Raw genomic sequence first — 1,134,208 nt, 5'->3', positions numbered from 1 at the left:
GACAATAATTTTATTAATTTATTTCTTTACTTTCTACGTAAATTAGCACTTTAAAAACTGTATCTTAAAATTTTTTTAAGGGAGGAGGTGTTAAGTTGCGGGTATCTTGCACTATACATGTCTGCATTCAAGTTTTATTACTCATCACATCAATCTTACAAACAACCTGTCTCCCTATTTTTTTTTCTTTGTCTACTCAATCATAATTCTCCTCATTTTCATAAAAAAATCATTCTTCCAACTTCGTGATTTTTTAACAACTATAGCCTACACCCTGTCACATACACAAAGTAGCCACTGTAAAAATGTGTGCTTACTATCAATGTGTTTATGTGGTGGACAAATTTAACACTCACGTACAATACTAAAACACCCCCAAAGTCGCTACAAACAATTTTCCATCGTTTTAATGTTTTATTTTTTATTTTTCCATGTTTCCTTGTGTTTGGTATATAGATTGGGAGGGGATAATTTCTAATACCTATGAAATTAATCTCTTCTCGAGGGGAAGACAGTTGTAAGTTGGCTGTTTTTTTGACTCATTTCAATTTACAAATTCACTAAGCTAATTCTTTTTTCAATTTTTAAATCGTTTCAATTTACGAATTTTACTTTATTTTTTTTTTTTTAATTTTTGACTCATTCCAATTCGAGGATCTTAGATAATAATTTATTTTATTCATCACCAATTCGATTCGTTTTTCTAATTTTTCTAATACTTAATACTAATTTTAATTTGTTTTCCTAATTTTTTATAAACACTAATTGTTAAATTGTGCTTGCATAGTTTTATTTAGTCTTGTAATTTATTGTAATTCTAGTGACAGACTTCTATTTGAATACTTTACACCTAATTTCAACTAGTATCCAAGGTAATTTGTTCAAATTAATTGTGTTTTTCTTAATCCTATTTATTTATACGTACCTTAACTAATAAAGAATTTCAAAATAAGTAATAATTCATCAAAGAGCATAACATTTATTTTATTATTTTCACAGAATAATGACTAGACATGAATGTTTGGAAAAAAATAATCTGAAATTTTGAATTTCAAGTTTGTTTTGCCTTCCCCTTTGGTACATCTATTCTCATCATTTTGGAGATGCTGAGTTTGAACACCAGAGCAATTTTTTCAGCCTGTATCCACTGATCCCCCCCTCCAACCATCCCAAAAATCCTAACTAATTCTCTAAAACATGGTCGAAGGATTTATACATTTGAAATGATATGCGCGTTTATTTTTAAAATAACAATTTTTTGTCACCCCTCTCCCTCGAAAATCAAAAAAGCGATAGTTGAAACTCCACCAAATTTCAACTTCCTAATTGAAATTTTTATAGAAGAATCAGACATTAATTCTGTAAAAATGTTATTTCAATTTTTTTAGGACTCATTTACAGGGGGAAGGGAGGGTGTGACACAATTTTGATTTTGAAGCCTCTCAAGACTCCCCCCTTTCAGTTTATTTTCCATTAATTTGCCATTTTATGTCCACACGGTTCATTTACCTCCCGCAGATCACAGGTAAGTTACATGACCACAACAGCACCCCACCACATACTTCATCCGCATCTAAAATCTCAACACGAGTAAAACACAGGCACTCGCTCGTCAATCACCAAAACAACCGCGGACCAGTTGAAATATCAAAGTAAAAAACTTGGCTGTTTCTTTCGCATCAAACTCGCCCCCTCTTCCTGCCTCTCATCGTCCAATAGTCTTGAAAAAAAAAACACGAGAAATCACACTCTCCGCTTATAGTAAAACGCAGGAAGCTCCCACTAAAAACAAAAACAAAAGACTCGGCAAAGGAGTCGAGTAGAGGTGGATGAAAAAAAAAAGAGAGACAGAGGGAAAAAAAGGAAACAAAAATAATTTCTTTTCAACAGCGAATTCATCAAGCGAAACGTTTTCGGGGAGATCTGTAGTAACCAGCGACTTACTGTGATAGTCATACACAAAACACATACTGGTACCATAAATCTTTAACTCGAGTTGATTTATGGATTTTTTTTCTTCAGTCGTTTCGCTACAAAGAATAGTACACCGTAAGAAAACCAAGAAATAACAATATATACCTACTACCCTGTACATTGCTTCACCCACCTACCCCATTGTGTGATATTTTGTTAATATTGGCGAGATATTTTTTTAATGGAATTTTAATTATCGTTCTTGTACATACAAATTAACACCATAGCGTATCGTTGACTCGATCGCGATAAAAAGAGGCTGAAAAGCTCGTGATCTTCTCGACCTTCTTGATTGTGAGGCTCGTTTGAAGATCATTCTCTCTCTTTTTTCCATGCACCTAGTAGGTATATTCTCACCATAAACACGATTCTGGCCATTTTATGGAATATTACACACGTCACCACATCGAGGATTTTTTTATATAGGAATTTTTTCCATATCTGAATTAAAATACTTACTCCTCATGGTCTAACCCAAAATCTGATAATTTCATTACCAAAAAAAAAGGGGGCGCTCTCGTCGTAAAAACTGCCCATTAAAATACCCAGCAATCATTACTGCCAGCTCGCTTAACACTTTTTTTTCGCCCATAACCACAAATTCTCGACTTAAAACACCGAAAAAAAACAGGAAAATATCCTCGATTGTTTACATTAATCGTCAATAAACGGGCAAAAAATATTCATCGCGTGAAACGAACGACGCACGATGCGTCGCGTCGTGAAGACTGCGACTATAATAACAACACACCCAGCAAAGCGGATTGAGCACAATTTGGCGTACGAATTGCTCGTTGGCAATTCATTTAAAAGTGTTTACAAAATGTTCGCTATAATGATTTTTTTATTACTTTATTCACACGGCAACGAAATTTCAAGAGCTTTGAACCGTGAAAACGATTTCGTTATTTCAAATAAAAAATCATTTACTTTACCCATGCATACGATATATTTTTTCCACCAATTTCACGGCTAATCACCATTAGATAAACACTTACCTAAAACAAAACAAAACAGAAATTAACATTAGATAACAACCAATTTATACAAGTGTAGGTACCTAACTAGTAACTAGCATTGCAATAGAAAATGTTGGAAAATAATGTAAGATAAGGATCCTCTCACGTAATTATTTCTACGATAGATAGTAAGTAAGTATAATTACAGTAACTATATTTTTAGATTCAGTCTTCCCTCCTCGATATTTTCCCTTTCGGTACGATGATGTCATGAAATCACAACTTTGTAATGCTCACTAATATGATGAGCTTAGATATCGGTGACTGATTCGAAGAAAAACTGCAAGAGTTGACTGATATGGTATCGAAGTTCAAACTAAAATTTCATTTTTGGAATAAAATAACAAAAATCGAAAAAAATGGGGTCATTGCACCTCAATTTGACCAACGTTTTTGAGCCATGTTCTTCTCGTGTTCAGCGTCACCAAAAACGTAAAAACGTACTATCTCATGTGTCGCACGAACAAAACACTTTTTTGTACTTTTACCCCATTTAGGGAGGTGCTGGGGGCCGTGGATAGGGTCCAATCAAAAATCTGACGTCATATTCGTATTCAGCGTTACCAAAAACATGCAATTAGATATATCACATGCCCCAGTTTTTTTTTGAAAGTTTTGTCCAAATTTGGAGGAGGGGGTGCTCCCCATCAATTAAAAGATCCCATCTCGAAAATTAAATAGGTAGGTACTTCATTTTAGGTTTAATAAAATTTTGAAAAATACTCCTCAATCTCAACACGAGATCTGACAAAACATATGATATGACCCTGGTTAAATTCCTTGATTGAATACTTAAGATCCAAAAGTTTCTTCAGAAAAAATCACCCAAATCTAGTGAAACGTTGATCTGCGTAAAGTTCTCGATGTTAGGTAAGTATGTCAGATTCTTTAAAATGTTGGGAAAAAACAAACTACTTCAAATGGTATGTACATATTCAGTTTGGAAAAATTGTGATCCATTTTTGACATTTTTGAGACTTATGTCTAGTTAATTTTTGTTTTGCTGGTAATTTTTGGTAAATTACTGGCAATTTTTTGGTAAATTACTGTGCATTCTTTGGTAAATTACTGGTAATTTTTGTTTTACTGGTATTTTTTGGTGAATTACTGGCAATTTTTTGGTAAATTACTGTGCATTTTTTGGTAAATTACTGGTATTTTTTGGTGAATTACTGGTAATTTTTTCGGTAAATTGCTGGTAATTTTTTGGTAATTTTGGTAAATTACTGGTAATTTTTTGGTCAACTACTGGTAATTTTTTGTAAATCACTGGTAATTTTTTGGTAAATTACTGGTAATTTTTGTTTTACTGGTAATTTTTGGTAAATTACTGGTAATTTTTGGTAAATTACGGGTAATTTTTGGTAAATTACTGGTAATTTTTGGTGAATTACTATGATCTGATAACCAAAGACTAGAAGGTAGAATACCTACATTGAAACCATGTAACTCTCTGACCCTGTAAACCTTTTTTTTCCATCCCCCTCTCAATTTTTTTCACATTCGGTACTTCAGTTGCCTAATCACCTCAAAACACCGAAAGCACGTCGCATTTACTTATCCAATGGGTCTTCATTAATTTAGGTACAATATTTTCAAAGTCGAACTCATTTCTCATCTCAAACTTGCTACTGTTCTACGCAGCACTTCGATACATTTGTATACCTAATCCATATCCAGTATCCACACACAAACCCAGTTGCATGTGGGATTGCGAACTACACAGGCAACCTACAAATGGATACATATCGCTACCAGTGGGATGGCCTAATTTGAGTCTCTACCAACGAATAAAAAACACCGTTGGGAGCCTTCGAACTGGTTAAAAGAAGAATTTGCATCTCTATGAAACCGAATACGAAAGACAGAGATGACTACGACGACAACTACGATCAAAATTATTATGTAATTACACGAATCGTTTGGTTTTCGCTTTGGAAAAGTACAAAATAAGAATCTGTGCTGATAGATTCATCGTAAAACTATGCCATTTGGTATTGGTCTCATTGTAATAATCTAATCATACAAAATACGAGCATCTATAATGCCTTGTAGCACCACGTGGACCTGAAACTTCTCCAATATGAATTAATTTATATTCTCGTACGAGTATACGTACAACGTATAAACGAATACAATTAAAAGCAGCCAAGTTGTTTTGAAAATCCCGCTGTATAAATTATATTATACAAAAATACATTGTAGGTGTTCATTGTCCTTATAATGATAGATGTGTAGGAAATATTTCCTAAACCCCGCACCTCCGCGTGCGTCTCAGCATCCTCATCATACTTGTAGACTTTCCGATGGCTCGTCGAAAAGAGCACTCCTTTGCCAATAATTGGTTAAGTTATGTAAACTCAACCAGGGATATGGTGTTTCTCGGCTGGATCATGAGAGATGGAAGGTTTTACTCGAAGACCACACTGAAAGCGTTATTAATAATTAAAGGCTTCGCTTTGTAGTTCGTACAGTACGCTGATAGTCTCGAATCAGTGATTCGACCTAGGCTGGGGCTGGAGCTGGGGCCATACCAGTGCAGCGGCGGTGCGTACTCTCGCTTTATCTTATCGTGATGCTGTACGAGATGGGTCCGCATCGTGTCTAATCCGCCTTCGCTTTCGTGTTACGTTGTCAGGGCACGATTTTTCGGCGTTTTTGACGCTCAAGAGCCATCGAGTAGGTAACTCAGGCAATGGAGGAAAAAACACAGAGAATCGCAAATAGGAATAGGTACGTAGGTACCAGAGCATAGTGATACTTTGTCGCGGTATTTAACCTCGATAAATATATGTACGACGCCTGTACTTTTTTTAAACGTACTTACACGAAAACAAAATAATAATTACTCTTTTAATGCGTACTGTCATTGGACTAAACATAGCAGAAATTAAGTTCATTTGCGACTGTTTCTTTTCCATTACCTACTTTTTTTTTACACTACTATAATAAATTTCATAACGACGGATTGTCTCCGTACACGAAATATTTTTAACCCGGTTATATCGTTGACAAATTTTACTGCAGAATGTAATTTTTAACCTTCGATGGTGGCGATGAAACGATGGCACGTTGCACGAGTTTGTGAGCCTGAGCTTATCCTATATGTGAACCTGTGTACATGTAAATAGGTGCGTATTTTCATCGCAGGGTTTTCTCAACTGATACAAATAGACACGCGATTTAAGAACTCCTGATTTATATCAACGTTATATGGTTGCCGAGCCAGGCGTACATACAGCTACTTATTTATACAGTTGTTGCTCAAACTATTAATTATTATCGTCTATAAGTTAGATGCCATGCACGAATACAACGATCGAAAAACAAAAAATGAAAAAATATAGGGAAAAATTAATAATGAAAAATTAAAAATAATTATACGTTTTGAGAGTGAATAATATGTACTCGTAAGTATTACGAACGTCTTCGTATTTATATGTTTCTGGTGCGGCGGCGTGTTCGCGGATACATATGTGAAGGTACCTATTAGAAACAGCTGCGTGAATTCCATAAGCTCAACGTACCCTCCTTTCAACCCTACACCAATCACAGCCACTTTCTGAAAGAACTTTCACGGAGCTAAGTAGAATGATGCAAAATCTGCAGAAACATTTTTTCCACCGATTGTTACTATTTTTGGAAAAAAATTTAAGAATGAAAATAAATTTTCTGGTGGAAGAAAAAAAGAATTTCAAAAAACTAATCCAGACAGTCTGAAGTTCCATAATAATAAAATATTTCAGCTTTTTACTCAATTATATCATTTTTTAAATTCATTATTTATGAACTTTTGAATTTTCAAAAAATTACAAAAATTCTAAAAGTGATATTCAGCTTTTAAAATGCATACCGACCTGCATATTATAGTGGTGTACTTGAAAGAAAATCAAAATTATGTATACTTACAGAAAATCGAGGTAAAAATCTGAAATGTTTCATATCCTATATTTGATTTTCCCTTCCTCTAAATCAATTTGTAGCCATTTTGAGCTGTTGTAGATGTCTTTAACCGGCTATCAGTTCGGTCTCAGCTCCCTCGGGGGCGGCACGGTGACCAACCAACAGGTAACAGGTAACCGATTTTTTTCATTTTTGAAAACTTGGACACAAATGACTGATAATTTTTTTATACTCAAATGACTAGTAAATCGGATGAATTACCAGTAATTTACCAAAGATGACCAGCAATTACCCGAAAATTATCAGTAATAAAAGTTACCAAAATCACGAGTAATTTACCAAAACATACCACTACCAGTAATTTACCAAAAACTACCAGTAATTTATCAAAAATTACCAGTAATTTACCAAAAATTACCAGTAATTTACCAAAAAATACCAGTAATTTTCCAAAAACATTCACCAGTAGTTTACCAAAAATTATCACTAATTTAATTTACTAAAAATTGCTAGAAAAACATAAATTAACTGAGCGACATCTCAAAAATATCGACAACATTATCACAATTTTTTCAAGCTAAATACATTTTACAATATTATGTAGTTAGTTCGTTTTTTCCCAAAATTTTTAAAAACCTGACGTAACCTTGAAAACTTTATGGCATTTTTTCCAAATGTCAAGTTTTTAAAAGTCAACGTTATCCTGCAGGTTAACATCATGTGGATCAAAGTTACAGTAGATTCGAATGGGGTTTCTTGGAGAAAATTTTGGATCTGATTCATCGGGGAGTTGGCTAGTTTCCTGTCTAATTTTATTGAACCTAAACTGGAATGGGTTACCTAACGTATTTTTACAACAAGAATTTTGATCATCGAGGTTTCAAGAATAAGACGGTATTTTGAACTTTTTGAAAATCAATATGCATTAGTATTCCATATGAAAGACCCCTATGAAGTTCAGTTCCTTCAAACTTAACTAGAAGAAATTTTCAGAGTATTTCTGCCCATTCAAATCATATTTTTTGGTACCCATTTTTCAAGGGATGAAAAATTCGAATAGGTATCTGCTGGAGGCTCCAGAATGGTCCAAAACCCTCCTCAATTGATTCGCGCGACTGAGTGTCGTTTCAAAAAAAAAAAAATAACTTGGAAGTAACGCTCTGAATTGAAATATGAACCAACACGTGATTGTGATTATTCAAATTTTTTGAAGAATTAACTCGCAAATCTTGTGTATTATTGGTTTAGCCCCCTCCCCTCCCCCCTCCCCACAGACCACCAGATGACCAGAAAAAATTGTGTCGATTCCAAATTAAATTGTATGTTAAGGCATCGATCGAGTTCTTCAACTTATATAAATCAGCGAGGATTCAAATCTAGTTGGTTCAAATTTCGCTCGCCAATTCTACTGCCCCTGCTCCTCCTCTCTTCTGTTATCGTTACTCTTTCAATCGGTAACTTCGCATTGTACATACTTAGTATTTTATCATAGAGATTTCGCAATTACACGACCATTTCCCATTCTGCTCCGAAGTCCGAACACGAATCTGTTCAGCAGTTGGTTGGTTGAGGCGTGTTTACTCGTTTTATGTAGTATTTTTCGGACCCGGTAATTAGTTTTTCACGATGAACGCTCTAATTATACGGTATATGGTATAATTTCGGTATTTGTGGGTTGGATGTTTAATTGGCTTTTTAATTCGGTAATGAAAGTTTTAGTCCGAATTTTTTTGAACTATACGTACCGGGCGGTGTATGGAGTATATTTTAATTCCGCTGTCGATAAAACTAGACTAATGAATAAATTGTGTGTTGTATGCTCACGCGCGGTTATATACTTGATGGAGTGTGTGTTACGCAACGGGATATGTACCTAATTGTACCTATACCACTTACGCGTATCTTGACATTGTTTCATTTTAATAGTTGAAAAATATACGCAGATAAAAATCACCGAATGTGGTGAGATGAGTTATGAGATGTTGATAGGATTTTATATGATTTCTTGGACATAATTTGTGGTTTTTTGAGAGAGGCAAATTTTCAAATTTTCAATGCATTTTTTGGACACTCTGTATATATTTTTTGAAAACATCAATGTGGGCGTTAATGAATACGAAATTTTTCAGCACAGACTTTCTTGTCGTCATTTTTATCGTCTGCTTTGAAACAACAAAACCACAAAAAATCGAAAATTTAGTCGAAAAATGTATTCGATTTGCCAGCAAATTCCATCGAGTATCACGAGTCAAGCTATCAACTGTGAGAATAAAACCACACGTGACAAGAAGTATGCATCATATTTGAGAATATAAATCGAAGAATTTATTAAACATATTCCAAATTCTCAGCACCTCCGCTTAAAATAGGTACACATCACCACATTCCCGGATACCTATACTCTTCATTCGAATAAGAAACACCTCAGAACGTCATACAAGATGCACTCGAGTAACATAATACACAATTCGACGATCAAGGTAATAACAGCACAAAAGCACCAGCACCATTCCGAATTTGTTCTAGGACCACACCTCGAATTCTACTAACAGAACTTATTAAAAGATACGAAGGGGGAAAAAATCACTTCCAGCCAAGGGAGCCAATACACGATTAGACGATTGGCGAAAATTTTATGCAAATTGAATACCTACGGAGTTAAGTACGTTCTCGTAAAGAGACATATTATACCAACTACAACCGAGAATGATTTATTTTAATTACTCGAAATTACCTCCACCACTCCTCCTCTTTGCCAAATTTATACGAGAATGAGAAACATTGTTGGATAATGCGACCTGACTCGAACAAACGTATAACCTTGATACAGAATTTTTTCTTTTTGAATTTGCAATACGAGTATTTTACGGTTACGGAATTATTTTTTTGTGCGTTGAATGTGGACGTCGTCGACTTGGAAACTTCATCACGACGTCTGGAACTGAGCAGACCGTGATTGTAATTTTACTTCAAAGTATAACATGGCAACATGGCCAAATCTACTATTGAACTAATTATGGAAATAGGCTACCGTTTACTAGTATTTGATAAAAGTATGGTTCGCGACAACGAAAAGGCAAAGAAGAGAGAAAAAAGAAAAAGAAAAGTAATACATCAGTGCATGATTTAAAAAAAAAAAATAATACAATGTTGCTTCATTATCTATCTAGATATCTAATACCTTATCATTGAGCTTATTTTTCTTTTAATTAGTAGACTGCTCTCATTTTCTGTATAGTCTACTTATGTAGTTATTTTTAAAACAATATAATAAGTGTTACGAAAGGCGAATAATCAAATCAAAATGTACACGTGTTGATATAAATTCATCTTATTATTCAGAGTTACATGCTTATAAGATAAATACTTTCGGCATAAATAAATTTGTACAGTTACCGGAAAACAAGATACAAAGTACAAATGACCAACATGGCCTCACACCTAACTACAGTCTGTCTCATGAGTTATGAGACTGTTGTTACCTGAAGGCTGAAACCAAGCAAAATATAGCTACGTATTTCAGCCAGTATTTTGAGAAATACAAAATTCAGATCAATCCAATATTTTGATCCTTATCTAGATTCTTAGATATTTTTTTGAAAAAATATCTCAAATTTTATTTTTATTTTCCATGCAGATGAGATTGCGCGGGAAAAAGAGTTTCAAATATTTAAATATCAAGGTTTTTTCGTTGCAAGAATTAGACTATAAAACTCTCAAATAAGACCTCACGTTCCTCAAAATGTTTTTTTAAAATACTAATTTAGGTAAGTACATACATCTATCAATTAATAAGCTCACTTTATTATTAGATTTTCCATTAGATTGCAAAAAAAAAAACAGAAGAATTTTTGAAAAAATTCAGTGAGAATGTTCATTTTGAGTTAAACGTCGCCCAGAAAATTTTTTAGCATCAGAGGTGTTCTTGGATGGGAGAGCCTCTAAAAAAAAAAAATACCCATTGTATCGTGGAATATTTCCAGATTAAGTAGGTAGGTATAGGTATTATAAATAGTGACCAAAAAATCGTTTTTGACTTTCTTTACGAATTTTTTTGCAAAAAAGTTCCAAAAATTCAAAAATCGCGACCCCCACTTCGTCAAAAACCCAAAAACTATTTTTTGGCCATTTTTGGGAGAAAAATGCGTTTAAGTCGATTTTTTGAATAATTTTTTTATTTTCAAAAACGCAAAAGAAGTCAACTTCAACCTGCTCCAACTTTTTTTTTTGAGCAATGTAAAGGATGAGTGGGGTCGCAATGTTTGAATTTTTGGGGCTTTTTTAGATAAAAATCTGTTAAAAAGTCAAAAAAGATTTGTTGGATTTTTCTACTTCTATAAAGGCTCGAGTAATAAACTTTTCAAACTACATGTAACTCTTTTTTGAAGCAAGACAGAAGATTATGGTCGCAATTTTTGAACTTTTGGGAGTTTTTTTTACATAACATGAATCCGTCAAAAAGTCAAGAATGATTCACTGGTCAGTTTAAATTTTAGGTGTTGATTTTTTGACAATTTTTTTATTCAGTGAAAAAGCTGGAGTAGTCAACTTTGAACAACTCTTAACTTTTTTTTGGAACAAGATAGAAAAACGGAGTCTTAATTTTTGGACTTTGGGACTTCTTTTACACAAGAATCCGTTAAAAAGTCAAAAACGAGTTTTGAATTTTTTTTTTGATCCTTCGATATTTTTTTAGCGATTTACTTCAGTGAATAGGTAATCCGACAATTCTTCACAGATGTGTCCTGAACCTGATACAAGAGAACACACCTAAAAGTTTTCAAAGCTATGAGAAATTTTTAATAGAGTTTTTTCATTTTTTTAAGAAAGTTCCCTCATATTTTGATTTTTTAAAATCAGATTCATTTAATTAGTTTGATATTTTAGGTAATTGCGAGACTTTTATTTAGAAAAAAAGACTACCAAACCGTATTTATTTTGGAAGAGAGGTGGGGCCTCATCTTTCTGAATTTTTTCTTCGTAAACTTTTTTTGATCTGAGCTTTCTTGATCGTTCCCTGAAAGACAAAGATAAAGGGAACGAAAAGAAATGAAAATAAAGAACGCTGAATTTTAATTTTTAATTGATCATCATTCGAATTTTCTCCATTTTGTCCATTCAAAAACAATTTTTTCTAAATTTTTTATACCGTTTACAAAAATTTTACAACTTTTTTAACCGCGCACAACTTTTTGATTTTTTTTTTTACAAAAAAATCACTTCGTTGGATTAAAAAATGTTCACTTTTCACTCCAGCACATCAAAAAACGACAAATCACAAAATTGAATATAATTCACTATTTACCGAATCAGAACTTATATAATTATTACAAATTTACCACGATTAGGTATACTAATAGCTTATCCTACTCGACGGTCGATAAGTTACGAGCTTGTCAGAATTCACGATTGGTACTGGTACAGAATGCCTATTCTTTTGAGAACTTTGAACTTTGGACTCAGTGTTACCATTTTACTCGTAGTGGCCAAATTTCGCACAATAATATTCGGCGATTTTTATATGTACCTACATATAATGAAATTTATCAAACCATTCCAACTAAAAAATGGTTTCAAATTTTGTATCTGCTCTTTCCCAACACATGAAATTTTAATTTCACCCCTCCAGGTCTTACCACCACCCCCTTTTATTAAAAAATTATTTCAAATTAGGTTTCAATGATTTCAATAGCACTTATATTGACATGTTAAACATCGAAAAACTTACATAAAATTTCAATTTCCCCTCTTCACGCCTCACCTCCGTCTCCAACTGAAAAACTAATTTCAAATTTGGATTCTACGACCTCAAAAACATATATTTCAACATGTCACTTAATGGATGTACAAATTTTGATTCTCCTCCTCTCTACGCCTCGCCCCCTCATCAAATTGAAAAATGATTTCAAATTTGGATTTTCAACTAATTTAAAAAAAAACAATTCAAATAATTGAATTTGTACCTCCATTTATGGGGAGAGGGGGCTTCTGTGACCCATAAGGCGTTGCATATTTGAGGCCCAGTTGAAAAAAAAAAAAAAATAATACCTAATTTTTAAAAAAAGTGATTATTTTCAAAGTTGAATTTTTTTATTCAGAATGTTTAATTTCTTCTTCGGAGCAAAAGTGGATTTGAAACCGTGATGGTTTCAAGGATATGACCAAATTTAAGATTTCCATTGTTCCAGCAGCTCCTTATTAATACTTTTTAGGATTTTTTATTTTTGGAGAATTCGAGTCCAAAAATACACTTCTGTTGTATGAGGGGTTCCCTTGATACATAGGTATAATTATTTCAAAAATAGTTTTTTTTTCATCAAGTAGGTAGATATAACAAAAAATAGAAAAAAATTGAAACAAAAAAAATGAACCCTGATAATAAGACAAAATAAATTGCGAAAAAGATCTTATAATTGAGTAAGTATAAGACTTCTGAAATTGAGCCAGGGCTTTTGAAAGCCGTTCGAGTCCGTTCAACGAGAAAGCACCTCCGCGTCCCTTCTCGCTCCACTGCCCATGCCTACACTTTGGTGAACAGGGATAATTCTAAAACGAAAATTCGGAGACGAAATTTTCACCACTATTCATACTCCTTTTTCAAGTGCAAGTTTTGATAAATAATTTATGGAACATACTGTACGTTGTGCATCAGCGATACGTACGCATAAGATTTCCCGTCGTCAATACACGAGTTACACGAGCTGGATGGCTCCCCTTTGACCCCCTCCGGCTATTGTTTCATTTAGTATAATCTATACTTACACAGGCATATATGGCACATATACGTATGTAGTACGTACTATGTACACGGCTGATGGGGTTCATCGCTTAAACCAACCATAATTCACAGTATAGCGATAAATTTAAAACGGTGTAATTTTATCAGCGTATTCTCGCCTCTCACTCTTACTCTTATCGCCCCAAACGAAACCGATAGTCCATAACTTACGACTAGTATTTTTTTCTTGTTTTTTTGTACCGATTTCGAGCTTACGTCGCGAACACCGAACCAAAAAAAAAAGAAGCTACTTGTCGACTAATATAGCGCAGATAAGGCTCTCTTCCAAGTACACGAATTTAGGTGAAGTCCTGCTGCGACGCAGTCGTGTCCTCGCGTGCGACAATTCATCCAGCACTCTCGCACAGGTCGAACCAATTACCTTGACAATGGACCGTACAAATATGAGAAAAATTACGTAAACGAAATACCTATCTACTTGGATATCATGTTTATCGACGACGAGATTCGTAATCGGAATAAATTTTTTGAATATCGACACCGTTGAAGTATTTGTCACCTCGCGTCCCTTGCGCGCCTTCACCCCTCGTACCCTCTCCCATAACGTACATCTACATACACGGAGACGACAACGACAACAACAATACCAACATAATTCGTGCATATTACATACCTACATCGCAGCAGGTAAATAGGTAGGCAGGTAGGTACACGTACGCATACTGGAACCGAAAATAAAACTTGTAAAATAGTTGGAATATTTCGAAACACCAGTCAAGGTTTAAAGCGCGGAATTTTTCATCGTCGTCGCTGTATGTCGCGCGTAATAAAACGTAAAAAAATGCGCTTGTGAGAATATTATATTTCTGCAGCGAACACGTAAAAATCCCACGACGTCGTCTAACAAATTTCCAGACTACAAAAAACGAATAACTTTCGATTTTATCGTCTCTCGTTGTTTCGTGAAATTTTCCCGCCGGTTGTGCCGAACTCGAAAATTTCGTAGTTGGTGAATTTTTTTCGTCTCAGTCGAACAATTTTCAAAGAGGTCTATAGACATCGAACAATACGCAAGTATACAATACACCGAAGTAGTGGCATTCGTAGTGGGACATAATCGGCTTATAAAATTACCGCCAGCTACAGTTATAATACCAAAGCAGCGTACGAACTGGGTACAAATTTATAAACTCGTGGAAAATTGCTTTGTTGGGGACGAGCCAATTGAGTAAATTTAAATTTTTTTTGTCTTTTTGGAAATACACTGAACTCTACACAAATTGCAGCTCGCAGCTGGGATTGGGAATGCTTCGGTGTGCGGATTTTCGCAGTTTTCGAATGATAAAGGCGTAGAAGGAATTGCAGGGGGAGAGTTAAACCATCTTCGAGGTTGCGATTTTATACAATTTTAGATTTTAGTTCGGTGTATAACTTATTTAGTTGGATAAGAAGAAATGCAATGCAAGAGAATTGAATTCTATTTGGCTTTTTTTCCCTTCGAAATCTAAAATGAAAATTCAGGTTACGTAACGAAAATTCAGCTTCATTGTATTTTGAGATCGTTTTGAAAATTTTCAGCTTTTTTAGTCAAATTTTGAGTCTTTTTTCAATTTTTTGAAAATTTTAGATTTCAATTTGAGGGGTGAAAAGAAATTGTCCTTTTTTTCTGGTTTTTGAAATTCAAAATATTTTATAAAGTAGGTACCTAGTACCTACCTACCTATCAAATTAATAGAATCTGGCGGTTTTTTCAAAAAAAAAAAAAAATTAAAAAAAAATAAAGGAAGAAAAAAAGAAGTAAAAATCATAGAAAAATCAAAAAGTTGAAAAATCATAAATTTCATGTCATTAATTTGAAACAAAAAAGAACCGCTTGAATAAATTTATTGGTATTCGGATACTAGATATTAGGCACTTATTAACTTTCACATAAATTTCGAAAAAAATTAGCAACATAAAATAATAAATAAATACTTCATCAATGGATCGATAGATATTGTCAAGCGATTAATCAAAACAAACATAATGAAACATTGCCTACACCTTGATGTAAAAAAATTGTATTCGTTATTTTGTTTCAATTAATCATATTTACACAATTTCTCCTATCAGGTGAAATTGAAATTTAACAACGAAAAAAATAAATGGGAGGAAGGAGGAGGTGTTACTTAAAAGAATAAATCAAAAGTACGACATTAACGTCATTAAGTTGGAATTTGATACAAACAAAAATTTATCAATATAAAAAATAAAAGTTGCCTGTGTCGACGAATTTCATTTTTTGCGAACTAATCAGGTCATTTTGCTGTTTGGAAGATGCTGCTAAATTTTCAAAATAAAATATTTGATAAAGAAATTGTCAAAATAAAATGAAATTATTAGATTCTCAAGGGGAAGGGGGAGGTAGATTTTTTTGGAATTTCGTACTAAAAATCTTAATCTGAGAATAATTTTCACGCAAATTACGTAAGTATCGTTTATTTTCTTCCTTCAAAAATATTTCATTTGGTCAGGGTAGCTAAAGGAATCATCAAAAAAATATAATAAAATTAACCAACTTTTTTTTACAAAATCCTAGATCTCAAAAATTCCTTAAAACCGAGAATTTTGTTCAAATTATGAAATGAATGAACAAGAGAACTTCTTTAAGTAGAACCATGGAGAGAAAATCAGGATCCAAAGAAAAAATGTTTAGGGCCTCAACAATTTTTTTCTCTCGAAGAACCGGTATTTGGGCCCTTGAAAAAGTGCAGACTTGGAAAAAATCCCCCTTTCTCCCTCTGCTTTAGTAGAGCTTGTCCTAAGTCACTCATGTGACTGCTTTGGCTCATTTTCAAGCCCGAGCATGGAAATCGTAAAAAAGTATTCGAAAATCTTGATAAAGAATTGCCCTAGCTAGATCTAAAAAATTCATCAAAAGCCATGACTTCAGTCAAAATCGACATTAAATGAGTGAACAAGAAAACTTCTCTGGCCATAGACCATGGAGAGAAAATCAGAGTCCCTGGAAAACACTGATTAAGGCTCCCTAATTTTTTATTGTAATTTTGATTCATTAGTTTATACCTATTTCTTGCAGGCCAAACTTTTTTTCTTTTTTTTTTGAAAGGACCTACATTTGGGGCCCTAAAAAAGTGGACTCAGGCTCAGCAGAAATTCTCTTTCTTTACTTCTCCCCCCTCTCTCGCAGGATTGTCTTTGATCACTCGTCTGACCAATTCATAGGGAACACATTCGGTATAGCTTCCAAAAAAAATCAGCTGTCCAAATGAAGAATTGAGGGCCATACGAGGTTTTGAGCATTCCAAAAAAGCCAATTGTACGAATTGATTCATAAATTAAATGACCAAATATTACCTCAGAATACCGACATGATTCTGGTCACATTTAAAATTACAATTAAGTACCTACATTTAGAGGTCCAATTTTGATATGCGAGAGGATAAAATATACCTACCTATTTCTTGAGGGCAATTTTTTTTTTAAAATGACAAAAAATCCTGGGATGTGTGATTGGACAGCTGGGCCCCCACAGCTCTGAGAACGTGCTTTTTGGTCATATTCCAACCCACATAATCATGTTTTGAGATTAACTTTTGATATTGATAAGAAAATCAGTATTTTTAGGGCCCTTTACTAGAAAAAAATACCCCAAAATCTCGACTAGAAATTAAATTTTCGGGTTTGAGGACTTTTTACAGGGTATTCCTCATATCTCAGAAAGATTTTTTCCATTTTGGGGATTTTGCTTCGAGTTACTCCTGAGTAACGAAGAGTTGTACAGAGCCCGAGTGATTGGTTGCTTTTTCCACGGGAACGTCGTGGAAAAAATTGTGCTCACTCGGGCTAGGGTCATTTTTCGAGAACGATCAGCGAAAGTCGCTTCAAAGTGCATCACTTGGGCAAAAAAAATGTACATGTCATTTCTTCATAAATTGGAATCAATTTAGAGATGATGGAGGGTGGGGGGAGTGAAGGAAACATAAAAAATTGAAACTTTTTTCGAATAAAATCGTTAAATATGCAAAATGACGATACACTTTTTACATGCACCTTATCCAGTATACAGACGTAAGAGGAAAGAGTTGGAGTGGTAGGGGGGGGGGGGTGAAAAACCCTCTAGCTATTTTCGTTTAAATTTTGGAGAAAAAAAGTGTCAAATCAAATGATTTTTTTTTCAAATTGATAAACAGAACTTGATAAATATTCTTGATTTATTTATCTCCTATATAAAAATAGAATAACACGTATCAAAAAACAATCAAAAGAAGACCTTATCAGCAATCACAATTACAAAAATTAAGCTAGAGGAAAACGTGTTATCATTCATCTACCATATCAACTCTTTTTCGACACTTACTTCCTCTTCAATCTATATCCTAATGAAACTGTGCTTGTGGGCTAACGACGCGAGCGATGTTTACATACAGAAAACTCTCTGCGATAAACACGTACCATGCCACAAGCATACAAATATAATACTACATACGAGTACATCTCACAGTATGTAATACCATTAGCTAGGTACTCGTTGTATTTATCAAAAGAACCACAACGCAAGCATTTATTTCGCACATTGAGTAAGTATAGATAGTGACGATTTGGTGAGATGGAGAAAATCAAGCATTAAGCATACGGTAAAATGCATTTTTTTCCAACATAAACACATAGTCGATTAGAGATGCTATTGAGGTCACTCTGAGATCAGCACGTATGTAAACATCAACTACAACATCCTGGTAATCCCCTAAAAATACACCCACGTGCAGTACAAAATACATGCATCGAACAACAATATCGACTTTACTATCAATTTCTTCTTTACAGATAGAGATATACCCACCTATACACACTCGTAATCGTACATGCAGTTTTGTAGGTACTTTTTCGCTCAAGCGTAAATGACATTGATAATCTCGTAGCTGCAAACTTGGCACCAAGAATGGATTTTTTCAGAACGTTGCACGGATTATCTCCGGCTCGGCGTACCTTATTACTTATATTTTTATAATACGAAAAAAAATTAATAAAGAAGGAAAAAAATTGAATATTTTCCGTCTTCGTCACCGCCACACCGACCGCCGTTACAAAACAGAGGCGATCGCGGTGATCGCGTTTACCTTGAATACATTTAAAAAAGTTGCTTTTATGACGTAGCCGGCGACATGGCACGTAGCGTAACGTTATACGAGTATATTCAAAACGCGAACAGCACCAACTTACTACATACAAAATATCGAAGAAATACTTCTCTCTGTTGGTCGTTCGGTTGGGTTGCTTTTCGCAGTATCTATCTATACCAAATATATATTATACAGTTTCATTATTGCGTAGCGCAAATATTCCAAAATTTCCACTCGACTATACAAATTCCTGCAGACATTGTGATTAATTAGGACGGGGGCATAAAAGGGTACAATGCTTAAAACGTTCCCTTCATAATTGGCCAAAAATTTATGACTCATTCCATTCGAGAAGCACTTTCATAGCGTAAATATTTCAATTCGACGAGATTTTTTGGTCTTTTTTTTTCTTCTTATATATATATTTGTAATTATCCAATCGTGCGTAGAATATACCAAAGCTCTTCTTCCTCTTCTCCCTTTCCTGTAGTGCCACTTGCACACTTTTTCAGCGAGAGAGAGAGCAAATTTACCGAGATGTCTTTTACAGCAGCATTGCGACAAAGGTTCCTTTCCTATGTGCGCCATCGTCGTCGTCATAGGCCATACTAACGCCATATTTCAACTTTCATGCCATCGTTTATTCCATATACATTACACATATACTCAATTGAAAAAATATTCTGCCCTCTTCAATGGAAAAAAGACCTATGAGGCGAACGTGGACGAGGCGCACGTCTAGTTACTCCTTCCCTTGTGTAAAGCTCTCGATAGTGTTCGATGCACACGACAATACATTTCCTCACAAGTGTTCCTTCCATCATCGAAGCCAGTTTTGGAAAAACTACCCATAGTATAAATAGGGGTGGCAATCGAGTACTCGATTGTCAGCTTACTGTCTATGGTAATAAGTTACGTACAGTGGGGTATAAAATATTAGGTATTTTTTTTATATAAATAGACCACAAAGAGAGGCTATTTTTGGTGGATTGATTTTCCGGCTTCATTATGCTAAAATCAAAAAACAGTTCTTCATTTTTTTAAAATGGTTGAATGAACTTTCCACCACCTCTCCCCACTGCCCCACGACAAAAGTAACAAAAATTGAACGGTTTTAAAAGCAAAATATGCTGCATGTAGATTTACCTATACATGGTTAATAATTTGCCTACATAATTTTCTTTAAGGGGTAACTTTAGTTCACACACATTTTCTTCTTGTTGAAAAAAAAATCCATGAAAATGAATATTGAAAACCAACTCATTTTCAGGGTGAGTAAAATGGGCAAATTTTCGTCACTTGACCAATTTATGTCAAAGCTTCGTATTTTTGGATTTTTCTTTGAAAATTTTGAGCAATTTTTGTTCTTTGAAAATTTGAGAAAAAATAATTATCGTCAGATAAATACGAAACTTTTTTTCTCCTACACATATTTACAACACTAATCATTTCATTTATTCTTTCCTACTCATAAAAATTGTAAAAAAAAAAAATATATGGCAACATTCATGTACTTATTTCACTTTTGAATATATAAAATGCACACATCTAGGTAGACGTTATAAAGCCATTACCATCGTACATTTTTCATCGTATAATAAATTGAATTTTAACTATGGTATAGCCACAGAAATTCGAGCAAATATGCGCATAACAATGCAAATCGTATAGGGCTACAGTGTGCCGATTTTTCAAAAAAAACTTGCACTATTTACTTTGCATAATGACGAATTGTATTACGTGAATGGTATACACCGGCAAACTTCCTTCTCATTTTTTTTATTTGATCATCTGTTGTGGAGAGCCCACGCCGGATTCACGCAGAGATTTTTTCACATGTATTTTGGAATATACGCAGACACCAATACGATGTAAATCATGTAACCACGCGAAGCCCATGCAATCGTATTGATTTCAACTAAGTAAACGAAAAAAATCATGATGTTGTTTGGTATCGAGTTTGGATTCCAAAGCTGTGTGAGAGTCGAAAATTTTGGTTCTGGTTGAAGATAAAATTGAAGAGAGGAGTAGACGGAATAAGCTAATGGAACAATTAAGGGGAAAAGTGAGCTGAAAATTGCCAAACAATTTTTAACACTATTTTTTCAAGTTTTACGATACAAATGTGAAATTTTCTTCAATTTTGTGAAAGAAGTAGGAGATTAAACTGATTATTGGGTACCTATACTTTTGAAAAATTTCTCAATTTTTTTAAATTCTTACAGCTGTGGACATTCAGAATAACATGATCAAAAATTAACAAAACTCAAATTTCTATGATTTCCAAAATTTTTTTTCAAAAATTATTACAAATTTAACTGATAATTCTGGATTAAAAAAAAATTCAATTTTTCGAATGCTCAGAGCAGTAAGATGGTAAGAATATAACACGACATAAAAAATTTAAAAAACTCAAATTTCCCCGATTTCTAAATTTTTTTCAAAAATTCTTGAATAAACCAATATTGGATTCTTCAAGAAAATTTCTAAATTTTTCGAACTCCTAATAATGTGCACGTTGTGGCCATCACGTGACAAAAAAACTAGCAAAACAGATTTCTACGTCTTTTTAATTTTTTCCAACTCTTGAAATATTTGTCGAAAATTTTGCTATCTTAGAACAATAAAAACTTGAAAAATTACACTTTTTGAGAAGGTATTTTTGAAAAAAAAAACATGGCTAAAAAGAAAACTCATTTCGGATCCCCATTGAAGTTCAATTCAAATATATTATCTATCTATATCTATTTTTTTGATCTCTTGAATACGTACTTTGAAAACGTGAGAATGTAAAAAATAACATTTCTTTCTCTTTCTTCCCTCCCTTCTTTATAGGTGATTGGTTAGCTGAAGTTGAAATTGACCCATCAGGTATATAACCCAAATGCGTATTGAGAGTCATGTAAAAGGAGGTTGGGGGGGAGGGAAAATAAAAATCAAGAGAGATATTTTAGAAACCATGATAAACTCATGAAAGTGAAAATTTGGAAAAAATTGCATTGGGCAGAATAGCTGGATAAGAGGGGAGGAACATTCAGAGGAACTGAGAAAGAAAGACAGGTACCTGAGGTACCTTTTATAGGTAGATATTTGAAATAAATTTTATGAAAAACAAACAAAAATTGAAAAAAAAAAACCGAAAATTGGTGCTCTTGAGTAAATAAGTAAAAAGTAATGAACACTGGTACCAACTTTTTTTTTCAACTGCAGTTTCAAATTCAAGATTTTAAAAATGCTCGGACACCCACATTTAGATTTTTTCTACTTACATTTTTTAATCTCGTTGTACTTCTTTGTTGAGATTGTAGAGATCGCTGAAGTCGTTGGGGCACATTGGACTATCCTGGAATTGTGGGAGGGGGGTATCATAGGAATCGTTGGAATTCGCTGAGGCTCAAGTTCTTGGAGCTCGTTCAATTTATTGATTTTTTAAAAAATGAAATGAGGCAAATGGTATTTCAGATTCCTAAAAATTATGCCAAATCGTTCAAACAGAAATACAATGAAAATAATTTTTTAATACGAATTATTAAAAAAATCTCATCAATTTGTTCGTTGCATCAGTCGTCGTAAAATTTATGATTTTTTGGTACAAATTTTTCCATATAATAAACATCAAAAAATGGGTCAGTATCTATTACTCTATTTGTAAATGACGCACTGCTCCACTTTTCCACTGATTTCCTCCGATTTTTTCTCAAAAATTTCAACTCATCCAAAAGTTGAAAAGGTTTTTGAATTTCAATAGCATCTCAATCGTCCTAAAATTTCTCATTTCTTGAACAAATTTCAATTTTCCAGTATTTTTTCAACACAGTTGCATTCTTACAAAAAAATCAAAAAATTGTTACCAACTCAAATTTCATGTTTTAGCCCTCAATTGATCGCGACCTATAGTAGTGAACATCAAACTGTTACTGAAATTTATAATTTAAAATTTTTCACGTAACTTGCTTGAAAAATTATAGGAGACCATATTATCAGGCCACTCGAATTAATTAGATCGAATTTTAAATAATCAACATTTCAACAAAAAATAATATCTAAAGACAGCAATCAAGTTTTTTTGGTAAAAAATTTGAAAAAATTACGTTAAAAATTCTCAAAAAATCATTTTACGACGTAATTTGGTTGAACATTTTCTGTACATATTTTTCATGCTTTAAACATCTACTTGAGTACGTAAATTTATTAAGGTGGCAAAGTAGGTATGCATAAATTATGAGAAAAAATTTTAAGAATTTTTTTCGTGACACAATGGGAATGTGTAGTTTGATTTTTTTCACTAAATTCTTTAGCTCGTAGCAAACAAAAAAAATCACAATTTTAAGAACAAAAAAATATTTCAACAAATGACATTCTATATATAAAAAAATCAGCCTTCGAAAAACAATTAAATTCGCGCAAAAAAACCCTAGCCCAGACCAGTGAGCCTGAGCACGTGACAAATCCCAAACCCAAGCAGGACGATATTTCAATCAACACATGTGCATGCGCTACGAACTCGTATTATCGCGAATCGTCACCATCGTGATTTTTATTTTTTCAGCGTATTATCTATACCTATCAAATTGAAACATTTTGAAAATACTCACATGAGGCAAACTGCAACTTTTTTATAGTAAAAAAATTCACTTCACCGAACTGATGGTTGACACAACACGGTGAAAAAAATTATAAAATAATTGAAAAAAATTAAAAAATTCTATTACCACTCGATAATCTACGATCCCGAAAATCCAATCAACGTGAAAAAATTTTTCTAAAAAAAATCACCAATACATCGCGTCGTATTAAAAAATCGCGGAGCGTGAAAAAATGAACCGCCGGAACGCTTTGGTTAAAACGCGAAATTGAATGATAGGAAAAAACAAAGACAGATAATGTATGTTGTTGTTTTCGCGCATGACATACCCACTTCGTAATGCAATCGTGGTGGGAACCAGCTGATTAGATCCCACCCATCGTGATATGAATGGAGACGACAAGGGGCCCACGAGCGATATCGTGCAACACAGTTTTAGTTTTTTTTTTCTCCTCGACCAACTGAACGAGCGAACCGTTACATTGAAAAAAATTTTCAGCTGTCTGAGAGACATGAGACGCGCATCCGCGGTACACTTTTGCTGCTCGGGGCAATGAAATTTTTCTTCTTTTTCGCGGCCCGATTAATCCACATGGTCATATTAATAACGCTGCTAATTTATCAACAACGCGGCCATAACAACGGACAACAGGACGAGAGGGATTTGTTATGAGCACTGCACTTCATAATACGAATACGTCGACTATAAGGCGATGAAAGCGAACCTTACGTCTACTCGGTGGCATTTTGACTCGAATCGCGATAAAAATACACTCTTATCTTTTTCGTCAGATTCTCGACGATCAACACAGCTCCCAACACGTATAATTTTTCTATACAATTACCTCCGCATTCCCCTTCCTTCCTTAGACCAACTTTGAACTTACCAGTTCGGCGCAAGTCTCATTTTCGCACTCTGTAAACCTCGACACTTGACTGCATCTCATCACTATGGCTCACACGACGTACCAAAAAAAAAAAACGTTCACCCCCCCCCCTCTGCCCTTCAATTCCTGGATCCTGGAACGAGCCCATTTTCTAAATTATTCTCCGGCGATTAAAAATTCAACCGTTTTGAGTCCTTCGTCTTCGTCATTTTAGCTAAAACATGGCCATGGCCATGGTATCACTTGGCTTCGCATCTCGAGGGTAATTTTTTCTTATGTACTTACGTAGGTACCTACTCGTCCGTATCAAAAAATGTTAGCAGTTTTTCTCTATGATGTCGGTGATAATATTTTTTTGCGAGCTTTCTTCTTCCCCTTTCGCTTGTTTTCTTTTCACTCGTTTTATTCGTACATGGATTGAATATTCCCAAAGGATTTCCGCACGTAGCTTAGCGTATGCCCTGAAGTATCCGCGTATTATAAAGAGAATTCGAGCAGGGTTGCAAAAAACTGAATTTCTTTTTGTTTCGTCACGTTTATGTCCGCTTTCGAGGAGTGTTTTTTTATTTGAAAAAATTTTGTAGTGTTGCTGATTTTGCTATTTTTATTTTTTTATTTTTTGGCAAATTTACTACTGAGCTGCTAGCAATAAGTCGTTTTCTATGTGGTCACTCAGGCAGTCAGGCAGCCAAGCAGAGTTTGTTAAGTAGATTATAGATCAAAAGTGAGCGATTTACTTGTAAATTTAAGTACTGAAATCCTCAAAGACTCAACTGATTAAATCTGATCAGATCTGATAATACCTGATTGATCAAACCAGGCCAGATCTGATAAGATCGAGGACATTCTTGGATTCCAGATCAAAATTAGGATCGGATTAGATTAGTTCAAATCTGATCAGATCCAATAATTTTCTCTCGGAGAGAAACGGTTCAAAAAAAATTCAAATTCCAATTGCAGGCTAATTTTGATTTTGAAGAAATTCAAAATATTTACCTATCACAAGTCAATATAATTATTAAGTATAGGAGGGGTAAGTACATATAATGCTTTTTCATTGGAAATTCGTAATTTGTACAAAGTTGCAATTTCAAACTATCCAACATTGAAAGCTCTCAGTGCTCTCAGGTATCTCAAGACTATTTAAACGTGAGAAAAATTTGCGAATTTCAAAGGGAATAATTATCAAAGCTCAAAAAAATTCAAATTCGAACTTTTAAAATTAAAGATGAACCCCTCATATGATAAATTACAAAACCTTAAAAAAAATCTGAAAAAATTACAACGAAAACAAATTTATATCTTCTATAAGATGAATTTTTTTCAAAGTTGGATCATGACCGACATCACTCCTCGGAGGCAAAATCATCCCCAATTTTGATCACAATTTGAGAAAATTAAAAATGGAAAACCTAACATCGATCGCTACTGATTTGAAAACACTGAGTTCGAATATTATTGGCTTATTATTTCAATCTCAAAAAATACACTCAAAATGTCGAAAAAATTCACTACGTGCACGTGCATAGAGTTTTCTTCTATTTGATGCAGGCACTTCTTCGTGTTTTTGAACCAAAATTTTTTGTGCAAAAAAACGCTTAAAATTGTAAATACATACTTAAGGGTAGAGGCACCAAATATGGACCACCTTTTTTTGGAGGATTGCCACTTGAAAACTATAGGAGGTAGAAACCTCCACAAAGGCTTAAAATGAAGTTCCATCCTTCCACCAACACTGTACAAAACTTCAGGGGTGAAGGTCAACTTTAAGTATGTTTTTTTTATTGTTGAGTGACGAGTGTCAAAATGATAGTTCGAAATTTTGGACGCCTAATATGGACCACCTATAAAATTTCAAAATAAACATACTTTCACATTTTTCAAAAGGTCATATTTATTTGTAGAAATGAACAAAAAAACTTATTCTAAGCAGTTCAGGTTAATTTTGAATTTTTTTTCAAATTGTTGAATGATGAGTGTCAAAATGACAGTTCAAAATTTTGGACATCTAATATGGACCACCTAAAGAATAATTTCAAAATAAACATATTTTTACGTTTCAAAACATCATATTTATCTATATGGAACTTGCTTACTATCCGAGACCCGGTACATCGTACTGACGATCCGAGGCCCGCGTCTTTGACACTTGGAAAAATTTTAAAGAGTGCCTAGTAAATTCGTTCGCGCATGCGCCTTGATAACGGCTAATAAGCCGGGTCTAGAGCTGTTGGTGCGATCTCCAACGGGTGATTTTTATAGGAATGGCGCGAGTGTGAAGTTTCTGTGTGGGGTGAAGTAAGGTAAGCTGTATATACTGTAGGTATGATACCTACTTTGTGAGTCCCAGACAAAAATTTGTCTATAGCATCCCTAAGGTGCGTACATCATAAAAATATAGTTTTTAATCGAAAAACGTTCCGAGACCCGCTAACGGGCCTCGGAACGTCGCGTCGGGTCTCGGATAGTCGATGTCACTTCCAGAAACGGGCCTGTATAAGCTGTAGCAAGCCTGTATTAGTAGAAATGAACAAAAAAAAGTATTTCAAGCATTCCCCTTTTCAGCGGCTGTAAAAAATGAGTAAAAAATTCAATATCTCAGGTGGTCCATATTAGCTCACCCCATAAAAAAAAAATTTGCACCAAAAATTTCTGTACATACCCTCATTTTTTAGAAAATTACACCACATATATATTTTAATAAAAGTTGAAAAACACACTGAAAAAATTTTTCAGTGTCTCAAAACAGTTTTTTGTAAATTTCTCAGCGAGTTTTGACTTTACAGTTGTAATTTTTGTCTCATTCGTTTTTTTTGATGAAAAATACATCAGAATACATTTTTTCCTGACAGATTGCGCTAATTACCAATGAGAACGGGCGCTGGTCCATATCGCGGACTGGTCCATAATTGGTGCCCTTACCCTTATAGTGTAATTTGAACATTTAAATTTTTTTTAATTTTAAAATTTAGAGTAAAAAGCAGGATTTGGAAGAAATTTCAAGGGAAGTATGACTGCCTTGACTTTTCCCTAACTTCTCTACGAAAATCGCCACAAGTAGGTTCATACATTAACTACAATGTAATTTGTCGATTCCCATTAATTATTAAAGGTCGTATGAGTCTGAATAACCCTTTATTTTCGGATCCAACCCCTTGGTATCTGCTCCTTCTCAGTTTCTCATACTATTTCCAAAAATTTCTCAAAATTGAGCCATAGTTGAACTGTTTTGGAGGCTTAACAGTCGTCATTTTATCTAGGTATTAACATATCTGTGATATCAAAATTTTGTGAAAATTTTTTTCCACATCTAAATCATTTTGTATGTACCTTTAAATGAATTTTTAGCACACTAAACCAGTAAAAAAATTAAGTAACTCACTTCGGATCATGTTCGCTTGACTTACACAGCAAAAAATTGTACTCACCTGTAACAGAGACACAAAATAAAATTATTAATTAGGTAGCTAATTAACGTGAACAATTTTTTCTTTAAAAAAAAATCTAAAAACTTTCAATAATCTTTGGTAAAATAAAAAATACGTCATTGCAGATGAAAAATAAAATTAAAAAAATCATATTATTAAAATCTCTAAACATAAAATGAGAAAATAAATTTTCAAACATTTTAAAAAAATGATAATAATTAATTATGGTTTGAATGAGCCTTCCTAAAATATCACCAGCGATAATTTTTCATTTTCCCACCTTTCCTCCTTTCCTCCTTTCAAAAACACATGGATTTCTTTCTTCTGCTTGCAATAGGCATTTTAGAAGGACAAAAAGCAAATAAAAATGAAAAAAATTGAAGGTATTCTGTTTAACTTTTCAATCTAAAATCAAATTCAATGACTTCATGTTTTTTTCTAAAGTGTGCAATTTTTAAAAAAGAGAAAAAAAGAATCATAATAAAAAGAAACCGTTTTCAGAGATTTTTTTGGGTACCTACCGACCTAGGAACAAAATCTCTGTTGGAAAATTTTTCAAAAAATACTTGAGTACTTTCTTACAATTTTTTATTTTCGAAATTTCGAGATACCGGTAGAACTGCAGAAGGAATACGAATTCAAAATTTCACATTTTAAATAATGAAATAAAATTAAATAGATAGAAAATCTACCTTTTCAAATCGATTCAGACAATTTTAAGATAGCACGAAAATTTTCACAGAAAAATAAACCTACGGTATCATAAAAGAGCTGAACTTGCTCTGAAAATCCGTGCTAATGCTTTAAGGTCTTAATTAGAGAGAACACGACTGTGAAAGGTTGTCGGAGCAAAAGTTCTATTCACATTAGAATAATTTTCAGCCTTGTACTATATCGATTGTATGGTTGACATTTTCTATACTGCAGCATAATACAGAGAGGTATATAGAGAGATATAAAATATACGTATGCTTATGAGCTATAGCTGGCTATACACCTCGCTTTCGCTTTTCTATAACAAGGGATCATCGACATCTACAACGAAAAAATCAAAAAAGGTGTTTACACACGTGACTCTTTACAATATTATAGAACGTATAGGTACATCTACATACACAGAATGTACACCAGCTTTATTAGGGGGACGAAAATCTGTTCGTACACTATGGGATTTTTCATATTAAACTCGAGCTAACGTGTAAGCAGACATACGGATAGCTGTGTCGTAAGGTAAACATCTACATCTTTCGTTGGTACCTATAGCTTCCTTTATAAATACAATATCGTCACCTAACAGATAGACCTAAATATCGAACTAGAACATTTGAAAAAAAAACACTCGTACACATGCGATACGATAGTAGGTAAATAAACCTTAAACCAAGTGTTTTTTTTTTTTCAAAACCTATAGCTATAAGTATAATACTTCTGGTTACCATGTTTCGTTTATTAATTACAAGAAGACATCACCCTATGTGTACACGAATCGATATATTATTCAGAATGAACCTGCCAGACCTGCCGATAAAAAAAGGGTACAACCTGTGCCCGCGAACACGACACGAGCAAATGTATAATCTAACAATAAGGCAGGGAAATACACGAAGAAAACAACTGACACGCGTTATAGGTATTATGAAATAAATATACGGTCAGGTAGGTTAATTCGAGGTATTAGATATCGAAAATTGAGTCATTTTTTTCAAATTTCGTGAACGATTGTTGGGAGCATTTTGACATTCTTGATTTTGAAAACTGAAAATAGGAGCGTAAGTTTTATTTGAAAGGGACATTTTTCTACTTTTCTATCATCTATTTCTCTAGAAATCCAATTGTAAAATATTGAAAGTTTTTTGGTCATTTTTTCGATCGGTCTCATATTTTACTCAATATTTCAGGTAGGTAGTAGGTACAAGACATCGTACCTATGAAAAATTTCCATTTCTCAAATCTATGCCAGCAGTGACCAAGGTACCTCTAGATTTCATTTAAGTAGGTACTGGTACAGGTACCTATAGGAGATGAAATGAAAACAGGTCATCTTTGAAATACACACGTATGACGTAGGTACTATGGAAAGAAATGCATTAATATCACGAGCTTCGAAAACAGGTAGACTACAAAGATATTGTCCTAACATCGAACCAGTTTTATTTTCCTGGTGAAAACAAGATATCTGAACAAAACTTGGACAGATCTGTACAAAATATAGGCCTCTTGAAACTTGGTCAAGTCGACATGATCCTCTAAAATATGAAATAAGGTACCTAATAACAAGTAATATGGGGTGGCTATAATAATATGGGGTACCCACTACTCAATGAAAAAAAAAAATGCAAGATGTGTTCTTGAATGATTCTAGTAAGATGATCTAACCAGACCCGAAGTAGATTGATCAATGATCATGTGCACTTTTTTCATAAAAACTAATCCTTTATTGTTTCAACTTTTTCACCAAAGTATTTTCAACTTGTTGCTAATCAGCAAACAGTACCTATTTCAATGAATAGCCAACAAGCGAATCGCAGTTCAAAATTATTGAAATTTTTTTGGCTGTTTTCGTTTTGTTTTGTTTACATTGCATTTCAACCAGAGCTGTGGGACCAAAACGATTTTGGGATTGGATTTCGGTTTTGGGTTTGAAATTTTTTTATTTCGGGATTAGATTCGTTTTGGGATTTGCTCATCTAAATTTTCATTTTGGTTTCAGAATTCGTTTCGGGATTGAAAAAATTGTTTCGGTTCCGGGTTGAATCGGTTTTGGTTTCGTTATTTTCATTTCAACCAATTCTAAGCCCAAATTGACTAATGGACCCTGCAAGGGTTTAAAAAGTGGTAGGTTTTGACTTGAAAAATCCAATGGTGTGATTAGTTTAACATTTTAAATGCATATTTTCCTTAATTCGTCGATTAATTTTTATTATAATCTGAATGATTAACGATAAATGATGTAAAATGACCATTCATCAAAATAAAATCGTGGAAAAAAGGCAAAAATTGAAATCCCGAGTCTGAAACGATTTTGTTTCGGTTTCAAAATTATATTGGTTCCGGGATTTTTTCGGTTTCGGGATCAAGAAAAATAACGATTTCAGTTTTGGGATTGGTTTTGGGATCGGATTTGAATCGGAATTTAATTGGTTCCCGTTTCAGGATCGTTTTGGTCCCACAGCTCTGTTTCAAACTCAAACCAAACATATTATCAGCCGTATGCCATAAGTAAGAAAATAACTTGTTTGATATTTGTAAAAATCACGAATTGTTGAATTCTTTATTTAAATCTAATTATGACAGAAGAACTACTCATGTCAACTCGTACCTGTTGTGCAGTCCTGACACTCATTGCTACAAAGATCAAACTAGATTTTTTGTCAAAGGACTGGCCAAATGTCAGATACTAAGTTTTGGTAACTGATATTATAAAAAAAATATGTGAATACTAGAAGGATGAGGGTAAATTCTCAAAAAAAGTTTAAATTTCAGTACTAAAATTTTTCGAAAATGAAAACCTTTTTTGGAATTTTTTTCAAAAGGGAATTGATTCTAGGCATACCCATGGACCCCAAAAATGACTTCAGGCCCAAGTCATCTTCAATAGGGGCGGGGGGAGGGGCTTTAAAAAATTGGTATCACATGTTGAAAAAAAAGGATGTTCACTACTTTTGGGTAGGTATAGGTATAACTGGAGCAGTTAAGTAGCTTTAGCTCACAAAAAGTTCATTAAGTAGGTACCAGGTTCATTTTAATGAGAGTATTCAAACATGATAAGGTAGGTACTTTCCTTCGCCGTGGACAAAAAAATCATGATAGCCACGACGAAATACCAAACTGTACTATCCACGACGTAAGAAAAAAAGAACTAAAATTTGTTTTACTGGTAATAGAATCAATAATTATTTTTCAATTTTCAAAGTTGTGGTCATCAAGTACTTACTATTTGAATATTTTCTTTTTTTTCAAGAAAAAAAAATGTCTCTTTTAAACGTGAGAATGATAAGCCACGGCGATGGATCCGAAAAAAGGAAATCAGTACAATTTTCACAGATTACAATTTGCAGACTGGTTAACTGCATTTGCTTGATGGATTTGAAACGGGCGCAGCACTACTATCACTAAAACGATACAGTGTACCCATTTCACCTTTAAAAAAATTGAATAGGAGAGCCAGAAAAAAATTAACAAAAGTTGGCCACGGCGATGGACCAAAAACTGGTTACATCATTTTATGACCTCGGTTTCAGGGTATAAGTATCATTCCAAAAATTTATATCAGTTCTGTCATTTACTCTCATATCATATAATAATATGTACCATTTTTTTTTGTTTCAGAAAAAGTGATAGTGTAATTCATTTTTGAAGATGAAGTTAAAAAATTTAAGTGGTTATAGGCCACGACGATGGAGTTTTCAGGGTTTGGGGGGGACTTGACCCATAGTGGAGGGGAGGGGGTTGGGGCTGTTAAACTATATGCACGCGGTCACCACTAGGTAAGATCAGGTGTCCCAACTTCTGCCATGTGACTAACCCTGGTACACCTTACCCTATATTACCTGTAACTTTTTAAAATGGTCAATTTTGAATTTTTTTTTCAAAAAACCATTAAAAATAGTAAAAATAAATTTTCACAGCCACAATTTTTCCCAAGGATAGTTAAATGTCTGAACTTTTTAATGTCACCAATTTTATTTTTTTTTAAATTTCATTTCTCTACATTTAAGAAGGGCTTTAGTCAAAGTAGGTACCCCATATTACCTGCATTTACCTTACCCAACAATTCTACAAATCTTGGCTTATTTCAGCCACTCCTGTCTGTCACCCTTTTCCAGCTGGAGCGACCCAGGACTCTCTTCACTATCCAGCTCAAACACACGTCCTTGGATCAAACCATGACATCATCGTTGAAACCGAAAAAAAACTACCGTTTATTAGCGTGGAGCAGCACATACGCGAAAAAAAACTGGCTTCGTTCGAGATGCATCGGCCGTTGTTAATGATTAAAATGTAACATAGTCCGGATACCTTGTGTCATGAATATACTATACGACCAGTGGTCAGCTATACAGTACAGTGTATCTCATATAAACCTATCCATACATAAACTAAATATGGCCATGTCTATTGAGTACTGGTTTCATGTTCGGGACGACCATACTATCTATGTTGGTAAGCAGCATCGATGCAATAGTGCGCTTGTGTTAGTTGGCGCCGCTTCTCTAACGATATCCCACGCATATTAAAACAATTGAAGCATCGATGCGATTACAGAACCACCCTACCCTTCACCAGTGTTGATAGAATATCACTCATAGTTAATAATCCAAAACCGTACCATAAGTAGCTGTGTAAGTATATAGACCCAACCTTTACGATATGCAACTACATGGTATTAGATAGACATACTTATACATAGTATCAATCATATGTAAAGGTAGATACCTACTTAAATGGTGAACTGGAAAATGTTTTTCTCAACTTACAGCACCCGAAAATCTTAAACCATTGTAGGTACGTACTTATGATACGTATTATAACCGGAAATCTTCAATACGAGTTGTTTTAATTAAATAAACCTTGAGAAACCCTGAAACACTGCGCACTGAACATTGCGCCAGTTTAGACTCATACATCATCCCAAAAAGAGTATAAGACTTACAATATAGATACACGAAGGCTTGTACATTATGTCGGTGAATTATTGATACAACACGAAACACACACTCATACAGACTTTACATTAGATATACTTTTTTCTCCATCTCTCTCTCTATTTTTATATACTTACAGAATGTAGTACTTCTACGAGTACTTGTCTCGAGTAAGTATATAAGTCTTCTACAAGTATAGGACGAGTACACTTGCTAGAAAGATTTGCGAGCTGATACGGTCAACGGTGACATTAAAGACATGTCTTTATCGTTCGCCGCGTAAGTGATCTTTTTTTACAACAACCTTCAAAAGGAAACTTATCTATACCTATACTCGTACACAAGTTGAAAAATCAAAATGTCAACCAACAAACGAGTGGAAATTATCTCATCAAAGTGTCACGCATCGTGGTAGTTTTGTTCGTTATGCTCTCTACCCTTCCACCAGTCCACCGTTCCAGGTTACGAATTCGGTGTAAATGGATGCATGAAAATAAAATTGCCTAATTGGGAACTGAAAGGGATAGGTTTCGAAATACTTGAAAGGGAACATTTTGTGGATGAATTTTCGTCAAATTTTTCCCCAGATTTTAGGTACAATTCTTGATATACGAGTATTTTGACAAAATTTAAGCCCAATTGAAACTCCTAATTTTTTTATTCGAGTAGATGAATTTTTTGAATGATCCCATGAGTTTCTATGTTTCAGATTCCACTCTAAAAATCAGAAAAATCAATAAATGAACGACAGAGAGGTTTCCCTGAAAAATTACACTCTCAATTATTTTCGAGAGTCGGAAAGAAGAGAAATGGAGAAGATATTTTTCTATTAATTTGCATCGAATCGAGGACTCAAAATTTGAGATAAGGTAATATTTTTAACAAATTCAAGACCCATTAAAGAAATGATGAAAAAATTGAGAAAAATAGCCAAAAACTTACGAAATTTTTTAGACTTTTTGACGTTGGCTATAAAGGCCACAAAATAGCTATTTTTCCCAAAACAGGTTGTGTAGAAGCTAGAGCGAAAAAATTGCTATTTTTTCGAAAATGCTTCTTCTCTGAGGGTTCATATCTCTGGGCTAAAAAATTGTTGACCAATTTTCGACTCAAAATAAAGGTCTCTGCTGAATTTAGTAAAAATCCACTTACTTTTTTTTCGGCAATCCACTCTAATGTACATCTGTGTCTTTTTTCACCTTTAAAAACCCATTGGCTACGTGCAGAGATATGAACCAACAAAGTTGAATCTTATATCAGTCAGCACATTGTTTAACAATCCGCACGAGTTCGGGCCAAGTTTTATAATTTCCTTGGCAATTAATTACCCGAGCATATATTAGATATCCCTCAGCCTGACTCCTACTAATAACCTACTCACGTACCTCACGTGAAACTATATAGCCGGAATGTCAATGCGACCGTTTCAGAATAAATTTAAATACATTAATCGTCTACCTATACATACGTATACGATTAATTTGACTAATTTCGCGTAATTACAGAAGTCCCGCTACATGTTTTTCTTGCTAAATGTATCAACTACAACTATAATCTCATTATAGGAAGTTTCCTTCGAATATGTGACCCGATACATTTGTACACAAAAGAATAAATCAGTTCTTTCTGCTGCAATATGGCAGGGGGTGAAGGGGAAACGATAGAATCAAAACGCCAAAGAATCTAGATTCTACATAAACCTATCGAGAAATCACGTTGTATGAAAAATTACGACTTGAGAGGTGCAGATCGACTGCTGCGAGCATCGCGCGAAATTTTCGCCAAACGTACACATCGAGCAGATAATCTTAATTTATCCACGAACACCTGTTACAGTAAAGAAGAAATTTCCCCTAAATATAAATTACAAACGTATACCTATAGCTTTATCCGCACAGCTAAGTATAATGTTCTAGAAAGCAAACCTATAAACGTGCGGATATTAAAAAAGAAAAAAAATTACTCCACACTTGTCTCGTGCGCTAACAAGTATCGCGAATGTAATCCGATATTTACGAGAGCTACGGCCCCGATTATAAATTTTAGTATTATACTGGCCACATCGTAGTACGTACAAACACTTTGGAACAGGATATCGAAAAAAAAAAATAACGTAGTTAACCGAACGTTTAATAACATCAAAACAGTCTCAATCCAATTTACTGACAGCGACAGGGTGACTTGTGAGTCAGTTTGAATTTCGCTCCAAGTATATAATGGATAGGACTAGATCGATAGGTGTTTTTTGTAAACATTTTTTCCCCATATTTGTAATAATTCCGCGTACCTGAGGTATTTATTAAGGATTAATATAACGGAGTATCGAAGTTATATACCGAACGTGGAATTTTATGGGTGCATGTGGTGTGAGTATGTGAGATGCCATCAACATCTCCATAAGAGATAATGCGTAAGGCTTGTAGGATCTGCTGGAAAACAAACGACGTTGTTGATCTGGTATTTAAAAACGTAAATTAATAATTTTTTTTTTTTTTTAGATTTGGAGCAGGTTAAGAACTTTATCGAGTCGTTTCGCTGAATTGAGTATTTATTAGCTATGAAACGATCGTATAATGGTGTTATTTTTTTATTAGTGATACACTTTCAACGTTAGGTATTAGTTTGATATGATACCTACTATCTAATGGAAATAATGATGATGCTGTTTTTATTATATTTTCACGGATGTTATCCGATTATATGACTAGGAAGTCGGATTGTTTTTACAATATACAAAGTAAGTTTTCTTGTTAAATGGTCAAATTGACCTAGCTGACTCGAGCTTATAGAGTGATTACATTTGGATCTGAAAAATATTCGGTATCGGGTCACTGTGTCCGGTTTTAGGAATTTATCTGTCTCTGAAAGGAATCTGCGTAATTCAGGTTTATGATTGGAGACTTTTAAAACTCTAATTTTATACCTATCAACTTGGGAACTGACTCTTTTTTTTATTTTTGAAAGATTGCGAAAGCATTTAGGAATAGGTAGGTATGTTTGTTGAAATAAGTTGGAACCTAGGTGAGATTCGGAAGAATCTTTTGCCCTTTTTATTTTGAGTTGGAGGAAAATTTGCTAAGCGAGAAACTACACGCCAGAAATCTCCTTGAATCAAATCTTCATCCATCAGAGTTCATTGAACGATTTTTTTTGTGAAAATTTGAATTTAAAATCGCCTTCAATCGACTCAACATGTTGAAATTGGGTTGTCTAGGTACTAACATGAAGTAAGTTTCGTCTTTCCAGCTTCAGTAGGTAAAATTTTGGAAACATCAAGTTTGAAAAATCTGCAGGATGAGGCTTAGAACTGCTCAAAACGGTTCGAAATCGTCCTCAATCTAATTAAGATTTGATAGAATTTTTATTTCTTGCATTTTTAGCTTGATTTTTAAAAATTTACCAAAAATAGAAAAATGTCCTTTGGCACTAGTGTGAAATTTTGGGTGGTACCTAATGTATTTTTACATCATGGTGTCTGACGTACCTAACTACCTACTTTTTTTTTTGAAAAAAATCACAACTTTTTTTTACTGCCATTTTTCAATTAAATTCTCAGAAAGCTCTTCACTCAACCCCCCTCTCCACACATTCAAAATGAACAAAGTCAAATTTTTCAGGAAAACTTTCAAAAAATTTTAACTGGAAGAAAACTCATCGACTGAACTGACGTCACATATTCCAACACTGTTGCCAATTTCATCAAAAATAAACTTTTTTTCAATGATTTGAAAGTTTTTGTTGTACCTACGTTTGAATTTTTTCATTTTTTCATTTGGCACCTTTTTGACTAAATTCACTAGGTAAGTACTGTTTCACTACTTTCAATACCCATTTTTAAAATCACTACTTTTTCACAACATACATTCACTACTTGTTAGACACCCTGTACAATGTACATGCTCTTTCGATTTAGCTCTGTTCTCTGTTCAATTTAATCATTCCATGGAAAAGGGGCCTTATTCATTTTTTTTTGTTTTTTTTTTTATTTTCTCAATTTTGAATAAGTAAGTATATTAAATTTTTTAAAAATAATTTGACCATATTCAGTAATATTGAAGTGTTCTTCCATGGAAAAAAAACGAATTGGAAAATATTTCCCAGTAAAAAAAATTGAAGTCTGTTTGAACATGTAAAAATCAGTTTAAAAAATGACTAAGGCCCCTTTTCCATTTAACCCCTCTCAATTCAAAAAATTTTCTACCAATTGAGATAAGTACTTAGGTACCCTCTTTGTAAGCAAAACATTTTTTTTTTTTAATACGCAGAGTGTAATTTTTTTTAAATGGTTAAAAAAGTGAAAAACATTACCTACTTATTTTTGAAAAAATGAAAAATTTCTATGAATTGGTTGCACTGTTTGCGTGTGTGAGGTCATTTCAGTTAAAGCTCTTTAATTTCAGTTTGGATGCACATGCCTATAGTTCCATATTAGTTGTAAAAATTAACTTACCTGTAGTGGTTCGTATTTTTTTTTTCATCCAATTAAAAGTTGTTGTTATTCTTTTTTAAAATTTCAATTTAGGTACCTAAGTAAGTTTTAAAAAATTTCATACTTGAATTTGAACAATCTTCATGGGCTGAGAGGAGGTTCCTGAAAATGTTCTGAAAATCAGTGGGAGAAGCCAATGAAGAATGAAGATTTTTGAAAACAATCGATCAGAACCATTCAATAATAGGGAATGAATAGATGCAAAAAAAATTCTAAACAGTTTGTCAGTTTTTCAAAAATAAAAAAAAATGTAAAACAGTTTAGGAATTTTCATAAATAAAAATTTTTTTTAATTAAAAAAATTTAATTTTTTTTTACTGATGAAATAATTTTTTTCAACGAGAGATCCATGAAACTTTTTTCAATATGAAAAGTTCCCAATTTCAAGCAATTCAACGTTAGATGGCTGAGTAATAATTCTCATGCCTGCAGGTATACTTGTAGATATATTTTGGATTCACAAATTTTATCACTGAAGAAAATTGGAGATGTATTTCGTTAGGTTGGGTCAAGTTGATCATCTTGCAATTCGATCCATTCAGTGTCGATTGTGACCCAAATTTTCTCTATAGGTATACCTACAGCTGGAAAATATTGAAAAAAAAATTCAAAAAATGTGGAAAAATAATGCAAGATCTTCTGAGCAGTGCTAGTTTGTTGATACTGCGCCACATTTCTGGCCCAAGACTCGAGTGCAATACGAAGCAATCGAATTCTCGAATCAAAATTCTCATCATAAAAGCAATAAAAATCTCAGCAGGTACTTCTCGGTACAGAAGACCTTTTCAAAACAACGAAGAAAACTCATCCTTGATATCGATGACTAAGCACATAATTGAAAATCAATCCATAATTTCAGCACAGTCAGGTTCTAGTATATACCTATATCTAAAGACCGCGTATCAACTACAAAAAACACTATATCTAAATCCAATTAAAATTCTCGAATCGTACTTCTGTTATCTCCAAAATCGGATAATTTTCGTCGAGATATCGAATTGGTTAAAAATTTCGTCAAATTTTGCAATCATTCGAGCTGCTGATAACATCTGTAGACATGTTGGCTACTGATGTATTGGAGCCTACGACGAAAAACTTGCACGATAATTTGCAACAAAGATATCGTACCATGAAATTCCTTAGGCTAATACCTGCGATGCTCTAAGTACTTTGTATGCGATGACCATGTTATCAGTCAAGCTGGACGTATGGTTTGCATTTTGATTACATACACTTCGATGCATCGATGGATTTAAAATTCTACTCCGAAACTGCCAATACAAATTACAATTATGGTAGACGCCTGCGCCTTCTTCATTCCTGCGGTGAATTTTTTTTCGCGGTCGAAATTCGGCGATTGAGACTACAGGAGCCATTCCAGGGATAACGTTTATCGAATACAGATACCGTACCTGAAACCTAAATTATTAATCTTGCACCAGATGATAACGTTATTGGCTCGAAAGACGACGAACCGTTGAAAAATTAATAATTCTCTCAAAGTTGATATCTAGTACGTTAAACACGACGACTATACGACAACGATCGAGTGGCACACGAATACCTCTATAGGTACATACCAGGAACATGAAGAGTAATATACATATTACTGTACAGGTATGCGGTCAAGTGTGTACTGTATACACATAAAATGGGATAGTTGTAGAGTACCTATGCTTTAAAATATATAGTATACTACACCATAAATATATCTGTTTTGAAGTTAAAAGCACCCGATGCCGGTCTACACACATACCCTGTTGATCGTAAACAATTAATTATTCCGTATAGTTCACGGGCTTTCGGTGCCAATTGAGATAACACCTGTTTCATTTAATATGTAAATTTCTGCTTCGTTTATGGCGCGTTTAATCGCCATTTAATTAACTAACGGCCAACCGCACCTCATAAATCACGTAATTGCCAGCCTAAACAACGCCAATAATTTAATTAATACATTTTTAATTATTACGCTGTGTAGCGAGTACCAACGTTCGGTCGCTCGATCGCGTATCACGACGGTATGCAGAACAACAACACTAATTTGTATAACATTGTGTTGTACCTACCTAGGTACTTATGTACGAAGTGTATGTACAAGACCACGAGATATGCAAAGTTATATCTATACCTATGGATATTGGTAGGTGCTATTCGGTTGTGATTTTTTATTGAAAAAATACCGTATTGAAAAGTTAAGTTATCGCACACGATAACGGCGAGGAAAATTTATTACTGTTGGTTGGCTGTTTGGTGTTTTCCTTTTACGACCTGCGACGAGACGCATCTTTCTCACAACGTTGCTGTGGGCTGTGTGGATGTGTTTTTACCGAAATGGGTCACGCGCTCTGTGTACCAAATTACAAACTATCTCGCAGATTTTTTAGATACAGATGTAACACAGCATCCCAAGCAGGGATTCTATCGTCCTTGCTGGAGAATTTATGGATAATTCGTTGGAATTTGATGATTTAAATGGATTTTAATTGAAACTAATTCGAGTTTGAATAGTTTAAAAATCAGCTGGTGGGTATTTTAATTGAGATAAGCTTAAATTAAGTTTAAATTGGCACATTTTGGAGAACTGGAGAAAGGATGCTGGAAAAAAATTAAGAAAAACAAAAAAATGCATTGTACCTACCTATTTTAAGATTTTCTAGATTCGAAAAAATACTCTCAATTTTTTACCTGAATTGTTTTTTGCTTCGCACAATTTTAGATTTTTTTCCTCACGAAGTTACTACCTATTCTTTAAAGCATTTTACGAATATGATGATTTTCATGCAAAAATCATCATTTTTTTTCTGCTGAGCAACTTTTCTTAGCTTTTGTTAATTTTTAAAAATATTTTACATAGTTTTAGTGTAATTTTATTTTTTTATTCGTTATTTTTAATGATTTTCTAACCCATTCAACGAATTTGTATTCCTTTTGAAACGTGTTTTCATTGAGTATATTTTGGAAAAATGTTATGGCATTTTAATCAATTCAATGTTCGTTTGGGAAATTTCATTATAATTCGACATAATTTATCTTCTGTTGAAGAATTTTACTGCCATAATATTCAAAACAAGAGTTCTGAAAATTTTTTCAAATTGTTTTCACAATGTTGAACCAGTGAAAATTGCAAATTCAATCGTTTCTAATTGCGCAATATGGTTTTGTGGAAAATTGGAAGTGTAAGTATGTATCTCAAAAAAATATATTTCACGACTGTTCTAAATTTCTCTTTCAAATAAGACGTTCCTAAACACTGTGCACTCCCTCCCTCTTCAAACATACAGCTCAAGTTTTTGAGTTTAAGAATTCAGTAGAAAATCAGCTCGTTATAATTGCGAATGTTGTTTCAGAGGGCCTTGAAATTGTCTAAAATAGTTTCTGTCTAAAAAATATTTAATGGGTAACTCAACCTACCTTTATGAAAATTGAAACTACCTATTTATTCTTAAACATGGCATAGGCAACAATAGGTACGAGTTAGGTACTTGATAAGGTGATTTTTTGGTGGCCAAATGACTTCAACGAGATGTAGCAAAAATGTCAAATTTTCAGATTAATGTTCAATCACTTCTCCCCTCCCCCCCTCCACCATTGACGAGAGCTCAAAGTATGAAGTTTCAAAATTTTTGTCAGATTTTTAATGTAGTGGTCTTCTGAATTCATATTCTATCATTTCGTTTAAACCATTAGAAAACTTCAAAGCCTTTTTTAGTCAAATTCAGAATGTCTCAAAATAATAGTTTTTCCTTCAAAGTATGATAATTTTATGATGAAAAATTTCCAAATTTTCAAACTACGAGCTCCTGCTCAAGAGAAAGGCAGGTGGACAGAGATGGAATTACCCTAAAAAATGTCAAAATACTCTTAGATACGTCTTGTTGAAGTATATAATTTAGCTACTTATAATTTGCCCAAGCTCCATCTTTCAAAAAGAAAAAAAAACTGAAAAACTAATTACCCTAGTAGGTAAGTAGATAGGTAATAATTTTTTTAAAATAAATTTTCAAACTAAAAATGTTGAAATAAAAAATCAAATTTTATTAAATGGTTCTGAAAATAAGACTAGGTACTTTTTTCCCTGCCTGGTCGGTTTTTTTTGTTTTTTTGTGTTTTTTTTTTCAAACAAAGAATTAATGGCCAATATTTATCAACCCAGAAATACATTTTTGAGCAAATAGGTATCTGCACGGAACCGATGAATTTTTCAAAAAATAGAAAAGGGGTTGAAAAAAAACGCGACGAAATGTCATCTCGTTTTATTCTTACTTCTACCCCCTATTTTTAAAATGAAATTTTGAAATGTGACTCTATATCTCACATAAAATTTCAGCAAAAGTAGGTACACCAATCTGTCAGAAATAAGTATGGCAAAATTGCAATATTTAAAAAATTTTTGAAACTATTTTCCAACTTTTTCTACAATTATATTATTCTTTTCTGTTCTCAAATTTTTTTTTCGACATTTCAATTTGAGCTACGTAGATAATGTCATATTTTCAGAATTTTTAGTTTTTTTATTTTTTATTATTTTTTTTTCAATACCTACCAATAACAATTTATTTTTATTTTTTTCACATTTCAATAATAAAAACAAAATCCCTACCCATTCCCAAAAAATGTAATATTTTCATGTTTTTTGAATCTTTTTTTTTCATTTTTTGATTTTGTTATTTTATTTTTCATTTTTTTACTACATTTTCTACTATTTATTCATTGAAAAAATATTTCAAACTTTTTGATATTTCACAAAACATCAAAATAATTATAAAGTCACTTTGACAAATTTTACGTTGAATTTTTACTTATTAATTTTTTCAATTTTTTACTAGGTACATATTTACTTTAACAATTTTTCATAAAATTTTAAATATGAAGAGTGATATTCCAAAACTCGCTTTGTCCATTTTTATCAAAGTTGGGTTTTCAGTGGTATCTGGTAGATGAAGTATTAACTCACATTCCTACATCATCAACCTACCAAAATGAGGTGTTAAACTCACCTTAATAGCCAATTCACTAAAAATTAAAAAAAAAATAATGTTCCAAAACGCGTTTTGCCCATTGTTATTGAAATTTTTTCAGCAGTATTTAGTGGATAAAATGTATACCTACACTCCTACATCATAAATCCACCCAAATAAAGTGCTAAACTCGCCTAAAAAGCCAATTTACCCGTTTAAAGGGAAACTGTTTTTCCTCTCTCCTGAAAAGTTGTGAAAATGGACAAAGCGAGTTTTGGAATATCACTCTTCATATGAATCTACAAGTTGATTTTGATCATTTTTCACATCTTTTTCAACAACTTTTGAGATACTTTAATAACTTTCTGTTTTCACGTAATTTCATTCTTTTTCATTCACTTCATACCTATTGTACTTACGTAATACTGTTCAGAAAAGTACCAACTTATACTTACTCGTAATTTTTAAAGTTGAAATGAATTTTAAAAAATTATTCGGCAATGTGTTTTTTACTTTAAACACACCGATCTGTGATTAGATACCACCCCTTCCATCATCAAGCAAGTGCACACTGTTCATTTATCTCACTTCTGCCCATTTTCTGTTGTTGAATCATAAATGAAAAATTTATTGACCTACTCCCTCCATCATACTCGAAAATTTTTAAATACGAACACATTGGAATAGGCAACCTTCCTCCCCCCTCCCTATCTGATTTTTCCTCTAAAATAAAAACCACCCATCCGAGTACAAGAAAACCAATAACCAAAAACACAAATCCCCAAGCAAAATAATTTTATAAAATTCCAAAAAATCGCATTTCTTTTTCATCTCATCAAACGACATCTACATTTCACCCTGTTTCAACTTTGGAAACATCCACCGTGTAGAATTCACCCTGTTTCTAAATCTGTACCAACATCGTTGCATTCTCATACTGACAGATGGCGCAGAACACAGCGCTCAAAAAATCCCATCTTCATCTCACACACCCTCTTATTTCTTCAACTCGTATCGTGGAGAAAAAAATGCCCCGAGCTCGAAGCGCCGCGCTACACGTACACGAGTGTGACGAGTACTACATCGTCTATTAGCACGCTATAAACTATTCGATGCTTCCATCTGTCGGAAATAACCGTAAATAATAAATTACCGGTATTATTGCCAGACCTCTTGAATTTTCTCAATTGCTATAAAAACTTTGTTTAAAGAGCAATCGGCTTCTTTCTATAAAACGTGACCGCCAAAAAAAACCACACTTTAATGTCTGTCTAATTTGTTTTAATGTTTCTGACATCGTCAAATATCACACATAAATCTAACTTTAACGTGTTTAAAGCCTATTTATTATTTTATAATTTTTTTTTGTGTAGGTACAATTAAAAATAAAAAAAAAATGAGAGAGAGAAAGAGAAAAAATATGTACAAATTTTACGACTTTATTAGCACCCATTTAAAGTTTATAGTTTTGTCGTCGCTTCTGCTATATGAGCCCTGTGTGGTTTCACCTTTCCTTCCTTCTCTTTTTATAATTCATTTATATACGCTAGGTTTATTTATATGTCAGTTTTATGATCGTGTATACTATTTTATGACTACACCATACGCGTGTATGTGCACGAGAGTGAGATTTTTTTTTACAAATCTTCTTTCTATAACTATGTATTTATGTAGGTTTATCTAATGCTTGTTTAATGTCATAGACGATTAAGATTGAAGAACTTTAAATGAGTTTTTAATAGATCTTCTTTGTGAGTAGGTACACTGTGTATAGTGCTACTTGTAGGTGTGTTATATGTACGATAAGATCGATGAATTCATTATGGATTTTTTTATTGTGTATTATGCAGGCGCCTGTTTTGAATTTATTATACCGGTATTGATTGTTAAGTTAATTTTTAAAGAATAGAATGCTATTATATATTGTATAATATGTGATATTTTTATGATATTACCGACTAACACTCGATGAGTATGCAGATTGCAGATACATAAATTTATTAAGTACCTATGTATTTGACTAAAAAGGAAGCCACGAGCTTGTATAAATTTAATCAATCGATTTTCATCAATGATAAGAGACAATACGTAACAGATATCTTATTTGCACACAAAAAAAAGGTCGAATTAACTTGTCGAATAATAATTTATTGAAGAGCAGAAATAATTTCCTATAGTTGATTTTTGGTGAATAAGATGATTGGGCTATTTCTCCTCTTCCCTGTAAAACTTGAAAATGTCAATTTTTCATTTTTTTCGATTAATTTATCCCAAACGTAGGAGATGGAAAACAAATGAATTTGTATCAGGACGACTGCTGATCTTGTAAAACTTTTACCCCCATTTCTTAGGTTAAAAAAGATAAAAAATTGTGATCTTTTTTCATTAACTTAGGTATTTGTATTATCAGAAATTTCATTCGTTTGAAAAATTTGGCCAGTATGATTCTCCCAATTTTTCTCAATTTGAATCTAATTGGTTAGTCCAGTAAATAAAGAGTTTGACCCAAACAAAATTGCAACAAAAGATTTTTTTGCTTTAAAAGGTCTAGGATGATGTTCTAAACAACATATCCGGAGCCGCCCCCGATCCACCTGGTGCGTTCCCCCCCACAGTGGATTTTAGCACCCCAAAACACGTTTTTCGTAATTTTCTCCTCCGCATTGCATTTTAGCGAAAAATGTGTAGATAGATTAAAAATCTACGTCAAATTTCCGATCTAATGATGTATCAACTTCCCTTGTTGGTACAAGGGGGGTGGGACTACAACCATTTAAAGAAGGGGGGTTTTCTGAAAAATGCGTAAAGGCAATAGCCGCCTAAGAGGGGTGAAATGGTCTCAGAGAGCGTTTAGATTGATATTATCATGAAAGGTGGGTACCATTGAGAAACTTCCGCGTGGAAAATTTCAGATCCACTGCCCCTCCCCTTTTTGGGGAACGCCCCTTTTCTAAAATTTCAAAACCATTTTTCTCAGCCCCATGTGGACCGATTTTGAAAATTTTTTAGTATGTTGTACACATCCTTTGGAGGTACACCCACAAAAATTTTCAGCCTCCTCCCCTCATATTTGCCCCTCAAAATGATGTAAAAATGTGTCGTAAGGAGGGTTGGGGTAAAATGGGAATTTTGCGGAAAATAACTAAGTATCAATAAATAGGGTGTCGTTTTCTTATGATTCGATACCGCTGAGCACGAATATGACGTCAGCTTTTTTCCTACCCTCATCTAGACCTCTCCAGAGCACTTAGCCCCTTCAAATTTGACTATTGTTAAAAAGCATAAAATAAGTTTGAAACGCCATTTTGAGAGTAAATATGAGGGGAGGAGGCTGAAAATTTTTGTGGGTGTACCTCCAAAGGATGTGTACAACATACTAAAAAATTTTCAAAATCGGTCCACATGAGGCTGAGAAAAATGGTTTTGAAATTTTAGAAAAGGGGGGTTCCTCAAAAAGGGGAGGGGCAGTGGATCTGAAATTTTCCACGCGGAAGTTTCTCAATGGTACCCACCTTCCATGATAATATCAATCTAAACGCTCTCGGAGACCATTTCACCCCTCTTAGGCGGCTATTGCCTTTACGCATTTTTCAGAAAACCCCCCTTCTTTAAATGGTTGTAGTCCCACCCCCCTTGTACCAACAAGGGAAGTTGATACATCATTAGATCGGAAATTTGACGTAGATTTTTAATCTATCTACACATTTTTCGCTAAAATGCAATGCGGAGGAGAAAATTACGAAAAACGTGTTTTGGGGGGCTAAAATCCACTGTGGGGGGAACGCACCAGGTGGATCGGGGGCGGCTCCGGATATGTTGTTTAGGACATCATCCTAGACCTTTTAAAGCAAAAAAATCTTTTGTCGCAATTTTGTTTGGGTTTACCTCCAAAAAGTGCTTTATTTACTGGACTAGGTCAAAAGCAAGTCTAATATAGTTTCAAATTACAGTCTCCTAAACCCACTTAAGTGTGAAATTTTGTGCACCTGTTCGAATTTTTGATAGTTCCATTTTATTTTTTATTTTTAATGAATTTTCCATTAGGAGGGCGCAAATTATTTCTTTTAAGAGGTTTTCGTTTGAAGTATTTCAATTTGATAGGTACCTATTCGTAAGTTCTTTTTGACTGTTCGTGATGAATTTGAATTTTTTTCTAGTTTTTCTGATAGGTTTATAATCTGTTTTTTTGTTGTATTTCCTTCCGGGGGGGGGGGGGCTAAATTGAAGTAACAAGTCCTTAATTTTCATACTTACCCCCTCTCCCCGCCACAGTGTTTTAAGAAACAGATCGAAGTACCTTTTTTTTTTAAAAAATTACTTTATTGTTAGATAATACTTATGGAGAGACAAGCTTTTCTAAATTATTTTTTTTTATTGTTTAAAAATGAAGAATATTGATCACTTTTTTTTGCTCTTCAAGTAGGTAATAATGTTCCATAATTCAAAAATTTCAATGTGACAACTTTGACAGATTTTGTATTTGGATAATTTTGACATTAAAAAAATCAAAATTTTTTGAAAAAGTTTTACCAAAATTAATTTATTTTGTATTTTGTTCAAATTTTTTCATTTTTTTTAGTTTTTAATGACAATTTTTTGATATTTTTGAACTTTTTTTGGGAGGACGCAGTTCCCCCCGCGCTCCCCTACAAAATAAGTCTTAGGTTTAATACTGGCAAAGTTTTTTCCATCCATTTTAAAAGTATCGAAACATTCCAGAGAAATAAAAAAAATGACGATATTTGTATTCAGTGCTCTCAAAAATTGTAAAATGAAATGTCACACGAAGTTACACTTTTTTTTTACATTTTGAGCAAAATTTTGAGGCTTCCTGCCCTTATGATTTTACTATAATTCCATCACAAAATGTTCATAGTGGTAAATATCACTTAAATTTTTGAATTTTTTGGATTTTCACCAACGTTATTTTTAAATGCTGAGACTGAAATTGAACAAGGTTTTGGAAATAAAGCTTTAAAAAAAAAACAACTTTGAAATTTTGAAATTTTTGAAATTATATTCTTAATCATATTTAAAACTCTGTAAACTGATTTTCTCCAAGTTGTAGCAGTCTGGAGGGGGTGTTACCGAAAATTAGGTTTTTCGTGAAAAATGCTTCATATGGCTCTACTTTATTTATTTGGGTAAGTAAACTAAGAGTCTTTCTGAAAAAAAAAAAGAGAAACAAAATTGTAGATCATCAAGGGGTCTAACGGTCATGATAGTCATGAAAAAGTCATTAATTTTGACAGGTGGTCATTAAAGTCATGAAAAGTCATGAAAAAGTAATGAATTTTGCTCGAACCACGCTTGAAATTTGTTTAAAAAGCCCATAAAATGAAAAAAATAAAAATAAAAAAATTTTTCAAAAAATTAGAAAAATGAAAAAAACTGAAATATTTAATTTTTGATCCCGTAAAAAATGGCAACCCTGTTCGACCAGTAAACAGGTTATTATATCTACTTATTTACTGGGTAAAAATTTTAAAAATAGGTCATGATTTTTTGTCTGAGTATTTCGTTAGACACCCTGATCATTGAAGGAGGGATTGTGTTCAATTAAGGGAGGGAAAAGCTCTTCGAGAATCTAGAGTGTTCACCGAATCCCTGTTTGATTTCGTAATTCGTGTGGTCATTTCCTTGAATTAAACTATTTATAAAATCATAGGTAGGTACTGGGTAGAGATACATGAAAATTGGTTCAAATTTTTTGTACTTAAGTGTTATTTTAATGGATTAAGTTCTTGACATTTTTCATCAAAATTGCAGTTTTATGGTAAAAATCACGAGAAAAAATTCTGGTAATTTTTTTTTTAGGAAAATTGTAATCATTTCGCTTTACTGCACCTTCCTTTGTAATTATTATTTCTGCTTAATAAGTACAGGTCCTCATATTACTTAAATTAAATAGGTAAATATGCTTAAACGCATGCAAATTTACTCACCACTCACTCATCATAATTCTTCGCCATTTTTCTAAATTAGGTATAAGCTTAATATTCGCAATTTGAATAATTCAACCGATTAAAACTGATCGCTTACCTAAAAAAAAAAGATAGAAAAAACCGCATATAAGTATGTAGAAGTACACACATACATAACTACATTAATATTTAACTTCATTAATAATGCAAAGAAATAACTCGTTAACGCGACTGCGCGGGCACGTGTATGTACATGGAATCTCATAAATTCCATAATAGAAGTTCAACTACTATGTATAAGTATATCGCATACTGCATAAGAGTAAAGTAGGTAAAAACACTTCAACGTACCTATAGTTACTCGAACTTGTTCGTTAATATAGTAGATATTATAACAATACGTTTAAAAATTTTAATAATGCCCTGCAGAAACTAAAAAAGAAAAATAGCCGTATTCAAATAAGCATATATCCACTACTTATATGCTGAGCAAGCCCAAGTACACAATATGTGAAGAAAATATGTGGCAGGGCTGTGAAGCGTGTGGGGAGAGTGAAAAAAAGGACGAAACAAGAAGGTTAAAATATACAAACACGCGAAATATAATTAAGAATGAATTTTTTTTTGTCAGTTTTTTTTTTCAGGCGGTTTGCTTTAGCAACATGAAATGTTGTAAATCGTATACTCGTACATAATAAGTTCTCTAATTAAGACAAACGTGCGTGGAAAACATAGTAACAGTAACCAATACAAAGTCTCAGAATGCACAAAGTGTCTGGTGCAAGAACTTCCGGCTGTGAGAATTCGAAATACTCGTAACTGGAACTGGATGTTATCGTGAAGAAAAAAAGATGGACGAATATGTTGCCTATCTTTAATATTGAAGGGGCAAAGGCTTATTTTGAAAAAATCAACTACAATCTAGGTATGATGAAGGAACAGTCGATTAGTCGAAGGAGTGCTTACTTTTGAACTTGAAAGAGACGAGATGCTCTCTATATTGGAGCTTTCTGAAATTGCCTGAATATGTTTTAAAAGGGAAGAGAGGGGGCACTGTCATTTCAAAATACTCAAAAAATGGAAATGTGAGGGATGAATCCTACCCTAAGGTCTTTTAGGCAAATACATACTTCTTGAAACATGGAATATTCAAAATTTGAGGAGTTACAGAACAAACAATTGAAAATATGGAAAAAATTACAAATTCAACTTTTTGGTTCTCAAGTACATAATTTATTTAAGTGTAACTTTGAGAGGCGACCAAAACAAATTTTTCAACAAAAATGGTGTGTTTTCAATATTAAAAAAACAAGAGGCAATACAGTGATTAATTTTTTGAGACCCACTCGAGATTTTGAGCCTCGGCCAATTTTAAAGGAAGGTAGGCCATTTCGTTGTAGACCTTTTTCTCATTTTTGAAAATTTTTATACAGCAATTATCCCTTACTTATTCACCCCTCTTACGATGCAAGTTGGAAAAACAGCTGAATCTGCATGAAATTCATATTTTTGAGCAAAAAATGATGACTAAACCGACCAAAGAGCCTCAGCTGACCATTCCCATACATCAACCCTAGACTCCTCGTACACACACACACACTCCTAAAATGTAATCATACTATCACTATTATACATCACATCCAAAATTATAGCGGTTTATTTATTTACAGTAAGTAATGAAAAATCAACACCATGACATCATCGATGAGATAAGCAGTCAGCTGCTGCGGTATACGAGCGACGACGGTAGTATATTTGACAAACAAAACTAAACTACCTTCCGAATGGATCGGCATGCTTTCATGCATGTGAATGCGGAAAGGAGGAGAAACATGTCAACAGAATTCAGACAGTTGGCCCTCCTACTTCATTATGGCAGGACATGTATTTCAAGATTCCAATATGGCTGTTTAATATACCTCGCGCCGGTTCCAACATCAACTCAACGGTTTAAAAAAAATATACCGATATTTTGTATATATGTAGTAAACCAAATCATATGTATTTATGGCGTGTTTTAATTTTATTCGTATTTTTCTGAACACGTTTAAATTCACTGTGTGTTATCTGGATCATGTTTCGGATACTTTGGTTTCGAAATAAAGTTAAACTCTGCAGCTGATTGAGATATCGAAGAATGGTCGTGAGATTTTTGCGAAGTTGGTAGGTCTAGGTATAGAGGTGCCTCAAAGAGTTTTAAATGCAGTGGGTCTACGTACCTACAGTTTGAGTTTATAAAGTTATCTGATGGGATGACCAAGGACGAACGTGAAATTATACCAAGTTGCAAAACATTCCGTCAGTATTGTAAGATGATATCATTATTCTATGCTACAGTCAAAACTTTGTTTGTACCGCGTGCGAGATGAAAAAAAGTGATGAACAGGTTGAAATAGATTGAAGATACAGTTCGAAAAATACTCTAGGTCTTTTTCGTTCTTACGCATGAAATTATTTATCGGTCGATTCATCAATAATTTTTGAAAATTTTGTTCCTATAAGTATACGTAGGTACTACCTTTTACCTTTCTCTTGTTGAATCATAACGTTCTATGGGCATCAAAGTAGGTAATCATTATCAGGGATAGATATTCAGAATCATAAGCTTATAATTTTGACTCATAGAACTGTAGGTATGGTCATCAAAGGCATGCAGTACAAAAATGTGCCTACCTGTTTAGGTAATACCTACCTACCTATACAGGGTGCCCAGAAATATCGAGCACCCCAAAGAAAGTTTTTCATTAAAAATATAGGTTGGCCACGTGAAATAGATGCATATGATTGGTGGAATGTTATCTCTCCAGTCCAACAACCAATCATGTGCTATCATTATCATCATTTACTGTGACCAACCAAAGTATTTCATGTAGAAAACTTTTTTAGGGGTGCTCGATATTTCTGGGCACCCTGTACTATTTATTTATTGAAAAAAAAAAAAAAAAAAAAAAAAAAAAAACAGAAAAGAACGATTGATTAAATTTCAATTACGATTATTAAAAACAAAATGACCTAATAGGTTTGACTCTGCCACCGATTTAAATCAAATTAGGGGACCCTGTCCTATGATTGCACAGTTCCTAAGACGGCACAATCCAAATTTCTGGCGTCTGGCAACGCTGATGTAAAAACTAACTGCACCCTGTCTTTGTGCTTCACATCTTCGACTTTTCAACGTAGTTGTAGTTACCTGCTCGAACAATTACCTTGCGTTCTTGAGAACGTATTTTTGTTTTTTTGCTTAAAAATTCGATCATTGCAATTTTCGCCGGAAGCTCTTCCAAATTGGTTTCATTATTAAAAGTGACTGAATGTAGGTATCTTATAATGTGCGAAATTTCATCTACTTTTTAATGCGCTACTCAGTTTTTTCATTAGTGTTTATGTTCATTCAAAATTGACTAAAATTTGAATTCGTATAACCAGTCCTATGATGGCGCAGCCCCAAAAGCAGGAGCTTTTCATCAACAAAAAGCGGGTAGATTTAGGTGAATCGTGTAGTAGTGTATATAGTGTGCCTAATGTTACATGTTTCTGTTCAAAATATTTCATAAAAATGTATTATTGTGAAAATATTGAAAAAAGTGGGATTGACAGCCAAATTTACTGAAAAAACTCTAACAGCCTTTAAACAAATAAAATGGGGTAAATTAGGGATCCTAATTCCTAATGCATTTAAAATATTAATTTCAATCGAATTCAAACGATATAGTTAACAGTTTTACTTCAAAATTGGATTTGCGCCGTCTTAGGAATGAAGTTGCGCCATATGTGCATTTGACCTAACTTACAATTCATTCAATTGAGACAAGAGTTTTAAACCAAAAGTTTTGCGTTTCTGGTGGTAAGTAGTAGATAGTCTGAGGGACCTTCCATCAAATTTTTGTCCATTTTGGTTGGATACTTTAGGAGTACCAGGCTCCAGAAAAAAAATTGCACCGTCTTAAGGCAGGGACCCCTATGTATTTTAGGAACTTGTGAGGTTTTGAATTTTCCATACACTTTACTTAGTCTAAAAGTTAGGTACATACTGATAAATTCAGGTATGAAAAAATTGGATTGAGTATACCTATTTATTATCCTGGAAAACTTAATTTCAAAGTCATATTTTAAATTACAATCACTTCAAGAGGGCCAATTTTGACTCCAGGGAGGAGAAAAGTAGGTAAGTTTTTTTTGGAAGCCCAAATTTTTCAAAAAACGTTGTAACAGGACAAAAAATAGGTACCTAATAGGTACCTACATTTTTTTTGCCTACGCCAAAAGTGGGTGGCCTCCAAATTCTTCAAAAAAAAACTTGTAAAATGTCAAAAAATAATCAACTTTTTTTGCTCATGTCAAAAATACATTTTGAAATGTTCTACATTTTTTTGAAAAAACTTGGGCCCAAAAAATTAATTTTTTCTCGTTTATGTTGAAAGTGGATCTCAAAACGCGTTAGTAAAGAAAATTTGACCAAAAAAGAGTATTTTTCTCTTACTTCCAGATTTTTAGGCATCTTTTTTGGTAAAAATTAGCCAAAAAAAATACCATCACACCCATCCAAGTCAAAATTTGGCCTCTGAATTTCTGAATAATCAGAAATGTTTTTTTTTTTGGTCGGTAACCAGCCTTTTGATTTTGTTCATCAATTTAAGACTAATATTTTTGAGCTATTTTAAAAAATTCACAACTCCGCAAAAATTTGAAAAAAATCCACAAAAAATAATCTAAAAAACGATCCTTGATAAAAATGCAATCATCGTAAACAATTCCCATTGATAATTAATTTTCACCCCATAACAACCTTAAAAATTAAAATAATTAGTCATCTCAAAACACACCAAAATTTCAAAGTCAACCAAACTTTTCTTATAATTTCAAATGCTTTATACGGTACTATACGACTTTATGATTAAGGACACATACCCCTCGGTTAAGTTCTCACAAAACAGCGTTATTTTGGCCGAGAAACAAATATCTTTAAAAGCTAATACGCAACAAGTTGAAAAGGCAAACAATAGAAAGAACATTACACTAGAATATTTCGTAGACGGCGGTACGAAAACTTTTAATTTGCAGTTATGGCCACGATGATGGCGGCACGCCGAAGTAAACATCGTGCAAAAAGCACGCTTCGTCGCGGATTATTGTTCACCATATCCTAACACATTTATATCCGCGGATACGATTTATAATACAATATAATACTCGAGTATTTCTTCTTCATATTACACATATGCCATGAAATCGAGAGTAAAAGATGCAAATGAAAGGGAAATTTTCCAATTTTTCCCCCAAAAATGGAAAGGGTAGGCAGACGAATTTTTTTATCGTGCAGTATGACTTTTTGGACTGACTTTTATTTGGAATTTAGGACCAAGATCAATTATTTCAATTTAATTGATAACTCAGCAATTTGGCTTAAAAATAATATTTTTTCAATTTTACAAAATTTCAAAATTTTTGCAATAATTTAAAAAAAAAATAATACCTACCTACATAATGATATTTTTTTGAAAGACCGAGAAATTCTTCAATTCTCTGATATTCCAACAATTTTTTTTTTTGAAAAAAAACGAATATTTTATAAAAATAATTTCAATTTACCTATTTTTAAATTCAAAATGCTTTACAAAACAGCACAAGTATTTGTAGGTAATTTAAGCTAGCATCATTTTCACCACCCTAACTTCTTAGCAGGTTAAAAAAAATATTATCTGCCTCTAAACCAGCATCGAAGATGACTCTACCTGGTCGGTCGGTAAAAAAAAGGTAGGTATCTGGTATACGCAAAAGAGAACCCAAAATACCTACAGAAGATGAAGAGAGAAGAGAGCCAGAGCTCGATACGACGCGTTGCGAGAGAAAAAAAATTCCTAAGCCTTTGCAAATACCGAAGCCATTCATTTTACGCAAAGAAGAGCTCTCGTAATGAAGGGTGTTTAAGGGGTTTTACAGGAGAGCGGAAAAATTAGGGTCAGTTCTCTCTTACGGACCGAGATTAATGTCGGATGAGAAATTTTCGGAAGCTTCGCGCGATTGGATTTCGCGTGATTAACTTTGAATTATTAAAACTAAGTTGCGAATGGAAATTACATTAGCTCGACTTTCCAGCATGGCTCTTTCTCTCAGCCAAAAATTACCTACGTACACTTTCGCTGCTCGCGCTCGCATTCTGCTCCATATTCGTCTCTTTGCTTGGCGTTATTTGTGTCGTAACCCGAAATCATCTCACGAGTGCGAAAAATATACCCCTTTCTCGAGTTCATTCTGCTAACATTAATTACCAATCTGTAACCGAGTACACAGCAGCGCGTATAAAGCCATGCAGCTTAATACGAGGAAATGAAATTTTACCGTATTGCAGGAAGAACCGCTTTAACCTGACCCAACCAAACTCGGCCACCACAGATGCCCCGTAATCCCATGTAATAAATATTCGCTACTCGCTTGGACATACCATTAAACTCCTGGACTTATTTGGAAATTTATGATCACTGCTTTTTGCCTGGATGTATTAGCGGCGAAATTCAGTGCCCCTGAATAAAGAATCCGTACTCCATAAATTTCCTACCCATCCAGTATTTTTTCCAGCAACGGTACCGCGCTCACGTGTACCTACTACCTCTGCCACATAAAGCAGCAGCACCACAGAGATAGAGAGAGAGAAAGCGAAAAAACACAGCTATATACTATACACCTAGCTCCTATATACATATGCCTCGTGAATATCGCCAAAAAAATATACCTCTTAGCGTATAAGTAATTAAAAAATCGTTTAGCCAACTCAAATAACGATAAATCGCCTGGTGACTTTTTTTCCACCCTAAAACGGTACCTTGTTTCCGTTCATTGTATGTAGGTAAGGTATCTAATACAATGTACGTATACGGTGGAATAATTAAAAATACACCGAGGTATTCTTTTTTATACAATGACCATCAAATACCATCATGCAAGGAAAAAAAATCAGCTTTAAAATAGAAATACCTTTGGGTAAGGATTATACAAATAATCAAAAGAAATCAATACAATTCTTAACAATAGGTCCGGTCTAGTTGTCTATAGGAACAATGTACTTAAAAGTGTGGTTTATAAGGAGCAAAAAACTATACCACATGCATTGTAAACAAACGTGTAGGTGTAATGGGCTTGAAAAAAAACTCTTTTTTTCTGGCGACAGTGTCTTTTTATTCTTTAAAGAAACTAGTTTCAAGGGTAGTAAAATTCAGAGTAAGATTTCGTCCTTTGTAAAGAAGAAGTCTGAATTGAAAAGTTGAGTTGTTTTAGTTCACAGTTGAGATGTTGGTGTTTGTGGACGGTTATGTCGTGTAAATAAGTGAAGAGAAGAACGTAATGTATAATTGAAGATTCTGAAAAGAGGTTCCTTGGTATGGCATAAGGGTAAGTTTTGAATTTGAATCATAGGAAATAAGGGTAATTTTGTGCTTAAATTAAACTATTTCCAACTGAGGTTGAGGAGGTTTGAAAATAATTCGGCAGAAGTTAGTTTATCAGCTAAAAATCCAATTTTTTTTTTTCGATGTTTGAACTCGAAATGAAAAACTTTCCAAATTTTTTGTCTCGTGCGAGAAATATTTTTTAAATTTTTCGAAGCAACTGTAATTGAAAATATTTTTACTTTTAATGTCAATTTCGTTGAAGTGATTTATCCCCACTGCAATTTATGTCCCCTCAATCGTGGCTTGAATTCGGATTAAGTAGGTAAATAACCAAAACAAAATGGATATTGGCAATTTGATTATAATACCTAAATATTTTAATTCTCCCTCTACCGTTCCCTTCCACTAACGCAAATCCAGGTTTCTCAATGGGCTAAACAAGGAAATCACCTGGAGTTGAAAAATTGAAGGAAAACGACTTTTAAAAAAAATGTAGGTATTACATGATACGATAGGAATAGGATTTTTTGGTTTAAAAAATAAACGAAATTACCTAAAAATAAAAAAAAATAAAATTCTTGATTACTGTTTATGACTTTAATTTGCGTTTGTAAATGCATTGAATAGAAAACATTGCAAAAAAAATAATAATGTAATTAATTTTTTCACAATTTCATTTTCGCATGCAAGTTACAGGTAGATATTACCTTGTTTTTCCTCATACCTACTCGTAATGTACAATTTTCAATGCTGTGGCTTTTCTCATTAAAACATATGCTGCGTCAAAAAATACACCTTTCAGTTCAATTTTATTTTTGGCGAATTTTTAAAAATTTAAATGGTTTATTTTCCACGAACAAGATCAAAATTTGATGAAATTGAAAGTCTAGTTTACGTCTCATTTCTGATCTCTCAAATAAATTGGTGATACGTAGTTTTTATGTAGCTTTTTTCAAACTGTCTTCAGCATATTTTAGATTGTCCAGTTTTTGAAAAGTTTTAGTAAAAAGGACCAAAATGAAATTCAAAATATTTATTTTTAACACAATAAGATACGTGCCTACTTACAAACCTGCTAAAGACTCTTAGGGAATCTAAAAACTGCACCTCCAATTGATTTGATTTTAAAGGTCAAAAAAAAGGGAAGGTACTTTACTAATGGCTAGATTTTAGCTTTTCTATGAGATTTTATCAAATTTTGATTTTTTCACAAAAATTCAGGCTCTATGAATTTTTAAAAATTTACTGAAACATTCAAAAATCTCGGTGCTGTATTTTTGTATAATTTTTCGACTTCTTTTATTTCATGCAAAAATTATTAAAAAGTAGTTTTTTGCGAGTCAAGTGCTTAAAACATGGATTTTACCGTTTAAAATTTGAAAAAAATAGGTATTAAAGTAAGTATTAAAAATAAAGGAAAAAATTAAAATTGAATAAATTTTTTTTCAAAATTCAGTTTTTTGAAAATTTTTTATTTCTTTGGTTAAAAAAATGAGAAAATTTGAACGTTTTATTGTAAATTCTGAAAATGTATAAAATAGTAGTTGAAACTTTCTCTTGAATATTTCAAAATTCAGTTTTTTTTGAAAATGTGTTTCTTAGTTGAAAAAATTTGAACGTTTTATTGTAGATAAATTAATGAAGGTGTAAAAAATTGCATATGTACTCGAGTATTGGTAATTTTTACTTCAAACAGAAGAGTAGCCATAACTATCAACTTAAAAAAAGTTAAAATTCCCAATTTTCATTTTTTTCTATTTTTGATTTTTTGGAATAAAGGACAGTGGGATGAATAATTCTTAAGGCTTTTACGCAGATAAACAGCACTTCCAAAAATTGATGAATTGTCGACCAAACAAATTTTTATTTAAAACTCTATCTTTGCAAGGAAAATATAATTATCTAATTCTCTTCGAAAAAATCAACCTTTTTGGACTCTTTAGTTCTTATAATTTGTATGTACCTATGTAAGTTGGACAGATAACTCGTATTTTTCCCCTCACTGGTTCAACATTTATTCCAAAAAGTATAACTATTATATTTAATTTCCTTCGATAATTGAATTTCGCTCGAAGTTTCTCATTTTTAATACGCAAAATAGGCTAAATCTCTGCAAGAGAATTTCACTAGGTACCTGGTTGCTGGAATATTCTAAAATTCGTCCAATGCTTTTTCAATCCACGACTCGCTTCCAGAACTCCAATTCTAACCAGTTACACTCATTCGGAATGCGGTTTGCGGCATTCGATAGAGTCAGATAGTGGAATATTTTGTTTACTTATAGATATGTAGGTTTAGACTTAGCAACCAGTATACTGCTTTTCTGAACGCAAGATTCGAAATGAATTGCAAATTTAAATTAATGCTGGTGGACGTAGGCAATTTTTGACACTTTTAATCAACACGAAAATATGTTTCTATGTTTTCCTCCACTTTATGTAAACTACCCAAAAATAAATAATTTGCTCAACCACTCAGTAAAGGGTGGTAAGGTTGGTAGGTCTAGGTACCCCATCCAAAAATAGAGCCCTATGGTATCAACATTCTAGGGGCTTGAATTTCATTTTTCGATTCATGGCAAATTTCGTACCCAAAATCTACTTTATTCAATTTAATTGTGAATCAATTCAATAAAACCAACCCTTGATTAATCAGGAAGTATTCATCCAAATACCAATGCATATCTGTTATTTCAGAAAATGTCAGCAAAAAGGTCCTCTATCGAATCAGCGTCGTAGCTCGTTGGTGGAATCGGACAATTTGAGGCAACAATTGATTGGAATGGCTACAGAAATGTGGCTGGGCTGTCTGTCGACTTTGTCATGATCATTAATTGATATGATAAATCAGAGCACAGGGCGAGTTTTTCATCCGTGATTTGAGTTAATGGTCCGTCAATCTTTGGGATTTCCAACTCCTTTATCTATTTATGATTCAATTTTTTTTTTTTTTTTTTTGTTAACATGCATATGTGAAAGTTTAATTTTTTTCCATAGGAAATGGCAAAGTACAATATGATCAACTGCCCCCGATGCTTTGGAGATCGTCATTGATGAAAATAGGTACGATTCTGTGAATGAAATGCAGCCATCAACTTCACCTTTGTCACATGACCTATCACTTTCACACTAATCCAGGGTGAAATTTGATTTTTTCGGGTATGAATTCACTTTTATCACGAAAAGAAGTGGCTTATGTAGGTCATAGAATTTTTGAAAAAGGAATGTTCCGTTTTTCAAACAGACCTGGATTGAGTAAAAAAGCAAAATAAACTAGATGTTTTAAATGATTTAGATTATAGTTTAAAATATTATTTTAAATAGATACCTATTACTTAATTTAGTGGATGATTTATTAATTTATTAGCTACCGATTATAATCAAGTTATTAAAAATGATCATAAGCTCTCAATTAAATTGAAGTTAAATTTCATGGTGAAATTATTCCATCATCGATAATAAGGCATTCGTTATCTGCTCATATAAGTTATGAGAAAAGAACGTCGCGGTTGGTTCACAATCACGCAAATTGTCGGGTGCTGAATTTTATGTTGAGTTGTGCAAACGTTTAGGCATAAAAATTCAAATTCAAACCATCCATCAAAAAACCAAATCAGCATTTCATCAGATTGGGGCAGAAAGCTACAATTTAATTTATAGGTATCCCATTTTCGACTTTATGAATTCATTAACGATATGTTATAGTTTCAAATTGTTCCGGAGGCTTGAGCGGATTTTCTACTTTTCAAAAATGACATAAAAACACCCCAAAATTTTCAAAATCAGTAGTAGGTATCTACAGATTCAAATTCATACATACCAGTTTTTCTCTATAAACCATAACCATTATTGAAAAACAATAGAATTTTGAATATTTTTTTCGGCGTTGAAAGATCTACGTATAATAGCTCAAAATCATCATGATTGATTTCAGAGGTCAAAAAATGGGTCCAAAACAAATTTTAACCATTCATCAAGGTGATCATGCACAATTTAATCTAACTTTAATTTTTCAAAGGGGAAATGATTCAAAACAAAATTAATTGTATCAAAAATTGAAAAATAAAATCCATTCCTCAAGATTTAGCCACAGTGGAGTATTTTTGGATGCGTTTTCAAATTTATCCGGCCCAAGCCAAAAATTGTTACCCAAAATTCATGAAAATCGCATTTTCACCAACAAGTTCTCATTCAAAACACGAAAATAAAAAATGACGTAACTTGGAATTAAATTCTACATTTTCTATCAAGATTTAAACGAGTAGGTACAGCTGAACACCTCACAACGCTATCGAGCCATGTTACAGAATCCAAGAAGCTTTCATTAAAAAACTGCGTGAAACAAACCCATCCGTCCCCAAGGCAAAAAAAATTGCACGTTGCAAATCACACAATCATTAATTTACCTTGAACTTCCTTCTTTTAACTTAAACATTAATAAATCATACCGAACAACGCGCTTAATCCGCCACTAATTTCCTCGACACGTTTTATTCGAAGTAAACTGAAATATTTCAAATAAAGTAAAAAGTCGTTAATTTTTTTCACGACATTTACGACTTTCCTACTGGTTAAATAGCAAACCGGAATCGCTTTCTTGATGTAATTTTGATAATAATCCAATGATATGTTTTTTTCTTCATTTCACGAGGTGTTTAAAATTAATTGCTCGGTTATCTCTATCATTAATTACTCGCTAGTGTTTTTCAAATTAAGTACACAAGTATTAGAAATATTTTTCTTGAAGAATTTGCCCAGTGTACTTGCCACTTGGACGATATATAATTTAATGAGCTCTAGATGCGATGTTCTGAGTTATTGTAGACATATCAGTTTATAAAGTACATATTCATAGCCAGGTATAGGTAACCGTACCTATGCAAAAGATGACCATACGAATTATGATAAATTTTTAAAAATAGATAAACAAAAATTAAAATATATACCTATTTGGATAAAGAAAGCCAAAATCTGAGGTAATCCAACCATTCAGCATTTTCTTTCACATTTCACTCGACAGGCACATCCCATAGGTAGTAAACTTACACAACATATTTATGATCGTAGCACTATATCAAACCCCCACAAACACAAACACCACATCCACCACAAAAGCTCGAAATACGAACCACACGCGTCGAGCACACCATCGAATCAAAACTTTAGCATAGCTTATGACGTATCATATTCCGAACACCACAGAGGCGACCACAATTGTAAAAATTTCATTCGTATATGGACGTCATCGTAGGGTTAAAATTCGATACATCTTGCACAAGATGGCTGACCAGCTTCCCTGCTTTACCCGAGACTAATTTTGAAAAGGGTCTGACAAGTATATAATGAAGTTTACAATAATGGTGGGGTAAAAAGCCCCAGGGGGATTGAAGAACAAAGCCGATGCTAGCAAACCGCGTACACTTTGGCCCCCTCTCGTATAGCCCCTCGCGTAGAGAACTGGTTTTTTCACCGACGCTATCGTTTAATCTACTTTTTTTTTTACGTTTTCGTTTTTCTCTACTTCTTATATTATGTATGTGCGTGTCTACCATTTCGTCGTGCATCCTTTTCCAGTTTCATTTCTGTTTCACGCGGATTATAATTAAATTTCGTCGAAAGGCGGATACCTCGAGCGGGTAGTTCAGGCAGTCGGCACACACACTCGATTGGAATAGGTGAAGAGGTGAGGGAGGATATTATGTAGTCGAATGGGATCGACCTAATGCACGAGTGTTTATGGTTAGACTATATGTTTTGATGTCATCGAGAAGATTTTCCATTGGAAATTTACCTATATTAGTACTTAATTCAGATAGTGAATAATTTTATGGTTCAAGCTGAGCGATAAATTATTATTACATAATTGTTAACGCCGAGGTAGATATAAGTGTTTAAATGGTTTAATGCTGTCAAATGAAAATATCATCTCAAATGAGTCATATGTGGGATTAGGTACACACGTCAAAAAATCTTTTAACGTTTCAAGAGCTTCAACAAAAAATGGTTGAATATTTCAAATTGAATTTTTTTTAAAACAAGTACATAAGTACGTAAGTAGGTATCCAAATTGATTTTATTTTATGCGTCCTAATCTCCAAGTAAGGCTCATAAAATCATTTCACAGTTCGATATTCCATCATGATTTTGAAATAAACATTAAATATATAGGTACGAATCAGACTTGATTTTAGAAACAATTCCACCCCTACAGGTGCTTAATTCAAATTCTTAAAAAAAACAAACATTGAGTGAATTCATCTATTGATGACGAAATATTTTTGAACTAAAAAAAATACAAAAATACATCACCAGTTAGAATTTTAAGTTCCAAAGTTCTTTTTCGATTTATGGTGAAGTTTAAAAATCAAATGGCCAAAAATTTGGAGGAAAAAATCAAAATTTCACCAAATTGACGTGTTGTGTTACTGAAAATGATTTCAAGCAGTTTTGAAACCTACAGCAACCTTTTGAAAATTTCAATAGGTAACCTAAAAAATGCCATAAAATCTGTCAAAAAATCTGAGTACGGCTGGAGGCTCCAGAACCATAAGAAACAACTTTTCTGAAATGTCGATTTTTTTTAACATTTTGAGCCCAATTTGATTTCCATAAATCCATCAGAAACCAAAAAAAAAAAAAAAAATGTTCTGCCGGCTAGATTTGTACAATGGATAATCGAAGAAATTCAATGTTTTATTTAAATATAGGAAAGTATACCTGATGAGTACTCAATTTCTATCACTTTTTGAAAGTACCACATAATTTTAAAAAGTATATTTTTTCTGCTTCAAGATCTAATTGGGCGAACATAAAATGCACAGATCTGGGATTTTGTTTCATATATTTGAAAATAGTTTTAAAATTCAAAGATCTGGAATCAGCTTTTTTTCACATAAATTACTTTTTCAAAAATTCAATAAAATTTATAAATGAACAAATCTGAGATTTTATTTAATTTTGGAAATGGTTCTAAAATTCAAAGATCTGAAATCGGCCTTTTTCTCACGAATTGCATTTTCAAAAAGTTGACAAACGATAAGTAACTTCTTTGAAACTATCGATTTTCGGTAGAAGAGAGCTGAAGGTTTTTTAGGAGCTGCTCCTCCCCCCCAGAACTCCTCATGCTGTGAAGATTTGAGTGACAGAGAGGTTCCATTGTGAGCAGAAAAGAAAACAATTGAAGCATTTTCAAAACGCACTAAGTCCAAAAAATATTGATAAGAAATTCATGGTACTTAGTACAATTTGGAAACGTAGAAATGGCCCAAATTTGCTGATTTTTTGATATGTTGTAGTCAAGACCCTTGGGTACAACATATCAAAAAATCAGCCATTTTGAGCCGTAACTTTATACTGGATGGCCTTGCAACCTCAGACTCTTTGAAAATGCACTTAAGTGGTGCAGTATGGAAACGTATCTATGCTTCAATTGAAAAACTTAGTTTTCCTCCCAGAAGGTCAGACTATAGATTTTGTATTAATCAGAATTTTTCACGAGAAAATGAGGATTTTAGAGCGAAAAAAAAGAAAGTTAAAAATCGCAAAGAAATGGAAATTCACTGAATTCAAACGTGACGATGAAACAAATTAACCGAAACAATTTGTCCTTTGCTGAGGTGAATTTATGATGAAAAAATCACCAGAATGTCCTCATGGCCCTGGAAAACTTTTTTGAATGTCTGGCAACTCTTTGGTGAATTTTGGGGAATTTTGGTGACTTCTCAATGACAGATTCACCAGAAGTCACCAAGTGAGTTTTTCTGTCTTTTTTTTGCGGGTGAATTGGTGAAGAAATCACCAAAATGTCCTCATGGCCTTTGAAAATTTTTTTGAATGTCTGGTGACTCCTTGGTGAATTTTGGTGACTTCTTGGTGACAGATTCACCAGAGTCTCTAAGTGGGTTTATTGTCTTTTTTAAGGTGAATTGTTGGAGAAAACACCACTCTATTGTCCTTATGGCCTTTGAACAATTTTTTGAATGTCTGGTGACATATTTGGTGAATCCTGGTGACTCCTTGGTCATTGGTGACTGATTCACCAGAAGTCACCAAGTGAGTATTTGACTTTTTTTTTTATGTGAATTCATGATGAAAAATTACCAGAATGTCCTCATGACCCCAGAAATTTTTTTGAATGTTTGACGACTCTTTGGTGAATTCTAGTGACTTCGTGGTGACTGATTCACCAGAAGTCACCAAGTGAGTATTTGACTTTTTTTATGATGAAAAAATTACCAGAATTTCCCCATGACCCTAGAATTTTTTTGAATGTTTGGTGACTTCTTGGTGACCAGATTCACCAGAAGTCACCAAGCCGGTTTATTGTCTTTTTTTATGGCGAATTGTTGGTGAAAAAATCACTACAATGTTATCATGGCCTTTGAAAATGTTTTCGAATGTCTGGTGACTCTTCTGCGAATTCTAGTGACTTCTTGGTGACAGATTCGTCAGAAGTCACCAAGTGAGTTTTTGACTTTTTTTAAAGATCGTCCGCAGCCTTTCTTTTCATTTAATTCAAGCATCAAAAAATGGCCAAGATTGAGCTGAAAATATGAAAATCCTATATTTCGAAGTCACATCTAATCCGAAGGGATGATAGAATTATGATGATATAGACTTTGTTCCTCTGCAGATGGGAGGCAGAAAAAAATGTGAAAAAATCGACTCAGACCATACCATAGCTATTGAGTCATAATTTGATATTATTTGTTAAATTCTAATCAACCGATTCGGCCAGGCACCCATTTTTTTCTACCTCCCTTCACTGCTCTCAAACTCCTAAGAAAAAGCTGTACCAGAATCCAAGGCACAAGCATGGCAACATTGGTTGCAAAGCGCGCTTCGCAGACATGTAAAATATTTAGATTAAAACATTACACGCTTGTAAGACAACCATTAACCATCATTATCGACGAGCATTCGAACGCTGGAAAAATTTATTACTTATTATGGTCGCCGCTAACTTATTCTTTCGCAGTGGAACATCTATTTCTATAGGTATAGATATGTGTGTCTGTGATGTTTCGGAGAACGCGTCCAATGTATACAGTATCTACCTATAATGTGCATATGCTTTGGCGTATCTATGTGTACCTATCGTATGTATACCTTTAGACCATAGGGACATGTACACTGTACCATGGAGAGCGAGAAAGAAAGAGTATATTTCATACTGGAACGGCGTGAACCATTGTTCTTGTCTGATCATGACCTTCGAGGTTTTATTTATTACAAATATAAAAGTGTCTAACGTACACAGGGCTTCTCAGCGTGCGATTTAGACTGGTTCTTTTTTTTTCGCATCGAGCATCGCGTCGTCATCATCATAATATCTACACTCTATGTAACGAATTGCTGCTCCTCTTCTGTACTGTAACATCCTCTTACGTCCAGCTCTCTCGATCTTCATGCACGAGCGTCGTCGTCGTCGTAGTCGTCGCAAAATGCACTTCACCAACTCCATGCTCCATCTCCATTGCTCCAGCGTACACATATATTAAACCTTGACGAATAAGCGTGGCTTTGAAAAATGCATCTCGACTTTGCCAGACAATTATCGTGAGCTGGTGATCTGATTAGCAATAAATAATTGTTCGTTTGTCGTTTCCCCGTTCCTCGATGCTGCAATTGATTATTCTATTTTGAAGCGCGATACGTGCCCTCTGCTGCTCCCCTTTCGCGCCAGCTTTTTATTATTCGAATGTCACAATCAGAATGGCGCGTTTGTCCGCACACAGCCCTTACAATAGCGCCTATCCATTCATCGCGCCTTATTATGTAATTCGAGCTCTATATTCTCTACTGAATCGTTTGAAAATTCAATCGAAGGGACACAGAGACTGAATGATGTGAAATTCGGCAATGGGTGAATTAGGAGAAGGGAACGAGGGGGACAAACGAGAGCAAAGACCTTTGATCATTTGTTGCAAGAGTAATTGATGGAGATTCAGACCACCTGAAAGAGTCATTTTCACCTACATTGAGTTTATAAAAATTGAACTTTAATCGGTCAATTAGGAGCTGAAAATATTTTGAAAATCTTTCAAGAGTAGACATCATACTTGATAGTTGATGGTGAGAAGTTGTCCCTCAGAAAAAATGTACCAAATGACATGACAGTGGCAATGGCAGATGCTCTTGAAAAGATCTCGTACAGTTACACGAGTCGATTACGATTACGTAATACGAGAGCATTTCTAAATTAATTTAACCAACGACGACACAGCGACGCGACGTGAACGCAGCAACGTTATTTCAAATATGGGTACAAGGTCGACGACGCGGTGAAATTTTACCAACTTCTACGAGGATATACGAGCTGAAAAAAAGGGCGTACACGTAGCAGAATTAACCCAAAAAAATCGACATTCATGTTTACGTGATAGAAACTACAAGCGCCAATTTATTACACGCGAAACGATGATTTTTTTCAACAAGGGTGGCTGTGGCAGAAAGGGAAGAGAAGGGAGAGAGAAGCTTATTACTGAAAGAAATGATATACCAAGCAGGTTAGCTGTTATTATTTGTATTAAACGCGATAGTAGTTGTATTACCATCACGTAAGGTATCAAAATTCACCTAAAGTTGATCGCCTCGTCATCGTGTAAGTAATTGAGCAGATTAATGAAAATAGCTATAATTGGTTCAGATTTGTGGGGGAAAAAAACGATAGTTTGGTTTATCAAATCACTATCAGTTTCAGTTGATCAATAATACATACAAGCATATGATGACTCAATCTGATAAATTTTTGGAACAGGCGCGAATTACCCAGCAGAAAGCACAGACTAACCATGGCTGGCGGTTGCCTGGGGCATCCAGCATTTGGTGATTCCTTCGATGTGATTTGAATATCAATACGAAAATCATTGCAAGATAGACTTGAAAAAAAAAAACGATCCGGTCAGTTGGCTTCGAAGACAGTTGCTGGTTATTTTCTACCACTATTAAGTACCTACCTAATTTCTGTTCACTGAGGCTTCCACTTAAAACTGTTCCAGTGAGGTTTTTTTTTTTTTTAAATTTAATTCATTGAAAATACTTTTGGAATTGTATCTTGATTTGGCTGAAATATCGTCTCATCCTTCTGATGTTTTTGATTCAAAACTCGAAACTCGTAAAGACTCTAGCATGGTGCATGGAAAGTTTATGATTACCTACAACAAACTGCCCATGCTAGAAAAAGATACTCATCATAAGAAATATTTCCCTTGTTCTAAAATCAAAATGTTTACACTTCACATTCGAAAAACCATCAATATCAATTTCAACGCGTGATTTTCGCAGCCAATTAATTTTACCAGGTAAAAAAATCAGGAATTCGAGGAAATGCTCACCGTCAACAGAACTGACCCATATCCATATTTCTGTGATAAAAAGTAAAAAAAAAAGGTTTCCAATCTCATTACCTACCTAATCACAGCACAGCTGACGTGAGAGAGTCATTTATTTAAATCATTCGCCAAACACTTCTTTTTCATATGTTACCTTGTTCCGTATTTATAGGCGATTCGCTCTGATATACTTATCATTGAAATCCAATTACTGCATAATTACGAAAGAAAAAAATCTCTTTAAATATAAATTAGCTAAGTTCCTATCATATCAATAAGTAAAAAGATACATTGTAACGTTCACTAAATGCTTGACGTAAATGTGAGTATGAAAAAGGTTATCATCTATGTCTATCTGAGAGAACTACATGAACGTTTGTTTCATGAACCTACCTATACGTATACATTACATACCGAGTGATACGTAGATAATGAGTACTAATTAATTAAGTAGGTAGGTATTTCGAAAAGATAAGAATACTTTTGTAACACAATCATCGTTAAAAATATGAACTGTTGAAATACTTCTAATTGAAAATATTCCCCTCCCTTCCTCTTGTGCTCTGATTGAATATTTCGTCTTAATGATGATGGATCGTTTCTAGGAAACAGATACAAAAGACAATTTTTGAGCTGATCTGGAGCCTCTAGCAAAAGTTGACTTTTTTCCAGAAATTTTAAATTGCTTCAGAAGACATTTTACTTGGACAGCTGAAAATTTTATATAATTCTATGAAGTTCAATATTCTGAATCGATTGGGGCAGATGAACCACGAATTCGAGGTGATGGTTTAAAAAGTGTATTCATTATTTTTTTATACATAATGTACTGTACCTACCTACCTACCTACCTAAACGTTGAAAATCTGAAAATAACAAAATACTTACACTTTTTAATCGATTTTTTCGAATTTGTGATTTATCTGTTCAATTTACCCAAAAATCAAAAAATCAACTTTGTCAGGTCAAAATCAGGACCATCAGAGTGATCCCAGCTATATTGAGCATTTAAACACAAAAAATCCTAATGTGTGATTTTTTTTCGAACGTAGAGATTACTGTTTTGAGAATGAAACCTTTCGAAGCACGAAATTCTCTGATTTGAACGAAATTAAGCCAGAACGAAAGAGCATGCCCTAAAACTTCCGTAACCAAAATTTTGTAAAGTTCATTTTTAGAAAATTCTAAAAATTTAAAAATTCAAGGGAGATTTTCAAACTTTTTTCATGAAATAACTATAATTTTTTATAGCAAAGTGAATCAATACTCCTTTAATACTGAACTCTCACATTTCAAAAATGTTCAATTTTGGGCCATTCTGGAGCCTCCAGAAATTTTTTAATTGCCTCCAGTTCAAAATTTCTGGAAAAATTTGAAAAATTTTGAATTTCATGATGAGCGCTTGAAACAGCCGAGAGTTTTCCAATAAGCACATAGGTCCTTCAGTCCATTTTTCAAACTCTCCAGAGCGATTTGAAATTTCTGGAGAAATTTTAAAAATTGCTGGAGGCTCCAAAAAGCTGAAATTGCGATTTTTTTCTTATTAAGGTGATCGTTTAGATGTACAAGACGATATCTTGCCGAAAAAAATCGCTCGTTAGATAGCTGTTCTGAAAATTTTATTTCTTTTCACATTTTCTGGAATTTACAAATTGATCAAAAATTTACTTTTGAACGTGAATTTCTGGAATTTCACGGTAATTGTCTAAAACAGTCGAGAAGGTGCTCAATAAATATCTATCAAAATTGTAAATGCTCAAGTTCATTTTTGGCTTTTCCAGAGTGACTTCAAGTTTCTGGAGAAAATTTAAAAATCGCTGAAGGCATTATGAATGGCCCCAAACTAGTAGTTGATGAAATGTGTGAGTTGAATTGAAGAAATTATTCACACTGGTTCACTTTTCTATAAAAATTTACATTTTTTTATGCCCTCAAAACAACTTTTTTGAATTTTTTAAATTTTCAAAAATTTTTCAAAAATCCAAAAATGAACTTGTCAGTTTAAAATGTTTCCTTATATGAGCAAATAAATACTCAAGCTCATTATTCAGATTTATGGAAAAATCAAAATCGTTTCAATATCTACTTTTGACACATTTTTTAATGTCTTACCTATCTGAATTGGTAGGTTACATATTCAACCAATGTCGAGCCAAATCCAAATCTATTCTCTTCACGCTATCAGGCATCTAAAATTGGTTGAAACTTGTGATTGAAAGTATTACTAATTGCTTTAGCTCATTACCAAATTGGGCGAACAATTCGACTCGATTTGATAAATTCTGATAAGCTTTCTTCTTACAAGAATTCCCAATTCGTAGAGACTTACTATACTTATTCGAATAATACTGATTAGATACTCTTTTCAACTAATTTGGAGCAAAATACATGGAATGTGAACCTTTTTACAAACCCTCTCTGTATCATAGCCCACTTCCATATCCTCTTATCTAATAATACTTCGAAAAATTTCAATATTAGGTACAAGACATATTTAATACCTACCTACCTATCTAGATAAAGTTACGTCAAAACATACAAACTAAGTACTAAATATAGAAAACAAACTACATAATAACAAGCTTATGATTCTATGTACATGAGCTGAGCTGTGCAATGTGTACCTTATAAGTAGTGTTATTCTGGTATATGAATAATATGAAATATCTACACCATCAGCACGCTCAACGGATAAACGAACTTCAAACAAATGTAGATTTATATCAGCGTAACCGAGTGAGCGAACTTGTTGGCTATGGAGACGTGAAAAAATAATTAATAGCGATTACGCGATTTTAATATACAATGGTACGAGCATACCTACATACAGAAGACGGGTGTGAGGTAGAAATAGTGGCTGTAGCTTTGGCATCGCCTTTCTTTTCTTCCTCTGTTTTATAAACACCACTATTATGATTATAATTACCACTATTGAAGTAACTTCTTTTAATTAAGTTAAGTAATTCTAAGTGTTGGAAAAGTATTTTTTGTGTGATCTAGCTTTGAATGTAGATTGCAGATATACAAGGTGTCCCATGAAACATAGACAATAATTTAACCACTGATACAATTGGAGGGGACAAACAAAAAATACCCCATAATGATGACTGGTTGCCTATTTTGTCGGTTGAAGGAGTAATACTAGTCTATAAATATTGCCAGAAAATGTTTAGATTATTTAAATGAAGATCTTAATAGGATTGCAGGTATCTACATAAATACCTGGAAAAATTCAAATCTAAAAATGTCACGTGATTTCAAATTTTATTCTATGTCTTCGAGAGTTGATGTTTTTTTGAAGATTGAAGTGCGCAAAAATTGTTCATTATGGATAGTCTATATTTCTGCACACCCTGTGCCTGTGCTCTGCTTACCAACTTGTATAATATTTAGTCATTCTATAGCTACTTTATAGTAACAGTACAGCCCATGAGCCCAGCTCAACGTTTAACATATCCATAGACACAGGCACACGCACACAAACAATCCAGAGACTACGAAGAGTTTTCGTTTTCAAACCCATTCGCTTTTCTATACAATAACACCGCATAAATTTCAACATTATACCGCGTCCGACTTGCGGTTATACCTCGAGGCGTACGAATTTCTTCGAATACCATTGTTCAGTCTGCCGTGAAAGGGGTAAAGGGGGTCGAGGGGGGCAGCCAGGCAAGGGTTTACACTCGAAAATTCGTACCACGAATATCGCAGTTGGTTGGCTGCGTGTGTGCGTATATACAGAAATATTATATAGAGAAACCATCTCATCTCGCCTAGCATCCAGAATCAGCCAAGTACCAGTCAAGAGTGGCTTTGTATTTTAATAAAACGCGTGTATAACTCTATGCTGAACACAGCTCGTAGTAGAGATAGATATAGGGGTAAAGTCGAGTCAAAAACCCACCTCCTCTTCGCGTCTTTAAAACCGACCATCGGCGGGTAATTTATTACTCGCTTCGATGGCTCATACAAAGTTCCAGAAATTACATCTGCGTGCACTTAGATCTATATATACCACAACGAATACGAAACTCCATACGAGTATGTATAGGAAAGCGGTACGTATGTATAGATATACTCTCCATAAACCAGTTCCTCCACCTTATGTACTCGATCGTCGTATTCCCATCGTATATAATCATATCAGCCACCTCATGCCACCGATAATATGTATACAGACACAGACAGAGTGTACTACCATCCTGGTGTATTGAAATATATTTACGTACTCAACTACTTAACAGTTAATTACATTATTGTAAAAGAAAACCATCTATTTGGAAGTCTATCAAATGAGCTAAGCTTTTAAACAAGCCACAATCTAGTTCGTTTAAATTTTATGTATTTAAAATGAGTAGGGCAGGCCTAATATACGTAAAGCATACAGATAGCTACAGGGTGACTGAGGAGATTCCACGATGTGTATATAGTGTGGTAATGTGATTTTTAAAAATCGTTTTACATTACAAAAGTGTTTGAGATAACTGACAGGAATAAGTGGTTGGAGGATACTAAATCATGAATACGAGTAAGTGTCTTAAATTTAATGGGATTTAGGTGCTTAAATATAGAAAAGGAATGTCAACAAAAACCCAAGAATTCGCCTCGAAAGCTCCGTTTTCATACATGTCATGGATAAAAATCAAAGCTCGTATTGATTAGGTACCTAGTTATTTTTTTATTTTTTTGTTAAAATGGCTAAAACACTTTTTCAATCTCTGCAATTCTAGTTGAGTTGAAATTTTACATCCTGAAAGAGCATATAATTATCATCCACACCATTAGAACCAAATTTTGAGCTGCCTAAAGTTGATGAGGTACCTATTCAATTTTTGGTAATTTTTCAAAAATGACAGAACTCCGTATCTAATTACCCATCACTACATTTTACAATAACGGGGTAGGTAAATGTTGAAATCAAAATCTAAAAGTTCAGGCATATGAAAAAAAATAATGCCAACGTCTCCTTCCAGCTATATTTAGGTCACAAGCTGAAAACTGGCGTACTTCAAAGCATGTTTCAACTGATTTTACCAAATCTGAAAAATTGTTGGTTACCTATGTTCTGTAGGTACCTACATTACTGGTAATTTCCTGTAAATTAATGGTTTTTTCAAAATTATATACAGGTAATTTTTTTGTAAATTACTGGCAATTAGTGAATTTCTGTAAATTATTAGTGAATTTCTGTAAATTACTGGTAATTTTCTAGTAAAATACTGGTAATTTTCTGTAGATTATGGATGAATTTCTGTAAATTATTAGTAAATTTCTGTAAATTACGGGTAAATTTCTGTAAATTACGGCCATTACGGGTAATTTTCTGTAAATTACTTGTAGATGAAGATACTGGTCATTTTTTTGGTACATTACCAGTACTTTTTTTTTTTGGTAATAAATCAGTAAATTTTTTAGTAGATTACTGGTAATTTTTTTGGTAAAATACGAATGTTTTTTTTTTGGTAAATTATTTTTTTTGACAAATTAGGTACTTCCTAGTAATTTTTTTGCAAATCAATGATCATCGTTTTTCAGAGTTATTGGTAATTTTTTTATTAATTACTGGTCATTTTTGCAAAAAAATTATTGGTAATTTTTTTTGTTGAAAATTTCTTGTATTTTTTTGTAAATTACTTTTTGTGAATTTTTGGTCATTTTTTTTGTAAATTAGATACTGGTAATTTTCTTGTAAATTCTGGTAATTTTCTTGTAAATTACTGGTAATTTTCTTGTAAATTACTGGTAATTTTCTTGTAAATTACTGGCAATTTTCTTGTAAATTACTGGTAATTTTCTTGTAAATTACTGGTAATTTTCTTGTAAATTACTGGTAATTTTCATGTAAATTACTGGTAATTTTTTTCAGGAGAAGTTTATTATCTTTCTCCAACAAATCCATTACATTTTACTTCAGAAAGTTCTACATGAGCCCTGCTTTAGCCCAGGGATTCAAAATGTTCATTATTTCGTCAGATTTTCATCTCAAAATTTAATTGGTTTAAAGGTGCTAATGACATTCTCATTTAAGTATCTACTGAACCGAATTTCAGCTCGTATCTACAATAAAGGCTCTCTACCAAGATTTCAATTTTTTTTCCTTCAATATCTATTATATGTAACTTAGGTATCTGTGGTGAACTCCTGAAAACCAATCCTTGTTTTCATTTCAATTTTTATGTAATTTAAGCATAACAATTTTCATGCAAACCCTTCCTCTTCTTTTCCTTCACAAATACAAAGAAATGACATTACTTTTTTCACGAGTGCAAATACGGTTTTATTTATGTATTTTTTTTTCGGATTCACTATGCCCTATGGATAACAATAACTCAATAAGAACAAATTTCGCTGAAAAAGGTTGATGACCCCTTACATGGGGTGACCATTGTTGAAACCCTGCACCAAACATCGATTATGTTTCAGCAATAGGAGCAACGAATCAATTGTTCAAATCAAAAGACAACCTTCCACCAATAATAAAAGCATCGCTGATTCATTATGTAGGAAGTAAATGGACAAGTTTTGTTATGTACTCGTATTCATTTTCATATGAATCTCAACTCTCATATCTTTTTTTTCATTTCAAATTCTTTAAATCATCGAAAAATCAATTTTTGATAGAAATATTTTACAGCATACTTACCCGTGCTGAAAGAAATCGATAAATGTCTAATTTAAAAATTTTATGAAAGCACCTCCATTAGGTATCTAGATAGGTATTTTCCAGGTAAGACCAAAAATGAAAAGGGTAACATGGCAAATTTTACAATCACTCGTCAACAAATTCTCAAACAACGAGCCCTTCAAATGAATCCAAAGCCGGCTTGGCTCAGTTAACACCAACCTAGTCCCATTACCTACATTATATACTTAGTTAGTCTAGCAAAAGGGCGCCGGGCTCGTTAATTTATCGACTAAACACGATGGTACATAGTAAATGCACACAGGAAGATTCAATTTAATTTGTTTAAACGCCGGATGCATTTGGATGCACATTCGTAGACGCGTCTCAACGTGGTATTTATTCGGTGCAAGTGCAACAGGAATTCAATGAATTAGCGTCGAATCGACCTCATTATTCATACCATCGCGATTTCATAGCATCACACCTCAAGTATGGTACTAATTCTATCGCGTTGCTCATATATAATTTGCTGTTAAATAAGCAAGTAAGTAAATAAAAATCAAAGAAAATGGAGTCGTTATATCCATACAGCTAATTTTATTGCACACCCAAGTGTCAGAAAACCCCATCAACATCACCAGCATCATCGTTTTCACCATCATCATCATCATGAAGAAAAACTACCAGCGTAACCATCTTAAAACGTGGAATTTGAAAATAAATTAAATTACGCTGAAGTAATTTATTTGGACGATTCGCTTTTCTCTACCTCTACCTATTCCCATTGTTTTTAATTTCTTTATTTTTGTTTCGGTGGCGTGCTTTTTCTTTCCGACGTAAACGTACCTACGTTAGCTTTACCTATCTTACCACAGCACATCGACTCTCACGAGTGCTTTAGTGGTGATCAGGGGGGAGGGCAGGGTAAAGCTAGAGAACGCGTTATACACGCGGTGTGTTTTCAAATGCAATTTAAAAAGGTTATTTCATTCGCATCCTTTAACACGAGTACATATTCTAAATTCAGTATTTTTTTGCCATTGTATACGGTGTATATATAAGAAGAGTTATGTACGCGGAAGGGGCGCCGAGTGAGGGGGGTACCTTCGTTCGCCACCTTTTTGGAAACGAGGCGCGCGTCGAATAAGATGGCCGAGGAGGCGGGTGGCGCGTTATTTTTGTTGGTTATTCTCATCTAGTGTTGTATAGTATAGTACACAACAGAGAGGTAAAGTACGAGAGAAACTTTCAACTTGCAAGATAGATTACACCTTACGTGTTCGACGTCGCAGTGATTGCCAAAACGCGTCTCAATGGTATCCAAAAATGCAGCCAAACGTGTGCCAATTTTATGCTACCCTGTGCGTTTACATGGCTCGCGCCACGAACAACGCAGGCGATCGGGGGTGGCAAATGCTATTAAAAGGAAAGCACCTTATAATTCTATTTCACTTTCTCATTTCTTTATTCGTGCAGCTGTAGCACTTTGCAATTTCCCGGCCGCGTATTGCTCCCCATAACTCTTTTCTAATATATTACCCTCATTTCAGCCGAAAAACAGTTACACACAAAAACGTTACAAAGTTAACTCCTCCACTCGCCCTCTCCTCAGCACTCATTATTCGTATACTATGCCGCACAACAAAAAATATCCCCCGAGTTCGAATTGCAGAAAGAGGAAAAAAAATATAAGCCAACAGGCAAAAAGAGTTTGCTAACCTAAAAAAGAAAAACCATTAGTTGGTCTCACAGTACCAAATTTCAACTCCCTCTTACCGCACTTTTATTTCATTTACCTTCTCTATATCTTTTTTTTTTCTTCACTTTTAAATATTGTTCATGTTCACTGTACCAAGTGGGTTTTTTCTCTTCTCTTTTTTTTTCTCTCCTTCTTCGACTTGAATAATGACTTCAATTAATAAAAAGTTAATTAAACTATAACTCGAGAACATGTTTCGTGTTTAAATTAAAATATTTTTTCCAGCGAGCTTTGCCTTTTAATACTTCTTATTTTTATCCCAGCTTGGCTATGTGAGCCGATGTCGTTTGTTTTTCCTCATCTTCGTGTACCTTCCGCGACCATTGTTGCCAGAGAAGATTAAGTAATCGGCTTTGTTTTGTTTATTTTTTTCTCCATCTTCACCTAGCGACCTTTTTTTTCCTCTGAAGATGAGAGGATTGCAGGGAGGGGAGTTACACGCGCTAGAAATTTTCTTTTTCTTTAATTAACAGATAAACTATAATTTTTCGGAAACGCTCGACTAACCGACGACAAGCGTAAGACCTAATGGGCCTTTTTTTTCTTTCGTGTGATCTATGAACCTTCTCGGTTTTCTTATACGCCGCTGGTAATTTTGCTCTTGTTGGAGCCAAACTGATATTATTGAGGAATTTTTTGATGCTGATTAAACTCATTGTAAGAGCTATAGTTTGTTAGTCGTTATGCTAGGATGGAAAATTGGCCGATGTTTTGCATATAGTCTGCGTGTAAAAATTCCACAACCGAAACCAATTAAATTTTTTTTCAGTTGTTTATAGAGGGTATGTGTTTTATCTGCGTGTAATTCGTTAATTGGTTGAAAATTAATTGAACGGCAGAATAGCTGGGTCCTTGCCCCCTATATACAAACAAACCCCTGCGTCGAAAAGCGAGTTGTCTGGCATTGTTACTAAAAATATTGCTCCATGTGACATACTTGGCAAGGAATTTATTTTTACTCGATGAAAAGAATGAATACGCAGCAAGCGAGCTATACCGCTTATTTGAGAGCTGAATTTTATTTCAAAATATTTTTACCAGTTATCTCATTACCAACTTTACGTTTCATGATACATTATCCAAATTGGAGGTAACATTTTTGAGCAGAACTGAAGAAATAAAGTCGAAGAAAATCTAAAAATATGCCACCAGAAGAAATTTTGGGGTCTAAAGTTCAATATTAATTTTTGGTGAATTTTTAAAAACCACAATTCGATCAAGTTCCTCAGAAAAAAATCATTGATCAGATTGAGGTAGAGAGCTCAAATTTTGTTTTTCTATGTTAGTTTCGACCTTTCAAATAGATTTGTTTGGTTTCACGAGGTTTTGAAGCATTTCAGCAGATTTATTATACCTAGAGTTAGTTTCCAAAAAATTCCACAAAAATTGATCAAAATGAATTCAGCTCCATGCAGACTCGGAATCAGGATCAAAAATGACATTTCAGGTAAGTAAATAAGTAAGCTAAGCTCTTCATTTCATGATTTTTGGTGAATTTTTAAAAACCACAATTGGGTAAAGTTCCTCAGAAAAAAAAATCAAAATTTGATCAGATTGAGGTAGAGAGCTCAATTTTTTTTTCTATGCTATTTTCGACCTCTCAAATCGATTTATTCGGTTTCACGAGGTTTTGAAGCTTTTCAGTAGATTTATAGATTTTTCAGTTTCTAAGAAATTCCACAAAAATTGATCAAAACGAATTCAGCTTCATGCACGATTCGGAATCAGGATCAAAAATGAAATTTCAGGTAAGTAAATAGGCTGAGCTCGTTATTTAATGATTTTTGGTGAATTAAAAAAAAATTTCAATTCGCTCAAATTCCTCAGAAAAAAATCAAAATTTTGATCAAATTGAGGCAGAGAGCTGGAATTTTAATCCTATGATATTTTCGAACACTTGAATTGGTTTATGATGGTTTTGTCTTGAAACTTCCCAACAAATTTATAGATTTTCTTGTTTTCAAAAAATTTCATGAAGATAAAATACCGCATCTGTAGACTCTGAATCTTGGATCAAGAATTTTGATGATCTCTTCCATCAATTTTAGCACAAATTTTCAAAATCTGTTTCATTTCATGATGGCATTAATACTTAGTTTTAAGGCTCTGAAATGGACTGGAGTCATCACAACACAATATTTTTCTATGTATGGTTGAAGATTGGATGTAAACAAAATTTTACTTTTTTACCTACATCAATTTTACCAATTTTTGGAAAATTAAGTAGATATATTTTATAAATAAAAACCAAATCTGAATTTTCAAAAATTCACACCTTTTCATGTATTTTTGACAAAGATTAAAACTTTGCTACATTTCTGTAATTTTTGTCAATTTTAATGCATTTTTGACCATTTTTACATCATTTTCACATGTTTTGTAACGCTAATTCGTGAGCTTGTAAAATTTCCTGAATTTTGTTCTGTTTTGGTAGTACTAAATTTTTAGTGATTTGATCGTTTTTTGAGCTTTTTCGTAAGATTTTAGCACGTTTATTTTGGAAATTTTCAAGCATTTTTTTTTGCATTTACAGCAATTTCATTGGTTTGAGTAATTTTTATGGATTATTGATGCTTTTTCGAGTGTCTCTGCACCATTTATACACGCTCTCAACAATTTTACACGCATTTTCGGCAAATACTGAAATTTTATTCCTTTTTGATGGTTTTGATGCTTTAGAGTATTTTTCTTAACTTTCATTTTTCACTATCTTTGAAGCATTTTGGGGGCTATCAAAATGTCATCGAGTAGTTTTGTGCAATTTTCTGTAATTATTTTATTATACTTTTTGAAGTCTTTTTAGAACATCTCAGTACGTTTTGAACACTTTTTCATATCGGTATTTTTGGCAAATTTTTGAGATTTTTTTTCATTGTTTTGTTATGCATTTTTAGAATACCAATTAGATACATATTATTTAAATTCAACAAGGGATGCACAATAAATTTGATGTTTTCCCAATTCTAGCTAAAATTCGGCAAAAAAAACGACTTACTCTTTTTGATTTCCATTATCATGTAGATAAATTGATCCATTATTATAATGAAAATAAGTCACTCACCTGTAACAAAAGAACAAAATAAATTGCTGATTAGTCAATGATCAACATTTGTAAATATTTAGTATACCTAGACATAATTTTTTTTTTTTTAAATGGATCGAATTCCGATCCACAAAAGTTGAGAAGACATAGCATAAAAAAATTGAGAAAAAAGTTAGATGTCTGCAAAATAATGCATCTATGTCCATCTTACTACATATCCTGAGAAAAATCGAATCCTATAACCGATTTAAACCCATCACATAATAGACGATCAAACTCTGAGGACGAGTCAAGTAATGCGTTTTAAAAAACATAAACTATACCTACTTACACTAAAGCATGGCCACTACATCCGTGAAACATTTTCTGTGAACGCGATTAGTTTATATATAGTATGCATATACAATTAAGAAGTCATTTAGAAACCAGAACCCTCGGTAAAAGTTTTAATTATTCGTACCATTATACTCGCCTACAACAGGACCAGGGTAGAAGTCGAGAGCAAAAGGGGGATGCGTAATCGCGGCTGCAAGAGGAGTTTAAAACGCGTTCTAAGTATTATAACTTTTTTTTTTTTTTCGAAACGGAGGGAAGATATTTCAAAGGCATTTATCATTTGACCATTGCAAAAATATATACGCACGAGGACAAACGTGCGCACACAGTCAAAATATACCATACCATACATAATGAAACAGTGCAACGATGGTAGACGTTTGTGAAACTGAAAATGGAACCCTACCGATCCGGCTATAGGTTTAGTGTAAGTAAAGCTCGTCGTTGGTCGAGGTAATTTATGAGATAACTCGTACCGGAAAATATTTGCGGCTACCGGAGCACCGGTGTGACAGAATTTGAATTTTGTTCCGGTCAAAAGGGAGTACGAATTCTGAATTGGCACAGGTGGGTAAGCTATTGGCTCGATGTCATACAAGGCGCAGGAAATCTATCGTATCAATTTTCCTGGTACAATTACATTGTTGTCGTTTGGAGGCTTATTATGGGAGAAAAATTTCTCAGAGTAAATCGTCGAGTTTTTTTTTTTTTTTTTTTTTTTTAGAAATTCACTCTTTGATATGGTATTTTAGTATCAACCAACTTGATAAAAAAAAGTATGGCCACTTGATTCAATTTCAAAATTTCACGTTATTGCTATTCTGAAGACATATAACTCTAGATATAAGTATTCTGCACATTCTTATCTAAATTGGACAACGTTGGTGTTTGTATATTTTTCATGTTAAGCTATTATCAACCTATTTCATTTACTTTAGCTTATTTTCTGCCAACTTTTGGTACTTCTCGTCAGTTTTACGCAAGTTTAAGCATTTAATCCATTTCTAAAGGTTTACAAATTAATTTTGAATTTTCATTTTATTTTATAAAACACAAAATTTTCAAAAAAAATTGACAATTAAATAATTTTATCAATAGGTACCTATCTAAACTCCTAATGAAATTTTATTGCTATGTTTTGATATTTTCCCGCCATTTTAAACTATTTTTTCGTCCACTGTTTATTTTTTGTAAATGTTGACCTGTTTTAGTTTCAAATAATTTTATGCTGATTTCGTTATTTTTTGATAATTTTTGGCGAACTTGACAAGATTTAGATTCTTTAATATTTTTAAAAACTCCAAGGGGAAAATGATTGGATCTGATCAGGTCTGAACAATTCATCAAATCTCTGATCTCGAATCGAGGGAATGTCCTGATCTGATCAGGTATTATCTGACCTGATCAATCAGGTCTCTTCCATGGTATCTGATCCGATCAAAACTTCAATCTGACTACCAAGATCCATGAAATTTCCAGATCTGATCAAATTGAATAAAATTTACTTTATTGGGTCTGATCAGGTCAGAACAGATCTAAAATCCTAATCAAAATTTTGAACATGGTCAGAACCAATCAATTTCCCCTTGTGTATAGTAATTTTTCCAATCTTCCTAGTGCAATTTTGCAAACTTTTACTGAATTGTTCTGAAAAAATTCCAAGTCATTTTTTCGTCAAAAATTAATGCAAATTTCTTATTTTTTGTACAATTTATCAAAAGAAAAAAACTAAATCTGATCAAATCTGCTCACTTCATGGGTTCATTTCGTTCTGGCCAGATGTGATTAAATCTGGTCACATCAAAGTTCTGATCGGATTACAAATTTTGACGTGTTTAGAAAGCCTACATATTCGGACATTCTCATCAACAATACTTCTGTCCACCATCCCAACCACAAACAAGCTGGCCTATGTTACCTAGTTGATCGCCTTCTCAGTGTACCCCTATCTCAGCAAAATTTCCAAAAAGAACTAGATACTATCTGCGAAATCGCAAAAAACAATGGCTATCTTCCTGATACAGTCCCAAAGCTTCTACATAAGAGAAAAAATGCTCTCTTCAGGACTAAGGTGACGACTTTCCCCGCGATGATAACAGTAACGTAATTTGGAAAAAATTCAACTATAATGGTGCTATTACCAATAAGCTTACTAACTCCTTAAGTAAAAAGCTCAAACACTTAAAACCTGATAAACTTGTAAAATTTGCCTTTAAATCTAAGAACACTATTTCTAGTTTGCTATGTAATAATAAAGATAAAATCCCAAATGACCGAAAAAGTGGTGTGTATAAATTGGAATGCAACACACGTAAAGGTATCTACATTGGGCAAACAGGCAGAGCTTTCAAAGTCCGAGTTAATGAACACCTCAGCGCTTGGAAAAATAAAAAACTTGGAGTCTCTACCTTTGCTGATCACCTACTCGCCAACAACCATTCCTCCAACTTCGAATTCAAAACCCTCCATGTTGAGAAAAAAGGAAAACGTCTGGATGCCCTGGAGGATTTCGAAATATTCAGACATGTAGAAAACAAATACAACGTTCTCAATGAGGTCATAAAAGCTCCATCAAACATACAACGTAATGTACTACGCAGCTTTCCATCTATGCAACCAACAACGCACCTACCCCTTCCCTAAATTCTAAGTACATTGTACAATTCAATTTCGACGTATTTCACCTATTCTGTTTCATGTATGCATTTTCTGCAAATCACTTGTGTTTTAATCTTTGTCTGATGATGGTATGTCGTACCGAAACGGCCGTCGCAATTATAACAATATATCCAGTGTTTCTTGTAAACGTGATTTTTTATTTTTATTCAATCTGCTCAGTCCTGATCAGATCCAAAAGGGAAGATCTGATTGGATCTGATCAGATCTGAGTAGGTACATAAATGTAATCTGGTCAGATCTGAACATTCACTTGATCCAATCAGATCTGATAAAATCTAAATAATCCGATCTGAGTTTCGATCCAATCAGGTCTGTTCAAAATATGATCAGATACATGATCTGGCCTATCAGATCTAGGTATTCAAGTTGAGTGTACCAATTTCTGTCAATTTTTTTTACGAGTCACTTTCAACTTCTTAATAAAATAACGGTCATTATTTTCGCTGTAAAACTTTATGAGGTTGGTGGAGGGGTAAGGGTAGGGGAGGAGAACTCATAATGATCACAAATGATACGACTATAGCGAGATTAGCACTAGTTGAACTTGAAGCAACTCTGTTTAGGGGACTTTGTCGAGGATAGACACATTTGAAATCTATGACTAGATAATTGAAATTCGAAAAGCTCAAACTTGGACTTTCAAGGCAAAAGCTGAATTTTTCAAAGTTCGTACAAAAGCTGAACGCCACTATGGAATAAAAATTTGAAGAAATTACAGCAAAAAAACTCTTTCTTATTCACCTTAAAAAAACCTTGATCCTTTTTAGATCAATTTTATTTATAGATGGTTATGAACAAGATTTATCTATAACTGGTCAAATTATCATTCATTTATCAGCAGTATTAGAGAAACCATTTGAATCCTTTAGGGCTTTTTCAACAATATCTGTTCATTTTGTTGTATGTAATGTAGATAGGCTACCTATGCTTAAACGTAGATAAGTCATTGCGTCATCGTCGTTTTAATGGATATGTTGATACTCGTATTTGTAGTTTACTACACAAAATACATGTACCCAGACATTACATTTTCGATAATCACGAAAAAGCTGGTCATTCTGCGATAATAGACTTGAAAATCTACCAATAAGGTTGACTCGAGTACCTCGTGTTGTTGATAAAAAAGAGGTTACATCGCGAGGCAAATTTTACAACTCACAATGATGATAACTCATAGCAACGTTTATCGAATTGTGTGTTTTTTTTTATCTATCCTACCTTCATAAATATACTGTTGCGAATCCGATTGGCGTGAGAAACACCTTCGCCATTTCTCATTAACCTGTAGAGTGTAGATACCAAAAAGCCCACTCCTCGAACCTCGATATACTCATGAATCAGGCCCATAATTCGCCTGGTTCGATTAACTTCTTATCTACACAGAACCAAAGACCAAAGAGACACTCGTGATAACCTACTTTATTTTGCGAAGAGAAAACGAAAATTCTTAAGTCTTCCGTGGGTAATTGAAAAATGCCACAGATAACCATCTCTTTACGTATTGTGCCCGCTATAATCGAGTACCTACCTATCTATCGGTAAAAAGATACATAGTGAGGAAAGAATAGAGAGAAAAAAAAAACTCGCAATCAGCTCAATAATTAAACGACGTGTATATCTTTGTATGCTACATAAGACGCGACGCAACGCGAACCTAATTATTATTATTCAGTTGACGTCTCTGTCATATGCAATTAAACCAGCATTGACGACAAGTAGGAAGGCATGTATGAGTAGATCTATAATAGGATAAATCTACTTAAAGATGATAATAGAGATATCACAGTACACACCGCCGGACAGGTGCCTTAATAAGTATACCTAGGTTAGATCTTTTTCTCTATCTGTCGTATTGTCTCAGAGCGCAGAAGCGTAGCATTTCATCAATAAATATTCTTTGCCTATATTTCATCTGTGCGCGAGTTTATCAAAAGTATACGTAGGCCTATATCTGTGCGATTATGACACATCATTAAGGTCACACCACGTCCTTATAGTTGGCAATATCGAATAAATCAATCGCTGCACCGGAGCTGGAAAAAATTATAGTATAGGCGCCACGTACTTAGCTATTCTGATACAGAAGCACGCGGTGTGATTGGTTTCTTCCTCTCTCACTCTCTTTCTCTAGGTAAGTAAAGACGAGAAAAATATTGCATAAAATACGATGCTCAATGCTCAACTAGGTACGTATATCGACACACGGCGGAAAAGTTGTAAAGCAAATATACGATGCCATTCACCGTTCGAGACAAATGTCCGCTAATAGCTTCAGCTTCTCAATGTCCGCGTCCGGTCACGTTTACAAAAGAAATCCTAATCTGAAATCAACGTTGTCGCCGCGCACTTCGCTGTGTATTCGCGTATCGGTTAATTTTCCCCCATAGATTTTTATCGATCGTAGAAGTCGATGCGATGCGAGGATGCGACGACGACGTTGTCGCATCCAGATGATATTCTAAATGGATGCTCACTGATTGCTGGAGAAGCTTATAGGATATTCAAAACGATCTGGGTGCATCTCTATCTACATATGCCTAATGATTTCTATACGTATGTGATCTCAGATTAGGTATAATCTAGGTGCCTATCAAACCTATGGAGATGTAAACTTATGGGCAAAGAAAAGAAAAGCAGAAGGTAAATGGAACTGGAATATGCAATTGCAGACAGATGCATAGAAAATACCTATCTAAGAAGAAAGTTTCTTATTCCAACGCTTATAAGCATACTTAATATCTTCTTGAGCTTACTTTTGCATTCGATAAATTACCTTATTTATGGGTTTTAGTTTGCAAAATTTATACCTACAATCGTTAAGAAAATGTTGATTGTTTCAAGTATACCTATTGTTCTTCAAAAATTCATTCTGAGATGTCGTGCAATCAATAAAATAAATTTACAAATTTTTCTAAAGCTGCATCAACTCCTCGATGTCCTCTAGTCGTTCTGGCTACACTCGGAGGCACTGAAGGGGCAATTTTGTTTGAGAAAAAAAATTTCATAAAAAGTTGACCTTTTACATTGTAATATTTTTGGATTTTTAGACATAATTTTTCGATCCAATAATAAACTTGAAAAAAAACACATTCTTTACATGGTGAATTTTCAACTTTATCATATTTATCTCGTTTTCAAGTGAGCCAAACCAAAGTTTCTTTTCGATACTTCGACTCAAAAATAATCACTTTTAGTATTCTAAGCCATTAAAGATTTTTTTATTTTCTTCAGAAATTTTTTTCAAGAAATAAAAATATTTTGTAAAAAAGTTGATCTTTTATAATTTTTTCCAAATTTTGAAAAATTTGCCAAAAATCCTAAGGTAAACTTTGTACTCTGAAAATTTGGTTAGGTATTGGAATTTTAAGACATTTCACTTCTCAAAATCATACAAGGGAACCTCTTGAGATGTCACACTTCGATTTGAACGGGACCACGATTTTTGGAAAGAGCATAGTCTAAAACCCCCAAAACCAAATTTTCAGCTGCCCAAGTTCATTTTTCGATTTTTGGCGAATTTTTGAAAACTCAAAATTGACTGTTTTTGGGGATTTATGTTTTTTTTTTAAAAAAAAAATACGTACTTGATCAATAAAAATGGTCAAAATAAGTCCCAAAACTAATATTAATTACCAAAATCCAATTTCCACCATTTCCAGCCATTCTGGGGCCTCCAGCGCGATTTTTCAATTTCTCCAGAATTTTTAATTTGCTCCAGAAGGCGTGAATATGAAGTTGGGCAGCTAGAAATCGAGTTGTATATTACACTCCTCATAATTACTTATCTCATTTTCAAGTGAACCAAACCAAAGTTTCATTTTGATCCTTCAACTCAAAAATAATCACTTTTGAACTGTTCTGAGCTATTCAAGATTTTTCTATTTTCTTCAGAAATTTTGCGATGAGAACTAAAAATATTTTATTAAAAAGTTGATCTTTTATAATTTTTTCCAAATGTTTGGAAAATTCGTCTGATTGATTGTTTATTTAAAAAGAAAATGATGATTTAGTTTTTGAAATTCAACATTTCTTATTGTTTATCTGAAGCTCTTCACTTTTCGAGCTTTTTCGAGCTCTAGGTATTACTGCAGGCAAATTGGCCTGGGGACAAATTTCTCACTTTGTTCCCTTTCTTGATGGTTCTGTATAATAATTTCTCATAAGTATTTGCCTATTTGGTCCTTTTAGTTGATTCAGCAGTTGATTTTTTTTGTTAACGCATTTGGATCCAACGAGTCAAATTACCCCAATTTTCATGTTTCACCCTTCTTCTCAATAATTTAGCTTAATTATGATTTCGAAAAGAAATCATTTTCAAACATAAATACAAAAATGAAAAAGCGTAGATTTAAAGAGAAAAAAAACATCTTCGAAGCATCTCGATTTATTTACCTACGTTGTTGAAAAGATGCTGCGGCCCTTCACCTCTTCTTTCCAGTACCTACCCATCTACCTACCAACCATTCTACCTATCTAGCGACAGATATTCCAAACACATCAACGTTCTACATATTGATTTCGCATTAGCGAAAATTCAGGAAATACAAAAAGGGATCTTTTTGCTGTCGAGTGAAGTTTCGTGCTCCGCCACCGTCACCTTCGCTTTCATACCGAACATAATACAACTTTAAGTTCCAACTTATTCTTGGTTTTTTGCGCTTTGGCTCGAGCCCTTAGTACGTTAAACGCGTGATGGCTGCTGGTACACGCGGTGTAGGTATGATGATGGATGGAGCAGGAGGGAAGAAGGAAGAAAAAAAAGCTAGCAGCGACACTAAGTATACGAACGAAGAAATTGTGAGATAGAGAGATGGAGAAGAAAAAAAAGCTCCGAGTCGAATCTATTCCGACGGTAATGATTTTTAAATGATAATGTATATTTGAATGTTTTGTTCCAAAATTGTATATACGAAACGAGATAATAATGAAGTTGGCCGGAGCGCCCGCGACAACGGGAAACACTCTGCAAGACTAATGACGTACTACAGAAACGAGAAAGGATGTTGTAAAATGAAAAGCGCCGAGCAAATTTTTCAAACTAATGATAAAGCGTACGGCGGCGGCCCATAGGGAGCTCATTCGTATCAAATTAACAGCTCTATCAGCCGAGTCACAGTCACCGAGAACGCGCCTCTTTTCGCCACCTCCGACGAATCGATTTTCATCCTATGAGTAAATCAAAGAGCGAGAGCCTGAAACTTGGCCGATACTGCTGCGTTAATTACCAAGCATAATACAAGACTGAGTAAAAATTTCCAATACGTTGTCGTCGTGTGCTCCCCTCATCCCCTGTCATCCCTTGTATCTATGCCAAGAAGAAGGCATCCTACGTAGACAAATTATCATAAAAATCGTTTAAATTATGCCATACACTCGAGGCCTGAAAAATATCTACCTGTGTCAATTGATGCTGGTCGCGCGATCGTGTAAATAAACACGCGAACAAATTAGATCCTTCTTATACTACGTGGTCTTCACGAGTTCGCGACGGTGGTATTAGCAGTGTTTACAGCACGTATATAGAGATTAAAAATGGAAAAAAAATTGCTAATAGGTAAACCAGTTTATCAAAATTGTGAAAATACTCGACATCGTCGTCCTGGTTCTCTGACCAAGAAGAGAGGAATTTTTCTTCTTGAAAAACATACCACAGAGTGAAAAAGGAAGCGAAGAAGAAAAAAATACGCTTGTACTCGGCTGTAGAACGCGTTATATAAAGACGAGCATAAATAATAATATTAAGACATGAGCTACGTTTTGGATGAAGTTTTCCTAGTAATTTATTTACTCTTCCTTCGTTCATCTAGACAGTCCAGAACACAGCTTTAGTCTCTCTTATAAATTAAAAGTAAAAATCTTTCTCTCTTTCTCTTTCTCACTGTGTTCCAGAGTGAACCAAGAGGAGCAGAGAGGGCCCTATCGTGTATATGAAGAATTTACAAAGCCATCGTAATTTACGACCATCCATTATAATTAATACAGCTATATACCAAATAACTATATAATCGTTTTGGAAAAGAATTATAACTTTATATGCTAGAGGTATATCTGTGTTTATACCGCAGCGTCGCGTCGAGTTTTCATTTTTCTTATTCGTGTAACGTTATCGTTGCTTTTTTTCACCCATTTTATAGTGGTAGATATAGTTTACGGTTAGCAGCAGTATGACTCAGAGTTTATCAATAGTTTGCGAAATATACTTAAGGAAATATGTGAGGGAATGAACATTTTTCTTTTTTAAGCTTCTAAGATAGGTACTGTAAATTTAAAATTTTCTGTTGTTTGGTATTGATAAAGGTGGAATGATGACAAATTCGAATTATTTCTTTTGAAATAGATACATACACTATTATCTATCTAACCAGAAAATTTGAAATTTTCATGTCATTTTGGGTTCATTGAGGACCGTCGAGAAAAGAGACAAATGGAGAAGTTTGTCCCAAGGCCAATTTACCTGCAGTATAGTAGAGCTTGAAAAGTGAAGGGCCTGAGATAGACAATCATAAAATATGTTGAATTCAAAAAACCAAATCCTCGTGTTCTTTGTAAACAACCAATCAATTTTTTTAAAATTTCCACAACTTTATTTTTTATACGTAAAGAGGGCCAAAACGATATTTTCTTCTGGCCCTGTTCAGCTCTATGACAACTCTATTACCACCCACGTACAATGATGAAGAAATTAAGGAATCAGGAAACACAGAATTTTTCATTTTTTCCTTTCTTCCACTCGACTTCTTTGCACTAACAAGGGAACCTCTTGAGGTGTCACACTCCGATTTGAACGGGACCACCATTTTTGGAAAGAGCATAGTCTAAAACCCCCAAAACCAAATACCAAATTTTCAGCTGCCCAAGTTCATTTTTCGATTTTTGGCGACTTTTTGAAAACTCAAAATTGACTGGGGATTTATGCTTTTTTAAAAAAAAGTACGTACTTGATCAGTAAAAACGGTCAAAATAAGTCCCAAAACTAATATTAATTACTCAAATCCAAATTTCACCATTTCCAGCCATTCTGGAGTCTCTAGCGCGATTTTTCAATTTCTCCAGAATTTTTAATTTGCTCCAGAAGGCGTGAATATGAAGTTGGGCAGCTAAAAATCGAGTTGTATATTACACTCGACCTGTTTAACAAGTTTATCCACATTTGAGCCGATTTTGAGATTGGCACCTCAAAAGTGGATTTTATTTGACCAGCTTTTTTTCAGTTAAAAATCAAAAAATCAAAAGTTTCCCGTTTGCGTGGAAATTTTCAAAATTCACGCGAAACGCTGTGTTTTGTCCAAAACTAACCCCCAAATCCAAATTTCACAATTTCCCGCCATTCTGGAGCCTCCAGCTCGATTTTTCAATTTCTCCAGAATTTTGAATTTGCTCCAGAAGGCATGAATATGCAGATGGGCAGCTAAAAATCGAGTTGTATATTATACTCGACCTGTTTAATGAGATTATCTACATTTGAGCCAATTTCGGGAGTGACACCTCAAGAGTGGTTTTTTGACCAACTTTTTTCAAAATTAAAAAATCAAATTGTGTGGAAATTTTTGAAATTTGTGCGAATCGCTGTATTTCTTCAAGAACTAATCTCCGGAGCGCAAATTCTACCATTTCCAGCCGTTTTGGAACGAGAGTGACACCTCAAAAAACCACTGTTGAGGTGCCACTCTCAAAATCGGCTCAAATGTGGATAAACTCAACTTTTTCGTTTTTTAAAAGCTTTATTGGATCGAAAGAATATGTCTAGAAATCTCAGTAGTCAAAATTTCAGGGCACAAAGTTTACTTTGAGATTTCAAAAAATCTCACGAAAATGGATCAATCTAAACTCAACAGCTACTACTGCAAACCCCAATCAAATTTTCTCCTGGCCCCTTTGATTAATTTAGACTCAATATTTCGAAATTAGTTTCCAAACTTTTAATTTTTTCCAGTGTTTGATTGGATTTTTTGAAAGGGGAGGGGAGGGGAGGGAGAGTTTGACGCAGAAGTCTCTGAATGCATAAAAATGAAAATATTAACAAAATTTCAATTTTCAGCCCAATTTTTATCAAATTCCTATTCTCCATGGGAAATTCTAAATTTAACCCAACCACTTCATCTACCTACCTGGAAAATTTTCAAAGCAGCTGAAAAATGAAAATTTAATCATCAGTTCGACACTCCGAATTGGTTAAGACACGTTAGCTGCAATTCGAGGTGACAGTTTAAAAAGTTAATTTTTCAATTTGCAATTTTCTTTGGCGACAATCTTTCAAGTAAGTTTTACACGTCAATTTTCCTCCAACAAATTACAAGTTCGAGTTTCAGGTGCAACATTTTCCAACTCAAACCAGCCCACCCATCGACGACATCCTCGCTATATTTCACCATCGAACTGTCTCATACTAACGTAAATCCAAACCACCCCATAGGGTTCTTCAAACAATGCAACCCGCTGCACACATCCGCAAATGCACAGTGCATTTCACAAAAGCGAGTGTCTCCGCGCGATTCATGAATTCCAGGTCGTACACATCCGATTAAGGTCATTGCCGCACTAGGCGCTAAAATTAATAAACCCTACCCTGCGAACCGTGTACGAGTAATTCACACTGAGCCATCAATCAAACGCTATTTTTAATTGCTGGTTAATTAATCGAGCACGATGCCGAGTATAAATTGAATAAATTAGCCAATTAATTACACACAGTACGATCATGATATGTACAAGAAGGAAGGAAAAAAACCATCGCATTGCATCGCGTACAAATAAAAAACATGCTTTCGCGAACGTAATACGAATGCGATGCGACTCATCAATATCTGCACAATAAAGTCGACAAGTATAAAAATACCTATAGCCGAGTAATTCCTCAACCACGAGAGCTCTACAAAATGCAACAGTATTGTTCCTTCGACTTGGTCGTGATCATGACCGTCGGCAATTTCGATATTTTTTCACCATTCCGGATTTTTTCCCCCTTTAAATAACGAAAAAAAAAATCCAAAGAGCCATCGAACAGACCACATTCCAAACCTGGTTTCGTTCAGATGCTGCTACTTCATCGTATAGGTAACACAAAATACGTTTTATTCTAATACCTCGCGTTTATTCTATTTCGACTTTACATGGCTTTGCATATATCGAATCCAGTCACCAAAAAAAAAAAATCCGTCTCGGGTACAATCCGCCGTGCCTAATTCAAGGTCTCCTCGCGTTGACGAACATTGTGCAAAAAAACAATACGATTTTGCCGATTTGTATAGGCACGTAACGGAACTCCTGCGAGTATTTTGACTTTTTCCAAAGCATTTGCCGCTTAGCTTTTTTTTCTCAGTCTGCGTACAGTCAAAATATTTAACCGTTATCGTCTCTACCACCCGCTGAATTACACAACGAAACCACATTTGAATGAAGAAAACACTTATCTATAACCTTCAGGTATTTCTCAGGTGAATATGTACACATATAAACAACGCAACGGTTATTTTAGGGTGGTAAAAAATTTCGCTGTCGATTGAATTAGCATACCTGAATATCAGCACGATAGCGAAAGCAAATTAGATTTACTTTGAGTCGTAGTCGAGTCGTTTCTCGTAGATAATTTCGTATGTGTGAGGTTTTTTTTTCAGGGATAAAGGCTGAGATCATGTGTCTTCGGATCATTCTCGTATGAGGTAAACATCGAAATGGATTCGATTTGGACCGTGAAAAAGAATCGAATCTTATCTAACTAAACGTTACACGAGTAAGTACATACCAACCTACTTAATTTTGATTGGCAGCCTTTCTCTATGAATTGCGATGATGTCATGATTCATTAATAACTTCACTTTATCTACTCCAAATCAAAACAATATTCTTCCTTGTAGCACCAAAAGAAAAAAAAATACCAACGTTAATTATTTTATCTCGTGTAGATAAGTGTAGACTAAGTAGATATTTATAAGTCAGTAGAATCAACACAAGTACACCTAATAGGCTATATACAGCAAAGCGTCATTACATCATTGACATTGAGATCGTACATTCATTCTAATTTGTTTTACTATCGACTCTATCGTAATACTTTCAGAATGAAATCAAATCATCGAGATGAAAATAAACACGTAGCTCATTGATGTTTTTCCATTTAAAATCATTTTTTTCTACCAACGATTTCTAGACTTGATTCCAATCATGAACTAGTATTTTGGAATTTTTCTAAGGGAGAGAGCAAACTTCATCCCCTTCTCTATACATCTCATTTATTCTTTGAAAAAAAAATAATGAAAGGAGTTTCCAAAATCAAAGCTTTCATTAAAATATAAACTTTGAGTTTTCGAGAGAATTTTCAAGAAAAATGACCACGAGTTCATATTTAAAAGCAAGGGTGGGCAGGTCTGAGGAAAATTGAGTGATTTATCTCATGGACTTCTGACTACACAGATGAAACTGGATGAAAGTTGTGGAAATTTTTTTGTCCTTGCACATTTCTTGAAATCTCATTTTTCTTTGACAATTGATGATTTTGGATTTCATCTAACCAAATGTTTACCTCATTTTAAAAAATTGCCAATTTTTCGATGCAGTGAGAACAAGTAAGTTGGTAAATAATTTCATTTTTCAACATTAAATTAAAATTAAAAAACTGAAATTTTCAAGTTTTTTTGTGCTTGTTTTGCATAGGAATTTGTAAGACTTTTTCTGTTAATTTTCTGAAAAAAAAAAAATAGGACAAAATTTATAAATTCTACTGTAGAATTTTCAGATAGAACTCCATTTTTTCAAACAAAATTTATGTTAAGGAGCAGAACGTTTTCGTGACCTGTTCTGACAGAAGGTACCATAAGTTGAAAAACGTTTTTTTACAGTAGAGGCAAAAATGTAAGAATAAGTCAAAATTTTGAAAAATTGTTTTTTCGCGGATTTTGGTTGTTTGACATGTGAACTGTCATGTGACACAGCCACAACACGTAATTTAGCCGAAAAATGTGTTGAAAGCGCATTTTGAAGTTAGTGTCAGTCGAAAATTTGAGCGCTCAAAACTTTCAAAGCTATCTGGAGGCGGAACAAAGCATTCTACGGGAAAATTACGTCGAGGAAAATTGTAGAGAATTGAATTTCCAATCGATGTAATGTCATTAGTTTTTTTCTAGGAGGCTTAGTTCTCGATATATTTGCAAAAAAAAAGTAAAAATCAAAAAAAAAATCATTCTCATTTTATCTTATTTTTTTACGTTTTTATAATTCAAACGTGTTCTTATCGTAAATTCAACTTATTCCATGTTATTCTACGCACTTTCAAGTACCAGAATCCATTTTTTGAAACATTATGTACCTTTTCTCGGAAAACATCACATTATCAGTTTTCATAAATTTTTTTCAAATGCATTTTTCTCAAAATTTTGTTTTTCAATCCTTCAACTTCAAGAAATGAAAAAAGGTGGGAAAAAATGAGCTAGGAGGCTGGTATTGATCTCATTCGACTCAATATGATGTCTAGTTTTCAAAATGGCCAAAAAATTGAAAATGAAAAATCCGACTTATGGCCCCCCTATTGTCAGAACAGGTCACATTATCATTTTCTATTTTTCAAGATATCTCGAATAGTGGGAAGAATGAGGGGGCAGGAGTAGCCCCTGTAAAAATAGTTTATGTGGCCTGCACAATTTTTTTACCGTTCCAATAAAAATCCATTATCTACCTATAAGTCGACTAGATAAAAATATGACGATTTTAATTTCTAAATTAGGAATATATTTGAAGAGTGATATTCCAAAACTCGCTTTGTCCATTTTCACAACTTTTCAGGAGAGAGGAAAAACAGTTTCCCTTTAAATGGGTAAATTAGCTTTTTAGGCGCGTTTAGCACTTTATTTGGGTGGATTTATGATGTAGGAGTGTAGGTATACATTTCATCCACTAAATACTGCTGAAAAAAATTTCAATAAAAATGGACAAAGCGCGTTTTGGAACATTATTTTTTTTTAAATTTTTAGTGAATTGGCTATTTAGGTGAGTTTAACACCTCATTTTGGTAGGTTGATGATGTAGGAATGTGAGTTAATACTTCATCTACCAGGTACCACTGAAAACCCAACTTTGATAAAAATGGACAAAGCGAGTTTTGGAATATCACTCTTCATTTTCACTCATTCAAGTTCTATTATCATTTTTTTAAAAGATAGCCATCTGCTGATTTTCATTTAAAAAAATACATAATAAAAAATAAAAAAATGGGTATCAATTCAGAGTAAGATTGAGTCTAGGTAAAAAAAAGGAAAATTTTCACGTCTAAAAACTCAATCAAAATTTATCGAAAGGGTCATGAGAACGATCTGAATAGGTGGTCAAGAGTGAGGAAGAGATTGAAGGGGTTTTCTCCTCAGCCACAATTTCCTGGAAGGCTTCAAAAGTGAAGGACTTATACACACCGGCCCATCCAGCTACCGCGATCAAGCTGGCTGCGTACGACGACGATTAGCGCGTACATGGGACCATGTTCCTCCCTGTTTCGTTTCACCGAACGACACGAATCATTCCCACGCACTCCACGCGGCAACAAACCGACGAGCGCGCCCGCAAAACACGATATAAGCTCTATCGCAGTGTAACCGAAAAAACTTGTAAATTTGAGAATAGGTGATGAATTATCAGCAATAAATTGCAATAGATACGTAGTTACGTACATATTTCATTTTAATATTTATAATAGCGACATTATTTCAAATAATTTTTTAACGAACGGATACTTGGGTACTCTTCTAAAAAAATTTGTCAATACTTGGATTATATCTACACATTTTTTCTGGAGGCTTCAAAATTGCTTAAATTAAATTAAATACCAACCAATCTTGGGGGGAGGGGTCTACAAAAATAGGATATGAACGAAATTATATAGCAGGCTAGTTAAATTTAACCAAATTTTGACGTGCTTTCATGAAAAATAGGCAAAATAAAATTTTTTGAAATTCTGCAAAAATCAAAATTTCGACTCTAATGTTTTTTGTTGGTTGAGATATCTTTCTTGTTGGAAAAATATCTGCTTAGTTTCAAAATTCACGACATTATTAAGATAAGTAGCATGATAAGAAACCTTGAACTAAATTTTTCCACAGAGTTTAAAAAAAGGGAAAAAACTGAAAAATTTTTGTAAAAACAAAAAAAAAACACGACACACCGCTGAGAGTTGAAAAATTTTCCAAATTTGTCGACGCTGTGGCATTTCCTTGAATACTTCAAGTTCTTTATCTATAAAACTTCATCTCAAAAATATACACTCATTTTAATCCCTGCTGAGCACTAATTCGGAATTAATCAGGTTAGCCTACATCGAAACGCGAAATAAAACGGTGACATTTTATCTTTCCCGCCAATTTTTTCTCGATTTCCTCGAATTAACTAGTAACTGAAACTGGTTCCCTGTACCAATTTACTGCATTTTAATCTAGGAACACGACGTATATGAGCAGACAGCACCTGATATGCCTATATCAACCAATAGCATATGCACCGAGGGAGGCACCTATACTACATAGATAAAATTTGATAAGACTGTTATACGAGGTTTGTTTCGCCATTGGCGACACTTTTCCGCGACTTACACATTAGATTTCTATCCTTCATTAACGAAAAATCTGGCCGCCTGAAATGTTCAACAGTACGATTTATTAACGTTGCTATAAGTAGCCTATATCACCATACGACACAAACACAACATACTCGACGACCTAATTTAGACCTAATTATCACCGCGACTAAATTGAATTTGTTGATAAACAAGATCACAGCGTGAAACCGGTTGAAATACACCACCTTTATAACCTATAAGACCCGCGAATACGACATTATAAGACGCGAAGAAAAAAAGAAAACTCTAAAAAGAATAACATAAACTACACATTATATACCTACGATAATAAAATTTAATTATGGCGAAATGCACACAGGCCTCGGAAAACGTAAAAGTGAATAAGGAAAGAAATACCTATAATGACCGCAGAAAAAAAAGGCTTTTGCACTATGCTGGAGTCGATTGGAGAACAGGTATGGCTTTTGTATACCTTATAACATGTTACACGTAACACACACACAGGCACAAGGCGGAATTCAAATTATAACAGAATCCATTCCTGGTTCACTTCTCCCCCTATCTCATAGGTATATAGTAAGTATAGATATTTCGAGTGAGCGAGAAGAATTTCGACCATCGCCAGCTCAGTGGCATCGGTTCGATTTTCATGGAGAGGGTAGTCCGCGCGAATTGCCAATGGCAGCTAAAGAAATGTATTCCTATAGGATAGGGACTGTCAGCGATGAAATGATTTATTGTTTGTTATTAGCTGAGTAGTGGGTACCTATTCGGTACGTTTGATATTATTATCTTGGCCTACAGTGTATAATACGAGTATTGACGCTTCAACGATTTCACCATACACCATAAAGTGTAGATATACTAACTACTATGTATAGTTGGTATAGGTAGGATACACGACTAAAAGGAAAAACGTTCGCCAACGTCGAGGTGTTCGTGATATTTCCAAAGTTGGTTGGGGGTATGGAAGGGTAATCAATAAGCATCGTATCGCTGCTGTTAATTATTTGAAAAGTACACATACAGTGACGTTATTGACACTGTTGGATAGAGCTGATAATTACACGATGACCAATATTCAACACGTAGACTGTCTAATTGATCAATGATCAGCGTTTCAGCGCAAGTTCTTCTCTGAACAGACTGATACTTATATGTAGAAAGACCAAGTTGGTATTTTATCATGCTGTTTTGGAAAAAGGAAGACAAATGATTTAAATTAAAAATGAAGGTCTAAAGAAGGGAGAAAACACCACACATAGTGAAGTAACCTCAATGTTAGGTATGTTGAAAATTTCAAAAAATTCAACCAGTGTTTCACACTTTAAAATCTTCATTTCAAATCTTTTCAGGGCATGAGTAGGTATGAGTATTCAAGGGAAGGGTTTAAAAAAATTAGAACGAATTGAACACACGATACAATTGATAATTGTTTTATTAAAAAATATTTTTTTGAAAAATTAAAAAATGTTTACTTATTTGAAAAAAAAAATTCAATAGAGAAAACAAAGTTTAAATGTAAAAAAATCAGACGTGGACTGGGTTGGATTGGGGGGCCTCTGGTGCGGCAATATGGCGGATGCACCGAATGGGGCACTCAAAATTTTATCCTTCCCCTTCGGAATCATCCTCCTCCTTCTGTTGTTGAGTTTTGTTTTTGCTTTTTTGATTCAAATTCGTAAAAAAAAAAATCAAACTGATAAGATCAAAAGTATCGGTTTTTTCAGGTGGGGGAAGGGGTTGACTGAAAATTTGCCAATCGGTATGAGAAAAAAAATGTAAATTTTGCCTAATAAAATTACGAGTTTCTAAAATGACAATTTCGCCAATTGATCTAATAGGTACTCAAATTAAGGCTCATTAAAAAATACCTAATTGTCCTTTTTTTTTGAATTTATGAATAGAAGTTCAAATATGGATTTTTTTTTATTTTAGAAAAGAGCCAGAAATTGGCCCAAACGAAGCGAGAGCATTATTTGGCAACCGTGTGTTTTACGACAATTTTTTCATTTCTTTGGCTCCAAAATTTTAGAATTTGAATGATTGTTGAGTTTTTGAAAATTGAAATTTTGAAAATGAAAGCAAATAGATCTGAACCAAGCAAGGGCGAAAGCTTGTTTTAAGAGGTGAAAAACTGTTTTTTTAGGTGAAAAGTGCATTTTGTTACTTAATTGTTTGGTTTAAACATTTTTTAAAATCCGAATGATGGATTTTTTCTCTTCTATGAAGGCAATTTAATCAAATAATTATCAGTAAATTATAGAAAAAGAATACCTACGTCTTATTTGACAAATTTTGATTTTGTAAAAAAAAGAACCAACAAAAATCACTTTATTAATTGAAAAATAATTTAATCTGTTCCAAAAAATAACATACAAAATGAAAATTTGTTAGGTAATTCAGATTTGAAGTTTTGGTTTCAAAAAAATGACTCGAGTAAAAAATTAATTTAATTTTTATATTTTTAGTCTAAATATGAAGAAAGTTAAGGGTGAGGGTACCAATTATCGACCCCCTAGTTTATTTTATTGAATTTCTCGTAGCCAAATTGAGCTGGAAATGTCGGCGGTGGCTTAAACGATAGCGTGACATGTCTACTTCAACATCCCATCTTTTTCTTACATTTTCCAAAAAAGTTCAAAAATTCAATAAAAAAAAAGTGACCCAAATATCGACCCCCTAAAAAAACGTGTTGAAAATGAGTAAAAAACCACCGAAATCAAAGTCTAAAGGCGTTAAAACAAATATTTATTACTTAATACCTACCTGAATATAAAGTATTTAGAACGTTTTTACAAATTATGAAAATTGGTCACTTACCAAAAAAAAGTGACCCTAATATCGCCCCCTCAAAAAAACGTGTTAAAATTTAAAAATGAGTAAAAAACACCAAAATCAAAGTCTGAAGACGTTAAAACAGATATTTATTACTGGACATTATCAACATAAGAACATTTTACCGGAAACTTCGGCCCATTTTCTTACGATTTTGCTTCATCTTTTGGCATGTCTGTAGCAAAAAACAAAGTCTTGAAATGGCCAAAACAATGGGGGGTCGAATTTAGGGCACTTCATATAGGTAACTTTGACCAAAAATTTGAAAACTTACCGTTAATAAAATTATCCAAAAAGTAATTAACACTAATTATTCCTTCAAGTTGTTAGCTTTAAATAAAAATTAACAGGAAATTTATCCGCCGAAAACTATTTTCACAAGCTCACTTTCAACAAAATTTAAAAGTTACTGTTGACTTTCTGATTTTCGTTTTTTGCTTGTCCTCACCATTTGGCTTTACAGAGGTGATTTTGGTCTCATTCGCTTTTTCTGTGAAAAAGGAATAAGAAAAATGTCTTTCCAAAAATTTTGTGGCATTATCAGGCGAGTTAGAAGAGAGGTCGGATTTAGGGAGGGGGGGTCTATCATTGGTACCCTTACCCTTACCATTAATTATTATGGCGAAACGTAAGCAGGGGGTGGGTAATTTATTTACTAATTCGAGAACAAGGTAGATAATTGGAACCTTTCATTTGCCACCCTTACAAATTACAAACACTAATTTTCAAAATAAAAGTAAGTATCTACCAGATTTTTTTGTTGCTTAGGTAATTAATAACAGTTAGTTTAGGAATTACTTTTTAAAAATATTGGGACTTTGATTAAATAAGCAATGGTTGGAAATTAATGAAATGAAGAGTTTTTATCAAAGTGTCAGTCGAACATACTTCTTAAAAAAAATGTATCCAAAGCGAAAAATTAATGAAAAACTATAAGAATTGAATTACCGTTTAATAAGCTGGCGGTTTCTTAAGATTATGAGTGATTTCTCCAAAAATTGGAAAATTTTACCATAAATTTACTCATTAGGTACCTACACAATCTATAAAATATTTATTTGACGGTTTGCTTCATTTTTTTTTTTTTTTTTTTGGTAGGTAACATCAGAAAAGTAAACAGTTTTGCCTCAAATAATTTTTCTGCAATGGTTTTGTCCTTGAATGAACTTTTCAGCTTCCCTCTTTTGTGGCAAACTGCAGAGGATAGTAAAATTACGTTCACTATTAATCATTGTTATTTTATTTTATTTTTTTTAAAATTAAATTTAGAAAATTTCAACTTTTCCAAAACCATATTAGATGCTTGAGAAATCACATGGCTTCAAAGCTCTTTCCCATGTTTTCATATTTTTTGAACATTTTTGAATTTTTGGAAATTTCCAAATTCGATTTCAGTGCCATACAAAATTATAATATTTCGTAAATATGATTACTTCCGGGTTTTAAAACAACTTCCCATAATTTTTCATTCATTTATAATTTTTTTTCAGATACCTAGACTAAGTACCTACATAAGTAGGCAGGACAAAAAATTGAACAACAAAAATGTGGTTGTTGGTAGGTACCTGTTATGGGTTTTATTGTAAGAGGTCTTGGATCAAGTATATACTCGTAGGTATTTTATTCATTTACAAAAGAAGTTTGGAAGAGCGATTACTTGATATAATTACCTGTCGAGTATTTTGGTATGGATAGGTAGGTAGATTTTCGATAATGTTTTGATCAAAAGAGTGAAAACGACTATCTTAATTTTTGAACAAATTCGTAGCTTTTGAACGTACGTATTGACTGTTTTGAAAAAATTTCAGCATTATCTGAACTCGAAAATGTGGTTTGAAAACATGAAAAAACTTATCTATCCTGTTACACTCTATACATATTCTACAGTGTACACCACCTTGTAACCCGATACACAGGTAGGTAGGTAGGTACCGCAAATATACTAGTACTCGCGAAATGGTACACTTTCCAAAACACATTGTACGTGCGCACCTGGCCGACAGTCTGCCAAGAGAAAAATTTTCAACCGAAAACCAAACGAATGCAGCCCACCTCGCCGCGTTTGGCTTTGGCTTGCAAATGAGATACTCCATAGTTGGAAACAGGCCATATTATCGCAAGGCAAGACATGGAGAAGTCGCGCAGTTGTTTCTTTAACCTCGAGAGTTTTTGGCAAAATAAGAAAACATTAATTTTATAAAATCATTATTTATACCAACTTCCGAAAATTTTCTTCTCTTTTTTAAATCGCTACGAACGGCAGTGGCAGCGCCGCCGAATAGCGGATGGCATCCTATAGGTACACCACACATTGCACTGATTGATTCACGTCTCACAGAGTCAGTCACGTTGAATTTCATGCACCGGTAGATACCTCCGCCAAGTACAATTTATTGCCCTTATACACGATCGACTGTCTGTTAACGTACGATGATGTTTCATTCGAACATAGGTTAAATTTACCTTCTTCTATTTACACCGCACATGCAGACAATTGTTTATAAACAGATAAGAAAATAATAATAAAGGCCAATTAAACGCATCACAGGCTTATCTTTCTCACACTCGCGAGTCGCGGCGGTATAATATAGTCGAAAAAACGTTATATAACGTGTATAAAGATGGTGGTGGGCGGTGCTTCTTATGCTGGTTAATAATATAATAAAATCATGGCGATCTTAGCAACGACGTTAATGGCGTTACGAAAAATCATTAATCAATTGTACGTGGCAGCTTTACCCAAATTCTGCTCCTGTTTGTCTTCGTTATACAGTCATAGGTGTATGAAGAATTATTCTGAAATGCGTGAGTTCTATTCTATTTCCATAAATACCTACCTACAAATTCTAATCGGGTGTTTATTGAAGGAAAAAAAAGGAAATAATACCTGTATTTTGGTATTAAAAACCTTTCAATTGAAATGCCCATCAAAATTCGATTCGGTTCCCAACACAGTTTAACAAGTTCAAAATTTATAGAGGAGAAAAAAAAATTATCCGTACAAAAATCGAAAATCTGCACAGTTTTCTCTCACATACCTACCTACGAGTATCACACCCCCTCGAAGTCTCAACTGCCAAATATACCTTTGGAAGAAATAAATCTTATTCGGCGGCACATTCGTCATCCTTTTACACATTTCCGCACACATAGCTATAGCCTTGTATCATCTCTTTACAATTAAACTGCAGTCAAATGAAAACTACAATCTACCTACCCTATGGCTATTCTCATTTAGTGGAAAATCAACAATAGACTTGATAGGTGTTCCGAACCTCGTTCGATTTTTTTTTCACCCTTACAGGTAAAAAATCACAGATTACTTGACGTGTATAACGGCACATTAGACAATAGTTTGTTAACGAAAACGAAGGTAAGCTATACGTGATGTGATGCTATAAAAAGGAATCTTGCACAATGTAGCTTTGTCCTGTACACACCTCAAACGTCGATAATTATTTACAATTTTTATTTCAAGTGTTCCGTCTCTCAGTATAGATGCTTTTATTCTTTTGTTACATTGGTAGCAAATCAGGTAGCTCTTCAGGAATACAGCCATTTCCTACATCAAAGGATAATGCAGACTGTCTGTAGACTATACCGTGAACCAAGACTTCCTAAACAGGTTGCAGATTTTTCTAAGACTATCTATGTATCGTACATATGAGTTCAAAATTTTTCGATAACAAGGTACATATTTAATTTTTGGAGAACTGGACAAAATCTGCAGAGTTTTTCTCTTCGGGAAATGTCAAGTTTGGTTACTCTATTACTCCAACTTCAAGTTAGAAGCTACCTATCTGATAAAATTATGTACCATAAATGTTTTAAGTTGATATGTCACCCAAATCAGTGCGATAATACTTCGAAATAAAGTTTTCCTAACAATTGAAAATGAAAAAGCTCATAGAATAAAATACCATAATATGAGGTGCAGTGAGACGGTATATTTTCGAAAATCAATTTACTAGGAATTCATTATTTTGAAGGAGGTGGATTTTTATTCAGAAGCAAATTAAATTTGTCCATGCGAAACAATAAAATAAATACATAAATAAATAAAATAAAACCAAAACGATTGAAAATGAACCCCACGACGATTTTCTTTTCGTCTCGCCCACAAAAGGCTTCGAAAGTTTTAAGAAATTCATTTCCTAAATAGCCACAATTTTTATGAAAAATATTAGGTTTTTAAAAAATGATGAAATAAAATTAAAAACTCATGTTTATAGGGAAAAAAATCATGAATTTTTCAAATTCCTAGTCTTGGATTTCCAACAGAACCGTTTAGAAAAAATCTCCAATTTTTGATCTTAATTTTATTTTTCTCCTGGGGTTGTTATTTTCTCTTACAAGAAAAATTATGCGGGCCTTGAAAAACTCCCCTTATTGAGCCTGTTTCCAAATAACCCCGTAGGAAAGTAAAATACTTATTGTATGGGGTATTATAAGTACATACCCAATTGAATAAATATTCATAAATTCTTGACTATATTTTTTGATTTTTTCAATCATTTTTTTCACTTTTTTGAATTTTAATTTTTTGAATCTTATTTTTTTTCAATTCCAACATTTCCAACTCAAAGTTACCTATCTCTCATCTCTGAATCAACTCTGATTAAATCTCTTCTCTTTGTTCGATTCTTTTCAAAAATAAATTGAAAAGTCTATCTACTGAATCGCAGTCTTTTTTCAAAGAGTTTGGTCAAATTTCCTTAAACATCTTCAACCCTTTTTTCATAATATTTTTTCACAAGTAAACAGTTCAATCTTAACATTCCGATTCAGGGAATGAATTTCAAAAATTTCAACCAAAAATTCGAAGTGAAAAATTGGATTCTGATGTGACATTTCAAAAAAGAAATAAATTCAGGTCATCGCTCACTTTGGAAATTGAAAATTTTTTCAATTTCTTCAAAACGATTACCTAAGTTGATTTTCATTGCCCGATTTGAAAATTCAGACGTGAAAAAAGGCCAAGTTGACGAAAATTTGCTATAAAATTTCATCATCTAAAAATTTTTTCAACTCCGCCCACCTACCTACATAATTTTTTTTGGAACTCGCTGAGAAAAAGTTTAAACCCAACACTCATCTTCTGGATTTGACAATTTAGACAGCTCAAAAGGAAAAAATTTTTCATCCCAACAAAATTGGAATGAAATGCGATCTAAAATCCTTTGGTTTTTTATGAAAAAATTCGGCAAAAAACTGAAATTTTTGGCAAAAAAGAAAACTTTTGTGTTTTTGAATCAGGAAACCGTTCCGTTTTTGATCAAGTAAAAATTTGGGTACCCAGACAGCAAAAGCACAAAAATTTTGAAAATTTTTTAGAATTCCATTTCGGAATGGAAAATGAGATATAGGTAGGCAAGCATCTCATATCAATGTAAAAATTCAAAAATTGATAAATTTTCAAAATCAAATCTCAAATGAAGCAATTAATTTAAATTCACGTACGTAGGTAATTAATTTTTCATGCAACCCCAGTAGTTTCCTAAAATAAAAACTTTTTCCATTCGAGAATTTCGATGCTAAGTACATAGAAACATGGTACCTAGGTTTTTATACTTGAACAGAGATTCCAAAAATTTCAAATTGAATATTTTTCAATACTAAAAACTTTACAATTCTAACGCGGGTTCATTGTGATTTTTTCGTGATGTGAGTTGAGCTGTAACTCTTTTCAAAATGAGTTGAATCGACTGCAGAAGAGTTGATTCATTTTCAAAAAGAGTTTGCCCAACCCTGGCCACCCCTGACCCCACATTCAATTCTCTCTCCAAAATGTCATCTTGACCTGACTCAAATTCTACTATGAATCATTTCCCTGGTCACGCTGTAGAATTGGTGAAATATATTATTTAAATGTTTTGAATATCTATGGTTTGAGAAATCTTCAGCTTCACAGACTTGAACAATTTTACGATGAGAAATTCAAATTCACATGAAGTAAGTAAGTAAATAGTTTCAAAAATAGGTAGTTAAGTTACCTATGCAAAATTAGAAACCCTTCCGGGGAAAAAAATGAAAATTCAATGCCTCGACTCTTCACAAAAAAAAACACGAGTAAAAAATTGTTAACAGTAAGCAAGCTGCATATTTAACCAAACCCCTACACATGTTTCGAGTGCAATAGCATTATTCGAAATGGGATGGCGCCACAACACGTGATTCTGTTAAACGAGAATTTCTTTTGAAAAGAGAGGAAAAAAGCAACTCCATAAATACCGAGTTATCTACACAAACAGTTCGATGCAACAACGGAGGCTTTTCAACAGACCCCTTATGTAAGTAATAAACCATCTCCAGCGATAAAACTACTATCAGTAGTTTCGCTAATGTCATCTGCAATTATATTGCAACAGCAACTTGGCATTCCATATACTTAGTCCAAAGTTGGACCTCGACTACTATACGTATCAATTTTGTATACTTATGGTATATTATCTACTTAGTAGTTTCAAACTCGTGGAAATGTTTATTTTGTAAGTAGATATGTTATGGTGAATTAAATTTCATAATTTATCAAAATTCTGTTTCTATCGTCTGTACGTATGATGATGAATTTTTTGAACCTTTGGGATGGTAAGGTACCTATCTAAATTAGTAGGTATGAATAAATTACGTAGCCATTAATACACAACAATAATTACTTATCCTATTATTCAACTAAGTACATTATTCCGGCATTTGCTCAGTCGAGCTAACAAATCTGCCCAGGAGGACAGAGGCACACCCTCAAAAAGATGAGAAACAACCAACATTGAGGAAAACATTGCCTGGATTACAATTTTTACAAACATTCAGTAAAGTTTATACTTCAATTTGAGTCATAAGTATTTCAGCAATCCAATTTGGTACAAATTCATTCGAATTGAAATGAATTATAATGACCCATCGAATATTGAAACAGCAAGGAAAAACTATCACATACTTATAGTATACCAAAAATGAACACTTTTTCAATTTAACCAGATTATAAGTACCTAATTTGAATTAAATATCCTTCATGCCCATTTCCCAACTAATATCTGACTTCAATCACATTAGGTATTTCAACAAGATTTATGACAAGAGCCACAATTCAGGGCTTTTATAATACGACGAAAATATTAGTTATATAGGTACCTAATCCTACATATTTCTAATGGAAAATATTTCCATTTTGATGACTATTCATAATTTCACTCTCATTCCAAATAGATCCTACTTATGTTACTCATTTTTTTAATTGGGGAAAAATAGGTAGGTACCTATTTACTAATTTTCATAAACCAAACATTTTAATGCAATCACATTACTTCAACACTGCTACAAGAACCAGAATTTTATCACATTCTAACTGGAAGGAAGTGAATATCAGTCTATCAAGTAGTGTTCTTTTTGATTCACACTTCAATTCTCTCACAATTTCAACATGACTATACAAATGGCTCTAATTTAGCCTCATGCCAATTCAGTGAAAATTATTACTCATTCATTTTAACGAATAATTCAATTTATTCACGTTATTTTAGTACATATATCACTGCAACCAATAGAAAAATTGGATATAAAAGTATGATTTCTTCAAATTTAATTTGTACCTAAATTCCTTCAATAAAGTCACACCATTTCAACATGGGTCAAAAAACTAAAATTCGGTCACATTCTAACTAGGATGAGAAATCATCACATATTCTCTTTGACAAATATCTATTTCAATATCACTGCAACTGACAGAAAAAATTTACATGTATACACAAAAGAACCACGTGACAAGGGAAAATAATGCACTTAACTTTAAGAAACCTTATCAGTCAATTGTGTTATCAAACTCTTAATTTAGCCATGGATATTTTACACCAATTCACACAGAAAGCATCAGTTGTTATCCTTACACACAAATTACACCTCGAATTTAGTCACAATTATTTCATTATATGTAGCTGCAGCAATAAAATTCAGAGAAAATATCACATCTTTACAAATACATCATTTAGCCACATTACTTCAATCACTGTTACCAACCGAATAAATGAATATTTGTACATGTGTGAATAAAAGTCAACATGGAAACCCATGTGATAGGGTAAAGCACCCTACCAACATTTTGTTGCCAATACAGTTATTTCTTGGAAGGTAAAAAAGGTCAAAAGTAATTCGATACCTATGTAATTTACAACAAAAAGGTGAACAAAACAGCTTAAAAAAAACACCATAATAGATACCTAGGTATAAATGCATAATACTGTAAAGAAAACAAAAAACTCACCGAAATCGTCGCAGAGGCACAATACACCGGGCAGGTGGTATCTTCTTACATTATCATCGCAAACAATCCGCAGTCACTGGAACTTCGGTGGCTTCTGGATATCCTCGATGGAAAAAAAGGCAAAAATGACGACTCGAAGACGTAAAAATAAAAATATAAATGATAAAAACTCAAAAATAAAATACGACCATGCGGCGAAAAAGCGAAACCAAAACAAAATGAAAATTACGAAACAGAAAAAAATAGTTGAAACATGACAAATGAACAAAATACGAAATTAAAAATGATCGAAAAACTCAAAAATAAAAATAACCATTTAACCGGAAAAACCAAAAAAATGAAAAATACTGCGAAAGCATCGATAATAAAGGCAATATCATCGTTTAATTTTATAAAAAAAGAGAAAAAAATATTATATTGTCCGTGAAGTGGTTATATCAAGAAGTTGTCTACACAATAGTGTATGCGAGATAAAATGTTAGGCGGGAGAATGCTTTACGGCTTGGAAACTGATCACAGAGTATACTCCCCTGTCCCCCGTCCGCAAACTTGGTACCCCATAAAGTATAAACTGAACACGAGGAGAAAACCAGACGAAGATAAAACAATTATAAAGGACGGCGTGCGAAACGAAGAGAGCACTATAAATTGTGGGCCATAGAAGGGCGGCCGGGGGACACCTCGCTACTGAACTTTACAACCGGCGGGGTGAAGAGTGAAAGGGGAATTTGTAGCGGACTCGTTCTATCTTCGTCCTTCTGCCAAAGGATTCGCATCGGGTTATCTTTATCGCCCGGTGATCCATCTTTCTCTCGCACGTTCCGAACCTCTATAACTTCTCATTGCGCCTGTGTAAAACTTACGACATATTAAAACGCCCGTTTTCGCGTTGTTTTAATTTCGCGTCGTCGTTCCTCTTTTTCCTTCTTATGTATTGTTTCTTCTACTCTGCTTCCTTCTTCCTTTCTTTTTTCTCTCTCTTACCGACTGCAAACGTCGTATATTTCACAAGCCTTTGCTCTTTTTTCACGTTCGCCTTCATGGTGCTGCGCCTGCCATCATCTCTCTCTTTCTCCACGCGTCACTTTTTTCTCCTTTCTTTCTGCTTTCGTTCTTTCCTTTTCCTCTTCTTTTTTTTTTTTTTCATCATCATTTCGTATTTTTCGACACACCGTGAACTGTGGAGTACCGCAATAATTTGTCGAGGGGAATTTTAAGCAGATACTTTTGTTAATGGATAAAATTTCCGTCTTTTTGACAAATCTTTGGTAGAGGTATTCCCTCCGCATCATCACCAACTCGACGTTTTCCCCTTATTTTAATCCTAGTAAAAATACCTAATACCTAAATTATCCAGCGTCCAAGTGCCACCGAGTTCCAGCAGAATTTGCTCTAGATTGTCGTATTTTCATCCTCAAGGATTGATTGCCTCGTTCTTCAAATTTAGCTTTATAGCAAAAGTATTGACAGATACTGCAAAAATCGTGACTAACCTGTAAACGAAAAAAGAAAAAATAAAATGTCAAAGAAGGTATAATCATCAAGAAATAAGAACAAATTATGTATCTAGTGTTTAAAAAAAACTGCTGATAACGATAAGACCAACATAACTTCATGCTTTGAACAGATATACCTACAAACTTGAGTGTTGTGAAATATGACGTAATATTTGATAAGAACAAAATCGTGTTTTTGTACATCACTGTTAATGAACAAATTCTCGTTTTCTTTCACTTTTTTCACCTTAGGTAATTTTTTTCCTTTTTTGTCGATAATGGAAAAAACATGATTTTTAAATTTTTTCTCTTTTTTTTTGAACATTATCCTTCAAATGATATGAGAACAAGGTGGTCTATTAGCTTGGTGAGAAAATTTCCACTTTTCTGAGTTGTATTGGGTAAGAAACTATAGAACCCGGGTATAGAAATACGCTATCTTTGGTTATGATTGATATAGATTTTGAAGTTTTTAGTAGTTTTGACAGTGATGCAATTTTTTTATTTCAGTCTCATTTTAGATATTAAATGAAATCAAGAAAGTGATGGGAAAACATTTTTTTAAAATGTATTAAAATAGGTATGAGGTAAAAAAAAGGTGGTAAATTTATGGTACATAATTAATAATTATACATAACTATTGAATTGAGTCCTTTAAAATTTCTTCGTATAACCAAAAATGGCGTATTTCCACATTCGGTGTATAGTTCCCTAATACTGGGGATTCCCTCATAAATATTATCTACCTGAGAGATTTTATTTTCAACTACTGGATTCACCAGTCCACCTTACCACGATCATTTTCACCTGCCTGTATCACTTTTGTTGCATACTCATTTCTTTTAAGGGGCACTCTTTTCTTTTTATAAAATTTCCATACCTAAGAAAAAAAATAAAAACTAATGATTTTTGATTTCGTTTTTTGACATGATTTTAGGAATAGGTGAAGTATTTTTTTGGGGGGGGGGGGAGAGGAGATTGATCCATCCCATAAAAAATATTATTTCTTACGGCTTTTAATTTTGGTTTTTGAAAATTCTACAAGAGGGTTTAAATTTTTGTTTTCTATATGTTCTTTATACAGAGATCTTTTTTTGATATAAGCTATATGAGCGGAAGCTGTGATGACATTATAAAGAAACTTTCAAATAACTTTGGTGAAGAACAATAAGTATGGTTTCTGATTTTCATGATTTTTTTGTGCTATTAATACCTACCTACTTTAATTGTTTATAAATATATATAACAGAAGCACTTTTCATAAGAGAAGTAGATCTTTTAATTTTGCAGAGCAACTTGAAATGAAGAGTTATGTTATTCTCAAAATAAATCTCAATTTCTCATGTATTAAAAAAAATTGAAACTAAAAAAACCAAAAGACTCTTGTTAGGAAAATTTTAAATAGACAGAAATTGAAATTTTTTGCACAGTAAAATAAAATAAGGTAGGTAAAAAAATCTTTTTCACATAAAAAAAATTGCATTTCAATGACGTAATATGGGGGAGGGATTCCGTCTTAAGGCTTTCACCTTGAACGTGAGCATGAGTAGGTAGGTATGTACCTAATATATTCAGAATAGGTTTGTTTTGCTCATTTTTTCAGAAGGAATTTGGAAAATTAGGAGTCTGGATAGCGAGTAAATTGGCTCAAATGAACGTGTTTCTAGAAAATAGGTCAAGTATATTTGGGGTAGGTACCGGTTTTTCATTTTTTTCCACATCAAGCTGAAAACTGGTTTTAGATAGGTACATATTTTTGGGATCATTGAATGCAGTTGTGTAAAATTTCCTCTTTTTTCACTGTGGGGGGGTCATTTTTCGTTTTTTTTTCATTTTTCTGCGGGGAGGGGGTTTTATTTTTCTTGGGCTTGCAGTGTGGTTTTCTTTCATTAGGTTACTGACCCACAAAATCTACAAATAAGTAGGTAAGTACCTATATGACTAAGAAAATAAAAAAAAAGGATCCGAAAAATTATCAAAAATATCTATAGTTACTTATTTGTAATTTTGAAGAAAATTTGAAACCAGGGATTCTGACACTTCTCAGGATTAGAGATCTAAAATTTTCAACATCATAAAAAAAATTACCCACACTTCAACTGTACCGGTACCTATGGTCAGGTTTTGGTATGTGGTTCCTCAAATTTGGGTTCAGCAAAAAATAATTAGATTTGATTAAATCTGATTTTTTCGTGGACCCAATTTTGTCAGATCAAAGCTTTGATCAAATTAATTGAATCTGTTCAGACCTGGTCAGCTGTAATGAGAGAGGGAGGCCTGATTGGATCTGACCTCATCTTGCACCTGGTCAAACCATGGTTTTAATTGAATCAAATCTGTTCAGACCTGACCAGATCAGATCACATCTGATCAGATTCAGACATTTCCTGGATCCAATGAGATCTGATGAAAATTTAATCAAACTCTGAAGTTTAGATCGGATTATATTTTTTCAGACCAAAATCAAATCCAAGCACTTTCACGGTGGAGGGGAGTGTGGAACAGAATTTTCTTCAGAATTGTAATTTTTTAATGAAATACCTACGTTGAATTCGTTATTTGAAGAAAAATCATGGGAATAGAAAACACTGTCTTCATCACACACCCTTCTTTGTTGAGCCCCCTCTCTCCACACACACTTTAAAAAAATTATCGAATGTCGACTTCAAGTCCTTTTCCATCGCAACCTATTTTGAATAGTTTTAAACTAGAGATCTGCACTTTTCAAAAAAGTAATTTTGGTGAAATGAAAAGTGAAAAGTTCATTGAAAAGTTGTGAAAAGTGTGAAAAGGAAGTCGTGTGAGTCTCATTTTAAAGCTCTCAGTAAAAGCTTCAAATTGATGTATTTTTTGCCTACCTAAAACACACAAAAAAACAAATCATATTTTTTCACCTACCTACTTGATCGAAAAGTGGTAGTTTTAAGCCTTTCTGGAGCCTCTAACATTTTTGAGTTTTTCTGTTTTGAAAAAAATGTGAAAAATATCAAAATGCAATTCAGCGCACATATAGGGGTGTTGAATTGCGAAGGTGGAGGAGCGGAGAGAATGAAACTTGATATTTAATTTCATCAATGAGGTCAGTGTTCTCTGATGAGTAAATTGATTGGTCACTCGCCTTTTTTTTATAGTGAAAACTGAAAAGTGAAATGAAAAGTAGGAACTTTTCTTTTCAACTTTTCATTGAAAGAAAAGTACTTTTCACTTTTCAGATTGCACATCTCTATTTCAAACATATCACTTACATGTCTTTCTTCATTTAATCTAGAGTTCTAAAGAGAAAATTACCCATAAATTTCTCCAGGAATTACTTACAAATATTCTTCAATAAGTAATGCTGAATTATTCGTTGCATTACCTTATCAAACAATAGCTCACATGCTTAATACCTAAATTTACGAGTAGGTAGTTCACTTTCTCACACAGAAAGATGCACACAAAATACTGTAAAGACAACAAAAAAAAAAAAACAAAAAAAAAGAAATTGTAAAAACACAACACACTTTGACAAAACCCAAAATTGAAAAAAAATTGAAAATTCCATAAATTTAGTTACCTAATTATCAAAAAACATCAACACATCATACACATCATACAGTTGTGCGCATCACACCACTGCGCAACTGGATGACATGGCAACGACCTCTCACATATCATAACTCAAGCACTTCATATCATATCGCTTCTGCGTAACATCAACCAATAGAGAGTCATGATGGTTGCCACCTTCACCCTGCATTTTTATACAACCGTTCAGCCATTACAATCAGTTCATCCACTACACAAAACGTTACGAGAGAAAAATTGCTGCTACGGGTTCATTCTTTCTTTTAGTAGATAAGTATATCCAGAAAAAACAAATTTTTCTCAAACGTGAATTTCGTTCGCTGCAATTTTTATCACGTTCTTGGAGTTTTATTAAAGCCAAGTACACGGAAAAGAGCGCCGCATACGAGATCTATAACTCTTGCATTATTTAATTCTTCGCCGATCGTAAATTTTCCATTACGGACTATTGCAAAGAAATACGAGGCCCACAATATGCAGTTCTTACCGCACAATTACGCCGCAGTATAAATTTTTAAACCTTATTACTGGCTTGTAAAGCTACTACTTAAACTATAGCCGAGTAGTTTTTGTATACAGCTGATTTATTAGCTTAAAATGCACATAGCAAAGCTGTATGAAAGCTGCGTTTATTATTACACACGAGTGTGAATGTTATTCAAAACAGAAAACTTATCGTTTACACGAGAATTTACCCTGTCCCCTTTTTTTTTCTCCTGGAAACCCTCCCCTCCTCTCCTCAATCTTACCTGAAATAAAATTAAGGTCACGATAATTTTATGGAAATCATCACTGTCATTGCCATTTTCCCTACCTACATTAAGTAATTACATCATTATCACATTCGTATAGCTAAATACACAATGGGGAGGTAAATTAACCACCGCAAGCTGTCAAATTATTCAATTTCAAAGTACACGGTGTGAAATGTGCTGTTTACAAGGCAGTTGTAGCCTATCTAAGGTCGTCTGTGTTGTCGTCAATGTCGTATAAAAATTTAAAGCCAAAAGGAAAACTGCGAACACTAGTTTTTAAAGGCAGATTTTATGAAAGTGCTTATACAATTTGAACGGGGGTTAGATAACACTTTGTAGTTATTTCTATAAAACAGTTTACGGGAAGGTTATTTGGCCCAAAGTACGCACATAAAATGTAACGACATGGGCGACTTGTTGCGTTCTCTCTTTTTTGGCCCCCTTCTTCGTATTACCAAATAAAATCTTAACAATACTTCGGCTTCTTCATTTATTAAGTGCTAAAGGAAAAACTTAACTTGAATTCTTTAAAAATTTATTTTCATCTCGAAGTATAATTTTTATTGCCATTTAAATCGAGTTCGTTTTTCAACTTGTTCTTTTTATCTCACTCTCGCTTTCCTTCCCTTAACTATACTCGTATCTTCTATGTGTAGGTACGGTAGAACTCATATCTTGGGCTATTTTTTTTCCTTTTCTTCATTCTTCTAAATGAATTGTGCGTTACTTGTTTTCTTTCGCTGTATATAATTCTCTTTCGTTCGACATTCTTTTGTGAACTGATTTTTTTTTTCATTCGTTGTATTCTTATCTTGCTCTAATTCTTCTGTATAGAAGATCTACGCGTAAAAATTTATAGAAAGTGGTTCGGTATCAGCTACGAAGTTTTTTCTTTTTATTCCAAGAATAATAGAGTGTATTGAGGGCAAAGATATCTACACGCCAAAATTGTGAAAAAATTCAACATGGTATGTTTACTTGGTAATAAGCCCTGCCTTTACATTGTTTCAAAGATTGAGTATCTATACCTACGTATTACACTTCCCGAATGAAAACACAATACCCACCACTTGGAAAAAAGTTTTTAGGAGTTAAACACTAGAAAAATGTTGATTTTCATCACATTACTAACGATAGGCCAATGTATTATTTGGTGGAAAAATAAGTATGCGTGCTAACTTAAAACCTATATGTAGTGAGTTTTTCAAAATTTCAATCACGAAATAACTGGAGACATAATAGTTTTGAACCAGAAAAAAAACGATTATGATGTTAAATCATGAAATGGGTCACCAAAAAGCACCAATTGTGTTTTTTTACATGCTAAAAAGTTGATTCGAACAGATTTGAGGAAATTTTTCGGAATACTGGAATTCTCAAAATTTTGCTGGAGGCATCAAAAACTTGGTAAGTATACCTATGTCAAAACTGGGTATGCTGAAAATTTCAGCTTTCCAACTTCATTGTATAAAATTTTGTGAAAATCTCAACTTTCAAAAATCAGCTGTACCTAGGTTTCAACAGGGCTTGAGATCACTTTCAGTCGACCTAAAATCTCAAAATTAGGGTATGATGTGAACTGTAGCTTTCCAACTTGATAAGACAAAAATTTCGTGGTAATCTTGACTTCTAAAAACCTGCTATATATTTAACTAGAGGCTACAAAATTGTTCGAAACCGTTTTCAATTGACTCGAAAGGAGGGGGGGGTCAAAGATAACGTGTACATAGACATACCAATCTTCAGTTTTATAGCTTAACTGGGGGATATTTTGATTTTTTTTAAATCAATTTTAGCAAAAATTGAAAAATGATTTTTATTGGCACCTGAAAATTTGGTTTTCTGGGTATTATTTCAAGCCCTGGTTTGTCAATTCAAAGTTCTTTAAAATCTCAATTAAACATTAAACAAGTAAGTATGACTTAAATTCACTTAAGAAAGACCATCATCCAAATTTCTGAAGTGGGGTGTTTTGATTATGAAAATTGAAAAAAATTGTAGCAATTTTTCTAGAAGTATTTTCGAAGGATGATAATGGTTCAAAAAATAATTGGTCAATTTTTAACCAGCTCTGGATTTAGGCATGGGCTGAATAAGTATGATCAAGTTAAAATCTACCAATTTATTCTTATTTTTTCTAAATACTGTAGGTATAAAGTTACATGGAATGATTTGTTGTGAAAAAAAACTGTTTTTCCTAAACAAAGTTACCCCAAAGATTCGAATGAAAACCTGGATGAAGAGCTGTTTCATTTTATGGCACATGTAGGTAAGTACCCCCCCCCCCCCCCCTCCTCCCAAAAAAAGAATTTTGAGGTTTTTCAAATTTAAATTTGTATTAATGGTCCTTAGCAGAGAGGAGTTTCTCTGCACTGAAAAGAATTGAAAAATGAAAATTACATCAGAAATTTAGTTTCCTAAGATAGGCTATAGTATTCATATTATATTACTACTTTGCATTATCAAAAATACCATTAAAAAAACTTGAATTCGACGATCGAAACCAAAATAATTTCGAGTGTTGTTACTTTTTAAAAAATTTATTAGATTTAGAATTTTGTTCTTGATTTTTAAAATATTTTTCATAAAACCAAATTTTCAATGTTAGGGTATCTATTTACAAAAAAATTTGTAAATAAAACCAAAATAGGTAAATTAAAATGTATTTTTTTTTTAATTTAAATTTTTAAAATTTTGTTCTTGTTTTTCCGTTTTTTTTTCAATTTTCAATTTTTAGTAGAACCAAAATTAGGCTGCGAAAATAGTTTTCATTTTCGGGGTGGGGGCCGGCAAAAACTTGATGCTCACGGGTTGCAAACCCCTAAATCCGCCATTGTTTTTAATGTTTGCTCAGTTAAACTGAAATAGTTTGATGACAAAATTTTCAGATTCAATGATTTTCTTTCAATTTTCTTTGAAAAAAAATTCAATGAGTGCTTGAATTTCGGCAACAAAGTTAACCCGATTAAACTGAAATAGTTCAATGAAAAAATTGTCAAATTCAACAATAATTTTCTTACCATTTTATTTGAAAAAAATTATACTTGCTTAAATGAGTGCTTGAATTTTTTACAATTAAGCCTAGCTCATCATACGACAGAATGGAAGACAATTAGGAAAATATAACACTTGCTGGAATTGTTTTTTATCTTAAGAATTTTTTTCTCGAGGATTACGACCAAAGTTAACTTCACTTGCATGAAGCTATGATGGAATTTCAATTTGAAGAAAGAGGGGGGAAAATAAGTAAATTCAACCAAGAAAACAAGACAAGAAGTTCACCATCAAAAATGAATTCATCAACTCACATTTCTACATTTAGGTATTCCTCTTCCCTTCACTCCATCTCCCTTCCTTCCCTTGATCATAGCAAGGAGACCGAAAGAAAATTTCTTGAAGGCTTACAGTTGAAACTTTTTAATTATTGGTTTTAATCTAAAAATTCAATTTTTTTTCAACTAAAAACAGACAAATTTTAGGAAATTGGGATATTAAAACTATACTTTATCCAATTTCAAAGGTCAATTCTGCCAACTTGAAAAAGATCTTTTACTGTCCTCGATTCAAATATGAAATACATCATTATGATAACAATCTTCAAGACGAATTTTAATTTCAAGAAAGCCCCTAATATAACAGCCTTGAAGAGATTTCACCAAGTAGATACTGAAAAAAATTTTTAACTAGTGTTGGTAATTAGAAAATCACGATTGAACGTTTTAACATTCACTTCCTCCATTCTGCGATGATGATTTTTTTATCAGCGAATTTTCAGCATCCCTCCTCAATCATCCATAGGCAGGCAAAAAATTGAAGGGTTGCAAAATTGTATTCTTTAGTCCACAGTATCACGATTCATTATTTAATTCGAGATATTATTAGGTACATAGGCATTCATATCGCAAACTTTGTTCTACACTCGAAATATACCTTTGCATTTTAGGCAGGGCAAACGTCCAATTCACATAGGGCATTGTCCTTTCACCCTTACACCCTTACACCCTGACCACAAGGTACACAATCCGAACAACTATCACTTACCTACCTTGCTTTTCCTCATATCACAGAGCTCTCAATGTACCTACCTAATTCCACCAACCCAGCACCACCATCGCAGAATGAACCGTATAAATACATAATTCTACTCTAAGGAACAATCCAAACTGAAAACCTAACACCTTCTCTTCATTCCAACCATCCGCCCTCGCACTCAGCCATCGACCTATTTAATATAAGCTTCGGCGGCGCGGTGACTACGACGACGTATATTTCCAAATGGGAACAACCTCTCAACCTCTAATAATACAGTCGAAAAATATAATAAGAAGGAAACACTGTGCAGCATACACATACAGTAGAAGAGATGAACTCGTCTAAGAATAGTGCTCTAGTCTCTCTCTTTTTTTTACGCGTTTAATTAGAGCAATAAATTATACGAATAATATTCATCATTAAAAATATATCTATTACCATATTAGAAGTGCCCTAAGCGATGACGAAATAACTGCCATTATCATTGTGGAAACTAATTATCCGTAAAGTTATATCGTAGAGCAAGTGAGCATACACCAGATATTGAAAAAAGAAAAAAAACTGAAAAACTGGCGCGTATTATTTTTCCGGTTATGGGTTTTTGTTGTTAGTGCAGTGTATAGAGAGTATTTAAACACATTCGTGAGATAATCTTTTTAATCTGCGTATATTAAAATTTCGTTCGGGTTAATTTCATCGCACCAGAGTGAGGAAAAAAAATACAAACTTACGTGTAAATATAAAAAACGTGTTATACAAAGAAACAACAAATCGATGCATCGATAAGAGAAAATCAGACCTACAGAAATACGTAAAATTTTGGTACAAATTTAACCTATGGTTGGTACCATTCGTTTGATATTTGTGTTTACATTTGTTATAAAGAGAGAGAGAAAAAAAGTGAGAGAGATAGAAGAGTTGAGCTGGTAGGTATTTTCACGCAGTTGAACGCGGTTTTTTTCTCTACACTTCTTCTCGCCAGATACACTTATACTTTTCCAAGTGGTAAATAATTCAAATCTAACGTGTAACCGTAATTTACCTACAGCGGTGTCTCATAAATTTACACGAAACTCGACTATAAGTTTAAATGTTTTAAATCATCGGTTCGAATTCATAAATTTTGATAGATATCATTGGGGCGGGCGTTGTATGCGCTAAAACGTAGGTACACATCACACTTATTTCATATTTACAGCCGAATTTTGAAACCAAGCTTACTGTGTACACGAATCATGTAGGCAGCTACGTACATAGGTAGGTACCCACTACCCAGTACAGTGAGCACATAGATTGTACATAGAGAGAACTATAGGCCTCTGTTTTAACGCATACTACGTAGGTATGTACATACACCACCGAAAAACCCGACAATCAGGAAAATGTTAATGGTTGAAAAGAAGAGGAAAACGAGAGCGCGAGTGGAGAGAAAAAAAAGATAGAAACTAAAGCTTTGGCAAAGGGTTGACAATGATTAATTCTCCTCATTTTGTAATCCTCCTCCCGTCGAACCTCTTCGTACATGGAACCGAAATCCTCCACCGTCACTTCTGCCACTACCACCGAACCCGAATGATTTAATGGCTCCAAACCAGTGCGCTGCCAGTGCTGCTACTTGATTTATGTTATCCGTGTCGCCCTAACTGTGAAAAACGGCCCCGCATCCTGACACCGAAGAAAAGGTTACACAACGAACTTTCTATACTTGCCATCTCTCTTTCTATAGTGTACTCATAGTATGCAGTATACCAGTACTACACCAGCTCGGGTCTCGGGTCGCGGGCTTACGGATACCCTGGATTAGTACTCCCCCTCGTCTCACTTATTCGCTGCCTTCTGCCAACTCGAAAAATCCTCCCTCTATACCTTTCACCTTCACAGCCTCCTGTATTCCACCAGCACAAAAAAAAGAGGAAAAAATCCCAAGAAATTAGTAAATGCCGCTTTGGCCATTTTATATACACCGTGCCTCTCACCTATAGTTAGCTTTCTTTTGCCTTCCCAAAAACGACGATCCGGCAGAAAGACAGAGATAGTGAGGAGGAAAAAGCCTTCCTAATAATTAAATACGGTACACACTCTTCTTTTCTAACACACGCAACTTTAAAACGACGTTTCCCAGTTTAATTTTAAATTGCTACACGCCTTTTTGTACACGTATGTGTTTTGTGTACGTCGAACCCAGGAGCAGCAACCTCTGAATTTTTTTTGTTCTTATAAAAAAAAAACAGCGTGTGACATCGCCATTTATAAAGTGTATTAGGCCTTCTACATATATGTGTATTTAGTAGGAAGTGAGAATCAGGTTGAAAGTTGAACAGGATCAAAATTTTGATAAATTTCGATAAATTTTATCTTCATAAATTAATATTTTTTCAACTACTAGCTCAAATAGCTGTCTCAGTGTCTCATAGAATCGAACAGATTGTGATAAGTTATTGTACTTTATATTTTCCATGTTATTTCAGCGAACAAAATGTCTCCTCAATATCGAAAGAAGTGCATCTGAACTGGAGCTGATGACATTTGTTGAAACCGAAAATTTCAGACATTAAAGTGCATTCTACGATTTTTCATTTTTTCAAAATCAAATTAAGTCCAAAAATGCAAAAAATAGAAATTTCAATAAATTGACCCAAACACCTAACTCCCCAAATTAATTGAAAATGGGTTTGAGCCATTTTGAGCCGATCTGGAAACTTCACGAAATTTTTAAAAGTTGAAACTCTCACAAAATTTTATGCAAAGCAATATTTTAGAAATTCCAAATCATATATGTATCTAGGCTTCATAAAACTGTCCAAATTAACTTTAGCACGTATAAATGCATTCATCGATCTCACGATATTTTTCCAGAGTCAGTTTCAATTGGACAGATTTTGTGGTTTTTTTTTGTTGCGAAAACAGTACATATTTCCAAAATGTGACTGGGAGCTCCAGAACGGCTTGCAACCACTTCAAATTCACTCAGAGTATTGAAGTCAGGGTATGAAGTGAATTCTAACACTCTCCAACTTTCATTGGGAAAAATTCTGTGAAAATTTCAACTTTCGAAAGTCTTTTCGATAAGGTACTCCAGAACTTCTCAAAACAGTTAAAAATCGATCCAATCGATCCAAGGAATTTAAAATAAAATACGTAGCCCCTACCAAATTTCAAGTTTCTAGGTCAATTTTGTAAAATTTTGATCTACTTACCTATTTTCACATTTTTGGCCTTTCGTTTATTTTTTTAAATTCACTAAAAATATAGCACCTGAAATTTCAGTGGTGATAAATTTTTGTATTTTCTCTCAATCAGGCGCGGACTGGGTCAGTTGGAGGCCCCTGGTAGATGCACCGAATGGGGCCCTTGAATTTTTATCCCACCCCCGAAGAAATCTTTCTTTTACTGTTTTTTTCTCAGGTTTGGATACTTGAATGCGAGTTGTATAGGTACAATTGTTTTTTTTTTAATTTTTTATTCTCTTTTGCGAAAATAAGTCGATCAGACAAGAAAAAACTAGGTGTTGACTGAAAATTTGCAACAGGTATGAGAAAAAAATGCCAATTTTGCCAAACAAAATGACGAGTTTTTAAGATGAAATGAAATGAAAATTTTATCAATTTGTACATATAATACTCTCATTAAGTTGGGTTCATTAAAAAATTGTTATTTGTATTTTCATTTTTGAATTTATGGAATTTTCAAAAGCTGCGATTTTTTTTTACTTCAGGAGAATTGGCCTCAGCAAAGCAACGGCAAAAGCTTCCAAAAATTCGGAGTTCGAGAGATAAAACCAATGTTGAAAAAAATTTGTTTATTTCTTTTGATCCAAAACTTTAGAATTTTAATGATGAATAATTTTGAAAATGAAAAGAAGCAGACCCGAGTGAAGCGAGAGCAAGGCTTGTACTCAATCCCCCTCCCCCCAAAAAAATTACGAATTGAAATGTACTTAATTTTGAAAAGTCGAACTATTTCGAAACTTATTGATGGAAAATCGAGACTTTTTGACAATTTTTTGGCAGAGGAGCCCAAACGGAGCGACGGTAAAAGTTTTCAAAAATTCAAATTTTGAGAGATAAAAAATGAGGTTTTTTATGATGAGTATACACACATATTTTTTGACTCCACAATACTTCTTTTAAAATTTGAATATTGGTAGATAATCGAAAATTTTAATTATGAAATTTAAAAAAAGCAAACAGGCTTGAACGAGCGAGGGCAAAAGTTGGTTTTAACACGAGGCATTAGGGTCCATTGGTGTTTCGGGGCCCCTGGCGACCGCTAGCCAACATCATAAGTCAGTCTGCCACTACTCTCAATTTAGCTTTGTCCAGTTTAAATATTTATTCACCGGTTGGGGCACCTCTCTTTAATTTGAGCAACACTTTTTTGTACTTATGCACTTGAATGATTTTTTTGACAAAGTCAAAATTCGAACGATACTTATGTCAGGATTTCTCGGTTAATTAGTCACAAACAAAAATTTCAAGAAGTTTTGAATTTTCCAAAATAGTCCAAAAATTTTATATTGTATCTACTTAAACTGATGAAAAAAATCAAAATGTTTAGCCCGAATTTGAATTAGAAACTTCATTTAAAAGCTCACGGGGATAGTGATTTTTTTTGGAAGTTGAACATTTTTAACAAAAAAAAAAAAAAATTCGGGGCAATTTACTCACTTTTGAAATGAGCAAGAAAAAGAGTACCTATTTTCAGTATTTAAAACATTGTTTGGAAAAATTAGGGGACCTGAGGACCCCAAAAATCCCACTCTCAAAACAAAAATGGCCTTCAAAACACATTAGCATCTAAAACGTGACCTAAAAATATTATCGGAGTTGAGGTTGCCCAGCCACACATTTTGGGATTCTAGGGTAGCCTGCCTATTAAAAAAATAGCCCAAAATTACTTTTATGTTTTTTGTTTTTTTTTACACACCAAAAATTACCCTTAGAACGTGTTATTGGCACTTACTTGAAATGTTGCCTAGAATGTCAAATATTTTGAAATTTAATGGTGCATTTTTTCACAAAACAATTGTGTTCAAAAACGCCCATTTTGTACTTGCCAAAAAATGGCCCTCAAAATGCATTGGAAGTTGGAATATAACCGAATAAAAAATCCCTATACTTACAGTTGCAAGCCTGGTCGTAGTGGTCGTGAATTCTGAGATTCTAGATTGCATTTTTGAAAAAATAATAAGCCCAAAAAGTACATTTTCCCCCATATTTATGAGGATTAATCGTTAATTGCAATATGTCCTAGAAAGAAAATATCCCGGGTTGAGAAGCTGCACGATTACACATTTTGGGATTTTGAGATATTTTTTTTGCTGAAAAAATTGAGGAGCTCATAGCAAAAATAGCCCTTGTCACTTTGAAAAAAAATTGGGGAAGTTCATTTCTCCACTGCATTGTATGGATACATCAGTATGATAGCTCTCTAAAAGTTTTTCTAAGAGTAACAGGAATTACTCAAGTTGATAAAAAAAATCACTTTGAATACACTATACCAATTCGTCAGGACTTCACAGTGGTTTTTTGTCTTGCTTGGTTTTTATTTTCATTTTGGACAAGGGCTATTTTTGTAATGAGCTTCTCAATTACACCCCCAAAAAAGCAATACACGAGTATCACCAAAACATTAGGCTTCAGGAATGGTAATGTGCCTTTTGACTTTTTCATCAATTTCTGCTATTTTTTGGGCCATTTATTGAGATTCTTCAAAATCACACAAGACTCTCCACAACTATTTTATTTAGCGACTGAATTTTTTTTGAGACCCACCCTGTAGATCCTCATGTCCTGGAATGAAAAAAAAATGAAAAAAATATTTTTAAAGAATTTCCCCAATTTGAAATTTTTAAAATATTTCTGCGAATTCACGAATAAAAAAATTATTTTCGAACAATAAAGTGTAGATAATTGGCAACCGATAAAAATCCATTCATTCGATATCCTCGTTTATTTGCACCGAATTTATTTACATTTTCTTCTGTTTGTTTTATTTTTAAAAATCGTCGCATCGCAATACTTCACGAAATGCTGCGCTATACGGGCTTTTTATTTATATATTATTTTTTTTCCTATTTAAAGGCTTTAAACGTTGCGACGCGAAAGCGTATTTATGGCGCTATTTTTGGAATTTGAAAAAGCACAATCCGCCTCGCGCCTGGTCCCTGCCTGCGACCATGCTCCGGTCTTGGTCGCGTCGCATTTTTAACGTTTTGCTGCCACAGTTACACCTCCCATCGTGCGATCTGTACGAGTTTGGAATTTTAGCGGCAGTTTAATTAAGCTTCAGCTCGGTTATACGTTGTCGGATTTCCAAGCTTCGTGGCCGGATTAATGGAGTTTTCAAGTTATGTATTATTGTTTCTATTTTCATCTTGGTATGTGTGCGAGTGTGATTGTGTACGACGAAAAAGTATGCGTAGGGCATGGTATGTAGTAGTGAAGCTGTAGTATTATGTGTACGGTATATATATGCATACTATGTATACCAAAAGGTAATAACTAGTTTGGTGAAGTTTTCCACGCTTATTTAAAAGTTTGATTCTGTTCTTAACGAATTTACGACTTTAGAAGCGTGCCGAGGATTCTAAATTTCACCTTATTTACGATCTTAAATTTTATCATCATCGTGTACTATAAGATGAATTATTATATCAAAAATCGTCGTCGTTTGGATCAAGAGGGGTAGGTACATTATATATTTGAAAATTTAACTCATCTTTGCGCGAGTTTGCACGCTCTGGCGGCAGCTCGGTCTCCTTCCTGCTTATTGTACTTACATATAGGTATGTACATAAACATGCACAGCCACCTTTGCAGGTGTTCCCATATGTCACGTGTATCCCCATTACCTACCTACCTAGTACCTAATACCTACCTTACTCTATAGCTTAGCTATGAGATATATGCCGAAAGTATAAAAGCAATTACTCACCACTGTTAGTTATGTATGCTCCTACGTGAACCACGAGCGTGTTATCCCAAGAATCAATATTTCGTTTGTTTATAGCATAATTACAAATATACTACTACGTACATTTTAACATCTTTCATATTTCATCGTGTTTTACTCCTCGTTCTCTTCTTCGCTTTGCTGTAAACTCTACGCCAATATAATTGCTGCTGTGCGCATAAATGAAAATCACAAAACGTTAACCCTCGTAAATTAACCCATATACATGGCTTTCTTCCGGATACTACTGTTAAATGATTTATTTCCTTCTGCATGGTGTATGTTTTCAATCAATACTTAATAGCTTCGATTACTTTTAGTTGAACGAATTTTTTTTCGAAAGATGGTCATTGAAATGGGCTCACTAGGGGAAAGAAGTTCCTGATTGGCTGAGCAATTTTTGAACCCTGCACGAAAAAAAAAAATCTACAAAATGCCTACAAAAGAAGCTTATTTTAGGTGCTGAGTTATACCTTCTCAATTCAGGTAGATATTAGATACATAATTATGTCAAGTTCGTTTTCCCACCAAAAAAATAAAAATTTGACCATCTTCACTTTTTTTTAGTTTAAAGTACCTATAGTAATTCATCATCCAAGTAGATGTTTATCTTTGAAAGAAGTTTTTTGATATTGGTTGTTCATGAAAATAAATTAGGTACCCAATTTGAATTCATTAACTCCATGAAATTTGAATCTCCCTTTTTCCCTGCCTCTTCCCACGTTCGGTTCTTTCATCGTTTGCAAATTCAATCAGGTTTTAAAATTGCAGATGACCTACATCGTAAAAATGAATATCTAAGTAAAAATGTTTTAAATATTTTAGGCCAAAAGAAAAAATGATAAAATTGTGAGTAAACCGACGTTTTTGATGAAAGAGCATGCAACTCAACGAAAATGAGATAAAGGGGTGTGAGATGAAAGGAGGGGCAAAAGCTGACTCTCTCTCCCTCTAAAAAAATATACATTACTGAGTTGGAAATGTGCCTACTCAGTATTCATGCTTCCCATTAATTTGTGCAACTCAGAAAATTCAAAAAAGTCCCTCATTCCCATAGCCTCAAAAAATATAAAAAATCAAAATCAAATATTTACCTACGCTTTTACATAGCGTATGATCGAGTCGGAGGGAAGAAAACGTTGTTTGAAACCCTGAGGAAAATTGAAGTGAATGAACAAATAGTACGCTTAATTGAAGAAATATACACAGATAATGTAATAAGAGTAAAATCTGGAAACATGTTGGAAGCAAAGAAGATAGAAAGAGGAGTAAGACAGGGATGCCCAATGTCATGTAGTCTGTTCAACATCTACTTTGATGACATGATTAAAGAATGACTGAAAACCAAGCCAAAAGGGCTAGACATCAATGACACCCATGTCAATACCCTGCTAGTTGCTGATGATCAGGTGGTCTTTGCTGACAATGAAGATGACTTGCAGAAAGTGATGCACAACCTTCATAAAGTAGCTGATAAATACGGAATGAGAATCTCGTTGTCAAAAATAAAAGTTATGGCCTTCAAGGGGAAAGAGCCAATATGCAGTAAAATTGTTGTAAATGGACTACCAGTGGAACAAGTTAAAAGCTTTAAATATCTCAGATGTCAGCTATCATATGAAGGAGAAGTCGACGCACAACTTAAGATCAATAAATTCCTAAGAGTAAGCGGAGCGATAAACCGAGCCATTCCTCCAAGAAAAGTCAGAGCCAAAACTCAAATAAGAATCTACAATATGCTGGCAAGACCAATGCTACTGTATGGAAGTGAAACATGGACAATGAGAAAGGATATAAAAAGCAGAGTAACCGCAGTGGAAATGAGATTCATGCGACTTGCGAGCCACAGCAGGGTATACGAGATGAGATAGGAAAAGGAACGAAGACATCCTGAAGGAGCTAGGAGCAGAGCCAATCATTAGATGAGAGAAAGATTACAGAAAGAAATGGCAAAAACACATTGATAGAATGCCTGATGAACGGTCCCCTCGAAAAGTCAAAGAATACATGCACTCCAACTGGCAGGAGGAGCAGAAGAAGACCAAAGAAAAAACTTGATGACACATCGACATCGGCAAACAATTCTTCTACAGTTTGCCAGATGGGCTGAACAGCTCACCAGGTTAAAGTTCAATGATGATGAATCGATGATGATGACATTCTATAATGTACTTAAATTTGGTCAATTTTTATTAGAAAAACACTCAAAAATTCTAATTTTCACCTTAAAAGCAATATTTAATAGTTTCAACTCTCCCTTTAGTAAAATTATTTATTGGATTTGCTATAGAAGATCAATTAGTTACCTATAGATACAGTACTACGTAGTATAATCATTTTTCAAGTTTTATAAGCCGGCCACCATTTCCTAACAAATCACAGCCATTATAAATTGATGAGAATTGGATTAGCCAACATTGCTTGGGGGACTAAGGGAAGTGTTTTCTTGAAAATGGGCTACTTGGAAGAATTTGGACGCAAAGCTGGAAATTTTTTTAAAAAAGGCTTATTGTGAGGGAATTTTTTGGAATAAAATGATGCCAATTTTTTTTATTCGATGTTGGCAAATTTTGAAAAATTGAGAAAAACAGCCAAAAAGTAGGCTAGGTACCTAAATTTTTTCAAGTCTTTGAAATTGATGAAAATGACTAAAAAATTAGCACTACACTGAATTCAGAAATTAACCCCCTGGTTTAAGAAAATAAAACGATCTTGAATTTTGATGACAATGACTTATCTTAGGTTGAAGTAAAATAATCTCATGTGCTGTTTTGGGACTGGGCTATTTTTCCCAAAACAAATTCGGTATCAAAATAACTACGATTCCCCTCTTTGGGGGCCTATATCTTCCCTCCAGTGGCACTTTATGGAGATAAACAATTTTTCATAGTGCCTTTGAACTCACAATGAAAGTCGTGATGTGTCTTGCGGGGGATGAGGGAGGGGGGTGAGACTGAAATTTTCTCAAGTTTTTACCCCACATCCCCCTCGACGATTTTCTGCTAAAATTATCCACATGTAGTTTGAACAAATTTTGGAAGAGGGAGTTGGAAACAAAAATGTTGAATATTTCAAAATGGCCAAAAACATTTCTTTTATAATTGCAAACAATGGATAAGTCTCAAACGAGGCGAGGGCACAAGCTTTCAAAATTTACAATTCTTAATTTTTAAGGAGATGATTTTTATATCTTTAAAAAGAACCAATTTTGGCAAAAATTAAAAATTGTTTCCGAATTTTCAACGATGAGAAATACTTAAGTTTTTTTTTTGTATTTTAGCAAAAGTTGGGACTTTTTGGTAGGTAAGTAGTTTTGATAAAAACACTTCCGAGAAACCTTTTTTTTTGGAAAATTTCAAATAAAACAATATTATTTTTGATTTGAGAAGTCAATTTTTTGCTCTCCATCTTTGCTTAGATGAGATAGAATTAAAAGGAAAACTATCGAAAAGCTTCTGAAAATTTACAATTCAAGAAGTAAAAACCCATGATTTTTGATAATTCTTTGATTTTTCCAGCTTACACAATTTCTTCCCAACTTTTTCCAAATTTCACAATTTTTTCCATTTCTGTTTGGGAGGGTGAGACGCCCCTACACCTTTAGTCTCAAAGCAGGCATTATCTTTCTATTTTGATGCATCCCATCTCAGGTTCAATTACATATCAATTAAGTATATGTACTCCAACTAGTTGACTAGTCAAAAGGCCTATGCCTAGGCCTACTGTCAACACTTCGAAAGTGAAAACACGTCTTCAAGATCCCATGAGTACCTACCCAAACATAATGGACAAAAAAAAAACATCAAGTGATACGTATTACATAAGTATGCATAAAACTTGGAGATTTATTTCATTTGATTTAACCCTCTATACACCAGTACAGCATATACGAGTACACACTTTACATTCAAACAAGAATAGTATAGTTTTGTAAAACGCCCTGTTTCGCAGAAAGACCCACCACCATTAAAAACCGATAAAAAAAAATCGTACCCGAATCATTTTCATGTATCGTCCATGTTTACAGTGTACATATAGAAATACAGAGAGAGAAGAGAGAAAAAACACATTCTGCACTCACACACATAGTATCTATTTCATTCTTTCATAGCACGAATAATATGTACGTTAACGTTAATTTATCGAGGGTAACATATTCGAAGTGTACTTTTTTTCATTTCGCTAAATAAAAAATAAAAAAGAGAGAAAAACCAACGGCAGTTGAAAATTCGAATTTTTCACCAATTTACATGATAATCGCCCATCGTATCGCGGCTCGCGAGTAAAATTTCACGAACGATTTAATTTTTTAAATGCTCGAAATTTTATGTTTATGTAGCACGACGATGACGATGGTAAAATTGTTGACATAATATTTTTTACACTTCCTGAAACCTAAAGTACGTATACAGATTTTCAACCATCATCAGACTTTTCTGCAAGAACAACGCATTGTATAGTTGACTCTTTTTTTTTGGGATGCTAGAAATAAAGGTTTAAGGAAGGGAGTTACTCGGGGGTGCTGAACGGATAGGTCGTTATTATGACGAATGTACTCGTTTTAAATACACGTTATTACATTCGATATCGTACTTAGGTGATTTCATTTGGTATTTATTTTGCGCAGAATTATCGAATATGTACCGAGAGCCTTGGTGCAAATAACAATAGAAAATGGCACATATTTTTAATAGGTTTTAAAAAAGGCGAGCATCGTGTACCTAGAACGATCGTCTTTTCCGAAGCATTAATTTTTATTGCAAACAATTTAGAAATAGGATTAGAAAATGGAATAGACATACTGGGAATATCTGTCATCGGGTAAAATTTTTTCGGGCCCTGGGTTTAATAAATTACGGTAACTCGGAAGCGGTTTTTATACTCGTATAAACGCTCTATAATATATTATAAATAAAAAACCGTATATATAGATAGCGTATACGAACACGAGCACACAGAGCCGAGAGAATCACAGTAAAAAGAAAAAGAAGAAGAAGAAAAAACAGAAATTCAATTTTGAAAGTAATTTGTTATCACGGCGCGAGTAACACAATTTTCGTGATTTACGATCATCCTGCGCACGCATGTTTTCTGCTCGCATTACAAGGTACCTATATTTTTTTTTCATTTTTCTCTCTCTCTCTGTCTTTCCTGCTCTTGTTATTTTTTTTTCACACTCTGCAGGTTCTTCTGCAGGCTGCAGTAACCAATGCCAACCAAATCATCTCTTCTGCTGAAAAGGTGAGAAGGTGAATGTTTGCAAAACGTCACCGAGTAGAAGATACATTACATCGAACATTAGTTGTAAATTAAGCACGATATCCCTAAACCCCCACTTTACCCCCCTTTGCCCCCTGAATGTGGTGCAACCGGCGCCGCGTGCTTCGCGCTTTCGCCGCCGCGGCCAAGTAAACTATTTTAATAGCTTTTTGCGTTGGTAAAACTCAGTCCGCACATTGCGCCTTTTAACGCCCGCGTACGTTGTATTCGAGTATACACGAGGAATATATATTTCCTATCTTGTACCGTTTTCTTAAAGGAATGTAGGTAAAATGAGAGAGAATTTCTACTTTAATTTAATTAATTTTCGAAATTGTTGTTTAATTTAAAGGAAAACTCGGCGAGTAATTTGCGTCGTCGTCGTCTTCGTCTTCTTATATGGTGTAGATATGTTTCTTGGATGCTGGCTTTTTTACCCCCTTCCTCGAAGTTTATTTTTTTTTTCACCTTCTCTGTTTGCTTTACTGGTGGTATTATCGTGTTTGGGTGTAGTTAGGATGTGGTATTATGAAATACCAGAGTATGAGGTGGTCAGGGGGAAGGGAATACCATGCTTTTAAAAGCATACCATAGTTTGTATTCGAGAAGAATTCTTATGAAACGCTGCTTGCGTTAATTGCTGAATAATGGATTGGAATGTGCTTCGGATAAAGCTCTGCGGTGTAAAAGAAATGTACTCGTATATAGTCGTATAGGTGTCCAAATGGAACCTATTACGATTGAGAGTCGTGAGAAGTTTGAGTTGAAGACCTAATACACGTGCACAGTTGAGACATAGAGAGAGGGACGTGGTTTGAATTTCCATCAAGTTGGGTTGTCAACGCTGTGATAATTTTTTAATTTGACAAGTGGCGCATCAGCTAAAATTTCAACAGTAAAGACAGATAGCGGTGATTTTTTTAAAATTGAATTTTCATTCAAAACATTAGTCCACTTTTGAAATAGATTGAGGTTCAAAAAAAATCTAGCAAAAACTTTTTCAGCTAATTAGCCAACAAATTTTTGAGAGGAGTTGGATATAAAAATGTTGAATAATTCCAAATTGCCAAAAACGATGCCTTTATAGAGTTATTATAGGATAGATTAAAAAAATGAATTGTTATATTGCAAAAGATTAAATGCTTGCAAAAATAAATAAATAATGTTTCAAAAGTACCTAAACCAATAGTTGGGGAGCCCGCATAAGGATCTATTGCACCCCCCCCCCCGTCAATCCTCCGGGAAACTCTTTTCTTAAAGGAGGAGTTCCTAAGGAACATTTCTAGCCCTTGTCCTCAAAAAAAGTGGCCCTACTCACAAAATGGCGGCCATTTTGAATGACAAGTCAGCCGAAATCGCAGATTTTGCGTTCCATCATAGGACTTGAACGAAAATTTTTAACCCTTACAAAGGAAGATCGAAAGAGCAGGCAAAAATTTATCATCTGTCAAAATTTCAAGAGCTTAGGTGCCTTTTTCGATTTTTGGCGAATTTTTGAAAATCAAATTCAGGCCAAAAATGAGGGAAAAGTCAAAAGTTTACCAAATTGACCAAAAAAGCTGAAATTTGGGATATACCCTATTTTCGACATACCAAATCGATTGGAAACTGTTTCAAACCGTTTTGAGCAGTTCTGGAGCCTCCAGCAGATTTTTGAAACTCGAAATTTCCCAAAATTGCATCAAATGTAATGGAGATGGAAAGTCGAAATTCATTCTGCGAACTAATTTCAATACACTACGAATTCGACTGCAGGTGGATTTCAAGTCATTTTGGATCCTCCGGCGACTTTTTGAAAATTACTGGAGCCTCCAGCAGGTTTTTGAGACTTGAAATTCCACAACATTTTATCAAATGGAGTTAGCAAGCTGAAATTTTTTTCGCGAACTAAGTAATTTCAATACGATATGAAGTCGACTAAATGGTGGTTTTAAATGGTTTTGAAGCTATCAGCTACTTTTTGAAAATTTTAATTTTCCAAAAAACGCCATACAACCTTTCAAAAAGTCGCTAGAGGCTCCAAAACGACTTGAAATCCACCATGCAGTCGACTTCTTAGTGTATTGAAATTAGTTTCCAGAATGAATTTCGGCTTTCCAACTCCATTTGATAAAATTTTGGGGAAATTTCAATTTTCAAAAACCTGCTCGAGGCTCCAGTAATTTTCAAAAAGTTGCCGGAGACTCCAAAATGACTTGAAATCCACCAGCAGTCGACTTCGTAGCGCTTTGAAATAAGTTTGCAGAATGAATTTCGGCTTTCCAACTCCAATTGATGAACTTTTGTGGGAATTTCATGTTTATAAAATCTGCTGGAGACTCCAGAACGGCTCAAAACGGTTTGAAACAGTTTCCAATCGATTTGACATGTCGGAAATAGGGTATATCCCAAATTTCAGCTCTCTTGGTCAATTTGGTAAAATTTTGATTTTTTTTCCCTCATTTTTGGTCTAAATTTGATTTTCAAAAATTCACCAAAAATTGAAAAAGGCACTTTAGGACTTGAAATTTTGACAGTCTGGTGATAAATTTTTGCCTGATATTTCGATCTACCTTTATACGGTTTAAAAAATTTCGTGCAAGTCCTATGTTTGAACGCAAAATCTGCGATTTCGGCTGACCTGTCAATCAAAATGGCCGCCATTTTGTAGCGACCAATTTTTTAGTCATTTTCAGAAATTTTCAAAAATTGAAAAAATTTTATAGCTCATATTTTGGCTGTTTTTCTCAATTTTTTAAAATTTGTAATACAGTAAAATAAAAAATTGACACTATTTTATTCCAAAATATCCTCTCACAATAAGTTTTTTTCAACTTTCCTCCAGTTTTGCGTCAAAATTCTTTCAAGTACGAGTAGCTCCTTTTTAAGAAACACATCCCTTAGTCTCCCAAGCAATGTTGGCTAGCCCAACTCATCAAGTTGTAAAGAATGATTGTGATTTGTTAGGAATTTATGGCCAGATTATAAAACTTAAAAAATGATCAATATAATTATGTAGTATCTACTAATAATTAATCGATCTAAATTGCAGGCCAAATTTAAGAAGGTACCTATTGTAAAATGTAAAAACGTAAACATTTTTGTGTTTTAAATTTTTCATATTTTTTTAGACCTTGAGGAGGGACTTTTTTTGATTGGCTGAATTGCACAAATTAATTTGTATATGATAAGCATTGCCTCTCCATTCGTCCCAAACTCCCTTATTTCATTTTTGCTTAGTTGCATATATGCTCTTTGATCAAGAACTTTGGTTTACTCACAATTTTATCATTTTTGCTTTTGGCCTAAAACATTTTTGAAATTTTTATTTAGATATGATATCCATTTTTACGATAGGTCTTCTGCAATTTGAAAACCTCGAATGTACATAGGAAGAGGCAGGGAAGGAGGGAGATTCAAATTTCATGGAGTTGATAAATTCAAAATTGGGTACCTAATTTATTTTTATGAACAACACATATCGAAAAACTTCTTTCAAACGTAGATAAACATCTACTTGGATGATGAATTACTATACTTAAAACTAGAAAAAAAAAAGTGAAGAAAAAGTACAACATGGGCTTAAGGCCCTCCCATTCAAATCTTTCTAAATGTACGATTCACTATAAATAAGACCTAGATTGTTACAATCTGTAAACTTACTTCAAGTGGTATCATGTTTACAGCACATAATTATACAAAACGTACAATAAAATAAAATATTACTAGAGAAGAAACCATAAATAATTACCGTCGTCATTTGGAGTTCAAGATCGAGCCAAAACATGGCACATGAAGTTGACAAAAATTGTTTCACAAATCTCATCGTAGTACAAGAAACATCACAAACTTCAACAACATCGATATTAAGATGAATGTAAAATGTAGGTACACAATGTGAATATTTTCGAGGCAATTTTCACGATTTCGATGAAATTTAATTCAGATTTCTACTCTCGAATAACATTTCGTCTTTTTTCGAACCACGATATACTTTTCAATGAAACTGGTTCGAGTACACCACGTTCAAAACTGACACCCTAAGATACTCTAATGAAAAGAATGCATCACATCTGACCCACTTCCTAATGCTAATCTGTGTCCTGACGTGTTATTCGCTAATTTTTCACGCTCTTTAACCCAGCCCATGTCTGTTTTATGTTCGACCACCACTGCAGTGACATGCAGGATCTACAAGGAATTGAATAGGAAATTCATTCGGGTACACAGTTAATTACACACTTTCACCCTATAGCTGACTCAAAGGGTGTCTCGAACGATGCAACACTCTTTCACCATGTGTTGTCGATTTTAATTACTCTTACGTGCACAACTCTTTTCTCTTTTTTTTTCTTCTTTTACATAGATAAATTCGTACAATGGCACAGCATCTGTGTTATTTCGATGTGTATCCACTTGTAAATATAGAGATATCTAGTCCCAGGCAGCCTATGCTATTTCCGCTGTAGCACGACCGTAGCTAGGGATGAATGAACATCAACGAACCTTTTTGCACGAACGATGACACAAATTATGGCAGCAGCCATCATGCAGAGAGTTCGCCATTATAATTTCATCTCTCTGTATATCCATCATCTTTCGCACTAATAGCCATATAGTAGCCGAGCAATTCGTCAATTTTCACCTTCAGCTTGATCGCTGTAGTAGAGCCTGAGCTTGCTAGTTTTTTTTTTTTTTTTAATATTCGGGTACTCGGGCGGTATTTTTAAATGGTATTATTTATCGCACTCGGATGGAAATTTTAGCCATATTTTCGAAACAGTGACGACAAATTAAACCGCTTGTAAATACGGTCTCGCGATTATTCTTTCGAATGCGTGGCGCTGCCAAAGAGACTGAGAGAGACGCGAATGCAGCATTTCAATTGGCGAGCATCGCAGTTGCTGGCGGCCTGGACCCGTGTATAACTAATGTAGGTATGATGTTAAACTTCTTGTAAGCTCGTGAATTATACTCTTACTTCGGATACATAACGTCAATTTATGACTCGCGCGTTCTGCTCTGTGTATATAACGCAAATTGAAAATTTTATTTATTTATCACGTGTTAAAAACGGCACACCGCGGGCGGCAATCGGCACGCGGGGAGGGAAATTAGTTAGACTATGCGGTGCGTTTTTTCCACTCACCTACCCTTTGCTCCCTCTGCATATTCTTCTGAAGCGTACAGTTTGGTCTTACGTATATATACCAACAGTCGTCGTACGAGCTGTTTCGCTATACTTTTAACATCGTGCCTTTGATGTATGGCTCTCATAATCTTATATTGCGCTGTTTATTGTCGTCCAATGGATTGGCGATACAGATACATATAAAATATACATAAGCATGTATACAATATAAAAATGGAGATGGTTTACATGAGCTTTCTACTCAGATCTAATACCACCGATTTGATCTCGACTGCGACGCGAACTCGACTCGTCGCGCCAATACCATGCTGCAATCTCATCAATGGAATCGCTGTTCTAGAAGATGTTCTTTACTAGAAAAAAATAGTCGAGAGGGAGAAGGAAGGAGGAGTAGTTTTCCATTCAGAAATATTATCGATAAAATTAGCAATAATCTTCTTCAGAAATTGGCCCTTTATTTACTATAATTACGATGTTCCAATCGAATGTCATTTAAGAGTTGAACAATTCATAACATTTTCGCTACAATGAAAAATTTTTGAGGCTACCAGGGTTGAAAAAGTTTGAAATTTGCCAATCATATTATGTAAATTTTGGAAATATTTTAAAAAATTGATGAGCTGTTAAGGGAAGTTCTTGGTCACTCAGACACCGATTTTGCTTATATTTTTACAAAAGCATTCAAACCCATAGTACAGATCCTACTTTACAAAAAATGTTGGTAGCCTGAACAAAACATTGAGAACACCACCTAGACAAAGATTAGAGTTTTCCAAAACAGTCCAAAAATTGTATACCAACCTAAATACCTAATTGATGGAAAAACCATGGGCCTAAATGATCACTAATCATACCGGAAAAACTCTTTTCTGGGCACAACTTTTTGAAAAATTGTCTCAAAATTTCGGAATGCATGATGAAACAGTTACAAATTACAATTCAGGGAATCACCATGTGAGGAAAAGTTTTAGGTTGTGGATACGTATGTTTTTTGGATGACGGTTTTTAAACTGAAATCTTTTTCATATTATGTAGGTACGAAACAGTTTCAAGAAAGTCATTTTGGAGATCAAGATACAGACAACCTTGAGAGGTCAGAAAGATGGGTCAATGACCTTAAGAAGCTAGACAAGCAACAAACGACCTTGGACAGCCAGACAGGCAGACTAACGGCTATGGGAAGCGGGACAGGTAAGTTAATGACCTTGAGAGTCCAGAAACACGGGTCAATTATCTTGAGAAGACAGACAGACAGGTTAATGACCTTCAGAGGTCATCCATCCATACAGACAGACAGACAGACAGACACACTACATTAGGAAGCCATACTGGCAGGTCAATGACCTTAAGAGGCAAGTCAGGTAGACAGACAACCTAGGGAAGCCATACCGACGGGTTATTGACCTTAAGAGACAAGCCAGACGACCTTGGGAAGCTAGACACGTAGTTGTCGTAGTTCATTGACCTTTAGAATCCAGACAGACGGGTCAACGAGCTTAAGAAGCTAGACTGGAACACATATACAACCTCGAGAGGCCAGACAGACGACCACAATCTATAGGCTATACAGCTACACCTAGGTAGGTCAGTAACCTTTAAATTTCAAAGGTTTTTATTTTAAAAAAGTTGGATTGAACAATCATTTGAGACATGTAAGTAGGTGTATTTAAAAAAAACTCTATTACCCATTCATTTTGGAAATTGAGGATTTTCCCCAATTTTCTCCTAATGGTTATGTTGATTTTCAAACCCAGATTTACATACCTATGCAGACGGAAACAAAAAGTCAAGTTGATGGGTAGGTATAGAAATTAGCTCACAAGAAAAAATTTCAACATTCCCAAAAAATTGCAATAAAATAGATGGAGTAAAATAACACTAGGGTTTTCAATTTTAAGTAAGTAAACTTTATTCTGAAATTTCAATTTCAAAAAATTTTTTTTTGAGAATTGACAACATTTTCAAGCTTTTGAATTTAAAAAAATTTCTGTTTGGAATGAAATAAGATTTTGTGCCTTTATGTTGATATGTCAAGCAATAAATATCTGTTTTAACATCTTCAGACTTTGATTTTGGTGTTTTTTACTCATTTTAAAATTATAACATTGTATTTGAGGGGGTCGATATTAGGGTCACTTTTTTTTGGTAAAAGTGATCAATTTTCATAATTTGTGAAAACGTTCTAGATAGTTTATATTCAGGTTTTAAAGCAATAAATATTTGTTTAACGCCTTCAGATTTTGATTTCGGCGTTTTTTACTCATTTTTAACACGTTTTTTTAGGGGGTCGATATTTGGGTAACTTTTTTTTGGTTGAATTTTTGAACTTTTTTGGAAAATGTAAAAAAAAAGATGGTAAATGAAAATGTTGGGTCTTGGGGCTTTGGAACTTTGAAGTAGATATGTCAATAAGCTATCGTTTAAGCCATCACCAACATTTCCAGCTCAATTTGACTCCGAGAAATTCAAAAAATAAACTAGGGAGTCGATAATTGGTACCTTTACCCACAAGTATTTCCAAAAAAAAAAAATTTGCCAATTTATTTAGAATACATTTTTTTTGGCATGCTTTACACAGGCTAAAGGAGGAAAGGCCGAAGGATTTTAAAAACTCATTGGAATTATTAAATTTGAAAAAAAAAAACAAAAAAAAACATACAAATAACATGAAAAATTAAAAATTGATACTTATGTTTTCTATACAAGTCCACGAGCCTCCTGAAATGAAAATTTTGTTGATGAAAATGATCCTGTTTCAACTCGATTCTGTCTTGATGTGAACATTTTTCCTCACGAGATGTCAAAGTTGCCAAAGGAAATAATCAAATGTTGTGTTTTAAAGTATTCAATTTCCTTTTTAGAGGCCTTTCTTTAGGGCATACTTTACTCAACCAACATACCTACTTCGAAATTATTTTCAAATTTCATTTCTCTTTTTTAGATAGTATCCACCTACTACCTACTTTATTGGCGAATAATTCTCAGAAATTAGGGGGAAAGTTTTTTTGAAAGAGTTTTAAAAGAATTGAGTTGAAATGAAACTCTCTTAAAAATGAGTTGAATCGATTGCAGAGTTGATTCATTTTCGAAAAGATTTTGTCCCATTCTGATGTAAAGAAAAATTCAAAATCGAATATTGAACAACTTGTAATATTTCATCCGTTTAAAATAAAATTTAAAAAAAAATTAATAAAAGAAATTGTTAAATTTACAACTTATTTTATTTAGGCATCAATTTTTTTTTTTGGCATGACTTATGGGTACAGGTCTTAAGACATATCGAAATTTATGACCTTATTTGATGAAACTTTATTTATTTATTCATTTATTTATTTATTTATTTATTTATTTAATATTTTCAATGTTATTGGTTTGTGAATTGTTCTTCTTTTTACTTTTGTTATCTTTTTCATTTATTATTTGTTTATTCGCCTACTTATTTAATTGGTATCTGATTGTCTATTGGTGGTTTATACATTTTGCTCATTTGAGTCACTATATTATTATTATATGTAAAAAAATTTTGTGAACAAACTGTGGACGCTAAAAGGCCTAGATTCTAAGGCGTCCTTAAATAAAGATTTATTCAATTCAATATTTGCAAACTCTCGTAAGCTGTTCGAAATTCTGCCAACATGCCAGGAAGTAAATTTCCTTTGCAATCAATCATTCTATTGCTGCGATAAACCAAATAATTAGCGTACCTATCATATCATATCTACTTGTATGTATGTATTACAAGCTGTTCAAGATAAAGAGGTAGAGATTTTGTAAACATACATGTACGTCCTTGGATATAGTTAAATTGCCCGCACTAGAATTTGAAATCAATCAGAGAAAGAAACCTACATACCCAAATTCTTATACAATTTGTACTTTGTACTTACAATATTTAAACTTGATGCAATAAATTACCAACTCTCATGATGATGTATTCGTGCAGTATAAAATGAGTTCGATGAAATTTTAATTAGTACCTACTTGAAACGGTCTTTCAAAGTGAACATATACTCGAGCAAATTAAAGAACTCTTTATTTTTTGAAATGCTGGTCTATCAAACACTCAATTAAAGTGATCTAAAATGTCACTGCTAAAAGACAAATATCACACATGCTGCAAGCAATTTTTTACTTTACGAGTCCCTACCTTTGGAAATTGGAATTTTGACTCAACTTTTACTTTCCTAAATTCTTCTGAAAAGCTCTGAAATCGGTTATCTCCATCAGACCTCCTCCTCCCTCTCCCCCAAAAAACAGCATCCAAGATCGAAGATTTTACTACCCAAGTTTCATTTCCTGATCTCAACACTTTTGGTATTTTCCGAGCAAATTTCATTTTTCAAAATTCACATCAGCATTTTAGTCATTTTTTCCACACAATTCACCATGGGCAGAAATTTTTCGTTCCAACCCCACCAGATTTCCGCTCCAGTTACGTCGCCGATCAAGGCAAACCGTACGGTAGGTTTTTGTATGCGTCGTGCCAAACATTCCGAGAGCCTATAAATTCACACCCGAAAACCATTCCAGCTTCATAATTCAAGCCGACCAAATTAACACTACATCAACTTCACCTAGCACTTATACCGTAAGCTTTTACTACGCCACCATCCCCAAAGGACATCTAGCGGCGGTTTAAGCCCGCTCAAGCGCTGGCGCATACGTCCTACCCGCGCTTTAACCTCTCTCCTATACATAGAGGCCTACCTATCTAGTATCTACCTACCTACCTACCTACAGCTAGCTCAACTATATAAGGCTATGTACACGAATATAGCAGCAACGACGACGCAAAAACCAAAAACCGGAGCGCATTTTACGAACGCTCGTATATTATCGGTTATATTAAAACGCGCCGCAACGACTCGCTGAATTATTGCTTCTTATATGCAAGGGTTGAATAACAAACTTCAAATTTGCCTTTTTTTTCTCCACCCTGTCTCCACCGCCTACCCAATGTAAGAGCTATACTTTCTCTACGTCTATACAAGTAACACCGCATCATAAAGAACTCTGCAGCGCCGCGAACATCCAAAGAAACATACCAACTTTAAGCAGCAGCAACCTAGAATAAGATAAAAAACGTGTACACAAGTAGAATGATAAAGAAAGCGAAAGAAAGCAAAAAAAAACGACCAGATATTGTTACATTTCAGAAGCTTTAATGGTGTAGATGCTGCATCATATGAAGCGTGCGCATATAACTTCATATATTTTAGGCTTATTGTAGATTTATTTCGTCTATGGCAATATAAAAGTAAAGGACGCCTCGCAACGACTGATATATTGCGAGATTGTGTTCAAAATATTAAACTTTAACTATCCACTTTTTTCTCTCGCTCGCTCCGTCTCTCTGTTGCTCCTCAGTCGTATATACATTTTTTTCCTAATGTCCTTTACATTTTTCATCCTTCGTGCGAGAGTAAGTAGGTAGGTACATATATGAATTTTTTTCCTCTTTGGTGTTTTTTTCCGCGTGTTCTTATTCGTCTCGTTTGATATTCTGGACTTGAAATTCGACGTAGAAAGATATTGGAATGGATCAAGTCAGGCTGAAATTGGATGTAGACCAAGATCTAAAAATCTTTCTGAAATTCAAACCAATATCCAAGATTTTATTGTTTTCAAGATTCGAATAATGAGGCTCGAGAAATCGATTTATGATGATTTTGGACCATTCTGAAGTCGTTGGCAAATTTTTGGATTCTTTAGTTCTCAAGAAATTTCATCAAAATAAACTCAGGTTTGATAAAGACACCCTAATTCAAATTATGAAGCTTTCTTCGGTCGGTTCAAATACAGTTTTTCAAAATATCATCTCAATCTATTCAAATGTATGTTTTCTATGGTGTACTTCGCTAGCTGGCAAATTCAAAAATGCACTTGAAGCTTTTGACTAGCTTGGAAGAAAATACCAATCGATTTGAGATGATTTTCTTAAAAGAAGAGAAGGGAGATGTCACTAATAGAAAAATTGCTCAGCAAATTAGTTTTTATGAGATGTGGATTTTTTGGGCTCAAAAATAGGGATCACTAGACTTTTAAATTGAATCATCCATAACTTTTCTTTGTTTTTAATTTTTGTTTTTGAAATGATCAAATATTTCTTGTTTGATATTTTGAAAAATGCTTCCATTTATTCAACATCTCACAATAATATGGACCCATTTTTTTCTTTCTTTGTGTCTTTTTGTTTTATTATTGAATAAATTTTTGGTTTATTACATTTTTTAAAAAAAAGTTCAATTTTTTGATCAATTTTTCATTTTTTTAATTACTTAGTGTACTTTTTTCTACAAGTAAATCTAAATTAGGAAAATTATTCCCTTTGTTAAAAGTTTCCCAGTTCATGCCTATAATTTTTAAGTATCAATTGATATTTTTTCAATTCTTAAAAAGGGTTGAATTTGAATAAAAATAATTTCCAAAAATGTTGAAAAATTGTTGGAAAAATAACAGAAATATCCCAAATTAAATTTCTCTTCCCACAAGAATATTAAACCAGGACAGCTGACACAAAACACTGGTTAATCATTTTTCAATCACTGAGATCAGTTTTTCCAACTATTTTAATTTGTATATAATTTTTTATCAACATTATTTTAAAAACTTAGAAAACAAAGGAGTCCAAATGATGCATAGAATCTGGAAATTTTTCTGCTTTATATCAACATTATTTCATGACCTAGGTATCTCAATGATCTTCAATCTGCAATATCATTATAAACACGAATTTAGGCGATTTTCAAAATTTTTTCAAAAAAAAAAACACTTACTGCAGTGTTTGGTTTTATTTTAATACCTACTTAATTTATTTTTTAGAAAACAATTTGTTTTAACTCCCTCTGCTCACTTTCCTAACCAAAACTTCAACCACATAAATTCGTATTTTCGTAACTTTGGTGAATGAAAATTAATTTGTTCTTAATAATACAGAGTAGGTAAACTCATTTTTTCTTAATTTCCAAACCATTGGATTTTTCATTCCTACTTAGGTATTTTAAGATGGTTAACTCGAAAATTTCAAAATATTGGAATATAATCTACTTAATTTGACCCGTTTCACCCAAAATTTTTCCTATTCACAAAATTCAAACAATAGAAATGCTGGTTAATGAAAATTTGAAATGTAAGCACCGAATGTTTCCACTTTTTTTTTTTTTTTTTTTTTTTTTGAAATCTTACCTAATTGTAAACATTAAAATTTTACAAAGCAGTTGAAAATTTTCCATCCCTACTCGACTGTTCAATTTTTAAACTTTTGTTGCACAAACTTCAAGCTTTCATGAATTTGGTACCATTTTTATTTAATTTATCAATATTCTTAACCCTGATTTTTAAAAAAATCGGAGCTCCACACCCCTAGGTCCCTTTCTCCTTACGCCATAACGCACAATGGAAGAATAGTAGAACATCATTCTGTACAAGGAACTCATCCCAACCTGCAGAAAAACGTTTGGACCGGACACAGGAAAATCGAAAAAAATTTACCCCTCAGGCCAAATTTTAGATGATGAATTTCGTTTTTTACTTTTAAATGAATTTTCAAAATACTTTTTCAAGTATAACAAATAAAATTAGCTATTCTGGAGCCTCCAATGAATTTTTGAGTTCTTAATTTTCAGAATAATTGTCATAAAATGGACCAAAATAAATTCAGCGATCATGAACTTGCATTTTCACCGTTTTTGTGACCTTCTCAATCGATTTGAGGACAACATTTTTGAAATCTATTTCTGCATGTTTCAAAATCAGAGTCCTATTCACTGATTTTTTTTATTGATAGCAAACATGGAAGCTAAAATTTGGTTTATGCTCTATTTTTGACCAAAAAAAAATTGATTAATGGTCTTTCTGAATCAGTCTGGAGTCTGAAACCCAATTTTGGATCTATCAATTCTTTGTAAAAAAAAAATTGAATATCCCGAGAAAAGGGTCACATGACATGATGAATTTCGGTTCATGGGCACTGAATTTTATTTTGGCTCTTTTTATGGAATTTGCCCCAAAGTGGAAAAAATTCAAAAATTCGCCCAAAGCTCCGGAATGGCTTCTTCTTTACAAGAGAAAAAACCTATCACTATAATTTATTTGTCACGTAACAAAATTTGTTTTTGACCTCAAGTTCCAAAAATGAAAACTTCAAGTTTGAAAAAACAACTTTTTCAAAAAAACTTTTTTTTTGAGAAAATTTTTTTTAAATCATTTTTTTATGATAAGTACACTTTTTCAATAAGCTTTTTTTTGAAAACGAAAGTCATTTTTCTGAAGGAAAGGGAGGGACTTCTTCATTGCTGGGGAAAACTCTTGGAAAAATTCTATTTTATAAACAACTCATTTTCAACTTGAATTTTTTTAGGAAAACACGTTTGCTGTAGAGGGGGGCACCTTTGATCAATTTAAGAAGTCGAAAACTCGATGTAAATTAAATTTCTGCTTTCTACTTCAATTTTATCACATTTTTATTCCTTCGTAAAAACTTGAATCATCTTTTTTTTTCAAAAAAAAAAAAAAAAAAAATGGAAACATCAAATTTAGCCCATGAAATTGAAGCAGTGGTATATTTTTGGACGCTCTTTCGATTTTTGTTTGAACAATCCAAAAAAATTTTCATTCTTTGGAATTCAGGGACACACTCGTGACCCCTCACCCTCCCCCTGAAATAAAATGCAAGTCGAAAACGACAAGTGGATTACACACATTCCATAAAATGGAAGAAGTATTTTCTGAAGGAGGATACTTGAGACCTGCAGATGAATCTCAATGCTACTCCAGTTACCTACAAGTAAACATACATATCTCCTCTCAATTTTTTCCAGTCAGATTTTTTTAAATGAATGATTTTCTTCATTTGAGTCTACGAAATAATAAAAACAAAAAAACAAAAAAAAGAATATGAAATCCAAAACCTTCGAAATGGCAAAGGATTTTTTAATCTCTTATCTCTACATCTACGTCGCGTCTCCGATGTCTTAAATGGAACCCATAAATAATGAAATTTTGATTTATAATTTCATTACACATCATGAATCTAATACCCAACTCTTCTGCACTTTTCATTTTTTACAGATATTCATCCGAAGCGGTTTTGAAATATTAATAAGCCATCTTATTGCATAGGTACGTGAATCCGGTAAAAAGGGCGTGGGTGTTAGCTTAGCAAAATGTTATCAAACGACAAGAAGCAGCCAGCATCCAGCACAAATGTATAAGAAAATGTCTTCAGCACTATGAACTAAAAAGAAGTTGAAGAAAAAAAAATAAAACAAGTTTACATTTCTGCATATTTTCGCTATACTTATACGCCACATCTTATATGTAGTATAGTATGGCATACATATATGTATAAAATATACAGAATATACAACAACTATCAAGACGACGACGACGAATAATAATAATAATAATAATAAAAAAGTGTACACCATCGCGTATGGAACAGGAGGGAAAAAAATATAATAATAAAACTTGCCAGGGGTAGGAGGAAACTAGAAATGTACACCCCGCTGTTATTACAGCGTCGTACATGTTTAAGAGTCTAGATAAGTACATGTACATTCCAACTAAAAAGTTATACAATGAGATGATTTATTAAAAGCACTATCTCAAGACATTATTGAGAAATACTTAGCAGCTCGTCTGTCTCTCTCTTTCTCTCGCAGTCGTATAATCGCGAACGCTCATACATGAGGTTTTTTTCGTCGTACCTATATGGCGCCTGATGCCTGATACCCTTCCTTGATACCTACTTCTCGCTGTATATCGTGAATATAATATAGAGCAAATTTCGTAGTGTAAATTTTCACACCTTCGGTTACCAACGAAAAATGAAGCAAACGAGCAGTGGTGATGGTGAAATTTGTTGGCCCCGAATTGGTCGATGCTCTGCGGGTATAGTGTACTAGGAAAACTCATTTAGTCGACGTAAATAAATTTTACTCGGTTCGACGTCGCGGCCATAAAATTAAATAATGAAATCAATCACTGGAAATGCGTACATAGGGTTGCGCGCGCTAAAACCCGCCACCGGAATATTTTTTCCGATGAAATTTTACAAGTTACCATGGCAACCCGATCCTTTGCTCCGGTTCTATCGCAGGCTATATATATTCGCCGTCCGAAGAAGAAGGAAAAATAGAGAGAAAAAACCTCCTTGGAAATTCCGCATCTCTCTGGTCTCTCAGCCGCCCTTATAGTACTATCGTACATGTAGTTTCCTATAATGTTATATAGCCTAGGCAATTCATCGTGTTGTGGACTCGGTCATCATTTCCACTTCGTCATCGTTATATCCCTCGGAGACCGATCCAAATATCAAACTTGGATTGGTAGTATATTCGTCTCTCCACGTACTTGAAGCTCGAAGCAGGATACACAAGGTAGATACGTATAGCTGTAAGGTACCTTACCTCATTCTACTACAAAACTCAAGTAGGTATTCGTAAAGTAAGTCTAATACATATACCTCATCTATGTATATGTGTAGTAGGTATACTTGTTAGGTGTACTATACAGAGAACCTATGTATTATATGACACATCGAGGTAGGGTTACTCACATAAATTAACGTGTCGAAAAGACTTCGCACAATGCCAGCAATTAATCTTACAAACCTGCGATGGGAGAGGGTCTCCATTTTAAATAACTTATTGCTTGTACCAATGATATACGAGACAAGTTCGTTGTTACAGCTTCGTTCCTTTCTAACAACATTTATTTTATTTATCATACCAAAACATTCTTATATTTCGATAAAAAGTTCGGCTCATATAGATACCTATTACCTACCTACCTCTTTCTGTCCCGCCCTCACTCGCTTGCGCCTCACCAAGTCTATTCCAACAGTTCCAACTTCTTATTAGAGATGGACATGCCCATATACCCAACCTGTTCATCTTATTTGTACGAATGTGATGTCATGATGTGTGCGGTTTTCTTTTCCATAGAACACGTGTGGGCCAAAAATCGCCTATAATGGAATAACTTGGTTTTGTAGAATGAAGGAGAGATAAGAATGGGAAATTAATCATATTATCTATATGAGCTGAGGATGATTTACTATACGATGGAAGGGTAGGGAGCTTATAATCCTTAATCCAATTGGAAAGGAAAGGATACAGGTGGGAAACTTGAACTGTCTTACAAATTAGTTAGTTTACACTGATTCAGGTAACTGTCAAAACAGCTTAGAACGAGTGGTGGACCCATTCCAACAAAGATGGTCCCAAGCATAGAAGAATTTCTGCACCGAGGAAAGCAAAATTAGAAACAGCATGTAAAAATACATCACTATTTACCTTAGTGCAAATTTCAGGAGTTGAAGTGCATTTTCCGGATTTTGGTAAATTTTTAAAAATCAAGGGAAAAAATAAAAATTTAAACAAATTGACCTAGAAATCTGAAATTTGGTATGTCGTCTATTTTTGAACAATTAAATTGATTGGAAAGGTTTTTGAAAAATTTTGAGCAGATCCGAGCAGTTCTATGGAGCCTCCAGCAGATTTTTTTCAAGTTAAAATTTCCACAAAACTTCACCCACTGCAGCAGAAAGCTGAAATACTCTAATTTCAAGATACTGAGTTGTTTGGATATGGTTTTAAAATGTTCTGGAGCCTGTAAATTCCAGATTTTTAAAAGGTATGACCGTGAAAACTGCTGAAATTGTGAAAATTCTGTTTCCAGTTGCTTCCAAAGTGTCTCTCTCGAAAATTTGCAGTTCCAGAAAATTCTAGTAAGGAAGGTAGGTACCTATTCAAAATTTGATTTTTGGACAGATTTAGGTTATCATTCAAAGAGACTCAAAATATTAAAAATTGCCAATTCAGTTGTGGTTGATTTTTTATCATGATGGAAGCTTCAAATTAGTTGAAAGTTGTAACATTTGAATTGAGAAGACAAATACTGTATTTAAGTGTTCAAGTGTGACAAATTTTAGCCACGTCTGGCATGACTTCTCTCATTCTCAGTTTCAAACAGTGAATTTTTTTCTCCATTTTATTATACCTAATATGTTTCATTGCAGAAAAAATCTTGGAAAAAATTGGGGGAAATATTTTTTGCACGACGAAAAAGGGCGTCATCACGACAAGCATTTTTTCGTTCATAAAAGTTGGATGAACGACGAAAAATGATGAAGTTCCACGCCAGATGACGCCCGACAATAAAGTACTTATGAACGACTACGATTCAATAACGAGATAAGCAGTATTCACGACAAAATAATTTCATACACGACAGAACATTATCAGTTCAATTACAATATTATATTTTGTACAAATTTTGACAAATAATCAACTGAGGGTTTCTTTGAAAAAAATTTGCGTGAAATTGTATCTCAGTAGAAGAGAACCAAATTGGCCTAAGCGAAGCGAGGGCAAAAGCTTGGGGAAAAAATGAGAATTTTGAGGGTAGATCGGCGATTTGGTCGGCAAATAAACAATAATTAAATACATGATTGTAAAAAATTTGAATTTTTGAAAACTGAAACTAAAATATTGTTAGAATTTTTGTATGTACATATTTTCCTATTAACTTTCTTGAATTTCTCACAATTTCTCAAGTTTTTTCTACTTTCACGAAACCGGAGGGGGGCAAACTGTCGCCCCTTAGACCCCTTTCGCTTCATCCCTGAGGCCAAAAGACGAAGAGGGGTCGCCCATCAAAGTCCACAAAACATTACTTCTATAAACAGAAATTTTTTACATACCTACCTACCCACTTCGTTTTTTTGGTATCATTTTTAATATTTTTTAAACGATTATTTCTGTCGGTGAAATGCCTGTTTTTGATTGAAAAATTTTGTCGTGCATTGCCTTATATAGCAGTTGAAAGTAATAAAATGTCGTGAATTTTTTAATTCGTCGTTTGATACATTATTTTGTCGTTGGAGTGCCTTTTATGTCGGTGTAAGCTTTTTATTGTCGGGAATTTCCAATTTAGTCGTGGTAATGATTTTTCTGGCGTGAAAGTGCCTATGCTTGTCGTGCTGACACCCTTTTTTGTCGTGGTATTAAATCACACCCAAAAAATTGCATCAAAAATTACAAAAATATGTTAAAAGTCACATAAAAACAATTAAAGGCGACAAAAAATGACAAAATGCCTTGAAATTTTCACACAATCTTGCAAAAATCATCAAGATTGCTGAAAATTGTCAAAAAAAAATATATTCTAGGGATAAATAATTGAGAAAAAGTAAAGAAAATTGGAAAAAATGGCACGAAAAATTACAAAAATTTGTTAAAATGATTTGCAAACAATTTGATGTGCACTAAGTCCATTTTCAAAGATTCTGAGGTCGCAAGGCCATCTAGCATAAAGTTGCGGCCCAAAATGGCTGATTTTTTGATATGTTGTGCCTAAGGGTGTTGGCTACGACATATCAAAAAATTAGCCATTTTGGGCTATTTCTACGGTTCCAAATTGTACTAATTGTAAGTATCTATCATGAATTTCTTATCAATATTTTTTTGGACTTGGTGCGTTTTGGAAACGTAGGCTTCAATTGAACGACAAAAAATAACAAAATGTCTTGAAATGTCATCAAAATCATACAAAAAACATGAAGGTCGTAGAAAATTCTCAAAAAATCCTGCTCTAAGTATCAAAATTGCTGCAAAGTTTATTGTAAAATATATCAGCTATTAAAAAGTACCAAATTGTTAAAATTTAATGAAAAATGAGAACAATTGAGGAAAATTTCGCAAAAAATGATAGAAGTATGTTGAAATGCCATTTTGTGTATAAACTGTTCACAACGACTTGAAGTAGGTATCTCACTACATCGTCGTCGTCGTGGTGCCTACCTTAAAAAACTGTAAAATTTATCACGACATCTGGCGAAGAAAAAATTGACTGAAATATTGTTAATTTTTTAATCACCTTGTTTAAATGCCATACTAAAAAAAATTGAAAACGACTCAAAATATAATAAAATACCTCAAAATTTTGAAATCTGCAAAATTGCATGAATTGATATGAAAATTATTGAAGTAATATTTTAGTAGGTACCTACCTAGTTCAAAATTTTGTGAAAATTGCTTAAATATGTTTTAAAATTTCATGTAAACATGACTAAGCAAAATATAAAGTAGCATCAAGAAATTTCAGCAATTTTTCGTAAAAAATACCTGATACAAAAAAAAACGGTAGGAAATTGCGAATAATTTATTTTTTACTTACCTACCAATCAAAATGGAATGAAATATTGTAAAAATTATATTAAAAGATGAAAAGTTTGAGCCAAGTCACCGAAAATTATTTTAAATGCTTCCCTGAAGGTATCGAAGCCCTTGCAAAAATTTCAAGCAGAACATCAAAAAAACGCCATCAGGCCAAATTTAAGATGCTGAATTATTTCATTTCTATATTTTTGACGACTTTTTGAATTTTGAATCGTGTAATGATAAAAATCAAAATGTGATCAAATTCAGGTGAGAATCTGAAATATAGTTCAGACTTAATTTTCATTCTCCTAAATCGATCTGTGATGGATTCGAGTCGTTCTGGAACCTTCGGAGGATTTTTGGAATTTCCAGTTTTGGAGAAACTGCTAAAAAAAATTGAATTTAGAGGCTAAAAATTCCATGTAATAGTTCTGATAGTTCTTTTAATGTATATTTTAGGCACAAATTTTAATTTTTTTTCTGTGAGTTCAAATTTATATTCTGGAAATTTTTTATCTTCTTCGAGAACAGAAAAATTCAAAAATTTTCTAAAGACTTCAAATCACTTCTAAATAATTTTCAATCATTTTAATGAGGCCAGGAAATAGGATAGGTAAACCAAAATTCCTCTTTCAATGTTTAGGTAGGTATGTACTTACATGTTTGTTGACGAAAAATTTTTATTTATTTATTTTTTTCAAAAATTCACTCAAAGATTTTTTAGATTTAAATTCAAAAATGAAATTTTGAAAATTCGAGCCTAAATTGATTGAAAATGTCATAAAGATGCTAAATCCAAGTTTAAAGTTTTGATTTTCTATTCAACTTTTATAATGCCAATTTTCAAAAACTAGAAAGCCCTCAAATCCGGCAGAGGACCCAAATATCTCGAAACCATCACTAATCGATTGGTGAATTAAATTTTAGTTTTCTACTTCAATTTTACCAAATGTTGATCTTTTTTTTTGAAAGTGGGTCAAATGTCTTCAAAATCCTGTCAAAAAATCACAAAATTCGGCAGGGAGCTGAGATTCGATTTGATGATGTATTTTTGTATTCTACTTCAACTTTTTTTTCTGCTATGAAAATACTCTACGTGATGGAAAACCATTGTTAAACACCTACCACATACATGAAATGCATTTATGTATTTCCAAGTGTTGAACCAAAATCAAGCAAAATCACTCCAATCGCTACATAACGACACATGCAATACAGCATCGCCTACATTTATAAACCACCATCCAGCTGAAATCATTTCTAAGGGCAAATTCACCTACGCCATCGTAAACTTTCCTCGTGCCCTCGCACAAGGTACTTTTTACTCTAGTCAGTTGCGGTATCCCTTATGGTGTACATGATACAATATATAAGTGAGAAATATTTTGAAAAATTGTCTAGAACGTAAAGCTCAAAAGCTGCAAATTTATAGCGCATAATTTTAGATATTGTCGTAACTAATAACTGTATTCGGCAAGTTTATCTTCAAAGTATTGAGTTTGTAAGTTATGACCAACCTTAACTACACTGCTAAAGGCTTATAGCGATATATTACTTTGTTGGGTGACGTGTTGTAGATAATAATGAGTTATAGTAACTTAGGACTTAAACTTTTGAAGGGCTTGTTTGCATAACCCCCAGGCGTGGCGACGCAAGAATAAGAATACTGGAGTTGGCATTTTCGCAGCCCTTCAGCAAAACTTTACAACGTTAGCTTTACGATATTAAAAAGTTTTTCTTTTCTAAGGGTTTCGCAAAAACGTTACTCTCTATCATTTTACATTTTTCGACGTCCCCTTTCTTTTCTCTTTCTCGCTCGCTGTAGATGTCTCTACAAAAAGTGCTCGCAACGTGTTGCGATTGGAAGTATCAGTACATAGCCTAGTATTTCGGATACACTGAGTCGATTTTAATTGTTTTCCGTTGTTTTTATTCGCCCTTGAATAGAAATTTATCACGAGATATTCGCAAAACCAACACCAACGACTACGACGACGTCGTCGATATTTCAGCCATACTTCCGCAGGCTTTTTTTTCTCCTCGCCCTTTACTTTTCCTTGCCTTGTATATTTGGAAATCGCGTAGAACACACCGTACCTCACCGCAGCACGTTTTTAAATTATCTTCTATGCAGCGAATTCGAACTACAGACAAGGGGCAAGATCGGAGCTAACTTTTTAAACGATTTCGTTTTAAATTTCATGTAAATTTTACTCGCGGGAATGGTGTAGTAGTATTTGGAATAAAAAGAAGCAGCAGACTGAGTCTGTGTGTGTGTTTTCCACCCGTGTTACGCATCCCAGCGTAAAATAGCCTCGTCGCGCTATAAAAATGATAAAACTTTTTTCAATACGATGCCTTTGCCTTCTTTCACCGCGCCAGCGGGGCTGAAATTTACGACACGTTCGAGTACCTAGCTTCGTTCTGGCGTGGTACTATATACACTTTGCTAGAAACACGAGGGACAAGAGCAGTAGCTAATTTCGCGCCGCACAAACCAACGCCAACACTAAGACTAGTCATATATCATGGCGAAAAACTTTACTCTTTAAATTGTTTGCTAAAATAATTCAAATTAAACGTCAATACCAACGAGCTACCTATGATTTACGATTTTTAATTAAAATAAATAAATTTACGACGACCGGTAAGCGCCTGGAACTGTGTTACCAGAAATATCTTATTGCTACCTTGCGAAAATCTGCTACACCTTACCAAGGTACCTCTAAGTATATTTGCTTCCAGATCCGCCATAAATGACGGCCACAAGTTATAACCATGGTAATTGGCAACTATAAAGTCCTTCTACCTTCCACTGCATCAAAGGAGAAAAACAGTCAGAAGCGTGGATCGTCGAATGATTTAAACTGATAGATAATTTTATGGGGGCTGATTGATTATAAGGTAAGGGAAGAGACAAGAGAAGTCTCAAAAATCATAGCCTCTTTAGACCAAAATTGGAACAGTGAAAACACAACTTACTTCGTTAAATTCACAATGTGAAAAATCAGACACTCACCTGAAACAAAAGAACAGAGTAAATTCTCAATTAATTAATTGTAGGTATAGGAGTAACAAATCATACAAAACAACGCAAAATAAATTGAATACCTAATGTCTGTAAGAGCTAAAGCTGCATAAAAAAATTCAGAGAAAAATGAAACCTGGTACCTCAGAAACATTGAAGCATGAATGATAATATTTAAGTATTTTATTTTTTCAATTTTTAATGGTTGACTTTCCATACATTTTTTTTTAGGGACTTGAAAAAATGAAGGAGAAATGAGGATCATTTTGGCTTCTACAAAAGGAAACACCCAAATCGCTGGTATATTGTTTGGATCGGACCAAGAGATGAAAAACAAACTCGAAATAGAATTTAAATAAATCTCTTGGAAAAATTTCAAATATTGAATTGCATGTTTTGATTTTTTAATAAAGTCTTAAAAGTTTTAAAGTCCTTCCATTTCTTAAAAAAAAAAAAAAAAAACTGATCAAATTGAAACGCAGTCCTGAAATTATCTCAAGTGAAATCTGTTTCTACTTTCCACTTCCTAAATGGATTCCTATCATTTTTGAGTGTTTCGGAGTCTCTACATAATTTTTGAAGTTTTTTTTATGAAATGTTTTGTTTTTTTTTCTGATTTTCAAAAAATACAGTAAAAGGGAGTCAAATAGCATTAATTTCCTCAAATTTGAATTTGATGATTTCGGAACAATTTTTCAAATCTTAATGCAGTTCTTCGAAAATGAAAAATTTAACAATTCGATGGATTCTCCAGAGCATGCTCAAAAGTCAAAACCATCACGAATGAAGTCGGGAGTTTGAAAATAGAGCATGATTAACTCAAAATGCTTGTAGAAGACGAATTTCTCATTTTAAAAAAAAGTTATGGCTAAAGTGAGATCTGCATTTGAACCAGTTGAGGTGAATTTTGAAAACTTAATCCTGAATAAATTAAAAGGACCACCAGAATGTCTTAAATCCAATTTATAGAATCTGAATTTCATTTGTACCTTTCTAAAGGATGTTTGAAAAACTAAAAAATTCCAAAACCCGCTGCAGGAAGCTTCAAAATTGCTCAAAACAAAACCTAATTTTAGCTTCTCTCCTCAGTTTTGTCATTTTTTGATTTTTTTTTTCAAAGAAAATGCGCAAAATTAATTTTGAAAATTTTTTCATCTACTTAGTAAAAATCGTCCCAGGCAAACTTTTAAAATTGAATCCATGAATGAGTTGGTAGGATCATTGAACCGGTTGATTCAAAATTATAAAAGCTAAACTTCATCTTTTTGTAGGATTTTTGAAAAACTGAAAAATCCGAAAATTTGCTAGAGGCATCAAAATTGTTTGAAACCACCACCAATCGATTCTGGAAGTGAAAAATAACATGGAAACCGAATTTCAGTCTCTTACCTCAGTTTGATCAAATTTCAATTTTTTCCACAGAAAAAGGCTGGAATTGAATTTTCAAAAATGCACTACAAATCGAGGAATGAAAATTCAAAATCAAAAATTTCGTCCAAGCTAATACGAGTACCTACTTCGTCATTTTTTTCATCTGACCAGTAAGAATCTCTTTCTTTATTGAGAGGTAATCGAGAAGTCCTTTTGATCTCTTGGAAAGTAAAATAATCTCATAGAAATTACCTAGGCATAATATAGCCTTAGTTAAATTTTCAAAACCAAATCTCAATTCTCAATTCAGTACATTTTCAAGGGGAGGGGGATATTTTGGACCATCGCCAGAGGAAAACAGGTATAGTACATACTTCAAGTCTTGTATTTCGAGGGAGAACTAGCTACTAAACTTGGGATAATTTTCACAGACTTGCTACACCTGGGAAAATCTGAAATAGTGATTGATTGATTTTCGAACCCAATTTTTCAAAACTCAAACTCACAAATAAATCACCAAAAATTATATTTTTCAATTTGGAAAACCCTTTTGATGAAAAAAAGAGATTCAATAATTTCATACTTCACAAATGAATCTTCATTTCAGTATCGAGGTTCATCCTCCATAGTTTCTACAAATCAAAGTTGAACTGTTTCACAAAACAATATTGTGTTGTCTATAGCTTATGATTTCAAAAATTTCGAAAAAATTGTTACTTTTTATCTCCTTACTGAAATTCCATCGCTTATAGTTCCTTTAATTTTGAAGACAGGCTATCATAAGGAGGAGGAACATTCTTCATTCCTCTCCTAAAATCATGAATACCTACCAAAAACCGTTTGGAATTTTATTTTCATAAATTGCTACCTACCTATCGTAGCCCTATATAGATAGATTTCCATCAAAAACCACATCAACTCTGTTGAGTATAGGTAGGAACAAAATCATCAAGTAGACAGGTAAATATTTCAAATACAAAATGTTGTTTTTCAGCCCATTCATTTCTTCTATAGTAAACATCAGCGAGCGCAATGGCGATCACATATTTGAGAAACACTTGATACGAGATCACGAGATAGACCTCGATGAAAGTTTGTTTTAAAAGCTAAGTCTTTCTCAGACGTTTATAATAATTTTTATATAAAACAACTTTTTGCGTGCGGTTTACACAGGCTTTAAAGTTACGACCACGTTTCCTACCAAGTTTTTTTTTTTTTACTCGATGCTAATATTATTTTTTCTCCGCCTAAGCTTTCCTCTCTATTTCTCTCTCTCTTTCTAGTTTTTTCTCTTCTTGAACCAAAATACTACTATTTATGCCATGATACGAGTATGCCTTACTATACACGTCTTATAGTACGATGTTATGTTTCCCCTAGTTTTTTTTTCTTCAAATGTGCCTATGCAATAAAACGTATTTCTCTTTATTGTAATGTTCACCCGAAAGTAAACATGCCTTTTTTACGAGCTGATGGTTGACAAATTTTTCCTCCTTAAGCGCAGATGTTCGATGTTGCGAATTATTCCAATTTACTGCGATTTGTAGAATATATGCGAGAGATGATAGTTTAGGTACTTGTACCTATCTTCTTTTTCTTTTATAAGCTGATGGAAAAATATAAGCAGACGATTATTGATGTTTACAATGGAGTATTCGATGTTTAAATTGGGCACATCTTAGAGAATTATTATTGTTGAGGAGAAGGAAGGATTCAATTCGTGACGATTTTTTCTTTTTTTTCTTCTTACGAGCCTATCGGATAGGTACCCTACTTTGAAAATTATTTTCACAATATTTCTCTAGTTAGATACATTTTTTAAGGTTTTATTTTATAGCCTTGCAGGGGCTCTAATTTTAATGCCAGATGAGGCAGAAAATCCAATTTACAAATGACACATTCAATTTTTGAATATTTATGAATTTTTTTAGTCAAAACAATAATAATTTGTATAGGTATACCTACTTAAGCAGAAGAAAAAATACAACTCCAAAAGTACCCATACCCGGAATAGTAATGTACTTGTTTTCTCAAGTACATTTGAAAATTTCATCATAATAGCTCTCCTCGCCTAATAAATCAGACCACAAGACCGACCAAAAGATAACTACACCTTTCTACGCCATGAGCTTATACAAATCGAGCTCAGACACCAAAGATATTCACCATCTAAAACGATGCTCGTGTAAAGGACAAATACGAAGATGGCTTCAATTTGTTATTACACCTAAGACAACAAGTAAAAATGATAAAAACAACATTAATCGTCTCATTTATCTGATTACAGCACTAAATCAGTCGGCTGAACTCTCGACATGGGCGCACATCGCGTACAGAAAATATCTGGCATTCGATTTCTCACATTAACCCCCTGCTCGAGCTCGATAGTAACTCTAAGCCAATGGTGACGAGTTCGCAGGGAATTGTAGGAATAGTGATATTTGTAAGGTATACCTAACTGAATAATATTCGTATGAAAATGTTTGGTGAATTGATGGCCATGGCTTGAGCGAGGTATGAAATATGTCTGGGTTCAGGAGATGAGAATGGTATTGGTACCCACACAAGAGTAAAAGAAAAGTACTGTACTTAAGTATTGTAATATGCATACAGGATGTTCTGAAAAATTGTCACAGGTTCCTATACTAAAGATTTGAGTGCGAATGGTCATGAGAATAGTGCGAAAAAATTTATTAAAAGGAGCCTATAGATTGATATTTTAAGGAAGTAATAATTTTTCAAGGAAAATTTTTTCGTAGTAGGCACTGATTTTGACAAAATTACCTACCTAAAATAAATTCATCGAAAAATTTATCATTTGACACATTTCAGAGTTGGAGGAAGGTGTGTATTTTAGTCGTATTATATTTTTTTTTCATTTTTCAATGTTTATTTTCAATTTTATTCACGTTAGCTTTATTTATTTTATTTTTTATTTTTACAAAATATTACATAATTATGACGTAATAAGATTTTGGAATTTTTTCCTATGCCAAGATGAACCATTTCTGGCCTTGATCCTTTCAATTTTGCTCAAGATTTTTTTACGAGTTCATACTGTTGAGCATCATTTAACTAGGTATAGGTATAGTCTTTTTCTCTATCAAAGATTACTTTGCAATTACAGTTTTAAATTTTTGTTTCAATTTTAAATTCAATAAATTAAAACATGAACTGATGGGCCACGTAATTCACACTCAGGAGAAAAAAAAACAAAAAAAATCGATGCACATAATTTTGAAATTTTTTTGAAATTTTTGAAGTCTTATTGTGGGGCTTCGGAGCCTCATATCAAAAAAGTTGGCTGAAATTTTAAATCGGTGACTCAAAATACCTATCTAAAAAAAACTCATGGATCATACAAATTTTCAACTTTTTTTTTTTTGAAATTTGAGATTTCCTCTCCTTTTAATTTAGGTTAAATTTTGAAAAAAAAGTTGAAAATTATTTGAAATTTGGTTTATTATGTTTTCGATAGTGCTTTTTTCAAATTTTGACTCACTTTCTTACGAGTTTTCTGCCATCCACAAATCTCACAATAAGTTCCCAAATTAATTTCTCATAAATTTTTTAATAGACTAATTTCGATCTTTTAAACTCAAAAATGACCATTTCTAAACCATTTGGAGCCTCCAGTAAGTTTTCAATTCTCTCCAGAAATCTAAAATCACTCTTCAAAGATCAAAAATGAACTTAAGTACCTTCAAGTTCAGCTGATGTTTAAGTATTGGGTACCTTTTTCACCATTTTAGAATTCCAACTTGGAATTTCAGGGACGTAGATACATATGTACTCGTATATTCAAAAGTGAATTTTAGACAAAATGAATAAACATGAGGAAATTTTTTTTACTAACCTTCCGATATCAACAAGATAAAGCTACATTGAAAGAGCACGTCCTAAAAACTCCATAACCAAAATTTTAGGTGCTAAAGTTCATTTTTGAATTTTTGAAATGTAAAAAAATCAAAAAATCTGTTTTCAAGGAAATAAATCATTTTTCATTGTTTTTTTTTTTTTTGTTTGAAAAAAATGAAAATAAATCTTGAAAGGTATCTACCCTTTAAGTCGAGGTCATTTTTGACCCTCTAGCGAATTTTCCATAAAAATTTCGAATTCATCTGGAGGATGGAAAAATGTTTTTTTTGGAGAAAATTGATGACTTGCTGGAGACTTTAGAAAGGCATAAAACGGACATGTCTCAAAGTGGCTATGGAGGGAAGGGGGTGCATAGTTAATTACTCACCCAGCTCCACATTGTATGAATTAATAAAAAAAATTAAAAAGCTGAAAAACTAACAGCTTTTTAAATTTTTTCAAGTTTCAAAAATTTGCCAAAAATCCAAAAATGAATTTTAGAATCCAAAATGGGGTTTTGATGGTCCTTTACAACAAACTCTTCTTACTTGATAAGTCATTGCAGCCACCACACGAAAAATTCTTTTAAGAAAAAACAACTATCAGAGGTATAAAATACGCTGAAAAATGTAAAATGATTTCTTTTTTAATTTCTTTGGGGGGGGGGGAGAGATTTTTTTCTGATTTTGGAGCTCATTCTTCATTGATCTGAATTTCTTAGAGCGGATTTCAAAGCCATTATTATTCAGGTCTCAAAAATCTTGGAAAATTTGTAAGACTTACGGTTTGTTGGGTTTTTAGATGCTCTGATTTCAAACGTCGCAACTCATTTTTTTAACACAAAATCTCGTTGACAACTTCAATAAGCCTCATCATTTCAAAAAATTTGAAAAGTTCATACGACCTACGGATAAAGGTAGATACTTTGCTGAATTTTCACAACTTTAGGTGGTTTTGAATTTCGATGCACCATTTTGACAGTAGCTTTTTGAACTTTACAATAAGACCCTGCAGTTCATAAAATTGAATGTCGTGTGTTGAGAGGTTATTGAGGGGTCTGGGAGACTCGTAGCAAAAAATCAAGTTAAAATTTGAAATCGGCGCCTCTCAAAAACTAGCAAACTACTGATCACACGGCCAAAATTATTATTTTTTTTTCAAATTCAAAAACAGGTACCCCCCTCCTCATTAATTTTGAAAAATTAATTACTTTTTGATAAATACATACTTACATACTTATCAAGAATTTTTTTTTTCAAATGTCACCTCAATTTTCCTTTTGGGTAGCTATAAATTTTGTTTGGAAGATGCCCAAGCGCTGGTGAAAAAAAATGAGAAAAATGTTATCTTGAGTGACTAAGGAATTACTTTTTGGTCAGGTTTTTTTTTTGTTTTTCACTTTTTCTCAACTATTAGATCATGCACGTATGTACAAATAATAGCGAACATTCGATGGGACACCTTGTATAATTCTCCCACCCTAAACAATAATTTTCTGAAAACGATGACTCGTCGGTCGTCTTCTCGGTATTACGTAGGTACGTCTTATAAACGTAGTGCATGCTTATGTAATTATTAATCTACGTTGAAGATATGGCTGCTGCAAAGCTAAAGGTGTACCTACACTCGATGGTGCGAGGAATTTTTTTCTTCTTATAAAAAGACGTGTCGCGTTATTAATCAACGCAGACTGGACGATTAATAAATGTCTTATTTTTCCAGCCTTTTTCCTATTCTGTGCGCGTTCGTTGGTCATAAATAATGGCGCGGCGGACACGAATGAGATGGCGACACTTGTAATCCGCGCCTGGCTTAATTAATTTCGCCAACTTTTAACCGGGCAACGTCGTCGATGCTTAATCGTTTCGGCGGATGTAATTTGTAATTTGTTCGGACTTGTACCACCACCGCACGTTTTCCATATTTTCTATTATAATCCGTAAGTACATATGCATATAAAACTCTACATATACCATACAGCATTGGATAAACCGAAACAGAGACTGGCACTATTGGTCGCTGTGGTTTTCTGCTGTTCGCCTCATCGTGTATGATGGCTGTACAGTGTACAAGTACTACATACAGTTGTATAGCCTATGCCATGCCGTTTTATAATGTATCAGCGGCAGGGCTAGACGTTGGTGTATGTATAATTTGATATTTTGCCAGTTTTTCGGCGTGTATATCGGCTTCGAGTATAATTTTATGCTATATACGTAGCCGTAAGTAAATAATAGCGAAAATGGAGCTTTATTTTAAAAACAGCTGTTTGAAAATATGAACAAGACTATATAATGTAGTTTTGGCAACCGAACAACGCGCAACTGAATTTCGTTACGGAGAAGTTTTCAAAGAGGGCTGTACTACATACTTATTCAAAAATGAAAAATATTCTGTTAAAAGTTTTCATCTACGATGCTATTTAAGTTAAAAGCCGACTATGGCCGTTCACAAAAGATACCGCTATTAGCTTTTAATAACTGGCTGTATAACTTATTCATCGCAATGCGTTTACTAGCAGCAATCGCCATCTTTGTGTCGCTGGTATATCATATGAGCTATAGTGCATGTGAGGGTTTAGCTTATCGTAGATAAATATGGCAAGTGCTCCAATTTTCCTGGTTGGGGAAACTTTTTCACAAGCTGATTTAACCAACAACGTATAGTTCAAAGTAGGTAGGACCTACCTAATGGGGAAGGCGAACAAAAAGTCTCGTAGGAAACCCCTCTTACTTACATTCTTATATCTTTTCATGAAAAAAATTATATTTTCAAATTGTAGTAATCTCTTTATTTTAAATATACACAAAATGCTTAAAGAAAAATTTTTATTCAAAATTCAAATTTTAATCAGATTCATAGATTGATTCTTCAATTTTCCCAAATTTTCGTTTTCAAAAAGTGTTTTGAGAAAAAAAATAGAAAAGATGGGAAATTGCTCAGACACTTATGTCTTTTGGAAACCTCAATGATATTTGATTCGAATACGATCATTTCGTCCATCGTCAAATCCAGCTTTTAAATTTTTAAAGTGAAGATAGTTTCTTTCAGTGAAGAAATAGAAGACTAAGTTAGGTACCCTTTCGTGTAAATTCGCCAAAAACCAACTACAGACGGTTGAGCTGGTGAATAGAAATACGTCGAGGATGTAAATTACCCTCAAATATAAATTTCACCTGGTACATATTAAAAATAATTAAGTAAGTAAACGAGTAGGTACGCATAATTGTAGAAGACGTCATCGAGAGGTGTTGTACTTTGCAAATAGTTACCTACACGTATAAAAATAAGAAAACGAAAAAATTTATTGCACCTTTCCAAAGCGAATAAACCGACTGGCTTGAATCCAATTACGTTTTTGGATACTGAATTATTCGCGAGACTTCTGAAAAAATATAAATTATTTTTAGATCACCTACTTTAATTTATTGGAAGCAAATCCGCCATTTTTCAGGAATTTGTTGCGAATGTTTTGCAATTCGGCGTTAATAACTGTCGAGGAAGTTTCACATAAATTTAAAGAATTTTTTTCGCACTTTTTGTGTTTTATTAGTTGTTGAAAGGTAAGTAAGTAATGAGTATTTTGCGATAAGGAACACACCATTTTCCTTACCATCGAGAGAATGAAGAATGAATCATAGATCTGGGCATTATTTACGAATACTTACGATTTTTAAAAGAGAATAAGTAGGTGATAGGTATACCTTTAAATATGGAAATCCCATTTTTTGGTCATTATTACCAAATTCCGAAAATTGAGAAAAAGAGATAAAAATGTTTTCTGGAGTTTTCAAAATATTGGTGCCACTGTATCCATTCTAAAATATCCCCTCAGTTTCAGGATTGATACATATTATGTTTTTACATTTCCATGTGATGAATGTTGTTAATACTAAAATATTTTCAAAACACAATAGTTTCTCAAAAATGAACACTTGGTAAATTTTGAACAGAACCTCAAAAATAATCTTGTAGTTTGACAGCAATGTCCCAGATCTACGTTTATTTTTTGAAATTGCTAACGAGAAAATAATGCATAAAATTTTTACATTTTTGGCATTCCTGAAAGCTGAAAAAACAGTGAAAAATCATTGCGAAAGATCTTACAGGATTGAATAAATATTTAGGTATCGTGATATTTAACTAGGTACAATATCCATAAGATATTTTAGAAAACTACCCATAGGGAAAAAATTATCGAAATTATCTACGAGTAAATTGGCAATGAAGGAGATAATTTGAAGGTAATAGCCCTGATGAGTGAAAATATCAATCATATGATTGTTTTCAATACTTAAAGTTTGCCAATAACGTAATTTTCCTCTCATTTTGAGCAAAATTGAAGAAATATTCCAAAAAATTACATAACTTTCCCTCCAAAAAGTTGCCAGAGTCAGAAATCACCGTGCCAGTGATATTTTTGAGTCAAATCGGTCCTAAAAAATTCTACTTTCATTCTGTAAACATTTCAGCTTTTTTTGCATTTCAAAGATTTTTTGACAAAAGAGATTGGATTGGGTTAGGTTATTGCAAACAAAAAAAAAATGCACCTTTGGTGATATTAATAAAATTATAATGTTTTTTTTTGTTTTTGCTTTAAGTAGGTAGTGGGTTTGTTAAAGTTTTACTTGAAGCTGTGTTTTCCAAACTGCGAATTCAGAAATCCGTTGAAGGCTTCGGAGAGGTTCAAAGCCACCTCAACCAAATTGGAAGACCGAAAACAGGATGAAAATCCAAACATCTGCTTTCCCACTCCATTAGATCAGGTTTTGTTTGAAAAAAAAATTCCAGTAAAAATTGTCTTCTGACGTTTGAAAAATTTTTCAGATAATCATTTTTTCAAAATATCACATCTACCTATTGAAAATTGAAAATGAGAGGTGAAAAATTATTTATTAATCGTGACGATCCTTCAAAGTCGGAATTAACCCTTTCCCTTTCCAAATCTCTCCATGAAATTTTTTTTCAACAGCTTTTTGAAGTTTTTTACCTTAGGCAGAAAATTTGAAATAAAATCAATAAAACTGACACCAATGTTTTTTTTTTTTTTTTTTTTTTTTTAAGAAGTTTTTGGGAGTACTCACCTACATTCTAAAGTAGGTAGGTAGCTGATATTTTAGAGCAGGTGCTGCAATTTTCGTTATGCTTAAAGGTGCAAAAATGCTTCATCCACACTTGTTGGGCTAGGTTTCAGGTTCTGTTTAAAACTTGAAAAAATGCAAACGATGAGCACATAATGCAAAGCTAGAAGCGAAATCAGATCTTTTTGGTGAAGAAGAGGAGAAGAAAAAAAATCAGAAGGAATCAGGGGAGGGATGTTTTTTAAAATAAATTTTCGAAATTGGCCTTCAAGAACAACACAGAAAAAACGTTCTCTCACAGTCCTACTAAAGTTTCAGGGAAGCTGATGTTGTGGGCGGAGAGAAGAGGAACCACTACAACTTGAAATTGTTGTCAGTTTTCCATCTCAAAAAAAAACACAAACAAACAAAACTAACGCACTGATGCATTAAAAAAATTGATTTTCAATGCGTGACTTCATACTTAAAAGTAACTGTTGAATTTTTTGAATAAAACTTCACGTTACTCTAGATGTGATCAGATCTGATCAAAAGAACCCGAAGACTCAGAAAAATTCGGGAACTTAGTAAAATTTTCATCATTAGTAAACTTCTAGCAAGCACTGAAGATTTCATGAAAAATTAAATTTGTCCTCATTTTTTCTAATATTTACCATACGAATGGAAACTGCCCCTCCCCTCCTTCAAAACAGGGACTCATCGTTCAAGCACAGAATTTTTAATTAACCGAGATGCACACGAGGCGTGAAATAGCTCACGTTGCACATACTCTTACACTCAGCACCGAATTCGGTACGTGCACCAAGAGCGTCGGTCGACCAGGAAAGCATTAGAATAACAGGAATTTAGCGCCGTATTATATGATGAAAAGGGGGTACGGTGGCATTCGCATCAACACCGTCTTCAACTGCGGGCTAAGTTACGAACTCACGTTTGTCATTTCGAGTTCAAATAATAATATAATACGGTAGCCTGCCAGAGCCGTGGAAAAGCTCGAAAAGCCGTCTCACTCCATTCCAATACGTGACTACGCATACCAAATTAACCCACAAATAATGCGCTTCCAAATCGTCCTTTTTCCTCGTCCTCGAATAAGGAGCGCGTGAATATTCGCGCTTATGGAAGAGGGCAGCTAGTGTCTTCGTGTTAAGAGATGAAGAAAAAGAGAAAAAACGAATACCACAGATATATACCCTGACGGCAGCAGCGTGAAAAAGGGTGCAGGCAGCAAACTTTAGAAACCGCTATCAAAAAATAAAATTCCATTCTAGTATTAAATGGAATCTTTATTTAAATTCGACGTCACCGAATCACCAGTGCTCTCCACATACATCGTACCTCTGCAAAGGCCTATTTTATTTTGGCTTGATATGAATTTGATTCCAAATATATTCGTACGAGTGTATAGTAAGTATGGGTGGCATTGGTAGCAATGGCGTTGAACCAGGAGTATCGGCCAGAATAAAGGGGTAGGTAGACCATCGTGTAATTAATTATTTCGCTCGCAAGGCGCAGATGTTGCAAAACTAAGAAACGTCCAGAGTTACCCTTATGGAGCACGGGTATAGGTAAAGTTCGACGCAGATATCAGCTAAATACCAAAGTATATACCGAGTAAAAGGGATAGTAAGAGATAGAAAAGGGATTGGAAATTACATCCGAGTGAATAATTGGTTAGTTGGGTGCCTGGGCAGCGCCGTGTGTATCAGTTAATCCGTAGTAAAGGATTTAGCGTTATATAAATAGCCGCAGTCTCATATGTTATACTCTTCCATGTACATATACGATGGCGATGCCCATGCCCCGTGTACCGTGCTGTGTACTCTACATGTACCCGGGTTACATCGTCCATTCTTTACCACGTTAAGACCCTTCTTCGTGGTCCAAGCCAACTTTATTCCTCTCTGTACTTTTAGGCTTACAAGCTTGCGCGTAGTATAGATGTATAGATATATTTTGCCGAAAAAGTTAATAAATTAAACTTTGGCTTCGCCTTTACAAACTACCGTACCAAGAATACCTATAGGTAGGTGTGCTGTGCCACCCTCGTCGTATCCTTTCTCAACTTTACCTCACAATAGGTTCCTGCATTCGATACGACGTGTGGTTTATTCTCTCCTTCCCTCTTGGTGTATGGCTGGTATACTTACCAGTGTAAGTTCAATACTTATGTGCATGTAATTAGCAAGCAGTGCACCTGCAGCAGTATTTTTAACATCTGCCAAAAACTCGTTGCAACATTTTTTTATCATCTCGCTATTTTCCTTTTTTTCAGCATGGTTTTTTTGGCTAAAAACACTACTTACGAATTAGTAAAACTTGAATTTCATCGATTGAACCAATGAGATGGAGGAGGAGTGTGAATCTGCTCACCACACCACTAGTAAGTACTGTACCTACTTTAAATTTCCTGCGCTCAATTTGATACATGGTCTGATCTGGTTTGAGCAATCAGGTCTGTCCTATTCAAATCTGGTCAGATATTACCTGAATTCCACCCCCTCTACCACAGGATCTGATCAGGAGGCATGAACAGAACTAATCCAAACACAGCTCTGATCTGATTAGATCTGATCAGATCTACTCGTACTTAATTAGATCCATGGAATATCCAGATTCAATCTCATCTGATCAGATAAATTCAGGTCTGGTAAGATCCAATCAGTTCCTATACTATTTTCATAATTTTTTGAAGTTTCAGCCATTTTAGCAAAATTTTAGTTCAATGACTACCCCATTGGGGGAAAATCTGCCCATACACTGAAAAAGACGCCATAACCACCTGTTTTATTGATGTATTCTGAATATATGCATGAAAAGCCACTGTTCAGAGGGTGGATAGGTGCACCAAAAAAATCTGCTAAAAATTATGCTACATGAATATTTTGTAGCATATTTTTCTCTTGTAAGGCCACAGTGCTTTGAGATTACGTGGCATGTTTCTTGGCACTGCAAAACACCAAATTACAAAATATGCCACTAACCCGTTCTTTGGTGTATTCTTTCACATTTTTCTAAATAACACGGGTAAACGCGGTATTTTACCCAAATGTTTCAGCGTACTACAGAAATATTTGCATTCATTCCATTACACGTCCCAGTGGTTAGGTCCATAGAAACGTTGCACTCCAACTCAGAGACCTGGGTTCAATCCCTAGCAGAGCCACAAAAGTCTTCATGAATATTGGACATTGGCAGAATTTATTGTGTAAAAAAATACGCGCGCTGATTAATGAGCAGAAAAGTATTGGTGGAAAGTGTTGCAATTCCTGCCACATTTTTTGTCGCATATCATTGGCAGATTTTCACCCAATGGGGTACATCATCATCATCGAGTTGTATAGCCGCTCGAGGTGGTATTGTGTACAAATCAATGCTTACCCTTATGCCAAATTGGATATTTGGGCTTACATCCTTTATGTTGGTGTTGCCTCTATCACGTTGATGATGTATCTCATGGAAATTTATTTTCGAGCTTCCACTAGTAGTTTCCCGCTTGCTTACTAGTGACATCTACACAAGCACCTTGGAGCAGCCGGGTGGTTTAGAGACCCTGAGCTCCTTAGTGTTGACCTCTATAGACGCTCGAACCAGTTTCAGCTGTTTGATTCTGCTAATAAATGGCATGCATGATCTATTAGCTCAGCTAATAACTGGTAGTCCCTCAGTAGTCAGTACTTGGCATGTAATGTTGATAATTGCACTTAAGATTTTTATTACACATACAAGCTTGCCTCTGTAGCTGGGTTTGAAATTTGAATCAGGTACCTCGTGAATGGAGGTCTGCAGCTCTACCTACTACGCCACCGAGGGACCTATTGGGGGCACATATTTAGTATAAAATTGATCATTTAAAAATTTATGACAACAAATTCACTTTTTTCAATTATCTACAAATGTTTATGTCTTTGTCTACTCAATGACTCATCATCTCTCTTAATTTTCCCAATTTTGTATGTGTGTGGAATGCACACATAAGCGACCCTGATGTTACAGCGATGGAATACACAATTTCTAAGCCAGAACCATATATCAATATCAACAACAAAATCATCTGTATGTAAACCTTTAAATTCAATCATGCTCAATGTCAACGACAAAATCACCAGCATGACTATTGTAAATTTGACCAGCACAGGTGCAAGAACCCAAAACAAAGTGGAATAGTGAGCCCTATCTGCTTTGTCAAATTCACTTGATACCTAGACTCAACAACTCAACATTCAACAACTATGACAATTCAACATCTCAGTTCTCAACACTTGACCCTATACACTCGCCTCATCAAACCATTCAACTCACAATATCAGTGCAACTGCTATTGACTCAACTGTGCAGTCTCCAGTCTCAGGATTCACACTCTGCAAACTCAATCATCCTGCACTCAGCACTGGACTTTTTTTCAACAGAATCAAAATCGAATAATTTAAGAGTTCTTCAGTCATCATCAAACTACTTCAAAATCAACTTATTCTGCCTAGTTTTGTTTTTCGAAATTGCTGATCCTCTGCTGGAGAGGGGCTTAGGTAGTGGCTGCTCATTCTAAAAGTTGAAATAAATTTTTGTTATTTGTGTTGTCATTCATTGTTATGTTACAACTCATACTCAACGACTCATCATCTCTTTCAACTTTTCCTATTTTGTATGCATCATTACGGTAGATACAAATGGTATCAGATCCAATCATTTTCCTCTGGGTTATGTGTAAGATTTTGTATTATTTATGACAAAATACAATTTTAAAGATATCATTCCAAAAACTGGGAAAATATTTCAGAACGCAGTAGTGACAATTTCATAGTCATTATTACCAATTTCAAAAACTAGACAATTTTTTTTCAATTTCTCAAAGTTGGTAGTAATGACTAAAAAATTGGCGCCCAACATATTTTCCCAATTTCATTACATCTTTCAGTATTATTGTGGCATAATTAATGTGAAATATTTGAGAAGAAAAAAATTTCAAAACACAAATTTATCCAAAAATATCCAAACGATTTGCAAATTCTCTACCTCTCATCGTCTGTAAAATCTTTGACATGGTCTTGGATTATGACAGCAATCGCAAAGAACGACAGTACTTTCATTTGGGGCTCGGCCATTTCCCCAAAAACTGGTTGAGTAGAAGCTTAAGCGAAAAAATCACAATTGCCCCCGCTTTGAAAGCCCAAATCTTTCCCCCCTCACAGGTGTACTCCCAGAGCTACAAAATTTTCTGAGCAACTTTCAACTCAGATGAAGATCTCTGTCAATTTTGGGGGGGGGCATCCACCTTAATGTATGCAGATATTTCCATTCTACATGACTCTGCATGTACACCAGAAAAGGAAAAGCAGTTCTGCTCAACAATTTTTTTTGTGAATGCATTTTTGAAGAAAAAACTCCTTTTTACAAAAAAATTCAATGTCATTTTTGAAAATGAATAAATGAGCAGCTCAAAATCAAGCAAAGTGAAACTAGTTCATTTATGACTTTTTTGAGTTAACATCACTGTCATTAGTAAAGTTCAACGAGGAATCCAGTGGTGCTATCGTCAAACTCCAAGGTAGTTATTAAAATGTTCAAAAACTGAGAAAAAAGCTCAAATGAACATTCACTCCAAATATCCAAAAAACTGTCCACTATAACCGGCACGACTTCTTTCCACCAAAACAAAAATAGATAGGGTAGACACTCATTATGAAAAATAAAAGCAGTAAAAAAATCATAAACTCTTATTTTATTACACGTTTATTCGAAATGTATCCGACTTCACAAACATCTTACAAAATAGAAACTTAATTCACATATACTATTACAAGATGGATACCTACATAAACCGGAATCAAAAAGGGGGGTTTGAAAAATGCATATTACGTATATTTTCATCACACATACGTGGATACATATTACACATATTATAAGGGTATGCTGTAGAACTAACATCAACAACACAGGTAAAAATATTCATGAAAGCAAACTACGTGTTAAAAAAATTTCAGTACTACGCATTGTCGACGATAGAACAATTTTATAGAAAAATTTTGAGATCATGACACTTATTTAAAGAGTTCGATCGTCGACATCGCATATGCCACACAAATTAGGTACTAGCAAATATCGGAGGGGAAAAAGAGGTAATTTAATCATAGGAAAATTTGTTGAAAATTTTTTTCTAAGCGCTCGTACATCTTCTTATATAAAACATAAAGCTTACACAATTTGTTTTTTCATATTTACATTGTAAATACTTTAATGGACGAGTGATTTTTTCCCTTCATCCATTCGAGTAGGTACTTTTTTAAATAACAATCTTAAAAGTTATACACATTTTACATAGGTATAGGGTAATTTCCACAATAATTTTTTGAGCAATGTATAAAGCCTTTTACAAAATAATCGCACACACATTCACACAGACGAGAAAAAAAAACATCATTATAAGGGGGAAAAAAGATGAAAAAATCATAGTACACATCTAAGGAAACATTTTACCGTAAATTAGATTCACCGTTATAAACTAGGCATCCTTTTTGTTTTACAATTAATTAAAGCATTGCACGCGTTAAAAAACTTCATTTCCTTAAGTTTTTGCCATTTAGGTATTTAGAAAATACTCCGAAAACCCTCGTTTGTACAGTATAAATAAGTATATAAATCTAATAGATTAATTCTTCATATAAATGGTAACGTTCAGCAAAAGTAAAAAGAAACAAAAAAAAACTCTCAAATCGTAACTTTGTTTCCTCCCTCGGAAAAAATTTATTATTACGATTAAGCTTGGAAAAATCTGGCGAGCGCCTGGTGTCACAAATCACCCATTCTTGCCCATCAAAAAGCAATCCATAAATCTGAAACAGAAATTGTAATATTGTTCTCAGCTAAACTGCTCCGAAACTTGATAACTTATTAAATTATACTCTCTTTCGGTGACGTACATAGTATGTTGTGCAGTATTATACCTAGACCTACTACCACGTAAGTATACTTTGTACAATGCATAAAAGTACAATACAACAGACGCACACCTCTTCTATAACCCTTTCTGTCTTTCATCAAGTTCCATTAAGTAAGCAGCGTGTAATGTGCCTTCAACCTTCATACGTCTACTGGCGCTACAAATGATTAATGCATTGCAACTGTATCACATTCTACAATATCTACACTACACGCACATTTTTTTCTTTCTATAGCCAAATTTTTATCCACTACTTTCACGCCTACATACGTCATGTCAACTGATTACATATTAAGAAATTCGAAACCGAATACAATTTTTGCAACAAACTTTCAAGGCTTTCATGTGTTTGAGAGCCCACCTACCTATAACCTAAAAAGTATGCTCGGATGCCAACAATTTCGTAAATAATGTAATCCTTTACAGGCATAAATCTCTTTCGATGCAGAAACCTTCAAAATATGTCTGCTTTAATTTATCTATTTGCATCTATGTTTTTGATTAATTGTTTGGGTGACGTTGCAAAAGCTTCCCATGCTTTAATTTCATAAAATTTGAAGAAAAAAAAGGTTCCTTTTGATTTTAAAGAAAGTTAGTATCATCATTCATCAATCAATATTCAACCTCTTTTCCTCTATAATATGACATTTTTCTTAAATTTACCATTAAATACTCGGTTGGGCTAAAGAACTCTTTACTCGACGGAAAATGATTGGATCTGATCAGATTCGAAATTAGATCAAATCTGTTCAGAACTGAATCCTGATCATATTCAATGGGAAAGATCTGGTTGGATCTGACCAGATCCAGACATTGTCGCATCTAATTAAATCAGACAATATCTGATCAGATCAGAATTTTGATCAGATTAATAAATCTGTTCAGACTAGATAATATCCAATAACTTGATTACCTACATCTGACCAGATTTAAGTGATGTGGATCTGATCAGATCTGATTGTTCAGGCCAGATCAGATCCTAACATTCCTCTGATCCAATCATATCAGTCCAGATCAGTCAGATCTAACCAGATTTAATTACATTAGAGTTTGATCGGATTAGATATTTTCAGGGTTAATCTGATCCAATTGAGGAAACCTGATGATTCAGATCAGAGTTTTGATCAGATTAGATCTGTTCTGACCACATCTGATCCCGACATTCCCCAAATTCAATCACCTCTAATCAGATCTCATCAGATCAGAGTTTTGATCAGAATTTTGATCAGATTAAATACGATGCAGACGTAATCAGATCCAAAGGAAACCTGATTGTTCAGATGAGATCAGAGCAAGCTTTATCAGATCTGGACATTTCGCAGATCAAATCACATCTCACTTGATCTAAAATTAAATCAAGAATTTTCATCAGATTAGATCTGTTCTGACCAGATCAGATCCTGACAGTCCCCAAATCCAATCACCTCTAATCAGATCAGAGTTTTGATCAGATTAAATATGATGCAGACTTAATCAGATCCAAAGGAAACCTGATTGTTCAGATGAGGTCAGAGCAAGCTTTATCAGATCATCTGGACATTTCCCAGATCAAATCACATCTCACTTGATCTAATTAAATCAAGAATTTTGATCAGATTAGATCTGTTCAAATTTAATGAAAAAAAAAATCAGTGAACTTAAATAAAGTAGGTATTGCAGAAATTGCTTGAAAGTTATATGTAGATAAATTGAAATGAAAATAAAAAGGTGGAAAATAACAAAAAATTGATATAAAATCGAGAGCATTGAGCAAAATATCGTGAAATAAACTTCCTTGAGCATAAATAAAATTGTTCAAAGATTATGATAAATTGATCAAATATTCCTGAAATAAAATCAAAATTCACCAAACTTATCTATACATACAAAAAATTCTATTTTGGCATAAAATCACTGAAAAACGTCAAAAGTGATAACATTTTCGAGTAAAATTGAGAGAATCTTGGGCAAAACTCGCATAAAATATCGAAATCAGTGAAAATTGATTAAAAACAATTGAAAATGACTAAAAATTGATATTTAATCGCAAACTTTGAGTAAAATTTTGAAAAAATTCCTTAACAATCGTAAATATTGTTGAAAATTTTGAAAAAATAAATCAAAAATCTATCATTAAAAAGAATGAAAAATTTTCAAAACTCACCAAAAGTACCTACTGTAAATAACACTGTAATGTTGAAATAGAAATCACTCAAAATCGCCAACAGTTTACGAAATTTGGTGATAGAAAAACAAACGCAAATAGGCTAAAATAAATGATGAAAATGTATTGAATTTAGAGGCAAATCCTGCAAAAATTTTTCAATTTTATTGAAAACCGCAGCAATCAATTTTTATTAATTTTGGGAAAATTTTATGAAATATCATGAATGTTGTTGAAAACTCATACCTACGTAGGTACTTATTATAAAACCACTATTAAGTTATTGAATCGGAGTTGAGATGAAAGGTGATCAAAAATAGTAAAATAAAACATTTGAAAGCAATTAAGAATTGATAAGTACCAAAATCACTGAATTTTTGAGACAAAATAAAAATTAGGCCAATACCATTAAAATAGATCAAAATTTATCAAAAATTGTATAACACCAAAAACTGATGATATTTGAGTGAAATTGAGTCAAATCCGACAGATTTTAACTTTTTATTTTAATTCAAATCAAATTTCGACACTTTCATGGAAAATGAGTCAAATTCAAAAAATCAAAAAACGAAATTCAGTCTTCATGAATTCGAATTTGTAAAGCATGTATTTAGCACTTTAAATCAAGTTGATTCGCAATAAAGTCACCCAAAAAAACACACACATTTTTCTTCTTCTTTCGAAGATTGTTTACAGCATTAAAGATAGAATCAGTGCAATTTCACTTTGAATAAAATATTTATCCCTTCCTCTTCTTCCCTCTCTTCTGCGACATTTTTGCAAGTCAACTTTAAACCCACACGATTCATCTTTATCAGTTACAAGATCCTAACAAAATCAAGGCTCACATAACTAAGCAAAGTAAATTTTTAAAATACCACTTAGTAGTAAAAATTTAAACATTAGATGTTATCAGAAGATCATTAGGTTAGATACTTGGTGAAAAAATGAAAAAAAAAAAAAAAAAAATGGATAAGGAACCACAACGAATGTTTATTATCTGAAACATTTATCTATCACCGGCCTTGTCCGAGCCTTCTTACACAAAAATTTCAACCATTCTTTTACACGCTGATGCACACAACTAACACGTCGAGCTTTACTAATTTAATTTAACCAATACCTGCCTATCTAGCCTATGCATCCTACAGTACGAATCCTTTACGAAAAAAATTCATCTAGATGTAGGCTTACATTATATAAATACATATCGTACACATACATACATTCATACATAGCACTCGTGTACGTGGATAAATCATGTTGTCGAAAAATTTACTACTCGTACTACTTGTTTTAAACGAGCTAACACAAATTCACACTTTTCATTAGTACACCTCTCGTCAAAAAGCTGGCGAACGTCGTAAAAGCTCTACTTAATATTGTAGCAGTCCGGCTAATTTGAGTCTAACAGCGAATCCAACATTTAACACGCTCGCTATAGTGTACAAAGTATACCAACATTCGTTAAAATGTTACGCTAAAACAGTTCTGTACGGCACCGATATAATTAATCAAAACATATTACCACACTATAATACGTTGTATGAACTACAAAATATGAAGTATTGTACCATATTAAACTACCTACATAGTACATACACACATATCACATGCTTAACGTGCACCAATGTATTATAATTTCCACGTGACCACGTGCTTGGCACATTATACACGTTTGCGAGGTAGATAGGTAAGAGGTGTGTGTAGAGATAGGTATCCGACGTGCCCAAGTAGATATTTTCCACGCGGATAATGGACATAACCAGAAAAGAAAAGCATAAATACCTATACACAATTCCATAACCAAATTCATTCGTATTTATGTACATTGAACGATAATATTGCAAAAAAAAAAAAAACAATATGTTTAACCAAAACACCAGTGCAAAAGCTATAAAGTAAACGCAAAATGCAATAATTCTTTTGCTAAATGAACAACTGACCACGATGTTTAAATGAGTTGAATTTCGCAAAATTTTACGACAAGCTCGCTGTAAGTATTTAGGTTTGATCCTTCTTCATCCTCATAAAGTTTGCTCTTCCATTACAAAAGATTACCCCTTTCCAGGTTCAGGAAAAATGTACTGAATAATAAATTGAAATTCACAGAGAATCATAGATCGAATTTTTGCTCAAAATTACCTAAATTTGGAGTAAAATTTTTACAGCTCTTTGAATTTTTAAGCTCACCAAATTCTTTGACTTTTTGACTATGTTTTTTGCTCAATAAAGAGCAACACTGCCACAGATTGAATATTTGAGAATGAACATTTTCCAAGACTCATAATATCTCAAATCACTTAAAAAATTGGTCAAAAAAATTCCCACGAGTCATCCACCTTTGAGGGGGGAAAAAATCTCAAATACTGATAAGAAAAAGCCTCCGTGAAAAAAATTGAAAAAATTCGTTCCCTTCTTTCATACACCCCTCCTGCTAATTTCCCTTTCCTGGAAATATAAAAGACGAAAAAAACCACAACCCTTTTTCTCCAGCTTCGACTTCACCATACCACTCAAACTATACGCAATCCCAATACCGATTTTATGAATTATTACGTTCATAAATACAAAATTTTATAGCTCGTTTTTATAAAAGATAAGCGACTCGGTTTTTATTTCGAATAATACTCCGGAAATTATTTTAATTTATCGGGTAAAAGTTGTATTAACCCGTAATAGCGGTACATTTTTCAAATAAGCGATTCGCCCCGAAAACCTTTTTGAAAAAAATATATATATGGGGGAACCCAAGTTCTACAGTTTATCAGTCCGGTATCGAAGCTAAATAGTCAACGGAAATTAATGACGTCATTCGTTAACTTTTTCTCCAGTTTTCAAGAAGTGTGTATAGCTTTACTATACATAGTATATAGTTTACTCGCTCTTCGCCATAGTGTGCTTTTTCTTAAACTTGTATGTATAGTGTAGTATAATACACTACAGCGTCTCTTTCTTTTACTCAGTTCGTTGTGAAAAGATTGTAACTTTCCTCCGATCCGAGCAACGGATAGAGAAATTTACGACGCGTCTTTAATGTCGGCAGTTAGTTGTGTTTGTGTATGTTTAAAATAAAATAAGACGAAAGAGAAGAGAAAAAAAACCTCCGGTATATAGAGATGAGATAGAGAAAAAAAAAGAAAAAAATATCCGATAGCGAAGATACATCCTCACTTGGCGCTTGCAGATTTCGTTTCCGTTCTGAAAAGACTCATCTCTTTCTCTCTTCTTCATTGGGATATATGTGGTGCATGTATATTCTATGATGTTATACACCACTATTATGTACACTGTACCATTGAAGGAAGTGGAAGAACGATGCCAAACGACGCCGATACAAAAATTCCAAAAGTAGGGGTTCGTAAAAATTTTACTACTCGCGACGACGAATTTCCTCACATTTATCACACAATATACTTGAGATTTTATACTTGCAATTTCCTTCTCATATCCAAAATTCAAGGTACCTATGAGAGCAACATACAACATCAAAAGCCAATGACTCAGGTGAGTAAATTCGCGAAAATTCTCGCCATCGAAGTTCTAATTAATCGTACTGTTGATGAGATCTTTATCTGTTCAGATTTGCTAAACTGGTTCTTTTTCATTCAACTTGTTCCTTATTTTACGTAATATGGGTTCGGATACCTTTGAAGTTTGTACGAATATCACCTATACGAATTATAGGTATTAATATAATACACGTGTAATATGCAAGTATAAAATGCATTAAGGCCATTTTCACATGTAAACAGACACCCTCGCCGATCATCGATATACCTACAGACAAAAATTACGTACATGTTTTAGCAAATGTGCCCGAGGATAGGTACATGGTAAGTACATTTGTTTATTTATAATAAACACCAATAAACGAGACAAGCTTGTTTGCCAGCATTTTACTTTGTATTTTTTACGTCATTCTCTCGAGTTTTGATCGGTATCTGGATCTGCTGATCACAAAATGCACACGAGGCGACAGATTCTTATCTTTAACTTCCTGATATCATTTTTGTAAGTAATTTGTCGAAGAAGAAGTCTGTCAATGAACTCGACTCCATGGTATAGGTACATTTATATGTTCATCAACAAATTACTTATTTAAAAAAATTGCAGAAAAATAATTATGACATTAAATCGGTACCTAAGAGAATATTTTGGATTTTTGGATTTTGGTACATTTATGTAAGGTATATAATAACTACCTCAGCATTTCATAATTTTGAGGAGAAAACAGATGAGAGCCAAACAGAAGTAACGAGTTAGTAGAGTCAAAATTTGAAAATATGTATTTCATTTTTAACCAATTAATTGGATCAACAATCAGTTTTTAAATCTTCACGCAGCCTTTTTCAAGAATTCAATTTTTCATTTTCGAGGTTTTTTCTCACACGCTGAAAACTGATGACCTTCATTTAATGAGTGGGTACAAATATCTCAATCAAAGCTCACCCAATTACTCTTTTTTTTTTTTTGGTTGACAAATTTACATTAATTTCTCAAATCTTATCGTTGATGCAATCTCCATTTTCTTAGGATTTTTCCATCTAACGTTAAGAAAACTACTGAATGATCAGAAGTGTCTCCCTTTGCATGAACTAAGCTTTCATAAAATTTTATTTATCTGTTTTTGGGATTTGGAATTGGATTTTAAGAAAAAGAAAAGTTTTCAGTAATTTATTTCCCAATTATATTCTGGCATTTCAATAAAAAATCATTAAATTATACACTTGGGAGAATATTTCATTATTTTCATTTTTGAACATTCCAGTTTTTAAAACATTTTACAATTCAAATCATAAAGTCACAAAATTACGATTTCTCTCAGGGACACCTACTCCTTTCGCAGACCTGCACTTGCTCCAACTAAAAAAATATGAAGACCAAATTCCAAAAAATGTATTCAGTCACATTAATCTCAGTATAACCAACTTGTTTTCTTAGCTAATTTTCAAATTAAAAATATCTGAGAGACCGGGAGAGGGGGTTGATTAGCGATCATATGTGTAAATTCTGTAAATTTGTTGATTAATTACCTCAAAAAAGACGTACACATAGTAAAATTGTGAGCCCTTCAAATCAATATCCCAAGCATTCAATCTCATCCTTTCTCTGGAAAAAGTTCAAAGCTTATGATCAGTGTAAAAGGCTTTTGAGCTTCTATTCACTGCAAGTTGTATGCCTGGACCTGGAGCAGGAAATATTTCTCAGAAAATTTTGGACTCCTGTTTTCCCTTCCCCATTTGTGTGTGAAGTCAATTTTTTTTTTCGTTTTTCACAAAATGGTATAGCAGGTTAAGATAATATAATCGGCCCTTGAAGGTTTTTCAAACAAAACGGGGTCCCAAAAAGTCAACTACGATGAGAAAAAATTTTCAAAAAATTAGACCTCCTCTGGAGCAATTATTTTCGAACTGATGGGTCGAAATGGGAGTTTTATATTTAATTCTTTTATTTTTCACCAAATGAAACTGAAAAGTTTGTCTTCTGTGGAATGTTTTCACTTACAGGTTTTGAATAAAGAAGTGCATTTTACCTTCATCCTTCGTTTCCAGTTTGCTTCATGTCCAAAACATCAAATTTCAAAATTTCCACCGGAAATAATTCAAAGAAAATTAAAAGGGGTTCGAGAAAAGGGTTTTAAAAAAATGAGGATTTTCAACATGCAAATTTGTGATTTTCAAGCCCATAAAAATGAACCCATAAAACTGTAAATTTTTTGAATGTGCCTTCATTGATCTTAAATTTTTTCAGATCTACCCTTCAAGTAAAAAAAGGATCATCAGCATTGAAAAGTTTGCAGTTCAAGAAATCGATAATTTTTTGACAGTGTTGTACGACTTGCAAGGTTTCAAAACTTTTGTCAACATTTTTTCTCATTTCAGTTAATTTTTGGGGCTTAGGCTAATAGTTTTACTTGAAAAGTCATCAAGGATCCATTCGACTATTTTAAACTTGCTACTGATTACAAAGCTTTCTTAAGCAATTCCAAATCACACAGAAAAGTGAAGCTCTGCTGAAGGCTTCAAATCGGCTCAAAAGTGGTAATAATCCATTTGAGAGAAGTATATTTCAGAACAAAAACCCATAGATACTGAAAATTTTATCACAATATTTACAATTTTTGAGTGAAAAAACTGGTACACGATTTACCAAAAATCAAAAAATCAACTTCGACAGCTCAAAATTTGGTCCAGATGAGTGGGTGACGTGATCTTCCAACTATAACCAAATAGCTCCATCAGAATTAGAAAATTATACTCAATTTTTTTGCATGAAAATCAAAACGAAGAATAGACCAAGATATGAAGTTCCTTTATTCTCGTACCAACTATTTCATAACCCAGGTAATCTGAAAAGTTGGTCAATAAATAAATTCTCTCCAGCACACTCTCGCCTTTACCTATCTCAAATTCATCGTCACATCTCCTATCTTTCAAAAAATAAAAAACCCGGCTAGCGACTTACGAATTCATTTAAGAAACCCTGTGATCCCATAAATATCGATGGCACTGCCACATTAACTTTTCGATTTGTTGATATTTTATTTATACATACGAAAATGGAAAACAGAACGGTCTTTTTGTTTCGTTTCATTCATTCTTTTAATGATTTATGCGAGTTATTCGTCGTGCTCCGCTATACAAATTTATATCGTGGGATATTCAAATGTGTTTTTATTGGACAATCTACAAAATTGTGCATAGTTTTTTCTTCTCCTATGTACATCTACGCGAGTATTTTCTTTCTTCGCATTCTTCGCTTCTGCGTATATCTGCTCCCTTCGCCCCTTATTGCTACACCACTCTCACATTCGAGTATTTTTTTTCTCCTCTCTTTCTCTCTCGCTGAGTCGAATTCGTGAAGATGAAAAAAAAATCGAACAGAGCCACTTATTCGCCTACGATAATTCGTATTCGGCAATATATCTTGTGGAAAAGAAGAGAGGGGATCTCGTACACCTCTTTTTAATACCAAAACTAACATGTGGATGCTGGGTTGTTGCAGCTTCGCGAACTTTAACATTGTATGTATTAAAAATATACATAGAGGTGGGTTATATAGGAGAGCTCGTGCGCTTTTGTATCGTTCAAAAACAACATAACCTTTACCTTGACAAAAGAAAACGCCGAAATAAATTATCTACTTCTTTTTTTCTAATGGCATGTACGAGTAAAGTGTATACTTTACCGCACCTCGTCTCGATTGTATATCATTTCTTGTTATTTAAAAAAGACTAAATTTGCATCGAATGTGTGAATAGGAGATTTTGCGTTGGTGGGAAATCCAATATCTTTGTATCGAATTGTCTTCATTTATTATATCTCAGAATAATTCGGATAGAACTGGAATCCTCTCATAAGTAATGATGTAATATACCTTTCATCGTTACATCCTCCCTGCTCCTCCATTCACTCCCGAACACACCTCTTCTCACCTACACCTGTATCAGCATCCAAAAAATGAAAACTTTGCATCTTTCATCAAACATAATTTCCATCCAGCTCGTGCATTTATATAAGCTCGGGCGAAGACGAAATTTAGTTAATAACGTTCCCAAAATTCGAACTTTTATTCGCACATCTTGGTTCGGCGTATACGTACATTTACAATATATCTCTATAATACACACACATACTCGTGGCAATAAAATATATCATAGTTTATTTTTCACTAAAGGAAATTTATTTGCCAGATTTATCCGCTACGTTTTGTTTTCGCTGCTGTTTGCCTCATCTGCAGCCCCCCTCATCCTTTGGCTCGACGCATTGTTTAAGATGCTACGAGTGAGAGGGGTTTCACCAGGACTAAAAATAATATCTGATACATCCGTTGTAAATTTTCCAAGCACATCGGACCTAAAGCTTCTTCCTTCTATATACACGATTTTCTCGCTTTTCTCACCAGTTCCCTCTCCGGTCACCCTCCTTCTTAGCATGTATACGTATATCAGCTCGCCTTTCACACGTATATCTATACCGACCCCCGTTTACACTCAATATTAAACGTAAGATATTGTCTCATAGTTTACTAATATAATATATTATAGAACTTTAAGCTATGGGACACCCCGGTAATACATTTTCTTTACGTGACCGGACGGATATTAAAAGAAATGTAATAAGTTCGCCATATATAGTACATATACAACTATGGTGCACAATATATGTATGTATCGTACAAAATACATATCATACGCCTAGGCAAGCACAGACACACAAATCGTGTTACACATGCTTTAAATGTAATTGCCATGTACCGAGTTCAGCGCAGCGTACTACTACTTCGTACATAAAATATTAAACATGTATGTTTACTGTTTAGTTACTGAACGAATGTCGCCAAAAATTACACCAAAGCATACCTTACTTGAGAATAAAAAATTCAACTACCTAGATGAGAAGTGAGAAATTATTCGCTGGGGTTTGAAAGACCCAAATTGATTTGGACCTCATTTTTCGATTTTTGGTAAATTTTTGAAAATCAAGGGACCAAAAATGGGGAAAAAATCAAAATCGCACTAAATTGACTAAGAAAGGTAAAATCTATTTTTTAGCCCCCAAATCAATTAAAAAAGATTTAAAATGATTCTGAGCAGTTCTACGACAGCCTTCAAAAAATTCTTGAAAGTTGAAATTATTTTATTTCCAGAAAATGATACTTGGGTACTCAATGAAGTTGGAAAGCTAAAATTTACATTGACTTTAAGTCGATTTCAAGCCGTTTTGGAATCTTCAGTTATAGGTACATATGTACTCTGGAAAATTCAGATTTTCACGAAGTTCCTTAAAAACTGTCTAAAATGGCGCGTGCTTGGTCAAATGGGTCGCAAACAAGCACCAATAGGGTTCACTCATGCTAAAGTTGATTTAGACGGAATTTATTGAGCACTTTTTGTAAATTCTAAACTTCTAAAATATAGCTGGAGGCTCTAGAACGACTTGAAAGTAAGACCACTCGACTCAGTTTTGGGGCATAACAAAAATTTAGAAGTCTAAATTTTGGTTAAAAGTGGCAATTTCCATGTTTGAAAATCTGCTGGAGGCTCCAAAACTGCTCAAAACGGCTTGAACCATCTCCAATCAATTCGAAAGGTATAAAATCGGGTACATTATCAAATTTTATGCAGTTTTGTAAATCAATTTGGTAAAACTTTGAGTTTTTTGCTTTTTTAGCCCAAATTTGATTTTTAAAAAATTTCCAAAAATCAAAAAATACACCAAGCTTTGGAAATTTTGGCCAGCGATGTATTTTTGAGATACTTTCTTGATTTAGTTGTCCGGTTCAAAGATTTTCCATGCGCCTGTTGGCTGTTTGGATACCTCCATTGTCAGTTTTTTAATGTTTTTCCCCCACAAATGCTTGCAAAATTTTTGTCATTTTGTTTTATAGGTGGTTTTTGTTTTATTACACACATTATTTTTTTCATGTTCTCAATTTCTATTAGAGAAATATTTCCAACCACTTTCTGTTATTTTTAAACTTTGTAAAATTGCTGCAATCCTTCGATTTTTTGACACTTTTGGTGGCCTATTTACCATTGTTTATTTTTCTTGATTTTTTTGTTTTCATTTTTAGATTTTTTTTCAATTTATATGCTTCAATCAAGTAATTCAAAATTCTAATAAAATTCCATTTCTCCCAGACAAATTATTTGTTAAATCACTGAATGTTTTTTCTTTTTGTTTTCAATCAATCTTTTCCATTTTAATGTCTAAAAAAAAAACTTTCAAATAAGGTATCCTTATCCAAGAAAATTTGTCAAACCGAATGGAGAAAAGGCCGAGAGAGCATACAAAAACACGCCACATAAGTAAAATTTTATATATGCTGAATTTTTTTTTTTTTGAATTTTGTTGAATTTTTAAAAATTTTTCTGAAATTGAAGTAGAAAGCAGACGGCAGACTTGTACCTCATTTTCGATCCCCTGAATTTATTGACAATAATTTTCAAACCATCCTGGAACCTATGGCGAATTTTCAAATTTTCCTGAATCCAGTGTTGAAAAAATTGCACACAAAAAGGACTAATTGAATTCAGATTTTGTAAATTGGGATTTATCATTTTTTTGAGTGACCCTCTCGACCTATGGTATTTTCAAGGATGGAAAAATTTTAAAATCTGGATCATAAACTAATATTGTAGGTCAACAGAAACCAAAAAATCAGATTTTATTTTTATGTACTTTTACCTAATACAGTATAGGTAGGTATACCTATCTATTTGAAAACAGGAGGCATTTATACCTACTATCTTTTTAAAGGATAATCCCTGGGGGAAAATTGAATCAGACTGATCACAAAGACAGTAAATTCGAGTTTATAGACAGTGAATTTCATATTTTAGTCTTTTTCAAGACGGACAATTTTTCAAAAACTGCAGGAATATCCGAAAATCTGTTGGTAACTCTAGAATGATTCAAAACCATCATCAATTCATTTGAGAGGTCAAAAATAAGCTGAAAACCTTCCAAGTTTCCCCCTTGATTTGATCAAATTTTGAATTGGAGGAAATTAGTCAAATTTAAACTCACAAAAATTAATCATGAATTTTTAAATTCAGCTTTTGAAATTTGGCATGATGATCAAATTTTTGAGTGTTTTTTCGATTTTGTTTTATTAGATCCTTATTTCTGTGTCAATTTGACCAGGGTTTAAACCTTAGATCATTTGATTTTGTTCAGTTTTTTTTTTTTGTAATTTTTTCTCAACTCACCCAAAAAAGCCAAATTTGAGGCAAAACTTATTTTTTGAAAAAATTGAGCATGCAATATATCGACTGGCGTGGTTCTCGAGTTGTGCCTAAGATTGGGAACAAAATTTGATTTTGAAAGAATGGATCATAAATCAGTGGTATAGATTCAATTTTGTAAAATCTTGATTTTTTTATGCAGTTCCTTCTGTAAAATTATATTCTTCACAAAATTTTTAAAAACAAAAGTTATTTTTCAAAAAAAAAAAAAAAAACTATTTTCTAAAAATGAAAAATCCATACCCATGCACTTCAAATTGTAAATTAGCAGTATTTGCAATTGGAAGGGACCCACACATACATCCGAGCACGGTATACTAAACCGCTTAATGATCGAGTAGCGCTACTTGTACACATAAGTGGTACTTCAAAATTTATTACCTTGTCCGAGTAATTGATATACATTGGTGTCGAATCTCACTTCTCTGTATACTACATACTTATACTATCATACGTGTATATTGTATAGGTAATAGGTATGTATCAGTGTATTAGGAACAAATACAACAGTTTGCACAATGGAGACGAACGAGGGGACGTACACACTTAACAATTTGTTCGCAACGTTTAACGTTTAACGCATATTGATTAGCTCCACCACGCCTCAGCCCATCACCTCTGCTATGCTACATTGTTTCTTTATATAAATTAGCACGTTTATCTATCTGCACGTTCGCATATAGGTACGAACGTACAATGCTCTCTCCACCGTCCCACATCTACACTCAGCACATGTGCAATTACTCTTCTTCGAGGATTATAGTACACATATCAAGCAGCGTGCAGCCGAATGCTTCTCAACGTACACGCTGGAAAAATTTTCTAATCGAAATTTCCCCACGCCTTGTCCCCTCTCTAGGATACACTCAATTTTTCAGTTTTCATCGCCATCGTCGCTAAAAACAAATCAACAACCGAAGACCAGACCAGTCATAAAATCATATACGCATTCGAGTACGTAAACGTGGATACCCAAAGCGACAATTCAATCATTTCCAACAACTCTTGATAACGAAAATGAACGCGTCAAATCTTTCCAATGTTCGTTAGCTCGCACACGATGAGAAAGAAGATTGAAAAATACCCTTACTCTGACACATTGCCATTGCCGAACGATGAAAGAAAAATAAAAGATAGGCTATCGGCGAAAAAAAGAGCAAAAAATTGCAATCGCGAGCGTATGGAACGTACACGGTGAGCTTTCTAAACAGCTCAGAGGTATATGGAATACGTATACTCGTACATAGTACATATATCGAACCAACCAGCAAAGATTATTTTCTTATAGAGAGAATTTTTCACTTCTTTTTCCCCCTATATAGATACGTGTATTTTTCTGATAAAAATAAATTAGTTTCAACGCTTCAAACATGATGTAGCGATATGTTGAACGTTTATATTCATATACGTAAACCTAACGTACAAGAACTCAGTTATTAAGAGAAAAACTCGAACACACCTTAGATAGTACAATTTCATAAAAATGTGTACCTTTGTCATAATCATCATAATGCATTGTACATCATCATACTCGTATTTTCATCATCATCACCATCACCATCACCATCATCATCATCGTCGTCATTAGAGATGCAATGTCATTCAACTTTTTTCAAGAATATGATGCTGATAGACCTTTTTTTGTCACTTATTTTTTGGGGGCTTCATGCTAATTATAGAAAGTTTTTTTCCACTTTTTAAAAATTCTTTCGTGTTTTCCAGTTTTTATGGCAATTTTTTGATGTTTTCGAAATTCCTTTGGGAGCCCTGCATTCCCCACAGAAAAGCCCTGTACTTATGATAAATATATATTCATTCATTGTGAAGAGAGAGTGATTAACTGATTAAACAGAGATGTCAAAAAAAACACCTAAAAATGGAGACTATACTGCAGACATGGGCAAAAATGATAATTTTTAAAAGCTCAAAGTTCTGAAAAATACTATTTGGTGTGGGTAGTTAAGTAAAAAATCAAAAAAATGACTAGGTCTGAAATAATTTTTCCAAATTTTTCATCGGTTTTCAACTTGCTAATTTTCTGCTCTAAAAAATGATTATGTATAGAGTCCATAATCATCCAACTACCACCCTTCAGAGAAGATGGGATGTGACCTCAAAATATTTACAAGATTTTTCTTTCACTTTTATTGGCTCAATCTTGGACATTGTTAGTCAAATGATGCTTGTGCCAAAAAAATTCAATCGTTTTGACGCACAAATCTATTTTAAAACTTTGAAAATGACCCCCACGCAACCGATCGAGAATTAACAAAATTTTAATTTTTATAAATAGATAAATCTTCGATGCATTGTGCGAATTTTTAGCACATACATATAAAACGATGAAATTTGCCTTAATTCTCTACCAAAAAGTGTTTTAACAACATATCGCAACAAAATTTTTTTCTTTCCAAAATTTGCATTTTTTAAAAGTGAAAAATGAAAGAGCCACAGAATTGATAATTTTTCAATCCGAGAAACTCTTCTAAAATATCTTTATATTCGTACCCATGCAATGTTGCCACTTTCAAGAATCTGAAAAGAATTGCAAAAATTTGTCATGTTTTTGGTTACTTACCCTATGTTTTTTAATTTTTTGGAATTATTGGAAATAATGATTGGAAAATTGGGAAATAAACTCTATACATACCTGTCCTAAAATATTTCTGCTCAGATCAAGGCAGAATCTCAAATCCTCATTACCTTTCGGATAATTTTTTCAAAAAAGTTCTCTCTTTGGAGACCAAAAATTTTTCTGAACAACTTTCAATCCAAAGTGAAGGTCTCTGTACTTACTGAAAAGGGAGATCCCTTCAATCTGTAGCTAGAGTAACTTTTAAACCAGACAAACAGGAACAAATATGTGCTGAAGCGCAATTAAAATATGAGTAAAAAATGAAAAAAATCTAAATTCAACCAAGTTGATATGAAAGGCTTAAATTTGATGTCTACCCCATTTTTGACTCTTCCTTTCCTCTTCCAATCGATTGGAAGCGTTTTCAAATCGTTTATGGGTAGTTCAGGAAGCATCCAGTGAATTTTGAAAGTTGCAATTTCCACAATATCTTATATTCAATGAAGTTTGAAGGTAAACTTGACTGTTGTAGGTGATTTCAAACTGTTTTGACGCCTCCAACCTATTTTTGGAAAATCCAGTTTTTCAAAAAACGTCTCAAAATATTTTCAAAAATCGGTTTCTGCAACTTTCAAAAATCTGCTGGAAATTTTATAAAATCTCCAAAATTGCCAGATGATTTTTGAAAGTTGCAAATTTTTTCAGCAGCTCTGCTGAAGAATTTGGATCCGTTTTCGATCGATTTGGAGGGTCAAAAATAGCAAGCATACCAAATTTCAACTTACCCAGTCAATTTGGTGAAAGTTTCATTTTTTTCACCAAAAATCAAAAAAATGCTTTTTGTCATCGGAAATTTTGATTTTTTGTACAATGTATTTTTGCGAAATCTTTTGATTTAGCTCAGTAAAGAAAAAAATAAGCTGTCAGTTGAGGTACATATCTGCTTTGTTAATCTCTGAATAGTTTGTTTGCCCTGATTCTAACCTTTCAATCATGATAATAGGTAAGTTAAAAATTTCTATGAAACCAATTTTTCCAAAAAAAGAAAAATGAAAAACTTGAATTTCCAAAAAATGAGCGATTGGCAGCGATAACTCGAGAAATCTTCTTTTTAGGTCACATCTTACCTGACTACATACCTATTCATTGGGCTACTTTTCACATGAGTGGGAAAATGTGTACTTTTTTGAAATTTCATGCAACTTTTTTTTGAAAATGTAGGCTCTCTAAAATGAAATTTTCCCTACTTGCGCTTAAATTCGATTTTTAAAACAAATGTAGGTAAGTAACCAAAAATGTCATGACTATTAGGGATAATATAATATGTACAGATGTTTGATTTTTTTTCGTCAATTTATTATGAAATTCTGCAGTGACTAGATGAGTTTTTGAAAAATCAAAACTTCGTTATCAGGATTCTCTATTTTTTTTTTGCTATACAAAAAAACTAGAAAAAACCTCTAGGAATCGCACATCTTACCTCTCATCTCCACACAAACTCCATCACCAAGTGTAGGTATACTTCACCTGGCGGCAAAAAAAGAGGAAAAACGCACACAAACATCTAGGAAAAAAAGAGAGACCTCTCACACAGGACAATTTGTAATCGCAATGCGATGCACTGCACGATAATCGGATCTCGAATACCATCGCGAGTCAGTATCTTCACGCTTTAGTCATCGAGCCGAGCCGCTTTTGTATGTATCTATGTACCTCTTCTGCATGCGGCGATACATGCATTACAATCCAGTCTATATGGTAAACGATGCAGTAATTGAAAGTAACCAATGCATTTTGTTTTCTGGCATCGAACGTTTTTATTCGATCGTATATACATTTAAATTAAGACGTCCGAACGTCGTCCAGTCATAAATTACTTTCTAATAAAACGTTCACCTTTTCCAACTTTTTATTGGCTTCGGTATCTATAGTATACTGCTGCAAACCAATCGTACACCATCCATACTACATTCAACATTGTATTATACACGTATACCTCTAGTCAGAAAATAAGAAAAAAAAATCGGAATATATATTAACTACAAAATACAAATAGATATAGGTATAGTATACAAGTTCAAAACCGCAGATTGGGATGCCCTCACACATGCACACACACGTAGGTATAGGTAATTGGTATAGATAAATACTTTAAAACCACCGCCACTCAATGTGGCCACATGGAATGCTTAATTATCGACTCGCCTATATTATATGACCTCTCCTCGCTGCCTTAAAAATAGAAAAATGAAAAAAAAAATGATATATTACGTGAACGCTTTTACCATCCTATATGCATGAAATACCACAACAACCCGAAAATTTTCTCATTTCGTTTTTTAATTCCGCGAACACGAACCTCTCTCTTCGTCCTACCTTGAAAAAAAAACACATCTCTACGGACAGTGACAAGATTGGCGGTGGCGGCAGCATTTCAATCGGCAATCGGCCATCATCTTTTTCCCTATAGTCATTTGCACGAGAGCTGCACAATCGTACGCCTCATCGCCAAAGACAATTAAAACTGCTGTGTCACACGTGTAGTGCGGGGGTGTAAGGATGGGAGGGGGCTCGGGGCACTAGGACGGATTAAAAATATACTCGAGCGCATAAACAATATCATCGGAAGCGGCGAAAAATACCGCAAAATTAAGTTTTACCCGATAAATTCCCGCAAGGCGAATAAATAATCGCGCAGACAACAGGACGACCGTCCCTTTTGACAGTGGCGGCGGCACAGGATAAGTTACAAATGCCCTTCTGGGATAAACAACGAGCTTCAATTAACGAGAACCATCGTATTGGCGCTATCTAGGCCATCACTGATAAAGTATCCAATTAAAAAAGAATCCCTTCGCCCGGATTGGCGCGATGTATTTATTGCGTGTTATCTGATACAAGACATGTAAGGTTTTTTTCGCCAAACCCCCCCCCCCTCCCATCATCATCCTACTTTTGCTGCTGCTTTTGCTGTATGTCTTTCCACTTCTGCACCCTACCGTCGTCCAAAATAACATCCGGCCAACTACCCCTTTTTCTCCAGCAGAATATAATCGGTGTATGGTATTTTCAACTTTTTGTTGCGAGACTCCTTCCCCTCGGCTCCTATCTTCATGTATATTCGAGTCGATGAGCTGCCATCGATAAATTTCATATAACTTGCCAGCATACTCGTGTACCAGTCCGGTAGGTATACCAAGTCTGAGTATATACACCTTTTCGTGAATAATGGCCATTCGATAAAACGTTAACCGCGTTCGCGATTAATTAACGGTCCATTCTGATGTTTTAATCAACGCGCTGCGCCGTGTAAATTCATCGTATATGCAATACGCAATACACAGGGTACTGGGTATCGCCTTTATTCGTGCTGCGAGTTGGATTATGTACGTCGTTCGTCGTCGTCGTCGTTGTCGTTGTCGTACATAGCTGATTCATCTGTTATGTTGGCCATTGACACTGAAGCCTGTGACCCCCTAAGCTCGTTATTTATATACAGGTCCTTACCCTGCTCTACCCTACCCTACTGTGTTGGTAGCTCGATCTTTACTTTATTATACTGGTTTTATTTCGTCACAAAAGTGTATCAATCAATGTCACTGGAAACATTATGGTTTCCGCTTTTTCAAAAAAACAACCAAAGCTGAGAGCTTTTTACCCGAATAATCAGACGATAAAAAAAGCTATCGAAAGCTATACGTATACACCTACCTATAGTGATTTCAAACACAGTATGGTCGATGATGATTTTGTTGGAAAATCTCTTCAGGATTTTCTGGGAGGCTGGCAAATACACTGCCTTTGATGGATTCAGTTGCTTAATTTTTCGTTTTTGGACTTTTTTTGGTACGAAGACAATGTTTTTTTTTGAGAATTAATCCCTGAATTCACAAAAATATTTGAAATTCAGCCAAATAAGATTGAACAATTATCCTTCAGAATATCTTATATCACTGCTCAGAATGTTTAAATTATAGTAAGAAATCGTTATTATCACACCCTAAATTTTAGCTTTTCCTGTCAGAATGAATGAAGTTCAAATTTCCATTCACCAACATTTAATAAATGAAATCAGCTTCAAGAATTTCATCTGAGGATGTATTTTCCCCTCCAGCTCATCAGTTTTTCTGCCATTTGAGATAGGTATATTTTTTATTTAAAAAACCATTCGAAAAAAATGCTTTAAAAAAATTCTGAAAAAATGGCGTTCATTTTAATATGTAGCTAGTTTATTGAAAAATGCAAAAATGAAATTAATTTTCAAAAAACAGTAAACACCATTTTTAAAAAAAACTAAAGAACTTTATTGAAATATTGAGAAAAGGTTGTTCAAAGATGAATATTAAATAGGTACCTACATTTTTTTAAAAATAGAATGTTCAAATACCTCCACGCATTATTAAACAAAAAGAGGGTTCATTGATGGCAAATTTAAATTTTTTTTCCAATTCCCCTTTTTGAGTAATTCTGGACTATTTCTTCAAATTTTTTTAGACTCGAAATATCAGAAGTAACAGTTACAAAATTTTAAATACCTATTACATTTTGAGGCCTTCTGCAAGATTTTTTACCCTAGGTGAGTTCAATTTCCCAAATTAAAAATAATGCTTACTTTCCATCTTGATAAGAAAAAAAAATTGAAAATTTTCAATTCTCTGACATTGCAATCCAAGATCTAAAGTATTTTGAACTGATATTGCACAAATAGGTAAGTACTTATAAATTTTACCTCGGTGGCTCACTCGAAACGGGGCTCACGCGGATATAGGTGCCTTAATTGGCTCATTCCCTGCCAAATCCTCCCCATTTTTGGATTTATATAGAGTAGGTACTCCGTTTTTTCTCCAATTTTTTTTTTTTTTTTTTTTTGTAGATTTCTTATGGTATACTTAAGTATTATGAAAAAGGAAAATTGCCATCATTGGCTCCTCAACGCCTCTTGTGGCAAGTGGAAAGGAAAGGGGGGGGGGTCTGTTTTTTTTTTCAGAAATCATAATTTGTCGTAAAATGTTCAACTTTGGAGTATAATTGCTCAAAACTGCTGAAATTTGGAGAAAATCTATTGGTGGCATTTTAAAGGTACCTAATTAAGAGCAGTTTTAGGACTTTTTCTCAAAATCGACAAAACTCCAAAGTTGAGCTTTTTTTGGAAGCAAAATTTTCAAAAATTTGCCGAATTTCAAAGCGATCAATTCAAAAATTTGAAAAAAATCTCAGAAGCAGATCTACATTTTTACAATATTCAAGTACAACTAGGGCTTATTTTCGAGGGAGCGCGGGAGGAATGCGTCCCCTCAATGGAAAGCTCGAAAATATCGGAAAATTGTCATAAAAACTTAAAAAATGAAAAAAATTTAAAAATAAAAAATAAACAAATTTTAATAATAGGTATTTTTTAAAAATTTGAATTTTTTTCAGGTAAAAATTATTCAAGTACAAAATTTGTCAAGGTTGTCACATTGAAAATTTTTGAATAATAGAACATTACTACTTACTTAAAGAGCAAAAAAAAGTGATCAAAATTTTTTATTTCAAAAAAGTTAAATTTATTTTAAACAACAAAAAAATGATTAAGGTGCTTCGATTTTTTTCTCAAAACACAGTGGTGGGGGGTATGAAAATTAGGGACTTGCAACTTCAATTTAGCGTTCTCCCAAGGAAGGAAATACAAAAAAAGGCCCGAGTACAACGATTATGACCTTTTCATAGTGGGGTTCGCAAAGCCATGAAAGGTACCACAATTTTGGTCAATAATATGTGAAAAAAGGTCGAAAATTGTGTGACATATCGTTTCGTATGTTTTCAAACTCTTTGAATTTACAAAATTATCAATTAGGTTATTTTTCTGATTTGGCCCCTTCAATGCTTCCCATATTGGTCTTACAGATTTCCAAAAAATTAAAAAGTTGTATGCCACAGATTATATAAAAATAGATTATTAGGTTTTTGAGAGCGCTAAATATAAAACGTCAACTAGATAGGTAATTTTTTTGATTGAGCTTTTTCAACCCCCCCCCCCTTCCTCGACTGCCAAAATTTCCTCGTTTTTAACAAATATGCCACACGATATTTGACATTTTTTGCATTTTGATCAAAATTTTGGAATTCTGTCCTATTTTATAGGATAGGGTATCTTTGTTACAACATATCATAAAAATGTAGGTAGGTATGCTTCCTAGATTTTTTCTTCAAATTTTTAAATTACTTAGATAAAACTGCACAATTTGACAAACTTTTTAAAATTGATTTTTCAAAAAGTTCAACTTTGAATTTTTGAAATTTTCGGCGAATATTTTTGAAACTCATCTCCACTGCCTTTGAAACACTTGAGCAATCCAACTCAAACGTTGAGTATTATGATGAGAAATTCTCATTACAGCACCTATCCCTAAGTGATGCTCCTTCAATCCGAATGTGAGGAACCTACCAAAAAAATAGGACGAATCGTAAGTCCGAACACCTAAATCCAAAACAGGGTTGATTTTACATGAATGGCCCTATCATTTAGCCACTTTTCGTAAACCAACAAACATGGCTGACCTCTCCTCATCACACTTTTCAGCACATTTCCAGCAATACAGCAGTGATTCCCATCTCTTACCCCCTCCGCATCCCTTTTTTCAACCCAGTTTATTAAACTCTACGCTCCATTACGACCAGACAACAACAAAATACCCCTTCTGTAGAAGGAAATTTTCATTTTCGCGCTCATTTCATCGCATTGCATTGGCGGCAGACTCGTTATCATAAGCACGTCTTTATTATCTTGGGTACTTGAACGAACGAGTGAGAGAGAGAGACAGAGATGATCATAACAAGAGGAGGAGAAAAAAAAGCGCGACCGTGAATCCGGATACGCGGCGAAAATTATTTCAAGGTCGTAAAAGGGTTACCCGTGAAGGTAGTTAAACTCAACGGCGGCGGAGAAGGTAATAACAATTAAAATGATAAATTGGTGGCGTTATGCGGGCTACGTTCGCTCTGATGTGCTGCACATATACACACAATCACGTCATAAGTTTCGCTCAATTAACTCTTTATAGTCTGTGTGTATACGCTTTTACGACGTTCAAAGAACGTACTTTACGTTAACGCAGGTCAGTATTAACCATAAACGAAATATAAGCTTTCTGTCATGTCTACGTATATAGTACGATCGTTCGATGCTTCTTCATCCTATACTATAGTCTACATGATGTGTACATATGTATTATGTGACTCGTAATTGCAACTGTGGGTTTGTTTCATCGAAATGACTGTTTAATGCTGGCGAGGTATACTTTGTGCTCTGATATGACTCTTTGTTAATGCCTCCTCCCCCTAAAAATTGGAGGTTTTTATCCTCCTCAAAATCTTTGTTAAGCATAGACCATGAGCTTATGGCTCAAAGTAAGACGAATTAAAAATGAATTTTGAACTAAGAATCTCAAAAATATTCTGCAACAATTTCCTGCTGGACTTCAATTATTTTTAAAACAGTTTTGAAATGATCCATCCCCCCCCCCACTGTTGAATTTTCCTAGATATTATCAGCAATTTTGCAGGTCTTGTGAAACCAGAAGAACGAGTAAAAACACTATCTCCCCTCACCGTTACTTGTGTATCATATGAGGTACCTATAAGACCTACCTACGTATCTCTCGTCTTATCATTTCGAATAATTTACCACACAGGGTCTCCGATTCCACTCCTCGAGCATTCTGACACCTCTTCATATGTTTTCTCGCTCATCTGCAGTCACCTGCGCCACACAAATAATGAAATACACATCGAAGATACGACTAAACATATTTCACACGCTGTACCCATAAATCACCGAGATCACCACCACCCCCACCCACTTATCCGCAACTCGGTACATACAAAATGGGAAAAAAATACAAAACCGAACCGCGGTAATAATTAATAACGCCATATGGCCACCGCGTAACGTTATTCGCGGATGAATTTAATTTTCGAAATGGCGGTTTAAGAAATTAAAAAAAACGCCAACAATTCCATCGCTGTGTTGGTTTTTTTTCTCATTTTGCTCTCCGCAGAGAATGAAAAAAACCATTTGTAATATTAGCGCTATAATTAGCTGCTAACTAAAGCATCCAACATCATCTTACATCTGGGTAACGTCGACCAGCGAACAAAAAGAAAAATGGAAACCTCCCTACATTGCCATGTTTGGGAAAAAAAATAAGGGATACACAAAGAAGCGAAATGAAAGATGAGACGGACAAACTTTCAACTTTTTTTTTTTTGTCTTTTGTAACTTATACTACGTTGCAGCTACTACTATCGCTCTAGATAGTAAGTATAAAAAATATACGCGTTCTTTAACAAATGGATCGAGTAAAGGGTACCCAAAATGTACCGAAGAAGTAATTTTTTCACTTCTTTTTATGCTTTACGGAGCACGAGTACGTATTTTACTCGTAGATTGCTACACTCGAGCTCGCGCCCCCTCTCGTGCGCATTTACGTAGACACCACGTTCATTTCAATTGTCATTATTGCTACGATAAAGATACTCGTAAAAATTATGTTTGTAGGGGAGACATCCCCCGATTAACGTGGCAGATTTGATGCTGGTGGACCGTTAAAATGTGATTTTATTCTCGTTATGTTGTGTATACGTTCTTTTTAGTGGGTGTTTTTTTCCCGCCAGTTCATTCAGGAGGTATTTAAATCTTATGTTTGAAGGAGTCTTTGGCATGAGGAGTTCATTTATCTTCATTCAGATCAAGTGCAGTGTGATTTTTCGCTAGACGTTTTTTGAACAGGAGTGATTTTTTTTCGAAACGAAGCTTGAAAAAATTAAAAATAGTCAAGCTTTTTAACCCATAACTACCAGTGAGAGCATTTCTTCAAAATGAAAAAAAAAAAATAAAGCAAAAACAGTGGGTAAAAAATGGAAAATTTTCAACTTTTTGAAATTGATGATGTACCTATTCTGAGTTTATGTAGGCTACCTACCTAGGTAAGTTTGGACCTGAATTCTAAACCCATGGGATCGAAAGGGAAGTCAGAAGTTCCCAAAATGGAACGATTCCTAATTTCATTGTTCGAAATAAAAATTATAAATCAAAAAATGATAAGTTTGGTAGTACCAGTGATTTCATAATTTCAAGGTAGATATAGGTATGCTTCATATCGACTGGAGATGCACTGAACGAGGAGTAAAAGTTCATCTCGACTTCTCGACACATTTCATGACATTTTTTGAGAATCTGGAATTTCTAACAAAATTGCTACAGGCTCCAAAAAAGCCTAATACTGTCTCGCCAATCGACTCGGATTAGCAAAAATTGGGTGTAAATTGAATTTCAGTTTTTCTCATTAAACTATTTTAGTATGAATTATGAATTTTTCAAATTTTCAATCGTGAAATCACTGAAGAAAATATGTATCCTATGGCTCTAAACTGACAGAAACCAATTTTGAAAAAATGGTAAGTTATCGGTTAAGTAAGTCATAAACAAGCAGCAATCGCATTTAATGGTGCTAAAAGTAAATTTGGATGGTTTTTATGGAATTTCTTGAGCATCTGAAAGTTCCAAAATATAGATGGAGACTTCAGAATGGCTTAAAACCACCTTCAATCAATTCAGCATTTTGAAATTGGGATGTAGGTAACGTACTATATTTCAGCTTTATAACCTCACCTATTGAGCAATATTTTATGGAAATTTCAACACTCAAAAATTTGCTGGAGGCCCCAGAGCTGCTCAAAACGGTTTGAAGTCGTTTCTAATCGATTCGGAGAATCAAAAACAGGTTACATACAAAATTTCAGTTTTCTAGGTCAATTTGGTCAAAATTTGATTTTTTTATTTTTGGCTCTTAAGGTCAATGGTTTTTTGAAAATTCAACAAAAATCGAAATGCACCTATAAGCATCTAAGATTTTGTCAGGTGATGTATTTCATGATGTTTTGAAGTATATTTGGCTAGTTCAAAAATGATTTCGCGAGTTGGGATACCTAGCTTCTTTTTCAGACACAATTATCGAATTTGGAGGTCAAAATCGGAAATATAGGTAAGGAAGTGATTAAAATGGATTCATCCGAAACCTGAACCTCTCAGATCCTTAATCAAGAAACTGAAAAGGCATCTGCACACAATTTTTTTTATCTCGCTTCAATTAACTTTTAAGAACGCTGAGAATTGTGAAAATAAAATTGAGCTGTGCAAAAAAATGCACCACGACGATGGAAATAAAAAACGCCATGGTCCCAAAATCTTTGAACCCTCGCCCCTTCCTGGAGGAGATCAATTGAGTCCAATATCAAAAATGGTGTCATGGGCATGTAAGTATGTTTGTAGGTAATTTCAATTTAAGAATTTAAAAAAAATGATTTCTTTTCTTGTTGTTGTTTTTTTTAGTAGGGTACCTAACCTATTAAAATATGCCACTTTTTAGAGAATTACCCAATCGCAAAAAAATGACAAAAGTCTCAATTTTAACCAAATTTCTGAAAATTTTGCTTCTTTGCTGAAAATTCCAAGAATTGTCAAAATGTTTTACTTTTTGCCAAAAATTTCTAAAATAGTTTTTTACCAAAAATTGCTTTTTTACCAAAAATTGCCAAAAAAGCTCTGTCTTTTGCTAAAGTGGTCAAAATGTCACCTTTTATGCCAAATATTCTCGCTTTTTTGCGAAAAATTGCTTAAAATTATCGCTTTTTTACATTAAAATTAAAATTTTAAATTTCTTAATTTTTTTTCAAAAGTTGTCCCAAAGTCTTGCTTTATTGCCAAAAATTGCCAAAAAGCCATGATTTCTGTTGCCAAAATTCTCTGCAGCTTTTCGCTTTTTGTCAACATTTTTCAAAAAAATATCTACACTTTTTTATAGAAAAGTAGCAAAGCGGCAATAAAGTTTCCATTACTGACTGTGAACAATAAACCAATATCATCAAAATTTTGACTTTTTTTTTTAATCTGACGTGAGTTTTCAACTCAGATATTTACCCCAAACGTGTCTGTTGGATTTCTGACCAGCAAAACAAGCTATTTTGAAACCATTCGGGTTACAAATATGATTCTAATAAAGATATGGATAGGGTTTCCAAGTCCTTCCTTTTTTGGGTTAGAGGAGGGGGGGGGGGGAGTTTTGTTGGATCTGAAAAATGCAGCACAAACTTGAATCACATTCGTTTTATTCCATTAGCAAGTTCTCAAAGAGCTATGAAAAGTTACAAGTATCATCGTTCATCACATCATCATGCACTCAGCATCCGATTTTTTTCGTTAAGGATGCCATATTTTCACTTTGAGGATTTATGGGTTCACCTTCTGTCGTGGTAGAGGTCTCAAATTTTGCGCAGAAGGCTTTCCAATTAAAAAAAATAAACTACCTTTGTGAGAATAATCAAAAGCCAAGGTTCATTTTTCATCGTTCCATTCGTAATGTTTTCCTGCCAATTGAATTAAAGAAAAAAAAAATAAATAAATAAAACGAATTCGAGCTGTCACAATCTATCAAAAAATTTCGCAACAAAGTAGCTGGTAAATTCTAACACATTTAAAATCAAAACAATGGGGTTCGTTCATCGACAGCTCCACTTAATTGGCCCCCGTCGCGTATCATCGGCGCGCATATGTCGCGTATTTCACGAAGCGTGAAAATTAACGTTATTCGGGATATTTTGCGCGGTAATTAAAGAAGCGGAAACGCCAGCAATTTCAGAACTTAGGCAAAGCGGTGAATTAGAGTGCTAAGTCGAGAGAAAAGTCGAAATATATAACCCTTTTTTAATCAGCTTGCGGGAAATTCGTGGGAGGATGAAGGTTGAGAACGTGACGGTACGAGGGTGAGTTTAGCTGTAGTGGGACGTATGGTATAGTATGGTTTATCTGTATAGTATAGATGGACGATGTAGCATGGTTTGGATCGAAAGAAGGATTCTACGAGGTATATAGTATGAGATGACGAGGAAAAGGGGTCGGAAAAAAGGAAGGACGAGCGGCGGCGGTCGTCGACTATACACAATATGGCGTGTTATAGGGAAAAGCCCGCAAAACTTATAATTAACATTGTTACAAATTCTACTGAGAGAATCAAGAAGACGATGCGACGACCGAATAGAAAGAGAATATAGCAAGTTCGGCGCTGCTGCTGGAAAAACAACACGTATAAATATCTAGGCGAGGGGATGCAGAGAGGAGGGAGCGAGCTGTGCGAGCTCCACAGCTCACAGCGGAGATGGTTTCATTCGGGAAGGCTTGCCGCTCGTGTATAAGATTAATATGCAATAACTCACATCTGTTATTTTCTAATAAGTTTATCCTATGCTATGTAGAGTAGCGCGGAAGCTGCTGAGCGAAAACTCCAGACTGTGGTTGGCTGGCGCGTACCGAATCTATGGCATGGCGCACGAAAGCAAGAGCGGAGGTGCATGGTAGGTGAGTTCTTTTCTCGAGGAAACATCTTGCACCCTTTTTGCGCCAACTTATGCGATTCGTCGACGAGGCTTCGTGTAATTTGTTCAGTTATTCTTGAAATTTTCGCGAGTAATTTATTATATCTGGGAACGAGACGAGATGAGAATGAGGCATGAGGCGAGAAACTAGAAGTCGTCAGGGTGGAAAGTGTGGTTGGGTTGATGTGGAAGAAGAACGATTTATACCACGTTTCAAAACTGGCGCAATTTTATCATAGTTTTGAAAAATGTTAAACACAGCTGTACACGATCGAGGTTTTGAATTTTGAACTCTGGGCGAATGGGAAGATAGAAGACAGTGTGAAAATCTTTAAAAACAAAAATTTGACGTTGAACCTTAACGTAGTGAGATATTTTGGGCTAACAGAGGAGGTAAATTTCAACAGGTAAACATTTTTTTGGAATGAACAAAAAAGGTTCAATGAGTGTACGAAAATGCACAAATAAGAAAAATTTCTAAAGCTGAATTTTCAGGTATGAATTTTTATTGAAATTATTGGAAACTTGAATTTGACCCATTTTTTGTGAAAAAGATCAAATTAAGCTGAAATTGAGGTAAAAAACTGGGACTTAAATCACATCATATTTTATTAGAAACATATTCGAATAGTTTTGAGCAGTTCTGAAACCTCCAACAGATCTTTGAAAATTAAAATTTCTACAAAATTTTACCAAGTGTAGTTCTAGAAAGCTAAAATTTACTTTATACCCCTAACTCCAAAATTTTAAATCGATTGTTGGTGGTTTCAAGTCATCTTCAAGCCTCCAGGAATTTTTTGGAGAATTTATTTATCTTAAAAAATATTATAAAATCTATCGAAATGAACTTATGGGTCTATAAACGCATTCAACGCATGATTAACCCACCAGCCAACTTGAGCCATCTCACCAAAAAATCTCAAATGCATGAAAGTTACCAAATTCATCATTTCCGTCACGATGAAATCACATGATCAGAATTCTATACTTAATACCCATTCGTAAATATACATTTTAGAATATGAACTCAAAATTAAATTTAATTGAGTATTCGCATCGTTCATTAGGAAAAAATAAGGATTAAATACGTCATTAAATCATGTACTCGACGTCAATTAAAATTTCTGAAAAAATTGTCTCTCATTGCCATAGTTAAAAAAGACTAAAAAACGTTCACACCAAATAACATGTGCTGAGATGACCTTATTGAAACTTCCTTTTGCTTCTGTATGCTTACAAAAAATCACAACATCATCACATTAGCTAACACATATTATCCATCTGCCCTTACCATACAATTTTTAGAAAATCTTATAATTTATTACTTCCCTCTTCAAATTATTTTTAAAAAAAAAATGCACTCCAAAAAAATGAAATTTTAAAATCGATAAATTTGAACATAAGAACCTACGCACTAAGAAGAAAAAAACGTACGATAATTTATCTCCCCTTCAGTAAAATTTATTTACCGAATTTATCTTCGCACATAAAAATCCAACTCAGCGTAAAAAGGAAGCCCACCGATGAGGAAAAATTCCCAACATCAGCGCTATAAATACGCCAAATCTTAAAAATTACCTCAAACACCTCAAGAGAAAAAAATTTCCAACCTAAATTCACCACCACGTTGGGTTTTTTCATCGGCCTTAATCAGTCATAAATTACGACCAGCTTATCTTCGGTATCAAAGTGCGGCTCATCTTACCCTTCTTTCACAAAAACACCTCAACCGCGCTATAAATAAATTCGTCTGAACGTAAACCGAAGCTAAATTAAGCCCTTCTTACCCTTTACTTAGGCGCCGAAGTCGAAGCAAAAATTACCATAAATTCTTTCCCATTATAGTAGGTACACGAAACACTCGAAAAACGCCAAGAACCCTCGACAACGAAAATAACAATAAAAAAAAGGGTTATTTAAATTCGCTGCTTATTAACACTCCATATTTTCAACGAAATATACTGCTGCTGCTGCCATAGTCACGATGCTTTGGGTTGTTGTCAATTGGTAGCAAGTGGAGAAGAAATTAGTATAAGAATGATTTGGTAGGAAAACAAAATCTCATATGGATAGGAACAATTTATATTATGAAGCATTTTATGTATGTACTTCTATCACAATAATATTCTTACACAGCACAAAAACATAAAGGGGAAAACAGCAACCACCTCATGATATCAAATAAAAGGTATAATTTTACCTTTTATAAAAAAATACACCATAATACGTATTATATACATCTTCGAAGAAATCATTTTCTACGCTTACTTTTCTTCAACCCACACTCCACAGTTTAGCTAACTATATAACTTTCTGCTTAAAAAAGGGAGGATTTCACATTATGTATGTGCACTGTTTTGTATCGCAACAGTGTGGTTTAAGTAATCAGTTTTTAAAGGGAGAATTTTCGGTATTTTGATTCATGATCTTCAAGGGTGCTAATGCGCAACATAAACGAAGATAAGAAAGTTTTATGATTATTATTAAACGCGACAAAAAATTTATAACGAGGGATCCGCCAGCGTCACCTCTGACTTTTCCAAAATCGTGTTGAGCTGCTTGATCGTGTTCACGAAGGTTTATTTCTTCCTATTTCATTGTTTGCCTTCTATGAATTAAGCTTTTGTAATAGATTTTCAGGACATACCTATAGAAGCTAACAAAACATTTTATTGGACGAATTTTCCTTTTGATTAAAAAGCTACGATGAATGAGTTTTCTCTGAAAATATAAATATTTGAAGTTGAGTAAAGTATGGGTATGAATAAGTTTACCTACATACTTACTCATGTTTTTAATTAAAAATTAAAGTCATTTTTCAAATTGATATTTTTCCATTAATTGTGCGATGCCATTCAGAATGTTTATTACCTATCAATAGTTTCAAAAGTATACCTACATTTGAAAATTATTCACTTTGACAGTGTCTTGAAATTTGACATTTTAATGTACCTACTTGTACATATAGGCCATCAAGTCACAGAATGAATTTAAATTTCTTTCTACTCCTCCCACTTGGCCCTTTTTCTGTGAGGAATAATCGGAGCACCCTACAAACCACCTACTTTGAATCATGGAAAGGCTTTAAAGAATGAAGAAATTACAAGAAGAAAATTTAGTTCACAAAAAAATTCTAGATAATGAAGAAACATTGAATGATGGAGAAACGTTGAGTAATGAAGAAGCTTCACATGATGAAGAAACTTTGATAAAAGTGAAAAAACTTCAAATAATGAAGAAACATTGAACGATGACAAAACTTCAGGTAATGAAGAAACTTTAAATGATGAAGAAATTTTGAATGTGTAACGAATAGAGATGTGCAGTCTGAAAAGTGAAAAGTGAAAAGTACTTTTCTTTCAATGAAAAGTTGAAAAGAAAAGTTCCTACTTTTCACTTCACTTTTCAGTTTTCACTAAAAAAAAAAGCGAGTAACCAATCAATTTACTCATCAGAGATCACTGACCTCATTGATGAAGTCAAATATCAAGTTTAACTCTCTCCACTCCCCCACCTTCGCAATTCAGCACCCATTTTTGATATTTTTCACTACATTTTTTTCAAAACTGAAAAACCCAAAAATGTTAGAGGCTCTAGAAAGGCTCAAAACCACCACTATTCGAAAAATGAGTTTGTTTTTTTGTGTGTTTTAGATAGACAAAAAATACATCAATTTGAAGCTTTTGCAGAGAGCTTTAAAATGAGTCTCACACGATTTACTTTTCACACTTTTCACAACTTTTCACACTTTTCAATGAACTTTTCACTTTTCATTTCACCAAAATTACTTTTCTGAAAAGTGCACAACTGCACATCTCTAGTAACGAAGAAACTTCGAGTGATGAATGAACTCTAAATACTTAGGTATGTACTTACTTAACAAATAAACTTTGAATGACAAAAAAAAAACGTTCAATAATGAAGAAACTTTGAAAGATGAAGAAACTTTGAATGATGAAGAAACTCCGAATGATGAAGAAACTTCAAATGATGAAGAAACTTCAAATGGTGAAAAAGCTTTAAATAATGAAGAAAATTTAATTAATGAAGAAACTTTGAACAATAAAAAAACTTTCCAAACTATCTAAAGAAACTTCAAATGACGAAGAAGCATTGAATGGTGAAAAAGCTTTGGATGATGAAGAAACTTCAAATTATGAAGAAATTTTGAGTGATGAAGAAACTTTAAATACTTACTTAACAAATAAACTTTGAATGATGAAAAAACTTTAAATAATGAAGACACTTCAAATTACGAAGAAACTTTGAATGATGAAGAAACTTCATAAAATTACAAATAAACTTTGAGTAATGAAAAAACTTTGAATACTTACTTAATGAAGAATATTTGAATAATGAAGAAACTTTAAATGACTAAGAAACTTCAAATAATGAACAAACTTTTGAATGATGAAGCAACTGTGGATAATGAAGAAACTTTGAACCATGAAGCAGGTTTGATTAACGAAGAACCATCACGTGATGAAGAAACTTTAATTAATGAAGAAACTTTCATTAATGAAGAAACTTTTATTAATGAAGAAACTTTCATTAATGAAGCAACTTCAAATGATGCAGACATTTTGAATGATGTTTGAAACGTTGAGTACTCGATGAAGAATCTTTGAATAATGAAGAAACATTAAATGATGAAGAAACATCAAATAATGAATAAACTTTGTGTGATGAAGGAACTGTGGATAATGAAGAAACTTTGAACCATGAATCAGGTTTGATTAATGAAGAACCGTCAAGTAATGAAGAAACTCTGATTAATGAAGCAACTTCAAATGATGAAGAGATTTTGAATGATGTTTGAAACATTGAGTACTCAATGAAGAATCTTTGAATAATGAAGAAACATTAAATGATGAAGAAACTTCAAATAATGAATAAACTTTGAATGATGAAGCAACTGTGGATAATGAAGAAACTTTGAACCATGAAGTCGGTTTGAAATGAAGAACTGTCATGTAATGATGAAACTTTGATTAAGGAAGCAACTTCAAATGATGAAGAGATTTTGAATGATGTTTTAAACTTTGAGTACTTAATGAAGAATCTTTGAATATAGAAACTGCAAATTATGAGGAAACTTGAAACAATGAAGAAACTGCAAATGATGAGAAAACTTCAAAGGATGAGAAAACTTCAAACAATTAATCAACTTTGAATAATGAAGAAATTAAATAGGTACACATCATGAAGGAACTTTACCTAATGAAGTCATTTCAGATACCTAATGAAAACATTGAATGATGAAGAAACGTGAAGAAATGAAGAAACATGTAAGTATCTACAGTAAAAAAACATAATCTTTTCTCTATCAACCTCAAAACATTTCATAATGACAAAAAACAGAGATTGAACATACCCTACAAACAATTTTCATTTCTAAACAAGCACTGAGACGATTCCGCACAATGAAGATGATAAAAAAATAAACATGATAATAACACAAAATTTGAGAAAAATTTTAAAAACTTTCAAAAATATTTCAAATAACCTAATAACTGAAAAAAAGAAGTAGAGAATAAAAATCTCGTATCAATGGCAATCTTTTTATGAAAGGCTTCCATAAAAAGTCAAAAAAAATCTTGAACAATCTTTTTTTTTAAAGCGACATTTTTGTAAAAATGTCATCAATTTATACCCGAGAGAGACGATAGCTTCACATTTTCCCCATCAAGCGTAATTTTTCTTACATTTCACCAAAATATCCTCACGTTATAAATACCCAATCGACTTTTTCATTTCAAAAACATTGTAACAACCCCGTTCCGGGCGTCCTCTCATCACCGAACAAAAATTATGATATACCAGTTGGAAACCATCCACGTTAAATTCTTCATATGCATCAAAAAAAGCAGAAATTCCCACCTGATCCTCTCTCCTTCGATGTCGTTGTCCCTACGAACGCGAAACTATACAGAAACCTAAATCACTACGAAATTAAACTATACAAAACTACACCGCTGGTTCCGCTAGCATAGAATAAACTTTTCATCTAAATTAAATGACGTTATTTTCTCTCGCAAACTTACATCGATGCGAAATTTATCGTCGCTTATTTCATAACAGCAGAACGCCATTTGTGTTTCACAAATGCCGAAACTGCAGAGAGAGAGAAAAAAATTAAAAAACAAAACCTCGACTTTAAATTATATATACGCGCACGTTTCCCGAATCCAGCACCGTCCCTTTTCACCCTGCCACCCTACACAGTATTCTCTTCGGTGTTAATTCAAATTCCACCCTTATAAATCGCCAATTTATCGATAATTAAATTCAATACCGAACCGCAGATTTAAACTGCGTTGTTTTTTTTCCTCCAACCGCCTACACACTCGAAAGGTTAAATTCGAACCCTCGGAAAAGCCCTGTACGCTAGTTCGACTAAAACACAGGATCCCAAATTCTGCTTTGCTGCTACAGAAAATTCTTATCCTGTATCAAAAATTGGAGGAAATGTTCGCAAAGGTGAGCAGGGTGGAACAAAATATTCACCAATTGTAGGTATATACTTACTGCAGACAATCGAAAGATATATCTACCTGGCGGCATAGGTAGGTATAATAGTGCAGAGTTGGTAAAATAAACTAAAATCGATATCGAGAAGTTTTCTTTTTACAAAACAAAATCCAATTATATCGCGTAAAGGTATAAAAGCCGTTATAAGTTTCCCCTCTTACGCGTTATTTGAGCATTTTCATCCCTTATCTGACAACTTTGTATTTTCTCTTCTGTCACATTTATCTTTTCCCTCTCTTAAACTTTCCATTTAGATACCTTATTTTTCCGACCAATGCGACAACCATAAATTATTCCTCTCTTTCTATGGTATTTCGTTTTCTTCTTTTTCTCTTCCTCGTCTTTCTTTTTTTTCTCTGTACCTTTTTTTTCTCTCGCCCTTTTCGCCTTTTCTTTCCATCTTCCTTCATGCTACTATACTGCTGTGAGCCAGCAGTAGTATCACACTCACACATACTTTCTCTTTCTCTCTTCGTTTCCTCGACAGACGATTGCTCTCTCTTATTGTACATATTCTCTTTTTTCTATGTATAAGTATTATACATATACATTGCTCGTTTTTTATTTCTTTTCGCTTTTGTTTTTATCTGTTTTATTCCTTGAGGTGTTGTTTTTCACGTTTTTTACACCATATTACCGGCGAATATTCGCCGTTTAAAATGTTTTTACTAGAAAACGCCGCCCCGCTCAAGCAGCCTGTTCCACTACTCCGCCTTTATTGCGGATTTTTTTCACCTATTTAAACAGCATCCGCGCTGAAGGGGCGAAAAAAAAGCGCGAAACGAAATTTGTTCGTATGCTCTCGCGACGCTGAACAAATTTACGCCGCGACATGATTTATCAAACGTTACTGCATGCTCATGCCGGTGGCCATATGTACTGTGTATGTATAGTTTACAACAAATGTTCATGAGTACGAATGTATCTCCGCGATATAAAAGAGAATAAGAGAGAAGGAAAAAAATAACAGCTAAATATCCGTAGATTTTATCGACGATACCTGCGTGTATAGGTATACCCTTTGGAGAAATCGCTCGTGTGAGGTTTTGCATGTCGTTTTCATTTTCAACTATTTTTTCCTTTTCTTTATTTCTCTATTTTTTGCTGATAGTCTTTCACCTTTTGAGAAGAATAATATGTAAACCGATGGAAAAAAATTATCTCGTTATTGTATCGTATAAATTCTAACAGAGGTTTATTCAACTCTCAAGCTCGCCTAAAAACGATTTTACTGCCAACAATTTTTTATAAACAAATTTCTCTGTTTATTTAAACGTAACATTGTTCATTCGAGAGAAAAAAAATCTGAAGAAAAACTGGCTCGAAATTTGGAGCAATAATTTAAGTAGATAGGTATATATCTGAAATGGAATTTTTATTAAAAATAAACCTCTATACGATGCATACGCGTAAAATTTGCCAGCTGTTCGAAAAAATTTTATAGTGATTTAAATGGATTTTCAACAGACCTTTTCTTTTTATAGCGCTTTTTCGATTACAGTGAAGTACTTTTTCATAGATGCATTGCGAATTTAAGCCTCTTTCGAATCGGAATTTGACTAATTTTATTGTCATATCAAAGCAGTTTCAAAATATTTTTTTAAAATTAAAATTAGGGTTTGAAAAATATTTTCACCAAGTACCTTACTTACAAGAAGCAGACAAAAAAATCTACAATCTGTTTACTCTGATCAATCTGAAATTTGATTCATTAAAGAATATGTCGTCATTCCCATCTCAGGATCAAGCTTTGAACTGCGTGAGTTCATTTTAAGAAATTTTGAGGGATTTTTCAATTTTGTTATCCCAGAATTGAAATTCTTTTCATTTGAAAATCTCCTGCGAAAAAAAATTGAAAAATCTCCTGAAATTCCTCCACTCGTCAATGTATTGCTCTCTACCTCCACCCCAACGATTGAGGCCCCTTTCAAGACAATTTGTGGTGTCCCAATAAACCAACTTGGTGACTTCTGGTGAATCTGTCACCAAGAAGCCACCAGAATTCACCAAGGAGTCACCTGACATTTAAAAAAGTTTTCCAGGTCTAGGTATGCTATGACATTCTGATGATTTCTTGATCATGAATTCACTTAAAGAAAGGTCCAAAACTCACTCAGTGACTTCTGGTGAATCTGTCACCAAGCTAAGTCACCAAAATTCATCAACTAGTCAGTCCAGTCAGAAAAATTTTGAAAGGTCATGCGGACAATGCGGACATGTTAGTGGGGGTTTCACAAAAAAATCACCATAAAAAGACATCAAACCCACTTGGTGAGTTCTGGTGAATCTGTCACCAAGAGTCACCAGAAGTCACCAGAATTCACCAAGGAGTCATCAGGCATTCAAATAATTTTTAAAAGGCCATGAGAACATTTTGGTGGAGTTTTCACCAAAAATTCACCATAAAAAAGACATTAAACCCGCTTGGCGAGTTCTGGTGAGTCTGTCACCAAGACTTCTCCAATGAGCCACCAGACATTCAGAAAAAATTTCTAGGGTAATGAGGACATTCTGAAGATTTTCTCATCATAAATTCACCTAAAAAGAAGGTCATAATCATAAACTCACTTGGTGACTTCTGGTGAATCTCTCATCAAGAAGTCACCAGAATTAACCAAGGAGTCACCAGACTTTCAAAAAATTTTCAAAAGCCATGAGGACATCAGGATGATTTTTTCACCAACAATTCACCATAAAAAAGACAAAATACCTACTTTGTGACTTCTGGTGAGTCTATATCACCAAGAAGTCACCAGAATTCACCAACCACTCACCAGACATTCAAAAAAAAAATCTACGGTCATAAGGACATTCTGAGGATTTCTTCACCAATAATTTACCATAAAAAAGACAAAAAACCTACTTGGTGACTTCTGGTGAATCTGTAACCAACAAGTCACCAGAAATTCCAAAAAAATTGCAAGGGCCATGAGGTAATTCTGGTGATTTTTTCATTATAAATTTACTCCAAAAAAAGTCAAAAACTCACTTGGTGACTTCTGGTGAATCTGTCACCAAGAAGTCACCAGAATTCACCAAGGAATCACCAGAAATTCCAAAAAAATTGCAAGGGCCATGAGGTAATTTTGGTGATTTTTTCATCATAAATTCGCCCAAAAAAAAGTCAAAAACTCACTTGGTGACTTCTGGTGAATCTGTCACCAAGAAGTCACCAGAATTCAGCAATGGAGTCAACAAACGTTCACAAAATTTTTTAAGGACCATGAGCACGTTAGAGTGGTTTTTTCACCAACAATTCACCATAAAAAAGACATTATACCCACTTGGTGAGCTCTGGTGAATCTGTCACCAGAATTCAAATTTAACTTCAAAAAATTCGGTTCTAAGGTTGAATTATGGGCTTTTTTAATGAGCCAAATTTCAGCTTGATCAGAGTTACTTGAGGTCCCTTGTGAGAGCGATTTTGCCATGGGATAAAAATTATAAATTACTAGAAAAATAAAACGAGAAAAGCTGAATTTTGCAACCGAAAAAGCAAGCATTTCAAAAATTTTCTACAAAGGTAAAATCACAGTGGGAAGGTTGGATTAGAATGGTCTTCCGTCATCTGCCGCTATTTTGGAGTTTGTGCACAGAGCAGCGGAGTAACCGAGTGATGACCTTATATTGGGGTCACCTAGACCTCAGGCAATATTGACCAAAAAAAGCTGTCTCGATCCCTTAAAAAACAAGGATTTCATTGCAATTTTGACAAACAAAAATTAAGATTTTCAGGCATATTAGATAGAACAAGAAAAAAAACATGTTTTTTTAGAATTAAAAAAAAAGAAAAACAAATTTTGAAAAAAAAAGTTTTTTGGGCACTATTTTAACAAAAATGGGTCTTTTTACAGTTTTCTTTTTTTTTTTTTACAAAAATTTCAATTATTTTGCATTTTAGACAAAAAAGTTAAATTTTTTGGTAGGGACCCCAATTTTGAAAAAAAAGATTTTTTTGAAATTTTGACAAACAAAAAAAATTTGAAAAAAACAAGGTTTTTTGCGAAGTTTGACGAAAAAAAACAGACCTAAAACAATCTAGAGGGTGCCCAATAAGCACCCCAATCACAGTGATAGGTGCTAAAGTTCTTTTTTTGCTCTTCCACGGCAATTAAAATCTTTTGGAGGGAATTATTCTCAAACACGTCGAGTCCAAACACAAACAAAAACTACTTAATTTTCTTCCTCAATAAACTCTGAAAACATCGGATACACGCTCTCCTCACCACCAGCACTATTGAACATTTGCCCTACCAGATCTACTTCTCCTTCATCAGTGTTGAAAATTACACAAATTCCTTCATAAACATGGCCATTAGTCGATCAAGTATTAAGTAAGTACATACATCTACGCATATACGAAATTCTTACATCTCACCGGCGCCAACATCACACAGCTCCTAAAGTTGGAAATCGAAAACAAAAACGAATGAAAATAAGTAAATGAAAAAAAAGCACAAACAAATTCCAATCGTCTTCCAGCAGCATCCAAAAATACCCATAAACGCACCCAAAAACCGCAGCATCGTACGTTGAAACCAGTATAAAGGGATACGGGGTGCATGAAAGGGAGGGCTAGATAACAAATTCTCGAATAAATTTCTCGTACACGCTCGAATAAATCGCCAGCACCATCGAATCTTTCGAAACGACTCTAAAAATTAATTTCGTTTACGTCGCTGCTGTAATTCTAATTTCGTTCGTGTACTTCGCGCCAGCGTTTAAGTATATCTATACATACGCGAAGAGTATACCAAAACGAGCGAGCACCATATCCGACGAGAAAAAAAATTTAAATTACTGAAACACCGTAGAGGATCAGGTGAATTCTCAGACGCTGGCCGTTTTAATTTTCTATCCAATTTTCCCGACTAAAAGACATTCTCGAGTTTAATAAAGATGCTGAATAAATGGAGTTTATTTACCAGAAAATAAACAGGATAATATCGAAGAATATAATTCAAGTAAAATACAAAAAAAGAAAAAAAAGTAAGAAAAGAATGAAAAAAGAACCAAGCAAAAGAATAAGAAAAAGCAGAATACAACGCAAAAAAAGAAAAGAAAAGAACAGAAAAAAAAGACCAAGAGATAAGATAATAGCAGAGTGTCTATTTTTAAACGGGGACACTACTAGCGCAGAAGCGACTAACCGGCCGGGGGGACTAGGGGAGAGGGTGCTTCCAAGTCGTAAACTATTGGATAAAAACTGGGGCCTGAAAAAGAACAAATTTATCGGTTGACTGCCAAGCGTCCCAAAGTGCAGACCCATAAATTAAAAGTCAGTAACAAATCTTTCCTGTGTAATACGTACTACTTCTCTTTTATAAGCTTCCGTTGCCAGAAAATATATTAAACAACGTCATACGAATAAAAACCCCTTAGATCGGCGGGGCCACGGAGTGTCTACCGAAATTACAAAAATGTTTCCTCTTATTTGGAAAATTTAATGCATTACTGTTATTTCTTCTCTCTGAAGATACGCGGAATCGAATTTGACGATATATTCGCGGATTATGTAAATCGCGTTGCTACTGTGTTCCGCTCCCTGCTCCGCGCCACCCGCAGTCTTTCTTCGTTTTCGTCTTTTGCCCTGGCAGACTGATTCCCAAGCCGCGAGTACCGCGTCAAAAGACGCGATGAACTCGGCAAAATATACATACAAACGGAAGTTTCAAATTTGAAATACGATTGGCTAAAAGTTCCATTTACGAGGCAAATTTTCCACACACGTCTCATACCTAGTCACCTATTCTGAATTAAGAGTCATTCGATGTCAATTTGACTAAAAAAAATGCTGATACCATTTTTTTCACCTTCTTACTTATGAACAAGATCATCATTTATTCTTCTCACTGAAGTTTCATCTCATGAATCCGATTTGAATTTAAAATTTCAAACCTGGATTTAAAGCGCATGATCTACGTAGGTAATGTGAATCTACTTTTGGAAGCAAAAGTTCATTTTTTAATTTTGGGTCAATTTTTAAAAATACAGGCAGCAAATACATTTTTGCAAAAGTCTATAGAATATTTTACATAAAGTAGGTACTCATTTAAATCATAATTAGTAAATATAGGTATACGTAATTATTTTAAAATTTTTTATAGTGCATAGCTACCTTTCATCTTGTTTCTCATAACATGTACATACCTTGAGAGGCCAGACAGGCATGACGGACGACCATGAGAGGTTAAATAAATAGGTCACTTGAGAGGGTAGACAGGCATACTGATAACTTTGGGAAACCAGATGGAGGAGTCAATGATCTCAAGTGGCCAGACAGGCAGACAGTCGACCACGAGAGCTATAGACAGGTACGTCAGTGACCTTAAAAGGCGAAACTGGTATACTGACGTCCTTGAGAAGCCAGCCAGACGGATCAACGACCTTAAGAGGCCAGACAAGCAGACGACGACCTTGAGAAGCCAGACAGACAGGTCAGTGACCTTTAGAGAATAGACAGGCATATACTACCGTACTTGTAGGTTGATTAATGGTTGCAATTGTCTGAAAAAATCAATAGTTTAAAATGATTTGAATCTTATTTTCAAAATCATGAGAACCATAACCAATGTTTGAGTTCATAATTCTTCAAAAGTGCTCAAAAATTTTTGATTTTGATTCTCGGCTCAAAATTCTTTAACAATATGTTCAAAAAGTTTCGTTAAAATATTCCAATTTCTTGCAAAATTTTGACACATTTTGATAAAGTTCCATGACACTTTTTTGAAAATTCCAAAAGTCTAAATTTTTCAGAGGTGCTCAAAGTGAGTAAATTTTGAATGAAATTTTTGATTTTACGCCCAAAATTTTGACCCATTTTGCGAAGTTTGCATGACAGTTTTTTCAAAATCCCGAAAATTAGATTCAATTTTTGAGCTCAAAATTCTTCAAAAAAGTTAAAAAAATAAGTTTTGATTGAAATTTTGGATTTTTACTGAAAAACCCCATTCTGATTAGTTGCATGACTCCATTTTCAAAAATCCCTAGAATCATGACCCAATTTTTTGAGCTCAAAATTCTTTTAAAAATCTTCAAAAGATATTTACGTGAAAATATTAAAATTTTGTGCAAAATCTTAACTAATTCTGATAAGTTACATGACATTTGTTTTGGAAATCCCTAACATCATGACCTATATTTTGGGCTCAAATCCTTCGAAAATATTCAAAAAAACATTTTCGTTGAAATATTAGAATTTCTCTTAAAATTTTAACTCATTTTGACAGATTGCAAGGACGCTTTTGAGTAGTTCTACAGCAGTTCATTTTCACTTGAAATTGGAGAAATGCATGACTTCAAAATTTGTGCTGCATTGCCTAGATTTTATGATGCCTGCGCAATCATTTTGTGCAAAATTTGCCCAAAAATTACACTTCCATAAGGGTTTCTGGTGTTCCATAGGTGTGAGTGGAAAGCTGGAGCGAACAAATATTTGGAGTGAGGGGAGTGCCCAGTAATATCCGGTGGAAAAGTTTTTGGGCTCGAGCCATTTCGAAATTTGGCGTTTTTAGGACCCATCCCATTAAGTATTGTGAAACGGCAAAAATCTTAAATAAGTCTCTTCTGACAAGCCAATTGAATACTTTTTGTCGGCTGTGCTGTAAATTATGTATTTTTCTTTAGTTTTAGATTAAAAAATATATTTGAAGCATGTGTTTCCAAAACGCATTAATGTGAGTCCAAAAAAATATTGATAAGAAATTCATGGTACTTAGTACAATTTGGAAACGTAGAAATGGCCCAAATTGGCTGATTTTTTGGGCCGCAACTTTATGCCAGATGACCTTGCAACCTCAGAATCTTTGAAAATGGACTTGGTGCGTTTTGGAAACACGTGCTTCATTTACATTCATCAATGTGCAAATTTTCAAAAAATATCCTCTAATATAAAACTTTCCTCGGAAAGGAGACTTTACGATTCTTTTTCATCAATTTTTTGGACGGGGGAAGTCCCTTTGACAAGACTATCAGGTAAGACTCTTGAGATGAAAATCGGTCAAATCTGTGAGATCTCAATGTTTTGGTTTTTCTTATTTTAGGTACCTAGGTATAAGTTAGAGGCACCCTTACCAATTGGATGCAGGAGATGGGGGTGAAATTGGTAGTATATGAGTTGATTTTACTCGATTAGTATGAACTAAAATGGGGTGTTGGAATTACAAAGTTTTCAATTAAAAAATTTTTTGTCCTAATTTCCAAGTTTTTCTACTCGTATTTTTAAAAATTAGAGAGCTCATTCGTCGAGGGGGCTGAGAATTTTATGACTTGATTTTTTCACAACCCCCCCCTCCCCGTATTCGGATTTTATTTCTTGGAATCACTTGACTTAACATTTTTTTTAAATACTAGTATATGTCTTAAGTATTTACGATTGGAATATGATCAAATATCTATCAATTTCGAATCTTCAGGTTGTTTGCGAAATAAGTCAGGATTTTTTTTTCTTCAAAAAACTGATGAAAAATCATAATTTTGAAGAATAAAACTGGTTTAAAATTTTCTTGAATGTACATACCAACGCTAAAAAAACTTCACGGAATTATTAAATTGAGCCTCTGAGAACGTAAAGGAAAAGCTCATACAAATGCAGAGTACACACTTCGGTTTTACCTACTCTTGGTATACACAGAAAAGGCAAATAAACGCAGCGTAGGTAGACTATACACGAAGTCGAAACATTGGTCGCGCGCGAGGTTGCCGGGTTCATGTATAATTAACATTACAATTGGGTCGGGTTTTCGGCGAATTCCTTTAATTTATCGGTTTTTATTAGGATGTGAAATTGGAAACAGCGCAGGAAGTATATAAATTACGAATAGGAACGCATGCGAAACGCTCCGCACTCGCGTTCTCATCCTATTCGTTTTGGAGAAAAAAGCTCAAAGCTTGAAAAAAAATGGGTGTTTTGCTCGCGCCGAGGTATATGGTACGTGGTTTTTTGCGCTCTTTCTTGCGAACGACGATGTAGTGTTGTAAAATTTATGTATTTACTATTCCGCATTAAAATAATTTTTCGTGTTTCGAATTAAGTAGATATACGTATTATTATTATAATATCATCGAAACCCTGTATTTGTGTAGAACTTATATCAAGAGACGACGAATAATAATTGGGATCAATTGAATCTTAAATGAGAATGCAGCAATGGAAATGCTCCAGCAGCTATGTTGGTTACAAATATAAAAAATCGTGTATAGGAATTGCATGTTCAATTTCAGAAATATGACTTTATTTTCATCTCGTATCTTTCGCTTTCACTAATATTTTTTAAAATGGCAATTTTTATTTTTTTTGATTTTTTCTATCTTTGAGGGTCTTCAAGTATTTCAACATTGTTTGAAGCATCAGAAGAAGTATTTTCTCGAAGAAGGGGTTGTTTGAAAGGGTTTTTAGGGGAAATGGAAAATTAGAATTTTTTTTACAGATCTCAATTTTTTAATTTTTTCAACTATAGAGGGCTCTCCATGAATTGCATGTTCAACTTCAAAAACATGACTTTATTTTTATTTCGTGTCTTTCGTTTTCACTAATATTTTTTTAATTGACAATTTTTTTGATTTTTTCCACCTTTGAGTTGTTTAAAGCACCAGAAGAAATATTATTCTTGAAGAAGGATTTATTTAGAAAGGTTTTGAGGGGAAATGGAAAATATTTAATTTTTTTTACAGATCTCAATTTTTTATTTTTATTTTTGACTATAGAGGGCTTTCCATTAGAGGGAGGGGCCCCATGTCTCGAAGTTTTCTTGAAAAGAGGATCGAGTATTTGGAAACAATTGGATGCAGAAATGAACAATTTTTTGGATAATATCGAGGAATTTTAATTTTAAAAATTTTTTCAACTGGAAATGGGGCTTCTGGTACGACATTTTCATCTGATGAAAATTTGATAAAAATTTCTACTAAAAAAATAGTTCCTTTTGATGAAAACATTCAAATACACATTTTGTTATTTTTTATTTTCATATTAGGGTCCTACTTTAAATCACTATATACCTATCAAATTTCATATGCCACACAATATTGGCGCCAAAATCATTAAATCTAATTGAAAACTTCCAAATCAGTCATGCATCTCCCTCTATCACCGAATCCTCGACTATGTCGCCATCGTCAAACAGCCACTCTAATTAGGTACCCATACCAAACACAACTCAGGTAGGCCCCAAGTCTAAGTAGCTATTAGCTAAATACACCACTATATACATACGAATATTATACAAACACATACCTAGGTATTTATACACATCTAGCGAGCGTGTTCGTGCGCTTAAAATCACATGCAAATTATAAATTGGAAATTGTGTGCTGGTACATATAGCGCGCGACCAACACCAGCTCGGCTGTACGTGTGGGTTACCGTCACCTTAACGTATTTTCATTCAGCTTACCTATGAATAACAGAAAAAAAAAATAGAAAAAATTAATATGCGTGTCGTGTAACACGACAATACTTATAACTTATAATAAATGTTTTTTAATCTATAAACAGTATAAGCTATAGAATTAGCCACGAAAATTCGTAATTTGGTCTCGGGGAAAAATTCACCGACGTAATAACCAAGGTATACGTGGTACGTCGTGTTGTTTTGGGCTTCATTCTCCCTTATTACAGAGAAAAAAAATGAAAAAATAAAAAATACACGCACATTTTCCATACACACATAACCTGTCAAGTCCAGCACACATATCTACGTTTTTCTCGTGTCCAAGATCGACGACCTCTGCCCATCCCTCTTTTTTCATTTTCGGTTTCCATGCTCTGCGAATCGCAGCGCGAGGAGTCATTTCTCTTATGATATTTTTCAATTCGTACAAATACCCTTGACACATGGGTTCGGTCTGAAGTCTACGACGAACGTATTAATAAAATAGCTTTTAAGTTGTATATAAGCTTGCACGACAACAATCGTCGAAAATTATTATTTTTCAAGACGCCCACCGCAACACGACGATTAATATAATTTCATAAAGAAAAAAATTCTCCGTCGGCAACGTCCTCTTATATACTTACTCAAAAAAGTATACACAACTTTATAAAATCACAACAAAGAATGTAGCAGAGAGGGCGCACCGCACAGGGCAACTTAACCGACACACAAAAGCTCGGCCAAATTCGGCCTAATGGATATAACAGCGCTTGATTATTTAATGAAAAATTACGTAGACTGTATCTTAAAGTCTTTGTCGTGACCCGGGCATTCATTATAAATGGTCGACAATTTTTTTTCCTCTGTCTAAAACTAACTCCACCTCGGCACCAGCGCTTTTATATAATGCTCATTTAAAGAAAAATCATATTGTAGCCACTATACGAGCTTTAAAATAGCTTAAAACATTTTATCTACGTATTGTTTGTATCCGCTTAGTGTGATAACTTTACATAGGCTGGTACACAATAGGGTCCATTTTACGTAATGTTTCCGCAGACCAGCCTACTTCTAAAGTGCTACAGTTTTGTCCAACTTAAAATATCGTACATTAAAATTTCGAATCAATCGAGTACTTCTATCGTGCCTTATATTTTCCTCAAGTCTTTCTCGAAATTGTACATCAACCAATTGCCACTGTAAAAGAGATTACAAAATACATTGTGAACAAAAAATTCTGATGCCAAAGCGTATTTTTTGATTTTTAGTGAATTTTTGGAAATTAAAAGGCCAAAAATGAGAGCAAAATTCAAAATTTCATCAAAGGTTCATTTTGCATGAAAACCAAAATTAGAAGTAGGTAAATTAAAGTGAGGCAGAGTGCTAGTATTTGGTCATAGTCAATAGTCATTCTCCATTTTAGATCTCCCAGGTCGATTGGTGCTGCTGGTTTCAAGCCCATCTGGAGCCTGTAGGAATTTTTAAATTTTCCAGTAACAGAAAAATTCTCTAAAAATAAAAATTAAATACCTAAAAATTCGAATTGAACATCATCATGGTTTCTCAGGTTGGTATTGGACTATCAGTCGATTTTGGGAGGTCAAAAATACCAACGTCACAGAATGAAGCCAATTCCAACTTTTTCATAGAATTTGTCACTGAAAAGGTAGGGTGAGAGGGGGGAAAGTATTTGCTGAAAAAATTTGAATTTAATCTCAGAGTTCCGAAATTTTATGCCCGATCAAATTGAAATGACAATATTGAATACACTGAATCTTAGCTTATTGGGGTTGAATTTCATCTTGCACCTTTTCATAGCAATTTTTCTAAAGTTGGAAAATCTAAAAATTCGTAGGAGGCTGCGGACTCCTTGACATCATTACCAATTGATTCAGATACTTAGTCCAAGGTCGAATTTTTAAAAAATTTTCAAAAGTCAAAAAATAAAATTCAGCACTTGAAATTTGACCTGACGGTGAACTTTGGCCCAATTTCCAGGCAAAAACAAAGATGGAACCAAACAAATAAAAATATCCAATCAATTTCATATCATGGTTGATGGTATAAAATTGAAAATAAATCGATTTTCGAAGTTCAATCAATCGATTTTTGAGCACAAATTGATTTTTAATTGCAAATATACTCGAAACCATTAGTCGATAATTAATTGATTTTCAATCATGATCGATTTTTGACCGAGAGTCCATTTTTGGGACAAATATCAATTTTCCTGTTGGAACACAATCGATCATATGGGATCGAAAATCGCAAAAAAATCGATTTACGAGTGTATGAAATTTAATTTGTCAATTTCCACACTCAGCTTCCTTTCTATATTCACCTATTTTTACGATAATTTATTCAACTTTTTTCAAGAGTTTACCATTCCCAAATAAATTGTACCTACATTCTTCAAAAAAAAAAAAAAAAAAAAAAAAAAGAAAAGAGAAGAAAAGGAAAAAAACTCAAATTCAAATATGTATTGCTATAATAAAAATTGAAACTCTCAACGTGGGATAACTTTGTCATCGATAATGACGCCTGATGAAAAAAAAACTTACCATTACCATTATGGATGACTGCTTTTTGCTCCCTCTCCTCCCTTTCTTCTCCAGTCGCTTAAAAAAAATTCATCTTTCTCGAAGTCCATCACTTTTTTACTTTCGCCTAACAGTATTTTATTTAAATTAGGTACGTAAAGACATCCGAAGACCAAGAAACTCATTTCAATTTTTTGTTAACAAATGCTTTTTTTTTACTCGATAAGTAATCCGAATTTTCAAATATTAGGTATTTTTTTCTTCGATGAATCGTCGATAAATTAGAGAGAATTTTCATGTTGAAGGAAAAATTCGCAATTTATTGCTTTCGATAGAAAACTCCATTAGTGAAAAATTTAGTTCTTGGAGCGTAAATTTTAAATTTTTTTCAGAATAAGAAAACCATAAAGGAGACACTCGAATGAAAATACGATATACTACTGTAATCAAATAAAGTTGAATCGATTTTTTTCTCGAATTTTTTCATTTATTTCGCATAAATATTCGTTTTTATTTCATATAAATTTTCAACAAAAAAAAATAAATAATGGCTCAGATGAAAAATAAAGAAAAGGTACCTATCATCAGGAAAATTTGGGTCATGAAAAAATGTATCTACTTAACAATACCTATTCGATTCATTCCGAGCCTTTTTATTTAACTCCACCCCCTTCCATCATCATCCATCGTGATACAGTAGAAATTTGTAATTTTTGTACGTCCAAAATTCATAATAATTTCCTGATTATGAGTTCGAAAAAGAGAATTTGTTCACATTGCATGTAATTTAAAGTGTGCTATTATTTTTTATAGCCACAGCAAAATACTCAGAAAAATCAGGTTCATTTTTATTGTCCCAAAAATGAAATCAAAAAATGAAAAAAAAAATTATTTCAGTTTTTTTTTTCATAATCTTCTCAGAATTCCAGAAAAAAACAAGCAAACAAATTTCGGTCCACACAATTTTTCTTCTTTCCCCTCCCCATACTCTTCTTCATCGCGACACCAGAGAGGAAATCTTATACATCACTATACGGTATCTCAAAGTTCGATAGATTTTATTTCCAAAACATAAAGAATCTCTACTCTGCAGCGCAGTTTCAATACTCGTATCTCGGGTTCCTTTCCATCGGTTGCTTTCACCCCTTCTTCACCTTCCCATACATCTCTAAATTCGGCTATTTCTACACTTGAAGAATAATTGCAAAGGGATGTTTCTTTTTTTTCTTCATCGATAAAAAAAATACACGGTTCTATTTTATCGTCGCCACTTCAACCACATAAATCTTAAATTGCTGTGCAGATTTAGCGTCGTGTTCATTGAACCGTGGACAAAATTTTATAAATTTCTTTGACCATTTATACGAATGAAAGTTTTTCAGCTTTTTACACGCAGGCACATACAATCGATAAAGTCGCATTGGTAATGACAGCTGAGTTTACGTGTAGGCTTCGTTTTTTTTTTTTTTTTTTTTTTTTTGTTGAATTGAAGGTGGAGTGGGTAGGTTGTTGATAATCGAACTGTAAATTTATCTTTTGAATTTTTTTTACAACTACTGCAGCCTACTCATTTCTTTTAATGCTGCAATTTTTACGTACCTACTGAATTTCAATGATTTCTAGGCTGTTTCAGAATACCCTGAAACTTTCCAATTTGTATGAAACCATCGCTAGATCAAAAGAACATGTCATAAAACACCTGTAACTCAACTTCAAGTCTTAGAATTAATTTTTGGATTTTTGGAAAATTTTTGAAAATTATTTTAAAAATTTATTTTGAAACTTTTTTCATGAAATATAATTTTTTTCTAGCAAAATGAACCAATATGTGAACAAATTCTTCAATCCAATTCCCACAATTCAACGACTAGTAGTTTTGAGCCATCCTAGAGCCTTCAGAGAATTTTCAAATTTTTCCAGAAAATTTAAATTGCTCTAGGGGGACCAAAAGTTGACTGCTTTGATCACGTGCTTATTAGGCACCCTGAAGTTCATTTTTGGTCTCTCTTGAGCGATTTGAAATTTCTTGAGAAATTTTAAAACTCGATGGAGGCTCTAAAAAGGTCAAATTACGATCATTTTCTAATTGATTTCATAGTATAGGCATAACAGACAATATACCTCCCCCCCCCAAAAAAAACACGTCTCGTTATACTTAATTACCTATAGCTTTTTTGACATTTTTTTCCCAGTTTTTCTGGAATTTACAAATAGGTAGATCAGGAATTCATTTTCAAAGTGGGGCTTCTAAAATTTCCTGGTAACTAACAATTTAAGACAACAAGAGGGTGCCCAACAAGCACTAGTCGAAGTTTCAAGTCCAAAAGTTCATTTTTGACTTTTCCAGAATAATTCAAAATTTTTAGAGAAGAAGATTGAAAAATCGTTGGAAGCTCCAGAATGTCCCAACACATTTTTTTGATACAGATACGAGAATTGAATTCAATAAATTATCAACATCGAATCTCTTTGTTCAAAAAATATATTTTATAGAAAAGTTGAAAAATTTTCCTTGAAAAAACTTTTTTGAATTTTCAAAAATTCACTAAAATCTAAAAACAAACTTTAGGACCTGAAATTTTTATTGGAGGGGGGAGGGGGTTGAAAGACAGAGTTTCAGTGCTCAAAAAATTCTCTTGAAAGTCAACTTTATATCGTACCAGATCCATAAACTGTGGCCAATCATGTTCTTCAGGCAATTTTCACTTTCCATCCTTGCAATTAATTTCCCTCCTGATATGCCTTCTTCTCTGACACTTACGATAGTCTACCTTAAAACGACAACCCACCTCTCACAGGTATACCTTTCATCACCCTCCAGACTCCCCCTGACAATTTTCCAATTACTCCTCCATTCTCTCCTTCTGCAGCATCGCAGCTTCTCGAGCGAATCCATACAAAATGTAAAGTGTAAACCGACATATCGAAATTAACTATGTAACAGTCGCGTCGAATGGTGCGATCGCGAGGCACCGCAGAGCGTCATATAGCTGTGCGCCGCAGCAGCACAAAAACAGAACACAGCATTTTATCTTCAGTCCGATTTATGGGCCGCGTGTATATTTAAACCATACCAACAGACTTATTTACATTTTAATGGGTTATACTTATATGCGCATTTACTACAGTATATTCTAAAAGTCTGCCCCGCTATCAGAAACTACAAATAAAACGGCAAATCTTGAGGAAAAAATAAAAGGGCAGAAATAACGAAACGTGATACGGAAAAATGTGCTCGGTTTCAGCATTTTTCATCCTTATACCGGCCGTTCCCCCGTCGTCTTCGTTTTTTGAAGACGGTTTAGGGTAATAAACTACACTTGAATACGAAATAGCGGAAATTTATGGGGGCGCGTGTTTCCACGAGGATAACGAATAACGGTACTTCAGAGAAGAGAGAAGAAATAAAAATAGCGTACGGCAAAAAAAGAAAGAAAAAGAAAAGGAAAAATCGCACGTATACTCGTACAGTCGTCGGAGTCGCTGTATACCATAGGCGTCCTCATCGTCACCCCCTCCCCCCTACTCCACCATCTTCATCTCCTTATGCAGTCTCATTTCGATCATACAAATATACATTCTGTACTCTTGTATATGAACAGAGCATACGAGATGAGAAAAGAAAAACGCCAACGAGACAATTTTCACCTTGAGGCTCCTGTTTCCCTCTCTCTATCTCTCTCATGTTATCCAAGGCACGAACAAAATTTTCCCCCGCACCTCAGACCATACCTGAACATGCTTTTATCCTTTTGGGCATAAAATCCACGAAGGACCCAACTCTGCCCTAAAAATGTTTCCTTCACCTTAACATTTCGGCAACTTTTACCCCCCCCCCTCCCTGTTCTCATATACCTGTACCTCGTACTACGCTGCAGGTAGATGTATTTATTAGTATTTTATCATACTCGCCATATAGTATATGGTAGCTACTTTGGTGTTATATGGAAAAAGTTCGAGGGGGTTGGGTGTATGAGCCAACGTCGAGGTAATTTAAGCGTCAAGATTAACTATGTGCTAGGGGTTTTAGTTTAGTTTAGTTTAGTAGAAGGCGAGCGAGTATATAAGTATAGAATACACCACGCAAAAGGCCAGAAGAGAGGGGAGGAAGGAGGAGGTGAACGAGAGTGGAAAAAAATATATATACGAAATTACTTTTAAACTTTCTCGCAAAAGTTACTTAACTCTGCGTATGACATTACATCAGCGGAAGGCAATTTATGTAACAAACTTTGAAATTAGTATTGTTACGAAGGTGTTACTTTATACACCTAGTAGAGCTTCGCGTAAGTTCCATGCACAGGCGAAAGTTGCGTGTGTATGAAGAATATAGTAAAATTATGAAAGTCGGTTTCACACAACAAAAGACGTAGGTATCTAGCAACGGGTCAGGGGGCTAGGATGAGACGATCTCGCATGTACTACGTATAGAAGATAGAGAAACAGAGAGAGAGAGAAATGCAAAAAGAGACGAGACCAGTGTATAAAGTTATACCAACTTTGAAAACAACGTTAACGTATCAACAAAGTTTATATCTCTCGCTTGTACACTCTATATATATCCTAAACTTTATGTATATAGTATACATATAGTATTTCTTCGCCTCATCGCCCCCTTTGATGCTAAGGTAGGTGTGTATATGTGTAACATACAGCACTTCCCTGTGTATAGTATACTGCAGGGTTTAAGAAGGAGAGCCGAAGTAGACATCTTTCGACGCTTGTTTGCGCTTATGTTATGCTCTCTGGTTAAATGTACCTAGACTGTACCTCGGTGTACATCACGTAATCCATCTCCATTAAGCTTACAGAACTCTAACAAGACCTTTTTTCCCTATACATTCTGCGAGAGCATGAGTCTGTTAACCATTCATGCTTCGAATCATTTCAACGCTCATGGCTATATGTAAAAGCCAAATGGGAAGTGGAAGTGGAGCTGATTTATCGGATCAGTTGGCCCTGGTTCGTTTGTAATATGTCAACCATCGTCGATATATCGCGTATGTTTCCATTTCCTGGTATAAGTAGGTATTCGTCGGTGTCAAATATTTACAAAAAATTCAATCGCGTGGAAAAGTGTATCGTACAAATAACCAATTTACTTCAAAAAGGTATTGAAAATATCAACCCTTTACCTAACTACACTTCTTTCATCTTCTCCACGCATTATCTGTAAACGGATTCGAAGGGTTTTGCCATCAATGATGAGGAAATTTGATGTCACTCTTCCCCCCCTTTTTTTTCAGTTTCATCATTGAAAAATGTAGATATTAGATACAAGATATCTTGTATTCCCCCTCCCGAACATGAAATAGGCGGAAATCTTTTAAAAAACACGTGGAATAAGATGTTCTGATTTATTTGATATCAAAATAGGAACCAAAAAAAATCAAAAAATCTGATTTCCTCTCAAAAATGATTGTTTTTTTTTTTAGGAAAAGGAACTTTAAAATTAATTATTAATGCATTAAAAAATCTCAACAAATCCTCTGCTAAAATCTCATGAACCCTCCTCCTTGGGAAAAAAAAAATTTTCCAGTAAAGAAGAAACATTGAAATCAAGCTAATACGCGTAGATGCCTACTTTTAAGGGAATTCTCTAAATTGACAAAAAAAGTCAGAGAACAAACAGAATTATTTTTCTTATTTTTTCAAATTTGCGTTAGGTACCAGTACATTACCAAAAATAACCAACAGTTCAACAAAAATTTCCAAAAATTCAACGGATACCTCTAGTAAATTACCTAAAATTGTTAGTAATTTGCCAAAAAATTCCAATAATTCACCAAAGATCCTCAGTAAATTGCCAAAATTTACCTGACAATTGTTAAATCAACACTGCCAAGAATTTAAAAAAATTACCAGCAGGTAAGTTGTAATAAAATTGCTAGTAAAAACCTGTAATTACCAGCAATTTGTCAGATATCAAACAATAGTAAGTTACTAAAAATTACGGGTAATTTGCTTATGATTGCCGGTAGTTTATCAAAAAATTACGGTAATTTACAAAGAAATTACGGAAATTTACCAAAAAAATACGGTAATTTACCTAAAATTTACGGTAATTTACAAAAAAATTACAGAAATTTACCAAAAAAATACGGTAGTTTACCAAAAAATTACGGTGATTTACAAAAAAATTACGGAAATTTACCAAAAAAATACGGTAGTTTACCAAAAAATTACCGTCATCTACCAAAAAAATTACGGGTAATTTACCAAAAAATTACGGGTAATTTACCAAAAAATTACGGGTAATTTACCAAAAAATTACGGGTAATTTACCAAAAAATTACGGGTAATTTACCAAAAAATTACGGGTAATTTACCAAAAAATTACGGGTAATTTACCAAAAAATTACGGGTAACTAACCAAAAATTTTTGGGTAATTTACCAAAAAATTACGGTTATTTACCTGAAAAATCACGGTAATTTACCAAAAAATTACAATAATCTACCGAAAAAATTACGGTAATTCACCAAATAAATACGGTAATTTACCTAAGAATTTACTGTAATTTACCAAAAAAAATCATGGAATTTACCAAAAAAATTACGGTAATTTACCGAAAAAAATTTGATAATTTAGCAAAAAATTACGGTAGTTCACCAGACAATTACGGTTATTTACCTGGAAAATTACTGTAATTTACCAGAAAAATTACGATGATTTGAAAGTTACGGTATGCATTAAAAAAATTACGGTAATTTACCAAAGATGAATGGTAATTCACCTCGGAAAACCAGCAATTTACCAAAAAAATCATCAAAGCTTATTGGTAATTTACTAAACACAACTGATTATTTACCAAAAATTACTGGTAATTTGCCGAAAATTGTCAGTACTTAATAATATACAAAAAGTTGGCTATTTACCAAAAAATACCCATGATTTACCATAAACAACTGGAAATTTTTCATCATTTACCCCTAATTCACCAAATGTGACGATTAATTTACAAAACTTACAAGTAATTATGCAACGGCCAAAATTGTGATTCCAAACTTATCCGATAAATTTTCCAATTTTTCGAGGCATTCGCGAATTTTCTCAATAATATTTGGCCGCGCTCGGTTTTTTGATTTTTGTTTATGTACTCGCTAAAAGTTTGTCTTTTTTTTTCCATTCTTTTTCAATTCGTTGGTTCGTCAATGTACTTTTTCTTATAATTTTTTTATGTACGCGAATTCGCAAAATTTATATAATATCTATTTGTTTCATGTACTTTTCATGTTTTCTTTATAAATGAATTTATCTAATGACGATTTCTACTTTTTGTATCGTCATGTCTGTTACATAAATGGGGGCCCGTCCGGGATAGAAACGAAACGGTTTGTAATTTCGTTTTACATATTATTTTGTTTTTAACTGTTTAAAAAAAATGTTTGATCCAAGAAGTGATTTGGTTGAAATTTTATACCAAAATATAAACATCTGTATCGTCTGTACGTATCTACAACTACTATCTACAACTACGTTTTCTCCGCGGAGTTTGAATATGCCGAATGCGTCGACCTTGATATTACGTCACTACCTCCGATTTCTATCAAATGAGTCTGCATAATTTGCCAAATTCGTTCAATTTTCTGCAATTATCGATGTCGTTTTTTCTCAACCTGAACTGCCAGCAACTTGTGTCAATTGATTGGTAATAATACTTCGCTGTTTTCGTTTATTTCGTTCAGCTCATCACCACTCAGGTCATCACATCATTGTTTTCATTTGGTATTCAAGTATACATGGTATTTATGTTTTGAAAAAAAATACGTTTTTGTAATTTTTATGTATTCGTGATGATTTATTCGATAAATCACCAATTTATTTTCGCATATTTAAAACCCACAATATTTTGTAATTAATTACCTATCTTATGCTATTTTTTTAAAAAAATTGATTGATCAAGGTAAGAAATGGAGGAATTTTCAAATAATCCAAAATTGTTCAATTGTCTCCTTACATTAACTAAAACTCTGATAAGACTTCATAATCATCTAGATTTATCAGAAGGTAACAATATCCAAAATGCAAATCAGTTAAATTTCTTGAAAAGGTTTTATTACTCTGGTTTGTTAGCCCAAAACAATGAAAAAGGTTTTTGTCAGCCTTTTCCTCATCAATTACCTCAAATACCTGTGTCAAATTTTATAGAAACATTTAAAGGTAATGTTAATTTGTCTTCGAATAATGCAACCGATAATTATGATTCTACAAGCTCAATTCAAATTTATGAACAGAGTTATGGAAATTATCTCAATTTCAGTGATACAAAAAGATGTCTTTCCGAAAATAAGGAAATTAATGATTTTATTGAACCAAAAATTGTACCTGTTTCTCAAGTTTACGAACAAACTTATGGAAATTATCTCAATTTAAACCATATAGGTCTGAGAGTTCACAAAAAACCCGATCATGTAATTATCGATATGTCTTTTATGGATGATTTTTGTGAGGCAAAAGTATCGAGCGAATCTTTGGAAGTTTTGAACGAAAATATAAATAATTTCCAACTTGAAATTTTGAACTCAGACAAAAATCACGCATGTGATTTCACTCATAATTCTTTGAAAACTGAATTTAAAATCATTGATGATTTTCCCAAAGCAGAAAACTCAAATAATTTTTGTCCTGATTTTTCACCAAAGTTTGAAACTTGTGAGATCAAAATATCTGAAAAGGCTCATTCAGTTGAGAATTTTTCGGAGATTGAAAATATTAACATAGTTGAGGTATCTGAACCCTCAATTTTATCTCAAGTTTGTTGTGATTCGGAAAACTATGTTTTCAGTCCAAGTTTTTCTGAGTTTGATTTGTTAAAACTAGAAAATGAAATATTTTTTGAGCCAATCATGTTTGAGTCGTCTTCAAATAGTGTTACTAGACCACAAACTTCAAACTTGATAAATTTAGGATCGCAAATTCTAAAAGTTCATGATAAACTAGTTTTAGATGTAACTATAAGTGAGAACTCTCACAAATCCAACGTGTCTGAAGATCTTGAAGTTGAAATCAAACTTATAAATCCTTTTTTCAAACTTGTCAATAATTTTGATACAAAATTTATAATCATCAGTATAACAAAACGTTATTTAAAAATGATGTTTGATAAAACCGATCTCTCTTATTTTACTGCATTTTCTCATGCAGGGGGCAAGTCTGTATCTTTTGTAAAACCTTTGCAGGATGATAATTTTTGTGGATATAATAAAATGTTCGATGATCAATCGATTTTGAAATTTATTTTGATTTCCCTGAAACGCAAAAGGAAAAAATGTTTTTCAGATCTTTATGATTCGCTTTCCTCTGTAAATTTATTCGCTCAAACTGCTCTAAGTTAATGATTTTTCTGATCAATTAATTTTTATTCTCAAAATGAAAATGATTAATTTTTTCTGATTTAGTGGCATTTCTATGCACATCTTTCTGATCCAATTTTCCAACTTTCCAGTTTTTCTTCCTAGTTTTTTCCAATTAATCTTTTCGTTTTCCTTCGTTTTCCTTTCCTACTCTCTGGAATGGGGTGAGGGACTTTTGTCCAAGCCTTACATTCCAGAGAAGGTGGCAGACCATGGTGCAGGCTCGTTGTTTTCCATCTACGCGAGTCTCACGTTGGTGTCACTCTCTTCTCCTATTTTTTTATTTTTCCATGATGTCTCCCGGTTTTTGTCTCTTTTTCCTCATACTTAATATTGTCCTATATATTTTTGTTTTTTTTTTTTTTTAAATTTATTGTTTTGTTTAATTTAGAACGCGATAAAATTAATTTAGGTAATTTTTGATTGTTTATTATTATTTCACAATTTTGTTATTTTCATCTATGTTCAATTCAATTTTCTCCAAGCTTGCTTTGAGAAATTTGAATTAGCCAGGGGGCATATGCAACGGCCAAAATTGTGATTCCAAACTTATCCGATAAATTTTCCAATTTTTCGAGGCATTCGCGAATTTTCTCAATAATATTTGGCCGCGCTCGGTTTTTTGATTTTTGTTTATGTACTCGCTAAAAGTTTGTCTTTTTTTTCCATTCTTTTTCAATTCGTTGGTTCGTCAATGTACTTTTTCTTATAATTTTTTTATGTACGCGAATTCGCAAAATTTATATAATATCTATTTGTTTCATGTACTTTTCATGTTTTCTTTATAAATGAATTTATCTAATGACGATTTCTACTTTTTGTATCGTCATGTCTGTTACAATTAACCTGATATTACAAATATATTAATTTTCTAAAAATTATCAGGAATTTATGATATCATTCATGATCTACCAAAAATTAGCAGTAATTTGCCAGATGTCCTAATAGTTACCTAGGTAATTACCCAAACTAGAAATTTATGAAAAAATGTTAGTACCTAATTTACAAAATGTTACCAACTAACCAAAGATATTACCGCCACGAGAAATTATCAGTACTTATAGGTAATTATCTAACAAAAAATTACCAGTATAGTTTTTCAAAGTTAGATCAACACTCCAAGCGTTGTAAATTGACAAATTTTTCAAACGTTTTTGAAAGTCTCGCATTCGGTATAATTAGGTCAAGAATTATTTATCGTACTGTTTTCCAAGCTCTCATACCCCAGAGACAAAATGTTTTCAAAGGCAGCTCACTAGGTTTCCAGAGGTGAAATGAAGGGGTCAAGTATAATTTACCTAAAAAATGATGAATTTGGTTCAAATTTACGTCGATAAAATAGCAATTGATCTGTAAGGTAAAAAGTGTGATAATATTAATACCAAATTTCGACTTTCCACCTTGAAAGAAAATTTTGCGAAAGTTATAATTTCTAAAAATTTGTTGAAGGCTCCAAAACTGTAACTCGAAAAGCAGACTTCCGCATGATACGAGATGTTTTAGCAAGTGAAGCATTTTCACATACTTCCTCTTTCGATCAAATTTTATTTGGTGCCAGAATTCACCGTCAGAAATGAGCTATGTAGGAATTGTACGTAATGCTGGCGAATTTTCTATTCTATAAGTATTTTCAATCGATTCAATTTTGTCGTACATTTTTCAAGGCGAAGAAGAAAACAAAGTACGAGTGAAAAAAAAGAAAAAAATCTTCACTACACTCGAAATTTTTTCACGACAGAGTAGAAATTTCAGTACGATGAGATTATTCCGACGACGACAAATCTCCCTCCCTCCCCCCATACTATTCCCAAAGCTCGGAGGCTGTATTAAAACGGCAGTCTAATGTACGGAGGAGAAAAAAAAGAAACGAGAAGAAGAAGAACGAAAGAAGAAAAAAAATGGAGTTTCACGGCGTTAAATTTATTGCCAAGATTGCCATCGCAAATTGCGTTCCAAAAGAAATTTTTCACATTGAAAATTTATTTGAAATCGAGCGCTAGCTTTGCGCCTAGCTTCATTCTATACGAAAGAGATCAAGTTACTGGAGATTTTTTTTTCCTTATTGAGTAGGTTATTGTGCAATATCGCACATATATACGAGAAGTGGTCATAGTGAGGATTATAAGGGTGCTTTGGGGTTCAGGGAGGGGGTTACTGTACGTGAAAGTATGTATACTATGGTATCATACATTGTATGCACATTGGACATATTCGAATATTTCTTTGTCTTTGATTCTACGAAAAGAATTGTAACACTTTCAAATTTTGATTGTACTGTTTTCGTTCCTCTCTGTGGTATGTCGATTGTAAAAGGCTCAATTTTTAAGGGTGAAAAAAAAATACAGCATCCTTTTCACCAACTCGTGACCTACTTTTTAACCGGTTAACGTGTGTACGATTTGGAGGGTGTATCAGCTATTGTGTTGTGTGATACGATAGTGACGAAGATGAGGTTATTGAAATAGATACAGTATAACTTATATAAAAGAAAAAGAAAGATGGTATATGAGAGAAAGATTGCTGCTACTGCTGTTGGTGGTGTATTGTACTATGGATATGAGAGAAGACGACGCGTGTATCTATTTGCTGCTGTTGCCACTTCCTTTGCATCCCGTCTCACCCGCTACCGTCCGAGAAAAAAGACGAATAGAAGAGAAACTCTTCTTTTTCGATAAATTTAATCTATACACATTGGAGCGCAGGATGCACATACGACGACCAACCCTTAGAATCTATACGAACGTGGAACAGAGAGATCCGACGAATAGAGAAGGTGTGCGAGCGAGTGCACAGAAAGAGAGTCTGCAGCACGCTATCATCTTTCCACACCCTCGTTCTTCATTTAAACGCATAACTCATTCGACTGTCACTCCCAAACGGGAAAATTCCATACAAACAAGAAAAATATTTTATGATAAATCCTCTATCTTTCTTGCGTGCTGCAAAATATTACCAAACTTTAATATAAGTTTCGCCATCGTTTTTCATATTGATATTTACGTCCTCGAACCGTTTTTTCCGAAAAACCTATAAATTTTCCGGCTTTTCCTAATTTATCGCGTATTTTTCTCGTCGTCGAGATATTATTGTGCGTTGGTGTGTGTGGAACCGAACGAACGAACGCGTTGCTCACATCGTCCCTCTACTGCAACTTCGGTCAAACGGAGCAATGTCCATGTATAGGTATTGGAATTTGAGCTTGGGTTTTTTCTATCGTCGATTACGATAAAGGGGATATAATTTTTCGAAAAATATGAATAAAAAATGACGATACCGAAATAGTTTATTTTGATGAAGTTTGGTGCGATGATTTGGTGTTAAATATATGGTCAGAATGTTGAAATTAACAGAGCGTTTACGTAGCTAACTTGACCCAGTGTACCAAAATCCTCAACAAAAGGTACTGAGAGGCCCACAATTTCTCAATTTCCAAATTAATTTTTGCACCTACTGAAAAAAATTAAAAATTCTGGAAAAATCGAAAAGTGCGCTGGAGACACCAGAATCGCTCGAGACGATGAAATTCGGGTTCGAAAGGTTAGTGTTAGACAAGTCATCATCCATTTGCACAAATTTCAAAAATTTCTCTATGATTAGAAATTTTTTCCTGCATGAATAAAAGTAGATACTGTTTTTAAAAAAAAAAACACACTCAAAGCGACCGCCTCAACCGCCTGAAAATCAACTCAAATGTAACACGTTAAACAAGTCAAGAATAATCTAAAACTCAATTTTAAGCAGCTCAAATTGATTTCCACATTTTTTTGAAGAAATTTAAAAATTCTGGAGAAATCTAAAATTGCACAGGAGGCTTCAGAAGTTCAGAATGACCATTAGTTTAACAACCATTTCGTAATTTTTACTCAATTAAAAAAATAACGTAAATCGTCGTTAATGGTCAATTTTTGATTTCCAAAAATGTACCAAAAATCGATTTGGGCAGCTGAAATTTTGGCTATGACAATTCAAATCTGAGGTAGATACTATGAAAAATTCCTTTGTTAGTGAATTAAAAAAAAAACACTCCTGTAAAATGAAATAAAATAAAACTGACAAGTAGGTAAAATAGAAAAACCAAGTTTTTTTTTAAAAAAAAAAGGAACGTTCGCAGCTTATTCATTTTTAATCAAACTGGAATTCGGAAACACGCTCCTACCTCTTCATAGCTAACTTTAGAGTCATTAAAGTTGATTTCTCAATTTCATAGAAATTTTTTAAAAATTAAGAAACAGACCGATTTCTGAAGCAAAAGTTGAATTTTTAACAAATTAAGAAAAAACAGCCATAATTTAGTTGGAATACAATATGTACGAACTTTCAGACTTCTTGACCAAATTTTTGGTATTTTCGAAACTTTTTTGCACTTTCAATAATTTTTTGAAAAATTACAAATTCAAAGTTGATCAATTCCACAAGAGAAAATCGTAAAATTCGATCGAATTGAGGTAGAAAGCTAAACTTTGATTTCAACTCCAAATCTCTCATATCGATGTTCCTGAAAATTTCGAGTCATAACTACATTTCGAAACCCATAAATTTTGGAGTTTCCAGTTTTCAAAAAATGTCACGAGAAGACCAAAAGAATAGGGACTTCCATTTTACGAGTAGGTAACTCAAAAATAGAAAAATTGTTATACCAGGTGAATAAAAATTGAAATATATTTTAAAATTACCTACGTCAAGACAAATTTTAGTCATTGAACTTTATTGTCCAATTTTTCAAGATTTAAAAAAAATTTAAACTGGCTCATTTTTTATGAAAAATATCAAAATCTAAAAAAAAAAAGTGACACATAAGTACCTATGTAGAATACTGAAATTTGATTCATGTCTCGTTACTGACCTCTCTAATCAATTGTTGATGCTTTTGTACCCCTTTGGAGTCTTCAGAAATTTTTTTTGAAAAATTATCCAACAAAAAATGCATCATCTTTTCAGCATACAAAAAAATCCAAAAAATAGCAGGAGGGTCTAAAAAATCTCGAAATTACTGGTGATTAATTTGAGATGTCAAAAATAAGATGTAAAAAAACTTGAGCTTTTTATGAACCTCAATTTCACAAAAATTTTGATTTTTTCGCAGCAATGGGGACAAATTTGAAATTCAAAAAATTCGCTAAAAATTTATAAATTAAATTTAGGACTTGGAATTTGATTTAATCAAAAGTGTTTTTTTACAAATATACTCTCACAATTTTTTTTGTCGAAAGATTTTTTACTGGTTGGAATACTGCTCTTGTTGGAAGGATGGGACGCCTACAGCGGAAAATACTTAAACAAAGTCTTGTCTAAACATTTGTTACGCTCTCGATACCTGAGTTTTTTCTTGAGGATGAAAAATTTAAAAAAAAATGTACTTGAGTAATCAGAACCTAAAGTTAGATTTTTTAGAATTTGGTCGAAAGAGGTAATAAGTTATGTTTTCGATGAATTGATGAGAGCACTAAACTAGCAAGTATCTAGGTACTTTAATTTTAATTCTGAAATCAGCCTCATCTTCTCATTTTTGCATTTGAATAAAAATGTAATAATTTATCGTTCAAAAGAAGGAATTTCAATGGTAAGTACAAGTCTTCTCACCCAAGAACACAAAAATCATATTTTCATATCATATCTAAAAAATTTTCAAAATTGAAAAAAATCATTTTTGGAAATGGACGAAAAATTATTTTGGCTCTAAAATAATACAGAAATATCTAATTTGATATAATAAACCAAAAATTGATTTTTTTTCAGCAATACCCACATAGGATTCATATCTCACAAATTCAATTTTCATCGTAATCAATTTCTCTATGTACCCTTACCACATATGAGAACGAATCAACAATCTACTCTACCCATTCAACAATCAACATCCACATCCATCACAAATTGCACCTCATTCAAGCAAACAGTAATCAACTGATAACCATACGTAAAATTGACATCACCTCCATGTTTCGTTCGTCATAAATGAAGACGAGGAACAAAAACCACGAAATTCGTTCTCATCGAGAAAAAAAATACCGCATCACGGCGAGCTCGACTCGTGTTACGACATTAATGGCCGAATCATTTAACGAGAAAAAATTATCTCTACGAAAAAGTCGCATTAATATCGCCTGTCTATCCGAAAACCAATTTATTCCCCTTTTGTATTTTAATACTAACGATAAAGTTCGCCATGTACAAAACGCGATGTATACACCAGAGAGAAAGAACCTAGAAAGCATTGAAGCATCGTCGTCGCACTCGCAGCCAAAGGGGGGAAATGGACTTTACCGACAGCAGCAGCAGCAAGAAGATGGGTAAAATTCCATTTCTATATGAATATACCCACTTATACATAACATATCTACCACTATCATCGAATTCGCCTCATTGTAAGTACTATACGATGCAGTAGCACCCTTACGTCGGCGAACTTTTTCCACCCTTATTTTTTATGATAAACGATCAAAATATCATCGAGTCGTTTAGCAGCCGCGTGTATTTACAACGTCATATTAAACATTCCGATAGTTCCATCATTTCAATATTCGTATACGCCGAAAATCATCCCACCACACAAACGTATACGATGTATAGTATAATCGAGCACCACCGACGTCGTCGTCGAATTTCTTCTTTTGTCCCTCCCTCTTACCCCTTCATTGAGACTTTCGAACCATTTTACAAATACACTCACTTACCCTTCACTAAACTCCATTACGCTAGGTATGCTCGTCGGCCATCATCACATCACAGAAGAAAACAAAGTAGACGAAAAACTCAGTTAATGGAACTTAATGTAACCATTTGGTGTTTTAAATAACTACATTATTGCACTTACAGTCTTATACACGCACTGCAAATCGTATAGCATATAACTTGAGATACGTGCAGAAGGCAAAACTTAAAGGTTGCAAAAGACCATTACCTAAAGAGGTGTTGCTAGTTTTATTGGCAACCTGTGGTATATGTATGGTACCTACGTAATACGAGGTATAATACGCTCTAGCATACCATACCTCGTTCGTCTCTCTTCATCTCATCGCTATGTGTATCCCTCCATTCAAAATACATCAAAAAAGGAAATAGGTCAATTGTTACACAACTCCGAATCCGAGAGGGTAAGCCAAAGAAAAGGGTAGGTAGTAGGTACTTTATCCTTTGAACGAGTAAAAGAATCCAAATCAGCGGGATAAGTATTGTTTCTCAAACACACGTTTAGTAATATTATTATACGTACAGTACCTATAACGTTTCAAATGAGAGAAAAAAATACCAAGAACACAGTGATTTTTTTTGCAACACCTCGCCTCACACACTCTTTCGTGTCCTTTTTTTTTATACGTATACATAAAACTAGGAAATCGCTTACAGTTAGAATTTTTTACCCAGCACGCGCGTTTCTTGATTTTTTTTGCCTTTTAACCTTTTTATATAATAGCATTTTTTTGGCATTCGAAACCAAAACAAAAGGTGAATACGGTTCGACCGAATCTCCGGGTATACAGATCTGTCTGTCTATCTACCTGTCACATGAAAATCTCGGACCGTGGCGGTGTGTGAATTCAAACCGTTTGAAATTTTTTTTGTCGCTGTTTGGTCTTCGGTTTGGGCTAAATCGCTGTGGTAGACTCTGACTGACATGACGTATCTTTTTGTAAGGTTTTAAGATGATAGAGTCTTAGTTCCTTGCAAAATCATAGTAAGTATCAATACATTACGCTTTATACGTACATAGCAAAACATCAAAAGATTTTTTTGTTTTTTTTTCAATTCAATCATCATAATAAATTAATTAACTAACAATAATTATGAAAAATTGCCATTTTGAAATTTTTGTATTTTTCCACCATTGGAAAACTGTATTATCGTGACCAGGTACCGTATTTCTAAAATTGAACTTGACTTTTTCTTAACAATTATTTTACTTCTTGAATTTCCAAAGTTGTACATTTCCCCTTTGAGCTTCTCTCTCAAAAAATGTATAAAATTTTTTTTCACGTGTAATTTTAAAAATGCAAACTTATTCCTCGAACGTCATTATAACAGATCTGTTTTGTTTGCCTCATTTTGAACAGATTTTTCAACAAAAAAAAGCTCAATTTGAAGGTACTCTTTAAAAAAGCCCTGCCTATACCTATCTAATATTTTTTAAACACCTACTACATTAGGGGGAATGCGAAAAAATAAGTCGACGGATTTTGACCAAATTCAGCAGCGAGGCTTCATTTAAGTTTAAAATTATCCATAAAAAAAACTCTAAGCTGTTCCTTGGGAAGGGGGGCGGGAGGAGACTGAAACAGGAGAAATATTTTGAAACGTAGTAGTGCCAATTTCTTAGTCATTATTGTCAACTTTAAAAAAATTGAAAAAATGTCGAAGTTTTTAGTTATTTTTCTCGATTTTTAGGGACATCTTCCGGGAGCCAAAATTTTATTTTGGTAATTTTCAGCTCAAGAAGGTCACTGCTGAATTCAGTCAAAATCCGCCTACTTTTTTTTGAGTCGATTCACTCTAACAGGTATTTGTTCTATTTTTTGCATCCGTTTTCATTCATTTAAAAAATCAAATTTTGTGTTTTTTTTCAAATTGAATTTTTCAGAATTTTTAAAAATTTTTTATTCGAATCAAATGTTTTGATTTTCTCCGAAATCTTAAGAGAGTGAATTTGATGAATTTTTGAAAATTTTATTGAACTGAGAAAACATTATTTTGTCATGTACCTAAAAATAAATTTTCTTGATAAAAAAAAAAAAACATGAAAACAGAAAATGTGAGATTGTTACCTATTCTAATTATAGATCTGATTTTTATCAAAAAGTATTTTCACCACCAGATTTGGATTCGTAATAATCGATAGGTAGGTACCTACCTAAATTTTCAGTTTTTTTTTTTTGAATGGGAATGGGTTAGGGTGAGTCGTTTTCAAACTTTCTTCAAATTTTGATGGACCCTGAGAGAAATCATGGCTAAATAATTTTAATAAGACACAGAAAAAATTTCAAATTTTTTGGTTGACGTTAACACTCCCCTTCTCCTTTGGTTTGAGCTCAACGTTTTCAAAATTTGAAACATTTTCAATTGTTTCAATTTTTTTGAATTTTTTTTGGTTCGGGTGGCTTTTTTGTTTTGATATCTTTCGTACTTGCATATGGTATAGGTATGATGGATTTTGGCCATTAGAATAGTTCAACGTTCATTTTTGTCAAATGCAAGAATTCTCAAAATATTTTTTTTTCCCTTTGAAATAAGCTACGATAACTTTTTAAGCATCTCCTTAAGATGACAAAATTAAAATTGATCAACCGATTTACCTACATTTGCATGTGATTGTGAGCAATAATAAGACCGTACGTATGAAAAAAATCAAAAAAAAAAAAAAAAAAAAGAAATGTCGACACATGCAACTTTAAAACTTTGGGGTCGGGTAGTCAAGACGGGGGGGGGGTCAAACATTGACCAAAAAATTTAAAATTTTCCCTGAGTCTTATTGAGGTCATTTGGCCATGATTTGTTGCTAACAATTAAAATCTGTTAAAATACATAGGTAAGTACCTAGGTACAAAAAACGTTGAAAAACAACCCACCCTCATGGTGTTATCAAGTTATCAAGATTTCAGCAACCCTGAATGTAAGTATGAATCAGAAACCGCATTTGGTCGACTTTTCAAGTAGGTATAAAATAAGTAGGTAGAGGTACCTAAAGTTTTCCAATGTTAAAAAAAAATCGTATCTATATTAAATTTTAAAAAACAAAGCCATAGAATTTCCCATTTTCCAACTAAAAAGTTGACAAAATGAACACGTACTTAGAGTTGGAGTAAGTACCTACGAGTAATTCATGAGATGACTCACTAAATCGAAATCTGGTGATGGAATTTTTTTCCTTTTTTTTTTCAATGGAAAAAAAATTATTTAAAAAAAAAAATATTTTTTGAACGTATAATTATCAAAATTTGAAAAATTCGAAACATTATGATTAATAGATACCCATGTTGCTGTAGATATTACGCAGATCTCATCTTTCAAATTTTAAACTCATTTCGATGAAATCAGGATTAATTTGATCAGAAACAAAGCTTCAGAATGTTTGATGACGTCAATTTTGCCAGTTTTTGATTATCGACGAGAAGTCCTTCAACGATTCATCACTCCAATGATCTCTAAAAACCATGAAATGTGCACTTGACCGATCTTCTTAGTAGGTATAGGTAGTGTTCTTCGAAAAATTCGTCTCGACGTTTCTCAAGTAGGTAGGTATAAGTAATTCGAGATATCCAAATTCTAGATAATTACCAAGCCTTTACCATTTCTCATTTTTCCTCGCGAAGGCGCGATCATCGCTCACTATCCTCCACCAATCATCTCTAATCCAAGTTCGGCGCACGATATGCTTTCTTACACTAAAAGAAAACATGGTGATTTCCAAAGCGACGATCATCGTATACCATAACAACGCGTATTACCAGTTGTAATACGAACCACCATTCATCATTTCAAACATACATAAATCCATAGAGAATACATGAACCGGTTATATGTATTCTCTTTTATAAAACTTATCAAAAAAAAAAAAAAAGGTATATTCAAATGTTACGCCGCCGCGCTGTTTTATCCGCGCATGCCAACTAATCAAACCGGTACCTCCATATCTCATACATAATATAACACACGAGTTTGTTCGTCATTCGAAATTCGAATCTGGAAACAAATCTTATAGACATTGGAAACTAAAACAGGATGAAAGAAAAAAATCAACCAATTTCCAATACAGCTATTGTATATCTAGGTATAGGTACCTATTCTCATTATCTATGCCACGATTGACGATGGTAAATTTTGAAAAATTCCTCTACACATTCGATGAATAAGTAAACTGTTGAGATATTTCGCACATAGGTATGGTATAGTATAGTAATCATCTCCTGATGTGATATGTACTGTATACTTTGCCTTTGCTCATAGGTAAGTAGATATACTACAGGACGCGAATTGTGACACAGTCACGTTCCAACCGCCTAGATGTATTACTTAGGTAACTTTATTCTCCATTCATACGTTTCTTGCTGTATAGTATATAGATATGTACATTGCAGAGCGTATACCTATATAAAGTGTCATGATCGTTCCGACAGATTAACCGACACGAAGAGTAAAGAGGAAAACCAGAGTACAAATAAATCCTCTCAAGGATGCCCTATCGTTTACATATCTTATATATACTTACAATACTATAGGTACACTATACGATACGTTTACAGTACGAGTACCTCCTTTGTAAGACATACATACCTATAGGTACGGATAATGTGTATATTATACATATTTCGCTGTACTCCTTGTACATTATAAGATGTACATTTATATGGTACAAATACTATGCGGCTTAATGTGTGTAAAAAAATATTTATCGAATGTTGCGAATGCGCTATCACAATGCTAATTACGTGTTTAAAACATGCTTATTTCAGCTAATTCGAATGTGAAACGGTTTCGTAAAGGAAATGGCAACTTCTAAAGCTGTAGTTTTAATCCCCTATCACATGGTATGAGGTTTTTTTTTAGGTGCTGCTGAAAATTTGCAGACCATTCATGAGGTGGGAAAGATCCAAATTCAGCGAGGGCCTTCATTTTGAGTTGAATGTCACATAGAAAAATTTTTAGCTCCGGAAATGTCCCTAGATGGAAAATGTAAGCCCTTAAAGACTTTTACCTAACCTGTTTTGAAAAAAATGCGCAGTTTCAAAAAATAGTATTTGAGATTCTGTGTTGATCTAGGCCATTTGCATCAATTTAGGGTTCTACAGCGTGAATTAAAATTTTCAAATCGCTTATTTTTGAGTTAATTTGTACTTATTTAGAAAATATTTTCTTCTGAAATATTTTGCACCATGCCAAAATATCCAAAGGTATAGGTATCATTGCTGAAACTGGTGGGCCTGCTGGTCCAGGTGTAGTTGCTGCTGAGTTCTCCTTTTCTCAGTTACATATCCAAATGGGCCACGTGGTACAGATGGATATTTTTCTCAATCTTTTGTGATTTGAACGGGCTCCATGGTACGTACTTATTGCACTCATTCCAATATCTGAACAGGCCTGGTGGTATGTACAGATATTACGTCCTCTCCTTGCAATTTGAATGGGTCTTGTGGTACAGACAAATTGCATCATCCTAAGTATCCAGACTGGGCCTAGCGGTATAGTACGGGTCTCCTTACGACTTAGGGAAATCATAAGCCTTAATTTTGGTGGCTAAGTATGCGATAGGTTGCCATGTACTTGCGAACCAACAATGGACGCTCTCCCACATTACAACTTACAACCACATCCGTCAACTAGGGCCTTGGTAGGCATCCCGCTACTGAGACTGGAAAAACATTTTTGAACGCAGTGGTACTAATGTTTAGACCATTATTGGCAATTTCAAAAAACTCTAAAAAAACATACAAGTTTTTGGCAATTTTTCTCGATTTTTTTTTTGAAATTTGAAATACAGTAAAAGCTCGTTATAACGCTCTTCAAGGGACCGAATAAAAAGAGCGTTGTATTGTAAGCCAAAGCGCGTTATAACTGAAAGTCTCGTTTTAACACTGATTAGCATTATACCGCGAATTCTTGTTTTAAAACAAAAAAATCGTAATAAAAGGAAGTTCAAACGTAAATTTTATTTCAGATTTTGAACAACCAGCTGTATTATGTACATAAATTTAGAGGGGGAAAAAATCTGAAAGGGAACTATTAAAGTTTGATGTCAAAAAATCTTTCTTTTTTTGGCCAAAATCGAAAATATTTCCAACTGTTGGAAGTTGAAAAAAGTTTTTTTGGCAAAATTTTTCCAAAAAAGTTTTCAAACATTTTTTTCTAAATCAAAACTGTAAAAATTTTTAAAAATTGTTGTTGCGGCCAAAATTTTCTGAAAATTTTGCTTTTTTGTCACAAAAAAGTGGGTTTTTGTTGCAAAAATTCTAAAAAAATCTGATTTTTCCTGAATTTTAGAGCGTTAAAACGCGATTTATAATCACTCATGAGTGTTATATCGCGATTAATTTTACATTGGTTTAAATGGGGTTGTCTAGGGACCAGAGGAAATCAGCGTTATAACGAGCTTTTACTGTATTCACCAAAAAATTGGCACCACTGCGTTCCAAAATATTGCCCTAGTTTTAGAAATGAAATCTTCCCATCTTTCATCATAATCAAAGCGAAATATTTGGAAAGAAAAAGTTTTTGAAAATATGGAAAATATATCATTTTCCAATCATTTTAAAATTGAGACATGAGTCTACATATTATTAATGTTGAATTTTCAGGAACTTCCCTATCTCAAAACAGTTGAAAGACAACATTCTTAATCATCATTTCAATCGTTCCAATCCTAAAACACACATTTTCCTCCACTTTGTGGACTGGCTTTCGACACCCCCCCCCCAACTATGTCCAATATCCATTTCCGATACACTATCTCGTCATACGTAGATGAGATAGCATCCAGTAGCAGCATATAGGTCATGAAAAATGCAACCTTACAGACCTCTTTGCACATTTAGACGTAATTTTCGGCCATATCCGTTCACCATCTCACGCAACACATAGCTGAGGGCGAATACAGTACGAAGTTGCGCACGGTGACACGCCAACCAGCACATGACGAATTTTCGAGACCCGTATATATGAGCCACACAGGCACAGCGGCGCACCAGTCATGGCAACAGGCATCCAATCTGTTTGAAAATCCATTCCATCGCATAGCATTCGCATCTAATACGCATACTCGCTCACAAACATATAGGTTTATACTGAAAACGAGCTTGAAACTGGTTCCAAGTTTTCGTATACACACAAGTACGTACCTATGTACGTATGCTAAGATACTAATACAAAATAACCAAATAGGAATTAGTCGTACACGAGATCACCGAAAACACGAAATAAAGTCATATATCATATTGATATACGACCGGCTAAAAAAGCTGACAAGAGTTCGTGGGTTTGGTTATAGAGAAGAGAACCACAAGAAAAGACCAAAGAGGAAAGAAAAAAAACTATCAGAATCACATTGTGTGTCACCGAACAACCAACGATTCAAAATGATCAGAGATTGTGTTTGTTTTTTTTTCCCTCTCTCTCTGTCGTTTTCCTTCGCCCGCTATAGTTCACCTTTTATAATATAATCCTTCTCAACATAGTACATTACCCAACAGGTAAACTCGTAAATTTAAATTCACCGTTTCCCACGTATTTTCGACGACATTGTATCTATACGCGTATATATTATTTACCGAAGCAACCAGAGTAGAAGAGAGGAAAAACCTCAAAAAAAAAAGACACCTACTTAATTATTCGGAATTTGTTACAAAATATATATCTGTATGAGATTCGTATATAGCAAGAGTTGGATATGTACGCCATTGAACTGTGCGGTGATATCGTTCCAATATACCAGTTCTACTCTGGTGTGTGCGCGCACGATTAATGGAATAGAATTTAGGAATTAATTGAAAGTTGATTTCTTATCGATTTTTTTCCATACGTGAGTAAGTATAGCGAGTATTAAGTTAACCAAAATCAAGGGAGAAAAAAAAATACAACTCCGGAGAGAAAAAAATTCCCCTTTCAAGATTTCTAATTAAAAACGAATATCATTTGAATTTTAATTCGGGTTTATTTTAGTTACACCGCAGCATCCTGAAGCGAACTCATATGTTAATTTATTCTTATCTCACGTCGCTTTGGTTTGCATTAGCTACAAATCGTCTCACGGATTCCCTCATCCCTCTTAAATAATACCAGTCGTTCATGGCAAGACCTAGATCAATAATGAAAAAATTTTCATCTTCGAAACCGAACCATCTTACGTAAGTAGGTAATATATTCCACATACTTCAACACCTCTATAGTGATGAAATTCATCATATCATCGCCATTATAACTGGAACCAGCCATAAATACAAAATTATCCCAATTTCTAATGTACTCATTCTACGTACCTAAAATGCGACAAAATACACCACCGTGTACGTCAACGCTCCGCACAGAGAGCAACGATATGAAAAGAACATCCCTCTCTGGCACCTCCAGCACAGCAGCACCACGAAAAGCTACAGTATATAAGAAGTAAATTTGACCGCAAACGCGAACCAGCTCTACCTCGAAGACAAGAACCAAAAAGTCAGAAAGTAGGGAGAGTAAATTTATGACAAAAGTTGTACTTAGTTTCTTCTCACAACTAAATATAGTACCGTAGTTCATAAAATTAAACAGCTCACCGCATTACAAATTAGAAGCATGCAGCGGGTAATATAAAAGACGCCGGCAACATCACATCGGCAGGCCGCACCACTAAGCCAGTGGATACCATAAGTGGTACATGGCAGCAGGCAAAGGAGAAAGGCGTATTTCTGTTAACGAACGAGAAAGAGGGGTGCTCATATTTTACAGCCTATCACCCCACTTAGTGAATAATCTTCGGACTACCCAATGCTATGTGTACGGTCAGTGGTTCGTAGAATTGCGTTGTTGTGAATTTTGCAGTAGTTCGCAGATGGCTCGAGCTAAGACTTTTGAATGGGTTAAATATGCTATAATCGTGTAAGAAATGAGGATTTCCCATTTCGAGGGGGTATTCAAATTCATGTTTGGTAAATAGAATTTAGTCAATTCGGAGAAACGTTTGACAATTTTGGACTTACTGGTAATTTTGCGCAATTACTTACTCGGTAATTTTTAATGATTACACATTGTGAATAATTTCAGAAAATTACTTTGGTAATTTTGGGTAATAATGAGTATTTACCCGGTAATATTGAGTAATTACTTGGTCATTTTAGATAGGTAATAATTTAGTTATTTTTTGGGTAATTACTAGGTAATTTTGAGTAATTATTTGGTAATTTTAGATGATAGTTTAGTAATTTTTAAAGAAATTTTACTAATAAATTTTGGAAATTTCCATCGGTGATTTCAGGAAATTTCTTCAGTGGTTTTGAAAAAGTTGAAATAACTTTTGGTAATTCCTTGATAATTTTGGGTAATTACTTGAAATTTTGGGTAATTATCTGGTAATTTTGGGTAATTACTTGATAATTTTTGATAATAATTTAGTAATTTTCTTAGAAATTTTACCAATAAATTTTGGAAATTTCCATTGGTAATTTCAGGAAATTTCTTCAGTGGTTTTGAAAAAACAGGAATAATTTTAGATAATTACTCGGTAATATTGGGTAATTACTTGATAATTAAGGGTAATTACCTGGTAATTTTGGGTAATTACCGGGTAATTTTGGGTAATTACCGGGTAATGTTGGGTAATTACCGGGTAATGTTGGGTAATTACCGGGTAATTTTGGGTAATTACCTGGTAAGTTTGGGTAATTACCTGGTAAGTTTGGGTAATTACCTGGTAAGTTTGGGTAATTACCTGGTAAGTTTGGGTAATTACCTGGTAAGTTTGGGTAATTACCTGGTAATTTTTGGTAATCACCTAGTAATTTTGGGTAAATACTCGGTTATATTTTTTTGGAAATTTCTTGGTAATCTTGGGAAATTAATTTTGAAAAAACTCAAGTAGGTATTTAAAAATTACTAAAATTCTATGAAATTTCCACAAATTGGAGATTTTGTAAAATGTTTAGATATGGCATGGCAACTTTGAAAAATTTCTTCGGTAATTTTGCATAAATCTCATTAATCTCAGGTAAGTATGTACCTTTTGGTAATGTTGGAAAATTTCTTTGGAAATTTAGTGAAATTACAGGGTGATTCTGGGTATATGCATGGTAAAAGTAATCTTTGGTAATTACCTACTTAAGTCTGGACAAATTTTTGGTAACTTTGGGAAATTTCTTTGTGACTTTTTTTTCAAAACGTGGTAAGTAAGTACCTAATTTCTTGGAAAATTTCTTTGCTAATTTTGGAAAATTTCTACAGCAATTTCGGAAAATTTCTACAATAATTTCGGAAAATTTCTGCATTGATTTCGGAAAATTTCTTCATGGAAATTTCAGAGAGATGTTGGGGAATCGTTCGGTAATTTTGTGAAATTCCTTTGGTAACCTTTTGAAATTTCATAGTAAATTTGGAAAAAAATTTCGATAATTCAGGTAAATTGAGCAGGCTGATTTTGAGTAATGGAGGTGAATTTTATCAACTTAAAATCGACCAATCGACTAGATGATTTACCTTGAGGATAGTTTTCGCCAAGTTCAGTGATTTAAAAAAGACAAGAATTTTTTTTATGTATCATGATTTTATTTTTTGTAAGTAAATATTACAGACGTTCATGAAGTTCTCAAGCTGCATCGTTCAAAGCAAGAATCTGAATGAAAAATTCTCTACTTGAAGAGGAACCAAACTTTCTTTCCAGGTTTTTTTACAATAAGTATTTAACACAGCTGCTCGTAAAATCTGTACAATACTTTTTTCCCAGTCGTACCTACATTGAACACTCTACGTTTCTTTTTTTTATATTCCTATATCGACAAGAGCAGAGAAAATAAACGTACTGAGAATCACCGTATTTTGCAGATCGTACCTTAACCTACCCTTGCCTCAAGTCCCTGATGCTGGCACACCGACGTTCGAACGAACGAACGAACGAAAGGTTTTTGCACGATACAGCAACTAACAGCAACAACAACAACAGCGTAGGAGAACACATGGACCAAAGCAGCAGCAACTGGCTCTAAGACGAGAGAAGGCTTAGAATGGCGATAGTACTTCACCCCAATTTATAAACGGTAATTTATTGCTTAACTTACCCCTTAAATATACGAGCAACGGTGGTAAAAGAGGCAATCCTGCCACATGCCTATACTACTAATACCGACGTATATATCACATTCATTTTTCTTCGTTTGTTAAAAAAAAAAAAGGAAAAAGGAAAAAAAGTTGAAAAAAAAAGAAAGGAAAAGACGACCAAAGAAAAATGAGATCGAATAAGAAAATAACTTTTAAAAAAAAGAAGAATTACTCTCCGAACAGCGAGCAATTTTTATTCGGCAGAGAAAACTTCAAACATGGTTGTATTCGGTGTAAAGTATACAAAATGAAAACTTCTACAAAAGTCAATTTCACGTCACAATTTTTCTTGCATTTTTACCCCTGCTGACCTCACTCCGTGTTCAGATCTAACACCACCCTGACGTCTTATCCTATACTAACGTTGAGCTTTTTTTCTCGCTTCTGCCTTGTATACGTTGTGCTTCCACAACCGCGAATTTTCTCTCGTTTCCGGCAGTGTATACCATCGAAACTGTTAAAAACTTTTTCTTCGCTTCATTCGAGCGTAATAAGACGATAGCGGAGGTCGCGGGCCACCGGCGACGACGCTCAGCCAACCGCGAATACAGCAAACGCTGCTTGGAAAATTTTTCTTCTTGTTGTTCGAATAAATATAGGTACATAGTGATTTTTTTCTACTGTATCGACATCGATCGCTGAGTATAGTTACTTTGTACAGCGATTTGAATTCATTAATGTCGATGTTGGAAGGCTATAAATCAATTATTATAATACTGGTTAGTTTAATTTGGGGGAAGTGATGTGCTAACCGCAGATGAAGCTATAATAGCAGACTTCTATTGTACGAGTACGTGTCTATGTGTATGGTCTCAAATCTCAAATGTATGAAATTATAATATAGACATGGGAAAATATAAAAAATAATATTCAAATGAATTAGAGACTTGGGGCAAACAATTTTTTTCAGTTCATAGATGGCAACAAGCACAGATTGGTTGTTTTTCTAGGAACGAAGGAGAGAACGATTTTCATTCTGTTTGAAGGTACATTGAAGAAGAATAAAAACATTGAAAAAAAATTGAATAAACAAGTAATTTGACGAAATAAAAATAGTTGTACATCGTGTAAAAATAACAAAAAAATTGAGGCAAAAAAATGATAAAAAATGAGCATAAAAATTAAAAAATAGATAATTTTTGAAAAAAATTTTGAAAATATTTCTAAAAAATTGAAAATTCATAATTTATGATTTATTGATCTGATCTGAAATATTGATGTTTTCTTTTCATTTACTACTCAAAAAAAAATTCTTCAAAAAGTTGTACCAAACTTTACAAAATTCCAATCTAAACCTTCCTCACTGGAAGCGGATAAGCACACTCAATCCTTAATTTAAAATTCGTTTTCGCGATTTCAACAACCATGAAAAATTCTCATTACACTTTCATCTTGGTTATGCACGCAACAAAGGGTCGAATTACAACTCGTTTCCCTCCAATCTTCTCGCCATAGATTACTTCATTGCAAAAAAAGGGGGAGAATATATCCTTACGGCAAACTTCTTCAAGGGCTTACACTTGCATTTTTATCGAGTTACTCCATTTTACGCCTTCCTAGCGACCGAAGTCTGCGGTACGTAATTTAGATAATTGCATTTCTCTCTAATTATCCGCTAAATGGCCACTCGTTCTTTCACACCAAATCCATACGCCACCGGTGGTGGTCAACAAACGCTGAAACCGCCGTCGCAGTCATCTAACTAAAAGCATTTCAAAGGGATGACTGTAATACGTCTTCTGGTAAATGACTCGATTAATTTGTTGATGCTGTACAAGGTACTTGTTGTTGAACTTGTTTAGAACTTTGTTTTAATTGAAATAAGCCAGTAGGGTATATTTTTGAAGTTGATTATTCTACACGTTTTAGAATTTTCGAAGGGTAGATTATTTTTATCGAGATTTTTATGAATTGAAAAAAACTTCGATTTTCAAAAAAATGCATCTATGATGTAAAATAATATGAATTGGAATCCCTATTTGAAAAAACTGAAAACCATAAAGATCAATTTCCTTATTTTTTAATCCAGTATTCAGCTCCATTTCCAACTCTTTTTTTCAGTAATTTTTGAAATCCATCCATGTTTTGTATAACTACAGTTTCCCAAATATCGAAGCTGAACCAATTGCCTCAACATTTCCAAAAAAAAGAAAGAATGAAAACCAAACCAGCCCAAGTAAGTATATGAAACACTTGTTAAATCTATACCTACAATAAAAATACAAACAGAACATACGACCAAAGAAACGCCAAGCAAAACAGAGAGAGAGAGAAAGATGGAAGCAAAGACATAAGGTATCATTGACCGCACACACCGCTACCAAAACCTATTCCCTCACCCTACCATCTACATCCAACCACACAAGTACTCTGATGGCACAGCAGTAAGGGTTGGTAAGGAGTAGCAGAAGTAACATCGTCACACATACTCGCTGTATACGTACTGGAGAAACGAAGCCACAAAACTTACGCCCGTCTTGAAACCTAATCTTTACAATCCCTTAGTCCCCAAATAATCATAATAAGATAATATAAAAAAAGAAAGGGGGTCGTCACGGTATAATGGTTTTAGAGGTGTCCGGGGTGTCGTATTGTATAACTCGGCGAAAACAACTAACGCCAACACATAACGCGCGCGTACTTTCTCCCAAACAGAATTAACCCTTCGCCCGGCCTTTAGATTGTTCGCACTTTTAACGAACTACTCCAGAGATGTAGACTTCTTCTTCTTTTTTGTTTTTATTCGTTTTGCTTCGCACCTCCTGTGTCCATCTTATTCAGGCACTATTCAGCGATGAGAAAAAAATCGACCTTAATTTTTTGCTATATCTATTCGTCCTTCAGTGAGTGAAAATGTTTTCAAAGTGAGCACGTTTTTGGTCTAGGAGTTTATTTATTGGCGATTTTGGAGGGGAGGGGGAGTGATTCTCGAAGATGTTTGGAAAAATGGAACGTACTTGGAATTTTTAATAAATCACTGAGTATCTCAGAAGAAAAAGTATTGCGCACTATCCACATCATCACCGGGGAGGAAAGAGGGGCAACATAGTGTAAGGCCTTCGTTGGACTTTTTCAAAATTTCTGCAAATCCCAGAGCAATGTTTTTCTCATAAGAGAACCTTTACAACCCGTCAACTCCAATTGAACTGAAATTTGGCTTCCTGAAAGTAGGTACATAATTATATTTGTAATCAACCAGACCTCAGAACCAAATTTTGAGCCGCCAAAGTTGATTTTTGATGAATTTTTGAAGAATACGGAAAAAGCCTGGATAGATATATGTAATTATTAATTTTCCACAAAAAATGTACTTAAATAATAGTCGACCACAGAATCGATCACTACAATTTTCGAGCCAGTCTGGAGTTTCCAGCAAAAATTGACTTCTCCGGCAATTTAACATCGCTTTACTAGGCGCTTGTATAATGAATTTTGGCAGTTGAAAATTTAATATGTATTGTCATAAGTTTGACATTCTAAATTGATTAAAGTAGGTGAATCGCAAATCCTTGAAGGCGGTTATCGAGAGGAGTACATATATTTTTCTTTACTAATTGAAAACCTCAAATTTAATGAATTGAATTCCGGAACTCGAAAAAAATTCATTAGAATTTGATGTTAATTAATTTTTATTTAGATCTCTTCATTTTTAAGAGTCAGACAGTTCAAAATTTCTTGTTACATTATGGGTAATTTTTTGGCCAATTACTGGTAAGTTTCAGTCATTTACACTGAATTTTTAGTCAATTACTTACTGTTAATTTTTGGTAAATTACAGGTAATTCTCGGTAAATTACAGGTATCTAATTTTTTGTAAATTACAGCCTACAGGTAATTTCTGGTAAATTACAAGACAATTTTGGTAAATCACAAATAATTTTCGATAAGTTACAGGTAAATTTTGGTAAATTACAAGTAATTTTCGGTAAATTATAAACGACTTTAGGTAAATTACAGGTAATTTTTGATAAATTACAGGTAATTTCTGGTAAATTATTGGTAATTTCTGGTAAGTTATTGGTAATTTCTGGTAAATTATTGGTAATTTCTGGTAAATTACTGGTAATTTCTGGTAAATTACTGGTATTTTTTGGCGAATTACTGGTATTTTTTGGTGAATTACTGGTATTTTTTGGTAAATTACTGGTATTTTTTGGTGAATTACTGGTATTTTTTGGTAAATTACTGGTATTTTTTGGTAAATTACTGTTGATTTCTGGTAAATTAGTGGTAATTTTTGGTAAATTAGTGGTAATTTCTGGTAAATTTCTGGTAATTTCTGGTATTTTTTGGTAAATTACTGGTAATTTCTGGTAAATTATTGGTAGGTGTCTTATGTGATGTATGGAAAATTACTGATAACCATAGGTAAATTACAGGTAATTTATGTAGAATTTTTGCTCAATCACTAAGGTCACTTTTGGTAAATTATTGATTATTTTTGGTAAAGTACGAATAATTCTTCATAGATTACAAATAATTTATGATAAAATATGTGTACCTAATTGTTTGATGAATCATGAGTGATTTTAGTATTTTTTAGTTATCGTTATTGTTGGTAAATTACTTGTAATTTGTAATTTTGGGTAAATTATTAATAATTTGATACTTTTTATTATAGTTTATTGCTGGTACATTTCTTAAGAATTAGGCAGGTACCGGAAATTTTTGGAAAATCAATGAAGTGTTACCAACGAGAAATTTTCTAAAACGGCGACTTTCTGACGTTTATCCGACTTTTTGAAAAACTTGAAAAATTCGTGTTGAATTACTGTTAAAAAATTTCATAAGGAATTGGGTTGAAAGCAAAAATCATCAACTCTTTCGTAGATATTACAGAGCAGACTTGACTTCCACTTTTATTTTCTACCTATAAGTTTTTTTTTTTTTTTTTTTTTTTGGGTGTTTGTAATTACTTGATTATTACACCCGTCGTATGAGATTTAAATCGAGTTGGTAAGGTCAAGTTTTTTAATAAGGTCTAAGAATTTTTTAATTTCGGAAGGGTCGTCTGGTAAGTTGTCAATATAAAATTTAAAAAAATCCAAAATCGTGAATTTTTACAACAAATTACTCAACGCTTTTCTACCGCTTAAAATCAACCTCTGAAATCGATTGCTACCATTTTCTTACCAGTCTAAAACCTCCAACTGAGGTTAACATTTTTGAGCAATTTTAAAATCACTCCAGATCGTTTCAAAAATTATTTTTGATTCAGCATCTAAGCTCAAGTGACCACAAACTACAACTATTTCTCAAAGTTTTATGGTCTTATAGGGTTTTTTTTGACAATTTTTATAAAGATGATATCGATTAGTCTCAATATTGAAAAAATATTTCATATCAATGTACGATTCAACAAGAAAGATTTCCGTATTTTGAAATGTAAAATTTGATGTGAAGTCAATTTTCTCGAAAATTGTCAACTCAAGACGAAAAAACCAGGCTAAGAAACACATCGAGCGTCGCCATCTATGCACCATTCATAATACACCATAAACTATAAGCTAATTTGTGTATGATACGGTACTACGAAAAAAAAAAAAAAAAAAAACACAAGGAGAGGGATCCATATACCGGTCGCTTCGAGAAAACATACATAAATCACAACGTTGGCACCACTGAATGGAGACCTTGATGTAATCTGTCAAAAAGGGGTTATTTATTAGCGCTTTTTAATGGCATGGCATTTTCTATATGTAGTTTCTGTTTCATTATCAGATAATATATTTAACATGAGTTTTTTCTCCTTTTCACTCCTGGCTCGCTCGGTCGCCTGGTCGCGTCTTCTTCGAACGCGCGCTTATGTTACTCTCGCGCCTCCATGTGCGCTCTCCTCTCATCTTCTTTTTCTTCCAGGTCTCAAAATATAATACATGAACGTTGGTAAATTCTTACTTCATGATATAGCGCTAGAAGCAGACGTAATACAGAAAAATCATATCCTATTCAGAAGGGGAACGTGTACCGTGTAATATGGTTAAGTATTCTTTAAATGGATGAGTCATAACTCGAAGAAGAGGCTTCGCATCAAAGAACACGAACTTCTGCAATAATAATACTCGAGGTTTAAAACTAATTGGTTATTGATATTGTTTTCAAATCATCCAAAAATTGGTACTAGGTACACCACATTTACTCGTATCATGTCATTTCTATTCCTAAACCTTTTCCCCTCCCTTATCTCCTCCCCAATACATAAATTCGGCAATAAATCATTTTTCAACAATCTCGTCAACTGCATAATACATATAAATTGTATCGTCGGTGTGACGACACGACACATAAAACGATCATAAGCCGAGACGCGTTCCACATTCCACCGCATCATCATCATCATAACGACTCCCAGACTATGCTATAAAACCTCGTCGACGGTGGCATAAATACCGCGTCAATAATCCTAAACTGGTGATGGAAACGCGGAAAAGGGGGAAGATCAAACACAATCATTAAAGAATGATGAGGCGTTAGAAAATCAGCTGTTTTTACCGACGAAAGTGATAATAAACCCGCTATAACTATAAAGAACGACCTTGGGTCATAAAATAAAGCCGTCGCAACTATAAAACAGTCTGACCCGGGCTAGGTAGCGTATAAAAACGGCGTGTATGTGTATATACACACGGGCGTACGTCACAATCCCAAACAAACCATAAAACTAAACAATTTAATGCGGCTACTTACACATAAAAAGGAAACCGTTAGGTATTATGGTCCATATAATTATCATAAAAAACAATGACTCGCCGTTTCCGACGACGACGATGACGATACGCCGTCGCTTATGCACCATATTACACGCTAACCCGAACGAAATACACGTACAAGAGGGGAAAAATCCAGCTTTCGTGGTGTTCCAGATGCTCGCGAGAGAGCGACAGAGTACAGAAAGCATGGTGTACGCTCTCTATAAAGGTAACGTTGCACTGGAGAAGTTTGCCTGAAAGGAGAACGGTTTCAAGGTGGTGGGATACACACGTGTTGATTAAATTGCATAACTTGTTCGCCGTAAATACGCGATAGTGATGGATGATTTTTTTAAGGAGTTTAGATAGGCAACTTATTCGACTTTAAAATGATTCTTGGGTAGTTGTGCATGATTTGTTCGGTTTATTGGGATGCTGATGGTTTGTTGTGGTTTTTGCTTTGTTTGAAACAATAATAGGTATTCAATTGGGGAAAAGAGCAGAAGAAAATATTACATGAACAGATATTTTAGGATTCGATTTTACTTTAAGATTTCAGCAAAATTCAACATTCTGATTTTGGTGGGGATCATGTTCAAAATAACAATCGAAGAAAAAAAATTATGCTCTGCAGGTGATACATTTTTTAGGTATTCTGCAATTTCGATTATACTCATTTTTTTGGCGACATGAAAATATTTTCCGACAATAATAAAAAAAGAAAAAAAAATGATCGAGGATCCAAAAGTACATCATAAAGTCAAATTTCGCAGATGTTGAGTTTCATTTTTAAATTTTTTACGAATTTTTGGAAATTCAAATTTGGTTCTTTCTTCAATGAAAAAATAAAAGTTTGAAGAAATATTGAGATGGAAATCTGAAATTCAGTTTTTTCTCTGTTTTCAACCTCCCGAATCGATTTGTACTACTTTCCAGCCCATCTGGGGTCTCCAGCAAATTTTTGAATTTTTCAGTTTTGAAAAAATTGTCGTGAAAAAAATCAAAATACGATTCAGCATCTATAAATTCATATTTACTGTCTTTGCCATTTTTTCAATCGTTTTCGGCAAAAATTTTCAAAACAGTTCCTGCCAGTTTACATCTAAAATTTTTTTAACGACTGTTTTCAACCTTGAGGTGAAAATTTCCTTACCTATTCAAAAACAAATCAATGTAAACAGCCAAAATTTGCTGAAATTTTCACTTTTAACGTCTTGAATTAATTGGCGGTGGTGTCCAGCCATTCTGAAGACTCCGGTGAATTTTAAAATTTTCCAGTTTCAAAATGAAATTCTCATAAAAATAGCAACTAAGCATCTAAAAATTTCAATTGATCATCTTTATACGTAGCTTATCTTACGTTGATTTAGACACAAATTTCAAAAATTCGTGTCTCTCGATCAATTTTACTTTTCTTATTGTTATTCTGACTACTTGTACAGTAAAAAAAACATGCTCTGAAATTTCCAGAACAGTTTTTGAAGAATCGTTTGATTTGGAAGATCAAAACCAAAAAAATATCGTACGAGTTTAAACAAAATTTTCTTTAAGGTTCTTGACAAGGAGTTGGGAATGGGCCTTGGGAGGGGGGGGCGTACTTGTTCGAAGCAATTTTCAATTTGATCCGACTAAACCAGATTTTGAAATTTTGTGCCCAAGTTGATTGAAATGGCCTCAAAGACGCTAAATCCAAGCTTATCAGTCATGAGTTTTATTTTGTATCTACGTTTTTGTGGCAAAAATCCACATGGAAGCTTCGGAATAGTTTACAACCTCCAGTAATCGATTCCGAATGTCGGAAGTAAGGTATAAACCAAATGTCAGTTTTCTACATCAATTTGATCAAATTTTAGGTTTTTTCTTATGAATCCTTAGGTAGGTACTCAAAAATAAGTCAAATTTAAATTTTCAAAAATTGTTCAAAAATTGAAAAACGAAATTCACTGCCTGAAATTTGGTTTTTTGGTGTGATTTTTAGGTCCTTTTTCAATTTTTTCTTCGTGGGTAGATACCTAATTTTTTTCTGAAAATATACATTTTTTTAAGCAGAAAAAAATTTAAAGTTTTCATCACAAAAAAAATTTGAGAAAAATTGAGGATCATGTTAAAAATTTTCACTCACTCAAAGCAAAAGTTAGTATTTTAAAGAATAAAATTTCCCACCAATGAAGCATGTTTATTTACGAGTAAGTACATTAGGAAATTGTATTTTTGAGATGCCTTCATTTTTCATGCTCAATACATAAAACTCCTCTAAAAAAAAATTTTCAATGGATTCCATAACTTTTAAAATTTTTCAAAAAAAATGAATATTTAAGTAAATTATTGTTCTGTACAAAATGAACAACTCTCAATAATATTTCGAATAATATTTACGTAAAAGAATTTTTGCAATTCTAATTCAACTCGAATTCAAATCTCATCCAGCTTCGCATCCACGTGTTTCTAAACATTCCAACACTCAACACCTATACCTAACCTAGTTTCCCCACCACAAAACTTCACAACCATTCACAAATCGTAAATTACCAAAATGCAACATCCATAATTCATTTCTTTACTGCCATCATTAAAAAACACTCCGACGCTATCTACGTTACAACCATATCAACCACAGCTTCGAATCAATTTCCAGCTAAGTTACTAGGCCTCGCCAGTATCTACTTTTCCACAATGCAAGTACATAACAGTAAAGACGAAATTTAAGTCATCGTAAAATAGGATAGTCAAGTCACAGTAATTCAGACACATACACAAATATTACAACAAGTCATCCTCTCAACTTGCTACCATGTAAATTAGTTCCAAGGTTAGACTAATAAAATACATTATTCTAATGAATTTGTTCATTAAAGGAGTAATGGTCTGAACTAGATTTAATTGTGGTATACAAAATTACCGAGACGTCGCGAGCTCGGTAGCCTCAATTAACAACTTTTTTTCTATTTAATTTCCAAACTTGTAAACGAGACTTTGGATTGCGAAAAACTTCTTGAAAAATTACGATTTTTTTTTTTGAAATGATCAGTTTGCTAGTCCAGAATTTTTGGAGATTCAAGAAAATTTATATTATAGATAAATAGGTAAATTCATTTTTTGTACCAATATGTAGGTAAGTATATGAATTCTGAATTTTTATTTTTGAAACATGTACCTATTTGAATTACATGTATTAAAGGTTGACCTAGGTCCAGAAGGAGTTAAAAATTCGGTAGGTAACCTCACAGATCAAAAACTCAATTTAAATACAAGGAAATAATTTTTTTATTTTTAAAAATGCATTCAAGTGCTAAGAAGAAAATTTATCAAGTTTAAAATAGCTAAAAAAAATACTGGATATCAAAACCATAAAGAATTTGATCCTATAGTCATTAATTATACCTAATTACATTATTATCAGTGGATACTTGGAAAAATCATAGAAATAAAATTTCAAAAATTCAACCAAAACTATATGTATTCTTTTCCTACACTTTCAGAACGTCTGTCACATTCAAAAAATACCTACTCAACCAATTTGTAAATTCTATTCCCTCGTCACATTCTCATTTCTTCATCGCCATAAATCAAGCTCCCAAGTTCGGTGCCAAAAAAAGCGCAATCTGACAAACAAAAAATCCATCCCAAATGGATTGAACCCGAGACAAAAATTCGTAAAATTTCCTAGTAACGCTTCCTCTGTCGGTGAAAATCTCACCTCGACTTTAAATCTAAACAGCTTAGTCATTCCCTCGATGATTCGTTCATCAATGAGACATTTCTTTGAAAATATTCAACGATGAGCTCTCTAATTTTAAAATCTTCCCAGCTGTATAATTAACCGTTTCTACTTTCGTGCTGCAGATCAAAGAAGAAGACCTGCAGCATAAATCTCGTGTACGTAAACTTTATTTTCGTCATAAAACTACGAGATTGTTGTTTAATTTCAGGGGAGAGATGAGCATCGTTGGTGTTTGTCATTTATGTCACTTAAAACCATAAACAACATCGTACCTGAGGATCGTAAAATTCCTCGTCTTTATAGTTAACATTATGAAAGGCTTGTTTCGAGTTAACCAGAGTGCTCTATTTAGAAATTAATTTCGTACGTAATTTAATTAAGTGAGAAATTACATATTTAAACATTTAATTTAGTTGTTCAAAAATTCCAACTTTTTTTGAATTTTTATAGAATATGGGAAAATGTTTTTTCATCATTTTCATCCTTCTTTTTTCAGGTTATACAATCAAAGTATCAACGTGCTGATGAAGTTGCCTATACTTAAAACACATAATCGTCGTTCGAAGAACCATCAATAGACAACTACGTACAAATTCACAATCTACACCCATTTTTTTTTTTTTTTTTTTTTTTTTGCAAAAAGAAAACACCATTATAATCGAACACCTAATCACCTCCATTTCTTTCCGCAATAAGCGAGGGTTACCATAAACACAAACACGGTGCAAAATCATAGGGTGAGGAAAAAACAAGGCTGCTTGCACAGCTCATAATAATCCAACGAAAGAAATTATTTTTCCATGCTTTATCGCGTAAGCTCGGTTATTTTTCTTGGAAAAAGATCCCCCCTTTTGCGTCGACGTACCCTCTCGTCACCCTTGCAACTATCTCCTTGGTACAAAAACCCTTTCGCCGATCGCCGCGCCACACTGTAATTACTTCCCAGTTAAGATGAAATTTGCGTTGGAGAATTATACGCCTGTTGGAGGAACATTTCTGTATGCGTAACCCTTTTCATTATTTTAACTTTATGAGAAACAATAGGGTGACTCTCAAGACAATTTGACTAATTTATCGAGCCTAGGGTGAGCTAGAGATTTACGGTTCTTCCTAATGTTACAATAATCGTCGATTTAAAATTCAAAACGTTATCACGTTTTAAATTTTAAAGTAATTACTTTCCCAGGATTTAATACTAGCTGAGCTTTTGCACCATCTTATATATACCCTAGCAACTGGAATTGTTTGTTTTTTCCACACCGATGTTCACGATAGGCTTATTACAAAACCTTCTGGGGCGTATTTTTGCCAAAAAAATTGGCTAATTTTTTGTTCGCGTATTTTTAAAGCAATAGTGGGCGAAAAATTGGCGTTCGATGCAGTTGCTCCTCCGGGTTTAAAATTCTGAAAATAATTTTCAAACACCCTGATCACAAAATCCAAACAACTGGCTATTGTATCCTCAACCACATATAACATCAATAAGAGGGTAAATTTATCCAACACGATTAATCCGCCAATAACTTCCTGCCAACGTTTCCTGTACACACTTGGAACGATGTAGGAAAAAAACCCACCAGTACCGTTGAAAATTGCCAGCCAATAAAAATTGCCAATATCTGGATTTACGAGGCGTTTCGTATATCGACGCACATCCTAAATAAATTTGCCAACTATGGGTTTTCGTTGAGAAAAAAAAATCGAAACCCCCTACGTACACGAAATACATAAATAGCCCGGCATTTGGGCAAGATGTACCGAAAAAAAAAAAAAAAAAAAAAAAGCGCAGAAAAACCCAAGAATTCGTTTTTCTCATTCAGACGGGCACATTATACGTTTATAATACAAAAAAACGGAAAATTCGCATCTGATATCCGAAAGGGATGAAAATATACGTAAGAAAAGCCCGCCAAAACAGCGCGCACGAGGGAAAGCCGCATTTCCAACAACCAATAGCGTCGACCGTTATAATTAAGAGACATTAGGATCTCTAGCACCGCCGGTGCTTTATTACACCCTTAAGAAATAACTCCGCTCGTAAATTATTAAAGTTGCTCGCCGTTCTTTTTTCTCTCCTTATTCTTCGTCTCTGTTCGCTTTCGCCTTTTGCGCCTCTAAGCTCTCTCGCCGCTTCTTGTGCGTCTCCACCTCTACTCTTCCTCCTTCGCGTTGTTCTCTTTTGCAACTTTCAAGAGTCGAGTTTTCTTCTACTCTCTGTAGCGCTCTCGTATTCTCGCACACAGCGCCACTGTGAGAGAAAAGCATGAGTACATATACACAAGAAAAGGATACATAGTTTCCCTTTTATCGTAAAAAGCCACCGAAAGGCGGTCGAGACGCGTCGCTTGGTTGCCTTGCACCGCCTGCGTGTATAACTTTTAAACGTAATAAAGTTAATAGGGGCGACCGCTAATATTGAAAGATTGGCGGTATTTTTTTTTCCTCCTCTCCTTTCTTTTTTCTCTTCACTTCATATAAGATAACCGCGATTTATACTGCAGCTCGAACCCCCTCTTCCCCCGTATCATCTCCGACACTGCCGAATAACTTTTTGATTAATTGCTCCTCTGCGGTGTGTGGTAGTGCGCGGTAGTCTTCTACTTTGCTCTTTATTTTCTACATCTTTCATAATATTAAGTATCATCCTGCATACACACGACGAATGTTGAAGCGTAATATAGAAGAAAAAAAGCCCATGCTAGCCAGGCAAGTAACCCGTACTACCTAATATACTACGTTGTGTATATCAAGGGACTCTACGTGTGCTTTTAAACCAATAGCAGAGTTATATAGGTACAGGGCCCTCGCACAACATAGTGAAAAATTTACGACTAGATTACACTTTATTGCGATGTGACCGACGCTACTGCATGGTACTGCTGTTGGTAAATCGAATAGAGAATATTTTCCCGTATTACTCAGCCCATATCGAACCCTTACGATGAAGTGAAAACGTATCAATAAATTGCCCACCCACCTCTACCGATCGTTTTTGTGCAACTGGACGTAGGTATAGCTACTCGTACTACACAGCCCACCAATTTGACCACCGAATGTCCAAGTTAATTTGTCCAATTTTTAAACTATTTGACCCTTATCTATTTTGGGAAACTTGGGTACTTGAAAATGAGAACGTTTTACGTTATGTCTGAGAATTGGACAATTTAGAGTGGTATCTCCCATTCCATCGCATGGTTGAGTATACAGGGTGTCTCATCATACGTCAGTCATTTTTCAAATTGGAATTTATCGAGATATGTGAGGCGAATGAGACTACAAAAAATTATTGGTTTTGATAACGTATCGTTGCAGTTAAAATTTTAAAAAATGGTCAAATATATACAAAAATTACAAAAAAAAAGTGTTGATAGACTTCTGAAAATTATTTCGAAATGACATGAACATTCATAAAAATTGACAAAATAACACCGAAAAGTTGATCTACAAAAAGCAAAAAATCGTGAAAAATTTCGAAAAAGAATCACAAGAATTTGTAAAAAAAATATGTAAACCATGTTGAAAACTCAAGATGCTCAAAATACAAAGAATAATCAGTCAAAAGCAACCTAAAATCAGTTCCAGTAGGCGTAATATGTGCAAAAAAAGGTGAAAAGTGTTACAAAAAATTAATCAAAATTTTTAGGTACCTGAATGTTTTCTAGATATTTCATCAATTTGTAGGTACCTTCCCTATAGAGTTATTTTTCAAACCATTCAACAAATAAGATCACTAGACCAAAGGCCGAAGGTGCTGCAAATAAATATTCCTACGAAAATTTAAAACTAACTCTGGTCCTTTTCTCTCCATGCACATACAAAACCATCCTCACGTGGTTTTTTGATTTTTAGAGATTTTCAAAACTCTTTTTTCTTGAACTGCAAAGCAAAAAAATGTTGGGATTAGAATTTGAAAATGTTGAGAATGATTAGGAACATGATCGCTGTATTTGCTGAATAACCCAAATCTATACCTACCTCACGAACTGATAAAAGGAAATTAAACCCTATGGTTTGGTGGGTCGTTTTAATAGCCAAATGACTTCATCAAGGCGTAGAAAAAATGTCAAATTTTTAGGTAATGGTCCAACTTAGTTCTCTAGAGAGCTCTAAATTAGGAAACATTTCATATTAGCTATGAAAAAAATTAAAGGACGTACCATTATTTTGAGAATTTATGGACTTGAAATTTTCTGACGATTTAAATGTAGTAATTATAAAGTTGATCATTTTTAAATTTTAAATTTTTGTTCAAAAAAATTTGATTGAGCATATCTACATTTATAGCAAAAAGTTGTGGTCAAATTATCACAACCAAATGTAGAAAAAAAATGCAAATTTTTTATCCAATACCTGACCTCTACCCCAAGCCTCCTCCCACAACCACGGCAGGAGCTCCAAGTTTGAAAATTTTTGAAATTCTTCATAAGTAGATATTGGTTTGAATAATTTTTTCCAATTTTTTTTGGGGGGTGGGGAGGTTGAGGTAATCTTGTAAATAAATTAGCTGTTCAATTCTAACGATACAATCTTAATGGGAATAATCATAAAATTATCATATTTTGAAAATAAATATGTATAGAATTAATTAACTGCTTTGGTACTCACATTACTGTATCGATAATTTCTGAACCTAACAAGTAACAAACATGAATACTTGGTGACTTAAAAGTTCCGGAATCGAAAAATTAATTTCTTAAAAAAATATCAGCAGCCAAAAAGAAATGAAATGGCAGTCGTTGCATAGCAGAGACTCCATGTAATTCGCAGATAATAAAGTTGTTCCTTTGTAGTGATTCTTCCACAACATTTTTAATAATAAGTGAAAAATTTTGATTTTTCACCAACAAATTTTTGAAGTTTTTTTTCCTGAAAAATTAACGAACGGTCGTCGAATGGCGGGGGTTGCATCATCACGTGAAGACCATCGTGTAGCGTTGCATGAGCCACCCTAAAATAATCCGACGTAGACTACCTTTCGTACATCAATGATAATTGTCTGCCTGGTTCTCACTATTCAATTATGCCTGGCCTGCCCCTGCAAAATGTGGGCTATGCAATTTGAATGCGGGATGAAACTTCAATTACTTGGGGGAGGACCCCTCTGCTATTAATAACAACACAGTTTAAAAAGCCTGTTCGAAAACATATTTTTCAATCAAAAAAAATTTTGGAATTTTGGAACTTTTAAGTCACCCGGTACTTTGAATTTTTCTAATGTTTTAAACGTGACCAAAAAGAGTACTAAAGCAATCCAAAAACTAATATGCCCCCCAAAAATTCCAAAAAAATTCAAATTTCAAAAATTTGAGCTCTTGTTGAGAAGGTTAGACAAACTTTGAACTAAATATGTGACATTAAGTACAATGAACATTTGAAGTAAACATTTTTCCATAATTTTTTCCCACATTCTATCAAATTTCAGAAAACATTGAAAAATGACCCACTCTAATAAATGATATGAAAGCATTAAAAGACATCAATAGGCCATTTGAGCCCCCAAAGAGTTGAAAAAAAAGAACATTTGAAAATTTTTTAATTTTTCAAACATTGAAGTTTGAACTTTTGCGAGAAGGTCAAAGAATGAGCAATGGGAGGGGGTGGGTGGGGTGAGCATTGATGTAAAAATTGAAAAATTTTCTAAAATCTTTTTGAGGTTATTTTGCGACAACTCTTCGTTATGCTCTATCAAACTTTCAAAAAAAAAAAAAAAAAAAAAAAATGATTTGAATGGATTTTTATGATAATACAGATCCTCTTTTGATACAAATAAGCATTTCAGTATGCAAATTAAATTTTACAAGTATTTATTATTAGAAAAAAAATAAAAATAAAAAAAACTTTGGAAATGAAAACCAAACGAAGGAGATACCTCAATTTTTGGGAGCTTGCTATTTTTCCTAATTTCTGCCTCAAAAGAATAAAAAAAAAAAAAACACACTCAAAAAAAAAGCTTAGCACAACTGATCTGGGAATTTTTTATACAAGTCAACTCAAATGATCCTTTACCATTGAATTGGGAAAAATCACATTAGACTACTTGAACAAACCCTAGAAGATAATCCTTTAAAAACTGTGGAAGAATTGTTGGTGCTAAAGCTCTTTAAAAAGGTTTAGATCAATTATAGCTTCTTCAGTTTTGAAATTGAGCTGAAATTGAGAAGGACTTTTTTGTGCTCTTTTAATTTTCTAAAATATGGCACAATCATATCTATGATTCAACTCGTCTGCAATATGCAAGAAGTTATGCAACTTTGAAGAATTAACACTTGATCACCTCATATAACTGAATGACTTACCTGTTTAATAAACTATCAGTAAGTCAATTACAATTTTTGGCACATACTATAATCACTTTTTTCACCTCAAATTGAAATTGTAAATAATTTTGCAGGTGATGCCATAAAATTCATTTTATTGATTTTACTTATGAGAGTTATGAGGAGCAATAAATTGAAAAAAATTTTGAAGCCATTTCACAGCATTTAGATATAAATAAAGATCTTAACAAAAAAAAAGTCACGAAGACAAAACGTTCAAATTTTCATGATCAAAATTAGCTCAATTTCAAACATTCAATAGGACTTTTCAATTTTAGGGACAGGCAATAACTTCATAGCCTGAACTTTTTTTTCATTATTATACTTAGTCCTGTTCAAATCTCCAAACTGGACGTTTATTGACCACGTTTTTCAAATTCTTCAACTTATAGACTCTCAAATCCAAACCTACGTCAGTAATTTGACAGGACACCCTGTATACGAATCCAAAATGGACCAGCAAAACGCCTCTTCATCTGAGAGAAACGGCCTGATCGGGTAAAACCCGGGGGAAACGAACGAGCCTGTTATTATTACTTAAGGGATAGCGTCGAAGTTAAAATTGAGTCCGGCGTTTAATTGCTCACACAGCGGCGTTGTTTCGATAATATAAACTGTTAGCTGTGCAACGCCATAAAACAATAAAACATGGAATCTATCGCGCCGAGCCGCGGATTCGCCCCCGTTATCGTTCGTTGCGAGCCCACAAATCACGAAAAAGTTTATTACTGTGTTGGAACAGAGGATTAAGTTGTTTTGCTTTGTTATTTCGTTCTCCATGCTATAGTAGTACGTACTATACGTACTACGTAAACTCGTATTGCGCGAACGAGCAGGCAACGAGGGCCGTTCGTTCGTTCGTTTCGTTTTGATACGAGTCGCCGCGTTTACGCGAGCCTATGTACTCGCCGACCCCGACCCGCGGCCTGCCCCTTCGCCTGGCACATTTTACACCCTCCTGGCGCTGAAGCGCTTTTCCCTTTTCCGAGACCAGCGCCTAAAATGTCACCTATTTTCCGCACTCGCTTTCGTGTCTCTGCTTTTCCCTACCTCGTACTCTCTCTTATTTTTCTCTATTGTGTGCGTAAGCGTATAGTATATAGCGTCGTATACCTATAAATACTTCACACATTGTAGAACATGCCCTCTATCTGTTCTGAAAATGTTATAATACCAACTTTGATTACTTATTTACTCTATGCCCCCCATATCTAAACGCCTATTGTTTCCCTTCGAAGTGATTTTTTCCCCTTCTCTGTACACTTATTCGTATGTCTCCTTCACTATATTATGGTAGATCGTTTGAGGTCCGAGCCCACATATTTATAATTGGAGTGAATATATATCGTGATTTTCGAATCATCTAACCTAAATATATTTATACGCCAACGTTTTATAATTTTCATTTCAACAAAATAGGGTGATAATTGTTGCTGCAGAAATTCCCCCATACAATATGATGAGGAACGTGAGTTGAGAGGAAAGGGGGGTTTTATGTCATTTCACAGTCCATTTTGTCATCTGCAATAAAATTCATATTTATAACGAACGAATTCATACCACACTTATCACTTTTTCGCCCCCTTTGGTTATTTCTTTTATGAGGCCATCTTTGAAACGACGAGTGGACAACGACGTTTGTGTAAACGATAACGAGATGTAAAAGTAAAATGCGTGCGAATTGTGAAGTCTCCGGTACTACAATTGACCAATATATTCGTCAGTTGAATCAAAAATGCTAATTTTATACTTGCGGTTTTATGGCCAACCTAACACTTCCGAATTAAATGGCATTGTTGTTCGACCTCCTTCAACTGTTCAACTAAATATAGAAATAGATACCTATCATACTTGGGGCAAGCTGCACGCGAATATTGACCATAAAATACCCACTCGTAAATATTATTATGCTCGTATATAAGTAATATCAGTTACTGTATATTTATTTAGTGTATACTAGATGTATATTTTATATACGAAGAGATAGGCCGAAGATAATTATTATGTAGATACGATTCGCAACAAATTTTTCGACACTGTGATTATAATTTGGCAAAAATTAATTGGTCCCAGGAACGCGATATAATTTTTATGACCAGTCATTTTTTAACTGTAACGGAATACATTCTATATGGAGCTAAATTAATGTGTTGTAAAATTTTCCACTTTCTTTCTCGGTATTTGAAAACAGTTCGCTATATTCTCCTATGAAAAAAAAGCAAAAAAACACTGTTCATTTTTAACATACAAACGCGTCAATTATCCTAAATTTTCAAGCGAGGGTCGGTTTAAAAAAATATATATTTTCAAAAATATGTCTGAGAAAATGAATTTTAAAAAAATTTTCAATCAAATAAGAAACAATTTTTGGAAATTTTTTTAATAGGGAGAAAAGGTACATAAGATATTGAACATGTTTCTACATCTTCAAAAATAACTTCTGCTTAAATTTTGGTATAAAAAATGAAAAATTTGAAAACCTTTTTCTCACTTTTTGGCTCTGAACTGCTTTTCTAGATTTTAGTTTTTCAGAATTACTTTCGTAGATATTAGATTACAGTACCCTATAAAATTTTTTTCGAATTCATTGTTCTTTCTTAAAAAGTATCATAAGTAGAAATGACTTTTTGAAAAACTAAACAAAAAAATACGAGTAAGTAATAAAATAAAATAAAAAAACTTACCTACCATCACTTTAAAACACGTTTTTATTCAACTTCAAAAAATTCAATCTTTTTAAATCCTCATTTGCCAAACTTCTTGGCTTTTGAACCTTCCGTGGTTTATTCAAATATCCCTACCTTGATAGCAATAAATCCAAATTTTAATGAGCAACTCCTCAGTGAAAAAAAAGAGAAAAAAGGGTGAAAGAAAATCAGTGACAAAGGGCACATTCCAAGATGAAAATCCAACTCTCCATAATCCGTACAAAAGTTGGAAACCACCATTTAAAAACTTTAAAACTTGCATTAAAGACTTTTTACAGCCTCCTCATTTCACAAAATAATTTTCAAATTGGGTTCTTTGTATCGCTGGCGAGCACAAGATCCTCATTGCAGAGTAAAATTCAAAAAATACATTAAAATGAAGTGATACAATTTATCGATAGATTTTTAAGAGATCTTCAAGTTCAAATAACCACTCGCATTATTTCTTGGATGGAATAGAACACTTCAGTGCCCTTCCAGATCTCAATTTTGAGAGAAAATTTTGAAAAATGAAAATTTTTTGCTCAACAATGTTGATTTTTACTATTTCTATGTCTTTGATTCGAATTTCAATGTATTTTTCATTCTCCACACTTGAGTGTTTCCTTCACCCTCCATTTTTGTAGGAGTCAAATCTACCTAAGTAGAACTTTTGGAGAATTAAAAAAACAATCAAAGAGCCAAAATGTGAATGATTCAAAATTCTTTCCAATAGAGATGAATAAAAAACTTAAATTTGGGATGATATCCTATTATTATTACTCAAAACCGATTAGAAGTTGTTTTAAGCTGTTTAAAACAATTCTGGAACCCCCAAAATTTTTTGGGAAATTTACATTTCTCACAAAATTTTACCTAACTTAGCTAAAAAGCTAAAATTTAATACGTGCAGTAGCCTATATTCGATTTTTCAACTTTGGAAGCTGTTTCAGGTGTTTAGTCTGGAGCCTCCAAAAATTTTTGGAACATTTAAAATCTTCTCAAAATTTTACCTAATTGAGCTAGAAATCTGAAATTCAGTAAAATGTCTCACTTCTGACCTCAAAAATCGATTGAAGGAGCTTTCAAATTATTCTGGAGCTTCATGCAATTCGTTTGAAGTGTTGATTCATTGGCATGTTTTTTTTCAGAAAACTGAAATTTTCAAAATATCAGTGATTTCAAAACGATTTAAAACTGCCCCTAGCCGATTTGCCTGCTGTAGACAAAAAAATATTATAACAAATTTTTAGCTTTTTTTGTTATTTTTTGCTGTGAAATCGCTGAAGAAAATAAAAATGCACCATTCGCTTTCATATAGTGCTAAAGCTCCCTTCAACAAGTTTTCGAGTGTTTTTAGGAAATTGGAATTTTCAAACATATTACGTCAAAAGCTTCAAAAGGACTCAAAACCATCTTCAATCAATTTGTGAGGTTCAAAGTGTGGTATCTACTACATGTCCAAGTTTTCTAGCTAAATTGAATGAAAATATATAAGTATATATATTTTTTTTGAAAATTGAAATTTTAAAAAAATATTTCAAAGTTTCAGAACTGCTCAACGCGATTTGAAATCAGGATTACCAACCAAGCGAGGTCAAAAATAGTGCATACTAACCAAATTTCGGTTTTTTAGCTCGAGTAGATAACATTTGATTTTTTCCCACAAAGTTACCTACCTCTCAAAAATTCTCCAGAATTCCGGAAATGGACTTCTTTGCACCTTTGATTTTAAATGTTGAGCATTTTTGCAAGCTCTTTCAATATCTTAGACTCGGAATTTCTTTCTACATAGGTGCTATTTTAAATATCCTCAATATGATTGTGAGATTTCACTTTTTTTTCCAATAGAAGCCCGCAAATTATCAGAATAAATACTGAATAAGTAAGCATAAAATTTGAAAAAAAAATGATAAAAATTTCGCAAAGTACCACAAAATTATATTGAAGTAACCGTTGAAATGTAACAAAATTAAACTACGCAATAAAAATTGTTCAAAATAAGGATAAATAATACTTAAATAGCATAAAAAAATTCTTCAAAATGACTAAAAATTATCAAAATTTTTCAAATTATTATAAAGGCAAAATAAAATAAACTTAAATCACACACAAAAAAAATGTCGTGTTCTTATAATTTTAAAACTGTTCAAAATATGTACAAAAATCTTTAGCATACGAGATCTCTTATAGTCACAAATGGTAGTTAACAATTTTATAATTAGCATTAGATTGGTTTTAAATTACGTATGTAAGAAATCCAAAAAATGGGTAAGTAAAAAAAGATGTTTAAAATGCTACGAAAAGTGTTTTTAAAAATATTGGTAGGTACCCGGTAAACACATAGTACGCGATACGCCAGCGAATAGAAGGCGATCATCGTATTGGCAGCCGGCGTATCGCCGGCGGGAATCGCGTTCGAATCGCCGGCGAAAATGTCCGCTTTTTCCGCAGCGGAATCCGAAGGCGATACGCCGGCGGGAATCGCAGCGATATCGCTGTTGAAATAGAACGCGATTCGAAGGCGATAATCGCAATGATGTTTTGCTTTGGTTTTTTCCTAGTTTCTTCTCCCACATTAGAATCAGAACGTATTCTTCAATTAATTTTACGAGTAATTTACTTGTTTACATAATTAAAAATCAAGAAAACAAAATAAATAACGAGTAAATTAAGTGAAGAATGCTTTCTGATTCTGATGTAGGAAGACAAACTAGGAAATAACAAAAGAAAAAACGATGAAGTACCTATACTTGGGTAAATCACTTCACACAAGAATGCAACAACATCAATTGTAATTTATTAAAATAACCAAAAACACAAAAATTGGATTATGGAGATTTAGAATAATTATTCTAAGTCACCATACAAAATCCATTCGAAATCATCAAAAATTTATCAGAATTCATCACTAAAAAACAGTTCAAAATCACCATGAAAAATTCCAAGCTAAATAAAAAAATTAAATTTGAATCAATACAGTGAAAAATTTATTTTAAAAATCACAAAAAAGTGTCAAAAATTGCTAAAAAAAATTCATTAGAAATAATCACAAAAAAATTCCAATCTGACTCATCGCCGAAAAATTTATTCTATGTACACACCACGAAAAAAAATTGTTCGTTATCACTCCAAAAAAATTAATCAAAATTCAACACCAGAAAACCAATTTGAAATAAACACGAACGAAAAGATAAAAAAAAACACAACATTCTGCTCGTTATTGCATGCTTGCGTAAGAACATCTGAATGCTCACTCGATTGAACGCGAAACAAATGCGAAAATCGCATGAAAAATATTGTAAAAGAACTCTACTAAATTCGCCTTCTATTCGCCGACGAATAGACCGCGGAAATCGCGCTGAAAAAAATGAAAAAGATCGTTGCGAAATTCGTAGGCGTATCGCCGGCGGATTCAGCAGTGTTTTTTTCAAATTTTTTCAGCGCGATTGTCGCGTTCGATTCGCCGGCGGATAGAACGCGAGTATCGCGTTGAAAATATCACTGCTGAATCCGCCGGCGATACGCCTACGATTTTCGCAACGAGTTGTTTCATTTTTTTCTCTGCGATTTCCGCCGTCTATTCGCCCGCGATACGCCTACGATTTTTGCAACGAGATTTTTTATTTTTTTCACTGCGATTTCTGCCTTCTATTCGCCGGCGAATCGAACGCGATTTTCGCGACCGCGATTTCCGCCGGCGATTCGCGTTCGGTGTGTTTACCGGGTATAAATAAGTACACCTATTGTAAGTTATTTTATTGATAGGTATATTTCTTTAAAATTTAATGAATAGGTTTTATATTTTTTTTAAACTATTTTAAAGGATTATTGAAACATCGAGAAAACTATTTTTGCAGCGTATTTTTCGATTCTTTATTAATATTTCAAAAGAGTGTTTAAAGCAATTTTGAATGTATTTTTTTCATGTTCATTTCAGCGATTATTTTTCAAAAATAACAATTAGAACAAATTTACTCAATAAAAAAAAAGTTGCAGGCCCTTGTGGTTTTATGAGAATTTTTAGATTTTCCCCCTACCCTTCCCTCTGTTCTAAAAATGAATAGCACAGATGTAAAGCAGTCAGGTGAATATTTAATTTATGTAGTGAGTCGTTTTAAAAATGTTTTATAGGTCTTTAAAAAAGTGACTACCTATTTGATTTTAGTCAACAATCATGCTTATGAATAATCACACAACTACAAAACGTTTATCTCATTAATCATTATCTTTTGATCAACTTTTCATCACACATTATTGATAAATTTATTTTACATACAGAGCATATCACTATACACAATTGTAGCATTCTTCTTACCCTTCAGTCCCTTCGATATCATAAATCATAATTTACTCGTATAAATCTATAAATATTATAAGATAGGTATTCAAACGAGTCGATCATAGGTATAATTTAACAGCCTTTAAACTATATACTTTTGAATAAATAAACACGATAAGTACCAAAAACAAATACTTAAGTAAGTACATCAAAATAAATTCTATAAAACCTCGTCTAAAGATTTATGTATGTATAAAAACCTGTCAAAACCCCCCGCTTCTTGGAACCAATATTCGGCCATCATTCTTATACCTAGGACAGACCCGTCTGGTATCGTATGGTTATAACCAATCCAGCATTCAAGAAGCTTACCTTAAACGACCACATATCGCGCCTCGTCCATTCGTCCAGCCATCATCATCGTATACATGAATATTGCACAAATGCCCTAACTCTCGATACACATTTTACACGCGCGTGAAACCGCCACATTATACGCCACACCACGCCACATCGCGAACACCCGAACCACTTTGAACTTCGCCACTATAAATCGCGTGCACTCGAACTTTTTTTCGGAGCATTTTCTTATAATACGTGGGCATTTACTTTTTATACACACTATCGACATATTAAATTTAAAATTTAAAAAAAAAGAAAAAACTTTTAAACACCGGTAATTTACGCTTTAATCGCACACGCATCGCGAAATACTTTTATACAACGACAAAAAAAAATAATAATAAACAAGAAAAAAGAAAACGAAATAAAAACATCAAACGAACAAATAAAAACCAAAATGAAAAAGAAAACAAATGATAAAAATTAAAAAAAGAAAACAAACGAAATTATGAAAAAAAAAATGAAAAAGGGAGATGCGAACAGACATTATACATGGATTCAGTGATCGTTGGATCCTTGGGCGTTTGCTAACGCTACTGCTGCTGCTTTTTGTGCTTGGGCTTGTTTTTCTTGTTCGTTTAGTTCTTTGATGGCTTGAATTTCTTTCTTTAATTTCATTCGTCGATTTTGGAACCATATTTTTATCTGTCTTTCAGTCAGGCATAGTGCGTGTGCCATTTCTATTCGTCTTCTTCGCGTTAGATAGTGATTGGTATGGAATTCTTTTTCTAATTCTAAGGTTTGGTATCTGGTATACGTTTGGCGGCCTCTTCGTCTCATTCCATTTGCTCCTGCACAGATAGAAACAGAAAAAAGAAAACAAAAATATTAGTATAATGTTTAAAAAATGATCGGGTGCATTTTCAATGAATTTTGGGTTTGTTGGGTGAGAGGAAGGGAAGGGGGTGGTAGATTTGTGGAAATTGGTCACATTACAGGGACAAATATGAGGTGGGTAACTCTCAATCAGAGTCTGCCCTTGAGAAACTTGAGCATTTTTTTAAAACTCAGAATTTTGAGATTTTTTTCAACACCTACAATTTGTGATGAATTATTTGGCTCACGGAAATACTGCACACTCTTTTTCTCCGAATTAGAACTTATTGTTAGCATAGACTTTCAACACTCGTTTAAGTAGCTTAATAATATACGTCGAAGCGCCATAATAAATAATGTACCTACATCCACATTTCACACACAGATAAACCTATTTCACTTGCGTGTAAATACACAAACATGCACCATTTACTTGGCGACACTGTCCATTGTCGTCGCCGTTATTCGTACACTATACACTCGATGCGCCCATATTCGACTAATTAGACATTTACGGCGTAATGGTAGGCCGCTGAATCTATCGTGCTTCATTACATTTAATAGGTGATTTGCAATTCCCATGAATAATAGACGCAGCCATGCTCCAACAGGTTCATATACCGGGTGGTCAAAAACCAAAAAGCTGGTCGAGTAATTGAAAAAAAAAATCAAAAAATGTCTCTGCAGGGTTTGATTTTCTGTACCCGTTTCGATGGATAGGAGGAGGGAGGGGCTTGCCTCAAACACCATACTTTTATTTAAATCTGAATCCATGAAATGTGACTCAAACTTTTTTTCAAATAACCGAAAATTCAACACTTTAAATTGCTAAAAAAAGTATTTTGAATTAAAGAGGGCCCAATTTTTTTTTTTTTTTTTGGGGGGGGGGAGGAAAAGAAAATTAGAAAGAAGTGGGGGAAAAAATTTTAAAAATTGAATCCAAAAAAAACACATTTAAAGCATTTTGTTATGCAAATCTTCTTGTCAAATTTTATTCTAGCAACGACACAAAATCAAAAATTGGCTTTATAGGGAAAAAATTCTTGTGAGTGGTGAAGAAGAGATGAAAATTTGACATCCTCTAAAAGCTTTTCTAGAGTAATCGACTTCAAATCTCCAACGTCAATATGGCACTTAATCAGAATTTAAATGAAAAAATTGTATAAAACTTCACTTTAAGATATAGAAATTGGTGAGAAGCAAATGAGAAATTATAAGAACACCTAAAAAGTGAATTTGAACCACCTACAGAATCTATATCTACACTGAAATTTCACCTTCCGTGTCTAAAATGAGATTCTGGAATTCAACAGTATGTTTCCAAGACTCAAACATCAGCAATGTTTGACCCTCCTCTCCTTCCCCTCCAACCCAAAAAAAACCTATGTAGGACAAAAGTAAGACTTCTACTGGCAAACTTTTTCAACATTTCAATCATTCAATAAAAATGTATTATCATTATTTAATTATTGCAGTAAAGAGAAGAGGAAAGGGGATCGAAATCAACTACCTACGTACTTACCAGACAACATTTTTTCATAAATAAAAACATTTTCTGATTAATAAAAAACAAAAAAAACAAAAAAAACAGGGAAAACTAAAAGGATTAAAATTTTGAAAAGAAAGGAGAGAACAAATCAAAAATTCAATTTAAAGATAGGAAACGAAGGGCAAAAATTTATGGAAGTCCAAAAGAGCAGATTTTTAAGAAAACTTGACACAAAAATTTTGAAACAATTGAAAAATCTCTTAGGTTTATTTCATTTTGGAAATTTTTACTCACAAGGGAACCCTCCCACATGATAATCTCCGATTCGAATTAAGCTTGGATCGGTGAAAAGAGGACCTCAAAAAACCCCCATTCCCCAATTTTCAGCTGCTGAAGTTGATTTTTTGATTTATGACGAGCGTTTGTAGTTTTGAGTACACAAGTAGAAAAGTTGTTCTGTAAATTTGAAAAATGGTCGTTTCTCCCCACCACATGAACTTCAGCAGCTGAAATTTTGGTCAAAGGGTCTATGCTTGATACCTAATCGACTAATACTACCGCCGGCCGGATCTGGAATTGTCATCAGAAATCAAATTTTTTGTTCATCTGGTGGTTTTTCCATTGAAAAATTTGAAAAACCAGTAAATTAAGCTCATCTAATGAACTTCAAGGGCTCAAATTTTGGTCAAACAGTCTGTGCCGAATACCAAATCGACTCATACCATCATTGCCCGGATCCGGCCGTCCGTTCAGAAAACATGATTTTTTATACCATTTTTTCTCATGTTATGTGTGAATTTGAAAAATGTCCGTTTCTCCCCACCACATGAATTTCAGCAACTGAAATTTTGGCCAAAGGGTCTATGCTTGATACCTAATCGATTAGTACTACCGTCGGTCAAATCTGGAATTATCATCAGAAATTGAATTTTTTGACATGACTTGAGAAATAGGTAGTATAAAAAATACACAAAACTTGAAACACTCGCCAAAAATTGAAAAATCAACTTCAGCAGCTAAGAATTGGGGGATGGGGGTTTTTTGAAGTCATCTTTCCACAAGTCCAAGTTTCATTCAAATCGGAGGTTATCACTTGGGAGGGTTCCCTTGTCAGTTATGGAATACATTTAATTGTATCAAAAATTTTTAAAAAAAAGCTTTTGTCAAAAATGAATCAACAATAATTACCTCATCTTAAAATTCAAAACCAATAGTGGGTAAAAAATAGAAATCATTCCTGATTTGTACACCATCACCATTAAAATAGAGACATTGAAAAATTCAAAAAATTATTTCACTATAATCAAGAGCAATTCAAAGTTCATAGGACGAAGAAAAGTTTGAAATTCCAGTCCAAAAAAAAAAAACACTATTTTCTCTCATATTTATTTTTCTGAAATGTTGGTTGAGCATTAGGGCAAATTATAAAAAAAATATCAGAGAATTTTGACTGACTCTCGCTCTTCACCATAATAAAAATCGTAAAACTGGACGTTTCTGACCACAAAGCCACTTTTTTTCGCAATCATCCTTCTCACTAATCTATATATTAGGTAGGTACAGTAACTCAATAATTCTGCAAGAGTCCCTAATTTCTTTAACAAAAGTGAGGTTCACGAGACACATCAGATATGCCCCAAATATATTAAAAATCAGTCTTTCTAAAAAAAATATATTTCTCGAGTATATTCCTCACTCCTTCGTCGAAAATTCAAAAAAAACTGCCAAAATTACTCGTTCATCATTCTGTACTGTTTTTGGATTTCGGTTCGAGGTTGAGCTTTTATTCGTAATTATATGTAAAATAAGCCATTATACGAGATTACCACCGCGTATTTCGTTCAAGTCGGTGCCTCGCTGGAAAACCAGAAAACCCCGAGCGAGAACACGAGAGGTGGTGGAAGAAGAAGAAGAAAAAAAGGGCAACAGAACACGCGAAAATAAAAATATTCTAATAACATATTTTTTCGAACACAAAATTTTCATTTACGCAGCGTTGTAATTTAGTGCTTAATTACTGTATATATGCCTGGCGCAGTCGACCGAGGGGTAAGAGGCGAGCACGTTCCAGAGCAGCAGAATACACAAGGTGAAGAGGGTGGGGATGGGGGATGAGACGAAGAAAAAAAAGAAGCCTGGAAAAATGCTTTTATAGTATATATACGTAGTATAAGGTAACGCGCGCGTTAGAAAACTCCAAAACAACGGGTAATTTAGATGGCGTTATACTTTATATTTCAGACGGTAGGTATTTCTAAACCGGGGGCGTAAATTAACTCCTATATAACGTGGACGGGAGCGGTAACGCGAGAGAGCCGAGGAAAAGCCGTATAATTAGTCAACGAAGGAAGAAAGCGTAAATTTTAAAGCAAAATAAGTAGCCGACTAAGTTAAAACACTCCGGGGAGTGTACAGCAGCGAGGAGTTTTTCATATATATATAGGTATACCGTACGGGGCGTACGTACGTTCGCACGCAGCGAGCACACGCCGCCGCCAAAGAGGGTGTAAGGAACGAAACTTTGAAATATAAGAGAGGTAAAATTACGTACCGTGTAAGAAAAACAAAAAACTCGAGCTCGGGGAAGAAAAAAGGCGAAGCTCGCGCCAGAAAGAGAAAACCCGAGTGAAAGACGAGGAGGGAAAAAAACTACTACGACAAAATTATGTGAGACACGTTTTAAATTTGAACTCCAAAGGGAGTTAGGGGTTGATAAAAATACGGTCTCGGGATGCGATGGAGAAGGGAGAAAAATACGTCTGGTCTGGTCTCCGTATCTTTGCAAGACAGAAGAATTTTTCTGCTGCCATCTTTACCCTTATTTAGATTACACACTTGTTTTCTCTCTCAGGTTTCTCTTTATTTGTACCAAAACGTTGTATAAAAATTACGCGCCTCTTTTTCTCTTCTTTTTTTCACCCATCCCCCTTTTTTTTTCTCTCTCTGCTGTAGGAGTACAACACTCTCTTATTTTTGTTCCAAATGTCGTGTCACTACATAAAATACCCACCGCGTACCATCTTAACAAGTCGTCGTTTTAATTGCGTAATTTTTATTTTACTTATTATACTTTACCCTGATGGTTTTATATTCGAGAGAGTTCGCATCCTCGAAGGTAATATAAACTTAAACGCACCCCCCGAACTAGGAATTTATCGACCATTCTTCTAACTCTGACGTACCTCCACTTATATTCTGTATACTTGAACGCTTTACCTACGGGTCACGAGAAATACCCTCGATATATTTTTTTCGTCTTCGTTTGAAATTTAAATCATGCCGATTAAAATTCATTAAATTCTCGCAGTCGTTTTTTTTTTTGCTTTATTTTTTATTTTTCCATTTGGTGGTGTAATTTTTCTCTCTTTTTCTCGTTCGTCTGTTTCACAATCTCATTTGTCGACTAGTAAACGTATACGTGATAAGAATTTACAGCGATGAAAAGGTGAATGGTAATAGGATTCTAACCTTGCAATTTTTTTCTCTCCATTCTTTTCGCTGAGAAGATTTTTAATTGGAATTTTCTTTTTTTCGTTCGTGGTTTTTCTACGATAGTTGGGTAACACAGCACAACGTAATGTTCGAATCACTACATTGATTTCTTTTTTGGGAATTAATTTTAAAATTTCGTTTAATTTGGCTCGCGAAACAACATCCGAACATTTATCAAGTTTTATTTGAATGTCATCAAATTTTGGCTCAATTTTTTCATTCTCGTTCATGTCAACATTATTTTTTCAATTTCAATTTCAATTTAATTTAAATTCGATTTGAACTTTTTTTTCATTTTTTTTTTTTTTTTTGAAATTTGCTTTGACAGATTATTTTTTTGGATTTGCGAAAATAGTTTAAAATTCCTAATTAAATAGGTTATCAAGTATGAAGAAATTTTTCAAAAAAAGTAACCCCTCGAAATGACCAATTTTCAGCTAACCTTGCATTTTGTATCGATAGATCAATTCTACAACCCTCTGAACAAACAAGGCAACCCCACAGTAGGCACCTTCCGGTACCAAATTGACGAACTATTCGTATTTTGCCACGCTCGACCAATGCAATAACCTTGGAAGACCTTAAGATAACACCCCAGAACACCTCACGGTTTATATTGTCCTATGGAACGTAATACGAAGCAAGAGGGCTTTTCCCTCATCAAATCACTCAGTCGCTTTTAATTTGTAAAGAATACACTTCACGCGATGGAAAAAAGGTACGTAGACCGAAATTGCACCTCGATGCGGAGGTTACGAGAGTAAAGGCAACGCAGAAAGATCCACCTAACCCCGAAGATCTCCGCAGATTAAATTAACGTCGCTGCTTCGCTCGCTCGCAACGTAAAAACAATTTACCCAAGTTAGCAGATTTATTTCTGGGAATTAAAGCGGATAAAAGGGCGCATAAAGGTCGACACGACAATTTTATGACACCCGGTAAAGCCATCGTAACGTTTACAGTTTCCACTTCTTACTTACGGGTGCTAACTCTTCAGCTACCGCTTACTCTTCGATGTGCTTAGGTAAAATGATGCGGTGTGGCGGCCCATGGTGGGTCTGCTGAGGTCGGTGCTTTAATTTACTTCCATCGCCGGACTTAGAACTAATCTTCGTTAATTGAGATGGCCTCTTATTACGGATGGCGAAATTTATATTTACGTTGACTCGTGTTTTAGTTCGATTAAGCGGAAAAATTCGCACGTACCGGTATAGCGTTTTTCTCTCTCACTCTCTCACGCTTGTAGCACAGAGCGCAATCCTTTTCTCTCCCAGACCTCTACCATCGCTGTAGGTAGTCGTCGCAATTTTTCACCTTATTCGCCAAATACCTAGAGATGTGACTTTTATACGACTCGCTCGACTTTTTTTTCTGTATGGTACGTTCTGCTTGAGATCCTCGAATTAAAATTACGACCGGAGAAGTTACTATAAAACGTACGGTGCTTTAATGTACCTACTACCTACATCTAGGTAGGATAAGGTATTAGGTACATACTTGGAAAGTTTATTTGTACCTATCAACCTGAGATAAATGATGCGCTATCGCATTTTTTTCAACTTTCATTACGACAAAATGCACATACGAGTACTTATGATGAATGATTTTTCTCGAGGCTATTCTTATTGCGAGAACTTTACATCAGCAAAATTTCATCCTGATCGATGATGGGACGATTTTTGGGGCCTTGGGGGCACTTCTGATAATATTCTGGAGGGTAAAAGTTACTTCGATCGGTGAAAAAAAATTATCAACTTCATTTTTCGATTTATTGGCCAATTTTTGAAGATTCAAATTTGGTTAATTTCAGGAGTGGGTGCGATTCGGATCGTGTACTTTTATTCGTGATTTTTTGATTCGAATTATTTTCAAAGCTATTCTTTGGATCCGCTGATTTGAGCAGATTCGAATTGCCAAAATTGAATGCGATTCGTGATGCGTGATTTAAATCAATTTTTACACGATTTTGCCCAAGTGCCCACTCCTGGTTAATTTTACCTGAAAATCTCAAAATTTGATCTAATTGAGGTATAACGCTGAAATTTGATTTGTATTCCATTTTTCAGTTCGTATTTTATCGATTGATGTAGGTTTCGAGCAGATGTGAATCGGTCAGTGCGGAAAGGGGATAAGTCCATTTTTGCGTTTTTCAGGAATAACAAAAAACTGATTCATCCAAAAATCAAAAAATTTTAGTAAACATGCTTAAGGTCATTGAAAGAGGACCCCAAGACACAACTTTTAGCGCAGTTTCCAAAAAAAAATATTCACGTGCGTCGGTGCTGTTGCTGCCTAAACAAATGGGACTTAGACCCTTTCTGCACTCAATCGACAAAATTTCTTTTGAAATTTCTCGGGCACGAATGGGGCTTGATTCTACATCTAAGTACATCATTTAGACTGCTATCTCGTTTAAATTGGCCAAAAACCCCTTGAGTTCTAAGACTTTTTGCCGAAGTTGTTAATTTTTTCATCATTTTTCAGTTCAGAGACTAACTTAAATTTCAAAAAATGGTCTTCTCAAAAATGTTAGTTATTTTTCAAGGAATTTAAAACATTTTACAAAAAAGTCATAAATGCGGATCCGCCCTTTTTCTGCGCCCAAATACCACTTTCCCGGCAGTTTTGCGGAAATCTGACATCACCAGTCGATCCGCCGTACTTTGAAACCCCCATTTCCGCAAAAATTTTTTTTTTCAAAAATGTGACTTGTTACCTTTCCGCACTGACCGATTCATGTATAGCCTTCATAAAATTCTTGGATTAAAATTGCAGATGATTATTTTTGATGGAAATTAAAAATTTCTCGTTTACGAACGTGTCGACATAAAAAGCTGGAATTTGGTTTATTTTTCATTTTTGACCTCCTTAATCTATTACTGGAAATTTCCAGGCATTTCAGTCTGTAGTGAATTTCTGAGTTTTCCAGTTTATGAAAAATTGTCGTAAAAAAGCCAAGGTGAAAATTTAACATCAGCATAAACTCGAATTCAGCGCCTTTTTAACCTTTTCGGTCGATTTAAGCACGAAGTTTCAAAATCAGTTTCTGTCGGTTCGAAACCAAAATTTTCTCCAGCGATCATTTTCAAAAAATTCCAGGATTTTAATAGACTTGGATATTACATGTAAATTTTAAAAACATGAACGGAAGTTGTTATGTCAAACGTTTGAAAACTTGGGGAAAAAAATCGAGCTACATATAACATTAGATACGTCAGAATTTTGCACTGGAGGGGGGGGGGTTGTCGATCAACTACAATATTTCAAGTTTATTTGATTTTAATGGGTAATATTTTGTCTTATTACTTTCAAGAATTTATAAACAATTGAGATGAATCTTCAACACTACGATGCTGGACTTTTGAAAAGTTGTATTGAAAAAAAAAAATGAATTCCATGCATTCTGAGTGAATCTATCTGATTACACAATATTTCAATTGACTTTCTAGAATTTGAAAAAAACGTCGATCAATTCTTAACATTTTTTCAGACTTTTAAAAATTTCGATAATAACTGAATCGTCATTTTCGCGATCCAGATTTTGAAGGACACAGGAAAAGAATCAAATAAGTCACTTTTTTAAAATCGTATGTTATTAATGGCGTTTTAAAGTTGTCAGAATCCTCCAACTTTGGATAGTAATGCCTGGAAATAATAAATCATACAACGTCCCACAAAAATAACTCGAAGCATAATGAAAAAAAATCAAGAGATAGATAAGTACGAAAGTTGAGGTACGAGTTGAAAAGTCACTGTTTTCGAAAAAAAAAAATCAGGTAAAAAATCAAGAAATTAGGGTTTTTCAACATCATGAATTTTATGAAAATTGATTATCAAGATGGCATAATGAAAAATTTTTGCATTTTAAGTAGTTACTTATTGATGCAAAAATTTTTCTCCTTTTGCCTTAGATTTGATCTCGGCTCATTTTTCTCCCCTCCTTCATTTTTTAGAGGCCATTTTGGCAACAAAAAATCAATTTTTTAAAAAATCTGTATGGACCACTTACATACATTTTTTTTTTCGGTGCAAATTTAATTCAAACCTGAACGCATTTTTGAAAATTTTCAACTTTTTTCATTCTTTCCCTGTACCCTTCAAATGTTCGTGTCGTTTGTAGAGAACCAAAAGTGACAAGAAATTTCAAAGTCAATGGATCAGGATCAGGCGATGATTGGGGTCAAATACAGAGACAAAACAGTGTGTTTTGGTCATTACAAATTGACTTCACAAGAATGTGGATAAGTAATAAGATAATTATTTGAACGAAAAGTTTGTGAAAAATGAAAAAATAAGGGGTCTGGGAACCTCAGCAAACTCATGATAAAATTTATCGTTTTACCTACGTATATTTAAAGAGATTTTCGTAAGTATTATTCCAATTTATTTTATCAACTCAAAATGGACTGAAATTTGTGCATAAAATTGGATACAGCAGACCGATGCGAATTATGTGAAACGTTTGAACACTATCGAATCTAAAATCACGTTTGTCTTTTCCTTCAATCGCCTGACGCAAAAAATTCGCAAAGGTGGGCATTTTTCGCCAACTCGCGGTATGAGTCCTTTTTTCAATTACTGGTCGAATCTTTGCTATTTTACTCGTGTAATGCTTCGTTTCTCCGACTTTTTAAAAAATTAAGTAGGTCATCCGTCTCGCAAACTGACTCTTGGATAACAATTAAACACCTTTATATTGTTGTTACGTATACCTTACGGGGGAAAAAAACAGAAAACAAATCACGAAAGAAAAGAAGGGGAAAAAAGACCAACAATGCGAATCCTTTTTACACGTTGATTTTCTCTTTCGCCGTATTCAAAGGCTTCTTCGAATCGTTCGGTATGTAGGTCAGTATTTCCTCGACAAAAAATCAACCCAGGTAACAGGTAAACAATGCAAATGGTGAGTTTTTGTTATGTAGTAAAAGTGGTAGCTTATTAGGATTGAAGTATCACCCGCTGGTTTGGGAAGACGATAACGTCTACGTGCCGGTGAAAGCGAATATCACGTTTGTGGAGTTTGCATTCATTTATAAAATGTAGGTAGACGTAAGACGGTGGCTAGTTCACGTCTGTCACTTTATTTTTATTTCATCAATCAACTGAAAGGGTTCGTGAAACTGAAAGGGAAATACTTGAAGGCAGGGTTGCCAAATTGAAGTGACACGAATGGATGTGAAAATAGCGAGATTTATTTTTTAGAGAGAGAACTTTTTAATATGGAATTTCACGAGTTCTTCAATTCTGTAGAATGTCCTTCTAGTCAGCTACCGTTTTAGTTCAATTTCAAATGGTTCAAAGAATGTGATTTTTTAGATCATTTTGGATGGAATTTTAGATTTTTTTGAACATTGTAATTCCAGAATGGTTTGTTCATTAGATTTTTCTCCCACGTTATTTTCTGCGATATGTTGAAAAAATCCAAATGATTTGATGTTGAATGGAAGTTCTATCATATTTTTCAATGAAACGAGAGTGAAATTTTTTCGTAACCAACTACACTTGGTTTTGAAAAAATCATCTAGTTGAAAATGCAGTAATTTTTATTTCATCACATATCTTTATCTTTTTCAGATCTTTTCTAAAACTTACTACACCAGCCTCATTTCCCTGTTGCCGTTTGAAAAAGATGAAGAGCCAGACGAGAGAAAAACACGTAGCAATTAATACACATCGGAGAAGAATTAGCGGCACAACCACCACATATCCTGCTTTTCAATCCGCATGCTCGCTTTACTTGTAGCTCTATCTTTCTCATTCCTCTATATGATAATGATGAATATCCAACGCCTTTACATTCGTTAAGTAAACATAATCCAATCTAACATCCCAGTTGACGTTATAAATAGCTCCATAAATCTACTCGCGAGGACAAAAAAAAGAAAAAAAACTATATCTACGTTTAAAAAAATACGAGAGTATTTCTACCGCATCAGGCAGTCCATGCAGTGGAGGAAAAGAGCAAGAGAACAGTGCTGAGGGAAATTTAAACACACTCGAATGTGGGATTTAGATGACAAGTATAATAGAAAAAACATCGGTTAACTGTAAGGTGATCGTACCATTTGGAGGTAAAGTGGTCCTACCCAGATGCTATGGTTCCTTTTTCTATACTCGTATATGCTATGGTAACATTCTTATCGTGGCGCTGCGCCGTACGGCCGCCCTGTGAATACTGGTAAAATGGAAAATGAGTTCTTTATCGTTTTAATGGCTTCTACGCTAGGTTTTTATGATTTACGACTATTTAATACGTTCGTACACTGCACACTAAACACTCACCGGGCAACTACTTCTCACCCTGTAATGACCAAGTTGACGAAAAATTTTCGCCATATAAATATACTTGAGCAAACGCCAGCCAACGAATATCTAGTTGCTGTTTCTATTTGGTAATTTATTCTCGACGGTCACTTTTGTTGTATAAGGTCGATAAGGTCGTCGTTGTCGTCATCGCTGTATAGTTTTTTTTTCTTTCGAGTAGGTGTACAGTGCTGGATGCTCGAATGCTAATATAGATGAGAATGGAAATACAATTCCTGTGAGTCTCGTATTTCTACGTGAATAATTATTTTATTTTTAACAAAATTAACGTGAATTAAAAATTATTTAAAAAATCAGAAAAATTACCATCGTAGGTAATTGAAAATATCGGCTCATAAGGGAACCTCTTGAGGCGTCACACTCCGATTTGAACGGGACCGCGATTTTTGGAAAGAGCATAGTCTAAGACCCTCAAACCCAAATTTTCAGCTGCCTAAGTTTATTTTTCGATTTTTGGCGAATTTTTGAAAATTCAAAATTGACTGTTTTTGGCGATTTGTGTTTTTTTTAAAGTTCGTACTTGATGAATAAAAATGGTCAAAATAAGTCCCCTTACTAATATTAACTACCCAAATCCAAATTTCACCATTTCCAGCCATTCTGGAGCAAATTCAAAATTCTGGAGAAATCGAAAAATCGCGCTGGAGGCTCCAGAATGGCTGGAAATGGTGAAATTTGGATTTGGGTAATTAATATTAGTTTTGGGACTTATTTTGACCATTTTTATTCATCAAGTACGAACTTGAAAAAAAAAAACATAAATCGCCAAATACAGTCAATTTTGAATTTTCAAAAATTCGCCAAAAATCGAAAAATGAACTTGGGCAGCTGAAAATTTGGTTTTGGGGGTTTTAGACTATGCTCTTTCCAAAAATCGCGGTCCCGTTGAAATCGAAGTGTGACACCTCAAGAGGTTTCCTTGTCAGCTTACAAAGTGTCCAACTTCTGTCAGAAAGATGGGGGAGGAGGTTGTATCAAAATTTTGAAAATTAAAAGAATTAATTTGCTCAATTCAAAAATCTTGGATTCGTGAATTTAACTAAATACCCTGATTTGGGGCACCAGAGACTTCAAAATGGACTGAGGAAGGAGATTTTAGTTGATTAGATATCCTGCTGAAGCAGTTAGGTACAGATCTGTTAAAGAAAAGTCAACTTTTGCATATTTGACAGGAAGTTGAAGGACACGGTTGTACCAAAAATTTTCTAAATTCAGAAATCTTGGATTCGAGAATTGAAAATAAACACCCTGATTTGGGACACCAGAGGCTTGAAATGGACTGGGGAAGGAGATTTAGCTGACTAGATCCCTTCCTGAAGCAATTAGGTACAAATCTGTAGGAGAAAAGTCAACTTTCGCTGAAAGCTTCAAGTCAACTTGAATTGTTTTTCTCTACACAAGCTTGAAGCTACTATAAGCGAGATTTTCGCACGCTAAAAAAAATACTTCCATTTACACCTCTACAGTGAGAGACGAGAGAAGATAAACTGGACGTGGCGGAGGAGGCCTAACTCGGCCGAAAATTGAAATTCGCAATCGGCGTTCGGCGCTCGGCGCTCTGGCATGCAACATCGAAGGAAGTTGGCGGAAAAAGGCAATTCGTTTGATTTTATTTATTTAAAATACACTGGAAACCAATTAAGGAACGGTTATAAATTACGCCGGCCGGAGCTACGTGTCAAGGTGAAATGAAATAATACCGGGGGCTGGGTGCACGCAGCAGAAAACAAGCGAAAGAAGCAGAGAGGAATTTCCAACGCAGCAAAGGGAGATTCGCCTTCATCCTATAGCACACTCCACAACTTCCACCTACGTATAGTTTTTCGCCCTGCTAAAAAAAAAGAGAAGAGAGAAAAGAGCGAAGAAATGGGGAGGGGGAGAGGAGAATCGAAAGATGAATGTACTAAGTTCGAATGTTAATACCGAATCTCGCACGCAGTGGTACCCAATTTCCATACCGATACCTCGAACCGTTCAGCCAATTGCCTACCTGCGTATCACGTTGCAAAGCTGCACATTTTTGGGCAATCTCTCGCTTTACGTATTCGCCGGCGAAGCGACGAGAAAAACTTAACTTTATTTATTACCCCGAGAAGAACGAATTCTAAAGTAACCCGGTGTGTATATGTATAGCACGACCGAGCGCAGGCACTGTTACGTATTTTGGAAAACTGTAATCAGCACCCTTTGCGCGCCAAACTATACCGTGTACTTCGCCAAAAGAGCGAGCGAGAAAGGAAGCGCATACGCCTATAATACACGGGCGAGCGGTGTACACAAAACTGAAAAATTACTTTAACACGTTTCCAAAAAATAAAAAAAAAGGAGTGAAAAAGTTGAGAAAAAAAAACGTTGATTTGATTTATCGTCGACGTCGTAAATTTTCGCGCCCAAATGTACGCGGAAAATGCTTAAAAAGAAACTCTATTTTAATGTAGATCCGCGTACTCGCTGTGCCTTTGCCCTCGTGTACGAGTATACGAGTGTATTGTTTCGTTTTCACTTTTTTTTTCTCTCTTTTTCGTCTTTCGTGTTCGTTTACGTGTTTTTTTTAGCGCGTAGAATAGCTTGCATTTTTCAACGTCGCGTCGCACGACGTAGAAATTACATTATCATAATGCATAGGAACTATATACGCGACGATTTATCGTCGACTTCATCAAAACGCACATAATCAAGCGCCAGTGCCCTTGCTCTGCCACTGCTATGCTATATGCGGTGTAATACGAAATTTCCAGGCTCGAGTATGTATCAACAAGCGAGGATCTGTGAGCCTAGATGATCACCGATGCGCCAAATTGAATAAGACTCGTATAAATAGCACGTTGATTGTGTTAAAAAAGGCCTAAATTTTTAATTTCGCCATTTTGAGTTCATTTTTTACTCAGGATTAGGCTACTTTTTAAAAGGCGAAAAAATGATGAAAATTTGAACATTCAATTTATGATGGTCGAATTTAGATATGTATTTTGAAGCCATTTCTGCAAACAAGAATTTTTTAATCAATCAACAGCCTCGAGTAAATTCTGATATTTTATTTTCCGGTGAATTTTTGAAAATGGCAAAAGCAAGCTAAATTTTCTACAAAAAGAGTATTAATGGAGATAAAAATCGTAAAATCGAATTTGTATTCCATAAAGTCAACCCCCTGAATTATTTGTCACAATTTTCGATCTAATCTGGAGCCTCTAGATAGCAAAAGTTGAATTTTCTCCAGCAATTCCAAATCGCTCCAAAAGACTGTTTGTGATCAACTTCGGCAGCTGAAAATTTAATCCGGTAATAAGCTTGACATTTCGGGCCGATTAAGGTAGATGAATTGCAAACTCAAGAAGATAGTTCAAAAGTGAAAGTACGTAATTTTTTGACATACTATACTTAGCCTGTTATTTCGTCCATTTTCAAAAATTCACCCAAAATCGAAATATCAACTTTGAGAGCTCAAAATTGAGGTCAAATTCTCTTTTAATGAGGCAAATTTCAATACATTTTACCTAAGTAATTTAGTATGAAGGTAGGTAAGTTACCAAGGGCCAATGTCCCCAATTGTTTTCTTTTTTTGACTTGAACAAAAGAAACTTAAGATCTTTGATAATTACTCCTGAAAGGGTGAGTAGGGGAGGGGGTACTAAAATTAAAAATTTGAGGAAACGAAAAAAGTACCAGATCTTATTAAAATTTTAAACCTGAACGTGCTTCATTAAACCTAACTTTGCTATAGTCGATTCAATTTGCAAGAAATCACGTCATAACTACAACAAGATTTGAGATTATAGTACACCATTCAGCAACCAATAACAGATCAAGAATACCTTCCAGTGCACACCGTATTATCGTACCCAACCATCAAGTATATACCAAAACATCGCAGAGCTATACGTATTGATCAGGGTACGAAATCTGATCCACGTATCTGTACCGTCAAAACATTGTAGTTATTCATTAAAACGCTTTATCGCGCGTTTATAATTACAACGTAGGAGGTATCCGAGGAAAAAACTAGTTTTCCGTGTAATTTCACGACTTGAACATCAGCCTTTGTTTACAGTTTAAGTCGATAATCACGGAGCTCGTTTTAAAATGTATCACGAATCGATACCAGCGTGTTTTAAATTACTACCGTGCAAGTATCTCTTAGGAGTAGATATGTGTATAGCCAGTTCTTTGGTTCTTTGACTTCAAAGTATAATGGAATCAGAAAAAAAATACACCTCAAGGCTCTAGAACCACGCGGTGATGTTTTGGCAAAAAGAATTACATCCAAAATACATCAACACAACACGTAGATACCTACTTCAGATTCGAAATGAAAAAAATTATCAATCTGATGATTCATCATCATCACCAATTATGTAGATATAAGAATATAGGCGTCGTCTTCATCGTCGTCGTCGTCCATTACAACCTCGAGCTGACTCTCGTAGGCTACAATATATTGCAATCATCACGATGCCACAGCAGTGACATTGTGTCTAGACAATTAAATAGGTACACAAGATACTCGCGTATTAAAGACACACGTTCCTTTACAAGCCCAATCCACTCACCTCACACACAGGTGATGCCTTCTTATTTTGTATTAACCATACCTCTCTTTAACTAACACCAACCAACGAGTATTGAATAATTAAAATATCCGTTGGCTGCGCATCGCGCGCAGACCATTGATTTATTCCTAATTATCACTCATACATCTCACGTTCGAACAATATTTCATTTTTTAAACAATAATAATTGCGCGTTGAAAATTATTAACTGCTGCTGTGTTTGTAATCGACAGTAACAATGTAACGAGAAGATTTATCGAGTTTATGGGTGTTCAACTGCTCATATGGGTACCCCAGCCCGATCTCGATATCACGCTGCTGTAATGATTTTCGCGTTATTTTCCCCTTCAACTCCCCTCACCTCGTCATTAGCTTGACACGATTGTTCGGGTATTTTTTCATTCCACTGCGCTTTAATGGGTTTCGCTCGTATATATTGTGTGCGGGTGCGAGAAATTAATTAATTTCCAATTAATTACAAAATACACGTGTGTAATACCTTCGTCGTGGGAGGGTAAACGATCTTCGTAGGTGAATAAAGTCGGGAGCTTGTTTCTTTTCTTAGCGGATGTTGTCGTTGCTTATCATAAAAGTGGATTCGAGGAGTACCTATACTTTTTTATATTATTATATGTACTTGTACCTAGTATGGATTTGAATTTGATAAAAAGGTATAACATATGAATTGAAAATGACATTTTTTTCACAATTTTTTCCTTTTATTCAAATTTTGCAGATTATATCAAATTTAGTAGGTGAATGATTTTTTGGGGAATTTTTCAAAAAAATTCACAGTTTTTGGCTATTTTTCTCGATTTTTTGAAGTTGGCAGTTATGACCAAAAATTGGTACCACTGCCTTCCAAAATATTCCTACAGTTTCAGAAATGATATCTTTCAATATTTTGACTCAATTAATGCGAAATATTTGCAAAAAAATTTCAAAACACGAATTAAATCTATAAAAATAAACGATTTGCAAATTTCCAACCGCTCAATGGAACCCTAAAAGTGGTTTTGGATTTTGATGGGAATAATATAGATCGACGCAGAATCTCAAACACTCTTATGTGGGACAGGGCCATTTTCCCCAAAAAACACGATTTTTTCGAAAATTCCCTTGTCTTTGAGGGACAATTTCTCCCCTCCAGGGGCATCTCCGGGGCTAAAATTTTTTCAAGAGGAATACTTTCAACTCAAAATGAAGGTCCTTGCTGAATTGTGTCAAAATCCGGCGACTTTTTTTTCGCGTCCCAACCCAATGAGCATAATTTCAACAAGGCGTAAATTTGATGTAGCAAAATGTGAACTGAACAGAGATAGAATTTCTTTAATTTTTTTCTTAAAAATGAAGTATTCACATCATATGTACGCATCTGCAATAATTCGGAAAAAAGTTCTTATCAGACATATGCCTGTCTGACATTGTAAGTGATGACAGCATTATTTCAATGACATTTTTTCGTAACTAAAAAACTGACTGAAAATGAGAACCTATTCGTATAAAAATGGTATTTTTCTCAGCAAATGCGATGATTATTCACAAATACCTCATTATTTTTATCAGCTCGAAATTCGATAACAAAAAACAGCCAGAAAAACTTCTTGATTGATTTACTTATTTGTATGTGGGACAATTTCAACTCTTGACTTTTGTCATTCGTTTCAAAAATCATGCCTATCTTCTGGTATTCTTCGATTTTCTAAATTTTAACAAGCACCCTCTTACAAATTCCAAAACTTGCCATATTTTCACAATAACTTCATTCCTGAACAAATTACTCTGAATACGAATTAAAAGAGAGTGGCCTAAGATGTGAGATACAACGGAAGTACTTGAAAGTTGAAACCATAACTCTTTTCTATTACGAAAAACACCTCTAATGATTATTCTCAAGTACAACACACGTAATAAATTCACAAATCGCCATCATCCATCATTTTCCCAAACTCGATCAATTTACGAGGCTAAATTTATGCATGGTAAAATTCACCACTCGATAAATAATTCGCCTAATACGAACACCACCTTAGGCTAATTCAAACACCATAATATCGATTAGGTCAATTTACATACACTTCGAAAACTGCTTTTAGTTTTAATTTCGCCATCCCTCACCTCAACATATATGCGTACAGAATCACAGCAGCTTATTCGCGAGTGAAAATAAATAATTAATTTAAGAAACTCGCAAAGACTGCGGGTAAATGAGTAAAAAAAAAAAAATAGAAAAAAATAAGGTAAGTTTTTAAACAGGAACTCTTGCATATACTCGTACGTCGCCACGCCTTAATAATTTAGGCGTTAATCTTGGTATTATGACAATGATAAATGGATCACAGCTTCCAATAGTATATTTCGGATCAGAGAAGAAGAGGATTTCGGATGCAAGATGGCCGTAGTGGTATCGAGAACCATACCATACACACCGCATGGCAGCCACAATTGCTATAAATCAAATTGACGGTACAGAACCCATCTATCTTCTTTAGTCGTTCTCTCTCCTCTACGGCGCTCTTCCATACCCCAGCACAACAGCCAACGTGCTACACAACGAAACATTACGTATGTACAACAACACACACACACACAAGCAGGGATGCCTAATTTCGATATAAATATGCGTCCGGTATAATTACACCATAATGAGCGAGCTGACGATGGGTATTGGGTATAGAATTAAATTTTACTGAAAAATTTTGCTCTTGTTTGATTTATACGTATATGAAATTTACGAAGGGATATGATAAGTAAACATACTCTCGAGCTCACGTGGATTTGAACCCATATACTAGAAAAAAAGGGCAATAATATTGTTTTATAGTGATAATATTTTGGTAACCACTTGTTCGTTTTCCGAGTTTTTTAAAATTTTCTATCGATTATTCGGAATTCTCCGGCTTTCTAAGAGATACGATATAAAGGTAGTAGGCTATAGGTATCTGCTCTCCAGTACCATACGTTTGGTTCGATTCAACCAAACCTGTCAAATAATTACGGGGCCGACGAAATTGATTCCCAAAGCAATTATACTTCCATTAACGTCCAATATAGACGATTTATCGTGCTCGCTCGACCGACACGACTGAAATTTAAAATCATCTCTGCATATATGTACAAATATCTAGCTGCAGAACAGATATTGTATAGTACTCGTGTGTTCGACCTTCAACGTCAAAAAATACTTAATTCGCACGTTCGCCCAATGGATAGTCTTTAAAGCGAACAAACCGTTATCAGGTACTATACAAATGCCGATTGCCAAACCCGCGAATTATACGATCGAAAATTTCGTACATCAAATTAGATATCATTTGCAGGTAGATAACTAGATACTGGGCGAGGGAGGCCAGAATCTTGTTTTCGTAGTTGACGTCAAATTCAAATTCAAAATCTTCCAAGTTTTTTTCTCTTTTTCACACCGAGCAGTGCAAATTTAGAGTTGCTAACCGGTAATTGGTAAAAATTTTTATAAGTTCAAGGACCTTCACACATGCTTAATTCGAACTGATATCACTATAGATGATTATTTTCTAAACAAGATACCTTCGAGGTGTGCTCTATTTAATTAGCATTCCCGCCAAATTTTCAATATCTATACCTAGGTAGGTATAGGTATGTATTTAAATGCACAATCTGGGTATACTTATCAATCAGTCCAGTAGAATTGAGCAAAAAAATAAGAATACATTGCAAAAATAAAGTTGGAAAGCTGATTTTTAAATGATAAATACTTATTAGAACAGTCATGTGTCTGTCTAGAGAAGTCCAACTTTCCATGGAGATACTGATAGGTCCCTTTCCTGCCCATTGAAATGAAAAAATCATGGAATCGAATAGTGGGAGAATTTTTTTCATATAAATTATCCAATCCAAGCACTACATTTATGCGAGTTCAGTAAAAAATATCTATTTTTTAATTAGGTACAGAAGCCAACAAAAAAATTGGCTTGAATTTCAGGCCAAGCCTCTTGCAAAAAAATAATATGTAAGTATTACATTTTCAGAGTTATGGAACTCGAAATTTTTAATGCCTACAAACCAAATTTTTTACAACCTATCCTGAATTTTCAAGTCTAGTTGCTTCAGTTTTGAAGAAATTTACTCAATTTTTGCCGAAAGAACTTCCCAGCAAAAAAAAACACTGAATATCCCACAAAATGAGGTTAAATAGATATCACTAACTCTGGAAAAAAAAAGTCCCCAAATTATTAGCAAAATAAAAAGTAAATTTTCCCAAATCACCCCCACCCTCTTGGGACCTTGGATGTCATAATCAGACTAGCAAAATCTGCAAACTTGAATACCCTCTTTCCGCTATGAATTTGGTCCCCTCCCTTCCTATCTTATGATTGAAACACTCCAGTTTTTTTTCAAAAAAATATTGTTTCTTGTTTGCAGAATATTCATTGAAAAATATATATGAAATGTAGGAATGGGAGGGAGACGGGGCAAGAAGCCCACAGTCCTCTTAAAAAATCCAGCAAATGTGTTGAAATAAATTTTTGAAAAAATGTATTCCGCTGAAAACACGAAAAAACTCTGCTACAAGTGCTCAAGTTCATTTTTGATCCCCCCCCCCATTTGGTATTCTAGATGAGTTTTGTTTAAAATTTGCTGAATGCTCCAAAATGTCTCAAAAGTGGTTGTTTCCTTGTTGAGGGGTTGAAATGAAGTAGCCTAATTAGATCCATAAATGTTTGAATTACTAATTTTAATTTTTGAAAATTCATTAAAAATTCAAAAATGAACTCCAGCACCTAACATTTTGTTTTGCAAGGGTTTTTTTAAGGTATGTTTTTTAAATCCCAGCTTACTTTTTTAAAACTAAAAAGTGTCAGTTTGAGTGGCTCAATTACAACCTGCAGATATCTAATTCTTTCCATGTCAAATCTCCTGTTTTGACATTAGTTTGACAATTATTATTCCAAACACCATCACCAATCACCATTCACCACACCAACAACTAGCAACTCTAACTCATGCCATGCATCATCGAAAATTCGCAACACCACATCTGGCGAAATTCTTACCTCTCATAGCAGCAATCTCGATCTTCACTTTACCAAACACCAAACTAAACTATTGCACAATTCGCATTGCATCCACACATACGACTTTAGCAACAAAAGGGTTCGAAATTCCATCTCACCTTTCCCTCACTCTCACTGCTCTAGGAACACAATAGCGACAATGACACCGGCGGCCAAAACAAAGATAGCCGAGAATAAAAAAAATTTTCGAACCAAAACAAAAACCATACCACCCGCCGATAAATCGGGTTATAAATCTTAAATTATATCTATACCAGAAAAAGAGAAATTTCCTGCCTTTTTCGATGTTTTTATTTCTTTCAAACGAAAAAAAATAAAAAATAAAAGAAACCAGAAAAATACTCCTAGCAGCGAAACGAAACATAGGAGAGAAAAAAACCAACTCGACCCGCTCGGTGTAAAAAAAAAGGAGAGAAAAAAGTGAGCAAGCGGCGCAGCGATAAAAACACACGCAGTCGTTTATAAAGTGCAAGATACTATAAAGGATTACACTTTCACTTCTGCGTCTTCTGATAAGAAAGATAGAGTATTTTTCGCGTGTGCTGGAATCCTAGCTGCCTCCAGCCTGCATCTTTTTCTCTCTTCCTCGAACCTCGTCGATCTACAAAAGGATTTAATTTTTTGTCGTATTTTTTCGCACGTTCAATAGAGGGAGGGAGGGAGGGGTGTACAGATACCTCTACCTATATGGAGAAATGTCCTTTTGATAAACAATAGGGGACTAAGTGAGTTTGTTTTCTATACCATCGGGTTTTAGGTATACCTTTTCCGCGTGTACAGTGAGGCTCTTACATCAGCAAAAAATCCAATGAATTTATACAGGGTGTCCCAATAATGAAAGTCTGTCTCGTGATCAGATACTTTCAAGTATTGAATATTGATTAGATTTGGTCCCTTTGGATCTGATTTGAACAAATCATTTTCCCCTCAGATTGCAGAATTGGTTTCTATAGTTCAATAAATTGTTCTAATGTCCTTAAGAGTTTTCAGAAGGAGGATGTAATAGACCAGTTTGGCTGAATTTTTACCAAAAAAATCTAAATTGAAAATTTGCATACTCCAAACATTTTGGAAACAACAATCGTCTAAAATTTTGAATTCTGTTTCAGAATAAAAATCGGTGCCTTCGAATGTATCTACTCATTTTAATTCGATGAAAGGATATTTTACTTATTTTGCAGATGAACAAACGTGATAGTTTAGGGTTCATATTTCGAGTAGAAAAAATACCGAAACCGACCATATTGCGCATTTTGATTCGGTGTTTGGGTACAGCACGAAGTATTTGTAGAAAAGGAAAAGGGGAAAAGAGTAAAAATGAGACGAGACGACAATATTTCGACCGAACATGGGGTAAAAATTCGTGTAGCACAAATCGGGTGAAATTGTGTAGAATTTCTATCGCTTTCGAGGTAGTACGTATATGTACTTCTATGCGTCCTATACCAATATTATGTTCATGTAGTATACGGTTTACTTATTTAAAAGTAACATTAATATAGAACTTTTTTCAAACAATCAACGTATGGTTCAGTAACCTTTAATGTTGTATATTTTTTATTGCAGATTTGAATCGTAATCACTTTTATAGCTGCACAAATTTTTTCTCGTAAGTACACTACATACTGAATATTTATTGAAAAACCTTTTGCTGGTACATATATTCGATACGTAGTTCTTGGATACATAAATATACGACTGAGCTTGATTTAAAAAAAGAGAAAAAAAACACGACGAATCGACGATCAAAGCGACAAATAGGCGTACACATATAGAAAAAATTCATTAGGCGTTAAATCGATGACGCGATAAGCACCAAAAAGACACACTGTTATTAGTACAGGTATCACGAATATACGAGTAAGAAAAAAAATAATTAAGGCGACATTGTCCATCAAGGGCCTACAAGCCAATTTAATTACGACCATAATTCGTACACCATAAAACGCGCGTGTAGTGATTAAAATTACAGTAGGCGTTGAATTGGAATTCCTAATAAGACAGGTGTTGGCATTGATGAGATGCCGAAATTTTTTCTTGCTTGTTGACCAGCAGCAGCTAGGCATATAGATACTCTATAGAGAGGCGGTGAGGAACGATTAACGAGCCCATTTTATACAGCTATTAGTAAATTACCCGTGTTTATCGATTTAAATGCCCAATCAGACGATTTGTTGGTGTTTTGCTTCTCTCTTTTTTTTCTCTCTCTCTGGGTAAGACTATGAGAACGCCATTGTGTGTCGTTGGTGTCCTGTCTAATTAGCGTTTTGTTTATTGGAAATTATACGTTTGATTGAAATTTATTATAATCGAACGTATAAAATACGCCGATTAGTCAACTATGCGCGGTTTTTATAAGCTCAACTTGGCTAATTGGCAAAAAAATAGGCGGATAACCGGTTTCCTATGTGGCTACTTATTGGTACGTGAAGGGTGTAAGACAAAATGATTTTTTTCCCATAGTTTTTTAGTACCTACATATATAGGTACATTCTACAGACTTGAGTGTTTTAAAAAACGAATTCCATGCCTTGGATTTCGGCATAAGAACTTCAGAGTGATAGGAATGGAAAATTGTGCGTGAAAATTCAAAAAACCAAGAAGGCCATCGCCCTCCCCTTATGAGCGAAAATTTGAAATAAAACAGGCAAAATTGGACGTTTTTTCGTTTTTTTGGACCCATTTTTTCGAAAAATTTATCTCTAATTTCGATTTTTTTATTCCTATGAAAATCAGATTTTGCCCAAACTGAAAAAACTTTGGAAAATTTGAGCCCAGTTGATTAGAGAAACCAAAAAAACAATAAATCCAAGCTTATGGGAGCTGAATTCAAGTTGGACCATTTTTATGACAATTTTCAAAAGGACAAAATATACAAATCCCAAAAATGTCCTGGAGGATCCAAAACCTACTTGAGCTAGCCCCCCCTCTCCCCATCAGTTTGGGAGGTTGGAAATAGGGCACACACTTGCCAAATTTCTACTTTTCATCTGAATGCATTCGTAACAGCATTTTTAAAATAATAATTACCTATACTGAAGAAAATTTAGGATTTCAATATTACAGCTCAATTTTACAAAATCTTGATTTTTTTCATACCTAAGTATACTTAAATAAGAATAGCTCAAAAAATTCTTAAAAATTCAGCACTAAAAACTAAAAAATGTAGTTCAGTGCACCTGTAACATTATTCATCTATATTTTAGTGGAAGGATTCTAGACGAACAAAAAATGGTTCCAACAGATTACAAAAGATGAGAGAATATAATAAAGTTTGAAAAAATATCTAAAAATTGAACTATCCTTCATGCAAGATTTCGTTTTCAAATTTTAGTTCCTTGAAAATTCAAACGCCAGTGAAAAACACAAATTTTTAATATTATTGAGGGAGAAAGCTGCTGAAATTTAGTCCATACCCACCCTATTTTTGACCCCTAAAATTGATCGAATGTGGTTTTGAGCCATTTTTGAACATCCATAGAGTTCATGAATTTTCTAGTTCTCAAAAAGTATACCTACAGGGTGCCCAGAAATATCGAGCACCCCTAAAAAAGTTTTCTACTAAATACTTTGGTTGTTCACAATGAATGATAATAATGATAGCACATGATTGGTTGTTGGACTGGAGAGATAACATTCCACCAATCATATGCATCTATTTCACGTTGCCAACCTACCTATATTTTTAATGAAAAACTTTTTTAGGGGTGCTCGATATTTCTGGGCACCCTGTACCATATAAAAGGGTAGGTAATATGTAGGAATTTCAATCATAGTGAACTCTATTAAGCCTATGAAAAATTATGACTAAATTGATCGAAAAGGTTCACAAAAAAAGTTCATTGGAATTTTTGGTGGAAAAATTAAATTTTATTTAAATCTTAAATAGTTGCATGGTATTTTTCCTAAACTGGAAATTTTTATAAAACTGTGTCTGAATTGATCACGTTTTCTTTGTGATTGATTTTTAAGCTGTTTTTATTGGAATTTTTTGAAAACTGAAAAACTCCTAAAATTCAATAATTGAAGCTCTATAGAAGGGATTGAAACCTTGAAACCACCACCAATCGATTCAAAAAGTTTGAAAAAGAATAAATTGTTATTGTTACCTACAAAAATATGCATAGTTACATACATACCCTCAGTCATAACATTAAAAGTCAATTATTCTGTTTGGAAAATTTTTGCTTACCTACAACAAAAAAATTAAAATGAACATTAGATAATCTGCAAATTAATTAACTTTTTTAATGTAGATCTATAGATAAACCATTACCAATAGGTATATGTATACTTTTAATACTTATGTATGTACATTGTAAAAACAAGGAAATTTATGTCAGACATTCAGTCATCGATTTCGCTCATCTTTTCGGATGTAGCATAAAAACCCCAGATCCCACAGGAGTAGCTAGAAAAAAATCCCCAAAATCCCAATGAAGGGTCCTACAGGGTCTGGACTGTCTGGAGTTATCTAAAGCCCATAGTTGAAATAGAAGGGGCAGATTCAAGATTTTGGCACCCCCTCCTCCAGCAGAATAAAAATTGCCACCTTCTGTCCCCTAAAAACTGTTTAGGTACTTGATTTTTTTCACATCGGAATGGGCCTGTTAGAATTTTTGAAAAAGATATTGATGCAAAGGTACAAAAAAAACTGTTAAAAAGAAATTACAAGATCATCAAGAACGGTTTTTCATTATTGGTATCTCATTGTCTCATTTCTGATTTTATTTGAATGTTGAATTTTGAAGAAGAGGTCTGAAAAAAATTTTGTGAACATCCTGAAAATCTTTTTGACAATCTTACTGAAAATTAAACTAGAAAAATTTGTTTCATTTTTTGTTTTTGTTTTTGTTTTTGTTTTTTTTGTTTAATGATGGAAAATTTTGGAAATTTCAATTTGAATTATGAATGAAATTTTCAGACTGTTTACGTTTTTCTGAACCGATTAAGGACAGGTTAAGCCACCCTGGAGCCTTCAAAGAATTTCTGAGTTCAAAGTTGCAAACTCTTATTAATTGCACTGGTGACCCTTTTCATCAATTTAAGAACACGTTGGAGTGAAAAATTTCACCACGCCAAAAGACACAGAAGCTGCTGACAGAAAATCTCATTTCTGGTAAAATTCTGACTACATATGAGTAATCAAATTTCGAGGCCTAATTTGAATTTAAAGGAGGAAAATGAGATTTTCAGGAAGCAAATTATTCAAAGAGTGTTTTTTTGGCCTTGGAAATTTTTTTTGGAAAAATTTTAGTTCAAAAATAAAAATACAATACCTTTGTATTTTTGTACAACGTACCAATTGCTAAACAAAACATATGGAATTCAATAAACTGGGTACTTTTTTTCAATAATAGGTAACCTGGTAATAGCAGTAAGTTCAGAAGCTCAGACTACGCGGAATTCAATCCTTCTTTGATAATTTGTCAACTGCGTAGCTTAGACGACTACTGCTAAATACAGCATAATTAGTCTACTTAAGTTTTTCGCGAATCTGTCGATCGGTATAGGGCACCATAAATATTCAAGCAACTGTACAAAGACGCAGTATAGCTTCGCAAACACGCGATAAAATTAAATTTACAAGTGCGTGGAAAAGTTTTTGCAAATTCACGTGGGAATTTCGATATAATGTCGATTTGGTGGCCATAAAGGCGTGTCGATAAAGTCAGTTTGGCAAGTTTGAACTACGATAGCCGAAATGTCATGCACTAAGTTGGAAAACGATCTTGGGAAAATTGTTATATTGCTTCGCTCAGTCTCCACCCTCGGATTAGGTTTTCGTCTGAGGCGACGATGGCGGCATCGGCAGCAGCCACATCGTAGCAGCGATTTTTGCAAACTAAAGCCCTTCTTTTAAGCTATCCCAGGAGTTCGATATATTCGACAATCCCTCCTACTTTTTTCGACGTAAATTTCACGCTGCCTTTTTTTCTCTCCTTTTTCACAGCTCTCTCAACTTTGCCGTGGTTTTCCATTTTTGCGTATTTTTTACGTATAAATACGTATACACGTGATAGACCATTTATGTACGCAAATACATATTTTAAGTTTTCGACGAAAAAGTTGAAAATACCAAAAAATGAAGAAAAAAACCAGCATCCTTAATCGTTTCATCAGCATAGAGACGAATTCACTTGGCATATAGTTGTTGTGGCGTGAAATTTCGAACCGCTTGCGGAAAAAAATTGTATTTTTTTCGCGTGAATCGCCCTTGTATAACGCGTTTTCCCGCCCCGCTTCCCCCTTCGCCCGGTTTCTCGAGCTTTATTCTGGTGTGTTTTGGAAAAATACACGGAGCCAGGAAGTCGTTAGATGATATTTCTGCGTAATGCTATTCTGTATTCTGTATGTTATTCACCATCTTGGTCGCTTCATCCTGTCTGAATGTCACCAATATTAAACAAGGATATTCATGTTTTATTCAAAAGAATAATATAATACCACCTCCCCGTATACTTCATCGTGGATGGCGCGATAGTTGCGCGACCGACGACGACGTAGTTGCCGCGTCTCTGGCTGCGACGGCGCGCTGATTTTCCTCCCCATAAAAATGAGACTCAAAGACCTTCGATATAATAACTTAATCGTACGATAACGGTCGCCAAATGTCAGATAAATTGTACCAGAAAAAAAAAAGCTCGTTACTCTTAAAATGACTAAGTCGTATAATAATTTCCAAGTTGGTGTTTTCCATTACAATGTAGGTACCTCTCGATAAAAATAATTTTTATTACTTTTAAATGAACTATAGAAGAGCTCGCGTGCGCCAGATCGTAAATAATTTTACAATTGCCGATGTCTATTTATTCCTCAGATACCTGACGCTTCACGGTTCACGCCGAGTGTACTAACAAAAGAACGTTTAACCTTTTTGAAAAAATTTTCAAAAAGGGCACGCAGCCTTTGCCCCCTAATGTTACGCAACGTTGATTTCAAATATATAGCTATATAAAGCCAAGTTTTACATATATGAGGCGAACAATCGAAAAATACCGCAATAAACAGAAGTCTGTGATGTGTTTGGGTGTTTGTCCTTTTTATGTATATTTTTTCCTCCACAAACAGAAACGAAAACCAAGAACCAAGTGTCCTATAAATGAAAAATATCTAAACGAGTACCAGATGTCCAGCATTTTAGTGCTGCCGATTGTTAATTTTATGCACTTATTTCTCTTCATTGAAAGTAACAAGAGCTCATATCGGACGTCCAGAGCCAATTAAATTGTTATGTACGGGTTTACGCTTGGTGTAGGCCATATGTTTGATGTGTGTGTATGCATAAAAGTTCACATAGATTTATGATCATGTAAGCCCCCAATATCAATCAGGGTTGACAGATGTACTTATTTTGGCTCAAATTATGAACCAGTGCTGTGTGAAGTTGGACACGCCAAATGTAAGTTTTTGCTGGTTGGTTAATGGTTATATAGCGGTGTAATAAGGTGTTGCTGGAAAATATGGCTAAATGGGCTCGAGTTACGACTTACGAGGGTAAAAACATACCATAAGATATACGAGTCTAATATGGCCACAGTTATATTGGAAAGATGAGAAATGCCGAGTTAATTAAGTCGTCTTTTGACTGAGTATAATATGGTGTAGCGCCATTTTTCATGTTTTTAACTACTATGTAGCTTGTAGGTCGACTACAATTTTTCCAATCAAAATCATCTTCGTTGGTTTAAATGGCCTTGTTTTGTTTCTCGCTTCTTTTCTCTCGCTAAACTTTGGCACTCGTGCATTCTTTAGGGGATGTTTTAAACGTCCATTTTTATTTCAATGTTTTTGATTCGAATATAGGGTACTACTAAAGTAAAGTGTATCTTATTTTGCAAAGTTGGAATTTTCCATCTCCCATCCTCAAAGTTGTTATCTTAGGTGAAAAAATTATTTTTTATTTTTTATTTTCCCCTATGTACAAAAAAGTGGTGCCAATAGACCCCCCCCAGTTGTAAAAAATCAACCAATAAAAATATTTAAGAAATACAATCTATCAAAAGTCTTTGTATTTGTGTTAAAACTTTTCTAAACAATCTCCTGTTCAAGAAAAATTTTTCTCCAGCCCTTCAAACCAACATATTGGATGACCTCTTAAAAAGGAGCTCCCCAAAGTTGAAAAAATAAGAATAAATCAAAATCAGGGACATTCTTTTGAAAATATGTAGCTATCTCATTTTCACAGAAAAATCTTCCCCCGGCCTCCCAAATGATGTTGGTTTCCTTGTATAAAGCCCCTCAAAGTCGAAAAAAATGAAAAATTTATACGTGAACAAATTCTTGGAAAATATTTTATTTCTAGGCAGAGGGCTTTTAAATAACCACATTTTCAAGGAATCTTTTGGTCCTCCAAATAATGTCGGTTCCCTTGCATGAAACTCAAAAAATTGAAAAATATCGAAAAAGATGAAAAATTGATATCTGTAGGTACAATTAATTACATACTTATTTGCAAATTTTTCATCTCCGAGTAGAATACTTCTATACTTAGATATATTTTTTTTTTAAAGAAAGACCTTCAACAAGCCCCCCCCCCTCATTAATGTTCGTAGCCTACATAAAGACATATGCAGCTGAAAAAAATGAAAAAATGAAACTGATTAGTATTTTTATTGATTCAATTCAATCTTCTTTCAGAGTTCTTTGAAATAGAGCTTTTCTGATGAAGATGCACCAAATCGCAAAGATTAAAATTGAAGAAAAAAACATGAAAATATATTCATTTTTTTCTTATTTTGAGAAATGGGACAATTTCCACTTATTTTTTCATCATGCAGAAGAGTCAGAAAAATTCACCTAACAGTATTTTGAATGAAAATTTACCAAACCCAAGGATTAAAATTGGAGGAAAAAAACCCAAAAATGCATTTATTTTTTCTTCTTTTAAAAAATGGGACAATTTCCACTTTTTTAATCATACAGCAGAGTCAAATAGTACAATTACGTGACAGGAGCGGAAAGTATGCGATTAACGAGTGCGAAGTTTAAGGAGCGAGGCGAGGCCGAGTGACTTAAATCGCACAAGTTAATCGCGTTACTGTCCAATCCTGTCGCGTATACTAAGTATTTTAATTTCATATGAGAGGAAAATAAATGGTGAAATTTTAAAAAATGGCTAATTTTGAATTTGTAAACATGTGCGGAAAACAGTTACTTTCCTCCCTAGGGAGGAAAATAACTACTTTCCGCACTTGTTTTGATAGATGCGTTAAAGACGTATTTTCCAACCACAAAACTGTCTAGGAAACTACTCATTTTCCGATCATATTTAACGCATCTATCAAAACAAGTGCGGAAAGTAGTTATTTTCCTCCCTAGGGAGGAAAGTAACTGTTTTCCGCACATGTTTACAAATTCAAAATTAGCCATTTTTTAAAATTTCACCATTTATTTTCCTCTCATATGAAATTAAAATAGTATACGCGACAGGATTGGACAGTAACGCGATTAACTTGTGCGATTTAAGTCACTCGGCTTCGCCTCGCTCCTTAAACTTCGCACTCGTTAATCGCATACTTTCCGCTCCTGTCACGTAATATACTATAACAGTATTTTCTCTAATGAAAATAGACCAACTCTAAGGATTAAAAAGTGAAAAAAAGTGGAAATTTCAATTTTTCGGATTTCTTGTATAATATTTTAGAATGGAGGGGGAGGGGAGGGGGATTTCCAGGCACGACTTATTTTCACTAACATGGTTGAAGACATTTTTCTCGTGAAATCTAACAACTTTAAGAGCTCTCCTTTCTAATGCATAGGTTAGCCATGGGCTGAGAGAATAAGTTGATTTTACCATAGTAGGGACTTGAGGTGTTGGGACTAGAAAGTTCACAATTTTAAAAATTTTGTCTGATATTCATTCTTTTATTTTTTATAAAATTAGGGGGCTCACCGGAACCACTTATTTTTCACTGAGGGGGCTGAAAATTTTGTGGCGTGATTTTCTTACTCAAAGTACAACTTGAGGGGATGGGAGGTGAAAAAAACGAAAAAAAGTTTTCCAGGATATGCATTATACTCGTAAATAGTGTACTTGATTCAGATTTTGAAAATTTCAATTCAAATTTGATGATGGTCAATTTTAAATTGTAGGAATCGTGCTTTACAGGTTGAAATACTTGAATTTGATGAGTAAAAAGGGGGTGGAGGAGAAGGAGGTGACTCCACCCAAAAATTATCAAAAACTTCATTTTATTCAAAAATGAGCCCACCTACTTTGTGAATCACTGGCTGAGCCTTCTGTAGGACTAGAAAGCTCAGAATTGTTTTGAGTAATCTCTTACTCAAATGAAACTTGTTCACCAATTTTCTTCAATATCCAGGATCTCTTTTTGTTTTGTTTTTTTGTTTCTTTCTTAATCTACATAGATACCACAGTGGTCATACTTACTTACCTCCCTCACCTCATCTCAAGCAACACACCTAAGGATATTTCAGCGTACGTATAATGGACGAAGGAAAATAAACTTTTGCACGATTCAAACGACGTGATGGTGATGGTGGTTTTACAGTACATTGCTATGGTTCATGTAATAGAGGTTTTCCTTTCCTGCTGCACCTCAAATACCTCGTCCCTTTAAACCATCGCATAGTTCAAGAAATGTATTAAGTATATACGGTATCTAAAGTACTTTTGTTTGTTAACCCCGTTTTGTAATCTGACATGTTTGAAAAGAGAACTACGAAGTAAGGTACCTACGTATATATTACGCGAGTAAAAAAGCAGCGAACAAAACAGCTCTATATTCGAGTCTTTGTTGCATTGCAGCGCACCTCAGGTTAGTAGAGGTTGGAATTTTTGCAGTTTGCACGATATACGTGGATTCCATATCGGGGTGAAAAACGCCACAAATAAGAAGCATAATTTAAGTAGAAATAGAAACCGTTCGTAATGGTAGGTAGTAAATAAATTTCACCCCTTTCCATGCCTTCCTTCATTGATCGTTCATGCGACGGTTTATTTATTTACTCCATTCCTAATAAGTAATTCTTAATGCTTTGTTGATAGGTGCGATAAATTTGGTTCACATTTTAATGTACTAGGTATGTAGTTACATTGTGATATTTTCTATTTTTCTTTTTTTTTTCTTTTGAGAATTGGAGGTGGTAGGGGTTCTTAATTTATTTATTGATCACCCCTAAAAAAAATTAATTCATTATTTCTAAATGTTTTCAAATTCTCATCAACGATGATTTAAAATTTAAAATTTCCAGTTTTAAAAATGGCACAATTCATTTAATTTATGAGAGACACATTTTTCTACACCTCATCATCAGAAAAAAGGCTGCCAATTCGAACAATTCCATATAGGAACTGAGGTGTCACCATCGTATCTTCCATCATCAGCCACAGTCACAGTCACAACTGTGGTTCGTGCGGTGCAACTCGACCAGACACTTCTAGGAAATCATTATTCAGCAGATTTTCTCACCTCTTGAAACCCGGACGACGATCGCGACGATAGTTTATTCAATTTCGGACATTTTTATTACATTCGATGCAGCACACTATTTGCATCTGCGTGCGAAGACCACTACAACCGTTCAGACATCCAATTATCTACGCAAATCCCAATTCTCGCTCAGCATTCCAAATCGTGCACGCATTATCCGGCCAAGTCCTCGTATTTAACCATAAGAAAACAACCATCGAGAGAAAAAAGCTGGTTGAGAAATTCGCGTTGGATGGTCGTAAATCGAATCTATTAACCCTTTATCTTAATTTTTCACTCATCGCATTCCTTCCTCACTACACTCAGTTGAGACTGCTGGCCTGGCTAGTTTTTCGTATAGCCGCAATTTAAAATTCTTGATAATTTTTAATCACTCGTTCGCTTAGATCTCGCCGTATTCGAATTTAGCCAGTGTGCGAGTGTGTGTGTCGGTGGGTAAAGGTACCTATATCTATGGTTATCGCAATCGTGTAAATGAAGTCATTAATTTTCCACCACTCCTTTGCGGCTAATAACTCGTTGACAATCTGGATTGAGATTTTGGGAGCATGTCGGATGGGTTGTGAGGGGTAAAAATGGAATACATAAATATTTCAACCTGTACCCTTTACCTACCGTTCCGCGAATTATACTACATATATCCTCCGCATAATGTATAATAACTCTATCGGGCAGTATCGCCGGCTGGACCAGCGTACACGAGGGTACTGGAGAGAAAGAGATAGACCATGAGACACGACCAACAAAATCCAATAAAATACGCGATTTTTTAAAATATACACCTCCGGTCGCCATTATTTTAAATCGGAGGTATTATACACGCACATATGTACATGGAACGTACAGTAAACCTGAGTAAGTGAGCAGAAAAAAAAACAAGTTCTTATGCCCCCTTTTACCTATCCAACCTATGGTCCAAAAAAAAACCTCTATACTAATACATTTGTCATTTGTTGGGCGACTTTTACCATGTATATTATGAGAGAAGGTAGCACATGCAAAAAAGCGAAAAAAAAAACAACATACATTTATCTATGGTATACGCGTTCAAATAGTATAAAAAAATCACGGTAGCTTGATAACTCGAGATTCGAGTCTAGCATTAATACATTTCACGGTCTTAGTAATATTTATGACAGCGCATTACCCATGTTATTGCATGACCCTCTGGTACCTCGCAGCGCACGTTCTCTATCTATCTCTGTCTTTTAATTTAAATAAATGCGTACTTTAAGCTTTGCCAAATGAAGTTACAAATCACCGTAATAATTTACTTATCCTACCGCGAATATCGTCATAAAGTGAACTCCCGCAGCCGATAGATAGCGCTGATTAATGAAATGGCGAATGCATCGCCGTTTATCAATGCGACTCCCGAGTCCCCGATCCGAAAGAATATTGGCGCGCGTCGTCCGGGCGACCGGCACGCCGCCCTCGGTGTACCTCCACCTATGTAGAGGTACCTAGATATGTGTATAGTACGCTTACTCGGCTGCGATATCCGAAAAACCAGGCTCGTTAATATTCCAAGCAGACGGCTATTATTCCAAATCGTAATTAACTTCCTATAAATTAGCAGCGCCTCGAGTTATTATACGTGTATATGAAGCTATTTCGGTGCAGTGCTATACGTACTACCTACACTTACCTATAGTACCTTTAATATACTCTATATGCACGTATAGGTACGACAAGCTTACCCCGCCTGTATAGGGATACACGAATTGTAAATAGCCTATACCTATAGTACTGGATGCATAAATAGGTGCACAACTTATGCACGTAGCCTAGCGATGAAAATGCTCAGGCTGTTTGTATCTTTCTCTCTCTCGGCTTGCCCATGACTCCTCTCACACTGCAGTAGTCAACCAAATGTAGGTAAAGGTATACTCCGCACTTGGATACTTTTTCCTTTCCAGTAGGTATGAGCTCGTAAGTCGTCGTATCGTATGCCTATATACTATATCACTATATTATACGTATTTCTACGTATACGTATGTATGTAGTTGGGTACTACGTTGTTATAGATACGCGTTTTCGTGCTCTCAGGCATCATTAACAACGGTAAACCAATATAAATCTGGATTCCGGAATTCGCTCTTTCAACGATTGTAAGCGACATCGTCTTCATATGCCCCCTGAGAAAATCCATTGCCAACGTATAGCGCTTTAAGCACGACAAAGATGACGAGGCTGCTTTTCCTTAAGCACTTTTTAACCGTATAAAGAAAAATAAAGCGTGTAAGCGCGCCAAGTCGAAAGATGCTTTTAAAAGTAGAAAGTACTTGCACGGTTTGTTACCTTTTCGTGTAGGATTGTTAAGGTGAGGGGTTCTCTTCGTTTTGTTTTCTACAAAATAATATGTATGTACTGCAAGTTAAGACATTGAATCAATGTTGGGGATCAAAAAATAAATATCATGGAAATGTGTAACTTTACCAATTTTGTAGCAAATATGAGCCAATTCAGTAGCAGACTGCAGTAAAACTATTGTTTTCGAAACAGATTACCTACCATGATTTGAATCTAAAAAAAAAAAAAAAAAAAAAAAAACTTGAATTGACGAAATATGTAATTACTTAGGTAGGTACTTGAAAAAATTCATTAATTTGGCAGCCTTTTAAAATGAATAAGTGAAAATAAGATATGTACTTTCTGGTCAACTGAATAATTGAAGGGTATTTAGATCTAAGTATACCAACTGAGAATCATTCATTTTCGTTTCATTTTTTAGACTTAAATAATCCATAAGTCACAGATGACTCTGTGAAACATTGCTACCTACTGAACCAGCAAGAAAATCACTGAATTAACCTAGTGGAATTTGATTAAAGTTGATCGGATCTGATTTGATTCGGATATTCCTTGATCCGATCTAATCAGATCTGATCTGACCCAATAATAGATATGTACTTGGCGGGATCTGACCAGAATTATCTGAGTAGAACTCATCAGACCTGATTTCTGAATCCAACATCTGATCTGCTCAGATATGGTCATTTTTCTGATCTGAGATTACTCTTGAATATCAATCTTTAAACATATATATCTGATCAGATCTAATCCGGATCTGATTTTAGATCTGGTCAGATAAGATTTGAACCAGCGAATGTCTGAATCTGATCAGATCTGATTTGATATGATTATTCAGATCTGGTCAGATCCCATCAGATCTATCCCACTAGATCTCATCAGATCTGAATACAAACAGATCTAATCCGATCAAACACTTTGATCTGATCAGATTCAAATAAGGGTAATATATCTGGATGTGATCAGATTTAATCTGGTATAAATACCAGGTCTGATCAGATATATTCTGATCTGAGAAGATCTCATAGCCCCCTCCCTCAATTGTATCTGATCAAGTCTGAACAGATCTATAGTCCTATCAAAACTCAGCTCTGACCAGATCTAATCAGGGGAATGCTCAATGTGATCAGATCTGATTTGCTATGAACCATCAGGTCTGTTCAGATATATTTGAATCGGTCAGTGCAGAAAGGTAACAAGTCACATTTTTGAAAAAAAATTTTTTTGCGGAAATGGGGGTTTCAAAGTATGGCGGATCGACTGGTGATGTCAGATTTCCGCAAAACTGCCGGGAAAGTGGTATTTGGGCGCAGAAAAAGGGCGGATCCGCATTTATGACTTTTTTGTAAAATTTTTTAAATTCCTTGAAAAATAACTAACATTTTTGAGAAGACCATTTTTTGAAATTTAAGTTAATCTCTGAACTAAAAAATGATGAAAAAATTAACAACTTCGACAAAAAGTCTTAGAACTCAAGGGGTTTTTGGTCAATTTAAACGGGATAGCAGTCTAAATGATGTACTTAGATGTAGAATCAAGCCCCATTCGTGCCCGAGAAATTTCGAAAGAAATTTTGTCAATTCAGTGCAGAAAGGGTCTAAGTCCCATTTGTTTAGGCAGCAACAGCACTGGCGCACGTGAATATTTTTTTTTGGAAACTGCGCTAAAAGTTGTGTCTTGGGGTCCTCTTTCAATGACCTTAAGCATGTTTACTGAAATTTTTTGATTTTTGAATGAATCAGTTTTTTGTTATTCCTGAAAAACGCAAAAATGGACTTATGCCCTTTCTGCACTGACCGATTCATTTAGATTAGATCTAAACAGGAGAATGTCCAAATGTGATCAGATCTGATCAAGTATCTTTTATCAGATCTAATCAGGCCCGAACCAATCTAATCAGGACTCAGGAGAATGCCCAAATGTGATCTGATCTGTATCTGATGAAGTCTGAATAGGTGTATAATCCGATCAAAACTTAGATCTGACCAGATCTAATCAGGGGAATGCTCAATATTATCAGAATCTCATTTTCTATGAATCATCAGGTCTGATCAGATAGGTATATTTGGATTAAATCTAAACAGGAGAATGTCCACATGTGGTCAGATCTGAATCTGATCACGTATCTTTTACCAGATCTGATCAGGTCCGAACAGATCTAATCAGGACTCAGGAGAATGTCCAAATGTGATCTGATCTGTATCTGATCAAGTCTGAATAGATCTGTAATCCGATCAAAACTTAGATCTGACCAGATATAATCAGGGGAATGCTCGATATGATCAGATCTGATTTGCTATGAATTATCAGGTCTGATCAGATATATTTGGATTAGGTAAATTTAACCAGGAGAATGTCCAAATGTGATCAGATCTGATCCGGTCCGAACAGATTTAATCAGGACTCAGGAGAATGCCCAAATGCGATCTGATCTGATCTAGCATGAATAATCAGGGTCTGATTAGATTCATTCAAATCCGATCAAATGTGATCAGGCCCTGTTGATTATTGGATCTAATCTGGCCTGAACAGATCTAATCAGGTGAATTTTCAAATGTGATCAGATCTGATCTGGTATGAATAATCAGATCAGATCAGATGAATTCAGATTAGGTCTCCCCTATTGGATCTAATCACGTCTGAACAGATCTAATTCAAGCAAAATTATGATCTGACCAGATCAATCAGGAGATTGTCCGAATGTGATCAGATCTGACCGGATCAATCATACCAGTTCAGATCTGATCACATTCGAACAATCTCCTGATTTAATCTGGTCAGGTCAATTAGATCTGGTCAAGTCAAATTGGATCCATGGAATGTTTGGATCTGATCAGATTTTAGTAATTCATTCACCGAGTGAGTCAAAAGGGTACCCCAGAAGAAGGTACGTTTTGTTGAACAACTTGTCCATTCGTGCGGATGGTAAAAAGAGGTGAGAGGGGATTCATCTATCAATGTTTGTATGTAAAATACCAACTCGACTTAATTGTAAAAAATTAAAATTGTTTAGCTTCATCCTCACCAAAACATTATTTTTTTCTGAGTTTTTTTATGCTGTTTCATCAACAAACTAATTTTCAAAATGGGATTTCAATACTCCTGAGGAGTGAGGGGCTTATAAAAGCTTCAAAAAAATTATTAACACCATCGCACAAGTGACCAAATTGATTGTTATATGTAAATCTGAATGGTATTGTTTGCTAGATTCTCAAGATTATTGAGAACGAATACAGATTTACTATTTACTTTTTTGGTTTTTAACATCTTAGTGCCCTCACAGTTATTCACTGTTTCCAAAATGAACCCGAAAAACACCATTATTAAAGGCACCTATTTAACAATTTGTTGAAATTCACATCCTATTAACACAACGTTGGAAAAAAAATTATGACCTCTCAAATTTCATCCACAAAAAAAAACAACAATCTTCGTACACTCTCCATCACATTAAATTTTTCACTCTACCAACAATTTCAAAAAAAAAAGCAAAAAACATGATCATCTCAAAAAATATTTTCCAAGTTGAAACGTCCACGACTAATAGTACCTACACATAAGAAAATTCATAACTCGAAGAGCTCTGTATTTTTCATTCCACCGTCGTCGTCACCCATTCCTCGGCTAATCAATACAATACGAAAAATTCATTCGGATATCCTTCTCGCATCGATATATATAGCGCATCGTCAGCACCGTCGATATTCATAAACCACAAAGAAATACCAAACTCGGGTAATTTTTTGCTCACAGCGTCATCGCGTCTCGACATTCTTCCGTATAATTTCATCTCGGGCACATAACCATTTCTCGAATGGCGAACGCCAACGAAAAACTCGGTAATACACGATACGAAAAAATGTGTAGAAAAAACCAATTGAGGCGAGCAAGGGGGCCAGAGAAGAAAAAAAATAACCATCGAAAAAATACACAGAAAAAGAAAAACTCCCCGACCATGCAAGACGCGAAATCAAATATTTAAACTTGGTAAAAATTCAACTTTTTCTTCTTTCTTTCGAAATAACGTACGCGTTTATTTTAAAATATTCCGCCATATAAATTCGCAGCTAGTTCCTTCCTCAAAATCCCTGCTTTGAATTTCATGAAGGTGAGTTACTTTGTATAGTAGTACTACTATACGCGGTGTGTAGAGTCGACGAGCTTCCACAAGGATATGAGACGTGAGGATGGGGTGTGCGACATGGAAAAATCTTCGACTCGAGTCACTCGCGTTGTTTTATAGTATTCTCCGTGCCTTTTAGAATATATATAGGTATATGTAGTAAGATAAACTTTCCAAGTTTTTTTTTTTTTTTACTTCTATTTATTTACAGGGTATTTTTCCTCTTACTCCTCTTTTCCACCTACCTCATCTTATCTATCGGTTTGTTCGTTTTATTGCAAATATGTCACAGCAACTTTCAAATCCATAGACGAAATAGAAAATATATAGCTTTTAATGGTGCAAACTTAAAAGCAATAAAATTATATTGGAAGAGTTATTCGAGGACGAAATTTCGTCTCTATATGCTCAAACCAATCGCATCGTGCGTTGTGATAGTTTTCCTTCGATCGAATAATCATCGTTTAAGTAGGTATATAATTCCAAGACACGATATACGACACCCAATCACACCAATAGCAAAACCCCCTGCAATGCTTGGAACTTCTGGCACTTGTACATTCAAGTACACCTCTATAAATGTATTGCCAAAACCTCAGCACAACAATGTGCGTGCATTCGCGTCATATATTTTGCGTATATTGCCAATGACGACTTGTGTACACGTTCAACATATTCCAAAAAATAATTCACATTCGTCCATTTTGTATCCAACAGTGCAAGGCTACCTCAACTTACACCTTAGGTATACTTACCAAGCAACAATCGTCGAGTAATATTTCTCGCTCTCTGTGCCCTTCCCCTTCTGTATAGATTTCTACAAACACTCCATAGTCGTATAAGTGTATCGTACTGCACATTCGATAATATAAACATTACTCTTTTTTTCTTATTAAAAGACCTCTTTTTATCTAACAACAAATCCTCCATACTATATACGAGCTCACAACAAGTGTCCACACCATATCGCACCGCATTACGTACACTTCTCACCATCTCTGTTCAGTGCACGATTAACTCTTGACCGATTGAAAAAAACTAGCAGAAAGAAAAAAAAATCCGAGATACCGGTACGCTTGTGTATCTGTCTGTGAGATACTCGTACATTTCCATGTGCAAACATGGGCGTTAAGACCAGAGTAAATGAAAAATATGTCGAGTTATACGATATACCGATAGATATTTCATGTCTGCTGTCGTATAAGCTGCAGTCTGACTAAGGCCAAGAGTGGTCCACATCTTAATCAACACAGCTACAACAACGACGCATAAGCCAACCATAGGCTACTAAAGTATTATAAGAGAGCAGAAAACTAGTATGTTTCTAGAGTTTTTTTTTCGCTTATTTCCCACCGCCTTCTTTTCCTGATTCCATCTGTACCTTAAGATACATACAAGCTGCAGTATGCGACTGATCGGTATTTCGCGTTTTATCTTTTTTATAGTATGCTTTATCCCGTTTGTGAGAATGTAGAGATACATGCAGTCGAGGAATAATCTTATATATAGTAGTAAATTGAAGTATGAGTACGACATCGTAATATTTCATAGCCGTGTAACCAAGTTAAAGAGCTTGTATATCGCTGTATAAACCATAAAGTAAAAAGTGTAGTAACACAAAAAATCCTATGGGTATGTATTCTATAGGATATAGGGTGTTCAAAAATGAACTCGTTATAAAGTATTGAAATTTTGAAAAGAGTACAGGTAACTGTCTAAAAATAAACATAGGTAATCATTTAATCAGTTCTCCCGCCAAATTACTCGTCAGTTCATTTTTCACACAGTTACTGGTTTCTCTTTTTAATTTACAAGCAGGGTCATTCGACGTCAATTCGACCAAAAAATGATAAGGGGGTCAGCAATTTTTTTGAAATTTTTTCCTGAGGAAAGACCTTCCGAAGGGATGACCAATGGCGCAAATCGCAGCCCTCTAGCCCTTTTTTAAAGGCTGCCAGGGGGTGTCAAAGTTTTCAGTGAACTTTAAAATATCATCCATTTCAGCAGTGGATTACTCGATAACCGCGATACCCACCAAAATATAATTTTTTCCAATAGTTAGGGGTTTTGAAAAGCTTTTTGGTGGTATCATAAAAATCAGTGTTGCCACTTTTTCGTACAAAAAATCAGCTTGAAAATTTTCAAAATGTAGTTCTCACATCGTTCAGACTCTCGAAAATCAGAAAAAAAAAATATATATACTATGGACAACTTTTCATGCTAAATAACATAGATATTAAAAAATTGGGATGGTATATTATTTCGTAAAATCGATTTTAAAAAAATTGAAAGTTTGCGAAAAAAATTCGATTTTTTGATTTAAAACATGAAAAAAAGTTTTGACTGGTGAAGTTGACCCATTTGACCCCTATTTTTACGTATCAGTTGAAAAAGTTGAAAAAAACTCCTTCACTCGATAAAATGAACCTCATCACAAAAAAATCAAAATTAGAAAAAATTCAAAAAAATTAACGAATTTCAATTTTTTTGCTATGAGTGTGATTTTTATCAACTTTTTCATGAAATACGTCAGAAAGAGGTCAAAATAAGTCAACGGAATAAATTTAAACTTTTTTTGATGTTTGGAATTGAAAATTTAATTTTAATTTTAATGAACAAAATAGTCAAAAAAATTCTCTCGTAAGTTTGTAATTTATTCATTTTTTTCAAGAATAATTTTTTATGGTAAAGACGATGACGAAACTGGTAGAGAAGGAGAAAGAGTCATTTTTGCTCTGAAGTCTAAACCCATTCAAATCAATAAAATCATTCTTAAAAAATATTGTTTGTCATTGAAATCAGAAATGTTTTCAGAACCATGGGTAATTTAAGGAACAACAATTAAAAATTTCAAGTCATTGTAAAAGCTGTGAACATGAATGACTTCAAAAACATATGAGATTTCTCAAAAATGATTTAGAAAGTTGTAAAAGGAGAACGGAATGTCCGAAATACTTGAAGTTATTTTTCAAAATTATTCGTAGAAAAATGTCACGAAAATATCATCAAATTATTTAAAAATTTCAAATGATAAAAATGTTGTAAAAGTTCTGTGATTTGAGTTTTTTAAAATAAATTTTCTGTTTGTTCGTCTGTTGTTTATTTATTTATTTATTTATTTATTTTATTTAATGAGTCATATACAGTAACTTATCGGCTAGAGGCTCGTATTTACGAGTGAAAAGCTTAAAATTAAGTTATACAGGAAATAAAGTTAAGTATTTTCATACAATTTAAAATTTTTTTTATCTAATTTTGTTGAGATTAGAAATGTAATAACTTTGTCTGTGTGAGAAGGGTTGTCAGAAAGGAGGACCTGGAGTTGGTTAGAACTTAGGTGTCTAGAGCGTTCATTCTGGCAGGAAGGGCAGTCTATTAGTAAATGAGCAATGTTTAGGGGGATGTTGTTGCATTCTGGGCATAATGGTGGAGGCTGTTTAAGGAATATGAATTGGTGAGTGAGAAGGGAGTGGCCAGTCCTGAGTCGGGTGAGAAGAACCTCAGATTTACGTTGAAGTTGCTCAGAAGTTTTCCATAAAGATGTGGTGTTTTTTATGCTTTTGAGTTTATTTGAACTTGGGACCTGAGACCATGAAGATTGAAATACTTCATGCATTAGTGTTGAAATACTTCATGCATTAGTGTTTTGGAATGGAGTTTCAAATCAGATAGAGGGATTGGTATGTTGGCAAGGGGGAGGTGGAGGTGTGCCTGTTTAGCTATTTTGTCTGCTAGCTCATTTCCTTGAATCTGAGAGTGTGAAGGTATCCAACATAGTATGGGTGTGCTATTTTGGAAGAGTTGAAGGAGTTCAATGATCTCAAGTGATATGGGATGTGAGTACTTTGACCTATAGTTTTTTATTGATGAAAGAGCAATTAGCATTGAAAGTAAGTATTTGCTTTAAAATTTTTATACATGTCCAAGTAAAAAAGTTATGATTAGCGAGGGAATTGAAATATTTGTACCCCTCCTGAGAAATTGAGCCACCATTAGCTTCTGCAATTTTGAAGATGAATTGTTTTGCTACAGAACTATTTTTGTTCATTTTCTAGGGTGGAACTGAAATCCATAATTATGTTGAAAAATTTAAATTATTGTTTTTTCAACTCTGCTTCATGAAAAATTTCACAAAAATAAAGCAAAAGTCATCTAATTCGTGAGTTCCTGCACAAAGTGCTGAACAAAGGGACATTCCAAGCGACGCGGAGGCCACTTCCTTTAAACTATTTCATCTACCCTCCTGACATGATCTATCAACAAAAACGTTATTTTTAAAAGAAAAAAAAACTAGCTTTCCAGTTATTTGATTGTCCTTCGAGTAATTTCCTTGTCAATATATCTTATTGCTAGCTGCGTACGTTACTACAACCCTTTCTTCTACATTTCTTGAAAACAATACGAATTTCTTTCATTATCATCAGTCTGCCAACTGTGCTCAAGGTTTTTTTCTCTTCATCACAACAACAGCTATTCGCAGAAGGGTTGAGAAAAAAAATCTGTAAACAGCATTTCACTGCAGTATAAACCTATTTTATTGTTATTCTATAACGGTTCGCGTATAGGGTGAAGTAAAGAGACCACTGTAGATGAATTTGATGCAGACTCTCAGTCGTATTACCACACGCGGAAGCAGAAATAGAGGGAACCTTATACTATTCATGCATTATTCACTTAGACACGGTCAAGAAAACACAGTTCTCGTATAAGAAGTCGACAGTATGCAGAAGCATTTCGCTTCTAAACTAGATGCATATAGCCGCGTATAGTATAAATGCACTTCTTTCGACTTGTATCGTACAATTTGCATATTTTATTGACTATACATGTTGTGCAAAAAGGGAGGAAATTGTTAAGGCAGGAGAACGAAAAAAAAAACAAATGTAATCAAAAAATGGCTTATCTTTATAAAATCGTATCAAGAGAACAGCAACACACCCTTATTGATGGGTTATAAAGTTCGAACGACAATAAATTTTTGAAACATTTCGCGGTGGTGATCGTTGCAACTTTTACTGGGGAATACCGCGTCGAGAAAGGGCTAGTACTTTGTCTACGTAGGAATATTTTTTGAAGAAAATTTAAACGATACCGGAGTCGTTGGTGAATTGGGTGAGATTATTGGGACGAGAGGAAACCTGCGGAGGGAAACCCCACCGTAACGTATTTATAACGCGGTAGTGCCCTGTTTTTTTAAAAAACAAACAAAAAAACTATGCCGAGGTTTTTAAAGGAAAATGTATTCTTTGGTTTGAAAATTTATAATGTAGGCGAGCTTGAGTGTGTGAATACAGTATATAGGAAATATATATACGGGAGATAATGTCGGTGCGATGGGAGACGACGAGGGAGGCATGTGAAATGAATGTAGGTGGTTAAACAAGGGAGAATGATTTGGGCTTTGTGCAGGTAGCGTATATATTGTTCTATGTGTAGAGCAAGATGGTGTAAAGGGGGTAAAATGAGAGGGCTTGTGCGTCCGAGCTGAGCAACCCTATACAATATATAGTTAATTACAGGCAACATATTTTGTTTCGCCCTATTTTCTCTACAAAGTATTTTTATTTTATTCGGAAAAGCGAATTTAGTCGGGTTGCGAGCTCGTGTGTATAAAGATGTACGCGCCTAGCCGTATTATATACGATTTTATATAGGTTGGTATAAACACGTGTAAATTATACGTAGGTGGCGCTCCGAGATTTGTCTATATTGAGGTAGTTTTTTGTTTAGACGTGTGTATTTATGACGCGGTCTACAATAAACGAGCATGAAGACGATAGTAATTGAGAGATATGCCGAGCGGTGGCAAGTATCAGCGGTGAAAAATTAATATCTATAGTATCGAGTTGTTGTATATGTATGTAATGTGTAATGTACCCTATCCTACCTATACTACATGTTTTTCATGAGAGTAGAGTATATCGTGTATGGTACCGGCTGTACATAGGTAAGGAAGGTACCTATAAAGATAGCAGGCAAAATCGATTGGCGGCTGATGGTAGTAAATTTTACGCAATCTCGTCGCTTGTTCCTTGTAAGAATGGTTTTTTGTTACGTCGACTGCGAATATTCTGCACTGTACAGGGTGTTTCGAAAAAACGTTACCTTTTTTTGAGTACCTATACGAGTACTTACCATAGTTAGAGGTATTTGATTCTTTGAGTTGAAATTAGCTCAATTTGCAAATCATGTTTCCAATATTTCTTCAGAGACCATGGTTGTGATAACTGAACAATATTGAACATTGAAAAATTGAAAAATTTACCAAATAATTTTAGGTATCTACTTCAATAATTTTTCCACGAATTAATTTAATTGGAGATGATAGAATTTTCCCTTGGTCCGTTTTGCCTGTTGACAGCTGTGTTCGTAGAAGAGAGGCAGAGAAGAAGGGTCCCATCGCATAATTTGTGCGAAATTTGGCAGGCATTTCATTATTTGAATTACAAATACCTACTTTTTAGTATTTTTTTTATATTTCTCATCCATAATCTAATTAGTTGGTAGAACTTCTAATCAATTTTTCAATGATTGAGTCAACATTTCGAGACATTGTTACATTGTTACATAACTTTATCAATTTTTTGTTATTTTTATACCCATTATAGTTTTACTACGTACATACAAACATTGAGTAACTTTTGTCAAATTTTATTTCACTTTGATGATACTGGATCAATTTTTTAAAATGCTTTATAATCTACGAAATTTACACAATATCTTGCTCAAATTCGGAGATATTTTATCAATTTTTTGTAATCTAAAATTATTTTTATGGCATTTTAACAAGTATTCCACGTTATTTTATGCAATTTTTGCCAAATTTGTAAAAAGAAACTCATCAATTATTTGGTAATTTTTAGCAATTCTTTTTAAACCAGCTTCATTTATATTTGTACCTACAGATATTTGATCAGCCTATTGCGATATTTTACTCGAATTTCAAGACATTTGAGTCATTTTAATTATTTTCATGAAATTGTTATACTTTTCAAGCAATTTTCGAAAAGTTTGCTCAAGGTATTGACTGATTTTCCATTCATTTTATGATTCAATGACTGAGAAGTCAGTTTGATAAAATTTTATTAGGATTTCTCAAATTTTAATTAATTTTTTCGCAAAAAATTACCCAAAATAAGAAAATTGCTTTCAAAAACTACCCGAAATTCTCGTTTTTTTTGAACACAGAAAATTGCAAAAATTCTCGCTTTTCTAACATAGATCGCGACAAAATATCATCTTTTAAAATCAATTTACAATTTTCAAAACCCTGTTTTTTCTTTAAAATTTTTAATTTTTTGCTACTAAAAAGTCTCAACTTTTGCTATCGAAAAATTACTCAAATGTCTTGTTTGACAGTAATTGTCAAAAGTAAGGTATCACCATTTTTCCAATAATGCCCAAAAAGGTGCTGAAAATCGTCAAAAATTCTCGCTTGCCCAAAAATTGATAAAAATTTATATTTTTTAGAAAAATTGTTAAAATTTTTCGTTTGCAAAAAGCTCTAAAAAAATTTTACTTTTTTCCAAAAATTGTCTTGAAGTTTCGCTTTTTGAGCTAAAATTTTTCAAACATTCTAGCTTTCTCAAAAATTGTAAAAAATTTACACTTTTTAGAAAAATCGCAGAAGATTGCCCTCTTTTTCAAAAAATTCCAAAAAAGCCCAATTTTTTCCCAAAGTTCTCCAAAAGTCTCGCTTGCTAGAAAATTCACAAAAATTTTCGCTTTTTGGGAACATTGCTCTAAAAAAAGGGTACTTTTTTCAAAAAAATTACCCAAAAGTCTCTGTTTTTAACCAAAACTAAAAGGTTGCAAAATCTACAAAAATTGCGAAAAAAATACCGGCTTCCCCCCCCCCCCCCCCGGTATAGTTACTAAAAAGTCTTGCATTTTTAGCTAAAATTTTCAATATTTTGTTTTTTGATAACAATTGCTTATTTGTAAAAAAAATGGCTAAAGATTGTCGTTTTTAGCAGAAAATTCCAAAAAGTCTCATAAGTTTGTTTTTTTTTAACAAAAATTGTGAAAAATCATATTTTTTTGCCAATAAATTACATCTAGGTACCAGTAATTCCAGTTTTTTGCTATTTTCATAAATTTTCGCTGTTTTAGCTCAATTTGTTAAAAATTTTACAACTTTGAAAAGTAGAAATTGGGCCAAAAAGACTTTCTTTTCGCAAAAATTTGTCAAAGTTTACTTTTTTAAAAATGAAAAAAAAATTTCAGGGAAGTGGCTGAAAAGTGTTGGTTTTTTTTGTAAATAATTCCAAAAAATCTCGCACAACTTCAGAAATTGCGGGAAAATGTTTTTTTTTTTTTCAGCACATGAGGTGACTGATTTTTGCTAAGGTTTTCAAAGTGTTGCTTTTTGACTTAGATAATGCCAATAATTCCCGAAAAATCACGTTTGTTTTGTAAGTATGTGTGTGTGTGCGTTTTTTTTTTTTTTTTTTTTTTTTATCAGGTATCTACTCATTGTTGAAAAATTTTTTGAGTTTCATTAAAATGGATATAACTGTGATTTTTTTTCGTAAAAAACCAAGAAATCTAATTTTTTTCAAAAAATTGTCAAAAGTTTCGCTTCTTTGGTAAAGTTTCGCTTTTGGCCAAATTTTTTTTTCTTCAAAAAATTGAAAACATTCTGCCAAAAAGTTTTGCGCGGGAGGGGGGTTCCGACTGCCTAGGGGCGTGAAAATGTTGAATCCGGCCCTGGAGATCTCCATTTGTAACTTTTCAAAAGCATCAAATTTCGACCTACTCGCCTGCACGAACAATATGCACCCAAACACCCACGCCACTTAAAATCAACGATGTTTCCTTTCACACCCTACAAATGCATAAATTCACACACGAGTACACAATCTGCAAAAAAAATCCTCCCTATTATCAGAAAAAAAAAACTTTCTAAAAATACCACTCTCATATAAGTTTAATTCAGATTTTAAACGTGCACCTTGTTTTCTTACCTGAGCGAAACGCACACGTCGCGTCGTATAGATACATTATACTTTGCGAATCGCCGCGCCCTTTACCTTATAAACCACCCTTATATACGTGTACAGGTGAGGGCACCGGAGGAAGGCGGGAAGAACGCCACCACCGCGTTGATTTCCTCTTATACATACGTTCGTTTTGTGTTATACGCAGCGCCATTAATTTCGCCAACGTTACAGTAGGTTTTCGCGATTTGATATAGTAGAGGGTGCAGCCAGAGCCAGAGCCAGCCAAAATAGGAGAGAAATGCCGCACCACCTCGCACAGAGCACAGCACCACGGCGTATACGTGGAAACGAAAACGAAGCACCGGCCAAGGGTGGCTGGGGCGGTTCGGGGCGCGACGTTCAACACGCAGATACAACAGAGACACCATTCTGCACCTGTTTTTGCCCTGCAACTTCGCCTCCTTTTATATACAATTTAAAATAAAACTTTCGCACCCGTTGTTTAATTAATTTCTAGCCAACAAATGTTACCGACTTTTAAATCGTTCACCAGTGTATATATTCCGGAACGTATTATACACGTACGTACGTACTACGTAACGTAGTGTAGGACGAAAATTCAGCTTCTAGCGACGACGACGTTTCAAGATTTTCGCCCAAAATTCCATTTCAACGATAATGCAAAAAGGCACGATGAAAAAGCACAACTCTTTAATAGTTATTTTAACTTCGCAAAGTATACATTTGTGTATATCTTCTTTCTGTTGCGGCTTTGTTTTTCCTACTGAGTGAAAAAAAACACCCCCTTGTTGCCTCCTCCGTTGCTGATCTGGCAGCAAATTAAACGTCGTCGAGCCATTTTTCAAATTTGGAATCGAGCCTAACTCACAGACGAATTTTTCCAATTGCCATAAAAACAGTAATAATTTTCCGGTTCGTCGGAAATCTTTAAATAAGACATTACAACTTGTCTTATCGACGGGGGTATCATGAACTCGACTCGGGTAGGGTAAAGTGAGTGTATAGGGTACGAGGTAAACGACATTTCCCAATAGAGTAAGCGATTTTTATTCCAAGTGCGTCATGCTTTAGGTATACTATATTGGGTAAAAGGGGTGTAAACTGCAGTTTTTTTTTTGCTATATTGAGGGTGCATTGTACGAGATAAAGATGCAGTCTCTCGTTCTCTCTCTTTCTGGCTTTCTTTCTGTGTAGTAATACGTATTACTATATCTTTATAACTTGTCTCTAAATGAAATGGAGGCGGTAGAAGAAACCTAATTTACTATTCTTTTCTTGGCAGATGAAACCTATGGAAACAACATGTTGATCTCTTTTTCATTTTATTTTTCTTATTTTTCTCATCCCTTAGAGCTGCTGTGTATGTTATATCGAGTGTAAGTAAGTATACATATACGATTCGATGGAGCGAATATTTTATTTTGTCTAACGGAGAGGTCTTGTAGTATGAGCAGTAACTAAAAGTGGAGCTGTTTTGGAATAAAAAGTAATCAAGTGTAAAATGACAGGGTGAGGTAAGCTCGGAAATTAATTTTGCCAATTTGAAGATCAACTCATACTGAAGTGAAAATAAATCAATAAAATTTTGTAACGTCACATATTTATCTATTGGATAGGCCGGGACATATTATGATGTTGACTAGCGATCGCCAGAGGCCCCGAATCACTAAGAGGCACCATGTCAAAACCCAAAAATATATCTACTATTTTCACTCTATCTGAACATGAATTTTTGCATACTTTTGCCCTCGCTTCGCTCGGGCCTGATGTTTGCTTTTCTTTCATAATTAAAATTTTTAACCACCCAATATTCAAATTTTAAAATTGTAAAGTCAAAGAACAGGTATACTCATCATAAAAAACATTATTTTTATTTCTCAAAATACAAATTTTTGAACGCAATTTTGCCCTCGCTGCTTTTGTGTTTCTGTGTTTTTTTCTGTTTGCTTGTTTTGTTTTTGCTAAACAAACAAACAAACAAAACAAACATGCAAAAAACAAAAAATCTCATCACTTTTTCGAAAAAAAAATTCAAGAAATATTCCTCTTTCTAAAAAATTACCGAAAACTTCCGTTTTTTTTGCCTAAACAAATGTCAATGGTCAAAAAGTTACTCTCATGTTCAACGTAGATTGGGAAAAAGTACTTATCATTTTTTAGGCCAATAATTTCCAAAAATTGTGCATTTCTCCAACAATATTCAGTCTTGCTTTTCACTTAAAATTGTCAAAATTCTCGGTTTTTTGCAAAAAATAATAAGTTTTATTTTTTCACAAGAATTGTCCAAAAGTCTTCCCTATTGCTGAAAATTTTTTCTTTTTAACATTTGAAAAGTCTCGATTTTTTACGTAAAATTGCCATAACTATGTTGCAAAGTAAAAAATTCTCATTTTTCGAAAAAAAAATTGTGAAAAGATGTACCTACCTACTACCTACTTAATTTTTATTCTCAAAAATTGCTGATTTATACTAAAATTACAGATTTTTGCTTTAAATTTTTTTTTACTTCGTTCGTCAGGAAACCATTATTTTTGTTAAAATGTCAGTCTCGTTTTATTTTTCCAAAAACCGCTTTTCAGCAGTTACCTAACACCTTTTAGCTCTTACCGATTCAATTATAAATACGTTAACAAAAAATTACCAAGTATTATTTATCTATCCCAAAATCATCAGTAATTTACCAAAATTACCCCAATTTACCAAAATTTCCCTAATTTACCAAAATTTCCCTAATTTACCAAAATTTTTCTAATTCACCAAAATTACCTGTAATTTATCAAAATTACCCATAACACACATAAATAAACCTAAGTATAATTCACAAAAAAAATACCTGTGGGTAATTTACCAAAAATTACTATTTTTCATTAAAAATTGCCAGTAATTTTGTTCAGAAAATTAAGTGATCAATAGTTCACCAAAAATCACTCTTAATTTACCAAAATCACTCAAAATTTACTAAAAAATACTTACCAATAATTCACAAAAAATTACCTGTAAATTACCAAAAATTACCTCTAATGCATCAAAATGACATAAAATTAATAACTAAAAAAAATAAGTGCCAATAATTCAACAAAAATCACCTGTGGGTAATTTACCAAGGATTACCAGTAATTTACCCAAAAATTCCAGTAATTTACCCAAAAATTACCAGTAATTTACCCGAAAATTACCAGTAATTTACCCGAAAATTACCAGTAATTTACCCGAAAATTACCAGTAATTTACCCGAAAATTACCAGTAATTTACCCGAAAATTACCAGTGATTTACCCGAAAATTACCAGTAATTTACCCGAAAATTACCAGTAATTTACCCGAAAATTACCAGTAATTTACCCGAAAATTACCAGTAATTTACCCGAAAATTACCAGTAATTTACCCGAAAATTACCACTAATTCACCCGAAAATTACCAGTAATTTACCCGAAAATTACCAGTAATTTACCCGAAAATTACCAGTAATTTACCCGAAAATTACCAGTAATTTACCCGAAAATTACCAGTAATTTACCCGAAAATTACCACTAATTCACCCAAAAATTACCAGAAAATATTTTTAATGGACAACTTTGCGATCTTTTTTCGAAAAATTAATAACAAAATTTCAAGCCAAAAAGAGAAAATCTGCCATTTGTCCATTTTCTCAACGTAAAGGATCGTCTACTGACGAGGGAGGAGATCCAATTTCACCAAATCTTCCTTGTACAATAAATTTACCCTTGTATCCTGTTTATTTATTCATATCTTGTGGAGTTGTGATTATCGTACTTATTCGCAAATACATATAATTCTTCTGTCCAACTTTCATTCTAATTCAATTTATCGTACATCTATATATATAAAAAAAAACATATCGAAAAAAAATCACTCAACCGAAAGACAGTCCGATCTCTTGGAAGAATCCAGTGTACACACAGTTTCTTCAAGGTGCCATAAATTTCGTTCTATAGTGAACCCCACAGCATCTTGGTTGCCATTACGATTATTAAATTTAAGATTATACGATAAGAAAATGAAATTACTTAATCCGTACTCATAATTCAGGCGGAAAACGAACAACAAAAACAGTCAGATGATACCTAATTACGGTAGTAGTGTGTACAAGGGAGAGAGAGAGGTTTCGATTTCCTGTGCACCTCCCCCTATCTCTGCCCCTATATATATGTGTGCTTTTTGACTGGTAACAACGTTAACGCGGGTCTCACTCGAATCTCCCTAAAGGATTACGCAGCCATGCACGGGAAAGTGTGAGCCCGATCCCTTGGCTTTAAATTACGATGCGGCCTCCTCCGCAGTCTGCATTGAGTTGCGACTCCCGCGACCCAGCCCGGCCATCGTGCAAATGATTTGTTTCGTCGAATATTTTGGCGATTTACCAAAATATTTGTATTTGTCGTTTTTGCCAGTAATAACATTACAAATCGGTATATCTCATTTCGCGTATCGTTATAGTACCGTAGGATACGTAGTATAGATACAGACAAGTCGAACGATATCGAGTTTTTGCTCGTCCACCGCCATCTCAATCGCGATCGCAGTTCTCAACATCGTCGTCGTCCTTCTAGTATACTGTCCTGCGACCTCAACGCTCCCTCGTCGCCAACTATTTTTTATCGACACGAGCCGATTTTACGCAACTTTTCCACGACGATTGCGGTTGCTAGGTTCGAGTTTTATTCCCTCCTTCGTCCGCTTTTCCGCGCTTCTTTCTTTCGTAGCGTAGATTTTCGTTATTGAGAAATTCGCTCTTCCCGATGCTATTTAATTAAGATGCTTTCTAGGGTTTTTTTCAACTCTCCTTTTCGTCTTCTGCCTCCTTCTTCGGATGTCTTTCTTATCCAGAACGGACTATAAATTGGTGTGAAAAAAAAACAATCTTGTAAGTTTTCGGTTTTGGTGGATGGTACTGGGCTTTTCTAAATGTGTTTTGATATTTTCACCCCAAGCGTATAACCACCTGCGAACTGTACGCGGTCAAATAATGTTTGGAAATATTCTTCGTGCTGGGGATGTTTGCGTTTGTGTTTTGACCAAGGGAAAAAGAAACGTTGTTTCGCTTTACGAGGATTCGAATGGAAATCAGAGTAATTTATACTTACTGGATTTTTGAAAACAAAAATTCGAACCCAGCTCAACTCAAAATTATGCCGAAAATTTCAAAATTGATGAATTCAAACAGCTATGTACTTGAAGGTTAAAAAATGATTCAACGAAGTGTTCTTGAGAACAAAATAAGGCCTCGAATTGGAGAAAATGAAAATTCTCACAGCAAATACTGCACTAACCCATGCCTTAAAAAAAATTAATTTCAGTTAATTTTTCATACATTTCTATTTTTCATCCTCCAGAGACCAGACCTCTAGAGCCAATCTGTGCAAACCAGATAATTTAGTTAGCCTAGTATAAAAATTTACAAAAAAAAAATTCCCTCTTAAACATATTTTTCAGTGAATTTCTCGCCAATTACAACCCCTTTATCGTAAAATATAATACTCGTATCTCACCTCGTATTGTTACTCTTCGAGCTACATCCCTAACCCAGCCATCCCCAATATCTCACCCCGTTCACCGATAAAATTTGATTTGCATAGCGCACGCTTGGCCAGACTCTCTGGCACATCAAACCGTTGAAAAAAAAAACTTTATACAGGTGCTGGATTACGAAACCCATACTGTATATAGGTATAGGCGAGTTTTTCGCGCGTATTTAAGACTGCAAAAGTCGTAAATCCTTCAGTTATCAAGAGAAATGAAAGTTTGGATAGCGTTAGCTGAGAGTAGGAGTAGGAGTAGGAATAGCAAGCGCATGTTAGCGAGTCGACTCGAGCCCCGAGCATCGTTTTCGAAAAACGTTCTTCGGCCAATAAATCCTTATTTTGATCCCGTTCTATACTATCTATTACCTCATTTCTTTATCCGAGCACGTTTTAAGGGCGGTTTTCTCTTTAAATGCGCTTTTAGAGAGAATAGCATAGCGAAAAAAAAGAAAAGAAAAGAAAAAATAAGACGAACAACATCGCAGAGAGGTAAATGATGAGGGAGAAAGGAGAAAAAAGCTTCTTGCAAAAACTACGTAAATACGATGCCGTTCGTATATCGTGATAGTCAATTTTACAAACGCGTACCAGTACGAATTACGAGCTTTTAAGTCGTCTTTTTAATTCAATATAAATAATTTCATAAAATTACCCCGATGAGATAAACATGATTTTTCCATTTTAATTATATTTTCAAAACCTAGTCTGTATTAGGTACGAGTAAGATACGATGAAGGTAGCTAAAAAGCAGCAGAATGTCTTATTAACAGCAAAAAAAAAAATTAAATAAGTTAAAAGAAGAAAATGGCCTGATATTTTTTTGTTTAAAATATACGGACCAGCGAAGTGTATTTGGACGAGGCACAAAAATTAATGATGAATACAAAGTCGGCAACTCTTCATCACGAAAGAGAATTTTTACTTCTAAATGATCAAATCAGTTTTTTTTTTCTCAATAAAATCAATCCAAATTGAGGATAGTCGAAAAATATGCATTAATCCAGAAAGAATGGGTCGTTTGTCCTCAAATTTGAGCATTTACCTAGTTACTAAATCGATAATTTGATTATCTCGAAGATCGCAATTAAGTATAAGACCGAAATTGTAAACAAAACCTGTTCCAATAATGAGACATTTCCATTGAAACATTTTTTAAAGATTGAAACTAACGCGAATTGATTTAGTACCATGTGTCTTAAAATGTACTTTCAGTCTTTGATAAAATTTGTTCAAGAAAAAATCACAATTTTTTTGGGGGGGAGTTTATAATTACTAGATTATAACACGCTACGATTGTTCATTGAAAATATTGAGTTTTTACGCTACCAATGCAATATAACTGGGTAGTTCTATCAATTTTACACAATTTTGCAGTATGTTTCCTCGCCAAAAAAAAAATTTTTGATAATTTTTTTTTTTTGGTTGGAATGGTTAATATATACACTTGAGACTTCATTGATAGTGTTGTGCCCAATTCATATCTCTCAGGGGAGGGGGGAGAGCCATTTGAAAATGTGGGACTTTTCTGCAAATTTCGAATCAAAACTGGTCTTTTTTAAGAGAACTGATCACCTACAAAATTAAGAAATGTGTTTCAGTAATTCAAATAATTTTTAAATTGAGAATATACCACGAATTTTAAGGATTTCTAGGTGAAAATTTCTCCGGCTTGGTCAAAAAAGTATAAATTCCATGACGAAGGAAAAAACATCATTCCCCATGACGGTGGATAAAACTTCATTAACTAGGGATAATATAAATGTAAAATTGTTTAAATTCGTGTTTTTTAGTGTAAGTAGTACCAGTACTCACCACATAATAATTTTTCAACATTTCTCAGTTTTTCTCTGTTTGTGTATGGCGAAGCTGAGAAACCATGACGAAAGAATTGGCAAAAGATAAATAAGCATATTTTCATGGAATCACGTTTTTATATTGGATAGCGGTGTTCGGATTCAGTATTTTATCAGGGGACAAGATTTGGTTAACTGCCTAAACAGTTTTGCCATTTTCAAACACCAAAATTTGTAAATAGTGAGCCATTGGGAATGCATTGAAAATTAACCATGCCGAGGGAACAAAAACTCGAAGACAGAGGTGTGAGGTCACTCCACAGCATATAGGTGTCACTGAAGTGAATTGTGTTCATACTGTAATTTTCGTGTAGTTTTTAGGAATAAAAAAACGAATGTCAAAATTGCAGAACATCACGACTCTTTGCTAACCAGCGATGTAACTATTTAAAAACGAGATGTGAGACAGCCACGACGATGGAACTTTTGATCATATAAGGGGGTCTGTGGCCCGGGGGGAGGGGGTTAAATTCATTGTAGTGCCTGAAAATGTTAGATGGGGACAACTTTTATTGACAAAACCATTCACCATTACTTTTCATGTGCATACTGTAAGTGAAATTTTACACGGACACAAAAAGTGTAAAATTGGTAGAACTACCCAACTTCAATTTTTGGTAAATTACCCGCAGGTAATTTCTGGTAAATTATTGGTAGTTTTAAAAACTAAATTCTAGATCATTTTGGTAAATTACCCGCAGGTAATTTCTGGTAAATTATTGGTATTTTTCAAAACTAAATTCTAGATCATTTTGGTAAATTACAGGTAATTTTTGGTAAATTACAGGTAATTTTTGGTAAATTACAGGTAATTTTTGGTAAATTACAGGTAATTTTTGGTAAATTACAGGTAATTTTTGGTAAATTACAGGTAATTTTTGGTAAATTACCAGTAATTTTTGGTAAATCACCAGTAATTTTTGGTAAATTACTTTTAATTTTTGGTAAATTACTTTTGATTTTTGGTAAATTACTTTCAATTTTTGGTAAATTACTTTCAATTTTTGGTAATTACTTTCAATTTTTGGTAAATTACTTTTAATTTTTGGTAAATTAGTTTTAATTTTTGGTAAATTAGTTTCAATTTTTTGGTAAATTACCTGTAATGTTTGGTAAATTACCTGTAATTTTTGGTAAATTACCTGTAATTTTTGGTAAATTACCTGTAATTTTTGGTAAATTACTGATGATTTGTGATAAAGTTTAGGTTTTTTTTTATAAATTACAAGTATTTTTTAAAATAAATTACCTACTGTCAATTTTTGGTAAATTACCTACCAGGAATTTTTTGTACCAAGTTGAGGAAATTTTTGATTAATACATAAATTGTCATTGTCACCTATAGTAAATTACCTAAAGGTAATTTTTTGTGAATTATTGATATTTTTCAGTAAATTTTAAGTAGTTTTGGTGAAATAAAAGTAAATTTTGGTGAATTATTAGTCATTTTTAGTAAATTCCTGGTTATTATAGGTAAATTACAGGTAATTGTTGGAAAATATCAAAATTGCGGCTATTCTCAGGTTGATTATTCGTAATTTTTGGTAAATTACCTAGGTACCGGTAATTTAAAAAAAAAATAAATTACAGGTAATTTTGATAAATAAATTGTGATTCTTGGTAAATTACCCACTGATATTTTTGGTAAATTACGGGTAATTCATGGAAATAGCCGATTCTTTTGGTAAATTACGGGTCATTTTGGTAAATTACGGGTAATTTTGGAGCAAGTTAATTTTTATAAATTTAAGTGAATTTTTGGTAAAATACAGCTATTTTTCTAGTAAACCACTGGTATAATTTTTGTTATAAATTACTGATAATTTTTAGTAAATTCCTGGTAATTTTTTAGTAAAGTACATGTTTATAATTTTACAATGACAACTAAATAATCGGTTTGCATAAACTACTGCAGGTACCTTTCTAATTGCAATAAAAATTTTGAAAAAAAAAATACGATTGACTCTTAAGAACTTGGAAAAAATTGCGATCATTTCTTGACATCATGTGAGCTGATTTCCGACACTTTCAATATCTATTACTGATGTTTGAGTAATAAAGAGGAGGGGGCAGAAATTTTAGTTTTTATCTCGGTGACATCTTTGAATCACTTTCAACGCAACTTGAAACAAGAGCTGATTTCATAATCTTCATGAGAGAAACGTAGAAAAATGATTTTTTTCACTCGATTCTGGGATGCATTTTTCCTTCAAGATGAGCTGCACTTTTCACACAATCCAATTATTACCACATATGACATTCCATCTCCTTAACGTACATCTACGTCTACGCATACTCATATTATATCACCCATATTAGGGAAAAAATTACACCCAAACACGCTGGCGACGATAAGCGCAGCAGCAAATATGGCTCGTTATTTATAAGCACTCGCATAACTTTTCGTCCAATAAGCATTTTTGGTCTAACTATACGTGTAGGATAGACGTGCATATCCAATGGATGCATGAATGGTCGTCTACGGTACGTATATAGCGCCAATAAGAGAAACGAAGACAGAGAGAGGAACTGCAAGCTCGTATGGGGACAAATAACGCATAACGCAGTTGGATATTACTACACAGGCTGCATATAGGAAGCCTCACACCGTATACGCTACATAGCAACATGTGTTGAAGGGATGTCACACCACAACCCTTGTCGATTTCCAGACAATTTCCGGTTTTACTATTTTAATAACGTCGTAAATCCTTTAGGTTAAATTTTCTCGCTGAAATATTGCACCTAGCCAGGCTTCATATTAAGAGACATATTTCGTCCGCATAAACGTCGTCGTAATACGTTTCGGAAGCGTCCTTTTTATTATAAACGGTTTATTATCGAGAGATACGCAAACGAGCGACTTTCGCCGCCCAAAATTGCGATAGTTGTTGATTTATCAGCGTACAATATCGTATATTCGCCATCCCTGATGGTCATTTTTACGACATACACGTGCATTCGGCTCGCATCTCTATACTTGTACCCGAAGCTATATAGGATATTATCGAGCAAATTCGATGGATGTTTATTGCTGTAATCGATATATATGCCTGCTCATATCTCTCCTTCTACATAGAAGCAAATCCTTTTGCAGAGACCATAATTAGATTCTACACCTTATACGTAATATATCGAGGATGGTATTAAATTCCAATAAAAACCTATTCGGATCCTCCTCATCGTAAATAAATTCTCAACTCGACGTATATTTTCATCATTAAGAAAGTCGAGTTTCAATGATACAACATCCAAGTCGGTGGCGTTCGTTAAGAATATCAAAAGCCTGAAGGAGTAATGACGATTCATGTATCATCAATCGACCCCCAGACAAAAACAAGAAAACCCCTTCGCCATCGAACCAAAGACATTTCTGCAAAAAGAATGGAAAAAACGAGGAGACGAACTCAAATTACGTATTTTCGCCATACAAATACAATCGAAGTCCTAACCTAAGACAGAGAAGCGCAAACGTAATACAATCTTCTATAACAAACTCCATTTAGTTGGGCATAAATATCCCATCTCGACCAATTATTTTCATCAGTATGGAAACATTGTAAGAACACGTTCGACAATACGCTTTACACTCGCCGACTCGTAACCGGTTAGCGTATTGCTTAACCAATAATGGAAGTTGATGTAAAATAAATAAAAATAGAAAAACCAACTTCGTCCAGTGTTCGGCCAAGCCAGGCGGAGCAATCTCTCGGAAAGGTATCCGCTAATGAGCTCTCTTATTTAATCTATCGTTCCAGACTCTCCACTCTGCAGCAGCCGATACATAAAGTGTATCATTGGAATTTCACTCGCAATCCAAAAACAGCTAATATACCTCGACAATAGCGAAGATATGTCCTCGCCAAAAAGAAAGAGAAGAAAAAACTATACCAACTTGGAAATTCGCTCGACAAAAAAAACACCAAGGTTTTGCGTCTGGTCGACATCGTCGACGACGTGAAAAAAAAACCACCTTCTAGTTCATTTTAATTAGCCGAGAAAAACACGACTCGTTTTATTCTCTTTTTTTTCTACCTCTCCCTCATCCGGCACAAATTTCCAATCAGTCGATAAAAAAGAGAGAAAAAAATCGCTAGCGAGTACAATGCTCGAATTCGAACCCCGAGGTGTACAAGTTCTCTTTTGCCTTGTGTAAGACAATACACGTATACCTGGCTGTAGCTAGCTCGAGCTCTAGCTAAATGTTGGTGTATAGTTATTTGAAAAATGCTATTGTTATAACGCCTTTCCTTCACCCAACTATGCCGAAAATTACGCCGAAATATTAATGAGAAAATTACAAAAAGTAGGTGAAAATAGACGACTCGATTACCATCGTTATAGAAGCAAGATACGAGTAGAATTTACTATGAAAACAACCGGGCTGTCTAGTATAACCGACACTTTTCCACTACTCAACTGTGTCAAGTGTGTAAAAAGGGGTAGATTTGTTGGGTTTAAAAAACCGCAACATATAAGGGTACCAAAACGCCAAACTCTACTATAACTATAAGCCTACCTCTTAATGAGCCAAGCCAAATACCATCGCAGAGGTCAGTAGTATATTGCGCCAAAAATGTCGTCCTGAATTGTCGTCTATCATTATAAATCGTCACAGAGATTACGTTACGTAGGTAGGTACCAAAAACTAAGCGGGTATCCTTTCCATCGTGCTGGTTGCGGTTATAAAATTACTAGGAAGGTATCATTAAGTATCTAGGTATCTATACTTACTCTAGTGTATCCAAATAACCGATTGTGAATTGAAATTTTTTGCTTACCTGCAACAGAAAAAAATGAGAATTAAAATTAAAATTTACCTGCGTAACACAGTCTTTGATTATTATTTTTTTCTATAAGAAAAATTGGAGTATTTTAACGAAATTCAGCAAAAATCTTCACTTTGAGTTTAGAGTCACTGAGAAAAAATTTGGGCTTTGGAGGTGTCCCTAGAAAGGAGATATGAGTTCTCAAAGAGGGGATATTTTCGAAAAAAATAGTGTTTTTTTCACTCTAGCTCCTAGGTACCCTATACCAATTTTGGATTCTTCAGAATCCATCCTTGATCATTTTCCCCCTCCTTCCCCCCGTCATCTCACCTGGTGAAAGAACCCGAATAAACTATTCTAAACAGAATTTTTCGAACCAAATCACTCGTATTTCTAATGAACCCCAGCTCTCAACACTTTCTTCCATTAAAAAATCTAAAATTCTCAAGATGACCGAATAGTTAGTGGAGCCGTTGTAGAAACAAGTATATACTATCCGGTCATCCAAAGCTCGCTCACGTGTACCTGCAGTGTATAATGCAGTGTATTGGTACGTTTACCCGCACCTCAGGTACAACTTGCCCTACCCTCGGAGATCCAGCCCAACAACCAAACACTATTAAAATTACACGAATAACATAATTTATACGTTTCTTCTCATAAATTCGATATATACAAAAACGACATTATAAAAAAAAAAAAAAGTATATATCCATGAAAAACCGTACACGTATATGAATAATTGCTTAATTTATGTAAGCCTATAGAATGACGCAGTCTCGATAATAAATTAAAACCGCGCAAGCTATAAATCAAACGTTGAAAAAGAATGAAGAATTTCAATCTAAAAAACACGTTTTTGGTCTCCTATATCAAGAGTGCAGTGTGGTTTTTTTCTTCATAGTCATAGACCCCGCGCCCATCAAGAGGGAACAAGGAGGAGGAGGTTTTTTTTCATCGCATGGCCATGCACCATCCTCTCATCGTCACACAGCCAAGAGACGAGCACATACTGTAGATATAGGTAACACTCGAACGTGTGTAGTTTTCTATATAGAGATTTTCGACCGTTTATAATAAAATATGCAGATATTTCGGAAGATGATCCGCCCATAAAATACACTTTCAGCACCAAAAACTCCCGACTAATTTTATCGATCTTGAATGGTTTCGAATTCTGCTGTAATAATACGAGTAAAAAGGAGTAAACGAGACATGCAGGTACCTAAATTTAGGTAGCCTATGTAATACTACATACTTGCTAGTACGATTTAATTAAACCAGATTCACTAATTAACAGCTATAAGCGAGCAACTGATTTGAAAAAGAGAAAAAAACGTTGAGTGTTGAGCATATTAATAGGGAAACAGCCGAGTTGAGGAACTCCCACCTTTTTGGTTAATTTTTTTTTTTTTTTTTTTTTTGAAAGAGTTCCTGATTCGAGAGCAATCACCTTTTTCCGTTTTCATTATCTACTGTTTTTTTAAATCAAATTTCAAACGAGAATAAAAATAAATAAGTTGGTAGAAAAAAATGTAATTAGAAACCAGTAATACACTCAAGTCTTAAGTGGGTATTTCGCACTGAAATAATCTTGCCTCAAGTTTTGAAATTCCATCAAACTCTACCTTTCCATTTTAATTCTATACAAAATGAATTTTTAAATGGTTTTAAATTTAAAAACATAACAGACAATTTTCTGAGAATGCCGAAGAAAATTTCTGATCTTTTTTCTAAATTCAATCATCAAGTACCTTGGAAATTCTTCCTACTCATTGTCAGAAGGAAACCCTGGATCAGCTCTTAATTACCTGCTAATTTTTCCAACAAAATTTCAAGATCCTACAAAGATTCAAGTTTCCAAGAGTAGTCGAAACATTGCATCAATCGATGAAAAAAATAAGATGACCAGTGAATACCCCCCCCCCCCCATTTCCACCAGAAAAAAGACAAAAAATACATTTCTGATCACATTTGAGTTACAGACATTTAAAAACTCAATTAAACACGATTGAAAGTAGAAATAACCAAATAGAATTTTTGGAGGGTCCATTTCTCCTCTCCACCTAAAAAATTGCTCGTAGTTCCAATTTTGGGAATCTTAATTCTTAATTTCTTACCAAGTTTTGATGCACCAAGTTCTCAAAACATGATGTTTGAGGTGCTAAACTCTGAAAATGTTTTTGGGTCACATTTCAATTTTCAACTACAAAATGTATTTCACCACTTTGAGAATAATTATCATCAACATGTGTGAGGAAAAGAAGAATATTTGGCCCCTGCACTTTTTTTTCAAAATAATAATGTTTCAAAGTCTCAAAATGTACGATTGAGGAACTTCAAGTAGGCACATATTTTGAGAATTCTTTTTCCAAGGTCATATTCTAACCAACTACCTTAGAGCAAATTCAAAGGCCATTTAATTGTGTAAGAAAAAGGCACTTTTTTAGGCCAAAATTTAAGAAAAAAAAGTGCTAAAATCTCAAAATATCAGATTAGGCATCCAGTGGAATAGCCAAGGGGATGAAGGGGGGCCATCTCCCCTCCTCAAGAGCGAAAATTTAAAATAAAGTGCTTAAAAATCTGATTTTGCCCTCTCTTTGAGAAAATCCTTGCTACACCTCTGAAAGCAGCTATAACTTTGGGAATCTTTTATTCAGATACATATTATCACTGTACTATTTTCTTCTGAAATCCATTTTCGACATGTGAGCGGAAAAAGTGTATTTTTTGACAATTTATACCATGTACTTGCATTTTTTTTTTTTTTTTTTTTTTTTTGGAAAAGTTTGAGCTCATACATTTGACTGAAAATTTGTGTTTTTCTGGAATAATAACGTTACTAAAAATTTGCTTTTTTAAAATCAATTTGTGTAATTCTGAGATAATTTTTGGAAATTCAATTCCTCATAAAACCTTCAGATTTCACCTCTGAGCTACTGAGATTTTTTCAAGAGCTGTCCTCTGGGCCTCCATGCTCTAAATTTTAAAAAAATCATGTTTTGATTTTTTTTAAAAATGACTAAATTGGTACCTATGTGACTTGAAGGATTTTTTGTTATATAGACATGATCAATTTCGCTCTCAAGTTAACGACTTTAATTTTGTTTCTAAAAAAAAAGCATTGAGCTTAAGATATGGTAAAATTCTGTGACCTTTTTTCAGTTTCTGGGTATTGCCCAAACCCCCTCTTACTCCTAATCGATTGCAACCACTTTCGAGCCCATCTGGAGCCTCCAGGAAAATTAATTTTTCTCCAGTATTTTAAAAACATTCTAAAATTAGTCCAGTTTCAGAAAACATGATCGAACTTGGCTCCCATTGAAAAGTTATGATCGGCTCGAATAAGAGGTTTAAATCAATTTGGGAGTTCATTTCGATGATTACAAAGATTTTCAAGAAATTTGCTCCAGAAATAGGTAAGTATTACCAGGTTTAAAACAACTATGACGGTTTGTTCTACGAAAATTCATTTTTTCCCTGCTTCCACATCCTAGTTCCTTCCTACTAGCATGCAACGAGAAGACATCTACACACCATTAGATCATTCTACACGTAATATAATACGTAAAACGAGGGTCTATACAAAAGTTAAAACCACGTATACATTTCCTCGCGACGCTCGACGCGCGTACGAGTCCATAAACTGTCATGCGACTTTAATTCCTGGCATTTTACAACGCGAAGCTCGCTTATTAACACGCAGGTATATAATAATATTCGTCACTTCATAAAATGCAAAAGATTATGAAGCCGTTCACCCGCTTAATTACTAATTAAACGTAATTTATGGATACTATCCTCGAGTAATACGCGAGCACGCCGAGCCGCGTTTAAAGAGCTACACGTCCGATGACGTTAGATACTCGTACTCGTAGCCTAGGCTACTCTTTGCCTCTTTCTCTTGTCTCTCAAGATACACCAACACCAGGCAACTTCCACCATAGTACATTGGTCCTATATAAGAGTATACATACGAGTATGTATAATATGTCTAGGTATTACTTCTGTACACCGCATAGTACGGTAGGTACCTACACGTCGCGTCGTCGGTACATTCAATGCTATAACGCTAATTAACGGCTTGCAAATTTACATAAACTAGATTTGATTTATAAGGCATAAAATTCACTTCTTTCTATTTCTGCATGTCTTCCCCCTGCTCCCTTTTTGATCTCATCTGAAGCTTTATATATTTACGATACGCGTTCGTGAGTTCTTGTAATGCTGCGTTTCTCTCGTTCGTGTGTCTTGTATCCTCAAGGCCTTCGAATCAGTCTAACTGTCTACCTCTACATGTCTTTGAACAAAGGCAAACAAAAGAGTTACAATACGCAAACCTTTTAGCACAGAAAAAAGGTATCTCACACACAAAATAACTCGATATCAAAGAAAAGAGAGTTACGTGATTGTTTCCTGGTAGGTGCCTGTCTTATGTAACTTTCTCTTCTTGAAGTATACCTATACTTACCTACACAAGAAGGCAAAAGGCTAGCGGGTTAAGAAAAAGGATACACAGACACAGCTCAGTTATAACCACAGAAACAAAACAAAACAACAATACGCATCAAACGGATCACAGAGAGAGGAAAAAAACACCTTTTATAATAATACACTGGACGAACAAACGAAGAAGAAAAAAAAAGAGGTTTCTAGCAAGTGAAATCAACGGCTAGCGTTTCTTGCTTTCAACCCTTAGAGTAACCAAGTCCTAATTATTATCCTCTACTTCAGTCTTTTTCTACAATCGAGTCGATGATATTGTTTTCAAAGATGTAAGACTACGTTCATTTTATGGAGTGAATTTTGGTGGTGTTTTTTAGCTCGGGTGTGTGGTTTTTTCGAAATGGATTCGTGTATGGTTGGAAATAATCGTGAATGTAGAAGATACACTAGAGAAGGTATAAAGTTCTTGGGAGCTTACGCGACACACAGTCAGAAGAGAAATACGTTTTGGTGGAATTTCCTAATGCTAAAATGCGGTAAGTGTGCATACATATTAGATACGTCTACAGTCTACGTACGTATATGGGATATGGGGTAGAATAATAGGGCCAAATGATATCGAAATTTAACAAATACCTCGTGTAGCATTCCTTTACTCTCATATAACTTACTATGCAATGTATCCAGTGATCGTACCATGTATGTAGGTAGAGGTAGGTATCTACTAGATACAGTGTATATGCTCATACATATAATCCAAATACCGCAATAATTATTTTACCACACACCATAACAAAACAAAGAATGCAATGCAACAAGGTCAGCAGCAAAGCAACAAACCACAATTGCTGCGTACGCCACCAAAACTCCACGCTTCGTTTCCAAATATATGTATGAGATGAGATCCGTTTTCGATGCATAGTATTGCATAAGTATGTACTCGGATATGTGCCCAAAATGCTCACTTTCGTATTTGAACGAGTAATTTAAATTTCCTTACTTTACAATTGGGAATTGGATAATGTGTGACGTGTTTTGATACAGTTGAGCTGTAAAGTTTTCTTCAAAAAATGGATTAAATAATGAATTGAAAAAAATTGTCGACTGCTTCAATTTTTTTAATTTAAAAAAATTGCAAAAAATTTTCAATTTTATTCATTACTTTTGAAAGCTTTGGAAATCACGATTTGCTATTCACAATTTAAATTTTTTTAAACCTCTCTTTTAACAAATTTATAATTTCAATCTTCTTTTGGCCTATTGGAGGGAGATTTGGTGCTTTGACATGAGATACCTAGAGAAAATATGAAGGAGGAGGAGATTAAATGTCCTAAAAATTAAAAAAAATCATTTGGACGTTTTGTCACTCTCTACTGACTTCTTCAACTTTGAACCTAAAAAAATAGGGGGACACGTGAAAAGTGAATCTTGGAGAGTAATTGATCTCATAGAAGCCCATTGGGAAAGGGGAGAGATTCCCAAAAAAAATGTAATGGTGAGGTTGAGGCTCGAGAGATCTGTGATATTTGATTTTCAAAATTCTGAGAACATTTTTCTTTTCTTCCTCCGGCTTGCTTCAACCCCCTCTTATTCCAATAAGTATTATACCTGCTGAGTATTCTTGAAACAAAATACAATTATATAAATTGTTAGCTCGGTTATTGCACATTAACAGCATTTCAAGAGTATTTTTAATTTTTTTTTTTTTTTTTTTTCAAGGAACGATTTGAACATGCGTGAGCGAAAGCTTTCAAAAAATTGGTTGGATAACACTTTAAGGAAATCACTTTCACTACAAGGACCAAAGTGAGACCTATTCCACTAGAATTTTAAAATAATCTCCCATAAAGCATTGAAAACAATTTTAGAGTTGAAAAAAAAAATTGAATCATAATAGAGCCAAACTCACGAATTTCCAAAAGTTTAAATTCAATGAACCAAACTGATAAAACTCGTTAAAAAATTGACTTTGATGAGAATTTATCCATTTGATTTTTAAAAAGTTACTACCACAACAGAAAAACATTTCTTACCGTATTTTTTCAAAATTATCATGAAGTTGCATACGAAACAGCAATTTTTTTTCAAAAAAATATATGATTTTTTTGTCGTATTTCAGATTTATTTTTTTTCATTATGATTTTTTTTCAATTTTTTTTTTCTTTTCCAATCCGTAAACATGTGTTTTTTATGACTTCTTTTGAGTGAAAATGTTTTTGACATGCTTCACTTAAAACTGAAACATTGCGATGAAATCCTCAAAATTGAGGTCTGTGACTGATTTCGTTTAAATTCTTGAAGAGTTCGTACGATAATTTTTTAGTAAACCAAAAATTTATTTTCGGTCAATTGTGCACTTTTGTAAACATTATTCGTGTTAATCCATCTGGGAAGCTTCTCATTTCAAAATGGTGATTTGAAAATTCAAAATTTGAAAAAAAAATCCATGGGTTCCCTTCACTACTTGAAACACTCAAAAAAACACAATACGTTCAATCTCAATTTTTTGAAAAATGAAGAAATCAATTCTAAAATCAAATTTTAGCCCTCTACTTTCAAAATATTTACGCTGGTGTGGCAGAATTTTTGTCCGCAATTTTTTTTTCTCAGCCTGGCAAACCTTTTGGGCCAAGCTCTGTTCGAAAATCTGTCTAGGGTCGATTCGGCTATCTTATCTGGTGAACCCTTTCAAAAAGTAGCCTTCAAAAGTTCAAATGTAGAATTTATTTGTAAATTAACCAAAGTAGAATGTTCTCAAGTTGAGTGATTGTGATTTTTTACAGTAAAAAAAAACAACATAATTTCAGATGTTTCGAGCAAGATATGAAATAGGTACCTAAATGAATTAAAAAAATATACCAAATCTTCAATTTAATTCCTGAAATCGTGAAGCTATGAGATTTCAGCCATCTATCGAATTTATTCATACCGTCTCAATACTCTTGGATATTTGAATTTGAGATAGCGATTTTTAATGCGGAGAGGACGTGTCAGATTTATCTACTGCAAAAAATTCAGCAATCCCAAGTGCAGAAAAATTTATGGTTTTTGAAATGGGTACTTCTCTAAATGACGTTTTTAAAATACCAGCAAAAGTAACTCGGTGCTAATTTTTATAAAAATATATCAGTAAAAAAAAGTTGGTCGGACATGCTAGGACTTTTGCTCACATTTTCATAAAATCGTATTTGTCTTTCTAGGGTTTGTTCCGACTAAGTTTAATTTTTTCTTGATTAAAAAAAATCCCAGTCACAAGCAACAACCATTTAAAAATATGTGGCCTATCATTTTTTTTTTTTTTTTTTTTTTTTTTAATGGAAATGAAAAAGGAGTTCCATGGTCTAAAAACACTACTTAGACCCTGATAGGATTCAGAAAATTTTTGAAATGAATGAGGGATAGATCATCTCTTCACACATCATTTCGTGAGAGTAATTTATAAAAAAAAAAGTACAAAAGGTTCATTTAAAAAAAAAACAAAAAAAAACATGCTCATAACATTAGTTAACAATTAGTTGAAGATATCATTTTACAAAAGGTTGTACACACTTCGGTCAAATAAATTTTGGTAATTTACTTACCCCTCCCCCCCTTATACTTACTCTTCGTTCAACACCCTCTCCTCTGTCCTCCACCACCCTGCACCGTTCTGCTTCAAAAACATATAACTTTAAAAGGTCGTTAATTTCCACGTATTTAAGTAAATTACACATTTACTTGATTTTTTCAACTCTCTCGTCCACTATTAATAATAAAATATGATAAAATCTACCCTGAGCACTGTTTGGAACTAATTGTAAAAAAGATTGATAGCTTCAGAAAAGGAGTGAAAAAAATCCGCGGGTACATAAAAATCAATTAAAAAATTCTCAAAGAGATGTGTAATTAAAACCACCCATACTATGTCAGTTTCAATTTTTTTTCACCACAATCATTTACGACATTCGGCTTTCGAGGCGGTAAAAATAGAGAAAGAGAGAGAGATAGATCATGATGTTGCGGCCATTATTAATATACATACATAAACTCACACCTTGTACTCATGAGATACCTATACCTAAACGTGTGTAGGTCTATAGCTGTATACCTATATGTAGTGCATCCATCCACGATGTACGTACAATAATTTCGACTTACACCTCATTATTTTTTAATTTTACGACTCGTTGATTTGTGACGCTGCTTAAATGTGAGTGGAAGAAGTTCGAGCTGCCCATATATGAGCTCGAACCTATTGTTTTTGTTTTTCTATTACGGCGCGGCGGTATCGTGTCCGAATATAAAAAGCGAAAACGAAAAGAAGAAAAAAACCGCCTAAATTAGCTCTCCCCTCTGCTCATTAAATATACACAAATTATACCTACTACGATGTACAAGAAGTTGAAAGCACGCGGAAAAATGGTACATTTCTAACGCACTCTTGATGAATAAAATGACCAAGGTGCACTCTGCGAGTTTAACGCATACAGACACACGAGCATGAGGTATGCTCACGATGGCGTTTTTTTTTTCATTCCATACCGTAGTACCATATTTTTTGACCACCACTTATGCATTCAACGAGGTGGTACCGAGAACGTCTTTCGAAATGAGATTTAATAATTGTAATTTGTACATTATACACGTTAATCCGCCGTACGATGGGGCAACGCTGTTAAATAGATATCCGGTACATCTCATCCCGGTAAATATAAGTTTTAACCTAACACTTTTCAATTACCGCAGTTGTATTCGTCGAAACCACACAACACGACCAAGACCATCTCACACAGCACACGAATCCAAGTCCAACTTCTCTCTTATTTTCGTGCTGCCATCAGGGCAATGGAGGCGGAAAGGCACAGGCATATAGGTATCTCGGAAACGAAAATTTTTACCTTGTTTTTTTCTTCTTCATGTTCGGCCGCGTGTATTGCTCAGAGCGAGTTATCATTAACATTTCGTCGGGTCAAAACCATTTCGTATTCGCGGTGCAGCGATGCAGCGTAGCTTTTTCCTCTCTATCCACATGTACATCCTATGATGAGTGCACTCTCGCATCATCGAGTTTTCAGAGCCTGAGATCTTGTACAGCATCATTCTAGTCCATAGATATTAAAAACTTCGCGATTACACAATCTTTTTTTTGAAAAATTCAACTAAAACGTAACACCAACGATCTTCGCAGCTTTTCCATTACACACAGAGAAGACCCAGAGTTCGCAACCGTGTCACTAGTATAGCGACATTTGACATTCTAGGGGGTAACAGCGATGGGGAAAAAAACATCCAGCGCCTATACAAGGAAGAAAAAACCAACACCCATTAGGCTATTGTTATGTTAAACGAACGGACGTCGTCACCAATTGGATGAAACTACTGGCAGTATTTTCAAGACTTTTTAACCAAGGGTTGCCATTAACCTTTTACCAGCGTGTTGAATAGCGAATAATACGTAACCGTCTGTATGGCTGCTGAAAAATAAACGATGTGCCATCGCCAGGTTCTTATTTGTTGTGCAGCACAGCTGCAATTCTTCGATGTTCGTATAATGTGTTCGAACATAGTTTTCTATCATCGTATCATACTTTGTAGTAGTAGTAAAATGGTCGTGAGTTCTTCAACAGTATAAGTATATCCGAATGCGAGGAAAAGTGTACGTGATTATTTTTTTTCCGCCGAAAAACATATAGGTATAGGCGAACATATGAATTGGAGTTATGTACAACACGTGATGATGATGAACGACCACGATGATGGAAACCTTCCAAAATTTGTTCCCCAAACACTGGTCATCAACTTCTGCCAGTAAGTTATACAATGTATAAGTAGAATAATATATTTAACCCTTTCGAGGTCGAGGAGGTTCCGGGGTACGCAAATTATAAATCTGGTGATTTTGTCAAAAGACATGTTTCCGAAGTTACAAAACAGAAAAAAAATTATCAAAAAATGAAAAATTCCAATCGCAAAAGAGGAAATTTGAAAAAACAATTTTGCTCATATTCGATTAGAGAAATGAGCGATGGAATGAAAAAAACAGTGTAAATTATTAAGTTACAGAAACTGAAAATAAAAACCAACAGACACATTAAAAATATGAACATAATAAATTTTAAGGAAGGAAAATAAATTAAAAATTGAAAAAAAGGTCAAGCCGCATTTCCTAAAGTTACCAATAACCAAAGGACCAGAAATCACAGTCTGGTGAAAAATGAATATTAGAAATAAGAATTTATGTCACCAAGAGAGCTTTTTTCATGAAGTTGAAAAATCGCATCGCATATCCAACACTAAGGAAAAATTGAAATTTTAATTGACAAATCAAAACAATCCTGAAAATTGACTCAATCTGATGCTTTCTGAGTTCAACATCTTGCAGTTGTTCGAATACGATTTTCAGACACCCAATAGAACGCATAAACCAGTCGCAAATCAACACAGTAAATCCATAAAAACATCTACTACAAGAAACATAATCAATTTACAAATCGTCGGTATCCGACTACAGTTTGAGTTATGCACACCCCATCTGGTGATTTTCTAACCCATTTTGTCATATTGCATCTCAAAACCATCAGATAAAAATTACTAAATTGGAAACCGCATCGCAAATCTGTGTCAGTAGCATTTTATGAGATTTTCAACTTAGCCAAATAAAAACCTCATCAATGTGGAATAAAAACTGCCTATATCCGAATACTAGTTTCTCTTTTGCACACCCTGTCTGGTGATTTTTTGATGCATTTCGTCATGTTGCATCACAAAATAATCAAATAAAACTCATTGAAATTGAAACCGCATCGCGAATGTCAGCGAGCAGCAGTTCGAGATTTTCGACTTAGCCAAATAGAAAACTCATCTAGTGGAATATAACCTGTCAATATTCGACACCCTATCTGGTGATTTTTCAGTGCATTTTTTCATGTTTTATCCCAAAACCACCAGATGGAATTTTTAAAAATGAAACCCACATCGCAAACCCTACTCTTTGACATTTTCTGCAAATCTGAACCTTATCAAAATGGTAATGTCATCAGTGTACAATAAAAACTGTCTATTTGCGACTACTGGTTCCCTTTTTGCACACCCTATCTGGTGATATTTCGATCCAATTTTTCATGTTTTATCCAAAAACCACCAGATAAAACTTTTTGAAATGGAAAGACTCCTTTTGGGATTTTTTGAGAATTTACACCTAATCCAAATAGAAAAACATCTTGCGCAGTTCGCAAGACCAACCAACTTTGCTCTAAATGACCCCCAGCAATTTACCAACATTTACCTCAGTAATTTACCAGACATTACCTCAAAATTTACCAATTTACCGAAATTTACCAATTTACCAAAATTTACGGAACTACCAAAATTTACCAATTTACAAAAATTTACCAATTTACCAAAATTTACCAATTTACCAAAAATAACCCCAGCAATTTACAAACATTTACCACAGTAATTTACCAGACATTACCCATTAATTTACCAATTTTCCAATTTTCCAAAAATTACCCCAGCAATTTACCAACATTTACCTCAGTAATTTACCAGACATTACTCTACTAATTTACCAATTTTTTATTACCCTAGTAATTTACTTCCAAAGGTTGACACAAATTCAACAAAATAAATTACCACACTAATTTAACAATACCAAAAATTACCACAGCAATTTACCAAAATTTACCAATTTACCAAAAATCACCCCAGTAATTTACCAAAATTTTCAACCAACTTTATTGAAAAACTGAAAATTACCCCAGCAATTTACGAAAATTTACCAATTGGAATACCAATTTACCAAAAATTACGCCATTAATTTACCAATACAAAAATTACCCAAGCAATTTACCAAAATTTTCGACCAACTTTAATTACGAGTAATTCACCAAAAATAACTAATCATTTTATTTACTAAAAATTAATATTACTTAATTCACCAAAAAAAAAAAATTATCAAAAGTTACTGGCTATTTACCAAAAACTTGATGTTTTTTGTTAAAACAAAAATTACACCAGAAATTTTTGAAAAATTTTGATTTTTTATGACAAAAAAATTTTGGACGAATAAAATTAACAAAAAAATTAACAAAAAAATCGACAAAAAATTTCGCCTCTTGACTCGCGCGGGATTCGAACACCCGACCTCCGGCGCATCAATCCTCAATCTACACACCCTAACCACCCCGTCTGTTTGTTGGGGGTGAGCCGTTTGCGAGATATAAGGGTGTACACAAATTTCAGCTTATCCATAACATTGAAACACACTTAAACGTTCATATCTCGTAAACGGCTGAATCGATTTCGACCAAATTAAAAATTTCTCTAGTTCAGTATCAAAGCAATATTTTGCCATCATCAGTTTCGACTCGAAGTTCGGAGCTTTCGAGTTCAGCGTGACACAAATTTATACATAAATTGATATATAAATAAATATATAATGTATCTATATATAAACTTCTCTCGTTTTGGGCCATACGTCTTATCGTGATCAGCACACTCCAAAACGTCAAGAAAACCCACCCCCACCCAAATCCTCAACCATCATGACAAATACAATACCTTACTTTTCCGTTTCACGGCAAAGTCGGTAAAACTCATCTGTGCAGATCTGCAGAATAAAAACTGTCTATTTATGATCACAAGTTACCTTTTTGCACTTGCTGTCTGGTGATTTTCCAATGCATTTTTTTATGTTTTATCTCAAAATGGCCAGATAACGTTTTTTGAAATGAAACCCGCATCGCAAACCCTACTCTGAGCCTGATCAAAACAGTTTTGTCTCTAGTATAGAATAAAAACTGTCTATTTGCGACTACAGGTTTCCTTTTTCCACTACCTGTCTGATAATTTTCTGATGCACTTTTCCATGTTCTATCCCAAAACCAACAGATAAAATGTTTTGAAATGGAAACCATTGGACTCAGAAAGCATCAGATTGAGTCAATTTTCAGGATTGTTTTGATTTGTCAATTAAAATTTCAATTTTTCCTTAGTGTTGGATATGCGATGCGATTTTTCAACTTCATGAAAAAAGCTCTCTTGGTGACATAAATTCTTATTTCTAATATTCATTTTTCACAAGACTGTGATTTCTGGTCCTTTGGATATTGGTAACTTTAGGAAATGCGGCTTGACCTTTTTTTCAATTTTTAATTTATTTTCCTTCCTTAAAATTTATTATGTTCATATTTTTAATGTGTCTGTTGGTTTTTATTTTCAGTTTCTGTAACTTAATAATTTACACTGTTTTTTTCATTCCATCGCTCATTTCTCTAATCGAATATGAGCAAAATTGTTTTTTCAAATTTCCTCTTTTGCGATTGGAATTTTTCATTTTTTGATAATTTTTTTTCTGTTTTGTAACTTCGGAGACATGTCTTTTGACAAAATCACCAGATTTATGATTTGCGTACCCCGGAACCTCCTCGACCTCGAAAGGGTTAAACGTTGTAACCACACTATGTAGAGGCATTTCAAGTTAGTATTATTGTAATCAACTACCCTATATTGTATTGCACAAAACACTTGGGTAACTCCCTCATGAGAGCGAACTCACGCACATTTTACTCATTCTCTCTCTCTCACTGTGTCTCTTTTCCTCTAATATAAAATAACATCCAACGTAGTCCTAGGTATACGAGTCTCTATGTTCTCTCAGCTATATAAACATTCAGATGGTAGGCATAGCGGATAAAATTAATCTCACAAAGTCTAAATTCCACCAAAGATGAAATTAATAAAACGCCGCCAACCGACCTTACGAAGATGTGCGATGCGGTATTTGCGGCCAACCGACCAAATTCTCTACTCGAGAGAATATAAATTGCAGCATACCTTTCGAGCGCTGCTCTATCTCTCATGGTTTCAATTATAGTACTGAAGTACTGTGAATATAGGTAGGAAGTATTATAGGTACCCTTTTTGTATGTATCCTTTCTGACTAGTCAGAGAGGTCTTTTCTTTGTTCGAATTGTCCGTGAGATCAGAGATGAGGTAAAAACATCACCGAAGATATGTTTTTCAAAAAAAAAGGACATTTGATTGTGATGATGAGAGTTGAAAGAAAAGACAATGTATCTGAAGGTAAAAATTATTCCACCATGCTTAAAAACTAATTTGGACTTGAAAAATAAAATAAAATAAAAGCTCCACCTCAGAAAAAAAATATTCCAAGTGAGATTAGTAGATAAGTTAGGTTATCCTTCTCCTAAGAAGAAAAGCAAGTTTCGCAAATGGCAGAAAAATTGTTAGTTTGGACTGAAGGCAAATTAAAATACTCGTATAGCATTTAAAAATTGTACTACCAGACAATATTTTAGATGCTGAATTTCATCAGAATTTTGGCAACATTTGAAAAAAATCAAGTTTGACATGAGTTGAAGTTTCTAAATTTGGTTTACCTGTCTCTCGATCAATTTGGATACGTATAATTTTTAAAGATCCATTTTCGCCGGTTCAATTCTACATTTTACTACCTATAAGAGTAGGTATATTATACCTACTCGTGGATAGAAGAAAAAACCAAAGGACAAAAAGTGTTTATAGTTTTAAGTCTTTCATTCTCCACAAAAGATAATTTGAATTTTTTTCTGCAGCTGCTTTTTGGCTTTTATTGACATTTTGGGTACAAAATTTCAAAGAAAGATTTTCCCATTGAAATCAGCCAGCAAAAATGATTGGACGAATCGGATTTGATCAGATGCGGACATTCTACGGATCCAATTTGACATGACCAAATCTGAGTATTGATCAATTGAATCTATTGATACCTGATCAGATCTAATAAGAGAGACCTGATCGGATCAGATCTGATGCAGACATTTTCGGATCCAATACAATCTTCCCATGTCCAATCAGATCAGAGTTTTGATCGGATTAATATCATTTCAGACCTGATCAGATTCAATCACTTTCTCCTGAGTAGTCGAAACTGTCGGCCCACATTATGGAATGAGAATAAGACTTTAAAATTTTCCATTTGATTTTTTTAAGGAAATCTCAATTTTATTATTTTTCAATTTATATTGTGTAACAATTTACAAACAGCTTAATGTTTTCCCATAATTTAAGCAAACATATCAAAATTCATAAAAATGTAGGTAAATAAAGTGCATTTGTTTTCATTTCAAACAATCCCAATCTCATCTCATCAGCTGATTTTAGAAAAGTAAAATTGAAGAGATGAAATTTGAGATTTTCTTTAGATGAAATTCAAATGAAAAGGATGTACTTTCACTTTGAAATTGAATAGTGCAGTTTTGGCTGGTTTTAAAGGAAAAATTTTTTTGAACCGGTTGCATAAGTATTACTTAGTTTTGAACCGGTTGTAAATAAAACCCAAAAAAACCTGTTGCATGCAAAAAAATTTTGAGTTCAACTAGACTTTTTTTCTCTTGATGGCTTCTTCTTCAATCCAGCTCGAGTATAATGGTCGGAGTAGAACTGTATCGACCAAAAATATGTACCTACTTGGCTGAAAATGGAAGGGAAACCTCCGCTTACTTGCAATTAAGATTGCATTTCTCCTTATTGGATTTGTTAGACAAAAATTCTCAAAAACAAAAAATAGTAACGATAAGTTTTCAATTCTCCAAAAGATACAATTCAAATTTTTTTAAAAATTCATTGACAACCGGTTCAAAAATTGAATCATTCCTATCAACAGGTCTAAAAAAATGTAGATGTCACACATGAAATTCCTACAAATATCCCCTTTCTATTTAAATTATTTCTCAAAAAAATCATGTTTTGTGATTTTCGGAACAACCTGTATTTACTTGAGACAACAATTTTTTGGATCTGTGCTGAAAGCGTATTTCAGGAGAAGTCCTACAATGCTGGAAAAATCATATTGTTATTCTATTCATGTTGCTATGAGACGTGTTCAAAAAGTTACCTTTTGCAAGTCTTTAGCATTTTTGAAACATACTGTACCCCATTAAAATTAACATAAGGCTTATAAATTCTAGGTAAGTATACTTTGATGGGACTTTTTCATGACGTTGAAAAAGAAATGCTGCGCTAGAGGCTGCAAAAGACCTTTAAACTTTCCTTGGGCAATCTATGTATATATATACCTATAGGTATTCAGGGGATCAAAATGCAGACCCGATTGTTTCATACGAAAATGGGGCAAATATAAATTTTCAAAAATTTGTCATAATACATATTGTAAAATGAAATTCAGCATTTGAAACATTTTGAATCAATGATGCATCATTGATTTTTTTTTTTTTAATTTCTGAATCTGGTCCATGAAGTTCCCAGTCCGTATCAATATTGTTGATCATGACCTTTTATTAAAATTCAGACAGTAACTTGAAATTGTTTTTGATCTGATTATTCTTGATCACATTCTAACTTTAATCTAAAGTGGCAGCATTTTCCCACTTTTTTTTGCTGTTTTAGACTCGGCATTCAACTGACTTCCACTGTTTGGGTATTGGATAGCTTTATTTTTTTTTAGGAAGAAAGTAGATAGGTACCTTCATTCCCAATCAGGTCCCAGCATCCAAACCATCTCAACTTTTAAAAATCCATAGGCTACTTCAGAAACCCATTAAAATTAGGCCATAAAGCTGTGCACCACTTTTTTTGTTGTTTACGTGTATGACACACTAGAGAGCAAAAAAACACCACTTCTACTCCTATACACAGAAGACGAGATACACACACCGAGAGTAGAAACAACTTTGGTGCAGCGCCCCGCCTCTGCTGCATCCTTTTACCAAACGTTTCGGCCACGTTCTCGGTTCACATGTATGGTTGTTATGTATGGTGTATTGGACGAAGCAACCGAGTTGTTTATATCACCCCTCCACACGCGAGAAACAGAAGCAGCCATCTTTATGGCCCTATATATGTACTATAGATGTATACTATTTATATATGTAACGTTTTTTTTTTGTATGTGTGTGTGTGCTTGTTTTTGTTGTTGTTGTAGTTGTTATACTATACTCTCATCTCTGTCTGATGTTCCTTTTCACGATATATAGGAGTTGATGCTCTTTCTCATCTTTTTTACTCTTATATAATTATCGAGTGGGCTATCTCTGTGTGTGTAAACGATTTAGGTATAATAATAATTGTCTTCTTCCAGATTACGTTGTTGTGGTCGAGCTGCTCTTCACACATGAACAATACACGCGCGTACTCCGCCAGCATTACATATGTATTTAACATAGGCATGCACATGCTGGCTATCTTCAGCAACACCATTTTACGCGAAAATTTACGACCGTTATAAATGAGCTTTAACGATGTTGATATAAACACATAGTCATACATGCTAAACGATTCGGTAGTAAATACTTATGGAGGAGTCAGAACATCACGCCGAACTCGGTCAGTAGCGTGAAAAAACCACGTCTTCCGAATATGCCACTTATGTGCAGTTAAGGGCCTTCTCGATGTACCTGCTACCTATATCTGGGCTGGAGTCTTCGATCGAATTTACCCCGTGTTTACGTGTTTAGCTTCTACAGGTAGATCTTTACGAAAATAAATTTGCATATAAGTATACCTATACACCCATATGAATCTGCATAAGTACACTATACATACCTCCACCTATAACCACAGCACAAGAGCATGCACCCTTTTTCATACAGAAACACCATACCAACTTATACCTAGGCCTATCGTTTACTGCGTCGTCATATAGGATTTATTTCGCACATCGTAAATTTTTATCATCCACAGCCACAAACTATATACCTACCTATAGTATTTCTCACAGCAGCCCTCGGCATGCGCATCAGCAACACCTAAACTGCTATATACAGGATCTCTAACATTTAGACCTACTGTGCATTTTATACCTATAGCCTGTAGTTCAGTCTGCATCATCTGTACAAGCTGTAAGCTACATAAAAAAAAACTGCAATATCGTCAGCATAAGTACACGAATAGATTTCCCGCGCATTCGCACCTTTTGGGTCACGTTTTAACGTGTAAGAAAAAATAAAAAACGACGACCACGACGACTCGGTATACCGTATGTCCGCGTTTTGATGTCACGAATGTGCCCACAGTACTTGTACTTCCTTCGTCTGGCCTCTCACCCTACCATGTTCCTTCATTGTTAAGCCAATTTCAATTTTATGACCTGCAGAAGATGTTGTTGAAGGGTGTTGTGGATATTATCGAGATCGAGTTGGAACTTTTTTCTTTTTTTTTGCTACCAACGCAACGCATGGTAGGTAGTTTTGTTACGGAATAATTCTATCTACTGTGTGTGAGATGTGATTTTCTATAAGGTCCGAAAAGATTGGAAGGAATTTTGCAAGAGAAAGGTGTATTTCACAATAATATTATTTAATCAAAATTTTAGCTAGAAAACCACATAAAATTCCACACACCGAGCCATAGAATGACAATTATTTTAGTTTTCAATTGAGAAAAATTAAATTCTGGCCATAGCATGGAAGCATTAAGAGAGTGGATGGGCATTTTGGATGCCCTGAATGACCAAAATGGGCAACTTGGTTGAAGTATATCTTGGACTTCGACAAAAATTGGTTAGGAAGTTTGCTTTGAGTGGAAAACTATCCAGAAAATGATTATGCTATTTGACAGCACAGGAGGTTAATCAAAGGATGCTTAAAGTTGAAGATAGGTATTGCAAGTTAAGGTGAAAATTAAATTCAACGATTATATGTACAAATTTAATAGGTACAGATTCACCATCCTTTTGACTCTTTCAATCGATTTTGGCATTATTGGCACATATTTTCAAAACATTTTCCCATCGGTTCAAATCCATAATTACCTTCAGGAATTAAATGGGTAGGTATTTTTGTAATAAAAAAAATGAAAATGAAAATGAAAATTTGTCTTTACCTACTTATTAATGAAAAAAACGTTGGATTTGAACCGACCAAAAAATTTTAAATACGTGCCTAAATTTTTTAAAAGGGTAATAAATAGTAGGGTAATCTGAGTTTATATGGGCTGAATTCCATTTTCATTTACTTATTCAAGTACTGCAGAAATTTTTCAAAAATTGGAGAGTTCGATAATCCACTGAAGGTTTTAAAACAGCTCAAAACCATCACCAATCGACACGGACGGTCGAAAATAGGATACGAACCAAATTTCAGCTGTTTTCGTTCACGCAATAGCGAACGATACATTTTCATTTTCTTCTTTTTTTTTCAAAAAAATTTTAGGAGAAAATTTTGAATTTGAACCAACACAAAAATATTTTTAAAATGTACGCACCTAAATTTATCGAAAGGGTCACAAAAATGGTAACTCTGAGATTATAAGTGGTAGGTATCTTTCATTTTCACCCCCCCTCTTGGATTGCTTTTTTGAAAACTGGAAATTCTGAAAATCTGCCTGAGGCTCCAGAACCAGTTGAAACCATCACCAATAACTCGGTTGGCCAAAAAAAGTGTACAAATCAAATTTTACATCTCCACGTCTATCTGGAAAAATTTTGATTTTCCCCCTATTTTTAAGCCCTTTGAATTTTCAAAAATTCGTGAAAAATCGAAAAAAGAATTTCAGCTCTTGAAATTTTTGCTGGTTGTATGTTTTGGGATCCTCTTTAGATTTTCCTGTGCACGGTTCCAAAATTGTTGAACTGTGTTTTATCCTCCTTGATTTGAAATTTTTTGCTGTTGTGATTTTTTGGGCACCCTGTACCTATATGGTTGAAACATTTTAGGCATATCATCAAGAGTGCTTGTCATGAGGAACATACTCCATTTAACAAAAATGTGACGAAGGAATTGCCTATCTTCAAAATTGAAGGTGCAAATTACTGATTTTTATAATGCAAAAGTTGAGATCAATAATATTATTGTTGATTATGGGATTGGGCAGTGCATCATAAAATGAAAAAAAATCCTTGTATGAAAATTACGAAATGAATAAATAGTCCGTAAGTCTAAAAAATGAACTTTTTTGCATTGTCAATTCAATTTGAAAGTTTTATCAGAAATTAAAATTGAATTTTGGAGATCTCCATTCATATTATTAATGTTTTGGAACAAGTCTTTATCCCGCCCCCCCCCCCCCCCCCCATCTCTGAGATGCATATTGCATATGCATGAAATTTAACATAGGTACATAATGGAGATATAGGTACACTATATTGTTGGTACCTACACGATATAATAGAGCACAGAAGCTACACCTAGTTAGGATCTGTATTAGGTAGGTACATTACAAACAGGAAGGTATAGATTCTAGATAGGTATGTATAAGATAGACACGGGCAAGTCTCGCAATCTATCTTATCTCTCGGTACAGCATCCCATAGGAATAAACCGTACATTATACCTACTACAGCACACATATCTGTGTACAAAAGGGGGTTAGGTTAGGCTAGATACAGCAACTGTGCAGAGTATCGCAGTACACCAATAATACACGCAGATATACCATCGTATAGATGGAGTATATAGTGGAGCACGGCGTAGAAGGAGTTAGCGAGAGCATACACGTCAAAAGAATCGATGTTATTCCCATAACTCTCTCATTCTGTGTTCCCTCGCCTTATGCTACCGCCGCCCTTGTCTCCAACGGCAGCCGCATTATCGCATCCTTTTATACACTATGGTCGGTGTATCGATCAGCGAAAGAGCCGGTCGTCTTCGGGCGAACCATTTATTTCTCTCGGTCTAGCGCACTTTCCTATTCTCTTCCTCAAATTGTTCTTATATGTATCTTTAGTGCCGTCTGATATGATTTCTTATGTGTCGAGTTCACTGTACCTACGAGTACGTATATCTTAGGTATATTTTATTAATATCTGACTGAGTGAGGTACCTACCAATGTACGAAAATTATAGAAAATAGATATTAGATCGTACCACCAACAACACACGTTCACGTATAGTGTAAGTAATAACTTGTGATAATAATCGTAATATCCCTGTAGAGACCTATGCTATTCGAGGGCCTTTTTATTACGCCGCCTCGTGTATTAGCCTCTTGTTAGTGAAGTGCAAATCGCACCTTATCTTACGACAGGTGCAATACAATCAGTTCGAATTATTTCGAGTTCGACGTACCCGCCTATTTTTATATTTTTTCGTCCGGACCGTACACGAGGTTCGGCCTATGATGCACTCGATGTAACGAAAAGGGAAAAAAATTCATTAGCCCGGTCTATTCTAATTATCGAAACTCGAAGTCATCGACAAGATGAGACTGTGCCACATAGACGAAAAAAAAGTGTTGTATTTGTTCGAAATTCCAATTTGTTTATAGTGCTCGGTATTTCCGCATCTCGCTACACACCAACACCCATCAACACTCTATGGCAAAACTTCCGACACTTGGTCGTACCGTCGTCGAATCGAATTAATTAACGGCACGAAAACGTGATGCTTTCAATAAAAAGGCGCCAAAATATAAACACCGTTTCGATGTGGTGTCTCTTCTCGCCTCCACATTTTTCTCTTCAGTCTTCTTCTTCGTTTAACATGTGCAATATACTTCTGTTCAATTAATAAAGCAGGAAAAGAAGGGTAAAAACCTCTTCGTATATTTTCAACACCAGTATCGCCATTACTCTCCTTATGTATATCTACTTTTGAGTTCATGGTATACGTATACTCGTATAATTTGTAAAAAAAAAGCCACATATTGAACTAGGTATCATTTTGTTTGTTGTCAGACGATGATCTATTGCATAGCGCCATTTTATTAGGCAATCATGGTCCATGATCTTTCGTTAATGAAAACATTACTCTCGATAATGGAAATATGTACGGTATAATAAGGTGTTTACACGCGGCAGGGCCGCATGGCCATTCATTTATTTACAGCTAATGAATTCCCTTATACAACCGACGAACGAATGAGTGAAATCACCAGACTGATAAACGCATAAATATGTGCATATGTAGTTACACACAGGTACAGAATACAGATATAACGACTAACGAGTGGCCGAAGTGTAGCCTAGCCCATAGCCTAGCTGTATGGTTTGAATTAATTTTTTGCCTAATGGAAGCCGCTATCATCAAATAGAAATACAAAGCTCGTGCAAAGTTCCATTAATTTGTACGTAGTTATAAATTTGCATGGCGAAATTAAATATAGGTACTCGTATCGTGTAACATTTAGGTCTTGTACCTAGCTACCTATTTTGATACGGTTCAGTGGAAATAAACGAACAATTTGTGTACTTGAATCTGTAGATCTGTAGTATAAATCTGAGAAATCATTTCGTATTGTTTTTTAATCAAAGGAAGCCGCGTAATTTACTGCAAACGATTGACATTGGAAAAGAAAATAGATAAATGATTTATCAAAGGTTCTCGCTACTCGAATACTTTCATAATTTTTATCAACATGGGTAAAGTTACATCAGGTTATAAGATTATATATTATGTGATGTTGTTTTTTAACTTACGGTAAAAAATGAAAATATATAAAAATGGTGAAGAAATTTCTGTAGGGTAATTTCTAAAATGATGTCTAGACTATGGTTTGGAATGAAGGATTTCAAAGGACAGAAATTCGATGACTTCAAGTTTTCCAAACATAAGCCAAAGATTCAATTTCAATGAATTGGGTCCTAGTTTTGAATCATTCAAATGTTATGAAGTTTTTTCATGATGTGGTTTTTTTTTTATCCAGAAAAATTCCTCAGTGGTTTTTGGGGCATTGTAATTTCTAAAGGTACTTTCATCAAAAAAATACGTCTTGAATTAGCTGGGTCATTCCACGTCAATTGAACCAAGAAGTGGTGGGGGGGGGGTTCGGCGATTTTTTTGAAATTTTTCCCGTGGAAAGACCTTCCGAAGGGATGACTAATGGCGCAAATCGCAGCCTCCTAGCTCATTTTTAAAGGCAGTCAGAGGAAGAGTTTAAAGTGCAGTGATCCTAAAATAGCATCCATTTCAGCAGTGGATTACTCAATAACCGCGGTATCTACCAAAATGAAACTTTTTCTCATAGTTAAGGGGTTTGAAAAGCCTTTTGGTGATATCATAAAAATCAGTGTTGCCACTTTTTTTCGTACAAAAAATCAGCTCAAAAAGTTTCGAAACGTATAGTTTTCATATTGTTCCGACTCTCAAAAATTCTGAAAGAAATGTTATTATGGACAACTTTTTATGCTGAAAAACATATTAAAAAATTGGGATGGTACCATGTTGCAAAGTCGATTTTAAAAAATTCAAAATTTGCGAAAAAATGCGATTTTTTTATTTAAATCATGAAAAAAAGTTTTTATAGGTGAAGTTGACCCGTTTGACCCCTATTTTTACGTATCTGTCGAAAATGTTGAAAAAACCGTTTCACTCGATGAAATGAATTCCCCACAAAAAATCAAAATTTGAAAAGATTCAAAAAATGAACGAATTTTCATTGTTTTGTTGTGAGTGTAATTTTTATCAACTTTTTCATGAAATGCGTCAGAAAGAGGTCAAAATAAGACAACTGAATAAATTTAAACTTTTTTTGATAATTGAAATTGAAAATTGAATTTTTTCGAATTTTGATTTTTTTGTGAGGAGTTCATTTCATCGAGTACAAGGGTGTTTTCAACTTTTTCAACAGATACGTAATAACAGTGGTCAAATGGGTCAACTTCATCTATAAAAACTTTTTTTCTTGTTTTAAATCAAAAAATCGCATTTTTTCGCAAACTTTGAATTTTTTTAAATCGACTTTGCAACATGGTACCACCCCAATTTTTTAATGTGTTATTCATTATGAAAAGTTGTGTATTATATATTTTTTTTCAGAATTTTTGAGCATCGGAACGATATGAAAACTACGTTTCGAAACTTTTTGAGCTAATTTTTTGTACGAAAAAAAGTGGCAACACTGATTTTTATGATATCATCAAAAAGCCTTTCAAAACTCCTAACCATGAAAAAAAGTTACATTTTGGTAGGTATCGCGGTTATCGAGTGATCTCCACTGCTGAAATGGATGACATTTTAGGATCACTGAAAACTTTGACACCCCCTGGCTGACTGCCTTTAAAAATGAGCTAGGGGGCTGCGATTCGCGCCATTGGTCTCCCTTCGGAAGGTCTTTCCACAGGAAAAATTTCAAAAAAATCGCCGAACCCCCCTACCACTTCTAGGTCCAATTGACGTGGAATCACCCAGCTGCACAAAAATTGATTTCTTTCAGCTCATCAATGACAAAAAGAAACAACATAAGTATTCGAAGCTTTTCCGCCCCTTCACACAAAAAATAAAAATACCTAGGTACTTGAACTCGTAACATTTGAAAGGTTTGTAAATACAGGAATTTTTCAATGAAATTTTAACAGGCATTGAACATCTATCATACAATTGAAATTTCAGTATTTACCTCACATTCCCCATTTTTCTGGGTCCACCAAGAAATCAGGAGTTGCCCTTTTGCCCTCCTCTTGTGAAAAACTCAAAAATTCTAAATATAGATGTGTACTTTTTTCAATGCTTAAAATATTATTTAAAAAGGGTTTCATTTGGTCAAATCTTTTTTTTTTTTTTCAATTCAAATATTCGAAATACGAGAAAATTTGAAACAAGCACATGATTGAAATCGAATACCTATCGATAAAGCTATAAAGCTATTTGATGCATTTTTTTTCTTCTTCTACATTGTAATAAAAAAATCGAATCGTCTTAAATTTTGAGATGTGAGGCCACCCTCAGTCTATGCGCAAAAATTTCAGTGGATTACATTTATGTACTTGAATACACTGCCTGCCATTCACATTCCCACCCTCCTCCACCCATTCGCTCACGTTCGCCATTAAATACACATCCATACGCATATTTGCAGCACCCGTGTTGTATCTAATAACAACGAAAATGTAATTATAGGCGCACAATACGTGCATACGATGGTATCGTCAACGAAAGTTTTCCAGCTCGAAGATGAGTTTTTTTTTTCTTCGGGTGCTTCTACGTGCGATGTGAACTGCGCTCTGTGTCGGTAATTTGGTGGTATATACTCTATGATACGTGTGGTTTGGGGGGGGGACCAAGTATAGCACCGTATGTTTGCTGAGTCAGATAAAAGTACCATTAAATGACTCGCAGCGGTGATTTTTTATCGAAATATGTGACGTGTCAGGATAACAGAGCGGATGCTGTAAACCCCCTTGGTTTTTGGTGTAAAAGCAGTAAAAGCTCGATGAAGAAATTATTGCTGAGAAAAATCTCATTCACTCGCAAAGGAAAAGAAAAAAGTCATGAAAATTGACAAAAATTAAGAATAACCTGTCGATTATTTGGAAATGGTGAGAACCACGAACTATGAAAATTTTATTTCGGCTGCTTTTGATTTGATAAGTTGAACAGAACATTAAAAAATATATATATTTTTTTAATTTTCAAAACATCTGAATTTAGATTCAACAGCACACTTCATAATCCGCATATCTCACTTGAAAACACCAAACACCAGACTTTCACCTCGATAACCCCACATTATATACTTTCAAACCCTACCCCCATCGCCTTCAATATCTCCCAATTCCAGCACCCAGTAGCACCCATCAAATGTGATGAAAAACCACCACGAGTTCCAGAACGACCACCCAATTGCAAGCCAGTTTCTTTTAAAAACACCAATACACCCTTTGAAAAAGGTTGATAACCTAGACAGAAAAAAGATAACCAAGGTCAAAAAGGAAAAAAATAAACACTAAAGGGGTGAAAAGTAAACCTTCTCGCTGGTTGTATCAGCGAACCAAAAATATAACTACACATTATGACGCTTATAAAACAAATGCCTTTGGCCCCCGCGCTGGAGTAGGCGCCGTTCTTCCGGCGTCATTATAAAGACATTAAGCAGATCGCACTCATGCTGACATTACAGCAGATAGCTCATTTTATACTTGAGAAGCGAGCCGTTTATGTTGGCCATAAAAACCGCAAACGTGATTAAGTACTTCGATAGCAATAGTCGGTTCAACATCAAAGATTAATCCGCGCCTTTATTTATACTACATATTAATCGGAAATGAAATTCTATAAGACGCTTTCGCTAAATATCCACCATTAATGGGTTAATTTTATGCATTTATCATACACGATCGACCATATAAATCCCTTAAGTATACATAAGTATAACTCGATCGACACAATCGCTTTATAGTAAGTATTTATAGAAAAGAAAAAGTCCAGCCTTCTTCGCAATCCACCTCTTTAGATGCGACCATACTACATTATTATAATGAAAAGAATCGCATAGGCCTATGATCCATATGGGTTTCTGCCCTTATCGTAGATACTCGATGATTTTCTGCCAGTGATGCCGGTGGGAATTTTCACGACGATCTTGACCTTATGACGTTGTACACAAACAACATATCTTTCTCAGTCTCTTTAAGTTCATAAACCTTATATAGATTTTTTGGAACTTGTTCAACGCGTCTTATATCTCTACTCGTATTTACCTTGGTGCGAGTAAATTAAAGGTGAAGAAGGAAGAGAAAAAAAAAAGGCACGCTACGCGGTCTTTCGACATGCTCAAACTCCAAGGTAGCAATTTTCCGCATCTTTTAGGTCTGGCAAATTGCGTTTGTATAATGTTTCCAACCGAGCGCAACAACATTACCCCGCAGGGTTACAATATCATCTGCTCGGTCGACATCGCGTATAAAAAATTCATCGTCTTCGTATAGTCCTCATAATCGTCCCAGCATTACCTCGACCCTGATCGCGGAGCAATTAAAGCAAAGCGAATTTTATTCATGATCATCAATACGTAATTTACATTAAGATGTTTTATAGTACCACAGCTTGCTAGCTTTTCTGTGCAGGCAGCAGCATCAGCATCCATTATCGCGAGTCTCTCTGTTTACACGTTTGATAAGATGAGCGCACGCCGCCGCCGACATGCGACATGTTACCAGAGCTATTGCGAGAAAATTCTTTCTTAATTACACGCAGATTTCTCGCACTACTTATTCCATGTACGTGTAAACTTCCCTTTATTTCGCATCTCATTTCAGAACCGGTTGCGTAATTTTTTTGTACGTTTATAAGATGAACGGTTGTAAGGTTGTGAATTTAACGTGCGGTAATTTTTTACACTATATACCTAGTGCTGCGAATGTGTACCTGTGTATTAGGATGGTCTAAACGCAGCAAAAATGTCCATTTTTTTAAAACTTTCTCTAGATCTTTGTACAGCATGAAATTTTCCAATGATTTTGAGAAGCTTCATTTTTGAGATCATATTTCAAGCAGAAATAATCAAAATTGCATGCAGAAAGCTCAACTTCAAACATTTTTTTTTGATCTTTTCCAAAAACTTCAAAAAACATTTAAATCTATTTTTTCTTGTGTTAAAACGCTTTGAAACCTGAAAATCATTTTAAAAACTTTTAATTAAAAATCAGGGAAAAGAAGACCTTAAATTTATGCATCTAGCACTTATACCTACCTATGCTTAGGGTAGGATGGATACTAGAGTGGTCCTTAACTACATGGCAAATCAAGCTGACCCCACCAGAATAGCTGAAATTTGTATTTTAGCTTTTCTGGTGGGGTCAGCTTGGTTTTCATGGGAGGGGGCTAAAATCGTCATGAGAGTCTATTTTATGCAAAAGGGACCTTTTAGAGACGATGGAACTGGAAATTTTGAAATTTTAAACATTTTTCTTTGAATTGTTATTTTTTCAAATTTTTGAAAATTGAGGGGCCCACCGCAACCCGAATTTTTTGAAAATGGAAAAAATAAAAAATAGAGAATTATTTTCTAACCAAAGGACACCACTGTGTGGCGTTGGAAGGAGGAAAGACCAAAAACAACAAATTTTAGGACATCTCACATAATATACGAATTTCAGCTATTCTAGGGGGTCAGCTTGGTTTTCATGGGAGGGGGCTAAAATCGCCATGAGAGGCTTTTTTACTCAAAACGGACCTTCTAGAGATAATGGAACTCAAAATTTTGAAATTTCAAAAATTTTTCTTTGAATTAGGTTTTTTTCAAATTTTTGAAAATTGAGGGGCCCACCGCAGCCCGAATTTTTCGAAAATGGAAAAAATAAAAAATAGGGAATTATTTTCTCACCCGAGGTCACCACTTTAGGGGGTGGGAGCGGAAAAAATCCCAACTTCAAAAATAAGGACCACCCTAATGGTACTGGATAGCGAAAAAAAAATCGGCGGATTTTGATCATATTCAGCTGAGACATTCATTTTGAGTTGAAAATCACTCAAAAAAAAATTCAGCTCCATAGATGTCTCTGCAGGGTCAAAATGGGCTCTCAAAGATGGATCATTTTTGAAAAAAAACATGTTTTTTTCACTCCTGTCACTATCTAACCTGTTTTGGGAAAAATGACCCACTTCCAAATAAAATCATTTGAAATTCTGCATCGCTTATTTTTGAATGTGTTTTGAAAATTATTCTTCGGAGGTTATTATTTCGCATTTGGTAGATAATTCTTACGCCAAAATTTTGAAAGATATTATTCCTAAAATCGGGAAAATATTTAGGAAAGCAATGGTGCCAATATTTTGGTTATTACGTATTAGCAATTTTAAAAATTCGAGAAAATCAAATTTTTTCAATTTTTTGAAATTGGGAATAATGTCTAAAAAATTACATTTCAAAATTTTGGCATCAATGAGATAGGGTAGCCTTTTGAACCCACTTCCCCATCTCAGAATTAAACTTGGAGCCGATTTTTGGTAAATTTTTAGCTGATTTTCTGACAAAATGAGTCAATTTTGAAGTAAAAATGTAGAAATTGGTTTATGAACCCAAAACACTACCGCATTCTCTTATTGTGACTACTTACTTTCAAATTGATCTTAGCTTCGGAAGATTTTAAAATGAACTCACAGCGAGCTAAAAATTCTTTTACTTATAAGTTTATTATTGTGAATTGATTTGGCCAAGTGAATGGGAAAATTTGAGGTATCTAGCGTATTGAAAATTGTATTTTTTGGCATGTTAAATGTCTCGTAACTGGGATATTTGTTCAAAAAAAATTTCAAAATCATTAATTTTACTTATGTAAAGAATCAATGAAATATTTTTCACCCTCATAATTCACTTTCTCACTATCAATCGACTCTTAGAATCATAATTTAAAACACTTGAAACAAGATTTTTGTACTCAAGTTGTCAAAGTTGATGACAGCGGAGTCTGCAATCACAATTGATATGATGGGGCAACTTTCCTACATGAATCGATCTTTAGATTTTTATTTCAAAATATTCACTTTTTTTGTAAAGAAATAGGGATTTGCCATTTTTAAAAATTCCCAGAAAAATCTGAAAAATTATCTTAGACAGCTCAAAACTTGGATTTTTTGTGTGAAAACCTACGAGTAGAAAGATTTTTTGTAAAATTCAGTCTCAAAAAAATGTGGCAAGCCTGTTTCGATGCAACAAAGGGCATTTATCTATACGAAGATGGGTCTTTTCGATTTTTTGAGAATGGATCACAATCTATCTATACAGATTGGGAGGAGAATTTGCCAATCAATTGATAAAAATTCCTCTTTCAATGTATCTGGCATTTCGAAATTGAGCCTCTTCTTCTCAAAAGCCGTGAACTCGAGAAGCAAAGTGAAGGATTATTATAAATGAAGTTGTAGGTACGATTCACGCAAACTCTGTAACATTAAAACTCATTCTCACAAAAGTAGGGAAACTTCCGCATTAAGCTCTGCTTAATAAATCAAAAATCATAGGTATACCTGCGTTTATTGTACGTAGTATATACTCGTATATCTGTACAGGAAAGAAGTTACTCTACAACGATGGCAATTAAAGGTATAAACTCGCGTCTCGCGGTGCCAGTTCGCACAAAGAACGCGGGTGTCAAAGAGTTTCAAGTATAAATAGATTACCAGTTGGATAAAAAGTTGCCACAGCTAGTGTTTTGGTACGAGAAAGTAATTCGACGATACAATGGTTGAAAAGTCATAGGTAGGTATGTGTATTATACGTTCAATCCGCCAAAGTTAAGGCGGTACCTACCTACTACCTACCTATACTTTTACTATACATTTTGTGCTGCGTAGGATAAAAGCGCACCCACGGTGTGGTATTTGCGGTACGGTTGGAGCTTTTTTTTCGCACTTAATTGGAATGACTTTAAGAACCCCTACGTCAGGTTATTATGTTCCGCTACCGTAATTTACCGCACGTAGTAAAGCTTTATCTGGCGTGGCGGCTGGTAATAAATGGCGCCGTGTTACGTGCGTGGAAATACGAACACGTTCCGCGAAGAAAAGCATAAAGCTTATCATAGAAACGATACCGTCCGCAAAGACTATCTATCGGCATTTCGCAAAACATTATATTACATTTGTAGCCTATATTTAATGCTCAAAGCAGTCAAAGCTGTTGTACGAGACGATGTCGATGCCTATATCATGATATTAGGTCTTTCATCTTTCTGTATAGGGAGGAAATATTAACTTTGGCGTTAATGCGAGTGCGAGAGAAATTGAATTATCAGCAGCCAGACTCGTGTAATGTTGAACGTTGATCTAAAGAGCTTTTTTTTATCTCCTGCTTGGATATGCAGGTGCAAAGGTATCTCAAAAAATCCAGAATAAAAATACACATAATGGAGAGCTCCTCCTCGTGCAAATGCACCAACAGGAGCACGTGTTCAACTCAAAACTCAGAGTACACAGAGTACGAAATGAACCATGGTATCCCTTTTTTTCGAGTCAAATATACCTTTACAGTAGATGATATTTTATTTTCATCGAGAAAAATTCGTCCAAAAATATATACCAAAGAAGGACGACGGACTCTGGTAATTTATTAGGTTCGATTTAGAAAGAGAAAAAAAGAGGAAGTTAACGTTGTACGAATAACTATACTATAAAACTAGAAAGTTTTCTATACCTAATTTTCGTTCAGTCGACGAATAATTTTTCATTTTTCAAAACTGCAAGTAGAAGTGGTGGTCGTAAAGGTCGTTTATTGTGATAAATTACCGGACTTTTTTTTTTTGTTTCTTTCTTTATCGACTCGTGCTGGTTTTTTATTTTCATCGAACGGTGCGCGACGCGGAAGTCTTTGGCATTATAGCACTACAGAAAAGCTCGTAGCAATTTCTATACACAATGTAAACAAATAATTCGTGTAAAGAAGGAGGAAAAACACTACGTAGAAATTTTTTTATGTATTCGCGGAAAGCCATACCCGGTAGCTCAAAGCGCAGCGATGGCGTTGCTAATAGGTTCACTAGGTCGTTGGAATACACAGTTGTAGAATGTATAGTGATCGACGATACCAACGCCAATTACAACGCAAAATAATGACTTTGTGAACGCTGATAACGAGTAATCCGGGACCGGGCGGTTGTTTAGAAGTTTATTATCGTGTTGGGTGAAACGGGCGCGGGGGGCGCGGTCCGGGACGCAGTCGCGGCCATTATCGACGCGATTTTTAACGCGATGTTTGGGTCTATAGTTTTGTTGTAATTTCTGCAAGATGGGGTAGTTTTCTGGGGAGTTTATTTTCAGAATCAAAAAGTGGTAGTGATCAGTTGTGGTTCTCAAGGGACTGAAGAACCTATATATGTATTAAGGAAGATCACCACCCCCTCCCCCAACAAAAAAACACGTCTTGAATCAGCAGTAAAAAAATCTGACCCATTTCAGCTTATCAATGACAAAAAAAAAGAAAATTTAAATTATATTCAGAGCTTTTCTGTCCCCTTCACACAAAAAATAAAAATACCCACTTGAAATTGTGGGAAATTCATCAAATTTGAAAGGTTTGTAAATAAAGGAATTTTCCAATGAATTTTTAATAGGCATTGAATATCGCTACAATTGAAATTTCATTATTCACCACACACTCGCAACTTTTCTGATCCACTAAGGAATCAGGATTTGCCTTTTGCTCCCTCTCGTGAAAAAAACTCAACAAATTCTAAATATTGGTACTTTTTTCAATGCTTAAAATATTGAGAACAAATAGAATTAATTAGCAGTTCAAAAGTTGCGAAAATTGGTTCAAAAATATTACAAAAAACGGTTGCATATTTCAATGGGTATATTTTATTAATTTATTGAGAAATTGTAAAATTTTGTCCATTTCTTCGTTATCATTTGCGCTTCCTACATAAACTTCATCATTTTTTCCCCTAATATTTCGAGTAATTTTGATGCTAATTCAATTTTACAATATTTTATCAATTTTTTAATTCATTTTTAATACCTTATCTAAGTATTTATCTGACATTTTATCAACTTTTACTTAATATTCAGTGAAATTTATAAATATTTTTGATGGTTTATCTACCTACTTACTTCTGTAGGTACATATAATTTTATTTCAACTTTTCTCCTTTTTTTATTTTTTAAATTACCTAACCATTTTTTTTTAATTTATTAAAAAACTTGAAAAACATTTTGAGCAAGTAATTTTGATGACATTTTAACAAATTTGAGAAATTCGAGGCCACAAATTAGGTATAAGAAAATTTGGAGCCTTTAGGTAGATATTCAAAAAAGGGAAAGCTCTGATACCCGTATTAAAGCAAGACTTGAAAAATTAAAATCTCTTTTTCGGTTCTGAATTTTTACATTTTCAAAAAATTATCAAAACCATCAATCTTTACCAAAAATTTTGATTTTTTTTCTGAAAGGAAATTCAAAAAAAAAAAATTATTTTTTAAAGCGGATCGCGTCTCAATTCATTTTCAAATTCTCAGTGTGTTTGATGGATTTCCTTGAATAAATAATTAGTTACCTAAGGTCGATGCATTGTAATGATTGAAAAATTCCATTACAAAGGTTCCTTGGACACTTTAAGACTCAAAATATGAAACAACACACCAACAATAATTGTGAAAAAATTACTCACGTATTCTTATGATAGCTTCTTATCTTTATTACTGAAGTGTTCACTCACCTGCAACAAAAAACAAATAAACCTTGATTACTATTTGATTGTTCAATTGTTCATCTCATTATTTACAGTAATACAAATAGGTATACCTAGTTACATCAATTAAAATTTAAGTGAATTAGATGCTTCGTTCAAAAACTTTCGTTTTAGATATTTACTCAATTAGGAATTTGAATTGAAACATTTTGATTTCATCAAAACCGATAATGATAAAATAATTTTCACCGCATCCAAGTTCAAATGAATTGTATAGCAAAATTACTTTGTGGTAAAATAATGATCACAGAATATGAATTCTATTAAGATAAGGCTCAAAAATGTAACGAAATCGTTTAAAAAAATTCAAACTATAAGTAGTAAGGTAAGTATTCACACTTTTTTCATACTCGAATCACCCAAAATAAGAATAATTCCTGTCGACAAACTGCTTCCAAGCACATTTTCCCAACAAATACAGAAAAGGAAGAATAAAAGGCAAAACGCAGCAGAAATTAAAACAATCTGCGTCAACATAAACTCTCCTACAAAAACACGAATATTTCCAAAAGGGCTTCTCTCAAGAAAACTTGTTCGCATTCGTCACTTTTATTAGATTTCCTGCGAGATAAACTAAGTAAAGTTGAGGATACACGCGTTTGTTCTCTTCTAAGCAAAGTCAGCGCTTTCTCCATCCCTTATCCCTTTACCTTCATACCGAGAGGTAACAGCTGTCCACAATAGTTCAACTTTCATCATGCACGAAAAGAAAAATGACATTATACGTCATCGGTGCTACGCAAAGGCAACCGAGTGCGACGACGACCTAACAAAATCCGAAGGTTTTTTTCCACTTTCTGCACCTAGCTACCTACCTACGCATTGTGTATGGGAATAAATCGCAGTAGGACGAAAAGCGAGGTCGTAAAGGTGGCCAAAAGACGCGACGACATTTCCCTAAAACATGCGCTGCCATTACACACGACGAAGCAACGAGGAGCGGTGGTCTCCTCACATAGTCCTCCTCAGCTCGAGCTGGTGCTGGTGGTGTAGGTATACTATGTATCCAAAGGGGTAGAAGAGCGAGTATTGCTACAGGGTGGCCAGAAATATCGGGTACCCCTAAGAAAGTTTTTCATTAAAAATATAGGTTGGCAACGTGAAATAGATGCATATGATTGGTGGAATGTTACCTCTCCAGTCCAACAACCAATCATGTGTTATCATTATTATCATTCACTGTGACCAACCCAAGTATTTAGTTAGAAAACTTTTTTAGGGGTACCCGATATTTCTGGCCACCCTGTATAGTATCTACAGCACACGCATACCACCCGCTTATCGACTCCTACAGTCATAGCTATATAGCACTTTCTGTGTATACTATATACATATCGTACGTTATGGCCGCGCGCGCCACGCGAAACTATAATGTCACACGAAAGAAGTATAACGCAGATTCGCAGCCAGTAATCAATTATTTGGAAAATGCCAGACGCGCCTTTACCATCAGGACTGCCTTTCTTATGTTTTTCAATTACTTTTGCCTCGGAATTTTATTATACGACCAAACGGTTTTTACCATTCCGAGAATTCTCTATTTAATTTTCTTTCCTGGTTTGCGCAGCGCGTTTTTCTTCTTACTTTTTCTTTTCTCTTTTATTTTCGGGCGAGCTTTAATAAATCGCTCCATTTAATACGGATACCGCGCTTTACACCATTAATACGCGATGCTGCTGATGCGATGGCAACCATCGTATCGCTACAGTACACTCTCTCATATGTACCAAGACCTATAGATACGTCTACATGTACATGTAAGGTAACCTGCCAAATGTTGACCCCCTATACTGAATGTTGGTCCTTTTCTTGACATCGAATAAAACGACACATTGAATAATGGCCGTCGAGAGCTGATGGGGGCCCAGGGAAAATATCACGTTGAGCTCCATTAGTGAAGCAGAACCTATATTGAGGTTTTTATTGGGCGTGGGAGGAGGGTATCAACTGAAAATTTGTCGACTGATGTGGGAGAAAAATATCAATTTTGCCAATTGATAGATATAATATTCATGTGACTTATGAAAATTTTTATTTGGGGGGGGGGATTTTTGGAGGCCTCAAACATAAAATTTGTTTACTCTAAAACGAAAAACAAATGGCCCGAGTGAAGCCAGGGCGAGAGCTTTTGAAAGTTTGAATATTTTGAGATGTCTACGAGGAGTTTATTTTTCAATTTTTCAAAATTTTAGAATTCGGATGATTTTTTTTAGGAAGTTGATTTTGAAAAAGAAGATAGAACAGGCTCGAACGAAGCGAGGGCAAAAGCTTCTGACTTCCAGAATCCGTTTTTTCATATTCTGTGTAATTATTCTGAAATTCCTAGTATGTACTTACTTACTAGTTTTTAAGTTTTTGGTGTCTTAACTTCAATTTGTCTAGTAACATAAGTTAGAGCATTTGAGATTCGATTATTAATTTGTATAGTGAAAATTTTTTTTCGATTTTTTTCACTCCCACCCCCCAAAAACATGACCTCAGGTGAGAAAATAATACCCTGAAAATTTCAGCCCCCTAGGTGGAAAAAAAGTCATGCCGGTGCCCCCCCCCATTTTCCCATAAGTATACTTATAAATGAAAAAATCGAAGTATCAGGCAAAATTTTTAAAATTGTGAACTTTTTAGTTCTAACACCTCAGTTAGGTCCCTACTTACGTAAAATCAACCTATATACCAATTTTAGCCCCCTATCCCCACCCAAGACTAACCAGTGGATTAGAGCAGAGAGCTTATATATTTAAGCCTACATACATAGTGAAAAAATATTTAATGACGCCCTAAATTGTTGTTGAGTTTCACTAGAAAAATTTCTCCAATTACGTTAGTAAAAATGAGTCGTGCTAGGGAGCACACCTTCCCCCCCCCCCCATCTCAAAATATAAAAGAAATCAGAAAAATTGAAATTTTTACATTTTTTTCACATCATAATCCTTGGATTTGGTCCATTTTCATTAGAAATACTGTTAAATATTTTATGACCTATCTATATGATGAAAAGGTGGAACTTGTTTCCTTCCCCCGAAAATGAAAAAAGATGCATATTATTACATTTTTTTCTTCCATATTTCAATCCTTGGATTTGGTCGATTTTCATCAGAAAAGCACTACCTATGTCAGACTTTTAAAAACTTAGGGTGGTTGCGGGTTAGATGCCCATAGTCGGGGGTTAGATGCCGGTGTGTCGCGGTTTTTTGAGCCTCACTGCCATAATTTTCATCGAAATGATTTCAAATTTGCGCGAATCGGTAGAGCAATTATTCCTCTATATTATACTAAAACCGTAATTTTTTTTATCCAGTAGTTTTTTTGCAATTTGAAAAAAAAACAAGGTCACTTTTTGACCGGCATCTAACCCGCACCTACTGGCATCTATCCCCCCAGTGCGGGTTAGATGCCGATTTGGTGTGGGTTAGATGCCTCTACCCAAAACCTCCCCAAAAAAGGCTCTTGGAAGATTGAATTCGATGAAATCCTTTTATTTCATGCACAACAAATCAAATGAACATCAAAAATTCAAAATGGAAGTTTAATTAATCAAAAAATAAAAAAGGTGTTTTTAAGAATTGACAATATGTGTTAAAAATGAACGTAATTCCAAAAATTGACCACGCCAGTTGAAAATATTCAAACAACCATCATTTTTGGACTTTTTGCCGCAGTATTGACAAAAAAAAAATTTCACCTTCCTCACTCTCATTTAATTACTATGGGGCATCTATCCCAATCACAAAAACCGGCATCTATCCCAAAATGATGGATCAGATAGCGAGGTCAATTTTCATACCAGAATCAAAACAAATTTTCGTAAATTTGCGTGAATATGTTAGTTCAAGGTATATACTTATGCCTGAGATACTCACATGCCGTTTTGGAAAACTTTTTCTGGAGCAAAAATGTGTTTCAAAAATTACGTGAAAAAAATATCACCTGTTTTACCTACATAAATTTTTTCATTTGCAAATCAAACCAGGTTAACAATAACCGTCACAGATCAAAACTTTAACACAAACTATGTTCACCTTAAGGTATAATCTGTGCTAATCAGTTTTCAGAAAGAGTTGATAGGGAGTGATTGGTGACCACACCGGCATCTAACCCGCACCGGCATCTAACCCGCAACCACCCTATAGAAAAAGGACGAATTTCTGAATTTTGACTTTGAAAAACATTGAAAAGGATGTTTTGTAATAAAATTACCTATGTCAAGTTTTCACAGAAGACTTATTGACGTTCTGATACTTTGTAATGTAAGACTTGAAAACTTGGAAAAAATAGATTTCATTTTCAAATTTAAAGCAAAAAAACATATCCATTACTTGAAACCAGGGTTGTGCCGTAGAATACACCATGTAGAATACATGGACATTCTACGCGTAGAATAGCACATGTAGAATAGCCTGGAAATCATGTAAAATGCGTAGAATGCGTAGAATGTGTAGAATGCGTAGAATATGTGTAGAATAGGTATATGTGCAGACAATTTTTTTCAAAAAACTTAATTTTTTCATTTTTTCCATCATTTATTTTATAATCAGGTTACATAATCAAATAGAAAATTCACATTTCCAATTTAATTTGCTCAACAAAATAGTTGAACTTTCATTTTTCAAATCACATTTTTGATAAATAAACAATATTTTTGGCTTTTAGATGGGTGATTTTGTCGCATTCTACGCATTTTACATCGTATTTTACGCATTCTACACATTCTACGTCTATTCTACGCATTTTACACATTCTACATCAAATTTTACGCATTCTACACCAAAATGTAGAATAGGTTATTCTACGCGTAGATACCCAACCCTGCTTGAAACTATCTTTGCAGAGGAGATTATGTAGGTGGTGAGCATTGTAGAGGGGACGAAGAAAAGGTTTTTCTGGAATAAAAATTATCTAGAAGCATTCTGCACACAGATGAAAAATTTTCACCTAATTACGAGTACCTACAGGCATCAATTTTCATCTTTCTCAATATTCTTCAATTTTGGGGGTCTCATAAAAAAGGACCACCATCATTTGGAGGACAAAAGGTTGCTTTTCTAAAGCGGTTATCTAAAATTACTCTGCTCAGAAATGAAACATTATCAAAAAATTTGTACAGATATGAATTTTTCATTTTTTTGTAGATTTTTTCAACTTTGAGGGGCTTTATAAGTAACCAACATAATTTGAGAAAGTTCTTATTCAGAAAGATTCTGCACATATGTAAATAAAACATTTTCAAAAAATTTCTACAAACATCAATTTTTAATATTTTTTTTATTTTTCCCAAATTTGAGGGCTCCATGCAAGAGAGCCAAAATCATTATGGGGTTCCAACAATGATTTTTTCTTGAAAAGGGGGTTATGCAGAACTATTCTAACGTGGAAGTGAGATATTTTCATCAAATTTTCCATAACTTTGATTTATTATCATTTTTTGTGATTTTTTTCAACTTTGAGGGGCTGCTTACTAGGGGGCCAATATGGTTTGAAGAGCCGGGGAAATTTTTTCTTAAAAAGGGGATTATTTAGAAACATTCTGGGGCAGAAACAAAGAATTTTCATGAATAGAACTTTTTTTTGATTTTTTTGATATTTTCCCCCCACTTAGGGAGCCACCGGTACCACTTTTTTTTTACAGATAGGGGGAAAATAAAAAGTAGGGAATTATTTTCTCACCTGAGGTCATGTCTTTGGGGGGGGGAGCTACAAAATTCGAACTTTTCAAAATAAGGTACACCCTCTGTCGATCTAGACTATTGTCAACAAAATATGCATACTTACTCGTAAGTCTATGTGATTTTAAACCCATAATGAAAGCCTAGTCAAATTGAATCGGTCGAATGTGCGTATCTGATCTAATCAGATCAAACCCGGTTCCCCTCTCGGATCTGATCAAGTCAGAACAGATTTAATCCAATAAAATTTTGTCAGGAAATATCCAGATCTGATGTGATGTGGTCTGACCAGATCTGAACATTTCCAATCTCATAAAATTAGATACAGGAAATGTCCAGATCTGATCTGCCTTACCTGACCTGGCCAAACAACCAAAATGATCTTATCAATTCTATAGAACATGTTGCTGGAATATCAGGAACTGGAAATTAACAGGGTTTCTTGGATGACCACTTGCAAGGGATAAAAATTGGTAAAATGGGTTTCAAGTCACTTCTGCAAGAAAACTTTAAAAAACCTGGAATTCAAACCATGCTCCATAAAATTACATATGATTTTTATTTGCCAACAACCGAGTCAATTTTTCAGGCATGGTCAATGAACATCTTCACAGAGTTCACATGACACACTTGTAAAATCTTCTCTTCAAGAACCATGTATGTACTTACGTATCTTGAAATAAATCAGACACGAAATTCTAATAATCTTCGCCACATCTGTACTCTCAAACTATTACATACGAGTACCTACGCATCGAATTTAATTCACAACTGAAAGAATATACTCGTATAAGGTACATCACCACCTCGTCCCTCATATGGCGACAATCTACATAAAATTTGGCGCCTGGTACTTGGGAAATCTTGGTCAGCTAAGCGAACGTGCGACATTCCTACGTTGTCACGAGTATACGCAGCACATTTGGCGAAGAGTTAATTGAAATGTATAAACACGTTAAGAGTTGTCCGCGCGTATCCGAATCACGTACCATTATATCTATGACAAAGAAGGTGGACAGAGGCACGATTAAAATTCGAGCATTTAAGCCGGAGAATATATGCGTGTTATCCAAGGTAGCTTGGAATAAATACGTTTTAGAAATAGAATCGTGTAAAGATGTTATTCATGTCCTCATGTAGACATAGTATATAGTATTCTTTTATATAATCTTAAGGTGCTTTTGCAATTTTGTCATCAGTATACCTATTGGGCGCCAGTCGTGTTACATATGATGGGCACAGACTTATTGTAATGAAACGAGGTCGCAGTGTGTGGAGATTCTGTGCCAAAAAATGTGCTGACTGAGATGTATTTTGCCTATCTCTTCACAAAAATAAGACTAGGTAGGTACCTATAAGTAGATCAAGAATAATGTTCCAAATTGATGGTAGAGATGGTATAGTAGTTCAGTTGGGTTTAATTTACTTGTGCTTTGATGGAGGATGTTGGAAGCAATATTGCAGATTGCAGAGTATTTTCTCAAGAAGATTCAGTACCATTATACGATGGTGGATATGGAGTACTGAAAAGTAGACATTGGGTACCTGACCTATACATAAAAACATACAAGTATCTTATACAGCAGCAATATAGGTACTTCGGATCGGCGAGGTTTACCGTGCGTGTAACTGTGTACACTGCAGCCTAGGTACATGGTGGACTGACTTGAGGAGCATTTCTATTTTTTTTTTTTTTTTTCAAACATGCTGTGGAAACTGAAGCATATATATAAATTACTGTGCCGGTGCGCCTGCCTAAACAAGAAAAAAGCAGCAAACACGACCGGTACAATTCATCCTTCGGATTCCATACTTGGAATGTCGCAATGGAATACATTCTCTTTCACGGAAGATATAGTCGGAGCCAATAAAAGGAATAAATTTGAACTATGCTCTTTTTTTACGCTCCCTGCGCGCGGTATCTGCTCTGCCGCGCCTGCTTCAGGTCTGCTCGCCGTCTACATCTTTATATTTCTTTCGTTTTTGTTCGTGCCGTTTCTGCCATTTTTATAAGCAACTGGTAACGAGTTAATCATGTTTCGCGATGTCCATATAAGAAAAATACCAATTGGAATTGGACTTGTGGTTTTTTTTTTTACCTCTTCTACTACTCCGGCCTTCTTGTTGTACTGGTATACATTGGTCATTCTATGGGTATATTTCACAGTAAGAAGGAAGAAGAAAAAAACGTGATGTATTTTTCTCTTTTTCTACGCTTATAACGTATACTATGCGTTTTCAAGACGGATACCTTCTTCTGTGTACTGGAAACGAGCTGGAATTCAACAGTTGGATAGAAAAAAAAAAAAAAATTGTCGCACATGCCACACACGATGAACAAATGTCAGTGGTAGATCATTGAGATGTTTTATTTTCTTCTTCTTGTACTGGTTGCGGTGATCAGCGATCTAGGTAGTTCCAAGAATGATGATTTGTTGACCAACTTCAGATAGCTTAGTTGTGTAGGTACCGGTTTGTGACTTATATCTGTTGTATTTCCACTTCCACAGAATACCGAAAGAGTACTGAATAATTCCTTATGATCTGGCGAGAAATGGCCAATGCCAGTTACTAGATGGAAAACCACACTTCCACCTCCCAGCTGACTCTATACAATTTTCCAAGAGTCAAATGTGCTAATATTTTGGAAATTTGTGCTTCGAGAGACGTAAAAATAATGTTGTTTTGTAATGTGAGGACGAGGAGTTTTCAAAACGCTGTTTTTTGGACACCATCTTGAAAAGCCTGGGGTTCAATAGATACTGTAGATTTTGAACAGAGTATACAACGATGATACTCGAATGATGAAGGTCGAAATTTTGATGGTTAACGGCGGTTCTATTGTTCAATATTGTTTTTTTGGGGGGAGAGGGGGAGCAGCTGGAGGCATTAAAAAAATTAGATCAACATTTGGCATGCCATATAATCTCAAGTAAACGATTGAAAAACCTGGCCAAGCGTGTCGGCAACTCTGCAGATCTTCATTTTCGCGAGCACATTTTTCCCTATTTTCTATCTCACTTGGACTAAATACTTGTGAGAAAATTCCGCCATCGAAGACGTCGCGACGTCTTAAATACGATTCCAAATGTACCATATACACACGACGTTGGCAGTATTTACTGTACATATATCGTATAAGGGCTCAACATAGAGAGACTATACCTCACCCTGAGCGCAAAATCTTCATACTCGATGGTACGAACGAAGTAACTCGTAACTCGTCGTACATAAATAAACGCGCCAAATTAAGTGATTGCGACAATAAAATCCAATAATTCCTAAAATGCTTTTTCACGATAGATTTAACAATACGTCGCTCGTTTTCCCTTTTTCGCCTATATATACGTATTACGTACATAAACGCACCTCTATACGCTAGCGACTTTTTTCTCTTCTCTCATTTCACGGTGTATATCCTTTTGTTTGTCGTCGTCTGCTGCGAGAGAATGTTTATTACGCGTAAAAGCATTCGTTGTGTAACACGACGACGAGGGAAATGCTAGAACGTCTATCTTGTCGCGCGACGATCCTAAACCTTTGGCAATCTGCAAAATAAAACGCGCAGGGAAAAAATACCCAAAAAGAAAGAAACTTCGTCGTCTAAATTACAACTTCCCGTTAAAATGTAAACTTTCCGACGAATTTTTTCCCTGTTCGGTTGGCAGAGGAGGGAAGATGGCTATGCGATACTCATACGTCAATGAACCTTTCTCGGAGTAAACAAACAACCCGATGGTCTAGCAGATGGTGTAAAGAAAACACAGCCACGCTGATTTCCTCAGATGACCCTTCGAAATATATATTTTTTCAATGCTCGAATGCTATTGGTTGATTTCTCACAATTATATGGCTCTTGGGCAAAAAAAAAAGGTCGCCATTGTTGTTATTTTTTACGATAAAACGTGAAAAAATTGACCAAGATGATTGGGTTGCAAATGCTGACCATTTTTAAGCTCCTCACAGACCTTAAAATCAAAAAGATCATTCAAAAGTCTTTCATTTGGTAATTCATCAACTTCAAATAACGTTTGGAAAAAAAATAATTAGCGAAGTAGCTTACAATGTGTACTTTCAGAATATACTTTCATACTTGTCTTCACTCCAACTGATTTTCATAGTTTTTTTCATTTTTCATAAACTGATTGTGAGCAGATTTTTCGCATGGGTATAAATATGGGCCCCTAAATTTTTTTTACTTAATTTTGATTCAATATTTTTTAGAATGTTGTGAAAAGTGGGTGTTCTGGGTACATTTTTGTGTGTTTTACACTCATTTGAAATGGAAAGTCCTGAAATGGAAAGTCCTGTGACATGTCCATCCAAATTTGGTAAACGACGTGCAGTTGTCCATTTTCTGGTTGAGGAGAAAATTTTGAGGAAGAAAAATCACCAATCAATATAAAAATGTTGATGGAGATCGTGCTATGCCATTTCAAACAGTTTGAGCTAGTGTAGAATGATTTAAAGCTGAGGAGAGAGTGAATACTCGACGAAAACCGAGCCAAAAGGCCAAGCAGCTGCACATCATCTACCAAATTTGGACAGACACGTCAAAGGACTTTCCATTTCAAATGAGTGTAAAACACACAAAAATGTACCTAGCAGAGCTGAAAACGGTTATTGTCATCTTAATACGCAAAGTGGCTAACTCCAACTTTTGACCAAAATGAGGAGCGTCATCAAATTTTTCTTCACTTAATTCATAAGTTGAAACCTTAAAAACACGCCTGTGCAGGCCCATTTGTCCATTATCTGTGGTTGAAGTCAGGAAAATTATCTAACTCCGCTAAAGGATAACGCACTGTGTATTTAGCTACGTGAAACAGTTTCATTTTTACATTACATGAAAATGAGTTATTGAACAGCATCTGAAAGGTGAACACTTCGTAAATAACTTCAGACATTGAAAATTACCTCAGGTGAATTCACTGGTGTAGTATCCGCGTTTGAAGTTGGGAAAAATATCTAACTCCACTCAAAGTGGCTTAAAAGGTGTCAAGTGAAAAAAATTTTTAGGAGCATTTTTTATTATTTACTTTAATAAGTAACATTAACTATGTAACACCCATCAATAGTTGATAACGCTGTTTTTTGCTTTTCCTGAACAATTTACAAAAATGGAGTTGGCCACTTTGCGTATGAAGAAGACGTTATGCTACCCGCTTATCAGTATCTGGTTAAAATACTGGTCAAACCCGCTAGTAGCTGGTATCGAGTAGATTTGGGTACAGATAGTAGCATATAGCGAGCACAACCTAATCATTTTCGCACTTAGTCTGCGCACTCACCCCAAAACTTGATAATGCGTAAGTGGGAGGAGTTACGCTTTGATACCTGTCGTTCATATGTGTGATTGATGTTTGACAGTGATTGATGACAATGATGACGTCATGCTGGTACACCCCCAGCTACAATGTGATCTGGTGTGAAATTTTTTCAACTTGCTACCAGCTACTTGCGGGCAGCGGGAATTTATAGTATGGGTACTAGGGTTGTCCACATTTACACAGCAAAACTTTTTTTGTTAAATATTCACTGTCTCACCCGCTCATTTTTTTCCTTTAGGTGTAGGTAGTTCACAAAAAAAATTTCAGCCAAATCCGTGAAGATTAACCCGTGCCCCGGGGTCACTCAATGTCCTTATGGGAATCAACATAGGATTGTACCTGTAAAAAAACACAAAATTTCAGTTTTGACCGAATTTCTTTGAAATTGATGGTTTGGAGCATAAAAAGCAATAGTGTGAACAACTTTAAAGTGTTTTGACAAATTTTCAACTCCAAGGGGTCCATTATTGAGGAGCCACAAACCCCCAAATATCGTGAAAATTGCGGTTTTTGGCGTTTTTTGGGGGTTTGTGGTTCCTCAATAATGGACCCCTTGGAGTTGAAAATTTGTCAAAACACTTTAAAGTTGTTCACACTATTGCTTTTTATGCTCCAAACCATCAATTTCAAAGAAATTCGGTCAAAACAGAAGTTTTGTGTTTTTTACAGGTACAATCCTATGTTAATTCCCATAAGGACATTGAGTGGCCCGGGGGCACGGGTTAATCTTCACGGATTTGGCTGAAATTTTTTTTGTGTACTATCTACACCTAAAGGAAAAAAATGAGCGGGTGAGACAGTGAATATTTAACAAAATAAGTTTTGCTGTATAAATGTGGACAACCCTAATGGGTACACTAGTTACCCGCTGTTAGCGAGTACTGTTTTCAGCTCTAGTACCTAGCAACACAAAATTTTGTATTCCAACTCAGAAAATCCTGCTGAATCCAAAGAGTGGTCGTTCATTTGTGTAGCTTTTATAGGAGCTGAGCTACAGAGCGTGGCTATGACTTATGAAACCCTCCTCATATTAACAAAGAAGACAAGTCCAAAGTGTCGAAAATGTGACCATGATTTTTAAATTTTTCATAAACTTAGCCAATCTTTTGCATGGGTATAAATATGGACCCCAAATTTTTTTCATCCAATTTTGATTCGATGGTTTTTAGAATACCAAGCAAAGTATTATTAACAAAGAAGACAAGTCCAAAGCATCAAAAAACATCTTTAAATAAATTATTGTACAATTTTCTGTAATTTGTAGACATTTTTTGAGGGGGTCCATACTCGTACCCAAGTTCATATTTGTACCACTTTACATACGTACCTATGTCACTTTCCTAAATTTCAAATTTCTCTGAGTTTTCAAAAAAAAAAAATTGCACAATATACTAGAGTCTTTGGCCTTTTGAATGGTATATTATAAAAAAAAAATTTGATAATTTTTCATTTTTTTCTACCCTTTAAAGCCAAAAAGCTAGAGGGGGTCCATATTTGTACCTTCTCCTCTACCTACCTAACATAAGGTCCTGCTTTTTTCTAAAATTGTCAAACTGTAAAAGTCTAGCTTTCTGTTCAAAAATTTGACAAAAATAGGTAAGGTACATAAGTATTTTTTCAAAAATTCACAAAAAGGTTTGCTGTTTATGGGAATGGCTAAGGAACCGGTAGTTTTCCAGAGGATTGAGTACCACAGGTTTTTCAGAGAATTACCAGTAATTTTTCAAAGAACTACCGTTCATTTTCTTGAGAATTACCAGTCACCACAAAAAAAAATACCCTCATCGTCAAAAATCCGTATATAAAATTCCAACCAACCCTTCATCTCTATTTGCTCAATCAATGACCTCATCCATGTTTGAAACACTCCTGCAAAGACCTCCTATGCAGAATGAACTCGCCTATAATGGCTTAATCAATTACTTAATCATCGGCTCGGTAGTACTCGATGAACAAGTCGACATGAAGCCTAGTAGTTAGATTACCTATCTAAATGACTCGCATATTTCTAATACATAATGAGTGAGCAAAATCGAGCCTATAAAATAATTAGTGCCATCGTTTTAAAACAATTATCGGTCCATCATACATGCAATAATTACCATCGTTTGTATAATCTCGTTTCACCGATTTTTTTTTCTTCTCTTTAATAATAACGAGTATTCGTAGACATTGGACGATGTCTCGATGTACTCGAACCGGTTATTAACATCGATTATTAGATGAAAATGCAGAACCAGTTATGTTTAGATGGGAATTATTGTATGGTAATGGATGTAATCCGATAACACCCTTTGATAAAATGTACTCGGTAATAGACGAAAAAACACTCTGGAGAGATGATTTTTTGGAGATTTAATTTTCCAGCAGGTTTTACCAAGTGGGAATCTGCTAAACGAAGCTTGCTATTTAGTAATTCCGATTGAGTCATTTGCACGTGTATCTATGCTTCAGTATGTGCTTATTGGATGACTATAAAAATATAGATCTAGACCAACCAATTTCCATATTCCAAGACACAGTATGGAATTCCAACATTTAAATACCTCCCATAAACCACCATATTGATCAGAATCACACTGGAAGCCATTACCTCTTTTGAAAATCATTAATGAAAGTATGTTCTCTCTCTCTAGGTATTTTTTTTTCTACCGTACACACAACAACAAACACAAAAAAAATTTATACGGTTCCATATCACGCAACGACTTGAGAGAGCGAATAAGTTCGCATGTGAGTTCGTGTTCCTTCATAACAGACATGTCTTTGTTCGTCGACAAATAAATCAAGATCGAACACGCGAACTAATTAAAATCGAAGTCCAACTCGGACCGCGTTCTATGGACCAATGTCGTCGCGAAACCAACAACTCCAGCTATAAAAAAAAAAAAAAAAACAACTGGAATAACTAGAAGGAGAAAAAAATGGTGCTCCGCAACTCTTCGTCGTTAGTGTGTATCTCGAGCCATCGTCCAAACGAGTTCCAGCCGTGAAATAAATTATCATCTAGAAAACAAAACCGATTGAAATAGAACAACCAACAAACAGTCGCTGAGTCGAGACTCAGCGCCGGAAAATTTCACTCTTTCATGAACTCTCGACTGCATTCGTGTGTATGATTTTCTTTGACTTTTTTCTTCTCCTTTTTTTTAATATACTACTCGAAAACATTAGAGATGAGATGCGTATGTTATAGTATACGTTGAGGCATGTGGTACACGCGACGGTTCCAACTCCAAGAGAGAGAAAGAGAGAGAGAAAAACTAAGCCCTCTCTGCAAAAAAGAGACGAAGAAGAAGAAGAAAAAAAATGGGAAAAAACGTGATAACGGGAAATCGCGCAATAAAACGGAAAATATTCCAGTAATACGGCGCAAATGTAAGAAATGGAGAAAGATATTCGATCTAAAATGGAATAGCAGTATCAGATGTATGGCGGAGCTTTGTCTCCTTGACTTCTTTGCCTGCGCTGGAAATTTATAGAGACAGCGGGCGCTATCTTTCATTCGGGAGCGTTGCCGTATTCGTCGCACCCTTTAGCCCGCTCCGACGCTCCGCTCCGCCAACCGCGGCACGCGCGCCACCCAAAACGAAAAACGTTGCTCCTATTTTCTCTCCACGTTCTGCCAACATTTCTCTGCTTTCGGGTCGAGTTCGCACATCGAGTTGAAAAACTTACAAAGCTTTCGACTCGCAAATTTCGCGTACACAGCACCACCTGAACAAACCTCATATTCTGAAGAAAATTACCTATTTTTTCCTTAATTTCACCCCCACCCCCGCCTCCTCGTCTGCGTCTCTCTCTCTCTCTCTCTCTCTCGTAGCAGCAGCAGCAGCCAGTACCTAGCTATTATTTATACGTTTCCATTCGATTATACAACGTTAAACGAAATTATATAGTATGTTAAGGTATGAATACAAATGGGGTTGCCACGTTTTAGCAAAGCCAAGACTACCACCTTCAGCTTCCCTCTTCAGGCAGCCAGCACTCCAAACTCGATAAATGGGTCGAAGTTCGCCAACTATTTAATGCAAAATTGATCGCCACCACCGTCGTAGAGTTTTCCTCTTTCGTACTATACGAGTATAAGTATAACTCGTGTCGAAAATCTATAGTATATAGGAAATAGGCGCGAAGAATTAAAACTATACTTCGTCATCGTGTCGCTGTGATGGAAAAAATCTCGCTTTAAGGGTTGTTTTCATCGATTTGCAACTTTCCAAAGTATAGTTACGTTACGTTCGAGCCCTTATTTCATCACCTCGCAGCAATCTGTCCTACATATATCGCCATTAAACATTCCATATACGATATAGGATGACACCAACGACGTGTAGGTATTTTTTTGGAAACAGCTCGGTGGACTATTTCTTCGCAGGAGTATATTTTTTACTGGGCATTTTTCTCGGCACACGTTTGGCTGGAGGATGGTTTTTTTCGCGTTTGTGTATCGCGTAGCAACGTGCCTATACAAAAGGGTGCAGAATGTGAATTTTTTATACACCACAGAGGCGCGCATCCGACGTCGGTGATAAATTAGCAACAATTTTAATTTATTTTTATCTTATTTCATCTTCGTATCGGACAGTCGAGTATACGAGCGGCTGATTTACGGTCTTATATTTTTCTATATACCATTCTGCAGGTCTTCGTCTTGATTTATTTTATCGCCGGAAAATTACATTCTACTACCAATGAAATAGGATTTCGAGCATTTTTACATTCGTTATACGTTTTCTTTTTCTTATATTATGGTGGTGGCCTTTTTTCTGTGCTTTCTTTTTGTACCTATAGGTAGGTAAGCTTTCCATATAAAAATGAAGATTTTTTCACATCGTAGCCTACCTATCGTGTTTTTGAAAACAAAACCGAGATAGAAATGAAAATAAATAAAATCCTACACGCCAGCATCAGCACACAAATCTGAGGGTTTAAAAATACGTACTATACCTCGTGTATCCGTATTTGTACCTTGGTCAATAAGAATGCCTATACCTCTATACCTTTATGAATATCAATAAGCTCGATTTCAAGTATAGGTACAAAGAAATTTCATAATTTCGCGCTTGCTCCTTAAAGGCGAATAAATTAAAATTCTAAATACCACCAACTAGCTCCATACATCATTTACCAACGTACATATTTCTTACACCGGACACGTCTTTCTTTATTAAATTCGAATAAAAAAATCTCGTACAAGCTTTCTCAACAAATAAAGAATTATATTTTCGATCGCGCGACAGGTTAAAAAAGAAAAAAAAATTGTATGTGTACTTCGTGAGAAACGTGTGCGCACCATTGGACGAGCTGAGCTGTGGCATCTACCTATATACATGATTACGTGTATTGTACAACTCCTACATATAACCTGTTTCTTCTATTGGGTGAGATTAAAAGTAACACTTGGATACGTATTTTAATTTATGACTATATAAATAAGCCACAGATTAGTAATACGACCTTTTTTCATCTCTCTCTCACTTGAGGTTTGGTTATTTGTACGTCGGCGATGGACGAGACGCGACGATTTTTCATAGAAAATTTCCAAATTTCAGTATAGTGAATGTTAGGCCAAGTCATAGCTTCAGAATAGGACCTTTTGTTCATTGAAGTGACAGAATTTCCATCATAGAGTGAGAAAATAAACCGAGTTCAATAAAATAATTCAGCAGAATTGCAGAAAAGTGGTTCAAACCATAGAAATTTATAAGATCATTGTTGATATCCATAAATTAATAATTATACCTACTAAAAAATTACAAATATTCAACTGGAGGATCCATTGACAAATTTCAAGCAACACTGGCATGTTCAGAAAAGAACCCCCCCCCCACACCCCCGGGAGAAAACAACCCATTGGTGATTGCAGCTGCATGTCATTCACCATCTTATTCTTACCAAACCAAACACGTTTTAATTTGACGTTCAAATCACGTCACTGGAGATTTCCCGTTTTCATGCTGGAGTCAAGCAGTCTGTAAAATCCCTTCACTGGATCACAGCAATAATGAAATCCAGCTCTCTACTTATTCATTCATATAAACGTAGGTAACGTAAGAACGCCAGTCGCCAAGTCAAATCAAACTTCCAGCAAACAAATTATTCGTATAGATTAATTTAACATAGCCTATACCTTAGTGATAAACATTCCTCAATAACACAAATAGAGAATGCAGTTTGTTTACTAATTATTTCCAATCGTTCAATGTACATGACCAAGACCGAAGTATTTCTATTGTTCTGAATTTAAACGACCGTCACCTTACTAATTTTTTCATTTCGGTTACAACGTTGAATTTAAAATAATCAACGTATTCCAACAGTAGTGTTTAAGCTTAGTATTAACACGTTGTCGTCGATTTATCATTTCGATTGAATGATGTGTTAGTAGGTTCCTTAGGTACCAAATTTTCCATTGAATTTGGTGTGTGTTATGTAACCGTAGAACTGGCAATACATCGAAGTACTCATACCTAATACCTAGATTAAGCTGATACAACTGATTAATGCGGAGCATTCAATTTAGTCACGAATCATTACGTAATTGAATGATTTCCATTTGATAATGTCACATCATCAACACCAAACAAATTCGGGGATCGAATTCAATTTTTTTGCGCCCCTAGACAGAGCAAAAAATGTAGCCATCCCCCCCCCCATCAAAATGCACCATGAGAAGGCCTTATGTCAGCACTAAATATTGACTTTTTTCAAATTTGAAGTTCATTTTCGAAAATAAAAAAACAAACAATCGTTTAAAATAGATCTTATGGAAATACAAGGGTAGGTTGTTTTTCAGTTTTTTTTCTTCAAATTTTATTCATTTTTCATTTAACGAAGCTTAGCAAAAATCAGGGTCAAACGGCCTCAACAAGGTGTGCCTCTGGTCTTTGTTGCAGTAAAGGCACATTAATAGAAGAAAGTAAAAAGTAGGTAAGGTGTAAGAAAAATTTCAAATTTTCAGGTACTTACGTTTAAACCATTAGAAGATCTCGAAGTTCATTTTTGTCAAAATACGTAATAGTTCTGTCGTTCAATGACAATTTCATGATCGTATTTTCACATCAGAAAAATATTTGAATAAAAAAATAAAGAAGTAGAACAATTCTTTTCAAAACAAAGATACAAAAAATTTCCAAAATTTTCAAATTTTGAGCTCTCGCGAGGAAAGGGAAGGGATTGTCCTGAAAATTTGAATTTTTTCGATATCATATTGAGGTGTAGTTTATGGTCATGGTTTTTTGCTAGTACCCATCTATTTTTCAAAAAGTTGAAAAATAACACAAGATCAAAAGCAGGTTTTCATTTAAAATTTTTGAATTTTAACGCATTCTATCTACAGACACAGTGATTTGAAATTGCTGAAGAAAAATCAACTCTCAATTGGAGGGGTCGACTTGGGGGGACAAAAGAAGTTTAGAGCTATGCTCTGCAAAATTTGACAAGTTTGGGATTTTTCAGACAATTTTGGATTTTTTTTTTAGTTTGGCAATTAAAATTTTTGTTATGTAGATAATTTCAAGATTTTAGAATGTTTTTAAATTTTTTAAATTTGACAATATTAAAATATTTTTAAAATTTGACAATTTTAGAATATTTTTAAAATTTGACAATTTTAGAATATTTTCAAAATTTGAAAATTTTAGAATATTTTTAAAATTTGACAATTTTAGAATGCTTTTAAAATTTGACAATTTTAGAATATTTTTAAAATTCGACAATTTTAGAATGTTTTCAAAATTTGACAATTTTGAATTTTTTTAAAATTTAATATTTTTAAATTTTGAAAAACTCATTTTTCAACCCGCTTTCTTCAGTTTGGAGATTCATTTTCTCCGATCTATTTGAAGTGTGGAACTTAATAGCAAGACTGACAATTGAGTTGTCAGCTAAAAATCAACTTTTGCATGTCTCGAAAATTATGGTGATCGATTTTGTAGATCCTTTTTGTATGTAAACCTATTTTCAAATTTTGATCTTCACCCAGGTACCTACCTATTTACAATTTTTGTAGGGAATTGATAGGTACTATTATTTGGGTAGACAGATACCAATAGGTAAGCTATTTTTTTCAATCTTCAAAAATTCGCTATTAATCGAAAAATCAACTTACCTAAGCTGCTTGAAATTTGGTTCTCGAGTCCTAAGTGACTTATGGTCTTTATTGAGTGAGCCAAATTTCAGCTCAATAGTTGTTTATGGATGCGGTGAAGCATTTTTCATTTTACCTGTGGTATTTCACAACTTTTCTCTAATACTTTAAATGAACCATTCAGCAGAAATCTTGCTACGTACCTATAGATGAATCATCAAAAGTTTGTTGATCCACTTCTTTTTCATTTTTTCAAATGCATAGGTCTAAACCTTTCTTAATTCCTGGTGAGTTATCATTTTCAGTGGATTAGAAATTCACAGCAAGCTCAACTAGAATGAAGTTATATTTTGATATTATACCTTTTTAGTAAGTATTTGTAGAACGGATGTCAATGACGTTAGTTTTATTGGATGGCATTCGCATATACATGTAGGTACCTTTACCAGCTACCTTCCTACATAGATACGAGATTATCGTAAACGGCCATCTAACTACACGGCGGTTATATTTAATTCGGGTAATGTGATATTTTAATTTTGACACGCAACCCTTTTTCTCATTTGGCTTGAAAAAAAGGCGGAAAAACTATCAAAAAATAGAGTAACCAGCACCGCATTCGCGTTCGTTCGCTGGTTCGCGCCTCGCGATCGCAGTGGCACTGCATAAGTAAATGATGGCGAGCGAAAATATAACGCGAGCGCAGAGCGATATATGTACTTCGTGGGATAGAGAATTTCGCAACGTTTAATTTATAATAAAAATCTCGGCAACTTTTTACATATGGCCTAATACCGTAAACACACACACGTATAAAGTATATGCTGCTATATAGGATAACGGATTGAATTTATTCGTAGTCTTGAACAATAACAGTGAGTTTAGTCCAACATTGTTTTTTGGTAAAAAAAAAAAGAAAAAAAAGGGTAGATACGGTTATAGTGATGCTGGTATATACTATAGGATATATAAGGTTGTACGTTTATAGCAAAGAGATATATACGTGTAGTCGTATTATATTCCATGAGCTACATGCGAGTACTGAATACACACTATACACCAGCTCCAGCATATACATATAGGAAAAACCGATGCCAATTTTTATCCCGACAATAAGCGAGTACCGCCTTTTCCGGGATTTTCGAGAGTTGTGGCGTTGAGCCTGATTCCTTTCAAATGATATATGAAATGCGCGGCATTTTTCGTTATATAATGGCCAATAAATACGATATAATAACCAACGAAACTTGAGCATTATATTCCGCCAGAGGCGTCTGATTGTCGTCTCTTATATTACAAATATCTTATATTGTTGGCATTTTTTTTTCTCTTCATGCGCGTACGAGTAATTTTTCTTTTACGCGTTATGAAGATTTTTAATACGATTTTCTACCCACTGGAATTCGTCCGTCGTCGTCGTTGGCTTCCAGTACTATACAATCTGGTATAAGCTTAAAAGAAAGAGGCTCACCTATAGTAGGTAATGTGAGAGTGTAGGGTAGATAGGTTCGTTTGTTTGTAGTATGAGCAAGTTTAAAGTTGCGGTGCACGCCTAATTCGAGCACATAATTAATTATCGGTATCGTCAGACGATCAAGAATACATTTCATGGTTCGCGTATCAAATGGCTTTTTTTTATACTTTTAATTTTAATTACATGAAACAATGTTGATGATTAATTACACCATATATGATTGTAATTTGACTTATATATATTTTTATCATCGTTTCAAATCGTTATATTGTGGCGTTCGTTTAAGATTACCTTCTTTCGTACTTTGAGAATAATAAATTCAAGTTTGTAAGTTCACGAACTGTTTGTACACGAGGTATAATTACCACGGTTGTTTTATTTTTCAAGTTATGCGACGTTTAAAAATGCATAAATATTTTAAAAATGTGTGGCTTTAAAATCGTTCTGAATCGTGGGTATGGAAGAGAAAAAAGTGTCATATTGGGGTTAGGTTAGGTTTGGTTGGGCTGCCACCCAAATCCGAAAACCTTAAGGTATGAAGACATGATTGAAAATCACAAAATATAACATTTTAAAACTCGATATCCGATGCAACCTTTTGACACAAAGAAAAAAGTTCTTATTCGTGATCTTTTATACCTCGACAATTGGAAGTGATACCCTAAGCAATTGAAATTTCATGAAGAAAAAAAGGAAAACCTTTTTCTTCAAAATGATGAAAAAAAGTTTTTTTTTCAGACATTTGATTTTTTTTTGAAACCAAATTTCAACAGTTTATTCATAAAAAAGCAAACATTTTGAATGCCTATAAACCTAATTAATTATGATGAGAAAAAATTCTAACGAGAGAAATATTCCAACTAGAAGAAAATTTTTTGAAGAATTGAAACCAAACCAAAAGAGCTGCAAAAATAACTAAATCATCAATCAAAATTTCAGGAGCTGAAGTGCATTTTTCGATTTTTGAAAATTAAAGGGGCAAAAATGCAAAAAAAAATCAAAATTTCACCAAATTAACCTAGAAACTGAAATTTGATATGTATTTCATTTTTGGCTTCTCGAATCTCTTAGAAAGAGTTTCGAACCGATTTGAGCAGATTCCAGATTTTTGAAAAATGTGATAAAATCTGTCAATATAAACTTTATTGGGCAAATTTTGTGAAAATTTCAATTTTCAAAAATCTAATTACATCCTTCAGAATTGCTCAAAACGAAAATGGGTACACGTCAAATTTCAGCTTTACAGGTCAATTTGGTAAAATTTTGATTTTTTTCACATTTTTGGGCCTAAATTTTACCTTTAAAAATTCACCAAAATTAAAAAAGTAAATAATAGCGTAATGCCCAAAGGGAGATTTCTCATGTATTTTTTAGCAATGTTGACAGAGCTTATGGCAAGAGTAATTGCGAAGTATGAAGAAATTTCTACCAAAAAAATTAAGAAATGTTGGGGAATAGAGCGGGCAAATAGCGATTTTAAAAAGGAAAAAATTGGCACATCAATTTTTTCTTCGGGAATGTGTTCGGATGGACCCTCTGAACCACCAAAAAAAAGCCGACTCTCCTACCCCTGGAGGAAAATTTTTTAGGGGGCTGAAACCGGTTCCGATTCACGTTTTTTGCGTTTTACTCCGTAAATATTGGGTTTTTGAGAAAAACTACCATGACGAAAAATGTTCCCCTTTAAATTCTCGACAATTTGATGCTACTCTCGATACCCATTGCTCAAGGGGGGTGTCCAAAAAAAGGGGTGGAAAGAGTAGTTGTTTCAAAAAAGGTCAGTCCAATAAATTAATCAAAATTACCACTTAAAATCATTAGTTTTGGCTCAAATTTTTTTTACAAAGTCTACTCACCCAACTACTAATCAAACTATCATTGGTTTGTCTTCAACCCTCCTCGGGGGTTCGTGAGGGTTGCTTGATTTTTCAAGTAACACACTACTGAATCATATATTTGAAAAACAAATCTGGACGTGCGATATATCGAATAGTATGTTTTTGAGGTCGCTGAATACGAATATGAACTCATTTTTTGCATACAACCCCTCAAAGCCCCTCTGTGCCCCAAAATGGGGGTCAAAATTTTGAAAAATCGTGAAAAGTCGAGTGATATATCGAATGGTACGTTTTCGAGGTCGCCGAGTGCGAATATGAACTTATTTTTTGGGTCCCACCCCCCTATGTCCCTCTGTGCCCCAAAATGAGGGTGAAAATTTTGAAAAATCGTGAAAAGTCGAGTGATAAATCGAATTGCATGTTTTAAAAGTCGCTTAGCACGAATATGGCCTTATTTTTTGGACCCAACCCCGCACAGCTCCCAACTGCCCCAAAAAAAGGCCAAAATTTTGAAAAAATGTGGAAAGTCAAGTGACATATTGAATGGTATGTTTTCGAAATCGCTGAGTACGAATATGAACCTATTTTTTGCCTACAGCCCCTCAAAGCCCCTCTGTGCCTCAAAATGAGGATCAAAATTTTGATAACTCGTGAAAAGTCGACTGATATATCGAATGGTATGTTTTTTTTAAAAAAACACGAACTACGAACTACTAAATTTCGATGTTTTCTTCCATAAAAAAAAAATGATTTCATTTTGTTTTCGATTGGTAGCCAATACAGTAGACTCCCGATTATCCGACCTAATCGGGGGTGTAAGGTTGGTCGGATATCAAAAAAGTCGGATAATCCAAAATTGATGTTTTAAGCGTAAAAATGAAGTGCATAAGCTTGAGACGACAAGCTTTCATTCAGAAAATCAAGTTTTGGCACAAAACAGGAACAAAGAATCGAAAAAATAACTAATAAACAAAAATAACGTACTTTTGTACATAAAAGACAATGAAATACTGACTGAAATTATAATTTTTTGAGATAAGTTGGATCGATTTCAAGGAAAATAACACCGTTAGAATACAAAATGCTGAATCCTGGATTATTATTTACACTCCAAAATCAAAAATTAGATGTTTTTTGGATTATCCGACCTTGGTGGGTCGGATAATGCGAAAAGTAAGTCGGATAAATTCGTACCGGATAACCTGAAAGTCGGATAATTGGGAGTCTACTGTAAAAAATGAAATCGAAAACTTTACAGGAAAACAATCGAAATGAAAACACTGAGATAGACAAGAAGATTGACATCTTACCTACTAAAGACATTGAGGATAATTTTGTGGCGTTAGTAGGACGTTTGAATGGTAAAATGAGTGAAATAATAAAAATGAGTCTGTAGTCGTATTCAGCGATCTTGAAAACATACTATTCGACGTATTACACGTTTTTTGGTGACTTTTCGAACTTTTATCCTATTTAGGGGGCGTAAGCGGATTTTGAGGGATCGTAAGTAGAGCAGGAAAAAAGTGCATATTCCAGTTCAGTGTCTCGAAAACATACAAATCGATATATCACTCGACTATTCACGATTTTTCAAAATTTTGACCCTCATTTTGAGGCACAGAGGGGCTTTGAGGGGCTGTAGGCAAAAAATAGGTTCATATTCGTACTCAGCGATTTCGAAAACATACCATTCAATATGTCACTTGACTTTCCACATTTTTTCAAAATTTTGGCCTTTTTTTGGGGCAGTTGGGAGCTGTGCGGGGTTGGGTCCAAAAAATAAGGCCATATTCGTGCTAAGCGACTTTTAAAACATGCAATTCGATTTATCACTCGACTTTTCACGATTTTTCAAAATTTTCACCCTCATTTTGGGGCACAGAGGGACATAGGGGGGTGGGACCCAAAAAATAAGTTCATATTCGCACTCGGCGACCTCGAAAACGTACCATTCGATATATCACTCGACTTTTCACGATTTTTCAAAATTTTGACCCCCATTTTGGGGCACAGAGGGGCTTTGAGGGGTTGTATGCAAAAAATGAGTTCATATTCGTATTCAGCGACCTCAAAAACATACTATTCGATATATCGCACGTCCAGATTTGTTTTTCAAATATATGATTCAGTAGTGTGTTACTTGAAAAATCAAGCAACCCTCACGAACCCCCGAGGAGGGTTGAAGACAAACCAATGATAGTTTGATTAGTAGTTGGGTGAGTAGACTTTGTAAAAAAAATTTGAGCCAAAACTAATGATTTTAAGTGGTAATTTTGATTAATTTATTGGACTGACCTTTTTTGAAACAACTACTCTTTCCACCCCTTTTTTTGGACACCCCCCTTGAGCAATGGGTATCGAGAGTAGCATCAAATTGTCGAGAATTTAAAGGGGAACATTTTTCGTCATGGTAGTTTTTCTCAAAAACCCAATATTTACGGAGTAAAACGCAAAAAACGTGAATCGGAACCGGTTTCAGCCCCCTAAAAAATTTTCCTCCAGGGGTAGGAGAGTCGGCTTTTTTTTGGTGGTTCAGAGGGTCCATCCGAACACATTCCCGAAGAAAAAATTGATGTGCCAATTTTTTCCTTTTTGCCGCTGCTTTTTTACGTTATTTTCCCGCTCTAGAAATAAAAAGTTATTTTTTCAATAAAAATTTAAAAAAAAATTATCTATCTATTTTTTATTTTTATTTTTGAAGGAAATAAACGTTGATTCATAATTTTGACTTCAAAAGGTTCTTCTAAACTAATCTCTTTTTAAAAAAATATCCAAGTTATATTTATATCTGCATATTAATTTCTGTTCAATTGAGACCACTTATTTTGTTCCCATATTTTGGCAAACAATTTATAATACCTCCTTCAACTTCACTATCAGGTTGTTTTTGCAAAACGTTGATTTAAGAATTACAATATCTTGTAGGTAATTTTATTTTTTTCTGACATAAGTACCTATTGGGAAAAATCAAGTAAAAATTTCATTAATTTTTGAACATTCCGCTCGAAGGAGACGGAGGTAAAATGACGTTATGTTTTGCCAATTTTTTAAAAAGAGGCGTATTTTTTTATTACTGCGTTGATCTTGTTTTGAATTTAACAGTTTTCACGTTTTTCAGCTTAAAAAATCTTTTTCAGGGGTACGTCACTCAAACTGAAATTTTTGCATATTTATTGCATATTTTGGGCTAGAAAATCGCATAAAATAGGTATTGCATATTTTTATTATACGATGAGTATTTCTTCATAAAAATCCCAGCTCTAGTAACATTCAGATTTTTTATTCTTGTAAACGGTCGAACGTTTGAATGCTTGGTGCCTGTATTTATGAATCTGTCGGGGAGAGGGGGGTCTGCTTCAGAAAGTAGAGAAGGTATTCATTAATTTGTCGTAAAAATTGCAATTTTTTTTTTAAATTGAGCTTTAAACTTGTAAGAAATACACTTTTCAATCCAAAATTCTCACTACAGCTGACCCAATCAATCGCCAATTTTTCATCTATCAAGTTGATTACAGCGCCTTCTGAAGCAATTTGAAATCGCTGGAGAAAAGTCAGCTTTTTCTGGAGACTCCTGGTCTGTAGTATATGAACCTGCAATTTTTCAGATTTTAATCTGTACATTATTTGCCTACTCTTTTTTTGAAAAAAAATAATATACCCAGTACCTGCCAATAGGCCATTTCCACCATTTTCGAAAATTCTTCAAAAATTAAAGTATTGACCTCGGGAACTCAAAATTTGGTTCTGAGGTCTGAGTGACATGTTCTTTGTATGAGCCAATTTAACGCAATCAAAGTTGACAGAATTTCAATATTCCATTCATTATGTGTTGGCAAATTCTTCTAGGCTCTCTTAATGAGCCAGCATATAAGATTCTAGCATGGAGAGGAGAATTTCCGAACCCTGAAGTTGGCTATCACCAACATCAAATTGAGCAAATTGCTGACATATGTGATATCCAGTGAATAAAAAAGCTGAAATAGAATTCAAAGGTCATCAAACCCATTCTACTCCCATATTTCTCACTCTTCCATCAAAAATCGATACAACAACACAGTCAAAATCTATTTCACTCGACAAAAAAAATCCATCCGAAAGCTTCCTTATATAAAACAAACACTTCTCATCGAAGTGGAAATATTCGCCATGTATGTAAGTATAGTAGAAAATCGCGTCCAAACTTGGCGCCAGTTCGACATTAATCAAACGTTCGATTCGGAGATTCAACGCGGTAGAACAGCTTTTTGGATCGAATTAAAAATAGAAGTTAACAAATTCGAGGTTTTATCTTTAAATAGCTAACGGGTGTACGATCTGTGCGTTGCACTGGAATATAGGTACCATGCACTCACGTGTTATGATGTGGAAGTACCTATAAGATGTGAGGTGCATGAAAGAGGAAGAAAATAAGGCGCAGCATCGCGCGAGAGGAAAAGAGAGGACGAAAACCAACGCCGAAATACTACGATGCACGTACAAATAAATCAACTAACATAAATAATAAATATTTGCCGTGGGTGTTTTCAACGGTGCGGACACGCGGGTATATCTGTACATGGAATGGATATCGACCATCGTACCTGGATATACGCAGGAAAAAAACCATTGTACTTAGAGCCATTGCTATGGAAGAGATACACACGTACCTATACAAGAGAAGAGATGCACATCGCTACGCACTAAGTGGCCCACCAACAATGCTTCGAATTCAAAAATTGTTATACTACACGCCCATTTCAGCTCATGACTCGTTTTAATTAAAGTATCCAAATCGAAATCAGAAGCTCGTTTCGAAACCTCTAAACTGATAAAATTAATCGTAATTTTTGTGGTATTCAAAATGCCTCGAATCTAGATAAACATACTACTAGGTATAGGTACCTCTACCTATATATGTAGAGTAGATTCGTTCAAGCTTAAATTGTATGTACTGCACACATCAGCCAATTTACTCCGCTGATGAACCATAAATGTGGTTAACACGCTCAGTGATCAGCAAGCCCACCATGAAAATATATCTATACGCAACATTGTCCATATTCAAGAGCTCAGCCATCTCCCCAGCGATTGGTGGTTAAAATCGCCGAATTCATCTTGCCCATTTTCCCCAGGCGACTTTTTACCACAAACTCGTGAATTTATCCCATAGACTGTCTCAAAACTGAAATAAATTCGCGCACGCCAAATAACAAAACAAAATTTATATCCGGGCATTTTCTCATAAATCAAACCGCCTTCGATTCCCAGGGGTGTTAAAAACATAGTAAGGAAGGACCACCTCTCCATCGCCTCGTTCCTAACACGCAGCATCGAGCCAGCGAAATTGGTAAATTGCGGTCAACAGCGGTACAAGGCTTGAAATGGGCTTCGACCCAACTGCACAGGGTAAAATGTTTCAACTAATCCTACATCCACACCAGTAAAACTCACTAAACGCGCAAATTTCGCAATTAATGAGAATCCTTTATATATACGAATAAAACGCTGGATGGGTTTCCTTTTCGAGGTCCTGTGTATGGGTCACTTATGTTGAAGTATTTCGGTATACAGAGCTCGGGGTATCTGGAAAAAAATATTCGAGTGTGTTCATTTATTTAAGGAGGAGGAAAGCCCAGCTGGTTTATTTTTTTCTCCTCCTTTTAGTTTATTTCTGTCATTCGTATTATATTTTGGTAGGAGATCATTGAAATTTAAAACCCTCGTGAATTATCACACGAAGTTAATTAAATCTGCCATAGTACTTTCTCTTCACCATCACGTTTTGTATTCTTCAAGGTACCTTTTCTTCCACCTTACCCTGTAGAATTTTGCACTACTGTAACTCTAATAAGCCCCACAAATAAACTCAGGATTACAAAAACTCCATTGTTTCGCACGTGTTTATTTATTTATACCATACCTACACCTTATATAATTCATCTTGGCACACCCATAATCAGGCCATAGCCACCCTTAACACCATATAAACAACCAAGTCCGGTGTTTTATTTGGCTTTAACCCATCTACCATATCAGAGTATCCCTTTATGAGGCAATCCTCTTTGCTATACAAATTCATCGATTTTAGTCATTCAAAATACCAACTAAGTACAGGTAAATAGGTATATAAGTAGGTTATAATTTACAAAATAGGTAAAGAAGAAAAATCTTCGGCTCAAATGACCTTATTCGGTTCACCGATTACGTTATTTTTCGCCGCTCGACGTTTTCTAGGTGTATTTTCGATATTCAAAGGCTTTCGTGTTGCCTACCCACGGTTTTTTCCGGCGTTACATTACCTACCGTACCTTATCATTGTATCAACAAGAAGGCCTCTGGTAATATTAACGATTTATGTTTTGAGAAGATTGCCTAATGTTTATGAAAAAAAAAAAAAAAAAACACAACAAAATAATAAATGACACGACATTTTCTTTCGGCACGCAAAAGTCACTGTGTTATAATGAAAACTCTGGAAAAAGTCGCTATACGACATTTTGACTAACACGAGGAGTAAAGGAAAACGTTGCTGGGTTTGCAGAGCAGACGCCTGCTCTATCATTTTTCCTGTGTTTATGGCAGTGTGTCAAAAGCCTGAACGATAATTCCCTTCATAACTTATTTATCAGTGAAACTAATCGATAAGGAACTTTTGTAGAGCCTAATTTAAATATACTTATAGTCGAAATTATTACAAATGAGTAGGTACTGCATAATTGCAAATGAGTAATTTGTGTTTCGGTGAATTTTAATGAATCCCTTCTATTCCTTTCAATGGCTGTGTGGCTTTTAATACGAGTAATTAGCGTACCAATGCATGTGATAACTAGGCCTATGAAATGGCAAAGAAATGGTGTTTACTAATTACAGGTTGAAATTTAGAAACAGGATATTTTCTTGTTAATTATACACCAATTAGAATGTGCTAAGGTATACCTAATTTATAGAGGGTGAAACCACCATTTTAATTTTTTGCAGCAACTGGGTAAACAATGGTTTTGTATTTTAACACCATACCAATAATGAATAAAAATATGAATTATCAAACTTTTTCAAATTTTTATTTTATTTTTTTCATACTTTCCAAGAACAAAAAAATACATATGTATTTGAAAATTCTTGATTTGAAAAATTCCACCTAAGGGGTGACCAAATCGGTTTAAATTTCTGATTTAAAGTCATAATACACTCAAAACACTCAAAAAAAAACTTTCAAAAATTTTTAATGTTGATTTTAGCACACCCACCCCCAAATTTGGGACCCTTGGAATAAAAATAGGCCCTTTCGCTATGTTTTCAGGAGCACACAACTATCATGGCAGCAAAAATGAAAATGGTAAACTTTTGAGTTTGTGCTTTTTTATGTTTCAATTTTTTCTTTTTTTGTTGGTGGAGGGGGGGGGGTCAAAAATCCAAAAATTTTAATTTTGAAACCAGTATCTCCTCCATGAAGCCAAATTTGTTCAAATTGCGAATTCATGAATTCAAAACACAAAATTAGAAAAAGCAAAATTTTTCAAAAAATTTTCTACGCTGATTTTAGCATCCCCTTTTCCGAAATTTGTGGCCCTTAAAATAAAAATTAGCCCTTCCATATGATTTAAAAAGCGAGCACTGGTCAAGAGTAAAAAAAAAAAAATGTTTCTCAGCTGTCATAGGAGTGAAATAAAAATTGAGGGAACTTTTCAAGTTTGCACGTTTACATAAAAGAAGATAAAATTTTTTGAAGAGCACAACCACACTTCTTAATTTTTTAAAAGTAAAAAATAAAAACCAGTGAAATTGAAAAATATCAAAAATATTTCAAAATAGACCAGTAAAAATTCTCCATGTCATAGATGGATTGCAACATTAGCATTCCATTGGCACGATTTACAAAACCACTCCCATAAGACAACGTGACTGGTTAAAATAAGCATGTATCACCGCCCACATGCTACCTATACATATTGTGCCATTAAAATCAATTTTTTCAAAGTATAGAAAGAGTAGGGAAATATCTGTAAGTTTATAAGCAATTTTTTCTGGTATTTTTTGCATAAAAATTGATGTGAATCTGTAAAATGAATTCAAAATTTAAAGATACCGATGCATCTAAGTAGGCTACTTCTATTTACAAGGTTGCTGGAAATGCTTGGGAAATTTAAAGGGAAAGTTCTCCAATTTTAAAAATGTGTTTCAAGGTGGATAACGAAAAAAAATGGGCGGATTTTGACCAAATTCAGCAGAGAACTTCATTGCGAGTAGAAAGTTATGCACTCAAAAATTTTTTTAGCTTCGGAGTTTCTCTGGAGAGAAGATATGGGAACCCAAAGAGGAAACATTATCAAAAAATAGTGGTGGTTTCTCTACTGTCACTATCTAACCTCGTTTGGGAAAAATGTCCCTGTTCCAAATCAAGGTGCATATTTGAAGCAAACATTTCCAAACTGCACCAAGTCCATTTTCAAAGATTCTGAGGTTGCAAGGACATCTAGCATGAAGTTGCGGCCAATCAAAATGGCTGATTTTTTGATATGTTGTGCCCAAGGATCTTGGCTACAACATATCAAAAAATCAGCCAATTTGGGCCATTTCTACGTTTCCAAATTATACCAAGTACCATGAATCTCTTATCAATATTTTTTTGGACTTAGTGCGTTTTGTAAACGTATGCTTCATTTGAGATTCTGCGTCGATTCATGCTATTGGCGTCGAAATCCAAGAACACTTTCCGAGTTCTACTGGACGGTTGAAAATTTACAAATTGCCGATTTTTGGGTATACTTCTAGCTCGTGAGAAAAGGTTTAATTTTTACAGAAGCTGAAGTTGTTTGAAAAGCACTTTTTAGAACGATTCCAAAGCTTTGAAAAAAATCCTATTTTTACAGAAGGTCTTGGGTAGATTTGAAAGTGATCGCAGCTGATTCCAGAAGTTCAGTTTGGGGCATAAACCGGCGCCGTTCTTCAATTTTTATTTCAAAATTTTGGACGTTTTTTCCTTGCCAAGAAAATACAAATATCCATCGAGGTATTTTCTCTATTTCAAAAACAATCTTTGAAAATTCAAATCTGGAAGTTTGAATTAATTTTGAAACGTGGGTGACAAACCTTTCATACTTACTCTTTCAATAAGTGTACCAAATTTCAGATTCATGCAGGTACATTGTAGTTGACGAGATGTTGAAAAAATATGGCAAATGAGTGGCGAATTTATCACAAAGGAAAATGGGAGGAGGTATAGGTATTAATGAACCTGACATGATTAAAATACACAAAAATGTCCATCATTCTGCCCATTGACGAAGTTGGCATTGAACAAGTGGTTAATCGACAAAAAGGCCTCACATCAATTCCAGAATATTGAGATCAGAAACAGACATAAACATATGAAATTTCCTCCCTTTTTCAAAAATAAATCAACTTTAAAATATATAGTTATCAATGGTTCATTTTTTTATTTTATTTTTTTTAATTCTCACATTTGTTATATGATTCATCTGTTTCAGAATATTCAAAGTCGAGCATGAAAAATGAAATAGCAGCTCAAAAAAGAGAAGATCGGCTCATACTTATTCAAATGCTAGTGCAGGTAAATTGATAGAAGAACTCGTCATAAAAATTGATAGAAAACTGAACTTGAACAAAAACATTAGATCTGATAAGACCTTTTCCTTCATTAATATGAGAAGAAAATGGCAGTAAGATGAGCCTTTTTTTCCTCTTGAAAAAACTCTTGAAAGTCGCCAGCATCGTCAATTAATGAGAGATTGAGTGATCATCCAGACATCAAACAGTTCCTTGAAGTTGATCCAAATTCTGAGAAAACTACTTTCAAGTACACAGATCGTTGTTATAGATACCCCTTACATTGTCTTAAACATCGAGTACATATAAACCGACTACATCTTGGTTTATTTTTAAAATCCTCATGTATGTTGAACGAGTTGAACGTGTACGATACCTACGTTAGATATAAGAATCCTGTAACGATAATTTTATCAATAAAAACCTCGCCCCTGCACCCGAACCAATTATCCACTTAAGACCCTTCTCAAGTTCAAACGCCGCGGTACCAATTTCACGCGATATTAAAGGTATAGGGCATAAACAGACGAGACGAGCGAGTAGCTACTAGCTAGGTAGGTATATGTACTATATACAGGAACATGGTAGCTGGGAAATTCAAAATAAGCTCATCTACTACACAAGCGTGGTAATTTATTAAAAGCTTCTGATACAGTTAAACGTGTTACGCGTTCAACGCACGTGTTAAAACCAGCAGCCAAGCAGTAAGTTTGGTGTAAAGTTTTCAAACTCGGCTTTTCCCCAAGAGCTTTGCTTTATCTTGTAAAAGTTGAAACAACTTTATATTTCTCTACGTACTATTATAAACTTTTGACTTAATACTGGTTAGTTCTTTTAACTTGGTCGCGATAAAACAAAAATATTTATACGAATCGAGACCTTCATTCACCTGCCTCCTATCGCTTTACGCAGTTCGCTGTAATTCGCATTTACCACTATATTGTATCTATCTACTCGTATATACGAAATGTATCTAGTCACAAAGACTGTATCTTTCTCTTCTCAATGTAACCTACACAACACAACAACAATATAGACGAAGGTGATAAATTACACCACCTTTCAAATATCAATATACACGACGTAACAATGATGTTGTTTTTATCTTATTTTCCTCTCTCTGTTTCTCATCCACAACGAGCACAAGCTCGCTCCAAATCTCACGAATTGCTGGAAACACTCGCTCTAACATTTCTACGCTGACTTTTTTTCTCTCACTTTATTTTATTTTCTATACGACAAATCAAAACAACATTCCACCAATATTTTTTACACCAGAAAAACCGAACTATAAAACACATAAATTTATGGTTACAAGTAACTTAGATGGTAGAAAACGTGGAATTACATGTTCAATGTATACTTTTCCTGTTTTTTTCTTTTTTAATTTTTTTGCCTCCTCTTCTTCGAGAGTACCTAGGTAAAAGATCGGAAACGCGCACACACGGGGGGGGGGTGGCGGGGCAACCAACCAGTAAAGTAGGAAAAAAACAAAAGTGTCAACACAACGTCGTTTAGAATTATTTTTTAAACGAGATTTATATCCTTGTACGATGTAATGCGTGCCTTTGGTTCGAAAAAGCGGTTTTCTCTTATCAGATAGGCTACTAATCTTTTTTTTTTCTTTGTAGACCACTGACTGGGACACAAATGTGCCCTTCGAAGATGGCCGTTATGTTTTTACTGGGTTTGGCCTCTCTCTCTCACTCTTTCTCTCGTGTACTCGAAAATATCGTAAAATGGTTTTAAATTTTATAAACCATTTCCCTCGATAAGTATAACCCAATAAATAATCTTAACAGGTCGTAAATATACTTAATGTGATAGAATTGCGGTTTTTACAACAAAACAACCCCGTCTGATCCATCGTAATTTTACTGTTCGACATAGAACCCCCGCTATGCTCCTTGTACCCTCTCGAGTCCCACTACTCCATTTCCAAGCATAATCTGCTGCGCGAGTAATTACGCAAAAATTTCATGCCAATAAATCCCCTTTCGCAGAATGTGTAACTCCGTTTCTCTCCCGATGGAGGCAAAAATGTGTATCGAGAGGTACCCTTAGGTTGATTGGTTCATTTTGGTCGCGTATAAATCTGCACAGCGGTGTAATAATATAGCTAAATCGTATATACCAGAGAAAATTTTCAACCAGTGGTTTTCATTTAGCTTGAATTAAGCTCGAATGAATCTTTGCCATTTCTAATCACGTTCGCTGAATAAATTCTTCTCTTATTTGAAAAAATTTTACGAGTTTAAGAGAGAATTTTAATACGTTGTCGTCGTTGTACGAAAATTAATTTGATATTTAATCGTAGCGTAAATCGTACAAAAAATTACCAAAATTAGTCGATAAATCTAGACGACGAGGTGTTTATTATGGCGCGAAATGTGCACTGAGTGTATACAGGGTGTCCCACTCCCATCGAACTTTTTTCAAGCTTCAAATATGAGTATTAGGGTGTATTGCGAGAAAAAAATCAACGGATTTTGATCAAATTCAGAAAAGACTTTCATTTTGAGTTAAAAATCACACAGAAAAACTTTTACCTCCGGAGGTGCACCTGAAGGGCAGAAATGGGCTTTCAAAGAGGAGGCATTTTGGAAATTGATTGTGTCAAAATTTTGAAAGATATCATTCCTGAAACTGGAGGAATAAGTATTTTGGAACGCGGTGGTGTCAGTTTTTGTGTCAATATTGCCAACTTCAAAAAATCGAAAATTTTTACAAGTTTTTGGTAATTTTTCTCGATTTTTTGGCGAAAAAAACACGATTTTTTCGAAAATGCTCTCTCTTTGAGGGTCCATTTTTGCTCTCCAGGGGCACCTTTGGAAGTGAATCGTGAAGAAACGTCGTCGGTGGATTTTGATTTACTTATGTAATTCAGTGAAGACATTCATTTTGAGTTGAAAATCACTCAGAATAAAGTTCACCTCAGGAGATGCCCCTGGAAGGGAGAAATGGACCCTCAAGAAGGGGGCATTTTGGAAATGAATTATGCCAAAATTTTGAAAGATATAATTTTTGAAACAGAAGGAATATTTTGGAACGCAGATAGTGACAATTTTTTTAGTCAATATTGCCAACTTTAAAAAATCGAAAAATTTTACATGTTTTTGGTTGTTTTTCCTGATTTTTTGAAGGCATTTTCCCTAAAACAGGTTGTGTAGGGACTAGAGCGAAAAAACCACGATTTTTTCAAAAATTCCCTCTGTTTGAGAGCCCATTTTCCCCTCCAGGGGCACCTTTGGAAGTGGATCGTGAAGAAACGTCGGCGGATTTTGATCTATGAAATTCAGTGAAGACATTCATTTTGAGTTGAAAATCACTCAGAATAAAGTTCACCTGTGGAGGTGCCCCTGGAAGGGAGAAATGGACCCTCAAAAAGGGGGCATTTTGGAAATGAATTATGCCAAAATTTTTAAAGATATAATTCCTGAAACATAAGGAATATTTTGGAACGCAGATAGTGACAATTTTTTAGTCAATATTGCCAACTTTAAAAAATCGAAAATTTTTTACAAGTTTTTGGTAATTTTTTGAAGGCATTTTTCTCAAAACAGGTTGGGTTGGAGCTGAGAGCCCATTTTTTCCCTCCAGGGATACTTCTGGAGGTTAAAATTTGAAAAGAAATCTTGAAGACTTTCTGACATTTTTTCAGATTTTTTTTAATTTTGGAATTCTGAACATTGAGTTAATTTGGGGGGGAAAAACACACCAACGATTTAAAACTTTCCTTGGAGAGAAGACTTTAATACACATATTTTTTTAGTCATTATTGCCAATTTCAAAAAATTGAAAAAATATCATAAATTTTTGACTATTTTTCTCAAATTTTTGGAATGAAAATAATGATTAAAAAAATTGGCACCACTGCGTTTCAAAATATTTCCTCAGTTTCAGGAATGATATCTCTCAAAATTTTGGCATAACGAAAAAACCATTTTTTTTTTTGATAGGTAATACCCTCTCTTTGAAAGTCCATTTTCTTCCTTCCAAGGGAACCTCCAAAACTGAAATTTTTTCTGAGAAACTTTGAACTCAAAATGAAGGTCTCTGCTGAGTTTCTTCAAAATCCACCAACTTTGGGAGGGGGAAGTAGGGGGGGATTCACTTTGATGAGTATGAATCAGGAACTAAGGGATATAAAAATACTCATGCTGAACAAAATGCCTATCCTGACATTTGAAGGGACATAATTTCGGACATTTTTAAGCCACGTTACCCGAGATGAACAACTGAAAAAAAAATCACAACACAATTTCAGCATATAACCAAAAGTTTACTTGCCCAAATTGATTTTTCGATTTTTGGTTAATTTTTGAAAATTCAAAATTGGTTATTTTCATTTCTTCAAAAAAATATACCTACCAAGGTACATATTTTTATTTTGTAAAAATGATGAGAATTTGTCCTGAAAGTATAAATATGTTTGCCCAAGAAACTGACTTATACCTATTAGCTCAGAAAATTATTGATGACTGATGAGTATAATGGTACAAAACTCGATTTTTGGGGGTGAACGAAGATTACCAGGATACAAATAGTTGAATCAAAGTAGTCCATAAAATTTCCTATCAAAAATAATTTTATCATATATACTCGTACATTTTTTTTTTTTTTTTGTTAGAGAGCTCAGATTTTGAGACATTTGTTGATTGAAAACAAAAATTGAACTTATGATTCTTTTCAAATTTGAATCCAATTGTTAGCTCTTCTGAAGACGAAATAAAATGAAAACAGCAACATCTGAAATTTTTTTTGTTAGAAGGAAATTTCAGGCTTTGCAATTTTATTTCCAAGATTTTTATTTCAGATCAGCTCGTAGTTTCTCAGAGTACAGCTCTACACAAAATTGGTAATATATTGATCAGATTATCAAAACAGGTAAATCACAGCACATAAATATCATTAATAATGTACCAACTCGTTTCCAAACGATATAAGTAGTTGGAGAAGGCGCGAACGACGCTAGATGTTAATAAAGTTGCATACCCATTGTACACACGTATCCTTACAAGGAGCAATCTAATGTTTACTGTTATCACCGCCGCCGCGTACTCCGCAGCTTTATTCTAGTCGCACTCTGGTAAAACGTATCTACACCGCCAGCGTCACCAACTTGTTACCGTAATTACCCGAAGGGAAACCGCAGTAATTCAAAGAAATTGTGGTAACTTTGTGTATAAGTTTTGTTTGTGTTCGGATAAATTGAGTTGTTGCTCGACGATGATTTATGGCGCGCATCGGGTCACGAATATGGCATGAGGAGAGAATCTTGTGCAAAACTTTACTATACAGAGGGGGTGTTATTCGCAATTGGGAATTTTGCGAGGGTCACAAGGGCCTTAGCTGATTCAATACGTGGTAACCGTTCTTCTTATTTAGAGACACATGCTTGTGTATTTGGAATCTTCGGAGTTGGTATCGGTGTGGCTTGAGAGGGGTTCATCTCAGACTGCGTGATTAATGGCGAAAAATACACTCTTGGAATATGGAATACCTTTTTAACGAGGGATGTATTTTAACTGATATGGAGGGGCTCTGAGTATAGCAATCAGATTTATGAAATTTTTAACGATTTATTGGCGATTGAGATGTATTTGTGAGAGGGTTCGAGGCGAAGGTGATGCGATTAGATGAATTTTAAAATGGGATTTATTTGGTATAAGATATATTTATGAGAATTTATTTGAGAAGGCTATTTTTAAAAAATTATATTTTAACGCGATGACGTCATAAATGGATCGGTTCAAGAATGATCGTAATCGAAACCGGAGAATGATTCATTTTGGTACAAAGATGAATTTTTAGTCAGAAATGATGGACTGTAAAAATTTCCAGAACTTTGAATAACGATTTTGAAAATTTAATAATTTTATGATTTCCAATTCTGGAAATATTCTCTGAAAGAATTAAAAATTCATCTCCTCTCATCCTCCTGAATCAGCCCACCGGCTAAATTCCCTTTCGTTGTTCCTTTGGCCATCGAGACCATCGCATTGCTCGTATTTTGCTTCTTTCAACGAACACTTGTAAAACGCATAAATTATATTATGGAAAAAATTAAAATATTCAGCAGCTCTGGTGATAATCTTATGGAGGTTGTACTAACCTCGAGGAACAATTACCATTTTCCAATTTACCTACGTATACGTATCCGCATGTTCTCTCCATACAACATAAAGGTTGTTTGGAAGCTTCCACGGGGTAAATATCCTACAGGAAATAATTTTGTACAGTTGTAGAATTCGAATAGGTAGTACATAAGCAGCCGATGACGATGCAAGTAATTTTCATATTCGCATTCGTTCGTGTGGACTTTTTGGTTAAAATATAAACTATACATTAGGCGTATATACGAGACGTGGAATTGGAATATGAGATTAAATCCCTTACCCACTCCGCGAAGCCCTCGAATCGACACATCTCCCTTATGCATACAAATTATATAAACGCAAACACCGTAATGTATTGGAGAGAAGGTTGCGCCAGTGCTGGGTACGCGCGAAAGAGTGAAAAAATGTTCAATTTAGCAGATTGCCATTGTTTAGCATGTTTAGGAATAAAAAGAAACCCTTATGACGAATTCGCCTATCGTATAATACACCTTCTCGTACACCGAACAGTGTATTGTGCTGGTGGGTTTTATGCACGCCGAATGAGGGAGTATGATAATTTAAATAAACATCATTTTTTAGCGTTGAATTATCTAGTTGACAATGGCGCTACGCCTGGTTCTGGTTACTGTAATACGAAAATGCTGAATATTTTATTTTAGGCAATTGGTGCCCTCCTCTTCTTGTACTTTCCCTGAGTCAATTTGTGCACATAGTTTTACACCCTGCGGTGTATTTTGGTGCGATAAGATATACAGGGTGTCCCTGTTTACCCTGCTTCATCTATCGCCACGACATGGAACCCGAATTTAGGAACAATGAGGTGCGAAAAATAATGAAATTTATATATTTATGGGCTTATTATAAATAAACAATACTTGAAATTAGAAAAGGAATCTTTAAGCAAATTTCTTCTGAGAGAATAATATTGAACGCCATTTTTCAAAAATGGTCTCTATGGTTTAGACAGTTTTTATGGCACATTTCTGGAAATCTGAAATTTCCAAAACGTAGCTGGAGGCTCTAAAACGTCTTGAAACCACTTCCATAGACTCAGAACGTTGAAATCAGGATGTGAAGTAAATTTAAATTTCCCAACTTTAATAGCAAAATAGAATTTAGTGAAAATTTCAACTTTTAAAAATTCGCTGGAGGCTCTTAAAATTTTAAAAATAGCTCGAAATCATTTCCAATCAAATTGGAGGGTCAAATATTGACTGCATGCCCAATTTCAGTTTTCTAGGTTGATTTGGTAAAGTTTTGATTTTTTTGCATTTTTAAGCCTCAATTTACTCATTTTGATTTTCAAACATTCACCAAAAATCAGAAAATCCACTTTAGCTTCTGAAATTGTTTGAAAAAGTAAGACCAAAAAGTGGAGGGAAAAATTCAAAATGTGAGCAAAACATTTTCTGCAAAAAAAAAACACACCAAAATTTAGTAAAAATTTTGATTTTTAAAAATTCGCCGAACGGCCAAAGGCTCTTAAATGTGAGCAAGACATTTTCTGCAAAAAAAATCACAGCAAAATTTAGTGAAAATTCAATTAATAAAAATTCGCCGGAGGCTCTTAAAATATAGCTCGAAATCATTTTCAATCAAATCGAAAGGACAAATATTGACTACATGCCCAATTTTAATTGTCTAGGTTGATTTGGTGAAGTTTTGATTTTTTTGCATTTTTAAGCCTCAATTTACTCATTTTGATTTTCAAAAATTCACCAAAAATCAATAAATGCACTTTAGCTTCTGAAATTGTTTGAAAAAGTAAGACCAAAAAGTGGAGGGAAAAATTCAAAATGTGAGCGAAACATTTTCTGCAAAAAAAAAATAACAAAATGAATTTTTTGTAAAATAATTACTCATTTAAAAATTTAAATCTGATATTGAAACTCGATCGAAACGTTGGCAATTTTAGAAAAAAGCACAACTTTGGAAATTATTGGCAAAAAAGTGAGATTTTTCATTGGGGGGGGAGGGGGGGTGTCAAACCTTTTGGAACTTTTTGCAAAAAAGCGACTATTTCAAACAAATTTTTATCAACAAAAAAAAAAGTTATGGCACTTATGAAGGTTTCAAAATCTTGCTCTTCTTAAAAATCGTAGTCTCGTTCAAATCAGAGGAAAACAACTCAAGAGATCGTTAGGTTCCTTTGTCGACTATAAGCTCATAGATTCAACTTCTGTTTTCTATCACAAATATTTCAAAAACTGAGTTTTCTGGCCCAAAAATTAATGAATCATTATTAAAAGGAAATTTCATGGCCTAAAATTTTCATTCTGCTCAATTTTTTCGTAGGACTCTTCGTTTGCCCCAAAAATTGAATTTCAATCAACTTATCATCAGTGTTCATTTTTTTTCATAAAAATCACTTTCTACGAAAAAAATCCAATTTTTGGGCAAACATGAGGTTTTACAAAAGAAATTTATAGAAACAAAATTGCAGCTCATTAAATTACCGATCAGTTGAGTCCAGCTCATTTTTTCTATCATGTTTGGTTCTTGGAATATTTAGCACAAAAGTTGATAAAAACACTCCATTTTTATTTTTAGAATTTTTACCCCCTCCTCTCTTTTCACTGTAGGATCTCTTGAAATATTCTCATCTTACGAGTAATTTTTTTTCAGTTCTTTTAATAAATATCAATAGGTAGGTAGGTACCTACCTATATTTTATACACAGCCATCTTTTCATCTTTCGTGTAGAGTAACGTGCTGATCCGAAATGAATATCTCTACTTACCTACTTACTTCCTCATTTTCTCAAGTGGGTAATACTCAATTCAAAACTTAATTCCAAAAAATTCAAAAAAATCTCCCACTTAGAAAAAAAAACTCCAAAAAACTACTCAATTCCCTAAAAAAAAAATCGCCATAAACGAATCAACTGCGTTGCCATCGTCATAAATCCAACACTAACGTGTATAGAAGGTAGGCTATACGAATATCAGCACAAAGCATAATCGACGATAATGTCTTCCAACCAACAACGCTCTCTAGAAATTAAATGAAATTCGGCGTAGTCTCTCTATAAAGTTGTAGAGTTCGCTCGAGATGTGGCGTTCGCCCTCCTAGGTAGATTTTCCCCTTCGTAATAATACTACGGCTATAGATGGCGATACGATCTTTATAGCATATTTAACTTGTTGCGGTTATCAACGACGATGGAAGCTGTTATTACTATCATCACATGTGTATTCACGTCTAAACGTGTACTGGAATCTGGAAGAGGTGTCGAAAGCTGGAAATAATGATATACGTTGTGGCTTCCATTCGGGTGGTTTTGTGGCGGTCTGGATCGATTCATAGAATTATTAATTCGATAGTTTATCGAAGTGCTACCTCAGTGTTCTTGAATGGAATTAAAATCAAATTCTATACTTTGTAGGTATAGGTATTCTTTTCGTCTTATAATATCACATTTTACCTACCTATTTTTATTTTTTAGAAAACAAGCATCACATATTTCACGATCCAGTACGTGAAGGCCTTATACACAGCCGGAAAATAGTTAAAAACATTTTCATTACCAGGGCGCTAATAATTCATCTAGATACTTCTAAACGAGTAATAAACGTTAAATTATCGCCAAACAACGTGAGAAAATATCGGTAAACGATTTACAATCACGCCAACCGAGGACAAAATATGTGACTATGAAAGTTACCCGCGCGAGCATTACGATGCCAGGGTGAGATGGGCAGGGGTAGATGTAGTATCTGTTGTCGAAAGTAATTTAGGCCAACTCGCTAGCTTGAATGAAACAATAACTGCTTCCTTTCGTGATACGGGGTGGTTTCCGAGAAATAATGAATGTTTATTGGCATACATAGGCATCCCCCTCGATATGTCCTTCTCAAAGGGTTTGCTTTGCTTATACACGTCGAAGAAGTTACACAATACCTTGCCTGCTTGTCTACCCTTTTCGACACTACACGTTCCTTTCTTATATTTTTAGATCGAAAAACTTGGATATTTTTGGTATTTGACTAAAAGTATGCGTAGGTATACATATTTCGGGAGTATACGGAGTCCTTCATCTATATTAGGTACTTATGTAATGAATATGTATATCGACTTATCTCATAATATCGATCAGTTAATTATTCTTCGATTTTTTTCTATATCTACTTTGGTTAATTAGATATTTACATACACCTCAGGCTGATTATTTGCAACTTTATAAACGGACCGAAAGCGTTTCTGTTTAAATTCGTAATAAATTTACACTTACGTGGTATAATTATATTAAAGGTAATTAATTAATAATTAATTATTTTTTCATCGCTGTTCGACCACCTAACATGTTGCATTATCCTTGAGTAAATTTTTCGTAAATTTATATAAGCTCTGGGCTCTATACTAAAATTTGTACGTAACAGTAGATATGCAAATTTACCTACTTTTTTGGCACACAGGAAGAGACTTTTAGGTTTGATTCTTCCCTCCACAAGTCAAAAAAAAAAGAACAACAACAAATAGATTGAACAGAAAGCTTTTTTGAGCATTATCAGTCTTACCACGTGTTGTGCCGAAGCAGTGAGATGCTGATTTGAAGAGCTTTACGAGCAGAAAAGTAGCATTAATTACTCTCAGCCACAATCAAGCTTCTACGAAAAATTATTTTTAAATTCTGCCAAATTTTTCCACAGATTTTTATTCTCCCCCCTTTCCCTCCTTCTCTACCTTCCCTCTCTACCTCCCTCCTTCACAATGAAAAAACAATTCTGAAACACTTCAATCGTTTTTTTTTGTGAATTTACAATCAATTTTATAAATTTTTGAATACCTCAATTTGAATCCAAATTTAATTTAATGACGACTTTCACAACATTTCAATTTTAATAATTTTTTTAAAACTTCAATAATTTTCTTGAAACTTCGGCTCTACGATTGAGGGGGAAGGGGGATATCTAGTATCGGTCTGCTAAAAAAAAAAAGTTCTTATGAGAAACACACCTGAATCAAACATGAAAATAACGCTGATTTTTTTTTCAATAAGTAATAAGTACAGAGACGAAAATTTTAATTTTGGTCTAAAAAATAGATTTTTATTCAATGAAGAGGGTAGGTAGGTAATTTGACTTTGAAAATGTTGAATGATCAAGTATTTAACTTTAATGATCAATTTTGGAGATATTTTATGGAAAATTCATAATTTCGATAACACTCCATTTGGTATATTATAATAGTTTTCAGTTTTTTCAAGCCCAAAAAAATTGGCTTTCAAAAAATTTAAATTTTGAATCAAGTTAGATACAATTTTTTCAACATTTTCAAAGGTGAATCCTCACGTTGAAAATTAAATTGTGAGTATGAAAGTGATTTTCCGATTTTTGTAACGAATTTTCGAAGATGAATGAAAATACCGAATATCGACGATGTAGGTACTCTATTAATTTTTACGGGGCGGGCTGAATTTTAGTATGAAAAATATGAAAATGGAGTTCAATGCTTAAGTCTTCCTCTCTCCCAACTATCAATCAAATTTTTCTGGAAATTCCAGACTTCATATCGACTCGAAAATGATTGAAATTGAAGGGGGAGGTGCAGGGTTGACTTGAATAATAATATAGAGAAAAGAAACCGATTTTTATATTTTTTTGGTCCCTACGGATTCATTATTTTGATGACAAATGAAATATGTAGGTATATTGGAAAAAAATTGTCCCCCCACCACACCAAAAAAAAAAAATGGAACGAATTTTGACCAAATTCAGCAAAGTGCTTCATTTTGAGTTGAAAATTACCCATGAAAAAATTTTAGCTCCGGAGGTATCCCTAGAGGGGGAAAATGGACCTTCAAAGAGAGAGCATTAATTTCGAAAAAAATCATGATTTTTTTCGCTCTAGACCCCACACAACCTGTTTTTGGGAAAATAGCTTTAAAAAATCTAGAAAAATAACCAAAAAGTTGCAATATTTTTTCGATTTCTCGAAGTCAGCAATATTGATCAAAAAATTGACACCACTGCGTTCTAAAACATTTCACCCCCCCCCCCCCAATGTTACTAGAATTATATCTTTCAATATTTTAGCATAAATAATTCGAAATATTTTCGAGAAAAAATTTTCAAAATACGAATTATCTGAAAATAAGCAATAAGAAAATTTTCAGCCTCTCAGTATGACCCCAAAACTTACTGGTCTTGAATTTTGACAGGAATAGCATTGATCGACACAAAATCTTGGCAATTTTCCCAAAACAGGTTGTGTAGAAACAGGAGCAAAAAAAACACGATTTTTTCGAAAATGCCTCCTCTTTGAGGGCTCATATCTTTCCTCCAGGGGCACCTACGAAGCTAAAAAAATTTCAGAGCAACTTTTTACCGAAAATGAAGGTCTCTGTTCGAAATTTGAAAACTGGAACTTGGGTACAGAAAATTTGATACTGAAATGTGGATGATGTGCTCTTTTAATGGGCCAAATTTCAACGTAATCGAAGACAACAGATTCAAGTTGTAAAATTTCTCGTATGAGATTCTACAAAAAAATGATATAAAAATTTTATCACTTCCACCTGTTACGTGCAAGTCGCAAAATAATTCCGCACAAATTTATGAAATATTTCACCAGTTGGCAACACTGAAAAAAAATGAAAAACAACTCCCCGTAGCGAAAGAGAATAAAAAAAATTTCAAAATTTAGAATTACTTGAAGGGTTTAAAGTTCAAGATGTTTGAACATAGAAGGACTATACGTATTCAAATTTTGATTGGTACAATTTTAGAAAATTTCAATACAGGGTGGTTCAAAATTTTGACCTTTGCGTCTCGTGTCACGTTGTGCCCATAATTTAGGTCAAACAAGATGGTGTGTGAAATTTGCCTACCAGCGCCACTTGAAGGGACTCTGAATACATTTAATCCGCAGCTTGGGTATTATATTTATCGATATGGGCAGATTTAGATGATTTTTTCATTATCTTTTGACCCTCGCCTTCACCTCCTTTCAACCACCTTTGGCTAATTCTTCGTCCAACTCTTTACTGTTTTCATTATACCTACTATAGTCTGTATTACTCTACTCGACGTAGCAGATAAACTCAGGTATTACGTTTAGTTTTGCTTTTTATTCGATCTCGCGATACCGTTCATCGTACTGTGCTAGTTCTCGCGGTGCGGCTCAGCGCGGGTGTTTTGAAACGGCGAAAATTTCTTGATTCAAATGAAATAACATACAAAAGGTCGGCCTTGGCAACAACCCCGCATTTCCGTACACAATACACTACCAATTGTCAGACCAGCCTTTTGTTTAGTATGAAACAACGTAATAGACAAAACCCATTGCACGATTTTTTTTACACAACTTTTTTCCATGCCTTTAAAAAACCATAGCAAGTTTTATACCTACTTTTATAAACGTATAACTTCCATTCGAACAATAAAATCCATCGCGTACTTGGTCGTCGTCTAACCGAGCGAGAAAAAAAAACTTATAGATTTTTTTTTTCAAACTTCGCTCAACTAACTACATCGCGGGACCCTTTGGATTGTTGGTTTTGTCCGCGAGTGCTGAGAGAGAAGGAGGAGAGGCGAAGTGAATTATTCAAATCGATCACAACCTCAGAGCGGTTGCCAAATTCTCGCAAACCATGAATTACAATTACCGACAGACATTCTGTATGGACGTGTCTTTGCATGTAAATGTACCCACAGAGATCGGGTACTATTTTTTCCGTACACATATAACTTCGCTCGACATTATTAAGCTCGTAAATAAACCGTGCTGTAGGATTGATTAAAAGGTAAATCTACGTATACGTGCGAAATAGAGGGACTTAAATGTGAAAAATTACCACCGCTGATGTATAAATTATTCAAAAAAAAAAAAACTTTTCATTGGGCTATCGCTTGTACTACTGCTGTTTTTCCTAAGCTGCTGACACATCGGATTTTTTTCCATTTTCATCGTAGCGTGGGTCCGAAATTTGCGAAGAGCCAGCACGTTTCGGTTTCTTGTTTTTACTGCTCGGCTACAAAAACACGCGTGCTGGACTTTTCGTCTCCACGATGCAGCCTTTTGTTTACAAAAGGGGTTGGCAAAATATTCGCAGATTTTCGCCAATTCCTTTACTTACTTTTTTTGTACAAGAGTTTCTCGCAACAATTACACATGTACGTATTTCACACCTCATACACCCCATACCCAAACACCCTTCGCGTTTTGAATATGTTTACATAGTTCCGACAAAACGATCCAACCCCCTTTGCCTCCACTGCAGAAAAATCAATACCTAAACGAAAATAATATTTTACAACTGAAGGCAATTTTGATACCTCCTATTTTTTGACTTATTGCACATTACACAACAGACACACTCACACATACCTACACAGACGGACCCATACACGTTTGCATTTGTGCTCGAATTTTACATGTTGGTACATTTGCAAAGCACATATGTTGCCTGCTTGCTTTCTACATATACGAACTATGCTACATGCCCATTATGAAAAAAAAAAAGGCTCGCCGCCCTCATTAATTAATAAATACCCGTTAGCCATTAAAACGACAACATTTGTAGTAAATTTATTTATTTTCCAAATATTGAGTGACCGAAACGTTTCACGAATTATAAACGCGTCGCGTTGTCCTGTGTCCTTTTTGCTATTTTCTCATATGTAAAAGCTACAATATGCCTTATTGGTTCACAATTGGCCGACCTTAAATAACGTTCCAGGGTTAATGGTAAACCGAAAGCGTGCCAGCGCAATTTTACGATCCATTGAAAACGTGAAAATTTTGTTAAATTTTCAAACTTTGCATCGACTTTGAAAAATATTATGGTTCTAGCGATGTTTTTCTTTCTCGTTTTGTTAATGTGCTGTCGCGTCTTGAAATTAAGAAAATGAGTAGCTAAAGAAAAATTGCATCTAGTCTGGTAATTTTTTTTAATGTAATCAAAGATATAAAAAAAATAGTATCAATGGCCAAGATTTCAAAAGTCAAAGTGTATTTTATCGAATTCTGGAAAATTTTTTAAAATCTGCCTGATTTGCCTCATTTGGCCAAAAAAATAGGAAAAAACAGGAATTTCGCCCTTACCTACAGAAAGTTAAAAAGTTTGATATACACCCTATTTTTGAAGTCCTTTGACTGAGAAAGGTTTTGAACAGTTTTGAGCAGTTCTGGAGTCTCCAGCAGATTTCTGAAAATTGAAATTTTCACAAAATTTTCACCAGCGAAGTTGCAAATCTAAAATTCACCCTATACCTATAATATAACTTCAACATACTGAGTCCATTGGTGATGGTTTCAAGCAATTCTGTAGCCTCTAGCTATATTTTGAAAGTTCCAGATTTTCAACAAAAAAAACTGTAAAAACCGTCCAAATAATTTTCAACACATATAAATGCAATTAGTGCTCGCTGCAGCAATGACCTGCTCGACCAATTACTCAACTTTTTTTGGAAGATTGGATTATAATTGATCAAATGGGACATCCAACCCGAACTCAACGCATTTCAGGTGCTGAAGTTCATTTAGACAGATTTTAGGACATTTTTTGGAAAACTGGAATTTTCAAAAAATTTCTGGAGGCCATTTCTAAAACGGTTTGAAATCATTTTCAATCGATTCATGATGTTTGAATTAATTGAGAAAAATTTTGTGAAAATTTTAACCATCATAAATTTGCTGGAGGCTCCAGAACTGTTCCAAACTGTTCAAAACTGTTTCCAAGCGAAATATAAGGTTTTGAAAAATGGCAACGTACCAACTTTCAGCTTTCATATGTCAATTTCGGTATTTTTTAATTTTTAATTTTTGGCTCAAATTATTTTATTTTCAAAAATTCGCCAAAAATGAAAAATCTCTTTCAGCACTTGAAACTGCAGCTGGTTATGTATTCATTCTCTTTTGTTTAGATGGCCACAAGAAATCGTTCAATTAAGTTGAGCTTTCTAATTTTTGGATCATGCAATTACAAACACCCACCCCTCCCCAAATGTCTTTTTTCAGTTTTTTTTTCTCGAAAAATCCTTCCTTTTTTCGAAAAATTGATTTTTTTGTAATGAAAAAATTCTACAAGAATTTCTGTAATTTTGTGATTAAAAAAATAAGTCTTTAGGAAAAATCGGGGGGGGGGGTTTACAAAACAGATAACAAAATTTGAGCTACCATAATATTCCTCAACAAAACGCAGTGCCATTATTCTTTTTCTTTGGATGGGGGAGGGGAAGGGGAAGGAACTTTGCTTCTTAGATATTCTAAGCGAAAGTTGAACTTCCTTTTTACAATTTTTTCTTTAAAAAATAGGGAGCTTTGAGAATAACCAGGCATCTTACAAAAAAATTTAGAAATAAATTTTTTTGTAAAACGTAAAATCTTTCACCTGTAGAGTGTGGTTGGTTTTCTATACGTTATTTTTGTTTTTGAAATAATTCGAGAAAAAATTGGGAAGCTCAACTTGATTGAAGAATTTTTTTGTTGCCAATTTTCAAATAAGCTATTCTATGCCAATGGAAAATTTCCTGTTTTCCCCTTAGAAATGGTATTGTAAATTCTTAAATAATTATTTTGCTTCTTCTTGATCAAAATAATAAAATTTTTTTCAATCCTACGCAACTCTTCCCCCCCTCCTCCTTCCCCTCTCCTCCTCAATTTTTCTTCTACAACTCATTTGTTGGTCTTTTTTTCTTCATTTCATAAAATTCTGAGGGGAGAGGCGGTCGGATCGGGGTTCTGAGAGCTGCCCCATGTTGTAACCAATTTGCACCAATTCGTCTGTCAAAAAAATTATCAGAATTTTAGAAACGAATGTAATTTTTTCTCCTAACACTGACGTGAGATACCTTACGTGAATAAACTACATGTCTATTTAATTCACATTATTGATCAAATAGTCCAAATTTTTAATTGTTTTATCATTTTAATATTTTTACCTTAACTCTTTCTTCCTGTTTCTGTATACAAAAGAGGAAAACCCGGCGGAAGAAGATTCGATAACATAATCTCAATTAAATTAAAATAAAACCAGCAAATATCAAGTACTCATTATCTACTTGACTAAATGCCGTAATATACCTATACCTACTATTAGAATTCCATCAGTTCACTCATATCGATGAACAAACCTTTTAATACCTACTTACATAGCTAGGTACGCCAAATCGGAACACGGCGAAATAAAATGCAATACTTAATAACGCCAGCCAGATCAAAGAAAGCTATTAACTAATGATCAATTAATCCGACATTAAAGGAGTCGATCGACACGCAGTAATTATTTTTTATTTTTCGGCATTGTCGATTTAATTGTAAATTACTCATTGTGTTTACTCGGATGTCAGGTTATCGGAGGCATAGGTCAATGAATATAGCTTATACGAGTAAGTAAAACCGAACAACACGTATACTTACACTTAGATAGGTATGTATATGTATGTAAATCGATGTGTAAATGAAGAAATCTCAACCATTATCAATTAGTCAAACGTGATAATAAAACTACAATAATGATTCATTTGGCTGCAAGTGGTTTGCGCACAAATGGGGGAAAACATAACTCGTTTGCGCACAAAATTAGAACTCGTTTGCGCACAGGAAATTTAGGGGCATATAGGGACAATACGACTCGTTTGCGCACATATTTTTCCTCTCATGTTCACAGGCTTAGGACTGTCTGCTTTAGGCGACCCACATTTCCGGCTTCCGCAACTTTGATCTTCAAGAACTTTTGAACGGTAGAAGGTAGAGCTTTTGATAAAACCATTTTTAAAAGGATAAAATGACTGCCTTGTTTTCGCAGCTTCAAACTTCTAGAACTTTTGAACGGTTACATGTAGAGCTTTCTATAAACACCCATTTTAAAGGGGATGAAATTACGAACATTTTGCTATATTAAAATACCTGTGCGTTCACTGAAGATTTCGAGTATTTTTAGTTTAAAGTTGGCATATGTAGTATGGAAAAATTGGGTAATAGAAGTATTCATAAAATCGTCAAGTTTTCGCGAAATGACAAAAATTTAACATCAATCGATAGAAAATTTAATTGTCTTTAGTTCGAAACTACATAAAAATCCACCCGAATCCGCGAATAATCGAACCGTTGGTTAGAACCAATATGGCGTATGCGTATACCTCGACCCCTCTCTAGCACTTTAATATCATCATGTGCTGAGATGTAGGTACTAGGTACCTGTCTATCGCAGAACCTACTCGATGAATTTTCACATTACAGCACTGCTTTGCTATATCAATGCAGTGACTAGTGACCCATTCGATGAATCTAAAAAGCTAGGAACCATGTACGATTGCAATTTGCATACATGTGCGCAAACGAGTTGTGGTCACTACAGCTACCCTGTGCGCAAACCACCTCTACTTGCTGCGGTCATTTTCCCCCATCTGTGCGCAAACGAGTTACGGCCATTCATTTGCAGATATGAGTATTAATGAGCCTTTTTTTACTAACGTAAGTAACTAATTTGGTGCATAAAACTTCCTCATAGCGTACTTAGGCTTCTTTATATCAACAGATAATGAGATAATATAGGTAAAGTAGTACTTACTCCATTTCGTCATCGTCGTATATAATCGTAAATTATTTTAAACTCGCACGTACCTAGATGATTCTTACCTGTAACAAAAAACAAAAGCAAAACATTGTACTATAAGAAAGATTTATAGACCGAAAAATCAAAAAATCTACAACTCTTCAGTTGATTTCAAGGTTTCGCTATTCATTCATTGAATAGCGGTTTTTTTTGTACACGATGTCTCCTAGCAGGAGTTGAAAGAATACGGAGAAAAAAAAGCCTTTGAAAATACCTAACGGTATCATTGTTATTTCCCTCAATATTACGAAATGCGGATTTTTTTTCGCGACTTGGCCAGGTATCTAAAGGTGTGAGTGAAAACGTAAGTATCTTTTAGCATTTAGTATTGCACGAATAGTGATGGCAGAAAGGATCCATCATTCTGGGGTAAGTTCAGTTCGAATTATTTATTGTAATGTAGACCTAACAAAGTAGAATATTTATGAACTATCGGCTAGTTTTACGTAGAATAAAATATGTGCTTATCGGTGTAAATCTATCGTAACTAGAAATCCATCATCACGTCATAAATAATTTTTTTTTCAACTTCCGCGAAGGAAATTCATATACCTATACCAAAATAAATATCGATGGATATTTTGATTGCCTTCATTTGCTGATTTTTTTTTTTACTGGTTGTTCCTCTGTTCAGTTAATCTTGGTTGCTCGCATTATTGCAAAAAAAAAAAAATGAATATATATAAGGGCAAGAAATTCCATATAGGAAGAGAGAAACCGGCACGCTATAAATGTTACATACGAGTACGCGGTAACCCGGCGAAACATTTAAAAATTAATGAAAGATAATGGGAGGTCCGTGGTATCAGTACATTGTCATCATTACTACCGCATACTGTGCGAGTATAACATTTTGGAATCTGGTATTTTATATTATTTATATCATGTTTTGGTTATTATCCTCCAACGCTTCTAGAATCATATCATATATCGTATTCCAGTAGGTGCATATTTATTGGTTGTCCACTTTCGATCCCTATAGTTATGCATGTAATCGAAGATTTCGCGAACTTGTTGAAATGTTGACATTGCGATAGGCTGTAGAAGAGATAATGAATGGTAGATATCGTATTTGAGAATTCTTTTGGTTGACAAAATTTCTTGAATCTTGGGTTTAAAAATTGAAAAAAATTTCAATTGATGATTTGTTGATTGGAGGGTAGAGAATTGATGGAAGTAGGAAAAATGCGGTTTCAGAATTTACCAATTGATTATAATAGGTATACCTAAAGTAATAAAGTTCTCACTTTTTTGGAACTGTTTTTTTTCACTTTTTTTTTACTTGACGGTGAGGCACTTTTGTTTTAATTATAACTACAAATTACTGTTTAATTTGATTAAATTTGAATTCAGTTCTCGTCTTCCATCTTCTAATCTACCCAAATGATAAATGAATAAAAAGTTGAAAATCCATTATACCTTGATTAATAGATGAATTTTTTATTGCTAAAGCATTTTCCAAGAAATTAAAATTTTATTGTCAGATAAGTATGCATCCTGCAAAAAGAGCTCTCATTCGATAGCAAAAGTAATTAATCTTCTCCAATATTGTTCAACTTTTATCAAAAAAAAAAAAATCATCGAGTCATTGATCATTGATTTTTATTACGTACAAATTCTTTTAGTTGTTGATTCATGATTCCTTACCTACCAGCAATTATTCAATCATGCATTTAATTTTCTCGGAAGCTTTGCTATTTCCTGCAATTCTTGAATAAGTTAAATCAGGTTTCTAAAAATTACTCGATAATTTAATATTTTGACGAATAAAAATATTTTTTCATGTAGCAGAAAATTTGGAAAATTATCAAGCAATTAATTTTTTTTCAACAAGATAATTGTGATGTTATTTTGGTTAATACAAATCTCGACGAAAAAATGTTTGCAATGAATTGGATTCGGTAAATTTTAAAATGTGATTCTGCCATTAAAAAAATAAATCAGACGTCTTCAGAAAGTTTTAAGGTAGGTATGAGAGAATTACCATTAAAAAATCGCGATTGTGATGAATTTAGATGAGGTGAGGTAAGGGAGGGAAGGAGAGGGGAGGGACAAATAATGCATAATTTCAAGTCTTATAAAAACTATCTTAATGATTGATCTTCAGAGAAGTATTTTTTGAGACAGATTGGTCCTTTATTGATTCGGCTTATTGAGGTTTAAAAAATGGAACCACAACTCAATTTTTAGCTGTTAACCTAAATTTATTTCCACGTACTTCTGAAGAAATCGAAAATCACGCTGGATGGCCAGGCTCCAGAATGGTTCAAAATGATGAAATTCGGATTCGTGGAGGGGATTGGTTTTGTACAAGTTACCTACAGCCATTTGAGTAAACTTCAAAAATTCCTCTCTAAATTTCCTGATAAAAAAAAAACGTAGGTACTCGATGAATAATCCGTCTACAAATTCACTCAAATGTGAAAAAACACGCTGAACAGCTCGATAATGAACCAAAACTCGATTTTTAGATGTCCAAATTAATTTTCGCACCTTCTTGGAAAAATTCAAAAATTCTAGAAAAATCAAAAATCACATTGCACGCTCCAGAATTACTCGAAATGATAAAATTTCGGTTCGGGAAAGTTTATATTACCTACCTAGTTTCAGAATTAATTTTCACCATTTTTACCAAATGAATAGGTACATTTGAAAAAAAAAAAAAAAAAAAAACAGAAGGATATTAAGTTACCTACCTAATGGTCGAAAATTGTGAATTTTGGATATTTAAAAATTCATCAAAAACCGAAAAATCGATTTGGGTATAGTTGAAATTCTGGGTATGGCAGTTTCAGACTTTCGATCTTTTTCCATAAAATTAGCAAAAAAATTTTCAATTGAAAAAAAAACAATTTTTTACAGACAGGACAATTTGGGAGACTTGATAGATTAGGTATATAGTTGATTTTCAAATGGAACGAACCTAATGAAAACAGACATCATTCAAGTTCCATCCAAAGTGTTAGTGAAGCCATAAGCAATTCTCATGATTAAGATAATACGGTACCTACTAAAACGATGTTAAGAGTTGTCAGGAGCAGCACATTAAGATACAAACCTATCTATTAACATCATTTAATATTCGCGTTATTTTAGAATAATTTTCATACTCGTTCGCATCGTGAAAAACTAGTTTTAATTATAGGTTTTACTTTCGTTAGTCATTTATGAGCGTAGCATCTCGTATACGAGTACAATTGTACGTAGGTCTAGGTACGTATTGTCTCATCTACGTTCTATGTTCTTAACTCTCAAGCTACTTCTGAGTGTTGAATATAAGCTGTAAGCATTATAAATTGCAAGAATTAAAAAAAAAAAAACAACCATAGCAGAGAAAAATCTTCCAATTGAAACATCTACTTGCATAGGATATAGCCTATATGTATGTTTAAGGTAGCACATTTCTATGTTTATCCGAACGTTGCGATGCTTTAAAGTACCTACCACTATAATATAAACTTTCAAAGTCTGACTTGTGTCAGTTCACAAGATAATAAAAGTGTTGTCATTAGGTATAAGCCACCCGCAAACGTAACCAATACTCGTATTCTTGGTCCATGATCTGGCTATATTATATGTACAGATACTGAAATACTATTTTCAAATGAACGCTATAAATAACCATTTCGAACTGGTTTCTCTTAGAACGAATAAATCGTGTAGTGTTATTAAAAAGCTAAAATAGGCCGCTAATTTGATTCATTCTTGGTAGTATACACGTAAGAGAAAGATGGTATCTCAATCAACCTTCCTTGTGTATACCTGAGATGATGATGACGATTGCAGCCACTGAATGTGAAGAGAACCCTTCGTCGAAGGAAGAGGTAGACTGTTGGATAGAGATCTTGAGAGTTAAATTTGGTAGATTATCAACTTCTAGTTTTACGTAAAAAATGATAAGAAATGATACCTACATTATTTGAGTACATTGAATTCAGAGAGAAAAAAAGTATCTAGATATATTGGGCTACATATTTTTGCATGTTCTTTCATGTTTTGTTTGATTCAAATATGTTTTGCTGATGGAGCCAGAGGTGCCTTTATTGGAGGGGGGGGGGGGGTGCAAAAAAGTCTACCCAGAGCCAAGTATTTCCCAAAATTTGATTTTTAAGGTGAAAAATTCGTAGTAAAAATATTCTTTCCATCATAAAAAAATTTATTTTTGAAAAAAAAATAAGAGAGATTTTGGAGCAAAAATATAGAAATGAGTATAAAATTGAATAGATTTTTTTTTTTAGTCTCTGCAGATTGAATCTTGAAAATTTGAAAAATCAGCATCCAATTTTAAAACTACCACCGGTATAAAATTTTACAAAAAACCAATGAAAATGACTGAAATGATGGGTTTCCAAAAAGTGCTTACGTACATCTAATCGAATCACTTTCATTTTTACATAGAAAAAAAAATTCTCCCAAAAACAAGAATATAAAAAATATGAACACCGATGACGCAATCCTATTGAGAATCATATTCCCATTACCAGATGGGTCAGGTTCGGCGGTTCAGGTCTCGATCAACTAGACGTAAATCATTATCGGTGGCAAATAGGAATTTTTTTGCTATATGTTAACTTTCATACGCGAAAACATTTATTATTAACGCGGGATACACAGTTACACCGAGAGCAGTATTTCGGACCAGACCTATAGTCCGGGGCTGGGGGTTTACCAATGGTGAATTTCCAATGGATTCGGAGGCGAAGTGAGATGGTGCTGTTTGGGCATAGGCTACACACCGCACTGTAATGGACGCTGTAATACGTATCACGTACCATACACATACTATCCATACGAATAAACCATAAACGCGCTATTCATCACCGTGTTTCGAGCGTATTTTGAAGTCTCCTACAGAATATTATTTATATAGGTTTTTAATTTTCTTCCGACCCCCGCCGCTGCAGACAGTACAGTCAAATTCGTAATAATAAATCTCGTCATTTCAGCCATAAATTACCGAGTAATTTTAAACTAAAACTAACAACGTAGCCAGCGGCCAGTATTGTCTCACGTTGTGAATGTTTCTATTCATAATGCATCCGCAGAGAGGCGAATAATTATTATCTCGGCGTTTCGTCGAATACTTTAATTAACTCCGGTAATAGATCATTTTTTTTCCTCGGATAATTTTTCGTTCACCGAGCATCGCGCATCGCGCCCTCGTCGCCGGATTCTTATATTCGTCTCCTCTATATGCCATTTCCCGAAATTAAGAAAACTTGTTTAAAAAAATCCACGTGCATAATCACAAACTATAGTACTCGGAGAGAGAAAAAAAATGAACGAAAATCTCCTTGCGCGCGTGTTTAGTTGAACAGATAGAGGATGAGAAGATGGTGAAGAAGTGAAATAAAAACGTAAACGCAGGGTTAAAAGATCAGTTCGAAAGAGTAATGGCGTTTGGACTTTGCTTACCACCTCCGCTATACCTTTAGCCTGCGTCTTACCCTTCTATCTCTCTTTAGTAGTATAAGGGAAGGTGATTTTAAAGTGGGCCAAACTATACGCGAGGCTGTGTTCTGTTTCGCAATCAACCCTTGTGTATAAGTGCCGCTGCCGTTTGAATTAAAGCATAGCGTAGGAACGCAACGTGCGGCGAGGTGGAGGTGCGATGAGGAAGAAGGTATGTGAACGAGAAACTAATACAGCCATAATTCTAAATCTTCGTCCAAGATAAAAGTCTCTGTCTGATGCCTTTACTATACACGTTCGCAGTAAACGTGTATTTAGGTAGTTGCCGTTTGTGTGAACAGTTACCTAGTCCGACCGATGCACCTCTTCGAAGGCGAAGGATGAGGTCTTGATGTATTAATTTAGTCTTATAAACCCGAAAGCTAACCCTAAACTGCAATAATACACCAAAATTGAATTTTCGTAGCAGAAATGCAGATTTTTATCGAAGTACATAAATGAAGTACGAAGTACCCATAGGTGTTCTGTAGATGACATTTCTGATTTTTCAAAATGATAGCATGTTATTTTGAAATAAAATTAATTTAAAAGAATTTAAATTTTTGAGATTTTTTTCATCAAACGATTGAAGAGTTATTTTAGTGATTTGTTCACAATAAAGCTTATATTCAATTTACTGGAACATTTTCTACTTAAATGGAAGCCCAAAATGTACCCATATTGAGCTAAATGGTGATGAGTCTACCACAGGGTACTTCAAAAAAAATGTTTCATACTAGATTTCAACTTTCAAAACTCAGCTTAAAGGCTTCCAGAACTGCTCAAAACGATTCTACGTAAATCGTTTACAATCGATTTGAGGGAGGGAGTCGAAGGTAGCTTGCATATAGGTTGTACAAAATTTTAGCTTTTTAGGTCAATTGAGAGCATTTTTATTTTTCAAATTTTTGACCCCAATTCGATTTTTTATTTTTGTGCCAAATTTGAATTATTTTTTATAACTACTTAAAAATCAAAAAATGTCACTTCACCATCTAAAACTTTCATTTTTCAAATTTTTGAACCAAATTTGATTTTTCATTTTTTGAACAAATTTGAATTTTAAAAAATTTATTAAAAGTCAAAAAAATAATTTCATCACTCAAAATTTTTATTTTTAAAATTTTTAACCAAAATTTTCATTTTTTAAATTTTTGACAAAAATTTGATTTTTTGAATTTTTGAACCAAATTTGAATCTTAAAAATTTATTAAAAATCAAAAAATTCACTTTGTCACCTCAAATATGGTTAAAACATGAACAAATGAAGAAAAACAAAATTGTAGAGTATAAAATTTCTCATCAGTTGAGTGCGATTCAAGTTTCCCTAGGAGACTGTATTTTCAAAAAATTTTCAGTAAAATTTAGAAAGTTCGACTCAAGTTAATTGCTTGTCAAAGGTTTGATTTTTTTTTCAATTTTTTTTTTGCTCTCACAAAAATTTGATTTCTGAGAAAAATTATGGAGGGTTCTCAAAAAATTAAAATTGACAAAATTGTTTGATTATAAATTTTTTTCACCTGCAAATTAGCATTTTTTTTTCAGACGAGTTCATTTTCAAGGAAAAGTTACAAAGCTGCGACCTGTAGGTAAAAAAAAAAAATTAATAATGCAAAAAGCTATACATTTTTTTAAAAATGACTGCACTTTGCGGTTTCCTGGCTCAGTCTCAGAAAAAATAAGGAGATGGTTTGTTCTTTTTTTTGGGGGGGGGGGGTGTCTCCTCCTCTCATAAAAGTATGAAATTCGAGCTCGAATAAATTTTATTTTTCATTTTAATTCAAACGGCTTATTTCTAAATACGAGTATTTCACATCAATCTTCAATGAAAAATGCAAGAAGAAAATCTAGTAGAATAGTCTTGTCAAATTAAAATGAGTTCAATGAACACCTCCCCCCTTCTTTCATCTAAAACCTTCATAAATATGTAATTTGCAATTTTTCATCATGATAAGACTTCAATTCCGAATTTCTTGCAAAGAAAAAAGTCTCAATTATTGAAAAATTTTTGCACAGGATACAGGAGAATCGTCCGAAAGAGCATCAATAAAAAATACTTCACCTCGAGGAGACATTTTTTTAATAATGTGCATCCTACAAAGCATTTTTGAGGAATTTCCCTCCCCCTCCCATTTTTATCAATTTCAATATGCTGATAAATTTTATTGAATTTCACCAACTTTTTTACATAATCAAAAACGATATTTTTATGTAGTTTTTTCGAACAAAAAATTTTCAAAATATTCTTCTTTGATTTTCATTAAATTCAAACACACTTTTATGTAAATTTTCAGTTTCATGAATCACTCTAGCTAATGTTTAGGCCCACACTTATGCAAAAATAGCTACAAATTTTCCTTTTTATGGTACCTAGATAATTGTAGGTATGTATGTATTCTTTTTGAGAATTTCTATATTCTAATTATTTTACTGAGCTTTCTGTGACCAAATTTTTTTGACACATCAGGCTCAATTTGAAAATTTACGAAGCATTGAAAATTGAAAATTTGCCCGCCCCAATCCCGCCCCCCCCCCCATTTGAATTTCGAGTCGCAAAAAATACCTCGCACTGCATCATGATGAACCACCCGGTATCATTGTCGTGCTGATGCTGTCAAAAGTATAGTAGAGTAAAACTCCGCACATTTCACCACCCCTTGCCTCTCACTGCGGTGTAATGATTCTCAACAAACGCAGTGACGACGACGCCACTTTATTCTCTTATGACGTCAGCGTCATTTAAAGCCTATAACGTCGTATATTTATAAATGAAATTTAATCCCTTTTTAACATCATTATATTATGCGTAAATGAAAATGGCCATAAATTTCATCGTCTTCGTATAAGTCTCTAGATTAGATACAGTGAAAAATAAACTTGTTTGAAAGGATTTTTTTTTTGGTGAATAATTTCCTTTTTTCATTTAATCATTTTATTTCAGGATTTTTGGGGAAAAATCGGGCACAAAATCATAAAATATTATGACTTTTTGCAGTCTCCTTTGAACTCACTGTGCTGAAAATATTTCTAAATTAGCAAACTGATCTTCAAATCGAAATAAAATGAGCTCTACCCACAACTTAAAATTTTTCAAATATAATCACTCTTCTTTCCAAAAATATTGAAATAAATCATAGAGAATTCGACCCAGAAAATAAAAAATCCTGGTTAAAATTACGACTTTTTGACTTCACAGTAGTTTTTTTAAAATGTTAATTCACCAAAAATAATTCAACAATAAAAAGGTACCTTGTTAGGTATTGCTACAAGAAGCAAATTCCTAAGTTCGAGTAGGTAGTCAGGTACATACACGAGTAATTTTAAATACTCGTATTTAGGTAAAACAATGATTTTTCAATCACGAAGCTTCTTTTCAAAATGCAATAAAACCGATGGGAAAAATTATTATTCCAAACTAGAAATCCAACAAAAATTACACAAGCTTCATACACCGATATGTAAATTTCTACCCGAAGAATGCACATCAAAAATGAAATAACAATGTTGATGCTCGTTCATAATAATCATAATCATAACTGAAAAAAATTCCTCTACAAAATCACATACGTTTCATGTAAGTAAAAAAAAAAATATGTACTTGTACATCAAGTAAACTGCATTATAGAATGTCCCTGGTTAAGTAGGGTAACGATACAATGTCGAAAAATACTAATTAGTTGGAAAAAAATTGAAAGCAAAAGTCGCGAATATTCGCGATTAATTTTATCATCATGGATTGAAACTGGTTGTAGCAAATTTCCTTATCAATATTGCGATTCAGTTATAAGGGCTAGGAGAAATTTATTCCACGAAACAATTTTCTTCACGCCAAAATGCTAATGAAATTTCTTCTAATTATGGCAATCTGATTTTCTAATATTTTTCTTCGTACATTCGGTAGGTACAGACACGATAATATGCATAGATATGTATATGAAATTGAGCACAAGTACTTCTTGTAGATAAGATATATGTAAATATAGCCAACCATGATTAAAATACTTGATATATTTTAGAATATATTTTATTGACAAGGTGGTAGAACTTGGGGTACTGTAGTGCTGAAGGCCAACTCGACCAAAATGTCTGAGCAGACTCTTCCCCTCGTTTAAATATGGGCATATAGGTAGGTACCACTGTAGGTACTGGGTAGCTATTGTTGCATGTCCAAAGATAATTAAAGAAAATCTTATCATTCATAAAGGCAGGCGGCAATCGCAACCACACAATACATAGTGTATATAAAAGTAGAGAGTCGCCGTTAATTATACGAATTATAAAATAACTTCCTACCCTTTTTTGACGAGCTTCAGCGTCAACGTTATTTAACATTTATATGGTCGACGACAAACTAGCTTTCCAGTTCTAATGCACATAATTACTATAAAAGTTTGCTCTGTTGCAGTCGTAATATCTGATCACACATACTTATGACGAGATGTGTGGCGATCTTTATAAGAAAGCCTGTGGAAAATGCAAACTTTCCAACACTTGTTCTCGGTGCGTCGAGTCGATTTGATAAATTACCCTCCAAATGGGAATCGCAATTAAGATACAAATAAGGAAAAGCATAATGTACTGTATCAACGTACCTACCACCTCCTATGTAGTATAAAGTAACGCTAAAGGGCGAATCTTTTACACTTTTTCGCCTTTTTGTAGGTGTACACGAAAGACGTTCTTAATACGGTATGTTCACGTTTAGAAAAAGCCATAAAAATTCCTTATCTAGCTATGGAAAAAAAAAATTAAAAATATCTTCTTTTAAAATGGTTACTCCTTTTTTGATATACGACGACTTTATTATCTGCGAGCATAAATAACTAAAATATGACAAGTGGTAATAGGAACGGAATCATTTAAGAAGGTGCATATAGCTGCAATTCGGCTCGCGCGCCTCATGCTACAGGGTGTTTGAAAACGTGTAGCGCAGACGCGGATGCGATTCCTGTATCCGAAAATTCGGCCATAAAAACTCATTATCGCGATAAGCTTTTTTCATTCGGATGAGAAAAATCGATCGAAAAACGATAAATCAAAAAAATATACCTATACGAAGCGTCGTGTCCGCGTTGTCACAGATTTTAGAAAAATGGAAAAACTTTCCATACGCCGGTACCACGGCGCGGTCACACTTACCCTTACCGCTTATTTTCTGAGCTACCGGTGGTATCCGCGTTCTTCTTGTTGTCGTGGTATAAATTTGTGAACGCGTCGTTATGTGTGCTTTTTTTCACTCCTCCGACTCAGATTCAGATTTTAAAAAAATACGCATACAAAAAAATATTTTTCTTATAAACCCCTAAACTGTTCTCATTATGTGCGAGCACGAACCCCATTATTTCCTTAAACGAGAAATGGCGTTGATAACCGCTTCGTGTTTATAAAATATTATCAAGAATATGTTTACGAGGCGGAATAATATGAAGAAATAATTCACCTAAGAGACGACTACGTTCAGTTTATCGTAAAACTCTTGCAGAAGTGTAAGGTGTGATTTTTACAATATTTTTGGTGTGAAATACTGCCTACCTACGAGATGAGATGATTTGAGTCGAGTTAGGATCATTTGGCTCCAAAAGCATTATAGAAAACGTTGAGATGGTTTTATATCGGACCAGTAGTTTGCATTTTAAAATTTTCTGAACATATTAAGGAAGAGAAATTACCCACTGAGTACTGACCAATTCTTGTTATTCAATTAAGTAGGTATTTTGACTTGAAATCACATTTTTTCAGTGTTTTTTATCTGATGCTCAATATTTTCCATCAGGATTAATTTTTTCACTCAACAATATGATTCAATTCTTTCACAGTTTGATCTAAATTTGAATATTAATATCTTCAACACAGATCTGAATTTGTAAAATAATTTTCAAAATTGATCTCAATTTGAAGATAAATTTTTTTAGTAGGTATTAATCTTGATCTAAAGAATGATTCAATTCACATTCAAGTAATCTCAATTCAAAAAGAGTGATTTTGTCAAAAAATTGAAAAATTTAATTTGAAAAAAAGTAAACATGTTGATTTCAATTTGAAAATAAATTCTGTAGCTGGATATTAATCTTAATTTGAAGCATAATTCTTATTCACACTGACCTTGATTTTGAAGATTGATTCTGTCAAACATTAATTTCAAGGGGTAAAAAAAATGCAAGTCAATAATGTTAATCTTATGTACAAGGATTGTATACAAACATAAGGTTCACTATTATTTTCTCAGGGACACAGGGAGGAAACAAGATGAAGTTAAAAACTAACATATTTTCAAAATCTACATTTTTCAGCTATTTTTTGACATGATTGATTACTCAATCAATTAATGCATTTTGTCACATCTTGGCATACGTTTCAAGATACCTCCTCCTAAAAATTAGCATTCAACTCATAAGACAAGCAATAATTTTTAATATTGCAATTTATTCCTCAATGTGTGGTGAATAACTGTAAATAACACATTTCATCACCAGTAAATCACCCTCCAAATCAGATATAGTTATTCTGAGGTTTCTTCTAACATTATCAACACACAGTACAAGTGCATCTGTCAGCATGAAAGAGGCAACCTGTGCACCTCCCTGTCTTCCAACTTCATAGCCCTTTCACAGACCGTGTTGAACTCTTGTTAGGTACCTTACATCCATACTTCTAGATCAACTGAGGATGAATTTCAGCTGGGGTTTAACTGTAAAATTTCAAAAATTGAATGATACCATTAAGTAGGTACTTCATTGGATAGAGCTAAAATGGGACACGTGTAATTAAACGTGCAAAAACAAAACTTACATAAATGCTAGAAACTTGGCATTAGTCTCAAATGAAAGATAAAGGATGCATCTTCACCCCCTCCAAAGCGCATTTAAATGGCTTGATATAAATACCACATAAGTCCAAAATTGTAAATTTTTCAGGAGAGCAAAAAAAGGTTTAAAACATTCAGATGTTGTTATTTGCAGTTTTAAATGGCATTATTATCATATTTTAGGGGTCTTAATGGTATTCGGACCGGTCTCTCACGTAGATGGCGCTAGTGTGCCCATTGTTCTAGAGTTCAGATGGGGCATTTTTCTTAACCCTTTCTTATTAGTCGCATTTTACCAAAACGTTGAATTTACGAGTTGAAAATGAAAATATGATTCGGTCATGATTAATATGCAACAGTAATCATAAAAATAATGTACATCGAATTAATTTTTCAGTTTTAAGTTTTTAACCCTTGAAATTAATGCTTTTTGTAAATGCTGATAAGAACGCCCTGTCTGAAAGATGTAAACATTCTGGCCAGCTCACTAGCGCCCCTATGTGAGTGCTCGGTCCGAATGGCCTGCTGATAATTTATAGGTTGATCAACAAGGACTTATGAGGTTTTCAAATTTAAAATTGATGAAATTCTTGTACTAAGTTACGTGGTTTTTAATAATAGAAACCTCGTATGTTGGACTTATGTGTTTTTCAATCTTGGATTTTTGCCGATTACAGCACTTGGGTGCATTTTTGACTTGAGTACTAGGTTATTAAATTCAGATTCCTCGGTTTTTTCTATACTAAAGAAACCACAAAAAAAGCATTTTTGAATAACCTGGACTTTCGTGCTATTTAAACTAAGCCACATTGACATGGTTTTTAACGATAGAAATTCCATCAGTTATTGTGATTAGAGCATCAGATAATGTTATAATTTTTAACTGATTATAATGTGTTTTTTCTCATGTTTATATAATTTTTAAATGTTTTTAACACTTTTCACCCAGTTTTTGCCTAATTTTTCTAAAATTTCAGAAGTTTTGTTTCGAACAACATCATTTTTAAAACCCACTTTTTTCATAACTTTTGAAGTTTTAATCTATTTTCAACCCTTTTTTTCACAATTTTTGCAAAATTTTAGTTCAATTACTACATATATACAGTAAAAGCTTGTTATAACACTTTCTGTTATAACGCTGATTTCCTCTGATTCCTAGACAACCCTATTTAAACCAATGTAAAATTAATCGCGATATAACGCTAATGAGAAATTATAAATCGCGTTCTAATGCTCTAGAATTCAGAAAAAAATCACATTTTTTTATGATTTTGACAACAAAAAACCAATTTTTGTGCTAACTTTCATGTAAAAAATTATCACTTTCTGAAAAATTTTGGTCTCAAACAGTTCTTTTTTGCAAATTTTGCAGTTTTGATTTTTAAAAAAGAAAAAAAAAAACTTTTATGGCAAAATTTTGCCAAAACATCCGTTTTTCAACTTTCAACAGTTACAGTTCATACAAACAAGTAAAATTATTTTCGATTTAGGCCAAAAAAGTAACATTTTTTGATAAGTAACCTTATCAATCTTTAATAGAAGCTTGATTACAAATTCTAACAAAAAAGGCAGGTAAGTGACTGAGGAATGTGTTTTTTAAAAAGAAGAAATTGTAATGATTAAAAGAATGAAAATTGAATGGTTTCAAACAACTGCAGGTACCTACATGGTTGTACGTTTTAATCTCACAGCAAAAGTTTTATTTTTTATCAATTCTCATTTAAGAAGGATTTCAGTCTTTGAATGTTCCCCAGTTGTTCAAATTCAAAATAAAGTTTACGTTTCCACTTCTTTTATTATGCTCTTTTCACTTTAAAACGAGAATTTGCGGTATTACACTCATCAGCGTTAAAATGAGACTTTTGCTTATAACACGTTTTGGCTTATAACACTCTTTTTTTCAGTCCCTTGAAGAGCGTTATAACGAGCTTTTACTGTATTTAGGAGAAAAACTGATTATGTAAAAATTTTTAACAAAAAACGTCACTTTTTTCAATTGGTTTGTGTTATAAGTTGCTTTATGTTATTAAATTGGGCATGGGAGAAATGTTATAGCATTAAGTGGCTCTAACTGTATTAGGTGATCATGATAGGTAGGTACTCATGGAGATCAATTGTGGAGATAGTAATCTCAATTTTAAGAATTATTCTATCCACAGTGATGTCAGATTAATTTTGTTAAAAATTTGCTTGAATGGGGGGGGGCTGTCAATATGTTGATATCAATTTGGAGGAGATTCTGATCTTTTGAGCTGATTTTTGATAACACTGATTCTGAATTTTGGTCTACTTTAGATGCAATCCCTCTAGATCCCGTTTAATGATCCAAATTTTGAAAAAATCGAAAATTTGTGTGAGTTATGGTTTGTTCAGTTTTCAGAGGTGCTAATGTGAAATTCTAACTTCGGTACTTTTTTATATATGACCTTCTACACCTCACAATAGTCTCCCAAATTTCATAAAATTGATCTGGTTGTGAATGTAATGAAAACATTCGAAGCACACAACATTTTGAACAGGAGGAAAAACGAATTTCTGAATCAATTGGTATTTGATTTATTTTACCTACTGGAAAAAAATCCTTAAAACGTGATTGAAGGACTACGTATAAACAAAACTAATGGTAAGAAAACGATAAATGAGTATATTCAGCCGATCAATATTAATTATTAAAATTAAATCACACCGTTAACAGACGAAGACGGACATACCAAGCATACTTCCACTAGGTACACGCACGAATTCTCTCATAAAATAGTCTCTCTGCGTTATCCTATAAACGAGGGTGTAAAATTTTAGGCACCACTAAACCGCGCTTCTTATTTACGACTTTCGTACTGCTATCAACTTTTGGCGATTGCACAGAAACAGACTACATTGTGTAGGTGTCGCTTTTTAAATGCTTTAAATTAAACAATTTCGTATTTATGTGCGGCTCGGCTCGTTCTCTCGCGAGTATACATATGTAAACGTATATATGATTTTTCATCGTCAGATTAACCTTCGCATAAAATACAGCAATGTACGCGCTCATAAGTAAGTAAGCATAGAGCACCACACCAACACAACCTTCTGTCTCGATCTTTAAAACAATTCTTTTAACAAATTGCCGCACATGAGCGAATAAGTCAAGATAGAGAGAGAGAGAGAGACAGACTTCAGAATGATAAAAAAATCTACCAGTAACACTTCGCATAAAAGAATCGCGATCAGGCACGCGATTACCTGCGAGTTTCTTTCTCAAAATAGAAGATAGGTAAAAAAAAGTATAACTAAATCGAATCGAAAAACAAACAAAAAAAGGTAACGGTTTGGTCGAATGAATGGTTTTTTTCTTATTCGGTTTCTGGAACCGCTTACGTATGGTACTCGTATAAAAGGTGTGTCAAGATGAAACGCATACAGCAGATGCATCAGAGCTTCCATCATGGCAGAAGGTGTAAACGTTAGGGGAAGTCGAAGGTCGTCGTTTTGGATACCATGGACTAGATCCATCTTTATAGTTGGTTCAGTAGTTGAAACAGTTGGTCACGTAGTTTTATCAAAACGTACGTACTTTTTCATATAATCATGTTCTACTTACACAATTATACAGACAAATTCAACACGTTTGTTAAATTACCAAGTATACTTATGAACCTGGACACCACTTGACTGAAAAAAATTATCAGCCAATGGTATCTGCAATGTGCAAATGAATCGTAAACGCGAAACGATCGACCTGTCGATCAAAAATGAAGTGTCGGTGAGTCTTTAATATACCTACACTCTGTAATCATTAAATATTGTACTATTAGGCTATCATCTTGGCATAAGACCTATAGGCTAATTAAATTTAATACTAATTCGCAGCGCCACACTTGATATGTCGACTTGGCCCAGTCGTTGTCCCGTTAGCACGCTATTTGTATGTAATTTTATTAATTATTTAGTGCCTGGTCATCACTTCGTATTTCATGCTAAGCTTTTCCACTCCTCGTACCCTTTGTTGGGGTTTTTAAAGTTATTATTAAAGTAGTATATTTTCCATTGATTTAATCGCATGTAACTCGCGAATTTTTAAAACCATGTGCTTTGGTCGCTTGGTCGGTCAATTGGCGCGTGCAAAATAAAAAAAAACTCGATTCGCCAGCTACATACAACAACGTTTTCCATATCAATTCACGCGTTTGTACAGCTCTGCTCTTCTGCCTTCTGCCCCGTAGTAAATTGCCATTAAAACAAAGACGCCCGCGTAAAATAAATCAACGAAATGCCCGACGCATGCGTTACACATTATACACTTTTATACGCTACAGCACCATTAACGATTAGCCTCGATATATTATTTTCTTTTACTATATAAATGCGAAATGTAAACACGAAATTTTACGTACGATTCCCGATGTAATGATTTAATTTTGCGCGCATGTAGTGTTCGTTAAAACTACCCCAAACTACCCCTTTCTCCCAGGTTATTTTTTTCCGAAATTTTCGCTAGCTTTTTTCACTTTTCTTTTTGTATTTGAACCATGCTAAAAAGGCACGTTCAAAGATGGATTTTTTTCTGAAATTTTCCTGAGAAATTGACTATTAAGTATAGGTATTTTTTTTTTCAAAAATAAGTAGAGAGTTGAAAAAATGAGTTCAATTTATTTTTTAGTAGGTACCTTCCTTGGAGGGAAACAGCCAAATATACACACTTTTTTGCAAGCAGAAAGTAAGTATTCGAATCTCATAAAACATTTTCTAGAAGCTGTGGTGGTTACGCCGGATGCATCTTGATAATTCACAAAACTTTTCCTTTTCTCATGCCATACCTAGGTATAAGTGGGTATACTTAAAATTTATTTTTGTAAAATTTCCGACTTGGGGCCTTTTTCATTTCATTGCGATCGAGAAGGAAAAAAAATTGGAGAGCTTAAATTCACGAAGAGAAAAATTCAACAGATGGATTATTTGAACCATTAAGCGTTAAGCATGATTTCGGGACTGTGAAATGCTTCCATAAATGAAGATAAAGTTGGCAAAATTAGTTCAATTAAGGGTATACGATATCTATATTCATGCTCCTTTTATTAACATTTTAGTAGAGAAACTGACCAACTTTGGCAGATTCCTGCTGTAATTTGAATCAACAGGATTTAAATACTTGGAATTCGATTTATTTTCATAAATTAATAGACTCGTGTGTGTGGTAATTACCTACTTGGAGAAGCACTTAATCCTCAACTTGATAAATTTAATATCTGTATTTGTATCAACTCATTTAAAAAATAAATAAGTAGGTGGTTCATTCATTGTTTTTTTATAAACGAGTTGAGAATTCTAAAAAAATTTCAAAAAAGACGGAGCCTTCCATGGCAAATGTCACCTTCAAACCCCCCCCCCCCCCCCAAACAAACAAAAAAAAGTACTCGAGAGAAAATGATTAAATTTTGATTTTTTGTTATCAATTATTTTTCGAGAGGCATATTTAAGGTATTTTCTTGTGTAGGCGAACTTTTCTTTGCTGACACCCCCCCCCCCCTTCACTACAAAAAATATTCCAAATAGCAGCAAATTTTTGGATCAAAAAATGAAGTCAAAAAAACATGAAAAAATAAACTATCCAGACAAATTTCATTTTCTAATAATTTCAGATAAACTCTAAAAAATTCAAAACTATCCAAATTTTCACTGAAAAATATAAATTTGACAATATCATGACAGAAAGCAGAAATTTATTAGTTCAAAAATTCTTAGATCTAATTAAAAAACTTGACCTTACCATATCGATATAAAATCTCACACGACGGGTGTAATAATCAAGTAATTACAAACACCCCCCCCCCAAAAAAAAATATCATATTTTTGACATTTAAAATAGATTTATGATGGTTTTGACCTCTTTAAGAGCCTCTAAGAGATTTTTATTTTTTCCAGTTTTAAAAAGATGCTGAATTCAATTTTTGTTCTTTTCACAAAATTTTTCTGAAACTGGATAGTGTATTAATCTTTTGAGATGGCTCCAAGAAGCCTCAAAACAAGAGGAAATTTGATTCGAAAGGTCATAAATAAGGCATGTTGAACTAGATTTCAATTTTATGAAATTTTGATTTTTTTAGGTATCGTAAACCATTGAAATTTTCAAAAATTTGCCAAAAATTTAAAATGAAATTCAATATTTAAAATTTGGCTTAGATGGTGTATTTTTGGATACCCTGATGACGAAAACTTTTTAAAATTTTCAACTGACATCATAAAAAAAATAAATTATTTTTGAAAAAATTTCAACTGCTCAATAAGAGCTTCTTCGGGGGTTTCAATTTTCTTGAACAATTTCAAAACTGAATGGTACCTATTTTTCAGAAAATTTTCATTTTAGCTTTGCTTTTTTTAAAAAAATGTCGATGGAAATTTGTTTGAAAAATGGTACCTTATATTTCATCGTACCAATGAAACCCTTTTAAAAAGAGAAAAGTGCTCATAATAAATTTCTTTGCAACGAACAATTTTTTTTTAAGAAAAGAGTTTAGTTTATGAGAAAGATGGAGGTGAAAAAATCTCCTCGAACAATATTTTTTCAAGAAAGTTGCACAATTATGCTATTTTACATAAAAAAACAAAACTTCAAAAATAATTCTAAAGGTATTGAAATTTTTTGGAATTTTAAATTTACCACAGCCATCGTTTACCTTCGAAATTGCAAAAAAATTGTTTTTTATGCATTGATACCACACACAAAAACTGATTGGGGTTAGAAAAAATCACTTCCTCTGATCCGAAAAAAAATCCACCGTTTTAACTTTGATTTAGGGAAATTGGAAAATTAATTAATTTTTTTGGGCAATTGCAATGCAATCTCACGTTTTTATTTCTCAGTACCTACCTAGTACCTACTTAACGAGTTCATCAATCCTCCTTCGTTTCAATGATTTTCTGAGAAAATTTGAATAGGTCAAAAAATTAATAATCATTGTCATGGTCTAAATTTGGAATGTAACAATTTCAGAATAAATTTTTTCCTAAATTTTTCATAATGCATTTTTATTTTAATAAAAAAAAAAAAAACTATGATTTGGAGGTAGAATGTAAAGCTACCTACCTCACTATTGTAGGTAAATGTCGTACTCTTGAAATTTTAAATATCGCGCAAATGTCACTAAACTTGAAGCGATAAGTCCCAGTTGACCAAATGCTAGCAAATTTTACGCTAGCACGAATGGTGCCGGAATTTGAGACACTTTTTTTAAAAATGCTAGCAAATCAGTAGTGATTAGGTCGCATTAGCGTAGCAGTATTGAGCACAAACAGCTAGTGTATAGCTAGCATAAAGCTAGCGAAAAGCTAGCATTTTGTTAGCACTTTGCTTGCAATTCTACTACGTAAATGCGACTAAATTGCGACTGATTTGCTAGCATTTTTAAAAAAGTGTCTCAAATTCCGGCACCATTCGTGCTAGCGTAAAATTTGCTAGCATGAGGCTAGCATTTTGCTAGCGCAGGAAAAGTTTGATTATCAGGAAAATTATTTTTACTAATTATCTTTTAAAAATACTAGGAGGTGTTTTCAATCAGGTCAATGTAGCTGGTAGTTCTCCAATATCCAAAAATAGGCAACTGACCTCCTACGCTAGCTCACCGCTAGCATAGCGCTAGTGAGGTGTGCCAGAGTAAGTAGAGTGGTAGCACTCTTCTTACTATCATACAAATTACTACCTTGAGCTTATATTCAGATTGACTACATACTTTATCTAAGAGTAGCAAAGTATACCATGAGAGAGAACAACGCTAGCAATTTGCTAGCATTAAGCTAGCGCTTGAGTTAGAAGTCTCTTTATTAAAAAATAAAGTTTTTTTTTTTAAATTAAAAAATTGCCAAAATTTAAAATTGAAATATCAAACAAACTAAAAATAAGAAATTTCAAAAACATTTGAACAACATTTTTAATGAACAAATTATACATTATAAAAAATGAAATAATTACAAGAATGATTTTTCAATAATGGAATATTCTTCAAAATTATTGTTCAAAGTTGAAAAGTAGCCAAAATGGAAAGGAAAAATACCTACCTGTTAAAATGAAAAGCATTAACAAATTTGAAATTTTTTTAAAAATGAAAATAAAAAAATCATTGAGAAACGAAAAATTACGTATTTAGGTATCTGTTAAAAATATTTAAAAATTCCATTTAAAAAATGAAGATATGGAAGTATTTTTCTGAAAAATGGGTGAAAGAGATTCACTGAAGTTTTTCTGTACTTGCATGAGTAGGCTATGAAGGAAATGCCAGTGAAAAACATGCTAGAAAAAAAATGCCACATACTTGCTCGCATTTTGCTAGAATCTAATTCCATATAGAAAGCTAGCTGAAAAGTGAGGGCAATCAGCTAGCGTTTTTCTATTGCTAGATTGCAAAGTAAAAGCTAGACGAGAGAGACTAGAGATCTGCTCGCATTTTGCTAGCATTAGATTGCTAGATAAACGTAAGCAGATAAATGCAAGCGTATTGCTAGTGTAGAAAAGCAAGCAATTATCCGTTAGTAAAACGCTAGCATTAAGCAAGCACAATTAGTGTGATACAAATGCTAGCTGAAAAAAGCGAGAGAATTGCTAAAGAATTGCTAGAACATAATTTGCCAGAAAAAAAGTACTAGCAAATTGCTAGCTTTTTGCGAAAGATTTAATGCTAGCTACAAAAAGGTAGAAAAATGCTAGCACTTTCCCAAAACGTGAGTAAAATGCTAGCAATACGCTAGCACTTGGTCAACTGGGGTTAGGTTTTGAAAATTCTGACAAAAATACCTACATACTCGTATCTACCTGTATGTTAAAAAAAAAAATTCCATCTCGAAGTATACTCATACAGCAACGTAAAAAAATCTACAGAACGAATTATCAACATAACAACATTGCAAAATCTGATTGTAAAAATTAGGTTTCGATGTAACGCCCTTGAAAAAAATTCGTATTGCGGCAAAATAATTAAACTATTTGGATTTATCGATAACCTTATCAAAGTACAATATTTCGAGTAGTCACGTAGGTAAAATAAAATTCAACAAATAACCCATTCTCTCTGTCCCTAAAAGCTATATACGATACATAATGCTGCTTTTATTACGCCAATCAGCCGCAATAGTTTGATGAACAAAATGTCTCTTTTCAAACACCTTTCTCTATTTCACAACCACAAATTAAAATCAAATTCTGCCAATTCGAGTGGCAAATTTCCTGCACTCGGATCTTTGCATTTTTCAAGTTCAAGTTTTGGATCCGATTGACCAGCAGTCAGCATGCTCAGCAGGGCAGCCATTATTACATTTTTCGCAGGTGTCTCCTATAGTAAAAATTACACCTTATACGTAGATATTTTACGATAAAATAATTCGATTAAAATTACAGCTCGAGTAGAAATAATAACCATAAGACGAATCAAACGTTCCACTGCTAATAATTGATGTAATTTCTACGTTTAACAACCTCGTTAAATAGCTTTTTGTACATGACCACGCGAACCACCGCACAAAGCACACCTCTGGGAAAATATTCGCAGATCTCTCATAATACCTACAACTACAAGTAATACACCTCGCATTAAAACACCACTACCTGTACAGTGTACACTATACGAAAAAACAGCGAAATGAAATCAAACACAGGTAGGTAAGTATACTCGAATTTCAAATAAAAATAAAATTTTGACACTTGACATGCCATAAAAACATTCCCTTATATGCGGGTACCGAATCTTTTTTTTTTCGGCGGAAAAACACACACAATTCGTGTAGTTTTTTTTTTATTACACGCCAAAAATAGTACATACTAAAATGAAGCCGTTTAACATTATATCATATTTGTTGTTGTAGGGGAAATGTTACCAAAAGTGGGGATAGTTTAGACCTTTACCAAAAAGGGTGAACCCGCTGTGATCACGGGTGTTTTGAAAGGCGAAGGGGCAGCGAGGAGACAGTTATTTAGCATACCCACGAGACTCGTTTAAATCAATAAGAAACCTGCTACGTAAATTATTATTTCCAGTATTATTTCACTATATAATATGGGTCGCGACGTTGCCACATGTATCATTTCCTAGTACCATCGTATTATCATTTCGCAATTAAAACAATAAATGAAAAGCCCAAACTTTATAATATAATTTAAATGAAATTTTCGCCTTCGCCGCCGAAAATACTGCACCGTTTTACACGTTTGCTTTATGGCTCTGACGTCGTAGATATATAATATTTTTTGTTTTATCGAGTTTAAAGCTTCGTATAATACCTGACAAAAAAATTTACTCCGGTGTATAAATACACGACTTATAGTATAGTTGAAGTGCTACCTTACAACCTTACACCTTATCGCGCTAGTAAAAAGGGATTGTTTAACAGTTTGACTTCGATTGTTAGTTACACTTTTATGTTTCCCTTTCTTCAAGTTCGCGTTAACTAAGTTGGTGCGCCATTTCGTACTTTATTACCATTTCAGGCTGATATTCGCTTATGTCATGCTTCGATGGTATTCTTGAATGCGAATTATTTGCTCGTTAAAATTTCACCATGGTGAAAATTTCGAACTTTTTTTACGTGTGGCTATTTTTGTGATGGGTACATAGTTAGGTTTTTTTTTAGGGTGGTGAAATAATTATGAGGTGCGTCATTAACTATCGAGAATTTAATGAGACTGTTGTCTGATATTTGGTTAGGTTAGGTAATTATGGCTATTTTTGACCTCTTTCAACCAGTGTATTTTTATCGAAAAAGAGTGTTAATTTTTGTTATTCGTGTCGAAAAAATTTTATTTTGGGACGAATAGGGAGTGATAATGATGAAGTAGAAAATTTCTCTCTCAAGTCTATTTTTCATTTTTTTCCCATCCAATTAAAATTTTGGTTATTGAATTTTAATTCTACAAAATTCAAAAGAATTATGAATAATAAAATCAAAAAAATCTCATAAATGCAATGACTTTTTTTGTTCTGCAATTATCAAGGTTGGTCAAACTCTATTTAGAATAAATCAACTATTCTCGAGTTGATTCAACTCATTTTGAAGAGAACTAAAATCAACCAACTCGACTCTTTTAAAACTCTCTCTCAAAAAAAAAAAAAAATCGAACTCCGAATCAATGACTTTTCTAAAGGAGTTTGATTCGACTCTTTTGCCAAATTATTTAAAAATATTCATCAAAGAGAATTGAAAGGAGTTAAAGAAAAGAGTTTGACTAAACTCGTTGGAGAAAGATCAAATTCAACTTCTTCTCAACTCATTTCTAAAGGAAATTACACTAAAAGTTGAATCAAAATCAAAGTTGAAAAAAATTTTTTTGTCCAACTTTGACAATCCCACTTCCAAATTCAAATTTCAAACAGGTATTTTGAAGTCACTTCTAGAGAATAGGTCATTTAATTATTAAAAATCAGAAAAATAAATTTATGAGAATCACCAAATTTAAAATTAAACAAAATACTTGAGTAAATAACTGGTAAGAATAGGTAGGTATATTTAAAAATTTTCAAAAATTTTGTATCTACTAGCTATCTATTCATGTATAGAGTTATTTGATGGAATGAAAATACTGGATTTCGACTACCAACTGGATGAATATTTAGTATTGTTTCAAAAATTTAACCCAGAAAATGTACCTACTCAAGTTGAGTTCAGAGAAAAATGATTTTAAGTATTTAGGTAGGTAATTAGAGATTTGTTTGATTTTTCAGTTTTTTGAGACATTTCAAAAAAATTAGGAAATTAATTCATAAAATACATTTCTTAAAATGAGTTAAGTACATAAATAAGTAACGAAATCAAAAACTAAAAATAAAGAAATTCCAGAAAAATAAATTGAAATGATGAATTGCTCAACAAATGCAATTTTTTGCAATTTTAAATTTTAAATCAATTATTATTGGTAGTACAATAAATTGGAAATTTAAAAAGAAAATTGAAATTAAAAAATTCAGAAACCCCCTTTGAAGTTATAGCCAGAGCGAAATTGAGCACTTTAATTTTTTACATTCGAGTGGCTCTCAATTTGAGGCTGAATTTTGAGATTAGAACGAGAGTTTTTTAATACTTACCTGTCTTGAAGTTTTAGAAAACAGTTCAATTTTTGTTTTTTTTGGGGGGGGGGTGGAGGGGGATTTCTTGAGAGAACTTAGCTGATGAAAAATTTAACACTCGATAAAAAATTTGCCACATTATTTTTCTACCTATCTGATGAAGATAGGTAAGTACTCAATATTTTAACTGAATCAGTCTCAAGATATTATTGTATTTTTTTATTCGTGTGATTGTTGCTTCATTGTACCAACCTATATCTATTTTTATGCAATTTTATGAATTTTTCTCAATAAAAAATTATAAAATCGTAACAAAATCAGAAATTTTTGCAAAAAGTTTACCAAAAAAAAATACAGTTGAAAGTGCTGGGAATTTCTATTCTCCAATTTTTAGTTCCAAAGGCACATCTATTTTACACTGGATTAAATTTTCTTCCAAGGTCATTGACCTCGACATAAACAGGAAAAAAATTGAAAAAAAAGTTTCTAGTAGATAAGTAGGTAAGTAATTAAGGCGAGTAGCTTTTTGCGATTTTGGTGAATGAATAAGGGTTGACGAATTTGAATTAATGTCAACGAGATCAAAAACTGATCGCTTTTATTCCTCAAAAAATGTATAAAAAATGGTTCAAATTTTTATACCTCTTTCGCTATAAAATTTCATCCTCGATAAAATTCTTCGTAAATCCTCACTTTTTGCAGAATATTTTGCCTATCTACTCCTTATGCAATGCAGATCACGGAGTCTTATTCTTTTTTATAATGAGTTGCCTATCACCTTTTTTGAAGGGGTGCCTATTGACAATTCAAAGTCCAAAACAGTTTTTTTAATTGTTCAAAATATTGTGTTGCTCGTTCAATATCAACTTGGCCGAAAAAAAATTACCAAAAAGAATGTACAAAAATGTCTTTAACTGTTGACTGAACTTTGAAAAATAATTTTAAAAGTAGGTAGGTAATTAATTTGACTCAATCACAACGTATGTAACTTGAAAAGTTATAGCAAAAAGAAAATTGAACGTTGTCAATTACTGAACAGAATGGGAGTGGGAGGGTGAGGAGCAATCATAAAATATTTTTCAGGTACATACAAAAAAATGGTAACCATGATTCTGCATTTTGATTGCCTACGCTGTTCCTGAATTTTAACACTGTATGTTTGTTTTAAAATAAAATATTCCCAATGTCAAGACTTTCAATGCTTGATAATGCCTTCAATTCATAAGATGGGCAAAATTTGTACATGACCAATTTTGTATAGACCTCAATGAGTTCTATAAGATGAATTCTGTTGAAATTTTTCCCTATCTGCCACAATAGATGTGGTATAGAGCATTGAATGTTCCTAAGCTGCGTTACTCCTTCAATTTGGTACTTAGGCAAAAAAAGCAAGTACACAATTTGAAGCTGAGAGTGTGAACTATACATTGGCTATAACAGATTTCCATTTCGTTGATCTTGATTCTTTGGCTGAACCATTTGATTACTCTGTCATGCATTTTCCATTTATTTGGGCATGTTTTCTTCAAGTAAAATTTTAAAAAATTTTCTGAATAATGTCACCTTTAATTTTCATGAGAGAAGGACAAAGGACAGAATGTACCATAAATGAGAAAAAAATCCAATTTCATTCATCAGCTATGTATGTACTTCTACCCGCAGCATAGCCCATACAAAATCTCTCCAATCAAGGTGAGATATTACGAAACGATTCCAATTTAAAAGACATAAATCGACCGACTAATTTCCAACACCTCATTGACCACCTAAGTCATAAACACGACGTTTCGTTGCTGATGAAGCATATTAACACATATTTGCGCTAGTTCAACGTGTGCTGTGTGCTGGCGGCGGAAAGAGTTTGAAAAATGTGAAATTAATATAACCACTCCTTCTTCTTATGGTTGTACTCGTACTATAGCGCATATAACAATATTTCCACGACACGGTGAATTACTCAGCCATCGTATCGTCTGGCTGATGGGCGAGTTTGTTTATCTGTAAGGCCGATCTAGTTCAGGTTATAATTCCGTGTATTATACTACAGTATTACATACGATGAGATGTGTAGACTTCTCTACCTATAGTTAGAGGTAGGTATAAAAGTACGAGTGTTGTTGGCAAAAAGTTTCATAGTAAGTCTACATGTACTTGTGTGTGTGAGAGCACGCATGGTAAAAATAATACGTCAGAATTGGCGCATTTATTATACAGCGTATGCATATTATAAGCGCACCAAGATTGGCAATGGGTGAAACAAAAACAAAAAAAATACGCGATATTTAACGAAATAACCGAACCGGTTATTCGTCGAAATGAAAAATACCTATTCAATGAACGAAGACGTTAATTATTATGCCTACAATACGAAAAAAAAAATTGAAACAAAACAAAATAAAAATCGAGTAAACGAACAGCTGAGAGCAAAAAAAACCAAACTTGTTCATTTTATAATAAACGAGTAAGTACGCGTAAGTTGTATCAAGGGTTAAAAAAGCACGAAAATTTACATACGACAACAAAGAAGAAAATTAAGGCAAAAATGCGACGCGATAAAAATTACATAATTGTGTAAACGCCGAGCAAAATATAAAATTAATTTTAAGGGTATTTTTTGGCTGGCCGCGATGCTAAAAGGAGCTGTTTTTTTGTTATCTTTGATCTGCAATTTAGTATTGTATTATGTATACTTAATGTACGTTGAAAAAAAAAATGTGATGCCTTGTACCTAAGCTGCTGCCCCCTACCCCTATTTGAAGGTTTATACTCGGTATGGTATACGCGCATTTTAAAACACACACGTCGCGTCCACCACGGTTTCTCTGCCCCTTGCCCCTTGCCCCTAAACCACAGCAACATTCTAAACGATAACTTACGAGCGGCGAATCCCTTCTCCTGGGATTTATTGATCATTACCTACCACTTTGTTAGAGGCAAAAATACTACTAGTATAACTTTCGCTTTTACCCGTACTTTCATATTTTTTGTTAGAGGTGTCCCTCCCGCGAGCTGTTGGCGCCCCCAGCCCCCCTCAACCCCGACCACCCTCATTCATTAAGAAGAACTCACTGTGTGTAGGTATAAGTTTTTCGTTGTTTACAAAACTATGCCGCTGCAGTCCCACATAGCCCCAGCCGGCGGCTCGGGCTCGGTGTGCTTTTTCGGCGAAATGTACATTTGACAACGTTGTAAAGGTCGTAAATTGATAATTTGGCGACGTTTCCTCGTGCGTAAAATAAAGTGAAAATTTGTTAACGGATTTTACTCGCGCTTATGAATATACAAGCGGTTTTTTATTTCACTCGTTCTTCTCTCATCTTGGCTCGTTCAGATTTACCGCCTCACTTTTCCCGCAGCAGCAGCTTATGGCTTAATAGTCGAATGTGCGCGGTGTTTAACACTGTACCAGAGAGATGAGATGGAAATCGAGAGGTTATTCGATAAAGTTGAACTCTCAGAGCCTATATACTATACAGATGAGGTGTTTTTATTCTCAACTGGAATACCATCGTAAAAAATGTGTAACAGGAAAAGATGTTTTTTTATTTTCACTTTCTCGCCGCGTTTTTTTCTGCTCATTTTAATAATCCCCCTCCGACCATGTCGCGATAAACACTTCAAAAGGGTAGAAAAAGTAAACATTTCCTGACATTTATGAAGCATTATCACGAGCACACGATATTCGACGTCGTAATATGGCGGCATGCCTTGCCTCTGCCTATACCTCTTACGGACTATGCTACATATATAAGGTCGTAAATTTTTTACAAAATCATCTTTTTCTTGTGTGGTTTTTCGTACATGTAAACATACTTCTGTATACCTATATTTATAGTAAATATACCGAGGGGGATGAAAGAGGGGCAGGGTGTATACGAATAGCTATAGGTACCATAAAAAGTATTCCTTTGATGTGCAACTTCGTAAAAGTGGCTTTTTTCGTTCTCTTGGCTTTTTCACGTACCTAGATATAGTATTTTGAAACGTTCTCGTCTAGACTTTTACTCGTGAACACCGATAAAAAGAAATTTTCGCAGATTACCGCGTTATTTCCAGTCCTCCATCTTCCATACAAAAATTCAATAAAGATTTGTTCAACGAGTCGGTAATTTTTTTTTATTATACCGTAACACTTGTTGGATTTTCGAGTATTTTTCAGCGCACGTATTATCTCCAAGTATATACTGAGTACCTTTCTTCATTAATAGTCTATATCTACGTAGAAGAATTTTTATCATCGATGTGGAAACTGGTGTTATAGAAGTGATCTATATTTTTTTCGTTTCCAGGGGTGAATGATGTAACATGGTATTGTTGTTCCTGAGGTTGCCAGCTGGCTGGCCCTGTATAATAATTTGTGTAATCCGCTCGTATATCATTCGTGATAGGGTACAACCTCTCTGTGTGTAGGTTCGTCCTGACTACCCCATCGTTCTCTCAATTTAGCGAACCCATTACCAGCTCCTACGAGTACCTACAGCTACACGGTCGGTGCAGTAATTAAACGTCTGTATCGTAGTAATTTTGATTTTTTAACAGAGAAACCCCCATCGGCTACGGTGAGATTTTCGAGAAATAACTATTTCTGTAGGACTGATGTCTTTATTATTTTTTACAATCGTATGGGGTAAGAAATGGGTTCTTGGATGAAGTTGTACAGGGTTGGATAAACCTGTTGGGCTACCGGGGAGTTATCGGTGGGCCGCAAAGTCGAGATTCTTACTATTTTTACGTTGATAAAATTGGAAAGTAATAGAAAAATGGATAAAATAATTTAAAAATTGAAAAAAAAAAAATACCTCAGTTTGTTAAGATTTATTAACATGGAAATGCAGTTTTTTTTTAATTTTCATATCATGCCAGACGCTGACCTCAGGGTGTGTTATCATGCTGCTCAGACTGTAAAATTTTAAAACAGAAATTTTACTCACGAAGTGAAATTCTATTTTTTTTTCAACAAAGTGCATATTTTGAAATTTTTTGAACAAAAAACATCAATAGACAAAGCACAAAATATTTTTCAAAAAAATTGATTTCTAAAAATTTGGCTCAACTCTTAAATGTTTAAAAAAAATTACTTCAATGTACCAGCAAAAAACACCAAAAATTACCAAACATTTACAGAAAAATTACCAAAAGTTGAACAAAAATCATAAGAAATTTGCCCAAAATTACCAGAAGTTTTAACCGAAATTACCAGTAACTCAAGTAACAAAAATTATCAGAAATTCACTGAATTTACCAGAAATCAACAATTTAGGTACCTAATTCATCTAAAATTGCCAGTAATTTACCAAGCATTATCAGTAATTCACCTAAGTATAAAATCACTCGCAAGTCAAGTAATCAACATTACTCGTAATTTACCAAAAATTTCCCAAAACTTGGAAATTATCCGTAATTTTTTAAAGATTTACCAGTAACTTACCAAAAATTATCATTAATTTACCAGAAATTATCAGTAATTTACCAGAAATTACCAGAAATTACCAGTAATTTACCAGAAATTACCAGAAATTTACTAGAAATTACCAGAAATTTACCAGTAATTACCAGTAATTTACCAGAAATTACCAGCCAAAAATTATCAGTAATTACCAGCCAAAAATTACCAGTAATTTACCAAAAATTACTAACAATTTACCAAAAATTACTAATAATTTACCAAAAATTACTAATAATTTACCAAAAAATACCTGTAATTTACTAAAAAATCACCTGTAATTTTACTAAAAATTACCTGTAATTTACCAAAAATTACCTGTAATTTACCAAAAATTACCCGTAATTTACCCTCAGTAACTTACTAGAAATTACCTGTAATTTATCTAAAATTACCTGTAATCTATCTAAAATTACCTGTAATTTCCGGAAATTACCCGTAATTTACCCGAAATCACCCGTAATTTACCCGATTACCCGTAATTTACCAAGAAAAACTGTAATTTTACCTAACACTGGGTACTTTCAAGTTTTGATTAAGTAATACAAAATTACCGGTAATTCACCTAAAATTACCTGCAACTCACCAAAAATATTGATAGGAACTGTACAGGATTGTTTCCAAGTTTTTACCAGTTTGCATGACTAAAATGTTTTGCATAATTTCAGGAACTCAACAAAGATTTTGTTCAAGTTTTCAAAAGTGTGACAAACTCTCAGAAAATTATTTCAAAAGTTCGTCATCGACCTAACTTTAGTAATTTAAACATCAACTTCTTTCAAGTCCTCAAAAGTCAGACCTGATACATTAAAGTCTGCTTCAGTCTAACTCAAAGTATCTGAAACTGGTCATTCCCCCCCCACCGTTTTCAAAATCTTGACATAGGTACTTGTAATGTCAAGAATACCTCACAACTTTTTTCAACGTCTTAAAAGTCTGGCAAAATATTTACCCATCTTGTAAACTACTCAAAATATTAGAAATTGATCAAAATTTCAAATTCCAAGTCCGTTGGTAATTCAAAATAAAATAGGTATCGTGACGTGGAGTAGTGAAAGTGACTTCAACTTATTTAACTAAGCTAAAGTTCATTCCTAGATCTTTGGCGAATTTTGGAAAATTCAAAAAATTTAAAAAATCTGCAGTCATTATTGACATTTTCTTCTTTTTTTTTTTCAATCAAGTGGTATTCACAAACTAGTGAGAATCATTACCTCATTTAAATCATCTTAATCCCAAAACAACCACATTATAGTACCCAAGACAATCCAAGTTCTCCAGCGAGTTTTTAATTTTTCCTCTGAATTTCAAATTGCTTTGGATAAGCAAAAAAGAAATTTTGCAATTGAAATTTCATTCAATCTACCTATCTCGAATTCGTTGAAATCAGTCTGATCAGTTGAAATGGTGGGTCAACAAAACATATTTTATAAAACCATAAATTGTCAAAAAAATGTATTTCCATTATCAATGTCCAAATTAACTCGATAAAACAGAGTCTAAAAAATCCACCAAACTTATCGCAACTCATCCATCTCACCTACAAATCGATCTATAAACCTACAGCGTCTTTTCACAATCCACAACGCCATCGTAAAGTGCTCGAAAACCGCACACGTTTATTTCGCCGCCCTAAACGATCGATTAAATTAATTAATGCAACAATAATCAAGCCGGTATAGGTATATGCTCGATAACTCTTCCATCCACATCCACAACAACAACATCCAGCTAAATATTAATTTACCGGCGCATTACAAAGTTGAAGTTATAAGAAGGAGTTTGAATACTTATAGTGTATATGTATCATATAGGCGAACTCATTGGTGGATGTAAAAAAATCTCTCGGTTGCGAATTAAAAACCACAGGCTGCTATAAATTTTCATACACGTAATATTAGCCTATCTTATATAGTTTGGAGAACAAACTGAGCTGGTAGTACACTCGTGTAACGGCAACACTGTAACGATTATTAAATCACTTGATTACATTCATTATCAATATTAACCAAACCGGAGGATTCTCAATGGCCGACGGTCATCGATACAATATAATTTATATTCCAGCCGAGTTTTTGGCCGTTTACCTTAACCTTGGTAATAAATTTAAGACAGAGAGAAAAAATACATCTCCCAATGGGTAATACACCTTTCTGTGTAATGTATCCTATTATAATAATATTACGAGCTCCAGCAGCATATGAATAATCATGTCTACCAGCACCATTGTGTATTTACAATGTTAATTTCTGCAGATCTTTTCTTACATTATGGCTGCGCGTATTGGCGGTTCAACATTGTGTAATAGTCGATCATTCGAGTGTGGTTATTGATCCTGATCAATTAATCTTTTCAACGGTATTTTTTATCGCCGTTTATGGGTCACTAATTAACGTATATTGTTTTTCATTTCCATTTTTTTGTAGGCTGCGAACCCATTAAGATCAATTCTGAACAGCGAACCGGTTTTCAAAATTTCCTCTTACATGCTCCGTTTCCTTTTGGAAAAAAAAAACGCAACTCGTTATTTAATTGCGCATCTTTGTCACGACTTTCGTTGTCCTCAGTATACTTACTCGAGATACATTGTAACAGAGTGAAAATTTATAATCGAAAAACCGTAGCTAATCCATCTTACGAGCCTACATCAAGACCAAGGTTACAGACACTGACACTCCTAAGGCAATGTAAAATTTCATACGAAAACCAGTTCCATCGAGTGTACCCCAGATGTCAACCTTTTACGTGTACTTACAATGTAAAACAATGGCGATAAATTAATTTTATATAGCCAAGCTGTACATAGAGTTGGAAAACTTCTCGAATACAGAGACGTTGATACTAAATTCCGGTAGCGAAATTATATGCTCGTATAAATGTACAATCATCACTCTCCACCAGTAACGTAGATCGCATTAGTTATACAAATTAACCATAAAAATACGCCATTAAATGTCACCTCTCACTCACCCATTTGACTATTATAGCTCCTACATATTATAGAGCTATATCGACACAATGTAGACGAAGAAAATGCACGAGACTTGAATGAATAAACCGATTAACCGGTTATTTGGAAGAATTTTTTTCCTTCCAGAATAAATTAGCCTTATTACTAACCTATATGAAATTATCAAACCGGTTGAGGTATCTACTACCGAATAGTAAGAAATAAAAGACTTTTATATACAATTGAACAATAATTTAGATATGAGCTAATGGAGCTAGGTAAACCGCGTAGTGTGACATATCTTTGGAAAAAAAACGGTGATGGGAATTGGAGAATGAGACATTTTCAAAAGTAAACACTCAATTTAAAAATAATTTAGACCTGGAATAAAAATATGGCAACCAGTTCGGTCCATTTGAATTATAAATCACTTCGGTGGATGTTTTAGAATTTACTAAAGATAGATTCGAATTATTTATAATGCGGGTGCGATGATACTCATGTTATTGGAATTGTGTTTGTTTTAGGTGCAATATACCTACAGGACTAGCCATGGATTTGATAGATTCTTTCTTCGATCAGCTCAAGACCCTTAATCACGACAAAGAAGAAATTAAATATCTACTACCCACGAAGATTTTTTGAATCCAACATCCAACCTCGAACTCATCAGAAACCTATGTACCTATACCTACCTATACTTGACTATCAAGTATAGAAAAAATGGATGAGCAAATAAATTCATCACATACGAGTATTACATAAACTTATAGGTAAGTATACAAGGTGAACCAGGGAATCCAGATTAAATTCATTTGAGATGGGTAAATGTTATCTATACTCTCACACACTTGGAATCATGAGACAGTAGACTAACAGCAAAGCCCACATATACTTGGATAGGTAAACATTACCAACGATGACTTGGTCGATTTGCAAAAGGAGATAGTTCATTGGCCATTCATGTCATTCCTTTTCAAATATTTCCAAAATGGATTAACACCCATCATTGTATCAACGAGGCAAATCATCGAGAAAATAATCACGTATTTTTATAATGACATTTTTGACGTTGGAAAAATCCATCAATGATTCCAACTGCATTGCGTATTAGCATGGCTGTAAATGGAGGACGGATTTTCGAGAGCAGAATAACTGCATTCGATTCGACAGGTAGGAGTTTCTTGATTGGCAACCGGTTTCGGTGGCGTGATTTGATTTTTAGAACTTAGTTTTTGTTTATTTAGAATTCAGGTATCTATTCAGTATTAGGTTATTTTGATTGTTTGAAAGTATTTATACATACCTATGAGTTGATTAATCATTTGACTGAATATTTCTTCAAATCAATTAGACACCTCGATGAAAAATCCAAAAATCGATTTATTTTCCATTTTCAATGTCATACTTACGACCGATCAACAAAAATGAAACTCCTGCTCAAAAATCAACCAATGCTCGAAAACCGATGAATGGAATCCCCAAAAATTGATCTCGGTATCTATGATTTTAATTCCATATGGTCGATCATGTTCTAAATAAAAAGTCAATTTCGACCTCAAAAATATCCTAAAAATTGATCGTGGTCGAAATTTTATTTTATATGATCGATTATTTTCAAAATGAAAAATTAATTGGTTTTCTAGATCTAGTAGATCTCCTAATCGAAAATCGATCCATCGAAATTCAAAATCGATTTCTTTTCGATTTTCGATTTCATATGATCGATGATCATGCTTGAAAGTTATCACTTATCAGGCATTTGTTTTGTACCTACATTTTGTGGTTTCATCTCGTTTTTTTTGGAGGGGGGGGGGAGTTGACCAAAATTAACATTTTTTTTTCTCATTAACTTTTCAGTCCTGATTTCAACCATAAGAAGAGATTGGTCTTTTCAAAGATGATGGAGACTCAGAATATCTAGAATCAATTATTGATCCCTTTGAAAATGAACTTTTTCTTTACGATTTCCAGAAAATGCAAAAATAATTTATTGATTACCTATTTCTTCAGATGGACTGACGCATTTTTTTTTTGAAAAATGATTTTTCCTAAAGCTTCTAGTGAGTCAGAAAATTTATTGATTTATTAAAATTTTTGTAAGATGGAAATTCAATTTGATTAAAAACTGGTTCCTGACTTCCAGTATCGAACATGGAAAAAGAATTTAATTATCAATTGGCGAAATTTTACAATCTCCATGTGTGAGAAAAAAGACCATTGATCAAAAAGTCAATCGACACAATCAATTTTTCAGAAAATTAATTGCTTATTTAAAATTTTAAATGAGTTGAAAATTTAATTAATTTTTTTGAACTGATCATTTTTACATTTTAGGGATAGAGAAAAGAAACAATTAAGAGTTTATTTTTAAAAAATGGTTGATTTTTTTGAAAATTCGTAAATTTTTTATTGAGTTTATAAATCAGTTAATTAAAAAAACGTAGAAATTGTTCTTAAAATATGACAAGTTGAAAGAAACAATCAACTGATTATTTTCAAAAATCAATTGTATACTTTTAAAAAAAAATTCAAAAATTTTGCCGGAGCAGTCTTTTGAATTACTATGCCTTTTCTCTTCTCACAAGTCTTGAAGATGGGAATTTATCCTTCAGAAGAAATCCCCAAAAACATACCATAATTTAGGAATTTTCTGTAGTTTTCTCAAGTTTTCAGTGCTTTACCAATTTTGAAGTCAGAAAAAATTTCAGGGAAGAGAAAAAAATAAAAAATAAACGAAAAAACAACAGTTTTAATATTATTTATACCTACCTATTTCAACAAGATTTGTCGGATAATAAGATGCCTTCAAAATATTATTTTAGCAAAAAAAATCCGACCATAAGTACATAAAATCAGTTGAAATCGGGAGTTGAATTAGCAGGAGCACAAAGCACCATATGTTACATTGAAATTAAGAAAATCATCCTCAAGCAGACAGTTCAAAAAACCAAACAAACAAACAAAAATTCGAGTCAAAAAAACTGAAATATTTTATAAGGATAATAAATAGAAATTCATAAAGCACTATTTTTAATTTTTTTCCACGCCTCTAAAATCATTTTTGTTTTTTTCAGCTTGAAATATAAAAATCAATCCAGACGATCGTTTTCTAAGAAATCAGAACGGTGATTAATTAGGTAGGTAATTAATTACCCATTCGCGAAACCACTCGATTAATTACTAAGTATCATCTATAAAAAAAATCAATCCCTGTCAGTTCTTCTGACCGATTAAAACTAGGTAATTGAAATGATTCACATTCGTCACGTTAAACACCACATTAAAAAAAAATTAGCCTAAAACAAACCTCATTAAAACGTAATTTCAAGTGTAAACCAAGAAGAAAATAATACTGAAAAACAGCATATCTAAGCAATAAATCAAGGCTAAAATATGCAACCTACCACAGCTTGCTACACAAAAAATCGAATTACAAAAACTTGAAAATTATAATTAAGTATTTACAATTTTTGCATTTTGAATTTTTTTCTTTTTAACCCCTCGAGAAACCGTAGCCTTCTGTATGATTTTTTTATATTTTTTTCACGATAACGTCCTTGTGAAAAATTCGTTCAGCAGTAAAAAAAAATTTACGAAAAATAACCATAAGAGAGATTTTTTTTCTGAATTCGTAAGAAGCTTTGGCATACTGACTGTAATAATATTTTTCAAAAAAATTGTATTTTTAAATTAATAAGTATTTTTTAACAGCTTTGAATCTGAGGTCAAAAGCACCATTATGCTCAGCAGCAATTTTTCAACACAGAAGGCAATGACATACAGCTTGTAATTTCCCCCATTCTCATTCTTTTTCTCGTATGCAATTTTCAGATGCTTCGAGCCTCATTAAAACTATTTTTGACACCTCTAGTATCAAGTACACAGATGATTGAAAAACGATCTTCAAGGATCTCGATCACCTCAAAAAGCAAACTAAAATGGTACGTTAATACTTAGATCAATTTTTCTTTCAAACATACTGCAACCTTCTAATTCGTACAATTATTTATAGAATATCGTATCATACACCAGACGAGACAAATTTTTCAAATAGATGGACACGTCCGAACTCTGCCATGCTCCGGTCAAAAAAAAAATTTCACAGAGTAAAAGGTTATACAGACACGTCGACGAAGACAGAAAATTCGAACCATGTAGTGTCTACAGTTCACGAACTATGGTCGTATTCTCATACACGGTGCGAAGTTCATATCAGGCGAACGGATAGGCAAATCTGATAACATCATTTTTCGCTCGTATTTAATTTCTATAATGACTCCTCGATGACGTGCGGTGCGGAGGTCTTGTTGTTATTCTCATGCATGATGAATTAAATTGCTACTAAATTGCTCATTTTATATAATTTATTTAACCGAGGTGAATTTTTTTCAGGACTGGATCTATTTTATTTTTCTACAATTTACTTCTTTGTATAAATAAATTTTTTCAATACGAGTTAAATTATTTAAAATTCATCGACATCTCGTTCTACTTGGTCACATTTGTAGTATTTATACACTCGAACGCGATATTTACATCGCATATAACCACATCGTATAGGCATACTGTATCTACGTCTCTCTGTGAAACTCAAGGCATTGATTGGAGTATAAAAAAATTCTCTCCGTATAGTGTTGCGGAATTATGTAAGCGAAACGTTGTTCTAAACTCGACTCGTAGTAGAGTATAAAAAATTCATCGCACGCATCTTAATTATGGCGCCCGAGCACGGCGTTTAATTGCGTAAATATAATTGATACGTGCTACTCGTCGTAGACAATTTTCATCTATAATTTAGATCTGTTTTCCGGACTGTCCTCACTTGCACTTTTGCTCAGACAGAGCCAATTATCACGCCAGATACGCATCGTCGCGTATACAAATACCATCGCATCAAAATGCCAGTGCCATATTCATTCCGAAGAAAAAACCTTTGTGGTGGCCTTTTGAGAATTTTTAATTGTATTTTTTTTTTGGAAAAGAGAAGGGGATATTCTAAGTGTAGGTCTCAGAGTCCCTCTTCGGGTGACATGATCTTTTCCTTGTGTATCTAATTATAGAACCATTTTTTTTTTTTTTTGTCAACACTACAACACATCGCATTACCTAGCAACTTATACCTACTACATATAAGGTGGCGCCTATATCTCGCCAAGCATAAAATGAGTACTCTTAAATTATTCATAAATTACCTACAGCAGCACTTCTCTCAAAGCGTAAAAATAATTATACATTAATTAATCACAGCGTTTCCATTTGCCTTAGTAATATGCCGCGATTTTTTTACCCCTTTCTCTTCACTTCACTCTACTGTGGAGTTCCTCTCTCTCTCTTGCGGAGCATCCGTTGAAGAATACTGCTCTGTTGTCTCTGATGATTTTACACATAGACGAGCGAGATATGGCGATGGCAGTGGCGGCGCAACCTTTTGTATTATAACGTGTATATTTCCAGATCGACATTTCGAGAATATATAAACACGTTAATTAATGATTAATTGCGTTTTAAGCGCGGATTAATTTATTACCAGATAAGGATACGTGTTTATTGAAAATAAACGGATGTAAATTATATCCCACAATTGGAACATTTAGCCGCATCAATGCTGCGATAAACGTAGGTACGAATACGAGTGATTGCTACGCTATAATTTCATATATATACGAGTACATCGATTGTATTATAAATTGACGGACTTATTGCATATAGGTAGTACTATATCATTTTAGAGGTAAGTTCATTCCTTCGATTAGGGACCTCAAAATGAGTGTTTATATTTTTTGATTTTTTTATCTCATTTCATGAGGATCACCAAGATGAGAAAAAAATTGACCATGTCGAAAGCACAGATGAGTGTGTGTAAAAGAAGACACAGTCGAATATAATCCCTACTATATATAAAAAGCTCTTGAGAAAATGATTTATAAAACGAGTAAAATTAAACGTATGTACGTAATTCGTATGTTTGATATGGTTAACGAATGATTTACAACCTCAATGACTATCTTTATCGCTAATTTTTTTTCTCGCAATTTATACACAACAACTACATCGGTTTGTTTATAAATATACGCGGTTGCGGTTTCTCGCCTGGGACATTTCTTCGCTGGCGCATATGAATACGGTGGTGGATAGGAGTATGTGGAGATGCTAATATTCCTATTCAATTAAAACAAGCGAACGTATAAGACCATGACAAGAGGCAACGACCAGTCAACAATAGAGAATTTAAATCAGAGATGGGATGGTTGCATATTCTCTGCCTGTGGTGTTCATGTGTAGGTAGGTATATAAGGGTATCATTATGAAGATGATCAATTTCACTACCCCTTATATTACTCCTCATTTTTTCAACTTTTGTAGGCACTTACCTATCTGGAGAAAAGGAACAGTTTTCTAAAATTTTAAACAAATTTCTACCTATACTTATGGCAAAATTTCTGCAATTTTATTACCCTTTCAATTGTTCAAAGATGGAGTCAATCTCAATTGTTTCAAATTAAAGCCTGTTTTTTTTCAAATTGAAGACATATTTTTCAAACTGAAAGTCAATTTCTCTAATTCGACTTCAATTTTTCCTAATTGACTGGGATATTTTAAAATGGAGTCAACCTTTTCAAAGTGGAAGTCACTTTTTTCATATTGAAAGTTTTTTCAAGTTGATATTTTTCTAGTAGGTAGTAGGTACCTACCTACTTCAATTTTTCCTTATTGCCTTCATTTTTATTTTATTTTATTTTATTTTATTTTTGTTATAGTGGAGTCGATTTTTAAACGGAAACCAGTTTTTACAATTAATTGAAAAGCGAATTTTTCAATTTTAAAGCTAACAAAATTTCTCCAGTAAAAAGTCAATTTTTCCAAATTGAAAGACAATTATCCAAAATTGAAAGTTGGAAAGAATGAAATTAATTTTGACTATTTTCAAATTTTAAGTCAACTTTTTCAAATTGAAAACCAATTTTCCCAAATTTGTCTAACGGTGTTCGAAAAATTTTGAGTTAATTTTTGCAAAACAAGTTCATTTTTTTCCAAACAATGCAACTTCAAATTCTACAAAGTAGGTAGAGTTGATCTTTTTCATTTTAAGCCAGCTTTTCTAAATAAGTCATCTTTTTCAAATTGAAAGCCAATTTTCCTGAACTAAAAGTCAATTTTCCCTATAATTGACTCGAACTTCTTAGAGTAGAGTCAGTTGACTTTTCCAGATTGAAGCTAGTTTTTTCGAAGTAGAAGTCATCTTTTTCAAACTGAAAGCCAATTTTTTCAAATTGAAAATCAATTTTTCCAAATTGAAATTGAAAAAAATTTAAAGTAATAATGTTGACCATTTTTCAAATTGAAAGTCAACTTTTTCAAATTGAAAACCAATTTTCCCAAATTTATCTAACGGTTTTCAAAAAATGTCAAGTTAATTTTTGCAAAACAAGTTACATTTTTCCCAAACAATGCAACTTCAAATTCTATAAAGTGGAGTTGATTTTTTCATACTTAATAAAGCCAGTTTTTCTAAATATTAAATAAGTCATCTTTTTCAAATTGAAAGCCAATTTTCCTAAACTAAAAGTCAATTTTTCCTATAATTGACTCGAACTTTTCAGATTAGAGTCAACTTTTCCAGATTGAAGTCAGTTTTTCAAGTTGAAAGTCAATTTTTCCAAATTGAAAGTTGAATAAAATAAAATCAAAAAAAAATCCCAAACTGAAAATCTTTTTTTTTCAAATTGAAAGCCAAATTTTCCAAATTGAAATCAATTTATTCTGAAATCAGAATGAATTTTTTGAAATATGAAGCCAATTTTTCTTGATTGAAGCAAGATTTTATGAGGACTTTTTTTCGAAATTGAAAATACATTTTTCAGAACTTGAATCAATTTTTTAAATTTGGAAGTTGAAAAAAATGAAATTAATTTTCCAGAATTGAAAATCGTTTTTAAAAAAATTGAAAGTCAAATTTTCCGAAATGAAATAAATTTTCTGAAATTAGAGTGAATTTTTTGAAGTGTAACCTTATAGTCACTTTTTCTTGACAGAAGAACGATTTTTCGACCAATTTTTTAGGAATTTTTTTCAAAACTGAAAATACATTTTTTAGAAATTGAGGTCGATGTTTTAAAATGAAAGCCAATTTTTCACAATCATTGAGGAACTAGTTTTCCGATCCGAATTTGTTTCTGAATTGAAGTCACCCAATTGCTTTTGAATCATAAGTGTGAATAAGTAGGAACGAGTACAATGCTCTTTTTCAATTTAACGTCAATTTTTCATGAAGATAATTTTTTCCAAATTTTAAACCAATGTTTTTAAATTCAAAATTAATTTTTTTTTAATTGAAGATGATTTTTTTTCTTTCAAATCGAATATCAACTTACTTTAAATCAAATAAAATTATTCAATAAATTTTTGAAGAAAATTCTTGGCACACTTGAAGTTCTTGATTAAAAATTTGTCTAAAAGTTATAATACGAGCATAATTATGCAGAAGGGATGAGGGCTCTTAAGTCGTTCAAATCTATTAACTCAACAAAAATGCTCAAAAAAAATGTTTAGAGCCCAAATGTGCTATTATAACATTACCCGAACAAGTGTAACCAGCTCCACCACAATACGTGAGAAATTAGCATATTCTCTTGGGCTCGAAATTTTTGGCGATTCTGTAGCATTTTTGTATTCCATTTATTCGAACTGTTATTATGGGATTCTACTTCTTTCGACTTTTTTTTTAAATTAATAAATTTTGATGCCTACCTGTACCTACATAAATTTTCAACTTTTCAAGAGGGGAAAAAAGTTTAAAACGTGCAGCTTCCAGTCAATTTTTTAAATTCCTCAATTTTTTGGTGCAAAATGAAAATTATTTTTTACAAATTTTTTCATGCATTAACATTTTGAAGACATTTTTGAGAAAAATGCTGAATTGATGCATTCAAAAATTTATCCAACTTGAAGTTTTATCAATCGAGGATGGGAGATCTGTTCCTGTCCCTTGACGCAGAAATACAGTGAGTAAAACGAAAGACATGATGTTTCCAAAATATGTAACAGGTAAGTACATTATGTGTATGATTTTGAATGTTCAAAGATCAAAGTCTTGAGAGAGGTCTGAAATTTACAAATGTAGATTTGAAATCTCAAATTTAAATTCAATTTTAGTCAAATGAAAATCCAAAAATTTTAATCAAAAAACGCTCAATCGAATTGCAAGACCTTATGCTCCAATACTCGAACGTATTTCCAAAGTCAACAAAACATAAAACATTCTCTTTCAATACACAGCATCTCTCCAGGAACTGCATCAGTGGCGCGTTCTAACAATTGAAACCATTACCATCGAAAACTCGATCGAGAAAATAATACCCTATAGTGTGATCATGGCGCACATGTAGTGTATGCACCTATACTGCATGAGACGGAATGGAATACACATCAAAAGCAAAGGATAGACAGACACAACAAGAGGAAAAAAGCCACCTCCTGCATAGAACACCATATTTATATAGAAGTCATCCATACATATACAGATATACTATAAAAGGGATGGAAACCATTCAAGGTTTTATGTTTCGTACAGCACTTACACCCTTATACACCAACACTATGGCTATAAGGGTTTCAAACCCTAACAAATTAATAGCTGGTTGATGGTAAATGTGGGTCAAATATCAGCTGATTTTTAATACCTCCGGAAGTACTTTACGACTTTATTTTCAATTTTCACTTTTTCTTTCGATATATTTATAGTTCAGGTACCTTTTGCTTTTGCTCAGGCTATGTCTGGTCGGCTGCGCGGCGCGGCGTGTTGCACTTTAAACACCTCTCAACACAGCAGCGGTAGTTTTATAGTTTTTCCTTCATCTTTCCCTTTCGGGTGCGTTTACCCTTGTCTGCTGGTGGAGTAAAAGGGTGCTATAGAGGGGCAACGGGGTTCTTAGCACCGTGCTTTTAAACTGCACGCTTTCTCATTCAGAAATTATGTAATTTTCGATATTATTGCTTTTTAATATACTCGTCTTACGCGTACCCCCGTGAAGTTGAGGATTTTTTTTTCTTTCTGCCATACAATAAGGTTCTTCTTTACACACCGTGTCGTGTTATACGTCAGGTTTGTTGGATATATTCGTATAATTTACGACTTAATTATTACGACGTATTTATTAGGTATGTACATAAGGAGATTGAACTGGTTTCAATTTTTTTTCTTCTATTTTTCGTGGCGTGATTGTTTCATCTTTTTTTTTTCGCCATTCGCCAATGTTTCGAGATTTATGCGAATTGTGTGTTTGATTGGGATTATTTTTAAAAATTTTCAAGCATGTATCGCTGTACCTACAATACCTACCATAACGTTCTAGTATAGTGTAAACGACCAATAGATTAGATTTGATTCGTATTTTATGGTCGGGTTATCTTTAATGCAACCGAATATCTATAATAAATTATACCTACGTACACGCTCGTTTAATACCACATCATAATCGAGCAATAAATGAATACGTATATGCACATAAAATACATACTTAGTATTTAATAGGTACCGTACTTCATTATTTGATTATATTGTTCCTTTTTTCCCTAAATAATTAGACAGATAACGTGTTATCAAATTATCAATTGTATGAAAAAAATCCATAACTTCGTAATCATTTTTTTAATTACATTTTAATACATTGTATTTGGATCATAAATAGTAGATGACCTACAAATCGTGCATTGTTTTGGCAATAGGCTAAAAAGAATCGAAGCGAAATTGCTGGTTCTTCTTGCTAAAATCATGCTATGAGTTTTCAAAGTTTTTTTCATTCGTGGAATTTTTATTATCTGGCTAAATATATTTTTTTAAATATTGATTTTATATTTTTTGATTCAATTTTTTTCAGTGATTTAGAATGCAAAAATTATAATTTGAAGAGGAGGGGGTCATTTTTAGGCTCCAACTGAAAATATTAATATTTTTCATCTCTTTATCAATTTTCAAATTACAATAGATTGCATAAAAACAAAAATACTTTTTTTTAAAAATTTCAGTCAAACAACAAAAATTGAAATTTTTTCTCTCATAATGTAAACATCCTACGATTTCAGCAAATTATCAAATTCGGTATAGGGTGTAATTTTTTACCAAATTATTTTCTAAAAACAAAAAAAAAACATTAGGCATTTGAGCTCTAATATTTCAAAATCCATTTTAAGGCATCTTTTTGGAAATGCAAAATTTGAATATTCATATTTTTTCATTTTTTTCAAGCTGGGAAGGATTTTTTCATTTTTTATTCGACAAAATTCATACTTAGTTACTCTTTGGGAACAAAATGACAGTAAATTCTCAACATTTTTTATCACCAATTTTGTAAATGAGAATATGTTGACTTTAAGATCATCAAAATATTTTATTTTTGGCCAGTTTCATTCAGTTTTTGTTGAAAATTTTCAAAACAATAATTTTTTATTTATTTAAATTTTTCTGAAGAAAAAATTACCACCGAAGTACTAATTTTTTACACAATTTCCTTGAATCTCTGGGCATATTGTTGATACCTAGATACTTTTTTTAGAGACAGAGTTGAATTTATACAAATTTTGGAGGCATTAATTATGGAAATATTTCAATTTTTTGCAATTTCGAAGCTGTTGCAATTTTTTAAATTATTTTTTCTTGAAAATTTGCAACAAAAAAAAAATGCATTGAACAATTTTTATAATTTTTAAGCTATTCTATTGATCATAATTTTTTATTTATTTTTATTTAATGAGTCAAATATAATTATTGGTGGTTAAAAGAAATTTTTTATTATTTTTTCGGGAATTTCAGAATACTTGATCAATTTTCACCGATTTTATTTCAAGTTTTATCAATTCTTTTAATGATGTAAAGCAGACTTACACTTTTTTGAAGCAGCTACCAGAAAAATACATGTTCTGTTTTTTGAAAATATTAATTTAATACTTGGAGTTAGCCTCATTTTTTATAAAAAGTTTTCAAATTTTCAATTACTTGCACTTCTTGGTACTTGATTTTTGAATTTTCATTTTTCTTCGAGTTTTTTTCATCAATTTATTATTTTTAGAAAACACAATTTTCAAAAAAAAAATAAATAAATAAATAATTTAATGAGTTTTGAAAAAAATGATTTACTCAAGTATGTATGTAATTGTAGGTATTAAAAATCATTTTTAAGGAACTTTTCTAGTTTTTGTACCTTGAGCTATACTTAAGTGTCAATTTTCAATTTCTTTTTCAATTTTTCCTCATAATAATAGTCAATTATTCATTTTCAAGCAGCAATCATTTTTTTTTCATCTTTAGATATTTATACTTGAGATGAGACATCAAAAAAGGATATTTCAATTTTTATATATTTTTTTTTCTTAAGTAAGTTCTTCTACCTTGAGAGTAAAGAGAGAAAATTTTCTACATGTTTTACAATTTTTTTTTCTAATTATAAGTTTCTAGTCATAGGTAATTATTCATTTTTAGACAGTAGGTAAATTTTTTTTCAATTTTTAATCGTTAATTTGTGAGCAGAAATTTTTTACAATTTTTATTACCTAGTGAATTTGTTATTAAAAATGTATCAACTTTAAATAATTTTTTGAAGCTTTTTTTTTTTTGAAAAAATACTTACATATGTAAGTATTAATTTTTAATTTAGTGTTTGCTTAAATTTACTATTTTATTTGAGTAGGTACTTAAGCACCTAGGTATTTATTTTTTTCTATTAACTTGGAAAATTATCCTCTTATTTAAAAATTTTTTTAATAGTTGAATTTCTTTCTGCTAATGTTCAAACTTTTTTCAAATTGATTTTTCTAATTAAAAAGAAATTTTGAGTCAAAAATTAACAATTTTAGCCAAAAATGAATATTTTGAATTTTTTTCAAATGAGAGAAATTATTTTTCAATTTTTTAAATTGACACCTACGTCTATTTAGTAAATTAATTCATGGCATTAGTTGGACTAATAATGAGTAGGTATCAAAAAACATGTAAGTAGGTACATCTAAGTGCAAATAAATATTACTTATAGTATTTTTGAGTCAATTTTTGTACTCAGCTTGTATTGGATCAATTTTTCTACCCATTCTCATCATTGGGAAATTTCACATAAAACCTCGACGAATCCTTCCACACATTATTCCCTGATTCTCGATGAATTTTTCACAATCAGACTCAGACCTATCTCACACCTACTCTGAATCATCTCATCATCATCAACCACGTGCACCTAATATTAAGCAAAATACATCATGTTCATCTTGACTCACCTGCAATGGCCATCCACGGATAAAAAGTATGATTAGCACTTTGCTGATGCAGCTGTGTGGCTACAGACGGTTGCGAGGAAGCGGAATTAATAGAGCACGTATTCCAGGAACCGGTTAAAGACGAGGTGACGGAAGAATTTCTGACGGATCCTGCGGACGCTCCTGGGCTGGTAGTCGGATCACCGCCGACTAATCCGAGACTAGTATTACCATAAGCCGATACTCTGGAATCAGGGGTACACGCCGAAGGCCTTACAGGTCCAATTAGCGGATTAGAATTCACACCTCCGGCCGACGATGCCGACTGCCATACATCCTTGGCTGCGGCGACTACTGCAGCGTACCCGTTCTGATGGCTGGTATCCTTGCTGCATTCTGATTTGGCAGAAGAGCTGTAATTGGCCGATTGCTGACTGTCGTTGTTTCCGTATAATTTACATGCGGCTGCTGCGGCCACCGATGCGTCGTAAGGGCTATCCTGAGGCGGTCTGCTTTGGTGCAAGGAATGATGATGGTGTTGCGAGCTGGCATAAGGTGACATACCCAATCCTAATGGGAATCTGTAAGCTGCAGCTACCGAGTTTTGCTCGTGATGGTGATGGGCTGTAGCGCCGGATGACTGATGGTGATGGTGACTACCGTAAAAACCACTTTGCTCGAAATACGAATTCATCTCGACGAATTTTTTACGATTTTTTAACAATTTATTAAGCGAGATTTATCGCAATTATTATGATGAAAATTGAACAATTTTTCAATTTTTCGCACTATAGGTCGCGAAAATTGTCGAAATTTTTGCACCGAAAAAAATCGAGTGAAAAACCAAAACAACAAAAAAAAACTACAAAAAACACGTACACAAAAAAATTACTAAATATTAAGAACGTGTCCACTTACGTTACGAATTTCGTCTCTGATGGTTCAGCGTGCGACGTCATCGTACGATGCACCAAAAAAATTTATTATTTTTCCCACGATCGTAAAACAAGACGGTAAAATTATCGACAATCGTAAAATAAATTTTCTCGCTCGTTTACGTTGATGTACTGTAAGTTAGTCGTCGTACAGCAGCAAATATTTCGTACTTGGCGATGTATTTTGTATATGAATGTATTATTGAGAAATGTTGGAAAAATATATATAAAAAAAATTATTAGGCTTTCGAATACTCGTAAAAACGCGCGTGCGAGGAGGATACTACTTCCCAACTCGTCGTCGTAAAAACTTAATCGTAACAATAATAATATAATGAGATCGTAAAAGTTATTTTATAGCTGGCTCGCGCGCGACAGAACGTAAACACACTGTATAGTCTAGAGAAGTGTAATGCATTAACGACTGAAACCCAATCAGTACTGAAAAGCTTTAAAGCATAGCACTAAAACCATGTGACTGCCAAGTGCCGGGGTACAGCGGACTATCGTAGTTTACACTTTACGTTTTACGATTATCCTCTCGCATTTCCTTTTTCCATCGTCTTTTCGCTCTCTATGAAACGGGTTAAGCCCAAGCCACGCCGCGGCGAAGGGAGCAGGAGGCGGTGGCGGCGACTATTAAAAAGGAATTCGAACCAGAGGTGAAGAATCTGGCTTCTGCTGTTCGGCGGCGGGGAGGAAAGACGAATTACCGGGGACGCGCAACCAATGAGGTGGCGATTCGTCACGGCCACTCGGCTGTGTGCGCTCGTCGGCTCCCGTAAACCGTGCGTGTGTGTGCGGGCTCGAGTAGCGCGAGCCGAACGCTCTTGTCGGTATTTCTCTTTTGTGTTTATTGTTATTCGTTTCTCTTTTATATGTTTTTCCCTTCCGGGACGAGCGTCTAGATTCATTTCCGTGGCGGGTTGTAGTGGAATTTTTTTTTCTGGACTTGGACGTTTTTTCGTCTTGGGATAAACATGTTATCTTATCATAGGTATGGATACAATTATTCGTGTATAAAATGCAACTTTTTCGATTGTTCGCGGGTTCGGATGAACTTTCATGAGGTCTCAAATTAAAGACGATGAAATTCCTTATCGATTGGTGTTAAATTTTTATTATTTCGCGTAAAAATGACGATTTTATGAATACTTTTATTTCACTGATTTTTGCATACTACGTACGTCATCTTCAAACTGAAAATACTCGAAATTTTCATTAGACACATACGTATTTGAATACAGCAAAATGTTCGTAATGTTATCCTCTTTAAAATGAGCTATTACCGAAAGCTCTACATGCAACCGTTCAAAAGTTTTCGAAGTTTTAAGTTGCGAAAACAAGCTGCGGATGGTAAGTATTGATCTTTAAATTAATATTACTCGAAATTTTCAGTGGACACATAGGTATTTTAATACATCAAAATGTTCGTAATTTTATCCTCTTTAAAATGGTTGTTTACCGAAAGCTCTACCTTCAACCGTTCAAAAGTTTTTGAAGATCAAAGTTGCGAAAAGTGGTTACTGATCAAAACTATAACTTACTGATAACACGATAACCATAATAATAACACAATTAGACCACTTTCCGCAACTTTGAACTTCAAAAACTTTTGAACGGTTGAAGGTAGAGCTTTCGGTAAACAACCATTTTAAAGAGGATAAAATTACGAACATTTTGATGTATTAAAATACCTATGTGTCCACTGAAAATTTCGAGTAATATTAATTTAAAGATCAATACTTACCATCCGCAGCTTGTTTTCGCAACTTAAAACTTCGAAAACTTTTGAACGGTTGCATGTAGAGCTTTCGGTAATAGCTCATTTTAAAGAGGATAACATTACGAACATTTTGCTGTATTCAAATACGTATGTGTCTAATGAAAATTTCGAGTATTTTCAGTTTGAAGATGACGTACGTAGTATGCAAAAATCAGTGAAATAAAAGTATTCATAAAATCGTCATTTTTACGCGAAATAATAAAAATTTAACACCAATCGATAAGGAATTTCATCGTCTTTAATTTGAGACCTCATGAAAGTTCATCCGAACCCGCGAACAATCGAAAAAGTTGCATTTTATACACGAATAATTGTATCCATACCTATGATAAGATAACATGTTTATCCCAAGACGAAAAAACGTCCAAGTCCAGAAAAAAAAATTCCACTACAACCCGCCATGGAAATGAATCTAGACGCTCGTCGGGATTCCGCGCTACCCAGGCGCTAGGGCTGCGCGGCCAGCGGAATGGTAATTGGCCCGAGTTAAAAACAGATAATCGACGCGCTATCTGTCCGAAACAGCCATTAACTCTGACAAGTTAATATTAAAAACAGATCTCATTCTCCATTTTCACTATCTCGAATGAGAGCTCCATTTGGCTTTCGGATGTTTGGTTTTTTACTGCATCTTGTTTCTCTTCGCATCTTCCCATCGGTTTCGTATAAATTGCTTCTGTATTTGGATTTCTATCGAGAATCTTACTGCTGCAGCTGAGTGGATAGCAAGATGGGTATTTTGGAAGATGAAAAATTAAAATGTTGTTGATTGGGACAGTTTTTCAATGTTTCGAAATGTGTACAGGATGTCCTGCCCAGTGTCCTTAAACTCGATTTGAAATTAGTAAAACACTAATACAATTTAGTGAGAACTGCAGCACAGAAAAAAATTATTGAATTTGACTTTTAAGAGAAGTCAAATTTACAGGAGCATCAGTAAATGCCACCCTTCTGTTGTTGATTTTTTTTTCGATGATTTTTCACTATTGCAAAAGAAGGAAGACTATATTTAGTCCATTTCTTTTTTCATCAATTTCAGCTCTGTTCACACTGAGAGTAAGAGAACTGGATAGAATTTTCAACAAGATTTCAACCCTTTTACAACTTTTGAATTGGACTTACATTATGAACATCACTTTGGCTCACTGGTTGCCCTGCACCTGCCCTCTTAAAACAGCGTCGAAAACAGTGGGTTGATTTTTTGACATTTCCTCTCAATTCCAACCAGAGACGTGCCGAACGTCAAACAGAAAAATTTAGGCGAAAAGTTAGGAATTTTTGAAAAAAATTCGACGAACTGGAAAAAGTTGAAAAATTTGAGGAAAAAAATAAATTTGTGAAAGCAGGAAAAATCAAAGAATTACCAAAAACCACGGATTTTTACTTCTTGAATTATGAATTAGAGAGAAGAAAAATTGACTTCTCACATTAAAAATAATCTTGCTCTTCTTGAAGTTTTCTCCCGCACCCCCCTCCCCACCTAAAAAACAAAGTTTCTCCAAAGCATTCCAGTCAAAGCTGCCAGAAAGTTCCAAGGAACTTCCACTGAAATATAAAAAAAAATACCCTATTTTTCACTGAAAATTCGAAACAATAATTTTTAATTTTTGTCAAAATTGATTGTTTTTGAAAATAGGCACCTTTGATAAAAATTATGTCCTGAAAAAAATGAAGAATTGTGAATTTTCGACAGATTTTTCCCTCGTCTCGCTCGGACAGCATTTATATTTTCCTGCAAACTAAAAATGTCCAAGCCAATAGCCATAAAAACCAACTTTTTGCATCATCAGAAATTCAAGAATAATGGTGTTTTACGTTTCGAATATTTTTTAATTTTTAAATTGCGTTTGGCCCTTTAATTTTGAAGATATAGGTACCTACCTATACTTTAATCTGTCATAATGACATGTTTTGTTCGTCCATTTCGAGTACTACCAATCAGTGAAGTCATTCAAATGATCCAAAAATTTTCTTACTAACTTATGTGTGAATTGAAGAAATCACTTTTTGGACTCAAATTTACCAATTTTAATTTTGAAAAATTTGTTCACAATAAGAAAATGCTTTATAGTACCAGAGCGATTAATCAAAAAAATGTATTACAACCAATTTCTCATTTTCAAAATTAAATAAAGCAAACTAGTTTCAAAAATTAAAATTTTCAAAGTTTAGGTTATTTCAAATTTTGAAATTTTGAATCTAGTCCCTTCAATTTTGTGTACTGGCAACTTATCATAATGAGAGTTTATGTTCGTCGTCTACTGGATTATTATGGGTTATGGCATCGTTTCAATGATCCAAGCATTTTCTTATTTTTGAGGAATTTTTCAAAATTAGTAGGTAAATTTACAGTTTTACGAAAGACTCCAACATGTATCTTTTTTAAAAATTTATGCATCCGAGTGCATAAGACCTTCAAAAATGCAAAAAACTGTTTTTTCAAGATTTTTCCCCACCTAGAGTTCTCATCTAAGGCTGAAATTTTTTTCCCCGCAATTTACTCGCAAGTCTATCATGAAAAGGGCTCAACTTTGTCATCGATCTGAATCTGGACCAAATTCATCAATTTTTTTTTGTAATTTTCATGTAAAAAAAATTGCATTAGGATGCCTTGGAAGTCCCATGAATCTCTTTTGAGGTACAAAACCCAAAACAATCGTTTTTCAATTAATTTTGCTCAAATTACAATACATGAATGTATTTTGAGTTGATATTTTAGTTTAGACAAGAAATTTAACATCGCAGGTCACTCCAAAAAGTAGTCAAGGATTCTCAAAATGGTGCGACGGTACAATTTTTGTAGATAATAAACATTACAAAACAGGGAAAAAATTGACGAAATTTTGTCCAGATTCAGGTTGATTGTGTAGTTGGGCCTTTTTCATGATGAATAGATTAACTGCGACCAAAATTGACACCTTTCGGCAAGAAAAATAAGTTTTTTTTTTTTGATGGTTTTGCATCCAAATGAAAGATTATTTTTAAAAATATGCTTATTACAGTCCTGTATGGTGCACATTTTGATGAGATATGCGCAATGTAGTACAATAATATATTTTTTGGAGATTGCAATGCACCTCTGAAGGAAGTTACCAAAAGTGCCACCAAAAAAACTAAAAATTTACAAAAAAAAGTGACAGAGCTGCAGGTCTAAACTTTCTATTTTGGATTTTAAAGAGGAAAAATACAACAATAATTATCAACTTTTACTTTTTCTTTTTTTTTAAATGAAAAATTCCATAGGGAGTAGGTAATACCTACTTGTTCCGTTAGGCGGTACTGATTACCTCCTTTGCAATCAACTTTTCATAATTCAAAAAATAAATCACATCAGAATCATCAGAATCGAGTTTTCGTCACATTTCTAAAAATTACCCCTTCAAATGTCCAAGTAGGCATCCATTCATGCATATAAGGGTGGAGTGAAAAAAACATGTTTTAGATTTCGAAAAAATTGGTAAGGAAGTTTACTTTCACTGGAACACTACCCAGCAAAATTTTGAGCCTCATAGCCGTAGGGGGGCTGAGCCAGAGGTCCTAAAAGTGGAATCATTTTTTAAATATGTGTTTTTTTGCCATTTTTGGTGGTGTTATTTGTGTCGAACCACAGTAACCCCCCCCCCCTTAAAAATGCAATTGTACTTTCTAAGCTTTCCTGACCCATTGACTTTGGATTTCGATACCATTTGGCTTTTGACTAGTATATGCCTTCATTAAGACTCGTTAATTGCGAAAATTTCGATTTCTCATCAATTTAATAACTTATTCCAATCGTTAAAACTTCCTTTTGAGAAAATAAAAAGATGCTAGGTTCATGCTCAGCACGTCAAAATTCCCCGATTATGAAAATTTATACACGACCATTCTGATCAAATTGTCCGAATTCACTTTTCTAGTTTGATTTTCTCAAACATCCACTGAAATAAGCTGTATTTCAACCTTTTGAGTAGGAATCTAGCGTTAGTTTTTCCAAAATATAATTTTCAATTGCAGAACCAAGTATCAAAATTGATGATGAATCGAAATATTTGCCACCCACTGATCTTTAAAGTCGTCTGTAGAGGACTTGCAAGAGGTATACCTATTGAATTTCAAAGTCAATGGGTCAGGGAGATTCGAAAACACAAATCGCAACGTTTTAGGGGATGACCGGGGGAAATACCCTACACAAAAATGGCAAAAACACGTTTTTTTTTTTAATTTCAAAAATTGCTCCGTTTCAAGGAACCAGGCTCAGCTTCCTATGAGGATAGGAGGCAAAAAACTTTTCTAGAGAGTCTCTCACTCACAGGTTTTCGTAAAAATCCAAGAAATGTTTTTTTTCTTCAATTCACCCTAATATAGGCACCTACACTACCTACAGCCTACACTCATCTACTTCTATCACCCAAATCTGTAGTATGGTAATGGAAAATGCTCAATGGGACACCCTGTATACTACGTACACAATCGAGGGTATAATAAGTGGCTTCTGAAATTACCTATAGAAGAGACCTTGACAAAAAAGTAAACTTTTCTCTTCTTGATTCCAAGCTGTTTCTTTCTCCATTCTACGATAATCCAAATTATAGCACACTTATTCGACAATAGAACGAAGTACTCTAGGCTCTCCTATTACCTTTCCCCCTTATCTGATCTAATCCAATTCTCACATTTAAAGTACACTACGTTTTCATTCCGACAATCGTAGTCAGACCTAAAGAGTAGCGAGACGTAAATTTTACGACTTGGCTGTTTTCACGTTCCTGTAAAAACTTCGTTGATGGGTTATTTTGACGCACCGTCTACTCTTACTTTATGGTTTTTTATAAACATTTTATGTGCTGTATACTGGCATTTTATTGGCTAGTGACAATACACCTCTCGCTTGCTCTTGATTTTCTATCTTTCTATCTTTTTTAAAATGTAGCCCTACTGTAAAAAGCACTACACACTACACCCTTGGAAAGTTTCTAGGTAAATTTTTAAAAATATTATTACTCCGCGTGTGTGTCATTTTGTACTGCCAAAATGATCTAACAAAGTGTTAAAGTAATACTCGTACGTTTTCTATTATTCTTTTTTAGCGTACTCAAACTGTTGTAGATGATATTATGTTGCTCATAATGAAGACAGCTGGTTTTATGATGATTTTAGTTGTACTTAGTTAGTTTATTGCGGTGTAAACAAAATACAGTCTATTGAGTCTATGCCTTGGTGGGTGATCTATTTCTTTTTTTTTCACTATAGAATTAATTGTTGGATCGAACACAACAAAATTCTTTGAAAAATTTACCACCAATTTTAAGAATATAATATTTTTGAATTAAAATGAAAAATGGTTCCGGCCTTAAAATTTCGTTTACGATTAAAAGTTTTTCTTTTAGAATTGTAATTTTATGTAAGAAAATTAAATCCTTTCATAATGTAAAAAATAGAAAATAGAAATTGAATTTGAAATCATTCTGCCAGTTTTGCCTCAATTTAAATCAGCATTACAGCCCCCTGGTATGAAAATTGTTTGCCAAAATAATTGGCTAATTTTTAGCTTCATTTATTGAGAGGAAAAAAAACATTCGGAGAGTCATTTCTGTGAGAAATTCTCGTTCTCAAGTTATCCAGCGTTTCTTCATATAACTTTTCATCCGTACACATGCACCTATCTTAACTCTCTCGAGAGTACTTAAGCACTATACACAGATCCACAGATGTTCTTTTAATACGAATATTTGTACTCGAGCAATCAAAACCATTAGTCCATCGCCATTGAAATTCAAATTGATGAAACGTGTGTGAAAACAAACACGCGCACATTCACTCGAAATTTTCCACTGGTAACTGCTGGAGTTCATTTTGTAAAAGGAAATTCCTATCACAGGGTTAAGAAGGCTCATAACTCACACGTGGTCTGGATAAACACTTGAAAGAAACGCACAATGAGTAGGTATTTATGTATAGTGTTCAACCAAGTAGGTAGTTAATAAAAAAGCATTCTAGCTGGCAGAAACCAAGTCGAACGAAATAATAGATCTCAAAAATTTCAAGCTGTAAGAGTTGATTTTTTGATTTTTGATCTTTTTTTCAATTCTTGATCCGAATGAGCCAACGTAACTAATTCCAAAGGGGACCATTTTCCAAGTATAAGTACAGACTACAGAATATCAAAAGGTTCAAGAAATGATACCACACTTAAAACTGAAACCCCATCATCATCATACTCAACACCAACTCTATAACCTATAACCACTTACCGAAATACACGCCATCCACATTTTCTAAGGCCTACTTCAACATAAAATCTATTATCCCTCCAGACACACGCTTGTTAAACCCCGAATAATTCATAAATGCGTAAAATTACATTGAAAAAGTCGTTAAAATTATGTAAACAATCGTTTATAAGCTATAAAACCACTCGAAGTTAATGTTTATAGCATCATAACAACGAAATGGCTCGCGTCAACCGTATACAACTTATACTCATTCGAGTCGCTCGTAATTTACGATACAGTTACACCTAATTAAATCACTATCAACTAAAAGGTGTCAGCGAAATATTCTGTTCATCTGATTATCGGGCATTTAATCTGAAAACTTGTAAAATGGGCCTGTAGAAAGGAACCTGATAACAGACGACTTGGGGAAATGCGTTAAGAATTCGCATTTTGCTGATGATGTGACGATAAGATGGTATTTTGATGAAGGTTTTTGATGCGGAAAATAATACACATGTAAGCGATTTCGTGCTAAGGTGCGTATAATTTATAAAATACGAATTCATTGAGCATGGTTTTATTTTTTTGCACTGGTTAAGATAAAAGTACCTACAACATAGCCTGGCCTATAGGTACCTTTGTTGGTATACAATCCAACGACCTTGTCAATTGTTTATTTGGTATATGCGATGAAACCGTGACCATAGAAATGATGACTTCTTCCAGTAGATTGCGAATCCACCAATCTAGGTTTTTTTTGCAGAGGTCAATGGTACATCAAGATGGCGTGAAATTGCGAAGAATTTGTCTATACTATACTTAATATGCTGCTGTGAAAGAATATCTACAGTAAGTGAGCTATGGAAACGTGATGTAGGTATAAGTTAAGTACGTATGAGAAAATTTCTTTATTTAGAAATAAATACAATAATATACTACCCAATTACCCATCTCATTGTTGGTATATTTTTATAGTATTTTATTTTCAACAAAGTCATGGAATAGGTTACGAATTAAGTACTTACCTATAGTTAATTATAACTTTTGAAAATAATCAGCTTATGAAAATGTTAATGCAATTAAAGCTTTCGAGCTGTTTTTAGCTGCTTCTTATTTTAGATTCAATGCACCTACTGAAATATTCATTGATCACACGTAGTTTTAGTGGGAAAAAATCCTACGTCCAAGTATTAAAGTCATACCTAGGTAGGTACATATTAATAAGAAGGTTAAAATAGGTCGAATAATCAAATATAAACGACTTTCAAAAACTTATTTTAAACTATAGGTATCAAATTCTCATAAAATTCGGAGCTTGAATAGGATTTTCACATTATTGGAACCACTTCATGTGACAAAAATATAATTCAACGAAATTTTTATCGATGGAAAAAAATACATCAATTTAAAAAATATGGATTCTTATTTTAGTACAACTGTAGAGGTGGTTTGAACGATTGGGGGCGGGGGGGGGGAATTTAAACATTTACGAGATCGTTCCCATGAAATTTCTATCCAATTATCCATCACAAGTAGGTAAAGTAAAATATGCATACACGAAAATGAAAAAAGGTCCAGTTTACTTATTTCTGAAGGAAGGTACTTAGGTATCCTGCAGATACCACTGAAATGCAGCAAAGAAAATTTTGAACATGGCCAATTATTAATCAGATCACAACATAGTGAGACCTTTTTTCAGTGTTGGTACTTCATCATTATCAACTGGTAGGAAAATTTTTGCATCAGACGAAGAAAAATAGAGGAAAGCCCTAAAATACTCCACCGAGTAAAATTGCCTGTATCTAACTTGAATTTTTGATTTCTGGGAAATTTTAAAAAATTCAAATTTGACTCATTTTGCAAGAAAAAATATCAAAATTGCTCAAATGGAGGCATGAAAGCTGAGATTTGTTTAACATCATAAATGTACTCGTACTTAGATGGGAACCTATATTTTGAACCTTCTGAACTTATTGATGGTAATTTTGAGATGAGGTATTTTGCAGCCTTCAGAAAACTTTTGGGATTTTCAGGTCTTGAATGTTTGCAGAGCATGATGAATGGGGACAAATGAAATTCATCTGGGATTAACCTTCTGATAACTTTAAGCAAAGTCAAGATGTACATCTTAAGCTATTCTTGAACGCAGGCGTTTATTCGGAGTTTTGGAAGCAAATTGAACCAAAGACTCTTGATTTTTCGTCGTTTAAAAACATTTAGGTAGGTAATGAGTACCTAGTTTTCGTGATGTATTCTTTGATAGTTTCTACTTCAAGCTCACGATAAGTTTAAGAGTTTCGCAAGAACCATGGACTGTGAGTGATGATAATCTAGTTTTCGATTTATTTGGAACTTTTTGCACTTTATATGGACTAATTTAAAAATTCCGGAGAAATATAAAATCACACTAGAGGCTGTAGAAGAATCGGAAATGATACATAAAATTCGGTTCGTGGAGTTGATATTTATTTTTTTTTTTGGAAATGATTTTCCACATTTTTACTGAAAAAATGTACCTACCTAATTACCTACCTATGCATTTTTTTAAATCATAAATCAGCCAAACTAGACACTTTTAGATTTTTAAAAATTCACAAAAAATTAATTTTGGTAGCTGAAATGGCTGTAGGGATTTCAGATTCATATTTCAGACCATGCTCTTACTAAAAATCGCAGTTTTGTTCCAATCGGAGGCGAATACCACGAAAATTCCCTTAATGTGAGCTGAACAAAATTTACGTACCTATTTCTTCAGAAATTTACTTACTAATTGGGGCGGAAGGGATGGAAAATTAATCTTTTGCAATTTGCAAACGAGTCACCGTAAAAAGTTGAAATTCGATTCATATGCCATATTTTCGACATATTCGAATCCATTGGCAAAGTTTTCGAGTTATTCAGGAGCTTTCAGTGGATTTTTTTTGAATTTTTATAGTGAGGTTATTTCTCTTAGGGATCTTATGAAAACTGGGAAACCAAAAAAAAAATCTTCTAATGGTTTCCAGAACGAGTCAGTACTGCAAACAATCAATTTGAGGGTTGAGGTAGAGGTGGAAGAGGATGTGAATAGAAAAAGCACCAAATTGCAATTTTCAGTAGCAATGATGGTAAACTTTCAACTTTTTAATGGCAATGGTGTTGGAAAATGCATCATTTTGAAATTTAGTTCTTGAAGATTTTGTATTTTTGGATGATCTTTTCATTTCTTTTTTCTGGGCTGAAAGCCTTGCACCACAGATCAAGATACCTGTTTTCGAAAATTCGAAAAATAGAGAATTGTAGGCAAAAATAGGTACAAGTTTTTCATTCAAAAAAAAAAATAATAAAATAAAAGAAACAATTTTTTCTGGGATGATCCAAGTACACAGAGATAGGTACCTATTTATATTTCAATAAAGACACCCAAATGATGAAACATAAACATTTCCAAAGCTATAAAGTTTGCCTATCTTGAACGACAAATCACAACATTACGTAAGTAATTTTATACGCACTAAACAAGCAATTCACGACACAAAAAGTCGGTGGAAAAAAATACAACGTCGAAGAGCATATTAAGGAAAAGAGCAGGGAAATAGCGTTCATATGTTAATTTTATATTATTCATAAGCGCAAATATAAAAAAAAAACTGTCATTATCAACATTCATTAGGAATTCTATTGCCGAATAAAACACGAATTAGCGTGTTAGCAGCACGAAGACCAAGGAGTAAATTCAGACTCGAGCTCGTGTACCTGCTAGCGACACCTGTTAAATACTGTTTGAACTAAGCTGCGATTATTTTGCTGGAGATTTCGACTAAAAAGCGAACGAATTTGTCCACAGAGAGCTAACTTCTCGGGTCAACGTGTGAATTACGAACAGAATCGGATCTTTCCAGAGGGGTCGAACCGGTTTCAATTTCCATTAACGGAATCATAATTTAAAGTATTTTTCCAAATCACGTGCATTGAGCTCTTCATGCAGAAAGAACTTCACGATATATTTTAAAATCAAACTGTGCATTGTTTTCCAATATTCGACATCGACATGCGAAAATTGAAAACACGCAGCACTCGATGCACAACCTCAATGTATCCCAGCTCCACTACAAATGCTCACTGAGAGCCACGTGTCGAAAGAAATACCAGACTTATACACGTTTCGTCACGAGCAACGTAAATGAAAATATCATTAAAATGGGGGAGATGTTGTTTTTGAGGCAGACAAATCAAAAACTTGACAGCTTAACATTTAATACACACGCACAAAATACGCAGCCAGACGTCATACAACGTATACTAGTGACGGTACTTGAAAAATGGAAACTGGAAAAAGCTTCTCCATTAGAGAGAGCTTCGCCATCGCATAAAAGAGGGGAGTTGTCGCTATTTCTACGTCGTTTTCGTTACGTTAAATTCAATAAAAAGCGATTTTAATTCGCGTGTACTTAATGCCGTTTATTTGTTCAACAATCGAGCAAATCGACTGGAAGAGATTTATTAATGGCGTCTTTGGCGGCTCCATTTATACACCGATGCTATGTCTGAATTTTTCGCATAGGTTCTATATAATGTGATGGCGACCCTAATGCTCTCTGGGATGATGATGAACAAATTGGAAAGAATTTCAACAAATCAACATTCACGAGTATTTTTCACTTACCTTTGAAAAAAAAAATCGCACTGAAACAGCCACAATATTTTCTGCATCTCATGTAATTGAATCCGAATACCAAATAAACGATTGTTTGAACCAGGCTATTGAATTATTTTTTACCATTTTCTCTGGCGTGAAAGGCACCAATAGCTAGGCTAATTCTTCATCTTTGAATATATTTTTGAAACTGGAAACAAATGAAAATGAGCAATTTAGGAGCAGCAAATATTTAATGAAATTTATATCATCATATCAAAAACTTTCAATAGTATGTACAGCGCATGCTAATGCTTTGTATGAAAAATGTTATTCCTCTGTCCTGTGTATAGTGTGATGATTGGCAGATCAATCAAAAAACAAGAGCATACGTAATTCTTAAGAAGTGCTCAAATAATGATAAACTAAACTAATAGCAAGGTTTGTGATGGAGGGGGGGGGGGAGGATGACGACCAAAACTCCGACAAAAATTACCTAAAGAAATTTTCAATTCTCATTAGATTTGAAGGTGAGGCTGAGATTCATTTTTTATGGAAAGATAGATGAAGTAGCAGTACCTAAATATAAATTAAAACAGTTTAACTTTGGAGAGTTCTTATCAGGCTGTTTGAGACAAAATGACATCGCATAATTAAAATTCAAAAACAATGATTGAAAAAATAAGCTCATTCAAATGGTTCACTCAAAGCTCGAACTGAAAAAATTCAAATCATCATAGTTCAGTTTTTCTCATTCGATTGAATAACAGTGTGGAAAAAATATTGAGATTGAGACAAAAAAAAATCAATTTTTGAAAGAAAACAACCCAGTGGAAAATGGTTGAATGTGATCAGATCTAATTGGATCCGGCGTGGCGGCGAACTATACATTTATTTAGATCTGGTCAGGTCAAGTTGGATCCTTTCAAATTTGATCAGATCATAATCATTTTCCGTTGAGAAAGATGGAAACAGTTGAAAGCTCCACAAAAATAATGGAAAAAAATTTAAAAAGTTCTCCCTTGAAAAATGGTTATTTTTTTCAAGAATTTTCAAGTATGGTACTTAGCCACTTGGGTAACTTTGACTATTCTGTGCAAAAGTTTGAAAATTCAACAGAATCGAATTTGAATTTCGAAAGCTAAATTTCATTCAATTTTTGGAACCACAATAGGATGATCTAGAAATCGTCTGCCAAAATTAAACCATGAAGACGAAGGGGGAAAATGTTACCTATAAAGACTATTTAGTTGCCTATCTGGTGAATTGTAGGAATTACGTCATCTTTAAAAACTAAAGCCTGTCTATTCTGAGAAATGTTTAGAAAATAATCAAAAATTTGGATTATTTAAATCGAATTTGAAAATTTGAAATCTAGTTTTGAAAAATGTCTTTTTAATTTTGAAGGGAGAAAAATTGGCATAAGTATGTAAGTACTTCATAATAACATTTTTTTGCTCAACCCTACTATTGAGTAGGGTTGGTACCTACATCATTTAAATGATCCAATTTTTTTTTTCATTTTTAGAGCATTCTTCAAAATTGACGGTTTTTTGTTGTTGTATTGTATGATGTATTATCTACAGTACCTCCTTCAATTCTCCAGATACGCAACCAATCATGATGACTTTTTTAAGTACATCTTCTTCAACACTTCTTACAATTGAATTATGCAAATGTTTCGTGGAACACCCCATATACGCACTTTTTTCTAAATAAAGAAAAGAAGCTTCAATACTTACTCGTATTTTTAAAAATAGAATGGGAATAAAAAACCAGAAATTAACAGCGATAAACATGAATTTTCCGGATCGAAATCCTATTTACAAATAATGTTTCCTACTGTCGAGGGAACCTCTTGACGGTATTCATCTCCGATTTGAACAGGACCATGATTTTTGGAAAGAGCATGGTCTGAAACCCCCATAACCAAAATTTCAGCCACTCAAACTGATTTTTCAATTTTAGGTGAATTTTTGAAAATTCAAAACAGACGATTTTCGGATTTAACAAATCAAAAATTTTCAGTTGGTAGAGAATTATTTGAAATCCACATGAATGGCTGTATTTCGTATTTTTTTAAAAAAAAAACACCCCCATCTACTTGAAATTTTATCTTTTTGAGTTATTCTTAAGCCTCCAGTGTATTTCTAGACTTCTTCAGAATGTCTGTTATTATGAATATTTTGGTCAAAAAAACAAAGCACTCAAGGTGTAGTGTACGCCTAGAAATTGGCCCAAGTTTAGATAAACTCATGAAAAGAACGAGAATAAGCCACAACTGGATCTTGAGCTGCCCAAATTAATTTTCGCACCTCCCCTAAAAAATTTCAAAATTCCGGAAAAATGGAGAATTTCGCTGGAGGCTCTAGAATTTCTCAAAAAAATGGAGAAATTCGGTTTGGGTGAGTTGATATTGATTTCAGAACTGATTTTCATATAACACTCACAGGACATAAATACCTATTTTATAATTTTTTAACGTGCAGACATCGCTGAAAATTGGTCAATTTTGGATTTTCAAAATATCTCCAAAATTGGGAAAATTATAGACAGCTGAAATTTTGTTTGTGGGGGTTTCAGAATTCAGACCATGCTCTTCTCAAGCGAACGCCTCGAGAGGTTTCGTCTTTCAGCTCAAGCTTTCTGAATAAAGCTTTGTTTGTGACTGTGTTGCCATATTTGAATCCAATCAAGTAGATGTTTCAGTTTATTCAGAATAGTTGCTGAGGCTATTCTTCACCTCTGCCCTCCCTATTTTTATTGATTCAAGCTTTCATACTCAAAAATAAATAGATTTCGAAATTGATCACATAAATTACCTACTTACAGGTTTTCTTCGATGAATATTCATGTGATGATGATGAATGATGACCTGTTACAACAGATAATTTTTTTTTAGGGTTTAAGAAGGCAAGTATCAAGTGCAGTGAGATTTAAAATTGATCAAAATGTGAAGTTTAAAGTGTAGATAAAAAATTATTTTTGATGACTATTTTACCCCAAAATGGGCTTTGAGCTACAAAAAGGAGGTTGAAAATTGAAAATTTTCAAAAAATACAGTAGGCATATGATTCTGGCCAGAATTCGAATTGGACATACTACATTGACACACAGATCACTTTTTACTGAAAAATCCCTCAAAAAATGTGACACTTGTAATGTGAATGTGACAATCCAACACATCTTAGAATCATGTAAAGTATATGAGAAAATTAGAAACGAAACACTTGGGGTAAATTTAAAGTACATGAAGATAAAGAAGAAATGTGTGTAAAGTTGTTCTTGTTCCTAATTCGTGCAGGGATTTATGACTTGTTATAACTTATTCGTTTTGATTTGTTGAATTTTGAATTTTGTTGATCTTTGTTAAATCATGTTATTATTTTTGTTGAATTTTCGTTATATATTTATGAATTTTGCTATAATTTTTGTTGAGACTATTTTGTTGTTATATTTCTATTATTTGTTAATTTAATTTCTGTTGTTGGATTGTTGACGTTAAAGGCCAAGATGCCGGACGTCATAAAATAAAACTTTTTGATGATGATGATGATGATATGTGGGTTCTAAGACCTAGGACTTTGAGGGCGCAAAATTAAATTTTGAAGATCATCAGACCCAGAACCAGTCTCTAAAAGGAAAATGGATTTTTCAAAAATCGGATTGAGTTTGAGAGAATGGGCGAATCCAAGGCTTTTTTGGTGTATTAGGTAAGCCAAAATATGTTTCAATATTGCTTCCCTTAATACACGCCACTGTGAATCTGGATTTACAAAATATGACTCGAGTATTTCAAAAATAACCAATCAACTTTTAGGAGAGAAGGAGGAGAGCGAAATTTTGGTGCCAGTTTGGCTACCGACAGCTCCAAAAATTAAAATATGCAAAGGACTAGGAAAAATGAAATGAGTTTATTTATGTATTCATTTAATTATGAGTGAGTATTTTATTCTCTTCCCCTCCATTTATAGAGGAATTTGAAATGTGTTTAAAAGTCAGACAACATCCAATCCACCAGTTCTTGTAATGAAACTGAACACTCACAGAAGACAAAAATATTCGATTGCTGACTCTTATATTAATTTGAAAAACTGTTACATTGAAAAATCCAATTCAGTTACACTTCCTATACTCTCTAGCCAAATAACATTATGTTTTTAATTCTTCTGAATTAGTAACATTGTTTCACTCAAAACAAAATTATACCTACTCGAGAACAACCATTCAGATTGGAACTTGAAAAATCAACACCCAATTTCAAACATTTCATACAAGCTAATAGACAAACTCTGACATTACATTGTCTACGAAAGAATACTTATTTCTATTGTTTCTACGAATTTTAAAAGCATTCAACAATCCACATTTCATATCTATCATGTCTATTATAGACATTCTGCTTTTAAATGTTCCTTTTCTCCGAAATTCGGCTACATTCTTTCTCATTGTTACCCGCATATAACAGCATTAAGTTCACTAACCTTGTCTCATCTACCCTGAATCTAGTATATTCACTATACGCAAACTTGCAATATCCAAACGCACATGGCTCTAATTATATCATTGTCAACGATACGATAAATAATAAAACATAATAAATTTCCCCCTTAGGTAAGTAGTTTCGGTGCGAAAACGACCACTTTCAAAATAATGTCCAACTCAACATCGTCCATCGTACACTTAAATCATAAAATAAGTATATTCTCGATAAAACGCAACATTTATTTCTCATCAAAAGTTATAATAATATGTAACCTATCTATTTCTACGTGGTATATACGAACGAAGAGCACTTGGTATTTATCCAATGAACCATCTCTCCTCCTCCCCTCTCGTGATTGTGCTCTGAACCATACAAGGAACCTCTCTCTGCTCGCCGTATACCTAATCGAGAATGCATCAGCCAACATCGCAAATCCATAAATCAACGTCAATTGCTGGAAAGTTTACTTTATCTCAAACGCACACAGCACGAAAGAAAAAATTCTAAATTTACCGCCATATTAAAAAAAAAAGTACAAAAATGTCTTCGGTGGTATATAAACAAAAACCACGTCGAAAGAAAAAAAAGTATAGGCACGTAGATATCTAATAATGAAGAATTCCTCAAACATGGTTGCATTCGGGATGAGGGGACCCCACTAGAGAGAGCCTTCGTGTTGCCATTCGGAAAGGCAAAACGAACCTCATTTATTAATAGAAATTACAGTAGCGTTAATTTAAAGCAGTACAAGAATAAAAGCATATGCTCAGACAGCTTACATCCGAATATTGTTTATTTTCGTACGTTACACACAAAAACCCACGCCCTATCTTTAGAAACCCAACGTGTTTTACCTTCATCCATTTTAAAATATACTTATTAGAAATGCTTTATCGCAGATTATAAATTTCGACGAACAATGCGCACTTATGTGGTATAATTTTGTTAAACGTGCTGCTTTTTATAGGCATGCCGAAAAAAAATCGCGTGACGTGACACGCGTCTCTCTGAAATAACATAAGTCTTCGATAATATGAATATTCAAAAGGTTGCTTCTTTATGTATTTCAAGTTTTTTAAAAAATGATATCGTTTTAAATAACTCGTTCTCTTACAGTGTCTCGATTCGATATTGTAATTATAATTAAAAATGTCCAAAAAAATTAACGATAAATAATCTCAAACAATAGACCATTCAAGAAGCGATGATTTTTTTACGATTAGAAACACGATAATTAAAAGTGTTAACAACGTAAATGAAAATCCGCGACGTGATACTTGAGGTCGTCGGACACCAAGTTTACCTACTTCGCGGATGTCGTTAAATAGTAAAAAAAAAAAAATCAGCACTATAATTAAATATACAATGTTACTGGAGACAGACGCCATCATCATCCACTTTTATGGGCGTATTTAAAAGGGTAAAAGTTGACTAACAAAACGGATTCACTCATAATGGAGTGATTTTTTGCACAAATTATCATTCATACATCGAACACAGAACTCGATGCTATAAAATTTTCATAATTAACTCACCTATCGTAAATATTATTCTCTAGTCATAATCATCGGTAATTGCTTAGAAATAAATTTAAGCAAAACGAGCAGTATTTAAACTTGGTTAACTTTGTATGAAAATGGCGCGAAAAAAGGGATTATTCTGGTAATGGATTTCTTGGCTGAATAATCTCGATTTTTTTTCCTTCACAGACGTGGAAAAATCCAATTTCCTTAATTGTACCATTTTCTTGTTCCGTTTCTCACCGCGTGTTCTTCCTATTTGAATATTTCCAGTAGCGAAATATTAATTTAACGTATTTACGATGGGTTCACATCTGTGGAATGGCACTTCCCTTCATAATTTTTGAGCACGACACGAGTTACAAGGTTTCGTGTAATTTAGATGTGTACTACATGTGTTGTAAGTTTATTGTTTGTTAATAAATCATCGCAGAACGAGCCCTTGAAAATGAGCACCTTCTGTATAGGTAGGTAGTAGGTACTTGAGCAAATAGATAAATAACGTTGGGAGTACGAAAGTTGCATTTGGTAAGATTCTTGTACGATTTGAGTCATCATTGCAGCTTACGTAAACAAACCTTTTTAATGACTACCTACGTCTGATAAAAGAGCACTCTCAGTTCTCACATATCGAATTAAAAAAACCTCCATACCATTCTAGGTCATTTTTCCAAGCACAGCTAAGAAGCAAGTTTGCTAGGTTAAAAGCATCTCTCTCATCTGTCTTATAGATAATAAGAAGGAACTTGTTCCAAAAAAATACACTCTTCGTGTCTATTAGAAATACATTTTGAAGCTGGCTATATACGTATCTAATCTATTGCATAAATTAATTTTCAAGAAAAGGTATCACTGCAGAACCACGCGCATTTTCGAACCAACAAATGATTCGCCTTTTTATCATTACTACATACTCTCTTGGGTCTGGAGGTCTGCTGAGTTGTTTTGATTTGGTTTGTATGCGTGCTTGTGTGGCCTGAGGCAACCGAATAGGTTTTTAATCAATAAGATGGAATTTCGATTGCGGACACCAACGATCGTAAATTTCGCTTTTAATTTACCTGCTTCGAAAACGAACAAGTTGAATAATCAGTAAAATCAACACGCGAAGGAGAATGCCCAATACGAGTATCATCGTGTTAATAAATTTGCATAAGCGCCTACTGATAAGGAATAAAGTACGTGGCAAGAGTGCATGTTAATAAAATTGCATAACCGAAGCGCCTACTTACGCAGTGGATCAGTTATTTGGACATTTGAGGTTGTATAAAGGGGAATGAGAAGTTGTAAATTCATCAAGGTGTTGGCATTATTCGTGGTTCAAGTTTTAGATAGCCTTCCTTCTTTCCCTGTTCATCATCCTGATGCAATCATTCATTAATCTGAATGATGTTTTGAAATAGGTATTTTTCTAAGGAACGGTTAGGAAGAATTTTTATACTGGGGTATTTTGTAATACAGCAGCATCCTGATGTAATTTCTGAATGAAGTCAAAATAAAAAATTTTCCTGCTGTAGTAAAATACTTTTAAAATGGAGTCTTCTAGAAAGAAATTAATGACCCGAAGATGGATAATTGGAATTAAGAATTTAAATTTATAGAACTTTGGATTTCATCACTTTTGCAATAAGAATGGTTTGCTCAGCCTCCAGAATGCTGCAAAAGTTTTGAACTTGAATCAATTTTGAGTAAAATTAAACAAAATTCAGTGAAAATTTCATAAAACATAATTTTAAAACTCGTTAAAATGACAAAAAATAACTACAAACAACTTTAAAAATGAAATCTGATCCAAATCTTAGAAAAAGTGTGCATATCAGACTATTGAAAATTATTAAAAATTGAATGAAAATGATCAAAATCGAATTAAACATTGAAAAAAAGTATAAAGCATTCGAAAAATTGCGCCAAACTCACCAAAAATTGCTTAAAACGCCAATAAAAAATAATTTATTTTACCTACAATCGATGAAAAGTTGTTAAAATTACCTACCTACTTACACAAAAAATCACCAAAATTGATCAATTTGTAAAATCTGCATTTAATTTAAGTACTCGTACCAACTAAAATATGATCAAAAATTGATGTTTTAGTGAAATTATCAAGATTTGATCGATAAGTACATGCATAATTGAATTTTGTTAAAATGACACAAAAATGCCTCATTAAAAATGATTTTAAAAAAACAATAGACAAAAATTGATTAAATATGTACATAAGCTATAATTAAAATGAAATCAAACGTTATAAAAACGTCATAAAATCACAATGAAAAATCATGAAACTGAATTGAAAAATTAAAATCATTAAAAAATTGTCAAAAATTGATGTAACTTCTAGAGTGGTCCATTAACTTGTACATGGCAAAAAAAAGTGCGATTTATTCCGCTCCCACCCTCTAAAGTGGTGACCTCGGGTGAGAAAATAATTCCCTAATTTTTATTTTTTCCTTTTTCGAAAAATTGGGGTGCAGTGGGCCCCCCAATTTTCAAAAATTGAAAAAAATCCCAATTCAAAGAAAAATGTTCAAAATTTGGAGTTACATCATCACTAAAAGGCCCCTTTTGAGTAAAATAGACTCTCATGACGATTTTAGCCTCCTCCCTTGAAAACTAAGCTGACCCCCCCCCCCAGAATAGCTGAAATTCGTATTTTATGTGGGATGTCCCAAAATTAGTTGTTTTTGGTCTTTCCTCCTCCCAAGTCCCAACCCACAAAGTGCAGGTGTTCTTTGGTGAGAAAATAATTCTCTATTTTTTATTTTTTACATTTTCAAAAAATTCGGGCTGCGATGGGCTCTTCAATTTTCAAAAATTAAAAAAAAAACAAATTCATCGTAAAATTTTTAAAATTTTAAGTTCAATTATCTCTAAAAGATCTCTTTTGAGTAAAATATACGCTGATGACGATTTTAGCCCCCTCCCATGAAAATCAGACTAACCCCCCCCCCCCCCCCAGAATAGCTATGTACTGAAAAAACCTCATAATCAAGTTTCTATAACTTGAGGAAAATTTTAAAAATCAGTCTAAAACTGAGGAAAACTCAAAAAAAATTGTTAAAAAGTCACGAAAATAATTGAAAATTGGGCTACTAAAATTTGATGATAGATCATAAAAGTGAAGCCAAAAAATCCTGCTAAAAATATTTAAAAAATCAACCCGATGGTTGGAAATTGAAATGTTGATTAAAAATATAATAATCTCTATAAATAAAGGAAATCGCATTCAGTATCATGAAATTCACTCGAATTAGCATACAATTTCTTAAATGACTGAGTAAGGTCTAATGAAAGCGTCATAAAACAATAGATATTAAAATGCATCAAAATGACATAAAAGAAATTGAAAACGACACAAAGTAGGATAAAAAATCTCAAAACTTGGTCAAAGTCATGGGAAAATTTTTTAAATTACTGAAAGTCATTTTTAAAAAAGTAATAAAACAATATAAAAATTCCACAAAATTAAAAAAAAAATGCTAAAAAGATTAATTGTATGGTTAATGAAGATCATCATGAAAAATCAGCAAAAATGTGTCAAAATTTTGCTAATAAAAATGAGTTATAAATAGTCAAAGCATCATGGAAAAAGATCAGGGAAAATTTTAAAAAGAAATGTTTGATAAAATATCATATCAAAATAAAATGAAAAACCTATCACAAAAAAGGCAGAAAGTATCGAAAAATTGGCATCAAAATTTATTAAAAGTAATCAAAAATTGGTAAAAGATCGGCAAATGAAAAGCATAAAAAAATTATGAAATGATATAGAAATTTGATGAAGTAAAACTTGAAAATATGCTGTAAGTAATTATAAATCATTCGATGAAGATTGCTTCAAGTTGATAAAAAATCAGCAAGATCAAGCCAAAATTTTGCTAAATACTTTTAAAATTATTAAATTGTTATGAAAATAGCCGAAATTGACTAAAAAATTGATGTAATATTGAGAAACTTCAGCAGAAATATAAAAAAGTAAAAAAAGTTGTTAAAAATTACGAAAAATTGATCAAACACAATATATTATCAAGATGAAGTTAAATGTTGCCAAAAGTACAGTAAGTATACCTACCTGTGGTAAGTACAACAGGGTATAAAATGATGTGAAATTGGTAAGTATAAAAAAATCATTGAACATTGCTTAAATTTGATAAAATTTGAATAAAATTGAACAATGGAGCCAAAAGTTGAGTCAAAATACACAAAAAATCATTAAAATATGTGTTATGTTAAAATGACTGAAAAACAATTCATTTGAGCACTAGCTTCGCTAAAATGAAATTAAATAATTGATCTAACAGCACCACTTCATCCAACTGGAGAAACACGATGGACGATAATTGTATTCAGTCAGCTTTATCCCAAGTACGAGTAGGTACCTATTACTAAATTTCAAAGTTGGATCGTTCAAAAATCAAACCAGAAATATCGAAAAAGCCAGAAACTGGAAGATTTAAAAAATCAATACATTTTTTTCAATGAAATAAAACATCTGTACAGTTTTGAAACCAATCAATTCATCTCATCAGGCCTGCTTTTCGACGCCTAAATCTCTTCTCTCCGGGTTTCAATGCCAAACATCGGTTTATAGACATTCTCGAATTAAAACTCATTCATCCATCTTAGGTACCTACATACTTACCCTACACTCGTCACGCTGATGCAGATATCTGGACTCTCGTTGAAAACCTCATTATAAAAACAACCGGACTAACTCCCAAAAAATACACCAAAAACACCAACCAAAACCAAATGCTACCTAGTAATCATCCGAATAACCATGATTAACGGGAGTTTAAGCTTAATTAGAAAGAAAAAAGAAAGGAGAAAAAAGACCGGAAAAGAAAAAGAAGTTGAAAAAAAAAGAACCTAATGCCGACCATGAGTTGAAACACCGCCCCATATATATATTCGTTTGTTTGATAGTCAGTTCAACATTTATGCTGACGATGAGAGACGCATTGCACATAGGTTCTTCACCTTGCAGACCATTTTCACTATCTAGCTCGGAATGCATAGGGTAATTATGCATGGGCGCCACACTTACGCGTATATCAGTTGCATACTCGTACATATAAACATCCGCAGGTTAGAAAACACGAAACACCAGATGAATGGCGTGATTCGTTTATGCATCACGTTGCTATATTATCTACTTGTACTCGTATGTATTTGTAAGTACGCTGAAGCTTAAAGCTGATTCGTCGAGTGTAACGAGCGATATATCATGGTGAATAATTATAAAATCATCGATACGTCCTCGTTGTTCTCTCGTATATTATGTGTGGATAGGCTACCATAATCGATCCCATAAATTAATTACATAACTTATGGTTCAATTGAACCAGACGTCTCGATCTTGACCTCGCTATATGTCTGATGTGACAAATAAAACTGTCATATTTTTATTTAAACTGGTCTACCAAGTAACTCGAACTCGAGCTCAATATCCCTTCAAGTACGAATACGATGTGTATTATTTTTTGCATATCAACTTACGCATACTTTAAGAGAATATGGTTCAAATGCGTAAAATTACTACACCAAATTTGTTGAATAATAAATTATTAAAATAAGCGAGATGAATTTCCGAACACACGAGATGGATGAAATTAGTCGACATTGTTTTCGAGTTTAAAAACTCGGCCCATCACTTTATACGTAGTCACGATCTCCTTCCTGACTTAATTCAAGGTTATATTTTAATCAAAATCTTGTGCACGGCTTCCATTCCATGATACCACTAATTTTTCAATTACAATTAGACATAGCTACGTGTAATGTAACGCATATAGGTACGTGTAAAATTCTAGACGAAATTTCATCTCCCTAGGTATACCTACTACACATCGTATCAGTATCTAGATTTTTTCCAACTCGAACTCGACATCTCTAAAAATACCAACCAAACAGAGCAGATAGAGATGAATTTCAGGTAAAAACGCTACCGGCGTTACAAAGTATTTTTAAAATTATTATAGAAGCTATTCCGGTCGATACGACGATTGCGCTCGCAGCTCGACCTCCGATAAATATACCATTTGGGTTATACAACTACCGCGTTCTTTTAATCGTCATATAATCTTTGATTTGAAAAAAAAAAATCAAAAATACTAGTCCCAAGTTTTTGTTTTATAAAAATGTACATCGTCGTACAAATAGGATGTATGCAGGCAAATCGAAATGGTTTCAGTTCCCATTGCTAAAAAGGCGTTCCATCTGTCGAGTAGGTATAGTTATACGCAGAGCAGCGGAATCATCTTTCCCTTATGTAATTGCATTATTCTACCCTTTATAAAGCAACGATTTCACCTCTTTTTACTATACGCGGAGGTACTAGAAATGGATATTTTTAGACCACCTTTACGTGCTACGTGAAAGGGTATGTTGACAAGCTTGGTAGATTTATTTTTGAAAATATTGGTAATAACGCGAACATGTTTTTTTTGTTTTGTTGGTTGTTACAGGAAGAATTGGTGTATTTTTTTGTGACTGAAAAAGAAAAGAATTGGTGTGTGGAAAGTAGGTATAGGTATACTAACTTCTTCATTACAGGGTAAGTAATTGGTCCAACGTAACAAAAATCTCGCAAAAAATGTAGGTACTCGTAAGTATTTTAGAAATCCATACGAGTAAAATAAGTAGGTATACCAATACCTATTTATAAAATAACATCAGCTTTGAAATTCACACGACTATACCATAAGCAATCACGATTAAATTTATTGTACTGACTAATTAACAGCATCATTTCTGGGGAAGTACTTTGGTTAAAAAATGATTTTTTTTTGACATTTAAGACCTAGGTATTCATCGGGAATAATACCTAAATTATGTAAATGATGAAAAAAACACAAAATTCTGCATACAATTTTTAGGGAAAAATGAATTTTGATTTAATAAACAAAATTAATAAATACTCATTCTCAAAGGTCGAGCAACTAAAATTTTTGGTTAGAAATTTATACCAACCTGTATACCTACATCTTTTTTTTCATGAATGGTAATAATGGATATTTTTCAAAAGTGATACTTTTCCGAACGGTATTACCTATTTTCACTTTTTTTTTGTGACATTTATAGATAATCGACTCTCAGCCATGAAATCAGGGTTGGGCAAACTCCTTTTGAAAATGAATTAATCTGACTACTCTCAGTCTATTCACCTCATTCGAAAAAGAGTTCCAACTCGTCTCTTTTATATATTAAAACTCTTTTTACAAAAGAATGAACCAAAATCATACTCACTTTTAAAAAATTCAATCATTTTCAACTCTTTTTCATTTTTTTTTAATTTTGAAGAACCCCACAATTGCTAATAAGATAATTTACAATCACAGAAGACAAATAAAATACATATGATGATTTCAGATTATAAAAATCTAATACCTATTCCGTAGACATATAATGAAAAAAAAAGAGTTGAAAGAGTTGCAAAAAGAATCGCACAAGAAGTTAATTCAGAGTCAAAATCTGAGTTGACTCTGAGTTGAAGTAGAAAAAAAACTCTTCGCCCAAACCTGCTTAAAATATATCCTTGATGAAAAATCAGAGACCCACCCCCCCCCCCGACAGATTTTCGAAATGAGGAGGATTTTCAACATTTCCATTCATGTTTTATTTTTATTCTGCGAACCTAAATAAAGAAGAGACGATCTTTTTCAACCACAGGATTTAACTGTGTTTAAAATTTAAGGAAAAACTATATAAAAACTGTAAACTTTGAAAACCGCTATAAAGATTGCTTGAAATGTGTAATTTTTTAAAACTTACTGATAAGAATATCCACCACATGATAATATTTGGGCAAGCGGTTATGCAACCATCCTTACATCAATAGTCTTATTACAATCAGCAATTAGTAAAAGTCAGAGAAATTAGCAATTTTTTAAAATTATCAATAACTCTTCTGATTTTTATTGATGAATCAATAGCTGTAATAATATCAAAATTCTTAATTTTTAAAATTATAAAAACAATGACTAATTCTAAAAATTAGAGTAGGCAATTATTTCAATTTTTTTGTTGAACGGGAAATTCGTATAGTTTCTTTACTCAAATATGGACAGGAATTCATTCAAAATTGAAAGAGAATTTGAGGTACACAAATAATAGGACTGTCAAGAAAATCGTACACTTTTGACCCTTTTGAAAATGGGATCATTTGTCATAAAAATGTAAGATTGTCCTACAGAAATAGAGCACAGATATTGATGAGATGATAGGAAAAGCATTTATGAATAATTATTTAGAAAATTTACTTTTCAAGAATTCAAATTGTTCTAAACAAGAGCTATTCAGTATAAAGTTGAATAATTTTAGGAAAACTGAAAATTGAAAATCTGAATTCAGTGGTTATAGGATTAATTTATTTCATAAAAAGTTTATCTAAATCTGGAAAATTCTTACCACAAAAAATTCTGAGCAAAACTGTATAAATTAGGTAGGTACCTATATAATATTTGATCCATTGTATAAATGTATAGATATTTATTCAAGTCATCAAGTCATGTAGCCTTAGAATGAATGTTTCGTTCAAAAAGAAAATTTAAAGTCAGAAATTTTTATCTGGGAAAACATTTTCATGCACATGAAATATGCATCTCGAAAATGAAAACAGAAACTAGAACGCAATAATAAGAATAAAACAAAATGTATTATGTGATGAGGGAACAATTTTTGAAGGGAAACTGACAGGAAGATTGATTGACTGTAGAACAATTTTTCTGTCAGACTCCCCTCAAAATTTTCGTCTTAATAGTTTCTTTTTTATAAAAACGTTTGTATCTAGATCTACTCACTCGAGGACCAGAAAATGAGTCAATTATAGATGTTTTCTGGTCTGAAAAAATATCATAAAAACATTTTGCTCTCAATTAACACACATCAAAATTATAAAAATTTATACCTAGTCAATCTATCATAAGCACGAATGTTTACTATTTAGGTACCTATTAAAAATGTTTTTTTCTGAAATTCAGGGCGTTATCTCGAAGTACCAACATAGGTACATTTCATCACTGAACGCACCACAAAAATATCAAAATGATTTCGGATACAATATCTAAAGATTTCCAAAGAAAAGTGAATTAATATTTGTTCAAGACTAGGTAGATATTTACCGAGGTAGCTAACTGCTTAAGAAACACTGAAAACGCAATCTTGAAATACAGGGTATCTACCTACGAGTATGTATACTTAATAATATTATGCTTTCTGTTCACGATTTGTTTTCATTTTGCGGAAATTTGGGAAAGTTTTAATACCTATTTTAAATAATTTTCAAAAAAAAAATAAAATAAATAATGATAATAATAACATTAATCAAAAATTTCCACGGCGAGGAGAACCAACAAGAGCCAAAAATAAGTTTAGATCAAGCAGATCAAGTAGGTATTATTTTTCTCTCTTCTTTCCTTCCATTGTACCTAGGTAAGTTAGAAGATTTTTCAAAGTAGTTAAGTACCTAGGTACCTATTTATTTTTTAGTTCCGTTGCCTTAACTGTTGATGATAATTTATTATTTTTATTTCAGGCTTTTCATTTTCTGAGCTATTCACAGAAATTGAAGCATGGAACAAAATAGTTACCTCGAATTTTTTTTTTAGAAAAACAAACTATGGCAATATTTTGAACAATTTAGGTATAGGTACCGATCTATTTTTTTCTCGTAAGTGTAGAGGTTCATGTCTACGAGTATACTCAAATTATACTTACCTACCTATTGTTGACTCATAAGTTCATTTATTCAGATAAGTTATACTTACATTGTTTTTGATAATTCTTCATGCCATGTTTGAACCATTCATGAAGAATACAGACAAGTTACCAATATTTCACGCTTCCTTTGATATTACACGATAATTTCAGAGAGCGGATGTCGAGGTCGTCCAACTGTTGTAGGTATGTAACTAGTAGGTTAATTACTTTTTCAAGTTTAGTAACAAAATAGTATATTCGAGCATTTTGTGAAGTCGTGAATTTAGATATTAGTCTACAGAAAGTAACATCTACCTATTCTACCTGCATTGAAATTGACTCAATACCTAATTTGAGAAAGTCATAGGTAGATTTTATGAACTGACATTTGATACTTTTGCAAACGGTCCTCGAGCAATATTATAAGTATCAACATTATACATCATAAGGTAAGGTTATCATTCTAATGCGCAATGGACACTCATTTGGAGTTCTTGGAATCACATCTCACAAGGAAAAAGCTCTCAGGTCACACATAAAAGTGAATACGTTCTGACACAAGGAATGCTTCAAGACCTGATCGATAAGTAGACGAATTTCTATGCACATTACCAAGAAGATTTACCTGCCTGAATTCACTATGAAAAGATTTATACAAACTTCGTGCAAATCAAGCCTCAACTCATAATTTTGAACCATAATAGATAGGTAAGTACCTACCTATATGCATTTCTTAGGCCTATAGAAATCAGAGCACGATTCAAGATCAATATAGGTACGTAAGAGGCATTGTTCTTAAAATGTGTTCTGAAATTTGAGGCCTAAATGCTTGTAGAAATTGTGAGAAGACTCTTCTATTCATTAGTTAGCTTAACTATCTCTATAATAAACATACCTATATGTAATCAACGACAATAATACGGGCCTACTTACCAAGACGCATTCATTTCAACTCTTCGTCGCCTAAAAACACTTCGCACACATCGTTACAGGTATTTTATCAGCGTTTAGCTCGCATTTCGAAACACATCAAACTCGAAGGAATTTCACACAGGTCAACGCAAAAGTCGCACCACAGATCGACAAAACAACAAAATCGAACTGATTTTCTTGGTCGTCGAAAAAACGCCTCGTATACCTAAATTTGTTAGTCTACCCGTATAAAAGAGGGACCTTAAACGTTTTAGCTGCAGATGTTCATAAGCAAGAGTCATTTTATAGACCTATAAAACGTTTTAGTGCGGCCATATTTGTTTATCGAATTCACTTTTTCGTCTTAGTATGGATTTTGTTTAGCCTAACCTAACCTATATACTCGTATTCCTGTATAGTATACGATCAGGAAAGAAAATAGTCCTCGATATACACTAAATTCATACGTTAAGAGAAAAAAACGACGTAATTTTCGCGGATTTACTTTCGGTTTAAAAGGCGCATTAACTGTTGACTTCCTTTTCCTATTCGATGCTCTGTCTCTCTCGCTCGCTCGCTCTCTATCAGCGTTCACGAAACGATTGTTTCGCTAGCTTTTAGTGGCCATTAAAGTCGGCAGCTTCTAACGAAGTAGCGTTTTTCAACGTTATCGGCCTGTGGCAAGATGTCCTCCACATGCGCAACTTCATCGCGCACCTTGATATCGACCCAGCGAACGGTAGGCGGGACCTGGCTCGATGATTAATTACTTTTCGGCTTCGCTTTTTTTTTTTCTCCCATAACAAAACTAATACCCGATAACTCGTCGAATAGTCGCTCGTGTTATGAAATTATTTTTTCTTCGGTGTCTTTCGAATGAAAAAATTCGAGCAGAAAATTCACCTGGGGTATGCGAACTTTGGAACTCGTCTAGAATAATTTTTTCAGATACTGAGGCATTCGAGGTAAATTACTTGGCACAAAATTGTATGAATTTTGAAAGGTGTTACAACGAGGAAAAATTTCTTCTGCATTTTGCTAGGTACCTACCTATCTAGTACTTACACTACTTGCTCTTTCAAGCCTCAGTATTATGAGCTGAATGCCTCAAAAACCTAAGCGATGAATCATAGATTCTGACGTGACGCTCATTGGGAAAAGAATACAACAGAGATAGGCAATTTGAGAAAAATGATGAAAAAATTGAGGAAAATTAAACAGAAGAGTCAGGTAGTTAAATTTAGAAACAGAATGAGAAAAGCAATTCAAATAGGAACAAGCATTTGTGAAAAAACAGACTAGGTCAATAAGCGTTTGAATTAGCTATAAGCAGGGCTTTTTTTGTGGGGGAGCGCGGGCCAATGAGACATTCGAGTTTGATCAAGTTCGTCTAATCTTGACTTGATTTTCCTATTCAAATGGAATATTTTCACATTATATAAATAGGTACCTAAGCACCTTTAATAACTTCAACTACATAATTTAATACTTATTGGTTATTGCAGATAAAATGTCTCGTACCTTAAGATGCAAAACAAAAGCTATATAACCTGAGAAAAACTATCCATTGATCGCCTGATCGGACAAAAAATTGTGGAGACATGATGATTGAAAATTTCCATTGATGCCCTTTTCCCAACTTGAATACAAAATGTTCTCATTTTTCGAATTCAAGATAGGATAATTTCAAGTAAGTATCAGTAACTTTCTAAGAAGAAAAAAAAAGTTTCGACTTGAAGCGATCCAGATTATTGTAGGTAGGTATCTCACTTGTCACTTCAAACTCAACTCTTGACTACTTATAGTTAAAATTTTGAAAAAAAAACAATCAAATTTTTATGCTAGGAACAAAAAATAAATGGTTTAAAAATAATTGAAGACATCTATTTTAAGGGGAGGGACAAAGAGGGATAATTCGTTAAAAAATAATTATTTTGGCAAATTCTCAAATAGGTAGAGGAAATGTAAGGTGCAATGGACACCAACCCTCTGATATGCCTGATGGTGCTTTTCAGTAACCTATACTTACTTGACCAATCACATACGACTTTTATGGGTTCAGAACCATATACCCATTTTTCAAATTTCCAAGCACGAAATCTCTGGAGAAATATGCGGTTTTGAACTCGCAGAAACAGACGTGTTTTTTTTTTTGAAAATCTGGAATTTCCAAAATCTGTCTGGAGGCTCCAGAATGGTTGAAAAATTGACTCAGCATGTTGAAATTAGGGTGAAAAGTAAACTTCAGATTTCATACTTTATTTGGTAGGTAATACGAGGTATGTAAGTATCTACGAGTACTTGAGTAAAAAGTTTAGTGGAAATAATCACGTTTAAAAAAACCTACTGGAGACTCCAGGAACTGCTCAAAACGTTTCAAAACGGTTTCCAATCGATTTAGTGGTTCAAAAATAGAACACAAACTCCAAGTTTCAGTTTTTTAAGTCAATTTGATGACTTTTTTTTTAGAATTTTTGACACAAATTGGATTTTTAAAAATTAACTAAAAATCGAATAGGTATTTGAATGGATAAACAAAATAAATGTACTTAGTAAGGATAATTTGTTTCCCTCCATTTAAAACCAAAATAATCCATTTTAGAAAAATTTCCTTCCAAATTTGTTTTTAAAAACACATAAGCAGAAAAAAATTTGAATTTTGAATGTGCACCTATCCCTGAAGAAAGAGATGTAGGTGGAAATTGGGTAAAAAAGAGTTCGCATATGGCTGTCAAAAAACTTCACACCATTCTCAAAACCTGAAAAAAAATTTTAATAGAAAATGACAGTTTTCAAGATCCTTCCCCGTCCACCACAGCAGCAGCAGCAACCATAACCCAGGATCTATGATCCGATGATGATGATGATGATCTTCCTCGTATATACTAATCCAATTTCAAATAAAAACGTTTAAGAAAAAATATTCCTACTTCCTACCACCAAATCAATGTAGGTAACTACATTTTTATTTTTTAAATATTTTTTGAAACTTTTTTTTTCAAATTTTGTAAAAGGAATCAAAATTGAAATTCTGAGCTTTTCCTGTGACGACAGTAAGAGGTTAGGATAGGTTCTATTGACTTCAAAATCTGAAATTTGTTTCATGCTTGTTTTAAGGCTATATTTTCAGCCTGCACTTTCAATACATATTTTTTTTCTAAATAGCATTTCATAACTCATCAGGTTTGATTTCCTACATAAATCACAATTCAATCATCACAGCTACATTAGAAGAGCTCAAAATTCATTTTTGCCGAGTTCAGTAGTTCGCAAAATATACTAAGTCTTTTATTAAAATAAATTATGAAAATTTTGTGATTATCTCATCTTAATTTCCAACATCGAACTTTCACATGGAGAAGAAGGTAAAGCACTGACCAAAAAATTTCTGCCTTTTCAGGGCCTTTGAGTCCTAATGAACCCGGAACAAATATTACTTCGAGACGCTCCTTGAAAAATCAACTTTTAGATCCAAAAATGATTATGAAGATAGAATCTAACTCAATTATCGAAAAATTGACATGCTAAAAATTGAAAAAAGTGAAATTTGGGGGAAAAGTGAAAATGTGTCCTCAAAAAAGAAGTGACAAAAAATGCCTCGCCTCTATGACACTTACAAATTTACAATTAGTAAGTAATTCATTATTATAGGGTCATTCCACGTCAATTGGACCAAGAAGTGGTAGGAGGGTTCCGCGATTTTTTTGAAATTTTTCCTATGGAAAGACCTTCCGAAGGGATGACCAATGGCGCAAATCGCAGCCCTCTGGCCCATTTTTAACGGCAGCCAGGGGGTGTCAAAGTTTTCAGTGAACCTAAAATATCATCCATTTCAGCAGTGGATTACTCGATAACTGCGATACCTACCAAAATGGAACATTTTCCCATAGTCAGGGGTTTTGAAAGGCTTTTTGGTGATGTCATAAAAATCAGTGTTGCCACTTTTTTTCGTACAAAAAATTAGCTCAAAAAGTTTCGAAACGTAGGTTTTACATCGTTCCGACTCTCAAAAATTCTGAAAAAAATATATTATGGACAACTTTTCATACTGAACAACATATTAAGAAATTGGGATGGTAACTTGTCGCAAAGTCGATTTAAAAAATTTAAACTTTGCGAAAAAATGCGATTTTTTGATTTAAAACATGAAAAAAAGATTTGATTGGTAAAGTTGACCCATTTGACCCCTATTTTTACGTATCTGTTGAAAAAGTTGAAAACCCCCTTTCACTCGATAAAATGAACTCATCACAAAAAATCAAAATTCGAAAAAAATCAATTTTCAATTCCAAACATCAAAAAAAAATTAAATTTATTCAGTTGTCTTATGTTGACCTCTTTCTAACATATTTCATGAAAAAGTTGATGAAAATCACACTTACAGCAAAAAAATAAAAATTTGTTCATTTTTTTGAATTTTGATTTTTTTGTCATGAGTTAATTTCACCGAGTGAAGGGGGTTTTTCAACTTTTTCAACAGATACGTGAATATAGGGGTCAAATGGGTCAACTTTACCAATCAAAACTTTTTTCCATGTTTTAAATCAAAAAATCGCATTTTTTCGTAAACTTAAAATTTTTTAAAATCGACTTTGCGACAAGTTACCATCCCAATTTTTTAATATGTTGTTTAGCATGAACAGTAGTCCATAATATATTTTTTTCAGAATTTTTGAGAGTCGGAACGATATGAAAACTACGTTTTGAAACTTTTTGAGCTAATTTTTTGTACGAAAAAAAGTGGCAACACTGATTTTTAACTATGGGAAAAGTTCCATTTTGGTAGATATTGCGGTTATCGAGTAATCCACTGTTGAAATGGATGATATTTTAATTTTAGGTTTACTGAAAACTTTGACACCCCCTGGCTGCCCTTAAAAATGGGCTAGATGACTGCGATTTGCGCCATTGGTCATCCCTTTGGAAGGTCTTTCCATAGGAAAAATTTCAAAAAAATCGCGGAACCCTCCTACCACTTCTTGGTCCAATTGACGTGGAATGTCCCTATATCTAAGGCTTTTCATTTTTTGAACCCTCCAGAAAATTGGAACCCGGACAAACAGTCCAATTTGCCCCTTTCTTGACGTCCTTGGCCTTAATAATTTCACAAACATGACCAAAAACTATTTCAATTACAACTGAACTTATTATTCCCATTTTATTCACACCGCAGCAACTTCTTATATTGATGAAAAAGGTAAGTAGGTACTAGGTAGTATTCATTAACTTACAAGTAGGTACGACTCGAATTACATTTTCTTTCCCTGTAATACCTTTCCCTCGTTTTATTCTTAATTAAAACCTAGACTAAAATCTCAGACATGTAACTTAACCCTCGTCGGTAATCTTTTCCTGTTTTTTATCGTTCATTAACTACGCACACACGCACATACTATAAGAACATGAACAACACAGCAAAAAAACTAGGCATATTGATACTTAGTCAGACGTATAAACACGAGTGCAATAGGCGCTTCAACTCTTCACCGTGGTATAAAGCTCGTGTTACATTCGCAGTTGAAAACTATAAAAACTCTTGTATCGCATTAAGAGTTGAATTGTTATTTGCAAACATTACCACCTTCATTAAATTCAATACGCGAACGTTTACCGTATTATTATATTTTATAGTTTTGTTCGCGCCGAGTCGCTGCAGCGATGGGCATGGGCAAAAATAGGCACCTATGCTTGTATGATTGCAGTCTACATACATTGTATTCATATATTGTACAACATATTTATCCAATACGTTAAGAACATCTGCGACGATATGTAACATTTCAGCAACAAAAAAATGGCGTCACTGCCGAAAAATTTATATCATATCTATCGGCACACGGTGAAAATTTCAATCACGTGTATCTATAATAACCTCCCTATAGGAGATTCATTAGCCTCTTTTTTTTTTCTACCCAAACATGATACATATTGGTCCACGTGAACGAGTTAGAAAAATCACACAAAAGAATCGAAATGCAGAAAAAAACCTAGACCAAATGCAAGGTCAATCTATAACAATGCAATCGTATAGAGTTAAAAACGTTGGAATTGTTTTTCTACTTTTATTATTTTTTTTCTCAAATACCCGACAGCATCGTTTGTATTTAGGTCACTATTTTGGTTCTTCTATTGTCGAATTGTATTTTTTTACATCTTTTAGTTTAGCGTTCGTTCGTATTCGTATTCAATGATGTAGGTGTTATAAATAACCCTTTTAAAATAGCAAAGAACCCTTTGAAATATGCCTTTTTTTTCTACATTTGTAGGAAACCAACGGTGATGCGGGTTCAATGAGAAAGAGTTACACAACGGTAAAGAATTGGTAACTAGGAATTCGTAAGGGCATTGTTTGGACATTCTTTGTGTTTCATTTCCGTAACTCGACTGTCGACTTCGTGATCCGTTATTTTTTTAGAAATTTTTACCTAAAGGGTAAACTATTGTGTGGTTAAGAGATTTATTGCTGTGTCGTGTGTACGTGAATGACGACACGATGATGTCTCGACCTGAAGTAGATGGGTTTCTCGAATGCCAAATATTACTGGATACCTGATTGAAATCAATTCTGTTCTGGAGGTTTCTGGTTCGCTCTGTCTTCAATCGTTCCAATAAGATGGGTGAGATTTGAATTTCGAGTTGAAAAAGTCAAGAATACTGACGATGTTGTTGAAAAATCATCGATATAGTTTTCCGAAAACTTGAGGAATTTTTCAGCGAATGAAATAAAAATGAGACCCATTTGCTTCGTATAGGATGCACTATAGGTATGGAGAAAATTGCAAATTTTTAAAAATCACTGGTTAGTATGATAGGGAACTAAATTGAAATAATTATGTTTTCAAAATTCTAGTACGATAAAAATTTCATGATTCATGTTTGAATGTTAAAATCTGATTCCATAATTTTTTCACCTTTCACGATCTAACAAGAGAACTTTTCAAATTGGCAGCCTTCGATTTGAATGAAACCAAGCTAGATTGAAAGAACGTGCCCTAAAATTCGCGTAACAATAATTTCAGCTCTTAAAGCTCATTTTTGGATTCTCGCCGAATTTTTGAAAATTTAAGAAATTCAGAAAAATTGTTTTAAGGCGGGTGATTTATTGTAAACTTTTTCAAGGAATTGAAATTTTTTGATCAAAATGAACCAATGAATTAGTAATTCCTTCAATCTCAATTCCAACAAATGAAAAACTGCAAGTTTTGGATCATTCTAGAGCCCTGGGTGATTTTTGAATTTTTCCAGAAATTTTGAATCGCTCTAGAAAGACTGAAAATAAATTTTAGAACCTATAACTTTGTTCGGTGCATGTTGAGCTCCCTCTCGCGTCCTTTGAACTGGTTACTGCGAAATTCAAGACGTTCCAGTTCGAAAGTGAATTTTTAGACAATCTATGTAAATTCATAAAAATAAGAAAAAATTAAATTCTCATTGAATTTATATCGCATTTGAAAAAGTTAAAGGTTCTAAGTCTCATTTTTGGCTCTTCCAATGTGATTATAAATTTTTAAAAAATTTGAAAATTTTCTGGATGCTTCAAAAAAGTGAAATTGCAATTTTTTTCTAATCGAGAAATCGTGCAGACAGAGACACATCAGACGATAGATATCTTGCCAAAAAATTCCTTCGTTTTACCTATATCTTTTTTGAAAATTTGATTTTTTTTACTTTTTTTCTGGAATTTACAAATTGGTCCAAAAATCACAGTATGAACTATTAACACTCCTGAAATTTCACGATGACAACGTAAAATAATCGAAAGAATGTCCAATCAGCACTGACCAAATTCAGATTATAGGTTCTAAAGTTCCTTTTTGACACCTCCAGAGTAATTTAAAATTTCTGGAGAAAAGCGAAAAATTGCTGGAGGCTCCAGAATGGCCCAAAACTACTTGGTAGGTAGTTGTTGATGTGAGAGAGTTGAATTGAAGAAATTATTCACATCGGTTCACTTTGCTTTTAAAACAAACTTCGTATATTTCAAGAAAAAGTTTACAAATCGAACTTTTCAAAAATTTTCTAAGGATCCAAAAATGAACGTTGGGTCCTTGAATTTTGGTAACGAGAGTTTAAAAAAATGTTTTTTCGATCTAGCTTCGTTTTGTTGAAATCGGAGAGTGCCAGTTTATAAAATTTCCTCTTGTAAGAATTCTAAACCCATTCGATGAAAAACAGCATCAATTTCCAAAACAAACCATTTGTAGAACCCTTCATTTTAATATCGAGAGTGATAGAATCCTAAAATGGAACACGAAATTTCATTTCACTTTTCTCAACAGCAAACGCAGGTACTTCTCGTCTTTGCAAACTTAACGCTATCTGGAGACAACTGTGAAAACCATCTGGCCGGTTAAATTTCGCAGAACACATTTTTCCAACCCAGCTCGTCGAGCTGCGATGCCAGCCAAGTAAAGAGGCAATTCGTAAATCGACTAGAATTAAAAATACCTATTAAATTGACCCCGATACTCGACGACAAAAAAGTATTTCTTCGAAATTCGCGCCGTGTAACTTTTGGTGAACGTTAGTAGCGTGACTAATGGCATTATAACGCATAACGTTGGACACCGCCAGAGATTTATTTCTTACGTAATTCAACCTTTATTTTTGTGACTTTTAGTAATAAAGAAAAAAATGAACCCGCATCGAAAAAGAAAAAAAGAAAAAAATCATCTAGTAAATATCTAGCCTACGTATACACATTCTAACCTGTGCTTGCGTATTAAAGCAACGATGTAGGCGTTCGCATATACATAGAGTACCATAGTACACAGCAGTACAATACTCTATAAACTATATAAGGGTGCCATATTAGCATGTTTACAAGCCTTATATGGCTTTATTATATTTATATACTTCATGTCGTACCATATTGCGTTTATTTTTATACTAATTTGTCGTGTAACAAGGACACGGTCGCGAGCGTGAATTAATCTACACTGTTGATCGAATCGAAAAACAAAAACTCCACCACCACCAAAATTTTCAACACAGAAAGTAGGTAGGTCCTTAGATGAATAAAATAGCCCGTGATTAATGAAAGCTCTATACATATACTGTAAAACCTAAGTACTCGTACAGGTGCTATTTTGGACATATCTCATTTCAAAAGGGGCGCTTTTATAATGAACAAATCGTGTACGAAAATGACTCCGAAGCACCTGTTCGACTCATAAATTGAACGTGATTACTGATTACCAACGTATTGGTGAAAACTTCCTCATTGATCATTCGTATAGGTATAGGTAGGTATATCGATATCTATAAAATGATATAGCTTCCGATTCGTGCAACTGTGAAAATTACAACCTCATTAACACGGTATTACCACACTATATTCAACCCTATAATACTTGGGCTACCGATTCTATACTCGAACTAATAGGTAATTTGTTATTACACGTTAAATCAACGCGTATTCGGGTTCATGTTGCCAAAAACTAGCAGATGCTAATCACCTCCTCTGCAGGCAATAATCTGCGCTACCTATAGTGCTAAGTCGATGCAAATCTTCGTACCAATAAAACAAATCTTCTCAATGCGTTATTACCTATACTCATCTACGTGTAGATATAAACTGTATAATTAAAAGCAGCAGCTATAATATAGGTGCGATCATCAAAGGTGTTAATAGATTATATGGATTATATTCTGTACCTTTTGAACCAGTTATATGCCGGCTGATTCAGGCCTTTGGAAATTACCACTGGAATTCATGTAGATATTTTTAACCGAAATATGAACATGCCAATATGGCCTAAGGTTAACGCACAACATGGGTTACGGATATTCATGACATCACGAATTGAACCAGTATGGTATCCTGATAAATATCAGACTTGAGACTTCATTGAACCAAAAATATATCAAAATGAAGCCTCATAAAGAATGAAGTAGGTGCATGGATACTAATATGTAAATTATAGCTTAAAAGAACATGTACCTACTCGTAGGTACGTAGACGTACAGGCTACAGGTATAGCTATACTGAAATTCTAATACTGGACCAAAATTTCAAAAGCTGAGACTGATTTTTGGTGAATTTTTGAAAATTAGGTATATGAATCGAGGAAAAAAATAGTTTGTATGACAATATTCAATTTTTTCATTTATTTTTTCATGTATTTTTTTTTTCAACAAAATAAAGCATTATCAAATAAATTCAAATTGTTTTGAGAAGTGCAAAAATGGGCTGTAACTTGTCTTTTGAAACTTTGATTGGTGTTAATTGGACACAGGATGGATATTTTTCAACTTTTTTCAAATTTTGCAGACGGAGCCTGGCAAAAAATTAAAGCTAAATGACCTGCATAAGACTCAGGAAAAATTTCAAATTTTTTGGTCAACGTTTGACACCCTCCCCCTTCCTTATCGACTCGAACTGAAAATTTTCAAAATTTGAAAAAAAAATTCTGAAAAAAATGTTTTTTTAGCACTTGCATGTGATTGCTTTTAAGGCATTAAAAAAGTTCAAAGTTTATTTTTCCCAAATGCAGGTTTCAAAATACTTACTCGAATCTATTCGCATTTTCCTTTAAAATGTAAAATTATAATTGGACAACTGATTTACATTTGTATAAAATAGTGACAGCAAGCACTATTAGGTATAAACCAAGCATATAAAACTTTTTAAAATTTTCAAAACTTCGAACTCAAGCTGGGGAAGGGTCAAACACTGACCAAAAAAATTTTAATTCTTCCTACGTCTTATTGAGGTCATCTGAGTATGATTTTTTGCTAGATTCCATTAAAATTCGAAAAAAGTTAAAAAACGATCCATTCTCTTGGACACCCTTTCGGATATTTTAAGATGTTTTCGGGGAAAGTCCTGGCATGCCAATTCAAAAATGAATTTTTCAGAAATTTTGTAGGTAAAAATTCCAAAATAATAAATAAGTGAGTCGAATTTTCAAAAAGAGAATACCTACCTACTCCATTTAATGAGGTTTGGCCAACTGATTTGAAAACAATTGCAAGTGGGGCCATATTGCAGCTTTCAGCGAGTTTTCGATTTCCACCCAAAATTTTAAATTTCTCAGGAGAGTCCAGACTCAGAGTGTCGACTCATTTCTGGAAATTATTTTCCCTGACTTTTCCAGGTTTTCCAGACCAATTATTTTTCCACTTTTCCATACCTTTTTTTTTCAAAATAAAAACAACCTTATTTTTAAAATTACCCCTCCCTTGCATTGAAAAAATCACGTTTTTCAATACGTTCGGATCCAAGCCCGAACTATAAACGAAATTACCCGAGCGACGCGAAGGAAAATTTTCCAAAATAAATACAGTAAAATTACTAGAATTATTAAAAAATTACAGATGAACACTTTCAAAAAATTCCCTCACTTTTGAGAGAAAATTGCTCAAAATTTCTGAAATTCCCTCCTGACTTTTCCAGGTTTTCCAGAAGTAAGGACACCCTGCAGACTGTTTTAAAAGCGGCTGCAATGTAGTCGAATGGGTTATAAAGTCACATCAAACGTATATTTCGTTTTTGAAAATCTCATTATTTCATTTGGGGGGGGGGGGGGATTTTACGAAATTGTTCCAAAATTTACTTTTGAACTGGGCACTTATCTACAACTGGTAATACACGTCAAGTACATTTTTGGCTCATCTATAAAATAATTTGAAATTTCTGGAGAAAATTTAAAAGTCAGTGGAGGTTCCATCACATTACAAAACTAATATGTAGTTTTTGAAGCGAAGAGATTGAAATAAAGTAATTATTTAAGTATACCTACTGATTCATTTTGTTTTCAAAAAATATTATTTGAAGAAAAACCATATAAAAATAACTTTTTTGATTTTTTTATATATTTTCAACAATTTGCTGAAAATCTAAAAAATGATTTTTGGCTCCTACTTAGAATTTTGGTTACAAGGGTTTTAGGACATGCTACATATTTCGATCTGACTTGGTTTCAGTCAAACCGAAAAGTGTCAGTTGAGAACGTTTCCACATTGATAAGATACAACTTGGTTTAATATAACGCATTGAAGGGGAGATTACTTTTACCTATTGGTACATCAACAATTCAAACATGGAGTGGAAAGAAGGGGTTCTTCTTTAATTGATTTAAATATGAACATTCGAAATACTCGAGAAAGACATATTTTCTAGGTACTTTATTTGCAAGGAAAAACATCAAACGTACTTAAGTGAGTACTCACCGGATATTTATTGAGGAGTTTATTCTGCACTCAGAAACAAAATTTCAAAAAAATAATTTAATATTTTAGGACAAATTTAATCCATTTATAGATGCTTAAAAAAAATGTGGCAGTTATTTCAAAATTCAAAAAGCATATAGAGCATAGGAAAAATGCACCATCCCATGAAGGTTTAAAAAAATACATATACCTATATGCAAGTGGAAACATAAGATTGGTCAAAAAATTGAAATTTCTCGTGAAGTTCCAGGAAAAATTACACAGTTTTTTTTATTCATGAAAAAGAGCATGTATGTAAGGCACTTATTCGTTTCGCTTTATTCAAAATTGCCTCTACCTAATCCACAAAAACTAGCTCAAAAAATAACGAATCTACATATACGAGGAAAAGATTTCCAGCAAGTTAAAAATTTGCGTGCGGGTGTTTTTTTGGTGTCCTGGATAAGGTTTGAATTTCAGGTGTCTGGGTTCAGCTGATTTTATGCCCTTCTTCAAGCAGGGGATTTAAACCTCCAAATTTGCAGTTTTTGCTCAAATATTTTCTTAAATATGTGTATTGATCGCAGCACAAAAAATACTTTAAAAATTTTTTGTGAGATAATAATATTTTTAAACTACTTACTTTTCTGGGAAAAAAATGAAGTAGGTATTAGATAAATTTTTCTGATATTTGCTCTGATCAGCCAATAATTTTTCAAATTTTTTAAAGGGTCTCAGAAATTTGAGCTCCGCAGACGTCTGAAGCATCGAAAAATTATTTTCAGTGGACGTAAAAAAGTTGAAAAGTAGGTATTGATGATATTAAGTTGAGAAGAAAAATTAGGTATCACATTTATAGTCTTGAAATCTATAATCTTAAACTTTCAGAGCTTCAGCCATCAGCCCAAAAAGTCTAGGTAAGTTTCATTATTTTCTAAAAATCATTTTTTTATGAGTTCAATTTGATTATTTAATTTCTGTATTATATACTTGCCTAAAAACACAAACAAAAACAAAAAAATACCACTTTCGTGGACCCGAAGGTCTAAACCTGATGAGCCTATAGGGGGAAATCCCCCTTCCTCTTAGCCCCTTCAAAAATATCACCCACACTGAATAAGCATCTTCATCATAACGAAAAACTTCAACACAAAAACTTCGCTACATTTCTCAAACCTAAAACCAGCGCAGTAAGTCGAACTTGGGCAAAAATTTCGCGTCAAAATATTAGCACAATAATAACAATAAAACAATAAACCAGACGTTATTTACGTCAATTTCTTTGCTTGACATTTAATGGATGCTGTATAGTCGACGTTATATTCCTACTAAACAACTGTCAATTGCTCCATTCTCGTTAACATAAACAAACCCCGCTGCGTACTCGGTACCACTTATTTATTTCCTAATTATTAAACTTTCTTATTTATTAGTTTTTCATTTCTCGGTTAATTTATCTCCCCATGTAACGTTTAATGAAGTAATAACCAGCCTGTTATGAACAATACAACAACAAACCGAAAAAAGAATCGTATTACTATGTTTACTCTCGTACAATGTAGGAACTTTTTTTTTTCAAGAAAATAAACCCAGCTGGATGACAATTAGAGAAAGAAAACGCGCCAGTAAAGAGTGTTGTAAATGAAAAATCAATTTTTATTCGTAAAAACCACGGTGTTTGAACCAGAGAATGACACGTGATAAAGTACAACTCGGTTTAAATTTCAAACACGTGTAATTTATGTAGCCGGAGCGGGAGCGCTCGTTATTCGAACGATTATTTTAATTTTTCACCGGAATTATACCTACTCGTACATACTCGTAAACCTACCCAAAGAGTAAATCATCGGTAAACGCGTCGTTAATCATCTTCATCACCAAACTTGACCCAGTGGTTTAATTTCATATACAGAGAAGCTCGATTCGAGGAGCAAAAACACAACCCCTGCTGCCAATAAAATGGCGAAATGGCCACGCAAAGCTATACGGACCTTTTAAAAACGACCAGTACATTCGAGCAAGTCGTTTAGCTTTTTCTATATGAAGTGAAAACCACCCTTAACGTAGGCGACCCCCATTAATGGAGTCTTTTTCAAGATTTATTAGCATTGTCTCGAGTTATTTCCATCGTGTAATTAATACGACGACGTCGACGAAGGAAACCAACACCATGAAAAAGAGGTAGGTGTAGCAAAAGTTTGAAAATTTATTCATTTATTTCGAGAAAAATCTCGTTTTTTTCGCATCTAGGGGCAAAATACACGAAAAAACCACGCAGGCTATAGCGCATCTCTCGGTGTTATCGGCGAAGTAAAAAAAATATATATATATGGTATATAAGAAATACACAACGCGTCGGAACGCAATATCCAACAACCGTAAAGATAGAAACTGAAAGAAATAAGATAGCGAACAAAGATCCGGGGGGCTTAAAGAAAGATAGCTTTCGTTTAAAAGACGACAGCAAGAGGCGAAAACGTGAACTGGCAAAAAGGGAGAACGGAACGGAATCTCGCTAGAAAGCAATTTCGCAATGTAGCATTATAAATATTTTGAATTACCCTAGCAGCTTAAAGTTTGGAAAACGGCTGCCTTGATATACAACTTAGTAGGGACAGATAAGCATATATCTTCCTTTCCTAAGGCGAAACTCAAAGTTTACCTAACTTTAATACCAGAAAACTTGAAGATAACTTCATATTATCTTATAACTTTCTTACTTTAAGATTCTTCGGTGTGTACCTTATATTATATGAAAGTTTAAATTGACCCGCTTTTATATAGCGCTTTAGTTGGCTCGTTTCTCTTCATCTTGCTCTCGGTGTGCTAGCTATACTAGCGCTCTTTTCCACCAACTTGCGAAGAGTAATCTTAATTCCTATCAGGGCATTAACTTTTATGGCTTTTCTTTTGTCATTTTCTTTCTTTTTCTTCTTTTTCCGTTTTCCCAAACCTCCACCTAGTCCCCCGCCCCGTCTCGCCTTGCAAACGTTACTATACCATGTACGGGCCCCGCTTGTACTTCTTTTTTATTACCCGGTTAGAATAAATATTGCATAAAAATTGCGCGTCTGTAATGCTTTTTAGTCCAACTTTCCTCTTCATTTAAATTTAAATAAACTCGCAAAAAGGCAGTACGAAAAAATATACATGCCTGATCTTGTTTTCCGATTTAAATTCCTTTTTTTTATAACCTATTTTGAGCGTACCTTAAGCCTCTACCTTACGCTGTTCAGGTGAGACCGTTTTGAAATTCCATTGAAAATACCTACACCTACCTACACTTGCTCGAAAAATTCCGTTGTGCCGAATAAACTCTTCAAAATGTAAGAAGTTAAACTTTTCAAATTACCATAATCAAGTATTCATTTCATGTGTTACATCTTCAGAAAAGAAGGTTGATGAGGAGGAGGGCGGTTGAAAAAGTCGCTGTTCAAGATTTTGCTGAAATTCAATTAACCATTGACTATTATATTTCTGGTTGAGGAACTTTGAAAAAAAAAAGATGTTCCTGAAATAATCATAGAGTTGTCTGAGCCATCATCAATAGTAAAATTCGCAATCAGAATACCAGAATTTTGAAATAAAATTCGCTAATGAAACTATTGAAGCCCCTGTAACTAAATCTAGAACGGTTGCGTGAAAATCTAAATCTAAAATGGTTTGTTTTGAAACCTAAAAAAGTGTCGTCGATTCGAATAAGACAGCAAATCCATTTCATCAAACGTTTAATTTTGAGAAAGAGGGATGGAGGGAGACAAAATCGCCCTTTATTCCTAATGATTTCCTGCAATGGCTCATCGCGTATCTTTTAGGTATTAAATATTTTGCAAGGTCTGAAAAATACCTTGCAACCTTGCAAGGGAACATCTTGCTCCACCAGGCATAGATTTTGATTATTTCTTTCTACGAGATCTGAAGGTTTTTCAATAGATCAACAATTTTTTAGGTAAATTTGTTAAAAATTAGAACACGTTAGCAGTCAAAATATGACGTAGAAAGAAAGTTTTTGAAGCTGCAGCTGAATAGTGCATTTCAAGGAGTTGGGACATTTTTTAAAAAAAAGATTTGAGACTGGAAAACGCAATTTTTCTTTCAACTAATGTGGAATTGACGTCCTCAAATGAATATGGAACATTAAAATATGATCCAAAAAAATTTTCAGAGTTATTGCGGTCAATCGCACACTTTTTGGTTTTATGGGCATTTAAAAAATTACACCATAAGTATGGTATGGGCTCGAAAAAATGCATTATTCCGCAGATCATGTCGAAATTGACCGTGAAACAGATTGACAGTTCAATTACCTGGAAAGAAGATTTTTAGAGCTATTAATAGCATTCCAATCACACATTTTTGCTTGTATTTTTTGTTTTTTTTTTTGTTTTTCCTCTATTTGGTCTAATACTTTTTTGCTTATTTTTTACATTCTCTTTTTGATTGGAAGAACTACATTTAGGTATTATTGTTTCTTTTGTTTTTTCTCTCTTTTTTGTTTTTTTCTATGCTTTTGTATTTTTGTATTTCTCGAAGTTATGTTTCTCCAGATCGAATTTTAGTTTTATCTCTTCAATTATAAATGGTCTCTCCTATTAATTGGCTTTAGCTGTTGGAGAGACCTAAATTGTAAAATAAATAAAATAAAATAAAATTTTGGGATTTTGGGGCATTTAAAAAAAAATGTTGGACAAAAAATACTTCATTTTTGATTTTATGTCAAAAATGATCATCAAAATGAACCCAAAAAGAAGCTTGTCAGAGTATTTTTTTTTCAATACGACCTCAAAAATACTTACACTATTTTATTTTCCAACTTGTACGTCAAAATTGACCATCAGAAAGACTTTTCAGTTAGAGACATGATCTAGAAAATAGTCTGTTTTTTTTAAAAAAGTTCTCGAGAATTTTTTCGAAAAAATTGGAGTAAAAAACACACTTTTTCTCTCAACTTATGTCGAATGAGAACTTGAAACGCATGAATCCTCAAATGTGATCCAGAATAACGATTTTTAGAGTTGCAGTTTCCCAATCGTGCATTTTGAGATTTGTTTTTTTTTTTGTGTTTTTAAAATTTTAATCCCATTGAGAAATGTCTTTTTTTTTTTTTTTGCTAACTCATGTTGAATAAGACCGCTAAATGAATCGATAGTTGAAATAATGGTCCAGCAATAACTGTCCAAACACACGATTTAAAATTTTTGGGATTTTTAATTTTAAAATTTGAGCCAAAAAAATATATGTACCTAGGTACATATCTATCCATACCTATTTATTTCTGAACTTCTGTCGAAGGTGACTAGGTATTAAAAAGTATTGGGAAAGGTAGTTTAAATATGGCCAAAAAAGAAGATTTTCAGGGCTATGTTTCTCAATTACACATTTTAAGTTTCGGAAGATTTTTTTTTTCTTTGAAAAATTTGAGCCAAAATACACCATTTTCAAATTCTTTGAAATAATTTTGTCCCAAAAAATACATACCTAATACTTTTCAACTCAGCATGGCTTTTGGTACTTAATTGAAATATGGCCATTGTAATTGCATTTTTTGAAGCTGTACCTATCTTTCTGATCCTGGGGGAAATATTTTGAAAAATTTGGAGCTCAAAAAAATGCTATAAGTAGGTACCTTAACTTATGTCAAAAGTGACCATCAAAACGCGTTGGTAGTGAAAATATAGATAACTTGGACAGAAAATTTTTGGAATGATGGTTTCCCAATCACACATTTTGAATTATTTGGAAATTATTTTTTGAAAAATTGGGCACAAAAATTACGTTTTTTCTCAACTTGCGTCAAAAGTAATCATCAAAATGATCTCTAGAAAAAATATTCCCAAAATTATCCCTCGGTCGTTTTCCAATAAGAAATGTTGGGATTTTGCGAATTTTTTTTTTTTTTTTTTGATAGAATTGGGCTCTAAAAAATACAACAATGATTCTAAATTTAATTCCAATTCAAATGAGACCACATCACCAGAATTGTAAGTACCTACCTTTTTACCTTTTTATAATAATTTTGTCATTCAATTTTTTCATTTATTTAAATTGTTCACTTTTTGGACTGTTTTGGAAAATTTTGGGCTGTTTTGGAAAATTAAAGTGCTCGCAAGACCCTCATTTTTCATCTGTATTGGTTAAATTTTTTTGGAAGCTGTTCTATGGGTCCTCATCCTCGTGTAAAAAAATGGGCAAAATTGCAAGTTGAATGACCGATTATTCGGATTATTTATTGAAAATTTACTCAAATATCTATCTACTTACAAAAAACATTATTAAATAAGTTTAAAAAATTTAAAAATAATGAAAAATTAAAAAAAAAACTTTAAGCATCTCAAAACAACATTTTTCATGTCCAAACTTTTCAAAATCAAGAATTTTTGACATTTTAACTTCAAAAAACTGTCTCATTTTTTTTTCTGTTTGAAAACGGCATATTCTACGATTCGGTGATTAAAAACTCGAGATATTGCAGAGTCAGAAATTTTTTCTAGGTTAGTTTCAACTCAAAATAACGATTTGTTTTGACTTCACACAAGTAATTGAAATTTCAATCAGTTGAAATCTCACACAAGAAAAAGATCTCGCGAATAAAAACAACAACGTCCAAGTTCAATCGAATTTTTACGATATAAACTGCATTTGTTATTTAATTTATTCAAATAAAATGAAAGGGTCAATTTCAATCATCAGAACAAGTTTACGATTCTTTCAAAACAAAAACCACCTGTAAAGAATATAATGACTTCATCACGTGTCACGAATTTCACGACTATCTAAAATTTACGTCATCTGTCAATCTTATGCAAATCCATTCTTTAAAATCTGTGAACGACGAACGTACTTCTAAAATCATAACCTAACCATTGATCCATTCAATAGACGATAAAAGAGCCACTAAAAATGAACCTGTTCTTCATTATATAGGAGCAATTCGAGTACAAACGCCTCAATTAAGGTAGAAAAAGCAACACACTAGTAAAAATAATTTATCGAATAATAAAAATTTTATGGCTCGGTATTCATTTATAAAAACCGCAACCGGACATTACTACGCTAGCACAGGTAAGCCGCCCAAACCCTATTCAGCGAACAGCACTCGAGACAGGGGACACTATATGTATAGGTATAGGTTACACAGGACAGATGATCGCGAAATGGAATCCACATATAAGACGACCAAGATACATGTAAAAAAATGGCAATCGGCGCGACACTCAAAGAGGACATTTTATTATCGCATAACCTTCAAAACAAAATATGTTTTATTGTGTCTGAAACCATCTTCCCACCTCGATAAAAAAATCCGAGCTCCATTTACAATACTTAAATCGGACTTTATTAGTTGGCTTGTCAGGGGGTATAAGTACGAGAGTAGAAAAAACAAGTTTTCTTCTAGACCATGCAGCATATGTATAGGTAGGTATCTATGTACCTGATGGAGCAGAGGCGGTATTGGCAGAAGCGAGAGAGCTGGCTGGATACAGTCTGGAAACAAACAACGATTCCAACCCAATATATCTTTTACTTACATAAATCTAAAACAGTAAGAAACTCTGCTTACAGAATGTAAATGTTATAAGAGAATTTCTTCTTATACTCGAAGACCAATAAAATAAAAAATATAAGAACTTTATGAAATTTATACGTTTCTTTTTTTTTTATCTGGTGTGAATAGTGTATATACATCCTGAAGTACATATATAAACCTCCATCCCAGTTGGGTTAAAACTCGCGCCATTTCGCCGTATCTTGGAAGACTGGGATACCTTGTTTTCGTACCCACTGAGTCTCACTCCACAACAAATGAGATTCGTGTATTTAAAATTATGGTAAAACTTAATCTGATTTATGTAGCAACCAGCATTGCTCCTTATCCAATTCTTAATCTTAGCAGCATTGACCGTTGATACGTGTGCTGTGCTGTGCATTTCCAACAATTAGACGACAGAGGTGTCCCTTGTTATTATTCTTCTCTCTTTACTCCTTTTTTTACTGCAGCTTTTTTCCCTCTGGTTTCTCCAGCTCGTATGTGTATCTGTATTCTCTACCATATAGCATGAGATGTTAGGCTACATCAAGCCCACCATATCGTATCTTATATACGAAGGTATACTTCGTATGTACCTGTATCTATACTCGGTTTTTTTACCGCAGTTGTCGTAAATTCTACGTACCAGCAGTTTTATATTTTTTCGTTTTTACATTTTTTCCCTTTTATATACATACATTTTCTATAAACATACGTCTTTGTTTAAAAAAGAAAAAAACATACACGACTCAAATAAAGACATAATTTTTTTTCCTTCGCAGAATGGAATTCATAAGTAATGAGTTTATATAAAAACAAAAAGGAAACCTATAGGTATAAATTAAACAAATTACGAAATAACTACACCATATCGTATAGCAACATCTCACAAAAGGTATAAATTCTTTCATCAGGCAGAATCTGATACATAGGTATAGGTATTTGACTACACGAGCTGTAGATTCTGCTATAATCTTACGACTGACTTTTATTAACAAAAATAATAGTACCTATGCATTTTTTTTACTTCTTATTTGCGAAAGAAACACGAGAGCTCTGCTATGTGCTTCATGTACTAGATGAATTCGTTTCGTGAAGCTAAAATTACCTTTCAATTAAGTATATGGTGAAATTGTTGGCGTGCCGATGGAAATACACATTAATATTGCCATTTAGATTTGTTAAAATGACCCGGGAAATCAACCGAATACTTTTAAAGCACGGAAAAGTCAAACAACACGAATCGACTATACAGCGGAAAATGTACTCGCTATAGCGTTATTTTTCTTTATTTTTCCACGAGCTTGTTGATGTTTTTTGTTAAACGAGTTTTTACCGCGCTATAGGTACTCAGACTAAAAGTCTACACACATTATACATTAGATATGATAATTTTAAGCTCGAAATTTTCAACTAATTAGATAATTTTTCGACTATTTAAACTAACATAGCATGTTTTACAAAATCTCTGCTCGTGTTTTTTTGCTCGTTTTTCGTTAGAAAATTTGATTATGGCCTATTTACATTTCGATGTAGTTTTTAAAACGAGTCAGACGATGGGAACAGTATAATTTATGAGGGTTTCGGTATTATAGGAGAAAAAAATACTTGTACGGTCGGAGATGTCTGATTGGGTAATATAAAATTTATAACATAATTTTACACGCATAGGTAATTTGGTTATAGCAGGTATTAATTTTTTTTTGACTTCCTGTAGTATTTATAAGGTTTAAAATTGAACTTGGAGCGGTTCATTGAGGTTGACTTTTAAGATTGAGACGCGACGACCTAATTAGTATTATACCTGTTATTAGCATTTTTAATCTGATGTTTCTTTACTTTGTGTTAATACAAGACTTGAAAAATTTGCTAAAATTCAAAAAAAAAAAACAACACAATGTAATGTAATTTGATAATTTATTACGAGCTAAACGCTTTTTAAAAAACAGACAGGTACTTGACTACCTACTTAGACTACCTACATTAAATTTATGGCATATTGCTGTAAAATCTCCTCTTCGAGGAAAGATTTCCATCATGGATGTACTTTTTTTTTTCTTGAAAGCAGGACTTCTTTCAAGTTTTCAAAAGAATGACAAAATGCAACCAAGTAATTTTTGAGAATTTGAGCAATTCATGCATGGAGTTTTTCCAAGTTTTCCAAAGCCGAACATTTGGGTAGGTAGGTACATCGAATTTGAAGCAACATTGGTCACTTTTTTCAGTTCTTGAAAGTCAGACAAAATACCGCAAAATCAAAATAATTAGTAAGTACCTAAGTATACTAGAAGTTAATCCAATTTTCCTCCAAATTTTCAAAAGTTCGCTACAAATATTAAAAAAACAACTTTTTTAAAAATAAAGCCAAGTCTTTGTCAGTGTCAAGCCGACTAGCGACCAGTTTTCCATTATCTAATTTTTGCAAAATGAACAAGGAATCAACTTGAACAGAAATTATGTTTATGTATCAATAATTCACCAAAAAGTGCCTGTAATTTACCAAAACTGATCAAAATTACCAGCAGTAATTTACCAAAAAATTACCTGCAGTAATTTACCAAAAAATTACCTGCAGTAATTTATCAAAAAATTAATAACAGTAATATACCAAGATTTACCTGCAGTAATTTATCAAAAAATTACCAACAGTAATTTACCAAAATTTACCTGCAGTGCCTAATTCAACACAATTTACCAAAAATTAAATTACCAGTAATTTACCAAAAAATACTAGTAGTTTACCAAAAATTACCAGTAATCTACCAGAAATTACTAGTAATTTACAAAAAATATTACCAATATAGGTACATAATTACCAAAAAATACCAGTGATTTACCAAAAAATACCAATAGTTTACCAAAAAATACCAATAGTTTACCAAAAATTACCAATAGTTTACCAAAAATTACCAATAATTTACCAAAAATTACCATAAATTACCTGTAATGTATTAAAAATTACCTGTAACTTACCAGAAATTACCTGTAATTTACCAGAAATTACCTGTAATTTACCAGAAATTACCTGTAATTTACCAGAAATTACCTGTAAGTTACCAGAAATTACCTGTAATTTACCAGAAATTACCTGTAATTTACCAGAAATTACCTGTAATTTACCAGAAATTACCTGTAATTTACCAGAAATTACCTGTAATTTACCAGAAATTACCTGTAATTTACCAGAAATCACCTGTAATTTACCAGAAATTACCTGTAATTTACCAGAAATTACCTGTAATTTACCAGAAATCACCTGTAATTTACCAGAAATCACCTGTAATTTACCAAAAATCATCTGTAATTCACCAAAAAGTTACCTGTAATTTACCAAAAAATACTGGTAAATTACCTGTAATTTACCAAAAATACTGGTAAATTACCTGTAATTTACCAAAAAATACTGGTAAATTACCTTACCTGTAATTTACCAAAATTTACTAATAATTGCACAAAAATCAACTGTTATTGTTATCATTACCCAGGACTTTTTTTGGAGACACGCTATCTCGCCAAAGTTGTAAGTCCATTATTTTTACCACCCTTTCGGCCCCTCCCTACCTCAAAAAAATTGATTTTCGCCTTACCCATTTAAAAAATTTTTTGTTTTGTTCCAAAAAAGCCAAACAAAAGACCAGTTTTTATCAATTTTGAGTAAAAATGTCAGGAAGCGTCAATTATTGAACAAATATTCAAGAAATATATGTTTTTGGCACACTTGCCAAAAGGTGTCAACTTTTGTCAAAATTATCAAATTTTTATGTTAAAATTGTCAAAAATTGTCTATTTTTGCCAAAATTGTAAAAAAAAGTCCAGTTCTTCTCAAAACTGTCCAAAAAATCCTGTTTTTGCTAAAAAATTTCCGTTTTTTTTCAAAACTGCCAGAGCTAGAGTGTCAATTTTTGGCGAGTTGATGAAAAGTTGTAATTTTTTTCCTAAAAAATTCTAACGAAGTTGTTTTTTGATAAAAAAGTCATATGGTCATAATTTTTGCCAAAATTGCTTAGAAATTTGTGCATTTACCTTCGCTACCGAAAAAGTCCTCAGTTTTCCAAACAAAAAGTCCTGTTTTTTACCAAATTGATTATGAAAGCTTATTCTGTTTTGTCAAATTTTATTTTTTTCCCAAAAATTCTTCATTTTTTTCAGTTTTTACAATAATTTTTCGATAAACATTTCCGATTTTAATATTTGCAATGCAAGTACTTAATAGGAAAGTATATTTATTGTTGAGCGAAAAAATTGAGGTTTTCAATAGCCAATTTTACAATATTCTTAATTTTATATTCCATTAAATTTCCTTCGATTTTCCCTTAATTTGATGGTTGAACAGCGTACCTAATTAATAATTACAAAAATTGCCAATATCATTATTTTCACCAACAATAAATTCATTTTAGCTACATTTAAATAAAAAATTAAATACGACAGGTACTCAATGGTCACAAAATTCGCGAGGTATTTCCACCACTTCCAAAACAAACCATTATCTAACAATACCGATCAAATCGTAGAAATTACACCCATCAACCACACCAGATCTAGTCATGGTAAAACCAGTGTGAAAAATGGCGATAGATATTCGATAAAGATTACAGGGTTGCATGCTTTCGGAAAAGCTCGAAAATCTTCTCTCAAACAGGTTCCAAAAAAGGTGAAAATTACGCCTCAGATGATTTTAAAAACACATTCCATGCATGAAAAGATACCTATCGTGAACTGGATTGAGAATGTTGACTCAGCTGATAATTAAAACACATATCAACGAATACATTAGAATAACTAATATGACATTGTAATTCCTACATTTAAAGACCATTGATTAGGTAAAAAAAAACAAAAAAAAAAAAACGCACCGGAGCAGTGGTCGCGTCAAATTAGAAAATATTACCTATTAGATTGTTCATCTTGTGCCCCCTCTTGTCTTCTACTTTATAACTAAGCCAAAGCCAAGCCAACCATCGTCATTTCAACAAGTTGCGTATATTCTCGTGCTAACTAGTGATAGAGGGGAGATATGCCGGACCTGTAAGGGTTATATAGGATTAAGTATATGTGTTGGTAACACTGATCACGCGTCGCGACACAGGGCTACAAGCCCACGGAGCGGCGCTGCGGCCGATTGTTATATTGTTGAGGTACGTAGTGATCGGACGTGTCGACGCGGTATAATCTCGGTGGTGTATTATAGCCATAATTGGCAAGAAAGCGTATAATATTAGTTTTAATTATTGTTTAATTAGTTTAAGTGTAAGTATCGTGTTGATACATATAAACCTTCTAAAGGTATTTAATTGTGTTTGTTCTTTTACATTAATACAAAGTGTCTTACACGTGACTACATTTTACTTATTGTGTGATATAATTGATATAGCCTTTGGCCGGGGTAAGTAATATTCTCAGAGTATTCAGCTTATGCAAGTATCACCGAGTGGTACATAATATCATTATATTTACATTGGCGCCTAACGTCAAGTACTTTTTCATTTTTTTGCTTATTGTCTACAGACAAATAGAGAGCCGCTAGAGCTCGTACACGCTTGCTATTTTTCTTTTTGGTGGTAAATCCGCAAATAAAAGACTAAAAAGTGGCTTTATTAATAATCTAGACATAAGTAGGAGCTTTTATTTGCATTTTCGCGTAGGTTAATTTGAGAAAATTAGCCAAGAAGAGGCGAAGCAAAAGCACTCGAATCAACGTGGTACGTGCTGCCACCGCCGCCCCGTCCAGCCGCCGAATCGGAAAACGGAGCCGTTGTCGCTGCCGCAACCTCGGACGATTTTACTGTCGCAGCTGCCGCTGCACCTAACGTATTTTACAACACGTGGTGTTTTCGCGCGTTTTTAAACAGCGTGATCTACCGCGTTGCGTATATATACGCATTTAATTGTACATATTATAATTCGTGACTTGTATTACTTGTAATAAAATTTATAACTACACAGTAGTGAATTTATTTTGGCGCGTATGTCAAACTTGAGACGTAGTGAGAGAAGTATAAGCCGTGTAGATTACAACGAGGTAACTCTACAAGGGGGAACTCATAGGCGCAGTCGAACACAAAGTGTTCCGAAACCGATTTCTGAAAAGCAAAATCAGAAAACTTTGGAAAAACCCGATATCGTATCAAACGAAAACATGAACGACAAATACACATTCACTCCTCGTAGCACGAATATTCCCGCCCACCCTCCCGGTGAGGACGATGATATAAAACACCTACGTAATTTATTACAAGAGTCATGGAAATATGACAATACACAAATGCAAACAATTTTTGATAATCAACGCGAATTAGCATCGCATATCGAAACAACAAAATCGGTAGCAACTGAAGCGAGAAACATCGCTCAAACCGCAGCTGAAAGTGCGTCGACATCGGCGTCACACGCACTCGAAGCATGTAATCAAGCGCAAGACGCAGCTACAAACGTACAATACGTACGCCAAAAATTAGATGAACTGAATGATTGGGCAATTAATTACTCAAACAAATATACGACATTAGACGAAAGCGCTAAAAAGAAATTTATAGAAAACGACAACAGAATGCAAAGCATCGAACAAAATGTAGCTGAACAAGTACAATTAGTGAACAATTGCACTATCAACCAAATGGCACTTACAAATACAGTATTAAAAATTCACGATTCGCTACAAGCAAATCCACAACAACGTGCGATCACAGGCGCAGACACGCGACCAACGAAGATCGACTACACAGCTATGCGTAACGCTGGCGTGTTCTTTAACGAACAGCGACGTTATTTCCCATACGAGTACATTAATGCGTTTGAAGAATACATTCTTGGATTTAATGTGACCGAATTTATGAAGGCCGCAGCCTTCCGTGCGAACATAGACACGAAAGACCAATGGGCTTTCAAAAGTATTAACTTACAAGTTCATGTATATAACGACTTACGCACGAATTTTTTAAATTTCTACTGGAATGCAAAAGCACAGCAAGATGCTGAAAACTTTTGCGATGACGCAAAATACTGCCGTTCGTTACCAGAAATCATTGGATTTATGATACGATGGTTGGAAAATTTCAAAAATTCCACTATTAGAGATGAAAAATTCATCGTTGACATGATGAGAGATAAGACACCAAAAATGTACGCATTATATGTCCAAAAACCGGACCTAACGATCGACGAATTTATTGAAATCTTAAGACAAATCTCGAAAAAAGAACATAATCCCAAACACAAGGAACTAAAATATACACCCGAAAAATTTACGACACAAAATACTAACATACATGATTTACGCACAGCACAAAATAATCTATTGATGCAGCAACAGCAAATGCTACAACAGTTCCAATCTAGATTCACACCGGAGCAATATGCTCAATTCTACAATCAACAAATGAATCAAAGATTCAACAGACCTCAAAATCAAAATAATTGGAATCAAAATGGCCAAAGATTTCAAAGACAACAAAATAATAACCAATCAAATGGCGGCCAACGCCAACAAAACAACAGATTCCAACAAGGTACACAGAGACCACCCCTACCAATACAAGGTAGGCAACAACAACCTAATACAGATACGACAGTAGCTATCTACAAACCTCCACAAGGAGGAAATCAACAACAAACATTACCAGTGAAACAAATGGAAATGGATGGCGTAATGCCAGACTACGGTCAAGAATACACCCCCGATTACGGGTATGATAACTACGGCAATTATGTCGATTTCAACAACACAAATTATGATAATAATTTGGATGATAGCTACCCAGACACAGCCTCTAATTCATCGCAGAATTATTTCGATACATCGATGACTCAAACACAAGCACCTATGACATATCAATATCCACCGGTATTTCAAGCACCCACATATTATCCCTACCCGCTAATGCAAATGCAAATGCCGACTTTCATGCCACAGGTAGATCCAAATGCGCTCGCAGCTCAACAAGCAGCACTACAAGCGCTAAATGAACAACAAGCTGCGCAGCAGCAATCATCGAATGTAACTCAAGGTACACTCACAGCGCCGGTAAACGCGCTAAACCAAACGAATACGCAAACACAAGCGCAAATTACGATTTTACCTCCTCCGAAGAAGGAAACTGAAGAGGAGAAGAAGAAACGTTTAGAAAAAGAAAAAGCTGACAAACTTACGGGAAACAAGTAGAGCTAGGCGACGCGGAGGCTTCGTCTAGCAAAATGCTTCCTCCACCGATTATGCAAAAAAATGCATTCACAGAAGACTATATATGGATAGGCGACGGTATCGTACACTTTATAAGACGAGGAACGGTACGCAGAGCCGAACAACTGCCAGAATATATAAGGGACCAGATTGACATTAGAACATTACTAAAACTAGTTTGCAAAACCAACTTTCCAAAAAATGCCAAATACATATTGTCCGCAGGACAAATTGAATTTAATCACTTTAATGCGCCTACTGAAATGGTAAAAGACAAATTACGTTTAATCGTAAACGCACTGCTAGAAAAAGGAGCGGAACGAATAATACTATTAATGCCAATAGCAAAACCACCGAAGAAAGGTGAACAAGGCACGAGCCTACATCGATACAAAGAGTATCGTAAGATGTTCCAAGAAATAGCAGACGACCACCCTAGAGTGACATTTCATAAGCAAATAGCTTACGAATTCTTACGCACTGAAACAGTCGAAAGTAACAAAAAAGGATGGTTCATTCAACCCGAAGAATCACCCAACGGAGAGGTTATGCCAATTGAGGCTACTTTTCACTATTGTCAAGCATACGACAGGTATTATCCTGACATGGCGATGTACCCCATAGTAATGGACTTATTATGCAAAATATTGCTAGATATAGACGATTCAGGCGAAGAAATGCCCAAAACAGGTAGTCTATTGAAAGAACCAATAAGCTACGTACGAGAAAATAAATTCAGCGAATGCTGTACACAAAAAACTCAAGACAAAATACAACTTAATCGCAACATGATGAAAACTTTGGTAGCTGTTTTAGCCCAAAAAGTAGACATAGATCCAGCTACTGGAGAATACATGCGAAGAGAATTTCGATCACAAGAAAACGGAAAAGCCGAATTCGTAAGAATAATTTACGATCCACCTACAAAAAGTGCACAGCTTTCAAAACCTTATAATACAGAAACGGCAATGAAGCCGAAATCAAAGAAACATATCTTAGAAGAACGAAAACAAATCGAAGATGACGATAAAACTGACATTGAAAATGAAATAAAAACATTTGAGGTAAAATCCTTGAACATGAATGGTACTATACCACCGGACAAAATTGTACACTATGACTATTACGAATATGATTCGATACTTGGAATGAAAAAAATTAAAATAGACAACCTCGGAAATCGAGAAATTTACGAAGACAAAGCATCACAAATGAGACCAAATGATCGATTAAATGAGGCAATATTAATGATGCCTGACATAATGGACCTAAATGATGTACAACTATCATTTGTAGACAATTTAAAAGACGACCCATGGATCAAAATATCCAAATATGAGCCAAACGAGGATGAAGAACATCCAAATCAAATCAAAAAGATTGAATTGACATTAGAGCAAAAAGCGTTAGACATTTTAGAATTTATGAAAACAAATGAGAGTGAAGCTCGTCACGAAACAAATTTACAACGACCAACAATAAACACAGAAGATTACTACTGCGCAATCCCCATATTTATAGACAATGTACCTATACCAGCTCAGTTGGACACGGGGGCATTGCCCAATGCAATGACAAAACCGGTAGTAGATTACCTAACAAGAGAGCATCCTCAATGGATCAAATACATAAAACTGGACCACCCAGTAAACCTAAAATTAGCTGATAATAAAATCATACGAGCAATGACACATATTGTAGAGGTATGTGTACGCATAGGCAACCATATGCTAACAATGCCATTTTTTATACTAGACACTGACGGATACAGCGTCATAATTGGTAGACTATCACTAAGATACTTAGGTATAAAAATTGACTGTGAAAATGGTCAAGAACGAGCTATCTGCAACCCTAAGAATGGTATACCGTTCACAATACCTTTCCTCACAGAGGATGAACGTTTTGAACTAACACCTAGATTTGGTTATGGTAGCTTACCATTGAAAAACATGATGGTATGTCCACAAAATGTACACAGTACTGTACGAATGATAAAAAATCATACACAATACCTAGATGAAGACTGGGCTCACGAACAAGAAAAAGCCAGAGAGCTTTACAAGAAAAACATGAAAATAGACTTAAACAATCTCGTAGTTAAGGGATGGATTACTCTTGAAGAAGCAAACAATGCTTGGAAGGAACTAGAAGAATATTGTGACATTTTCAGCTTTAATGCTGGTAAATACAAGGGCGAACAAGTCCGATTCAAATTTATAAATGACGGTAAAGAACCTGACTTGAAAAAATGGAGAGGAGAAAAATTCCGACCCTCACAAAAGATAATTGAATCTTTACGACGAGCAATATCAAAAATGCTGAAATTAGGCATAATTAGACCTTCAAGGTCAAACTACATAAACACCACAGCTCCAGTAATTAAAAAATCCGGAGACATACGTTTATGCCTAGATGCTGACGAATTAAACGCAGTCTTACAGAAAGTACTTACTGAACCAAGTCCGATAGAATGGATAATTTACGAGAACACAAGTGACAAATATTTTTGTACTCTTGACTTTACGTCAGGATTTTGGCAACTTGTTCTACATGAAGCTTCACGAAAATTCACAGCGTTCCAAGTATGTGGACAAGTATATGAGTTCTGTAGACTCCCTTACGGTTTGAAAATCTCAAGTGGAGAATTCGTCCACATGATGAACCAAGTTATTCCTGACCAAAAAGGAATTACAAAATTCGTCGATGACGTGAAGGTATCTGGAGCTACATTCCAAGAAACACTAAAAAGACTACTACACGTATTCGAACGCATTCGCGAAAATGGATTAAAATTAAATCCCACAAAAACACAATTTTTTCGCGAATATGCGGAGCACTTAGGATTTGTAATATCCAAAGACGAAATTTCCAAACAAAAGGATAAAGTTACCAAATTTATGGAATTTGTGGATAAACATACAAACAAAAAAGGTAAATTTAATATCACGACAGTAAAACAATTACTACAATTAATTGGACTGACAGGTCTTTACAGGAATTTTATTCCAAATTACATGCAATTATTGCGACCAATTTATAACTTGACTGTAGGTAAAAGTGCTAAAGATGGCAAAATACTGTGGGGCCCAGCCCAAGAAGAAGCTTTTGAAAAGCTGAAGACAGAATTCTGTGCAGATTTTACACTTAAGCCACCACCTCCTGACGTCGAGTTATACCTCGATACGTACGTAAGTGAAGATGCTATGAACGCAGTTCTATTTTACATCACAAATAAAGATAAAGAAGACGAACAAAAGCATATATGCTTATTTGTATCGATCGCATTCGAAGCTCACCAAAAGAATTTTACACCTTTTGACAAGGATATGATGGCGCTAGTCCAAGTACTTAAACGCCTACAAATGTGGGTATTTGGACGTGTAATTCACGTAAAGAAAAACCTATTAGCCACAATAAATAAATACAGAGACATGATGCAAACGCATCGCAAAGCAGCATATTGGATTACAATGCTCAACTGCTTTGACCTACAATTTTCAATGACCAAATCAAATAGGATGCTCTATATGATGAAAGCACCTGAACTTGAAATAAAAAATTTCGAAACGATGATTTCTACTTTTGACTTAAAATTTTTGGACGAAAATGTCCCAAGACTTTTCGACAAAATGTCAAATATATCTAAATATCAACAAACTGATGAAAACTGCATCGCAATGATGAAAATAATGAAGGAATATATACCTGTGAAAAACAAAAAAGAATTAGACAAAAAGAAACGGTTACTAAACCGATACAAAATTGTAAATCAATGCAATACGAATATCGGAGAACGTACTGAATCCGACACAGACGAAGAGATTCAAGACACTGTAAAGAAAAAGGAAATTCTTATGAAAAGACTTGATGACGATACATACGTTCCCTACTTGCCAACCGAACTTTTTTATGACACAGTCGATTTTTTACATACTGCCTATGGCCACACTAGTGCAAATAAATTAGACGCAGCATTTCGTCGCATTTATTACCATCCAAAATCACTCGATTACATTCGAGAAATCACTAATGCATGTATAATATGCAAACTCAACAAAAATTACGCTCAGCCAAAAGTGCTTGAATTCGGAAAAATAGAAGCCTACTCAATGGGAGAGGTACTCTCTGTAGACATTTATGGACCAGTTCCAGCTATACAAGGGGCACCTAGATACCTACTAGTAGCCAAAGACATTTTCACGGGTAGAAATTGGCTAAGATCGATGCCAGAAATCAAAAAAGAAAACGTTTGTCGAGAGATGAAAACAATCCTAGAATGGATAGACAAAAAGGGTATTAAACCTAAGAAAGTAATCTCAGACAATGGGAAACAATTCATCAATGACGACTGGTACAACCTGCTGGAAGACAGGAATATAAAAGTGGCACACACGAATGCCTACAATCCACAATCGTCGTCGGTTGAACGAACGATGCGGATTATTGGAGACAAACTCCGGACTAAAATTAATAAATTACACGATCCCTTTACAACGCACATATGGTGGCATACATACGTTCAAGAAATTGAAGATGAAATAAATAACACACCAGGTCCTTTTGGATTTAAACCCAATGAGGCCTGGGGCATCCAAGACTGTATTACAGACAAAATGCCACACAAAGGGGCCAAATACGATTTTAAACATAAACTGATAAAGTTGTTACATAAGTTAGCAAAGATTAAACTACCTTCGATGACAATCGAACAAAATCACAAAACAACATTAATCCCTGAAAAGGATGTATACTCGGATCCGGACGGCTATGCGAGAGTAACAGCTGATGGAGCCTGTTCCAAGAATGGAGACGAAGACGCCGTAGCAGGCATTGGAATTTGTTTTTCAACTGACAGTACAAAAAATATTTCACAGAAATTGGAATTTGACGGTGAATTTAGTCTATCTAATAACTATGCCGAACTAAAGGCAATTATAGTCGCACTAGAGACAATGTTAAAGAACAACTTTAAGAAAGTAAAATGCTTTTCGGACTCCAATTATGCGATCAAAGCATTAAACTATACTGTCACAAGATGGCAACAAAACAACTGGCTTAATTCTCGTAAGAAGCCAGTACACCACAAAAATTTATTTGAACGAATTCTAGAATTAGTGAAAAAATTCACAAGTGTACAGTTTATACACGTATATGCTCGTAAAATCGAGTACACAAACGTAATCGCAGATCAATTGGCGAAAAAAGCAGTCTACACGACTGAACACATGAAATCCAAAGTGGAATCAATGACTCCTTCTCAAATAATTGAGAATTACATACGCGAAAGGCGTAGACTACAACGTATTGAAGAAGAATACAAATACAATAAGGAGCATCCTGATCCTACTATCTTGAAAAAAGGAGACATGGTTCTACTCACGAACCACAAACAATCCAGTAAGGACAAGTGTACTGGAGAAAAATTTTACCCTAAAAAAGTGGGTCCCTACCTAGTAATAAAACGTACAGGAATAAATTCCTACTTACTAGAGCCCACAGACGACTCAAACATCAATCGTGTAGCCAACATAAGGCAACTCACTCTTTTCCTAACCCAAAAGGAGATCGATAGAATGGAAAAAGACGACAAGTTACATTCATACATTGATCAACGAAAAATGATTGACAAAATTAAAGACTTCCTAAACAAACATAAACATGATGATCAAAAATCATCAACAACTGACTCGGAAGAGGACATGCTTGAAAGAATTCAAGGTATACCATTAGCAACTGATGCGGAAAAGAAAATTTTCCACGAAGGATCAAAAATGGTCATAAAAAAACTTATTGACGTTGCTAGAGAGCAAAGACTTCAATTACGTAATAAAAAGAAATTAGAAGCGCAGCTTCAGCCCAAACAAACACAAAATGAGGAAAAAGAAAGTACTCAGGACAAAAATTCGACAGACGAAGCAACTGGGGCACAAAAAGCCCGAAAGCTACGTAAAAAATTATACAAAAAGCGTAAACAAGAAAAATCAGACAATGAAGCTAAAAAAGCTGAAATTAAAAAGAAAAAGCGAGTAAAACTTGCAGCGAATTTTACGAATCAGCCACCTAAGACTGACGACGAATTAAAAAACAAAGAGGTAAAAAACCCTACCAAAAAGGAAATAAAATTACCCACAACTACTCAAAATCCGGGGACACAAAACCCCCAACCACCTAAAAGTGGAATCAAATTACGTCGATCAGAACGCATGGCCGCTTACAGGCAAAGAATGGGCCCTACAAAGCCTAAAAAACTTAAGAAAACACTAAACGTCATAGACGTAGATGCTATCGACGTAATTGACTACACTGATGGAGAATACATCAACTATTTTGCACCAGATCCTTGTGAGCTAATCAAGGATGAAACTGAAATCTCCTCTGACGAATCTGAGCTTGACAATAGCAGCGACGACGGTCAATCGATCATAATGTCGCTAACAGACGACGATGACGTAGATCAGTTAAAAACTGAACAAGAAAAAGTATACGACGCATCGTCAGACAGTAGCTCTGAATCAGACTCAAAAGACGAGACCAAAAAACACAGCAAAAATGCGGAGCTGAAGAAAATTTCAATCTTAAAACGTCCTTCACAACAGGAAATAGAAAACATGATCAAAAGAGATCTCGACTTTGAACCCACAGAGGTCTACGATAAGGCTAATGAAGCTGAAAAACACAAAATCAAACAAAAATTCATTGAAAATTACTCAAACTTATCAAAAAAGATGAGACCAAAATTAAACATATGCGTAAGTAAGATCGTAGGTGACGCTTCAATAAAAAAATACCTAAGAGATCAAGTACAACTTGAAAAACTAAAGAAAAAAGAAAATCACGAAAAATTACGCCAAGACATGGCGGAAAGACGAGAAAAACGAATTACATTGGAAAAAGCTAAGAAAAAGCTTAATGACCTACGAAAAAATGACGCTACGTAAAAAGTTTCGGAAAAATCGCGAAATTTCGACTAAATAGGTATCATACCTACTTAACAAAATCTGCATAAAAAATTTTCTAGACAATTTTCATTTACTCCTGAATATAGCACTCATCCAACGCCGTTGGAATTTTTCAATTCGGATGAAAATTCGCGAAGTTAATTTTTCCCTTAAAATAAGGTAAATTCCCTTCGAGGGAAAAAGGGAAAAATAACTTCAAGTGAAATTAAGACAAACGAGAGTATTTCGAACGTTTTTTCGTGAATAATCGAAATCGACGTATTTTTCAAAGAAATTAACCTACGTGTGATACAAAGTATCGAAAATTGTACACCGAGTGATCTCACGCGAATTTGCGACGTAACGCGAGTATTCAACCTATCTTTCGTGATAAAATTTCGTGACAGTTTTATACAAATTCGTACAACGAAAATCGAAATGGCAATCCACAGCTTTACCCTAGAAGTCCGTCAAAGACGACAGGAGGCGACGATCAACATCGATTACATCAGTGATTTTGGAGACGCGAACAGACTTATACGAATTGCAACTTTTTTAAACTGGATGCAAAGACTTCGAATTCAACGAACCGGAAATCGCCAGCAACGACGGATATGCCATCACAGTAACTCGAGTCGCAAGACGTGGAGACAAAATAAGAACGACGGTGAAAATAAATGGACAAATACGTAAACGACCAGCGATACCGATAGCCACGTTCAGAGAAATCTCAGGAGCTTTTGGAATACGACGACCTTAAATAAAATTTAAATGTACCTACGAAGAAAAAATCTTCAATATCGAGTCGAAGACTTAACATAATGCGACACAGTCGCTACTTGCGAAGATTTTCAGCCAAAAGGCTTAATTTACAATTAAGATTGACTAGAATAATAAGACTAGAATTAAGATTGTAAAATATTTGAATAAAAATTCTCCACGACGTTAAAATGACTAAACTTTGATTTAGGTAAAACTTAAAAATAATTAACAAGCTAAAAACAGGTAAATAAATTTATTTCAACAAGAAGAAAACCGAATTTGAGAAATTCGCATCAAGACTACAAGTTCGATACGTAAGTATTAGGTACAAAATAGGTAAGTAATGCCTACATGACTGAATAATTAAATTCAAATACTCAAAACTATTTTCGCGTAGCGAAGACCTAAAACAATGACTTTTCCAAAATTTTGAAACACATTTCGAACCAAAATTGAATTTTTAATATTGCGACAGGCATCACTTTTGATTCGAAGTCAAAATTTTTCCAAAACCAACGAATAAACAGAAGTAGACGAGTTTACTTTGGAAAATTCATCGAACACGATGAAAGCGACATTTGGCAACATAGCCAACACAAACCGATTCGATCGAGCTAATTATATCAGCCGATTACATGACTAGATTTTTTCACATAAAACAACAAGTTTTTATTAAAATTACATAACAAAGGAAAAATATTCTTATACTAAAAGATGCACAGACTCATTAGGAACATTTCTATCGAGACAGAATTTTGAAATATTAATTAGCAACTGAAATATGACGTAAAATTAATCGAAATCGAGCATAGCTCGACACGTTTGCAATTGGACAGCAGAAATTCCTAGAACTTATCGTAGTCACCACTACAAACACATCACTTACACGATCGGTTCGCAACCAGCCGCCCGACCGGCGCCGTTTTCGCCAACCAAACGCTACGAACGTAGAAGAAGTAGGTAGGTGGGGGACTCAGATAAGCCGATACAACCGGCTGCATCGAGCGACACGCCGTACTTTACGAATATTATTGTTCTGTTCTCCGTTCGGGTATGTGCTTGCTCGTGTACTTTTGCGAATTTATGCTTTTTTAAACTGAAAGTTTTTCATAAAACGTGTCTCTTTTGACGTGTAATTGTGCGAATTTCTTCGCGAACTTATTGGTAACGTGATTTATCGAAAAATCCAAACATTTTTCGCGACTTTGTGCGAAAGGATTTCGGAATCCAAAGTGCGCTCGGTAGTGAGACGTGCGATTCAAGTCACGATCATACTTTTGTGTAAAGTGCGATTTATTTCATACTCTTAAGCTCGAAAGCTTAATTTCAAATCGCGAGTGCGAATGTCGGAAGGTGAGAAAGTATACGAATTTCCACCGATCGAAAAACGGCTCGCGGACATAGACCCACAGTGGAAAGTGTCGACGAATCCGAACGTTGACGAATCCGAAGTGCTAGCGACGCAAAATCGCGACTTTTGTGCATATCACACACAACGATTCGGACTTGCCACCAAACCTGGTGATTGGATCAGAGTAGCGAGAAAAATCGTGAAAGAGGCCAAACCTGGACCAGACGAGCCAACTTCAAGTACGAAAAGTACTAATAACGACAAAGACGGTGAGTGTAAATAATAACACACATTTATTTTTGCTTTTTAATGCATGACTTTATTTACGTAAAATCGAAACATCCGTGAACAAGTGCCGAATTATCGCGTATTTTTTTCGTTTCATTTTTGCTTCACAGATGTCGGCGCTTCCAGCATTAACGTGCGAAAAATGCCACCTCGTAATCTTCAAACCGGCGATCACGGCAGACCTAAAGGAAGCCGCCACCGTACTCGCAACAAGTGATTGCAAACACGTATTCCACGCAGCATGCGTAAGAGACATGTGTACCGAGGCAAGCGCCAACGGACAACAAATGGTCATCTGCCCTCGTGATCAGTGTAACATGACACTTTACGCCTCACAATTTCACCTAATGCAGACTACGCTGCAAGCGCTAGACTTACGTGCGCTGGCAAACTCGACAGTGGAAATTGAAGCTCAATTCTGGCAGGATAGCCACGCCACTAGCGAGCAACAAATTGCGCAAACCCAAGCTTTAGTAGCGAAGCTACAGGCAGAACTTACGAGTACGAAAACTCAGCTCGCTAAGACTAAAAGTCTTTACCAATTAGCGTTATCTAAAGCTAATGAGAGGCGATCACGATCAAGATCGACTACACCAGCGAGAAACGCTGACGACGCATCCGTTATTCTCAGCACAGCTGCGAACGTATTATCAGTTCAATCTGACAACACAAACCAACCTGGTACATCAACATCGTCACCAGCGTCCTACGCAGCTGCAGCCGCAATCCAACCGGACTTCGAAAATATTCAACGTCCGATACATGAATACAGACCACCGCTAAAAAGTACACAAGGTCAAAAATTGCCAACAGGCAACATACAAAAGAGCTTCGCACCAAACCCAACGATAAGAGGCCGAGCTCCGACTCCAACTTACAATCCACAACAACAGATGTTACAACATCAAATGCCGCCGCCACGGCTACCAAGAGGAATATCCCCCAGCAACATTCGAATGTCGAAAGCAAACCAACAACGTGCCGCAGCAGCACAGCAGCAAATGGCACCAAATGCCAACGTAAATCTGGCAGCAGCCAGACCTGACCAGGTACCTCCTCACGTTTCGGTGATGGATCAGGTACCACAATACGACGATCAAGGCAAATTGATACCACCTGCGCTACACGTACCTACAACTGAGAAACGTAGCATTTACCGCACACAACAGACAAAAAGTCGAAGCAAATTAGAACGTGAACGTAAAGGACCTTTCGCACAGACGAAACGAGAACACGATCGATTTTTTCGACGATATGCGATAAAAGCAACGACGTTATATCCATTCTTTCCACTACAATTTTACCCGTGTCGATACACACTCCTCGCGACGTTCCACAACCAAGCCGCGAACGGCGTATACACTGCAGTTGCAGCTCAAGACGTCCTAATGATGGGAGATGGATATATTTGGGGAATGATCCAATATATGCTTCGACTGCGACAAAATATGCTACAAGCATTACACCCAGGACTCTACCGACGTGATTTGAGCATTGTCGACCTGATCGACTGCCTAACTAAGTTAAAAAACTTACCACCTCGAGTCATGTACTCAATTGGAAACTGGGACATGTTCAATGGCATGTCACCGACGACTTTCCGCGAACATTATGCGGAACTATTAAGACTAATGCGAAAGTATAAGGTTAGAGAAATCTACCTTATGCCACTAATGTATTTTCCCGACCAGAATGAACAGCTGGTAGCAGCTTATACGAAAGTTTTCACGGATTCATGGTCGAGAACCTACAACGGTATCGTAGAGATAATGGGACCTGAAAACTTTTTTGGCAACATGCGACCGAACATGGACGACTTCGGACCGTGGTTTGAACCAGAGGTCTATCACGATTACGTATTCGCAATCCGCGACGACCTCATCATGCCGCCAAAAGATCCGAAAGAGCGGGAACGTGAAGAGAACGAAGGAGAAGAAGACGCCTTCCAATATTACGACGATGATACTTCTTCGGAATACTCGCAATCATCTCAACATTTCGTTCAACAGGACGATGAATTTCCAGAAAAACAAGCCGAATTACAATTCGAAAGTCCAGGAACGGATTACATACCGATTGGTCAGCAACAAGCTGGAGCTAACGACAATACACTCGTAAACGCGGGACTTAGTCAAGCTAACTTGGAGCAATTTAACGCTCAACAAGCGCAACAAACGCAACAACATGTTGCAATGGAAGGTATCGAAACCACACCGGAAACGGTACAAAAGATGGTTGATATACCTGGAGGACAACAAATGATGAACATTTCGACTACCAGATTCAATCAAGCTTGTGATGAATTGAATCAAACTATTCAGCAACATGCTCCTGAAACAAAACAAATGCAACCATTTGGAAACAATCAAGTTGCAAAACACCAAGGGCTACCCCCAACGATCGATAAACCAGCTTTCACCATTGTAAGAGATGGAAAAACTGAGTACACTGGACACAGTCCAAAAACACCTGAGAAAATGGAGGAAGGAATGGAAACGACTGTTCAACCAGGAACGGTTCCATTTTCCGAATACCCTTCAACATCAAACCCTGGTACGCCACAGGCGCCGATAAACACGACGCAAGGATCCACAGGACCATCGCCGAATAAGTCGCAAAATGCAGCAAACTTCCTTACTAGCACGCCGAAACCTCAACGCCAACAAGGCGAAGCGAATAGCAACAAAGATAGCGCAAACGCTACAATCAACCACGAAGATGCTGACATGCCAGAGAGCTAATACGATACAATCGTAAACACGACTTAGACACAGTCTAATACATAAAATCTGGTGAAAAATAACAACTACGTACGACTCAGAAAAGATAGAAATTTTGGCCATTTTTGAAATAATAATTTCAACTTCCAAATTGTAGGTACCTATCCGAATAAAAGTAGGTACTGATAAATTCAAAAAAGGTTTGAACCTAGGGACCAATTTCACCAGAATTTTCATTAAAAAATCTTCCACTCGAAGTCTTATTCATTTTTCGTAGTTTTGAACTTTGTCTAATTTTCCAAAATCGAGTGGACTAACGTAAAATTGCAAAAAATGAGTCGAAATTACCTTTTAACCTAATCGCGCAGCGATATCAAATTGACATTTTGTAAAAATTACCCACAGGGTACCTTATTAATCAACTTTCTCAACAGCAATCGTCGAAGTATTATCGTAGTCGCCACTGACTTGGCATCATCGCAACCAAGGCGAGGTAACATTCCGCCAACGTTTTCAACGTCGTTATCTGTATTCAAAGAAGTCAACTTTAACATCCGACGATAATCATCTGTATTTTGGTTCGATAATTCGATTAATCCGCTACGTTGCATTTTCGATTGATATATATTGTGCTGATTGTTATAATTTGATTACATGTAATTTTACTCGGTCACAGACTGATTAATTTTTGTTTATCTATAATTTTGTTTTCGAAAGGACTGATTAGATTTAGTTTTATTTTGTAAGATTTGACAAATTGTTTTACGATGCGTATTTTTGGACAGTTGTTTTATTTTTAAGATTTGTATTCACGACGCATCGATACAGTCCTATTTTCTATTGTATTTTGTAAACTTTTTGTTTTATTTTTAGAAGTTCTAAGTTTTTGTAATTTTTTATACTCGACGTACGACGCAACTTACTACCACAGGTAGACGACAAGTACCTTCAACTTTGATGCATAGCATCCAACTTTCGGTTCGCTTCTTCGACTTTGTCTCGTCTATCCTTTTCGATTTGGGAGTTTGAAAAAATTATTAGTTTAGGGAAAACGTCTTTATTCTTGATTTCTGTCGCTAGATAGTACATACTTACCCGATGTTTTCAACTTCGTGTATTCTGTCCTTATTCGTTGCTCGTATCTTCGGATGCGACAGCGGGTGGTGCAGGGTCGCGAAGGGGAGCTTCGGGGGTATTGCTACGTGCACAGTGGGCTAAAATTGGATTTACTCTGCCTCGAATTTCCCGCAGTGGAACACCACGAGGGGCAGAGACTGCTCCCACAGGGACCAGCCTTACAGCTTCGACATATCTTTCTCTCTCTGATCCGTGCTTTCCACGACTGGTTATACTCATTGAGTAAAGCCACGAAGGGGCATATGATAGAGGGGAGATATGCCGGACCTGTAAGGGTTATATAGGATTAAGTATATGTGTTGGTAACACTGATCACGCGTCGCGACACAGGGCTACAAGCCCACGGAGCGGCGCTGCGGCCGATTGTTATATTGTTGAGGTACGTAGTGATCGGACGTGTCGACGCGGTATAATCTCGGTGGTGTATTATAGCCATAATTGGCAAGAAAGCGTATAATATTAGTTTTAATTATTGTTTAATTAGTTTAAGTGTAAGTATCGTGTTGATACATATAAACCTTCTAAAGGTATTTAATTGTGTTTGTTCTTTTACATTAATACAAAGTGTCTTACACGTGACTACATTTTACTTATTGTGTGATATAATTGATATAGCCTTTGGCCGGGGTAAGTAATATTCTCAGAGTATTCAGCTTATGCAAGTATCACCGAGTGGTACATAATATCATTATATTTACACTAGTAATTAGCATGAACGAATTACCTCGGCTCTGTTACGTTAGAATCGTTAATTAGCGAACGCTGGCAAGTCGCGATACGCTCAAATTACTTTTTAATTCAGCCTGTAGCGAAAAATCGGCGAGCTCGGCTATTACGTTTTTAATGGCTTTCAATTTTACTTATACCGCGAAGCGACCAGATTAGAATTTTTTTTCACACAAGTCATCGAAGGTGGATTATAGGTGATGCATATATTATCGTAATAATAATACCTAAAAGTGTGCATCGAATTAATAGCTCTAATAAGTATATGCGAATTTTACACACAATACAGGAAGAGAGCATGCGCAGGTATGAGCACTCTGGTTTCTTTAGATCTACCTGCGTCTGCGTGCATAAACTGGTGTACCTATCTGGGTATGCGTACAGATATCCTATGCGACCAACCAAAAAATCCAATATGGCCGTGAGGGCGAAAAACCCCGCGCTTAGGTAGAGGTATCATAGGTGGTCCATACAATTTAAACCAGATTCTCTACATACGCGCTTATTGACAGAGAAGAAATTTTCAAAGATGAATTGGTACACGTGCAAAGAGCTGGTTCTGTGTAGTAGTTTATTGTACTCGATGCCAGGGTCACGGCTACACCCTACAGGTAAAACAAGACTCGTTCTGCATTACACATACATCCACAAAATACTCGCATAACACTCACACATACTAGGTACAAGCAACATAGCATAATACCCAGCACAAATGCACATCATACTGTAATATACTATTCTATACGACATCCAACATATACTCGTATTTCTTCTATACACTTTTTTCTCACCGCGCAGCATTGCAAAGCCTATCTTCTAGATGAGATTAATTCTCTGAGATTCACAGTTTTACAAAATAACTCGACGTTTGCGCTATTCCTCCTTCCTATAGTCTGGAAATTCGATATTATAAATTATTTTCGAATTCTGTTCTATGGCTTAAGGTATAGGATAAAACTTCAACTCTTTTTTAACTCCGCAAAAAAATAAAATTCTTCGAAAATATACCTATTAATAAAAAAAACGCAGCGATGCGAAACGAATCATCTAGACAGACTTATTCGCCGAAACCAAAGCGTATAGGTATACCTGTGCATTTTAATTTATCAACCTGGAAAATATTCCGCCACTTGGATAGGTGAAATAGGTGTAGGTAGGTATGTTATTTTATCTACAATGTAACCCTTTGATATCTCAATGCGATAACGTTATATGTAGACATTGTTAATTAATCTGGTCGACAATTATCGTCTATGTAGAGTAGTAATTACGCTCTTATACCTACTTATAATGTAATTATCATTTATGATACATTGTACGTACTTATAGTACGTAGGTAAGTACACTTGGGTAAAGTAGTATGTACCTATGATATAATCTAGCCATCGATGATACGGGTTTATAGTACTAATAATGAATCATAAATTTATGAAAATTTTATTACTCGTACCTACCTTGGATGCGAATAAATTTCAAATTTAAAAACTACTTTGGACAGGATTTGGGTCGGTATTATGTTACTATGCTACCTATACTTAGGTCGTATTTGTAAATACGCACGTGCTGCTCGAGTTTTTATCCTTAATTTTCTACTACATATACCTACTATAAGAGAGTTTTTATATCGCGTTTAAAGTATCAACTACCATTTGTACCTACCTACCTTCGTATATGTAACGTACCTATAATAAGTATTACTTATCTATGATTTACGTATGGAAGTCCAAATACCCATATCTTTTTTTATGGTTCGTTGAACTGAAAATGTGAAATAATGAGCTGACAATTTCTACATTTCAACAGTAATTAGCTACCTATATACATTTTACAAATCAATCGTTATTTTATACTTGAGAATATTTTTTAAAAAAATTGATTCAGGTATGTACTTCTGAAAATTTGATTTTTCATTCTCATTGGAATTATTTTATCAATCACATAATTAATAATTTACTCAAATGACACTCTTGAAATTTTTCAATTATCACCATAAGACTGTCCAATGAGCCCCAGCAGCCAAAATTGTAGCCTATAGGTGATAAGTTCGTTTTTTGAGCTTTCTAGAGCATTTTGAAATTTCTGGAGAAATTTGAAAAATTGCTGGAGGCTCCAGAATGGCCTAAAACTGATCGTTTTCGAAGTTGGTGGATATGAATTGTAGTAGGTACCTACCTAATGCAAATTTATTCACATTGCAATTCATTTTATGTGGGGAAAAAAATATCAAAAAGTTGAAAAATCAATATAAAAATAGTTTTTTCAAGTTTTTTTTAAATTTTCAAAAATTCTTCAAAAATTTGAAAATGAATTTTGGCACTTTAAATTTTTTACGAGGGCACCTATCTACAAGGCCATCTCGACTCAAAAACAATGATAATTAAATCGTTTTTAAGTCTCCAGTGAGTTTTCAATTATTTTCTCTTGCTTTTTGGGAAGGGCAAAAAATGAATTTTATGTAGTACCTATCTACATTCTATGTAATAAAATTGGTTCGAATCATTGGAGTTTTTTGAGCATTCTCTCCATTTAAGGGATTGCTGCCAAATTTTATGGTTGTCAGTGTTAATTTAAAAGTGAGTTTGAGTAAGCAAAATTATTATAACAATACTTACGTAAGTTTTTTTTTTAGAACTGCCTCATAACAAACATCTCTAGAAGATTTTTTTGAAGGGGAAGGGGATAGAGAAGCATAGACAAGATAGGTACACTAAGAATTCAAAACATGTGGTCAGGCTTTAAATATAAATACCTCTTTTCGCCCAATTATCATTTTTTTTTTCGCAACTGCTCATGGCAATATTGCCCATTTAGTTAATTCGAGTCTTTAGAGAAATTTGGAAATTTGACGTTTCCAGAGATAGTAGAAAGCTACCTGAAGGTTCCAGAATGGCCTAGAACTAACAGTTTTCAAAGTAAGGAGAGGGTAGAAGGCGGTCTCGAACTGAAGTAATTATTTTCATTGGCTCAATTTGTTCAAAAAATGAACTTTCATGAAAAAGTTTAAAAAATCGTCATAAAAACAGCTTTTTGATTTTTTTTCAATTTTCAAAAATTCTTCAAAAATCCAAAATGAATTTCAGCATCCGAAATTTTGGTTACGAGGGGTTTCAAAACATGCTCTTTCGATTTAGTTTGTTTCGTTCCGTTTAAAAAGTTTCTTTGTGAGTTTTTCAAACACTTGAAACATTTTTGAATGATAAAGTTTGAGAAAATTGAAAAACTTATCAATGGATTTTGTGGAAAAATTGGATTTTCACTGATATAAATGATACCTACATATAAATCTTGTAGGATGTAGGTCAATAATGAACATGAATTTGCCCTCGAGAACTTTTGAATGAATAGGTATTTGCACGGAAGATGGGTATTATCAAGAACCTTCGTTAAGAATCCTATACCCTTATTTTTGAGATATTTATCCCTTTTTCGAAAATATTAAAAAAATAAACAGCGTAACTTTACATCAAAAACACACGGGAAAAACGTTATAAATGGACAAATTGCCTATCTTTAAAATTTAAGGGGCCACCGAGCTTTGAAAAAAAAATGAGAAAAACGTATTTTTGACTCTAGGAATGGGCAGTACTTTAGAAAATAAACAAATGTTGTCATTACGAATTATTGCCTAACTTTGAAATTGAAGGGGCTAGTAATATTTCAAAAAAAAAAAATTGAGAAAAACCTGCTTTTGAGCTTGGGAATGGATAGTACTTTTGAAAATAAACAAATTCTGTCATTATGAATTTTTGCCCAACTCTGAAATTGAAGGGGTCAGAAATATTTTAAAGGAACATTTATTTTAAACGAAACAAATATTTATGGCCCCTTCAATTTCAAAGTTAGGCAAAAATTCATAATGACAAAATTTTTTTATTTTCCGAAGTGAAGTGCTACGCATTCCCAATGCCAAATTTACATTTTTCTCAATTTTTTTCCAAAATTTGGTAGCTCCTTAAATGTCAAGGATAGGCAACCTCCTTATAACGTTTGTTTCAAGTCGTACCCCCGGTAACATCAAAATCTGAAATTTCGATATCCACTCTCCAGACACCCTGTATATTGAAAAATATATTTTGTCTTTACCTATCTTTAAAACTCACACTCTTCGGAAAAATCGATCGATAAGTCGATATTCTGATACCTATCGATATTTTGAAATCGCATTGCAGCATACACAACTTCAGTACATCAAAAGGGATCGGTGAGTTTTATTTGCTGTGTTAAAATCGCGATGAAAGAACCCAACGTATTAAGTAAGTCTTCGGCCATTTCGTACTCATCGGTCTAGAAGCGTTATTCAAATCGTTGTCTCTGTATAGCTTTTGGTCCTGGTACATATCTGGGTATAAGAAATATGACGAACGGCGGCGTATCCTAGCGACCATTTCCGTATCATTGAATTCGAACCTCTTTCGAATGCGAGGCTCGATGTCGGTCGCTGCGTCGCACATCGCGTTATATTTTCGCAACATTAATTCCATTCGATATCCCTTACGATGCAGGCAACGCTTATATGGGAGTACGGTCCAGTTTTTCAAAATGATATACATTTCTGTTGTCTCGCTCACACTTTTCTCTTTTTGTTGTGTTTTATAAACCAGTATAAGTGAGGTCTTGGGTACGCCTACGACTTTTCTAGCTCAAAGGGAGGTCATTTTGCATGCTCTCCCTTTAATTTAACGCTAGGTATTTTCATTATGATCTCCATTAAACGTTTTTTAAGCACAAATGACCTTCCTTAGTATCTATAGATCTACTATGAAAATTCCTACTTGTGTGTTTCTTAGAATGGTAAATTAAGGCCTCCCTTCGACAGGGGTTTTCCAGTTGATGTTTTAGTCGTAGTAGTCGCTTAGTCAATCTGTTATACACAGGGACCTCCCTTGTGCAAGCGGTGTCCAAGACCTCACTTCGACCGATTACTAAACCAAGGTGTGATCATTATCAAAATGGACTATTTGCCAAAAATACAATCCATTCTCCATTCATAATCCGTAGCCTAAATACATATAGTAAATACGATATGTGAAAAACTTCACAGCTTGATAGATATAGAGGTACGACTTAATATGTAGGAATCATTGCATACCTTACAGTCATAGGTGTAGTATAGAATGATATTCCTCATCCTCATACGTACAACTGTATACACAGGCCTCTACCTTTATGTAGACCTTTTAACACCTGGAATTACGTATCAAATTCGCATTAATTTCACCTCGTTTGAATTACCAGATACATTTTAGTCGTCTAAACCTATAGAATTTACGATAACGAGGCACTATTTTGTCGCGCTTAATTTAAAAACCGATATTAAACTAAGCAAAGGTGAGTTTTGTATGCTTCGCAGCTCGACTTTTGCGAAATGATGAAGTATTATGGCGATGTAATGCGCTATTTACGATGGAATTATTTCATCGTTTTTGGCTCGAATATTTACGACGTGGCAGGAATTACGATACGTGTGTACGATTTGGTGGTTAGTTTACGTGCGAGTTTTTAGCGAACACGAGATACCAGCATGGTTGTATTATTTTTGAGTTTTAGCGTCGACCGAGCTAAAGGGGACGGGGGAATTCGGTTCGGGTAATTTTTTTACTCGTGTTTCCTGATGTCTGTATTGATTGCGGTGGTGCATAAATACGAGTATATACGATGAATGTGTCATGTAAATGTGTGCGATGGTTTACAATGTATAAAAGGATCAGTTCCAAGTAACTGACCGAGATAATTTATTGTTTGTACACACTGCAGCAAAAAAAAACGAAGTTGAAAATTTAAACATGAGTGATTTTATAGTTGATGGAAAATGCGAACGATTTCGGGGAGGGAGAGGGGATTGATCTTTGTTTGTACTGCATAGGTGACACCAGTTGAAAGGGAAAACGAAAAGTAAGATTTTTTGAAAGTTATGTTGCCAAAAAAACGAGATTTTCGATATTTTTTGATAGTTTTGATAGTTTTAATGAAAAGCAAGATCTTTTTGGTGGTTTTGGTCAAAAAAGTAAAACATTGTTTACTATTTTAGCAAACAAAAAAAAAACAGTTAAAACTTTTTATCAATTTTTAGCGATTTGGGCTAGTTTTTTTTGGAATTTCACAAAAAAACATAAATGGAAAATTTTTTCAAAAAATAGAAAACTTATGGCAATTTTTGGAAAAAAGCTAGCTTTTTGGCAGTTTTGTAAAAAGCAAAATTATTTGGTAATTCTGAAAAGAAGAAAGACTTTGAAATTTTCTGAAAATTTTGACCAAAAGAACAACATTTTTCACAACTTTAGCAGCTAAAAAAAATCACAACTTTTTCATAATTTTTAGCAGTTTTTTTGCAAGAAATCAAATTTTTTTGGAAAGTAAAACTTTTTCGAATTTATTTTAAAAAAGGAGTTTTTTCAAAAAATTAAAGGACCTTCCCATTTGTAGAAATTTTATACGAAATTTCCTGACGAATGAGCCCAATATCATAAATTGAAAACTACTTTTTGGCACTTAGGTCCCTTTGAATTCAAAATTTCATTTCTACCATGATTCTTCTTGTAAATCCCTGTAAAAAAAAGACTTTTGACACAGGTTAAATTAAGTAATGTTTTGAACTGAATTTTTTTTCAAATCAAAACGAACTAGTTCAATTAGGTGCTTATTAGAAATCAATCTGAATCAACTTGCAAAAAAACTGTCCTTCAGATGGTCACCCATTTGCACCTGAACCGGTCACTAGGTACATCTTTCTATAGGTACCAATCCCAGCAACTTGTTGTCTCGAACATATCCATTGGCTGACGCTTTATTTCTCTCACCAATCAAGGCGAGTGGATAAATTTGAAGAAAATGATCCCCCATCGTGAAATTTTTGGTCAGTTGATCGAGTTCGTATGGCACACAAAGCATAAAATAAGCTCACTCGATCCAAAAAAGAAGCAAAAAAAGACCAAAAAAAAATATAGTAAAACCCCGACGCAATTTTAAACATCGGAAACGAGGGAATAATTTGAAAATAAAACTAGCGACTTGAGTCGGGTAAAAGTTTGTGTTTTTTTGTGTATTTTTGTATGTGTGTTTTTTTTATTTATTTATTTCGATAACGTTTCGCGATACCGAAAAGTCGCAATAACCCAACCTCCCGGGGGCTTCCAACGGAAGCCGAACATAAACTAAAATACCTATTTCAAAGTGAAAAGGAAAATGTTGCAGAAGATAATTCACGGTTCATGAAGCAGCAATGGCTCAAGCTTACAAATGGAAAACGGGTCGGAAAAACGTGTTTTCCTGGTCTCCAAACAAAATGGCGGATCTCTGATGAATGTTTTTCTTTTACTGTGTATTTACGCTCCATTAAATTTCCAATTTCACCTTAATGGCTTAATGTTGTTTTACCTATCTGGTTGCTTCGGTTGGTACAGTTAAAGATACAAAACAGATGCCAGCAGTCGAGTTTAATTAACTCCTTTAATAGCTTTTCTCCCTTACGATGCTCGCGTCGTTGTGTTTTCTGTTGCTTGCTGGTGCCTTTCTTTTTTCTCTCTGTCTCTCTCTCGCTCTGTACCAAACTCCTCATCACTTAGCCCCTTTACAGCATTACGTGTATGTGTGTCTCGCTATGCGAACAATTTCCAAAAAAGAATTTCACGAGACGTTAAATTTTTTTCAAATTCTTTAACGTTTTTGTATCTATCCATGTAGACTATATATACGAAGCAGTTCGTAAAATTTTATTCGAAATGGAGAAAAAAATTACTCCGAAGTGGATTGTCGTAGTTGTACGGAAAATAACGAACATCCGAGTCCAAAGTGCTGATTTATCTACAAAGTCGTAGGGGGCCTTTAACACGGTAGCTGTTGGAATTACATTTTTGGACATTTCGACGAGTATTGTTTATGAACTGCATAGGTATGCTTCGACCAACCAGCCTATAATTTTCACCCACAGAGGTATATCCTTATAGATGAAAATTTTCTCGTACTATATTTTTATTACCAGGTCGTTAAATCTGACGTAAATGAACTCGTCGTCGTCAGCAACAGCAGCGGCCATCTCTTGTATAAATAAATTTCTCCAAAAGATAAAAAAGAAAAAAAATAATACAAAGAGGCAAAAAAACAGTCTCGTTATCGATTAACTCGATGGTAATAATTTTTAAATATTGGCCCATTAAAGCGAACGTTTAATAGTTATAACTTAATTCACGCAGAGATATCAGAAAGAACCGCACACCGAGTTTATTATAATATTTCACCTTATAACTCGAATATCTATACGAGATGGTCTAAGCGTGGTTAACGCCCATGGAACATTGCCAGTTATATGACTTATTAACGGTTCGATGCTTAATCTGGCGAAGCCCGTTTAATACTCTTTAATATTCTGTGATAAAGGAAATCTCGAATCTAATAAATTTGTAACGAGCCAGCACATAGCCATGCGGCCATTTAGCTATTCTTCTTATATACCTATGTATGTATGTACCATAGGTACTCTTATTCTCCCTGTATATATTTTTTTTACGAGTGCAACCATCGCATAGTCGCTTCTTCTTATGTACTGTATATTTTCGTGCGATAAATACTTATACCTCGAAAACAGGGCGTTTTATGGCCGGCTACTTAAGTACTAAATGCGTGGGTTCGAGGTGTGCATTACGACCTATGTGTATTGAGCGTTAATGGCTTGCGGATGAAGTGCTTTATAGCCAAACAAACGTACAAATTATGTAAACGTATGCGTAATGTATCAGCATTGGCAATTTGAAACCATTAATTGCGTTTCCCCCCTTTTTTTATACTGCAATAGGCAACGAGATTCATTGATTTGATGGAAGGATTGTGGAGAGTTAAATTCGCACAAATGTTGAGAAGATACATCTAATGGTTAGATCGTTTTGTACGCATGAACTTGTAAGAAGATAATCCTCGTTCTAGATGTAATTTGAGAGATATAAGAGCGAGCAAAAGAGGATTAGGAGTCAGAAGTCAAGATTTTATTGCGTGAAAAGCGTAGGATGTCTAAAAGTAGGTACACTTACAAGAGAGCAGGGACAGATATGGGCGATTTTTTTTTAGGCCAGAGGGAATTTTTGAACAGGGACTCGCTGATTAGTGTGGATTTGTCGAAAAACGGTATGATTGATGAGGGGGAGGAGGTGGTGATAATTTCCAAAAGTGCTTTATAAAGCAGCATTTTTTACTTTAATATATCTTCCTTTTCCTCATTTCCCTAAAAATCTTGAAAAATGAAAAATTTCACAAGTATACTTACTTAGGTATTGCTTTTCAAAAATTTTGTCAGAAAAAATTTATTAAGGTATGTATCTTATGTATAGAGTTGGAATTTCTGTGTAGAAATATGGTAAAAATATGCAATTTTTCACCTAAAATCAAAAAAATTCGCAAAAATTAACCATACTATGCAAAAAATATGCAAAAATATCAGTTTGAGTGACGTACGTTCTAAAAAGGGGGTTTCAATCTCAAAAATGTGAAAACTGTCAATTTAAAACAATAAAATGAACGCAGTAATCAAAAAATTAAATTAGCAAACAAGCCATTTCGTAATAATAAATTCAGTGCTTTAAAATTCATCATAAAAAAATTGTTGTGATTTTTTGAAAAAAGTCTTGAAAATGTAATATTTTGCAACATTTTTATAAAATGTGCAAAAAAATGCCAGAAAATGCTCAAGTATGCAGAAATCTGCTAGTTTTTCCCCTAAAATATGTTTAGTATGAAATTTGGTCTAAAATATGCGTTTAAAGTTTTGGTAATGTGAATAGCTGAGAGTCAAATTTTTAATGGATGAAAAATTATGCTGAAAACTAAATTTTGAAGTGTTTATGACCTCCTTATGCAAAAATTGGACCTTTTTTGGAATTTTTATGCAATTTTGTGGAAGTTAGGAAACATTGTATTTTGATAAGAATAGAAAAAAATACCTTTTTTCATAGGTACTTTCTTTTGCACTTATATCGAAAAATAAGCCCCTTAGAAAAAAACTAACGATATTACGACGATTGGAAATTCAATTCTCTTCAAATTTTCCTCAACTTTATTTTTCTGTAAAATACTTCGTCCCGCCTCCAGAAAGCTTTTAAAGTATTGAGCGCTCATTTTGGAATTTTTATGCTCAAGTTTTACTGATCCTTCTTTAAATTTAGGTAATTTTAAACATGTTGAATTTAATTTTTTTTATTAAATTTTAAAAAAAAAAAATGAATTTTGACAAATTTTGTTTGAATTTTATCAATTTACCTACATATATTAATTATGTTTTGATGATTTTGGTGCTTTTTACGTACTTTTGTCATTGAATACATATTAATAATGTTTTATGCGATTTTGCTAAAGGCCAAATTTTATCAATTTTTGATCACATTTCAAGCATGTTTTCACGAAGTTTCATGTAAATTTTGCCAAGTTTTACAAAAATTTTATCAGCTTTTGGCAATTTTGAAAAACATTTACTTTTCAATTATCTTATGCAATTTTTCAATTGTCTCAGCGATGTTTTGTGCAGTTTTTACAAAATTTTATCGAATTGCATATTGTTGAATTTCATCAGTTTTTTTAATTTAAGTATCATGATTTCAATAATTTTACAACATTTTTTAGCACGTTTTAAAGTTTTAACGATATTTTAAGCAATTTTTACAATTTTATACAAAATGTGGCGAAGTTTCATCAGTTTTAATTTTTATAATTTTTAACAATTTTAATGAGATTTTCCTGTTTTTATATACTTACCATTTTAATAAATTTTCAATCGTGTTTCATGCAGTGTTTGCAAAGTTTCCCCAAATTTTACCAAAGTGTTATCTTTAGTACATACATAATTTATGATTTTTATGCTTTTAAAGTTGTTTTTAATGTCATTATAAAAATATTTCTACAATAGATATCTATTTGTAATTTGTAAAAACCTTTCTTCAAAGCTCTTTTTCAACCATGTAAATAGGTACCTACTTTTTTCACCATTCATCAGAAAAAGCCAGTGGAATTATGTAAAATATACTAGAAAACTTAATAAAATGCTATAAAACCGCTGAAAATGCATAAAAGTTGATCAAATATTGGAAACGTGAGGAAGATCCCCCACTAAAAGCATCTAAAATATCAAAAAAGCTTTCAAGATGGCAAAAAAATCAATAAACCATTTTTTTAATTTAATGAAATTTTGTAAACCTCGAGTACTTATGGTACAATGGTACATGGAATATCACCACCACCCCCTCCCCCTCTCCTTGTAGAAAAAATATTTGAGGAGGTGGATAGCAAAACGCAATAACTCCATTTTTGGGTTTTTTTGGGAAATTACGAAAAATTGTCAGGAGGGGAAGGGTGGGTGGTCGAGTTCCGAAATTGGTGTCAAATGAAAGGGGAAGGTGCCACAAATAAAATTTCCACTCAACTTCAAAATTTCGGTCACCTGGGTAAGCACAGTGAGCAAAAGAAAAAAAGTTATTGCGCGTTTTGAACGCAAATTTTTTTTTTGGTGTTTTTCTGCAAAAAAACGTATTTTTTATTTGAAAAAATTGAAAAATTATAGAAAAAAAGTATGTTTAACCGAAAATTTTCAATAAAAAGCTGGAATGCGAAATTCAAACAATTCCTGTGTGTGATATGGCATTCAGAGAGTGGCAACGAAAGCACAATTTTTTAAAGTAACTCCTACCCAACGATTTTCAGTACCCATCCGATGAAAAAAAAACAGTGTTACCACATCTGCGCAACTGAAATGTATAAAAAGTAGTGGAGTTATTGCGTTTTGCAAACAAAATCTCATTTTTTAATGCATTTAGCTCTAAAATCAGACTTGTTTTCCTCGATTGCGCTATGATATTCAACTGATGGACAAAATCTGACACCGGGAATGGATTCCCCGTTGAATTTCACATAAGGATAGATATCAAACTCAATTTTCGTAATTTTGGAGTTATTGCGTTTTGCTATCCACCTCCTCATTTAATGTTGCCAACAATTAATGAAACTTCAGCAAAGCGTGATAAAAACTGCACGAAACATCCTAAAAGTATTCGGATTTCAAAATTGTACAAAAAACATTGGAAAACGCTTCGAAATTGATATAATCTCAAGAACATAATTCGAGCGAATAAAACTAAAATCGTCTTAAGATTGATGGTTTTTTCTACCAATTAACGTTGTTTTTCAAGAATCATTCCCAACAAATTTGCATTCAGAAAACAGCCTTATAAGGGTCACGATTCGCCACACGTCTAACGTTGTTTCACAAAAATCACCTCGAATAAAAATCTATAGGTATTTATAAATATGTACCAGGTTTCATTCTTCGTGTAACTTGCAGCCAATTCAATATTTTGTAAAAATAATTACAGTAAATTGTACCTACCACTTTTGAATTGAATTGTGAGTTGCCTGCCCTATTATTTGAGAAAGCTATAAAAGCGAGAAAGAATTTACTCATTTTAATATCTACTCAATAGAACATAAAAAATTATAAAAATATTATCAATGGTGTGAAACTTCCATTCACCGATAAATTGTAGGTACTCCATGATATGTCGTTACGACCATTTTAGTACCATCCTTACTAAATCCTCCTCCATTGCTGACAGAATACAGAATATAATGCACATTGTACAATGACGCAAAACAATAGCTTTAAATTTCATATTTCTCATACACAACCAATCATCACCACATTTTATATATTTCAGCAAAAAAAGAAGGTAAAAAAAACCAACCCTTGATTAGACATTTCACAGGAGGCTCCCTGCGATCAAATTCACTCCATCATGACCACTGTGATACGAATAAAGGCTAAAGCACTCGAAAAAGCTGTCCCATGTCGCTCTGCGGTCAACACACGCGCGTTTTCATCTATTGTCATCCGAATATATAAATATGGCACTAGCGCACGGTACCCTACCCCACCCTAGAAACAATCGAAAAATAATTAAAAGCTAGAAAAAATCACCCTTCGTGGGAACTGATATGATAATACAACCCCCTGGTCAAAGTTTCCATTTATGCCACGCGTACTCAAAAAGTCATGGTTGAGCTGCCGGAAAACGAAAATTAAATTAAATTATTTGATGCCTTTTTCCGTTTGTTTATGTATCTTTTTAGTTTAGAAGACCCCGGTTGATTATTTTTGGAAAATCTCTGTATACGCAAATATTTTCTATCATGCTGTGTAAATGAAACGTTTGTTTTGTTGTTTGAGGCAACGACAAATTTTTCTTACATAATATAAGTTTATGAGTACCCACGTTCATATTTGAATGGGGTTCAATCGTTCATCGTTCGCGTTATAGTGAGCAGTACACCATAACTATACAATATGAGAGTATCTCGGTACAATATACTGTATTATGGAGAACGAGAAAAAAAATATATAAAATAGGGAGCGTGAACGAACCACCGTTCAACATATTGATATATAATATCAGCAATAATGGCGAATCTATGTTTACGATTTAGTATTGTATACACGAGTGCGGTTTAATATATAATATTTTTTGACGTTTTTAGGAGCAGTGAATTTTGAGAAGAGAGACTTGACCTATATGCCATATAGCATAAGCCTAACCAAAGTATTAGAGTGAACTGCAAAGTACTATACAGTTCAAATTACGTCACAATCGCTCGTAATCGATAAATTTTATACACGACGAACAGATACTATAGAAAAAATTTTCTTCTACGAAGAATTTTCATCGAGAACAAAAAAAAAGAGGTATTATGCGCTAATTACACGCTCGTTATACAGCTCGTAAAAATTTAACTACCAAATAAACGATTAACTGTTCCGTTTTATGACGCATAAACATCAAAATAAAGAGCAAAAAGAGTGATTTTTATTGCCCCTTGTTTGAGTGTTGCGCGCTTTCATTCGGCTTTTATAGTCCAAATCACCGCACTCGTGTTCAAGGGATCATCGTTTTTTAGACACGAACAGGTTAGGTTCTTGAATTAATTATCTAAACGTTAAAGCTACGCAGATAGGGTTTGGAAATTATGTCGCATAGATTTGACTCACCTATGGAAATTTTTCGCAAGTTGGGTGCCCATTTTGGAGAAAATTTTCGGCCTGTGAGTCGGATGATTGATTGTTTGGAAATTACGGCGTTTTAGTGCTGTTTTTGCAACATTTAATGTACCGGTAATCTTGAGAGCTCTGAAATGAATGAAAATTACTTATTTTATTAATGACATAGGTATCGATATTTTTTATTTAAGTATGAAAATTGAAGCAGAACATCGTGGAAAAAATTACAATTAGATAAATAGGTAGATAATAAAAATTGCGGAATTCGTTAACGATATCCTATAATGTACATAGGGGTGAGAAATACAGCCAGAGAAAGGGGGCCCGGTGAGTGGATGTCAAAACTTCAGATTTGGATATAACCAGGTACGAGACTTGAAAAAACGTTATTACATATGAGCAAGTTTTCTATGTTTAAAATTTAAGGGGCAACCGAGCTTCGAAAAAAAAAACTGAGAAAAACTTATTTATTTTTTGATCTTGGGAATGGGTTAGTAGGTACTTTAAAGAATAAACAAATTTTGTCATTACATGGAATCTAGTACGGATTTTTTTTTTTAAATCACTACTTTTTTCACTACCTTTTTTAAACAACATTTTCAGAGACCTTTACTCGACCCCCCCCCCCTGCTCCAGTTACACAAATTAACAGGGTGTCCATTATTTTTGCCAAGTCATTTTCCCTGACTTTTGTAGATTTCCCAAGATATTTTTCTCTCATTTTCTATACATACTTACCCCGTACCTTAATTTAGAGAAGTTGTCGGGGGGGGGGGGGATTTTTTTCATAAGTTTCTCTTCAAACTGACTGAGTCGAGAGCTTTTGAAAATGTTTATTTCAAGATGCCGAAAAACGAGCTAATTTTTTGGTTTTCAAAATTTTAGAATTTGAATGATGTTTTTTGAAGGAAGTTTATTTTGAAAAAGAAAATAGAACATACCCAAGCGAGGGCGAAAGCTCTTGAATATTTTGTATTTCACGAGGCATAAAAACGGTTTTTTTTTGGTGAAAAGTTTATTTTTTAGTTTTAAATTTCAATTTTTTAAAATAAATTTTTCATTTTGATGTTGAAACAGAAAAAAACAAGACCGAGCGAACTGGGGGCAAAAGTCTTCGAAAATTTGTGAACTGAGAAGTGAAAAATAATGCTTTCCTCTCATCACAGGCCCATATCCGAAGTTTGCAATTGATCGTTATTTCAAAATTCCAGGGATTTTTCGTGAAAATTACAAAATTTCCTGACATTTTCAGACCGACCAATTTCCCTGACTTTCCCATGCTTTCATAGAAGAATGGACACCCTAATTCACAAAGTCAAATTTTTCATAGGGAAATTTTCAAAAAAAAAAAAAAAATGAAATTGGAAGACAAATTGTGTTTTTTATTTTAAATCAAAATAATTATAATGAAAAAACAATACAAACGAACACATTGATGAATTTTTTTCATTTTTTCACTACCTTTTTAACTAAATTCACTACTTTCACTACCCATTTTTAAAATCACTACTTTTTCACTACTTTCGTAACCTGTTAGATACCTACCCTGCATTATGAATTTTTGCCTATCTTTGAAATTGAAGGGGCCAGAAATATTTTTTTCTTTTAAAATATTTTTGGCCCCTTCAATTTCAAAGTTGGGCTAAAATTCATAAAGACAAAATTTGTTTATTTTTCAAAGTACTGCCCATTCTCAAGGTCAAAAGCACGTTTTTCTCAATTTTCTCTTTTGAAATATTTCTAGCCCCTTCAATTTTAAAATTAGGCAAAAATCAATAATGACAAAATTTGTTTATTTTCCAAAGTGCTACCCATTCCCAACATCAAAAATACATTTTTATCAATTTTTTTCAAAGCTCGGTTGCCCCTTAAATTGTAAATATAGGCAACCGTGTCCATATAACGTTATTTCTCAAGTCGTACCCCCCCCCCACAATTTTCTCACTCATTCTCATTCTCCAAAAATTCGAGTCGTAAAAAAAAAACATTTTGCATTCATTCAGTTCCCAAAAATTACCTGAATGTAAGTACTTGAAAGGCTCGAACTCCAAAGGTCAAGACTACACAAACATGCCTATTTTCAGTCTCCTGATTTTGACGGAGGAAAAAAGTTGCGATTTTTTTTCAACGCCCATTTTTTAAAACCTGTCCAAATTTTGGAGCTATAATTTAAAATGTTGAAAAAATTCTGAAAACACACTTATTTTTCTTGTATTTCTTACTATGAAGTTTTCATCATGAAATTCACAAAAACAGGGAGGCGGAGAATGAAGTAGGGGAGGGGGGGGCTAAAAAACCTCAAAATTGCCGTCAAAGTGTAAAATTGACAAATATTGTATGACATATTATTTCATACGGTTTCAAGGGCTTTGAATGTGAATAACTATCACCTTAATTTTCTGATATGACACGTTCAACGCCCCATATAGGGGCAGGGGCATCCAAATTTCTTGAAAATGGGAAAAAATCGTATGATATAAGTATGGTTTATCAACAAATATCGATTAATTTTTTCAATTTAGTCCCTTCAAAGCCACCTCAAATTAAATAAACAAAGCAATCGAAAAGTTTTATTAATTTTTTTCATTTTTGTAGAAATTTTAAGAGCCAATTGTGACCTTGGAGGGATCGAATAAAAAATTTTGTTGATATCTGTATTTTTTCAATTTTCAAGAATTTAGAAGCCAATATGGGGTGTGGGGAAGGCCCATATATGAAAAGTAAGTTGATATTTCCTGTGTCACAAGATATTTGACACTTTTTTTTTAGCATTTTGGCCAAAATTCTGGGGCTCTGTACCCTCGTAGTTTTGCTAATTCCATCACGAAAAGTTCATAATTATAAATATCATAAAATAATAATATGATTCCTGAATTTTTTTCAAACCGAGCTGATTTGACACAGAATGACCAAATAAGTAGGATTAGAATTTTAAAAAAACATTAAAATGTCTTTACAATAGAACCACTCTATCATGAAGCTCTCAGTTTTGCTCATACATTTTTTTAAAGGTTCAGATTAATTTCTCAATTGGTTCAAAACTCACATTTCTTCTAATAATCCCTCTCACAAATCATTAGTCAAATTCAAATTTCATATTAATTTATTCAAACCCTAAATCATATTGATCGAATTTTTGAGATTAATTTTCAAAAAATTGAAAATAATCGCAAGTTTTTCAATTTAAGTACGTACGTATCTGTTCAATAGATAACAAAAAATCATCCCAACAAACAAATTAATGTAAGAACCCGCACAAAAAAAAGAATAAGAATATAAAAAAAAACTCCCATCAATAAAATGAAGACTTTTCAGCACGAGCCAAAAACCTACATACAAGAGCATTCAACATAACAAACACATCATAAAATTTTTTACGAGCACTCGTCATTAAATACCGATTAAAACTCCTTTATTATACCTACCTATCCAAAGTCTCTTTACCTTCCTTCGATTCAACCCTTCCAAACTCGACACGAATTTCTACCAAATTCGATTCGTCAAACGTCGTAAAAATTAGCAGCAAAAAAGTACAGACGAGGAAAAAAATTCAATCTAGTGCGAATTAAATGTCAATATAAAAATGCCGATATAAATTTACGGCGGCTTTCGCCTTTTAAAGGAATGAGCTGTAAAAGGCATTTAAAGGTAAAAACCCAAGGGCGAGGTTAGATACTAAACTGTTTAAGATAGATAAAATAAACATCAGTAATAAACATTCAGTTATAGCGAGTAAACGTTTGCTTTGATTACCACTCAAACGATCATAAAAACTATTCAGAGGGTTAAAACAGCGTTGTACAGAACCTCTTCAAGTGAATTTTCCCTTCGCCGTTGTATTCCGCTATAAACCAAAGAACCTCTATACCTATATAGTTAAAGGTTACCGCAAAGATACTCTTTTTTTTTTGTTTAGGCCCAACATATTCGTGGATGGCAATTTTATCTAAATATTTAATACGCTCGTGCGATCCAGACTAATTTTATGAGCTTAGATTGATGGAAACGAGGTGTATAAATTTTGCAAAAACAACACCGCTGTAGTACAGTACTCGTAGATGGCGGCGTATTGCTTTTTATTAAAATAGGGAGAACGAAAGAATGTGCGACTGGAATGTAACCGAGTTTAAAGTGGAATAGGAAAAAAAAGTATTTAAAGTATTCGAAGGGGATAATTTTCGTTATTTTAATATTCCTAAAACATTCTATCGCAAAAGGAGGGAAAAAAACAAACACTGAATAGGTATTCGAAGATGGAGAAATTTTCACTTTCTTCGATAGTAGGTACGTATTTTCGATGCAAATGTTTAAAATTACCATTATCGATTCGTTGAGTAAGAAAGGAAAAAAAATTAAAATCCACCCTAAATTAATCGGTAAAAAGTGGAGAAAAAAATGCGGTTCCGGTGTAATTGTTTATTACATCTTAGGCTTTAAGAAAAGTACCAATTCGAAATTGCTTTTATGATTATGTTCATAAGTCTCGGAAAGGCAGTTATACAAACTGAAAGTAGAAGTTGTAAGGACCCTTTGGGAATAGCCCGAGAAACATTCTGCACATCCCAACGTTAGGTTAGGGGCTTTACCGGCAACGAAACGAAACGCAACGCAACGCAACGGTTCGGATTAAAAGTATATACGAATGAGAGAAGATGGCGACGCGGCGGACGGCGGGCGGAGCGGGCGCAGCGAGCGGAATGGGTTACATTGCATCGTCTTGAAAACAGCCTTAAGATGCCCCTGGAGCCGCATAAACTTGAACAGAAGCGAGCACTGTTTGAAAAGGATAAAATATTCAAAAGCAGCAAAGTTTGGAACTGTGCCAAAGTTTATTGTAACGACTTCTTCACCCCGTCAACGAGAGAAGTAATACGCCATTGTGGAATCGAGTATACGAGTATCAAATCCATTTCGTACTCATCTTGCGCAGTTTATCTTCGTTTCTTTGCATTTCTTATGAGATCGCCTGGTAGCGTGTTTTAAAACTTTAGACTTTTCGCATCGAAAAAGGGTTTTATAGAAAATGAAAAAGGTAATGCTGTCGATTGGTTGGTAGGTTTCATTATTTTTTATTTTTTTCGAATTGAAATGGGAATTTGAAAATAATAATTAATTTTGGAGATTCTTTTATGCATACCAAGACACTTTGCCTCAAATGTAAATCCTATTTCGAGCTGAAAATTCATCTCTGAAATGGTCAATCAGCGCTTGCTTTTGGACCCTCTTTCATGTTCAGTTAATTGGCTAAAAAACTGGATAAAAATTTATAAGTATACATTGGTAGGTATCAATTTATTGAGAAAATTTCAAGCTCAATTTGGAGCCCCCCAAAAAAGAAAATAAAACTTTTAAAAAAATGTTCAGAAACTGAAAATTTTCATGATAAAAAAAAATCGATTGCATTTTTTAAGAAAAAAAAAAACAAAAACCGTTGTTTGGACATACTACTTTTTCCCTTCAGTACAAATCTGAAAGGTACTCAGAAAAAATTTTAGCTCTGGAGGATTCCCTAGAGAGGAAGTACAAGTCCCCAAAAAGAAAACATTTTCGAAAAAATCGCGATTTTTTCGCTTGTGTCGCTACTCAACCTGCTTTGGGAAAAATAAAGTGCAAAAAGCAACCGGACAAAAAATGGTTTTTGCCACATACGATAGTTAAATCATCTAAATAATGGAATCCTTAGAAACTGACACTTGGATTGAATATTCAAATCTTTTGAAATAAACTTTTTCTCAAAATTGAAAAAATTTTTTTTGGAAAGATTTGCAACCCTTCTGAAGAAAAATGTCGCACCTCAATCAAGTGACTGGCACCAGAAAAATATTTGAACTGTACTAAATTGAATTGGAAGAGAATGCCCAAAAATAAATTCACCACCAAAAATTTTAGGAGCCAAAATTTTTTTTGATTTTTGGAGATTTAAAAAAAATTAAATTTGAGTCAAAAATGTGGAAAAAATCACAATTGTGCAGAATGAACCTGAAAAGCTGAAATTAAGTATGTACCCTATTTACGACCCATTGAATCGATTTCAAACGGTTTCGATCTATTTTGAGCAGTTCTGGAAGCTCAAAAAGATTTTTGAGAGTCGAAATTTTCACAAAATTTAATCTTTATGATAATTTGGAAAGTTAAAATTCACTTTTTACCCTTTGAAGGTGGGTTAAAGTATTAAAGCCGTTCTGGAGTCTAAGTGATTTCGGAAAAATTGCGTGTAATCAGTCAAGTGAATCACTAACGAGCACCAAAATCACTTTTTTAAAAAAAATTGTTTATATGCGTTGAAGGTTGAAGTTATTTTGAGATGATTTTTATGGCACTTCTTGAAAATCTGGAATTTTTTTAAATACAGCTGGAGGCTCCAGAATGTCCTGAATTGACCTCCAATTAACCCAGCGTGTTAAAATTAGAGTACCATACCTATCTATAAAAAATTTCATCTTTCCAACTCCATTGGGAAAAATTTGTGCAAATGTCAAATTTCAACAATCTGCTGGAGGTTCCAGAAAGTGCTCGAGAAGGTTAAAAAAAAATCTGTTCGATTAGAGAATTCAAGAGTAGAGTAGATACATACATACAAAATTTCAGCTTTCTAGGTCAATTTGATGAAATTTTGATTTTTTTTTTGCATTTTATGACCTATTCAAAAATTTTCCAAAGATCAAAAGATGCTCTTCGGAACCTAAAATTTTGGCTCATGATGTATCCCCTCCAGAATCGGCTCAAATGTGGATAAATTCATTAAACAGCTGTCGAGTATAACGCACAACTCGATTTTCAGCTGCCCAACTTCATATTAACGCCTTCTGGAGCCAATTGAAAATTCTGGAGAAATTGAAAAATCACGCTGGAGCCTCCAGAATGGCTGGAAATGGCGAAATTCGCCCTCGTGGGGTTAGTTCATGACGAAATACTGCGATTCGCGCAAATTTTGAAAATTTTCTCGCAAATGGGAAATTTTTGATTTTTGAATATTTTTATTTTGAAAAAAAGTTGGTCAAAAAACCACTCTTGCGGTGTCCCCTCCAGAATCGGCTCAAATGTGGGTAAATTCGTTAAACGGGTCGAGTATAACACACAACTCGATTTTCAGCTGCCCAACTTCATATTAACGTCTTCTGGATCAAATTCAAAATTCTGGAGAAATTGAAAAATCACGCTGGAGGCTCCAGAATGGCCGGAAATGGCGAAATTTGGATTTGGGGAATTAATATCAGTTTTAGGATTTTGATCATTTTTACTGATCATGTACGTACTTTTTTGAAAAAAGTATAAATCACCAAAAACAGTCAATTTTGAATTTTCAAACGTTCGCCAAATATCGAGATATGAAGTTGGGCAGCTGAAAATTTGGTTTTGGGAGTTTTAGACCATGCTCTTTCAAAAAATCGCGGTCCCATTTAAATCAGAGGCGGAAACCTCAAGAGGTTCCCTTGAAAGCCTAAAATTGAATTCAAAATTTCAGAGATCCAGGAAACTTTCGTGAGATGTTGGTATAATTTCTCGAGGTATGGCGATCATTGGATTTATAAAAACGAGGTTGGTAAAAGAATAGATATTTTTGATGGAAAACTCCCAATTAAGAAAACAATTTACGATTATTTAACGTGAATTTCAGAAAGAAATAGGAGACGAAGGAGTTTTAAAACCATGAATTTTGGTAGATAAATACTTAAGCAAAAATTTGGCAAAAAATTTTTCAAACGTAATTTTACTAAAATGGATTACCTATACCTATACATTCATTAAAAATTGAATGCAAAAACTGAAAAATTTTATCATGTTTTCAATTTTTAGATATTTTAGGAAACTTGAAGCATATTTTATTTAAAATTTAGGAGCGCGAGGGAAAAGATTAAAATATTACGACAAAAGTTTTGAATTGATGAAAAAAAATCGGTACCCAGCCTAATTGGAGTTTTTCAATTTTTAAGTTTTTTTTTCAACTGTTTTCAAAAGTGAAGGTAAACCTCAGGAAAGTAGGCAGCTATTCTAAAAAAAAAAAAAATTGAAAATCAAAAAAATTTAGACCATGTTAAGACCAAACATTCGCCAAAACATTCCCATCACCGCAAATACGCTCCCCGGCCCTGCTCCGTTTTCATTTGCAGCAGCAAAAAGAGTCGGTTGCGCGAATAAAAGTATATACCAGATAAAAACGCGAGCGTAATACTTTATTTAAAATGATCATGAACGTTAAATAAAGTGATTTTTATTGCTTTAAGATTACGACGTAACAATAAACGAAGTATTACGGAATTATCAAAAGCTTAAAAGAAATAGTTGGGGTTATTAACACGGCATTCCAGACAACTACACGCGTTTCCTTATTACTAGTATTACGATTATTAACATCCCTTCATATCCTTTACCCTACGTTCGTGACAAATTTTGGACACCGAATGAACGAGTACTATACACCAGATACGAGTATATAAAACCGCATACTAACCGAATGAATTTCGCATTTCTTTCTCTCAACAGATAGATAGATCTATGCTATGTAGTTCTCGACAAAATCTTCACCATAATATGCACTTATCTAGTAACGAACGCACCACGACCGAATCTAATTCTTGACTAAACCTTAACTCTTTTACGATCCTCTACACTGATAATTACCTGCGAAAAAAATTTCCGCAAACACCCCAGCAAACGTTTTAAAAAAAAGGGTTTAAAAAGAACATACCTAGACCTACATATTAGACAAAAAAAACCGTTTCTAATGTCTACCCACGCAGCGGCGTTTGTTTTGCCAACAACTGAATACCTCTATTGTATCGCATTGGAATGAACAAAAAAAATCAATCCTTTACTATATCCGATGGGTCGAAATGTATTATGTCACGACCTTGAACGTGAACAAATCTCGAAAAAACCAAACAAACAAACAAAAAAACTCAACGAAGTCAATTCGAATTCGTCAGGTAGGTTTTAACCCGATCTTCACTGTGAAGATATTTTTAAAAATCAGACACATGTGGCTATAGTGTAGTACGATTTATAATTACGTAGATGCACGGTACACTATTGTTGTTGGTATTTCATATTATACGGAGGAGACTGCATAAGAAGAAAAGACCGCGTAAAACAGGTAGATTGGTTCGAGGTCATCTTTTATACGCGATAAAATGACCATTGTGTTTGATTCATTAACGATATAGGTAACCCTTTGTTGAATAAAGTAACGTAATTTCTTACATCTAACTGTACATAATATAATGGGATCTTTCATCTGTGTGTATTTCTCGAACGAGGGATGACGATGACCATCGACCATCAAAAAGATCCCTGTAAAGGTACAAGTTCATTGTAAAACCACCATCTAGGTTACTGATGCGTAAAAAAAAAAAAGAAACAAGATACGTTGACTCTTCTCATGTAGATAAATGTAATAACACCTACAATATCGACAAAAGTCTTACATACATTTTTATATAGGAGTACAACGTTTGAAAGCTGAACCATCTGCGAAAATTCTCAAACCTTTGCATTTACATTCGAAGGTATGTATAAGTATTATTCGTAATGGGTGTACGTATTCACAGCAGGAGACCTTATTTCATGGAAGAAAAAAATGGCCAAGGTACAACAACGAGATACATTCATCATAGCGTGGGTGAATGCATAGATATAAGATGTCGCCATTATAAAATATTAATATCGAAAAAGAATGCACCATCCCATCTTTATAACCACAGCATCCAATCGATGCAAGCAGCATCTATTCAATGGTGCAGCGTCGTACATTTTGCATACCTTTGGACTGAACGATGAACCAAATTGAAACAGCACCTATACAAATACATCAACGGATCAAATTTCAAGAGCTAAATATTTTTGGTCAAAAGTCGTTTGGAAAAAAATATTTTTTGAAAAAGTTGAAAAGCTATAATTCGCTTTATTACAGCTTTCAAAGTTTTTAAACTTTTCAAAAATTCGCCGAAAATCTAAAAATGAACTTTGGCGTTTAAAATTTTGACTATTGCAAGGGTTTTAAGGTACTATGCTTTTTTTAATCCAGCTCAACTTTAGTAAATCAAAAGATGTCATTTTTAAATGATTCTTTTTTCAAGTTTCATACCTAGACCTTTAATTTATGCTTTGAATGACAAAAATAACGAGCATTTTATTGGTTTGAAACGATTTTATGGAGATGGAAGATGGAACAGTAGCTACGACTCGAGAAATCCTTCAAAAATTATCAGTACCTATTTACCTAATAAAATTTTGATTTTTAATGAACTTTTGAAAATTCTGGCCAATTTATTGCCATAAAAATAATATCAAAATATCGTTCAAATTGACATGAGAAGCTGAAATTTGGATTATACGCCATTTTCAACCACCTCAGTCTATTGATGATGATTTCAGACCGTTCTAGAGTATCCAGCCAATTTTCGAACTCTCCTGCAGTTTTCAAAAAACACTCACACATTTAGCGTGAGAAGACCGACTTTTCTTTAAATAAAAATTTTTTACGAACGAATTTTTTTTGAAATATTTTTACGGCAACTGATCTGTTTACAATCGAATTGAATTATTTACGAACGAATTGATTCACATTTTTTGAAATATTTTTACAGCAATTGATCTGTTTACAATCGAATCGAATCATTTACGAAAAATTGGCGATTTAGTAAATAAATTTATTGATTTCTTGGTGAATCATTCGACAATTTTTGATGAATCATTCGCAAAGGAATTGATTCGTATTAGTGATTCATTCGCAAGCGAATCGATTCGTATTAGTGACTCATTTGCGAACGAATCGATTAATTTGTTCAATTTTTGGTGAATCATTCACGAACGGATTGAATTATTTTTTGTGAATCATTCGCGAACGAATCGATTCGTGTAAGTGACTCGTTCGAGAACGAATCGATTCGTATAAGTGACTCGTTCGCGAACGAATCGATTCATATAAGTGACTCGTTCGCAAACGAATCGATTCGTATAAGTGACTCGTTCGCGAACGAATTGACTTGTATAAGTGAATCATTCGCGAACGAATTGAACTTTTCATTTAATTATTTTTCGTGAATCATTCGCGAACGGCTCGATTTATTCAATTTATTTTTGGTGAATTGTTCACGAACAAATTGACGAATCTATTAATCAATTGTTGATGAATTATTCTTTGTATTAATTTTTCGTGAATCATTTCGTGAACGAATTGACGAATAAATGAATCAATTGTTAATGAATCATTCGCGAACGAATTTGAATTATTTGATTGATTTTTGGTAAATTATACACGAACAAATTGATCAATTGTTGATGAATCATGCGCGAATGAATCTACTTATTCATTTAATTAATTTTTGGTTAATTATTCGCGTATAATTCGAGTAATATATCGAGTCCAAAATTGATCCGCGCACATTTGAAATAAGAAAACCGATAAATTCCAACATTTTCTGTCAAAAATCAACTTGCAAAAATTAAAAATCGTTAAAAAAAAACGCCATGAACAAGTTGGAAATTCAACACCAATAACTCGAATTTGCCATCTTTGTGACCAGGTGTCGATCGATTTAGGCACACGTTTTCAAGAAAATCCACTGGAAGCTCCAAAACGGCTTGAAAACATCATCAATCAACTCGAGGAGATTTCAGCTCTTTTTCTTTATGTGTACACGATAGATTAATATTCCAACTTTTTTTCAAGAATTATCACTAGAAAAATTTTTGGATTTGAACCGACACAAAAAGATTAAAAAAATATGTGCCTCCTTCAGATCGAAAAAAAAAACGATTTTTCTAATATGGTTTTTCTACGAAAAAATTTTACTTATCTGATGTTCTGTGATTTTTGTTTCAATATTTACCGATAAGTTGAAAAAATGGTTGAATAAATGCGATGCACTTTTGGATTACCTATCTTCTAATCGAGAATATACCTACATCTTTTTTGAAATGTCAATATAGTAATTGAATGCACTTTTTCATATTTTGTTTTCAGTCAGGTATGGTATGGTATGGGACTAATTCAATATGTTACCAAAGTTCTTAAATAACTCTACTGATATGGAAAAATATACTTAGAATAATTCAATCACCTTTGTCGAAAAAATCACCAAAAGGTATGTAAAAAAAATTCAGTGAGCATACTGAATTTATAATTTGTTTTAATCGATACAAAATGCAGTGTAAATTTTTTTTTCATGCTAGCCTTATATCAATAATCAAAAGATGATATCATTATTTTTTTTTAAAAAAAAACATACCACAAACAAGACGGCCCCTTTCCAACCTTGACACTCACTCTCTAGTCTCTATTTTAAAAAAAGCAGAAATAAAAAAAAATTAAAACAAAAGACATTAAAGGGGTCTGCTCAGCATCGTTTGCGAAATGAAGACACACGAATAGTAATTATCTACTGCAACGTTGTGAAAGCATTAAAAGTAAAAGAAGCTGGCTAGGAAAAAAAAACAGCACATAAATCTGTCTCAACTTTTATCCCTTAACTACTTTTAAATCCCGATGGAGCTAACTGAGGAAGAGTATATATAGTTAATTCTTGGAAAAACACAAAGGATAGCTTTTATTCTTATCTTGTTGAGCCTTCTGGCGCTCTCGGCCGGGTTAATAATCAAAAAGCATATCATAAGTTGAGCTCAGCACCAAAAGGGACTTGCTACGTTGATGAGGATTAACGTTATGTACGCCATTTGCATGTACGAGGGTATATTAAATAGATTATGGAATTATACGTATAGTAGATATATGCATACGTTCGAGGCCAGAAAAAGGCCCGGATGGGGGATTTTCATACGCTATGGAGGTGTTCGTCGGTCACTCGTGCAATATAGACTATTTATGTATGTGTGGTCTGTGAGTATATGTAGATGAATAATTCAGAAATTTTCGTGTTGGTAATCGAATAGAATCGTTTACCTAGGTATGTAAACTGTGATTATTGTAAAGTAATAATGAGAATAAGCAAAATTGATGTTTGGTGGAATCTCAGCTGCAAATTTTTTACGTCTTATTTTATGCCATGGAACAACAAAAATACCTCTTATAGATGGTTTAATTGGAATTAGGACACAAGTACGTGGTAAAACATGTCTTTGGTAGATATGATGAGTCGTTGAAAGCAAAACGCACACGCTTCCCGGACGTCACCTGTTCGTTTAATTTGTTTTGGCAAATTTTACAACTGTAATAAAACAAGTACTAAAGAGGGCCATATTATACGTTGTTGAAGAGAAATTTAATAAAGGTGTAGGATTTTTGGGGTAGGTACAGAAAGAGATGTCCTAAAACGCGAGATTTTCAGACTATACGCTAGATACTTCCAGCAACACCATCGTTTAATTAATTAAAACATAAAGGAGGCTCGAAACATAGGATCTCCAGAGAGAATACGAGTATCTATCGCTATGGGTATGGCATGCAAGTAAACACATCCAAGATGAAGTAGAATTTTCATCAAAAATACTTCCAAATTGGATATTTAATATTCCAAGATTCACTTAAGGTCGGCGTCTTATTAGCTGTTTAAGTAAATTAACGCCAAGTTGTCGGTCTTATATGAGAAATAGCTGCACGTTTCGTCTTCCGTATCCGTCGCCTGCTGCTGGAATGGTAGCGGCAATCTGGCACATTTAGAGCCCCGCTAAAACGTTACCCAGGGAATATGATGTTATTTAAGAAGATCGTACGTAATGGCCTATACGTACCATAAGAAACGTTATAATGTCGCGTGCCTTATTCTACCCTCCCTCCCCCCTCACTCTTACTTTTATGTATACACGTATGTGTATCTCGGCTCATCTTATATTACACGTTGAAGAATATATAGATGGTGGAAGCGGTTTAATAGTTTTTATCAAGATACACAACTCGGAGTATGTTACGTGTTTTGTGCAGTGTAACACATGTTACCAACATATTTCGCCAAATATTAACGTTTTCATTTTCGCAATAGTTACGTGCCGCTGCTGTATAAGAAGGATGCGCCCGCCGAAAGATGGTCGTTGTAGTATTAATTCATACTAAATGGCCACAGATTCGACAATATTGTGGGTAAAGTTCGAGTCATTTCGAAAGCGAAAGGCAACTTGTGTGTCTTATAAGGCCTATTCGTGGAGATAATTTTGGAGTTGCGCAGCAAAGACGTAGGTACCTATATAATAGTGGTACCAAACGACTAAAAACCACCCTATTCTTCACCCACATACCTACACATAAGAAAGCTCGAGTTACCTACCAAAATACTTATTTTTTTCTTCAAAATTTGCTTCCTTTTTAAAAGATTTGAAATAGATCAAATATACGAGTAAGTATCCTTGGGAAAATTCTGGTGATAACATCATCACAATTCAACATAACAATGACAAAAACCCATGGTGACTCTTTGGTAACAGCATCAGCACAAAGTCACCAAGTTAAAATATTCAATTACACATGCTTGGTGAATCTGTCACCAAGAAATCACCCGGAAGTTAAATATGAATTTTCTATGGTTTGGTGACTGACTTTCCTAGTGACAGTTTTACCAAAAAAGTCACCAAGCACAAAATCGATCACATATGTGGTCACTGCTCGGTGAATCTGTCACCAAGAAGTCACAAAAGGCAGTCAAATATGAATTTTTAATGATTTTGTGACTTCTTGGTGACTGATTCACCAAAAGTCACCAAGATTCATCAAAATTCAACAGGTACAAAATCTATTAGATACATGTGGTCTCTGTTTGGTAAACCTGTCACCAAGAAGTCACCACACGCTCAAAAAAAATTCTAGGGTCATGAGGATATTCTGGTGAACCTGTCATCAAGAAGTCACCAGAAATCACCAAGGAGTCACCAAACATAAAAAAATTTCTACCAGTCAACTTTTGAGATCAAAAATAAGCCTTGAATCAAATTTCAGATTTTCATGTTAACAGAGTTCTAGAATGAAGAATATTAAATTTTTTTTTTAAATGACTAAAAAATTTGAATTTGAATGAGCAATAATTTTGACCCTTCTGAAGTCTCTGCAGCCGTTTGAAATCACTATACCAATAAATTTCAGATTTCCACCCTAATTTGATTTTAAAAAAAATCATGGAAAATGAACAGAACTTAGATTTTTAAAAATTCACTAATAATCGAAAAATGAAATTTCAGTATCTGAAGTTTGGTGCTGGAGATGTATTTTTGATGACTTTATAGATGTCTAAGTAAATGTTGATTTTTTTGATGAGTTTCTCAAAATTTGGTTTTGAAGTGTGGGTGACGTGCTCTTTCAGCGAGCCAAATTTCATCAACTCAATCAATACTGACTAGTTATGAAAATTCTCTTGTGAAAAAAATTCTGCATTTCTATTCGTACTTTTTGGAGATTTGCTAGATGACAATTTTGAAGTCAATTTATTTCTGATTTTGGGCGAATTTTGCAAAATGATTGGCTTAAATTTTCAACTGTCAGGATTGCTTGTGTAGCGGTAGAAATGATCACTTTTTCCACTATAGGCAGTAGAAAATAAACGTTTCTACATAATTCTACAAGGTATTCGTGACGTCATACGCATTTTATTAAGGTGTTTGTGACGTCAGCCGCTAGAAATATTCGCGACTCATCAACCCTTCCACGATACCACCACCAATTTGCTGCCACCAATGAAACCTACGCGACACGCGCCGCTATGTCCCTACTTCCACGTCAAATATCTGTCATCCCTGCCGCTTTTACGTTAAACTTTTGTCTATAAAAGCTCCTGCACGAGCGTTTTTTCTTCAGTTGTTAGTTCCAACAACTCATCACGCTAGCTGTTCCAGTTGTTGTATGCATTCCTCCTCACGCTTTCAACTTCTTGCTGCCCAGTGGAATACCTTGGTGATCAAGAATTACAAATACCAATTTATGCTGTGGATACGCTTTCTAAGGACGCTTGGAACTTATCCCATCCATCATGGACCAAAATATCGAGTCACGCCTTACGCGTTCTTATATTTCCACCATTTTGTGGGATATAAGTCATGAAGGATCATAAATGAGGAACCGTGGAATGTAACTAGCACTCGGGCATCGGGGTTAAAAGCTTGTCAGTAGACACGGCACTCCAGAGAATGCGATGTCCTTAACCAAGACCCCAACAGGGGGTTGTATATGAGCTTTCTGGCTTTGAGCTCAATATGCAACTAAAAACGTTGAAAGCCTGCTGCCAAATTACGCATTCGATTTATTACATTTTCTATTAGAAGTTTATTATCATTTAATTATAGAAGTCTCATTCATGTATACGATTTGAGCAACCTGTGATATTACGTGTTTACGCTATCAATACATGAATTTATCATTTGGCTAATTGATGTCATAATTTCCTCAAACACTTTCTATCCCTGAGATGATTTATTATCAGGGCTTCCTACCTGGACAACTTATGACATATTCTATTACTTTATGACTTTGCGCTTCACAATATCAAGTTCCTCGTTAAATCGTATATTTGTTACGGTTCATGAGGCTCCTTAGGAAAGAGTCAGAGGACATAATGTTGGTGGATAATTGAGTTTATGCGAAGAAATGCAATTATATCGAGAATCAACAAAAGTAATGTGTTCGATTTCGAGATGTGCTCCCCACATTTTGGATGCGGACTTGTGCATTTTACGAGTACAACCATAGACGAAGAGAGAAAATGCGCATAATTACTTTCTCCCCTACACTTGCATCTTCTTCTGAAGCGATTTGAAATCCCGTTGAAAAATTCAAGCTTTTCTAGAGGCTTCAGATTGGTTGAAAAATGGCCGTAATCGATTCAGAGATCTTGACTTCAGTATATAAAACAATTTTCAGATTTCTGTCTCGAGATTTGGAGACTAATTTTTCTGATTGCGAGGCAGAGGTAATTTTGAGTATTTTTTCGCAAAAATAAACAGTTTTGCAACTTTATAAAATTTGAAATTTTCAACTTTGAAAAAAATTCACTTTTGAACTCGTTACTTTGGATTTGCAATTCACTTGCCATAATCGATTCAGAATATCCAACTTGGGAATCATTTTCAGCTGCCAAAAGTTGATGACAATACCTTCTCAGTAGTGATTTGAAACCACTGGAAAAAATTCAACTTTTTATGGAGGCGCCACATTGTCTCAAAAATGGTCGTAATCGATTCGAGGATCTCTTTTTTAGTTCACAAAACAAAGATGATCCGATTCCTTGTTTTCAAAAATTTACTAAAAATTGGCCCATCAATTCCAGCATCTCAAAATTTGTTTCCAAGGTGTGGGTGTCATGCTGTTCAAATGCACCAAATTTCTGCTCAATTTGAGCTAAGGTTCCCCTATCACTGTATTTTCAATATCTCTTGGTTGATCTTTTCATCCAAGCTATAGCCGAACATTAAAAATATCTCCATCTTACCCCATTGCTCGCCATAAAAACCGCTCTCTTTCATTTACCCTCAGCCCAGGTATACCTACACAACTCGATTAAAAATAAAAGAAAAAAAAATACTACACAGCACAACCCTTTCTTCTTTCATTTACTCGCACAGTTTGGAAACGTGCTCGGTGCACACCAATTAAAAAGCCTTTACTTTTACCCCTTAACGGTGCAAATAAATCGTCAGCTGCGGGCCAGCGTATCGTATATACCAGGCTCGAGCATAGTACCAGAGAAATTTGTGGAACGGGGAATTAAATACCATTGCGAAAGAATAAGGTTGCGCAAAGTACGAGGATATCGCGAATATAGGGTTGGCCAGTAATGTGCGAAATGGACCCTAGGGTTACAACGTCGGAGACTTTATATTAACCAGGCGTTAGGTATATCTGGCTCATATATCTGCGATAATTGCTTCGTTCGCTTCTAAAGCTTGTTAATACGAGTTTTAGTTCATTATATAGCCGTTATCAGAACCATTACACCGGTATTAAAACAGTTCCCTGTACGGCCGCAGTTTTCGGTTTGTATTTTATAAAAGCATCGATCGAGTATTCTGTGCTGTGCTCATGCTGCACAAACCCAAGCTGCTTTCTGCCATAAAGTATATCGACTCGAAATAATAAATTCGCCTACGTACGCAATGTACGAGGTGCGTCGATAATTGCAAAATTATTACGACCCTTGAGCTCGCAAAAAAAAACGTTCTGAATTTTTTTTGCTCAATAAAATCGCCCAAGAGGTGGAAAAAAGGTGGAAATTTATTGTATTTGTGTCCTCTCCCGAAGAGTATTGTTTTTGCGATAGAATTTTCGTCGATTATGGCCTACGATATTCACGAAGGGGACAGAAGAGCGGGGTATTTCTTATACAGCAAAGAGTATAAGGTCGAGATGGAGAAAAAAAAGGAAAAATATAAAAGCACGAATATATAGTATATATATAAGAAGATATTGTTACCATTCGGTGAGTTATAAGATAGTAGGAAAAACTTGGCACATTTGAATTTCAGCGCGCAATTCCTCCTCGGGGAAACATATATATCGCCTTTATATTGGTATTCTGAGCAAGATCCCATACCAAAAGTAACGAAGCGCTACCAAGTAGAGAAAAGTTTTTTTTTTCTTTTTTATCTTTGAATACATTATAATATAATATAAACGCGATGCCTGTGTTTCATTCTTTCGCCTTATATGCGCGTTACTTGTGTGATAAACGGCCCAAACGTGGAATAACCTTAAATGTTCTTTATAGCTTTCCTTTTCGTATGTTGTTGTAAATCTTGAAATTCGAGCGAACATGTTCTCTACCTAAACCGAATCGTTCACCGAGTCGAATGAATTAAGCATAAAACGAGTAAAGAAAAAATTCCAAGTATACACGAATTTTAAGCACTATGAAGGTTTATTGAGCTCTCGCTCAAAAAATTGGCATTCTTCTAAAGATTTCATTGTGAGCTATTTAGCTCAAAAAAGTAGCCTAATTATAACTTTTTTTCGATATATTTTGACTTCTTTTTTATTTGAATTTCGTATAGCGAAGAAACCTTGTGTTTTTATACATTTGAATTTTAGTCTTCTTTTTTATCGGGTGTCAAAAAATCCGGGATAGACCACAGTCAATGTTTTAGTGGTCCAATCGCAGACTGATCAATTCTTGGGGGGAAAAAATGACCCATTCATTGGAAAAACCCGACCAATTTTTTGGAAAATTGATCTAATTTTTTTGAGAAAAGTTGATCTGCAAAATCTTTGATAATTGAGGCCTTGATCACAAATCCAAACAATCACATAAGAATTTTGTTTTTTTTTTCAGATTGGGGGGGGGGGATTTCGTGTTTTTTCCTCTGAGAATTTGGTCGTGTTTCAAAAATTTAATCATTTTCTGTCATTTGAATTTTTCAAAAAGAAAACTGTCCTAAATTTCAGAAAAAACTGATCAATTTTTTAGGGGAAAAATGACCCATTCTTGGGAAACCCCCGACCAATTTTTTGGAAAAGTTGGCCAAATTTTTAACAAAAAGTTGGTCCGGAAAAGCTTTGATATTTGTGGCCAATTATTCACAAATCTAAACTATCACATAAAAATGTAGTTTTTTTTTTTGGAAAATTTCGTTGTTTTCTCCGAAGAATTTACTTAGTTAATTTTCGGGGAAACGGACCATCTTTGTCGTTTTGAGTACTAAAAAATAGATCCCTCTTAGTTAATTTTTGGGGAATGGACATCATTGTTGTTTTGAGTACTAAAAAGTAGATCCCTGAATCGATTACGACCATTTTCAAGCCGATCTAGAGCCTCCATAAAAAGTTGGATTTTCTCCAGTGGTTTTCAAATCACTGTTTAGAAGGCATTGCCATAAACTTTTGGCAGCTGAAAATACAATCCAAAGTTGGATATTCGGAATCGATTATATGGCAAGTGAATTGCAAATCCGAAGTGACAGGTTGCAAAGTGCATTTTTTGGAAAGTTGAAAATCTCAAATTTTGAAAAGTTTCAAAATTGTTTATTTTTGCAAAAAATTGCTCAAAATTACTTCTGCCTCTTAAAATCAGAAAAAATAGTCTCTAAATCTCGAGACAGAAATCTAAAAATTGTTTTGCATACTGAAGTCGAGGTCTCTGAATCGATTATGACCATTTTTCTGTTAATCTGGAGCCTCTAGCAAAACTTTTATTTGTGACTTGGATTTTTGGACTTTTTATTTTTCAGAAAATCTTCCAAAGATGGTTCATTAAAATAATTTTTCATTGTCCAATTTGAATACTTCAAATTACATATTTTCAATTTTTTACGTTACCCCCTCCCCCACTCAGCCACTCTTAGGTACCAGCGACATGAAATAAGTAGTTAGATAGGTACCTATATTATAGTTTCCAATCAACCAGCATCCAGAATTTAAAAAATCTCATATGATAATCCTTAATGCAAAAAAATAGGCATTTCGAACTCATTCGCGTAAAACTCAAGCTGACCTTTCAAAAAATTGAGAATTCTTCGAACCTATGCAAAATTCAGAAAGCATTTGAAATAGGTTCTCACCTACACGAAAAAACTACTCTAAATAGAATGGAAAAAAAATCGTGTCGTTATACGAGTAAATCCGCTTTAAAAAATGCAAATCCTGAAAATATAGCTGTAGCTTTGGAAATTAACATGAAGCATGAAAATGGAGCTATGCAGAGATGGTCGCACACGCAGGCAAGGCACGGGCCAGCCTAGCGCAGCGGTAGCGTAACAATTACTCCGAGGTATATATTTTCGGTTTAATCTCGCTAAATTCATGAGTTTCAACAAAAAGGGTACGGCGTTCGAGGCGGAATGATATTTTACGTTACTAATGCCCCTTCGTTAAGCTTCCAGGGTGCTTTCTCCGTCCTATATCTCTCTTAAGAGCTTACATTCCTACGGTATTTTCCAACTCTGCGAACGCTCTCCGCTTCTTTCCTCCTCAGCCGCGATCTCCACTCCATCGTAGACGCCTATTGTGGTACAGTTTGAATGTTAACACACCCTTAGATTTATATTTGTACTATTTCAACAGAAATAAATTTAAGACTTTGCTTAAATCCAGCTTCTAAAAAGGCAAAGCAATTTCGAAATTTTTGCGTTCCAGCAGTATTTCCTTTTTAATGTTTCCTCGTTTTTTTTTTTCTTCTTCTTCTTCTTTTTTCGCTCCTTTTTCCGTTCTCTTCTTTGTGTGTGTGTATATGGGATACGGTACGAGCGAAAATCGGAAAATGGATTAGATTCGCGAAATTTTATTAGATTCGCTTTTTCTGCTTTTTCTTCTTGTGCTTCTCTCGTTTCACTTTTTCTTTTTCTTCTTTCGTTACTTTCTCGCGCTATCTTCTTTGGTGTGTATATGCTTCTTTTCATTATTGTTTATACTCGTTAAATTGTAGTCGTAAAAAGCGTTGGAAATGCTGCTGTAAACTCTTCTATTTTCATTTGAACGCGAGCGATATGGGTTGAGAAAAATTTTTGCAATTTTGTAGCATTAGAAATTTATTTTTTTTCTACCACGTTTTTCTTCTTTTGATCCCCGCGCAAAGCCGGGCTGTGCTGCCTTTTCGTCTTTTGCTTCTTTCTTCTTCTTTTTTTTTCGCGTTCGCTTTTGCAAACGTGTGCCATACAGCATGCCATGCTACATTGAATGGAAAATTTTATTCGCTAGAACATCAAATTTCTATACGTAGTCACGTTTTTATGTATTTTTCGCCAGAAATGTTTAGTACGGCGATAATAGGTTATTCACTGCCTTCGTGTAATGTACGTACGTAGGTAAAAATGAAAAATTTTTCGGTTTCATAATTTTTCGATTATTGCTATAAAAGATTAATGCATTAAGCAATATAAAATTCATTTGAAATTCGATAGGTATATAGGTAGATGAAGGTGTACCTGAAAATGCAGAGCTTCTTTTAACAAAATTTTATTATCAGATCACATAGGTACCTGACATTTCCCTTCTACTTTTCTCAATTGGACAGCTGATATTAAAAAATGCCACAATATATCATTGAATCAGCATTTAACACTTGAGTTCCACCAAAATCATTTGATTTTAAACTAGCTAGGTAATAATTTTTTTTTTCACTCAAAAAACATCAAAACTACGTCCTTCCTCCTCCGAGAGCAACTGGTCAAAGTTGAAAGAATGATGGCTTTTTGATGTTTTTTATTCATTATAATAAATGTAAGATAATTCATTTCTTCGGTACTCAAAATTCAAACTTTGTTCTGTAAGTATGAATAACATAACATACCTAACAAATTATAAAAAACTTAAATAAAATCGAAAATATTTTTTTTTTGTAAACAGGAATTTGAAATGAAGCTTCAGAAAATTCTAAAAAAAAAATCGATGATACCGGAGGTTTTCAGTACCCATGGTAGCTACCTAATTTCCTGAAGCCGCCATCATTGATGTACTAAAAATGGTATGGTTACCAACTATGTAAATCACTAAAAAACTCTAAAAATTAACAACAAAAAAATTAATTTAAAAAAAATGACAATCTACCAAAATTCTGAAGGTCGTCTATCTGCCTATTTGACCTCCTGAGGTCATTGACCCCACTGTCTGATTTCCTAAGGTCATCTGGTCTGCATGTGCAGCCTCTTGAGGTCATTGGCCCCTCTGTCTGTCTGCTTCTCTGTTCTATTGAGGCCATACACCCGTCTGTCTGACTTTTCAAGGTCGCATGTCTGACCTCTTGAGGTCGTTGACCCGTCTTGCTGGCTTTTAAAGGTCACCAATATGCCAGTCTGACCGGTCTCTTGACGAGGTCATTGGCCTGCCTGTCTGGCTTCTCAAGGCTGTATGTTTTCATGTCTGGATCCTAAGGTCATTGACCCGTCTGTCTGGCTTTCAAGGTTTTCTGCCTGTTTGTTTGTTCTCTTGAGGTCTTTGACCCGTCTGTCTGGCTTTTCAAGGTCATCTGTCCACATTTTCTGTTTTCTTGAGGTCATTGACCCATCTGAACAGCTTCTCAAGGCTGTATGTTTTCATGGCTGGATCCTAAGGTCATTGACCCGTCTGCCTGGCTTTTCAATGCCATCTGTCCTTATTTTCTGTTTTCTTGAGGTCATTGACCCATCTGAACAGCTTCTCAAGGATGTCTGTTCACATACAGGGTGTTTAAATAATTTCACAATAGATGCAACTCGAGTAGACGAACAAAAAACGTTGCCTATCTTGTAAATGAAGGCGCTGCATGCTTCGCAAAATCAAAAATTTACAAATTTTGAAAAATTCATCAAAAATAAGAAAATGTTTGAATCATTTAAATGATGCCATAGTACTCGAGTGGACGAGCAGACAAAAGACATGTTATTATGACCAATTGCCTATCTACAAAATTTAAGGGACAAAGCTGATTCAAAATTTCCAAATTTTGAGTGCCTCAAATTTGAATTTTGAAATTGTACTTGCCTCTTCAATTTTGAAGATAGTCAATTGGTCATAATAACACTTTTTGTTCATCCACTCAAGTACTATAATTTGGGTTAGGGGCATCCTTTAAATGATACAAACATTTTCTTATTGTCTGCAAATTGAAGAAATTACCCATATTTTGAACTAAAATTTACCAATTTTGAAGATGTTTGAGTCATTTAAATGATGCGCCTAACCCATAGCACTCGAGAGGACGAACAAAAGAATGTTATTATGACCAATTGCCTATCTTCAAAATTGAAGGGGTAAACACAATTTAGAAATTCAAATTTGAGGCACTCGAAATTTGGAAATTTTGAATCCTTCAATCTTGAAGATAGGCAATTTTTCATAATATCATGTCTGTTCATCCAATCGAGTACTACTGTATGGGTTGGGGGCATCATTTGTATGATTCAAGCATTTTTTTCATTTTTGATGAATTCTTCAAAATTGGCAAATTTCCGGTTTTGCCGAACACGTAGCGCCTTCATTTTACAAGATAGCAACTTATCATAAATAACGTTTTTTGTTCGTCTGTGGTACACTCGAGTTGCATCTATTGTGAAATTATTGCCCACGTTTCATTTAACACCCTGTATATTATGTTCTCTTGAGATCATTGATCTGTCTGCCTTGCTACTCAAGGTCGTCTGTCTGCCTATTTGGCCTCTTGAGGTCATTGGTCCATCCATCTGGCTTCTCAAGACCGCCTGCCTGCCTGTCCTTTGAAGGTCATTGACCCGTCTGTCTGGCCTCATAAAGTCAAAAATTTTACTTTTGAACTTTCAAAATTTAAACATGTCAGAAACTTTAAAGAACTGCATTCAGTATTTTCTAAAGTACCTACATGTATGAAGTAAAACTCTGATACTTACAACTCAAAAAATGAATAACGTGAAAAAAATCCAGTTCATGTGCATTTCTTGAAATTTTGAAAACGATATTTCCAGCTGCTTCAAGAGCGAGGGTCGTCTGAGTCGATTTGATCATCATTAAGATCTACATTTTTTACTCCTTATGACACAAATTTTCTACCTATTTTCTGATTTTAATTTTTTTTTTTTTTGATTCCGTGTTGAATTTTTCTTTGGTAAGACAGCGCGTCCCATAGTCCCCAATTCATTTTAAGTAGAATGAAACCTCCTGTCTTGAATAACTGAATCACCATGATTTTCTGTCTGGCAAAGCAGGGTGCTTGTTTGATGTGATTGATTTTTTTTTTGGTGGGAGGAGAGTAAACATTTTTTTCAAAGAACATTATCCTCAAAAGAAATGAGAAAAAAAATTCAAAATTTCCACTTTCTCATACCTATGAAAATTTTGCGTTGCTCTTTTATTGGAAAAGTTCTGGACTGACTTCACTGGTTCAAACACAAAGCAAAATCTCTTCGTGGTATAGGTCCCAAAATTAGATCTCAACCACCCTTCCCCCCTCTTGAGCAATTTTTTTGATCCCTCTTTTTTCTTAACAGAGTCGATGCACTTTTTCACTCAAATTTTTGCGCAGAACAGTTTTTGATCCTTCTCGAAGCTACACCTACATATGTATACCTTTTGATCAACCTATAGCAATACTCGCAGACCAAAATCCATCAATTGACAGATTTAATAATATGAAAAAAAAATCAAAAAAATTCAAATCATGTTTTTCACATCAAGCTTGTCTCTATATTTTTTTTTCAATATACAAAACGAGCATATCATCAAAAAATTATCTCGTCTCAGAATCACCATAACTAGACGGAATATATAAAACGAGAGAGAAAGAAGACGCATTCTTATACTCGGTAGCCATGAAAAAAAATAGAAGGGGATATCGAAGTATCTCGATATTAGGCACGATGATGGCGATAGCGTAGCGTAGATGATGCGGCGGCGGTATGGAAGCAAAGTAGGAGACGCGGATTTCAAGAGGCATGTAAATAACTTTTAAAGCCAATAGTTGTCATACTTGAGGTTCAATTGAGCCATTTTGAATGAACTTCCCAACATAACCATCAACGATATTACTCCATTAACATTACCATTTATATGTCGTATCGACGATACGTGTATAAAACGACATGTTAACTAGTACGAGACGACTAAGTATTATACGTTTGGTATATTTATACGAAAAATAATTACATTTTTTCATCTTCTCGCGTGCCGTGTCTCGTAAACGTCATCAAAAATCACATTTTCTTTCACCTCGATAAAAATCTCGCCCAATGGTATCGCCCTCGCCATCTCGAGCAGCAGACAGCAGAGCAAACGCTGCGCAATAATTGCGGAGCCGTAAAACTCGTGATTTGTAATTTTTTTCCATCGGGTGGAGTTTCGGTGTTGGATATAAACTTGATGTATATTTTTGTAAAACAAACTGTATACAAAATATCTACATACAAACGATAAAAAAATTATAATTTCCAAACAAGCGGTAAAAAGAATAAAAACACCCCTAAAGCCTCTACTACTACTAACGTTTTCATTAAAATGCATCTTTTCTTCTCGTTTTTTTTTTTTTCAATTTCTCGCCTCTCGATGGTGGTATTCGAAATCGTCTCTAAGTAGATTTTTTTCTCCTTATACAATAGAAAATACAAACGAGTGTAGAAAGTGTGGTACAAGATCGAGTCTCATACAACCATTTCACCAAGTCATTAATGTACGCTGGGTACGGGTTTGTAATGTTTCTTACGCGCCATTACAAACACCCTTTTTTTTCTTCTTCCAGATATTTAATTCGAAACAAAGGTCACCCGATGTTACTAACGACCTGTGCATCCCTTATTGAAAACACGCTCTTATTTTTTTTCCTCCTCGAGTTTGTTTTCTTTTTAAAAATTTCGTCGCGCGTTTCTTTCCTCACACGCAAGATAAGTCGAGAAAAAAAGGCCGTTTTGGGAGCCTGCAACCCTCTTCGCCTTATTTCAGTTCGCAGCTGTATCTTAACGAAATTACTAACTTATAACCTAGCTTGTAACTTTAACTATGGCACAGATGCGAATAAGTGAAAACGTACGTGAAACTTATATTCTAGCAAATTTAATATCGCCGCTGGTGGGTAAGTAAGTAAGCTCGCGAGAGACGCCTCCTTATATGAGCAATATTTAATCGCGTTAAAAAATTAGACCAGCTGCGAGCAAGAGCAAGAGCAAAGCTATCGGCTTGACGAATTTTTTCCTTACTTTGCTAATATTTCTCTCATATTCGCCAGCTTATATATTATGAGAAAGTGCCTGCGCTGCTCAGCATAGGCAGCAATAGCCCGCCATAAGCTGAGTATATGGTACGAGAAAGTATCGCCTAACCTTTTTATTTTCTGTTACATATACATATAAGTTTTTGGCGCGAATGAAATTTAACTTATTTTTATTTGTAAAATAGTACGTAGTACGAACTGCGAAAAATGCTAAAATAAGCCCATAACGATACCGACATGAATAAGAAAGCAATATAAAGCTCGGGCCAGCGACAAAAAAGAACCCGTTTTCATATACACAAAACTTTGCTCCTTCGTATGCTTAGGTTATGCTACGCTATTGCCATATATACGTAGTATAGTACGCCATGTACTGTGCAATAAAAGACAATTTAAAATTCTCGTCGAGTAGATCAGCCCGTCTGTTCGGATCTCTCTGAGATGTTATTCTTTCCTTCTTTCCGTTTGTATTAAAACCGAAGGATTTCCACGTTTTATGAAAATGTCACGTGATTCGACTACATAAAATTCTCTTCTACAGTGGTGGTCTCTCTCGCCCTTGCTGACTTTCTCTCTACATGATTTCCTTTCCTCTCTGAGTGTACGCGATACTCTTCGTATTTACGAATAGAGCCTCGTACATAGATATGTGATTACGCGCATTTATGTAACATTACAGTGATTTTGTTTTTCATTTCGATATTCAGAAAACTCGCGAAAGCTGAAAAAAAAATTCCAAATTTTTAGATCGAAAAAATTATAATAGGTTGCATACCATTGAGCCTCAAATATTCTAACCTATACAGGATTTTACATTGGGCTTGGCTCACCTCAAGTAATTTACAAGTTGCATAAATGATTATCAGTAAAAATATTCACAATCTACGTATGTACTAAAAAATTTATGCAACAGTTGGAAAATTTTTACTGTTGTTTTTGAGCTGAAAAAGTTATCCAGTTCTCTTCCGTTTTGTTTCACCGAACGACACAAGTCACCACCACGCGCCACCATGACAACGAATCGACGAACGCTCGCAAAACACGATTGTAAGCTCTATCGCAGTGTATTCGAAAAAACCGATTGTAAGCTCTATCGCAGTGTATTCGAAAAAAACTTTAATGTATTTATCTACCTATAAAAACAAGTGAATATAACTCTTCTGTAGTCATCAGGTTATGAGGAACACAAACGTTAATGGCAAAATTACAAGCCCCGAGAAGAGGAAGTAGAGGTAATTAGTTTTTATTTATCCCCCCCCCCCCCAAAAAAATAAAAAAATTTAAAAAATGTCTAATTTAGGATAAGTATTCAATTCATGCGTATCTCCAAAGTGGTGTCTACAATTTGAAAACTAAGATAAAATTTGCCAACAGAACTGGAGAAAAAAATTTCTGTAGGCTCCAGAGCTACTCAAAACGACCTGAGGCTACTTTGAATTGATTTAGAGCAGAAAAAAGAGGAGTATGAGAGCATGAAAATGAGATTTAATCTTTCAATTAGTTGTACGACAACCCTATTGACAATTTTACTAGCAGAATGCTAGCATTAGTAGCACCCACCTAGCATGAGTAGCAGGAAACTAGCATGATACTAGCGTTATGCTAGCATGAAATGAACTGGCATAACATGCTAGCAAAATGCCAGCTTATTACTAGCACGATACAAACTAGCAAGAAGTATGCTAGCAATGAGCTAGCTACACGCTAGCAACATAACTACCGAATGAAGCTAGCATTTCCCGCTAGCAAAATGCTATCATATATCTAATATGAGATGAGCTAGCACAATGCATGCTAGCAATATGCTAGTTAAACCCTTGCCCCTTAATTACCAAGTGATGCTAGCAGTTCATACTAGCATGATGCTATCATATCGCTAGCATGGGGTGAGCTAGCAAAATGTATGCGAGCAATGTGCTAGTTAAACCCTTGCCTCATAATTACCTAGTAATTCCAGTTGTCCGTGCTAGCATGATGCTATCATATTGCTAATGTGAGATTATCTAGCAAAATGTATGCTAGGGATATGCTAGTTAAAACCCAGCACCATAATTATCGAGTGATCCCAGCAGTTCCTGCTAGCAAAATTCTACCATAATACTAGCCTGAGATGAGCTAGCACAATGTATGCTAGCAACATGCTAGTTATATCCTAGCGTCATAATTACCGAGCGATGCTGGCAGTTTCTCCTAGCATTAAGCTACCATGTTGCTAGCATGATATGAGCTAGTAAAAAGTACGCTAGCCAGACACTAGTTAATCCTAGCAGAATACTAGCATGGTGCTAGCATGGAATCAGCTAGCAGATTACCAGTTAGAATGGTGTTAGCACTTTGCCAGCAGACATTTTATTGAAAAATTCATCCTAGCATAGAACTGGTATGGTGCTAACATGAGGTGAAGTGGTGAACTAGCAAAAGACAGGCCAGCAATTTGCTGGTTTCATGCTAGCAGCATAACCACTGAGTAAAGCTAGCAGTCACTACTAGCATATTTCTAGTGCATTGCTAGCACCCTGTAATGGTGCTAGCATGAGGTAAACTAGCAAAAGGCATGCTAGCAATCTGCTAGTTACATGCTAGAAAGACAATCACTGGTAAACTTGCACTAGTCTACTGCTAGCGCTATTCTCACCTTGGTAAAGCTAGCAGTCAAAGTACTGGCATGGTGCTGGATTTTTGTTAAACGACTTCTTATGCAGGTGCTAGCAGTCAAGTGCTAGCATAATGCTAGCAACTTGCTAGCGTTGTTCTTTATCATGATACATTTAACTTCTCTTAGATGAAGTATGTAGTCAAATCGAATATAAGCTCAATGCAGTTTCTTGTTTAAATTAAGAAGAGTGAAGTTGGCAAACTAATCACTCAGTTTATACTAGCACAAGATGCTAGTGCAATGCTAGTTCTAAACTAGCATTGTAGGGCAATTGCCCATTTTTGGATATTTTTGGGAAACATACCATAATTAAAAATACCCTATTCTTTTATAAAGAAATTAATACACTTCTAGCATCATACTTATTATACACATGCTAGCATAAGCTAGCAAAAAGCTAGCAAGATCATGCTAGCACCAGTAGAACCATTTTGAACACCTGCACTAGCATATCTGCTAGCAAACGGATGCTAGCATAATGCTGGTCCTCCTGCTTGAATTATGCCAATTGTATGCCAGCATATGCTAGAAATATGCTAGCATGACTATGCTAGCACCAATAGCACCATTTTGAACACCTCTACTAGCATATCTGCTAGCAAACCGTCGCTAGCATAATGCTAGAAAAATGCTGCTAGCGTGGTGCTAGTACCATTTTCCTAGCATTGTGCTAGCAACAGTTTGCTAGCAGATATGCTAGGAAAGGTGTTCAAAATGGTGCAACCAGTGCTAGCATGGCCATGCTAGCACTGTTGCTAGCATTCTGCCACTTGAAATTGTCAATAGGGAATGACTTTTTCTTTTCGTATCTATTGATTCAATCCACATTTGACTACGAACTGGAAATTCTTCAAAATTCATGAAATGGACTCAAATACCAAAAATTTTGACTGCTGAGTTATTTCTGCATGTTTTTCTGATTTGTGAGAATTTTCGTTTTTCTTTTTTTCAATTCTTTGACAAATAGAATTTTTTTTTTGTATTCAAGTTCCTATAAAATAGGGAGAGAACAAATGGGGAATTTTTAAAATTTGATTCAATAGATGAAAAAATGACACTTTTCCAAATATTTCAATATCTATTTATTAAATGGAGGGGGGTAGTCAATTTTTTTCAAATTGTTTCCCCTCGATTCTACATAACTAAAGGAGGGGGAGAATCAAAATTCCAAAAGATAGAGAAAATAAACAGAAAAATTCTCAAGTTTGATGGAAAAATGAAAAATCGAAACAATTTTTAGGGGAATGAGGAATTTAAGTGACATTTTTCAATTTTTTTAACTCAAGGTATTTCACCTCGAAAAAATTATCGAAAATCACAATTCTAAAACAAACATACAGTATAAAATTTTAGAGAATGAAATATGGAAAACATGAGAAACAGAGAAATTTCGGAAAGGCGTAAGGGAGTCTAAACATTTTTTTTTTTTTGCTAAAAAATGTTCAGTGTCTATTATTATGATTCAATTTTCAAGAATATTTTGTAAATTTTATTTTGTATTTTTTAGCATTTTGCACAATTTTAGTAATATTTTACTCATTTTTCGATCATTTTTAGCAATTTTCATGGAAATTTAGATAATTGTAAATAGTTTGTAAAATTGTTTTCAAGAGTATACTTATCTGCCTTTTGGTTATTTTTAAGCTAGGTACTTTGATCATTTACATGATTTTTTAAAAAAATGTTTATAGTTTTATGTAAACTTTTATAAGTGTACCAGGTACCTACACCTACTCATACACATGCAATGTACAAATTTTCAATATTTTTCAAGGTAGGTAATTTTTTCGCAATTTTCAATGATTTTAATCCAAATTTTGTTATTTTCTTTTTTTTTTAATTTCTTTTAATTTTTTTTATTTTTTTGGTTCCCCGGAGGGCCCAGACACACAAGGTGTCGGGGGTTTTCTCAAATAAACATATTTATTTACATCTTAAATGTAAGACTAAATCTAAACAAAATGTAATATCTTAATTTCTCCCTAATCCTAGCTCTAAGATGCGGGGTGGGGGAAGGGGAGGGGGGAATAAGGGTTGTCCAACACGACCCATACCCCCTAGGCAGTTGCCAAGGGCCCAATCACCCCACCAGGCTTCGTTATTCACACATACCCATCAGGTAGACTGAGTCCCCCAACCCGTCTTGGGAAAAGGATTTTAGGAAGGAGAATTTGGTGCCTAGGGGGGGGGTCAACAAGTGTTGGTCTCCCCTTTGCATTACACGAGTTTTGGATATAGGGGGACTTTTGCAAGGAGGCTGGTGCACTTGCTAAGGGCTTTGCACCATCCTCACACATTGGACTTAAGAGTACAATACTAGATATGACTAATTAATTTAGGCTGAAAAATTTAGGAAACTGTACGATTAGTTAACTTGGTCTATTTTGCAAATATGTACCTACAGCATTATAATACCAGAAAGAAACCCACGCTAAATTTATTTAAGCTTATAGTTTTGAGAAAAATATATTTTTTTAAGTAGGGCATGCATAGGTTTTGAAAAATCTAACTATGTATAGTTATTTACAGCTTGAGGTAATGCATCTTGATGGGTTATTTACAGGGCTTCTTCAGGTTGATGTTTGGTTGGTAGATCAGGATTGAAGCTGTTCCTCCTTTGGGGTGCATACGCTTACAGTAACTGAGTGGTCCTTGAAGCATTCAATGATGGACTGCTTCACTGATGGCCACTCCGGTTTATCCAGACCACACCCTAGTCTTAGTACTGCTATCTTTTTGATCTTGAGTTGATCGCATTTGGCAGCAAGTGCTTTCATTGTTGTTACAAAGTCCTTGATTGACAGCTTATCATTGTACTGTTCTTTGGTGATAGCGTAAAAAATGTAATTTCCATCTTTTTTGAGTTCAACTACTTCACCAACCTTAGCACCCCTTGACCACAGAGTGTCCTGGTTACTGAAGGCTCGTTTGAACAGGAGTGCAATGCCCTTGGACATCCTGAAGTCTTGGCTGACACAATGGGCCAAGGTCTCATCAGATCAACCTCTAATTCCTCCAGCGTGAAGATTCCATTTGATTTGGTCTCTATCTTTCCCCAGTTGGAGTGTTGAATTTTCTTTCTAGTTCCTTCTCAGCTCGTTTGAGAACTTTCTCTCCACCCCAGCCGGTGGTTTCATGCAATTTAATGGATATTTTGCACAGAATATTTCACAAAATTATTTTTTATCAACGCTTATTTTTTTTACGAGTTTTTGGATTATTTTTTGCAATTTGATAACACTTTATCAATTATTCCGCCATTTTTAATAATCTTACATAAATTTTGCTACTTTTATGCAATTCTTTAAAGCTATTTTACAGCGCAGTTTCATCAAATCATCATCGCCCGATTCGATTTCACCCAGTTTTTCCTCCATGATACTTACCATATTATTGATCATCCCATCAACTAAAAAAAAAACACTTTCATTATCCCTCAGAAGCTGCTTAGAGTGAACCTGAAAATACAGCAATTATCCATTTTTTCAATGATGGGCGTATGTACCTACCTATTTACTTGTAAAGAAAGGGTTTTTGTTCGAAGACTAGGATCTTTAAATATTGAGAATTTAATGTTGAGAGAATGATGACAAACCTCCCAAAATTTTGGCCAACATATCACGAAAATGAATAGATCATAACTCATAAGAAAGAAATTTTGAGTAAGTACCCATCCAAGGTTTTTTGGGACGCAATTTTTTTTTACCTCCTTATGCACCCGCAGACTTCAAATATCAACTTATTTTTGGGTTGGAACACCTCCAACAACGTGCCTAAGGAGTCGTCATAAAAACTTCCTCAATTCCTCAATTTTCTCGCAGGCATTCTTTGTTTCGTCATTCAAAAAATATATACATACACATTCTCAAACTATCTCCCCTTTCCAAGAGCTTATTACATACTTTTTTTTTCTTTCAACGAAACGTTTACTTCTAAACTTTTTTGATTTCAGTAAATAATAATTGTAGGTGGTAGCCAACCAATTTAATTACAATCCACAAAGAATGAGTCAGTTATTATAAACGCCTGAACTTTTTCTTCGCTAAACAGAAAAAAAATCAAATACTTGGGAGTGGTTTTGCAAAAAATTATTCTTTCTTCATTATTTAATGATATAGTTCAGCTATATGTAACATAATATGTACCTATTTTCAGGGGCAAGCTTGTTGCAATGTACGTCAAAGCGTTTATATCGCGTGAGGCTCTTTTTAAAAAATAATTATAAAAACTCTCGATCTACTATAACAACAACTTATCGGAATTTGCAAAAACAAAATGGAAAAAAAATTCCCAACGCAACGAATATAGAAAACCTATATCTACGCTATAAATTGAATCGCAACATGAATAGAAGAATGAAAATTGACGATAAAAATACCGTAGTTAATTAAAAAATAAACCCATCGCCATCCGAAAACATTTGCGCATCTACACGAAAATTACAATACAAATAAACGCGGCACGCACATCGTCGAAATAATACGCCGATTATTATTCGCTTACACATCTCGGCTGGCGGAGCAGCGTGAAAAAGGAGTCAGCCAATTCAAACGAAATTAAACAAATACCAGAAGTTTCAACGCGTTTTAATAACTGCCTTAATTAAACTTAATGAAAGTCGTTGCAAAGGTGTACTATCGCATGTCGGGTCGGTGGCAGATTTTAAAACTGTTTTCGAGTAATTTTAAACTATACTCGGTTTAGTTTACGCGCTATGAAAATACGCTTTAATAGAGTTTCGCGCTAGCGTGTTTCAATATTTACACGTGTTTTTACGCTAAATTAATGATGATTGGGTTTTGCGAAGCGTATAGCCAAAGAATGGGAGGAATGCGGATTAAAAAATACCTCAAATTGTTGAGTTATTTTATAGAATTTGGGTTTTCTCGAACAAAGAGAGAGATGGAGAAGGTGGAGGGTTGATTGAAATAATTTTCTACGTAGGTAATTTCTCATTGGCTATTTTTTAAAAATTATTTTTTAATTTTTTCCTATTTTCTCAGCGCCCCCCCCCACCACCTCCAATGAATTTTCTCAATATAGTTTTTTCCTTTTTTCATCATTTTCAAAGAATTCTGATATCAAATAACAAAACATTGATCCCCAATTCTAGTTTTTTATATCTGATGAAGTGATGAGTGAAATAAACCCCTCCACTACCCTCTCTAAATTTATTGAAAATCTCACAAAACACCAGAGCATAAAATTGTTGATACTTTCATCGTAACGAACTCTCGATTGATTGTTTGATTTATGATCGAACATTTCATCGCGATTACAAAATAACCGTGTATGCAGAACAGGTTGGTTTACACCGTGCATATTTCCGAGCGCACTCTTCGGATTAGTAATTTAGATATAAAAATAAATCCAGTTGAAAAATTCATTAAATAACCGGTTAAAAGTGTACACAGATATGATTTTATCATTGAACGAGATCTGTTGTCGGCTCATGCTGCTGTTTTCAAATCGAGTGCTTGTAATATTTAATTATGCGGTCGTGACGTCAATTTAATGTACAAGAAGCATGAAAAATTGTATAAGTGAACATGAAGAGTTTTGACGTCGGTTGAGTTGCATTGAAACCCCTAATCTAATTTGGAGCATGGAACGCATCTGGCCACGAGATGTTTCTTTCTTCAGTTTCTCTTCCTGTCGATATCTCGACCCATTCACAACTAACTATAAGTGCACATAGATGCACGTAAACATCCACTTCACTCGATGGAGTAAAAAAATCCCCTAGACTTAAAGAACACGTTATTCTTTTCATCAAATGCGCCATTATAGTAGATGGAAAACGAAAGCCACCGAAAAGTGATATTTGCGGTTAGGGACGACACAACGACACACATCACAAATACCTTAAGAGGAGCGAAAAATACCACCTCGAAACCATTAAATTTAACGCTCAATGTATTTCCGAGTATCGATTTCGTCGACATATATTTGGTTAATTCTTTGAATTACAAACAAGCGAGACCTTTTACCGATGTAGCCGCCCTTTTGCTCTTTTTTTTTCCTTCGCCAAATCGTCATTATATCGCAATAGAGCAATATATGAGACACGACGCGTTATTTACGATAATTATCCTTCATTGGACTAGACAATATTTTTATTTGTTTATTGGTGTAAATCGCTAACGGTATATAAGAGTAGTTTTTTCTTCTTCTATTGTGTATCCCTGTAGCAGCACTTGGAAGTTATTCTGTGAGCTGTTTCGATTCTACAGCAATAGAACCGTTCGATGGTTTATTTATTGTCCACACATCTCAGGTATAACGGAAACAGTACTCGTGAGAGTACAAAGTTCGAGTACACAGAATTATTTCAATGTTTTCAAAACGTTTCTGATAAACGTATCTTTTACGTGTATGGGTAATTTGTCTTCGATAATATACCTATACTCGTACATATAGGAGAGGAAAACCCATCCTACATTGCAGTCATCTTCATAGTCAAGCAGATGGATTAGCGAGTGTGGATTAAGTATTGTATAATGGAACTGGAAGCTCTTTAGTATACGATACGACTATGTACCTAAGAGAGTAGGTATCTTGTATGCAGGTATGTAATATACCCACAATGTCGTGTTATTTACGACTTTGCGAATATTTTTGACGGAAAGTCGTGTCCTATGGTAATTACCGAGATGTTCCCTTGCAGTTGTAAATAATGTTAACATTTACTAGTGTACTTAGGTAATTTTAAAAGCCAAGTTTTACGACCTTAACCACGTACAACAACCAGGTTGATTCTGAGATTTCCGCCAGTCTAGTGTAAGCAAGGTAGGTACTTTTTAACTAGGAATTGTGTTGTTAAAAATGAGACTAATTATGCGGGGGTTTCGATACAAGATGAATAGTCTTTCTCAGATTTCACTGATATCAGAAACATGAGGGGATGCCGAAGATATTTTCTACTTGAACCCTTCAAAAATTTTAGCATTCTGTGCTGATTTTCACGTCTTGAAAAAAGTATAAAAACCATAATCAGTATTTTTTATTTAAAATGCTTATTTTCCAAAGAAAAAGGTCATGTAGGAGTAACACATCCTGTACAGATTCTTTTTGATTCCCATAACGATTTTCTGTAAAATAAGTCATCCAAAGTCCTAGCTAGAAATTGAAAAAAATATTGGAAAATTTGCCCAAAATCTGGCATTGATTGTCTATATTAATGAAAATTTTAAAAAAATATATCTATTATCTTCATCATCATCAAGAAGGGTTCAAATTTTGCTCAAGTTACACTACAAGGGAACCTCTCAGCTGGCATAGGTATTCGCCTCCGATCTAAATATGTTCTGAAACCCCACCCCTCACCCATAAAAAAAAACTTTATTAGTTGCCCTAATTAATTTTTCACGATTTCTGACAAATTTTTGAAATTTCAAAATTGACTATTTTCGACAATTTGTGCTTTTTTAAAAAATTAGATAGATTTCTAGGAAAAATGATAGCAATTAGTCTTGAAATTAATTTGAACTCTCACGAACTAAATTTCACCATTTCCGTTCATTATAAAGCTTTCCAACGTGGTTTTTGATTTCTCCAGAAGGTAAGGAAATCAATCCAGACAGTTTGTTTAAAATCGAGTTGTGCAGTATCTCGACGTACACATATTTAATGAGTTGACCAAGTTTGAGTCGATTTGTAAGCGGAAACCTCACAGCAGTGCCACTGAGAGTCAATGAGAGTCCGGGGTAAGAAAATTAGGAGTTTTGGAAATTTTTCAAACCCCCCTCACTCCACAAAAGCATTCGAAAATTTGAGCTCATGAATTGTTACAAAACAATATTTTTCCCCATAAAAAAATCCTTTCCTCCCCACCAATGATAATTTCGTTTTCAAAAAAAGTTTATTGGAAAAAATTATTTTAAAAAGTTTTCTCAAAAAAAGTTTTTTCAAATAAGAAGTTTCCTCCGGAAATGAAAACTTCATTTTTGAAAGTTGAGGTCAAGAAAAAAATTTGTTTTGCAAAAACAATAAATTTGGAGAAAGAGGTTTTTTCTATTGCAGAGAATTTTTTTTTCAAGAAAATTTTTCACAAGAACCTTTTTTAAAAACAGGGTGTTCAATATTTTTGACAAGTCATTTTCCCTGACTTTTCCAGAATTTCCAGACCAATTTTCTAGACAATTTTTTCCAATTTTCTACAATTACCCTATACTATATTTAAAGGAAAAGTTGCCGGAGGGGGGAGGAGGGTAATTTTTCAGGCGTTTCTCTTCAAAATTGATACTTTATCGGATATATACAAATAGCTGAACTTCAATTAACATTTTTATTTGAAAAAAAAATTCAACATGCAAGAAATTCTTAAAACTTTGAGATATGTGTTTCATAAGGATAATTTTTTCAAAATTCCAGGGATTTCTCGTGAAAATCACAAAATTTCCCAACTTCAGATTTGGATATGACCGGGTACGACTTGAAAAATACGTTATATAGACAAGTTGCCTATCTTGGGGCAACAGAGTTTTGAAAAAAAAAATGCGGAAAAAATAAATTTTTGACCGTTGGAATGGGTAGTACTTTGAAAAATAGGAAAATTTAATCATAATGAATTTTTGCTCAACTTTGAAATTGAAAGGGCTAGAAACACTTTAAAAGAAAAAATTGATCAAAACGTGTATTTGACCTTTGGAATGGTCAGTACTTTAGAAAATAAACAAATTTTGTCATTATGAATTTTTGCCTAAATTTGAAATTGAAGGGGCCAGAAATAGGCCTAGTTGTTTCTTTTTAAATATTTTTGACCTCTTCTCTTCAATTTCAAATTTAGGCAAAAATTCATGATGAAAAAATTTGTTTATTTTCCAAAGTACTGCCCATTCCAAAGGTCAAAAACACGTTTTTCGCAATTTTTATTGAAAGGTCTGTTGCCGCTTAAATTAGAGCTACCTACTCTGTTAATAAGTACTACATGTGTACTTGTGTTTCAAGTTTTAATTTTTTTTCAGATGATCAAAAATTTTCAAAAATAACATAAACTGGCAAGAATTACTGTAAAAATCTAGCATTAAAAAATTCAGCATATTTTCTCTGTTTTTTGACATAATCTTATTTCTATCCCAATGGAAAAGAAATTGAGATGGCAACACTGAAAAAAACTTGGGTAGGTATGAATTTTTTGAAAAAAAAATATAATATAGGTATCTTTGAGGAAAAATTCTTACAGAAATGTCAAGTTATCAACTTGGAAACCATACCGAGATATTGTCCGAGATTAGTGTAGGTAGGTAGCATTATAAGAAAAAAACCAAACCTCCAAATTCAATCATCTTGCCCCATCATCTTTACCATTGCAGTACCAAGCACAATAATAATTGCATCTCTAGTTTTGAAAGCAAATTCTTAAAATATGCACCATTCAAGAGTAGCTAAAAAATTCAACTCTAATTATAGGATGATCTGTGGCGTTAAACTGACCAACGACGAAGTATAGGACAAGAAGATAATAATGATAGGCTATAAACCAATAACAGATACCAATAATTGACGCCATGCGATGAAATAAGAAAAAAGAAACATGTAAGAAAAAAATCTACAACAAAAACACAAAACACGTTGTTAGAAACTGGCAAAGTATTGCCGAGGTAATTGGGAATATTTTAAGATGCTGTGCGCTGGTAGAACCGCAGGTCATCGTATCGAAGGCGTAGGCTCGATATAATGATTCTTGTACTCCCCCCTCCCCCCTCTCACACTCTTCCAATAAATCCATTTGCATCGTCAATCCGATCCCCACAGCGAGATGATAAATTATTTGAGGGTTGATGGAAGAACAAATCAAAGTAAACAGTAAGTAAATTGAAGATTTATAGGTACCTACTACCTACCTAATCAAACTGAGTAAACATATTTTTGAACTAAAAAATAATGTTTATATAGTCGTACTCGATGATTAGGTAAATAAACATAGCTTTGGTTGAGATATAAGTATATGGGCTGGTAAAGTTCACCCCACGAGCTCAAAAATATACGAACCAACTCGATCTTATTAATGCTCGGTGAAAAAAAAAGAAGTAATGTAGGTATACAGAAGAAAAAGAGAAAAGAAAGAAAGAGATAACAAAAAATGAGGAAATTTAACGACGAAGGCACCTCTTTTTCGCTATCTTTTCCGATATACAAGTAAAATGGAAAGTGCGCCGCAATTAGGATACCGTGTAGCTTAATGTACCGTTAACTGCGTCGTATTTCGTTGGGAAAGCTCGAGCTGGAGGTTTACGTTTTTGCCAAGCTTTTCTTCTTTTCGCTGGCGAAAAACCACTCGGGTCGCTTCGAAAAGCCATTAAGATAGCGGAAATGAACGCTATTCTTTCGCAAAGGTTTCAACCCCGAAGGGTCAATGATGTGTGATATGGATTGACATAGTTCACGAAATAGCGCGCAAAGGGTTCCCCCGCTCTTTTTTTTATCGTATCACCGCCAGTCTTCTTTTCAATCAATTTAACGACCTTTTTCGGACGTTTTAACGTTTTTTTTCTCCTGCATCGTTTCTTTGCACCATTTCGTGAAAATACCGTTACCAGTTAATAGGTTTCGGATTTTTACGTAATTAAATCGATATCTACCGTGGAGGCTTTTTCCAATTTGTTATCGCACGAAAATGAATTTTCCGACGATATGACGTTCATTTTTCTGTCGCTGTATGAGTATGCAGCGGCCAAATGAAAAAGGGTAAAGGCGATAGGCAAATTAATAACTCAGCGCTATGCTGGTTATAATTTTGCTAGATTATAACCCACCGCTGCCTTATATACGGATGAGGAAGGGTCCTGAATAAATTCTGATAAGGATGCCGTTAAGCCTTTCGCCTTTAAATACGCTGAGGGAGCGAAATTTTAATGAGAATGTATTCCGTTTTCAGCTCTTGCTCCGACGAATAACGAGCATTCGCCTTATTTAACGCACCTGGTAATCGGTTTATTTTGGATTTAATCTTGTTAAACGGATTATAAGCGGAGATGTAAATTGTAATTAAGCTTAATACGGTAGAGTTTTGTTTTACGTTGCAGTATGTGCCTTATTCCAAGTCGACGAGAAATTTTTTCGCCGTTTTTATCTCGTTTTCAGAAGTGATGAAAGTAATAATTTATATGCCAGCGAATGAAAACAAAAACGTTGCACGAGTGAATGGCGAAGTTTTTGTTTTCATATTTCAGCTCCAAAATGTTACACTCTTGTTTTCAAATCATTTTGGGTATCGACAAGTATTTTCAATTTCAGTCTATATTTTGAAAAGAAGTCGAAATATCTGGGTAAAGTGAGTAGCAATCTATGTTTAAGTTTTGGTCTTTTGACGCCCACTTTCGATGATAGTGACATGAAATGCCATTTTAATGATCAAATTACCTGAAGAAAATTGAAAAAAAGTGAATAAAAATTTTTATTCAGTATAGCTTCAACCAGATTGCACTGGTTATGGTGCGTCAGGGATTCTGGCTATGAATAAAAAAGTCAAGTGGCTTTCCTTACTTCATATGAAAGACAAAAGTGATCCTTTTAAAAGTTCAGTGAAACAAATTAGTCAAATGTTGAGCTTTCTTATGTTCGCTAAAAATATTTCAAAAAAATCAAAAATTTTATGTTCTAAGTACATTTTTAAAATTTGCACAAATAGCTCCATTTCGTTCAAAGCTTGCCCCTTCCACCCTCTGAATCTTAATTTCACCATTTCGAGCCATTTTGAAGCCTCAATCACGATCTTAGATTCCTCCAAAATTTGATGGAAAATTCTTCATTCAAGTAATTCTTCTAATTAAGCTATAGGTAAGCCATTTTTCTACAAAAAGTTTTTCTCAGACCCTCAAACGTCATTGATCCTCTTGAATCAAATCTTTCTAAAGATGGATTTTTTTTCAAACCAAAAATTGAAGTGGACACCTATAAGTACATTTTTTTGAAATTCGCCAATTGAAGGGAGTTGAGTATCTAAAAGGATTCTGAACAGAAATCAAAATTTTCAAGCTTTTTTCATGGGCTTCTACTTTAGTTATTTTATTTAATTTTTATTCTTCCAATTCGGAGAACTTTACATAAATAAATGACGACAACTTCCAGGAACATGAAACACATACCTAAGTTGAAATTAAAAACATTGAAATCACCAAAAATCGACTTTTTGAAAATGAAATTGAGAAAAATCAATTTTTTTCTCAGGGGGTTATGTTTTTGAGATATTCTGAGCAAAGTGTTGGAAAATTTGAAAAATAAATTAATTAATGATAGTTGATGATGATTTTTTTTTTTCAATTTTCTCAACTTGAAAAATCAGTCAAGTTGGTACTTACATACTTACATATTATTTGGTTCAAAACCTCCTTGGTCGAGGTTAATCGTGCAGGAAAGAAGCTCCTTGTAGACCCAGGGATATCACCGCACACCTCCTAGATGGACTTCGAATTTTGGCAGATATGGCATAAATTTCCATGATCGCAGCACTGGTGTTTTAAATGGCAAACTGATAATTCTAGAAAAATTATATTTTCCAAAAGTCCAAAATCGGGGTTATTCAGCTCGCCGAATGCAAAATTGAAAACGATAGATTGAATTCAAAATATCTGATTTAAAATTTTTTTATAATATTTTTTTTCGAACAATAAACTTGGAGTCTCATGATCCGCAACTTTTGAACATCTGTACGTCCCCCCCCCCCCCTAAAAAAAGTAGTCTTGGAGATGGATCTCGTTACACAGGAAATGCAGAAACTCAAAACACATCTTTTTGGGTGATGCAAAAATTCAAAAATATCTTGAAATCACGTGTCCTTCCCTAAAATAAGTTTTGGCCCAAGGCCTTGGCATGTAAGATGATAAGTTTATTCTTTTGCGCTCTTCACGGAATATAACAATGGGTTTAAAGAGAAAGAATATACATAAAACAAAACTATTGAAGATCATATATGCTTAAAAATACACATTTAAGCACAATGTAGCTCCTGTTTGTGCAATAGACTTCATGTAAAGAGCAGTAAAATGTATTCGATGAAAGGCAGCAACTACTATGTTACTCGAGTATTTTAACTTAAGCATTTAGCAACAATTTTGTTACATTTTTATCTCATCAAAAACCCTCCGAAACAAGAATGTCGCAGATTTACGAGCAATTAAGTTGCGAATACTTCACACATGCCGTTTTATATTCGCATTCGTTTCGCAATAAAAGCATCAACTGCGAATAAAAGCTCGCCGGCGTAAAAATTTCAACTCGATGACCATAAGTATTTCGTTTTAACACCCCCCCCCCCCCAAAAAAAAAAAAGAGGAACAACAATCATAAACGAAACAACTGATTTCTCATTAACACGAAATTAGCACCATAGAAAAAAATTACAACAATCATAAACGCATAAAACAAAATGATAGATGTGCGTTTAATTTCGACCTATGTTTCTGAGAACTATACGAGTACTACGCGCACAACTTCGCACGTCGTTCAATTATTCATCTCGAAGTACGATATTTAATCACGGCTATTGAAAAAGTTTTTCAATTTCGCCTCGATTCGAATAAAAAATTCCATTAGTGGCGATTTTTTCAGCGAAATCTGAAAAATAAATAAGTATAACTCGCGATAAAACGATATCACTTCACACAAACCAAGGGCGGTTTTTCCAATAAAAGTAAAGCAGAACTTTTCCTTATCTCTCGGCGTTAAATTTACAGCCACCTAATACCCGCAAATGAACGATTTTCACGAAGTCCGAAAAAATTGAACTGCCTCCGTTAAAGAATTAAATCTGTTACGTGATCGGAATTCGCTAACTCGAACCTCTGTAATATTTTAACCGGCGCGTTCTTCCCGAACATTATGGTTATTTATTTCTCCTCTGCCCGGTATATCGATACGAGCAAGCAAGCAAAAAAAAATCCAGTGAAGAATGGTCACCATGGGATTTCGTTCACGTTCTTGCGCTTTTTCTTCTTGCGTACCAACGCGGGCAACGTTTGAACCCCAAAAACTTCGACTTCGCGTCCGTATTACACCCCCTCCCTTTGTGAATTTTTACTTTTTTTTCTTTTTCAGACGTGTAATCATACCTATACATACGAAATCACGCAGTCGAGCGGTAATTTTCTGGACTGTGGCCAAAGGTCATCTTTCGAAACGAAAGGAAATTTAAATTTATACTCGAGTAATGGAATTATAAATAGAAAAATGGTAGTTGGTTGCGGTTTAATCATCGAGATTTACCTGTATGCGAGCTACGAGTACATGTATTTTTTTTTATAATTATAGGGCTATACGGCTACGTAGCGCTGCGGTTCTCAAATTTTCCTCCTTATCGTGATCTAACTGGTTTACATCGGACTAGATGCTATGCTCGTGTATCTGGTCAAGTTGTTACGCTTATACTTTGTGTACCTACAAGTCGAGAATGTTTTCTCACATTAGACAGTTCATCGCGAGTTATTGTAATTTTTTCCACATTTTTTGGTACATTTTGCTTCGATATATGCTGATGTTCGCTGTTTAGCGAGGCACGATCGAGATGCAGAATTTGTATGCTGGGATCATATAATGACTGTAATCATGCGAGTATAAAGCTCACATGTGTACTACATTAGAGTTTAGTTTTTTCAAATGTGTAAAATGAGCAAAATTGTAGGAATCCTACGAGTATGAAGCTTGAAAGTAGATAATGAACTTATCATTTTTAGATTTTCTTTTTCATATCTAGATACGCAATAATGTAATTGGGGCTATAACGTCTTGTACCTATATCAACACGTTTAAATGGTTTATTCAAATGATTCTAGACACCTCATAAACCATCATTCATGACTTTTTAGATGTTTGAAATTTTTGATTAAGTGATAAGCCCACACCTTAGCACCCCACGCCTCCAATTTTGAAAAAAGTGGGAGTCTAAGGACACCGAGAAGTCAAATACAAAAGATAAAAACAGAATTTTGAAATTATGTAATAGCAATCTAGTCTTGGTGAATTTCAAGTAAGTATTCCAGCGTCGGAGAGTGAGTGATTCAATGAATGAATTTTTAAAGAAGTACACTGACATTGGGTATACCTATTGAAAATATTCTGAAAATTGAATCCTGAATTTTTTTAATAAATCTTTGCAAAAGCATACTTACCTACCTATTACAAAAATAAAGGTTCGATTTTGACAAAATTATACTTTGAAATTTGAGATTTGAGATTAAGTACCCGGGGAAAAAAGTTCAAACTTGGCCATACATGATCATGTATGACGACTTCATACATGATCATACTAAAAAATTGTCCCCCACATGCTCATGTATGGATCATTTGTATGAAATTGCATGTTTTATATCATACATTTTATTCTATAATCTAGAAAAGTGTCTATAATCTGGAAAAATGTCTGAAATTCATTTATCCACATTTGTCTTGCATTCTTAGCACATCTTATGTACTTATACCATTCAGCAAATCATCCCATATATTTTATACTGACAATATTTTTATTATAAAAATTCATAAATTCTCGAATTTTAAGTATGATCATACATGTTCATGTTAAAAAAAATCCCCGCATTTACACATGATCATGGTTACACTAAATCATACTTGATCATACATGATCATATATGACATGTATGATCATGTGGGGGACAATTTTGTAACATGAGCATGTATGGAAACTTCGGTTTATGTATGATCATGTATGCTCGAGTTCATCCACCATACATGATCATGTATGGCCAAGTTTGAACTTTTTTCCCCGGGTAGGTAGATACCTACAGGTTCTATTTTCCTTGATAAAAACAAACATGAATTTGAGAAGATACCCCTCGAACGAAATAAAATTGACCCTAATCAAAAATGAATCGATTTTCAAAATAATACTTTTTGAGAGAAAAAAAAGAAATGTAATTTTTGTAGAAAACGCAAAAAAACAATAAAAAACAATTGACCGATAATGATCGACGAAATTAATCGATTTTTGATCACAATCGATTTCAGATCCGGAAGTTACTTTTTGAAGCTAAAACTGATTTTTCATTTCGAACGTGCTCGATCATATAAGATCAAAAATCGCAAATGAATCGATTTTTGAAATTCGATTAATCGATTTTACATCATGATCGATTTTTAATCCGAAAGTTCATTTTTGAAACTCAAATTATTTTTTTCATTTTACACAAAATTGATCACATGGATTAAACATCGCAAATAAATCGATTTTAGATCTAGAAGTTGCTGTCTAAAGCTATTTTCCAGTTCAAACATGTTCAGTCGAAGGCGACCAAAAATCGCAAATAAATCGATTTTTGGAATTCGATCAATCAATTTTCGATCATAATACATTTTCAATTCAAAAGTTCATTTTTGAAGCTCAAATTATTATTTTTTTTACATTTTACACAATATGATTGATCACATGGAATTACAAATAATTGCAAATGAATCGATTTTTGGTATTCGATTTATCGATTTCGAATCCATTTCGAACATGTTCAGTCACATGCGACCAAAAATCGCAAAAAATCGAATTTTAGAATTCGATCAATCGATTTTCGATCATAATCCATTTTAAATTCAAAAGTTCATTTTTGAAGCACAAATTATTTTTCTTTTCATTTTGCACAAGAAGTAGGATTGATCTCATGAAATTGAAAATCGCAAATAAATCGATTTTTGGTACTCAATTTATCGATTTCGGATCACAATCGATTTTAGATCTAAAAGTTAATTTCTAAAGCTATTTTCTATTTCGAACATGTTCAGTCATATGCGATCAGAAGTCCCAAAAATCGATTTTTAGGATTCGATTATTCCGTTTTTGATCATAATCGATTTTTGATTCAGAAGTCAAATTGTTGATGCTAAAATTAATCATCGAGTTTCTGAATATAATTGATCATGTTGGGTCAAAAATCGCAAATAATCGATTTTTGAGGTTCGATAGTCGATAATACGTACAACCGATTTTCGACCGTGATCGACTTTTGATCCCGAAGTCAATCTTTCATGCTAAAATTAATTTTCCTATCTAGGGGTGAAAAGTACTACTTTTCCAACCTCGCGAGAATCGCTCGGATGTAAAAATAAGTACTTTCCACCCTCGTTCAGGAAAAATTACTTCATTAAACTCGGAGAAAAAGTGATTTTGAACTCGTGTGAGTTGTTCCCCTCACTTCGTTCGGGTCACAAACCTCACCCTCGTCAAAAATCACTTTTTCGGCCCTCGTTGTGTAATATACTATCTCGTGTTTTTGAACATGATTGATCACATGGTGTCAAAAATCGCAAATAATCAATTTTAAAAGTTCGATACTAATCGATTTTCGACCATGATCGCCATTTTTGATCCAGAAGTCAATTTTTGATGCTAAAATTAATTATCGAGTTCCCGAACGTAATTGATGATATTGGGTCAAAATTCGCAAATAATCGATTTTTGAGGTTCAATACCTACCTACTAATCGATTTTCGACCATGATCGCCATTTTTGATCCAGAAGTCAATTTTTGATGCTAAAATCAATTCTCGTGTTTCTGGACATAATTGATCATATTGGGTCAAAAATCGCAAATAATCGATTTTTGAGGTTCGATAGTCGATACTGCATATATCTAACCGATTTTCGACCTTGATCGACTTTTAATCCCGAAGTCAATCTTTCATGCTAAAATTAATTCTCGTGTTTCTGAACACAATTGATTACATGGTGTCAAAAATCGCAAATAATCAATTTTTAAAGTTCGATACTACTCGATTTTTGACCATGATCGCCATTTTTGATCCAGAACTCAATTTTTGATGATAAAATTAATTCTCGTGTTTCTGAACATAATTGATCATATGGGGGGGGGGATCAAAAATTGCAAATAATCGATTTTTGAGGTTCTACGTTACTTGATCGATTTTTGATGAATTGAATAGAACATGGAGATTAAAAATATGTACCTATTCGAGGAAATTTGTAATGTCCAGTAGGTACACCTATCAACCTAGATAATGATTGATAATTAATCAAATCATCTGAGCCCTTATTTTTCAAACTTTCTAAAAAACCCTGGTTAGAGGTGAATTTTCTACCATCACCTGCATGCTCCCTCCTTTTAGCTCTGAGTCTTGAGGGATAGATACAAATTTTTGAGTGGTCTTAGAATTTTTTTACATTTCTCCTCTCATCCCCCTTCTTCAAGACTGGAGATTTTAGTCTATAGGTACTAAAATTTTGGAAATAAGGAAAAATTCATTTTGAAAAATTATCTGAACAATGGACGTTCATAACGAGAGTGGGCCCTTGAAAAAAAAATGAAAATCTATTTCATTTTTGAATACCTATCTCATCAAAGTACTCAAGATCACTTCGATTTCAAAAATGCAATTTCCAAATCAATTTTCCACAAACTTAAAATTGCATGAGAAATGTACTTAATCATTTTCCTCTTTTTTTTTCAGAATCATACCTATACCTATAGATAAGCATGTATACCTACTCATACAGCGGATTACATTTACCTATGGAAGAACAACGCCTTCAAAAAATGCATTAACATCAAAAACCTACCGCATTACTCAACACATCGGTGACTTAAAAAGTATAAAGGCAGGGACAGGACAGGACAGAAGCAAGACGACAATTAATCACTCACTCATCACCTGAGGCCAACACCCATACTTGATTATACCGACTCAAAGTCGTCGGCATTTGCAGCTCAATCAACTTACATTGGTCTATAATTAAAACTTCGATATAGATCGCAGCAGGATCCGTCGTACATTCGATATACCTACCAAATAGTTAAGTAATATCCTAATGGATTACAGTACGTGGAACCAGCCCAGCCAGGGTGATAAAGAGTAAGGGGGAGGCAACACGAGACACCACGAAAAGGTACCTATATCGGGTACGTCGCGGCATCCTTAAAAAAATTTCTTTCTTTTTTTTCCGAGTGAAATTAAATGAAGCCATCAAGGAAATATACGAGGTCGTTATAGTGAAGAAAGAAAACAATGCTAGAGAGAGAGAAAAAATTTGTTGACACAAGTATAAATGAAGCGTTATCATGCGACTCGACGTGATTGATGACACAGTCTTAGCAGCTCCAGGGCGTTTCGGAACCATTTTTGAACCCTCTCTTATTGGCGGTTGCTATAGTAACCCTGATTCCAGCCGCGTGGAATAACATCTATCCACATTGCCGGTATGGTATACTACACAGTATACGAGTTTCATAGAAGCATTGTAAATCCTACTACGCGGATAGGGATTACATATATAGATATTCGTTATACCGTATATGTACTGCATAGTAGCTGCGAGCTTCTTGTTCTCGTTTCTCTATATACGTTTAATATTTACTTTTTCTCCCTTTCTCTTTCCTTCGCTTTGGGAAAGCGTAGCTCGGAAAAAGCTGAAAAGAAAGCACGATATTTTCCGTTTGAAATTTTCTCAACTTCCGTGTACATTGTTTAGGTGTGGTTTTATTGACTTGTAAATCTACTCGGGTGCCGGACCGACCGGAATACGCACAAAGGGTAGTCGACATTCTGAAACCATTTTGATACTATTTCTTCGCCGTGCAGACTTCGGGTCGCTCTGCTATCGTAGTACACAATTACGTCCGTATATACTACCATCTAATGAAAATCAAAACCCGCCAAAATTACGTCCATTGAACTCCGCCAGACTCGACCAATTGCACAAACCTATAGCGATAGCGTTCGACAAACGCATTAGTATGCGTTCGGCGTAAAAACAACTGAAAAAGTAAAACCCCTCGCTATACAACGTACATGTCAGCTAATAAATTTAGCACCACTGTGTATAGAGTATGGAGAAAGAGAGAGTCGAACATACCAAGAATCCATTAAATTTATATTTATGACAACACGCACCTCTAGACTCATCCCTGCACATAGGATCGGAGACTGTGGCGTCACCAAATCTCAATCTCCTCCATTTGAACAAAATGCAGTACCAGCAATATAATGAGTCAATGATAAATACGTGAGATTAGCCCTGGTACCTTGCATTCGCTTACACACTGCCATAGGTAGGCACAAGCATTTAATTTATGCACAATTGATCAAAAAGAAAAAGGTATACCAGAAACAGAGGTGTAAATCAAGCCTTCGAGTGGATGTTAAAAAAATTTTAATTATTTCAATTATCGCGTCCTTTAAAGCATTCATCTTTTACCCAATGATAATCCTGTGTTAACTTACCGACCCATGCATAGGCTGGCCTTATTTGGATACCTATATTTTGGACAACTGCAGCCGGCCAACTAAATCTAAAGTACACCAAATGGAATACAACCATTTTCTGGTAATTTGTCGTAGAATTCTTTATGTCCACCGTACATCTTTCTGATTCACTTTTGATAATTTATTCGTCTGATATGTATATGTATGGACGAAGCTGACCAAGTTTCTAAGTGGACTTTCATGTTTGTTGTTATCGCCCAAAAAAATAAGACCTAGGTACTCCTACTCCCAAATGTTCGTATCTACCCGCAGAGAAATATATAGATAGGTGATGATGTAAGCTAGTTTTTTGTCTAGGAAATTCACCATTGGGAAAGGACGCCATGGACACAGCATCGCAGCCAAGAGCAGATAAACAAAAAAACACATAAATTACGTATATGTAGAATGTACCTATCTATGTATTTGTTAATTTTCTGAATAAAAGTGTCTCGTTGCATTAATTTTACTTTTTTGAAATAAACAAGGCCATAATGCATGGAATAGAAGCATGGCATAGAAATATGTATGCTATATGGGGTGAGTATCTGGGTACAGATCAGAAAAACCAAAGTTTAAATTCGAATTGCTTCAATTCACAAACAAGGCAAAAATAACACATTCTGTGGAGCATTGAATTTCCAATAAAACAGGTCATATGCATATTTTTTTGTTCAAAGTTCAATATTGAAAGCACTACGACGAGGTGATGAGTGGTTATTTCTTGGAATATGAAAAATTTGAAGCATAATAGGCAACTTTTCCAGCTCCATAGCCCCTTCAATAATGAATTTAGACAAAACTAGTGACGGGGATGAGAGATTTGGTAGAATATTGTCATCTCGTCGTCTCGTCTCAAAAAGCATTCAAAATCGTAATTTTCCTCTGTAAACAATTTTTGCACATTCAAATATTCGTAAAATATGAAGTCTGATATCGTCATTGATGGAATTTTCACTCACCAAGGTTAATTTGATTCATCAGTGACTTACTTATGCATCGACGAACTACTTTTTTACCTCCGAGACACCCCCCCCCCCAATAGCATTTCTTGAGATCAAGCGATTTTGAAATTCTTCATAAGCATTTTTTCGTAGAAATGAGAAGAAGGAGTAGGAGAGGAAGTGAATTTGAAATATACGAGTCTCATGAACATACCTATGATATATCAATTTGTAAGTTTTGGGGTTGGTAGATTTGGAATTTGACAAAATTTGAGTCATGTGACTCAGATTTCAAATTTGTCCCAGCTTCTTTACCTCCTCCATCTATGAATTTTTTTTTGCAAAATTCTAAATTTGCAACCCTCAAAATATACAAACCTATGCACTGTACGTATTACACGTTTGTAAAACTCAAATTTCAAATTTACCCCTCCTCTCCCCTTGCCTCATTTCTCACTCTCACGAAAATTTTATTGTTGAATCCGAAATCTATAATGACCCTCAGAACATGAAAATCCGAATAAGTATGAACGAATTTTTGGAAAATGGTTTCAAAATAATATTTATTCAATTTTAGATAAGTATGGGGATTCAGTCATTCTCAAATGATTCGTCGATTCTGAGCAGGGTTGTACAAAAAAAAAAAAAACAAAACCGTATTTTAAGCAGTTGAATTATGACAAACGTGTGTTTAAAACAAAATTCTGTTTTTTGTTTTTTTATTTCAACGTTTTCAAAAAATCTTCAAATCTAAATTATTTAAAATTTTGGTAAAATTATTGAAAAAATTTATTACAATTTTGATTATGAGTCATGCGTTGCAAATAATCATTTACCATCTATGTACTTTATAGGCACGTCTGATGAAAAAAAAGAAAATCAAGTTTGCTATAAAAAATAGAATTTTCTAGCAAAAAATACATTCAAAATATGCTTGAAACTCATTTTAAACGTACTTTAAGCGTTAAATCTTCAACCAACAAAAAATTTTGTTTTGTTTTTATTTGTTAAAAAAATAGGATTCGTACAATACTGATTCTGAGCAAATCGTTCGCGAACGAATTGAGTCCAGTTTTTGGTAATAGAATTAAAACTGTGAAATTTCGTCAAATCACCTATGCCTAATTTGATTTTTTAATGACTCATTCGTTCGCGAACGATTTTTCTTATCTGAACAAGTCGTTCGCGAACGAATCATTCACAATTCTCACCTATTGACGAATTAAATAATGGATATTGGTTTGTTTTGTCTTTCCGAGTATTTTTCAATTTGATTTCCAAAGGATTCGTTCATTTTAGAATGATTTATCGTTTCTGAGAGAATCGCTCGCGATTGAATCAACTCAAATTTTATTCAATAGATAGGTAAACTTCATAGTAGGGTGGTCCTCATTTTCAATGTTGATATTTTCCTCCCTCCCAACCCCCAAAGTGGTGACCTCTGGTGACAAAATAATTCTCTATTTTTTATTTTTTTTATTTTCGAAAAAATCGGGCTGCAAAGGGCCCCTCAATTTTCAAAAAATCTATAAAATATCTACAAATTTACTGTAAAATTTTAAAGTTTTAAAATTTCAAGTTCTGTTACCTCTCTTTTCAGTAATATAAACTCTCATGACGATTTCAGCCTCCTCCATTGAAAACCAAGCTGATTGACCCCCCCTAAAATGACTGAAATCTAATGTAGAATACGAATTTCAGCTAGTCTAGGGGTCCGACTTGGTTTTCTAGGGAGGGAGTTAATATCCTCATGAGAGTTCATTTTACTCAGAAAAGACTTTTTAAAGTGTTGGAACTTGAAATTTTCAAATTTTGCTTTCAACTTGAATTTTTAAAAATTTTTGAAAATTGAGAGGTCCACCGCAGCTCGAATTTTTTAAAAATGGAAAAAATAAAAAATGAGGAATTATTTTTTTACCAGAGGTAACCACTTTGAGCATTAGGAGCAGAATAAATCGCGAATGTTATTTTGTCATGTATTTAAGGACCACTCTTGTTAGTACTTTACAGAGATGTTAAACAAATACCGAGGAAATGTTTCCAAAATTTCCCAAAATTTGTCAAAAAATCGAAAAGTCAATTCATCGACGGGTTGCCAAGTTTCCCAAAAAATCAATGTAAAGATGAATTGACGAGTTTTGTATAAATGTAAATAATAAATATGCATCAATATTGAAACCAATAAGCTCCATAAATTACCGAACAAGGAGGGAAAATAATTAAAGTATACTCCATATATGAATGGGTGACATATGTTTTTATCAAAAAAAAAAAAAAAAAAAAAAATATGAGCACCTATGTTTTTTTTACACACTTCCGTTTCACGCGAGTCATATCTTTTTCAATATCATACATTTATAATTTCGAGGAACATGAATGACGCCTTGATGTCGTTTTCCTGTGTTGAAACAACTTTCCCTCCCTCTACACCCTTCCAATCATTCATCTTGAAATGATCGTATCATCAAGAGATAATGTAACGAAAATAATACTGCGAAGATTTTCAAATAATTAATATTTTTGTGACATGTACTCAATACTCATATACCTATATGTATAAGATGAAATTTCAAGTAAGTGCTTCATTCTACCTAAATTAATTATTACCTAGTTAATCCATATCACAAAAAGTAAATTGTTATTCAGCCTAAAAAGCTGCAAAAGTTCGTAATTTTCAGAGATTTTACTTTATTTGAAATTTTAAGTCGAGTTGAACTATAATTTTGGAACCTTGTGCTTTTAAATTTTATGATCTGAATTCTCATAAACCAATTTCCCATTCGAAATTATAGAAAACTTGAAATTATCAGAGTCATTCCCTTTCCCTCTCTATAATTGTATCAAACGATTGAACCGACAAGGTGTTTTTTCAGCATGATGAACAAGACCTCAGCAGGTAAACCGTATCAATTCGTTGTCCAGCCATTTTCAAAAGGTGGTAAAAAAACCACCCCTATAATCCTTATAATATGTAGGTATAGGTACCAGGAAGCTCGTTAATCTTGGATGTGCGACCAAACAAGTACAATGTAATAACTGGTAAGCCACGGCTAACATATTGGAAAACCAGTCCAACGTGACAGGGTTATGTTTATATTAGTATTTTGTAGTTACCTATGGCAGGTATAGGGTAAAGAAAAAGGAGAGCGAGAAGGAGAAGGAAAAGGAGAGAATTTACATAGGAAAAATTTCATAATTCAAAATAGAGTAAAAAATATATTCCAACCTCCACGTTCCATGAGAAATAGCAACACCGTAATAAAGATGTCTCCGAATAACGAACGAGGTTGACAGAATTTTAATTAAAAAGTAACACAGCTACGTGCGGCAACGGCGGGGAGGAGGTAGTTTTATGGCTCTCGTCGTGACAGTTATTTTCGAGAGGGTTCGCCCTTGTATTATTTGTATAAAAAGCCCCGGCCTGCGAAGGGGTACCCAATTAAAAATGACTTTTAAGGTAGTGAAACGACCGTAAAAAAGATTTAATGTTGTTCAAAAACGAATTTATTTAAAAGATATTCTTGTGTGATTTTCAAAGGTTTAACTATCTTGTTAAGCAGCCTGTTAGAGGTTGTATGACAACGGTTTTCGAGATTCTTATATTTATTTATACGAATTTTTTTCACTGATTTGGGTCCACCTGCTTTGGGAGACGGTCGGTAGACAACAAACGTGCCAATTATCTGTGTGAAATAATCGCAAACGGCCAATGGGTGATTCTTATGGAGCAAATCGAATTGAATAAATAATGTATTTTTTTTAGTGTTTTTTTTTTCCTTCGACGCCAAAAGACGCTGGTAATGAGAAAAAAAATCTGGAAAATAATTGAACATTTTCTTCTCTTTTCCTCTGGCAAAAAAAACCATGAGAGCAAAAGCTCAAGTTTCTGATCAAGAATTATGAATTTTTATCTTTCAAAAAAATGATTAACCTAATTAATTTTTTTTTAATTCTCCACTAAAATTGAATTTTTTTGAGCTTCATTTCAAACTATAAGTGTCTCTTCAATGATCGGACCTAAAATCGAAAAATATATTTTGTCAAAGGGTAGGTACCTATTTTGTAATCAAAAAGGTCCACCTTCTGAGAAAATACGCGAAAATTGATGTTTTTCTAACACACAGCGAACCCTACATCTCCTTTAAGGTAGATAAACCTTTTGCTATGGTATAGCGCCATTATTTACCATAATGTCTGAAATTCTTTTATAAATTAAACGTCAAAAGATACCATTTTAAGACGTGTTAAACTGGCCCTAAATCTCAAAAGAACAATACGATATCGGAATGGTTACACAAGTTTTCCTTTACAGGCTTAGAGGCCGTAACGAGTAAATAAAGACGTAGAGATGAGACCTGGGGTTCTGTCGTACATCCTTTCATAATCGAAAATTACGAGCGCAACTTTACAGCAACCGCATCACCATTTCCAGGTAGGTAACTTCTTTTAAATTATCGTTTTAAAATCTCATCCGGGCGTACCTATTTTTTTTTTCAACTCCTTGCGAGTTTGTGAGCTCGACCTAGTGAGTATTTATGCGTAAAAAATTCTTCTCCAGAATGCCTCGGTCACGGATCACTACCGCCTTTGTTCGTCCATGACGCAATCTCTAAGAAATCATGGCCGACTAAAATGTTATCGACGATTTATGGCAACTCGCCCCATGTCACCGGTTTGGATTAAGTTCTCACTTTTGTAAGATACAGATACAGAAAGAGACGAAAAAAATTCATAGAATAAATTACAGCGGGTATAGAGTCGGGATGTGTGAAGGATATTAAACAACGTTGTTGTTGTTGTTGTTGTGTATGCGCGGGGATAAATATATATATTATAAGAAACGTCCTACATAAAAAGAAAATCTGATATGGTATTATGAATCGTCCATTAAAAAACTATTTAATCGAGCGTTGAGAAATGATGAAAAAACCATTAATTTCAAAATAGAGGGACAGGACTTGTAAAGGCATTTTCCTACATGTGGCAATTTCGACATTCGCACGTTATAATATCGTGGTGGCATTTATACAGGGTGTCCTATCAAAAATCTGTTACACTTGATGTTTAGTTTGGGTATAGTGATGAAGTGTGAAGAAACAGAAAATTTAATATGAAAACTACTTACTCACCTACTTTTGGAGAATCGATTCCGACTTTTTATCAAAGTTTGAAGAATGTAAAAAGTAAGTACTTCAAAAAATGAATTTGAGAAAGTGCTATAAGTGGGCAATTTGCTTAATGCCACAATTTCGAATGATCTGAGAAGTGTAATCATGCAAACGTTGGAAAATTATTAATTGAAAAATCTTAATTTTTACTTGGAAAAAAAATAAGAAGAAAAAGAAATTGATCAAATTGAAGAATAATTTTTTACGAGGTGGATTTTTCAAAGTGGATACTTATATGGCAATTACCAACTAAGAGCCCTAACTTTTCTCGCTCAGTAACTTATTTTACACTTTTTTTTTTTTTTTGCTGAGATATGAAGACACCCTATACTATTAAATAGCTTAACAAAAATCATCTATGCTTACAAATGGAAAACTGAGGTTTCTATGGGGGTTCAAATTCTCCAAAATAGTACAAAAATTGCCTAAATTGATAAAAAAAATCAAATGACCAGCTTCATCTCCAAAAAAACAAATTTTTGGTTAAATACAAACCTAATTTTTCACCAGACATAAGTGAGAAAAGGTGTAGCAAACGTTTTTTTGAAAAAAATCCAAAATTTATTCTGTTTGGAAATGTGCAAATGGGCGGCCAGAACTTTAAAAACCCTAATTTCAAGTCATTCAAATTGCCATGGAGTATTTTGGAATCCACTTTCAACATGAATGAGAAAAAAATGTAGGGGTCGACTGTTTTCATAAAGAGATCCATAAATGCCTCGGTCATATTCTCGCCACCATCGTATTCAAAAAGCCACTTCTAGTAGCAAAAAAAAAAACAGTGTATTTTTCGACATTTTATAATATTTTTTGAAAAAATTGCACCATCTCCCCCTCAAAAAGCACTATTTTCTCTGCTCAAGTCAAAATTGAGCCTTCAAAAGTGATAGTAATTTTTGAATGTAGTATGAAATGAGGTTTTTCGGAATAAGAACTCGCCATTCAGTTTTATCGTCAATTTATGCTATTTTTAGATTATTTTGAGAACTTCAAAACCTCGTAGGATCTTTGGTTTTCCATTTGGGGGACTAAAATTTTTTGAGAGGCACACAAGGGATTCCTCCGCTTTAAAAAAACGAAAATCTGAGTCTTTGAGAGATTTTAAAATCAAAGACTTGAGGTACCTCTACCTACCTAACTATCCTACTAATTTTTTTTTCAAGAGATCATCTTAACATGACCCCAGCTATCTGAAGTCATTTCAAATTCCAAGATTTCATATGGAAAAAGGAACGAAAAAAATTATATTTAAAATCATTTCGTTTTCAGAGTCCTCAACTTTTGGCTTTTGAAATTTCGAAGCAAAAGCTTAGATATTTGACCCTTAAATTTTTCAACATGAAAAAAATTTACATTGATAATCTAAAATTCGCGTGCATTTTTTTTTGGAAAAATTTCAAAATTCATAAATGGTCCAGGTGTCTTTCTAGGTGAATTGGTACTTTATTTTCAAACTCTAATCTTTAAATGCCAAAAATAAAATATAAAGAAGTAGGTAAATGAATTGTTTGGTATTTTTTTTTTCAGGATTTTCTCACGCAATCTGAGAGAGTAAAATTGTCTGTGATCATTTCAAAATGGTACTTAAGCATTTTTTTAAAATTTGAAATGTACCTTTATGAAAGATTTACTTTTCCAACTTTCAAGTTGGTTTGAAAAATCCAAAAAACGTACCTGGAATTTAAAAAAATAGGTAGGTAGGTACCTACCTACAGGGTGCCCAGAAATATCGAGCACCCCTAAAAAAGTTTTCTACTAAAATACTTTGATTATGGTCACTGTGAATGATAATAATGATAGCACATGATTGGTTGTTGGACTGGAGAGATAACATTCCACCAATCATATGCATCTATTTCACGTTGCCAACCTATATTTTTAATGAAAAACTTTCTTTGGGGTGCTCGATATTTCTGGGCACCCTGTATGTATATTTTCAACAAAAAAAAAATGATCCAGTACCCAAAAAATTACCTACAATTTTTCCAGTTTTTTTTACATTTTTTTTAAAAAAAGGAGAAAAATACATATGAAATTATTTTTTTTAAAAACTGACCATTTTAACACTAAGACCATCAGAAGCGATTTTTTAAATTGCTCCTCTTTCCTTTTTCAGAAATCACAAAATCTTGAAAAAATTGTTCATATTTTGTAAAATTAAAATTTTTGGATTTGTAAAAAAAAGAGTTGAGTAAACAAATTACAATTTTTGGTACCATCGTTTTAATTATCCTATATAGGAAAAAATTGGGAAAATATCATTTTTCAAGCACCCTGAAAACTGATAAAAATAAGAAATTGTACCAGACAGTCAAATTGGTCAGAAAATAACCCATATTCAGGGAACAATTTTCAAAAAAAAATCTATGCCTTCATAAAAATATTTTTTTTTTAAATTTAAATTTTTTGCTTTTTATATCTTGTTAAGAACCGAAGATATAGATTCTTTACTGGACCAACTGATATTCTGAAAGCCACCCAGATAAGCGTCCTATTCATAAAAAGCTATAATATTCCTTATACCCTCATTCATACCCAAATCTCAATTCACATGCACACTTAACAGACATTTGATAGTTACACCCTGTATAGTATTTCCGCAGATGTAGATCAACAGAACCTAACACGTATTCAACCTACCTACAATAATAGCTATAAAATGAAAAGATTAGGCCCATAAAGCTCTGCGTGCCGTCCATATACCATTATCTACACATAGTTATACCTACTACAGAGTAAATAAAAATAAAAATACAATTAAAGAAAGCCATAAAACTCGAATAATGCTACCACACTATACCGTATCGATATAACAAGCCGATTTCGATTTGTTTGCTCAACGAATGAATGTCTCATAAAAATGATGTTACTATTGGTTACTTCGCGATGACGCCCGAATCCTATTCAACAACGTGCAAATATACGAATCTTTTTTCCTACACAGGTATAGGTAGTGAAAGCTTTATTTAATATTAAAACGCATTTAATATTCTAGTTGACTTTTTTTTTGTTGTTGTCTTCAAGGTTCAAGTTTTGAGAGAAAAACGTAGGTAATTTTTCTTTTATAAAAGGCTACGCAATTTTAATGAAGTAAAAATCGATGTGACATAAGTCTCCGTGGTCGCAGCAGTCGCCTTGTAAAGAGCATAAGACAGAGGTGTTGTTTAAGTTGCAGCCTTGTAATTCTACAGGCGAAAAGTAACTCGGTGAAAATATGGCGAGTTTTCAAATGTCGTCCTTTTAAATTCACGCGCCCGTTTTCAGTTTCTACCAATTAATATTTTACAAAGAAAATGGTGTAATTTTATCAAATATTTACATACTTCGTAATGAGATCTTCGGCCGGTTTTCTTTTTCACGAATGTAGGCATCTGGAACAGATGAAAAAAAAATCCTTTTAGCGTGTATATTCGAGTTTTTTACAACTATATAAATTGATATAAAAAATTGTGAAATTGTTTCAAATGCAGATGTAATGTTCTCTAGGTACAATTTTTATCATATTTTTGGGGATAGTTTTGCTCACGAGAGTAAAATGTAGAAAATTTGAGAAAAATGCTCCCATTTACTGAGCTAACACAATAAAAATCCTAAACAAAGAAATTAAATTTTCTGATATTTTGACGAGTATGTACGAGGCGAAACTATATACGAATAAGGGGACAGATAGGATGGTGTAGCCCATTATTATATTAATAATGATCTAAACGATGGGAAACTACATACTACATTTTCATTTCAACTCATTTCAGAAATGAGTAAATTTCGCCATCTGTATAAAGTATTATGACATTTAAACCCTATGACCCTAAAAATAGCACTTATTTTAAATAGGCTACAGTGAAATTATCATCATTTCATACCACACAACACATTGATAATACTTATCTCGTATAGGCTTATGAATGGAATCGTCAAAATATGTAGCCAATATTTTGAAAAGAGCAATCCCTTTCAAAATATTATTGTTGGATGTCTATTTTTTCTATCAAATTTCATTATTATTTCAAGTGTGTATATTTTCGTCGCTTAAAACTCAGATTTTCCCCTCAAAGAAATCATAGATGATTCCATAAGGTACCATCTGCCATTACTTACTGCCAACATTCCGAACACTGAACGAAGTTGAGTAAAGTTAATACCCACAACAAAATCAAACCAGTTAAAATAGATCACCTTACTCGAACATAAAACAAGCTCAAAATCCCACACACATTTCCGAATTTGAATTTTCTTTCAACGAATTACGTACCTATACAGCTGTACCTATACCTCGCAGAGGAAAAAAAACAACAATGCTGAATGATTTTACATCGAAAGCCAACACAATCTATAAATTTCCATCGGAAACGTCGAAATTTATCGAATACCTATTAAAACGCGAATTTAATTAGTTTCTTGTAGGTATTTTGACAAACAAGCTGATCGAAAGTCGAAACATGAAAAATAACCGCATATCTTCAAAGGCAACGAGTAATACCGGTTTTAGACTATGGAAAAGAATTTTTTATGAACGCGTTTGTGTGTGTGAGATACCTACTCGTAGATGTATGGATTTTTATGAGCTTTGAATTTTCAATCAGTGCATAATAAGTATAGGCGTCGATTTGGTACTTTCTTGGTATCACTAAATAGTTGCAAAAAATCCACAATCAGAGTACTAATAAATTTTACAGTTTTCCAAGTATAAGGAGATAGGCTTATGTAACTCAAGGTTATGATAAAGATCATCTTTACCACTCCCGGAATGAATAATACGATTCTATGTTTTATATGTTACCTACCTATAAGACGTATACACATAATATTCTTCAAGAACTGATGAATTTCTGAATTGAGTGGACAAATTACAGCCCACAGCGGCTTGGAATAAAATGTAAAATTGTGGGATATTTTGTTAAACCTGTCTTTCCACCCTCCATTCTGTTCTACGAGTATTTAGTTTAAGTCTCAATACGAGCTTCATCGATCTTTATGAAAAATTGTCTTTGCCATCATTTGAAAAATTCTCTGGAGAATTTTCAAACTTCAGTTCAAAGAAATTTCAGATAAAATTTTAATAAACAATCAAAAACATCAAAAACTAAAATCATGCGCTTTCAAAAAAAAAAAAAAAAAAAAAAATGCAACAGCTAGTTAATATTAAATGACAGATTTTTCAGTTTATGAAAAAGAAAATCCTAGAATTAAAAAAAAAAAAAAAAACAAAAAAAATGTTTCCAACGAGAGTTTGAACTGAAAAAATCCAATTAAGTTCACACAGGAAAATTTAAGCTATTCTTGGTCTGTAATAGGTACCTACGAACACATTCCCTACTTTTTAAAAAAAGTTTTTAAAAGTTGGACATAAGTAAAGCAGGCTACACGAAAACAATTTCTGAGATCATTAGGACATTCTGGTGATTTTTTTCACCATAGATTCACCTTTTAAAAAATCCAAAACATACCTACTTGGTGACTTCTGGTGAATCTGTCACCTGGAGTCACCAGGATTCACCAAGGAGTCACCAGACATTCGAAAACAATTTATAGGGTCAGGAGGGTGTATTCTGGTGTACTTTTCACCATAAATTCAGCTGGAAAAAAGTCGAAAAATCACCTGGTGACTTCTGGTGAATCTGTCACCAGAAGTCACCCGAATCACCCAAGGAGTCACTGAGTACTAAAAAAAATTTTAAAAGGTTCTGAGGACAACCTCGTGATTTTTTCATCATTAATTCACCGGGAAAAAAGTCAGAAACTCACTTGGTGACTTCTGGTGAATTTGTCACCAGAAGTCACCAGAATCCACCAAGAAGTCACCAGAATCCACCAAGGAGTCACCAGGCATTCAAAAAAAAATTCAAAGGCTTTGAGGGCATCTTCGTCATTTTTTCATCATAAAAACACCTCAAAAAAGTCAAAAACACACCTGGTGATTTCTGGTGAATCTGTTACCAGAAGTCACCAAAATCCATCGAGGAGTTGTACCGGTAGGGGATGCGCCCGCAGCTTCCACCTAGAGGGAAGTTGTGTTCCTGTCGGAGTGGCAGCACTGCTTACGAGTAGTGCACTCTATCGAAGTAGTTCAAGATGCGCCACTCCGAGCTCCGAGCTTTGAAAGCTCGCTAGGTATATTTTCACTGGTGCTAGCGTAAGGTAGCAAGTTCAGAGCTTCCGCTTGTAGTCGATACTACAAGTGTATTTTATTCAATAATGTGTAGTGTATTTTATTATAAATCTTCGCGTGTGTTATACCAGAGAAGTGAATAAAATATTACGAACATTTAGCGGTCTTATGATCATTTATGAGGTGTCTCAACATCACTGCAATTTGATATCTTTCGCAAGGATATCGGGCAAGTTTAGGTTCCCTGGGCTTATTATATGCACGCTGGTCTTGACGACGTCTCCCTCAAAGTAAAGACGTCCCAAACCACCACATATTTGGCGCCCAAGCGTGGTTCTCTAACCCAGGGCTTTTCAAAATTGCATTTATTGCAATATTTAGGCGCAAGCAGAGACGTTTTAGTCGAAAACGAGGCACACCGCGTGTTCTCAGGCCTAGCCTACAATTGCGCTCGTAAGACGCAAATTGCAATTTATTGCACCGGAAACTAGTTTTTCATTTGAGGTTTCACCTCACAGAGACGATTCGAAGAAATCGCGAATTTTTTTTTATCGTTTATTCGGAAAAATTTCGGTCCAATTTGGTCAACCAGGCGACCAATCAGTCAACCAGGCGACTGCAACGATCAACCAACGGTCAACTTGGCGACCGCAACGTTCATCAGAACAGGTACGTGAGATTTTATTCTCGAAAAAATCGCGAAAAAGTGTCGAAAATCGCGTAAGAAATAAAGCTTTCATACCAAGTTCGACAAGCTTTGGTTTGGAAAAACCGAGCACAGTTGAACAAGCTCGACACGAAAGCTCAAGGTCAAGCGCCGAACGTTGTAAAAGCTTGTACCACGTACCTGAAACAGAGAAGTTACAACTTCGATAATGGCTACGAATAATTTTGAATATTTATCGGATGAATTTCTCGAATTATTACCTGAACGGATGCGACGACTATATGAGATGACGGCTGACCATAATTCTCCAAATCCTGGAATTGACAGTTCGCGACGATCCAGTTTTCCATCGATTAACTTGGATACACGTGTGACACAATTGCGACCTGAAATCAGAGAATATGACAGCGACGGCGTAAATCAGAGATGTTTAAATGAAAATCAGAGATGTTTAAATGAAAATCAGAATAACGGTAAAAAGCAGCTGAGACGTTCGACCAGAAATGCTGCGAAAGATGCTGATTTTGGACGCCGTGAACAACTAGGAATTCAAAAAACGCCTAAATCGAAGCCAACCAAAATTAGAGATCGAAAATTATTGCGCAGCCTGCACGAGAATATTTTAGATCAGAGAAGGGAATGGCGAAGTGCTGAAGTTCAGATCGATTCCCAGGAATATCAGGAAGCACTCGAGGATGGTGATTTGGATTTTCTAAAAACTGACTTAGACAAAATAGATGCGAATGGTGCTGATGAAGCTGTAGCTGGGAGCAGTGCACTACTGTCAGGATTCGAAAATCCTGATGCATCGATAAACCAAAATGAACTGGAATATGAACTCGAAGATGAAATAAACCGATCAGAGAGATGTTTAAAAAATATTGCTGAATCCAAAATGGCCCAAATTTGCAGTTTTGATCCTGTGAATTTTGAGAAGAAAATTGATTTGAAAATTGAGAAAAAGCCTGATGAGCAATATCCAGCGTCATTGTCTCAGGACGAGTTAATTTTTCGAAAATGGGCCTATGCTGCATCTGATAATCACGATAAAAATGAAGATACCATTAGTAGTCGAGTAATTGACTCTGAAAAGGCGATTTCAAAAACCAGAGATGATGTAGGTCACCTATATCTCGAGCTACGTGCTCAAATGGCCAGAATGAAATCAGATCTCAAAAAAGATCACGAGAAAAAGATCAATGATCTAAGATCAGAAATGAGAACAACCTTCAGAGCCTACAAGCAAACTACTGACCATGTACTCACCTCTCACGTGCTCATTATGAATAAAATGAAAGAAAGAAATATGTACATGAGTAACCTGATGCATCAGATCCAAATGCAGTATTTGGAAGATCAAGAAAATATGCAGATCGAAAGAGCGGAGTATTTATCATGGAAAGACCACGTTGACGGTTTCATAGCAGAGCTTCATGATCCAGAAGAACCACCCTACCAGCCCCCTGTTGTGCCCACAGTTGTGCACAACGTAAACAGTATCAATGCCGATAACACTGCCAGTCGCAGCAGTGTAAATCCAGGCAAAGGCGCAGATCTTTTCCAAGGAAGGAGAGGATCTAGAGATCGATCAAGGTCCCCCGCCCCCTACAGGGGCAACACTGATAACGACAGCCGCAGTAATGAGAGATGTGGTAACAACGGTAGCAGTAACAATGGCTATCGTACAATAGATAACAGACCAAATCGCGATAGATCATCTTCAAGAGAATCACGATCAAACAGAGATGATAGAAACAACGATCGAGATCATCGAAATGATCGAGATAGCAGAGATTACCGAAACAACGATCGAGATAACAGAGATAATAGAAATAACGATCGAGGCAGCCGTGATCGACGTGATAGCTACAATGATCGACGAGATAGCAGAAATGATCGAGATAACAGAGATGATCGAAATAGCGACCGAAGCAGCGATTATAACAACAACAATCGTAACAGCTTCGACGGCAGTAGCAACAGTAATAACCATAATCGTGACAACCGAGATGATCGACGAAATGATCGACGCGATGATCGAGCGAATGATCGAAACAGAAATGACGATGATCAAGAAGTACAGATTGATCCTAGATGGATTCAGGCAGAATGTGAGCAGCAAAATAACCCCCCAGAACGCAGATTAAATTATAGAATCAGGTTTGGAAATTCAAATTTCAACATAAGACCAGACAGATTGCGTGAATTTGGGGTAAGGTATTCGGAAGAGAACAAGTACCAAGTTTACAACTTTTTGCACCGATTTGAAAGACGCATGCAGCCATACCAAGTATCCCAAAGTCAGTACTGCGATGCCCTAATGGTCCTAATTGATGATAAGCTGATTCATATGGCACCTTGGAAAGATTTGCAAGAAAACAACACTGATTATTATCAATTGAGAAAAGATTTCATCGATTGTGCTTGGGGTCCTCAGAGACAAAATGAGGCTAGAAATCACTTCAGAAATATGCCAGTGTGTAAAACATCCTCGACCACACAATGTTCAGAATTGATGATATGGCTAAAAGTACTCAAAACTACGAACTCACCATTCGAGGATATTATTATGTTGATATACTACAAAATGACACCCAGTCTCAGACCTCGTTTCACTGAGATTGAATTGCAAGATATCAACATTTTCGAGAAAAGACTGAATGGAATGACTCGCGTTGAAGAGTTTGCTCAGAGACCACCTGAACCAGAAAGGCCTGCTACTCAGGCTCGAAATGTGCAACAAAGATCAGAGAATCGTCGATCCAGTTTTGGCGGCACTGATAGGCGCTCCAACTCATACACAGTGCGGAATAACACCAATGAAAACAAAAGTGAGCGCACAACTGACAAGTATAAAAAGCCGAGTTACGATAAAAACAAAAGTCAGCCCAAATCAGAGACTACCAAAACTTACCAAAAAGACAGAAAAGATGAGTCTAAGTATAAAAAACCGAAGGAAAAGACACATGGTGTTAATCAAATAAATAAGGAAGAAACACCATCAGAGAATGAAAGCTCAGAGGAGCAACAATCCCCCCCTACCTCACCTGAGGGATCAATTGATTCAGCAGGATTGCCGTCGGGAAACGAGTAGCTGACGCGTGCAAATTAGCACAAGTGGAGCAATTCCATGAGCTACCACAAGAAGAGTTTGAACTCATTGGAGATTCACTCGCAGTATTTTTAGCAAATATAATACCACGACGAAGGCCTGAAATCACTCAGCCTTATCTCAAAGAACAGATCAACATCAGCGATCTGAAAACAGCCATCAGAGCAGCCACCTTTACGAAGAAAAAAGCCATTATATCACTGGCTCAATATGAACTGAACTACTCAGACATGGCTTCGAGTGTTGTGAAAAAATATGCAGTGCAGATTATGGAGAATTTAAAGCAGAAAGGATTTGAAAAAATTATTTTGCTGTTTCCACTGGTAAAGCCAAAAACTTCTGCAAGTAATCCAGTATCGATGGACAAGTACTTTGCATACAGAAGAGCGCTAGAGTCACTGGAAGATGATGTTGTGTCATTTTGGTGGTCTCCTGCTGCCTTATTTTTGGACTTGAAAAGAGACTCACAAGATCGGTCTAAGCGTCAATTTCGAGTTGATAAAGATTACAACATGATGCCAGTGATGCATAAATTCCATTTAAGCAGAAAAAATGGCAGATATTATCCAAGATTTGCACGCAAAACAGAGTTGTTCCAAGAGATGGATAAAATGTACAATTACGATTGGCATCAGAAGAAACCTCCTGAGAATGGCACTGAGCAACATGGCACTCAGACTGAAGAGAGTAGAGAAGTTGTAACTGAGGAAGATGGCTTGCAATATGAAGTAATAAAGAAGAAAACTCTGATCGAAAAGAAAAACTCAGACATTCCTAAAAACATTGAAAAGGAAGTCGCTGATGCTGTAAAGAAAATAGAGAAGTTAAAAAAGTTCATGAAACCTCAAGTGCTCCATAAGCTACTCAACAAGATAGGAATCCCCTCCCCTCATGAGGAGGAACGAAACTTATCAGAGACGTTGCAAACACCTGCTAAATCTGCTGGGGCATCAGAGAAGTTAAAAATAACAGTCAATCACGTGACTGGGGCAACGCCTGAGCCCCCCAACACAACTCAGAGTGCACAACCGACAGCAGGAACTTCAATGAATTCAATCCAGCAACCTCTTACACCTAAACCATCGCTGCGCAGAGAGGAAATTGAGGCTCGAGTGAGAGAGCAAATCCTCAGAGAAAAAGACAAATTTGACACGTGTGTAGTGCCACTTACGATGGATGGCACCACCTATCCAGCGCAGCTCGATACCGGGGCAACCCCTAATGTCATATCAGAAGAAACTGCAAACATCCTGCTCAGAGATCACTATGATAGCGTTCAGTATATCATGCTAAAAAAACCTATTGTGTGCTGTTTGGCTGATGACTCAAAGGTAGAGACATACAGATATGTGATTGTGCCAAAACTCAAATTTGGAGAATGCGAGCTCAAAATTCCATTTTACATTATGAAAGGGTGTAACCAGACTTTTATAATTGGTACCAAAACCATGAAGGTACTTGGAATTAAGACTGATGTGGAAAATAAAAGAGCCACGTGCTGCCCTCCAGGCCAAGAGAAGATTGAAACACTCAACTTTATGACTGAGGAGGAGTACAAGAAGAAGATTACACTCAGACGAATCAGAGTAAAGAAAAAGAGCGTTGAGCAAATTGATTGCATATCCAAAAGAGCCAACACAGCTGATAAGTATCAGGAAATGGAGCCTGAAGATGTGGACGATGGTCCAGAGATATTTTTGGAAACACTGAAATCAGATTTGGAGCAAGCCGTAAATGAAGAAACCATTACGAAGAAACAGGCTAAAAAAGCATTTGACATACTCAAAGAATTTGCCTGTGTGTTCAGCAAGTATCCTGGAAAATGGACAGGACCGCCGATGAAATTGAGATTCAAGGATCCCAAGAATATCAAAAGATTCCATGGTCCGAAGTATACTCCATCTAATAAACAGATGCCACTGGTGAGAGAAGCTCTCAGAGTGATGATAGCAAAAAAGATCGTTGAACCTTCGACCTCACCCTACATTAATGCTCTAGTAGCAAACATCAAGAAAAATGGCGAGGTGAGATTATGCTTGAATCCTATGGAATTGAACCCTATACTCGAAAATGACTATAATGAAGCTCCATTGCTTGATAGAATTATAACAACAGACGGACGTGCCAAAATGTACTGTTGCCTGGATTTTGTGGCAGGATTTTGGCAGATGGTGCTACATGAAGCATATAGGAAGTATTGTGCTTTCATAGTAGATGGAGAAGTCCACCAGTTTATAAGGGTGCCATATGGATTGAAAGTGTCATCTGCATTATTTGTGAAAATGATAAACACCATCATGAAGGCAAAAAAAGGCAGAACGAAGTACGTAGACGATGTGCTACTCAAGGCAATGACTTTCGAAGAGATGATGGAATTACTGGTTGATACACTGAAAATAATCAGAGATAATGGACTTAGGCTCAATCCAAGAAAATCAAAGTTTTTCAAAAAGAGCATCAACCATCTTGGTTTTCAACTCCAGCCTGGGGCAATTTTGAAGCAAAATAAAAAGCTCCAAAAGCTTGATGAATTCAAAAAGAAGCACACCAACAAGAAAGGCGAATTCAAACTCAAAAATGAAAAAGAAGTTATGGCATTTTTGGGAATTGTTGGATTCTACAAGCGCTTCATCGCAGATTATCAACAGCTAGCAGTGCCACTTTATGAAGTGACTCGAAAAGAAAACTTCAAGTGGGGTGAAGAGCAGCAAAATGCATTAGAGATGTTGGAAACTGAGTATTGTAAAGAATTCAAATTAGCCACTCCCATTGATGGTGCAGATTTCTACTTAGAAACGAGTTTTACCCAAGATGCCATGAATGCGGTGGCATACCAGAAAGACAAAGATGGCGTAGATCACGTTGTGCTGTTTGTGAGCAACACGTTTAAAGAGCACCAAAAGAAGTACACAATAATAGAGAAAGAGATGTACTCGCTCGCGAATGCATTAAAAAAGCTCGAAATGTGGCTTCATGGATATACTGTGCACGTCAGAAAGGACATAATGTCAGTGGTGCACCGATTTAACACATTGGCTCAAATACATCGCAAAGCAGCGGCGTGGATAACGCATTTCAACTGTCACGATCTTGTTTATGACCTGCCAAAAAGAGTTGGAAAATGGTGGGATAGACAGGCACCTGAATTGACATTATACAGCACGAATTGGACTCATATGGTGCCACTTGGCGTTGTTTACAAAGATTTGGTCAAGGAGCAGTTGATTGATTGTCTTAAGAGGCTGGACTTGTACCAAAACAGAGATGAAAATTGGTCAAAAGTCATTCGAAGACTTCAAGCAGACGAGATTGACATGACTTCTAAGCAAAGAAAAGCGAAGAAACAGCTCGAGAAAAAATATGTCATTTTGGAAGAAGAAGAGGGTGTCAAAATACTGCATCGAATCAGAGAAGATGGATCTAAAGTGCCATGCATGCCTGATGAGTTGTATAAAGATACCATAATGTACTTACATGAAGAATATGGTCATGTGGGAGCTGCCAAAATAGACTCGATATTTCGACGCATGTATTATTCGCCAAATGTGCCAAAATCTGCCAAATTGGCTACAAGCGAATGTCTCGATTGCAAACACAATAAGAACTTTGGGCAGAAAAAGAAGCTAGAGTATGCTCAAATTGAGTCTTATGGCATAGCAGATGTCTTGTCAGCTGACCTAATTGGCCAGATCGCTAACAAAGCCAAGGACCCAAAATACATGCTAGTAGTAAAGTGTGTATTCACAGCCAAAGTGTGGCTCAAAACCCTGATTGTGGCTACCAAAGAAGAGGTCTCAAAAGCGATGAAAGAGATACTCGAAGAAATAAAGAAAATGGGGCACAAGGTGCGCAAAGTGATCACTGACAATGGTACTCAATTTGTAAGTGATACCTGGAATGAATTACTCAAATCCTATGGTGTAAAAATTGGCCACACCACCAAGTATAATCCACAATCAAGCTTAGTGGAAAGAACAATGAGAATAATTGGCGACAGGCTGAGAGTAAAAATCAACCAATCAGCTGAGGACTTTGATTATACTCATCATGGCTGGCACAAATATGCCAAACAGGTGGAAAATGAGATAAATAATACACCTACCGAATTCGGAGTGAAGCCAAATGAAGTTTGGGGAATTCCTGATAACTTGGCTCAAGATTTGCCAGTGCCTAACATTGGAATAAATGCCAAATTTGAATTGAGTAAATTACGAGAAGAGCAACGTGCCAACAATGTTCCATCCATAACATCAGAAGAAGCTCTAAAACTCAAAATGGACCCAAAAAAGCTCATTGTTGATAAGAAAGGATTTGTCTGGGTAGCTGTGGACGGAGCTTGCTCCCAAAATGGTACGGATGAAGCAATAGCGGGTATCGGAATCAGTTGGACACCTAGTGGAGACTTTAATGTTTCGGAAAGAGTTGTGCACCCAGAATACAAAAATTCAAATAATTTGGCAGAAATCATTGCGTTGATAAAAGCGATGGAAATTGCCCTAAATAACCAGATAGAGAAGCTCAAAGTATTTTCGGATTCCAACTACTTGGTCACTGCAGTAAATCACAATTCAAAGAGATGGGTAGAAAATAACTGGAAAAATACCAACAAAAAGCCAGTTCATCACAAAGCAGCGTTTCAGCAGGTCATTGAAGTCTCCAAAAAATTCAAGGAGTTCGAGTTGAGACATGTGAGGGCGAGAAAATATGACCATAATAATTTCGTAGCTGACAAATTGGCCAGAAAGGCTGTTTATACTCAAGAAGTGATTGATGAGAATATTGAAAATATGACCCAGCAGCAGGCTTTAGTGAATTTCATTCGCGAAAAAAGAATGCAGCAGAGAATAAATAATGAGGTCGCTTTCAATAAATTACATGGGCCCCCTACCATTTTCGAAAATGGTGAATTGGTCATGTTAACTTCTCATCGTTTGTCATCATATGAAAAAGGACTTTCAAAAAAGCTATTTCAAAAACGCTATGGTCCATATACAGTCGAACAGCATGTGGGTAGCAATTGTTACATGGTCAAAAATGTAGCTGACCCTACCGACGAGCAGATTGTTAATACTCGCCAAATGACGTCATACCTAAATAAAAACCAGTTGGAAGAGCTCAAAAATGACCTAAAGCAGAGATCAAAATTCGACAACAGAGATTTGGTGGAAAAAATCAGAGATTTTTCGAAGAAAGAAACCACAAGTCAAAATGCTGAAATGGAAGAAGAAAATACTGATGAGGAGGAGGTCGATGACCCCAGAGATCCGGAATATTTACCAAGAGGTTCGCGAAAGCAGCCTGAAAAAACTCTGGAAAAAATCCGCCAAAATTGCGAAGCAGAGAGACCTAAAAGAGATGTTACAAAACACGATGCAGAGTTCCGCGAGATAAAAAAGAGATTACGAAAAAAGCTCCCCCCCCCTCCTAGAGAAAAAGCTCAAAGATTGTCTCAAACAAACGTTTCCGGACGAAGATGAGTACAAGGAGAAGAGGGAAGCGGCGCGGGAGAGATATGAAACGCGTTCAAGAACGAAGCAGGTACCTACCAACGCTAAAAGCTCGAACTTGCGAGATAAAAATGCACCGGATGGCCTTGATAATCCTCGTAACAAAAAGAAGCGAAAAAAGACCGTGAATTTTATTCACTTAGAGATGTTGGAAAGTTTCGAACGTGTATATTTTGTGAAAGCTTTCACAAAGTACCAACCCAAGGCCAAGCTAAGTGAGAAATGAGCTTTTGTTGCGTTCAAGGCCAACTACTTTTAGCATATATATAGCTTAGTATGTTTCTATCTCCGAGTGCAACATTTTGATAAGATTATAACTGAGATAATTTAGGTACATTTAATCTAGATAATCCGCCATTTTGTAAAAACTCACCTATTGTTGGGGAAATTTTCGATGCACAACCGTTACAAGCTCTGGCAGTCATTCGTTATATTGATGCTGTACTGTGCAGAGCGGTGTTTTTTCGTCGTCCGTTAGCAGTAGAGAAGTTGAAAAGCTTTCGTGTAATTTTTTGAATAATTGTAGAATTTTTTTTTCGTAATTTTTCGTCGTAAGTTTTCTGAAATTAAGAAGCAGAATATGAGTAAGTTTGTAAATTAAAATTACATTATAATTAGGCAGATTAGACGTGAGAATAGGTACTCACCTCGTGTTCGTCGTTTGAATTTATTTTTTAACAGAGATGGTAAAGATTTGTCCGGTATGCAGCAAAGAGATGCTTTACGGTGAACCGCTCGCCAAAACTCTCAGCTGCGAACACTTGTATCATCGAGAGTGCTTTGTGTCGATGACGACGACGGTGGAAAAAAGCGGCGTGATCCCGATATGTATGACCGAAGGTTGCTTTCACCAACTCCATTCGAAAGAGTGGACCAAATTTGGCATTTCGGCTCCGGTACTTGCCATAGAGGAGAAAATGGCCAGTTTGGTAATCGAAAAAGGTTCCGAGAACCTGGAAATTACTGCACCGATAATCATTTCCTCCGACGACGAATGCGACAAAGAGCCAACGTGGAAGCGAGCCCAACCACAGGTGATGCTGAATGGTGAAGTTTCAATTACATTGGTACCTGCGAAGCCGAAACCTGTAAAAACAAAACCGAAGAAGAAAGTTAGTTTTGCTGCTGAATTAAAAATGGTGGAAAAGAAAACGGCAACGAAACTTCGGCTCGCAAGAAAAAAGAGATGTGTTAAAATAGTGAAGAAAAATGTACCTGATTCAGCTGTGAAGTTCGATCCAGCAAAGCAGTATGGCGATAAATGCACCGTCGTATTGCCAAAGCTTGAGCCATCGGCGCCGATCAAACTCGATAGGTCCAGTTTTCGAATTCCAAAGTTGAACAAAACGAATACCGAAGCTTCCAATGGCGATAATCCAAAGCTCAGCTCTCCGTTGGCTGAAACAGAAAAGAGCAAGGCGAGTTTAGAGACGATTAAAAACCGAGCGGAAATGCTGAAAAAGCTGATGTGAGAAAAGGAAGCACTTACCGAGGATCTTAAGAAGACCCAGCTTCCGCGGGAAAAACCAATCGAAAAACTCCAGCTTCCGGTGGTAGAGGAAACTAGACCGCAGCCAGCAGCTCAACAGCGCCAGATGGAACCAAGTCGCGACCCTCAGCATCCACTTCAGCCTATTGCTGGTCCATCTCCGGCGCAGCGAGTGAGAGAGAAGCGCGATCGTCGACGTGAAGATAAGAGATGTGAAAAAGCGCCGATCAGTCAGATTTTGGATCTCCGCCCATGGTATGTTCCAAACCGGAAGTACGAGAAAACCATTGAAACAGTCGCATCTCCGGTCACTAAAGTTTACTTGCCTGTGAACATTCATAACAAAACCAAATTAATTTTCCAAGAGAAGTTAAAAAGAAATTGGAGGATTCACGAAGATGACGCAAAGTTTATGAAATATCAATTCTACATTGGTCCAGTGCAGGTATACAAATTCAAAGAAACCGGAGAAATGATATTCGGCCTAAACGGATTCTGGCTACTGGGCGACGGCCTGAGCCACGGTGTGATACGCGACAATGTCTATCTCAAAAAAGACATCAGAAGAGCGGTAACGCATTCGCGGTTCACGGGTACCACGATCCCTGCGGGGTATTTGGAGTCCACCATCAGGGAGATGAAAAAGGTACCGCGATGGATGATAATGGCGATTGGACAGGACGACGTAGCCCAGCGGACACTCACTGCATGCCGTGAAGGGATAAAGGCGCTCCTGAGGACGATTGAAAAAAGAGGGGTCGAAAAATTGATCATTTTACCCATAGCGACGTACGAGGGCTGCTCCTCAAAAAGGAGAAAAGTGAACGAATTTCTCCGATATGATGCGAATCGATATTATAGAGGCGCCATATACTACGTACGAGATGCGGAGGCGATCGTTGCTAGATGCCCACCAAAAGGGGCTGTTCGAAAGGCTCAATTTTGTTGCGAAGAGCAACATTTCGAGTTAACGCTAAGTTTACTAAAATTGACCAACGAGATCAGGAGCAGTCGTCGATAAAAAAGAGAAATTTGAAAAAGAAAGATTTTTGGTTGTTTTGTTATTGTTTATAATTTAGTGTATTTACTTGTTTAGAACAGGCGGATTATCTGTGTTTATTTTTATTATGTGTTGTTGCACTCGGAATAAATTATTTTTCATGGTTACTGTTTAATTGTGACTAGATTATTTATTTGACTTTTGTAAATACGTGCAAAGTTTTTTTTTCCTTCCCAAAAAAAATTGAAAAATTCGCGTGAGTGTGCGTTAAGGAATTTTGAACGAGAAATTTTTTCAAAAATAGAGAAGTTCAGAAAATTCAGGTTCGATAAGAGGTCGAGAGAGGCGCGAGAAAGTGCTCAGTTGCGGAAAATGAGAGAAATCGCAACTTTCGAACTTGAAAAATTTGCAACCGGCCAGCTGTTAGTGTACATAGACAAATGTTCCTAGCTGTCCGTGGGAATAGCCAAATGTTCCCAGCTGTGTGTGGGGATAGCGACGAGCGGTTAGCTGTCCGTGATGATAACGCGGAACCAACGCAACACAACACGAGAGAAAACGAACGCGACACGATAAAAAGCCAACGAGAACGCAAATAGAGATGTGAAAACGAGGTACTTACTTCAGCAGAGATAAGATAAACAGGATTCCAGCTCCAGCTCCAAACAAACGATTTCCAGATCGAAAAAGCACCACTGTACTGGTAACAGAGAAAAACGGAAAAGATCAATAGTGAATATGAGCAGAAAATAAAACGAAAAACCAACTCACCTGCGTCACGAAATGCTGGACAGTACAGTAAAGTACTCGACGGGCTCCTGAGGATTTGGACCAACCTAAAGAAGAAGAAAAACGAGTCACCTGGTCTCTTTAGACGTAATTGTGTTCATCGCCGTTGTAAATCCACAGCAAGAAATCAACGCAGAAAAGGAGAAAAAACTTACCATTTTCCACTATGGTGAAATGGCATTTCACCGATTGTGATTAGGATTTGAGAACGGGAAATCTCTGGAACGTGAACGGAGTTGGTACAACATACCTGGAACGGAGATAAATAGAGCTTAGCACCGTACAACATACGAGAATTTTGAAAAATTTAGCAGAGAAGTTAGAAACTTACCTTGGTGTTGAGCTGAGTCAAAAACAGTCATCTCCGTCCGGTTCCAGTGAATTTATTTCGACGCCGATCGAATCCGGGAAAGTTGCTGCTGGAAAAGAAGAATATCATCATTAGGCTAACATCTACAAGTACGATATGGAACGCGTAATTAATTAAAAAAGTACCTGTTAATTACTCCAGGAGAAGAGTTCATTGATCTCGTGTTGGTAAACAAGCTATTATCACTCCGGCGAAGCATTTTTACAAGTGGTGACGCACCTCAACGCGTATTTTTTGCGCATTTTAATTTGCACTCATTTCTCTGCTTTTTATGTAAATATTTTGTGTTTGTGAATTTTGTAGCATTTTAGCGACTAAGTTGTAACCTATTTAAATATTTATATGACAAATTGTTTGCATCTAAGGTAATTTTAAGTCGCTAGTGCCGTGAAAGAAGCAGCAGAGATGTTTTAAAATTGGAAATTCGACTCGTTGGAAGTCATGGATGGATGCCGAAGAACCTAGCTATTCAACATCTTGGAAGCTGCGGGTTCATAGAAGCGGGGCAGAGGGGCCCTACCGTCCGTTGTCCGATTGGCCAAGTTTTGGCTTCAATGATCCAGCATCTCCGATGTCCACGCTGTTCAATGGAAGCGGGGCATATGTACCGGTAGGGGATGCGCCCGCAGCTTCCACCTAGAGGGAAGTTGTGTTCCTGTTGGAGTGGCAGCACTGCTTACGAGTAGTGCACTCTATCGAAGTAGTTCGAGATGCGCCACTCCGAGCTCCGAGCTTTGAAAGCTCGCTAGGTATATTTTCACTGGTGCTAGCGTAAGGTAGCAAGTTCAGAGCTTCCGCTTGTAGTCGATACTACAAGTGTATTTTATTCAATAATGTGTAGTGTATTTTATTATAAATCTTCGCGTGTGTTATACCAGAGAAGTGAATAAAATATTACGAACATTTAGCGGTCTTATGATCATTTATGAGGTGTCTCAACATCACTGCAATTTGATATCTTTCGCAAGGATATCGGGCAAGTTTAGGTTCCCTGGGCTTATTATATGCACGCTGGTCTTGACGACGTCTCCCTCAAAGTAAAGACGTCCCAAACCACCACAGAGTCACACGGCATTCAAAAAAATTTTAAAGGCTCTGAGGGCATCATCGTCATTTTTCATCATAAAAACACCTCAAAAATACTCATTAACTCCCCTGGTGACTTCTGGTGAATCTGTCACTAGAAGTCCTCAGAATTCACCAATGAGTCACCGAGTATTAAAAAAAAATTTTAAAGGTTTTGAGGACAACCTCGTGATTTTTTCATCATTAATTCACCGGAAAAAAAGTCAAAAATTCATTGGTTGACTTCTGGTGAAATTCACCAGAATCCACCCAGGAGTCACAAACACACCTAGTGATTTCTGGTGAATCTGTTACTAGAAGTCACCAGAATCCACCAAGGAGTCACTAGGCATTCAAAAAAAATTTGAAAGGCTCTGAGGACATCCTCATCATTTTTTCATCATAAAAACACCTCAAAAATTGTCATACACTTACCTGCTGACTTTTGGTGAATCTGTCACCAGGATTCACCAGGCATTCAAAAAAATTTTGAAAGGCTGTGAGGACATCCTCGTGACTTTTTCATCATTAAAACGCCTCAAAAATACTCATTAACTCACCAGGTGACTTCTGGTGAATCTGTAACTAGAAGTCTCCAAAATTCACCAATGAATCACCGAGTATTTAAAAAAATTTTAAAAGGTTCTGAGGACAACCTCGTGATTTTTTCATCATTAATTCACCGGAAAAAAAGTCAAAAATTCATTGGGTGACTTCTGGTGAAATTCACCAGAATCCACCAAGGAGTCACAAACACACCTGGTGATTTCTGGTGAATCTGTTACTAGAAGTCACCAGAAGTCACCAGAATCCACCAAGGATTCACCAGGCATTCAAAAAAATTTTGAAAGGCTGTGAGGACATCCTCGTGACTTTTTCATCATTAAAACGCCTCAAAAATCCTGAAAAACTCACCTGCTGACTTCTGGTGAATCTATTACAAGAAATCACCAGAATCCACCAGAGAGTCGCCGAGTACTAAGAAAATTTTTAAAAGGTTCTGAGGACAACCTCGTGATTTTTTCATTATTAATTCACTGGAAAAAAAGTCAGAAGTCACCAGAATCCACCATGGAGTGACCAAGCATTCAAAAAAATATTGAAAGGCTCTAAGGACGTCTTCGTCATTTTTTCATCATAAAAAAACTTCGAAAATACTCATTATCTCACCTGGTGACTTCTGGTGAATCTGTCACCAGAAGTCACCAAAATCCACCAAGGAGTCATCAGGCATTCCAAAAAAAATTGAAAGCCTTTGAGGGCATCCTCGTCATTTTTTCATTATAAAAACACTTCAAAAAAATACTCATCAACTCACCTGGTGACTTCTGGTGAATCTGTCACCAGAAGTCTCCAAAATTCACCAATGAGTCACCGAGTATTAAAAAAATTTTTAAAAGGTTCTGAGGACAACCTCGTGATTTTTTCATCATTAATTCACCGGGAAAAAAGTCAAAAATTCACTTGGTGACTTCTGGTGAGATTCTCCAGAATCCACCAAGGAGTCAACATGCATCCATTCAAAAAAATGTCAAATGCTCTGAGGACATCCTCGTCATTTTTTCATCATAAAAACACTTAAAAAATTGTCAAATACTCACCTGGTGACTTCTGGTGGATCCGTTACCAGAAGTTCCAGAAGTTACCAGAAGTCACTAAAATTCACCAAAAAGTCATCAGGCATTCAAAAAAATTTTGAAAGGCTCTGAGAACATCCTCGTAATTTTTCCATCATAAAAACACCTCAGAAATACTCAAAACCTCACCTTGCGACTTCTGGTGAATCTGTCACCAGATGTCATCAGAACCCACCAAGGAGTCACCAGACATTAAAAAAAATGTCTAGGGTCATGAGGACATTCTCGTGATTTTTTCGTCATAAATTCGTCTTTAAAAATACAATAAACCCACTTGGTGAATTCTGGCGAATCTGTTACCAGAAGTCCCCAGAATCCGCCAAGGAGTCACCAGATATTCTAAAAAATTTTCTAGGGTCATGAGGACATTTCGGTGATTTTTTCACCATGAATTCGTCTTAAGAAATTCAATAAACTCACATGGTGACTTCTGGCGAATCTGTCACCAGAAGTCACTATACGTAATTCACCAAAGAGGCACCAAGGAGGCACCAGACATTCAAAAAAATTTGATGAGGACATTCCGGTGATTATTTCATCATAAATTCAACTGAACAAAATGGAAAAACTCACTTGGTGGCTTCAGGTGAATCTGTTACCAAGAAGTCACCAGAATTCACCAAGGAGTGGCCAGAAAAATTCTGTAGAAATGATGGTCACGGTCACCATCATACAACAGTCAGATTGTATATTCAACACAATCATCACCTTTTTCTTAAGTGTAACTCTGAAATGAGCAGTAATGATAGTCTATTTTTTACCAAAATGTTTGCTCAATAAAATGTGTTGAATTTTCAACAAACACCCCCCACCTATTTCTTTATTTGCCTCATGCACTCGAGATATTTGCATAACTTTATCCCCTCTTCTCCAGGTCTCATACAAGTTCCACGATGATAAGGGTTAAACTTCGAACTAATTTTCATTCAAAAGCCCGGATTACACGATTTGAGAATGCGATGCGCCGGTGTAAATGAAATTACGACAATTGGAATGTGTGTATGTGCCCTCTTCGTGGCGAATGCTGCGACTGCGAGAGCTGGAGCTGGAGTATGCGAGGACGAAAGAGTAATGCGTGATTTACACTGCGACGGGAATACGCGCTGCTGCGGTTATTGTCGTGTCATTATTGTCAGCGTGAATTCTTCTTTATTCGTGTAGTTAAGCGAAGTTCGGTACTCGTACCATATATCATATTTACCGACTAACTTTAGGAATGTATCTCATAAGCTCGACGCCGAGTTTCGCCCATAATAAGCAACACGATATACCTACACACTACACAACAGCTTTGGTATCGTCGTAGCCTACTATGCTCCGCGTATATGAGGTATCCGCCTAAAAGCTCATGAAAATCTAACTTTTCCTCGCCCTCTGGTCCGCGACCTTAACAAACACTGTATTTCGATATTATTGTTGTCTGCTCTATAGGAATCCGCATGTACACGTACACACCACCCGTTAATGTAATATAGTGTGGAGCGATATCACCGTCTGTATACCATACCCCACTCCTCTGGTCCTCTTTCATCCTCCCTTATTAAATATCTCTTTCTGGGTGGCATGGAGCGAATCTGCGGGGCTGTGAGGGTTTTTCGCTTTATTAAAATCGTTTTGTTTACCCGCCTACGCTTATTATACGAGAGAACATTTCGCTATATTGCGAAATATCCGTAATTTACGAGGTGTTAGCGCGTTGCTCGGCTTTTGTCGATATTATTATTTTTGAACGAGTGCTGCGAAAAATCGTTACGCCTTTTTATGTGCATGCCTGCCTAAGTGCGCGGTTATAGTGGAGCGTAGCGTAGCAGCGCGTAGCTGCGCGAAGATTTGTCAGTGGGCGGGAGCAGCGAGGAGGGATTCCCTCCTCGCTGCTCCCGCCCACTGACAAATCTTCGCGCAGCTACGCGCTGCTACGCTACGCTCCACTATAACCGCGCACTAAAGACCATCTATACGCTAAAGGCGGTTTGCTTTTTTCGTCGTGATTTAATTTTCTTTTCATTTTTTCCCTCCCTTCTATACTTCCTTTATACTGGAAGGAAATATTTCCTAAATTAAGACACGATCGTAAAATTATGCTCGGAAATGGTTATTTTCCTTAAAAGAATGATGTACCGCCCTCATCTGTCTTGAACAAGCTGCTCTCTCTCCTTCGAAATCTGAACATCTCTCAGCACATTTGAAAGCGGTAATTCCTAGGTATGTACCTGAAATAGGTGAAATGCCCTTGTGTTCCTAGATTCGTGAAATTATAATAGACTATATTTTCTAGGTAACTCAAAAAAATTCATAGCCGAAATTCAACCCCCCTCCCCCCTCCTGAACAATATAAAGCTAAAAATCACTACTCATTTTTCGCTTTTCCAAAACATGGCGACAAAATAACAATTTCCGTTTAAAAATATAATATTTTGCAGATTTTAAATCGAAGTTTCCTAAACTTGAAAGAATGATAATAGTCCCGGCATATGACAATAGGAGTAATTGCACCCCCCCCCCCCCCGACAATCCTCCGGGACAACTTTTTTCTTAAAGAGGACATCCTAAGGAACATTTTAAAGCAAACTTTCTCAAAAAAAAGTTGGCCTTATTTACAAAATGGCGGCCATTTTGATTGACAGGTCAGCCGAAATCGCAAATTTTGCGTTTCAACATGGGACTTGCATAAAATTTTTCAAACTTTACAAAGGTAGATCGACAAATCATGCAAAAATTTATCACCTGTCAAAATTTCAAGTCCTTAAGTACGTTTTTCGATTTTTGGTGAATTTTTGAAAATCGAATTTCGGCCAAAAATGAGGGAAAAAATCAAAATTTCACCAAATTGACCAAGAAAGCTGAAATTTGGGATATACCATATTTTCGACATGCCAAATCGATTGGAAACGGTTTCAACCCGTTTTGAGCAGTTCTGGAACCTCCAGCAGATTTATGAAACTCGAAATTCCCACAAAATTTCATCAAATTGGAGTTGTAAAGCTAAAATTTATTCTAAAAACTAATTTCAATACCCTACGAAGTACTGCAGGTGAATTTCAAGTCGTTTTGGAGCCTCCAGCAGATTTTTGAAACTCGAAATTCCCACAAAATTCCATCAAATTGGAGTTGTGAAGCTAAAATTTACTCTACACTCTAATTTTAACACCCTCTGAAGACGACTTCAGGTGGGTTCAAGTCATTTTAGAACCTCCAGTGACTTTTTTGAAAATTACTGGAGCCTCCAGCAGATTTTTGAAACTTTAAATTTTCACAAAATTTCATCAAATGGAGATGGAAAGCTGAAATTTACTATACACTCCAATTTTAACACCCTCTGAAGACGACTTCAGGTGGGTTCAAGTCATTTTAGAGCCCCCAGCAACTTTTTTGAAAATTACTGGAGCCTCCAGTAGATTTTTGAAACTTGAAATTTCCCTAACATTAATTTATCAAATGGAGTTAAGCTGAAATTTACTTCGCAGACTACATGGTGGTTTCAAATGGTTTTGAAGCTTCCAGCTACTTTTAGGAAATTTCAATTTTCCAAAAAAACGTCATACAACCTATAAAAAAGTTGCTGGAGGCTCCAAAACGACTTGAAATCCACCAGTAGTCAACTTCGTAGCGTATTGAAATTAGTTTGCAGAATGAATTTCGACTCTCTACCACCTCAGTTTGATGAAATTTTGGGGAAATTTCAAGTTTCAAAAATCTGCTGGGGCTCCAGTAATTTTCAAAAAGTCGCTGGAGGCTCCAAAACGACATGAAATTTATCTGCAGTACTTATATTCCTTAGGATGTCCCCTTTAAGAAAAAAGTTGTCCCAGAGAATCGGCGGGGGGGGGGGGGTGCAATTACTCCTATTGTCATATGCCGGACTATAAAACTCTATTGAGGGTCATATGATCGCTTACAGTGATTTTTGGCTTCCCCCCACGAATCGTCATAAAAACTGCATAATTTCTACTTCAAATGAGCAATATGAAATTTTTTTCACAATTTTTCTACTCAAAGTGTCAAGTTTTGAGGTCATTTTTTTTTGAACTCTTGAGAGAGTTTCAAAGTAGTCGAAGCCACAAAATTATGATTGTACGTAAGAGGTAGGGTCTGATTTTTGTAAGTGAACATCGTCAGTTCAAGTTAAAATTGTAATGAAAGCAAAGTTTCTCAATACATCGATAATATTTCAAAATTAATGTCACAATTACAAACATAGGTACACGAGTTTAATTTAAACATAACGCTAACGCGATAAATTAGATCATAAAAAACGAGGGGAAAATGAATATAAATATTTCTACCAGCCTATTAGAACCAGCTGATTTGCACATTATTTGTGATGCATATTATAGTAAAATAAATTACGATTTTTGCAGCCTTTTTCTCGGATGCAATCGCAATTATCATGCTAATTATGCGATCGCAGCTGGGTTAAATGCGCATGCGAGTAATTCAATTTAAATATATTATCGATTATCGATCGAATCGAGTTATAAGCATTTTTGTACCCATAAACGTGGATAAACTGCATAATATCTTCAGAGAGAACGCCAACGTAAGATCGTATATGTAACAACTTATGCACTTCTGCACATTGGGATAACATATTAACACCCTGATAGGCATTTTTTTTAGAGCATTTTACGCGGTGCATTTGCACAAATAGCACTCGTCAAAATATTCCACCATGTTTTTGAGCAAATTATACATGTATGACCCTCTTCACCCCTCCCCTCATTGATTTATTAATCGAGACACGGTTGTTAATTTTCATTAAAATCGGCAAACACTTGTATAATGTTGACATATGGCGTAATTATTAAACCTACTTAATTGCTGATCAATTATGCTTCAGCAGCGAGTTTAATTTCCATACTATAAATAGTGTTACGTCGTCGTCGCCATAGTCGTCGATCGTTGTCGTCGTCATCGTCATCGTCGTTGAACCATATAACCCATTTTTCTGTAGAGTCTTGTCGATGTTGACTTATTGACTGGTTAAGCTGGCAGTCGAACAATTTTTTTTCCAATCAGAATCGGACGAAAGGTCAAAGCGAAACTAGTAATTATTACGCGCAGTCGCGGACGAGAACAATAATTTATTAATTATTTCACGCATATATTTCTTTTTATTATTAAAGCAGCTGTTTTTCTTTCTTTTTTTTACGAGCATTGAAAATAAATGACGGAAACTATATTTGGCCTCAAAATTCCAGAACTTAATTGGCTCATGAAATTATAATTTTGATTATAATATGTACATCGTACTGAAAATTAAAAACGTGAGTTTAATAGTGATGGAATGTTCTGTTTTCAAAATCTTTTTTTTTTTAATTCAAATCCCCCTCTTTTTCTCTCAAAATCGTTAACCGTTTGGGGGAAATCTGGATCTTGGAGAAAAATTAAGGCCTTTTCATTATGGGTCCTAATTTTCATTCGATTATTATTTTATTTTTTCGGAGGGCTCGCATATTATTTTATCTCTCTGGTTGGGCCTTCCTTGTCCATGAACGTAAAAAGTCATCATTTGTGTACATTTTGATTTATGGTAAAAAAAAACAATTTTTCCCTCGAGATGGAATTTTTCTATTTTTTCCAGGTTTCGATACTATTTTTTTTAGAATTTTTCTGAAAAATGAGTACTTAATATTTTTTGGAAAAATAAAATTGAAACTATAGAATTCTACATTTCTTTGATTTGAAAATTTCACATCTTAAGAGAAATTGGTAAAATTATATGTACCTATACCTACCTAGTTTTGGACGATTTTTTTCCAAGTTAGCCATTTTGACCTCAAAATTCATTATTAAAAATAGGTATTAAATTTTTATACTTTCTTAGGCTCTGGAGAGTGTATCTATTGAAGAATCCATACGAGTAAGTATGCATCTCTTTTTTATGATTTAAAGCCCATTCTCAAGTTCTTTTTATTACTTGAAGATCAAAATAATAAAATCAAAACTAAAATTCTTCACCCCCCCCCCCAAATGTCAAATGAAAAAACAGAGTTTTTGAAAAAGAGAGTTGAATATTTTCAAAATTTTTACAGTGGGTAAGTAAGAATCGTCTTGTTTCTTGATCATTTGTTTTTTCTGCAATGTGAAATATATGCATTCATATTCAGTGATCATCAATTGAAGTGAAGATGAAAAAGCATACGAGGTGTCATAAATTTAATTTTTCAAATCTGTATTCACAGTACAAAATACAAAATTCACTATTAAAATCACGTGAAAAGAGGCGAAAACAAACACACCCAGCTGGAGTAGGATTTTGGAACTGATTTAAAATAGCGACAGTGGCGAATAAGTTGCCTAGTTTGAAGGCAATTTTACGTCATTCACATCATACTTAAGATGAAGTAATAATACTCTGAATAAAATTTTGAGACAAAATCAATTTATAGCCCTCGACTAAAAAATTTGACGAAGTTTTCAAGACTTCTGACAATGAGAAATGTCGAGTAAAATTTTTCAATACGTAGGTGAGCAATTTTCGGTAAAGAAATATGATGGTTATCTATCGATGATTATAAATTACACAGGTCGTAAAAAGTTTCAAATGTTCAGATTTTCGGATACATTTTTGAACACAGAATGGATATGGAGATTTTCAGGGTAGACTCAGGAAATTTATGAGAAAAATCAACTAAATTGAATTTCTCCCTTTACAGGGTGTCTAACAAAATTTCAAAATGAAAAAGTAGGACTTAAGTAGGACTTTTAGCAGGACTTTCAGCAAGTCATTTTTCGAGCACTTACGAAATTTTTCAAGGTGGAGGGGTGGGGGGGGTTGTGGTCACAATTTACATTGAAGTTTTTATCAGCCAAATTTTTGTAAAAAATTATGTCTTCAAACATCCTTATGATTTTATTCAAACAAGTAGACGCCAAAAATACAACGTTTCACTTCAATTTTCAGTTTTATTTTTTCCTTATCAATTTTATAAATTGATGAATATCACACCATGTTGGCTTAAAATCAAATTTAACTCGAGTTCATTCATTTTGATTGTAAATATTTCACATTATTATTTGCTTCAAAATTTTGAAATTCGAATAGTTACTTTTTTGAAAAATTTAAAATAGAAAAAGAAAATCAAATGAGCACGAGCAAAGCGAGGACAAAAGCTTTCAAAAATCAGTATTCCAAGAAGCATGTCAACGGTAAAAATGAATCTCTAAATAGACTGAAAGGAAATGGCAGGGAAACTCAAAATTTTTTTCTAATTCGACTTTTTTTCAAAATTTTGAGAAAACTTGTAACTTGAAAATTTGTTTACTCTAATATGACACAATTTTATCTTTTCTCTTGAACAGTTTTCACATGAAAAGTTTCAAATTGGAAAAACACTTTGTTCTATTTATTTAAAGAAATATATTTTTTCAGAAATAGGTATTCTAAAAAATTGTTAGGTAGGTATCTGAAGGTTGGAATTTTTTTTAAAAATCCACTTTTATTTTATCTATTGTCTGTTTGAGTATTTTCCACTTTCCACCTATTGGCAAATTTTACGTCAAAATTTCAAATTTTTCCCAAATTTTCAGAACATTAAAACTCCTGAAAATTTTAATCCTGAACATACTAAAACTCCCATCTTATTCCCCTATCTCTCTTACGAACGATAAAAAACCATCACCAGAATTCGATTCAACTGCACTGAAAACGCACTGTTTCTAAACCAACATCGATCCAACTACGAGCACAATATTTCAGGTGGCAGCACCACACGAGCCATCAGCTCAATGCAATCTTTTCCTCCACGATTCGAACTACTCTCCGACTCGATGTTTGTAAGCATTGACTCGTAGATGGCGTTAAAGTCATTTCTCACAATCAATTTATCCGGCTACACGACTGCAATATAGGAAGAGCTCCGCTATTACGACATCGTTACGAGAATAATATCAAATCGAGTATTATTAATGCATTCGGCGATTGAACATTGAACGGTATTATACAGCACGTGTTTGTTTGTATGACCGCAAAAAAAATGTAATGTGGTCGTAAAACGAATCGAGTTGACAAATTTAAAAATATTTACTCGTTCGTTGTTGGGAGTTTAGAGAAAAAAGCACGAATAGAGTGTTCTCGTGTATGGGATTCTTGTTTCGCAGATGGAGACATCTTGATGAAAAAAAAATGGTATGAATAAGAAACAAGATGATGTTGACCTCCTGAGAAGTGAAATAACCATTTTAGGAATTCAATATATGCATATAAGAACATGTATTATAGGTGGATACGAACTATACCTACCTACTAAAAACCATTTAAAAAATTTAAAAGATGAATTTTGATCACATCGACGAAATAGATGGCTTATTTTATCAACATCAAGGTTTCAACACGAAACCTTTTAAATTAGATTTTCGTACGATTAGGTAATAGTGAAACCATTAATAAGTAAACATAGGCTCAAATCAAAACAATGCAAAATAAATTCATTATTCGTCATTTTGGAAAAAAATTGATTCAATTTCTTCATTCACACGAACAAGGGAAAAAAAGAATTTGAAAAATTTCACATGGGTTAAATTTTACGTAACCCCGATGAAATTGCATCGCTGGTTATCTGTTTAAATAACGTTCCACATAATACTGAACTAATAAGTAATTATTATCATCATTTATCGCGTATACCTCATGCAGGTACAAAGTAATACGCTCACTTTGGGGGGCCAGATGTAAATAATCATATATGCAATAAGTACATAGTTTCGAAGCGCCGACAATGTCTCAATTCAGTTACTCGCCTGGTTATGAATGTACTTTCCGTCGTAATTTATAAATTTTATGGCCTTTTTTTATCAAATGAAAAAATACTGCTTTCTGCTGCGAGCGATAGTGGTCTTTTACGCACGATAAATCAATTAACTTTTTGACGGCTCGATCCGCTGACTGCAGAATTTGGTCATCGCATAAATAAGTCAAAGAAGAAATAAGGGTACGTGGTTTGACGAAACTTGGCACTACTATGTAGGCTGTAGATATGTTCAGAGTACATGATAGGTATGAAAAATTTCTTCCATCAAGCCAAGACCTAACGGAAGTGTTGCTGATAATGAGCAAATATAATTTCCAAGTTGCAATCCCCTATACTAAACAATATTTTTCAACCTGTTTTAAATCATTTCCTCGAGCTGCGATTTCTTATTGAAATGTGCCATTTTTGTTGTCTGGTGGTAGACCTAAGCCTAAGCAATGGAATCTCGTGGGAATGAAGTAGTGGTTGTGCCAGGGAGTGAAGAAAATGGGTCAGGGCCAACTAAAGATATCTAAATCCAGTCTATGTACCTGCTTGGCTACCTGCTACCTAACAACTATAGGTAAGCTCTTTCTTTATGAAAAATTCAACCACTCATTGGTGAAAGTATTTCAACTTTTATTGAGCAGAGGAAGTTCTGAATGATTTTCAGCAGAAGTGGTCAATTTTGAAAACTCTTCAACGATGAAATTTTTAGCTGGCCAAAGAAATTCCTTCATATTTTTGAGCGGTCACTTCGAATTTGCGATTCACTGATTATAATTGACTCAAAATTACGAACTTATGATGGGATTCAATTTTCAGCAACTCAAGTTGGTTGCAGCCTCTTCTGGACCAATTTCCAGTTCACTGGAGAAGAAACTCGTAAATGCTCGAAATCGATTTTGGATACGAAGGGGAATGATCGATTCTACAGAACAAATAGATTTTCAGACCTTCATCTTAATATTAATTTCGATAGAGAAAAAGTTAATGCGGTAAGTATGGTAGGACTGGGAACCAATCAGCTGTTTTTGATCATTTTCAAAAAATTGTCAAAGTTTAACAAATCAACTCTGGCAATTCAAAATTGGGTTTTGAGGACTGAGTGACACGTTTTGAATCTGCATCTAAGGGACATACATAATTATAGTAGGTATAGTTGAAGTGAAAATCTTGAGCCTAACGAGAGGTATCCCAACCCACCGAAAACTTTTGAATCGGACACAAATGGAATTGAAAAAATACACCAAAAACGTAAATTTCAGATGCTGAATTTCATTTTTCAATTTTTGGCTTTAAAAAAATTCAAATTCAGTCTATTTTCCGTGAAAAAAAAATCTAAAATTGAATTAAAATTACAAATATTTAGTTTTCGTCCAATTTTAAACTTCCCAAATCGATTGATGATGCCTTTGAACCATTCTGAAGCATTGAGTCGATTTTAAGTTTCCCCAGTTCAAAAAATAATTTCATAAGTAAATTATAGACATAGAGTAAAAATGAAATTTAGTGCCTATAAGCTCGAATTCAGTGTTTTTGTATCATTTTTCATCTATTTTGGCACAAGTTTTCGAAATCATTTTGTACTGGTTCAAATTCAAAATTTTCTCAGCGATACTATAGCATTTTTGAAAACAGGAAAATCCTCTTTTGACTACGAGTTGGGAAAAAAGTTGAAATTTGGGTATTTTCAACTTCTTAAATTTATTGGTAATGGCTTTGAATCGTCCTGAAGCCTCCAGCAAATTTTTAGACTCTTTAGTTTTCCAATAAATAGCACTGGAGAATCCAAAAACCTGTTAGAAGCTCCAGAACGATTCAAAGCCATTACGAATCGATGTGCAACGTCAAAAATAAGGAAAGCATAGAAACCAAATTCCAGCCTTTAACCTCAGTTTGATAAAATTTTAAATTTTTTTCATGGGAAATGCTCGCACTTGGGTAGATTTTTTGTTTAAATTGCCAAAAACTAAAAAATTACCTTCAGGACTTGAAATTTGCGCTGTTCGTGTACTTTGAGATCCTCTTTCGATTCCTCTTAGTATGATCCAAAATTTTTTGTTCCGGTTCCAGATGCATCAGTACTTATCTACTCATTTCTTCACCTTTCATCACTAAATTCTTGAGAGTCACATCATCAGGGACTGAGCTCAATTAAACCAAACATTTATGAAGGTAAATGCATCTAAGTAATTTTGGATAATCTCATTCGCAATAAACAAACATAATTGGAACCGGTCACAGGAAAATTATTACACTGCTAAAAAAAAATGAAAACAATCAAAAAAATCTTCCTTTCAATACACTCAATTTCCTCATATAGCTCATTTATTTTTAGGAAAATTCCGACTCAAAATTAATTTTCTTTTCGAAAGTGAATTTAATAAGCAATTATAGGTAACTTCATATTTCCAATTCGATCTAACTCGAAAATGTCATCAATCCAACAAAAGTGAAATCTCTCCAGATGAAGAAAATTGTGGACACAGGTACCTTCAACTATCTATCCCCTCATAACTAAACTATATAGACAGCGTTTCCTTTCTGTTATCAAAATAGCAAGTAGCATATTGATAAGTGTGTCTGATGGGATAGGTACCATGGTTATTACGTCATTAATACCTATTTATTTGCATGTTTTGATAAAAACTATACTAATACAAATAGGTATAGTATACCTATGTTGTATCTTGAATTTTCATACAAACGTTGAAAAAAATACCTTCAACTTTTCGTTTTCAAAGAAATGGATGATATGAAAATTTTTCAAAAATTCTTTTCAATTATTCCCAGTCATTAATACATGTTTCGATAAAAACTACACGTAAGTAAGTATATGCTATACCCAGACCTAAGGTATACTTATTTTCAATTTTCACGCTACCTAATTTTTTGTTAAAAAAACAACAATAAGTAGGTAAGTAAAATTTGGTTAACAAAGAAATGGAAGGTATGAAAACTCTTTTTGAAAACTCCCTTCAATGACTGCAATTTTACTGTCCTTGAGTGATAAATACCTACGTCGTTTAAAACTACAGTCTCGATTTTATCACAACTTACCTATATTATAATATACGTTTTTGAAAAATAAGTACGTAGCTCAAAACAATGTACCTATATAGAGAAATCTACATCGACATTTTCTAATATTGGTGGGGGAAAGAAACAAAAAATCGATGTACGAGTAGGTACTTACTTACTTCAGTTACCAAGCAAAATGAATATGGAAAGTTTACACCATCATGACACTTGTGAACTCGAAACCTTACCTCACTGCCCAAGTCAAAATGAGTAAAACTTTGAGAGATGATGAGTAAGCATGGAAAATCTACAAATAAAATGATGAAAAAACGCCTATTTTTTAAGGCTGAAATTTCATTATTTCTCATTCTGAGTCTCTTCAATTTTCAACTTGCGTCTTGTTTCATGGCAGGTGTAATTTAAAAGACACTTCGGGCGCACAGGAAATCTTTTTTTTTTGAGAAGTCCGAGGTACCAAATCGTAACTTGATGAAGCAGAAGCTAAAAATTGATAGCTGATTGGTACACATAGCCAATGGTGAAATATGAGCAGTATTAATAGGTTGACAAAATTCTTGATATTCAAAACTCATTTGATTAATGACGTTGAGATGAGAAAGCCGGAAAAGGTGTTCAATTATGGCAAAGATGAAGTTTAATTCATCACCATCAGAATACAATAAATCTTTGGAAACAGTCCAATAGACGAACTTTAACAACCCATCAACTCCGAAATTTTCCTTAACTTGAGTACCTTAGAGTCAAACCCAGAATTCTCCAAATTTTTCAAAAATGATGTTATGATCGTTTTGGGTACAGTTAGTAGGTACGCATCGATTGCCATTCTCCGTTTTTACCTATCTGACACAATGACGCAGTCAGGGGGGTCCAAAGTACCGGGTCAGAGTCAAATTCCGAAAAATGTCCAAAATTTTCAAAAATGAGATTATGGTCGTTTTGGGTACAGTTAGTAGGTACGCATCAATTGCCATTCAACATTTTACCCTATTCGATACCATGATGGTTAGGGGGTCCAAAGTACCGGGTTCGAGTCAAACTTTGAAAAAAATACTTCAAAAAAAATTTTTTTTTCATTCTGGTCGACTATAAACAACCTTGAGATACTTTCAACAGACTTGAATCTAGAATTATATCCCATTTTATCATGCATTTTCGTGTATTTTAGATATTTTTTACAGACTTTGAGTCAAAACCAGAATTCTCCAAAATGGTATCATGAATTACTGCTATGGAAAGACTTGAAAAAAAATTTTTTTTTGTCAATTCGATTGTTACCCGAAGCACTATATATAGGCGAGATCAGAAGCCTGCTACTACTGATTCCCACCTTTCATCAGTTTTTTGCGTTTTTCTCAAAATGGTGAAAAGTGGAGAATTCTGGGTTTGACTCTAAGGTACTCACTTATCAAAAGAGAACGTTACCCATGCATTAGAATTGAAGTTTTAGTAGATGAAGTTGATTTTTCGATTCGGGAAGAATTTCTGAAAATGCAAAAGGGTAACCTTACAGTATTTAGAATGTTTCTTTAACATTAGATACTAAAATAAAAATTGCTTCAGTAGAAGATGTGATCAACTTCGGCTGCTAAAAATTGATTCTGTCTTAAGTTTGACTCTGTGAACTGATTAGAAGAGGTATAAGTCATGAATCCAAGGTGACAAGCTGGAAAATATTTTTCATAAATTGAAATTCTGATATTTAAAAAAAAAATCAAAATTGTCTTTTTCTGCAGCAGATCATTGGAAACTTCCTCCATTGCTCGAGATTAATTCTCTTCCCCAGGGGTCGACTGAAACCATTTTCGAGCCGATATGAACTAATATAGTAAGTATAATTTGATTACAAAACAACTGGAACCATTACAGAATTCTAAAAAATAGTCGGTTTTTGATGGAAACTCTAAGATGTGTATTTAGAGATTTAGAGAGGAAAGGGTAGGTCAACTTTTACAACCATTTCAACTTTCCTAATATTCATCTCAACACAAAACAAAATGCAATTTTTTCCAGGTGTAGGTATTTTGTAAAATAATGTATCAATTTTGAATATTTTTCAACTAAAATGCATTTTTTTCAATTTAAGGATGAAATTTTACAATTTGGATGAAACATCAATTCAATTAGAGTAAGTTATAGGTAGGTAGGTAGGTAGGTAGGTAGGTACCGTCTCGATATTGATTAATTTTCAAGAAACGTTGGTCGAATCTGACCAACTCCATCAAATCTGCACTTGGTGAGAAGATTCATGAACGAAAACTCAAATAGGTACCATAATTACACATAGAATCGTATATGTATGAAGAAACAAGTATATCAAAACAGCTGCTTGAGGGTGAAAATTCATACACAGCTGAGATCATCTAATTCACCAAAAATAAACAAAAATGTCACTGCTCCATCGCAAACAGAATCATATCGAGTTGTGAGTATGGAAACATGAGGCTATGAGCCTTTATCAGCAATTAGCACAAAATTCAATTACTTACAAGTTGATAAATGTTCATAATTTGTAAATTTTCCCACGTCATCCCCTTCTTTACACAAATTATCCATTCAAAATTTCAATCAGGTCATTTCGACGTACTATAACACCACCCATATATACAAAACACATGACTTTCAAAACACACACATGCTCAACACACATGCAAAAAGATATAATTCTATACCCCAAGTAAAAGCGTATCATAGAATGCGCTAGCGCCGCCATAAACCAATTGCGCATATACAATATACATATATGCCCCACGAACATCTAATAAGGAAGATATTTCGGGTTTGTTGTTATAGCACACTGTACACTTTCATATCATCTAATGACACCACGAATGAACGAATAACTAATTTAAAATTGGTCGTTATTTGCTCTTCATCTAATCAACTCGATCCCTAAGGGTATAAGAATAGACTATACGTGCCTCCCTATCATGCTTTATATATTACACCAGCACAAATTCAGTTCACCAACACATTATCACATAGAAAAGGCCAACTATAACGCCAAATTATGTAGTTTTTCTGACCAAAATATATCAACTATACCCTTCTCTTATCACTCAAACCCACATTTTCGCATTCCAATGAAATAATTCACTCTTTATGCAAAAAAAAAAACACCACCACCATTATCAAAAAGATTCCAAAACAAACCATCTGTGCAGATACCTTGCAACCTTTACCACCCAGCCCCTTTACAAGCAACTCAACTGCCCCCTCTACATAAGTTCAACCCCCTCAACCCAGCTACCTTATCTCGCCGCTGATAAAATAGTATAAATACGCTATAGCACAACATACCTCAGGGGCAGCAGGTGAAACAGAAATCCTTGCAGAGCTGCAACAAACTCGCGAACAAACATGTTCGTTTTGCTTTTTTCGAACATCGTGACTGGATCTTAAAGAGTAAATATGCGAGAAAATTAAAACAAACAGAAAAAAAATGAGAAAAAAAAGGAGGCAACAAAATAGTAAAAACAAAAATAGAAAAGAAAAGAAAAACTAATGCGAAGGAAAGTAACCGCTTAGTGGGATACAGGTCTTGCTTGGTAACCATGACGACAAATGTCCATGTTCCTTATGCTCTTCGAACACAGGTTCTTTGCTAGCGCGCTGAGAAGAGGAGTGGTCACACGTACACACCAACACTTCGACGTACAAACAAAAAAGCTCATAAATTTAGGCCAAAAACGCGTTTTCTTTTATAATCGAAGAGGGATTCTTTTTAAACGCGGTTGTTATCATTCTTCTTTTTTTTTCTCTCTAAACTTGTACTCGCTCTGTACCTTGCATAGTTCGTCCTCGTGGAGTATTCGAATTTAGGAACGTTGCTGGTGTGAGGGAATTTGGCCTCTAGCGCAAGAAGTACCATAGATAGGTGTGCACCGTATGATGTACCGAGACCACCACACCATCAGGTATTTTACATACACACAGATACGTGTAGGTATCTGTATCATCTCGATGCTCATGGTGTCCTAAAGATACATACGAGTACGGCAGATAAAAGACGAGTTTCACTTGACCAGTTTCGATCATCTTTTCTTTCATGATGGTGAAGCAGCATATTCCAGCAGAACCAACAGAGAAGGGTAAAGACATATCACAGAACAGAGCCCGAGTTGCTCATAATTATTCCATGCACCTACCGTCGTATCATCGTTCATCGAATATAACAAATTAAATACTACACAACGTTCGAAAAATATGCCTCCCATTACTGCGCATCCCTATACCTAATGGACTGATGACGACCAATATTGGTTTGGCATTAAACTTCCACACGCATAAGTCAGTGATGTACTTTGATACTATCGCGAATGAAATAAAAAAACAATTTTTTCACCCTTTAAGACCTTCTAAATGCGGTAAATTTTACGATCCAATTTTTATACCGAAAATAAATTTTACAATGGCAAATTTTCTACGATAGAAATTTCTTATGACCGATGCGACAGTGCATAAGTATATGAGCGTGGTGATGTTCTTTGATTTACGACTGTATAGTTGGTCATTTTTATGTATTTTGATATTTTATTATAAATAAGAATGTTTTTTTTTATTGTATTCGAATGTTTGTGCTAACGTAAGTTGGGCTAACTGGGTTCTTATTGTACAGGATTTGTAGTTTATATTTATTTATCGTCGAATTAGAAGAAATTTACGAATTCGTAATTATAAAGAAAAGTTTTCCCATTTTTTTTATACAGATACTTAGTTCATTTCATTATACCACATTTGCTTAGGGGACCAATCACAGACTGAATGAATTTCAAGCCTCTTCAGTCAACTCAAAATAGTCTTGAATACCCAATATCCAAGATGGCTTGTATTTTATTTTTAATCAGTTGTGGAAAAGGCTTGAATTTATACTTATTCAAAGAAGAAAAAAAAACAATTGAAAAAAAAACATGAAATGGACGCATAGGCTAAATTCCATGAAATTCATGCTATCGAAAAATAACCGATTCCTTCCTTATTTTTATGAATAAAAAAAAATTAAAAATTAGGAAAATGTAGTGGGATATTTCAATTTTGACTTATTCAAAGAAGTTGACTTCAAATACCTACTCAAGTAAGTATTTTTTCATTTTTTGAGTTGTGACTCTCCAGTGAGGTCTTCTATTGGAAAAATGAAGAAATATGTTGCATTCAGTAATCTTTCAAAAGTCAAAACGTAAGGTCAAATGGGGCAAATTTCAAAATTTTCAGTTTTTTTTATCAAATATACATTATTTTTGAAAATGGAGCATAATTTTTTTCATAAAAAAATTATAATGACAAAGACAAATTAAAGGGGGGGGGGGAGGACCTCTCGGGATGCCCAGCTCTAATTTAAACGGAACCACGATTTTTGGAGATGAGTGTGATTTGATGCTCTCATAGCCAAAGTTTCTACTACCAAAATTGTTTTTTTGATTTTTGGCAATTTTTTGAAAATCCAAATTGTCGAGTTTGGTGATGGGTAAAAGCATGTGTTCTACATTGAAACTATTCAGTAAAATTTATGAAAACTATTCCTAAAACTATTAGGCTACCGGCTACCAACTTTCCGAATCGAATTTTTTCATCGTTGCGGAACATTCTGGAGCCTCCAGTACGATTTCCCATTTCTCCAGAATTTTTAAAATTCATTAGATGGCGTGGAAATTAATTTGGGAAATTAAAAATTGAGTTGTGCCGTATTCTCAACTAGTTAAACAAACATATCCACATTTGTGTCAATTTCTAGGAGGACCCCTCAAAACATTGTTTTTTTTTTTTGCAATTTTTAAACGAAGAATTTCTTTTAAGAAATTAAAACTTTTTTGAAAGTGGGAAATTTTTTTGAAATTTGCACGAATGGCTGTATTTTATTTAAAGTTGACCCCTTCATCCAAATTTCACCATTTCAAGCCATTCTGAAACTTCCAGCGCCATTTTCAACCTTACTAAAATTTTTGAATCGTTCTAAAAAATGCAGGAATTAATTTGGACAGCTAAAAATTGAATTGTGACTTATTTTCGATCGGTTAATTGAATTTATCCACAAGTGTGATGAATTCTAGGCGGACACATTTAAGGTATTGTATTGGCCAAACGAATAGGCACCTTACCTACTTCATCAAAAAATGCTGCACAAAATAGCACACTCCAGAAGTGTTCACCTAAAAATCAGCCAAAATGCATAGATCAATCCGAAAATAGATCCAAAACGAACCACAATTCAATTTTAAGAAGCCCAAATTAATTTCTGTGCCCTCTAGAGAAATTCTATAATTCAGGAGAAAAAATTCGAAAATCGCGCTGAAGGTTCTAGACTGGCTAGAAATAGTGCAATTTAATTCATTCAGGAGCCCAAATTAATTTCTGCGCCCTCTAGAAAAATTCAATAATTCTGGAGAAAAAATTCGAAAATCGCACTGAAGGTTCCAGAATGGCTAGAAATGGTACAATTTAATGCAGGATATTTTCAGGATGATATTATGTATTTTCAAAAAGAAATCTTACCTTCAGAAAAAAGTCAATTTTGGATTTTCAAAAATTCACTCAAAATTTAAAAAATGATTTGGGTGACTGGAATTTTGGTTATTTAAGAGGGTTTCAGACTACCCATGGAAAGCTGATGATGGAAAACAAAACATCGTCTAAAGACATCAAAATTCTTTTTAAAAATGTAGGTTCCTGTTTAGTAGTGTAAAATGATCGCCAGAATCTCCTCAACTAAACATGATTCCATGGCTGCGCATTAAGTTGGTTCTATAATATTCCCAGTCCCCATCAAATACGATGAAATAGGTACGTATATAGAATGATAGAAAATAAAAGTAGGTATATAGGTGTTAAAATCATACTACGATACACAGTTCGAATGGCACGATTGAGTGCAGTAGGTTTCATTCATAAAATAACTTGCAGGTGAATATATTAATTTTTGAAAATCATTTAGGCAAATTTAGCTGGTTTGATACCATTTTTTTAATCCGATCATCACTAACAACATTTGAAATTGTGAATAAAAAACCGACTTGCAGCATAAATCGATTCATTATTGTGTTGATCATTATAACCAACAACCAACATCATGATCAAGGTATCTCAGTCATTGATCTTTCAAAATTACTTTACATGTAATTACCACGATCACCTGCCAAAAATAATTCGTTAATTTTATTTAAGAGGGCGATAAGATGAAATATCGTTTTGAGTATCAAACGAAGTAAATTGAATCTCGAAACAGTTGTTCAATTTTTTTTTTACTCCGAACATGGTAAATAAAATCCATCGACTTTTCTCGGGTGGGAGGGGGGGTCTTTACATGTTCGCAAATAAGCAATTCTGAAGTTCTGATTTCTTAAAATAATGTACTTTTTCTCAATTTCTACCCCCTCCCCTCCCCTCCCCTCCCCTCCCAAAGAAATAACCCCCGCACCCAAAAATTATTTTTGGATTCAACATTGGTTTAATACGAGAGTAGTATGGAACTTTGATCTGTATATAACCAAAGGTATGGAAGAATGAGTCTGTACTTTTCACTTCACATGTCACCATGAATACCTATAATATTTTTTTAAAAAAAGAATGAAAGACAATTTGTCTTAAAATTGCAAACTTTTTTGGAATCATAAGAGGTGATTATGCCATTTTTTCTTCAATATGCATAAATAAGACCTCTATCAAATTTACACAAATTAAAATAATTCATAAGTTGAAACAACGAATAGTAACGAATAAGTAGGTAAATAGATAGGTAATAAAAACTAGCAGAAATGAACACCCAAAGGGCACAATCAAATAAGTACCTAATTTGAAAAATTATTTAAAATCCTGCAAATTCTTTGAAACCTGGAAGTTTACACATAAGTACCCAATTGACAAAATCGTAAGCGTTTTGCTAGCGGAACCTCGCGTTTACCTCGCTGACTCGCGTTTATCTGGCGAATTTCTCGCGATTTCCAGCTAGCAACATTTCCTTCCTTACGCAAATCAAGCAGTTTACTAGCGATTGTAAGCTAGCGTTTCAGATGCTCGCAAAAAGCTAGCGATCATCTAGCACATTTCAGCTACTTTAAAAATGGTTAGATTTGCTCGTTTTATGCTCGCGAAAAGCAAGCGATCATCTCGCGCACTTGAGCTAGTTTGAAAATGCTTAGATTTGCTCGTGTAATTCTAGCGATCTGCGAGTGAATTTTTGCTAGCTCTCCTACTCATGACGCATGACGTCACAATCACATGATTACAGTTATAGTCTTTGTTTTCAAAGGGTATTCCAGAGTAAAATAGATAAAATGCCCCTGCCCTTGGATTTTTAAAATTTTAATGAAACATTGTTGGGTTCAACCCGCTCCCCCCATATTTACCACTCAAAATGCCGTTTTTTTTCATTTTTTTTATGCCTATTAACAATCAAGATTGCGAGGTACAATTTTGGAAACACGTTTTTTGGATGTATTCTTGACCCTCAGACATCATATACTATATTCGAAATTTTTTCTTTGGTGCGCCGTGGTGAAAACTTGGAATAATGTATTGTAGGGGGATGGGGGGGGGGGGGGGGGGGTGAAATGGGAATTTTGAGAAAAATGATTATCAATGAGTGGGGTATCGTTTTCATATGATTCGATACCGCTGAGCACGAATATGACCTCAGATTTTCTGCTACACTCACCTACCCCTCCCCAGAGTCCCTCAGCCCCCTCAATTTTCACAATTTTTGAAATAAAGTTATTTTGATGACATTGGTGTCGTTTTCATATGATTCGATACCGCTGAGCACGAATATGACTCAAGATTTTCTGCTGCACTCACCTTCGCCTCTCCAGAGCCCCTCAGCACCCCTCAATTTTCATGATTTTTGAAATAAAGTTATTTTGATGACATTGGTGTCGTTTTCATATGATTTGATACCGCTGAGCACGAATATGACTTGAGATTTTCTGCTACACTCACCTTCCCCTCTCCAGAGCCCCTCAGCCCCCCTAAATTTTCACAATTTTTGAAATAAAATTATTTTGATGACATTGGTGTCGTTTTCATATGATTCAATACCGCTGAGCACGAATATGACTTAGGATTTTCTGCTGCACTCACCTTCCCCTCTCCAGAGCCCCTCAGCCCCCCTCAATTTTCATGATTTTCGAAATAAAGTTATTTTGAGATGTTGGTTTCATTGCTATGGGAAAATTACATAAGTTCATTGTTATTGTACATGAAATTTCTCGTAGAATGAGCTACACCACATGGCTCCCCCTCATAACATTCTTTACTTTTTTTTTATCAGTATTTCGTTACCATATTTTTTTCTCGTGATTTTTCATGTAGGTATAGTCATTGAATTATAAAATACATACTCATACGTACTCAAGTTACAGTTATCATGCATATTATTATGCCACATATGCTCTGTATACCTATACAGTGCAGTACACATACAGATTTGTAACGTTTTCTGTGTAGCAAAAAAATCAAGGGTCCGCCCCCTCGGGGGGAGTCATGTGCTCTAGCTCATTCTACGAGAAATTTTATGTACAATAACAATGCACTTATGTAATTTTCCCATAGCAACAAAACCAATGTCATCAATACAACTTTATTTCAAAAATCGTGAAAATTGAGGGGGGCTGAGGGACTCTGGAGAGGGGTAGGTGAGTGTAGCAGAAAATCTGAGGTCATATTCGTGCTCAGCGGTATTGAATCATATGAAAACGATACCCTACTCATTGATAATCATTTTTCTCAAAATTCCCATTTCACCCCCCCCCCCATCCCCCTTCAATACATTATTCCAAGTTTTTCACCACGGCGCACCAAAGAAAAAATTTCGAATATAGTATATGATGTCTGAGGGTCAAGAATACATCCAAAAAACGTAATTGTACCTCGCAATCTTGATTGTTAACAGGCATAAAAAAATGAAAAAAAAACGCCATTTTGAGTGGTAAATATGGGGGGAGAGGGTTGAAAATTTTTGTGGAGATACCTACCAAGGATATACATAACTTCCAGAAAAATTTTCAAAATCGGCTGAAATGGAGCTGAGAAAAGTGTTATTGAAATTTCAAAAAAGGGGGGTTCCCAAAAAGGGGAGGTGGTGTGGATCTAAAATTTTTCACGCGGTAGCTTCTCGATAATGGTACCCACTTTCCACGCTAGTATCAACCCGAACGCTCTCGGGGGGCCGTTTCACCCCTCCTATGGGCCGATAGTTTTTTTGTGTTTTTTAGACAACCCCTCTCATTTGAATGGTTCCAGCTCCGGCCCCCTTGGGGGTGGAAGGAAAGTTGATGTATAACTAGATCGGAAATTTGACGTAGATTCTTTTATCTAACCACATATTTTTCGCTAAAATGCAATGCGGGGGAGAAAATTGCAAAAAACTGGTTTGGGGGGCTTAGATCCACAATAGGGGAGAACGCACACCAGGGACGAGCGGGGACTCATCGGATTCGTGTTCAGCACATAAAAATGGACCGGTATACCAATTTTAAGCTTTCTACCTCACGTTTCCCAATGACCCTTTTTTTTGTCCAATTTTCCTGGACTGTGATGGATATTTTTCAATTTTTTATTGAGGTTTTAAGTAGGTAGGTCTACCTACCTAACTGAAAATTCAATTTATAGATAAATGATTGATAATGAACATTCTTCTTTAAAAAATTTGCAATGAGAAACACTGATTCACACACTGTAATCCAATAAATGCCACATTACAAACTTGTACAGTGATACACCAATCAATACTTGGAGGGCCTGAATCAAATATCTCCGTCGTGGCCATGTCGTTAAGCGTAGGTAGTTAGGAACATAGGGTTGCTGGTTCGAATCCCCGTTAATTAGGTAGGAAAATTTTCGTAGGTAAATTAGGTCTTAAAAAATTCGTTGTGATAAGGGGAATTCAGACGTGAAGAAATTCTCAAAATTGAGGGTACCTAACCCCACTCTTTTAATTTTTGAAAATAAAATTTTGACTTTAATGGGTGATTATTATTTTATTTAGTGGAATGCTAGCGTATAGCGAGCTGAGAAAGAAGCAACATGTTCTGCTAGCGTTTTTATCGCTCAAAAAAATCCGAAAACTGCACAAAACGCTAGCTTTCTGCTAGCTTTTTCCTAGCTGAGGCTCGCTTTCTTTTAACGAACACGCTAGCTTTTTGCTAGTGATTTTCTAGCGTGAAACACTGGCGAAAAAAAGCTAGCAGAGAGTCCCAAAATCACGCTAGTGCGCTAGCGCAATTGTAGCGTGATTAGCTAGCTATTATCTAGCATTTTTATCCAAATTTTTGTCAATTGGGTAGGTACACGTGTGGTTAACTTTTCACAGTAAAACTATACTCATATTTTGTCAAAATTACCCTATAAGAGGCATTCTTACAAAACTAAATCAATTATTTCAAACGCATTTTTGGTTTCTTAATACGATCCAACCCAACTAAGTATACACATATAAGTATGTACTTAGGTAGGTCTAGAAATACTTTGTATTATGTACTAATTATACTTCAGCTAACAGTTTCAAATCCTCATTAAAGCAGAAAACGCAATTAACACAAAATGTACCTAGTTTGAATTTCTCCTTGAATATTACAACTGCATTTTGTTCATTATGTTGGAATATAAAGGGGACGACACGAGGTAGAAACATTTTATTTGGCTAGGGTACCTACCTCTACATATCTAATTATACTTCCATAGAAATATTTCATTCTAAGTGGCTCATTTCATATGCTTGTGAATATGAAAAAACACTTTCATTTTTAATTCCTGGCGAATTAAAAATTACCCAATAATTTTTCAAAAAAATTAATTGCTAAGTATAGGTACTTAGGTAGGTATTAGGGTGTCATTAGGTTAGTATGCAACTACGCATTGTGGAAATTTCTTCATTATGTCGTCGTCAGTTTCTACTTATGTACATGTTGACGAGGTATTTTCAACAATTTAGATAACAAAACTAGCGCGGCAAAAATCACCCAAAACAATAAAATTCGTTAACACTCTTCAAGTTTGAAAAATATTGACCTTAAGAAAGTTATGTACGATACGAAATATCATGTTTATAGCAAATTTAGTGCACTGTACATACTCGGCGCATTTGATGTATAGGTATCGAATCGATAAAATGGTTTGTATGCATTTTTACTGGGTAAGTGGGTAAGTTTTTCAAAACGTAGGTACTTGCTCATAACGCAAGTTCACCGTAAAACAATAAAACTAAAGCATATTTCATTTTTTTCAAATCCAACAGAACAATACCAATGCACGTACTTATAGCACCCACCTATACTTCTAACAGGAACCTTATGAGCAGTTTTCAAACTAAATAATGCATAAAAAGAAACAAAAAAGAAAACTAACAGCTACAAACTAGAAACATAAATCGTTGGCAAATGACTCACTTTGCACCGCAGCATTTGCTGGAAATCTTCTCATTCATAACTTGAAGTTATAGTTCATGGAATAGACGCGGCACTTTTTAGAGTAATCGTTACAAATACATAACATATGGACTCGAATGTCGACAAATTAATAAAAACAACTCCTCAACAGGGAGATTTTAGACGACGCGCAAGTAACACAATTTCAGCTACCGATGATAGCAAAATTATACTGTCGATTATCGTAGGTATTCTTCGTAATTAGATAGCATTCGAATCGTTCACTCATCGACCCGCACCACTATCAGTCAAACATTTTGCTTTCTTTTGTCAACATTCAATACGCAGAATAGGCTTGCTTTTAGGCACTATCACATGACTCAAGTGTATCGATAAAACGAGCCTAGCTATGTTAGTCTTGTATAATAACGATGCTTTCTCTTTTCATTCAAAGGGTTATTCTGGCGTTTTTATTGTTCATTGTATTCGAGTTTTCGAAATTCTTTTTATTTTTCTGCGTTTACCAAGACTCTTTTTTTCCCATTCACGAACCGTTCGTTCTATCTAGTATCTAATATCTATCAACATTGATGTGGTTAGATTCATGTCTCACAGAATTCTGAGAAGTGAGAATTCCTGTCAACGAAAATGAGCTGGAGCTGGACTGCTGGATGGAATCGATGACGAGAGGACCAGTGTTGCCATTTTCGATTGGTAAATTATTCGAACAAGGATTCAAAAATGTTTGAAAAGATGCTGTTTTTCTATTTTGAAGAAAAAATCGAAAAGTTAGGTAGGTAGTCGATTATTACGTGTTTTGCAAGGGGATTGAAGAAAAATTAATAAAAGATCCGAAACTGTTGAAAATATCAGGTAAATTTGGGTTAATCATTCAAAAATTCAAAAATCTGTAGATTCGGTTTTTTTCATTTAATTTTTTTGAATTTTGATTTTTTGATGATGAGTTCATTTCATCGAGTGAAAGTTTTTTTTTTCAACTTTCTCAATGGATACGTGAAAGTAAGGGTCAAATGGGCCAACTTCACCAATCAAAACTTTTTTTCATGCTTTAAATCAAAAAATCGAGTTTTTTTTAGCAAACTTTCAATTTTTTTAAATCGACTTTACGAAATAATGACATCCTAATTTTTTAATATGTTTTTCAGCATGAAAAGTTGTCCATAATATATTTTTTTCAGAATTTTTGAGAGTCGGAACGATATGAAAACTACGTTTTGAAACTTTTCGAGCTAATTTTTCCTACGAAAAAAATGGCAACACTGGTTTTTATGATATCACCAAAAAGATTTTCAAAACTCCTAACTATTGAAAAAAGTTCCATTTTGGTAGGTATCGCGGTTATCGAGTAATCCACTGCTGAAATGGATGATATTTCGAGTTCACTGAAAACTTTGACACCCCCTAGCAGCCTTTAAAAAAGGACTGGAGGGCTGCGATTTGAGCCATTGGTCATACCATCAAAAGGTCTTTCCACAGGAAAAATTTCAAAAAAATCACCGACCCCCTCCCTTTACCACTTCTGGGTCGAATTGACGTGGAATGACTCATTACTCATTTAAAACCTGTAAAGCGTTTGTTCTGGTTTAATTTTCCAAAATCAATAAGTACTTACATAATTGGAGCTGGAATTTATATACAGAAATAATGATGAAAATATGCAATATTTTATGCAATTTTCTCATCCAAAATAAAACATTCCAAGCGCAAATTTTAGCAACAGAAATTTATTCCTCTACTTTTTGAAACTTATTTTCAAAATTTCAAATTAGGCCCATTTTTTTATGAAAAAAAAATTTGACTACGTAAAATGCTAAAATTTGATTAATATGTACTTAGTACTTACCCTATTTTCCACCTCCAACGTCGATTGGCGATTGCTGATAGTTTCGTACAATTCTGAAGCCTTCAACGGATTTTCAGATTCTCCCGTTTTTGAAAAAATGTCATAAACAGGATCAACATGAAATTCAACCCTTTCAGATCGATTTAGACGCATTTTGTATCCTTCAAAAAAATTCTACTTGTGATGGATTCAACTCCAAAGTTTTTCGTAATTTTATGAAAAAAAATCAAAAACTCGCAGTTTGCAAAAGAGTAAGGGAAGTTCGGGCAAGAGGAACCACCCGGCAAAAGGAACCTTTGCTAGTAACTTTTTTAAAAATCATTCCCAGTGGTTGGTAACACTGAAATTCGATAGCTAGTAACCATTCTCAATATTATCTGTAACACCAGCAAAATTTGATCATTTTGTAAACGAAAGGAAATTTCATGTTGTTTCCAAAACACCTTAGTTCATTTTTTTAAAGTTACTTCTTATCACTTTATTGAACGTAATTGTGAAAAACATATTTTGGGCAAAAGGAACCACCATACAGCCTTACTTTTCTGCATATATAACATGTAAATGAACAGGTAGTCAAATTGAAATTCTTTGTCTAGATGGTAAATTTGGCTACAGTTCAACATTTAAGTCACTCGGCCCATCAGGCCTACATCACATATGAAGGGGTTGTATTGCTATGTAAATTTCAGCTAATTAGGTAAGTCCCAAATAATTTAATACTCGATTCCGTCGTTATTATATCAAATAAATTTGATGAAACTTGATAGCTTACTTTTTTTTACCTTCAAATGTTATGTTTTTGTTAATGGTTGGTTCCTTTTGCCCGGACATTTTTTTATGATGGAAAAAAGGTCCTCCGGAAAAATCAAATTTTAGTAGCCTTAAAGTAGCCCAATTTCGTCATAAATATACCGTTTTGTAGCTGAGAGCATGCTTTATTCAGTGGCGTATTCAGATTTGAAATTGACCTAAAAGAAAATATTTTACAGTAATTTTCGCTTAAATGGTTCCACTTGCCCGAACTTCCCTTACCTATAGATGAAAAACGCCAAAATTTGGTTGTTACTTACCCTGGTTTTGAGCAATTTTTCAAGACGTAAATTGGAGTTCATAGGTGCTGAATTTCTTTTTGACTTTATTTATGGCATTTTATTTTAAGCTGAAGGATTCAAATAGGGTATATAAACCAAATTTCAGCCAATCACATTGATTTGGATCAATAATTTTGACTTCTTTTTCATGGAAAATAATGAGCCAAATTTGAATATTTCAAAAATTCACCAAAAACCGGAGAATACGAATTTCAGCAGATGAAATTTGCTTTGGTGGTGTACTTCAAGGTCCTCTTTTGATTTCCTTTTGTCATATCTACACATTTTTGTGTCGATTGAGACACTTCCCTCGTGAGGAATTTCAATGAAATATCTTCAAAATTAGCGGGGATGCGAATTTAAAATGGATTTTGATTTCGATTATTTCGGGTCAAAAAATAAATATCTTTTAATGCAACTTTTTGTGGAAATCGAAAAATCTCATTTTTTTAATTGAGAGAGGAGAGAGTAGACTAATGAAGCGAAAATGGCCTTAGATTTAGTAAACCTAGACAGAATCAAAATGTGAAGGAATACTTCAGATTTAGAATGGCATCTACGTAATAGGATTTCAATGCTGTAGAAAAAGTGAAATTCTTATCAAACAACTCTACTTTTAAGTGGTTTAAATTACCTAGAAAAAATTGGTAAAAATTTGAAAAATAAACTTCAGACTTCTGTCTAGTTTCCTAAAGTCGAGGTCTATGATTTTGTACCACAAACAAGAGGGTTCTCCGTCTTTCCGTCTCATTCTGCTACAAAACCTCGCAGCCTATGACCAAATTTTTTCCAAGAAAATACGACCAAGAATCTACTACATCCATCGACCAAAAAACAAACGCGTCTATGAGAATGAAAACACAAAATTACCATAGAAAAGCCAGTCAAGCAGGAATGTTCAGTATTCACCACACGATACAATGCTTTATGAATTCCCTGTAGTGTATTACCTATAGAGCGAGCTAGAGAGAAGAGTGCGGTGCGTGAAATTTATATTTCTGACATTTTGTTCCCCGCATTCGCCGTGTCAACCGTTTAATCAGGTATTTTTTTTTTTTTTAGTCGTTGGAGAAGGACTGGTGAAAAAATGCTATACACAGACCAAACAACTAAAAAATACTTGTCGGTGGGTGAGACGAGTCAGAATATTAATGATATGTTCGCCTCCGCTTACCGAATTCCTTTGTCTGAACTTGTAGAGATGGCGTGTTTTTTTACTCTCATCCTCCCGCCCCTTAATCCTTCTTCCACACGTTTGGGAGATAAATGGTCGAAAATAGAACACGCTGGACATGTTTTCAAATAAAATTAACGCGTTTTTTTTTCTACAAGGGAGGAGGGATGGGGCAGCATAACCTGTGAAATTCTTCGACCATATGATGATTTTTTACCAATCGCGAGTGTTTTATGTGGAAAAGATTGGCGAAACGGAAATTTCATTTCGATGAAATGATCATTATTTGTGCACAAGTATAGGTATTTGTACACCTGATTAGGTACCTACGCGATCATAGAACCGCCAAAATACGGAAAGTGAATACGTTCTGTGTTCTATTCAACCAGCAAGCCGAATCTGTAGGTAGGTAAAGGTATACGATATCCAATCCATAAATTAATTCACTGTTGACATTTGGTTTTGGTTGGTTGTAGATTATCTTGAGAAGAGCAGACATGGTACGTGGTGGTCTGATGTTCGACAATCACCTCGGATATTTCGGCGGCGAGATCAAAACCACGTCTGTAAGTTTTTTTTTTTCGTTAAATCGATTTTGATGGGTACGAACGCCATTGTTGAAAGATATCGAAAATCTGCTAATATCCGTTTCACAAATCTTCACTGCGAGAAAGGGGTTAAAATGTGGAAGGAATTTCAAATTTTGCGTAGCTTATAGCCTTCAATTTTTTTCATCACTTGGAAAACCTCATTAGACTGCTCAAATCTTGAGATGATATTTGAAAAATTATATGCTAATCCTACTGCTTCATCATAGGTAATTTATCCTTCGGGAATATTTTTCGACCATCTAAACAATCTGTATGGTAGTTGAGAAGTATTTTACCTAAACCAAACAACTGTCAATTTTGTAATTGTGCCACATTCCTTGAGTAATATATATGAAAGCTCGCCGTATACAAAATTAAGCCGCAAAACTGCAGAAGCGCTCGATAAGTCATCGAGGACATACTCGTTTACGTCGTAAAAACCACATAAAATGTGCAACTCTCTTCGTAATATGTATAAGGTAGGTAGATAAATGTAATATTGCACGTCGAACTGAAGTACAAACTACATACATACACGTATATGCTCTGAGGTAGGCTATATTATATACGTGTGTGTGCATTTTAAACGCGAATAAAATCGAGAAAAAGACCAATTTTTCTTGAACGTATGCGCTAAAGGACACCCGTCGAGAGACAATTATATTATGTTGGCAATAATTTACATTACCGTACTTAGCTTATTGTTGTTTTCTCGCTTAGCTCAGCAGGATAGCTTGTTCTCTGCACATTATCATCATCGAACGTGCAATTTTTCCTAATTAACCATTCGACTTATTAATCGTATACATATTTACGTAATTGTATAGTTAAACCTTACGCGACAATCATCTTCGAATAAGTACCTACCTGAAACAGCAATCAGCATTCTTCTATGTATATCAACGTAGGTACCTGCAGTAGCTGTAGGCTGTGAAGTTGTGCACATGCACCTGCATCCCTACGTAGACGTAATACCTGCTGATGCCTTCGTTTAACACATTCATTTTATTAGAAATGTTCATTTCATACAGTGTATACAAATTACGATAGCTTGAGGTGTGTTTTTAATTAAATTATTTCTCTACAAATTGAAAACTCATATAGTGATAGGGGAGGTAGAATTCAAAATGAAACTGCTGAATCAACCTGCGATGAAAATTTGAAGTATTATAGAAGCATTTTTTTTAAAAACGGTGAAAACATTTTTATAACAATGAATGGAGAAAATTCGATCAAGGTTTAAACTTAATTTTTGACCTTTTTGTCTTCGCGAGACCTTATTGAGAAGCTAGACCAGATATGCAGACAAGCTCGAGAAGCTGAACAGGCTAATAGACCATCATGAGAGGCTATACAGCTAAGTCAGTGACCTCAAGAAGTCAGCCAAGAACACAGAAGACCTTGGGAAGCCTCTACTGATAGGTCAATGGCCTTAACACGCCAGACAGGAAAACATATACAACTTTGGGAGACTGTACCCGTGGGTTAGTGACCTTAAGAGCCCAGGCACACGGTTCAATGACCTTAAAAGAGCTGATAGACAACCTTGGAAAGCCAATATACTGATTGGCTAATGACCTTAAGAAGTCTGACAGACGGACATACGACTTTGCTGAGAGGATAGAGAGGTAGGTCAGTGACCTCAAGAGACCGGACAGACAAGTCATTGACCTTGAGAGACCAGACAGCCAGACGACCTCAGGAAGCCAGACAAACGGGTCGTTGACCTTGAGAGGTGAGACAAGTGGACAAACGACCTTAGAAACTCAGACAGACGAGTCATTGACCTTGAAAGGCCTGACATTTGGACAGACAACTTTGAAAGGATCGAGAGGTAGGTCAGTGACCTTAAGAGACCAAGCAGATGGGTCATTGATCTTGAGAGACCAGACAGTCAGACGACCTTAGGAAGCAAGACAAATGGGTCATTGCCCTTTAGAGGTAAGACAGGTGGACAGACGACCTTGGAAACCCAGACAGACGAGTCGTTGACCTTAAAAGGCCGGACATTCGGACAGACAACTTTTGGAGAATCGAGAGGTAGGTCAGTGACCTTATGAGACCAGACAGTCAGACGACTTTAGGAAGCCAGACAAAGAGGTCATTGCCCTTGAGAGGTAAGACGGGTGGACAGACGACCTTGGAAACCCAGACAGACGAGTCGTTGACCTTAAAGGTCGGGCATTCGGATAGACAACTTTGGAAGGATCGAGAGGTGTGTCAGTGACCTTGAGAGATCAGACAGACGGGTCATTGACCTTAAGAGACCAACCAGTGAGACTACCTTAGGAAGCCAGACAGATGGGACATTGACCTTAAGAGACGTGTCAGAACACAAGCGACCTTGATAAGTCAAACAGACTGGTCAATGACCTTAAGAGGTCAGACAGACGGGTCATTGACATTAACAGGCCAGAAATACAAACGATGTTAGGAAGCCAGACGATCATGTGAGGCTAGACAGGTAAATCAGTGATCTTAAGAGACCAGGCACGTGGTTCATTGACTCAAGAGATCAGACAAGACAGTCAGCTTGACGACCTTTGGAAGCTATATTGATGGAAAAAACCTTGCAAAAATGGGTGAAATGGCAAAAAAGTTCATCAAATCTCACCAAAATAAAGTGTATAATTTTTCCAATGAAAGTTTTCGTAAAAGCTTCAAGCAGATAGTTACCTAGGAAAATTTGATTCAAATTCTGTAAAATTGGATAAATGAAGCCATCACATTCACGCATTGCAAATTTAAGAACCACTCTGAGAGTTGGTATTTTTTTTCATAGATAACGCTGCTTTTTGAAAACTACCCACAGCAGAAATGAATAAAAAGGTATGGGGTCACCGAACTTGAATTTCTATAACGAAGAATTTTTTAATGAGCCAGTTGCAGTAGAATTACGACGCTGAATTTAATTTTGGGATTTTTGATCGAATTTTTTGAAAGCTGAAAAATCTAAGAATCCTTTGAAGGCTCCAGGATAACTCAAAAAAATCACTGTCAGAAACAGCTTTCTTACTCACTTTGCTCAAAATGTTGAATTTCTTAAAGTAAAAAAAATAATTATGTACCTATATAAAATCAATTTTAATGTCCAAAAGCCTGAAATTTTTTTTAAGAAAATGGAGATCACCACCTGAAATGTTGCCTGCTGATGTAGATACTTTTAAATGCTGTTCCAACTTTTCTCAGCCTAATCCAGAATTGTTTCATCTAGGTACTTACTTAGTTGAGATTCCTTCGATCCTTCCTGGTAAACGTAAGTAGGAATATTTTAGGAACTTCTATGTTTGAAAGAATTCTCGATAAAAAAATATACGAGTAAATGATCAAACGATCAACACGTATCTACTTACTTAATTATAAAGCAGACGTGGCTGTTTTTTTTTTCATCCCCTATTTCAAGCTTCTAATTTTATTTAATTTAAAAGAAGAAAAAAAATACTTATCGATTAAAACCTTGAAAGTTCCCTTTCGTTTCTTTATTAAGAAAATTACCCTGCAATATCTCGATTCGATTATTTTATTTGGAAAATAAAACCCTCGAATCGTATTTCGGAATATAAATAAAAATTTTCTAATTAAATTACCGCGCAGAATCGCGCATATTCGAAAGGCAGAGCTTCGCGACAACATTGGCTGCAGTAATTTTCCGCTCAACTGCTAAAATAACTGTAATTTTACATTCTGTTTATACGTTCGCCGCGTAATAACCGTATTCGATATTTTATTGGAAATTTTTTATTAAAAGAAAAATGACCTTTTTTACCGTCCAGCTCAACGTATAATAGCGTACTTTCCAAGTATATAAATTCGCAAAATATATACTCCAGGATTCGCAATTCCCTTACAATGCTTTTCTTCTCAGACTGCTTATGTGTGTCGTTTCGTTTCGTAGAAATGAGCTAGTAAAAAGGCAAAATCTTTATTCAGCCGAACAAAAAGTGCGCTGAACAGTCCGCTACCATAATATACTTTCATTTCGAACCGAATTTTATCCTAACATACAAAGAATAACGTGGCACGAAGCACGAATACATTGTATTTTATCATTCAGGGTTACCTAAAGTCGATGGTTTAATTACCACTGATACAGTACCATCATAATTTCAACAAATTATCGCAGCGTGCGTTCGTTGAAACCGAAATTCTCGATCGATTAATCATTTAAATGATGCTGCGACGCGAATGTGGTGACAGAAACGCAAGCTGCAGATTGCCAACATGATTGCAAGTAAGTAAGTATCAATACGCTGCAGACGTACAATGTACATAATGTCAACTACATTGTATGAACGAATAAATTTACCAGCATCCGATCGTAAAGTCATGTCGACAATTTGGGGAAATTATCGTGTTGTATATTACGTCAAAAATTACATATAAGTACTTCCATTAGGTATAAGTAAGTACTTACTTACGTGAAACATTTTAACGTATCTATGCAAATTGCATAATTTCGCACCAAGCAGTAAGGAAGTTCTTATTAGCTTTTTTTTCCTTTAAAAATCTACCCTGCCTTTTTCATTCTGAGCCATGGGGAGTCAAAATGAGATCGACACAAACATAGCGCTTTGTCTGTCCCCTTCACACTCCATGAAATTGACTCGTGAAAAAATTAGGTAGGTATTGAACTTCAAATTATAAAATCACTAGCTCAAGAAAAAAAACTGGTATTATTTTGAATTAAATTTTTGAATGAATTGACCTGGGGCAAATCACCTCCTCGGCCCTCCCTTCGTCGGTCTCCAAAGCCCTGATATGGTTCCTTTTTAATGGAAAAATTGTTTTTAGAATTTGTTAACTTTTTTTAAAAAGGAAAGACCTGACTGACTTGTGTATTGTATGGTCAGCGAGCAGTTTACTCACCTATATTATCCATGACATTTTTGGGAAGTTGATATTTTTGAAATTAGATAGGGGGTGAGGATGAAAATACTTGAAAATTAGGTACAATCAAAAATCAAATTAAATGCTTTTAGAATGGACTTTTATGAGTTGATGAACAAAGATGTGTTATAAATATGAGAAAGAATTATGCATCATCAAAATTGAAGAAGTCACGTGCATAAAAATTTCACCATTGAGCCTAAATTTTCAAATACAAAAACTTGAAAATCCCAAAATGGGTAGGTACACTTTTTTGTTTGTCTACAACCCCACAAATTGAATTTTTAAAATTAAAATTAAGGAAATTCAAAATCTCAAAAATTCTCTAAAACTTCTAATATTTTTGCTCGAAAATTGAATGCTATTGGATAGATAAATAAAGTGCAAACTTTTATTTCAAAATCCCTTCTAGCGGATCAGAATATGTAATTATTTTCTGAGGTTTTGATTCACTACAATATGAATGAAATGTTGCTTTTCCAATATTTGAAACATTTCAACAATTATTTCACTCTTCCCTTTAACTTACCATAAAAGTTCTCCATGCCTCAAATGTCCTCAGATACATATGTATTATTCATTTCAATTTTTTATTTGGAACTTGGAAGGGATCTCTTATTGACAAATTTTTACGGTTTTCAAAAAGTTTATGATTCACAAAAGTCCTCTCATTTGAAAATGGACCCCTTTCCAGGCCAAAGCTATCCTATTGAGGTTTTATTTTGAGATTTTTCCTCATAATCTCACTCTCAGAATTTCAGCTAGCCAAATAGATTTTTGGAGAATTTTTAAAAATCCATAAATTGTGTTTATTCAATAAAAACAATGAAGATCTGTTTTGAAACTAGGTATAGTATATCAACTTTATCGTCGAACCAAATTTCATCATTTTAGACCATTCTAGAGTTTTCAGTATGATTTTCGATTTCTACCAAAATATTCAGTTCGTTTTGAAACTAGGTATAGTATATCAACTTTATCGTCGAACCAAATTTCATCATTTTAGACCATTCTAGAGTTTTCAGTATGATTTTCGATTTCTACCAAAATATTCAGTTCCTACAGAAGGCGTGAAAATTAAGGCTGTCTAGAATCGAGTAGTGGATTCTAACTTACCTATTTATTTAACAAGTCTGAAGTGTGTTTTTTCGATCACCGTTTTTGGATTACCTATTTGTAGGTCTCAAGTTTCACCAACTTCACCAAGTAAATTAACTAAATATAATCAAAACATAACCCAATCAAGATCAACCCGTTAAACAGGTTGAAAAACAATGCAGAATTATATTTTCACGTCTTCTGGATGAAATTTAAAAATTCTGAAGCAATCGAAAATTGCACTGAATGCTCCAGAATGGCTCAAAATAGAGAAATTCGGTTCAAAGGGGTTAATATGAGTTTTAGAGCTAAACTTCATCATTTTTACTGAAAGTAGGTAAATATTTTTTTTCAAAGCATGAATCTTCAAAAATACTTACAAGGGAACCTCTTGAGGTGTCAGACTCCGATTTGAACGGAACTGCGATTTTTGGAAAGGGCATAGTCTAAAACCCACAAAACCTCATTTTCAGCTGCCCAAGCTCATTTTTCGATTTTTGGTAAATTTTTGAAAATTCAAAATTGACTGTTTTTGGTGATTCATGCTTTTTTTTTAAAAGTACGTATTTGATCAGTAAAAATGGTTACAGTAAGTCCCAAAACTAATATTAATTACCCAAATCCAAATTTCACCATTTTCAGCCATTCTGGAGCCTCCAGCATGATTTTTCAATTTCTCCAGACTTTTGAATTTGCTCCAGAAGGCGTGAATATGAAGTCGACCTGTTTAACGAGTTTATCTACATTTGAGCCCATTTTGAGAGTGACACCTCAAGAGTGGTTTTTTGACCAGCTTTTTTCAAAAATTAAAAAATCCAAAAAATCAAAATATAACCGTTTGTGTGGAAATTTTTGAAATTTATGCGAATCGCTGCATTCTGTCCAAAACTAACCCCCCAAATCCAAATTTCACTATTTCCAGCCATTCTGAAGCCTCCAGCGCGATTTTCAATTTCTCTAGAATTTCGAATTTGCTCCAGAAGACGTAAATATGCAGTTAGGCAGCTGAAAATTGAGTTGTGTATTATACTCGACCTGTTTAACAAGTTATCTACATTTGAGTCGATTTTGGGAGTGACACTTCAAGAGTGGTTTTATGACCAGTTTTTTTCAAAATTAAAAAATCCAAAAAAACAAAAGATAACCGTTTGTGAAAAAATGTTTGAAATTTGTGCGAATCGCTGTACTTCTTCAAGAACTAACCCCCCGGAGCGCAAATTCTATCATTTCCAGCCGTTTTGGAGCAAGATGGCACCTCAAAAAACCACTCTTGAGGTGTCACTTTTAAAATCGGCGCAATAAATGTGGATAAACTCGTTAAACAGGTCGAGTGTAATAATATACAACTCGATTTTTAGCTGCCCAACTTCATATTCACGCCTTCTGGAGCAAATTCAAAATTCTGGAGAAATTGAAAATCGCGCTGGAGGCTCCAGAATGGCTGGAAATTGTAAAATTTTGATTTGGGGGGTTAGTTACGGACAAAATACAGCGATTCGCGCAAATTTCAAAAATTTCCTCACAAAACTGTTATCTTTTGATTTTTTGGATTTTTTAATTTTGAAAAAAACTGGTCAAAAAACCACTCTTGAGGTGTCATGTCATGTCACTTCCAAAATCGGCTGAAATGTGGATAAACCCGTTAAACAGGTCAAGTACAATACACAACTCGATTTTTAGCTGGCCAACTGCATATTCACGCCTTCTGGAGCAAATTAAAAATTCTGGAGAAATTGAAAAATCACGCTGGAGGCTCCAGAACGGCTTGAAATGTTGAAATTTGGATTAGGGTAGTTAATATAAGTTTTTGAACTTATTTTAACCATTTTTACTGATCAAGTACTTACTTTTAAAAAAACCTTAAATCGCCAAAAACAGTCAATTTTGAATTTTCAAAATTTCGCCAAAAAACGAAAAATGAACCAGGGCAGCTGAAAATTTGGTTTTGGGGTTTTTTAGACTATGTTGTTTCCAAAAATCGCGGTCCCGTTCAAATCGGAGTGTGACACCTCAAGAGGTCTTGTTAGTCAATTTTAGATTTTTAAAATTTTGCCAAAAGTAGAAAAATTACAGCCAAAATTCCAAAATTTTGATTGTGAAGGTTTGAGACCATGCTCTTTCCAAAAATTGGGGTACTTTTCAATTCAGATTCGAACACCACCAATTTTCCATCTTAGACAAAAGTAGCAAGTCTGGAAGGAAAAAACTAAAAATTTGAAAATATTTCCACATTTTTTTAGCAAGAATTTTTCTGTTTTTTCGGGATGTCTAGGTGACAGAAAGTAGGTAATTAGCTCTTCTTATTCAAGACTTGAGAGTAAAACAAAATCTTGAAATACCTGGGTATGTTTTTAATCAGAAATTTCTAAAATTTTGGTTGACCTGATTCCAAAAATGTCGTGCATAACTACTACGTTAAAATTTTGGAAAATTTTCAGAACATGAATTATAGGTATCAGCTGGAAATTTAGTAACAGATCATTTTTAATGCAGTTCTTTGCCCTTTTTGAGCAGAATATTCGAGATTTTTTGGTACAGATATTCACAATTGAAAATAGCTCCGGGGTGAGTTATAACAGGAAATGGAACCTTCAGGTATTACAGGTGTAAAAAAGTCCAAAATAACGAAAAAAGTTGAAAAATTTCATTCAAAAACATCAAAAAGCACAAAATTTTGGCGTTGAAACTTCTTACATTAAAAATGAATTTTGTAAGTAGGTACTTCACAAATTGTAAATTTGTCGAAGCTTCGCCCTCGCTTCGGTACATGAAAAGAATTGAAAATTCGATAGGTCATTTTCAATTAGAGAAGGGTTACCTATTAGGAAAGCATGTAGTGGAAAAATCAAAAATTATTTATTTTTTTAATAAGAAAGATGAGAGGGACTGCATTTGACAACAATTATTTTTGCACATGTGATGGGAAAATGACAAAAGTGAAAATATTCCCAACCTTAAAAATAAAGACCATCTTTAATAATAAGCATATAAAAATCTCACCATCCCCGTATATCGCCATACATAATCATCATTACATCGCCAACGCCAACCACTACATTCTGATTTGACAGCCCATCTCTCAAGTGCTTAAATAAGGGACTAGCTATTACGTATGGGTACTTTGAGAACCCGTAGCTGAAATTTAAGCGATATCGATTTTTGTTATATTCTTTTAGTGCGCATCCCGGAAACCTGCCAAACTTCTAAACTGCTCCGGAGATAGTAACCCTTGTTCTTTCGCTCATTTTACCTCGTCCCGATGCTACTTTTACTTCCCTTTTATTGCACGAAAGAGTATTCTCGATTCAAATAACGAAACGGCGCGGCGCGCTTCAGACCCTGCCATTTCGCATTTCGCCTCTCGGCCTCGCTCGTCTTGCTTTCCTCGTAGTATGTACTTCCAGCAACATCCGCCTCGTTCTCTACCTCTAGCCCCGGCCAAATCGTCCATAACGACGAGCTTTCCCATCGCAATATACATCGTTGGAATCTGTCTTTAGCAGGCGAACTTGTATTAAACGGATGACAACCGCAGTAAATTCGATGCATAAAATTTCCCCGCCTTTAACCCATTCACCTTGGTCGCTAGTTAATGAATTAAGTTAAACGATTATCGCGCTATGAACGCCCCGACTCTACGATGCTTTCGGCAATTTTCAACCGTCCAAACGAAATTGCGCGCCGGTCGAATCGATTTTTCCCTAATACCTATAATATGAGAGCTTTTCGCGGTACACGAATCCTACATTTAATGCGCGCTTTCGCCCGACCCTTCTCATCCCAGCGTTGCAAAATTTACTCTCTCTCGCTGCCATCTTTTGCCATCGTATATAGCGGCGCGCCGTTTTAAAATTAATTTGAATTTTTGCTCTTTTAATCGACGCGGCGGCGGTATATAATTTCATTTGCGAGTTTGCCATTTTGACGAAGGTATCATAAAAAATTGCCAGTGGTTGAAATTTTCACTCTTGGGATCTTATATACAAAATGGCTCAATTGTGGAGAAGAAAATTTCGCCATTTTATGGTAAATTTTGGGATACTCTCGCTGCTGTAGTTTACTTTAAAGTTAACGTTTGTGTAGTTTCTTTTCGCTTGGGAGAATCCTAAATTGTTATTTCCATGTGCTATTATTACTCCATACTTAGTTATACCATGATATCGCAAGTTTCCATTCTATGGTTTAATTTTACGTTCAGAATAAACATAGAAAATGGCTGTTATTGCGGTCGACTGAACTTTTCTAGGTGGATGGTAGGAGGGTTGGCTTTGTGTGTTGATATCGTTCGTTCATGTGTGGGCTGAGCTTGTGGTTTTGTGCTTGTTTGCTTTGCAAGTACATATATATATTTTTTTGAGACAGTGACGTTTTTATAGTACAAATAGTTTTTAAAATCTTACGAAAAGTAGGTAGGTACCTACTCACAATTTTGCCATCACTCATCACCCTAGAGGGGAAATTACTTTGATTTTTTATTTAAAAAATTGTAAACCCAAGTGTTTTAGATACATTAAAAGAGCATAAAAATGAACATTATCATCCAAAATTTCAAGTGCTAAAAAAGTATTTTTCAATTTTTGGTGAATTTTTAAAAATCAAACTTGGGTCAAAAAATGAGAAAAAATACAAAATTTTCAAATTGACTTGAAAAGCTGGATTTTTATATGCACTCTATTTTCCATACCCCCTCCTCTCGCTTGATTTGAATGGTAAAGGTGTTGAAAAGGTTTGAGCAGTTCTGAAGCCTGTGAGAGATTTTTCATGGGGGGGGGGGGTTGAAATTTTTACAAAATTTCACTCCATGAAGTCTGAAACTTAAAATTTACTGTATGCCCTAATTTTCAAACTTGATGAGTCGATTGGAGGTGGTTTTACGCCGTTCTGGAACCTCCAGCAGCATTTTGAAAATTCCAGATTTTCAAAAAAGGTCTTCAGTGATCTTACAATTGCCAGTTCGAAAAATTCACTGCACCCCAGCAGTTTGACGGAAAATCTGAAATTTAGTTTACACTCTTACCTATTTTCGACATAACTAGAGAGTATTGACTAGAGATGGTTTCAAAATGGTTTTGGAGACTTCATGGCAATTTTTTGGAAAATTCCAATTTCCCAAAAAATGTCATAAAATACGGTCAGTGCATGATAGGGACCCTCAATTTTTCAAGATTGGTTTCTACTGATTCAAATCATGAGAGTACCTATTTTTCAAAATTTTTATTATGAAATCATACCAGAGAAATTTACGATTTCGAACCAGCATCTGCAGGAACCGAATTTGGAAAATTGGTGTAAAACAGATCACAATGGTCACTAGCAAGCACCAATCACATTAATACAAGTCAAACTTAATTTTGACAGTTATTATTACACTTTTGAACAATTTGGAATTTCCAAAATGTGATTGGAGGCTCCAGAACGGCTTGAAACCACCTTTAATTGACTTTGCAAGTTGAAATTAGGGTATGAAGTGGGTAAATAATTCGAGCTTTCCAACTACATCAAATGAGTAATCATTGATGAAAATTTCAATTTTCAAAAATTTGCTGGAGACTCCAGAACTGCTCAAAAACGACTTGAAACCGTTCACAATCGATTTAGGAGGTCAAAAGAGTGCATCTTACTAAATTACAGCTTTCTAGATCGATTTGGTAAAGTTTCGATTTTTTCAGATTTTTGGTGCAAATAAAATGTTCAAAATTTCACCAAAAATCAAAAACTGCTCTTTGGCATCTAAAATCTTGGCCGATGATGTAGATAAGTATTTGAAGGTTTGAAATTAGGATGCAAAGTAGATTTTGGTTTTCCAACTTCATCAGGTAGGTAGGTAGGTAGGTAAGATTTTGTGGAAAATCAAACTTTCAAAAAATAATCGGCTCAAAATTAATCACATCGATTCGAGGGAAGGGGGCTCGAAAATAAGGTACATATACCTACTAAATTTCAGCTTTATAATTCAAGTTTGGTGAAATGGTGAAATGATTCTGTCCCATTTTTGCCAGGCCCAACGATTTCCAAAAATTCACCAAAAACCAAAAAATGCACTTAAGCGTCAAAAATTTTGGCTGATGTTTTTTGCAATGCTCTTTCGATTTAGAAAAAGTGCACGAGTACCTGCACTTTCCAGTGATCCAGGTACCACGTCTTTTGAAAAATTTGGTCTCTCTAAAAAAAAGAATAGTCCTATTTTTCTCCCTCATATTAAAATTGGTCCTTTATATGTACGTTAGTAAGGGTTTATTCAACTTTTGAATTTTCGAATTATTTTTAAAAAATTCAAAATCCAATGGGTTTGTGAATTTTTCATTTTGGTGACTGCAACTTTTTTGGGAGCTAATATCCTTTGATTTTGGGATCCAATGGATTTAAAATTGTTGAACAATAAAAAATCTTGGGATGCAGAAAAACGAAATATGTATTAGATAGGTACCTACTTCTGAGAAAATCGCATACAACAGAAAAAAATCGAACAAAAATGTAAAAAAAAATTGAAAAATTTTTATTTGGGATTGAAAAAAACTACTATAACGTTATCGAACAGTGAGTTTTCAGTCAGAAAATCCAAATCAATCACCATTATGATGAAATTTTCAACTCTTTTCTTTCTTGCAAGCATTTTTAAACTCGTCATCAAGTACTTAATTGCGAGCATCAAACGTGTCAGCAATTGTAAAACCCACTCCTTGAGTAAAAAATTGTCAGGTGTCATAAATTCACATACCTAGGAGAATTTTTTTTTTCATTTTTTAGCAATTCAACCTTCGATTTATCTTGTTTACGAGAATTTTGAACGAAAATGCCAGGGTTATGGTATGGTGGGGCCGCCTGCTGAGAAAATTTTCAGTTTTTTACGACGGTACTTTGTGAAAAAAAATTGAAAAAGAGACGATAAATTTGAAAAATAGTCCTTGTACGTTCATGTAGATAAAAATTACTCCAAAATAATTATCACTACTCATTCGTTATCCTTTTTGAAGAGTCTGAAGTGAAAAAAACTTCGATTTATCCAACAAAAAAACATCTTCGAAGGAAGTATACTCTTTGTAATACTGGAAAACTTGAAATTATCACGTTCTTATGGTAATTTTCCACTCGAAATGTTAAATTAAATTCGCCAGATGTGCATTATTATATATTGATACTTAAATAAATTCGAGTCGACGAGACGTTGAAAAAAAAAATACTTTGAGATAAGAATCTCGATCGAGATTTAAAGAATTTACGATCTGGCTTAGCAGACGTGAATGAATGAGTCCTTATTGACCTTAAATTTGACATTCATTAATTGATTTTTTCTTGCGGTAGGACATGATTGCAACTTGCAGTCGAGATACACATCTGCTCAAGTGCTCATACCTATATACTTAAACTTACTGCTTGCAGCAATGATCATCGAAATTTGTGAATTATTCGCATTATTTGGGACATATCTTCTGAAAAAATCATCACCCAATTATTGGTTCAACGTGTGCTGCTGATGCGATACAACACATAATATACAATACGTTTGTACAATATTATTATATTATGCGTACATGAAGGTAGGTGAGGTGTATTTTCATCGCCATCCATCCATCGAAATTGCGCGACGCATTTACAAAGGAAGCGAACCCGTTTTATTACTGGTAATTATGAACATCAACCGTCGACTTATGCTACCGAATTTACTCTCGGTACCCACATTTTTTGTGCGTGTATCGATTCGCTATTTATGTATTCGAGCCGATAGGTAGCAATTATCGGATAACGATTAACAATTAACGAGCAATCGAGCTACCACTTTAGATGTATTTTACACGTATAATGCTCTCCTATATAGTGATGCACACCGCCGGTATAGTGATTTCAGACCGCGTGAACCCTTTTACTTGTCGCCTTCATGAAGCTGTTTATTGTTTTTCTTGATATAATTTTCAATTAATTATAACTTCCTGCGTCAAATGTTGCGTTGTATCGCTGGTCTCTTTGCAACAATGTACCAACTACCAACACACAGCTGAACCATTACTAAGGAATTTATTAGGTAGTGTACATACCGGTCTTGATGATACACATTTTCAGACATGTGCATTTTTTGATCTCGTTTCCAAAAAAAAAAAATAATAATAAGTGTAATTTTTTAACCGAATTTTCCTGCTTAGTTTTGAAATAGAGAATACCTGCAATTATTGTGGAACAAGTTGGGGACATTTACCTACAATATAAAAAGTAAGGGAGATACTGGCTCATAATCAGCTTTCATTTCCAATGGTTTTAGGAAAACTCATCGTGGTGAGAAAACTTATGGTGAAAAAATGATTTTAATATTTTTTTTCATTGGGCATTTTTGGTAATTCTTCATTCATGATCTCAATGATATTAGGTATATTTCTCACAATTAACAATTTTTATACAAATTCAACTTTTTAATTACCTACTTCCAAAATATATTTTAACGAGAATTCTGTTGTTTTTTTTCTTCAAAATTTCAATATTTCCCTAATTTTTGCATTTATTGAAATAATTTTACGAATACCTACTTACTTATTCAATCATCTGTAAGAAATTTTTAGAGTATTTTTATAAATCATTTTTGAGATATCTAGCCAGGAGGTACCTTCTCGTATTTTGCAGGTTGTACTTTCCTAAATGATTACTCATTTTGAGATTTTGAGTTTTTTTTTTTTTTTTTGAAAAAATTTATAGATAGATAGATAGCTTTTATTATTATTCGGTTCAGCGCAATTGCGCAATTCACGAATTTTACAAATAGGATACTTGAAAAATAACTTAAGAAAGAAAAGAGTTAGGGCTAAAAAACCTAAAAGAAATTTTAAGGAAGAGGCAAGGGTGTTATCAGATAATTTGTTCAGGTATTTTTCAGTTACAGTTTTCAGAAAGTCGTCAATCGTTTCAATTTTGAGTTCGCGTTGTATTTGAGTATTTCGGCAAAACCATAGAGCGTTAGTGGCGACTTGACAAAATTTATTTTGGAATATTTGAAGTTTTTTCTTGTTTGTTTTGGAGGTACCGTACCACACTGGAGCCACATATGTAAAAGTAGGACAAAGAATAGTCTTGTAGATTACATAGTAATGCTGTTTGGATTTTCAAATGTGAACTTCTGTTGATTAGTGGGAAAAGTGTTTTGAGTTTGAAGTAGGTGGCTTTCATTTTCTGTGAGATATGACTTGTGAAAGTGAGTCGTTTGTCAAGGAATACTCCAAGATATTTAACGGCTTCATCACTCCATTCTATTGTAGTGTTTTCAATATTAATGTTTCTGGTAGGGTTGCAGTGGTGTCTCAGCGTGAAGATTTTTGTAACTGTTTTGTTTGGATTGAGTTCAAGTTTCCAGGATTTTAGCCAGGAGTTGGTGGTGTTGATACTTTGTTCAGGTTTGTCGATTGCACTGGAGAGATTATTACTTTGAGTGCATAAGCAGGTATCATCTGCAAATTGAAGAATTTCAGCATTTTATGAAGTTGTGATGTCGTTGCAGTAGATGTTGAAAAGTGTAGGGCTTAGAACAGCTCCTTGAGGTACGCTTCTGAAGATAGGTTTGGGGTCTGAAAGTGAATTGTTTATGCGAATCTGGAAGTAGTGGTCTGATAAGAATGATTTGATGATATCAAATAAGTAACGAGGTACTTGAGTATTCTCCAATTTTTGTAGCAGACTGGAATGCCATATAGAGTTGTAAGCTTGTTTAATGCCGAGAAATGCTGTGGCAGTGTATTGTTTATTTTCAAAACCGTGGTGGATAATTTTGGTAAGACGATGGAGTTGGTGTGTTGTTGCTGTATGTTTTCGAAAGCCAAACTGAAACTGTGGCAATATTTCATGTCTGTTAGTGTGATCAGTTAAACACTTCAAGATGATACGTTCTAGTAATTGAAAAAATTTAAACCCAAAATATCTATTCTTTTCCTCATTAAAAAACACACAGATTCCCAGATATAGGACATACCTAGGTGTCTACCCTAATTGCACACTTTGAGATTTTAAGTTATCTACATGTTTTTTGAAAAAATTGAGCTCCAAGCTACCTGCTCTTATCACTAATGAAGCCAAAATTGGGCCATCAAAATAATGTGATTCAAAAATAAATAAAAATTTCATAGGCAAGAAATTCAAATATTTCGACAAAGATGGTTTTTGAATATTTTTCAAGAATTTTGACTTTTGAGTCCAAAATAAATTGTACCTACCTAGGTAATGACTTTCGGGATTTTTGAAATAGGTGATGTAACCGATCAAAATGAGTTCAAATTTCTCAGGAAATTCAGAGATTTCGACGAAAATGTATTTCGACCACTTTTGAAGAATGTTGGGTTCAAAATTGAATCACGATTTTCAGGATTTTTTTCAAAAAGCTGTCATACTACCTATCAAAATGGGTTCAAAACTTCAAATTTCAACAGAAAATCAAAAATTTCCATCAAAACTTTTTATTAGCATATAGGTATGTATTTAAAGAATTTTGAGCCTAAAATTGGTTAGGATTTCCAGAGGTTTTGAGAAAGGTGTCACATGTGACCAATTAAAATGAGTTAAAATTTCTCAATAAATTCAAATATTTCGACAAAAATGTCTTTTGAGCATTTTTGAAGAAGTGTGAGTCCAAAATTGAATCTTGATTTTCGAGATTTTTGTGCTGAAAGCTGTCATGCTACGTATAAAAATTTATTCAAACGACATGAAAATCAAAAATTCCCATCAAAACTTTTTTAAAGCAGTTTCAAAAAATTTTGAGCATAAAATTGGTCTTGATTTTTGAGGTTTTTTAAAAAAATGTCGAAAATGAGTGAAATTTCGCGAAAAATTCTTCGATTAGTTTTTTAACTCACAGGCTATTTCAAAAAGTTGAAAATTTCATGGAATTTTCAATTTCAAGTTGATGTTGTTAAAACATTCTAGGAGCTATCTGGGTCCCCACATACCTTTGTAATTGTGTCCAAAGAGGTTTTCAAGTTTTTCAATTCAAATTTAGTTCAATAAATCGTTTAAAAACCACACACCTAGCAACTCATGTCTCATTCATTAAAACTCTATACTCACTTGAAAAATGTTGTCAATTTTTTTTTCTCAATAAGCATTCGCAGGCAGATGCACAAACTCTTTCAAACATGAAGATATTTGGCTCGTCAAAAGAAAAAAAATACCGATGCAAACCAATAAAGAAAAATTCTTCCGATACCTCCATACATTTTTCACGCTCGATTACTTTCTTAAGATGCTACTTACAATGTAATGAACAGATCGAATGCATCCGCATAAAATCGTTCATTTTTAACTCATCCAAATAATATCAGTCTACCTACTTGCATACGGAATGCGGATTCAGGAATGATTTGTATTCAAAAATTGGCTCATTTAGAAGTAAATTTAAACATTCACACTTTGCATCAATCACATGTACCTACTCGAACTCTGCAGCTAGAGGTATAGGTATCTACCTCATTTTCGAATGATATAACGAGTGAATTAATTCGTATTTGCTCGCGTTCGATGGCGTTATCGTTATAATAACGTCTTCTTTTCGTCGAGACTCGTAAAATTTCACAATTTCCTGTACTTACTTCCAATCGAAGCATAATGGTGGCGACAAAACGACTCGTATACAGAACAATATTTCGAATAAGTTTTCTTCCTTCTTTCAACACAGTTTAGAGTAAATATTGCTGGTAATCGATGTTCGAAAATTGCATTGTCTCACGATTTTATTCCCACAAATAAAGTTTTTGATATCATCAATTCACGTAAGATACTCAACTTTTTTCAAAAAATATGAACGTACCTAATAATACAAAAGAAAAAAAACTCCAGAACTATGTACATCCTCTCCCAGTCTCCCTCTTATACATATAAGTGTATATAATACCTCCGAATTCATAAAGGATTGGCAATCGTGAATGTTTTTCAATACGTTCTCGGTTCTCCGCAATGCATCTTCAATGTACAACTGAAGTAATACATTAACGAATCCGACACAGGGTGCATAGGAAATTCTTATTGGTAGGCCTTTTAATAGTTGACCGCCTACTCTACATTAAAAAACACAAAATACTTCTAATAAACGAGCCACATTTTTATGCCAAGCTATAAAATTCGACGTTTTACGATTCTCCGTTGTTTTAATAATCGTAAAAGAAAAAAAAAAGTTTCAAATGAATACCGAATTGCTATACGAGATATTGTTTCAGATCATAGACTATAAATCCGTGTTTACTGTATTTTCTTTGTATGTTTTGTTATTGTCGGTCGGTTATAATGCGAAAAATATTCGCCATTGGGGAACGAGCCACCGCGAAAACAGAGTTTTCAAACCAGAATGGCGAATAGATGCGTTCCATAGAGTATTAGGTCACTTGGTCGAAAGAAATAACCTAAGTGATTTTTACGACCGGATTTGGACATTTTTAAAGCATTATCCAATTCTCCCTGTGTTTTTTGCGCAAGTGTAATTTTTTTCACTGGAACGCAGATGTAGAGTTTTATTGTTGGAAAGAAACAGATAGGTAGGTATAGGTACCTAGGTGAGAATGCTGAGTTGAACCTCTACATTTTGGAGTATATCAATATTATCGATATTGACATCAATGATCAATTGTGTAGAGTCTTAGATGCCTGAAAGTTGATAAAACATTGGAATTGATCAAACTTTATTGAAATGAAATTGAAATTTCTGAAAACTTGCTAAAAAGTTGATAAAAAACCGGCCAAATAGGTATAGAATTTTTTTTATTAAAATATCATAAAAACCGTTTAAGTTAGTAAAAGTTTACAAAACGTCACAAAATTTTTGAAAAATCCTGCAAAAATGACTGACCATACAAAATATAACTAAAAAATGGTGTGGTTTGAATTTTGGAGATCTAGCAGAATTTTGTGAATATTTTGAACAATAAGGTGATCTGAAAAAATGTTTGGTATGGAGATCAAGGAGCTAAGAGAGTCACTTAGTATTAAAAAGTTTTTGTTTTCAAGCTGTGTGGCGGATATGTTCAAAAGACAATGGTGAATTGCAGTTCAGCAGTAGCTGGTATATTAAACAGACCTCATGAATTTTGAAATTGAAAATTTTTTCATTTATTGAGAAAGCAAATCCAGTAAGTAAGGTAGAGATTTTAAAACCATCAATAAAGCATAAGTAAATTGAAGTTGTGTAGTTTGATATGAATTCCAGATAATGGCTTCTAATTTCTAATGGGGAATGTTTTTTTTTGTGGATAATTTCTCAGTTAAGTGCATAAAAAATCAATTTGTAGAGGTTTCAAAGCCAAGGAGGGTAGGTTATGGGTTTTTGAATGAGATTTTTGAAATCAATTTCAAAGTTTTTTATTTCAGAGATGAACTTGGCAAGTGGGTTGTCAGTTTGTTGGAAATGATAAAGTAAGCTGTATGTTGAGATAAGATTTTGGAGGGGATGTGATGGATTAGCTGAGGCTGATGTAATGAATTTATTTGTTACCTACTAGTGATTTCTGAGATTTGTGGGTAGTTCTGCAGCTTCACAGTAGATAATATACTGAAGTTGCAAGTCCCTAATTTTCATACACCCCCCCCCCACCCTCACGGTACTGTACATAATTTGAATTTTTGAGAAAAAAATCGATGTTCCCACGCCAAATTATTTTTTTACCTATATTGTTTAAACAAATATTTTCGGAATTATAAAAAGTACCCAATTTTTGGGTTAATTCAAGTACAAGCTAAGTACAGAAATCAAAATCATGTAAAACATGCTGAACATCAGTGGTGTTTACAGAATGAAATCATAGAGGGAATTTACCTACATTTTTATTTTTGATTGGGGGGAAGAGATTAAAACCAAATTCTTAGAAATAAAAAAGTCGACATTTCAGATAAATTTTCGAAAACCGTTCTTAATGAATTATTATTTGATTGAAACGAAGGTAAAATTACTGCTCGAGCGAAGCGAGAGTAAAAATTTGGTGAAAAATTGGTCCAAAAAACGAAAAAACGACCATTTTGTACCTAAGTTAAGTATGTTTTTATTTTACATTTTCATCAGAGCATAATAGTATCAAAAATTTTGAAGTTAGTGGTTCTGTTCAGAAAAAATGAAAAATTTGCACTTTTCAAACAGTTTTGGTATTGCGAGTATTTTTGGAATTTTATACTTATCTACTCAATTTTTGGATTTTTTAAATGCCTGAAAGTAGCATTTTGAATAGCCCGAGCGAAGCGAGGGCAAAAGCTTTAGAAAATTTGTAATTCGAAAAGTAGAACAACATCAATTTTAATGAAAGGATTCGATTTTTCTGATCCCAACATTTTTCAAAATTGATGGCGTAACTTCAATTTTTCAGAGATTTTTGGATTCTTTGGAAATTTTCTTGCTTTTTGAAGGAATTTCTATAGGTACTATTTTCTTGCTTTCTTGCTACTTTCTTGCCAGTAGATACTCTGATACTGAGGTACAAACTTGAATGCTAAATTTTAGATTCAGAGCGATTTCCAAATTTTCATCGTAAGTAATTCTGATCTCGGTTTCGCTTTTTACTATTCTGATAATTCAAAATTTTTTGAAAAAGTTACCAAAATTTATTCATTTTTTCTTTTTTTTCAAATTCGTTCACTTTTTTAATTTTTATGAAAATTTTTCAATATTTTCGAACTTTCCTTTGGGGGGATTGAGTCCCCCTGAGTCCCCCCACAAAAAAAGGCCTGTACTATGGGTGAGGAGTAAAGAGCTCCAATGCAAATCCGTAAAGAAGAGTTCTGAACAGGTCTCAAGATAACTATTGGCTGTTTTACTTGAAATTTTTGTAAAGCATGGACTACCATAGTCAATTTTGCGTAGTATGAGAGATTTATGTAGGTGGATTACCAGCAATTAGATACAAAAAATTAGGTAGCAGTAATTTACTAGAAAAAATTACTAGTAAAATTTACAAAAAAAATTACAGGTAATTTACTTTTAAAAAATTTCCAATGATTTATTAAGAAAAATTACCAGTAATTTACTCAGAAAAATGACCAGTAATTTACTCAGAAAAATTGCCAGTAATTTACTCAGAAAAATTGCCAGTAATTTACTCAAAAAAATTACCAGTAATTTAGTAAGAAAAAAAAAATCACCAGTAATTTACTAAGAAAAAAAAAAATCACCAGTAATTTACTTTTAAAAATCACCAGTGATTTACAAAAAAAAATAAAAAATACCTACCAGTAATATGCAAAAAAATTACCAACAATTTACTGAGAAAAATTATCAGTAATTTACTCAGAAAAATTGCCAGTAATTTACTCAGGAAAATTACCAGTAATTTACTAAGAAAAAAAAATCACCAGTAATTTACTAAGAAAAAAAAAATCACCAGTAATTTACTTTTAAAAATCACCAGTGATTTACAAAAAAACAATATACCATTAATTTACAAAAAAAAATACCAGTAATAATATGCAAAAAAAATTACCAACAATTTACTAAGAAAAATTATTAGTAATTTACTCAGAGAAATTACTAGTAATTTACTCAGAAAAATGACCAGTAATTTACTCAGAAAAATGACCAGTAATTTACTCAGAAAAATGACCAGTAATTTACTCAGAAAAATTGCCAGTAATTCACTCAGAAAAATTACCAGTAATTTACTCAGAAAAATGACCAGTAATTTACTCTGAAAAATTACCAGTAATTTACTAAGAAAAAAAAAATCACCAGTAATTTACTTTTAAAAATCACCAGTGATTTACAAAAAAACAATATACCATTAATTTACAAAAAAAAAATACCAGTAATATGCAAAAAAAATTACCAACAATTTACTAAGAAAAATTACCAGTAATTTACTCAGAAAAATGACCAGTAATTTACTCAGAAAAATGACCAGTATACTCAGAAAAATGACCAGTATACTCAGAAAAATTACCAGTAATTTACTCAGAAAAATTACTGGTAATTTACTCAGAAAAATTACTGGTCATCCTACTTACTAAAAACTAGTAGTTACCTATAGATGATTCCCCATCCTGAAAATTCATGAGTATTATGTTTGAGATGCCCCCAGCCCCCCAGGCCCCAGAAGTTATTATTCTTATTCTGGGTACTCACTTTTCTCCAAATCCACCCCAAAGTTCGTGATTTGACTTTTTTTTTAGGGGATTCAATTACCGACCTATCCCAATTTTTCTGTTTGATACAATACGCTCTCCAGGATGTTCCCACACCACTTTTGCCTCTCTCTTCCCCCTCTTCCTAAGATGATTGCTGAAGAATGTAACCAGTATTTTTAATTTCCCAACTTGATCGTTGAAAGCTGTTGGCTCATGACAACCGCTGAAAATCTCTTCTGAACGACAAATTTTTCAAAGTTCTTCCTTTTTGTTCTTTTTTTAGAGCATGTCCATGAGGTACCTAAATCACCTAATATAATATGTATTTCTACAAAAGATCTTTCATCACATTATACGTAAGGCAAGAACAAGTACTCATGTCATTTTTCAAAACAAAAAAAAGAGCAAATCAATACTTATTGCATTTTATACGGGCATCGAATAAAGTTCACTTGCATAAATCAGTCGTCGCGTATAACCCGAATTCGTCACAATATATATCAAGCTTTTTATCGTTATTTTCAGTTAGAACGGGAAACCTTGTTGGGAAAAATGATTTCCGTATCATACAATACGTTTTCAATGCTATGTGCATACCATTAAGTTGACAATACTTGTACAGTGGGGCAATTTAGATTGCGAACGAGAATTTTTTTTCAGTTACAACACATTGTACGAGTATGGTAAGGTACAGTAAAAAGCTAGCGCTATCTTGGTCCTTGAATGTTCAATATATCATGTTTGCTATCACGATGTGTATTACCTATACTCGCACCATTTTTACGGGTTCCATTGACGTATGTAAAAGGTGGGTGTCTCAAAATATGTTAGTTGGTCAAATGGAAAGATGGGTATTTGTATTCTCGTAACCTGAGAAAAAAAATCGCCTGCTTGTTCAAAATAACGTTCTATGGAAAGCACCCTCTCAACTCAAATGAAGAAAAAGAATAGATAACCAGTTTTTGGTGAGGGTGTTTGACAATTAGGATAGGAATTTAAATATTTAGCCAGAGAATATTCGTAGGTACCTATTCGTATCTTGACAACGGACAATTGGCCATTAAGAATGCAAATGAATTAGGCAGATATTTACCATTTCAGTAGAGCTTGACCACAAACAAGTTTCTTGATTCTTTTTTGCACACCGGATGATTATCTACCGGCTCCATTTTATTTCTATTCAAAACTGGTTGATTGGTCAACTCAAACGAACCGACGACGATCTAATCTAACGATTATTTTCGGAGATGAACATACCGAACATACGTTACTTGTTTCAGCCTAGAACTTGACCAAAAATCAAAGCTCAAAAGCTTCCAGTACATTTTGGGAAATGCTGACTTTGAAAAAAAGTTTAATGCTTTTGAAAACCGATTTAGATATTTGTAAAATTGCAAAAAAACAGTAAGCAGATAATAAGAGTCATTTAAAAGAGCAAGATAATTTTTTGTCCGCAATAAATTGCTATCACCGCGTGTACATAAAACATTCACGCCAATATAGATAAGTATTTAAACGTAGAAAATTTTCAAATATTACGTTTATTTACGACTGAAGAAATTTATTTTACATTGCGCTGATTTACATGCATACCTATACGTATAGGTAGCCAGGGTAGGTAGTAGGTATACTACCTAGCTACTTAGTACGTACTTATGCACAATGTACACGTGATTTTGCACACCTATAACATTGATGAATTTCGATGCTTTCGTTCTTTTTTAAACAAACAGGGGGAAAAACTTTGCACCATAAGTTGTTGCACATAGGTAGGTAGAAAGGTATACTATAATGTAATCAGCAAAATGCATAAAAATACATTGTATGTATAAGTGTGAGTAATATGACGTCGAAGTGCATGTACACTGTAAAGCGTTAAATATTGCATTTTAATGGGTATACTTTTCTGACGTGAAGTTTGCCGTTCATTTTTATCGTAATTTTTCTCTTTTTTTTTCATTTTTTTTTGCTCGGGAGGTCACGTTGACTTGATTAACGACCATTTTTAACGAGCGACTCGTTCTAGAATTGCGCCTTTTCTCGTTACGCTTGTTTGTGTCTAAAAATTGCAACATGGTGTTCTGAAAGTACGAAGAAGAAGCAAATAGAAAAGGTGGAAGGAGAAGGGGAAATAGAGGCAAATTTTCCAAGAAATACAGACGTTGATGGAGAAATTGTGTGGATAGGAATGTTGCATGCTTTGTTGGATAATACAGAAACAGTGTAGAAAATTTTTCCTGAAAATAAACTGAACAATAAATTCAAAATTCTGGGAAAAAAATTTCCAATTTATAAAGATCATTCCATTATTTTATTCTATGAGTATTAAATCAAAGTTTGCAAAAAAAAAAATGGCTTGCACTATACGGTGTAGTCGAGTTTCAAAGTCACTCCCTTTCTATGATTTCAAGTAGGAATGAACTATTGTAGAATTACTCAAAAGTGACTCTACAATCTATCAAAATGAGTAGAAATTTCTCAAAAAATTTAAAATTATCGACGAAAATATATTTTGAGCACTTCTGAAGAATTTTGAGCCCAAAAATTGTTCATAATTTTCGAAATTTTCGAAAGTGTCACGTGATCCATCAAAATGGATTAAAATTCTACAAGAATTTCAAACATTTCGACGAAAATATTTTTTGAGCGCTCCTGAATAATTTTGAGCCCAAAATTGTTCATGATTTTCAACATTTTTGAAAGCGTCACGAGATTTATTAAAATGGATTAAAATTCTACAAGAATTTCAAATACTCCAATGAAAACATTTTTTGAGCACTTCAGAAGAATTTTGAACCCAAAACTGTTCATGATTATTGAAACTTTTGAAAGCGTCACGAGATTCATCAAAATGGATTACCTAAAATTCAACAAGAATTTAAAATATTCTAACGGAAATATTTTTTGAGCACTTCTGAGGAATTTTGAGCTAATGGTCCTAATTTTCGAAATTTTTGAAAAAGTGTTATGCTAACTATATCAAAATTAGGTTAAAGTTTCGAGTGAATTTTAAATACCTATTGAATTTTGAGGACAAGTTTTGGTCATAGTTTTAAAAAATGTTGAAAAGAGTGATGTTGTGTGACGTATCAAAATGAGTGAAAATTTCAGGAGAAATTGAAACATTTACTTAACTAATATCAAACATTTTTGAGGCATTTTAGAAGAATCCTTAGCTCAAAATTATGAATCAATTTCTCAGAATCTGGATTTTCTCTCTTTATGATCCATTTTGATGGGTCACCTACATAACACTTCTTCCCAAATTACCAAAAAAATGGCCCAATTTTAGGTTCAGAGCCAAATTGAATTTTTTTAAAATGCACCAAAAATTTAAAAAGTGAAATTCATCCACTGAAATTTGATCTCAAGTTTTGATGATGCAAGAAATTTCTTCGCTGTGGTGTGGATATTATCTACCTACACTTCCAATAAGGTCCTGCTCGTGAACGTGATTTGATTTTTACCTCAGGGAGAAGTTGAGCATTCCCAATTCCATCACAATTCAACAAAATATACCATAGATTAAGTCATACTGATACCTAAGTAGGTATTGGAATAGGTATCGCATAATGTTTATTTCATTTCTGATTATGTCAGTTAGTTTCGAACAATGGCATCTTTTTTTTACAAGATATTTTTAAAACTGAACACTTGAAATGGTTTAAAATTTTTTTTTAATTTACACGTCTCAACTCCAAAAGAAAGTTTTCTTATTTTTCAGTGCATATTCTGTCTGGCTGTGGATTCAAAATTTTGAATGATTATAAATTTTATCAGAAATGAAATGAAGTACGGTAATTGAATTTTAAAGGAGCCATTTTGAGTGAGGATATGGGGACTCATTACGTCTTACTTTAATTACATTTCAATAGTTTTTTTTCGACAAGATGACAGAAGACTCTTGAATTCAAAGTAAAAATTTAATCGGATCAATCAAGAAATCAACCACCTTAAAAAATGTTGAAACTTTTAAAATTGAAATATTCATGCTGATTTTGTCTAAAAAAAATTGGAACCAACTTCAATCGAGCAGTAAAAACTTTTTAAACAACATTTCATTTTGTACCTATTTTTAATCAACCAATCGATCTACGGTTTCCAAACATCCCTTCCCTTTCGATATGAGTAACAATCTAAATAAATTCCTAGGTACCTAAGTATTTTTTGTGGAAAAATCAACACACTTGAACAAAAAATTCAACAGACTTTGTGATTCACGTTTTCTATTCTGGTCATTCATTCAATTTCCCAAACGTAAAAAAATGTAGGTAATTAAAATAAAAACAAAAATAAACCAAAAAATTCGACTAAAGGTATTGGAGAAGAAAGCAGATTAATTTCTTCTACAGGGTATTTAAACTTTTGTCAACAATTTATACTTTTCGATAAACATAGGTAGGTCTCACCTAAAAATTAGGTAGGCATGTTTGAAGATCATATTTTTATTTTTGAAAAATGTTAGCAATCGATTTGCTCATGTAGCATTAGCAATTTTGCTACTTCGTGATTTTTCCAGTCGTGTTTCCACTTTTTAATTGTTCTGAGAGTCACTTTCAAGATTATTAGGTATTCTAAATAGTATTTTTGAGATTCAATTCTACAAATATGAAAAATCAAACTGTAAGTAACTCTGAAAATAGGCCCATAAGTTAATCAGTCTGGTCATATTTCCGTAATAAAAGTTTTGAGAACTTTTTTCATGAGTAAATAAACGAGTAGGTAGGTAAAGTTTGAGAAAAAACTAAAACTATCTCCAATTCTTAAGCCCGCAATCTGAGTCATAGAACAGTTGAGTAAAAATCTTGCATGCGAACGAATATAATTCATTCGTACCACACAACTGATCTAAGTAGGTACCCAGGCAGTGCATTCTTCGATGACTACCTACCCAAGTACCCATAGGTAAAATAAAACGAGCAAGTTTGGGACAACTTTTTTTTTGAAAAATTATGTAAATATTTCCCATGATTGAATCCACAATCACTGTCGGTCTCTTGCTGAAAATTCATCTCATATTCGAGAGAAACTCATGGTCTCTTGCCCATCAATAAAATATGTTAATTATATGACAAATTTAATACTAGGAAACCATTTATGTTGTAGTATCCAAACCGGTACACCCCAAACATCCCGACAAATTCCTCATCCCATTTTAAAAAAAAACCATCACTCGTCGACTTAGAACTCCTCTCAATTCCCAATCTCTACATTCAAAAAATCTCAATTTGCTCTCATTCAATTAAAAAATTACGAAACCAAATAAAAAACAGAAAACGACAAAAAATCACATCCAAAACAAGTCGTTCATTTCATTGCCTCATCATCATCATCATCATCACTACGATGCAACGACCTTCAACCAAATACACCATAATAATTATCAAACTGATCACGTGTGTAAAATAACAACAAAACTCGCATGTACAATTTAGGCAGAGGTATATTTTAATTTTCTTTTCTTAACAACATGAAATTAGCGACAATTACTCTACATCTACGCGGCTACTATGTACACACTATACATCCTTCGTAGAAAGGTACATATTACGTATATAAATAAATATACCGAATCATCGACTGTTGAAAACCGCTTTCGAGAATAAAAAATGAAAAAAAAAATCATTGAAAAAGAGAAAGAAACAACAAGACGAAATACAAAGAAGGAAAATAGTAGTAAAAGAGAAAAATCTGCCCTTTTTTTCGCAAACGCGCAGAGGAACTAAGAGTGTTTGAACAAAAAAAAAAAAAAATCAATTTCACAAGGGTCAGCCATATCGTATAGTATCGTAAGTATTGCCGGCGTTATCATCTACGCAACTTTATCACCACCTGCCACCACGTTACTTTGGCGTCGATGAAGTTGCATACACGGTGCGCCGAAAATACCTACACTTGGACAATCGTCGAGAAAAAACGAAAGGGAAAACAAAACAATATGTTCGGTAAGTAAAAAGAAATTTCACACAACTCTAAATATTTATGCATTACGTATATAAAAATTACGTACATGAGTAGTACACTTATCTGCCTTTTAAAACAAATCAGATAAAAAATGAAAGGAAAAAACTGACTTAAAAATGGTTCTACGTTGAATTCCTCGCCAAAAAAAAATTATTATCGGAACACATTAAAGTTTATACGACTAATATACGTTGACTACGTATAAATTATTTTACTATTAAGTAACAACACAGATCTAGGGAAAAAATAATACGTAATAAAACTATATAAAAAAAACTACTTCAAAATGAACAAAGAAGAAAAAAAAGCAAAATATAAATATTCGGCCAACCAAAGAAAAAAAATAATACAAAAAGCAACCGCTGTGATATGTACAATTTGGTACAATACATACAAACAAAAAAAAATGAAAAAAAGAAACAGGGTAACGGAGAAATAAAAACACAAACGCAAGTTATTACATTAAAAATTGCAAAAAAAAGCAAATAAAAACGAAATTTAAAAAAAAACATGAACAGAAACAAAACATTTTTTTAAAAGTATAAAAAATCATACAAACAACGAACATATAAATATTTCATTTGGAAAACCAATTTTTCAAAAAAAAAAAAAATTTAGATCGTTTGAGACAACGATTCTTGTAACTTATTTCATAAATTACATTCGTTCATACTTATACGATAGAGATAAGCAAGCTGATCCTTTATGGATCTTGTTTTCAATGACATAAGGCTAATTTACATTTTTAAAAAAGTTTTACGCTTATAGTCATTAAACATACAATATTAAAATACTAAAAATATTACGTATATTTTTTACTTAATAAAAATTATTAACTTCTGGATTCAGCTCGCCTTAAAATCGGAAAAATTCGATCATCACTTGGTTGGGGATTTTGTTAATTTTTTGATTTCGATTGAGGCCAAATTTTTGAACTTTTTTCAACCCACAAAATTGTATCAAAAAAATTCAAACGGTACGAGGAAAATGAAAATGAAATTATTTTAGAATTACATCATCTGTCTGTAAGTATTATTTTTTTGGAAAATTTAAACAATTGTTCAGTTTTCAATTACACTCAAAAAATGCGGAATAAATCATAAAAGTAGAATTTTTTTCAAATTACATCAGCATCAGTACGTTGAAAAATTTAAATGCAGGAAAATTCGACCTTGCGATCAGCTCCTACATACTCCGAGAACCGTACCACGTTTTTTCACAATACACGGAATACGAAGGATAAAAATAAATTTAAAGAAAAAAAAAACAATGCAAACCGACAATTAGTCGTACTCGTAAAACGGAAAAATTAATAAACAAAAACGAGGAGGAACAAATTATACTGACGTCTTTTGCTAATACGACACATTCATCGTACAGCAGCTTTACTCTTAAAAAAAAAAAAGAAGAAAAAAAACACCTTTTTCATTGGCCCATGAAACACGACGATAAAAATATGGATACAAAATTTACGTATCTACGAAACTTATAAAAATAATTATCAACTACAAATGCATATTAATTTAGAATGAAAAAAAAGCGACCGATAAAATAGAAGGTAGATTACGTTAAACGTTATAAACTTGATGTTTTTTTTGTTTAATAAATTAAGGAGACAGAGATAGAGAAAGAGAGAGGGGGCAATAATAATACTTCTACGGCATAATCAACAAATTGTACATAAATACGAGATAAAAATACATAAAATCGAACAATATTATACAATTTTTAAAAAATAAACAATTGCACTCGTATACCCGTCTCATCAGCCCTTTTCCATTTAAACGGCAAAAATTACGTATAAACTTAACCAAATATCATTCTTGTATAACAAAAAAGAAGAAAAATAATAATAAAAACAATAAAAGCGGATTGCACTGGAGGTATCTTTTTAGAAAGAAAGGGGAGGAGGTGGAAACAAAAAATTAGGAATTTTTTTCAAACATAAAAAGTATTAATTAATTTTATTCACCTAATCGAATTGACTTACTCATTGGCATATAATATCGAAATGGACAGAGAAGGTTGGTAAAAATATTATTACTTAAATAGAGCTGATGAAAACATTAGAAAATATATGGCACATGAAGAAAAAATTATAATTCCTTCGACGGTCAGGCGATAATATAAAACTACTAGAAAAAAATCCTATTGCATATATCGTTAAACATGAAAGAAAAAAACAGCTTGATTTTCGATGTAAAAATTTGCCTAAATGTAGTAAATCATTTTTAACTTATAGATTTCGTTGAAAAAATAAAATAAAAATTGAAAAAATGAAATAAAAATAAAACAGAAAGAAAAACTCGTCGAAATCAGCGTCATCGGAACGAACGCCGCCCTTATATAAATTAAAATAACAAAGTTTAAAAAAATTAAAAATCAAAAACAACAGTTACAATCAATCAAATCATTACCAAGTAGGTATAAATAAAGAAAAAAAAATACACGGATCCGATTATGGACGTTGCCTTTATATTGGGAACTCACAAAAAAGTAAATACATATTCCCAACTTGAGACATCTTCGATGCGAAATGAATACTATGTTGCGCCGCAGCACCACGTCCAAATCGTACCCTGACTGATGATTTTTTTTTATTAAATTAAAAAAATATATAATTACTTATGGGAAACTTATGACTGGACTTTTCCTACGGAAGCTTTTAAGAGATCAGCGCCGTTGGTTTTTTCCAACCCGATCATTTTATGTTGATCGTGTAAACTTTGCTGGTGATGATGGTGTTGCTGCGATGCTTGCTGATCGACCATCTTATTTTTGTCTTGTTTGGCTTGTTCCATTTCGCGGTCTCGTCTGGCTTGCTCGTTTATCTCTTTGACCGCTCGTAGTTCTTTTTTCAATTTCATTCTTCTATTTTGGAACCATATTTTTATTTGTCTTTCGGTCAGGCATAAAGCGTGAGCTATTTCTATTCTACGGCGTCTAGTTAGGTAATGGTTAAAATGGAATTCTTTTTCCAGTTCTAAGGTTTGGAAACGAGTATATGTTTGTCTCCCTCGACGTCTCGGACAACCGTTTGGACCTGTGGACAGAAATTGTAAAGGGTTTCTTAATAAATGGGGTACATTTTTTTTTTTTGAAATTGTAATAAAATAAATTCACAGACTGTTTGATAAATTACATCCATTAGAAAAAGAATTTCAAATTACAAGATTCAGAAAAATAAAATGATGTATTTTTAGTGAAGGAGGGGGGGGGTTAGAGGGAGCAACTGGGAAGCTTATTTTTCTTAACCAAAAATCATTACTATATTCAATTTTCGACCCCCTGAATTGATTGGAAATGGGTTCGAACTGTTTTGAGCAGTTCTGGAGCCTCCAGCAGATTTTTGAAACTTGAAAAACTTTGCAATAAAATTTCACCCAATAAAGTTGAAGAGCTAAAATTCACTTCGTTTCTTAATTTCAACATGCTGAGCTCTTAGAAGATGATTTCAAGTCGTTCCGGAGTCTCCAGCTATATTTTGAAAATTTCATATTGTCAAAAAGTGAGTGTTTTTGAAAATATAAAAACTTTCTGAAGTATAGCTGGAGGCTCCAAAACGACTTGAAATCTTCAATCGACTATCAGTATGTTGAAATTAGGGTATACAGTATATGTTAGCTTTTCAACTTCAATAGGTAAAATTTTGTGGAACTTTCAAAGTTCAAAAGTCTATTGAAGGCTCTAAAACTGCTCAAAATGGTTTAAAAATTGTTTCATTCGATTTGTGGGGTAGAAATTAGGGTAAGTATGTACCAAATTTAAGCTTTCCAGTTCAATTTGGTGGAGTTTCGATTATTTCAGATTTTTGGAACAAATTTGATTTTTGAAAATTCACAACAAATTTTAAAATGCATTTTAGCAATTTTAATTTTGGTTGGTGATGTTCCTTCATTCTCTTTCGATTTTCGAGAAAAATAACAAGAAAATTCCATCATGAAAGTTTTTTCTGTTTTTTTTTTCATTTTTTTGAAAATTATCACTTTTTTCCAACAGAAATTGACAAATTTTCTCATTAAAAATCGTTACATTTTTTCACTGAAAGTTGTGGCATTATTTCATTGAAACCGTTCACATTTTTTTTCCTAAAAATTGTCGCTGAAACTTGTCACATTTTCTCACTGAAAATTGTCATATTTTTTCACTGAAAATTGCCATATTTTTTCACTGAAAATTGTGGCATTATTTCAGTGAAACTTTTCATATTTTTATTTTTTTTACTAAAAATTGTTGCATTTTTTTTACTGAAACTTGTCACATTTATTAAAATTGAAAATTGTCACATTTTTTCACTGAAAATTGTGGCATTATTTTAGTGAAACTTTTCATTTTTTTTACTAAAAATTGTTGCATTTTTTTACTGAAACTTGTCACATTTATTAAAATTGAAAATTGTCACATTTTTTCACTAAAAATTGTTAGGGTACATTTTTTCACTGAAAATTGTCACATTTTTTCACTAAAAATTGTGGCATTATCAGAAACTTTTCATATAATATATTTTTTTTTTACTAAAAATTGTTGTATTTTTTACTGAAACTTGTCACATTTTTCTAATAGGAAATCGTCATTTTTTCCAACAAAAATTGCCCAATTTTTTATACTTTTTTTCTGGTCTGCAGCCTGAAAATTTGTATCAAAACTGTTTACTGAATATGATGATGGGATGGCGGAGAGGGAGAGGGGGAAATAAAGCCCAAGTCGAGAATGGAGATACCTACTTTTGAAAACTGTGAACTTTCTTCCAAAAAATCATAAATTAAAAATGTAAGGTTAGGTAAACTTCTAGACACAGAAAACAATTTGTAATTTTAGGATTTTCAGTGGTTTACAAAATCGTAGAGAAAAGTAAATTAAAAAAATATATATATCATTTTATTGGGTTTCAAATTCTCAATTGTTATTTTTTAATATTGTTCGGAAAAAAACTGTTCAATCTTTTTTCTCTAAATCCCCCAAAATTTGAAAATATTGCAGCTGGTTACACTGAATGCGCTGAAAATCAATAGTTACCTAAATGCAATATTTCTTTTTTCAACCCAAAATGAAGCCAAAATCGATGAAATCTACACAGACTACACAAAATCATTGAAAAGGGTTCTCCACACGTGTGTATCTCAATTTCCTCTGTTGGGTTGTTTTTTTTTCAACAATTAATTCACATCTCCCGTTACTCTAGACGAGGAAAACAGTTAGACATCGACTACGTACTACGATTTTGGTGTAAATCACCAGGAAAAGGATAAAAATAAAAGGAAAAAACACACATAAAAAATAATTCTAGTCGAGATGACAAATGCACCCTAACGAGCCCGTATCTTTCAATTGAGCAGCAATTCGTATTCCTCGTCGAAAAAGGAGGAAAAAAATACCTCTCGGCTTCATCGCTGTACAGCCATCGAAGTATGTAGAGACCCTTCTCATGCGCAGAAGGACAGAGAACAGAGCCAAGGCACATACATAAATCGTTTACATGACAAACATCCCATTCGGTCGGCTTATAAAATGATAAATGTAGAAAAAAAGAAGACCAAATCGATTTCTTTATCCTAGGCAGCCCATTTTATTCACATTTCTTACCAATAAAAGAAATCGTTTAGCGTATAAAAAGGTCGCTAGCATAGGCTTCGCATGCTGCCGAGCTTTACACGCATATATATACAGCGCAGCCTTTCACATGCATCACAGAGCAAAAAAGATTTCAAACGAGAATTCCTCGAAGGTGGTTGATTTTTTCATCATCGAGATGGTGATTCGTCACGTGTTTATAAAAGAAGGATAGATAAGGTAACATATTCGCCAACATTTGTAATTCGAAGGAGTTTTCAAACCACGACCGATCGCGAATCACAATCTGCGAGGTCGTCAGCAGCGGAAAAAAGGTAGGATGATAAAACGTGCCCGATCATAATGTAATTAAATATCTCGCAGTAACCGTAGTAATAATAATATCTTCTGGTGCGTTGGCACTTTAAACAGCATGAACACAGAGAAGGTTCGGTTCGCTGCTGTGTGCAAATTCTCAAAAGGCGTTTTCCACGTACGATTGTACCATTATCTAAATTACCAAAAACGAGGAGCTTTTTCGTGCCGGAAATTGCAGCCATCGTATAACTTTGTGTAATCAGAAGTAGAGAGAGTTCCATAGTTTGGGAACGGGAACAGCTCGTAATTAGCTACTTGATATAATTTCAGCAACTTTAACCCTACGAGGGAGATGCAGAGAGGTGCACCGTCTTCATTGTAGTCGCATATAATAAACGTATAAACGAACAAGGGCGGATTTAATTGCTTAAAACAGTACTTAAGCGCAGCAGGCGCGCAGACTCCGATCTGCATTTCGGAGAAGGAACGCGTAGACGCTTTTTAAATATCTTCGGTTACCCTTCTAGGATGCTACGTACGTATTTCTTGCTATGGTTTCCACGTCAGCAAATTCTACCACCAAGCATCGAGACGTAAACGCCCCGAAACGAATCGAATTACAGCTCTGTCTTTGCAATTTTGCTTCTGCACGTACGAAAACATCAGCGAAGCAAGCAGAGAGCATAATTGCAAAAAACATCTGTTTTATTCCAATCGTGTATCGGAAATTCTACATCTTTGTATTGATGATACATAGAAACCCCATATAGCGGAGAATTTTCTTACATAAATGGGAATTTTCACCAAGGTACTCGAAAACATCAGTCTCATTATATCGCAGCCATTTCTATTACACCTATTATGTTACCTATATTAGTTTATTTTTATCCACTATGCGGTATTCGAAGCGAAACTAATTCGTCGACGAACGTTATTCTGAACAAGGTATTATTTAAAGTAATCGAAACGAATCGTAGAGTCGTTATTTGATTGATTCTTATGGTAACATACGTTTATAAGATTACATCTTATAGCATAACGTAAGGTAGCAGACCGAAAGGCACCCATAGACGTATTTCTCAGCCAAGGAGCTATATAGATTCAACAGACTACAAAAGGGGAGTCGACAAAATGGGTCTCGAAGAAAAGAAACAAAAAAACCAACAGGGTTCCAATATGTACACACAACATGAAAAAGATATACGATACGACCTTGCTATAGTATTCATAGTAATATAGGTATCTCTACCTACATTTCTTAGGTGTGATTGCTGCAGCTGTATATTCTGGATAGGGTTGGATAAACGAGTCAGGGTGTTGGCGAACCAACGAAAAGGACCTCCATCGGATGAGAGAATTTCAGAGCTGATTTTAAAATGATAACGATGTGGATTTTTTCTAATCGTGCGGTTAGATTGATATGGTCTAATTTTTAAAATTGAGATTTTTTTGGATATTGGAATAAGTATTAAGTAATGTAAGCGAGAGGCATGTTTGATTTAAAAGTCAAGAAGCTGTGATTTTTTTTTCAATTTGGAAGTTGATTTGAGAAAAGAAAGAAAAAAAAATCAGAAATATATAATTATGAAGGTTCACTCATGCTTCAAAATAGGATTAAAAAAAAAAAACAACAGTTTTCTTTAATATTTTAGTTGAAAAAATACCTACGGATCTTGAACTACCCACTAAGTAGAAAACAGTTGGGAATTTGTGACAAAATCGATCGGTGGAATCGCAGAAAAAATTCAATTCGAGTTTCAATGTAGGTAGATTTCAGATGGTGAATTTCATTTGGACCCTTTCTACGAGACTTTTTGAAAACAAGAGAATCATAAAATTCACTGGAGACTCTGGAATGATTCTAAATTAGCAATAAATAATTGATTCACCCAAATTCAAGTTTTCAACCCCATTGGATCAGATTTTGACTTTTTCATATGAAATGAACCGAAATCTGGTTTTTTGGTTTACCAATTATTTAGAAATTAAATTCAGCAATGAAATTTTGGCTATCCAGTGGTTTATTTTGAGATGCACTTTTTTCGTTTTTTTTTGTCTTGTCCAAACAATTTTTAGTCAGTCGATAATTTTTTCTCCATGAAATTTTTGCCACGAAGCTCTTTACGTAGAATTCTCCCTTGAAGAAAATTCTCTCCACATCAAATTTTTCTCCATTAAAATTTTTTCGCAAATTCCGCATTTTTCAAACCCCATTTTCTAACCTTAGCCAAAACCAATGTTATCAGAAAAATGGAATTTATTCGCTGAATGCTGATCTTGATTTGGGCTCTCAAAATTTGACTTTTTTGTCAGTAAATTGTCTCCAGAAATTGACAAAACTTCTCACTTTTTACTAAATTGCTGAAAAATCTTACTTTGTAACTTGAAAATGCAAAAAATTGCCAAAAAAAAACCTCAGTTATTTGCTGAAAATTGTCAAAAATCCTCGCTGTATACCAAATTACTGAAAATTTATTTTTTCAAATAAAAATGACTAAAATTGCTAAAAAGTTTTACTTTTTTTGCTAAAATTCACTGAAAACTGACGATTTTTTTGAAAAAAAAATTCCAAAAAAATCTATCTTTTTTAAAAGTAGCTTAAAATTTTCTAATTTTTGTTAAAAATTGTCAAAATGTTGCTTTCTTTTTAGAAATTACAAAAAATTCTCACTTGAAAGAAGTAGTTAAAGATATTCATTTTTTGCCAACAATTGCCAAAAAGTCCTTTTTACATTTTTAAACAAAGTGTTCTGCCTTTTTTTTGTGATTTTTTTCTATATTGAAATGTTAATATGCTCACGTCTTGTGACTTTTTTTGAATTTTATTGGGGGTTATTAAAGTTACTTTTTTTGCAAAAAATTGAGTACGAGCTCTGTTAGTGTAGAAATTGATGTTTTTCATTTTTATTCCTTTCATTAAGATTTTTTTTAATTTTCGAAAACGAAATGTAAAGAGCAGAATTAGCAACTTTTACCTTTCTTCCCCTAGTTTGAAGTTAGATTTTCAATTCGTTGGGATTATTAATGTTTGTTTTTTTTTTTGTTTTTTTTTTAGGATTCTAAATGGGTAGAATTTCTTGTGAAAAATATTAAAATATAGGTAACTGTTCAGTGTTCCTATCCCTTTCCATAAAAACGATGAAATTCACTCAAATTTTTAAAATAATTGAAAAAATTTATAAATTTTTGGTCCAAGTAAATCTCCGCTTGTTCGTTTTTTTTCTGACCTATTTCGGTGGGAAAATTTCAATCTCCTTAAATAAAAAAAATAGAAATAAAATACAAAAATGAAAATTTTTTTGAAAATTTTTAAAATTTATTTTTAAAAAAAAATAATAACATAGGTAGTTGAAAATGAGTCACTTTGAACAGATTTAAACTAGAAATGTTGACACTCTACTTTTGTGTCCCATCAAAGGTAGAGACTAGAGAATAACAAAAAAAAAAAAATCACAGACAAAAATTTGAACTGTCCAATTCACTTTCCATTTTTATAAAAAACTACAAATTGTTCGTTTGATAACTTTTCCATTTAAAAAAAAATAAAATTGTAGGAAAATGAATTTTTTCTCAAAAATTAGCTCTTGTTTTCTTCGATTTGTTCACTTTGAAGAAAACAGAAAGAGGTAAGGAAACGCAGTCATGAATTAGATCCATTGAAAAATATTTCATCATGAACAGAAATGAGTGAAGAGAGATCAAAAAATGAACTATTCTCTTTTCCAATCTCGATTTTGTAGATCAGATCTTGTCCAAGAATTGAATTGTTCAAGCAAGTTCCTATTTTATTTTTCATTCTTTTCATTGAAATTGTTGATAAATTGAACTAAAAACTTCCAATGGAACTATACCACCTAAGTATTATGTCATGAAAAAATAGAGTACCTAATGTTAAAATATTCCCGAATGGAAAAATAGTGCGCTAATATATTCCATACAAAAAGCATAGGTACCTAAAAGGTAGGGTCACAACGACCCCTAAATTAGATACCCGAATCCCCAAACCTTGACAATAATATTTCCAAATTCGTCACCGCATAATACGAGTATCTCACCTTGGTGAATATTTTCTTGCAGTACGTAACCATATCGTCGAAAAACAAAAACGTCTTTTTATATCCGTGACCAATTAATAATCGTTAATGACACCGAAATTTTTTTTTTCGCAATTAAAAAAAAAAGTAAACGCGAGAAGGCGACACAATTGTCTATACAAAAACGCAGTTCATTTCATACAAAGAGTTTACATGGTTATCGTTAAATTAAAATCATTCGCGAGAGAAGTGGCGATAAATCAAAATGATTTTCCTCTTTTTATTGTATAAGACGCACATGCTGCAGCGTAGGTACACGTAATGTTATTGCTGTAAGTAATACTTCAGTTGTAAATCATTTTTCAAGTCAAGTTACATATTATTAATATTTTTTTGGTAAATTTGCCAAGGCCAAGGCATTGATTCTGTCTCTTTTTCTCCAATAAACTTAGGCGTAATTCTTTCGAATCTCAATGAAAGCTGCCACATGTAGCAGTACCTATATCTGCAGCTGATATACCTATCTAATGGTCTTCTATATATGATCGAACTCACAAAATCTTAGACCCATCGTCTGAAGAATTCCTCGAACATTTCATTGTCCATTTCTCCCGCAGATATTTTTACGTTATTGTTTGGACAGATTTATTGCTTCGCACGAAAGCAAAACATAGAACCAATTTCAATAGAAAATTACCCATAGAAAGCAAGGGTTACGCAGCAGTGTCCTGTTACCTATACCTTTCCTTCGATAACCCTTTTGCCAAAAACCTTCACGTAAGATCAAGTGAAATCAGGCACTTTCTCTTTGCATTTAAATCTGCGGGAAGTGAACTATAGGTATACGAGAGTTGAGAATAAAAAAAGAAATCTATTCAAAGGGTTGTGTAATTGTATAATCGTTGTTCTTCGCGTAGCCTTCGAAAGCGAAAGGGTTAAATAATGCCTTTTGTCAATTCTTTCACGATATTATGCTCGAAGACCGTAAACAAATAAAAAAGACGTATTTCTTGGTATTTTTTTATACGTTTCTCATTCTTTTACTTTTTTTTTAAAACTTAAATAGTTTTTTTCTCAGTTGATGTTGAAGAAAAAAACCAAGGGTTTTAGGTATTCGAGTTCGATCGATTTCCGTTTCGTTATATTTTTTGTGGCCGTCTTGTAGGGTCCGTTAATTTATAACAAGGTCTTGTGCCGTTACTTTTTTTCTTTTTATTTTGGTAACGTTAAAAATCCTGTTATGAGTTGTTTTCTCAACTTTAGATTTCTTCTCGTTTATTCGAGCAAACCTTCCATTTATTTATTCCGAGCATTTGATTCGTTCAAACAAAAATTCAATCCTCACACCATAAGCTATTAAATTCTCCTTCTAAATAGGTAATCATGTTCAGTTTTCTGAGATACATATAAAATATGAGTAGGTAAATAAACACAGTTCAATAATAATTTATACATCTCGTTTGAATGTAAAATACTATGAAATGAATCCAAAAAACCTTTTCCTTTTCTATAGTTTTGTATTTTAAAATGTGATATAGGATGCCTACTTATCATCCTACCCTCATATTTTCATTTCTTAATATGATTTTGAGTGTTCATTACTAAACCTAAGCCTACTCGATTTTCGATTTCTTTTCCCTTAGCTTTATAAATAGGCAAATGTTTGTTTACTCTGAAAACCAATACACTACTTAAATCATGGAATTTTATATCGAAGGTAAGCAAATCTTGAAAATTCACCCAATGTCACGATACCATCTTGAAAATCTTTTGTTCAAAGCGTGGAAAAGGTTTACGCAATCTGGATCGATGTTAGCTTAGGCGTGTTCTCTTCAACTCCACGAACCAAAGGATGTGCACTAGACTAAGCGACATAATGTATAAAGAACTCTAGGTATTTAGAGTTAACCCAGTGATTTCCATAACGTATATTCTCATCATAGTAGTTCATACTTGCTATACGAAACCAGGCGACAAAAAAATAGCCCTCCATGTCTGTGTGCATGTACGAGAACTCATAACTAAAATGAGCAACGTCTTATGCTCAATGCTCATGGGTCGAGTATTGAAAATTCAAAATACGAGTTATTAACTGTCAGTGCATTCTGTCGCGCATAAATAATCCTCGGGCTCGTAGCACCCTTTTCTCCATATCATTATGTCAGACTTTGAAACAAATGGACAACACGAGCTTATACAGACTATACAGAGGTATATAGGGTACTGTACAGTATTACGGGTGCGAGACTATGTGCGATTGCAAAGTGTGCACTGCAACGCCTCGTTTTGCCGATCTGCCTGCAGCAGGCAGCAGCCAACTTGGTAATTTATATACGAGCGAGGTAATTACATTGTAGGGGAATTTCGCATTTGTTTTATCTATTTATGGGATGCATTGGGCGAAATGTGCTGCTCTGCTGCTGTATATAGTGGGTTCCTTCTGGCTTCTCCTTCTCATGCTTCGAGGAAACGTCGTATCTTATGCTGTACGAAATGGCCTTTTTTTTTGTTTCGTAACGCTACGTTACGATGATTAAATTAGGTAATACTCGTTGCAGCTGAGTTCCGGTTTTTGTTCGGATTAAAGATGGCGAAGGTATGGAGTGGCCCTGGGTTGATCGTTTTAAGGAGTTTTTCGTAGTGTTTATGGGGTTCTCAAGTGCAGTTCTGCGATGCTGATTGTTAATGGAAAAATTTGCAGGGATGTTGAGGGGGTCGAGTACCTATACTGAGTACGTTTTATTTTTACTGAATTTCGTACAATTGCTTTAACAAACTGCGAGTTAGTGCAGAGGAATCACTAGAAAGAGGAAGGTATTAAGTAATTCATACACTTATGAGATCACCTATAAAAATATTATGCCATGATTTAAAAAAATTAAAAATCCACTTTATGCTGTCCTACACTTTTCTACCCACCAAGTGATATTTACTAGAATTAAATCTTCAGAATGCATTTATCCTGACAGGGCTAGAGCCAAACAGAAAAGGTCCTTCATCAAAGTGATCTGTTTCCAAAATTTAAATAACTTTTTAAGACGATATGATGAACAAAAAATACCTCACACAGGTAGTTACCTATTATGGTGAGATTATCTCTGTTCAAAATTTGAAAAAACCATACTGGGTAATTAGAATCATTGGTTCGCTTGAAAATTCGAATTTTGAGCTTAATACAGTTCCTTCAATTTAGAAAACAGGCTCATACTACTTATATTTTTGGTTTCTCTTTTTTATTTCATTTTATTTTTTGTTATTTTTTGATGGTGAAAAATTAAAGGAACATCCAAAAATAGATCATCAATTCATCGTTAGAAATGGGATTTTTACGCAGAAATATGATGAAAATATGCACAATTTTATGCAATTTTTTCACCCAAAATATGCAAAAAATATGCAAAAATTTCAGTTTGAGTGACGTACCCCTGAAAATGATTTTTCAAGGTGAAAAACGCGAAAATTATCAATTCAAAACAAGATGAACCCAGTGATAAAATTAAAAAAATATGTCTCTTTTTAAAAAAATTGGCAAAACAAGTTATTTCAAAATAGATATTAAAATCATTCATCATTAAATTCATAAAATGGAGAAATAAAAGAAAAAAAAATAGTAAATTCAACTAAAAAAATTAGCAATCATTCAACTAAAAGAATTGCATGCAATATTTATTGAATGCATTCTGAGATTTTCCATCAAAAAACGCTGCCTCTTGTCCCTAACGTTGTTGTGATTTTTTGAACAAAAAAAGCCTTTAAAATGTCAATTTTTGCAAAATTCTCATAAATATACAAAAAAAAAATTACCAGAAAATGTTCAAATGAGCAGAAATACGCAGTTTTTCCCCTAAAATATGACAAAATATGCAATTTGGTCTGAAATACATAATATGCAAAATATGCAAAATGATATTGGGTTCATTCGTCAAGAAATTTCATGATTCGTGGACATCTTATCAAATATGCACTTTTTCTAGTTCATAAAAAAATATGCAAAGCATAAAAATTCCAGTTCTAACCGTCACACAAAATTTTATAAGCTGAATTTTTTTTCTTGATTTTTGTGGATATTTTGAAACTTGGGTACATAAATCTGGACCCTTTTCCACGAAAACATCAGAATTTGACCAAATTGAAAAATACATCTGAAATTTGGTATATAAGAGCACTAAAAGCCATCTCGATCAGACCTCAGAACCATTTATTTTGAGCTGCTGAAGCTGATTTTTGGCTAATTTTTGAAAATGACAGAATCGAGAAATAGCCTAAATTGTTACAGGATCCCTCATATCAATTTTCAACTAAAAAAGTAAAATCAGGTAGGCATAGAGATAAAAATCCTCCAAATGAATTGTCACAATTTTCAAACCAACCTGGAGCATCCAGCGAAACTTGGCTTTTATTCTTTATAGCAATTTAAAATCGCTATACATTATGATTATGAATTTAATTGAAGTAAGTGAATTGCAAATCCGAGGTGACGGGTTGAAAATCATATTTTATCAAGTACATATGTACAAGCTATTAAAAATTTTAAATTAAAAAAAATTCAAAACCGTCAATTTTTGCAAAAATTTACTCAACATTTTTTCTATTCTCCGAAGTTAACCCCTCGAATAAATTGCCACAACTTTTGAGCAGATCTGAAGTCTCTAACGAAAGTAAACTTTTCTAACAGCAACTTCGAATCGCTCCAGAAGGCGCTGTAATCATCTTCAGTAGATGAAAATTTAATCCTATAGGTGAATTATTTCAAATTCGAGATGACAGGTTGAAAAGTGTAGGTAAGTAGATATTTTTTAAATAGATAGGTACGTTGAAAATCTCCAATTTTGAAAAAAATCCAAAATTATCAATTTTTATAACAAATTACCAAAACTTTCACGATGATTTCGAGCTGTTTGAGAGCCTCCAGCGAATTTTAAAATTTTCCAGTCGTGTAGAAATCATCACCAAAATGGTCAAAATAAAATTTTACAAACAAATTTTCAAAATCCGTTTCTATCGATTTAAATTCATTGTATTATTGTCAAGCTAGGCCAAATGAGATATTTAGGTATATTCATTTTTTTCAAGAGTTGAACAATTATAAAATCTGCTGATGCTCCAGAAGAGCTCAAAATCACCGCTTACCAATTGATCCGAAAGTTCTAGAATAGGATAAGTAAAACCAAATTTTAGTTTTCTACCAAAATTGCATCATTTTTTTCGTGGAAAACGACTCAAATGTAAACCTCTTAAAAATTTGCCAAAAATGTTGAAAAATCAAAACTACCAACCCTAAACTTGAGCTTGGGGTAAATTTCAGAATCTTTCAATTTTTTCACATCATGTAACTAGGTTCAAAAACAGTTCCATTGATTGGAATTATAGGTACCTAGGTTAAAATTGAATAAATATAAAATTTTTCCAAGAAATGAAGTATGAAAAATTTGGCAACACTATCAGTTATCGAACCTAAGTTGATTTTTTGATAATTTTTGAAAATTGTAACATTGAATACCTAGATGGTAAATATTGCAGATGACAAGGACAAGGAGATATCAAATTATGGTGAAATAATTCTAAGAAAATCAGTGAATCAAAGACCTATCTTCAATTTTTTTTTTATTGACAGCACTTTTGCGTTTCATTCCGTTTCCTTTTTTTAGTTTTTTACTACGCATATTATCTTCATTTATGAAAACATTTCACCGAAGTAAATACCTCTACTTCTCTACCCTACCTATTTTCAAAATTTTTACAAAAATTGGACTTTCTGTATTTCAAAATACGCCAAAAAATTTCGAAAAAAAAGCCAAAAAATGATAAAATATATCGTTAAAAACTCCAAAAACATGCCAGCGCGGTTTGTATTTATATTAGATAAGAAACCCTAAACACATTCTACTTCGCATTTGTGTACAGATACACAGAAAAACAAAAACAAGAATAACAACGAAAGCACAACACGAGCTTATACCCCTACCCATCCACCATAGTAGTATTCTTCATCATAAGAAAAATATCATTATTTAAAACCCGAAATCTCCATCTTTAAATGCTCGAACAACTATAACAATCGTAAAAAAATGCCAAACCAGCGCGCAGCGGATAAAATTAAATCACCAGGATAGTAAATTTTATCGCAATGAAATTTTCAAACAATATAACGACACAACGATGACGTCTTCGAAACGACCTAAATTGTGTACTCTCGATTCGATGAAAATACGTACTCAACGTAATAAAAACAATTCTTACGCTCGGATAAGGGTTCATTATTCGGCGAATATTTTGCACATAATTTTTTATCTCGTATTGCAAATCTCTCCAAATACACAAACACGCTCGCCGCTGGTATAATACTCGAACTTATGCATTAAAAAAAAGGGTTCGAAACATCGCAAAAATATTGTAATACAAAAGCAGTCGGCGTCGTATAATTATCGAACTAATTACATTAATGAGTTTACCGGTCGTTATAAAAAAATATTCGCGCCAACCTTTAACCTATAAATTAGTAAATAAATACTATCTAATTGGTATAACTCCAACTCGTGATTGTATTTCGATTCTTTTCATAATCGTCGCGTCGATATGAATAATTAATTATTATATGTACCTAGATACATTGTAGAGCGGTTTAACTTCAAAAGATGTGCCAATATCGAGTACTTGTGTATAATATTTTGACCTAAAATACTCTATATCGATGATCAAAGCATTTTAGCACATGCTAAAGATAATATTTCGCGTCTTCGCCTTTGGTCAGACTATCCAAAGCACAGACACAGTCAATTAACCAAGCCAGAAATGCACCATAGTCGATAGAAAACTCTCATTACTCGAAAACCTGCAGCATAACTCCACACCCCTTTGCAAACTGCAATACCAGAAATAAGGGGTTGTAGAGTGTAAACGCCTTTAGCTTTTAGAATTTAAATCAACGCTGCCATACCGATATAGAGGAAACGGTCCAGCACAGCAGGCATCAAGGGGCGAAAGGGGTGAAAGAGAGTGGAAAAGAAATACGATATATGCCGATGTTAGCCGCAGGTGATCTATAAGGGATGCGATTATCCCTCGATACTATGATAATGGCGCCGCCGTTGTTAAAATCATGGCGAAGGCCTGCGTTACCATGGCAACCCGCCGTTTACCATCCTCGTAACCGAAGAAAAAGTGTTATATTATACGAATATTTGAAATTCACCCCCTATAATATTACATCGTACACTGTTCGCATTTTAATATCAACTTTCTTCCATTATATCGGAATTTATGCGCTCTCATAACGCGTAATTGTATTACAAAAACCAGGAAAAAGGGGTAGTTCGCATTGACGCGAGCTTATAGATTGGCGGCTCGCGACCTCCCTCGATACTCTCATCCCTTACCAGAGCATACAGCCAAACTTTCGCCGGCTTACTCACGCTTTTTATCGTCACTGTAACTTATACTTTTCGACGAAAGTATCGCGTCGTCCAATTTAAATACTCGCGCTTTATTTTTTGCCAGCGTTTTAGAGCGATATTTTTTCATTTTTCATCTCCCATAGGCCCACCAAGTACTCCCATATTTTATAATTTTTTTTTACCAAATTAAATCTCATCCTTAGGTATACGTATAATGTTCCCATAGAGGCGTTGGAATATTCCATTAGATTACCAGGTAGATATATGTGCAAATTTTCATCAACCTCTGGTCTCATCATATAACCGCACACACCTCCTACCTATGTACCTAATAGACTAATATATTAATTTTGTACGTCTCGTTAATTACTAATTAATATTTTTTCTACATACGACTGTGCAGTTTTCGATGATGACACGTATATAACGGGAAGTGCTGGCAGGTGTTTTTTGGCTTCTTATTCGTATATTCGTCTTATGCAGCGTCGGTCGTCTCTCACTCTCATCATAACCTTGAGCCTGTATTAGACCGTCTGAGAGAAATAGCCCGATATATCTTAATTTTTTTATTCACTCGTCTAATTATTCGCAACACGACAACACGAGTAAATAAATCATCGATGAGAAAAAAATAATAAATTTGATAATTGCGCGATATTTTGATGTATAAGGTGCTTGATGTGTACGTGTAGGTATATAGGTATAAGTGGAGGTACTCGTAGGTTTATAAGTACCTTATAAATGACCAGTTCGAGATAAATCTCTGATTCATTCGGTTCATTAGTCATTAGATATCTACACCTATAAGTTATATAGGTACTGAACCTATAACTACATAGTTTGTAAATGATTAAAATGCATTCGATGAATTATTATTAGATGAAAACATGAGGTTTTTTCGTCCAATTTTGTTTCCAAGTAATATGAGACTTTGTTGCATATGTAAACAAAATTTCACGTAGGTGACTAATAAAGTACATATTCGAGGTTTTTTTTGTATGCAGTATGAATTTAGATGGATGGGCAAGCGAGTGATTAAACCTCATGCTTTTTTATTTGTTCGAAGGAACGTGCTTATTCTGAAAATTTTAGATCATTAAATTTCTAAGGTTCTCCAAAAGCAAAGATTAAAAAAAAAAGAAGTTTCAAATTGAAAAAAAAAATGGGTAGGTAGGTTAGTACTGGATAAATTGCAAAAATAAAATAAGTACCTACCCACCTGCCTAATTATGGAAATTTTCTTTAAATCCCACCAAAAGTGCAAGATTGATACCTAAGCAAAGAAGACATTATGGACTTTTTTTTAATTGAAAAAAAATTTAAAACTTTTATAACAAGAAGAAAATGATGAAATTTTTGTAAAAATGAAGGGTAGGTAGTTGAAAAATTGAATAATTTTCAGAAATTAGAACTAAATTGGCCTAATAACAATAAAAGAATAAAAAAAAAACATGCAACGAGTACAATATTTTTTGAGGTAGGTACTTATTTGAAAAACTGATAAAAATTCGAGGAAAAATAATTCCATCAAAACAAAAATTATCAAAAAAATGTCAGTACCTACTTACTTACCAATTTAGGTAGGTATCATAAATTTGAATTTTTTTAATACAATGCCTAAATTCTTATCGAGTTTTTAAAATGATTTTTCTTTAATTCTGATGAAATATTTACTCAAATTCAAAATTATCTACTTACTTCATTCAAAAAAGAGAAACAAGAAGAAACCAAGAATGTGACCTGATATGCTGACCGAACAATAAAAAAAATCAGAGGGAAACAATTTTCAAGTCCAAAAATTTTTTTTGGCTTGAAAAAAAAGTTGAAGAACAATTTACTAGATAAAATTTAAAATCATTGGAAAAAATTTGTGTCAAGTAGGAACTTGGGTAGGTACTTATTAGTTATCTATGATTTGATATTTTAATAAATAATAAGACAGGTACATATCTAATTCACATCAAACCTCTCAAATTAAAAAAAAAAAAATTATAAAAAATTGAGAAATTTCAAAAAAATTGAAACAAAAAAAAATTTAGAATACAAAAATGAAAAATAAGCATTTTTTTCAACTGAAAAAATTGATATGAAAAAAAAGGAGAACTACTTGGACAAGTTTTTAAGAATCGAGAAAAAAAGTCAGCAGACTGAAAATTTGATGAAAACTAAAATGAGCAGCCAGAAAAAATTTCCAAAAAAAGACAACAAAAATATCGTCAGACAAGAAATGAATCCAACCGGTGGACGATTTTTTCAATTGGACGAGCATAAAAAAATACCTACAACAGGCCAAATTTCTGGTACTTAGGTGCTGAAATTTATATTTTTTACATTCTTAGTGAATTTTTGAAAATCCAAACAGAGCCAATTTTTAATGGAAAGTTCGTACTTAATTTAATCAAATTGATTTTTGACCTTTACAAATTGATTTGGTAGTTATTAGTATAGTTCCAAGCAGATCTGGACTCTGGAGCCTCCACAGTGGATTTTTAACATTGCTATAAAGTGAGTCGGTTGATTCAAACTCACATTTTTAAAAATTGTGATCATCAGAAAAATTCAAGAATAAAAAAAATTTAAAAAAACACAGGAGGCTCCAAAATAGCTCGAAGGGGGCATCGACCAATTTTGAAAATCAAAAATAGGACACGAACCGAAGTTCAATTTTTTATATCGATGTAGTGCCAAAGGACGAATTTTTCTTCTCCTTTTTTCCCCAAAAAATCGTGAAGGAAAATTTTGAATTTGAAACAGCAGAAATTTCTACCTCAATTCGATCAAGTGTTGAGTCTTTTTTGGAAAACAAGCAAAACTTGAATTTTCAAATACATAATTATTATTTACCAAAGTTTGAAAAATTAATTTCAAGCACAGTATTCAATTTGATCTCATGATGTGATTTTTTTATGCTCTTTTGATTCATTTTCATTGGTAAGCAGAAAATTTTGGAAAAATTTTACACTTTTCAATCGAAAAAAATTGCCTATTTTAATCATGCCCAGAAATACTTATGATTTTTTGGTCTTTTCGATCTTTGATTTTCTCTTTAGTACTAAGGAAGTCATTTTCGATCATTTTGAAAATTTTAAAATATTGTTCAAAAATTCAATAACCCATTGAAATAAGTAAGCTATTGGTTGTATTCTCACTCAAGATGTCTGTTTGTCAAAACTCTAATTTTATTTAAAAGTACATATTATATTTTTCAACATTGTTCATTTGCTAAATGGTAATTATTGCTCCAATAGCCTATGACTAATAAAGTACCATTATTCCTTTCCAGAAAGCAAATTAAATGTGTGGTAAAATATAGCGTGCGGTCAATTTTATTGAACAGAGGAGAGGTCAGTGATACTGAACCGCACATAAAACATTGGCGAGAAAGCCCATCAGCTACTCTTTGTTCTTTACCATAATTTGTGCAATTATGCATTTTGAAAATGAATACATCGAAGAATTAATTATATTCGTTCAGATGGAATTAAATTACAAAAAGTACCCTCAATTCCTTAAAAAAAAAACAAAAAAAAACAAAAAAATAGAAATTCAAACCCGGTTACTGCTTTCTTTTTCTGCCTAAGTATGATATTTCTTTCTCCCTCTTCCTTCTTTCAGGTGCATTAAATGAAATATGTAATCTTAAAATAATATTTTCAAAAACATACGAGAACTCTTCTATGTAAGTGGAAAAATAAACACAATGAAAAATGCTACCAAACGATCACTTCGGGAATCATAATACCCATATGATAGGTACTCGTAATACCAAGCAAAAAGGGAAAAGAAAAATTACGAACGCTAGAGTGAAAAATGCTCCTCTCCTATTGCAAAAAAATGATTTCAAACCCGTGTTAAAAATCCAATCTGGCTTCTCCCCTGTTTCATTTCTCATATATATTGATCATTTCCATAAACAAAATAACCCTCAACCATGCGTTATGCGCCTAAAACGAGAAACAAAATGTCAATTCCATGTTCTTAGACGTTGTAAAATCGTATACTTATGCTCGTATTTTATTCTTCGAAATATTTCACGTTCCATTATCGAAACCTTATAGAGCAGCACGATGAAATGTGAAAAATTCCTATGAGTTGCTATAAAATTTATGTACCTATTTAGGTATCTACATTGAGAAGGAAATGCATTTTATAGTTGCAACATCATCATCGCCTCATCGGGTCAATTTCTTCGAAGATGACCGAATTGCAATCTAACGAGCTTGATATGCTATAAAACACTTCTGCGAGAACTACTAACATATAGTAAAAACATAACCGAATCTCGTTTCTATAATTCCGATCTTAATCAAATTCCAATACCCTCATCGAGAACAGAATCAACTCACATGTACACTGCCAAAACCACTAATTAGACGTGAAAACCTATCAAGCAAAATCTTCATTCGAGTCATATATCATATTTCAGCAATTTTTTCAAAAAATAAATTACCACCCCAAATTAAAAGGGCTTCAAAAATACACAAAACAGTAAACGGAGTTACCTTCGGTGACAAACTATAACCGAAGATCACATTGAAACAAAAAACCGGTCTGAATGAAGGTGAAACAACAATGTTTACTTTGTGTTTGAATGAGACCGCTCTTTAGTAGAGACAAAATGTTTTATTATCCTGTCGGTTTTATTTAATTACCTTTGTGCTTCTCTCTTACTCCTTTTTTTTTCGGTATAGTGAATTATTTATTTATTTCTCATTTATACGTTTTATTCGTTTTAAATAGTCACAACATTTACACATAGTATAGGAAGCCTTATAGGCCTAATAAACCATCGAATCGATTCTTTCTCACTCCTGCATATCCATTATAATAGCTACCTTGTCGCTGCAGTCGCGTGAAAAAAGAAATAATTCCAATTTTAATGGTGTTTAATTGCCAAAATAATGCCATCGTAATAATCATCCGCGATACAGCCGTTTTAATTGACTTGTTCTACTCGCTTCCACTTTGATGCAGCGATCGGAAACACACTTCTTTTTTTTTTTATAAGAAAATCATTCCGGATCCACACATATACGATCTCGTCCATCTCAACAAGAGTAGGTCTTTAGACACATGAAGTTGATATAAAGTAAAAACTTTCTTCATCGCTTTGAAAACCTTTTATAAATGAGGAAAAAAATCACCAAGGTAGTGGCGCTAACTGTCGCATTAAAACTTGAATTATTCTCATAAGTACATTAAAATTTCTTATACTACTAATAGAAACCACTCATCGAGACCATTACGTGCCATATTTGCGTAAAAATTATGAGTACGTATGCTTCGTACTACTCATCGTAGATTGAATTAGACTACACCTTCATTAAAATGAACAAAAACTTGGTCTGATGAAGAATTTTGAAGAAAAAAAAATAGATGTTTGCATAATGGTGACATAAATGGTCAATAAAAAATAATAAATTGAATGTTTTTTTGTATCTAAAATTATTGAAAATTTGGGATTCAATTTTAACCACATGTTTCTTAAACGAGTAATTTAAAATCAGACTGAAAGTGAAACTTAATTTCAACAGTTTCATGAAAAAAGCAAACATTTTGAATGCCTATGAACCTAATTAATTAATTTTTGATGAGAGAAGATTCCAACCGGAAGAATGTTTTTTGAAGAATTGAAACCGATTCGAAAGAGCATGCAAAAAATACCTACATCAGCAACCAAAATTTTAAAAGCCAAAGTGCATTTTTCGATTTTCAAAGAATTTTTGAAAATTAAAAGGCCAAAAATGAAAAAAAATAAAAGTTTTACCAAATCGACCCAGAAGCTGAAATTTTATAAGTATGACTTCTCAGATCTCTTAGAAAGGGTTTCAAACCTATTTGAACAGATTCCAGATTTTCAAAAAATGTGATAAAATCTGTCAAAATGAACTTTATTGGACATTTTTGGCATAAATGTGCAAATTTGGCAGAAACTTTGCCAAACGTGAAATTTGAGAATTTTGCGACAAAAAATAAAAATAAATAAATTTGTTTTCAAAAATGCAAAAAATGATACAAAAAAACTAAATCGTAAATTTTATATGTAGCTAGAATATAGCAATTGGCCTTTTTTTCACAGAAAATGTGCAGTTTTTTGCAGAAAGTTTTTTTTAAAGAAATGTGAACTCTTGCCCGAAAATGTGCAAAAAGTAAAATAGTGAACTTTGTGATTGAAAAATGAAAATTCCAAAAAAAATGGGAAAAAATTGAACCAGAGTAAATTTTTAAAAGAAAATGTGCATTTTTGGTAGAAAAGTGCAAAAATTAAAACTAAGAATTTTGTTACCAACAATTTTTTTTAAAAATGAAAAAAAATTGAATTGAAGTGAAAGATAAGAATTAGGGTTTTTTGACAGAAAATGTGAATTTTTAGGAAAAAAAAATGTTTGGCAGAAAAAGTGCAGTTTGGTAAAAAAAAAGGTGCATTTTGGCAGAAAAAGTGCAGTTTGACAGAAAAAGTGCATTCTTGCAAGAAAAGTGCATTTTGGCAAAAAATGTACAATTTGGCAGAAAAAAGTGCATTTGGCAGATTAAGAAAAAAATATGCATGTTTGGCAGAAAAAGTGCAGTTTGGTTTTAAAAAAGGTGCATTTTGGCAGAAAAAGTGCATTATTGCATGAAAAGTGCATTTTGGCAGAAAAAGTGCAATTTGACAGAAAAAGTGCAATTTGGCAAAAAAAAGTGCACTCTTGCAGGAAAAGTTCATTTTGACAGAAAAAGTACATTTTGGCAAAAAAAGTGCATTTGACAGAAAATGTGCAAAAAGTTAAATTGAGAATTTTGAGACCAATTTTTTTTTCCAAAGAAGAAAATCAAATCAAAAATTTTACGGTCAAAAGTTGAGAATTTGGGTTTTTTTAAACCAAAAATGTGAATTTTTAGGAGAAAATGTGCATGTTTGGCAAAAAATGTGCATTTTGGGCAAAATTTTGTGAAAATTTCAATTTTTAAAAATCTGATTGCGCCTTTAGAACTGCTCAAAACAAGAATGGGTACACGTCAAATTCCAGCTTTCCAGGTCAATTTGATCAAATTTTGATTTTTTTCCCATTTTTGGCACAAAGATCTTTAAAAATTCAACAAAATTAAAACATAAACCTTCTTTCAATTTTTTGAGATACCTTCCTCGTTTGTAGAAATTTTACCTATTGAAGGAGATGCTTGCAAAACGCACTAAGTCCATTTTCAAAGATTCTGAAGTTGTAAGGCCATCTAGCATAATGTTGCGGCCCAAAATGGCTGATTTTTTGATATGTTGTGCCCAAGGGTCTTGGCTACAATATATCAAAACATCAGCCATTTTGGGCCATTTCTACGTTTTCAAATTGCACCAAGTAGGTACTATGAATTTCTTATCAATATTTTTTTGGACTTGGTGCGTTTTGGAAACATATGCTTCAATTGATATAATATGAATGAAGGAAGTTTGACTGGCTGGGGGGGGGAGAAAGAAACTGGGTCTGCCGGAGAAAATTTGTTGAATTTTTAGGAAAGTAAAATGAGAGCCCAATGCCCATAGGGAAATTTCTCATATGTATTTTGTAGCAATGTTGACAAAGCTTATGGCTAAGGTAAATGTATAGGTACATAAGAAGTATGAAGAATTTTGGAAATAAAAAGTTATTTTCAGTAGAAATTTAAAAATTATCAATTTTTATTATCATTTTTGAAGGAAGTAAACGTTGATTCATAATTTTGACCTCAAAAAACTAGCACTTCCACTTTTCAAAACATCTCACATGGTTCTTCTAAACTGATCTACTTTTCAAAAAATATCCAAGTTACCTATCTACAGATTAACTTCTGATTCAATTGAGAACCACTTATTTCGTTCCCATATTTTGGCAAACAATTTAAAATACCCCCTTTCAACTCCTCCATCAAGTTGTTTTTGCAAAACGAAACGTTGATTTATAAAATATTACAATATCTTGTAATTTTATTTTTTTCTGACATAATCGCGCAAACGAAGAAAATTCGGTCAAAATTTACACACTTTCATGTGTATTATCGCTACATTTCCTTAAAAGTGGAACTCGACCTTACCTTGGTCATCACAAATAACACCGACCAATTCCGACATCGAACAAAAAAGAAACTCTATTAGCCAACCCGTTAGTTTATTACGTTTAGATATAAGAACTATGTATGCATATCATAGCTAAAGAAAACTATAACCAATTCGTACTTTTACAAGCTATACTAACCGACCTAATACACATACAATGTAAAACGCAACTTAATGCGGGCGTGTTGATCTTAACATTTTTTCAAATGGTAGGTATGATTGCTCTCAGTGACATGTGCCTTAACATCTGCACTGACACCACAGTCGTAATAGTACAACTAGAAGTAGCTTACTTCAGTAGCCCATGAGCATCTGTTTTTTCTTATAATATTCGTCATAAAAATACGTGTATGTGTATTTTTTTCTCCGCAAATGTGCACTTTTTTTACACACACTTCGAGAAGTTATTTTAACCGATATAGTGTAAAATTTTATAGCAAACTCGATCGATTACCTTAGTCTTTTTAATTAAGTAGGTACTTATATATAACTTACTAATGAACTGGAAAATTATTTTTAAATTTCGGTTCACGTTATAAAAGTAGAGTTTATTTATCTAGCCATTTGCATAATTTTTAATTTCGTTTTTAAAAAAACACACTCGTTTAAAACAACGCTGACCATATAAACAGGAAAAAGAGCGAATTATGTCATCTTTGTTAGTTTTAGGCCGGCTCGACAGCGAAAGTAGTCTAGTTTATAATGAGAAGATGAAGCTGAAGCTGTACACATAGAAGACGTATGCAAAAGTCCATCCAGCGCGATGCACATGCTGTAATATAATATTCAACCAACGACCAACACTTCGACACCTGATTTTTTTGCCCTTCGGTTTTTTTTTCATCCTAATTAATACCCGTTGTAATGGCTTTTCACTTAAATGTACCGAGTTTACATATGTCCATTTTAAATAGCCCATTTCCCTAAAAATGACAATTTTAGTCGAGCACCTACCCACTAATATTAAAAAAAAAACTACCCATAGCAGGCATCATCGTCATTTCTAACGTAATTAATACAACTTTCGCATTCACTACCTACAATTTATACGTTCGCACACACAGACGAAAAAAATTCGCATAATTAATGCGTAAAATTCTTTTTTTACCAACCTACACGTTATAAATCACACAGGCAAAAAATAAAAACTGCATCGCTTCATATAAATAGTATGTATGTAAGTATACAACAATGTATTTAATTTTCATATAGGTACAGGTACCTACGGTAGTACTCGTACTTAAGCCAACAACATTATTATAGGTGGTACAATAAAGTGATATCATAACCAACGTAATTATTCTTGCGCATAACAGCGTATAACATTTAAATTTATACTATTTAGGAATATAAAGTTTGCATAATAAATTTACCTGAAAATTATATTAATCGGAATGTATTATTTTGTAATTATCTTTTAGCGTGTATTTTTGCGCCTAGGCGACGTTGAATTGAAATTTGTTTCGTTGCATTTTGCCTTGAATACGCTCTATTTATACAGTCGATTTCTTTTGTAAATGTGTATTAAATGAATAAAAATGATAATTTTATTTGTGAATTTTCGTATGACTGAATTTTTTTGGCGAAAAAGGAAGCGAATAGTTGTTTGTACGAGAAGTGCAGCAGTGCATTTTATAGGATAATTACGTGGAAGAGGTCTGGAAATGCACATGCAGTACAACTACCTAATGCAATACCGATGTAAAAATTTATCTTATTAAAGGTTTATTTATTCAACTATTTAAAAAATTAAAATTAACAAGCTTCCAGAATATTTTGTTTGTTTAGTTTAAATTATGGACATTTAAATTCCCAGCAAAGCATCCAATCATATCTGGTTACTTAAGGATGCAATAGGGGAGACTTGAATGAATCTGACCACACGTGAATAGATCTGATTGATCAGATTAGGTCATGACCGGATCAGATCCGGAAAATTTTCGAATCCAACTTTAATACCAACAGAGGTAAATTCCTGAAAAGTTATCTATCAGAAATTAAAATAATCTCTTCAGTGCATAAGTGTTTGAATGGATCTTTTTTCTTCAAATTTCAGTCTCAAAGTATAAGTAGGTAAGAATGGAGACATTTTTTTCACATTTTTTCAAAAACTCTTTCAAAAATATAATATTCAAACTTGATTTAAAAAAATTTTTTTGTATTTCTCACAATTCAATGGTTTTTTATTTAAATTTTTTTCATCAATTTTTATAGTATTTTCTCATGTTTTTTGAATTTTTTGTAATGTTTTGCTCAAATCTTGCAAATTTTAGTAAGGTACTTACTTATACTTACTTATTTTTTTTTTAATTTGAAATTTTCAAACATTTATACATCAGCTTACTTATCTATTTTTGAATTATACATATTTTTTTAAAATTTGGTTGGAATAAACGGAAATAATGCGTCACAAAACTTGAAAAAAATGTCAATTAAAATTTAAAAAATCAAAGGTTGGAGGCCAAGTACACAGTCAGTCTTCAGTACCTAAAATTTCTGAAAATGTTTGGGACTAGTAATTTTCAAAAAAATTTTGAGGGTCTGAGAACTGCTCACCATTATTCAAATCCTCTTCCAATCGATTGATGACTGGTGAGAGAAGAGTGAAAAGTAGGGTGCACATAAAATTTCAGCTATTTATAGTACCTGCTTAATTATGAAAATTTTCAAATCTTTATCTCCACTGTTGGCAAAAACTTGGTTTTAAAAATTTCCCAAAATCAAAAAATCTACATCAGCATCTAAAATGTTGATAGATTGAATATTTTTGGATAATTTTTTTGACCTAGCATTGTTTGTTTATCAAAATTCATAAGTTGATTTTGATGGGTATTTTCCTTGTTGGAAGCCTTTGTTATTCTTGTAATAGATCCTTCACATCCCGTCAACTCCGATTGAGCTGGAATTTAGATCACTGGAACTGGAGGAGCACGTAACTTGGGCCTTAGAATCACATTTTGAGCAGACGAAGTTGATTTTTCAATTTTTGGGTAATTTTTGAAAATGACAGAAGCCTACAGATGGTAAATACCTACACCTAGCTACTTTTCAATTCTCCATAAAAAGAGTAAACCGATGAATACCGATAGGTAAGAATCCGAAAATCAGTTTATATTCTAAGGTCACCCCCCCCCAATCAATTATTTACTGTGATTTTCGAACCAACAAGTTGCCTTTTTTTCAACTTTCAAATGGACCCATTTTAGTGACAATAGATTCAGAAAGTCAGCTTTAGAAAATTAAAAAGATTTTGATTATTTGTAGCAAAGATTGACGATTTTGGAATTTTTTTAAAACTTTAGATTTTCTACTTAGTAAAAAATGCATTTTTTAACCTGTCGTCTCAGATTTGCGATTCACCTGCCCTAATCCATTTATTGGTACATCGAGTTCACATTAAGTTTTCAGTGAGTGAAATTGATTACAACACCTTCTGAAGATATATTTGAAATTTCTGCAGAAAAGTCAACTCCTGCAGGATGCAGGAAGCTCCAGATAGGCTCGAAAATGATGGTAATTGATTTGGAGGGTTGATTTCAGTACAGAAATCGATTTTCAAATTTTAATACCATTTTCAAAAATTTGCCAAAATTCGAAAAGTAAGTAAACTTCGACAGCTCAAAATTTGATTCAGAAGGTCTGGGTGGAATTCTCTTTCAATGGGCCAAATTTGTGCCCATCGGGGGTTGACAAGCTGTATAAGTTAAATTGCTTGAATATTGAGGCGTTTGTGGATTCAAAATGACCTCAGCACCATTTCCACGCACCCAATTTGTATTTTTCAATTGACTATTTCAGTACAAAAAGGGTTATTATTTTTCATGTGTGTCCATTGCAGTAAACTAAATGTGTGCTCAACCCCCCCCCCCCCATCCAAAAAAACGCCAAGTTCGAAAATAGTTGAAAGAAATTGTAAAAATTATTCAAGATATCCATTCACAAAATTTTAATTGAGTAGGTAATGTTTAAATTTTTTTTTTAGAATTTAGAATAATTTTTGCGGAAGTTTCGCGACCATTCAGTAATTTATGAAAAAAAACTCAACGCAAATTAAAATTTCAATTTTTTTGAAAATTACATAATTTCAAAAAATTTTGCATTAAATTCTCAAATTATTTTTATGGTTATTTCTTAGGACCCTTAATTGTGATTTAACCCCAATTAAATCAGATAACGCAAAAAGTCAAAAATGAATCAAGGAAATGAAACCGATCTCGATACAGACATCTCAAACAAAATAGGTAGGTATAGGTAAGTATAGATATGATTTTTTGATTTTAAGAAAATTCAATAACAAATACTTAATTACTTATACCTACTTTTTTCAACAAAACCCCATTCACATTTTTCGGCGAATTAATGAATAACCGAAAATGCAGAACCATTATGCAGCTTGTATGTCCTTCAAATTTACTTCAAAAATTCTTTAGAAAAACGGAACCATTCATTCAGAATCAACTTTCAAACCCATTCATATTTTTTGAAAAAAATTTCAATAAGAAGAAAAACAACAAGAAATTGGCGATAAAATTCAAACTCTCAGCACACCGCTCGCAAAACCACCGTTATTAAATTGAACAAACTTCCGGTAGCTACCTAATTTCCAATTGGAAAATAATCAATCGACTCGTTGTCCCGTTCATTATATTATAAAAGCACCTATATCGTAGATTCAAACACGTCATACGCTCACCTATCAGGTATTTTGCAATCCAGAATTGCGAATAGAGACAAAAAAATACCATAAAACGCAAATTAATATCAAAATAATGCATTTAATATGGCAAAAAGTTGGTTAATCAATCGCCTAACAAATAATTAAAAAATCATAATTACCTCTATAATATTCGAGTTAATAACCCTGAATTCGAATTAATTTATACACCAGTTGAGGTATGCTAAAGTGCGGAAAAAAATTCAAATTAGCATTCAAAGGAGGCAAAAAATCAATCACCATTGGGAGAAAAAAAATTAATCGACGAAAAATTATCGATATTGGCGTGTCGTGTGTGTTAACTTTATCAAGGCGAAAATCAGCCATTATCGGAGAAAAAAATTACCAATCGATAAACAATTTGTTACCTTGTATGTTTTTGCCATTATTATGTATTTAAATACGTATAAGTTATTTGAATGGTATCGATTTTTTTTGCACCCGTCTTACACAATATTTGGCAAAAATATGAAAAAAAAATTAAATAAACAAAAACAACTTTGAGTAATTTAGTTTAAGGTGGGTAAATTTGCGAATAAATAATCACCCGGGAAAAAATTGATTTAAGCTAAAACGTTTCTAATGTGCTGGAACAGGTAGGAAGGTATCGTAAGTTTAAAAAAAATAATCAGTACTTATCTAACACCGCAATGACAAAAGTAGAATGATGATTTCAGGTAGGTGAGGTTTTTTCATACGACATTCAGTTCCTAACCTACCTCAAAACTATCTCTGGGCCAGGCCACACTAATCGATCAATTTAACTCAAAATTAATTCAAAATATGACAAACATACCTGTTTGTATTTTTATCATTCCCGTCTCATATCCTGACTCTATTTGAAGCATATAAACTGGCTATTGGCAAAACACACGAATCGATTATCGAAGCGAAACACCGCAGCAACAAAACTATCCACGATTTCATCGTGAGCTATACAAAATCGTACTGAAAATAGACTTTTTTTTTCGTACACAGCAAAATAGAAAGTTTGATTACGTGACCAGATCATTGTAAAGGGTTGAATACGTAAAGAAATAAGAAAAGAAAAAAAAGGATACAATAAAACGTCGTATTTTAGGAGAAAGTGCGTATTGTTCTCTCGCGAAAGGGTTTATATACCTACCTGAGAATACGTTATTTTTTTTTTCTAACCAACACGTAAACTTTTTCCTTTGTGGATTGTTACCTAAGAGAATCCTTTTCTTTATCGAGTTACGTATCGAACAATTGAACGCGGAAATGGCAACAAAGTGAAAAAAAAACAACCAAAATCGTCCAAATGCCAAGGATTGAATTGATAAACTGGGTTATAATGTCATTTAGAACCAGTTCGCGGAGTTCGGACGCGAGATCTGGAAGATCGTGTTTTCATCTTTTATCTATAATCGGATCTGTTATTATTTTGTTCGCTCGAATGACACACACACATTTGCCTAAATTAAATCAGCATCGACGAAAGAAAAAAAAAATACTATATTGAAATGGTCCGCGGTGATCGTATAAGCGCGTGCTCTTCCATTTATACCTACCTATATACAACCAGTTCCCATTTCAATCAAAAAGTGCAATTTTTTATCCTTTGAAAAGCTCGTTACGCGTATTTGATGAAATTTTACTTCGCCAGCAATGTCTTAATTATGTGTAGATAGCTGTAGAGCTAGAGATAACTATACTTGAATATCTCGTCGCATATAAGATGGGTTTAGTGTGTACCTACATTTGCGGTATTTTCTATGAATATCACCTCGTGTGATAAATGCTACCGGCGTGTTTCTCGCCAGGGGGTATATTATGCCGCGTGTTTTTTAAATTACAAGTAGCGAATAAAAATTATCGCTAATTTTTCAAACTTATTAATTTCTACGCGCGCGTATCCACCTATATATTGCTACCAAATGATTAATTTTTTCTTTATCGTGTACGCATGAACCGGTTATTCCCATTCCGAGATACAAGATTACCTTCGAATGATGAAAAAATTTATTTAATTGGTTCGATAATGGGTTTTTAAAGAAAATCCGATATTTTGGAAATTTCGTTTCGATTATTTTGCAGCGCCGGATATATCGAAGGGTACTTGAATTTTTTTAAATTACGAGTTCCAGTTTTGGGTGGAAAATTTTTCGACTTCGTGAGGTCGAATTTTTGTGAATAAAAAAAAAATTCAAAAAGCCCTCCACGATCAAATTTTTAGCTCATTTGATGATAAAAGCATCCTCCAAGGATAAAATTCGGTATCATACTTGTAAGTATTAGGTGGTCAAAAAGTACAAAACATTTACTACTAAAAGGCTTCAGAAAAGTTTGAAAATGTCAAACATGAGTTTCAAAGAATCCTACAATCTCACAAAAAAATTAAGAGGGGAGAGTTTTTTACATTTTCATTCAAGAGAAGGATACCTATTTAGATTTTTTAAAAATTCTTTCACAAGTTGATATTAAGCTGTGAAAATGTTTCCAAATGGGTTTAGATAATTCAATTTAAAAGTTAAGAATCATTTTTGGGCTTGGAAAATTTTTGATTGATATTTCCAAAAGGAATAAAGAATAAGGAAAAAGTTTTGAAACATTTATTTGATTTTCTGAGCCCAAAAAATTATTCTCAACTTTTGAATTAAATTATCTAAACCTATTTGGAAAAATTTTCACAGCCTAGTAAAATTTTCAAAAAATTGAACAGATTTTAAATTTCATTTCATTTTTGACCTATGAAAATCTGACAAAGCTGTCACTTTTCTTTAGAAATTTACCTTATCATATTTTTTCAACTTTTCCAAACTAGTTTCTCGAATTTCTCAGTACCAACTCATACATTCCACAAAATAATAGAAAGAGGGAAGAAACATTTTTTTTTTGAGAACAGGCATCTCTTTTTTGAGCAGTCAAGAAAGGCGGGGAAAGGGATTGATGAAATGCTCGAGTCAAGTGGGTGCTTTTCTTGGGGAATTTTTCCAGTTTGTGTTCTTCTAAAAATTCCCTGATTTTGAACAAAAAAGTACAACAGAAAACCTCTTGGCTTTTTCCCTTATTCTTCTCAATTTTCCAATTTTTTTTTTTTGCAAAGTGACAACCTGTTGAGATTTCTTATTGAATCAGCCCCCTTCCCCTTCACCCCAACACACTTTTTGGAAAAATATATTTATTTGAAAAATTATAAGAAAAATAGCAGACTGTAAGAGCGTAGGTATATGAAAAGGGACCACTTGATTGAGAGTAAAAGTTCCCAGGAAAAGCGTTCAAAAGTTTTTCGAAAATTGAAAAAAAATGATTTTATGTCGTTTTTTATTTTATTTTTTTTTTGGCATTCTTATTAATTTTTCAATTTTTTTTCCTTTTCTAATTGAAATTGATTTTTTTATTGATTTAATTTTTGTCATGCTTCACTTAAACTGAATTAATATTTCGATGAAATCTAAGAAATTTAGCTCAGTGAAATGTTCTATTCAATTTTCAAAGAGTTTCCACAAAAATTTGATGATTTTTTTTGACTTTTCAGTCAAGTGGCTCCTTTTGTATACGCGCCCTCACAGACTGTAGTTTGGATTCTAACTAAAGATGAAAAATTCAAATTTAAAGGATTCAAAACCAAAATCAGCAGCATTTTTTTGAACCATGTGTTTTTTCAAAAATGTCTTTTTTTACATTTTTCAATAAATTTTTCAATGCATAAAAAGGCTTGAAGAACGAATTTTTCTCGCTAAAATTGACTCTCAAGACCGAATAACTCATCAAATACTGAATTCCTCTTAGTTTTTCTGAATTCTAAATGCAATTTCACCTCAGCTTGAAGAAGTGTTCTTTTTTTTCTCAGAAAAAATAGGGGACATGAAAAAATTGAGACCTGCTCTCCAAAATTCCTCTAATAAGCTATATGCAATACTGAACCAATTTTGATCTTCTGAAATTTTTATAATTTTTATTTAAGTAGGTAGGTACCTACTTATGAGATTGAAAAAAAAATAAGGCTTGAAGGAGTACCTACCTCTGCTTCCTTTCTTGCTAGATTTTTTTAATTTTTCATCAATTTTTTTTTTTATCAAATTAAAACATTATCTACAACAAGATGAATAAAATTTGTTATTAAAATAAATGCTTATGATTATGAATAATGAATCGATTTTAATCTTTAGTTTGATTTGAGGTATTCTCCTTATACTTATTTTTTCAAACGCAGGAAAAAGGGAAAAAACTTGAAATATCCTAAATGAAACTTCAAGTAGGTAATTACCTATGTTCTTTTCTCCCCATCATTTCATGTTGCTTTTATCGTATAGGCTTCAGTCAACTAAAATTACCTCAAAATTAAATTAAAATTGGGTAGATATGCATATCACACGTAAATTTTTTGCCATCATTATGATTTTTTGGCGAAAAGTTACGGTACTTCAGACAATGAATAAAATTATCACTAATAAAATTTCATTTCAACAAAGGTTATTTTAGTTTTTAAGAAAGCCTCATTACACCAAGTCTAATAAATTGCAATTTTTTTGAATTTAATTTTTTTCAAAATGAATACACTTTGGGTATTATTAGATATTTTTACAAAATCTCGCAGGAAAAATTTCATGCAGAAGCTGAAATAATTTTTTTTTCATTTTTGCTTCAATCATTTTCTATATGACTATTGGTTTGTTTTTAGAAACATTAGGTACAAAATCATAATATACTTAATTTATTATATAACCTTTAAAAGTGGGAATTTTTTAATGGAATTGCGGGAAAGCCACAAGGACAATTCTTTCAATACAAATGAGTTCAAAAAATTTTCAAGAAGGCCAAACACATCATGGATAATAGAGCAAACAACTTTAAAATTTCAATTTTTCGCAAATTTCTCAAGAACGAAAGAAATATTTGAGGGAAAAAATGATTCTTAGGGCATATTGGAAGTTTATTTTTTCACAGCGCAAGTCTCTTTCAATTTTATGATAAGTAAAATCCTCTGTTTAAACACCATTCTTCCTCCGCCAGATATCTCGGTGTTTCTCGTAGATTTTCACTCACGTCAATGGATAATTGGTTCGACTTCTCATGTTCATATAGAATTGAATTGTGCAGCTCTACAGTGAGATGAGATACTCTTCAAAGATGAAAATAAGTGAGCCTATTTTCGTCACCAAATATGATATTCGAAATTTCGCTCCGATTTAAGTAAGATAAGATGATCTTATACAATGAGAAAGAAAAACTTCAAACTGAAACTTGAGACATCAAGAAAAATTATGAAGCCACATATAAATTACCCACCCTAATTCGTTCACAATAAATACAGAACACGAGGGTATTATATTCTACAATAACATTCCATAAAACTAATTCCTTACAATGGGAAAGAATCATTTAGACGAATTAAATTCAATAAAACCATCGATAAAATTACCCCGACTTGGCCGCCACCGCGCCGCATCAAAACTACAGCATCCATAGCTCACCCTCGCATGATTTTCTTTTAAACCGACAATCGAAATAAAAGCCATTTATTTAACAATAGCGAACATCTCGAAGAAATCCACCCCCTCCATTGGCCAATCCAATACCGCAGGAGATTATCTTTTTATGCAGAAAAACACCGACCCAACATCTACACACCGAGAACCCTCATTAATCACATCTCGCAGTCGAGTCAGCTGACCACTGTTGCAATGGCAGTGAGCACGCGAAACAATGGGAATTTTTGCAAAAGCAAACTCATTGTGTGGTTCCGAACGAATATACTATAAATCTTATAGTTGGTATGGTATACGACACACCCAAAAATGGCGAACTTAAATTAAAACCATCGTTTGATCGAGCACATAGCGGAGAAATGTCCTTGTGAAAATGACCGACGACCAGCGACGAGCCGAATAAGTTAGATAAGGGTAGCGAAAAATTACTTCCACTTCAAGTCGGTTTCGAAAGTGATGAGGCACATCGAATCAAATTAATATTGTCGATGAGAGTCGATAAAAGAGCTTAGCGTATATACTTAAAAGGCACCGGTATAAACGTTGAGAATTGCTGTAGATATAAAACATCACCTTGTGGTATCGTCAATTTCACTCTTCAACCCTTATACCATCGAGGGGTAATGTTACCTTCGAAGGCGATAGTCGACGAGTCGACGAGTAATTTGTTTTTAGACCCTTTGCTTTTATTGGGATAAGGTGAAGATCGAGGGGTGATATCCAATCGAATACCCGTTCGTGTTCCTTGTACTTAAATTCCGCCCAATGTTCATAATTCTTTTTTTCTCGACAATAGATTTAGCTTAGCTGGTTCCTGGATAGATAGGTATAATATACCTTTACCTATATAATATCTACGTTGTCATTTATGCATCGCAGAGGTACTCCCTATATAGTCCCCATCTCACTACACCATCGTGTCTTTAGCTGTTTTTATTATACTTTTATATTGCGTTTATGTCACAACTTTTTAAAACTATAAAAACTTGAAATATTGTAGAAAATACCCCGGCCGAGCCCGTGTCGTATATATTTTCACGTCTCGATTTTTTGCTATTCTAAGGCATACTACACTATACAGAATGGGATCCGCGAGAAAAAAAAATCTCCGAGAGCTCGCTACATAATAAAAGATGCCCGTCGTAAATGTCGACCTCCGTAAACACAACATCTTCTACATCAGCAATTGGTTAACAACATACGCCTTTGATTCGATCGATAAACAAACCATTAAAAATGAAACAAAAAAAGAAAACAAAACCCATCGAATGTACTTTAAAATACCTTCTCTGCATCCGATATTAATTTATAACGCGTTTTTTTTGTTATTTTAATGTCGTTTTATCGCGAGAGAGGTCTTCTGTTCTTTATTGGTTAGCACTCGAGCATCTTACGTATCATCTCTGGTGATAATTGAATGTGCACGCACAAACCCCAGCAGTCGATTAAATCGCAATTAAGCGATAAATTTCACCGCAAAGTATATAACGCCAACAGCCAACACCTCTCTTCACTGCTGCTCCTACAGCTATTATATTATACCATCCGCCATACACAATTCCATGTTTAATTGTTTATATCCTGGTGAAAGTTATGCTTTTTTTACTACTCGTGCACTACCTACCACTACCAGTGTATATCTTCATCTTTTTAACGTAATTTATCGCTGATAAATGGTTGCTCTCGGTTTATTATCGAAACGATTTACGGATAAAATGTGTGGTATATGTGTATTTATCGAGTTAGAGTGAGATTTATACAATGTCTTTTCTTTCATTGCGCTGCTGTCGATGTTGTGGTTTCTGATCTAGTTAGATCAATTTATTGCCTCGTTTGGGAATGATTGTAACGTATAGATTATCCACGCGAGGTGATTAAATACTTTTTTTTTCGTTTTGTTTCTTTGATGCCTAATTTGATATCAATTAAAGAAGTTTTCGCTCTTCTTGTACACCATTTTGAAAATATCCTGTCGATGACTGCATTTGGCCAAAAAAAAATCGGTTTAGGAAAATTTTGATACTTCTCAACCACCCCCCCCCCCACCCTCCGAAAAAATTAATTATTGGGAACAATTTTCTGCTTAAGCTTTTTTGCAAAAATTGCAAATCTGAAATCTGATTTTTCCCTTTTTTTGAAATTTGATTTTTATTCTCTCTTTCTGGCAAAATGCTAAAATTTGACCAAAAAAATATTTATTTATTTATTTAATTTAATGGGTGCCATTTACAGCTACTAAGGCTAGGGACACCACAACATTAATTTTAATACAGTTACATAACAAACTAATAGATTAATAAATTAATAAATTAATAGTGTATGCCTACAATTATAATATAAACTATAGTTTTTGTCTTAATCCCGCGATATTTACAAAGTTCAGTATATTATTTATTGCAACTGGGTCATCTGATAGGATAGTATTTATTTGATTGGAATCTAGGAAGAGGGAGCGAGCTTGATGGAAAATGGGACAGTGTATGAGTATGTGGGGAACATTTAGAGGAACATTGCAAGTGGAGCACATAGGAGGAGGTTGTTTTAGGAATAGGTATTGATGGGTAAGTAAGGAGTGTCCAGTTCGAAGGCGTGTTAGTATTACTTCTGAACGACGATTTGGTTGTTCAGATGTTTTCCAGAATGATATAGTGTTTTTAATACTTTTTAATTTATTTGTGTTAGGAATTTGGGACCAGTAGGAGTGAAACTCATCAAACATGATCTTTTTTGCATGTAATTTTAAGTCAGAGAGGGGAACTGGTATGTTTGCCATAGGTAGATTTTTGAAAGCCTGTTTAGCAATTTTGTCAGTAATTTCATTACCTTCTATTTGGGAGTGTGAAGGAATCCAACATAACACTAAATTTTGAAGCTGAGGAGTAGACTGAAGAAGATTTACAATTTCTTGAGAGATGGGATGGGAGTTTTTTGATTTATAATTTTTTATAGATAGGATTGCAGAGAGTGAGTCTGAGAAGATGACAGTTTCATTTTGTAAGAAATCCGTAGTGTAGATTTTGAAAAAAATTTGAAATTTTTTCCTCTTCTCCTCCAAAAAAATGAATCGCTTGCAAAAAATGTCTGTCAAAGCTTTTTTGCAAAAATTGTGAAAATCTAAATCCGTTTTTTTTCTTTTTGGAATTTGTCTTTTATTCTTCAAGTAAGTATTCTTTCAGAATGCTGAAATTTGAACAGAAAAATCGATTTTAGGAAAATTTTGATCCTTCTCTTTCCTCTCTGCAAAAAAATTAATCTTTTGGAAAAATGTTCTGTTGAAGCATCTTAAAATTTTTTTTTTTTTCATTTTCCTTTTTTATCACACAAGAAAGGTGATCCAATAGCAGAAAACAATCTCGAGTCAGGCAAATCTAAATTGAAAATAAAGCATGGAAAAATACATCAGCATGACAACGTTTCAAGAGCTATAAAAGTGCAGATTTAGATTTTTGGTTAATTTTTGGAAATATTCAGAGTACTCCCTCCACTCTAAAACAAGGTTTAGAAAAGTTTCAGGCAGTCTTGAAAATTGAAATTTCCACAAAATTTATTCAATAAAGTTGAAAATCTAAACATTCTGATGAGTCGATTGGAAATGATTTCAAACTGTTCTGGAGCCTCTAGTTATGTTTTGGAAATCCCAGATTTTAAAGATAGGTATGTCATCAAAACTGTCTGGATTTTTGACCATAAAAGTTGAGTGATAAGACAATAAAACTTACCCAAGTTTTTGACTGAAAAAGTTTTTTCCTGATTAAGAAATAGATCATTTTTCACCTGGTAGCGAAAATTGAAAATTTATTAGGGCTCAAAGTTGCTGAAAAATATCGCAAAATTTTTTGAATTTGTCAAATCCAGGGGTTCAAATTTCAATATTTTTTAATGGAAACCTCTCAGTACTCAACTCATTTATTGATTTTTCTCATTTTTTTCCACTCAAGCCAATGAGATCACTCAAAAAATTTCAGCTGTCCAAACGGAAAATTAATAGGCCAACAGGATTTCAAATTTTACAGAAAATTGAAAAATTGCGAAATTTGTCGATGAAAAAATATTTAATTGGCATGTTGTAAAACGCAGGAAACCTCATTTTCGGTCAAATTACAATCAGGCTAGGGGAATTGAGACCTAATTTTATACGTACATATTCTAGCGGGGAAAATTTTCGAAATCTAAAATGTTGGCTAATCGAAACAATTTCTCAATTTTAGAAAAAATTTGAAAAAAACTCCAAAAATTGTTGAAAAATTAAATTTTTGAAATTATTGGGGTCCAAGTATTTTAATTGAAAAACGGTTACCGGGTTACGTGCTATTATGACTCTCCCAAACTGTCTTTTTTTTCAAATTCTAATCGTTCTAGCGTCTTTAGCCCAAAATTAGTTCACTCCAGGAACTTTGAATTATCTCCATGTACAGCTGAATATTAAATTGAGATGACTAAAATTTTGGTGTGCACCTCTTTTGAATAATTTAATTGAAAAATGCGCATTTCCAGTAAATTCCAGATGAACATACTTAGTCAATATTCAGCTGTTTGAGACATTTGAAATCACAAAAAAAATGATTTTGTGCTGGAGACTTCAGAACAACTGGAATTTGCAAAAAATATGTAGAAGTGGTTCATAATTATTATTGGTTTAATAATCAAATTTCTAGCATTTCAGCTCAATTGTATTGTAATTTCAATACTCAAGTGAGCACTTTAATTTTTTCAATATTTTTTTGGGATACCCAAATTATTTAGTACATTTTGGAAAATTCACACAAAATTGAGAAAACTTCTGGTGCTGCTAAAGTGGATTTTTCAATTTTCAGTGAATTTTTGGACCAGGAAAGTTGAAATTTGATATTGTGTAATGATCCTATTTTCAGTTCCCTCTCCGCAAATTCACCTATTGGGAACATTTTTGAACAGTTTGTTCTGGTGCCTTCAGCAGATTTTGAAAGATGAAATTTTGTTTCAAACGATTCTAAAGTTTTCAGCACTAGCTATCCTATTTTGAAAATTCCAAATTTTTGATGCCATAGAATTTACCTTCTGGGTCAATTTGGCAAATTTTTGTTTGCATTTTTAGCTCAAACAATTTTAAAAATTCATCAAAAATTAAAAAATTCATTTTAAAAATTTGTTTGTTTCAAATTTTTTTCTATGTACCAGTTGAGATAGGTATAGGTAGATATGTACCTCCTTTGTAACAATTTTTCAAATCTGAGGTGAAAGTTTGGAGTGATTCCTTTGAAGGGTCCAAATTTTTCAGAAAAAAAAGCGATGATATGAGGCAACTTTATGGGTGGATCCTCATACTCAGGTGAAAAACGATCGAAACCAGTTTGAGAGTTTCTCTTGTGGGAAAAAAATGAAATCCATTCATAACACCTTCAATTCACGAATCAGGCAAACTACTGATTGAATCCACTTTTGTAAAATTTTGGATTCTTTTGCAGCAAAAAAAAAACAACATAAAGGAAAGATGGGTTGCCTATGCTACCGATAAAAGGGAGTTATTCTACAACGACACCCTGTACTCACATGTGCACCAAGCAGTCGAAACTTACCGTTTCAAATAGGTATACCTTAATCCACATTACGAATTCAATTCAACGAATAATAACCAAAAAAATAAAACGTTTACAAATAGGATAAACATTAAAAAATAATCGTAAAACTCATAGAACAGAACAAAACAATAAGTACACGCATATTGCATAGTGTTGAAAATCAAACCGGGCGGCCAAAGGCGAGCCTACCTAACGGCATAATAGTTTTTCGTCGATGCTACTTTTTAATTTAATTAACTAATTAATTAAGGACGGTACGATTAATGCTCGGAATTAATTACTTTCCGTTGTTGAGTGTACCGACGTTGGTGGCGGTGGCGGTGGTAGCGAGTAAACATTACAACGGAAATGTTGGCAACTATTGCAGGTAATTACCAACGTGTTATTGTATTTATATATGTACCTAACTACCTATACAATACAACGCTGTAAGTATACAGACTCATATATTCATATTATAAAGGTAGAAAAAACCGCGAGTATAAAAAAAGTACCTAAATGACGTAAAGAAAATTGAACTTCAGATCGTGAAAAAAAAACTCGAGTGTCACGAGATCATCCTCGGTATACCTACAATTCGCCTCGGTGGAAAAAAAATTAAAAATGATCAAAAAAGTTGAGACAAAAAATAAGTGTATTAGGCTAGGAAAAAACGATTTAACGTTTTGTAAACAGTCGTCGAATTAAAAATAATTAATGATGCGGTAAAATGTTTTAAATGAAGGAATAGCGTGTTAGATTGAGTTAACGGTTACGTGCGGACTTTTTTATTTTTTTCGCTTTTCTTGTGTGGTTGGGTTTTTGAAACATTTAACGTGGTTGGTGAGAATATATGAGACGATTTGTGCGTTCTTTTAATTGTAAGTAGAGGAGTGATTTCTGACGAGCTTTATAGATCATTGATGTGTTTACTTTTTCATGATCAACAATGGAACCCTCACCAACTATCAAATCCACTCGCATACTCTTTCAGTTAGTCGAATTGGATTCTGTAGGCATTTTCATACGTATTTTATGAACAATTCTGAGAGATTATACTTTTAATTTTTATCATTAATAAAGTGACTTTACAGGGTGTTCCACCACAGAAAAGCCCCTCTTACCAATAACGTAGACAATCCATTTTGATTTTATGTACGGATGTTGGCCTAATCCTGGGATCGAAGGGGCTGAGTTGCAAACTTGAAGCGGAATCATAAATGATTGAAATCATAAAAGCTCTTGCTGTGAAGGTTCTTTTCACCTTCTTTCACAACGAACAAATTTTCAAAATAAGATCTAATCACCCTCCCTCCCCCCCTTGAGAGTACAAACACTCTTACTTTGATTAAAATTCAAAAAAAAAATTAAACTATAGGATGGCATAATATCGATTTATATCTAAAATTAAGGCACAGAATCCAAATATCACTTCATTTTTTGATCCGGTTTTGATGACCCCCCCCCCTCCAAAAATACCCCTAAACATAGTCAGACGCCAAAAAATTAAAAATGTTGTTCAACGCCTCAATTTGACCCCTATTTTTACATATCCATTGAAAAAGTTAAAAAAAAAACCTTCACTCAATAACATAAACTCAAAAATCAAAATTTGAAAAAATTCAATTTTAAATTCCAAACATTAAAAAAAGTTAAAATTTATTCAATTGTCTTATTTTGACCTCTTTGTGACGTATTTCATGAAAAAATTGATAAAAATCACACTCATGGCAAAAAAATTGAAATTTGTTTATTTTTTGAATTTTTTCGAATTTTGATTTTTTTGTGATGAGTTTATTTCATCAAGTGAAGGGGTTTTTTCAACTTTTTCAACGGATACGTAAAAATAGGGGTCAAATGGGCCAACTTCCCCGGTTGAAACTTTTTTCCATGCTTTAAATAAAAAAATCGCATTTTTTCGCAAATTTTCAATTTTTTTTTAAATCGACTTTACGACATAATGCCATCCCAATTTTTTAATATGTTGTTCAGCATAAAAAGTTGTCCATAGTATATTTTTTTCAGAATTTTTAAGAGTCGGAACGATATGAAAACTACATTTTGAAAATTTTTGAGCTAATTTTTTGTACGAAAAAAAGTGGCAACACTGATTTTTATTATATCACCGAAAAGCCTTTCAAAACTCCTAACTATGGGAAAAAGTTCAATTTTGGTAGGTATCTCGGTTATCGAGTAGTCCACTGCTGAAATAGATGATATTTCAAGTTCACTGAAAACTTTGACATCTCCTAGCAGCATTTAAAAAAGGGCTAGAGGGCTGCGATTTAGGCCATTGGTCGTCCCTTCGGAAGCTCTTTCCACAGGAAAAATTTCAAAAAAACTCCTACCCCCTCCCTCCACAACTTTACCACTTGTTTGTTGAATTGAGGTGGAATGACCCTGCGAACTCTTGATGTTTTGTTTTAGGGTCTAAACGATCAATTAAGCCCATTTTCAACCCAAGCACCGAAAAAAGTTGCCTAGTGCAACCATCGCAGTTGTTCACTTTTTTTCAAAGTAGAGGGCCATGCCAAATACAATGATGATCAAGTTAACCACTCTAGAAAAAATTCTGATAAGATGGAGAATTGGAGACGTTGTAATAAGTACCTCATTCGAAAAAAAAAAACAAAACAATAATTTCAAATTTTTATCACATTGAAAACTCCTTATACACAACATTTCACTATCATGGACAAAGTTTCCACATTTCTCACATTAAAGCAAGCTTACTCCAATCAATATCACCGAACTACGTTTAAAACATTTCAAACCCCAATTTTCAGCCATAAATCACTCGTAAATCGTTTAAAAACCCAGCCCCTCCATCGTTGCATACGTCGAATGAATTTATTTATGCTGATTTGGCAAACGGGGCAGGTAAACCGATATGAATATGATACCAAAAGCTTATCGTTTAAGGTACCTGGTTATATGCAGAAAACGTGTTGAGTTGATAAAACGTTTCACTAAAAAACACGGTCGTCGTGACGATAAAAGTCTTGTAGGTATATCGAATAATAAAATAATACCTTCTATTCAAAATGTAGTAAGTAGTTATATACGTAATAGCAAAGTTTTCGTATAATTTATTTTATTTTCCTTCAAATTTCTTTCGCCTTTTTTCCACGCTAATTTTCACTAATCGTCTTATAATATTACTTATACTACATATATAAGTGCAAGTATTAAATAAAAATCACGCTATGTAACTCGAGGAAAACATCAAAATATATAACCATTAAAAGTGTTTGGTAGAAAAAACTGCATCGTATAGGTACTCGTATGCGAATTTTCCGCAAAAAAAGGAAAAAAAAAACTATGTACCTACATACTCTGGCCGAACATTCACACGATTCTGGTACAGCTTATATAGGTAGGTAATACGTATAGTTTTGCACGCTTCGATGCACTGGGGAGTTTTTTACACCTTTATAGCATTAAATGGTCAATGGCGTTTCGATTTATAACGAAGATATGAATACGCGGAGGTGAGACAAATACGTATATTATTGTTTTCAAATATACTCGCTATATGAACCTAGTGTACCATATTAAAAACCTATTTATGATATGCACATTCGGTGCGAATGAATTCATTAATATCTAGGTAGCATATTCGTACGTGTAAAGAGGAAGTTCACCAGTTCGGCGGCTTTTTTTTCAACTCCAAGCTGCCACTGGATTCCAGGTGAATGCTGGTAACGTTTACATATAGGAATTCCAACGCTGGTAATTAATTAACAAGCTTCGAGCTGCGGCTAGACTTTTGGAAACAAAACGAAAGAGTAAAAAGTACCTACTCTAAATACGAATATGTGTGCCTAGGTACCTATAGAATAGGCGTGCGTTTTCATCGACGTATATACTAAATCACACGAGAAGCTACAACATTTTATGAAGTACCGTATTATTGCTACAACCACTATAAACATGAAAAGCGATATAATAAAAAATAACAACGCTATAAATTTTTAACGATCTCAAAATCGCGTCTATTCCATCGTACGTGTCTATGTCGAAACCAACTACCACGAAAAAAAAAATACACCGAGGGTAGATAAATTTACACCCAAAAGCCATATATCTATACTGTAAGTAGATCAGGTGTAGAAGAAGAGGTGAAGTGGGGAAGAAAAAGCCTACCTAGTACACGTGTGTAGGAAGCAAGTTCCGATCACGTGGTATTGGTATATCGGATCTGATACCTTTTTCTCAGCATCTTCGTCGAATTTGTAACCGGATATGGTGTCTTTGATCAATGATCATCCGGCAATTATGCTCTCATAGATTTTCACCAAATATACGACAAAAAAATATATCATCAACTCACACATACATGTATAAGTATTCATCCAGGCAAATAGAGTCGCCAATGTAACATCGTCGTGTACATGAGGTAACCGGTTTATTATATACTTTGTAGTAAAGTATAAGTAAACCGAATCCCGCTAACAAACACGTTTTAGTATTCTAGTATGCTCTTATAACGTCCAAAAAAAAACCACACTACATCTGCCACCGCGTGCTATTTCTAAATTAGAATAAATTTATCGCCTCGCTGACAAAAGACACGTAACATTTTGTATCATGCAACTGGATAAACAGTACCTTGCTTGTGTCACTATGTCGATGAATTAATTTTATAGTGAGAAAGGTCTTTTCCTATAATGTTGACTCATTGGTAATTTTTTTTTGGAGAGTTTGGAGTAAATTGAATTGATTTGAAGGGGAAATTTATTGTAGGAATAAGTCGGAAATTCCTGAATAGATCGTGAAATTCTCAAGATGGTATAAAAATGACTAAAAAATTATCGAAATTTTTGAAATTAAAAAAAAAAAATGTTCACAATTTTTAATGCTTACAATAAGTTTTTCTAACCCTGGCTGGGATTAGTGAAAAATTGAGGTAAAAGTGTGGAAAAAATTGATGAAATTTATTTGGTACAAAACTAATAAAATTTCAAACATTTCTTCACTGACTTTTTTTTTCTTTTGTATTTTTCATTCCAATGACTTTTCACCATTTTCAGATAAGTTTTCACCAATTTCTTGGTAGATTATTCCTCAATTTAAGTAACTTTTTTGTTGATTTTCCAATGACTTTTTAACATTTTTTTTATGGTTTTCTCATTGATTTCTCAGATAATTTTTCTAATTAACTTTCTACCTATTTTTCTACTGATTTTATAATGATTTTTTCAACAATTTTCCAGCGTATAATCATTGACTTTTTAAGGACTTTTCACTAATTTTCAGTAGAATTTTTCAGTGACTCTGGAATGACTTCACTGATTTTTTCATAATTTTTCATCAACTTTCTACTGACTTTCGCAGTAATTTTCTAGAGAATTTTGATCAATTTTCCAGCACCTCTTTTTTTTTTTTAGTAATCATTTTCCAATTTTTTAATAACTTTCTCAGCGATTTTCTGATGTTTTTGATGATATACATTTTCATCAATTTTCTAGTAATATTTTTACTGATTTTTCCGAAAACCTTTTCTCAAATTTTCGGTAGCGTTTCACTGATGGATCCTACGATACATTTTCATCTGCAATTTTCTAGTAATAGGCCTATTTGATTTTTCTGAAAAACTTTTCTCAGATTTTCGGTAGCGTTTCACTGATGGATCCTATTTTTTGAATTTTCAGTTAGATTTTTCAGTGACTGTGGAATGACTTCGCTGATTTTTTAATAATTTTTCATCAACTTTCTAGTGACTTTCGCAGTAATTTTCTAGAGAATTTTGATCAATTTTCCAGCACCTTTTTTTTTTTTTAGTAATCATTTTCCAATTTTTTAGTAACTTTCTCAACGATTTTCTGATGACTTTGATGATAAATTTTTATCAATTTTCTAGTAATATTTTTAGTGATTTTTCTGGAAAACTTTTCTCAGATTTTCAGTAGCGTTTCACTGATGAATCCTATTTTTTGTGATTATTTTCCAGTGAATTATCACTGATTTTTTAGCGATTTTTCACAAATTTTTCTGTGACTTTTTCAGAAAATTTTCAAAAGTACGTACTTAATATAGGTAGTCAATTTTTCAGTGTCTCTTCACTTGACTTTCTGAAATTTTCTACCAAGTTTTCCACTGACTTTCTAATGACTTTTCACTGATTTTTTTTGAAACGATTTCTCAAATATTTTGAAGGTTATATGTATCTACTAATTTTCCAAAACCTCAATACTGACTTTCTAATAACTTTTCAACTGATTTCCGTCAACTTTTCAACTGATTTTCTAATGATTTTTCACACATTTTCAAATGAAATTTTCACTGATTTTCCAATTGATGATGATGATGATGATGATGATGATGATGATTTTCTAATGAGTATTAGTCAATTTTTCAGTTTCTCTATACTGACCTTCTATTGACTTTTCAATTATTTTCTACCAACTTTTCCATTAATTTTCCAATGAATTTTCACTGATTTTGTTTTAGTGAATTTTCGCACATTTTCATCACATTTCCAGTGTTTTTTCACTGATTTTCAGTTCAATGGCATTTCTTCTAACCAATATTTTTTTCCAAAAAAGGAATTTTCTAGTGTCCTTTTATTGTTTTTGTTTTTTTTGTGACATTTGCTGTTTATTTCTAAATATGAAATAAAAATTCTTCACTATGATTTTTTTCCTACACTGAAATTGAGGGGCTTTATGGAAAAAGGGCCTTGGTCAATTTTTTTTCAGTGATTTTTACAAGTTCAAATAGACTTGAAAATTTTTTCTACTGTACAAGCAAACATTTTCCAACTCGTTTTTTTTTCATGGAAGAACACTTCAATATCACTGAATATGGTGGAATTGATAGAAAATTTTTTAAAAAATATATTCAGAATTGTAAAACTCAGAAAAACAAAAAAAATTGACTAAGGTTCCTTGTCCATGGAACCCCTCAATTATTGTTTTTCAATAGTTTTAAACAAACACCTCGAATGAGAGAAGACATTACTTATTATTTTAATAAATGCGGAATTTCCTCTTTTTCTTCAGAAATAATTTTTTTTCCACCCTCCAGTTTATAAAAGCAAGGGTCGAAAAAAAACCTGAGAAGTCTAAATAACATTTACAAACATTGAATTGCAAGTTATATAGTTTGGCACTCGTACGTTTGATCCTTCCCCCCCCCCCCATCTCATGTTTTGAAACCTAAATCAACTATAGCAACGGATTTCTATATCACTTTTAACGATATTTTGGACAATTTTACGACATTTTACGTAGGTCCCTACCTACCTCAGGATAAATTTTAAACACTTAACACGATTTAATTTTTGTAATATTTTAAACAAGTTCAGGTGTTTAATGTTCTGTTATATCTGCAAATTTTATTGCATCATTAATTATATTCGCGTTATTTTATCAATTTTTATGCGACCATAAACATGTTTAATCGTAGGTATAGGTATATTTTCAGTAACTAAGCATCGTAACTCTTCTCTCATGGAGAAATCCCACCAACATGTATGGACATTATGGTATACCTTTTATCTGCTTCTAGACGATACTGATTTTAATTACCTACCAGCCAATTTTTTTTTAACGATAAGTATATATTCAATTCCCTCATCTCTTTCTCCATCCTGCTGCTACCTAATAAAATCGGTAGCTACCGAACCTAATTACCCTCACATTGGTTTAAAAAAAAATGATAGATGGGTTAGGTGCCTCGATATGTGCTTGTAAACGCATAAAAAAACCTGTACGAGTACAAATAATGCTCGTGCCATTTCTGCACACAGTTTTAGCTTTATTTTCGCCATTAGTGAAGAAAAAACAACGAAAGTGAAATTGCACAGCGTAGGTGCTCGTGTACAAACTTCGGGTGGTCATTGTGTCGTGATACTATGTAATACGAAGCACATTCCAAGGTGCTGTTACAAATTGAGTATCTTTATTCAACCATATACTTACTCACTATACCCACGTGTTAAATCCATCAAGGTATAAAAATATTACTCGTACAAATTACACCTTGAATGAAATTAATTCCTAAGGGCTTCTGTATTACATATTTTGAAACATTAACGTGAATTTTACATTTTGGAACATGGAATTTAACAAAAATTACCTACTCGATTTCGATAAATACGTGCATTCGATGAGTTTCTTGAATTAAACGTTGCACCATGAAAAAAAAATCAATTCGATAAAAAATATCGATCAAGTTAAAAATAAATCCGTTTAATTTGAGCAAATAGTCGCGTAGCTAAAATAAACATTCTATTTTAGTGAAAATTCCGAGAAAAATTTTTTAATAGGGAATGTATAGTTCTTCGAAATAGATAAAAATCACAGGGAAACCTCTGTACACGAAACCATTTAATTTACCATAGCGAAAAGCTCGAATGTAAATTACATTGTAACGTTCAAACAAAGCACATCGTAAAACAACCGTTTATCGTAAACGTCCACCATCATACGGTAAATAATTAAATGGTTACCTAATACCTATATCGATCAAGCTACAGTGATTCATAAATCCAAGAAAAATACCACGACTATTTCGAATTTGGGTTTTTGACATCTACCTGTTTTGCCAAAACTCAAAACTAAATTCATTGTAAACAATCAAAATGAAACTCGTATACTCAAATTGTACAACTTTATCTGCTCGTTTCAGGACTATTTAAATATTCGAGCACTTGAGCTCGGTAAAAGTAACTTTTGCGAGCACATATCGCTAAAATTAAAACCCACCATAACAGTAATAATTTGCCATAAACGTAGCGTGAAATCGCAATTAGACTCGTGCTTCCGTTTATACTGCTGGTGTACTTTGGCGGTACGAATTTCAAAACCGAAAAGAAAAGCGAAATTTTATCCAACTATGGAAAAGTGCAATAAACATATCTCGTTTAAAAGTCGTAAAATAACGAACGACCAACAAAATGACTCTCTTTTACTGATACAATTTTCCAAATAACCTTCTCGTATATAATTTTCAACTTCCTTTCCAGCCCCTGCGCAGTTATCCCCTTACCCCTTGCGAGTTCTACGATACTACCACGCAATAACATCGAGTTATTAAATAACGAAACTAAAGCCTGCTCGAATTACGACTTGAAAATTTGCTTTTCGGTGCCTCTTCCTCCTGTGCTGGAGGTTCTGCATGGTAAAGCGAGCTTAAGCTCTGAACAGGGTTGCAGTTTTTCATATCCACTTAAAAACTTATCCCTTTTCGAGCATCTAGACGAGGCGCCTGGATATATTTTTTAATGGCTATAATATTTCCCACTATGGAGCTTACCGATATTTTTTTATTTCTCTCAAACATTCTACTTCCTTTCCATGAGTTGAATATTATACCTGTTTTTGGGCGAATTTTCTTCGAAGAGAAAATCGACTATTGTAAGTTTCTGTGAGCTCTGAACCCAGAGGAGAAAATTTCACCAATGAATTTGAGAAATAAAATTCCATACACGTATTTCGAATGTCGCAACTCTGCATCCTCCTGTATAGCATTTTTCATTCATACTTCACGACATCAAAGACTCTGGCTGAATTCTGTGGAAAGACCCGTTTAAAAAATACTACCGAATTATTAACTAATTTACCTAGCTCTTCACGTACTTGCCTAAATGTGCCCTAACCAGTCCCAAAGTCTCACCTCATCAGTCTAGTCTCGATCGATTTCCTGTTTCCGTCGCGACACTATCTCGCGCACGTTTCCCAGCGCCACTGCCACTGTTTCTATCATCACACGCCACCGCCACTATATTCACCTGCTAATAATTAATTCGTCTCTTTACACGTTATATACCCAACTCTTATACATACACTCACATATACGAGAAGATTTCCAATTTTTAATTTACCTTTTACCAGTACCAACGTTACGTCCTCCTCGTCTACAACTACAGCAGCAGCTCAAAACGGTTAAATATTTATTTGGAAATGTAGGAAGATGTTTCATCAATGTGAATAACACGTTTAAACTAAATTCTCACTTTGGACGTATTCCAAATAAATATCCCAACGATATTTACGATCTCACGTTGAAACAGTGTGTTATTTTGTATCGATGCCCCTCCCCCTTCCCATCCTCTCACTCATCTAAGCACATTGTTGTTTATCAACGTGGTGGTGTTCATGTTTGGCGCACTTATGAATGTGGTGTACATGGTTCGATTAGTCTATCTATCTGAATACCTGGGAATAGGTATGTATAAAAGAGTGAAGAGAAACAGCGACAGCGACACCGACACCGACGATTAGATTGCATAAACAAGATATCCGCATTTGGATATACATTCAACAATTTCCCCATAATGAGCAATTTTTTTTAATAATTCGAAAAACCGGTGCTATTTAGCGTTCGACTACGATGACGGTAAGGTAAAGGCGAAAAAAAAACGACTGTAGAAATATCCCATATATTCGCACAATTATCAAAAATGCCAACGGATTACGATCTTTATGTGTGGCGAATGGCGTATTTAATTTGATAAACGATCTTTTGATAGATATCTGTACATTATTACGGTTCCGCTAGGTGCCCCCTTTACCCCTTGAAAAGATCGCCAAAGCGCCAATATTCCGCAGCATTCGGGTTAAAATTTGAATACTTATATCGAGTAGGATGAATTAGGACCAGTGTAGAAAAAAAAACTCGTACTAATGAGACGTGTGCATCGTTAAGGTGAGTTATTACGTTTGTGTGGTCAACTTGCGGGCAGAATTAATTGTAAAATGAGACCAATTTTCATTATATGAGGGGAGAGGGGGAGAAGATGAGAACTCTCATGTCCCTTTGAACTTTACTCAAAAACACCATATTTAGTCCTGAATTATTTCTTAATATGAAAACCCATTGGGCTTCAATCCCTATACCTTAAAGGGTGATGTGTTATTGAAAGTCCTGTATACAAATTCCCAGAAGTAGGTATATTTTTTGTCGACTGCTTGATAAGTGATTAGTTGGTGCTAAAAATTCAAATTTAATAGGTTACTTGAAAACATTTCAAAAAAAATTGTGAACTTTCTCAATTTCAATTCTGAGGAGGTACGTTGTCCCTAATTTTTTTTTAAATTGGATTTTTTTTCAAAATCTGTTCATAGCCCCTTCAATTTGCAAGTTAGACACACACTTATTATTCATCCAACGAGAAAACGTTTTTTTGTTGAAATTTTAAATGAGATGACGTTATCAGACAGTTTGATTATTCATCCCCACAGAAAAACGAAAAAGTTGAATTTTAATTCAAATAAAGTGATTTTCAAGGGGATAATGATGCGATGTGATCAAAACTCAGATCTGATTACATCTGGTATGATGAGATCATATTCAGATCGGGTCAGATCAAATCAGATCTCCCCTTTTGGCTTATCAAGTTGGAACAAATCTCATCTAATTAAAACTTTGATCAGACTAGATTTGGCAACGTCAAATTGAATTCACGAAATGTCCAGATCTGATATCATCTGATCAAATCCAATCAGGTAGATCTGGTCCGGTCTAGTTGCATACATGGACTCTTCAGATGTAATCAGATGTAATTTGATCCAATCAGACCTTCCATATTGGATCTGATCTGATCAAAACAAATGTATTCCAATCAAAAACTTTGATCTTGACTGATCAAATTTGACCAAAACTTTAATCTGACCAGTTTTAATCAGGCCAAATTGGATTCATGGAATGATAGAATCTAATTAAATCTGATCAGATCCAATCAGGTCTCCCTTATTGGATCTTGCTTTTTCCGATCAAGACGTCGATCTGACCAAGACTGGACTCAGGACAGGTCAATTTGAATCCAAGGAATGTCCGAATCTATAATCAGATCCAATAAGATCTCTTTCATTGGATCGGATGTGGTCGGAACAGATCAAATCCAATCAGTATTTTGACCTGATTAGATCTGATTGAATCTGTTCAGGTCAAACTGGATTCAATGGACTATTTGGATTTCCCATAATTTTTGTATGGTTCTAATTCAAAAATAACTAATTAGAGATTCATAATTTATTTTTCTAGAGGAGGGGGAAGGGTTCTGAGAGGAAAATAAATCTAATTAGGTACTTAGTTCATATTTTCTTCCTAAAATAGCAAACAAAAAATTTTTTAAAAATCCTACAGTATTTTATAACCTTTTGAAATTGAAAATTTTTGAACGAAAACAGAAAATTGAAAGAGTACCAAAAATACACCTCCAAGTAAATTTTAAACCTAAAGACCAACAGGTATTTAGATAGGTAGCAAATTTTTTTGAACAATTGATTTTTTTCAATTAAAAAATTCAGAATATTTTGATTAAGTTGGGTAAATACTTAGAAATTAGTTTACGCCACAATTCTCTAAATTGATATTGAATCAATTGGTGATGGTCAATGGACATTTCTGGAGCCTCCAGCAGATTTTTGAATCAGTTTATTGAATAATTTGTCGAGCCAGCAACTGAATCAAATCATTGTTAATTTGCTGATTCGCAGGTGTCTCCTTACATTTTAAAGTTCGGACTTCTCAGTAGACGAAGAATGCTGTTTTCAAGTATAAATTTAGTTTTTACAGTGAATTTATGAAAAATAATCAATTTTAATCAAATTGAAGTGGAAAATTTGAAATTGATTCACATTTCACTTTCACTTTCAAGTACCATGATTTCTGATGATTTTGAGCAGTTTTTGAGCTTCCAGTCAATTTTTAGATACATCTGGTGCTCAAAAAAATGATCACTTTGAAGTACAAATTTGAAGTACATACATACTAGGGATATATTTTGAGAACTTCTCCAAAATCATTGAGAAAAAAGTTCCAAGAACTTTTAATTTGAGTTTATGGGTTTGCAGAATTTTCTGAAAACCTACAGTAATATCCAAAAATCAGCAGAAGGTTGTCTTAGAACGACTCAAAACTGCAATCAATCGATTCAGGAGGTTGAAAATTGAGTAGCTACTTGAGTAAAAAAAAACAACTTTCTGCAAAAGTTTGATTGAATTTTGATTTTTTTAAAAATGGGAAATGGACTAAATTTGGATTTTTGTAAATCCTTCAAAAATCAAAATCAGGACTATAAAATTTTCCTTAAAAAGGAGGAAAATTGAAAAATACTTTCAAATTTTAGGTTTCCAGTCCATAAAAAAGTTTTTCTGTTATTTAAAATATCTGCTTTGTGATTGGCTAAAATTACGCCAGAAACCATCAAAGTAGACAAACCGAGAAATAATTAAAAAACTGACTAAGTATGCCTCTCTCGATAAAAAAGAAACGACCCTGACTGGATCGTTTAGGGAAAAATGAATCTCTAATGAATGAGTGCATTTAATAGAGTGCCACTTAAATTGATAATGTTTATTTAATCCCAATTCTTTTTTTTCTCCTCGGTGTTTATGCACAATTCACGCGTACCCAATATCATGGTTTTGACTCACCAGTGATGTCTACCGCGTCCAGTAAACGTACGACGCCTATTAACACGCTGATAATTATTTTCCTAGGGGGTTTTCCTTTTACACACTCGTAATATATACATATTTCAATGACCAGGCATGGCTCATGAAACGTCAATCAAGTCGTGCCAAAAAAATGAAAAGTAAACGTGCAGCGATAAACGTTACCCAAATGAAGAAGTTCCCTTGGTGCTTATACCTGCCTACCTACTACGTTGGCCGAAATGCCGGTTTTATCGCGTTTCACACAATCTACCAGTTTAGGTACCATATTAATTAGGTTATACGTTTTATATGTATATTTTAGCAAATTCGTCCGGGTTTTACGTCGTTCATCTGTATCGTACACTTAATCAATCACAATCTATTCTACCGAAAGTATAGTCCGCTTACATACACCTAATATTGATGTGTACAGACTTACACCTTAACCTAGTTCATTTGAATATTAATTTTTTCTTTTTTTTTGAAAGCATTTCTACTCGTATAGTACTAAAACCTACAATACTATAAATATGCGCATGGATCTCATCGCGACTGAATTAAATAAATTTACACCCAAAAAGTCGAAAATTTCTGATAACTTTATTGCGTGTTATTTGAGCAGGTACCATATACTCGGTCTGCGTGTAAATTCTATATCTGACCAGTGCGACGAGAAGGACGATTAAAGGGAATTAAAATTAGATGAATATCGCGTCTCAAAACGTCATCCAGCTATGGTTTTTTCCCTGTTCATTTTTCAGCCTTCAAAAGGGCAATGAAAGGCTCTTGTAGTGTTATGTGCGAATGTCTGCAGAGGTTTTTTCATTCATTAATTAGGTACTCGCGTATTATGGTACAGTTTTTGATGAGAAATTGAGATGGCTTCATACGAAAGAGTGAGACTACGAGGGGATCTTTTGAAAACATTTATACTCATCGTTTGTACAGAAAAAGTATAACGATTTCTAATGTATAGGTTCATATATATAGTGTATGGCGTGTAAAACATAAAGTCGTAAACACGATTTGATGAGAGTCGTTAATTAAGCAATTAACGACGAGACATTGTTGTAAAACGAGCATGAAGAGAGAGTATATCGTAGGCCATAGTGTATTCGGTTGATTCCCGTGCGAAATAGGTAGATGTACAGGGGCAGGGGGCGGATAGGCATCAATGTTCGGACGCATGCACAGCACAGAAGTAACTACCAGTAGCAAAGGCGGTGGCACTGGAAATACTAAAATTCAGCAACGCGGTAATGGCTTCGGTGGCCGTAAAAGAAAACAAGAGATGCGTTATTGTTCTTCAAGTGAAGTTATTATCTTATCATGGTGTACGTTTATGGGCTATTTTTATTATTGCTGTTCGGCTTCTTTAACTGCGCCATGTTGTCTGCGTGTATTAGAAGTATATGCATTGTTGGCAAAATAATAATATACCTACCTGCCTATAGATGTGCTATACTGTGCACTCTGTATTGATTATCGCATACAATGTACATATGGCGCTAACTAGCTTGGTATTTCATGGAGAGCTGGCTACAAAAAATTAATGGCTCGTTGATAACCAAACGATTATTTTACGATTATGCACAAATATGGCGTATGATTGCGTATCATTGGAAAATTCCTATTGACTTCCTACCCTTCTCCTCCTCACATTGCTTAAACCCATATAGAGAACACAGCCACTTCAACTATGCGAAGAACAAATCAAAGATGCTGAAAGGTTCGACTCTGAGATGTCTAAAAATCAAAAATGAAAACACTTCAAAAATTACAAAGATTTTTTTAAAAACACCTCGATAAATGACTTCGAAATATGTAGGAATTGTAGGATGGTTTCCGAAACACGATAATACGCGAATATGAGAAACGTCAGCTCATTTTCCATAGACAATCGTTCTTTTTGTCGACTTAAAAAAATAACTCGTTAAATTATGACAATTTTCGTTAACGCCAACTGTCATCACCACAGACCTTCTACTCCTCGTGATTTATGAGCAACCGATGCGTGTAATTTTGAGTTGAAATAATGTCAATGTTGCACTGCTGGTTCTTTTCTTTCTTTCTTTTTTGTAACCCTTTCGTCTTTGTGTGTAGCCTAAACGATATGGGTTTACAACAAATGTACGTACGTTTGTATAATCAACTTATCATAATTTTGATATATGCGAGTATCACACATAGTATGAGCTCGCCAACCGGTTCCTGTCACTGGTAAAGATATGTAAAATATTATACGCATTTTTCAACAAAAAAAATATATACGTGTATAGATAAAACACAGGCATATTATTTCGCTGCTAGCTACTTGTAGGTTTATTTGTTTCAAAACAACAAAATAATATTTATTATGGTGAAATTTTCAGGACAAAAAATTCACGAGTATTTACCTAATTGTTGGAAAATTTCACGCTTCGTAATTTCGGTCTTATTTGTATGGGTTTCCCCCTCCCTTCCTGCCTTTTTTCCAAGGATGAGAAAATTGTTTGGACGAATTCCCATTCAAGATTTTAATAAAATTTCATCGACTTGACAGCTCCGAAATGGCCGTTTTTAAAAAAAATTTTGGGAGCTTAAAAATATTTACATGAGCATCTGAATCTTCGACATTGGCCATTAAAATGTCTTTGAAATCGATTTCCTAAGCAAGTGTACATTTTTTGAGAAAATCATTTTCCGATAAAACATCAATAATTTATGATTTGAAAAAAAAATTGATTTTATTTTAATCAACGTTTACTTAAGCAATCGATTAATTATGAATATTTATTATGCAGATACGACAATCACTGAATTACTCGTAAGGTAATTTCTGAATTCTTGAGAGAAAATTTTATTCAAAATTAGGGTTTTTGGCTTGTATTCCCAGGTTTGAACAATAACTCAAAAAATTTGAGAAGTTTCTGAAAATATTTCTTGATTTTTTGAGATTGACAATAGTGACTAGAAAAAATGTATTTCAAAATATTTCACCAGTTTCAGAAATTGTTTTCCAAACAGATGAAATTATGTCCCTTTTTTTCACAGATGATTTTTAAAAAATGCCATTTTGAGACTGGAAAATTGAGAAAATTATGTTTAAATAAGTAGAGAAAGAGAAGTTTTGGATGATTGAGAATTTTTATTTCCTTATCCTTTTGAAAAATTTCAAATTCATCCTTGCTTGATATTTCAAGTAAAATTTTTTTATTTCTTTTAAATCAAAACCAATCACATTTTTCTATGAGATAAGGATGAAATGTTGTCGTTACATGAAAATTTTATTTTTCAGAATTTAAAATCCGTTTGCTCAACATGGTTAAATGAAAACTACATACCATAATATTTCAAATTAGGTATTTGCTATTTTAGAAAATCCAAAAAATGCTCAATGTTCTTGATTCTTTTTCTTAAAACTAATCATTCGACAGAAAAGTAATTTTGACTTTTACAAAGGAACGAAGGAAGCAATTGTACTTACCCCCTTTCCCTTGAAAACGAAAACTTGATTTAAAAAAAAAAAAAACACTCATAAAAAATAATTATTTTTCTTTTTGAATCAATGAATGCATTATAAATATATCAATTTCATAAAAAAATTGCCTAATTTGAAGAAGTTCTGATAAATTATTTCAAACTTCGACTTCTTGTGCCTGGAAATCTTTTTTGACCTCTCCTATGAGAAAAATCTTAGCACTTTTTCTCAAATTTCATGGATTCTATCGTGAAAAATTCTCTCATCTCGAAACTCAGCAGAGTCCATACTTCCATTAGTTCTTCAAAAATGAATACTCAGGTATCTGTTCAAAATGTTTTAAAATTAAAATTCCTAAAAAAAGTTGCTCTCCATGAACAAAAATTAGCTCAGACTTTCAAAAGAAAAAAATCTCAACTGACAGATGAAAACTATAGAAACTAAAATGACATTTTAAAAAAACCAAACAAACAAACTGGTAGAGACAAAATTTGAAAGACAAATTTCATTTTGCAATTTTTGGACAAATTAGGCATTAAAACATTTAACTTGGTCCATTTCTCACGAACCAATCCTCTAATTTCGACCTTCGGGTAGGTACCTACTTTGGATAATTTTTGGATTTTCCAGTTTTCCAGAAATTCTTTGAAAAATGCAGGTCCAAAATATATGTATATATATTTTTTTGGGGGGTGTTTATAATTACAAGATTATTACACCCGTAAGGGGGGGGGGTTAGATTTGGTTTGTGAGGTTGATTTGAATCCAGCACCTTGAGCTACCTGTTTTAGAAACACGATTTACTGATTTAGGCACAAACTTTCAAAATCCGTTTTCGTTTTTTTTTTTTTTTTTTTTTTTTTTGATACAAATTAATAAGGCAATACTTTTCTTAAAAAAATATTTTTTTTAGGGAAACATGAAAAATTTGTCTTTAAAGAACGGTTGCATCGATCAACCAATTTTCATGGTTGGAAATGGATTGCCTATTATTATTTTTCAAATATTCGCACAGGAAAAAAATTTACCTAAATCCGTAAGAAAGAAGAAAAAAAAATTGAAAATTTGAATCTGAATTAACTCAAACGGTCATCAAGACACTTAATTGATCAGTGTCGAGACTGAATTTAATTTGGGCCTTTTTTTATTGTGAATTTTTCTGTCAATGAGAGGATCCAAAACAGCTTGAAACGATTACCTATACCTATTAATTGATCCGTAGACATCAAAAATGAGGCATAAATTAAAATTCAGCACATTCTGTCTCGATTTTTAAAAAAATTCTAAAAAATGGCCTCACTTTATATTTTTTAAAATTTTCAAAGATTTCAAAAATGAAATTTCAGCCGCTGCAGTTTTGAATGAGGTAGAGGGCAAGATAATTGATAATCTTTAAACTCAACATTTTAAATAATGTTTCCATTTCCCTGCTTTCTTTCACATTCTCTCCAACACCGAACCATAATCAAAACACAAATCCCAATATTTCTCAACTTTAAACCCGCCAAGTTGGCAGCCCTGTTCGAAAAAAACCCAAACCGTAATAACGACACTCCTTACACACTCATAATTTAAGGTTATTGCCTCTGTACCCATCTTATTTATAAAAATTCCATCGAATCACCCCCATTACTAATAACCATATCCACACGCTGGATCGATTTTTCACCTAATTAATTATGCCACATCGCACGTTCAAGTACACGAGAACCAATCGCATTTGAAGGAAATGCCAATTGCCAAACAACAGCAACACCCAACATATTGACGAATTTTCACATTAAAACGAGCTACCTCTCACCTCTCTCATTCAACCGATACCTCATCAACATTATAAAAAAAAGGTTAATTACTCGGGGGAAAAAACGAAAAATTAAAATATTTAGTAGCTAAATCAGTCCGAGTGTATAAGTTTTATATGAAGTAGTATGCTGTTGATAAAAAGTCAGCAACACCGCGCTGCTTTTCTTATCTATTACCTACATTTGACCCGTGTTAATAACGTTAAAAACATTCATACAAGCCCCATTTTAATGCGAACCCAATCCGCGAAAAAAAATTCAACCTTGGTGCAAAAAAAATTCAGTAATTAGACAATACGTAGGTATACACGTAAGTAACTAAATACGAGTTATTCATTATAAGAATACCTACAAATTACGTGGTACCTTTGAAGATCCATTCGCATAATAGTTCAGATACCGGGTGAAAAATTTGCAGAGGATGGAAGAGAGAGATAGGTAGAAAAAAAAACCGCGAAAAACCACACGCAATATTTACGTAGATAAACCGGTTGCCTACTTAGAGTGATCATTAATATGCATAATGTATGTTTACTTAATAACTCGTATGATTCGAAAAAAAAATTTGGCATTTCGCTAGATCTCGCATAGCATATTAAAAAGGGCTGTTCCGATGAGGGGGAGGGGGTAGGGAATTCTCCAATATAATGCTGCATTTCCTCGTCAGTACAACGAGTAATTTCCTGTTCACTTTATAGCGATTATTTTAGTACTTTGGATTATTATAGTGATACTACTGTCGTTGGTTGAGCACTCACTACAACATATAGATGAAAATGAAGATGAGCAATGCGGGCTTCTGTAAGGTTAACACTCTTTTATAGGTAGCTGGTTAGGTACCTACAAAGCACCAATAGTAAGAGAGTGAATTTGGTCGATTATGCGATCAATTGAGCGGAAAATATGTACACAATACCCGACAATGGTGTCGAACGAATTACTCATTTACCGCCCTCTGCTCTGAAATGCGTTAACCAATCATTCGTAAGTCGATTATAACCGCAGGAATTTAAATATCGCGAATTAACTTAATGAACGTCGTAAATAATAAGCAAAAAGAAACCCCATTAAATTTTAATTACCTGTACAGTGTACGTATACATTGACGGCGGAGCTCGAACCGCGAAACATATCGGTTCTCGAATTAGTCTTCGTTCAAGCTCGACAAACAAGAACCAGCTACCAAACTTCCACATGCACGTTATATTACATAAGAGAAAGATGATTTAAAGATAATTAATAGTGCTACTGGTGTACGGTAGGTGTAAGTGTACGTGAAAATCAGCCGTTCAAATTCAGTGATTACCAATTGTTTTTTCACATCGAGATCGTACGAAGATGGGAGAATTTTCCAACCACTGTTTGGTGTTTTCATATAGGTTCAATCTCACGCCACCAGCCAGCCACCTCATCGACAACAATGTAATTCGCAATATTCGCAGGTTAATTGGCATTCTGTAAACGAGACGCACCATCGCACCTGTTTCTCGCCTCGCGAGACTGTCTCCGACGCCGATAATATTTATTACATCCTTTTTTACTGCAACTATTACCCACCGGTTCCTTATAACATCACCGGTAGCAGTCTGCACCCGAAAGTGTCATACCACCCGAGGTTCGAGAAGGAGTTTTTCTCATTGACCGTCGATTTACGTCACCGTTACGCTACGGTACTCGTTATCACGTCAGTAGCATCCCATGGACCCATGACCTAGTCAAAATTTTCATTCAGTCGTGAGAAGAATTGAGATATTTGGCCGAATTGGCCGAAATTAAAACTGTCTTATGACGTCAATAAGACCACGGTAATGACATTTTTCACCTCTTTGGTATATCGAGCAGAATAATCCTAATAGGATGTCACATGGGAATTGTGATTTAAAAAAAGGGTAATTGCAGATCTACGTACATTTTCGAGTACATACTTTCAAATAGGAAGGTAGGTAGGTACTTCAATAAACTGTGATAATTTCGCACGATCCGTTATCACGAGTCAATTAAACACATGTGCGTTTTATTTGCGAAAATTATAACGTGGTCATTTGTTCGCACCTACCTACGTGATTTTTGCTCATCTCTCTCTGAAAATATTAAACGAACCATGTACAAATACCTACAAAATATTATGTATCTACCTATACAGGTTTACACGATTACTATTGTGTGGACTTATGTAGCCCATACGTGTGGCATTTTTGGTACATAGATTTTAGATTGTGAACGGAAGTTGACCGCGAGTTGTGATGAACATGAGAATTTAATTACGAATTAGTATTGCGAATTACAAACCGTCAGATTACAGAATACGGATTAACTACATAGCAATGAGCATGAAGTGATGGAATTTTACTATAGCTAGAACTCATATTTCTCAACACCCACTAGATAAATCACACTTGAAAAATTTCTACGAGATTGAATTTTTCATCTTTCAAATTGAAATTCTTACAAAAATACTTGAAAAATGTATTTTCCATTTTACACAAAATACCAGAAGAAAAATGTTTTTCATGTGAAAGCAAAATGCGATTTAAACTTGGGAAGTATGTAAAATATATCAATGTTGAATTTTTTAGACGTGATTCTTATGAAAAGTGAGGAAAATTGCCTCAAATTTCAGGTTATCAGTCTCATTTTTCAATCCTCGGTGAATTTTTGAAAAAATCAAAGCCCATTTCCCATGAAAAAAATCTTCATTCAAATGGAGTAATGGAAACTCCTCCGAAATCAACAGCTGTGGTGGTTTCGTGCTATTATGGGGCTTCCAATAAATTTCTGGATCAAGTATTCAGTTTTCAAATGATTCAAAATGACGATAAATGGAATAGTAACTTGAATATAAACCCTTCTCGTGTTCTTTTTGGCGGATTTAGCCACCTTTTCTTAAAATCTGCCACTTCTATGATAAAGCCCATACCGCTAATCAACTGAAATAGGTCGAAACTTCAGATATACGATCACAAAGATCACCAGAATATTTAATTTGAGGTTGTAGAAGTGATCACTTTTAATGACTCCTTTGTATGGGATTTTTTGAACAGTAAGTAAATTATTCAAAAAAAAAAAAAATCATTAGTGGCTTCAGAGACGTTTAAAATCATCATCAATCGTTTTGGTCATCAAATTTTGATATTGTCATTTTTTCAAACTGATTATTTACCTACCCACTTACAAAGAGAATAACTCAGCTGACAGAAAATTTTTCGAAACGAACAGAACTACGAGTAAATCGAAAAATCATACAAAAATACATAGGTACACTATCAGTAAAAATTTCAGGTGTCTATAAGTAAGTTATACATTTTAAGATTTTAAAGTACATTTTTGAAAATTCCTGGCTAAAAATGGGGGAAAATCAAAATTTTATCAAATTGAATTAAAAAATTTAATTTTGTGGATAAGTAGGTAAGCCTACTCTATTTTTCACAGCCCAAAACGATTCAGATACTTGAAACAGTTTTAAACCATTTTGAGCAGCTCTGAAGCCTTCAGCAGATTTTTGAAAGTTCGAATATCCACAAAATTTTATCCTTAGGGCACTTTTTGCAAATCTCAAATTTATTTGAAATCACCTCTGAACGACTCAGCAAATTAAAATTAGAGTAAGTAAGTAGGTATATCTGAAGTAAATTTCAACTTTCCAACAAATTGGGGGAAATTTTTTAAAAATTTGAAAAATCAAAAATCTACTGGAAAGTTTCACAAAAATAAAATACACACCAAATTTCAGATTTCTAGGTCAATTTGGTAAAATTGCCATTTTTTCTCATTTTTGGCCCAAATTTAATTTTTAGAAATTCGCCAAAAATCGAAAGACTCGCTTAAGCACCTAAAATGTTGACTCGCGGTGTATTTTTTGTAATGCTCTATCAATTTACCTTTCTCCGGTTCAAAACTTGTTCAGTAGGTAACTATTGTGAATTTCAAAAAAAAAAAAAAAAAAAACGACGTCAAATCGAAAAAAATGTAACTTATGCAACATCTGAAATTTTGTTTAATGGTGAATTTTTGGATATTAAGTACTTACTTGAATTTTCATTATTTTATTTAAAAACATTTTACTTCATTTCTCCAGAAATGATAAAATTATAAGTCATTCTTTTTTTTTTTTTGGAAGTTTTGCTTAGGTATAAAACTGTCTGGATTCTCAAAAAGTGATTTCCTGTAATAATTTTCAAGTCAAATCAAAAACCTTACAAGGAGACTTTTTGTCAAATCCAATCCAATTAAAATTTAGCTCTCTGAAAGAACGCCATCTCAATCACAATACAGGACCTTTAGAAATTTTCCAACCAAGAGCTGGGAAAGAAATGTCATGATATCTGATATAATTTTTCTGGTTTAGATTTACCTAATATTTTTCTGATTTGAATTGAAAAACCTCTAAGATAAGGAAAGCAAACTGGGCCATATGAATGTGAGGTCATCAAAGGATTTTTTTTTAAAAAAAACATAATTTCTGGAAAATTTATTTTTCTGGATTTAATTCTGCCTACTTTTTGGATTGGAATAAAAACTTTTCAAAAATTTCAATTTCAGACAAGGGCAGCAAATTGGCCCGAGCGAAGTGAGGATACTATATCTATTTCGAAAATTCATTATTCAAAAAGTAAAATTACATCATTAATGAGGTAGGTGAATCAATTTTTCAGCGAGTACGAGAATTTTTGAAAATTTCTGATTTGAGAAGTGGAAGTAAATTGTTTTTAGCTGACAAAAAATTCCAATTTATTCGTTCTAAAGTTGGAAAATTCGGGAAATTAACGATTAAAGTTGAAAACAAATCATGAAAGCAGCCATCAATTTAAAAGATACTTATACAAAATTCATCTGTCATCACTCATAAATAGGAAAATTTTTGAAAGTCTGGATCTCTCGTCAGTTATTGCTTTTTCCCAACTTTTCATTTATTTTCTGATATTCCTCAACTTTGTCAGGGGGCGGAAGGCAGCTTGTCTCCAGCCCATTTCACTTCGTTCCTGCCTCAGGATCAAGTTTTGAGCTGCCGAAATTGGTTTTTGGATTTTCAATGAATTTTTGAAAATGGTAGAAACAGCCTGATGAAGTATTAGCTATACTTACAACTCGGTAGTTTTTACTAAAAGCTTCAGATTATAGCTCCAAAATGGCCCCAGTCGATGAGAAGGAGAGAAAAACAGTTGTAGGTTGGTGTCAGCAACTGCACCAATTTTCAGATTTTTCTACAAATAAATAGGTAGGTACATCTCAAGTTTGTCTACTCTTATAAAATTTGATAACAAAGTTGTATAAAAAGTTTTAAAAAATTTTAAATTGTAAAAAAATTCTCAAAAATTCTCAAAAATTACTCAAATTAGCTGAAATTTGGCAGTCGTGGGGTTTAAAACATCCTATTCTCAAAACCCCAATTTTTTCTGAAATCAGAGCTAAGCTAGGCACCTCACAAGCACTCGATTCTCTTATCAGAGCACTAAAACAACGTCAGATCTGTATCAAAATTTGTTCAAACAGTCAAACAAGCATGTCAGCTTAATTTCCTCCTGCTGATATACACAGATTGCACTTATGTTCGGTACATTAAAATAATACTCAACTCTCAAGCTCACTCGTTTCTTTTTTCTTTTTTTTTCAAACCGAAAGAACAACATAGTTAATGTTAGCCGTGTTACGAGCACGTTAAAACGTCGTCGTTGCCATAATATCGTCATGATTGCAGCACATACACTGCATTCGTTCACCTCCACCTTCACCTCCACTCTTCGCGGTATACATTGTAGCATAGCATACACCATATCTGCAACATATTAGACTGGTTTTTCGCGCACGAATGCATTAAAATGCGTTGCATTAGACGGTGAAATGGGTTCTCGTAATATTGCAATTTTAACGTGGCTCGTAATGTCACGCAAAATGTAATAATTTACAACCTGCTTGCAACCGTTAGCGTTTTAAGAACATGAAGATAATTATATGGTCGTGTTCCAGAGGATATTGGTTATACTTACTGGAGGTTTTTTTTTAACGCGAGTAAACTTCAACTGGATGTACAATGTACATTCGGTGTTTCAACTGTTTCATGGTGTATCAATATAAAATGTATACAAAGTCTCCATTGATTATGGACCTATATTCAAAATTAACGGAATAACATCATTGTCATTATCCGTATGACAAAAAAAATCACTCGATTGATTATTTTCTCCTTCTTTTTGGTATTATCATAATTTTGAGCCTAATTGCTTAAAAAATGCCCAAAGAAGAGAGACATTATTTAGCATAGGTACCTAGGGAGTGGTGAAAAAAACTCGTATATGAGCATAACCGAAACCACTATTCTGGCGTAAATGTTTCTTTATAGGTTTTTTATACTTGGAAATATCGCGTGTTAACATTATCATTAGGTCATTCGAATGTCCGGAAGTACTTTATCAATTTCGTAAATGGAAATATTAAAACGTAATTAACTAGGATAAAGGGGAATTATAGAAGAGAAATAAGCCGAATGATAATAGCTGGAAAGACATTGTAGGTAGAGATACCTATGTACGATACATCCACACAAACGGTTCATCGAGAGAGACTTTGAAGAAGAAGAAAAAAATTCATTTTCACGAAATTCTCTCGAGTAAAATACCCACACACAACGATTAAAATAAACGAAAGAATAGGTGCTTAATACAATGTAAAGTGTAAGTACTCGTATATAAGTGCCACATGGTATTACTTACAGTACCATTAAAGTACCTAATATTTTGTATTTATTGAAAAATATATTATTTTCACCGCGAATACTCCGTATAAGAAGCTCGATACGCTATGAAATGAGTCGTAAATTATAAACGGACAAGAAGAACGTGAAAAATAATATTCTCTTTATTACTTACTACAACGACTTTAATATGTACTCGTAATTTTTATCGAGTAAAATGATTTATATGCCAATTTTATACCGTAACGTTGGTGTAAATTGCGAAGAAAAAAAAGACCAACGTTTACCCAAAACTCTGTGGCTAAAATAATTATTTTTCGAAAATTTTTAACGAAGTAGACAATAAAACGTTAAAAATTTTTTATATTAATTATTTTCGTCCAATGGCTATAAACCAAGTGGAAATTTTTTCCGCTAGGTATAGGAAACCAGTCCTTGAGAATGTTGGTAAATTTATCTATCTACGATACCTATAGATTTTTTAGGTTAGGTGTACACTGATGGTATAGAAGATGTGTGTTTTTAATCAGCACTGTATGTTTAGGAAGTGTATTTTTTTGTCAACGAATTTATGACTGCGATAGTGTTAGATTTATTAACAAAGTCATTGATGACTGGTAAGATTTGGCGAAGGTTTTGGGATTCGAAAGCAGGTACTGAGCAGGGTTAACAGGTGGATAATTTTGTGAGGATTTATTAGTGAAAGTTTCTAGATCATCTTTGGTTGATGGAGATTGAAATTTTTCGATGGTTGGAATTTTTTTTTAGTTTGGAAGATTGAGCTAAGTGATGTCGAAAAATCTTGATAGCGTTAACAACTTGGATAATTATTCGCATATTTTGATAAGAACAAAAATTTTGTAAAAAAAAAACGATCAAATTATGTCAGGGTATTTTTTTATTTGGTCAAAAATGCTTAAGCTCACACGTTGCGACGAAATATTTTACCTAAGATAAGAGTATGGACCAAAATAAGAATTGAAATGAACCTTTTCATACGTACATCATTTTGTACCTATACCTACCTCACATCTCATCTACGTAACTCGAAGATTAAATTTTTCACTAAACTTTCTCATAAACCTCCTTTGACGTCAGCAAGTTTGCATCAGCGAAGAATTTTACGGCTGGGAAATGCTTTTTACCGGAGTCTGCAGACCACATTCTTCACGTAAATATGTATTTTAGGCTGTTTTTTATTTTTTATCGTTCCACGCGGGCTAATTAATAATTGGCTCGCGCAGGTTTTGTGAAGGTGCGTACATTTGAGCCCACCGAGGTTGAAAAAAGAGACTGCGGATAATGATAAAAGATCACGTGAAAGCAGAAGTTATCCATATTTTCATTATCTCAACGAACAAGAGAATCTTAGCACTCTGTTAACTACAAATGAACTGAAATTTAGCTCATTAAAAGAACATGTCACTGCACACCTGAGGTTCAAATTTGAGGAACTGATGTCAATTTTTCAATTTTTGTAAAAATTTTCAAAATGACATGAAATACTTTTTACTTAGGTAAAAAAACAATTAAATCTCGAGATAAAAATCTTGAATTTATTTCTATAATGAAGTTGACCCACCCTCATACCCTCTAAAATCTATTGCGACCATTCTAGAACCGATCTGATACTTCCAGCCAGAATTGACTAGGATCCAGTACATTGAAATGACTCTATAAGCCACTGTAATCAATCTCTTTCTCCTCCCAAATCAATTGAGAACATTTTCAAACGCATTTGGCCTCACAAATACCTTCTGGAGCAATTTTATTATTCTTGAGATTGGCGAACTGGTAAAACAGAGTCAGTAACAGCTTTCAGTTCAGCACAAAAATTATCAGCAATCTGAGGGAAAGAATACAGAAATCGATTTTTAGATTTTTATCTCAAGATTAACTACTTTTGTTTCTACATTCTCAAAAATTCTCCAATAATCGAAAAGTCGACCTTGGCAGCTGAAAATTCGGCCTTGTGGTGAGAGTGACATGCTCTCAATCTTTTCAAAAATTTTGCATAGGAATCTTATCTTTTTATATCAAGAGCAAAAGGTGCAAGAAAAAAAGTTCTGAGAGGATTCTTCTTAGTTTCAGACGTCGTTGTTTTCATTTTCAAGAAATGTTGGAGATTTTCAAGCTCACAGAAGTAACTTTACCCAGAATAAAATGAAAGGACAGGGTCTAATCAGTTCTGGATAAATCTAATCCGATTAAAACTCAGATCTGTTTATAATTGGATGAGAGCAATGTCAAGATAAGAACGGATCTGATCTGATCTGATCTGATCAATTAGGTCTCCCTATTAAATCTGATCACGTCTGAGCAAATTCAATCCGATCAAAAATTCGATCTGATAGGATCTGATTAGATCTGACAAGGGAACCTCTTGAGGTGTCACACTCCGATTTGAACGGGGCCGCAATTTTTGGAAATAGCATCAGCTGCCCAAGTTCATTTTTCGATTTTTGGCGAATTTTTGAAAATTCAAAATTGACTGTTTTTGGCGATTTATGCTTTTTTTAAAAAACTACGTACTTGATCAGTAAAAATGGTCAAAATAAGTCCCAAAACTAATATTAATTACCCAAATCCAAATTTTACCATTTTCAGCCATTCTGGAGCCTCCAGCGGGATTTTTCAATTTCTCCAGAATTTTGAATTTGCTCCAGAAGGCGTGAATATGAAGTTGGACAACTAAAAATCGAGTTGTGTATTATACTCGACCTGTTTAACAAGTTTATCTACATTTAAGCCGATTTTGGGAGTGACACCTCAAGAGTGGTATTTTGACCAGCTTTTTTCAAAATTAAAAAATCCAAAAAATCAAAAGTTTCCCGTTTGTGTGGAAATTTGTGAAATTCACGCGAATTGCTGTATTTCTTCAAGAACTAACCCCCCGGAGCGCGAATTCTAAGTGTGTTTTTCGAAGATTTCTAAAAAAAAATCCGTAAACCTGAAGATTTGGGATGAAACAGCTCCAACCTCGAAAATCTTTTTTAACCATCCAATTACCCAATGATATTTTACCAAGTTTTTTGAAAAAATCTGAGGTCCCAAAAATACTACTCGTATTTTCCCCACACGTGTGGAAATTGGTTCTCTAAACTTCATTGTATACTAAATGGTATGACTAGAGCTTCGAGATCCCTACCCTACCACGCAAAAAACTACTCTCCCCAATCCTCTCATTCATCCCGTTCAATTTTCAACCATAAGTACGCATCAGAACCCAACCCTCGTATCTTTCGAGCATATCAATAAACCTTATTTTTATATTTTCAAACGTTATTTCCTAGTTAATGGCCATTAATGTCAACGCTGCGGATGGTTAATAACGCATATATTTAAGGTCATGTGCGACGCGACCATTAAAGTGAAGATACCCCGTAAAATTGTCATATTTTATACATACATACATTGAAGATACAATATTAATTAAGCACTCATCCATCATGTCCAGCGAACATCGTACTCAGTCATATACCTACTCGTAATACGAAATCGAAACGTGAGATCCAAATGCGCGAAAAAATCATGCTCGTAGGTACAGGTACTACTCAAGACCTCGCATCACGCTTCGTGGTATGCGTTCGTTAACCGATCTATTAAGTTTACATGCAACATTGTCACCTTTATTGGTATCCGATTACTGATTCTTATCTGGTGCTCGTCACCTTCATCATCTCATTAAAAAAGAAAAAAAAATACTCGTGAACCTAGGCGGAAAAAAATACCACACTAGGTATCGATTCGGTTAAACACGACGAATAAAGGAAAGAAAGAAAAAAAAAAGTTAAAATCAGCCCAAAACTAATGGTACATTCGCATGACTTATTGCCCATTAAATATCCGTTTTGTATGACTGATTAAATGTTTACCAAGTCCGCGAGCTTGGTATTCGTGCATATTTTTGATAACACGCTACGCACCACAGCGCCAGATTCTCAGCGTGGTTCGACCACGTTATGAATATTTCACTTAAGCATTCTCTCTCTCGCTCTCTCCTTATAAAGTCTTGTCGTACTAGTGACCTTTAAAAATAAAATTAATTAATATATGTTCTCCCTAACCTATATCGTTTAAATCAATGTTGACTTTCAAATTTTTCTTAACCCATTTCGCTCTACACATATTTATATTATAGGTCTATGTAAAATATAGCCATCTGACTGAATGGGAGATGTTGCGTTGATATGGGCACCTAATATACTTAAATAGGAAGTACTATAGTTTTTTCCTCGGTATATAAGCTCAAAAGCCTCGAGACTATAAATCGAATGGGAAGAAAATCTCTTTTCTACTTTAAAATGATTAAAAACTTATCAACTTACCGATAGCTGTCGCAAAACGAATGCATGCGAATATAACAGATAAAGTTTTAAATAAATTGGTCAAAATACTTGTAAATAGGTAAATCAGCCATTCCATGCCAGTGTCAGATAAAGTCATCCACTGGGTTATAGATTTGTTTCATATTTCTTTTGTCAAAACCTTAACCAGAAAAGTTGAATATGTACTTCAAACCACAGGTCTATATGGAACTATTTTCAGCTAGAGGAGGGGATGGGAACTGAGGAGAGTCAAAGACGACAGCAGTTGCTGAATCTTACAAATTTCAATTTCAATTTTTTCACTTTTAAGACATTAGAAATTTTTGGATTAGAAAACTTTTTAAGGGAGGATTTTCTGAAAAAACATACAAAATCAGTGTTGCCACTTATTACAACCAGAAAAAGTGTTTCAACTTATTTCAAAATTTGATCGAATAATTTTAGTGATTAAATTCAATGTATTTTTTTTTTTTTTTTTTGAATTTTTCAGCAAATTTTCCAAGGAAAAAAATACCGTTGATTGTGTAAAAATATCAAAAAAAAATTGTTCAAAAAATTTATTACTGGACAAAAATTGATGGAAATTGGTTTTAAAATATTTCCTAATCATTTTATAATTCAATACAACCACAAAAAATTTCAATTGTAATATCTCCAGCAACCTCATAAACTTTGGGAACCCCTGCCATAGCCAAAAAGAGACCAAGGAAGCTGAAATTTGCAGTGTCTATGCATCTTTTCTCATAGAAGTTCATAAGAATTAATGATATGAGAAAATCCACGACTCAACTTACAACTTTTCTCCAACCTGGACATGGAATAACCGAAGGAAAAATTTCTACATTTAATTTGCTTGGAAATAAAATACTGCTCGAAGTTAGGGTGCATTTGAATCACATTTACATACAATTATACCCATCACCAGGAGTGCCTTATTTATCTAAAAATATAGGCACAATAATACGTATGATAAATTCAAGTACAGGTACTTACCACAAACAACACGATCAAAAGGGCTCATCCAATCTGAAACGATAAAAATTGAATTAAAAATTAACCATAGACCATATACTTATACGATAATAGAGTAACTATTTGAAAAGTGGTTGCGTATTGTTGTGCGATGATGACGTCGAGATGATGATCCGAATAAATTCTGTACGACCTCTGAAAACACGAGGAGATAGAAAATTTGTAATGGTCGTTGTATAACACGCCATTAATTCATATACCACGAATAAAAACAAACCATTAAACTAATTTAAATGAAAGACGATCTAACAATAAAAACCAACGCACCGGACCAATTTCAACACGGTCGTGTCTCTCTCTTTCTCTGTACAGCAAGAGCTATGCTGTATGTATAAGACAACGTCATCATAATATCGTCGGTGTCGTCCAAAATATTTTCCCCCATGTTAGCCTATCTTCCCCTTTTGTATACCATGTATCCTACATATGTGGTCTAAAAATAATGCGTCATTTTTCGCCAGCAAGCCCGCGTATAGCAATTATTACACCAATCCCTTCTCTTTAAGTTTTATTTAAATTTTTTCTTCGTATCCTTTTTACCAAAACTGAGTCTAAACGTTGCTCGAGACATAAATCAACCGAGAGTTCGAAATTCATGCTTCTGTAAACGCCACCGCCATCGTTTTCTCAATAACACTAGGAAGTGCATTTTTAAGCCAAACTCAGAGCCAGTTTTGAATTTACGAGCGCAGTGTGAAAAACACATCAAATTTCGAGTCGTATATGCATATACGAGACACTCGTTTCGTATAGTTAGTTAATCTAAAGAGCTGGTATTTGTATAGAGATGAACGAATTTCATTCGTTTCAATATTTTACCGCGTGCCATGCCATCTTTTCTAGCAAAGACTCATACGATCGTAAAATTCTATAATACCAGGGTACACCAAATACCTTACGTACTACTAGTGAATAATCTCCCATACATGACGTAAAATCCTATCCTCTGCTCATTCTACAATACTCATAGATATCTGCGGTTACATTAAACAGACAATACTTTCTCGTAAATATAAACTATGTCATCATTAAAGACGCTTTTCATTTCGGAAGCAGATTTAAACACAGGGTATTAGAAGTTTACTCTGAGAACGAGTAGATTTGGTGAGCAAACGTATTGTAGGATAGTCTTCGAGTGCCAAGATTTTAAACGACGAAATTCTGCGATATTCAGATCCGGATTTAACAGTCGAGAATATTATTACACGATTCGTTGGTTTGTTCGTTTTCGAAAATTTATACACCTACACGTTTGATACGATGAGTTGGAGGGGGGAGGGGGTTAAAATATTTCGAATTAATACCCATAAAGTTTGAGAATAATTTGAGAAGTTATGAAGTAGATTTCTGTATAGCACAATCGTTTTACATATCTCCTACCAAAATAAAATGGCAATATCTAATTTTATGAGATGCCTGTATGAAATTTCCACTCAAAATCTCAAATTTCGCCCATCTCTTCCCTTCCCTCTCCAAGCCACGGTTTGGGGTTTTTGAGGCTTAGCCCACCCCAGTGCAGGAAATCGCCAAACTGCCACAGAAAAATAGAACTTCGAAAAAATCTCTTGATGCTCAATCAAAATTCATGAAAAAGATTTTTGGCTAATTATTTTCCTCGCACTTCAAGTTTGGGTTAGGAGTACCTAAAATCTGAGATCAGACTGACATTGGCAACAGTAGGCAGTTTCCCAGCATCCTCCTCTCTGTCTCTGGTGCTGGAAAAATCGAAAAGAACTGAAAAAATTGCTGAACTAGTTGGAACTAAAGCACATTAGTTGGAACTATACTCGGTCACTTGATTTTAGATAAATCAAAATCTGTCGCATAAAAAGGTGGGAAAAGTCTCTTTTCTAAAATGAAGTTGGAAATCATGGATATATTTCATGTTTGAAACATGCTTATAAAAATGAAATGTCATTGATAGAAATTCTACAGGATTTGTTTCAAGTTTTCGGAAATCTGACAGAACATGTCTGAAGTAATTTCGGAAACTCCGAAGGATTTTTTCAAAAATTAACTCAAGCTCAACAAAATGTCAGAGTGTACTTTCTAAAGATTTGACATAATTTTAACAATTCATTAATTTTTCCAAGTTCTTAACAGTCAGACTTGGTATTCAAAAAATTGACTTCAAAGTAACTTAGAGCGTCAGAACCTGATAATTTTTTCGAGTTCTTAAAAATCTGGACGAAACATTGTAAATCTTATAATTATGTATGTTTATTTATTTATTTTATTGGGTGCCATAAACAGCTACTATGGCTAGGGGCACCTCATCATTACATTTGGCACAGTTATCTACATAGCAAATTATAAATTATAGATATTACAAAGTAAGAAAATTTATACTTATGAAAGAAATCGATCCAATTTTTCTTCAAATTTTCATATCTATAATAGGTCTTAATATAGAGAAATTCGATTATTTCTTTCAAAAATTTGTCAAAATATATGTGTAACAGCATCAAACTGACTACCAACCAGTAACTTACCGAAATCACAGGTAATTACTGAAAGTTTCTGGCAATTTACGTGAAATTAGCAGTAAATTACATGAAGTCAGTAAAGTCATTGAAATATTATGATCGTTAATTTACGGAAAGTCACCTGTAATTTACCAAAAATTACCAGTAATCCACTTTCTCAAAAATTACCGGTAATTTACCAGAAATTTACGGTAATTTAGCAAAAATTACCAGTAATTTACCAAGTAATTACCTATAATTTAACAAAAATTTACCAGTAATTTACCAAAAATTACCAGTAATTTTACCAAAAAATTACCAGTAATTTACCAAAAAATTACCAGTAATGGCAGTAATTTACCAAAAAATTACCTTACCAGTAATTTACCAAAAAATTACCTCACCAGTAATTTACCAAAAAAATACCAGTAATTTACCGAAAAATTACCAGCAATTTACCAAAAAATTACCTTACCAGTAATTTACCGAAAAATTACCAGTAATTTACCGAAAAATTACCAGTAATTTACCAAGAAATTACCTTGCCAGTAATTTACCAAAAAATTACCAGTAATTCACCTAAAATCACGAATTAAAATACTTACTAAAAAAAAAGTTGAAAATGATGTGTGGAGAATTGTTGGTAAAGGCTTCGAGAGATCTACGTGTAGAGTTGAATCTGACATTATTTTTCAAGTGTTTTCTCAAAGCTCTTCCAATTTCCCAAATTTCGAAAAATTATGAGAAAGTGTGGGGCATGAATACGTCGGTTCTCACTAAATTCTCAAGTAAAAATTAGATCTCCAAAAATTTTTTTAAAAAAGTGACCAGAACCACGCCAAAAAGTTGAATTTGTGACTCCCAAAATTTCATCAATAAAATACCTTATATGTAGTTTGTATTTAAAATTTTTCTTCAAGTTTTGTAATATTTCTCATTTTTTTTCGATCTCCAGTACAAAAATATCCATTAAAAAGTTGAAATTAGATTCAACCACGCAAAACCTTTCCCATTCGACTACAAAGTGATACCTATCTCAAAACTAGAAAGTTTTTCGTTCAAAGGTTTCCACGTGTACGCATAAAAGCTTCTTTAAAAAAACCACCACCAACACAAATGGATCCTATCCCAAGAAACATTTCGCAATCGCAAAACTTCGAGTAAAACACCCCACTCGGTACATTTTTTTGGAGAAAAAAAACTGTAAGGCACGTTTCATATCCATTCGGTAACAATACCCTTATAAAAGAGAAATTACTCGAAAAACGGCAGCGAAACCGCTAAAATGGCTTCGATTACCCATAAAAATATTCTTATCTGGTGACAAAAGGCACCAACTAACTCTTTCGGATACATTAACCACGTGCGTTCGACGTTTTAAGCCATTCGAAGATGGTATCAAAAATTAACCGCGTCGTAAAAGCTATTTACCTACCAAAGAATAATAATCATCGAAGTATAGGTATACCTAAGTAGAAAAGATAGTCTACATATATTCGAGATAGGCGACAATGTTCGACAATTTTCTCACGCCCACCGTGTAATTATGGCCGTAATTTCGCGTACGATTTTGTCATGTACTTATGTACACTTATAGGATTTATTTCGTGTAGATTTTTATTGATTTTTTTTTCCTTCTTCGATGTACGTAAGTATATTTGGTGATGATGGTGTTAAAAGAGGCACATACTATACGTGTAGGAAGCGGAGCGAAAGTTTGTATTGAAAAAATTCGTCGTCGTAATGGCCAATTTACCTTAATTAAATATTTTATTCGGTTTTATTTAGATACAGGGAAGAGAACCGGTTGATACAGTGTTGCTGCGATACTTATCGCTCGAATTTATCACTCGGAAATAGGAAAAAAAATTACCTTATCCGATTTCCACACAACGTCGCGTGTATTAAATAATAAATATCGAAACGAAGAAGAGTCAAATCGAACCGTTATTAAGACCTTTTGGTTATTTTGTAAATAATTTGTAAATTTTTTCAAACGATAAGTATCATTTTGTATAGTAGGTACTCACTCACGTATAAATTTTAATAGATTTCACAACGCCACAACATCTGTATTTGGTTCTTTATACGTAGGTATGCACGCTCAAGTCTCTGATTCGAAATCAAAAATTACTTCTCATTCCCTGCTCCATTCCTTCAACATAAAATTGCTCGTGATTTACAGGGTACTTGCGGAGGCAATCAATTTGCGCAGAATTTTCGATTGTTTTTCAATATATTTAATGACAACCAGTTTGAAGGGCGCGATTGCGTAGATGTGCGTTGTTCTTTGTAATTAAGAACCGATTAGGTACCTACTTAAGAGATATTGCGTCGTTAGAGGCGACACCACTTTGTGTACAAATGACAACTGCTGTCGCGAGAATACGTTTTGAGAAAATCATCGCGCGTATCGAGTTACCCAGTTGACGATTTTTTTCTCCTCATTCTCTTGTAACTGATGCAAATTACCAGATACTATGTCTTAAGTTAACCGGCGCGATTAATACACAAAACCGGTTACCTACCTACTTAATGTGCATATCGAATTCAAAAATATACATTATTCTAAATGCATCAGAACGTTATGCACGAGGTAAAAAATGCATCCTACTTGAATGTGCACTCGGGTTGTCTCTTTTTTATTATATTTTTGGTTAGGGTTCAAATACCAGTCACGAGGAAGATTTGGTGATAGGTGATGAAAATGTGCAGTCAGTGATCGAGAGAACGATTAATGTTGTGATTAAATTGGCCATAACGGTGGCATTTATCGCGAATGTTGATTTAGTCAGCTTTGTGCATTGGTTTCGAGACACCTGGAATTTGGATTTTTGCATCGTGGTTTTTGCTGCACTAAGGCTCGTCTAAACTAGTACGAGTATATATTACTTTAATGATGCTTATAATTAGCCAGATCTGGGTTTTATGTTGAGAGTTATATAGCCAATAGGTTCTATGCGGGTAGTAAGTGGTAAAGAATGAGGTTTTTTTTCGAGAAAAAAAATCATTTGGTTGGAATGAGTGAGGATGTCTTTGTGCAATTATAACTCTTTTGTGTACCTACCATTCAATTCTCATCTATATTGGTCCAGTGATGTTGTGTTCGAACACGTTTTGCAATCAGCGTTTATTGTGGTCCAGTTTTTTTTTTTTTTTTTTTTTTGGTTTCATGTTTGAAAAAAGGGGTTGAGCTTTACAACTGTGGTAAATAAAATGAATTTCTCAAGGGAAAAATTGAAAAAAAAAATGAAAACAATTATAAGCAGTGGTGTAGCCATAGATTTTACCAAAGAGAGAGCGAAATGAGATTTGTTGTATTTTTTAATCAAATTTTTGTGTTCAAGGAGGAACGATCATCCTCTTGGTCCCATTTTTATACACCACTGACAATAAAAAATTTAAAAAGTAGATGTGCATATGCTCTAGTTTGGATTGGTAGGTAGGTAGGTAGGTATTTTTTTTAGGGAACATTTCGAACTAGCATTCGTTGATTAAACAAAATCAAGCTAGACCGAAAGAGCAAGTTCTAAGACCAACGTTCATCAAAATTTTAGCTGCTAAAATTTATTTTTGAATTTTTGGTGAATTTTTGAAAATTCAAAAAATTTAAAAAAGTTGATTTTTTTTCGAAAATAATGAACAAAGAATAATTCATTTTTCAACTCACATTCTTTCTCCTAACTTCGGAAATAATCGGTTTTAGGTCATTTTCGAGGTTTAAATAAGTTTTTAATTCTCTCCAGAAATTTTACACAGAGAAGGATTTTTGAACTAGCATTTCTGGACATTTTTAGCACCTCACCATCTAAAATAGTCAAGAGAGTTCCTGCTAAAAGCAGAAGAACATTTAAGGAATAAAAAAAAAACACCCAAAAATTTTTTGATGAAGATTTTTTCAATTTTTTCCCAACAAGAAAATTTTCTTAGCTAACGCCATTCAAATTGAACAAAATTAAAACAAGATCGAAAGAGCATGTTCAGGAAACCCCGTAGCCAAAATTTTAAGTTCCAAAGTTCATTTTTGGATTTTTGGCGAATTTTGAAACCTGCCTGAAAGACTCAAGAATGACCTAAAATTGGTAGTTTTAAATTTTTTTCAGGAGGGGGGATGAAAAAAAGTTATTATTTGTAATGGTTCATTTTGTTGAAAAAAGAAATACTTATTTGAAGAAAATGTTGAAAAATAGCCATGAAAACAGTTTAAAAAAAAAAAAAAAAAAAATTCTAAGAATTCACTAAATATCAGAAAATGAACTTTGGAGCCTAAAATTATGGTTACTGGAGTTTTAGAACATGTCCTTTCAATCTAGCATGGTTCAGTTAAAATTAAAGAATAATTTCAGTTCAAAATGTTCCCTTGTCACGAAAAATTAAAAAGAATTTGTGAAAAAAATTTCTGGTAGCTTCCTTCCATTTGATATGATTCTGGTACCATTACAATGTACACCTAATATGTACATACAAAATGACCCAACATTTCTCTCACACAGAATGAACCGTAATTTTGCAACAATAAGGAACTCTCCAAAAGTCATAAAACTCATAAATTTTACACAAAATTGCTTCACTGCACGATTCAAAAAAAGAAGAAAAAATCCAATAAAAATTAGTAAACTTCCTCACGAGCTCGAAGTATTTTCAAAATCTTGGCTAAATTCAGAACCAATAAAACCAATGACAACAATCTCGAATAAGTTGAAACTACATAAATAATCGAAAGTTGAACCTCACGTCGTACAAATTGCTGCAAGAAAGCGTTTCAATTTACTGATGGATTTTTGAAAACGCCTCTACAGATGAAGAAAAAAAAGTAGACTTTCAAAAAAAGAAAAAGAAAAAATAGGCACTTTGTGAAATTAAATTTTTCCAATTTCGGTCAAATTAAACTGTCTAAAAGTACCATTAATTTGGAAAAATATTATCGAGAAAATACTTCTTTTCGTCGAATCAATCGAGGTTGGAGCCATCGATGTTTATCCATTAATTTATATCGAATGGATATGATGACAGTTCTGACGTGACGGGTTTTCTAATAGAGTTGAATGTGATTGAAAAAAAAATGGACTAATAATTAGGATAATTTTTATGCGTATTTAAAATTAAGTATAGTAAGTACATTTTTGAAATTTTTGGACAGCTTGTTCAAAAAATAGGCAGCATTCAAATACTCGAAGAAAAAAATAATCAGGTGCTTAGCTCTCTGCATAAAAATTCAATTTTGTCAACGAAACGGCCTAAAATTTTACACCTCCTTCCTTTTCGAAATCATGTTTTTTCAGAGTATTCTAGTATGTGGTTTAAAATTACGAAACTGTTACAGAATATCTACTCGTAAATAAGCAATTTAGAAATTGAATTTTCGCTCTTCGGTAGGTGGAGGTTATAAATTTGATTGGCTCCAATTGGCCGCTAGTCTAACAGTCTGCCAGCTTAATTATCATTTTTATTAGCCATTCTATAACGTATATTTACTCAATAAACACTTGGATATTTGTTGACTTTTTGAATGTATTAATTTATACAGAGTCAATTTATATATGTACTTAAATTGTTGAAAGAAACGTATATTTCAGATACGAATTCAACTAAGTATCATTCTACACGTCTTTCAATCCGACGATTAAATTTTACTTATTTTTAGACGAATATCCGTGTTTTTGAAATTTTGTTCAATATTATGGGTCCATAGAGTTCCTCGAATCTCGATAAATTCATCTTCGGTACAATTTCTTTGATGATTGCCATCTTTCAACACTTCCGATATATACTGAGTGTACCTGTACAGTGTACCTATTTCATCATCATGCAAAAATCTCGTTCATCAGTAGGTTAAACGCCAACAAATATGGTAATTTGAGTAAAAGTAGAAAATATACTCGATTATTGAAACGAACCGCTGCAAAATCAAACTAGTATATCGACAATTCGACATCTATTAATTTATAGCGCCAGCATATTATACTCTATCTGTATATAAGAAGTGTACGCGGTAGCTGTATCCAAATAACTCGTAACGTGTATTCAAATTAACCCAAAATAACTTCTCGAGCGTATCTTCATTCAAAACTTTCATCTTATGGCCCGTGACTTCGCAATTTGAAACACGCTGAGTAATTTTTTCAATGACTGTGGCCGCCTCTCAATTGCATACTCGAAGTGTTTGAAATGTGTCAAAATTTATTCGAAGATTTTTAAATATTCGTGTAATGGTAAATACATTGTATGGTGATTCATTCGGCAGGTTTTTCGACCAATGTAGGTATTGCAAGGAGAATCGCGAAGAATTTGGCATCTTTCTTGGTATGCGAAATATTTCAGAGATTTTTCAAAGTATTTGGAATTTTTTGGTCGAGACACGATCTTGTGATCGAATATTATTTTGAATGAGTTCCTGGACTCTTTTTTTCGATAGGTCAGCGCAGTTATGTTTTGATTTATTGTCAAGTTTTTTGGCATCATTGAAAAGCCTTGGGAGGAAAGATAAAGAAATACACAAGATAGAGAAAATTTGAATTTTTTCTTCATGAAAATAAATAGAATGTGCAAATTTTAAAAAATTGCAATATTCTCAACTACCTGCCTGAAAATTTTTAAATACGAGGTAAAATCAAAGATTGTATTTTTTTATAAAATATTCCCACATAAATTTTATTCTTGACTCATGAAGCTTGAAGCCTCTAAATAATCATCTGTCCAAATCATATGCCTATCCACACCAAACTTGGTTTTCATTTTCGGTTTAGGCTTTCAAAATTTTTCCATAGGACGATTCCTGTTTCAAGAATTTGGATACAGCTGCATTCTTTAGATAGGTTTTCTTGCTCATAATTTGCACAAAAAAAAGAACAGGTGTAACTGTAACGCATTTTAATTTTTAATAGACTGATGTCATCTCCCGATAAGAATTTTATCAATGAAAATTAATAAAATTTTGACCTCGAGGCTGATAAATTGTGCCTCGATATAAAATTTGTACTCCATACTTAGTCCTCCCCCCTCCACCATTTAAATATAAATGAACTAGGTAGGTACTCATATTCTGACGCACACTTCATATACGATGCCATTCATTTTAATAATACTGCTCGTACATAGAAGCATCATAAGCGTTTGTAAACTTACATGGTGGCGGAAACACACATCTGGAAGTACTCAATATAAATAAGAAGGGGGTAAAAGTACCTACCTAAAACTACAGTCTACACGCATTTCTAAAACGTTCAGCCTAAATATGCGCAGGATAATACGATCCATGCACTCTCATAGGCTACACGTGGGTTCGAAATGTAAACACAACATCATTTATTCGATCACTTGGCCAGTTTACGCTTTTAAAATTATCGATATTTTTAACGCGAGAGATGCCGCACAGAGCCAATTTCTTGGCCATAGAGAAATTATATAAATATTAATTACGACTCGAAGCAAAAATTTGCATTATACAGAGATGAATCTCGTGTGTATTTATTGATGAAAATATTATTGCTGATTTAATGCATAGCTGTAGTATGTAGTATTACGATGTGGAGATGTTGGATTGTAAATAAACACACGACTTAATTGATTTCATTAGTATGATCGGGAATTATAGTATTAAGGGTTATTTGGTGACAAAAAAAAACTCAAATTTTATTTACCCAGAGTAAAGAAGATTTACAACCATGAATTCGAAGAAAATACCAGTATAGGTCCAAAAAAAATGTGTACAAATTTAAACCAATGATTTCAAATTGTGAAGGAAGCATTCTAATTTTGTATTTTTGATTCAACGCGAATCAATTCGACTCAAGAATTTTTTCATTCAAATAATCTAAGAATCATCTGATGGTGTCTGAGAGAAAAATATGTAAATTTCTGATAAGATTGTAAAAAATTTTATGATCTATAGCTTTGGATCTGTGATTTTTTTTTCAAAATAAGATTTCCTAGCGCCAAGAAATGCAAGAAATGCTTGATCAATAGGAATAAGATACATAATAGTCAAACCAGGACACCTTTGAAAAAGGCATATACGACCATGAGGCGTTTCTGCATTGCAATCTTCAATATTTGAACTCATTTATTTTGTTCATTTCATAGTTTGTTTCAGTTTTCAGTTCGGTCAACCATCGTTACAAAACAACCCTATGTAGTCCGCGAGATCACCGTATCTCCCACGAAGTTCTCGTGGAAACTCATCGTAATCGTTCGCGGTCTACATAAAATGACCATCATCAGGAAATTACTCGAGCTAAGGCGCACAAAATGGGGAAATTTCACAAAGATGGAATGAGCCTTTGGGCACCGTCTTCCTCATAGGTGGATTGGCAATGTTTTTAGAGACTTTTTCTCAAATCAAATTGAATCAAGAATTTTCAAATTTTTTTTGGAAGTATTTCAAAAAGGTACCTATACCAGCCAAGAAGATGTATCTGGGCGCTACAGTCGTTCATGAAAATGCAAAATACATAAATCAACTTTTTTCTTCAAATGTTACCCCCTCCCCCTCTCCCTCTTTGATCATCCTACATATTAAAGAAGAAATTTCGAAAAATAAAAGCGTTATGAAATTGAAAACGTCCCGATCTTCAACATTTTTGTTTGAAAAATTTCAATTCTTATAAGATTTTAAAATATAGGTAGGTAGTTTATAAATTTTATTTCATTTTTCAGAAAATTGGTACATAGAAAAGAATAGGTATATTATGTTTACTATCTGAGGAAAGCAAGGGCCAAATTTCAAATAGGCGAGTAAATACATACCTATATATAATTTTTTGATTATCCAAAAATTAATTCAAAAAAGCTTGAAAATTTTAATTTTTAAATAAATACTTAGGTAGGTATACCTATTAATTCGACTCTAGTAAATTCTGAAAAATTGCTTGTATCCTGCTTAAGTTTTGTTTTTTTTTTTCAGAAGAGGTAAATTTTATGAGAAAAAGTACTATACCTGTGGGCTCGAGGGACTCTAAGCCTCGAAAGCCTAGAGAAAAAAATCACATTATCCCCCTCACTCTTAGATCTATCTGCTCCCGGTTCCCCTCCCTTTCACCACCAGTTCACCGTGGCTAAAATTTTAGGTCATTTTTGAAAATTTTTGAACTTTATAAAATGACAAAATTGGAGTCGCAAACTTTGAAAAATAGGTACCTCGATGAATTTACCCCTCCCCACCCCATCAACATCAAAATTATAGCTCACGAAGTTGATTATAGGCAAAGCTATGCAATTTGAATTTTGATTGCCATTTCTCTATTTTGAGAAAAACTGTTAGGATCGGATAAACCTACCAAAGTTATAATAGGTACCTATTATCTTACAGAACTCTTTCTGCAGCTCTGTCTAAGTCTATTTTTAGTGCTGAAATTTTGGTTTTAGAAGCTAACCGAGGTGCTTTCCCAAGTATTGGAATTGACTTTTCTTCAATTTCACAAATCACGATTCAGATAAACTCTTTAAAACAACAATATAAGTCCCGAGTGGTTGCGTTATGTTTCCACGGGAACGTGGTGGGAACTCACTGTGCTCACTCGGGCTAAACTTATTTAGTAAAAATGCTAGCTAAACGTCGGCTAAATCGAATCCATCAAGCTAAACAAATCTATGCATCATTCCTTCATGAAACTTGAACAATCTAAAAAAGAATTTGAAAAAAATATACAAAATTTTCTGAGTTTTTTTCATTTTTGATTGCTATATTGTTTTGAAGATTTTATTCATTTTTTCCCCTAAATAATCGTCCCAGAAATCAATTGACACGGGGTGGTATGTTTTTTTTCCAAATGCGATGGATGAGGGGAGGTTAAAAAAAGGCAGCGGGAGGGGGAAGGGTACAGTAAATGTTGCAATTTTCATCAAATTTTTGAAACGAATTTTTGGTCAATTTTCTCTCAAAAAACTGGTCTTTTTACTTATTTTGATTCCCATCTGAAAAGAAAAGAGAAACTATATTAGAACTATAGGTATTTCGAGCTATAGGTAGCTTGCATTTTTTGCTGCTACCTAGGATCGGTTTGGTTTTAGAAAGTGAAAAGGACACCGCTCGGGTACAATCGAAGCTGGTGCATTTGTACAAAGGTACTTCACAGTAGGAGACAATCAGGACAACGTATCATCGTAAAGCAATAAAACCAACCACAATGAGAACGACACCTCACAGTAGCCGGTCTACAACGAAGCAAAATGATCGGATGAAAAGAGCGCCATACGATCGAACATCGATCTCTACAGCTTTTTATACTTAGTGATCGACATTCACACGCACGAATCGATAGGTAGATATCTCGACTCATCACCGCAACAACAATAGGTACCCCAAAAAAAGGGTACCCGAAACAATAGCCGAGTAAGTAATAAAATTAGAATAGAAAGAAGATACTTATATACATAGTAGAATGGCCAATTGGCCACTTACCCGTAATAGACATCCACGGATATCGAGGTAAATCCGGCATGCCTTGGCCGCCGGTGGCGTTAACTTGAGACGAACACGAATTCAAAGGATCGGCGCCGACGGATGCGGCAGCGGCTTGATGATAGAATGCGGCCATCGATGCGGACGCTGCGGATGCGGAATTTGCGGTCGCTCCGTTCTGATGGTGTAGCGTGTAGTTGACCATGGAATCTGCGGTAGGAACGTTACTGGTATATCGACACGATTTATCGCCGGTGGCCGCATCGACGACGGCGGCCAGTGCGGCCGAGCTGGGCGAGGTGAATGCTCCCGGAACCATGGATCCGGTGGCGAAGGCTGCGGCCGCTGCGGCCTGCTGTTGGTGATGGTGATGTGCGGCCGCTGCGGATACGTAAGGATACATTCGGCTGGCCGGAGATACGAGCGAGGGCGGCGGAGAAGACGAAGAAGAAGACGAATTATTCGTTAGACTGTAATTAACTACGGGCGAGTCGAGATTGCCAGCGTTGCTGGAGGTGATTACCGGATTCAATAATTGGTGATGATAATTCTGGTGATATTTCGGTAGCATACTATCGATAATGAATTTCGAACTCATTGCGGCATGCTGCTGCACATTTAACACAACACTACGATGTGATACGATGATTCATCGCCACCCTCAGCAATATAAAGGACTGCACATCGCGAACTCATTAAAAAATTCACACAAGCGATAAAAATTCAATCGATTATGAACCAACGATTACGAAAATTGATGGAAAAAAATCACTCGACTCGAAATTATACGTATCACGAGTAAAAAATAATAAGCTTATATATGAGCCGAAAAAACAAAAACAAAAACTAAAGAAAAATGAAAAAACAATCAAATGATTCGACTTCGGGTGTTATATTTATATGCTTTATTTTTTTACCTTCGTATATTCATGTTTACCGAATTGATGTGCGGATTTTAACGCGTACCGAAAATAAAAACCTTTTTTTTTTCCGTTAAAAACCTTTTTATGGACCGTTTTTGTGGTCCCTGTCGCGCGCGAGCGGCGGCACCCGTAAGTTAGGAAAAAAAGAGTAAAATAAAAAAAACTCAACGACGTTTTTCCTATTGTTTAGTAGCAATTTAGCTGAATGGTGCGCTGCGTGTTGCACTTGTTACGCGGTATCGTTTATGACTTTCGGTATGGTTTTTACCTACCGACCGAATGCGCTAACCCCTTATGATAATAGCCGCTTCCAAGACCCCCACTACCAAGGGGCACGCCGCCAATCGAATAACTCGCTCGGTACGCGCCTACCAATCGCGAACAGCGACTCCTACGGTCGCGGACGGCGGGATGCCTCGTCGAGCGACGTCGCCACGCCGCGAGTCGTCCACGTCCATCCACCGAAACACGAACCACGAATTCGAGCTACGCAGATATGCGTACAGTACGCGGGCCCGAATACACGTCCAAAGTATTTGAGATTTGGTACTGCTGCTGTATACTCTACCAGCTCTCTGTTCTCTTGGGCTGAGATCTGCAGCTCTCTTGCTCTTGTATAAAAGTCGAGCCAGACCGAATGATCCTTGCGGCTGGGAGAGACGAGTTCATTTCTCTCGATTCTGATGTTGATGAAATCTTCGAGTTATGTTGAGAAGAAAATTGATGACTTTTGAGTGATTTAGAGATGCTTAGATGGTCCATTATTGTGCTATAGGAAGAATCTGATGGATGGAATTTAACTACTTTTATTACATTTATGTAAATCTGATTTAAATTATAATGGGAGGTCATTTTGATTCAATAAGGTTCGAAATTTTCCAACAGGAATAGAATGAACTCCAAAAATGATCAAATTTAAATTTCAGCTCATTTTTGGTGAAGAGCCAGACCACGTGAAAAATTAGAATTTCTCCTTCTATAAACTTTTTTACAGTTCCTAATTCAAAAAAGTGATTATTTTCGACAGGTATCTAATTGAGATAGATTCAGAGTCCAGAGCTGAAAATTATTGTCAAATCTCTAAATTTGAAATAGTCAAATTTCACTACTTAAGATGCCAAAATCATTATTGATCAGTCAAAAACTACTGAGGCCAGCAGTAAAAAATTTCAAATAACTGATTTAAGCTGTATTCATTTTTTCTCTGTTTATCTTAGTGACGATATTTTGTCTTTCTGTTTCAAATTTAAAGTATAAAGTTGAAAATTTTCATTTTTTTTCTCAAACAAAAAGTAAAATGAACGATTCAACTTGAAAATTGGAAATTTTAATTTCGATTTCAAAATATAATGCAATTTTTCAAATATATACCTATGTACCTACTTAGGTACTCAATTTATTGGATTTCCTCATGTGCACCAAAGTTGTTGGGAAATGATATATAGGTAAGGGTATATACCTACTTACCTTAGCTAAGTGGGTAAATAAGTGTCCAGTAGAGATAAGTTACTTAAGTATGTAATTTAAACTTTAAATATAACTTAATATGCTATACTATACCTAAAGTAGAATCATGCAACAAAAAATTTTCACGTGATCAGTTTTTTTTTCTTCGTCATATTTGTGTAATCACTCATCTAATTCTCAAGCATACTAAACCCATAGATCCAATAATTAATGAACAAGAAAGTTATCCTCTCCCAAATCCCAAGTGCTGAATATTTACTTAAGCAAAAAAAAAAAAAATTATATGAAGAAGAAAAACGCTGGTGTATTTGCACTTGCTCCATAGCCCATATTAAGCTGGTGCATTCCTGGGCAACTTTTAAGCAAAAATGAGTTCAGTACAAGCAAATGGGTCTCAAGGTGTTTCTGGAAAGTTAAGAGGGGCAAAAGGTAAAAAAATGGCAAAATGTAAGTACGATCCCAGTATTATTTGAAAAATTTTTCAGACCTGATTTCGGGATTGAGATTTTTAAAACTGGAGGAAGAGGGAGGAGAAAAATAGAAAATTAGAGTTTAGCTGAATCACATTTGCAATAGTGGAGGTGAAACTAATGAAGTTGAAAAATTAGAAGCGAGTGTAAAAAAATTTGAAAAAGTATAGTTAATCTTTGATATTTCAACTGTAAGGATATTGAAAAATGAGAGCAAGTTTACCAATATAGGAAAAAAAGACCAAAACAAAATTCCAAAAATGCTTAAGTAGGTAAGTATTTCCTTAGCTAAGTAGATATCGAAAAAAATTGCAAAAAAAAGAGCTAAAAAATGATTTTGTTTGGCAAATTAAAATCCATTCTAATGAGTATAGATATCATGGAAAAGAATTCAAAAATTTTCTGACTTGAAATATTGGCCGGGGTGAAGGGTAGCGGGGGGGGGGGTACGGAGTTGATTATTAGGGTATTGACATTTTTTTCATGTATATTTTTTTTACGAAATTTGATGGCGTCTAACAAAAAATTATAGCCAAATGACCTCATAAAGACATTAGAAAAACTTCAGATTTCTAAATCAATACGCCCTATCTCTCCCTCTCCTCATGTTTTGATTTTTATTTTACTCAGATTATCTTTTGAGGTCTGTTATTAAGAATAATGAGAACTAATCTTTAAGTGATAGGAACCTAATCACAAAATTACCATAGTTATAAGTAAAGTACTTTGAATGAAAAAACTACCTACCAATTTATTTATTTTGAGAACTCCTGAACTTGAGAAAAATGAAGTTTGAGCTTTTGAATTGGCTTAAACGTGAAGACATAGAAGTATCAGACATTTAGAAACCACTTGAGACACATTTGAAAATTTAAAAAACTTTTCAAGCTTCAATTTTAGGAATTTTCCATCAAGATTTGACATTGGAAGGTTCAGAAGTGTCATATGACGATCCAGACGATAGGGTACTGATGCCCAAGTGGGTACTCATTGCACTCGGAGGGATAATCTGCACTGATGATAGGTACTCGATTTTTCTTGAAACATGCCTATTCTGAAAATTGAAGGGGCAGCTGTACTCGAATTTACAAAATTTAAAATCTCTGACGACAATTTCGAGTCCAATTTTCTGAAATGAACAAAAAAATACTTCATAAAAAAATTGTCTATCTCCAAATTAAGAAACCGAAGAAGTCACGAGCAATCAAGTTCTTTTTGGGGAAGGGGCAATCTTTTTTAGTGTTTTTCAAAGTTTCTAAAAGTTGAAATTTTGTTGACTCTGAAGGCAAATTCATTTATAGGTAAGTTATAACTTTTGAAAAAATCAAAAAATGTAAACAATTTTTGAAATTTAAGGAGCTACAGGCGACTAATTATTGAAATTTTGAAACATAAGGTACTGCAAATTATTCGACTTTTTGAAAAACTTAATGACTATTTGAAGGACAAATTTTTTTGTGGAGTAGGGAGAATGGCGAGGAAGGAAATTGAATAAATACCAAAATGGAATTGAAAGAACACGAGGCTCCTCAAATAATATTTATTGAGAGTATCAAAGACAAATTTAAAAAAAAAATTGAAATAGGTGATGAAATTAAACAAATTTGGATTGAAAAATAATATTGTTTAAAATGTAACTTACATATTTTTTTGAAAATATACAAATCTCATTTACCTATCAAAACAAACACTGGAAACCCATTTTCCATAAATAATAAAAGAATTTTCAATTCCATCACTGGAAACTCCCCCTCCCCTCCTCCGAAGATAAATAAGTATTTTCATCCTTTTCCTCGCTGAGGAAAGAGGGTCGAGGATTATCTGCAGTAGCTGCAACGGCTACATGGTCTTTTTTTATGTCTATATGATTTTTTTCATTTGGGGGGGGAGGGGGTCAAAAGCCACCAAACTCAGATCCATTTGTATCGGTGGTTTCAAGTGCTACCATATGTATTTCTTGAAATTATTCAACAAAATTCAAATTTGAAACAATTGCCTGAAATTTTCCCCAAAAAAGAATCATACCTAGTCCATATGCTTCCTTGGTTTTTTGAGGGAATTGCTTCTTGTTTTTTAATGTTTACGAAATGGTATTGTTTGTGAGGGTGAGGGTGGGTCTATCAGTGGTTTGATGAAGGGAGATCAACAGCTACTATTTTATGCTCAAAAAATTACAACTTTTGCTAATTTAAATGATCATCATACGTAGAAATTATTTTTTTCAAATGTGATAATACACCCTTATACCAGAGTGCGAAAACCAAAATGCACTTGCAGGTCCCATATGGGTTGATTTGATACAACGTTTATGGGAAGGGAAAAGGGAAGATGGATGTATTATCCATATCCACGTAATAATTTCCATCTAAAAATTCCATTTCCATTTCTTATCAATAATAGGATTACCCTAATCTAGCATTAATTCAGACATTACGAACGGCGCTTTGAGGATTATAATTAGGTGCTTACAAATCGTACCTAACTCGCAGTAAATCCAATTTTTTAATAAAACGTAGGCTACCTATATGTAAGTTATACCTATCGATATTTTGATGTGATTTTTCAAAAAAAAAATCGTTAATCCTTTTATCGAGCTGTTTAAATTTTTATACATTTTCGCAACATTAGGAAAAACCTTAAACTGATTATCGGTCATTGGAATAACAAAAGGTGAAGGAATGCTTAGGTATCATTTCTGTTCGCATGTATAGGACACGTAAATCATTTAATCTTGGTATTTGATCGAGAGATCGAGACCATGATTTTTTTTGCATGATATAATCAATCTTTCATTCAGTGATTTGTTTTTTGTTTTTGTTTTTTTGTTTTTTCATTTTTATTTACCTAACACGCATCTAATCTGTATTTTATTTTTTCAAATAGGCTCATCTTTTTTATTCTACTGCTTCCCTTTCAGTCAAAATGTTTTCAGTATCAGAGCATCAATGATGAAAATGATACCTACTTGAAGTCAAAATTCCAGAATCATACGTATTTCACATTCAAGTGCAGTGGATTTCTCACACTGCTTCTAAAATTTTTCTCAGCACTAATGTAAGGACCTTTCAGGATGTAACTCTGAAACTCATTTTGAGGAGAGACAAAAAAATTAAAGACGAGGCAAAAAAAATCAGAAAAAAATCGAAATTCCACTGCGATAAAAAAGTAAGATAGTTTTGGGAAAAAATGGAAATTTAAACCAAAAAAAAAATCCTCGACCCTCGACATACCAAACAAAATTAATAAATTAAAGACCAGACTACTAAAAGGAAAAAATAACACAGCCTGCAGCCTGTCAATTAATAAATCGTACTCGTACCAAAAAAACAGCTCGAAAAAAACCTTCACTTAAACGAGTTTTGGTATCAAAAAAATAAAGGAGGTACATGTACCCGATACAGGAATTCATTTGGAACACAGCGAAACACCTATCGTCTATCGTCTATGGTTATTATTTAGGAAATTGATCTCGCATTCCATCGTCATAAAACTACCCAATTTCTAGGAATTTTGAAGTGGTCGCGATGTGCGCGGAAATGACGTATAAATACAATCGACACAATAAACGAACTCTTTCAACAGAGAATTTCCCTTCGCGAAATTCCTCTCCGGTAAAATAACAAACTGGTATATTTCCTAAAACGATCACTTTTTCTTTCTTTTTTTGCAAAAAAACGTGCTCGCTTTACGCAACGTAAACGCCTGAAAAACGCCCATACATCCAAGTTTCATTCCCCTTCGTATTTTTATACCCATAAGCATCGGCGAAACGGCGCTATTTCACCATCTACCACGCATTCAAAAAGGGCTACAAAGTCAATATCATTTTTCGATACTTTTTACGAGGCGTAAAATTGTATCTGGGAACGCGCTCTACCGAAACTTCACGCAACTGAGACCCAAACAGTAGTATTCTTCTGTTGGTTTTGTGTAAGTAAATACTGTACCTAAATACGCTATGTTTTTTTTTTTTCGTGGGTAATAACATTACATACAACATAAGAGAAATCATAAACATCATTTTAATACAGCAATAAAATCCATTAACCGAGTAATACTCATGACGATTTTATTATTCATCATCGTATACTCCATAGAGACAAATTAAACGCATGTCTTAATTTAAGACACGATTGAAATTTTTTTTTGGCTAGCTGAGAGTTCTGAATTGACGCTTTCTTATCACGTGTCGGTATCTCAGCTTCCAAAATTATTTCAAGGTAATGTGAAATTTTGTCAAGGTTGAATGAATCAATCGTTTAGATAATCACTTACCGAATCTGTTAGACTGGCCATTTCATTACTGCTTGTCCTACTGAAATACCTGTAAAAAAAAATATAATTCCATCGTAAATAAGGCGATTATGAATTAAACGTGCAATAGCCAGTGTACTAAAACAATGCACAATAATTATTATTAGGTATCGTTAAAACCGTCGTTTAAACTATACAACCGTTAGGTGTTGCGTTACATATGCATTTTAAGGCTTTTAAGAGCACCATAACGTACTCAACGCAGCTTAAAACAGCTTCGTTTGTAATTTTATGGAAAAAATGTTCAAGGTTTTCTTCAACGAAACGTTTAAAAATGTTGCCATTTCACGCAGTGAGCATGGTACCTGATTTGTTTCGATACACGAAACCTAATTTCCTCTGTTCGGTTTGCTGTGACTCACACGCAACGCTCTACACACGTTCGAAATTGAGAAAAAATTTGAGATTTTTTTTGTTGCTAGAATTTTGACTATTCAACACTTTTCTATACTTTTTCGAACTTTTATTGAATTGATTTTTGTACCTGCCTGTTTTTGTTTCTTTTCGTTTTTTGTTTTTTTCATTTTATCTAGGTATGTGATTGCATAGAGCTTATGACAGGAAGCTGAAATTCGGCATGCACACTTTAAAGAAAGGGAAAATATTTTTTGCACGCCGAAAAAGGGCGTCATCACGACGAGCACTTTTTCGTTCATTAAAGATGAATGAACGACGAAAAATGATGAAGTTCCACGCCAGATGACGCCCGACAATAAAGTATTTATGAACGACTACGATTTAATAACGAGATAAGCATTATTCACGACAAAATAATTTCATACACGACAGAACATTATCAGTTCAATTACAATTATACTTTGTACAAATTTTGACAAATAATCAACTGAGGGTTTCTTTCAAAAAAATTTGAGTGAAATTGTAACTCAATAGAAGAGAACCAAATTGGCCAAAGCGAAAGCGAGGGCTAAAGCTTGGGGGAAAATGAGAATTTTGAGTATAGATCGGCGATTTTGTCGGCAAATGAACGATAATTAAATACATTATTGTAAAAAATTTGAATTTTTGAAAACGGAAACTAAAATATTGTTGGAATTTTTGTATTTTCCTAACTTTCTTAAATTTCTCACAATTTCCCAAGTTTTTCCTGCTTTTGCGGAACCGAAGGGGGGCAAACTGTCTCCCCTTGGCCCTCTTTCGGTCTGTCCCTGAGGTCAAAAGAGGAAGAGGGGTCGCCCATCAAAGTCCACAAAATATTACTTCTATAAACAGCAATTTTTTACGTACCTACTCCGTTTTTTGGTATCATTTTAATATATTTTAAACGTTTATTTCTGTCGGTGAAATGCCTGTTTTTGATGGAAAAATTTTGTCGTGCATTGCCTTATATAGGAGTTGAAAGTAATAAAATGTCGTGAATTTTTTAATTCGTCGTTTGATACATTATTTTGTCGTTGGAGTACCTTTTATGTCGGGGTCAGCTCTTTATTGTCGGGAATTTCCAATTTAGTCGTGGTAATGATTTTTCTGCCGTGAAAGTTCCTATGCTTGTCGTGCTGACGCCCTTTTTTGTCGTGGTATTAAATCACACCCTTAAAGAAATGCTTCAGGCTGGTTGGAGAAACGTCTTTGTCAAAATTAAACGATATAGTAGCACTAGTAGCACGCAAGAAGTCAATTTACAAATGTGCTATATGACTTTATTGCATACCTAGTGAATTGAAGGAGTTGTAATTTATGCCTGCAATCTATCAACTTTTCAAAAATTCGACGAACACTAGAAAATGTTTAGATATTCTTCAAATGATGGTCTCGCTAAGAAGCACTGTATCGATGGACGAATTAAGAAATTATAATTTCCTTATACTCAAAATTGAGGGGGATGAGGAGCCGATCTGAAAGTTCAAGACCACTGTTTTGGAATTTCTGTAAATGAAACAGGTTTGTCCCTTAAAATTTGAAGATAGGCAACTTGCCATGCATACGTGGCCCGTCACGGTTTGAAGATAGGCAACTCGCTATGCATACAAATGTATTTCATGACCATCATTTGAATTACCTGAACATTACATCTTTTAAAATTGCTGTAGGTAGTCTCATGTTTTATAAATGACATACCTCCTTCAATTTGTAAGACAGAAAACCAATTGTGATGATTATTTTTTGTACATCTAAGTTTTATGCAATTTTACTGAAATTTCATGATTTTTTTCATTGTTTTTATGTCCTTTTGATATATGTTTGAAACGTTTCATGCAAATTTTATGGACGTTTGCAGAATTATGGCAAGTTTTTTGCAAAATTTAGACTAGTTCCGTTACTTTTTCTTAAAAAAATTTTTATTACCAAATTTCGATGTTTTCTTCACTGTTCTCATCCAATTTTCAAAATTTCACAATGTCTTCACTTTTTCTACAAATTTTATTGCGTGTTGTTAAATTTTGCCAAATTTTGCTGAACTTTATCAAACTTTGTGCTAAATTTGATAATTTTTTTACAATTTTTTGTACATTTTTTTATATTTGCAAACTTTTGACAACTTTTATGCAAATTTTTCAGTGGCGGACTGGTCTATGATGTTGACTAGCGATTGCCATCGCGCAGGGGCTCCGAAACACCAAAGGGCCCCATCTTGAAATCAAAAATAGGCTATACAATTTTCACTCTCTCTAAAAATTATTTTTTCCAAACGTTTGCCCTCACTTTACATGGACCTCTTTACTTTTCAATTATTTCATAATTGAAATTTTTAATTACCAAATATTCAAGTAAACTCAACACAGAAAAACATTATTTTTTTATCTCTCAAAATATGAATTTTTGAAAGTTTTTGCCCTGGCTCCGTTTGGGCTGCTGTGTTTTTTTTTCAAATTGAATTTAGAAAAAATATCTCACTTTTCGAAAAATAATTGCGAAAGGATGTAGGTAGGTTGTACCTACTTAATTTCTTATTCTCAAAATTTTCCAATTTTGACTAAAATTATCAAATTTTTGCTTTAAATATTTTTTCCTTCAAAATTAGGCATTTTAAAGCCCAACTCGAGTATTTTCCGGAAATTGAAAAAAAAAATGTTGCCAATAATTCTCACAAAGTTCTTCTTTTGGCTAAAATTGTCAAAATATTGCTGTTTGCCAAAAATTGCAAAAAATCCTCACTTTTTAACAAAATTTCCAAAAATAGTCGTTTTTTCAAAAATTTTGAATTTTGAATTTTTTTTTAACTGTCCAAATTTTTTCTTTTTGCTAAAATTGTCAAACTCGTTTTATTTTTCCAACAATTGCCTTTTTCATCGAAAATTGCCAAAATCTTTACTTCACTGCCAAAAAATTGTCAACAAATCTCGATTTTCATCAAAAAGTTTCGAAATAGGTAGTTCAACTTTTCAAAATTGAATATATATTTTCAATTCGTAGTTACTTATTATGTATTCTGGTTTATTTGTAATTTTTTTCAATTACTTTTTGGTTACTTTTTCGCATCATTCAAACTTAAAAATGTTGAATCAAAAGAAATGACCAAAACATTGTTTTTACCTCTCGAAACCCGAATTATTGAAAGCTTTTGCCCTTGCTTTGCTGCAGCCAATTCTTACTTATCTCTAAACTAGAAAAAAATCCCAGTTTGAAACTTACATAAATTCAAAAATGTAAACAACAATTTTTTTAATGAATCTAACTTCATGTGAGAAGGTATTAGGTATCAATAACTGTCAAAATTGTCATTTCACTTTTTATTTGTACATATTTCATCTTAAAAACTTGTCATGTCATTCGGAAAAATTAGTATTTTTTTTCTCATACCAGACGGAAAATTTTCATTCAACACCCCCCCCCCCCAATTTATCAATTTTTTTCTAGTCGTCAGATCGACTAATTTTCGCAAAAACAAATGAAAAACTTTTTAAAAAAACTCGTACGAGAAAATTCTGCTTTTTAAATAAAAGTTTAACTTTTTGCCAACAATCGATAGAAATTCCAGCTTTTATTCCAAAAAACTCCAAGAAATCCCAGCCCCCCCCCCCCCCAATTGTCCAAAGGTAGGTACAACTCACATTCAATTATCCAAACCTAAGAAAAAGAGTATAGGAGAAAGATATCGTAAGTGGACCTATTCGGTGCATCTACGAGGGGCTTCCAACCGACCTAGTCCACGCCTGTTTTTCCCAAGTTTTAACATTTTTTGCTAATTTTTGTTGGTTTCAACTTAAAAACAAAAATATTTTAAAACTATTATTATCATGTTTCCACTGCATTTTATATAAAATCCAATCATTTTTCCCAGGAAAATTGTTCTCTAGTCTAAGTCGGTTGGGAGGGGCTGGTTGAACAAAAATCACAATTGGAGATCTGTATTTACCTTTGAGAGGTATTTCTACAGCTAAATTTTTATCTGATTGACTTTCAAATCAGAGTGAAAGTCTTTACTGAATTTGGTTAAAAACTCTTGACTTTTTCTCGTGACGCACTTTATTGCAGATAGGTATCATATTTTTGGCTTTCCGAATCGATTAGAAAAACTTCATATTTGACAATTGAAATTTTCGAAAAATTTCACCCAATTAATCTAGTTAGAAACCTGGAATTTTATTTGGTTCACAACTAGTCGATTATATTAGAGGCTATTTCACGCTATTCTAGAATCTCCAAAGACGTATAGGAAATTCCAGTTTTCCAAAAAATGCTAAAAAAATTAATAAATTTTTTACAGAGGACCCCTTTTTGTCCGTTCTTCACTATTTCTGAAGTTCAACCAAGTCCATCTCTTTTACCTATACATATTTTTATACAAGTACTACTCGGTCACTCCCATCTTGAATTAACCATCACTACCATCAGCGAATTCTCTCCAGCTCCGACTGAGAATATGACACAATATTATACCCAAAATAAACCACAAAACCCATCAATCTTTGGAAAAAAAAAGAATCGGAAAAGTAATCACTCGAAATAGACGCCTTTTCGTACCCTGGGAGAAACGATTGTGTGGTAGTATGCACAGTGTAGGTCCCGTTACGAGGCGACATCGACATATAAACACAAATGTCGCTTTTCTCATCGCCTATACTTAAATAAAAACGCCATCGAGAGGACTATTTAAAACGCCTTCCATATAGCTATCGCTGGATCGTTAAACGCATCGGGTATCGGCTATACTACACACTACACAGCTCACATCATATGTAGTAGACACATACACTCATCGTCATCGTATATACAGCGAACAGCGAAAGAAAACAAATAATCGATAAAGGAAAACATTACATCGCGATAGGCTTACGAGTATATACTATACATACAACCAGTTTGCCCCCTTTTTTTCCCCGAAGAAGATAAATTACTTAAATTACAGTTTAGCGTCTGTTTGGGATTTGCACGCCGTAAATAAACTTCACACGCAGCAGTACGAGACGATGCACCAGCCTCCATGCAGAGAGCTGAGAGCGTTCTTCTGAGGAGGAAATGGTCGTACGTGCGTACAAAATGCGTGCAAGACGACGCACGTAAGAAGCGAAGGAGAGAGAATATTGTGGGATGGAAGGCATGGAACATTGCCCTTACGAGAGTTTTGGAGTGTGTCTCTCGTTAGCGATATATATAACGATGATGGAGCATTACCGTTATCTTAAGTATGTGTTCATAGGCGAAGCAAGCAACCCCCCTTGGACTAACCTTACGCTCTTATCATTGAACAACATACTACGCTTCTTGCAGCTCTCCGGCTCTGGCCAAATAATCTAATAGCCTGCAGCAGATCACTTCGTAATAAAGAAACCGTCTTCTCGGCGATTTTCCATTCGGTTCGCATTTTTTCTTCTCGGTTTTTATTTCTAGGGCAATGAGATACTCGAGATCCTTATGGTAGTGTGGGTGAGATTGTGTGGTCAAATTATACCACACGAAAATCAAAAGTTTGCAAGGCGTGTGAAATGGTACCATATCGAAGCAGATATCCATATTCTATCCCTCGACAATTGCCATTCTATATCGACTTTAATCTTAGTTTTTTTTTTTTCGCTTTCATTCCACCAAGAGGAAATTTCTTTAAACGGAATAGCATCGTTTGATAGGTTATCCCAGTTTTATCGTCTATTTGGAAAACGTTTTACGCATACACACATCTCGACTGCTAAGACCAATGGTTTTCATAGCACAGGACACAAATCCAAACTGCGCACAACCCGTATTTCTAAATCGATTATATCTCGTCGGATGTATACTCTCGAGCCGACCAAATCAGGTGAAAAGCATACTCGTATACCATTCGCGTTAACATAGCGAATTGTATACCTATACACGGATAGGATAGTTTCGCAAACCCCTGGAAATATCTCTACTTTCCAAAAAAAGAAAGAAAAAAAACGTCGTCGCAACAGAAGAAGAAGTATAAAGAAGTAGCAAAAACCTTCTCCGGCGGCGCGAAAAAGACGCCGCATACAGCTTTCCAATCGATTGTTGGCGATAGTTCGCGACTAAAATGCTGAAATAAGTTTTTCTTTAAACTTCTCCGTTGAAAGTACGCGAAAAGAAAGGCAGTAGAGGTGGAATCTTTGGCTCGTAAAAACCAGCCCTCTCGCTTCGCCTTTACTTTTAGCAGGAAAAACTAATTTCAACATTCGCAATCCCTACTGTGAAAATGGTTCCAATGGGATTTCAAAGGTAAATGGAGGTAATTCAAAGGAAATGTATACCCCTGAGCTATTGATTTTGTAGCGCCCGTGACAGCGAAAATGCCGAACTGTGCTGCTATGCTGGAGGCGTTCTACCTACTCGTACTCTACCTATACTGTGTATACTTCGAGTACAGCTTTTCCCTCGTGCGATCGTTTTTCGTACATTTCTCTTGTACGCTTATTTTCAATCGAAGTAACACGAAAGGCGCGTGTAAACCTGCTTCGATATGCTTACCACATCGATTGGATGGTTTTGCGATATATTTTCTGAATTATGGGTTCGATTTGAATTTTTCAAGAACTTGCATTGATAATAGGTCTACTGGAGACGAATTTAAGCAACTAAGTAGGTATTGTACACTGCAGTCATAATTCTAGAGAATCATACACTAGATAAGGGTAAAAAAAAAACACCCGCAGATAAAAACAAATTCCCTGGAATTAGGTGCGAAGAGTAATAATAAAGTTTAATTGTGAGTACTTAAAATTAGAAGCTGATAGTAGTTGAATTCGATTGTTCAAGTTATAAATTCATTTTCTCTGATCAATGATCATTAAGTATGGTGAATTAATAATTACGAGAGTGCAGTGCCACAAAATTTTTGAGGAAAGTGAACACTGCCAATTAGATCAGTGTTTCAAGTATTTTTGATTGCGAAATTACTGAGATTTTCTCGAAGAGACTTGAAAATTTGGGTTCCTCAAGTCAAGTAAAATGTAGCAAGTTAATTAGGGTCATTCTATGCCAATTTTAAAAGTCATGCCTTTCGATTATGCATCAATTTTTTTTTTACAACGTCTACCCACCCAATAAGTAAGAAACTCGCAATCAGTTTGGTCCCAGCCCCCTCAAGGGGTGGGGGCTTCAATTAAAGCATATGTTTCCAAAATGCACCAAGTACAAAAAAAATATTGATACGAAATTCATGGTACTTAGTACAATTTGGAAACGTAGAAATGGCCCAAATTGACTGATTTTTTGATATGTTGTGGCCAAGACCCTGGGGCACAACATATCAAAAAATCAGCCATTTTGGGCCGCAACTTTATGCTAGATGGCCTTGCAACCTCAGAATCAATTATGTTCACGTGGTCTCGAGGTACTCAACTTCAGCAGCGCATACCTCCAAAGCTATGATACTTTGATCAAAACTGATTTCACAGTTCAAAGGGAGATTGCATTTTGTACTTTTTAAGTATTTTGAAATTTTCAAAAGTTGAAAGTTGAACTTTCAAATTTCACAATAGCGCTGTAAGATGAGAGCTACCATTTAAAATTCTGAAAACAATCCATAGATGTACCATTTGATGCTTTTTCAAAATATTCAATTTTCGAGATGGAATTTTTTAATGGAGGGGGAGCAGGTAGCACCCTCTCCACCTTTGGGCAAAACTTTTAAAAAAATCTGAAACATGTGATACATCGAATTGTATGTTTTTGGTGACGCTGAACACGAATATGACGTCAGATTTTTGATTAGACCCCATACACGGGTCCCAGCACCTCCCCAAATGAGGTGAAAGTTCGAAAAAATGGGTTCATTTGTGTGACACATGAAATGTAGTAAGTATGTTTCTGATATCGCTGAATACGAATATAGCCTTAGTTTATTCCAGGTGCTATTAAACATAACATTTATCAATTTTTGACAAATTTCTAAATAGGTAATCAAATTTGTGTCAAAAATGGCAAAAAAATTGAACTTTTATACCAAATTGAACTATAGAAAGCTAAAATTTTGTAACTAATGTGTCCTATTCTCGACCACTTTAATCCATTGAAATGGTTTTCAATGGTTTTGAGATGTTTTGGGACCTCCAGCAGATCTTGGAAAGTTGAATATTTTCACAAAATTTTACTCAATGAAGTTGGAAAGCTAAAATGATAAGGTTCATTTCCAAAAAAATTCCTGTTCCTTCCCCCATTTTTCAAAACATTAAAAAAATGACAATTTTTACATTTTTATGTACTTATAAGGCCTAGAAAAATTTTAGGACCTGGGGATGGACTCAAATTTTGGAGTTGGAGGCCAAAAATTTTTAGTTTTTTTTTCAACCCTTCGAGCACCACTGAATTAATTTTCAGCGATGTACCTAGATGCTTTGTTTCAAAGATCTTTTCATCTTCTCAAAAAATGAAGTAGAAAATTATGGTAAATTATGTAAAATTTTCCAAAAATCAATTTTTGGGAAAAATGAACCAAAATTTCTAAAAATTGGAACAGGGCTTTATTAAGACCTTGAATATAGCTTTCATAACTGACGGCCCTGTAGAACCCTTTCAAGGGGCCTTGAAAAAAATTTGGATCTGGAGGGGCCCAAATTTTGGATTTTGGAGCCAAAATTTTTTAGGGTTTTTTTCGACTCTCTGAGTACCACCGAGTCAATTTTCAGCGGTGTAGATGCTTTATTTTAAATTTTCGATCTTTTCATTTTCTCAAAAAATGAACTAGAGAATGATGATAATAAAGTGAGATTTTTCAAAAATCGAATTTGGGAAAAATGAGCCCAAATTTCCAAAAATTGGAACAGGGCTTTTCTACAACCTTTATTTTGGCTTCCATGACTTACCGCTCTGTAGAACGCTTTTGAGAGCCCTCAAAAATTTTTGGATCTGGAGAGGCCCAAATTTTAGATTTAAGAGCCAACATTTTTTAGGGCTTTTTTCGACTTTCTGAGCACTACCGAGTCAATTTTCACTTTCCAGTAGTAGATGCTTTATTTTAAATTTTCGATCTTCTCATTTTCTCAAAAAATTAATTATTACCTTCCCTACCTACTCGTATACCTATGAGATTTTCCAAAAATCAATTTTTGGGGAAAATGAACCAAAATTTCTAAAAATTGCAACAGGGCTTTATTACGACCCTGAATGTGGCTTCCATGACTCACAGACTTGTAGAACCCTTTTAAGAGACCTTAAAAATTGTTTGAACCTGAAGGGCCCAAATTTTGGATTTAGGGGCCAAAAATTTTGAAAGCTGTTTTTCAACCCTCCGAGCACCACCGAGTCAATTTTCAGCAGTGTAAATGTTTTTATTTAAATTTTCGATATTCTCATTTTCTCTAAAAATGAAATAGAGAATGATGGTATAAGTAATTAAAGTGAGATTTTCCAAGAATCAAATTTGGGAAAAATGAAGCAAAATTTCTAAAAATTGGAACAGGGCTTTATTAACGACCTTGAATGTGGCTTCCATGACTTACGTTTTCATGGTATTTTTGACAATTTTTCACACCATTTGAAATTTTTAGATTTTTTTTTTTTTTGATTTTCTGGTCAGTTTTCATTCGATTTTTTCAGTCAATTTTTATAGTCTATTTTGACGATTTTTTGCTTTTTTCAATTTTTTATATCATTTTCATGGTTTTTTTATGTTTTTTCAATTTTTTAGTCTTTTTTTTTAGGTCATTTACGACAAATTTTCTAAATTTTTAGACGATTTAGGTACCTACCTACTCGATTTAGATGCCATTTCTCGCAAGTTTTTGCAAGTATTTTTGGATACTTTTCGCCAAATTTTTTGCATTTTTTCATTTTGAATTTTGTTTACTAAATGGAGCATTCTTATTCACATACTTTATTATTGCACTATTTACTCTCATTATTCTCATTGACAGTATTTCAGGACAATTCCATTCAGGTCAACCACATTTTTGGGCTTTTAAAGTCCAAATTCCAAGTTTTTGAATTTTTTTGAGTGTTTTTCTCGTTATCTGCAGCCAAAATCTATCACATCATTTTTTCAGCAAAAAAAAAAAAAAAAAAAAATGTCATACGCAAGAGGGTTAGATAGCTATTGTAATACTGTCCATTTTTAGGGCAATTTTGAATTTGCGATCATTTTTTCTTGAAATTTATTCTTATCCTCTTCAATTTACAAATCAGGCAAAATGTGATCAGCCAACTTATGGAAAAATGTTGCTCATTTTTGGAGGTACCACACACTCTTGTGGTGAAATGGATTTCAACTTTCATTTTTTCAAAATAATTTTCCCTTTAACATGACCAAAATTTGAGATACTGCCATATTCCCCACCCCCCTCATCGAATATCTAGCTACTGAAAATCGTACATATTATAGGCTGATTCATTCGCAGTTTTCTGGCAAATAAAATTTCCCTACAATCACTCTCGATAATATTTCATATGCAACATTTGTATAAATAAATATTTCAACATTCAAAAATGTAAGAAAAAGTGTTTCAATCCATGATCAACGTCCCCCTCCCCCATTTTCCTCCTGTGAGAAAATTATTGAAAAATATTTAAAACTGAGCTAGCCCACTTTTATGCCCCATGTAAATAATCCAAAAGTTATAATCGAATCGTCAACAACCGGGGGTCAAAATCTTCTTCATATTCCATCCTTATGGGCACTTCTCATGCAATCATACACCGAAGCAAACACTTTCGCATGTTGATAGTAAGTAATACCGACAAAACCCTAGCAAGTTTCGCTGGTATTTAGGAAAGGATCAGCTGTTTTTTATTCATTTCGTCAGCTGTGCTGCAAAATGCATCGTATCATTCGAATCGTATAGCAGGAATGGCAGTGGCGCCATCTGTTCAAAGAAGGCTGAATTCGTGGCATGAAATAAAACAAACATTGACGCATTGTTAATACATAAAATTTTTTACAACGACTGAGGTAATAAAAATTCGTCGTAAATGACGCTTTTTTTGCTACTAAAATGCATAAAATTACGAATAAATTTCACTTCGTTATATTTTCTCAATTTACGTGTATAAATTTCTAGTATATGCGAGAAAAATCACGTTATAAAAGTGGTTTTTAGTCGACGTTATTTGTGTACGTGAAATTACAATGTAACTATTGTTACTTATTATAGGTACCTAGTACCTACACAAGTACACATGCACTTGACTGAATCCCTTTCAAATACACGTTTTGGAGTAATAGTAATCGTACGTGAGTAATTTTAAAAGTTTCTAGATATCCCTCAAAAATATATCGCTAGAATTGTAAACATATGTTAATTAATTCGTGCGAAAGAAATATTTTCGTTAAAAAAATACCACATTTCTCTGGCGTGATATCGTCAAGACTCGAAGTTAAAAGATGGACCATCGCGCCATCTATTGAACTCGGCTCAGACTGCTAAGAGAATTGCTATAAACTTAGGCTGGGCGTTGATCCGAATTACCAGTTTTTATAGGTCGTATGTACATGAGGATACTGAAATAAAAATGCCCTTCGTGGACCTACATGTGCATAAATATGAATATGGCGAATATTTTTAACCAATTACACGACATAAAACCAGACTTCACCATCAATTGTCGAGAGAAAATAGAAAATACCATCACCTAGTTTCCTGCATTTGCCTCTGGGCCTTTTTTGTAGCATACAGCATACGACAACGACGTACTTGAATATAATTTACCGCTAGGTACTGTTTAATTAATGTAAGGTTAATTTTTTTAATTACAAAAAGCTCGTTGATAATTGATGATAAATTACTCTTTTATAATGTTCGCCGCAACGACATTGTAATAATTGTCAACTAAAAACAGCGCCGCGTTAATATTGGCGTACATTTTCACATTTAGCATTGTTCGTCGTAAATGCACTTTAATTGCATAACGTAATCGTAAATCTTGACGCAAATTGTATGCAACGTGCGAGCTAGCAAAATTGCAATTTTACAAAGCGTTCACACTGAAGAGCCGGAAAAAGCTGTCATAGAATAACGTTTCACCTTACAGTATAAAGCTGTACACAAACGCTAGACGAATTAAGAATTATTGCTATAACATTTAAATTTCAGTAAGACTAATTCGAAACGGAAGTTTGATGGAATTTTAAATGAGAGCTATGTTCTCATTTTCTCGAGTAAGTTATCAAAGTGCGTAGATTGAGTGACTTTGCGATTAATACAGAAGCAAATTCTATATGCAAAATAGAGCTTCTGTGCAGCAAAAATACGAGTAGGTATATCTATACTATGCTTAGTTATAGTGCTTAGAATTTACGAGAGCGTTGAAAAATTAACTTTAATTCGCTGTTTATTGCTCAGTATGCTTATGTTGAAATTTACGTTTATTCTTCAAATGCGAACTAACTATATCTACATATCTAACGTAACATATTGCCATATTTTAGAGGATATTTATTATTTTCATCGTGGCATTTATTTCAAGTAAGTATAAATGCGATACTATAACGACCCGAGAAATTAATTTTATTATTTTGCCTGGTATAAGTATATTTGCGAGCAACGACGTTATATAGTGAGATAATTCGTTTGTAATTTATTATTATACCGACGCAAATATCCTCGAATTCAATGTGCTATGCCTCGACTAATTTGCTTTACAGTTGGTATCTGATATTTTAATTATGAAAAAGGAGCATACCTGATAAGCCACAATTACCATATTTTGATTTCCTTCCTCATTATGCTTAAGGAAATGAGTTAGGCCCATTAGGCTTAGGATGAGGAAAAATGTTGAAACAATAAAAAAAGCTCCTAATTATGTATTTTGTAATTTCCAACATCTCTTCGCTCATTTGATAAGAAAAATTAAGAGGTGTCATTGGAGCCAAGGAACCACCAAAGTCTGTAGACACCTACAAATTCAGGCAAGGTTGACAATAAAACATTTTAAAAGTAGATTTTTTTCTTTATTTCAACCCCTCCCCCACCCATAAAAAATAAAGAGCCTTAAAGCTGACCAAGATTTCCGCAATGATTTGAAAAAATCATGGAAAATGGAACTTGACCTACCCCAATCTAATTTTTTTTAATTCTAAACTTTTCAGAAAAAAAATTACCAATTTTCCTAATGATAATTGTAAACAGTTTATTTTTATACCTATATACGACCTCTTAGTTCTCTTGAGACAGGCTGCAAATAATTTTTTGAAGTTTTTGTGCATCTGGAAAGACTTGAGAGGCTCAATTCAAGGCCAAGGGGCTTCTAATATCACATGACTCTCAAATCGAGCCTATATAGAACACACTAAAATTTGTTTTAATGGTTTAAAAATAGCTTACTATTTTCAATTTCACAAATCAATAGGTTGCAGATGAAATTTGAGTAACTATGAAATGTTAGATCAGCTGTTTCAGTAGCCTTTTTGACCAATTTTAAGCACAAAAAAATGGGCGAGGGAAGAAAGGGAGGTACTCCAAAGTTGGGACTGATTGTGAGTGCTCTTTAACAGCTCATATCAATGTTCTAATATCCTTCAATATAATTGTCACAGATTTTGACTGCATAGGTAGAGCTGCCATTTTACCAGCCCTACCTGAATATTTTTAAATGAATAGGGTGGGGGGAGTGCTCTAATTTTCGGTACTAAGAACTCTAAGCAGCTTCATTGATGTTGGAACCTTTAATATAATTTTTTCTGATTTTGGCTTCGTAGGTAGGGATATCGTTTCGCCAGCTCTACTTAAGGGATTTTTTTTAATGGGGGAGAAAAATGTTAATAAAAAAAAATGATCAAAAGATGAAATAAAAAAATATGAATAGAAAGTTCAAAAAATTTGAAACTGGTTGAGTGATAATTCCCTCTATTCCTCATTAAACTATTAAAGCTCGATCTTGAATAATATTCTATAGTGATGATAAGAAGTAATAAAGAATTGTTTCTTGAAAAGATTATTTGAATTTAAATTTTACTAGTGTTTCAATTTTTCAACTTCAAAATATGTAAGTTGAATTGAATGTATTTGGCATCATTTTAGGATAATAAAAAATTGTAAGATTTCAAACTCAGAGAAAAGTTTATAAATTTTCATTTCAACTGTAATTTTAACCATTAACCGAAGTTTTAACTTCAACTAGAAAAATTACTACCAAAAACTGTAACCTTAACCTTGACCATTGAATGAAAAAAATGATCACCAATAACCCTAACCCGAACCTTAACTGTAATTTTAAAAAATTTCAACTTAAATTTTGAATTTCTTGTTAAATTTTTAACCATAACCTTGACCAGAAATTTTTTTCGGTTAACAAGCCTGATTTTTAGAGTGTATGCAGTGTGCTCGGCGTCAAAACTATGAAAAATCGAATCTATTTTTAAAATTTGCACAGCCTCATCCTAATTACGAAATTTCAAATCAATTTTTGTAGCTTGCCTATCCTCCAAATTTACAAAATGAAAATCTATTTGGAGTTTGCATGGCCTCCAAATTATAAAATTTCCAATCAATGTTTGGAGCTTGCATGGCCCCTAAATTACAATACTATTTCAAATCAATTTTTGGAGCTTGCATGTCCACCGAGTTACCAAATTTACAAATGACTTTTCAAAATTAGCATGGCCTCCGAACTATTAAAAATCAAATCAATTTTTGAAATTTGCCTGGCCTCTAAATTACTAAATTAGAAACCATTTTTCAGAATTCACATGGCCTCCAAACTATGGAAAAGTACATATATTTATTTTCGAGGTTTTCATGGCCTCCAACGTACAAAATTTAAAACTGACTTTTTGAGCCCACATTGCTTTTAAATTTTACGAACTTTAAATTTGCATTTTGAAGTTTTTATAAGCCAAACTGATGGGTCAACGGCCTTAAGAGATCAGATATAGGAACAGATGACCATGAGAGGCTAGACACTAGACATGTTAGTCAGTGACCTTATAAGTCCAGACACACGAGTCAATGACCTTAAGAGGTGAGGCAGATACGCAGACGGACGACATTATGAAGCTAGACAAACGGGTCAATGACCTCAAGGGGATAGACAGTCAGCCAGACGACTTTGAGAAGCCAGACAGACGGGTCAATGACCTCAAGAGGACAAATAAGCAGACAGACAACCTTGGGAACTCAATTTTAGAAACATGGATCAAGGAGTACTGATGGATCCAGATTTTCATGTTTTCAGAACAAGAAATCTTTATTGTTTCATTCCTGTAGGTTCCCCATGACCATTGATTTTGTAAACCATCGGCATTTTCAAAATGCAAAACCCTCCAAATTTTAAAAATGCTTAAATTTGCGATCAATAAAGTTTTAAGACCAAACAGGAAGATCAGTACCTGAGTGTTTCGAAGACATTCGACAGTTCCCAACACCTGATTATAAGTACTTCCTCGAGTCCTTGCAAAACCTCACTTATTCCGAGGCAGATTGATTCACATTATTCCTTGAAAAAAATCGTCTCCAGCCAACAAAAAATACACGATGAATGTGCACAGAATAAGCAGTCAATTTCCTTGGAATTAATATATTTTTTTTCTTAAATCATCTCACAAGCTGCAATTTTCTACAGGATGCATAAAAAATCCCAAAATATAGCTTCATAGGCCAAGGACGAGACACATGTGTAACATTCAGTATACGTGTTTCCCCATGCCATATTTTTCGACACCCACTGCGTTGAGGTAAAAATTATGCAGTCTTCAATGAAATGACATAATTAGCTCAGTTCCTTATCTTTAAATCTTTTTTAATCAAGTTTAATCACCAATAAAAAAATATTATACTACGACTTTGCTATTGGAAGGAAATTTTCACCCGTTTCTTAGTACATGCCTAATACACAGAGTATAAGTAAATACGTGGTTGATTTAAATATATTTTTAGCAGGAAAAAAAATCTAGCTCATTTTCTAAACTAAATAAAAACGCTAGAAAAGTCAGAAAGCAGCGTGTAACCGAACCGTTTAATTGCAACTATTTAGCAATTAACATTCAAAACGTGTGTGAAAAACGCAAAAATGTAATTCGCGTATCACGAAACATGGCTTATCTTTGACACAAATTACACCTTATAACAACTCACTTCATATTCGTGACTCAAAAGTAACCCATCGTATCGGTAAATTTTTCCAATACACAGTACAACTTTACCGCAACTTTGTCTCGAACCGGTTGCGTAAAAAAAGTCCATGCATTTGGCGTCAAGGGAGCTAAAACCGTTATAAGGGTTGCAATACCTGTTTCGTGAAGGGGCATCTTTTACCTTTCGGAAGAACTACACGTATCGTCCATGTTTCCACTTCAAAGGGTCATAAGCACGGTAGAATCCTGCGAATTGTTTGTGTAATCTTAAAATGACACGGTTAAACGACCAAACACAATAAACTACGTACATTCGATGGGTTCTTAGAGGATCGGATTTATTTATTTACTTTTTTGTTATTTCTACAAATGACTTCGCACTTCGGAATGTGTTCTCATAATTTAAGATTAACGTTTCCCCTTCCCTATATACCTATTCCGCTTCCTTCTGATTTTTTTTGCTCTTCCTTTCTTTGGAACCGAGCGAGCGACCCGTCGAGATATCGTGTTTCCCAGGTGAATACGTGATTTTCACAAATCTGCTATCGTAAGTCTTTTACATACGACGATGTGGCCTTGTTTAGAAATTTCCTTATCTTGCTCGCGTCGTGTATATTCAAATTAGCCACTGGTTCTTTTTCGCCCTCCTCTTCTCGTCCTCCCATTTCCCTATTATCGGGTGTAACCGTTAGATGGATATTTCATCGGATTAGAGTGTTGAGTTTCCATAATAAAGATGGACGAAGACGAAGTGATCGAATATACAAGGGGGTTAAGGAAATGTATACTGCTCATATTATCATATCGATTACCTATACCCAATGTCAAGAGATCCTGAATTGTTTGAATTTTCAATCGAACGGTTGGTTACCTGATCTAGAAGTGTTTTTGTTGTTTTTTTGTTTACATTATTTTATGTATTTATTTTTATGCAACAGTCTGAAAACCGGATCTGATTTTTATGATGCGAATGTTTTTCGTCTTCTGTTTCACAACCATCGATAAGCTTGGCCAAATTATTAATTAACATGAGAGAAGAAGAAGGGAATATACTTTATCGATTAGACGAGCTGCAATTATTCGTTACGGGAATCCATGAAATTAATTTTCTGGAAGACTTATACCTACTTATAACGACAACAAAAACAAAAATGTCAGTAGATAGGTATAGAAAGTAGGTACTTTCCTGCAAATGAGGAGTAAATTCAAAATGGGAGAAACAGTGGAAACACGAAACATTTGTTTCATATTAGCATCTAAAATATTCCTTATTAACGTTTAATTTTACTGATAAGCAGATAACTTATTTATGTACGAGTAAGATATCTACATTTCATAAAAATCTGTTACCATTTTACATCACATTTTGAAGCTGATAGGACTTCACCGAGACTTTTACATTATTTTTTTTTGCACGCAGCGAAGAAAAAAACTCGTGTGAATTTTTTAAAAGAATCATTCTCGTGGAAAACTTTTTTTTTGCTGATTTGCTGACACATATATGAATTGGAATCAACACTTAGTTAATAAATTCAAAGTTTTAAATGCTGCCAGAACAGTAAAAATGAACGAAATATGAATGAAGAGTAAATTTTCTACGGAATTGATGACTTTCTAAAACGTTGGAAAGTAAACAGAAATGTTGCCTAATCACAGTATTGAAGGAGGTGAATTACTATTGAGGTTCTCAATAGAAAAAGTTGGATGAATTTATATTTGCAATGCAAAAGTTCATTATAAAATCAAATTGGCGGTATAATAAATTTCAATTTTTTTTCGCTTTTTGGAAAAATTTTGCCACCCCATACTTCACATTTTAAACGCAAATTATATTATACAGGCAGATAAAATTATTGTGAACTTCGACAAAATTTCAAAGCTGCATCCTGAATACATATAATAGAATTCTATAGAGAATTTTTCAATATTCATATTTTTGTATAGAATTTTATGCAATCATTTTTCCATGGATAAGCCCCTTCAATTTGTAAGCTAAGCAGCAAAAAGTTATGCGAAGAAAACATGCTCATTTTTCGATACCAGTAATACCCATTCCCCAGGTCAAACAAAAGTAAATTTTGACCTAAATATTTTTTCAGAATGGTGCTTTGTTGTATCCAAATCTAAAGTAAATATTCAGCTCAGTGACTCTAAACATTTGAATTTTAATAAATCAGAACAGTGGGGACTATTGGAGTTGGGAATACCAGTTTTTTTCTCCAAAAATATGACTATAACAAGGAAAATAATCATCAAACTAAATTTTTATTTCATTTACATAAAATTTACAACAAAAAAGCTCAACATTCAAAGAAGTTCATCTGCATAAAAATTTACCCCAAACGAAAAAAGATGAAAGACATTTTTTTTTTAGAAAATTGTATGCAAATAAATTTTAAATCGCTTACTTTTGAGCGAATTTGCTTTCGATTTTTTTTTCTAATTTCAAAAAATCGAGAAAAGTAGTCGAGAACTTGACAAATTTTTTCGGTTTTTTGAAATTCGCGATAATGACCAAAAAGTTGGGTGCCAATGCATTCCAAAAAAATTTTTCTGAATTCGGAAAAGATTTCTTTCAATGTTTTGGCTTGATTAATGTGAAATATTTCAGAAGAAAACATTTTCAAAAGACGAATTTCCCAAAAATGAGAAGTTGGCAAATTTTTAACCGATCAGTAGAATCCTAGAACTAGTCTGGACTTTTTGTGGCAGTGGTCTAGGTCGACGTAAAATCTCAAATACAATCTTTTGGAACTGGACCATGTTTCTCAAAACAGGTTGGTTGAGGTTTGAGCGAAAAAAACTCTCATTCTTTCAGGACTCATATTCCTCTTTCAAGAGCATATTTGGGGTTGGAATGTTTTTTGAGTGCCTTTTTTTGGAGAAAAAAGTTAAAAACCAATTTTTGCAGAGGTCTCGCCTCCTTCTAAAAAACTTTCACCATCTCCTTTAAAAAAAAATTGCTCCATTAGGATTTGTTATGATACTTATTATATTTTTTTCTTTGCATAAAAAAATGACTTGAAAATTTTTCCATCAAGTGAAAAATGCTGGAGCAAGGGAGTCTATTTGGTTGGATGAATTTGAAGAGTGATATTCCAAAACTCGCTTTGTCCATTTTCACAACTTTTCAGGAAAGAGGAAAAACAGTTTCCCTTTAAAAGGATAAATTGGCTTTTTAGGCGAGTTTATCGCTTTATTTGGGTGGATTTATGAAGTAGGAGTGTAGGTATATACTTCATCCACTAAATACTGCAGAAAAAATTTTCAATAAAAATGGATAAAGCGCGTTTTGGAAGATTATTTTTTTTTTAAATATTTAGTGAATTGGCTATTTAAGTGGGTTTAACACCTCATTTTGGTAGGTTGATGATGTAGGAATGTGAGTTACTACTTCATCTGCCAGGTACCGCTGAAAAACGCACTTCGATAAAAATGGACAAAGCGAGTTTTGGAATATCACTCTTCATTTTCAGTAATAAATAAATAAATATGCAGATAAAAATGATTCAAAATGGAACAATATTCAGTACAAGGTAGGTACTTTCAAGTACCCGAATTTTAGATTCTCTTTTTTAGGACTCTCCATAATTTATTGTTCTTTGATCTGTTCTTTCAAAATTCAATGAATTCCAAAACCAAACTTTCAAATTAAATCTGGAAAAAGTTGAAAAAAAAAATTGAGTGCAAACTGCAAAGGAACACTTACCTACCCCTATCTATTGAATAATAAGCTCAGAATTTTTTTGAAATTTCTCTCCTCTTTCCATAAAATTCAAAGAATTCTATCACTTCGATAAGTATTTTTCAGAAATTCAAAATTCATCAAAACTTTGCAGTGTAGGTAGATATCTACTCATTTTCGAAAATTCTGAATGAATACAAAATGTGCGAGGTGACTTTCGCCCTCTTCCATAAAATTTAAATTTTTTAATCACTATTGCGAATTCAAAAAATTGAGCAAAAGAGCCAAAAACTTATGGAGTTTTTTGAAATTGGCAATAATGACCAAAAAGATTGACACCACTGAGCTGCGTTCCAAAAACATTTGCACTGTTTTAGAAATGATATCTATCTTTCGTTATTTTGACATAATTAATGTGAATATTCGCGAAGAAAAAATTTTCAAAACACGAATTCATCCAAAAATAAGATCTTGAATGCTTTCATTTGAAAACTACGATTTTCTCGAAAATACGAGTAGACCATCTTTGAAGACCCATAGATACTTACATCCCTTCCAAGAGCACCTACAGAGCAACAAAAAAAATTCTGAGTAATTTTCAAATTAAAATGAAGGCCTCTGCCGAATTTTGTTGATAAAACCCACACTTCTTTTTTGCGATCCGCCCTTATACTTACAGGGGTGGCCAAAAGTCAGCTTGCATGCTCGAAAATCACGAATGCGTCAGTTTACTGCTCCTGGAGGTGGGAAGAAGCATTCTACAAAAAAATGAAGTCGAGGAAAATTGTATAGAATTAAATTTCCAATCGACCTAATATCATTAGTTTTTGTCTAGGATGCTTATGTTTTTGATTTTTTGACAATGAACTAAATTTTTTTGAAATGTGAAAATTTTATTTTTCAATTTTTGCAAATTTGCAACCTGACTTTTGCCCACCACTGTATTTTATGTATAGGTGCCCTACTATTTTGATAAGTAAGTAAGTTCCTACTTAATTTATCGTTTTGATCGAAAATTTGCCCTCCAATTCCTTCCCACAGTATAGGACGTTGTCATTTATAAATCTCCAATCATGGACATCCAATCTTCCCCCTTTCTCCAGACACCCTACAGACAATATATGGTACGCTGCTAATCCATATAGAAAAATAATACATTCGAATTCATTTGTCGACAACGCTAATTAAAATTTATACACGAGAGGAAAAGTTGTTTTCCCAAGTAATTAAAAATTTTCATTAATTTATTGGGCTACGTTTCGAACAAGCGAGAGTTTTCATCAGTTTCGTACTTTTTCAAGCGTTAATAGACGTAAACGTCATACAAGCGGTAATTAATTAGTTTATGGCAACTCGCGCGTCTATAAGTTGAGCTCGGATTTTTTTTTCTTCATTTTTCGGTACACAGAAAAGTTAATTTTTATTGTCGATCTAATTAATCGTCACGAGAGCCAGCAATGAATACATATTTATATTCTTTACGCATACAAATGCTATAAGAATATGAACAAAAACACAGACGAAATTATTTGACGATGCATAGCTCCGTCGTTGTTGTCGTCGTCCTCATGCTGTGTGTCTAAAAAATTCATTCGGTTTAAGGGCGGTCGAATGATGAGTCGAAAACGGAAGCAAAGTTGGCGGTTGTGTTTGCAAAACATGCGGCCACGAGTCAACATGCGTTTATTTTTAATTTACTCGAATATTATCTCGGTGATGTAAAATATTTAAGATTATGGTATACTTAATATCAGGGAGGTCTTAAGTCAAGATAGTGAGAAAAAAAAACTTTCAAACTTCGTAAGATTATGTACGTAATTTTAATTAAAATCTCGTATAGTTAATATGTATAACTCGGATGTGTGTTGGCACTAGCTGGCAGCTGAATACATGTGCAAGATTTCGATGCTGATCATTCGATTAGTTTACGTCGTCATCATCATCATCATCATCACCATCACCAGCATCGTACATACGACTGAATTATAAGATACACGAATTTTTTCATATTATTAAATCACTCTCGAATGGAGGTTTCACCATTCACGATGCGATAAAAGGGATAATTTTATGGTTAAAACGGCTGCGAGACCTGGGTATCGAGGAAATTACTATATTCATTAAATTCACATACAGATGTCTCATCTTTTGATAGGTTTGACGTCGATATCGAGGCGTCTAAATCGTATACACGCTTTAATATATTTTGACAAATTCTTTTCACGACCCAACTTTTATATAAGATTATACATACAATGTACATATTGTCAAAGTTGCCGAACGCCTGTGTTTATTTTTCAAAAACTCAGCATTGTCAGCATATCTTTGTTATAGGTTATGATCGGGTTCGGCTGATGGCGGGCTGATTTACGACGTGTGATCTCTTTCAAAAGGTCGCATTAGAGCGAAATTCGTTTTGAAAATATCGATCTTTAATGCTCTAATAAGGTCGCCCGTTTTCCATCGAAAGTAATTTATGAAAATATACATTATTATACCAGATATACGAACCGAAGAATCGTTATGGGTTTATAATAATAAATAATGTAGATCGGCGCGCCGTCGCATCGACCGTGGCAGCGATACGAGCTGCGAAAAAAATCCCATACAATGTAAGTAGGTATGGCGAAGTTGTAGGGCTATGGGTGTCGATACTATTCTTCGAATATGTGCCATATAGTCGGCCATTTCGGCTGAGTGCCTGCACGTTAGGTACCTTTGTATACATACATTATGTATACGTTGAAGAATAGGAATTAAAAAAGGGGAGAATTTCGTACCTACGTATGTATAAACCTTTCATCGATCGCGGAAAAAGGGGACGAGACGATTCGTACACGTGTACAAATTAAAAAGCATGGATGTATAGGATGTATGAAGGTATACCTATAGGTAATATGTAGTAATGGATTCGCCAACTGGTTGCATATGGAAGAAGATATTGAAAATTTTCAGTGTGATTATTTTGATAAATGAACTTTATTTGAATTGTTGGAAGAAAATTGGGTCACATCTATCTATGGTTTTTTATTGTACTTGGTGATATTGTTATGTTCAATAATTATTCAATTTACATCGTCATTTCAGGTTCAATATCAAGCTGTCCTCTTTGAAGTCAGAAGGAAATTCAAGGCATGAGTTTTCAGACATTCCTCAAGGAACGGTCAAATGAAATAATATTAAATGGATTCAAATTTTTCCAAGTTTCTCTATTTCAAACGTGAAATTCAAATAAAGGATTCCCGATCACTCTGACGAACCTCATTTAGACTAAAAAAAATAATGTAGTTTGAAATAATTTGAAAATCTACAAAAATTCATTATTTAAAAAGTCTGATAAATGTGTTGCCGAACTAGTCAAATTTAAGGGGAATAAAACTGTACTTACACGTTGACAAAAAGTTTTATAGAAGATTTTAGAAAAACTATGGAACTAGTCTATGAAGCGGATTTACATTCAGGCAATACAGGATGTCTGGTGAGTGGATGTTTAAACTTCAGATTTGGATATAAGCGGGTACGATTGAAAAAAAAACGTAATATGGACAAGTTGCCTAGCTTTGAAATTTAAGGGGCAACCGAGCTTTTAAAAAATTGCAAAAAAACGAATTTTTGACCTTGGGAATGGGCAGTACTTTGAAAAATAAACAAATTTTGTCATTATGAATTTTTGTCCAACTTCAAAATTGAAGGGGCTAGAAATATTTTAAATGAAAAAATCAGAGAAAAACGTGTTTTTGACCTTGGGAATGGGTAGTACACTTTGAAAATTAAACAAATTTTGTCATTATGAATTTTTTCCCAACTTTGAAATTGAGGGGGCCAAAAATATTTGTTTCCTTTAAAATATTTCCATTTAAAATATTCCTGTCCCCCTCAATTTCAAAGTTGGAAAAAAATTCATAATGATACAATTTGTTTAATTTTCAAAAGACCTTACTGAAGTTAATTTGGACGGTTTTTAGACCACTTTTCAGGAAATCTGAAATTTCCAAAACATACTCGAAGGCTCCAGAACAGCCTGAACGCACCTCCAATCGACTCAGCATATTAAAAATACGGTAAGTACTAAGTAAATTTCATTTCAACAACTCAATTGGGTAAAATGTTGCGAATAAAATTTCAATTTTCAAAAACCTGCTATGGTGCTCCCGGAACTACCTCTCAAAACTGATTGAAACCGTTTCCAATCAATTTGGAGGGTCGAAAACCGAGCACATACCATATTTCAGCTCTCTTAGTCTATTTGGTAAATTTTGATTTTTTTCCATTGGTGTCCCAAGTTTGATTTTTCACAAGTTCAAAATTTCTCGTTTTTAACTTGTGAAAAAAAATCAAGTCGAACCGCTCGGCTCGTCGTCGTCGTTTCGATGCGGGCGCTCTTCGACTTTTCGCGTTTCTCGGAGAAATAGAAAAAAAAAGGCCCGTTCGCATCGAGAAACGAGCCACGAAGCGATCGCGGCGACGACGACTCGAACGCTCGCGCTACCCAGTTGTAAGCTCTATCGCAGTGTATTCGAAAAAAACTTATAAAAAATCAAAATCTTTTGTGAACTCAAAAATTTGATTTACTGTTTCCAAATTCGTAGTTAGAAAATTAGATCACCTCAATTCAAACCTGATGGACAATTATTTCAGCTTATTTTCAAATTCTGTGATTTTAGATTTTTTTAAATGTGCCATTGAAAATAAAAGGCCACAGGTGTAAAAGTGACTTTGAGTACATAAGTGTTCTCATAAGGATTATAAAATTACTTACTTATTCTCATACGCGAGTTCATATTCCATCATTTTTGGAAGGAAATTTGTACTCACCTGAAACAAAGAAAAATTGAGGTGGATTAGTTAGAATGATACCTACCTATATGAAATAATAATGATCGAAGGCAAAGTAAAAATTCTGACGATGCCCATGTTTAATAAAGAGCCAGAAATGAATATTCATAAAGAAAGTATACCATAAAAATTGCAAAATTGATTGTGAAAATCACTCAAAAATAACAAAAATTGATGGACCATCAGAAAACTACCAAAATTTGAGAAAATGGCTCATTTGGGTAAAATTTTGAACAGACTGCTTAAGTGCTTAGATTATTGAAAAATAAAATATTAAAATACCAAGAATTAATCGAAAATTCTCAAAATTGAATTATTTTTTGTAAAAACTGCAGAAAGTGCAAAAAAATTTGTCAAATTGACCCTTCCCCTTCCCACCCCCAAATGATTAAAAATTACCAGAAATTGATGGGATTTTTTTCAACCAAATTTTTAGAAAGCTCTCCACTCGACCTCGCCCCTCCCCCCACACACAAAAAAATTAACAATGTCAAATTTTTCACAGCAAAATTTCCAAAAAAAAAAGTTGAAATTGGAATTGGTAGAAAATTTGAAATAGGTAAAGTATTTTTTAATTTCAATCAAAATTATAAAAAAAAAATAATAATAAAATAAAAATGAACGCATTAATGATTTTTTTTTTCATTTTTTCACTCTCTTCTTGACTTAAAATTCACTACTTTTTCACTATTTTAACTATCCATTTTTAAAATCACTACTTTTTCCTTTACTTTTTCACTACTTCCACAACCTGTTAGATGCCCAGTTTTATTTTGAGAAGCATTCGAGGTGGTTAATTAATTTTTACGTACTTGATAGTCAAAAAAAAAAAAAAAGTTGTAAATATACCTACAATTTACTTTCTTTGAATATACCAAAATTTCTGCATTAATTTTCACTCTTGCATATTTTCAACCATTTCTTAGGTCAAATTTACTCATTTATGACAAATCATTGTTGGACCACTAATTTTCATTTTTTGCCAATTTTTTGGCCAATTCTAGAAAAGTTTTCGTTATTCTGTGCGATTTTCGTAATTGGTAAGATTTTCATGAATTTTTCCGCTGTTTTTATGCATATTTCATTTTAAAATTCAGTTTCTACAATTTAAAGTGATTCGTTCACGAATGATTTGATCAGAGAAGAATAATCGATCGTAAACGAATGAGTCCACAATAAATGAGACCAGATAGAAGATTGTACTTAGCACTTGACATTACTATAAATTTATCAACAGAAATCAGCGCAGATTCGTTTGCAAGAAACAGCGAATCCTTTTTCAATCTCCCTATGAAAATTGTGAATGATTCGTACGCAGACGATCTGCTCAGAATTGACAAACTACGTATTTGCGAAAGACGGAATCATTTGGAAATCAAATCACTTGACAGTTGACACACGACAAGGCAAAGCGAAACCTTTATGTATACATAAAGGTTTCCCATCTACCAATAATTCAGTAGAAAATGATTGGATTCGATCAGGTCAATGCAATTGAATCCATGGATCAAGTCTCTCAATCACTGGAAAGTGTACAAAAAAGAACTGCTCCAAATCTCGATCCAATTTTGAAACAAAACCAAACGTTTTACAGGGGAATAAAATGTATTGGAACAGAGCACGGTTGTTAATTATGAAACTTTTACATTTTTTTGCTCATTTTTGCTATAAACCAAAAACTGATATTTAAACTATCATTTATAAGGTACTTCACTTTTCCAGGTCCTTTTCAATTAATAAACAAAAATTAAGGAGAAGTTCGTCGGAGAGTGTCTTTTTTATGAAACTCATCAATGATTATCTACCTAGTCTTGACTAGGTATAAAAATGATCTTTCTTCATCATTTTAAGGACGAAACTTTTTTTTACGTACCTACCTAATGGAATCGATATACGAAGTAAGGAGTTTGTTTTTTTGCCTTCTCTATTCACATTCGTACTTATATTCGTATGCTTATATTTGTGTACGCAGGTCCTTGAAATAGATTCTTAACCTTTCGCTTATTACAACCTTGACAATTAGATAGACGTAGGTATACAATTAAAAGGAAGAAACAGACAAAAAACACCGAAAACACTATGCATTTACCTACTCGTCACTCGGCCAGGATTCGAAAAAAACGAAGAATTTTCTATATTGAATCGATGTGAAGGAAAACGGTCAGTGGGACCTGATTCATTGTGAACATAATTTACGCCCTCGTAAATATCTACACCGTCGAAGAATATTATTGTCCTCGTTATATCACATCGTTTATAGTCCATTATGCAGGGTAGCTCGTTGTTAAAAAAAGGGTTGAATTTAACGACTTTTTTTTTTGGTAAAGAAGAGAAAAAACACGCATATACACTCGTCACTCGTCGTATACACATTTTTATATAAAAAAAGGTCATCTAAAAAGATAAGAAAACCGAATGAAAAAAAATAACAATAGCGTTTATGATACTGGAATTGTATTCCTTAAGCACCTTTGTACAATTCTGTTACACTAGTAATGTATTCGTTTGCCCTTACACTATGAATTGTTTTTGTCGACGAGTTCCTCAATGGTGTTGTATCCTTCTTCCTTCTCTCTCGAAGATGGGTAGGTAGCTAATAATTTTGTGAAATGAAATGATTCGAGTACCTACCTACCTACCTACGTATCAAGGGAGCGAAAATGATGGCAAAATATTCGCTAATGGAAAGCTCATTTTTCGTCTTATCGTCTGAAAGCAGAATTTTATTTATTGATTTTCAATACAAAAGGATATTTTTTTCGCTGTCGATGGTATTTGTTTGAAGATAAGGGATTGTTGACTCGAGTTGCGAGAGTTTTGTAAAGCTGGTTTATACTTTAAGCCTATAATCAACTAGACCAAATTAACTCGTGGAATAGGATCGAGTTTTCCAACTTTTCGAGCACTATACGCGTCTAACTTTCCGGTTTATTTTGCTCGTTATCGAAGAGATTCCTTAATTTTATTTGAAACTTTTACCGTCAAGTGAAAAGGTAATTTTTTTTCTGCCTATCCAAGGACAAAAAAGTCAAAAGTGAAGTGATTTGTTGAAAATTGTATTTTTTACGACTGATTTAGAAAGTAGGTATGAGCTGAAGTGCGTAGGTATCGTTATTTTTCTTCATTATTTTGTGTGAAAAATTGGCTCTATTTTCATTTTAGATAAGTAGGTATTTTTTCAAGTTAATGGGGGCGATTTAGAATTTTTGGGGAGAGGAGGAGTATGCTTTCAGATAGAAGAATGTAATTGTGTCAGTAAAAAACAATTACCTAATAAGCAGGAAAATGTCACACAAAAATTACACTTCACTCAAATGAAAAGTCAGACCCATTTCTCTTTTTTTCCACTTTGAACGATCAGTTTTTCCAAACCAAATCTCAGAATCATGTTCACTCCCAATTATTTGAAATTTTCCCATTTAGCTAAAAGAAAACATGGATTTTCAAGCAGCGTTTAATTAATGCTTCTTGGCCCATAATATTTTTCTTTACAGGCCACAAAAGTTTTTGGTATAAATTAGAAGCTGAATAAAGAATGGAAAAGCACAGTAGAATTTTTCCTACCCATTTTATAAACAGTTTCGAGTTGAGAAAAAAATTAACGTAAGTACCTAATTTTTAAAACTTGAGCAATAACGAAAATATTAACTGGGAAAAGAATGCCTACTTCGAGTTTTCAGCTGGATTTTATTTATTCATCAAAAAGTTGAACTTAATGGTGATGAGCTTTGTTAAGGAGCTTATAAATTATGAATTTTTTATCGTTTTCATTTATTTATTTATTTTTTGATTAGAGAGAGTGACAAGCAGGTATCGTGCCTAACAATTATTAAGACGTAGGTATTGTAGTGGCATTTTTTATCATAAGTAGGTAGTCTTGTGACAATGCAATGTGAAGTTTTCTTTGGCCTTCAAGTCCTGCAAAAGTTCTGCTTTCCATCGACGAGTCCTGCAAGCCCTCCATTGTCCTAATTTTTATCACTTTGATATAGGGCATACTGCCTCCATCGCCTAAAGGGGGATGATTTTATGAACCCCTTAAACTGAAAAGTTTGAGAACGTGTGCTATACGAAGGGTAAAATAATCTAAATACTTAGCAATTTGTCATCAAGTAAATGACAGATTTATGATGACAAGTTAGGTCTTTGTATCGAGCTCGCGCCGCGAGCTTATTATTTAAAATAGGGAAAAATGCCGACAAAGATCTTAGCCTTTGGTCACGTGACTTACTCAAAAAATTATATATACAAGTAGTCCGCGGCATTTTCTCCACTTACAATTAGTTTCATTCGCTGCAGCAAGATGGTACTTCGTCATTTAGTAATAAGTTTTTATTTGTTAACACCTCGCGTGTGAAATTTATTTAATTTGATTTAGACAATCAATTGATCCGATGATCAATTGTATTGGAGTTCTTTTCGGTAGTTTAAGGTGTATCCGGACACCTGTAAATTATGCGAAGTGTTTATGTGAAATCTCGTTTAGTTAAGGTGCCATCGTCGTCCTTAGCATTGGTAGGACCCATGATAGAGATGGTCAATGTGGACAGTTTTCAGGTAAATGTTAAAGCGCATTTATCATCAAGGTAATTGGCTTATTACTAATTATTGTAATAGGTAGGTATGTGGAATCGGAGAATTCCATGCCTACCTAATATTTTATCAATGGTGTTTTTGCATGACTTCATCGTGTATTTTGTGTATAGGTTTCTTATTTTTCTACTCGTGAGCATTCCCTAAATAGGAGGAATGCTACGAGGAAATTAATTAAGTGCACTCGGTACTAGTTATAATTTATGCTTAATACTTCCTTATGACGGATCGTAGTAGACGTAGGCTACCGATTGGTAGAACCGAAGTCCTATGTATAAATACGTTATAATAAATTCTTTAAATTGTACTGTAGGTTGTTTTCATTTCAACGTTCAATACATAGATTTTGCGTAGTTAAGTCAGGTTATTGGTTAGATAGAGAGTCTTGAGCTATCCAGGCAAACAAGGAAATATTCACCCTCTAAGGTGATATTTCTAAAACTCACTAGCATAGGAAAACAAATAATTCCTCCTCTCCCTCTAACCGAGGCGTCTAGTCCTAACTATGTCAACTTTTCATCATAGAGAATTGCATTTTTTCAATCAGATCTCAAATTTTTAATTTATTTCCACTTTTTTTGGAAATTTGAAAAAAAAAAAATTATTGAAAAAAGGGCTCATCTACCGACTTTTTTAGAACCTGAATTACTTATTGTTTAGAGTTTTTGCCCTCGCTTCGATCAGACCATTTGTTCTTTTTTTTCACATTGAGAAGTCGTTGTTCAAATTTAAGAAAAGTTCAAAGTTTGAATCAGAAAAATAAACTTCTTCCTGCATAAAGAAACTTTTTTTTTACTTCTGAAAACATGAATTTTTGAAAGCTTTTGGTTTGGCTTCACTTGGGCTCGTTTGTTTTTCTTTTTCAATTTAAAAAAAAATCATCATTATAAATAATTTTCAAATTTTGAAATAAAATCATGAACTTTTTATAAGTACTAAGTAGGTAACTCATCACACAAAAAAAACATCTTTTTTTATACCTCTCGAAATAGGTACTGATTTTCGAGAGCTTTTGCCCTCACTTTGATAGGGTCAGTTTGTTTTCCTTTTTCGCAATTAAAAATTCAAGATTTGAAGGAGAAATGAAAATTTTTTTCATTCGTTATACAAATTAGACAAAATTGGACCAATCAAATGACAAAATTGTTAATTTATCGCTTTGTACTTATTTTACTTTATATTTTTTCCAAATGTCGTTCGAATTTTCCATCAATTTTCCAATCTCATTACATTAGCTGCAAGAACCTTAAAGGTGATGAAAATAAAAAATAAAAAATTGAAATGATAAAAATATTACATTTTTGACATCCACTGGCTTGAAAAAAATCTTGAGACGTTTGAAGGCTTCAGAAAAGCGAAAAATGTTTGCCTCACTATCTACCCCCCCCCCCTCTTCCCAACCAGAAATACCTACTCCCTCTCCCCTCGGTCTTAAAAAATCCCTAGTGCTTAAAAAAATGTCCTGCAGAAAATCCTGCTGAAGTACTCTGTTTTCATATTGAAATTTTCTTAGACACCCTGTTTGGTTTGATTTTGGAAATTTATAACTCGGTGGAACTCCCTGAAAAGTGATTGAAAAAATTCAAATTGTGAGGAAAAAAGAAGGAACATTCAAAAACGTTGAAATTTTTCAAGTTAGTGTCACACAAGGTGAATTGATTTTTGATGACTTTTATGCATCTAATTTAGCCACTAACCACAAATTATGCACTGGAAATTTTCCATTTGAATTTTATAGAATTTTGATAACAGCTTTACTTTTTCTCATTTTTCAATCATTTTTATTTCGATTTTATTACCTGCACAGCACATATTTTTTCGATCATTTCAAGCAAGTAGGTACACATTTAAAATTCAATTTTACTCATTTTTCGTAATTTAAAATATTTTATTTAGTCAGCTTGGGAGGAGAATTATATCAGAATATACCCAAAAATCACAACAAAAATTTAATAAAAATCAAAAGTTCCATTTTCACCAGAAGAAAAAAATCCAAAAAATTTATCGGGGTAAAACGGCTGCACCCTGTTGCGAACCATGCTTTATGAATAATACTCCATCATTTTCGTCTTCGCCTCGCTCCAGCGGAGATGTACGTGCGGGGAAATTTTTCTCCAGGTTTAAATCAAAAGCGTGCGAGCATAACTGCCATACGAGATACCTGCAGCATGTACCCAGCTAAATGTATGGTATGGCGGCGGCGTCTTGAACGACGACGTCGGCGCGCGGTGGCACAGGCGGCGCTCGGCGCTCTCCAGTCTCCGACATATTCACGAAATTTTCAAGTCAAGCGCGCTATAGCATACCTAGCTTTATTTAAACGGTCATAAAATCCGTAGGGCAACAAATAATAACCGGATGCCGGATAGTTGAAGTTGAAGGAACCAGTTTTTTAATGGTCGCTGCGTGAATCGCGCATACCTCGACCATTTGAACTTACTTATATGAAATATTAACCTTTAATAATAACGTGTATAATTTTTCTTACTAGTGCTCTTGTCTTTTTAGTCGAAAAGTGGAAGAAAAAAAATCAAAACGTTCGAATGGCCGCTCTAATAACTGTATTTAACGAGGTGCCGCCGTTCTCGTTGGCTCGATTTAGATGGCGGTCATCGCTTTGCTTTAGCGTTTCTCGCGGCAGCAGTTCTAGTGTTCTACGGATAAAATATTCAAAAAAATGTGTCCGGAAATGATGTAATCTCTATTGTATGTGTAAGTATTTCAAGGTGAACGTGGAAATTCTCCTTTGCTCTCTGAAGTTAACTGAGGATCGCAGATCGTCGCGGTGAAAAGTTTCCGGTCTTGGATAATAATTTCACTTTCAAGACGAGTCAGCTCGTGCTAACTGCTGAGGGAGCTTGATGCTTTCAATGGAAGAATTTTATCTAACGTTTGGCCGGGTGAATTGACTGAAAGCTTCATAGTCTGGAATATGGCATATATGGAGCAATTGCACTCCCCTCCCGAACAACTTTTTTTTCTCAAATAGGACATCCTAAGGAACATTTTAAAGCAAACTTACCAAAAAAAAAGTTAATCCTTCTTACAAAATGTGGCCATTTTAATCAACAGGTCAGACGAAATCGCAGATTTTGCTTTCCAACATCGGACTTGCACGAAATTTTTTGAACTGGACAAAGCTAGATAGAAAGAGCATAGGAAAGGATCTATTGCATCCCCCTGCCGATCCTCTGGGACAACTTTTTTCTTAAAGGGGGAAACCTAAGGAACATTTCTAGCCCTTGTCTTTAAAAAAAACATGGCCCTACACACAAAATGGCGGGCATTTTGATTGACAGGTCAGCCGAAATTGCAGATTTTGCGTTCCAACATAGGAGTACAAAAGTAGATCGAAAGAGCAGGCAAAAATTGATTACCTGTCAAAATTCAAAGTGCTAAAGTGCATATTTCGATTTTTGGTGAATTTTTAAAAGGCTAAAAATGAGGGAAAAAATAAAATCTTACCAAGTTGACCTGGAAAGCTGAAATTTAGGATATAGCCGAATTTAGACCTACCAAATCGATTGGAAACTGTTTCAGACCGTATATAGAGTAGTTCTGGAGCCTCCAGCAGATTTTTAAAACTGAAAATTTTATCAAACGGAGATGAAAATGCGAAATTTACTCTGCACTCCAATTTCAGAACTCTCTGAAGACAACTTCAGATGGATTCAAGTCGTTTTGGAGTCTCCAGCGACTTTTTGAAAATTACTGGAAACTCCAGTAGATTTTTAAAACTTGAAATTTCAACAAAATTTCGTTTTTAACTGCATATGATGAAATTTCGTGGAAATTCAAGTTTCAAAAATCTGCTGGAGACTCCAGGAATTTCAAAAAGTCGCTAGAGGCTCCAAAATTACCGGAACTCACCTGAAGTCGTTTTCAGAGACTGCTATAGTTGGAGTGCAGAGTAAATTTCGGCTTTCTATCTCCGTTTCAAGTTTCAGAAAACTACTGGAGGCTCCAGTAATTTTCAAAAAGTCGCTGGAGACTCCAAAACGACTTGAAATTTACCTGCAGTCGACTTCGTATTGTGTTGAAATTAATTTGCAGAATGAATTTCGACTTTCCAATTCCATTTGATGAAACTTTGTGGGAATTTCAAGTTTCAAAAATATGCTGGAGGCTCCAGAACTACTCTAAACCGACTAAAATAGTTTCCAATCGATTTGACAGATCTAAATTAGGGTATATCTCAAATTTCAGCTATCTAGGTGTCAATTTGGTGAGATTTTGATTTTTTCTCTCATTTTTGGCCTAAAATTTGATTTTCAAAAATTCACCAAAAATAGAAAAATGCACTTCAGCACTTGAAATTCTGACAGGTGATGAATGTTTGCCTGTTCTTTCGATCTACTTTTGTACGATTCAAAAAATTTCGTGCAAGTCCTATGTTGGAAGCCTGTCAATCAAAATGCCCGCCATTTTGAAAGTAGGGCCATGTTTTTTTTTGAGGACAATTGCTAGAAATGTTCCTTAGGATCTTTAAGCCAAAATTGAGAAAAAATATCAAAATTTTACCAAATTGACCTAAAAAGCTGAAATTTGGCAGTTACCCTATTTTCGACCTTTTAAATCGATTGGAAGCTGTTTTAACGTGTTTTGAGCAGTTTTGGAGCCTCCAGAAAATTTTTGAAATTTAAAATGTCATCAAACATAGTTGGAAAGCCGAAATTTATTCTGTAAACTGAATTCAACAGGCTATCAAATCGACTGCAGGTACATTTTTGAAGTCATTTCCGATCCTCCAGTGACTTTTTGGAAGTTCCAGGAGCCTTCAGCATGTTTTTCAATGTACCAAACAGAGCTGAAAATCCAAAATTTACTCTGCACTTCAATTTCAACACGTCATCAAGTCGACTGCAGATAGATTTCAAGTCATTTTCGAGCCTCCAGCGGCTTTTGGAAATTATTACTGGAGCCTCCAATAAATTTTTGAAAATTGAAATTTCTAATAATTTTTATCAAATGGAGTTGGAATTTCGGGATTCACTCTGCACAGTACTTAGGAGCTAAACATTAATTGGGACAGATTTTGTGGGATTTTCAATCGATTTGACAGGTCGAAAATAGGGCAAATGCCAAAATGGTAACAATCTTATTTCATTCTCACCTGAATTTTCTTACAACTTTTGTTTTTTATTTGTTTGTTTACGTTTTCTTCTCAATAACTGAACTGAATAGCGAAGATACGAACTCTTACTTTTACCTTACAGATTTCGATTCTGGTCATCACATCATTGTGAAACACCTTTCAATTCACAAAACTGTACAGTACATCGGCATCTCTTTATCATCCTACGATACACGAGAAGATACATTACCACATAGCCACAACACCAACGCATCATTTAACCCTATCTTCTGCCAACAAAAGACAATCAAACTGTACCTTTTTTTCTCCCAAAAAAAGAAGAAAAGGAAGAAAGACGTCGCAACATAAACAAACGCATCATCGTATCAAACCGTTACACCATTTAGTCGTAAAAAATCATCGAATTCTTTTGTACAGGCTACATAGCTAACGGTTTTTTCATACAAAACATTAAGAATTCAGGTAAAGGGTTGAATAACAAGCTCGTGGTCAAAGAGTTAAAATGTTTTGCACCTAACGGAAACAAAACCACGAGGTTTTTTTTTTCTTTAAACTGGAGCCAAAAAAGGAGCGTAAAAAATCACAAATCGAAAATGAGTTGTCGAGTTCAGTCTGAAACTCTCCCTTAAACTGTTTCGTTCAGTGTTTTCGATTTCATTTCGCAATTCTCGGTTGGTTTTCGCGAATACTTTCGATGATCTGTTGAAAATAAGTTTCACTTTTTATTCATCCAATAAGTCAGGTGTGGATTAAAAGTAAACGTGTACAAGTGTAATGTGTTGGGAGTATTCCGTATTCCTCGAATCGTTTCAGATAATGGCATCGTATGGGTCGTTGTATTACTGGTGAGTACATCGTTTGGTTTATCTTATAGCTATAAGTAGTCAATAGGTATCTACACTATATAGGAAGATAGTAGATATGTATAAGTTAACGTGGTGAGACATGATAACCAAAACAGTCGTAAAATTTCTATTATACCAAAGGTTTATAAATTTCACCTAGTATGCCATTAATTGAATACAAATTATCCGATAAAAAATGCATCAAACTGGCAAGGTCGTCACGTCGTTTGGATTTTAACAACGTTGTTGGTTTTTCATTTATTACCCTCCGAGTGTATCTTTCCTGCAGTATATAAATGTACGTTGTTAATTAATCGTATTACGAGATTATTTATATCAAAATCGATCCTCTCATTTTGGTTATAATCTACATACGCGATAGAGTAGTCGAATAAAAAAAAGGCCAAGCGGGGTAAAGATGGAGGGGAAAACTAACGTAATAATTCCATTTTCCATCAAATGCTGTGTGAAACATCACGATTATATATACAAAGTAAACGCGATAAATAACATTAAAACGCCATCGCCATCTATCGAAATACGAAAAAAAGATCCATTAGATTAGCAAATAAAAACCCGAATAATAAAAACCAGAAACGGTTAATCACCGCACGTTTTTGTTTACTGATCATGCTTTCTCGATGAATCGTAAATATGCTCGCGATTAACTGCTGTTTAAATCATCGTGTAACTAGGAGATGATAAAAAGTTCACATTGGCACGTATGCACCTATAGATCTTGAAATTTACTCTGGTTGTGCATGGAAGAGGAAATTTTATTGCCATGAGGTGAGATTTTCATCCTCATAAAGTAGAGGGTGTCAATCTTGCGTACGTTTAGGTAACTAGCTATGCAGGATGCCTATCTTGAAATTTCTAGGAGATGTTATTTTTAAAAATTACTTCAAACAAACTCTTCCAACATAAAAAAACTACTCTCCCCTGGAAAAATCTAGGCTACCTGAACAGAAAAGAAGAAATCCTGATTACCAGACTAAGAATAGGCCACACAAAAATTACTCATAACCACTTATACCAAAAAGAACCAAAACCCTCATGCCAATTTTGCAGAAACGAACCCATATCCATCCAACACATACTTTTCAACTGTCCCCAACTAAAACAAAACAGACTTACACTACAGATAAAAGAAAACCCACCTACTATCCCTGACGATCCCTCAGAAATACAAAAATTCATCTCCCTAGTAGAAAACATCGGCCTCACAAACCAAATCTAACCCCCCCCCCCTTACGGGTGTAATAATCTTGTAATTATAAACACCCCAAAAAAAAAAAAAAAAAAAAAAAAAATTCATGAAACCAATTTTTCAGAAATATTGATTTTTTTGGCTTTCTTTATGGGACTTTTGAAAATCTGGAACCTATTTGGAAAATACATCGAAGGCTCCAGATGGTCTTAAGGCGCTGAAAAGAAGGAAAATCGGTAGCTATCATTGCTGGTTTCTCCACCAACCCCCCTCCTCCCCTTTGATTTTGAGTAGGTCGAGCGGAGTTCGTTTTTTTTTTTCAGCAATTGAAACTCGTCTCATACTTCATACCCAACACTGGAGTCTGATTGATCGAAAAAATATTTTCGTGGTGTTTTATTGGTAATTGAAAGTACATAGTTTCAACAGTATTTTCCAAAAATTTCAAAAATTCATATCAATTCTGAGGTTTTTTTTTTGAACGCTCGATTCTCAAAACTTTGTCAAATTTTAGAATTAAGTAATCTATATTTTTGAAAAAAATTAGGAGGCTTAGGTATATTTTTATAATATTTGCAATTAGATATTAACTTTTCGTGCTTGGATTTGCAAATCCCAAGGGGGGCGAAGCCCCAAAATTTTGGTCAAAATATGAAAAAGATGTCAAATATTGTGTGATATATCGTTTCATACGCTTTCAAATGTACTGTACGTGAATATCAACATATTTTTTAAATTCGGATCCTTCCAACACCTCTCATTACCCTTTCTTCAAATTCCTGAAAACTGAAAAAATCGTGACATAGACTTACCTCCTCCCTCCACTCATCGTTCTCCTGAAATCCCTAGAAAGGTACCCCTACCTTCATTTGTCAGAATCGTCCAGAGAGTCACATTTTAGTGAACATTGTCAAGAAGCCCTCAAACGTCCTAAAGTTACTAAAATGTACTGGTTTTTTCCATAATGGTCAAAAATGCTTATTTTTTTAGGCAAAGTTTTTGTCTAAATTTTCAAAAAGTCCTGTTTTACTTAAATTGCCAGAAAAGTGCTGTTTTTTCCAAAATGATCAAAAAGTTGTATTAAAAAGTCTACATTTTTTGACAAAATTTTGAAAAATTCATCATTTTTTCCAAAAATATGAAAAAGTTACAATTTTTTCTAAAATTTTCAAAAAGGTTTTGCTTTTTTATGAAAATTGTCTAAAAGGTAAATTTATTGGTAAAATTGTCTAATATTCGTAAGTCTTGAGAAAATTGTCAATAAATTCATGATTTTTGTTACCAAAATTTGATTTTTGGCACGTTGCCAACACAAACCTAATAAGTTTTGTTTTTATTCCAAAATTTCCGAATAAAAGTCCTGCTGTTTTTTGCCAAAATTGCTCGAAAGATTGTTTTTTTTTTTTTTTTTTTTGGTCAAAATTGCCAAACAAAAGATGCAATTTTCTTCCACAATTGTCATGAAAAATATTGTTCTTTTTGACAAAAGTGTCGGAAAATTTCATTTTTTGGCAAAATTATCAAAACGTCCTAATTCCTGCCAATTGTTAGAAAGTCTTGTTTTTGCCTGAATTGTCAAACAGATACCTCGGTACTATATTTTTTTCCTAAAATTTTTCACAACGTATTGTTTTTTTGGAAAATTTTTTTAGAAAGTTTCATCATTTTTTTTTTGGCAAAATTGTCAAATTCTCATGATTGCCGAAAACTTAACTATAAATGGTTTATTGTTTTTTTTTGAGGCGTAAATACAAATATCAACTCATTTTTTATTATTTGTCCCCTCCAACGCTCTCAAGAGTTTTCTTAAAATTGAAAAAATCGAAAGACAAATGATTTATAAGGTTTTTGAAAACGCTGAATACAAATGAACAGCTCTATTCCGAAGTGGGTTAAGTTATTTTTCTCCAAAAAAATGCGTTTAAAATTTTTGTTGCTGTTTGTTCTGTTTCCAAAGGTCGGTGCACTTTCCCTTTCTTTGGACGTAGAACAATTGCTTGTAGAAAAATTTACTTTGAAAAATCGACGACTCAACCCACTTTTGAAGTAAAAATCTCCGTAAAACGTGTTTTTTTAAAAAATGACTTAACCCACTTTGGAATAGAGCTCTTCAAAATATAAGCTCGTTTTTTAATTTTTTTTCCAAAAAAATATTTATTCTGAGGGTGTTCTCAATCAATTGTATTAATTCATCGTCATGCCAAAGGTAGATGGTCCTCAAAATTTGTAAAATCGATAGCGAACAACAAATATTTTGAAGGCCAAAATTACTTTTCAATTAGTAATTTAACCTATGAGTGATTAATACCTACGATTTTTTAAACTTTCAGAATTTTTTGGATGGGAGGGGTGTATTAGCGAAATTGGATTACAAAATGAGTTGATATTCGTATTCAGCGCTTTCAAAATGTACATACAAAACAATATCACACAATATTTTAATTTTTTTAAATTTTTAATCAAAAGTTTGGCTATGACTCCTCACCCAGGCCTCCTCCTCATGATTTTGCAGATTCTATCACGAAAAATTCGCTATTGTAAAATATCGTGAAGTTGTATGCTTCTTTGATTTTTTTTCAAACTTTTAAATATTACACCTAGCTGCAAAATTTTACAAGTTTTCAAAAAAATAAGCTTTTCAAAAGAGCTTAATTTTGAATTTTTAAAATTTTAAAGAAATATTTTCAAAACTAGATACCTACTAATAAATCCTTCCACGCCTGTCTAAAGAGAGGAGGAGTCCTGGATAGCAACTTTTCTTCTTTCCTTTCCTATACATATGTATAAGAAACGTCCACAAATTGAGCGAAAATGTGGATGACCCATCTACGAACAAAACTGAGAACTTCCATTTCAATTTCATGTTTTGATTTTTATTTTTGTTGAGGAAATGAACCAAAATTGACTAATTTTTAGAAAATTCGCCAAAAATTGAAAAACGAGATTCAGCTAGAATTTGGTCTATATTATGGTGTATTTTTCCATTGCTGAAAGTAAATTCCAGTACCCACCTAATTCATTCTCAAAATCAATTTTGAGCTTCTTCTGTAAATTTCAACATAAGAATTCAGATCTTAAAATTTGAAATAAATATGTAAAAAGACTGGCGTTTTGATGGAACACCCTGTAGGAATATTGCATAAAACAGGGCATCTAGAAGTTGGCTATTGTTACCCTGCCATTATATGGCAATCCCACGCATTGCATAGCTCAGGTATGTATTATGCAAACTATACTTGACTCCTTGATGGCCATATAACTCGTATAAACCTATGAACGTTACGAGGCGCAAAATTATACCCTGTATTTGTATTCAATCCACGACGACAATATTTTTCACTAATTTACGACTCGATATACAGCAGCATGACAGGAATCGAAACATCCAAGACTTAGGTTAGCATACCCTGTAACCTCTCACTCCTACAATAGTTGGCTTAATACTCTTACTCATTGAGTGCTTTTCTACTCTGTTGCTCCACATTTGTAGCCTCCAAGTTCAGCTTCACGCTGTATAGTCGATTCATTAGCCAATTTTCTTTCCTCAAAATTAGCATCTTTGTATACAATACCCTGAAATGTATGTTATGTATAAAAGCAGCCTTAAACTTTAACAAGAATAAGCTATAGAGTAGGTACAACAAATACACAAGTCTAGCGCACAGCGCGGCGGCATTATACTAGCTACACAACTTCTGCCAAGAAATAAGTCGTAAAAAAACGTCATTTTATGGGCCGATCATTAAGCGAGTGCCCAAACCCCCGCATACGTAGGTAGAGAAGCTCACCCGCCGCCCGCCAAATTCACGCTTTCCTTCTCCTTTATTCGACCCTGTGTATCAAGATACGCCGCCACAAACGATCCGGCCTGTCCGTGTAGCGCGTACCTCTACCTATACACTGCATATTCCCCCCTTGGAGTCGATGAAGATGGTGATGGTGTGTGCCTCTCTCTCTCTGTCACTCTTTCTCTATCAGCCTTTACTTACCATAAATGTGCGTGTACATATATCTGTGTTTCTGTACGACCAAGCGCGAATAAACGCTACACAAAAACACGTTTTATTTTATGTCCAAGATACACTACACACTCTTCGACTAGTTTTACAAAATTACACAATTCTACCGGGTCCGAGCCTCGCCTCTAACCTCCTCCAGTGCGCTTATATTTTTTTCATAATAGACGAATTTTTGAATAATCAAGCGAGCATTGTCTCATTGCGCTAGTCTGGTGTAAAAATGAACGATGATGGTCGACAGTTTTTTCCTTTTGCACGTTATCTATTGATGTTTTCCTCCTGCTTCACCTTGCATGGCTCATGATTCCATTACTATCATGATCATCATCATCATCATCATGACGTTACACAGCGTGGAGATATTGTGATCATCAGGGCCGTCGAGAGGGTACTTTTCTCCGGGCCTCTGTTTTCTGGAGGGCTCGGCAAAAGAAGGGCCTGTGGTGAAAGAAAAGCCTGTGTTTTTTTTCTATTTCTCAAAACATAAATTTTCGAAAGCTTTTGTCCTCGCTTTGGTCGAGCTTGTTTTTTTTGTATTTTTCAAAATTAAATTTCCAAAAAAAAAATATTATTCTTTATTCAAATTTTTTAGATGAAAAAATAAAATTCTTATACATAGGGTGGTTGCGGGTTAGATGCCCATAGTCAGGGGTTAGATGCCGGTGTGTCGCAGTTTTTCGAGCCTCACTGCCATAATTTTCATCGAAATGATTTCAAATTTGCGCGAATCGGTAGAGCAATTATTCCTCTATATTATACTAAAAGCGTAATTTTTTTTATCCAGTAGTTTTTTTGCAATTTGAAAAAAACACAAGGTCACTTTTTGACCGGCATCTAACCCGCACCTACTGGCATCTATCCCCCCAGTGCGGGTTAGATGCCGATTTGGTGAGGGATAGATGCCACTACCCAAAACCCCCCCAAAAAAGGCTCCTGGAAGATTGAATTCGATGAAATTCTTTTATTTCATGCACAATAAATAAAATGAACATCAAAAATTCACAATGGAAGTTTAATTAATAAAAAAATGAAAAAGGTGTTTTTGAGAATTGACAATAGGTATGTGTTAAAAATGAATGTAATTCCAAAAATTGACCACGCCAGTTGAAAATATTTAAAAAACCATCATTTTTGGACTTTTTGCCGCCGTATTAACAAAAAAAAATTTCACCTTCCTCACTCCCATTTAATTACTACGGGCATCTATCCCGCTCACAAAAACCGGCATCTATCCCGAAATGATGGGTCAGATTGCAAGGTCAATTTTCATACCAGAATTGAAACAAATTTTTGTAAATTTGCTTGAGTATGTTAGTTCAAGGTATATACTTATGCGTGAGATACTTACATGCAGTTTTGAAACACTTTTTCTGGAGAAAAGATGCGTTTCAAAAATTACATGAAAAAAGTATCACTGGTTTTAGCTACATAAATTTTTTCATTTGCATATCAAACCAGGTTAACAATAACCGTCACAGATCAAAACTTTAACACAAACTATGTTCACCTTAAGGTATAATCTGTGCTAATCAGTTTTCAGAAAGAGTTGATAGGGAGCGATTGGTGACCTCACCGGCATCTAGACCTCACCGGCATCTAACCCGCACCGGCATCTAACCCGCAACCACCCTATAAAAAGTAGGTATCATTTTTATGCCTCTCGAAATACAAATTTTCAAATGTTTTCACCTCACTTGGGCCTGTTCTCTTTTCTTTTTTAAAATCAACATCCTAATTTTTTTTCAAATCCCACGATTTTGAAAGCCAAAAAATAAACTCCTTGGATAAAAAAACTTCATCTTAAGTTTTTTTCAAAACACTTTTCAAAAGATCTTTCCCTCGTTTTGCTCATAGCATGTCCTCTTTTTTTCCAAAATCAATTTCCTTTTTAAAAAAACATAAGTTTTCAGACCTCTCGAAATCAACTTTTCAACAACTTTCACCCTTGCTTTGTTCGGAAAAGTTTATATTTAAAAATTTTTAAATTCACTTTTGAGCCCTCAGCAATCCAAAATAGAAAAAATGAGAATTTTTACCAAAATTAATATGTTTTTCCTATATTGGTAGGCAAACTTTCAGTCAACCCCTCCACCCTCCTCGGACACACAAAAAACTACTATATAGTTTTGTCCCTGAAAATGGGACCAATTATATTTTGTTAAATGACAAAAAAAATGAAAAATTATGCCAAAAAATTATGGAAATGGAATAAAAGGATCAATAAGGCTTAAATCACAGATCTTTTTTTGATAGAAAGTTGATTACAAAAGTCTGACAAAATTTATATTTTTTAAAAGACGAAAAAAATCATATAGATAAATTAAAATTAGCAACGATTAAAAATTGAAGAGCCTTCTTTGTTTTTTTCAGGACACCAATTTTTTCTGCACTTTCAACTTTTTATTGTTTTTAAAAGTCTGATATGATAGAATTCGAGAGGACTTTTTTAAAAAAAATTTTTCAAGCCTTTAAAAATTACGAATCACACAAATTTTGGACAGGCTTCCTGCGCAAAAATGTATCTGCTCATGTCAAAAATTGAGGGTCCTACAGGAATAGATGAGAAAATTTTCAAAATAGGCAAGTAAAAACTGCACAAATTGACGGAAAAAAAATCAAATGATGGAATGACCATTTCTAACCTCAGAAAATGATACTTGCTTTTGGACTTTGAATCGTAGTTTTGAAATTCTCAATACTTATGTGAATCGTCAGTATTGTCAATATCTCATTTGGAGGCCCAATTCTTTGAAAAAATGACCTCGTAAATTTCTGTTTTTTTTTTTTTTTTTTCTAGGTTACATTCTAAATGTCAACAAGTTTTAGAAAAACTTTCGATATGACGAGTGAGAAAAATTGTATTTTTTGAGTCCAAATTTTATCAAACAGATCTCAAAATTTCAATAGAAAGTTGTTTCTTAGAAAACTAGCATTTTGAGAGCTTCTTTTAACCTAAGAGAAAAAGATTTTTTGGGCTCAACTTTTTTCTTCAAAAAATATGAAGGTAGAGCCTCTACCTACCCGATAAAATGTTATTTTTCTAGACCAATCTCCAACTAATGTGTTTTGGAGACTTCTTTCAATTTGTAAGTGAAAACAATAGGGTCCAAAATGTTTCATAAAAATGCCTCAAAGCCTAAAATCTCAAAGTGTGCGTTTGAGCAGCTTCACCTGAGAAATTTTTCATTTAGCTCTCTCCTCAAAAACCATCGAGTTCTGAAGACCACTTTTAAAATGGATGAAAGAAAGTGAATTCTTGGACATTTTGCGTTTCTTGAAAAATTTGTGCTCCAAAAAAAACGATTATTTTCTCATTCATATCAAAATATAGAACCTTTAAATATGATTAAAATTATTAAAATGTGACAGGAAATTAGGTTTTCTAGAGTTATAACTGGCCATTTCTACTTTTTAATCAGTTCAAGAAATTTTTGAACCAAATATTTTGGAAAATTAAAAACCTTTGTAAGACCTGTTGACCTGTATCTTTCGTTTAGGCAGTCAATATTTTTTCGAGAGCTACCTATGGGTCCCTCTGCGGCTCTGCTTTGGTAGCAAAATTATGTGACAGCAAGAGAACAATCAGGCATGTAAGTATCTGAGATTTGATTCATCTGGCACGTGCCTAACATGAAAATTGAAGGGCCAAGTGCCCAAATTTGCATAGGTAGGTACCTAAGTAAATCGAAAGTTCTGACCATGGATTCGATTCGTGAATAATTTTTTGAGATGAAAAAAAGGTTTCCTTACAAAACTGTATACTCCGAAACTAAAGAAGTTATGAACAATTATATATTAGGAATAACATTTTTTTTTATTATTATTTCAGTAAGTTCTTCAAAATTATCAAAAGTTCAACTTTTTTCAATTTTGAAGATAATTGTGTAACTTCTCAAAAAAAAAAAAGAAATAATAATGAGAACCAGGGAGCAACAGAATTTATGAATAAAATCATCGTTTTGAAATAATTATCCACATATAACTCCAAAACACACTATTTCCTTGTTTTCGTAAAATTTTGTGTAGATAAATTTTTTTGCCTTCATTCATCAGACAAATAAAGATCAAAGTTTTCTTAAGCTATATTTGCACCCAACAATAAGGTAAAACCGACCATAAAATAAAAAGAACCGCCAAATTCTCTGTTAAACATAAGCATAAGTTTCCATTCATAGTCGAGTGCGTTTCAAAACACTGCGTGTAATGACGTTATAATTCGACAAAAAAAAAAAATTGATCAATGAAACGCTCATTCATTTCGAACGTAGGTATAAATTATTCGCCATGTAATACACTAGACTATAAGCTACTGCTGCGTGTGCGTGTGATGTATTTTAAATGAAAATATGATTTAAATTTTATGTCTGCAATAACGACCTCGCGGTAATAACGAACGCTATTAAATTCCGTTCTATTTACGGAATATTAACCATAAAAGGTATTTCTCTGTTGAGATATTGCAATTTAACCGGCAGTTTACAATATGTTAATACCGTCAGGTTTTGGTTTTTTTTTCTCTTTCTTTTCTTTTTCACTTGTATTTTCCTTGTTTTCCTTCCTTTTTTTGCGCTCTCCGCGTCGTCATTAAAATTCCACCATATTATTGCGTATATAAGTGAGCTGTTAAACTGGTTCTTTTATTTACTTAATTAAAAACTATAGTACAACATAAGACACTGGTGCTCGTTATAGAGTGTTTCTGTTTAGTGTTAATTACTCGATTTAAAAGGCTATACAATTACGCCTTTTGCTCTTTTTTTTTCATCTTATATGGCGACTAATGTGGCTGGCATGGCGGTGCTGGAAATCGATCAATAAAATTATTTTTTATTGCTATTTGTCTTGCGATATATACCCATACAATATGGATTATGTATGAGGGTTCTCGATCTCGCCTACTTTTTTGTTACCGAATGCATTAAGAAATGCATTAACGAAAATTCTTTCCCGTTAATAAATTTTTCATCGACATAACGTCTCGGTTGGTTTTTTTGGCAGATATTTATCTGTGTAATGCGTGCGATTGCCGAAAACTTCATAATACTGCGTCGTATACTTACGTGAGTTTTCCTCACGTTTTACGACTTGGCATAAATTAAAAAACCTTTTTTATTGGTAGAAAATCATTTTAGAATTAACTAATATACCTACGAATTGATTCCACAGTCAATTACAACGGTATATTATGCGCAGACCAACGAACTTGTTTCACTATACATCTCGTACTATTATTAAGACGTTCGAGAATATATCGCGGTATTTTTTTACGACTTTATGTAAAAACGTACCTATAGTACATAAATACATCGACTTATGTCGAGTGATTTTTGAATTTATAAAGAGTCATCGTGACAGTGCGAATGATCGTGATAATAGTGGGCGCTGGTTGTAGGCCATTATAGAGTGGTCAAAAGTTGGGAATATTTTTATGAGTTCAAATAGAAGCTGTGTAGATGAATGTAAGTTTGGTCTGGCAGATTGCATTATGTATCTACTCTACTCATCAAAACTTGAATCCTCAGTGTTGAGAAAACCAGAATAAAATTATGATAAGGAAGATGAGAAGGAGGATCTGATTTTACAATATTTCGTCTGACTTTTAGAAACTTGGAGAATTTTCTGATAAATTCTTTCTATTTTGTCTTACAAAATTACATAAATCTACAATCCTGAAATTAAAGATAATTTTCAGTGAGTTACTATGGGTCATTTTATTGGTAGTGATAATTGGTAGGTAACTTCACTGGTAATATTCGGTAAATTATAGGTAATTTTTGATAAATTCTTGGTAATTTCTGGTAATTTTCTAGTGGGTAATTACCAGAAATTGATCGACGAAAAAATTACCCTTTCAAAAATCATGGAATATTTACCAAAAAAATTACCAAGAATTTACCAAAAATTACCAGGAATTTACCCGAAATTACCAGGAATTTACCCGAAATTACCAGGAATTTACCCAAAATTACTAGGAATTTACCCAAAATTACCGGGAATTTACCTGAAATTACCGGGAATTTACCTGAAATTACCAGGAATTTACCAGAATACCAGAAATTACCAAAAAATACCAGGACTTATCATGATTCTACCAGAAATTACCAGGAATTTACCAAAAATTACCAGAAATTACCAAGAAATTTACCAAGAAATTACCAAGAAATTTACCAAAAAATTTTCCAAAAATACTAGAATTTTACCAGAAATTACCAGGATTTTACCAAAACTTACCAAATATTACCAAGAATTTACCAGAAATTACTAACAAAAATATCGGGAATTTACCAAAAATTCACAGAAATTGACCAAAAATTACTAAAATTTTACCAAAAGTTACTAAAATTTTACCAAAAATGATGCGGAATTTATCAAAAAACTTACCAAAAATTATCAGCAATTTACCAAAAATCATTACAAATTTACCATAAATCATCAGGATTTTACCAGGAATTATCAGGAATTACCAAAAATCCAAAAATTTACCAGGAATTTACCAGAAATTATCAAAAATTTACCAAAACTAAGCAGAAATTTACCAAAATTTACCAGAAATTTACTATAAATTACCAGGAGTTTACCAAAAATAATCAGGAATTTACCAAAAATTACCAGAAATTACTGGTAAGTGTTTCTTTAAACATTACTGGTAATTTTTGGGAGGTTACCTACTGATAATTTTTGGTAAATTAGGTAAGTATACCTACACGTACCTATATACCACCAGTTTCTGGTAAATCACTAATTTCTATAAAATATTGGGTAATAAGATTTAAAACTTTTTTTTTTTAGAAACTTGGAAATTAGGAACTTCACCCTCATTTTTTCTTTCAATCAGATCACTCTAAAATAGTTACTTCCTAATTTACATATTTATCCCTCGAAGAATAGATGCATTTGAGTGATTTGAGGGCGGGTGAGACACTTACCTTCATTGAAATAAAAATTGAAGAAAACTAAAATGAATTTCTTATACTCAATACAAAATGGCAAGTTTCAGACTCTTCGAAAACTCCAAGAAACACAATAGGTGTACCATTTACTCCACGTGCAAATTACTCAGTAAAAACTCATTGCACTTTAATCATTTTCAATCGTCTTATTCTTGTAATGGTTATTCCATCAACACTTTAAACCAGTTGTTACCCAGCCACCCTCGAATCTCGGATACATTTTCTCCACGATATCTTATCGATACTTTCTACATTCACAAGCATCACGCTGCGAAGTGAGTGTTGAAATGGTAAATTATATCGACAATACATATGTCAAATTTGAAACCAGTTCATAAATAATATTTTTTAACGCCAGCACGCCTTCTATAAATTCGACAAAAATGACATAATAACAAAATAAACGCGCAACTTGAGTGGTGTTTTGCTGTAACAATGTACAAAAACGCGTGTTTTCATTTTAAAAAGAGAGGAAAAAAACTTGGCATTTTTTGGTCGGACGCGATTTTTATCTTTTTGAATTATATAATAATCAGGAAGCAGAGCGCATAATTTACAGAACTTTTTCTCTAGGTAATTTTTCAATGTTTTGTTTTTAGTTTTTTTTTTTTTTTTTTTTTTTTCATCGTGTTTAATTTATTAATAAACGTACATAGATCATAAGAGCATATTCACGCGCGGTCCAACGATAAACATCTTTAATTCCATTAAATCCAGTTTTGTAAAGCTAATACGTAAAATTTATTCGAAATTCAACTCACACGGTGAATATTTTTATCTCATGGCTGAAAAACGATAAGAGAATGAGAACTCGTTCGTGTACGAGTACGAGTGTATGGGACTTTAATTTGGGCGGCTGCTAAAGAGTATAACACTTTAGATGGGGGTTTCACTTGACGGCTATTACGACCATAATGAAAAGTTCTTTCTGAAAAAGTAAAACCGCCGGGGGACGAAAGGGAGTGCCGAAAATGTCAGCGAAAACTGAACGAAAGTTCGTGCTCATAATGTGAATTAAAGAAGAAAAGATTCAGTAGGGAATAAATGGCAGATTTCGTCGCCGATGCTGTACTTTGATCGTGCTACGAGTAAAACTACTCGAATTTTTCGTGTAGAGGAAATTGGTCCCCAACGTGGGAAATTTGGGCTTCACTTGAAATCGAAAAGTTTTTAAAAGTGAGAAAGCATAAAGCATGACAATTTTTTACTCCAAAAAAGTACATATACGAGTAAATAAGTCACTCCATTGGATAGCAAATGAACAGCGTTCAAATCCCATAAAATATGTTCCTTTTCCACCCCCTCCACCTCCCACCCAATCCCCCCAGTTCTGGCTGTCACATGACTATTGACGTATTCTGAGAGTCCCACGTTTTCAGTGGACATTTGGCAATCGTTGTTTACACGTTGTAGCCGACGGATAAAGAATTCGCGTATTTGAGGCAAACTGGTTATGCAATTCTATTAACATCTTGCGCATTTTTTGTCCATTTTATTTACTCCAGTGATGTTCAGCCCTTAATGATGTTTTTCTATCCCTATAATGGCTGTAGGTATGATTATTCTGAATTGGATCATGGACTTCTGAGGTGTTCTGAGAGCAGCACTTTTATGACTGACAGTGTTGTCAACAAATCCCAAGACATTTGGCAACATGGGATGGTAAAATTTTTGTTCCTGACGGCGCTCCAACCAGTCCATGGTGGGGGTTCTCTTTTCTGTGTTCGTCCCTTGGTTCATAACCGGTTTGCTCACCTTTACAGCTCGGTTTCAACTTGAAGTCATTCGGTTTCCATTTTGGATTTAGCATTCGAGATGAGTTCAGTTGGAAACATATTTTTAAAAACAGCATGTTGAGTCTGTACACGTACAAAGAAAATTACTGGATTCATAGTTAAGATTCCCCCCTCCTTTCACAAATTACTTCAAAATAATTATTTTGTTCAAATAGAACATTACACCGTTGAGTTGTCTTCAATTTTAAAAAGCTTATGAGTTGATTTTTTGCTCCCCGGCCTTTCCCATTTAATTACTTCCAAATAATCATTTTGTTCAAATAAAATATTACACAGTTGAGTTGTCTTCAATTTTTAAAAGGATATGACTGATTTCTTTGGTCCTAAAAAGTTTTTTTTTTTAGTTTTTTTGTTAATTTTATTCAAACAAAAAAGATTTTGGAACTAGAGGTATAGGTACCTATTTAAAAATTGAAAGAGTATTTTTAAAAAAAAATCAATCCCTGAATTTCATTTCTGACGAATTGTAAAAAATAAATTCTGGCCCATTTCCAATGAAAAAATTCAAAGTATCTGGATAAAAATTGAAGGATAAAACCGAAATTTGGATTATTTCAACTCTCTCCTTCCAAAATATTGACAGTATGGCTCCGAATTATTAAAAAGTTTCTATCAGACTTTTGATTTTTTATTTCGAAAAAAATTATAAAAGCAGCTCAAGTGAAATTCAACATTTGAAAAAACTGAATAAATCGTTCTGATGATGTCCCCCTCCCCTTTGATGAATTTAGAGACCCATAAAATGGGGTTGGGAAGAGAAATTGAATCCATCGAAAAAGTTATTCTGATATGAATCTGAACCCTGTTCACCCCCCTCCCCCTGCAATGGTTGAAGCTGAGCATTTCATGTAGGTATTCTAATTCTGGTTCTGATGATCATTATGCTTGCTCTAAAAGCTAACCTGAACCTGTAAGTGTTCAATAATTTTATCCTCCTTATGGTGACCCTTTTTTCTCGAAAATTTGACCCATGTGAAATATCCATGGACTAAAAAATGGATAAAAAAATACTCCAGATAGGTATTTTTTGAAGAGGAGAAGTTTCCAGCCAAATTTGGAATAAATATCTACAATTTTTGGGTCAACTGGCTATCTGCTATCACATTCACATTTGTAATTATTTTTATTATGTATTTATTTGGATCAATATCTATGCAACTGATTTAATAAATAGGTACAGTAGGTACCTATCTATCATAATGCATCCGATATTCTCGTAGAAAGGATATAACTACCTAGGTACCTACAAATTATCATTTCATTCTCTCGAAATAAAAATAGGTAGGTAGTTATAAAATCGAAATTTTTACGATCACTTGTAGAAAAAAAAAATTATCAAAACTTTCGAAAATATCTAAAATTTGTAGAGAAACCTTACGTCATTGTACCCCCTTTCGTCTGTAACCCCGTCCTTGGCCTTCAAATTTATATCTCAAAAAAATGAATTAGGTACCATACAATATACGAATGATAACGATTCGAAGAAAACTTGAGCTATAAGTATACTTTTATTAGAAAAAACCCCTATCTTCGGTACACAAACGTCGTGTCAAAATAATCGGTACTTTTTTTGCGATACTTCAAAAACGATTAGCTATTTATAAACTTACACTTTTCAAAAAAACGACTTTTCACGATAACAGCTGTTACAACATTTCAAGCTTATATTTTCCCCCTTCAAATCCAGGGATTACCAAAACCACATTAGGTTTAAAGAAGAAAAAATTCTTCGAGTTGGAGCATTGCTGTATTCGTTGCTGAGACCTTATAGAACCGACCATTTCTGCCTACTGGTGCCAATTTCGTACTCCAAGTCGAAAGAATGTTAACTTGGCTCGGAAACTATATTAAACGAGTTTTACTTCGGAAGGGATAAGTTTTAATAGGAAAGGTGTACACGCGTTTTGCCATAATACGAAACACCGACCGAGACCGAGACCGATACACACGCTGGCAGAGCAAACCAAGCGAAGAAGAGAGAGAGAAAAAAAAGTAAAATTGAAAAGGGACCCCCTTCTTATACATCCCTTCGCGTTACCATTTCGAATATAATAAGAACGATCAATATAAGGGTGTGGCTATGATTTCTTTCTTACGCTAAAATCTGCTAGGTACCTCTTTTTAAAAACCTTGGCAACTATAGTTCTCGTCGTCGTCGTAGTCTTCGTCGTCGGTGTGTAAAGGATATAATCATCGCTGTAACAGTGTAACGTGATGCACGGTGACCAAGTTTTTATTATTGGGTTTATCTTTGTATTGTGGGCTCTTCGTATTTCTGTTTGGTAATTTTATATACGAATATGTGTTCATTACCTGCGAACAGAAATATAAAATTTCATATGAGTATAATAATTTGGTAAATTATATGTTGACAAATTATACGAGTAGGTGCGATTGAGTTAATGAGCAAATGAAGAGCACCATTTAGACTACTGATAGTTAAGAGCCATCCCATGATCACATTCCTTACGAGGGCGTAATCTCAATTGGCAGGATAGACAAACAAAAATCTAATGAGCATCTAAGAACACACCACCATGCAAACTTTTAGCAAATGAATTTTATTATTCTCGAATTTTGAATAAATTTCTGGTAGTTTCAAGTGGTTCTATAGACTTTTAAACCCCCTGATAAGTATTAATTTTTCACACACTTTTATAAATAAGTCCAGCAAAGATCAATTAAAAAAATACACATTTTCCATTCGGTTCGCATCATCGTTCATTAATTTCTCGATATATTAAACGTATCACAATTCAAATCCTCGCCACTCAATAATCTCATCCAACTGCACATAAGCAATCCAGCTTAATTCCGAATTCCGGTCTTGAAAACTATTAAAATCGAACAAACGACCACATTTATATTTCTAATAGAACTGCAGCTGAGAATACACGATTGGTGAATTGGAAAAATAAACGCATTAATATGGTAAATGCTCGATAATGCTGGACAATTATACCTATACCTATCCACCATCCAGAGGCGGGAAAAAATATCTATAGAAATTAGTACCTCTATTCCGTATCCATGATAGCACATATACGAACCATTAGAAAAATTAAAATGTTGCTCGCGCACCGTGCTATTAATTTATTAACCTAGGTATTCCCCGTGTTAATCCTTTTGATCTTTTAATCAAAGTACGATGCGCAGTGTGAAAACACTACAGCAAGTGCTGGTGGAGGATTATAGTATGTAGTATACAAATTGATGCAAGTTCCACGAAATTAAATAATTATACGCGGGGGATTAAATCAACGTGTATTTTAACAATATATCGTATCCAGGAGTTGTTTAGTAGGTAATTTTGCAACAATCCAGAGCTGTCGGTGTTGTTGCTGGTTGGCATTGTGACGGCGCAGGTAGCGTTCACTTGGGTGACACTTTTTTGCCATTAAAGTAACACTATAACGATGTTTTTTTTTTTTTTAAAGGTTTTAGATAGTAAAGGTATATACGTAAGTGTTTATGAAGTACGGGTGCCTAATGCGATAAAAGAAGGAAAAAGTTTTAAAAGACATTTTTAGCCCATTTTTTGGGCTAAAAAAATTCAGCAACAACCATGTGGTAAAAATAAAGAGGAAGAATTGACTCAATTATAAAATTTTCTTAATTGGTATGCCTGAGAAATTAATTTTTATAATTTCAAGACAAGTCTGCTCTTATTCCCTTATCAGCATGAAACCGTTCTACAACTTTCAAAAAAGATACAAGAATTAGATAGAAATGAAAAAAATGTTGAATAGTAAAATCAATCAATGAAAAATTAAGATCTGTACAACAAATTCAGAAAAAAATTCAACATTCTAATTTGGAAGTACTGATTCGTCCGGAAAGTGTGAATTTGTTGAGAATAAAATTTGCATAATGTTTGTTTTTGTAGGTATTCATAATCAAAATTAGGGTTTTTTATTTTTATTTTCATTTTTTTGGAGGAAGAAGAAGAAATCTATAAATTCATAAGCATATTTAAAATGTGCCCAAAAAATCGACCTGTTTAACGAGTTTATCTACATTTGAGCCGATTTTGAAAGTGACACCTCAAGAGTGATTTTTTGGCCAGCTTTTTTCAAAATTAAAAAATCCAAAAAATCAAAAGATAACCGTTTGTGAGGAAATTTTTGAAATTTGCGCGAATCGCTATAATTATTTTGTCCGTAACCCCCCTCCCCCCAATCAAAACTTCACAATTTCCAGCCATTCTAGCGACTCCAGCGCTATTTTCAACTTCTCCAGAATTTTGAATTTGCTCCAGAAGGCGTGAATATGAAGTTAGGCAGCTAAAAATCGAGTTGTATATTGAACTCGACCTGTTTAACGAGTTTATCCACATTTGCGCGGATTTTGAGAGTGACACCTCAAGAGTGGTTCTTTGAGGTGTCACTCTCGCTCCAAAACGGCTGGAAATGGTAGAATTTGCGCTCCGGGGGTTAGTTCTGAAAGAAATACACCGATTCGCGCAAAATTCAAAAATTTCCACACAAACGGGAAACTTTTGATTTTTTGGATTTTAATTTTGGAAAAAGCTGGTCAAAAAGCCACTCTTGAGGTGTCACTTCCAAAATCGGCTCAAATGTAGATAAACTCGTTAAACAGGTCGAGTGTAATATACAACTCGATTTTTAGCTGCCCAACTTCATATTTACGCTTTCTGGAGCAAATTCAAAATTCTGGAGAAAGCTCTGGAGGCTCCAGAATGGATGGAAATGGTGAAATTTGGATTTGGGTAATTAATATTAGTTTTGGGACTTATTTTGACCATTTTTATTGATCAAGTACGTACTTTTAAAAAAAAGCATAAATCGCCAAAAACAGTCAATTTTGAATTTTCAAAAATTCGCCAAAAATCGAAAAATGAACTTGGGCAGCTGAAAATTTGGTTTTGGGGGTTTTAGACTATGATCTTTCCAAAAATCGCAGTCCCGTTCAAATCGGAGTGTGACACCTCATGTTTTTTAGGTAAGCATTTTTCTACAAAAATCTCATGATTCGTGAGTGAGTTGTGAGAAGAAATTGAATAAGTACGAGTATTTGCTACAAAAACGATAATTTAAAGAAAAATTATAATTTTTATGGTTTTTATCGTCCCTCTCGCTCCCTCGCCAACCTTCTCTCAAATGTAGGTCAATTTTACTTCCTATCACTTTTGTTAATACTTATTGATTTTTCTGCAGTATTTTGAATAAGGAACCGAGCGACAATAATGAAAATTGATCAGAGACATCAGAGTAAAAGCCAAACAAAAAAAATTGAATTAAAGGAAAAAAATGAAATAATTCAGCAGCCACCTAAAGGACAGTAAAAAAAAGAAAGATGTAAAAGGGAAGGGAAAATAAAAATTGAGCATTCCAACTACATTACTCATACTGCTTACAATAAACATCAAGTTTCTTCAAAAATGAGTAATTCTTTCAGTAGCAAAGCTTTGAAAAGGGTCATCATTTTTGACAATTTCTATATTTCCGATCCAATAATTGAATACCTACGTTGAGAGAGAAAAAACTAGGAGAGCCTCTCCTTCTACTCTTCACTCATCAAGGCCAAGGCCATAGAAAGTTTTGCAGGGAGTAAGGAAGAAATTTAGTATGGACTCAGATTTCCTAGAAAGATTGAAAGATAAATGGTCTGATACTGTGAATAATTTTTAATTGGGAATGGGAAGGGGCCCACATGGTTAATGTGAATCTGTCGTTGACGATCTGAGAGATGGGGGGGGGGGTCAGTGATCATTCACCAAAATGCCGAATAAACCAGCATTTTGCATTAAATATGTATTTTCTCTCTTTCCTCATTTCTCAAAAAAATCTCAAACAGTGTTAGACAAATAATAATGTTTAAAAAAAAAAAAAAAAATGAAAAATATTTTAAAATGCGATTAATAATAAAACTTCAACTGCTGTGCAATTTTCCAAGAAAAAAAAAGAAAAAAACTATAGATAAAAAATATAACAAAATTAATCAAATTTTGGTAATTTTTTTTTTGAAAAAAAGGCATCGTTCTGCTTGAATGCTAGAAATTTTTTTTAATGAAGAATTTTTTCAGCAAACAAGGGTTTGAAAGGTACTACATAATTTATTATAATTTTTCAAAAACCTTTCTGTATCGCCAATTTGAAAGAATCTGCATTTCTGCAGTAATTTGAAGAACTGAGGGCTTTAAAACTTTGGAGCATTTTACAGTTCTCACAAATTGTAGTTCTCCAAACCGCAAATTCTTCCAAGATTATCTCTTATCAACGATCAACCCCTGTAATTACATGACTTCAATATTTTGTTTCATTGCTAATAATAACCCAGAAGCATCACTACCGCCACCGTATGAACTTTATTCAACAGATCTTTCAATTGAAGATGAACTTGTCTTCAGAGTAACGAAATTCGTCGTTCTTCTTGTATATGCCAGATTTCGGTTCCTAGGGTCAATTATGGAGCCGCCAGCAAGGATGAAATACTCGTAAAATTTAAACGATGGCAAAACCCGAAAAAATTAACTTTCCGATAAAGTTTGAGAAATTGAATCTCAAATCAACCTCAATAGAGCCCAGAGGATGACACACAGTCTTTCAAAATCGAAAAATGGGAAAAAATTACACAAATGCACATCAACAGAACTATGGTGTTTATAGTTTATTGATACAAATATATTTATGAATGCCCATATCGGAGAAAAATTAGAAGAAATAGGCTTAGGTATCATACAACACTTGAACAATAAGATCGTGGATTTCTGGACCTACCAAGTCTCTTCAAAATTTCATCTGCCCAATGAAAATCAGAAAAAAGGGTTTCCACACGCATTTCTCATATCCACTCGTACTCTACACTTTATTGATTTTTATGTGTTTATTATCGAACATTTCTCTCTTAAACTTGTTGATATTTGATTGATACTTTCACGTCAAGTTCGAATTTTCACAAAAAATCCCACTCCAAATGTGAGTCTTCTATCTCGAATGTTTTTTTTTCGCATAATGTGCAAACAACTGACAAAGATTCAATCGTTATTCGTTAATTAAACAAACTGCAAAAAATCCGGAAGAAATTACGTAATTAGGTAGGTATACCCAAACCAGTAGTAGCGCAAAACCTCGTGCGAGAACAATAGAACTAGTTTAATTGCACGCGAATTTCAATACCAAGAATTTGCGATTCTTATCAGTACCTACTCCGAAATGTGAAAATTGAAATACTCGAACCGGTTAGATGAAGTATCCACCAGTATAATAAATTTCTCAATCGGAGAGAGAAAAATTGACTCGAAGGTGCTCGTATACCTACCTACTATATGCATTTGTACATGTGTCATGGAAAATAAACACCAAGGTCGCTCACGTGTACCTACCTAACGCAAGACTCGATTCCTTACACGTCTCGTCGTCACCGCGTCTAATTTTCTTCAAAACCTTTGGCGTTGGCAAATGCGCGCCAAAGTTGAAACTTTCGAACGGTGTGCGATTCTTTTGCAAGTACGCGGAAAAATCCGCCCACCGGGCAATTTCATTTCGGATAAATTCTTTTCACCCGGAATACACGGTAGGATGGTAGAGTGGGAAAAAGAGATTCAAATAATCGCGTACTACCGCTAAACTTACACCGCCTTATATAGTATAACTGTATACGTATACTTAAACCGTACCAAGGTTTTTCCTATAAGGGTAAACGAGTTCCGAGGGATTTTTCTAAAAACAAGCGAGGGTGGATTTATCCTCGCTAGGGGAGGTTTTATCTCGCCGGATTGTTCGGGCCTGTCGTGGAATGGGCAGATACTTTGGAATTGCGTAATATTTATGTACATGACTCAGCTACCGGCGAGTACACAGAGCACTTACTCCTAAAGCGCTTTTCATTTTCGGATATTCTAGTATTAACTTCGTATTGCTCAACATGTGCACAGAATGGTAAAAAGCTTCTCATCCAGAGCATGGTTCTTCCTCTTCCGTTGTCAACGTGTGTATCTACGAGTATTGCATCTCTGTTTGAATGGAAGTTCGTTTGGTTCTCGTACATGGATTGGAGTTACCTTTGGTCTTAGCTTGGATGATGTCACAGCAACGTTTTTTGGTATGAATATTTACATTTTATGTGTGTATTGTAGGATTGTACCTAATATTACTATATTAGGTATATTGATATTTAATTACTCGTTGGTAAATTAACTTCAAACCCTTTACTCCTGTGTTTACTCTTTCAACTTTTCAATGCACGATGGAAAATATACGGGAGAAGGTATTAGAATAAAATTGCATGATTTCTATGTTGATCTGTGTATAATTCAAATATGAACTAGGTATCTATTTATTTGAATACACCTACAAAATTGGGCTATATGACAGCTTAGTGCCCTGGATGAACTCGTAGTTTTCATTTTTAGCAAATTTTAGAATCAAAAATCGCAGTAGAATGTATTGAAAAACATGTCTCTGATTTTGGCCAAATTAACGGAGTAGTTTCATTATAGAGTTGAAAGTGTTCCAAAAAATGAAAAAACCTGTCTCAGATTTTGGCCATATTCACGGAGTAGTTTCATTATAGAGTTGAAAGTGTTCCAAAAAATGAAAAAACATGTTTCTCATTCTGGCAAAATTCACGGAGTAGTTTCATTATAGAGTTGAAATTGTTCAAAAAATGAAAAAACATGTCTCAGATTTTGGCCAAATTCACGGAGTAGTTTCATTATAGAGTTGTAAGTGTTCCAAAAAAAATTGAAACGTTTTGGTAAAGGGAGGAGATTACAGGGGTTAGAGTTATGAACCCCGAAAGTAGGATTTCTTTTCGAAAAAAATATACAAATGTTCTGCAATTCTACCCTATGCAATTTTTGTTTCGAAATATGAACTTCCCCGCCTCCCCTCTCCAAAGATACGATTCGAGTTTCTGTTGCTATACCTTCTCGACTTTACTTTCAGGGTGGCAAACATGTATTGAAAAATTGTAACTACGGTGGCAAAAATCAACATTTTTTTGGTTTTAAAAAAAAATTAAATTTCATTTTTTTAAAATTCGATCTATGAGTCAAATTATTTCGATGTGAATTCATTGTAAGCAATCACTTTACTGGAAATTTCATAATTCTTTTTTTTTTAGAATGTTTCTCAATTTATTGTCAAGACAGAGAATTGGAAAATCGTAAAAAAAAGTGAAATACATATGAAAATTTTTGAGCAAAATTAAAAAAAGTAATATGAATTAAAAACAAAATTTTATTCAGTATTGTTGGAAGTAGATACCCAAGCTAAGTAAGGTATTGTGAATATGACGTGGAAACAGATGTTGGACTACGTGAGAGAGAAGAGCGGAGAGGGGATAATTTTTGGACAACGTTTTACAACGCGGAAAGAAGGCAGAAAGCAATTTGTAAATTTCTACTGTTGAGGAAAAAAAATTCACAACACGGTATCTAAAACATGGCAAATTATACTTTTACAGAGAGCGAGCACGTTTCTAAAACCCCAGAATTGAACTTTGAGCAGCTGAAGTCGATTTTTCAAATTTTTTATAATTGTATCAAAAATTAAATGTCCTGTTGCACAATTTTTTACAAAACAAAAAGTCAGAAAAGAAAATTTGAAAACATGAGACCTGAAAATTAATTTATAGGTATGCCCGAGTCAATATCCTCCTCCTCCTCCTCCTCCTCCTCCTCCTCTCGAATCGATTGTGAAAACTTTGAAACCGGCGTGGAGCCTTCAGCAAGAGTTACTTTTTCTCCAGCGCATTGGAACTGCTCCAGAAGACGTCTAAATTGGAAAACCCAATCTTGTAGCGAATTGAGGTGGGCGAATTTTCACAGATCTGATGTAATGGGTTAAAGGGGGTCTTTTTTTAAAATTTAACGTATCACACTGAAAAATTTCAAAATTTCTGAGCGGTGAATGGCTCAGTATTTTCTCAATTTCTTTTAGTAGAAATTCAAGTTTTTCACTAAAAAGGGCAGCAATTTTTTCACGCAATGAAGCAAAGGAAAATTGGAATCATTTATTAAATTTGAATAGCTACCCAACTTTTTTCAACTTATAGGTTTTCTGGTAAAATTTTTAGGTTTTCTGCTGGAATTTTCACCTCTTTTAATTTTTGAAAACACCGTTGTATGGATTTCTCAATATCGATATTCGCGACTCAATATTATTTAAATGGCGATATATCGAATGAAATGTCAATATCAACACTATGTCAGCCCCCTCCTCCCCCCACTCCCTAAAAACTATCGCAACCATTTTCAAACCAACTTGGAGTTTTTATCAAAAGTGAAATCAAGTGATTTAACTTTTTTAGGAGCGATTCCAGTATTCACTGGGAAAAAGTGAAAATTTGCTGGAAGCTCCAGATTGAGTTGAAAGTTATCATAATCAATTGAGGGGAGAAGGAAGGAGGAACTTTTCGCATGAACATAGATTTTATGAGTTTTTATTACAAAATTCATCAATTATTTTTCCCCATCGTTTTCAAAGATTCGCCAAAAACCAAAGAAAATAGGTAATTCAACAGCTCGGAATTTGGTTTTTGAAATACCTAAGAGTGACACGCTTTTTTAATCAGCCAAATTTCAGCTTTTTTCACAATCTATCAAAGGCAAAAAAAATATCAAATATTTCAAAGACACGTCTTCTATCGGAAATCCATTCAAAATTACACTACCATTTCTAATCTCAACAAAATTAGATGAAAAAATTTAAAATTGTATGTACATACTTGACTTTATTTCCTGTGTATAACCTAATTTTAAGCTTTTCACTCGTACATACGAGCCTCTAGCCGATAAGTTGCTGTATATATCTCATTAAATTAAATAAATAAATAAATACTTAGATGCAAAATTTTGAATCTTCCTTTGGTTTAAACTGATTTCTAGAATCTTAGCAATTTCTAAAAATTTAAACCCTTTTAAAAATGATTGAAATTTGATGCAATTCACTTTATTCCAATACTTTCAACAAATTTTCGGAACCCACTTCTCCAACCAAATGATTGATGGTGATTCGTCAGTTCGTCATTCCAACTATTTTCGCGTTTTATAATTGAAAATTAAAAGTAAATACTTATTACATGAAAAGGTTCTTATACATTGAAATTCTTTTAAACTGAGATTCACTATTCGTCTGACTCTTTTGATCAATTCATCTTAGATAACATTTTCTAAAATTTGTTCCCGCCTGTTGAAAGTTAGATTTTTTTGTTAACAGGCTGTAGAATGGCTCAAAAGAGCTATAGGTATTGATCAATTTCAAGAGTTTAAAATAGGGTGTAAATCGAATTTCAGTTTTTTTACATTGATTTACGAGCATAAAAACAACCCCTATGTAATTAGATACTCATGCAAAAATTTTGGAAAATTTAAATAGCCCTGCTTTGCCTTATATTCAAGTCAAACTATTAATTTACTTCACTAGGTACAGGCAAAAGACTAATTTAAATTCCATAATGAACAAAACATGCTGCATTCAAGCTAAAAAGAAATAAATATGGTGGTAGGAGGAAAAGATTTAGACGAACGTACAATCTTTCCCTTCCATACTTACAAACGGATTTCACGCTAGATAAAATTTGCAGAATATAAATGTTCAAAAACATTACAGCTTAAAGAAACAGGAGAGAGATCTCATAAAGAAAGAAAAGTGTGCAAAAAAACCATTGCTCTTGAAATCAACCCTAATTTCCGACCATTTTGAAACAAATGAGATAAGCAACAAAGAGGGTTCTAATCTATGACATTTTTACGCATGCAATATGAATAACGATCTCCTCTGTTCGAAAGTATCCTTCTTTTTGCTTTTCACTTTGTTTCCATTCTTTGAAAACCAGCCAAATCAGTACACAGACGCTATCTACCTCAAAAAAAATAACAAAAAGTTTGCAAAATTGCGACTCACTCACATTATGTATAATTAAGCAGAATTTTATCGTAAATAAAACTGTAAGCCACCTACATCGACTATTCTTAAACAAGATGAACTACCTTGACCAAAATAAATACTAAAATTTAAACCTATTATCCGATCGTTAAAATAACCAATTGGCATTATTATGAACAACCATGACAATAATTTATGCATCGGAATACATTTACCTAAAAATACGACTATACACAAACTATCTCACCTTCTAGAAATTCGCAAATAGGGTAATACATAGGAAAAAAAATGAAAAGTCATCGATAAACGAGGCTACCTACGATTCTACGAAGTAAGTAGATGTAGCCTAGATTATACTACACGCAACAAAACATTATTTAAATCGCGATATAGGTACGACTGGAACCTATTTCCTTTACCTATTTGTAGGTTATAGGTAAATAGGCATCGCAAAATGAAAAACTAACAGATATACCGATTCGACTATATGCACACGTATCTTTTCATAGACAACAAAAATTCGTTCTCTGTTGACTCGAGCATTGTGACAGATACATAGACTCCACATGCCACCTGCAGAGCATCTGAGCATTCATTCGTCTTTAACCTTGACTGTACGAATCTTACACGTAGTTTTGGAATCCAATCAAGCGCGTTGCCTACCATTTTACTTGAAAATCTAGCGACCATTCTTATATAAGGAGCATAAAATCTGACACAAGATTAAAATAAAACAAGAGGGCGAGAATATGACAAAATAAATCTAACGTCTCGTACATATACTTATGAGCAGTATAAAATTGTTTCTGACTGAAGTACAAATAAATTCAATTACATGTACGATGAGTAGGTATATTGACTTAACTGGGGAAACATTAATATGCCAATAAGTGTCATTTGTTTATAGGTTCGAATAATTGATACGACTTATCCTTTTTCCTGTATTCGTACGCCTATCTGAACACAGCATCAGTCATCTTGGTGCAATTTACTCGCAAAAATAATTGAGAAAAATTGATTTTATCGACACTTCACGTCTGGTTTTTGGGTAATAAAACGCTAATTCGTATCGAAAATGAAAAAAAAAACCGGCTACACAATCCTTTCAATTCATCCAATAACAAAATACACTCGATTCGATTTCAACTTAACTCGTCAATTGCGCGTATATGTCATTTATTCGCTAATACATGCGCATCCATCCCGGCCCCTGCCTCCTTCCTGACGCAACCGGTTCGTGTGGTACGCGCCACGCTAAAAATCAATGTCTGTGCATAAAATTTGGCGCGGTTGCGACCAATTGGGAGGGATGGAGGTGGCGGAGGATCCATTAACGCATCATATTGCGCGCGTTAATAACTCATAAAAACCAATTCGACAATATCTGACGAAGATGACCGGTCAGCAACTGTAAAATCTCGTTATAACTCGTAAATAACCGCTACGCGGACATCTTAATGACCGGCAATAGATATAAATTAACTAATGACATTTTTTGCTCCGTTTACTCGATGGGATTTTTAATTAAACATCTAATAAAATCACCATAAAAATTATTCCTTCTATAAAGTGATGCCTACATCGTCTATATTGCCACAGTCGTATTTCGATGTAGACTGATATCGTTTGAACTTTCAGATCTTTATCATCGATTATGCAATGTGCAGCGTGATAATTTATACGTACAGGATTGATAGTTTCAAGTCCTTGGGGCATTTTTGAAAAAATTTGAATGTCTTATAATATGGCTTCCCTATTTGAAATAAAAACAAGCTAGAGAGGTATCAAATATTTAATTATTTGAAAGAGCAGACTCATTATCCAGAGTTGGGAATCAGGAATTTTTTTTTTCAAAATCAAAAGCAGCAAATTTGTAAAAAAAATATACTGAAGCCTTGGTCTCCAAAGAAAAATGTTCCACCCTGATTTTTCCACGAATGACTCAGGTCGTTCCTCGTGCCTTCAGAGCTCACCTCTTATCGATTTTTCGTTATCACTGGAGACAGCTGAGGCGGGATTGAAAAGTCGAACCCCCCCCCCCCAAACAACACCTTTAGAGGCCCGACTAAACCCATATGCCAAATCTTTGTCTCCTAGGTCAATTTGAGGAGGCTCCAGCGATAACACAGAATTAAAAAAACTGTCGAAGACATAAGCCGAAAAAAACCACCCCAACACAAAGGCAATTCTTCTAACGTCGGAGCCAATGAAAAAGAAATATACCCAGGTATACCTAGGTATACTTATAATAATTTCCAGGATTCTAAAAACAGCCGCGGTCAATCCACTCGTAAAAATTACACACTGCAGAAAAATAATGGCAAAAAGTACTGAGACAAGGCATAATTTATCGCACATACCTGCCATAAATTTTCTGTCGTTGATCAATGTTTACTGCGCGAGTTGAATACACGCTCGTAACATTCTAATTAGTGATTTAGAAAAAAAAAAAATCTTCTAATTTATTCGTCTTATATTCAGTAGCCTAGTCCACTGAATTGAAAATTACACTATAAAGAGGTAAAGCTGCGCAGACGCAGCCTACGGATATCAGCGATCTTGGGACGACTTGTGCATGCTGACGTGTTGATTGCCTTGTGCAAAAATCATATTAATCGTCGCAATGTAGAAAAAAAACATCGAATGGCTTAATTAATTTATTCTGTTCATTTGCTTTCGTCGCGTCGGTAAAATTTTCCTTTGAAATAAAGCGACGAAGAAAATTTCAGAAAATTATCGAAGGTACTCGTATGCTGCGACAGTATCGATAATGAAATCTAGAAAATTTCAGTTATTTGACTGGGTAGTGGGTAGGTAGTGACATTTCTGACCTTGGTGTGACAGTAGATAAGGCAGATAGTGTCAATTTTCAATGCAATTTTATTATGCAATTAATTTTTTTGCCAATTATATCTTTAATGCTTTACAAAAAAAATTTTGTCCAGACTTTGATCCAAAATAACTTAATGGAAAACAATTTAACTTGAGAATAAAGGCTAGTTGACTCTGTCAGTATTTACAGAATAAGGGACTGAAATTTGATATCTGCAACTACACATTTTAAGAGTTTTCACTATGACTTTACAGCTGCGATAAATTGAATTTTTGCAAAATAATTGAAAGTGTTTCGATGATTTTTGGTACTTTTATGTACATACTATTTGATCATTACTTGATGAGACAGTTTGATGTTAACGAACAGAATTCTTTAGGGTATCATTCACAGAGAAGAGATAGATATACGTACACGGAATTCCAAGTACCTAGATCACAAAACGAAGTAGAGTTCTATCCCTGTTCTTATTTTAATTTTCAAACAATGGAAGCAGGACTACTTACAGAGAAATGGTCAACTTTCTAAAAAAAAAAAAAACAGACTTATTCTAAGTGGCACCCTACCACGGTTCAAATGACCTAATTTCTTAAGCAAACATGGTAATAGGGTGGTCTACCCAAATGATGAGTCTGGAGTGAGAATTGAAGTAACGAGCATGACTAACTATAGATACTAGTACCTACGAGTGAAAAGAGGTTCCTTGTGTCTATTCAAAATCTCGGAATCAAATTCCACAATCAACAAATGAAAAGGCTATGTAAATGCATAGGCTCTGGCTCTGGTCCATTTTTCCTTGTGGTTTGATTATGTGTGTATGTGTACTTACCTACTCTTCGTCATCAATATAAAATTGGGGTGTAAATAATTGTATATAGGTAGTTTATTAAGAAGTGTTTTCAATTTTATTCAATGTTGATGTGCATTTGTATTTTTGTAGGTTAAAGAACTGAAATTCGCTCAACTGCAGTAGTAAAGCATCAAGCATTTATATCATCCCTGTAAGTAAGTATAGCAGATGATTTGATCTAGTATCTCAATAAAATAGACACTTTAAAATAGACTTATAGATAAGCTATGCAAATTGATATGATTATAAAGAAAGAGATTTTCCAGCAATCAAGTTACCAGAGTGAGAACATTTATAAAAACGTTCCAAAATCTTATTTCAATTCCGTAGGCTAATCTATCCTCTCTCTTTCTCTCACATTTGTTTCATGGGAGTTCATGATACAGAAACATAGCTGAATATAGGTACCGGGCTTTCATATAAGTGTAGGTACTACACTCACAGCGACTGTATATTTTTTCTTCCATTTTTTTCCACAACAAAATAAGTTTATAAAGTGTGTTTTTTTTAAAGGTAAGTAAGCCATATCACAATAGTTCTGTTCTTCTACAGATTGTTCCAAAGTTGTATAAACTTTTATGCATAGGCATACCTAACTCAATCAAATTCGAATTTAATAAAAATATATAGGTAGCATACAAATGTTCTAACTTGATTTTCAAATGGAATACTTTCTTAAATAGGTCATGTGTTCGTAGTTCATATAAGTACTTGGGTACCTATTTTTTATTCATGTAAGTACAAAATCAAAAAAATTTATAAGAATGTGCCAAACTCAGCAAAATATCCGGTCATTATTACAGATTTCAAAGAAATGAGAAAAATAACCAATAACTAATCAAAATATTTCGTGGTCTTAGATTTTGATAGCAATAGTTCAGCTCCCAGGTCGATTTTCGAAACTGTGGCATTTTTTCCGAGTTACTGCCTTATCTTTCAACTCAAAATGAAGGATCCCATCGAATAAGAAATTCAATTTTTTTTTTAATATATATACCCTATCAGAACATTTTGAAGCACACTCTACAATTCTACATAAAGAAATAGATACCTAGATAATATAAAATGAGTTCATAATTTTAGAATTTTTTACAGATTGATTCTTTTTTTTTTTTTTTTTTTTTTGAAAAGAGAACGAAAAAATTGTCAGCACTGCATGGTCCTCAAGCCTGACTTTAATAATGTGCTTATCAAAAAAAAAAACGAAGAAAATTTTTATTATCAGAATGGAACGCAGTACCTAAGTAGGTATTTAGGTACCCATTAAAAAAAGGTTTGAAAAGAAATCAAGGAAATTTCAATCAATTATCCCAATGAGCAAAAAAATGCAGAATGAACAAAATAATCCAAATTTCGATCAAAAATAAATAGCCAAGGCTAAATTTCAACTGCTTGAATTAATTTTTTGATTTTTGACAAATTTTTGAAAATTTCAATTTGGTTTATTCACTTTATAAAAATCAAAATTCGATTAAATTGAGATAATTTAAAACTTGAATTCATTTTGAACTACTCGTACGTCTTCGACCTCCCAAATCTTTTAATGGTAGTTTTGAAGCATCGTAGAAGAATCCTATGGATTTTCAAATTTTTTGATCTTTATAGTAAAAGTACAACAAAATGAGCTCAAATGAAATACTGGGCCAGAATACTCGAGATTAGTCGTTCTCGTGACCACTTAAATTGGTTGTAAACACAAATTTTCAAAAATTGTTTCATTTATTTTCATTCTATTTTGAATTCTTCAAATTGTAATTTCAGCAAAGTGGGAAATCTTCGGTTTTTTTCGTCTTATACTTAATCATAAGATGTGATTATTGATTAACAATTTGCCAATTTCATTTGGAAAAATGAACTCACTAAGAAAAAATCGAAAATTTATAATTTTGCATAAATTGCAATATTTTTGAATTTATATCAGTCTAGACATGAATTTATTTTAGTCTGACGGGTCGTCCGAAAAAGAGGTTATACCTATTCAATTTCTTGAAAACAAAAAATCTTCATAAAACATAGAAACAAAATTGACGAATTTGGTATAGGTACAAATTCAGTTAGATGGTGTATTTGCTCGACTTTCAGGATAAACCTATTAGGTACAAGATGAAAATTTCAGATCAAAACTGTCCGCTTTGGGCGAAAAAATCATATAGATTTTCTTTCATAAATTCAATTGATGTGTGGGCTTCAATGGATAGCATACCTATGTATCTAGACTATACAAAATTTGAAAAATAGGTACCAATCAAAAATAAAAATGCGTATAGAAGTAAGAAACGGCGAGAAGAGTTTGGAAGCAGAAACGTCCAAAAAGCATATCTGAGTCCATGATGTAAATCTACCCGAGTATTAACGTTTTTCATTATACTTAGGTAAATCAATTCGGATGAGCTAATGGCGTGACAAGCTTTTTCAAGGTCAAAGAACACAAAACCTCTTATAAAAATAAGTATTTCATTTTTGAATATGGCACACATGACACAACTTTTGATTTCATATCAGATTCAAACAAACGGTATTATTGAATATTCAAAACAATTTTCTAGAGAAAATATTCCTCACTTACCTTTAGGGATTGTAATCATCTCGCCGTGATAAATTTACGTATATCAGTATTGAATTTGCCCTTATAAAAAAAAAAAAGACCTACAATCAAAGAAAACATTGAATGAAGATTCCCCCAAAATTCGTTTAGTGCCATGAGAGCATTTGTTTCCGTAAACAATAAAAACTGATCAAACGCTTAATATCTGTAGTACCTACCTTCAAAATAATGATAATTTTACTGTGAAAAATAGATCTCAAACCACGCAATTATAAGTAATTATTGTCATTATCATTTGATAGATATTACTAGAGCTCGGATTTCTATGATTTGTCATATTTTCATTCATCGCAGAAGATCGTGCATATCCTATGGATTTTTGTGAATCATGCAATTCTGAGTAAAATGAGCCCAACTTGTTAGCGCATATTTTGCATATTTTGGATATAAATGCATATAAATGCATATTTTAGACATTTTAAGCGCATATTCGTCATATTTTGACCATTTTTTCCATTTTTCGGTCATATTTTGGAAATTTTGGCCAAAAAATCCTTTTTTGGCGGTATTTTTTGTTAAAAATGGAAAAACTTTGAAAAAATTGAAAAACCGATTTTTAAATTTTTTTCACCATATGTTGAGGTAATTTGTATGTTAACCTAAAATTAATTATTTAAAGTAAAATTGAAGACTTTAACCTCATTTTTTTGAATTTCTTAATTTTTCAGCCTTCCCTCCACCTTTAAAATGAAAAATCGTTCCTATAGGTACTCATATTGATGCTGCATAAAAGTGCATATTTTGATGGATAAGGGCATATTTTGTCATAATTTGATCAAAATAAATGCATATTTTATGCGCATAAAATGATTCTTTAAACGCATAAAAATCCGAGCTCTAGATATTACACATTAGGTAGGTATTACCTAGTTCTTGTAATTATGCGCACCTATACACTGTATGACACAAGTCAATACCATTAGATCATGGATTAAAAAAATTGGAGATTTTCCAGCTATTCCAGACCACCACGATGGATTTGAATCTTTGCATAATACCAATAAAAGCATTCCATACCTAATCTGTTTTCAGTTCCATAAGTTCGCCTTTCTAGCATATTTCATTTCGCCAGGTAGGTATTTACTTTATATAAGTTGGCTCAGGCTGTATATTAACATCATTCCGTATACCTTTTCGCAAGTATAAGCCAGCGTTCACCTGCTTTATTAAAAAATTTCGCCACGATGCCCGAGAAATATTGCAAAAAATAACCCTTACATCAAATATTTTGTTCCTCCCGCTTCATCAACTATAAAATATACCTACCTAAGGCACTGTTTACTCCATCTAATACATCTCAGTATCATCTACGTAGATTGTTTTCATTATTTCAGATTACCAGCGACTATCGCTCGAGCCACCACAGCTTGACTTCTACGCTCTCTCTCGGATCCGCAGCACAAAGGACGATTCGCAATATCCTTAGTTCCTCAGATTGGCAAAAGGCAGCCTGCGACTCTATACTACGTAGGAGATACATAAGGAGAAAATAGTACACGCAGAGGCGTCGGCTCAATACGTATACCTCATTTCATTGTACACGGTGCGATAAACGTTTTTGTGATATCGAATGCACACGAATCGAGCAGCTCCGCCCCTAAATTGTAGAGAAGAAACACACGCACACACGGTTCCCAAAACTAAGCAACCGCCATGTTGGAGAGACGAAGATGGAAATAATAATGGCACAAACGGATGTAGGTAGATATAATTCGTGAACGACGATGACGCTCTTCAACCCTGACACCGCCGCAAGCCGCAAGCCACAGCAGCTTTTCCAGCGTCGGCGTCTTTTCGTGCGAAAGTTCAACTTGAAGAAAGTTTACGCTTCTTGCCGCGCAACTTTCCGCCGAGAGACTTGGTCCGTCGTCGTGAGGCTTCATACCGCGTCCGGTCAGACTCCGTTCACACAATGTTGCTTTTCTATTTCGTCAGCGCTCACGCTCACATCGAGTGGAAGGGATATCCATCACATGTGCGTGCAACGGCCGCCACCGATATATCAAACAAAATACGCTGCAGGTAATGCCAATGTGAAATTTCAATTTTATTTTTTCCTTTTTACCTTACTTACTCTTAGACCTACCTATTATGTTGTAAAAGCATATCGTATAGTAGGTGAAATTTTGTCTTTTTATAGATTTTTTGCATAATGTGTATTTTCAATATGATGCTCTGTCCATGATCCGGGCAACATTGTTGAGTTGTGTATTTTTAGTCTACGAGTATTATAGAGAGCTTTCGGCGTGTCTATTTTCGCAAGCCTATGTCAATGTCTAGTTCAAAATCGACGTTTATCACTATTACACCCATTTTTACTCTTCTCTCCCTCTCCCCGTCACTGCCTCATCTATTTTCATTTCTGTATGCTCGTGTGTTTTCTTATAAATCTCGACATTTGCTATTTCGTTTTAAAATTGCTGAATAAGTGGCGTATTTGTAGGATTATGAGTAACTCTTACTCATTCTAGCGTCTAAAACCGAGTCAACGTACTTGTTTACTCGACTGTTTATTTATTTTCGTGATAAGACGCGTGTTTTATGAATTAGTTATTCGTAGTATTTAACCTAATATGCTACCTACATGTGTATCTCAATGGTAATTTCTCATCATTGGAGGGGGGAAAAATTATCAAAAATTTCATACATGATTCATAGAAAGTTTTCTTTAATAAATTCTTGGAGCAGACATTTTTTGAAAACATTGATCGACGTGTAAGTTGAATTGGAAATGAGTATGTGCGTTGTTTCTAAACAAAGGGGGGGGGGAGTAAGGTAACTAATCTCAAGGAAATATTTTATAAACGATATGATCAGTATTAATACTAATTCTATAAATTATGCCTGAAAACTACTTGGACCATTACCAATCGGACCAACAAGATGAAAAATTTCCAATTTTATGAATTAGAAAATGAATCGTGACATTTGATTCATTGTTTTTCAAGTACCTACTTATACTTACTTAGGTATATACTGGAAAAATTGAAACATACTTATCTGTGGAAAATGACGCGGATTACCTATTAAGTTTATGCGAGAATTTGGCTGGCCGAGAATGATTACTTGAAAATTGATCAAGGTTATTGTAAACATTTCCAAAACTTATTCATGCAAAATTATTTTCAAATAGGTAGATGAAGTATTAGGTTATTTCAAGTAATAGTAAGACAGGAATTTAGTAAGCTTAATTTTTTTCAACTTGTAGTTTTACAAGAAGTTTTCATACTGAAACAATACCTACATTAATAGGTACTCTTGCAGTTTAACTACTTTAAAGTAACTTAAAGGCAAAACTTGTCCGAAAAAACAACGACTAATTTTCTATACGGGAAGAAAAAAATGTAATGAAATCCATTTAAATTTGTCTAAGTATTTGGAAACCATCATTGTTTTGTAAAACACCTATTTTAACACATAAGAGAGGTACCTACCTGTTCTGCAACTAATTTTTGAAACTGACGAAGCCAAATCAAAAGATCATGAAAAAATATAAAGTATAGGTACCTACCTAGGTACCACCAAAAAAATTTCAGCGTTGTTAAAGTGCAGTTTTCAATTTTTGGTCAATTTTTGAAAACCAATTTTGAGTCAAATATGCAAAAAAAAACTATGTAGGTATTTCCGAATGCATTAGAAACTGTTTCAAACCGTTTTGATTACCTAGTTCTAGAGTCTTTAAAAGATTTTTCCAAGTTGAAATTACTACAAAATTTTATTTAATGAAGTTGGATTATACTTGCTTAGATTACTGGAGAAAAAAATGTACCTACACCTCCAAATTTTTAAAATACGGATGGAGGCTCCAAAACGACCTGAAACCGCCTCAAATCGACTCAGAATGTTAAAATTAACGGTACAAGTAAATTTTAGCTTTTCAACTCCCTTACCAGAAATTTTATGAAAATTTCATGGAGATTTATCAATTACATATTAGAAAACTTTCATGATGCTTCTGAACTGTTCAAAATAGTTCAAACCTGTTTATATGGATCAAGAAAGGGAGGAAGGTCAAAATAAGTTTTCCATATGAATTTGGTAAGATGATGATTTTTCTCAATTTTGGCACATTGATTTTCAAAAATTCATCAAAAATCAAAAAATGCACTTCAACGTCTGAAATTTTGATTGGTGATGCATTTTTTCATGCCCTTTTGATTTAACTTTGTAAAGCTCAAAAATTGTTCCTCTTTCAATTAATGTTCTCAAAATTTGAAAATCAGTTTGGTCAGTTGTTGTGAATGGAAAAGTGAGCTACTAACTCTCTCTTTCTCCTCTTTAAGAATTGGCCCGGAACAAACGTAATTTTGACCAACTTCTCTCCCTTGTTTATAAAAAATCCATTAGGTATGTAATTGAAATTAATCAGTTGAAAAATATTATTTTAAAAAATGAAAATTGAAATCTGGGGGTCTTTTCAAAATTTGCGGGACGCAAAAAATTCAGCTGACTTTCTGACATTATGCCAGGCTTTTAAGAACTTGAAATAAAATCGATCGACTTTAAGAGATGTCATAATAAGTAGGTATGTCAGACATTTGAAAACGAAAAAAAAAAAAATTATGACTTTCTTACTTTATGTCAGACTTTTTCAAACTTCGAAGAACCGATCAAATTGTGTGAGGTCGACGTTAGAAAACTTGGAAAAAAACATCTTGACTTTCTGACATTATGTTGGAATAGACTTTTAAGAACTTGGAAATTTTTTAAATTGTTTTTCTGAAATTAACTATGTCAGTCAGAACTTTGGGGGGGGGGGGATACATGAAATTTTTACTATCAAACTTTCAAAAATGACTTTTTGAATTTGGAATTCTAAACATTGAGTTAACTTGAGCAAAAATATTTATCCGTGATTTAAAACTTTCCCTGAGGAGACTTTACACAAATTCTCATCTGAGACTCATCATTTTTCAGATCCTCAGGAAATCGGAAGCTGGAGTAATTGCCTTTTTCTTCTCTTGTCAATGGTCCTGGGCTCAATTTTTTCAAGATTCTCTTTCTACAACTCCAGGTCTCACTACTTACTTAGAAAGTACATCGATACGTCCCAAAATATTTTCTATCCGACAGTTTTTCAAGACCTTCAACAAAAACCCTTCACTTTCAGTGCCGGTTTCAAGGGGGGGGGGGTTGGGTGAGAATCCCTCCCAAAAGTCCTTTAAAAAAAATGATGATAAAAAGTGGGAATTTTCCAAGCATTTTTGCGCTCTTGTTTCACTGAGATGGATGCCGATTACAATCCTACGAGTATGTTAAGCTTGTTCTAAAATTGTAGAAACAAACTTGGAAATTTTTTAAAATTTTGTGTCTTTCTTTACTTGAGCAATGAGCACGTAATAACTTCATTTTTTCATGTTTTTTTTTTTAGAGGAAAAGGTCTTTTTATTTTTCTCAAGCCCATCATTATAGGTATATTCGTAGTCGCACACTATTTACCTTAAATACTACTTACTTTGCAGGCAAATTTTAGTCACTGAAGTCCCTCCTTTTTAAAAATTAAATTTAAAAAAAGTGACATATTTTTTTAGTTTCTGCTCTCCGAGATGCTTGATTTTGCCCCCTTCCCCACCCAAAAAAGTGAGATGGCAAAATTTGTTGGTTCGGGCCCAATCATCCCCCTCAAAGGAAAAATCCTGGCACTGGACTGCTCACTTTTATTTTTATTTTTTTTGAATTCATCAAAATTGTAGGTCTTCTTGAACACATGATCCCTTACAAAATTTCATAAAATGGTACCATATTTTATGCCTCGTGTTCAATAAGTAATCTTATTTTGTAACGAGCACTTCCTTCACCTCCGCCTCATCAACTCATGATTGAGAAAATATTGTACCCATCGAATGAATAAGAAACTATCTATACCTGATCAAAATAAATCAGTATGAAAAAAAACATGGAATTAAAAATCTTTAAAACGATCATCTTAGACCACACCTATTCCAGGAAAATGCTGAGCTAAAATTCAAATTGAAAACCGATCAGGTAGTTTGTGATAAAATTAAATCATTAATTCGGCTATAGAATTTCCAATAAAAGAAATAAACGTCGGTAGATAATATTTTAATCTTCGACTTAGTAGACGAGTTGACTGTCACAAAATAAAATATTATCAATTTATTATGCAGTTCAGTACTAAACCAGAAATGTATAAATATCTAATTTCTTCGCTATAAGACTATTTTTATAATATTCTAAACCATAAATTGGCTATAGACATGAATTAAAATCCTTCTGGTCGTAATCAAAAACCTGCAAAAGTGTAGTTAGTTGTTGGTAATAGGTACCTACCTATTCTAATTCAAAATTGCACGTGTGCCAAATCATAATGAATGCATATTATTAAAGTCAATTCATCTGGGTACCTACTCGTAATTAAATTCAACATAGATGATTCAGTAGGTATAAGTAGCGTCAGAATACAAAATTCAGCTGATCGAACATCGAACTTCACCGTTTTAATGAGTATAGATTTGGAAAAAAATAGATTACAGAAACCAACATATCTGGTATCTATTTTTTTTTCTGCAAATATCAACATCAGTAGGCGAATTTCTTGGAACAAATTTTCGTTAAAGAAAATCGATTCTTAGGCATAGAAAATTTTTCGGATAATTTTATATTTTTCTTTGAAAGCAAACGAAACAAGTAAAGTCTATTAAATCCGGTCGTAAAATATTTCGGTTTTTGTCGATTCCACCAACAGATATTCCTTTAAATAAAAAGTTACTATAGGTTCGAAGTTATACACACACTTTTCTTCTACGTATAAGTACATATATTTTCAACATGTGTAGTATTCTCGTACACTCATTTAATTTTAATCGAGCTTTTATAATGTCTCCTCGTATACGTTGGTTAGATTTTCACAACGTAATGAAAATCTCTTCCAAACAAATACGTAGTATCAAAATCGAGTCTCAGTTTTAATCTGGCTAATGTGGACTGATGGCTAGAGAGGAGCTTACATGTGTTTTTACGATATTTTGGATATTCTCCCTTTATATAAGTGTACCATTGCCTTCGACTATGTACTTCTAAAAGTAACTTCTCATTTAGTTAATGCAATCGCGTGCAACGTCGTTTTTTTTCTCGAAGATATCACAATTTCCATCCTGATGTCAATTCCAGTTTCTATGGCCTATCCAGCGTTAACCATATAATTCCAAAATTACCTTAGGATTTTATAGTATACCCGGATAGCTCGATACTTGCTTTATTACGTTTCAGATTCTCTTAACCCATCGTCATCGTCTATTCAGACATTTTGTTAATATAAAAACACCTTTGATAATTACACCATTTTCATTATAGAAATGAAAAAGCACCCTTTACTCTACGACTGGGTCATCCAATACCGTCCTAGGAACGATTATCACCTCGTAAGCAAATTCCCAAGCTCGTTACGAATCTTATAGGTACATTTAAATCAGCCATCTTCAAGGTGATGCATCTGCCTTTTAAGATAGATACTGCGAACAATACTTACATTCGAGTATTTAGGTAGAGGAAGAAAAAAACACCGCATCCACGCATCCTTCAGGCACCATTTCAGTTGAACGACCTCTTTGAAGGTTCACGATATTCTATTTTATACAATAGATTTACCAATGCAAACCCCAGTGGTTTCATTGTTTACTTCCTCGAAAGGGTTAAGGAAACATGTCAAATAAATTACACGTCTTCGACCTTTTTTCTCTTCTTTTCTTTTTACATATAAACTAGTTTCGTGTATAGTAAAATACAGATAAAAAAAGAATTCATTGTGAATATCTACTCATCGAATATTCGAAGGCCAATGTCGATGTACCTGCGACCGCCAGCATCACCAAAATATCCACTCAACCCTTTTAACATTGCTTTTATCGTATTGTTTCCATTCAAATACCTAATACGTTGACGTATACAATCTACATAACCTTGAATTCGAACACGTTGATTTCCTCTCTGCAGAAAAAAAAAAACTATTTACTTTGTTTCGTTCATCGATCACCAAAAAAAAGTCTACGTGACTATTAAAATAGAAACAGCATCGTACAAGTAGGTAGATATACTCGTATAGTGGTAGGTGATGATGATGGTGTCCTAAGTAGGCTGCACACGAAAAAATTAAAACCACCTGGTATGTTTATTCGCAGCACCACCAATTAGTAATTTGTGAATACCGGTGGCAAATGTAATAAATTTTATTATACGTTTGAAAAACTCGTCAATAAAATATCAATTTCAATATTATAAGCTACTTGATACATGTTATAATTATTTTATATATACCTACTTAAGTAATTAAACTACATTATATGTTGCAGGGTTCGTTCATAAGCTGGCAGATCCTGGTACAGATTTAATCCTAAGTCATCGTTGCTGAGTATATATGATGCTTCCTGTACGTATACTGAATGTATCCTGAGTGCTTGTCTATCCGGTATACCTTCAGGATACGTAACAGGAGGTACCACCGTACATCGTTCCATCGTCTTCCATGCTGTGGCCTGCCTACGACGAATTACTAAGGAGAAAATTTTAATTTATGTAAGTTATTGTGGATAAAAATATCTAATATAGGTATCATAAGTCCATAATAAATTGCAGCAGAACAATAGTAATTGCACGAAGAGAAATAACAACACCACAATATAATCCACATTTAAAACATTCAACTGGTAGGTATCTAGATAATATGTGCTTTTGAATGAAAAGAATGAATAAAAAAATACCATTTGCCAAGCTCATCGTAATACATAGAACCAGTTTACAACCTGTAAATGACATTTACCATGTAACATCGTGTAAGTAATATGTACCTACTTATAATAATTTAATTCTTATTAATATTTCGCATTGTTATAAACACTCGTAGCTTAAACTAGTACATACTACATATAAGAATACCGTGCTATGTATGTAAATAAACAACCCATCGTGAGCAGAAAAAAAGCAAACACTTTGAACTTGAGAGAAATTTATCGTCTCATAAGTTCAAAGTTACACACTACATATATACCTCGTCGTGTCATGCCACCAAGCAACCCATTGAAGAATAAAAATTTCCCTGACATAAGACACGCAGAGTAGACAACAAACAATCCCATGCCATCGTACTGAACGAACCATGACCCTATCTGTGATTTTGTTGCTTTTATAGGTTAACTACGATAGATAAGTCTAGATGGAAAAATTCCACCACTCTTTCGTCATCATTAAGCCCATTAAAAAAATCCATAGTTGTGTTGTGTATGATATGAGGAGTTTATTCACTCGAACAAAACCTAAAAGAGTAAATGCTATGAGACAACGATTGTTAAATACACAAACAGCATCGGAATGTATTTCTTTTTAACGAACGTTTATTCGACTTGATAGGGTACAATTAAAAGAACTCGATTCCGGTCATATTCAGCACAACATAGAGTGGCCCAGTGAAAAGAAAAGAAGAGAGAAGGCGGTAATAAAAACTCGAGAGTGACGAGAGTTTTGTCACAGTGAGTTGTGCTCGTATCACAATTATAATGCTTAAGCACACACTGTACGATGACAAATCTGATTTGCATAATAATTTTAGATTTTATCGATAATATAGGCTACATTAATACCTATATGTTGGAGATTTTCGGCTGAAAATTTTATACCTGTACCGAAGTAGATAAATCAAGATTCCGAATTTATAAAATCGTATAAAAAATGTGTTATTTGTGAAATTCGGAGATTTGTCCCGCAAAAGAAGCTGCAAAGATGCAGGCTTAGGAAATATTCCATTTTTTTTTTTTTTGTGAATTTATGACATAAATTTTATTATTGCTTGTTATTTCAAACATTTGTAATGCAATATCTCCGTTAAATGAGAACAACTCGAATTTACTTTACTTTCAAGGAGGTTCACGAATACCCACATGACGTATTTCTTATAGGTTGAGATTTGTCGTTCATTAAAATCGCCATAATTATCGCCATTATGTCTTTTAAATTCGAGAAGTAGATACCTATAAGTATATTTTAAGGTAAGTGAAACTGAACCGATGGAGACCCCCAGCAAAGATTCATTTACCTTTTTCTTACTTATTAAATTTAATAACCAAACACTGCTGTGTATCCTCGATAATTACGTTGAAAATAAGATTCATAGGGTGTTCCAAAAATATGTCTGCAAACTTTAAATCAAATGAACTTCGTAAATTATTTTTCGAAAAAAAAAACATCTTCTTGTTTAGCTCAATTTAAGTGCAGAGGCAAGGTAAAATATTAAATACTAGTTGAACAAAATATTACTCATAACTTCATAAGGGATAAAATAATTTTTTCGAAAGCGACGAGAGTTTTGAAAATTAAATTTTGATTAAGTATGCAATTTGAACCAGAAAAAAATTACAAGACCTTCAATGATGAAAGCAAGGTCAACAGTTTGAAACATGGTCACCTTCAAGTATCTTGAACCCCCCCCTCCCTCCTGGAAAAAATACGTTAAGCTCAAAATGATTTCAAAAATAAATGTATACGGTAGTTCCTTGTTGATTTGTGTGGAAAAAATAATAATAAAATCCTCATCTGCGGTGAGCTTAAATCTGCAGATTTGTTTTCCTATTTCAGACCGCAACAGACTATTTGAAAAATCTTATGTTAGCTCACTTTCCTCTCAATCGAAGTCATATGATATCAAGTTCAAGCAAATTGGATGATAATCGTAAGTACCCATCCTACCTCCACTTCTCCCAAAACCAAAAAAATAGGCTATCATTGTACTGTTTTCCATTTTGAAATATCAAAATCTCACAGCATTTAAAAAAGCAAAAAATTGGGATTGAATCTACAGAATGAGAGTTTTTTTTATCCAAAAGGATAATTGAGAACGATTTTACATGAAAGAATTACATTTTTCAGTGAGGTGAGAGGAAGGGAACTGGAAAGGGGTCTTTTTACACTTGATTTTTTGAAACAGGTAATGGAAAATTATGCGATTATTTCTACGTAATTTGTATCAAAAATTAAAACTATTTCAATCATTCCATTGTATCGAAGAAAATGTTTTTAAAAATATCTTTATTTTGACCAAGTATTTATGAAACTGCAGTTTTATCATTTCCAATCTCAGGGGTAAGGGGTGGGGGTGGGGGGAGGGTAGAAGTAGAAAAACATTCGGAATCAAATATCTTCATACTTATAAATACCTATCAATAATTTTTCAAAACAAAATATAACTCAAGTACCTATAATGCAAAATTTTGAATTAATTATTATTTTTTTTTTTAAATTTAAAATCAGAGAATCATACTTAAGATTACACATTTAAGCCAATGAGTCTATTGTAGACATTGATTTCATTTTGGTGAAGAATTTGAATGTTCTCGCAATTCTAGTCTTGTGAAGACGTGATTGGAGGTGAAAAGAAAAAAATTGTGTACAGGCAGGTTTACAAAAAAATAACATAGGTACGTACTTTATTTTAAATAGATTTTTTACTGAAATTTTTTGAGAATTTGAAATTTTTGAATCAGCACAGGAAAAAATTTTGATCAACGAGAAAAGCTTTTATTTTCATTTTTCACCTTGTGAACCTACTTGAACCTTTTTTTATCTCAATTATCGACAAGGAACCTTCTCACGATGCCATTCTCCGATTTAAATACAATTGCAATTTTTGGAAAAATTGTGTTCTGAAACTCCCATAACCACAATTTTATTTGCATATTTCATTCTTCAATTTTTGACGAATTTTTAAAAACTAGAAGCAACCATTTCTAGAGGTTTGTTTTTTCAAACACCTATTGGTATTTATTTTGGAAAAATGATGCAAATTAGTGCCGAAATTAATTCCTATTATGTAATTTCTTTGAACCAAATTTCACAATTTCTGGGCATCTGAAGCGTCTAGCAAAATTTTAGATTTCTCCAGAAGACTTGAAAATTAATTTTTGGACAGCTCAGAAAGCAGTTTTGGTTTGTTCTCGACTTTTTTGAAGAGTTCATTCACACTTGGGCCAATTTCCAGGTGGACCTTTCGAGTGTATTTTTTGACCTGCATATTTTGGAAAAAAAATTCAAATCCTACAGAATTTTTGATTTGTAGGAAAACTTTTGAAATTGGCACAAATGGCTGCATTTCATCTAAAAAGCCAACCTTCGAATCCAAATTTTAAACTACAAACAGAAAAAATGACCCACAGCTTGATTTTAAGCTGCTGAAATCAATTTTCCATTTTCCACGCCTTCAGAAAAAATTCAAAATTTTTTGAGAAATTGAAAATCGCGCTAGAAGCTCTAGACTGGCGGAAATTATTGTGAATTTTGATCAGGGAAATTATTAAGATAAGATAACACATTTCACGATGGTTTCAAAAATCTTGTTATTGTTAGCTGACGTCATTTTTACGAAACACCTTATACCAGAAAACACCTTTATCGAAGCGAAAAGTAATACTCGTATACTCAGCATGAGTTTAAAATTCGATTTCACGTATAATTATATGAAAAATAGAGGGGGAAAATCTGTAATAAAAACTAGTATCGTACTATCAAAATAACAGAATCGCTCTCATAAAACTTATTTATCGAATACAAAATTAAAATGTAGGTATGGGTAAGTATCTACCTACCTATATGCATATGCAACTTATATATATACTCGCGAATTACAAAGTAGTCTTAATTTGAATCTCATTAATTAACCTAAACGAGTAATTCTGCGATACAGTAATGCATATGCATGCACCCAGGGAGTATGCTAATTAAGATTTAATTATATCTACGAAAGTAATAATATTCAGTCGTTTGCCATTTTGAAACCTCGAGGAAACATTTTGCAATCAACTTAGACCAGTATTTTACCAATGTAGGGATATTTTACACAGTATAGATTTTCATCTGCTATATAGTCTAGTATCACCTTTTCGAAACCTTCACCAATAAAGCGAATTACCTATAGCACAATAGAAGAGAAAGCTGTATTTTGGGCCAATCCGAATCGATCTAGCATTTTATCGTCAAGATACTTTCCTCCCTTATAGAAAAGATACAGATACCTATACGATTGTTTACACCTTACAACCCTTTCTCTTTTATTTCCTTTATAGCCACTTTCTAAATTTTTCACCACAATAATACAGCCATTAAATAGGTTAGTTTGTGATCGTTTAGCTTGTGATTCGGTGTAATGTGAAGGGTTTCGAGACTGCGGAAGTGAAAAATGTGTGCTAGGGAGTTCGGTGCGAATAATTACAGGTAGCATTGGCGTCGTCTAGGTTCAAACCAATCAGCTAATTAAACGAAAGGGATTATTTTCAAGATTAAGTACCAAACACCGGATTGAATTTGAAAATACTCGAGAACTCAACATGGCGATGGAGAAGACCTCGGTAAGTGTAGAATTATTATTTATGTAGGTATCAAAATTTATAACTCAATAGGTACCTATCCATTTTTTTTTGAGCAACTGAAATTAAAACCCTACAGTGAAATAATCTTCGACACATTAACGCAGTATTTATATAAAATTACCATGAAAATCAATTCGTTGGAAATTGGAAAAAAAATACTAATAATCGAGTAAACAAGCAGCACCTAAACAAGACATTCAGATCGAATAAGTATATAGGTACCTATACTACTACTAAAATTACTCACAGTCATAAATTGTCAAACGCTATTAAAAAGAAAAACCAAGTTTAGTGTTAATCGTCGTATCTGCTGGTCTTCCATTTGTTATGTAAATTATTTTTAAAAATCTTTTTTATGCTTGTTCCCTCGCTACGAAAATAATTTATAAAAATAATACCTACACATGAAAAATGAAATCTTTAAATTAGGACGCGCTCGTATAGCCACAAATCCGACAACAAAAAATAAAAACCATAAAACTGACAGAAAAATTATATAAATAAGATGAATATAACGACTACGCCAGGACATTTGCATATTTGCATTACGTTATTTATTTTTTTTCTCTTTCTCGAGAGTCTGTCTTTGAATACAACATCAAAAAACAAGTGAAACGATTAGAGAAAAGTTTAGAATGGGTTTAAAAATATCTAGTAAATCATCGAAGAAGTGAACTTACACATGGAGCGAATATCTGCGAAGAAAAAAAAGAAAAGGGTCGAACTGAATTTCAAATTGGTAGGTGGTATAGATATGAGCTTTCATTTCACCAAAGTGCAATTTTTTCAAATTTTGAAAATTCAATTTTTCTAATAAGTATGTGACTATCTGTATCATTTCGGAGAGAATTTGATAGATAAATGTTTGTAATTTCTTGCAATTTTTTGATTGATAATTTTAAAAGTCACCTATTGAGAAGAAAGAAGCCTACTTGGCAGAAACATTTCTGAAACAGACAAAGCTAAATCGAAATAATACCTAATTGCAAAAATACACTATTAATCAAAATTTTTGGTGCTAAAGAGCATTTTTCGATTTTTGGTGAATTTTTGAAAATCAAATTCGGACCAAAAATGGGACACATTAAAATTTTACAAAATTAACCTACAAAGCTGAAATTTGGTTTGTAGGTACTGCCCAATTTTTGAACCTTTAAATTGGTTAGAAATAGTTTAGAACCGTTTTGAGCAGTTTTGGAGGCTTCCAGTAGACTTTTGAAGGTTGAAATTTCCATTAAATTTCATCGAATGAAGTTAGGAAGCTAAAATTTACCAAACACTTTGATTTCAACATTCCAAGTCAACGGAACCTGGTTTCAATTCGTTCTGGAGCCTCCATCCATATTTCGGGGATTCGTGGTTTTCAAAAATTAAAATTTTGAGGAAATTTCAACTTTAAAAAATTCAATGGAGGTTTCATAAATTACTCAAAACGGATTGAAACTATTTCTAATCAATTTCGGAGGCCAAATATGAAGTATCCTACGCAATTTCAACTTTCCATCTGATCAATTGGTGAAATTTAATTTTTTCACATTTTTTTTGGTTCAATATTTTCTTAAAAATTTAAAAAAAATTTAAAAATTCACTTTGGCACCAGAAATTTTGAACGGTAATATTTTTTTGCATTGCCCTTTCAAAGTTCGCTTAACCCAGTTCAAAAATTTTTCTGTCCTGTTGAGTAATAAGTCATGCTTGATTTCAAAATTCACAGAGTTCACATTTAATTTGAGATAAAACGATGACTCAAGTTTTGAGTGAAAGAAATTATTGTAATATCGAGTCCTTTGAGTAGATACCAAAAGAGCAAAAAATGCATGCATTATATCTAATCATAAAATTTAGGGGTTATCTACCTTTTTTCCTCAATGGTAATTTTGTCCCCAATTTTGATCTCTCTTAATAATTTATTTTTAGTTCGCTCTTGCTTATAGACTGCTTTAAAAAAAAAAACTACTTTCAAGCCAATGAATTGATTTTCAAAATTCAACAGGTGGAAATAAATTCAAAAAGTCAATCAATTTAATTTTTTTTGAAAAATGCCCTAAATTATATTCTGAAATGATGAAGTTCAAATAAATCATTATAGGTCTAACCTATTTTTTCCCTTATACCTACCTACGCAATTTATTTTTTGGATCAGTGGAGCCCAATATTTCAAATCTCTAAAAAATTTATAAATTTAAAATTTAAAATTTTTTCTAAATTTTGAAATTTGCAAATTTTGTGACTTCCTTTGTAGAACAGGAGAGGGGGGGAGGGTTGAGTGAGAAGAATATTGATGTTTTTCTTGATTTTTAAACAAACAAAAAAAAAATTCAACAATTTTTTTTTAGGAACCAAAGAAAGTTGGAATTTGAATACCTACTTAAAACGAAAAGTTACCTACCTTACAAAATTAATACCTACCTAATTTTTATCAAGTCAAATTGATTAGTACTTAATCACAGAATGATTCAAAAAAGGCAAAGTAGGTATAAGTTTCAATACTCGAAAAATTAACAGAAAAAAATTGGACGAGTTTAAAAATTTACCTAGGTTGGTAGTACCTATTTCGTAATTGTCCACGTTAATATAATCCGTATGTGTCGTATTGTGAATCGTAATTATCGTCTGTAAATATTCTGTAATTTTTTTGCCTGTGTCGTATATATTAATCAACCAATATATAATCATTTTCGAGAAGTGATAAAAGAATAACTATTTGAAGTTCTTGATTTTCGTAACATATCGTTAATAATTTGGTTTCGAGTCTACGAAATACGTAACTGCCCTTCGAGTGGGAAAAGGGCATAAGTTACAGTATATTGACAGGTTTTTATAGAACTGATATGTTTTTGCCAATTAATCATCACAACAAAAACTGAAATTTTTTGAAACCAATTTTTGGGAAAATTTACAGAAAAATATCTATTTTCTAATCAATTTTTGCAAAATCCAAAAAGGGGAAATTGTGTGATTTTTTTTCGCAATCATCCTCAATTTTTACCAGTATTAGGGTACTTTGCTCAAAAAAAATGTATTTATGAACTCAGGAGTCAGTTTGTCACTAAGAAAGTAAAAGAGGGAAAAGAGGAGTCATATGAAATAAAACGACAATGGCTAGACAGTTCAAAGTCAATTTCTTCGAAAAAAAAATGTTATTTATCCGTTGTCAAGTAGTGAAAAAATTGAAAAAAAATTATTAATTTTTTCAAAAATTGATATTTTATTGTTTAAAATTTTGATGTATGGTGGAAAATGGAAAAATAAATTTTAAAATAAAAAAAATGATTCAAAAGTAGGTAGTACAAAGAAAGAAACACATGAAATTGGACTAAAAATTGAAAAACAGAAACAAAAAAAAACAATCAAATTCATTCAATTTAATCATAGGACTTTTACGTTCCAATTTTCTAAGAAATCAAATCAAATAAAAAATATCTGAAAATTGTTACACCGATCATTTGATCATTTAAAGCACTTATTCGCCTAGAAATCTACAACACTGCGCCTCTGATGTGAGAAAAGCCAACATGGGTGATAATTACCCAAACATCCTATTTGAAAGCTTCGCTCCCTTCATGGTCATATCACTCAACTCCGAACCAATTCTCACGCTACATAAATTAATTATCGAGCTGCAATTTATCTCACACCACGATACGTACATAACTACGAAGGAGAGAAAAAACAGAGGCAGGCCAAAAAAAAACCAACCACAACACGAAAATTCCATACAAGTTACCGTTCTTCGAGTCACCACCGCTACACCACTGGTTCATAATGGATCGCTTTCTATCGCATAAATCTCATTAATGAACATTCGCTAATGACAATTTGGTTAATAAAAAACATTTGGTGTATCCATTAAAACACACATACAGCGCACACCCGCATATTAAATCGAGTGCCAACGTGTTCGATTCTAGGGAGAGGGGGGAGGGGTAGGGAATGAGGAGAAGGAACCGCTATCGTACGATACCTACTACAAAATGAATTAATTAAAATTCAAAATGTATAAAAAAATCAACAAAATGAAACCTATACCATTATCAAGTGCTTAGGTACTTATTTCAATTTTCAAAAAAATATTCAAAAAAGACTATTTGGGACTTAAGCCCATTGAAGAAATTACAAAAAACAACGCCGCCCTTTAAAAATCATTTAAACGGTACGTCATCGAATGATAATTTATGGATCGGTGTGTTTTCTTTTTCGTGTCCAGACAACGTTTATTTTCTATTTATAAGATCGTAAAATTTTACGATCATTCGCGGTTAGCGTTATACGCTCTGTACAAAGTCTACAAGGTAGCTCTGTCCGCAACTCTATCTACACGAAGTATTCGACACTTTGGTCTGTTCGAGTCTCGAGAACTAGTGCCCTCTGATGGTAAATCGAGCAAAGTACACGATGTCGTCATGGAAACACGACTGTTTCGGCAGCGGGTTGTCCTTGCTAATCGTAATTCTTAAGCAGGATGACAGGAATACGAACGGCCATCGAGCTCAAGGATTCAACCATTATATCGTACGGCTGGCTATATTACTATAATAAGTATGGTATAATACGTTCAAATGAGAATAGAAATATCTCCGAATGCAGTCCTTTTTCAGCCTACGAGCACGATCGAGGCGAGGCGACGTGACAAATTGAGAAAGATCTGGGTCTGCAAATGCTGCGGCAGCCATCATCGCGGCAACCGTGTAAAAGCAAAACAAACCATTTGGCACATAATCTCAAACAATGTCCGAACAACTGTTTAGTTGGTAAATTTAACGATATTAAAAACGAATAAGGTTACTCTCGTCAACTTGAAAACCTCGCCATTGCTGGTTAAATGAAAATTTAAATAGCTCTAAAAAAGACAGAGAGAAAAAACTCGTTTCAAAAGACTCTTTTTCTCTCTCTCAGCTTCTCTTTGGTTCCTACTCATTCGGGTTGTATTTTTATTTCGTATTATAAATCACGCGATGTATCGGCCCCACCTCAGTTCGCGCCACCGATTATCCCAAAAATAAAAAAATCTCGTTTAAAGTTTCGTTTATGCTATTTACGAGCATTTTCGTGTAAATAAACTCTTCACTGCCCTCTTCACCATCACGGCTTCTCTTTAAACGGCGACGAGTGGAGTTGATGGGGGGGGGGGGGACGAAGGGGGTACATGATACGTTTCATCATATAGTAAGTATTTGTGTATTCTCTCTCATATGTACCGCAGAGCATGAAACATTCTTTACACAAGGCCTCGTGCTATACGTTGAAGTGATTTTTACGAGGGTGTAAAAGTAAAATTTAAATCGAATTAAACGTTCTAATGTACATAAATATAATAAACATAAACACATATATCCTACCCACGATATAAACGGAAGTGTTAGAAATTGGCTAATTAGAGAACCTAGTACGTAAAATTGGAGGGTTCTGGTTTGCAACAGGAAAAAAACACTCAACTTGAAGCTGTGTACTTTAAAAATATGCCTATATCCAGGCCCTGCTATATCTTTACCTACGCACGACAAAATGATGATTTACACACATTTTTCGACAGACCACCCAAAAATGCTATAATTTTTCAACTAGGTACACTACACTTTACCTACTCTACAAGCACCTATTTAAATTAATGAAAATTACATTATTCATGACCCATTATATGACTTGAAAATTTTCAATATTATTACCATATTATAAACCACTGAATTCCATTAAAAATATATCGAACAAGTTTTCCATTACTACATAGTCGTGATATCGATTCTTAATTCATATTGAAAGAAATCCACAGACTCACACACCCCTTGTCACAGAAGAAATGGACGACCAAAAGCAGCGACGCTACATCGTCGTACAATTCGTAGGAGGGCAGTTGAAAAAAGGGGTATGAAAAGCTATAAATTAACAATACTTGACAGCATATTCGAACAGCCATTAACGCATATTCGTGGTTAAAAGTTCGTATATGTTGTACTTGAGTTTGTGGAAGTGGAAGGGTTTGGTTGATGATAAAAAATCGATAGTCTGTGGCCTGCGATAAGAATACTTTTTTGATTTTTTTTCATATTTTGAATGGATGGGAGGGATAGGGCAGAGAACGAAATAAGAGCCAGACAGAATATAACGTCTAGATTTTTTAATTTCGATCAATTGGTTTATAGTTGAATAGGTAGAGTGAATTTCTTCAAATTTTTGTGAAAATTTTGAGGAGAGATTTGAAAAAGAGTAGTGAGATAATATCAAAATTTTGCGGGGAAAATTCAGTCTTCGACTCAAGCCTTCATTTGCCTCCAAGTTTTCAAATTTTCAATAAAAATTGAAAAAAATTTATATCAACTTTTGAAACTTGATGATGAGAAATTATATAACTGGTATACTGTTAATTTTTTTAAAGACCATAACATTTTTAAAAAATGGTATTTTTTCCAAAAAAAAAAAATATATGAAGAGAATCAAATTTTTAGGCACACGTTAATGGAAAAAAGAAAAAAGTAAGTACATAAGTAAGAACATGGAATTTCTCATAAGAAGAGTGTGATTTCATTCCTTTCTAACATGTGAAGATACTTTGTTTTTTTGATATTTGGAACTCACGTTAGAAAGTTTACTTTGAATAAAGTTATTAATAAAAAATTTTAATTTGTTTCAATTATTCATTAAAAAAAAAGATTTTTGAAAAAAACTAGATAAAGGTCTTACAAAAAAATTGAAAATGAACAAAATTATAACTAGAGCATAAAATTTTCCACCAGAGCGTGATTTTTTTCTAAATAATGCATTTTTTGAAATATTTTCAGCCTAATTTGGAAAGTTTTCCTTGAAAAATATTTTTGATGGAAGATCTGAGACCGTTTCAATTTTTCTAGAGAGAAAAAAAATTAAAGGTGCAACGAAAAAATTGAAATGAAATTACCTATAGAACATGAAATTTCTCAAATTAGTTTTATGAGATAAGTATTTTGAGCAAAAATTGGAAAGCTCCACTTATTGAACAACTTTTACTTCAATCTTACATAATCTTAAATTGGTGCACTTGGGCAGAAGACCCTCCCTCCCCCTGCTAAATAATGAAAGAGAAAGAGAAAGGACTGCACTTCGAAGATCATTAAAAAATACCTTAAGTACTGATCATTTTATTTTGCCAAGTTCAAGGTGGAAATAGCTTTCTATGTACAATGGAATATCAAATTTTCGAAGAGGAAATGTAGAGGTTTGTGTCTGAGAATCCTTTCCCTGCTCTCCCAAACCAATCGAACCATTCCTGGAGCATACAGCAGAAACTGGCTTCTTTCCACTGGATTAAAACTGACTGTTTAAACAATGGTCCTGTTCCTGCCCTTGAAAATGGATGTCTTGAATGGATTGGCAAGGGAGATATCCTGAATGACAGAACATTTTTTGAATGGAACAAAACTAAATCGAAAGAGTATGTAAATTTTAAAGGCAAAAGTGTATTTTCTGATTTTAGCTGAATTTTTGAAAATCAAAGGGTTAAAAATGGACAAAAATCAAAATCTTGCCAAATAAACCTGAAAAGCTGAAATTAATTGGTATGATTGCATATCCTATTTTTGACTCTTGAATTAATTGGAAATGGTTTCGAATCGTTTTGTACAGTTCAGAACCATCCATTAAATTTCTGACAGTTGAGATTTGCAAAAAATTTCATCCAATGAAACTCAAAAATGGTTTTGTCCTCTAGGGAGGTTTTTTTCAATAAATGATCCAATTTTCAGAATTTCATCTCATAATTTACTCTCTATTTTTTGTAATTCATCATTTTCAAAAATGTGCAAAAAATTGAAAAATAAACTTCAGCTGCACAAAATTAGTTTTCAAGTTTGTAGGGTGGCATGTCTTCCTAGTGAGCCAAAATTTAACTCAATGAGTAAGAGAGTTTTTTTTACTCAAAAATGTGAAATTTCAAAAATTCAGGTATGTAATCTGAAAGGAAGGGAGAGAAGAACACTGAAAATGCAGCTCAAGTTATTGAATAATTTAAACTCATGAAGAACCTAATACGACACATGTAAAATATGTTATGAATGAGTAATAAGTTAGGTAAGTAATTAGTTGTCGCGTGATAAGGAGAAAATTATCAAAAAAAACATGCAGAAATCTTAGATTTAATGTTTAAAAAAAAGCATTCAACACATGTGTTGAGCCTTTTTATCAAGCATTAAGATTATTTTCACCATTTCTTATCCACGCAGCCATAGATCACGTCACACATGCAAGCTATTTTCAGTCATTTCCTACCAACTGTAGACAAAGTCGATTTTGAATTGGGGTAAAAAATAATTTCGATAACAAAAATATCATTTTATAAAAATTACTTGCACCGGCTACCCAGACGAGCTCTTAGGGCTTCAAACTTCCGCAAGGGTCTCGGATTAAATTTAAAATATGAGGGAGAAAATGGTCGCAAATGGAGAAAAAAAATCGAAAACAAGATAGGGAAGTGATGAAGAAAATTGTGCGACAGAAATTACATACATAAGCGACGAGGGGATGTGGAATTCGAATTTTGGACAAGGAGGTCGACCGAATGAAGGAGAAGTTGAATAGGGTGCAGAATTGAATTACCTTGATAAGGAAATTCCAAGATGAGTGAAATTATTTACACTTGTTTCGAGTCGAGGGTTGTGAGATTTTTTATTTTAAAATGTCCGTTGTACGAGTAGATACGATGCTCGATGCTGATGCTATTTAATCAAGTAGGAAATTGAACGTGGAGATTTTGAAGGTTTTAAAGTGGAACATTATAATGACGAAATATCTATACCTATTCTATATAGATGATACAAACTTGTCAGAACATTTAGAGCACGAGAGGATTGAAAAGTCATGTTTTTGATCAAGTTTTTCTCCTGAAATGAGCATGAGTCGATGTTAACAGCGGATTTTATATTTATGAAAATTTATTGCTACGAATTCGAATAATGTTTAATACACAGCACCTAACCTGAATTTCTAGTGAACTTTACGATAGTAAAATGTGTTTATGCCTTGGTAAATTCTATATGAGTCAATCCACGAAGGCATACATATAAAGGTGATTTATAGGAGATTACCTACGTTTTGACCAAAACAACTTTATTTCTTCGTTTTTTCGAGACTCACTTTGGAACAAGATAATACCACCTGATGCATTAAAATTATCGATAATGTAGTCCAAACGATTAAAACGTTTCTATCGTAAAAAAAAACAACAAAAAAATCAATATAATTTACGCCAAAATCTGAACTATAACTTAATTTACACGATTATACTACGTTATCGCGTGTTTCCTATTCCTATATACCTATACCAGGAAAATGAAAATACCTAACGGTACATCGATCGATTAAAATTATACCTAAGTATATGGAAAAATAATCCGATTAGAGGTCATAGTTAAAAACTAGATCAAAGGCCATGGTACACGATGCGCTATTTAAATAAAGGTAGAATTTTTTGCACGTGATTTCATCGTATTTAAGTAATTCGTATCAGGCAAATGTGCTGCTTGCCGCTGCCGGAAAGATTAAAATTTTGATGTCAAATTACGACGCTGTTAACGCCGACAGTTTAACGTGTTACAGACGAACGATGGTGAGATAAATTATTGGCTCGTTGGCGGGGTTTATACAAAGCGCTAAGTGGAGTTGGATGGCGATTTTTTGGGGTAATGATTGAAATTTATGACGGCTGAGGATAAAGTTTTATGAGCGTCGAAGATGTTTTGATGCCGAATGGGGGAACGCGTCGGTGTACTGGCTTGTGCTGGTGTGTTTTGCCAAGTAAAGTATTGAGAATGGAAATTTTCGAATGATTTTTATTGCTACAATTTTTCAATGATTGGGTTCAAAATTAGAGTACAGGAGAGGTTTCGATAACGAGATTGTTTTTTGCCAGAGTGTTTTCAACAGAAGTGTAGGGTTGGTGAGATGAGAAGTGAGATGTTATGGTGTTATGCTTAGTCTTCTAGGAAAAACAAAATGTAGGTATCAATTCTGGAAATTCAAACCACCACAATTTAGATTATTTTGATTTTCCTAGAAGAAAAAGCATGTACCTATGGATAAGTGTTATCTCTTTGTTTTTGCTCATTTTCAGCACTTGGAGGTCATTACATTAAAATTTACGAGTTCTGTGATCTTTATCAAATGCGATACCATATCAAAATATCGCAATAATGAAGTAGAATATTGCCTGTTTTTCGCCTTCTTTTAGAGATTAGATCAGTAGGTAACCTTCAGAATGCAGAGAAGTTCAATGCCCTTCAACTAATTTGTTTAATTATTACCTTCCGTACAGTGGAATTGTTTTTATTACGTACTTTCTTATTTTAAGTGTGAAGTTGTAGGTAATTAATTACTTTCTGTAAGTATCGAGCTATTTTTTTGAGTATAGGTACTGAGGTAATTTTTAAGAAAATATAATTTTTTAGAATCGACCTCGAACGCTGCGCTGGTGTAGGTATATAGGGTACGAAAAAAAAATTTAGGATGCAATTTTTATTCTAGAGCTAATTCGATTTCGAAGGGTTTTGTTTTAGGTACACTCTAGTTTACTCCTAGAAGATGAAAAATTTGGTGATAAAAATCAAACTGTTATCCTCATATTATCTCTATAGGTACTCATTCATTTGGTCAAATTTTTCCTTCGACGAGTTTTTAATAAAAATCTCGCCCCAATATTCATTTTTTCAAGGTTGTTATCACAGAAAGATACGAAAAATAATAGATAGCTTATGGGATGGAAAATTTCATTTTGGAGCAAAACACATTATTTTGAATCAGACGACAGGGGGCATTTCAACCATTCTTAAAAATTTGATCAAATTGAATGCAGAAAGCTGAAATTTAATCTGAATCGAGAACATTCTTGATTGGAATTTGAATTGGAGGGGGTTTCAGGCATTCGAGCTGTTCTGGAATCGAAAATCCCAGACTGACAATAACCGTTGAAAGAAAAAGTGCCAAAATAAAATTTATACTGTACTTCAAATGTCACAAATACAGCTGATGTAAGGTTCTGAGTGAGATAAGTTCATCATTCGGCTCTTTTTATGGGTCTTTTGAAGAACTGTAAAATTTAAACATTCATTGTGAAAACTCCAAGGTTCAAAACTTCAACTACTAATCAATTCAGTATAGGAAAAAAATTGCGCATGAATAAAGTTTCAGGATTTTACTTTGATTCACATCGAATTTGAATCATTCTTTGCAGGTCTCCAAATTTTTAAAAATTTCTAGAATTCGAAAAATGAAACTTAGCATCCAATATTTTACACAAACCAGATCTAACCCCTCCTTCTTTACGGGTGTATAATCTTGTAATTATAAACACCCTCCCCCCCCCCCAAAGGTGATGGGCTTTTGAATGATATTTAAATTTTTTTTCTCGTTCAAATTTTTCGACAAAGTAAACCACTTTCCTCGTAAATGAAGGGACAGCGCAATTTCTTTTTTCAAGCTGAAAAAATTACTCCTGAATTGAAATTTTTAAAGAATGATGAACTTTTTTGGTCGGACGGTAAGAAGGGGGAAGGATTATTCGTTACAGAAATTAATTCAATTTTCCCCATTCGGGTAATCACTAAGGTCTTTTAAAGCGTAGAAAGCAGAAAAATGATTTTCAAAGTTGATCAAAATTTTAATAAAAAATATTGAAAAATGCAGGGTCCAGATTAAAGAATAGATAAGTAACTCCTATTTTTTTTTTGAGTAATTTTCTCTTCTAAATGTCGCCAATTGAACATTGATTAAACAAAATTTAAAAAGAATGTTAACATTCCCAAATAAAATGTTTAATAATTTTTCAACCTTATTGCCTGGGAACATCATGAAGTGTCGCCCGGAGATTTATATGGAAAGTGGTCTCAATGGTTAGCTCTAAGCCCAAGTACCACACCATTTAAATCTTGGCAGCCAGTTTTGAGTTTAGCCCCCACAGTAAAATTTTCAAAAATCGCCACCCCCGACGCACTGGTTCTTCCCACGGCATTATCGTGGGAAAATTCTGACCCACGCGCTTGCTCAAAGGACTTCTTTCATTTTCCCATTCAACTAAATTTTTAGTATTACATCTTTTAAGGATTATTCAAATTTTTATCGAAAATAAAGAATTTGAATAATCGTAAAAAAATGTAATATGAAAAATTTACTCGAAAAAAAATAATAAAACAGACCCTATTGGTCAAGCGCGTTGGTCAGAATTTTCCCACGACAACGCCGTGGGAAATTCCTGAGCGTCGGGATGGCGGTTTCTGAAAATTTGAAAATTCAAAATTTGACTAAGGGAGCTAAACTCAAGAGGCCACTTTCCACCAAAATCCTTGAGGGACACTTCGTGAGATTCTTAGTGAGTAAGTACAAAACTCTCCAACATTTTTAAAAATAATCTCTTTAACAATTTAACAAATTTTCAAGTCAAAAACCACACGATTTTGTTTCAAAATGAAACGAATCAATGTATAAAAAGGTTCAACTTTTTCAGTCTGAAAAACAATTTTTGGGTCATTCTGGAATCTTCAGCGAGTTTTTTTATTTTTCCACGAACTTCAAATTGGCTGGAATAGGTCAGAAATGAACTTTACCTTTTAAAAAATTTGATTACTCGTACTCATGGTGACCTTCTAATTCCACGTGCGTTTTATTTAACTCAGGTATTATGAATTAAATAGGTATGTAGCCACGCTTTGGTATTGAAAAAAAAATTACATTTGAATTGACACTCCTGGAATTTTGAGATAACAGTCTAAAACGGTCGAGAAGGTTTTCAATAAACATCAATACAATTTGATAGCTAATAAATTTCATTTTTGGTTTTTTCAGAACGATTTGAAATTCATAGAGAAAATAGAAAACTATAGCTGAAGACTCCAGAATTACCCAAAAATTGTTGTTTTTGTGTCGAGAGGGAAGGAGCTAGGACGAGAGGGATGGAATGAGAGCAGGAGGGTGAAACGAAGTAGGTACTTATTTACAATATAGTTCGTTTTCTACGAAAAGCTGAAAATTTTTCATTTGGTATTTCTAATTGCAGATTTTTATTGAAGTTTTGTAATTTCAAAATTTTTTCAAAAATTCAAAAATAAATTTCAGCATTTGGAATTTTGGTTACTGGATTTTTAAAACACATACTTTTTCAATCTATATAAACCCACAATAGTCCCATACAAAATATTTCATCAATGATTCACATTTACATACAATTATGAGGGGGGAAAAGAAGAAAAACTGCGGCCTGGAATTTCTCTAATGATTACAAAAGGGTACAAGTTCTCTAAAAAAAAATAATAGATACTTTTTCCATTTTGTAGGCAATATTTTTACAAGCATTTTTCATTTCATTTGTCCCAATACACTCATTCAAATCATCACCGAGAGCTTAAACAGACGCCATATTCTCATTTAAAAATTTCTCACGTCTTATCTTTCGGCAAAACCTCCATTCATGACATAACATTTCTATCCATCCAGACAACTAATAAAGCTAATTAACAGCTAATTTTTTATGTGTAGCTCCACACATTCGGTACATGAGTCGTACTCGTAGTCTTCATTTTATCAACGCAAATCCGCCTTTTTCAAATAGGAACTTGTAGCATTTACGTCTTGTATGTATAATGTGAATGCGTGTGACTTTTAAGCATGGCTACTACTGCACTCCTGGAACCCTATATAATGTACGTTTTCGGTGTTTCCCTTGTGCTCTGAAACCCCAGTCCCAGTGGAAAAAAGCGTGGTTTGTTTGGCTATATATTATCATTGTATAATACATTAAAAAATAATTCAAAGGAACACATTTCATTGGAAACAACGTCCATCCTTCGTCTTACGTTGCAACGAAGGATTTACGAGTAGATAAATATAATAAATCACGATTTTTCTCCCCTTCTGGTGTACAGTGATGAAATTTCCCATCTGTAAATCATATCTAACAAAACCCAGTACCTACATTTTACACCTATACCTAGGTAGGTAGACTACGCCTATAATGGTATGGTTTACCTGTATTGAGTATGATTGTCGGCAGCAATACTATCATCTATTTTCAAGTACTCGATGGGACGATGCGAGTGAGATGAGGTGGAAGTTGACGAGACGAGGCGGAGGATGCGGTAAAAGAAACGTTATAAGAATTGTGGAAACTACTACATATTACTAATTCTTAAATAATTAATAGGCTTATCTTCGAATCTTTTGAAATATTTGCGTTCTCGATTACTATAAACTTTTCCAATTCGTTCCATCTGCGCCATGAGCGCGCTGCGAGGACCACATAGAAGAAATTAATACTCGAATAAATTACACCAGCCTAGGAAATGGTTTCGTTTTTCTACCCAGAGAGAAGAGAGATACCAATACAAGACAGAGAAGATTATTCAAATGAATCTCCGCAGCGTGTTCACCCCCCCTGCCTCTGCCCCAGCCAAAGCTCGCCTTGCCCCAACCAACGCGGTTGTTCGCGTACTTCATTATAAATTCACCGCCACGCCAGCCAGTCTCCCGCTATATATATCGTATTACCCTCTGAGGTTTCCACAATTCCTATACGTTGTTTATCGACCTCTCCTCGTTATTCCTTTTTTTTTTCTTTCTCGAATATACGACCACCAAGACAACGAAAACATCGCGATGTCAGCCACGCACGCACACACAAACGCACCAGCGAGACCGACCAGAACTATACACGCGCGCACGTGGTGTAATCACATTTCGCTCGCAAATACGGACGAATCACTGCACCAAAAACCTGCAATAAAATCAAAAACACAAAAAAAATGTCAAAATATTAACAATAATAACGAGTACCTAGAGCTAGATAATAAGTAGGTACATGGATAGGTAGGTATAAAGCTAACTCGGTGCGAGCAAATTCCCATGGTAAAATTCTCTCTTCTCGCAACGCAATTACCCAATTTTAACCAATTTTTTCCATCGTGATGCGATAAATTTTCGACGTGTTTTACGATTTATAAAGGTATCGTCGTAAAGAATACCCAACGAGCGACAAGTTGAACGTAAAATGCTCATTATTACGAGTTGAAATTTTCCTTCGTCAAATCATCTCGTATCTGTTCAACGTTCTGTATCGATATACTCGACTCGAGGTCGTATACCATATCGAGCTTTTCCTTATCGTATTTTCACCACGTCCAATTACAGCGTGTTAGACTGTCCGTTACGAAGTACGATATGTCAACCTGCTGGGTGATTGTTTTCTCATTTTTTTCCACAAAGAGAACGAGCGACTATGTACTTTAAAAAATAAAAGGTACTCGTTTGGAAAAATTCGCCTCTGCAAAGGACTCAAATTTTAATAATATTGATTAGTTTTTGAATAGACTATTTCTATTCGATTTTTTGAAAATAAAAAAGGAAACGTTAAGTAGATACGCATACTCACATTTAACTTGACAGTAAAGGACTGAAAAATCATTCATAAAAAGGGGAGGGAGATGCGAGTTACGTGTAAACAAAAAATCACACCAAAATTAATGAAGAAAAAAACTCTTCTGCACCTTTTTTTTTAAAAAAATTTGAATTCAAGAAAATTTGAGCAACTGATGCAAATCCAAATTCATTTTCAGGAGACTGGAGTGGGGGGGATGAAAAAAGAAAGTCAAGTATTTCAAAGCCTATTTATTTTGTGAAGACAAATTCCAATAAAATTAATTACCAAGACAAAAAAATTCAGAAAATTCAAAAATCTTGCATTTTATGAAAAAATATGATTTAAGAAATACAGACAAAAAACAAAGATGTGGTGAAAATTAAAATCTTCAAAATAACTGGGTCAAAAAAAAATCCAAAATGAGGGGGTTCAACTTCCGTAAAGTTTTGAACTGAAAAAAAAATAATTGAAAAACCACATTCCATTAAAATTTAAAACATTCTAGATTTCTGATTTGAAGAACAAAAATTTAATGAATTTATCATCCTTTATCACCAAGGTCTCAGAACAACTCTATAAACATTGTAGCAGTTTTTTCATCAATTTATATATTTTTTATCCCTCTCCCCCTCACACAGATCGAACAAAACAAGAAAACTGGTCCCCTATTCTCTCTCTGTTCTGTGAACAAAAAATATTATTGAGATTCAAGTGATTTGGGAATTTTGAATATGGATAAGGGCAGATTTTTTCAGATACATAGGTACCTAGTGTAGTAAAATTGAAAAAAAATGCGTTTTTGAGATACAGAAAAAGATGTTAAAAAATTGTATCCAAAAAAAGAAAAATTAATTTCATACCAGAAAACTTTTATTGCATTGAGAGGAGTTTTGGTCAAGTTAATTTTTTATTAAGTAGAGTCGGCATTTTTTTTTTTTTTTTTTTTTTTTTTTTTTTTTGATGAAAATTGTCAATTTTGAAGTTTTTTACCAGAAATACATATTTTGGTACCTACTACCTAGTTAGACTTCTCTAATCAAGTATGCATCTAAAATTTGATCTGGTCAGTTCTGAAAGTAAATTCATAAAAGTAATCAGAAGCGATTGGAAATTGATCAAATATCTCAATATCTCAAAATTTGAACTAAGCAGAGAAAAATTGGTCACCTTGGGGAAAAATATTGGGTCTGATTAGATTATTCAACTGAAAATGATCGGATCTGATCAGTATGGATTCAATTTCCCCTAAACTGATCTGACCAGAATTCATTAGATCTGATTGGATCCAATGGAGAACTTGATTAGATCTGATCAACCCTGACTGAACAAACCAAAATACATATAAAATTGATCAGATCCGACAGTTCCTCGAATCCATTTAGATCTGGCCAGATATATTTAGATTCAAGTTTTGATTATATTAGACCTGTTCAGACCAGATGAGATCTGACTAGATCTTATCAAAGCCTATGGATCAGACTGAATCAGATCTGATCAGATCCGATAATTTCTCTGATCCATCTAGATCTGACCACGTATAACCAGATCAGAGTTTTGATCGGATTAAGATCTGTTCAGACCTGATCAGATCCTATAATTTTTCTCTGGGCTGTACGAAGGAAAATGATCGTATTTGCTATTTGAGCAGATCTGATTAGATGTAATCAGACTGGTTTGATTTAATTTGACCAGATCTATGCACGAAGTTTTGAAATATGTTTGACCAAATCTAACAAGATTAGGAAGATCTATGCTTTCCCTGGATCCAATTTTATTTGACCAGACCTGATCGGATCAACAAATATCAATTTTCCCAAATAAAGTTGAATTTAATCGAAAATTACAAAAAATTGTGATCAAATATCATCAAAATGGAATAAAATGCGGCAAAAATTTCAGAAAGGTATCCTGAAAATTGTGAAATCGATTATTAAAATCACTTGACAAAAACTACTGAAAAACAGTAAAAATTGTTTTTAATAGCTAAAAGTTGATGAGACATTGAAAAATATCGCAAAAACTCTTGAAATAACAATAAAATTGTTGAAAATGACAAAATTGATCAAAAATCATCAAAATAAAAAAAAATGTTGAAAAAATCCCATGAAAATTTCATAATAACAAACTGTGAAATCTTTATAAAATCGACAAAAACCTGATGATGAAAAACAGCAAAATCATCCAACAATAAAATCGACGAAAATTGCGAAAATTTATAAAATAATATTAATAGAGTATGAAATAAAAAATTCCAAAAAATACAAAATTTATCACCCTTCCCCTCCCCCAAAACAGCTAAGTAAAAATGGTATTTTGGTATAAGTATTATAAATTGATGAAATTTTTGGAGAAATTAAGCAAAATGAAGCAAAAACTATATCACATAAGACATTCATAAAGCTCGTTTAATTGACAAGACTTTTCGAGAGTTAGTTATGATCTTAACAAAAAATGATTCGATCTGATCAGATCTGCACATTTTATGGATCCTTGATCAGATCGAAGTTTTACCTAAATATTCTGGATTTCAAATTTCAACCCTGAAGATGTTTTCTATGAATGAGTCACCTCGAACAAATATCTGTAGGTAGGTTATTATTAGAAAAAATCATCATTCATCCTATAGATATAAGTTATGATTCTTCATCCATGCTAACATTGTTTTCCAAAAATCACCTCAATTAAAGTAAATTAAACCAATAAGTATGATAGATATTCATTGAAAAAAAAAAAAATCAGTCAAACCATACATACCTAATCACCTGCCAATTACACTAAATGAAAATTACAATCGACATAACATTACCATATTTTCGCTGAATATCTCGAACCCAAAACACAACACCACATTTACATAGGTACAATTCCTTACCCCAACATCACAAAATTTCAAGAACAAAAAAGCACCTTTTCATACAAACACTTGAAGAATGATTAAACCACCTGAACACAACATCGACCCAACGTCATTTACTTTGAATGGTAAATTCGCGTCATTAGTATCGAGCACAGGATATTAAATGCACTTTAAAACGTTCGGTCCACAGCAATCAATACAATGCTTTTAAATAGGTTACAACAATAAATGACAAATGTCATCGGCCTGTAGCTGAACTCTGTGCACGTTAAGGTACAGCTTAGCTACATAGGTAAGTAGCCTTATCACAAATCCATAACGATAATTTTTAATTGAATTTATTTAATGACTTTTTCGCTCATTTATTTCGTCCTTAAGCGTTGCAAAACAATTACCGTATATATTTTGCCATTATAAAAAAATGCGCAGGGTGTAGTATCGAATAGCGAAAATATTTACGACTATAATTAGTTTCGATATCTAGAACGAGAAAAGATATTACTTATGAATATTTCTCCAAGTATAGGTATAATTCTTGGCTAAATCAACCTTGTTTACGTTAAATAGACTGCGAAGGCGAATTAATTACCTGCAAAGGAACAACCGTCGTTGAAAGATTTTTGAACTTCGAACAAGAGACCATTAAGTGGTTCAACGTGGAAATTTTTTTTCCAAAAAATTCTCGACTCGAAGTGTGTTTTTTCTTTCAATTTTTAATGGTTTTTATACCATCAGCACGTACAATGGGTTAGCTGTGCCCACAGTAGGTATACAGTTGTAGTGAGTAGGTAATGCAATAAGCACGAACGTGTTTTAATTACCCGTAGTTTTGTGACGAGAAAAAGGTTCAGTGATCTCGAAAATGGAATTAGAAATTTGGTTGAATAAGTACAACAGAGAAGGTAGGAAGGAGGGGGGTAAAACGCTGCAAAAACGAGTAAGAAGGCAATGTGGAAACAGACGCTGACAGGGTAAATACGCCTCTTTGGAGAATTTAACTTATACACGCTTTATTTTTTCCCAAAGTCGATTTCTTTTCTGCGGAATATTTTTTTTTATCCTCTAATGTAACTTTTGCAAATGGTTGAAAGTTTTCTCTTTCTGTGTACGTTTTCTGAAAAACGAGAAAACTTTGCTTTCTCAGCTAATGCGTAAAGTTTGGTAATTTTCGTTGTGCCGAAAGCGAGCGACGACGAAACGGGTGGCAAATCTAATTTTCGTTTCACGAGGGGTTGGGTCTTTCCTCGAATCGAACTCTCGGGAAACGTTGAGCTCGATATTTGGCGAGGTGCTTTTCAAAAAATACCCCTGCTGTACTTTCTCCCCCTGGTGTAATATCGCCGCATCCGGCCGATTGTATTGCGTAAAATGATTACAATCGACGTGAAAAACGAATCCGGGTAATTTTCGCATACATCTCTTATGCTACGAGACGTGGCGTTTTACTTAACGTGCGCAATCGGAAAATTTCCTTTCTTGTCCCTCAAGTCTTTCTATACTCGAGATGTCACTCTTATAAGTCTTATACACTGCAATTCAATCTCACTACCGTGTACACCATGCTGAGTAGCACCTAGCACGTATTTTGCTGCATTAGCTCGTTATACGAGTATGTATTTCAAGGGTGTATTGGTATTCTGATTGAGAGGGCGAATGAGATGACCCTGGTGAGGTGTTAATTTCGTACCAAAGATGAGATTTTTCTTTTAAACTGACTTTAGGGAGATTGTTCCAATTGGCTTTGGTGTTTTGTGAATGGGCTCGACTGATTTGGTGTTTTCCTAGGTACCTATTCGAATTAGAGAACGTTTGAAACAGAAATTTTGGTAAAAGAAATGTCCTAACCATACAAAATACTCGACTCCATAATTTCCCCCCAAAAAAACTTGAATTATTGTTCGAAAGGTACAAAAACAGGTACAAGAGAATCCGATCTTGATTTTTTACCACGAATTTCATCCCCCTTCTTTTCGTCTCTCTCCTCTCCAGAAAAAACAATCTGTTTTAAATTTTGAAAAAAAAACTGAAAATGATGAGAAAAATTTCACATACGTTTTTTGGGCCCACTTGTTTTCCATCCCCTTGGTTCAAAGCTTCAGGTGTTTTTCCCCTAAAAAATTTAACGTAAAAATTCTGTTTTTTTTTCATCGGCGTTGAGAATGACACTCAAAATGAAGTATTTTGTATTTCTAAAATTGTGCCCTATACCATAATTTCCTCATTTTTAAAAATTTTATAATGCACTTTTTTCCTCAAAAAAAAATAATGGCAGACGACGTTTGACCAGAATGAACAATTTTCATTCAGATTTGAAGATGAACAATCAGATTTCTGTCACCTTTGTAACACTCAAGTCCTCCAAAAATGCTAAGTCATTAATTCACTAGTTTAGAAATTACCACAATATGGAAAGCAGAACCATACATGGCAACTCAAAAAAAAAACAAGACAAACATACAAAAAACAAAAAAATACACAGGTTTTTCAATCGAAAAATGAAAGGTCTTAAATAATGGGCTTAAATTTTCCAAAATGGTTCAAAAATTGCATTGTAAGATAAAAAATGAAAAAAAAAACAATGAGGACAAAGTCACTTCTTCAAAAAAAATTTTAAATCAATATCTAAGTACATACGAGTATGTTTTCTCAGTTTCAAACTTAATTTGAAGTGTAGGTACGATTAGTAGAAATAACTTCGCAGGAATTTTATAAAGTTTCCAAACTTCTGACAGAATGTCAGACGTAATTTGGGGAACACCACTGGATTGTTTAAAGCTCTCAAAATGCCTGATAAAAAGTGAAAAAATGATTTTTGAGAGTTTGACAATTTTTTCCAAATTTCCAAAAATCCAGCCAAATGAGTATTAAATTTTAGTTCAGTGTGACTCAAAGTAGTGAAAAGGCATTTCGGGGCACAAAACTGTTATTGAACCAGCTCTGCTTCTGGCCAATTGTAGCCGAAAAAGCTCCTTAAACGAAAATCGATTACATTTTTTTTCAAGAAGAATTAAGAATCTGACTATCTCCCTCTCGCTCCTCTCCCAGTTCCAAATGTCAGTATTTTAGCACGTCGATCAGAGACCAGAGCCCTAGCAAAAATTACAAGTAGGTAATTTACTTACTAAATATTACCAATAATTGACCAAAGATCACTGAATTTACCAAATATTTGCAAGGATTTGTCATAGATTACCAAAAAATGAAAATTTATAAACGATTTCCCAAAAGTCAAATTTACCAAAGAATTTCTGTAATTCATCATATTTGTAGATTGTTAAAAAAACAAAAATTTGCCAATCAATTTCTAAATTTCAAGTAATTTTTGGTATTTTCCAAAAGTGACCAGTATTTACCAAAAAATCAGAAATCTACCAAAAAATACCTGTAATTTTCAAAAAGTTACTGGTAATTATCAAAAAGTTACCACTAATTTACCAAAAATCACGAGTAATTTACCAAGAATTATCAGTAATTTACCAAAAATGATCAATCAGCAATTTACCAAAACTTACCAGTAAGTTCTAGAAAGTTACCAGGAATTTTCAGAAATTTGCTAAAAATTACTATTAATTTACCAAATACCAATAATTTACCAAAAATTACCAGTAATTCACCAAAAATTACCAGTAATTCACCAAAAATTACCAGTAGTTTACCAAAAATTATCTGCAGTTTACCAAAAATTACCAGTAAATTCTAGAAATTTACCAGGAATTACTTAAAATTTGCCAGGAATTACCAGAAATTTTCCAGAAATTACCAGAAATTTGTCAGAAATTACCAGAAATTTGCCAAAAATTACCAGAAATTTGCCAGAAATTCAAATTACCAATAATTTACCAAAAATTACCAATAAATTCTAGAAATTTACCAGGAATTACCAGAAATTTGCCAGAAATTACCAATAATTTACCCGAAATTACCAGTTACTTTTACCAAAGATTACCAGAAACTCAGAAAGTTGAAAATTTATCAAAGATTTTCGGTAATTTAGGTAGGTACCTAAAAATTACAGGAAAATGAAAATTTACCAAGGATTTTCCAAGTCATACTTATCAGTATAAGTGGATATTTTTTTCCAAGTCCATTAGAAACCGACAACATTTTTAAAAATTCAATTTTTTCAGTGTTTCAAAAGTCTCACAGGTAAGTAGCCTGAGTACATATATACCTACCTACCCAATATCAAAAATTCATTTTTCACTTCAGCCAATTGCACTTTTTGTGATTTTGCGAATTTTTTTGGTAACAAAATTGAAGCCCTAAAAATGAAACACGACTTTATAGTTGAAATACGACCTAGAAACAGACGCATCTGATATGGACATTTCCAAGGAAAGCTTCGTGGTTCCTCACTTTGAGAGCGAGCAATGAGAAATCATCGTGGAAAATTTCTCATTTTCCAGATGATTGAGTACACACGGCAGCGGATAAATCAAGTGGGAAAATAACTCATTTACGAGTTGAAATTTGTTTAATTATCTGGTCGGCTTGTGCCGCGAAGAACAAGTTATACAATTACAAAGCGCTGAAAGAACCCAAGTTAACATTGTCGACAAGAGTTTAATATACCTACCTACACACTAAAAAAATAATTTTTGTGTTAGTGTTGGAACATTCGGAATTTATTTATGGCTCGAGTAACGCTTTTCTTCACATACGAGACGGTTTAATTAAACTTACAATGTATGTTTTTTGATAAATTGTAGCGATAATGGAATTCTTACGGTATGAGAAGGCTCACACACAGATGAATACAACGGATATTTGAACATACATGATGATGTGTGATGTAGAATTACAGATTGGTAGGCTATTACTTAAATTTTCATATTATTATGAATAGGATATGCTACCAATCCTATCAGATGTTTTGATAAGCTTCTGGCTTCGCTTTGATTGCCGACATTTTAAAATAAAGATATTTGCACTGCACATATGCAACAATCGCGTCGTCAGCAGTAAATGCAGCAGCGGAATAAAGAGGCCCATAGACGAATACGTGTGACGAATTTCAGCTAAAGCTAAACCATTGGCACGATTTTTATTACTCAGTCGCAGTTGTAAAGTTGCTGTTATCCGACAAGCGTGCAAAAGTGACTCGTGTGAATATGAAGATATCTCGACTAGCAGGATGTAGCCAAAGAAAAAAAAACACCGTCGATAATAATCTTATGTACACAGTCTGCTGCAAAGAAATACGAGTACATGTATTATAAATTGAGAAAAAAAAATCAAGGGGTTCGTTGCGTTAGTCTGTATGGTGAAAATATCCAGATGCGGAATCGCTATCATCAGCTGACATTTGAAATTTGAACGAAAGGAAACTGGATACTTTGCTCGTGTGGCATGAAACTAAAACGTATGCTTGCTCTCGTGTAACGTTTTCGAATAAATTATAAATTTTTCATCCTTATCAGAGCTTATTCAGTGAAACAATATGGTTGTTTGTTATCAACTAACACCCTATTCGGATTTTTAACCGAATTATTCAAAGGCGATTAGTCTCTTTCATTTGATACACGTGTATGTGATGGTGTTGAAAACGAGGATGTGGTTTTTCTCAACGGCTATGGAACGTCTGCCAATGACGAATGCATGTTGGCGGGTAAAATGGCTACAGGGGTTTTGTTTTGGTCTGTGAATTGAAGGGTTATATTTTTGGAACAGAATATAAATATGATCATGGAGTTTGATATTCAATATTCATGGAAGCTTTTGATGAAGAAGGCAGCGTTACCTATTGAAAATCAATTGAATGAAGTGTAATTTTTTTTACCGAAAACATGAACGAGGGAGCCTCTCATTCATTGCTTTCACTCATCTTTTTTTTCTGGAGCATGAGGGTGATGGGGGTTCACAGAAGCAGCTCGCAAAAAAATCAGCAACTCAATTCAAAAATTATAAAGATCCCACAGGGGTTTGAATTTTCCAAAAATGCCCCAAAAAATAAATCTTTCCATTCCATTTAATTTAACATGAATTCCTCAACGAAAAAATTCCACTCCACGACTACTTCTCGAAGCAAAAAATACTCACCAAAAATAGCCTTTTTACCCTTTTTGGTCACCCTTCATCGACCTCTGTTAATTTCAATCGCTAACCCATTACTTGAAAACTTTGCTGCGACATTCTCGATAACACAGAAACCCATTCAAAAAAACATTACCAGAATATTCGTTCGATTTAAAATCTCAGACTATTCGACATCCGCCATTCAAACCGATGTATCCGAAATAATTTCAACACGCGCTGCAAGTCCCCTCATCGAGTAACGATTTTTCAAAGATAGCTCAGCGTCTCCATTCGAGCATTATTTCACGCTCAATTTCTCGCATAAATTCGACAAATGCAAGAATGAAAACGAGAAAATCAAACGTTAGGTTTAGGAACAGACTGAGAAATATCTCCGCTTTGGTAATCTTATACTTATACGTAACTTCAACTTTGCACGATTCGCAATTCGATATAGAAAATATTCTAAAATAATAATGTACAATCTGAAATAAGCGAATCGAACCTTAGCCATAGATAAGTTTTAAATAACTATTTAATACCTATACGCGAATTTTCAAAAACTATGTTTTGAGTCGTGTGTGTTGCGATTTCGAAACCTTTTTCTTTTCGTTTTATTTAGTTCAACACACAACAATGAGAATTTCGAAGGTTAAAATTTCGTTCTGTTGAAATCATACAGTATACGAATATAAGTTATAAGAAAGAAAAAAAAACGTCGCGTAAAAATGAAATATTACGTATTCGAGGAAATTTTATTTTGACACAAAAATTACACGCTATCTCGTATTTTACCACCACGAAACCTGATTTATACGAAAAAGAAACGTTTGTGTGTGCTATCAGGCTAGGCTTTTGCGTGTATACGAGCTATATATTTTCTTTTCCCATATAATAAATCGAAAGTTTTTGTTCGTTGATTCGATATACATTTCAACAAGTCGTTCCATTTTGGATATTTTTTTCCCCTCGCGAAGCCATAGTTCTGGTTTCATTTCCTTCTCGTATAGAAAACAGATACAAACATTCACGAGAATGGTGTATTTTTTGTTTAGAAAATTGTTGGTGATAGGTTCGGCCATTTTGTGGCAAGCTGGCTGAAAAATTGTCTATTTGAGCTTAATTTGAGCATAGAACAAAATTCAGTTATGTTGCCAATAATTTATTCTCAACCTAACCAGCTTATAATCTAATCTAATTTACCTAAAAGTTATTGCCCTAAACATAAATAAAACGAAAAAATTGAAGAAAAAAATGGTACGAAAAGAAAAACCAAAAAAAAAGCTACCAAATTTTCAATTTTTTTCTCAAATAATCCAAAAAACTAAAGGTACATCAGTTGAGGAAAAAAAACGAAACCACAACATACAACATGACATAAACCTAAATTATGACGTCATCTTGCTTCCTGATTGATCCGCGAAAGTTTAACGAGCATTGAAACTCGTAAAAATGGAAAGTACGATTTAACGCTATAAAATGACAACCGCCGACGAAACCTAGGTCAAAGGCCAAGGTCAAGGATACGTCTTCGAAATTATAACGAGGTCATCAACCCTTGTATTTGTTTGTAATTCGAAGGGTAGTTTTTATTACCGAGCACGAATATGCTACAGTAGCCCATTTTTCTGTATGTACATCAAACATTTTTGTACACTGTGGTGTGTGCTTTGCTGCGACTGTCGAGGCTGCTGCTGCTTTGCCGCGTCGCGTTCCGCTACAAAATACGGATTATGTTTTATGGGCGCGATTTTATTACCATTATAGTGCTCGTTAAGCAGACGCATATTTAGGTATTTTGACGCGTTGCAAAAACCAGCTTCGAGCAGACGTTTTGTGATGTTGATGTACAATATGGTCTTTGATTGCTCGTATTGAAGTGTGAAAAGGAGAAAAATGTGATGAGTTGATTCATTCAATACATTTTTATGATGAATTGATGAAGCAGCAACTGATTAAATGTGATTGGACGATGTCTTAATTATGAGTCTAATGATTCAATGCTGCCATACCTAGGTACCCCAAAAATTGAATTTTCTTTTGAAATGTTAGTAAATAAACTAGTCATTATGAATGTTGACTTTTCGACATTTTCAAAATTTGTTCGCTGTTTTTGGAATTTAATTATTGCTATAAGTACAAAAATATATAAAAAGCCCACCATCACATGTGTGAGGCTGAAAAAAAAATTAATTCTTGTAGGGTGGAAAGCACTCGAAAAGTTTCACTTGAGATGCATTATTATTATAAGTGACCTGTTTCAGAATCAAAGCCTTTAGAGAAACAAAAACTTTCTTGTTTCTCCATTTTTCTCTCTTATTGAACTGTTGATGTTTTTAAGAAATTTTGTTGAGAAAAAGTATTGGGGTTTTCTCAGAACAAACTTGTAGAGAATGAAACTTCGCTTTAAAAAATGATTCATATTTTAGGCCCCGCGTATTCCAAGAACTTTGTATTTGTGTGTAGATATTTGAACACCCGTTAAAAAGTTCAACTCTGATCAAATGATATTTTTTCTTTATTTTTTTTCAATTAAAAAAATCACTCAAGTACCTACTATAAAAGCTCAAGACAAAATTTCATCATTTTTTGAACATTTTATAGCATTTATTTTCCTAAAACACATAAAATTAAAATTTTGCGTCAGTTTTTGATTAATAGAAATTTTTTGAAATTTTCTTAAAAGTTCAAAAAAAAACTGTTTTTACGGTGATTTTTTAATTTTTCGTAATTAGAAAAAAATTGTCAACTTGGACCCACCTCACACTCACTCACTTCGAAACCTTTCAGTTATAGGATATTCTGGAGCCTCCAGCAAATTTTCGATTCTCTCCCGAAAAATTTTGAATTTTTTTTGTTTTTTTTTGGGGGGGGGCTCCAAATTGTTTTAAAAACGGTCATTTTCAAGTAAGGGGGCGATTCATGTAGATGCATTACTCGATGGGCATCTCATTAAAAAAGTGGCTAGTCGTAAACTGTTCATCAAAATTTGATTTTTAAGATTCAACAAATTAGTGAAAACTTTACTTTTGAACTGATATTCTTGTTAGAACTTGGAGGCAATCAGAGTTACTTTGCTTAAATCCATTTTCGGTCCATTTAGAGCAATTTGTTTCTGCAGAAAATTGAGAACTCGCTATGGAGGCTCGTCCAGAGTAGCCCAAACTCGATTGTTTTCAAATGAGGATGATGGGATTGGAATGAAGTAATTTTTACACTAGTTTACCTGTTTCGTTTAAGAAATATTTTTTATGAAAATTTTTTAAAAATCATCTCCATTAAGTTAAGTAAGTAGTTAAGTAGATACAAGTACAGGGTGCCCAGAAATATCGTGAACCCCAAAGAAAGTTTTTCATTAAAAATAAGTATATAGGTTGGCAACGTGAAATAGATGCATATGATTGGTGGAATGTTATCTCTCCAGTCCAACAATAGGTACTAAAAATAGAAAAATGAACTTTGGGCTTTTTCAATCTAGCTTGGTTTCGTTTAAATCGGAAAATATCTCATCCAAAAGTTTCCTTGTAACTTCAAAATTTTCAAAAAATTAAAATTGATTCAATACGAAAAAACTTTACCATAGTTCATCCAAGAACAGTTCTTAGGCCTAGTTCAAGGTAAAGAATTGATTTCGGATTTTCTGAGACTCTTTTTTGATAACTAAAAGTACAGGAAAAAGTATTTTAGTTCTCAAAATTTTTCAAAAAAAAAATTCCCACGAAAGCTCAAAAAGTGCAAAAGAACTGTAAGCTAATTTGAAAGTGTGAAAATCTTTCATTTTAGCCATAATTCTGAATTTCTGACCTTTATCACGTTGAGACCATTGTCAACTTGAGTGAGAATTTTTTTTTTTGGAATGAACTTGATTTTTTCTTTAAAATGTCATGAAGTCTTGAAAAGAGAGAATGGAAAATATAAGGAGTTCTGAAATATGTGAGAAGATGGTCTAAAGGATTAAGCTCTGTCTGTAACTTATTCACTTTTTGACACTTGAACATAATTTTTTTTTTCAATTTGACCCCCTCTATCCTTACTTATTTCTCCAAACAGTGTCAAAATAGGGTCTCGAAACATATGAAAAAGAAACGACTCTTTTCGATGCACTAACTGGTCATTAAATTTTATTTTTAATTTATGACATCTGAGCTGCTTTGGAGAATTTAAAATCCTATGGTAGCCTCAATTTTTTAACTACATAATTCAGCTAGAAAAATTCTTTAAAAATTGCTGCCTATACGAGAACGATCATTAAATTAAATTTAATCAAGTTTATCAAATTTTTAGTCCTACATATGATAGCAAAACACCTACCATAATAATATTTTTTTTCAATTTGTATTGAAATGGGTAGGTCTAGGTACCAAAAATTTAAGAGCTCCAGTCACGGAGCTCTCGATGTAGTGTTAAAGACGTTCCAACTCACCCCCTTTGTCCATACACTGTGTAATTTCTTCATTTAAGTTCATACAACACATTGTCATGTAGTACCTATGTACTTACATACTCTACGTACAAGTAAGTAAATGTGTAAAAATACTTCGAACGACAAAATAGGCACAGCAGACACAGCCAACGCCACCATAACATACACGAGCGTAACCGCTACGTTAATTCAAGCGTATAAATTTCCACGGGTACATCGTACGTGCTACATGCCTAAAAATTTGTTTCTTTATTGCCATCTACTGTGAAACAAGTTTACGAGCTATTTTCAAAACAATGTTGTCCACGTATGTACCTACACTTCTCGACACAATTCATTGACTATGGAGCATGATTACTCGACAAATTTCTACCCCCTACGCACGTTAGAAAAAATCTAATCCTAATAGGTAGGTAGTCTGCGACCAATTTCCATCCATTGAAAGGTCCATCGACCATCGACCATCGCTACAGGTCAGCAGGAGATTAGTGTTCTACCTAACGCATTTTTCTTATTCGCCTTCGTTTTTTTTCCAACAAATAAAATATGAAAATTATAACTTATAGAAAATTAATATAGATTCCGATTCGTATTATAATTATTTTAAATACTCGAATTATTATACATGGGTTTGGAGTCGTACTTGACGTACGAAATATACGAAACGAACGCAACATTTACATATATGTAAGCTTTTTTCCATTTATTTTTTCATCTCATCTATATCCAATTTTCAAAGGCGGATTTCTCGAAGCGCCTTGACAGGTGATAAAGTACAGAGAAACCTCGTTGGTCTTGGTATAGTGCAGGCCAAAGCCAAACACACCGAACACTCGTAATTTTTTTTCAATCTTCTCCATGGGTCTTACGTTTCTCGTTTCCCACTCTTATAGGAGTTCTTATATACAATGAAGATTCCATTCTTTAATTCTTTAGATTATGCTGTACATACATCGGGGCTCCATTATTTATCGTTATGTAAAAGGATTCCATAAACGAATAGTTACGCGTTATACTTAGCGGGGTTATTGTCAAAATTTCAATGAATGGCGATGTTTCTTGGAACGCTCAATGGTTCTCAAAAAATGCGCTGATTTTTGATAGTCATAGGTATTTAAGCTGGAACTAGGAGTAAACAGTGACGTAATCGAGGGTGGGCGAAGGGGTCATTGCCCTCCCCATACGATGAGCTAAAATAAAACATGCAAAAATGCATGTTTTTTCGTTTCTAGGGGCCCATTTTTACGAAAAATTTCCGCTTTTGCTTCCCTCGAGCTGTAATTTTACTTTCATCATCAATAATTAATCATCACAGATTTGGTTTTCAAAAAATTACTTCTCAATTTCGATTTTTCGTGCATAAAAATTTGATTTAGCTCCTTTCTTGAGAAAATCTTAGCTACGTCATTGAGAGGATATTTACCATTTTTGGCGGGGGGAAGGGGAAAAGTATCAAGTTTTCAAAATGCATAGGTGATTTGAAATATTTCTACTACGTTTTCAAGAATTTTGTGGGGAGGAGGAGAAGTTCTCAGAATATGTGTTGATGTGACTCGAAAATTTAACATTATTAAGGGTCAATCTTTAATAATGATTAATCTCGTCCTTTGTCAATCCTCTATCATCAAAATGACATCAAAGGTATTTGAATGGCTTGAAAACAAACTCCAAATTTGAAAGGATTGAAATGGAATGAACTTTTTCAAATTTTTTAATGCAAATAAATTTTTAGGAATATTTTGCTCTTCGAAATTTTTTTTGTCAATTACGATTCACCTCAATTTTTTCAACAGTACAATCCTAACATTTTGAAAAAAAAATTCTTCGTTTTGTTTAGAATTACTACATATGTACATTCTGGTTCAAAAAATTTACATTCAAAAAAACAGAAAACCCAAAAATTAAGACTCACAAGCAATTACAGAACTCTGAACTTTTGTTTTAGAAATCAATTTTTATTTTTGTGATGAAAAACTTGAAATTTTTCTCAAAGCCATTTTTATTTAGGAACAAATTTTTCTCAAAGAAAGGATATTTTGAATTTTTGAGGTTATTTTTTTCATTTCTGAAGAAACTTTGATTCAAAATTGACCTCTCAGGCAAAAAAAAAAGTTTTATAAAAGGTTGCCAACTGTTAAAAACAGTGGCCTTTTTTATCGTCAATTTATAACTATACGTACGTTGATGGCAAACAGTTTGAAGTTCTCCACCCCTATCTCATTATTACTTCATTCACTTTTTTCTCGTATCCACTCGATCCTTGTATCCAAAAGTAAATTATAAATAGATTTAGGTACACTAAATATCACCAAATACCAAAATCCCACACACCAGGAAAAAGAAAACCATCCCATCTGCAAAATTTAGGAACCTGTGAACTTATTCCACACTCGAAAAAAAACTCTACGCAGACATTTTTCTATACCTACCGATATAAATTACACCATTACGCCATTTTTGTCAAAGCACACCTCTCATAATTACACAAATCCCTATAGGCTCATTATAGGCGACAGCATGATTTCCAGTATGTATGGTTTGAAAAATCTAATAATTTTCTCAAGCATGCACGAATTAACACGAGTGTTTAAAAAATTCCGTGGTAGTAATTGCCAACTGCACACATGTTTGGCTTATACAAAATGTGTAGTAGCTATACAACATGTCTACTGTGAAAATTTATTAGATAACATGCCGACGGCAGCGTTTTAAATCAAAAAAACTCGCGGGATAGCAATTTTCTCGCGTCCAATTACATATATCACATAAAAACCAGCGACCAGCAGCAGAAGCAGAATTTCAACAATACAAAAACTCGCCTTAGCTTATTAGCGCAGGCAGCGTTTATTGCACGTAAGATATACAGTAATAGTAAGTATGTACTCGTAGTACTATACGTATGCTGCGTATTTATATGTTTTCATAGTAAACGAGAGAATTTCTAGCTATATAACGTCATGTAGAATAAACTATACCGTCAATTTTTTTTCCTTTATCTCATAAACTTTTCATTAGAAAAGCTCGACTTAATAAAGGGTACTTTTTGTTGGGTATTTTTTTCGTCGTCTTGTTTTTCTTCGGTACAAAATGTAACCTAAGAAACGTGTACTGTAAACGTAATAAAGAAAAATAAAATCTTGTAAGAAGGGGTGAGCTTTTCAAAATAAATGTTCGCATTGTTGTTCGAGACTTTTGAAAAAGACAACCGACAAGAAAGGCAGAAAAAAATTACCAAGTAAGAGAATATTACGAAATACATAGAGAAGGGTTCTCATAGTATAACTTGTATTAAAAAAAGAAAAAGAAGCAAATAGGGTTTCTTTTTCCATCACGATAACAATATGGCTAAATGTGCAGTTTTTTCTTTCATTTTTTTTTCTCTTGCTGGTACTTTGTTTAGATAAAGTCATTTCTGGTTGACATTTAATATAGGTATGTAGATGAGTTGATGAGTGTAGAGTTGTATCTTTTGTTAGTAATAAAGGTCGTTGGTTATGATAGAATGGTTTTAGTTGAGTAAGTACATAATGCCCTATGTTTTTTGCTTCTCGAGATCAATTTCTTATTATTATTTGATTAGATTTTGATCTTCTGATGAGCTCCAAAGAAAATCAAAATGTCAATCGTGGGAAACTCGTAAATAAGGGTCTTTTTTAATTAATCAATACGAGTATGTATCTTTAGCAAGTCCACGGCTGGACTGGACTTGAAAAAGTCCAGCAGTGGACTTGAAAAAGTCCAGCAGTGGACTTGGAAAAGTCCAGCAGTGGACTTGGAACCATGGAAAAGTCCAGCTGTGGAATTACAGAAAGTCCAGCTGTAGACATGAGAAAGTCCAGCAGTGGACTTGGAACTATGGAAAAGTCCAGCTGTGGAATTACAGAAAGTCCAGCAGTGGACTTGAAAAAGTCCAGCCGTGGACTTGAAAAAGTCCAGCCGTGGACTTGAAATTTGACAATTTTGATAAAAAGTGGGTTTTTTGATAATTTTGACAAAAATTATAACATGTTTCACAGTTTTGACGAAAATCTGGATTTTTTGACAATTTTGACAAAAATTGAGAGTTTTGACATTTTTGACAAAAAGTTAGAACTGTTTTGCAATGTTGACAAAAATGTGTTTTTTTGACAATTTTGACAAACATTTAAATTTTTTGACAATTTTGGCAAACATTTGAATTTTTTGACAATTTTGACAAAAATCTGGTTTTCTGATAATTTTGACCAAAAATTAGGACTTTTTTGCAATTTTTACAAAAATGTAACTTTTTTGACAATTTTGACAAAAAAGTGGATTTTGTGACAATTTTGACAAAAATTTGAATTTTTTGATAATTTTGACATGTTTCACAGTTTTGACGAAAATCTGGATTTTTTGACAATTTTGACACACGCTTTAAATTTTTGACAATTTTGACAAAGATGTGTTTTTTTGACAATTTTGACAAAAATTTGGATTTTTTTGACAATTTTGACCAAAATGTGGTTTTTTGATAATTTTGACAAACATTTGGATTTTTGATAATTTTAACAAAAACCTGGATTTTTTCACAATTTTGACGAAAATCTGGATCTTTTGACGATCTTGACAAACCTGTGATTTTTTTGATTATTTTGACAAAATTGAGAGTTTGACAATTTTGACAAAAAATTAGGACTTTTTTGCAATGTTGACAAAAATGTGGATTTTCTGACAATTTTGACAAACATTACGATTTTTTGGGCAATTTTAACAAACATTTGGATTTCTTGACAATTTTGACAAAAATTTGGATATCTTAACAATTTTGACAAAAATCTGTTTTTTTTGACAATTTTGACAAACTTTTGGATTTTTTTCACAATTTTGACAAAAATTGAGAGTTTTGACAATTTTGATAAAAATTGAGACTTTGGACAATTTTGACAATAATTGGAGCTTTTTGACAATTTTGTAGAAAAATTTGATTTTTTTTACAATTTCAGAATAACTTCTGACTTTTTGACAATCATTCTAACAGAAATGGGGCACTTTCACAATTTTTACAAAGAACATGACTTTTTCGACAATTTTGAAAAAAAAGACTGAATTTATTCGAAGCTATTCCTGGACACTTCAACTTTCAAACATTGCGATATGCGATAAAAGTACAGAAGTAACTATCGATGTATCGATATTCTTCCCAATCAAATATCTATGTACATTCTTCATCATCGTCATCAATGACGCTATAAATTTGCAATTGTGTTATTGAAACGGTGCTTGTTATACACATATCGTATATATATACTTAACTAGATGCGTGTGCATGTTATTCGCGCGCTTGACTGTCGTAAAATTTAAAAGTTCTCTTTTATAATATACTGAATTGGCAATTTACACGTTAGTTATGGCTTATGGCATGTAAACGACGCGAGCTACGACGGCGACGTAGCCGAAGCGCGATGAATCCGTTCATAAATCATGCCGCCTGCGGACGCGGACGAAAATTTCCACGAGCTCGGCATTTTTCCACCCAACGGCCTGAGTAATATGCATACGTGCCAGTCGTAATTATATATCCGGCTAGAATATTTATCGTTAATAGTAACGCATGCTTGGAATCGCGAACACGCTCTTATGTATATAGGTACCTACGAGTACAGTATACTCTTATTCTCCAGTCTTGCAAATTGCATGAGTGAATTATAAATACATATTTAGAGCCCACTGCTTTCTGATATACTCTTACAGTATTTCGCAAATGAAAGTATATAAAATACTGCTAACATCAAAGAGGGTAGAATAAAAATCCTCCATTTGGAATTGTGTCTCGACTGGTATGGTATATTAAGTCCTTCGAAAATATAAGGGTTACTCTTTCAACCATATTCCTAAAAGTTATGAACAAATAACTCGTTTGTAACACATGGCGTATTACGAAATTATACTATTTTGCGTCGCCGGTGCGCTCAGCTCATGCCTTCGAATGTCGAAAGTATACGCAGCGAAATAATTTTTAATAAAACGAAAATGAAATTTTCCCAAATGGTAACGGTAATGTCAGTCAGAAATGTATTTTACGATTCAACGTATACTATAGTAAGCGAGTAAGCCTATACGAATATATAGTAAGTAAGTAGATCGCTATACTATGCGAGTAAGTATGTAGTTAAATTTGTCGTCATTTTGCGACAAAATCTTATTATTATGGAACGCACCTCTCAGCCTAACCTTTCCGGCGGTAGGTACTGCGCAGCAAATTCCATTGCCCACGTAGTAGGTACAGGTAGATAAGATAAAGGAAAAACTGTCAATTTTGTGTTTTCTGTCTTTTGGTTTACTCTGAAGCAGCCTCTTAATATTCTCGAGCATTGAGTTCGATCTTCGAGAATTTGGAAAACAATTATTCAACAATTATTTTCTGCCAGTATGTTATGATTGAAAAAAAAAAATTGTTCAAAGTTACTTACGTATAATGAATTATTTTTGAGAAATTACCAACTGAAAATTTTTGGTGCATTACCAATAAACTGAATTATTGTGAATTTTTTAATACCTGAACCACTGGTAATTTTTTTGATAAATTACTGTTTTTTTTTGGGGGGGGGGTTAGGAGGTTATGGGAAGGACTCGCTGGTAACTTTATGGTTCGTTACTAGTAATTCTCTTGTGAATAAATGGTAATTTTTTGGTAAATTACTGGTAATTTCTTGGTAAACAACTGGTAATTTTTTGGTAAATTACTGGAAATTTTTTGATAAACCACTGGTAACTTTTTGGTAAATGACTGGTAATTTTTTGATAAATCACTTGCAGTTTTTTGGTAAATTATTAGTAACTTTTTAGTAAATGACTGGTAATTTTTTGATAAATCTCTGGAAATTTTCTTGATAAACCACTGGTAACTTTCAAGTAAATTACTAGTAATTTTTTTGGTAAATTACTGGTGATTTTTTTTGGTAAATTACTGGTAATGTTTTTGGTAAATTACTGGTTTGGAGAGGGAGGGGGAGGGGTTTAGGAGGTTATGGGGAGGACTCACTGGTAACTTTATGGTTCGTTACTAGTAATTTGCTCGTGAATAAATGGTAATTTTTTAGTAAATAAATTGGTACTTTTTTGGTAAATTACTGGTAATTTCTTAGTAAATAACTGGTAATTTTTGGTAAATTACTGGTAATTTTTGGTAAATTACTGGTAATTTTTGGTAAATTACTGGTAATTTTTGGTAAATTACTGGAAATTTTTTGATAAACTACTGGTAACTTTTTAGTAAATGACTGGTAATTTTTTGGTAAATCACTGGAAATTTTTTTGATAATCCACTGGTAACTTTCAAGTAAATTACTAGTAACTTTTTAGGTAAATTACTGGTTATGTTTTTTTGGTAAATTACTGGTTATGTTTTTTTGGTAAATTACTGGTATTTTTTTTTGGTAAATTACTGGTAATTTTTTTGGTAAATTACTGGTAATTTTTTTGGTAAATTACTGGAAATTTCCTGGTAATTTTCTTGGTAAATTACTGGAAATTTTTTTTTTTGTAAATGACTGGTAATTTTTTGGCAAATCACTGGAAATTTTTTGATAAACCACTGGTAACTTTTTTAGTAAATACCTGGTAATTTTTTTTGGTAAATTACCGGGAATTTTTTGATAAAGGACTGGTAATTTTTTAGTAAATGAGTGGTGATTTTTTGGTAGATTACTAGTAATTTTTTGGTAAATTACTGCTAATTTTTCTAGTAAATAACTGGTAATTTTTTTGAAAAATCTACGTTTTTTTTCAAGTACCGAGATATCTGTTGACAGTGATAACTTTTGGTATTAATTTCTATTGAATCACTACTTCACGGTTTTTCCTGCCAATGCCAAAAGTGGTCAATTTTTTATCACATTTTTTTTCTCTCACTGCCTCATTATAAAATAACCAAGTACCTATCCCTATAATTACACTATAAAACCGAATTGGGATAAATTCGTCGATTCATTCCATTATTTTCTTCACAAAATTTGAATTAGGTCATTTCTGAATGCATTTTAGTTTTAGAGAAGCTGAAAATTTTTGATCTTTTTCCCCAAAAGTTGTGTGTGTTTGGAAAAAGATTTTTCAATTTCCTCACAATACGATCTATGTATCTACTCTCACATCAAAGCTCAAAAAAGTTAACCAAAAACGTCCTATCTGCATCATGCAGTGAAATGTCCATCACTCAAAATACACTCAGTAGCAAAAAGGTATCTACACTACACAAAACGTTAATTTAAACCTTGAAACTTGCAAATGAAACCATCTCTAAATCCAAAAGCCCTTTTAGCCTTATCGCAATATCCATTAAGCGACGAATTTGTAATTCGCCTCGACCACTTCCGTCCTCTCGTTTCCATCAGTACACGAAATGGTAAACCACAACCCCCGAGGGAAACCGAGCTCCGAGCAACTACGAATTATTTGCCGACGAGACTCGCGTACTCTTATATACCTAATCGAGGCGTAATTTTCGCCAGCTTCAGCCGTAATCGACTATATTACTATGCAAAGTGCCGTACGCCAAAAACGAATCTTCGCAAATTAGCATTATCTCAATATCCTAACTTGGGTCGTTTGGTTCTCTTCACCCTCTCGTGTTCTTGGTCTTGTTGTTTGAGCGATGAAGAACGGTGAGCGGAGTTGTGAGGAGAGTTTTCCGCAGGCCTAATTTACATACATATTTTCTTCTTGTCGTTGCCGAGAGAAGCGTGACAGAAAAGCCAAAGTATTCGTTTAGAACGTACCAACCCCAAGTTTTAATTATAAAGCTCAATTAAAAAAGAGAAAAAGTCTCGAGTGGTTGGAAATTATGCGGAGTTGACAATTTTTGAAATTTTGAACGAGAGTTGAGGTGAGTAAGGGTGGGTATATTTTTCACTAGTAAAAATTACCAAGATTTGTATCCAAAAAATAAATTGTTCAGCAACTAAACTCGCATCAAGGGGTATTGGTATCTCATTCTTCATCTTTTCCATATCTCATACAATATCTGCCAAAAAAATCACGTTGCTTTCACCCTTTTCAAAAGTCATCTCGTCACGAGTAAACGGATTTTGAAAAAATTTCCATCCAAGATGAAAATTCCATTACGTGAATATCAATATAATGCACCATATTTACATAAAAATTCACCGGTGTATAAATATTACCGTTGGCAAATCCGCGAATTCCACAATAATTTCACAGCGACTGCGAATAAATGTAGTGTATAACACGAATTTTCCATTTCCTTTATTCGACTCGGGGACCGATAAACTTTGTATACAAGATGTAGGTATTTTTTCCACCCTATCTGCGATGTATATATTGAGACAAACCCGATGTAATACTCGACAAAGAAAATAATAAACGAAAAAGTCGTTTTTCCACGTGAAAAGAAAAATTAAAGGAAAACTGAAAGTCGAAATTTTTAACAGGAAAAAAACGATGAAGTGGAAGATCTTGTTAAAGTAAATGGGATTGAAGCTTTTCAAAATATACGACGAAGCAAAGCGGGTTTCACGATATGGATTCCGTAATGGGTGAAGGGTACTTCTTTCAAATTCGACAAGCAGTTACATTATATAGATGTGGTGGTATACGGTGTTTCGTAAATATCGTTTCCCAATCGAATTTCCTTCTTTTTATAAGAAACCAACTATCCAGATACCTTTTTTCTTTTCTCTTTCAAATTCAACTGAACCTTTCTATCTCTCACTCACGTGAATTCGAGGAACCAAATGCTCGCGAACAAAAAAAAAGGTATAGCCTTACACAGATCAGATCATTAAAATATTCTTATGCTAGGCTCTTTTATATCGAAATGCATAGTATAATGGTCTATTATGTGGAGTATTTAAATGCATTTTATAATGTATACGAAGTATTCAGCATACGACCTTGATTCCTGCCTAGAAACACTTTCTCTTTTCAGATCATTCAACCCTTTCGCTTTTGGTTACCGATGATATACCCTTATATAGACGCCATTTTTTGCTTCTATTATTCATCAAAAGTGAAATCGACTCGAGTAAAAGAAGAATATCCCGGTGTTACTTTTGCGGCCACCCTCTACACTGAGTTTGTTAATATAAAACAATGTCAGCTGTCTTTTTACCACACAGAGATATGAATAAGGAAAATTTATATAAAACGAGATAACGTCACAAAGAAATATTCTCTATGCGGTCGCGACGCTTTCAGAGAAAAAAAAAACTCTCCCCAGCGATTTCTTGCCAGCAGAGAAAGAGAGAAGGTTTTTAAGCACTACCAACGCGAACATTTTTTTTTTGTTCGCTGCGAATAACACTATTTATTCCTCTCTCATACGCATCTAATGAATGTATAATGGAAAGTGAAGCGTATTCGACGTCGATGCCTTCATTCTCAAAAGCTATTTTCCCATTACTATGAGCTAAAATGATGAAAGCTTTTCGAGTAAGTAGATATATCTTGTATCTTTATAAATACGCCGTATACGATGAGGCGATTCGATGAAACATTATGAATTTTCGGCGCCATCGTACCTACCTACTGGAAAACAACTTACTTAATTGGGTATTACAACATAAGCGCAAAGTTTTCAAACAAAATGTACGTAGTCTGTACTCTCGGATGAGGCAAAGGCAGAGTTCATTGATCATATTTTTTTTTGCAGCGAAAAAAAATTAAAATGTGTTTGTAATAGGTAGGTAGGTATTATGATATGATCATAATAACTCATTATTACTTATTGGCAATACGTATAATCGATTATAGGGGCATTATATATCCATATCAATTAATTAATTTCGAATTAATCAATCGATTTAAAAATAAATGAATAAATAAATAATGACGATATCGTTTTACCTACCTATTTGTTTAACCTTGCTGCAAAATAAACTTGCAGACAAACAAAATAGAATATTAATGCATACGAGTGTCAAGTACGTGTATATTATTTGAGAATAACACGAGGTGATTTATAAAAAAAATAATGAAAAAAATTTCCTGAATAAATTGTATGGTAATAAAAAATCTATTTAAATTCTGGCAAACTGTTAATTTAATTCGATTAAAAATTTTGTTTGATTTCAAATGTTAATTCGATCGTTCAAATCGATTAAATGATTGCCTACTTATATGTTCTCCATTTGTCTGCTGATTTTTATTAGTACGTATATCTAAGCACGTTTAGGTATAATTATTGAATGAATTATTTTCTAATTTAAATTTGTCATTAAATTTCAGATGTAGCAAATTACTTACCTACTTTGTCTATGATTGGAGGGAGAAAAGGGAGAGGAGAAAAGAAAACACTACCTAACATCAGGTGATGAAATTTCAAAAAATGAATTTGATAAACAAATCAAGAGAATCTGCAATGGTTTAATTTCTGATACCCTATATTCGAAAACGAAAAACAGAGGAATGGACAAATGATACCATATATATAGGTACAGAGGAACATCAAGAGTGTTCAAAATACAACACCTGATAAAAATATCAAATGTTTAATTTAATTTTTAATTTTGGGAAAATTTTCTGAAATTAAAATTCGGCCCATTTCTTATGGAAAAACAAAACAAAACAAAATTTGATGGAATTGCGTGAAATTTGATCCGTAGATGTGGCTTTTTGAACCCCTTGAATTGATTGTATGTATGTTTTTTGAGATTCACAACTTTGAAAAAAGAAAGATTCGTTTTTCTGAAAAATGAATCGTCAAGTATGCTGAAATAAGCTTGTAAGATAGGACCTCTTGAATCGATTAATGACAGTTTTTTGAGTGATTTTGGACCCTCCAGCAAATTTTTTGAATTTTTCAGTTCTCATAAAATGCTGAAAAATAAATATGAATTTAATCCATCAAAAACAGATTTTGGAAAATAATGCCTAAATCTTGTTACGAGACGACATTTCTATTTGCATCTTTCATTATTGAATTTCATTAGCTTCTATTGTGGGATTTTTTGAAATCAGAAAAATTCAAATACTCGCTGGAAACTTTAAAACGACTCGAAATGATTCTGACTCTCCGAAGATCGAAAAAAGGAAATCCACACATCAAATGTGAATTTTTAGATCATTTTGGCCCAAAAATTTATCTTTTGTCAGGCACCAAAGTTGGTTAACTTACCTACTGATTAGATAATCTTGATCAAAAATTGTTTCAATCATTTTTAATTATCACTTTTTTTTACAATAAGTAGGTATCAAAATGAAAAAATTTAGTCTAATTTTGGAAATTACACTTTTTTCTTTCCTCCTTTTTTTTGGGAAAATAAATCATGAAAATGGATAGGTAGGTATACAGGTATCTAAACGTTTACTTATTGGTTTATCTGTTCGTTTTGCAATGCAATACGCTTTGTGACCCCCCCCCCGCTCCCACGGCTCCAAAAAAAATAATATTGCATTTTTATCAATGGCCTTCCCTTTTTTCATATTTAAAAATATTTTTTTGAAAAATATTCAATTTTTGAACTTAAGTCAGTCATTATCGATTCATATTTTAACATAATTTTCATTATTGGTACCTACTTTTAAAAATTCTAAAAATACCTACTTATTGAAAAAAGACAAAAATAGTGAAGTAAGAAAAGTTGAAATAAATATTCAATTTTTTGACTTATTTTTGGATACTGAACATCCCCCTTCCATCCCAATAAAAATTCTATCTACAAGTCTGAGAAATCATTTTTTGCTGAATCATCTTTTTTCATTACCCACAGGTTAAACAAAATGTAGAAAAATCTGATTTATATGTAACTTGAAGAAAAAAGAATTTTCACTTCAAAAATCGATATTCAGCATGATACACCGATGCATATTTTAATTGGTAAATAAGGGTATAAAATATCAGAAACCAAAACATCCTATAAATAGTTTTCCGGGAAGATTTTCATACCAAATATAAAAATGCTTTAATTGCATTTACAATTTTTTTTTCATTTTATTCCTGTACTTCGGGAAAGTGCGATTAGAAACCAATTTTTTCGAACTGTGAACCTGGAAAGTTGATGTGTTCAACTTTTTTGAAAATGATCTGCCTCTTATCCCTCTTCATTTCAACCCATTGGCAAATCACAAAAAAGTTGAACTTTCAAAGAAAAACCATGTTCGAAAATAAAAGTTTTGAAAAAGCTCAAATCCTTTATGTCCAACAAAATAAATGAGTATAACTTGGAAATTGTTTTCAATAATAATTCAACAACATGAGTAAAAAACATTAACCAAAAGCACTTTTTGAAAATATTTTAAAAGAAATAGGTAATAAGGGGAAAAAAGCAGTTCACAAATGAAGCAAATATAAAAACTTGGTGAAAGAAATGCCTTTGACCAAAAAAATGAAAAAAACAAAAATCTATACTACTAAGAGAGGATTTTTTATCAAGTCATAAAATCTTGTTGGAAATCGGGCCGAAATATGACAAAAATTTGGCAAAATTGCGAGCTTTGTCGTGAGGGTTTTTTGCTTTGAAGCCAGAGATGTAGCATAGCATTTTGTATCATTTTGGAAAAAAATAAGTATTCTCCCTTTTAATCAGATGTTGGAATATGAAGAAGATGAACATAGAGAGTTACAATTTTAAATGAAATTCCCTGTTATACTCGTATTTCATTAAGCAGCTATTTTTTTTGACTTGAAAAAAATTATTGAATTAGAACCCAAAGTTTTCGAAGAGAAAACTAATTAATTTTGCTAACTCACCAACCTGTCACCCTTTCTCTGAAACCGGTTGACATCTAACAATAAGCGAAAACCACATAAACTATCAATGATTTTATTTTCAAGAAAAAAGACACCTAAAAACAATAAAAAAAATTGATTCACCAATCAAAACCATTCTCCTATTTGAGACATCACTATTAATTAACCTAATACAAGGAAATAGGTATTTTTTATTTCACAAGTGTTCCAGTTCAAGGGACACTTCTACAGACCAGTTTTTATTATTCTACGCGTACCAATGATTTTCTAATATTTTTTCACAGGTTTGCAGCAGAAAAATCAGCATTAAAAAACCCAAGAAAGGAGAGAAGTTCGTAACCGGTCTTTGAGAAATGCTCGAGATACCTAATGATTGATAAGAAAAATCAAGATAGTCATTTTTAATGAAAGAAAGAAAACCCTAATGTAACCTTGGAGACTGGAATTATCAAAAGTATTAGAACCTATGTGACTGCTGCGGCTGCCAGGACAAACCATCGACATTTTGCGGAGACAACTCAGCTTCTTCATCTCTTTAAAAACATAAACACCTACCTACCAGAAGCCAGAAGCGAAATAAAATGAATACCTCACTACAGTAATTTTTCGTAGATAGGTATGGCGTTTAGATATATTATTCAAGTTCTAAAAAACTTCTTGGATCGTATATCTAAGCACATACTTAATTACTTACACTATGGCTACTTCTAAAACAACGACGACGACATTAATTACAAGCGAATGAAAAATGACCCCATTAAAATTTATACAATATCAATAGAGTACCTATCTAAGTAATTTGAGAAACACAGTTATAAATAATTTTTTTCCATTTCATACAGTATAGAGGAAATAATGAAATTTTTTAATGCTTGTTCTATACCTTACGAGCGTTTAAATAAGCTAATAAAGCATACATAATTACATCGAGCGATGAAATATGTATTGTAATTAAATTACCTATTCAATTGAGAAGTCGTTATCGAGCAAAAAAAAGAAATAGGCAAGTACTGATGGAGGAATTAGCTGGAACGATTTGACGTATAGGCTAAAAAAAAATATAGGTATACCTTAAGGTGTTCATAAAACAACATTCGCAACAAAATATATAAGCTATAAGTTCATAAATTACGAGTATTGTTTCAAGATATTGACGATGAAGAGTGTGCCACATTATTTATGACTGTATTTTAGCAATACAAAAGGATGTAGAATTGCAGTTATCAGCACGTTCCATATACTCGTATAGGTACTCGTAAGACTAACAATTGGAAACTTTTTAGCTACTTTATAGAAAATATGGATAATAAAGCTTCCGGGGTAAACCTCTAATTACCCAGAAAGCTTTAACCATTGGGTACCAATTGTTGCTAAAATTCGATTCAAATAGGTAGTACATAGGAAGCTTTATCTTATAGTACGAGAACTTGGTGGTAGATTAAAGTTGGATACATGGTAACACAGCAAAAAGAAGCACTTGAGCTGAACAAGAGTATACGGTTAAAATTTATGGCTAAATTTTGTACAAAGCTGAGCTCGGGCAGCGTGTAATAAAGATAAGGAAGAGAGAGAGAGAGAGAGACGATGGTGCTGGAGAATTTCTATAGCGATTATTTTCGAAGCACCTTACGCGGCGACGAATTCTTTTTGTTAACGTGATACGAAAAGTTTTCGACGAAAGTTTAGCTATTCTATAGGATACTCGCATATCTACTTTGTCGGCTGCGAAAATTTTCGCAACACAGCCTAACGATTGTGTAACTTTTCAGCATTCGACGACTACTGCGAATTACATTTAGGGCCCGAGTCTTTTGCTGTGAAATAGGTTTTAGGTATAACATTTTGTACGTTTTACAAGATTGACTGTCGTAATGGACAACCATTTAGTTTTATGGCGTTTTATTTCGGACGTGTTTACCTTCCCGCGCCGTCCCGAACTTTAATCCGTATAAAAGATTGAATTATTCTGAGCTTTTCATCTACACGACGACGATGACTGCCAGTTGCCACTGCCACCACCAATACAACAGCTCTTCGAATGAAAGTCAAATTTCAACAATCCACTTTGTACATAGTGTTTCGCTTTTGGCTTTTTCGCATTTTCAAGTCGCCATTGCAATCTTATGAATAGGTATTTACATTTTCACCCTCGAGTCGTCACGAGTGTAGGTACTTTACACAATGATAGAGTCAACTGTGCGATCAATTCACCGAATATAATAAAATTATACTATCTTTAATTACGTTTAGCATAAATAAAAATTTAAAAGAATTAAAAATTACAGAGTTTGTTCGCGAACCATAAATATTTTTCACTGTTTTTTTGCTCTGATTCGTACTGTGCGAAAAAAAAAGCTCCGCCGTAAAGCAACATAGACTTCCTTCTTTTCATTTTTTCTGACTAACGAGTCGGCCAACTGTGACGAGTGCAAGGACAATACCCGCTGTGCCTTGGCTTTATTTGCACGTGAATACAAATAATCTACCTATAGTTGGAGTAATTAGATATTTTTTTCAAAATGTATGCATATGCTTACTTTATCGTCGCAGGTACGACAAACGAAAAAAAAAAAACCGAGTCGCAAATCAAATCAACCGACAAATGGCCGCACCTTTGATGGGAATTTGGGAACTTTATGGTGTAGTTAATGTATATTTGATGGTTGGTAGGTACGTAACTATAACCATTGCAACAAAATATGGCACCTTATGTAGACTAGGTATAGTATGTAAACAATATGATAAGGTAATAATGGCTACTGTTTTACTGTATTTTATTATATGTAAGTAGGTAATAGGTATGCGAAGAATAAAGCAAATGAAAGAAAAAAAAATGGAAAGTGCAACGAGAAGATATGGTGTGTAATTTATGAGAATAATTTTTTCTTCTATTCTTTAGTTAGATATAGTGTAGCGTAGGCAGGTATTACTAAGAATGTATAATATAATGCATACTTGCGTTTGTGATAAAGTTCAAAAACCTATACCTACTTATACTTAACATATTTCCATCTCTTCGTGGCCTTAACTTATAGCTTTATTTATATTTTATACACATATACTTATAACCAGGTCCAACATCCATAATATTTTAATCTGCAAATGAATGTTTATGTCTATACTTATTACTTACCTATACTTATGGGGTAATTGTACCAAAATGAGTATTTTCATCAAACATGAGTTTGAAATTCGATCCGTTAAATTGAAAATATTGAGCTAAAATGTTTTGCTTGTATGTATTTGTATACAGAAAAAAGAGTGGGACGTTATTGGAAATCATTCAATCAATTATTTTCTCAATACTAGACGAAATCGAGTAAGAATTAATAACCCGGTAAACACACCGAACGCGAATCGCCGGCGGAAATCGCGGTCGCGAAAATCGCGTTCGATTCGCCGGCGAATAGAAGGCAGAAATCGCAGTGAAAAAAATGAAAAATCTCGTTGCAAAAATCGTAGGCGTATCGCGGGCGAATAGACGGCGGAAATCGCAGTGAAAAAAATGAAAAAACTCGATGCGAAAATCGTAGGCGTATCGCCGGCGGATTCAGCAGTGATATTTTCAACGCGATACTCGCGTTCTATCCGCCGGCGAATCGAACGCGACAATCGCGCTGAAAAAATTTGAAAAAAACACTGCTGAATCCGCCGGCGATACGCCTACGAATTTCGCAACGATCTTTTTCATTTTTTTCAGCGCGATTTCCGCGGTCTATTCGTCGGCGAATAGAAGGCGAATTTAGTAGAGTTCTTTTACAATATTTTTCATGCGATTTTCGCATTTGTTTCGCGTTCAATCGAGTGAGCATTCAGATGTTCTTACGCAAGCATGCAATAACGAGCAGAATGTTGTGTTTTTTTTTATCTTTTCGTTCGTGTTTATTTCAAATTGGTTTTCTGGTGTTGAATTTTGATTAATTTTTTTGGAGTGATAACGAACAATTTTTTTTCGTGGTGTGTATATAGAATAAATTTTTCAGCGATGAGTCAGATTGGAATTTTTTTGTGATTATTTCTAATGAATTTTTTTTAGCAATTTTTGACACTTTTTTGTGATTTTTAAAATAAATTTTTCACTGTATTGATTCAAATTTAATTTTTTTATTCAGCTTGGAATTTTTCATGGTGATTTTGAACTGTTTTTTAGTGATGAATTCTGATAAATTTTTGATGATTTCAAATGGATTTTGTATGGTGACTTAGAATAATTATTCTAAATCTCCATAATTCAATTTTTGTGTTTTTGGTTATTTTAATAAATTACAATTGATGTTGTTGCATTCTTGTGTGAAGTGATTTACCCAAGTATAGGTACTTCATCGTTTTTTCTTTTGTTATTTCCTAGTTTGTCTTCCTACATCAGAATCAGAAAGCATTCTTCACTTAATTTACTCGTTATTTATTTTGTTTTCTTGATTTTTAATTATGTAAACAAGTAAATTACTCGTAAAATTAATTGAAGAATACGTTCTGATTCTAATGTGGGAGAAGAAACTAGGAAAAAACCAAAGCAAAACATCATTGCGATTATCGCCTTCGAATCGCCTTCGAATCGCGTTCTGATATCGCTGCGATTTCCGCCGACGAATCGCCTTCGAATCGCGTTCTATTTCAACAGCGATATCACTGCGATTCCCGCCGGCGTATCGCCTTCGGATTCCGCTGCGGAAAAAGCGGACATTTTCGCCGGCGATTCGAACGCGATTCCCGCCGGCGATACGCCGGCTGCCAATACGATGATCGCCTTCTATTCGCTGGCGTATCGCGTACTATGTGTTTACCGGGAAGTTCCTGTATCGAATTTCGCAGTTGCTTTGATGGATATCTTTTCCAGACATCAAGATGTTATTTTTATTTTTAGGGAAAATAAGATGATATGATTATATTAAGGCTACATAGAGATCGAATGATCCCAAATATTGCGATATACTCTCACGAATGTCAATAATTTATTGAAATGTAATGATATATGTAGATAGGTACCTACCAACCAATCTTTGAACATGAGTAGATGCTTACTGAGCAAGAAACCAAGTGAGTGAACAATTACGTAATAACTTGACCAAATTTTAATCAATTTATTTTAATTGCAGGGGCATTGGGCAGTGATTTTCAAGAAAAGGCAGTGATACATATTGCTTTTTATTTTAGAGTATCTACTGAGATTATCTATGCACTGAGCCAAATAGATATACTTCTTACCTATAGTTCAGCTAAAGGCCTTTTTACAATTGTATAAAATTCGACACTTCTTATAGAAATCATATGAAGAAGAATAGAATGATAAAAAAAAAAAAAAAAAAATGAAACATACATAGGTAATATCAACTGATTGACAACTTTTTAAGCTCTCTTGCTCATTGAAATTATTTTTATGTACTCTCTAAAATTTGAAACAGTGAAATTTCACTGCTTAGCAGTCACGACATTTTGCCTTCTTAAAAGCAGTTGGGTCATTCCATGCCAAATCGGCGGATTTTTGCACAAGGGGTCTTCGATTTTTTTCAAAATCAGATCATTTGTAGAGGTCATCAAACGATGACGAATGACGCAAACCGGACATTTTTTCGATTTTTTTTGACGGAGCTGTGGCGCTTCAAAGTTCTCCAAAATGGCCGAAAATGGAAAATTTCAGTTGCAAATTGCTCCGGTTGTACGTGGTATAGAATTTTGAACTTTTTTTCAAATTGTAGTACTTTGAGAGGGTAATCGACGAGTGATGTCAAAATCAGTGTTGCCACTTTCAAAAACCTAAAAAAATCGATTTTAAAACTTATAATTTAAATATAACCACGATGTCCGCCAGTAAAAATTCTGAAAAAATTCTCAGTTTTAGTCCTTTTTATGTAGAATGACATATCAAAAAATTGGAGGGGCCTTTTTTTTCATTTTCGAGGAAAAAAAATTACAAGTTTTACAATTGCTGCTAAAGTACCATCAGAAACCTAAAAAATGAAAATTTTTGCATTTTTGAAATATTTTACCAATGTGTGGACGATAATGTGAAAAAAATCCCCCTCCCCCCATTTGTCAACGAATTGACATTTTTCGTGCTATAAATTTTTATTTCAAGAGTGAAATATATGCATTTTTCGTCAATTTGTCGACAAATTGGGGGGAGGGGGATTTCTTTCACATTATCGTCCACACATTGGTAAAATATTTCAAAAATGCAAAAATTTTCATTTTTTAGGTTTCTGATGGTACTTTAGCAGCAATTGTAAAACTTGTAATTTTTTTTCCTCGAAAATGAAAAAAAAGGCCCCTCCAATTTTTTGATATGTCATTCTACATAAAAAGGACTAAAACTGAGAATTTTTTCAGAATTTTTACTGGCGGACATCGTGGTTATATTTAAATTATAAGTTTTAAAATCGATTTTTTTAGGTTTTTGAAAGTGGCAACACTGATTTTGACATCACTCGTCGATTACCCTCTCAAAGTACTACAATTTGAAAAAAAGTTCAAAATTCTATACCACGTACAACCGGAGCAATTTGCAACTGAAATTTTCCATTTTCGGCCATTTTGGAGAACTTTGAAGCGCCACAGCTCCGTCAAAAAAAATCGAAAAAATGTCCGGTTTGCGTCATTCGTCATCGTTTGATGACCTCTACAAATGATTTGATTTTGAAAAAAATCGAAGACCCCTCGTGCAAAAATCCGCCGATTTGGCATGGAATGACCCAGTAGTTTTTCACTGTTTTGCAGTAAAAAACTACTGCTTTTAAGAAGGCAAAATGTCGTCACTGCTAAGCAGTGAAATTTCACTGTTTCAAATTCAGAGAGTACTTACCTAGCGATGAATCAAATTCCACAAGCAAAATATTATCAAAGTGATCTTTTTTTTTCAAGAACTCTTTAAATGATTTTTATGAATTCACGAAGACCCTTTCACTGGGAAGTTTTAGTAGGTATCTATGAGCAATTAATATGTACCTATATGAGAACTTATTCAAGATTTGTTCGACATTTGGTGGACTAGCAGTTTCTCGTTTCTCCTCCTCCCCCCCCCCCCTCCGAAAAAGGAAGACCATAATAAACCAGACTGATCTTGTAGGTACATACCTCGAATAAATCATGGCTGAAACTGTACCTACATTAGATCAGTATCGAGGATTTCATCTCGACCATTGAAATTGGCGGATGTACATGAGTTTGAGTAACTTGGGTACTGCGATCTCTCCCCCCATTTTTCAACAATTTAAGAAATTTTTGGAGCTACATAAATTCAAAAATTGTTACTTTCTCTCTTCTCTTCAACAGTATTATGTTTTTCGACCATTTACTTTTTTTTAAATAAAAAATAAAATTTCCACTACTAAAACAAAAATTTTTGAAAAAATGTATTCAAAAATAAAAAAAAAACTCATTTTTGCAAGTTCTAGGTAGGTCATCATTTCCATCGTTCAGGAAGGAGGGACATTTTCGGTTTTGTCCTTTTTGACTGCGCAATATTTTTGGACACAAAATAATAATACATACCTACGTATGGATAGGTAAGTTAAATACTTGGATACAAAATTTGAATTCAAAATCAATTTACGTATATTTGGATCCAGTACTGGTGTGATGAGGAAGGGAGTGTGAGAGTGTGATACCCTAGTCGTTTTTTAGTCCATTTTTGGGGCAAATTTTCATGTAAGTCAGCTAAATTTGAAATTTCGGAAGAGTGGCTAATTGCTAATTTGTTCTCATAGAATGTGTTATTTAAAACTTTTAATACAAATAAAATATTGACTGGACAATTTCAAATATTTCTTCACGATTTTTCACACACTTGCTTCACTTGAGCACATAGGTAAATATACAAATTTTGCTTCTAGATACTGAATTTTTCTTCTTTTTTTTAAATGAATGATTTAGGTAGGTACCTATTCAAAAAAATTTCAGAAGTGCCTCATACAGCAAGGTGAGTAGGGTTACATACAAAAATTTCACTTGGCATTTTTACCATTCGCATCATCTAAAAAAATTAGCTCTTTTTCAACAAAAAAAAAATTAATTTGAAAAAAATTTCAATTTTGTTTTTTTATTTTTTTTTTAAATTATTTTTCATTTTATTTGTTTTGAAAAAGTGCTTTTGACCAATGTTTTTGTTCGATGTTTTTGATCCATTTGAAAAAATCCTCATATTCGTGTTTTTTGTCGGAAATGTCACATTTGACCTTTTTTGAAATTTTCATTTTCCAACAAGATTTTTTTCGAAAACTCAACTTTTTAGTGATTCCGCCAAGTGGGGAAGGAGCCCTATCACACTCTTTAAAGCAATTCAATATTTCAGAGGATTTATGCGTTATGAAAGCTCAACAACCAATATATTCATCCAAAAGTGGAGCAATGGTCCCCGTATTTTATTCCAACTTTTGTCAAAAAATGTCCCCAAAGAGGGGTGAGGTGTTTATCCAAAGTATGCTTTCACTCATTCAATACATTGAATGAGACCACATCATACAGTTCCAAAATTGACCCAATAAGATTTTTTGCCTTTTTGGATTTGGAGGGTAATCAAATAAATAAGCACATCATTATTCCGAAATGATTTTAAGGAGCTGAAGGAGAACTGTGAGTCAAAGCGAAACTTGTGTTGATTCAATTCAAGATATCTATTGAAAGAATTTTTTGCATCGCATTTCAGGATTCACCGAGGCCTTTTTTTTTTTTTTTTTTTTTTTTTTTAATGATTTTAAGAGTTAAGTAGTAGTTTTTTAGGTTGAGAGATACTTAAGTAAGTACATAAATAAGTAAACAAATGCCTATTCAGGTCTTGCATAAATTTTCACGTTTCTGTTTCAATCTCAAAAACTTATAAAAAAAACAAGGGTCTCTTTTATCAAAACAACCAAGTCCCACATTCAGATAAATATCTACATTGAAAAAAAAATTGAAGGTTAGAAGTCACCTTGGGCAGCTGAAATTTTGGTTGGTCAAAATAGTTTTAGAGCTCGCATATATGTAGATATGTAATTTATTTTTCAACTGCGTAATTGATTGTTGAAATTATAGAACTGAACCCTAGAGATGTTTCATTGAATGCATTTGGTACAAATTAACTGTACGTAAATCTCAAATCTCATTGTCGCATGTCGAATAAAATTTATCTTCATAGAAAAAGGAAATTTTCTGTTTTGTTACTTTTCCCACAGTTAAGCAAGACTAAAGAAGGAATTTTTTTCAGTTTTTAATGCAACTTTTGATGTATATCTCTAGGTACTTAATACTTATCTCCTTTTTTTTTTTTTTTTTTTTTTTTAGCTTAAAAACTGAATTATTTATTTTTTTTTGTTTAAGTATGTTTTCAGCGACAGAAGAAATTTATACTTTTTTTGTTTCTCTTGTGATTTCATTTTATTTGGATTTGACGTTTTACTAAATCACGTACCCAGAATATTTGGGAAAAAATATAGGTAGGTTGGTAGGTAATTAGGTAAAGCTACTTGACACTGACATTTTTCATTTTTTCAGGAAATCAATAAATTTTCAAGAGGTAGGTACCTATCTATAGTTGGTATTTAAATTGACCACAGGTCTACCTGGTCACCATACGGTGTAATACAGCTTAGAGTTTGCTTTCGAAAGGATTTCAATTTCAAAAATAAATGAGAAAAAATTTTAAATCAATACCTACCCATGGGTAAGTAGGTAACATGGGATAAATTCTACCTTCTATACCGCAGGTGAGTATGTTGCTAGTTAACGTATTCTTAAAATTAAATAAAAACTGAATTCGAAACCAAGTTTACGAAAATGAGAGAGAACACAGGTAAAAATTGACTATAGGTAGGTGGTAGTTGAAAAATAAAATCATTTTAAAAAATTTGTAAATAAAACTGTTATTTCAAAGAGTTGATGTTTTCGACGTTCTTTCAAAAATTCAGCATTGAACTCACTACCTATGAGTATAAGTATATGGATGAATAGATTTTCATGGATGATATTTCTAATTCATCATTATTATATATAGAGTAAGTAAGAAGGTAGGTAGGTAGGTAGGTAAGCAAGTAGGTAATCAAGCACATTAGCAACATTTACTGGAAAAAAATCATATCAAGTAGTGAGGTAGGTAGGTACAATTCTTTTCGTATCTATCAAAATTGAAAAATGTTGAATCAAGTAGATACATAGTCTACAATATAAGATTCTATTATATCGAGCCAATCAATCTACTGTACCCTACCTATTTCAAGACAATCATAAAAAATTATTTTACCAACCACCAAAAACGTTGAAGCAAATGAAACATCCATAAAATGCAGAAGACTTTTCAGTGATGTTGATAAGAATACTCAAATAAAATTTTCACTAGGTACCTATCCAGCCTAAATCAGAAATAAATTCATGTGGATGTCTATGGGTAAGTAATTGTAGTTCAAATGAATTTTTCAGATATGACAACATCTAAGATTCGACACACATGAGCTTACAATTGGTAGGTATTTTTCGAACATGCAAGTTCAATCGATTCAGAACAAGTGGGTAGGTAATGTACCTACCTAAAAGGTAAGTATAGGTAATACTTTATTCAATCATCATCAAATCTACACATATTATACAAGATCACATGTCACATACTTATATACCTATAAATAAGCTGAATGCGATGACTTCACATCAAATAAGTACTTAATCATTTCTATAGACAGAATACAATCACATCAAGACCAACATCCAATAACAATAGGTAGGTATGATAAGTTATCATACAACGGAAACAATATCCGCAATCCATTCATTATACCATCACATCACACACCACGACACAGCGTATAGGTGTACCAAAAATAGCACCATTCTGAAAATAACCTCCGCAGCATTCGCTCAACTTGGCCCCAGTCTCAGGAGCCAGCCACATACACGCGTGGCACATACCATAATTTATTTTTATAAAAAATAATTACACGACAATCGTTCATACTCGTTCACTATTACATAGACATGCATATACATGGGCGTAGCGTAATATGATTTATTCTCATTACCACCACTTACCACCCGTCGTGCAGCGCCACCTACAACAACATCATTTATCATTCTTGCGATAATGGTTGCCGAGCAAAGCTGATAGGCGATTGGTTCAAAACCAGGAAGCCATCTTCGGTTACCAAGACAACCGTTCAAGATAATCGGATGGTTGGCATGGTAACCAAATACCGCTTATGACGTTCAACCACAAGTTGCAGAAATTTCAAGTATTGCCGCCAGATTATGCCACTGTGAATGTTATTTCCAATGCAGACTTACCGATATCTATACCATGAAGGGAACTAAAATCGTGTTAGGTTCTTTGGTGGTATCTTTTCTTTCGTTTGCATTACGTATTTCAGAGTTTATATTTGCCTTATCTTTGGTATAGGCAGAGGCACCTGTTTCGTAGCTATGTTATCAATGGTGTGTGAGCTTGGTTATCTGTACTTGTACTTGTTCAATGGGAACGTGATAATGAGTTGATTTTTCACTTTTGTATAGTCAAGGTCGGGCTGGGTGAGAGGGTAGGGTGATGGACTGTTATTTTTAAAGTGGGCAAAAATTGGTTTTTGAGGGAGAAATTTATGGATCAAGTGTGTGGGAATTAAAAAAAAAAAAAAAAAATGATGAGCCTTTTTGCCACAAAACGAAGAGGTTATAACTGCAATTTTCAAAAATGATCACCTTTTTGAAATCAATTGGTGAAAGTGGTTCCAATGAATTGTCAAAATGATTATTTACCCAGTTCTTTGAAGGAAATTATCTATAGCTAAGAATTGAAATAAATTCAAAAATTGAAATACACCAAAATACCAATCGCAAATTTTTCAAAAAATGATGACTTTTTGAGAGAAATTAGGAAAGAATTGAGTTGAAAAGGTAGAATAAGTAGGTACATGATTTATAAAAATGTCCATGAAAGACATTTTTGAAAATAATTGCAATGAATTGGAAAAATGACGAAATAGGTAGGTACCTATCTACTCAATTCAAGTTGAAAAAATGATGATTACTCCACTAATGAGTTCTACGTCTTCATGTAACCCATCATCTTCATCTTCAAGGGAACCCCATTCACTATCATTTGACACAGGCAAAGAACCTTCAGAAAAATAAGAAGATAGGTAAGGTGTGTAAGTGTATAATTGGCAATGAAATCAATCCCTTCAAAACCTCTCTATCGCACCGTCCATCACATAGAAATCAATCTGCAAATTGGCAAATGATTTTCTGCCATAGCAAATCTTTACAGAAGCCGGCATACGTTTCACTTTCCGATCCAATTACTATATCACACTTTAAAAACAAAACGATCATACACATTTAGCTTCAAAAACGAGCAATAAAACGAATTTTACGATATTTTTACGTCTACTCCACAGCCAGTTTTTATAGCCACGATAATGACAACAAGTGTAATACCCCTTCGTCCGTCTGGACTACTGTACCATATACAATGTTTCCATTAATAACGTTAATATATAGTAAACTAACGGTTACTTCAAATTGTGTTATTAACCTTGATTTAATTCTGTTATAATTCCTTAAAGAAGAAGAAGAAGAAGTAAAAAAACCGCGTGCCTCCTTTTTTTAAACTCTTCCTTGTACAACAATTAACCTAAACACTTGTAAACTGGTCGTTAGATTTTTATGAGTTAATGTGTCGATGGCTTTAGCGCGCGAATATAGTAGATATATACAGCACCATCATTCTTACAGCGTAGGTTAACCATTACACACTTAGATACACACACATACAAAAAAATAAATAAATAAATAAAAGGGTGTATGGCACGACGACGTATTTTTACGATACTTGTAATGGCGCTTTTACGAGCAATTCGTCAAATTGTCGTTTAATCATCGTCGAATCAACTCCCTCGAGATTTTTTTCTCCTCTCCATTCTTTTTTCCACGCAGCTATGTAAAAGTTGCAGAAAAATACGTATTGTATGCTCGCGATGACCACTCGTTTCTTACATCGTTTACGCCAGTTTAAATGGAGTAATAATACGAGGGGGCTCCTGTGCACTAAAACACTCGTCAGACAACGTAGACTATATCTCTCTAATGGTCTCTTATTTCTACACTTATCTAAAGAGGCTCTCATACAAATTCTGAGAAAATACTTACAAATACACGAGCAGACGAACCAGGTACATATTTTTTTATCTATATTAGGAGCCGGCATACCTATGACATTTGTGATTTTGAGAAATTGGAAATTTGCATAAATGTTTTTTCATTCTCAACAACGCCATTAACATCAATATCATGAGGCAAGAATGTAATAAAGTTGCAATGCCTCTGAAACGCTGTTTCCGTTATACTTGCCAGCATAGACCTCATATTATTGTGATATTTTCTATATTTATCTACTTGCGCTGTAACTTATGTATAGTCTACGTGCACTAGAACCAGAATCAGCCATCTTTATTTCTTCGATAGAGATGGACTGAAGAAATTTTCGAATAGTTGTTCTTGTTTCTGCTTATCCTACGTATTTTTCCACAGTCGTGTCTTGGAATGAGTATTTTTTGAACGTCAAATCTCAGCTCTCCTTCACACATACTGTAAGTAGGTAAGTATCTATCTATGAGAGGATAAAATACTGCGAAATGAATTTATATACTTACCCAGAAGTCATAAATTCATGCAACAATTCGCGTTGTATGTTACTGTTGCACGAGTAAGTTAAGCATAACACCAGACTTACACGATTGCTTTTTTGACAAATGTTTAAATTATTTGCTATGCTGGGAAGCTGAGATGTATATTAAAAAGCGAAGCAACAGTAACGAGTCGTGGTGCACTGAGCAGACATAAATCGTACCTATTTGTGATTAAATTTTCTTTCATTATCGATGAATTTTTTTACGATGCTTTGATTCATAGTGCATTTATATTCTCAACTTTTAGATGAAGTTATAATAAATACATATTCATAATTCGAACACGTGCATGAAATTCATTGGATGGAAAAATTTCTCTGAATTGAAAAATTAATTAGACTATGACCAAGTTGGTGATTTTTAAACTGAATTTATGCGAATTTCAAATAATAAATTGGGTTTATCTAACTTAGGTAGGTAAAATATAATCAATTATAAAATCAAAATTTTTAAAGTAGGTACCCACATTGAGATAAAGGGGTTGATTATAGGTACCTACCTATAATTTTATCCTGAAATTCAACGCCAGTGTGCAGTTTGATTCAAGTGATTAAAAAACAAATCATAATTTTCACAAATAAAGTAAGAAAACTGATAGGTGAAGAAATTATTCAAACATGTTGGCCCAAACTTAGAAAAGTGCTAGGTAAATTTTGAAAAAAAAATATGAAAACCTCCTTGAGTGAAATTTTAAATAGGTACCCAAAAAATATTTCTCAATTTTTTGGAGAATTTTCAAAAATTTGAGAATATGTAATTTGAGTCCAGTGCAAAAAAATACAGCCAAATAATTTTGACCAAATTTAAAGGAAATTTTCATCCTGAGTCGAAAGTCACCCAAAAAAGAAAAAAATCGTAGTTTTTTCGCTCTAACCTCTACCCAAACATGTTTTGGAAAAAAAGACCCAGCTTAAAAATAGTTTTTAGAGATCCTCATCAACCTAGGCTATTACAATTACATCAACGTGAAAATCCAATATCAGTTTTAGGGATTCCCAATTTTTTGGCCACTCTGTTTTCAACTTCAAAAACTCGAAAAAATTACATTTCTCGATTTTTTATGGGTCATTGACTAAAATGATGGAAAAATTGGTACCACTGAATTCAAAAATATTTTATTTTTTGATATTTGGCATGATTAAGGCATATCTACCATTTACTATTCGAGAAGAAAATATTATCTACAAAATATAAACTCTCCCGAAAATAAAAGGTTTGATAATTTTCATACGCTCAGTAGAATCCTAAAACTGGTCTTAAATTTTGATGGAAACATCCCCAATCGTTGCAGAACCTCAGAAACTGAGTTTTGGTGGAAGTAGACCATTTTTTACAGGACAAGTTGGGTACATGCTGGAGCCAAAAATATATATATAGGTATTAGTATCCAGACATGTCAACTATTGAATGGGTTAATTTTACTATACAAGTGGACTGACCAACTTGTCAACTATAGTTGACAAGTCATGGGTTAATTTTACTATACAAGTCAACTATGAGTTTTCAGAAACTTCCACCAGAGCGCGCATGGCTTAGAAATCAAGGCGCGAGGACAAACGCAGGGTCTACAGTCAATTTGTAGTGAGTAGAATGTGATGTGCTGGTGGAGATGTATGCAAATACATCGATCCTGAGTGTACAGGACAACAAATTTGACTTGAAATTTTTCAGTATTTTATTGGCCTATGGAAAATTTGAAAACATCAAAATTTTTTATGCTGTTTAAGCTTTCTTTTGGTGTCTTAACTTTCTCAAAATTCAAATTACTTAGACTCCATTTTCAAAAATTTTCTTCAAAATTTAGCCTAAAAATCTGATTACTTTTTTCAAAACATAGATTTTTTTAATATTAGACTGAATCTGCAAATAAAATTTTAATAAGTGATTTAGAACAGAAATTATACCAATTTTAAAATTTTGTTCACTTTTCTGCATATATGCCAAGTATAGTTGACATGTCTGGTCACAAGCAAATATATATATATATTTTTGAAAATTCCACTTGTTTGAGGAGTTATACATAGGTAGGTATTTTTTAGGGATGATTTTCAACTCAAAATGAGGTTCTCCACCGGATTTACCTGCAGAAGTTTAAAAGCTATGACACGAATTTCGATTTTATTCAGAATTTTGGAATTTTTTCAAATAATCAAAAAGTCTATTTAAGAGACTGGAAATTTAGATTCTGTCTGTCTTTCATCCAATTAGATGTGCAGACTTAACTTTAAGCAAATTTCAGCCAGTTACTTGGTTGAATTGTTTGATCACTTTTTTTTTCAACCTATACCTACATAAAGGATGTTAGCCCAAATACCCAATTCGGCATCAGGGTACGCGTTGATTTGTACGCGATACCACCACGAGCGGTTATACGACTCGATGATGACCTACGTACCTAATTATTTAGAAAGATTTTTTTTTTAAAATGATCAAAATCCTTTTTGAAAAAATGACATACCTAAGAATTCATTTATATTTCGAAAGATCGCATCAAAATATGTATCAATAAAACTGCTAAAAAAATTTAGCTATACTCCCTTCAGAGTTCAAAAATTCTATGGGCCAATCACACTACGATTGCAGCTACTTAAGTCAAATTGAGATAGACAGAACATGTTCTGAAAGCCAGTAAATAAAATTTCAGAGAATAAAAATTCATTTTCGCATTCATTGCAAATTTTTTAATCCTGCTTGAATATCGATTATAGGTAGGTACATAAGTAGGTAAGTATAGCAATTTTTTTTTAAAATAAATGTTCTTACATTTTTTTAACCTCCACACACGAGCTCGAAATAACCACTTTTGAGTCATTTTGGGTTCTCTAGCATGTTTTTTTTAAATTGATTTTCAACTCTTCCGCAGCCATTTTGAATTCCTGCGAAGAATTGAGAATTTACCGAGGGCTCCAGAATGATCCACAAAAGGTTTTAGAGAGGGGCAAGGGGAGGATGACACAAAAAAACTATTTGCACCAGCGTTTTGTAGGGAAGGGGGAGATGAAAAAGTTGAAAATTTGTCAACATAAGCTAAGTTACGTACTTTTTAATTTTTTTTTCAACTCACAAAAATTCACTAAAACTGAAAAGGTGATCTTTGGCACCCATTTTTTTCATCGTTTTTGACTCGAAATGAGCAATTTTTTTCCAATTTATAAGTTTGAAAAAAAATTTAATAATTTATTAGCCAGCCAAAACTCAAATACTTATTTCAGAAGAAAAAAAAAACACCAAGTTGAAACTGTCAAAAAATGAGGAAAAGTATAGCTACATCACTTTTCCAATTTTTTTTTACTCGTCAAAACATTGTTGACTTTTCATCATTGGAAATGGAAACAAAAACAAATTATTATTCAAGTAGGTACCTAACATAATTTTGAAATCTCCTGAAACCCCCTCCCCTCTTTCCCTTCCATCCATTCATAAATTATTGTTCACTATATAGTCACATCAGATATCAGAAAGCTTACAATAATGATTTTAAAACAAAATAAAATGTATAACTATCAAATGCGAAACTTTTAAAAACAAGGAACAGAACTTTTGTTTGTTTTCCAAGATGAATATTTTTTGTAGTTATCTTTTCCATACACGAGTAAAAAAGAAACACCAGATCACGAAAACATAAAAAATTCAAGAAACGATATTCCATATATCAAGGCAAGAAATTCCTTTCTCCGTAGAACAGTAGAATAATCGCGTGGATTAGATTACGTCAATCTAGAAACACACACCGAGTGAAATAGAAACGAAAAAGAAAAGGGAGAAAAAACATTCATAATTCTATTTTCTCGATGGATTCGTCAAAAAAAAAAAAAAAAAAACTTCAGAATAGAACCCCAACAAACTACACATATCAAATCTTCCCACGAAAAAAAAGAAGAAATAACTCGAATAAAAAAATATCATCTTTTTTTACCAAATATATGAGAGAAAAAATGGAATTCAATTTCGCAACTTTCCAACAAAAACGTTTTCTATTTCTAGTCGAAATTTTCCCCCATAGATATTTCTCAAGTTTTGGCTAAAAATCACGAATCTTTATCGCTTTACTTACCACACGTCGCACGTCTCTTCTAGCATCAACATTCCATTCGCCAAGGTGTATCTTATGACAAAACAACCGATCAACACACGAAAAAGTCACCTTTTCGGTACATTTGTTCAATTCTATACTAAAGAATGGAATACCTCAACTTCATCACATAGTATACCAAAAAAATTATAACATGGAAACCGCTTTTAAGCGCGAAATAAATTTTACATGTGACCACGAATAATCCAACATGTACATAACTTTACCAAAGGCGGGTCAATTTACACGCGCTTGTCATTTCAAAATTAATTCCATTAAAACAAAAACAACCATAAAGATGTAGATAGCAGCGTAAATTTGGGGGAAAGCTAAAACCATAATTGAAAAATATTACTCGAGTGGTTCCTCATACTTACGATAATTCAAAATGATAGGTATACAGCATGGAGTAGGTAAAAGCTTCGCAGAAATATTGATAAAATGGGAAACACATCGATGCGAATAAATTTGCATAACTTTCGCCTTAAAGTAAGGGTAGCAGTTTACATTCGAAAGGTGTTAATAAATTTGCATACGTTCGGGTGTTTCAGGATCAGGTATTTAGGGTTGAAATGATGCATCTATCTCGTGACAAAATCGAGATTCAATTCAGTTCGGGTTCGTAGACGATCACGAGATGTATAGCAAATTATGTGGTTCGGTTTGAGGTTCATTTAGGTACGGAATTATGGTCGATTACATTATGCTACATAATGATGTAACCAATAAAATATCCCTTTCAACGAGACTAACATATAGGGGATCATTTATATGAAGTTGTAAAGTACATGAAGAACTCTTGCTCGCCCAGATCACTACGTGTTTCTTTCAACTCGACTTGACACCATAAATCTATATACGATGAATCAAGTAGGTAGACTAGATATACAGAGGTACATTTTTTTCTCTCTCAAAATTACCATCGAATAAATTTAAATTTAAATTCATTTCTAATGATTTTCGGTTGTCATCAACCCCTATGAATTTTTCATTCCCATTCTCCCAGTCCTTTTCCTTCAAATAAATGTATAGGCTACCAATACCTAGTACTTGATGAATTGGTCATCATCTTTAAACGAAACACGATCCAATTAAAAAAAATATCCTATGCTATTTGACATCAAAACATACCCAAGCAATAAAAAATTTCATTCCAATCATTCGTTTGAATTGGACTTTTTAAATTTCCACCGTCGTCGTAGTCGAGCATCGCAGCAGAACACCGAACACAATCGAATTCCACTCGAATGTGTTCGCCGATAAAACGAAATTGAATACCTAAAAACATCATCAGGTAAAACGTATACGTTTTTCAGTTTGCTACGAGAAGAAACTTTTTATATTGTACTTAACGTAAACAACTTCTTCAACAATATCGAATTTTATCGTTTCGTTTTCTTTTATTTTTATAAAAACACAGCCAACGAAACGTTACTCTCGAGCTCCGGTGTACTATATATTTTGGCAGAAGAAAAGAAGGAAATTACGACATCGCAGTCGCGCAATTACATTGTTAGCAAAGTTTACCCAGCTCCCTAAAGATCGCAAGCCAGATAGGAGGTTTTTTTCCTCCACCCAACGACGTAATTTCTTACTTTCAAACGAGCTACAAGCACGAGAAATTCAACTTTGTTCTGTTCATCTCTCGTGCGTAGAAAAAAATTCCACTGAAATGCTGTTGTGTTTTTTAACCTCTGGAAGAAGATGGAAATTTTGTTTCATTATTCAATGTGAAACTGTTGCAGAAAATTCAAAATGTCGAGATGCTGGTATACAGGTTGCACTGTATTGAACGGTTGCTATATTTGAGATCTTCAGAGCACCTACCTAGACGCTAATTATAATTAGGAAGATGAGAAAAGTAAGTAAGGTAAGTAGAGAAACAAAAAACTTCTAACATTGACTTCGGAAATTATTGAAGTGGCAATGGATCAAAAATTCTGAAAATTAAGTACCCCCTCCACCCCAATCAATTTTGATCTTATTTTGAAATAGATAAAGAATGCAAATATTCAAAGCAATGCAATAAAAATTTGTCGAATGAAAGGCATAGCCTCTTTCAACAATCTTTCTTTGTGGTGCCCCAAATTTGGAAAATTGTTATAATATGTACTTGAATACCAATCTTTTATTTTCCTTTCTGCTCCTTTTCTTCCACCATTCAATTGATTATGGATCCGTTAAAATACTTCATCAGTTGTAGAGAATTTCATGCACAGTGTATTCTCTAAACTTTTTGTAGAACTATGTATTTAGGTACTCAAACATCTCTGGATCAAATTAAATTTTCCATCTAAATTGAAGGGGGTAAGGTGGTGAGGCAAAGCATCTCTCGTATCCTTGAAATTTTTCTTTTTTTCAAATTTTTAACAAAAAAATGTCAAATGGAAAATTATTTTTAAAAATCTGCACCATAGTTTATTTAAGTAGATATGACAATTCTGTTAACCCTTAAGTTTTTACACAATTTTCATCTACTTATTTTGAACACTGATGATAGTTTGAAAAATTTTTATTAGCTGAAAAAAAATCACAGCCTAGCGTGCATTTTTTGTGAATTTAGATCATTCAAAAAAAATTGGAACATTTGAAAATTATTTTTGACATCTTATCAAAAAATTGTTTGATGGTTTGAAAATTTTTATATCTTCATTCCCGGAGAGCTCATTGAACAAAAAAAAATCGATGCTACATTGAAAGTATAATGCACGTAGATATATGTACCTAAGGCAGTTAGATAGGTATCTGGATGCCTATACTTCAATTTTTAAATCGTTTAAAAATTTGATTTAGGTAGCTCCTTCAAAACAAGAGGCAGGCATTTTTTTAAAATAAATTTTCCCAACTTTTCTCCATTTTCCAGTTCCAGACACCGCAATTGAGCATAAGACACGAGTAAATGAAGAATTTCTGGAAGGGATGAACAAGAGGAGGAATTCTCACGCTATAAAATTTTCTATTAAGAATGGGAGAAGAAGTTGAAGAAGTTTATCTAAAAAAGTTGAAGACGTTTCATCACCCATGTGAGAAGCTCAAAGTGCTCAAATTTTTGAGTGCCTGATTTCAATTTTTTGGCAATCTTTTCTTCTACTTTCTTGTTGAGGAAACCATACAAAGAATGCAGCAGGATATATTCATTTCTCAAAAAAAAAAAAAGAACAAAATGAGTAAGTTTTACAAATGTTTCTTCAATTCACATGATCAGTCCCCTTTCTCAAGTACTTTACCCAGTTTTTAAAAAATGCCATCTTCTTTATGCTATGCATTTTAGGAACACTCCCTCCCGATCCACAAAAAATAGAGGGAATGATTGAGGGAAATTTTTTCTCACTTTCACAAAATTTTCAACTTCGAAAAATTGTACATCCCAGGAGAAAATAATCGAATCTGATCAGGTCTGATCGGATGCATTCAGATTCAATCAGGTCTTTCCTATGTATTGGATCTGATCAGATCAAAACTTTGATAGGGTTTAGGTCAAATATTAGATCCATAGAATTATCGGATATGATCAGATCCAATCAAAGCAAAAAATCGTCACTCGTGATGTTTTTATAAGTAAAGCCAACTGTGCAAGAACAGTTTTAAAATTCTGTACATTTTCTCAGAATTTTGAACTTTTGGATCCAATTTTAACAATGAATAGCTAAGTCAGAGATATCTAGGTTACAATTTTTTTGCACAATTCAACATCTTTTTGCAATTTTTTCTGTAGGCTTATATCCAGCTTCACAAGTCCCCCCCCCCCCAAAAAAGGGACAGGCATAACAAAATTTACAAAAATTACATTTGCCGAAAAAACTCATGTTGGACCCCCCCCCCCCCCCGCCAATCAAGAAATGAATTGAGTCATTAAATTATTGAAAATTTTCCATTTCTGTCCTATTTCTTTTTTATGGAAGATCTGTACATTTTGGGAGGAGATGAGCTCTAAAAAACTCAGTCAAAAACTTATGAAATTGTGCGGAGAAATTATTAATATAAGTAGCGAAAATGTTGACTATCAAAATGTAGATTTTTCCCAGTCAGTATCATAGACATTTGACAAAACACCCCGTTGACATTTTCAAAATTACCGACTTTTCAGTTCTGAATGTAGCCCATTTCACATGAACTTTCCAGTTCCTCAAATTTCTGGTCATATTTATACGAAAAATCAAAGTATGACGGACGATTAATAGGACACCCTGTATCATTAGGGGAGATTTAAATCAGTCAAATATGAACTTGGTTTACCCCCTGAAATGTTTTTCATTTCATACACATAGTCCTCGATTTTTCCCCTTCAGCTAGGGGCACAGCATCTATTACTTTCCCATATTATAAATAAATAATGGACACCTTTTTGGTATATCTGAAGATTTTAGCCGCTCTTATGGATGGATACGCCCGCGACACAGACTCATTATATAATGACCCTCATTATCGACTTTCGACTAAATAAGCAGCATTATAAAATATAAACATGGCAAGTAGGTACTCCGTAATATATAATGGAGAACACCTGCGACGAATTTCAACCTATCGTAGATCGATTTTTTGTGACGAGACGAGTGGGTACAGTAGGTAATATTTTTCAAATATTTTCAAACACTTTCATCTTTTTCGGCCATTTAACAATTGATCGAGCCAACAATGTATGTATATGTTGTGTACCAACCCCGAATTGTACAATTTCGGACTTGGTACACAACATATATAAGCTTGTACTTAACGATTTGGAAAATATGTTCGAGTAACTCAGTAGATAGATACCCATCCTAATGGGAGAAAAAAATTCATTAGTAGGGATCTTAAGATACCAGATTAAACCGGATGGAATTTTTTAAAAACGTCACAAAGATGGGTAGGTATGACGTAAATGAATATATACAATGGTCTGTTTATAATACAGCAGTATACCTACCCATAGATTATACAATATACACAGCTCGGCAAAAGGGGTCTCTCTAAAATAACTGAAACCACATCGCAGCAAACACACCAAGCAGCCGAGCAGTTATATCATAAATATGGAAGATCTTTGTTATAATGGAAGGCAGCCAAAATATACAAATCTTCTCCCGTGCGACCATCACTCTCACGAGTTTGAAAAAAAAAGCAGCGAGAAAACGAGCCTCCTAAGATACACCTTGTATACATAGTATACAAAGAGCCAGAGAGGTAGGTAGGTAAAGTTTCTTCATAATTCGCTAATTTCTTTACTTTACTTATTTACTCGAATATACCCTCCATTTTGCACGTTACACTCGTCTGCTGCAGGCGGCGTGTTTACTTAACTTCACGCCGAGCACAGATTGCCATTAGGGTAAAAACTAATTTACTCGGATTCGACAATATTTGTACGCTTAGGACTTTCATAATGGGCATGAGACCATTTTTTCAGCTAACTTTAGCTGGTTCGTTATTCGGTGCACATCTACTATACGGGTAGGTAGGTAAATAAATGTGAGATGAAATTTCTAAGAAATGTTTGTTTACTTGGACTTGGCTTTGAGATAAATCAGCAATGATCGAAAAGGACAATCAGCAGAGAAAACCGTTGGAAATGTGAAGCAATCTTTGCAACTGTACAATTTTACAAATATGGAGCATATTCTTTGTAATGGCTGATCTGTTTAGAAAACTACCGTCACAAATCACAGTTTCTGAATTTTAATGTACCTAAGTATTTTTCGGTATCACAACAAAACTGACAAAAGATACATTAGGTAAGTAAATGTTAAATAGCCAAATGAGGGCCAAATGGAAAGAGCATGCAAAAATACATCACAGCCAAAATTTCAGGGACTAAAATGCAATTTTCGATTTTTGGCGAATTTTTAAAAATCAAATTGGACAGACTGGCAAGTGAAAAAAATCAAAATGTGACCAGATTAATCCAAAGAGCTTAAATTTGGTAAGAAACCCTAGGATTTAGAATTGTTTTGAGCAGTTCTGGAGCCTCCAGAATATAATTTTTGAAAGTTGAAATTTCCACAAAATTTTGCCCAATCAAGTTGGAAAGCTAAAATTTACTTTTTAACCTAATTTCAATAGTGCTGAGTCGATTACAGGTAGTTTTAAATCGTTCTGCAGTCTATACCCCTATTTTTAAAATTCCAAATATCGAAAAAGTGCCGTAAAAACTGAGGGAGTATTTGAAAATGTCAAAATCATAATCAACAAACCCAAAATTAATTTGTGTTGAGTTGATTGAGCTTATTTCTGAAGGCTCCATTGAATCGATAATATCGTAAAAGCTAAGTAAGTACATATTATGTACATATTTTATGCAATGAACTCCAAGTGGTGACAATCTGGACCCCCCCCCCGCCACCAACAGCTCAAATTTCTGCAGAAAAATCAAAATTGATAAAATTGAGGTAGAATTTGGAAATTTTATTTGTACATACCTACCTTATTTTTGTCCCCTTGAATCGATGTGATGGTTTCAAACCCTTTCAGAGTCCTCGGAAAATTTTTCGAGTTGCCAATTTCGTCTTGGTCCCTTTCATGACAATTTTTCCAAAACTGGTAAATTTTAAAAACTGCTAATATGGGGCCAAAAATTTTCAAAATTACCAATTCGCGAGAGCTCAATAAAAATTTGAAACTTCAAGGTATAAGTAACCGGTAGAGCTGAGAAGTTTTAAAGGGGGGGGGGATTTTGGCAAGAGCTGAAAAAAACAAACAATCGTATAACATTTTGAGGACATACTCATTTGTCAGGTATTTGAAAATTTAGCTTAGTTTCTTGATGTGACTCTTCTAATCTCCATCACAGGCACCCTAATTTTGTCTTGAAGATGGAAAAAAAAAATCATTTTTTTAGGTTTTTGGGGTCGCTGTGGGTGAGAATATCGCCTCAGTGTATTTATACCACCCTCTCAATTCTGAAATTTCCTCAAAGGAGTACTTTGAGTCGGAGCCTGGTTTCATTTTTTTTTTATTCTTCGCAGGCAGTAGGAAAAAATATCCTGAAATTCGATTAGCTGATTATTATGAATTTTTTTAATGTCGAGAATATGGGATGATATCGCTGAACACTACGTTTTTTTCGAAAGTGACCCTACTTTGGAGTCCCCTAAATCCAACCATCTTTCCCTTCACCCAAAGGTCTAGATATTGAGGCATGAAAAAGGAGGGGGATCATTCATTACTCTTGATAAACTTCTCGAGCTTCCACTTTAGACAATTTTCCAAATTTTCCCCAAAAATTTGCAGCAATGACAACCAATTTTGTATTTTTGAAGTTCAATTGCAATTAAATTCTTTCACATTATTTTTGTCAATTTGTCAATTTTTTAAAAATACACATAAGATTACAAGCACACAAACAAAGACGAATTCATCATCCTAAAAAAACAACAACAACAGCAACGCTGGATAAGGGTTAAGGGTTTTATTAAAAAAATCCTAATCAAATTCGTAACGTTGATACTGCGGTAGATACTTCTCGGTCGTCTGATTTAATAAGCTTGGAACGTTTTCCTTAGGCAATATTTTCCGCTACGTTTGATTTTCTCATCAAAACTAACAACAAAATTTCGTCGAACGAAACGAAAGAAAATTCTTCCGTCAAGATACTGCCTCTACAGGGTGTCTCAAAAATTTACGTACGCTACCCAAAGCACTTTACGTTAGATTCACCTATCTAAGTATACATTCTATATTGCAGCATGAGACTATTCGGGTCCAGTGTTGAGATCATTTTGCATTTCGCACGCATGTATAGGTATAATTATTACACGCTTACGGTGTGAAAATCGAACAAGGTTGTAATATTGACCTTAAAAAACGCTTTCGTGACAAGTACGTGTAAAGATAAGCGGCTTAAAAACCGACACAGAACCGGTTTACTTTGCATCCATACGTGAAACACGTATACTATATGTACTATCGAGTATACACCTTCCCAATCACAAGTTCACAAATCTTATTCTTTCTCATTTAAGTATTGTACAATAGCTTCGGAAATTCTATCCAGACCTACGAGTATTTTCAATTGTTGTCACGGTATAGGGATGTGTCAGTCGCCCACCACTAGGTAGCCTACTGGATTATAAGGTAAAAGAATAGATTCGGCCACGTAGAGAGATCAACGTGGGAGCCAATCTCGTTGCAGATGCATAAGAATAATAATATGTATAGTATCCTGTATAATATACCTAGACTCACCTACAAAGTGCCGGCTTATAAAGGAAAAATACCATCGTAGATAAGATCTACCATAAGGTAGAATTTTTGCAAAATATTTTAGCTACCACGTTTCCGCAACTTATCAATATTTAATCTCGCATAATTACGTTTAAAATTGGCCCATATATATTTTTTTTTTTTCAAACATACATACCTACTCGTAATTTAGAATTTTAATTCATTTAATCCTGTTAATAATCGTTTCTTTTATTTTTCTAAACGTTTGATCAAGTTTATCGCGACACATTTAGTGAAAATTACGCAAACGAGTTGCTGCTTTTATTTTTTCAAAATTTTAATTTGATTTCATCGAATAAATCTCTCCCAAGAAAGTCTCCTGATACTGTCAAAGCATTTCACTTCAAAGCACAAATCATTTTTTCACCTTCGTCAAGGTCGAAAATATCGAGATTAGGTTGGAAAAATAACAAAAATTAGTCGGTTACCTGCTGGCGAATTTTTTCACTCGTAACCTAAAAATTAAATACGATGACAAATACGACACTACGTACGGCCATAATTAAGAATACTTATTAGCTTTAAGTGTATGGAATGAGATTTTGGGTAATTAGAATCAAACCCCTGGGCAGCTGTGAAAAATATTACGGTGTTTAGCAAAAGCTGAATAGAATTCGAGGGAAGCTAAAGATGTCTTTGAATTAATAATCTGATGATATATGTTGAAAATAAATCGGTTTAGAAGCAGGCAGGTATAAATCATAAGCGCTAATGAGTTTCTGCAGCAGTAGCGACGTAAATGATGCGGTTTTTTGTGGTTTGGTAGACAAAGTATGCTGCAGCAGACCTATTTTTTTGTCACATTTTAAATCTTTGGAAACTTGCGAAAAAATCAACGCCTGGTTTTCGACTGCGGAGAAAAAAACTAGTTGGGTAAACAACGTACCTACGTATTTACGTACGAGTATGTAAAAGGAAGCAGAATGGGTTAATGAAAAACAGATGACAAAGAAACATCTCTGTCATTAAGTCACTTTTTTATGGGAACTCACAAAGTAAAGCTCTCAAAAATATTTCAGTTCTTGAAGTTAAAAATTAAGGGTTCAATGAGGGTTTAAATTTTCTAAAATTATTCAAAATGGTACTGAATTTTTCGATTTTTTGGTGGATTTTTGAAATTCAAATTTGAGCCAAAAAATGTGAAAGAATAAAAATTGAATGAAACTGAACCAGGGAGCTGAAATTTAGTTTGTACTCTATTTTTGACCTCCCTAATCACTTGTGCACACTTTTGAACAGTTTTAAGTAATCCATGGAGCCTCCAGCAAATTTTTGAAAATTGAAATTTCCAGCTAAAATTCTCTTATTGCATCAACTTCAACATTCATGAGTCGATCGGATTTAGTTTGGAGTCGTTCTGGAGCCTCCAGTCATTTTCTGGAAATTCTAGATTTTCTAAAAAGTGAGTCTTGAAAACTGTAAAAATTCTCGAGCGATTTCATAATTGTAAATTCGATTCGATAAACTGGAATTTCCAAAAAAATTGCTGGAAGTTCTGAACCTGTTTAAAATTTTCTCCAGCCGACTTGGTTTGTTCAAAATTGAGCATAACTTTTTCGTCAAATGTGGCTGGGTGTAATGAATTTTTTAAAATTTTCAACGAAATTGCTGAAGCAAAATGTGGTTCTCAGCCAGCAAAAGCTGATAGGTGACTATCAAGCACCAATCTCGTTTATATGTATATGTGTTAAAGTAAATTCGGACATTTTTTTTGCTTTTTTTGAAAATTTGGAATTTTTAAAATATTGATGGAGGGTTCAGGATGGCATTAAATACACCTCCAATAGACTCGGTGAGTTGAAGTCTGAAGTTTAAAATTAAATTTCATATTTTCAACTTCATTGAGTGAAATGTTTAACCATTTCAAAATTCAAAAATCTGCTAGAGGCTCCGCAGAAGCGCTAAAAATGGCTCAAAATCGTTTTTAATCAATTTATAGTAGGTCAAAAATACCGAGAGTGCATATTAAATTTCAGCTGTCTATGTCAATTTGGTAAAATTTGACTTTTTTTCATTTTTGGACCAAATTTTATTTTCAAAAATTCACCAAAAATTATACATAATTATCTAAAAATATCCTACCTACTTACAAGGGAACCTCTTGAGGTGTCACACTCCGATTTGAACGGGACCGCGATTTTTGGAAAGAGCATAGTCTAAAACCCCCAAAACCAAATTTTCAGCTGCCCAAGTTCATTTTTCGATTTTTGGCGAATTTTTGAAAATTCAAAATTGACTGTTTTTGGCGATTTATGCTTTTTTTTAAAAAAAAGTAACTACGTACTTGATCAATAAAAATGGTCAAAATAAGTCCCAGAACTAATATTAATTACCCAATTCCAAATTTCACCATTTCCATGGCCATTCTGGAGCCTCCAGCGCGATTTTTCAATTTCTCCATAATTTTGAATTTGCTCCAGAAGGCGTGAATATGTAGATAAACTCGTTAAACAGGTCGAGTCTAATACACAACTCGATTTTTAGCTGCCCAACTGCATATTTACGCCTTCTGGAGCGAATTCAAAATTCTGGAGAAATTGAAAAATTGCGCTGGAGGCTCCAGAATGGCTGGAAATTGTGAAATTTGGATTTGGGGTGTTAGTTTTGGACAAAATACAGCGATTCGTGTGAATTTCAAAAATTTCCACACAAACAGTAAACTTTTGATTTTTTGGATTTTTTAATTTTGAAAATAGCTGGTCAAAAACCACTTTTGAGGTGTCACTCAAAATCGGCTCAAATGTGGATAAACTCGTTAAACAGGTCGAGTGTAATATACAACTCTATTTTTAGCAGCCTAACTTCATACTCACGCCTTCTGGAGCAAATTCAAAATTCTGGAGAAATTGAAAAATCGCGCTGGAGGCTCCAGAATGGCCATGGAAACTAAATATTTTTATGGTTATCTACTTATCAAAACAAAAATTTGGAGGTGGGGACGGGGTGATGTTCAATTTACATTTATTAAAAAATGTAAAATAATGAAAATTTCTCATTTTTTCAGAGCCAACATTTTTTTCTAAATAAGGTAACATTGATGGACTATATCAAAAAATTTCAATTTTTCTCCATTAAGAAAATACCTACATAGGTACAATTGTTTTTCCAAATTTTCAAACAGGTAGCTTCACAATTTTCAAATGTTTTTGCTTGTACATTTTGGGGACCCCCTTCGAATTTCTACTCAACATTAACTTGAGGCACACAATAACTTTTCATAATAATAAACAGTTCGGTTTAAAAAAAGATTTGTAAGGCATATAGATAGGTATTTTTTTGATAATCGAGATATACATATACCCCCCCCCCTCCCGTAGACCATTTAATCACTTCAATGCTGCACTTTCTTACAATATTTACATAGAATATTCCCTTACACCCCTTCCCCGCACTCCGTTTCCACCCTTAACAAACCGGAGTTTGGGTCCAGTTCGAATTCTATAGATACCACATTTCAAAAACCAATATGCATTACTTTCTCGTATCACTTTAAAAATAGGTAATTAAGAATGTTTGATTATTTTTTTTCAAGCATTCAACCGGTTGTTCCATTATGTACGATTCAGGTTTAGTTCATTCAAAGCTTGTTTTTACCGACGGAATTAAACTATTCCGATTTTGAGTTGGTATTTGGTATAGGAGATTTATCGCTGCATTAATCTAAATCACTACCTAATAACAAGCCGCGCGACAATCTAAGCATCTCTAATATGAGCATTATCATTTGCACTTCTGGTACCAAGACAATTTCATGGTTCACTGGCCAAAACAAGGTTACTCGTATTTGTTGTGTGCTATATGAGAACAAAAGAAAACCCCAGGTAGGTATTTTTGTAAGTAGGTAGGTACCTACTTGAACTTGAATTCGTTTGAAAATTCCATACCAAATGCCTTAGGAAATATCGATCGAATTAATGAGATTTTCGATAACATAAAGTGTACGATTTATTGTTTTCCATTAAGCACCTCTTTTTTCCAATTTTTCGATATGGGTCATAATTACTTTTTTTAAAAGCATTTTTTCGCGTATATTAATTGATTTTTAATATAAAAACCACCATGAGGAGATATTAATCCTTTAAATTATTATAGGTATTAATTACCTCTTAATTAAAAAATCGTGATCGAAATTTCATTAATTTTTTTACTTAGTCCGAGATCCTCGATCTATCACATACCTACCATCAATATACTTTGGCACGTGCATAAATACTCTACGCACATTTTTAAAAAAATTATATATTATGTAATAATATCCTACGCATTATTTTATAGATTGGGAAAAAAAAACGTATTTTGTATAAATAATCCACAATATACGTACTTAGCAACCAACACACGTATTTGTATCCCATCTTCATCACGAATACATTAAAAAATTCGTTAATTAACGTAGTCATTTGATCTATAGATAGTTGTTCTCTCACATTTTTGTCTTCTATTCAGCTGTATGGCTTGGTTCGATCTCGTAATCTATTAACTAAACCGAATTATATGAATACATTTGGTTAAAATTCGTCACCATAATAACGAAAAACTTTCTGGTATATATTTCCATAGCCCTCACCATGCTTAATCAGGATGGAAATTTTTCAGCGAGGGAAAAGCCTCATAGCTGCGTGATAATTAAACTCGAGCCAAATTAAACGATAAGGGATTTTTTCCTTTTTAAAATAATATAGCGTGAGATGAAAGAAAATAAGGAGGAGAGAAAGAAAGACTATGGCCAGAATTACGATACGCTTTATAGTATAGCAGCTCGAGAATAATCTTGAAAATATATATACAACAGATCTTACATAATGAGAAAAGATAGAGCTCTTTTCTGTTCTTGACGGTGCGCGATTCAAGCTCCGAGAATACAGAGAAACGTTAACGAGCCATTTATAAACGTTCGCCATACAAAAACTTCAGCGTGTTACCTACCTTTTCGAAGGCAAACTTTCTTAATGTAGGTACATTTACCCTTCGCTTAAAACTTTCACATTGTCGAGTATATTCATTTATATTATCTATACAGACTGAATAGAGAACAGGGTGTTTCGTAAAAACCTTTTTATATGCATAAATTTGAAAAAATTTTGCAAAAAAATTAGAAATTTTTCGAGTATTACTAGTTAGGGTATACCTACTTATAGGCTTAATTTGAACAGCGGCTGGTAAAAAACTTATAACAGCACTTCTTGGGTAGATAAGAAAGTATACGTACCTACCTATCTATTTTATTAAAATTTAATCTCATCGTACCTGCGTTAAAATGAAAATTTATTCACGACATAAATGGTTTTAATTTTCAACTCGACGCCATTTTTTATATTTTCTATCAAAGTGGAATCAGCTGGGAACAAATTTTTGCAAATTAAGCTAGGTTTTCATTAGCGATGTAAGCAAGATTTTTCAATTTAGTCCAGCCTTAAACCCAAAGCCATACTAGCCATACTTTAAATACCACGCAGAAGACTTCTATTTATCTATTAACGAACATATAAATTAGTACTAAATGAAAGATCTCAGCAAGCAACAAATGGAAATATCGTAAGGTCGTTGGTTGGCTTGACACTTCAAAGTTCAAAAATATAGATGTCCATTAGGTTAAAGTATCTAACTGGTCACATTAATTGAAAAAAATAAGCACGAAAAAAGTGTCGATATTTTCGTAAGTATTTTATAGATGGTACTCCAGTCTCTGGCTCGTTCGTATTGGGTCCATGATTTTCTTTTTCAATTATCTCTTTTTTTCAATTGGTGTTTTTAAAAATTAGGTATTTTTTAGAAGATGGAAAAAATATCAGGATGTGTGAAAATTTTTCAAATAGGTAGGTAGATGTTTTCATTTACATGCACGATCTTTAGAAGTGATCAAGCAATAGTTTATTTAGAGATTCATTTGATTCAACATTTTTCTCATAAACCCCCCCCCCCCATTTGAACCTGAAACTCATGATTTTAACGAAACCAAGCTAGATCGAAAGATCGCATGCCCATGAGAATTTTAGTTAAATCGATTTTTGGTGAATCGTTCACGAACAATTTGAATCATTTTTAGTGAATCATTCGCGAACGAATTGATTCGATTAAGTAACTCGTTCGCGAACGAATCGATTCATTTAATTAATTTTTTGGCGAAAATGTTCACGAACAAATTGAATAATTTTCAGTTAATCATTCGCGAACGATTGATCTGTGTAAGTGACTCGTTCGCGAACGAATTGATTCATAAATGAATGAATTATTCAATTTTTTTCCAACTAATTTTTGGTGAATCGTACACGAACGAATTGATTCGAATAAGTAACTCGTTCGCGAACGAATCGATTCATAAATTAATGAATTATTCAATTTTTTTCAACCGATTTTTGGTGAATCGTACACGAACGAATTGAATAATTTTTAGTGAATCATTCGCGAACGAATTGATTCGATTAAGTAACTCGTTCGCGAACGAATCGATTCATTTAATTAATTTTTTGGCGAAACGTTCACGAACAAATTGAATAATTTTCAGTGAATCATTCGCGAACGAATTGATTTGAGTAACTGACTCGTTCGCGAACGATTTGATTCATAAATTGATGAAATGAATCATTCAATTTTTCCAACTAATTTTTGGTGAATCGTTCACGAACAAATTGAATAATTTTTAGTGAATCATTCGCGAACAAACTGATTTGTGTAAGTGACTCGTTCGCGAACGAATCGATTCATTTATTTATTTAATTTTTTGGCGAAATGTTCACGAACAAATTGAATAAATTTTAGTGAATCATTCGCGAACGACGGAACGAATTGATTTGTGTAAGTGACTAACTCGTTCGCGAACAAATTGATTCATAAATTAATGAATTAGGTATTCAATTTTTTTAAAACTAATTTTTGATGAATCGTTCACGATCGAATTGAATAATTTATAGTGAATCATTCGCGAACGAACTGATTCGTCTAAGTGACTCGTTCGTGAACGAATCGATTCATTTAATTTTTTGGCGAATCGTTCACAAACGAATTGAGTAATTTTTAGTGAATTCTTCGCGAACGAATTGATTCGTCGAATGACTTGTAGTAGGTACAGTTTACCTACTAACTCCAATCTCGTAAACCACTAGTATAACTTTTGGTGAATTTAAAAATAAATGTGAAATTAACAGTAATCACTAATCTTGGGTAAATTACGGGTATTTCTCGGGTAAATTACGAGTATTGTTTGAGTAAATTGCGAGTAATTTGTTTGGTAAATTACAGGTATTTTTTTGGTAAATTACTGTTAAATTCTCGGTAAATTACGGACAATCTCTCGGCAAATTTACGAGCGATTTCTCGGTAAATTACGGGTAATTTCCTAGTAAGTAAATTATCAGCATTGAAATTAATGGTAAATTATTGGTATTTTTAAAAGTAAAATAAAAGTGATTTTTCGTGAATTACTGGTAATTTTTTTGTGAACTGCGAATCGAATACGTACTCATCATCGTATTCAGTAAATTACTGGTAATTTTATAGGTAATTTTTTTGGTAATTTTGAGAGAAATTGGAAAAAATTAAATAGAAGCCTTAATAATAAAGTTCACAGCAGCGACGGTTTCCATTTCTTCGCCCATCTTATCAAGCAGGTATGCACTCAGATTCATGTACTCAATTGAACCTCCCAACACTTCAATATCAATGTATTTTGTGATCAATCAACCTCACGTGATTCAATTATTTATCTCGATGAAAAAAATCCGATCAAATACAAATTAAACTGTTGCGCGTTCGGAATTGTAATAAGTATAGGTAGATACAAAATAAATGACATTATCATGAAACAAAGCGTATTAAACGAAAACAAACGCCTTTCATCAACGTTCGGCTAATTTGTTACCACTTGGAACCGGTACGGACGGAAGCTGAGATACAATTAATTGATTTCTCATTAAATTCGCTGGGCTTCGCACTAATCCTCAAAACCAGTTGCCAAAATGAAAATGGTAGCATCCATATTCGATCATATGTTAACGTGTTAATAGAGGAAGGAAAAGCATTCTTATTTTTGTCGTTTTTTTTTCAAGAATTGAAAAATTCACACTCAAAGTTATGAGCAATCAGTGGCGTAATAGCCATAAAAGGGCGAAGGAGGCCATCGACCTTTTCTCTTGTGAGCAAAAATTTAAAATAAAACATGCAAAAATTGACGTTTTCTGGGCCCATTTTTTTGAAAAATGTTTGCTCTAGCTTAGCTCAAGCAGTTGATTCTTTTCAGCTGGAAAATCTACAAATGGAGACTCCAGCTTCAGAACCACTCAAACAGTCAAACTCAATTTCAATCGATTTCAGAAATCAAAAATAGAGAAAGTAGGTATACACAAGGTTTCAGCTTTTCGTCACAATTTCATCGATTTCAATTCTGATCACTTCAAGAGGAATACCAAATAAAATTTTTTCAAAATTCAATAAAAATTGAGAGAATAAGAAACGAATTCTAGCCCTTGAAATTTTGCCTGCGATATAATCCCCAATTCCTCTTCCAACTCTCTTGCAACTGGTTCGGAAAATTGTCTTCAAATTAAAATATTTTAATTTCATATGATCGGAAAATGAATAGTTTCCTAGACAGTTTTGTGGTTGGAAAATACGTCTTTAACGTAGCTATCAAAACAAGTGCGGAAAGTAGTTATTTTCCTCCCTAGGGAGGAAAGTAACTGTTTTCCGCACATGTTTACAGCTACAAAATTAACAATTTTTTAAAATTTCAGCATTTATTTTCCTCTCATATGAAATTAAAATAGTATACGCGACAGGATTGGACAGTAACGCGATTAACTTGTGCGATTTAAGTCGCTCGGCTTCGCCTCGCTCCTTAAACTTCGCACTCGTTAATCGCATACTTTCCGCTCCTGTCACGTAATGTACTATTCCTCATCGAAGTCCACACACACCCATTTTTCAAAGGCAGGTACTCGCCCACGTAAAAATCTCCACTATTACCTCACACAATACACTTTCACAGGTCAGCTAACGTAAGCCAAGCTAACGCAAAAGCTGCTCGAAAAAGTATTCTCGTTAAGTGCGTATCCATTTTCGAGACGTCCGTTACAAATGATCATTTCTTTTAAGCGTACAAAGTTTGTTAGATTAAATTACGGAACGCGCCGAGCGAGTAACACGCGGAGAGAATGAGCAAAAGAGCGAGAGCAACGGTGGCGTGGAAATTCTCTCGTCGTTCAAAATAAATTAAGTCCCCGAGGTCTGAGCCAATTTAGTGAAGTAGAAAATTTAAAGTAAACACGAAACGCGCTGCGTCGCCTTATGCGCTCTCCCTCGCCTTCGTCCGCACAATCGCCGAACCATAGAAGCGCCCGGAAACGTCAACCAACAAGGGGAGAAATGATGGAATGAAAGAAAGAGAATATAACGAAATGGTAGTATAACCTCATATCGGAACGCTTTCTTCGCAAAATTGCCGTAATTGGATGAAGCGCACAGCATCTCTCTTATTCGTATCAAGCTCTGGGAACTTTTTACTCTCATTTTTTTTTGTCTTCTGTCTCCGTCTTACTTTCTTGTTCCCTTTTCTTCTTCTGCTTCTTCGTCACTACACCTAATGCTTTTTCTTTCCACAGTGTACAGAAACCGGGCGCACATTTCTACACGCGCTGTCTCACATACATTTTTACCAACCCCCTTACTGCTCGAATATACGAGTACACCGAAACTTGAAAGATACCAGGCTTGTGAGGCTGCGGCCTTTTACACGTTCGTATTGTATAAATGGCTCCGGATACGTGCGCGCCTCTTTTTTTCACTTTTTGCTCTTCGCGCCATTACTAAATATACAGAATCCCTTTACTATTCAGTCTATTCTGTAGGTTGTATGTGAGGGGTATGTTCATTCATGAGATGCTTTCGAGTATCGATATTGAGGTGGATGGTGTCTCAGACTCGTACAGAGGCCTTATAATGTATGTGAAGGTGTTTTAAAATTGAATCAGGAATTATTGTATTTACATGATAGGTAGGTAGATATCGATGTTCATTTAAGAATTTTTAAAATGTCTATTAAATTGGATCAATGGTGTGAAGAGGAGAAGTGAATATGTATTACGAATTTTTGTCGTTAGCGAAAAAGTGAGATAGATATTAGGTTAGACAGGCATGACTTTTGATTGGTGATTGGGGCCCTTTAAACAATAAAAGGTATACACTTTGTCTAAAAATTAGTTGTTTTCTCGTGAATGCAAATGTGATGCAACGCGAGAAACCCTACCATAAGTTGGAAAAAACATTTTCCATAAGAAATTAAAAAATTAAAAAAATGTTTCAATTTTAACGTTTTAAAAATGAGAGTAGCAATGTCCAAATTTTTCAAATTAATTTTTTTCAAGTGTTTGTTTTTTTTCTTGAAATTAGGTAGAAAATTTACGAAAATTAATCAACATTAAATTCCCTACAATTTAATTAGGTAGATTTGCGTGACTTGAAAAATCAAAATCAAAAAAATTGCAGGATGGGGAGGTTGTGGTTTGATACTACAAGTACAAGAGCAGTGTAATATAAATTATTTTAGATCACAACCCCCCCCCCCCATCTGTCGGGACTTATATAGACCAAATTAGATGCCATGAACGTAGCATACTCAATTTTCAAAACTTTGGGAACCCCTGAATCGGTTTCGCAACTTGATCTCAAAAATGTGATGGTAGTTTGGGGAACATGAAAATGTACTCTTTCAACGGTAACATTGCGAAAATTTTATTCCTGGCGCCACTCTTTTGATGATAAAATACGAAAAATTGATAGGTAATTATTTTTTGCTAAATTTGCATTTTAATAAAATTTAAGGGATGGACTTTGTTGAAGGAAATACTAAGTAGGTACGAGTGAGACGCTTATACAAACACTTTGCAGCAATATAAAAAACCTTTCATATAAGAAGTTTTCTCGATTTGAAATTATTGTCGTCTCAATTTGCCTAGACTAAAAAAAAAAAATCAAGTTCATAATTGAGACATCAATATCCACCATTTTTTTTCCTAATGGGTTTTGATAACGTGGTCCATTAGGTAGGTAATGTGTTAATGTACCTGTTTAAAACCATCCAGTCCCAAGCTAGAGATTTCATTTTTTTTTTCAGGGGTTCCACGATATTTTTAGCATGAACCAATACTCCATTTTTCGAGACTCAACAACATTTTGGAGATGGAAAGCCCAATTTTTAATCAATTAATTAAATTTTTAAAGTACCTACTTACTTGAAGTCTAAAATTAAAAATCAGGAATTTTTCATGCTCTTTTGAGATGAAATTTTCTGATTTATTTTTAATGTGTGTTTTTTAATTAAATAATATTTTTAAAATTACGAAAGTCGCTCATTTTTTTCAAAAATATTCTCAATTTTTTTGGAGAGGGGAGGGGGGACGTAGCGGAGAATTTTGAGATCTCAAACTGAAAAATGACTAATAAGTTACTTATTTTACAAATCGATTCCAGAATTTCCACTTTTCCAAACATGTAAAATTGTTTAGAATTTATTTAAGGGGATTTACCATTTTGGATTCTTGATTTCAGAAAATTTGAAAAAAAAAAGAATTAATTGATGCTCAAGTATTTTTTACTCAAAACAACTATCTGAAGCGATCTCATTGAGCTTTTATAGCTTCTCTTTTTTTTTCAACAAGAAAAATACTTCATTTTTTGCCCTGAATTTTTGCAATTTGCTAATTTTCGAGGAGAGCAGAATTATTTTTTTTTTGTTTAAAAATCTAAATAAAATGACGAAAGTAGGTATCTATGCATTCTAATTAACACACAGCTTCTACCCCCCCCCCCCCCATTTATAGATTTTTCATCCATGGATATGATTTTTGAAAGCTTCAAGTTGCCCGAAAAAATAGGCCATTTGCAGAGAAAAGAGTGGGTACCTATAGCTGCAGGGCTTTTGTTGTCGGGGGGGGGGGCGGAAGAACTGCGTCCAACCAAAGGAAATTTTGAAAATATCGAAAAATTTCCAAAAAAACTAAACAAATGAAAGAATTTGAAAAAAATGAAAGATAAATAAATTTTAGTAACTTTTTCAAAAAATTTATAATAAGTATTTTTTTAGGTCAAAATTATCCAAATACAAAATCTGTCAAGGTTGCCACATCGAAAATTTTGAATTATGGAACATTATTACCTACTTGAAGAGCTAAAAAAAAGTGATCAAAATTTATCATTTCAAAACAGTTCAAATTTTTTTTAACAATAAAAAATTAGTTTAGATACTTTGATTTTTTTCTCAAAACACAGCGGGGGGGGCGTATGAAGATTAGGCACTTGTAACTTCAATTTAGCGTCCTCACTCCCCCCCCCTTCTCCAGGAAAGAAATACAAAAAAAAACTGAGTATACTTAAGTATAGGTAAGAAATTACCAAAATGTATGGAAAACTCGATAGAGACCTAAAATATGTAGCATGAAATTATTTGTGTCAAAATAAGACTGAGAAAAATTCTTGAGCATCACCAATTTTTGGGCAGAGAAGTTCCTTTTTACACAAAGCTCAAAAACAATATAATTTACAAATATGAAATTCTATTATTTTGAACAGGAACAACCAGAGGAAGGCGAAAAGGAGAATTTTTCTCTGGTTCACACTTTTTCAGAGAAGGCTTCATTTATTTTTCCTAGGGCCAGATTCTCTATACTGTACAAAGCCTTGATTTTAAATGGCAGGTACCTAGACCTACCGAAGTAGGTACGAGTATTTTTTCTTTACCCCCAGCTCTTGCCCATATAAGTATGTACTTAACTAATTATGTTATTTGCCAAAAAAATCAAAAGTACGAAGTTTGAAGTTCAGACTAAAATTCCCTTCTCTTTTTCAGGGAAAATCTTTTTGAAGATGAAAGCCTTTTAATTAAAAACTGAGAAGTCATAGACACTGCACGTTATTTATGGAGGTACCTCCAGACATCATAAGTTCAACTCACATTGAAGCAGGCTGTAGGAGATCCTTGAAGCATTTGGAATGGTCTTTTGAGAGCTCTAGAAAAAAAGGCCTCAGAAAATTACTATAGAAGTACCTATGACAAAAAATGGTCCAGATTATCTCTAAAATTTTTCTAAAAGTATTAGTTTTTTTTTTAAAACTTTGTCTAAACTTCAAGAATAAACAGGACAGGGAGGGTCTAATAAATTTCTCATTCAATGGCTTCATTATACAGTCTCTAATTACCGCCAAAAAAAAACCAACCAACAGCAACAACTAACAACAACAACAAGAGGGAGCTCCGAATTTCCAGAGCACGCCCTTACTCGTTGGTTATTCGATTAATCTTTGTACAATACAAGACATCATTATACGTACACATCCGACTAAAGACGTATCGTAAAAATGCGTAAAATGTTGCCTCTGCGACACCTATAAAGAAGCGTACTTTATACGTGTTGCAGTCGTAAAAGAAAAAAAACACACGTACAATTGACTGTGTTTTTTTTCCTTCTGCTCTTCTTCTCCTAGCTCGTTCTCTTTTTATCTCTCGCGCAACTTATACTCGAATAAATACGAGCTAGCTTCTGTATAATATTCTAAAACAACCAAGGGACGGATTTATGTACTCGATCAACCATTAATTACCTTCCAACGCGCGACAGGCTACATTGAGAAAGAAAATTTACTAACAAACTATTTTATTTTTTTAACGCATATGAAAAACAAGTAGAATCAGAAGCTAATATTTTTCCAAAACTATTAAGTTATCTAGTGTACGGACTATATACGGAGCACAGCGCCACACATCCTAGAAATTAAGATATTCTAAACGATTTCCAAGCAAGTGTAGGTACCTTTCCAATGGTCCATATGCTATAATATATCTTTACCTATCTATCCCCTCGAAGTATTAAAAAAATCCCTGGGTGGTCGCGTAAAAAAATTTTGATAATTAAAACCGTCGTTTTTCACTTTTCAGCTATTAGTTAAACGTACACTTTGTCGTAAGTCGTGTTGCAAGTGCGAAAAAAAAAGGAGTACGTTCGAACCAGACTAAATTTATGATAGTGGAATTTTTCAGCTGTGGCTCGCAGTCGGATATATCTTAGAGATGTGCATTTTAATTAGTGAAATTGGACGAATAAAAATTCAACCAGACACATCTTCACACCATGTTACCTTGTACGTATGAATTTATTAATACGAATGAAATAAGTAAAATGAAGGCAGACCATTATAAAATTATTCGCGACAAAGTGAAAAAAAAGATGTCCGCGTGTGATTAGAATGTTTCTGCCGTTCTAGCTCTACTTCATACAACGGAGAATAGCTCGTCGTTCTTTCGAGAAAAAATTCAAAAATTCCAACGACGAATTCCTTGAAAAAATTTTGACACAAATTACACCACGTCAAATTAATTTTAAACAGCGAAAAAATTTCTCCTCGGTTCATTGAACACTAATTTTTTTAGCCTGAATATTACTTTGTATCAAGCTTGTACATGTTCTAGACGTGTTTTAATCAGATATTACACCTTGTTTAATGTTTATGAGTATTTAATTACTGTTCTAGCCTAAAAATAATTTTATTTTAATTGTATAACCTACACCAAACACAAAACAGTAAATGTATTAGTCTAGGCTATAGTCTACGTATGTACTTAACCATAGACTGGTAAATTTTGTTATTCGCTTATGTAAACGGATGCCATTAAACGAAATACATGAAACAGCAGGTGTTCTTATTCTTTCTTGTTTATACGATTAACAATGATAAACCGCAGAACGAAGACCCAATTTCGGTTACTACTCGTATTTGATAAAGCAGTCAAAATTAAATACTTTAAGCTGGTAGAAAAAAATTATTTAAATTTGTATCAAGTATAGCGAGCGTGTCTATTGTTTTTACAGTAATTTGGCAAAAAAAAGTGCTCGAATGTCGATGTAGCTAAGTATATCAAAATTGTATATCAACGTTTTTTATCAGTTCACTGCTTCGATGGGTACCATACATTCGCATAGATAATAGGATTAACGCAGACGTCTAGGTAGATGTTTCTCGCTTTAATTAAAAATTCATACAGCGAATATTTTGTTGTATCTATTGTTCCTGTGCAAGTTACTGATTCTTTAAACCTCTGTGTAATGTGGTATAGCTCATGAGGAAGTCATGAGATACCTACATTTATATAATTCCGAACTAATATACAAGTGCCATTCATTATTTAAGAAGGTGCATCAAGGTCAGAAGCTTTGTAAATTTTCATCTCATTAATTTTCATGGTGCGTTGTTCACTTTCTATAGTATACCTAGGTTAGGTACTCGTACAAGATTACGAGAGTAATTTTTATTTTGTCTACATGATTGCGAATGTTTAATTTGAAGATTTTAACGGTTTAATTAGGAAATGCAATTTTTTCCTCAATCAAAATCAATTTAAATTATACAGGGTGTTCATTAGATGTCTGCCATACTTTCTGAAGATTTTATATATATACATAAGTACAAATAGGTACATTCAGCCGAGTGTGGAGATAGAGAATGAAAATCATTTTATATGAGCACTGAGCAGATTGTCTATTTCAGTACTTATTTGAAGGAGTGATTAAAAAAATTACAAGTTACTAGACTTTTTAGTATCAATCGTGGCAGAGTTATCCAAAATTGACAAACAAAAACATTAATTTTGACAAAATGATGAACAGGGTGTCCCATATGAGTATAAGCCGCCAAACTGAAAATTAGGATGTGACCAATCACTAACAACAAACGCATATTTTTAAACAAGAGAGGGATGAAGTAATTCCATTGAAATGTGAACAAAATTTTATCAAACGAATATTTTTGATCTAGGCAACAGATTGATCCGTTCGAGTCGACTTGAGATGATTTCAAGTAATTTTAGAGCCTTCCAAATGTTTTTTTGAATTTCTTTTTTCAAAAAAGGGTCGTAAAATTTGAAAAATAATGAATTGTTCCGAACCGTCAGAAACCGATTTTGGAAAAAATGGTGTAAGTATCATTGATGAAAAGAGTCACTAACACACGCCAATCGCGTTTATAAGTATTATAAATAGAATCTAGATGATCATGCCATAGTAGGATTTGGATGGTTATTATGGCACCTTTTGATAATCTAGAATTTTCGAAATGTAACTGGAAGCTCCAGAATGGCTGGAAACCACCTCTAATCGACTCAGAATGTTGAAATTAAATTTTAAAGTAAATTTTGGCATCCCTCTGCAAGTATCTACTTCATTGGGTAAAATTTTGTCAAAATTTCAAAAACCTGCTGGATGCTCCAAAACTTCTTAAAAAGGTTCGAAACTGTTTACAATCGATTAAAAGTAGTCGAATAAGTGAACTTGTGTTCATTACGTTTGCGACCTCTGGTGAGAAAATAATTTCCTATTTTTTATTTATTCCATTTCCTAAAAATTCGGGCTACGGTGGGCCCCTCAATTTTCAAAAAATTTTAAAAACACAAATTCACTGTTAAATTTCCTAATTTTAAAATTTCAAGTTCTATTACCACTAAAAAGTCCCTTTTGAGTAAAATAAACTCTCATGACGATTTTAGACCCCTAATTTTCGAAAGATTTAGCTCTCAGATTAATCAAGCCTAATTTATTTTATCTTTTTGAAAATTGAAATTTCCAAAAAAAATCATCATAAAGCTTCCAAAAATCCGAAAAAGAAAAATAAGAATTTTTGAAATTGGAAAAAGTGAGAATTTTTAAACCAAAAAAATGACATTTTTATCGCTTATTTCACTTTTAAAATTCGCCGTATTATTCCACAAAGTCAGTGATTCCCCTCCCCCTCCTCATACAACCCACCCCCAGTGGAATTTGTTTTAGTCAACATGGGGGCCAGTTGGGAAGTTCTGGTCCTCTGTCTCCCTTCATCTCCAATAAGGAAGCATTCGCCAGCTGCATCTCATGACTGATAAGTGAAATCCAAAATACGTTTCCAGAAGCTACTGAATTCGAAAAAAAAAAACAGATTTAATCTGTTCATTATTTTTGCTGTACTTTATTAAAAATTCAACTTGCGCTAATAATCACTTTTTAAAAACTATTAAAAGGACCATTAAATCATTAAGGGAGAGTGGGGGCTCCTGCGTTGTTATAATTCATTGCAAGTAGGTATGCGAGTGAACAGTTTGCATCAACATTTCAGTAATGACTCATAAACAACTAATTTTAAGATTTCAGCTATTCTAGGGGGCCAACTTGGTTTACAAGAAAGGGGACTAAAATCGTCTTGAGAGTTTATTTCACTCAAAAGGGTCTTTTGAGTGATAATCGTGCTTGAAATTTGAAAATTTGGAGATTTTACTTACAGTGAATTTGTATTTTTATTAAATTTTTGAAAATTGAGAGGCCCGAATTTTTCGAAAATGGAAAAAATGAAAAATAGGAAATTATTTTCTCACCAGAGGTCACCACTTTTGGGGTTGGGAGCCCAGGGGGGCGATCCCAAATTTGAAAATAAGGAACCGCCCTAATGGAGAAGGTACACACCAAATTTTGGTTTTCTATGAGAATTTGGTAAAGTTTAGATTTTTTTAGCATTTTTGGCCCAATTTGATTTTTAAAAATTCATTAAAAATCGAAAAATGCACTTCAGATCTCAAGATCTCGGCTGGTGATGAATTTTTCCAAGCTCTTTTGATTTAGCTTTGCGTAGTGTAAAATTTTGTGTGCTGGTTTGAGATTCCTCCCTCCTCCTCTCTTCATTCTATATTCATTAAGAGAAGTTTAATGAGCTAAGGCCTTTCTCTAAGATTTATACTTTTATAGATATAATAAAATTATTTTCCAAATTATTCCAGAACAAAACAAAAATTTCTAAACGCGGTCATTTCAATGTCCTCTCCTCGCCCTTCTCTATTCTGATCCATCAACAAAATTTTTGAAACGTTTATATGCACTTACACATCCAAAATTTTACTACGTAAAAGAATCACAATCGAAAGAAAAAGTATTGAAACCCATACTTATAATTTTCGTGTGCCATTAGTCAATCTCATTTGCAGCATCTCATCAAGGTTAGAATCTTCCTTCCTAGTCAGATTCTTATTATATTTGTTTGACGAAAAAAAAAACAACGATTTAACTTCCAAGTCTATCGACTTTTCTCATCTATTTCTCGCAACAAACCATATTCAATTATCTCTCCACTAAAACATCATCTAAGAACACTTTCATTTCTTTCGCCTTCGAATATTCGTTATCGATTGCAATCTCCCAAAAGTTTCATTTATAGAATACGTATTTGGCACGAACTCACCCCTATAGTGCTCGACGCCAGCCTATGACACTTCAGCTCAGTCTTCACACGACTCAAGATACAATAACAAAACCTCCATTCCTCCAAGCTCATATCGATGAGAAAAAATTCCGACAACGGAATTTAAAAATAGCAAAAAGGTTTAAATCGAACGACTGCAGGCGGCTCGTAAATATTGGAGTCACGATTTCATAAACGAATGGTCGCACAAATCCGCCGGGCGGCGCAAGTACCTCTCTATATACGGTACACATCTATGTTGCTGGAGAGCTACACACAGCTCGCCCAATATACCCAATACCCATACGCGTAGATATAGTACCAAGTTGGGAGAAAAAAGAAAAACCAAGGCGAAAAAAAATACACTTATTATATACCCCACGAGCGCAAAATATCCGCCGTGTAGTGTATATCGAAATCTTCCAAGATTGTTTTTATGTTTCGGATTGTGCGATATACGTGAAAAACGGGCGCACACAGAAAGCGAAATCATTTTTCATTTTACGAGTTCGAAAAAGGTAAGAAAAAACGTAACTTGTTTTCTTATCGCGATATTACGTTCGAATGCGAAGCGATTAAGGAATATCAGTTTTGAAAATTGTTCGCGGCCAAGCTGAGTTGCTGACCCGTTTTCTGCTATATTTAGACGACCAGAGCGCATAATACGTGACCAAAAAGTTATATTAGGTTTCATATTCGTCTGTATTGTGTACCTAGTACCTACCTATAGGTAATCTAACTAGAACTGATACATATGCCATATGTGAAAGTGAATGAATCACATGCATGTATGAGTATTTGAAGCTCTGTATATGGATAAAATTGATACGGTCTATTTTTCAGCCTACCTATTCACAATATTTGAAGTGGTTGGCCCCTTTCTAAATATTCTCAAGAAATGTCATAATCCCACAGGTAACTTGAGAGGGAGCGCATAAGCCTCCAAAAGAATGGTTACACATGCATGCCCTCTCCACCTGTTGCCACATGAACGATTGGAGGATATGATTTGAGGTTTTGTATCAGCTCGAACGGCTGCTCAAAATGGCTCGAGATGGAGCCAAAATTATGGTGTACAGAAATTTCATATTTTCAGCCTCAAAATAGGTACAATATTATGAGTAGGTAAATACAAATCTGAAATCTTGAATATTTTCCATTTATTTCGGTCCAAAGATTTTTGGAAAATTTTAAAAATTCAAAAACGAGACCTTTTTCATACTTTTTTAAATTAAATGCATAAAAACAGTTTTTTTTTTCATTTTTGGATTTTATTTTCAGGTTCTTTTTTTCATTGCTTCTCCAATATATAAAAGTTGAACGTTCGTAACAGTTAAATAGCAATATCATCGAAAAGAATAGGTCAAAATTTTGCCTAAAATTATAACCAAGCGAATTTTAAACAATTTACAATTTAGAAAAACAAAAAGTAGACAAAATTTTTAAAGCTCCTAAACCATTACTTACTTACAATCAAATTAGGATAATTTTTAAAACATTAGAAAATTGTTCAAAAATGAAGACAATTTTGAAAAAATCTACCAAAATTTAAAAATTGAGCTAAGTACACTCCAAAAAGTTAGCAACAATTTCAAAACATTAAACAATATTTCAAAAAATCCGACAAAATTTCGAAAATTTTGAAAAATTTGAAAATATTTGCTTTAAAAATAAGGCCAACATCCAAAATTGACAAAACTTTGGGGAAATTTTACAAAAAAATTGGATAAATTTTCAAAATTTAGGGCAAATATTTGAGAAAACTTTTAAAAGTTGTGCAAAATTTCAAAAAAACTAGGTAAGTAAATTTTTAAAAAAATCAAAAAAAACTTTAAAAAATTAATTACATAAATCTTCAAAACATTCACAATTTGTTGAAAAATAGAAATGTGGAACTTGGAACTGTTTAAAAATTTTGACCCAACATTTGAAATTTGTTAACATTTTTAAGGAAATGGACATTTTAATAAACTAGACAGTAGACATATTTTGCACACAACTTTTCTGAACAAAAATGGACAATAATATACTCAACTACCTATTGAAAAAATGGGCAAAATTTAACAAAAAATTAGAGCAATAATTTGAGCATTTTTTTAAAAATAAACTCGTCAAAATTTGAAAAATTGGACAACCACTTGAAAATCTACAAAACTTTATCAGGGTGTCAAACAAAACTCCCAGAAAAAAATCGTGACTTTTTCATGACCTATCTTTCACATTTTAATCGCATGAAAACACCCCCGTCCCCCTCAATAAAAAAACAAAAAAAAATTAAAAACTGCAAGGAAATTTTTTTTTTGATTTTTTGAACAAAATTTCCATTTTTTACTTATTTTTTTTTTTTAATTTTCAAGTGTATCTTGAGTAAAATTCATGACTTTTCCATGACTTTTCATGACTTTCATGACCATCTACCGAAATTTGTGACTTTCGTGACTTTCATGACCGTTGGACATCCTGTTAAAGCAAATTCTTTAAAAAGTTGGGCAAAATTTTGAAGAAAAAAAACGTGCAAATCATCAAAAAGCTTGGAAAAAAAAAGAGTAAAAAAAGATATGAAAATTCAAGAAACTGAACTAATTTTAAAAAATTGGACAACATTTTGGAAATACGAGTATGTATTGGCAAAGTTTGAGAAAATTGAGTAATACATTCAAAAATTTGTCGGAATAAGTTTGAAAGAATTAAAGGCAATGTTTCCAGACTGAGCAAAGTTTTGAAGGCATCACTTTTTCACAACTATAACGTTACCTACTTTAACGTTGAAAAAATTTCGTTAGTTTTCTTCAATTTTAATGAGGTCAATGACCTCGAAAGAAAATTCAATGTTGTTCAGAATAGTCATGCAACACCTACACGTGTTCGAAAATGGCACCCACTTCAAATTAGGTCATTTTGAACCCTTCCTGTTCTCACCATTCTGGATCAAAAAATGGAGAAATCACCAAAGGAAATACGCAGAATTTTACAACCATATTCGAAAAGTCGAGAAAATTAATGCAATTGAGAGTAATTTCTCACACTTTCAGAACATTTCATAAAATCAAAGAAAATCTCTCAAAAACAGACATAATTTGGAAAAAATAACAAAAAATGAGCAAAATCAATAATTTTGTAGATAAATTTCCATTATTTACATCGCCGTTTTTCGTTTTCGAGGCAATTCTACGATTTCAACGTAATTTTTGTTCTTGGAATTTTATTACAGACACAGGCTCATACATATGTATTCACATTGCTACCTAATTCTGCGACACACTTTATGTTAATTGTTTGCAAAAATCGCAAAAATCAAATCAATTAATTTATACAAAATTTCATATTTTATAATCTCCAGACGACATTTACACACTTCCAATTAGGTATCAAAGTAATTTTAATATTTTTCTAAAAAAAAAAATATATACAGCATAATTTGAATTTTGTATCGCAAAAAAATCTAGCCCAGTAGTGGATTCCGGTAGTACAAATAATATAATATCCTGCGCTACATTGTAGCTAGGCAATGCCCGGATAGACAGAGGCAATTAGTAGTCACATAAAATTTTTTTACGTAACTTGGGTAAGTAGGAATAATAATTACGAACGATAAATCTTTTTAAATACTTCTCTATCGTAAAGGCTACACCTAAGCAAAGCTAATATTCCGTCTCGAGCGTCTATCAAATATTTGTCAAATAACTTACGACCTTAATTACTGAATGATAGTAGAGGAAAGATTACACCTAGGCAACAACAAAGTCTCGCGATTTCAGAGCGGCGCGTTTCAAATGCAAATTTGCATTAACCTTACACGTTACACGTTACACGTTACCCAAATATTTTCACGAAACCAGACCAGACGGTAAAAAATATGAACAAGGAAAAGAGTGCCACTGTTGCATATTTGCCGTATAATTAATCCATTTTTGCATATGTTTCTATGCATCGATTCGCGTGCTGCGAACTGCAAAACACCAACGATCAAAGCAACTCGGTTTCGAGGAGCCGACGACGGACGATGTGATCGATACAGCTCACGAAATATACCTACATACGTAGGTACTATAAGCAATGTCATTACACAATTTCGAGTCGAAAAAGAAAAACATTATGGAAAAAAACACCACACCGAGTTGCGTTTTTTGATGCTTCATAGGCACGCTATATGTACACTGTACCTTCGCGTATATTCGAACATGTATTCTCGGCCAAAGTTGAAAATTACGTTGTAGAAATTTTTTTCGAACAAGTTCACAAAAAAGAATATCTATACTGTTTTAAATTATACCTAATACTTCATAACACCGACCAACTTCCACGTTTACGCAAACGGTCAACTCGAAAACTGATTTTTTTTTCCTAAACAACCAAACTATACCTACCCATAATGCACCTCAAGGTCTACTTATGTTCGCAGGTTAACGTACTCAGGTGAAAGAATAAAAATACCTTTGATTCTGCACTCGTAGCTATGTAAATGTGTTCAAAGAACCTAACCCTTTTAGAACGATACAAAAAAAAGAAACAGAAAAAAAAACTATACAAATACAAATGATTCTAGGCGTATAATTCACTATTCAAAGTGGACTCTCGTTTTCTCTATAAAATATGTGTATGCTGATACGTTTGGTCATTGTTATTGATTGAAGCAAAAAAAAAAATACAATCTTTCAAGCGGTCTCACCTTTTTTTTGCCTAATTTCGACGTGTGTTTTTATGTACGAAAGAGTTGAAAGCGAACGTTTAAGGAAGTTTGCTATACGAGTCAAAAGAAACCTCGTCTTTTGTTCGAAAGCTATAAAATCTATTGTGGCAGGAGGCCTGATCGGTAACATTATTTGAATACCTAATTCTACTAAACATCGAATCTATACGAGTCACGTTTTACCTTCATCGGTGTTTAAATGTTCGTGTTATATCAGACTGCCTGTTGATGGACAAGAGTGAAGTATTATTTGGGATGACGAAATAGCGAGGAAAATTATTACCTTTAAAAATCACAAAAATTCAACTCGAGGATGCAATATTTCTGAATTCTAATGATTCAAAAAAAAATGTTTTCACGAGAATTATTTAGAACTTTCATACAAAATGAACGATAAAAGCTCAGCATCAATTTTTTCAACTTGATGATCAATGTCTTCAACTCCTTCGTCCTGTAATATGACTTTAATTAAATAGTAAGTATACTTATGTGTCTACTATAGAGTGAATCTCCCACCAAAAAAGTCGACGGTTTTTGAGCAAATGCAGCAGATACCTTTATTTTGAGTTGAAAGTTACTCAGAAAAAATTTTTTACTCCGGAGGATCCCCCTGGAGGGGATAAATGGACCCTCAAAGAGATAGAATTTTCGAATAATTAAAGTGACCCTATTTGAGATTCTGCATCGATCTATTTTATTGCAGTCAAAATCCATCAACACAATTTTTAGGGTTCTATGAGCGGTTGAAAATTTGCAAATCACTTATTTTTGAATAAATTCGTGTTTTGAACATTTTTTTTCTGTATAAATATTTCGCAATAATTATGCCAAAATTTTGAAAGATACCATTCCTGAAGCTGGGGAAACATTTTGAAATGCAGTTGTGCCAAGTTTTTAGTTATTATAGCCAATTTCCAAAAAATCGAAAAAATTTCATAAGTTTTGACTGTTTTTTTTTTTTGAATTGTTGAAAGGCGATGTATATCTCCATGGATTCTGCAGGAAGAAGGTTCTCATATCTATGTCCTCAAAAAAATATAAAATCTCCGATTTAAGAGAAGTATTAGCTACATTTGCCACCCCCCTCCCATTTTCCAAAATCGAATTTTTGACGAAAATGAACAGATAATGAGCAGCTCTAGAACTAGCGTGTCAATTTTTTCTCGTTTTAGAATATTTTGTAAAATATTCTCTCTTCATAAAAAAAATCAAAAAATCCTGAAAACGAAAAGAAAATTTTTTAAATTTTTTATTAAAAATTTTCTAATAGTTGCTGACGAAGACACTAATTTCAAAAAGGATGAATGTAAATTTCGCTGAAAAATTGGCAGCAGGAAATTTGAGTAAAAATAGAAAAATGTGCCCAACCAAATGATTAACCATAAATTTTAATAATTTTCGGATTTGCAGCACAAAGTGAGAGTTAATTGCTTTATTGAAGAAAATATGGTTTTTCTATAGTCACAAGAGGGGTCCACAGAGTTATCAACAATTTTTTCAAATTTTTCAAGTAGGTATTTTTTTTAAAAAAAAACAAAAAAATGAACTAGGCAACTAGAATACTTACCGCAATGAGTTTTTTTGGCCATATTTTAATTTTTTAAAAGATGTTTCCTAGGTACAAAATCGTAGCTACGAGCCTTTAAAAATGAGTCATTGGAAGTAGAAAATGAAAAAATCAGATCATTGGTTTTTTGTTTTTTTTTCTCTCTCCAAACCAAGGAATTGATTTTTCATTCCGTCCCAAAATAAGAAAAAGACTTGGAAAAAAAAATAAAAATGACACTTGGAGATTCGTAAAAATTAAACGAATCAATAGATTTTAAAATCAAAATTTCAATCAATTTGATACTTTTTAAAATAATCGACAAAATCAATCTTCATAACTTTGAATTCAAGGCAGAAATGCAGGTAGAGAGGGTAACTAAGATCAGTCTCAAATTTCCTGGGTAGTTCGGGAGCTGAAGAGTTTATGGAACCCCTCCCTCCAACCCCGTTCAAAAAACAGTGCGATGTGCGAATTACACATAATGAGCCTGAATAGGCTCTAAAACACGACAGCACGTTTTCAGAGTCCCATAGAGAAAGCAAAGGGTCGGGTGCAAGTGCACTCTTCGCCCTTCTATCGCGAACTTTGGACCTGAGAAATATAAGGTATGCAATAAATGAGAAAATATTTATCGTGCGAAGAGCTAAACTTTCAAAATTCATTTTAAGATTTCAATTTTAATTTTTCTAACCCCCTAAAAAATAAAATTTTTCAAGAAAATTTAGGAACCTCTGCTGAATTATTTTTCTTAGAATCGATTTTTTATGGGAAGCTTTGCAGGACCTATTTCGGCTCTCATAGATTTTAACACGAATTTGAAAATTAGCTACCTACATAATTAGGCATACTCCTTGAAAATTTTTAATTCAATTTTCAACCTGTATATAAGTGTAACGAGTCTTTTTATCATTAATTATTACTAAACAGATCTCTGAAAAAAATGAGAAAGAAAAAAATTAGCTCTATACCTATCTGACGATAATTTCAAAAAAATTAAAAATAAAAAAATTAAAAAAATTTTTGACACGTTACCAGCAAAGCTGTCGAGAATCAAAACGACCACAAAGCAAAAATAATTTGGCCCCTTTCCATAAAAAATTATTTAAATAAAATGGGCCATACTGCAGTTTGCAAATTAGTAAAGTGAATAAATTCGAAAATAATTTTTTTTTTAATTGCGAATTGATGACTTAGAAAGAAAAGAAAAAACTTCTCAATGGATTTTTCAAATCCAAACCCAGGACAATTGATAATTAATTATTTATTTTAGGCCCTTCATTTTTCGAACCTTCCAGCAGAAAGATATTAGGGGAAGGATGCCTCCATTTGCTTTTTTTCAAGATTTTGGTTATACCAGTTTTAATGTCCTCAATTTACCCCTGCCCATCACCCTTACTATTCTCTCAATGAGGGAACATTTGCTGCCCTTCTTTAATTATGACTCCACACAACAAAATTAAAAGTTTCGACCAGTCTGCTGAAAATTGGCAGGTGAATTTGAAACTTCTATGCAGAACTTTGAGTACCTTCTTTGTAATTATGCAGCATAGAATTAATCTATTTCAAAAAATTGAGAAAAAATAGTGAACGATTATCCCAAAGTATTTTACATAAAGTGTAGGGTAAAAAAATTTATGAATAAACATCACTTTCCAACAGGTTGTTTTGTATTACCTGAATGTGGCACACATCTCCATTTTTTTTCTTAAATTGAAAAAATATATACATATTGATCTAGGTAGGTATCTATTAAAATTTGCCTAAATATCTTGTACTTACATATACGTATCTACTAATAATTATCTACCTATGTCAATACTTCTGCGCATTTTTTTTCTTCTCAAAAAAATTCTCACACGGCACGAACCTGACAGACCTCCAAAGTATCTACCTATACAAGCTCACAAATAACGTCCATTTTATTCAAAAAGAATCCAACCAATACACTTTACATAATCTGATAGTAAATAAGCCTTCATTTTTCTATGGATAGGTTCGACATTCATTTTGAATATAATGAATGGAATTCGGGGAATACCAATAACAGGTAGCTATAGCGGATAATCTCAAAGATACCTACTATTATGCTGTGTAACTGATTTCTCAAACAACATCAAAATATCTTTGCGGTATAATGCGATTGAAAAAGCCTGTTCAAGGCATGAAATATGGTCATATTTTACAATAACATTTCAAAAATTTACAAGTAACTTATACGCACTTGTTGCAGGATAAGGAGGAAGAATAATAAGAAACAGGTAGGCAGGTATTTTTGATTTGTTGATCGAATCCCAAAATTCTCGTATTCGTTAGGTAGGTATTTAGAGTTCCTATATTTTTGAATTTTGATGTATGAAATTAATTTTTAAAGAACAAGAAATATTTCTCAAATCAGGTAGGTACTTTTTCATTGGATAGAAAATGAAATCATCCCTCGAGTAATTCAATCTCTCATTCCTACCCTTTATTTTTATTCATTACCATAATTTTAGTAGGTACACTTCAAGTCTTCTAGACTTCCTTACACAAGTCTAATTGTGTAGACCACTCTCTATAGTAACTTTCCAATTCCTCAAAGCAAAAATAATACCAAAAAACTGATAAATAAAACAAGAAGCACGTAGTGACCTCGAAAAGAAAAAAAATTTCACACCGTATAAGTAAAATATCGTTTACGTCTCATGTTCTACGACTTATCTTATTATTTTATCAGCATATACTACCATGCGTGTACAAATACTACAAATAAGCGTACGATATTTTTTTTTTAGTTTCAACAGTTGACGATGACGATATAAGAAAATATGTCAGACGTCAATTTGTTACGAAATATCCCAATAATACCTCTACCTATAGCGAGAGTGTTTTAAATTTAGATTTATTGTGCAATAGCAATATCCAATCCAAGCATAAACGTATGAGCAGGCGATTGAAGAATGAAGAAAAATTCAAGTGTTTAAATAAGGAGCTTCCACATTTTAATTATTTACCCAACTATAGTCATGAATTTTAAATTCAAATGGGCTTTAAGAAATCAATTTTCCAATTCCTACAGAAAATATTACACAGACACGAAAAAATGAAAAATAACTACACGAGTACATTTGTATGTAAGCAAATGAGCCATTTAATAAATTCAATTTCGAAACAAGCGTTCTTCGCAAAAAAGGCTCGAAAAAAGAAAATACAGCAGACATAAGTAAGCCCTACATCAAATAAAACAAACCAGGCGCACGAAAACTTATCAAGTAAAACTCATCCAAAACGACAAAACTTTCCGCCCACGCCAATAAATTCAGTGAAATTCCTCTCGAGCCTAAAATTTTCAAAATTCAACCCCGATAAGTATAATCAACTCTATAAAGAATTACTCTTCGAACCAAGTTGGTTAAATTTGCTTTTCTAAAAACTAAAAAGCCCATCGCAAAAAGCAACGAGCGGCCCACATGCGAGCATTTCTTTACAATATTGTCGCCGGCTAAGGCTAACAAAATTCAACGCCAGCCCAACAAGGTCGCCTTGGTTCGTGTTTTTTTCCTCATCGTCTTCGCCTTCGCCTTCGGTCGATACAAAGTCGAATACACTGCCGATGTATTTTCAACTTTGCTATCTAAATTTAGTGGGGGAGAATATTTATGATAAACCTTCGAGCCGGGTTTCACAGATAGCGTTAGCAGTACGATAAAATTCGAGTAAAACGTTCTTTTCCTATACCATCGACGAGTTCCATTCGACTATGCAACGATCTCATTTTCGTTGTATTCTTTCGCTGTAAATGCAAAGGGGCAAAATACACGAAATTCCCTTTTGAAGGGAAACCGAGTGCACTTGAAAACGTAGAACGAATCATTTTATATGGTTCTTTGGACAGAGTTCGCTACTGGTTTGCGTGTGTTTGGGTCATTTCCAGAGGCAGGTTTTTTGATCTATTGATCATTTTTTCGGCGATTTTTTTTCACAGGGTGATATATTATTTGCATTAATGTAAGAAGGAGCGACTCGAGTATAAATTTAAATTATGTACTAGCTTGAGGTTCATAATGAAGCAGAATTTATAATCATTTTATTATGCAACCGTTTTTCGTCTGTATCCCTGTGACTTTTGAAAAATATGTTCAACTTGAGAACACGTGCAAAAATTTCTATCAACTTGCACGCAACTTGAACAAAAAATTATGAATGTAAATTCACTAATAATCAAAAAGCTCTCGCAGACGAACTTGAATTTGACCGTTCGTCTTTTTTCTCGTCTCCCAACGTATCAGAAAATTGATTTCTACTATGAATTGAATGCATTTGAAGTTTACATAATATTGGTTGTTATTCATAAATTTTTTGAAATTTTCATAAGTGTAATAAATATTTTGAATTTTCCAGCAGCAGGTGACTGAGACAATTTTTCGAATACCCAAGTATAATTTCTTCTCAATTTTCTTCAATTTTTCCAAATAAGAAAAATCACAATAATTTCATAAAATTTCTCGATTTAATCTCAATTGTTTAGATTAGAGCTCAACTCGATCGAATTTAAAATAGCAAATTGTCCTCATCCTTTTTTGATCTAATGAATGAAACGGAATATTTTTTTTAAAAAACCCGATTTCAAAATTGCTTACAAAATGCTCGCACTTTAGATACCATAACTAACAAACATTGATTCATTTTTTGAGCTTTTCTTTAAAAATTCATGAATTAAATGCTCAAAACAATTAAGAGTTGAAAATTCAAAAGTTTGTCACCCCTAATCATGTCCTTGACTTCTTTTTCGGAACATGAGAGGTGGGGGAGAGAATTAATTTAGAAAAAAATTACCATTATTTTTTTCACCAAAGCATTGAAGCTCATTGGTTGACTCCCAACTGAGTTTGGAATTTCCCAAAAATTGTCCAAAAATTACGTATAAGCAGATGAAAAAATTGGGTGACCAGTTAGGTACACCATTTCGAGAATTTAAATTTCTAATTAGGTACGTTTTCTGAATTACTTGGCCCAGTTTTGACAAAAGTGGGAAAATGGTATTTTGGAGCTCAATTTTGACACCTTCAAAGTGGAAAAAATTGCATTTTTGAATTAGTAGGTACACTATTTCGAAAATTTAAATTTCTGATTAGGTACATTTTCAGAATTACTTGGCCCAATTTTGACAAAAGTGGGAAAAATTGTATTTTGGAGCTCAAATTTTGAGATCTTCAAAGTGAAAAAAAATCACCCAATTTTTTCATCTGCTTATATGTAATTTTTGGACAATTTTGGGAAATTCCAAACTCAGTTGGGAGTCAACCAATGAGTTTCAATGCTTTGGTGAAAAAAAAATTAGTAATTTTTTCAAAATTCTCTCCCCCACCTCATATTTACGTTCCCAATCGCACATTTCAAGAATTGAGGGATTTTTTTTGAAAAACTTGGAGTCTAAAAATACAGGGTTTTTCACTTCCACGAAAAAAGGCTCTCACATACCCAATTGCACATTTTGGATTTTTTTTTAACGAAAAAGAACCCCAAAAATACTAGGTATTATACTAAATAGGCAATGTCAAAATTGGGCCTCTACACGTGATTACAATGTTTGAATATGACCAGAAATTTTATTTGACTTTCTTTCCCGTCAATTTATGCAATTTTTGGGCTATGGAAGTTTTCGTTTGGTCAGCTGAAATTTTCTACAACGTGCCCCATAGGTTCCCATTCTATAACAATAACAAAATTAAATTTGAATGATTGCATGACTGTATTCCATTTATTTTTACACTTTTTCATGGTGTTGGTACATGAGGGTTTGAGGGGAAGACCCAAAATTTTGTTCGCGATTTTTTGTATCGAGTCTTTTCATCAATTGTCCAAAAAACGACTCACCCATAACTCAAGGTTTACGTACTTTTCCCTTCAGAAAATTTCGAAATCGTGAAAAATGGGCTCAAACATGAATAGAACTAATGTCCTTGAACTTTTTTTTCAATCCCCCGAAAAATGCATAAAAACTTACAAAAATCTACAATTGAGATGATTCATCGAGACATTAAGATGGTTTCAAATGCAAAATTCACTCCCCTTTCTCTTCCCTCGAATCGATTTTCTGCAACAGACCATCGCCTCAAATTGAATGCATGTAATTAAGTATGCTCAAAAATGAAAATTTCATGCTTAAAAATGCTTCAAGAGATGTCTTATTTTCACCCTCTTTACTACAGAATTATTATAAAGTGTCCTAGACTGTTTTACCTCTTTTGGAAAATCCCCCTTCACCCTCTAAATTAGCCCCACCCCCTTTCCAGGAGAAATGAAACTAAATCATCGAGATTAATCAATTTCAAATCGCTCGGAAATTATTCCACTAATCTACACATCTTCTAATAAGGCTGTTGGATACCTATTTTATATCAATTATTTTCATTATTTTTCACTTGTGAATAAGCATCGCTCGTGTACAAAAGCCAGTCAATTAAAAAGCCATAAAATTTGATCTTCTATCTCCCTTTCTTCTTCCAAACACTCTCGAATTCATTCATCTCTTCGAATGACCTTCCCATCGAAGTACTTTTATATCTCCTACGACCCTCCTTTTTAGCTCGACTACACTTGCCACAGCAGTCAGAGCCGCGCAGCCATTGCCCCATAATATAGACAATATTCAACGGTGCAGGACCAGTTGTTCAAAAGGGTCATACGTGAAACCAGCATCATCATGAACGGATTTCATGGCCAAGTCGAAACACTTGGCTTAATATACAGACAGATACACCTATAGCCTGTGTATTTATATCGATTACACGGAAATTGCGTGGCTAAGTAGTATAGGTAAGTATATAATCTAGTGAACAAATCTGCTCGAAAAGAATTCTAGCACAGATTAGTCTTATGACATGTTTATCGTACGTGCACATATGAAAATTGTCTATAGTATATTCGAGTAACTTAAATATGATAATAATGTATTCTAGTTTCCAACAACACTGTGGACTTCGAAAAGAAGAAAAAACTGGTTAGACGTGAGTAACGTTATGACCTTTGAATATGGAAAAGCTTTAATGCGTTAAATTAGATAACGCCCTGTCAAATAAATTCGCCTCCGACTTCGGCGTAAATTAAAAACAACTTTAATGTTGTAAATTACCGAAGAAAACTCGCAGCAGCGTGCATTGCATTTACGCCATACTTATATACTTTAAAGAGAAACACAACAGAGTCATTTTTTCCCGGTTTATTAGTCGCTTATTAATTTTTTTTCTTTTTAATCAATCCCAGGCTACCTGAAGTGGACGCGGAATGTGACTCGGAACACAAAAAGGAAAATATACAGGGTGTTTCGACATCAATACCTCCTACCATGTTTATAGAATTCAAATCGAGAATCGAATAGCAAAACTAAAAAAGAGTCAAGAGTGTACAGAAAATTTCATTCGAACAGGTTGTTCATTTTTGGCATTTGAAGAATGAAGGTAATTTCTTGGGCTGAGCAAAAAATCACCTGTAAAATATGATAGAAATTTCCACATTCTTTGATCAATTTTTACATCTGATGGGACACCCTGTATATACCCTCCACGTTGACTGGCTCTAGCTACTGATACGCAGTCACATAATTAATATTGACCAAACAATGTTAATATAGTAAAAAATTAAATTAACGACATCTATTTAAATTAACGCCAGCAAATAATGAAGCCATCTCTAAACAGTGATTCCGCGAAAACCGCAACTGGTTTGTTGCTAAAATTGCATTTTAAACCGCTGACCGCTCAATCGTAAAATCAACCCCCTGTATCTCCTTGCCACAAGCTGGTTTCTTTCCGACATTAAATTTCGTCGCTGCAGCTAACTCGAAATTCTTCGCTAATGGCTCGAATACACGTTCGATTTAACTTAATTTACTTAATTTTCTTAATTATCCGTTGGAAATGATTTAATTTCGCCAGCCATCACAGCAAACCGCAGCAGTATAATGTCGCGGTCACGCTAAAAAAAACAACTCGCAGCCCAAAGAAATATATTGTACTAAGACATGAAATACCACAGTTATATCGTGAGTAGAAGATACTCTCGTGAGCATCAATTACCTACGCCATTTTCCACCCCTTTTTTTCCATTCTTTAAATGCGGGCGAGAGGCGACGCGACGCGAATGACGGCAGCGAGCTTAATTCTGCGTCACGTCGTGAAGTCAACTCGAACAAAAATATGGCAAATGTCGCACCGAGTTTACGTTTAATTAAATGGAAGGAAAAAAATTGCATTACGACTGGTTTAAATAACGAAAAATCACGCGTCGTGTACTCACCGAACTAAACCGCACCAGTGGATCAACTACGCGGCCTGAAACAAAAAAATCAAAGGATTAATTAGTCATCGAAATAAATTACTTAGGTGTAATGATAAAGCTTTAATTATAAGAGTAGTCCGTAGTCTGTAATTTTTCAATTCAACGAATCACATTTTTCTCACTTGAAAAGCTACATATCAATTTAATAGGGCTCGGTGACGCAAGTGCACCCTACCCATCATCTCTTTTGCAGACCTTGGGCAAAGTAAAAATAACATTTTTTGATCATTTTTGCCAATTTCAAAAAATCGAAAAAATTTCATAAGTTTTTTGCGATTTCTTTCGATTTTTTTAAATTGGCAGAAACGATTAAAAAATTGGCACCACTGCGTTGATATCTTCCAATATTTTGGTATAATTATTGCAAAATATAAATATCTGCCAAGAAAAAATTTTCAAAACACAAATTTATTCATAAAATAAGTGATTTGCAAATTTTCAACTGACCATCGGTAGGACCCTAAAAGTGGTCTTGGATTCTGACGGAAATAGCATAGATCGGCGCAGAATCTCAAATATGTACTTTCATTCGAAACTGGGCTATTTTTCTCGAAACAGGTTGTGTAACGACAGGAGCGAAAAAACCACAATTTTTTCGAAAATGCCATCCTCTTTGGGGGCTCAAATCTTCCCTCCAGGGGCACCTCCTGAGATGAAATTTTTTGTGGGTAACTTTCAACTCAAAGTGAAGCTCTCTGCTGAATTTGGTCAAAATCCAACAACTTTTTTTTTTGGTGATCCACCCTCATCTACTCCTTTTTCCAGTTACCTACGTAATAAGTAGGTAATACCTACTCATCTTCAAGTTGGAAAAAATAAATTCAGCTAGCAGTTGAAAATTTTTTAAAATGAATATAACTTACTTTATGCAACGAAGTTTTAAAAAAATAACGCTCGAACTGGAAATTGGAAAATTTAAGACGATGTGTACCAACTTCTAGTTTGGCAATTCGAGAGTTTCTATTTGATAAATCTTGAATTGCCTACACACTTTTTTGACATTCCAATGAAGAATTCAGAAACAAGAATCAAAAAAAATTACTAAAATTGATTCAAAGTTGAAAAATACCCATAATCTGCACACTTTGTTGGGAATTTTTCAATTTTTTTTTCAATACCTACCAATTATTTCTGTTCTTAACCTAAAAAAATGATTTACAAGTTCTTTGATTTTTTTAAACACTTGAATCTGATGAATTTAGGAGAAATTTGAAAAAATTGTTATTCTCACTTATTTGGTTGAAAAAATCATAAGCTAAGCACATAGGAACCTATTTCAAATTTTTCAACTTGAATCTTAAGTTTTTTTAGCAGAATATTTTGGGAGAAAATATTATACCTACCTAATCATTAAAATGGGTCGGGTCGTTTTCTATTTTTTTTTTTTTTTGAAATTTTATGAAGCCTCGCGAAAATTTGAAAAATTATGACCAAAAGACCTTAACAAGGCGTATAGGAAAAATTTCAAATTTCAACTTCAACAACTAATTTTCATTTAAATGTGATCGTGTTAGTGGACACAAAACGACAAAAACATTACCTACGACCTAAACCAGAAAAATTTGACTTCTTTTTTTTGAAACAATGTGAAATGATCTGTCATTGGGAAAAGGGAGAGAGAGAGATTCAAGTATTGACCCAAAAATTTGAAATTTTATTGCGTCTTGTGGTCATTTGACCATATCTTTAGCAAAGCTCCATTATGCACCATCAAATTTCTTGAAAAATAGAAAAACTATCTACAAATATTCAAGTATCCCATTGATCATGCTGAGAAAAAGATCCGCATTTCAAATTAATAAAATTGGAAAAAATGTATTTTCAGTCGAGAATTTGAAGTTTATTCTGTTAGGGTATTATTTTAATCCCCCTTCCATATTTTCAATAAATTTTATTGGTACGATAAGTATACATAAATGAACCTATGTACTACTTAGCTAAGTAGATTTGAAAAGAGGAAAAAACGAAAGAAAGTAATGATAAGACTCCGAAGTAGCATAAAATAGGGCAAAAATCCTGCAAATGGAATCAGTAACACTGAAAACATCAACATCAATAGTACATAGATAGATACCAAATGTGAAAATGGTGAGTTGAAAACGCAGTAAAAACAAATAAAATTTCGGAAAAGTTATGGAAAGTATTAGATAATGTAAAACGTACCTAAAGAAACCGTATGAAAAATGATATCAAAATTGTTTAAAAAATTAACACCATTTTTTAAAAAATGAATAAAACTACCAAATAAATAAAAATTATGGGAACATGAATTTAAAAAAAAAAAAAACAAATAGGTTTCTACTCTCTAAATTTGAAACAGTCAATTTCACTGCTTAGCAGTCACGACATTTTGCCTTTTTAAAGCAGTAGTTTTTTTTTACTGCAAAACAGTGAAAAATTACTGAATTGGTCAGTCAAAATGATTTTTTACTGACCAATTCAGTAATTTTTCACTGTTTTGCAGTAAAAAAAACTACTGCTTTAAAAAGGCAAAATGTCGTGACTGCTAAGCAGTGAAATTGACTGTTTCAAATTTAGAGAGTATGTAAGTATTTTGGCAAATTTTTTTGCTATAGGCATAAGTGTAATTTGCTTTCCTTCAAACATGCATGATGATTTTTCTCTTATTGCCTCAACAATTTTTTGTGGTGGTTATTTTTAGAAAAATTTCTCAACCTTTCCTTCCATTTGATTAAATTTTGCCAATTTTTTTGGTGACAATTTTATGAACATTTTTCATATACCTACGTATGTAGATAATATCTACTCATTTAAACTAGCTAATTTCCATCTAATATCTCATGTAATTTTTTCCACCTTTAAAAAAATTCAAATAGTAGTTCCAAAACTCAATTTCACGTACCATTTAATTCGATTTGCATGGCAAATCAGAGAATTTCTCTTGTATCTAGGTATACTTATGAACAATTTACTCGTATCTTAATTTTTACTTATATTAATAAACAAATTTTTTACTTCCACAATAATGTGACGCATCACGTTGTAGGTATATTTAACGAACCATACGATGCATCAAAGAATACAAAGACTACTTATGTTTTGAATAAAAATTAAGACTGTAGGTATTCCCAGCATGAAAGAATCGTTGACCTCTCTCAAGGACTTTCGAGTAAGAAAAACAATTTGGGCAAAAAATTCTCGGAATTGGTGAAATTTGAAACTAAACATATTTTTAAATCGTTGAAAAATTTACAACAATATTTTACCCCCCACGCATACTAGATATTGTTTTGCAGAAACATAGGCCACCTACATACTTACATAAATGCAGGTATACAAGTATAGCAACTTGATAATATTCAGCTTGACATAGCATACAATATACCTGATGTCTATATGATAAAGGTTCTTGATATTACATTTTTTATAGGTAGGTAGTATAGTTAACGATAGGAAAAGGCAATTTACACATATAGGAAGGTATACATCAACTATGATTTATGAGCAATTGATCATAATAGCGGATAGAAAATTGATTACATTTATCACAAATTTCAACTTGTAATAGGTATGAAGATATCTCATCGTGATAGGGTCGTTCATTTCACAAGATTTTTTCGATTACTTTGATGCTTTACAACTTACACAGGTGAATTTTTCGGGAGCTCATAAATGTTTAAAATCATATATGCAGCATAAAAAATCAGCTTAGTGTACTCAAGTTGGGAACTGAAAATTTGAATTGGTTCTGCTTTTTCCTTTTTTAATGTTTGGAGGCAACGAGAGAGTAGAGCAAATGTTACGTCAATTGCCCCTCTTCTCGCTCGCATGAAAAATAAAAACATTAAAAAATTAAACTTCATGTTGAAAATTTTTTTTAAAAATTGAACCCTGAAGCACGAATATAATGGTTTATCATTTTTCTCCAGAAAATCGGACCATCACAGCGAATTTCCTGGTTTCCTCTTTCCTCCTCTCTACAGCCCCATCAAAACATCCAGCATTTCTAAATGACCTTTGCAAGATTCTCTCCGGAAATTTGCCATCCTGTCCTCTACTTTAAAAAATGCTCCTACACTAAATTTTAAAAAAAGTACAGTTCATCATTTTTCATTTTTTGAAATTTTTTCTTGGAATGAAAATATTTTCAAGACACGATTTTTTGAGTCACTCAAAATTTGAAAAATCTGAGAACCATTTAATTTTCAAATCTTTAAAACCTATCAACAGTTTAGTCGACTAAACGAAACGAATCGAAATATTACTACTTTGATTACAACACCATCAGAATCAAAGCCCATCCTATTTCCTATATTATCAAATCATCATTAAAAACAATCATCTTTCGAGCTTGCAACAATTCAAGCCTTCATGTAGTTCTGAAACAACTAGGTATAGGCAAACTACAATATATTCTTATAGACTCGTTATCGGACGACCCGCCTAATTTCAAACAACATTACCCTCATACGAATATAAAGAATATAAATGATGACTGCAACTCGCAATATTTTCTTAATAATCTGACCACCCGTAAGGCTTATAATCTTCAAACGAGAGAAAAAAAGGCCAAAGTATAACCTCATCATCTTTCAGAAGCTTTTCTTTATGGGTATAGCGCGTTAACCCCTGCAGATATGAAATGATATGTAATGTAGTCATACCCACATAACTTTTCTACATATACATTGAACAGCCTATACAACATAAAAGATACGACTATAGGAAAAAAAGAAAAGAGTAATGCAATTTCCACAACAATCTCTGTTTTACACACACAGACTTTAAAAGATGAGAAAAAAAATCAAAGTTGACTTTTGCAAAAGCTCTATACAATGTTTCCAACCCTAATAGCTTTAAGTTGAGAAATACACGCATTGCATGAAAAATTCGCTACATTTCGTTTACCATATCGATCTTGGTAACACGCATGCGCTATATTACACAGTAGGAGCAACTTTTGTATAAAAACACATCGCCCTATATATTGCAACGATAAATATAAAACGCTGATGGCTCCGAAATAATGAAACACCGCCATCTTTGGAAACACAACTATCGCAGGTAATGTTCGTTTCGTTCTTTCGTAGCCTATACTACACTTGTAGTACTTTTACCTCTCATATAAGCATTCGAGGTACAAGCCCACTACTCGCCCTTCTGTTTTTCATCCCTTGTCCTGTACTGCAGATATAGGTGTGTAAAAAATCGAAAACTTTTTTCCGAACATTTGTATAGGTACGTGTATAAAAATACAGTCGATCAATCGAACTGTATAAGGCAATGGAAAATATTCGCCGGCGCCAAAACTTGGCTCATCGTATAGGCTACTATAAATTTTCTATCCAAAAATACAGCGTAGCTCCTGGTATAAGGAGTATTTTTCGCAATATAATTTTTTCCTTCTCTCGTTTTTCCTGCATTATACACGATTCATTTACAAATACTATAATAAAATACAGTATGTAGCTCAACTTCTTTCAGCTCGGTCCACGCGTTGATTTGATTAGAAATTTAAAACAGTATAGATATCTCGAACTGAAAGTTGAAATGTATCAATATTACTCGTATATGTACGAACGCATACGAACGTATAAAGCAGTAAAATATATCGAGCAATATTTTATAAAATGGAAATTTATCGATAAGCCGCTTAAACCAAATTGAATTCGCTCGCGAGCTCTTTACGATAATAAAAGCAGAGCAATGTCGCCGACAAATTCACCTCTAGGCTGTAGATAAACGTGTAGAAGGATTGGCATGGTTTTGGATACATGCCCTTTAAATCAGTATTTATATTGTGTGGTCAACTGGAATAAAGTTTCCATTTGTATGATACGAAAATTCGTTTATATGCTTCACGTATACGAGTCGATTTATATGATGATGATGACGATGATGGTAGGGGTTGAAAAGATATCTACTCGAGTCAAATTGTAGTTTATGGTGTGTTTATTTTGAATGAGCAATGGCAAACTTTGGTCAATTTATGCAGTAAAGTTACATTCATACATTTACATTGCTTTTGATTTTAGTTGAAAGTTTTCAAAATCGTAAAAAATATTTTTCAGGATTTTTTTGCTTTTTTAAGAATGGTCACTGGTCAGGATATGGACAGGAGGGTATGGCAAACTATAAGTGTGTACTACACGTAGCTTATCGTTTCGCATTCGCTCAATCATTGCGAGTATTCGATAAGAAACAACTTGGAAAGTTTCAAGTCGAAGTATTTTCTTTAAATTACTTACACCACAAGCAAGATAAAAAAGTACTCTATTAATAAGCAATGGAGCATTTTTCAAAATTTTTTTTCGATTCATGCTGAAGTATGTATAGAATGATAGTTGGCATTCGAAGTTTAAAAAATACTATCTACCTAATCTATCCATCAATCCATGAGATTTATATTCACGTTGGATTTTTATAGTATGCTATCTACTCGTATAAATTGCTGACAAATTTTATAGCAAAATTAACGTGGTAGCTACTTAATAAGAATTGGAAAAAATTATCAGTCAGTTAAAAAAAACACAACGAGCAATTCTGAAAATGATTAAAAATTCAAATGAATACAGATATTTTTTTTGGATCAGAATTTGAAAGTTTTCAATAAATTAACAATTTTATAGAAACGTGGGAAATGATAGATAAGTAAGTACTTAGGATGGTACAGGTAGGTAACAAAAAAATTCACACGCAAGTAGACACACAAAATTTCGTTCGTCGTTTCAAAAAAGTGATCGCTGTTTTAGCCTACATACAGGTAAGTAATTACTATGAGGCACTTCTGCATAAATAAATAAATTGAAATCACATTTTCCATACAAATAAAAATCAAGGCTATGTGTTGTATTATTTTGATCAAAGGATAGATAGGTACCTACTTATGTGATTGGAAAAGTAATCAAAATTGTGTAAAATAAAATTTAAAAATTAAAAAAAAAACAGCGAAAAAGATGTTTATATTTATACAGGTACCTAGTGTCTGTAAAAAAAATAAATAAAATAATGAATAAATAGTAGGGCTGTAAGCAAATTTACATCAGTAATGTGCATAATGAATAATCAATTATGTATACCTAGATACCTACTTATTTCATATTTTCGTCAATAATATGCGATCAGTACCCATCAGGTAGTAAGCAACATATGCAACAGAGTCATTTTGTCATAAATAGGTACCTTACCTTTCTTTCATTCGTTTTTTTTTTCGTCACAATTGCCAATTCTAAAAAATCCGTGAGAAAATATTATTCACTTAAATTTTTAGATTTTTTTAGTTTTTGAAGTTAGCAGCAGACTGAGGGTCTGTCTCTGTCCTCCAGAAATAGATTGAGAAGCAATTTTTTTTAGGAGGGGATTTTCAACTTACGTAAGAATGAAGGTCTTTATTATGTAAATATTGTAAATGAATTCGGTCAAAATCCTCCAACATTTTTTTTTGCAATCCACTCTAGCGTGAATGTCTGCTCCTACTTATCAACTCACAAATTAGACATACCCATAAAAAATGTTTCCATCAATAAAACCAGTTTTACTTTGGAAACATTTTGACCAAAATACAATTATCAAAATTTAAAAAAAAAATGCACCTGAGAAAAATGAGTCAAGAAATGATGATTTAAAAAAAATCAACAAGTAAATTCAAAGAAATCAGCATATTTTCGAAATGATTTTCAAAAAATAAATTAAGAAGGAAATAGTTATACCTAGACCCATTCAACAAAAAATCAAAAGCAAACAAACTACAAACAACAAAATTATCAATACAAGATTTCTGAACCAACAAGGACACCTATCAAAGTGTTCGTCTCTAATTTGAACTGTATCAACATTTTTGAAAAAAGTGTGGTTTGAAACCCTCATAATCAAAATTTCGGCTGCACCAATCAATTTTTCATGGATTTTTGAAATTCAAAATTAACCACTGTTCATTTTCAGTGATTCGGATGGTATTGATGCTATAGGTAACTTTTTTGAAAAAATATACCTATAGATCAGTGATAGCTATCTAAACTCTGTTTAACCGAATTTCGCAATTTTCGGATATTCTGGAGACTCCAACGTGATTTTCGATTTCTTCCGAGTCATTAATATACGAAAATTAATTTGTACAGCAGCTGAAATTCGAGTCGTGGCTTAATACTCTCAACCTGTTTAACAAGTTTATCCACATCTGAGGCGATTTCTAGACAGGCACCTCAAGTGTGTTTTTCTGACCAACATTAGGGAAATAAATTCAAACTAATCAAAAAATTTTCCGTCCGTAGGGAAACTTCTGAAATTCTCACACACCGTCTACCGATTATCGGACATTCTGGAGCCTCCAGTGGCGCAGATTTCAATTTTATCCAGAATTTTTAAAGGGTACCTCGACCACCCTCCATTAAGATAGGCAAAATGCTCTCAGCCTCGGATTTTGATAAAACTCACAGGGTATATTTAGTACCCTCAAAAAATAATATTGAGCCCATAACCCACCCCCACCCCACCCCCCTCAGCAAGGAGGAGGGCCAAAAAACGTTTTTTTTTTCAGGGGAAAAATTCTGAATCCAGCGCATGTTTGAGATAATTTTTTTCTGTGAACAAATATAGTTAGAGGATACATGAGGGTACCTCCCTCAATATTTTCAGAATTTTTCATCGTATATGGGGGGAGAGGGGGGAACAAAAGAAAACTTTGAATCAACATTACTCCGAAACGAAAAAAACATACCAAAACGATTTTTTCGTCAAGTATGCATCTTTAGGTCTACTTTCTATAGAAATCATCACTCGGCCATTTGGAGTGGTGGGTCAAGCTCAAAAGCTCAAAAAACTCTCAAAACCCACGTTTTTTACGGTTTTCTCCAATTATGCACAGATGCAGGGTGTCTACCAAAATTTAATTTTCAAAAATAGCGACTTTTTCGCGACTTTTAGCGACTTTTTTTCGCGACTTTTAGCGACTTTTTTTCAGTTAAAAGTACCTCCCCCCCAAAAAAAAAATTTCCAACGAAGAAAAGTTTTTAAAATTTGAAGTTTGGACAATTTATAGCGACTTTTTGGTATTTTTGGCGAAAATCGCGACCTTTTCGCGACTTTAGCGCCCTATTCTCAAAATCGCGACTTTTCGCGACTTTTAACGCTATAGCGACCTGGTAGACACCCTGAGATGGAGGAAATCGAAGAGAACTAAAATTATTCAGTGTGAAATTTTACCTAAGAATGTGTAATTAAAAATTAATTTATACTGCGCGATCGTAAAACTAGGCGCAGATAACCGAAAGGGTATTCCTGGGTAAAATATAGGTGAAATGCCCTTGTCCTAGAATTTTTGAAACTTTGATGAAACATTGTTGGGTACCTTAAAAAAATGAAGCCGAAAAAATTCCCCCACCCCATTTTCCTTGCTCAAAATAGCGAAAAAACGATTGTTTCGAAAAAAAATCATGCTTAAACGAGTTTTGAATAAACAATTTTTTTTCTAAAAGACATGGAGAATTGGAGACCAATTCAGGAAATTTAAAATCGAGTTGAGGCTTATTCTGGAACTGTTTGACGAATTCTTCCCACAGCTAAATTTCTAGCTTCCTTCCTAAATTAATTTTCACATTCTGCAGAAATCGAGATTCGAATGGCCGGAAGTGGTGAAATTCGTTTTACAGAGGTTTAGATGGGTTTGATGAGTTCTGAACTATTTTTTATAATTTCTACTACGTAGGTACCTGGTACATAAATAAAAAAAGGTATGTCTTTAATAAAAAAAATAAAAATAAATTGTTAGAAATGTTTAATTTTGCATTATTTCAAAAATTCTGTAAAAATCAATTCAAGCAGCTGAAATTTGGTTATGGAATTTCAGACCACATTACTCTTGCCAAAAATATCATGTTTGTTTAAATGGGAGCCGGACACACTGAATGGTTTTCTAATAAACATGCAATTCTTTCTTCGTTTTTTGAGATAAGTGGAAATTTCGAATGATTTTTTAAAATGAGCACCCTACAAAATCGCCAGTTGTGAAAATAAATATTTCGAATTCGGAAGATTAATTTATTGTTTCACTCGCTCTCACGCTCTCACACCCTCACTCTCCCATCAAGTGTAGTGTACCTCTTCCTAAAGTGAAATAATGTCTAGAGATGATTCAAGGGTGTGCAAGAAATTTATTGAGGCAGAAGCAGTATAGCAGTACATCCTGAAAACACTGTAAGTGCAAATTTATTGTGGAGGGTTGTAGAGAATGAAGGGCAAAAGGGATTACTTGATCTTGATTCCGATTTCCTATAGAGCTCGTGAGATGGCGAAGGGCTAACAAGATGTCAAGAGGAATACAGATACAAGTTTTGGAAATTAACTTTGAACCATTGAAAAACTGAAATTTAAATTTTTATACAAGAAGTGTGTAGGTAATTGATTTAAATCGTACTGACAAACATTCTAAATTGAGAAGAAATAACTGAGGATGAGATCAGAGTTTTTTCTTATGCAAGTACTGACATTTTAAAACTAGCAATAAAAGCAACACATCGAATCAAAAATTCGGATAACTCTCGCAACATCAATTCACCACATTTTGAAAGATCACTCAAATCACTTTAAGTGAAAAAGACCGAAAAACGAGTAGGTAAATTTTTAAATCCATTTAAATTCTCAAGTCCCATAAGTTGATTAAATTTTGGGAATTTATGCGTTTAATAATCTCTTAACCCTAGCTTAGCCGCAACTTAATATTCAGTACAATACATTTTAGAACCTCTTTCTCTGCCATCTTTCACACACGTGTTATCTTTCTCGAGAAAAAAGCCACGCACACATGCATAAAAGATCTTCTTGTAAAACAACACACTCTTAAGTCTAAACTTTGTTCACATGGTGTAAAATTTAATTAAGATTACGTATTAACGAATTATACCAACATGTACACGTTCGGTGTACAAGTAAGTAGTAAGCATATTAAGAGTATTTCGTAAGACGACTAACTATACGTCTACACGAGAACGGCATTTTATTCAAATCACCATCTTCTTTCTGCTTTTGGACCAGACCAACGATGATGCTTCGAGTCGAGCTGGATCAATTCGGCTTTTAACAACATCCGATTAATATTCAAAAACGCGCCATTTGAATACTGGTCCAGCTTAATACAAATGAAGTCATTCATTAATCATTTAAAAAATATACGCACGCCCAGACTTAGTCGCCGGAGTTGTTCTTTCGAGTAAAAAAAGCCATCTTATATATGCATATGATTGTGTGAGGTGGGAAGAGAAGAGCAGAGGAGGTGTAATGTAGTTAGCCTTCCTACACAGGTTGACATCAGGACGATGAAAATCTGGTCAAGTGGATCTAAGAGCGTATAAATTAATAAGACCAAAAAAAGATGAAGGAGAGGAAAAAAATTCCCAATTAACCATATTAAATAGGTATTATGCTCGGACAAGTCGACGCGATACGTAGAATGGGTTTGTTTTCTTTTTCTCATCAGTGTCGTTGAATAAATCGATAATTTATAAAATTTATAACCACCTAATGGACAAAATTATTTCTCGTGTCCATTTGAGGAAATGGAATCCGAGGGCATAACCTTCGACATGAGTTTCCCGCGTAATATACCCACTACACACTCGTGTAGAAAGCTGCGAAAAATTAACTAGGTATTCGAATACATAAACATTGTAATACCCCACTGAGAGTGAGAATTCTTTCCCATAAATTGTATTTAAAGGCTTTTTACGTAATATATGTTTAGCCATCATTCATTTGAAAAACAGTCAAACCAATTACTTATACATTGTACTTAGAAGCGAATAAATAAATCATTTTGATATATCGATGCATCGGTATTCGCCATACGATGCAATCAATTATGCAAATATTTGCCAAATTTTACATGCATCTGACTATCAAAGTAAGAACGAGAGATGTTATGAGAAAATTGACCACTTTCATCGAGCATATTAATGTTATTCTCCGTTACAAAATTCCACAACATATTTCAATAATTTTTCTCAGGCTCAAAAACAGTAGAAGCCTTATTGCCTACATATATGGATAGAACTTGTAAACAATTGGGAAGAGCACACAAACATTGAAATTCAAAAAATATCAATTGCAAAGAGGGCGATATTCTACGTACATTTATGAGAAGGAAACAAAATGAGCAAAAATACAGACACCTCTTTCTTTAAAATAATAAATTAATTATAAATAAATCTTTTCTGACTTCACTTTCCCTCTTTTCCAAAGAAAACAAACATCAGCATCATCCAATAATAAATAAGGAAGGTTTCAGATCAATTTGAAAATTTCAAACAAATTTTTAAAATGATTAAAAACAGAAAAATGATCTAAAAAACTGAAAAAATCACTGGTTTTCTTTTTAAAAATTTTTCAAGTTTTCACAGATTTTGAAAATTTTACGTTCGAACTGAGTAACCTCTTATACAGAGACACCACTTCATTTACTCTCACTTTCAAGGAAAGAGAAAATATGCATGCGAATCAGGTATTTTTTCAGACAAACAATTTCTTCATGCAAGGTGGGAAGCAAGAAAATTTTCAAAAACACGAAAAATTGAGAATAGTCATCTTTTTTTCAAACCACCCATTTTGATTTCAAACCACCAAACAAACAAAAGTCCAAAACCAACAATTTTAAAACATTTCCGCGGTAAAATTCCCACATCGAACGACCAAAAAAAATAAACAAAAATCACCCAACTCACGCCATATTCTAATCAAACGTTTAATTAAATTAAACTCGCGATCAAATCGAACCCTAAAAAAGTCTCTCGGGTAGGAATAAATCAGCCACCTATCGCGATGACTTCTACAAAAAATAAACTAATAATTAAAGTATACGAAGGTACATGCATAATACATACATCATCGTGCACATAGGTTGAAAATTCTTCACGTTCACGTCTAACCCCCTCCCCCTTTTTTAACCCCCAACACAAATCCACACTCACAACCCTCGAAAGTAACTTCCACGCAACATGAGCATAACTAAACTCACATGCACAAGTCTACTTAGGTATAGGTATAGAAATGTCCACACACGTTTCAATTTTTTTTTTTGACAGCGAATACCAAATCAGGGTGGGAAATGGGAATAATACAGCTCGAACCAAGATAGGAAAAAAAATTATATTCAAATCTTTTTTCGTTGTGTCCACGACCACAAAAGCGAAAAGAATATAAACGAGTACCAGCAAAAAAAAATGCTCATTTTCGAACATCTTCCGACGATAAAAACCCGCTCTATTTTTACAACCCGGAAGAAACGCGTTCACAATAGGAAATGAAGAGTGTAAATAAAAAATAACTTTTTTTTCTTAAATTGACCGCCGAGTCCGATACGATTAAGTTCTTCTATTGTTACCATCCTCGGTCATTTGGTGTTGTAAAAAAAAAAGAATACCGCGATAAAAACTCGCCGAGATTTCCAGGAACTAAATAGTTGTTGATAATACACACAAAAAAAAGGGACAATAGGCTCTCACGAGCCAACGATTAATATATTTTTTCTTAAATTAAAACACCCCCGGAAAACGTGCACTATATATCTTTAGTTTGTTTTGCTTTATACAATTTCGTAAGATTGATCGAGTCAACAAAAGGATTTCCATAACAAAGATGAGGCGAATACTTTATAACTGTAAAATGCTGAAGAAACGCTGCATACAAAATAGCTTGGGTAAAGATGACAAGTGGATGATATACAGGGTGTCCCGTTAAAGATCTGGTGAATTCAATTTTTAGAAAAATGGGTAGAGGATGGGATTAGTCCCAATCAGAGGCGTTGCTTAGGAGGGGATGGGGGGATAATCTCCTCAAGGGCCTATGATAAAAGAAAATCCAGTTTTTTTACTTTCCAAAACACAAATTTTCAAAAGCTTCTGCCCTCGCTTCGCTCGGGCTTGTTTTCTTTACTGTTTCATTTCCGAGAAGTTCAAGATGAATATTTTAAAGAAAACATCAAGTTTTAAAACCAAAAAATGAACTCCTCAAAAAAAATCGTTTTCATTCCTCACCGAAATACAAATTTTTAAGAGCTTGAGCCCTCGCTTGGGTCTGTTCTGTTTCCCTGTTTAAAATCAATTTCCTTAAAAAAAAAAACATCATAATTCTAACGTTTTAAAATCCAAAAATAAACTCCTCGTCTTTACCATGAAAAAACGTCGTTTTTACGCCTCTCGAAGTAGGTAGGTACAAATTTTCAGAAAGTCGGTTTTCTTTCTAAAAGTAAAAATAAACTCCTCGCATTAAAAAACGTTCATTTTAGGCATCTCAAAATATCAAACCTCTCGCCCTCGCTTCGCTCGGGCAAATTGTTTCTTGTTTTAAGGTAAACAAATTTCACATACGAGGCCTCCAAAAATCCAAAAAATAATAAAAATTGTCATTAGTCATATGAATGTTATGATATATCAATTGAAGAGCTGTATAAATTTTTCTACAAGCAATTGTTCTATGTCTAAAAAAAGGAAAGATGCGCCGACCTTTGGAAACGGAACAAATTTCAACATCAAAAATTTTAAACGCATTTGGGGGTGGGGATGACTTAACCCACTTTGGAATAAAGCTCTTCAATTGGTGAAATTGATATTTTTCTTCTACATCAACCGACAAATTTTCAGTCCACACCCCTCCCTCTCAAAAACCTATTGTTGTTGTTCTGGCCCATTTTTTCTAGAAATTTTCGCTCTTCATTTTCATAAAATCACCTCGCACCATGACAGGTTTCCAGAAAAGTACCTCTAATCCCCCTTCCAGAAAAATTGGAGCGCGACGCCCCTGGTCCCATTTTTGATTTTCAAAGTTTCAAGCGCATAATACATACTAATTTTTCCAAATACGAAAAATTCAATTTGAACTTAGGTTGAACACAGTTCCGAGCCACAAAATACGTGGTGGAGTGACACCAGCGCGGCGTCGCATGCTCTTGAGTTGAAAAATTCATTATACATACAATAAAAATCTTCCACATGCGCTTGAAACTTCAAAAATCAAAAATCAGGGAAAGTAGTTTACTTAAAAAAGTGCATAGAATCCGAAAATGACTTTGGGGTTTTTTCCTAAAACAATACTGATGTCGCTACAAACTCGCGAAGTAGGGCAAAAACAGCAATTTTTGAAACTTTGACAGTCTCTCATGACCACAAAAACAACTCCAATTGAAAAACCCCACTCTGGTTTTTGTTTTAGGGTCTAAAGTATCCATTAAGCCCATTTTCAAACCAAACACAAATGTGCAGTTGCCTAGTGTTATTTGCTTTTATTTGCATGTTAAAACTAAGGGAAATGAATGAGGTTAATTGTAATAAAAGATGAAATAACTTACCACACATGAGGTCCAGATCATTATGTCCTGGTTCACTTGGTATTCACAAACAATTCGCGCATTTTTATTACAAGTAAATAATTCGCGTAATCTTTCTTTCGATTCATCAATACACTTTTTAAAAAACACGAAGTAAAAATCAAATCACGAAATATTCGAAAACTACCAAAATTACCAGATTTTAGCAAAGAGGCGCACACTTGAAACTAATCGCGAAACTGGATTCATTGAAAATTATTAAAAACGCGGATCTAAAACAACTGACCCGGCAAAGTTATATTTTTGGAAACTACATAGATCCACAAACACAAAGGTTAAAAAAATATTAAGGAAAGTGAACAGATTGTTTTTGCACACCTCACTAATCGTGAAACAGGATTCATTGAAAATGGATTAAAAACGTTAGAATGAAATGAGGAAAACGCGGGAGTTGTTTTTTTTTAGAAACTTGATCCACCGAGTATAAAGAAAGATTAAGAAAAAATTGTTTCCTGAATTCAAAGGAAACAAACAAAATTGGTTTAGAGTCATATGGCTTTTGAGTAACTGAGACTCAGTAGTCTACATCCTCGTTGAAAATTAGGGAGGTGTGCAAACAAACTGTCAAGTCTGATTTTGTCATCAAAAGAAGTGAACAAACTTTAGTTTTGAGTCACATGGCTTGAGGCAGGTGGTCAGGGTGTTTACCAAAATTTGATATTTAAAAATCGCGATTTTTCGCGACCTTTTTTTCTCAGTATCCCCCTTTTTTTTAATAAAAAAAAGGGGGTTTCCAATAAAGTTCACACTTTTTCGCGGGAGGGGGGGGGGGGTTATGAACTTTCAATAGTTCCCATGTGACATAAAAAAATGTATGAAATAAATATTACATACTTTTGCAACTGAAAGTTAATTGAATGATATTTTTTTTTTAGAAATTTTGCTTTACCAACAATCTAACAATAATTTCCATAAAATTCCAATATACCTAGGTAGATATTTCTGAAAACACACATAAATGGCGCGAGGGAAGCGAAGCGTGGGCAAAAGCACTTGAAAGAGAAAAATTTGAAATCCCTGATGTGAGAGGTCAATTTTTCTACCCACCCTCAACATTCAACCTTTGGTTAAAGAAAAGAAAAATAATATGTCCGAGCGAAGCAAAGGCGAAAGCTTTTGAAATTTTGAATTTTTACTCTCTAAATTTGAAGCAGACAATGAAAATTAGTAACAATGTGTTCACATTCCTGCGATTCATCGAAAATTAATAAAAAAAACCAGAGAACTTGGAAGGAAGATGTGGAGTAAAAACAACAAACTGGGCAGAGTTACACACCTTTTGGAAAAAGAAATATTAAGGGAAGTGAACACATATTGTTTTTGCACACCTCCCTAATCGCGAAACAGTAGACTGTCAACAGTCAAGTCTGATTTTGTTATCAAGAGAAGTAAACAAACTTTTGTTTTGAGTCACATGGCTTGAGAGAGGTGGTACTCGGTAGTCTACATCCCGTTGAAAATTAGGGAGATGTGTAAAAATAAATGTTTACTTTTCTTAATATTTTTTGAACCTCTGTGGACTGTCAACTGTCAAGTCTGATTTTGTCATTAAAAGAAGTAAACAAACTTTAGTACTGAGTCACATGGCTTGAGGGAGGTGGTACTCAGTAGTCCATATCCCCAAAAATTAGAGAGGTATGCAAAAACAACATGTGTTCACATTCCTACAATTCATTGAAAATTAATAAAAAACGCGAGAACTTGGAATGGAAGATGTGGAGTAAGACCACAGACTGGTCAGAGTTATATTTTTGGAAAAAGAATAGTAAGGAAAGTGAACACATAGGTATTGTTTTTGCACACCTCTCTCATTTTCAAGCATGTGGACAACGGAGTACCACCTCCCTCAAGCCATGTGATTCAAAACTAAAGTTTGTTTACTTCTTTTAATGACAAAGTCACACTTGACAGTTGACAGTCCACATGAGGTTAAATAAAGATCAAGGAAAATGAACATTTGTTTTTGCACACCTCCCTAATCTTCAAGGAGGATGTAGACTAGTCTCAGTTCTCAAAAGCTGTATGACTCAAAACCAAGTTTGTTCATTTCCTTTGATGACAGAATCACACCTGACAGTGTTGGGTATAGTTACTAAAAAAAATAACACCCTGGTATTCAGGAAACAATTTTTCCTTAATCTTTCTTTAACCTCCCTGGATCAAGTTTCTAAAAAAAAAAACCTTCGCATCAGTAGTTTTTCTCCGAGTTTTCCTTATTTCAAGTTCTCGTGTTTTTAATTAATTTTCAATGAATCATGTTTCGCGATTAGTGCTCGTTTTCGCGTTTTTTAATTAATTTTCAATGAATCCTGCTTCGCGTTTAGTGCTCATTCTCGCGTTTTTTAATTAATTTTCAATGAATCCTGTTTTGGGATTAGTGCTCGTTCTCGCGTTTTAAATTAATTTTCAATGAATCCTGCTTCGTGATTAGTGCTTGTTCTCGCGTTTTTAATCAATTTTCAATGAATCCTTTTTCGTGATTATGTAGTGCTTGTGCTCGCGTTTTTAATTATTCAATTTTTTTTAAAAGTGTAGTGATTTTTCAAAGACATAATGATCTGGACTTCATGTGTGGTGAGTTATTTCATCTTTTATTTATTCTCATTCAGTTCCCTTAGTTTTATCATGCAACTAAAAGTAATTTTTTTTCACTATTTCTCTTATTCTCATTCAGTTCCCTTAGTTTTATCATGCAACTAAAAGTAATTTTTTTTCACTATTTCTCTTATGTTCATCTTCATAATACCTCATTTATTTTTTTCATTTGAAAAGAAAAGTCTTCAGGGTGGAAGTTCTTTATTTTGGTTCATGTTGGATACAGGTTTTTTAAATAAAAATTAAGAGTTGCTTTTTGGAAAAATTTGTTCAATCTGAACAAATCAAACCTTTTTCAGTTTTAAGAAATACATAAATTTACACCAGTGATTCATGGAGGCGTTTTTTAAATAAATTTGAAAACCAGTCTTGACAGGAAAAATTCGTTAATTTGGGAGTGGTTGGTTTGTTTGTATGTTTGTTTGTTTGTTTCTTTTTTAAGCACAGAATTACTTTTTGGAAACAATTAGTTTAAATTTAAAATTAGATGGTTTGTTGATTATAAGTGCTTGTAGATAGACTTTTCTTTTTGTTGCTGGGAGTTCTAATAGTTCTAATATACAGTCATTTATAAAATTAAGAGAATGGTATAAAACATTTTGGTTCCTTTTTAGTCTAATTTGGTTTACACTCATATCGCACCTCGGGAGTAATAAGGTTACATCTCAAAAAAGTGAAATTTTACAGGAGAATGATTTTCTTTTTTTTTAAAACTTGATTCATTATTTTTATCAACTTATAATTAATTGTGAGGAGTGAATAGCACCTCATTTTAAAGATCTGGTATTCTACCTTCATTTAGCATAAAATTTCATGTTACCGAAGTTGTGGAGAATTCAATTTCCAATCGACATAATGTTGTTAGTTTTTTTCTAGAGTGCTTAGTTTTTGAGTTTTTCTCAAACACTGAAATTTCATGTGCAAATTAATTTTTCTGAAAAGTGATCAATTAAAATTTTTTCCCATTTGGTTCAAACCAAAAAAAAAATCCACTCTTTGTGACTATTTCTAATTGACAAACAATCAAAACTATCAAAACTGTTCTGGTTCAACACTTTTACTTTATGAAACAGAAAATAATTACTAATTTAGATTGTTTCCAAAATTCAAATTCTATTAGAATAATAAGTGGCCCCCAAATGGAAGCAAGATCCGCTGGATCTTGCTTCAACTCCGAGTCGCACGTCCACGTCGTGGGGGCTGGCAGGCGCCGGATTTCCTAAAAAAGGGATCCGGCGTGCTAACGCGACAGGGGGGCGTGAAGGCACGCTTCTTTATTTTAAGTTAGTTTACTAGCTTAGGTAGGTAGTTTTAGATGAGTTGTTGGACTGTGGTGCCGGTTACACGCTTTCTGGTAGCAATTTCAGCCGAGATTACTTGGTGGGAGATGTGCCATTGTGGGTGGACGTGGCGGGGTACTGTGACCACAACGGTCTTTAGGGTCTCCTGGCTCCCTGTTCCTGTCGGGAAAAAATTCCTGTAGTGGGAATCACTTTTCCTGATTGTTGGCGGACAGAGAAGGCTCTTGGTGCTGCACTGCTTTGTTGCGTTTGCTTGCGGCGACATATTGAGCTCTGGGTATGATTTGCTGTCGTTGGTGCTCGGGGGTTGTGTTCCTGTGCACCACAGCCTCGATAGCTCTGTAGGGTAATTTATTTAAGTAGATTAGGATGTATTAAGTACATAGATTAAGTATGTACATCAAGAAAGAAGGAGAAATGGAGGATGAAGAGTCTCGCGTTCAGTTGCGTTGTCGTGTTTGGTCGCGTCGCTTGTGGGGTGGTTTAATCCCTTTAAATTGGGGGTTCAATCCCTTTAAATTGGGTACCTATCCTTTTTCTTTTTTTTTTGGTCCAATCTTTTTGAGGGGTTCACTGCCCAGCCAGCCAGCCCTCCCTGCCCGGCCTACAGTCCCTGCCCGGCCCTACTATCCCTGCCCGGCCTACCCTCCTGCCCGGCCCCTCCCTCCCTGCCCGGCCCCGGCCCCTGAATGGGAGCAGGTTCATTTCCTGCTCCAACTCCTAGTCGCACGTCCACGTCGTGGGGGCTGGAAACTTGTCAAACTTGTGCACTCATGATTCACTCATGAAGTGGCAAGTTTGACATGCTGACGCGACAGGGGGGTGTGATTGCACACTCAACTATTTTTTTGGAATGTGTTGTTTTTATTAAATTCAAAACTCAGAACCACTTTTAGCCCTCTGGCATCTGCCAAGTTTAGTGCTTAAAGATTAACAGTTTGTGAAAATTGAAAATTTTCATGTTGGCCAATCTTTTTGAGCGGTTCACTGCCCAGCATACCCAGCCAGCCCTCCCTGCCCTCCCTGCCCAGCCCGGCCCCCGAATGGGAGCAGGTTCATTTCCTGCTCTAACTCCTAGTCGCACGTCCACGTCGTGGGGGCTGGAAACTTGTCAAACTTGTGCACTCATGATTCACTCATGAAGTGGCAAGTTTGACATGCTGACGCGACAGGGGGGTGTGATTGCACACTTCTAAATTTCTGTAAAAGTCAATAACTATTTTTTTGGAATGTATTGTTTTATATTTCTCCTCAAAAGTTGCGATCTGAGTTTCTGAACCTCCTTGACTTATTAAATTCAAAACTCAGAACCACTTTTAGCCCTCTGGCATCTGCCAAGTGCTTAAAGATTAACGGTTCGTAAACATTGAAATTTTTTATCAACTTGGAAACACTTTTCCACTAATAAAAATTCTTCTTATGAAAAATCAACACCGAATTTGTGTTCAGCAGGTGAAAATAGCCCGATTAGCATACTTTTAACGATCATTTCGATCAAACTGTCCAAAAGTTCACTTTTTTTGCATCCACTAAAATGAATGGAAAAATATTAATTTCGAAAATTTGATCGAAACGATCGCAAAAAGTGCGATAGTCGGACTATTTTGACCTGCTAAACACGAATTCTGCATTGGTTTTTATACCCATCGCAGGCAGGTAACTATACCAGAGTTTGATTGCAATTAAACACGCATTTTTCCACGATCAATCGCCATATTATATACCAAGAACATCCAGTTGAAAGTGTGCGTTGGAGTAAATGTACCTATATAGGTACATACTTACACTTACATTACATACGCAAAGAATATTTTTTTTACCATCATTGCTAATTCTGACCTACCTCAAAAATGCACCGCTAACCGGTATGTAGATTCTGTAATTATGTTTTACCGCATCGTATGGTTTTGTAATTAGCAAGAAAAATACTCGCGAGTATGTGTATGTTATATCGCGAATAATCATTAAATTGACGCGCGGGCTTCTTCAAAAGGTTTCAAATCCGATGAAAGTTGCGTGTGTAGAAAAAAATAAAACATACTCGTACGTAGGCCAGTTTTCTATTGTAGAAAGTGTAACGTAATTGAATGCTAGGTATATATTTATCTAGGTACCTTGACATGTAATCATTTTTCAACTTTTTTTGTATTCTACAAAACCTTGAGTACCTTAAGTTACCTGATGTAGATTTTCGTTACAATATTTGCAAATGGGTACCAATGAAAAGTTTGTTATCGGCTTTGTTGTGCGATGATTTCAATGTTGAGGGAAGTAGGTAGCCAAGAAATTGAAAGAGCATTCAAAAATACACAAACAAATTTCAGGACCAAAAGCTCGAATTTTTCAAATTTTTGGAAATTTAAAAAAAATTCAAGTTTTGTGCGTCAGAAAAAAAAGCATCATCCGGGTAAAGTAGACGAAATTACTCCAATCTTGGATTTGAAGAGCAGTCAATCCGAAATCGGGTACGCTGACTCTCATTCAGGTCATTTTTCAGGAATTTTTTGAAAACTCAAGAACCAAAAAATTCACTGGAAAGCTAATTTTGATTTTTTTTCATGAAAAATGGGCAAAAAATCGTGTACTTACTGCATGTTAAATAAGTTTTAGTCTTCGGTTTCAAACCACCTCCTTCTTTTTCGAATCAACTGTAGATATTTTTTTTACATATTTTAAGATCCAAAAAATCATCGAGTACTTATCCTATAGTTGAGCATACTTGTATAATGTATAAAAATATCATTTTCAGCAAAGATGAATTCAGATTACTGAAGCATATAATATGGAATTTTTTGCACTGGGGAGGTTTCCCTTGTACGAGGTTGCTCTGTCTACTCTATAGCAGAAAAAAATGTGCTACGTGACGTCAGGGTAATGCTGATATATACCCACCTTTCATTTTTTTCATTTTTCCACCCCACAGAATTTTTAATAAAGATTATCATAAGCCTACGTGGTGGTAAAGAAAGCTGCCTTTATTTGAATGACGAAAATTTATCATCTTTCAGGACGATTAAGTATTGTACATCGAGAGAAAAGTGAAGGCAGTGGCAGAGACACGTTGCGAAGAAAATAGGGGAAAATACTTATTATATAACTCATACTATAAGCTAGGTAGGTAGGTAGGTAGGTAGGTAGGTAGGTAGGTACATATCTTACGTATCTTACACAGCTCTGGCACACAACTCGCAGTATAAAACCTTGCAGACAGGAGGAGATGGGTATATAGATTTGAAAATGTAAAAACTTGTACAATTTTGAAGTTTGAAAAATACGCGTTGAAAAAATTTTTTATGTCATTTTTGAAAGGGGAACACGAAACGAGCGGAGCAAAACACAACGCAAGACGCCGAAAGTTTTTTAGTACGCGCTTTTAAAATTACAACTTCTCCGAGGCATGGCATGGCATAGCATGGCGTAAGTTATCATGGCGCGCGTTTTGTCTTCTTACAGTATATGAGGTTTTACGTTATCGTAAAAAAACTTTTAATAAAATAAGCTGAAGAAGATGTTAAATTTACTAATTTGCTGGTTTTATGCAAATGACGCTGACGCGCGCGTATAAGGTCACATCGACCTCATCTCTCTCTCGTCGTCTTATAAATATATTTTGTATAGTATAAGTATAAAGTTATGTAGCACTATATACCAACAACAAGCATACGTAGTAGTAAGAGTAGATATAGAGTTACGTGAGGAAACTGGCAGAGAGCAGAGGGATAAAAACGAGAGAATATATAACGCAGCCGGCACACAACCTTAAGTAAAGCAGGCCGGAGATCGGGCCATGCAGAGGATGAGGGTACACGAGTATTTCTCCTGGTTCGGATATTAGATCACGTTTTGGCTGCAAAACGAGAAAATGTCTTCTCTTCATTATAAAATAGAGGAAATTTCGCTTTTCTTTTGGGAATTTTGTTCGGAAAAAACATCGTATAAAATGTTACCTTTTACAAATACTAATATAGTATTTCTCTCTGTTTCTACGTTTTTCGGTTATAGAGGAGCTTCAATACGTAATTTATCGCACAGATACCCACTCGTAGTACTTACATAAGAGCCCAGTTTGCGTTTCGTATTTCTCAAGTTGTGTTTTGTAAACCGAAACGGAAAAAGGAAGGTACGTAAGTTCGGTTTAGAATGATGCTCTGGGGAGAAAAATTCCATTTCTTGAGTCGAGCTTTTGCTCGAGTCACCATTTCAGCTATCTATAGGTATGGCTGTTGTGACGAAATTCAAATGGTAGGGTCACTTTTTCCTGAGAAATGTGCTTTTGAAGTGTGTTGGCTGTTTGGAAATGTAATCATGTGGTGAAGAGATTCCAACGGGGATGTTTTTGTTTTTTTTTTTTTTCGGGGAATGTTAATGGGGCAGAGTCAAGTAAACTTTTGTTAAAATATTAAAATCAAAATATCAGCGAGCAAATTTCATTTTTGTATTTTCGTTGAATTTTTGAAAATTCAAAATTGGCAATTTTCGTAACTCAGTTGATGCTCATTAAAAAAAAATTATAGGTACATTTATTCAGTAAAAATGATGACAATTAGTCTTTAAACCGAAACTAAGATTAATATTCAGTATCAACTTTCCTGAATCGAATATTCATAATTTTCATTTCAGTAATTCTAGAGCTTCTGGTGCGATTTTTGATTTCTCCAGAATTTTAACATTTCCCTCAAATGTGAAAAAATTGATTGAATAGGTTACAAATAAAGCACAGCTCAATTTAGCTGTCAAATAAATTTACACACCTTCTGGAGAAATTTTGAAATTTTGCAGATGAGACCAAAAATCACGCTGGGGGGCTTCAGAATGGCTCGTAGTGGTGAAATTCGGATAAGAGGGGAGAGGGGTTAGTTTTAGACCAGATACAGCCATTTTGTTACAAATTTTGAAAGTTTCCTCACGAACATAAATTTTTTGATTTTTTGATTTTCTTCCATAACAAAAAATTTTGAATCGGGCAAATTGAAATCGATAGAGGACCCAAAAACACTTCAGCGACCAAAATTTCAGGAGCTGAAATTCATTTTTTTAATTTGAGCAATTTTTAAAAAGTTAAATTTGAGTCAAAAATAAGGAAAAATAAAAAATTTACCAAAACAACCTAAAAATCAGAAATTTGCTTTGTCCCTTCGTTCCAATCTCCTGAGTCGATTGGTGACGGTTTCAAACCGCTTTGGAGCCTCCAATGGATTTTCGAATTTTCCAATTTACGAAAAAATGAAACGATGTGAGTAGATAGATTTGGGCTGAAAATGAAATTTAGCATTTATAAAATCGAATTTACCATCTTTGTGGCCCATTCTATCAATTTAGGAACAATTTTCAGATTATTTTTGGTTTCGATTCAGATCCAAAATGGTTATTTCTCCAGCAATTAGGTACACTTTTAAAAGCAATAAAAAAAAATGAAAATCTGCTGGAGGGTTCAGAATGATTCGAAACTGTCGCCAATCTACTCAGGAGGTCGAAAATAGGGTTTAAACACAATTTTCAACTTTTTTTGTTCACGCATTCACAAACGATGATTTTTTAATTTTTTTTCAAAAATAATCACGTGGGAGAAAATTTTGGATTTGACTCGATACGAAAAGATTTTGAAAATGTGTGTCTGAATCGGTCGAAAGGAACAGAAAAATATGATTTAAGTTCCTTTATTACCCTACTTAACAGCGTTTTTTTTTCGAGAATTGGAGAATCCGAAAATTTGCTGGAGGCTCCAGAACGATTCCAAATCATCACCAATAGACTTGGAATATCAAAAATAGGGTACAAATCAAATTTCAGCATTTTAGGTCCATTTTTTAAAATTTTGATTATTTTTTCCAAAAAAATACACGTTAAATTAGAATTTTTAAAAAATTCTCTAAAAAATAAATGAATTACCTCACAGACTATGAAATTTTCGCTCGTGGTGCCAAAAAAATACAAATATAGATAAACTCGTTAAAATGGGTCGAGAATCAGCCACAAGTTGATTTTTAGATGTTCAAAATGATTTTTACACCTCTTGGAGGAATTTCAATTACTTATTCTGAAGAAATCGAAAATCATGGTGTAGGCTCCAGAATGACCGAAAATTCTGAAATCCGGTTCGAAGGAGTTGATATTGGATTTTAATTTCATATGATCGGAAAATGAGTAGTTTCCTAGACAGTTTTCTGGTTGAAAAATACGTCTTTAACGCATCTATCCAAACATGCGCGGAAAACAGTTATTTTCTTCCCTAGGGAGGAAAGTAACTGTTTTCCGCACATGTTTACAAATTCTAAATTAACAATTTTTAAAAATTTTCAGCATTTATTTTCCTCTCATATGAAATTAAAATAGTGTACTATTAAGACTAATTAGTAATTACTGTCATTCTTTTACTGAATAAATATACCTACCTACCTATTTTTTAAAAGCATAAATAGGTAACCTAAAATAGTCACTTTCGGACTTTCAAAAATTCGCCAAAAATCGAAAAATCAATTTGGACAACTGAAATTTTGATTATGGAGGTGTTAGACCATGCTCTTTCCAAAGAGAGGTTCCCTCGTTAGATGCAAATTTGAATTACAGAACTTTCAAGTTTCAACCCATCATCAGTCCAACTCGTAAAATTTTTCAAAAATCCAGGAAAACCCAAAGAATGAACTCCAGACACATGAAACTGCTTTTTAAATATTTTTTTGATGCACCCACTCTTTCCAATTCAAGAGTTCCTGGAATCGTATATAGCCAGGGGGTTGAAATAATTCCCTCGTAAAAACCAACACCGTCATAAATATCATTGTATTCATAGATGATTCGTGGCTCGCGATCAAAATTCACACATGTAGCTTTTATCTATGTGTAAAATTGAATTACGACCATATAATACCACCCGCATTACCTACTCTAATTACCCATGCTCCACCTAAGGCGAAAAAATTGGCGTCGAATAATTCGCCGATAAATCCTTCTACAAAGTAGCATTTACGATACGCTTTAAAATTTTTATAGGGCTCTTTTAATTAAACATAATCGGTGTTATATCAGCTGTATTTGTTATTTATTGGCGTTATTACGGTAAATTATAACAAACTAGCTAGCATCGTATGTGCGAGTACAACAAACAAATCCGGTTCATACAAATTTTGCATTTGGTATTCGAATCGTATATATATACCTACCTACGAGACTAATGTGAAGTGTAAAGCTGCGAAAATGAAAGAAATCGTATATTTGCACCGCGGGTGGCCTGCAGTTAAATATCTACTAGTTTGTTTTGCACGTTTTACCAATTACCGCGTGTCTGGAACGTTGCATACGTATGCCAAAAACAGGAAAACGAAAACATTAACCAGTTTTCATGCAATCGAATTTATTCTTATCTTCGTCAAATATTTATTAATAAGGTAGGTATCTACTACAATGTATGTTTGTGCAGGTTAACCGAGGATATCCGATCGATAATTAATTTCGTGTTCCTTCTGCATATACGTGTATGTACGAGCATACACTGCAGCCAATGACTCTCGGAAAAGGATTTCCACATACCCTTCATTATATTTGAATTATTAAGTTACGTGTAGATTCGCTATCTTCAGTTCCTCCCACGTATTTTACCCTTTCGTATATTACTCAAGTTACTTACATATGGATGAATATCGCGAAACTCATCTACTCTCGTATAACAATATAGGGAGACACGAGACAGATCAAAGGGAGTTTATCCATTTTTAATGGATTCCTTCCGTATTTTTTCACCATCATTTTGCGGATCACGTGGTGACGTAATCGATTATCATTATGTCAAGCACGTATCCGCTGCTTGCTACGCCATCATTCTTTGGCGAACCTTTATATAAATGCATGTACACTAACTCATGTGTGTTTTATATTTTACACGAGTCGAATAATATTATTGAATGCTTACGAATGTTTTGAATCTATTTTACCCACAGAACTGCGAACAATCTTCTTCCTTCAGTATTTAATCAAAAGAAAGAAGAGAACTCAATTCTAAAAATTAAAAGTGTGTTAGGAAAGAATCAGGTAAATTCATTTGAAAAAAAAAATCAAAAAACAAAAAAATGTACATTTTTCCAAACATGACCAAGAAAGCTCAAATCTGATGTGTAGTTGAATTCTAACTCTCCTTCCCCCAATCGATTGACAGCAGTTTCGAACCATTTTGAATAGTTTTAGAACCTCCAGAACATTTTTTAAAGTTGAAATTTACGTAAAACTTTACCCTTGATAAAGTTAAAATTCGAAAATTTACTTCGAACCCTAATTTTAAATGTCGAGTCAACAAGATATTTTGAAAATTCCAGCTTTTTAATACCTATTTAAATTCCATAAAAATCATCCAAATTAACTAATCGAATCTTTGAGCTTTAGACTTCGATGTAGCGGTGGACTGGCCTATGATGTTGCCTGACGATCGCAAGCGTCCCTGCGACACCAAGGGGCCTCCAGGGCATTATTTGAACCAAAAAAATGTGCTATTTTCGTTTTCTTTTAACATAAATTTTTGCAAGCTTTTGCCCTCGCTTCACTTGGGCCAGAATTTTCAAATAAGTAGGTGCATTTTTCAAATTCTAAAATTGTGTTTTGTCAAAAAAATCTGAAGAAACATTGTTTTTGTACTTCTATTTTCAAAATCGAAAATTTTAAAAATCCGTCATTTAAATTCTAAACCACAGGGGAAAATTTCTTTTCCCTTCAGGAATATGGTACTTCAAATTCATGTGCGCAAACGAGTTATGACCACTAATACTAACCTGTGTGCAAACTACCTTTCCTACTAAGGTCATTTTTGGCCATTCGCGAGCAACTCAAGAAGTAGGACAAAAACGGCCATTTTCGCAACTTTGACAGTCTCTCCTGATCACAAAAACCGCTCAAATTCAAAAACCCCACTCTGTTTTTTGTTTTAGGGTCTAAAGTATCGATTAAGCCCCATTTTCAACCCAAACACAAATATGCAGTTACCTAGAATAAAACTAAGGGAAATGAATGAGGTTAATAATAAAAGATATGAAATAACTTACCACACATGAGGTCCAGATTAACAAACAATTCGCGCATTTTTATTACTAGTAAATTATTCGCGTAATCTTTCTTTCGAAAAACCAATACACTTTTTAAAAAACACGAAGTAAAAATCAAATCACGAAATATTCGAAAACTACCAAAATTACCAGATTTTAGCAAAGAGGCGCACACTTGAAACTAATCGCGAAACTGGATTCATTGAAAATTATTAAAAACGCGGATCTAAAACAACTGACCCGGCAAAGTTATATTTTTGGAAACTACATAGATCCACAAACACAAAGCTTAAAAAAATATTGAGGAAAGTGAACAAATTGTTTTTGCACACCTCACTAATCGCGAAACAGGATTCATTGAAAATGGATTAAAAACGTTAGAACTTGAAATGAGGAAAACGCGGGAGTTGTTTTTTTAGAAACTTGATCCACCGAAGATAAAGAAAGATTAAGGAAAAATTGTTTCCTGAATTCAAAGGAAACAAACAAAATTGGTTTAGAGTCATATGGCTTTTGAGTAACTTAGACTCAGTAGTCTACATCCTTGTTGAAAATTAGGGAGGTGTGCAAACAAATGTTCACTTTCCTTAATCTTTATTGAACCTCTGTGTACTGTCAACTGTCAAGTCTGATTTTGTCATCAAAAGAAGTAAACAAACTTTAGTTTTGAATCACATGGCTTGAAGGAGGTGGTAGGGTGTCTACCAAAATTTGATATTTAAATTCCAATATACCCTAGTTCACACTTTTTCGCGGGAGGGGAGGGGAGTTGATGTACTATCAACAGTTCCCATGTGACATAAAAAAATGTACGATATTTTTTTTTTTAGAAATTTCGCTTTTTAAAAAGATGAAACAAGCCCGAGCAAAGCGAGGGCAACTGCTCCCCCAACAATCTAACAATAATTTCCATGAAATTCCAATATAGTTAGTGGTAGATATTTTGTGGGCAAAAGCACTTGAAAGACAAAAATTCATAATCCCTGATGTGAGAGGTCAATTTTTCTACCCACCCTCAACATTCAACCTTGGTTAAAGAAAAGAAAAATAATATGCCCGAGCGATGCGAGGGCGAAAGCTTTTGAAATTTTGAATTTTTACTCTCTAAATTTGAAGCAGTTAAATTTCACTGCTTAGCAGTCACGACATTTTGCCTTTTTAAAAGCAGTAGTTTTTTACTGCAAAACAGTAGAAAATCCACTGAACTGGTCAGTCAAAATGATTATTTTTTGACCAACTCACTAGATTTACTATTGTTTTGCAGTAAAAAACTACTGCTTTTTCGCGACTTCGCGACCTGGTAGACACCCTGGAGGTACTCAGTAGTGCATATCCTAGAAAATTAGAGAGGTGTGCAAAAAAACAATGTGTTCACTTTCCTGCGATTCATCGAAAATAAATTTTAAAAAAATGAGAACTTGGAAGGAAGACGTGGAGTAAAACCACAGACTGGGCAGAGTTATATTTTTGGCAAAAGAAATATTAATGGAAGTGAACACATTGTTTTTGCACACCTCACTAATCACAAAACAGTGGACTGTCAACAGTCATGTCTGATTTTGTTATCAAGAGAAGTAAACAAACGTTTGTTTTGAGTCACATGGCTTGAGAGAGGTAGTACTGTTGAAAATTAGGGAGGTGTGTAAAAATAAATGTTTACTTTCCTTAATCTTTTTTGAACCTCTGTGGACTGTCAACTATCAAGTCTGATTTTGCCATCAAAAGAAGTAAACAAACTTTAGTTCTGAGTCACATGGCTTGAGGGAGGTGGTACTCAGTAGTCCATATCCCTGAAAATTAGAGTGGTATGCAAAAACAACATGTGTTCACTTTCCTACAGTTCATTGAAAATTAATAAATGTGGAGTAAAACCACAGACTGGTCAGAGTTATATTTTTGGAAAAAGAAATATTAAGGAAAGTGAACACATATTGTTTTTACACGTCTCTCTAATTTTCAAGGATGCGGACTACTGATTGTGAGTACCACCTCTCTCAAGCCATGTGACTCAAAACAAAAGTTTGTTTACTTCTTTTGATAACAAAATCAGACTCGACTGTTGACAGTCCACAGAGGTTAAATAAAGATTAAGGAAAATAAACATGTTTTAGAACACCTCCCTAATTTTCAAGGAGGATGTAGACTAGTCTCAGTTCTCAAAAGCTGTATGACTCAAAACTAAGTTTGTTCATTTCCTTTGATGACAGAATCACACCTGACAGTGTTGGGTATAGTTACTAAAAAAAATAACACCCTGGTATTCAGGAAACAATTTTTCCTTAATCTTTCTTTAACCTCCCTGGATCAAGTTTCTAAAAAAAAAACCTTCGCATCAGTAGTTTTTCTCCGCGTTTTCCTTATTTCAAGTTCTCGTGTTTTTAATTAATTTTCAATGAATCATGTTTCGCGATTAGTGTTCGTTTTCGCGTTTTTAATTAATTTTCAATGAATCCTGCTTCGCGTTTAGTGCTCATTTTCGCGTTTTTAATTATTTTCAATGAATCCTGCTTCGTGTTTAGTGCTCATTCTCACGTTTTTTAATTAATTTTCAATGAATCCTGTATTCCTGTTTTGGGATTAATGCTCGTTCTCGCGTTTTAAATTAATTTTCAATGAATCCTGCTTCGTGATTAGTGCTTGTTCTCGCGTTTTTAATCAATTTTCAATGAATCCTTTTTCGTGATTATGTAGTGCTTGTGCTCGCGTTTTTAATTATTCAATTTTTTTAAAAGTATCGTGGTTTTTCAAAGACATAATGATCTGGACTTCATGTGTGGTGAGTTATTTCATCTTTTATTTATCCTCATTCGGTTCCCTTAGTTTTATCATGCAACTAAAAGTAATTTTTTTTTCACTATTTCTCTTTATGTTCATCTTCATAACACCTCATTTATTTTTTTCATTTGAAAAGAAAAGTCTTCAGGGTGGAAGTTCTTTATTTTGGTTCATGTTGGATACAGGTTTTTTAAATAAAAATTAAGAGTTGCTTTTTGGAAAAATTTGTTCAATCTGAAGAAATCAAATCTTTTTCAGTTTTAAGAAATACATAAATTTACACCAGTGATTCATTGAGGCGTTTTTTAAATAAATTTGAAAACCAGTCTTGACAGGAAAGATTCGTTAATTTGGGAGTGGTTGGTTTGTTTGTATGTTTGTTTTTTTGTTTTTTAAGCACAGAATTACTTTTTGGAAACATTAGTTTAAATTTAAAATTAGATGGTTTGTTGATTATAAGTGCTTGTATGTAGATAGACTTTTCTTTTTGTTGCTGGGAGTTCTTATATACAGTCATTTATAAAATTAAGAGAATGGTATAAAACATTTTGGTTCCTTTTTTGTCTAATTTGGTTTACACTCATATCGCACCTCGGGAGTAATAAGGTTACATCTCAAAAAAGTGAAATTTTACAGGAGTGATTTTTTTTATTATTTTTATCAACTTATAATTAATTGTGAGGAGTGAATAGCACCTCATTTTAAAGATCTGGTATTCTACCTTCATTTAGCATAAGAACACTTGGAAAAATAAAATCCTAAACAGGAAATATTTCAATGTTTGGAAAACATTTTGAGTTATAATCTTTCATTAAAATTGATCTGGAGGCGAAAGGAAGCGTCTAAAAAAATTTCATGTTACCAAAGTTGTAGAGAATTCAATTTCCAATCGACATAATGTTGTTAGTTTTTTTCTAGAGTGCTTAGTTTTTGAGTTTTTCTCAAACAACTGAAATTTAATTATACGAGTATGTGCAAATTAATTTTTCTGAAAAGTGATCAATTTAAATTTTTTTTCCATTTGGTAGAAACCAAAAAAAAATGTACTCTTTGTGACTATTTCTAACTGACAAACATTCAAAACAATCAAAACTGTTTGTTAACCCTTTGTATGTACAAAATTTGCTCAAAAAAAAGGTGGAATTTTTTGATACGTAACCTTATTACTCCCGAGGTGCGATATACACTCATACATCAGGTTTGTTCATTTTTGTTTTGGTTTAACACTTTTACTTTATGAAACAGAAAATAATTACTAATTTAAATTGTTTTCAAAATTCAAATTCTATTAGAATGATAAGTGGCCCCTAAATGGAAGCAAGATCCGCTGGATCTTGCTTTAACTCCGAGTCGCACGTCCACGTCGTGGGGGCTGGCAGGCGCCGGATTTCCTAAAAAAGGGATCCGGCGTGCTAACGCGACAGGGGGGCGTGAAGGCACGCTTCTTTATTTTAAGTTAGTTTACTAGCTTAGGTAGGTAGTTTTAGATGAGTTGTTGGACTGTGGTGCCGGTTACACGCTTTCTGGTAGCAATTTCAGCCGAGATTACTTGGTGGGAGATGTGCCATTGTGGGTGGATGTGGCGGGGTACTGTGACCACAACGGTCTTTAGGGTCTCCTGGCTCCCTGTTCCTGTCGGGAAAAAATTCCTGTAGTGGGAATCACTTTTCCTGATTGTTGGCGGACAGAGAAGGCTCTTGGTGCTGCACTGCTTTGTTGCGTTTGCTTGCAGTGACATGTTGAGCTCTGGGTATGATTTGCTGTCGTTGGTACTCGGAGGTTGTGTTCCTGTGCACCACAGCCTCGATAGCTCTGTAGGGTAATTTATTTAAGTAGATTAGGATGTATTAAGTACATAGATTAAGTATGTACATCAAGAAAGAAGGAGAAATGGAGGGTGAAGAGTCTCGCGTTCAGTTGCGTTGTCGTGTTTGGTCGCTTGTGGGGGGTTCAATCCCTTTAAATTGAGGGTTCAATCCCTTTAAATTGGGTACCTATCCTTTTTCTTTTTTTTTTTGGCCCAATCTTTTTGAGGGGTTCACTGCCCAGCCAGCCAGCCCTCCCTGCCCGGCCTACAGTCCCTGCCCGGCCCTACCATCCCTGCCCGGCCCTTCCCTCCCTGCCCGGCCCCGGCCCCTGAATGGGAGCAGATTCATTTCCTGCTCCAACTCCTAGTCGCACATCCACGTCGTGGGGGCTGGAAACTTGTCAAACTTGTACACTCATGATACTCTCATGAAGTGGAAGTTTGACATGCTGACGCGACAGGGGGGTGTGATTGCACACTTACCTATTTTTTTGGAATGTGTTCGTGAAAACTGAAATTTTTCATCATGGCCAATCTTTTTGAGGGGTTCACCGCCCAGCCCTTACTTCCTTCCTGCCCAGCCTACCCTGCCAGCCCTCCCTGCCCGGCCCGGCCCCCAAATGGGAGCAGGTTCATTTCCTGCTCCAACTCCTAGTCGCACGTCCACGTCGTGGGGGCTGGAAACTTGTCAAACTTGTACACTCATGATACTCTCATGAAGTGGCAAGTTTGACATGCTGACGCGATAGGGGGGTGTGGTTGACACACTTCTAAATTGCTGTAAAAGTCAATAACTATTTTTTGGAATGTGTTGTTTTTTATATCTGTCCTCAAAAGTTGCGATCTGAGTTTGTGATCTTAACTACTTACTTGACTGGCTAATGTTGATTATCAACAGTACAGAGCTACGTAGTAGTACATATACCCAAACAAATCAGACATTTGCGTCAAAATACATATACCACTCAAAATATCCTTCTCTGCAGCATACTGAAACACCACGCTTTATACAAAATATCAGACTGAAAACTTATTCAATATACAAAAGGTTGCCATATCTTACAATATTACTTCGGGCCGGTTCATTTCGCTTTCACCAGCCAGGGTTGTAAAAAATAATGAAAATTCGCCCACGTTAAAAAATTGCCAATTTTTTTAGCTGGAAAAACTGGCTTTATTTTTTTATATGTACGACGGTTTTTCAAAACGAGCTTATTTTTACGAATTCACCGCCGTTTTATAGTGCATCTTAAACTTTGAAAGAAAAAAATATACAACGCGAAGGAAGACCAAAAAAAAGCACAACTTCAATGAAAAGCCACGTTCGCGATAAAAAGCATTTTTCGATCATTGCGGATTTTAGGTTTTTTTTTCTATCGCGATATTATTATGATCGAGGAAGGCTGGTACAGTTGTACGATGTTTATGGTTGAGACGAACATAGGTAGGTATACGGGGCGCAGATTGACCAAAATTAAAGGATTTGTTTGTTTTGTGTTCATTCGTGTATGAAATACGATGGATTTGGAGAGATTTCCTATAAAAAATAAAGCCCAATTTTGCGCAGTGGTACGTTTGTTGTGTGGTTGGAAAATTACATTATTTTATTGTTCGAATTTATTGCTGTAGGAGTATTTTTTGTTTGGTGGATTATGAAAAGGTCCAAGGTACTTTTGCACAGGTTTTTTGGAAAGAGGGACAGATGGTCTGTACTATTACTTTGAAATGACCAGTTATTTCTTTGCCTTTTTCCATAACTTTCAGTACCTACCTAAGTTTTTTTTAAATTCACAATCCCCTTCTCTCCTTCCCTCCCTCTCATCTCAAAAATTCCAGTTCAAACTCTCCTTCCCTTCGATTACAGTTTCTCATCAGGAACCAATTACTTACTTATGCTTCTGGGTGTGTACTTTCGAACATGTTCCTGGGTCGTTTTTACAAAATTATCTGGTATCTTAATCGCAATTAAGCACACCGATGATTTTTCATTCGTTTGTTTTCGTATTATAAAGTGAAAAATTAACAAGTACGAAAACGCAAAACAATGTAGTAAGTAACTTATTTGATGAAGTTCTTACAGTGCTGGCTCGTTAGCCCGTTACAACTCTCCAAGTCGGAAAACATCATGCTGTTTCCATGTCCTTGTATCGTGTATGTAATTAATTGCATCTACTAACGAAAAACCCGTAGTACAAAGTACGTTTTCCTCGCGGTGCGTCGAGTATGCACGCTGCATGGCAGAGAAAAAATGAAATATACTCTAGAAGTCGAGATAAAGACATATCACCGTCATATCAACTCGAACGGGTTGTATTTTTTGCGAACTCTTTAAAGGATAAAAGATTATTCGCGGTCGTAATTTATACGTGTACACTTACATACGTGTGAGGAAGTAAAAAGGCAGGGGCAATGGTGATAATTGCAATGAGCGACTTCCTCGACCGGTGGGTACGTTTGATCCGTACATGCTACATAAGTTGATGGAAAAGTACCACCTTCTCAGCAGGATTGTGTGGTTTTTATTCGCTCAAGTTATAATATTAATATACTGTGCATTGTGGTGTATCGGGGGGGGGGGGAGTCGGTTGATTTTGACCAAATTCAGCAGAACCCTTCTATCTTGAGTTTGAAAATTACTTGAAAATTTTTTTAACGCTGGAGGTGCCCCTGGAGGGCAGAAATTGACTCTCAAATTGAAGGGAATTTTCAAAAAATTCGTGGCTTTTTCGCTTGGGAAAATAGTCCAGTCCCAAATGAAAGTACCTATTTGAGATTCTGTAAAAATCCAAAACCACTCTTAGGGTTCTACTGAGCGTTTAAAAATTTGCAAATCGCTCATTTTTCAATAAATTTGTGTTTAGAAAATTTTTTCTTCACAAATATTTCGCATTAATTATGACAAAATATTGAAAGATATCATTCCTGATTCCTAACACTGGGGAAATATTTTGAAACACAGTGGTGCCAATTTTTTAGTCATTATTGCCAATTTCTAAAGTTTGAGAAAAATAGCCAAAAACTTAATATAAAAATTGGGTACTTAATTTCAGCTCATTTTTGGGGATTCTCCAAATTTAGTTAATTTGAATGAAGAATTTTTTTTTACTTTTTGATCATTTTTAGAAAATTTTTGAGCACCTATACCGATCAAGTTATCTACATTAAAACATCGAAGCTCTCTTAGTTGATATACTCGTATTTAGGTAGGTACATGAAATAAAAAAATTTTTAGACTCGATATTCAGATATCGATACGTTTGAGATGAATCAGAAACTCTATACTTTTTTGAAACTGAAGAAATATTTTGGAATTCAGTGGTGCCAATTTTGTAATCTAGGTACTCGTATAAATACCTGTGGCCAAATTTCAAAAATTCTGATGAGTTGACTAGGGGCATTTATCTAGTTTTTTCGAAATTAGTCAAATAATGACCAAAAAATTGGTACCATTGTATTCCAAGTTATTTTCAAAAATGTCTCCTGTTTGGGTGCCCTATTTTTGCTTCAAGGACGTCTCCAAAGCTAAACATTTTCTCAAGTTATTTCAACTCAAAAGTTTCCATGCAATTTCACCAAAACCATCCAACTCTTCTTTTTATGATGCGTTCTAATTTGAATACCCACCTACAATAGGTCATAATTCGTGATTGAAATGTGCACAGAAAACTAAAAAAAAAGGTGAATTTTAAGCATAAAAAATGTCGGCCACCTGAGGATAAAATTCTTTAGAGACATGATTTATTCAAAAAGATATCTCAAAGTTCCGAAATGTGCTTTTGAGTGCGTACAACTCCAGCCATCTCATTTTCAGGTTTTGTCAACTCAAAATTTCAAAAACATGACCAATAATGTCTAAATGTGCAGATATGGGCATCTACAAATCTTGAAAATTTATCAGGTGCTCTGAGCCTATAAGGGAATCTTCCATTATCAGTGAAAAAAGGTGGTCTTTTTCAAGTCAACTCCCCCTCCCCCCAAAAAATGTCATAAAATCTTGAAAATGTGATTGAGCTGCTGCAGTCCTTGGGGACTTTTCAAAATCTTTTGTTTATTTGTTTGCTGTTGTTTTTTTTTTTTGCAAAATTTGAGCTTCCAAATAAATATTATTCCACAAAACTGGTCATTCGAGTTTTTCATCGAATTATGCAATTTTTAAACAATTTTAGGAAATTCTTAACTTCACAACAATTTTCATTTTCCGTTTGATCAGCTGGAATCCATTTTTTTGGAAGCTATCTTACGAGTACTCATACTTATGCTTTGATTTTGAAAAATGAGCGTAATTAAAGATGAGTCTCCAAAAGATCCCTCAGCTTTAAGCATGGTGGTCATCAGTGAATAATGGAATAACCCCATTTTTTGAAGGATATTTCAAAATTGTAATGACAGAAGAAATGAGAAAAATATGAAAGTTAAAAACCTTCAGAAAATAATTTTCAAAAAGAGTCTGACCGAAAAAATACTTGAGATCGAACTCTCACTCCAAACTTCTTTCTTTTACGTTTAAAAATTTTAAATAATGAAAAAAACATGAAGAAAAAAATATCGTAAATACTTATACATCTCACAGAGAATTGGATGATTTCATGAGAAAGAAAAGAACGATCTCCCTCTCCCTCATCTCCTCTATTTTAACCAAATTGAACAGTTGTTTTAAAAAACGCGGTAAAAATGACCAAAAATACAAACATAAAGTGGTGGGGCAAGAAGTCAAAAATTTCTGAAAAATTTTTCCCTATCACAAGAGGAATCATCTGTGACCATTAGGAAGAAAATCGAAGTGGAGGCTGATTTCACTTATTATTGAAGAATGAAACTCGATGTCTAAAATTTGGAAATTCTACAGCAATTACTTATTGAAAAGGAAACAGCACCATCAACAACAAGAACAAAATGGAAAATTAATTATTTACAGATCGTACATATGTAGGAGTGGAAGAGAGTATCCGTATCCACCCATATAACTTCCTGAGTTTGCACTCGTTACAACTTTGTAATTCGAGGAAGGTAATAAATCTTGTCTATCTTTTGATATGTACTTTAATTGCACCTTCAGATGAACATGCATAAAAATAATTTAAATTTATACAAAACCTGCTATAAATTACTCTGCTATACGGTATAACAATGTCGGTGGGCTATGCGGGAAAACAACAACAACAATAAAAAGCCCCTATTTAAATCTATAGGCCATATCTAAGTATCATGCTCTTTAAGTTACAACTTGAAATTTAGGGAAAAGTACTGTACAAGAAACTCGACAATCAAGTCTTAACATTCCGGAAAATAATTCCATTTCATAGTAAAATCCTTGAAAAAAATTTCAAAAACGAGATTTTTTAACGTCATTGAACTTGAGACGAGAATTTATTAAAATTTTAAATTTCGAGATATAGAATCTTTTTTATGAACATGTCAAAAAAAAGTAGATAGGTACCCTACCTACCTACCTACCTACATTTAAAAATTGATGAAAAATTTTAAAATTTTACAAAATTTCGATAGGCAGGCAGCAACTGATAACCAGTTGATATGTATTTGCCAGCCATCTACTACTAACGAGTAAGAGTAAGTGTAACTGGTTCTGTGCATTGAAAATGACTTTCGTTGATTGGCATTGTTTTGCATCTTTATCTAAAACTAAGATCATGTTTTGTTCCAGTTTTTGGTTGAATATTTAGTTATTTAATCTAAATGCAAATTATTTCGATAAATACACGATATTGAGGTCATCTTGCAGATAACTGGTAATATTATAATTTGTGTGCATATTATGCATAATATGATTTGAAATTCTAGCATTTATAAATAGGTTTAGAAGGTACAGTACACACTAAACAGTCAGTAGCTACCTTTTGAATTTCATAGTTATACAGGCTCAAGTTAACTTTTGTTACAACTCCCTTCCCCCCACCAAGACATCCCCATACAGTCATCCCATAATTCATGGCACTACGTGCTTTCAAAACAACAAGGTGAAAACTTCCATAATGAAAAATTTTACCAGCAAACTGGAGTGAATTTCCAAGTACCACGGAATCCGCTCATTTGGTGCAAATGCTTCGTAATGGCGAGTAAACTCCATTTAGCGTAATTACGTAACGTCAAGTCGTGAACATTCGCTAAGCAGGCATACGCTATACCTATATCTGCACTTGGAGCGAATTAAAACGTACAGAGCAGCCAACTTTACTCGTAAATTCAACATTAACGGGATATTTTCACGCGGTATATTACACTCTGGGAATCATTTCGTCGGCAAAATGTAGGAAGCATAGGCAGCGAGAACCTATGAACGCGTAATCATATCACAAAATACCTACATAATTCACTCGTTATAATATGTCTCCCTTTGCTCTTTTTTGCAGCCTCGACATTCTGCTAACAGCCAAGTCAGGCCAGTTCGCGACCCTAAAAATTTTAGGTAAGTATACTCGTATGGTACACAAGTGCAGAGTGGAAATTCCTGCCAATTTTCCAAACACGATATTAAATTTATATGGTGGGAATTTCATCACCGATCGAACAAAGCTACGGTGTAATTTATAGGCACGCGACACGTTGGCGAATTTCAACGCAGCGTGCTTCTCTCACGTCATCGTTAGCCAAAGATGCTGCTTTCTTTGAGAAACCGACGACGACGTGAATTCTGCACCAGCAGATGTTCCAATTATATCGACGTATATACTTCAATTTGGCTAATTCATTGCCCATTAAATATCGCACCATAGTACAAATACACGTATTGCCAAAAGGATGCATTCGTAGTACCTGCGTTATAAAAACACGCGAATTATCATAATTTGGTCGTAAACGACGCGTATAAGTATCGTGTTGCACATCAAATTAATAAGCCATACTTATACTTATACTTACTTACATTGGTACTCGTATTTGCAATGTACATAGAAGTATATAAGTGTAAGTAAGTATAACAGTGATATACGCTCGTATATTATTTATATTTATGAAATAAAATCAACATAGTATGAGGCGTCCTTTTTATTTTTATTAAGTACTGGTATAAATTTTAATCCAACAACCGAATAAACACGCTGCTGAGCCCGGCGAGAAATCAAAACGTACATAACGTTAACGTCGTCGGCGAATTGCACCTATTAAAAAACACTTCGCGCAGTCTCACGACAAAATTACATAAAAATTATAGCTTTTTAATGGCTGAATCAAATACACGACGTTATTACATTTTTGTGCATTTCGCACGCGATTCCATGCGTTGAAGTGAGACAGATGAACAAACATAGATTCGCAATGCATAATAACCATCGACGACGGGTGTTTGGAGAATGATGGATGGGAGGTCGTGAAATTTGGCGGGAAAAAGTACGACGAACAGGTTGTCTTTTTCTATTCCACATGTATGAGGGAGAAAACTGTAGACATTTTTTCAATCGACGTATTTGGATTCAGTGCATCGAATTGCTTCAATTTTTATTTTTTTCACAATGTTTTATATGCATACTTGGCTAAATTTTACACAGAGTATTTCACTCTAAAATCCGAAAATTTTCATAAAAAGTTTATTTAAAAAATCTATTTGAAAAATTTATTTAAAAAATTTAATTTTGAAAACTTATTTGAAAAATCTAATTTTGAAAAATTTTTGTTTGCACTCGTGAAAGTCGACCAGTGAATTTCGAATTAAGCATGCAATCTGAATTGCTCCATTGAAAGAGGCATTCCAACAGGTAGAACAATCTTAAAGCTGGTCATAATTAAGTCGAAAGAGCGCGCAAAAATACACAAGTCAAAATTTCAGACGCTAGATTAAATTTTTTGTTTTTTGGTAAATTTTTGGAAATCAAATTTGAGTAAAAATTAAGAAAAAAATCAAAATTTTACTAAATTAACCAATAGAACTGAAATTTGGTACATGGTCTATTTTCGACCCACTAAATCGATTGAAAACGGTTTTAAACTACTTTTAGTAGTTCTGGAGCCTCCAGCACATTTTTTAAAGTTGAAATTTTCACAAAATTTTATCCAAAGAGTTTGCATGCTAAATTTTATTTAATTTTTACCCTAATTTCAACATTCTGAGTCGATTGAAAATAGTCTCAAGCTGTTCTGGAGTCTCCAGAAAATTTTTGAAAATTCCAGCTTTCCAAAAAATGTCATAAAATTTATGTAAATGAGCTTTAGCACTTACTAATGGGCGCACTGCATCCTGGCGGCCCATTTGTTCAATTACGTACACACCAATTTCCCAAAATCGGTCTCTGTTGGTTCAGAACCGCATAATTTTTTTAAATTTTCAATCATCTAAACATCGGAGAAACACATATTTTTGAATTGGCAGAAACTGATTTTGAAAAAAAAAATGTGTGTAATTGATCAAAACCTTAGGAAGCTACATAGACAGACACACAGACAATTACGAGAGGTCAGACGGGTAAGCAGACAACCATGAGAGGCTAGACAGGTAAGTCAGCGCTCTTAAGAGGCCAGACAGACAGGTCAATGACCTTAAGAGGTCGGACAGGCATACAGACGATCTTGGGAAGCCATACTTATGGGCCAATGGTCTTGAGAGTCCAAACAGACTAACGGGCGATGTTGGGAAGCCAGATACAGACAGCTCAATGTTCTTAAGAGGCCAGACAGGCAGACAGGCATACAGGCAGATGACCTTGAGAAGCCAGACAGGCATGTAAACAACTTTGAGAGTCTAGACAAGTAGGTCAATGACCTTGAGAGGCCAGACAGACGGGTCAATGACTTCAAGAGGCCAGGCATAAAAAGAGGAAGAGAGGCGACCTTGAAAAACAAGACAGACTGGTCAATGACCTTAAGAGGACAAACAAGCAGACAGACGACCGGTAGCCAGACAAACAATTGTGAGAGGCTAGACAGGCAAATGACCTAAAAGGTCAGACCGGCGGGCAGATGACCTTGGAAAGCCATACTGATGGGTCAATGACCTTAAAATATGCCAGACAGACAGATAGACAGACGACCTTGGTGAACTAGACAGTGGACAGATAGGTTAGTGACCTTAAAAGTTGATTTAAACGAGTTTTAAACAGTACTTTTTCAAAACCTGGAATTTCCAAAATATTTCTTCATTCCAGAACGGCTTGAAATAATCTCCAATCGACTCAACATGTAGAAAGTTTGGTATGTTCAACTCCCATTAAATAAAATTTTGTTGGGAGTTTCAACTTTCAAAAATCTGCTGGAGGCTCCAATACAGTTCAAAATGGTTCGAAATTGTTTCAAACCGGTTTGAAGAGTCGAAAATATCAAATTTCAGATTTCTAGATCAATTCGGAAAAATTTTGATTTTTTTTCCAATTTTTGGCCCAAAGATTTTCAAAAATTCACCAAAAATCGAAAAATTCACTTCGGTGCCTGAAATTTTGACTAGAGGAGCATTTTAGAGTGATTTTTTTATTTAGCTTTGTCCAGTTCAAAAATATTCCGTCAGAAGGGACATCTCCCCTGTAAGACAAATTCATTTGTCTTTTTCTAAAAAATTCGCCTGAATTCGAATTCGAAAGATGAAATATTCAACACAACAGAATACCTTTCTACCTACTAATTAGTAATTATGTTGACACAAAATAAATTTTTAACCATGGAAAAGGATGGTACATGGTAGTAGGTACATACATACGTTGAAAATTGAACAAATTTTGTTATCACAATGTTTTATAGGACTGAAATTTAAAAGTTATTCGCGTTTAAATTTAGGAGTTCTTTTTTTGAAATTTGTATGCATATATTTTACGTAGAGTTACTTATTGTTCAATTGTTCATTTTCTAGGTCATTTTTTAAATTAGAAAATTTTTTACTCGCATACTCATCTCCTTTAATTTTTTAAGATGAATGAAAAGTCAAAACAACACATTATGTTAATTTTTTGATGAACAGCTCCTCTTTGAGGTTAAAAATAGATTTCAACTTGAACTTTTTGAAAATGTAATTTGCCCCTTCAATTTCAAAGATAGGCAACACCTCCAGTACAATCACGATTTCAGCTACCTAATGCATGCAACATTTTCATTTGGAGTTTGGAGATGATAGGTCCGTATTAGATACCCAGCAGTGTTCGTGTATTTTTATTACACATACTCGTATGTAACTACTTACCCAGCAACCTAGCTATGCACTTTTTCGATATACCTACATATTTTTTATCAGATCAAATTTGATTTTTAAAATAAGTTTACTTTCCTTGTGAGCAGTTCACTATAAAAAAATCCACATCAACCACCTCCCCTTCTCCCTCATCTACACTCACATTCCTTAATTTTTGAAAACGAAACTTTAGTCAGATTCTGAGCAAAGTCACATCTTCGAAATTCGAAAACAAATTTCTTTAACAGCGCAGCGAGCGTATTTTCCATTTTAAACGTACATTTGTTTTTTCTTCATCTCGTCGGCAACATCTAAAAAGTATGTTGGAAAGCGGCCGAAAGCCATTTTCTTTTGATTGCCTTCCATACGAACGTTAAATTTTCGTCCACCGATATCCCGATATCGCATAAAAGTCACGTACTGTGTACGGCACAACGAACGGTTTTTTCCACCAGCTACTTTATCTGGCTTTTCCGGCCCACCCGTACCAATGGAAAATCTTTCTTTCGAAAAGAAAATTGAGTTTTCGTCTACTCATCTATACGTTCTGTCTATTCAGACGCAACCATCGCGTTCTACTTTTCTCTTCTCGCGCTCGCAACTCGCAACTCGCAGCAGACTTTATTATTATTGTTATTAGCGTCAGAAAGGTTTTCCATGTAGGCCTTTCTGGCGCTAAGCTATAGTTTATATACGCGTGTAATCGTCGTATACTATAAAAATTGGGCCAATTTGCCGCCACCGTAATGCAACTTTCTTCGTAAAAATTACAGCCATATGGGGAAATATCCGAGCTCGAATGATTCGTAAATTATTTCCAAATCCGTTATCATTTCGTTGGCTAATACGCCAAAAAATATACAAGGACATCGTCGATATAACCTTCCCAAAAATGAAAACCACAAAGTTCTAAAAGCTTTGCCGCCTTAGCGACTCGACAACCGTGATAAATATTTCAAAAAACGCATATCTGACGCTAAATACTCGTCAAAAAATGCTCGTTAAAATTGACAAACATTTTAAAGTTTTGCACAATGTGTCATTTTCTAGCAAGAAAAAAAAATGACAAGCTTCTTCCTATATATACTCGAGCGCGATAATGCTCGAGCTAAGTTTATCGCTCAAAATGTAGGAACACCGATAACTTAAACCCCAAGTATGAAATTTTATTCTGACGTACTACGTCTCGATTTATCGCAGCCATTTTACTTTTTTAATAAAAGAAAAGAAAAAAAAAAACTCAAAAAACATCTCGAATAAAGTTTAGGTAACAAAAAACTATATACAGGTAGGTACCTATATACTATAAAGTCGAGATAACAATAAACTTATATTCGCGACATTTTTTCTCCATTTTTGTTTCTTTTTTTTTCTCTTTTTCAAACTTCCAATGTGCAACTACAGATTGAACGTCATAAAATGAATTTTTACGAGTGCTTTTTCAATCGACATAAAATTCAGATTTGATAAGCTTTATATGTTTCCAGAGCGATAGAGGGAACAAAATCCAAACAACCGTTCGCCAGGTAAAAGAAAAAAAAATCGACAAAAATCCGACTCGATTTTGCTCCGCAGAGAGGAGGTAATTTCTTTTTCGGCTACACCGACCAAACCTATATAGGTAGGTACTATAGGTACGTAGAAATAAATCTCTTTATTTCGCGCGCGAATTGCCGCCATCGTAAAAACATGCTCACGTGTTACACAAACCTAATCTTACATATATGAAATCTGTATCGGTATAAGTATAAAATTTCGAAAATACCTCGAGTAATCAATTCTTCTATATCCATATAAGGAACTGGAAGAAGAAAAAGTACAGCAGGAGGAGAAAGGAGGGGAAAATACGAAATTTCGTTTAAGAAAAACCATCAGCAATTTTACTACTTCGAAGAGCTGCTGTTCTTTTGCCAATCCGACGATTTCGTTGTGCCAGAGATTTTTATTGCAAGTACGTGTGTAGGTACGAAGCTAGGTAGATAGCTTTCTGCAATAGTTTGAAAAGAAGTTTAGGCACAAGTATTTCAAACGGTTCGAATTTCAGCATGATTTCAACTTTAACAAGATAACTTCGATTACCCAGTATACCTAATCATTCATAAATTATTATCGTCAATTTTCAAGTCACATGATTTAAATTTAGGCAGATACCAGTACTAATATTTAAGTTTTCAAAAATGAGTACCCATCATAAATACAATTGGAATGCAGAAAAGAGAGCACCGACGCAGCTCTATCTGAAAAGGTATTCAATAATTCATAATGATTTTTCAATCAGATGAATTCAAACAGAAATGAAAATTTGTTTGTGAGAAGAAGAGAAGATGGAAAAAAAGGGACCAAGTATATATACCATACATACATACATATGTACCTATGAAGGAAAATTATTGAAGAAAAAAACGAAATAAAAATTACCATCAATTTTGCATTGGTGAGGAAGTCCATAATCTGTACAATTCCTCAAAACGCAGAAAAATTTTCAAAAAATGGGCCAAAAATTAAAATATTGATCCCAAAAACTGGAAATTACGAAGTATACCTGTATATATTTCTTTCATTCACTCATTTCACCTATAATATCGAAGTCACGTTCGATTTCAAGGTGATGAAGAGTAGAGCACCCCATGTTTGTTAAAAGAGCAATTAAATTTTAATGGGATAATAAAGACGATGCTGGTTGTACATTCAACTGTAGCATGGCACGAGAAATTGAATCAAATCTCAAAGAGTAGGTAATATGAAAAATCATATCTACATTATACACCTATTAATAAAAGGTGAATATCCGTAACAACTACCTAATAAATTGCCAATTTCAATAAAAATTTACAAAATATCCATCAAACATTTTTATTGAAATTTCACTCGTCACAATCATGGGCTCCACTGCTAATAGAAAATTGATTTTTCAACATGAAATTACATAACTGCTTTACCGATTGTTTTTTAAGCTGAGTTCTTTGACCTTTTCTCCAAAATAAGAATATTTACATTTTGTCGAAGTCTCAAACTTTCTTCGACTCACCTATACGATAAAAATCACTCAGGAGAAGAAGACGAAGAGAGGCAAAGGGAGACACATCGTTGTTAAAAATTGCGGAAATTATGTTTTGTGAATGGAGAAAATTTTGTTCAAGTATACCCAGTTTAATAAATTTATTGTTGAATTTTGAACAGGAAAAATTGAGATTATTGTAATGTACGTTTTTTTTCGAGGAATGAAGGCTTCAAATGGATGATTTTCATTTTTTCGTCAATTTTCTCCTACCAATGATTTGATAGGTATTACAATAGAGTGTAAGTACCTTATTTTCCAAAATTGGAATTTTTCATTTCCCCCTCTCCTTAAGCTGCAACCACATGTGTTTCCCACAAGCCCAACATTGAAAAACTCGTGCTGGGAGCACCTCTTCCTCCTCAATTGAAAAAAAAAATGAAAAATTCTACTCAAGTATCCAAAAAATCATTTCTACGTCAGAATTTTTCTGAATCATCCCCCTTTTAAGAAAAAATCCCCCCACTCCAAGCTATATTGCCCCATAATATTAGGAAATCAAAAAAAATGAAATGTGAGCTAAAATTCAAGCTTTTTTCGGAAATTTTTCATTTCTAGATATTAATATTTTTTTAAATATCGATTCTTCAAAAATGAACCTATACCTCGATGTAAGGAGCCCCTCGAAATGAGAAAAAAATCAAAAAAGTGAAGGAATTGAATCCAGTAAATTAATTATTGCACAATTTTTCATTCTTGAGCAGAATCCTTCTCAACTACTCTCTTCACAAGAGAAAGCATGCCTCGGTCAAAATGAAATGAAATAGGTAATTTTTTCCAATTTCAAAATTTGCATCAGAATTCTTTTGAATAAGCCCTTTTCCAAGAAAATAGTTGAAATCTTGACACGAACCACTTTCTTATTACTTGACAATTTCAAAGAATTAAAAAAAAATATATCAAATTTTCCACTTAAAGTAAAATGTTTTTCCTGAAAAAAAAAAAATAGGTAAGTATATACTTATCCACAAAGTAAAAAATGAGATATAAATAAGGTACACCTTTAGAAAAGCCCTTTATATCTGTCAGGTGATTATCTTGAAACATTTTTTTCACGTTTCACTGCGTTTCTGAAAAAAAATCTCGTGAATAAGTGTCACTCCCACTTTCTTTCCACAATTAGTTTACTCAATGGTAACAAAGTCCTCAACTCAAAAACGTAGGTACCTACCCAAAACAATTGTTCCAACGTTTCGAACCTGTTTTCAAAAATAAATTAGGGCACTTCAGAAAAATTACCCCCTTCCTTTTTTATGAGGGAGACTGGCTTCAAGTTGACTAAAGTTTCTGACATGAGCACTTGTCAAAAATTAAATTACGAATACATCAAATTTAAAATTGTCTGAATTTGGTAGATAGTTCCTTCTGTTGCTTTTTTCAATTTTTATTTTAAACGCTCGAATTACGATGCAAGAAGGAGAAAATGGGACAGGTGCCTTCTAAAATCCAGGCTATCATAAATTTTGGTCTTGAAAATTCAGAATTTGTGCACGAATGAACATAGGATAATAATTTTGACCATTTAAATTTTGACGACCATTGAGAAAGGATTGAAAATTTTTGAAATTGCGAAAAACAACACGCTTATTAGGGAGTTTTTCCATCTGAAAAATTGAAATGAATATTAGGTATCTGGAAATAGATCGTATAGAGAAAAACGTTATGGCTGGCTAGGGGAGGTTAATTGCCCCCCAAATTTTGATAAATAATTAATATTTCAGTCATTTTTACACACTTATTTCCATTTGAACTTCTTTAGACCTGAAACGAAAAAATACTTCAGAGAATAATATTTTGAATTCATGAGGGCTCATTTGAGAAGATTTCTACGACTCAAAATTTTTAATAGAATGAAAAGTCACCTAAAAATGAGTTTTCGGATTCGAAAATTATTATAAATAGTATAATCTGAACACAGTTGAAAAAACTTGAGATGAGTTGAACAACATGTCGAGCAAGAGGGGGGGGGGTCAAAATGCCCAAAAATGTTGGGAAATCAGAATCAAAGCATATCTATATTGTTACAGCCTCATCACTTCACTGACTTTATCAGGAGTAAAACTATAGATAAATGACAGAGAAGTAAATCCTCGAGGAGAATTTTTACCCCAAGAAACCCATGATAAATGGGGGTTAATTTAGAATTCAACTCAAAAAAGAACTTTAACTTTGCTTCCATTTTCACTTTTGCATAAATTACGCCATTTTCAATCATTAGGAATCCTGGCCTTAGCCAATGAAAAAGCATCCGGTATAGTATCATCATTCGTTCATATACAACTACATAATTCACCATAGATACACAACTATACAGATGAGCTTGAAAATATGGAAAAAATTACTCCTCGAACCAATTAAAAAAGAAAAAAACACTGCATTCAGAAGCAACGATATGTCCCAAGAAGTACGTAGAGGTAGGCATAGTCATCTTTATCGTATCAGGTTGTCGATTAATCATAACAAACACACACACTTCCATCTCTAACAGATAGGTAGATATACAAGTATCAAGTACAGGGGTATACAGTACACTATAGGTACCAAACATCATCCACTTATCAATCTGAAGACGGGCCCAGCATGAATCCATTTAATAAATGGTGGATATAATATGGGTACCACGACCATATCACATGAATCCTTGCAAAATCACCATTCTGCAACATTAAGTACTAAGTTCACCTTTAGCAACTTCAAATTAGCGCATTTTTTCGATTATGTACTTACTACCATAGTATACATTCAGACGGGTACAAAGAGGTACATATGTACTTAAGTACATTTTGCACTTGCATAAACGAAAAGTAAAATATCGCGATGGTGCATTTAACCAATACGTGTAAAAGGTAGGGAGAAAATGGAAAAAAGAAGCCGAGAAATTCACCCGTTAATTATACGCTGCAGTAGGTCTAATTATGCGGGTGTAAAGGGAAAAAATAATATTCCGAAACGATTAAGACGCGGAATATACCTTACTATTTAATTAACAAAAACCAGATGAATAATTCGCGAGCGTCACGGCATCTCGATCAAAGTTACCGGGCGATATTTTTTCTTTTGCAATTTTCACAGGAAACGGATAAAACCGGTTAACTGTAACGCGGTTAACGAGATTACACACGGTTAGAATGTATAATATAGGTACCTATATGAGAATAATATGGGAACGTGAAATTGCATACTTCAAGGTTATATCGTGCATTTTGCGAGTTATCACGCAGAAAAATCGCCATCCTAGCTGCCGTACTACTATTGAAAATTTTTTTCAATTTTTTTCTACTTATGTACCATTGCAGGTGCGAATTTACATACAAATGATTCGGTATAGTATAGGTATAATATTTCAAAAAGAAAAAAAAGTTCAAAGTCAAAGAAATATACCGATTTTGTAGGATCGTATATTATACTAAGTATACACAAAGAGAAAGAATTAATTAATAATATAAAATTAAAGTATCGATTAGGTTGCTATAATATATGCAATAAATGTAAATTTTTCGATACGCACATCAGGGTCGTGTATTTAGATTTACATTACCACTCGTCGATATATTATTTTTTTATTATTTTCATTCTAATACACGAATTCGAGCATATAATGTGGGACTGGAGGCATTATATCGACGTAATATTTTTCAGTTTAAGTATACGTAGGTATCGAGTTACCAAAACCGTCTTTATTTATAATCTGAAAATATATGGAATCGATTCTAAATCAATAATTACCCATATTATAATTTAATGGAAAAAACACATTTTTCTCATAAGCACCAGCCTAACGTCTTCCTCATTGAAAAAAAAGTCTCACAAAAAAAACGTTACAAAATAACTGATCTATCTTGGCTATAACTTTGTTCTTCGAAAATAAGCCTACTAAATAGTAACTGCAGCATACGATTCCCCATGATCAACGCAGCATATACCCGAATTAGTTCAAACGACCATCATTAGCTGATGTGATCCAGATAATAATAATTCTTTTTGGATCAAAGATACTTTAGGGTTTTCACTCGAGCAACACTGGTGAATTTTCAAGTGATTGCAGCGCTGCATCAGCAGATTATCGAGTAACATCTACAAAGTGCTTGGTTCAAGATTATATAGATGGCGGGCCTGTGTATATAAACGCACTGCATGGAAGAGCATCGGATTCGTTCGGATGAAACGTCACTCTTATAGTACGTTAAGGGAAACAGAAACCCTTACACAAATACCAGGGATGATTCGAAGTTGCCTATACTGAGATCTAGGGATGAAAATGATGTTTGGTTCTTATAAAAGGAGTTTTTTGAATTCAGATTCTTCATTTTTTGTCATTTCAACTTGATTAGATGAATAAAAGTTTTGCGATAGATGACATTAATTTCTATCTGGGGAGATTTAAAATAAATTTAAATTAATTTTTTTCTCATTTCTAACAATTTATAAATCCATTAGTAGATGTATAGATATAGGCATTTCCATAATTTAACCAATAGGTATATAAGTTGTTTTTTAATTACGTAATTTTTCATTGCATATCAAAAAAAAAAATAAAAAAATTCATAGATAATATGTAGGTACCTACGTTGAAAAAGGCCATAAGTTCAAATAGCACTTCTCGCTTGAGGTTGAAAAAAATCAAAAATTTTCAAAAAATTTCTCGAAATACCCGAACTTATTTTTGTAAAAGATGTGACAAGAAAGGTAGAAAATATGCAATTGAAGCATATGTTTCCAAAACGCACTAAGTCCATTTTCAAAGATTCTGAGGTTGCAAGGCCATTTAGCATAATATTTCGACCCAAAATGACTGATTTCTTTGATATGTTGTGCCCAAGGGTCTTGGCTAACTTGGCTAAAAAATATCAAAAAATCAGCCAATTTGGGCCATTTCTACGTTTCCAAATTGTACTAAGTGCCATGAATTTCTTATCAATATTTTTTATAACAACCTATACATTTATGTAGATGTAGAATCAAAAAATTCTGTGACGAGTTTATTTCCTAACACAGAAATTGAAGGGACCACATACCAAGTACAAGTATCACTAAAATTGAATACCCACTACGCCCCCCTCAAATTGGCAGATCCACAGGATAGTCTACAGTCAACATCTCTCTTAAGCTCCAAAAATAAAAATCGAGCTCTTAACGTAAAAATGCTTAGAAATATTAATTTTGTAAAAAAAAAAAAATTAAAAACTTCAATTTTGAGAACTGCAAAAATCTACTCTTTTCAAGAAGTGTGGGTAAAATTTTCGGATCGCACGAAAAATGTTGAAATTTTCAAGAATGACTCTATTTTGTCTGAACCCCCTCCCACCCCTCCTCCGTCTAAATCTCACAATTTTGAGCCATTCTAAGACCCTCAAAGTCACTTTCGATTTCTTCCAACAATTTTCAATTTATTTCGCAAAGGGATAGAAATTAGCAAAAATTTTATTTTTAGAAAGTGTGGGTGAAATTTTGAAATTTGCGAGAATAGCTCTACCCTGTCTGACCACTCCTCCCCTCCCCATCTAAATTTCATCATTTTAAATCATTCCGAAGTCCTGAGAGTGACTTTCGATTTCTTCAGAATTTCTAAACTTCTCGAAAAGGGATGCCTTGCTTAACAATCGACCAGCACTAGCAGCTTATTCCTGTAACGAGTTGATCCATATTTGAGCACACTTTCGAATGAACATCTCGAGTATGTTCTTTTTGATTTTCTGAATTTTTTTCTCCTCGAAGTATTCACCTGGAAATTAGATCGAGAATGAACCACAACTCGATTTTCAGCAGCCCAATTAATTCCTATGTTTATTCCAAAGAAATTCAAAAATACTGGAGGAATCTAAAATTGATCTGATGACTCCAAAATGACCAGAAATGGTGAAAGTCAGTTCAAAAACATTATTATTACACTCATTTTTAAAAAAAACATAAATCGTCAAAAAATAATCAATTTTGGAATTTTTAAAATTTGCTATAAATCGAGAAATCAATTTGGGTAGGTAGTTAAAATGTTGATGAAGTATGGGCCTTTCAGACCTTTTTCTTTCCAAAATCGCGGTTTCGTTGAAATTTGAGGCGGATTTTCGAGACTTGAGAGGTTCCCTTGTCGTCAGATCGAAAGTGGGTGTCAAACTCCTTAAGTGACTAAAATCAAAATATTTGATAAGAGTATAAATGTAGGTAGATAGGTATAGTAGATAGGTTGGTAGGTAATGCTTTAAAAACTTTCTTAACATTGAAACATTACATTGCTACCCAGTTCCCAATGAGAAGTCGTCAAGTGAAATTACCTTCAAACAGAAAAATTTTTCAAGAAATTCAATAGATACGAGTATACTTTAACTAATATTTTCCCCAACATTTCATTTGCATAGACAAAAAATCAGAAAAAGCCAAAATTTTTCATTTTTTTGGTAATTTTTCTCACTCTTTGCTACCAAAAATTATAATTCAAAAAGTGATACAATTGGGTACAGAAAATTTCAAATTTTGCAACAAAATTGATAAAAATTTTGACTGAATAAAAAAAAAAAAAACACGTTTAGAATACAATAGGAAACATTTTTATAGAAAAACTGCCTACCTAATCTTCAGATTGAATCCTAAATTTCAGTAAAAATTTGCATCATTTTTTTTTTCAAAATCAATTTAATGAAACAAATCAGTACACTGAAAGTACATTATAAAGGCATGAACCATTTTCATACATACAAAGATAAAAAATTAGAAGAACGTAATTCAAAGTAAGCAAATTTCCAATTCGACTCGCAATATTGTCTACAGTAAATTTTTATGAGGATCTTGAAATTAAACACTGCACGTGAGAATCTCACACCTCTATCAATGTAAGTAGATGATTTCAAATAATTGAATGTGTTGAAAAATAGAAAAATTGCCAGATTAAGGAGCCAACGTACTTTTTCTCTCGTTTATCCAATTTTAAAAATAATTATTTTTTAAAGAGAATTTTAACTCGATATCAAACATATTTTTTATAACTTTCTGCAAAGAGTGATCCTTTAAAAAATATTTTTCAAAGAAAATCCATTATTCTTACATTTTAAAAATTAATTTCAATAATGATGGAGGAAGAGGGGGCCACACAACTCGACAATAATCAAATCACAAACATTTGTGAATTTTTTGATATTACAGAAATCATATAGATAGGTCACTAATCCAATCCAATTGAATAGATATTCACAAAAACTCTCCAAATCTATGTTTCAAAAAATTACGACTTTGGATGAATTAGCTCAGGTATTTTTTTCTACCCTAAATCAAGACCTTTTTTTAAATTTATTCTGTCAACAAAATTATATACTTCAGTATACTTGAAATAGTGGCGATTTTATTTTTCACCAATTCCTTTTTACAGTACATTTACATACTTTTTGTCCTCAGATACCGTAATAGGTTCATATATCTTAGCACACCACTTTCCGGAACCTAAATTGACCCAAAATACCTACTCACAAATAAAAGGATCGATTTTTTCACACACCGACCACACTGACCGCATATCCTTAGGTATACTCGACCGCTCAAGAATCAATAACCCTTCGACGATGCGGCAGAATCACATTGATCTATTTAATTTCCTAGACGATTTGAATAGAATAGACTATTTATACATAATATTAACCATTAAAAGGATATACCGTTAGGTATAAGTATGCTATGTTTTGTAAACATTTCATTGTTCACGATGGGTTCGGTCCTTTGAAAATCTCATCGGTTCGAAAGCAATCAAATGTATTTCACGGCTTATGCGGCTATCTAACTGTAATATGTTTTTGTTCCATATTATTCAAATTTTTTATACACCTAACCTAACCCACACTCCGTTATCGTAGCCTGTCTTTTGACCATTGCATTTGATCTAGATCATCACAGATTTTGTAGTAAATAATAAGCATTCGATACGAAAGTCAGCCAGTTTCGATCGTGGAGAATTCGTCTGTTGACATTCTTATCGAGTATTTTGAGATTTAAAATGTTATTTTTCGGTATCGAATGTCGAGTGTCTCGTGCTGCGGAGAAAAAAAATGTGAAAAATGTGACACTTAACAAATTTCAAGCTGAATTTATTCTCTGAAACACGTTATCAAGGATGAGATCTTATCAATACAAGAAGTGTCATAATGTCAAGGTATACGTTGGTTTAAATGTCATCGAGTAACTGAGTAAGTATTAGACGTAATATCATTTCCATTAATTTACCTAGGTATGTAGTATGTGTCCTATACTATTTGACTTTTTTTGCACATTTAAAATTTTTTGAATAATTTAAATAGCAGTATAGATAGATAAATGTAAAAGAGAATCATATACTTGGATAAATCACCTATTTTTTTTCTTTTTTCATTTGCGAATAATTCGATGAACATTTTTCTCTCGGGTCATAATTTTTCAAACACTCTCATTTATGATACGAGATTTTCAATGCTAAAAAAAAATGTAGGATTGGAGATGTCGAGTTCTACACACTCTCTCAAGGCCAGATCTAGTAGTGCATGATCTTGAAAAATACATTTTCTCACATTAGGTACCTAGATATTTATTATGTGATCCATACACGAAAATAATTACCAAATTGACATTTTTTTTGTATTTTAAAGAAAATGTCCCCAATCAGTTGAAATTCCATCACCCAGGCAAAATTCTGATCGCATCAAAAACTAAAATTCCTTTCGATATCTTATAGTAAAAATCTGAATGAACACGTAAGCTGCCTGCAAATCACCTTTAAACACCGCCCAATCAAATCCAAAAAATATAACCAATAATGCCCGGTGACTGTTCATCTTTCTATAGATGTGCATCGATGGCCTTCTAAATGACTCACCGCACCTGTGATGGCATTTCCTATACCAACTCGTACATGGTATCGACTTTCAAACCAGTTTAAAATTAAACGAAATTCAATCAGTGTAATGCTGATAACCCATAAACATGCCAAATTTTCGATACGTAATAATTATGTAATTTTCAATAGCAGAAGATTTGCTTAATTTCTGCATAGCTATGGTAGCCATCAACAAAGGTGAAGGTGTATGTATTAGGGTGATTCGGGGGAGGACCATTCGAATTGAAATGTTCGCAGTTCGTAGCCATTTATACCATTTATGTAGTGTAATAATTCGCCCTTCACCCTACACATGTATAGATATCATACTTCTATCGACGCTTCTTCATCATTCCGCAGTATGCAGAGAGAGCTCAAATTTTCGTGACCATTTTAGTGTGTTTTCAACGAAGGAAATAACTCTCGTCTCACGTTGAGAGCATCTATAATTACACCCAAATGAGTAGGCCTAGTTAACTTTTTTCCAGTGATATACAATATCCTTTGCTTTTCGCATACTAATCACTTCATTAACGTCAAACGTTTCCTCATGCTTAATTTTTCTACAACCTGTGAGGCCACTGAACTTGGGAAAAATTTCTTCTCTTCTGTTCGGTCAAACTGCACGAAAATACTCGAGTATACCAAACCTACAGTGTCGCACCTCGATTTATATCAATGAGACAGGTTAGAGAAATCTACTAGGTATAGGCTATAAGGCCTCGGAAGATTAACATCCATGATGGCGTTTTAAACCTCGTAACATTGTATTATAAGATATCTGGTTACCAAACTAGTTTCCTCGCATCTACAAGTATTTAATACGGTCGGATTTTGGAAGCCATATTTTGGTGTCGTTTTATTGGCTGGCTTGTTTCACGTGTGCAGTACGAAGGATGCAGTATAAATGCACCCTAATCCTTACTCGTTCGGATATAATACGTATAGAGGTACTTGAACACTTGTTTTTAAGCAAAGATTTGGCGAGGGTAAATCTTTTTGAATTTTTTTTTTTGGGGTGTTTATAATTAAGTACAAGATTAAAATTGAATATAGAGATTTAGTTTTTTCAAATTTTGTATAAGATAAATGTGATTTTATATATAAAAATTTTCAGCATTTTGAAAAAAAAATTGGGTTCATCGGGCATCCCTCAGAAGGGTAAGATTTCCAAATTAGGTATGAATATTTTAGGTTCCACGACAGAAAATTCATATGACATGTTGAGTACTTAAATCAATTATATTCAATAAATATAAAATATTTTGGTTTGAGTTGCTACAACTTATAGGTTAATACCTAAATCAGTAAGCTAGACGCTATACATATAGGAAGTACGGGCAAAATCTTTTAGGTATCTATCATCGTCGGTAAGGAGAAATACTATTTCAAGTAACTTAAAAAACAATTATCAATCTATAATTTTCATTTTCAAATTATAATTTGACAAGGTAGGTAGGTACCCACTTTCATTTTTTGAAATTTCATCATCCTTTTTTCAATTATACCTATAAATAGGTACCAACCTATTTCAAAAATCAAGTCATTAAATCAATGATTAGTGATTTTTTTATGAACAAAAAAATACCTATTTTTATACCAAAATTATTGTCATAGAATGATTTTTCAATTGAATTATGAGATAAAAACCAAAATTCAATTTTTTTGGTACCTAGTCGAAGAGGCAGAAAAATATTCAATACCTATTCTTCGTATTTTAACGATTCATCTACAGAATTTCGCTAAAATATATTGGAAAAATAAAACGAATATTTATTATGCTCTCATGAAACCATTTACAAATTATTTAGACTAGTTACTTGATGATTACCCATTGATCTTGAAAAATTTTCTAATTAGATTATATCGGATATTTTTCAAAAATAACTGCACATGGTACTTGTAGGAACTTATTTCATTCAGAATCAGATAAATGCATCAATTTTTTCATGTGAAAAATGACTTAAAATCTGGATGCATAATTCAAGCAATTTGATGAAATTTTATAGAATTTAGTCATGTACATTGAATCCAAAATTGTTCAGATTTAATTCATTATAGTTCATTCAAAATTGAATAGAAAAATTACCTAGATGTTTGGAAATACACACATCTATCTACTGATCGGTTCCTTTTTCAGGGATGGAGGGAAGAGAGATGTGACAAAAATTGGAAATTTTATGAAAATGTTATCTATACCTAAACCTAAACAAAAATTTATTGAAGTGTGACCCCTCCTGGCCCCATCCTGAAAAAACGAAATTCTCAGTAATTAAGAAGGTAAGTACCTATTTTACAAATTAACGTACCCATTATTACAAAAAAAAAATTGAATTTTTATTCAAGGGAAGAAGCTATTTGAAAACAACGGTGTCCATTAATATAAATAAATTTTTTAAAAGTTACATCGATTATCGGTCGAATTCATGAAATTGGCAGGTTTTCAGCTTACTTTTTAAAAACATGTTCATTCAACCATTTCGGGAAAAAATTAAAATTTGGAGATTTGTGTTCATAAAAGCGCCCCTTGATGAGAATCAAAACATATTCGTGACCACTTCTACTTAATTGGATTGATTTTGACCATATTTTCCAAAATTCACATCTGCATCTACCAGTTTGAATCAAGACCCATTTTTTTCTTCTTTTTTTTTCAAAATCATTGCCAAAGAAACATGCTTCTGAATTTCAGAAAATTGTTTCAAAATTGGTTGAGTTGAAGGTGGCTAAAATTTGATTTGACGATTCTCATGAATGTTCCCAAAATTATGAATTCAAAAATCAGCTATAGGTACATATATGCTTCACAGTGGTTCAAATCTGCACTTAATCAGCTCAGAAGATCAATAATGTCGAAAGCCATTAAATCCCCGGTAAACACATAGTACGCGATACGCCAGCGAATAGAAGGCGATCATCGTATTGGCAGCCGGCGTATCGCCGGCGGGAATCGCGTTCGAATCGCCGGCGAAAATGTCCGCTTTTTCCGCAGCGGAATCCGAAGGCGATACGCCGGCGGGAATCGCAGTGATATCGCTGTTGAAATAGAACGCGATTCGAAGGCGATTCGTCGGCGGAAATCGCAGCGATATCAGAACGCGATTCGAAGGCGATTCGAAGGCGATAATCGCAATGATGTTTTGCTTTGGTTTTTTCCTAGTTTCTTCTCCCACATTAGAATCAGAACGTATTCTTCAATTAATTTTACGAGTAATTTACTTGTTTACATAATTAAAAATCAAGAAAACAAAATAAATAACGAGTAAATTAAGTGAAGAATGCTTTCTGATTCTGATGTAGGAAGACAAACTAGGAAATAACAAAAGAAAAAACGATGAAGTACCTATACTTGGGTAAATCACTTCACACAAGAATGCAACAACATCAATTGTAATTTATTAAAATAACCAAAAACACAAAAATTGAATTATGGAGATTTAGAATAATTATTCTAAGTCACCATACAAAATCCATTTGAAATCATCAAAAATTTATCAGAATTCATCACTAAAAAACAGTTCAAAATCACCATGAAAAATTCCAAGCTGAATAAAAAAATTAAATTTGAATCAATACAGTGAAAAATTTATTTTAAAAATCACAAAAAAGTGTCAAAAATTGCTAAAAAAAAATTCATTAGAAATAATCACAAAAAAATTCCAATCTGACTCATCGCTGAAAAATTTATTCTATATACACACCACGAAAAAAAATTGTTCGTTATCACTCCAAAAAAATTAATCAAAATTCAACACCAGAAAACCAATTTGAAATAAACACGAACGAAAAGATAAAAAAAAACACAACATTCTGCTCGTTATTGCATGCTTGCGTAAGAACATCTGAATGCTCACTCGATTGAACGCGAAACAAATGCGAAAATCGCATGAAAAATATTGTAAAAGAACTCTACTAAATTCGCCTTCTATTCGCCGACGAATAGACCGCGGAAATCGCGCTGAAAAAAATGAAAAAGATCGTTGCGAAATTCGTAGGCGTATCGCCGGCGGATTCAGCAGTGTTTTTTTCAAATTTTTTCAGCGCGATTGTCGCGTTCGATTCGCCGGCGGATAGAACGCGAGTATCGCGTTGAAAATATCACTGCTGAATCCGCCGGCGATACGCCTACGATTTTCGCATCGAGTTTTTTCATTTTTTTCACTGCGATTTCCGCCGTCTATTCGCCCGCGATACGCCTACGATTTTTGCAACGAGATTTTTCATTTTTTTCACTGCGATTTCTGCCTTCTATTCGCCGGCGAATCGAACGCGATTTTCGCGACCGCGATTTCCGCCGGCGATTCGCGTTCGGTGTGTTTACCGGGTCATTAGCTTTCTATTTCGATTGAATTGGACTTCAATATCATTATTTATAGACCAATTCAAATCAAAATTCCCGATTACAAAAAATTTAAATTCAGCCATTAAAATTTGAAGAATTCTGTAATAATTTGAGAAAAATCTGGCACGTGAGGGTTGCGAAAATTCTAAATTCGCCCCTTTCTATTTTCACTTGCCCACAACTCTCATTTAGGTATAGGTAAATTGAAAATCGAGTTTTAAAAAAAAATATACCCAACTAAAAATTGGAACATAATTTTAAAAAGTTTCTTGACAGTCTATTTTAAAATGTTGGGTAGGTAATAGGTATGTAAGGATGATTTTATTGAATAGATTTTTCTCAAAAATCATAAAAAATCGACTCACTTACCTACCTACTTATCATTTCATTCTATGATTCATATGCAAAAAACTTGTAGATTTATCTACTCACCTGAAACAAAAAACAAAACGAAAAATTCATTAGAAAACGATCATCTCAATGTACTTTTAAAAACTTCAATATATCCATGTGTAATAAGTATAATATCTTTCTGGGGGGGGGGGGGGGGTAGATGAAAAGAAAAAAATCTATAATCTATTACACAAGTTTCAAAAAAACAGTTCAATTTTCGGTGATTTTTTTGAAGAATTCATAAATGTAGATTTTCAAGTTGATTCGTTGACAAATGTTTCCAATTTAAACCCGTCTTTGTCTGATTACAGTACCCACCTATATTTTACTGTGAGTAGAATTAAACTGGTCAAAAACAGTCTATTACATGTATCAAGTTATTGCTAATTGGGGGCAATAAAAATTGTATTTCTCATTTCTCGCTCTCCTTTCATTTCCCACAGATCACGTATTCTGCGAAAATACGTTTTACGGTACCTAAGTACATGATGAAAATTATAGCTTAACTGATGACTGCTTGGAAAGAAATCTAGGAAAGAAAAATTTTGGAACTATTTGGTATTTACTTACGGGTGGAAATGATCTCATACTCGATACAGAGTAGTCCATATTTCTTTCGCAATTTGACTAGAAAATTGATGACATTTTTTGCAATGAAAACTTTAAGAATTACTAAAATCAAATTTACCCCCTTTTTTGCTTCATTTCATTCTCTATAAATGTAACCTATTATGGTATTTGAAGTAGGGATGATTATTTGTGCAGATCATGCAATTTCGCTTTCGACATAATATTGTAAAAATTACTTCTTTTAAGCCATTTGCTTCATTTCATTCTCTATAAATGTAACCTATTATGGTATTTGAAGTAGGGATGATTATTTGTGCAGATCGCATGCAATTTCGCTTTCGACATAATATTGTAAAAATTACTTCTTTTAAGCCATTTGCTTCATTTCATTCTCTATAAATGTAACCTATTATGGTATTTGAAGTAGGGATGATTATTTGTGCAGATCGCATGCAATTTCGCTTTCGACATAATACTTATTGTAAAAATTACTTCTTTTAAGCCATTTTTTGAGAGAAAATTGATGAAGAATAACCTGAAATTTCATATAGCAAAAGAACAGTAGACAGTGCCCAAAAAAACAAAAATTTTCAAAATGGAAGCTCCAAAATCTGCACTTATTCGAAATCTTGAAATCAAATTAAAACCAGCATCATGCCTCTGCCCATCCTCGTTTCCAAGCAACTTTAAAGCTACACAAAACAACCTCACAAAGTTATAATTACATTGATAAAACCAAAGACACAAACATAACAAAATTTCCTTACCCACACATCCCAAGCTGAAGACATCGAAGTACAGAGCATGCGTTATACACAGCAGCGATCTCAAGCGTTAAACCCATAAAATTAATGAATATTTTTCCTGCTCATCTTCATTCTGATTCCAGCCATTGTCTATAAACCACGCGCGCAATAGTTTGCATTTCCATTTTCCATATTTTTGTACAAAAATAAAACACCACATCGTCACCACAACGCGTCAGTATACTTCGTTATAAGATACATACAAATTCACCTCTCGAGACCAGCAAAAGCTTCGACTAAACAAGAATTGTCAGCTCGAACAAATACTGTGCAAAAATGACAGCAAATACATATATCTACCAACCACCCATAAACAGAATAAACGCAACAAAACACAGCCGCAAAGAAAAAATAATAGAAAACGGGGAAAAATATTTGAAACAAAGAAACTATAAAAAGAATATAAAAATCGGAAAATAAAAATCCAAAGTGGCCCCGGTCAAATCAATTCGCAAAATAATCGACCCAGTATACACCAACATGAACGCCCAATTCGTTTTCCAAATCCGACTTACAATTTATTTTGTTTTTATATGTATCCACGTATAGTACATATATCATATAGTGCGATGTGTGGAGAGCAAGAAGAAAGAGGAAAAAGATGAAGAAAAAAATATATCTAAGGAGTAAAAATGTTCGCAGTATGAGAAAAAACGAGAGAGAAAAAAAGCCAAAAAATACGTAAAAGTTCATAAGTAGCAAACAGTATAAAACTGCTTACACGTATATACATATCGCTATGTGTATGCTTTTATTATCATCGTAAAAATTTTCCCAACGAAAAACTATACATATATTTTTGGTTGTTGTAAATGGCAGCGATTGGTTTTTATTATTTTTCCTCGTTTTTCTATACTCTTCTCCTATAACGTACACTTATGATTGATTAATACCGATGGGATTTTCTTTTTTTTCATATTTGTTTTAGCAAGAGTTATATATTGTATCGGCGTATAGGATTTCACGCGCCTCTGTTTTCCATAAATGAGCTCCGCCTTAGGTTTTTCGAATTTGTTATGTAGAGCTTTGGATCGAGATTATACGAAGAGTTGTGGTGTTGTACTCGTAGAAGCTTTCTTCGATATGAAAATACAAACTCCCTGATGTCTACCTTACCCACATATTATTTATTAAAAATGGGCACAACTCGTCTACCCCCCCCCCCCCCCCCAAAAGGCTCAAAAAATCCCAAACTGTGAATAAAAATGAAAAAATACAGGCCTATTCGAAATAAAATTGAACCTACGAGACGAGAATATTCACAAGTCACGAATTTGGGTTTTTTTCCATCTAACCACACACTCCTCGCAGTTAAGTATTCAGTTCACTATTCATTTATAGTTGCTCCGACTTAATCAGAAATTCTTCATTAAAACTTTACCTACATCGACGAGCAAGTTATTAATATCTTAATCCTTATAATTTTCTCAACTAACCCGTTCATTAAGAACTAATAATTTGCCATACTCGAGGAACCTATTCACATTTCAAAAATTCCACCTCTCTGCAGCCTGCACACCCAACAAATCATTATGCACTGGTCGCGTCATCCTGAAGTCGTAAAAATAATCGCCATACACGATTCGTTTTCAGAAGAAAGGGAGACAGAGCGATAGGTACAGAGATGGAGAAAAACGAGCTTTTTAATATACTACCAAAGCAACCTTGTATTTCGGTTTGAATTTGTATACGAAGTATTCATGATTTATGCGTCGATTTTACATATTACATTATATGAAATTATACATTGTTGAGAAAAAAAAACGCGATTTTGTTTTGAAAAATTACACAAAATTATAAGAGAGAGAGAAAAAAAAATTAAATTTCGATACTATAAAAATGGACTCCCGACTGAGTTAACACCATGTAATTACCTTTAATGCTGCGTAATCTAAAATCTAACGTCAGTTTTGATCCGTTAAAATACGATCGTGTATGCAGGTGCTTATTAAGCAGTTTTTCTTAAACGATATTTCCGTTTATTAAAAATTCCATTAAGTGGATAAATTTCCATTTTGAAATTTAAATGAGAAAAAAATTGTCCAACTAGGAAATTTATCTACCTCAGTGGGTAGCGATATGCCAAAAAATATTCGCCAAATCAACTTCCCTTTACTCTGTTCCTTCTCAATTTGCAAGATAAACACTTTAAATGGTTGCGTTTCAAGCTTCTGGTCTTTGTTTCTTTGAGATCAATGTCGTAAAATGTGTATTTTTTAAATTGGATAGCTATAGGTGCATGAATTAATTCATTTGGGCGTATTTCAACCAAGTTTTTAAATTAATTTGGATGTTTTTAATATTTCCAAGTAGTGGATGGCGAAAGCTTCCTCTTTGATTAGAATATTAGGTACCGTAGTTACCTAGGAGACAAAATCTTCCTTCATAATTAAAATATGTAGCTTCTTTTGAAATGAATCCATTAACAAAATGAAAAGAATTGAGGCAACTGGAAATAATAAGTATTGCAGTGGCATTTATGAAGTCAGTGATTTAATGTGTTTATGCACGAAAAATGCTGAAGTTGGTAACATTGTTTATAACTCTTCCAACGTTAACAAAATTAGAATAGGTTAATCGTCTACCTCGTTTTGTCAAATGTTAACTTGACTCGGAGAAAAAATGGGGACAAAAAGCATTAGAATTTTTTCAACTTAGACTATACACTTTTGTGAGACAATATGAACATTTACTTATTTTGTCAAAAAAAAAAAGATTTTTCGTAATTTGTGGCAAAAAAGCTGGACTTTTTACACTTTTGAAAAAAAAGAGTAGGTAAGTAAATAAATGACCGAATTTTTAGCAATTTTCGAGAAATGAATTCTTTCTTAATTTCTGGCCAAAAAAACTAAGATTTTTTGGGAATTTTCAGAAAAGCAGATTTTGCAATTCTGGTTAAAAACTTGAAAAGCCCAATTCAAAAAGCTTTACTTTTAACCATTTTGACAAAAAAAACACAGATTTTTTAATATTTTTGGCACAAATACAGTTTTTGGCAATTTTGGTAAGATTCCTTGCATTTTTGGGGAAAACACGAATTTCTGAAATTTTGAAACAAGTAAAGTCTTTTGCGGTTTGGGCAGAACGTTTTGCATTTTTGGCACCGAGAAACAAAATTTTTAGCTATTTTCAACAAAATTTATTTTGAAGTTTACGCAGGAAAAAAAGAGCACATACGTTGAACAAGATTGCATACCTACTACTTCATCGCTTTTAAAATGAGATCCCCCCCCCCCTTAAACTGTAGTAGGTATTGTTTTTATGCTCTCATTATGAAAAAATAATTGCTTTTTTTTCACGTCCAAAAAAGTGGGGCTAAGTCGAGCTATTAGCCTTTCAAAAAAAAAAAAAAAAAAAAAATCATTGAGAAAATAAAAAAAATGTTTCAGAAAAATTCTCAATTTTCTTGACAGAATTCTTCTGAATACACCCTCTCCCTCATCTCAGAAAAAGCCACCATCAGCACCTTTTCCAGTGTTGGTGCTCCTGTAATAAAGAATCTCCCCCCCCTTGAGAAATCCAAAATAGGTATGTAATAAAAGAGAAGTCGATGAACAATAATTGAACATTCTGCAAAAACTCTTCAAAAAAACACATTTTCAAGAAAAACCCCTTCCTGGTCCCCTTAGTAACGTTGATCGCATTGTCCAGAGTCCCCCGAAATTGAAATCAAATCGATAGGTAAAATCAATCAGTGAAGACTCTTCAAAAATGATCAATTCTTTTCAAGAAAAACTTCCCTTACTTGATCTGTACCAGGGCCACACCGTTCAAAAACATCAAAAAATGTAATGAAAAAAAATCCATCTAATCTTTTTTATCTGCATTAGAATTTATTACTCTGATCAACACCATTTTGGAACCCCTCCCTTCTCCCCACCCTTCCGTTCTCCTGCTAATTTTTTATGTTTTTATCGTAAAAAGTTTGGCCAAATGTTCAATGTTGAATTATTGAAGTTGTGATTGAATCAGATTTGAAGAGATGATTGTTGGATCTGACGTTCAAAAATTACGCTCGGATAAGATTGAACTTTGAGCAGTGGATAAGTATATGGTACCTACATCGAACTTCATCATGTTGAAATCGTGAGGGCCAGAAAATGTTGAATTTTGATGTTTAATCCATGTTGAAATTTATGAAATTTTTCATGTTGATAATTTTAAGTTGAGTGAAGATGAATTTTAAAATTCAAGAACTCTCTACATTGATCCTTCGAAGACGTTTGGGTACCCATATTGTCAAAGTTAAGATTCAATTCTTACCTAATTATTTTAAATTTGGATGTTTTTTGTATCTGAGAGTACAATGTGAAGTTTGAGCAATGCATTATTGAACATTATCAATTTTAGCCCCCTCAAAGAGGGAACATTTTCGAAAAAATCGTGGTTTTTTCGCTTTTGTATAGCTACACAATCTGTTTTGGGAAAAATGGCCACTCAGTTCGAAAAAACAGTATTTTACTGCCGTAAAAATCCAAGACCACTTTTAGGGTTCTATTGTGCGGTTTGAAATTTGCAAATCGCTTATGGTATTTTTGGATAAATTCATCGTGTTTTTAAAATTTTTTCTTGGCAAATTTTTCGCATCAATTATGTCAAAATATTTCTGAGACTAAGGAAATATTTTGAAGAATAGTGGTGTCAATTTTTTAAAATAATTTTTGCAAATTTTAAAAAACCGAAAAATTTAAGTTTTTTGGTATTTTTTTTAATTTTTTGAAATTGGCAAACATGATTAAAAAATTTGCATTACTGCGTTTTAAAATATTTATGAAATATTTGCCGAGAAAAAATTTTCAAAAAACGAATTTATCCAAAAAAAACACGATTTGTACATTTTCAGCCGCTCATTAGAACCCTAAAAGTGGTCTTAGATTCTGACAGAAATAACATAGATCGACGCAAAATCTCAAATAGGCCAAATCACCAACGTTTGGGATAAGGCCATTTTATCCAAAACAGCTTGGGTAGCAACAGGAGCGAAAAACCCTCAATTTTTTCAAAGATGCCCCCTCTTTGAGGATCCATTTCTCCCCTCAAAAGATACCTCCGGAATTGAAAAAATTTCTGAGTAACTTTCAACTTGAAACGAAGGTCTCTACTGAATTTGGCCAAAATCCGCCGACTTATTTTTGTCGATCCACCCTAGTGAATGTAGATACCAAATTTTGTAAAAATCAAGAATTCACATCAGACAATTAACCAGTAGCCAGTTAATTATTCGCCGAGTAAGCTGCTGCGAAAATAAAGCTCGCAAAATATCGATTTTTCAAAAGCTTTTTTTCGCGTCCGGTGCGACGTACCCGGCGACCCGGCGGATGAACGAATGGCGCTGCATTTTTAGACGCGAGAGGGTACGAAAATAGTATGTTTGTGTGAATAGGGCGTAACTCTTTGAGAATATTTCGTGCGCATTTCGCTGACATAGTCACGCACAGTGTATAGGACGACGTTCGTTGACTATAGCGAGCTGTATTTTCCTACTTAAATGATTACCATAAGAGCGTATATTTCGAGAATAAAAACTACAAAGTTTAGTAAAAAGTGTACACCTACTTATTATGAGTAGATATGCTTCTGTGGTACACTCGTCGAATTGAGACGACAAAGAAAAAAACTTGAAGAAAATGATATACGTTGATACGGTTGGTAATTTTAATTGATGGCCAGGTTCATACAAAAGGTTCCGACTGCAGAAAAGGATTTCTTTTAAATACTTTTCCTATTACAATGTCGAGTGTGTACGACTGTACGTGTTTCATATGCCATAAAGATTTCTTAAAGCGTTCTCAGATCACAGATGACTGAATCGTCTAGCTTCGCCATATGTTATTATGAGTAAATCGTAGTACGATATCGAATACATTTATATACCTATCCGTGTAAATACCTTATTCTCTTACCGAATCGTTAAATTCGTTCCGGTTCTCGAGTACGTGAGATTTTCTTCTCAAAATAATGCAGCGATGGCAGAAAACGACAGCAGAAGAGTGTCGATGATTACGTAAATTTTAAAGATGTCCGCGGATAATCTCCTATCAATATGTAAATAGGATTATTATACATTTTGTATAGACCTATGGACCAACTTCGATGATGTGCGTATAATGAAATGAACACCAAGTAGACTATTTTCTCTTCAACTAAGTAACAATTCCTATGCGATGATAGGGTGTTTCTTTTACGAACTAAAAAAGTAAATTAAACAGGCAACTTTTGCGCAAACTACGTGCCCTATACTCTGTATTTTGTAGCAAGGTAGATAGTTTTTATAGGCATAATATTATTACCTACAACAGCACTGCAGGAAGACAAGATCGCGGAGAAATACGAGATGGTTGCTTTACTTTTCCATTCATTTGCTATTTTCACGTGCCTGTATTTGTTTTTATATAAAAAGTCGATCGCCTGTAAGACGACCGGGACCGGGAGAGCGGAGAAAATTAAATTTTATTTATTTAACAGGAAGTACGAGTAAATAAATTGTGTATCGAACGAAGCAGCGTGCCGCTTTTCAGCGCAACTTTTATGGAACTTTTAATCGAAAAGTGTTGTATTTGAGAAATACCTTGATGAAATTCGCTTTATAGCCGAAACGTGTCGAATTTAATTTCCAACCTATAAGATGGTCTTAATAAATGATGACGAGGCTCGGCCGTGTTTTCCCCTTTGTATAAGAAGATAGGATATTTTTATCCTTATGTATACCCAAGGTTGTGAGCTACATCGAATGAGAAATTAATTTTGTATACGTCTCGTACACCCGGTTAATGTGCCAAAGGGTTTTGACGAGAACGAAATTTTACAAGGGCAACGTTTTACGAGTGTGAGAATTTACTCAGCTGGGCTAGAATTTGGATGAGGTTTTACTTTTTGATGAGTGTTCGGTTTATGGACTGAAATAAGCGAAGGTGTTATGAGTAAAGACAGGTAATGAAGGTTGTACTACATACAACTTGAATGAGCTTTTTCTCAGGATGGGAAATAAGTAGGCTATCGCTTCTGGATTTTTTCCTCAGTATTTGCAAACTTTTTCTCCACTGGTTGGGGCACTTTCCCTCTGCTCCAAAATAAACCACCCTCTCGTCATAATTTCAAACAAACCGAATCCATTTAATTCAAAACACAATTACACATCTATATCTGCTCACGAATGCGTATATAAATCACCACACAAACCATTATCATCAATTAATGGCAGAGTAGGTCTAGTAGGCGAGGCAATCTAAACAGCCAGTTCACTAAAAAGCTGCGTGTTTGATTCGTAAACACCAAAATTGGAATCGAGCCAGCACTATAGCAGGAAAAAATCGTTCGCATTTACGTTTCATGTCAGTCGTACGTCGCACTATATGAAATATATTTAAAAATTCTTTCACGCGTTTACCATCATAAAGAAAATTTCTTTTGAAGTTACCTACACTGAGTATAAACGTGAGTCACGAGTATTTACTTGTACCTTTCCACACACGTGCATACTTTCCTGCATCAGATCAAATCTATCAGGTCACTTTTCTATCCTTTCGTATATCAACATGCAGTCAATGAGTACAGCAAACACAGGCCAGGAAACTTTCTCGAGCTTTAGCTTTCAAGTTGAGAAATACTTTTACAAACGAAGACGAAAATTTCCATAAATTCGTAATAAATTCCATACGAGTCTGACTCGCTAGCCAATCTTTTGTTTACGCTTTTCAATCGAGCGTATATAAAATTTAATCTTTCTTCGACATGTTTAGCAAACTATGCTGCTGAAACAGCGCTTGGCATATAAAAAATACCGCAGTAGCGAAAACTTCTTTTCTAATTTTCTATAAGTAGTCGTTCTCCATCGAGCTGATGTACCATCGTATACATACATATAGAAAGGGGGTAAGATTTCTTGGCGCTATATCCATACACTATATGTATAGAATGCTCTTTCGAGCACGCATAATAGTTTATCGAAAGTTTTACGCGTGTTCATCATATTTTTCCTCGTCGTCGTTTCGAAAACATGTTAAAGTAATGTAGCATTTTCTAGAGAGTTTGGAAAATTGCGAACGCGCGTCTTTGTGTCGTCGTTGTAGGTGTATAATATTATAGATGTTACATCTCTAAATTTTGTTTGTTTTTAGGCCCTTTATGATAGCTAGAAACAATTTTAAAATTGATATAACGTTAAGGAATAAGGTTCGAAAAATTATTTATGGTGAAAAAACGACATCAAAACTGAAAACAAAATTGATAAAAATTGAAAATCAAAAACTAAAACAAAATCAAAATTTTCATGGTGTTTCATTTTCGTTACTTACTCGAATCTATATTGAAATTAATTTACCAATTCAGTACTTTTTTCAATGCACTTTTCATAATTTTTGAACAAAATTTCATCTTCTAACATGAAAAATGATATAAAAATGAGCAAAAAAAATGGAGAAATTGATTTCAATTCTACTTTTTTAAATGCATTTTTCATATTTTATGAGCAAAGTTTAATCTTCCTTCATGTTCACGATTCAGTACAATCCTGCAATCCTCTTCTTCAGTTGAAAATTGAAAATTGTGAAATGAAAATTTTTGAGCTGTAGCTATTTATTTTTGGAGACTTTGATAGAGTTGACCATGCAGATAATTACTAGAGTGGGTCATTTTTTCAAAATTTGACGAACCTTAGAAAAAATCATGGTCAAATGACCTCAACAAGACGTAAGGAAAATTTCAAATTTTTAGATTTAGGTTTAACTCTCCGTCTCTCCCTCCCCCACACCTTGGCTACAGCTCAAAATATTTGAGAATTTTTGAAACGTCACAATTTTTCAATTTTTTATAAATTTAAGTGGTTTTTTGATTTCATTGGTAATCACCTCCACAAAAAAAAAGTAGCAGGTAGGTACCCAAGGAAGTCATTTTTTTCGACGCATGAAAAATTCTCAAATTTTTTCAACTTGAAGTTCTTGCCAAGAGGGAAGGGTAAAAATAAACCTTAAAATTTGGAATTTTTTCCTTCTTAATGACATCATTTTGGTGATGATTTTTTGCTAGGTTCCATCAGTTTGAAAAAAAAATTGAAAAACTATTCGACCTAATAATATTTCTCTCCCAGAATAAAATATTTTCAAATTTCTGGTTTTCTGAAAACCTATTTGAAAAACATTGCAAGTCGTTGAACTCATTAAAAATCCCAAACGAAAACCACGTGGTTGTTTTGTTGAAAAGAAAAGATACAATTTTCAACAATTAATGGACAAGACTAGCAGCTATAAAAAATATAAGGTGTGAAAATTTTTTGAAAAATATTTCACATAGAGCTGGCATTTTAAGACAATCCTGATTTATTGAGAAAAATGTTTTGTGATTATTTTTATTCTTACTCTCTGGAGTAAGTTGGTTATGAACAAAAAGGCCTTGAAAATTTCAACTCCCAAGCTGAAAGTTAAGTGGTGCCAAAAGCCCCTCCTCCTCCTCCCCTCACGTCCCACAGACGAGAAAAAAAATCGGAAAAATGAAACATGCACCTACCTAATAAAAAACAATTGATCAAAAGGTCTGAACTATATGCACCAGAATTTTTGTAAATAATCCCTTTGCAAGAAAAAACCTCTCCTCCGATCCTCCAAGTGATTTTGGACCCTCATCTGCACAATCCTTCTTCTACAGTGTTGAAAAAAAAAAAATAAAGAAAATGACATTCAAAATATTTTCCAAAATTTTAAACTTACTCGTATGTGCCATGACTGATTTTTTTTTTTGAAAGCTTTTCATTCAGCGAAAGTTGTTCTCCCTCAATATGCCATAAGCCGAGTGATTTTTTCTTACTGTATTTCCTGTCTCAAAACGAATTATTGAAAAGAACTTGCTTGTTGAAAAAAGTTTTAAAGAATCAATGCAACAATTTCTTGAACTTCATAACTTCAAAATTGACTTGACTTCAGATCACCAGCGCAGAAGAATTTCACAATTTTCGACATCGATTAAACATCAGATTCAATATTGTGTGACCCTCGATTTTAGTACCTGCTGATTTAAACATTGATAAAGTTCATCTCAAGGGGGGGGGGGCAAAACCAAATTTTTAGGTATAAAAAATGGAAATTAGAGGTAATTTTCTGAAAGCCTTTCGTGATGTGATGAACTAAACTTATACCTACTTACTGTTCGAGTAAAGCAAGAGCGAAAATTTTTCAAAAAAATTGGTTCAAAAAACGAAAAAATTCCCATTTTTGTATCAAGTTACAGAAAGCCTTTAATCGGATTTAGAGGGTTGGTTTTAGAAAAAAATTTGATATTGTGCATTTTCTCCCTTATTCTGGTAAAGAAAACGCCCATGAGATGTTTGCCTGAATAACGAGACCAAATGCAGATGAATTCGTCAAATAGGTCGACAATAGATCACAACTTGATTTTTATCTGCCCAAATTAATGTCCCAAGTCTTTTGGAGAAATTTTAAAATTCTGGAATTGTTTACATTTTTTTCAAAATTCTGATCAAAAAACACCACTGAGATCTTTGCCAGGAAACCGAACTGAATACAGATGAACTCGTCAATCAGGACGAGAATAAGTCACAACTTGATTTTTAGCTACTCAAATTGATTTCCAAGCCACATGGAAACATTTTTAAAATCTGGAGAAATGAAAATCGTGAAATTTAGATTCTGAGGGTTGGTTTCACACAAGATTATACCTACACCTAGGTACCTAATCGATGAAATTATCTATCGTTTCGGGATTTCTGACAGGATTGTTTTTCTCTTAATAAGTTGACTTGAAATTGACTTTAAAAAACCAATTCGCATCTACATAGCTTGAATGTTTATACGAGTACTTCAATAGCATCAATGCATGCTCGTATATCCTTATCCTTAGAATATCGTTTCCAGAGAAACGACGAGTTGTCCAACTAACACCATTTCGAACACTGCACCGTAGATAAGCTCTAGCTCCAATACTAATATATTTTTTGCTCTCTTTTTTTTTTTGCAAAATATACAAACTTTTTACGCTGTTTTATATTCTAGCACGGTCGTTTTGCGAGCTGCCAACGAAAATTGTATACAAGCGTCGTTTTGTATAAACTTTACTACCTTCGTATACACACCAAGAAAGAGCAAAAAGCCCCCCCTCTCCGGTCCTTGCTCACTTGTGTATCCTGGCCGGCTCCGCATTTATATTAAATTTCCTCGAACCAGCACCTTGGAATTTTATGTACGCCCTTCTAAATTACCTCGTTTTAAAGCTTGTAACTTCGCAACAAACGACTCATTTCGCTTTAAAAAACCCTTCTCGACGTACCTTCTCTGTAGTCGCTTTTTTACACTACATTTCGATGGCACTGGTAGTACCTCTACCTACGTTGCAAGTGTCGACGATAAACCTATCTAAATGCTGGTAACGATCAGCAGCAGCAACGTCGAAGAAAAACTCACGAAGGGCTAATGGGTACTTTGGCGAGCTTTCGAGCTAAAATAGGTAGTAGTGAATTCTATGTAGGTACCTAAGTAAGTATACGCTCCAGTAGTGTAAATTTTCCACTATATACTATGGCGGTAGTATACAAAATATCGCGTTATTAGCTCCTACTATAGTAGCTAATGGAGATGCCCACGAGTTAATGTCGTTGTCGTACTATTTATATAGGTCTACGTGAAAATTCATAATCACCATTTTCGCACCATGGTACGCGGCGCCTTCTCATTTTTTACGACAGCTTTGCCGTCTTCTTGTTGTTTTTATTCGTTAAATTAGGCTACAAAATATACTTTATACGTTCGTGTTTTATGTTTACATTTTTCCCCTACTCTTCGGTTTGTGCATTTGCATTATAGTATGTAGGTACCTACATACCTAATATGCCTTGCTTTGAAATGGCATAATCACGAGTATGTACGAGTATATGTTGCTTTTAATTACCTGACGCCTAATAAATGTGCGTACTTAATGCTCGTATGTGTACGTATAGGTACATTACATATTTTGCGACCATCGTATAGGGCGAATTTCCCTTTTAGATGAGTCTTTTTCCACATGCTGTAAACACAGGATCTTTGCATTTTATACGCGGGTGCTTTTTACACGCGTCTCCCAAGTGTACATTCGCGTGTAATTATAAAATTGTAATGTACCTTCTCTTTAAAATCGTGTACCATAACAGAAAGCGCAATGTGGGTGGTACATATACAGGGTGTGCCAAAAAAGACGATATCTTTTATTTATACCTTTTTTGCTAATGAGGGAACCTTTAAAACTCACTATCCAATTTGAACGAAAGTAAGTTAGATCGAAAGAGCATGTTCTAAAATCCCTGTAGCTCAAATTTCAAGTGCTAAAGTTGATTTTTTTGTGATTTTTTAAAAATTTATTAAATTAAAAAGAAAACTGAGTAGGAAGGTTGGTAATTTTATCAAAAAATTGCCCTCGATTTACTCGAAAAGAACTGAATACACTCGAGGTTGATTTTCATGAAAAATTTGGAAAAAATACTAACATAATTGAGCCCCTTGAGCTCTCGGGTAAGATGAATTTTTCATTTAAGAACCCATTTCCAGTTCAAAAAAAGTGTTCAAAATGAACTATGAATATTTTTTTTCGCTCACCCGGTATTTTCATACGATATGATGGCAGCAGAAGAATGGTCATTGCGGCGCCTCGAATGTATGCAAAACCTAAGTACCTATATACCTGTACCTACATTTGCACTTTTCTTCCATACGATATGGAATGAATAGAAAATAGCATTCGTTTTAGATACGCGAGCCGTTAACGTAATTATCTATTATTCGCCGTGTAAATCGGTTTACCAAGAACAAATTTCAAAACCGGTGTGACAACACGTATAATAAGTAGGTATATACCGTGCCTACAACAACAAGATGGACAACACTCATACGCCATACCCAAACCGATTGAGTGTATAATTATCTCATGTACAAGATGATAAATTTTTCATCTTATAACCTCACTTATGCAAATCAAGAATAGGCTAGGTATATAAGAGCATTTTAATAAACATAGCCTCTTAATGCTTGAATCATGTCAACAATAAGATTCTCAAATTTTTTCACTCGATTGCATCGATCTCTGAAAATCAAACACTTTACATCTTCCAATCGTCTCGACTCTCGAAAATGTGGGACAAATGCGAAATCCAAGTGAACACGTTCGGTTCTGACCACTCCTCTTAACACATGGAAAATAGATGTCCGAGTAGGTAGGGGTCTAGGTACTCTTTTGTAATTTTAAGCAATTGCTGCTGCTTCGATTTAGTCTTCGACTTCGTTGCATTTTGTCGATTATTGTTACATAGACGAAGAATGACCGGACAGCAGTAGGATGGTTATTGGTTTTCTATGGAAAAGGTGTGTTTGTACTGGGTAGATACTGTGTTAACGGGTCGTGTATTCGTGGTCCATTTCTTTGAAAGAAAAGAAGAAAAAAACACTGGAGAGTGTATCTTAACGGTATAGATGGTCGACTCTAGCCCGTCTATTGGGTTTTTTCTTCGATTGTTTCGAGGGGGAAGAATCAAGAATGTGTGTAACGGTGTCTTTTTTTCTATCAATTTATTGTTGTAGTGTAGGGTATTTGACTCGACTGATGAAATTAAAGGGTATGTTGGAATGATTTATACAAAAAAGATAAAGAAGAAACTCAGATCGAAAAAAAGCTAAAAATTACTGAGAATTTCGAAGCATGCAGGTTTTCTTTCTCAGCGAATAAATAATATCGTAGCAGAGCATAAAACAAAACATGTTTCCTTTTTTTTTACTTTATCAATAATTTATTTTCTTAGGTAATTCATTTGGAAATTTATTTGTTGTCGTTTCAATAAAAAATCATAAAAAATTGTGATAAGAAAAAAATATCGACGAGAGACTATTGTTTTTAAATTTTTGGAGCAATATTTTTATTAGTATAGGTAAATATCAGAAATATCGAAGTACAAAATCAAGAAAATAATCAACAATTTTTTACTTATTTTTCTGCGCAGAGATTGCTGAAAAAATATTGAAGTTATTGAGAAATACATATGTAAATTACATTTTCCCTGGAACGTCTTTTACGTTTTCTTCTCCAGATTTTTTTTTATACCTTCCATGGGTAATTGGGTACCTATAATTAAGAGAGGAAAATTCTCCATTGTTATTTTTTTCGATATCCATTCTTGTTCAGATGTACATACTTATACAATAGTTCTGTCAACATTTCTTCTACAAGAGGTCAATCCTTTTTCCAACTACTGAAAGATGTACATTTTTGAATTGGGATTCGGTGAAATCCTATTTTTTGAAATTTGCACCATTTACTCTTACTACAAGTAGATAAGCTATCCCAACCAACACAAAAAATTTTGAAACTAAAAAAAGTGGAATGGTTATTACAAGGCCCCAAAATACACCATCAGCCAAATTTCAGAAGCTACTAAAAATCATTTTTCGATTTTTAAAAATCAAATTTGGGTCAAAAATGGTAGAAAATTAAAATTCTATCAAATTATATCCTATATACTCGTACATTATGTATGTATGTAGAATGCTAAAATTTGGTTTTCAATTTCCCTCATTTTGGTCTGCTGATTACTAATTTTAGATTCGATTGCAAAATTCATTCAAGGGTTTCCCAAAGCTGTGAAAATGTAGCATATTTCGATATCGTTTGTTTTGGATTTTAAGTCCTGACAGAAAAAGAAAATACCTAATTTTACAATTGCATGTACAACAGTTCAAATGAAAATATTTTGGAATTCAAAGGATTCTAAGGATTTAATGGGTTTTCCCATTGAGTGATAGGGTCCTATTTTTTCTGATTTGAAATCTAATTCACCTACTCGACTGTCTGGATGCAAATTATGAGGAGATGGGGAGATTTTGCACCAAAAATACTTACATTAATGAAATGATTATTTTTTCAAAATTTTAAAAATAAAGAGTGATTTAATCTATATTTGAAGGGGTGCAGGAAAAGGACCAGATAAGTCGAAAATTTTCAAAAATGAGTTCAGGGTCGAATTAAATTCACACCGAAAAGTGGGAAAATGCAGCCCATTCAGATTTTGAAAAAATTCGATTTTTGTTTTGCAAACAACAAATTTTTCGATTTTTTGCTTGATTTTCTCACGAAAAGAGTGACTTTTCAACTCGTAAGTTGCATATCTCTTGACTTTTTTTCTATTATGCCTCGAGTTGTGTTTGTGGGTGGTTGTGTGATATATTTTTCAGTCATTACTTTCATGAAATTCAAATTCATAACAAAATTGGACACCAACCAAAAATAAAAATATCAAGTTGTAAGACGTATTGCAATCAGCAGAAAATTTTTTGGATCGAACAAAGAGAAAATTAGGAGTAAGTATACGATCAACGCACCTTACTAAGCCACATTTTACTCGCTGTAATTCATTTTTAAATTTTTGGCAAATTTTTAAAAATCTAAATTTGACTCAAGTAATTTCTGTGAAAAATCAAAATTTTATAAAATTGAAATAGAATACCGAGATTTAACCCCTCAACTCGACTGATGACGATTTTCAGTACTTTTCAGCTTCCTTCCCTTCATTTTGGTCTTTCTTCTTACTATTTTTCCAAAAACTGGAAATTTAAAATTTTGCAGAAGAAAAGTGCTCAAAACTATCACCATCTATTCGAGAGATCAAAAATAGAACATGAGTCCAAATTCAGCGGTGCCTATTTCAATTTTTATCAAATTTTGATCTTTTTCATGGAATGGACCGCCCATTTTGATAATTCAAAAATTCGTTAGAATTGAAAGCTGAAAATCAAATTATGAAATTCGGTTTGGTGATGTTTTTTTTGAATTTGCGTTTTCTCTCATTCGTATAGGTAGGTACCATTACTTGTGAGAAGCCACAAAATTGTAAATTCATTGCTCGTTTCCAATCAAAAAAAAAAAAAAAACCAAAAACTAAAACTCATCCTTGAAAAAAAAATGGAAGTACGTATCAAACTGCTTTTATTCATAAAGAATTGAAGTTTTTACAGTTCAGTATCTATTTTATATACCACGCAAAGTCCATTTCAAACATTTGCCATTCATTGCACTTTTCTCGTTGAATTTATGCATAATTGATGCAGACTTCCGCTCGTCTGCCTACACATTCCGTATGAATTCGCCGCCATCAAACTCAAAGCCACATTTTCACTTGGGTTTGCAGTCGGCACAGCTAAAAGAATTTCTTGGTGGAACATAATACATATATATATAAGAATTGCATACGTGTAATTGGCGTTCGGCTTTATTAGTGCGCCAGATACCATATGTGGTGTGGATGCATCGCCCACCTCGTCAGCCAGTTGCACAGAAATTAATCGTTAATGAATATGTATAATGCATAAGCAAACTTCAATTATCATGCCAGACAAAGCAGAGATTTTTTCGTGGATAAAAAATGATCGCAGTTTACGATTGCAGGCGAACACCTCAATTCAATTAACTTACAGCAAAAGTGCATCCTGAACATAGGTACCTACCTAATTAAGTACCTACATAAGTATACCCAACAAATTAATTTTTTGGGTATTTTGGTATACATTTTTCATCGACAGGTTTATTCATCGGAGACATACTCGGGCGAATAAATTACATCAATGTCGATGCATTGGCAAAACCTTGATTCAAATATGAGTCTTCTTAATTTCCCAAGATTATTAATCATTGCAAGAGTAGGTAGGTACATACTATACATACACAGTTACACACAGTTCGAGTCATCGAGTCCCCCGTGCTGGTAAACTGCTGATAAATTTCAACCCCTAATGCATTCAATCTCCTCATTACAGGTCTGATGCAAATTAAATCAACTCCATCTCGCGAATTCAATTCATTTCCATGCTAAATAAGTTTCGCATCAGTTTTATCGAAACGAAGAAAATTTCTTTTGATAGCTTTCGTTAAAAAAAAAAAGAAGAAAAGTACCCCGGGTGGCCGTTAAATTCTCGCTCGGTAATGGCGAAAATTTTGCCTTTTTCTCGTTTCCACAGCTGAATAGTTTCTCAGCAGTATCCATTTACATAATTGAGCTTTTTCTTTCGCTCGAAAGGCTTTTATTTTATCTCATCTACGAAGGCTAAATTTTTGCATCGCGTTCTCCGAAGGCATAGCGGTGAAATTTGCTAGTATTTTTTTCCTCTTTTTCTCATCCAATATAAATAATATACTTTTATATGACGAACATTTCGTCGACTTTCATTTGCCGAATACCAATTTTCTCATCCGGAGACTCTAACTCGTAAAAATAAAAGCAAAAGGAAAAAAAAGAAAACTCTTTCGACGAAATTTTCAACCAGTAGCCTGTTTTTCGATTCGAGCGTTGCTTTTTTTTATCGTTAATTTAAGAATATTGTAATTTTGGTAATGCAACGCTTCCATTTTATACGTATAATTTTCCATCAAAGTATTTACCCAGCGACGTATACCGAGGCGGTAAATTAGCACTTGGTTAATAATAAGGAAAATGCGTATACAAGGGAGCGAAAATAATAGTCTGAAGAAAATTTATAGTGTAAATATATAACGTAACGTACTAGCGAGCGTATAAAATTAAAAGCATTAAATTTTCTTCGCCAGCGCATAAAGCTCATCATTCGAGATAAAAAGTATATACTCGCAAGTTTATAAAATTTATCCAGCTCGAGGAAAATTCTTAATTACAGCGAAGCCTCATCGCGTTAGCCTGCGACTAACGCATATGGCACAAGGCACAACACCCTTTATTTTTAGGACGAAACGAGGCGGAGTTTAAGGATTAAACTGGGCTATAATTTCGAATGTAAATGTCTAAACATTGCGTGTGAACTAACGACGGTTGTAATTTTGGGAAATTTCGAGTTCTGTCGTGTCTAAATCACCTCCATCTTGAGAGTACTAGGTCGGTAAATAGCGTATAGCGAAAAAAGTCACGTTTGATACATTGTATGTACATTGAAGAGGGAAAATACGCAAATGTGCTATTTTTCATTCGTATGGCAAGACCACCCACTGCATTGGTTGATACTTAACACCAAATCCCAATCTATGCTTACACCGAAGATGCTCAACGAAACTGGTTTCCATTTTTCATCTTTCGATGGTTGCATTCGAATAGGCCGGACTCCAGGTTGGGTATCTTTCTTGGGATAAAATGTAATCTCGTATCCAATCACGAAATCACTATTTTAAAATTTCGATAAATATTAATAACAATGAAAGTCATTTGTTCCTATCCCAAATTACTTAAATATTTGTGGACTAACTTTTTTTACCACATATGTACTTAATGAAATTAGGTTTATACCTTAATTTTGACCTCCCAAATGAAGTGGTGCCAGTTTCAGGTTGTTTTGGAGTCTCCGGTAGATTTTTGGATTTTCCGGCTCTGGGAAAACTGTCATAAAAAGAGCCAAAATGAAATTCGGTGTCCATAAATAAAGATTTTCCATCTTGATGAGCTTGCAGATGAATTTATGCGTGAATGAAATTACTTGCAACAAATCAAACTCAAAATGATTTCTATACTGATCCATTTTTTGATTTCTGGTTAATTTTTTGAAAATTGATGCATAAGTAGGTAGATGTTTTGGGCCAGTTTTTCATGAAAAAAATCAAGCTTTGATCAAATTGAGGCACAATAAAGCTCAAATTTAGTTAATGCCCCAATTTCAAATTCCCAAATCGATTGATGGCAATTTCGAGCTGTTCTGGGGCCTCCAATGAATTTTTGGGTTCTTTGATGGGTTCGTAAATGAGGATCTGGATTTCATTTTGATGCTTTTAATGGCACCTTTCATTAAACAGAAAATCCAAAAATCAGCTGTGGACTTCAGAAATAGTTCGAAACAATCAATCGATATTTTTTTTGAAAAAATTACTAGGTACCTACTTTTATCATTAGGTGCCTTTTTTCATCCAAATTTTCAGAAATCTCTCCACTCGTCCCCCTCTCTCCACAAAAAAATTCAAAAAGTCAAATTTTCAACAGGAAAATTTTTTCAAAAAATAGAAATTGGAAAAAAGTTTACATACAAAGTATTTTTTAATTTCATCAAAAATTAATTTTTTTTTCGATGATTTGAAGACTAAATTTACTACCTTTTCACTACTTTCACTAGGTACCCATTTTTAAAATCACTACTTTCACTACCTACCTGTTAAGATTTCCTGAAAAATGGAATTACCTATTCAGAACTTCAAACTTAGCCAGGTGGGGTATTTTTGGACGCTCTTATGATTCTTCTTTATCCAGAATAACAATTTTTCTTTTGGATAAAATACCTACTTCATACCTTTTTTAGCTACCTACCTACCTACCTATTACATACACCTCGATATTTCAAACACCTAGGAGAAAATCAATTTAAAAAAATTCGAAAATAAATTTTTTCATATCAACTTTTTTTTAAAAAGTTACATCATAATTAGAATGTTTATATCTAGAAAACTCTTCAATTTTTAATCTTTTAAAAACTTGGAGTTTTTGATATTTTTTATGAGGACCTTTTTTGTTTTTTCAAGATAAGATATGTCCCTGCAATTAAGGTTTTGTATATTAATGTACCTTGAAATGTACCTTTGAAAGGTTGTAATTTTTAATCTCCCATTGCTTGAATTTGTTACCTGGAGTGAGAAAATTGTTCCGAATTTTCCACATTTGAAAAAAAAAGTATCGAAGTATTTACTTTTTCTGCATCAGAATTTTTCTTAAAAAAAAACTTTTCAAAGAAGAAACTTCAACTGACCCTCTAAGCTATATTTTTTGCCTTCTGGTATGGAGCCATCAAGTTTTTAAGAAGTTTCAAAAAGGGCTAAGTTCCTAGGTAATTAAATCAAAACCGGAGAGAATTTTTTGAAAATTTCTTATTTCTTCGTCAAAAATTTTTCAAATACACCCCCCCTCTCCCGGTTTAAGAAAAACTTTCTCAACCCCCTAATTGGCGTTGTTTTTTTCAACATAAGTACATATATGGAGACCTGTAATGTTGGAAAGGAACTATAAAAAAATAAAACATAAAAAATTAGAATCTGTACAGTTTTTTTTTAATTTTAATTTTTGTAATTCTGGTCCAACTCACCTTCCAAGGACCCACTGCTGGAAAAATAACCTCCCTTGATTTCCTCAAACAGTGTTAATACCCTTAAAAGAGAATGCTCAGATTTGTTCTAAAAAATAATAGGTACCTTACCTATATAAAATAAAATGAGTAAATTTCTTTAAATTTCAATCCCTGTCTCACAATTTTCTTGAATAACCTCCTTTTCAAGAAAAAATGATCAAAGAAAATTTTCTACTTGGAAGAGACTTTTTAAAATTTATGAAAAAATTATAATAAATTTATTTCATTGATTTTTTCCCATTTTGGGCACCAAGGGCACCCCCTATAAAGTATCAAGGGACCAATATTGTTTAAGGAAACCGAGGGAAGTTTTCTATTGAGAAAAAGGCGATTCAAAAGGGATTGTACTAAAATTGAAAAATTTCCAAAAAAATTGTTCAGACTTCAGTATTTACTTTTTTTTTTTTTTACTTTTTCCAACTTCGGCAGTGAGAATATTAGATAGAAGGTGAAAAATTCCAACTTTCCGAAATAAAGTGCACCCTATTATGGCTAACTAATTACGCCAAATGAGATTTTGATAAGAAATTCAAAATATCTGATTATTTTTTGCAAAGGCATCAAAGTTTAGCCAACCTTCAGTATATAAGACAATTTTTAATTCTATTTTCTTTGGTGAATCTATAAAAAAAAAATCATTTTCAAACAGGATTTTTTGACGCTTTCAATAAATTTGTTTTCTTTCATTCACTCATTAATTTATTTTTCCATTCTCGAACAAAACAATTCCCAGTCATTATGGACTACACAGCAATAATTCTCTCTTAATCAAAAATCCATCCCACCATTTCGCAGTCCACGTCCGGGAAAAAAACACAAGGTACCAAAATACACCTAGAGAAACCTCACAGTCACAAAAATCTGATCGCCTATCGCGTGACGGTTGAATTTATGGCGACTTAATCGTCGTAATAAAATCACGCGATGTTTTCGTTCGAAGCATTTTTCATCTTTTTATCATTTTAAATGAAAATTTATGGCGAAATAATTTGTATTTTTATCGCACAAATCGAAATTTGGACTCTAGAGTGTGACGCAACTCGAAGCTCTCGGGGGTTAATTTCCAAAAAAACAGCACGACTCGGTATGATCTACAAGACGTATATAGGTAAGGTACCTATTATGGTAATCTTGCACACACTTTCATTTTGTCTCTGTCAACCAATCTACTGAGTGAGGCACTTCACGCAGTAGGAATTCCTTCCGTTGATGAAAATTTGTCGGTGTTTAAAATCTCACCCATCGCACATATGTTTATACTAATATCCACCTACTTATGGATGCATATAGAATACCTACATCTGGCTATGGGTATATAAATTTCATCGCTACCATATCACGTATATCCGATCGATGTTCCCAATTAATTTGATCGCGTATAGAATTAAATTTTCATTAAAATAATCCTCGTGGAGATTTTTTAAAACGACTAGAAACATTTTGAAAAAATTTACAACGCTCGTTTTCCAAGACGTTTAAATTCTTTCGCTCAAATGACGAACTGGTATTTCGGTCGAGTTGTTATTTACGATATTGTCGTCCATAGTGCATTCAACAGCCGCAACATTCGTATAATAGACATTATTTTAATCGGTTTTGTATTTCTTTTTTTCCTCTTCTACTATGTATTTTTTTCTCCTCTTGTATACGAAACACACATAACGACTACAGTTTTCCATCAACCGTAGCATTATTAGTGTAGCTCTGCAACAATGTCTCCTCTCCTATATATACTAAAGACGTGAGCACTAGAGCTAGATATAAATTAAGCAAATGGGGTACAACACCAGAATATCGGTTTGAATACACGTTTTCAAAGTTCAATATGTAAGTACGTAGTATGCCAATAGCAGGCACTTCTCTCAATGGACAAAAATACCGTTCTAGTTGATTAAACTTGCGCTCTGCTATACATAGACATGTCGTCGAGTAGCGAAGTGTATTATTAAAATTTATGTCTTATTATTATTTCGGCATCTGTGTTGTGTACAGAGCTGCATAAAGGTTTCAATATTCTCGTATTTCAACGTTTTCTTAATAATAAATGGTGCAGACGAAAACGTTTCTCAAGTACAGAGAGTTCCATAAAAACCAGCTGAGCCTAACTCTGATCGGTTTTACATTGTTTTGAAATGAAAAATTTTCACCAAAATTGTTTAAAAATTTGTTAAAATACCCCTTTGAAGCCCTTTGCAAAGGCTTGGCTATGGAAAATGAAGACATTATCGAAAAATCCAACAACTCCTCATTTATTTCCAACAACAGGACGAAGAGAATCGATAAGGTCAATTGTCCATCCCTATAAAAATCGCATCCAATTCACACAGTCAGGTATATCATGTTACACAATGAAATGATGAAAACCTCGTCTAAAATATTTATACTTCCAAATAAACCACTTTAATTCAGTAACTAACCAGAACCGCGTAATAAAGTTAATTTACGACGATATTACCAATTCCATAAAACATTTTACGCGATTCCAAGTGTAAACATCCGTCGGTCGGTTATTGTTACCGTTGAAAATAATATAAAAAATACACATACATCGCCGCCACTTAATAGCCAGTAAATCACATCTAACAGATCAAATTCATCGCTATAGTGATTTAACACTTTCTCGATTTGTGTTACCATCAATAAAACAATATATTCCTAATAGCCTAAGAAAAAAAAAGACCTTCTGACTAAAAAAAAAAATCAAGAGGAAAACTTCATAAGTACCTACATTTAGCACAGCGCGTGTTGCATATAAGTTTGTCAAGTAAGTTACAACATGGTCGAGTTGTCGAGCTGATGAAAAAAAAAAAAAAAGGAGATGGAGAGAAAAGTAACGTAAATTTTCGCTCAAACCTCAGCATGGGGTAAAATTTACATTACTTAAGCGGAAAACAACGTCGTCATTTTACTAATGAAAATAATTCGTTAATTTCTTTTCACAAATATACCCCGTGCATTTGGCCTTACACGTGTATAAATTTACCTGTGCACTTGCACTTATCGGGGCTAACCTCTCGTCTCCTTTCTCGACTCTAACACGCGATGTTATATTATAAGAAAAGCAAAAATACCGAATGCATTTGACTCATATACCTATGTATGTAATGTACTTACTTATATTTACGTGTAGCCAGGTAGCAACCATTCGAAGAAATTCTTTATTTGAAAATTCGTTGAAATTTTTTAAAAAGAAGACTCGTCGATAGAAATATTAATTTTTGCATCATAAATAGCTGATTTATGTGAAAATAAGGAAAATATGTGTAATTATGTGGGTATTAATACAGTATGTCGTTTTTTTCTCATTACAGGAATGAGTCAAACATCAACACTTGAAGAACTTGAACAACCACGCGAAAAAAAAACAAATAACGACCAATTTGTTTTTGAAAAAATTTCAAGAAATTATATTTAAGAGTAAATGAGCGGAAAATACCAACTGGCTTCGATAATGATATTTAAATACAATGTAATGTAGGTAAGGTACCTGCCTTCCCCACTATGTACTTGAAACTTGATGAAAATGTGCAAAAAAAACCTACCTATATTTTGTAGGTATGGAACTGTTCTGTTTTCTGGGTTACAAGTTTGAAAACTGTTGCTTGGCGTATTATGCGCAGAAAACAACCGGCTATGTAATTTTCAACACACTTTTCCGATTACCAACAATTTGGTGAGAACTTTGTTATTGAAGAATAATTTTGCAGTGATAATTGTCAGAATATTCGATAGATAACTTTTCCATATAAGCTTGGAGCTTGGAAGAAAATGAATTAATGTTGCAAATGGATCGTTTTACTTAATAATGTGTGTATTTCAATAAATTATTATTACGTTTTGGTTATATTTCATTCGAGCAAAATGCAACAAGTTACCAACGAAATTCCTAGTTAACTCAATTTTGAAGAAATTCTTCAAGAAAAATTCGCCTTACTTATTCCTCAGCAGTTGAGCTCCTCATTTACCATTTTATCCAGACAGCTGTTACTTATTTGTACAAAAACTGGAAACTAGTTGGTACCAAAAACTTGCCTTACCCAGTTGCCCTTCTCCTCCACTCACTTAAAAAAAATATACCACCCTTTTGCCCGGATTTTTTCTTATAAAAAAAATTAAACTAAACTTGAAGAGTTAAATTTTTAAAAAAAAAACATGTTTCTTTGTTAATTTTTCGAAAAATATTCAAAATTTCTTGATCGTGTTTATACATCAATCATTTTTCAAAATTAAATTCTAATTGTCACTTAATGACAATCTCAACTTCTCATCCATTGAGACGTTGATCGGATTATGGAAGACACTCGTAATATTTTCAGGTATAGGAAAAAAATGTCAAAAGGATTACTAAAATTTAGTGGAGGCCTTTATTTCTATTTGGAAGTCACCCAGAAAATTTTCAGTCTCAGAAGTGTTTATGAAGGGGAGATATTGAGAGCTTTCAAAAGAGGAGGCATTTTCGATAGAATCGTGTTTTTTTTTCGCTCTCAGCTTCGGCTCAAACTGTTTTTGGAAAAATGACTCATTTCCGAAATATAATATTAGAGGTTCTGCGTCGATGTAAGCAAAATTCCCATTAAAATCCAAGACCACTTTTAGGGTTTTTACAGAGTACAGAGTGATTGAAAATTTACAAATAATTACTCATCATTTGCTTATTTTAAAAAATATTTTGTTCTTTTCTGGATTCGGGAAAAAGAATTCGGGATTTTTGTTTTTGGAAAATTTGTATTCGGGGAAAAAACATTCGGGAAAGTGTCTGGTTACCCCTACTCGAAAATAAGTAATTTGTAAATTTTCAATTGCTCAGCAAAACTTTAAAAATAGATAGCCTTAAATTTTGACGGCAAAGGCCTAGGTCAACGAAAAATCTGAACTATAAGTACTCGTACCTATGTACTTTTATTTGGAATTGGGCAATTTTCCTTAAACAGGTTCAGTGAGGACCAAAACGAAAAAACCATGGATTTTGAAAATGATCTTTCTTGAGGATCCATATCTGTCTTCCAGGAACAACTTGGGGGGCTAACATTTTTTCCTAGTGACTTCAACTCAAAAAATGAAGGTCCTCACTAATTTTGGTCAAAATTCTCCGACTTTTTTTCGCAATTCAATGCAATGCATTCCCCCAGAAAATGTTTTTTCTGGTTGAATTTCATCTAAAATCAAAAATAATTTTTAATGAGCCCAAATTTCTCAAAAAAAAAAAATACATTGTGTTAAGCCTGAAAATTTAATTGGCAGTGGTTAGTTGTACACATAAACTTACTACGTATTCTTGTTATACATAATATGTGAGCTATCATTCTTTTTTCAGGTCCTCTTCCAGTCCAATGATCAAAGAAAAGCTTCAATTTTCCAAAAAAAAAATACTCTACAATTCTTGACGGGTCAAAAGTACTTTTTATACTTGAATTTTATTTGAAAAAAATGAACACAAACAGGTGGTCTTACAAATTTTTTCACTCACATCGAAAGTAAGCCTTAAAATTCAGTGACAAATGGGAAATTCCTAAAATGAATTTTTTGAAAAATTCGGATCCTTAAAAATAATAATGTACTTACTTACTCGAAATAAGAACCAAATTAAAAAGTTTTTCAAAGAAATGCTTATCTGGTCATCTAACTAACTAGTCCATATATTTTAAGCAATTTCATTTTCCATCAATTTTAATCCTCCCACAAGCAATCACCTTCAAACATTTGCAGTTTGACTAACCGTCTGAAGTCGCAAGCCTTGTTTTTCTTCAAAAATTTCTTTTTTTACGCAAACTTATTTCATTTTAGCTTATCTTTTTTTCTATTTTCAAAAATGCTTGTTATCAATATTTTCATATTGAAATATCAGATGCCTCAGAAGGCTTGATTTTGATTTATAATGGTATTCGGTGTCATAAATCGAAAAATAGTCAATTTAAGGTTTATTGCCATTTGTGACATGAATACTTTCTGAATGTGCGATTTCCAGCAAATTTTGAGTTCTGGGCAGCAACCGACCTCACTCAGTTTAAAGCACTTCAAGTTTTATCCGTCAGTTTGTCTCGTAGCCGAAAGGGTTAAGGCCAATAATAGAAATTTCAAAGTAAAAATTTTAAATGCCCACTCAAAATGATTTTTTTTTTTTACTTTTAATAAACTTGCCTAAAAAAAATAGCCACACTCTTGGAGGTTTCAAATTGAAGAGTGATATTCCAAAACTCGCTTTGTCCATTTTCACAACTTTTCAGGAGAGAGGAAAAACAGTTTCCCTTTAAACGGGTAAATTGGCTTTTTAGGCGAGTTTAGCACTTTATTTGGGTGGATTTATGATGTAGGAGTGTAGGTATACATTTCATCCACTAAATACTGCTGAAAAAAATTTCAATAAAAATGGACAAAACGCGTTTTGGAACGTTATTTTTTTTTTAATTTTTAGTGAATTGGCTATTTAGGTGAGTTTAACACCTCATTTTGGTAGGTTGATGATGTAGGAATGTGAGTTAATACTTCATCTACCAGGTACCACTGAAAACCCAACTTTGATAAAAATGGACAAAGCGAGTTTTGGAATATCACTCTTCAATTGAAACAAGCAAAGAAAAAATAGTGGTTTTAATGATGGGCAAAAAGTTGATCACGAAAAGTGAAAAAGCTTAAAATTATACTTTCACTTAATACCTGCAGAATTTGTACTTGAACAAAAAATGGATCATTAAAATATGTATTTTGAAATAAAATTGGATTTTTTCTAGCCATGTAAATTAAAAATCTTCATTTTCAAAAAAAAATAAAAAAATTAACAATCATTGTGATAAATGGAAATTCCCAGTGCACGAAGCACTAAAAACATTTTTTCGTAATCATCGAACTTTCTTTGAGACAATTTTTCAAGACACTGATTTTTTCTGGATTTTCATCCCCATTTTTTGAAAAGAGTTCTTTATTTCAAATTATTTAAGATGTGTATACAGGAAGAAAGGGAGAACGAATGAATCTTAATATTGTTTTTACTTCGAAATTCAAGAGATGAGGCTGTGAGCTGTCTTCTTCAAAACATGAAGGAGAATTTCTCTACTCAAGGTCAATACATTTCCAGCAACTTTGTAACATCCTACTGCTGGATCTAATCTCATTAAATAGGCAATTTAAACACAAAATAAAAATTCAAAAAAGATAATTGAGAGATTAAACTCCACAGATATATCTACCTCTACTGTCACTATTTATAATTCTTCCATACCTTGAGGTAATATCAAAGCTGTGAAACCAATCAGTTTGCTGAAAATCTCGCCCACACCAGCGTCATAAATTTGAGCAGGTTTATAATTACTTGACTTACCGCATCGTCGAGCAGCTTTTACCAGCCCAGTGCCCATATTCAACGATGTGGTTACATTTGGTCAACACTTGTCACCCAATCTAATGTCTTTTTTCGACAACATGCTTGTATATTTCTATACCTACGATGTATTTTCTTCAAGATCTTATCTTTGATTGGATCTATGTTCGACATTATGTTAATTAACGTGCATTATATAAATCTCAACGAAACTTTAGGTGCTCGAGAAATGCGATATTCTATACGAAGATTTTTCTTTTTCAAAAACCTGACGAAGATAGGTGAATTACTGAAATATTCAAATCACCTACACCATTAAAATATACCTATCCAAGATCCCAACAGACGACATTGGAAGAATTGTCATCACGTTAGCCATGTTTGAAAATAATTTGTTGAAAATCTTCCGGACCCGTGCCATGTTGACCACGAACGAGAGGAATTTTCGCTTTTTTTGTGTTTTAATGAAAATTTATATCATATCCTGTCAAAAAACTCGTTCTTCGTTGGATTATTTTAATTACCGGACAGAAATTATACATATTATATATAGTGAACTCGGTAGCGTAAAATGTTCGGTTATCGTTCGAATATTTTATGGCCGTTTTTTTTTCATCTTTCAAAGCTTACCTAGCGTATAGCTGTGTATACATTTTCGCAAACATGTAAATTAGTATGTAAGACTCGATAGTTGAGTTGAGAAGGAGGGAAAAAATGCGCAAACGGGATTAAACCGAGACAGCAAGGATTTGCTGTGCATGTCAACGCATCTCATTATTTCATATAAATTACAGCGTTGTTTAGTCCAAACGGGCTTCTTAGTACGAGTAGTTTAAATATTTATAAATAAGTATAACGAATGTAGCAAAGTAACAGCCAGGGCAATCGTCGTCGTCGTCGTCAATTTTCTATGTACATCACTATTCTACTCTCTTTGCAAAATGATCTTATTCACTTTGTGTGCGCTCGGGTACGTTTCGTATTTTTTTTCTCTTCGCCTTCATAAAAAATTCGAGTTATTTTCACCATCAGCAGCATCGAAAAGAAACTCGTAAATTATACGGCGTGTTTTTTGAAAGCTCGTAAATTTTACTCTTTGAGCGCAAATTTCTTCGCCATCCGAGTCGTTTCGCGCAAAGCACCACTTTCCGGCTCCGTTGGTCGATGATTTGGATATAGCAGGCCTCAGTTTTTTAAAAGCGGCTAACATTGTCACACACACACATGTGTAAACGATTTGGGAACCATTGCCAAGAAGAAAATTAAGTGTATTTTACATATTCCATCTTTTTTACGCAGGACACCTCCCGACAAAGTCGCCGATAGTGATTTGTACATTAATAACGTATAATTAGCAAACTACACGTAATTTCTACCTTGCTCGTTCCAAGGAGAATAAATTAACTCGCTGCAAGCCCGAATGTATACTTTGGCAAGCCGGCTCGGGTCTCGTTTTTTTTTTGCTGTGCAATTCTCGGAACTATCTACGAGTTCAGTTAGATGTAAGAACGATAATTACCCTGACTTTTCTGTTTTCTAAACGACGAAGAGTGTTCCAAGATGTAGTCTGTTGGATTCGTATATGAGCCCCTTTCCCTCATTCTATTTGACAATATAGATTGATGTAAAAAATGATTAAAATTCAACCTTTGATCATTGACTTTTGAATAGAATTTTTTTGAAGATGATTAATTAGAAATTGAGAGAGGTGGGTAAAGAATCCAAAAATTACTTTTTTTATTGACCAACCGCGAAAAAAATTTTAGAGAAAAAAATGCATTCAAAAAAATTGCATGGAAATGTATTTTAATGTATCCAAAAAGGATAGTTTGAGCAATTTTTCCCTGTGTATTCTGACTTGTATCCCCCTCATCAAAACACTCATCTTCTCCTCATCATTTCTGACTTGAGAATTTTTAGTCAAATTGATTCGAGTAGCCCCCATAAATGGTCATTTCAGATTTGTGATTGTGGATGTGGATGCCAAATTTCATCTATCTGAGCCCTTTTTATGACACTTTTTCCAAAAACGTGAAATTTTAAAATTCGCTGGGGGCTTCAGAATGGTTTGAACCCGTCACTAAAACTTTCAGTTCCCAAAGTGCATTTTTCGATTTTTATTGAATTTTTAAAAAACAAACTCCAGAAAAAAAATTAAAACACCAAATTCGCCAAAGAAGCTGAAATTTGATGAGGTGCTCTCAAAAATGATTTTGAACAATTTTCAATAACATTTCTGGAGCTTCCAGCAGATTTTTGAAAGTTGTTTTTTTTTCAAAAAAAATTCAATTCAATAGATTAGGAAAGCTGAAATTGATTTTATAGGTAGGTAGGTGCCTTAATTTCAACGTACTGAATCCATTAAATGTATTTTCAAGCTGTTCTGGAGCCTCCAGTGAAATTTAAGAAATTCCAGAATTTTAAAAAGTGTCATAAAAACTATCCAAATTTAGATTTATATTTCCTAGTCAAATTTACAATCGTAGGTAATAATTCTCAACTGGTAAAAAACAGATTTTGGGAAAATGTTTCGTTGCAACTTTTGAAAATTTTCGGAAGGCTCCAGAATTGCACAAAACGATTCAGAACTATTTTAAATCGATTAGGGGTCGAACAAAAGGGATAAGTAGGTACATCTTATTTCGGCTTTCCGAGTGGATTTGAAGAAATTTAGATTTTTTTTGCGTTTATGGTCAAAATTTAATTTTCAAAAATTCTCAAACATCGAAAAATTGAAAAATCCAGTTTGACCCTTGAAATGTTGTCTGGTGGTGTTATTGAAAATGAACCCTTCAGCCTTCTTTATTCTTCACATTCAAAATAGGTATCAATTTCAAAATGGGTCAGGCAAAGGGCCCATCTTAATAAAAGTGGTTTTTGAGACGAATAAAAAAATTGAGTCTATTTATTCAGAATAAACTCTAAAAATTTGTGAAGAAAAATGAAGATTTTTTGAGACGATGTTACTTTTTCAATTCTGAATTATTCAAAATCCTTCGTTTTTCTTTTTTCAAAGCTGCTTTGGGCTCCTACCAACAAACTTATCCCCAAGCAAGTAAGCACATTCAATAAGCCATGACAGTGAAGATTTCAACGTCATTAGAACATTCTCACCAGACTCAGCCTGTCATTATGCCAATGGTTTGAATGTTTCCATACGATTAGATTTTTTCACTATGTACCTAACCTATAGAATACCAAATACCAACCAGATGTTTTATGAAGCGGCTTCGCCCTCACACAACTTCAAATACATCATCGATTGCCGCTTTTCTCACAATTATGACGTCATTCAGCAACAAAAAATGAAACTCAATGCTGCATCTACGAGATTAGAAAATACCTATATTTCCAATTAAAAAACTATACATAACGAAAAAAAAATTAATAATTTCCACCATTTTAAACCTATAGCACAGTCAGACATACCCTTAAGGTGAATACTCCATAGGTATGTATACAGCTTGATGTATCTCATCAAACAATAATTTCTAAACACCAATAGAAGGAGGAACCCATCACACCATCACAACTGCCAGATCCATTTATCGATATCCCAAAACTCACCACACGTCGACTTGTCTAGAGAAACACCTTCTAATACGTATAAGTAAGTACCTATATCTATTCTGTTACACATCAACAGGTATATTGGACGGTCATTATCAAAACCTGAATAGAAATCGAACAGGTATTAGACTCATAAACACTCAAATTCATTCACCTATTAAATCTGAATAAAAAAAAATATTGTTAACCCTTGAAATGGGTACCCGAAGCAAGAAACCTATACTCGTGTATATGATACGATTTTCACATTACAGATTACCATCGACACCCCATTCACTGATGGGAATTTTTTCTTCTTCTCATAAACAATCGAGAAATAAAATAATACACACGTGTAATCGTACTCATCGCCGTTTACCAATACCAAATTATAAATACCTACACCGATGAGGAGAAAGATCAGCCACATCCCTTAATATTTTTTTTCTGTTTTTTGTTTGTTCGTAACCCGTTAAATTACACTCTTTTTTTCTTACTCGAATCCGGAAACATAAAAATGCTTTATCAATTCAAACATCTTCGGTATCTTCTTCTCTTTTCCCATTTTTTTTACGTGTACTGTTATTGTATAGCCTATGTTACTGGACCAGAAATGTATACAATTGAACAAGCTGTTCGAAAATTGGACGAATAATAATCATAATTTTTTTTTTGAACTTTTCATGCAACTTTTGAAAAAATCAATATCTACAGAGTTGTCAATACAACATAAAATTGATCAAGATTGATTGTTTTTCTATGATTTTATATTACCTAACACCATAAAATCGTGATTATTAAATTTCTCAATTGAACATTATTTTTTTTCATCCAATTTTATAAAAAATGTGAAGCTCGACCATTATCAAATTCTCAACTAAGACTATGAATTAAGTAATTGATATAAGCTGGTAAGTAAGATTAGCATAATGAATTATCCAATCTGAAAATGAAATTTTTTCAATTTCTCCATGATAGGTAGGTACCTAAATCATAAGAACATCCGTCACAATTTTTCCAATTTTTTCAAACCAATATCTCCAATACCTATTTGTTCAACTTTGAAAGTATTGTGTGTTTTTGTTTGCTCCATTTCAGATTTTCCTGCGTCTGTCCCATTTTAATTTGAAATTCTATGGGAAAACATACGTCAAAAATTTGAGAAATATTTTCCCTTCGAGATTCACATAGGCAAATGAGAGGTTAAGTATAGGTAACTGTGAGGTATTCTATCATCAATGATTAAAAACATGGTCATTTAGTGAGAAACCAGAGCTGTTATCTTTTCGCATACTCCGAGTAACTCCGAGTAAAAACGAGGTGTCGATTCCTGACATTTTTGCACTTGCACTGTAGCGTAAGTGTGAAAATGTCAGGAATCAATACCTCGTTTTTACTCGGAGTTACTCGGAGTATGCGAAAAGAAAACAGCTCAGGTAACGTTTTTTATTTGAACCAGTTCTCCAACGAATGCTACTTTATTTGAAAATTCGTCGAAGACTAATATACACACCAGAGGAGCAGACCATAACTAAAATCTCAAACATCTAGTTTCCTCGATTCACGAATTAAAAACTAGAGAGCGCGCAAGAACCAGTTTTGCCAAAGAAGTGGTTGGTAAGTGGACCTTCAAGACACAAGGGTAAAATAGAGAACAAATCTGAATTTCTCAATATCATCCGATGATAGAATTTTCCCTTAGATTTTGCTCACTCCTCGCTCCTAAAAGATGAATAGGTAAGTCTAAGCACACAACACATTTTTTATGGATTTTATGCAGATCAGCACATCTGTTATATAAAATGAAGTGATTTTATCAATCGTTCACCAAGAATAAAATATTTCAAGTAGCTACCCAGGTATTATGGTTTTTTGTGACTGATTTTACAAGAAGCGTGCATAATTGGGTACTTATCTAACATACAAAAAAATTTTAAAAATTGAAATCAGTCATTTTGAAAATTATGAAGAGGTTAGTCCTGCATAAATTTCAAAATTAAAAGTACTTTATTTACGTACATTAAGTACGTATTTTCATTCTAAATAGGTTTAGGTAAGATCATAAAGATTTGAAAGACGTAAGCACAAAAATTTCAATTGGATAAAAAAATGTATCTAAAAAAAAAGTTTGAAAAAGCAAGGAGAAAATCCACATAATATTGATGTATGTTGATAGAGGTACTTTACGTAACACAGCTCGCGACGATATTTTTACACTTCAACGTGTTGGTTGCCGCTGATAACACCTTCAGGAGTACCGTTTTCGCGGGATCTTTATCAATGAATTTAAGCAAGTATTTCCCTAACAATCCGATAGAATGCGATGTACGTATGAATCAAGCCGCGAAACGCAAGCTAACTCGCTGACGAGAATTGCGGTAAAAAGTACACTACTGTGCTATCGATACTTCGATAGTCGACAGTTGACGAAAGTTGAAATTTTTTTGAAATGCACAGCATCGCTGAAAGTACTTTCGATTTGTGTTGAACAAAGTATGAGTTGGTAAATATGTAGTTGTCAAATTTTGATGAAATGATGAATTGAATAGCCACCATAAAAATAAATTCGTGCCATTTATGACCAAAAAACTTGAGAAAATTGTAATTTCAAATTGAAAAATTGCTGAAGTGGTAATTTTTTAGCTTAAAAATTGAGGAGTACCTTTCTCGTACACTAATTAGCATAAAGAAGGTATAGTAAAATGAATCATTTTTTCAAGACAGTTTTTTTCAAATTATAAAAAATTCATCTCATTTGATGAAAATTATATGTGATTAAATTACTTACTAGGCAATAGTTTTTGAGAAAATGTGTTGAAATTTTCATTTCCGATTGACCATCATCCCCCTTGTTCCACATCTTTCCACACAATATCATTTCAAAGTTCAATGACCCCATAAATTAGGTACAGCAATATCTAAGAATTAGGAGCAAGTACTACTTTTTTCTCTCAGTGAACAGCATCAAATTTTGAAAAAAAAATTTCAAATGGAAATGGAAATTCATATTCCTTTTACTTACATAAAAATATTATTGTATTAAACGTTCACAATTTTCACAGTGTGTGAAAATATGTTCGAATTTTACCAAATAAGCTATATTTTTCACGATTTGTAATCAATTTTACATTTTTTCCTTGGTTTAAAGTTACAAAAAAAAAGTCAGAATGTTTCTAAGAATTTAGAAAACATTTTTTAATAATTTTTACAACGTCGCAACCGATACATACTTTACCTTAGTAATTCAGGTAGATTTGAACACCTTGAATAAGTAGGTTTAAGTACCTACTTCATTTTTGATATTTTTCAAACATTTTTTTTAAATTCAAGGTACGCGATTTTTTTTCGTGAATTCGGATTTTGCGATCCAATGATCCATTAGTCCATACTATTTAAAATATTAGTTCAATTAATGCCTATCTACAGCCCATTTTTTTTTTTTTTTTTTTTTTTTTTTGGTAAAAATGGGTAGATATTCTATCGTATAATTTTCACACCACTTAAAAATGGTAAACCTCAAGGATTTTTTTTAAAGAAAATTTTTCCTAGAGACCTCCTCTTCCCCCTCTCACCTGAGAAAAACATAAATCAATGTAAATTAATTTTTGAGATATTTTAAGCTTTTGAAATATTTAAATTGATAACTGGCAGATCATACAGTGCGTATTACATTACAACTGTAGAAATCAATAACAATTTTTTTTCCAAGTATTGCTAAATTTCAATTTCTGATGAAATTTATCATCAGGTACTCAATAAAGCCCATTTTACAATTACATTTTTTTTGTTTACCTACAAAAAAAATGTCAAAATTGCAAAGTCACTGCAACTTTATATTTTTCCAAAAAATGTAATGTTCCTTCTCAAAGATACTGTCACCCTCACCCCGTCCAAAAAATGGCAATTTTTTCTGAAGGAAATACCCAATACACCAAATTATAGGGATGGATTTTTAGGGGGAGGGTCGATTTAAAAAATGTGTTTACCTATTGATCAAGCCTTCAGGTAAAATTAATACTCTACCTATATGAGAATTGGACCTCAAGTATCATTTTTTTAAGGTCTATGTATCTATTTCTTTAACATTTCAATTAAAAAAAAGTCGTCATTCTCAATTCATGCCCTATCAACAACGTTCTATAAAACTTTGTCCCTTCATATATTTTGTCATTTTTCCAATATTTGAAAAATGTCATACCAAGTTGAAAAATTGAGAAATTTATTTTCGTCGTCTTTTGTTCAAAATTAACAGAATGTTTTGCAAATGTACATTATTAAGAATACATACGTACATATGTAACCACCATTAATTTTAGAAAATCTCCATTGCTTTGCTAAACTTGCATATTTTGGCCTATTTCATTCTAATCTGAGCTATGGAATAGCACTTTAGGGTGGTAATCACAGTCAACTCCAACGTGTACTTCAAATACAAAAAAGGGTCTTAAGAATAATGTTTCGAAAACATCCAAGAGAATCCTGTAAATCTGTCTTCATTGATAATAACATATTGCCAGCTCCATGTGAGTACATACTTCAACTGTGTATTATGATAAAGAATGGAATAATTAACCTAAAGGTACCTTCCCATTCCTATGAAACACGATTTAAAAATTTGGCAATAGGTGAAAATTTAAGAACAAAAATTATGAAAAATAATGTTGATTTTATGGCCTCAAAAATTTACAATAAAATACCACAGGAATTAAAAAATATACCATCAAAGAAACTTTTCAAGAATAAACTTAAAAATTGGTTACACAGTGTTGAAGAAATGCTGCAACTAGATGGATAGCAATTCTTCAAATTTATTTTGTATTGTTGTTCTTTTTTTTTTTTTTTAATTTTTTATTTAAATCCAACTTGTAACATATTTGCAAATTGGCATGTACTTTATTTATTTGTATCTATTAATACCTAAATTTTTGTATGTACTGCCCTGACATTGTAATACAGCGAAAGCTGTCAGCTACAATAAAGAAAAAAAAAAAAAAAAAAAAGAAGCACATTACTCAGAAATTTTCAATTCTACCTAAATACCTCCCCCTCTCCCCTATATATGACCTCTTATATGCCAGTACACAAACTAGAATTTTGATGGTTTTTTAGGAAGAAAATTTCACCAAAAAAAAACAATAGTAATACAAATTTTTCAACAAAAAAAATCATTCGTTTTTTTGAAATTTTGAAAATGCACATATTCTTGATTTTTCGTATTGGAAGATACGAGTAATGTTTGTAGAAAATTTTCACTTTTTCTTGGGAATTACACCCTACACCCTAAATTCCATACCACAAAAAGTAATTTTTTCAAATCGAAAAGTAAAGGAGGCAATTCGCCCCAAGGCCTCGATTTCTGTAGTGAGTCTCAGAAATGAAAAACCCGAAAGTGGGTTAATTATAAAAATCGACATTAGGTACAGTTTGCAAGATTAGACTTGAATAAAATGTACCTATATGGGAAAATTTCAACTTCTATAAAGTTCATTTTAAACAATCAATTGATCATGAAATTTATTTTATAGCTGAATCTACGTGGGGTCCATTAATTTTACCCAGTCAATTTTCAATGGAGAGGGCTGATTGGCCAAAATGACATTTTCCATAGGCTCATTTATGGTTCTCAGTGTTTCTGTATCCCTCGATACATTAAAATAAAAATGAAGAGGCATTTACCCTCATAGAAAATCACTACTAGCGTCATTACTAAAAAAAAAACACTAGTAACTTTTTCGGCAAGTAGCCTACTACTGACAAACGTTACTAATGACTAGTAACGTTTGTCAATAGTAGTGACGCGCGCATATTTGCGCATTTTGCACTGAAAATCATGTCAAAAACATGTTAAAAGTAGCTATGTACTCGTAGACTGTCCTAGGACAACGGATTCTCCCCAAAAAAATTTTGAAAATCATAAAAAAATTTCTCACCTTAGGTGGGATTCGAACCTACAACCCCTTGCACTCTAGTCATCTACTTTACCTACTAGGCCACTGTGGCAGTTGGAAGAAGTGGTGCTTAAAGCATTTATATGCGCTTTTCAGCACTCTGGACTTTGAAAATTTTCAAGTATGATGATTTTACAAAATTAAAACTGCGGATATATAGATGAGTTTTTAGTATGTTAATGCTTCTAGATGTAAATTAAATGGATATTGAGTCATATCTACCTATAAAAACAAATAAGCTTTCCTTATTTGTAATTTTTTTGAAATTTATCCAAATTAAAAATGATGCAAAAAATTGATTTTCATGTCTGAGGCATTTTAATTTTTTAGGAAGTTGTGATATTTTTAAAAATATAAATAGGACCCGAGCAAGCCAGGACAAAAGCTATTGACAATTGGCAATTCTTCATTTTTTTTTAGGACATAATTTTTGTATTTTCAAAAACAATCAATTTTGGCAAAAAAAATAGAAATGTTAAATGATTATTTCCAGATATTCTGCAAAAAAAAACGTGATGTGAGAAAATATCAATTTTCCTACTCTCTAATTTTGGTTAGAGAAAGGAAAAGGAAAATGATCTGGCCTGAGCAGAAAGTTTTGAAAATTCATAATTTAAAAAAACATGGTTTGTGTGGGCTTGGTCATTAGTAGCGTTGAACCATTCACTAGTAACGTCGAGTCAGTCGCTAGTAGCGCCAAACTGATCACTAGTAACGTCAAGGCAGTCGCTAGTAACGCCAAGCTTATCACTAGTAACGTTGAGTTGGTCGCTAGTAGCGTTGAGCTAGTCGCTAGTAGTGTTCAGGTGGTCGCTAGTAGCGTTGAGTCGATCGCTAGTAGTGACGAGCTGGTCGCTAGTAGTGTCAAGTTGGTCACTAGTAGCGTCAGTACACACGCTAGTAACGTTTTCGGAAACGCTAGTAACTTTTTCGGAAACATTAGTAGTTTTTTGAAGTCACTAGTAGTGATTTTCTATGAGGGTAAAAAATCAAAAAATTGCAACAATTTTTTCAATTTTGAAAATACGCAAGATGTACAGACAATGTTTAACTGAAAATTAATTTTTTTAGAAGATTCACAGATCATGTAGGTATTTTAGTTTTTTCATCAATGGAAATTGTAAAAAATTGAATTTCCACTAAGGTAAAATGGGGTAATTCCGATGGCAAAATTCAAAATTTTAGCAATTTCTCATTTTTTGGATTTCCTGTACATTTTGGGGCAAAAATGATGTAACAACTTTATTTCTGCGTCCTTCAGCTACACATTGACTATATTGAAGAGTGATTTGTGTGAAGGCTTCATACATATAATTGAAAAAACATTTTGGAAGGTTGAGTTATCAGAATTACCCTAAAAATGGGGTAATTCCGATAATGAGTTTTATAAGGAAAGGAATTCTCCCAGGGTAATTCCGAGCCAGTAATGTTGAAATATACCATTTATTGCATATTTAGGTTTTTATTTCATGTAAATTGAATCATTAGAACAAAAATTGATTTTTTTTTACAAATATGCATTTTTGAGGCATAATTTTTGAAAACTAGACCAACTAGAGAAAAATGCCCCGTTTTGAGGATTTTCTTTCATAATTTCGACCCCCTAAAACTATAATACATCAAAACAGAGAAAAAAACATTGCAGGACAATTTTGCTGGGGCTATCGGAATTACCCCACAGCATGAAAAATGATCGACATGTTAAATAATTCAATGCCACCAAACAAATAATTATAAAAGCAAAATCAAAAGAGGTACTGACACTTTAACACGTATTCGTCAAATATTAGCTTCTAAACAGAATTTTTCAACAAGTTTTGAACGATAAAAACGAGTTTCAAAAGTGCACTGTTTTTTGCGGCAAAGGATTTGGGCATTCAGATTTTGAACACTGCACAGACTTGAGAAAACAGAGCAGATGAACCATCTGATCATTAATGGGTGTAGGTTAGCACTAAAACTACCTACTTTCTTCATCATTTGTGCCAAAATGTTTTTTGCAACAAAGCTAGGGCTTGCTATCGGAATTACCCCATATCGGAATTACCCCACTTTACCTTAATGGAATATGTTTAGTTATATTTTCACAGCTTCAAAATTAAAAGTACGAATGTAATAAGCATCTGCATTATTCGCTAAAATTCAAACTATTGAGTCACAAATTCGAACAAAAATTCCAAAAATTCCTGCCAGGCTGAACTTTTCATCACAAACAAATTCTTCGAATTCTCACGACAAAATTCCAATAAACTCAACTTTTTTTAGAAAAAAGAAGTACAAACGCCGAAGGAAAATTACCATATTCAAGTACCCAACTCTACGATTGCACGATTCTGAAAAATTTTACCATACTTTTGATAAAGTGCAAATAAATATGGTATGAAAAACGATGAGATTCCACACATAAATGCGCGTCTCAGTGCTTATGAAAACACTCACGAGCTTGAAGCCAGGTCAATTATCGCATCGCAGGTCTCAGTATACGAATGTGTGATATGTGTAGTATATACGCAAGTTGTGTATGTGTAAGTGTATAAATGGAGTCGGGTAAAATCTGGTCTCGCGCGGCGTAATCAAGCAAAACACCAAGCTATGGCACTTCCCTCCCCTATACCAGGCGTATATGTATAGCTGGAACGATATAAACTTTTACGAGCGTATTTCAGTTCTTCGAGGCTCGTCATACCATTGGCGGAACTGGAATAAAATTACTGTAGCAACGACTTCGCGCTACGTTCCATTATTCCGCCAGCACCGCGATACCCTGCTCTCTGCACAAGTAGAGAAAACCGGCCCATGCATAAAAGAACGAAATGTATAACGCCAATGCCTGTGCCATGCCAGTGTGTGAGTATGCAGAGTCGAGAAAACGAAACAAATATGGAAAAAAACACTCACACACACATGTCGAATACCATATACCATACCTAGTAGATATATATGCTTTTCTACGCCTTTTTCAGCCTTTATACAAGAAGAATCGATTTGCAAAATTAAATCAGCCATGAGACGTATTGCGCATGGTGAATGAAATCGCCCTTTTTGCTTAAACCTACAAATACAAATGGTAAAGGATTGCCTGATGCATGGTTGGAAAATGGAATCGATAGCGTATTTTGCAACTTCGGTGTCAATAGAATATACGTACCCACCCCAAAAGCGAAGGGGTTCGTTTACGATTGCATACTTTGTATCACTATGCGGAAATTGAATTGAAATAAAAATTTGTGTGGTAAAAAAAAAATTAAAGGATAATAGAATTGAGGATTCATACAGAAAAAAATCATTGTCACCTTCTCAAATTTGTCATGCTTTTCCATCAAATCGCATAAAGGTAGAGGCGTAACGGTGGGGTGAGGGATAGAGGTGATCGCCCTTCTTTGCTGATGAAAATTTGATATGTAAAACATACAAAAATATTGAGCTTTTTTTTTGATATTTTCATTAACCTTTGATCATAAAATAAGCTGATGATTTCATCTTCATTTTCATAGAATAGATTATGTTCAAGTGGGTAAGTTGATGGGCATATGAGTAACATGAAGAATTTTTAAAAAGTTGGGTACTTGAATCAAATTTGGATATTTTTATACCCAAAAAACTATAAATCCTGGCTATGTCATTATTCAAAGAAAAAATTATCCTCTAAAATTAGGATCACTGCTCAAAACATGTGATAAGTAGGCTTAAACCTGATTTTTCGTGATGTGGGACATTCTATGTACGTAGAGAACTGAATCAAATTTTTCCTGAAGAGAAAAATCTTCACACGATATGTTTTTAGCTGCTAACAAGAAAAAATTCACAAGAAGAATGTACAGGTAAGTGAGTACCTATACGGCTATACTCGTATCATACTAATTATCATACTCAATAATAATACGAGTAATTAAAGAAATAATCAATTTAAAATTGTGTTTTGAAATTGACACACTTGAAACTCTTTTTTTAAAAAAATGAAACATGAAAAAAAAAATTATTTGGTAAAATTATAAACTTTTCCTACGTAGAATGTAGTCTAAGTATGAGCACAGAATTTTACAAATCTGCATAAAAAATTATACCAGCCCTCCACATCCTCTTTCGCATCTATTTTGTCTATTCCCAGGGCTATAAAACCAAAACCAACAAAATAATAGTGAAAACACGAAAACAAAACAGAAAAGGAAATCAATAAAAATTGAAAATCAAATCCGTATGGTACGAGTATAAATTGTGATTTATTTTCATTTTTCTGTTCACAGATAAAATGAAATGAATTTTCAATTTTTGGCCAAAAGAAAAATGGAGATCTTGAAGTAGGTAGGTATTTCATTAAATTTTAAATGTTTTTTCCATTTTTTACGAAAATAAAAATTGAAAATTGTGCAAATTTTTTTAAAAAATCAAAAATATACAAAAAAGTAATTTTTAATTTTTTTTTCAAATTTTGCATGATTTCTAAACAATTTTTACCCCTTTCTTTAGCTAACCTGAGAAAAAAAAACAAAGTTTCTGACGTTCTTACTTACTCATATTTTTCAAAAAAATTCAAAAAAAGAACTGGAGCAGTAAAAAAAATTCAAATCTAATTTTCGAAACGCCGAATGTGCACTTTTCAACTATTCAACATACACTTGTCACATAGTCACAACAAAATCAAACATTCGAATCTGAATCCAAATACAACTCTCACGTGTCTCTGTGAAAAAGTCAGAAAAAATCCAACAAAAAAAGACGAATAAAATACCTCGAATTTATTCGTATAACTCCGAATCGATTCTCATTCAGATCTATTACAGATGGCCTACCCTTTTCGCTAACCCGGAGATGAAAAAAAAATGGAAAAGGAAAGCATCTTCGCATCAAACGAGAAAGCTGAAAGCATATGTAAATTCAATCGCCGAATTGGAAAGTTATTTCTCCGATCCCTTTTTTTTGCTACATTATATCTACCCTACCACAGCGTCTACGACAACGTTAAAAAGGGAAGGAATAGTCGAGAATTCGAGATATTTAACCCGATTTCTTTCTACGTATTTAAAGGCTAATCTACATAAAATGTTTATACTACCACGCCACACGTCCAAACACATTTGAATAATAAATAAATCACGTGTCGATCTAACCAACTTAGCAATCAATCCTCTATTCTTCTTAGTTCTTATAATAGTTTAACAAGGGTTTAGTGGATTTCTCTTTTTAGACCCAAAAGCGATGGGGTTGGATTTGAGAAACAGGCAATAAAGGAAATTAGTTTGAAGTATAGATGCAAAAAAAAAAAAAGAGAAATTCCCAAGGATGATGACGAAATACCTACTCGTAGCTGTTTTAAAGTAAAAAAAAAAAAAAAAAGGACAGAAGAAACGGTGGTGTAGATGGCTAGACATTTATTTAAATGTAGACAATGCTTTCAAGTATGTGCTACATTTCTGAACAATTATAAATAACGTCTTTACAGAAGTACTCTAAAGTCCCTGTCCTTCCATTAAAAAATAATAATAACTGTGCTCATGAGCAATTGCAATATTTCTTCTCCCGTTCTCTCCCTCCCTCGAAGGACATGAATTCAGAAAATTTTACCACTGGAACTTAATTTGCTGATTCATTCACAATCATCAGAGTATTTTTGAAGAACTTCCATTCACTAGAAAATTCGATCGAAAAAAGAAATATGGAATAAGGGGGAAAATGTATCCGGGTAAAATAAAGAAAGAAAGAATTTCAATTCAATGTTCAAGATGGCTATTCAAGCAAATACCTTGCGGTCAGGTCACTAAACCTCAAACTATAGGCACGTCCCACAGTGGGCTGTGAGCACCCTCAAAACGGGCGTAATTCAAAAACTTACAATGAACCCTAAAAAAATGGTACAATGATATCCTCCCTTATGTTTTTGGGGTCGCAGAATACGAATTTGACAATATTTTTTTTGTAGGGGTGGGGGGTGAGGGGGTGAGGGGAGCGAAAAAGTCAAAATTTGACTATAATGATGTGTGATATGTCGAAATGTATGTTTTTGAGGGTGTAGATCACGAATCTGACAATATTTTTTTCATAGGGGTCAATGGTGGGGGCTGAAGGGGGTGAAAACGGCGAATAATTCAAAATTTGAATATAATGATGTGTGATATGTCAAAATGTACCAAATATGAATAATTCAACTAAAAGTGAGTAATTTTCATCAATTTACTCGATTTTAGTTGTTATAAAGTAATTATAGAGGTATAATTTACGTTGAAACTCCGTTTTTTGCCTACTCTGCTGCATAAATAGTAATAGAAAAAATTTTTGCACGTAGATGCACGGGAAATTCCAGTGGCTGGTAATACTTAAGATAGTGTATTTCAAGATGTTAATTGCCATTTTTGCTCCAAAGTGCTCCGGCGACCTCCACAGTCGATTATAGTGAAAAATCTTGGTGAATTTCGTCAAAATGTGACAAATTTTTTTTTCCAGGGACTTTGACGGCTCACCAATAGAAAATTCTTCATCCCCCACCCTTCACCCCTTCTACACCCTCGAAAACGTACATTTTGACATATCACACGTAATTATGGTCAAATTTTGAATTTTTCGCCGTTTTTACCCCCTTCATCCCCCACCATTCACCCCTACAAAAAAAATATTGTCAAATTCGTGATCTACACCCTCAAAAACACACAATTCGATATATCACACATCATTATGGTCAAAATTTGAATTTTTCACCCTCTTCATCCCCCACCATTCACCCCTACGAAAAAAATATTGTCAAATTCATTATCTACAACCTCGAAAACATACATTTCGACATATCACACATCATTATAGTCAAATTTTGAATTTTTATACATTTTCACCCCCTCAGCCCCCACCATTGACCCCTACGAAAAAAATATTGTCAGATTCGTGATCTACACCCTCAAAAACATACATTTCGACATATCACACATCATTATAGTCAAATTTTGACTTTTTCGCTCCCCTCACCCCCTCACCCCCCACCCCTACAAAAAAAATATTGTCAAATTCGTATTCTGCGACCCCAAAAACATAAGGGAGGATATCATTGTACCATTTTTTTAGGGTTCATTGTAAGTTTTTGAATTACGCCCGTTTTGAGGGTGCTCACAGCCCACTGTGCGTCCCCTTTCTATATGACCACATATCCGCGATGTATTCTAACCCATTACAATGTTACAAACAAACAAAATTTATGAGTTAGTGAGACAGGGACACATTCTTTCATCGAGCAAAAGAATGCATTCAGTACCTACTGATGCTTTTGATGTAAAAACGAAAATCAAGTTTAACAAACGTACCATGGGAGCGGCGCATAAAAGCTGAATTATTTTGAATTAAATATCCCAATTAAGACTACAAATCTTACAAAATGGATAAAAGTTGTTAGATATATGTATTTTGGGTAATTTGCATAATATCATATTCATATTAAACTATTCATCTATTCAGGTATTTCAAAGGTGAATAAACTCACAAAACATATGTATACTCGAGTATCACAGCATCCATTGGTGGATATTAGGTGGGGTAATACATATGTACAAGTTTTTTTTTGTAATTTGTAGTTTTAAAACCATTTACGTAGAAAATGAAAATTATTCTGAATCACATGAAAATGAAATATGGAAAAATAAGTCCAAAAACGTCTCATCAACACATTTATGCCAGAAAATAAGTATGATCAGAAAAGGCTTGGTATTAATCGACTTATCGGCTTCTAAATGCATTCATGCAAATCGCAATAGCAATCGCTGAATACCATTTTTAATAAGTATATAAACGAGCAAATAGCACGAGGTACAAGTTTTTTGCGTGTAGTCTACGCAAACAAGTTACCTCATAAATTTATGGTTTGATTATTGATGACTTAAGGTTCAACAGAAGGGGAACGCCGCAATTACGTAGGCACAAGAATTTTTGTACTTGGATATGATTTATTACGAATAAAGTCACGCTAGGAAGTAAAAAAAAATGCACTGATTTCCCTAATAACCGTACAATATGTATAGGCAACTCATTATAGCCATGAATTTCATTAATAAACGATAAATCGTCCATAAGAACTAAGTATACGTAGTATGTAGGTACATATACTAATCAAATTTCATGCAGCAATCAATTTTCTGCAGCAAAATCATGAATGAATGTATGTTGGCGCCTTGAATTTAAAGTAGGTACCTTACCTACCCACGTTTATTTAAGATAAAAAGATCTTGATAAATGAAAATTCAAAAATAAACATAGCTAGATACCCTATGGTATAAATGAATTCAATTTGTATCTATATACCAAAAAAAATAAGTACTTATACGGTAAATTATTCACTAATTAAAAAGACCGTCTGGTGAAAAAATTCGAATTCAAGTTTCAGAAGGAAAGAATAAAGTATTTGAAAACTCGCCCATTTCTCAAAACATGAAATTAAAACCTTCCAAAATTTAAAAAATGCTTATCCCAATCTTCTTTATTTCGTGTTGAATGAAGTGATTGCAATTTTTCAGGGTCATTTGTAGTCACGCAGTCTCACAGAAAACCGCATTGAGAGGATAGAATGATGAAGATCAGGTAATCTAAAATGATTTGATCTGATCCAATTTGGCCTGATCAAATCTTATCACCTCTAGTTACCATTGCTTCGATTGGATTAGATCTGTTCAGACTTTTGATGGGATTCGGCCTACTAAGATCTGATTACATTCCATAATTTTCCCCTCAGCAGTCAAATTAGACATTATTTATCAAAAGGTAAGTACCTAGGTATTTTTTTTTTTTGCAATTACGAATTTTCTCAATTTTTTGGTAATTGAATTTTTCACGAAAAATTGTGAATTTTGGGACAGAAAATGAGCAGGTATTCGAAATGTATTTACCTACTTAAATTATAGCAAAAATTGTGAATTCTGAGGCAAAAAATAAACTTCAAAAATGTATACCTAATCTTGTAAATTACTGCAGAAACAATGAAATTGGAGTAGGTAATATTCGTTGGATTGAAATCAGGCAGTGTCGGTTTCAAGGGGGGGGGGGACTTGGGTGAGAATCCCTCCTCCCTCCAAAAAAATCCGGGTTTTTTTGGAAAAAATGTTGATGGTAAAAAGTAGTAATTTTTCTAGAATTTTAGCACTCTTCTTTCACTGGGGTGGATGCCGATTACAAACCCATGTCTACCTTGTTCTGAAATTGTTGTAACAAACTTGAAACGTCTTCAACATTTTTGTGTTTTTCTTTCACTTATGCACATCTCACTTCATTTTTTCATATTTTTTAAGAGGAAGACGTTTTTTTTTTGTTTTCAAGCCCACATTTGTAGGTATATATACATTCGTACACTATTTACTTTAAATACTACCTCCCAAACTAATTTCAGTCGCTGAAGTCCCTCCTCTTTGAAAAATGAATAAATAAATGACAAATGACATATTTAATTGATTTCTGTCCTCCGAGAAGCTTGATTTTGCCCCCTCTCCCTCACCGTAATTTTTTTTTTTTTTCATATATTTAATGCTTTTACTGTTAAAAGGAAAACATCTAAAGCATAATGAGATGACAAAATTACTTGGTATGGATCCAATTATCCCCCTCCTAGGAAAAATCCTGGCACTGGTACTGAAATCAGGCGATAGTACCTAAAACTTTTTATCCAAAGAGCTGAAGCTGAGTCACTTTTTTTACCTACTCTCCCCAAACCATCAGCTCTAATGAACTGAAATTTGGCTGTTTCGAAAAAAATGACCAGTCAAGTTCATTTCTCAATAATTATTGATGAATTTTTGAAAAAAACACTTCAAGTAGGTATTGACAATCTAGGTAAGTACAATGTACATCCAGTAATTCCACACAAAAAAAGGAAAAAAATCAGAAATTCAGTTTCTGGGTGGAATCTTTCCTTCCCGTCATCTCCTTCTCAAACCAATTCCGACTCTTTCCTGAAAGAGTCAACTGTTAACTTCGTTATTGGCAAATACTTGGGAGGCAAATTTTAGCTTAAAAGTAGAAGCAACAAATTCAGAAAATAGACTTTTGAAGTCGATGACAGACGTTTTCAGTGGGTTCCATCTGAAATACTTCGTGTCATTTTAAAATAGATATTCAACGCGTGAAAAAATGCATTTTCGGACTGGGACTGGATGAAGTTTTTAGTAGTCTCAGTTGATTACAGCGCCTTCTACAGCTGTCTTACGTAATGCACTAGAGAAAAGTGAACAATTATTGAACATTCACTGTAATTTCAAAACCGATTCAAAAGTAGTTTCAATCGTTTCAAACGGTGGAAGGGAAAGGGAATGGGAGGCTCGACTTTAGCATAGAAACCGATTTTAAGATTTAGAAAATCAAGATTAAATTTACTCATTTTGTAAGTGTGAAATATTCTTTTTCAATCAATAACGTAGACACTGACTAGTTTTGATCATTTTCAAAAAAATACAAAAAAACATATGTAGTTGCAGAAATTCGAAATTTTGTTTCAAAGTGTAGATGGAATGCTCTAAGTATTATATTGAGCCAAATTTGAATTCAATATTTCAATTCGAGTGCAAGCATGATGAAGACATGTATTACAATTAGGTATACAAATGCCTGATGCCTTCTATTGAACTCGATTCTCATTGGGGGGGGGAGAGGTGTTAGAAGTTCCCCTCTCTTCCTCCTACCATCCTTCGAACAATCTCAAAAGCAATGACTACTTGACTAGCTACTAGTTATGCTTATGTATACCCAATATAAATAAAATTAACTCACCAACACATTCAAGCTCCATACAGCAGCTAGACCATCGTTATCGTTCCCATTTAGTTGCAAATATCCAAGCACATGGCGAAACGAATAAAAATATCGAATGTCGCCTCCATTTCTGCCTACCTGCTGCCTGTAGGCTGTAGTGGTGCCATTTTGCGATAAAATTTCAAATAATTTGCATTTGCGAACGAAACCGACACAATAATAAAAAAAACAAACTCACAACATCACCATAAACATGTGCACACTGAACAGCTCCAGTTTCCAGTTTAACATCCTTATTAGCATTTCGTTTCGGCGAATCAAAGAAAAGACACTGTTGAACTTGTTGTAATCGAGAGTGTTGAAGTTAATTTATGAAAATTGGTTCTGCTCATTTTTTTCACAGCAAGTAAGTAAGAACACATAATGTCAACATACGAACATACTCATTATACCCGACGGAGTTTTCCATACCGACCAGTGTTGCTCGTCAATCGTCATAGTTCGAGGCTCGAGACTTCGGCTCAAGTCTATTGAAGTACGAGTTGATTCATCATAATCTTAATTATCGTGAACACAGACAAAGAACTTGTTAAAATAACATCTAAATAAGTGGCTGGAATGGAGAAAATACACAATACAAGTCAATTAACACACGCGACATTACGTTAACTGATGAACACAAACAAGAAGCTACCAGATAGCACAAGTAATACATTGTATGGTGTCATATTCGTAACGATAAAATGGCGTCGTCGGTGATGTACCCGAAGTAAAATGTGAAATTAAAGTTAAACTAAACCCGCACCAAGATCGATTACACTACTGACACTTTTCGTGACATGTGCTCTTATCATATGTTTATCTTTTCATCGACCTCTACTAACAAATAGATCTTGTACTCGTACCGACGCGACGCGACGATAGTCGATAATTCACCGAAAATCGTAGCGTTGCTCAACTACCGACTACGTTCCTTATCTTATACAAGGTACTCAGAAATATCGAGTACCCCAAAGAAAGTTTTTTATTGAAAATATAAGTTGGCAACGTGAAATAGATGCATATGATTTGGTGGTATGTTATCTCTCCAGTCCAACAACTATAAATCATGAGCTATCATTATTATCATTCACCGTGATCAACCGAAGTACATATTTAGCAGAACGTTTTTTTAGGGGTCCCCGATATTTCTGGGCACCCTGTAGTTGTCAGTTGTGTTTGTTTTTCGAATTCGATTGACGATTTCCTGAAAAAATTTCAACAATGGCAACGATTCTTTCTTGGAATTTTCACAAAAAAGGGCTCAAGTATACCTACTTACTTGCTACGTTTGCAGCGTTCGCCCTCAATTCAACAGCGCCAGCTTCGCGTGTGTATTTTTCCATTATGAAGCATACGAATTACGAAATACGAATATATGAACAAAATTGGAGTATTGTAGTATTTTTTTGTTGTGAATTAATTTAATAATTTTCAAATTGTAATGTAGTAGAGTGGTGCATTTATGTATAATTAAGTAATCCCAGTTATGGTATATGAACTTGATGGTTGCTATAGACGAAAATAACTTACACGAATTTGTGTATGTAAGTTAATTTTTTTCTTTTAAATTTATAACCATAGTGGTTAAAATTTCATGATCGAGGTTTGATAAGGTTACAGGTATTTGAAGTATGCCGCCAATTCCAGCATAAAATGAAGGTTTAACATGAAAATTCACTGATTTTTTTATATGGGCATATGGCGGATCATGCATATTAATTTTTTTCCCTTACATCGTTCGTGGAAATCAAGCAGTGATGAAAAAAGCCAAGCGTGTTGGTAGTTTCTATGCAAATATTCTAATTTATTTAGGTAGGTATAGGTATATTTTAAGACTTTATAATTCGTTCCCCTCCACCTTGTATGTACTTCTTGTGTAACTAACAAAGTACTTGTAAGTTTGTTTGCGTACCGAAACAATGACGTTACACGAATGAAACTGTAAGAATTGTTTAAATTTCCGTTACCAGTTCCTACACATGGAATTATTTCTAAGTATAACTATAGGTAGCCAGTTCTTGCATGAATTAATTTCATTGGTCAAAAATGAAGAGCCATATAGAAAAGAAGAATTCGTCAATTGCTCAATTTAGCTCGATCTCATTTAGTTAGATCCATAATATTTGATTCGAAATGATAAACTCTATGATGATTTCAAGGATTTTCGTTTCCTAAGATCCTAACTCCCAAAAGAGAGGAAAATGTTGAAAAAATAAAAGGACAAAATCAGTTTGTTTAAATGAATTACCCTAGGTACAATATACAGTAGGTATTTTTTTCGCTGGGAGAGGGGTGAGAAGGGATGGGAAATGCTTTTCAATGACCTGCTCTCCCTTTTTCATTCCAATTTGACCCAAAGAACCGAGGTCCTAAGCCTTAATGATCTTTCAAGAATTATTGCGGTAGGATACTGAAAATTCAGTTGTTTTTTTAGCAGGTAAGTACAGGGTGCGGCATCTTTAGGTTATCATTTTGGTAACACTGCTGTGGTCTCTTCCGCGTGTCTGAGAAAAAAAATGAATACATGGTTGGAAAGAGGATAAAATGCCATTTTAAAAAAGTTCATTTGATTTTAAAAATTACATCTGCACGATGTTTACCAGTACCTTTTACAAAAGTTGTCGTTTTTCAACACTTTAAAACATTCTCCAAAATTGGTTTGTCAATTGCGGCATATTCAGCACAGATTTCTTTCCTTCAAATCTTCCAAATCATGAACTTTGGTTAAACATACTTTTTTTCTTAATATGTCACCATAGAAAAAAGCCACAGGCATTGTGAGATCCGGTGACCTCAGTGGCCAAGGAATGGAGCCGTTTTTTGAGGTGATTCAGTTCCCAAACATCTTCTCCAAAAGTTGAATTGTCCTTGATTCTTGAACGAATGCGCTGTGGCCCCATCTGCTCTTCATAGAAAACGAATATTGTCTACTTCTTATTTTCAACAAGATGTGGCCACCGCACACCCCTGTTCAAGGATCAAGGACAATTCAACTTTTGGAGAAGATGTTTTGGAACTGAATCATCTCAAAAAACGGCTCCATTCCTTGGCCACTGAGGTCACCGGATCTCGCAATGCCTGTGGCTTTTTTCTATGATGACATCTTAAGAAAAAAAGTATATTTAACCAAAGTTCATGATTTGGAAGATTTGAAGGAAAGAGTCTGTGCTGAATATGCCGCAACTGACAAACCAATTTTGGAGAATGTTTTAAAGTGTTGAAAAACGACAACTTTTGTCAAAGGTACTGGTAAACATTGTGCAGATGTAATTTTTAAAATCAAATGAACTTTTTTAAAATGGCATTTTATCCTCTTTTCAACCATGTATTCATTTTTTTTCTCAGACATGTGGAAGAGGCCACAGCAGTGTTACCAAAATGATAACCTAAAGATGCCGCACCCTGTACTATCTAGATTTGTGAAATTGAGTAAATGAAATCTCATGATTAATAATCCTCCAAAAAAACTCTTCAAAAAAGAATTACACCCCGCCCTCTCCACGATTCCTGATGAACCTACTCCATGAACAAAAATTAAAAATTTCAGTAAGAAAATGTTATGATATCATGGTGGAATCCGCCCCTAAGAAAAACAACCTACCACTTCACCATTTATTGTATAAGACAATCTATGAAACAGCTAATGAGCCAAAAATTTGGGGGCTGACAAATCTTCCACACTCCAGAGTCAAGTTAGATTACTAAACTTATTTGAGGGATCTGTCCGCCCAAATTATTGGCTCATTAGCTGTTTCATAGATTGTCTTATACAATAAATGGCGAAGTGGTAGGTTGTTTTTCTTAGGGGCGGATTCCACCATGATATCATAACATTTTCTTACTGAAATTTTTAATTTTTGTTCATGGAGTAGGTTCATCAGGAATCGTGGAGAGGGCGGGGTGTAATTCTTTTTTGAAGAGTTTTTTTGGAGGATATCAGTACTTTTTTTTCTATATTATTGTGATGAAGTGTTCAATCTATAAATAAATGAAAATAGCATTGGTGGCAGGAGCATGCAGAGAGTGGACAGATTACTGGACATTTGTCATTAAACTGACTGGAATAAAAACAGTGGGTTTTCAAGGGTGATGGGGGAAGGGGTTGACCAAAAATTCGCCGATCAGTAAAAAAAGACTTTCAATTTTGTCAAATAAAATGACAAATAGCGAATATAAATTTCTAAAATGAAATGAGAGATGAAATGACAAGTTTACCAATAATTGATAAAAATACCTAGCCTATTAAAAAATATTTTCCTTTTTGAATTTTTTGAAGTTTCAAAATGGAATTTTTTAGTTTAGGAAAAGGATAGAAAAAATAACTGAGTGATGCGAGTGAAAAAACGTTCAAAAATTCAAGAGGTGAAAAACGATGTGTTTTTCAGGTTCCATTTTTTGGCTTCAAAATTTTGGAATTTAAATGTCAACTTTTTAAAAATTTAAATTTTGAAAATGAGAACCAAACAAACCTGAACAAAGTAAAGCAAAATGTCATTTCAAGACGTAAAAAAAAACATGTTTTTTCAAGTGAAAAAATGTATCTTGTTTGTTTTAAATAAATTTGCATAATGAAATTTTTTCCATGTTTACTTTTTAAAAAAAAAACAAGGGCAATAGAAAATTTGTACTTTAGGAAGTGAAAAACGTTTTTTTACAATGTATTTTTAAAAATTGAACATGTTAAATAAAAATCATATTGAAAAAATCAGCTTACAAAATTAAAAATTAAAAAAAAATTTTTGATTCTGATGGGGTTCGAACCGGAGTCTACTGCGTGGCAAGCGGAAGCTTAAATCATTCAGCCGCTAGGCTGCTCAACGTTTTGGCGCATTTCAACTGCATACAACACCGCCAACACGTGTTGTGCTTTAAACTTAATGGACATTTTGATATTGAACGTTTATGTGCAATAATAATTATTATTGCGCATAAATGAAAGCTCATACCAATTTGAAAATATTAAAAGGCACTTCCGTGGTGTTTGAAGTATATGTGAACATAATTTCAACGTGATTGGGACTTTATTCGAAGCTGCAGCTTTGTCTAAAGAATCAAAAATGGCGAAAATTAGTATTATAAATTTACTGTTTCTTTAGACAAAGCTACAGCTTCGAATAGGGCACAAATCACGCTGAAATTTTGTTCAAATGTACTTTGAACATCGTAGATGTGCCTTTTGATGTACGTACATCTATCCCAGCTTTGGTTTGATTGTACTTTGCAGTGGCGCCCAGAGGTTGCAAAAGTGCTATTGCAGAAATTTCATGAGGGCCCCAAAATTTTTTTTAGGAGAGCCCCCATTTTTTCAGAAAAAGCCTAATGATTGCCATGGGTATATTTAATTGTGCTATTTTTTTATGGGAAATTTGGATGAGTTGTATCTTGTCTAAAACTATCCCCTAAATTCAAATTTCTCAATTTCCATTCTTTTTTAGAGCCCTGTATTGATTTGGTTATGTTTATTAAATTTCTGAAGTTGAATTTCCATTCTTGAAAATTTTTGAAAAATTATGTACATAGCAGAACTTGAATTTGCGAGGGCAAAATGATGAAAAAATTGATTATTCAAAAAGTAAAATAACTGATGCAAAAAGTTGATTTTTGTAGCTTCAACATTTAGCAATTTCAACAATAGTTTTCAGGAAATTATAAGATGCTCAAAAATAGAAATAGGCACAGGCCCGAGCGAAGCGAGGGCAAAAGCTTCGAAAATTGATAATTTTTAAAGAAAAACAACATAATTTTCGACGTGAGAAGTTAGGTTTTATACCGCCAACTTTGGTCGAAGAAAAGAACAGGAAAATGATGATTCGAAACGTGAATACCTACCTAACATCATTCTTGAATATTCTTGATAATGCAAAAAAACTGGTTTTAATGACCTAGGCATTTTTAGTTTTCAGGAAATCATAATAATATTCTTAAAAATATGAATAAGGCTCCAGCGAGGTGAGGACAAAAGCTCTCGAAAATTCACATTTTTTTTTTCTGAGGACATGATTTTTACATTTTTATAAAGAATAAATTTTTAATTTTCCGCGAAAAATATGTCATTTTTTGACATTTTATTGAAATTTGGGACTTTTTGGAAGTTCTGATTGAAATTCATTGGATTTTTTTTTTGGAAAATTCCAAGTAAAACAACATTACTTTTGATGTGAGAAGAGTATATTTCTTCTCTCAAACTTTGGTCAAAGCATGGGAAAAAATGATCTGGCCCGAGCGAAGCGAGGCAAAAGCCTTCGAAAATTAATAATTCAAGAAGTAAAAACCTATGGTTTTTGGTAATTCTTAGATTTTTTCAGCATACACGACTTATTTCCAACTCTCCCAACTTTGCTAAAAAATTTCCAAGGTTTTATCAACAGCTTTCTGTCTTTAGGGAGGCGCAGAGAAAATCTGTGTTTCGAAATGAGGGTATAGGACAAGTCATGCTATTTGGGAGGGTGAGGGTGCGTCGTTCTTTTGCCAACAAAAAATTGTAATTTTGACGCAATATTCAAAATTTTAAAGTGCTGAGCACTGTGATATCAAACTTTTTTGAAATGAAAAATTTGCATATGCTTTGAGTATTATAAGTATTTCTGGAGTTTTTCTGCTTAATTTTCATGTTCCTACTATTATTGAAAGCAGTATCATAAATGACCCAAGCGAAGCGAGGACAAAGTTTTGGAAAGTTTGTGATTTGAAAAGTAGAACATCATCAATTTTAATGAAAAAATTCGGTTTTTCTGATTTCAACATTTTTCAAATTCATTCATATAGGTTTCTTGAAATTGTAATTCTGCAGAAAATAACCAAATTCGCCCGAGCGATGCGAGGGCAAATGCTTTGGAGAATTTGTAGTTCGAAAAGTAGAACAACATCAATTTTGATGCAAGCATTCAGTTTTTTTGATCTCTTCTTTTTCTAAATTTTATCAATGGTTTCTTGAAATTTTAAACGCAAAAAGGAGAATCAAATTGACCCGAGTGAAACGATGGCAAAAGCTTTTCAAAATTTATACTTTCAAGAAGCAAAACAGCAGTAATTTTGAAGTGAAAAGTCAGTTTTTCCAATCACTGGAATTTTTGAAACTTTGAACAAAAATACATTCCAAGCACAATAATGAACAATTTCAAAAATAGAAAAAACAAATGAGCCCGAGCAAGCAAACGCTTTTGAAAAAAATAAGAATTTTGAGGATAGATTGCCTGGTGGTTTAGTCGGTAAATCAACGATTTTGCCGGAAAATTCCAAATTTCCACAGATCATCAAAAGTGGTCAATTTTAAATTTTCAAAAATCACAAAATCAGTATCAAACGCGTTACCGACGACATGCCTACTTGGTTCACAAAAATTTACAGAGAAATCGCAAAAATTAGGGCCTGAAGGATCCATTTTCCTAATCTTGATTTACTATGCATTAAAAAATAAAAATTCATAGCTCAAAAGGGGCCTCTTTTCACTAGAGGGCGCATTATCCACCCAGAGAACTTATTTCTTTTGGGGCTCACTTGAGCATATAGCATCAGTCAGCGAACTTTGCTGAACACATAGGGAAATACTCAACGAATAAAATATGTAGGTACCTATGTAGATGTACATATGAATAATGTTGTATTAATTATGATACCGTACGACACTCGTTGTGTTGTGGTTATTTCTTTTTTTTTGCTCTAAATAGATTTTTTGCCTACCAAACTTTAACTTGAGGGGCCTCAAATTCTACTGGGGCCCCAACATTGCAAGGGCCCCTATTGCAGCCGCAATAGCGCAATACCTACGTGGGCGCCACTGGTACTTTGGATAAATGTACTGCTCGTTTTTTCAAAATTTGTCATTTTTCAGCATCTTTAGACTCCACTCAAGCTTGATGTAATTGGGCTACAAAGCTCAATTTTTGCATGAACATCAAGTTTGTGGTGGAGAAGTGCCTTTTGATATTTTGGGTTAATTTTGCGAATTTTTGGGGCCCAAAAAGGGGGGGTGCAGGGTCAATTTTGAAAAAATTTACAATTTTTTTACCTTAGTCAGTAATGGTTGACAAATCAAAGCTATATTCCAAATTTCATCAAAATTGGTTCGGCCAATCCTTCAAACTTTGAGTAAGTGTTGAACAAGAATTTCGCCAAAATGACAAAAAAATGGCTAATTGAAACTTCGCGAATTTTTATTGTACAAAAATTATTCTTATATATTCTGAAAGGTATTTGAAAAATAAGAATAAAATTATCTGTGCGTTTTTTGAATAAACGCATAGTTTTTGAGAAAATTGTGTTTGAAACTCGGGCAAATTGCATTACGAAATAGTTACAGAATATAACTCCGTCTGGCGTTGCGCCGCCTACGGTTGAACGCGTTTCATTACGCGTTTGAAACCGTGGGAGGGCGGGGTGGCAACGCTACCGCGTCGCCTGATTAAAACTTTTGATCGAGGAAGAACATTAAGAAGGAATCAGAGACTGGCTTTGCACTTCAAAATAAGTATATTAATCTACTCAAGTTGAAATAGAAAATTTGTGATTTTTTGACATTTTCTGCGGATCTGTGGTTTATACGAAAGTGATCCCCTCCCCTCTTATCCATATTTCGACTTTCGAGTTCAAATTGGCATGCGCTCAGAACAGAATCTTCCTTTGAGCAGCCAGGTCTCCCCTCCAGGGACACGTCTCCGGGGCTAACCTTTTTTCGGAATAACTTCCAAGTTCCAACTCAAAATGAAGGTGTCCATCGAATTTGACGATAAACTCTGACATATTTTTTCAGGGAGAAGGGGGAGGGGGCATTGATGAATTAATCATATTCGTTCTTGCATTGAATTGAAAAACATAAGTGTGAGATACAACTGGGGTGAGCAAAAATCAATTGGGTAGCCTGTACGTGTGGTCCTTGTCAGACCGATCTTTTCAACCCAATAAATTATCATAATATCATTCCTTCCACTGCGAACCCGTCAATCTTTATCAACCTAAAATTTAGTTCGATGAAGGAGTCCATTATAGAACCCTCCCCTTGAAACTAAATTTTGAACTGCTGAGGTCAATTTTTTTATTTTTTGTAAATTTTGGAAAATACAGGAATAATTTACTTGGGCATTGATGTACCTAAATTTTACTTTTCTACGAGAAAAATCTTTATATTAAAGATTTGAAAATTTTATTGATTCCTATGTTCAGCTGTTTTTCTTCAGAACTCCCCCTCCCACCCGAATGAACTGCAACCCTTTTTGAACCAGTTTAAGTTTATGGCGCGATGGTTCTATTTTTTCCTGCTCAGTACACTCTGAAATTGCTCCAGACCTTAGTAATCAATTTATAACAGCTGAAAATTGAATCCTGCCAATAGTTTGGTAGGTATTGTGACAGAGAATTAAAGTAGTTGAATCTCAAAACCGAAGGGACCAACGGGTTGAAAAATACAGTTTTCTTTCTTTTCCACAAAATCTCAAATCCAGTAATTTTAAATTAATGTTTATCAAGAATTGTTGGAAGCTTCTGATCAGTTTGAAATTCGTCTCAATCGATTAGGGAAGGGGTAACTTTTGTGCTATACATGGACCAATTTTCAGAATTAAATTTGTACATTTACATCCTGGGCTTTTCCACAATTTTTATAAATTTGTCAAAGATCGAAAAAACATTTTCAGAAATTTATAAAATTTGGTTTCAAAATGAGGTTGAAACGCTCGTTAGTACTTCAAAAAGCTCTACTTAAGTTGGGTAACGATCGAGTTATTAGGAGTAACTCCCCCTTCTTGTCTCCTCTCCTCACTCCTCTCCCCCTTCCCATCCAAGCTGGAAAAATTTTTGTTTTAAAAAAACGTATATACAAATAAAGATACTGAATTTGGTGAGCTTTTTTACGTAGATATAGGTACGTTTAGGTGATGCACGTTACAACCTCTCTGCATATCAGCATTTTCCCATCGGGTTTTATCCTCACACAAACTTTGTCCTCCTCCTCCCCTCTTCTCATCCAAAAAATGCTGACAATTGACAAATTGCTGAATTTGAGTGACATTTTCATAAATCTAGTGAGGCAAAGCTAACTTACGTATTAAAGCTTTCCAATGTTTTTGATAGACACAAAACTTTTTTTGGTACTCGACAGATATTAATCGAAAGATTTTTCAGATATAAGCTTAACCACTCCCCTCTCTCGTCACCAAAAATAAGGATAAAATTGTGATAAACCACCGGATTTGGTAGGCTAAGAATATTTATCGATTTGAAAAAGATCTCGATATAGTCATAGGTACCAGGTTCTGGAAGTATTACAATATGAATCAGTTGGTAAGTATACCTAATCATTGTTCGATTCCATTTTGAGATAGACGAGAGGGGAGGGGATTGCGTCGAACCTGAACCTGAGGTTCTGTGAGGGATTCAGCATCAATCTTATCAAATTTTCAATTTAATCCTTGTTTGAAAACAGATATTTCTCCTGCTTGATTCACGAGTAAAATTAAATTAAATTTTCCAATTGAAAATATTTTTGGGATTCATATTCAATTTCAATATTTCTATTCAAAAATAAATCGATCAAACATTCTCGTTGCCCTCAATTTTTCAAACTCACTCCCTTGCACAACATCAATGACTTGGAAATAAAAGCAAGCAAGGTAAGTAAGTAATAGGTAAAATTGGTAAGTATTTTAATAAATTTCAAGTTATTCAACAGAGTAGTATGATTTGTGCAATGGTAAACTTTGATCACGAGGTTGAGAACTTTAAACCCAGTGTTGCCTAGGGCAGAGATTACAAACATATCAAATCAAAACTTGGGTTTGGGTTGATGGTAACCAATTTTGAAAAATTTACATGGATTTTAATGAACAGAGTTTGTCTAAAAAATGAAAATATCAACACGATCATGCACCATTATCCCAAAGACAACATTCCAATTCGATAAAATTTTCAAAAAATCCAATGCATCGATAGAATACCATAATGAAAACACACGAGCTACCAGAATACGATAATCTGGAATCTGGATCATCTGCGCCCAGTATGTAAAAATGCACCTCGTACACCGAAAATATTCACAAACGATAAGAGCTGATAAGCGGGCTCGAATGTAACCCCTCCATATTTCATTATCAATAGAAAACAAGAATCAAGTGTAACAACAACTGGTACTTACCATCCCACTCCTGGGCTGCGGCGGCGGCGGTGTTTGTTGAAATTGGCAAACAGAATCGCGTTTCTAACTGGTATTTATCCATGGCCGAGCCAAAGCCAAGCATTTGCCACTATACACACGAACCATATACTACATCACATCCCGGATATCCGTATAAACCGCATAACACACCGTCGACACGCTATACTAGCCAAGAGCAAAAGCTAAAAGCGCGATAAGAAAAGAAGCTTAAAAACTGCGAAGGGTTGTCAATATCGACAGCGAATATTCCGGTACAGGGTTGCTTGAAGAAGTACCTTTAGCACTGGCAGCGCAAGTGGGGGGTTCCAGTACAAATTTAAAAGGAGGGATATTTTATAGATGTGTAACTTGTACCTCTCTAAAAGCGAAGAAGACCAATACCGCTGAACGAAGATAGAAAATAAAATCGTAAAATTTAGAGGACTTTTATATGTGTCTTTTCTTGGTGTTGGAAGAGTTGGGCCAAGTTGCAACGATGGGCACATTCGGGGTATAGAGCACGGTTTATGTCGTAGGGTGCCCCTAGAGTAATAAATGGCGAGCAAAACCTGTGTGCGCAGCCGTTTATAGCTCTGACGGTAAAAAAGAAGCGATCCGATGTTCACTTTTATTAACGTATTTGTCACAGAAGGAAACAAAACTGTACCAAACCTTTCTCTCGGATGACCCTACATGGCTCGACGAATGATTGAAAAAAATGGAATGCATCGAAGGGGTAAGGATGATACCACTTTCTAGAGATGATATTTTGAATACCTACGGATTGATTTCGAGCACTGGGCCTATTTGGATGACTGGTTTTCAAATTATGTCACCTTAAGGTACACGTATTTTTCGTCCAAGACATTCGAATCGTTATTATCGTAGTCGTAGCTCTTACTGTTGAAACTCTCGGTCGCTCATAGGACCAACGGCTCTTATGTGGATTTGAACGACCGTCATAAGAAGGCGTAAGAAGTGCAGGGTTAGTCGGTGGGCCGTACTATGTAGATGTTAGATAACCGATACACATCGTATCTCGTTGAAAGAAACTTTGAGAAAAACGCCAGGGCAGCAACAGCAACGTAATATATTTCCGTCGATTGTGTAAACTCTCGCTGGATTTTATGCTTCTCATTAGCGTCACACATATCGAGCTTATTTTCTGCCGCGGTGGGTAACAAGTTTGTTTATAATAATCGCGTCGAGAATGCTTTTTATTTTTATTTTTTAAATGGAAAAATACCATTTTTAGTCTCGATGATGTCGTCCCGAAGGAATCGTGCTCGGTAGCTATTTTAATTTTAATATCATTCTTGGGTTTCGTTTTCCATTTGTGATAATCGTTAATTTAGGCTGTGATGGGATGGAATGGGGGAGGGGGATTTTGGAGCTTTATGACTAGGAGTGGTGCTTTTTAAGTGGTGTTGGGTTAATTGAGTTCCACCTACACACAAATATCTTCTGAAAGCTTTTGTTTCCGCATTGTAATTAGCCAACCAAAATCTGCGAGGCATAATAGTGGTTTTGTAAAAGATATGATATTTCCATAATAAAGTGCATTGTCTTTTAGTCTCCAGTTATAATTTTAAAGATTTTTTGGGGCTGCTCAACTCAATCAAATGTAAAATTTTCTAATGCTTTTCAAAATCGCACAGCTCCTCCCCTCCACACCCTGCAAAAAAATACCCACGGCCGAAGTCCGATCACAATAAGAATTGTTGCGACATAAAATAAAAGTAAAACATTCTCTTGGAATGAATGAGGATGAATATTACAATTTGGTTGAAAATCAAATTTCTAAAAATTGAGTAAAATATGTACTTACTTACTCAATTGCAAACAGATCGCTGGATATTAATTTTTCAACCTTATTTTTTGATCAGATTTTTAAAATTACCGATTTCAGGTTGAAAATAAGAATTCTTAAAATGTAGGCAAATTATCGTGCAAAATGTTGACAATTGTAGGAATTACCTACATATCTACCCATAATTTGAATAGCTGAATTGAAATTTTACGATGAAAAAATCACCTGAAAGAGGCCACCCCTCACCGATCCTTTCCCCAAAGAGCTTAAAATCGGTAGAAATGGTATTAGAAACGCATTGAAAACATTTGTATCAAGGAATTAAATTTTGGTCAATTCACAACCTGCGGCACAAAAATTTTCGATTTTTAAAATTCGATTTTTAAGGGTAGAAATAAAGCTAAGAAAGCATTTTCATTTTTTAAAGATTGGTGAGCATAATTGAAAACAATTTCATTTTATTGAATCAAAAAATACACTACTCGAAAATCGAGTTGGCGTAAAAGCTGTGAAAAGGCTCAATTTGATAGGCTGTTCAACTTTCCATTTTTATGAGCTTACAAATTTAGGTATTTTAATTTTTTAACAAAATTTTAAAAAACTAAAAATATTTCCATTAAAACGACAACATGTCTGATATAACAATAGGTACCTACCTAACAAGAAGAAAAGCAATATGGAGGAAAATATAAAATGATACCTACGGGCCGGATTATCCAAAAAAAATCGGCGGATTTTGGCCAAATTCAACAGAGACCTTCATTTTGAATTGAAAGTTACAGAAGAATTTTCAGCTCCAGAGAGAAATTGACTTTTGAAGAGGGGACATTTTTGAAAAAAATCATGGGTTTTTCGCTACCTATACCTACCTATTCTCTACCCAATTTTTTTTGCAAAAAATTGTCCAGTCCCATATGAAAGTATCTATTGAGATTTTTCATCAGTCTATCCTATTTCGTTCTTCGCAAACTTTCGCAATAATTATGCCAGAATAATGAATATTGAAATGATATCATTCCTGAAACTGGGAAAATATTTTACAACGGAGTGATATCAATTTTTCAATCATTATTGCCAACTTCAACAAATCGAAAAAATTTCATAAGTTTTTGGCTATTTTTCTCGATTTTTTGAAATTGGCAACAATGACCAAGAAATCGGCACCACCTCGTTTCAAAATATTTCCCCAGTTTCGAAAGAAAAATAATATCTTTCGATATTTTGGCATAATAATTAATGCTAAAAATATTTGCCAAGAAAAAATTTTCAAAACACGAATTTATCCAGAAATAAGCGCGTAATTTACAAATTTTCAACCGCTCAGTAGAAACTTAATAAAATGGTCTTCGATTTTGACGACAATAGCTATAGATTGACGAAGAATCTTAAAATAAATACCTAAGTAACTGCATTCTTTTGAGACTGGGCCATTTTCCCCAGAACAGGTTGTGTAGCAACAGGGGTGAAAAAACCAAGATTTTGACTTTTTGTTTTCACAGTTGAGAATATTTAGAAATTTTAGATATAATTTTCGTAATGAACCTGAAAAATTAAAAAATATTGATAAAAAAATTAAAGAAAAGTATCTATGTAAAATGAACAATAAAAAAATTCAAAGAACTGGTCACCCTGAAGTCGTTCTGGACTTTTGAATCTTTTCAAAAAACTTCTTGAAAGATAAAAAGGAGATTCAAAAAACCATGAGAACTGAGAAGACAACTTTGTGGTGAAGGGGATAAAATATGAGAAGAGTGTTGTACTTAAGATCTTACAGAAATTTTGAAAAGGTCTTGCGAAAGTCAGGTATACCTGGGTATCCTGATTTTAAGATTTTGTTGGATTCCCTGAAGATTTCTCTAAACAAAATAGTGTGCTGAAAACATTAAGCAAGTTGTTATCATTGCTAAGTTTCAAAATTTAAAATTTGGTTTGCAAATTGCATGGGTTAAATACTTGTGAATCGAAATGCATGGGCATAATGATTCTTTTCCATTCAGTTCTTCTTCTTATGTATTATGATTTGAAAAATATAGTTACCTCACCTATTATGCACATGTCAAAGTTCTCTTTTGTGGTTCGCAAACGAAAGCCGGCCGATGACCGAGCGAATCGAAAACGGTACTTTATTTTGAAAGGAAGATTGTAAGGTGATCTGAGATAGTATAGGTAATAGGTATAGCTTTTACTTTTCAACATGGATGTTTTTTATTTCACTCACAATCAGAATATCCAAAGTCAAATTTTCGAGAACCAAATTGACAGTTTTCTAATTTCAAACTGGTATCCTGCATTTAGGATGATTCACAAAAAAAAAAAAACTCTAGAATTTTGACCAAATTTAATGAAAGCTCTCCTTTTTAATTAAAAGTCGCCCAGATCAAATTTCAGCCCTGGAAGTGCATGTTCCTGATGGAGGGGAAATATTGACCTTCAAGGAGAAATTTTTAAGAAAAAAATCGTATTATTTTTGCTACAACCCCTGCCTAAACCTGTTCTCCACTGTAATTGAAAAATATGACAAAAATTATCAAGCAGTCCGGTCGGACTGCCCCGCCAAGCAAGAAAAAAAAACGAACACAAAAAAAAACAAAAACGGATAATACCAAACGTGATGACAGTCCGGCCACTTACTGCTTATATTCCCTGAACAACTAAGCGTATTTTCGATGATGAATTTCTCGCGAATAAATACACGCACGAATCTGATTTTTTGATATGTTGTTGGCATCAACGAGAGCTTTAATTTGGTATGCTTACAAACTTTCTACGGTAAAAAATGATGTAGATTGGAATACCCAAAGTTAGCATTTTGGGGTAATTTTTGAAATCACTAATCTTCGTGTCAAGAGAAAACTACTGAACCAATTCAAGTCAAATTTCGTACACTGGTGTAAATTAATGAGTTATTTTTAGATACAACGTCAGTTTTGAAAAAAAATTATTTTTGACCCCCTTTTTCTCAATTTTAAAATTTCTTTCCCCCCTAAAACACCCTCAAAATGAAAATTTTTCGCGGTACCGTAGAAAAGGGTCATCTACATTATATTCGCCATCATTGTGCAAAATTTCAAGCAAATCGGTTCATTTGGAAAGGCTGTAGCCTTGTCAACGGAAATTTAAGCATGAAATTTCGTGATGACTATTTCCATTTTTCATCCTAAACCACCCAAAAAATGAAAATTGTTAGCTGTATCATAAAAAAGGGTAATCTACATCATATTCACTATCAATGTGCAAAATCTCAAGCAAATCGGTTCATTAAGAGAGGCTGTAGCCTTGTCAACGGAAATTTCAGCATGAAAATTCATGACAATTTCCGTTGACAAGGCTACAACTTCTCCAAATGAACCGATTTGCTTGAAATTTTGCACAGTTGTATTAAATGTGATGCAGATGACCCTTTTTTATGGTACAGCAAACAATTTTCATTTTTAGGGTGGTTGAGGGTGAAAAATAGAAATATTCATGAAATTTCATGCTTAAATTTCCGTTGACAAGGCTACAGCTTCTCCAAATGAACCGATTTGCTTGAAATTTTGCAAAATGATAGCGAATATAATGTAGATGACCCTTTTCTACGGTACAACGAGAAATTTTCATTTTTGGGGGGTTTTATGGGGGAAAGCAATTTTCAAATTGTGAAAAAGGGAGTCAAAAATGATTTTTTTAAAAAACTAACGTTATATTTTTAAATAATACCCTAATTTAAATCACTGTACGAAATTTGACTCATATCAGTTCGGTAGTGTTCTTCTAGTGAGAAACTTTGTGATTTAATCAACAAATTATTCTAAAATTGTTGGTGTACCCGAATTCCCATTAATAATTTATAATAATGTACATTATTTAAAAAAAAAAAAAAAAAGTCGTGATATCAATCGAAAATACTTTTAAAAAGCAAAAATTCCGCCAACCAAAAAAAAAAAACTTACCTACAAAAAAACAAAAAGAATTGTCAACAAAAATCTGATATTCTCAACGTCTTGGAGTATGTACCCAGATTCGCATTAACAATTTACAATATGTACACATTAAAAAAAAAAAAGTCGTGATATCCATCAAAAATACTTTTAAAAAGCAAATTACCGCCAACCAAAAAAAAAAAAAAAAAAAAAAACTTGCAAAAAGAATTGTTAACAAAAATCTGTTCATTAAGTAACTTTAATGAAAAAATTCATGATATCAAAACATCGCCAAGCAATTTTCATTCAGCAGTTGTGATCAGGAATTGATATGGAATTTCAAATTAATTTGGTACTTACTGAAATAAAATATCCATAAGTTTGAGAACTGAATTGAAAAACCGGGCCAAGCGCCGGCGGAATTTATCGGTCCGGTTTTTCAATTCAGTTCTCAAACTTATGGATATTTTATTTCAGTAAGTACCAAATTAATTTGAAATTCCATATCAATTCCTGATCACAACTGCTGAATGAAAATTGCTTGGCGATGTTTTGATATCATGAATTTTTTCATTAAAGTTACTTAATGAACAGATTTTTGTTAACAATTCTTTTTGCAAGTTTTTTTTTTTTTTTTTTTTTTTGGTTGGCGGTAATTTGCTTTTTAAAAGTATTTTTGATGGATAAAAATTTCCGAACATTTTTCTGAATTTACAGAGCGATCGTGAGAAGGATGAAATACTTACAAGTCCTGGCATCGATTTATTGATAACTTGATGGCCCAATCTTGAAATTTAAATGGAAGAATTTGAGTAAGTAGGTACCTAATAACAATCATTTGCGAATAGGTATCCTATCAACCTACCTATTTCAAAAACTGTTTAAAATGAGAACAATTTTCATTAATCCATCAGAAACAATTTGGTAAGAAATGTGAAAAAGTTCTCAATTTTTGCCTCTTCTCACATAGGTACCTACACTTAATTTATTTTGATTATATAGTTTTTAATTCTCATCAGAACCATTTTTCTTTCTATTTCTAAAACAATAACCTTCATTGATTAAGCAATTCGTATTAAGAGGTAGGTAAGGCATAATTAATAATGAGCGATATGCGATAATCCAACACCTGTTCTGAACTTTCTCCTGGTTTCAATCTAAACGAGTTTATCACCACAGTCAATCGTGTAACTAAAAAAGCTTCCAAAAAACCAACACTTCTTTTCAATTTAACAATCAACTTTCAATGAAAGTAAGTTTACTCGTACAAACACACTTTCCTACTCGGAACGACCATTAAAAAACAAACAAATCAGCATGCAACGTGAAAGAAATATTTCGCACGCTGTTATTCGTTCGATTTTTATTTCAACACAGGACGCTGTAAAGTGCATTAACCTTATATAGGTTTTACAAAATACAAATCACTAAAACCTACTCCGCTAACTATTGTCATAAATGAAATAAAACACAACTAATTGGCTACTGGCTACTGTTTTGAAAGAAGTATAATATAGAAACAATCGTCACATTACTTCGCCGACTTTGACAAAACAAAAGTAAAAGTAGGTAAGTATTATATCTAATGTGTTAGGTACCTATAATATTGAAACATTACCTGATGATAAGTACACCACACAGTTTTCTCATTTGCTTACAAACATAAATAGGTAAGTATCTAGGTGTAAAACAGTAGAAAAAATTCGCGACAAAACATACAACAGAACCACAATCACTTCACCAACTGATTTCCATTTTCGTCATTTGCCATATAGAAGTACCTAAAACAAAAAAAAAAACTCGAAGTTGTTTTTTTAGAGGCTATAAACGATTTATTATGCTAAACGTCACGTGATATCAAAATTCTACGGTGTTGAAGAGATTATTTCTGCTGAATACGTTTTTATTCATATAATAATATTACGAGAATGAGTACCTAGGTCAAAAAATATCCAGTAGGTATTCGGCGGCTGTTTCGGTTTCGGTTTCAAGACGAATTCAGATTGGAGAATGGAGACGCAGACGTTGGCGTGCGAATTCTTCCGCTTGAATGATGTCTTTTGATTGAAATATTGCAATGGCGAAGGGCAAGGTCGCTATTTATTACCTTGAATGTTTAACAGATAACATTTTTTTCGTTTATGACTATGTCATACCTTGCGGTTCCTAAAAGCTGACGTGTGCACAAATATGAGCAACTAATTAGTAAGTAGGTATAGGCATGGTATAGGTACTTATAAACAAAGTATTTAGGTGAAATGTGGGGTAAATTTTTAATTGAAAAAATTAATACAGCTATTAGGTATACCTGAATTTTTTTTGTTTCGGACTTTTAATGAATGTTGCAGCTAGGTACGTTTTTTTTGTTCGTTCGTTTGTTTATTTATCGGTTGTTTTTTTTTGGTACTTATCAAGTTTTCTCACCCATATTATCAGAGCTAACTGATACAAAGAAAGTAAGAGTGAAAAGTGCCATTAATCTACTCCTCCACTTCTACTTCAAGAATCATTATTTGAGCTAAAATTGCGCGAACGCAATCAACAAATTGAAGCATAGTGAACTAGCACAGTAGGTATCCCCTCTCTTGATATAAACTTCTTGAAATTACATTTTCACCCCGACTTTCATATTGAAATTTTTGTACATATCTCAAGCAATGTATACCGTAACTAAATAATTTGAATTTAGACATTTTATTTTGAATCAAGGAAATTTCAACTTGAGGAGAAAATTTCACCATGCATCATCCACGCTTATTCAAGTTTTTTTTTTTTTTTTTTTTTTGAAAAATGTCGTTTTTTTATTTGATTGAAAAATCGTAACCCTATGACCAATCCAATAAATTAAATTTAGGCATCTCAATTATTAAGTACTGTATAAGAAATTCCAAACATAAACATGGCTGTGTAAATTCATTGTTATTTTAATAAGTACAGGTAATTTTGGTAATATTCTCTGTTTGATCACCTGCTTGTTGAATTCTCTAGCAGGTACGAGTGCAAAATTTATCCAGTTTGTCTCATCGTTAGGTTAGTACATATTTTTCGGAGAGTGCACGACTGCCGAACACTTGCTCCATTTAAGAATTACCAGCTGATTTACGATTTTCTTACCAAGTGAGAGCATTCGCTTATTGCTTATATTGGAAAGAGTTAAATGCGATATATTTACTTAAGCACTGGGTACCAATACGATTTACACATGCGGGTGATTTTATGCGAATTCATTGTTGCTTTTCAATATAGGTTTAGGTATCCTCAGATACGATACTCTTCCAAGACTAAATTCCTGGTTCTTATACCTGACTGAACGGCTAAACTGACGTGGAAAAATTATTACGCAATATTCACCGAGGTTATTTTTTTAAATGTAAGTAAGTATTAAGTATGGTAAATATATTTAATAATTTTATCACAATCGTAAAATTTTTAAAAACATTGAAATGAAAATTGCGGTAAAAAAGCGAGTGAAAGGTTTATTTGTTCAGCTCACAATTGCCCAAAGAGCGTAGGTATGCGTAACTCAAAGTCAAATTTGTGACAAATTATTTTATTTTATTTTTTTATCGTTGTAAAAACAAACCAGCACGTGTGGGCTATATCTACACATTACACTTAGTTACTACACGTACCAATTGAAGCCAATAAATGAACCATCATTTTTTGTCTAAAAAGGAATCTTTTGGTCACTTACCCACTGATTTCGCTTAATTTTTTACTAGAGCATGAGTAGGTATACCAGTATCTATAGGGCACCTCCCAACGAAAATTTCGGCTGGCCAAATAAAAAATTGAGGGTCTTGATAAGGATTTAAAATTTTCAAAATCGTGCAGAAATTGCAAAAATTGATGAAAGAAACCTAATGACCGTGCGGATATTATTCCGAAAAACATACATTTCTGGTGATACTTATTTGAAAATATGTACCTACCTCATGATTTCGAAATGTGCAATCGGGCAGCTACAACTCTGGAAATCTTCCTTTTACAGTAGGTACCTATAGCCAAAAAAGTGTATTTTTTGACACTTTGCAACGTTTTTTGAAAAACTTGGACCTCTGAATATACTTGTAGCCTATAGGTATACATACTTTTGCACTTGAGTACCTACCTATGTGTGAGAATGAATTTTTTTTTGAAGAGCTACAATACCTATTGTAAGTGTGGATCTTCAATTTTATTTTTGGAAATCGTGGGTTTCTGGTGTTTAATAAGTCCAATTTAATTTTCCGAAATTGAACTGCAATGCAGAATTTAAAGTAGGTAATTTAGATGATTCAACTATTAAACGCACATTTTGTCATTTTCGCAATTTTTATCATTTTTTGGCAAGCGCATTTTCAAAATATTGGCCAAAGACCCCTTTTCAAAACAGGTTTTTAGGCAAAAAAAACGACAAAAATTTTTAACTTTTCTAGTAGGTAGGTAGTAGGTACTTAATTTGAGAAAAAAAAAAGAAGAAATACGTTTCTCGATTCTCTTTACCTAATTTTAAGCTTTTAAAAATTGAACTTCATTTAAATTCAAAACACATTATCTCAAGAAAATCTTACCATGTTGCCCATGTTGCTCGCTAATTGAAAAATTACATTCAAAGACACACATGTTGCGCTCTACTGGTAGATACCTAAATAGGTACCAAAAATTGAATTTTTTGATCATGGGCTAATTTATCAAAATATCAACCTCGTGCTGATTTCTAAATGAGCTAGTGCAAAATTTCAGGCGTGCTAAAACTTTTATGCTAAGTATAAGTAGGTAGATACCTAAGTTGAGTTTTCAGTTCAAGTGTCCAACTTGGTTTTCGGTTTTAAATTCTTCAAATTTTCAGTTCAATTTTTTCATTTTGGTTATAATTATTGCAAAAGTTTCAAATTCAAATCTTCATAAAACATTATGCTATAGGTGGCCCTCCTTAGAAAAGTCTAATACGTAATTAAGCTGTTTTTGGTGTTTTTAAGGTATGACTTTGAATGAAAGAAAACATTTTTTCAAGTTCGGCTTAAAGCTCAAGTTATCAGTTCGCTCGCTCAGTAAGTACCTGTAGGTTTGGTTTTCAGTTCAAGTTTCAGTTCTGGTCGAAAATAAATCAGTTTTATCTATTTTTAAGGTTTTCAGTTTCAGTTAAGTTTTCAGTTTAACACCTCTGCAAAAAATTTCTCATGTGAAATCCACTATCAGAAATTTGTAATCCTCTAAATGACCAAAAATCAACTTTGACGGATAATTTTTTTCCCAATTGTAAGATATGTCTTTAGAATAAATACTTCCCTACCGGCCACATATCTCTAATAGACAGAATATTTATGACCGTAACAGCTTTTCAGCTATTCAGCTATTCCGCTAATTATTAGATATCTTTCAGATATTTGTAAAAGTTGTTAAAATATTCCATTTCAAGTAACGTCTAATAGTTAGCTATCTGCCCAAATTTAAAATATCTATTAGAAACAAATTTAAGATAGCTTAAATATATCGTCACCGGGTATTAAATAACTAAACAAAAATTTACAGCAACTATATTATGTCAAATAGATACACAGTAAATTAGTATGAATTTTTGTCTGGTGACAGATATACTTTAGGTATCTATTTGATGTCCGAGTTCATTCAGATTTAAACCAATGAGCAAAAAATTAAACAAGAACTTCAGTACTCAAATTTTCGTGATAGAAGGAAGAACGTGTCGTATCGGAAATGAGTATTTTCGTTATTCTGTGCTTGAAAGTGATCGATTTTTGACTAAAACGCGTCGAAATCGCAATAAATTACAATAAACGAGTTCTTAAATCACATTATGATTTGTTTTTTCTTCAATTTTGCTTTTTAATAAGAAAATACACATTCTAAAACGCGTTTTTTTTGTGTAAATGTGAAGAAAATTTAAAGTGTTTAAAAAATAATAAGTGACAAAGCTTCTAGTAGGTAATTTAGTTTTAATCTAAGAAGAATTCACGAAAAATAATGGCAAAGTGAAGTCAGCAGCATGTTCATTTTATCTATAGTAAGTTGCTGTATTGGTATTATAATAATTGACACAAAAGAAACTTATGATTGTGTAGTGTACAAATAAATTATGGAGTGTATATGATTAGGTACCTAATCGTGAATTTCTAATTCTTAGGTAACTTACTGATAAGGTGAATACCCATCTACGAGTATGCTGCTGACATCATTTTGCTATTATTTTTCTCTAATTACACCTGAATCACTTGAAACTTTGTCACTCATTATAATATTACCTATTATTTTTTGATCACTTCAAGTTTTCTTTAAATTTATTCAAATAAACAAGTTGCAGATTGTTAAAAGTACCTTCATTTTGCAGGGCAAATTTCAGTCATTTTAATAGCTGAGAAACATCCAATAGATATCTGTAAAGCATTATGGCTACAAGGCATTGGAGAATAGATATCTATTTCTTTGGCGCATTGCAGCCATAATGCTTTACAGATATCTATTAGCCTTGTATTTACCAGGTAATACTACATAAAAGGTACTTTCCTGTTATTAAAACAAGGTAATTTCAGCTATTCCAGTTATCCATTAGCTGTATCTTTGGCTGAAAAAAATATCTAATAGATCTCTATTAGACGTTTGTGGCCGGTAGGGTTACTACTTAATTTAATTTGGGAAAATATACCAAGGAGATGAAAGTACATGGATGTACCGACTTGATGATTCATTAATTCTTTAATGCCGATTTAATCGATAGAAAATTTGAGAATTTTTCTATCTTTCGAAGTGAATTTTTATTAAAAGTGGTCGTCAAGTATTACATTGTCTACTTCACTTCAAAGATAGCAGAAATGAACCGAAGAAAAAATGATGAATTTTTTCAAACTCTCTCTCTCAAAAAATGCATCAGTCTCAAACCCCTCAAGCCTGACATTTTCACGAATTTTATGATCATTTTCGAAAAATTTGATCCTATAGTAGGTACTTGACCATTTTTTGTGATTTCCTGCAATTTTTTATGTTCACGTTTTCGATTTTATAAATTTTAAAGCTAATTTTAAAAACATTTTTGCATACTTTTTTTAAGTCTATCCTCCTCCCCCAAATGAGCTTTAAATCGATTTTTTGTTGTTTTTTTTACAACTCCCGAGATTTTTCATGCTTTATTAAAAATTTTGTTATGTGATTTTTCTTTGAAGGCTATTCTCGTTCAAACCCTTTCAAATAGCCACCAAATTGAATCTGAATATTGAGTTTTAGAAAATTTTGATAGGTAAGTTTAATAAATATTGAAATTAATTTTTGAAAATTCCAGGAAATAATGAAAATTAGGTAGGTTTTTGTGCCCATGAAACGGATGTTTTTTAACGATTATCTACCCATTTTAATACGTGCATTACACGAAAGTTAAATTTTAATTGCTCTTTTAAAAAATATGTAGGTATTGGTCTGTCGTATATCTATGTAATGTAACTACCTAGACCTACAGTGTATGGTAAAGAAATTGTTCAAGGGGACGTAAATTTCCTGATCTTACGTAAGATGTAAATTTATAGTCTTCATTTTTCTACCCAAGGAATCATGAACGTAATAAATTTAATTCTATATTTATTTATGATTATTATTTAATTAAGAGTTGGTAAGTGACTTACTTTGTTTTACTCGTTTCTGGTACAAAAATAGTCTTATAGGCTTCCATTAAAACATATCCTTTTCATTTAAAGATTGAAAGGACGTGCGTTGTCTGGCATCTGCTTGGAATTTAATAGATATGGCATGGCGCAGTGTTTTTTATGTCTGGCACTTTTTAAAAAAATAATTATGAAAAAAAAATATTTGGGAAATTTGGCAACATGATGTGTACTGTGTAGGTACCATGTATTTTTTGGACATTCATAATTTTAATTTGATGATAATTTTTTGAAACATATAAATTCAAAATGTCACTAATAGTTCACTGGGTATGAAAAAAATAACAGAACACACATATACAATCTATTAAATAGACACATAAATAATACTCGTAGATATCGAACGTTTTGCTTCCTCTGTTGGCAAAATAAACTGATGGACTGCTTGACATTGTTTTCGATTAATGCTGCAGCATTTAGAATAGAAAGCGGGATCTAGGAGAAAGTTTTATTGGTATGCAAATCAACGTTCATTCCGTAGGGTTGACTGTTGATTGTGGAACGAAAAAAGGGAAATGGAACAGGGTGAAATTAGATGTAGATGCCTATAACATTACTGTAGAGATGGTACGAAACATTTTAAGAAATTTACCTACTGTTTGTAAGTGAAAAAAATGATTGAAATTTTTAATTTTTGACAAGGTAGGTATTATTTAACCACTCGTATTTAGATAATTGTATATATGTATTTTTGTTTTAAATGTAGGAACCTCATATCGATATCTTTCATTACAAAATATTTCGCCTGTGTGAGGCTAGAGTTAAAGATACACGTTTGAAAGAGGTTTTTTTTCTCATCAATGATTTATACCTACGTTTGTTTGTATTTAAAACAGTTTACGTTTATTTTTGTATACACTCGTATATTTTATGACTGAATGGTTCGCAAACAAGCCGAACCTTATCTCTCGACTAAATGAACCATAGGAGCAAAAAAAAAGTCGTGAATTTTTCATCAGAATTGAAACAAACGTTTCTTTACATACTACACACGTAATGTTTACACGACTTTCAAAACATTACTCATGGTCGTACAGGTCGAATCGAAATGAAAGCTGCGCAGACTGAGACAGAGAGAAAAAGCTCGCAAGTCGCAAAAAGCTAACACCAACAGCGCCAACGCCAACCGTTATTTGTACAATCGATCGCATGTATTTCGTCCCCCACTATAAATTCAACCCCAAAACTAAGTCGACCAATGGCGTCGCAGAAATAAGATTTCATTTCGGCGAGATTACATCTCCGCCCTCATCCGACGTTGAAAACCTTTTAAAGTCGTCGTCGCATTTTGACGTCTTTTGAGTTTTTTTCTCTCTGTCTCTCTTTCTGTTATCCTTGCTGTATTAAACATTTTATCGAATGACTTTATTCACGTTCTGTAAACATTGCCACGTAAATTCATTTTGCCATTGGTAGATTTGATACATTGTATATGTACTTACCTAGTACGTGGATCGTGGATTAAGTAGAGAGTATGGGAAGTGTAGGTATAAGGTAACTGCACGCAATGAGAATATCACTCCGTAAGTATGAAAGATCAATTTAGCGGAAATTTAGGCTTTTGTGATGGAATGGTGAGAATTTCTATGTATTGTCATTTGGATTTTTTGGTATTGTCAGAATATATGTGAGGGGTCAGCATTTTGCCTTCTTTGAGACTGCTAAGTAGGTAAATAAAGGCATTATTTTCAATATTGCGGAAATGGGTTGAATTGGGGGTGTTAGTTGAGATATTTTTGGTATGAATTGTGTTATTACTTACATACCTACTTGGTTTTTTCGTGACAGTCTTGCAAAGCTGATTTGATGTCTTATTTTGTAAGGAAAAATACCATACAGGATGTGGAAAGAAAACGTAAGTAACGATATTGTTGAGTTGTCATATGAAAAATTACCGGATTAAATCTGAATTTATGGAACCTACCCGCCAAATTTTATTCTTTACATGAAAGTAAGAAAATTGTAAATCAGTATACAGCAAAAGCAATTGGATTTTCCTTTATATAAGTAAGTAGGTACTTACTTGCCTACGTTTAGGAATTATGATAACTTGATTAAATGATTACCTGCTAAGCCATAATATATCATGTGAGAGCAACCTCCTCCTCATCCTCAAGTTGGGTAAAATGATCTTCCATTTTGAAAAAATTGATTAGGTACCTACTGCTGAACAATTTTCAAAAATGATTTTTTTTTTCATAATGAAAAGTTGAAAAGTGATAATTTATGGGGTGAGAAAATCAGAGAGAAAGTTTAATTTTGAATTAAAATTTAAAAAATAAAATAGGGATACCTACTTCCCTATATACTCTTGGAATCATGATCCATAGTAGGCCATTTTCACACATCCCTTATATGTAATACTGAATATGAATCCAAATTTGTATACCTATCAATTTCAAGAACTGATTACCTACATATAAGTTCACCTATAGACCTACCGTAAAATTATAATTAAACCTAAATTACCTCACAAGGAAACTTCTCGAGATGTCTCATTCCGATTTAAACGGAAACCGGAATCACAATTTTTGGAAAAAGCATGGCCTGAAATCCCCACACTCAAAATTTCAACCGGCCAAAAATACTTAAAATTTTCGATTTTTTGATGAATTTTTGAAAATTTGAAAATTGACTATTTAAGGTATACGAATTAATTCAACCATTTCGAGAGATTTTTGGTGCCTATCGCGATTTTCGATTTCTCTAGAATTTTTGTGCTCCTCCGGAAGGCACAGCAATTGTTTTGGGCTGTTGAAAATCGAATTGTAACTTATTCTCAGTTTGTTTAATGAGTAAATCCATATTTTTTGAGTCAATTTTGAGACAGAACACTTCGAGTGTGTTATATTTAATCAAAAAAAAAAAAAAAAAAAACACCTGAAGTATCCGTTTGAAAATTGGCTCAAACTTGGGTGAACTCGTTAAGTAAATTATATCAAGAATAACTAAGCTTCTTACGTGACTATAGATTTTTAATTGCTCAAATAAAGGAAATCAAAAATTGATTTAAAAAATCAAAAATTGCATTCGAGGCTTTAGGATAGCCTAAAATGGTGAAATCGGGATGAGAGGGAATTAGTTTTATGTAGGGTTCAGCTCTTCGTGTGATTTTTTTAAAAATCTCCGCAAACAGAAGATTTCTGAGTATTTGAATTTTTCTTCTAAAATAGGTTACCTTCCTACCAAAATTGGCTCGTCAAAAAAACACACTCAAGGTGCCCACCTTCAAACCATCCAAAAACTTGATTTGACTTTCAACTGCCCAAATTAATTTCCATGGCTTTTAGAAGAATTCAAAAATTCTGGAGAAATCTAAAATTGCGCTGGAGTCTCCAGAATGACCGAAAATGGTGAAAAGGCAATTCTGCTGGGTTGATATGATTTCTACGACTTTCTAAAAAATTTGTACGAGGTGGATAATTTTTTTAAAGTCCCTGGAGGTTAATCTCAAAAAATAGTTAAGTAGGTAGTCAATTTTAAATTTTCAAAAATTCGCCAAAAAATGAGAAATAAATTTAGGCAGCTAAAATTTTAATTTTGATGGTTTTCAATCATTCTCTTCTCGAAAAGCGTGGTTCCAAATCGCTTTCAGTCTCCACCCTTTATCAAACTAATGCCAAAAATGTCATGTCTACCTAGAGCTCTTTTCTTAATTTTCAATTCCTGGAAAAAAAACAGGATCACAGCCTGCTCAGTCAGCAACAACTTTCTTCAGAAGTCTTTTCTCGAAAGAACTTCACCAAGTGCCGAACGCCAAACAAGATTTCACTTCACACTTCGTATCCATCAATCCAAAGAAGTAGGTAATTTATATGTAAGTAAGTATGTACCTCATATTAAATTTTTTTGAGAAGTGCATACTTTAGGAATTGAAGGAGAAATTGTTTGGATTACAAAGTTATTAAATTTTCGGGAGTAATTTTTCAAAACGAATAAAAAAAGCTCCCTTTCGTAACAACCTAACTATTTCTAAAATTAGAGCAGCTGTAAACAGTCGAAATTTTATAAAGCAGAGGGAAAAGATTTCCAAAGTTTTTGAATGAAAGATTAATTTCAACAAGTTCGTGCATAAATTCCAAATTTGCATTTATAGAATTAACATGGAAATTTATTTTTACTCCTTCAATTTCCAAAGAAAGCATCCTTCAGAAAAACGAGATGTACGGTATAAGTTACCCCTGCGAGTTGATTATGTAGGCAACATGTCGTCTCAATCGATTAATACATTATATTACCTTGTATTTGTCAGTTGGCTTTTGGCAAATTCTCATCTAGGTACCTAATAATTACCAAGCAGGTAAAGACATAGGTACCTCTATCTAGGTAGAGAAAAAAAATAATTAAAAAAGCATCAAATTTTTTAAATTTTTATAAAATTGAACTAGGTGCCATGTAATTTTTTCTTTTTCCACCTAGTTTTTTTTTCACTCTTACTTTCTATCCAAACGCCAAAAATATCGCTTTTTATTTGACTGACCTCGCAAAGAAATCATCTGCGTCATGTTGATAAATTAGGTACCTGCACCAAAAAATATGTAGAAAAATATACACGGATACTCGTACTTGTAAAAGTGAAAAAATTAAACGATATTATTTAATCATCTCGAAAACGGAGAAAAAACGTCTTTCGGAATAAATCATCTCTCTATCTCCCACATTCTAATTATTCTAATCGATAAGCTAATTCACAATTTATCCGATTCCCAATCACGTTGAATATTAATGAGATACTCGTAAGTTAGCTTCACACCAGATGTGAAGCTGTGTGTGCATATCAAGACGACAGTATGATACCTTCGTACGTTATAATCGACTGTATCTTACACCTAGAAGATAGGTATTAGGTATACCTGAGACTGAAGACCCAAAACCTATACAGAAATGATTAACGTTTCGATTTACGTGTGTATCTTGTCATCGATTCCATTACACATTAATTTGTAATTTGCATACCAATCTGAACGAACTACAACGTGTATAAAATGTTGTCGTATGCATGAGGAAATCCTATGCAACAGTGTTCTTCTTTACGTAGGTACTTTATAAATATTTTGTATCTAGGTGGTTATTTATGCTAGATGATTTGTCGTTTTGTAGATACGATCTGTGATTTTTGTATACCTTTGATCAAGGCTCTGATTGAAATTGACGTTAATTAGATACCTATAGACTGAAAGGTGTTGTTTCGATTTTCTCGAGAAAAAAAAACCTTTCCTACGTCATACGAGTATGAAATTATCGTACGAAATACTTAATTGACTAATAACGTTTATTAAGCATTGAGTCGTAATGAATATGCTTCAAGCATGAGTGAATGACACCAATATTGATCATATGTACCTATTTAGGTATTATTTGATGAAAATACCTAGGATTAAAAAATTGTTCGTATTATTTAGCAAATGCAAATATGTACACTCTTACGTAGTTTGCTTACGTTATAGATGACGAATATTTCCATTCATACCTTTTCCCTACTATGTAATCGAGGGTTTTCAGTGCTGGTCTGGTTGCCAGTATGTTAAATGTAAGGGGAAAACAACTAAGGTTTTGTTTCTCGAGATATACCTACCTAAAACTTGTTTCCACGCAGTTGGATAATATAGCATTATCAAGTGGTAGCGTATTCTCGTTTTTTGCTACATTAACGTTTAATTCATTTATGCTCAATTTTTTTTCAAGAAAATTTACTTACTTACCTATTTCATTTACTTTAGGAATATTTTATGAGTCATGTTCAAAGAAAAATCTGTAACAAGTTGACATTCTCGAATTTTTTTTGAAAAAAATCATCTTTTTCCGTAGAAGTTATCTTAATTATGTACTTAGGTATTTATGAATTCATTCATAGAATTGAGTAACCTGCGTTATTATTTTTTTCAGATACTCGTACTTAATTGTGATTTTAATAGACTATCTTTGTGCCAGCAATTCAAATTTGCTTGGCTTGACAGATGAACTAAAAACGTATGTAAATCGAATAGAGTTAGGTACCTACGTATGTAATGTTATTATTATTGAATACTCGTACTACGTCAATTTAATTACGTGCAAAAATTACGTATGTTCGTGTGCAATAATGAGTAATTCAATTTGACGTCGACACCTCCAATTTTCAAACCTATCAATTTTAAAACAGGAGAGGGAATCAATAGAAAATTCTTCTGAAGAAAAAAACCTTTCAATTCATGGAATATGTCTTTCAGCTTGAAATTAAAAAAAATCAATTTAGAAAAGAAAACTAATAGAATTATTAATCATCAATTAAGGACCAATATTCATGAAGGGGGATCATCAAACCACACACGTCATTTCATTTTCATTTATCACGTTTTCATATCGTAAGTATTTAGTATAGGTATACTTAGGTAGGTAAGTAGCCTATACTTATCATGGATATTTGATTTAAAATGCTTCAATTTCTATTTTCAACGAAAAATATGCATCGCGAATTTTGCGAAGTATTTTCATCGAGCCTTTTTTGAAGGACAGGGTGGGGGTTAAAATTCTCAAGTTTTTACATTTTGACTATGGTAGTTTTTGGAAACTCAAAAATCTGGACGAATTCCTGAAGTTGTGTCGAATAATACAAAATTTTATTAAAATAATTTTTTCAATTGGTTTGCTCATGGCAATTTTTAAAAAGGTACCTACCTGCTTCAAAAAATGTTGATAGGTATTTTTAAAACCAGATTTTCAATTTTGCATTTTGAATAATTATTTAATATTATAGAATCATGAAAACGGAGCAACCAACTAATTTCAATTTTTAAATTTTTTCCAAATGTGCTTTTATGCCTTCAGAACTGAGATAAAATTTTGAAATACAGTAGTGCTAATTTTTTTATCACCAAGTATATTTCCAATCTCAAAAACTTACAAAAATGTAACCTGCTGTTTTTGGCTCCTTTTCTCAATTTTTTAAAAATTGGCACCACTGTGCATGTATTAAAATATATTATATTCATCCTGCAGATTCAGAAATTTCATTTTTTGATCTTTTGGTAAATATACTTAGGTAATTAATAAGTAGGCACGAGTATTTGAGAAGAAAATATTTTCAAAAGTAAATTTTCAACTACTCTATAGAACCCTAAAATGGTTTTGAATTTTTATAGCAATGGCATAGATTGGCACAGAATCTCAAACATCATCTTAGAGAACAGAGGACTTTTTCCAAAAACCAGTTGAGTAGGAGCTAGAACGAAAAAACCATTATTTTTTTAATGTCCCCTTTGACTCCGAGGGTTTAGGTAAGTAAGTATACGTATTTCCCCTGCAGGAGCATCGCCATGATTAAAATTTTTTCTTAGTGACTTTCAACTTAAAGTGAAGATCTCCACTGAATTTTGTCAACATCTTTCGAAATCTTTATTTTAGGTATTTTTTTAAATGAGTCTCAACGTTTCTCAGTTTCTTATTTTTATTTTTTTTTTTGGTTGCATTTTTAGCAAATTGAACTGCTTTGAAATGCAATTGTATTTTCATAATCAGGTCCCTATCTCACACAATTTTTCAAAATTAAATTTTTTAGGTATAAGATTCCCTTTTTTTAAATGAAAAATTGCAGTTGTCAATACGGAAAAAAATTGATCTGATTCGATCCCCTTGGAGAGACTGAAAATACAAGTAGGTATACCTATCTAATTTCGCTCGTAGATTCCAAATATCTCAATTGAAAAAAATCAATTGAATGAGATGGTTTCAAAAATAAAAATTCAGTTAAAGCAGGTTTTTTCAATCGTGTGTAGGCAGGATTCTCCGTTCCAAAAGTGCTAAAAATTGCTATAAAAAAGAGGGCCATTCATGGAGAAACATTTGCAAAAATGTATCTACCTAAGCTGAAAAAATTTCATTTTGAAATATTATTTACCAACTTACCGAAGCTTTAATTTTTTCAATAACTAGGTACCTACTTAATATACCTAATTTTAAAACGGAAATACTTCAAACGATATTCAATACTTCCCTCCCTCTCTCCCTTCTTTTCTCCTACCGGAACCAATCATACTTGCTTTAATTACTGATGATGTTCTTCTCAAATGAAAATCTGGTTTGTTGATTTAATGGGAAACTGAAGAAGAAAATGAAAGAACTAATGAATCGATATTACCTACATATTATACCTAAATTGATTTTTTTTTGTATCGTTTGGGAGGGACTACCTTAACAGGAAATGACAACTTGAAATCCAGGAAGTAGTGGGAATCGCTCTTTCTCATTTATATGGGCAAGTAAATTGCATTTTGGTTTAAATTCTCGAGAGGGAGGGGAGTTTTTCTCAACTTACCTTAGCATGAAAAATTGGAACTAAAACCGAAAACATTTTTCCATTACCTCGTCTGTCTCCAGCATCATTTTTTGGAAGTACCTTTATTTTTCATTTAATATTTTGAATGCATCAAATAAGATGAAAAATAATTTTTGGCGTACCTATTTTTTCAAAGCAAAAATCTCTGTACCTCTACCTACATTGTTTTTACCTATCTACGTTCAAAAAAAAATCGTTTCAAATTCTATGAAGCTATGAAGGATTACGTAAACATTATTTGCTTTTGCGATTCGTCAGAACAAATTTATAATTGCGAGTTTACGCAATAAAGCAATTGGTTCAACTGAAAAATTAAAAAAAAAAATCAAGGCCATCTTTCGAAAAAAAAAGGAGCCAAATTAAACATTATTAGGAAAATTCCAAATCACGTGTTTCTGAATTAAATTTGCGTCTTATAGGTACGTAAGTACTTGTCACAGCTCAGTGAAAATTACTGCAATTTTTTAAACCCCCAATTAAAATTTTATCGTAAATCAATTACTAAAATGTATTCACTATGCATTTTTTCAAGTACCTACCTACGCAGCTTAGGTGGGTTACTCGAGTTGACTAAAAATGAATATTTTAAAATAATACCTACCATATTTATCCACTTAGGAGGGACGTTGAATAAGTCGATAAGTAGGTAACTTATCCTTCAGAATTCGAGAAAAATTATTTTTTACGTAATCAAACGTTGATATCGATCTTGGTTGGCATAACTATAATCACAAAATCCAACACGAGAAAGTGTAAATTCGAAGGTAAAAATAACTGGAATAAATTTGTAAAAGAAATTTATTCTTTGAAAATTATACACTAATTACAATCCCGCAGTTGCAATAACAATCTCTTATTCGTTAAGTATAATACATTTATTCAAAGTTCTTTTCCTCTTTTCGTTCAATAAATAATACTAATGAGATAAAATGCGATGAAAAATTTCACAATTTAATTGTAAACATTCTGATGAAATAATAACATTTAAAGATAAAATTTTTTTAAAAAAGAAAGAATAGAGAAAAAAAGAGAGGAAGAGAAATAAAAACATACACAAGCAAACAAGAGGGGAAAAAATGCGAACTTATAGTCTATAACCTTATTAATATAAAATAGACTAATATTAAAACAATGTTTTAACGCTATTCAAAGCAGTCGTAAAAATTCTGCATCTAGAAAAAAAAAGGATCTATTCGCTAACAAGTAACTAGAGCCCTGAATTCGTACTCAGTTCTGCATATGACCAATATCGAACACTAGTTCTCCTTACGTGCTCGAGTCAATTAAAATGTCGAATTTTTGTTTCCACTAATTAAGGCAGATTTTTTTTTTTGTAGGTAAGTATCGTTACTTAACGCTTTGTTGCTTAGTATAAAAGTACACCCGCATGCACGCAACCCTCAATATAGTTGTTTGGTCGACGATTGGAACTCAATTTAAGGCATAATTAACGTATGTATGGTATTGGCATTTTTATTATTTATACATAATTAACGTTTTTTCGATACAGAAACAGATGTCTCACAAGAGGGAGGAAATTTTTCAGAATAGGTTGGTAGAAATAACTAAATTGTGTATTGCAATCATGGCCAAAAGCTAAGTAGATTTATAAGTCAGTAGGTACAGTAAAAGTGGAAAATTTTTAGCAAATATCCATTGCCACGTTGACGTGGATTTTCTGAACATGCTTTTTATCTACTGATTGACTCGTATGGTTGGTTGTAATTCTTTTTAATATTCGTTTCGCCAATAGCCGGACGTATTATTTTTTAGAAATAAAAAGTAGGGTGCCTTATCACTCATCGATAGGTGTAAACATACGAATATTTCACATGAGTATTGGGGATTTGAAGTTTCGACAAATTTTCGAGCACATAAATCACGATTTTTTTTTTGCGGGCCCATTATGCTTAATATAAAACAAATGCAGATAAATATTATGTATATACGGAAATTAATCATAAATATTGCCTTGGTTTACCACCGGTTTGAGATCGGTACCATTTCAAAAAAAAAATCAACTATTATAAAGCAATATTAAAAGAAAAAAAAAAGAAGAAAAAAAAGCGTCTTAAAATTTAACACATAACGAAAATCGTCTTTGGTATCCTAAATAAAATTTTATAAAAATACTCACATTCTATTCTACAATAAATTACTTTTATAATCATTCAGACATCGAGTCTAAAAAAAAAAGCGCAAAAAAACACACATTGTACAAAAATTCAAAAGTGATTCCAAATCATTTACACATTAAAAATTTTTTAATAGAACAAAAAATAGAACAAAACAACAACACAAATAGAAAAATTTTCGAACAGATAAAAACTTAAAAATGAAAAAAGTAGAAAACAAAATTGAAAACTTGGCAAAATAAAAAAAAAATAATAACATAACATAGAAACTTAACCAAAAAGGTATTCGTAGTTACTTTGAATTAATACTTATTCGTTGTCTTATTATGATTTTTTTTAATGGCATCGAGAAGGATTTGGAGTTTTTTTTTTTTTTTTTTCATGATGAAACTAACACGATAGTGGGTATTATTTATAAGTTTTAATTTTTAATTTTTTGTGGTCTGCCTCGAACGAAAGGTGTCAGGTGCAGCTTTCTGACATGTTGTTGAATTTAAATATCATTTTTTGGATTATTTTCTAAGTTGAATTTCTGAACTTAACAGATGGGTCAAAAAATGAATAAATTAATCGAGCAATTCTTCAAATAGAAAAAACCCTACTTTTTTAAGAAAAATTTCTAGCTGAATTACGTGCATAGAAAAAATTAATTCCTACCCAAATTTTGGAAAATGATTGTTCAATTTCTCAAATTCAAGGAATTACACGAATCTTTTAGCACCTCTGAGAGAACAAAATTAGCTTTTTACCATCCTCGTTATACGTTTTTGAAGAAGGAACTCGTTGTTTTAAATAAGGTGTGTTTTTTTAAATTTTAGTTGGTTTTGGAGTTTAACAAACAAACCCCCTCCCTCACTCCAAAAAAATCCAATATGATTTGTTACGCCATTTTTTTCATGGTGTTTAAAGCATATGAAATCAAGTTATGATGGAAAATTTGTAGTTTGAGATTCTTCACAACAGAAAATTTCAAAATTTCTCTATTAAAATCTGGAGTAAGTAAATCTAAAATTAAAAAAAAAAAAAATATATCCACTTAATTTAAAATTTTGAAACAGCGTTCTATAAAAGTTTTCAATTTTTTTTTTTTTTTTTTTAATCGAACGTTTTAATTTTGTTTAAATTAATATCTAACCTGTTACCTAGGTGAAAAAACTAGCCCTCCATTAACCTTTGAACTTTTTGGTTCCCAAAACATGCCAAAGGATCCTTCAAATATACCACAATTATAGGTAAAAGCATAAATATAGACAGGTAACTAACTATTGGGAAAATATTTGAAAAATTTATTCGCAACTAGTCCCTTCTCTCCTCGAACAGGAAGATATTCGAAACACTCGAATAAACTATTATAGATCCCATTCATCAGAATGGAAAAATTTTCGACACATAAACTCGGGTAATAAAAAAAGACCTCTAAACAAATTAACTCCGCCACCTTAAAAGAAGACCATCAAAACGTGCGTGTATTCTGTATGGTCAGCAAGTATAAACGGTTAGCTGGGTACTTTCTATTGTTTGTTTTAGATATGGCGGCTGGACATGGGCATTGAGTTGGGCGTTTAATACACGAAGGTATATCCATAGGTACTTCGAAGGGTAATACAGAAACACACTTGAAAAATAAACGCTGCACGTATGCCCTTGACTAATATAAGCAAACAAAATAGCGTCTATGGTATATGAGAAAGAAAACCTTGATGCAATAAAACATTACAAGTCAAAGTTTTATTGCTGCATATTGCAACTTTGTAATTAAGACATTCGCTGCAATAACCGCAACAATGTTAGCCTAATTTTAATCGCAATTATTGGGTATGTTAATTTAGCCACTCGTAATAGTCATTATTAATTTTTAAAATTAGTAATCGATTTAAATGGAAGATGAACTGTTTGATCTATAAATCCTAAAAGAGGTGTAAGGAGGGGAGAAAATCACTGATCCACACGCGTCAACCGTTACCCTAGGTACATTATATCGCCAATTAAAAGAAATTAAAAATCGTTTCTCGTATGACTTATGTATCGAAGTAATTAATTCCTTTCAAGCGGGCCAATTAATTACGAGTAAATGAAGTAATTATAAAATCGCTTCAGAAATTACCTGGAACAATGAAAATCGTGTCATTAATAATTTTACCCGCGTTGGTATGTTTTGACGCGTTGATATAGGTAGGTATAGCTGCAGCAGAAATTGCAAACGAATACACGTAGGTAGGTGGAAATTTAAGTAAGAAAAGGAGAAGAAGAAAAAAAATGTAAACCTTCGTGTGCACCAAGTCAGAATTCAGGTCGATTGTCTACCATATACGTTTAAAGAAAAATTAAACATTTATCAAATCATTCGCGTTATTGGGTTAACCGGTTCGGTAATTATGGTAGGTCTATGGGAAAAAATGTTATCGAGTTATAAATCAGTTACACCGAAAACGAATCAGTAGCGTTTTTGGAGTTCGCAGACGTCTTGCTCGAATCATAACCATAGTATGATTTATGTATCTATACGTATGAGTAGTGATTTTTTCCACAATATTCCTTATAGAGATGTGATAGAAATTCGCCAATTGAAAAGTTTACTTTCTTTGGTGACACTGACGACTATGTGAACGTGTATATGAGACCGAGTCGAAATACCTTACGTATGAGGTTGTTCAACATTGTGAAATTTTTTTACCCGAGTGCTATCGTGTTAGTATATGCAGGTTTTAGTCGAATAGGTAGGTATCACTAAAAAAATTTGTTCAACTCCAAAAACCAACTCGATAGAAGTAGAAAATGGAAAAACGAAAAAATAAACATTCCACTATGCATTGGAAACTCGAAAGGATTGATAAGCAGAAAAAACCCTGAAGAAATCATACCTATATTCTTTGAGCTATTTTCGTACACTCAAAGTGCAAATTTGTCGACCATATCGTCATTTTTACGAAATGACGTTCGAAAATTCTACTTAATACATGTACTAGAAATTGAAAAAAAATAATTTGCACTTCGACGAATGAAAAAGAATTTCGTTCTACATTTTTAAATAAATAAATCTATGCTATAAATTTATGTTTATCGCGTCGAACATTAAATAAAACGTTTCGGAAGTTAATGGTAATTTTAAAAAAGAAATAATAAAGGTAGCAGAGGATCACAGAGTAACAATTGAAATTTAATGTGCTCATTCAGCCGTTTTAAAAATAATCATGTTTTCCCTACAACATACAGAGTGTTTCGTTTGTACACGTTTGCCTTTCTTCAGATTAAGTCTATTTATATGACTTGTGTGTAGATATGAGCTGCCTACAGTGAAATTTGAAGGGGCTGGAGTTCCAAAAGTTTTATGAAAATTAATTTCCAGAATACATATAGGTAGATTAGGTCTAGAGTAGAACGAGTAATCGAAGGGAAATAATGGAGTTCAAGATGATTTTTTTAAATAAAATTTTGCATTCTGAAGGATTTCAGATGACCTAGGACACCTGAGATTAGAAATCGATCATTATCAAAAACTAATTAATTAAACTTGGAAAATTGATTTTCTTCAAAAAAAAAAAAAAAAAAAAAAAGTAAGTAAGTAAATTTACAATTAAAATTATTTCTGCATAAAAAAAAAACAATCTTCGAAAAAATTGACCGAGATCGAAAAGTGAATTCATTAAAAAATAAAACACGAATTTATCAATCATGATCCGAAATGAATTATTCACACAAAAAATAATTTTTTTACCTATACCAGCTCATCAAACATTAATTGTGGATTTAGGTACTTCAAAAGAGCGTTCATTTCGAAAAAAAACTTTGGAAATAGAAATGAGGTCAAGAAATCGATTTTCCCATAAAAAAAAAGGAATACATTTTTTTGATCTGTATGGATCATGATGATTAAAATAAATTGATCAGGAAAACAAATAAAAAAAATAATCAAAAATTCATCATAAATTCAAAGTTACCAGTAATATTAAAAAAGTGAATAGGCCCTTCTTGGTGCCTTTTTAGTCAAAAATTGATTATGATCAGTATTTTCCATCAAAAATTGATTACAGGTTCAAATTAATAATCAATACCTAGGTAGTTTATGAAAAATGGATTTTCGATCAATAATAAGTACTCAATCAGTTCAAATCGAAATTTCAAAAAGTGTATTTTTTCGACACAAAAATCCAAATTCTGATCGAAATTGATCATGAATTAAATTGATCAATCATTGATCATTGAATAAATTTTTAATCAAAAATTGATCTTGGTCAAGAAATTGATTTGTTAAAAATGAAGGATGAATTTTTTACCAAAAATTGGTGATTAATGAGTTTAAACTGATCAATCATTTGAGAAAACCCAATTTTTGAATTTTTTGATTTAAAAAAATTTGGTCACAATAGAAGAACAAAATAAGAATAAAAAATTAATTTATAAAAAAATGGACGATACCTAGGTAATCAAAAACTAAATATTGAAGTGTTTAAAATTTTTTTTCAAAATTTATTACTTACATGAGCAAAACTTTATCAATCCTGATGAAAAATTTTTATTTTTGATCTTCGATCTTTGTCAAAAAATCGAAATCAGACCCCAAAAATTTCTAGTCAATTTGTCAAATTTTAGTTCCACAAAAAATGTATCCATTGATGACGTCATCTTATTAGATCACAATGAAAGTGTGGTAAATGAAAATAACAAGTTTGAAAATTCAAAAATTGGAAATATTTCTTACGTTTCTCTTTCAAGTTAAAATGGCCAAAACTCAAATTTGCTTGATGTTTACCTTCTCCCATTTCACCTCAAAGATTGGACTTCTTTTTTGAGAATTTTCTAATTTCTCAGAAAGACGTCTCAATTTGATTTCAAGATCATTTCAACAAGCTCGGTTCAATAATCAAATCAGTCAAATTCGGCTAAAAGAGGCCAAAAAATAATTCACATATGAATTCTATTAATTGTGATCACCAAAAATGTAGCTAATGTACCAAATAAATTGACTTTTTTAACTGCTCAATTTTAATTTCAATTTCAATTTTATACTTAAGCTATTTAAAAAATCAATTTTTAGAATTTTTTTTTCAATTTCTCTTGTTATGGATTTAAAAAGTTAGTTTTTATTTTAAGCTGATTAATACTAGTTTGCCCTTTCGGTTTTCCTCACAATTTGAGGGAGTTAAATCCAGAGTCACTGAGAGCCAAAATGGGCTCAGGCTCGCAGCAAATATCATTTTGGCTCATAAAAAATTCTTTTGTAAGAAAATTAGTAAATTATGATCAAATTAGAAAAATGCTAAAATTATTGAAAGAGAGAAAAATAGTTTTCAATTCCCAAATTTATGAAAAAAATGTTCTCAAGATTTTTTTAGATCAGTCGTTCATTTGAAAAAAAGTATAAAAATGAAAAAAGTTTTGAAAAAGACCAGTGCTTTTAATAGGTACCAACTTAATTCAAAATTTGCTTCCCTTGCCCTCTAACTCCTTCCTGATAGTTCTGGCTAAAATGAAAAACTGAAGCAGATTGATATTTTTCGGAGACAATTTTCAAATTGAATTTAGCTCCTGCAAAATAAAGATGGGCAAAAAGTGGATACAACCTTTTTTGAATCTTATATGGCCTTGCCTCTAATCTCTTCTCAAGTATCCAGTGAAATTTCAAAGAGGAAAAATTTTCAGCACATTTCATTAAAAATGCACCTCTTCGTGGCACCTTCAATTTCAAAGATAGGCAATTTAATTTGCCTACCATTTTTTTATTATTATTATTAATGGTGCAAGTAGCACATCACAATTCATTTTTTTTAAAAAGAAAAAGCTGTTTCTTTTGAAAATATTCAAAATCACAGCTCCTTCAAATTTCAAGATAGGCATCTCATTCATGCATACTTTCTTACCAAATCCGAAGAATGGCAAACGATCGATGAAACATCCTGTATATACCTAGCAATAAGGTAACTAAAACTCTTGGCTGAATTTTTGTATAACCGGTGAAAGAATAAATTCAAAAGGAAGGGCATATACCTATAATGAAAATAAGGGGGGAATAAAATGACATGACGGTCGCGACGCTACACGAAATTATAATAATTTAGAGAAACAAAAGAAAAACATAGGCTACATAATGATAATTCGTGAGATCAACGATAGCGCCGAATCGACCGCGTATTTACCTACTATTTCAACATCTTACAACCGTCTATAATAAATAAACTCGACAAAAGAAAAAAAATACATCAAAAATTAAAAAGAGAACAAAAACACAACTCAAAAAAAAATCAATAAAGAAAAATAAAGAAAGAAAGAAAGAAAGAAAAAAAAACTAAAAAAGAAAAACAAAATTAATACCTCCGCGATACTCGGCTACAAAAGGTGCAAAGGAATCAAAAACGCAAGGAACTAAAAACCAGATTAGTGAAGCGATCACGGATGATGCTTTAGAGGACCGTTACTATGATGATTGATGACATGATGTCCTCCATGAGATACGTGATGATGAGGATGATGATTACCGCTAGCGCTATTCGTGTTGGCTTGCTGTTGAGCCCGCTGCGTGTTTTTTTTATTCTTCATCCTTCTATTCTGGAACCATATTTTGACTTGTCTCTCGGTTAGGTTCAGATTTCTGGCTAGCTCCCATCGTTTCTGTTTGGAAACGTAAGCGTTGAACAGGAACTCTTTCTCGAGCTCCAAAGTTTGATATTTGGAATACGGTTTGCGTTTTTTACGCACCGTTACTTGGCCCGTCCATTCCAAAGGGTTGGAACTTACACCGCTCATACTGGTCATGCTGACACTGGTTAGCGAACCTGTAATCAAAAGTCAAACAAAATATTCGCGAATTAGCATATAGGTACTTAAGTAGGAGCATAGTTAAGATGATTTTGTGTTTGTTGGCGTGTGATGTGTAATACGAATTAATAAGATGAGATTTGGCTTCGCGATAAGAATTGCAGTAATTTATTCTTAACGGTCGACTCGCGTATACGCAACGAGATAATTAACATCGCTTTAATTACGTTTTTTTTTCTTCCGATCGACAATTAATACGCCAAAAAAATCAAACGAGTATCCAGATGCTTGGGCACGTCGCGAACGAAAGACTGAAAATTTTTCGGTTTTAATTGGCCAGCCCAGTCGCGCGGTCATTTTATGTAATCTGAATAATCTGATCATTGCAGAGGAAGAGGAAACGCATCGAGACATAATTGCACTTATTTGCAGATTTTGATTGCAGAATTTTGCATTTATGGAAATTGGAAACCTTATGGAGTTATGGCACTTCCATGCTACGTATTTGGCATAATACATATTATGACCTTTTTTATTCGTAATGCAGCAATAAGGGAAATGGCCTAAGTACGTTATTTCATCTGAGTCAATTTCTCTAGCTTCAAGTACCTACAGATGCCCAAACTGCTCAAAACTGTCATCTTATATACATTTCATACTTTTTGTCAAGTGAATCAATAGTTTCGATACCTAATCTTTACTAGCTAAAAATTTCCAAATTGAAAAAAGTAATTCAAGCACTTGAAATCAAGAGACCACTATAAAGCACCAATCTCGTTTATGTACGAACCAAAGTCAATTTGAGCAGTTTGTATGGCACTCTTTGAATATCTGGAATTTGGAGGCTTCAAAATGGCTTGATAAACCACCTCCAATCGACTTGGCATGTTGAAAGTAAGGTGAATTTCAGCTTTCCAACTTTGGTAAAATTTGGTAAAAATTGTTTCAACTTTCAAAAATCTGCTGGAGGTTTCAGAAATGCTCAAAATGGTACGAAGCAGTTTCCAGTAGATTTAAAGATGGGGATGATGAAAAAAACAGTGCATACCAAATTCAAGTTTTCCAGGTCAATTTTAATTTTTTTCACATTTGTAAACAAAATTAAATTTAAAATATTTTTTCAAGTTTTCAAAATTTAGACTGAATTGAAAGTTTACGAGTACTTCAATGCAACTCGAAATGTCAAAAATTGATCATTTTTGTTTTCAAAGTTTTTAAAAGTCAAACAAAATATTGTGAAATTAGGCGTTTTCTTTTTATCAGTAAAAGCATTAAATATGTACATAGGTACATGAAAAAAATATCTCAATTTTTTAAAAGTTCAACATACACAATGGGAATAAAAAATTCAACATCATCAAAAATTACCAGTAATTTATCAAAAATACCAGTAATTTACCTAAAATTACCAGTAATTTACCAAAAGTTACCAGTAATTTATCAAAAGTTATCAGTAATTCACCAAAAGTTACCAGTAATTCACCAAAAATTACCAGTAATTTACCAAAAATTACCAGTATTTGACCAAAAAATTACCAGTGATTTTCCAAAAAAATTACCAGTAATTTGCAAAAAAAAAATTTTCAGTAATTTGCCAAAAAAAGTACCAGTAATTCGAAAAAAAAATTACCAGTAATTTGCCAAAAAATTACCAGTAATTTGCCAAAAAATTACCAGTAATTTGCCAAAAAATTACCAGTAATTTGCCAAAAAATTACCAGTAATTTGCCAAAAAATTACCAGTAATTTGCCAAAAAATTACCAGTAATTTGCCAAAAAATTACCAGTAATTCGCCAAAAGTTACCAGTAATTCGCCAAAAGTTACCAGTAATTCACCAAAAATTACCAGTAATTCAACAAAAATTACCAGTATTTGACCAAATAATTACCAGTAATTTACAAAAAAAAATTACCAGTAATTTGGAAAAAAAATTACCAGTAATTTGCCAAAAAAAAGTACCAGTAGGCCTAATTCGAAAAAAAATTCCCAGTAATTTGCCAAAAAATTCCCAGTAATTCACCAAAAAAAACTACCAGTAATTCACCAAGAAATTACCAGTGATTTTCCAAAAAAAATGACGAGTAATTTGCCAAAAAAATGACCAGTAATTTACCAAAAAATTACCAAAAATTTACCAAAAAACTACCAGTAATTTGCCAAAAAAAATACCAGTGATTTTCCAAAAAAAATGATCAGTAATTTGCCAAAAAAAAACTTATTAGTAATTCACCAAAAAATTACCAGTGATTTATCCAGTTACCAACAGTCAATTTCATAAAATTAGATCAGATTTACTGTAAATTTTGGAAGCTGACAACATTTTTTCCATGTTTTTAATAGTCTGGAGAAATTTCAATTTTTTTAAGATTTCTGCCCAATTTTTCAGCTCAACTTTTTGCATGAAAATTTTTGAAATCTATCCACTGAATAATTATTTTGAGGGATTGCGTTGATGAAGGGTTATTGATGAGTCGAAGGCCACAAATACAAGGTCAATCTTACACAATCAAAAAAGGTCTCTCTTCTTGTCTTTCTGCCCACTCTCGCCAATGATAAAATTACGTCTGGATTAAAATTTTCTTGATTTAAGATCGCGAGTAAAATTATTCAGCAAACATTTTTATTGGTGTTTTAAAAATACCTACATACTTTGATGCAAATTGCATTAGCAGTTAAAATTTTTCAAATTTTAGAAACTTTTAGGGCAGGATTTTAAAAAATTCCATCGTCAAAGAATCAATTACACCTCTCTTCATGTTTGTGGAGAGACAAAGGCAATAGAAAAGGCAAATTATTTTCATTTTACAGCGACAAGCTGAGGCTGAGAGGAGTGCGAAGGGCAACTCGTTAATTTAAATGGGTGGGGGGGGGGGGTGTTTTAAATTACCTATTAGATTATTACACCCTTCGTATTGAGAAAATGAGTCTTCAGTTTGAAAAATTCTACCTATTTTGAAAATTTCAAAAACTGAGTGAAAAAAATGCATGTAGAGACTAGAGTGGTACCTATTATAAAGAAATTCGAAAGGCTTTGTCCATCGATTTGCTTTAGATCAGTATCTAGAGATTTTACCTAATTGAAAACTCATTATATAGATTCAAAACATTGCTTACTTTTTAATATTTAAAAAAAAATCATTTCTTGGTAAATTAGATACCTAAGGCTTAAGGTTGAATTTTTGTTAGGTAGGTGAGGTGCCTATTAGGTAGGTACTTTGAAAAGCAAAGTTTTCATCATCACCGCTCTTCTCTTCCTTCTTCCCCCTCCCATCCCAAACTGATATAATTTCTACTATAAATTCAAACAACTTCCATAAATCGAACGAGAAAAAGAGATTTTAATTTTTTCACAAGTTATAGTTCTCGACTTCGAAATTTTTGCAACTAATGCTATACGCCTACAAGTACATACGAGTAACATTTTCTGCATTCCTTCGTCTCAGTGATTTATTTTTCATTTCAAAACATGCTCACGTCAGCTCAATGTATATGGTTGTTTAAAAAATTCGTCTCGTCCTTGCAAATGTAGGTAATTTGTTTTGAAATCAGGAATGGAAAGTTCCTACAGCACTGCTCATATCTATACAAGTAACTGCGACGAATACATATGTACGAATGCAATTTTACACCATTGAATTGTAATTCGAATGTTGAAACAATAATATGGCCATGCAATACAAAGTCGACGATATTTTTGGCAACGTTAAACGGTCAAGTTGACCAGATGATGCAGAGATGAATCTGATTCGAATTTCCTCATAATGTACAAGGTACGAGTAGGTATATTACGCAAAAATACCTTAACGATAAAACATCAGCGTGTGTGTTTTTTTTTTGTCCAAATGTAAAGATTAATCAGTCGAAGAAGAAAAAAAAAAGAAACACACACACACAAACCTACGCCGAGTAGTGAGACAAACTATCAAGCGAAAGTAGGAAAAAGTTGGTGACAAGATGAATAAATCAGATAGGGATAGACAAACGTATTGGAAACACGGTTTGTTTGGCACTTATCTATCGAAGCGTCAAACTCGAGAATAAAATCATTTGTTTGAATTCGAAAAGCCAACGAGCTCGAGAGGAAAAATACCATCGAAGTTGAATGAGATGTTATGCGCGAGTGTATTGGAAATAGGAATTGATCGATTACGAATCATTAAAAAATCGTCCTTACCTAGGACACCTATTTATTATTTAGATACAATGTGGGCTATACTAATTTGAGGAATACCTAATTTTCGACGAAAAAGATCCACTTTTCGCTATAGGTATCACTAATTATAATTAATCGAGCAAGCAGAAGTATACGTCATCGAGTCGTTTATTTCCAGTCTGGGCGCTATCGTTGGCAATACACACGCTGGGAACCTGAGTGACGAATTCTTTCTCACTTACACATACCGCCGTGGCCGTATATGTTGACCAGGCGCGCAGGCTGCAGCGATCGCGGAAGATTCTCAACATATATTCCCAGATTATCTCGAGATAATTTCCGTTTGAACGTCGTCGAACCTGAGGCGAATTTTCGACAAATTTCCATCCATCCAAGATGTCTTTTTACTCATATGTTGTATGTACTTATATACCTACAACATATCTACATTGTAAATACGTACGTACGAGGTTTTTTGTATTTAGGTATACACACGCTGGAGGAATCGATCGAAATCATGTTCAAAATTACACTGTGGCTGTCACTTTAATTCTCATTATCTATAATAGTTGCTCATTACCGCGCGTGTGCGTTGCGTTGAAATACAAAACCATTACTGATGGGTAAAAATGATTTCACCAAGTTTTTTGGTGAAACCGGTTCATAGGTTTGAGTTAAATTAGGAAAACATTTACCACATATACGACGAATAATACGAATGTCAAATCATCCACACAGTGTTGTACCTATTTGATTATTTGTAAACCAAAACTAACCCTATATGCCATTTAAATGACCCACACACGTCATGTAGAACATTTGAAAAAATTAATTCAACTTGACTCGATATCGATGGATGTGTAGTAGATTGGTAGATATAGCGATTTGTTCGACGACTATGTGTAGTTGTGTACCCGTACTAATGTATTATCGCAGGTGGGAATTGACGAATTAAATTGCCGGTATTGCTAATGAGATTAACGTAGAATGATTAATATTCTCAATTGGTGGTTATTATGGTCTAGGTGGGAAATTTTATGGTGCAGTTTTACATTATAAAAATAGAAATGCAATTCGATGTTCGTGACTTTTGACTCTGTGTATAGGCTACGATGAAGAATTAGCTTCGACTGTAGGTACTTTACAAAAAGTGTTTTCAATATGACAAGAAATACTTAAGCTAAGTCAAAAATTGAGAGGAGGAAATTGAGGTAGAGTTGGAAATATGTGCATATCATTAAGAATGCACGTTTGCATATTTTTAAATGGATACCTATACCTATGTTTTTTTCACCAGATGTCTGCCTAAAATTTTAAACACTGTGATCCGCGTCATGCTGGCTTGGAAAAATTTGGAAAAAATTGTTGAATTCTTCGCCTGTGCCAAACTATTGAAAACCGGTCGAAAAATTTGAAAATTGGAAAAAATTTCTTCTACATGAAAATTTTTCCGACTCTTCCTTCTAAATTTTTTTATGATTAATGCTTACAGGAAAAAGTACATCACTTAAGGGGGGGGAGGGGATTTTTTATTTGAAAAAATTTCATTTCGGAATTTTGAGATTTAAAAGACATTTTTTTTTGAAGAAAAAAACTTAAATTTTCGACAAATTTCAACAACTAAGATACGTTTTGAATTAGGAATAAAATAAAAATTTGTGTGGAGAGCAAAAGTACAAAAATGTTGAAAAATTTGTTGAAATTCAATTTTGAAATTTTGGAGGAGAAAATGAAATGTGAGCATTACATTTTACTTAAAATTAGACATGCAGAATTTTCAAAAACAAATCCAAAAATAAATATAAAGATTACACATTTTTCGTACAGGTCTAGTGGTACCCAGGTCTTTCAAAATGAAATTTTTAGCTAATAGTAAGTAGATATACCTATGGACTATAAGCTTCTATACTTCAACTCTGAAAATTCAAGAATCCATACGATATTTGGTTCTGTTTCGTTTTACTTAATTTCATCGTGATGTGAAAACTTTTTCTTGTGACCTCGTTGAAGTTGTTAAAAAAGAGAATTACGTTTTGGGCCATGCATTTTTTCTACCCTAGCCTCGTAACAAAAATTTCGAAACCTTAATTTTTGAATTTTTGAAAAATTCAAAATTTCAAAAAAGCTGATAAAATGCAATTTTTGAAATTTTTTCTTACTTAGGTATTTATTTTTTTTTTAGAAAAATTAACCAAAGTGAATAATTTTTTCAATTCAACTTCCTCACATCAACAACTACTTAATATGTACTAGGGTTGGGTGAAAGGTCAAAAATGAACTTCAGGACGTATAACTTTCATTCCAACTGTCCTGATTTTATTTTTTCAGAATTTTTTTCAAGTCCCAATTTTTGTCAAGATTTCTGAAAAGGCCCGATTTTTTCCTAAAATTTAAAAAATTCCCATTTATGTCGGAAATTAAAAAAAGTTTTGATTTTTTCAGGATTTCAAAGTATGATTTTTGTCAGAAATTTGAAAAAGTGCCGATTTTTTTTATCCAGATTTAGAGAAAAATCCATTCGAGAATGTCTCAATTTTCCAACTTTCCTGATTTTTTGTTAGATTTTTTTTTAAGTTTCAATTTTTGTAAAGATTCCTGAAAAGGCTTGATCTTTTCCTAAAATTCAAAAAAATTCCAATTTTTGTCAGAAATTTTAAAAAGTTCTGATTTGTTTCAGGATTTAAAAAAAATTATGATTTTTGCCAGAAATTTGAAAATTTTTTGATTTTTTAGCCAGAATTAGAGAAAGGTCCTTATTTTTCCAGTTCATTTGAAAATGTCTCAATTTTTCAACTGTCTTGGTTTTTTCTCAGAATTTTTTTTAAAAGGCTGAATTATTTTTCTCAAGATTTCTAAATAATTTCTTGATTTTTTTTTCTCGTAAAATTCAAAAAATTCCAATTTTTGTCTGATTTTTTTTCAGGATTTCAATGAAATTACGATATTGGGCACACTCTCAACAGTTTCAGGTGGTCATTGCAAAATTCCAAGAGTGCCACTTCAAAAGTGAATTTTTGACCAATTTGTGAATTTCAAAAGTAAAAAAAAAAAAATTCAACCAACGTTTAAAACGAAATGGGGTTTTCAACATTACCTATGTGATCTGGCGTGTCTACACGATCACTCGACTTGAAAACAATCGAAATTCGGCCATTTTCGGGCCTCCGGTCAGTTTTCAATTTTTTCCAGTTTCAAAATAATTATTCTACGAAGGGCTATAAAAATAAACTTCAAGACAGATAATCTTCGGTAGGTGCTTATTGGGCTTCCTCGCGACTGTTTTAGGTTGTTACCTACTGAAATTTCAGTTATTCGAATTCAAAAGTAAATATTTGACCAAGAGATGTCGTCCAGTATTATATCTACAAGATCATCCGACTCGAACACAATCAATTTCACCTCTATAGAGCCTCCATCGGGCCTTAAAATTTCTTCAGAAATTTAAAATTGCTCTGGAAAACTTGAAAAAGAACTTTAGGACCAATAACTTTGGTAGCTCAATTTTCATTTTTTTTTCAAACATAACAAAGGCTATTTTTCAATCCAAATTCTTAAAAAATTTATTTTTGAACTTGTTAAATTTTTTCGGGAGGTAAGGGGTTAGGACGATATTTCAAAAAAATAGATCTTGTATCTACCTATGTACTTATCTGATCAGGTCTAGTCAGATCAGAGTTCTGATCGGATTAGATCAGTTCATACATCTAATCAGCTCCAATAAAGAAGATCTGATTGAATTTGGCCAGATCTGGTGGATTATATACATATGAAGGATCAGATCAGAGTTGTGATCGAATTAGATTTGGGCGAAGAAATGCTTCGTTACATCACCTGCTCAATTTTAAAAAGTTCGTGTAGGTACCTACTACCTATCTGTCTTGTTCACTTATGAGGTAAATATTCTTGTATTTTTTAGACATTTTTTCTCAAATTCAGCTATTTCTCTTCTAACAGTATAGCTGCACATCAAATACCTGCATTACTCTGCAAGCAAATCATACAAATCTCCAATAATTACACAATCACAACGATTTATCAAGCAATAGAAAAAATACCCCTATCCAAAATGAAAAAAATTCCTAACACGCCAAAATCCTCGCAAAACGAAAAAAATCGAAAATTTCTGAAATCGTTGCATATGTAAACTTAAGGCCTTGGCCACACGAAACTTGTCAGAAGGTCGTTTCATTTGGGAAGAGAACGTCGAAATCGTCATCAATCAACATATGGGCGACTACAGCCATGGAGCCGGATGGTGTGAGAATGAACACATAATCAGCAGGGAAGCTCGATACAGCTCATGTATTACCTCAGGTATGATTTTTCATACTACAAGATGGATTTTTCTGGTTCGATTCGAATAATTAACGTATAACATAATATAGATAAATTGAGGAGACCACACTGCAGCCAGTATACACAGGTACGCGTATACATATATCCGAATTACTACATATTTGTAATATAGTATAAGGTATTCTGGCCATTCGAATGCTTCGCGTATCGTTCGTATGTAAAAGTACGTCGAGAATTTACGTACAATCGGCATTTAAATATTTACATCGGATGACGTAATGTATAGCGTTTCAAACATGACCAAAAAATATTTAATTTTTCGAATTAGTCATCGTTTAGAAATAAATATCTATGTATTAATGTCGCTCCTCCGAGTTCGAGAAAATTTCAGCATAGTTTCACCATGCATGCGCCAGATTAGCGAGGGTGTTATGATTTTCGTACGTGTTTTTGTCAAAATTACCGCATCACCGGCGAAAAGCACTGCGAACTTACTAGAGTAAGTTATCTTATTATAGAAATACGTGTAAATAAAAAAAAAAAAGTACTCCGATACGTCCACTCGCGCATAAGTTACATGCTAATTATTATAATCGGAACCGGTTTATTTACGTTACGTTTTAATTCCCTATAAGTTACCGGTTTACTCTTTTTTTTTTGGTGGATATCTAATAAGTATTTAAAATGATATAGTAAATTCGTCGTTGAATCTACAATATTGAATGATTACCGAAGGATAGGTATACGATAAAATAATTAAATAAATTTTGGAACCTTATAAAAAATTCAAAAAGAAACAAGCCATAAAACTATTACCGATCATAAAACTGCCACGAATAGTAATAAAAATATCACCGCTGAGTATTTACTGCTTTTCAGAAGTTTATTCAATGAAATAAAATTCACAAGTGATTCGCGTCTTGTACTATAGGCCTACACATGAGTCGTTCATTACCACCTTAGTTGCTCTTTTTTTGGCATACGAGGAGGGGGGGACTTATAAAATTCGAATTTGAGCTCATAACACGACCGAGTTTCCAACAAGTATTCGATAAAGAAAACGAATTGCAAAATGTGCTGCAATTTTTTTAAGCAACTGGTATCTTTTGATAAGGTGGGAAAAAATCATCCTTTTTTGTAAAAAAAAACTATATTCCACGTAGGTACCTGAATCTTTTGCGTTGGCCTTTATTTTATCAATTTTTTGAAAAAATACTAGACTAGTGCACGCAAATTAAAATAAATTACGATACGTTTACATACGAGCGATAAATGTTAGCAGGTGTGCCCCAAAGTGATAGAGAGCTATACCTACACCTTATCAAAAGTAACGCTACAAAAATGAAAATGTAGATTTTTCAAAACGATACGAATTAGTACATATATTATTCATGCGAGAAACAAGAAACAACGCTACTTTGGTAAACTTCTAAAATAAAAATGCTCCTGATGACGACACAGATAACAGTAACAGTAACGTGACGCCAATTCTTCGTAGTAGGTGTAGAACTGAAGAAGACCGACGATGTAATTGACGAGTCCGTAAGGTTATATACGCGTATTTGTAGCCAAGAATTTCACCGGTGACATTCAAACTCTTTGACGAGTGAAAATATTCTTTAACGGTTCAATTGTGTTCTCATAAGAACCGAGCGATCGTGTTGGGATTTTATTTTGAAGTGTTCTCAGTGCCGGAGGATGGCACTTTATGGCTAAATTGAGGCAAGTTTGTCTGATGACCTAGATTATGGCTAAATATCAAAGAACATCAATCAGACAACAAGTTTACTGCTGATGGAGATGGAATAGTAGGGAAACTGTTTGAGTAGGTAAGCACAATCATTCGGTGATACCTATACCACGTGTAAGTTGAGCAAGCATTTTGTCGTTTTACTCTTCATTCAATCGATGGGCAATAAGATGCAGAAAATGGAATAGCCTAAGTATTTCGACTCTTAAGATAGAGCATGAGATCCTAATATCCTAATACTTATGAGACTGAAACAGGAATGATGAGAATAGAAACTCAATTTTTCACTTTTTTTATTTTTTGACGGAGGAGGGGGTGAATCGGCTTGAAATATTCATTAATTGCTCATCTTTCATTTAATGGATATTTGAATTTTTTTCATCATTTCAAGTATATGTAGGTAGGTACTTCAGAAATCAGGAAAGAAGTGACCTATGAGAAGTAAACTTGGTTGAAGAATCAGCCAAATGGATCAAATGTTTCAATTACCTAATCATGTTTTTGATATCAATTTCCCTTACAATGATACCTAATAATGCAAAGAAAAACCAAGCGTCTGAACAATCCTTCAGCTCCAGAAAATTTCATGTATTCACTTCGTTTAGACGAGTTTATAAAATTATTTATCAACTGTTTATCCATAAAAAAATCACTTTATGACTGACAAGGGAACTTTTAAAACTCACACAATTGGTTTTAAATGAATCAAAGGATTTAATCTCCTTTGCCCGTAAACCAAAATTTCAGACCTAAAAGTTCATTTTTTGATTTTTGGCGATTTTTTGAAAATTTAAAAAACTTAAATAAGCAGTTTGAAGGGAACATTTTTTTTTTCGTGAAATAGGTAGATATTTTTTTGACTTTTTAAAGGAATTTATGAGTTGAATCAAAACTTATCTTTTGAACTGGTACTGCTGGAATTTTACGCTAACGACCTAAAACGGTCGAGAGGGTGCCCAACAAGTACCAACCAAAGTTTGAGGTCCTAAAAATTCATTTTTAAATTTTTGAAAATTTGAAAAAACTCAAAGTGAATGTTTAAAAGAAAATGTTTACACTTTTTCATGAAAATATAATTTTTTTTATTTTTAATGGAATTTAGGTAAAAGTCAGTCTAAATTTCTCTTTCGAATTGACACTACTGGAATTTCAGGAAAACGACCTAAAACAGTTGAGGGGTGCTCAATAAGCACCAGCCAAAATTTTGGTGTCTAAAGTTGAACTTTAACCTTTTCAGAGTGATTTGAAGTTTCCGGAGAAAATTAAAAAATCGGTGGCTTTTCAAATTTTATGAAACAATTGAATAATTTCAAATGCATAAAATAAAAAGAAATCAAGCCAATCTGCATGGATAATTAAGTAACTAAATTTCAAAAAAAAAAAAAAAATAAAACTCGAGATACTTATTAGAAAAAAACCTCATCGTCGAAATGATGGGGGGGGTGTTTGCTATAGGTACCTACTACCTACCTAAATACCTATTTCAACAAAAATTCGAAAATTCCAGGTGAGATTTTTAAAGAAAAGTGCAGAAGTTGACGGGAAAAGTTTTCGTATGTACATACTTGATTTTAGACCAAATTTCTTTCAAAAACTGCCCAAATTCAATCTCAGTCATGTGAATAATTTTATAAGGGCGTTGTTTTAATAAAATTTGAGGAGATTTTATTAGGAAATTTTTCATATGGGGGGCAAAACAGTTATTTTTAGAACATAAACGAGGATTTTATAAAATTGAAAAAGGAAAAAAAGCAGCTTGGAATCTGAGAAAAATTATTATAAGAAAGATTTTAAAAAGACTCATTCAACTCAATAAAAATCTTTAAAATCATTAATTCACTATCATTGATGTTGGAAGCTCCTCAAACCTCTATTGAGAACTCAAAATGAAAGTCTCCACTAAATTTGGTCAAAATCCTTTCGCAATCAACTCCAACTCGCGTCAAATTTTTTAGCCAATAGGCATTATTCTTTCGAAGAAAGGAGGAGATATCTGATTTCAAATGGGATATAGAAGAGGAAGGGGCAAACTCACCCAAAAAAATCATTCTATGACGACACTACGACACCTCATCTTCTCCTTCTTTCAACATAATCTGCATCAACTCATTCATCCATCATTATTTTTCAGCTTCATAATTGAAATCACTCAACTACTCCTTAAAAAAAAAATCAGCATAAAATAATTCAAATCACGATGTAAAAAAGCTACCAAGTGTGAAAAATCGATGAAAAAATTCCCCTACACGATTAAAACGCCACCACCGCGTATAAAATTAGACATAAAATTCGCAATCGATGCATACGTCGATGTTGATGTAACGATAGTTAATTGAAATTTAATTGATAATTTATTGATCAACTTATGCGTATGCATAATCGAGTCGACTAAGGCGCAGGCGCTGGTTACGCTGATAATTGATTTATAATGTGATTCATGAATGAAAAACCATTTGATTGGCTCGGATATATTTTTATTACCGATTAATGATCTCATTTGGGGCCGACAATACACACACGAAACAATTTAAAAGCTATTCGGGACGTATTCTTTTTTTTTCACCTTCTAGCACGTGAAAATTTTCACGCTGCGAGTTGCGACCCAGTAAACTGGTATAGTACCTATATACCAATATGCAACTTACCAATGAAACGATGCGAAGAAATTAACAATCGTTTATAAAGATTCGTACGATGCTAGTATATAAGCAATAAACCACTCATGTGGCATGAGTATAGTAATTTATATAAGAAAAAAATTGCGTGGTTTGATTCTCGGTACAATTTCACGATTGTTGTTTCTATTCGGAAACTCTCACGTCACACGTCTTATTACTTCCCTACCCCCTTGTCCTCTCCCACCTTACAGCAACACTTTTACTCGTAATCGTACTAAATAGTTGAAAAATATTACGTCCACGACGATGTCTTATAGAATAAGTATTTGCTGTTTTGCCAGATTTGACATTTTTATGAAGGCACTTTACTGCAGCTCGACGCCATAAGTTTTGGAAAATCTTTCATTTTAATCATTTCCCGGATGTTGAAGCATTTGGCCGGGCACAAGCGAATTTTTATAATTCCACACGCGCGCGAAAAAATACACGAGTGAAGAGGAAGTGTATGGAAATCCAAAATACGAGTCAGCTTTCCTTTAGAAAAAGAGAGAGAATCGGTTCACGAGAGAAGACACATCCAGTTCTTATAGGAACCAGTTTGGTTCATCGCGGTGATGCTGTTAGTCTCACATCTCATCGTATACATATATCGAGATTCGAGTGTGATTTCGATACGTATCTTAATTAGATGCGAAAGGGGGCCTTAATTAATTCGTATGTAACTAAGTCAATTCAAAAAATTCGTCAAAAAAGCTGAAAAAATCAGACCTCGTAATCGTTACAAAGAAGGATTATATTTCGAGCATTTAATAGGATCGAATTTTTTTTCCAACGATCTAAATAAAAAATTAAACTAGTTACATAATTTTTTTATAAGATAATCTCACATCACGGATACCACATCCGAACAAATTAACCGTTTATACTGATGTATCGTATATCGTATTCCGATAATTTATTCACACAAAGTAATAATTTATCAACTCGTGGTTCGATTATATGGGTATGGCGATGATGGTATTTCGTTTTACTAAAGGATTTATGGGAAAGGCAGTTCTTAAGGTGGTACTTTTACATACAGCGAATGCTATTGTAACCGTTCGATTGGTTTTTCGGTGTTTACGAATGTGTGTGTGTGTGTGTGTATTCTGACACAGGTAGCTAAATTTATGGGGTCTAGAATTTTTAAGGAGGTACTTGAGCTCTGAAATGGCCTATTATCGTTTAATTTTACCTCCACATGGTATTCAATTTTATTCGCCATGGAAAGAATTTATTGATTGGATATTATTGTTTTGAGCAATTTTAGCAAGTTTTCCCTAAGTCTATAAAAAGGTCAATATTTTTAAATCGTGATGTACGATTTCAGCAGAAATAATTGAAAATGATCAGTTTTTTAATATGTACTTACGTACTTGGAATGTATTTCAGTAAAATTTTTGTAAGCTCCATTTTCAAATTTACAGGATGTCTCATGGATATGAATTGTTCAAAAAAGTTTAATAAATATTTTGACTTTGATTTTGGATTTTGGCTCCAAATAAATTTCGGAAACTAAGCTTCTCAGGAAAAGTAGTCCAATTAGGTCTAAATGTAAGACATTTTATGCTCTACAGTATAGCTAATATGCTCTTCTTAATTATTTTTGTAAGATTCTAGTTTTTCTCAAAAATTTTGCGATGGAAAGCCTAAAAAAATCGAATTTTTTGCACATCTCACAAAATCCATTCAATGTTGAATTTTCCAATTTCTGCTCAAAAAAGTCTCAAAGACAAAGCCCCTTGAAAAATTTTAAAATTAGGAATTCTTGTTTATACCAGAGAATATTTTCAACTTGTACCTATTTTATATTTTGACACAATTGATCGAGATGTGACACGGTGACTCAAACAAGTACTGTGAACGAAGAGAGAGAGCAGGAAAGATTCTGTATTGGATGAAGTTTCGATAGGTAACAGAAAAAAAAGCGGTGAAAATACATATTTTAAATCAGGTTCAAAAATCCTGAATTTTACATTAAAAATTCATTTTTTCTTTCCCGATTCATCTTTTGAAATTGACGAAAGTGAAGTTAGTTAGCTTTGTTTTGCCCTCAGAAGCTTTTATTAATTTCATTATTTTTCTCCCCAGAAGTTGAACATAAATTGTGGTTAAAACCTTAAATTAATTTCATTTTTTTTTTGCAAAGCTGCATTTTTTAAAAGGGGAAGGGGTAGAAATACTCGTATTTGGCCAAAGGTTTTAAAATTGTTTTGAAGTTGGATTTGAAAATTTTGTTCGATTTTCCTGCTCAGTTACATCGAAAGACCAAAGTGAAGATTTAGTACACGTAAGTATTTTTGAGAAATTATGAGGCTAATCAGAGGTAAGGGGTAAGGTAAAGGTAGGGACTTTGAGAAAACCTGCATTACAAAATTGCCCTGAGAATTGAGATTTGTATTTTCAAAACTAATTCAGATTTCATGTGATTTCCAGCCGATTACCTATACTAATCATTTTGAAAATTACATGGGAAGAAAAGACGTTAAGTACATATTGTGTTAACAATCAAGAAACAGAAGAGATCTGAATCAGCTACATTACATACAAGAACTGTATGGAGATAACACATGTCTGGCTCAAATGGAAGTTTCATCCATGGAGGAGGCACCACGAATTGAAATGTGGGAGCTGAGGAACGTGGTCATGCAAGAGAGCTAGAAACCACAAAGCAGTGGGGGAAGATCTAATACCACTAGACTTGAGTAAACATCTAACACCAGAGTATGAAAAGGAGCTGTTGAAGATAATAAATGAAATATACGATGAAGGTACACTGCCTAGGACTTCAAAGCGGTAAATTTCGTACCAATACCAAAAAAGACCAACTCGCAAAAATGCTCTGAATATAGAACCATCGCATTAATGAGCCACGCACTAAAGTTACTACTCACCATCATAAATGCCAGAATTGAAATGAAGATATATGAAAATCTAAGTGAAACACAACATTATGGCTTTGTAGTGGAAAAAGGGAAACTAGAGATGCAATTGTCCTGCTGAAAGTGATCATTCAAAGAGCACTGAACGCAAATAGGGAAATCATTGCTTGCTTCGTTGATTATGAGAAAAGCATTTGATTGTGTCAACCATGAAAGGATGTTGGAGATCCTGAAGAAATACAATATTGATGACAAAGGACAAAGACCTGCAAATAATTAAGGAAATGACGATATTGCATTTCAAATTCTATCTCAACCAGTGTTTCTTCGAAATAAAATGAGAATTTTTCAGGAACTATTGAGAATAATTGGTTCTAAATGTAAATTTTATTACTTACTGGAACCAATTCAAAACGTCTTATTCATTGATACATGGTCACGATTAGGTACCTACACTAAAATGTTTTCTCTCAATTTGAATTTTTAGATGAAATTTTTTTAAAAAAATCCCAGTGTTCTTCCTTGGTTTTATCTGCAAAAAAAGCTCGTATAAGCTGCTAGTCAAAATTTGAAAAAAAATCACCATAAATGGTTCAAACAATTCACTATTCAAAGGTTCTCAAACCTTCAAAAATAGTAAAAAATTTACAGAAAGATCAAACTTGACATTAGCTAGTTTGCATTATTGCCATTTTATTTACCTACTTATATTTATTTTTTCAAAATTGAGTGTAGGTACCTAAGCACCAACAAGATCAAATTAATTTCAGTTCAAATGAGAAGACCAAATAATATATCAGCTGGATCAATTCGACATCAAATTGATAAATTCTGACCAGCTTGTATATTCTTCCCTCGGGCGATTTCCACGTGTATCTAATTCGCAAGCGATCTGCATCTGGCAATATCTCAAAAAGGTGACTAGTTTGACTAATTTTTTAAATAGGTAAATTGATTGGACTTTCCTTCTTTACGTCTTATACCTACGATCAAATGATTAAATCATCTTCACACGCATTTAAAATAGGTATAACCAGACCTACATAGCATAGATTAACATATCATTTACCCCATCCTAACCTAACATACTATCTGAGCTACATATTAAAACTACTCCTCGATAAAATAAAATACAGAACGTCTGCACATGGTGATAAGAGTCGAGGTAGCATACGTAGCCAAACGCGTAAAATATTAGACCGCTTTGTGGTATGTAAATAATAAAGTTGATGGCTCTTTTATGTCACTTTGAAGAAAAAAACCTACTCCTCATCCCTCTAAAAGTTGCGGGTGTAGTATACACATACAGTAGAGTAAAGTATAACTTACTATACGTTGTTAAGTAACGAAGAACAGATGTTGTATTTAGAACATAAGAATGAGCATGAGCAGTGCAGTGTAAATGAATAGAGTCGTTTTCGCGCGTCCGATAATTTTTTTTTATCTCCAAGTTTACAATACGCTTATACTACGTATTCGAGATGTGCCAAGTTACGTATTTTCTTTTTTGAAACACGCCGAATTGTGAAGATAGTGCTTTTTTACATGATTTTTTTCCTATTGATTTCCTGCTTTCGTCCTTTTCGATGACACGAGCCCGGTACAGACATCGGAACCGAGCCGTATATAAAACGTAGACAACCTGAACCTTGCAAAGGTTGTGTTTTATGGCCTCTTTTATATTGCCTAATGTATTAAATAGGTTACTATGACAAAGATACAGACATACCTATTCTTTTTATCCTTTTTTTTTGTGCGGTAACTGTCCTTTTATTCGACAAAAAGTAAAGAAAGAGATGAAAAAAAAGGGTCTAAGATGAAAAAAATCTCAATTCATGGTACTTTCTAAAATGCAAAGTGTATGGCGACTTGTGAATGCATTTCTTTGAACATCGGCTTTTACCTAAGGCACTATCTGTGTAGTACGCGTTCGCCGGCTATAGAAGTAGGTAAACGTCTTATATAGTTGTAATTTTGCAGAACATTTCAGTATAGGTAGGTAGGTGTACTAGGAGGAGCAAAATTCTTCCGCCAATGAGTAGGTATTGTTGAAAATGCTTGGGTAGATGTGCAGAACGGCATATGTATCTAATGCGGGTTGCTCTAGTACTTATATATTGACAAATGTAGGTACACTTATTTAAAACGAATTCTCATGTTTTAGATACAGCCAAGACATTCACCGCTGTAGGAAGGAAATGCTTGGTATTTGATTTAATTTTTTGCAAATTCTACGAGATCGGAACGTGTAATTTTTTTTCTTTGTTGTAGATAAAGTATGTGAAAAGCAATGTTGGATGTTTGGTTACGTGGGATATTTTAGATTAGAGAATATCCTGCGATCAAAGCCACATGTACCGATGAATCGGTTTGAGTTGAGCTTATATTATGAGATACGAGTAAAAGTACCGATGTTGAAAGGTGTTGGGTAATGATTCTGACATATGTTTAATAACGTAGGTATTATTTTTGCATTCTCGAGAAGTGATAAATTTATATAAATCATCGTTTGAAGATGATTTATGTTCATGTAAGTGTGCTTGAAAATTTTTTCCACCTATGAGCATTTTCGAATTTATTTAATCTTAGTAGGTAGCTCTTCTTCCTCTGAATAAGATCAGACTGCAGGCTTGACAACTTTCCAGTAGTTTTGGTAATCGTATTGTTAATATGAGGTTTTAAAAGGAGAAATACTTAAGCATGGAGCTACATATTTATCAAACGAGAGAACTCCTGGATACTGGGATCTCTGATTGAAATGTAATTTGGATAGGTCAAAAAAGGACCTTAAAAATCCTCATTTTCATGCTTCTGAAGTTGATTTTTCGATTTTGATGAATATTGTTTGTAGCATTAAGGCCTTAGTTGTAGGACAAACTCTTCAAAAATTTGCCAAAAATCGAAAAAATCAGCTTCAGTTGCAGAAAATTAGGGCATTAGAGATTTTTGAGGTCTTCTTTCAAATTTCAATATATCCAAATTCCGTTCCAATTGGAGATTCCGGCGTCATAAAATCATGAAAGGGATTCCTTCGTAAGTTCACGAGAAAACTCCGAGACAGTATTCTCAATAAATGCTCCCAAATTTCCATATTCATTTTGAACTCCAGCCCCCCCCCCTCTTTGATGAGGAAAACATTTTTAGGTATCTTCAATTTTTTTTGGAAATGTTCAGCTTTTACGAAATTAATTTGAAGAGTTCAATTTACAATTTTTCAACTCTATACCCACATTGAGTTGATTTTCGAAAAATTCATTCTTTCTTTCTTAACACCACAAATTACCAAAAAATCATCTGGCTTGAGATATCTTGGGGCTTGTTCAAAAGACCTCAAAGTCAACATTTTGTTTCCTCCCCCCCTCCTCAAATCAATATGAAAATTCCTGTAGGGGAATGTTGAATAATTAAATTATCAAAATTTCCAGATCATTTAGAAAAATTGAAAATTTTAAGAAATTTTCTGAGAGAGGAAGAGCATCAAAATTGAAGAGTGAACATTTGATAAAAACACACAAATTTCTAAAATTGAGCAAAAATAAATTATTTTAGACAAATTTTAATGGAGTTTTTCTATTATTGATGCCTCGATTTTTATACATTCTCTAGGAATTAACATTGAATAATTAAAATTGATCACACTCAAAAAGGGTTAAGGTAGGGGGGGGGAGTATACGAAGAATCCAAAACCAGACTTCTTTCAGTGAAAATGTTTTCAGAAACTCGTACAAAATTGTAAAGAAGCATGCACAGAAATTCCTCTCGAAGGAAGAAATTCAAAAACTGCAAATTTATCCTATACCTATTTTGAAAATTGAAAAATGATGACCAAAAATCAATTTATCAAGTACCTATTCTATTTTTTTCTTTTTTTTTTTGCATGCAAGAATTTCAATGTTGTGGTTTTTCTTGCTTATAATCTCACAAGTGAGGCTTCTCAACTACCTATTTTTGGTCCAAATTATAGAAAAATTGTAACAGCCCCTCAAACTACACCATCACGTCAAATTTTAGCCGTTGAATTTCATTTCTCAAATTTTGAAATTTTTTAAAATTCATAAGTTGACCATTTCTTGCAAAAAAATTTGAAAATTTTATTGTAGGTGATTGAGGTAAAAATATAAAAAATCTGTGTCCCATCTTTGAATCTTCTGAATCGATTGGTGGTGGTTTTGAGACTCTGTGGAGCCTTCAGCAGATTCTTAGATTTTCAAGTAAGAATTTGGAAAAATTGTCATAAAAACTAAAAAGGTCCAAAATGAAATTCAGCATTTTCTAAGGACACTTTAAAATTCAAAAATCTCCTACGGTCTCTAAAAGGACTTGAAAGCATAAACCAAATTTCAGCTTTCTATGCCAATTTTATCAAAAATGTTAGTTTTTTCGTGGAAAAAGGGCCGAATTTGAATTATAAGAAATTTGCATAAAAATGCACAAATGAAATCAAACCACTCGTGATGTATTGCTGGATGGTCTTTCGATTCTTTTTCGTTTGGTCCAAAAAAATTCTGCTCTATTTGGGATGCTTGTTTGTTTGTTTGTTTTTGTTTGTTTGTTTGGAGTGAAGAAAAGAAGTGGTTGCAAATTGATCGATCTGAAATTTGGCTCAATGAATTGAAAGAGCATTGGGATGAACTCTTAAATGATGAAATGCCAAGAAATTTTGACGTTGATTTAAAAATAAGAGATCGAGGGAAAGGAGGATTTCAAATTAAAATCCCAATATTTTAAATAAAAAATAAAAAATAAAAATGCTCAAGTACTTCAAAGAAAATATGTAAATTTTCGTTCAAATAAAAGTACAAGAAAATTTTTAAATTTTTTCTATAAAATGAACAATAGGTTCAAGTAAGAACAACACAGAAAGGGTAAAAATAATTCGTGCACTGAGGCATGTAATTTCACTTCTCAATACCTCTTCCTAGTACATCAGCAATATTTCAACTCGTTGCAAAAAAATTCCCCTCTTCCTACAATTGGCATTATTTCCTATTTCTAAGCACCCAGTAGGTAAGGTATATCCGGATCAAATGCAGAATTACAATACATAGCAATTGTTGTATTTTCGTCTCGGTACATAAAGTCTATTTTCAAAGCCGAACCAATTCCAAAAGAGCGCCCATTACGCACGTCGCGTCGCCGCTCTGCACCCCAACCCTATACAGTAACGATATATATATTTCGGAATTAAGTAAGGTTATTTTTAGGTAGGTGAAGGTATACCGGTGTGTAATTTCCCCTCGCTCCCCTCGAGGTTAATTTTATGGTACATCTACACGTGGTATTCAGATACATTGTATCAGATTCCTAGCCAAGGGTGCCTAAAAGCCTAAACAGGGCTTCGTATTACTCGTCGATCAAAACATTGTAGGTTTGTTGATGAAAGTAGGCAATTCATTACTCTCTATTTATCTTTTCTAATCATCTTCCCTGGTGATATAATAAATATACCTACAGGTTCATTAACTCGTGTATACTGAGTCATAGATGTGGTAGCCGGTGAACCTCATCACCCCTTCTCTTCCACTCAGTATACTATACGAGTAATCCACGTGCATATTAAATAATATATTGAACTTCCTCAAAAATAAAATCAAAAGGTGCGAATGAACCGCAGGGGGTTATAAATTAGTGAAAAAAATAATACAAAATCGACCTCATCATTCGTTCGATAAACCAGTTCTATACGTGTAGCAGTGACAACATACATACAACATCACACAAACGCACACACGAAAACAGACGCAGATGAGGGAAAAAATGAGAAAACAAAAAACCGTTGACATAAGGAACCATATCCAATCCATCAATGTTATAAATTCGAAAAAATACTCTGCTAAAGGTTAAACTGGGATTGGGAAACGTTAATTAATAAGTCTGACATCGCGAACTTGATTATAACGGTTATCTAGGCTGGGATATTTCGTTCTTTGGTGCATTCGATCGGTGAAAAGTGAAGGATGTTTTGTCCATGAAAGGTTTTTTATGTGATTTTAAATGCTGATGTAATAATGTTTACCTGTGTGGTTTGTGGATCCTTATAAATGTTATGTCGTGTGGCTATAACAATGACGAGTAAAAGGACAGACAGTGAAGTGTGCTGGATGCTGGACTGACTACTTTAACCTATTTTTTGTTGTCGAACGAATTGAAGCCCGGCGTACCAGATACGATGAGCAAACCACTCTGTATATAAACCGCCGGCTGCCTGGTTTCATTTCATGATAGACAACTGGATCGGTTGTGACTTGTGTTTTTGGACATTTTATGATGTTTCATTAGCTCCGAAGTTGGTACCGTTATTACTCGTATTTTAAGTATTCGGAGTGACGGCGGCGGTGTTCTTCTAAAGAGACCATCACCGATGGGTGCTAATGCAAATTTTCATTATCTACGTCGTCGTCGTCATCCTCGTCGTCAACGTATAGTCGAAAGAATTCATCCAAAATTTTAATACAACTTTATACACTTATACGTAGTACCTATATACGATGAATATCGATGTTATCGCAATAACCAAGGTGAATTTTTAAACGATTGTAGGTTTTTTCGTGGCTTAGGTAGATAATACGCGCCGGGCTAAATTATCCTATACCGGCGGTTTTAATAATTTCGCGTTCATTACGAACGAATTAATTAGACGGAGATGGCTGATGGAACGTGCTTCTGAACTATTATCATATTACCACGCTATCCTTTATCCCTATATACTAGGCATATACGTTATAACAATGTAGGTCTAGGTACGTAATACGTATATTACGTATACACGGATGTGATTAATTTGACTAAATAGCCAGCTCGCATTAAGTCGTTATCGTCCACCTAATGAATAAAATTTAAGTGAAAAATTTTTTTCGTGACAATTAAACCCCTCTTTTGTGTTTGTATTTGCGTAATAGGAAGTCGAAAGGGGTGGTAAGCTGGTGGGTGAAGAAGGCGTAGGTAGGTATAGGGTAGAAAAGAATAATAAATTGATAAAAAGTGATGACCGTCAAAATACGAGTATCTAGTTTAAATGTGGTAAGAATAAGGGCGTTGCGGATAAGCCCTTGTTTGAGGGCCGGATTTTTTTTGAAAGAAATTTTCATTTTCCATTTTCCATAATTCTGATACCTACATATTTAGGTAGTGAATTTTGTAGAATTTCGTGTGAATTGAAACATTGACTTGAAAGAGACATATGCAATGGAAAATTTTTTTAATATATTTTTTAATTAGGCTTAGGTAAGTAAGTATGTTAATTGAAAAAAAATTCAATTTTATACCTAAATCCAAATAGACTTAATGAAAATCAGTTTCTGTTAATTGTGGACACGATGAAGGCGTACTTTAGGGAAGGTTTATACACTGCATTCTCCCCTCCCCCTTGATTCATGTGAATAATTTTTAGACAAGGAACTTATTCAGATTTGACATACATCTACCTGAAGTTGTTCATTTTTGATTTTGAAGGTTCATTCCGAATGAGCTTGAGTCTATTTTTGGAGGGAAAAATTAATGAAATGCGGAAGTAGTTTTATAAATAGGTAGGAATCATGTTTTTGTAAGTATGTATTATGATATGTTGTAAAATGAAGGAAATTTTAATGTTACTGTTATTTTTTAAATATACATTTTTTCACATGAATTTTTAACCCTCCAAGCCTCACTTTGAAGAAAAAACACAATTTTCTGGAATTTTGCAATTTTTTCCCTCTTATTTTGTATACCTACCTGAGCACTTCCATTGCTGATGAAAAAATACAATTTTTCAAATTCTGCATCGTGAGTTTCGATCAGGAACATAAAAAATAACAGTTTCGAATTTTCAAACTCATTTTAAAACTTGATCTAATCAAATTTTTTGCGCTAAATTCAAAAATAATTCAATAAAATTATTTTCCATCGCATTTTACTATGGAACACGAATTTCTTAATTGAATTTTCTACTTATTCTCGTCAGCAAAAGTCAATTTTTTAAGCCAACCAGTCATCTTGCATGGGAAAAAAATTATGGAGATGAAATTGTTGTACGTAAAATTTTCTACCCGGTAAAATAATTGAGTTTTTTATCTTCCGCCGAGCTTTCTGACTGAAAAAAATCAACTGGACTCCACAAGTAAAAAATTTTACAATCTGCAATTTTGGTTCAATTTTTTTTTTTTTTTTTTGTTGAACCTTCCTTTTGCCTAAAAAACGATTTTTTATACCTATATAATTTTAATCAAAAATGTTCTTAGAAATTAATTAGGTAACTATTCACCAAAAAAATCAATTTCTTGGACCTGAAAAAAGGATTCTATAAGAAAAAATGAAACGAGAAAAATTTTGAGCTACAAAATTTTCAACTAGTGGGTCTTAATTGGTTATTTTTTAAGGGGAGCCGGGGGGGGGGTAATTGAAATATTTACGACTGAATTTTTGCATTTGAAATAAAAATATCCCAAATACAAATTTCCTGGACAAAAAGCTAATTTTACTATAACTGGACTCCACAAATTGGAAATTTTACAATCTACACTATTTTGGTTCTATTCATTTTTTTCGTTGGGCCCTTCTTTCGCCAAAATCGATTTTTTTGGTTTGTGCCTACTTCTAATTAGGTCTAATGTTTACCTATTTTTCATAAAAATCAATTTTTTACCAAAAAATCTTATTTCTTGGAAGAATGAAAAAGCTCTACACATACTTACCTAAGTAAGTAGGTGCCAGGTAAGAGAAAAATTAATGGAAAAAATATTATGCTCCGTACAATTTTCCACTAGTAGGGCCCAACTGATTGTTCCTCTAAGAGGCTTAGTGACCAAAATATTGAGGACAGAAGATGAAAGTTGAATTTTTGGACCTGAAACGAGAATAGGTAGGTACCTATCTTAAATACTAATCTTCTCAGGAAAAAATGTGATGCAACCAGATCGATGAAAAATTTCAATCTATATAATTTTGTTCATGTATACTTTTTTTACCGGGTGTTTGGTTTGTCGAGAAAATCAATTTTTATGGTCAAAAATGATGTGGAAATTCTCAATCGAAAATCCTGATTTGCAAAAAAAAAAATTATGTGGATAAAATTTATTTTCAGAGGTAATATGACACAACAAAAAATGCTATTCAAATTGATGCATACCTCAATCAAATGACATCACCTTCAATTCTCGTCTTCAAACGAGTATGAATGTAGATGAAAGGAAGAAAGGGGGGGATCAAAATTGCATAAAACCATCTTTTAAATAAAAAAATTGGCAAAGTTTGGGGAACTAAAATCTCATTTTAAATGTGATCTGGGAGCAGGAGAAGAAGAGGGAGTTGAAAATTCTTACGGTTCAACTCAAGATGACGAGCAACTTACCCCAAAATAATTCAGAATTTTTACTCAACATTTTGTGTTAATCCTCTCCCCTTCCCCTCCTCTGTAATAAGTACTCAAATGTTAGACACTATAGGTGTTTTTGCGCAATTAAAATCATTAAAAATTATGATACCTACTTGAAATGATTCGAATTACAGCAAAAAAATGGATAGATAGGTACCTACCTAGTAAAAGGTTACAACGAGTAGTTTTGTGATTTGGAAAAAATTGTGATTCAGATTTCTGTCGGTTGGAGGGGGGGGGGAGGTTACATTTAATAACAAGTTTCAATTGACTTAAAAATGAATTGTGAAGGGAAATTTTTTAAAAATGATTGTTAATTTTTAATGGCAAAAAAATGAATAAATTCGGCCCTATATTTTTTTTTTCAATAATGAAAGAAGGGTAGGATTATTAACTGTACGAGCCAATTCCATTTTTGAATGATTATTGAGAGAAGCGTGAATTCGTGATTGGTTTTAAGGTCTCAGATACTTTCACAGTAAATTGAACGAATGTTCCCATCAAATGAGCTACCTGTCGTTATAGTTTCAGTTGGTAGGAAAAATTATCAAATACTAGCGAGTTCCATTTCTACGTAGTTTCAAGTGATCTGAGCTCAATTCAAAAAATAAAAACAGTCTAACGAACAAAAAATCGTATTCTTTTTGCTCCACCAGGTATGTATGATATTTCAAAATATGATCTAGGAGGTTTCAAAATACCCAAATCAGAATAATTTTCTGATGAAATCTTGCCCTGTGACTCTGCGCGTGAACATGTAATAGTCGAAATAATATTTTTTCGTGAACGAAAAATTCGTCTAAAAAAAGGATTAGGTAATTTTGATAGGCAGGGTGAAAACGATGGTGGTAGAAAAAAGAGACAGAAATATAGCGTGATTGAGATCATTATATAAGTCGACGTACGTCGTACATGCGAGTAAACTGAGTAGTAGGTCTAGGTATAGCACATATTGATCGCGTTTGATGCTGTGTGTGGTGCGATAAAAACGTTTAGTAGAATGATTTCTGTTCCCCTGCCTTGCCGAGTTGCCGTCTGCCTACCAAGCAGCATATGCATATAGTGGCATAGAACTGTGTGTGTGTACGGGGAAACATGTAGCGAGGGGTTGGTGATATACTGACCTAGTTAGAAATCATGCGTGGCTATATTTACATATACATAAATAGGTAAGTTAGAAACTGTACAAGTATAGGATACCTATAATAAGGATAGATGTAGGTAGTATTCTAAGGGTTACGTACCTGGAGGAGGATACGGAGTAGAGGTCAACGCATCGGTCGGCGGAGGCGGGTAGTTTCTGAGGGCGTACGAGTCGTGTGCGAACGGTACGGCCGATTCGGCTGCGGTTCGTATTCGTTCCTCGCTGGACAGATATGATACCGGTTGCGAATGATGCGAGTGATGAGATTCGGGATGATGTCGACTGGCCGCAGACGAATACGGGGAATACCCGCACCAGCTCTGCGCGAAGGTCTGATCGCTACACGAGGTGCCGGTCGATCCGGTCGAGTATTTGCCATACTCCGGGGTATTTCCGGCGGCCGCAGCCGGTGACCAGAACGACAGCGATGCTGCGGGCTTTCGACCATCTCGTCCGGCGATCGGATCCGCAGCCAGGTTGTAGTAGGTGGGCGCGTTGTTATACTGGTCGAAGGCTGTAGCCGGCGAAGCGTGCTCGACCGGGCTGTAGTTCCACGGCTGCGACCCATGGTGCGAATGCCGGATGACGCTGCCTCCGCTGTCGACGCAGTCGGCGGCGCCGTATGTGACTAGTCTCTTGGCCGGTATGTGTAGCGGGCCCGTGTTGCTGGTAACCGACGACGGCGACGTGGACGACGTTCCGGACGCTACGGTGCTGCTGGCGATGACCGGCGTCGTCGATGGCGAAGGCGAGGTTTTTATATGAGATAATGGTATGGTCGGCGGAGGCGGCGGGTCCTCGTACAGTGTCGATCCTCCGCCGTTCATCATGCTCCACCAACTGCCCCCGGGGCACCCTGCGGCGGCGACGTCATGCTCCCCGTAAAGCGGAGCCCCGGCGTCCCCGAGGTCACCGATGATGATAATTTTTGTAGATTCGCAAGACGGACCGAGGAACACAAGTCGGTCGACAAGACCGACGATACAGCCGAGCGGATTTCAAAAAACCAAAATATCCCACAAAATCAACGTGTACCAGGCGGCGTCGTTGTATTCACGTACACGTAACAACAACAGCAACAACACAAATGAGGAGAGCCGAGAAAAAAAACAAAACAAAAGGAGCAACTAGATTAGCTTCGATGCAGCAAATTTGCCAATTTCGCTGGAAAAAAAATTTACATACACAATGCTTTTTCGAACCTTACGTGAAAAAAAAATGACTAGAAATGTAAAATGATCGATTTACACGATTTAAAATCGTCTCATGATTTTATTTATTTTATTTCGCCTTTATATTCGAACGATAGGCAACGTTCGTGCCAGACGACGAACGATTTTTTTGTTTCGACTTGTTTGAAAAAACACACCGCGAACACCGCGACGATCGATGTTTCGAATAATTATTAAATATCCACGTGACGAACTGATTTATTAAAAAACAAAATAAACCGATTACAGTCTATTAAAAATGCTTCCATCGCGATAAAAGAATAATTTACTTTTATGGCGAGTTTTATGGGTTTTTTATGACATCTATCAAATGAAAAATTAAACAAACATCCTTACTAAAAAAAAAAAACTTTTTTTTTTCGGTGATTTACGACGATTTAGTAGTGATATCCTCCGGTCTGCAGCCACGATCGGAAATTCCAACCAATTGATCGATTGTATTGTTCGACCCTTGGAAGGATCATGAATATTAATGAGCTGCTTTCTCCATCACAGCAGCATCAACCATCCATCGTTCCAATATCACCATCACAACAACATCAACATCGACATCGATAACAATGAATAAATCACCGAATTCTACAAAGTCCAGGACACCGCTATATAACAATAGTATCCTTTTATCTATTTTTTCTAATTTTTTTCTTCTATTCGGCTAGTCAACTAAACCCTTGCATTATGCACTTTCACAATTTCCCGAATTTTTTTTTCTCGTAACACTGTCAATCCGGAATTTAAAAAAATTGACTTAATTTTTTTCACAAGTCGATTCGATAAAAAACTCGAAAAAAAAATTTTTCGACGAAAAAAATATCGCACTGGTAGTGATAAAAATTCGCGATTTTTTCGTGACTACTGTTTGCGGCGCGAATCGCGACACTAACTGTTACTTTCCTGCTTGTGAACTGAAGTTACTTACAAGAAGTCTGCGTTTTCAAGATTTCCAACATTGATATCATAACCGCTCTACCTAGCGGCGTATCGCTGAACTAGCTACTTCCAAGCGAGATTATTAAGTTGTCGAAAAGTTCGATCCGAAGAGGAAACGATGTACTTTTTTACCGCGCGTTCGTTTTTTCGTAGAAATATTATTTTTTTTCGTGTGCTTTTAAGTCTTATTTTTGGTGGAATTTTTCAAGCAGTGGGCCAATTACGCGGGAAATTTTTTCATTTCTTTTGTACAGCTGGTTTTATCGTCTAGAAATTATATATTTTGAAGCTTGGAAAATTAGAAAAAAAATAATAATTAAGAGATGAAACTTTCAGGGAAAAGGTATTTAAATTAGACTAGACTAGACCCTTGAAGAAATAAAAACACATATGGTAACATTCTACATATATGCAGTAGGTATACAAAAAGCGTTCTTTATTTTTGTTTCTCGAATGGGATGGTGACATTGTTCCTTCTCAGCAGTAGTTTTTGTTGAACGGGAAACGTATCAGGTTTCATTGACTAGAGTGGCATGTTATAGATACCTATAAAGAGGTCATTCGCGAGGGTAATCAAGCATAGTTAGAGGGTGGCGAACTGAGAAGGGGAGAAATGTCCCCCTAGACTTACTGGTTTCCATCTTTTAATAAAAATATCTTCGCGAATAACGTTTCCCTAATGGTCGTATATTTCCTATGCAAGGTGAAAAAATGTTTGCCTCTTTTTATCCCTTTTGCGTAGGTATAGGTAAGTGGATAAGATGCATAAATGCTGATTATTTTTTTTTTAGCAGAAAGGGAGGTGGTAGGTGTGCCATTTCATAATTCAATTTTTTTGATGGTGAAAAAAATTTGAATTGATGTCGAATTTTGTTGGGTATTTGCATGAAGATGCTTAACAATTTTTCTAACCAAGAAATTTTTTAACAATAAGAGATACTTACTTACTCCTGAAAAAAATAAAACTCATTACCTTATATTGTAATTTAATTTAAAAACTGAAAATCTTTATGCAGAAATGCTAAATGCATACCTAGAAAAAAATTTCAAATTGAAAATTTGATTTAAAAAAAAACGACTGAAATTTCATTTAAAAAGAGTAAAGAACTAGTGGTCCTTAAAGTAATCATTTTGTATCTATTTTTTTTTTTTTTTTGGAAAATTGACAAATTTTAGTGAATGTTTAATCCTTACTTGAGTACATATATTATTTTGAAAATTTTTGAGCAAAAATGGCAAAATAGAGTATCTATCAAAATTTCAAAATTTCACCAAAATTTTTCAAAAGAACGTTTCTTTTTTCATCGAAGAATTTCATAGCTTGATGGAAAAATGTTTTCCAAAATTGTTGAATTTGAAGAAGGCATGGTGGAAAAACAAATTAATTCGGCACATTTTCTCCCCTTTTCTAGCATATTTGAGCTCCAAAAATGCAATCTTTTACATAGAGCAATAATGGAGTCAATAAAACATTTATTTTTATTTTTTTTATTTTTTTAAAAATCTTTGAAACTTGATAACATAGAATTTTTCATGCAAGTATAGGGAAGTACCAATTATTTATGTTTTGGTACCTTTTAAGTGGCTACTTTTTAAAAAGTCTGATCCAACAAAACTATAAAAATAATTTCTTGAAATAAAAATTGGAAAAATCCAAGTAGGTAGTTCTTAAGTTTATTTTTAAATGAAAAGAAAAAATTTTGAAAAATTTGTAGTTCCTAAAAAGAGGAAATCTAAAACATTGCAAACGTACTAAAAAGATCTCAGACGCTGAAATCTCCAGAATCATGATCTTGACAAAATGAAGAAATTTGAATCCAAATGAAATTGATTTTCAAGCACTTTTCATTCAAAATTGGATATGATTTTCGATAATCTGTGACACGTGTTATAAAAGTCACGACAAAAGATTGAACGGGAAAGGCGAGGGGAGGTTGATAGACATCCCCTCAAATTTCTAAAATTGGCCAAAATTTTCAAACTTCACTCCCATGTTAAAAATTGAGTGCTTTTTTTGATCCAGAATTCTTCAGAGTAGGTAATAATTTTTTGCCATAATGAAAAATGAAAAATAAAAAATGAAATCCACTTAAAGTTTCCTATAATTTTCAAGGGGTTCTGAGTTAGAATTGTATATTTCTTAAAGAGGTCCTTGCCTGGAAATGGGAGGGGGGACGAAAAGGCATTCCTTCAAGTTTCAAAATTAATTTTCAAGCAAGAAAAATTATTTGAACTTCTTTAAAAGAATTGCAGATTTTTTGATGGATAAATTTTCAAAAAAAATTAATTGTTTGGTTCTTTAATTGGTCAGATTTGGCCAAATTTCAAAATGAAAGCTGAAAATTTACATAAATAATCGTAACTCAGGCACAATGTGTAAACAGATGAATTTTATGTCGATTTTAAATACCTAAGAAAATATTGAAAGAAATATGCAAAGTGTTGAATTCTATACAATTTTATCATTGATTGGAATTTATTCAAAAATTGTTCAAATATTGGAAGACGATGAAAATTTATTTTATCTGATGATTTTTCTAATGAAATTTTATTAAATTATATTTTCTTTTCAATTTTTTCATTGAGCTGTATAAGTACGTAATGTTTTTACATACATTATCCAAAATTTCAAAATTCATCTTTTTTGTAAATATTTCTCAGACGAACGTTGAAACTGTGAAAATGAGGTGAATTTGGTCTTTTCAAGGCTGAAAGCAGGCCAATAACTTGATTTTCAAAACTTGAAAACGAAGGTTCTCAGAAAGAAAATTTACAAAATCTGAATCAACATCAAAAATTAAGTTGCTTAAAAAAATAAAATTGGTTGCATCCTACTTTCTGAATAATTTTTTCTATGGCAAGATATCCAATAATTTTGTGTCATGCTGCGGTAACCCTCCCCTCCCCAGTCCCCTTCCCAAAAAACGCACATTTGGATTAATTCGGTTACAACCTCCAAGCCCTTTTTTAAAATACCCACCCTATCAACTTCTTTCCTCCATTTTATAAAAAAAGATGATTAGATTTGCTCCCGCATTTAAATCGAATTTTCGAAAATAATTCATCGTTATGGAAACCTACTCGCAGTTGAAAAAAAGAAAAAAACACCACCAGAAACGAATTTAGAATAGAAATTGGATTATCGAATGACTTCTACAAAAACACGATTTATAAAATTAAAAAAATAACGCGACTTGCAACCATGACTTGGAGTATTTTATATGAAGATGTCACATTATTTTTAATACTTATTTTTTTGTCACGGTGAACAACGCCACATGTCTTCGGAAAATATTTCCTTTATGGATAGTACAAAATAGAAATATCCCAAGTATACAGAAAGAGCTCTCCTACTGTTTTCCATCTTTGAAAAAAAAACACTCGTTCAAGGCAGATGATAGCTGGCAAGAGAGGTGTAATAAGGTAAAAAAAAAAAAGGGAAGAAAAAGACATTCGTTTTGTAATAATAAAAGACACTAGTCGGCGACTCGGCGTGATTCGTTTGTAGAAAAAAATAATAATGATAATAAAAAAAAGGACACACTTCTAATACCGTATTTCCTTCAATACAGTGCGTACATAAAAGAAGTACATACGAGTAGCATAGCTACAATGTATAGGCAAGTCTACAGACCTTTTTTACCCTCGGATCGTACGAAACATGTAGAGTAATTTCTGGGAAAAAATCTCGCCAAGTAAGAAAACACGACAGTGGTAAATGTTTTGACATTTTGCGCTACGATGAAGTAGCGAAAATTTGAAATTATTTCTTTCTGTGCGCGGAATCGAGTCAAATAAATCATTAAGTTTATGGGTTTCGTCGTTAAAATAAACGTACGTAATATGTAGGTACACGGTTTTGCGAGCAATGTCTCAGAAAATGTATCGTATGTTTGCTTTGAATGTTGCATTTTTGTGCATCGAACAAAAAAGACGAAAGGTAAAATTTCTGGGGGGAACCGCAACATAGACGTAGATGATAGGGTGATCGAGAGATGCTTTTCATTACTTAACGTCTACGTGCATTGAACGGTGAAATTATTCTCAGAATGATTCTATTAACCGGTTTTTGTATTTATTTCAGTTTTCGTATAGGCATTAGGCACTGGCACTTATTTCCGGAATACATTTTTACCTCAACCTGCAACTGTATAATCATTGGCAGCCATTAAGTCTTAATAACATTCACCAAATGTCTCATTTCCAAGTACCTAATTATTATCCCGCCTACATGACCGGTTATATAGAAAACCAAAATAACAGTCGCCATTTTCTTAAGAAAAAAAAAAAAAGAAGAAAAAAATACTTTTCCACTTATAAATTAATTTTATTGGTTGTGGATTATTTCTATACGTTCCGTTTAGCTTTTATATACGCATTATTATACCTACCTAGCTATTATACGGCGCATACATTGAAGTATTCATTATCGACGTGTGTGTTCTAAGTAATGTCGAAAATTATGCTTATTTTAAACCGAACATTGAACCGGTTCGTGAGACACGT

At 33.7% G+C, this 1,134,208-nt stretch overlaps 3 protein-coding genes and 3 long non-coding RNA genes across 7 annotated transcripts; 2 read left to right on the top strand and 4 right to left on the bottom strand.

Annotated features, from left to right (window-relative positions):
• Positions 1-55,877: 55,877 nt before the first annotated feature.
• Positions 55,878-61,010, top strand: LOC135845077 (uncharacterized). The gene is made up of 3 exons (XR_010558698.1): positions 55,878-56,063; positions 58,759-58,951; positions 59,059-61,010. It is a non-coding gene; the product is annotated as an uncharacterized LOC135845077 (long non-coding RNA).
• A 105,885-nt stretch (positions 61,011-166,895) lies between these two features.
• Positions 166,896-458,724, bottom strand: Ubx (Ultrabithorax). Of its 2 annotated transcripts, XR_010558665.1 has the most exons (3): positions 457,259-458,724; positions 266,639-267,459; positions 166,896-168,013 (listed from the first exon to the last, which is right to left on the bottom strand). XR_010558665.1 is itself a non-coding variant. In XM_065363293.1 (2 exons), the coding sequence occupies exons 1-2, from the start codon at positions 457,929-457,931 to the stop codon at positions 267,167-267,169; spliced, it is 966 nt and encodes a 321-aa protein (XP_065219365.1). In that variant the 5' UTR covers positions 457,932-458,724; the 3' UTR covers positions 263,913-267,166. The 2 variants fall into 2 exon arrangements, 1 of the variants encoding a protein (XP_065219365.1); XM_065363293.1 differs by lacking the exon at positions 166,896-168,013 and having other exon boundaries at positions 263,913-267,459.
• A 12,120-nt stretch (positions 458,725-470,844) lies between these two features.
• Positions 470,845-1,084,466, bottom strand: LOC135844908 (uncharacterized). Its single transcript, XR_010558666.1, has 9 exons — positions 1,084,064-1,084,466; positions 1,078,390-1,078,626; positions 1,078,072-1,078,234; positions 950,997-951,031; positions 863,985-864,729; positions 769,031-769,079; positions 601,990-602,037; positions 543,181-543,318; positions 470,845-470,978 (listed from the first exon to the last, which is right to left on the bottom strand). It is a non-coding gene; the product is annotated as an uncharacterized LOC135844908 (long non-coding RNA).
• abd-A (abdominal A) lies at positions 676,727-763,747 on the bottom strand. The gene is made up of 3 exons (XM_065363292.1): positions 761,896-763,747; positions 748,993-749,025; positions 676,727-680,308 (listed from the first exon to the last, which is right to left on the bottom strand). The coding sequence occupies exons 1-3, from the start codon at positions 762,491-762,493 to the stop codon at positions 679,902-679,904; spliced, it is 1,038 nt and encodes a 345-aa protein (XP_065219364.1). The 5' UTR covers positions 762,494-763,747; the 3' UTR covers positions 676,727-679,901.
• On the top strand, positions 849,762-896,264 carry LOC135844909 (uncharacterized). Its single transcript, XR_010558667.1, has 2 exons — positions 849,762-849,983; positions 892,617-896,264. It is a non-coding gene; the product is annotated as an uncharacterized LOC135844909 (long non-coding RNA).
• An 8,730-nt stretch (positions 1,084,467-1,093,196) lies between the features above and the next one.
• On the bottom strand, positions 1,093,197-1,129,661 carry Abd-B (Abdominal B). The gene is made up of 2 exons (XM_065360202.1): positions 1,127,641-1,129,661; positions 1,093,197-1,101,321 (listed from the first exon to the last, which is right to left on the bottom strand). The coding sequence occupies exons 1-2, from the start codon at positions 1,128,368-1,128,370 to the stop codon at positions 1,100,936-1,100,938; spliced, it is 1,116 nt and encodes a 371-aa protein (XP_065216274.1). The 5' UTR covers positions 1,128,371-1,129,661; the 3' UTR covers positions 1,093,197-1,100,935.
• Positions 1,129,662-1,134,208: the final 4,547 nt, after the last annotated feature.

The sequence above is a fragment of the Planococcus citri genome, chromosome 4 (assembly GCF_950023065.1).
Source record: "Planococcus citri chromosome 4, ihPlaCitr1.1, whole genome shotgun sequence".
In the NCBI taxonomy this organism is placed as follows: Eukaryota; Metazoa; Arthropoda; class Insecta; order Hemiptera; family Pseudococcidae; genus Planococcus; species Planococcus citri.
The sequence above is the reverse complement of the archived record's forward strand: the minus strand, read 5'-3'. Positions and strand labels throughout refer to the sequence as shown.

Coding starts and splice junctions, on each gene's coding strand:
- Ubx (XM_065363293.1), bottom strand. CDS start 457,931: ATGAATTCGTATTTCGAGCAAAGTGGTTTTTACGGTAGTCACCATCAC. Junction 267,460..457,258: donor TCCGTGGATGGCCATTGCAG/GTGAGTCAAGAT, acceptor CTATCTGTGCAG/GAGCAAATGGAATGAGACGA.
- abd-A (XM_065363292.1), bottom strand. CDS start 762,493: ATGAGTTCGAAATTCATTATCGATAGTATGCTACCGAAATATCACCAG. Junction 749,026..761,895: donor TCCGTGGATGTCTATTACGG/GTAAGTGGCCAA, acceptor TTATCGTTTCAG/ATTGGATGAGCCCTTTTGAT. Junction 680,309..748,992: donor TTTTGATCGTGTTGTTTGTG/GTAAGTACCTGT, acceptor TTCTGTCCACAG/GTCCAAACGGTTGTCCGAGA.
- Abd-B (XM_065360202.1), bottom strand. CDS start 1,128,370: ATGATGAACGGCGGAGGATCGACACTGTACGAGGACCCGCCGCCTCCG. Junction 1,101,322..1,127,640: donor TACTCCGTATCCTCCTCCAG/GTACGTAACCCT, acceptor TTTTGATTACAG/GTTCGCTAACCAGTGTCAGC.